The following is a 1,153,433-nucleotide window of genomic DNA, read 5'->3' on the forward strand; positions in this document are numbered from 1 at the left end:
AATAAATAAATAATTAAAACTTAAAAAAAAATATGAATAGATCATGTGTACTCTTTACCCAGTTTCCTTCAATAGTATCATTTTTCAAAAGTATAGTACAATATCAAAAGCAGGATATTGACATTGATATAATCCACTGGTTCTATTTGTGTTTACACTCTAATTTCTGAATGTTAAACCAACCTTGCATTCTTTAATCATGAAATATGTATTACTAGATGCAATAAGCTGATATTTTGTCAGGGATTTCACATCTATATTCATGAGAGAGATTGGTCTGTAATTCTCTTTTCTTGTAATGTCTTGCCAGGTTTTGGTGTTAGAATTATATTGGCCTCATAGAATGATTTGGATGTGTTTCTTTTTTCTCTGTTCTCTGAAAGAGTTTGTGTATGTTTGCTATTAAATCTCTTTGAAATATTTGGAAAAATTCACCAGTAAAGCAAGCCATCTAGGTTTGCAATTTTCCTCTTGGGAAAATTTTAAGTACAGATTAGATATTTTTTATAGATCGAGGGCTATTCAGAATTTTTATTTCTTCCTGTTTTTCAGAAATGTTTTTTAAGAAACCATTTCCATTTCATCGAAGTTGTCAATTTTATTGGGAAAAGTTTTTTTCCCTTAATTTCCTCTCATGATATTTTTCATAGTGTCAGTAACATTGTAGCAATGTTTCCTTTTTCATTTGTTTCTTGTTTTCTTTTCTGATTAGTCTTACTAGGGGTTATCAATTTCAATGAGCCCTTCAAAAAACCAGCGTTTGGCTTTGCTGATTTTCTTTCTCTATCTTTGGCCTTATATTTAAAACATGTTCCTTGTAAAAGCCTTATAAGTAAAGGTAGCTTTAAAATGGAGTGTTGATGTCAACATCAGGTGTGGTCACAGTCCTTGGCTTGCGGCACCCGTAAGAGGGAAGTGGTAATGGTCTTGAACAGGGACTCAACAGTTTAGACTCAATAGAGCTGAGAGGAGAGGGATCTCACTGTTGGTGGAATTTTTTTTTAAGTTTATTTATTTTGAATAAATAAGTGTGCACGAGTGGGGGAGAGGCAGAGAGAGAGAGGCAAAGAGAGAATCCCAAGCAGGCTCCTTGAGATCATGACCTCAGCTGAGATCAAGAGTCAGACACTTAACCAGCTGAGCCACCCAGGTGCTCCGTGGTGGAATATTTTTATACAATAATTATCACCCTCAAGTTTATTTGTTTCCGGAGTGTTTTGTATTTATTATAAATAGTGTTAGATGAAAGAAGAATAGTCTTGAATTGTGGACTGGCACCCTCAGAGAGAAAGATTTGTAGTCAGTGCTATGCAAACCTCTAAATTTGTCTTAGAAAATTTCTAATTGAAATATTTCATATTGGAATGATAGATTTATCAGAAGATTTTTAAGTGGTAAGGAAACTTGGAAACCATCTAGGGCCCATTATCATGCTTCTGAATACTTGGATATGGAAATATAAAGTGTACTTTCATTTTTGTCACTCATGCCATGCAGATAAATGAACAACTGAATACTTAGAACTTTGATTTTAAATATCATTATGACCTTTAAAAATAACAACTGGTTTAATAATGGACCAAAGTGTAAATAAAATGGGCAAGTGATATACTTCAGTTCCCAATGAAAATTTATAAGGAAAAGTTGTTATTTTTACTTTGTAGCTTTTAGTCTTAGAGAAAAGACTTCATCATTTTGTATGTGATATAGCTTTCTGGGCTCTTGACATCTTCATAGAATTTGACTGGAATTTCCGTCTCTTGAAAATGAATGGGCATCTTCTTGCTCTCCACACTCATGAGCTTCACTTGGAGGGGACCCAAGTTGACATAATCCTATGATAAACAGATATAGAAGAGAATATGAGAGGTTATTCAACAAGTTACCAGTCTTTGTTTGTTTGTTTGTTTTGAGAGAGAGAGAGAGAAAGCAAGATGGGGAGGGGGAGAGGGAGAGGGAGAGCGAAATCCCAAGCATGCTCCATGCTTGCAGGGCAGATTGATACGGGGTTCAAAGTCAGGAACTGTGAGGTCATGACTTGAGCCAAAACCAAGAGGCAGGCACTTTACCGACTGAATTACCCAGGTGCCCCAACAAATTACCAGTCTTAATAGTTTGGTTTCCTTGGGGCATCTGGGTGGCTCAGTAGTTGAGTGTCTGACTTCAGTTTAGGTCATGATCTCGTGGTTCGTGAGTTTGAGCCCTGCATTGGGCTTTGCGCTGATAGCTCAGAGTCTGCTTGGGATTCTCTGTCTCCCTCTCTCTCTGTCCCTCCCCCACTTGCTTTCTCTCTCAAAAATAAATAAACATTAAAAACAATAGTTAGGTTTCCTTTATTATAGTTGGCCTTTATCTGACATTTCATTGTCCTTTTAACTGACTGAATAACAAGTGAAATATGAGAACCACTGTAAACAAAAAACCACTAAATACACTTATATACCCAGTAGAGAATGTAAGGCAAGACCTCCCAAAGGGCAGGCAGCAAGGCTGACAGGCTTGTCTTTCAGGGAGTTGGATGATTCACCAATTAGAATGGGGAGATATATTCTCTCAAGGTCTTTAATTGGTAAAAGAAAATGTTAGCTGTATATATGTAGCCCTCTGCTGGCCAGGATATAAACACAGCAGAGTTTTCTATATTATTCAAGAACAATGGGAAGGATTGGCAAAGGTTACTTTGACTATAAATATTCTAATATTGAGAAAATTCTCCGTGAATTTTCACTTTTCACAGGACCAGTGGCCACTGTATAAGAAAGCTTACCATATTCTGCCAAACTAACTGTAATTTAAGATACCAACAAACAGAAATCTAATTTACTGATGGCTCAGTCCATTGAGCATCTGACTCTTGATTTCTATTCAGGTCATGATCTCACGGTTTGTGGGTTTGAGCCCCACATTGGGTTCCGTGCTGACAGCGTGGAGCCTGCTTAGGATTCTCTGTCTCTTTCTCTCTCTGTCCCTCCCCTGCTTGCACATGCTCTCCCTCTCTCAAAATAAATAAACATTAAAAAAATGTCACTTGTTGTTAGCAGGACTGAGTTGTAGTTAGCTAAAATGGTTTTTGTTTGATTTTTTTTTCAGTATCTTCTGCTTTCATACATCATTTTATCCTACCAGATTTTAAGTTCTAGGAGAACTCTTATTTTGATTTTTTTAAGTTTATTTATTTATTTGGAGGAAGAAAGAGACAGAGAGAGAGAGAGACAGAGATCAGGGATCATGACCTGAGCTGAAATCAAGAATTACAGGGGCGCCTGGGTGGCTCAGTCGGTTAGGCGGCCGACTTCGGCTCAGGCCATGATCTCGCGGTCCATGAGTTCGGGCCCCGCGTCGGGCTCTGTGCTGACAGCTCAGAGCCTGGAGCCTGTTTCAGATTCTGTGTCTCCCTCTCTCTGACCCTCCCCCGTTCATGCTCTGTCTCTCTCTGTCTCAAAAATAAACGTTAAAAAAAAAAAAAAATTAAAAAAAAAAAAAGAAGAATTACATGCTCAACCAATTGAGCCACCCAAGTGCCCCCTAAGTTCTAGGATGACTTTTAAAGTTATTAATAGTACCAAGAAGGAAGATAGCAAGGGATAGATGTGGGAGTAATTAGAATATACCAAAAAGGTTTTAAAATTAAAAAGCTTTGATACTCCAGGTTTCACCTAATATGGTATATATGGTGGTTTGTACTTTCCAGTGATGGCCACAGTAATAGGTATCCTGTCCCACATGATTTCTTTCTTTTTTTTTTTTTTATGGTCTATTTTCTCTATCCTTTTGCTTTCAGTTTATACAGGTCTTTATATTTAATATATATTATATATATAATATATATAAGATATTATACAGGTCTTTATATTTATATGCATGTATATGCATGCATAATATAATGCATGCATATACATGCATATATATGTATGGACTGTATGGACCTCATACAGTCCACAAAAAAAAAAAAGTGTATTTTTGTGGACAACATAGAGTTGGGTTGTGTTTTTTGATCCACTATGACAATCTCTGTCTTTTATTTATTTATTTATTTATTCAATATATGAAGTTTATTGTCAAATTGGTTTCCATACAACACCCAGTGCTCATCCCAAAAGATGCCCTCCTCAATACCCATCTGTAGAAACATGGATGGAACTGGAGAGTGTTATGCTAAGTGAAATAAGCCATACAGAGAAAGAGAGATACCATGTTTTCACTCTTAGGTGGATCCTGAGAAACTTAACAGAAACCCATGGGGGAGGGGAAGGAAAAAAAAAAAAAAGAGGTTAGAGTGGAAGAAAGCCACATGATTTCTTTATATATATATATATATATATATATATATATATATATATATATAAAGGAGAGAGAGGGAGAGAAGGAGGGTCAGAGAGAGGAAGACAGAATCCAAAACAGGCTCTGCATGGTCAGCGCAAAACCTGATGTGGGGCTTGGTCCCATGAATTGTGAGATCATGACCTGAGCCAAAGTTAGGCGCTCAACCAACTGAGCCACCCAGGCACCCCCCACATGCTTTTCTTAGAATATGATGCTCCTTCCTCTTTTCAGATGCAGGAGCTACATTCCCTCCCCTTGGGTGGAGCTTTGTAACTACATCAACCAATAGAATATGATGGAAGTGATGGTGTGTGATATCCAAGGCTAACTCATACAAAATATTGCGGCTCTTACCTTGGTCTCTCGTATTGCTTGTTCTGGGAGAAGCCTGACACATAACCAAGAGACAATAAAGGCACCCCACGAGAGGCCCGTGTGATGAAGAACTGAGGGTCCCAGCTTGGCCAGCATCAACTTGCCAGCCATGTGAGTGAGCCACCTTGGAAGTGGATCTCCTACTCTAGCCAAGCCTTCAGGTGACTGTAGCCCCAGCTGACATATGACTGCAACTCCTCAGGGCCCAAGTGAGAAGTGTCCAGTGGAGCCCTTCTCAAATTCCTAACCAACAGAAGTTATGAAAGAAGTTATAAGCCACAGAAGTTACAAACCACTAAGTTTGGAGATGATTTGTTATATGGCATTAGATAACTTACATTGTATATTAGGAATGGAACTCTATTAGTGAATATATGCAGCAAATTGCACATGGGTAGGAGTGAAAATTGTGTCTAATGAGAGATGTGAATGGTGGGCCAATTTTACTAATAACTGCAAACAGAAATTTTCAATATCCGTATTATAGGTTAATTTTCTCCATTAATTAATAAAACAGCATTCTCTTAGCAGTCAGAATTTTTTTTTGCATCAATCTTACCTTGAAATCCTGATCATCCTCATACAGTAAGTATTTCATATCAGAGGCCCCAAACCCTGTGCATGAGTCGCTTTCCTCATCTGTCTTCAGGTCCTTGCTGTACCTGGTCCCATCCTCACGAGTGACACATAAAGCATAGCTCTCAGCTGAGGAGCTCATCGTGTTTCCACTTTTTACTTCTACAGATTGCAATTTTGACTCTTCTGGGATAAATACAAAGAGATTGGTTATTTTGGGACAGATAAAAATGAAAATGCAATATACACTTGTCACATTTTTAATTTGAAAGATCTTTGAGGAATGTAGAGTCTATATATTAATGTGAGAGTGAGCCCCATTTTTAGAACCTCCAAGTTTATTCCATTCTCTTAGCTGACAGGTTTTGGTAATCATATGGTAACTCGTGTGTGTTGTTATTTTGGTTGGTTGGCTAAATTAGAACCCAGAAATACACCGGTATAGACAGCACTCCATCCCTCTCCACCAGTATTTATGTAATACTGAATTACATACACGTTTCACGTGGTGACTTGAATTTGAAAACAGGACTAGAGAAAGGAGGTGGGTTAGGACAAGTGCTGCAAGGAGAAGAGAAATATGGAGAAACTGGCACATACCTATTCCCTGAATAGCTCTTGGGTACGAGGTACCTGTCATAGATGCTCAATAAGTAGTTGTTATTTTAAAAAAACAACCTGTCACCATTACGATGAAATAATACCTTTAAGTGTTTCTGGCAACTCCAAAGGCACTTCAGGTGTCACTGTCTGTCCAGCAGCTTGAGTAAGATACAGTTGCCTAAAAAGAACAAATGAGAAAAGCAGTCTGTCAACAAACATTGTACCATCTGGTCACTGGTGTCTGTGTCTCTGCTAGGTTCTGGAGACACACAGATGAAAATTGAGACAGTTTCTCCCCTGGAGAAGCATGAGGCCCAAGGGGGTGGCTGATGGACTTACAGTACTTTAGGGTGACATTCTGTACCCTGATGGGTGATGGGGGTAGTGTGAGAAGTGCTATGGCACAGAGAGAAGGTGCACCTGGTTGAGCTTTTAGGAGGTAAGGGAAGGTTTCCAGGAGGAGATGGGACCTGAGTGGAGTCTTGAAGAACCAGGGGCTATTTGCCAGGGAAGAGTTTGGGGTGAGGAAGGGCATTGTGTGATAAGGGAATGACACACTTAATGTTCTGGAAATGAAAGTGAGCTTGGCACCAGTTAGGGTGCTGTTGTAGTAGTCCAGGTGAGCAACAGCCGTGGCCTGAATGAGTGGTTTTAAGATGGAGAGGGAAAGAGAAGGACAACAAGCAGCAAGAATCCCAGATGACATCGAGGTGCTGGCTGTCGCCGAGTGCCATGTTGCAGCTCCAAGCCTGGGGAGCTGTACGTCTGCTATTGAAGCTCTCTGGGCATGTGTTTAATCCTGTTCTCTGCTTTTCAGCGCCCACTGAACTTGCAACCAGAAAATACGATGTCTGGAAAGCTCCATATAACTTTTCCATGAAGTTTTCCCGAAGACAGCATGAATTGCACTCTTGTCGATAGTCAAACCACCCCTCATGCTTAGCAGCTCAGCAGTCAGGGTGAAGCCCCCGGATTACAGGTTGTCAATTATTTAAAGAACATGAATAAAGCGTTCTTCAAAATGCTTAAGTTTCAAGCAAATAATGTAACTACATACAATATTTATGTTTATAAAACTTCTTTTTAAAAAAAAATGTTTACTTATTTTTAATGTTTATTTATTTTTGAGAGATAGAGACAGAGCACAAGTTGGGGAGGGGCAGAGAGAGAAAGAGGGAGAAAGAATCTGAAACATACTCCAGCCTATCAGCACAGAGTACTATGCAGGGCTCAAACTCGGGAATGGCGAGATCATGACCTAGGCTGAAGTCTGACGTTCAACCGACAGAGCCACCCAGGTACCCCTAAAAAAAATGTTTACTTATTTTTTAGAGAGAACACACACGTGAGAGTGTGTGAATGGGGGACGGGAAGGGGGGAATGCAGATAGCCTGATGCAGGGCCCGAACTCACTAACCGTGAGATCATGACCTGAGCAGAAGTCAGTCGCTTAACCGACAGAGCCACCCAGGTGCCCAAGTGGTTTTACCCTTTTGAATAATTATGATCTTACTAAATGTCATAAACTTCATAAATCTGGATTCTTTCTCAATCATTAATTTATTGTCATTTTTATACCATCATAGGGCAACACTTGATGATATAGAAAATATTTAAAGAATGCTATTATATAGGTATTGGTGCACTTAGTCTAGTTCTGTGGCACTGGAGTCCCTGGGAAGTCACCTCTGGTGGACATTTACCTCCTGTCATGTGTTAAACAAATACTGTGATGTTCTTTGTGAGTTGTGAAAGGAAAATGTCTGGGGAGCATTGGATGGGAAAGGTAGTAACTCTATTAGCTAGAATACCTCATTTTTCAGCCAAATAGGAAAACAACTTTTTCTATTTCCTCTGGGTACAGTTTGTGTCTATTTCTCACCCCCTTCTAGTATTATATAGGACTGAGTTCTCAACAAATAGGTGAAAATGGAAGTTGCCATAAAATATGCAATATGTGTTATATTTCTTTGACTTGAAAATGGGTTACAGTAAAAGCTGCTGAATATGCTTGGAGTTACCCTTCTGGAAAAGTAGTGTAACAGAAATGAAGTGTTTACACATTTCTGTTCCTTTATGCAGTAAAATGTCCTAAACACTTGCCTCAGACAATTTACAATCTAGCAAGGAAGCAGACATTAAATAAGTAATCGTGAGTGTGATAAATGCTGGTTATGAAGGAAAACCATCCTTGGAAGCATATACCAGGGTACCTAACCCAGTTCTTATAAATGTCACCCATGCTGTTTCTTTTTGCTTGGTCAGATTTTGAATTCATCTCTCCCAACTCTAAGGCAAGACAAAACACTCATATCTCTCACTAAAGAAAATCAACCCACAAGGCACTGATGAACGTTGCCAGTTCTACTGAAGATTTTTGTGGGGTTAGGGGTTAAATTGGATAGGGTTAAATTGCATAGGACATGGCAAACAACTTAATGAGAATCTCCATTAAAAGTTTCTCCTCTCCCTGCCTGTCACTGCCAAGTTGTCTCTGGCCAGTGAAGGAATTCCTCTTTGTTGTAACTAGTAATTCACATCCATGGCAGCACCAAATCAGATATGCCAGACTGAGCTGATCAAAGCAGCAAGTGGAGTCATCTGTTTGGAGGGTAGCTCCTTCCTAAGGGAAAGACGACAGTGGATGGCAGGTACAGCAGTGCTTGTTAAGCCACAGAGCCAGCACTGGCTGCGGAGATTAGACCTGACTGCTAAAAAGGCAGCAGCAGCAGGCAGGACAGGAGAGTGGAGCTGGAGACCTGATCAGACAGAAGACAACTGGCAAGTGGGTGTGCCTATTATGGGGCACAGTGAGGCCCCTCCCCAGAGGACCCCTCAAGAGCATCAGCTCAAGAGACTGGGAATTCAAGCGTCCAGGAAACAGCCAATTCATTCGGCCTGACTGCCTGCCTCATCTGCATTGGTGTCTACCTCTGCAGGGCATCACACAGACATTGTGGAAGGGAGCAGAGGGCCCCTTTTTCTACCCTGCCCCGCCCAGCTTTCAGCCTGCAGCGCAACTGCCCTATCTCCCAGTTTCTCCAATCTTGTATCCTGATGCCCATCACTTAGCCCAGCAAACAAAACCCCCCACAACTTACCTGTATCCACACATCAGGAAGTTTGCAAACAAAAAATACCTGATTATGTCACAAATGGTATTTTTCCATGCCACACAAGCCACAGGAACCATTTGGGTAGAAATTTTTTCATGGTCCTTCTACCACGTTGAATTTCTCTGCTTTAATTCCTAGACGTAGACATTTGTTTCCCATCGAACACATATACACCCTACATTTGTGTGATTCTTTCCCTTCTCATGCTACTATTTAGATTATTTCTTGTTTCTGACTACCTGCCCAAATCATAATCACTACTTTGAGTTTTAATCCATATTCCAGGGCCCTAGTTTTCCTCAAGGCTGGTGTATTAAGAATTCTTTTGTCAGGCAAGGAAAAGAACCTAAAATACACATTTGGTTTCTCTTGTGCAGGAATATTTTCTCTGCCTACAAGATAGTTTGACTCTTCCATTAACTACTAAAGGAAACAATTGTACAGTCCACAAGGTAACTAGAAGCCCAGAAGACCTCCAGGAAGTTACCACAAAGTTGATCACTTCCTCGTTGTGCTAACTCCACACCTCATACTTCTTCTGCTTCACAGGTATGCTTTGATTTTTATGCCTCTCTTCCCTGCTGACGTGGAGGCTTTTGAAGGTCAGCAGTTGTGATATTCATGTTAAGTGTTTGCTATTATGACTATAGTGCATTGCTAGAAAAAGCAAGCCACAGTTTGTACTGTACCAATGGTCGATTATAATATTACACCTTCATCATGGCTGTTTTGTGAGTTCTTTTCTTTTCAACAATTGTCATCTTGCTGGAGCATCAAATATTAAATCATCTTTTAAAAATAATAACTTTTGGGGGTGCCTGGGTGGTTCAGTTGGTTAAATGTATGGCTTTGGCTCAGCTCATGATCTCATGGTTCATGGGTGAACCATGGTTCATGGGTTCGAGACCCACAGCAGGCTCTATGCTGACAGCTCAGAGCCTGGAGACTGCTTCAGGTTCTGTGTCTCCCTCTCTCTCTCTCTGCCCCTCCCCTGCTTGCACTCTGTCTCTCTCTCAAAAATAAAATAAACATTAAAAAATAAATAAAAATAACTTTTTTACAGATACAAACATTGACAAACTACTTTCTAGATATGCTAATGACTTTCACCTGGGTATTTTGAGATCCACAAGTCTACAGTTGAATAGTTGATCAATAAGCACCAAGTTTTCTTCTTCCAGTTTATGAATAGTATTTTCTAATTCTTCAATTTCCCTCCTGTGATTTGCAATCTGTTTTCAGAAGAAGAGAATGAATGTTGGTACTTGTTGACTTACTTCTATCTAGTCTTCTATAAGAAATTCAACTCTTAAAAATCCATTTGCCTAAGGGGAAGATCTATCCTGTATTATTGATTACTGGGTTTGTTTTGTCCTTCCTCTCTAAGAAGGAATAGGTGGGTCTCTTTTCTAGATTATGTGCAGTACTTTTTTGGCAAGGCAGTTATTAGTGAATGGTAGGAGTTGTCCTTTCCTACCCTTCAAAAACATCACTGGACTTATCTATGAGCTGGAGGTATAGATAAACAAAAATAAGACTAATTAACTTATCCATGTAAGTTGGGGCAGATGGTGATAAAAACAGAAAGCAGTGTGATCAAACCATAACGGAAGCTGTCCAGGTACGGTGGGAGGTTCACCCTATGTCTAGTGTAGGGGATAGAGGGGAATTAATAGAGGAGATGACATCTAATCTGGATCTTGAAGGCCAAGTAGGGATTCTCTAGGCAACAAAAGAGGGTACATTCTAGGCAGAAGGAACCACATGTTAGGCACAATCATTTTGGTGTAGATAGCTACAAAGTGGAAGCGGGGAGAAGTAGGAGAGAAATTGGACAATTAGGGAAGAGCCAAATAATGCTAACGGGTCTAGTTTTTCTTTTTTTTTTAATATAATTTATTGTCAAGTTGGCTAACATACAGTGTATACAGTGTACTCTTGATTTGGGGGGTAGATTCCTGTGATTCATTGCTTACATACAATACCCAGTGCTCATCCCAACAAGTGCCCTCCTCAATCCCTATCACCCATTTCCCCTCTCCCCTGCACCCCCTGCATCAACCCTCAGTTTGTTCTCTGTATTTAAGAGTCTCTTTTGGTTTGTCTTCCTCCCTCTCTGTTTGTAACTATTTTTTTCCCCTTCCCTTCCCCCATGGTCTTCTGTTAAGTTTCTCAAGTTCCACATATGAGTGAAAACATATGATATCTGTCTTTCTCTGACTGACTTATTTCACTTAGCATAATAAAGCACTAGTTTTTTTTTTGCAGGTGATGGAAGGTCATTGACAGACATAGCAGGTTTGACGTTTAGTAAAGAAATGTGGCTAACTTAAATATGAACATGCTGCTTCTATTGACAGAATCCCCATCAGTCTTTAAGAAGTGTATTTTGATAACTTTTGTCTAAAGAAGGCTTGATAGTGGGAAAAATACACAGAATGTTACTAGACAGAACTCCCAACTCACCTTTCTCCCTGCCTCATATAGTATGAGCTATACAGGTGCTGCCCTGAGAGATGCTCACAGAAAGAGGTCAGGACGATAGCAAAATTAGAAGCAACAGTACAAAAGAGAAAGCAATAGACTGGTAAGAATAATAGAAAATAAACTGGAAAAAGTATTTCAGAAGAATATGATGAAACAAAAAAGGTTCAGGGGTTTAGATTCAGTATTTCTTGTTAGGAGTTGCCAAGAGTACTTAGATAGCTAACATTTTTGATTTGTAATTAAATATATTTATTGTATTTTTGATTTGGGAAACATTCCGTATATTACCACATTCCTATCTCTATCACATAAGTCATGTATTACATGCTTGAATTCCTACTATGGGCAAGATTCTGTGCGAGACAGAGGGACACAAAAGTGAATAAGGCATAGCTTCTTCCTTCAAAGAAGTTTACAATGCAGTGAACAAATACACAAATATTTGTAACATAAAACAACACTGGTACCATAGAAAAGGCTCAAATAGGGGTGCCTGGCTGGCTCAGTTGGTAAGGCGTGCAACTCTTGATCTCAGTGTTGTGAGTTCGAGCCCCACGTTGGGTGTGTAGATTACTTAAAGATAAAATCTTAAAAAAAAAAAAAAAGCTCAAATATTGCTGGTGGCTTGGAGTTCAAAAGAAAAGCATATATTTTTTACCTGCCTTAAACAATTTAGCAAAACCGTTTGAGTCCATAATACTAAATTAGAAAGCAAGGGGCTGGTGCTTTAGGATCTCATGTGTTGGGAGATAAACAGTTCAGTTACAGGCTTGAATGCCTTAAAGAAAAGTTAATAATTTTCAAATGTCAAAGGATGAGAAGAAATTATATTTAGAGGTTGTAAACAGAAGGAATTGATAGAACATTTGGAAATGTTTGACCCAAGGACTTGGCATGCTTGGGAGGCAGCACACACAGTTTTTGGTCTTCTTCCAAAGCTTGGAATGAGGGCCCCTTGGGGTCCGACCTCTCAAGCTAGGGATGTCTTGTGGCATCACGTACCCCTTTGGACTACTAACTAAGGTTCTCAGCAATTAATGTCTCCTTTCCAGCCTTTTGAAATGTTAGGGAGATGAAAAGTACCTTTAGATTTCTAGGGTAAGAAACTGAAAATGAAGAAGTAGAAGACCGCTTTTCCTTCCTCATCTTCCCCATCCTCAAATATCCAAGAAATTGAGAAAGAATTTAGTTAAAACTATTATAAGTCAGAGACCTAGGATCCTGAATTAAATGCATGTTCTTGAAATTTTCCCCTGCAAGTTCCCAGTTAGCTTTATGCCTCCTCACCCTTGAAACTCTGATTACTAACCTCTTTGAATCCCTTTCTTTGTCTAGTTTTATTTGCTTTCCATTTGTTGAGTTAGTCTAAGTCATTTGTTAATTTCAGTTTTTCTTCATTTCCTTAATATGCATACTAAATAAAACCAGATAATGGAAGTCATGCAGGGGACATTTCATATCCTTCCCACAGATCTAACTGTTTGGTTATTGTTGAAAGATGGTTATATGGAGAAATATTTTCAGGAGTTCCATTATTAAATATCCCTTGTTACTCATTCTAAACCTTCCTCAAAGAAATTAATTGACATACATTATTCCATTTCCAGGCAATTTTCAATTCTTATGATAATACTTATAACCAGAGATGGTTTTAATTAATTTTGGGAGTAAATTTAATAATGCTAAAATAAATATTTATTGAAATAAGGAGAAATTAAATCTACTAAATTTCCTTAAAATGATTTGTCCTTTATTACTAAGCTCTTTTGTTCATGATTTAATTAGATTTGACATTTTTTGTGTCTTTTATTTCTACTGAATTCTGAGAAGAAAACAAAACAAAATGTAATTTGTGGCTTTAGTAGGAAGGCTCAAAACACCAAAAAAGCCTTTCTTATCAGTCAAATATAAATGTTTGCCATCATTTTCTCTGAACCTAATATCTATGACATCTTATAGGATTTAAGGTTTGAATTGTGAAATTACTATAATTAGGATTATACTATTGTATTCAATAAAAGTATCAAAACTAAACTCTTCCCTAATACTCTTTAACTGTTAAGCTCACCTTGAGTTTTTAAATTTTTTAATTTAACTTATTTTGTTATTATGTTATTATTATTATTATTATTATTATTGTTTTTTTTAAGTAGGCTTCACACCCAGCATGGACCCCAAGCAGGGCTTGATCTCATGACCCTGAGATCAAGACCTGAGCTGAGGTCAAGAGTCCGACCCTGAGCTGATTAAGCCCTTCACTGTGAGTTTTTTAAAATCAATATTCATTTTTCAAAACTGGGGATTCCTCTTGATTCATTTTGGAAGTAGTATGGACTCCTATTGACCATGACTTTATGAAGGCAACTTAAAGATAATTGTCAATATTATAGAAAGCACATTAATTTTTAAATTCCTTGTTTCCTAGACTCACCAATACTGTTCAGCCAAATAGGAGGCAGGGAAAAAAGAAAAGAAGGTGACAGTGACAGTTTTACTTCAAGTGTCTGAGCAGATGGTGAAAAAGGAAATGCAAGAAGTGAAAATTTAAGGAGAAATTTAATGAGTTCTGCTTTAGGTATGTTGAGTACCTTTGGGACATCCATGTGGAAATATTTCGTAGGCAAGTAAAAATATAGGTATAGAGCTAAGGTATAATGCTGAAGAAATCACATGTTAGTGATTTGAGAATGACATACATATAACTTGCCAACAAGAGCTGTGTGTAGTTGAAGTGAATTCTTTCAAAAGATACTGAGTTTTCTTTCATAGATGGTATCTAAGCACAGTTTGGGTGACTCCTTGTTTGAATGTAAAGGCAATTTCAAAGTAGTGAGTTTTGCACATTTTCTGTAGCACCCTTGTAACATCTAGACCAAAGATTATCTACCTGTTATATCCAATAACATGCTCTCACATCTTCACCCAAGATCTAAGCCATGTACTTGATTCATTGCTCCAATGAGTATATCTATACTCATAGACATTCTTTCATTCAATAACTATTTAGTGAACATAGATTATGTATTAGTTTTCATGGACATATAGTTGAAAAAGCATAGCCTGCTCTGTGCAATGAGGAGATAGATGCATAAACAGACAATTTCAACATATTTTAGCAAGAGTTACAATGAAACAAGAGAGCACTGAGGAAAAAGTACTCAAGACTTTCTGGGGGAAATACAAAATGATTCAGAAAGAAATTAGTCATCAAGGTCTGTGTCTAAAGAAAGAGTCGGAGTTTTCCAGGCAGAGGAGGCTGAGAAGGTAAGGAGATAAGGCAGAGGGACTAGTATGTACAATGTAAGGAAAACAGGACAGTGCCTCATAACAAAGAAGGTCTATAAGTCCTCACATGATCACATTCAGCAAGAGTAATATTGTAGCACTGGTATAGGGAGACAAGTAGATAGTTGAGTCTAAGGCAGCATGCTGGGTCCACTGGTTTCTGCATGCTTTCCAGAGGGAGGTGTGAAGACAGTCTAAGGACCAAGCTAGGATAGGATATAGAGACTGCAGTGGGCAGGGGCATCTTGATCATTGGCAAATGGCTGTAATTGTGGGTTTGGTGTTGGCTGCAACACAATGTCCAAAAGGCTAGAGCAGTCCATTCAGAAGTCACTAGTGCAGGGAGGAGACAGATGCATGTCCTCTACAGATGAAAGGCAGAGGGAGCAAAGGTCCAAAGGAAATCCCATAGATCTGAACCCTCTTTAATAATACGCCCCACAAGAGGGCATGTAACCCCACCTTCTTATACAACAGGGTCCATCTTCGAGAAGTGCAGGGGGAAGTAAGGAAATTCAAACAACTGAACCTTTATGCAAAGGGGCATCCTTTGCATCCCAAAGGGGCAATTAAAAACAGCAGAGAATGAGGTTAGAATGATCCTTTAGCCTTCCTCCCACCACCCAGAAGGAAGTAGCGTCTTGAGAAAGACCAGATCAATTTAGGGCATGAGAAACTTCAAACATTTGAGTATATTGCATTAATTATGATGTCAAAAAATGACTTCTGATTATTAATGAAATTGTTGATGGTACTCATTGAGTAACAGCTTATAATAAGATTAGGATTCCACTTGAATTTTATTTTACCTCAGCTAGCCACAAATCTGTGTTTTTCCCATGCCTTTAGCTCATAAATGAAAGTCATTTTCAGTTCAAAAAAACGAGAAAGAAGAAATTGCTTTTAAAATTCCACTCACCTCTCTTTTTAGCCAGTCATTCTCCCGGATCTCTCGGTAGCTGCCTTTGTCAATGAACCTTATGGCATTCTAAAAGAAAGTTTCTGTATTAAGGAAGAATTGTAACATGGTGGTTCAACATCACCTTAGCTGATCATTCATTTTAACTTATGTTTTGCAATTACTTTGGAAACATACCTAAGAACTTTTGCTTCAGTTGTTCTTTATTCTCCTATTGTATTATTTTTGCTGATTTGCACTGCCTAATACAGGTGATTTAGAGAACTCGATAGCAGTTATCCATTCAATTTGGCTTCTATTGTGAATGAACCTGATTGCCATGGTGAAATCAATCATTAGGTAATCTGCTCCTATGGGACGCCTAGGTGGCTCAGTCAGCTGGGCATCCAGCTTTGGCTCAGGTCATGATCTTGAGGTTTGTGGGTTCAAGCCCTGCATCCGGTTCTGTGCTGACAGCTCAGAGCCTGGAACCTGCTTCGGATTCCGTGTCTCCCTCTCTCGCTGCCCCTCCCCCATTCGCACCGTCTCTCTCTCTCTCTCTCTCAAAAATAAATGTTAAAAAAAAGAAGTGATCTGCTCCATAATTAAGGTGGCTGAACTGCAGTGATCAACTATTCTTCAAGTTTATGGTCACAGTCGTAATCCAACATATAGCAAAAAGCATGAATAGATTCTATTACTACCTTTTTAATTTGAGATATTTCTGTATGTCAGTAATAACAATATACATATTTACAAACTTAATAGCAAATAGTTTCAGGGTAGCAGGCTGTAGCTAGACAGTCTTCTGGAGAAAGTTATTTTAGATGAAGAAAACAGGAAAAGTATTACTTTGTCAGTAGGTTCACAAAATGTAAATTCATTTTCAATTACTTGTATATTTATAGTTTCACTCGAACTTTATAGTGGATGAAAGATTGTATTTATCTGTGAGGTACTTTTATATGGATACCATGTTATAAATTCCATATTCAGTGACTGAAGGGCACAACCTAAAGAAGAGAAATTAGGAAAACTCCTATAGATCATAAGCATTCACAGGAATAATTTAAAACTATGTTAAGAATAAATTTATCTAAGTCTTTAGTGTTGGAAGGTTTGCAATAATTTTTTTATTTAAATCACACTAATTAAACTAAGAGTGGACCTGTACTCCCCAGGAGCTAGGAAATTTTATACTCCAGCTACAACTGATAATTCTAAGGTTTCCTGGAACACAGAATTTCATTTGAACAAAAGCAGGACATAGCTCATAACTGAAGTTAGATGGCTAATGGCTTCATTTACCAAAAGTGGAGCAGAGGTTTTCAACTTTGGCCATACGCTAGAATCTCCTGGACAGTTTGAAAAATCCAGAAGCCAATGCAACATTGTAGGTCAATTACATGAGCATCTCTGTGCACAGGACCCAGGCACTGACTGAGTTAACCAATTTCTCAGGTGACTCCCACATTGCAGCCGAGGTTGTACAACAGTGGATTATCAGAAGTTAAATGTATGCTAAAACAGCCAGATAAAAATGGGGAAATTTCATTTATGTGTGTGAATTATGTAGAGAAAAGAAAATGTATAGTGTAACGATTAAGAGCAGTGATCTGAAGAAGACACCTTAAATTGAATCTCTCGATTCTGCCACTTGCTCTGGGAAAGTCACAAAATTTCTCTGTGCTTCAGCCTTCTCATTAGCAAGTCCCTGCCTTATAGGATTATTGAGAGACATAAATATAAAAGGCTCAGAACAGTATCTGGAACAGTCTTCATTATATATTGAATATGTATATTTGAAAGATATTTGATTTACAGATGCATTTTTAATCATCTTAACTATGTTCAGATCATTTTAATGTTGATTTCACCATTTAATCATATTCTGTCACAAAGGGGCTGAATTTTATGGGCTGTAAACTATTGGCAAGTTCTCCATAATCCTCTATATTTGCATAGATCTGTAAAAATCATGCAATGGGATGGTAACTGAAAGAACAACTAAACTAACACGTAAGCAACAAACCAAAGCAACTGAAATTCAATGAGGAACTTTAGAGAAGACCAGTGCTTATGATTCTGAAGAAGAGATATTCTTGATGAAGAGACAATCCCAGTGGGGACCTCACTAACTGAGAAGGTAGTCTGGGGACAGGGGAAGAACAGTGAAAAGAAAAGATTCAGATGTTTTGTGAAAAACAAAAGGATTAGAAAACATATAATATTGGAAACCATATCTCAAACATTTTTTTATGTCCCAAATCTTTAAACCTCTAGCAATGTGGAGTACTTTCTTAGGTTTGGATATATATGAAAGTACTTTTTAGACAAATCATATTTCATTCTATAATACATCCAAAACTTTTATTTGATAATTTGTTGTAGTCATTATTATTACTTAAAAATAACTGAGTAACAATTTACTGAGCTCTTTTTTATTTTTTTATTTTTTATGAGTCACTATGCTACTTAAATCATCTCATTTAGGGGCACCCGGGTGGCTCAATCTGGGTGGCTCAGTTAGTTGAGCATCTGACTTGATTTTGGCTCAGGTCAATGATCCCAGGATAGTAGAATCGAGTGCTGTGCCAGGCTCCATGCCTGGCTCTACACTAAGCATGGAGCCTGCTTTAGATTCTCTCTCTTTCTCTCTCTCTCTCTCTCTCTCTCTCTCTCTCTCTCTCTCAGTGCCTGGGTGGCTCAGTCAGTTAAGCATCCAACTTTGGCTCAGATCATGATCCACATGGGGCTCCTGGCTATCAGTGCAGAGTCCACTTCAGATTCTCTGTCTCCTCCCCAACCCCTCCCTCACTCACTCACTCACATGCATGGGCATGCTTTCTCTCAAAAAATGAACAAATATATATAAAAAAAGATTCCTCCCCCCCCGCCTTCCCCCCACTCTAAAATTTAAAAAAAAAAATCTCATTTAATCCTCATACTATTCTTTAAAGGTAAATATCATTGCCAATCTTTATATATATATATATATATATATATATATATATATATATATATAAATTAGGAAACTGAAGCCCAGAAAAGTCAAGTAATAAATTTAGTTTATATTCCCAGTAAGTGGTACAGCTGTGATTTAAACTAAACTAACTTTAGAACTCAAGATCTTAATCATTGTTATATACCGTGAGAAAAAAGTAGGGGAAGAACTTTTGTTTTTAAGAAAATTGAAATATACCTGCGTGGCCCATTCCTTCTTTTGATCCAGTTGCAACAAAGTTTCTCTGATTATTCTTTTTCTAGCATCTTCCAGAGTGACTTTATAGTGTTCTTTAAAAAGAAAATTAGAAGTCTCAACAAGATTAATCCTAGGAAAGGGGTGCTTGGGTGGCTCTGTTGGTTAAGTGTCCAACTTTGGCTCAGGTCATGACCTTGCTGTCCGTGAGTTAGAGCCCCATGTCAGGCTCTGTGCTGACAGCTCAGAGCCTGTGGCCTGCTTCAGATTCTGCGTCTCCCTTTCTGTCTGGCCCTCCCCCACTGCGCTCTGTCTCTCTCACTCTCTCTCTCTCAAAAAATGGATAAATATTAAAAAAATTTAAAAAAAGACTAATCCTAGGTAAAACTATGGTGTTCATAAATGTTATCTTCCATGATCTTCCCCCTCCTTTCTACATATTTTCCCCCTGAATTTTCAGGGTACATTTTTACTGAAGCATCTAGTACCTTCAATTAGAAGAAATGCTCCAATAATTTACTAACACCTTAATGTGAATTGGTTTAAGATGATATCTCTTCCAAGAATATTTGTATTTTCAAAGAATTGTCTCTCCAAAGGGAGAGTTCCCAATACTTTAGTATGTGTGCAGCCATCTACCTTTCATATCACACACTTCTGACTGCACAATGGAAACATAAAGAAGATCTGATTATCTGCACAAGAAACATCCTGTACTCTGACTTCATCTAACTAAATTTCCAGTATTCTAGGCATGTGTCTCTGTGGGCAGGAAAGACAGAGCCAGAAGAAGGGAGAGGTGTGGAAGGGCTATGGAAGTCAGCCCCTGGGTCTGAGTTGGGCTCAGAGCAAGAAAGGAGGAGAGATATGAAGAAATGCAGGATTCTTTATTCTTTCCAAAAGTTCTTGTGTCATAGTCAGAAAGGAGAGAGCAAAGGATCATAAAATCTTAGGCCTTGAAAGATGCTTAGCGATCATATCAACACTTCTGTTTAAGGAAAGTGAAGTAGTGACATTAAGGTCTCTGTAGAGAGTGGGGAGGAAGAAAGGTGCATAATGAGTCCAGTTTGTTAATCTTCTATTCAACAAACCAGCAGCAATGTGTTCTGATATGCAGGACACTACTTAAGGCGCTGGGAACACTGCTGAATAAGAAACAAATCACCTGCCCTTATGACAGGTACATTCCAGTACGGAAGCCTGACCGTAAGTAACCAACCAAATAAATAATATTTTGGGTGGTGATATGTGTGATGAAGCAGAACTAAAATTCTCCATTTCAGAGAAAGTTTTGAGGAGGTAAAGACTGAATGAGGTGAGGTAGTCAGCAATGTGCAACAGGAGGGAACCACACTACACAAATCTGAGAATAATCAAAGTCAGTTGTACCTGATGATAGCATCTATGTTATAAGTCGCCATTAGTTGTATTTTATTTATAACATCTGAAGGATAAGTATTTGCTAGATTTCTGTACTGGTCCACAGAAACCCATTTAACTTATTCTGTAACTAAACAATACTTTTGTAGGAGTGGTGCTGTGGAACCTAACTGCCATTTAGGACACTGTTTCAAAGGGAACATTTTCTCCCCAGAGCAAGTCTGTCAAAGCAGAACTCTCAGGGGTCTTAGGCTACAGGGAAGGAGATCTGCAGATCTGGTCTTTTAGTAGGTTGGAGCTGAGGTTCTGGAAAGGGGACCAGAGTAAAAATTCCTCTTCCATACCTTTCTTCTCCTGCAGTCTCTGGGACACAACAGATAATGAAGAATATGTTGAAGAAAGTTAAATGTGCAAGTCTTTGGCGGGCAGTGATCTGAGGCTTCACCACTAGGTAGGGCAGCAGCAAACGATGGCCTTCAGTTGTGACTGTGGTGGGGAGGGGAGGGTGAGAAGGGGGAGCTCTCCCAGGTTGCCCAGTGGCCAGAAAGGGGGCGGGTCAGTTTCTGCCTCTAACAGAATTGGAACAGGAGTGTCTGACTGAGGCAGCAGTTAACAAACACAAGAGTTGCGTTTTGGGGACTAGTCTAACTTGACATCTGGAGAATAAGAAAATGAAACTCTTCATTATTCCAACGCACATGTACTCATCTATATAGCCTGTATTTTTCTTACTCTTATCCGGGGTAATCACTTGAATATTTTAATCATTCCAATCTCATCTCTGATAGAAATTGTTTTCAATTCAGTACCTAGTCCACTAGACTAAGGCTGGATATTTATTTGAAATTTCTACCCAACAAAACACAACAAGCAATCTAAAAGTTGCTATGGATCAGGAGTTTAGTTATAGTGGATTTTTCATTCTTAGCATCTGAAGAAACCGTAAAACTGGGAGCTTGATAACATTAAATATTAATTCTTTGCTGTAAATCATAAAAAACAGATGATCAGATATGCTCTGACTAAAGTTAAACCTCTTTCTATTGCCATATTAACACTAAAACAGCAACAAAAATATCCAGCTCTGTTCCAAGTTCCATATAGAATTCAGTGGACTTTTTATCTTCTTAAAAGCAGAGTAACAAGCACAAGGGAGCATGTAAAAGTCTCATTGCTCTCTTTTGTGATTCACAAGATGTTTTGAGAAATAGTTATTAACCACACATTTGTGAATACAGCCAAAGAAGCTATGAGTATATAAATGTCTCCTCATAAAAGTTTGAGCATGGGCGACTATGGCTTTGTGCTTTAAACTCTGGACTGCTCAGATTCCTGTCTCTGTGGCCACTTCTCAGAAGCCAAGCTCAAAGCCCCCCTGGCTGAAGCTGGCTTTGCATTGTTCTACCTTCCCTGTTGTATCTGCTCTGAGTTGGTTTGCTCCTCCACAGCTCTCTGGGGGTCTGTTGTCCACTTTTCACACGTGTCGGTGTCACACAACTTCACCCTACTGACCACCCCCCCTCCTGTGGTGGTGGCCTCTCTTGTACTCTCTCTTGAAGATCACCAGGGGACTCCCATTTTACAGATGAAGAAATTAATGTTCAAAGAAGTAATGCTACTTTTTTGTAAATGTATTTGAACCCAAATCTTTTAACTCACTATTAGCATACAAAGAAATTTTAGAGATTCCTGTCCTGTATGTCTGGTGAAGGGCAAAAGTAAAAATGCTCTGTGGCTCTGATATCTAATGACTCTTAATAACCCCACGCTTTCTGTATTGCTGGGCTTCATCCTTTTATTGAGAGTCAGAGCCTTGTCCTGGATACATTAGTGACCATGTTTCCTATACCCACTATACCAACATTTCCCAGTTAAAGTTCAGGGAAGAAGCTCTAGGTGCTTCCTCCCGCTTCCTTCTAGAGCTCAGGGACATACTGAATAAGGCAGTGTTGGATAGCTGACCACAGAATGGTTTGTGCTGGGGCTGACTCATTACCCACGAGGAGGCATGGACAAAGGTCTTTGCTCATCTCTGATTAGGTAGGTGATCACTCCAGCTCTTCAGAATCTCAGGGGTCTTAGGCTATAGGGAAGGAGATGGAGAAAACTGCAAGACCTGGTCTTTGGGAAGCAAGAAGAGAATGGGGACAGGACAGAGCAAAGCAAAGCAGAGGAACATCTGAAGGAGACAGTCCGTGAGAGATAAATGTAGAGAGGAGCCATCCCTATAGCCACCACTTATCTGATAGGCTTCTGTTTCCATCTTCACACTTTCTATTCCTCATTATAAGTGTTATATTCAACAAACATGACCATGGGACATCAAGCAACCTCAGTTTTTTCTCTTCCCTTTAAAATTCATACTGTGAAGCTAGTAATTCTCTCAACAAGATATGTGGCAAATTTCTGATTTTTCTGCTTCCTTTGTGATGATAAGAGGTTCTCAATTGTTAATTTATATATCCAGTCTTTTGTAATAAACACAACTTTAAATTTTATTCAAAACTCTGGCTATTTCCTTCCAGCTTAGATGCACAACTATATCCTCTGATTTGAGCTTCCTCTTCCCTTAGGGATGAAGGGAAGCATGGAAAGGGACAAGAAAGCTCTCACTTGACAGATACTGTCTCAAGTTAATGTTGCACTTTCTGGTCCTAGCTGATGCTTAAGGTTGATGTCTTTTTCATGGAGGTGTTCTTATAGGTTCTTCAGAGGACCACCTTCCCCATTGCTAGTTATTTCACCTGAGTTCCCTTGATGCGGGTGATGTACTGTCCTTAATGGCTGGCTAACAACTTTTCCTTTGGCCTCTGGCTCTCAATATATTCCTTCCTCCCTTACATGCTGGCCTCTAATTCCTCTGTTGGAACATCATCACCAAGATCTAACTGGACAGCGTACTAGCCCTCCCTCATAGCATATTCACAAGAAAAACTCTTTCGTGCTTTGCCATAACAAATTCTTGAAATTGTAGCCTCTTGCAGACTGAATATTTGTGTCCCCCAAAATTCATATGTTGAAACCTAACCCTTAGTGTGATGGCATTTGGAGATGGGGTCTTTGGGAAGTCATTAGGTCAAGAGGGTGGAACCCTCGTGAGTGGGATTAGTGCCCTTACAAAAGAGACTCCAGAGAGCTCTCTTGCCCCTTCCACCAAAGATGGCTGCCTATGGACCAGGCAGTGGATTTTCTCCAGACACCAAATTTGCTGGCACCTTGGTCTTGAACTTTCCAGCCTCCAGGACTGTGATAAATACATTTCTGTTGTTTATAAACCACACATTCAATGCACTTTGTCACAGCAGCCTGAATGGACTAAGACACAGCCCTAGCTCAGGACAGCAGCCTCCTCATATTTGCTCTGCTGACAGAATGATTAGTTAGTCCCTTATTCCTTAGACTTCTCAGGGGTGGGTCATAAACTAGACCTCCATGCCTCCCAAACTTCAGGAGACACATACTGAATAATCAGAGGAATTCCCTTGAAGACCCTCCGACTTGATTTGAGATGAAGGAGGAATTACCCTTCACCTGCCCATTTGGGGGACAATGTAGGACGTAAAGCACACCAAGGTCTCTTTCTAAACACTGTCCCCTAATTTCCAACAATCTTTGTTTGACTTATCCGACTCCTTTTATAGACTGGAATTCAGTGGTTGAAGGTATGAAACCAGTTTTCTGCCTCATTTGCACGGTGGTATCTCAGTTTACTCTGATGTGGTGTCTGTTATATTGTCACTCCAGTTTAACTGAGACTAAAGAATTTTATTTTAATATCCTCCTTCAGTAACTCCGCCCGCCCCGTCCCTAAAATACCTGTTCCTTGCTAGTAAACCCAGTCTAACTAACACAAAGTCCATGATCACGGTTGTGGGAGAAAAATTCCAGAAAAATCGTGGAAGAAGAGAGGCAGTGGGGGAGAAAAAGGGCACTATAATAGTAAAGCTCCAGAAAAATAGATGCAAGTGTTCTGCTCATATTTATTGTCCAATTAATGGCCCCAATATTTTAATAGCCCCCAGGCAGAGTTGCTGCTGCTAACTGCATGGTTGGGAGAAATGCCTAAATTCAATGACAAGTAAAACAAGCCCATAACAACTACTTCCCATGACACGTAAAGTTGGCTACAGACCAAGGTTCAACCAGGAAGTTATTCAATGTATAAATGTCATTACCATCATCCCAAAGTTGGATTCAACAGCATGACAATTTTCAACCGAAAGAAATCATCCAAATTTCTGATCAACATAATAAGTTTATCTGAGAAGATGACTCTTCCTAATTTAAAAATATAAAATAAAGAAATGTTGGGGAAAAAACTTAAAAAATTTTAAACATGCCACAACAATAACTATTTTAAAAGTATGATACTGGTACACAAATACATAGATCAATGGAACAGAATAGAAAGATAAGAGAGACCCAAATACACATGGGAAATTAAAGTATGATAAAATCAGCATTTCAAATCAGTAAGGTTAAAATGAGTTATCTGAGAAGTGATGTTAGGACAACTGGAAAAACATCTGGCAAAACATAAAGTTGGTTTCCCACCTCATAGATACACACAAAAAACCCAAAGATTTAAATATTAAAATGAAGCCATAAATATGGCTAATAGAAGAAATATTAGACTATTTATAATCTCAGATATCTTAAAATAAAAACCGAACTTGGGCACTCCAAAACTACAAAATGTCTTCATAATATACCCCACAAACAGAAAACTAGTGACAAATAAGGAAGATACTTGTATTTTATATCACAGTTAAAGAGCTAATTTCCTTAAAAGGGAAAGAGCTCCATCACACAGTAGAAAAATGGGCAAGGGATACAAACAGATGATTCACAGAAAAGGAAATTCAGTACATATCCTGATCTTATGAAAGATACTCATTATCACTTATAATAAGAGAAGTGGAAATTAAAACCACAAGAAGATACCATTTTCTATTTTTAAGACTGACAAACAACAAAAAAAGTTAGCTAACATCCCTGCTGTTGAAGATGTGTGAACATAGGCATCTTCATCCATATGGGGGAAATAAACTTGGTACAAGATCTACAGAGAGCCATCCCTATCAAAATAAAAAAATAAATGAATAAACAGGCTCTTTGGGCCAGCCATTCCTCCCTAGAGATACCCAAAAATGAAATTATATAAATATAAGAATATTCTTTGCAGCATTATTTGTAATAGTAAAATACAGGAAATAGCCTAAATGCTTGTGAGTAGGGGACTGGTAAAAAAAAAAAAAAAAATTGTAACAGAACAAAACAAAGTAGCCACTGGAAGAATGAAGACACCCTAATATGTACTGATCTATAAGAATGTTCATATATTGTATTTGTAGCATGCTTTGTATATTTTGATATAAAATATTTCTGATGGAGGCTATATGAGAAATTGGTAATTGTGGTTTTATCTACAGAGAGTATCTGAGTGACTGGGGGATGTACAGGGGTAGGAAGGTGTCCCTTTTATGCTCTACTTTTCTTCTGAGGAGGAGAACCTTTTGAAAGATTAGAACTCCAAGTCCAGTCTGATTTGGGCCAAATTTATACTACCATCGTGGTGCAGAAGGCCTGAGCTGAGAACTTTACAGAAAAATTGGTCTAGATGTGGAACATCCCAAGAGGGCCCCAGAGGTGGGGATGGAAATTATGCCACAGGAACACCTCCCCAAAACAGGGCACCATCACCAGCTGGGTTCAGAATTGTCATCCAGCCACAGTGGTCTTTTGGGTCATCAGATCACTCCATTTATTCTATCCCATGACTTCTCTGTCTCTGGGTCTCTGATTTTTTGTTTTTTTTTTAAGCCACTATGCTAGCCACAGGGACAGACATGTAGCCTCATGGTTCCCAGATTTAGTCCTGGTAAGTTTCATCTCACCTGATGCCATCCTTCTCCATACCTTCTCATTTTTGTTCTTCCCATTTCCCATCTCATGTTTGTTCTTCAGTTCTTTCTGACCATAACCTAGCATTTACTTGGGCATTTCTCTACAATGATTCTGGTTTTATAGCTTGGTTACGCTGTTTTAAGCTTGTCTCAGGTAAATTTCTTTTCTAATGTAACCCTGTCCCAGGACCCCCCTGCCTCCACCCCGATAGAATTGCCCCAGACCTACGTGTGGGAGCATACAGACACCATCCGCTGAACGAAGCTTCTTTCTCTAAGACATCTGGTCTCAGGGATTCTCCACTGCCCCAGCACCCACCCCTCCATCCTTCTCAGTTTCACTGGTAGTCCTGGGAGAGTTTCTCCACCTTCTCTTTCCACCTTCACCCTTAGGTTCATAGCTACTTGTGCTGATAGCAGAGAGTAAAGAATGATTCAGGGAGTGTGCATTTTTTTCCTTCTACCACAGGGCTGCTCTCTGAAGATTTTCTACTGAATTTAAACTAGCTTTGTCTCAACTGACCTGACATTTTCTCTGTATTCTCTTTAACTGTATTGATGTCATTTTGTAAGGAGATAATGAGTTTAGCATGTTGTTCACTCCCTGCGTTCTTGTACTCTTCCCAGTATTCCTTCTCACTGAGTTTCTCAAGAAATAGTTTCTCAGCATTATTTATTTGCATGTGCATATCTGTTGAAAGAAAATAAAGATACCATGTCATTTCTTTTGTTCTTGCAACCATTATATGTTGCAATCAGATTTTATGAAGTTAAGGTCTGATACTACAATGCTGTTAATTCATAAATACAAACTTTTAACTCCAATTAAAGGAAATCTAAACTATTCGAACTGTTGTTTATCCCTCATAATTCATAATCTAAGTAAAATTAAACTTCCAATTATAAAGTAGATGTGTGGTTTTAGGCTGTGACTGACAGCTATAATAGACAACCTATATGCCTAGGAACCCATAAGCTTAAATTATTCCCATGATAGCTTGATAAGAGTCCTTTTTTGTACAAGATTATGTTGCATATACTTTTTATTAATAAATTGTGATTTTTCTGACCATTATGCCTCTGGGCAAAGTGACCTCAACTTGTATCCTTGTGCTGTCCTTGGCAACCATTTTTGTAAGTAAGTTGGCTGGTTCCATTATCTAAAGTTCATTGTTTGGGCTTCCCTTGTGTGAAATGATACCATATCATACCAGATGATACCATGTCTTCTCCTGCCCCTACTTACTAAGGCCTTCAGAATGAAAGATAAATTCACTAGGACAGTATGTGCAATTGAGCTATCTCAACTGTATAAACTTTTAGTTCACCCTGATGCACTTACTAAACGTGATATGTTACTCAATCTTTAGGCGGGGTCTCATGCTTCTAAATATTTTGGAAATGGAAGCATGAAAAGAACAAGGTACGGTGAAGTGAATGGCTATTTGTCTCAATGCCACACACCATCTGGTTTGAGAGCTCCCTGAAGGCAAGACCACATCTTATTCATGTGTGTAAATCCAGCACTTGGCACAGAGTCTGGCAATTAGTTGGTGCTCAATAAATGTTTATGGAATGACTGAGACACTCCATTCAGGCCAGAGGGATGTTCTTCAGTACAGAGGGCCAGAAGGACTCCAGACATGTCTTTTTCCAAATATGTAAATAAGATATTTTTAAATCCCTTAATAAATGGCACTTGTTGCCATTAAACAATTAATATTGTTATAACCTATCCGATGATCTGTCCTCTTATTTGTTTAGATTGCTGCTATCTCCAGCACTCTCAACAATAGCCAAATTATGGAAAGAGCCTAAATGTCCATCAACTGATGAATGGATAAAGAAATTGTGGTTTATATACACAATGGAGTACTATGTGGCAATGAGAAAGAATGAAATATGGCCTTTTGGAGCAACATGGATGGAACTGGAGAGTGTTATGCTAAGTGAAATAAGCCATACAAAGACAGATACCATATGTGTTCACTCTTAGGTGGATCCCGAGAAACTTAACAGAAACCCGTGGGGGGAGGGGAAAAAAAAAAAGAGGTTAGAGTGGAAGAGAGCCAAAGCATAAGAGACTCTTTAAAACTGAGAACAAACTGAGGGTTGATGGGGGGTGGGAGGGAGGGGAGAGTGGGTGATGGGTATTGAGGAGGGCACCTTTTGGGATGAGCACTGGGTGTTGTATGGAAACCAATTTGACAATAAACTTCATATATTGAAAAAAAAAAAAGATTGCTGCTATCTCAGCCCTGGGCCACATTCAGCCTTTGAGGGGAAGGCTGGTTAATGTCACTGAAGATTCTGGAAAAGAGGTGGATGTAGCGGCTATTGTTATACTTTCCAAGAACCTATCTCCCTTCCCTTCTCCTACCCCTAGTCAAATCAGTAGGCCAATTACAGTGGTCCCTTCTCTTGGACATGAGGATTTGTCCAGGGTTGAGCATGTGTCTCAAGCAAGGCACATGCTCAGAGTCCTTCTACTGAAACTGGTGGAAAACATGTCTCTTTTGTCTCCATTTTGAGGTTAAAAGGATGTAAGGTGAGAAGGGTCTATTGTCAGAGTTCCAGCCTCCTGGGGACAATAGCCTCAGTTAAAGGAGCCATCTTTCAGGGGGAAGACAGAGAGAGGAGAAGGATAAGAGGTAGAGGAGGAGGACAATGGAGGAAGAAAGAGGGAGAAGCAGAGGAGATAGATTAAAAAAAAAAAAAAAAAACTGAACTCTAACAGCATGTGAGGCTCTGGTGGGTCCAGGTCAGTAGCAATCTGCCTTTTCTGTTTGATTTTATGAAAAAATTAACATCCTCCTTAAGCTTAGGCTATAGTTTGGGTTAAATTTTTATCCTGGAAACTAAAGAGTCCTAAGTTGGAAAAAAAAAGGGGTTACCTCAGTCCTTCTCAAACCTTCCTATGCATAGGGATCCTCTAGGGTCTGTCACAATGCAGATTCTAACTCTGTAGGTCTGGCTGGGTCTGAGATTCTGCCATCCCAAACTGGCTTGCCTGTAAGCGACTACCCGGTACCTGACAGAACTGCATCAGAAAGCCTTTTCAGAGCCACCTGCCCTCTCACTTTCCTCTCTCTCCTTTGGCACCTGTGGGCTCTTTTCTTTCTTGGATCACCTCCCATGCCCAGCACTCCTCCTCTCTGCCTGGTCACCCAGCTCGGCACCAGTCTCGTATGACACACACGTTCCATCACTCAGCCCAAACCATAAACAGGCACACCTCTGCTAGCTGGGCTCATTTCCCTGCGAAGGCAGTTTCATGAGCGCATTTGAGTATCCTTTGTGGTCTCACTCCCACCTCAAGGGACTTATTAAAGTACTCCTTCCAAGCATAAGTAGAACTCTCCTGGAAAGGAGCCCTGAGAAATACAGTATCTACCACCTCATGACATCATCATTGCCCATAAGAAGATGGGTCAGAACAGGCTTATGGGAACAGTTGTGGAGACCCCTAAAAATGAAGTTTTCTGATTGCCGTTTTTTTGTGTTGTTAACTATTTCATTCAAAACCAAAAATAATTACAGATGGTGTGCTTGCTCTTTGTCAAGCGCTTGGGTAAGTGGGCTCTCCGAAATACTTGGGACACATTCAGGGAAGCAAGTCCTTGTTTTGCCTCCCAGCTTCTAGTACTGCTTCCTGAGAACACTCAATGTCTTTTCCCAAGTTTTCCAGCTTCCTAGCTAAGATGATACTTATAGAGGTCCTGGCAAAAGTGGTTCTGGAAATCTTAGCAGCAAGTTGAGGATAAAGGAATGAAAAACATTTTTTTTTTTTTTGAGAGAGAGTGTGAGTGCACAAGTTGGGGAGGAGCAGAGGAGAGAATTCTAAGCAGGTGCCATGCTTGGTGTGGAGCCTGACTCAGGGTTCAGTCTCATGACTGTGAGATCACAACCTGAGCTGAAATCAAGAGTCAATTGCTCCACCCACTGAGCCACGCAGATGCCCTGAAAATCTCTTTTTAATGCATGTGTCAAAGCTATGTACGACTTCCCCACAGGACCACGGTATTTCCTAAGCCCATGACAAGAGTAAATCCTGGGTCTTTCATCTTCTACACCTAGCATCATTTCTATCCATGTCCGCCAACCTTCCCCCTGGTCAACTCTAATCCCTCTCTTCACCTAAATGGGAGTGTTTGCTCCTTTAGCAATACTGGTGTGGGGGGAAGCTTTATGGTAATATTCACCTTGTTCCCAAGTCTGAACTGAAGTTGAAGTCAAAGAAACTGCCAAACAAGAGAATTTCCCCAAGAAAGAACAAATCCCCACTGTGAGGACTTCAGGGTGGTTGCTAACAGGATGTTATCTAGTGTCAAGACCCAGGTGGTTTTCTTCTGTCTTTGTTTTTGATCAGTGCCCTTCCTCCTTCTCACTTGGCTTCAGTAGCTCTGCCCACTTGTTATTTCCCTCTCCTGTCCATTTACCCACACGTGTGTGTGCTTGTGGTGTTAATGATCTCATCTGAAACATGTTCGTAGCATTTTGAACATATTAGGAGACAAAAGCATTAACACATTCAAGAAATAATTTGATGCAGCTTTATAATTTTCCAAGTTCCTAAGCCACCTTTTAAGTTTTCTTCCTGGTCTCTTTCAAACTTCCATTTTTCCTTCATTGCTTCTTCAACATCTTCTCTTGTTACAACTGGTAATTCCTCCAACTTCTCTTCACTCAGCTCCTTCAGTAGGTTCCGTATGTGCCAAGTCTGTTCATCCTTCAAGCGTCTGTTCTGTCATGACAATCAACAGTAGGTAACAGCATCTGCTCAAATATTTACATTGATTTGCCTCAAAACAGAGTCACACTGAGGCTTGTAAAATGAGAAAAAAACATTTAATGAAGTAAGTTTATACAATATCTCTAAAAGCTTATGGAATATGGAAGACTCAAAATAAAATTAAACCCATCAACATAGTAACTATTGGATAGAAAGTTACATTTTAAAAAATTGTGTTATTAATTTCCTAGTCTATCACTCTATTATAGGATCAGTGAACATTAAAGTTAGACCTTGGAGGCCAATTTCTTCAATCTCCCACTAATACCATTCTTCTCCAGCGATTGTCATTCATTTAGTCAGTATTTATGGAGCATCTACCATGTGCCAGGAGGTCTTCTAGACACTAGGAGTACATCAGTGAACACTATACACAAAATACAGTGGCACCTTCTCCTGGCCACTGGATTTGTCCAGGTTGAGCATGCTGTCTCAAGCAAGCATATGCTCAGAGTCCTTCCCTGGAAATACTTTCACTGAAACTGATGGAAACATGTTTTTTGGTCTCCATTTTGAGGTTAAAAGATGTAAGGCGAGGTGTCCATGGTCAGAGTTCCAGCTTCATGGGGACAACAGACTCAGAAAAAGGACACTTTGGTTGCAAAGGTAATAATTTAACTGCAACTAGCATAAGCATAAAGAGGATTTTAATTTTTTCATATGACCAAACAGCCAAGGCAGGATGCCACATCTGGACCAGAGCCTTACATGCTGTCAGATCTCAGCTTTAAAAACTTTTTCTAAATCTGCTCTCCCCCTCCTCTCTCAAACTCTCTCCTTCTCTGCTCTCCTATTCCCCCCCTTATCCCTCTTTTCTCTCTTCCTCTTGAAAGTTGACTCCTTTGTAAAATGGTACAGCTACTCTGCTAAAAAAGGATGCCAATTTCTTATAAAACTAAACATTTGCCTATCATACAACTCAGCAACTAGGCTCTTAGGCATTTATCTCAGAGAAATGAAAGCTTATATTCACATTGATACAATGCTTACAAAACTGTATTTATCATAGCCAAATACTGGAAACAACTCACATGTCTTTCAAAAGGTAAATGGTTGAATAAATTGTGATATATTCATATCATGAAATAAAAATGAATAAAAGGAACCAACTAATTATACATGCAGCAAACTGAATCTCCAAAGAATTCTGCTGAATGAAAAGAGCCAATCTCCAAAGATTACTTACTATATGATTCCATTTATATAACATTCTTAAAATAACAAAATTATAAATATGGAGAACAGGTTAATGGTTGCCAGGAGCTAATGAAGGGGCAGAATTGGGAATGAGTGAGTAGCTATATTAGGATAATATGAGAGACACCTGTGTTAATGGAAATGTCCTATGCCTTGACTGTATCAATGTCAATATTGTTAATGTTAATATCCTACTTGTGATATTGTACTATAGTTCTGTAATATGTTATAGGAAACCAGGTATCGGTATACAGGATCTCTCTGTATTATTTTTTTATAACTGCATGCTAATCTGTAATTATTTCAAAAAAGTTTAATTTAAAAAATGAAGATCAATCGATATTAGCCACTGATAAACAATTTATTGCTCTTTAATAAGTTCTCAAATAACTCCATTTTCTTAAATGAAATTGATTCATGTTTTGCTTTTCTTATAAATAAATTGAATTACTTTGGATCGACATGAGTTATCTGAAAATGAAATATTTGTAGAAACTTGAATAATAGCAATGGAAATATCCCTTGCCAAACTATTGCATTCCTAATATTTTTTCTAAATATGGACTTTTCCACTTATTTTTGTAGAAATGGAAAATTCCTTTATCAAGTATAGTCCGAATACTAAATAAATCTTTATCTGATTTTATTTATGTTAGGTAATTATAGTAAGGCAATAATTGCCTCAAAATCAATTCCAGCTGAAAAATAGGCAAAAAATACCCAAAGACAGTGATCATTTAAAAACCACTACATATAATTCATAAAAGAATAGTGTGTAATGAGTCAACAAATTTTCCTTTTACTTTCCATACTTAGCACAATACTTGTCAAAGTGAATCCAGTCCTCTTAGATCAAATTTTTAACACAATGACTATCCTTTTAAAACATATGATATTTTCATTTATAAATTAAAATATTATCATATGTCCTAAAACTGTATTCAAAAATTACATAAACATGACTAAATCATATTTGGCATTATATATAAATTTAATAGCATCTGTATTAAACTTCCCAAATCCCATAGTGAATTACAAATGGATGGGACATGTGTCTGATAACATGTTACAAAATTCACTATATCTGAAAAATTATTTTGAGTGATATATGAAATACAATTTAGTTAGCTATATTCACCAATGTGTTTAAAAAAAGACATTTATCCTACAAAGCAAACCATTATCACACCATAAAAATAGAATAACGTAGATTAAATAAATAAACTACAAAGAAAGAACTGATTTTGTTTTGCTATAAGGCCATCTCATGGGCTCTGCCTTTTTAACTTTTTAAGATTTGCAAGAACAAGAAGTTGCCAGAATAGTACACAGAGCTTCGCCTTACTACACCCTGCTTTCCCCAATGATGACATCTTATATAACCACAGCACCTGAAAATGGAGAAGTTGACATTTGTACAATGGTATTAAGTAAATTAGAGAATTTAATTTGGATTTCACCAGTTTTTACATATGCTCATTTTAGTTGTTTTTAGTGGATAAGTATTAAGAAAATTTGCCACATATACATATGAGAATTATCACCAGACAGATGGCATTTGAAGCCATAGTGTTAAGTAAGGCCTTTAGATTTAAAGAGAAGAGTGGAGATCAGAACCCTGGAAAATACCTAATTAAGGGATGGTTCCGGGAAAAGAGCAGTGAATGAAAAACAAGAAATGGTTGGAGAATATGGGGGAATATTAAAGGATGTGCTGGCAGCCAAAGGAAAAGAGAGTTTCAAGATGACAGGGCTGATGATGAAGGCACGAGAAATAAATTAAAGACTAAAAAGAGGCCATTGGACCCGGCTAATTGGTCATTAATAACTTCTGTCCTAGCAGGTGTGGTGGAATAGCACGAGTGAAAGGATGAAATGGAGGTAAGGAAGTGGACAGAGTGAACTATGAAATGTCTAATGACATGAGTGGAGCATACAGAGAGAAAGAAAGATAATCAATGAAGTGACAGTCCAAACAAAATTCACACAAAGGAGGATATGATGGGGAGGAAGGATTTCTGAGTTTGACCTAATGGAAGAGAAAAAGTAGGTCTTGTTAATGAGTCGTATTTAATTTAGCAAGTAAATATCTGTGACCTCAAAAATGTTTCCTTCACTGGTGTTAGTGTGAATCAACTCAACAAATATTTATCGAACACCGACTCATGCTGGGCCCTTCCGGAGAAACAAAGGTAAGTAAGATTTGATTCTGCTCCCTAAAGAGCTTCCAATTTAATAATGGAGATACATTTGTATGGAGCATTCCAGCTTAGTTTGGGGGAACAAAAAGGAGCTTGCCAAGAGAAGAGCATTCTGGAGGATGAAACAGCCTGAAGAAAGGTACAATAACGAGCAAGACTGGGTTTTCCAAGATTTAAAAGGAGCAGTGGTGAGCAAAGGGTGGAACAACTGGAGACAAGGTTGGAGAGGTGAACAGAGGTCAGATCTTGTAGGGCCTCAAAGACTTTAGTAAGGAGCATGGATTAATTTTCTGTACCATAGAAAGCCACTGTAGGGTTTTAAGCACTGAAAGGTTTACGGTATTCAAAATGTTGCACTGTGGAAAATGTACTGAATAGAAGAAGGATGGGTAAGAGCTGGTGGCAGCCTCAACTGTGGCAGTAGCGGCATAAATGGAAAGAAATAGATACATAGCTGGAACTAGTCTGCCTCTCCATGTTCGTCACTGCTGGGTCCACATGATCCCAGAAGAAGACATAGGCCTATCCCATAGTCATGAAAATAAGAATTTTGATTCTGGCTTCAAATGAGGGGCTATGGGAAAGTGATCCCTCAGTCCTAATGTCATTTCCACAACCAAATGGAAGTCCCAGTGCTGACCACTGGGTGGTGTGCATTGGTCCTTGATGGCAGTTCACTCATCTAATGTGCTGTGGATCTCATCATGTGGAACCTGCATCCAAGCACCTAGACCAAACGTCCCCTTTCCATTTTCACCCACAGACCTGAGTTTCTGATCAACAGACTTTAGTAACTGATCGTTGAGAATCACGACAATGTCAGGGTCACAGTTATATCACCACCATATCTAGTCCCCAAAATATTGCTGAATGAATGACCAAATTAGCCCTATTTGGAAGACAGGAATCCCATGTTATAGGAGGGAAACTGGGGCAAAACATCAGTTTTGGCCAAAATGCTACCAGCCTTAAGTTGTACAGTCAGGATGCAATCTTAGGTCTCTGACCCCAGACTCCATTAAAACTTGTAGATATAGTCATTTTAGACAAAAGCCAAATAAAACAGTTAACTGTGGAAGCTTTAGAGTCCATATAAATGTTTTAGTAGAGAACAGTCTCAGCGTTTCCTTATCCCCTTAAGGGAAAACTTGTGTTAATTATCACTTAGTCATATACAGCATGACTTTGATATTCATTTCAATCTGATTTTATAAATACAACATATCATCTTAAACATCAGTCATTTTAACAACTGAGATTATACTTTTCAAATAATATTTACATATGCACACTCTGAAAATCTAAGAGCAAAAAGATATAGAAATTAAAAACAGAGACCCAATGTTTTATCATTTGGCTAAATAAGAAATTAAATGATAAATGTGGTTTCAGAGCCTTAAAATTTTTAACACAAGACTCAATGTCATCATGTCTAAATAACACAGCTCAAGCTGACTTCCTTCGACACTGTAATTAATATAATAGGAACAACAGTACCCTTTTGCCTTACATGTACAAAAAACTTAGATTGTAAATTAATCAATTCCAAGCACTAAAGAAGATACTTTCCTAGAGTACATGTCATCATAATTCACAATTTTTAAAGCATTTGTGTAAATGTTTAATAACTAGATATAAGCTTTAAATGTTATACTCACTCTTTCATGATACTTTTGGTTCTTTTCTCTAAGTCTCTTTATTTGAGCCATAAACCGTTCTACTGCATTTTCCTTTATTTGACAGCTGATAATAAACAAAGATAAGATGTTTTACAATTATTTATCTTGGAAAATTAATGGGGCAAATTTAAAATTTTAAACTAAATTATTTGAATTGAAATAAAGTATTAGATACATTATAAAAACCCATTTAGGGATCAGAAAACTTTTTAAGTGATTTGTGTGTGTGTGTGTGTGTGTGTGTGTGTGTGTGTTTCTGAGTATATTTTCCTCACTAAAATATATATTGGAGAGATAACTTCAAGTTCTTTTTCTTAAATCAATCCCCATTTGTACTTCATAATTTTTATACTTTCTAACTATCTATAAATAATTAAGCTTAAAGGGAACCTAAAGAAGGGCATACAGAAAACATGCTTTCTAGAAATCTAAATATTTCAAACAAAAATGACAAAACAAAGGCTTTATAAGTGCAGGCACATCTTCTTGAAAGAGAAAGATATACTAGGCATATCTTTGGTTCAAGTTCCTTAGCACGCCATCTCTTCTATAAATAATAAAAGCTTTCCTGACACAAACACATTTCTTTAATACCCAACAAGTATTTGTTGAGCATCTGTCAGATACGAAGGAGAGACAGAAAGGTGCAGGAAGACTTTGATGTGGGCTATGTGATAAATATTTGAAGTGCTAAGTATATCTCTACTACCCAGTACATCTTGTAACTTTAAATGAGACCAAAGTAACACAATGGAAACAACTTCATGTAAATACCTTGCCTCAATTAAAACAAAACAAAACAAAACAAAACAAAACAAATATATAGCACCTCTGTGGTGTAGTGAACAGAGACGCTGTTAAAGATTGAGCAACTCTTGTTTTCAATCTGGTCCCTGTCCCTTCTTACCTACATGATCTCAGGCAAGTCACTTCTCTGAGCATCAGTTTCCAAGCTATCAGTGGTGACAACAATACCTAGCCCTAATCCTATAAGGATTAAAATAAGAAATTGTATGTGAATGTTTCTAGCATAGAGTAAGTGCTTAGTAAATTTCGTTGAAGTGAATCTTATATCCTCAGCCCTTCCTCCAAAATACCATTTATATTTGTGATATTGCATGTTTGGTAGAGAGGAAAATAAGACTCCTTCTTTCCCAATAATGAGAAAATGCAACATAAAAACAAAACAAGCAATCCATTTTAGTGGCAAAAGTACTCTGTTTGGATACTATGAAACTTGGGATTTCAGGCCTGCTTCTCCACTAACTGCCCAAGGACTCTTCACCTAGTTAGGCCTTGCCTTACTCTTCTGTAGGTAAAAGAATTGAAGGGGATGAGCTCTATAGTTTTTCAGTTCAAAAATTATACAATTTAAATTGACCATTGTTCCCTTTCATGCATTCACAAATAACAAGATTTAATGAGCTGCTGCTTTGTGCCCAGTATTGTTTATGGCATTATGGAGATAGTGTTGAACAAGACCTCTGTGATTCTTGCCCTCAAGGAGCTTACATTTTATTAGACAATAAAGAAGTAAACACACAATCATATTATTTACCCATTGTTATGGGGGAAATAACAGGCTAAATGGAAGGGTGGTTTCCACACAATAATAATAAATAAGTCTATAGGTAGGTATAAACCATCTTTTTACTTCTCACCTAAAGCTTAGGTATGCAAAAATTTTGAAGGAACGCCTTCTCTACCTCCCATTTTAAGGGGAAAAATAAAAAAATATTATGAGAATTATTTGAAAAAAGGCTATGCAAATGTTCACACATTAGGCAATTTCTGCAATTACAAATATGGCAACCTAACTCTCAGTATGGGTGAAGCAGGCAAATGAATCTCAAATATGTAGTCTACATTGGTTGAGAGAGTCTTTGGATGGTCTAGTTAATAGACTTACTAATGGCTTCAGCTGAGAGCCTTCCCTGCTGATGACTGAGTATACAAAGATGGGTCCAGAGACTACATCCTGCCCCAACCCCAGCTGCTGCATGGCACAAACTTACATTAAAAAAAATTATTTCATATTCATTTTAAATTCAAATTTAATTGCGCATCCAGTAATTTTATTTGCTATATCTGGCAACCTTACACTTCAGCCAACCACCCCTCTGCTCAGAGCAGTTAGGGGCAAATGACCTAGGGCTCTGTCTTTTGTTCCTTCCGCAGTGAGTTGTTCAGAAAGATCTAAATGGCACCGGCAGGCCTGGGGGAGATTCTGAGATGCCCAAAAGATTTGTGGCTCACATGGTAGTCATAGGTCTAAGTTAGCTGAGTATTTCCTTGGAATTTACTTCAACCTCCTTAGGTCTCATGAAGATGAAACTGAACTTCAGAACTCAACACTCTTAGCCACTGTGGGAGTTCAAGCTTCACTCTTCTCTATATACTTTTTCCTTTTTATAACTTTCTCAGATGCCATAGTAGCCCACATGTCACACTAAATGCTGAAGCAAGTTGGATAAACTAATGAGATAATAGATATTAAAGCCGTTTGGAAAGGATACACATTATTCTGAAGCACAGTGACATGAAATGGTTAGTAATACAAGGTGTCACCTTCCCCCTTACCTCACTGTATTATTAAAGTGTTATTAATGTGTCAACTTTCTCCCTCCATGCAATTTCATTGAAAATTCTCAGAAGTAAAATAGATAAATCTGAATTTAAAAATTTTATACTTTTATCTATTTTTTAACCTATAATAATATCTATACCTATTTCTGGGTCTATTCACACATTGTAGAAAACTGGGGGAAAAACAAGTACAAAGGAAAAAATAAAAACCACCATTACCTAGAAATGGTGTCACTTTATAGATTTGGCATTGACAGTCTCAGCTCTTCACAATCATAGAGGTTCATGACCTTATTTTCTTGGGATAGATTTAAAAAAATGTTCAGTTGTTCAGAAGTCATTGATTACCTACTACGTGCTCCCAGCTCTTTGTTCTAAAATGAGATTGTGTAAGAGAGAAGGAAGATACTTCCAGGGGACCCTTGGACAATCCTTTCTCAGATGGTGAGGTGGGTGTTTTGGCCAATTTGTCATGTGACAAAAGTTCTGTCACCTGGGAACACCTGGAATGAGTCAAGTGTCACTAGCAGAGTATGGTACAGTCAGGCCTCGACTGTTTCAGTCCATGAGATTGTTTATTTAGTCTTAACAAAGCAGAGAACAAAAGCATGAGATGTTCAGTTTATATCTTGTGCTAGATCATGAGAATTTTTAAATGTCTTTTTGTAAACCTCTGTTAAAGACTGGCCTCTGATTGACCTACAAGAGAAACGGTTGTATTTGGATGTCATCACTGTAAACCATGGCAGCAAATTAGAGAGCAGGTTGTATTCCTAGAGCCTTTTTGTCCACCTCTCCGAAGATGAGATGAGGGAAGTTTTCAGTTAGGTTGACAAATGAGTGTGGGTAGTTTCTGGTTAAATGTTATCTCAAGTAAAAAATAAAAGGGAGCTTTGTCACAAGTCCCTTCTTGGGTTTCTCAGTGTTCTGACCCTTTCAGTCAACTGCCCTCTAAAAAGAACAGACAGATAGATTTGGAGTTTCTCAAGAAGGAGGTAGATTTTATCTGAATGTTGTTAAAAACAAATCTCTTGAAGCCCAGTGTCACAGGCTAGTCACCAGCATTCCAGGCTCCCCACTTTCAGTCTTGTTCCTCTCCAATAAATAGTTTCTCATACTGACTCCCAAATATTCCACTGGACTCGGTTTATCTGACCCTTGCATACATCATCAGTTCAGTCTTACCCTTTCTCCCTCACTCTGCCTTCTCTCAGTTCCTGGGCTGTGAAACCTCTCCCTCTCTCCAGCGTTTCTTCCATAAGCTTTTCTCTCTTTTACTTTATCTCTCCATAATACCTATTCCTCTTCCAGAGATCAGCTCCAACGTCACTTCCTCAACAAGCTTTTCCTGACACCTCTGACCATAGTTTAAACCTTTAGTTAAACTGTTACACAGGACCTTACACTTTTCTTTCATACTGTCTTAATTGCAGCTATGCAATTTTGTAAAAAAAGCTTGAATTAGTTGTCTAATGTCTGTCTCCCATGTCTCATCAGGGCAGGAACCAGGTTTTCTCTTTGTTGTTGTCCTTTAGCACTTGCCTTGGACTTGGTAAATATTCAAGTACTTGTTCAGTAAATGCATGAATGAAGTACATGCTTTTTTAAAAATTTTAATTCCAGTATAGTTAACATACAATGTTATATTAGTTTCACATGTACAATATACCAATTCAACAATTCTGTACATTACTCAGTGCTCATCATGTTAAGTGTACTCTTAATCCCCATCACCTATTTCACCCATACCCCTACCAACCCCCCTCTGGTAACCATCAATTTGTTCTCTATAGTTAAGAGCGTGTTTTTGGCTTGTCTCTCTCTTTTTTTTCTTTTTGTTCATTTGTTTTGTTTCTTAAATTCCACATATAAGTGAAATCATATGGTATTTGTCCTTCTTTAACATTTCACTTAGGATTGTACTCTGTAGATCCATCCATGTTGTTGCAAATGGCAAGATTTTATTCTTTTTTATGGCTGAATAATACTCCATTGTATATGTTGAATAATAATGCTGAATAATATTCCATTGTGTGTGTATATATATATATATATATATATATATATATATATACACACACATACACACACACACACACACACACACACGTATACTCTGTTGATCTATGTATCTATTTTTGTGCCAGTACCATACTATTTTGATTACTACAGCTTTGTAGTATATCTTGAAATCTGGGATTGTGATACCTCCAGTTTTGTTCTTCCTTTTCAAGATTTCTTTGGCTATTCAGGGTTGTTTGTGGTTCCATGCAAATTTAAGGATTATCTGTTCTAGTTCTGTGAAAAATGCTGTTGGTATTTTGATAGGGATTGCATTAAATGTGTGGATTGCTTTAGGTAGTATGGACATTTTAACAATATCTGTTCTTCTGATCCATGAGCACGGAATATCTTTCCATTTGTTAGTGTCATCTTTAATTTCTTTCATCAGTGTTTTATAGTTTTCAGAGTACAGGTCTTTTACCTCCTTGGTTCAGTTTATTCCTAGCTATTTTATTCTTTTTGGTGCAGTTGTAATGGGATTTTTTTGCTAAGTTTTTCTTCTGCAACTTCATTATTAGTGCATAGAAATGCAATCAATTTCTGTATACTTATTTTGTAACTTGTGACCTTACTGAATAAATCAATCAGTTCTAGTAGTTTTTTGGTGGGGTCTTCAGGGTTTTCTATATATAGTATCATGTCATCTGCAAATAGAGTTTTACTTCTTCCTTCATTACCATTGTGGATACATTTTATTTGTTTTTCTTAGCTGACTGCTGTGGCTAGGACTATGTTGAATAAAAGTGGGAAGAGTGTACATCCTTGTCATGTTCCTGACCTTGTTCCTGACCTTCCTGAAAAAGTTCTCAGTTTTTTGCCACTGACTGTGATGTTAGCTGTGTGGCTTTCATATATGGCCTTTATTATGTTGAGGTATGTTCCTTCTAAACCTACCTTGTTGAGGGTTATGAAGTACATTCTTGTGTGTAAAAGAATGAAATGAATTCATTCACTCCTTAAGAATTACACATTAAGACACCTACGCTGTGTCAAAAGCTGAGGTTCAAAATCTCTCCAGCAGTTTACTATCTATGAAAACATAAATATAGAATAGGCATTACCTTTAGTTTTATCTTCAGCTCCTGGGAGTGAGACATTAAGAAATATTGTTATTAAAAATAATTCTATCTTTTGGATTTGATCTGTAGCCACTGGAGATGACACTAACTATTCTCTGTTGTATTTTAAGAGGTAAGCCAGCCAGCTGTTATATACAAAGTGTACACAGTATGTGGGAGAGTGACCAATAATACAATGGAGGGAAAGAGAGATCCAAAACCACATTAATGAATGTGGTTTCACAGCTACTACTTGGAATATATTATAGTCAAAGTTTCAAAACTTAAAAAAAAAGTCTGCACATAGCACAAGAGTTCAATTATGCTTCCAATCTACCTCTAGTCTGGCTCTCTTGACAACTTTTGAGTGCATTACTGTCCGTTTGGAGTTATATGAATTTTAACAATGATTTCCATTTGCATATGGGGATGTTTGGATTTCATAATCTAAGCTTACTGATAGTCTAGAAGTGCTTCACTGGTAGGCAACTGGATTTCTTTGGGTGGCTCATTTTGAATATCCTTTTTATTTGCTTTCGCTGTGTTGTCCATTGTGTTGCTTCATTAGTAAGAGGTATGCCTGTTTAGAAAAGAAGTAGGAAAAGCAAATAAATTCTGTCTTTGCCCCTCTACTTGTGTTTACTCAAGATAAGGAACTGCCAGCACTTAATTTAAAACTGTTTTTCCATTCAGGCTAGGAAACCTATCAGACCTATCATCCACCACAGTGCTGGGACATCAGTGAATCAATGGATTCTTGAGTCTAGTAAGTTCCATGTTTGGACCAGGTACAGCATTTCCCCATTCCAAAACATTTTCTTTTCTTTTTTTAAAGTTTATTTTGCGAGAGATTTGAGCGCACATGCTCACATGTGCAGTGGGGGAGGGGGAGGGGGAGAGGGAAGGGGAAGGGGAGGGGTAAAAAGAATCCCAAGCACGCTCCCTGGTGTCAGTGTGGAGCCTGCAGTGGGGCTTCATCCCAGGAACTGAACTGTGAGATCGTGATGTGAATCGAAATCAAGAGTCAGCTGCTCAACCAACGGAGCCACCCAGGTGCCCTTTCCTACCCAAACTTTCTAAGACACTCACCCCCTTATGTTATCCATCTACATCTCTTGTCCCTATCAAGCTTTTCTAAGAACAAGGACTATACTTTTCCAGTCATTTTATTTCTCCACAGTGTTACTGCATATAATAACAGCTCAGGCAATGTCTGTTAATTTTTTTTAATTAAGACAAAACAAAAAAGCACAATTTTCTGTGAGCTAGAATCCAAAGAAACGAGAATCCAAAAGAATTAGGTATGGCTAGGGTTGTTAGAGCAAATAAAAGCACATATTCCAATGTTTTTTTAAATGGCTAAAAGGTTTACAAATGCAAAGTAATAATAATAATGTAATATTTAGCAGTCACTGCTCATCAGCTATCGATTGCTTTTTATCTAATAATAAAAAATTCTCAAAAATAATATATTTTAAGAGTGAAAAATCAGGTCCACTGTTCACAGATTTTTATAGTGAACAGGAATACTTGATGGATTTTGTATAGGTACTAAAGTGCTTCTTTTCAGATTATAATCTTAACAGATTTTTATCTTCTAATTTCCAATAATTAAAAAAAATAAGTGCCTAAGCTTCAATCAAAGTAGTAGTAGTTGGGTATGGTAGAAAGAATTTAACCTTTGTAATTATTTATTTAGATGGCTGGGAAGTCCATGAGAGTGGGGATGATGTAATTCTTGTGCATTACTGTATTCCCCACCTAGCACAAGTAGATGCACAGTAAGTCCTTGTCAAAGGAAAAACTGGATGGATAAATCAGGCAGACATGTTTTAATCCTATATCCACCACCTATTATCTATGTGACCTTGGGTAGGTGACTTAATCTTTCTGAGCTTCAGTTTCATCATCTATAAGTTAAGAGCAAAAATCATACTCTAAAAGCTGTTATAAGGATTAAATAAGCCATTATTTAAAGCACCTAGCATAGTGGGTGACATACAGAAAGAGCTTAGTTAAGTATTATGCCCTTTTAGTTAAAGCTCCAGATCAGGCTTTTTCAAACTCTGGGTAACTAAAGCAGAGGATGTCTACCCAATTCCAAGTATAATGATGTGTGGAAAAACTAATCCATGCGGTTTGCTATTGTCAACCTTCATCATTGACTTGGGTCACTGACTCGGCAATCTACATAGATCACTGAGATCCACAGTGGAAAATGTCTCTGAAATGAAACACTTTTTCCTAGACATGCTGTTTTCACACCTAGACCTCCAGTGAGGCTCAGTCTTTGTGTCTGAGACTTTTCTTTTCCAGCCAGTGTGCTCATCTCTACATTCTAACAGATTCGAGTATATGTGAATGCAAACATACTATATAATACTTTCCAACTGAAAAGCACACAGCTGTCAACAAAAAGATTTAACACATTAACACAGAGTAATATATTAAGTGGTATCTTCTCAGATATGAAAGTATTGAGAATAATTTCATAAACTACACAATAAAATGTGCCATTCTCCCATCACAGTTCACAGAAACTTGTAAGTTGAGTAAAAATTGCTTTTTTTTTGTTTAGATGCAGAGTTGAATTTTTATATTATTTTCTATTTTAGAATTAGAAATTTTAACTTGACTATTGCGCAAAGAGGTAACATGCAGTTATCATTTTGCAACAATAACTTACTACTTAACAGTGATTGTTTTACTATAAATATTTTATTTAAAAGTTAAAACAAATGTTAACATTGATCTCTAATTTTCCTTCTGAGTCATATGGAGGAGATCAAGTGTTAGAGTTTCCATCTATAATACCCATCTGGTGCTGGAGGAAAAATGACCTCATCTTGCTCATTACCTCAGTTACCTGGCTCTTAAGTTTTCAGCTCTCTGACTAAAGTATTATTAGTTACCTAACTGCAACTCATGGCAAAGCACTTTAACAAACTATGAGTGAAAATGTGGATCCATTAGCACAAATTATTTATCCATAAACTATTTTAAGATTTGTTGTTTTACATACTTTCCAGAAAATCAGTAAGCAGAGGATTGGCCTCTTAATAGATGCATTTTTGCAATGAGCTAATGACATTACTTCAGAATGTCCTTCTACATTTGATAATGTCCTACAAACAATGGGGATTTTCATAAACATTTACAAGGATTTACAGTTCCTGTCCACCTAGAGGACTTCTATCTCAGCAAAGGGTGAGGACCCTAGAAAAATATTCACACAGTAATGTAGGTTATCTTCCAGGAGGTTTTATGAAGAATAATTCTTGACAGATGGACACCTAATCTGTGTGTCAGTAACTGCAAACATCTATCTGGTGCCTGCTCTGTGCATGGCACGTTACCTGGTCCTTAATTATAACATATGGAAGAGGCAAGTCTCTACTCAGGAAGAAAGAAGCATACTCTAGTAGGACTTTAAGAAAAATAATGAACAACTTTAAAAGGCTAGCAAGATTGTGCAGGCAATGAATGCTCTGGAGATCTTTGCTCACAGTATGACCTTTTGTACTATCTGTTTGTTCTTTCCCAATGCTCTTTGGGCATTCCATAACATATGCCATGGAGCGATGGCAAGCGAGGAGGCTAGGTTTGAAAGACTCAGGTCTCCAGCCTTTTCAGAGCCTACTCCATAATCACTTTCTGTCAGAAAATTTTTCAAAACATAATCCCCAAATGCTTCTCAGTGGAAAGGAAGAAGTCTGTTTAGAAAAAATGGACATAGAATAGCCATCTTATTCAAATGTACTGTTATCCCATAATGCTTTACTTGACTCTGCAAAATTACCCCCCCAAAAAACCAAAGAGTGCATTCTCAGGATCCTGGCTCAATACTGAGAAAGCTCCTAATGACTTTTTTCATGACTTTGTGGAGCCATGAATATCCAGAAGCCTCCTAATGACTCTTTCCAAATTTTGTGGAGGCTGAGAGGGATGGCAGCTCTGCTCTAATAGCTTTTTTGACATTTGAAATGGATTCTGATGTTTGTTATGTAGATTAAAATGGAAGATATTTACTTAACAGCATTAGTAACGGTAAAAGTTCTGAATAAGATTTCATCAGAGATTGAGGGCATGATTTAGTGAAAAGATCTCTATATGGGTGTGGGAAGTCTCGAAGTCTATCTAGTACTGGCTCTGCCATTAACTAGTTCTAAATGTGTATGTCTAATAAATAACAATAATGTAGTAGTATCCCATTATAGTGTTAATTGCAATATATATTTGAAAGCATTCATGGTGTTATATGCTCATTTGCAACAAAATATAATACCTTTAATACTGAATAACAACTAACCACTTCAACAAACCATCTTTGGGTTTTCAAAATATATGTTGGAACATATATTTGGAATATATATTTTCAAAATATATTTTCAAAATATATGTTGGAACATACCTTGTTGGACACAAAGTAGATGCTCAATAAATGTCTAATTTGAATGACCTGAAAATAATGTATACTCACTTTCTTTATCCATGGCCCTATTTATTTTCTCGTAATGTTGTATATACCCTGAATTTAGAAAGTAAATCACTTTTAAATTCAAATTCTCACTTATGCTAGAACATATTGTTAATACAATATTTAAATGTTTTAGAAATGCTTTTCAGTGTAGGGGTGCCTGGCTGGCTAAGCCGGTTGAGCATTTGACTCTGGATTTCAGTTTGGGTCATGATCTCATGGTTTGTGGGATTGAGCCCCACATCGCTTGGGATTCTCTCTCCTTCTCTCTCTGCCTCTCTCCCACTTGTGCTCTCTGTCTCTCTCAAAATAAATCAATAAATAAACATTTAAAAAAAGAAATGCTCTTCAGTGTATGTTAAAAAGCACTGAATTCATTTAAAGCCTTTTAGTAGTGAGAATATCACCTAAAAGTTAGCTTAAAACAAATTCAGTCCTTTTTTTGTATAGATTATGTATATACAGCCCAAAACAGCTTTAAAATGTAAAACACAGCCAGTTTGGAGATATGTTAAACAACCAAATATTCAAATCAAGATATTTAAAAATATCTGGATAAATAACACTTTCAACTTTCACATGCCTAATTGGTGATGTACATTATATTACCATGTATTTTTTTCACCCATACAAATCCTTTGGTCAGTGGGACATTTCTGAACTGCAGTTCCCAAATTACACTTAGCTTCTGAATTGGTCTATCTTCTGATCCAGATTTGCTAATAACAAATAGTTTGAGAAGCATTATATTATACTAATTTCTCTAGCAACCAGAACTACTACATTTTTTCCCCAACTCCTGCTGTCCTTCAAGCTTAGAAATGTCAAAATAAAAGAGACATAATTATGAAAAGAATGTTGTGAGGATAATGGAAATACATGTAGTATTTTCAAACTCTGATGGTGGAGGAGAACCAAAGGGCTTCCATTTTCAGAGAGCAGTGGTGAATACAAAGAGATCTACTGGGGCCAGGTCTTGGGGTGGCAGTAAGGAAATCCATAAGCAATTATCACACACACAGTGATAAATACCCAGGTTTATTGTTTTCCTTCTCTGCCTTAACAGAAATATATATATATATATATATATGTATGTATATATATGCATATATGTATATATATATACATACATATATGCATATATGTATATATATACATACATACATATATGTATATATATGTATATATATATACATATATGTATATATGTATGTATATATATACATAACAGAAATATATATATGTATACATATATACATATATATACATATATATATATATGTATGTGTATACATACATATATATATATATATATATATATTTTTTTTTCCTTCAATGGGACATCTCACACTACCCAACCACCTCCTCAACTCTCTCTTGCCCAGCAGAGAATTAATCATGGAGCAAGAAGGGGAGTGAAGAAGAAAGTACTGTACAAATCTAACATTAATAAAAGAAAGAAACCTAGCATCCTGTGAACAGGATGTTGCAGGATCCACGGCGAGGAGCTAAAGCCAATCTATGGACTGTGGAGGAGAGTGGGGGCGGGGGGGGGGGGAGGTCATCAGCAACACTTAGAGCCTTCGTGGGAGGGCTCCATGATGGCTCTGAGAAGGTTGCAGGGAGGTGTGAGTCCTCACTCAAAACGCATTCACAAGACCAGGAATTCGGTGAGAAGAGTACTAAGCAAAGCAAGACTTGAGTCTAGTTCTGGCTCCTCCACTAGTGAGTTTTATAACCTTGAGTCTCTAATCCCCTCTGACCCTGAGTTCTCTTCCATCTTTCCTACCTCCTGTCCGGGTTATCAATGAGGCTCAAATGCTTTGGGAATACTGTCAAGCGATAAAGCTCCACACAAATGGAAGGATTAGTTTACTGAACACCTATGTGCTAGAGGCTGTGAGGGCACCATTAAGGTCACAAACCTGAATCACATTCAGATCCTGCCCTCAGGAACAGATCTCGAAGGGCGGGCAAATCAGCAAGTCACCGGGGGTTCTACTGCAAGGCGAAGAGAGGTTAATATTTTGATCAGTTCAAAAAATCTCCCTCACTGTCTCCTTCCTGAAGAGGGGCGGGCCTATGAGAACCCCTCCCGGCGGTTTCCAAAGGTCCAGGAGCAGGGTTTGGTGGAGGACGCCAGGAGGGAGCGACCCCAGGCCCGCTTGGGCGTAGAGCAAGCCCCAGGCCTGGTGGGGGTGGGACGGAGATGTAAAGTCTTAAGTGCCAGACTGGAAGGAGTCAGGGGTCGAGCGAGGAGTCCAGCCAGTCTCCCTACCTTCCCTCGACCACTTCTAGGCGCGGATGCACTGCAGTCGGCCCGCAGGTAGCACTCGCGTCCTGCCCGCGGACCAGGCCCACCCACTCCCCGGCTGTAGCCTAGCCCTCCGTTTCCTAGGCGATGGGCTCGCGAGGGCTTCCCCCCCCCCGCCACTCCGCCACGCGCCTCCGCGACCCGCGGGCCGGGCGCGCCACCTGGTGGCCGCACGGGGAAGAGTCCAGGCGAAGGGCACGCACGGCCGCCTTCGCAGCCGAGATCGCGTCCTCCCGCCTTCTCCCCGCGTGATTTTGACCGCCACGACTCCCCTGTTGATTCCGTGAAACACACAACTCCCTCCTTGCCTCCCTGGAGTGGCAAACCGGTAAGTGGTGAGTTGTGTGGAGACGTGACAGCCGGCTCTGCTCTGTGACCGTGAGCGGGTCACGTGGGTCTGTGTGTCTGTTTCTTCCGCTGTAAACTGAGGCACAGACCGCTCTGGGTTTCCTAGCAGCTCACGGGATGGGGAAAGGGTTGTATGCGCATGGAGGGCTTCTGCCGCACTCTGCCCTTCAGCGACCAAGGCTTGTCTTCTCTCTGCTCTTGTTTTGTGTAAAAGTTCCTTCGGGTTTGGCTCCAGACAGAATTGCAACCCCCTGGATTAAGTGCTTGTATGATAATGTCCAGCTCTGAAAGATCCTGAAAGATCTGAAAGATCCTGCCTCTTTTGCTTCTCGCTTTACTTTTTTTGCTCCTAAACCTCGAGAAACCAACGCAGGTTCGTCTTTGCCCCTCCTGATACTTTTTGCAGCTCTGTCCTCATTTGAGAAAAGAATATCACCACACACCTACATCCTTTAAGGTTCCCCTTTTTTCTTCTGCATTTTTCCTCATCCTCTGCCTCAAGACAACAATTTCTTACGCCCTGGCACCACCTACTTAGGCCACTAACCTCTGACTCAGTTATTTATCCCTCTGTCCTGGGGAGACGGAAGTGAGGCGCTCCCTGGAATCTCCACTCTTAATTAGTCACCCTGTTTGGCATTCTTGAATTCGATTTTTAAAAACTAGTTTATCATACGTTTTCTAACTAGTGCTGTGTTATATTAATAACAAATTCAGAACTTCTTAAAAGAAGGGAATTGAAGCAGTTAATACGCATATTAGCTTTTGGCTGAGAGAGTTTTTCTCATCAGTAAAAAGTCATCCAAAAAATAACCAGTTTGAGACAATTTATGTGTTTTACCTCATTTGGACCTTCCTTTATTTCCATCAGTGTTGTGTATTTGTTAAATGCCAGCAGGTTGCTGGGATCTACAAATCTGATAAAGGTTTTAAAGTACTTGGTCTTAACTAGAATACCAACAGGTGGGATTATGGGGTAAAAATATTAAATAGAGTGCTGTTGCAGGAGAAAAAAAAAAAGCTACCACCAAAATTTTTGAAGTGTGAGGATTATTTTTGTTAAATGGAAAAACAGTTTTGTGATTATTCAGTACGTTGAACTCATTCCCAAATCAGTTCCTATAAATCTTAGACCTGCTTCTTCCATGAGAGCCTGGATCCAGGGTCAAAAATGTACTCTTATCCCCTCATTTATCTCCTGGGCAGTTTTTGTTATGGTATTTGCCAGTTAGTGGTCAAACAGTGAAGCCAGATAATCATTTGCCAAGTTTCCTCATTTGACTTTGGTTTTCTGTTAGCTCTGCCATGTTGAGTGATGTAGAAATACAGGTAGGAGAGTTTCTGTGGCAGAAAGAGCCAGATACGTTGTCTGATTTGGCAAAGTGCCAGAGAACCTGTTTGGTATGCACAGTTGCTAAACATTTTATACTTTTTCAAAATTTTCACCCACTTTTACTGAGGATCGCTACCTCTGCAAACAGACCCTACAGCAATCAACTAAATGCATTCATATTAAATCTCACAATAATTTTTAGACGCCTGAGCTAGTGATTAACATATTGACTTTGTAAACCAGTTAAAACTTTTAGTAAATCAGAAAGTTTACTGAAAATAAGGTTACTTTTCAGAAACAGAAAAACCCTGATAACTTCTTATTCAAAAACTTTGTTCCTGACAAATATGAGATAATTAAATAGGTGTTTTGCCAAAAAAGAAAAAAAAAAAAAAGTCGGGGTGCCTGGGTGGCTCAGTCAGTTAAGCCTCTGACTCTTGGTTTCTGTTCAGGTCATGATGTCACGGTTTCGTGAGTTCGAGCCTCACGTTAGGTTCGGTGCTGAGAGTGTGCAGCCTGTTTGGGATTCTCTCTTTCTCTCAGTCTCTCTCTGCCCCTCCCCCACTCACGCTGTCTCTGTCTCAATAATAAATAAATAAACTTAAAAAAAAGTCATGAAGTAAAATATTCTCTTGAGAGGAAAGGTTTACATTACCTTTATGCAGACACTGTAACAAACCCATAGAGGGTATTGTGTTGTGATGCAACATCCATTGGCATGTTTCAATATTGTAAAATGGGATTGTTTCCCATCTAATTTATATGGGTCCTAACTTTTTCTTTTAGGCCAGAGACATAGCTCTGCAATCTCTCCTCATATCTTCATTTCTTCACACCGAGTTTAACTTGAATGACCAGAACTCTGGCAAAAAGAGATCACATCTCTTTTTTTCCCCACATACCTCCTCCTCCTTACTAATTTTTTATGATCTCTTCATTCTCTCTGAGGGAGAGGAGCCCAGAATCGTAAGCAGGAGCCAGCATGCCATCTCCCAGGAGCCTGAGCCAGGTAATATGGACCATGCCTAAGGGCTTTGGTGTCTGATGTCATGAGACCAGTTCAGCTACAGTGAGTTGCTATGCGTTTGGCAGTTTTAAAATATGACTACATAGGTAAATGTACAGATCAATAGAACGTGACAAAAATATCCAGAAATAGATACACAAAAATATATATACATATATTTACATATATTTGACTATATATTTTATTTTATATATATACATACACACACATATAGGTAGTTGCTTCAGACAGAAGTGGCAAGCTAAATAAAAGAGGCAAGGATAGTATTTTCAACAAAGGCTACTGTAACTATTGCATATGTTTGGGAAAAAAATGAGTCTTGACCTGACTATGCACCTTGAAAAAATTAACGCAAAGTGAATCATAGATCTGAACATAAAAGCTAAAACTATAAAACTTCTGGAGTAAAACATAGGAGAAAAATCTTTGTGATCTTGAGTAGGCAAAGATTTCTTTTATAGGACACCAAGAGCATGAATTAAAAAAAAAGAAAATAATAATTTGGACTTCATCAAAATTAAAAAATTCTGCTCTTTAGTCAGTTTGAAGAAGATGAAAAGGCAAGCCAGTCTGGAGGAAAATATTTCTTTACAAAAATGTTTTAATGTTTACTTTTGAGAGAGAGAGAGAGAGAGAGACAGAGTGCGAGTGGGGGAGGGGCAGAGAGAGAGGGAGACACAGAATCTGAAGCAGGCTCCAGGCCCTGAGCTGTTAGCAAAGAACCCAACGCAGAACTTGAACTCAAGAACCATGAGATCATGACCTGAGCCGAAGTCAGACGCCCAGCTGACTGAGCCACCCAGGTGCCCTGAGGAGGAGAGTATTTTAATACATAGACCTGACAAAAGGCTGGTATCTGTAATTTGTAAACAACTTCTAAAGCTCAGTAGTGAGAAAATAACCAGTTACAAATGCCAAAAGATTTGAATAGACACTCCACAGAAGAAGATATATCAGTGACCAATTAGTACATGAAAATATGCTCAACATCATTAGTCATCAGGGAAATGCAAATTAAAACCCCAATGAGATACTGCTACACACCCAATAGAATCGCTAAACTTAAAAAGACTGACAATCCCATGTGTTAGCAAGGGTGGGGAGCAATTAGAACTTTCATATATTCTTGCTGGGAAAATAAGATGGCACAACCATTTTGGAAAGCAATTGAGTGGTCTTTTATAAAGTTGAAACATCTATCTCCAGTATGACCCAGCAACCCCACTCCTAGATATTTATTCAAGAGAAATGAAAATGAATGTTCATAACAGCTTTATCATAATAATCTAAATCTGGAAACAACCCAGATGTCCATCCACAGGTAACTGCTAAAACAAAACATATATAGACATACAACAGAAACTACTTAGCAATAAAAAATAAATGAACTATTGATTCATGCAACAAACAACATGATGGGTCTCAAAAGAATTTAGCTAAGTGAAAAGCCAACTGTAAAAAACCATATATGGTGTCACACAAAATTCTAGAAGAGCCTGAAAGCAGATTAGTGGTTGCCTGGCACTAGGAGGGAAGGGTAAAGGGATTGACTGCAAGGAGGCAGAAGGGAACTTTGGGATGAAGGAAATGTTCTGTAGCTTGATGGTGATGGTAGTTACAGGGTAATACATAGTCATGTGTTAAAACTTGCCAAATTGCATATTTAAATTGGTGCATTTTATTGCATATAAATTATACCTTAATAATTAATTTATTTTTAAAAGAATAGCTATAAATTCTTTGATATTCCTCCCATCAAGAGGTGGAGTCACTTCTTGAATCTAGGTGGTCTTATGACTGCTTCAACCAAGAGAATATAGTAGAAATGACTGTATGTTATTTCCAGGGCTAGGTCATAAAAAGTACAGCTTCTTCTGGGTTCTTTGGGGATACTTGTTCTGAGGGAAGCCAACTGCCATGTAAAGTTCATCTACTTGGAGACAGCCATTCTGGAGAGGCCAAGTGTAGGCTCTGTGGTAATCTATTCCAACGGAGACTACTTTCTAGCCCAAAAAGTGCCCAAGATGTGAGTGAAGCTGTCTTGGATCCTCCCAATCGGCCCATCCACCAGCTGAGTAATGCTGAGTTGTGCCATAGTTGATGCCACAAGCACCAGGAGGTCATCAGTTGCTATCCTGCAGAATCTGGGATACGATTGTTTAAAGCTTCTAAATTTTGATAGTGTATTAGTTATCCATTACCATATAACAAATTACTCCAAAATTTAATGGTTCAGGACAACAGCAATCACTTATTATCTCACAGTGCCTATGGATCAGGAGTTTGGGAGCAAGTTGATTGGGAAGTTCTAAGTTAGGGTATCTCATGAGGTCAGATGTTGGGCAGATTCTGTCCCTGCCTGAAGAAGCTTTCAGTCTAGGGGGAGTGAGGAGTAGACAAGTTAATAGGCAATCACAACACATTCGGCGGGTCTGTGGAATAGGGGTAAAAGTCCCTGAAAAGGGAAAACCTAACCCAGTCTTGAGGGTCAGGAAAAAATTCCTAATGAGGTCTAAACAGAGACTTGACAATGAGCAGGCATTAGTCAGTTTGGAGGGTTGGATGTGAAGGGGGCTGGAACAGAGTGATGGGTATGGGCAAAGGCCTAGAGGTAAAGATGAAAATGATGTGTTTTTTGGAGCTGAAAGAAATTTACAAATGCTTAGAGAATAGGTTCCCAGAGAAAGGAGAGGAGCTAGCCAGTAGTCACAGGTCCTCTGAACCATCTTTCATGGTGACAAAAGTTCACTCTGGCTACAGTGGGAAGGGGTTGGGAGAGGTCAAGAAGGGGACATGGTCCAGGATGAACTCCACTGATCATACTTCTTTCTTCTGCCTAAGGGCCTCTCACTTAGGTCTAGTTTCTTGTCCAAGACACCACCTCTGCCTTTTGCAACATTGCAATGATTGGCAAAAAGAATGACCTCATCTCTCTGGCTCAATCTTGCCCAATCTCTGGAACCTTCTGTGACTCAGGTGAGATGCTCACCCCCACACCAGGAAGTAGTCTATGAAACTTTGCCTCCAACAAACATATTAAAAGAATTAGAACATAGGGAGCGACACTACCTCACATCTGGAGAATGAGGCAGTATGGATTCTGACTTCCATCTTTTAAGAACTGTGTTTGTATAATTGTTTTCAGTTGATTTTTTTTTTTTTTTTTTTTTTACTGTGGTAAGAAACACAACCTAAGATCTACTCTCTCACAAAATTTTAAGTGTATATTGTTGTTAACCATAGGTGCTGTATTTAGTAGCAGATCTCTCCAATTTATGCATCTGACATAACTGAAACTTTATACCTTTTGAACCGCAATTACCCATTTTCCCTCTCCAAAGCCCTTGGCAACCACCAATCTACTCTCTGCTTCTATGAGTTTGACTATTTTAGATCCCTCATATAAGTGTATTCATGCAGTATTTATCCTTCTGTGTCTGATTTATTTCACTTAGCATAATGTCCTGCAGGCTATTGTTGCAAGTGGCAGGATTTTTTTCTTTTTCTAAAGCTAAATAATATTCCATTGTATGAATATACTATGTTTTCTTTTTTTTAATTTAATTTAATTTTTTTAATATTTATTATTATTTTAAAAAATTTTTTTTAACGTTTATTTATTTTTGAGACAGAGAGAGACAGAGCATGAATGGGGGAGGGTCAGAGAGAGGGAGACACAGAATCTGAAACAGGCTCCAGGCTCTGAGCTGTCAGCAGAGCCCGACGCGGGGCTTGAACTCACGGACCGCAAGATCATGACCTGAGCCGAAGTTGGACGCTTAACTGACTGAGCCACCCAGGCACCCCTATACCATGTTTTCTTTCTCTATTCATCCATCAAGGGACATTTAGGTTGTTTCAATATTTTGGTTATTATGGATGATGCTGGAGTGAACATGGGAGTGTAGATAACCTCTTTGACATCCTGATTTCAATTCTGTTGGGTAAATATTCCAAAATGGGATTGCTAGATTATGTGGTAGTTCTATTTTTAATCTTTTGAAGAACCTCCATACTGTTTTCCAAAATTTGAATATGCAATTCAATAGCTTCCCTGTCTGTTAGAAACAATGATTTAGAATAGACTGTGGGGGCACCTGGGTGGCTCAGTCACTTAAGTGTCTGACTTTTTATTTTGGCTCATATCATGATCACATCAGGCTCTGCACTGACATCATGGAGCCTGCTTGGGATCCTCTCTCTCTCACTCTTGCTCTCACTCTCTTTCTTTCTTTCTCTCTCTGCCCCTATCTCTGTGCCTCTCTCACACTCTCTCAAAATAAATAAATAAACATTAAAAAAAAAAGAGAGAGAGAATAGACTGTGGGAAAATGTGCCATATAAAAATATCACCAGAAAAAGAGTTTGATACAGATAGTATGTGTTAAAAACCTAAATAATAGTTTTCTTAAAGTTCTCAAAACTTTTGACTTAACAGACTGGATCATACCAGGAATAGAAAATATATAACATTGAATAATATCAGTATTAATCTTTCCAAATAAATGTATAAGTTTAATGCAGATCTATTAAAAAAATGTTTGCACTACTGTGTATCAGTATTAGCAAATCCAAGATGGTGTGCTATATTTTTAAATAAAAAGGGGCACCTGGGTGGCTCAGTTGGTTGAGCATCTGACTTTGGCTCAAATCATGATCTTGCAGTTCATGAGTTCAAGCCCCACGTTGGGCTCTGTGCTGACAGCTCAGAGCCTGGAGCCTGCTTCAGAGTCTGTGTCCCCCTCTTTCTCTGACCCACCCCTGCTTGTGGTCTGTCTCTCTCTGTCTTTCAAAAATGAATGAACATTAAAAAAAATTAAAAAAAATAATGAGGTTTTGGGTTACTCCCTATGTTACATATGGTGTTGAGGAAATACTAAATATTTTACTTTTTATTCAGCACACTGGCTGAGAACATCATTGCAAAAGACCACATTATATGCTTCCATTTAAATGATATGTCCAGAGAAAGCAAATCTGTGGAGACAGAAATTGAGAGACTTCAGTTGGGGCTTTACCACAGTAGGGTCACCAGCAGGGGGACCACTTGGAAAGAGAGTTGTTCAAATGAGGGATGAGGAGCTGAACAGAGGGCTGCAGAGAGAATAACCTTTGGTCCCTGGAATCGAAAGACTCTACTACTGAATGCACCTGACTTTGGGAATTGCACATTGTGAAGTCTGGTGAGACTAAGAGTCATAGGATACAGAACCATGTTTTGTTGATTCTTATTTTAAACATGAAATTTGGACTAGGACAGTCTAGAGTTTTTCTGAAGCTGCTGACCAGCTGTGAACTTGGATAAATGACCTCCTTTCTGTACCTTAATTTCCTCGTCTGTAAATGGAGATAATATTTCATACCTCTCAGGGCTGTTCTGAAGATTAAACACCTAGTGCAATTCTTGGCCTATAGTAGGTTCTCAATGGATATTAGTTCTCCCTCATACTCCTTCTGAAATGTTATTTTAGAGAGAATTCCAGAAAATAGGAAAACGTGGAGCTCTTCTGGGTCACATTTCCCATGTGGTTGGAGAAGGCTTGCTCCACGCAGTTTGCAGCTATATCTGGTGGGACCCAAATATGCATCTCTAACCCAGCTCCAAACCTGTGTACCCAGCTGCCTACTCAGCATCAATTAGATGTCTCACAGGCACATCATGCCCCAAACACATTATCTCTTACCCCTCCAACTTGCTGATCCTCAAAGCTATGATCCATATTGAGTAAATAGCGTCAGCATTCACCTAGCTGTTCAAGCCTGAAGATTTGACTCTTTCCTTTTCCTCAAATCCCAAATTAAACGAGTCTTCAAGTTCTGACAGTCTATCTAGTGATTTGGTACATTGAACCTATTCATTAATTTTCATCCAAAAATATTTGTTGAGCAGTTACTATGGACTAGGCATCATGTCAGGCTCTGTCTTCACTGCTTCCTCCCTAGTACTGATCACAATCTTCTTCTGACTTGACTGAAGAAATAGCTTCCCTGTTAGTTGCCCTGAATCAGCTTCTTACGTCTTTGAATCTTTTCTCCACATGCTACCAGAGATTTGTTCCTTTGGCTTAAGACTTTAAATGGCTTCCCACCTGGCACAGCTGGTAAGACTTTCTAAGATCCAGGCCCACTAGGCATAAGTCTGGTTCCCTGATATATGCTCCAGTCATTGGTGGGGTTCCCCCCAAAACAAATCCTGAGACTAGGATTTGAGTGCAAGTGGTTTATGTGGGGGGTAATCTCAGGAAGCTGTGGTAGGAAGATAGAGGAATGGGGAAGGAAGAAAAAGAAGGCTATTCAGAGTGCCTTAATGAATGGATTCATGGGAGATGGGTGACTGGGGCTCAGTCTCACTGGGGAACTCTGGGAGACAGTATACACCATAGCCTGAATTGTGTTCCCCCAAATCCATATGTTGAAGCCTTCATCCTCAATATGCCTATATTTGGAGATAGGGACAATAAGGAGATAATTAAAAATTAAGGAGGGCCTATAATGAGATCATAAGGGTGGGGCCTTGATGCAGTAGCATTAGCGTATTTCTAAGAAGTAACACCAAGGAGCTCCCCTGAGGTCTTTCTTTCTCTTCGTGAGAGAGCACACAAAGAAGAGGTCACGTGAACACGCAGTGATAAAGTGGTCATCCACAAGCCAGGAAGAGAGGTTTCACCAGAAACCACCCATGCTGGCACCCTGATCTCAGCCATCCAGCCTCCAGAACTGTGAGAAAATACATTTCTGTTGTCTAAGCCACGCAGTCTATGGCATTTTGTTATGGCAGCCCAGGCTTAGATAGTATAGAACACCCAGAGGGTGAGGGAGCTGCGTAGTTAACTCTCAAGTCTTATTCACCATGGGTTGAGGACCGCTCCTGAGGGCACTGATTCCTTGGCACTGACGGCCTGCACCATACTAGGGCCGAGCATGCTCCTGCCTGCTGTGGGCCAGAGAAGCCTTACTCAGCCTGAGAGTCTCTTGCAGGAAGAAGCCTTTGGCTTGCCCAGTGGGTGCTGAGGGGATGTGAGCAGGGCAGTAGTGGCCTCCACAGCCCCCAGTTTACTTTCCATCCGTAGCTCTGCTTATCCTTATCATGACTCATTCAGCCAATGTGCTAGCTCTGTAAGGCTATAGACAAGATCTCTCTGCTTCACAAATGTATTGGCAATGCCTAGCACAGAGCTTGACAAGTAATAGTTGCTCAAGAGATATTTAATGAATGTTTGGATAAATAAATAAATGATGATGCTTTTCAGAAAGTAACCCAGGGGGCACCTGGGTGGCTCAGTCAGTTAAGTGTCTGGCTCTTGGTTTTGGCTTGGCTCATGATCTCATGGTTCGTGAGTTCAAGCCCCATGTCGGGCTCTGCACTGGCAGTGTGGAGCCTGCTTGGGATTCTTTCTCCTTCTCTTTCTTCCCCTCCCCTGGTCTCTCTCTCGCTCAAAAAAATAAACTTAAAAAAAAAAATCTTAAAAAAAAAACAAACCAGAAAGTAAGTAAGGCATGTCATGCTCTGTATCTGACAAATAAATTACACATGGAGCATAAAACCTCTAAGTTATTGTGACACCTAAATCTCTATATTCACATAAATTACTGAACTCTCTTTACAGTAGCTAATTAAAAGCTTTACTGTGATTTTTAAATAAAGCTTCAGGTGTAAATTTTTATTCTTTTGCAACAAATCCTAACACCTTTTTTCTAGACCCAGGCCATTCCACATGTTGTGCTGGGTTTGGAAAGGATAAAACACACACAGCCCACCCTGCACAACAACAACCGGGCTCAGCCACATGACTCTCTGGAAATGGCTCCCAGCTCCCCACAGTTTGAACATAAATAAGGTGGAGCACACGAAGTTGAAGGCAGCATTACAGAACTCAGACCTACTCCTGTGAGCACTGGGAAGTGTGGAAGGTGCCCTGCCATAAAAGTAAGACTTCAGAAATATTAATGAACAGTGATACCTAGGTGGGAGTGGAATGGGGAGAGACTGGAGGCTGGGACACAAGATAGGAGCAAAGAGCACTGAGACAACATGGCTGAACAGAAAACAGAAACTTGTGAGCTGTGTGACACTTTCTTATGGGGCCAGTAGCCTGGTTGGAGACAGATGAATCACAGCAGTGAATGAATCAAAGTATATACAGTATGCAAATACAGTTTAGGTTTTAATCGAACTCCCTTACAAGACCTCTTCTGTTAATCTTTGAAGTTATTTCCTAAGACACCAAAGGGGTATTTGTAAAAAAAAAAAAAAAAGTTATAAGTCATCACAAAGGTTCCCTATAAATAATCAAGAGTGCAAGTTCTCACAACTGTGTAACTTGAAAAGGGAGGTAAAATGGCACTGATTTTTGTGTCCATGGAATGATGCCTGAATGTTGTGTGCATACAGCACATGACTTTCTCTGAAACTAAGAAATTGTTTCCCTTGAAACTTTGCTTAAGTTTAAGCAAATATTTAAATATTCCTTTTCACATGTTCTGCATCTTGACTGTAGTGGTGATTACATGATGATATTCATGTATCAAAACTTCTCAAGCTCTATATTTAAAATTGATGACTTTGGGGACACCTGGGTGGGTCAGTCAGTTAAGTGTCTGACTTCAGCTCAGGTGATGATCTCGCAGTTTGTGGGTTCAAGCCTCATGTAGGGCTCTGTGCTGACAGCTCAGAGCCTGGAGCTTGCTTCAGATTCTGAGTCCCCTCTCTCTCTGCCCCTCCCCTGCGCGCTCTCTCTCTCTCTCTCTCAAAAATAAGCATTAAATAAAAGTAAATAAAATTAGTGACTTTGTATGTAAATTATGCCTCAATAAAGCTGGTTTTTAAGAATTGAATAAAGGTCAAATCTATCCAGAGTTGAATCCAGACAAATAAGAATACATATGTATGATTGTACTTACACAAAACTCTCGAAAATGCAAATGAATCTATTGTGATGGAAAGCAGATCAGTGATTGTTTCATTGAGGATGGGGTTTTATATACCTCATAGTGCTATCTATACATACATATATGGCACTATGAGGTTGAGAGACTTCTAGTTAAACATAGTTGAGTTTGTCTCCTCCTACTGAAACATGACTAAATAGGAAGAGGTGGGGCGGGGTAGAGTTGGAGGGAGTGTAAATCCACAAAGACTGATAAAATTAGAAAGGAGATGTGAGCAAATTTTGAAAGGTGGAAAATGAGTGGAGGAGCAAAATGTAACTGACAGCAGAGGAGGCTACTATTGAGAGCCCATAGAGGATGCAGAACTTGAGGTGGTACCAGGTACACCAAAGGTGAGTGAGGTGCAAGGATTGGTTGAAGTTTTTATGCAGATATTAAAGCCAAAGCGTCTTCCCTATCCCTTGAAGTCAGGGAAACTACCCTCCACAGGTGATAGGAAGTATGTTCTCTGGAGACAATGAACCAGAGAGACCCAGACAGACTCAGGGACACAAGACATATAGGGGTGTGGTGGGGTTGGGTTAATGGCAGGAGACTGAAACATGCTGATTCTGGGAAAATTCAAGTAATAAACAGAGGTACCCTCAGCCTTCTTTCTCAGATCTACTCCCACAAAGACCCTTCTTCCAAAGAGCCATCAGGCATATGTCCCCCCAGGCAGGAAACTGGAGGCTGTTTCTCTAAAGAGAAAACACCTCCACATACTGACATTTGAAGGATCTAGCGTAGGAAAGCACTAAAGGAAATTCTAGCTGACAGCTGTGCTGTGGGCCTAGAAAGTAATTAGCCCATATGGAGTAGGAAAACTTGAGAGTTTGAGGGGGATATATCAGGGGGGAAAAAAAAGTGGAGCAAAAAGATTATTTGATATATTTTAGTGTCTGGAAAATAATAACAATAGGTGTTTGACAGGTCCAATCAAGCATTTGAATAGATTCATAGGAAACTGTGCAACTCAAAATAACAAGGTGGATAGTTAACTCCTGGAAAAAAAAAAGTTCAAGAAAGGAAACATAATTGTAGTAATTACCTTCTTCATCAGTGTATAATATTTGCATGCTTTTTTGTTATATAAGTAGTCAACTGATGATTTATCCCAAAATTTGGACGATGGGGGAGGGAGTAAGTGAGGTCAGAAGTTTTAAGAGAACTAAATTCTTATTGACTAGAACAAGAAATTAATTTATGTTAAAAGTGTTATTTCAAATTAGTTAGAAAGAAAGTTCTATTTAATAAACAGTGCTGGAATTTCCAAATGCAGTCTATTAAAAACAACATTTGACTCTTGTGTTAATATAAAATACAGATTAAAGTGAATTAATAAACATTAAAAAAATAAAGATTCTTCAAATAACCTTGAAGTACAAAAAGCCCTTCTAAGCAAGAGACAAACTGCAAAAGCCTTAAAGGCAAATGATACACAGATTTAACCTCCAAAGAATAAAAAATTCAGGAATGAGTGGCAAGAGTCACCACAAATTCAGTTAAAACAGAAACAACAAACCTGGAGGAAAATACGTGCAATATATTTAAGAGATAAAGGGTTAATGCTATCTATCTACACATAAAATTTTAAGTTGTTCTGTGTTGTTCTTTTTCAAATATATTTGATCAGTTTAAAAATATCTTGCTTCTTAATTGTACTTTTGATATTCTTATTTCTTTAAATGTATCAAACAAACTTATTTTATATTCTCAATCTGATAATTCTAATATCTGCAGTCTTTGCAGTTCTAATTCTGGTATACTTTATTGTTTATGCTAACACTTGCTCATGGCAGCTTGTTTCATGGTGTTTTGATTGTGAGTTCATGTCCATGGAAACCTTATTATGTGTGAACTTTCTGAAAGTTGGTTTTTGTCCCTGCAAGTTTGCTTTTACTAACCTAAATGCCTGAGAGCATTAACTAACCAAGAACCACTCTGAACAATATTTAGGTGTGATGAGGTTTTCTTGTGTTACATAGGCATGTAGATTCTGGTTCCAACCCTGCCTGAGGGTTGAGCTTGCAGTTTGCAATTCTCAAGGAAGACATTTTTCCTCCTGTACTGCCTGCTACCAGGTAAGTGGCTTTCCCTTAAATAGTCTTGCAAATCTGATTATGTCACCTCTCCTACTTAAAAAATTATAGATCCACTAATTTGTTGGGTCTTAGCTTAAGGATTACTTCCTTATGAATGCCTCCTCTGACTGCCTGCCCCCAAACTAGATCAGGTCCCCTTTCATGCTCTTACAGCACCTTGTACTTCTCCCGTAGGCATTAATAGCAATTGTAATCAATTATTTGTGCAACTGTATTTCATTGAAATAGTAAATTTCTTCATCACTGAAGAAATTTCGTATCAATTACTTTCACTGCTGTATCTTCAACATTAACTTAGGGTCCAGGGCATATTTGTTCAATAAATAAGAAATAAGGGACACCCGAGTGGCTCAGTCGGTTAAACATCTGAGTCTAAATTTCAGCTTAGGTCATTATCTCACAGTCATGGAATTGAGTCCTGCATCAGGCTCCATGCTGTCAGGGTGGAGTCTGCTTGGGATTCTCTCTCTCCCTCTCTCTGCTACTCCCCTGCTCATGCTTGTGCTCTCACTCTCAAAATAAATAAACTTTATAAAAAGCTAATAAACATTTTTGGGAATATTATATAATGGAGGGAATATAGTTCCCAGATCTGTCATGTCATACCCCTTAAATGTCTCTAAGTCTCAGTTGCTCACTTGTAAAATAGCATTAGTAACATTTACCTCATGGAATTGTTGTGAGGGTTACAACTGATATATTTAAAGAGCTACAAAATAGCCCCTGGCAATGACAGATCCTTAATGAGTGGTAGCTTTTATTATTATTTGCCAGCTATGTCTAAGTTCTTGGGAATTGGGCCAACCAGTTTTTTGAGCATACTCATATATAGCCATTTGAAATAGGGAGTAATTTAAAGAACTTTTAGCCCACAAGGAATCACTGCATCAATATGATAATTAATGCATTATTCCAGAAATTGGATTTTAAAATAATATAGACTTAAACTTGAGAATATTGCTTTAAAAAATAAGTGCACATGGTGGTTTCCTGGGTGCATATATATGTCAAAATTTATTACGCTGTACACTTTAAATATGTACAGTTCATTATATGTCAGTTATCCCGCAATACGACTGTTTTTTCAAAAAAGAAAAAAATTAAGCCATCAATAACAAGTGGAATGAAATACATGTAATAGCTCTATTATTTAGGATGAAGTTTGATTCATTTAATTGTTTTTTTAACCAAAGGATCTGTATCTATTCTTTGGCTTCAATTTGAGGACAATTTAATTGCTTCTCACATAGTTCTTTTTTTTTCTTTTTCATTGAGATTTGCATGACAGTTTGACAAACGTCAATGCCTTCACTGCTGAAACTCCACTCCTCAAATGTAAATATTAGCTGAAAGTTAATCTTGCTTTAACAGTACAAAAGGAAACTTCTCTCCATTTCAGAATTGATAGTTTTAAAAATATTTATATTTATAGTGATGCCCTGAAAAATATGCATAATGTTTATTTATTTTTGAGAGACAGAGTGTGAGTCGGGGAGGGGCAGAGAGACAGAGGGAGACACAGAATCTGAAGCAGGCTTCAGGCTCTGAGCTGTCAGTACAGAGCCTGACGTGGGGCTCGAACTTGGGAATAGTGAAATCATGACCTAGGTCGAAGTCGGACACTTAACCAACTGAACCACTCAGGTGCCCCAATGCCAATTTTTTTTAAAGCTGGCATCCTTCACAAATATGACTGATGAACTTGGGCCTCTTTTTGAAGAGTGACTACTTAAGTGTACAGTCAGTGAATCATATTCACACATTCAACAGTCTCTATTTCTGCTGCTGTTAGGGCAGCAACAATTGTTGTTTCACTTATTTAACACCCATCTTGTGCACCCTAAGTTGGTGTTAATGGTGTTATTGGAAGACCTGTGGATAAAACCCCAAGGCAGAGATATGAAAGGTGAGCAAGAACAGGTGTGAGTCAGCTGGGAAGTGATGCTTCTGTGAATTTGGTGAACAACTTATGAGATAGAGTGTCTTGGTTTGTTTTTTCCCAAAAGCAGACCCTGAAACAAGAACGTGGAATGCAGGTAGTTTATTTAGGAAGTGATCTCAGGAAGCACAAGTGAGGGAGTGGGGAAGGTGGATAGAAAGGGAGAAATGCCAACAAAGGGTGATGAATAAGTGAGTTACTGCTGTGTGAAACTGGGGCACAATCTCACTGGGGACCCTCTGAGGAGTCATTTGAACAAGCTTCAAAATTATTCCATCGAGGGGCACCTGGGTGGCTCAGACAGTTAAGCGTCAGACTCTTGATTTCAGCTCAGGTCATGATCTCATGGTTCATGAGAGTGAGCCCCATGTCAGTCTCTGCACTGATGGTGGGAGCTTGCTTGGGTTTCTCTCTCTCCCTCTTTCTGCCTACACCCCTCCCCCGCTTCTCAAAATAAATAAACTTAAAAAAATGATCCTACCGAGAGATAGGGAACCTGGAGTGTTTATCTGCAGATTCATGTCTTCATTGTTTGAAGGGTGCCCTGGAAAACGGGGACATTAATTACACACACACACACACACACACACACACACACACACACACACACACGGAGTAAGCAAGCTCTTGTTGGCTAAAGAAAGTCCTCAGAGACACCAACGATATGCCATCCATTGAGATAGAAAGCTGGCTGTGTGCATGAAAACTGCCCACTGTAGATGCCAGTGAACTCAGAGGTTGGATGAGGGAGTATGAACTGGGACTTCAGTGTTATCTGCTACATGGAGGGTTTGGGATCTTGATGTGATAGCATATCAACACTAGGTGTTGAGGAATGTATACTGACATGGTTAAAGCAATGGGTTTATAAATTCTGAAGGAGAAATTTTCCTTTACTGCTTTTCCAGAGTGAAATAAAATTGAGGAAATGCACAATTTGCTGGTCAATTCAATAGACTTTTCAGTTGTTTTGTACTCTGTAGACTGGTGGTCCGGCAGCATTAGTGTCATCGGGAATCTGTTGAGAATGCAAATTCCCAGGCTCCACCCCAACCCTATTAAGTCAGAACCTCTGGACATGGGACCCAGAAATCTGTGACAAGCCCTGTAGGCGATCCTGATACACACTCAGGTTGGGGAACTTCAGATGGAGACAAAACACTGTACTGAGAGACTTAACTCTTATCCCAATCACAGGGTCATCGACTGGGTGTGGTTTCCAATCTAAGTTGGGTGTGAAAATGGACAAATTATGTGATCTTTATGGATCTTTTCCAATATGCAAAATGACAAGTTTGGACTAGTATATTGGAGTTTCAAAGTTTTTTTTCTAAGCAGTGGAATACTTTCTTCCAAAGAAATTTTACTTGAAACATCAGTATATGAGACATGAAAACAGAGATCCTTGATTGGGATATTAGCCCAGTATCCGGTCTTCTCATGTTCCCTATGGTGGCTTCCTAAGCATCACTAGGGACCTTTGGGGTTCTAAGAGGTATAGTTTGAGAACCACAGCAACTTGAAGACCCTTCCCGGGCCCTCTATAATATGATCTAAGACATCAGGCCGACTTAACCACAGTTTACCTGATGATGACAGCTCTGAGATAGAGCTGTGATCACAGGCCTTGTATTCAAAGCCTGGCTGATTGCCTACCATCAGGGTGACCATGAGCAAGTCACGTAGCACCCATGGCATCCTCATTTATGATATGAAGTTAACTCTAATTCTTGTTATATGTGCCATTCAGGGCCATTGACAGGATCAAATGAAATCACGTATATGAATATACTTTATAAGTTGCTAAGTCCTGTCTAATCGGAAGGGATTTTTGTGGGAGAAATTATCCTTCCAGGTAGTTTTCCTTTGTAACTGGTGCCAAAGATAAGTAGAAACAGAGAGTGTAGATAGTGAAATAGTCTGTAGTTTCTCCTTTATCTTCCAGGGATGCAAATGTAATTTTCCTTTTTAATTAAAACCTGTTTACCAGGAAGTGTCACTTTAAATAAAATGAAGCTTAAGCAGAGACTTGACTTAACCTGTTGACTTACTCTACAAAGCTTGTAAAAATAATGTTTGGGGTAATACTATCTAAAAAGATAATTAGTTTTTTTTTTTAACAATTTACTGCCCACATACTAATGGGGTGAGCCAATTTTGGAATATGTTGACTTAGCATTTGTAGCTCCTTGCATGTATAGAACAATTTTAGTGCAACATTACTTCAGATTTATTTGTTTGTTTGTTTGTTTATTTATTGATTGATTGATTGATTGATTGTCAGATGGGTGTTTCAGGAGAGATTCATGCATCCACCACAGAAATGCCTGAGATATACCAGGTAGCATGTTTTGTGTCTGTATTTTGTCATTGGTGAAGTCTTCAATAATTTCTTGTGGAACTTTTGCAAGATTATCTACTAGTAATGTTAAATATAGTTACTGGGGTTAGAAGGTAGTCATATTGAAAACCTCTTGTCTTCCAAACTCTCAGGGTAGCAGGTCAGGATGATCTCTGAAAACTGTCATTATAAGAAACAAATATCTGCCAATAACTCTGTATGACCACTTTGAAGGCCGCTGTCACATGGACCTACCAACATCTTCTAAGTGTGTCTCACTTTGCATTTCCTTCACATTTTCCCCATTACTTGGATCTTCACCTCACATTGTTGTACATCAGTCAGAACTCCCTGAGAAGGAATCAACGTGGACTGGACAAGGATTTGCTCACAATCACCCCATATTTGGGTGGAGGGGCAGTCAGCAATCTCACACCTTTGAGCTGGCAACTGTGCCTCAGTTGCAAATAGGCCTTTGAACAGAGCAAATAGGCCTTTGTTGAGATCCAGAGGTTACTGAGGAGTCCAGCAGGCAGGAGTGGGGTGGGAAGACAAGGAGGCATGGAGAGGAGCAGAGTGTTTCAAGTAGAGAGAATAGCATGTAGAAAGGCCCAGAAGAGAGAACATGGAATGTTCTGAAGACTGAAGAAAGTCCACAATGGCCAAACTGTAGGGAGTCACTTGGGTAGTGAGATGAGCCTGTGCCAGGTCAAGGAAGATCTTGTCTGCATGGGCCTCATCTTCCTCATTCATCAGTGGGACTGGTATAGAGAAATGCTTCTCAAACTGCCTTTGGGAAACAAGGGGGTTCTACCTAGGAGCCTCAGAGGGCCTTGGAGTGTAGGGGGTGGAAGGGAATGGCTCTGGTCCTCAGTTTCTCTTCAGTAAGAGTAGATTCACTAATATCCAGTTCAAGTGTTGAGCGTCCAACAGTGTTAGGAAATAGAGTTCCATGACTTAAAAATGATTGAAAACTACCAAGTCCCCTCCAGCTCTGGCACCTGTGCTGTGCCCCCTGAGAGAATGCTATCTGGGTTCCTAGGGGTGTGGACATATTGCCTCTAGAGGAGTGGCCCATTCTTTACTGAAAATATAGGATTATGGTGTGGGCAAAAGTTCTGGGACTTCCTGTTCATTTTTTTTTTACAGAACTTTCAAAAACAATCCCTGAAATTTCCACTTTCCCAGCTTGACTGATGTCTCTTTATGTCAGCAGGACAGAGGAACCTTCCAGCAAGCCTTTTATCTGGCTTCACAAGGAACAAGTGCGTTGTAATGCTGAGTCCCCCTCAGACTACACCCACACAGCTATAAAGACACATCTACCTACACGGGAAAGAATGTGAGCCTGAGAATGAGGACCAACCTCTCTTAAAATGAGAACTCACTCCCTGTCTTACTCATAAATGGCACCATAAGTACTGGTTGAATCGTCTGCTTTCTTTTTCTTCCAAACTCTTATTCTCTAGACTTTGGTGCTCCAGAGCAGCATAACTCATTTTAGCTTCTCATTCACCCTCACCCGAGTCCCCTGGGCTTGGCTTCTTGCCTCCTTGCCTGTAGATATTGCCTTTGAGTCCAGGCTGAGGCTCTGAAACTCATCCTTTGCTCACACATCTATGGAATCAGTATGCTATCCCTGCCTGGCCAGATTGGGGTCCCAGCTCCTCTGATGCAGAGCAGCCTGGCCATATGCTCATACCCTGAGAGACCATGGTCACAATTTAAGGAATCAGTTTGGATATTCCCTGAGAGCTCCTGCCATTCCCGTCGCCTCCCAGATAGAGCCACCAGAAGCCGTCCACCAGGAGACTCAGGCCTCCTCATTCAGTCAATCGTGACTGAGCAGTGCTTCTCGAAGTTTAACATGCAGACAGATCACCTGGGGATCAGGTCATATTCTGATATTTGGGTCTGGGGTGGGGTGGGATCCTGCATCTCTTAAGAAGTTCCCAAATCATGTTAATGGTTCATGAACTTCACTTTGAGTAGTAACATGAGACTGTGTAGACTATCAACTTCAACTTCACCTGGAGATAGGGTCTATAATGCAATTTTTTCCCCATTTATTAGCAAACATGTATTAAACGCTTTCTCTGTCTTCATGGTCATTGCTGCACTGATAAGATCCCTTCTTTGCTTTCAAGGAGCTGACAAACTAATAGTTTAGAAGCCTATATGTTTGAGGGGCACTTGGGTGACTCAGTCAGTTGAGCGTCTGACTTTGGCTCAGGTCTCACAGTTTGTGGGTTCAAGCCCCGTGTTGGGCTCTGTGCTGACAGCTCAGAGCCTGGAGCCTTCTTTGGATTTTGTGTCTCGCTCTCTCTCTGCTCTTCCCCCGCTCATGCTCTGTCTCTCTCTTCTTCAAAAATAAATAAAACATTAAAAAAAAATTTTTTTAAGCCTATATATTTGGGACCTATATACTTTATAAAGCTTAATTCTCACAACATCCCTATTGGATTAGTATTATTTCTGTATTCTACATGAGGAAACTGAGCCTTAAAGAAGTTAAGAAGCTTGTCAAAGTTGTGCTGATGGGAAATGACAGCCCGGATTCCAGCTCACATCTCTGGCTCTGAGCCTTCATACTTTCTGGGATATCTCAAGCATCTCTTCCTTAATGCTCTTATGTTGCCAGAATCCATACAGCTGGGCCTCTGCTTCAGTTTCCTTGCCTAACACTTTAGTTTTTGGCATTCTGGCTTACTTAAGCTGAGCCCTGCTCCAACCCCTTCCCGTCCCTCCCTACTTCCCCCTCCAGCTCGGCTAGTGATCCTGTATCCAGCTCTTTCCAGTCCCTCCTTACCTGTCCATCTCCTAGTTGGGATTCTGCTACAGATAGTCCAGTTGCCTGGAAACAAAACATCATTCCATGTTGCAAAATAGCTTCTAGGAACTAGAATGTTTCCTTTCCTCTATAGCTCATCCCCCTCATGATTCTTTGAAGTTTCATACCAGGCATCAGGCACTTCCTAAAGTAAATAAGCTACATAATAGGCACAGTGGAGAAAGAAGGAAGTGGCACTAATTTATGCAAACTTCATTCTCCAACCTCTTAAGCCCAGGGCGGTATTCCTAATGGGCCAGGCATCCTTTCCCTAGGGATGGATGTGGCAGCTAGTAGAGCTCATGATTTGACTCATCCCAAACACAGTCTCTGCTCTGCCAGGCTCTGCTGAGGCTCTGGGGACAGCATAAAGAGTGGGGTAGAGTCTGGGGAGTTATCTGCATAGGATGGATGTTACATAGACCACAGAAGTCCTGGCCTGTCATCATAGCTTTGATTTCTCCTAGGGTTCCCCACTCCCTCCCCACCTGCCCTTCTTAGGGCCAACTTTAAGCAAGGAGCTTACTTCTTATTGGCTCATTTACTCCCATGTAATTACCCAGTGCAGAGGGAAGGGAAGTATTTGCTATTGCTTCAACTGTTTCATCTTACTTAGAGTGGCAGAATTTAGCAAGAATTAGGAATTGAAATGTGTCATTGACAGTTTTCACTGACCAAAGCAACGTTTTCACTGTTACTCAATGTAATCCATTCTACCCCAAGACACTATGACTTTAGGTGAAAAATCTCTACCAGAATTTTGTAAACCATTCCATGCTTAGACTGACACTTTTGATAATCATAAACCAGACTTTAGGCAATCTTCTGTAGGCCCTATATCATTTTAAGTGACATCTGTTACTTGTTTTAAGTATTCCTTCCCTCCACCCACATACCCAGCGGATGGCAATTCCTGCCCGACCCAAGCTCAAGTTTGTCATGGACCTTCTGACCCTCTGACTGCGTGTAGCTGGGTCCTCTTCCCGACACTGTGAGACAACTTTAACCACACCTCAGGCAGCATCTCTGTAAGTCATCCAAACTCCATCTGCCCTTGCCCCCAGTCATACAAAATGTAAACATGTTCACGGTCAACAGTGTGGTAGCTTGTGGTTTCCTTTAATTCAAAGTTCAAATCCCCCTCAGGGTTTACCATGGTTTCTGTGCAAGTCCCAGAGTCCTTTTTTGTTTACTCTGAGTATTCAGATGGCAGACAGAGAGCTTCAGCCTAACTAACCACAGCATCCTGTAGTCAGCATGAAGAGTTTACATGCATCTTGAAAACTTTTGAGTGTTACTTGATCTAGTGCCCTAAGAAGTAATCCAAAGTAAAATCTCAAACCTTTGCATCAATATTTTCCTTTGGGGACTCCAAAGGAAATTTTGTGATCAAATGCCATCATTTTTTACCTATGATGTTGACTGTGTAATTATTGGCAATGTTCAGGCATTCTTTGTTGCAAATTCTTTTGAAACCACTGGCAAATGCTTAGTAGTATTGATAATATTGACCAAAGATTAGTTTGGAAATTTAATAAAAAGAAAAAATAAAATTTTAATGTTCTAAAACCTGACTTAAGTGTATTTTTACCTTCTCTAAAATCTGCATGCCATTTCTTGTCAGAAAATTTTAAATGATCTTAGTATAGGATATGTCTGATTAAAAACTATACATGCTGACAGCTTATAGCCTATTTTCTTATTGGTGAATACCAGCAGACAACATGTGCTTGGAATTCTACTTAAGGTTACTGCCACAATTTGGAGTATACTCTAGGACACTACATATTTTCTGATCATTCAGCAGTTATTCAATCATTCGACTAACATGTATCTAGTGCTTACTGTGTGCCAAAAATTGTTCTGGATTTTAGGCCTTCAAATGTTGAAGAGGAGGGGTGTCTGGGTGGCTCAGTCGGTTAGGTATCTGCCTCGTGATTTTGGCTCAAGTCGTGATCTCACAGTCGTGAGACTGAGCTCTGAATAGGCTCCTCACTGGGCTTTGAGCCTGCTACGGATTCTTTCTCTCTTTCTCTGCCCCTCCCCTACTTGTGCTCAGGCATGTGTGTGTGCACAAGCACATGCACACTCTCTCTCTTTCTCTCTCTCTCAAACTAAATAAACTTTAAAAAGTGATGAAGAAGATAGACAACATTTCCACCTGCATGGAGCTTAAATGTTTGTTAATTGAATAAGTAAATGAATGAATGTGGGTGGAGCGAGGGAGGATGCTGGGGTTGGACTGGATGGCGATCAGAGCACCCAGCCAGCAATCCCTGATAGTTCTCAAGGGCTTAGAGCCAGAAGGAAGTCAGTTCCAGGTCTGGACCAGCTTAGTGACCCTGCCCGATCTCGCTGTACTTACAGATCCTGTAAGAAGACCTGCCCTACATTCAAGTGCTTGGGAAGTTAGCGCCTCTTTCACCTCTGTCCTCCCTTCTCCACCCACTTGCTCCTTAATGTTGGCTCTGGTTATAGCCTTCTTCCCTTTTGGCTGGTTGCCCCTCTCTGCCTGGTTCCTTTGAATTGATGCTTTTGGGCCTGGGTATTGGTTCTGCTCCTTGCCTTCCTTCCTACTTTCTCTCCCTAGATTCCTTCTTACCTCTACATCCCAAGCTATGGGCCAGCTCTACCTCAATCTGAGCCTAGCTCTAGTTTCTAGGTTGGAGCCTTAGACACCCACTGACCAACTGACAACTTGAATCTCAGGGATTGGGGCATAGCAGCAGCAATTTTCACATAGGGGTATTGCTCAGAACCAGGCAGGCCAACGAAGTTGGGGGTGCAGAATTTATCTAGTTTGGATCAGGACCACAATTGGGAAGAAGAGACTGGCAGGAGAAGGTGAAGGAGTCAGGGATTCAGGGTGGGCTCTCTGTGTGGCAGAGTAAAGTGCAAAGCAAAGAGTTTAGGTAAGTTCCGGTCTTACAGAAATGCAGGCATGTCCCTAATAAAGGGTTAAGGACAAGCCTAATTTGGTGGACACATGGGTGCACACCAAACCCGGGCTATCTTAGTGCTAATTCCAGACTCTGTAACTGGGGGGGAGGGATGTGGGGGGGGGGGCTCAAAAGGAAACCATTGATCTGGCAGTCTGATTAGGGCTGAGACTCATAGAGAATACAAGTTCAAAGAGCAGACTTTGAGAGGAGACAGAAGAGGGTGTGAATCTCAATTCTGCTATTTACTAACTGTGACATTGGGCAAATCGCTTCACCTCCAGTCCCCGGTTTCCTTACTTGTAAAATGAGAATGGTAACACCTACCTCACATGGATGTGGTGAGGATTAAATGATGAATTTGGGGTGACAGTGAGACTTGTTCAAAAAGAAGACGAGTCTTTGAACAGTGGGCTCTCTCCATGAGGCCCAAGTGGGGAGGGGGCAATGGTCAGCAGCCCAGTGCCGGCATGCCTGGCTCTGGTGCCTATTGTGATCTAGCACAGTCATTCAGGTCTGGCAACTGGAAAGCAATAACACTCAGTGGGTGTGCTCTCCCACCAGGTCTGGGGGAGTGGGTGGGTGTTGGTTCATTCGTCTCTGCCACGTGCTCATGTATATATAGTACTATTGTATTTGCCATGGCTGTGCCAGGAGCTCATAGCCTCTGAGTACTAAGTCAGTATGTCTCCTTCCTTCTCAAACAGTGGTGACCAAAAATTGGAAATAAATAAATACATAAATAAATGTATGATATATATATATATATAGATAGATAGATAGATAGATAGATATATAGATAGATAGATAGATAGATATAATCCCCTGATGCTGAGTCCATTCCAAATATCAGTTTGGACTTAACCTTTCATTCTTCTGCTCAGAGATCTTTCATTGCTCCTTATTTTTTAACTGCATCATTTGCTAAATTTTCTAAGGCTTTTATAATCTGATTTCAAGTTATTAGTCACTCAGCTCCCTTGGTTCCTAACACCTCCTGCTCTGTCCCACCCAGGCCTGTGCCTCTCAGTCAGTTTCTCCTTCCCTTTGGGTGTTTCACCTCTAGATGCTCCTGTTCTTCTTCCCCTCTTAAAAATCCTACTTTTTCTTCAACCTGGTTCAGGTATCACCCTACCCTTGAAGGCCTTTTGACTCTTGGAATGCTTATAGATCTCCATATCCCTGAACTCATGTGATACTCAATAGTTTAGAATTTATCAAATTTCACAAAATCTATGAAGCCATCAACTGAAGATGCACCATTATTTTACGTACTGTTAGAAAAACGCTTCTAATAAAACTGGCACCCACAGAATGTAAGACACATCCTTGTTTCAGGAAGATTAAGCTGTAAAAGAGTTTGTCTTAGGATCAATGAAATATGGTAATTATTTGGTGCTACATATTATTCATAATTATGGTGGACATTACCACTGTTTTATTTTTCTGATTCTTCCACTAGAATGTATACTTCATGAGGACAGATTTCATGCCTGGCTCATTTCACTGTTATATCCATAACCATCTAGCACACTATCTGGTCCTCAAGAAATGATTGAATAAATAGACTCCTAAAATGAATGGAAAGTTCCTCAAAGGTGGGGATTATGTATTACACACTTCTGTGTAGCTATTTTTAAAATTGACATGTAATATACATAAAGTGTACTAATCTTAAATGTAGAGACTAAAGTTTTTAAAATATATCTGTATATCTACACTATAATCCCTAAAATGAATATATAAAGCATTTTCCTATAGTCCTTTCCCCAGTGCTGAGGAAGTAGGAGATATATGTCAATATTTATCTATACTCATTGATTCATTAAATGGTCTCCAGCTACCCTTGTATATGGTTCAGTGTCAGTTCACTCCTGTTTTCCCTGGTTCAATGGTTCTCAAATTCTAGCCTGCGTCAGAATTACCTACAAGGCTTGTAGAAACAGATTACTGGGCTCCACCCCCAGATTTTCTGATTTAGAAGGTATATGGTAGAGTTTGAGAATATGCTTTTTGAATAAGGTAATGTTGATATGGCTCTAGAGGTGAGGAAGAGGGGGTCTTCCTAAGGGTATGAAATATCTCCCATTGTCTGACTATTAAATGTCTGGTTAGGGGTTCTTCACCTTTTCTTTGTAACAGGTGGCCTGGGCAGCATGGTGAAGACCCTGTACTCCTCAGAAAATATTTCTAAATTGAATAAAATAAAATACCTAGGACTCCAAAGAAAACTAATTATATTAAAATGGATTGTTCAAATTATTTTAAAAAATATTGTAAAAATTGTAATATTTACAGTATTTACAACAAGTCATCTGTATTGTGATATGAAACATTTGGGGTTTCCATTGGTGGTAAACTCACTCACCTACCGATAACACTACTGTGGTTGTTGCTTACATTTGTAATTGAAAGAGATGATAAATTGCAGATAGAAGTTAGTGGAAATAAGGAGCCTAGGTTAAGAATCCTTGCCCTGGTGTAGTCTGAAATGAGATGCTCTACCTTTGGCACTGGGTGAAGTTCCAAAGATTTTAGGTCTGTGTCATTCAAGTCTGTTACTGATTAAATGCCTCCTATGTGGAGCTGTGATAGATGCTCAACATTCAGAAAGGGCTAAGATGCTTTCTCTTCCCTTATTCACACGTATTCGATTTCGGTGATGGAAAATTGAAATATAAACTGGTAATTAATGTGGAGTATGATAGGGGCATCTGGGTGGCTCACTCAGTTAAGTGTCTGGCTCTTGATTTTGGTCATGATGTCATGGTTCATGAGTTCCAGCCCAGCATGGCACTCCATGCTGACAGTGCAGAGCCTGCTTTGGATTCATTCTCTTTCCTTCTTTCTCTGCCCCTCCCCTGTTCGCGCACTGTCTCTCTCAAAGTAAATAAATAAACTTAAAAAAAAAGTGGAGCGTGACATATTCAGAAAGGGAAGTATGCACAAAGCACATAAGTAAAGAATGGAATGATATATGCATGCATACGAGAAACAGGAGTAAGATCTCTGTTAGTTAGAACTCAGTTGGATGGAAGTGGTGGTGCTAGACTATCACACTGGTGGTCCTCAATGAAGCATGCTTCTAGGATCCTCAGGCTCCCCCATGTTGACTCTGGACTTAGCCACAAAACTTGCTTTGGGCAAAGGATGGTTAGCCAGCTTGATGCAAATATTTACACATTGGGGCTTGCCTCTTGTAATGGGGCTTCAGCTGCCATGTAAGAAGTTTGGGCTTAGATTACTGAATGAGGAGAGGCCATGTGGAGGGCAGCCCTGGAGAATGAACTGCCACCTTCGATGTTCCAGCCTCAGCTGAGCACTCAGCTGAATGCAGCAGCATAAGAAACCGTCATCAGTGAGTGAGTAGCAGCAGAACCACCCAACCCAGAGAATCATGAAAAATAAGAAATTGTTGTTTTAACCACTGTTTTAGAGTGGTTTGCTACATACCAATAGATAACGGAAATTGTTGTTTTTATTTCTTTACAATTTTTTCTCTTCTGTTTGGTTTTTAAAGATGCGGAGGGCAGGGGAGCCTGGGTGGCTCAGTTGGTTAAGCATCCAACTTTGGCTCAGGTCATGATCTCACTGTCTGTGAGTTGGAGCCCCATGTCGGGCTCTGTGCTGACAGCTCGGAGCCTGGAGCCTGATTCAGATTCTCTGTCTCCCTCTCTCTCTGCTCCTCCCCCACTCATGTTCTCTCTCTGTCTCTCAAAACTAAAGAAATATTAAAAAAATAATAATAAAGAAGATGCAGATGGTAAAATGCCCTGTAAAATAAGCTAATGCAGAGATTCTTCTGCAAGTAAATAAGCACAATTTCCAGAGAAGCTTCTGTTTCATACATTCAGGTCTTTTAAGATCTATGGCTAGAAAACTGATATAATTATGACTCTAGTAAATTGAAATGCTGATCTGCAGGGAATGATTACTTTAAAAGTCATAAACTCCTAAAACCTGAAATTTTGGGCTGGAAGAGATCTTGCAATATATGCAGTCTAATCTCATAACTTTATTTTTTAAGATTATTTACCATTTTTTAGTAATCTCTGCACCCAATGTGGGACTTGAACTCATGACCCTGAGATCAAGAGTCACATGCTTTTCCGACTGAGCCAGCCAGGTGCCCCTTACCTCTTAATTTTAGAGGTAAGGACACCAAGTCCTGAGAGGTTAAAGCCACAGAGCATTTTGTTAGTTGGGTCCAGAAGAGAAGCCAAATATTCTGACTTCTACTACAATGTCTTTTAATAAATAAGAAATAACAATTTGTAGATTATCATTTCTATAATTTTATTTTTGCAATTGGCAAAGTGGATAGTTTTATCCTTTTTAATTTTGTAGATGAGTTAGATCTAAACAGACCTGCTCATTTCACATAACTCATAAAAGCAGGACTAGATCTTGGGTCTTATGTCCCCTGGGCCAGGGCTTTTTCATTATATCATGCTGCCTGAGATGTTCACTATTAAAAACCAGGAAATAAACTAATATCTTTTTGAAAGAGCATCAACAGCAGACATTATCTGGTTCATCTCTGAATTTCTCATAGCCGTATATCATGTACATAATGTGTCATTCAATAAATATTTGTAATATGAAATGAATACATGAATGAATAACTGAATAAACAAGGGATAGAACAAGATTGTGTTTTATTTTTACCAGACATTCCATTCTTGAAGTGTATAATTAATCAAGATTCGTCTGTACTTGAAAAGGAATAGGGGATAAAAATGCCAGGCAGTAGTAATGACAACATTTTGTAATTATTGTGCTTTGAAAGCAAAGTAATGAACAGAAAGGTAAGTTCTATCAATATGTGTCTCCTATTCTGTATGTAATAACTCAAAAGTAATATGCCCCTTCTTTCAAGGGGGAAAGTGAGGTAGAGAAAGTGACCCAGGCAACCTTGAACAGACTTATCCAGTAGAATAATGAGAGCTACATATTTAATTTAAAATTTTCTAGTAGCTGCACTGAAAAAAGTAAAAAGAAACAGATGAAACTAATTAAAACATTTTTAAAATTAAAAAAAATTTTTTTTAATGTTTATTTATTTTTGAGAAAGAGAGAGAGACAGAGCATGAGCGGAGGAGGGGCAGAGAGAGAGAGAGAATCAGAATCCAAAGCAGGCTCCAGGCTCTGAGCTGTCAGTACAGAGTCCGACACAGGGCTCAAACTCACAGACTGTGAGATCATGACCTGGGCTGAAGTCGGTTGCTCAACTGACTGAACCACCCAGGCTCCCCTAATTAAAACATTTTTAAAAAATGTTTATTTATTTTTGAGACAAAGAGAGTGTGAGCTGTGGAGGGGCCAAGAGGGAGGGAGACAGAGAATCTGAAGCAGGCTCTGAGCTGTCAGCACAAAGCCCAACGTAAGGCTTGAACCCTGGAAGGAGATCATGACCTGAGCCAAAGTTGGATAATCAACCTCCCAGGTACCCCTAGATAAAACTAATTTTGATAATATACTGTACTTAATTCAGTATGTCCAAAATATTATCTTTCAACATGTAATCAATACAAAAATTGTTGATGAGATATTTTACTTTTTTTTTTAAGTGGGTGTTTTACACTCAGAGTACATCTCAATCCAGACTAGCCACATTTCTCTTAAGCATTTTTTTCAGTACTTTTTTTTTTTTTTTTTTTTTTTGAAAACGAGACAGCGTGCATGCATGTGCCGGGGAAGGGCATAGGGAGAGGGAGAGAGAGAATCTTAAGCAGGCTCCATGCCTAGTGCAGAGCCCGATGTGGGGCTCAATCTCATGATGGTGAGATTGTGACCTGGGCCCAAACCAAGAGTCAGATGCTTAACTGACTGAGCTACCCGGGCAGGCGCCCCTAGACTAGCCACATTTCTAGTGTTCAATAGCCACATATGGCTAGTGGCTACCATTTTGGACAGCATAGGTCTAGTCACATAGGACACAATGATTCTGTAGAGAGAAGGCAACAGTAATTACAGCACAGAGGAAGTAGAATTTGAAGGAATACTTGAGGAAATTTTCCTGCTTTAGTCCAACTGCATAACCCAGATCACTGCAACTTGAAGGGAGATTCTACTACCTCCTGGGAAGTCAGCTCCAGAGTTTTGTCAGCCCTTTGGGAAGATGTTTGGTTGTGTGGCCCTGGGCAAGTAACCTAACCTTCATGTAACTCAGTTTCTCATCTGTTACCCATAGCTGCTCTCACAATTACATGAAATAATAGGAAAAAGCATGTAGTCAATACTGGCAGGTAAGAGGCACTTGGTTAATAGGAGCTCTAGTACTCTACTAGGATTTACCTTATCACCCCCTATCTCAACCCCATTTTGGATTTTTTAAAAAACTTTTTAAATGTTTGTTTATTTTTGAGAAAGAGACAGAGTGTGAGCAGGGAATGGGCAGAGGTAGAGCAAGACACAGAATCTGAAGCAGGGTCCAGGCTCTGAGCTGTCAGCACAGAGCCCGACGTGGGGCCCGAACCCACAAACCGTGAGATCATGACCTGAGCAGAAGTCAGACACTTAACCGACTGAGCCACCCAGGCGCCCCAACCCATTTTGGATTTTTTTACAAAAGGTTGGTATGACTCCCTACATATCAGTATCTTTTCTGCCACAGCAAAGGTGTGAAGGTGAAGTAAATTTCAAAAAGACAAGGTGAAACAAAAAAGGTCATGAATTACGTTATAAGTAGCCTTCTACTACAGGGAATCTCATATTAATAAAACTAGGTGGTCTTCTACTCTTTTAAAATTTTTTTTAACATTTATTTATTTTTGAGAGACAGAGACAGAGCATGGGTGGGGGAGGGGCAGAGAGAGAGGGAGACCCTGAATCTGAAGCAGGCTCCAGGCTCTGAGCTATCAGCACAGAGCCCAGTGCGGGGCCCGAACTCATGACCTGTGAGATCATGACCCAAGCTGAAGTCGGACGCTTAGCCGTCTGAGCCACCCAGGTGCCCCTCTTCTAGTGTTTTATTGTTATAAAATATTCATAACATAAAATTTGCTTAATTTTTAAAATAAATATTTATGCATTTCTAAATATGCAGTTCTGTGTCATTAAGTAGCTGTTCTGCAGCCATCACCATCATCCATCTCCAGGACTTTTTCAACATCCCACAGTGAAACTCTGTACCCAGTAACTACCCACTAACTCCAGCACCCCCTCCCCCAGTTCCTGCTAAACACTCTTCTGTCTCTTTGTATTGGACCATTCTAGGAATCTCATATAAACAGAGGTCTTATGTTTTTTTGAAGTAACATTTGTTCTTTCTTTAAACATTAAAATAAGAAAATTTGTCCTAAAATACTGACTGAGTAAACCTAGAGGTCTTTTTTAAAAGAATATTAGTGTTGACGGGCGCCTGGGTGGCTCAGTAGGTTGAGTATCCGACTTTGGCTCAGGTCATGATCTTATGGTTCGTGGGTTCGAACCCTGCGTCGGACTCTGGGCTGACAGCTCAGAGCCTGGAGCCTGCTTCGGATTCTGTGTCTCCATCTCTCTCTGCCCCTCCTCCACTCATGCTCTGTCTCTCTTTGCCTTTCAAAAATAAAGAAACGTAATAAAAAAAAATTTAAAAAAAAAGAATATTAGTGTTGGAATGCATGTTGATAGACACGGATGAAAGCCACTGAAGAAATAAATTATAATTATTACATATCTGAGGGAGATGGTCACTACAAAGTTTCTTCTTTATAAAAGGAAGTCTGTGCGAGAGTATATACACATGAATATAAATTAAGACATGTCTGCGTGAGATTACTGCCCATAAAGGTCATAAATAATGATGCCCAATTTTCATGAATATCAGAACTCTCGCTGGTATAGTAGATCCTTGACTTTGTCACTAGTTTGCCATTTGGCCTGGGTTTAGGGCCTGGTCTTCTCAAGCCCTTCCTATCTTCATCTGTAAAATGCAGATACTAATAATAGCTGCCCTTCCTACATCATAGGGTTGATGTGAAGATCAAACAAGATAATTAAAGTGGAAGAGCTTTGAAAAATACAAAGCCCAGTAGAAAGGCAAGGCATTATTAAAGACTGTGGAGAGATTGCTAATACGATTTGATTCAAGGCCAGAGTTTTGTACTTCCAAAAGTTAAAAAGATATTCAGTTTTTGCAAATTATTTAGAAAACCAAATTCCTACTTTGGTGACCCAGCACCATGACTCAATTGTGTTCTAAATGCTGTACATTTGATACCTACTGCTATACATCATCTAACCACATTACCATACTAGATGTAATTGTACAGCATTTCAGCAATATCTTCAATTTTTGGTGGGTAAGAAGTTATAAATCCACATAGCTTAAAGGCAAAGTCATGTCTGCACAGGAAGTTTTGTTTTTGTTTTTTTTTTAACTTTTCCATGGTGGCAACAGTGCTGCTCTCTGTAATGTATCTACTCTGTGAGACCTGCCTGCAATGCGATTTAATAAGCATTTATTGAGTACCTATAGTGTGCAAGGCATTTGAAGTAGAGATGGTGTGAGAGGAATGATGGAGGTAGTGAGAAAAAATGCAAAGAGAAAAGGGGTGTCCCTTGACTGGGTAGGCTTTAAAACAGGTGTGGAGTTGCAAGTCCTGTGACAACTAACTATAAAGACAATGAAATCAATGCCAAGAAAAGGCTTGAGGAATATGCCATGGGCCTTCCAGAGGTCCAAAGGATTAATTCATTCAACCTAAGAAGGAAGAATCTTGGGACATTTGTCCCAGGCCCTAATGCATGAGAAGGATTCCTTGGTTCTGAGATAGATGGGACATATTTCAAGCATAAAGGATTCACACCCACTATCCCACAAATAAATATTCACTTACTAACTAGCTGGTAAAACTAAACAACTTGGCCATGTGTCTGTGACCCATGGGTGGTGTTAGAGGCTACATCCCAGATTCTCATTTGAAAGCACCAGCTTTATGGCATTCCACCATTCCGGGAGGACAGCTCAGAGACCATACACACCCTGGCAAACAACACTCCATTTCATTGTAGCTCCATAGAGTTGCAAAAATTGACCAGAAGGGGGTTCCAGATTTCAACAACCCATTCCCAACTAGAAAACTCTTCCAGGCCAGGGTTCCACCTGTAGGTTTCTAAGCTGACGTCTACTCCTGTTCCAGTTTTCACAGATCCAGAATCAACTTTTCCACTTAGATTTTTTTTTCCTGGGATTACATTTTCCCCTTCCAGTGCATTACTATTAGATGACTTTTCCCTTTCCCAAATGTATAAGACCTTTCTTCTTACTACAGTTTTTGAAATCTTACCTTGGGCCACGCAATGTGCTATGTATTTTGCAGCATCTCCCTTACATGGGACAGGTAATATGACCACAGTTGACCCTTGAACAACTCAGGGATTAGAGGTACCTATCCTCACCACCCCTCCTTCACACAGTCAAAAATCTATAACTTTTGATTCCCCTCAAACTGAACTAATAGCCTACTCAGAGCCTTACCAATAACATAAATGGTCAATTAACACACATTTTGTATATGTAGTATATACTGTATTCGTACAGTAAAGTAAGCCAAAAAAAAAGAAAATATTGAGAAAATTGTAAGGAAGAGAAAATACATTTACAGTACTGTATTGTATTTATATTTAAAAAATTCACATATAAGTGAACCCATGCAGTTCAAACCCATATTATGAAAGGGTCAACTGTATTTCTCTTGTAGAACAGGAACAGAGACCTAAAGAAGTTAAGTGACTTGTCCAAAGTCAACTGGATAGTTCAACAGCCAGTTGTAGAGTCCAGTGGTAGAGCTGGGACACACACCAGTCTGTACTCCAACCCTGCATTATCCCTATACCCTTGTTTTTCCCCTTAATATCAACAGAGAATATTTGTGAAATTTGTCACTTACATGAAAACTATTTTGAAGAATGGCAAAATCTTATAGGTTATGAGGAACAAGCCTCTGCTGACTTGATATAATCATGTTAACTAAGATTTATTCAATACTTCCTCTGTGCAAGCCACTATGCTTATACACACGCATTTTCTCATTATAAGCTTCAAGTAGCCTTAGTGAGGAGCATTATTATCATCTCTTCTACAAATGAGCAAAGTGAGGCACAGAAAGGTTATGTAACTGGCTGAAGGTCCTGTTAGAAAGTGGTGGGGTCAGTATTTGAACTTTGGCCACTTAACATCAGGGCTCTAGCTTTTAACCTCAGAGAATCCTTAGACCTTTCCTAGCAGATGTTGCTATTTTTTTCCTCTGGGAGGAGTGACACCGGGAATAGTGAGCATTGAGTTCCTTCAAAGCTTTGTACCAAGCATGCAGGGCACTCACAGGTGAGGAAGATCCAGTGCCTGCCTTCCAGGTTGAAGAGGGACAGGAAGGGGATTATGAAGGCACACACAAACACTGGAAGCAAGACACCAGACAAATGAGATCAGACCACTCCGCTGCTTAAAATCATTCACCAGCAGCCCTCACCAACAGGACACAGTCTGCTTCCCTCAGCAGGGCAGGCCTGGCTGCTCTTCCCGCCTCTACCTCTTTAGTTTCATCTCTGTCTCACTGTCAACATACCCTGTGCAACAAAATGACAGGCATCTATCTGCATGTCTGCCTGCTTCTCTGCAGCCACTGTTCTCTTCCCCTTCTGTCTGACCTAAGTTATAGCCCTCCTTCAAGACTTGGTCACATCTGTATTTAAACTTGTATTGCCCTCTTCTCCCAGTGTTCGTGACTCTGTAACACTTTGCACATCTATTCTAGCTGTTATGACACTAAACTGAAATTATTTGCATGTTTGTCTCTTCAAGGGCAAGAGGAGTGGTTTTTCCTCTTTTGCATCCCCTAGTGCCCACCCACCATACGGACACATGAGACTCAACGCTTGGGTGAAAGCCAGAATACACAAATTAACACAGCACAAGGATTCCTGGGCCAGGTTAGCAGCCCAGCACCCAGCACTGAATGAGGTCCGTGGGGATCAGCATTTGCAAGTTGGAGAGAACGTTTTTGAAAGAACCAAAGGCAGACCTGGGCCACCCTCAGTTGGATGGGCAGCACAAATGGGGGAGATGAGGAGAATGGAGAAGGCCTTAAGGTTTACCTCTTTCAGAAGTTTGCCTGGGCTCTCCCCATCATTGGTAACCTTTTTTTAATTGGCCGTGATACCCTGCCTTCCAGCACCATCCAGGGCGCTGGGGGCGGGGGGAGCTCAGTCTGTACACATCACGCTCACAACTTATCCAGGTATTATTGGATACTTTTCAAGCATCACTTCACTTAATCCTCTCAACTGCCTGTGAGGTATTTTTATCTAATTTACACGTTAGAAAACTGACAGCCGGAGCGGTTAAAGCATCTTGATCCCGTCCGCTTTCCCGGCGCGGTGGCTAACTCCTCTCTCTGAGTGGACTGGTTCCTTGAGCGCCACGTTCTCCGGCTCCAGGGACACCTAACGCACAGTGGTCACAAAATAATTGCACTCCTTATTTGCACAGTGAAGAAGTTGCTTCGGGGCAAGGTGCTTTGGCGGAGGTCTGGGCGGGAGGGCCAAGGGGAAGAGAAAAACCGGGAGGGGGGGAGGGAAGTGGGAGAAGGGCAGGGGAGCAGGCGGGTGAGGCGTGCCGGGGGCGGGGCGGGGAGCGGGCGGAACGCCATTGGTCGGCGCTCCCGGGAGCCGCCCCTGCGCGCCCGCCTGCCGCCCGCAGGGGGGAGCTTGCACCGGCCTCCTTGCGCTGACAGCCGCGGGGCGACACCTGGACTGCCCCGCGAGAGTGCGGGGGTAGAGCTGCAGGCGCGCCTTCGCGGGAGAGGAGGCTCCGAGCTCCGGGTCCCGAGGAAGGTAACGCGCAGCACCCGGGGATTCAGGGTTTGCACGTCTGTGGACTCGAGGACGCGGGAGGCGGCGAGACGCTCTCCCTGCCCCGCGGCGACCAGAGCAGCGGGGTTTTTTTCTCTGCCCACTCGGGGTGTTATCTCGGGCAACTTTCGTTCCTTCTCTGGGTCTCTCTTTCCTCCTCTTAAATGAGGGAGTTGTTGGTGTTGACTGATGCTTTGTAGTCTTCGGAGTTCGAAAGCGTGAGCCGCGTTTTGGCGAGCGGCAAGCTCCCTTCAAATCCGCACCTACTTAAGAGCCAGCTCCGCTGCCCAGGGGGCCGAGTCTTCAGGAAGCCGACGTGCCGGGTAGGCGGGGGTTCTGCTGGGCTGTCGCGTTTCCTGAAGCTTTTGAGGACCGACCCTGGGCTTCGTTCGGGCTGGCTGTTAGCGGGATCTGGTTGCAGAGTAACTGCCTCCAGATTGCTCAGGTGAAGTAAGGGCGATAGGACCTATCTACAGGTGGGGTGTTGGGAAGGAGGGTTTGGGAGCCGATGAGGTTTACTTGCAAAACAAGCAGTTTGTTTTGGAATTATCTCCCTACGCCCAGACCTTGTCCCGTCTTGAGTTACAAATCACAGGAATGGGATTTATCATCTTTCAGAGAGGAAAACCACTGCTTCAGCGACTAGGACATAGGGCTCCATCAGCTTGTACGAAGTGGGCCTCTCTCTCTGCACCCATCCTGCCTCCTCTTCCCTTTCCTCCTTCCTGCTTTTATAAATCCCCTTTGACTTTTCATTTAGTGCTGGTTTGTGACCAGCAGCCTCCAGAGCTTTGGGCGCTGGGTAGGGATGGAAGTCTGGATAAGGACAGACTATGGATCCGCTGGCAGCCTCCTGACCCATAGAGCCTGGTAGGGACGTGCAGAGGAAGCCCAGTGGGCTTCAGACAGACAAACAGACAGACAGACAGACACTGGAAGGTGGGATGGATTCAAACTGCTGTCCAGCTTCCTGGCCTCTTCTTGGCAGCCATTCCCAGTGAGGGAATAGGGGATCTAGTTGGTTGGGCAGCCAGTTGGTTACGGCAGCCAAACAGAGGGATGGTTGAAAGGAGTTGAGGATTTTGATGTGTTTCTGTGGAAAGTCTCCAGGTGCTCTTTCCCCTCCCTATAGTTGTTTTGTTCCTTAGTGTGGTGCCTAGGTGAAGTCAGATGCCAGGACCTGTCAAGAATGGTGAGGAAGGAAGGAGGCATGGCAGTGGCATTATCGACTGTCTTTATTCGGCACTTAGGGGCCACTCTTCTTTGTGTATAATGTGTCTTTGGTTCTCACAAAGCCACATGAGGGATCCTGTACTGTCAGTTAACCCATTTTACCAATGAGACACTGAGGGTTAGAAAGATCACTTCCTTTAGTCGCATAGCTAGTAAACAAAATAATTGGAATGCAAATCTAGTTTCTCTGATTCTAAAACCTATGTTCTTTCTACCTTTTTTGGTAGAAAAACTTGCCCTTGCAAGTTGGCCTAGTAACAGCAAAAATGGTATTACTGAGTTCTCACATGTGCCAGACACTGTTCAAAGCATTTTAGAAGAGTTATAGGGGTGCCTGGGTGGCTCAGTCAGTTAAGCAGCTGACTTCAGCTCAGGTCATTATCTCACAGGTTTGTGGATTCCAGGTTGTGGGCTCTCCGCTGACAGCTCAGAGTTGGAGCCTGCTTCAGATTCTGTGTCTCCCTGTCTCTTTGCCCCTCCCCTGCTCACACTCTGTCTCTCAAAAAATGAATAAATGTTAAAAAAAAAAAAAAAAGAGTTATGCCACTTATGGTGCAGTTTTGGTCATTCTGCTGGGAATAAGTGACTGCCTTAGCCTTTCTCAAAGCAGCAGTGCTGTTCCAGAATGCCTGCCTGATCCCACCCAGCTGCTAGTGAGTGAATGGGGCAGGGACCCTGTTTGCTTTATCCTAGAGGTGGTTTGAGGTCTAATGAAAGATTGATTGTCCACGTCTGATCCGTTAGACCTGACCGTTGGCTTGTGAATGATCCCACTGTCCCCTAAGAGGCCTTTCTCAGGTTTTGCTCAATAAACATTTGTGGAATGAATGAATTAGTACCTTGTGCAGAGTGGTCTGCTGTCCTGCAGAAGTGGGGCAGCCTAGGGCTCACCATGCTCAGAACCCAGGATGCCAGGCCAGGCAGTTCTCTCCTCTGGGCTGTGCCCCTGTGGGCTTCTAGATTTGCCTGGTAATATGTTTTCTGCCACCTGCTTTATTTGAAATTTTAAAGGTTATAGATGAGGGAAAACTTGATGTTTTTTTTTTTAACAGGAGAAATCACTTAGTCTGTCTTAAAAAGGGAGGGAAATAAGATGGTGCTATTTGCCATAGGGCTTCCCAAACTTCTTCATAGGAGAATCTCCAATAACGAACTGGCAAGTGCTCCTAGGGGTTGGGGTACGGTTCAGATTGACCCCAACAAGCTTGAAAATTGTCTTATGAAATTATGCGATTTTTAAATTTGATTTCATATGTTGAATTTGGTTTCAATATATAAAACAAATTTTTTCCTCAAAATATTTGTGTAAAATTGGTGTCTTGGTACATTATTTTATATTCTTGGGTGCTGAGAGTACCCAAATGGAGAAGTACCCAAATGGCAAGCATTCTGGTGTGGCAGCATAGGGTACCATTTGCATTTTTCATGCACTTGGTTTACAGTAATAGAGCTTCCCAACTCCTTGTGGAGATAGCCCCTTTCCTATTTATCAGAATGAAGAACATGTTTTAAAAATAAAAACAATCTTTATTGTTTGACCCCCCCACCAGCTTTATTAAGATATAATTGACATATAACATTGTATAAGTCCATGATGATTTCATATGTGTATACATTGCTACTATATTTTTGTAGTGAGAACATTTGAGATTTATTCTCTTAGCAACTTTCAAGTATATAATACTATAGTCACCATATTGTATATTAGATTCTCAAAACTTCTTCATCTTAGAATTGGAAGTTTGTACCCTTTGACCAACCTCTCCCCATTTCTCCCTCTCCCAAGTCTCTGACAACCACCATTCTATTCCCTGTTCTGTGAGTTCAGCTCTTTATCGATTATATGTAGAAGGAAGATCCTTATTGTTTGTTTTCCTATTACCAAAGGTAATATATATATATATATATATATATATATATATACACACACATATATATATATATATATATATTCATTGTAGAAAAAGAAAAACTACAGATTAGCATTAATAGTAATAATACCTTTATACTCAGAAATAACTAATGCAAAACTTGGGTTTTATAGCCTTCCAAATCTTCTTCTCTGTGTCTATATGAGCACATTAGAAATAAAAATAAAAAAAAGAACAAATGAAGGGGTGCCTGGCTGGCTCAGTTGGAAGAGCATGTGACTCTTGATCTTAGGATCATGAGTTCGAGCCCCATGTTGGGTGTAGAGATTACTACCAAAAATAAACTTAAAAAGAGAGGATAAAAAAAGCGTAGTAAGCTGAAAACAAAAAATGAACAAATGTATTAATATAACCCTTACTTTTGACTCAATCATCCTTAGAGCTAGGAGTCATCTCAGATTGTTTTTGAAAGGATACAGAGAATTAATTTTGAATAATTAAAATCATTGTAAAGGTTAATCCTGTTTGTGAAGTTCACCTTCCCATAATTCCCCGGTGTCAGTTCCCAGCAGAGGGAAGTGCCTACCTTTGGGGCTGCTGCTGCAGTCACAGGGTCCAGCTGTGCTTCTTGTGAAATGACTCACGTGTCTTAAATGTGACAGAAAAGGTAGCTCCTCAGTGTTGTTGAAGTGAAAATGTGAGCAGAGAATTCTGAAGCTAAACTGCACACGGAGGAGCCTCAGATAAGATCATTGCTCCAGAATTTCATTTTTAAAATATTATTTATTTTTGAGAGAGAGAGAGCACGCAGGGGAGGAGCAGAGAGAGAGGGAGACCGAGAATCCCAAGTAGGCTTCTCGCTGCCACTGCAGAGCCCAATGTGGGGCTCAAACTGTGAAGAGTCAGACACTGAAATGATGGAGCCACCCAGGTGCCCCTCCAGCATTGAATTTTATTACCTGTGTGACTTTGGGCAAGACAGGTAGCTTCTCTGAACTGGTTTTCCCTTCCTTAGATTGGGGATAATGACACCTACTGTACCTTTGCCTACCAGAGTCACTAATGAGGACCAGGTGTCAGGTATTGTTACTTAAATTTGCATGCAGGTGTTTATGCTATTTTTAAAAGGAGGTTTAAATGTAGAAGGATCAAAAGAATTGTCAGTCTTTATAAAAAGCTGGAATCTAACTCTTGGGCTTAACATTAGCAGGACTTAATTACAAAACAAATGCTCTTTTGGATCCCCACTCTAAGTTTTCTTCAAAGAATAGAAGATTCCTTGATGGCTAACATCTCATTACTTTTCATCACAATTCTGAACTGAAGGAAAGGGCAGAAAATAGTCCCATTTCACAGAATAAAAGTGGGCTTGCCATTCAAGAGAGCTGTTCATTGGCAGAGAGAGTCAGAGAGTTCCAGGGCCATCTGTAGCTGCCTTAAGAGGGCAGAGGTGTACAAGGGAGAAGCAGAGAGAGTAACTGGAAAGGCAGTGTTTGGGGTGAGGGGGGGCGGTGCATGGCTGAATGCTAGAAGCCACTGCCTCAAGGGCTGCTCACAGGCATGCACTCAACTCAGTTCTGAAGAGAGGAATGGGCCCTGCATTGGGATTGGGAGGCAGGTGTCTTGGCTTCTATTCCTGCCCCAAAGACAAGCTGTGTAATCTTAGTCATATCCTCTTCTTGAGCTTTTTGTTTTGTTTTGTTTTGTTTTGTTTTGTTTTTTGTTTTGTTTTGTTTGTTTGTTTGTTTTTTTTTTATGAAGTGAGGGAATAGGACCAGATGAGGTACCTTCAAGTCTTTAAAAATCTATGATTCTGGCCGTTTTTTCATCTATGTCTGCCCAAATGGAACTTTGGTAGAGAATTACCACACAAATAAATCAGGTGTGGGAGAATGTTCCAGTTTTCGGTGCCCCTCATGATTTCCTATGGGTTTCCCAGCTGGATACCTTTATGCACAACACATGATCCGTACATCATTGAAAGAAGAATTATTTTTGCTTGTCTATGTGTTACTCTTAACTAGAACCTTTTTAGATTGTTGGGAGGGAGAACTACTTTTGGTAACTTTTGGGAAGGTTGGTTGATAGAAGTATAGTAAAAGTAGGTTACTTATGGTAATAGGGATATGTGTGTCACTATGTACTGGCTTTTGAAATTACTAAATACAGTATTTTTCCTTAGTGCCCATTGGGAACTTTGCCTGTGCTATAGCTTTTGCAGAATATGGGAGAAACACTCTTGAGTGGCTCGAACTCTAGAAGAGGGAGAGGCAGGGAGGAAGGAAAGGGGAGAAGGAAGGTGGGAGAGATAAGGAGGGAGAGGGAGAGGGACAGGAGAGAGCAGAGAGTACCAGTTGTGGTTAGAATACAATGGAGATTAAAAGACCAATTTGGGAAAAGACAAGTCCCCAAGGACTTGGACTTTTGGTTTAATTTTGCATCTACATTGCCCAACCCCCGACGGGAACTCAGTAAAGTATTTTTAATGAATTAATAAATGAAAAAATGAAGAATGAATGATTCTGTTGAAAGGAAATTTTTGCTGAAATGTAGTACAGTGACCTTCAGGTGGTTGCAGTGACGTGTTTATATATGTGAAATGTGTACTTACAACCTATGGAAACACTTTCCTGTGCATTATCCTGCATAATGATGATAGACATTTTTTTAAAAAGGCCAAAATGAAAACATTGCCTAATGCCATACTTTCTAGACTCTTCATAGGTACTGATAAAAAAAGGATTTGGTTGATTATTTCTAGATAAGTCTTTCTGTAAAAGCACCAAGAAATATTTGAGGAGTGGGGGTATAAGACCTGTAAATAGTCCACAAATTTGCATTCCAAGTCAGAGGGAGAAAGACAGGCATTGCTCAACTTCTGGGTGAATAAACATTTTTTTTCCTCCTTGCAGAAGCACTGTTTCACCATAAGTCTTGACGGAACTGGTGCCATCAGCTTCTGATTAGACAGATGTGTTTTGTGCCACCATTACTCACGGCCACAGGCGCCTGGGCTCTCCTGCCACTTGCTGAGTCAGCTGATTAAAACATTGGTCTGTGAGGCTGAAGGCAAGGGCTGGATCCCAGGCCAAGCCAAGTGCCTCAACCACTCCCGCCCCTTCTGCCAGCAATCTACATTGGGAGGAAGACTGAATTATGGCATGTTAGATTCATTAGGGAATATTCTTTACCATTGCTTGTTTTAGATTAGTCATTGAGTTTTAGAAGTAAGGGGTCTGGGTTTTCAGTTTAATTCTTTCATTCTTTTTAAAGTGGATTCTAGTGTTGTTTCAGGTTTACCATCTTGGGGCATGTTCATGGTATGCATTCTGAGACTTTTGGTACCCCAAGTCAACTATCAGCATGGCATATCATGTCTTCAGTGTGTCTAAAATGGGGATGATCATACCTGCCTCACAAGTTGCTCAGAGGATTAAATTAGGTCACATATTTAATAAAAAACAGCAAAAGCAGATTGAGATGCTGTTGCTGGCTGGTTAGCCAAAGACTCATCAGCCAAGGACTCACCACCTCATACCTATCTGGTGCCATTTTTCATTTAACTACAGTTTCTATGTGACATGTATTTAAGATGCCTTATGAATTGTTGAAGCCATATGCATTCAGGCTGCAAATGCTATGGATCTCCTGCATTGATAATGCCTGAGGAAAGCAATTGGTTAGGTGGGCTTCATCTTCGTTAGTTATTTCAAAAGTATTTGATCTGATCTGATATGTTCTTTGTTGCTAATATAACATATTTGATTATATCTGGTTGCTTTTTTAAAACCCTATGAGGCAAGTGAATGGTGATGATATCTGACCTTTATTGAGCAGTTACCGTGTACCAGGCACTGTTCTAAACACTGTACCTACATCCATTTATTTAATCCTCACAGTAGTCTATTTTGAGTACTATTATTTTTCCCATTTGATGATGATGAAATTAAGACACACAAGTTAAATAAGTTACCCAGATAACATAGCTGATGAAAGAAGGGACAGGGATTTGAACCCAGGCAGTCTGACTCTAGAGCCCATGCTTTGGATCATCAGAGGATGGTCTTTCCAATCAAAACTAACCCTTTTATTTGTCTGTAAAGTACAAGAAAGTCACATTCACACACTAAGCATGTTCCACTCTATTATTCATGGAAGCAAGACGCTAGAAACAGTTCTAGATACAGAATGAGGATGCATAGCTTGGCAATTTTTTTTTCTTTTTTTGAGGGAGAGAGCCCAAGTGGTGGAGAGGGGCAGAGAGAGAGAGAGAATATTAGAATCTCAAGCAGGTTCCACACTCAGCAGGGAGACCTATGCAGAGCTTGATACCACAACCCTGGGATCATGACCTGATCCGAAATCAAGAGTCAGAAGCTCAATTGACTGAGCCACCCAGGTGCCCCGCTTGACAAACCTTCTGACCATACAAGATAATACTTGAAAATGAACTTGTTGCATGATATTCAGGAAATTTTATTGCCTAGAAATAGCAATAATTAAGTTTAAGTATTACAGGAAATATCTGGGGGTGAGACTTAAAAAATGAGGAGTCAGCAACTTAATGCCTCATTTCAGTATCAAGACAGTACTGTAATATAGTAACTGAAGTGTTGTGTCTTAGGAAGTAAAGTTGTAGCTCTGGTTACATTAGGTAAGTCACATCATTTATCATCTTTTGCTTAGAATGCCAAATTCTATCTTTCTTTTCCATTCCTTTTAGGGATGTTATGAATAATAACAAGAATATGGTGATAAAAAAGAATGCCTACTATCTATTGAGTACATACTATGTGTCAGTCCCTTGCTAGGTCATTGCTCCTCTAGTTGGAAGGACAACTCTGAACTAGATGATAATTACCCATTTTACTGATGAGGAAATGGAAGCACAAAGAAGTTAAGTACATTGCCCAAGGTCAACAACAGTGAATGGCAAAACAAACATTCGAACTCAGGTTGCTTACCTTGACTTAAAAGCCTGTGCTCTGTCCCCTAGCCAGTACTGATTCTTTCTGGGGCTTCTCTAGAAGAATCATAGTATATCCACATTCACTGAATCCTTTGTTGAAACATATTTCTTGGCTTGAGGCTCATAACAGATTATTATATTTGAAACTGGGATTGTTCTAGAAAACCTGGAACATTTATGTTACCATAGAAATAGTAATGATGGTATGTGGATCTTGAGAAACTTAACAGAAGACCATAGGGGATGGGAAGGGGAAAAAAAAGTTACAGAGAGGGAGGGAGGCAAACCATAAGAGACCCTTAAATACAGAGAACAAACTGAGGGTTGATGGGAGGTGAGGGAGAGGGGAAAATGGGTGATGGGTATTGAGGAGGGCACTTGTTGGGATGAGCACTGGGTGTTGTATGGAAGATAATTTGACAATAAATTATACTAAAAAAAAAAGAAATGGTAATTATGGACTTGATATAAGCCTTATAGGAGAAAAATCTGGTTTTCCCAGCACACCACAGCCTAAGGAGTCAGGTACTTACTTGGTATCTAAGAAGCAGGATGACCTGGAATCAGAGTAGCTGAAATATGATCTAGAGAGCTGGCAAGTAATTGTTTCCTTATGCTTAATTTCTGGAAGACCCCAATACTTTTTATTTTGTGGTGTCACTTGAGAAATTAGAAAGAATATATGAAGAATTTGAGTAGAACAAAGTTGGTCTTCATATTGTACATGTTGTAGAGGTTTATTAAAGAATTCTTTGTACCAGTTACCCTACTCACACCACTTAAATATGACACGTTTTTACTCTGATGGCATACACACTCAAGCGTTTTTGAAATAACATCATACCACCTTTATGCAAATACAGTCACTGTGTTCTTGCTAGAATCCTGGGGATACTTTGCTATCTGATGGTTAGTAACAGATGGTTGTGAGGTGCAGTCATAGGTGGAAAGTCACAAGTCAGAATTTTGTGAAGCACAGCGGCTGGCAAGGTGATAAGGGGGGGCTATAGTAAGGAAGGTGTTTCTGGATTGTGTCCATGGACAGGTGTGGGTCTGGAAGCCCATGTTCCCTGTAGAGGAATAAACTTGGCTTTGGAGTCTGACAATATTGAGTTTATACCTTGGATCCATTTATTAATTGTGTAATTGAACAAGTAACCTCTGGATCTCAACTTTCTTTTCTGGAAAAAATTGCATTCATCTTCCATCTCGCACAAAGTGGCTCTAAGGAATAAATAACATAATGAATATATTAAAGTGCCCAACATTGTGTCTTGCAGAGTCACTGTTCAGTGTCCGTTTCCTTGCCCCTCTCTTCTCTTCCTCCTTTCCTCTTGGATTCCTCTGTTGGTTCTTGAGAGTTCCCATTGTACAAGATTTGCCATTACTCAGCTCTACTCTTATCAAATCACTTAATTTCACTGATGCTTTTTCCACCTTTTTCCACCTATAGAAAACAGGGGTTGATGATCTCTGCCCCACTATTTTATGGGGTTTTTATCTAATCATTAAGTTGATAATTGGATTCTAAGGATTAAAAAAAGGACAAGAAAATGCCCATAATAGGGGCAACCATGGTAAAGAGTACTTACAATTCACTGTAAATGTTCTGGTGGAAATACATACAGCTTATTGTGAGACTGCGGAGCGCACTGCCTGGGAAATTTGAAAGGTGAAAAATGAGGTGGAACCATAGCCCAGTAGGAGTTTGCTAGATTGAGAAGGGAATGGGATAGAGAGAACAGGTTCAAGGATTTTCATGTTCAGTGGCATAGAGGCAGGAAGGGCATGGGATACCAAAGGAGAGATCATGGTGTTGTCATATAGGGTAGATAAGTTGTGGCTGGAGGTGCTAATGTGGTGGGCTGAAGCCCAATGGCGAAACCAGGCTAAAAAGTTGCCCTTTACTGGGGTGCCTGGGTGGCTCAGTCAGTTGAGCATCTGACTTTGGCTCAGGTCATGATCTCACAGCTTGCGGTTTCAAGCCCCACACCAAAACTTGCCATTTACCTTGGAGGCTACAAGGAACTAATGGAAGTTTCTCAATATTGTGAGCGAAATAGCTGGGTTTCTCTTTAGGACAAACAGCCTAAATTATGGAAGTTGTTAACGCTGCTCAAGTTATGGAAGATGGATTTGTTTGAAGACATACTTCTTAGGACTTACGGGTAACATAAAATAGTATGTTTTGAAACTTTTTTGTAAAAAGTACTTGGAGAGATGGTGCTGCTATCAAACTCAAGACTTCTACGTGAAGGTACATGTGTATAGGAAAATGGAGACTTCATATACTAATTTGTGGACTGGACCACGTGGAGCCATATTGTTCCAAAAGGATGAATATGCCCTGCTTTGGAGCTAAGCATATTTACCATTTTTCAGTAAAGGACCAGGTATGCTTTTGGCAAATCATTGAGGCTTAGATCCAGAAAGATGTTAAGATGTTATACATATATATCTCCAGCACTGAGTTTAAGATCCTGGGAGTAGTTGACACCCAATGTGTGCAGAATTTGGGTGGTGATTTGTTGAATTTCTTGTGCTCGGCATGTGCTGCTGTGGTTAGCAGTCCCTGAATTTCCTCAGAGGAGGATCAGGGAGGCCTGGGCCACAAAACTATCATTTATGGGCAAATTGCAAGAAACTGGGTGACGTTTTTCCTTAAGTAGTCAGAGTCAAACACAAGTACACTCACATGTGTTTTTGTGTTTCTAGGTCTGTGTTTATGTTTTCCTGAGTGCTGTCTGCTTTATCCAGACCAGGGGGAAAACTAGATACATATCCAGAGTTCCTCAGGGAAAGCCTCCAGAGAGATTTGCCTTGGTTACTAGAGGTACCTAGATGTAAAGAAGACACTTGCTTTCTCACGTGAACTGGGTGGTGGCTGGGAACTGAAGGTGTGAGGAGATGTGGTTCCACTTACGAGATTCTGCTGGGGACAACTGAGCACCAGTGTTTGCTTGGCGTGTGAGGAAGTGAAGGTAGAGTGGATGCTTTCTCCTTCTCTGATAGCCTTTCCCCAGGATCACTCTCTGAGTATTCGGGAACTGAAATCAAGTCTTGGGCTGACATGTGGTGTGCAGGGAGGATTATGTACACCTCAAACTCCTAAAGGCTTCTCATCTTGGAGGTTTAGAGTATGAGATCTTTGAACCTGTCTTTCTCATGTGCTGAGCTCCAGTTCCTTCTCACTGGGTTAATCAAACCTGGGCTGAGTCCTTTGATAGATCTAGCTTTGGTCTCGAGACCAAAGGCACAAGGGCTGATGAACTGTGGGTGGGAGTGGTCGGGTCTCTGAAGGGTGTATGTGTGTGTTTCACTATTTTGAGTTACAGTGACCAAGTGTTTTAAGTTTAGTTTAATATTTAAATACACTCTGATTGGTTGATTTTTATTTTTCCTTTTTTAAAAACTGTTATTAAATAGTGAACATATGTTGATAAAAGGGGAAGTTCATTCAATAAACACTTACCGTGTGTTTATTATGTGCCAGAAACTGTTTTGGCTCAGAATTCAGTGGAGAAGGGGTGTCTGGTTGGCTTAGTTGGTTAAGCAGCTGAATCTTGATTTCTGGCTCAGGTCATGATTCCAGACTTGTGGGATCAAGCCCCATGTTGGGGCTTGGAGCATGGAGCCTGCTTAAGATTCTCTCTCCCTCTGCCCCTCCCTTGCTTTCTTTCTCTCTCTCTATCTCTCTCTCAAATTAAAAAAAAAAAGAATTCAGTGGGAAAAGCAGACCTCTGTGATCACTGTGCAGTATGATGTTAATAGTAAGATGTGAGCACAGGGGAAGGAAGTCGGGTAGTGAGGGGAAGGGGGATCAAGTGCCAAGGGCTTTCTGGAAGAGGGAGCTCTTGAGAAGAGACTGAGGGATGAATAGGGAAATTGCTCATCACACAATTTCATGTTCAAAGCAGGACTGGCAGGATCTGGGGCCAGAGAGAGGTAGGCAGTGGGCCAATCATGGAGAACTCTGTGTATCCGAGACTGGACTTTTTAAAGATCCTGCCTTGTGTCCTGTTCTGTGTGATGATTGGTCAAGTATTTCCTCTCTGGGCCTCAGTTTCCTTATTAGTAATAATGGAGATGATAATGATTACCTGGCTTTACCTCTTGGAATAATACTGAGACTCAAATAAGAGAATAGTGAAAAATTATTGAACACTTACACAGATTAGCTCACTTAACCCTTACTACAACTTTATTAGGTAGATACTATTATTTTTTTTAAACCTAAACTTGAAATGGTTTATTATTTTTTAAAATATATTTTATTGTCAAATTGGCTAACATACGGTGTAAAGTGTGCTCTTGGTTTTTGGGGTAGATTCCCATGGTTCATTGCTTGCATACAACACTCAGTGCTCATCCCGACAAGTGCCCTCCTCAATCCCCATCACCCATTTTCCCCTCCCCCCACCCCCCCATCCAACCTCAGTTTGTTCTCTGTATTTAAGAGTCTCTTATGGTTTGCCCCTCTCCCTCTCTGTTTGTAACTATTTTTTTCCCCTTCCCTCCCCCCATGGTCTTTTGTTAAATTTACGTTTATCAAGTTCCACATATGAGTGAAAACATATGATGTCTGTCCTCTGGATAACTTATTTCACTCAGCAGAATACCTTCCAGTTCCATCCACATTGCTGCAGATGGCATGATTTCATTCTTTCTCATTGCCAAGTAGTATTCCACTGTGTATATAAGCCACATCTTCTTTATCCATTCTATTATTAAGGCCATTTCACAGATGAGAAAACACAGAGATTAAGTGATGTCTCAGATCATAAAGCTAATAAGTGGTGGAGTTAGGATTTGAACTGAAGTAGTCCATCTAAAGATAACTTCTCCGTGTGTGTGTATGTATGTGTTTATAGTGCTAACTCTGTGGCAAGCTCAAGAGCCAAGTTCTGTAGGCTGAAGGCAAAGGAATGCATAGCTGTGCACTTGCCATGTATAGTATTTGGCTTTTCCAAAATGCCTGTTACAGTGGGTCTGTGTGTCTGGGGAAAAAATATTGTGCTTGTTGGTGGACACCTGGCTGGTAAGCTTCTAAGAGTGGGAGGATCACTTTCCCTCAAGTGTCCTGCAAATAGTTAATTCTGGAGGGAATCGAACCATTTGCCTCTGACAGGTTCTTCTGTTCACACATCTGTTACTGAAAATGGGGACTCCACTATTTTCAAACCAGTGTTCCATTGGAAGGACCTTCGTTTCCTCCTTCATTCTGCCATTATCCACCATGGCTGGCTGAGGAAGCCGGCTGTTTTGCACAATCATCACTATCCTTTTGGATTGTGAAGAACACCTTTGATTGTCCCTGAGCTTCTCCCCATTTCTGTCCCCTGAAAGAGAAGGAGCAGGCTGCCATTCCTAGCACCTCAGTCAGTGTCATTGTTGTCCAGACACCATGTCTCTACAACCATCTCTCCTTTTGGGAGACCCATTAAAGGATGGGTCCCCTCTTTATACTACTTTCTTTATCTTTTATACTACTCTCCCTAGCCTCTAGAACTTCATCTCACCTTTTTTTCCCCATAGTGACAAGAGGCCTTGGCTCACACAGTTTCCTGTGGACGGTTTTCTGTCCCACCCTGTCTTTGATTGGCAAAGGTCATAAGTGACATATCAGTTACCAAGCCTATTCCCCTTTTCTCTGCACCACTCTGCCTCAACTCCTTGCAGTAGCTGACTAGGTTGACAGCTCCCTCTTTCCTAAAATTCTTTCCCTAGCTTTGTGACACCCTGCTGTTTTGTTTTTCCAACGTGACTGGTCTTTATCTTTTCACTTGACAAGTACAATGTCATCTGCTTTTTTCTCTCTGATTTTTCACTGCATTCTTTCCCTTGCTGAGTTCAGCAATCAGTTGAGTCTCTAAGTTGGTAACTGCCATGTTTATAGTTCCAACCATGGCCTCTCTCCTGAGCACTTGTTCCTCATCTCCATCAGAGTTCTAGACATGTCTACTGAATTTTCTACCATGCTATCAGTTTTTACCTTTAACCTGCCTGCCTTCCTAGGCATTCTTGGTTTGGTGCATGAATCCCCCAATTAACTCTGTTTAAGAACTTTGAGTCTTGTTAGATTCATGCATTTCCTGAGGAACATTGTTACTCCTTCCTTTCCAATGTTCTTCCCAAATGATACTTATATTTCACCTCCTCTGCTACTGCCAGCCTTCTTTGGCTCTTGTGAAGTTGACTGAGAAAGTCCTGGCCATTTGGCTTATGGTCACTCCTCTCCTTCATTCATGCTAAAGTAGCATGCTTTAAAAAGTAAACACACACACACACACACACACACACACATGCTTCCCATCACCCACTGCATAAAGGACAATCTCAGTCTGACATTTGAGACTTTCACTGATGTGATACTAGCCTCTGTTTTTAATTCTTATCTTCTATTATCTCCTTCCCTGAACCCTGTCTTCTATTCAAATCATATTCTCCTTTCCCTGTATCAGGCTCTGTGCTTTGTTCATGTAGCTTCCTGTGCCTGGAGTGATAGTTTTATTCCCCTCCTTGAGCTCTTCTTGGCCGGTCACTTACTCTCAAATCCTACCTGTCCTTAAAACTGCAGCTCTGGTGATTCTCACCAGAATCTTCCTGGTTCATCAGAGCAGGAAGTTTGCTCCCCTTTCTCTACCTGGGCCAATTTATACCTATTTTATGGCCAGCATTGCATACCAACTTGTATTATCTCTCTTTATGTACTCTTCTTATCTTCCGTATTGGTCTGAAAGTTCTTAAAGGGCAGGGACTAAGGGTCTTGTTATTTCCTTAATGCCACAGCACAGCAGGCTGACACAGTACAAATGTGCTGAATGAATATATTTTGAAGCACTGAATTATATTCACTGTGTTTTTTAAGAAATTATTTTTAATGTTTGTTTATTTTTGAGAGAGAGAAAGAGAGACAGTGAGTGGAGGAGGGGCAGAGAGAGAAAGAGAATCCAAAGCAGGCTTCATGCCGTCAGAGCAAAGCCTGACATGGGGCTCGAACCCATTAACTGTGAGATCATGACCTGAGCCGAAGTTGGATGCTCAACTGACTGAGCCACCCAGGTGCCCCGACTAAGGTTTGTTTGTTTGTTTTCTTTGTTTTAGAATTTTAATACATCAATTGGCTCTGAAAATTTAGTGGTCAGTGGGCAGGTATTAATTAGATTTTTGGGTATTTGTTCTGTTGTGTACAGGAAAGAATTCATAAAGCAAGGCTGAGACTGCTTATCCCTAGAAAGCCCTGCTTGCAAAGCTGGTCCTTTACTGGTGTCTGGGAACTTGGATTTCAGAAGGATTGGCAGCACTCTAAATTGAGAGCAGCTCACGGTACCTAAATAGTTTGCGCAAATAGCACTGTGTATGCTGAGCACCTGCTTTCCATCCAGGAGTCTGGAATTTGGTTCCATGCTAGGCAGGGAGTGTCTACCCGACCAGTCTCTAATAAAAATCCTGGGCATCGAATCTCTAATGAACTTCCCTGGTTGGTAACATTTCACACATGTTGTCAGAACTTGTGTGTCTTGGGTAACTCTTCGGGAGAGGACTCTTTGAAACTTATGCTTGGTTTTTCTCAGACTTCATTCCACCTACCTTTTTTCTTTGCTGGTTATGCCTTGTATCCTTTCAGAGTAATAAATCATAGCTGTGAGTATGACCACAGCCTTATGAGTCCTCCTAGTAAAATATCAAAACCTAGGGCTGGTCTTGGGGATCCCCCAACTCTATGAAATGCCACAAATGCAGAGCCAATCCTTTTTTTTTTTTTTTTTTTTAAACCAAGACTTCAGAGACATGAAAGACTCAGAGAGATTATTGGTTTTTACACAGGAGGAGGAGCCCAATTCTTAAGACTATATGTGCAGGGCCTTGTGAATGTATATGGTGCTCTGCAGAATAAAGCTGAAGTCTTCTTGATTGCCAACTATAAAATTTGGGTGAGAAAGAGCTATTGGGGAAGATTTGGTTGGATTTTTTTTATAGCATCTCATGTACTGTCAAGAGTTCTAAAAATACCAGTTATCAGGGCTAGGCTCTTAGAAAAATTAAGGACAATATTTGCCTGGGATCCATTGTCATTATTCTTCCATATCAAGAGTTGAGTTCCTTGGGCCATTTTTCCTGCCTGAAAATAAAAAGTGGACAGAGCATCCATCATGCTGAGTTTCCATTGTGTCAGACATCAGCTAGGTGTGTGGTATGAATCATTTCCTTTAATCCTCACAAAGACCCTCAAAGGCAGGAATTTTAGGCCATATAATATAGATAAGGAAATGAAACAGAGAAGTTAATATTTTCCCAGAGTCACAGAGCTGAGAAGTGGTAACCCTGGAGTTCAAGCCCAGGTCTTACTCCCAAAGCAGTGCTTTTTGTTTTGTTTACCTCTGTCCTGCCTGAACACATATCAGCTCTTTCACAAGTGACTAAATCTTATCTGGACCTCCGTAAATGTTAAGTTTTGAGAAGTGTTAGTTAGCTTCCCGACTGGAAGTTTTAGAGAAGATTTCTTTGGTGAGGGTAGCTTTCGTGTGCATGCTCTGTATATCAGTGCACCTTTCCCAGTCCTGGTGGGTCTCCATGCATGGCAGTTAGTGGCTTTTCTGATTCTTTTCACGTGCCTTCCCCGGGAAAGAGGGGATGGTCTGCTCTGTTGTTTTGCCAATTTCAAAGCAAGTTTGCCTGACATTTCCCTTCTTAACAGATTTTGGGCCAAAACTTATCTGAGAACAGTTTGCTTTATTAAATCTGAAATAAGTGGAGGGTTGTTTTTCTTCTTCTTCTTCTTCTTCTTCTTCTTCTTCTTCTTCTTCTTCTTCTTCTTCTTCTTCTTTTTTTAATAAAACTATAGGGAGGAAAATAGAAATGGACAGTTGGGGTACTCTCTTGTATTCTTGTTAATTTCATCCTGGGAAATGCTTTCATATAACATTTCTTTCAGATGACCAGCACACTTCAGTAAGGAAACAAGGACTTGGGTTCCAGAGACTGCCATGGAAAGTGCTGACCATGAGCAAATAAATTCAGCACCTGGTACAATGCTCTGCATACACTAGGTACATGGTTGGTTAACATTTGCTGGATGAAAGCAATTGGACATAAGTATCTTAACTCTTTTGTTGCCCAAAGAACACAGTAACTTGGACCCTAATTCCCATTAGTGTGTTCTGGATGAGGAAGAGAATATTCAATTACTTTTAGATCAGGTGCTGAACCTGGGGCCAAGCCATCCATCATCTTTCAGAGAATGAAATGCAAATTGTTTCTTCTTGGATGGGTAAAATTTTATTTGGATTATGGAGAATAGATTGAGTGGTGGTGATAGTAATAACAACTAATACATAGGGTTTACTGTGCTAGACTAAGTGCTTTACCCATGGAAAATCATCTAATCCTCACATCACATTTTTAAGTAGATGTTTTACCAATGAAGAAGCTGAAATACAGAAAGGCTAAGTCATTTGCCCAAGATCACATAGTAAGTGGTAATTCTGGAACTTAAATGTGGGTAAGAAACAGGCCACTTAACCTGTCCTTAGGGGTAATATAAGGAAATAGGAACCCAGGCATTTCCTGCATTTTTTAAATTTTGGTAAAATACACATAAAATTTATCATTGTAACCTTTCGTAAGTGTACAGTGGCATCACATTCACAGGGTTGTGCAACCATCACCGTCATCCATTTCCAGACACCAGCTGTCCCCAGGTCACCAGCTAGACCCCAAGACCTGACCTTTACTGCCCACCTGTTTGTACTCACTAACCTTTGTCTTACATCCTCCCCCACCCCCTTGCTCCCAACCCCAAGCTCTTCTTTCCAGCTTACCTTTATCTTAGGCGAATGATCCTGGACACCACCCCTCAGGTGATGGCGACTGTCCTGACAAGACCTCTGCCCAGACCACACAGACCTTTTGAGTTTAACCCCTGACTCCTGAGACGTGACCCCTAGAATGGCAGGCAATTACCTATACCTCATTATAATACTAAAATCTCTGCCCACAAAGGAGCCTCAGTCTCATTTATATAACATACAATATGTGTATAGACAGGTTTTCCTTAAGGCACATGTACCATCATTTGCCTGCCTCTACATACAATGACAAGGCTTCCCTATCTAAATATTCATCCTAACCCATTCTTTCTCTCTTACTCTCTCTCTCTCTCTCTCTCTCTCTGAGTCACAGTTAGCTGCAAACCAAGTTTTTTTCTTTGTGTTAATACCTGACCTGGTGTGGTTTCTGTGACTTACCAAGGAGTGAACCCACCTTTGTTCAGTTACATTTTCACTGAAACTCTATATCCAGTAAATAATAATTTCCTATTCTCTCCTATCCCTAGCCCCTGGCAACCACTATTCTGCTTTCTAGCTCTATGATTTGACTAAGTATGTAATGTAAGTGGAATCATAAAGTATTTCTCTTCTTGTGACTGACTTTTTTCACTTAGCATAATATCCTTAAGTTCATCTATGTTGTAACATAGACCAGCATTTTCTTCCTTTTTAAGGTTCAGCAATATTCAGTTGTATGGATATACCACATTCTGCTTATTCATTCATCCATCAGTGGACACTTGGGTAGCTTTCATGTGTTAGCTATCGTGAATAATGTTATGAATGTGGGTACAAATATATCTTTGACACCCTCCTTTCAGTTCTTTTGGATATATACTTAGAAATGGGACTACTGGATCATGGGGTAATTCAGTTTTTAATTTTCTGAGGAATGGCTGTACTGTGCTTCTCAGCACCTCTACCCTTTTAGTTTCCCACCAGTGGTAAACAAGGATTTCAGTTTCTCTACATCCTTATCAACCAATACTTTGTTATTTCTTGGTGTTTTGGTTTTTTTTTTGATAGTAGCCAGTTAAATGGATGTGAGATGGTGTCTTGTAGTTTTAATTTAAACTTTCTCAAGTGATTAGTGATGTTGTGTATCTTTTCATGTGCTTATTGGCCATTTGTATGTCTTCTTTGGAGAAATGTCTTTTCAAGTCCTTTGCCCACTTTGAACTGGAGTTTGTTGTTTTTGAATTTTAGGAGTTATCTACATATCCTGGATATTGATTCCTTCTCAGATATATGATTTTCAATATTTTCTCCCATTCTGTGGGTTGCCTTTTTACTCTGTTGATAGTGTCTTTTGATGTACAAAATTTTTATTTTTATGAAGTCCAGTCTGTCTATTTTTTTCTTTTGTTGCCTGTTCTTTTGTGTCATGGCCAAGAGATCATTGCTAAATCCAATGTTATGAAGCTTTTTTCTCTGAATTTTCTTCTAAGAGTTTTTAGTTTTAGATCTTACATTTAGACCTTTGATTCATTTTGAGTTAATTTTTTATATGGTGTTAGGTAAGGGCCCAACTTTATTCTTTTGCATGTGGATATGTTGTTTTCCTAGGGCCAATTTTTGAAAAGACTGTCCTTTCCCCATGGAATGATCTTGGCACTCTTGTCAAAAATCATTAGAGGGAAACTAGGGCTTTTTAAAGGCATTTTATTTCTTGGTATCTCTTGGTTTTATTTACTGAAAGGAAAGTACAGGTGAAGGGCTCCATTTTCCATGAGTTCCTGGAGCAGTTTCTGGAAATTCTGCTTTTCTTTTACTTCTATGTAAATCTTAAAAAATTGTTTACATTTTTATCAGAAAGAAATGAGAATTCATGTTTGAGTCTTGTACCCCCCTGCCATAATATAATGATTTTTTCTTTCCTCTAATATCAGGCAAATAGTAGAAATCAAGTCCATGTAATCAGAAAAGACTTCTTAAACTCAAGGTCCCTCAATAGGGAACCAGTTCAAGGAGATACATGATGCCTAGTTGGGAATTTGGATTCTTGTGAGTTTTGGGCTATGACAGTCTATTCTGTGACCTTGAGAAAGTAGGAGGTTTTACTGCTTGTTCTATTGCCCTTTAGAGTTTAAATCTGTACTTTTGAGTCATTGGACCATGGGGATTGAGGAATTGTGAGCCCTTTTCTCTAATGAATTATATAGCATCGTCAATTAAAGATGGCAGAGCATTAAGTTCTCATTTTGACATGCTTCCAGTTGTGCTGGACTTGTTTTTTAGACGACATAGTTATTTTTAATTAAATATTTTGCAGGGTTTATATTTGCATTGAGGGAGCATACTGACTAAAACAATGTGAAAATACAATTGTTGGCTTCCAGCGACAGATTCTCCAGCCTTTTTTTGGTACTAGGATTTTTCATTTGTGCAGAACTAAGTAATGTGACAGCTGTGAGGCCTTAACCATGGAAATGCCTATTTATTTGCCTGTTGGAACAATTTCCATGACAGAAAGTGTTGAGAACATTCCCTTTTTAAGGACAAGTTTATAAAACACTAGTTAGGGATAAATCAGTTTACATTTCAGGGATGTTACCAAAATTTGAGGTGGCTGAAACTTTTTTCCATGTCTGTCTATTGGAGATTTTTAATTCAGTCTCAAAAGAAAATGGCTCATCTCTAAAACATAGACATTGATTAATAACAATTCTCACATTACCTCCTTCCTTATAAGTATTTATATTTTATAATGAAGAGGAGAGGTAATAAAACTCTGAAACTAAGAATCTGAGTGGTGGTGGGGGTGCAGTTTAGCAACAAACAATTTGCTTTTATGATAACTTTTCTTGTGAAATCATTTTGACTCTTTGGTTTATTGTTTCTAAAAAATATTTAAAGAGGAAAAAAATTCCTCTGGAGACTTTAAGGTACTTAAAGTGACACATTTCAAAGTAGCCCCATTTAAAGATGGTCTGCACTAAATGGACTAGAAAGTTAAGCAGCAGGTTAAGAGAAATGAACAGCCCTGACTTGGAATAGAATACAGAAAGGCAAAGGTCAGCTGGCTGTCAGCTGCCTGCACCACTCTGTGAGACAGTTGATTCTGAACTATTCCAGAAGAGTGGGTTTGAGGGCTATATTGGTAGTGCCCAGGGTCACCCCTAATTTGAAAACCACTCCCCACTAAAGGCTGGGTTGGTATCATGGTTTCCCTGGTAAGTTATATCTTTTTCAGTGATTCGAAGAGTTCAATCTACAGAACAATAGGCTTTCCCTGAAGCAGACTATATCCCTCATCTGACCTTGTTCATATGGCTTCCTTTTTGTCTTACTGGGTATACACCTAAATATATCACATAATAGTAATCTGTCCTATAGACGGTTCACTGTTACATACTGTGTGAACAGTCGATCTTAGCTAGACTGTCAGCATGCCAATGTTATTAATCCCCTTCTTTTGCAGCTTTTGTATTCCTATAACAGGTGGTAGAACTCCCAGGGTATGAGGTTGAGAGTTATGGGTCTTTTTCAGTTGCAAGAAGTTGAGAAAGCAAACAGCTATTAGCTGCATGTATTCTCTTCCTTATGAGCTTTAAGTTCTGGCACATGACCCAACATGAGTTAGGTTCAGTATCTTGCTAGCCCCACTTCATTCAGAACTTTGATTTAGGCCAGAGGAGAGGAAATGAAGTGGGCACTCATGAGAGTATTCAAGTATGTATTTGAAGACCTATTGTAGGCGTGGTGGAAAACAGTTGTTTTCTGTGTCCACAGTGGACAGTGCAAAAGGAACAGATGGCAGATTGGATGGTAAAAACATAGATAAAGGGCTGGTCAACCTTTAGAATAGGAAAGATGTGTCAAGGTCATTTATCCTAGTCTTTATTCTACAGATGAGGAAACTGAGGCAGAGGAGCACAGCCAGGTATTGAATCAGTCCTCAGGCTTGCAGTGGGTGTTTCCTGTAACCCTTTACTCCCAATCCTCAGTCATTGCAAGGGTTGGGACTAGGTGCTTATTAAGTGCCATATGCAGCAAAGCTGGATAGCTCTACCAACAGAACTCCCTCAAACCCACTCTTCTGGAATAGTTCAGAATCAGCTAGCTCACAGAGCAGTGGAGGCAGTTGACAGCCTTTCTGGAGTTTTTTGTTTGTTTGTTTTTGTCTTAATCAAAAGTGTGTGTTTCTGACTTCTTGAAGAGGGGCGAGTGAAGTCCAGAAAGGAGTGGAATATTTTTCTGGAAATCACTGTGAGCCAGAATATTTACTGAAAGTTCTTTGCCTTGGAAGATACACATTTGTTCCCATGTCCCATTTCTTCTTCCACACTATACCTCATCTCTTTATCCTAGTGATTTTTGGGTCCCTTGGTTTTCTCGTCCATGGTGGAATTGTGTTGGGGCAGGAGCTACCAACACCATATGGCACACCCCAGTTCGCCTAACTAGCAGACTAGCGAGGATCTTCAAGCTGTTCTTTCTCTCTAACATGTGGGACCCAGGGATCAGAGGAAGTTGCTGGGAGGCTGTCCTGGCAATGCAAGTGAATTTAGAAAGAAAGAGAAAACACACTATTAGACAGATAATAGTCACTTAATGAAGAATTGTTGGACGAATGAATTACTGTGCTTCTCCCCCTTCTTCCCTTGTAATTATAGAGCTGAAAGAAACTAAAGACACATTCAGTTCAACCTCTTCATTTTATGTGGTCAAGCAAGTGAAGACTACAAATGTTAAATGATTTGTCCAAAGTCCTGTTAGGGGCTGTGCTGGGGATAGGCATATGTCATTCTGTGTCTTCATATTTCATTGGGTTGAACCGAGTGAAATTGCCATTTCCATGGTTCAAAATATTTGCTTATGGATAGTTTGTGAGGTGCAACCTAAATATGTTTGAAGGAGCAATCCTGTATACTTTCTTAGTTCAATAATAGCAATAATAACCTTGGCCTTCTCTCTAAAACAAGCAAGCATATAATAGGTAGCTTATTGTGGTGATCAAGAATAGTGGTTCTGAATCAGATGATTCTGGTTTGATATCCTTGGTCTTTGTAAGCTCAAGTTTCCTCATCTGCAAAATAGGAAAAATGTCAGGTATATCATTTTTTATTCTAAAGGTTAAATGAGATGATTCTTTGAAGGGCTTAGTATCGTGTCTGGTAGATAATAATTATGTAGGAAGGGTATTATTCATTGTATACATAAATAAAATAATAAAACTTATAAAGCTTTAAAACCTTATAATCCCTCTGAATGGTGCAGTCATCTTTTCTGAAATCTGTGGGATATGTCATACTTCATTGTTTAAGATGGACATACTTATATATATATATTTTTATATTCTTTGTATATTATGTTTCTGTTAGTTACAGAGAATATGCTTGGAATGATGTTCTATTTTTAAGATTTTTGTGTTGATAAAATGTGCTATTGTCTCACACAAATCATTATGGTATAAGTAAAGCAAACATGGGTGAGTATGCAGAATTAGATATGAGTTCCATAAAGGAAAATCACCTTTTCTGTCACAGTCATGCATGATTCTACTCAGCTTCTACCAGAGACCAGGTGTGTATAGTCAAGGCTCAAAATGCTGTTGACTGACAAACTGAGTTAGTAAATTCTTTTAAAACCTGGACCCTGGAACCATATCCAGTGTTTGTCCGTCTCTGCCTCATGTATCAGCAAATATCTCTACTGCCTGGTCATGGAGACACCCATGTGTGAAGTATTTCTCAGAGAACTCCTCATGACCCAGTGACACATCCATAGCAAATATGTTTTCAGACAGCTGCATACTTAGGGGAAGAGTTATCACCCTCAGTGTAAGAATGGACTAAGGCACTCCCAGCCCTGAGAAGGAAGCATTAGACTTACCCTAAAAACAAATACTTCTGTAGCAGAGAAGATAAACATAGGTCCTCCCATAGGGTCCTGCTTCCCTTCAGGACGACCAGCCTACCATTCTTGGGGTCGGTAGACATTGTGGGTGTCTTTCCCTACTGCCTATGCTGCCTTTGGGCAGGACCACTGCAAGGAACTATGGGGGAGGGGAGCCAGCCCAAAACAAGCCTTCTGTCGTGATTTACCAGAAAAGGTACTGGGAATACACTATCCTAACAGCTACCCATATATAACCCTGATCATCTTCCGCTCAAACTGGCTTCTTCCCATTTACTCCATCCTCTATCTCCATTTACTTTGTCCATATTACTTTTGCCATTGTAAATGGAAGCAAAGTCTGATCTTTAGAGGAAAGGTGCTACATGAAGGAAACACTGCTTATTTGTTTAAAAAGGCATAAATTTACTAAGAATTGGCTACCATTTTGAACTATGAAATTAACACCAGTGTCTGGAAGTATCTGTGGAAGGATATAAACATTTCTTGAGCTTCTACATAGGTGGCATTGAGCTGGGGTATTTATGTACACCATGTCTCATTTACAAAGCTGCATGCAAAAATATGTATTATTCTTCATTTTGCTAATGGGAAAACTGAGGTTCAGAGAAATTAACTACCACAAGATCATACAGCAAATGATCAGTGCAGCTGTCTGACTGAATCTCTGTATGTGCTTGCTGCTACTGTAGGCTCAGCTGCAGATGACCTTTAATTTTGCAGTAGGCCTGTAAGGCAGTGGGCACAGCTGTTGCTGACCTCTGAAGTTCAGAAAATTGGAGCAAAAGCATTGTGAATTTCTGGTTTATCCAGCCCTACTGTGGGCGGTAGAAAATGCATACATTCTTTTATTCACTTATTTATTTACTTTTTAAATTTTTCTTAACGTTTATTTATTTTTGAGAGACAGAGATAGACAGAGCATGAGGAGGGGAGGGAGACATAGAATCCGAAGCAGGCTCCAGGCTCCCAGCCGTCAGCACAGAGCCCGACACAGGGCTTGAACTCACAAACTGCGAGATCAGGCCCGAGCTGAAGTTGGACACCCAACCGACTGAGCCACCCAGGTGCCCTGATTCACTTATTTGTTTATTTTTTTTTTATTTTTTATTTTTTTAATGTTTCTTTTTTTTTTTTTAATTTTTTTTCAACGTTTATTTATTTTTGGGACAGAGAGAGACAGAGCATGAACGGGGGAGGGACAGAGAGAGAGGGAGACACAGAATCGGAAACAGGCTCCAGGCTCTGAGCCATCAGCCCAGAGCCTGACGCGGGGCTCGAACTCACAGACCGTGAGATCGTGACCTGGCTGAAGTTGGATGCTTAACCGACTGCGCCACCCAGGCGCCCCACTTATTTGTTTATTAAGACCACTTTTATTCAGGGGTGCTTGGGCGGCTGAGTAGGTTAAGCATCCAACTTTTGATCTCAGCTCAGGTCTTGATCTCAGGGTTGTGAGTTCAAGCTCTGTGTTGGGCTCCATGCTGAGCATGGAGCCTACTTTAAAATAAATAAGTAAATTAATTAATTAATTGAAAACACTTTATTCAGTCTATACTCTAGGCTCAGCATTGTGCTAGGCACTGAGAGAGTATTAAAAAAGTTTAAGAAATGGGCTCTATCTCAGGTGCTTTTACCCTAGGTGAAGAGAGAAGAGTCCTAAAATAGTTGTCCTTAATGTAAGAACAGGAATTTGATTGTATGATTAAATCAATTGGTGCATTGTGAGTTCATTTTCTTTTTTAAGTTTATTTATTTTGAGAGAGAGGGAGGGAGGGAGCATGAGTTGGGGAGGGGCAAAGAGAGAGGGACAGAGAGAATCCTAAGCAGGTTCCATACTGTTAGTGCAGAGACCGATGTGGGTCTTGAACTCAAACTGTGAGATCATTACCTGAGCTGAAATCAAGACTTGATGTTTAACTGACTGAGCCACCCAGGTGCCCTGGTACATTGTGAGTTTAGAAGTGGGAGAGATCTATGTAGGTGGTTAGGAAAGGTTTAATGTGTTAACTACACACACACACACACACACACACACACACACACACACACACACAGTCTCAAATTAGTGGTGCTGATGGTGGCAGAGGAGAGATTGATTCAAGGTAATTTTTAAAAATTAAACTTTTTAGGGGCGCCTTGGTGGCTTGGTCGGTTAAGCGTCCGACTTCGGCTCAGGTCATGATCTCATGGTCCGTGAGTTTGAGCCCCGCGTGGGGCTCTGTGCTAACTGCTCAGAACCTGCAGCCTGTTTCAGATTCTGTGTCTCCCTCTCTTTCTGCCCCTCCTCTGTTCATGCTCTGTCTCTCTCTGTCTCAAAAATAAATAAACGTTAAAAAAGAAAAAAAATTAAAAAACAAACTTTTTAGTTTGAGATAATCATAGAATCTCATGCTATTATAAGCGATAATATAGAGAGGTCTGTGTACCCTTAACCCAGTTGCCCTCAATGGTAGTAACATCATGTATAACTATAGTACAGTAATCACCACTACGATATTGACGTCAATATCATGTGTGTTCGTGTGCCCGCGTATGTAATTAAATTCTATGCAATTTTATCACAGGTAGCCAACACTATCACCAAGAGACTTCTCAGTTCCATCCCCATAGGGATTGCTCCCATTCTTCTTTTATAACCATATAACCTCCCCTATCCTCATCCCTAACCCCTGGCCACCACTAATCTGTTCGCCATTTCTAATATTTTTAACAATATTTTTTATATTTTTAATTTATTTTGAGAGAGAGAGCATGCAAGAAGGGCAGAGAGAGGAAAAGAGAGACAGAATCCCAAGCAGGCTTCACAGTGCCAATGTGGAGTCCAATGCAGGGCTTGAACTCGCAAATCGTGAGATGGTGACCTAAGCTGAAAACAAGAGTTGGGTGCTTTACCAACTGAGCTGTCCAGGTGCTTCTGTTCTCCATTTCTATAATTTTGCCATTTCAAGAATAGATGGAACAATACAGTGTATAATCTTTGGGGATTGGCTTAATTTCCTTGAGATTCACCCAAGTTGTTGTATGTAGCTGTAATTTGTTCCTTTTAACCACTTAGTGGTATCCCATAATATGGATATACCACAGTTTAACTATTCACCTGTTTAAGGGCATCAGGGTTATTTCTGGTTTCTGGCTATTACAAACCAAGCTGATATGAACAGGATTTTTTTCTTGCTATTTATGTAGTTTAGTTGGGTACAATGGTAGGCCTTATTTGGGGCTATTTTATTTCTTCATTTAGCACTTATTCAACAGCTATTTTTTGAGCTAGGCATTGTACTACTTATTTTCTTCTAAGAAATAGATAAATGAAAATTACCTTTGGCTTTTGGACTTCAGTGGCCTACAGCTCTTAGTATATGACCTCTTTGGAGAAAAACTAGAAGTCTGGACCTCATTTAAGCCTCTGATAGACCTCACAAATTAAAATTTAAACATCGTACTCTCTTTAATTCTCCTGAACCAATTCAGACTTTTTGTAACTTTTCATAATGATTAAAAATCTCATTTAAAATCTTAAAAATCATTCTTTTGTATTGTTTTGGAAACAGAAGAATAAAAGAAGTTTTTGCAAAAATAGTTTAAAGATCTGCTTTTCCTTTTATAAAAAGACAAGGGAGTCACCTGGGTGGTTCAGTCAGTTAAGCGTCCAACACTATTTTAAACCATTTTTTAAAAGTTTATTTATTTATTTTGTGTGTGTGTATGTGTGTGTGTGTGTGTGAGAGAGAGAGAGAGAGAGAGAGAGCGTGTGCGCACAGGGGAGGAGCAGAAAGAGAGAATCCCAAGCAGGCTCCATGCTGACAGTGCAGAGCCCTACTCTGGGCTTGAACTCACAAATTGTGAGATCATGATCTGAACCAAAATCAAGAGTCAGATGCTAAACAGACACCCCCAGCCAAGCACCCCCAGCTTCCAACTCTTGATTTGGGCTCAGGTCATGCCCAGGGTCATGGGATCAAGTCCTGTGTCACGCTCTGTGCTGAGCATGGAGCCTGCTGGAGATTCTCTCTCTCCCTCTGTCCCTCTCCCCTGCTCACACACATTTTTACTCCTAGGAAGATATTCAACATTTGCCAGATAATGCCTGGGGAAGAAATGAAATCCCACTTTTCCTTCTGTTTTCCATCCTCAAAGAAGGTTTTTATTTCTAGTTGCTCTCAAATAGGCTGTGTTGTTTGCTTGAGCTCATACTGAAACTCTATTCTGTCGACTCTTACATTTAGTAAATGTATTTTGTTTTCTTTCATTTTGTTTAGAATTACAAGAAACCTCTATCCTCAGGTGAAACTGAGTCCCACAGAGTAGACCTGCTTGATGTTTTGTCTTCCAGCTTTCAGGGGCACTTGTGCTTTCCACTGTGTCAGGGGACTAGACAGTGACTTCAGTGTGGCGTGGGTGTGGGATTTCTCTTGGCCTAAATGGCCCTTTTTTCACCTCCCGCTTCTTCCCAATGTACCTTGACTTCTGACTGATTGGTTCAAATAAGTAGTAACAAGCAAATAAGAAGGTACTACGTTAAATACATGCAAATGTTGCATGTTGCAGCTGGCAGGAGGCTGTGGTGGGAATAACTTGTCATTCCCAGGGCTGATGGAAACTAGTTTATAAATCTAGGGATGGAAACATTGTCTTCCTTACCAGCTCTGTGGGATTGTAAAAAGAAATTAAAACTAAGAGTTAAGATGATGTTTGTTTTTTTTTTTTTTTTTTTTGGTATAATTCTTTTCTTTTTAAATGAATGTTGAAGTCTGATAATTTTGTAGGCTTCTGATATGCATAAATTTAATAAAATTAACATGCAATAGAGTTAAGTCCCATGATGATATCATTTGTTTCACTTGTAGATAACAATGGCATTTGAAAGCCATTATTTTGGAAGAATAATGTAATTATGGGCCCAGAATTAGAAGTGAAAATCATCGCAGGCTGATTTGTTTTTCTTCCACTTTTTTCCCTCTTCTCTTGTATGTAAGATGAAAAAAGAATTAGCAAGGCAGAGAATATCATATTTTTAGAGAAGATTCTTTCTTCACATTTCTTCATAAGTTGATTTACTTATTCCTTTTTTCAATACTTTCGTGAGGTTCACCACACTCTTTTTCCTCTTAGTGGCTTTGGCCTTCCTAATGGAAGAATAAGGCATAAGGAATCTCAAGTTCAGTGGTTAAGCAGCTCATAAAAGCCTAAGCTCTATTTTCAGACCATTGTGTTGCACCATCTATGCCATTAAACTTTTACAAAAGCTTAAACTCAATTTATCTGAGTCCACCAAATGCTTTTCTTGGGGAAATGTTTCTTTTCTCCTCTGGCTGGGTCAGAGTTCTCCCTGGGCTTAAGAAAGATGAATTTCAGTTACTCTGTGAGGGTTGGTTGTAGGACATTGTCTCAGGCCATACTAAGAAGTTTGCCCAGGGACACATGTCTCTTTTGGCTGAATAGCACCCATCAGGAGGCTGGAAGCTCCTGGGGCCTCATCAACTTGGGCTGTTTGTTCTGAAGAAATCTGTGGGCTGAATCTGCCAGATATTAGAAAATGGGCCAAGCCAGAGAGTCCGGGAGGGTTAGAGAAAAAGAAGTAGGAAGAGCCAGAGACTTAAAAAGCTAACATTGAGGCCATGTGGAGAATGACTCTGTGCTTTGTGACACCACTGTCCAAGAGAGGCAGGGTGGTGTGGAAGTCCAGAGTGTGGACCCTCGAGTTGGATGTCTTTGTAGAGTTCTGCACTGCCACTTATTAATTACTTCATTTCTCCTAAGCCTATTTCCTTAGCTATAAAATGCTTGTCATGTTGTTTTGAGAAATCACTGAGTTAATGATATAAAGCACTTAGAACAGTGCTTAGCATATATAATAAGTGCTATGTAAACCTTTGATATTGCTGTGATTAATAATAAATAATTACTCCAAGTTTGCTGTTTACTGTCAGGAATGAGGGATACTTAATTTGGTTGTAAAATATCACATGATTTAGAGGAGCGTGAGCACTACTGAAGGAGGGACTATGTTAACTTGGTCCAGCAAGGTTGGGATGGAATTATCCAGGCTTTGAGGTGAAATGAAAGTAGCACTCATGAATTACAGGGCCATTCCCTGTAGCCAAATGGACATGGTCCACTGTAACCAAATTTTGCTGTGGCCTGAATTTTTCTCTTTCACCAATATGAATATAAGTGTTTTATTGCTGGCAGGGGTCCTTAAGGAGAACAAAGCTCTTGAAGGTCAAGTGATTTGCCCAACATCACATAGCTAGGGAGAAACTGAACTGGGAGTAAAATTGACCTTGCCTGAGTCCCAGGATGTTTTTTTTCCCCAACACAGGTTTTCCATGATCACAGCCCCTCTCTGCAGTGTGATGCGCTGCCTGGTGAATCTCTCTCACATGGCATGTTTTAGGTGGTTTTTACTAGTCAACCTTTGTTGATTAAAAATTCATGAGTCTTTATCTTCTTCTGAAATCAAAGTTATGGATAAAGTGTTTTACCTAAATATTTTCAGTTTTCTATTATAGCTTGACTATTTAAGATTTACCTCTGCTAGGGCAAAAAAAAAAAAAAAAAAAAAGGAAAGAATAATGAGATTGCACAAATATTACCTGACCCATCTGTTTTTAATTTTTGAAATGAAAACTTCAAATTCTGTTATCTCAGTTTGTAATTGATATCTTTAGTATACACATATACACAAATATGACATAGTATTTAAGACAGACAGGGTAAAGTTACTCCACTTCTCTGAGCCCAGTTCATCTTCTGTACAGTAAGGAGTGATAGTTGCACCTTCCTTACAGTGTGGGACTGAGGATTTGGTGTGATGGTTCTGGAAGCCTTCCAGCATGGTGAATCTGAATAGAAACAACAGCAATAGCAGTGACTTTGCATCTAATCCTGCTACCTCCTTCCAATAAACAGCTATATCTGAACAAAAACCAGCCTTATTAGGACATCTTTGAGGGGGGAGGGTGCCTGATTTTGCCCATTACTTGGGCACCAGAATTCTGGTTTTGTAGTCAGTTAGCAACCACCCTGCTTAGCTTTCTCTATGTAACAGTAGAGTGAAAAGTTCTCAGGATTTCATAAATTGGTTGCAAATGACTGAGAACTAATAATTTACATATATTACATATATCCCTGCATGTATATGTGTATACATCTATCTTCTGTACTTTAGACAGATAGAGTGCATGAGTGTCTATCTTGTTCTGCTTCACTTAGTCATTGTTAGGCACTTGCTTAAGGACAAGTCTTCAAATCTCCATCAGTGGATGTCTATGGAAGGCTTTGTTGCCTTCTGATGAGCCCCTCAAGATGCCAGAAAAGCTGGAAATATGCTGGAAAAGGTTCTGCTCTCTAACTTGGTAGCTCATTTTGGCCATTGTATTTATTCTGCAAATAGTACTGGGTTCTGATGTGATGGATGAGAAGGTTTAAATTCCCTATGGTGGAAAAAGTCACCTACAGCTTTGATTCTAGCTTCCAAAACCACTTCCTGGGTACTGTCATCAGATAGTCCCTGCTTTCACCTCATCCCTAATGCTTGTCAGTTACTTGGGGCTGGGGGTGAGACAAGATTGATAAATCTCATTATACCCTGTACCCTGTGAATTTCATCTCAGAACCCTTGATGAAATTGGTATTGTTTGAAATGTAACCTGATTAGGAAAAAAAAAAATGGAACCAGAATTCTGGAGGCTGACTGAAGTCTCACTAGCAAGACCTGGAATTCTGCTAGAAGTAAACCTTAGGACTCCTGTCACCTGAATTCCCCACCTGCAGGTCTGTAGTTTAACTTGAATCTCATCCTTCATTGTGCCAAAGGCCTCCTCCTCTCTCTCAAGCACCTTCAGCCTGATTCCAAAGTCTCCCCAGTTCTGCTTTTTTGGCTTACATCTCCTTCTGCATGATGTACAGAGCCTGGGCCTGCTTTATTAAGCGCTTCTGTAATTTTGAGACTCTATCATCACCTTGAAATCTTTCCCAGACATTTTCTTTCTTCCCTTCCCACATAGGAACGGGTCCAGGTTGATCATTAATTACATTCTTGAGCCTTGGGAGCAATGAATGCAGGGAAGGCAGGCTTGCTGTACAACCATGTGATTAGTCACACCCACAGAGAGGAATACTTGACTGAGAAGGCCAGTTAGCTCAGGTAGCTACAGTAAGGATCAAGAGTGCCAAGGTCAGGAATTTTCACCCCAGCTCAGTGGGTACAGATCACATATCCCTAACATCATGTGACCCTCTCCCTGATACCCACTGTGAGTGCCAAAGGAAAAGGCTCAGAGCCACACATTTCTGCTGCTGGGGAAAATACTCAGAGCACACACATGCTGATTACTGATGACGGCTAAAGAATGACCACTTCTTAAATGAAAGACAGTGTGCTTCTGTGTGTGTTTAAGTATAGACATCCTTAGGTTTTTCTGCACTCCACCCTCTAAAGTAGTACTGTGCTGTCTTCTGCATTGAATTCAGTGTGTGTAGGGTGTGAATTGTCTAAATCTTACTTCATGTTCAAAGGTCATCTCAAGTCTCACTTCTTCCCAGTCCTTGTTCTGATCTCTTCACCTCCCCACTTCTCACATAATTGATGCTGAAGTATGCCCCCTTTGTCTGTAGTCATTTTCCCCTTTTGCAAATGTATTCTCTTCCAAGGTCTGTCACTTAGCAGCTATGTGACATTGGACAAACCACTTGACCTTGCTGAACCTCAGTTTTCACATCAATAAAAGGAGGATTATGATGATGCTTACTCCCACCTGCCCTCCCTCACTGCCAAGGTTGTTGTGAAGAGTGTGTATGCCAGAGTATAGTGTAAACTCCCAATATGGTACAAATGGGAGCTGTTGTTATTGCTGTGAGCCAAAATCTTCTTGACAGCACGAACCAGGTCTTAACTACCTAACAGTTGTGTTGGTGGTACCTAGCCTAGTCCCAAGCAGGGGACACTTTCAGTGAGAAAGGAAGGAAAGAGGGAGGGACAGGAAGAAGCGATGGAGGACTTCTGTCAGTTTTCGTATCTTATTTTCCTAATTAACATCCTCTCCCTCAGTATAGCTCTATCTTATTTTTAAATGTTTAGTTTCTTTAAAAAAAATTTTTGTTAATGTTTGTTTATTTTTGAGAGAGATAGAGCATGAGCAGGGGAGGAGCAGAGAGAGAGGGAGACACAGAATCAGAAGCAGGCTGCAGGTTCCAAGCTATCAGCACAGAGCCTGATGTGGGGCTTGAACTCATGAACTGCAAGATCATGACCTGAGCCAAAGTCAGACCCTTAGCCAACTGAGCCACCCAGGTGGCCCGAAAATGTTTAGTTTTTAAAAGGCATTTGCACTGGGCAGCAGAATCACTTTTTTTCCTCCAGTCAGTTTCCTCTGCATCTCCTTCTCCTTCAGCTAGCTTGGTAGTGGTGTTGAAATTCCTTCTGGCTGTTTGCTTTTATGCCCATGAGGAAAAAAATTATACAATTGGAAGATATCTGAGTGATCAGAGAGCACATGCCTCATTTTACAGGTGAGGGCCCTCAGAGAGGTGAGAGACACCAAAGGGTTTCAGTCATTTGTGGCAGAACAGGGACCAGAATCCTTGTCTTTGGCTGCTCCTCCAGGCAGGGCACAGGCTGACCTCAGCTAACAAAGTGTATCATCTTTTGTCTTTGGCTAATACTGTAAAGCTCTTTCCCTGATCAGTGCAAAAATTTGCGTTGTTCATGAGGCTTTAGGAAAATAGATTTGCTGGTGCTGCCACATCACACTCCCTGCCTGCTCTCTATATGTGCTGCTAAATTGGGATCACATAAAGCATAAAAAGTCCCTTTGTAACTGGTTGCTTTACACAACAAGGTTAACAGCATTGTGTACTGCAAAGCTCAGTGCTTTGTGTGTACCGGGGTTTGAGGGAAACCTCAGCTCTTCTTTGCATCCTTGGGCTCCTTCTCAGGGCCCTTGCCCTTCCTTTCTTCACCTTTACCAGAGCTCTTCCTGTGTGTTGGACATAACTCAAACTTGGCAGACTTGGGTTCAAATCCCTGTGTGGCTTACAGGCAATATGGGTACAGGCAGATCCCTTAACCTCCATGAAATTCACTTTCCTCGTCTGGAAAACACAGGTAAAGTCGCCTACTTTGCTGGTTTCCTTATGCTGTACATATCATGTGTATAAAGATGGAAGGAGGTATTGAAGGAAGATAAAATGTCTATTTCTTCTACTCTTCCATCAAGCCCAACTCCTACCTCTTAATGGTATTAACTTAGTTTTTAAATCTTCTGTAATACAGGCACATATGCATGCCTTTTAATGTTATTAGTAGTTAATAAGACATTTTACTTTTCTATACAAGATCACATTCTTTCTTGCTGCTTTTCATCTGATTTTCCAGGGTTTGGCTGAGAATTTTCGGAAAGATTAGTATATAATATATCCCTTTTGGAAATTTTCCTTCCTCTTGGTAAAAAAAAAAAAAAAAAAAAAAAAAAAACCACCAAAACCAAAACCCACCAAGTTGCACATCATTTCTAAATTTGAATCTCCTTTAAAAAAATGTGGTTCAGCTGGTTAAAAGAGAGGTTTCTCAGGGAAAATGTAATGTATATTTTTAAGCTCTGCAAAGATTATGTTACAATTCCAAACAGCTGTATATATTTTTTCCTAATAAGGCAAAGGTTTGGTAATAGTTTATTTTCTTGCTTTTTGAATAGAGAAAACAATACTTTTAAAAACCCAGTTTCTGAAAATAAGATACAGAGAGGAGGAGGCAAACCATAAGAAACTCTTAAATATAGAGAACAAACTTAGGGTTTGGAGGGGTGTTGGGTGGGGGGATGGGCTAAATGGGTGATGGGCATTAAGGAGGGCATTTGTTGGGATGAGCACTGGGTGTTCTATGTAAGTGATGAAATACTAAATTCTACTCCTGAAATCATTATTAAATTATATGTTAACTATCTTGGATTTAAATAAAATAAAAATAGAATGTGATACAGTAAAAAGAAAAAAAACACAATTTCTGGTCTTTTGGAATAACACTGTAAAACCATGTGGTACTTTGGTGGAATTTGGTACAGAATCCACAAACATCGAATGGCTGGCACAGGGTTGGATAGTGGGAATATGGAGGAGATGGACATAGAATGTCTATTTTCCAGAGGCACTTAGTCTTATAAGGGAGCTAGATAAATAAACAGACAATTGCTATATCATGCAGAGTTCAGCAAGACCACAGAGGCCAAGATACTAACCCAGCTTCTGAGGAAGGAGCTAGACTCACTTTCCCCGAGAAGCTGACACTGGACTCTGACTTGAAAGATGAGTAGGAGTTTATGAAGCTGGGAAAGAGCATTATTGTCTGAAGACATGGAAGCATCAGAGGTAAATTTAAGGAACATCAAGGCATGGGGTAGGGGAAAATGGAGAGGAAGTAGGGGGCAGATCTGTAGGGGCCCATGTAACACTGAAGGGGCCCAGGTCTTATGCTAGGAGAAGACCTTAGAGGTCAGTCTACCATTTGATTTCACAAAATAGGAAACTGATGCCAAGGAAGGGGGAGTGTCTTACTCATGGCTACAGAGGTAGTTAGTGGCTGATAGTGTTCATCTTTAAACAGACTCAGTGGTGCCTGGGGAGTAGGGCAGAGGGAGCCTTCGCAATGAAATTTCAACGTTGACCTTGTGAAGCAGATTCTCATAGGAACGTTTGGCCAAGGATTTATCATGGGGACTGCATGGTTTGGGCTAATGACCCCAGCATGCCTTTTTGCATATTATGTCCTTTAAAGGAAAGGCCATCACTAGCTAGAAATGCTCTTTGGCTATTTTTAGGCTGTGTGGTAGGGGGAATTAGTGGAATTCCTAAGGTCAGCTCCAGCTGTTTTTCTCCAAAAGACCAGCTGAATTTTTCATGAGATTTGCTCATTAGAGCTTTTACCCTTTTGTGAGGCATTGTACTGGGTCTGAGTCAGGCTGTCCTGGAAAATAAATAAAGGGACTAGAGTTGGGGAAAACTAAACTGAGATTAGGATAGTTGCTGTCGTTTTTAATGTTAAGTGCTGTCTTAGATGAGGTTGGTCATCTCACACACATTGTCAATCACAGCTAAGGTCCTTTGGGATTACAGCAAGTACCTTGAAGGATTGTTGGATTTTGAAGATTTAGGGATGTCATATATGTAAAGAGTCTGGCATGATGCCTGGGCAGAGGTGGTGCTAATTACATGATAGTTACACTAAATAGCACCTTTCATTCAGTAATATCACCTCCAAACACTTCATAGATGTCAAGACAGATGTTCCTTAAGATTCCTGTGAGGGGAGCTTGCCTGTGGTTATTTGACATCTACAGTTAAAATGCTACTGTCTGGGCAGGTGAAGTGTCTATATGAAAGCATTCTTCATTTTTTCTAGAATGTACTATGCATCTTTCCTCTTATCTAGTCTCCTGGGTATCTGGTAGAGTTCATGCTGTGTTACACAGTGAATGGATAAATATGATCGTATAGCATTTTGCAGTTGATAAAATGTCTTTCCATATATGGTATCATTGGCCCCCTGTAGTGATTCAGTGAGGGAGATGGGCAGTGGTTATTCTCAATTTTAGAGACAGGAAACTCAGACTCAGGTAAGTGCTATGTTCATGGTCACCGAGCTATTAAGCAGGTAACTAGATTTCAAATCAGATATTAAATGACTTTAAATCTCATGTTCTTTCCCCTTCATGATGCTGCCAACTAGGCTGAGAAATAAAGGGCCAAGTTTCCCCTCCACAAAAGTGGTTTAAGGAATACCTTTAAAGGAACGTGATTCTGTTACATACCTAACTGAGGAATGAAGGAGAATCTCCAGCTTGAGATACCTAAATATGATGGAGTAAAAGTGAACACTGTCCCACTAGCTCTGGAACAACAGTTGTTTTCTGAGCTAGAATTCAAGGACATTAGAATAACAATATATAACTTATGCTAGTGAAAACAATGCTCATTGAGTATTGTTAGTTGGGGGTGAATAGTGGTTTAGAGGCATTAACTAAAGAGAGTGGGTCTTGCAAAGTTGCCAAAGTTGCTGTCTTAAAAGGCTAACACTGATGACCAGAAAGAGAACCAGTGTACTGGTTTCCTTTAAAATGGAGAAAAAATGAGGCCATCCTTAGTATCTATGGAACAGGAAGACTGCAGAGATGCTCCTAACACTTTGTTGACTTACTCAGTATTTAAGTTTTTTCACTGCTACATGCAAGATACTATGTGGCTACGAAAATGAAGTGGACATACCTCCTTCCATTAAAGAGTCTAGAAGTAGGGGGACACCTGGGTGGCTCAGTCGGTTGAATGCCCAACTTCAGCTCAGGTCATGATCTTGCAGTTTGTGAGTTCGAGCCCGACGTTGGGCTCTGTGCTGACAGCTTGGAGCCTGGAGACTGCTTCAGATTCTGTGTCTCCCTCTATCTCTGCTCCTCCCCTTCTGACCTTTCCTTCTGACCCCTGTTCATGCTCTGTCTGTCTCTCTCTCTCAAAAATAAAAACATTAAAACATTTTAAAAAGAATCTAGAAGTAGGAGTCTGACATGTGTATAAATTACTATAATGTTGATGTAATTATTGCATACTTATTGTTCTGGGCACCTAAATATGAATTTTAATCTTCCCAATGACCCAGTGAGATAGATATGATGTCCATTTTACAGATGAGAAACCTGAGGTTCAGAGAAATTAAGTACCTTGCACAAGAGGGTCACATTGTACCTAGGTCTATCTGACTCTAGAGCCTATGCTCTTTCCAACTTCAGAGAGAGATGTACACGTAAGTGCCATGAGGGCTCAGTGAAAGAAGTACCTTATCACCAGCTTGTGGAAGGGGTATTTGTGAGGTGGAAGGGAGCTGCAGAAGCAGCTTCATGGAGGAGGTGTCTGTCATTGAGGGTGGGACTTGGATGAGGGGTAAGGTTTGCATGTGTGCAGATAGAAGGGAATGACATTCTGGGTGGAGAGAACAGCAGAAACAGAGGTCTGATGATGATGGTGTCATGGTGCTATTGAGAAGTGCTTTGGCTGGAATTCATGAGGTAGGAAAAGCTCCATGTGAAATTAGGTTGATAGGGAGCTGGGAATGAGAAGGAATGTTGACTTACTCTGCCATCAGGGAAGAGCTGAGGAAAGTTTTTAAATCGAGGTATGGCATGCTTAGAGTGGGGCTCTGGACTATGAATCTAGCTAGATTGTGTACGATAGACGGAAGTGAGGGAGAACCAGGAAGGAGAGGAGCCATGTTCAAGAGACCATGACAGCCTTCTCAGTGAGTGGTAGAGAAGGAGAGAAAGGGTTGATCCAGAGGGAGATTGCGTAGGTTCAGTCACCTGTACCTGGCAGTTGGTTGGCTGGAGGGCCTGGGGAGGAAAGTGTCGCCAGAGTGTTGTTTATGATGATGAACACAGTCAACAGAGTCTCAGGCAACAAACTGGGGATTCAGAGATGAATAAGGACACCATCTGTCCTCACACTATGTGTCAGTTCTCTGTTACTGCTGTAACAAATCACCACAAATTTAGTGGATTGAAACAACACAAATTTATTGTATTATAGTCAATAAGACAGACTGGAGGTCAGAAGTCTGAAATGGGTCTTCCAGGGCAAAAATCAAGGAGTTGGCAGAGTGGAGTTCCTGCTGGAGGCTCTAGGGGAGACTCTGTTTCCTTGCCTTTTCTGGCTCTCAGAGGCTGCTTTTTTGTTTCTTGGCTCATGGCCCCTTCCTCCACTCTCAAAGTATATCACTCCAACCTGTCTTCATTCTCACAGCTGCTCTCTTTCCTTCTGACCATCCTGCTTCCTCCTCACAAGGACCTTGTAATTTCTCTGGGCCTACTTAGATAATTCAGGATAATCTCCCTACCATAAGATCCTTCACTTAAACCATCCATGAAGTCTCTTTTCCATGTACCATATTCATAAGTTCCAGGAAGTAGGATGTGAACATCTTTGGAGGACCATGATTTTGCCAACCACAGAGAGTTAATAAATACATTCATGGAAGATAACTTGTCACAGTTTTTCTGCCCCACTCTTGTGACTTTTCTAGGCTTTTTCACTATGCTGCTGTCTTGATTTTTCCTTCTAATCCCTTTTTTTTCTTTCCTTTATTCAATAAATGAGGCACCTGTTGTGTGCCAGGCACCATGCTAGGTGCTGAGGCCCAAGGTTGCCTAAGCGCCTCTTTGCCCACCATCAGAGGAAGCAGAATTAGATGAGGGATGTTGGTGTAGACCCAGAGACCAAGATATCAGACTCCTGACTTTTGATTTTTCAAAGCTGAAGTCCAGGCCTAAGATGAGAAGATTTAGAAGAATTTTTGGTAATTTGAAAATGAGATCCTCCCACCTTCTTTCTCTATTGCCAAACCCCCATACCAAATTTAGAAGATTTTTTTTATCTACTCAAAGTCCAGGGGGGTATGGCTTGTGGAAACCAAGAATTTGACTCCTTAAAATGGGGTGGGAGGTTAGAAGATGGGTGACAGTCTAATGAGGAAAAGAGAAAAACAGCAGCGATAACACTCTGACCTCAAGGTAGCATGGAAAGGTGATTGAGTTGGTAAAATGTGGAGATTTATTGCCAACAGGTATTTATGGATCACTTACTGTGTCCCAGACCACTTAACTTACAGTCTAATGACATCCTCACAGTGACCCTGGAAGGTTTGTCTTGCTGCCCGCATGGTATAGGTCGAACAATATACAGAATCCTCAGGGAGCTTCCAAGGAATGAATAAAGATCAATACCCTTCCAGTCATTTTTTGATGCACAAACCAGTGTTTTCCATTCCATCACAACACCCTAGTAAATGGATGTGGTAGGCATTATTCACCTGTATCAGTTTTTAAATGAGTGTCTCTATAGAGATGGAAAGGAGCAAGGAAGACTTTGCACATAGTGGGAACTTTATGTATCTTTGATGGGATAATTAATGGCCTGAGCAGAGGGATTTGGACAGATTCTGGGACTGGGGTGAGGGAGATGAGGCCCCCAGGGCACAGAATCTATGGACACAAGGTTATGTAAGTACTGACACTGGATTTGTGGCACCCTGAGTGAAAATGAGGGTCTTCTTACATTTTGTGCCCTAGGTGCCTCACTGATAAGGAGGCCTCACTGTTGGGGGGCTTCAGGGGCAGAGTGCTGTGCTCACACAACCTTGCCTCCTTGAATTTTGTGCCTTGGGCATCTTGCTTGCCTCACCCTGAGGTCTTAGATTTGAGCAGGGGCCAGAGAGAAAAGAGGACCAGTTAGTTCAAGGGTCTCATCACTGGCTGCACATTACAATCACCTGGGCAGCCAGGGTCTGACCCCGGACAAGTTACATCAGTGTTACGGAGGTTGGAGGAGGAAGAGACCTGGACATGGCTAATATTTTTTTTAAAGCTTTTCAGGTCGATGCTGATGTGCAGCCAGGTTTGGAAACCCCTGAGTAGTATGGTTGGAAAGGGTCCCTCATTCCCAAGGAGGAATGTACATGATTGTACAAAAGTGGGGCTTTATGTAGTCTTTTTAAAGTCTGAGTTGGTGATTTGCTACAGTTCAGTTAACTTTAGGATCCTGGTTTAATTCCAGCTGGTTAATAAATCACCTGGTTGCTGCACTCCCTTCCTCTGAATTTGAAACCTAGAAAAGAATTAAATCTAGAACTCACCTGTAATGCCTGCTGTTGTCAATGTGCTGGCTTCAGGGGTGTTCTGAAATGCAGTTCAATCCACGTAGTAGTTCATTTGGAAATTCTTATTTAGGTTGAAGATGCACATGTCCTGGAAGATAAAGAAGGCCTCTTCTGGGCAACCCAGCTCTCACAGTAAGGAGCTGTGTGTCCTTAGGCAGTTGTTCTAGGTGACCTTAGTCAGTTGCATCTCAGCTTCCTCATCTGCACAAAAAACTAGTTATGACTATGATTCCGCTATTACTCCCTTTGTTGGACTTGCTTTTGTTACAGCTGGAAAACAATTGATGTACATATGAACATGTTTAACTTTGACTAATCGCTTTGCTCTTTAACCAGTCACCATCTGTTTCTAATCCATCGGGAATCCTTCATAGCTGTGATTCCCAGACCTGGCCAAACATCTGGCATCATGTGGAAACATTTTAGAAAATGCAGATTCCTGGGCCCTAGCCCTGAAAATTTTGATTCAGTAGGTCTTGAGCAAAGTCTGGGAATCTGCTACTCAGCAGCCACGTTTAGATACAAGCAATGATGGGGCGCCTGGGTGTCTCAGTTGGTTGAGCGTCTGACTTCGGCTCAGGTCATGATCTCGTGGTGTGTGGGTTTGAGCCCTGTGTCGGGCTCTGTGCTGACAGCTCAGAGCCTGGGGCCTGCTTTGGATTCTGTGTCTCCCTCTCTCTCTGCCCTTCCCCTGCTCATGCTCTGTCTCTCTCTGTCAAAAATAAATAAACATTAAAAAAATTTTAGATATAAGCAATGATGAATTTAATTAAAATGATAGAACTCCCAATTTAGTTGTGACTATAGAGCTTAAAGTTGACAGAGATTGTATTTCTTCCTTAATAAGTGCCCTGGTTAAGAGTTTTAAAGCATCCTGCTCTTCTGCTTTGTAGGAATTCTTGGACTTGTTCAACATCTGTCCTCCTTTCCAGAATATAAACTCTCAGAGGGCAGGGACTGAGTGTACTATAGAACTTTTGGAACATACAGATTCCTCTTCCTAAACTGTTATCTGGCCTGTGGTGGATACTGCCATTACAAAGGGAAAGGAAGTTTCTCTCTGGCATTTTGAACTTAGACAAGGGTCCTGGTGCTTTCTAAGCTGGGTAGTCAACAAAAACCCATGGTCTGTGCAATGTCAAGTGAAACTTGTTCTACTGTGTCTTAAAGCTCCTTGTTGATACATTGTCAATGGCAAATCATCCCTTTTGTTGATTGTCATCCTTTTTTTTTAATATTTCAGTTTTTGGCCCAAGTATAAAATTTAAAATGAATTTCAGCTCCCCATTTCCCCAGCTCCTTTCTTTCTTCACTGTTTTCATCTTTTGGAATCCTGATATGCCAAGAAAATACAGATTAAAAGAGTGGTTCTGGCACATTTATCAAGACTGGAAAATGTGAAAAATTCAGTTTCAAATTTCCCTTCTTTGGCATTTCAGGCCCTGTGTGGTCTGACCCTGGGTACTGTTTCCCCATTCGTACCCTATACTCTGGTTACCAGCCTTCTTTTTGAATCCCTTCATGGTTTCACAGCTCAGTACACTGGCCCAGAATTCCTGTTCCCATCTCTAATTCAGCCTTCAAGGTTCACCTCATGTTATTTGCTTCCTAAATCCCTGGGACCCCCATACTTGGTTTGTGCCTCCTTTATTCATTCTTCACATAGTACTTGCCTGAAGGTTAGTTGTGTGTGATATTGCCTTCCTCACATAGCCCAGGATCTTGTCCTCAATTGGGGCTGGATGAAAATATTTTGTTCCTATGGGTACCATAAGTCCAAACTTGCCTAGGAATGGCACATTATCATTAGGTCTGAACGTGAGATTAAAGGGTAGGGGGGAATGTCACATATAAGAAGTCTTTCCTTCTATCTCCTTCATTCTTTTTTTAAAAATTTTTTTAAAATGTTTATTTATTTTAGAAAGAGGACAGAGCATGAGTGAGGGGTGGGGGCAGAGAGAGAGGGAAACACAGGATCCAAAGCAGGCTCCAGGCTCTGAGCTGTCAGCACAGAGCCCGATGGTGGGCTCAAACTCATGAACCACAAGATTATAACCTGAGCCGAAGTCAGGTGCTTAACCGACTGAGCCACCCAGGCGCCCCTATCTCCTTCATTCTTAATTTGAGGTCACCACATTAGTCATGGGAAATATGAGCTGTCAGTCACATGAGCCTGGGACTGGAGGAGGAGAATGGAGTAGCAAAATGGCTTCTACCTTTGGAATAATCCTCATGAAGGTGAAAGTTTTGTGTCTTGAAGGTGCTTGTTAGTTTTAATTTTTCAGTTGTTCCTCTAAGAAAAAATAAACCTATGATTAGATAACAAACTAACATATTCTTTCTTATTCCATCTTTATCCTTTTTTTGTTCACTTATTTATAGGGTCATGTCATTTATTAATTTTATTTATTCATTCAACTCATATTTTTAAAAAGTGTTCATTTTTGAGAAAGAGAGAAAGCTCACATGTGTGTAAGTAGGGGAGGAGGAGCGAGAGAGAGACAGAGAGAGAATAAATATCCCAAGCAGGCTTCACGCTCAGTATGGAGTCTGGCTTGGGTCTCGATCCCACCACCATGAGATCGTGACCTGAGCTGAAATCAAGAGTCAGACACTCAACCAACTGAGCCACCCAGGTGCCCCTCAAACAGCAACTTAAAAGGAAAACATGTTTCTCCCTGAGTCTCCTTTGTTGAGGGGAAGATGAGCTTCCTTCCTTCTCGACTGTTCCTCACATGATGTTGTCTAAGCTTTTCATGATCTTGCTTTACCTACATGATCCCACTGGATCTCTCTGCCCACCTAGCAAGGCAGGTATTTTCTGCATTGTGCAGATAACATTTTGCTCAAGGAGTTAAATAATTTGTCTATAGTCACTCAACCAGAAGGTGATTTGAACCCAGGCCTGGAAGATTCTAAAGCCACTGTTTTTCATCTTTCTCTATGTCACCACCCCCTTATTTTCAGAGATATCACATAGCTAGTCAGGGACAAAGCTGAAACTAGACCCCAGGTTTCCTGATTCCCAGTCCCATTTGGTTTTACTATGCGTTCCTCCTTCTGTACATTCTGTTTCCTTCTTTGTCCCTATGAGCAATGTGCATTGACCCTCAAAGCAGGACATGTTCCTCTATGCACAACTCATAGGAATAGGAAAATGATTGGGCCCTTTGGATCTGTTTTATGGACAGACATGGAAAGGAGCACAAGCACAGGGTAGAGGGAAAAAGGCACCTGTGTCAACAGGTAGTGTTTATAACATGGCCATGAGCCTCTTAGGGTGGTGGAGATCCCAGGAACCAGAAACTTACTAAAAGAACCTACCTTTATGTGTTTAAACTCAATCAGAATGTTTTGTTATAGACTTACATAGAGATGTGTTTATATAAAAAGCAAATTTTGTCCACAGCACTGTCCAGAAACAATGCTACATGAATATTTTGTTTCTGCGTGGTCAGGGCTTTTATCACTCTATTGAAAAGACGCAAATTACTCAACTTAATATGTTGCCTAAATTTGACTTCTTGAGGGGAAAGCATAATTCAATGTCTTATGACTGGTTCAAGGTTACTACTCAAAAAATTTGAGTTGAAGTGTGCCTGAGTGGCTCAGTCGGTTAGGCATCCGACTTTTGCTCAAGTGATGATCTCACAGTTCCTGAGTTCGAGCCTCGTGTCAGGCTCTGTGCCTGCTTGGGATTCTCTCTCCCTTTCTCTCTCTCTCTCTCTCTCCCTCCCTCCCTCCCTCCCTCCCTCTCTCCCTCTCTCCCTCTCTCCCTCTCTACCTCTATCCCTCCCCTGCTTACCTGCTCCCTTTCTCTCTCTCAAAATAAATAAATAAACTTAAAAATATATAAATTGCTGTGTGAAAGGGAGAGTGAGCTGAGGGGGCCAGGGGAAATTGGAGGCAAAGGGTAAAAATTAGGGGCAAGTTCAACTATAGTTCAAACTAAGCCTGAAAAGTGGAGCAACCCCGTAGGGGAATTAGGGCTTTGGGCATGCGTGGTGCCCTGGTGGGGTGGCCTGCAGGTCTGATGACACCAGTTTGGTATGCAGGGGGGAGATTGTTGCAGTGGGTGGGAGGTGATCAAGTGTTCTCTAATTGTCCCACTTCACTTGTTCATTCCTAGGCATCTTCTGAACCATCTGTGGATTATTCCATTTATTCCTTGATGCCACTATGATCTAGGAAGTTTACAAAACATTTGGTTTTATGTATAATGGTTTGTCACTGCTGGGGGTGAGTCCCTTAATTGATCAGGGCTGTCCAGCGCTATTTTTCCTAACCCCACCGTATTGATTCCTACTCTCCTTCTGCCTCCCAAATTTTTCTTTCAAGTCTTCATTCTTGATGTCACAGGACTGTCAGAACAATTTGCTTCTCATCTGAAAACCTCATCATGTGAGAGTCACTACTTACTTGAGGTTTCCTCCTCTTCCTTGGGGTCTGCAGGCTTTGGTGCAACAACAGTCATCTGGGGAAGGAAGAGATGGTGTATGTGTCTGCCTTTGCAGCAGAGTGCGGTTGGAGAACAAATGCCGTTGATAATCAGGCTTTAACCTGGGTTTGGTCAGGCAGAATGATTGGGATTAGGGCTATAAGTCTAACTCTTCTTCTTGCTGTGATTACCAGCAAGAACCAACTGTTTGGGGTCTTGGTTTCCCTCTCTAGCTTAACTTTGGACACTTGACAAGGAGTAGTGGCTTTTGTAGATGTGGCATAACAGGGCTGACACATGAAAAACTTGAATTAAGCCCAGTCTGCATTTAGAGCCTGTAAATTTCCCTTTCATGTTGCTGCTCTTTTTTTTTTCTTTTAATGTTTATATATTTATTTATTTTTTTTTGCTGCTGCTCTTACTCTTGCTCACTCCTTATTTGTTCTCAATGGTGTCCTGCATTTTTATGAGAGCTTCACAGTAATCTCCATAAGAAAGGGAAAGTAAGAATAAATATGCCCATCACATAGATGAGAAAACTGAGACCTGGGGAAGTCATGTAATTTATTTAAACCACACAGTCATGTGAAAGACCTAGAGCTTGAAAGCTGTGAATAATATGGACTGGTTTTTCAATATGGCCCTAGAGCCAGCTTCATGTCAAGGAAGAAGGGGGCAACTCAGTCCTCTTCCATTTGTATTCATGTGTTGAGTATGTGAGTGCCTTGTGGATGCAAGGAACAGTGGCAGGTGCTAGGGACACAAAGCACTCAGATGCCCAGGCCTTGCTCATAAACTAGTGGAGGAAAAACATGAGCGGATAGGGATTCCAGATGGTGTGATAGATATCCTGACTCAGGAAGTCAGGTGCTATTGTAGCCCACAAGAGGGATGCCTAACCTGGCCTTGAGAGGTTAGGGAAGGCTTCTGTGCAATAAGTGACATCTAACTTGAGACGCAAATGTATTAGCTCAGGAAAGGTATTCCAGGAGGAAGGAACAGCATATTCAAAGGGGGCAAAAGTTGTGTGGCAATAGCCTAAGGAAGAAAGCTGGTGCTAGTTCATGTGGGGCCCACAGGCCACAGTGGGGAGTTTGAGCATTAGCCCAGGGGCAATGGGAAGTTGTAAAGGGTTTTAAACCTGGCCATATGGCTTAGTCACATGTGACTTAGAAAAGTCACTCGGCAGAATGACGAGGGTGGGTGGGAGGGAGGCCGAAGCTAAGGAAGACTTTATGCCTCACCCTGGGAGCTACTATGTGTGAACACATAGGGAATCCCTGTTGTTGGATTTCATCCCTCCCAATTTGCCCCCATTGCACTGAAGTTGCCCCCATTGCTGACTGCCAGCTGAGGGCCAGTGATTTTTTTTATGCTTAAGCAGAGAATGAGAGTCCACATTCAGACAGAAGAGTTTTGTTCTGCTTCCCAGTTTGAAGAATCTGTGGCTGGGAGAATTAAGGGAGAGTTCAGTATCGGGGCAGCTTAATCTGACAAAGCTGTTGACAGCTACCAGCCCCACCACACACAGGCTTGGTGGCCAACACCTCTCTGAGCCTTACTCTCCTCATCTAAACACACAGATCACAAACCACCAGCCTCAGATCTTTGTGGGGATCCAATGAGATGATATATGTCAAGTGCCAGGTGTTTACGGGTACCCCGTAAATACTTGCTTCTCCTTCTTTCTGCCTTTCCTCAGTGCTGCTCCATCTCAGAGTGAAAGCCAGAAGTCATACAGTGCTAATGCAAAGCCGAATACAGTCCGATATATTTCCTTTCTGACCTTCCCCATCCTGTCCTCCTCTTGGCACACTCTGGTGTCCTGGCACCAGCTTCCTTGTTCTCTGAACACTCCAGACACACTCCCACCTCAGGAGCCTCTGCTACCAGCGTGGCTTGTTTCCTCGCCTCTGTCAAGTTTTTGTTCAGATGCCATCTTCTCAGCAAGACCAACCTTAATCACTGTCTTTAAAACTCCAGCTCCCCCCTTCCCTTCTCTGCTATCACCTTGTTACATAATTTAATTATCTAGGCCTTTTTCGTTTTATCGTTGTCTCCTCTAAGTGCCATGTAAGTCCATGGGACACGAAGTTTTTGTCTCTTTTATTTATTGCTCTATTTAGTGCCAGACACATAATAGGCTCTCAATAAGTGTTTGTTGAATGAATGAATTAAATGCTTGATTAGCTCCCATGGTAGAGACCATCCAGAATACTGGGAATTGAGAAAGCACCTGGCATTGAAGAGTCTTGATTGCCATCCAAGAGCTTTAATGCCGTCTTACCCAGTTAGGAGTCGAAGGTTCCAGCCCTTCACTCCTTTGTCTGTGAAATGAAGACTTTGCTCTTTGTCTCACTAACAGCCCATTCTTAGGAAAAACCTTTAACCCTTAGAAGCTCTTACATAGAAGCACTGGTTAGCTTGTACATGAAGGTGTGGAAACCAGCATTTCCTCCTTTAGCAACGCTGCCAATTACCACTGCTGGACAACCTGAGTTGTTTTTCTCCTTTGTCCTCTTCCTGTCCCCCACTTATTGATTTAAAAACAGTCTCTCATCGAACCATATGGCAGTGTTCATGGTTCTCAGAATGTGGCCTAAATTCATTTCCTTGCTAGCCTGTGAGATCTAAGGAAGTTCCTATGCATGAAAGAAGCTATTCTGCGTGAAAGGATAGCCATCCCCTGGCAAACTTGTATTTTTTGGATTAGGTTCATTCATTTACTTATTCGCATTCAGAGACTCACAGTCAAATGGGAACGACTGAAGGAAGACACATAGTTACAACAGTGAAAGTGTATATATGGAGAAGAAAGTTTTGTATTAGTTAGGCTCCTGCTACAGAAGTGTTCTAGAACAACGCCACACTTGAGTGGCTTCCAACAACAAATATTTATTTCTTCCCATATCGCCAGGTCAGCTGGGGTGGCCTTACTTCAGGTGGGTCAGGTTCTAGTTTGTCCCAATACCTCCTTTTCTGGGACCCAGACTGAAAGGGCAGTAGCTTACCTGTGGCAGCTCTTCTTATAGCCCATGGCAGGACTGTAAGAAGCCAAGCCAAACCACATGAGCATCTACAGTCAGGCTTGTATGTCATTTGTAACATTCCATGGACCAAAGTCACAGGTCAAGCCCAACAATAGGAAGGTAGGGATGAATACTCTGCTTACTCTAATGGCAACATGGTTGCATGGCTATTTCAGGGAGGGAGTGAAGAGTTAGGAGCCATAAGTGAGTCTACTTTTAACTCTAGCTATGGAAATTAGGGAAGGCTTCCTGGAACTGGTAACTTTCACCCTGAAGGATGAGTAGTCTCCAAGATGAACAAGTGGCTCTAACCTGTACAAATGAGTGCAAATTTTTAAAAAGAGAGAAGAAAGTAGTGTCTTAATGTTTATTTTTGAGTAGTCACTGTGGGCAATATGAAGAGAGCTACAGGAATTTAAAACAAAGGTCATCAGAGTATGTGTCCATGAAGTTCACACCTCATGGGGAAGTTGGGAAGGAAACATAATACAAAAGAGAAAAGGAAACTATATAATCAAGGACACTCTTATTCAGAGGGATAGAACAAAAGTGTGAACTCAGAAAGGAAGCTAGAATGTATTTTCAGTAGCTATTTTTGGTAGAGGATGCAAGATATGTGCTGTTTTCTGTTCACGTTTCACTTAGTCTTTACAACCTCTGAGGGCTGTCCTATGGGCAAGTCAGCGCAGATGAGAAGAAATCTGAGTCGCCGAGTGAGAGCTCGCTTGCTAAAGTGGCAGAAGGGGCGCTTCTCAGCAGTTCTATTTTGCCAAAGCGAAGAACTTACTCATAAAAAGTACTCAGCCGTGTACACACTGTATTTTATTCTTCAGTGAGACTGCTTTAAAACTTACTGAACACCTGGTTTTCAGTGTCTACCGTATGTATAGCACGGTGTTTGTTAAAGGGCCCCAATCCTGAAGTAGGTGGCTTCTGAAATCCCAGACAGCTATGGAATTCTTCGTGTCACCTTCCCATTGCACATGGGTTTGAATTGCCTCAAAGAAAATAGGATTCTTACCCAGAGTCCTACTTAAAATTCTCATTTTGGATGGGGGGGTGGAGGTTGAAATTCTGCATCTCCCTTTCCCCAGTTTATGTACACACACATCACATGTACTTTCTCCTCAGAAATGAAGAGAGACAAGCTTGGTGAGTTGCTCTAGACTCAGCAAAGTTAGAGGTGGGACTGGGTGAAGAATAACAATTTCCACTCTTGCGCGAAGTATCTTAACCTGATACTAGCTCACTACCTGTCAGTACAGAGCACAGATATATTCTGGTGCAACATTCCTACTCATGAAGATGTGAGCATTTGTGAATTTTTACGTCTAGTTTCTTATCCATAATCACTTGACAGCTGATCACGTCTTCCTGGTCTTATGGACCTTGAGCGTGACTTTTTAGCCTAGCATCCCATGAGTTTGTAGAGAGAGAACCAGCTCCTTTTGGCAACCATTCCTTTGCTCAGTCGGTTGTCAAATGTCGATCGGCATTTTGTGTGCTCTCCATCTTGGCAGTCTGGAATTGAGTTGAAGCATGTTTCATGACCCATTTGCTCAGGAAGCTGGCAGAACTGGTTTCCCTGATCTCAGAGACCATCTCACATGGTCATTTTCTTTCCCCAGGCATGTTTTAAATCTTGTAATAATGAGCAATGCTTGTAGGAACTGCCTCTCACTGTCTGGTGTTTACTGTCTCATGATTCCCCAGGTAGGTGATGCTCGGATCTTGCTGCCTCTCCTCAAGTCGATGATCTGGACGGAAGGAGAATCAGTTGTGTCTAAAACTGGTCCAGAGTGTGAGTGTGAGTAGGAATGCCACCGTAGGAACAAGTGACCTGTCTGGCAAGGAATTCATCATCCTTCTGAGAGCCTCTTCTCCACCTTGTCCCACAGGCCACCACTTCCTCGCTGAAGAGGGTGCGGAGGATTTTGCAATCAGTCACCTAAAACTTTAGCTGAGCCAACACAAGACTTTTGTTGCAGAACTGAACAAGATATTATTTCACTTAATTTTTGCGTCTTTTAATCATTTGAACTACAGTCATAGTTGTTTTGCTTTGAGAATTGTAAGCCGGATTTGTTGCTATTATCTTTGTGTATGCGTCTCAAAATGATTGACTTGAGCTTCCTGACCGAGGAGGAGCAAGAAGCCATCATGAAGGTTCTGCAGCGGGACGCTGCTCTGAAGAGAGTGGAAGAGGAGAGAGTCAGGTAAGAGGCCAGGGGGTCCTCGGGCATGGGGGAAGGAGGCACAGTCTGTCAGAAGATGGGACACCTCTTTTTCTCAGGCATAAGTGGTAGTTCTGAGTTGGAGCCTGAACTTACAGGTTCCAATTTTAGGTTTACTTCCAGGATGGGACTTTTTTCCTTCTTAGTGTCTCTTAATTCCTAATTCCTTAGGACTTTTGCCAGAAATAGTCTTAATAAACTAAACCCCTTTAATTTATTAAATATTGAATTTAAAATGAAGTATATACAAACACGTACATACATCTGCATCTGTATATTTGAATGTGTGCATATTTATAGCCACTTTTTTAAAAAAAAAAGGAATCATGGACAAAATTAGAATTTTTTTTAATTCCTAAGATTTTTAAAAGAAAATAAATTGAGAAGTAGCTCACATTTCTGCATACCTTCAGAAATGTTTGAATTGGTTTCAGCAGCAGTTGAAATTGGCTCTCACTGAGCCAGTTTTTCATTTGTGTCTCACAAGAAGGAATGGCAACTTTGACACACTATTCTTGCTGAAAGGAACCCAAATGTTCCACGTAACCATTCCTACTGCTTTCCACTCACCTGCGGGGTAGATGGAGCATGAGACCAGGATGTCAAAGATGTGGGCTTGAGCCCAGCGCGAGCCATCTGTCACCTGTGTAACCTTGGGCTTTGAAGACAGGGAAAGGCTTCCCGAGTGTAAGTTAATAGTATTAACTGCATAATCACTGTCCCAGGAGTTACCCAAAAGGAGCATAAGCCATGTTCTTATTTCCTGGGACACAGGATCATGAATAATGGATTTATTTGAACGATATTTTGACCCTAACTGAATGTGTATGCTTTGTGAACATGCTGAAATTCACTACAAGCACTCCAGAGTATCTGATTATGGCTACTCATAGTAATATCTCACAGACAGACAGTGCTTCACAAACAAATGACTCACAAATGACAGTGATGAACAGATTGCAAAGGGCATTTTTCTGAGCCCAAACATTCTTTTGCAGTTGGCAGTGGGTCACGGTGGGATACAACTATGCCTACTTGATGTGTGAGGAAGTTGGCACGGGTCGGGTGACTTGCTCAAGCTCATACAACCCATAGGTGTCAGGATTGAGAGTCACGTTCTGGTCTTTAGGTACTCATGCACTAACTCCTCCTCCCCTCCCTGAGAAGACAATTGCAGACAGGCCATCCTGGCACCTGGCTGTGGTTAAGAGGGCAGCTGTTTTGCCTTGAGGTAGGAAGGGCACAGAGCTATGATGGTAACAGATACTGGAGTGTGAGAATGGGGTTCTTTACCTGGCATGTGCCTCCCCACAAGTCACCTGTAGTGCTCTGTGCACCTGGAAGGGGCGCTTTTCTCCATTCTCAGCAAGTGAGGTGCTGTGAGCATTTTATGGGGGGGGCGGGCAGGGGATTTACACCAATCTGCCCTCAGAGCCTTTTGGTAGCACTGATCCTTTACGCATTACAGTTTATAAAGCCCCTTCATGAATGGTATCCTATGTTTCTTCACAACAACCCTGAGATTTGGCAAGGTAGGACTGTTAAACCCATTTTGAAAATAAGGAGTGAGGGCAGCACAGAGAAAATATTAGCTGATTCTGTTTTTTTTTTTTAAATCCTTATCTATTTTTGAGAGACAGAGAGGGAGAGAGTGAGCGAGCGAGCAGGGGAGGGGCAGAGAGAGAGGGAGACACCAAATCTGAAGCAGGCTCTAGGCTCTGAGCTGTCAGCCCAGAGCCCGATGCAGGGCTTGAACTCACGAACCATGAGATCATGACCTGAGCCAAAGTCAGACGCTTAACCGACTGAGCCACCCAGGTACCCCAATATTAGCTGATTCTTTTTAAAATATTTTTTGAAATGTTTGTTTATTTTTTTTTTTTATTTTTTTTATTTTTTTTTTTAAATTTTTTTTTTCAACGTTTTTTATTTATTTTTGGGACAGAGAGAGACAGAGCATGAACGGGGGAGGGGCAGAGAGAGAGGGAGACACAGAATCGGAAACAGGCTCCAGGCTCCGAGCCATCAGCCCAGAGCCCGACGCGGGGCTCGAACTCACGGACCGCGAGATCGTGACCTGGCTGAAGTCGGACGCTTAACCGACTGCGCCACCCAGGCGCCCCAATGTTTGTTTATTTTTGAGACAGAGGCAGTGCATGAGCAGGGGAGGGGGAGAGAGAGAGGGAGACACAGAATCCGAGGCACCAATATTAGCTGATTCTTAAAGCATAGTGGGAATTCCTTTATCCTCTCAGAAGACAAGACAGAGAGACTTGGAAAGAAAGCACTGGAGCAAAGGCTGCACTGGGCCCCTCTTCCTACGTCAGGATATGGGGACTGTGAAAACCAGATCGCTGAACACCTTTGACTCTAAATGTTCTTGGCCCCTGGGATTGCAGGCTGCTGAGTCTTCTGCATAGTTGTGTGTTTCTGTGTGAGTGGAGTGGAGGTGTTTCATAGACATCTGCAGTGGCTGATGGAAAAATCCTCAAAACATGCAAAGTTCTGTCTGGAGCTGGGCTTGGTAAGGGGTATGAGCATATCCTCTGGTACCAGCCAGTCTACAGCTGCAGCAACAATGCAATGAGTCCCTTGGTAGTGGTGAGTTTGCAGATGCCCCTCCCATTCGCCATTTCTGAGGGTGCCCCAGCAGCTGCCACTTTTGTAAACTGATAGGAAGAAGTCTTGGGGTGGCAAAAAATCAAGTGTCAGTCAGGCCGTATATACCACCACCATTCTGGGGAGTTTTGAGTTAGACATCAAGCACCTGATGTTTACTTGGCCACAGATAGCTCTAGGACTCTGCTCCTGGGGAGGAGTGATGGTTTACAGCCGGGTGGGGGTGGGGGGCAGGGGGTGGCAGGTGAGCATGAGGCCAATAGTCTGAAGACACTGAAAGAGGCCCAGCCCATGGCCTGGCCTGCTTCATGTAAAGAGAATCATGCTGTGGCCCCTTCTTTGATTTAGAGGTAAAGGGACTTGTGGGTATTGGTCTGAGGCTGTTCTGCTTCTGGGCTGGTGGAACTAGATCTCTGGTCTCTGAAAATGCTATTCCATGGGCTTTTGCTTTTCAGCCCCTTTGCTATTCTCCAGCTGTTTGTCTTTGACTCTTCTGTCAGCCTTCCATATAGCCTGACAGCTCTGAAAAGGGGCTTTTTTGGTCCATATTGGTTACTTTACAGACAAAGAAGGTAAAGCCCAGAGAGGGGAAGTGACTTGCCCAGGGTCACACAGCTAGTCATTGCCAAAGCTATGGTAAGAAAAGCTTTTGGTCCAGTGCTATTCCCTCTATCCCATGTTGGTATTATTGCCCTTTGCAATTTGTTAAGCACTGTCATTTGTTAATCATTTGTTAATTTGTGAAGCACTGTCTATCTATGAATTATTATTTGTAGCCATAATCAGATACTCTGGAGTGCTTGAAGTGAAGTTCAGTATGTTCATAAAGCATCCGTGTTCAATTGGGGTCAAAATTGTTGGCATTATTCTTTCAGAAGAATAGGGAAGAACTCCCCTGCTTAACCTTGGAGTCAAAACTGACATGAGTTTCAATCCTCTCCTTACCACTAACCAACAATAGTTCATTGGACAGGTTATTTAACCTTTTGGAGCCTTAACCCAGAGACTGGGAATGACCATAATACCAAACTCAAGGGATTAGAGTTGGGATTAAGTAAAATAATTCTTAATCTTCTTAGCTCATGAGAAGTGATGGATACATTTCAATTCCCTTATTCCCCACTCTGCTTTTACCTCTAAAATAGGTCAAAATTCTATGCTTGGTAGTCTGACTCTTCAGGAGCAAATTGCTCCTAAAACTCTCAATAATTTAATGCAGTGAAATTTAGTTGAGCATCTATTAAGTATAAGGAACTACTCTGGACAATGATATGAAGAGAATTTTAGGGTCATGAAGACATGGTCCCAGCCCTCAAAGAATTGACTTTTGTCCATTTAATGGATTATCAATTGCAAATTAAAAATCTCAGCTTTGTTTCCCTAACATGATTTTCAGTTTCTGTCCTTCTCCTACTTGGAATGTGGCTTTAGAAACATAAATTATATAATTCTAATAATAACCCCGACAAGACATCATTAGAAAGGCAATGGACTGGAGCACTGTTGCCCAGTAAGACCAGATGATGCCTCAGAATCCTTTTCAGCATGGCTGTAAGTGAGATTTTGCGTTCAAACTGAAATCTGTTTGCCTTTCCTAATATATCCAGGGGTTCAAATTGTTTACCTCCAAGCTCATTCAAGACATTGTGGATGATTTCATGGATGAGAAAGATGAGTGTCACACAGGGAAAGTGTTCAGTTCTCAAATCCCTGTACCTGGTAGAGCATGGACTTGAACCCAAGGGAATATCCAGTGTGATGTCTCAGGATGCAGCTGCAAGATAACAGTTCCAGGTGACTGTTGCCACCACAACTGTGTTTCATGCTGCCTCTCTGCCTACAGCCACAAGTGCTGGGCTCAGTCATTACCATGCATGTATACTCAGCATGCTTCCCTAACTACCAGCTAGAGCCATTTCACAGACCAGCAGTGAAGCAGACTTTAGGATGGATTCTTTTTCTCTCCCTACTCCCTTTTCATTTTAAGAAACACCATCACACATACACATATGTAATTTTAGTCTTTTATGGTTTGGAAACGAGACACTTTAAAGGTGGTGTTTCCTGTGCTTTGCGTCATACTGTCAGCAGGAAACCATTGCCCATGTGCGTCTGTACCCCACCAGCACCACACCCCCACCCCTGTGCATACATAACCACATCTACGGTGATGGATGTTCTTGCCATAGATACCATCACAACCGCAACCACATCTTATGATTCTTAGCTGCTCCCCTAAGACCTAGTTTTTTAAGGGAAGGCAGTTGGCATTAAAGAACTGCTTTTCAGGACCTCTGGGGTATTTTCTGTCAGTGCAAAAGGGAAAGGAATCAACATTTGTTAAGGAACTATATTGTACCCTGAGCTTCACTTACATTTTCCCCTTTCATCTACATAGCAGTATAGCTAAACCTGCTTTACAGTGAGGAAATGAGGTAGAAGAGGTTAAGCGCCTGCAAGATTGAAGCCTTGCTCATCAAACTGCAAAGCCTGTGCTTCCTTCCCTCATGCTGTGCTGCCTCAGCAGATTGTGTGGATTTATGATGTGTCCATGACACAAGGGACACATGTTTCCTCTCATTTTCCGCATGGAGCATTTGCAATTTATTTCATTTTTGCATGTGTTAGTTCTCAGATTCTCTATCAAAGGTTGAATTCCCTTGTAGAAAAAGTGAAGTGTGATGACCATCTTAGCAAAATCATGTTTGGCTTTCTCAGGTAGGATGGAGTAGCAGAAACAGTGTTGGCCAGGAGTCTGGATGGCTTCTGGTCCTGGCTCTGTGTGACCTTGGGCAAACCTTCTAACCTCTCTGGCCTCAGACTATTCTCAAATCACATAGTCTAACTGCCTTGTCCAGAATATACTGAGGAGTTAAAAAAAAAAAAAAGCGCCTGGGAGTGGGCCAGTGGGCCTCTCTGGACAGACTGCTGTTTCTTGTCCAGTTGACTAGATAACATCATGAAGGTCCCTCCTGTGAAGGTAAGCCTTTGCCTAATGATGAATCACTGGAAGCTGGGGTGTGTTGTGTGAATACAAAGGGGAGCAGGGGATCGGCTGAGGGTGATACTGAGGCTGGACTGGAGGGTGTCACTGCTTTTCCAACTTTCCTCTGGAAGTGCTCACACTCTGCAACACAGAAGTTGAGGCTGGTGCTTAGGGCTGTAGATTGAATTTTTTATGCACAATTCCAAGCATCTGGCTAATACATGATAGGGGATTAATGAATTAATGAATGAACAAATGAATAGATATGGCCTTCAGCACGCAGAGGAGGCAAGATGGCTGTCTTTTACAATTCACTAAATTCTTTGTACATCATGGTGAAATTGTAAGTATTAAATGAGATGATAGATGATGCATGTTAAGTGCCAAGCATGGGGCCCAGTACAACATGCATGCTTTATATGTATTAGCCAGAGGAGGGGGCATGAGGGGCATATTCTGCCTGGAAGGCCAGCAGGACAGTGTGCTTCATGGGCTGAGTGCTTTTCTTCTACCTTCATCTCTGCCCACCAGCCCAGCAGGGTTTAGTGGGCATCTTCTCTATCCTCAGCTCTCTGCTAAGCACAATGTGCATGTGTGGAGAGGATGGTAAGCAATGAAAACTGTGAGCTGAAAAATTTATCTTTTTCTCATTTCAACTCAATGGTATACAAATTAGAGAATCAAATGCCATTTTTGTTGGTACAATTAGAGTTGATGAAAAATGAGACATCAACCCGGCTGATAGAGAAGATTTTAATAGCATTATCTAGATGGTGGAATTTTTGTTTAATGATCCTACATCTTTGTAAAACTTGGGATTTAATGTCACATATATGTATTCATCTATAGGATATTCCAAATGACTAAGATAGAAAAGGAAACTGATTAAACCTAGCAGTGATTATCATGTTAGGAAAGACATAATTGGCACTTAATGAATTTGAAAATTTTCGTACTCTTTTGCCACTTAAGCCACAAACTCACCCCTCGTTCTATAATGTAATGGCTACCAGCCTTTCCAGGGGCCAATGTGTTTGAGTGAGCCTGACTCACACGGTGTGTGTTCATTGCACACTGAAAGTTTAGCATGATTAAGGCTTACAGACAGTCATTCAGGCAGGAGCAGAGTAAGAGTTGCACGAGGATGACTACAGAGTACGTTTCAGCTGAACAACAAAAATAAGTAAGTAAATAACCTGAAGAGGAGTTGAGAGTTGTTATGCTATGAGGGTTTGTGGTCTCTTTCAACAAGATGATGGCTGATGCCATATTTCATCATGCTTTTTCCCATTCCCCCAAGAGTGAGATGTCCTGCCTCATCAGGGGAAGTGAACCATACCTGTCACTGTCGTTGTATTGGGTATGGTTCACTTAAGCCCAGCAGTGACAGGATCTCTCTTATATCTTGCCTGACTCAGACTGGGGTGGCTGCTGAGCATTTATTTGTTCTTTATTCACTCAATTCACAGTTGTTGGGTATCAGCTCTGTGCCAGGCTTGGTGCGAGGTGCTCGCATTACAAAGGTGATTAAGATGTAGTCCTCACCTACAAGGTGTTTGCAGAGTTCACAGAGTAGTGGGTGAGACAGATGTGCAAATAGATCATTGGAACATGATGTGGTCAGTGCTGTGGGAGCCTGGGGGAAGGGCAAGCTGCTCACATGTGTCTTGGCAATCAGGGAAGGCTTCCCCTGTGAGGTGGTGCATGAGCTGGATCTGAAGGATAAGGACCAATGTACTGCAAAGAGAAGTGAGGAAAGATATCCTGAGAGACTTCACATTTATTGGCCTCTTACCAAGATTTAGGCACTGTTAGGTAAACAGGTAAACACCTGGGCTTCCCTAGGCTTTCAGGTAAACACCTCATTTAATCATCTTAGAAGTCCTACAGAGTAGATCTTATTTTCCTTCTCTTTACAAAGAGACTGTAGTGTCAAGGGGTTCAGTAACCTGCCCAGGTAACATATAGGAAGGGTTAGAACAAGGATTTGGACCTGTTTGGGAGAGTCTAAACCTTGTAATCTTTCTGCCAGGACTTTCTGCTTGTAATGTTTATGGAGATCAGAAAGAGCAGTTTGGGGAATAATAAGAAATCTAGAGTACTGGCGAGTAGAGTCTGGAGGTAAATGCTGGAAAATGAATCTGAAAAGGTAGTCTGAAGCCAGGTGGTCAGGGGCCTCATTTGGTATTCCTTCACTCCACAGGCACTGAGTAAATACCCACCGTTTTCCAGAGATACCAAATAAGGATATATAGAGTACAAGACCTGCTCCTAGGCGCTCACTTTGTAATCATGGAATGCTAGAAGGACTTCTCTCTTCTGGAATTGAACTCAAACTTGGTCCTTTGGGAGGAGAAGCCAAAAAAGCTCCATCAGTAGCCCATGGAGGATTGTTTGCTTTGTCAAAAGCATCAGACAATTGGAAACCATTAGAAATGTTTGATAAGAACCATGACCTCCCTGGTGATTCAAAACCATAAAGTGATGACTGTTTCTGTCAGGGTTTGGTGATGTTTTATCATAACTGGACATGTTTGGGATGGGGTCACTTCTTCCTAGGTAACTGGGAGAGGAGAGAAACTTCCAGCAGAGAGTTGAACTCTTGGGAGGAAGACACTCCAGGCACCCTTGGAGAGAGGACATGCACTTGCTAGAATCCCTCCTGTTTTCTCCACTCCTGGGCATGCCAGTGTGCAACCCTCACACACAGCCCTGCTGCCACCCCCTTGGTGTGGCCATCATACAACGTTCTCTGGCTAAGACATTTTGATTTGCTACTTAGGAAGGGTGCATATTAGCTTGAATGACAATCATAAACCCTCTTGGATTTATGTAGCACATTACCTCCCAAAAGTTCAAAGTCTGCTTAAGGCTTTAATACTTCTTTATTCTGTTGCTCTACTCTGGAGTTTGTGATTCTCATTTTACCGAGATGGGTGGAGAGATGTAGAGGTTAAAAGACTTGTCAGGTAGAGGGTCAGCTAGAAAGACGGCAGAGTAGGATGACCCTAAGCCCACCTCATCTCACAGATACAACCAGATTACACTCACATCGGTATAAATAACCCACAAAACAACCCAAAGATTGACAGAACAAACTCCACAATTAAATGGTGGAGAAGAGCCCACATTGAAAAAGGTAGGAAGAGTGAAGGCCCAGTTTGGGAGTGAAGTGGATTAGGGCCATCTGTGGTGCAGAGGAAGCTGGTGGCACAAAGAAGGGCAGAAAACAGACTTTCCCACAGGGAACCCATAAAATGGAGGATGAATTCCCATAATATTTGCCTTTGAAATTGAGAGGACCTGAATATGTGGTTTCTTACAACCAGTGGGACTTAAGGCCTATAACTTTAAAAATAGGGGCTTGACTCTGGGATCTTTTCTGACCTCAACACTATGAAACTAGAAATCAACCACAAGAAAAATCTGGAAAGAGCACAGACACTTGGAGGTTAAATAGCATGCTACTAAACAATAAATGAGTCAACCAAGAAATCAAAGAAGAAATAAAAAATTGTACAGAAACAAATGAAAATGAAAACATAATGGTCCAAAATTTTTGAGATTCAGCAAAAGTAGTTCTAAGAGGGAAGTTTACAGCAATATAGGACTACCTCAAGAAGCAAGAAATATCTCAAACAACCTAACCTTACACCTAAAGGGACTAGAAAAAGAAGAACAAATAAAACCCAAACCCAACGAAAGGAAGGAAGTAACAAATATTAGAACAGAAATAAATGGCATAGAAACTAAAAAACAATAGAACAGGTGAAACTATGAGCTAGTTCTTTGAAAAGATTAACAAAATTGGTAAACCTCTAATTAATAAACCTCTAAAAGAGGACCCAAATAAAATCAACACCACAGAAATACAAACAATTGTAACAAAATATTATGAAAACCTATATGCCAACAAATTGGACAACTTAGAAAATATGGATAAATTCCTAGAAATGAATAACCTACCAAAACTAAAGCAGGAAGAAATAGAAAATTTGAACAGACCAATTACCAGCAATGAAATTGAATCCATAATAAAAAAATCCCCTAAAACAAAAATCCAGGACCAGACAGCTTCACAGGAAAATTCTCCCGAACACTTAAAGAAGAGTTAATACCTATTCTTCTCAAACAATTCCAAAAAATAGAAGAGAAAGGGAAACTTCCGAATTCATTCAATGAAGCCGGTATCACCCTGGCCAGATAAGAACACCACAAAAAAAGAGAACTACAGGCCAATATCTCTCATGAATATACATGTAAAAATCTCAAAAAAATATTAGCAAACTGAATCCAACAATACAAAAATTAAAAAAAGAACTACCCTATGACCCAGCAATAGCACTACTAGGAACTTCTCCAAAGGATACAGGAGTGTTGATTCATAGGGACACGTGTATCCCAATGTTTATAGCAGTGATTTCAACAATAGCCAAATTATGTAAAGAGCCTAAATGTCCATCAACTGATGAACAGATAAAGAAGATGTGGTTTATATATAAAATGGAATACTAGTTGGCAATGAAAAAGAATGAAATCCTGCCATCTGCAGCAATGTGGATGGAAGTGGAGGGTATTATGCTAAGTGAAATAAGGCAGGCAGGGAAAGACAGACAGTTCCACTCATATGTGGAACTTGAAAAACTTAACAGAAGACCATGGGGGAAGGGAAGGGGGGAAAATAGTTACAAACAGAAAGGGAGGGAGGCAAACCATAAGAGACTCTTAAATACAGAGCACAAACTGAGGGTTGATGGCGGGCATGGGGGAGAGAGGAAAATGGGTGATAGGCATTGAGGAGGGCACTTGTTGGGATGAGCACTGGCTGTTGTATGTGAACAATGAATCATGGGAATCTACCCCCCAAACCAAGAGCACACTGTATACACTGTATGTTAACCAACTTGATGGTAAATTATATTAAAAAAAAATCTTACACCACAATCAAGTGGGATTTATTTCTAGGATGCAGGAGTGGTTCAATATTCACAAAACAATCAACATGATACATTACATCAATCAGAGAAAGGATAAAAACCATATAATGATTTCAATAGATGCAGAAAAAGCATTTGGTGAAGTAGAACACCAATTCATGATAAAAACTTTCTGTAATGTAGGTTTAGAGGGAACATACTGCAACATAATAAAGGCCATATATGAAAAACTCATAGCCAATATACTGAATGGTGAAAAACTGAGAACTTTTGCCTTAAGGTCAGGAACAAGACAAGCCTGTTCCACTCTCAGCACTGTTATTTAACATAGTACTGGAAGTCCTAACTACAGCAATTAGACAACATGAAGAAATAAAAGGCATCCAAATTGGCAAGGAAGAAGTAAAACTCTCACTATTTGCAAATGATATGTTACTGTATTTAGAAAACCCTAAATATCCCCCCAAAAAACTGCTAGAACTGATAAATGAATTCAGTAAAGTTGCAGGATGCAAAATCAATGTACAGAAATCCTTCAAATTCCTATACACTAACAATGAAGCAGTAGAAAGTGAAATTAAGAAGAGAATCCCAACTTCATATATTGAAAAAAAAAAAAAAAAGAAGAGAATCCCGTTTACAACTGTACCAAAACCAATAAAATATCTAGGAATAAGCTTAACCAAACAGGTGGAAGATCTGTACTCTGTAAAGTGTGAAACACTGATGAAAGAAATTCAAGACAATGCAAAGAAATGGAAAGATGTTCCATGCTCATAGGTTGGAAGAATAAAGATTGTTAAAATGCCTATACTACCCAAAACAATCTACGTATTTAATGCAATACCTACCAGAACACCAACTGCATTTTTTTCACAGAGCTAAAACAAACCTAAAATTTGTATGGAACCACCAAAGACCTCAAATAGCCAAAACAATCTTGAAAAAGAAAAAAAAAACTGGAGGTATCACAATTCCAGATTTCAAGTTATATTACAAAGCAGGAGTCATTAAAACAGTATGGTACTGACATAAAAATAGACACATAGATCACTGGAATATTAAAGAAATCCAAAAATAAACCCACAATTATATGGTTAGTTAATCTTCAACATAAGAAGAATGAATATCCAATGAGAAAAAGACTCTTCAGCAAATGGTATTGGGAAACTGGACAACCATGTGAAAAGTAACAAAACCAGACCTCGTTTTTATACCATACATGCAAATAAACTCAAAATGGATTAAAAGGCCTAAATGTGAGACCTGAAATAATAAAAAATCCTAGAACAGAGCATAGGCAGTAATCTCTCTGACATAGCCCTAGCAACATTTTTCTAGATATGTCTCCTAAGGCAAGAAAATTAAAAGCAAAAATAAACTTTGGGACTACACTAAAATAAAAAGCTCTGCACAGTGAAGGAGACAATGAAACTAAAAAGCAACCTGTGGAATGAGAGAAAATATTTGGTAATGACATGAAGGGTTGATATCCAAAATATATAAAGAACTGATACAACTCAGTACCAAAAACAGATAATTCAACTAAAAAGTGGGCAGAATACATGAACAGACACTTCTCCAAAGATGACATCCAAATGGCCAGGAGACACATGAAAACAAGCTCAGCATCACTCATCATTAGGCAAATGCAAATTAAAACTACAATGAGTCATCACCTCACACCTGTCAGAATGGTGAAAATTAAAACACAAGACACATCAAGTATTGGTGAAAACGTGGAGAAAAGGGAACCTTCTTGCACTGATGGTAGGAATGCAAACTGGTGCAGCCACTGTGGAAAACAGTATGGAATTTCCTCAAAAGATTAAAACTGGAACTACCCTACCACCCAGTAATCACATTACTAAGTATTTACCCAAAAAATACAAAAACACTGAATCAAAGGGGTATATGCACCCCTATGTTTATTACAACCTATTTATAACAGCCAAACTATGAAGCAACCCAGGTGTCCACTGATAGGCAAAGGATAAAGAAGAAGTGGTGTGTATTACAATGGAATATATTCAGCCACTAAAAAAAGAAAGAAATCTTGTTTGCAACAACAGGGATAGAGCAAGAGAGTGTAATACTAAAGGAAATAAGTCAGTCATGGGAAGACAACTACCATGTGATCTCACTCATGTGTGGAATTTACAAACAAATGAGCAAAGAAAAAAGAGACCTAGAAATAGATGCTTAACAATAGAGAACAAACTGATGGTCACCAGAGGGGATGAGGGGGGTGGTGGTGGGAGAAATAGGGGATGAGAATTAAAGAATACACTTATCACGATGAACAAAAAAAGACTTGTTAAGTAGAACAGTGTCTTTTTAAGTGAGTAAATTAGGAAGATTTTAGGGCTGCATTTGTTTTGTTCTATAGGCTTTAGCTTTTCAGTGAGCATGGGTGATCATGGAACCCTTGAAAGCAGTAGCTGCACAATTGGCTGTGCCTCTGCCTCTACTCCCTGTCCCCCTCCTACCATAAATTTGATCTTGCCTGCCTCCTGCCTGCTTTTTCAGCATTCATTTCCCTAGCATTAAGACCCAGAGACATCATGCACTTCCCCCACAGAAAGTCTCTGATAAAACTCATTTCACTGAAATGGAAAGGATTGATGAGCTGATAACTACACCACCACTTATTCATTGGGTATTAAGTGCCAGGCATTTGCAAAGGGCAGTTTATATGCATTAGCTAATTTAATCCTCAAAGCAATCCCATGAAGTAGATTAGTATGATTAACCTCTTTTTACAGCTAAAGGGACCAAAGCTTAGAGATGCTTAATATATCATCTTTCCCTGGGGTGTTTGCATTTGAACAGTAGACACAGAAGACCACAGCCCAAAAGTGAATCCATTCTTGAGAAATTCCAGACATCATGTGGAGGTCAGGGATAAAGTCTTTGATTTTTAAAAAGTGTAAGCCTTGTCTTTCTTGACTTTTCATTCAAAGAGGAATATATATTTCTTAGTCATCTAGGAGGTTTGTGGGGTCTTCTAAATTACTGAGAGCTTTATTTGTCTTTCTGTTTACAAATTTCTTTATGCACTGTCACAGTAAACTCATTTATTTACCATGGGCTCTCAGCAAAGTAAAGCTCTTTTCCTTTTGTAGACATTTGCCTGAAAAAATTAAGGATGACCAACAGTTGAAGAATATGAGTGGCCAGTGGTTTTATGAAGCCAAGGCAAAAAGGCACAGAGACAGAATTCATGGTGCAGATATCATCAGAGCATCCATGAGAAAGAAGAAGCTCCAGGTAGCAGGTGAGTTGATTTGGGTAGTACATTTTGAGCCAGCATTTGTGGGGAAGGCATTGTCAAGAGAAGGGAAGGGTGTTAGAATCTTTACTGGAAGCTGCTGAGGGATGTCATTTAGAGGTGTGCTTTGCATAATGTATAGTCCCCCAGCTCAAAATCCTCTTGCCCTGAATTCAGATGGATGAAGGCAGGACTAAGTGACCCAGGGTAATGTAGAAAAACATGGGAAGTCCTTTAGAGACTGTATTGAGTTGTAGTACTATAGACAGTTGGGGGTTATTTTTTTTTTAAGTTTATTTTATTTATTTTGAGAGAGAGAGAGAGAGTATGCACATGCAAGGGAGGGGCAGAGGGAGGGAGGGAGGGAGGGAGGGAGGGAGGGAGAGAGAGAGAGAGAGAGAGAATGAATGAATCCCAAGCAGGCTCTGCACTGTCAGCACAGAGCCTCACATGGGGCTTGAACTCACAAACTGTGAGATCATGACCTGAGCTGAAATCAAGAGTCAGAATCTTAACTGATTGAGCCACCCAGGCGCCCCAACAGTTGGGGTTTATAGGGCATTTACCCCTGCATTCCTTTTGGCTTTTAACTCTAAAGATTCAAAACCTTTTCCTTTGGGTAGGGTGACAGAAAGAGACTAGCATCTCTTTCAACAACTTTAACATCTGATACCTCTTTAATCAACCAAGTGTATTACTTAAGAGACTGTAAAGACAGTATTTTGAGGGCTTTAGAATTCTGTTGGGTTTATTAAACATTTATAGTGTGCCTTCTCTTTCACTCTAGACAGTATAAACTTTTACCCCTGAGAATAGCCCCTGTGTAGATCTAACCTGTACACAATAAGGAAAACAGCTCTCACCTTTTGATCATATAATACATGATAGGCATTTACTCTCTATATTTGTAACTATAGCAGCAATATTGTAAGGTAGGTATTATTATCCCCGTTCTATATATGGGACATGTAAAGTTCAGAGAAGTGAAGTTACTTGTCCAAGGTTGTATCATTGGCAAATGGCGCACTGGGATTTCATTCTTTATGACTCAGAGTCATACTCCTTGCAAATAAAGGCTTATTGTTGAGTATATGCCATGTGTTGCTTGCATCCCTCTTGATTTTCAAAACCATCCCGGCCTTCAGAACTCTTGATAGGTACAGGTTACTATTGTGGATTCTGTTTTGCAATTGAAGAAATTAGACTTATGTGTAGAGAGACTCTGTAGGGAATACCACCCTGGAATGTGACTATTTGGTAATTGGGAGCCCTTATATTGATTCATCTTCTTTTTTTTTTTTTTAACGTTTATTTATTTTTGAGACAGAGAGAGACAGAGCATGAACGGGGGAGGGGTAGAGAGAGAGGGAGACACAGAATCAGAAGCAGGCTCCAGGCTCTGAGCCATCAGCCCCGAGCCCGACGCAGGGCTCGAACTCATGGACCGCGAGATTGTGACCTGAGCTGAAGTCGGACGCTTAACCGACTGAGCCACCCAGGCGCCCCTGCTTCATCTTCTTAACGTTGATGTATAAGCATTCCTGGCATTTATTGGCTCTGTGGTCTTAGGCAAGTCTCCTGAACTTTTTGATCCTCAATTTCCAAACCTGTGAACTTGGAAAGAAAACTCCTTCCACACAAGGAAATGCATGCAAAAAACTCAGCACTGTGTCTGGCATTTAGTACTTGGTTGATGCTATGAGAGGTGCTGGTGAAGAGATCTGATGTTCAGAGGCAAAAAGAAGTTATTTCCTGAATAGGGAACGCAGAGTTTTTTGGGGGGCCTTGGCATCTGAGCTGGGTATTGAGGAGTATGTAGAATTTGGATGTGTAGAGACTGGGGGAAGGAAGAGGCAGTGGAGAGGAACATTCCAGATGATAAGTGTTTATTTCCCTTTGGGTCCCAGAGCCCAACCTCAAGTCAGGCACTGTTGATGTTTGGTAAATGCTTGGTAATGATGGTGTCTCTGTTCCAATGAGGACTCACTGACCAGAGAATTCCCCTGGCATACATATTTAGTCCTGTCCCCAGTTGAGGTCAGATCCACTTAGAGGTGGTCAGCATTTTGCTGTAGTGGTCTCTGGATTTACCTGCACATTTAAATGTACAATCATGCTCTCAGGAGATTCTGCTTGAGGGAAGCTAACAATATGAGACTCTACTGACTTGACTTGCAGATGTAATTCTGACCCTGGATACTCAGACTCATTAGTGATTGCCTTGGCACTCTGGAAAGGCCTGAGGTTCAAGTTTGAGCTTCAGTGATAAGAGCTACTATAAGAGTTGTAGGTCATGGAGGTGAGGGATAACCTTCCTGTCTTTATTGTTTCCTCTTTCAGCTGAGCAGAGTAAGGACAGAGCAAATGAGGCAAAGGAAAGCTGGGTGAATAATGTCAACAAAGATGCTATCCTTCCCCCAGAGCTAACTGGTGCTCTAGAAGAGCCAGAGGATGTAGCACCAGCAAGCCCAAGGTAAGGTAGAGCTCACAGGGAGAGCCGCTGGATGTGGGATTCATGGCCTGGTGTGCTATGAGTGCAAACACCAGACTCTTCTCACAGGCACTTTGATGGGAGTATGTATGAGAGAATTTGGGGACCTGATGTGGACAAAGCCTGAGCAGTACTCTTTCAACTTCGAGAATTTCTAACAGACATGAATGTTAAATAAAATTAAAATGTTAAGTGGGTGATTTCTTCTAGCACCAACAATAGCTGATTTTTATTTGTGTTAATGATTTCACCTTAGAGTAGAATGAAGAGGTACTTCAAAATAAATATAGTCGTTTCAGAGAAGAGGTGAATTATGATCAAATTGTACAACCTGGTTCAATGGAAGAAGCTCAAGTTTCTGGGAAACCAGACATGAATTCAAATCCTAAATATGCCACTTATTAGCCATTTGATGATGGACAAGTCATTTAACCTCTCTGAGTCTCTTTTCTTAACTCTAGATAGGAAAGATAATATATATATATGTGTGTGTATATATATATATATATATATATATATATATATATATATACACACACACACACACACATATACATACATACACCAGGAAAGACTATAGTGAGAATTAGTGATAACGTAGGTAGAATACCTGGTACATAGGAGGTGCTCAGTAAATGCCTCTTTAGGATGCAGATTGTCCTCAATATTTCAGTCTTGATTTTTTTTATTTTTTTGGTGTTTTCCATACCTGTTACCATCTGGCCAGTCAAAAATGTACATTTGTGCATCCTTCCTAAGAAGTACCTGACTGTGGAGATACATTGCCAGAAACCTTTTGATGATTTGCTTTTAGGTATTTAAGATCTTCCCATTGGTGTTCATCCCTTGGAGGTATAGTTATTACCCTTTGGTGGGAAGGCAGTTGCATTGTATCTGTACCTCCTCAGTGAAGACAATTCAATTCAGAGTCTACAACAGGGCTGAAGTCAACAAATTTGCTTGTAAGATAATCACTGAGTCAGTTTCCAAGTCTGAGGCACCTAGGGAACAGGGATATTTCTAATGTAGTTGACACATGAGGGAGAAGGTCTATAATGTAGGCATCAATAGGCATTTCAGAGCCAAATATGAGTAAAGTTACATGACATGAATAATGGAATACTGATTCTATTAAGGTACCCAGTATCCATCTCCCGGTTGGAGAGGACTCAGTTCCATGGGTTGTAGGCTGGACTGTTTCCCCTCTGGGATGATTTGTAATGTTCTGTATGTAGAAACCATGTTGGCTAGAAGTTAAACAATAAGTAGTCACTAACTGATTTTGTGACCTTGTGTTAGAAGTGACTTAACTTCTTGGGCCTTTGGTTTCTCAACTATAAAAATGGAATGATAATGATTTTCCAGCAGGATTACTGAGAATTTAATTAGCTAGTAAATGTAGAATTCTTAAAATGGTCAATAGCACATAGTGGGCATTTAGTGAATGGAAGTATGGACTCTCACATACATTGAGTGAGAATCGACCCCTACCACTTCCCCTTGGTGACTTCCCATTTTCCAGCAATCCCCCTAATGAGATAAAGGATTTCCTTCCATAGGGAAAGATGAGAACTTAAGTATTAGAAACTCCAGGAGTGAGAACACAGTTATTTAGAATCATCATTAAGGAGCTAAGAGCAGCTCCTAAGAGCCAATCTGATGGGTGATGGGGACATCAGAACACTGACTAACTAGGGGAGGAGGGTTCAAGTACCACAGAAGGGGAAAGGAGATTTGGGGGTGTCAGAAGACCAACTTAGCTTACTGCACAGTTTTATCTGGGTCAGACTTCCTGTCCTTCTCCCAAGAACGCATTTCATCTCAAAGGGCCTGGGGGACAAAGGCGCCGCTGCCCTCATTACCTGGCTTCTTTTCTTCATGATCCCCATGCAGGCTGGTGGGTGTTTCTCCCCTGTTCCTCAATTTGAGGCTATTAATATAGCTTCCCCAAGTCATATCTTCATTATTTTCTGCATTCCTTGTGTGGCCTCAGACGAGTCTTTCTGGTTTCATCTGTAAATCAGAGCAGAGCTGCCTCACCAGGATATTATGAGATTAAATGAAATGAGATGTGGGAACCACTTAGCATTTCACAGGAAGAAAGAAAATTGGCAATTTCCAGTGGCTTTATAATTATGTTATTATAACATAGATGAGGTATGGTTCAGAAGGCAAGAATAAAAATGTCAGAATAAAAATGTATGCTGCTTTGCTCATGACGTGACATGGGTGGTTATCATCCAGAACTGTGGAAGGAGCTGTTGTTTACTTCTTCCTTCCCATGTCAGAAGCTAGTACTTTACTCAGTATCGGGTTCCTGCGGTGTTTCTCACCTATACTTTAACCTTTGCGAACTGGGTGTGTTAAGTGTATTTTGGGGCCTGTACTTTTAGTGGAATTGAACTTCAATAGCATGACTCAGTACCTGTCAATATTTTCTTAGCCAGGAGTCAGGTGTCCGGGAGTGTTGTGAGGCAACAGTGAGTAGATATTGCAGTTTCTGAAGCAGTTTTTCTAATAGGTTCTGTGGCAAGATTCCTTGTTTGTATGGGCACAGTTCTGTGGGGTCCTTCCTGGGAAGAATTGAAACACTGTGGGTGCCTGGCATGAACTCACGCGCCATCTGGTACCTGCATTCTTCCGGAACTCATCTTTGTTTGCACCTGTCACACAAGGAAGTAGAGAGAGGTTTGATGAATGAAGGAGTAGAGAGTGAGGTTTTCTTTAAAGTGGCAAAGGGAAAACTCCAAATGCTCACAGTTCCAGTGCTGGTTGCTGAATTTTAACTGTGCAGTATTGGCACAAACTGTGGTCAAAGACCAGTGTTTTGGTTTTTTAAAAAATAATCTGTATTTCTTAGTCATCACAGATTGGAATCTTATATAAAAATATAACAAAAATGAAATACAGAAAACAGCAAAGTCATACAAAGTATAAAGCCCCGATACAGTTCTGGGATGTCTTAGCAAATTGCTATAAATGAGTCTAAATGTATACACTCAATTTCTGTACTCCCCTCATTGCGAACCAGTGACATGCAGTTCTCAGACTGACACTGGTTCATGAACCACACCTTGATAGCACATCATGTCCTCCCTATCCCCAAATAATCCACAAGACATGGCTGAACCAAGGTGGGGAGTATACAAATAAAGATGTGAGAAGCTCTTCCCATGGGGGTCAGGACCCTGCCCATAAATGAGGTATAACATCTCTTGACTATAGAGGTAGACCTGTTTTGGGATGAGAAGACCTTCCTTTGTTACTTGGGATGACATGTTCTGTGAAACAATGTTGGGTGCTCCGGGCAACACTGATAGTCTTAGATGTCCCCATTTTGGTGCTGCTTTGGTCTGAAGGAGGCTGCAAGTGGACTGGCCTTGTAGTTTCTCTCTCTAATCTCTTCCTTTAAGACTGCCTGTCTGAAGATTGGTCTCTGTGATAGCTTATATTAACACTGTGGCCTCTCACAGGACCAGCCCAATACACTAAAGAAAATGCTAGTTTCTCAAGTGCATTCCAACCTTCTCATTTCTTTTCCCCTTCTGGTTCCTCTTCTCACGTCCTTCCCCATCCCACATCCCTCAGTTGCCCGATGGCCTCTCCTTTCTCCTTTGAAGGAATCTAGCATGCATTCCACTCTAAGGAATATTGACTTTTTAATAACCCTGCACGGATGGAAATTTTCAGCTTCTTGCCTTTTCTGAATGGTCACCTTATTGAAATAAGAACCTGAGCATGTTTGTGGCATCCCAACACACAGCCCAAGTAGTTCTTATCATGTGGTGTGTAGTGCAGATGAGGGCATTTCAATGAAAGGATTCAGAGGTCTGTCACGTGTCTGTCTCCCACCCTGTATAGACTTTCTGCTGGGAAGACTTCCAGTCCCTAATGGTTTCTAAAGATTAAAGAATTACCTTCAGAATGCAGACTGATGGGGATCAGAGCCTTCAACCAAGGGAAGCAAAGTGTTAGGTGCAGAGAGGACTGTGTTAGTGGCAGTGGGCATCTCAGTGCCCTGGCATCATATCAAAGAGGTGGTAGTATACTCTGACTATATACAAACAAGCCCTAGTAATAGATGTCCTCCGTCAGAGGTCAGTTACTGCTTTTGATGGAGCAAAATCAGCAGGGGGTACTATGGGCCAGCCTAAACCACAGGCAGAAAAGTTCAGAAAGGCCAGAAGAAAGACAGTGAAATGTGTACAAAAATAGGAAAGAGAAACAGGTATGAATGGTTAGGATGGAACAGTTAATCCATATATTGGCTCGGTTTACTTTCAGGATATTTATTAGAAATAAAATGTTTAAATATCACTGTATGTAGCTGATTGGAAACACTGATTCAATGTCTTGCTAGCACCCAGTAGAATAAGTCATTTTATAGGGTTTCTAATTTATTCTTCATTCAGTCATTTATTTAGTCAGTCAGTAATTATTCCATATCTATTGTATGCAAGATAGTACCTAGGACCTCAGAGATGAACAACATATGGTCCCTGTTCTTAGGGAACTTATTGTTTGCAAAAGGGGCTGTCATGTATAACCATAAATTGTGATGTCACATGATAAGTGTAATTAAAAGCTATGGGAGCACAGAGGAGTAGCCCCGTGTCCAGGGTGAATGCGAGGGGTTGTCAGGGAAGCTTCTAGAGAGAGTTATATGTAAGTCAGTTCTTGAAAGATGAGAAGGATTATGTTAGGTAGACATGGGGAGAATGACAATATAGGCACAGAGAATAACATGAGGGCCTGGCGTGTTGGAGACCTGAAAATGGTCTAGTAGATGTGCTCTGTGAGTGATGGGCAGTTATGCTGTAGGAAGAGACCAGAGCAAGATTGTGAAGAGCCTTACATGTTGGCCAAAAAGCTGGACTTTTCCTTTAAGTCACAAGGAGCCATCAAATGACATTTTGATCAAGTTTGCTTTTTAGAGTGATCATTCTGATAACTGTGGAAGATGGGGTTAGGCAATTCCATTAGAACACTGTAACAGAAGTTTAGGTGAGAGATGGTAAGAACCTAATCAAAGGAGTGGAGAAAAGAGGAAACGTATGACAGTTTTAGAGATGAAATTAGAAGAAATTTCAGGTGTTTGTATGACACAGGGATATCTAATAATCTATAAAAGATATGTGGGTTACTTGATGAGATATTCTCAACTGTGAGTTGTATGTCAGAACTCCCCAAGGAACTTTTAAAAATCCAGATTTTTCCCAGGGCTGAGCGTCACTGCATTTCTTTCTCAGTGTTGAGGACATGGATATTATTCACCACCATGTACCAAGCACCTAACATGTAGTGATAAGTATCTGGGGAATATATGAATTCCAGCACTTTTCTCTTATTGTCCTTCTGCACACTTACCACCACCTGACATTGGGTTACATATTTATTTTTGTGTGTATGTATTGTCCTTCCCCACCCTCCAAATGCATGAGGAAAAGGCCTTTTGGTTTATTGCTATATTTTGTTTGGTTCACTGCCCTATTCCTAACACATACAACAGTGCCCAAAGAGTGTCTTGTGGAATGAATGAAGGAAGGAATGAATGAATGGAGAATAGACGGAGAGTGAGAGACTGACCACTTGAATGAAAACAGTTGATAAGGTAATGAATTATGAGGTAAAGAATAATGGTGAATGAGGGGTTAACGAATGAACAAATGAGTGAATGAATGAATGATTGAATGAAGTAGTTTGGAACTCAGGAATAGAGTAGAAAAGAGGAGAAAGGGAAAAGTTAAGCTACAAATGAAGAACATGATCGATAGCCTACAGACTTCATTGCTTTGCGTTACTGAGAATCTCTCAGCTCAGCAGTATCACCATGAGCTCTGGTGATTATAAAAGATGGACAAGAATGTGAGGGGTATTCTCACATTTGGACAACTATAAGAGGGGGCATTCACAGTAGAGTACCAGAAGGCATGGAGGTAGGAGGGAGCTTGGCTGCTGCAGAGGTTTGTAATGTCTGTTAATCAAAAAAATCCCTAGAGAATATCTCCAAAATGAGTTCAGGGAGAACAAGGTGAAGCTTTCCCTGTGGTATTTCTTTCCATGGCTTCTGCACTTCCCTAGGAAGTGGTGAGAAAACAATGAGTTTTCTTATAAGAGAAGCTGTACGTCCTCACCTCACTTTGGTTTTGGTAGAGTTAAAGCACTGATTACTTGTGAGTCATCATAATGAACAAAAATGCTAATCTTTAAGCTTCACTTCCTATGCTTCAGTGATACTTTTGCCACCGATCTCTGTCTTATCCTCTGTTGAATTGGGACCAAGAAATTAAAACCATGTCTTTAATTCTGAAATAATGTTATTGTTTCTACTAATGTTCTTTTCCCTGGAAGGCTTTTGTTTGTGTCTCAATCTCTTAGTCTCTCCCTCTCTTTCTCCCTCTTCCTCTCCCTGTTTCAATCTCCCAGAAGAATTAGCCACTTACCTCAACCCCTCCCCCAATAATAAGCTCAATGTGAAGCACCTAGCTTTCTCCCAAAAGCAAGGTAGAGATGCCATTCTAAGGACAATGCATTTGATCTTTTGTCCTTGGATATATTGCATATGCAGTGATGTGACCATTTCATTTCTTAGAGGTCTGCCCCCCAGAATCACTTATACTGAGCACTTTAAAACAATCTTTCTTAATCGTATAGGATCTTGGATTTGCCCAAATCACCTGTGGTAGAAATAGTTTCACTGTGACATCAGAGTGTCTTACACTTGGCTGAGAATATTCATGTTAGAGAATTCTGTAGCATGAAGTATGGTGGCATCAGACAAGTAATGTTTTACTTAAAAAAAAATGCTGACTTGAAAGGCTTGGTGTAGCATATTTTCTAATTTACTTCCCTCACTTTATCCCTGAGCCATTTCTTCATTTGTTTATCCATGTGTTTGAGCTTCACTGAGTGTAACATGTGCTGGCACAGTGTTGGGCACTTGGGACGTGACCCAGCATTAGCTTCCAAGAAACTCGCCACCCAAAGGGGGAGAGAGGTGAACAACAGCAACAACATGTGAAAAAAATCACTCGCAGAATTTGCTTCTGATTCGACACTGTTAATATTTAAGCTGCAAAGAACTAGTGTAAGATGTCTGCTGTTATTTTTAACTTTTTTAGAGGGAAAGGCCAGTTAAGGTTCAGAAACTCTTAAAAGTCACTATATGTGCTTGGGAGCACTTTATGGCTAGACACAGAAACAGGTTGAGTGTCCAGCTGGCCACGTGGTATGATTTAAAGCTGCACCTCTTTCCCCAGCATCCCTGCAACAGTATGATACCTTATTATTCTTTTTAGTTAAGTTTTCCAAGACTTGTATTAAAATGCAGATACTTTTAACCCTAATGTCAATATCATAATCTAATACTTTAATAATTCTTTTAAAAAGTAAACACATTTTGTCTAAGTGTTCCTTCTGGCATGGCAGGTAGTTTTTGAAGGGTGCCTGAGGGAAGAATTACAAGCACGGGGTGTGGAATTTGGCTTGCTACAGTTTAAAAATCTAGTCCTGTGGAATGTATTGAGTATCTTTTATATGCAGGACACAGTCTACTGCCTTGGGGAGGGATTCCAAGAAACAAAGACACAGTATCTGGCTATAAAGAGTCTATATTCTCTTAGGAAAAATAATGCATCCGTGTGTGTGAGTATCTGATCATGTGATAACAAATAGTGCCAGGCAGAGAGCAAATTTCGAATCCAAAGTACCACTGAAATGTGATATAAGGATTTGAGACAAGGAGACCCACTTCCAGCTGGGCTGATACAGGAGCAGTATCACAAGGCGGTGAGATTTGGACTGGGCTTGGAGATGACAGCAAGGATTTGGGCAGAGAGCTGAGCAAACACATGAGGGCAGGGCGGGGGGGATAGACCAAGTGGAGACAACAGTCAAGTGAGTTTTGGGGATAATGAGTAGATGGAACTCTTTGGCATGAAGGGGCAATAGAAGGAAAGAGTGGGAAAGTATATTGGGTACATGGCGGAGCATCTCCAGTTCCTTCCTGACAAGTTCAAACAGACTTCATTCCAATAGGCCTTGGGGAGTCAGGGAAGGAGAACGAGCAAAAGAGTGACATGATCAAAATTGTGTTTGAGATCATCCCAGCTTAGTGGCGGAATGCTGAATGGATTCGTGGAACTTTAGAATCAGGAGGTCAGATGTGAGGCTAATAAAGTTGATAGAAATAAAGGATGTGACTGTAAAGGTAGAAAGGAAGTGACAGATGTGACAGTCACTGGGAAAGAAGGATCACCTGGACTTCAGTCTTCTTGCTATAAACCACCACTTTATTAACATGAGAAATCAGAGGCAGTGTAGCCTCGCCATTATTCGTGTGATTGTCTGTTGGGTCAGGGTCAGACACACCTGGCTCAAATCCCCAGCTCTTCATTTATTAATTTTGTGACATCAAGGTTATTTAACCTCCCAAGCCTTAGTTTTTCTCATGAGTAAAATGAGGAGAAGCATACATACCTCAAAGGGTTGTTGCAAAAATCAGCTGAGGATAAGATGATTGCCAAGTAAAAGGCAGGAATGCAAAACATTGCTGTATTCCTTGAGAGAAGTAAAGCCAGAGCTTAATCTGAGAAGTAGCTGTATTTTTACAGACTTTGAGGCACAAGACTGTTGTTTTCATTTTTTCTAAGCAGTCTAACCCAGTCCCTAACCACGTGTCCCACCCCCTTGTCATTTTCCCTCTCCCAACACACACAGTGGCCCAGTGATACTGTATCTCTGTCCTTTAGTGTCTGCCCATGTGCTCTGAATGTGTCATTTCTTCCTCTTTTGTTTTCTGAACTAATAGAAACAAAGGCATTTATTTTAAACTTAAATAATGTGCCTTGTTGTTGTTTGGCAAATAACATGGGTTTTTTAAGAAAAAAATCACGGATACCTATCTGCTGCCTGGCACTGGCTCAGTGATCTTCATTTTTCAGTTTTTCACAAGTTGTGTATCAGGTGCTGTACAAGGCATTGCAGGGGGTTTATAAAGATGGTCAAAGAGGTACTTCATAGTGGACCTGACATACATTGGTTGATAGAGTTTAGAAAGAGAGAGACTAGTTTCATGTCTGGTTTTATGATGTGAAATATGGGCACTCAGAACTGGGGCCTATGAAGCACAGGAACTGGTTTTCCGGGGAGCAGAGAGGGGAGAGAGTTGAGACTCTGCTTATCCTTCAGTCTTGGTGAGTGGGAGAGGAGGGAAGAAGATGGCAGGACAAAATGGGTGATCCATGGAGCCAGTAGCATTTGGTTGAGGTCCTCTGATTATACGACTGCTTTATTTATAAGGAGATGATACAAAACATTCTAAGAAACTGAGCCTAGCCTCTGCTGTAAGGTTCCTTGTGTCATTCATGGGCTTCTTAAAATGACAGTCAAGAGATAGTGCTTTCCAGTCCTGAGCTATTGGCTATTTTTATTGTATGGACACCGTGAGTTCTCTCAGTGACCAGGTACTTGTTTTCATGTTGGCTGATAGATACCTTGATTGAAATTTGTGCCCACTGTTGTAAGAATAGCCTCCTGCAATGTGTTTTTCTATGAGCCTTAATTCTAGCTCCATTATAAATTCCCATTCTTGTTCCTTGCCCTTCCCTTCCCCATCCTTTTCCCCTCTTTGTCACATCCATGTAATCAAGATGTATTTTATATACATCTGCCTCAACTGCCGCAATTCCTTTCTGGAACAATGAAGAGAGTAACAAAAGGAAGAATGGCTTCCTCAAAAGTTCATCCTTTTCCTGGGACTAAGTCTGTGCAAAAAATAACAATTGAAGTGCAGAGGGAAAGAAAGGAAATGAAGCTGTGGGAACAAGTAGCCCATGTTTTGAGTAACCATATTCTTGGGCAGGGCTCTGTGGCTTTGGGGAAAATTGCTCTCTTTCCCCAACATCGAGTTCCTTTGCTACATGGTGAAAAGCCGGTGCCTTCTTAGGTATTTTCCGAGTTCTTGAGTCTGTGATGTCACTAAGAGGACAGGTGGAGTCCACCTGGGCACAGTGGTTTCAGCCAGTAGTGACTTCACCTTTTATGCCTGAGGCAAGGCCACTGGAGCAGGAAGTCTGAACAGATGGTTTTCTTCTTGTCTGTCCGGGGCCACTCTGACTCTCTTTTTCCTTTCTTCCTTAATAGCCATGGGAGTGGTTGTTCAGGAGGGAACCCTGCTAAACTCCCTTTTCTCCATTTACTCTCACCGTGCTCTCACCCTGGGGCTGTCCTGTCCCTTGGGTAGAGAATCTTCTTCACTCTTCTGAGCCAGCCCCAGGCTTCTACCTGCCACCATCTTTTGGCTGCTGTGCTTGCCCTTACCCCTTTTGTATTTGAATAAGAACTCACTGCCCAGCCTGAGTTAGGAGAGTTAGGTTGAGAGCCCTCACCAAGTTGCCTGAATGTACCGGCCTCCCTGCACAGCATCTCTTCGATCGGCTGTCAAGTCACTGGTCTCACCAGAGTTTTTCCTTCAGTTATTTCCTGCCTGAGTTAGAGTGACCACTGCCATTCTGTGAAACCAAGCCCTGAAACTCTTTGGGGCTTTATTTTCAGCAATGACATCCCCTCGCCTTGAGATAAGTTGCTCCCTGTCATCTGCACCTGACCTTAGCTTCTGACTTTGAGATGGGTTCATCTCTACAAATTTACATTGTGAACCTCCTGTGTGTCTGGTACCATGATAAAAATCTCAAGGCTTCTGATGGTTTTGCTTGTCTCATGCCTGTCTTTCATGTCTGCTCTGCCTCTGCCTTCACTTTGCTGCTTAATGATCTAGGCCCCAACTCTCTCTCCCTTCCCGGCAGTTTGGTTTTACAAACTTCCTCTCCTGTCCTGCCTTAATAGCTTTCAGCTTCAGAGGCATGATTTATGCTTCCTCAAAGGGTGAGGGTTTATTCTCTGAATTATTATTTCTTTTGCAGTTCTAGCGTGGTAAATCCAGCTTCCACCGTGATTGATATGTCCCAGGAAAACACAAGGAAGTCAGCTGTGTCTCCGGCTAAGGTAGATTGAGCTCAGACTCCAAAAGTCTCATTTTTGGCAGGAATGCCATTTTTCTCATTGTATCAAAGTACCATGATATAAAGAGGATTTTGTAGTCCTTTTTTGTATCAAATATAGATAATTTTTACTATTTTATGTAAGAAGTCACTCTTGTGGTGAAAAAGTTGGTGAATACCATGTTTCTACATTGCTGAAGACCCCGATTTCTTGCCCTAGAGAATAAAAAAAATCCCCTGTTGGGGATTGCTGCTGTTAAGCATACGGAAAGTAGCTTGTTAGTTCCATATCAGTCCATGTTCCTATTCATAGCTTCCTGAATCTCTGTTAGAGTTCTGCTTATGGGAGGGGATTGCCAATTTATGAAGGTCAAGACAATAAGCATATTCAGCCTTATATTAATAAAAAAATTCTATTTACTGTTCCCCTTTCTGTCATTGGAATTGATGATCATAATAGTGATTATGAAGCACTCCAAATACCTTGATAAGTGTCTTTTAAATCTTTATAGGAAAGATAAGTTACAATTGTATTTAGTTCAGCTTTAATCTAGCACAGTGAGAGTCTTTTATGTAGAAAGAGCATTGGGGGAATCTGCCCTGATCAGTCTCAGCTTTACCCTAACCTAGACCAGGCCCAAGTTTTCTCACCTTTGTAAAATGTGAGGTTTAGATTTGAATGCCTGGTTCTGGTCTAACTTTGTAGGACTCTGGGATTGAGTATATTTTATACAGTTTAATTCTGGTCTGGCATATTTGGTAATTCTGTGTCAGCCACATTAACCAGGACAGTAATTTTTCAAACATGCCAGACAGAGTTTACTGGATGAAACTATCAAGTTTTGGAACTAATAAGCATTTGTTAACACTGAGTTGCTGCTATGACGTTTAAAATGAGTTTAATAAACAATATTTTTCCCCAGCAAAGGAAGAACCCATTTAATAGCTCCAAGTTGCCAGAAGATCACTTATCTCAACAAACCAAAAGTGAGCCGTCAAAAAATGGAAAGGCTGGTTTCTTTCAGACTTCAAAAGAAGGTAAATATTATTTTTATGGACTAGATATTTGTATCTTTGTTATCTGTGGACCAACGGAAATTCTCAGAGTTCCTTTAACTAAAAGAACTTTCAAGAGAAAGTGAAAAGTCCTGATGATTTTCTTATTCTACTGTGCCCATTGGTTTCCTGCCTGAGGGAAGGAAGCAGAAATTTTAGAAACTGGAAGTTCACGCATTCCAGTCTTGGAGCTCACACTTGTTGTTTGACCTCCAGGCCTTAGGTTCCCCCTCAGTGAACTGGGGAATTTTTTGACCAGAGGCATTCATTCATTCATTTAACAGCACATGTTGGCTGTGTACCATGTGAGGACATTCTTTGTGTAAAATGAAAAGAGTTTTTGCCTTAAGGAAAAAAGGCCACTTGACAATGTTATGATCCTCTAATCTGTAATTATCAGCCTAGTCCCTCAGGAGGCATTTGATCAGGTTTGTGGCTTAATTGATTTAAGTCTGCCTTTTACAGAATTTTACCGTTCTTCCATACCATTAAGAAGAAATACTAGACAGTTCAGTCTCTTCAAAAGCAAGTATAAGAAGAGCCCTCAGGCATTAAAAATTGGACAAGGGGTAGAAAATTAACATTAAATAGTGGAGTTGGAGTATCAATTATCCTGTTTTAATATTAGTGTACTTCCCCCCTCCATTGGATACACATTATATTACGTAAAATATTTTACAGAAAAAAAGGCACTGGAACGTGCTACCCATTTTTTTTTTTTTTAACTTTTTGGAAAAAACTAATTTTTGTTTTAGAGACTTTCTTTTTTAAAAAAATTGACATTTTCTTTTTAAAACATTGAGTTCCTTTTTCTAGTTTCCATACGTGAATTAAAAAAAAAAAATTTTTTTAATGTTGATTTATTTTTGAGAGTGAGAGGGCGCAAGCAGGGGATGGGTAGAGACAGAGAGGGAGACACAGAATCCGAAGCAGGCTCCAGGCTTTGTCAGCACAGAGCCCAATGTGGGGCCCGAACTCACAAAGCACGAGATCCTGACCTGAGCCGAAGTCGGACACTCAACTAACTGAACCACCCATGCGCCCCAACATACGTGAATTTTTTAAGTGACTTCTGTGTTTTTCCTTAGCCTCCTTAAGGAATTTTAAAAATTTTTTCTAAAAACTTTTTTACTGAGTATAAAAATACCTCAAAGTATGGATGTAAAGCACAGTAATCTTAAATGTACAGTTCAATGAAGTTCATGAATGAATTTTTTAATGCTTTCTAATTAGGTCTGCACTTACACGAATACTTTGTTATCTTTAATATTTTATTTTACTCTTTTTGCTAAATGTACATTAAATTCGTGATAGGTGTTTTAAATTAGGGTTATTCTCCATTTGGTATATCACCTAACATGTTTTAATTTTCAGGTGAATTGTCAGAGTCAAAAGAAGAATCGTCGATCCCAGATATTTCAAGCCAAAATTTAGAGAAACCAAAGCAGACATTTCCAGGCCCTGAGAATGGATCTCAGATCAAAGCTCCAATCCCCAAAGCCAGGAAAATGCTCCACAAATCACATGAGTTAAAGCAAGATGATAACCAGCCTTTTCCTAGACAAAGGACAGACTCCCTGGGTGCAAGGGGGGCTCCGAGAGGGATCCTGAAGCGCAACTCCAGTTCTAGCAGCACAGACTCTGAAACGGTTCGTTTTCATCAGAACTTTGAACCCAAAAGCAAAATTGTGTCACCTGGCCTAACCATCCATGAGAGAATTTCTGAGAAGGAGCATTCCTTGGAAGATGACGACTCTTCAAACTCCCTGGAGCCATTAAAACATGTGAGATTCTGTGCAGTGAAGGATGAACTCCCACAGAGCCCTGGGCTAAGCCATGGCCGGGACATAGGAGAATTTAGTGTTTTAGAATCTGACAGATTGAAGACTGGAGCAGAAGATAAAGTGGACGTAGATGAGTTTTGGAATGACCCTAAACCTCCCCAGTACAGAAAGCCTTTGCCTTTACATCAATCAGCCTCAAGCCCAAGTGCATCAAAAAATGAAACATGTCAGCCAATGACTTCTGGTTCTTTTCCAATTAATGGGCACCGTTCTCCCTCACAAGTTTTAACTACAAGACCAGAGTCCATTGAGAATTCACCTACCATCAATGAACACAAAGCCAAACCATCAGAACTGTCAAGGCTTAAATCAGAATTGTCCAAAAGCCCTGCTGGTAAGAGTTGTTACTACCAGGCTATAAAAACCAACCCAATGGGTTTGGAATGACCAAGCCCAGCCCTGTAGAAGCCCCATTTTACCTTTTAGACATTTCAGCTACAATTCAGGCAGGTGCCACTGGGGAATGATTATACTACCTTCTAATGGGTTTGGAGGTAGTATAATCACCAGTAAATAAAGGGATAACTCAAACTAAAACCAGGCACACCTGTGTGACTCAGTTAAGCATTGGACTTCAGCTCAGGTCATGATCTCATGGTGAGTTCGAGCCCCACATTATGCTCTCTGATGTGAGCATGGGTCCCTCTTCTGATCCTCTGTCTGTCTCTGTCTCTGTCTCTGCCCCTCTCCCCTCATGCTTGCTTGCTCTCTCTCTCTCTCAAAAATAAACAAACATTAAAAAAAAACACACACACACTTTCTGACCATTATGCTTTTCACTAAAAATTGTTAGCTACCAATAATTTAACTAAACAAATTATAATGTTTTGAGTTAAATCAAGGTGTGTATATAGAGTAAGAATTAAATATATGCTAATATCTTTGTACAGGATATATTATTCAGTTATTTTATCAATTACCATTTAATCAAACTTTGATATTTTTTTTTGAAAGAGAGAGAACAGGGAAGGAGCAGAAAGAGAGAAAATCTTAACCAGGTTGCATACTCAATGCAGAGCCTGATGTGGGGCTCAATGCCAAGACCCTGGGATCATGACGTGAGTTGAAATCCTGAGTCAGACGCTTAACTGACTGAACCACCCAGGAGCCCCTGACTTTATTTTTAACCTCAGAAGAACCTTCACTTTGTTAGCTCTGAAGGATGGGAACTTAGAGTTCTAGTACTTACTATGAAAAGCCTCAGACCTTGGCTTGCCTGGGGCCACCAGCCATGTGTTCTTAGATGTTAAAAGCGCAGAAGGAACTTTCTCCTTAAGCTGCTGTGAGCAGAGAGGTGAAGGGAATACTGCTTTTTCCTGCTATCTAGATAACTAGCCCTCTCTTGAAAATCTTATACCTCTCAGGAGATGAGACACTGTTTTCCCAGACCCATGTGATTACTTCATAATTCTTATGTTTTATAAAACAGGAACAATGGAAAAAATCATGTTGTATACTCTTTCCCATCTTCAGTAATTCTTCATCCAGCCCTATGATGGTGTCTTTGTAGTCCAGAAAATTTACAATAGCAGCAGCCACGTGTCTGATGCTCTTGCTCTCCTCCTTCCTTATTAGTCAGTACTAAGTTAACTCTGAGTCACTTTTGCTCAGCCCTACAGTTTTATACTTGTTCAGATCAATCCTCTTCTTAAAGAGCAGAGCACTTTCAATCACCCCCCTGCACCCCAGACATTTTAGTTATTTGAACACAAAGGAATATTTTTTTAATTAAAAATTAGCAGGTGATTCTTCAATAAAAACACCTCATGCTAAAGAAAATTACTAAAGTTTCATAAACACTGGCAAATAATTGTATGGTGTTTACTTAAATATTTATTCAAAAGATGAAAAAAATTCTTTAATAATATTTTCATTTACTATAATCCACAGAAAAAAATTGGTAAACCTTTCCTGTTTTTCAAACTGCACCTGCTTTCCCACAAACTACAATTATGTATTAACTATTTGTGTTTTCTGATTTTTAAATCCCAGCTGACCAGGAAATTTGGGAGGAAGGCATCATCAGTTACACCTGTTTTGATTGATGGGCCTCCTGGCCTTATAGCTTATATACAAAGTTCTACTTACTTATTAATGCCTTGCTTACCAAAAAAATATATACAAGTAAATAACGAAGCGTAAAAAGAAAACAGGCTCCCAAAAATGATAAATGCAAAGTATGTGAATTGTAAGGGTTTAACTTTAGCTCTGAGCTTCAGGACAGTCAATATCACATTCATTACTACCTGGAAAATACAAAAGAACTCCTCAGAGGAAATTAAACATTACCTGGCATCAAATATTTAAAATAACTGTTCTTATTTTAAAACTAATATACTTTTGGGGCTCCTGGGTGGCTGTGTCAGTTAAGCATATGACTTCAGCTCAGGTCATAATCTCACAGTTCGTGGGGTTAAGCCCTATGTCAGGCTCTGCACTGACATCTCAGAGCCTGGAGCCTACATAGGCTTCTGTGTCTCCCTTTCTCTCTGCCCCTCTGCCTCTCATGCTCTGTCTCTCTCATTCTCTCTCTCAAAAATATGTAAACATTAAAAAAAAATTTTAATAAAAAATAAAAGTAATATAGTTTTGTTGTAAAACATTTGAAAAGAAGTGCACACAGAATGAAACAAATATTATCTGTGATGTCATCAGCCAGCATTAACCACAGTATTGCTAACATTTTTTTTTAATTTTTTTTTTTTAACGTTTATTTATTTTTGAGACAGAGAGAGACAGAGCATGAACGGGGGAGGGGCAGAGAGAGAGGGAGACACAGAATCGGAAGCAGGCTCCAGGCTCTGAGCCATCGGCCCAGAGCCCGACGCGGGGCTCGAACTCACGGACCGTGAGATCGTGACCTGAGCTGAAGTCGGACGCTTAACTGACTGAGCCACCCAGGCGCCCCAACCACAGTATTGCTAACATTTAATTGTAGAGCCTTTCAAAAATTTTCAAGCATGACTATAATTTTAAATTATGTTTATACTGCCAGATTTCTTTTTTTCCGTATAGCATATTATAAGCATTTCTCCATCATTAAATAGTCTTCTGTTAAACAAACTAACACAGAATTCTTAAAGATTTCTCAAAAGAACTTCACAATTATTGACATATATTCAATGGTACAATGGGTAGTTACGGAAACCAATATCAACCATGTGCCAATTATTGTGTAACACTTTGTTGTTTTCACACTTAGCCAAAGTTGATGATTAAAATTAAAGATAAAATTTTATTAATTGAGATGTCCTCTAGTGCATTTGAAATGTAGCTGATTTCATAAAAATTCTGCTGATGTAATTTTTAGGAACACGTATTACATAACTTAGCATTTGTAAGGAAGAGGGAGAAATGCTGAAACACTGGAGTCTCTTTTTTTAATGTTTATTTATTTTGAGAGAGAGAGCGAGCCAGCATGTGCATGCATGAGCAGGGGAGGGACAGAAAGAATGGGAGAGAGAGAATCCCAAGCAGGCTTTATGCTATCAGAGCAGAGCCAGAGGCAGGGCTCCACACCAGGCTCAATCCCACAAACCATGAGATCATGAGCTGAGCTGAGATGGAGTCAGATGCTTAACCAGCTGAGCTACCCAGGTGCTCCTGAAACATCCAAGTCTTAACTAAAGGGGAGAAATACCTGAGCTCCCTTACCTAAGTGTACTGTGTGCCCAATAATTAAGGCTCAGACAGGATTCTCTCTGCTTTCTTGATAGCTTAGCATAAACTTAAATATCCTTCTCTAGCTTCCTAGCCATTGGTCAGCCAACATCAGGGAACAAGTTGAGATCACATTCTCCATCTTCAGTTTAGTTTATTTGGCTCATAGAAACTACAAAAATCACAAACTATATCAGGGAAATGGAAGATAACAGAGGAGCCTCTTGAGATCATGGTCCTCAAACTCCAATATGTAGAACAATCAGTGGGATAACTGTTAGTAAAGATTCCTGGGCCCCTCTTCAGAGATTCTGCTTTAATGTAGCAGGAGTAAGGCCCAGGAATGCAAATATCTTCATTGTAACATTCTTATACTCTGGCGGAAGCTCCAGAAAGTTGTTTTCCCAACTCCTGAATATTCTGGTCTATGTTCCTCAAACGTGGGTATAAGCCCCCTCTAATGTTTATGAGTATGCCAGTGGATTGGTGGAATCACAAAATCAACATGTTGCATCTTCTTAGAGTGTCAGTTTTATACATAGATTTGAGAGTAGAAGAAAATATTTAAAATGTAACATAGGGGCACCTGGGTGGCTCAGTTGGTTAAACGTCCAACTTCGACTCAGGTCATGATCTCATGGTTAGTGGGTTCAAGCCCTGCATTGGGCTCTGGGCTGACAGCTTGGAGCCTGGAGCCTGCTTCGAGTTCTGTGTCTCCTTCTCTCTCTGCCCTTCTTCTTCTCGTGCTTTGTTGTTCTCTCTCTCTCTCTCTCTCTCTCTCAAAAATAAATGTTGAAAAAAATTTTAATGTAACATAGATCAGAATACTAAATTCACATGAATTTTTACTTTATTTTAATTTAGCTCTACCCCTGACCTGGGGCTTGAACTCATAACCCCACAAGATCAAGAGTCACATGCTCCACCGACCAAGCCAGCCAGGTGCCCCCATATGAATTTTCAGTGTAAATCAGAGACTTCAGAGGAATTTCTCAATTGGGTCTATATCCCATATTTCAGAGGTCTACATTTACCTTCCTTTACTGTCATAGAGCAACTCTAGTATAATATCTTAATTAAGATTGTTTATATTATAGCCCCTGAAAAGTGCGGATATAAACAGCTAGTGGTATGGAAAGTGCAAATACAAAGTGCCTCTTCAAAAGATAATGTGAGTGATTGAATAATAATTCTTTAAGCATTCTCTTTTCTTATTTAGAAAAGCATTTCTGTGTTGCAGATGGACTGTCTTGTGTTGAGCCTGAGCCATCTCAGGTGCCAGGTCACAGTTCTAGAGACCATCAGCAAGGTAAGCCCCCTCTTCTCAAGGCCCTAAAAGCAATGACGTCCTCACACTCTGATCCATTTGCCACTGAGATAAGGAAGACAACTGATGATTCCATATCTAAAGTCCTAGACTGGTTTAATCGAAGTTGTCATTCAGAAGACAATAAGTCATCTCTCCAACATCCCCAAGGAATAGAGCCCAAAGAAGAAATAGACTCAGAATCACAGGTTGCTACTACCTTGGTGACAGATGACACCAGTGTAAAAGAAAATGGTTCAAAGGCTCTATTATCTGCCAAAGTTAAACTGACGCCTATGGAATCTGATTTGACATTCCAGGGAAAGGGAAATATGCTACCTTCTGGAAATTGCCAAAATAATAATGTGAATATCAAACCCAAACCTATTAATTTGTTCCAACAAGGCAAGGAAGGTCTAGGCATATTGCAATCATGTGAAATCTATGACCCAAATCAAGGGAGTAAAACTATGGACTATAGCCAAGGTTCGAAAAACATGGGAGAAGGAAATCGGGTAGTTCCCCCAACCAGTAACTATTCCTACAGTGCTGTGACAGGACCTGATGCAGAAGACCAAGTTCCATGCAACATTAAGGCTGTTGGCACCTTAGGTGAAGAAGAGCCTAAGCTTCATGGTTTTGAAAAAAGTAGAGGAAACTCAGAAGTGAATTTTGACTCTTCAACACTTGTCAAAGAACCAAGTTTGAAAGACAACATGAAGACAGAGAAAAAGAGCAAAGAAGAAGAAACATACATCCTGAAAGCTTCCTTAGAGCCAGAGTATATTGAGTCACCACGTGGGATTGCCAAAGACAAATCTTGGAAGAAGCCTGAAGTCCAATTACAGGATGCTGTTGAGGCTCCCAAGAACCAAGTACAAAGAGAGAAATACAAAAGAGTAAGTGACAGAATATCTTTTTGGGAAGGTGAGAAAGCTGCTGCTAAATTAACTCATAAAGAACCCACATCATCATGCAGTCAAGGGCGACATTCTGCTAAAGCATATCAGCCTGTGAAGTCCATGGACAATTTATCTACAGGCCAGACTGAATATAATCAAGTCATTAGCAAACAAGTGGTCCTAAATGACAATGGCCACATAGCCCATCTCTCCAGCTTTTATTCCTCGAATAAATCTAAAGAGACCAGGCCTCAGAAACCAGGTCCATCCAAAAATTATCCTTCAGTTGACCAATCAGGTGAAATGTCTCCTTTTCAGAATAGGATAAATGAGCCTATAAAAATGTTGCCAGAGGCTGAGAGCTGGCATTATAAAAGGGATCTTACTTTACCATCATGGCAACATCCTTCAAATGTTGCGAATGGAATATATACTCCTTTGGAGAAAGACAGATCCCTAATTGGTGAATCAAATCCCAACTTTAAAGTTATGTCCCTAAAAGAAAGAATGGATGAACCCAATATGGAACAGGTCTATAATCACTCTCAATTTGAGAATTTGAGAAAGTTTTGGGACTTAGGAGCCAATACAAATAGTCAAGACAATGTTGAGAAGAATACTACCATAGTAAGCCAAAAACCTTTGGTGCCTTTTAATAGCCAGAAACACAAAGAACTCAGTGACATTAAATCATCAGGAAAAAATATCCATGAAATAGGGACACTTCCAGGTAAAAAAAAATTACCAGCAAGAGAGGAAATTGAGAAATTAAATTCAAAGTGCACACTCCAGGTGTTACCAGACGAAACCACATTTCCATTGAGACCATCCAGAAAGTCTGCTCATCAGTTGCCAGGAAATGAGTCACCAAAGGAAAATGTGAAAAAGAATACGGAATGGTTTGTTACACCAGTGTTCAAGGAAGAAAAGGATTACTCAGACCAAGAGATACAAGAATCAATAGTAAAAACAAGTGTTTTGTCTAAAGACTACAAAGACACTTTTAATGACAACTTACAGAAGTTACTTTCAGAAGCTTCATCACCAGCCGTGCAAACTTCTGTTGGAAAAGTTCATGAAAAACAAGTGCCTGAAAGAGAGATTTCTGGAAATAAAACATGGCCTCATGACACAGATTTTGCTGATACTGAGGGAGAAGACAGAGGACATGAGGAGATCATTAATGAGCATGTAGACAAAACAGTAGCTCCTCCAAAGGTCAAACCGAACACTTTGACTGCTAGTCTAGACAAACTCCTGAGGGAAGCAACTGGGACTTCACCTTCTCCCTTACCAACCATGTTAGAACCTGTTACCACTAGGATCAACTCTGAGCCTGAAGAGAGTAGAGTTTATGAAAAAGGGATAGAATGGAGTCACAACATATCAGACTATCAAAAAGAGATAACAGCTCCTTTTCCAAAAGGGGAAGAAACTTTGGGAAATGCAGCTCTCCTTCAGAAAGCTGAAAGTGGTGAGTGCCAGCTAAACACGGAGGATTTGTGTCAGATGGCTGCAGAAAGTTCTCACTCATTGGGTCGACCTTCTCATCTATACAGAAAGGATTCTTTTGGGGATGTGGCCAACTCTCCCCAAAAGATGCCTTATTCCAGGGATGCTCATCTCGCTCCCCAGGATAAGGCATTACCTTCACAAAGGGAAATTTCAGAGACTGTAGAAAAAGTCATTCTTCCACCTAACCCTGCCTTGAAGTATGTAAATGCTACATTACAAAAGCTACTTAGAGAAGCTTGGTTGAGCTATCCAGTTGGGAGGGGAGTAGTGCCTGGAGAAGTAAAAGCAGAATTTCCTGAAGGAGTTGAGGCAGCAGGTAGCCCCCAGAATTCTACACCATGGGCTATAATGGACATTTTAATTCCAGACAGAAAGGATTTTTATCCCTTCACCGTAGTTCCTGATAAAACTCATAAAATTGGATCTTACTTAGCTGCCCGAGTATCTCCATCAGAACAAACCCTTTGTTCATCTGATTGCACTGTTACTCAGTATGGCAAAAAGTTATCCCAGGAAGTGGCAGAAATTGTGAAGGAAACAGTTATTCAACCTAAATCAGAGTTCCTAGAATTCAGTGCTGGCTTAGAAAAACTACTGAAGGAAGCAGTTGAAAGCCCCTCCTCAAAAAATGAAAGTGATACAGGGACTCTTTCTCCATCAAAGCTAACAGGTAGTACTGAGGTGCCCAGGCAAGCTGCTTCTGAATTCCATCCTGAGGAAATCAAAGAAACAGTAAAAAAGTCTGAGGCGCCATCAATAACTGAGAGTGCTTTTGATATGGGTTTTGAGAAACTTTTTAGAGAAGCATCGGAAACTCCTTCTTACCTGCTCCAGTTGTCAGTGAAGGAAGAAACTCCCGAGAAGGAGTGTCCACAGTCAGAGCAGGCCAGTTTCTTGAAGACAGTGCCCCATTTTTACTGGACAGCCTCAGAGGCCTCTGAAAGGAAGCTTAAGAATAATGTTCTCAAATCTCAAGTCAACCAGTGTGATGAAGTGTTGGGCGGACACCAAGCTATGACTGATTTATCAGTAGATCTTTGTGGTTCTGACAGTGGGGTTGAGATCTTTGGAACCCCACAGCTCTTTGCGGAACATAAAATAGGGGTCACTGAAACTATAATAGCCCCAGAGGACAGGGACAGTGAAAGTGAGGTTGCAGGGGTTCAAGAAGGGGCTTCTCAGGAACCTGGCTTTGAAAAGGCTCCTAAAGCAATGAGTGTGTCCACAAATAGGCAACCCATTTCTCTCCTGACAGACAAAGCAAACCCTACAAAAACAAGTAAAGTTGAATTGATTCTGGCATCACCATGTAAGAGAGAAGAGAAAAAGGAAGAAAAAGAAGGTTTCTCTGACTCTGATTTTTCAGATGGAAACATTGGTTCCAATGCAGAAAGCTGGAGAAATACCTCTAGTGAGCATTCTGATTTTTTTAACCTGTTGGTTAATGAATTGATTTGTGGAATGCTGATGTAAAAGATGATACAGTTTTTACAATTGAGATTAATTTGACATTCCAAATGGTGCTAAATTCTTCATATCACTTTAGCTCTACCTAGCCTTTCTTAATGAAAAGCTACATTTCCTTTTATATTCTTCTTTTTTTTCAAGTTTATTTATTTATTTTGAGAAGGGGGGTGCAAAGAGAGAGAGAAGGAGAGGGAGAGAATCCCAAGCTGGCTTAGCACTGTCAGTTCAGAGCCCAGTGCAGGGCTCGAACTCACAAATCATGAGATCATGACCTGAGCCAAAGTTAGATGCTTAACCAACTGAGCCACCCAGCCTCCTTTTTATTCTTTAATCAAATCAGTTACATAGAGACAGTTTTACCCACAGGCAGTGTTTCAGAATCTGACTTTATTCTCATTAATCACAATAGAATTTTTAGGTTTTAAAAGTATTTTTTAAAGAACTTTTTGGGTTTAGAAAGTACTTCTAAAACATCCTAGCTAGTTTTCCTCCTGGACATAATTAGAATTTCATTCTTAATGGGCAATCCACACAGAAGTCTCTAGTAAGATTTGTGGCAAGACAGTGCCACAAATGGACAGACGTTTCCCTTTTAGGATGAATATTTTACCACAGTAGGGGCTAAATACCAGGAACAAAGTGCAAGGTTGGAACTTTCTTTCCATCAGATACATAGTACTGTGGTGTTTTGTTGCCACTCTTTTCCGCTTGTGTTCAGTTATCTGCAGAATCTTTCCCTTCTCTAGAGTATGACTTTGGTCAGATGACTTCACCTGATTCCACCTGAAGGCATTGCCTGGCCTGCTGCATTTCTTTGACTCCAACTTTGGCCAAATGGATGAAGATCTTAATTGATTACCACATTCATCTGAGCGGACTTGGGGGTAGTGGTTTCAGCCAGGCTGTAAGACACGGGGCTTGTCTCTGTTTGCTATTGTGATCAACATGGGCATTTTAGAAGAGAAACCCAGAGACAAATAGGAATGAGAAGTTACCCAATTATAGTGATTAAATGATAAAGGATGCTCTTTGGGAGGGACATTTTAACCAAAGTTGCACAACAGCTAGTGTCAGTCACCCTCCTAGTAGTTTTAAAAATTTGTCATTTTTGAGTCCCCTCAGCATCGATGAGAATGAGTAAGTCTTACTGGGTGGATGACTTGTGAGGTTTGGTTTCCTTTGCAAGTAACTGTAGTCTTCTCTTCTTGAAAACTGACCAAAGTATCCCCTTTAATCCTAATTAATCAACTTGGAGCCCCTTTAACAAAGGTTGTTGGTAAGCAAAGGAAAGTGATATACCAGTCTCTGAAACCAGACATTTGCAAGAGTATAAGTCAGCATGTTAAACATGCTGAAGTAGACTTTTACTAAAGTACCCCATTAGAGACGAGGGTGAAGTGACCCTAAGAGGGTAAATTTGTACTTACTTTGGAGACTATTGCCTAATGTATACAGCTTTGTTTATAGTATATCAGGATAACCAATTAGACAGTAAAAAGCCTATCTAAAAATGAAATAATATTAAATAACCACCCAGAGCTTAGAGAAGATATTTAAAATTCATAAGCCAGTAAGAGGTATAAATTAGTACAGTTGTAATTTTATATCCCCTAACCTAAATTTTTATTTGAAAACAGATGGGGGTAGGGTGGGAGAGGGAGGAACCTGGCTACAGTAGCACCACAATTTGGGTGAGCAACTTAACATGTTTGACATGTGGCAGAGCTCTTAATCAACCAATACCTCAGTATGCTCCTTACCAAAAAAAAAAAAAAAAAAAAAAAAAAAGTTTCCATGATTAAATACATTTGGAAATGCTGGGAAATTATGCACATTATTAGCATATTAAAGTCTATAAGAAGATCTGTAGTAAGAAACCTTTAAATCTGAACACAGAGCATCTCATACCTAATTCATCTTAGAGTCCATTTGTTCTAGAATGCCTGTTAACACTGGGGAGAACTGGGATGCGTTTCAGGAAAGTACTGTGTGGAGAAGTGCTTCTCAAGTTCATTGGCCCGTTAATGAAATCATGCAGTGATTTAGCAAACATTTTTTGTTTTTAAGTAGGCTCTGCATCCAACGTGGGAATTGAACTCACGACCCTGATATCAAGAGTCACATGCTCTCCAACTGAGCCAGCCAGGCGTGCCTGGCAAACATTTTTGAAGTGCTTATTGTCAGCCACTGTTCTAGGCACTAAGGATACAACAGTGATAAATGACAATATTCAGACCAGGGCTAATCCATGATGGAGTTTTCACTGTCAAAATGAAAAAGTTAAGAGACATCTAGAGATATTTTTTTTATAACATTAGATGTATTTAATTTAAAGGACTATTCTTATTTTGAGATTATGCCCTTTTTCTTTTTTTCTTTTGGTCCTAACATGCCTTTTTAAAAAATGAATACAGGTATTAGTACATGATACAGCCACCTCCCCTCCCCCTCCCCCGACTTTAAATTGACTTAATTACATAAAAAGTTGACTATTTCATGTCATTTCCCAACATTTTGTTGGAAACTTTACTACCTCATGAAACCCAAAAAGCCTACATTCTTCATCTGGGGAATTCGCCCATCTGTGTACCTGATTATACACAGATGTTAAACATCTGAATCCTGCCTTCTATGGTTTTCTGCTAATTGTTTTAATGCTCCTAAAACCACTTTGTGGTTGTCTTCAAAAGCTGGAAGTGAAGTGGAAAGATTCAAAGTCTGGCACAGAACAAATCATGTGCCTAAAATAGAGGTGTAGACGACTAAGAGATCACTCTTCTATTTATGTGGTAATCTTGTTTCTTTATGATTTATGCTTGCAAATATTTCTTGACCAGGGAAATGGTTTTTAAAGGACATACCAAGAGTGGAGAAATTTTTCTTTTCTTTTTTCTTTTTTTTTTTTTTTTTTTTAGAAGTGCTTCATAGAGTGAATACAAGTATAGAGGCTTTATAACATAATGCCTGCTTTCAACCTATGATATCAATTTCCACTGGTTTTTAAGAGTTTGGGTGTTTTTTGTATTGTGCAGTGTTCATCGATTTTGTCTTGTAACAGGTTCAGAAGAAGAACCCAGTCCTGTCTTGAAAACTTTGGAAAAGAGTGCTACTAGGAAAATGCCTTCCAAAAGTCTAGAAGACATTTCATCAGATTCACCAAGTGAGAAAATTTGCCCCACTGTTCATGCCCCAGTCTGAGCTTAAAAATGCTTATGTGCTCTTCTGTGGCCTCACTGCATGCTTGTTGTGCACTGAAGCCCCTAAAGGGGGCATTAACAGATGAGAATAACCTTTCCAAAGTGAGCAGAGTGGCTGGAACTTTTAAAATAGCGCATGAGGTTTGGTTACTAGACACTAGGTTTCCTTGAATTGAAGAATCCAAGTTTGAGTGTTTATTCAAGTACAGTGAGTTTTAAAAGATTGGGGTAGCTAGTGGTTCTAATAGTAATAGCTAAGATTTACTAAGCACTGTGTACCAAGACTTGGCTAAACATTTCACATGCATTATCTCATTTAACTGGCATAAGCAACCCTATGAGGATGAATTGTTATTCCCATTTTAGAGATGAGGAAAATGAAGCTCAGAGAGGTAAAGTAAATTGCTTAGTGTCCTGCAACAGAACTGTGATTCAGAATTAACAGACTAATACCAAGAGTAGTTATGAAGTGACCATGTTATATGTGACAGTGATGGATGTCTGATGAATTTTACATGATATAGAGATGAATGAGTCCCTAGCTTCAGGGACTGTCCTCTTTTATTCCTTCTTTTCACATATTTCTTTTGGATACTGGAACTATAAGCCCAAAGACTATCTGGCCTGCAATACTTTAGGCACACTGTTCCTGCCCAACCCCCCCCCCCCTCAACTGCTCCTTTAATTGGTGAAGGACTTCTTGAGTACTAACATGAAGGATAATATCTATAGGGACTTGTGAGCCACACAAGTGAACTTAGAAATCATGACTTCTAGGGGGTTTGTTTTTAATTGTTTTTAAACTAAGATGCACCCCTGGGAGTGCAGAGGGTCATGAGAAAATTTATTGAATGAAAGTTAACCACTGCCAAACTCATATGATTGAAAGTTGACCATTCTCATGTTTAGAATATGCTTTAGGCACCTGCAATTGAAACTAAAAAGTCTGAATTTAAAAAGGAAAAGGAAAAATCCATTAAATAATTCCTGAAAATCAGAGATTCTCAGGACTCTGAAGACAGTATTCCCAATTTAGGCAGTTCTATCCCCACTGGAGATCTTAGAATCTCGGGGTTAGAAGTGACCTTGAAGGTCACCCATTTTACACTCCTCCCCACCATGCAGGAATTTTCTATAAAGCCTCCTCAACAGGTGGCCAACCCCCTACATCCGCCTGAATGCTCCCACAGAAAGGGAGTCCAGTCCTTTGTTGGACCGCTCTAATTGTTCTTCCTGATGTTGGCGATGGGTCCTGAAAACAAAAACAAAAACAAAAAACTCAGCAACAATTGTCCAGTTTGACAAACCTCTTGCCTGTGAAGCATGGGGATATTTCCATGGTGCAGCTTTAAAGTACTTAGGAATGTGTAGGGTTAAAAAAAAAATCACCATCAGCTGACGGGTATTCCTGCACGCTCCCTTCCAAATACCGATACCCACTCTCACACTAGCCTGCCAAGATTCCACTTAGCAGCTGGTCCCCAGTTACATCTCTTCAGTTGACTTCCCAAGCAAGGCTCCCAGAGGCTTACACAAGTGATGATGCATGCACAGAAATATTTGTTAATGACCATGGGTTTGAGAAGGTGTTAGTCATGGCTAGCATCTTACCCTTTCCAGAAGAATAGAGAGGCTGTTGCAGCCCTGTGTTTTCTTCTGCCTCTGGCCGATTGCTTGCTCTTAGCTAACCCACTAACCCTTGGGAGTCCGTGTGCAGCAGTGTGCTGATGTAAGCTGCATCGGGGCTGAAATGGGAGCTCCCGCTATGGCACTGGTTCAAGTAGCTAATCTAAAGAGAAAGTATTTTGGGGAAGACATCTTGGTTGCACCCCTCACTGCATCTTGACTAATTGCTTCCAACTCCGGGGGCTTCCAGGGGCAGTCTCATTGTTCTCTCTCGCCAAGGGTCAGCCGTGTTAACCATTTGTTAATTTCTCCTGAACAGATCAAGCAAAAGTAGATAATCTGCCAGAAGAATTAGTACGTAGTGCTGAAGATGGTAAATATCTTTACGTATTTGCATGTCTGTCTGGGGCGGTTTGGGCAGTCACCGGGACGCAGCTGTTGGATAAATAGAAGAACGTCATTTGCCACTATGTGATGAATGGTGCCTAAGTTATTATAAAATGGTTCTGACTCGGTGCATTTAATACTAACTATTTGTATTCTCAAGGCTTCTGCTGGTGATACCTTTGTGAGGATCTCATCAGAGACCCTTGGCAAGCGAGGGTTTCTATAAATAGGAAATTGTATTTCTATTGGTATGAGCTGATTTTTGCTACTCTGACTTGCAAAACTCCTTGCGAGGGCAGGAAGCATCGGGTGGGTTCCTGGGTTAAGTTATTCCTGTATTGGATTCGCACATCTCAGCATTTGGATCTCTCTGGCATAGCTGGTAAAGCTTTAACTTCAAAGGAAAGAGTCCCAGAACCAGAGTCAGGATCCTCCTTGGGTAATTTAAATAGCTAAATATAGACTGAGGTAAAATTTAACTGGTTCTGAATATTCAGGAGCCAGAAGATTTTGAACTTTGTCAATGGATTATTACTGGGTTCAGTTATAAAATACATAGGGTAATAGTGCCTTTGGGGGGAAGGGATGGAAATGAGTCTGATCTTTATATTTTATAGCTCAGCATTTATGCAAATATATAGTTTACATTTGTATACTGGAATTGTGTTTTCTAAATTGCCTTTACTATAATACAAAAAATGTGTATTAACTGAGTTTTCCATATAAAATGCAGCATCAGAGCTCCTCAAAGGTCATTCCTTACTTTTATGTCATAGTTTTGTCTTTGGCATTTTATGTTTACAACAACTTCATGGAGGTAGGCGGGGCGGGGATTTTCATGGTCCTTTACTGATAAGAAAAGCTCAGAGAAATTAGGTGCCTTTCTAAGATCCTATAGCTGGTTGGTCAGTGGAGGGAGGTGGCAGCTAGAATCTCGGCTTCATTGCTCCTAGTGCAGTGCTCTTTGCATTTCCCAAGCTATGTGTGGCTCAGTGAATTAGAGAAAAGATGCCAAGCATCTCCTGTGCTGGATGTTGGATTTTTAGTTGAACCGGAGACCCTAAAGCAGCTAATGAAGAGTTACTCTGGGGATCAGATGAAAGCAAGCTAAAAACCCATCAGATGTATTCTTCAGTCTCTGTTGTGAAACTGACATTTAAGCTTTACTTTCATGTCTCTTTAATCCTTCTGTTAAAATGGTATTTATTCTCAATGTTGCTCTTCTGAGTAGATCAAAAAGCAGATCAGGAACCAGATACAAATGAATGCATACAAGGAAGTGAGTAGCAGGATCTTTCTCACAAATGACTAAATGTTGCCACTTTACATGGTGTTAAATATACTGAAATAACTAACACTATTAATAACACAGTATTTATTATTGGTACTAAACTCTTGCAGCTTATAAAACTATTTCATTCTGGCAAGCGTTTTATTAAAAACATTTTACTGCTATCAGTGTTGAAAGATTAATTCATGGTTCCACTGAGGAAGAGTTATGTACTTAAACAATTTTTATATAGACACACACACACACATATGTGTGTGTGTGTGTGTGTATTATATATATAAATATATACATGTATGTTATTGCTGAGAATTGTTATACTTTTGTACATCTCTCTGCTCTTTGAGTCTTGGCTTAAAATGAAGTTGGAACCTTGTCTTATCACTTGACTTTTATGTTGCAGTATATGGTCTTGAGTATTGGATCTCTTGTGGCCTTTACACAAGACTGTAGACATGACACAATTTATGAGTTATTTAGACATAAGAAAGAATTGTACTTTTACAAGTATGTGGTATGGTTGTATATGCCTCTCTCCATATCTATGGAAGCAAATTTTATTATGTCCAGGGTTTAAGCTCTGGGGTTCAAAACTGGACTCAGTATATATTCAATATATAAAGCAAGTGAACATCTGAGTTTTAAGAAGTAAGTGTATACTTGTGGTGGCTAATGTCCATCAGCTAATTAATATCCAACACGAATCAAAAGTAATGATGTACTCTTTTCTGTTCAATTTTAAGATTGATGTACTTAAAACTCTGACGACTGTCTCAAGGACAAATAGCACATTCAAAGGGAGTTTGTGGGGCCTTGCAAAGGATGCAGATAATGAGTGTGTGTCTTCTAAGCTTCTCGCTTTCAGTCAGTTTCATAATGCTAGGTGCTGGAGGTATGAAGACAATGATACACATGTCTGCCCTCAGGAGTCTACAAGATTTTTATTGACAGTTTGCCAACAGTCTGGATGTGGTAATAAGTCTTAATGAGAACAGCAGCTAACTGAAGGAGCCATTCGATAGAGAAACAAAGTGCTGATGCTAGAAGGCAGTGACATCTAGTCTGAAATCTGAAACTTTGCTCATAAGGTCATGCCAGAGAGGAAGGTGTTGAGCTCTGGCACATGACCTGGCAAAAGGACACTCCAGGCTTCAGATCTTAGTGCGTGTTCTCTGTCCAGCTGCTGCAGAGGAAACAAAACTCCTGCCCCTTGGGGGTGTTGGGTAAAGAGATTTCTCCAGTTGCTTTTGAACTTGAAGATACTTAGGTATGGTCATCTTGTTTTATATTGTTACATTTTGTTCAACAGTTAGCGGAGGAGTGAAAACAGTAACATGGACATATATGCCAATGTACCTGTGTCTTCATTCATGACCCAGCTTAGTTAGGTCAAGCCACAAAGGCTAGTCATGTGCTGAATTCTGGATGTATTGATTTCTCTCTTATTTTATATTATCCAAGATGACTTTAATGTCTGGGCTGAGACTATTGCTTTTCTCCAGTGGAGACTGTATTCTTACCAAAAAACAAAATGAAATACATGATCAAAACATAAATAACTAAAGCCTAATAAATGTAAAACTGACTACATTTGAGGAGCAGATGTAGATTTTGCAAATAATGGGAAGCAGTATTACATAAGTTTTGTGTACTCATTGGGCTGTGCTGTGCCCTCACGGGACCTAGTCTTACACCACTTCAGTGTAAGTCACCTGAATATGCACACATACATATTATTGTTTAGTGGGAAGCAATTAAAGAAGGTATCATTTCATGAGTCACCGTAAAATGTGTTTTGATACATTTGTGAGCCAAAGGCTAGATGAGAACTATGTGAATAAGAAAATATTTAATACATATAGTTCAGTTTTCAGTTCTCCTTCATTAGATTTCTTTTAACCAAACATGAATTTAGCTAATGCTTAGGGCTGAATTTGAGCCTTTTGAGTTATATATAGAAATATAATTTGATTTTTATCTATTTTCCTGGTATCTCTTTCACTGCTAAAACCAAGTCAGTATATTTGTAGCACATCGAATAGGTAATTTAAGGATTATCAGACAATATTTACTTTTTTAGCAAATAATTATATATAGAGTATACTATGTGCCAGGCACTATTCTAAGGGCCTTGAAACATGTTAACTCATATAATATGCAAGCTCTGATTCACTGTAAGAAAAGCTTAGACACTAATTCTTTTTTTTTTTTTTTTAGTTTATTTTTTGAGAGAGCACACATGAGAGAGAAGGGGCCAGGGAGAGAGAGAGGGAGAGAGAGACAGACAGAGAGAGAGGGAGAGACAGGTAGAATCCCAAGCAGACTCTTCACTGTCAGAATGGAGTCCAATGTGGGGGCTTGAACTCACAAACTTCAAGATCATCACCTGAGCCAAAATTAAGAATTGGATGCTTAACCACCTGAGCCACCCAGGTGCCCCAGACGCTAATTCTTAAAGAAGGAAATAGGTTTCTAACTAGAATTACACAAATGAGGAATAAAATTCATCATCTCATTGTGACTTCCACGTATATACTTACTGTATCAAAGGGTATCTAAATTAAGGTGTCTAAATAATAAGTCTAAACAATTTGTTTAAAAAAATAGTTTGGAATCATAGTCTTTCATAATTCTGAGTGAGAAACACTATCAGAGAAGTGATCCTCATAATCACTGAACAAACAAGCCTTCTCTTAGACGCTCAGTAGCCAGGACACTTTTATGATTGAGTTGTGTACGGAGATCCTTGCTGTCCAATGAAATAGTTTTTCAGCCTGCAGCATGTTTTAAAAATACATCTCAAGGAGATGAACCAAGAAATCACACATCGTGTGGTTCAAATCTCTGATGTGAAAAATAAGTTAAAACTGATTCACAATGTCTCTATGTTTTAATAAATATAATTCAACTCCAGCTCCAGATTAATAAAAATGAACAGTTTGTAAATTAATTCTTATTTTCAATTGGTTCATCTCCTTGCTAGTTCTCTCTATATAATTTATGAAAACTGCATGTTGCTTATCTTAGGATCCTGTGCATGTGAACTACTGTGCCTTTAACCTTTTTATAAAAATATCTCATTCATAGACGAAAGAAAAGTGTGTTTTCAACTTATGCTTTATGTTTGTCCAAAATTGTAAGGATAATTTTGAATGGAAATGCTGCTGTTTAGTTTCCACAGTGCCTTCACAACCTGATAATCAGTTTTCCCACCCTGACAAACTCAAAAGGATGAGCAAGTCTGTTCCAGCATTTCTCCAAGATGAGGCAAGTTTGTCTTTTGTAATTTCAGAAAAATGGAACCAAATCGGTGAGTTTGTTCTGCCAAGGTTGGTGTGTTTTTATTCAGCTGTGGCAGAGACCAAAGAGGTCAGTAGGACTGACCCATGAACTTTCCTGTCAATAAAGGCAGTGTTGTTGATCCTGGAACGAGGCATGACATGTCTCATTTGACTCAAACGGCAACTCATTTTGGTGGTGAAGTCAAATTGCGTTGATTTTGGAATATGACTTTTGTTTCAAAGTGGGTACAAAATAAGAAACCCCTACAGAAATACGCTGGTGTGAAATAACCACTCTTTAGTTTACAGTAGAGTTGATTTGTGAAAGCTTAGTCTGGGTAGCATGACTAGCTTGAAAGCATTTGGTAAAGTAATAGAGTGACAATTTTACAGCAGACTTTAAGGATATCTCCTGGGCATAGACAATTTGTGTACATTATCTCATTTATTCCTCCAACAAGCCTAGAAGGCGGGCACCATCATTATCCCCAGACTTTATAGGTCAGGAAACACCATGAGAGGTAAATAACATCACTCATCTAGAAAAGAGTTGAACCAGGACTGGAGCCCAGATCCGATTATCATGGTTAGCCATTATGCCTAGTGCCTCAGGTCAGAACAGGACTATTATCTGCTATTCCCTGAATACTTTGTAAATACCAGGCACTTAATATTCATTCTGATATCTAACTGTCACTAACTAAATGTGGTAGGTACATAAAACAGGAAAGTGCCTGAGATGTTAAATAACTTTCCCCAAATCCAACAGCTGCTAAAAAGTAGACCTAGGACTTTAACTTAGGTCCTTTGACTTAATTAAGATTCCATGTTCTGGGTTGGGGGATGGGTTAAAGAGGTGATAGGGATTAAGGAGTGCACATGTCATGATGAGCACTGGGTTGTATGGAATTATTGAATCACTATATTGTACACCTGAAACTAATATAACACTGTAAGTTAACTAGAATTAAAATAGAAACTTAAAAATCCGCCCCCCCCCCAAAAAAAAAAAAAAAACATAAAAGATTCTATGTTCTTGCAGCCAGGTAGTTAGGAGCTTGGAGTCAGACACTCCTACTTCTGGCTGTGCTACAAATTTGCTGTGTGACTATGGGCAAGTTTCTTACTTTCCCTATGTCTGGTTTCCTAGTACCTACCTGATTAGGTTGTGAGGAGTCAGTGAGATAATGGAGGGAAAACACAGGGCATCGTGCCTGACACATAGTGAATGCTCAGTAAACATTAACTGTTACTATTTGCAGTTCGGGTCTGATTTTTGATGGTAAAATAAAAAGCTTTATCCTCAAGCATTCTCTTAGTAGATGAAATATGAGGAAAGTTCTAGACAGCATATAAATTACATATCTCTTGCCTGACCTCCTGGCCTTCCCTTTGTCTATTCTTGGGCCTTAGATGAACTGTATCTGCAAATGTTCACCCCTGCATATGCATGACAGCCCACATTATAGTTCCTTTGAAAAGAATCACTCATTCTTTGAAACTAAATCATTAGTTGGAAGCCACTGGTAGGCACCTCATGGAGTTCCTGTGGTTTTATACCTTTGTAAACAGGCTTTGGTCTTGGTTGGTCATATGAATAAGCTATATAATAACTGAAGAGGCAAGTGATACCAGTTCTGGTTTTTCATTCTCCTCCTTCACTTTTAATGTGCTGCCTCATAGCTCCACACAAAGGAGAGTCCAAGTCATTTGAGTTTGTGCATCAGAGATGCCAAATTAAGCTGTATAATTTTGTCTTTCAAAGCACATGGGTCGGACTAAATGTTAAAGGAAGTGGACATGAAACCAGGCCGTGTGCCTTTGTCCATTAGCCCTTTGAGGCTTAGTTTAACATCAGTCACATTTGTTGAGTACATGCTATGTGAAAATTGGTGTTCCAGGTCAATAAGACAGGATCCCATCCTTCATGAATTCACTAGTGACCTGATATACTAGGTAGACCATAGTGCATGCGATAATAGAGGGAGATGGACCGTAAGCATGTGGTGGGAGGGTGTGACAACGGAGACATTTAAAAGGTATGGTGTTTTGTTGTTTTTTTTTTAAATCCTTGAGGGAGGATTTTTTTCTTATCCATATAAGTCATAAATTTTGTTTTTCTTTAACTCCTTAACTCTGCATTTGAATTGGCATCTGTTATATTGATACATAATTGCATGGCCCCAGAATATGTTGGCATGAACTAACTACTCCATACAGATGTTTCCCTAACTCCACTGAACTGCTCCATAAACTCTCTAACCCCAAAAGGAACACATTCTGAATCATGAATTTTTAAAGGTACTGTCTGATAAACTTTAGCTCTGAATATAATAAAATTTATTATTGCCACTTTTTTTTTTTTTCTTGACCCAGGTAAATATTTCCTGGGACATATTTAAAATAATACTTTAAAAAATTGTTAAAATCTAATGTGGGTAGAATTTAATACATGTTAATAAATGTAATTTAATATATACTTCCCTATAGCAATAAAAAGATAAGCACAATAGCACTATGAAAATACATAAGAGGTGGTTTAGAATTCTTAAATATGTATATATATAAGTTCTAGTTGGAACAGATCAAACTAGCATTTATTTTTCTAGTTTAATAGTGTCTCAAGTAAAAGATTTGAATTTTAGGGAAGACAGGCTATGTTAATAATGAGGAATTACACACGACATTTTATGTTTTGATAGTAAGTCTTAGACCTTTTATTGTGTGGGTAAAGTTAACTTCTCATATCTATCAATAAAGTTCCCCAAGTAACCTAAATACATATACTAAGACAGTAACAAGAAAGCTCACAGTAATGCTGCCTTCTGTAGCACTATGGGCCCACCTTGTAGGTGAAAAAAAAAAAAAAAAATCACTTTGTTATTTTGGTAGCAAAGCACTGCTCTCCTCCTTAGGTGAGGTCCAAGATAGACCACCCATTTCATCCTGAATCCCATTCCCTGGTGATTAGCACGAGTGTCTTTTGACCTTCAGAAATGTTGACAGATCCCTGGGATACCGAGATATCATATTTTTCTAAATTGAGATTCTGATCTTCATCATCCTGAATTTAAATTTTGTGTATATTATATGATGTTTTGTAGAGTGATGACAGAGAAACAGATACAGCATCAGAAAGCAGTTACCAGCTCAGCAGACACAAGAAGAGCCCAAGCTCTTTAACCAATCTTAGCAGCTCCTCTGGCATGACGTCCCTGTCTTCTGTATGTAAACAAAGGCTCCGTGTTAATATCTCTCTGCTTCTGTGAACCTTGCTCTGCCGTGCTCCTTCTTACTATAAAATGGCTCCCATTGTATTCCCAGATTCCAAGGGCACTAGCTTTTTCTCTAACCCACAATTAGCTTCTGGCTAGCTAAATCTTTGTTTTTCTTTTTTTAAGCATAAAAAGAGTTCACATCCATTATAAATGAATATGTTTTTTGGGATGTAAGTACTTTAGAAATAAGCCTAAATTACCAACAAGATGAACCGCTGCATTTTTCTCTGCAACAAATGGGGTAACTATTGTTAAGTTCTGCTTCTATTAGATATGTTTTATATTCTCTTTGCAGGTTTAGAATTGTATCTCTCTTTTAGCAAACCTGATGAATAAAGGTACTGATTCACATAAAAGAATAGGATTTCTTTGCTTTACAGAAGGATTTAGAACAGGGTTTTAAAAGGAAATCTACTTAAGTGTATTCAGATTGGCTTTAGAAAATTTGACTTTACCTAGAACTTCTTTTATAAAGTGAGATCAGTCATTGTGCATGTAGTATGTGTGTAGAAATATGTATATGTAAATATATCCACATACACTTACCAAATAGTTCTCTGATATACATAAACATGCACATATCTCAACTGGTATGCTAATCAAATGACAAAGCTGTACTTAAATTCTTACTAGCCTCCCATTTCTCAAACTTTAAAAAAAAAATCTGTTTAAATTGAATTTCTGCTGATAACAATCAAATGTATGGCCTTGGGAAGGCTTTCAACTGCCTTCATCAATCATCCATTCTCTACCCTTCCTGACCTCTAAAGGCGTATGGCCCAGTAAGCATTTTCCTAGATTTAGTGGATGAGTAACATAGTAAAATTCCTTTTTAGTGCCTTGGAAATTTGATAGAGCAATGTGTCACTGTGATTTGTGTGCCTGGGGTTTCTCACATCCTCTTTCTTTAATGTCTTAAATACTAAGCATGCCTAAAAATGGAACTTTGAATGCCCCCCACCATAAAAATCCCCCTGCTTTGAAATGAGCCATTATCTAAATAACTTTGCATTTCACTTTTCATCTGTATCTTTTAGAGGCATTTTTTTTTTTTACACACTAGTTGTGCCATATATTACATCAGGTTGTCTGTGTTGGCCTGTCTTTATGCCATATTTTATTAATTGCCTTAAGTGCAAACTAGAGAAATAATGGCAAGCAAAGATTATATTCATGATCCTTGTATTGGATTTGTGAAAGAGATAGAAACAAACACTGTGTGTTTCGGATGCTTTCAGGTGAGCGGCAGTGTGATGAGCGTTTACAGTGGAGACTTTGGCAATCTGGAAGTGAAAGGAAATATTCAGTTTGCAATCGACTATGTGGACTCATTGAAGGAGTTGCATGTCTTTGTGGCCCAGTGTAAAGACTTAGCAGCAGCAGATGTTAAAAAACAGCGCTCAGACCCGTAAGTACAATTTGAAGTAACTGTTTTCTCTTAGTTATTCGTAATCTTGCAGAAACTGGCCAAGAAAGAAATTGAAGGGAGGATATGTGTGTGACTGCATCAAAAAGAAATGTTTGACAAGAAAAGTTTGGGGGAAGTGCTGTTTTATTTACTTTATAAATTCATGTGCCAAAGTTATTAAACTATAAAAATGTCAGAGAAGCACAAAATATTTCAAGTTGGAAGGGACCTTTGAGGCCATCTTGTCCCATTCATTCTTTTAACAGATAAGGAAATTAAGGCCAGAAAAGATAAGTGACCTATTTACATAAATTCAGAGAGTCAGCAGCAAAACTGGGAATAAGGGCTTAAACCCTAATCTGTTCCCATGACTCTCAAACTTCTCTAAAGTTAGGGACATGTAGGGGCATACTTCAGAATGTTCAGTGGTGCAGGAACAGTTAAGATTCTAGACTGAGGTAGATTCTAAATTTAACTTCTATTTTACAGAAGAACTTTAGGGGGAATTACCAGCTCGTCTTTTAAATCAGAGGCTTAATTGATACTTCAGTTTATTTGCAAAAATTGAGTACATTCCTCACTTATCCTTATGCAGAAGTCAGATTCTTAATTATTTTGCTGGCATAAGCCTAATCCTTCATGCTTTTATTATAAAAACAATTGGGGCCAGTATACTTTTTTCCCCCATTGAATGTGGCTTGATTAGTTTGGTGCTAAGAGTAATTTTTGTTTTCAAAAGGCAGTAACAAAACTTTTTTAAAAAAATTCTGTAAGCACCAGTCTTTTCTTAATTGGAAACAAGCCAGTAAAATTAAGCACTACATTAGAGATCTGTCCCCCACCACCCTCCATATCAGATAAGGCCAAAGAAAAAAGGAGTTCAGGAAATATCCTTTAAAAAATTTTAAAACAATTATAAAATGATCAATTCTGCTGCAATGTGTTTAAACATTTAAGTATAAAAGACATTAGTGAGAACATTCATTTACTTATCACTTTTCTGAGTGTCATGAATTATTTCTGTCAATTACCAATGCATTTTTCCAAGTAGAGATAGAAACATGACTTTTATTTTCTCTGACCTTCTTGTCTTTCCGCTTCTCTTTTTAGATATGTAAAGGCCTATCTGTTACCAGACAAGGGCAAAATGGGCAAGAAGAAAACACTTGTAGTGAAGAAGACCTTGAATCCTGTGTATAATGAGATACTGCGGGTATCTATGAACTCTCTGTCTAGGAAAATCCTAAATGATGATGTGTCACTGTGATTATGTGTAAATAGCCATGTTGTCTAAATTTTTTTTAATGTGTGTTTATTTTTGAGAGAGAGGGACAAAGAGACAGAGTGTGAGTGGGGGAGGGGCAGAGAGAGCAGGAGACACAGAATCCGAAGCAGGCTCCAGGCTCTCAGCTGTCAGCACAGGGCCCAACTCGGGGCTCCAACTCACTGAGATCATGACCTGAACCAAAGTCCAGCACTTAACCAACTGAGCCACCCAGGTGCCCCTAAATAGCCACATCTTCTTGGGTAGTATCTCTACAAGTAAAGTCAGTCACGGGGAGAGAAAAAGGGAAGGAATAAACATTTTCTGACAAACTACCTTGCATGAGACCATACACCTTGAATGTTGTTTGCGTTTTGTCATGCATTCTCTACATAGGCCACCAGGAGGATACTGCCTGCACCTCACAGATGAAGCAGGTGAAGCTTAGAGAAACAAAGGAAATTGCTCAAAGATGCACAGCTGACAGAATTGAGCATCGTAAAAATGATTTACCAAGAGCATAATTCTGATCATGTTATTTCTCTGCTTAAAATCTTTTAGGATTCCCATTACCCTTAGCGGCAAGTCTATCCTTCTTAACATGTCACCAGTCCTTCCACAACCCAGGCTCCAGCCTCCTCTTTTCAATTTCAGAGTCTTTGTTCAGGTCACCCTGATTCCTTTCTGTTCTTTGGAGGAACTGACTACATTTTCTCACACTGCTGGACTTCCTGTTCCATCTGGCCAGAGTGCTCTTTCCCACATTCTATCCCTAACTACCTCCTACAGCCTTAAATGCCTCTTCCTATGAGAGGCTGTCCTTAACCCATCAGGCCACCTTGCGTTCTGCTGCCTCAGTCACCTTGTTCTATATTAGGCTTTGTTAACACTCAGCACTTGAACTACTAGCCTCATTGTCTGCTTTCCCATTAAACTGTGAGTTCCAGGAGGGCAAGGTCCAACTCTGTGCCATTTATCAACTGTGTGCGTTTGGGCAAATGACTGAACCTGTCTGTGCTTCATATCTGCCAAAGGGAGACAATAAGAGTACCTACCTACTTCAGTAGGTGTGAACATTAAAAGAATTAATATATGCAAAGTGATTAGTATGTATTAAACACATGTTGACTCAATATAGTGTCTGGATAAGTACTCAAAAAATGTTTATTGGAAGGATAGATGAATAGACAGATGAATAGAAAGTATACCTGCCTCAAATACCCATATTTCCCCCTACCCCAGACTGTATAATGTTGTCTTAGTCATGATAATTTGAAACTGGAAACAGAAGAAGTGTCATTCATTCCCTTTTTCTGAAAGGCTGTCCAACTATTTGATTATCCTCTGAGGAAAGAAGCAGAATTAAATTAATTTTCAGTCATCCATGGGTCAATTTTTTATAGATTTTCTGTAGCCAGTTTTTAATTACAGTCTGACTGTGATATACCTCCATACCCTAGCTGTTTCTAGGTCAACTACTTCAACCCTATACTCAGGAAAAGCCACCTAATTTAAATAGTAAATTCAGAGAAAGACCAGCCTGCTACAACCAAAATGGACATTCAAGTAGTACATCATAAAACCAAATAGAGATTATTTTTAGGTCAGAAGTACTATTATCCCTCCCATGATTATATACAATCTAGGATTGATTGCATCTTAGATGAAAAACTGTTAGGATGCCAGATATTTTCCACTTAACCATATGAATCAGGAAAAAGGAATTTAATTGAAAAGTACCTTGTCATTGCAGGATATCTATAGTGGGAGATGTTGTGTGTAAATAGGGGCAAGTGGTATATAGGAATTTTCTGTACTTTCTGTTCAGTTTTGCTAGAAATCTACGACTGCTCTAAAAAATAGAGTCTATTAGAAAAAAAATACCTTGTCCTTAGGTAGAAAACAGACCACAGGATTAAACTTCATTAGCATTTTGAGACTGAACTGGACTTATGTTATATCTAGTTTGAACAAAAAAACATCCAGTAAAAAATGAATAATTGGCTTTCGTTTTTAGAAAGCTATTACTGGCTATGATATTTGAACTGTGGTTTGCTTTTCCAGAAGCAGAAATAAAATCAGCTTTTGTGAAAGATGGATTTAGCGCTTTGAAACAAGACACTTAGAATAAGATGACTTTGCAATATCTTTGAGACTTGAAACCTAGCAGATGAGAAAACCTGATCTGTACAGATGACTTTTCTCTTTATCTCTGTGTCATAACTTTGGCATAAAATAGTATTATTCACCACTTTAATTTCCTTCTTTGATCTGCAGTATAAAGTCGAAAAGCAAATCTTAAAAACACAAAAGCTGAACCTGTCCGTTTGGCATCGAGATACATTTAAGCGCAATAGTTTTCTAGGGGAAGTAGAACTTGACTTGGAAACTTGGGACTGGGACAACAAACAGAATAAACAACTGAAGTGGTACCCTCTGAAGCGAAAGGTAAGTTCTGACGTTTTTGGTTTGTTGGTTGGTTTGGTGCCTGGCATGTAGGAGAAAGCTACTATAAACTGCATTTTAATTAATAACGGTTATCCCTTGTTTGGGATCATTATGTCTTTTCACTCTGTCCAATATGTCTCTTATGCCCTTTTAATGTATTTTCTGTTCTTTTTTTTTTTTCTCCTCTCCAGAATTCAGGCTGGCTAGTTTTTGCTAACTTGTCTTTCCATTCTATAATTTTCTTATCTGCTATGTCTAAAACACCCATCTTACAGGTTCTCAATCATTATATTTTTCAGATTTATATTTTCATTTGATTTTTCATAGACCATTTCTCTCCTAAAATTCTCTATCTTAACATTATCCTCATGAACATATTAATCAAAGTTATTTAAAATATATATCTGAAAACCCAATATCCTAAACATTTGTATGTCTCTTTTATCTAATTTTTTATCTTAGTTTGGTCATGTGGTCCTTTGTCCTGGTATGCCTGTTCATTTATTATTGTAAGCTAGGCATTGTATATGAGAGTTCTAGGGATACTTTGAGAGGATTTACTTTTGTTTCTGACACACAGAGTGGGGACAGAGCACTTTGAGAACAAACTGACTAGAAGCTGGGTTTCAGTTTTCATGTGGTCTCATGTAGTTTTTGTTTGCTCAAATTCCTAGGCTATGGCCCTTCAGGGATTCCAAGTGAAAGCCTAGGGAAGTAGTTATCAGATTTTAGCATGCATCCCATTCACGTGAAGTACTTATAATACAGATTTCTGGGCCCTATTCCCAGGGTTTCTGATTTAGTAACATCTGGGCCCAAGTTTCTAGCCATGGCTGGTTGCTGATACAGCGTCTTGCCTGGGGACCATACTTTGACAACCACTGATCTAGAGTATGTCTAAGGCTATTCCTTTCTATTATGCTCTAGTTTGGCACTACTTAAAAATCAGCTGATGCCTCAAAGTGAAAAGCAATGAATGTCAGACTTAAAGATGTTCTCCATTTGAGTCGTGATAATAATTCATTAATTCCTTCAAATAAATTTGTTTAATCCAGTTTTTTTTTATTGCTTCCAGTGTGAGGGTTGGTATGATCTCAGCTGGAAGTGATGAATATCAATAGTAGAAATCATTGTTTAGCATCTCCATATTAAACCACTTATGCTTAAGAAATGGTTCCCAAATATTGCATCAAAATCACCTGGAACACTGATTTCTAGTCTTACCCAAGACTCACTGGGTGTGAATTCCTTAGAAGATGTCAAAAGCTTTTCATTTTAAACTAACCTTTAGGTTTCTGATGCATAGCTATGTTTTGGCAATAAGGCTCTAAAGGACCAGAATTTGAAAGTGAAACCAGCTCTCTTATACTTGAAAATAATAGATACACATTTTAAAATTATTGTCCAGTCTTTGTTATTCTTAAAGACATCAAACCATGTGATCTGAAATGATCAGGTTAATGCAGCTTTGGAAATGTAATGTTTGGCTTTTCTTCCCCCAGACTTTCCCCACACTCTTCTTACTCAAAGAAAGAGTAACTCAAATAAATAGTTTTATATCTGACTGGGTGACCAACAAAATTTATGTGCTTTTATAAAAACCAAAGCATCCCAGAACATTTCTTCTCTCTCCAAGAAAGCCATTCTGATTTCTTTACTATCTCTGAGACTAAAGGCCTTGAGATATTTTCTGGGTACCAAGCAAGTCTTTCCAAGATACACAGTATGGCTTTCCCAGATATAAAAGCAAGAGTTTAGCTTTGATGGAAATGTTAATTCAGGGCACTCATGGGTGATACATACTCACAGAAACGGGCATTTGTTGTCCTATAACACAATATCAACAGAGTAAAATAGTTTGTGTCTCACACTTACTGACAGTGTCCTTCATTTTCCAGACAGCACCAGTTGCCCTTGAAGCAGAAAACAGAGGTGAAATGAAGTTAGCTCTCCAGTATGTTCCAGATCCAATTCCTGGTATGTAATGATTTTCCATACAGATTTATGTCCTTTCCCGATCCCTTCCCTCTCCAAGGATTTCTTTGAACTCTGTGATATTTTCAAAGGTGAAACCCTAGGCAAAATTATTAACTTAGTAATTATATGGACCAGATGAGTCAATTTATAGTTGATAATTCTTTATTGTGGTAAAAACACATAATATAAAATTTATCATCTTAACCATTTTGCAGTGTACCTTTTGTAGGATTAAGCATATTCACATTGTTATAAAGCAGATCTCTAGACCTTTTTTCATCTTGCATATCTGAAACTCTGTACCCTTTAAACTTCAGCCTCACCATGTCCTTCTCCCAGCCCCTGATAACCACCATTCTACCTTCTGGTTCCATGGAAAAAAAAATGTTCAGTTTCCAAAATTCTCTAGTTTACAATCCTTGTTTGAATTATCACCTCACTCTCCAAAAGTTTTTTTTTTTTTTTTTTTTTTTTTTTTTTTTTTTTTTTTTATTGTTCCCAGTGTGAGGGTTGGTATGATCTCAGCTGGAAGTGATGAATATCAGTAGTAGAAATCATTGTTTAGCATCTCCGTAATAAACCACTTATGCTTAAGAAATGGTTCCCAAATATTGCATCAAAATCACCTAGAGCACTGATTTCTAGTCTTACCCAAGACTTACTGGGTGTATCTGCACAGTGTGGATGGCCTTTCCCGTATTCAGAATGGAGCCTGGGTGTTCCTCACAGGCAAGAATTAGACAAATTCATATGGAGCCCTTAGGAAGTAAGAGTGTATTGGTTCCCCATTCTTAAGGTCTCAGCAGGACTGAAAGCTTTTTCCTCAAGATTCCTAACTGCATCCTTGATGTTAGGGCCTCAGGTCTCCAGCCCAGTTAAGGAGCAAGAGACTAGCAAGAAATGAATGCCTGCCATTTATTTCCTAAGCAAGTTCCCCAAGTTTTTCTCCTTAAGAATCTGTATAAATGTTATGACTGAAATCAGAGGTTGCAACTCAACTGCTTTCAGTAACCAGGCTGTGAAACCAGTGGCATGAAAGAAATCTTGGATGGTAAGGGCAGTGATTGAACTAGAAAAAGCATTCTAATTCGGTTAAAAAAAAAAAAAAAGAATTGGAGGGCAAGTAAAAGATATCTTTAGGTCCATATGGCTGCCAAACCACCATTTTGTTACTTCTGGATCTTCCTAAAAGGCAGATTTTTAAAATATATAATTTCTATCCTATCATTTATGGTCCACATGCATAGAAATTCTGCCAGTCTGTTTTCCACCACTATCATTTCTTGGTGGGAGCGGGGGTCAAAGGAGAGGATGTTTTGTGATGGGCTCCACCTTGTCTGATTTTTTGTTCATGTAGTTTCTCTTCTCTGGAGTGGCTTCCTCTCTCAACCTATCCAAGTCTTAGATGAAGCCCCATCTTCTCCATAAAGCTTTTCCTGGCTATATGCATTCACCCTCGTTGAGCACATCATCACCTAGAACATTATAGTTATAACTTGGCATTTCATTCTGTGTTACATTTTTATAGTTTTTATTTGAATTACTCTTTTTAAATGTAAACATTTCCCGAGGACATAGATTTCTTATGTTCCTTGCATCCAATGATATTACTAGCATAGGGCTGAGCATATAATAAATGCTCATTAAATTCCTGTTGGTTAATTAGGTTAACCCATTCAGAAAAATATGGTAGTGGTCCTCTGTCCATGTGCACCCAGCCTAGCCAAAAGCTAAAGAGTAAGCCAACTTCTCAGAATTCCTTGGCCATAACCCTAGTTATTATGTGTGTACGCAATATTGTCACAAAGTGTGTAACCACATTTAACAAGAAAAGTGGCTGTACTTAGCCAGTACCTGTTTTGGTTACTTTATACTCATTATGTTTCAAATGCCTCCCATTAACAATATTTGAAAGGAATATGCATTTCACTGAGGTGTTTTGAATATAACTGTAAATGGATGATTTACATACCTGATCTCTATAATTTATCTTGAAACAAGCCAAACCCAGAAATAATGATGTAGTACTCTGCACTTGGAATCAATATGAATTATTTGCATAGAGTTATCTGAGCTCAGTGCAGCCAGACTAGGGAAGATTTAGTTAAGAATGTATAAATTTAGCCAATTAGGATCATATCATCAAGCTCTAGCTAGCATCACTGTTCCAGACTGCATCTTTGGATGCAGTATTGCCAAGAGAGGAATGGCAGTGAAATTTTCTTTTCTGCCCTTTTTCAATTATAGGTAAAAAGCTTCCTACAACTGGAGAAGTGCACATCTGGGTGAAGGAATGTCTCGATCTACCTCTGCTAAGGGGCAACCATCTAAATTCTTTTGTTAAATGGTAACAGCATTGATAACTCTGCCTCTCTCATCTCTGCCATAGCCCAGCCTTTGCTGGTTGGTTTCAAGTCTCCATACCTGTGATGCTGAAACTCATCATTCATGGTTTGAATGAAATAACTTAGGACAATGGCAACACATTCTGGAAGGACCTGTGATATGAACCCCTAATTTGAATTTTTAAGTGGCAAACTTTTTTCTCTGTTATATATATAAATGCCTGGCATCAAGTCAGCAGTGTCTAAACAGCTATTAGTGTGCTCTCTTAGCCCCCCTGACTGATTTTATCTATACCTATTCTTTCAGAAGACCAGTTGTAGCTGTTTAAGTTTATATGACATTATTTGTGACTTTCTCTCTATATATTATTCATAGATGTCAGCTGGTAAGATTTTTCAGCTCAGGGCAGTCTCTCATTCTGAGACAACTTTCAGACCTTCTTGTATTTATAAGAGGTATGGTAGGTTAAAAACAGAAAAGAGATAGGGGCGCCTGGGTGGCTCAGTCAGTTAAGCGGCCGACTTCGGCTCAGGTCATGATCTCACAGTCTGTGGGTTCGAGCCCCGCGTCGGGCTCTGTGCTGACAGCTCAGAGCCTGGAGCCTGCTTCCGATTCTGTGTCTCCCTCTCTCTGACCCTCCCCCGTTCATGCTCTGTCTCTCTCTGTCTCAAAAATAAATAAATGTTAAAAAAAAAATTAAAAAAAAAAAACAGAAAAGAGATAATCAGGACTAGATCATATTTCCAAATTATAAAGGAATCCTCAAGCAATTGCTACCATGTTAAGCACTTACTAATTGAAAGCACTGAACTAAGTTGTTTCCTTCATATGTAATTATAACATTAACCTTACGAATTAGGTATCACCATTCTCATTTTAAAGATGAAGCAAGTGAGAGATTAAGTGACTTTTCCTACAATACACAACCAATAAATGGCAGAGTCAGGATTCAAAGCAAGTCTGGTCCACTGTAATGAAGAGTAATGAAGAGTACCTCCAGCAGGATGCTGCCACCACTGCCACCACCACCATGACCACCCCCACCATGACCACCACAACCACCATCACCACCCCCATCATCATCGCCATCACCACCATAACAACCACCACCATCCCCACCACCACCATGACCACTACCACCATCCCCATAACATTCTCCAACACCACTGCCACTACCATCACCACCATGACCACCCCCACCATGACCACCACAACCACCATCACCATCCCCATCATCATCGCCATCACCACCATGACCACCACCACCACTACCACCACCATGACAACCACCACCATCCCCACCACCACCATGACCACTACCACCATCCCCATAATATTCTCCAACACCACCACCACTACGATCACCACCATGACCACCCCCACCATGACCACCACAACCACCATCACCATCCCCATCATCATCGCCATCACCACCATGACCACCACCACCACTACCACCACCATGACAACCACCACCATCCTCACCACCACCATGACCACTACCACCATCCCCATAATATTCTCCAACACCACCACCACTACCATCACCACCATGACCACCCCCACCATGACCACCACAACCACCAACACCATCCCCATCATCATCGCCATCACCACCCCCATCATCATCGCCATGACCACCATGACCACCACCACCACTACCACCACCACGACAACCACCACCATCCCCATCCTTACCACCATCACCATCACCACCACCACCACCACTACCATCACCACCACCACCATGACCACCACCATCATCCCCACCACCATCATCCCCACCGCCACCATCACCATCGCCACCACCACTGCCTCTCTACACTCTTTTTCTTCTTCTATATCCTTCTGCCAGTCTTCACTAGCTGTGTTGAAGTACACTTAAGGTGTAAATGTTCACCATCTTAGTAAAATGCTTTCACAATGATTTCTTTTGTAGTATCATCCTTCCAGATACAAGTAGGAAAAGTCGCCAAAAGACAAGAGCTGTAGGGAAAACCACCAACCCTGTCTTCAACCACACCATGGTGTATGATGGTTTCAGGCCTGAAGATCTGACAGAAGCCTGTGTAGAGCTTACTGTCTGGGACCATTACAAATTAACCAACCAGTTTTTGGGTGGTCTTCGGATTGGCTTTGGAACAGGTAATGTCTGTTACGTTTTTAATTCACTATGAGCCAAGTGCTTCTGGAGACAGTAGAGGTTTGTCTGCTTGTTGCTTTGCTTCTTCCTTATGAAAACAGATATTCTATTTCTGTTAAGTGTAATGAAATGAATGAATGAAGGAATGTCAGGCTGTATGCCAAGGGCTCTAGATATGAAGACTAACAGGATGTAGTGTCTGTCCACACAGAGCTTAAGTTACAGTATGTGGGGGTATACAGAAAATCCTTCATCACTACTCTTCCCTGAAAAATATTTATATCCTTTTATGACAAAAAGGATGCTTTAAATAATGATAGCAATTAACATTTGTGGAGCAGTAGTCACTGTACTGAGTGCTTTGATTATATTATTTCATTTAATCCTCACAGAAATTCTATGAGTCGTTACTATGTTATCTCCAGAAGAACTGATGTTCTAAGAAATGAAGTAACAGCTAATAAGCATCAGAGCCAAGATTCAAAGTCGAGTCTCTTAGACACAAAACCCCAAACCACACTTCCTTAGAGATTATCTAGTGTCACCTCCATCCCAGTGCCAGGCCTCTTCCCTACTACCCCACTATGTCCCTGACAGATTGTCAGCTAGCTCAGGTGACTAAACAGCTCTTGCTTCGATTGAGCCCCAGATTTGCCCTCCTGATGATATTAAAACGCTTCCTAGCTGTCTTCCACTGGTGATTATAATGAGGGAATGACCTTCCTTGCCGCCTCCAATGAACAATTCCTTTCTAAATGCAAAGTTTCCTTTCTCTGCCCCCCCCTGCCTCCCCCCCCCCCCCCCCCCCCCCGCCCTACCAGGTAAAAGCTATGGCACTGAAGTGGATTGGATGGACTCTACTTCAGAGGAAGTTGCTCTCTGGGAAAAGATGGTGAATTCCCCCAACACTTGGATTGAAGCAACCTTGCCTCTCAGAATGCTATTAATTGCCAAGATTTCAAAATGAACTCAACATCGACTGGCTCCTCCACTAAAAACCACTAAACAGGTGGAATCTGATCTTGAAAATCTGACTGTGTGGACAGAGTTCTCACCTGCTACCTATTTCCACTAACGGATGCCACACAGCATGTTCAAGTCAACCTGCATGTGCTTCTTTGGTTACAAGGCCCAAGAGATTTAAATGATAATAAACAGTCTAACTTATTTGTGCCCTCAACATTAAAGAAGATATTTGAGAAAGCTAGCAAAATCAAATGGTACTGAGGCTTCAGAGAAAACGCTATCAAAAAATATTAAATATGGGGTGGTGTTAACGAGCAACATTTTCTAGTTTGCTGTTGTGTGTTTCACACCACAATTTTGTGCGACGTTTTGGAGGGCCTGCTTCTCGGTGGTTGAAAACCCTTGCAGGAACTGAAAATATAGTTTTTGTAAAAGAGGGACAGAAAAACACTCCTATAAGAAGTGGGGGGGGGGGGGGGAATATCAGTGATGATAAAGAATTTGACCATAAGAAAACGATATACTCTATAAACTCTATTATGATATGGAATTCCGTGTTAGGGAATTGAGACTGAATTTATTGCATGTATTTCTTTCTGCCTTTGAAACTGCTTTCCACCCGGCCCCCAATGTCAAAGTCTCAGATGTGCTTTGGTGCCACCTCCTGGCTCATAGGTGGAATTCAGTTTTTGGCTTAATTTTCTCCCAAGCTCTCAACCCTGTATTTTGTCATAGACTATGTGAAAAAACCAAAAACCTTGCATATATAAGATTCTGGTTTTCCTGTAACTCTACTATATGAAATTAGCATGAGAGTGGTCACAGGCATGCTTTGCAACAAAGTTTTAATTAGAATGTAAATTGTTAAACTTTGCTTCCTATGTATAATTTTCATACAGTATTTTGTAAAAACCCTTAGAAGAAATTATGATATGATTTAATTGTGTTGTCAAGTTAAATAGACTTCTTATTTTAAATGAGATACTTCATGTTAGAAGTTCTAAAATCTTAAATTCCCAGCAAGGCTAAAGAATTGGTAAGCTAATATTTCTCGAGTCTTTACTGTAACTCTGGACATCATTTCCTCTGAGTGAGATGCTTTGACCACGTTGTTGAAAGTGGAAGTTTTTCTTTTAAAGAAGTAGTTGAAAAGCATTGAAGATATGTTAATATTTGTTTTTGAAAAGTTTTCCACAGAGACATTTTTGGGTCATTTTAGGATATAAAGCATGACTCCTCCTTAGGACCCAACTTGCTTGCCTTTCTCAAAACAAGCACTGTAGGTTAGGCGGGGTCTGGATGGTCAGGAGTGTGAAACCTTACAACAGGTGTCTAGGAAACATCACTGAAAATGACTAGTGTGCTTGTCTCCTGTGAACAGATGTTAGAACCTCTATCCACTTGAAACACGTGAGAAACCTCTGCCCAGTAAGAGCGGCTAACTTAGAACCCCCTTCCCGTGGTCTCTCAAGGTCTTTTAGCGAGATGTGTAGTCTAGCTCTATTTCCTGATCCTGCTCTGACCACAAGGAGGGGCACGAGCTGAGTGGAGGCGCAGCTAGCTCCCAGGTCGAAAGTACAGATCCTGTTCCAGCTCCTGCCGCTTCACGGGGCCAGCTCTTTCTCAGCCCTTCTTTCAGTTGCCTGCTCAGCCACCTCCCAGCAGCCAGCCAGCTCTGAAACACTGTGATTGGTCCTAGTGTCTCCCCATCTAGGACTGGGACTGCCTGCCTCCTCCTATTCTCAGATCCCTGACCTGCAAAACACCAGAGTGGTCAGTAGAAGCACCTTTGGTATCCAATGATCAGGGTTTGAATTCTGGCTCTACCACTCGGGGTGACATGGGGTAACTTGTTCAACCTCTCTGTGCCTTCATTTCTTTGTTCCCTGCAAACTATAAAATGTATATACTAATGCCTACCTTTCAAGAATATTGTTAGAATTAAATGGGAGAAGATGTACAAGTGCCTAGTACTGTGCAGGTTATATAGAAGAACTCTGGAGATAGTAGATTCAAAAAAAAAACAGACATTAAAAGACTTACAGGCAAGTGGAGGGGACTCATTGGTCACCACTAGGGAGAGCATCAGCCCAGTTTTAGGCTTTGAACTTCTGGGGAGGAAATATATTGGATAATTTCAGGATCAAAGGTAGGTGGGGGAAAAAATGGTAGAGCAAGGAAAACAACCATGGCAGAGAGGAGCCCAGGGTCATTATTACTAAATGGAAGTTCTCTCAGAAAAGAGATGGTATCTAATTTATTAATGTATACTTAGCCTCTAGCACCACACTATACCTAGTAGCTGTTTGTTGAGTAAATAGGTAAATGAATATTGATTAGGGTCTTGTGAGATTCTCAGACTTGACAAGTTATCTATGGACTTCGTTTTTTAAAATAATTTTAACATAGAAATGTAACCAATTTTTAATGTGGAAAATCTACTTAATCAACAAATGTCACCAAGCATTCACTATGTGCAAGGGGCATAGAAAGGTGGAGGGGGGTAGGGGAAGCATCCATAAGCTTATCCCTCAAGAAACAACTGCTGTTAACACTGAGTATTTTTCTGTCGTGTTTTCTTTTCTTAGGAAATATATTCTGTGAATTCACTTTACTACATCAGACAACCATATGTGGTAATCAGCAAATACATTCAATATATCTGTGACCCTTTTTTTTATATGAAGATGACTGTTCTAATTTTCTAGTCACTTGTTTCAACTTTGTAAGTTCCATTTCAGTGTATGAGCTTGAAATTTAAGGAAAAGAAGAGGAATGAGGGGGAAATACAAATAAGTTTAGTTCACTTTTTTTGATATTTATTTTTGAGAGAGACAGAGCACACGTGAGCACCAAGTGTGGGAGGGGCCCAGAGAGAGGGACAGAAGATCTGAAGCAGGCTCCGCACTTAGAGCAGTGAGCCTGATGTGGGGCTCAAACTCATGAGCCATGAGATCATGAGCTGAGCCGAAGTCAGACACTCAACTGACTGAGTCACCCAGGCGCCCCTAATTCATATTTGTGAAGTCTTTGGAATCCACTTTCATAAAACCTCAATATCCTACAATTTAAGTAGTTATTAAAATTTCAGTTCAGGAAATTTCCTAGTCTTCCAACATTGCTTTCCCTTTACAGACATGAAACCCTGATCTCTGAGACCAAAGATCAGACTATTTCTCATCTGTTTTCCTTCTGGTGAAATCTGAAGCATTTGAAAATCCATCCAACATCTACAATGACACTCAGGCTTTTTCCTGATCATCATGACTTGAGAGATGAAGTCCGAACACCAGAAACAGTGGTCATAGCAATAGTCACTAGGATCATTCTGAATTTTAAGATTTTTATCTTTTTTTCTTCACTTATATTTCTAGCATAAAAATTTCCATGCCATTAAATTACCTACAAGCATGATAATGTTTAATAGCTGCATAATCTCCTAAGAAAATATAATTTCTTAACATTTTCTCTTTTTTGGACATTGAGGTTTCCAACTTTTAGTTGTTATAAACCACACTGCAGTGAAAAATTTTATCTTTTGGATTATTTCCTAAGCAAAACTCTCCCCCAAAAGGGCAATCATTAGTTTAAAAAGCATAAAAATGTTTTTAGTCCTCAATATGTGCTGTCAACTGATTTTCACCAATAGTGTGAGAGTACCTATTTCACTATACCCTCACCAGTCCTGGGTAGTCTTAAAATAGGGGGAAAATTGTGACTAAATTGATGGATGAAATGGTATCTAACTTTAACTTATTGGATCACTGAGGGGGTTCAATCCTTGCCCATTTTCCCCCCTTCATCTGTGAATTTGTTTCTCTTTTTAGATGTTAATGCTTTATTTGTTCAGGCTCTATAAAAATATAAATTTATCATCTGTCATCTTTATGGTGGATATTTTTCCTGGTTTTTGAAATTTGCCTTCAACATCTATTCACCACACATTTATCTAAGCCTCCCCAAGGTGCCAGGCACTTGTCAAGTATCAATGATGGAACAGTCACAGCCCTTGCCCTTAATGATCTCAGGGCTTAATAGGGGGAGGCAGGCAGGTGAGCCATGAGTGCAATAAGGCTTTCACAGTTTCCATTAGAATTGTGAACAGTCTCCAGTGGATGCACCAAAAGAGGTGAGCAGTCAATTCTACATGTGGGGGCCAGGAAAGGCTTCACAGAGGAGATGATTCTCAACTGAGTATTGATGCTCAATAAGTGAGTAGAGTAACAAAGGACAAGGTGGGAAAAGGCATTCCAGGCAGAGAGAACACGCACAAACAAGGCCAGAGAGCTGGTTGGTTAGGGGAACATCAGTAGTTGGGATGGACTAGGAAGTAAAATGTCAAGCAGGTCCTAAGGAACAAGGGGTTGGAGAGACCTCAGAGCTCACAATTTAAAAAGTTATAAGTAACTTGAGATGTTCGGCAAAGTCCAATTAAGCTTTTCCTTACTCCTCTTTTACATAATGAATAAACTAAGACAGTCCTTTCTGCAGGTTTTATTCTTATTTTAAGGTTTTATTATTACCTGTGTTTCCTTTGTTTCCATTTTGAACACTTTAATTTACTTGTTATATTTAACTGTTTAATCTGGAATTGACTTTGGTATATGATAGCAAGCCTCATCTGGATCTTTCTTTCAGTTTTAATGTTCAGCACATCTATATTGTTCATTAAGCTTCTTTCTATAACCTTATTTTGCCATTGAGTAGAAACAGGGAAAGCTGAATATCTAATAAGATGTATTCCCAGCCGGGGACAATAGGAAGGGAAACTAAAGAAATTTCACTGGGGTTTGCTGTGTTAAACATTATAGGTTCAACTCACAGCCACTCAGGATCCTGGCTCCCAGAGCACCACTGCTACTTTGTATTTATAGATGACACATTTCTAAGGAGCAAACGTGTTTCCACAGAGTAATTTATTCTCATGACAAGTGAAGGGGGGAGATGGAGGAAAAATATGTCACAGGCAGCTTGATTTATTTACTCCTCCCAGAAATTAGGTGGAGTCGCGTTTGTTTGTTTTGCACCCTGATGCTGGCTGAAAACTCAGTGGGCCTGGCATCTCTTCTCTGTACAGTATAGGCCAGATGCTGGGCTGACAGCAGAGAGCTGTGATTTGTTAGAAAGGCAAGCACAGATTGGTTCTCCAGTCCCTCAGATCTCCCTGTTCCTTCACGGCATTCTGAGGACCTGTCCACCAATCACGGGGCTGCTTACTGGAAAAAGCAACTGCTGGAGAGCGCTGGGAGTCCCTAGCAACACTCCGAGGCTTTTGAATCTGAGGGCGAAAGGCTGTGTTGTCAGCCGATAGTGGAGAAGAGCAGCACCTATGCCTCAGGAAGAAAAGGCTGTCAGGATGGACACTCCACATACTGAAGAACCCTTCGATAAGAAAGACAAAAAACCAGAAAAGCAGGAAGAGGAGATGGAGTTTAAGGAACTGGGCGGTCTGAGGGAGGCCTTGGCGAATCTCCGGGGACTGTCCGAGGAGGAGAAGAGCGAGAAGGCGATGCTTTGCTCCCGCATCCAAGAGCAGTCCCAGCTCATCTGCATCCTGAAGCGGAGGTCAGATGAGGCCCTGGAGCGCTGCCAGATCCTGGAGCTGCTCAACACAGAGCTGGAGGAGAAGAGGATGCTGGAGGCTGAGAAGCTGAAGGCCGTGAGCGAGCATGCCCAGAAGCTGGAAGAACGCTTTATGACCCTGGCAGCCAACCACGAGTTGATGATCCGCTTCAAGGATGAACACAAGAGCCAGAACGTCAAGCTCAGGGAGGAGAATGAGAAACTGAGGCTGGAGAATGACAGCCTCTTCAGCCAGGCTCTGAAGGACCAGGAGGCCAAAGTGCGCCAGCTCACCGCCCGGAGCGAGGCCCTCTCCAAGGAGCTGGAGACCCTGAAACAGAGGTGTACTCGGGATGCCCGCCAGGCACAAGCCAGAGAGAAAGAGCTGCTGGAGCTGCAGAGCCGGCAGGCCTGTGCCCACGCCAAGGAGACAGAGCAGCTGCACAGCCAGCTGCAGAGCCTCCAGCAGCAGCACCAGCAGATCGCGGAGCAGATGGCCGCGGCGGAGCAAGCTCACGGCAGCCTGAAGCAGGAGCTGCAGGCCAGACTGCAGACGGTCACTCGCGAGAAAGATGAGCTGCTGCAGCTGTCCATGGAAAGGGGCAGGGCGCTTCAGAGCAAGCAAGCGGAGATCCGCCAGCTTGAGGAGAAGCTGGAGACAGCAGATGTGGCCAGAAGGCATGCGCTACAGAGGTTTGAACAGGAGGCCGTGGCCGTGGACAGTAACTTGAGAGTACGAGAACTTCAGCGCAGGATCGATGGGATCCAGAAGGCCTATGATGAACTCAGGCTGCAGTCTGAAGCCTTCAAAAAGCACAGCCTGGGCCTTTTAAGCAAGGAGAGAGAACTCAACGCCAAACTCCGCCATCTCTTCCCATAGGAAGCTTCTGTTTCCTCTTTCCTCTAGTTTAGAATTGAAATATTTGTGCCTTAGCATTATGTGTATTATACTTTTAAGCACAATAGGAAGAAGAAAAGCTGCTTTACTATGATCTTGTGGTTATTACTATTGTAACGCTAACACTGATTTTCAGTCCTACCACCTAGAATACACAAGATTTACCTGACTTCTTTCTGTGCCTTTGAAATCCTCCAAAGTTTGCTATCATTATCTCTACCTTCCTCATAACCTATTCATTCTCAACCTCAGATATCTTCGTATATCCTAAGATTTTAAATTAGCAGCTCCTATGGGCTTAAGGGAATCTGAAATGCAATGAAATGTACTATGGTGAAAGTAATTTAGTATAGTTCCCCCTTGGAGATAGGTAGGCTTGTAGTCTCCCATAGTTTAAGTTATAAACTGTAACAGTTAATAGCATGATAATAGCATAGAGAGCTCGCAGAAAAAAGTGTCATATTTTGCAACTGGCCAAACAGTTGCTTGCTTCATCTGCTTTACAGCAGTATCCTTTTGATTTTATTTTACTTGCACTAGTTTGGAAAACAAAGATTGAAATCAGTAAGTTCTTTACCAAAGCAGGCAAACTTTATTACAGTCATTCTATATGAGCAATAAGATTCAAATAAGTGAAATCAACCAGTTTGTATTTTTCCTGGAAGCTGAGATCACATTCCATTTTCTTGGGTTTTTCCCTTAATGAAAACAGGATTTAGAGGTACAAGGTTGCAAATATCAGTAGTTTCCTTTAATATTACATAATGTGCTAACAGACAAAAGGCCCCAATTTAGGTAACATTCAGAGCAAACTGGGTACAATACATAAAGCAATGCAAAGTGATTGTTTTGTTTCTATTAGCATATTTCCTTGCAATTAACTTTTCCTTTAAAAAAAAAAAAAACATCTAGGGGCACTTGGGTAGCTCGGTTGAGTGTCTTACTCATGATTTCAGCTCAGGTCATGGTCTCCTGGTCTTGGGATCAAGCCCTGCATTGGGCTCCATGCTAGGTGTGAAGCCTGTTTAGGCTTCTCTCTCTCCCTCTCCCTCTCCCTCTCCCTCTCCCTCTCCCTCTCCCTCTCCCTCTCCCCAGCTCTCTCTCGCGCTCTCTCTCAAAAAAAAAAAAAAAAACAACACAAAAAACAACCAAACATCTAAACAAAATATATATATGTATACTTAACAGCATGTTTTAGGAATACCTAAATATGTAGATGCATACAAACATAATAGTTATTATATATATTTATAGAAAATTCTTAAAGAGGTAGTTATAAAAATATACTTAGTGCTTATATCCCTGTTTTTAGTTGATATAGAAACATTATTATGAATACCCCTCAAAATAGATTGTAATATGTCGACCTCAAAGGGCCGTGGACCTGGGAGGGGGCGGAGGAACTGAGAAAAAGAGAGGACAGTATAGCAAGGCACAGGAGACCCCAAGCCAACAGCCCAAGGCACTGAGGTTTATTGTAGATCTTCTTATATACGTTTTCAGGAAAAACAGATCAGCAATGATTAACAACAGAAGCTTAGCAAAGCATGTCAACAATGTACATCTGATTCATCTATCATATGTACTGCGTACTTGCGAATGAGAGCAGACTTGCAGATATGTATGTTCCGGTAAAAATCTTTACCATAGAAGCAAAGACAAAGAAGGGAGTGAATGCACTGTGTTATATACATCTGGCTTTCTTTAAGCAAAACATCCCTATCTGCATACTAAAGAACAGACCACATTTTCCAAGGGCAATTCACTCAAGTCCTTTCAGGTTATTTTTAACCTTATGATCTCCAGTTTTCTCAGAGATCTTGGACCCTGAATGAATATGGGCCTATGGTCATTATGGTGTTCTGTTTCCCACAGTAATATAGTATTTTTCTTACCTCACAGGGGCCAAGAGTCCCAAGAGTTACCTAATAATTTGGATTTATTAAAAAGTATTACTTGCTATCTTAAAAAAATTATTTTTTGAGAGAGAGCATGCGAGCAGGAGAGGGACAGAGAGAGAGGGAGAGAGAGAATCACAAGCAGGCTCCACACTGTCAGTTCAGAGCCTGATGCAGGGCTCAGATCTCACAAACCATGAGATCATGACCTGAGGCATGACCTGAGAATTAGATGCTTAACTAACTGAGCCATCCAGACGCCCCTTGGAATCTTTTTAATAAGCAATTTTCCAGTGTTACTTTACCTCAGGCAGTTTTTTAAACCTATTTTCTCATAGTCCTACTAAGATTGTGATATTAAATACAAATTCCAAGAAACCACATTGATGGCCTGAAAGGACTATTTACTTCTTACATATTACCAAGGATCAGAATATAGGAGCTAGTTTAATCATGGTTGTCACTGTTGAGCTCATACTATTTGTCATTGTGCTGAAGCCCTTTGGATGGCTGGCTTTATTTAATCCATAGGGCCTTTTGAGAAGGTAATTATGTTTATTTCTATTTCAAAAAAGAAAAAAACTGGGATTCAGTAATTTTCTCAAGGCAACTTGGTCCCTGTGGAAGCTGGGATTTTGATGACATACCCCATTGAACCCCATTGAACAATTTCTTGACTGTCCACTGAGTGCCAAATTCAGAGGTTAAGCACTTAGAATAAGCATGAAGAAATATCTTTTCTGCATTGGCAGAGCTCTCACACAGTCTAGTCTAGGCACATAAAGCAATTATATACACAAAACAAAGTAGTTATATATAGTGTGATGTATTTTCACAGGGGGTGTTATGAGATCACAGTGGGTAAAACACACACACACACACACACACACACACACACAGAGTAGCTAACTCTGCCTGGGGTTAAAGGTCAGGAAGGTAGAGAGGATTAATTGGCAGGGATAACCAACACAAGAGTTGACATGTAAGCTGGTTCTTAAATAACTAGTAGAATTTCATCTGTGGAGAAAAAGATTTGAGACAGCATGTAGAAAACCACAGAGGTTTTTAAAAAATGTGCAGGATATTTGGGGACATCATAAATAGTTGGGAAGAGGTTCAGAGAAGCATGTCTACGGATAAAACTGGAAGAGTAGGTTGTGGACAGAATACTGGGAGCCTAGAAAGCCAGGCAGACACCTTATATTGGGGGGGGGGGAAGAAAAGGGAGGAGGGGGCAAGCCTAGAAACATAGCCACAGAAGAGCCTTCCTCTTCCAGCCAGGTTTGGGTGGTTGTGGTTTGCAAGGGGCCTGGTGCGCATGTGCACCAGCACCCCTTCCTTTCTCCCACCAACACCCCCAATGTCTTTCAGTGAGTCCAAGGTCGGTCCACTTGGCTCAGCAGGCTCTGGGGTGGTGGTGTAGCTCACCCAAAGTTTTATGCTCAATGCTTGTGGAGAAGGCAGCTTCTGTGCAGAGGCAAGGTGGGTCTTGAAAACGAGGGAATCCTGGTGCTCCCATACTGAAGTGTGGTCTGTTGGAGGACTTAGCAGAGGGGACTCCCTTTGTGGTAGGGAAGGGTGTGTCTGGAAGAGTGCAGGGGTGGGTAAGGTAGGGGGACAGGGGCGTGTGTCCCCTAAAACATGGGCACAAAAGAAGGGCCTCAGGTGCCAGGGTCTGAGGACATTACTTTTCAAAGTCATGCTAAGGCATTTGTATTAGGTTGTATGATATGAAATCGGCACTTTGTGAGTCATCAATTATTAGATATTGACCGGTGACGTTGACTCTAATACCCTTTTGAAAGCTATTAAAAGGATAGTGGGTAATGAGAAGAGAAAGTCAAAGATGGATGCCTTGGAAAACTGATGGAAGAGCCTGATGTGGAAACCAAAGGTAAAAGAAATGTGGAAAAAATTAAAATTCCTTACAACTTACAGCCTATTGACAAGTACTTGGGACAGGCAGAATGAGCTTCCTGGAGGAACTGAACTGCCTCAATCTTAATACTTGGCTAAGGGCAAAAGGCAACCTTAGTTTGACATTATAGCCTGACCTCCAGGATCCTGCATATTTTCTGTATAAAAATCCCTTTGGAAACTTCCTTTATCTCTACACTACCACCACCAACCCTTCCCCCAAGATATATGTTAGCAATCCTCCTCTGAACATATGGCTCATTGATACACATCTGAAGGGTCTCATGATTAAGATTTTACTAGACAGTAGTAAATGACCTTATCCTAACAGTGGCTAGCCCCCTCAAGGTCCTGGAAACCTTGGCTTGCAAATTCCTTAGAGACTTACACTATCCTAACCCTCTCCCTACTTAAGAGTATATAGTCAGTCACTTCTCACAATCCCAGTGTAGCTCTTTCTGACCACAAGTCCTGTCCCTGTGCTTTACTAAACCACCTTTTTTGCACTGAAGATGTCTCAAGAATTCTTTCTTGACCATTCACTCCCGAACCCCAACATTTCACATCGATATGGAGCCCACAATACAGAATAGGAAAGAGGAATGTGAACTTATCATGTATCAAGTGGTTTTCATTTCAGCCACATACCAACTCATTCACTATTTTACAGATGAAAAAAGTGAGACTCAGGGAGGGTGACTTTCCCAAAGCCAAAGAGTTTTGCTGCGGGGGAGGGGGGGTGGTGCTGGAGCAGGAGAGAGGTTTGAACATAAGCCCCATCTGGCAGGGCCAGCTTCATGGCATGTCACTTGTATGGACTTCCACACTTGGTTTAACACTCTGCTGTTCCTGCCTTGAGATGCTTGATCATTGTGTGACAAGGGGCTCCACATTCTCCTTTTGTGCTGGGCTCTTCAAATTATGTAGCTGGGCTTGTTTTCTCGCTCAAAACCCCATGTTTTCTCCCACTATACAAACTACCTTCTAACCAGCCACAGAAAAGCATTGTTTTTTCCCCTCTGTGCTCCACACCACTTTGCATTCCACTCTCTCAGTGCTTATCTTGTGTGTAATCTGTGACCCACAGCCAGATCCGGGGATGAGCAACCAGATTAGTCATTGTGGTATGCTGATCTAGAAAATGATGCTTATCACTGGAACAAATTAAAAAAGTGAAGTGGCCACCTCCAAACTATGCCCATGAGGGTAAATTTTAAAAAACAAAATAGCTCAACTCCTTTCCAAGGCAGACCTACATCTCTAGTAAACTTTTCTGCAACATCCACAAGCAGTAACCCTAAAATGAAAGCAGAATAGAAATTCTAAAACCAAATAATGTATGAGTGATGCCCCATCGATAGTGTGATCTTTTGTGTTACCTATATTGAAAGCCCCTCAGTGTGCCTTTAAGAACTTGTCTAGTTAAAAACCAAACCAAACAAACATAAAAGAGAGCTAGAAAAGGAGACAGATTACAGAAAAGGTGAACTGACTGGGCTGATATTTTCACAAATACAGACTCTACTTCAATTAGTGAACATTAATTCAGGATAATTTGTTTCCAGTAAAGTATTAATAGAAGCTCTGTTTCTTCCTGGGGAACCTGGGTGGCTTAGTCAAGCGTACGACTTCAGCTCAGGTCATGATCTCACAGTCCATGAGTTCAAGCCCCGTGTCAGACTCTCGGCTGACAGCTTGGAGCCTGGAGCCTGCTTCGGATTCTGTGTCTCCCCCTGCCTCTGCCCCTCCCTTGCTCATGCTCTGTCTCCCTCTGTCTCTCAATAATAATAAACGTTAAAAAAAATTTTTTTTTTAAAATCTGTTTCTTCCCAGCTCCACTATATTAAACAGTTATTTAAAGAACGGTGTTTGAAGGAGTACCTGCCCAGGTGCTTGCTGTTCTATCCAGCCCTTGTTGACCCAGATACCTATGGATGGAGGGCGATGGGTGTTGGATAGGCCATCAACAATGCCTGCTGTACCACATCTACTTAGATTGACAGAGCCTTATCTGCAGGGAGTCTCTTTTTATCTTGGCCTCCTAAAAAAAAGTTGGAATTTAGGGGAAATGGCCAAGAATAGGCTTTTCTAATCATTTGTCCATCTTCCTGAGGACAAGCTGGATGTTATTTTCCAAAGGCTAAAAACATCTAATTAAATTTAAAGGCCTAGGGCTGTACAGATGAATCTCCCTACCTGATGTTGTTCTCTCCAAACCTTCTGTTTATCTCACTTGAAAAAACTTTCAAATTTTTTCTGTCCAAATTTTCCCTTGGACAGATCTCCCTGGTCATTCGTTACTTATTCAACTGACCACAGCAGCCCCCTACCTCAATCAATCACACTCCTCAGTTCTACAAAGGGATTAGTCTTAGCTATTTGCCAGACTGTGCCTATTTAATGCTCTAATCCACTCTTATTTGTACTAGTCTAAAATAATCTTCCCTTTCATGTTTGAGATTGTTCATTACAGCAGTGTTTGTAAGAGCAAAAGATTGGAAACAGCCTACATACCATAAATAAGGCACTGGTTAGACTGTGGGCCCTTCATTTTTTGGAATACATTGCAAGTGTAAAAAAAAGGGGGGGGGGAATTAAGCTCTTTATGTACTGATATGAAAATATCAGGTTACATGTAGGGAAAAAACAAACAGGGTGCAGAATACTATCTGTAGTATACTCTCTTCTGTAGAAACAGGGAGGTGAAGAGGGGAGTAAAAATGCAAACGTATTTACTCCCATCTGCTTAAATAAATATTGGAAATCAGAAATACTAATAAAAAATGGTTATTAGTGGTATGGAGGGTTGTGGGGACCAGAATCGTTAGGGATAGGACTGAGAAAGAAACTCCATGTACACTATTTTATATCATTGGAATTTTAAACCATCTGAGTGTATTACCTATTCAAAAAGGCAATAAAATTAAAACAAAGCATCTTGCACATAACTGTTTAACTTCTTAGTAAGCTCTATTTCTGTGTAGGTGACTCAAAAGCCTGCAGATTTTTCTTTCTCCAAGAATTAAGTAGACAAGACATATTTTATATAGAGCCAAATATGGCCTGACAGATCTAGGTCAGGCCATTCGGCTGAAAGCTGCTGCTTTCACAAATGTTCAACAACATACGGCTAATGACAATTTCTTTTTCTATTCTGAATGCCTCCTAAAGCTTACTATTTCTCTCCTGAATTTAAAGATTTGAATGTATTAACTTTTCTCATGGATTTTCATATGTCTGTGTGAGACGTGAATTTTTTTTGAGAGAGCAAGCCTGAGAGCAAGTGGGGGAGGGGCAGAGAGCGAGGGAGAAGGAGAATCCCAAGCAGGCTCTCATCTGCCAGCTCGATCCCACGAACCGCGAGATCATGACCTAAGCCCAAATCAAGAGTTGGATGCTTAGCCGACTGCGCCATTCAGGAGCCCTGAGATATGAATTTTAGATTTTAGAAAGCCTATTTTCTCATATTAAATTTTTTAGGCTTTGGATGTTGGTGTTGGTTTTGCCCTAACAGACAAACAAAAGATGGTAGAGGTAGAGCAGGCCAAGCCGTTCTGACCTTTCCAGTTGAGTAAGTTATTCATCTAATGCACCCTATTAATTTAACAAATATTTGAGAGCCTTTTGTTGGCCAGGTACTGTGCTAAGTACAGAGACACAATGTGAGCAAGACAGGGACCTTATCCTCACAGAATTTGCCTCCTAGTGGGTGAGGAAAATGCTCTAGGATAGGATGACATTGGAGTGCACAGCAGAGCTTTGCAACATAATACCGAGGGGGTTAAGGACAGGTTTTCCTAGAAGTGGCATTTAAACTAAAGCCTGTTGAATGTGTAAGAATTGCCCAAGAGAAGAGAAGAGGAAAACATGAGAATCCAGTAGCTTGGCAGCCTTCATAATACCTCATATTCCTGGTAAGAAAGTGCCTTTCCCAGTACCCACACCATCCAGGGCTGCAGAATAAGCAGTCATAGTAGGTTCTAGTAAGAGACCCTGTGGCCAGATTAACCCCATTACTCACATCCGTGTTTACCTCCGTCACTGTCAGAGGTCTGAGCCTTGATAATCTGGCTCAGTCCTCCCCCCACAACCATCCCCACTCAAATCCTTCTACTAGGACCTTTGGAAACCTAGATCTATGATCAGCAAAATACCAAGGTATTAGTGCAGTGAGTGAAGTACCAAGGTATTAGTGCAGTACGAGTGCACTGGCATCAGACTGCCTGGATTCAAGTGCAGTCACTTACTGGGGGACCTCAGATTAGGTCTTAACTGGATGCAGAGGAAACCAGAGAGCTAAAACTTCCAGTGTGTGAGAGATATGAAGAGAAGATGGCCTGAAATTCACATTGGTGTAATCATATAGAGAAAAGAATTATCCAAATCTAGAAAACTGCTTCTTAAATGAATATCCTTAATAGACAATATTCCAAGGAGAAATTGAACCATAACAAAATCTTAGTACATTTCATTTATTAGTTTTGTGGCTGGTTGTAATATTGGTGTTATTCTAAAACTATTATATTTTAAAACTATTTTTAACTATATCACATATATATGACATATGTATATATGTTTTGTGTATGAGACAGAGAATGAGAGAGACACTAAAGGAAAGATAATTATGTTAGTGTGGGGACAAAGTTAGGGACAAGACTTTCAATGTATAAACTAAGATATTAAAAAGTAAAGTAAAGCAGTTAATGTTAAATTCAAATTGAAAATATCAGTCTAAATCTATGACAGTTTTTCTTTAAAAAACATACACATGTTCTTCGGGTGCCTGGATGCCTCAATCAGTTAAGTGTCTGAATTTGGCTCAGGTCATGATCCTGTGGTTTGTGGGTTCGAGCCCTGCATCTGGTTCTGTGCTGACAGCTCAGAACCTGGAGCCTGCTTTGGATTTTGTGTCTCCCTCTCTCTCTGCCCTTCCCCTGCTTGTGCTCTCTCTCTCTCTCTCTCACAAAAAAAAAAAAAAAAAAAAAAAAGACAACATATGCCCTAGCTCTGTCAACTGAGAAGCCTAAATTCAATGACAATTTGGTAGTAACGAATATCCCTCAGGCCCAATCTGTGGCCTCCAAAAACTATTTTCCACTAAAATGCAGAAGGAATTGTTGGAGAAATGGCTAATTCCAGAACTAGAGTTGGAAATGTATACAATGAACTTGAGGCAGTTAGTTGTGTCAGAAAGCAAATAAAGTGTCAAAGACTAACACAGCTCTCTTTAAAAAGACAGGAGAGCCAGGCTGGAGAGGTTCCCAGTGGCTAAAGATGAGTAATTTGAGAACAAAAATAACTGCAATTGAGTGAAACACACTGAACATTTTAAAATCTATGAGTTCATTATGATACACCAAAAAAGGCAAACAATAACAATAATGAAAACAACAACAAAACTCAGTGGTCATTAACTGAAAAGTGGCTATTAAAAGGAATTAATTGGTTGTTTATCCTGCTTTTCCAATTTTCTGTATTTCAGGGTAAAAAAAATGGCCCATATGTGACAAACTAACAGAATTGAGAATTAAATTAAATTAAATTAAATTAATTGAGAACTAAAGGAATAAGAGCATTTTAAAAATCATTATTTTATAACTCCTAGTGAAATAATTTTTTCAAACACTGATCATCATTAGATGAAACTATTAGGAGAAAGGTTAATGGAGAATTTTACAATGGAACAGGAATGAGAGTGTCACCATTTGAAAACATCCATCCATCTTAGCTTCACTAAAAACAGGAAAGCTAAACATTGTGTACTTCCCATATGATGCATTATGAAGAGTAGCGTCTTCTAGGAAGTATTCTGGCCATAAATGTTGAACCTTAAATGAACTAAGCCCTGAAAACCAATTTCCCACTTGCAGGATGTATGGGTCTAATGGGAAAAGTAAAATGGCACCACAAGAAAGCAGACAAATCTAGAATATTCACTTGCAGTCAGAAATGCTTTCTTGGGAGGAGGACAAAGGAACGGAAATACAGCGAGCACACTAGGAATTGCACGTAATCCCTGCAAATACACAGTGCTTGTAAACAAATCCTACAGTGCCTAAACACTGCCAGTCCGGAGTCTTCAGTTTACACTCAGCCATAATATCCTTTCATGGTCTTACTACTCTTTACAGATTATACTTCGCGGGTAAATAGGCAAACTAGATTAAAATGAGCATTCTGGCCTCTGTAGCACTGTTATCCTTCTGCTGTATCCGCTCAGCAATACCCCAACCCTGACTCACCTGCATTCCCTGCCACCTCTGCTCCAATCCTCCTCTATAGAAAATCCAACAAACATTATGTATTGGTGCTGAAGCACCACAAAGCCACGGTCTTTGTAGAGGATTTAAGAGACTGGTAATCGTCATCTACTTCAGTCCCTCTTTTAATGCGCTTTTTCCTAAATTACAAAAAGTGGAGAAACTGAAACAAACAAACAAAAATACAAAGCAAACTATATTTGCCAGATTTCTCTGCAGTATTTTTTGGAAGATGCAAATAAGGCAGGGGCCCTTTCCCTTCTTTGGCTATTGTTGCTGCCAAGCATATTCTCAGAAACACGGGCTTTTTCTGCAACAGCATTCTTATATGCATTCACTAGTTTTATGGGATATGGTAGCCAGCCCCCAAGATAGCACTAATGATTCTTGTCTCCTAGTATTCACTTTCTTGTGTAGTCCCCTTTCACAGTGAATAAGGTCTGACGGTGTGACCAGTAGAATACTACAGAAGTGATTGTGTGTAACTTCTGAGGCTAGGTCATAAAAGACATTGCTGCTGCTTCCTTGGTGTCTTGGATCATTCACTCTGGGGGAAGCCAGCTACCATGTAGCATAGACATTCACACAGCCTGTGGAGAGGCCCACATGGAAGGGGAACAGAGGCTTCCCCAAGCCATCTTGGAGGTGGATCTCTAGCTCCAGTCAAGCCTGCAGATGACTGCATTCTCAGCCAAAATCTGATTGAATTCGATGAGAATTCCAGAGCCAGACTACATGACCAAAGCACTTGAAATTTTCCGACCAACAGAAACTTTAAGAGATAATAAATGTTTATTGTGGGTTTAAGCCATAACAATAAGCAAATATTTATTATTTATTGTTGTTTTTAGAGTTTGAAGAACTTGCTGGGCCCAATAGATAATACATGGGGTTGAGAGTTTGGGCAGTGGTAGTACTCTTGGAGCCAAATTCCAGTTTTTTATTTTAACACTTTCCCAATTAGGGCAGAGATCTCTTTTGGGCCTGTTGGGCCACATTGTACTGAGAGGCATTCTTGATCACCCAGCCTAGTGCCCATTCCTCCAGTCCTTCCAATGACTTTATAAGCACACATTCTCTGTATTACAAACTTTTCTGCTTAAAATAGCCAGATTGCTTTCTGTTTCCTGAACTTTAGCTTAACCTAATCAAAATACCCATCTGAAATCAACCAGAGACATTCCTGTGAAAGTCAGAAATAAGACAAGGAAGTTGGCTTATCAACAGTATTATTTAACATCAAAGTGGAAGCACTATTTTATTATTAGTCAAGATAATGAAAAAAAATTATTGCAAAAGAGAAGGCAAAATTATCATTATATACCATAAGATGATATAATTGTCTACTAGAAAAATTTGAATGAATAAGCTGAAAATAAAAACTATTAAGAAAGTCTAGTGGGATAGTCAGTAAAAAATTTAACAAAAAAGATCAAAAGCTTTCCCACATAGCAATTTAGAAAATATAAAAGAAGAAATAACCTAGTCCAGTGACAAAAAAAAATACATAAGATAACTTGAAAAAATTAATAAATTTAATGCAATTTCCATGAAAACTCCAGGTCTTTTTGAACTTGGAAAATTTTATAAAGTTATCTGGTAGAATAAATATTCAAATATAGATAGAAAATTCTGAGAAAGTAAGACCAGCAAAGAAGGACTTGCCCTATGAGTTATTAGAAAACATTGTAAAAAACAGTGATTTGAGGGCATCTGGGTCACTCAGTTGGTTAAGCATCTGACTTTTGATTTTGGCTCAGGTCATGATCTCATTGAACCCTGTGACGGGCTCTGTGCTAACAGTACACAGCCTGCTTGGGATTCTCTCTTTCCCCTTTCTCTGCCTCTCTCCCACTCATGCTCTCTATTTCAAAATAAATAAATAAGCATTTTAAAAAATTGAGTGGTTTTTCTCTCAGAATGGTTATACTGACAAATGGAACTGAAGAAAAAGACCAGAGATAGACCCAACTATACACAAGAATTTAATATGTGGCAGGTATTCTGGGAAATCTGTGGAGCAAGTCTGCATTGTTCAATAAATTGTATTGTGGCAAATAACTTTTTGAAGAATTATATTCCTATATCATAATTTATACAAGAACAAATTCCATTTGTAACTAGATGAAATAAATAATCATATTGTGAAAAACTTTTAGTAAAATGTGAATTGAAGTAATTAAGAAGTATTATTTAGGCTAATAAAGCCTTATTAGCCTTAAAACCAAAGCCAGAAACCATGAAGAACACTTTGATAGACTATTTAAAAATTATAGCAAAACAAGCAATTTCACTTCTTCTCTCCCCAAATGTATGTTCAACTGAGGAACAAAATCGGGACATATATAGGAAATAAAGGTACATTATCCTTGTAATGCAAAGAATTCATATAAATCAAGAAGGAAAAAGACAAATACTTTTTCCCACTGCAAAGAAAAATGAGCTCAGAGGTGAACAGGTTGTTCACATTACACGTCAAGTGGTCATGTGAAAAACATTCAGCCCTCTAATAATCAAAGAAACACAAATTGACACAAAAGATGCCAATTTTTATTTTTGGATTGGCCATTTTAAAAAGAACAAGTCCACTGTCTTTGAGTGAATAGGACTAACTACTGTTGCACATCATTGGTGAGAGATACCTTTCTGTAGGTAATGAAGATCTCTGTATAAAAATGGTATCTAAAAATTCTGCTTTCAAGAATTTATCCAAAGAACGCTCTAAGTGAACAAAGATACTTGTACAATATTATCATGTGGTTTATGATAGTGAAAAAGTCAATGCAACCTAAGTGTTATAGAAACTGGTTGAGGGGCGCCTGGGTGGCTTGGTCGGTTAAGCGTCTGACTTCGGCTCAGGTCATGATCTCACGGTCTGTGAGTTCGAGCCCCGCGTCAGGCTCTGTGCTGACAGCACAGAGCCTGGAGCCTGTTTCGGATTCTGTGTCTCCCTCTCTCTCTGCCCCTCCCCTGTTCATGCTCTGTCTCTCTCTGTCTCAAAAATAAATAAACGTTAAAAAAAAAAATTAAAAAAAAAAAGAAACTGGTTGAATAAGTTGGAAAGTTCATGTAATGGCATTCTAGACAGTCATCAGAAATAAGCACGTGGCCGGTGGGGGGGGGGGGGGTGGTGGCACCTGGGTGGCTCAGTTGGTTGAGCATGTTCAGCTCAGGTCATGATCTCACAGTTCATGAGTTTGAGCCCCACATGGGGCTCTGTGCTGACAGCTCAGAGCCTGGAGTCTGCTTCTGATTCTGTGTCTCCCTCTCTCTCTGTCCCTCCCCACTCTCGATCTGCCCCTCTCTCTCAAAAACAAACATTAAAAAAATTTAAAAAAAGCGTGTGAGTCTGTACTAGTTGTCTGAAAGATATCCACAATATATTCATGCCAGAACAGTTGAGTTCAAAGAAATAAAATCAAAACAAGTGTCTGTACATAGAAAAACTATGATATACCCAAATTTTAGTAACAGTTATTTTGGAGTAGTTAGGTTGGACAGGTTGTAATATCTTGTTACTCATTTATACATTTCTACACCATCTGAATCTTTTGCAATAATCATTATAACCAGAAAAAGAAAACCCACAAAACATCTGTAAAGAAAGAGTGAGAAGAATGAATAGAAGAAAAGGGAGTGATAGTGAAGGGGAGAAGACGCATTTTCTAGGAGGTTTACCCTTGCTTTGTTGCTTTTTTGTCTTCTGAGGCTACATTGTAAAAAATTCTCCTTCAGTTTTCTACTTTTAATCCGATTGGAGAGCCTCTTAAAATACATGTATTTAAACCAAAATCTTGCAATTTAGGGAAAAATATAAGAAATCAATCCATGATCTTGAGAATCTAGGAGATTTGCCTAAGGAGAAAATTCAGTTGAATGGGATTACCAGCCACACAAGCGCCTGTAACCCAAGAGGGGCCAGAGCATATAGCAAGCACCTTGCACTGTTTGCTGCTTTGCTGCAGCAAAACCTTTCCCAATGGGAAAGTTAGGAAAGACGTACATGTTCTTTCTTTCTTTATTCTTCTAGATACCATAGCTCATATTTATTTTTGTTCTTTGCAGAATTGCACAGTTGAATTTTGTGTTATACCTTCAGCTGGAACTGGAGACCTTCTTTATCTATGAAACTGGAGACCTTTTTTATTAACCCATTTAATAAATATGATTGAAACCTAAGCTGTGGCAGGTACTGTTCTAGATATATGGGGTTTATTACTGTCCATCGTTCCTGGAACTTGCTTTCTATCCCTGTAAGAAACAATCATAAAAAAGTAGCTATTTGTTGAAGCTATTTGCTACTTATTCAGTACCCCAAAGAGAAGTTTCTTAAGACCTAAAATCTGAAAAGTGGATAAAGGAATTCATATAAAGTTAACTCGTGGGCAAAGAAGGAAAATTTTTCCCTTTTGATTTGCCAGGGAAGTTTAGTCTATTGTTAACTCAACTTGAGTAACTGTAAGATTTTATGTCTATCCTATTCCAATCAAACTTTCCCCCCTTTTGGAACTCCTTATCTTCCCATTTCCTCTATATCTTCATTGGCCTTGCTTTTAAAATTTTTGAATTTTTTTGTTTCACTGTATTCTAATGTACTTGTAGAGTGCTTCAAATCTCAAATACTTTGTGGGGTTAGAGAACAAGATACACCATGAGGAAACAGACATATACAGAATGTGGTGTGTTTTTTAAGACACATGACCTTCTCTCTTCAAAAAGCCAATAGTAAGAAAAGCTAAAAAATGGGAGGGATTATTATTCGAGTTTGAGAAATGGGAAAAAAACTTCTCAAAAACATAGCCAAATGTAACAAGTGACCCTTGTTTGGATCCTGTCTCAAAAGAAAGTATCCACTATAAAAGATTATCTTCAGGAAAGATGAGGAAATTTGAAGATGGCATGGAAAACAGATAATTTTAATAAATTATTGTTAATCTTCTCAAGGCTTAATAAGAGTATTATGATTATGAAAGAGAACGTTCTTATGCTTAGAGATACATACTTAAGTATGTTTGGGTGATATGTGTTCTCTGCAACTTTGGAATGATTCACCAAAATTTATGTTTTACAAACATTTATAAACAGATAAAGCACATTTGGCAAATGATAATTGTTGAATTGTTGAGTCTGGATATTGGGTAGTATTGCTGAATTAGAGTGGATACTGTATTATTCTTTCATATATTCTGTGAAATATTTGGAAACTTTAAAAATTGATATATATCTATTTATTATGCAAAGATAAAATATATAAAACTGATTATAAAAAATATTCAACTATTTTAGTGAAACAATTTCTTATGCAGTAAAGCTTCTAAAGAAAGAGACTGACGCCTTAATTTTCTATGGGGATTAAATTGAGAGACCCTATTATTATGGTCCAATCATCACTAGAGCCACTAGAGGTGTTTGGCAGATTTTTGATTTCCAGTGTTACACAAACCTACAGACCAGTCTATGGGTAATTTACATATTCATTAGCTCCCTGAGTAGTATTTTCATTCACCTGATTTTGGGAATCATTATCTTAGATTTCATATTTTGCATCTACACTTCCTAATGTATTCTTCTTAAATGGCTATTTTCTTAGGCAAGCCATTAGAAATTGTAACAGATAATATTGTGGTTAAATTAAAAAAAATATGCTTCAGATATCATTTGTAAAATGAATCAATGAACCTTATGTTAAAACTATTTTAGGGAATTATATATTCTACCTGATAGAGATGTATCTTTCTTGTTATCTTGAGGGAGGGAGACCACAGCATTGTCACAAAAGTAAATGTGTATGTAGCCTTGAAAGGGAAAAAAGCTTTAAAATTCCTAAAGAACTTGGACAGAAATTTAGTTGAAACCCTAGAGTTATAAGGAGAAGAGTTAGCGTCGATAATGTAGTCCATTTCAATATCTATTTTTAAATTAGAATTTCTTTTATGATTTAAAGAAAAGTTGATGTCAAAGAATATGTGATCCTAAAATATTGACCAGAATAAACAAAATATAAAATAAAAAAAAACAAACAAAAACTGTGGTTATCACAACTATACATCTAAGTACGTTCATAAAATTGTGAACACAATGAACAGAGAAAAGAATACAACAAGGGTGTTCAACTTGGCTACAGGGATTTTAAGAGTACTCTTTTTACCCTGATACTGAAAAACAGCAACAAAATTGGGCTCATTCAGGAAAAACCAGAAAAGTATTGTCTTTGAAAACTGGTAACAACAGTCCTTTTTAGGAAAAACATCTGTCAGTTTCATGAACAACTCCCAGATAAAACAAAGAGGAAAAAAGTCACACACACGATTCATTCTATTTAACACAACCAGCAATACAACCATCGCTCAAAGCATGAGGTAGCGACAGTACAAAAAGACTGGCGCGCATATGCACACCCACACATGCTCACAATACGCCAACTACAGAATACACACAGAAAATGCGTTTACAATCTTATTACAGACAAGGAAAAGACCTTTTTTTGTTGTTTAGAAAAGGCATAGAAATGGCCTAGACGTTTTAATAAAATTATAATTAAAACTTGGAAATTAAATTATATATGAATGACTTATTTACTTTTTTCCCCTAGCACTCTGTGTTTGAATGAAATGATCTTGTATTACAACAGAAGGGGAAAGGATTCAAGCGGTGTTTTATCACCAGTCTTAAAATTCCATGGACATGCAGGGTAACTTTAAGATTTTTCGTAAATTTGGTATTTAAAAGATCATTTCTGAGAGAGTCGTTTCACTGGAAGTGGAAGCTAGAATATGCAGGGTTGAGAAGTGAGGGCGGAGAGAGTAGACCACTTCTTGATAAATTCGGGGTTTGTTATTTTTGCCGCTGTTACTATGACATCACTGGAAAGCTGAAATTACTCCCACTCCGGACCTTACTGAACTCTCGCGATACTAGAGCTCAGTGGAGCGCGAAACGCCGTGGGAGGGGCTGGGGTAAGATCAACCGACTTCCGGCCAGGCCGTTGTCTGGGTGGCGCGGTCGAGTCATCGTTGGGCCTCGCCGCTTCGAACTCCTATCCCTTCCCCCCCACCCCCCGCCCCAGCGCGGGGGGTCGACCAGTCAAGTGGCGCGGGAGGCGTCTCGGATCTTCCCCTTCATTTCGCTGTGGCCAGCTCCCTGGCTCCCCGCGCTGGGGGTCTGGGGTCCTTGGGGGCCCGCGAGGCCCGGTCTGAGGGGCCGGGGCCTACGTGGGCCCGCCGCTGGGCCCCATGAGGCATAGCCTGACCAAACTGCTGGCGGCCTCAGGCAGCGACTCCCCAACCCGCAGCGAGAGTCCGGCGCCGGCCGCGACCTGCTTGCTGCCCCCGGACCTGACCCGGGCGGCGGCGGCTGCAGCGGCGGCGGCGGAGGAGGAAGAGACGGCGGCGGCCGGATCTCCCGGCCGCAAGCAGCCGCGCGGCGACGAGGGCGAGTTGGAGGCCGGGAGGGGGGGCCGCGGCGGCGTGGCCGTGCGCGCGCCCTCGCCCGAGGAGATGGAGGAGGAGGCGATCGCCAGCGTCCCCGGGGAGGAGACGGAGGACATGGACTTTCTGTCCGGGCTGGAACTGGCAGATCTTTTGGACCCCCGGCAACCGGACTGGCACCTGGAGCCCGGACTCAGCTCGCCGGGGCCTCTCTCGTCGTCCGGCGGAGGCTCGGATAGCGGCGGCCTGTGGAGAGGGGACGACGACGACGAGGCCGCGGCTGCCGAGATGCAGCGCTTTTCTGACCTGCTGCAGAGGCTCTTAAACGGCATCGGAGGCTGCAGCAGCGGCAGTGACAGTGGCAGCGGCGAAAAGAGGCGGAGAAAGTCCCCAGGAGGAGGCGCGGGCAGCAGCGGCAACGACAACAACCAGGCGGCGACAAAGAGTCCCCGGAAGGCGGCGGCGGCTGCTGCCCGTCTCAATCGGCTGAAGAAGAAGGAGTACGTGATGGGGCTGGAAAGTCGAGTCCGGGGTCTGGCAGCCGAGAACCAGGAGCTGCGGGCCGAGAATCGGGAGCTGGGCAAGCGCGTGCAGGCACTGCAGGAGGAGAGTCGATACCTACGGGCCGTCTTAGCCAACGAGACCGGACTGGCTCGCTTGCTGAGCCGGCTGAGCGGCGTGGGACTGCGGCTGACCACCTCGCTCTTCAGAGACTCGCCCGCCGGTGACCATGACTACGCTCTGCCCGTGGGAAAGCAGCAGCAGGACCTACTGGAAGAGGACGACTCGGCGGGAGGAGTGTGTCTTCATGTGGACAAGGATAAGGTGTCGGTGGAGTTCTGCTCGGCGTGCGCCCGGAAGGCGTCGTCTTCTCTTAAAATGTAGGGTCAAGTAATCTGCTCTTTATCCGCGTTTACCCCTTTCAACTCCCTTACACCATGTAAAACACCTTAGTGGGACATCTTCACTGGACACATTTCAGAGGAGGAAAACAGTAATATTGAATCTTTAAGTGTTTAGCTAAAAGCATGAATGTGACACTGTAACCAACTCCTAATGATAACATGTGACTATTAAATCTCTCTGACAGTTTCTTTTTTAGGTGATTTCCTTCCTGCCAGGCTCCGTTGTAGGGGTTACAGAACAGTCGTTCCCGCCTCACAACCTGGTAAGGATCCATCTCTTCACGTAACGCTCATGCTCTGCTGCTTAGTCTACTTTAATGGGCAACATCTCAATATGTGTGTGTGTGGAGGTTTTTTTTTTTTCTTTTTTCTTTTTTCTTTTTTGGAAGGTGGGAGGGGAAATCTAATTTGGGCCCTGTCCACCCTGGAAACAGACTTGTGCTGGTCAATAATGTATTTAAGATGCTTCTTCTGGTTGAAATAGCTGTTAATGTGTCCCCTTGTTCAGACTTGCGTGTACCTAGCTCTTCTGTCCCCAGTGTGGACATGGCCTTGGATGACATCGGTTCCAACTGTACACTGAAAGCTGCTAATAGAGATACAGTTTGGAGACAGTGAAACAGGTGAAGTTGAATGGAAGTTCCGAGTTGTACAAGGTGCAAATTGGAATTCCAACGTTAGAGCAACTTTTTAGAGGCTGACAATAAGTATTTGGGGCTTGCACAAATGTGATAGTTATTTTGCTGGAGATGACAGAAATGTCTTAAATATTTGGGAATGCCATTTAGTTTTCAGAAGGAGATGTAGAAATACAAAGTATTCAGAGTAAAAGATTTTAATATCTCACCATTAGAGAGGTTGGAAATTAACATGCATATCTGTGTTATTGAAGGAGGAGTAATAATGGTTAATGAAATGTTTCTTTGAGGACCAGCACAGTGATTACCTTATCACTGAGTATAAATAAATTGTTAAACATTTTTACTTTTGTTGTATTAAAATTTTAGGTTAAATTTATGTATGATTAGATATTGAAGGTTGTGAAATGTGAATGAAAACGTGTAAAGTGAGGCTTCACAAAGAATCTTACTCTCCTAATTTCAAAGGTTTTTGTCCTATTTAAAAATAATTTTTAAAGTTGAGTGGTTCTGGCTACTCAAGAACACGATTGACACTTTTTCCAAAGATGGGACATATTCTTCCCTTGAAGTACTGTATTATCCATTGTCTGATTGTATAGATTCAGTTACTGTGTCCTTCAGTGTAAGAGGCATTAAGAAATTCTTTGTGAAACATCACTGTTTGATAAAGTATATACATATTTAGCATCCTTGTTTTTCTTTGTGCTAAAGTGGATACAGCTGTTGGGGCAGAAGAGACGGGACCAGCTGCTGGCCACATTTCCTGCTTTATTTTAAAAGGTAGTATAAGAAATGAGGAAAAAGAGGTAATATCAGGGCTTCTGCTGTCTTTTATTTTAAAATGTTCATAATTAAAAAGTATTTTCCAGCAGTCCAAAGATGTAAGTTATCTTACACATAAAATGTTTTGTTGTTATTTGGTTATAAAAATGGAATCCTTGTTCTTGCACAACTGTAAATGTTTTGTTGCTAGATAACACAATTTGAGACCTAACTTGGTCTCTGGTTTCCAGTGCATTACAGCATATTTTGTAAAATCATCTACTGCACTTGAGCATGAATGGGTAATAGCCAAACTCACAACCTGGAGTGATGAACCTGCTTATACCTAAGTGCAGGAGCAAGCCCCTCACAATGCAGCTGCATGGATTTTTAGTGCCTACTGAATTATATATATATATATATATATATACACACACACAAACCAAAAGTAGTTGGAAAAATTATTTGAAATGACTAATTTGTGCTATCTCTATGGAATATGTTAAATGTAGCTTTTTGAAACAGAAGCCTTGAATTGAAATTTAATTAATACTTGAACATTTTGTATATATTTCTTTGTATATAATTTTGTGCAGTACCAATGACAAAAATATGGTGTCATAATAAAACCAGGTTTGTTGATCTTTCAGTTATGGGCTCAAAGAATTTATTCATCTCTAACATGACATTGGAAAATAATGGATGAAAATAGGAAAAATGATTATTGTTAATGCTGACTTTGGGTCTTAAAAGGTTCTGGAAGCAGTAAGTGTGTTTTTCTAAAATACCATTCCCTTGGAATATTTTCTTCCTAATGTCATTGCTTGTCCTGCATTATTTGAAGTTTGGGGCTGGGGAGAAATAGTAGTCAGAGCTTTCTGAATTGGAATGCTTTGAAAATTCTAAGTGTAGATTTTTAGAATGTCATTTTATAAATGGCAGTTTTTGGAAATACTTGAGTAAGAACTTTTGAGAATGGAGATTAGTATCACCTATTTTTAAAGCTGCTTATTTAGGTTACTTACGTTTTAACTGTCTTTTCTTAGTTTCCATTTCATTCTTTTTTTTTTTTTTTCCCTAATTTTGGTGACTTAGTGATTTTGTCATTTTTACATCAACTTCATGGTCTTGTTTTTACATGGTATTGCATGTATTTAGGACCTAACAGGGGCTTTAAATAAATTTGATCATATTTATGTGTAAGCACATTTTACTGTAAATGTTTGGGTTTCTGAATTTACAACAGATCTGTTTATTTCAGTATGTAGTAAACAATATCTTAAAGTGTCCGATTCACTACTTGTTAATTAAAAAAAGTTATGATTAATATGAAACTGTTGTCTTACTATTTTTAGAAAATTGTGTTCTGAATGATTAGTAGTTGGATAAAGGAGATTTCTGGAATATAATAAGGATTGTTTTGAAATTTTAAGGTTTAGCTCTATTTACTGTAGTGGTTGAAAACAACTTAGTATTTGGGAAACTTTTTTTTCCCTAATTGCCTCTATGGCAAAATGATACAGAATTAAAGAGGTAGTTTTTTTTTAATATTTGCCTTCTGATGGTGACAGGAATTCATACATTAATTGAACTAACACATCATATTGACCTCCTATTTCTGTCATATTGACTTACTGTTTCTGCACTTTCTTGACCAGTCCTAACTAAAAAGTCCACATTTGTTAAAATGTCGTCACACCTCTGATATAATCCGACAAAAAGTGTTCAAAATATTTTAAATATTTGTGCATTTTGTAATCACTAAATTAATCTCTCTCTCTTCTCTTTAAACAGCTTAGCAGTGTCTGCAAAAACGAATCTTTTCCTACAACCTGTTAACTGACTGGACTGATGGTAACAAAGTAATTGTGGGAGCCATGTCGGTCAAAAATTTGGCATCTGCTGAAAAAAATGAATGCCATATTCAAGTTCCCAAATTACTTCTGTACTGATTTCACTTTCCAGATTTCACTTTCCAGAAATGGAGATATGAAAAGATTCTCTGGAATCCTTGAAAGACTTAATAGAAATACATGAGACTAAGTTAATTTTGGAACAAAATCATACCCTTTTGTCTTTCATGGGAGTGATCAGTTCTTGCATACCTTTTAAAAATTGTAACCATTGGAGAAGAGAATTATAGTATTTCATCAAGGAATAATAGAGTCTTTACACAATCAAGAGCACATTCTGTAGAATTACATTTAGTGGAGTAGAATTACATAAACAGGCCATCAGGGATCACAAAGCATATCATGAGTTTGTATTTATTTCCTGGAAATTGAGAGCTAATCTGAAGTATAGGCTGACCTTGCTGAGTAGAATATAAAAGTTAATGTAAAGTCTTTAACTATAAAGAGCAGTCTTTTTAAATAGATGCATTGATTTGTCTTGTGTATCTGAAAAAATTGATTATGATTAAATATGTGAGTAGTTAATTACAATTCAGGGTAATAGGATGTTTGGATTCTGAGGTTTTGGCTTCTTGAGTTTTCTCTGAGTACTTGACACTTTCTTGAATATTTTGAGGTTTCTAACGAATGGTATCGTAGTTTCTACTGTTATATATTAAAATTTCTCTAGTGTAACGTAAGGGCTTTAGTAATCTGGATGATGGGAGTGTTTTTTTTTTTTATGCGGAATGTGATTGTTTTACTTAATTGAAACATTTTTCCAGTTTATTACAAGTGTGAAAAAACACTCAAAACTCTGGATTGTTTTATTTCATTTCATTGGATTATGTTAATACATTATTTAGCTCAGTCTGGTCTAGACTGAGTCATTTTATCTTACTGACTCATTGGGAAGTGTGTAGATCAGAGAGGTGGGAGGGGTAGGAGAAAGCCAGAATGAGTTATCATAACTATACAGTTTAGTTATTGTATGATATTATACAGAATTTATTAAACCCACTGTTGCTTGTAATCTAAGTATATTCAGTGCCTGTGTTGCCAGGCAACATTGAGCATGTGTAGTGGCTTATACTCAACTGATGGATATTCCTACAGTTCCAACAGTATAACTGGTTGTATTTCTACAACCAAAGATTTGGCATTAACACTAGTTGGTGATGATTAATTACTCCTTTGATAGAACAGAGTGGATAACTCACTGATAATGAGTAATTACCTTTAAAAATACATGATTACCTAGTTCAGCATTTTGAAGTTCTAGTTTAAGGTCTCACTAATTTAGTCAGAGTTTTAAGTTAAATAATCTGATGATTCTTAAAAGTTGAGTAGGTACTGGAATACTTTTAAGTGTTTACTTTTTCCCCCAGACTCTTATTAATACAAAGTGTTGAGACCCTCCCAAATGTTTATATTTCTGTATTTTACTGTGTACTTTTTTCTTCAGAAACCAGGTAGTTAACCCTCTAAGCTAGGGATCAGAAAGGGGAGGGTCTTCCATTAGAAACTTGTAGAATGTTTTGTGTGGCCGGCATAGTATTTTTCATATATTTGAACTTGAATACCTCAATCCTCTGTCTGGCAGTTACTCGTTGTCTTACAATACCAGATAGCTCTCAGCTCTGATCTGTTTGTAGTAAAATGGTCATTTACTTTCAGTTTTGAAATGTAGAAAAATTAAACGAGGTGATTTAAATTTTATTCAGAAAGTCACCATCTTTAGGAATATAAATCATGCAGTATCAGGGAAAAATTGATTTTTAAAAAAATATATAGGTTGGTTAATAGAATGTTGTTGCTCATGAACTTGCCTTTTTCATTACTTTGGTTACTGATAATAGTGTTTTTATTCCTACTTTTTTACCTTCCTCAATTTGTACATTCAAGATTTCTTAATTAGAGCCATTTCCCCCAATTTTTAAAAAGAAACCAGTTTACAATCGACTTTAATAATTTTTATAGTTTTGTTGACCCCAGATTATTTTTTGCTGAAAATTATTTTGCTTAATTTTCAATCTGATTTAAAAATGCAGTCACTAATGGTATTTTGAAAAATTGCGTCGTTGGGATAATATGCAGTTTGATTTTTATTGGTGGCCCAACTTTTCTTTACACTGTGCCTCCAAATGCTATATCTTTGGACACCCACTGCAGTCAGTTTCCTAGACCGTCTGGCTTTTAATGTGCTATGGTTTGGGGTTTACAATGTAATATGAGCCTTCTCTCTTTCATAAAGCCAGATAACTACACCAAGTAAGTTGTAAAAGACAGACTTAAATAGTTGGTTTACTATGACTGAACTGAACTATTAAAAGCTCTCTAAGGGTAGTGTTCTTAAGGTCTTAGCTACAAATGACTATTTCCCTAAATTGTAAGGAAGACCACAGCAAGTTTACATGTCATTTACCTGCCCCCATCCAAGTTTTGGTAAAGTAGATTTGTAGCAACAGATGTAAAATAACATTGTCTCTTGCTTATGTTGTCCATTTTTACTAATTGGAAAGATGATCTAAAAATATATATGGTAGAGGACGGAGATGTTAGGAAGTAATTCTTTTTGGTTACAGACACCATTGTAAACTCTTGTATGGATTTATAGATGGTATTATGGTAGAAGTGTTTCAGCACAAGAAAACAATTTGTACTGAGATACCAGTTTAGTTGTCAGAGGCTTTTGAATTATCCAGGTTGATTGCGCCATTCTTTTTCTTTAAGGAGTCTAATTTAGTAATATGGATTTCTTATTTTTGAAGTCAGGAGTTTTAATTTTTGCTGTGATGAGTAGAACTCTCCTTTAAATAAAAATGACAGAATGTAAAGTATATAATTTTGGGTCAGAGAGCTTTAAATTTTTTTCTTAATGTTTATTCATTTTTTGAGGGAGAGACAGAGCATGAGTGGGGGAGGAGCAGAGAAAGAGGGAAACACAGAATCTGAAGCAGGTTCCAGGCTCTGAGCTGTCAGCACAGAGCCTGATGCGGGCTTCAAACCCATGAACCATGAGATTATGACCTAAGCTGAAGTTGGATGCCTAACGAACTGAGCCACCCAGGCACCCAAGGGTCAGAGAGCTTTAAGTAAAGCATATTCATTATAGAAAACTGAGAAAATACAGAAAGGAACCAAAAACAAAAAGAAAAATCACCACTAATTCTCTAACCCAGAGAATATTCATAGTAAAATATAGATTTCTTTTGCTTTGTAATTGGGATCGTTCTATATATAAATTTGTTAGGGAATACATTTTAAGGTACTTGTTGAACATCATCTTTCTGAAATATTTAAAATGAATTTTGAATTTTGTTAATTTTGTTTGAATTTAAAAATATTTAGCTGTACTGCTTTCTTCTTTGAGGAGACCCTGAAAGCCTATTTCACTCATGAGGCTGCATTTTCTAGGTAACAAGCTAAATTAAATTCTCCTTTCATGTAATTAAGTAGCATAAGATTATATAACAGATACATCACTATATTTGAAAGGAATAAATAAGATGCTTGTGAATATGTTGTAGGAGGACACTTTATTTGGTAAGATTGGCTTGTTTCATAAGGGAGTGTTAGTCTAGATCCACACCGTTCAGTACTGTAGCCATTACTCACATGTGGCTAAAAACTTTAATTAAAGGTAAAAATGCAGTTTTCCAGTTGCACTAGTTACATCTCAGCCACATAAGGATAGTAGCTAGTTACCATGGTGATTTAGATGCTTTCACTTAAGAAAATAAAGAAATGAGATGAAAAGTTTTAGGAAGAGGAATGTAATACGTCACTTAGAAAATTTAAATGATCTGTCTTAGGAAATGAGGAATATTAGATGAGGCTATTTCAGAAAACAAAACCGGGAGCAATAGGAAGAGTGTTCTGTTTAAGTGCTACTATTTATGTCAGGTGGTGGGTTAGTCAACTTCCATATATTATATAATACCAATCTTGAGTGAGGTTACTGTTGAAGAAACTGAGGACCAGAGAGGTTAAGTTGCTCAATTTACACCACACAGCTAAAAAAAAAAAAAAAAAAAAAGTCTGGGTATGTGACCCCAAAGGGTTATCCCATACTAGATGGAATCTTCAGAGGTAGGATTTGCCTTGATCTTCCAAGAACATAGATATCCAGAGATAATTAAGATGACTCTTTAAATAGTTAACTCTATCATTCTATCACTGTATTGGCAATATCAACATATCAGCTCCAGCTGAGCCCACCATCTTTAAGACTGTAAGAATTGATCCCTCTGTGAGGAAGGTCGTTAAATATGTTCTAAACTTCTATGGATTAATAATACCAATGGAAAGAGTGAATTGGGAAAACGGAAGTGTGAGTAACATTTGCTGTAGTGAACTGATCCTCATCCCTGCCTCCCATTTTCATTCCAGCTTGGATTCTTTATGAGGCCTTCAGTTAAAACTGCTGTAAGGCTATTTTTCCTGTATTATGGACCAAAATATGCTTAATGTAAAGGAGTGGAGCAAGTGAAGTGAAAGAGAACATTGGGCAAATTAAAGAAGTTACACTCTTGTTTAAAGGGATGGCCCTTACTGATATTCAGCCTTGTGTTGCCTTGTGTAGCCTTAATGTTATCGGTCCCAGAACCGTACCTCGTGATAAATTAACAAATGTATGTTTATTCATACACTAGACATTTATTCATACATTACAGTTTTATTTTTGTGTACAAAGTTGTTTAACAATCACTGAATTTCTAGGCCAGGTTCAGGTAACTGAAGAGCCTTTATAACTAATTTATATTGTCTAGATCCAAGGTATGCTGCAAACATGGTCTGGAGCAAAATGGGAAATAACATCTTTCTAAAGACAGGTTTAGAAATTCTAGTCCAGTAAGTTAAGATGTTTCCTTTTTCTGGTAGCAGGGCTGACTCATACCTATAAGAAAACATTGAGACATTCTCTAGAAAAGACAGTTGTATCAAATGGTACAGTATCTATTAATCCCAGAAGTCTTAAGATAAAACTAGTTTAGGTAAAGATTAAGGTAATTCGGTTATTCTCTTTGATGTCATTAGTCTTTAAAACTATACTTTTGGGTTTTTTGACCCTTTATCCACTTTGCCTCTGAAGGCTCATACAGCTTATATTGCTAGATATGAATTCATCAGAAAATAACTGCAATATTTGGCTTATAGCTAGCCATTTTGTGATGGAATTTTTCTTTAATGAGCTCTCATGCTTGGCAGAGTAATGTTTGCAGCTTTGTAGCTGGCATTCAATAAACAAATTAAGGTTACGAACCTATATACCCAAGAGGTATAGTGGCATCAATTTCTAGAACTGTTTTCAAATTCTTGAGAAGTAGTCATTTATATATTTTTGAAGTTTTTCAATGATTATGAGGAAAAAAAAGAATCCTACCTGGCTGCTAGGCCACCATTCACAGGTATAGCCAAGAAAACAGGGTACAGACCACCAAAAACAAGACCAACCAGTCCACCCCGTGTTATGGTACAGGTTTCACAATTCAAATCACCTAGGAAATAAATCAGTTCTAAAATGAAGGTCATGATAGTCAAGCAAACATGATTTTAAAAATGCAAGCTTATCTTAAATGTGTCACAAAGAACTCAATTTTCAGGCAGCAAATACAAATCTACAAGGCATATTAGAAGGTATAATATGTATGGATAACCTAAAATGGCCATGAATAACGAAACCATCTTAGGAAAAATAATTTGTTTTGAACTTGAATATAATAATCTCAGTTTGCACTGCTTCTGCTTTCTGCACTTGTATTGGCAAACCTGAGGTAATCTGTCTTCAGGAAACTTGTAACTCATTTTTAAAAAATGATTTGTAGTTCATTTTCTGTTTTTATATTATATAGCTTGACTATTTTCATAAAATTCTTTATTCATTTCCAAATTAGTATAAGCTATTTTAAAAACAGAAAGCTAAATTAATAACTTAAGTTTTAGTCTGTTCGGTTCACTGGGTGGTAGGTTTCCCTAGATCTTAAAAATTCTTTCCACAGTGATCATGGGGATTCATGCAAAATATTCATCCAGTTTAAACCAATTTGGAACACTTAAGAGAATTTAAGTGGACTATCTCCCTTCCATCTGACCATCACCTGCAGTAATAATATTTTTATTTGAAATCAGTCAAAAAATTTTCATGATTAGCCATACAGGCATACCTTGTTTTATTGTGCTTCATTTTATCATGCTTTGCAGGTAATGCATTTTTTTTTTTTTTAATTGAAGGTTTGTGGCAACTCTGTTTTGCGTAAGTCTGTAGGGACCATTTTCCCAGCAGCATTTGCCCACTTCATGTCTCTGTGTCATATTTTGGTAATTCTCATAACATTTCACACTTTTTCATTATTGTTACATTTGTTATGGTGAATGGTGATCTGTAACCAGTGATTACCACTCGTTCAAAGCTTAAATGACAGCAATATTTTTAAAGTACATGCATTGGTTTTTTTAGACATAATGCTATTGTACACTTTAAACAGACTATAGCATATTGTAAACATAACTTTTATATGCACTGGGAAACCAAAAAATTCTCTGGATTTTGCTAAAACATTCACTTTATTGCAGTAGTCTGGCTAACCTGCAATATCTCCAAGGTATGCTTATACTGAAAGCACTCAGCACATACGGTAAACAATCAAAAGGAAATGAAGTCTCCATATATTTGTAATTCTTGTATATATATTTAGTGCATTGGGAGATTTAATCTATAAAGGGTCTTATTCCCTTCAGTTTTTCCCCCCCTTTTTTCCTCTATACAATTTTTTTGAAAACTAAGGCAGCAGGGTGCCTAGGTGGCTCAGTCGGTTAAGCGTCTGACTTCGGATCAGGTCATGATCTCACGGTATGTGAGTTCGAGCCCCACGTCGGGCTCTGTGCTGACAGCTAAGAGCCTGGAGCCTGTTTCAGATTCTGTGTCTCCCTCTCTCTCTGACCCTCCCCCGTTCATGCTCTGTCTCTCTCTGTCTCAAAAATAAATAAACGTTAAAAAAGAAAAAAGAAAACTAAGGAAGCATTTAAAAAAAATTACACATATTTCTTTAAGTATTGTGGGAAAGAACTTAGCTAAAGAAAACTATAACTGCTATGAGTGTGCATTTCACTTGCATAGAAGACTAACTTGTTATATGAACTGCCACTTTACACAGGCTAGCAAGTTTCAGTCTTATCCATGCACCGACTAAAATATATTAACCTGGTGTTAATATTTAAGGATTAATGTAAAGTGCAAATAATATATACCAAAGCAAACTCTGGTGATAGTGAAATCGAATTTACCTGTATTCAAAGGTAGATTTACAAAACCTTTGTAAGATGCATGCGCAGTCAAAAATGGGATCACTGCCATTGGTAAGCCAGCAGCTATACGAGCCTGTGTCACGTTTAAGATGCGTCGAAAAAGACTATTTGCTATTAGACCACAGAGAGCAGCGTTAAGTCCAATATAAACTGATCCATGTTCAAATAGATTCCTGAATGGTGAGAAAAAAAGAGTAACTTTTTTTGTGTGTGCTGTCCAACAATTCTGGTGTAAACACGACAGAATTATAGGAATAACAGGATACCACATTTATCCCTTAGAGCTCCGTAAAACAAAAACCTTTTAGAATAATGTTTTATATATAGATTTTTATTCTAAGGTCTTTTGAATTTGTTCAACAATTAAGGATAGAGTGATACATTTAGATCTTGCTGAATGGACTTTGTGATTTTGCATGAGACAGTATAGAAATTTCCCACAACAATGTAACCGGGAAGAGCTTCTGAAGGGTCTTGTGAATGCCTCTTTGGGCTCCCACAATACCCAATACTTAACTCTAGCACAACAGATGATAAGGTGGATCTATCTTACAAATACTTCTATGTCAGGCTTCCCCACCAGTCTTCAAGTAAATAACTTGAAGATAATGGATACAAAGATATATTTGTCTTGTTTTCAGTAGCACCTGACACCTAAAAGGCATTCATTAAGGTGAAATTAATAGGTTTCCTTTCACTTTACCCAGAAGGATTAGAATCAGGATAGGGAGGTGGAGGAGTACTAATATTTAAGGGATATCCTATGTTAGGTACTTTACAACAACCCACTGAAATAAAGAAGAAATTGATGTTTTGAGCTAGTAAGTGGTAGAATTGGTTTTTAGCCAAGGTATGTATGAATTTTAAAATGCATGTTCTATGCTTTCTTTAGTTTTGGAAAAAATAATACCTAAACTTATTGCTGGATACTGAAAGTACTCCAAACTCTTTAGCCTACCACTTTTCTACCACCTGCCTTGCCATCTACAACACAGGCATCAAACTCTAAAAATTTCTCATCATTTATTTAGCCAGACAACCCACACAATGCCCCCTAATTTCTGTGGTTAACACTCATCTTAAAAAGCTTTTCTAGGAATTCCTAATTGAGCTTCCTACATTGTATAAGGCATTACTTTTCTTACCTGTCACTCTGCAATCATAATAGTGCTTGTCATTCAATCACTGAGTACCTATTACACGCAGCAGACTTGATGCTGGAGACAAAAAATTATCTTCTACCTTCAGTGTTTTCATAGTTTATTATTGGAGGATGAAAGACATGTGAGCATGAGATAAAACAAGTCTATTGAAATGGTAATGGAAGTATAAGCGAGAGGCAGTTTAGAAACTTAGGGTACACAAGATATATTTAAAAAGTGAGGAGAGCCTAGAGAACCTACCAAACAATAACAGAAAACCCATGAAAGTGAAAGACTTTTGTATTTTTGAATAGCAAAGTTTATGGCCTCCCAAATTTTAATTTCTTATGGTTTAGAGTCACATTTTTTAGTTAATAATTCAGTACAAAACAGTTACTATCTAGCAGCTCCTTTGCAAGTCAGTTTTCCAAGAAAGTGCCTATATTACTAGAAACTCATGACTGTTTAGCAAGACACACACAAAACAACTAGACAACATGAATGAAACACATGAAATAGAAGATCACAATTAAGTGGCAATGAAATATATGGTACATAAAATTATTTTGTAGATCAGAAAGTGAAGTTTTTGATATTAAAGTTTCATACACCTCAGGACTTTTCAAATACCTATTAAACATATCTAATGATAATGCAAGACCAGGTGAGGATTCAAACTTAAGAGAACAAGGATAAGAAAATAGGAACGGGAAAAATATGAAGTAAGTCAAAGATAAGGAGACACTGTCATCTGCCCTGTTCAGGTGCCAATGCCTGAGAGCAATTTTTACTTCCAAATTAAAGCTTACTTACTATGCAGTTCCAGCTTACTTCCCCACTGTTTCTGCATTCTTATTTGGTGAAAGTCCCAGTGAGATAGCCTGCTCTTTTCGAAGCTGCCACCACCTATTATGTCAGTCTTTCTGGCTCTCTACCTTACTGAGCTGGAAACATGGACACAAGCCCTTTATTGCTTGAAAAGTTCTGTTACCTCCCTCAGGAAAACAACAAAAGGACGTACAGTGTGTGTGTGTGTGTGTGTGTGTGTGTGTGTGTGTGTGTGTGTGTGTGTGGGGGGTGGGGGAAGAGCTGTAGGATATACAGCTTATGAAATCTCACCAAGTTCTTATTGCTGCCCTTGGTCTATAGGTTCTCTCTTGTTGGGCTAAGTAGCAGCAAGACTGGAATTTACTCAAGAATGTATCTGGAATTTACTCCAAAATGTATTTCAAATCCACCTTTTTCATGTCCAATGACCCCACCCCTACCATCACCACCTACCAACATTACTATACCAGTTTTCTTACTGGTCTTAAATTTCTCTCTTACCTTAAATCTAGTTCCCCAAAGCAACTGGAACGTTCTTTAGAAATGTTAGCTGGATCACATCATTCCCTGCTTAGAACTCTTCCTGTTCCTTCAATCTTATGCCCACTTCCCTGTTTTTCAGTAACACTGGTTCCTCAGGTATGATCAACATTTTGCCACCTTGTGGCCTAGGCATATGCCATCCCCTCTGCCTGAGATACTGTGTCTCTCTCCTCCCTAGGCTGGCTCCCCTTCATGCTTTTTGGTCTCATAATTTCTCTTTAAATGGAACCTATTCAGAGAGGTCTTCTTGCTATAGAAATGCACTATTCAGTGCTGTCTTCAGAGATACTCTGTTTCCTATATAGCCTTTTTCTATTTAATAATATAGATCTTTAAGCCATGATCTCATTTCTCTGGCATTTCTTGTCATGTGTGTCACATGGCACTCTCTTGGACTGTAAAACATAGTTCTAGAAATGAACTGACAAAGAAGACCATTTAATTTTTTAATTTTTTTTTTTTTTAACGTTTATTTATTTTTGAGACAGAGAGACAGAGCATGAACAGGGGAGGGGCAGAGAGAGAGGGAGACACAGAATCTGAAACAGGCTCCAGGCTCTGAGCTGTCAGCACAGAGCCTGACGCGGGGCTTGAACTCACAGACCGTGAGATCATGACCTGAGCCGAAGTCGGACGCTTAACCGACTGAGCCACCCAGGCGCCCCCAAAGAAGACCATTTAAAAGCCATCTTAAAGGTCTATTATTTAGATGAGTCTATAAATGTTCACATCTGACTATACTCTCACCCAAATGGAAAAATTGCTGAGCACTATCATATAATTAGATATGTCCAAAGGCATGAATTCTAGCCTTAACTTCAAGCAAAATAGTTAACCTCTCCTGGTCTTGGGTTTTCTCAGTAAGGCAAGAAAATGAACTCAGTTTCCTTCTGACATTATATGTTTATATTCAAATCAAATAAATGTGAGATAATGAACGAATGACGAAAATCCACCTGGTAAAAGATATTTTTTAATTAAATTTAAATTAAATTACCTTTCTGCTTCTGGGAGGTGGTTAATTTTTCTGGTTATGATATTGAAAATTAAGTCTTCCTTGACAGTATCATCTGGTTCATGATTTTTCATCTTGAGCCTTAAAAAATTAAAATATTTCTCAATAATATGTATCTATAGAAAAACAACAAAAAGGCTTATAAAAAGCTTTATAAATACCATAAATATTTAATTAAAAAATTAGCTATAGCTTGAATTCGTAATCTGAAAAATCAATGCATACACACCATACCAAAAAATATATTCTAAGTGAAATAGAATCAGAACACGAAAAGCAACCCATAAAGCTTCTAGGAAATACAGAATAGCTTTATAATCCTTAAAATATTTCTGAATTTGTAAACAGCACTAAACATAACACCTAAAACTAACATTAAGCCAATATTAACTGATTAAAATTAAGAACTTGGGTTGATCAATAGCTACTATAAAGATAAGCCAGTCTGGGAGAAAATGTCTGCAATATATAACTGACAGAGGAGCAGTTAGTACCCAGAATATGTAAAGAAGTTCATATATCAAGAAAAAGGCAAGCAACGCAATAGAAAAGTTGGCACAAGGTTTGAACAGGTACTTTCACAAAGAGGGAAGCAAACAGCCAATAGATATGAAAATATGTTTAAGCTCATTATAAAAAATTAAAACCACCATGAGATATCAGTCTGTACCTGGGTTGGCTAAATTAAAACCTCACAATTTCAATTACTGGCAAAAATGCTGGGTAACTGGAACTCTCATGTGCCACTGGTCAAAGTGTACACTGTACCCACTTTGGATACAACCACTTTAGAATAAAGAATTTGGTATTGTTTAGTAGGTAGAAGAAACATATAATCAATTTCACTTTCAGGTATACCCTAAAGTAGAAATCTGCACACTTTCTCTAAAGGGCCAGCTAGTAATGTAGAGTAGGGGGATGGTGAACTATGAGTATTAGCCTGAAGATTTAGCTCATTAAACAAGATTTCAAGGTAGCAGAGTTCAAAGCAAAAGTTCAGAAATAACAGCAAAATACAACACAGTTTTATGAAATTAGATTTTTGTTATACATTTGCTACGAGATTAATTTACAACACTGATTTATTGCTGGGTACCTGTTAGATATAAGACTTCATTTGGAACATGTTGAGTGAAATGAAACTTCATATCCCTAGATTTAAAATTAATAAGTACAATATAGACTTAGAAATTTACATCGAGTTTCCTGGACACAAACTTTTTGAGGGTCTTGGTTATAGTACCATGACAGACACCATCTCTGACCTACAGGAACTTTGAATAATTCTGTTTATGTGCTGGAGGCGCACGTGTGTTGTGTGGATAGATATATAAATTCAGTATATACAGAGAAATTTGGGGCGCCTGGCTGGCTCAGTCGGTTAAGCCACCGACTTCAGCTCGGGTCGTGATCTCGATGTTCCTGAGTTCAAGACCCCTCTGCGCTGACACCGCAGAGCCTGGAGCCTGTTTCAGATTCTGTCTCCCTCCCTCTCTGCCCCTCCCCAGCTCACGCTCTGTCTCTCCTTCTAAAATAGATATTATTAAAAAAATCTAAAAAATGTACTGAGAAAGTGTACGATGTATAGTTCTGAAGTAAATTGTTTCCTTAGAAAGTCCAGCCTGCTGCTGGACTAGTTTTCTATTTTATGCTCTGCATATTGACGAGGTTCCGAGTTCTGTGAACTAGCTTTTTCTAAGATGTGGCTATTAAAAGTCTTCCTTAATTCAAAAAAGTTCTGCCATAGCAGCCCGCAGTAGGCCTTTGTATCTGCGTTACTAACAATAAATCCAGGGGTGCCTGGCTGCTCAGTCCGAAGAGCATGCGACTCTTGATCTCGGGGGTCCTCAGTTCAAAGAGCATGCGACTCTTTTGATTTTGGGGGTCGTGAGTTTGAGCCCCACTTTGGGTGTAAAGATTACTTTCAAAAAATTTTTTAATACAATAAAAACAAAAACATAACGAATCCAAGTCCAAGACAATGTCACCTTTAAATCCTACAAACATTTTTAAAAGCTTTTGCCTTAGCTATCTCACATCCCTCAGGATAGCTCTTAGATAGGCAAAGGGCCAAGTGGGGCCTCTGAAAATTAAGTTAGGCCAGGGTCACCCTGGCTATTAGCAGTAAAGCCAGGATTAAATTCAGACGCAGACTTTTTTTTTTTTTTTTTCTATTAGCTTAATTTAAATATAAGGTCTTTTCTTCTAGGATGTAAAGTGAAGAGACGGTAGGCGTCGTCTCCCCTCCTCCCTCTTCCGACCCAGTCAGTGGATCTCATTCCCGCGCTGCAGGTGAGCGGCACGTCACCGCGCTGTACCTCTCTTGGTACCCGAGCATTTACTGCACCCTTTCCCCAGAATGCCATTACCTTATGCTCTGGTCACAACCCTCCTCGGCACGCTGGGGTTCACGCCAACCTTTGCTCAACTAGCCTGAACGCAGCCATCTTTGGCTGACACGTGACTTGGGTCAGGCAGGCGCCGGGTCGCGGGCGCTGATTGGGCTTCCAGCACGGAGGTTGTCTGCAGTAGTAACTTCCTGCTGGGGGAGTTCAGCCGAGGGAAGTGGTGGGCCGCTGAGTAAGGAGTGGGTTTTCGGCGAGCGCGGAGGGTACTTGTTAACAACCTATCCTCCGCCATCCAGGACAGAGTATGTGGAAATTGTGCAATTTCGGTATCAGAGTGACCGTAATGCTTCTCCTTTCACTGAAAACCTACCTTGCACACATTACTTCAGTTCCTGGCCAATAGAGCCAACCTCATGTGTTGAGATAGGGTATATAGAAAACTGCACAGCCCTTGGCATGCTATAGGTACTGTTAAAAGAAGCTGAGATTTCTTGGCTCCATCGGTTTTTATTCTCCCTTGAATCTTAAGTTCCCGTGCTACGTTGTGATCTGGTTAAATGTTCCACCACAGTCTGAGCACCTCAAGAGCAAGCGAGAGTTTGTTTGTTTGTTTGTTTGTTTTTCTGAGGATCTCTGGTGCCCTGCTGAGGACTGCTTATAAAAAAAAAAAAGGGTTGGGTGAGTTATGGTGAAAGAAAAACTAGAGAGTGAGAGAGCTAGTGGCTTCATAAGTCAAAACAATTGAGAACCAAAGTCTTGGACCAAGCCTCTGAAGACCTCTCAGTTCTCATCTCCATTGGTTCTTTTTTCATCTATAAAACAGGAGGGGAAATAATACTCTCCTTGATTATTTTGTAAAGTTGTGAGGATCCTATAAAAGTGCTTGTCAAGGTTGCTTTGGAAATCACTGAGCTTTATCAAGGAGAAAGAGGTATTCAAAATAAAGAGGGAAAATTTCATTGGCGAGGTGAGCAGGAGAAGAGCGCCCAAAACTCCTGTGGCTGGGAGGAATTTATCCAATGTCAAATCGTCGCTGGTCAATAAACCAGAAAATTAAAACAGGTCCTCAGATTCCAAGCCAAAAAGCCAGTATACTCCCCACCTGGAAAGTTTCCTAGGTAAAAGGCAGAGACAGTTTGAGAAAACCAGCTTAAGGTGCTAACCGTAAAGTCTGTTCCCACGCGTGAGTGCGTGCGCAAGTGACTACTTTGTCTCCATTCTATACTCATTCAAATTTAATTTTTAACGGTTTTAAGCTAATTTTAAAATCTATAAATATTTGTGCTGTACAGTATCTGCAGCATGCCATTCTGAAGTAATAAAAGCAATTTAGTAATTGAGATTTTATTTAAAAAATCAGTTCTTCAACAAGAAGAAACGTCCATTTCATCTAAATTCTCAAATTATTAGCTTAAATTGTTTACTATATTTTCTTATTAGTGTTTAAGTCTGTAGAATGGGTAGTGAGATCACATTTCTCTTGATATCTGTCATTTGTGTCTTCTCTTTTTTTGAGTGTCTGGTCAATCTGGCTAATGGTTGGTTTGATCTTCTCAAGTAACCGGATTGTTTTTTCTTTTTTAAATTTCATTGTGGTTTTTTTTTTTGGGGGGGGGGTTGTTTTTTTGTCTTCAATTTGATTGTTTTGTACTTTGATCTATATTATTTATTTTCTTCTTCCTACCTGGGATTTAGTTGCTCCTCTATTTTTAATTTCTTTTTTTTTTAATTTATTTATTTTGAGGAGCAGGGGAGGGACAGAGGGACAGAGAATCCCAAGCAGGCTCACACCAGCAGCACAGAACCTGTAATGGGGCTCCAACCCACTAACATGATATCATGACCTGAGCTGAAATCAAGAATCGGGGGCTTATCTCCAAATTCTTTAGGAAGGAGCTGAGGTCATTTGAAGTGAGATCTTTCCCCCACCCCCAACATATGTGTTTAGTGCTATGAATTTCCCTCCAAGTACTGCTTTAACTGTATCCTACATATTTTGGAATGTTTATCATTTCAATTTGGTTCAAAACATTTCTTTTTTTAATTTTTTTAAATGTTTATTTATTTTTGAGAGAGAGACAGAGAGATAGAGTGTGAGTGGGGAGGGGAAGACAGAGAAGGAGACACCGAATCTGAAGCAGGCTCCAGGCTCTGAGCGTCAGCACAGAGCCCGATGTGGGGCTCGAACTCAAGAACTGAACCATGAGATCATGACCTGAGCCAAAGTTGGATGCTTAAACGACTGAGTCAGCCAGGAGCCCCTGGTTCAAAACACTTTCTAATTTCTCTTTGCTTTTTTTCTTTGATCCATGAGTTATTTAGAAGTATGTTTATTAGTTTTCTAATAGTTCCAATTCTCCATGTACCTTTCTGTTAATATTTCTAATTCAATTCCATTGTGGTCACAGAATATACTTTGTATGATTTGGATCCTTTAAAATTTATTGATATTTATAGCCCAGATTCTGGTCCATGTTGATAAATGTTCCATGTTTGATTGAAAATAATGTATATGCTGCTGTTGTTGTGCCAAGTGTTCTAAAACATCAGTTATCACAAATTGGTTGATAGCATTGTTTAAGACTTTTTATCCTTTCTGAATCGCTACCAACTTGTTCTATCAATTACTGAGAGGTTAATGAAATCTCCAACTATTATGGAAATTTTCCTATTGTTCCTTTCAATTCTATCAGTTCTTGCTTCATGTGTTTTGAAGTTCCACATTATATGAATAAATATTTAGGATAAATTGATCCCTGTATAACTATGAAATGACCTTCTTAATACTTGGTAATATCGTTTGCTTTGTAATTCACTTTGTTTAATATTAATATAGCTACTACAGTAACTTTTTAAAATTAGTATAAATATGACATAGCTTTCCCCATCCTTTTGCTTTTTAACCTACTTTTGTCTTTGTACTTAATGCAGGCTTTATAGGCAGGAGATAATTGGATTTTTAAAATCTAAATTGACAATTTCTGACTTTTAATGAAGGGGGGTGGTTAGGTCATTTGTATTTAATATGATTTTTATATCCCAGGGTTTAAAATATATCACCTTGAAATCTGTTTTCTATTTCTTCCATCTGTTCTATATCCCCCTTTTCTTTCTGCTTTTGTTTGTTTGCTTTGACTAATTGAATATTTTTTATTACATTTTATTCATTTAGTGGCCTATTACCTACAGTTCTTTTTAAAAATTGCAATGATTGCTTTAGCATGTATAGTACCTTATACACCTGTTTTAGTTTCCTCAGGCTACTATAAGAAAGTACCAGAAACTGGGCAGCTTACAACAACAAATTTATTTGCTCACTGTTTTGGAGGCTAGAAGTCGGAAATCAATGTATTGGCAGGGTTGGTTCCTACTGGAGGTGTTGAAGGACAATTTGTTCCATGCTTCTCTCCTAGCTTCTGGTGTTTGCTGGCAAACCTTGATGTCTCTGGTCAATGCATTGCTCCAATTTCTTCTGTATTCACATGGCATCTATCCCTGTGTCTTTGTGCCTTCACAGGGTCTTTTCCCCTCTGTGTGTGCCTATGTACCCAAATTTCTCTAGTCTAATGAAAATGCTAGTCATTCATTAAGGGCCCACCCTAATCCAATATACCTCATCTTAACTTGATTACATCTGCAAAGACCCTGTTTCCAAATAAGGACGCATTCACAGGTACTGAGGATTAGAACTTGCAAATATATTTTGGAGGGACACAATTAAACCTGCAACATCTTTGACTTATCACAACCTATCTTCAAGTAATATTATACCATTTTATGTATGATAAAAGAATGTTACAACAGTATACTTTTCTTTATTTCCTCTTGGTCTTTTTGTTATTATCATACATTTACTTCTAAGTATGTTATAAACAACACAATACATGGTTATTTTTTGTTTATTTCAATGGTCATTTGTCTTTGAAAGCATTTTTTTAAATGTTTATTTGTTTTTGAGAGAGAGAGAGCGAGCACACACATAAGCTGGGGAGGGGTGGCACACAAGCCAGGGGTGGGTGGTGCAGAGAGGGAGACACAGAATCCAAAGCAGGTTTCAGGCTCTGAACTGTCAGCATAGAGCCCAATGCGGGGCTCGAACTCACAAGCCATGAGATCATGACCTGAACTGAAGTTGAAGGCTCAACTGTCTGAGCCACCCAGGTTTCCCTGAAAACACTTTTAAAACTAAGAAAATGTACCTTTATCCACATATTTTCCATCTGTAGTACTCTTCATTCTTTTTATTTATTTTTATTTATTTTATTTTATTTTTATTCATTTATTTAGCCTTTTAATTTTATTTTTTATCATAAAATATGTAAATGTTTGAAGACAAAAATTGGGAATTACTATTGGTAATTAGTTGCACATATAGTAATAATTAATTGGAAGCAAAATATTACATTTCAAAGTATGATATTCAAATTATGATAAGCATATCCTTATCAAAACTGTTAGTTTATTTTTTTTTTTAATTTTTATTTAGATTCCAGTTAACATGTAGTGTAATATTGGATTCAGGAGTAGAATTTAGTGATTCATCACTTACATATAACACCCAATGCTCAACACAACAAGAGCCCTCCTTAATACCCCTTCATTCTTTTTATAGATATTCCATTTGGTATCATTTTCTTTCTACTGTCATTTCTTAGAATGCAAATCTTCTGGTAGTGAATTCTCTCACATTTTTCCAACTCTAAAAAGTATTTAACCTTAGTTTTAAAATTGTGGTAAAAAACACATAACATCAAATTTACCATGTTAACCATTTAAAAATGTTTGGTTCAGTAATGTTAAGTATATTCAGTGTTATGCAACAGATCTCTATATTTTTTCTTTTTTTTAAAGATTTTTTAATGGTTTTATTTTATTTTTGAGAGAGAGAGACAGAGTGTGAGTGGGGGAGAGGCAGAGAGAGAGGGAGACACAGAATGTAAAGCAGGCTCCAGGCTCTGAGCTGTCAGCACAGAGCCTGATGCAAGGCTCGAACCCACGAACTGTGAGACCATGACCTGAGCTGAAGTCAGATGCTTAACTGACGGAGCCACCCAGGAGCCCCTGTAATTTTTTCTCTATTGAAACTCTATACCCACTTAATACTAATTACTCCTCTCCACTCCTCTCAGCCTTTGGTAAACACCTTTCTACTTTCTGTTTCTTTGGGTTTAGCTACTTTAGATACTTCATATGAGTGGAATCATACTTTATTTGTTCTTTTGTGACTGGCTTATTTTATTTAGTAAATTTCCATCCATTTTGCAGCATGTTACAGGATTTACTGCTTTTTAAAGAATGCATAATATTATGGAGCACCTGGGTGGCTCAATCAGTTAAGCATCTGACTTTGGTTCAGGTCACGATCTCACAGTTCTGTGAGTTTGAGCCCTGCATCTGATGAACTGAAGCCCCCCCCACCTTGGGTGTGCCCCACTTCTCTCTCTCTCTCTCTCTCTCTCTCTCTCTCTCTCTCTCTCTCTCTCTCTCTTTCTCTGCCCCTTGTGGGGTTCTCTTTCTCCCCATCTCTCTCTGCCCCTCACTCACTTGCTCCTCTCTCTCTCAAAAAAATGAAAAAGAATGAATAATATTCCAAGTATGTATATGTAGGTACCACATTTTCTTTATCCATTTATTCAATCATGAACATTGGATTGTTTCATCACTTGGCTATTGTGAGTAATGCTACAAAGAATATGGGTGTGCAAATATCATTTCAAGCCTCTGCTTTGAATGCTATTGTATACACACCCAGAACTGAGATTATTGGATCATGTGGTATTTCTATTTTTATTTTTTTGAGGAATTGCCATACTGTTTTCCATGATGGCTGCACCATCTTACACTCCTACCAGCATGGCACAAATGTTCCAACTTTTCCATTTCCTTGTCAGCACTTATTTTTTGTTCTTTTGATAGTGGCCATCCTGATGAGTGTGAGAGGGTATCTCATAGTGGTTTTACTTTGCATGCCCCTGATGATTTGTGATGTTGAGCATCTTTTTGTGTGCTTATTGGCCATTTGTGTATATTCTTTAGGAAAATGTCTGTTGAAGTCATTTGTCATATATTAATTGGATTTATTTTGTTTTGCACAGGCTTTTTTTGTTTCCTGTGCTTTTGATGTCACACCCAAGAAATTATTGCCAAATCCAATGTACTGAAGTTCATTTTTCTATGTTTACTTCTAGGAGTTGTGTAGTTTTTGGTCTTTAATCACATTTTAGTCTTTAATCCATTTTGAGTTAGTTTTGGATATGGAGTATGGAAAAGATCCAACTGTATGTATGTATGTATGTATGTATGTATGTATGTATGTATGTGGATATCCAGTTTTCCAAACCCCATTTATTTGAGGAGACCATCCTTTTCCCATTATATAGTTTTGACAGCCTTGTCAATAATCATTTGCCCATATATGCAAAGATTTATTTCTGGAATATCTATTGTGTTCCATTGGTTGATATATCTATCTTTATGACAGCACATCGTCTTACTTACTGTTGCTTTGTACTATGTTTTGACATAAGAAGTGTGAGGCCTCCAACTTTGTTCTCCTTTTTCAAGAATGTTTTGGCTAGTCAGGATACCTTGATATTCCATATGAATTTTAAGATATTTTTTTCTATTTCTGAAAAAAAATGCCATTGATATTTTGATAGGGATTGCATTGACTCTGTAGATCAATTTGGGTCATATGGATATTTGAACCATACTGAGTCTTCCAATCCAGAAGCACAGGATGTCTTTCCATGTATTTTGTCTTCTTTAATATTTGTAGCAATGTTTTGTAGTTTTGAGTCCATGAGTCTTTCACCTCCCTGAATAAATGTATTCTTAAGTATTTTATCCTTTTCAATGGTATATTAATTGGGTTTATTTTCTTAATTTCTTTCTTGGATTGAGCATTGTTATTGTTATTGACAACTAATATTTGTGTGTTGCTTTTGTATCCTGCAAATTTGTTGAAATAGTTTTTAGTTGTAATAGTTCTTTTTTTTTTTTCTGGGATTTTTAGGTTTTTCTACATATAAGAGTATGTCATTTGAGAACAGAGATAATTTTACTTTTTTCCCCAATTTCTTATCTAATTACTTTTGCTAGAACTTCAAGTACTACATTGAATAGTGTTGTCAAGAGTGGACATATTTGCTTTGTTCTTCATCTTAGTGAAGGAGCTTTCAGTCTTCTACCATTGAGTATATTAGCTATGAGCTTTCCATATGTGGCTTTTATTACATTGGGGTAGTTTCCTTCTATTCTAATTTGTTGAGTAAATTTTATCATAAGAGATATTTAATTTTTCTGTATTGAGATGATCATGTGGTTTTGTCCTTGATTTTGTTAATGAGATATATTACATTGATTGGTATTTTTATATTGAACCATCCTTGTTTTCCAAGTATAATTTCCACTTGGTCATTGTATATGAACTTTTTGATGTTCTTTTGAATTTAGTTTGCCAATATTTTGTTTAGGATCTTTTCATCAATATGAACCAAGAATATTGTTCTATAACTTTCTCGGATCTTTAACTTTTTTTGTTTTAATATCAAGATAATGCTGTAATACTGGCTTCATAGAATGACTTTGCAGGTATTCCCTTCTCTTAAACTCATAGGCAGAGTTTGATGAGGACTGGTATTGATTCTTTAAATGTTTGGTACAATTCTTCAGTGAAGCCATTTGCTCATAAACTTTTCTTTGTTGGGAGCTTTTTAATCACAGCTTCAGTCTCCTTACTAGTTATAGGTCTGTTCAGATTTTTTATTTCTTCATGATCCAATCTTGATGGGTTAGATGTTCCTAGGAATTTGTCCGTTTCATCTAGGTTATCCAATTTGTTGGCATATAATTATTGATTGTAGAGACTATTGATAGTAGTCTCTTATGATCCTTGTTAATTTGGGGTCATAAGTTGTAAAATCCCTGCTTTCATTTCTATTTTAGCTCTTTGAGTCTTCTTTCTTCTTTTTTAAGTTAATCTAGCACCATCATCAACTAGACTCGGAAGAGAACCTCAGGAAATTCTTTGAGGGCAAGAAATACAAGTCCCTGGATCTGTGGTCCAAGAAGACACATACCATGTGCTGTGACTTAACCGGCACCGGGAGAACCTGAAGACCAAGTAGCAGCAGCAGCAGCAGCAGCAGCAGCAGCAGCAGCAGCAGGAGTGCTACAGAAGGTCAAGGCCTGAGCATCGGCATCAATAAAACAAAAAAATTGGGAAAAAATATGACTATCATATAATCTGATCATTTCACTTCTGGGTATTTATCTGAAGGAAACAAAAACACTATCTCCAAAAGATATGTGCACTCCCAGGTTTATTGCAGTACTTGATAATAGCCAAGATATAGACTCAACCTATATGTTTATTGATGGATGAATGGATAAAGAAAATGTGATATACATCCACACAATTGAATAGTATTCAGCCATAAAAAGAAGGAAATCTTGCCATTTGTGGCAACATGGATGGACTTTGAGGTCCATTATACTAAATGAAATAAGTCAGACAAAGAAAGACAAATACCATTGATCTCAGTTACATGTGGCATTTAAAACAAACAAACAAACAACAACAACAACAACAACAACAAAACCAACTCATAAATACAGATTAACAGATTGGTGGTTGCCAGAGGTGGGGGATAAAGGATGCGTGAAATGGTGAAGGTGGTCAAAAGGTACAAACTTTCAGTTATAAATAAGTAAGTCCTGGGGGTGTAATGTACAGCATAGTGACCACAGTGAATAACACTGTATTGTAATTTTGAAATTTGCTGAGACAGTAAATCTTGAAAGTTCTCATCACAAGAAAAAGATATTTGTAATTATGTGTGGTGATGAATGTTAATTAGGCTTATTGTGATAGTTTTGAAATATACACATATATTGAATCATTATGTTGTACACCTGAAACTAATATGTTAATTATATCTCAATAAAAAAGAAACCAAAATATAAATTCTTTAAAAAACAAAACTTCATAATTTATAAAAAGAAACTAAGTAAACAGACTTTTTTATGTGTGAAGAAGAAAAAAATGAAGGGAGTTGTATAATGGTCATCTGTTGTGGACTTATTAATTTGCCTGTGTGACTACCTATAGAGAGGATGCAGAGTCAAAGGACAGATAGGGTTTTCAGTTTGACACGCTCAGCAAGAACATGCAGGAGAACATGTAGGAGGGCCAATAGTGGTCTGCGTCTCCTGACACTGATGTCAATCGAGTCTAAACACAGTAAGAGAGATTTGGTTTATACTAAACAAATTGAATATATTTGAACTATAATTTGAGAGATTTTAGTTATGCCTGTTGAATATATTAATGTGTTACATATATTAATATATGGAATAATATATGTTGAATAATTTAAAAAGAGTTCATTGTTAAGTTTCCACATATTTGTGAATTTTCTTGTTTTTTTTTATTTGTTTCTAATTTCATTTCATCATGGTTAGAGAAGATATTTTGAATGGTTTGAATCTTCTTTTTAAGCCTTGTTTTGTGGCCTAACATGTTGTCTCTTTGGAGGAATGTTCCATACTTTGATTCTATTTTCATTTCCCTTTCTGTATACTATATGGGTATTTTCTTTGTGATTACCACTGCAATAACATGAAACGTTTTAAAGTTATGACAATCTACTTTAAACTGATAATCACTTCAATTGTGTGTAAAATCCACTCTTTTACATCTCTGCTTTTCACACTATATGTTACTGATGATATAGTTACATCTTTTTATATTGCATATTTCTTAACATAAACCTACAGCTTTTTATGCTTTTTCTTAAATTCTATACTATATTGTAAAGTGATTTACATACCTACATTATCATACTTCGAGATTCTATATTTTTTAAAATATTTAACTTTACCAGGGAGTTTTATATTTTTGTATGGTTTTGTGTTACTGTTTATAGTCCTTTTGCTTCGATTTGAAGGAGTCCCTTTAGCCTATCTTATGGGGGTAAATCTAGTGGTAATGAATTCCCTCAACTTTTGTTTATCTGGGAAATTCTTAATTTCTTCTTTGTTTTTGATGGACAGATTTTCCAGATATAATATTCTTGGTTGCCATTTTTTTCTTATATCAGTACTTTGAATATGTAATCTTATTCCCTTCTAGCCTGCAAAGTTTCCACTGAGAAATCTAATAGTAGCTCTTTTCTATGTAATAAGTTGCTTTTCCCTCATTGCTTTTAAGATGCTCTGTTTTTGACTTTGGACAGTTTGATTATGATGTCCGTTGGTTTGCAAACTGCCTCTGTACATAAAGGGCAAGTAGAGACCAAAGCAAGAATCAGACCACTCCAGATTGGTTGGTGGAAGTTTTAATAAGGAATTTACATACAAGGCTTGTCTTGGGTGGCCGCAAGATGAGCCTCCGGTTGCCCGGGTTCAGCTTGCACGTCAACTGGTGGTCATATCTTCTTGATTACCTCCTTCAACAATTTCTCTCATTGTAAATCCCTTTGGATTTTTCCTAATTGGGGTTCCTTGAGCTTCTTGACTTTGTATGCCCATTTGTTTCTCAGAGTTGGGAAGGTTTTGGCCATTATTTTTTCAAATAGTTTCTCTTTCTTTTCATTCTGGGATTCACATAATGCATATATGGTTCCATTTGATGATGTTCCAAAAGTGCTTTAGGTTCACTTCATTTTTCTTCATTCTTTTTTTGTTTTTGCTCCTCTGCTGCAATAATTTCAAAAGTCTTGTCTTTGAGTTCATTGATTCTTTCTTCTGATTGACATCGAGTACCTTTAGTAAAATTTTCAATCCAGATATTGTATTCCTAATTTCCAGACTTTGTTTGGTTCTTCTTCATAGTTTCTATCTCTTTGTTGATATTCTCATTTTGTTCATGCATAATTTTTCCCGATTTCATTTTGTTGTCTATCCATGCTCTCTTTTAATTTATTGAGTATCCTTATATCTCATATCCTTATACTCATATCCTTAGTATATGTCTGTTTCTTTAGGAATAGTTTCTGGAGATTTAATTTGTTCCTTTAAATGTGCCATTTTCCTTCTTTCATAGTATGGGTTGTTATTTTTTGTTGGGATTTCAGCATTTGAAGAATCACTCATTGCCCCCAGGTTTTTTGCTTTGCTTTTGTGTAGGAAAAACTTTCTCTACTCAGCCCAGCTAGATATTCTAGAGATTCCTCCAGCCTTTTCTGGGGATGCATCTTCTCTGTGCTTGAGGAACTTCGCCAATTTCGTCTCAATTGCTCTTGCTGGTGCCACTTTGTGATACTGTGGCCTCTTTGGTGCTGTATTAAGCTGCAGTATTGGAGTTTTACCTATTGTTTCTGTGGTAATGAAGACTCTGGTGCATGTTGATAGTCTGTTCTCAGCCATCCCTATCCTGGCACACTATTCCTGTCAGTACTTGGATTCAGGAAAGACAGAAAATCGTCCCTTGGGCAGCCCCCTAAAAGTCAGAATGATGGATATGTTTCACTCCTTTCAACAGGGAGAAGGGAGTTTCCTCCTAATTGTGCCACACTGTGTTGGGGTAACAGTTTCTGGATTTTCTTATAAAGGTACTTGGTCTGTGTTTTGTTAGGAATAGTTTCTGGAGATTTAATTTGTTCCTTGTCCTTTAATTTGTTCTATGTCTTCATGGGAGAGGGTCTGTGGCTTTCTATTTTGCCATATTGCTGATGTCACCCTCCCTATTTAGCCTTAGTTTTTGAAAAATATTTCTGCAGCTATAGGATTCTAGGTTGACTCTTTAAAGTTATCTTTGCACCCAACATGGGGTTCAAACTCATGACCCTGAGACCAAGTGTCGCATGCTCCGCCATTTGAGCCAGCCAGGTGCCCAGACTTTTTTTTTTTTTTTTTTTAATGTTAGTATTTTAAACGTTTTGCTCTACTTTTTTTCTGGCTAGCACTGTTGCCAGTGAGAAGTCTGTTGTCATCCTTCTCTCTTTTGGTTTTTCTCTGACTCCTACAAAGATTTTCTTTTTCATACTGGTTTTAAGCTATTAGATTATGATGTAGTGTGTGGGTATTTTTTCTGAAATTTCATTTAGTTGGAGTTCATTGAGTTTCTTGAATCTGGGGCTTTAAAAAATTTCAGTTTTTCTGTGGTATAATTAACATGTAAAGTTGTAAGATATTTAAAGTATACATTGTGATAATTTGATACATGTGTATATTGTTCCTCCCATCTAATTTAATTGACACATCCATCACCTCACATGATTATCCTTTTGTGTTTGTGAGAACTTTTAAGTCCTAATCTCTTAGTAAATTTCAATTATACAGTACAGTATTTATCAGTTATATTCACCATGTTTTATATCAGATCTTCAGACCAATTCATCTTAGAGCTTATTGCTTATAGCTAAAAGTTTGTACCCATTTACAAACCTCTCCCTATTTTCTCACCCTAGCCCCTGGCAACCACTTTTCTACTCTATGTTCTATGAGTATGACTTTTTTTTTTTTAGATTCCACTTATAAATGACATCATGATACCATGAAATATTTTTCTTTTTCCATCTTATTTCACTTAACATAATGTCCTCAAGTTCCACCCATGTTGTTATATATAGTAGGATTTCCTTCTTTCTAATGGCTGGAAAATATTAGTCTATATATGTATATAGACACATATAGTACAATGTTATTTATATATTATACATGACTATTTTCATTTATAATATTATAGTTATCCACTTATAATTGTATGTATTATCCTATACAATATTATACATTATTTTAATATATACAGTGTATATAAACACAATAGAATATATATCTCACATCTTCTTTATCCATTCATCCATCGATGGACAAAAAGTTGTTTCCATATCTTGGCTATTGTGAATAATGGTGAAATAAACATGGGAATACAGGTATCTCTTTGATATCATGTTTCATTTGTTTTGCATATATGTACCAGGAGTGGAATTTCTGGATCATATAGTAGCTCTATTTTTAATTTTTTGAGAAAACTCCATACTGTTTTTCATAGTGGCTGCACCAATTTATATTCCCACCAACATTGCACAAGAATTCCCTTTTTTCCTCATTCACGAACACTTTTTATCTCTTGTCTTTTTGATGATAGCCATTCTAACAGGTATGAGGTGTTATTGTGATTTTGACTTCCATTTTCCTGATGATTAGTGATCTTGAACACCTTTTTGGGCACTTGATGGCCATTTATATGTCTTTTATGGAAAAAACGTCTATTAGGTTCCTTTGCCCATTTTAAAAATCATATTGTTTGCTTTTTGCTGTTGAGTTGTATGAGTTCCTTATATACTTTGGACATTAGCCCGTTATCAGATATATGGTTTGCAAATATTTTCTGCCATTCAGAAGGTTGCCTTTTTTTTTGTAGTTTCCTTTGTTGTGCAGAAACTTTTTAGTTTGATATGGCCCCATTTGTTTATTTTTGCTTTTGTTGCCTTTGCTTATGGTGCCAAATAATATATAAAAAAAAAATCATTGACAAGACTGATGTCATAAAGTTTACTCCCTGTGTTTTCTTCTAAGAGTTTCAGGGCTTCAGGTCTTAAGTTTAAGTCTATTTTTTTGAGTTGATTTATTATATGGTATGAGATAGGTTTTATTCTTTTACATGTGGCTTTCCATGGTCTCATGTAGGAGATAAATCAATTAGCCTGGCTTGTTTTCCTGGTTGTCTCTGAAATCTTTGTGGTTGGCCAAGTTATCTTTTGTTCTTAGTGGCCCCAATCAGTTGAGGGTGTGCCAAAATCCATTATTGTCTCAAAGGGAAGCAGTCAGCACCTAAACGTAGGCTAGTTAGAGGCTGGTCCCCATAGGCAAGAGCTGGGAAAATATGTAGCTAGACTACTTCCACGGAGTAAGTGGTAGTTCTGAGTTTTTGCCTACTTTCTCTGCTCTGGGCTGGGGTGTATTGCCACAGGAGGTACATTTGAGCTTACTAAGAACTTCTTTGTTTACTATAGTAAACAAAGTAAACTTTGTTTACTAGTCCTGTGGGACTACTGAATGCAAGTACCATTGCCTCTCTGAGCCAGGCAATCCAGGCACCCATATTTTAGGTGGTAATTGATAAAAGCAGGGAGAAAATCAATACAATACACTGCAAACAATGCAATGTGATGCAATACAATACAAAAGCGCAGGGGGTGGGGGGGCGGAAATTACATGGTTAAGGCAATTGGGGGAAATGGAGGAGAAAAGGCAGGAGAGAAGGTAAGCTATCATAATAGGGACTGCATCTTAGTCTTTGTTATATACTTGGCAGGGAAAACAGACAATATAAACACATTTATTAAGCACTACGTATATGCTGGGGTATGGTATGGTTCCATGCACTTTAATCTTTGTAATCTCACTGCAAAGCAGTTATTAGTATGTTTTCAGAGGAAACAGAAAGCTTAGATAACTTGCCCAATGTGTGGGATACAATGTCTTTCATACACCAGGTCTTGAATCAATACTAGCTGAATAAATGAGTACATATTTATTTATATGAAAGATATCTTGTGAATTTTCCTTGCTGTGCTTTTTTCTAATATTTCCTAGAACAATGCTAAAATCATTCATTACAGCTAGGGAAAGGACTGTGATAATTGGTATGGAGTCATAGCAACAATAACAGTAATGACTGTAACACATGTAGACTTCCTGTGAGTTGGCCACTGTTTTGGTTTACAGATATTAACTCATTTAATCCCAACAACACTATGAAGTAAATAAAATCTTTATTCTTTATTTTACAGATGAGGAAATGGAGGTACAGAGGGGCAAAACAGCTTGTTAAAAGTCATCCTGTTGGTAAGTAGTAAAGCCAAGATTTGAACCTTGAGAGATGAGCCCCAGGTTGTATTTAATACCTCTGCCCTATCTTGCCTCTAGTTCCTTGCTGCCTTTCACCTAGCTTCACCTTTGGCTTCATGCCCAGATCAAGATTTCCCTAATTTCTTCATTCAGGCCTCATTACAGCCACTTTGGCAAGCACTGCTTTCCAACACCAAAGGAAAATATCAATAGACTTCCCAGTTTTTTCTGATGTAGGAAAGGCAAAGTGAAGTCATGGAATAAGGTACCAACCTCTTCAGCTTTCAGGTGGCAGAGGAGGGGAACATAAGTCAACCTTGCTGTGTTTCCCAGATTATTACCTCAGCAGATGAACAAATAAAACTTGCTTGATGAGCTTCCTCAAATCAAGTGGGTCAAAGACATGAACAGAAAATTCAAAAAAGAGGCCAATATTTTTATCTAAAAAAATCAACCTTAGCTAGATTCATTCTTATTTAATTTTTTGCTTTGAGATTGGCAAACTTTAAAAAGATGTGGCTGATGTGAGGGGCATGAGGGATAGTAAGAAGGTAGGAGGAGGAATGCTGAATTATAGATTCTGGTGAGGTTGAAGTAATGTTGGAGTTGTGTGAAAGTGAATGGACTGGAAGGACAGGAGGTAGTGATCAGAAGATGGGATTTTAAAATTGAGAATGTAGAGAATTTGAACTTACTGATAATTTAGGACTAAGGCTATAGCACCATAGTCCAATAAAAATATAATGTGATTCACGTATGACATATTTTGGTGAGATATTTAAATTCGTTTTTTACATAGTAATTCTTCAAAACTTGTGTATTTTACAGTTAACAACACAGCTTTAAAAAATTTTTTTTAATGTGTATTTATTTTTGAGAGAGAGAGACAAGAGTGTGAGTGGGGGGAGGGGCAGAGAGAGAGAGAGACACAGAATCCGAAATAGGCTCCAGGCTCTGAGCTGTCAGTACAGAGCCTGATGTGGGGCTAGAACTCACAGGCCATGAGATTATGACCTGAGCCAAAGTCACACTTAACTGACTGACCTGTCCCAGGTGCCCCACACTTAAAACACATCTTAACTTAAACTAGTCACATGTCAAATGCTCACTAGCTACAAGTGGCTAGTGACTATTATATTAGATGGCACAGCTCTAGAGTATGACCATAGGTTAAGTGGTCCGGTAGAGAGACCAAGGTGTTGGAAGGATCACCTATGTGAATACTGGAATCACCAAGAATATTACTCAGTCACTAAAAAGAACATGTTAGACCTATATGTAGAGTTGGAAAAATCCCCAAGACATATGGTGAAGTAAAAATTAATTTTCATTATAATATGTATGGTTAATATTATTTTAAAAAATATGTAAGTTACAAAAGAATACTGCAATGAAAGAGACATGCTAACTTGATGGTGGTTACCTCTGGAGAATGGAGTAGATATAGGATGTGGGAATGAAGGAAGACATCTTGCTTTATTTATTTCTGGGTCTTTTAAATATTTTACAATGAGAAGGTATTCATGTACTCTTTGCATAGTAATTTTTCAAACAGTTAAAATATGAATACCATTGATCCAGTTATCAGTTTGACTTGGTTCCCCTCCTCCCCCATCACCTGCCCTTTCCTCAGTTTCACGTATCATGAATTATTCTGAGAATACAAAGCTGGACGGCAAACTAGCTATTTTTATCATTTTCATTAGCAAGAGGGTTATGTATTCCAGTTTGTTATCTATGCTTCGTAAAGCACATTGTTAAGACTTCCGTTTCTGCTTTGTGTTGCTTGGGGCCTCAGATGACCACATCTTATCTCAAGATGTATATGATTAAGCCAAGGAGAATGAACTGTGGGGTTTGGGGTTCCAGTCTGTGCTTTATTCATCAGTATTTATTTTCTCAACTAAGATAAATGGGTAGCTCAGGAATGCTCAAGAAGACATAAAGAAACATCTGGTAATCTCTTTCTTTAGATTTTGAGCTTCTTGAGGGCAGGGTCTAAATCTCTAAACCCCTGGTGTATTAATGCACATTACATAATAGGCACTCAAATGTTCTTTAAACAGCACATGTGTTAATGGTAAGAGGCTAGAAAGTATACACAGTCAGAGTTTAGGGCAGACTGTGTGTTAATTTCTATGTGTTGCTTTCCTAATGAAGTTTCCACTTCTCCTTCAAAATTTAGGTCAAATGTCACTTTCCCCCCTTAGCTTTCCCTTCTGGACAAGTAGTTAACAGCCATATCTTCAATGTGCCCACATAATTATTTGTATACCTCTTAAACCTTCTCTTGCTATATGTTCACATTTTAAATTTCTCTTCTAATTGTGAGTTCCTTTTGGGTTAAAGACCATTTCTTATTATATATTACCCAGTGCCTGAGATATAACAGGGGCCTAATAAATGTCTGGTGAATGAATGACTATATGTATAGAGCAGACCTTGTCATCTCAAACCTATTCCCACACACAGGAGGAAAGAAAGATGAAACTAACATTTAAATAGTGAATTACAGAATATTTATTGAGTACCTGCTATAGACTAAGCAGGAGGAACAGAAACAAACTGTCTGGAGTTAGTTTTAACTCCTTCAGCAATGCCGGATTCCTCATCACAAAAAAAATCCCATTCTGCTGATTTAGTATTCATTCACTCTTTGATTAATCATCACGTACAGTTTTCTCAAGTGTACTTTCAAATATTGCATAATGCCGTAGACCATTAAATATTCCAAAGACTGTCTGAAAGACCAGAGGAATCATCATTGCTTTTACCTCTGTTTGACAAAGCAGCAACCAGTAAAGTAAAACCCTTCCTTTTGGTGGCAATGGAACAGTATGATACCTAAAAAGGAAAAATAATTAAGCACTTCTTCTGCATGTATTTTCTATGAAAAGTTCATTGGTTCTCTTAAGTGGATAATTTCAATTCCAAGGTCTTTCATGTAGATAGCAAAAAGGTTGAAAGCTAGCTATTTGAAGTAACAAAGTACATTTTGATTAAAATGTGTCATTGGCAGCTAAAGTTTAACATTAAAAAAATAAACAAAAACAAAAGGAAGGAAGGAAGGAAGGAAGGAAGGAAGAAAAGGAACAGATGGACTTACTTGACTGCCAGGCGTCCAGTTTTAGAAAAAGCCAAACCAGTGGGATATAAAACACCACATACTATGCCAACCAGTGAACTCCTCAGAACACAATTTTCCTGGCTTATATTGCCTGGAAAACAAAAGGAAATTTAGTCTCCTTTTAAAACTCAGGATAAGAACAATTAAGACAGTCTTGTGTCCTCACAGAGTAGTTATCTGTACTGTCCTCAATCATAGTGAAAACAATAGAAATTCAGTCTCTAAGGCACATGATAGGCTAAGAGCATCATGTTTAAAAAATGCCTTTATTACACTTAATGTAAGGTGAGTTATCTCTTATAAATTTGGTTTCTTCAGAAGCAATTTCATAATGAGAAATATTAAACAGCAGACCCAGACATCTGGATTCTAGGTTAATGCATTTTTATTGTCTATGTGTTAGGCATGTGTTAGTGATACAATGCTACATAAAAGAGACCCAAACTCTAACATTTAGGTGAGTCCAGTAGGAACAAAAGAACTAGACAAATATTTAAATAAATAATTTTTTAAGTGTGTACAATGCTTTGAAGGTAAAATGAATAGAGAATGTGTCCAGAAACCTAACCTACCCTGAGGGAACCCGAGGTTTCCCTGGGAAAGAGATATGTAAGTAGGGACCTGATAAACAGGATTCAGAGGTTCCATTAATTACTAGTTGTGAAACTTGAGGTAAGGGGAGGAGGTAGGAAATAACATTAGAAGCCCACACAATAAGCCAGATATCTCATTAGGCATTTAAGATATTGTATTTTAATTATCACAACTGTCCTATGAGGTAAGTACTAGTAGTCCTAATTTATAGATAAGACAATTGAGTCTCAGATATTAAATGACTTATCCAATGTCACAAAACTTAAGCAGTGGGGGGTAGAATCTGAAATCATGTGTGTAGAATGCCAAAGCCTGCTTTTTATATTATGTTGCTTTCTAACATACGTGAACATGTCTTAGTTTTGGTTGTGTACCTGTAAAAAGGACACAATACTATTTGTTCTGCCTCATCAGGAGGATTGTTGTGATGAGGAAACAGGACAATATAGGTAAAGGTACTCTGTAAGTTGTAAAGGAATATACAAGTGTAAGTGATCATTATAAATGGTAGCAAAATTTTGTGTTAATGTGTAATTTTAGACATAAACACATTATACATTAATGAATTTAAATTTACCCAAATACAAAGCATCTGCTACAAGGAACTTATAAGCGACTACAGTAGACAAAAACGGAAGTGTAGTCACTGATGCATATGTCTTCAAAGCATCATGTTTAACCTTGAAGCAGTGTCTGAAAATGAAGTTCGCCAACATTCCAGAGAAACTAGCTGCTGTTCCAAAGAACACTGTGCCATACACATTTAAAGTCCTAACAGGGAAAACATAGAGAAAAATTACATTCAGCATAATATAGTATTCTCTTAAAAGGATATATCCTTTCCTGGGTATAACCAACACCAAATATTTCTTGAATACTTACTATGCAAGAGACATTTTCTCTGTGCTGAGGATGAGGCACTGATAAAGAATATTAAAAAACAAATCTCACTTCTCACGGAACTTTCATTCTAATGAGGGGATAATTCTCTCTCTGAGATCAATTAGTGTGGTTCTAAAATGGAACTCTTTTAAGAGATAAATTCTGGTCACAAATAAAAATTAGTATGTTCTAGTATAGCCAAATTTTATGAGATATCTAAGAATGCTGCTCTTGCTAAAAGGATTAATTTCTTAAGTCATACGAACAAAGTTGTTTACATTTTGGTTAGTCCTTCTAGCAAATAACTATTTCTTAATTAGTCCAGATATATTTCAAATAATTTGTCTAGGATTTCCAAAACTTCATGCAAAGAGATTTGATAGGTCTAGTTTTATTTATTCCGATCATACCTAAATTCATAAATGTCTGAGGTCTAAGATTAATGTCCTTTGATAATGTCCTCTGTTAATCTAAGTTTAAGTGGTAATGTGAGATAATATGTACACCATGGACTCTGTATTCCTTTTTTGCTGAATTCAGCACTGTGCTGAGTCAATTAATTCTAAACTGAATTTAATTACAATTGAACATCAATTAAATATAAATAGCTCCCAAAATGGTGTTCTCCTAATTGCTTTTAATTTAAAAATGTTTATTATACAAATAACATTTCAACAATAATTCTGGACTTTTTTTTTTTAAGTTTATTTATTCATTTTGAGGGCACCTGGGTGGCTCAGTCAGTTAAGCATCCAACTCTTGGTTTCATCTCAGGTAATGATCTCATGGTTAGTGGGTTTGAGCCCCATGCTGATAGCACAGAGCCTGCTTTGGGTTCTCTCTCTCCCTCTCTCTCTCTCTCTCTGCCCCTCCTCTGTTAGCTCTCACTCTTGTTTATTTTGAGAGAGAAAGAAAGAACACCAGTGGGGGAAGGGCAGAGAGAGGGGGAGAGAGACAGAATTTCAAGCAGACAGTGCTTGTGAGCCCAACTCGATCTCACAAAGAGATCGTAACCTGAGCTGAGATCAAAAGTGAGACGGGGCGCCTGGGTGGCGCAGTCGGTTAAGCGTCCGACTTCAGCCAGGTCACGATCTCGCGGTCCGTGAGTTCGAGCCCCGCGTCAGGCTCTGGGCTGATGGCTCAGAGCCTGGAGCCTGTTTCCGATTCTGTGTCTCCCTCTCTCTCTCTGCCCCTCCCCCGTTCATGCTCTGTCTCTCTCTGTCCCAAAAATAAAAAAAAAAAAAAAAAAAAAAAAAAAAAAAAAAAAAAAAAAAAAAGTGAGACACTTAACCAGCTGAGCCACCCTTGTGCCCCTGGTCATTTTATTTTTAAGAAGCAAAAGAAATTATCCACAGTCTCAATATTACAACAAATCACTATTTTCATCTGTCCATACTTCTCTTCAGTTTTTTTAATAAGCTTTTTTATAACCAACTCAATAAAGTTAATAGTTCTTAGATACTTAGAAACAACAGTAATACAGAAGATCTGCAAATAAAGTTATTGACTGTCAGTCTGGGTGTGTCTCTTACTTTTCTTTTCTAAGATACTCCATTTTTTTTTCTATGATTTCGATGACCATGGGTCTTCTGAATTTTTCATCTCCTAGAGAAACACTGGGCTGACCATGTGTGTATGTTGCCATTCTGATGTCCTGGAAAACACAAAATTTCAGAATCATAATAGCTAATGATATTAATTATAAGTTTTATAAATTTTAGATTCCAATTAAAAAACATTTAGACCCTAGTAAAATGTCATCTGCTTTCACATACAGTGTCCATGATTCAATCACTATTTAGCAGCTACTATTTAGTAGACAATGGTTTTTTGAGAAACTGGCAGGATAATAATCATCTCTAATTTTATACTTTTATAGATGAGAAAAATGAGGTTCAGAAAGGTTGACTTGCCTTAAGACCTAGTGTAGAAGGATAACTTGCAGAGATACTGAGTTTTTGTTTTCCTTACAGTTTTCCTCAAAGGTAGCCAGGTCCTCTGTAGTTCTTTTTCTAGCTTTTTCAAAGCTAGAAGGAAACAGTAGGTACTTGTTGACAACTATCTCATGAAAGCCTGACCTCCTTTTGGAGATTATGTTTCCTGGAGATGGAAGAGAGCAGGGACTGCCTTGGAGAATAGTGAGAGAGACATCAGAAAGAGGGACACTGTTCCAGGCTAGGAAGAGGTAGTAGATCATGGATACCGTGGATTACAGAAATTATATATCCAGCCCCCTCACCTGGGGCAGAAGCCACAGCCTTTGCTGGAAACTACATGTGGCACATGAGGGAGCTGGGACCCAAGGTACTGAGCTTCAGGGTTGGAAGGCTCCAGTGTCCCAAGTGTAAAATATGAACAGACAGTTGCCAATGTCAAGGGACCATGAGGGTTTGGCCAGTAACATCTTAAGAGAAAGTAAAAAATAGTGATAAACAAAACAAAACAAAATCGGATCCTCAAACAGGATCCTTCCTGAATGCTTTGCTCTGGTTAAGACTTTCAGGTCTCTGAAAAGTCTTAATAATGACATTTGTTAAACCTGTTGCCACATTGGTATTATGAGATTCCAGATTAGCCGATGAACAGATTACAAAATCATGGCCCTTCACAATTTATACCAACTTCTGTTTTAATATTTATAGTCAAGGACACAGACTATATCTCAAATTTCAGGAGTCCTGGGCAAGAGAATTAGAGTGGATTAAGCATAATGAACACAGAAGATAATAAATCAGTGATTCTCAACCTTTAGGGTACACAGGAATCACATGGGGGGTTCATTTTAAATGCAATGTCTTGAGCTCCCTCCTGAGATATCTGGATTCAACAGGAATAGGGTTAAGTCTAGAAATCTGCATTTTATTTTATCTTTTTTTTTTTTTTAAGTAGACTTCATGCCCAGTGCGGAGCCCAATGCGGGCCTTGAACTCAAGCAGCCTTGAGATCAAGACCTTAGCTGAGATCGAGTTGGATGCTTAACTGGAAGCTTACAACTGAGCTACCCAGGCGTCCCACAGAAATCTGCATTTTAATAGTACCAAGTGATTTTGCCACTGGTTGTCAGTGGACACATTGCTGTAATTGTTGAACATCACTGTAATACTCATTTGCTGAGTAAGTGATATGTACCAATTCTAACTAATGAAAGGTCAATTCATTCATGGCATCAACATCGTGAAAGTACGGGCTCCTTTGAACTTTCATATGTTAATACACAATAAGTAATAACGGGCAAGTTTCTTTCCTTTTATCACTGCAGAATTGGACTCAAGCCAGTACTATCTTTTTCTTTAAAATATCTGGGAGGACAGGGAAAAAAATTATAAATTACAATTTCTCAGGGACTAGATTTAATCTTTTGGCTCTTTCAGACATCTAAATGGAAAATGGAAGAGATAGTAACATCTAAGGGAGATTCTATATCTAAGCCATCTAATGTACTATGAAGGCAGGTATCAGTAATGTGGTAATTTACCAAAAATCTTGGATAAAGTATTTATTTTTCTGTCATTCAATTCATTGATGACATTGAAGTCCCTTACTTCCCACAAAGAAAACTCTCAGGCAATGCTTTGAACCAAGCTTCTACCCTACTGATAGTCTACACTATCAGTTTATAGGGAACCCAGACACCTAGTATAATGATTCTAAAATCCTGAAACAGGACAGATACTTACTGAGCACAAATATTTACTGAATGCCTAGTCTTTGGAAGGCACTGTTTATTAAAGCAGAGAAATAGGCTGGTAATTTTCTGATAGACTTTTACCAAGTGCTGAAATGTAAAGACTGCTGCTATAACTAACATTTTATCTAAAAATTGACTAGTCCAAGGTCACCATGATTATACCATTACGAGTGTATGTATGGAGGTTTATAGTCTGGAAAGTATTTTACAGTTTTGTAGTGCTTTTATGTGTATTATTTTGCCTGACTTTCAGAACTTTAATATTCACTCATCATTTACACAGCACCTGATATTTGCCAGACCCCAGGATAATTAAGAGGTAGATGTATCTTCTAGAACCCACAAACCGCCCAACGTGAGGACAAAAAGGCAGGTAATTTAAAGGCAGAAATTAGTGTGCCATACAAACGAAACTAAACGGAACAAAACCAAAACCATAAGAAAAGCCAAACTTAACCTGGCCAGGGGAAGCGTGGGAAGGTTTCCCGGAGTAAGCGAAATTTAACCGAATAGCTGAAGAAGGTGAGGTGGGGAGGGATGGTTACAGGGAAGCACTGCAAGTTGAAGGAAAGGCCAGCACAAAGGCCTGGAGGCCAGAGAAAGGAAACATCAAGCAATCGGGACTAGACTTTAAGTCTCCTACTTTATCTCCGTCTCTTTCTATAGCAACTGGGGGCTCCATTGATTGCGCTCTGCATGGACTTGGAGGCTCTTTAGATTTCCAAATCCCATAATTTCGGAAGAGTCCGCTAACATATTGAGGCTGCAGAAATCACGACTCCTACCGCCCTGGGTTTCCGCCTACCTTGGACGCTTCCCCAGTTCTGACCGGCAACACACCTGCATCCCTCAGGTCAGCCCCAGCCTCACGCCCAAGCGCCGCCATTTTGGCGGCTCACGTGACTAGCGGTGGGCGGGGACCCAGAACGCCCGCCCCGAGCGGGAAGTGGTGCGGGCTCACGCCTCTAGCCTGCAGCCCCGGCCCTCCCCAACTCAGTCAAAAGCCGCGCCCTCCATCCTGGCTGTGATTGGGCACGGCATCCAGAAATGAAGGCCTCTCATTGGCTTCGAGGAGGTCCAGACGTCCATGGTCCCGCCTTCCTGCCAGCCCTGCATTCCCTTATCCTGCTGTGTGTTAGCCTAGCTCCCTCTTCCCTCAAGCTGAGGGGGTGCGTGAGGCGGTCCGAGCGCAGGGATGTTGCGCGCTTTCCCCTCTTCTGGGCACCTCTGTTAGCGGGGGCCGAGCTGTCCGCCCCATTCGCTCCTAGAGGGAGTTCTTCCCTCTGGCCTGGTCCGTGTGTTAAGGCTTCCCGGACACCTCCTCCCCAGAGCCCCCAACCGGCCGCCAGAGCGGCCCCGACCAGCCTCCTCCCCGCTCCCCCCTCATCCCCCCAGCGGTGTGTCTCCTCTCCCAGTCTTTAGTTACCTCATATTCCATCTTTTCACCCCATTTGGAAGGGACCAGAGAAAGACACCCCCCCCCCCCCCCACTCCCCAAGAAGACCCCTTTGCCAGCCGGTGTTTCGGGGTGGGGTTGGGGGGCGCTGCGAATAGGCCTGGCGCCCTTTTGTGCACGTTCAGTGCCCAGCAGTATCTCCCAGACCAGCAACCCCCGACCCTCCAGTCTCCATGTCTTAGAGAAGCCAAATTCGAGAGTTATATAATTTCTAGTGCTGCTGTTTTTCCTGCCTGAGGAAACACTTCATCGCGTGGAGGGTGCAGGACATTTCTGTGCACTTCTATATAAGAACGGGGTGTGGGCAGGGGTGGCCAGCGGTAGCAGAGAGATTTCTTGTCTTTTCTGCAAAAGGAAGGTGGGTAGTTTGGAGAAAGATAGAAAGGGTGGATGTGGAAGCCAAGCAGCAGAACTCTCATTTAGGAAATCGCGAACCGTTTGCACAGCTTGTGCTCACATGCCTAATACTACTACATCGTCTCAGAAAACACCTTTGGGGGAAGGTTTGACTTCTCTCGAACAGTCTCAGTGTTTTTCCTCGCCGGATAGGGAGCTGCTTGGATGCGAAGAGATGGCATGATGTGAATGACTCCAGTGTGAAGAAATCTGCTTCGCCAACTCATCCTGCATCAAGTGCCCATTGAGTAGCACTGTCACTTTAATGTCTCCATGCCAAGGGATTGCTTTCCTTCTTTTCAATCCTCTCGGTTAATACATGGGAGGATCAGAATCAGAGGGGCATTAAGGATTAAGCCTGAGGGGCTTGGAGAGCACTGAAGAAAAAAATGAAAGTGACAGCAAGCTGGATCCTGTCTTACTGAGGGGGTGAGATCTGGAACTTCTGGTCCAGTAAATAAAAAGGGGGCCTTTCAGTCTGTGTACTGCCCCAGAAAACTGTTCAAACTCACCCACCTTTTTAGACACCAGAGTCAAAAAGGTTTTTAAAAGTATTTTTTGTTGGGGAGATTAAATTTTTCTCTAAAGAATTGAGAATCTTTATCATCAACCAGTTCATCTGAATTCGATCATGTATTGAGTAATGAGACAGCTGTATAAATTTGGTTTGTGCCTTAATTGAATTAGTCATTGAATTCCAAAAATGTTGATGCCTGAAGAAGAGTTTTAATAACACTTTCTATGCTTACGATAATTTTCTCAAAATTTTTTTAACAGAATAAATATTTTATAAAAATCGAAAAACTCAAGGTTATTTTTTTCTGAACTCTGTGGGCAGTGTCAAAAGTTTAATTGTGGGGAAAAATACATCATTTTTTTCCTTATTGAAAGAGAAGACAGCCTGGATTTCAAAATTGAACAGTGAAGTGGTTTGCAACAGTTACCTGGCTCTTGGCCTCAGTCCAGCTGGATCAAGTTGAGACCTGAAAAGATCTTGAATCCTGTGGCAGTGGACAGACCCAAGAATGCCAGTCAAGAAGAAAGGTGGGCAATGAAGCTTCCTATATAATATATGTTTCTCCCTTTTTTTGGTTCTGGTGTTTGCTATTTAAACTGTTTTCCATTTGAGAGTAAAATTTTCCTTGGGCTTTGCGAAATATTTATTGTAATAATGTCTTCTCTGTGGTACATCATTAATATTATTTTGCTAAAGTAAAATGAAGTAGGGCTATAGTATTTAATTACAGACATTTGTGATTTCATAAATCAGGTTGTCTAAATTACCATTCATAATCAGCATAAATTTAATACCACAGATTTGAGCTTTTCTTTAGCCTGTGTTCTTAGCTTGTTAAAGGTTACTTTTGAACAATCTTTAAAAATAAAATTTGCACAGTGGAGCTCTTCCTCATGGATTTAATATTTATCAAGTGAATTACCTAGTTGTGAAAGATAACAGAGTTGTTTATACTGAACAAAATTATGGATTTATCAATCTTCTGATTAAAAATAGATTTCATGCTTGGGTTTCCTGTAGTGTAAATATTCACTTCTGTGATGAAGCACAACTCCAGTAACTGCTGTGCTTTTCCAGAGGGTATGTATCATCTAAGAACACAATTGACAAGTTTACCAAATGAGGCAAACCTCTGACTCCCTGCTCCCTCTCCAGAATTGATCAAGTTCCAGTGGTTTCCTAAAGTATAGTTTATTCTAGGTTAGGCCAAGGGATTCACTTTAACCTAGATCTACCCCAGGTTAGCTTTGTTCCCAAGGATCCTCATGAAACCAGTTTTTGTTGTTGTTGTTGTTGTTGTTTTGACATAGCGTGGAAGATCAGATCAACTATAAAGAATTTTCTCGAGGTATTTTTAAAATTTATTTATTTTGAGAGAGAGCGGGGGGCGGGGGGCAGAGAAAGAGGAATAGAGAGAATCCCAAGCAGGCTCCACACTGACAACATGGAGCCCAAAGCTGGGCTTGAACCCATGAAATGTGAGAGATCATAACCTGAGCCGAAACCAAGGGTGGGATGCTTAACCGACTGAGCCACCCAGTGGCCCCTCTTGAGAGTTTCGAACCAAAATTTATTCGACACCCTTGGACTCCACTATATCGGGCTAGCATAGATCCAAGTGCTGACCAGTTATGAGTTGCTACACACTGAAAGTAAAGGTCAGGTGAGGTTAAGGCAATCTGGCTCTGCACAATGTCTAATCCTTCTACCTGTGGACTTGGAAGATGCATTGAGGAAAGTCAATAATCAGTGAGATACTTTAGCCAACTGGTCTCTATAGAGATGGACAATGATATATAAAACGTCTGAAACACCTAGAAATGTTCCTTTGTACATTGGATTAAAGACTGGGGTTGTTTTCTTCTTCTGCTCTCCTCCTTAATATCACCAAGAGAAACAAAACTCTCTGTGAGATTTTGGAGCCATACCTGTCCAGATCTGGCACAGTTGGTTTGTCTGGAACAAGAATGGTTTTGGTAATGTAGCCAATAAATGGCATGGCTCTTTGACTTACTTCACTTTGTGTTTTTACTCTCTCTACCACTTGTTCTCTAGACATTGTCCCTTTTGGATTGCCTTATTTTAGACTAATAATTGAATTTAAACACATTGTCTAGGTGTATATGTGGGGGGGGGGGGAGAAGAGGGGAAGAGAGAAAGGAGAGAGGGAGGGTAGAGTGAAAGGGATAAAAAGGCATCTGGGAATGAGGTGGAGAAAGGCACTTGATGTTCTAGGTATAATTTAACTAAGCAGGTGTCTTTTTTTAAAATGATGTCTTAAAAATATTATTGATGTATAATTGGTACACAGCATTACATTAGTTTCAGATGTGCAACATAGTGTTGTGGCAAGTCTGCACATTATACTTTGCTCACAAGTGTAGCCCCATCGGTCACCATACAACTCCATTATAATACCTTTGACTGTGTTCCCTGTGCTGTATCTTTTATCTTCATGACTTATTCATTCCCTAACTGGAAGCCTGTACTTCCTATTCCCCTTCACCCATTTTGCCCATCCCCCCTACCTGTCTGTCACCCAACCTGGCAACCATCTGTTTGTTCTCCGTGTTTATGGCTCCGTTTCTGTCTTTTGTTTGTTTATTCAATTGTTTTTGGTTTTTAGATTTCAGATATTAGTGAAACCATATGATATTTGCCTTTTTCTTTCTGACTTATTTCACTTAGCATAACACTCTGTAGGTCCATCCATGTTGTCACAAGTGGCAAGATTTTCATTCCAGTGTGTGTGTGTGTGTGTGTCTGTGTGTATGTGTGTACCACATCTTCTCTATCCATTCATGTGTTGATGAATACTTGGGTTGCTTCCATACCTGGGCTATTGTAAATATGCTGTAATAAACTATTTTCAAATTAGCATTTTGGTTTTTTTGGGTATATATCCAAGAATGAAATTCCTGGATCACATAGTATTTCAATTTTCAATATTTTGAGGAATCTCCATACTGTTTTCCATAGTTGCTGCACCAGTTTGTATTCCCACCAACAGTAAGCAGGTTGATTTTAAGGTTTCTAAGTCCAATAGGCTGAGTTTCTCAAAAGTTCCTACCTTTGATGGAAGTTACAGAAATTACGGATACATAATTGAAAATTATACTTTATGAGAAATAGTTTAATGTTTATTTCCTTCCTTCTTTCTTTTCCTCTTCTTCCTTTTTTCTCTCTCTCCTCTTCCTTCCTTCTTTAATACTGAATTGATGGTAATGGGTCAACTTTTTTTTTTAATTTTAATGTTTTTATTTTTTAAATTTACATCCAAGTTAGTTAGCATATAGTGCAACAGTGATTTCAAGAGTAGATTCTTTAATGCCCCTTACCCATTTAGCCCATCCCCCTTCCCACAACCCCTCTAGTAACCATCTGTTTGTTCTCCATATTTAAGAGTCTCTTATATTTTGTCCCCCCTCCCTGTTTATATATTATTTTTGTTTCCTTTCCCTTGTGTTCATCTGTTCTGTGTCTTAAAGGCCTCATATGAATGAAGTCATATGATATTTGTCTTTCTCTGACTAATTTTGCTTAGCATAATACCCTCTAGTTCCATCCACGTAGTTGCAAATGGCAAGATGGCAAGATTTCATTCTTTTTGATTGCTGAGTAATACTCCATTGTGTGTGTGTGTGTGTGTGTGTGTGTGTGTGTATGTGTGTGTGTATATATATATATATATATATATATATATATATATATACATACATAAACCACATCTTCTTTTTCCATTCATCCATCGATGGACATTTGGGGTCTTTCCATACTTTGCCTATTGTTGATAGTGCTGCTACAAACATGGAGGTGCATATGCCCCTTCGAAACAGCATACCTGTATCCTGTGGATAAATGCCTAGTAGTGCAATTGCTGGATCTTAGGGTAGTTCTATTTTTAGTTTTTTGAGGAACCTCCATACTGTTTTTCCAGAGTGGCTGCACCAGTTTGCATTCCCAACAGCAGTGCAAAAGAGATCCTCTTTCTCCGCATCCTTGCCAACATCTGTTGTTGCCTGTGTTGTTAGTGTTAGCCATTCTGACAGGTGTGAGGTGGTATCTCATGGTGGTTTTGACTTGTTTTTCCCTGATGATGAGTGATGTGGAGCATTTTTTCATGTGTTGGTTGGCCATCTGGATGTCTTCTTTGAAGAAGTGTCTATTCATGTCTTTTGCCTATTTCTTCACTGGATTATTTGTTTTTTGGGTGAGTTTGTTAAGTTCTTCATAGATTTTGATGCTAACTGATATGTCATTTGCAAATATCTTCTCCCATTGTGTTGGTTGCCTTTTAGTTTTGCTGATGTTTCCTTTGCTGTGCAGAAGCTTTTTATTTGGATGAAGTCCCAATAGTTCATTTTTGCTTTTGTTTCCCTTGCCTCTGGAGACTTGTTGAGTAACAAGTTGCTGCGGCCAAAATCAGAGAGGTTTTTCCTGCTTTCTCCTCGAGGATTTTGATGGCTTCCTGTTTTACATTTAGGTTTTTCATCCATTTTGAGTTTATTTTTGTGTATGATGTAAGAAATTGGTCCAGGTTCATTCTTCTGCATGTCACTGTCCAGTTTTCCCAGCGCCACTTGCTGAAGAGACTGTGTTTATTCCACTGGATATTGTTTGCTGCTTTGTCAAAGATTAGTTGGCCATATGTTTGTGGGTCCATTTCTGGGTTCTCTATTCTGTTCCATTGATCTGAGTGTCTGTTTTTGTGCCAGGGTCAACTTTTTAAAGGAATCAACAAGTTCTAATTAGCAAGACAAGAATGTATTTGGATTATGCTAAAATCTATGTATTATGTCATTTATGAACTGATCTACTTAGAAAAATACATTATGTTGCTTTAATTTTTTAATTTATGTTTTAAAAGTTTGTTTATTTTGAGAGAGAGAGAGCACTAGTGGCGAGGGGCAGAGAGAGAGAGGGAGACAGAGAATCCTAAGCAGGCTCCACGCTATTAGCATAGAGTCCAATGTGGGGCTTGAACTCACAAACTGTGAGATCATGACCTACCTGAGCTGAAGTCAAGAATGTCATGCATAACTGATGAACTACCATGTGCCCCCCATGTCTGTGTTAAAAAAATTGTCTTATTGGGGTGCCTGGGTGGCTCAGTCGGTTAAGCATCTGACTTCGGCTCGGGTCATGATCTTGCGGTTTGTGAGTTGAAGCCCTGTGTTGGGCTCTGTGCTGACAGCTCAGAGCCTGGATCCCACTTCAGATTTTGTGTCTCCCTCTCTCTCTGTTCCTCCCCCACTCACACTCTGTCTCACTGTCTCTCTCCCAAAAATATATAAAGAATAAAAAATTTTTTAAAAAATTGTCTTATTATCTTCTGGGCTTCTTTTAAATTGGTATAAAAGTCTATCTGACAGTTTTCATTTGTATAACATTTTATTTCCTTTAAATTCTTTTTTTACAGCTATTCTCAGTGGTATAATAGAGTGTGTATAAACTTATTTTTACCAGGAACTGGAAGTTAAATACCATACCAATACAAATAACTCATATGTTTTGATATTGTTCTTTTGAGAGGAAGCTGAAGAGTGTTGTGTAATTAGAATTCTAAGTAAGACTTGATACTTCCATGTATCTCCTGGGCATCCCTGAAATTGAGATTGTTGTTTTCTGGGTTCACAATCTTTCCTTTTGGTTGTCTATACTTTCTAAAGGTGTCATTTTGTTTTTATTATTTTCTTCCTCTCCCTAGGGAAGGAACCCCTTTAAACTCTTCTGTTCATTCCTTCCTCATTTGAAGTTTTCTTCTTTCATTATGTTTCTTGTACTTTGTGGCTTAATTTCTTTCTCATAGTATCTTAGTAATTTATATTTTTCTTTCATTATTTGGATGTATTCTCTTTCCGTCTCTAACTTTTCTCAAGTTGTTAGAATTTTTTTTTTTTTTTCAGATTCACTAAAGGGGAAAATGTGTGCCTGAATTGATCGTACTTGAGTGGCTATTTTATTCCTTTTACTAACTTTGTGTTTGAACTTTCATATTTGCCATACCAGTGTTATATCCAGATATTTTTTCCATTTCACAAACTTCATGTTTTTTTCTTTTTCTCAATCAGTAAAACTCAAATGAGTTAAGAACTGAATCTTCCTAGAGAGGGATGGGAAAAGATAGTTTTTCTAATTTCTGTAAGTAAAAGTAAAATGATCGTTTACCAAAGATTTTTTTAGATTTAAAATTCCTCAAAAGGGTCACCTTGACTTTGGTTTTGAGAATTACTGGAAACCATGAAGCCACAGATTCTTGAGGTTGGAAGATACTCATCATTTCAGGAGGCATAAAGAGAGAGAATTCTGGAGAGAGAAATGTTTGTATTCAACTACTGGTTAAGACTATGTTATGAAGCAAACGTTAGGCATAGTATTAAAGTTATCTGTTAATTGAATTTATTCTACAATTCTTATATATTGGAAAAGTGTGAAAATGATATGCTAATGACTTGATACCTGAAATATTTGAACTGTTAGGTTTTTGGGAAACTGCCCAAGTATTCTCTATATGATAGAATATTTTATCTCTCCTTTAGGCCTATCACTGGTTACTTCTTTGAGTAGAAGAGTCTAGTCAGTAGGAAGATGTACACAAAATATTAGATTTTTAAAACAAGGAATTAAGGCATTCAATTCATTCATGCCTTTGCCAATCAATCACTCACTCACTCTTTTATAACAGTATATTCACTAAACTATAAGAATCCCCTTATTTATTTATATATTCTCATTATATGCTCCTATTAATATTTACTGTGTAACCATTTCAGTGATTATAAAATATTTCTTACTATCAGGCTAAGATGTATAAAAAACTTTTTTAAAACTATGGGGAGAGGACCTGTTCTCCAGCTCAGGAATTTTTATCAGTCAAGGCACGAGGGCTCTGTATCCTCAATTTAGGTTGCTTTGTCAGCAAAGGATCATGAGTTTTACCTACTGTCTTCAGTCCAGTCAGTCACTCTGAATTCCAAGTAGTAAGCTTTCTGCATAGGTTCAATTTTAATAAGTTTCTCAAAGCTATTTCAAGAATTAATGGCCAAATCACCTACATTATGAAACCAATCTCCTGACCTGATTTGTTTTAGTATTTTGGACCAAGAGAAACAATGCATAAAAAGTAGAAAATTCTGTAGAAATGAATTAAGTTAAAACTTTCAAAGATAATGGACAAGTATGGCAAGATTATGTATCCCATTTCTTCTGATGACACCATCTTGTTAGCCACTGAGGTCCTAACTCTGTTAGATAAGATTTTGAAGTTTCTGTAGGGGGCCTATAATCTTAGAGAGCTGTGGAATCTTTATCATTGACTCTGTGATAAGACTTGGAATAAATCATTAAGTTCTGTTCAATTTAAAATCACTTTTGAATAATAGACTATAAATTCTTTTAAAAGCTAAATGTGTATGTATTCAAGACAATAACTTTAGTTTCATTTATTTATTCTGTCACTTATCCACTCACCAAAGATATATTGAGCACCTGCTATGTACCAGGCACTGTGCTAGGTGCATGTTTCCCAGTGGGAAATTATATTCAGTGTCTGCCTTTATGATGATTAAAATTTATTAAGGAGATAGATGTGGAAACAGGCAATTTCAGTGTTGTGTGGTGAGGTTAACACACCGTCATGGAAACCGATGAGGAATACCCAAACTCATCTAGAGAAACCAGGGAATTCTTTCTGGATAGGTGACATTTAGGATGACACACAAAAGACCAGTAGAGGTTTACCAATGTGGGGGATTATAAGATACTGTTTCAGATCATTATTTATTTTCTTTGCATTGAACTTTTCACCATGAGGTCTCTCCTCCTCCTCCTCCTCCTCCTCCACCTCCTCCTCCTCCTCCTCCACCTCTTCCTCCTTCTCCTCTTCCTTCTCATCATCAATAGCAATGATACTGTGATAAAAACCTGTACTAGTAGTCAGAAAACCTGGCTTTAAGATCAGATCATCATTGAGATAGACTTTAGTCTATAAATTTAGTTTTGTAAGAAATATCCATTCATTTTCTATAGATCAACTTTATTTTTGACTCTTAGTCACTGAGTGGTGAATACAATTACTCCAATCATTTTTCAGGTTTTTCCTACTTCTCCGGGGTCATGGTAGAGTTCTGCCTGGAATGGTGACATCATCTGGTCATCGATCATCCCATATGCAATAGCTTACCTCTATGACAAGAGTTGTTGTGTCTAGATAGTTCCTTTCTGGTCTAGCAGTGATTTGCTACTTCCAAGACATAGATTCCCCCACCCCCATCCCCGAATTTCTGTGTTTCTCTTTACCTAGGTGCAATTATGATGCTCTTCCTCACTGGCTTCTTTCTGCCTTCTAGGAAATGCTTTCAGGAAGCAGAGCCTAGATCCCTGCTGCCTTGGAATTCAAAGACCTCTCTTCTTCAGCTGAGAAAATCTTCTTCTAGACTGGAGAGGTGCTAGAAGATGTCTTTCTCTCTCTTTCTGTAACAAAGTCTTAGTTTGAGTGCTTAGGTTTTAGGAAAGCAAAACTGGAAAAACTTAAAAATTGCTTTTTTCTGTCCTGGCACATATCTCCCTTGAGGCAGTAAAATGCAAAACTAGTTATCTGCTTAATGTTTCTTTTCCGCATCAAATATGGTAGTATATATGAACTTCAATTTTAGAAAGTTAGTGATGGAATCAGGACCAGAGGCTCATCCAATGTTCTTTTCATTGTATGAGTGTGGTGTTCTTGTAACAAATGAATGACATCATCGCACAATGGAGAAGAGCCCAGGGATCCAGCCTTTACCATTAGCTGGCTAAATTATCTAAAGAAAATTGACAGAAACAGCTTCAAATTCCTCATCTTAAAACGACTATGTTAATTGTACTCACCTCTTAGGATTATTATGATGGCCAAATAAAAATATATAGCCTATGTAAAAATTGTTTTGTCAGGAGGAAAGTGCTACACAAATGCTTTTCATCAGAATACTTTTTTTTTCCTTTTGGTTCAAGGAGGAGGAAAATTGTGTTCAGAGTCAGAGTCCCGTTTTGTCAGCTTCCTGGTTAGCTTCGGAGTAAGTCTGCCCAGTTATGGCACGGACACATCTGCTTATAGACAGGAAATGCCATACTGTGCTTCTTTATTGATTATGGCAATATTTCTTATGAGTATTATCTCTTTCATTGATGCCAAAATAATTTATAAACCTTCCAATATTTACAAAATGATTACAATCTTTAGATCTGCTCTAAATGTGGCCAGACATTTTTTCCATAATTCAAATTCCAAGTTTTATTTCTTTTTTCATTGTCTTTTTCTAGTTTGCTGCAACTGGAATGATGCATATTTCAATATTCAGCTGAAGGTGAAATTTGCTATTGTCTTTTCTTTCTGTTTATTACTACTTAACCTTGCAATTTCCACACTGGTCTCTTCAACAGTTCTATAGAAAATGTGAAAACATGTCTATCTGAAAGGTAGCAATAAAAATTCACCACTTTAGGGGCGCTTGGGTGGCTCAGTCAGTTAAGCATCCGACTTCGACTTTGGCTCAGGTCATGATCTTGCAGTCTGTGAGTTTGAGCCCTGCATCGGGCTCTTGTGCAGACAGCTCAGAGCGTGGAGCCTGCTTTGGATTCTGTGTCTCCCTTTGCCTCTGCCCCTCCCCCACTCGTGCTCTGTCTCTTTCTCTCTCTCAAAAAATAAATAAACACTAAAAAAAAGTTCACTACTTTATGTAATATCTTTTTGTTTCCACAGGGGAAATATACTATAAATAGGTGTTTGTTGAATTATATTGAAACAGTTTTTGGGGGGTGGGTGGGTAGGAGGAGTAATTATACTGAGAACAATTACAGAAAGAAGAAACACTATGATTTTTTCCTAGTAAGTTAGGTATCAGTGTGGCATAATATTAAAAGTTGGCTTTGGTGCCAGCCAGATCAGGATTTGAATCCTGGTTTCAGTACTTACTGGTTGTGTAGCCTTGAATAAGTTATTTCATTTCTCTCACTTGACATATCTTCATTTGAAAAATATGTATATTAGTATTTCTTAGGATTCTTGTGAATATTGAAAAGGTGATCTATGCAGAATGCTTAGCATTGCTCAACAAAAACTAGAATCTTAGTAATAAAATGACACCTTTGTTGTATCGCCTTGAATTGTAAATTGTATTTTATTTTTTTAAGTTTATTTATTTATTTATTTTAAGAGACAGAGAGAGAACATGCATGGGTCTGTGCATGAGTGGGGATGGGGTAGAGAGAGAGGGGGAGAGAATCCAAAGCCTGTGCAGAGCCCGATGCTGGGCTCAATCTGACGAACCGTGAGATCATGACCTGAGCCAAAATCAAGAGTCAGATGTTTAACTGTCAGCCACCCACGCTCCCCTGAAGTGTAAATTTTAATACTAAAAAGTTTCGTTCTAAAGACCTGGCACAAGGTGACTTTTCTATTAGCATTTATCATTTTATTATTTTCATATGAATATCCTTAATTTATAAAATAACAAAAAACAATAATAAGAATTAAGCATATATAAATATTTCCTAATAAAATATTTTTATTTGCTAGTAAACATGTGTCATAAGTAATAATAAAAAATTATTACTGCAGTGTTGCCTGTATTTACTTAAAATGGTATAAGAAAAAGAAAACCTAGTTGTTCTTACTTGTTTTAAGTGATATTTATCACACTGTAGTTAAAGTGCTCTTTCTAAAGCTTTAAAAAATGGTCATGCTCATCTTCACTTAAAAATCTTCCAGGGTTGGGGTACCTGGGTGGCTCAGTTGGTTAAGCATCTGACTCTTGATTTTGGCTCAGGCCATGATCACAGCATCGTGAGATCGAGCCCCACGTTGGGCTCTGCACTGAACATGGAGCCTGCTTCAGATTCTCTCTCTCCCTATCACTCTACCCCTCCCTCTCAAAATAAATGAATAAACATTAAAAAAAAAGTTCTTCCATGGCTTGTTATTCCTCCTTGGGTATAAGGACAAATTTTACATGGTCTCTCAGATAAAATTCATGTAGAAGTTCTTTTTGAGCTATAAAAAATTTTGCATAGATTTACGTAAAGGAATTTCATTATTCTAACTGCTCTGCTCTTAAAGATTTGTGTATTAAGTTCACCTTTTCTCCTACTATACTTTCATCATAATTTTCTTAACACCATATATTCTGTAATTTGTCCATTTTTAAGTTGTGGCAAATAATTTTATGTGTCATATTTTATTTTTTTTAAAAGCTCATTTGTTAGCACTATTGCCATTCACTGTTTCAAATTTAAATTACCTGTCCCAAATTATTTATAACTTCTGGAAATGCTATTCTTAAACCAAGAAGTTGAACCTTAATTAGCTGACACATGATTACCTACAATTGCAATTATGTAACAGTCACTATGTCCTTTGCATTGCATTGCATTGCATTGCATATTTCCTGCAAAAATTTTTATTTTGCAAAATTATTCCCCACTCTCCATTTCTTCTTGTGTCTGCCTTCAGGTAGTCCAAATGTAGTTTCATTCTTCCAGGAGATGGTGGAGTCCTATGAAGATAGATTTCTTTTAATGAAGAAAATAGGAGAAGAGAATTGTGGTCATTATACTGGCAATTCAGGTGAAAAATTCTCCACTTCTAACTGGTTATTTGAATGTCAATTAAAATATTAGTGCTGATTGGATAATTATCTCAATTTTCTACTTTATCCAACTTGTCAACATCTGGCTAGGGGTTTTTGTCTCATAAAACAGGATCCTTGTCATCTTGTCTTTTTTATTTTTTTGCTTTATGTTTTCATCTTTTCACAGGTATCTAGTTTTAGGTTACCCTGGATATTATGCTGTCATTATTCAGAAATAAGAATTTCAGTAGAGTGAGCTAAAGGGCATAATGGAATTGACACAAGAAGGTGATCATTACTGATAACCAAAAGAAGAAAAAAGGGCAGCCATAATTCCAGCACTAGATGCTGGCATGCAAAAGTCTAAGGGAAACTTGACCATATTTGACCATTTGTTTTTCTTATATTCTAGCATCTTATTTTATGTGTCAGGTTTTTTCTCATACAGAGATGAGAAGCATAATAAGCTTTATTGGTTTAGAGAACATCTAGCTGCTTTGAATCAATACAGTGTCTTCCCTGGGTAGTTATTCAGTAAATATGTGTTGAATGAATTAGTTGAAGTCCTCTTATCTAACAAATTATATTTATAGATGTGATTATGGAAATGCTGTTGATACCTTTTTTTAATGTATCATTAAATTCAAAATTCATTTTAAATGAGTTTTATTCACAAGAATAAAAGATCAGAGTAAGAGAATACCTACAAAAATGACACAAAGCTAAAAAAGAGCTTAAAAATATAATTGTAAAAAAAAGGAAAAAAAAAGATGCCTAGGTTTAAGTACATTTTCAAAGACTACCTAACAAATGAAGGGATGAAAAAGACTAAAGCTTGAAATCTGGAGCCCAAAGATAAGTAGAAGTACTGAGGAAGGTATATTATAATTATGGTAGTGTTGATTACTTACATTAGTGGTTAGGAATGAATTAGAGTATGAGATCAATAAGCTACTATCATTTCAGGGAAACAGCTGATTTTTTAACTGTTGTCAAAATGTGCATTCAAATATTGCTTCTTGACTCAAAGAGTTAAAATATTTTATTGGGCAAAGTATGAAAGCATTTAAAAAATCAAAATTCTGTGCAAATGTACTAGCATATGTTTATGCTTTGTTTTAAAATTGGAGAGGGCTCCCTGTGCATCAACATTCATTTTTATTTATAACCTTTTTAGGTGACAAACTAATTACATGACATCCGTCTCCACTCATGACTGCCTATTGAAATTCTCCCTTCTTTCAATGGAGTAAACTTAAGATTTGCTATGTTATAGAGGAAAATTTGGGAAGACCTCACTGATACGGTGGTATAGGAGCAGAGATATGGAAGTGAAGGAACAAGCTTTATGGATATCTGAAGGAAGAATAATTAGGCAGAATAGTAGGTATAGAGACCCTGGGGTAGGAGAGTTCTTAGTATATGTGAGAATGAGCAGAGACCACTGTGGTTGGAGTAGACTGAGCAAGGGGAGAGGAGTAATGGCTGAAATCAGTGAGGTAGTCTTCAGCTAAGTGAGGTGGGGAATCACTGGAAGATTTGAATTGGGGATGACATTATCTGGCTTATGATCTTTCTGGCTGCTATGTTCAGAAAAGTCTGCAGGAAGGCAAAGGTGGTAGCATGTAGGTTGGTAGGAGGTTATTGCAATAATGCAGGGGGTAGTAGATATTGGTGCACCAGGTGGTAGTACGAGCAAATGATAGTGGTGGTATTTGATGTTAGAGCCAACAGAATTCACTGATGGATTATATGTAGAGAATTAGAAAAGGAGAACAACAAATGACTCCAAGGATTCTGGCCTGAAAAATTGGAAGGATGAGAGAGAACAACTGCAGGAGAAGCAGTAAAGGTAGATAAGATCTGGAGTTCAGTTTTGACAAGTTAAGTTTGAGATGCTCACTAGACATCCAAATGGAAATGTTGAATGTACAGTTTAATATGAGACTGGAATTCAAGGGGAAATGCCTGAGCTATAAATATAAACGTGGGAGTCTTAAGGGTTCCGATAATATTTAAAGCCAGGAGACTTGCTAAAGTTACCTATGGAATGAGAATAGAGAGGAGTCTCCAGATGTTTAGAGGCTTGAGGAATGAGAAGGAACCAGAGAAAGCGAACAAAGGGCAGCCATAATATAGGAGGAAAAGCCAGAAGATAGTGCTACCTTGGAAGCATTGGTGTGCTGGAATGGGCTCACGTCAGTTTGTAAGAGCCTACTGTTACATTTTTAACACATTTGTAAACTGGTTTAAATGCAGCTGTCTGAACATTAAGTTATGTAAACTTACATTAAATGAATTATGTTAAAAATAAAAGTAATAAATACTCAAAACTCATCACTTCCTAATATTTTTCTACATTTTGATACTACATATGTTCTTGAGGTTATTTGCATCTATTGTATCTGTATGGTGGGAAAGCTCTGTGATCAGTTCCCGGGTCTGCATTCAGTTAAGTCATGTGGGTATCTTGAAATTGGCCATGGTGGGAATATTTACACCTCGGATATTGCAAACGCTACAAATCAGGGCTCGATTTATTGTTCTGCTAAAAAAGTGATAAAGAAAATGTTAATAACGCAAGTGCAAGTTAAAAGCATATTATGTCTCTATCTGTTACACTGTGATTAGCATAGACATTGAGGAAGTATTTGTCCACTACTAAAAAATTATTTGATTCAGCAAAGAAATCACAAAATTGATGAAGGAGTGAGTGGAGGTTTATAACATAAGCCATCTTTGTTGTTTCATTTTTATCTTATTAATGTAACAAAAAAAATCAACCAACATTTATGTTGAAACTACATTTATCAATTACAACCCTAAATTGGCTCTGATGAGAAGAATTGGGCAAAAATCAATAAAAATATTCTTGAGAATCTATTGATTATATGGAATTTATAATGAAAAGTTATGCATCTTCTTATTACTTGTACATTTCATGTTATATATTAGGTTCCTATTTTTCCAGGACTATAAGACAGAATTTTAAAATCATGTTTTTCAGATACTGACCGAGCTTTATCATTACTGGAAGAATACTGCAAAAAATTAAGGAAACCAGAGGAACAGCAGTTGAAAAATGCTGTTAAAAAGGTGATGGGTATCTTTAGAAGCAGCTTATTCCAAGCTCTGCTAGGTATGTATTAAAAAGTTATCATTATAATGGTCAGAATTGGGCTTAATAGTTTGAGTAACGTGGTCAAAGAACCTAATGTTAACCAAACTTAAACTGGAATAATTTTCCATGATAGTGGAGGAAAAGATTTGTGTTTTCTGTTTTTTTTTTCTTTTCCTTATTTAAGGCTAACCTAAAAAAAAACTGTTAAAAAGTAGGAAAAATAGAGTAGTTATTAAAAATATAAATATTTAAAGAATGATTTGTATAGGAAGGGAAGTTTACACGGGAAGAAACCTGAGTGGTTTGTTGCCAAAAAACTGACAACAAATGCTGGAGAAGGAACCTACCTCCCTCTAGAGAAGGAACAGGCTATATAGCATGAAACATAATGGGTCATTTCTACTCAGCCTCTTAGTTGTACTTTTATTCTCTTAAAACAAAAGTTAAAATACTCTTTTCATCTTTTGCTTCTCTTATGAAAGTTTTTAATCCATATTTAAAATTCTATTGATGAAGATCTCAGTGCTTTGGAACTTTTGTCAATTTGTCATGAATTTAACCACATAATGTCAATCTTAGTTTAATCTCTAATGTGTTAAAGATTGTGTGGCTTATGTATGTGTGTCTTTATATGTGTATGTTTTGCATTTATGCAGATAACTTTTCATTCTTGGCATAATATTTTAATAGTTAAAATAAACTAGCAAAAGATATAAACAAACAAAAACTAACTTTAATCAACTAACTAAACAATTAAAAAAATCCACTCAATTATACTGTATTTTACTATGCTTAAACAGTACATTTTACAGAAATAACTGAGTCTACTACATATTCCCATTATTTTTTCAGGTCTGGTAGTGATGGATGTAAAATCTAAAAGTGATGGATGTAAAACCCATGTGGATTAATTTTGAAAACATTTTATGTATGTTTTTATTTTGTCTACCCTTACGGACAAAAACCCCAGCCTTATGGTGTGAATGTAATTTAAAAAACCATTAAATTTTGAAAATCTAAAATTCAGCTATTGAATAAAAATAGAAGTAGAAAGCTTTATAGGATTATTTTGCCTGTGGATTAATTTCTTTAAAATATTTTTTTGTGGCTGGTAAGAATTAATGACACAAATAACTATAATCATCTTAGTGGTATTCAATAAAAACAACTCTAAATGGAGTCTTACAGAATTTAAATTAATCCTGCCATTAGAGAATAGTATTTTGGAGAACATTTTTAAACCACAAATTTCTCAATTAAAAATTAATAGTTTCATCTAGTTGATAACTAGTAAAGGTTATTAACTGAATGGCAGTATCTCTAAGTAGATTTGTATGATGTGCTTAGTTGACTCTGGCCAAGTGTTTTGAGAATTTGAATTTTTGAGAACTTGATTTAGGAAGAGTATTGTTAGATGCTTTAGATACTTTTACTATGCTTTGGTAATGTCGCCATTTGGTATCACAATATTATATGGGGAATAAAAGGGCAAACGAATGACAAAGAATTATGTTTTGCCATTGTTTTGGGTGAGTGATAAATATCTTGGCAAAAAGCCTATAGCATAGTTTGAATTTCTCTAATAAAATGAAAGGCAACAATAATCTGTAAAAAGCTGTTATATAAGTAATCCTGGTGTTCAGCTTGGAATGGATAGATTTGCTTTGGCTAGTCTTTAAAAGTCATTTTGGGATAAACCAGACTGCAAAGATTGGAGCAACATTATGCAACAAAACATAATTTTCATTTCAGTTCTATATGGGTTGATAACTGATAACTAATTTTATTATTATTGAATGTTTGAGTGTTTCACTGTGTATTTTCTTTAAGGACTCAAAAGAAGAAAAACCAGGTAGCCCTCTGCATCCTGAAGGGGATTATATCATTATAAAAGGATAAGTAGGGAGTTATTGATAAATAGAGCATTGTTGATGGTCTGTAACTTTCTGTTTGAACTGGCTACCTCCTACCCTACCCTCCTCTTTTTTTCTGTTACAAGTAATGGAAATAGTGGCTTCATCTGTTCTTCTGAAAGTCAGACAGCCAGTACATTGAAATAATACCTTTCATGAATCTCAGTTAAATAGAGAAAGGAATCATAATGCAGAAAACCCAGCACAAGTGTGTAGTGAAGTAAAATATTATTATTTCAAGATGGACTGTAATGTTTACGTATCACCAGAAAACCAAGCCTTCTCTCGACAGATGAAAAGCATCACTTCAAAAATGAATACTAGTCTCCTTTTGTGGTCCTTCCATCATATGCTTTAAAAAAAAATCCCACACGCTACTATGTCTTAGATGGTATTATCTGTGAGTACAGAATTCTGTCTACATAATTTTGGCCATTATTATAGTGCATGAAAGCATTTTACAAGTGGGTTCTGTGTGTGGTGGAAGGCGGTGACAAAGGTATTGTTTTTTAATTTTTAAAATAATAACTTTATCAGATTATGAAAGCAATATGTTTATTCTTTAAAAATTTTTAAAATAAAGTCAAAGTAGAATATAAAATCCTATGGTAAGAGACATTCCTTTTATTGTAAATAGCAGGATATATGCTAAATGTAGACAATGATCAACTGTTTGATTAACTTTCTACCTCCTTGAGTTTCGGTATACTTTGTTTTAATTTTCCATCTATCAATAACTGATAGTGGAAAAACTCACTTAAACTTTAAAAAAGTTAGTAATTAGTGTTCATTAATGTAGAAAAAAGAAAAATCCTTTAAACAACAATGTGCTAGGAGCTGCACATTTAGATGTTGGGCTTAGGGTGACATCTTGTGGTAAAACTAAGGTAAAAGTTTTGTCCAATGATAATCACAGTTTTATATGATTACATTATTAGCTCTACAGATTTTGAATATAAGTAAATTGGATTTCTGTGATATTTTACAAATTAATTTAGGTATCTTTTATTTAGTTTAAAACATTCAGTTTTTCCAGCTACTCTATTAGGTTATTTATTCTTCATTTAGGTGATGAAGGAGCAATATGGAAATGTTTTTATTATTTTGATACTTCTCTTCCAGATGCTATTTGAATATTTAAAGATTTCCATTACCACTATAATTATTTGCAAGAAACATTTTAATAATATAATGGGTCAGTTCATTCTCAGATATGTACCTCAAATGTCCTTTGCTTTTATACCTTATTGAAAAATTTTTTATTCTTTATTTATTACTCATACAATTATGGATAGAACTATGCATATATACTTAATGAGTTTCAGCCCCTTTAAAATCTTATTAACCTTTTGATCTGATTTTATTTCCTCTTATTTCACTGCAGTGTGTGAGGGGGTCTTTTGGGGAAATATTTAGAAGAGAATGGACAGTAAAGTGCTATTTTCCTTAAAACCTTGCCAGTAGCAACATCTTAGAAAAGTGCTTATCCCTTGCGTGTCAGATTTTGTGTTATAGTAGAATACTTTTCATGTCCATAAATCTTAGCATAGAACCTTATGGATTCATAGGGGTAATACAGTAGATATACTACATGTTGGGATATACTGCATATTGGAATATACAGTAGATATACTACTATTTTGGGATTTATCACCTCCTTGTTGAAGCCTTCTGTCATATCCCTACTTGATAGTAACCTTAACCAGCCCTTTTATTATGGCTTGTAGCATTTTTTTTCAGATTACTGTAAAGCATTTATTATATTGCCTTATGAATACACTGAATATATTTCTGTCCCCTTAGTAGACTGTGAGTAGTTTGAGAGTTGAAGTTATATGCAAGTTATATGGGGATATTTTGTATCCCCAGTATATTGACTCTAATAAGAGAAGGCCTTCAATAAATTTTATTTATTCATTTACTCAATAGTTATTTTTAAAATTCCTGTTATGTATTAGAAATTGTGCTAGGCAATGGGGATACAACAATAAACTATAAAGGAGAGGATAGTCCTTGCCCTTATGGATAAATGAGAATGATCAAGTAGGGAAAAGAGGCATTAGGTATGTAGATAGTTGATTATTTAAATGTAGTGATGGCAAGTACTCAATACAAAATGTAGTGTTTTTCCAATATAGTAATTCCAATATAATGTTTTTTTTCAAAATAACATCTTTGTGAAAGCATCCTGGCTATTTTGCTCCTAATTATTCATTGTAATGTGTAATTTTTGCCACCTGCTCATAAGATAGTCAAAGAATTTTTTTTATTACAGATTATAATTTATTACAGATTTATTACAGATATAATATTACAGATTATTATACAGATTATAATTTTATTACAGTAATTATATAATCCACATGGTTATATGAATTTGGAAAAACTTGGCTCTAATCCCCCAAAGCAGAGGTTCTCAAAGCATGGTTCTTGGATCAGCAGCATCAGCATCACCTGGAAACTTGGTTAGCATTGTAAATTCTTGGGCCTTACTCCATACCTACTGAATCAGAAACTCTGGAAGTAGTGCTCAGTAAATAGTGTTTTAATAAGCCTTTCAGGTGATTCTGAGGCATGCTAAACTTTGAGAACATATGTTCAAAATGATTAGGTATTTGGCCACTCAAGGAAAGTAATATAGCACATGAATATTATTAATACATTTGGTAAGATACGACCGTGTCATTTCTTTATTCTTGGGTTTTACAAAGATTTGATTTGATCCATAACAAATATAATGAGCTATTATTCTAGGATATATTTTGAGCACCTTAAGAACCTATCACTTAATGAATATAATTATGGCATCTAATTTTCTTTTTAAAGTACAATAGTATATCTGAAACTGATTTTTTTTTTCTTTTGGATACTTAATGGTAGTGTCTACCTATGAGGCTATGGATAGAGAACAGCAAAGCTACACTGAGATGTTGCTATTGCACACACAAGGCTCACTAGTATGTGCTTGCTGACAGTTACAGATTTAATGAGGTGCTCCAGTAAAATATATAAATTGCTATATGTCAACACCTTTAAATAAGTCTTGACTGGTCAAAGCAGTACATGTTAGATTCCTAGATACTTTAAGTTCTACTCTTCTGCCTACTTCTGCTTACACAGGTATTTCAGTTATTGCAATTGAGTAATAATAATTAATGAAGTATTTATGAAGTGTTTAATTTACATGGACATATGCAATTGGTATTACTAACGACAAAATCCTTTCCCTTAAGGAGGTTAAGGTCAATTGGGAAGGTAATATTCACATATATACAAACAAGTACAAGACAGGATATAAATCAAGGACTAAACTCTGAAGGCTAGGCCAAGCTGCTGTAGGAGTTTAGAGAAGCATGGGATCATGGTACATTGGTGTTGGTAGGAAAGCTCTTATATAAAATGTAAACTTGAGCTGGGTCTTGATGATAGGATTTGGGTAAGAAGAGGATAGAAAAGGACATTTTTTCCATCCATCCATTCATTCAAAAGATATTTACTGAACATTGTGCTTGGCATTGTGATATATACTGGGGAGACAAGCTTTAAACAAAATTGCATAGTTATGTTTACAATTATGGTAAATGATACAAAGGACAAGGAGAGGGTGCTATGAAAAGAGGCTTAACCTTTGCAGTGGAATTGGGGAAAGCTTTCTTAGGGAATTGGTATTTGAGGTGATGAAAATTATACTGATTCATGGAGGTCAGAAGGAGAGCGAGGAAACAGATGTGACGAGAACAAGGGTTCTTATGTTATTTATGTTTATAAATACATTTATGTTTTTAAAATGTCTAGGAATTAGATAAAGCATCACATTAAACTTAAGTCTCTTCCAAAGGCTTATTTAAATTTGAAGGTAAACTTGGACAAACAGGAGTGGTAATGTAAAATGTGGCCCAAACAATCCTTATTATAGCCCTTTGTTAAACTGTCATATACTGAGTGTGATTAGTTGTGTGTTTCATGTCACATGGAATCAAGTATATCTTAAGTTAAATTTGACACTTCACATTAGATACCATCAAAAGAGTTGGATGCTATTCTTGGCTCTGGACTCTGTATCTTTGCTGGAGAATTTATGTCACCAGATGGCACTATTTAACAAAATTTATGTACTTTGGATGCTTATAAGGCTGGTTGTTTCTAAATGAAACAATTTTATTTGTGCTATAGCTGAAATAGGAAAAATTAATTTATTTTGATGGCATGTGAGACTTCTCTACAGAGGAAGGTAGTGAAACCCTAAAACTTTGAGAACATGAAAGGATTTGGGTGATTTCTGCTTAAGTACAGAATAAATAAGAATTTGGTAATGATCACTGTCACTGATCTATGGCAGGTGGCAAAAAAGCAGAACACTATAGGTTTGCCCATCTAGGTTTTCCCAAAGCTATTGTAATAATATTATGAATATTTTAACCTTGAATTTAACTTTCAGATGTAGGGATTTGATATGCATGATAAAAACATAGAGAAAATTCTATAAGATTATTTTAGGAATAGGCCTTTCTAGATGTCTTGAAATATTATGATAATAATATATTAATTTTTTTCAATAGAGCATATGATCTTTTGAACTATAGAACTAAAAAAATTAATAGAACATGATGTAGATGTTTTTTTCTTAGTGTAAAGGTTCATCTCAAGGAAATAAGTATTTGTTACTTTCTTGGTTAAAAATTTCCTTAACACTTTTCTTACCTTTAAGCAGAATTAGTCACTTTCTTCCTTATGTTTCTGTATTTGTTCATGTTTCTGGTGCAGCAGATATTACATTGTATTACTGTTAATTGATTACATGTTAGTTTCCCTCATGTAAGCTGTGAGCTTCTTGAATGCAGGGACTGATTCTAATTCAGTGTGTAGCACATGTCTGATATGGAATATTCTGTCATTAAATTTCTTTCATTTGACAAAATACATTTTGAACCCCTGCTATCTAAGAGATACTGTATCAGGCTCTGAGAATTTAGTGACAAGAGACATGTGAACCTATTTTCATAGAGTACGTAATCTGCTAAGAGAGACAGACATTAAACAAGTACTATAGTGATAAGTAGTTTGAAATAAAAGTTATTTGGATTAACCAGTAAAATCATAAGGAATTACTTAACTGGTCAAATTCATGTTAGTGTATTGTGTTTGTTTAAAAATATTTATTCTTTTAAAAAATATATTATTTTTTACATTTATTTATTTATTTTTGAGAGAGAGAAAGAGATAGTGAGCAACCAAGGGAGGGACAGAGAGAGAGGGAGAGAGAGAATCCTAGGCAGGCTCCATGCTATCAGCACAGAGCCCGATGTGGGGTTTGGACTCACGAACTGTGAGATCATGACCTGAGCTGAAATCAAGAGTCAGACACTTAACCGACTGAGCCACCCAGGTGCCCCTAAAAATGTTTATTCTTAAAAAAAAACAAACAAACATTTATTTATTTATTTATTTATTTATTTATTATTTATTATTTAAGTAATCTCTACACCCAGTGTGGGGCTTGAACTCATGACCTTGAGTTCAAAAGTCACATGCTCTGCCAACTGAGCCAGCCAGGTACCCATTAAAAACGTTTAAATACTGTTTATTAATTAAAACCTCCTAGTCGTATCTATTATCGTTATAAATTCCAACTTCTCACCTGTAAGGTTCCCCATCTCCTCTGCCTACGTCTCATCTCATCTCTTCTCTACTCACTACATTCCAGCCACATGGCCTTCTCTCTGTTCCTAAATGCTGTTCATGACGTTTTCACATGCTTTTCTTTTGTTTGGAGTACATTTCTACCTAAATCTTTGCCTTATTGGCTTATATCATTATTTAGGTCTCAGTGCCTCTAAAGTGCCTTTCTACCTCACTTCCCATTTCCACCCCACCCCCAAGTCATACCTATCACGTTACTTTTTTTTATTTTTGTGACTGTGTGGATCACTATGAGAAATTTTGTTTATGTGTTTTTTTCATGAGTCTCTCCACTAAAATGTAGATTTGATAAGAGCAGCCATCTTGCCTCTCTTATTCATTGCTGTATCTGTTATATTAGCTTAGTGCCTAACACATATTAGCCATTAAATAAATATTTATTAAATGAATGATGAATAAGTGAGTGTTGCTGCATGCCTGGTACTATGTTAGATTCTTGCTTAAGTTAGAAATGTACTCATTTGAAAGGAGTAGAAAGCTTATGTAAGTAGGGTTTTACTTTTTACTACATAATAGGAAATCTGAAGGTAGGCAGTTTCTGGCATTGGGTCAGCATCTCAGGAAAGTTCTGGTCAATGTCTTTGCTGGGTGGAAATTGTAATATGTCCTTAGGGAGAAATGTAGGAGTATAGTGCCAGTAGAACCCAAGGCAAGTGTTGTCAGCCAGGTTGAGCACTTGGGAGCTTTGTCATGAGCTGACTGCATGAGCGGCCATCAGTATGCTCAAAGACCATATGGACAGGGACATTGCCTCAGGACCAGAGGAGCAGAGAACAGCATTTAAATCCAGTGAATACAACCTATTTCTACCCCCAAGAGTATGATGGCTATGATGGCAGATAAACTGTATGCCCCCTCCAGAATTGTTTACTCACATATAGCTGGGCATTATTTTAGAGATAAGCAGAATGATGGGTAGACTATAGGGATTTAGGGTTTCTGAGGCAGCTGGATAAGCCACGGACACAGTAAAGATCTATACAATTTGCTTGCACATCCATGGTGTAGTATATGTTTTACACGAGACTCCATTATATTGAACATAGCTCTCAATGTAGATTCTAACTTCATACTCTTTTCAAATTTGGGATTGAGTGTTGAAAAAGATTAATCACAAGAAGGAGCAATGGGAAAGGAATTATTTGACAAGAATATGATAGGAAAGTCTTCCCTTTCATCCTGTTAGTTCTGGTTTCTGGCAAAAATAGACATGGTGTAAAATGAAGTGCATTGATCTACTTAAGTTTGTTTACATGAATTGGTCCTAAGAGTTGCTTAAGAAAACACTTATCCCCTACATTATTTGCTGCTCAGAAGCCTTGGAACTTCTTACACTATATTAGGAATTCTAAACATTCTAGTAATAACCTACAGATACACAATGCAGCATAAATTTCCCTGATTTCTAGTTTCTGCGTCCCTGGGTTCTACTTTATATTCATTTTCCAGTTTGCTGTCAAAATAATAGACCTTCACGAAACCATAAAATTAGCATTCTCTTTGTAGGCTATATGTATATATGCAAATTGAGTCATCAAATGTACCTAGAACCACAAAACTCCATTGGGCATGGCATTTCTTACAAATGCCTTGATCACGAATCCCTAGAATTTTAAGGCACTTTTTTTTTTTTTTTAATTTTTTTTTAATGTTTATTTATTTTTGAGACAGAGAGAGACAGAGCATGAATGGGGGAGGGTCAGAGAGAGGGAGACGCAGAATCTGAAGCAGGCTCCAGGCTCCGAGCCATCAGCCCAGAGCCCCACGCGGGGCTCGAACTCACGGACCGCGAGATCATGACCTGAGCCGAAATCGGCCGCTTAACCGACTGAGCCACCCAGGCGCCCCATAAGGCACTTTTAATTAAGCTCACAGAAACAAATTATACAGAATATTAAACAATACTTTCACAAAAACCTTGAGTTATAAAAATAAGCCACTTAAAAATTAATAATTTCTTCAGAAATAAGCTTCATGCTTTAGAAATAGTTTCTGCAAAAGTTTCTTGAAGAAGAGTTTAAGAGCTCTTCAACTGATCAAAATAGGACAATAATTATAAATATGAAGGTGAGTTTTAGATTTCATCAATTGAGATAATTGGTGCATGAACAAAACTTGATTATTTTAGGTGCAGAGCTCCATTATAAATTTTCAGGATACATGTTTACATTTTTCTGCCATTTTTCTCATAAAATCTAATTTTTAAAACTTTCTAGAATGGGAGGGGCACCTGGGTGGCTCAGTCGGTTAAGCAACTTTGGCTCAGGTCATGATCTCACAGTTTGTGAGTTCAAGTCCCACATCGGGCTCTGTGCTGACAGCTCAGAGCCTGGAGCTTGTTTTGGATTCTGTGCCTCTCTCTCTCTCTGCCTGTCCCCTGCTTGCATTCTGTCTCTCTTTCTCAAAAACGAACATTAAAAAAACAAACAAACAAACAAACAAACCTCTCTAGAAGGGAGCCCCTGGAAATTTGGGAAATTAAACATATTTAACAGCTCTCTGTAAGTACTAAACCAATTTTGGTGCAGGATACTTCCATTTCTCAAGTTTGAGTATTTATAATTGTAACATGGAAGGAGGTGAGCTAGTGACTTTATTTATAAAAATGGATAATTATGGAGAGGAATAGTGACTCTGCATATTGAATGAGCATTGTAGAAAATAGACAGTAATGCCTGATACACAGCAGAGCCAATCACTGAGACAAGGATTTCCTTGTATGAAGCAAAGAAAGAGTTTATTTGAGAGATAGTCATACGAGGACATAGGAGGCTGGCTCAAATTTGTCTCCCCTGATGGAGATTAGAACAAATTTTTGTAATCCTAGGGATTGAAAAGGACAGGGAAATTTATCACTATTCATGAAGAAATATGGGACATGCAAACTGAGCAAATATATATAACAGTCATCCCATGTTCATTTTGAGGTGCAGACTTAACATTAAAATGAAGCAAAATTTGGCTCCTGCCATTAGGAGGTCATTTTCAGGACCAAGGGAGGGGCTGTGGGCATGCTCAGAGCTGATATAAAGTATATGGGATCTTAGACTTGTCATCTCTGGTAAGGAATGCAGAGTTTTGCTTGTTCATAGAATGGAACCATATTGGTGGCTTTCATTTCTGTCAGGCCAGGTCTCTGTGGAGACCGCTATTGGATTTTTTAGTGGTGTCTGAAAAGAAACAATAGGTGATTAAGAAGAAACAGGTCTCTGAAAACCAAGTTTTAAATTTTCTGTTAGTCTTAACCTTATTAACCCTATGGAGCACTGCTTTAGTAATAGTCTGCGATAATTTTATACTTTCAAATTTGAAATATTATCATTATTTTGGCTTTGTGGACAATCTATTCCTTGGATGAGTTCTTTGATTTCCTCTTTAGCAATAATCTCTTCTTTTATCACATGTCAGCCACTTACTCTTATGTTTTATTTTACATCTTATCATTATTTAATAACCATGTCCCTCTAAAATCTCCACTCTGACCACCACTCATCACCTTTTTTGATCCTGTTCATTTCTATATTTCCCTTATCATCTTTCTTTGATCCCATAAGCACTGCTAAATGATCAGTGCTATATATTTTCATGATCTGTAGCTACCATAAGTCCTCATGTCTCTCCTTACCCAGCTTAGAATACATGATTCATTGCTATAATTAACCATTTGCATACATCTTCAATTTCTTTGTTATTCCTGCCATCTGCTGGCAAAATCCAACCTGTGGTTAACCCAATCTCTGTCTCTTCCATGCCTGCACCAATGCAGCCAAATGTAGCTGAAGAAATATACACAATCTTGTTAACTGATTTCACTTTAAATTTATGACCAGAAAGCTTTTTTTTTCTTGGACAGTTCACTTTCTTGTTTTTGTAGGGAACATTTCATAACCTCTTTCTCCTCAAATATAATACACTTCACATTCTGCAACATTATTGTCTGATTTTTTTTTACTGAGACAATAAAAACAGTCAAAAGAGAACTTCCTTATATTTTTACCAGTTAGTCTACTAACCTACCTATATCTGTATCCATATATTCTGCCTTCCCTTTTATTAAAGTGGATTACCTGTCCCTCTTTTTATCTAAGGCCAAATCCTCCTGTTGGATAGAGTATCAAGTCAAGAGTCCTAGAAGGTAACAGAAAGCTTTCTCAAAGAGAATTTATTGAAGGATCTGTTTACAAAGACAGGGTGCCTGAGTGGCTCACTTGGTTGAGTGTCCAACTTTGGCTCAGGTTATGATCTTGCAGTTCATGAGTTTGAGTCCCATGTCGGGGTCTGTGCTGACAGCTCAGAGCCTAGAGCCTGCTTCAGATTCTGTGTTTCCCTCACTTTCTGCCCCTCCCCGGCTCTCTCTCTCTCTCTCTCAGAAATAAACATGTAAAAAAAAAAAAACACACACACACACAAAGATATGGGCAGAGTTATGGGAACTATCCAGGGATGGAAACACTTGGGGAATAAGAATAGTGGGAACCTGGGGTGCCTGGGTGGCTCAGTCGGTTGAGTGACTGACTTCGGCTCAGGTCATGATCTCATAGTTTGTGAGTTCGAGCCCCGCATCAGGCTCTGTGCTGACAGCTCGGAGCCTGGAGCCTGCTTCCGATTCTGGGTCTCCCTCTCTCTCTGCCCCTCCCCCTCTCATGCTCTGTCTCTCTCTGTCTCAGAAATAAATAAACATAAAATAAAAATAAAAATAAATTAAAAAAAAAAAGAATAGTGGGAACAAGAATAGTGGGAACCTGAAGGAGCAGGAAGAGCAAGCTATCACTGTAACACAGAGAGCTATAACCAATGGAGGGGCTGTCTGTTAGAAACTATGGCTTTAGCCGAAGAGGAGCCAAACCGTGGCCCCAAAAGGAGAGAGCTGGAGAAATAAACATCCAAACCCCTCTCTCCTCCCTACCCTGATCTTCGGCTTGTGCCTCCCATTAGTGGACTTGAACTGGAAGCCAGAGGGCAATAGAGCCAGATGACATAGTTTGTTGAGGTCAGCCTCCTAGGAATAGAGCAGGGTGAATAAAAGGAAAAACATGATCTGGAAAGGCAAATGGAGCAGATTCATGACAGTTCTATCCTGGTTTTCCTCATTTACTTAAAGAATATGCTACTGTAAATATTCTTTGTCTCTTTGCAATTAATTCACCTTCCTATTAAATTATGCCTGTTAGCACATAAACATCTTTTCTTGAAAAAGATTTGTTTGAATGTTTTATTATTTATTTTTGAGAGAGAAAGAGCAAGCAGGGGAGGGGCAGAGAGAGAGGGAAACACAGTAAACATCTCTTCTTAAAAGAAGAGTTTGGAGTAAGGGTTAAGAGGATAGTTGTGTTTATATCTTGGTTCCTCTGCCACTTTCTGTTTGTATGGTCTGGACAAGTTTCAGAACCACTCTGTGTCCCAATTTTTCAATCTGTAACATGGGGGTGATAATAAAAGTGCCCATTTTGTAAGGTTGTCATGAGGATAAATAAGCTAATACATGTATTGCATTTCAATCAATGCCAATCAAATACATAATAAGTATTTGCTACTATTGTCATCTTCAAAATCTATTCTCTTCATTGTCACTTCCCTTCACCTTGTCTTCTGGTTTCTGTCTGCATTAGGCCAGTGGAAGATACTAACAGATCAGAAGAAAGAGAGAAAAGACAGGTTGGGTTATTTATTCTTCTGGCCCCTTTTCTTCTGGGCCATGATTTAGCAGTGAGTGCATTCTTCTACATAAGGCAACAGTTTTTGTATGTAGGCCTTTTCGCTTTTCACTAATCCCTTTAAGAGCAAAGTTTATGATAAGAATTGTTTATATTCGTACCCAACACTTCTTTATCTCCCATTTTCTCTTGAAGCTACTCCAGATTAGGCTGTTGTTCTCTCCACCCTAAAGAGATTGTAGTTGTCTGGGTTATTGTGATATTGTGATTTATAAGAAATATATGTTTGGTCATATATATTTCTCATTTGTATGGTCTTCATTCTTTGCTCTGAACCCACAGGGCCTAAAATCCTTAGAATTTCCTTCCATAAGAGCAATAAAGGTGTCTTTTGTTATGTTAATCAGATTACTTTTGCAAAGCCATTAGGTAACTCAAGGCTGAGGGAGGAGCTTGTTGACAGGAGAGCCAACTCTGTGATTGGAGGAATGGAACTTTCAACTCCCCTTCCCCCACTTTAGGAGAAGGAAGAGGAGTTAGAGGTTGAATTCCATTGCTAGTGATCAATGATTTAATGAGTCATGCCTACGTAAGGAAGCCCCCATGAAAACCCAAAAGGACAGGGTTAGGAGATCTTCCAGGTTGGGAAACTTGTGGAGATTTGTGGGGAGTGGTGCTCCTGGAGAGGGCATAGAAGCTCAGCATATTGTCTCTATACCTTGCCCTCATATATCTTTTTAGTCTGTTCCTGAATTATATCCTTTTATAATAAACCTGTGATCTCGTAAGGGAAATGATTCTCTGAGTTCTGTAAGTCTCTCTAGCAAATTAATGGAATGTGAGAAGGACGTGAACCTTCAATATGTAGTTGGTGGGTTAAGAGCACAAGTAACAGCCTGGGCTTGCCACTGGCTCTGAAGTGGGTTGGGTGGGGCAGGTAGTAGCAGTCTGGTAGGACTGAGCCCTTAACCTGTGGAATTCCACGCTATCTCTGGGTAGATATTATCAGAATTTATTTTAATTCTCATTACCCTAAGTGTAATGTGACTCCTGCCTCTCCCACCAGTTTTATTAACACTGTCAGCATTGCTCACTCCTGTCCAATACTGTTGGGCTTGAACTTTTCCTTGAACTGGCTTTCTACTTCAAGGCATTTGTACTTGCTGTTTTCTCTGTCTGCAAATGTTTGCCTACTTTCTCACTTACTCAAGTACCTGTCTACTTGTCACCTCCTCAGACCTCTCTAGGGCACTCTGTCCAAAATAGACACCCTTTACCCATTGCTCGTTTTTGCTTACTCTATTTGACTCTTCTTTATTGTACTTATTAATATGTATTTTCTTGTGCTATATATTTGTGGTCTTTTCCTCCCATCTTTAATGTAATCTTGAGGGCAAGGACTTTGTTGTCCTGTTCATTTTTCTAATCCCAACACTTAATAGAGTTCATGGAATATAATAGGAGCTAATATAATTTGGTGAATGAGGGAAAAGCTAATTTACTACTGATGGTCAACTTTTAGATTTTGGCAAGGTAACTGCATTAATACTTTTTTTGTTTTTGCTTTTTCTATAAAATCAAAATCATTGGAATCTTAGATGAACAATGTTGAAAAATATATTCATTTATAAAGGGCTCTTGTGTTTGCAATATTTTATAGTTAATACAGTGAGAATTTTGCATTTATTTTCAGGGTCTTTGTGCCAAGAGCTCAGGGCATTGAAGAATGTGATTTATGAGGTCAGGAAAGTACATTAGGTTAATTATTCTACTGCATTGCCAAGCAATCTCTTGGTGTTTGATGTTATGAAATGATCAAAACAGCATCATTTAAAATTGGTAGGCCTATTAAACATGCAAATTTTACTTGTTTACATGTCCTGTTCCTTTTTGAGGTTATTGCTGATAATATAAATATATATATATATATATATATATATATATATATATATATATATATATAATACTATGCAGTACTTTGAAAATTTAACAGAATAAAAATACGGATCTGTTAATAATATGAGTTAACTTCTAGTGTTTAAGGCAGAAGTGTTCTTAGATATCTTTTTTCTTTTACATACTTGAAACTTTCTCTTGAAATTCTTGATTGCATCTCGGATGTTTTGAGAAATTTAAAACTACTGCTTAAAAATGTATTTTTACTGATATAACTATTCTTTATGATGTATTTACCTATGCTTTTAATTCATTTATATGTTAATTTAACAGATATTTATGGAGCAGCTATGATGTGTCAAACACTGATAAAGATGCTGGGTATGTATCAGTGAACAAGATAGATATGGAATTTATATGTCATGGAGTTTATAGTTAAGTGGAGGGGTATCAGCAATATACAAACATATGATATGGAAAAGAATAAGGCAAGGAAGGGGAATAGAGAGTACCATGGAGTGGGGAGAAGGACTGATATTTTAAGAGTAGTTAGTGTGGTCCTGTCTAAGAAGACATTTGAGTAGACTTGAGAGTGCTGAAGGGCTGAATTATGTGGCTATTTGTGGAGGAAAGAGCGAGTGCAAAGGTCCTAAGGAGAGTGCATGTGTAGGTTATTCCAGAAATAATAGGAATCCAGCGTGATGGACTCACTCGATTGAGAGACAGTAGTAGGAAATGAGCTTGGTTATGGTAGGAGGACAGATTATGTAGGGATTTATTAGTCATTATAAATACTTTAATTTTTATTATGGATTATCTAGGAAACTGTTGGTGGTTTTGAGAAGAATAATATGGTCTGAATTATGTCTGGAATGACCAACTTCACATTGTTAAAATTGACTGAAAGGATGCAAAGAAGAAAATGGAGAGATGAGTTAGGAGTTCATTGTAATATTCCAGGTAGAGATGATTATGGTTTATTTATCTATTTTTTTAAAAGTTTATTTATTTTGAGAGAGAGAGAGAGAGAGCACCTGTGTGAGCTGGGTAGCAGCAGAGAGAGAGGGAGAGAGAGAGAATCCAAAGCAGGCTCTGTACCATCAGTGCAGATGAAACGCCCAGAGTCTAAGAGACCCCCAAAAATGAACCACCAGAGTCCAGAGTCAAAGCTAAGCAGCAAGGGTCATTTATTGCAGGTTCGAACCTGGACCTCTGCGCCCCCGTTGCCAGTGACGCCAAGAGGCCCTGAGAGAGGTTTTTACACCCCTTTTATAGACAGGTACAAACAAGTCATGGGGAAATCAGGAATTTTCCACAGTTACAGAGCTGCGATTGGTTGGTGTTTAAAGTTGGACACTTAACAGTATTCGATTGGTTCCTGCCTTTAGGTCAGACCACAACCGGGGGTACGGGTATCACAATGATTGATCAGGAATACACAGATGTGCCAGGCAACAATGATTGATCAGGAGTACACGGATGTGCCAAGTAACAATGGTTGATCAGGAATATACAGATGTGCCAGGCAACAATGATTGATCAGGAATACATGGGCGCGCCAAGCAATTGTACAGAAGCGGAACAAGCTGGTTAAGCTTGGTTAGGTTTCAGTTTCCTGTAACTTAAGCTTTTAAGTTTCAATTTTCTCAGGCCTCTCACAGAGCCTGATGTGGGGTTCCATCTCATGAACTGTGAGATCATGATGTGATCCAAAATGAAGAGTCGGATGCTTAACCGACTGAGCCATCCAGGCACCCTGAGACAATTGTGGTTTAGATTAGGGTGTGACAGCAGTGAGAGTGGTGAGAAGTGCTTAGATTCTAGATTTTGAAGGTAGAGCCAATGGGATTTACTAATAGATTGGATTTCAGGATTGAGAAAAATATAGTAAAGAGGACTAATTTTTTTTTTTTTTTTTTTTACCCTGAGCATCTGGAAATATTGCATTCCCATTTTCAGAGATGGGGAAGTCTAGTAAAGCAGCATATTTAGGGCAGGGGTGGAAGATCAGGCATTTAGTTTTGGAAGTGTGAAATTTGAAATAGCCATGTGGATATGTTAAATATACAGTTGGATATAGAAATCTGGGAGATATCAAGGATTGAAGCTTAAATTTGGGAAAACTTAGAGTATTAATGTTTTTTAAAACCACGAGACTGGAGGGAGAAGCAAGAGGTCGTGATATGCACAGTACTATGAAAATATTTATTAAATTCTCTGAGGCTGATAGTGTTCATAATTGATGTTGAAATTATTTTCTTGCTAAATGTTGTGCAAAAATCTTCATTAAAGTTTCATATAGAAACCAGTTACTTAGTTGGATACAGCACAGCTTTTAACTGGCTTTTATCTTTTTAAAGTCAAAATAATTTATTTCCTAACTTCTTAAAAGTGTCAATTACTAGGTAAAAAATTTATTCTAACTGGCCTGAGTTCTAATTTCTATAAATAGTAGCATTATGGGATTCAATTTCAAATTTAAAAGAGGTCATGCTTATTTAATCATTTTAAGAATTTACCTGATTAATTAATATACCAATACTTGACTTTTAAACCTTCTGGAATTGATTTATCAAGATCATTTCTAATGTGACAGAGATTAAGTCTAGAAATAGATGACCCTGGGACTTAGAGTTCTTGGTTGAGAATGACTGACCAATGCCATGCAATTGAAGTAGAAAAGGGATTTATTGAGAGGATGTAAGATACTTTATAAAAACTGCAGGAAGGCTGGAAATCAGACTCAGAGAATAGACAGGAGCCAAAAATTACAAAGCATAGTCAAGATTTCCCCACAGAAAAAGAGTTCTAATGATGCTGATCTTTTACCATTACCAGTGTCTACTAGCTACCACACCACACTTCTGGATTGTGGCTTCCTAACATTCATCACTGGGCCTTACACTCTTGATTCTACCACAGTCATCATGAATTATTTTTTACTTTCCCAGCACTGTTAGTCATTCTGTGAAGATTAAATGCCTAGGTCAAGAAATATGATGTAAATATCACTGTGACATAGTAAGAAATGTATATATTTGGTCTCTGCTGCCCCCCCCCCCCCTTTTTGGGGACACAGTTTCTAAAATTCTTGGAATCTACAAAAATGTTTTTGTGTATGCTAATGAGATGACAGGTAGCTGGACTCCTGGATAGCCTCAGGATGGGGGCTGGTTGCCAAGGGAAGCAATGGAGTGATTAGAAAGTTGAGTCTTTCATCCCTGCTCCTTGAAGTCTAGGAGCAGAGAGGGACTGGAGATAGAGTTCAGTCACCAACGGCTAATGATTTAATCAGCCTTGCCTATGTAAAGTAGCCTTCATAAAAAAAACCTAAGGTGGTTCCAAGAGCTTCTGGATTGGTGAACACATGGAGGTACTGGAAAGGTAGTGTGTCTGGAGAGGACATGGGAGACCTCTTTCTTTCCCCCAAATTTTGCTCTATGCATCTCTTGATGTGACTGTTCCTGAGTTGTATCCTTTTATAATAAACCAGTAATCTAGTAAGTAAACTTTTCCTGAGTTCTGTGAGCTGTTCTAGAAAATTATTGAACCTGAGGAAGGGGCTGTAGAAATCTCTAATTTATAACTGGTTGCTCAGAAGCACAGATGACAACCTAGACTGGGGATTAAGATCTGAAGTCAGGATGGATGGCATTGTGGCACTGAGCCCTTCACTGATGGGATCTGATGCTGACTTTAGGCAGATATTGTTAGAATGGATTTGAATTGTAGGACACCCAGTTGGTGTCCACAGAGAATGGGAAAGTTGCTTGGTGTGAGAAACTCCTATGTACTTGGAGTTCAGAAGTATTTAAATAGTGTAGAGTGTTGAGATAAGAGACAGTTTTTTTTTTCTTACCATGCCACTCAGTATGTTGAAAATGGTCTAAAGATTGCTTGTGGAAGTGGATGTTGTCAGGGTTGGAGCTTGTGAGTTATAGTGAAGTGGTAAAAGCAGGGCTGTTTGAAATCAGAAATGTGGTGTCTGTCCTGATTGGATGGGAGCCCTTAAAGTGTGGGGCAAACTGACTGATGGGCTAGTGGTGCAGGCGGTGAAAGGATCCAGCCAAGGTAGAACAAAGGAGATAGAAGTTTATTGAACACACTGCAAGGGAGCAGTGGGCAGGACAGCAAAGGAGAGACTGTTTGCAGTGAGGCAGTGGGTGGGAGCTGAATTTAAAGGAGGAAGGTGAGGAGGTATGGGGACATACAGAATTTTCCTGTTTTTGGTAATTGTGCCTGGTTGTAAATAGCCCATTGGTCTGTTACGGCCTATGGATAATTTGAAGTGGGTCGCCTGACAGGCCTGTCTGTATTCAGCCAGGTGGTCACTGTGGACCCTTTTTCCTTGATCAAGTTTCCATTGCTCCAGCCTCTTGTCTCAAAACGGCCTCTACAAGAAAGTTGTAATGTTAGATGTGGATGAATGTGACTCATAACACATGCAGTGAATTGAGGCAGCTCACAGATGTTCACATTGTGTGTATATATGCATTTTGTGTATTTCTAAGAAGCTTGTTTCAGTTAGAGGCACTTTCTTTCATTCTCCTCATGTTTCTTGCAGAGAAAATTGTAGTGAGCTTCCCAAAAGGAACTCTTGAAAAGGGACTTGCGTATAATATAACTTCATGGTTGTGCAAAGAAAGCTAGATACATAGGGAACAAGGAGGAAAATATAGAAATTGAGACAAAAGAAGGAGAATAAATAAACTATAACTGGCAAAAATGTGGGAATTTTTTTAAAGGTGGGCTTTTAAAAAATATTTATTTATTTTGAGACAGTGAATGAATGCAAGTTGGGGAGGGGCAGATAAAAGAGCAAGAGAGAGAATCCCAAGCAGGCTCTGTGTTGTCACTACAAAGCCCAATGCAGGGTTTGATCTCACGAACCATGAGATCATGACTTGAGCCAAAATCAAGAGTCAGGTGCTCAACTAACTGAGCCACCCAAGTGCCCCAAGGTGGAACTTTTTGAAGAAAAAAGATTTAATACATTTTGAGTTCTGAAAGGGAAGATTTTATTATTATTTTTGTTTTCTCACTGTGTTTCTGGCACAGATCACAGAATAATTTCCATTGTTGAGTACTATATGCAAGGTGTTATTTTGAGCTATTTATGTAACTTATTGATAATTCTTACAACAATGTTCAATAATTATTATCATTTTCCAGATTTGATGCAAGCTATAAAACTCTAGATCTGAGAAGCTCACTGAATCCACAGCAGGATATACACAAGGAAAATCACACCAAGGCACATTATAATTAAATTGCTGAAAACAGTGATAAAGAGAAAATCCTAAGAGTAGCCAGAGAAATAAAGACACAGACATCTTGTCAGGAACTATGTAAGCAGAAGGACAGTGCAATGACATCTTAAAATTGATAAAAGGAAAAAAACTGTCACCCTAGACTTCTTTATCCAATAGAAGCATCCTTCAAAAATGAAGACAAAATAAAGATATGTTTCAGACAAAACATATTTTGGGAAAATTGATTATAGGCAGATTTGTACTACAAGAAATGTCAAGGAAAATTCTTTAAGAGGAAGACAAGTGATAGGAGATTGAAATTTGGATGTGTGCTAATAAATTTAAAAAAATTAAAATATTAAATGAGTGGGCAAAAATAAAAAATTTACCCCCTATTTCAAAAATTTAAAAGATAATTATCTAAAGCAAAAATTATAATATCTAGTAGGATATATAATAACAATAGTAAGGAAGGAAATGGAATTATACCACTGTAAGACTTATACTATGACTGAAGTGGCATAATAACATTTGCAGGTAGACCATGGTAAAGATCTTCATTATAAAACTTAGGACAATCACTAAAAGAATAAAACAAAGGGATATAGCTAATAAACCAACTGTGGAGATAAAGTAGAATTCTAAAAAGTACTTAGGGAATCAAAAAGAGGTAAAAAGATGGTTTAGAAAACAGGTCAAACAAAACAAATAGCAAGATGGTAGATTTAAATGCAAACAATCAGATTGCCAGCCAGGCAAAAAATGAAAATTTTTACTATGTGCTATCTATAAGAAGTCCGCTTTAGATATAGATTCACAGGTTAAAAGTAAAAACAAGTGTTAGACACTAATCATAAGAAAGATAGAATGGCTTTCAATTTAAGGCAATTTAGGGATCAGGACAAGGTATATTACCTGGGGTTAACAGAGGTATCTCATAATGATAAATGGGCCAATTCAAGGAAACATAACTTTAAATAGGTAGGCAACTGTTAGAAGAGCTTCAGAATTTGTGAATCAGAAACGGAAAGGAAATGTTGACAAATTATTTCAGTAAGAGATTTCTAAAATCATTTTCAGTAATTGTTAGAACAAGCAGAAAAATCTGTAGATCTAGAAACATCTATGGAAAAACCTATAGCTGGAAGAATGGTGACTTAAGGAACTCTAAAAATTCATGTCTCCATAAAAAGTGAAAAAAACTGGCACAACGTTTCAGAAATCAACTTTTTGAGAACTCCAGAAATTAATCAAAAGCTTACAGTGATGTGGCTTTTTATTTTTTTTTGAGAGAGAGAGAGGGCACAAGTGAGCGAGGGTGAGAGAGAGAAAGAGAGAGAGAGAGAGAGAGAGAGAGAAAAGCAGGGCTCACCCGAAGCAGGGTTTGTGTTTCCCCGAAGTTGGGCTCATGCTCACCTGAAGTGGGGCTTGTGTTCACCTGATGTGGGATTCAAACTCACGAACTGTGGGATCATGACCATGACCTGAGCCAAAGTCAGATGCTTAATGACTGAGCCACCGAGGCAGCCCAGTGATGTGCTTTTTAAAAACCTACCCTAGTCATATCCCATGTTTCCAAATCAGTGATATCTTTGAAAATAAAGTTCTGCATTCCCACTACATATAATGGAGTGAAGAGAATATACCTCTTTTGCAAAAAATATATACTTATTTCGACCCATCTAGTGGTTTCCTGGAATACTGGCTCAAAAGGCTTACTTTTATTTCACCTTACTCAAACTTACCCAGTACTAAATTGGCTATACTGGAGCATCTGTCAAAATGTTTACAGGCAAATGTTTCAGTTGTTGCTATTGGACACAATGGTTAACAGTTGGTACAAACAGTAGACTAATCAATAAGTTTCAGAGGAAAGCCTGGGTAATGAGATAGTAGAATAAGGGCTTTGAAAAGCTCTGACATATTCCTGGGAAACTAGAAAATCATGTGTGTGTGTGTGTGTGTGTGTGTGTGTGTGTGTGTGTGTGTGTATGACTGTGCACATATACAGGAAGGATCTGAGTAGACCCTAAGGTCTAACCTCTGGTTGATCTTGAGGCTCTGCAGAATTAGTAATTGAAGGCTAATGCAGATTTTTAAACTGTGTGGTTGAATGTGAAAGATATGGCCCAGCATACAAGAGCTCTTTTGCAAAGACTGGGAACATTTTGGTTCTGGTGATTAATGAAATCTCTGTCCAGTCATTAGCTGACCACTAAGCAAATGGTATGGAGACTGCAGAGGCCACACATGACGAAGAATATGGACTTTACAAAATTAATTCATATAGTCACTAAACAACCTAACAGAAACAACTACAACGAATGAAAACAACAAATCCTGGGGAGGGGAGAGAACCTAAGTTCCATAGTTTCTTCATTATAATATTTAAAATGATCACCCCTACTCTGACCTACCCCTACTCTGACTAGTGTACCACAGTGACATTCTAAGGCAATTAATTGAAGGGCCATGACTCTCTGTTTTTATGATTCAGATTAGACTTTTGCTCACTTGGAACTTTTTTGCTTTTACAGATAAAGTAAGAATTTAGTAGGCTTCCTATCTTTATCACTTTTAGGAACACCATGATCAGTTGGCCAGCACCATATATCTGCAGCAGTCAGACTACTCTGATTAATGCTTTTAATTGTGCTCTCCATTATGGTACCCATGTCCTCCTTGCCTGTGGTGGCTGAGTCTGCCACTTGATCCCTGCTACCTGGGGATTCAGTTATTCCCACTGCATTTAGGTTTCCCAGATTCAGTGGCTACAGTGCCCAATGTGAGGTCTGGCCAACAGAGAAGAGTGATCATAGAGCTCTTTAAGGATGCAGGGGCTCCCGTCACCAATTGATTCCTCTCAGTATTGGTGAAAGCTATGTCTTCTGAACATTCCCAGTGTGGATGAGTAGATTTTACATGACTAATCCACTCTAACATTTCAATCTTCTTAAGCTTTTGAATCCCTTTTACATTAAATCAAGACATGTCTGCCATTTTTAGTTTGCTCCTGATGGGCCACCTTTTGGCCCATGTTTCAGCCAACCAACCCGTATTTGTTTATATTTATATTTATATTTATATTCATGTTTATATTTTATATTTACATTTATGTTTATATATTAAAAAGGAGATTTATTATGAAAAATTATTTTATTGCCTTATGGAGGCTGAAAGTCTCATGATCTGTTGTCTATAAGATGAAGTCTCAAGAAAGCAATTGGTATGATTTAATCCAAGTTCAAAGGCCTGAGAACTGGGGGAGCTGTTGGTGTAAATCCTACTCCAAGGGCAGGAGAAGATGAGGTGTCCCAGTGCAATCAGTCAAGCCAAAAAAAGAGGTGAATTTCTCCTTCCTGTGCTTTTTATTCTATTCAGGCCCTCAACAGATTAGATGATGTCTGCCCACACTGGGGTGGGCAATAAATTTCATTGAGTTCACAGATTCAAATGCTAATTTCACACAGAAATACCTTCACAGACATACCCAGAAATAATATTTAATTGGTATATTTAAATGTAATAATATTTAATTGGTATTTAATTAAATAATATTCAATTAAAAGCCAGTCAGTTGACACATAAAACTAACCATTCACATTCAGTAAGCACAGGAAGAGATGCTCAACATCATTCGTCACTAGGGAAATGCAAATCAAAAGTACAATGAGAAAGACAAATACCATATGATTTCACTTACATGTGGAATCTAAAAAACCAACCAACCAACCAACCAACCAACCAACAAAAAACAGAAAGAGACTCAAATACAGAGAACAAATTAGTGGTTGCCATAGGAGAGGGGAATGGGGGTGGGTGGGTGAAATAGATGAAGGGGATTAAGAGGTACAAACTTCTAGTTATAAAATGAATAAGTCATGGAGATTAAAATACGCATAGGGAAAATAGCCAGTGATAATTGCAGTAACATTGTATGGTAACAGCCTACACTTATGATGAACTTTGTGTAATGTATAGAATTGTCATCACTATGTTGTGCACCTAAAACTAATATAATATTGTATATCAACTACATTTAAATAATAAAAATTTTTGTAAAAAGCACAGAGAGATTCCACTTCACACCCATTAAGATGACTATAATAAAAACAAATAAACAATGATGGTTGACGAGGATGCAGAGAAATTGGAACCCTCATACATTGCTGGTGGGAATATAAAGTGGTGTAGCTATTATGAAAAACAGTGTGGTGGTTCCTCAAAAAATTAAATACAGTGCAATTATATAACACCCAAATTCTCCTTCATGGTGTATACCTGAGAGGATTGAAAAGATACATTTATGCAATTTGTAGAAGAATGTTCATAGCAATGATGATTGTAATAGCCAAAAAGTAGAAGCAACTTAACTGATTTATTATAATATAATATATATAATTATTTATTACGTATTTATGAGACTGATCTATTTTTATAATTTATTATTTATAAGCAAATTAACTGATGAATGAATTAAACAAAATGTGGTATATCCATACATGGAATATTATTCAACCATAAAAAGGAATGAAATACTGATCATTTTCTATAACATGGATGAACCTTGAAAACATTATGCTAAAGGAGAGAAGCCAGTTACCAAAGGTTACATATATGATTTCAGTTATGTGAAATGTCTGCAGAGGCAAATCTATAGAGATAAAAAGTAGATTAGTGTTTGCCAAGGACTGGGAGAAAGAGGAATGGTAAATGCTTAAAGAATATGGGTTTTTTCTTGGGAATGATGAAAATGTTGTGGAATCAGATAGTTATTATGATGGTGGCTCAACATTGTGAATATACTAAAAATGGAATTGTATGCTTTAAAATGATTATGGTGGTGAATTTTATGTGAATTTTATCTCCAGCCCTGCCTGCCCCACCTCCAGTTTACATTATACTTAATTATAAAAGATTGTAAGCTTTTCCCCTAAAACAAGGATAGTTGCTCTCACCACTTCTATCCTTCATCGTACTGGAGAATCTAGCCATTGTACAAAAGGAAGAAAAACAAAAGAAGATTGTAAAGAAAGAAGTAAAACTCTCTTATTCATAGAAGACATATTGGTTTTGTAGAAAGTCCTACGGAATCTACAAAAATGTTCATAAAACTAATAAATGAATTTAGAAATATAACAGGATATAAGAAAATATACAAAAATTAATTGGATTTCATATACTAGCAGTGAACAATTAGACGTTAAGAAATATAGTGCATCAAAAGAATACTATGCATCAAAATACACAATCCTTTGGGATAAATTTAACAAATTTGTTGTATAAGAACTTTTTCTTTTGGACAAAGAATTATGAATTTTATTTTCCATCAAAAGAAGATCTATATACAGAAAATTATAGATCTGGAATCACTTTCTTAAATCAAAAGAATTTAAATTTAATTGTATCCTTACATGGTAAATTAGTTGTAAGTGGCTACTGATGGAGGATTGAAAATTATTTTTCTCAGCTTTATTGAGGTATAACTGATAAATAATATTATAAAATATTTAAAGTGTAAAATGATGATTTGATATACATTGTGAAAATATTCTATTGACTTAATTAACATATCCATCACCTTACATATTTACCCCCACCCCCTTTTTTCCTGGTGAGAGTAGTTCTACTTTCTCAGCAAATTTCAATTATATCATGTAGTGTTATCAGCAGTATCCTTCTTTTTTAAGGATGAATAATAATATTCCATTGTGTGTGTGTGTGTGTGTGTGTGTGTGTCCACACACACACACACACACACACACACACACACACACACTTTCTGGATTCACTCACCCATTAGGTTCATGTAGGTTGTTTTCATATCTTGGCTATTGTGAATAACACTGCAGTGAAAATGGGAGTACAGTTATCTCTTCAAGATAAAATATAGCTGTCAGAAATTAAATAAGACTCGAATAACCAGAAAGATATTACATGTTGCTTGCTTGGAAAACTCAATAGTGTTAAAATGTCAGTTCTTCCCAAACTGTTCTATAAATTCAATGTAATCTCAATAAAAATCTCAGCAAGATTTTTTAGAAATTGGCAAGCTAATTCTAAACTTTATATAGAAATGAGAAAACCTAGAATAGCCAAGCAATTTGGGAAAAGGAGATCCAAGTTGGAAGATTTACAATACCTAATTACATAACCTATTATGAAGTTAACATAATCAAGACAATGTGTTACTGGCATAAGGATAGTCATATATATCAATGGAGCAGAGAAGAGTGTCCAAAAATAGATACAATATATAGGTGAATTGATTTTTGACAAACGTGCCAAAACACTTCAGTAGGAGAAATGATAGTCTTTTCAACAAATAATGTTAGAACAAATGGGTAGCTATATAGAAAAAAATGAATTTGGGGCTTACTTCACATCATAGAGAAAAATTAACTCAAAATAGATCACAGACGTAAACAAAAGAAGTACAAATATAAAACCTCTGGAAGAAAACGTAAGAGAAATTCCTTTTAATCATAAAGGAGACAAAGATTTCTTAGAGCCCCGGAAGTATAAGAGAAACAATTGATAGATCCTTATCAAAGTTGAAAACTTCTGCCCTACAAAAGACATGGTCAAGAAAATGAAAAGAGAAGCCAGAGATGGAGAGAAAATATTGCAACACAAACATCTGATGGAGGGCAGTATTTGCGGTTTATAAAGAACTCTTAACTGTAGAATGAGAAGACAAACTACCCACCCACTAAAAAAAGGAACAGAAGATCTTTCAGACATTTTGCAAAATAATGTATTTGAATGACAAATAACCACATTACAATATACTCACTATGTTTAGTCATTAAGGAAATGCAAATTAAAGCCACAAAAAGATACAACTACACAACTTAAGCTAGCTTAAAATTAAAAAGACTCACAATAACAAGTTTTGGCAGGAACTCATACACATTTCTAGTGGGAATGTAAAATGGTGCAACCACTTTGGAAGGCAGTTTATGTTTCGTACAAAATTAAACTCATACTTATTCAAACCTGCCATTCCACTGAATATTTTACCCAAGTGAAATGAAAATATTTGTTCACATGAAGCATTGTGCATGAATTTTATAGCAGCTTTATTCATAGTAACCCCAAATTGGATTCCAAGTGTTCATCAGTAGATGCATAGGTAAACAAATTTTGCTGTATCTGTATAATGGAATACTATCACAATAAAAAGGAACAAACTACATCCAACAACATAAATGAATCTCAAAAACATGCTGAACTATTAATAGGCCAGATACAAAAGAGTACACACTACATGATTCTATTTGTGTGAAATTCTATGAAATTCTATTATAATTCTGATTTTTTTGAGGAAAAGGTAATAGTGGTTGTCTGAGATTTGGAGTGTGAGGTGAGAGGGCAGATTGGGAAGGGGCAAAAGGGAACTTTTTAAAATCCATTCACGTACTGGTGGTTACTTGGGGTCCAGTTTGGGGCTACTGTGAAGAAGCTGCTGTAAATATTTTTGTGCAACTCTTTTGTATTGATGGAAATATTTTATGTCTTGATTGTTGTGTTGATTATATGAGTGTAGACATTTGCCAGGATTCTGCAAAGTGTGCACTTGAAATGGAAGCGTGTTATTTCATGTAAATTATTCCTCAATAAAATCGATTTTAAAAGCTCAGTGAAGCTGAAGGAGGTAAAGCTACTTACTTGCTCAAGTTTACATAGCTAGTAAGTGGCAGAGAAGAGATTGAAACTCTTGCCTATGTGACTCCAAGTTCATCCTCTTTCCATTATGTTATGTAGCCTTTTTATACCCACAAAAGGTACTCAATAAATATTGAGGGAAAATAAATGTGAGCAGAGGAATTAAAGGCCTTAAAGATGAGGCAAGAAATACATATTTCATCCCAAAGACATTATAGGTAAGAAAGAATAGGAGAAATAATTTAGGCACTCCATTCTCCATGTTGGTAATGTGCCTTGCGGTTATTTATGGCATTTTACTATAATTATTTTACACAAATCTCTCTCTCTACTTCTATCCTGCCATTTCCTTAAAATGTTTCATCTAAATCATCCTTTTTTTTCCCCCTAGCTCTGTCTGGTAATAGAAGGGCTAAATGGATGACAATGAATGAATAAATGAATGAATGCATGACAATTATATGATAGAGCTTTGGAGAATTCTAATTGTTTGATGGGAGGCATAAGAAGAGGTCATTTCGGATTGAAGGAAAGCAGTTCTAAAATGAGCAATAGAAGAATGGGCTTTGAGCATTGTATAGTGAAGAGAATGTGGACTTTTAGATTAGATCCTGGCTTTGCCGCTTATTAACTGTGTGATTTGAGGCAAGTTACTTGAACTCTCAATGTCCTAGAGTTTTTATTTGTAAACTGAAGATCATAATACTTATGGAGTTAGTTTTGAGGATATTTAAAATAAGATCTATGAATAGTGTGGCATATTCTCTGACTAAAAACAGAATGTCAATACAAATGGCAAACATTTCCTTTCTCACTGGTATCCAGGAATTCTAAGCTCTAAACTGAACCTTGGTCTTAAACCTGGTCTCAGGTTTACTTGGCTGTACATAATTCAAAGTCATTTATAAATTGCCTGGATCAAGTTTTCAGCTGCTGCTGGTGACTGTGTTTCGTATTTGACTTCAAAATTCACAATATAATTTTGCTAGCATTAGTGGGTATTCTTGCTTGTAAGCAGGAGCTTTGCATGTTCAGGTAATAAAGTTCCTCTTTTAAGCAAAGGTGTTTTGCTTTTTTAGAGTAGAAAACATAGTTCTGTGGTCAGGCAAATGGATTACTAAATCAATTTAGAGATATGTCACTTCCTACCTTCACTCAGTGTCTCTGAGCCTCAATTTCCATATCCGTAAAATGGAGCTAACAATATGTAACACGATTGTTGTAAGGATTAAATGAGATATTAAATATGACAATACTTAGCATAGTGACTGGCATATTGTAAATATTCAATAAAATCATTACTATAAGCATCATTTTAAAATTATTCAGGAGAGAAACTCAATGAGAATATTACAGATTAAAGGACTGCACCAGAGACTGATTGGAACATTGGCAGGATTTATATTATAGTGAAGTTAGATACAATGCTGTCTATCAGTATAGAACTACATGTGCTAACATTTCTTATGGAGTTGATTTGACAAGAGTTTCCTTTTATGCTCTATCCATTTAAATAATTACTTATTGCCAACTGTGCTTCTTGCCTTCATTACGCTGTTAGTTTAGATTGGTAACTGCCAAATCCAAGGGAAATCTTGAAAACTGTTGAACAGTAGCTTAATCCTTAATTTGAAAATTATGTATATAGTTTCCCCATTGTAATACTGGCAGGAATTTCAGGGCTTTTGAAAGTATTTTTGTCACTCACTGTCAGCAAAAGCAAAGAAAAAGATGGAAGTTTGCAGAGCTTAAAAAAACAAACAAACCAGCTTTATGGAGGTTTAATTTACATACCATAAAATTTATCTCTTATAATTGCATAATTCAACAATTTTTAGTAAATTTATAGAGTTGTGAAACCCATCATCATAATCCAGTTTTAGAACATTCCCATCACTGTAAAAATTTCCTCACTACTATCTTCCTTCCACAACTGAACTGCTTTCTGTCTCTATAAATTTGCCTTTTCTGGACATTTCACATAAATTAAATCTTACAATATGTAATCTTTCACATGTTGTGTCTCACTGAGCAAATGTTTTTGACTGGCTCATCCATGTTGTAGCCTCTATCAGTATGTTCATTCCTTTTTATTGCCAAATAGTATTCCATAGTATGGATATATCACATTAAAAAAAAAAAAAAAAAACCATTCACCACTTGACGGACATTTGGATAGTTTCCAGTTTAGGCTATTATAAATCATGTTGCTATCAACATTTGTATAAATGTTTTGGTGTAGGCATATGTATTCCTTTCTCTTGGGTAGATTCATAGATGTGAAATTGATAGGTCATATGGTAAGTTTATACTGAACTTTTGAAAACATTGCCAAATTATTTTTCAAACTGGTCATGCTGCTTCACATTCCCATCAGGAACGTATGATGGTTCCAGTTTCTCCATATCCTTGCTAACTCTTGGTATTGTGTATCTTTTTGATGCTAGATATTTTAGTAGGGGTATAGTGATATCTTATTTTCATTTTAATTTGTATTTCCTGTGACCAGTGATGCTGAGCATCTTTTATTATGCTTACTAGCCATTTAAAAAAGAATAGATTCCACATATAAGTGATACCATACAGTGTTTATCTTTCTCTGGTTGGCCTATTTCACTTAGCATAGTGCCCTCATGTTTTCATGTTTTCTCCATGTTGTCACAAATGGCAGGATTTCCTTCCTTTTTAAGGTTGAATAATATTCTTTCTTTCTTCATTCATTCATTGAGGAACACTTAAGTTGTTTTCATTTCTTGTCTACTATGAATAATACTACAATGAACATGGGAGTACAGATATTTTGTTGATATCCTATTTTCATTTCCAGAAGTGGGAAAGTTGGATCATGTGGTGGATCTATTTCAACTTTTTGAGGAGCCTCCATATAGTTTTCCACACTGGCTACACCAATTTACATTCGATCTACCAGTGCACAAGGGTTCCCTGTTCCACATCTTTGTCAAAACTTACCTCTTGTCTTTTTGATCTTCGGCATTCTGGCAGACGTGAGGTGATATCTCATTGTGTTTTCATCTGCATTTTCCTGATAATTAGTGATGATAAACATCTTTCACATAGCTGCTTGCCAGCTGTATTTCTTTTTTGGAAAAATGTCTATTCAGTTCCTCTACCCATTTTTTCCTTTTTATTTTTTAATTTTTTTTTACATTTATTTATTTTTGAGAGACAGAGTGAGGCAAAGTGAGAGTGAGGGAGGGATAGAGAGAGAGGGAGACACAGGATTGGAAGCAGGCTCCAGGCTGTGAGCTGTCAGCGCAGAGCCCAATGCGGGGCTTGAACCCATAGACCGCAAGATCATGACCTGAGCTGAAGTCGGACACTCAACCGACTGAGCCACCCAGGCGCCCCAACACTTTTTCCTCTTTAGTTGGGTGAGTTCTTTATATATTTTGGATATTAACCTCTTATCAGATATATGGTCTAAAAGTATTTTCTCCCATTCTGTAGGTTGCCTTTTAATTTTGTTGATGGTTTCCTTTGTTGTGGAGTTGCTTTTTAGTTTAATATAGTCCCACTTGTCTATTTTTGCTTTTGTTGCCTTTGCTTTTGGTGTTAAATTCACAAATCATTGCCAAGACTGATGTCAAGGAAGTTACCCCCTGTGTTGTCGTCTAGGAGTTTTATAGTTTCAGGTCTTAAGTCTTTAGTTCATTTTGAGTTGATTTTTTGTGTATGGCATAAAATAGGGGCCTAGTTTCATTCTTTTGTATGTAGCTGTCCAGTTTTCTCAACACCACTTATTGAAGAGACTGTCCTTTCCCCTTTGCATGCTCTTGGCAACTTTGTCCTGACTACTGCCATTTTGTTTATTTTCTGGCCGTTTTGTAATTCCTTCATTTTTTTCTTCTCTTCATCTCTTCTTTTGTAATTTGATGATTTCTTGTTGTGGTATGTTTAGAATCCTTTTCTGTACCTAAGGTATAGATTTTTGCTTTTGTGGTTACCATGAGGCTTATATAAACTGTCTTTATATAAGTATGTTTTAACTTGATAATAACTTAATTTCAAAACACATATTAAGACTCTAAGTTTTTACTCTCCTCCCCCATGTTTTGTGTTTTTGATGTCACAGTTTACATCTTTTTACCTTTGTATCCATTAACAAATTATTGTAGTTATATATGTATTTTTTTTTTTTTTTACCAGTTTTGTCTCTTTAACCTTCACACTAGAGTTATAAGTGATTTACTCACCTCTATTAGGACATTAGAGTGGTTCTGAATTTAACTATATATTTACCTTTTCCAGTGAGATATATACTTTCATGTATTTTGCTGTTACTAACTAGCATCATTTCATTTTAGCTTGAAGAAGTCCCATTAACATTTCTTGTAAGGCTGGTCTGGTGGTGATGAAATTCTTTAGTTATTGCTTGTCTTGAAAACTCTCATTATCCTTCAATTCTGACAGACAACTTTGCTGGCTAGAGTATTCTTGAATGGCAGTGTTTTTCATCCTCTCCCAGTACTTTGGATATATCACATCACTTCCTTCTGGCTTGCAGTTTGTGCTGCAATACCTGTTGGTATTCTTAGGGGGGGTTCCCTTGTACCTAGCAAGTTGTTTTTCTTTTGCTGCTTTTACAAATCTCTCCTTGTCTTTAACTTTTGACAGTTTAATTATAATGTGTCTTCATGTGTGTCTCTTCAGATTCATCTTATTTGGAATTCTCTGTGGGCTTTCTGGATCTGGATGTCTTATTTATTTCCCCAGTGTAGGGAAGTTTTACAAACACATACTAATTTTATCTTTTTGATGTCACAATTTACATTTTTTATCTTGTATATTCATTATCAAATTACTGTAGTTATATTTTTACCAATTTTGTCTTTTAACCTTCATATTAGAGTTACAATGGTTTACTCACCACCATTACAACATTAGAGTGTTCTGAATTTAACTACATATTTACTCATGAGATATATATACCCTCTGGCAGTGGGTTTTAAAGTATGCAAGTATATCTCTTTCAGGGAAAGACTGGGAGATGGATATTTCTGTTTGCTCCCTTTGAGGAGAATCCTAAGAGGATAGTAGGTTAAGAACAGTTTCTTTGTTTTCTACAGCCCTGAGGAATCCACAAACACAATCCCTGCTGTCCACTACAGCTTGGCAATCATTTTTCTTTTTGTCCCCTGACCAGCAGCTGCAAAAGCCAGGGTATCTGATGTGTAAACAAACTCCTTCCAGGGTGATAATGGTAATTTGGACCTGACTACAAAGAGAATGCAGAGTGATGTCTGCTGGCTCTCCCTAGGTCTCTAGGGAGAATCTAGTCTGTCTCTGGATGCATGCTAAATAAGAAGCCTGACCCTCAGGCAGCATCTTTAAAATTTTTTTTTTTATGTTTATTTATTTTTGAGAGAGAGAGAGAGAGCGAGCATGAGAGAAGCCAAGAGAGAGGGAGACACAGAATCTGAAGCAGACTTCAGGTTCTGAGCTGTCAGTACAGAACCTGATGCGGGACTCAAACCCACAAACAGTGAGATTGTGACCTGAGCCGAAGTCAGACACTTAACCCACTGAGCCACCCAGGTGCCCTCAGGCAGCATCTTTTAAAGTGTGCTAATAGGCTTCTTTCAGGGGGAGAGTGGGAGATGGGTGTTTCTGGGTGTTTCTGTTTGTGCTCTCTGTACTGAATGCAGAGAAGATAGCTAGTTCAGAAGTGATTCTTTGCTATGGTCTTATGGGAGCTAGAACTCAAGCTTCACTCACTACCAGGATCAGGCAATCAAAGAGCATGTCACCTGGATAGCAGCTGTGAAAGTCAAGGTGCCAGACATGAACACAATCTCCTTTCAGCGAAGTACTGGTGACCCATATCAGTGTGGGTTTTTTCTTCATATTTTCCAGATGTGTAGTCACTCAGCTAATTTCTGAATATTCGTCAGAGGGAATTGTTCCATGTGTAGCTGTAGATTCAGTGAACTCATGGGAGGAGGTGAGTTCAGGAGCCTCCTATGTCACCATCTTTTCTTTTTTTTAATTTTTAATGCTTATTTATTATTGAGAGAGAGAGACAGCACAAGGGAAGGGCAGAGGGAGAGGGAGACACAAATTCGAAGCAGGCTCCAGGCTCTGAGCTGTCAGTGCAGAGCCCGACTCAGGGCTTGAACTCATCAACTGTGAGATCATGACCTGAGCCAAAGTCGAATGCTTAACCGACTGGGTTGTCTGTCTTATTGTTTAAAGAATTATTTTATATTTTGAACACAAGTTCTTTTCTTTGGCTATATTAACTGCATATAGCTTCCCCAGTCTTTAGCTTGTTTTTAACTTTTAGAATAATGTCCATTTAAAAATGGCTTATAGTTTTTCTTGTGCAATTTGTTTTTTTAAGGCTTGTACTTTGATATCATATCTAAAAACTCTTTCTAAACCCCAAATGATGAATATTTTCTTTTTTGTTTTCTTCTATACATTTTATACTAAATTTTTTAGCTTTTACATTTTGTCTATGATCCATTTTGAGTTAAATTTTGTGTATCATGTGAAGTAAGGATCTAAGGCTGTTTGGTTTTGTTTTGCTTGTGGATTTCCTAGAGTCTCAACCCCGTTTGTTGAAAAGACTGTCCTTTCCCTATTGAATTGTCTTGGCACTTGGTGGAATAGACAACTATTTTAGTTCCTTCAGGAATGAGAAACTATTTTATAATCTTTTCTATATCTTGACAACTAATTCTGCAATTTAAATTTCGAAGGCTTTTCCAATGGTGTCTCTAGGAAACACAGATAAGTATTTGACAGTACAGAAAGTCCAACCACATGAGAATTTAACAGTTAATTTGTTAATTAGTTTAAAAAACTAGTTGCTATTTTTTGACATAGTAATAAGAATTTAGACTATAAAAACCTAGTATTTAAGAGAATATTTTATTTAAGAGCAAAGTGAAGCTATTCATATTTAATCAAAGGACAAATTTGAGTTTGGGAACAATATGATTATATGAATAAATATATGTATGAATACATATATATGTGTATATGTATATATAGTCACTTGATATAGTTGTCTTTCACATATATAATAACTTCTGTATATATCGTTTAGATTCATTTTCTGATATGCAAACTTGTGCCATCATGTGCTATGTTTATGAGAACAGGTCCATTTATTTTATGTACATTGATCCTCTCATGGCTTTGTTACTACTAACTCATAGTACCCTATCTATATTTTATCCTTTTGTTTCTTAAATGGGTTTTGGTTTATTCTACTTCTGATATCAAGTTTTGGAGCTGATTAAAAAAAACTTTCTACTGCCACATAGGATTCTTTTTAAGATGGTGAGATTTTTTTTAACTTGTTTTATTTTTTATTTTTTAAAATTTACATCCAAATTAGTTAGCATATAGTGCAACAATGATTTCAGGAGTGGATTCCTTAGTGCCTCTTACCCATTTAGCTCGTCCCCCCTCCCACAACCCTTCCTGTAACCCTCAGTTTGTTCTCCATATTTATGAGTCTCTTCTGTTTTGTCTCCCTCTCTGTTTTTATATTATTTTTGTTTCCCTTCCCTTATGTTCATCTGTTTTGTCTCTTAAAGTCCTCATATGAGTGAAGTCATATGATTTTTGTCTTTCTCTGACTAATTTCACTTAGCATAATATCCTCCAGTTCCATCCATGTAGTTGCAAATGGCAAGGTTTCATTCTTTTTGATTGCTGAGTAATACTCCTTCATATATATATGTGTGTGTGTGTATATATATGTGTGTGTATATATATGTGTGTATATATATATATATGTGTGTGTGTATATATGTGCATACACATATATATATATATACACACACCAAATCTTCTTTATCCATTCATCCATTGATGGACATTTGGGCTCTTTCCATACTTTGGCTATTGTTGATAGTGCTGCTATAAACATGGGTCCCTTTGAAACAGCATGTGTCCCTTCGAAACAGCACACCTGTATCCCTTGGATAAATGCCTAGTAGTGCAATTCCTGGGTCGTAGGGTAGTTCTATTTTTATTCTTTTGAGGAACCTCCATACTGTTTTCCAGAGTGGCTGCACCAGCTTGCATTGCCACCAACAATGCAAAAGAGATCCTCTTTCTCCACATCCTCGCCAACATCTGTTGTTACCTGAGTTAGCCATTGTGACAGGTGTGAGGTGGTATCTCATTGTCGTTTTGATTTGTATTTCCCTGATGATGAGTGACATGGAGCATTTTTCATGTGTCAGTTGGCCATCTGGATGTCTTCCTTGAAGAAGTGTCTATTCATGTCTTTTGCCTATTTCTTCACTGGATTATTTGTTTTTTGGGTGTTGAATTTGTTAAGTTCTTCATAGATTTTGGATGCTAACTGATATGTCATTTGCAAATATCTTCTCCCATTGTGTTGGTTGCCTTTTAGTTTTGCTGATTCCTTCACTGTGCAGAGGCTTTTTATTTTGAGGAGGTCCCAGTAGTTCATTTTTGCTTTTGTTTCCCTTGCCTCCGGAGACGCGTTGAGTAACAAGTTGCTGCAGCCAAGATCAAAGAGGTTTTTGCCTGTTTTCTCCTTGAGGATTTTGATGGCTTTGCTTCCTGTCTTACATTTAGGTCTTTCATCCATTTTGAGTTTATTTTTGTGTATGGTGTAAGAAAGTGGTCCAGGTTCATTCTTCTCCATGTCGCTGTGCAGTTTTCCTAGCCCTGCTTGCTGAAGAGACTGTCTTTATTCCATTGGATATTCTTTGCTGCTTTGTCAAAGGTTAGTTGGCCATACGTTTGTGGGTCCATTTCTGGGTTCTCTATTCTTTTCCATTGATCTGAGTGTCTGTTCTTGTGCCAGTACCATACTGTCTTGATGAATCCCAGCTTAAAGTCTGGGATTGTGATGCCTCCTGCTTTGGTTTTCTTTTTCAAGATTGCTTTGGCTATTTGGGGTCTTTTCTGGTTCCATACAAATTTTAGGATTATTTTTTCTAGCTCTGTGAAGAATGCTGGTGTTATTTTGATAGGGATTGCATTGAATATATAGATTGCTTTGGGTAGTATCAACATTGTAACAATATTTATTCTTACTATCTAGGAGCATGGATCTTTTCCATTTTTTTGTGTCTTCTTCAGTTTCTTTCATAAGCTTTCTATAGTTTTCAGCGTATAGATTTTTGACCTCTTTGGTTAGATTTATTCCTAGGTATTTTATGGTTTTTTGTGCAACTGTAAATGGGATTGATTCCTTGATTTCTCTTTCTGTCACTTCATTGTTGGTGTATAGGAATGCAACTGATTTCTGTGCGTTGATTTTATATCCTGCAACTTTGCTAAATTCATGAATAAATTCTAGCAGGTTTTTGGTGGAATCTTTTGGGTTTTCCATATAGAGTATCATGTCATCTGTGAAGAGTGAAAGTTTGACCTCCTCCTGGCTGATTTGGATGCCTTTTATTTGTTTGTGTTGTCTGATTGCTGAGGCTAAGACTTCCAATACTATGTCGAAGAACAGTGGTGAGCGTGGACATCCCTGTCTTGTTCCTGACCTTAGGGGGAAAGCTCTCAGTTTTCCCCATTGAGGATGATATTAGCGTTGGGCCGTTCATGTATGGCGTTTATGATCTTGAGGTATGCTCCTTCTATCCCTACTTTCTTGAGGGTTTTTATCAAGAAAGGATGCTATATCTTGTCAAATGCTTTCTCTGCATCTATTGAGAGTATAATATGGTTCTTGTCCTTTCTTTTATTGATGTGATGAATCACGTTAATTGTTTTGTGGATATTGAACCAGCCCTGCCTCCCAGGTGTAAATCCCGCTTGGTCGTGGTGCATAATTTTTTTAATGTATTTGTTGGATCCGGTTGGTTAATATCTTGTTGAGGATTTTTGCATCCATGTTCATCAGGGAAAATTGGTCTATATTTCTCCTTTTTAGTGGGGTCTCTGTCTGGTTTTGGAATGAAGGTCATGCTGGCTTCATAGAAAGAGTTTGGAAGTTTTCCTTCCATTTTTATTTTTTGGAACAGCTTCAAGAGAATAGGTGTTAACTCTTCCTTAAATGTTTGCTAAAATTCTCCTGGAAAGCCATCTGACCCTGGACTCTTGTTTTTTGGGAGATTTTTGATGACTAATTCGATTTCCTTACTGGTTATGGGTCTGTTCAAGTTTTCTGTTTCTTCCCGTTTCAGTTTTGGTAGTGTATATGTTTCTAGGAATTTGTCCATTTCTTCCAGATTGCCCATTTTATTGGCATATAATTGCTCATAATATTCTCTTATTATTGTTTTTGTTTCTGCTCTGTTAGATGTGATCTCTCCTCTTTCATTTTGGATTTTATTTACTTGGGTCTTTTCCTTTTTCTTTTTGATCAGACTGGCTAGTGGTTTATCAATTTTGTTAATTCTTTCAAAGAACCAGCTTCTGGTTTCATTGATATGTTCTATGTTTTTTCTGGTTTCAATAGCATTAATTTCTGCTCTAATCTTTATTATTTCCTGTCTTCTGCTGGTTTTGGGTTTTATTTGCTGTTCTTTTTCCAGCTCCTTAAGGCATAAGGTTGGTTGTGTATCTGAGATCTTTCTTCCTTCTTTACGAAGGCCTGGATTGCTATATACTTCTCTTATGACTGCCTTTGCTGTGTCCCAGAGTTTTTGGGTTGTGATGTGATCATTTTAATCAGCTTCCATATAGTTTTTAATTTCCTCTTTAACTTCTTGGCTAGCCCATTCATTCTTTAGTAGGATGTTCTTCAGTTTCCAAGTATTTGTTACCTTTCCAAATTTTTTCTTGTGGTTGATTTCGAGTTTCATAGCGTTGTGGTCTGAAAATATGCACGGTATGATCTTGATCTTTTTGTACTTACTTAGGGCTGATTTGTGTCCCAGTATATGGTCTATTCTGGAGAACGTTCCATGTGCACTGGAGAAGAATGTATATTCTGCTGCTTTAGGATGAAAAGTTTTGAAAATATCTGTTAAGTCCATCTGGTCCAGTGTGTCATTCAAAGTCATTGTTTTCTTGTTGATTTTTTGATTAGATGATCTGTCCATTGCTGTGAGTGGGTGTTGAAGTCTCCTACTATTATGGTATTACTATCAATGAGTTTCTTTATTTTTGTGATTAATTGATTTATATGTTTGGGTTCTTCCACATTTGGTGCATAAATGTTGACAATTGTTAGGTCTTCTTGGTAGATAGACCCCTTGATTATGATATAATGCCCTTCTGCATCTCTTGATACAGTTTTTATTTTAAAGTCTAGATTGTCTGATATAAGTATGGCTACTCTGGCTTTCTTTTGTTGACCATTAGCATGATAGATGGTTCTCCATCCCCTTATTTTCAATCTGTAGGTGTCTTTAGGTCTAAAGTGGGTCTCTTGTAAACAGCATATAGATTGATCTTGTTTTCAAATCCATTGTGTTACCCTATATCTTTGATTGGAGCATTGAGTCCATTGACATTTAGAATGAGTACCGAAAGATAGGAATTTATTGCCATTATGATGCTTGTAGAGTTGGAGTTTCTGGTGATGTTCTCTGGTTCTTTGTAATATTTGTTGCTTTATATATATATATATATATATATATATATATATATATATATATATATATATTTTATTTATTTATTTATTTATTTATTTATTTTTTTCATCTTTTCTCCTCTCAGAGAGTCCCCCTTAAAATTTCTTGCAGGGCTGGTTTAGTGGTCACAAACTCCTTTAATTTTTTTTTTGTCTGGGAAAATTTTTTATCTCTCCTTCTATTTTGAATGACAGCCTTGCTGGATAAAGAATTCCTGGCTGCATATTTTTCTGTTTCAGCACATTGAATATATCCTGCCACTCCTTTCTGGCCTGCCAAGTTTCTGTGGATAGGTCTGCTGCAAATTTGATCTGTCTTCCCTTGTAGGTTAGGGACTTTTTCTTCCTTGCTGCTTTCATGATTCTCTCCTTGCCTGAGTATTTTGTGAATTTGAGTATGATATGCCTTGTTGATGGTCGGCTTTTGTTGAATATAATGGGGTCCTCTGTGCTTTCCGGATTTTAATGTCTGTGTCTTTCCCCAGGTTAGGAAAATTTTCTGCTGTGATTTGCTCACATAACTTTCTACCCCTATTTCTCTCTCTTCCTCTTCTGTGACCCCTATGATTCTGATGTTGTTCCTTTTTAATGAGTCACTGATTTCTCTAATTCATAAATTGTGCTCTTTTGCCTTAATCTCCCTCTTTTTTTCTGCTTCATTATTCTCTATAAGTTAGTCCTCTATATTGCTGATTCTTTGTTCTGCCTCATGCATTCTTGCCACCGCTGGCTGCATCCATGTGTGATTGCAGCTGAGTTATATAACATTTTTAATTTCATTCTATTTTTTACTTCTTTTATCTCTGCAGAAAGGGATTCTAATCTATTTTCAACTCCAGGTAGTATTCTTATTATCGTGATTCTAAATTCTGGTTCAGACATCTTGCTTGTATCTGTGTTGGTTAATTCCCTGGCTGTTGTTTCTTCGTGCTCTTTCTTTTAGGGTGAATTCCTTTGTTTTGTCATTTTGAAGGGAGAAAAGGAATTAATGAGGTAGAAAAATTAAAATTAAAAAAATTAAATTTAAAAAATATTAAAGTTAAAAAATTAAACACACACACACACACACACACACACACACACACAAAATCTAATAAATGATGCTAGATCTTAGGTGTGTTTTGACCTGGGTGTTGAAAGTGGTTTGACAGATTAGAGAAAAAAAAGTGGAAAAAAAATAAAGGAAATCGTTTGAGAATTTGAAAAAATGAATACACTGAACTAGGCTAAAATGAGATGATGGGAGTAAAATAGAATTTGAAAAAATTTACACAAAAGTGAAGAATATAGTAGGAAAAAATTAAAGAGAAATATTTTTAATAAAAATTAAAAATAGAAATGAATTTTTTTCTCTTTCTGTATTCAAGAAAAAGAAAAGAAACAAAAAAGAGAAAAAAGAATAAAAATTGTTTGAAAATTTGAAAAAGTCTATACACTGTAGTAGACTAAAATAAAATGATGGAAGTAAAATAGAATTTGAAAAAAATTACATAAAAGCAAAAAATATAGTAAAAATTTAAAGAAAAATACTTTTAATAGAAATTGAAAGTAAAAATGAAATTTTTCACTTACTTTCTTCATTCAAGAAAAAGAAAAGAAATGAAAAAGAGAAAAAAGAAAAAGAAAACAAGGAAATCGTTTGAAAATTTAAAAAGGTAAATACACTGAAGTAGACTAAAATAGAATGATGGCAGTAACATAGAATTTGAAAAAATTTACACAAAAGTAAGAAATATAGTAAAAAATTAAAAATATTTTTAATAATTGAAAATAAAAATGTATTTCTTCTCTTTCTGTAAGGAGAAAGAATCGTGTAAAAGAGAAAAAAAAAAGAAAAAAAGAAAGAAAATTGAATAGATGGACCTGCTAACAGATTGAAATAGGACTGAAATTACTTCGTTTTCCCCTAAAAGTCAGACTATGTAACTCTTTATAGTCCATAAGCTAACTAGGCTGTGAGACTTGTGTTCTAAGAGCAAGGCTGGCCCAATTGAGCGGGGCTCAGTGTAACAGCTCCATCCTCCACTAGATGGCGCCACTAGCCTACTGGGGTAGATTGTTGCAGTGCTTGTAGGTGGGTATGTGCATGTGCAGGAGCAGCAAATATGGCATCACCCAGCTACTCACTCTCTAGTATGGGAACTGTTCTCTCTGATCAGCAGTCGTGCATCAGTCCTCTGTCTTCAGCTTTCATCCACTCCCTGCTTTTTCACTTTCTGTGACCAAGCCCCAGGCAGTACCTCTCTCCCGAGTTTTGTCTCAGATGCAGCCGTTTTCCCCGGCCCCTTACTTCTGAAGGACTGCAGCTTTGACCTGTTCCGCCCCTCTGTGGGAGGGCCTCACCAAGCAATGGCCGAATGCTGGCTGCACCCAGGAATGCCTGCTGGACCCTGCTGCTGCAGGTGCCCCGAGACTGCGACCAGGTGCCAGCCCGCCCCAGAAAAAGTTCGCGAGATAGTGTAGCAGTAGCATTTCAGGGATTATGGAAAATCACAACACACATCTGGCACCAGCCTTCACGCTTAATGACCTTGTTCCAGCACCAGCAAACGTGGCCGTTTTGGGGGTCTTCTGGGACTAGGTGGCTTCAACAGTCTCTACCAGATGTCCTTCCAGCAGTGGACCTGCTTTTCCCCATGTGTCCCAAGAACCTCCTGGACCCCACTCTGTTCCTGGGGATTCGCTCTTCCCACCACAGCACCGCCAGGTATCAAGCCGTGGAGTAGCAGACTTTGCCTTCCCCTTGTTTACAGTCTTAATGGAATTTAAACTCTCTCCTTTCTCCTTTCTCGCTTTTTAGTTTAGTCCCTGTGGCTGTTTCCAATTTTCCACTTTCTCTCCAGCTGCTTTTGTGGACGGGTGCTTTTCCTGTATTCTCCCCCACCCCAGTTGCAAAGGTGGCTTCCTGCCTGCCGCCGGCTTTTCTCTCCCCAAGTTCACCTCTCTGCTCCACGTACCTGCTGAATTCTGTGGTTCAGGTTGTGCAGATTGTTGTGTTAATCCTCCAATCAGTTTTCTATGGGTGTAGGATGGTTTAGTGTTGGCTGGCTGTATTTCATGGACGCGAGACACACACAAAAAAACTTCCATGCCGTTCCACCATCTTGGCCCCTCCCAAGATGTTGAGACTTTGAGATTTGAGATACCTTGCATTTTTGCTGATGTTGGTTTTCTACATGGCCAGCAACTTCAGTGCTTAAAAAACATTTTATATGATAGTTATTTATTTAAGTAGTTTTCCCATGTTTTGAATTTCTATCATATCAAACTTGTTTTTTCAGAGGATCGGTACCACATAAATTTAACCATATAATGAAATGTATTTTTTTTTATCTAGTAATAACTCTAAGTGACAATGAACTTTGTAGCAAAGCTTTTTTTTTTTTTAATTTTTATTTTTGAGAGAGAGAGAGAGAGAGAGAGCAAACATGAGCAGGGGAGGGGCAGGGAGAGAGGGGGAGACAGAATCTGAAACAGGCTGCAGGCTCTGAGCTGTCAGCACAGAGCCCGATGCGGGGCTTGAACTCATGAACCGTGAGACCATGACCTGAGGGGAAGTTGGACACTTAACAGACTGAGCCACCCAGCTGTCCCTTTAGCAAAGCTTTAAAATCAGTCATTGAAAGAAAAATTCAGAATATTCTACGATATTGTGAGGATTCCTTTGTTATTTTGCTGTCATTCTGATTACCTGGTGCACATGGCTGGGATTATAATATTTCCTAGTGTTAAATCTGATCAACTGTCCAACTTATCACATCTGCTAACACATCTGTGCTCTAGATTCCCCTAGGATCTTAGATTTTAGAGAAATGATTCTATCTTAGTAAGAACATTAATTATATAAAAAGTAAATTAAACTCCTATTAGTCTGAAGAAATGCTTTAAGATCAAAAGGCCTTCTGATATATTTGTAAAATTAAATTAATTTTCAAATTCTTAGAAGATTATGTTCAAAATGATAACCAACTTGACTATGAAGAACAATAATTCCAACCCTGATAATATGCCTGGGTATGTCAAGAGAGGTTATAAATTAGGAAGAAAATACAATATAATCTTGTTCAAAAGTAGTTTTGATCATTTTTTGATGGTTTTCAAAGTGAATTTTGCAGAGTCCTGGAGTTAGTGGGTGAGTGTGGGCAGAGAGGGGAAGATGGTAAACCAGGGAGGTACTAGGCTCTCCATCCATATTTCAACTATAGTAGGTCTACTTGAGTTTTACATAAAGAGATTTCTTGTATACATAATAGTGAACACACAGTACAGAGACTCTTATTTGATTCCTAGAACGCTGTATTAGATATCCATATAATGCCCATTTAAACTGTATTTCCATGTAAACATTACCTCTAAGCAAATAACAACATTTTACAAAATTATGTGACAGCTTTTTATTGTTAGTTTTAATAATTGCTTGCTGAAAATTTTTGTTAACTTACATAAATACCTAACATAGAAAAAGTTGAAGTTACTAATATTATTGATCTATATACTATATAGGAATTCTCTGATATAATTTAAAATATACTATCCTGGAGTTGGCTTGCTGATGTCATATTTAGAATTTTGATGTCTACGTTTATAAGTAAGTTTAGACTGTAATTTTCTTTTCTTATATTGGTTTTGTCCAGTTTTGGTACCATGTTTGCATTGGCTTCATAAAGAATTAGGGAAGCTCTTTCTCATTTTCTGTTCTTTAGAATGTTTTGCATAAGAAAGGAGTTGTTAGTTGCCTGAAGGATGATAAAACTTGTCTGTGAAACCATTTGCACATGGTGCTTTTTTTTGTAGGTTGACTTTGTGATTTTTGATTCAGTATCTGAAATGGTTATAGGTCTATTCAAGTTGTGTATTTGTCAATATAAGTAAATTATATTTTTCAAGGAAATTGTCCATTTTGTCTATGTTTTCAAATTTGTTGACTTAAGGTAGTTAAGTAATTGTTTATGATTTTTTTTGTCATAGTACAATTTTTAGTAGCAAAAATTGAACTAGAACTAAAACGTCCAATGATAAATGGGAATCATTGAGTAAATTATGGTGCATCCATGTGCTAGAATCCTTTTATTTTTTTTTTTATTTTTTTTTATTTTTTAATATATGAAATTTACTGTCAAATTGGTTTCCATACAACACCCAGTGCTCATCCCAAAAGGTGCCCTCCTCAATACCCATCACCCACCCTGCCCTCCCTCCCACCCCCCATCAACCCTCAGTTTGTTCTCAGTTTTTAACAGTCTCTTATGCTTTGGCTCTCTCCCACTCTAACCTCTTTTTTTTTTTTTTTTTTTCCTTCCCCTCCCCCATGGGTTTCTGTTACGTTTCTCAGGATCCACATAAGAGTGAAACCATATGGTATCTGTCTTTCTCCGTATGGCTTATTTCACTTAGCATCACACTCTCCAGTTCCATCCACGTTGCTACAAAAGGCCATATTTCATTTTTTCTCATTGCCACGTAGTATTCCATTGTGTATATAAACCACAATTTCTTTATCCATTCATCAGTTGATGGACATTTAGGCTCTTTCCATAATTTGGCTATTGTTGAGAGTGCCGCTATAAACATTGGGGTACAAGTGCCCCTATGCATCAGTACTCCTGTATCCCTTGGATAAATTCCTAGCATTGCTATTGCTGGGTCATAGGGTAGGTCTATTTTTAATTTTCTGAGGAACCTCCACACTGCTTTCCAGAGCGGCTGCACCAATTTGCATTCCCACCAACAGTGCAAGAGGGTTCCTGTTTCTCCACATCCTCTCCAGCATCTATAGTCTCCTGATTTGTTCATTTTGGCCACTCTGACTGGCGTGAGGTGGTATCTGAGTGTGGTTTTGATTTGTATTTCCCTGATAAGGAGCGACGTTGAACATCTTTTCATGTGCCTGTTGGCCATCCGGATGTCTTCTTTAGAGAAGTGTCTATTCATGTTTTCTGCCCATTTCTTCACTGGGTTATTTGTTTTTCGGGTGTGGAGTTTGATGAGCTCTTTATAGATTTTGGATACTAGCCCTTTGTCCGATGTGTCATTTGCAAATATCTTTAGAATCCTTTTAACTTTACAGAAGATTATTTGAAAGGAAATCACTATGGCTGTTAATATTATTACCCAAATATTCACTGTTAAAATGTATAAAAAGAAAAATTAATATATGTTCATATATTAAAAAAAAGTACAGAAAAATATTTTATGACCCCCTTCTAGTCCCTTCCTGTGAATAACTTGCATATCCCTTCAAAAATATCTATTTGCTTATGATTGTTAAATCTCTCTTCATTGTCAGAAGTTTTACAACTTTACTATTGTTTACAAAGACACAATTTTTGTGTTTGGTAATCTGCTCTATATTATTCTTTCTCTTTTATTAAATTTGATTCACATCTTTATTATTTCCTTTCATCTGCTTTCTTTAGGTTTAATCTGTTGCCCTTTTAAAAAGTTCATGAGTTGAAATCTTGGCTAATAGTTTTCTGTGTTTTTTCTTCTCTAATATAGGCATTAAAAACAATTTTTATAATGTTTATTTTTGAGAGAGAGAGAGGAAGCACGAGCAGGGAAGGGGCAGAGAGAAAAGGGGACACAGAATCTGAAGCAGTGTCTGGGCTCTGAGCTGTCAGCACAGAGCCTGACATGGGGCTAGAACTCATGAATCATGAGATCATGAACTGAGCTGAAGTCGGATGCTTAACCGACTGAGCCACCCAGACGCCCCATTTAATATATGCATTTTAAAAATATTTATTCATTTTTTGAGAGAGAGAGAGAGAGAGAGAGAGAGAGAGAGAGAGAGAGAGAGGAAGTGCAAGTGAAGGAGGGGCAGAGACAGGGAGGGGCAGAGACAGAGCAAGACACAGAACCTGAAGCAGGCTCCAGGGTCTGAGCTTTCAGCACAGAGCCCAATGCGGGGCTGAACTAAGGAACCTGCAAGATCATGACCCGAGCCAAAGTCACTGAGCCACCCTGGTGTCCCCTGCATTTTCACTATAACTTTCCCTGTTAAGTTTTACTTTATCTGCAGCCCACATATTTTCATATTATGTTAATTTATAAGTATCTGTATATGCTATAAAATAGAAATTTAAATGATGAATTATTTAGCAGTGTAATTTTTAACTTAATTTTTAAAAAAATTGAACTTGAACTTTTAAAGACTTGAATTCATGATTCTGAGATCAAGAGTCATATGCTCTACTGACTGAGCCACCCAGGGTCCCCAGCGTAATTTTTATGTAATATAATTTTTATGTAAAATTTTAAGGTAATTTCTAAATTGTGTTTCTTTTTTTTTGTTTCTCTTTGAGGGAGAATCATTCTTTTTTTAAAAACCGAGTATAGACACACAGTTACATTATTTCAGATGTACAATATAGTGATCTAACTTCTCTGTACGTTATGTTATACTCACCACAAGTGTAGCTACCCTCTGTCACTCTACGATGCTATTACAATATCATGGACTATATTCCTTATGCTGTGCCTTTTGTTCTCATGACTTTATCATTCCATAATTGGAAGCCTGTATCTCCCACTTCCCTTCATCCATTTGCCCATCCTCTTATCCCCCTTTCCTCTGGCATCCATTTGTTTTCTTTATTTATACATCTGATTCTGCTTTTTGTTTACTCATTTTCTTTATTTTTCAGATTCTAACATAGGAGTGAAATCATATGTTTTTGTCTTTCTCAGCCTGACTTAGCATAATATATTCTCAGTCCATTGATATTGTCACAGATTTCATAATCTCATCCTTTTTTAAGGCTTTGTAATAGTCAAGTGTGTGTGTGTGTGTGTGTGTGTGTGTGTGTGTGTGTGTGTACCACATCTTACCCATTTGTATATCAGTGGATCCTTAAGTTGCTTTTATATCTTGGCTATTATATATAATGCTGCAGTAAACATAGGACTGTGCATGTCTTTTTGAAATCATGTTTTCATTTTCTTTGGGTAAATACCCAGTAGTGGAATTTTTGGATCATGCGGTATTTCTGTTTAATTTTTGAGGAAACTGCATACTCTTTTCCATGGTGGCTGTACCAATTTACATTCCCACTGACAGTGCATGAGAGTTCCTTTTTCTCCACATCCTTATCAACACTTATTATTTCTTGCCTTTTTTATTTTTGCCATTCTGACAGGTATAAGGTTATACCTCATTAAAGTTTTGATTTGCATTTTCCTGTTGATTAGTGATGTTGAGCATCTTTTCATGTGTTTGTTTGCCATCATATATCTTCTTTGGAAAAATGTCTATTTAGGTCCTCTGCCATTTTTTAATTGAATTTTTTGATGTTGAAGTGTATAAGTTCTTTATGTATTTTGGATATTAATCCCTTTTCAGATAGATCGTTTGCAAATATCTTCTCCCATTCAGTAGGTTGCCTTTTTGTTTTATTGATGTTTTCCTTTGCTGTGTAAAACCTTTTTATTTTGATATAGTCCCAATAGTTTATTTTTTTCTTTTGTTTCCCCTTACTTAGGAGACTTTTCTAGAAAAAAGTTGCTATGGTTGATGCCAGAGAAATTACGGTCTGTGTTCTTTTCTAGGATTTTTATGGTTTCAGGCCTCACATTTAGATCTTTAATCATTTTGAGTTTACTTTTGTATATGGTGTTAAAAAGTGGTCCAGTTTCATTCTCTTGCATGTAGTTGCCCACTTCTCCCAGCACCATTTATTGAAGGGACTCTTTTCCCCATGGTGTGTTCTTGCCTCCATTGTCAAAGACTAATTGGCCACCAGAAACATGGGTTTATTTCTGAGCTGTCTATTTTGTTCTGTTATTCTATGTGTCTCTTTTTGTGCCAATATCATACTCTTATACTGTGGCTTTGTAGTATATCTTGAAATCTGGAATTATGATACCTCCAGCTTTGTTGTTCTTTCTCAAAATGACATTGGCTTTTTAAGGTCTTTTGTGATTCCATACAAATTTTAGGATTATTTGTTCTAGTTTTGTGAAAAATGCTGTTGATATTTTGACAGAGATTGTATTGAATATATAGATTGCTTTTGGTGTATGGCCATTTTAACAGTGTTATTTCTTCCGACCCATGAGCATGGAATATCTTTCGTTTTGTTTGTGTTGTTTTCAATTTCTTTCATCCATGTTTTATAGTATAGAGTACAGGTCTTTCACCTCCTTGGTTGAGTTTATCCCTAGATATTTTATTCCTTTGGTGCAATTGTAAATGGAATTAATTTCTTAATTTCTCTTTCTGCTACTTCGTGTACAGAAATGCTGTACTGATTTCTGGGTATTAATTTTATATGCTGCACCTTTACTGAATTCACTTATTAATAATTTTTTTGTTGGAGTCTTTAGGATTTTGTATGTATAATATGTCATCTGCATAGAGTGACAGTTTAACTTCTTCCTTACCAATATGGATGCCACCTATTTCTTTCTCTTGCTTGCCGTGGCTAGGACTTCCAGTACTATGTTGAATAAAAGTGGTGAGAGTGGAAATCCTTGTCTTGTTCCTGATCTTAGAGGAAAACCCTCAATTTTTTACCATTGAATAAGATAGCTGTTGGTGTTTCATATAAGGTCCTTAATATGTTAGGTATGTTTCCTCTAAACCTACTTTGTTGAGAGTTTTTTATCATGAATCGATGTTGAATTTTATCACGTGCTTTTTCTGCATCTATTGAGGTGATCATATGATTTGTATCCTTCATTTTGTGGATGTAATATATCATGTTGATTGATTTGTGAATATATTTTTATTAATTTTAATTTTTTAAAATTTAAATGCAAGTTAGTTAACATGTAGTATAGTAATGATTTCAGAAACAGAATCTAGTGATTCATCATTTACATATAACACCCAGTGCTCATCCCAGCAAGTCCCTCCTTAATGCCCACCACCCATTAGGCCATCCCCCCTCCCACCCAGTACCTCACCAGCAACCATCAGTTTGTTCTCTGTATTTAAGAGTCTCTTATGGTTTGTCTCCCTCTCTGCTTTTATATTATTTTTGCTCCCCTTCCCTTATGTTCATCTGTTTTGTATCTTAAATTCCTCATATGGCTGAAATCATATGATATTTGTCTTTCTCTGACTGACTTATTTCGCTTAGCGTAATACACTCTAGTTGCATCCATGTTGTTGCAAATGACAAGATTTCATTCTCTTTGATTGGTGAGTAATACCCCATTGTGTATATAGATACCACATCTTCTTTATCCATTCATCTGTCGATAGGCATTTGGACTCTTTCCATACTTTGGCTATTGTTGATAGTGCTCCTGTGAACATTGGCATGCATGTGCCCCTTCAAAACATCACTCCTGTATCCTTTGGATAAATACCTAGTAGTGCAATTGCTGGGTTGTTGGGTAGTTCTATTTTTAATTTTTTGAGACATCTCCATACTGTTTTCCAGAGTGACTGCACCATTTTGCATTTCCACCAGCAGTGCAATCCTCACCAACATCTGTTGTTGCCTGAGTTCTTAAGGTTAGCCATTCTTACAGGTGTGAGATGGTATCTCATTGTGGTTTTGATTTGTATTTCCCTAATGCTGAGTGATGTTAAACATTTTTTATGTGTCTGTTAGTCATCTGGATGTCTTCTTTGGAAAACGGTCTCTTCAGGTATTTTGCCCATTTCTTCACTGGATTATTTGTTTTTTTGGGTGTTGAGTTTGATAAGTTCTTTATAGATTTTGGATACTAACTCTTTATCTGATATGTCACTTGCAAATATCTTCTCCCATTCTGTAGGTTGCCTTTAAGTTTTGCTGATTGTTTCCTTCACTGTGCAGAAGATTTTTATCTTGATGAGGTACCAGTAGTTCATTTTTACTTTTGTTTTCCTTGCCTCCAGAGACATGTCAAGTAAGAAGTTGATGCAGACAAGGTCAAAGAGGTTGCCTGTTTTCTCCTGTAGGATTTTGATGGCTTCCTGTCTTATGTTTAGGTCTTTCATCCATTTTGAGTTTATTTTTGTGTATGGTGTAAGAAAGTGGTCCAGGTTCATTCTTCTGCATGTCACTGTCCAGTTTTCTCAGCACCATTTGCTGAGGAGACTGTCTTTTTTCCACTGGATATTCTTTCCTGCTTTGTCAAAGATTAGTTGGCCCATTTCTGGGTTCTCTATTTTGTTCCATTGATCTAGGTGTCTGTTTTTGTGCCAGTACCATACTGTCTTGATGATTATAGCTTTGTAATATAGCGTGAAGTCTGGAATTGTGAAACCTCCAGCTTTTTATTCTTTTCCTTTCAGGATTATTTTGGCTATTTGGATTTGTTCATATTGAACCATCTTTGAATCCCCAGAATAAGTCCCACTTGATCTTTGTGAATGATCATTTTAATGTATTCTTTAATTGGTTTGGTAATATTTTGTTTGAGATTTTTGCATCTGTGTTCATTAAGGATATTGCCCTTTTTTGATCTCCAATTTTATTGCTTTATATTCTGTACGCTAACTCTTGGTATTCAGTATTTGTTGAATTGATTGTGACTTATTATCTGGATAATTTTTGTAAGTGTTTAATGCATACATGAAAGGAATATTTTTCCTTAACACTGTTTTTTATAATGTATTCTTTTTTGCATATAGTTTCCTTCACATGCCATTTAGCATTTTTCATTATGAGTCTTTCAATGTTAATTTTTTAAAAATGTATTTTATTCTTTAAAGTTAGTTTAGCTGCAAATCCTTCAAGCCTTTACTCAAGTTACATGCTTATCTTTCACCTATTTAAAATCACAACCTGCTCCAGCCTCATCCCTAATTTCCACTCCCTACTTCACTTATTTTACTTAACTTTTAAAAACAACATTTATTATAGTCTAATATATCATATATTGTATATATTTTTATGTTTGTTGTTTATCCCCAGGATATAAGCTCCATGAAGCCAGGAGTTTTTGTCAACTTGCTCATTGACGTATTCCAACACCAAAAATACTGGCCGACACATAAAAAGTTCTTTATATGTGTACAAAGTACTTAATAAATATTTAATGAATGAAACAAAAAGTAAATTTAGAATTCTGAGTTCATATTTATTTTATATTTGTACTTTGTAAATATTATTCTGTTCCTATTACCAGGATATATGCTACATGAAAGCAAGAAGTTGTTTGTTTTGTTTTGTTCACTGGTGTATCTCTAGCACCTAGAACAGTGCCTGGCATTCCATAAATATTTATGAATAAATGAAATAATAATGAAGCTACTCTCCATTTTATTGTTTTTCTATTGTATTCAATGCTTCTTTTCTCTGAGGTTGCAGTTAGCTTTTTTTTTTTTTTTTTTTTTTTTTTGGTCTTTGACTATCTGCTGTTTATCAATAATATATCTAGGTGTAGAGTTCTTTTTAAATTTTTCCATGGGATTCATTTCTTCCTGAATCTGATCATTTTAAAAATCATTTATGGCAAATTCTTAGCTATTATCTTTTTAATATTTTATTTTTCTTACCCTCTCTTGGAACTGTTTTTTAAAATTTATTTTTTAAATGGTTATTTATTTATTTTGAGAGAGAGTCAGAGGGAGAGGGAGAGAGAGAATCCCAAGCAGGCTCAATGCTGTCAGTGCAGAATCCAACATGGAGCTTGATCCAGTGAACTGTGAGATCATGACCTAAGCCAAAATCAAGAGTTGGATACTCAACCAACTGAGCCACCCAGGTGCTCCAGAAATTTTATTTAAATAGGCATGTGACTGCTTTTCTCATTCTATCCTTCATGACTCTCTCTCATTTGTATTTTCTGTGTCTCTATGGTGTTGCATTCTTGTTAAGTTTCTCAAGTATATTTTCCCAAATAAGATTTTCTCTTCACCTATATCTAATTTTCCCATTATTCTATACATTGAGATTTTAAAATTTTGATAATATGTTTTATTTTTAGGTGTTCCATTTTTAAGACATCAACTCTTTATTATGGTTTATTTTCTGGGTATGTTTCTATTTATTCTTTTACCTTTTAAAATAATTCTAAAAAATTATTTTAAAAATCTCAGATTGTTCTGTTATCTAAATTTTTCTCTTTTGGGGAGGAAGTGCTATTTTACCTATTTGTTATGTCAATTGACTCTCCATTTTGGTGAATCTTGTTCTCATATGATTTGTAAACTTTATGAGTTAATCTTTATCAGGACTCTTATTTTTCCATATGAGTCATATGTGTTATGGAAATATCCCCAGAGATGATCTTTGTATTTACTTTTTTTTGGAACTTCAGGAGTCCCATTGTTTTGAGGCCAGTTTTTAAAAATTTCTTGGTTTGGGATTCTTGCTGCTCTTGGGTTGTGCAGGATTGGAGTTTTGATTTCTGACAGGAGACTTCTCTTTTCCATTTATAGCACTTAGCAGTGATTAACATTCTTGCCATTGTCTTGAGCTCTAAGATGGAGTTTTTTTTTTTCATAAACAGGAAGCTTTTCATAAATGTTTATATTTATTTCATAAATAGGAGGAGGCCTCTTATGATGCAGAATATTAGGTATGTGATTTTACCTTGTCCAAACCAGTCAGTTGCCACTCTTGGTAGGAAGATTTTCACATATATGTTCCAGCTTTGATTGATTCTACCTCAATGGGCCATCTAGCTGATCCACTTACATCTCTAAACATGACTCTAAGGAACTTCTTTTGTTCCTTTATTTGTCAGTGTGCCAGACAACCTGACAGAACTTAGAAGGTCAGACAGATACTCATTTGCTTTTTCCCTTTATCCCTAACCTGTCTAGCTAATCCAAGAGACACTGTCAAGTTTAACCACATTATTGACTGTCTGTGTCTCATGGACAACATAAATCTTGGTGTTAGTGGAAATACTCACCAAAGATGACACACTCCCTTATACTACCTTCTTTTTTTAGTCTTTTTTATATTTTAGATGGGAAATACTTTTTTCCATACTTATAAAATATATTTTTTTGTTGTGAAATGTTCAGATATAGAAAAGCATAGGAAGAGAGTCAATCATTTATAGCTATACTTAGCAGCCATATTACCTAGAGATAGTAACATTTGGATGGATATTCTTGCAAACATTTAAATTTACACATGCACAAACACATATGTACCATATATCTTATATGTTCTGACATAAATTTGACTATTTTCATTTCTTACTAAATATCCTTGGGCTGGTACTGGCTTTTACTCTTTAAAACAATAATTCAGTGTTGAAATGATTTACTTTGACATTTTTGGTTATGAAATGTCATGTCAAATGATTGTGCTATGACACAGAAAGGAAGAATAAAGAATCATAGAATTATAGAATTTAAGATCTAAAATAGATCTTTGAGAACTTTAAATACTACTCTGAAACTCAGAGGTAATAAGTCAGTTTTCCTCCAACTTTACATGTTGTCATATATTATGCAAACTTACAAAGGAAAAAAAAGCTGATATTGAAGATGTGAGTATTTACTTTCAAAGATGAAGTCTCACTCATGAATTTCCTTTCCAACAAACTAAAATTTTTTATTTTATTCAATTTTAGCTTCATAGGACCTTGTATGGTTCATTGACTCATCAAATACATAGGTATCATTCCAATTGGTTGCAAGTCAGTTTGTACACACAATTTCGTGTCTGTCTGTGGGGATGTTCTTCAACAGAATGTATTTCCAGGAAATGGCTTAACAATGGAGGTGGTGGCTCATTTCTTTTGGTGTAATTCCTAGTTAGGTTGCACTCTGAAGTAAATTTAAAATCTTATTGAAGTTAAAATGAGGAGAATGGAAAGGAAAAAGAAATGAGATGAAAGCACCAGCAGGATAAAAAATAGCTGCTGTTTTGAATATAATTTATTTCTCTTTCTCTGTGGGCATACATGTGTGGGTGGGCTTTCTCAATTCTGAGGTTGTTGTAAATAAATTAGCTGTAAAGCAGTCACAGATTTTTTTCCCTTGGTCACCTAAATTACTTCAGGTATCAAGCTGAGAAGTCTGGGGCTTTCAGTAACAGCACACTGTTTCATATTATGATTTTTTAAAAGCAGAGACAGAAACAACCCAAATAATTCCATTTACATCTGAATTAAATTTTTCAGGCATTTCTTGGATTTTATTAGTAATTCAACAAAAAGCCTAATATTAGGAGATATGGAATAATTACAAAACAATGGGAGGGATAGAAGTAAAGGGGTGCTGAATTCATAATGCCGAATTTGGCTGACATGGTCACTTTTTTAGTGAATAGAGAAATAGAGAAAATCTGATAGATCAGATTTTAATCCTTCAAAGTCATTTTCTATGAATTCAAATATGCGTATTTTTTATACTTACCCTACTAATTGTTTCATTGCAAATGTCAAATCAGTAGTAGTTTTATAAACCATCTCAAAGAATTTGATGGATATTTTCTAAGTCATTTACTCATCCAATTTTCATATAACCCATTGGTATATATTATAATAACAAATATTAGTTAAGGATAAAACATATTTATGAACAGTGATGCCCATTAGCAATATGACATTGGACAAGTAAGTTAATTTTCTAGGTCCAGTTAAGTGAGGAAATCGGTCTGAATTATTTCTGTATACTTTTTAGTTCTAAATTCTGTGAGATCATTAAGAATGAGAGAAACAGTCCAATATGTAAATGAAAGTCCCACATTGTAATTTAAAGTCATACATATATAAATATTAGTTACATCATTTCTACTTAGGTTAGCAGTGGTCTCAATAATTTATCTTTTTGAATCAGTTGTGAATATTTATTTCATTGCTTTCCACCATAAGATGAAGTAAACTTCTTGGGATGGCCCATTAGAGTAATTGTTCTTTTTATAATAGAGTCCCAACCTATCTTTCTTGCTTTCTCACTTATAACCCCTGTGCTATAGGCATATCAAACTCTTTTTAATGATTATTTTTGGGGTAACAACAGCTTTAAGATTAATCTTTTTAAAGTGTTCAATTCAGTGATTTCAATATATTCACAGAGGTGTGGTCATCATCACTATCTAATTCCAGAATATTTTTATAACCCCCCAATAATTACTATACCCATTAGCATGCATTCCTCACTTTCCTCTCAGCCCAGCCCCTGGAAACTGTTAATATACTTTCTGTCTTAATAGATTTGCCCATTCTGAACATTTCATTTAGATGGAGCCTTATAATATGTAGCCTTTTGTGACAGGCCTCTTTTACTGAAGATAATGTTTTCAAGGTTTACTCATGTTGTATCATGTATCAGTTCTTTATTTCATTTTATGGCCAAATAATACTTGATGATGATCATATGCTACATTTTATTTATCCATTCATCAGTTGATGGAAATTTGGGTAGTTCCCACATTTTGGCTATTATGGATTAATGATGCTATGAGCATTCTTAGACAGAATTTTTGTGGAAACTTATGTTTCCTTTTTTCTTGGGTATATTCCTAGGAGTGGAATAGCTGATTCACGTGGTAAGTCTATGTTTAACTTTTTATTTAAAAATTTTTAAAAAATGTTTATTTATTTTTGAGAGAGAGAGAGAGAGAGACAGAATGTGAGCAGGAGAGGGGCAGAGAGAAGGAGACACAGAATCCAAAGTAGGCTCCAGGCTCTGAGCTGTCAGCACAGAGCCCGACCTGGGGCTTGAACAAACTCACAAACCGTGAGATCATGACCTGAGCCAAAGTCGGACGCTCAGCTGACTGAGTCCCCCTGGTCCCCCTGGTCCCCCTGTCTATGTTTAACTTTTTAAGGAGCTGCTAAATTGTTTTCTAAATAGTTTCACCATTGCATAATCCTTCCATCAGTGTATGAAAGTTTTAGTTTTTCCACATTCAAACTTTTAAAACTTTTAAAATTCAAAAAATATCTCTTTTCATTCATGCAGTTTACTCAACACATATTATTAAAAGCAAACCTCTATGTACTTGATGTGATTTTCACAAAAGTAAAAACAGTGATGTGTGTGATACTATAATGTTTATAATATCTACTGTGTCTGGAATGATTCTCATTTTTACCCTTATAAAACCCAGCTAAACACTCTATAGTACCACACTGCAAAGCAGACAAAAAAGTATAAATTCCTTAGCATAGTCTACACAGCTCCCTATGATCTACTCCCCTTCTCCTACTATCTCTGGCCATGAATCACAACTTTGCTGTAACCTCTACTCCAAAACAAGTGAAACCAAAATCACACCCTAGCCAGTTAAAAGTAAAATCACAGTAAGGCACTTTGGGCATCTCTGAAGTTGTGCCATGCAATTTATTTTTATATATTCCAAGATAACCTGGTTATAAAATATACATTCTAAATAACAAAATGAATTGATTTATTTTTCCCTGTGAAACCTTTAGCTTAAAGAAAGTTGGGAAGAGATGTGGGACCTTAAAATGATGTATTTTATTTCTGACAGAAATTAATTACTGGGGTCAGTTATCTGCTAAGGACCCTCCATAATAGGGTCATTGGTATATAAAAGAATGTTTACCTTTTTGCTCTTTAAAATGGGAAGAGTGTTCTTATCCAAAAGTGGTATTGACATGCCAGGTTAAAAAGAAATGGGCTGGGGTATGGCAGTACTGCCTATCTGAATATTACTGCACTGGAAATTATGATCTGTTTCATCTGTAGACCATTCCTTATGGGTATCATTGTCTAGTTTATGATGCTCATGTAACTTCAGCCTGTAACTGTTTCTGTTTAAATGTGGAGGAATGGGATATAAAGACAAATGAATACATAGTATTTCTGAATGAGAATTTCTACAAGACGGCATAGAGGATGGCAGCAGGTGATTTGTGGCAGAATCACTAAGCCTGAAGCCTGCCTGTTTCTCATGTGGGATAAAGACAGGGAAACTAATGTAGGAAAATCTTCCAGGACACTCTGATAACGCCACTAACGTTCAGGGCTTTCACTTTTCAGGTGTTTCAATCTTTGAAGAAATAGTAACAGTGGAAAAGTACACTAAACATTACTTTGTTTTTTAACTTGTGTTTATATTCCATACTTAGGAGCACTTTTTCTTTCATATACTGTGTAACGTAAAGGGCCATGTAAGTGAGAACCTAGGAATGTTAGAGATTATGACATTCAAAAATCTCCTCTTATTCTGTACAAATTATAATAAATCAAAACAGTTTTCTTTCTTTTATTGGATCTCTTCCTGGATGCAGTAGGTGGAACACAGTAGATAAATACCCAGGTTCTGGCATCAGATTTCCTGGGTTTGTTATGCCAGGTCTTTCAAAATTCTACCTTTGTGGCTTTGGGAAAGTTGATGAACATTTCTGTTCCTTAGTTTATTCATCCATCATCTATCATCTATAAAATAGGGAAAATGTTAGCATCTTCATCATAGGGTTATTGTGACATTAAATATAACCCATTCAAAGATTAATATGTTACTGTTATCAACTCCAGGGGGAGGAAGAAGTCTTCCTTTCTAATTTTGTCTCTCAGTGTGTGTCTTGCCCTATTCCTCTGGCCCCATGAAACCTGGTTCAGTAACAGGCTCACTTTATTGTACTTTCATGCTTTCACAGATGCCCACTCCTACTTTTCTTTCTAAGACAGTTTCAAACTTTGTTTCACTGATTGAGCCACCCAGCCACCCCAGTATGAAGTATAAATATGTTTCTGGAGCGCCTGGGTGGCTCAGTTGGTTGAGCGTCTGACTTCAGCTCAGGTCATGATCTCACAGTTTGTGGGTTCGAGCCCCACATCAGGCTCTGTGCTGACTGCTTGCTCAGAGCCTGGAGCCTGCTTCAAATTTTGTGTCTCCTTCTCTCTCTGCCCCTCCCCCACTCATGCTTTGTCTCACTCTGTTTCTCAAAAATAAATGTAAAAAAAATTATATATGCGTCTTATTTTTAAAAAGACTATGTGATTTCATGCTCTTGGCACTTTAAAATAATTGCAGTAGTTTTTAATAAATTATTTTACTGAATATTAAGTAAAGAACACCTTATTTTAAGAGTTATTTTAATTATTGTATTTCTAGGAAATCTTGGTCTAATTTTTAAAATTTATTTATATATCATGGCAGTAAGGGAGGGAAGGAAGTCTCTGAAGAGACTTGCCCCCCAATCCTTTCCACTGAAGGGATTTAGGAAATTGTAATATAACTGAGTCCAAGTGAATGGGTTAAAAATGGTAGTGTATCAGAACATCAGAGTTGTGTAATGAACAGAGGGACAGAGCAGTTTTACTGCATGTGGCACATAGCCTCAGGCAAATAGACTCAGGAAAATCATCTTGGCAATGAACCGTTGAGTTGCAAAAAGGAAGTGTGAGAATTGTAGCTAAAACAAAGCAGAACCAAAGCCAACTTTAAAGATAGGCAAACTCAGGGACTCTGCTGGATTGAATGTACCCATTAGAAAATCACACTCTCTGAACAACTCTACCCCTTAGGGTACTTGGCTTAAAGAGAAGGTGGTAAATGTATGTAAAGAAAATGGATCATAGTCCTCCTGCCAGTCTCATGTGAGGATGCATTACTTGACTAGTAGACAAAATCCACCTCATCTCCTTGTCTGGGAGCATAAATGCATAATTGCATGTGTGGCCCTGGAAAAGCTAGACCTAAAGCTAGACCTAATTCCTTCCTAAAGGAATGGAAGATTTTATATGTAGAGGTGCACCTGAGATTAAGATAATTTAATAGAGTATTGAAAAGGTAAAGGGGGGACATGATGATAGTTATTAATATTGTAAGAGGTATGAAGAGCATGAGTAGACTTGTTTACCAAAGTCAAGAATACTGGAACTACAGGGAATTTTGAATTCTAGAATCAAAATTGAATGATTGAAAATCATTCTAGAAAAATAAAATGGACTATTTCTCTATCAAACTAATATTAGATGCACTGTGATTCAATTCTTGTGACAGTTGAGCAAGATAAAAATGTAGATATTTTGTTGATGGATTTAAGTAGACAATAGTAATGGTAATGGTCATTAGATAGATTTTTTATGCTAGCTAGATCAGCTGGTAATGCTGTGGCAATTAAAAATTGCCAAAATTCCAGTAATTTTAAATAGCAAAGGTTTGTTTTTTTGCTCATAACACGTGTTTATGATGTGTTGGAGGGTGGAAGCATGGGTGCTTCTTTACATTGACTTCACTCAAGTACCTAGATGGAGGGAAGCTCCAGCTAGCTATATGCTTCTAAATTTGTCAACGTGGGAAGAAAAGATGTGACAACTTGCAAACTACCTCTCAACAAAGGTGTGCACATGTATGTGTGTATGAAATTGGCAAGTTGACTCTAAAATATGTATGAAAAATACAAGGGGCCTGTAAAACCACAATTCTTTGAAAAAAGGATAAATTTGTAGAACTTATTCTACTGGGTATGAAGACTAATTTAAAAACTATACTAATGAAGACATATAGTGTTAGTACAAGGATAGGTAAATAGACTAGTGGAATAGAACAGAGAACCTAGGAATAGAACTGAACACCTGTGAAGACTTGATTTATGGCAAAACTTGGCATTGCAGAACCCTGGGCAAAGAGTATTCTTTTCAACTGATAGTGCTTCCTTTATTGATTGGCATAATGAAAAAAAAAAAAAAAAAAAAGCTTGATCCCTACCTCACACCATGCACAAAAATCAATTTAAGTTTTTTTCCTTCTTTCTCTTCTTCTTTTTTTTTTTTTTTTAATTTTTGGTGAACAAAAATTGATTTTGTATATAGGGTGAGGTAAAGGTCAAGTTTAACAGGACATTACCAGATGTTGAACATTGATCAAGTTTAATAGAACTTTGCCAGACCTCAGAAATCTCCCTTGCGTATCCTCCCAACAATTATTGTTTCCTTTCTCTCCCTAAATAACCACCATCCTGACTTTTAAGACTATATATTAGTTTTGCTTATTTGTGTATATCAAATAAATGGGAGCTTATAGAAGATATTCTAACGTGCATTGCTTCTCTTCACATCACGTGAGACTAATTTCTGTAGCTGCTATACTTCTTATTTTCATTATTGTGTAGTATTTCATGGTATGATTGTCCTACAATTTATCCAGTCTATTGTTAAAAATGTAAATTGTTTCTAGTTTTTTTGCTATGAATATCCTTGTATGTGTCCCTTGGTACTCACGTGCACACATTTTTATTAATGTTATGCCTAGAAACAGGACCACATGCATAATTTGTGGGGACCATGCAGAGTGATAATGTGGGGTCCCTTGTTTAACATTTATTAAGAATTTCAAGACAGTTGCAACAGAGCATTAAACTAAGCATGGTGGCCTTCTAAGTTCAAGACGCTATGAAGTTGCACAGGTTACTTGTTTGTGAAACTGCTGGGATTTGGGGAATTATTTACTGTTGCAGTATTATTCATGGGGAGTTCTGTGGTAAAATTGCTGGTTTATGGGTTTTGCATAAATTAAACTGTGGGATTAAATGACAAACTCTTTTCCAAAGTGTACCAATTTACAGTATTGTCAGCAATGTATGTGAATTCCAGTTGGTCCACACCCTTGAAAGCATTACAAGTCTTATTAATAATAGTTACTCTAATGTGGGTATGATTATATCTCATTGAATTTTGTTTTGAATTTCCTTTACAATGAATAAAGTTTATTACCTTTTCATATGTTTGTTGTCCATTTGGATATCTATTCTTGATGAAACCCCTATTTAAGACTCTTGCCCATATATTTCTATTTGTGTGACAGTGTCAATTACAGGACAGGAAATTACAGAATAAACAATAGATAAAATATATACATTTTGTTTGTCTCCTATCAGCTTTAATCATATTATTAAAAAGTGATTTACTTCCTAATACTATATGGGCCTAAATTAGAATCGCTGAGTATTATTGTATTCACATATTGTGCTTTTGATGTTTAGTATTTATTTTGGGCTTCTTTCTTATTCCTAGGCATAGGAAACAACAAATACAAAAACCTTGAAGGCAGAAGTGTGATTGTCTTTTTTGGGGCAACAAAAAGGCCACTGTGGCTAGAGAATGTGGAGGAGAGTGTGGTAGGAGATGAGATCAGACAGGTAGTTGAGTTAGAGTCTTAAAGATCTTTGAAAGGACATTGGTTTTTACCTGAAAAAAAAAAAAAAAAAAACCTGGAAACTGCTGGGATATTGTAACAGAAAAGTCACATGATCAGACTTAAGTTTTGAATGAGTCACTCTGGTTCCTCTTTTGAGATTATAAAGTAGAAGCATAGAGATAGAATTGGAAAGAAAGTTTAGGAAGTTATAAAACTCCATGGGAGATAAAATGGTAGTCTGGATTAGGGTGGTAGGTAGCACAGGAAGTCGAGAGATAGAGTTGGATTCGGCATACAGTTTGAACAATAAATAACTCTTTTATATTTACTCATGTAGTCACCATTGCTAGTGCTATTCATTCTATCTGTAGGTCCATATTTTTCTATGGTATCATTTTCCTTTTGCCTGTTGGACCTCTGTATTGAAGTGCATTTGACATGCAATAAATATATTGGTTTCAGGTGTACACCATAGTGATTTGACAATTATATACATTATGAAATGCTCACTGCAATAAGTATAGTTACCATCTGTCATCATAAAGAATTATTCTAACATTACTGACTATATGCCCTATGCTGTATGTTTCATCCCCATGACTTACAACGAGAAGCTTGTACATTTTTATCTCTTTGTCCTATTTTGCCCATCCCTTTACCCTCTTCCCCTCTTCCCTCTGGCAACCACCAATTTGTTCTCTTATGTGTGAATCTATTTCTGTTTTTTTTGTTGTTATTGTTGGCATGTTCATTTCTCTTATTTTTTTGTTTTTTTAGATACCATATCTAAATGAAATCATGTAGCATTTGTCCTTTTGTGTCTGACTTATTTCACTTAGCATAATACCCTTTAGGTCTATCCATGTTGTCTCAAATGGCGAGGTTTCATTTTTATTCATGGCTGAGTAATATTCCAGTGGTGTGTGTGTGTGTGTGTGTTCTTTATCCATCCATCTATGGATGAAGTCTTGGGTTACATATCTTGGCTATTGTGTATAATGCTATAACAACCATAGGGGTGCAAATATCTTTTTGAATTAGTTTTTTTGTTTTCTTTGGATAAATACTCCAAAGTGGAATTTTTGTGTTGTATAGTATTTCTATTTTTAATGTTTTGAGAAACCTCCATACTGTTTTCCATAGGGTCTGCATCAATTTACATTACCACAAGAGTTCTCTTCCTCTACATCCTCACTAACACTTGTTATTTCTTGTCTTTTTGATACTAGCCATCTGACTGGTATAAGGTGATATCTCATTGTGGTTTTGATTTGCATTTTCCTGATGATGAGTGATGTTGAGAATCTTTTCAGGTGTCTGCTGGTCATCTGTATGTCTTCTTTGGAAAAATGTCTATTCAGGTTCTCTGGCCATTTTTTAACTGGATTATTTGGGTTTTTTTTTTTTTTTGGTGTTGGGTTGTATGAATTCTTTATGTATTTTGTATATTAACCTTTTATTGAAGTATTATTTGCAAATATTTTCTTCCATTCAGTAGGTTGCCTTTTTGTTTTGTTGCTGATGTCCTTGTTGTAAAAATTTTTTAGTTTGATATAATCCCACTTATTTATTTTTGCTTTTGTTTTCCTGCCTGAGGAAACAAATCCAGAAAATTATTGGTAAGGCTTATGTCCAAGAAATTACTGCTTATGTTTTATTTTAGTAGTTTTATGGTTTCAGGTCTTACATTTAGGTCTTGAACCCATTTTGAGTTTATTTTTGAGTATGGTATAAGAAAGTAGTCCAATTTCATTCCTTTACATGTAGCTGCTATTGGGTTTCCTTTAACATATCTTATTGTGTGGTTCTGTAGGTGATGAATTCTTTCAGCCTTTGTATGTCCTTTTTTTCAACTATATTTTTGAAAGATATTTTTGGGTATTGAATTCTAGGTTAACATTTTTTTCTTTTAGGTTTTCAAAGATGTTGTGTACTGTCTTCTGACTTCACATTATTTCTGATGAGAAGTCTGCTGTCATTCTTAATTTTTGTTCCCCTATGTATAATGTGTCTTTTTTTCCTCTGTCTCTTTTAAGATTTTGTCTGTATCTCTGGTTTTAAGGATCACTGTTCTTTATTGCCTTTTCTAATGCCTTGAAAAGATGTTGTTCCATTTCTTTTTTGCCCAGAGTTTTAGTTGTTTCAGGTTAGTGAGTAAATATGGGCCCTGTTACTCTATTTTGTTTGGAAGTAGAGATCTGTCAGGATTCTGCATATATTGTTGACCCTTGAACATGAGTTGGAAGTATATAGGTCCACTTATACATGGATTAAAAAAAATTTTTTTTAAGTTTATCTTGAGAGAGACAGACACAGCATGAATGGGGGAGGGGCAGAGAGAGAGAGAGAGAGAGAGAGAATCCCAAGCAGGGTCCACAGTGTCATCACAGACCCCAATGTGGGGCTTGAACTTATGAAATCATGAGATCATGACCTGAGCCAAAACCGAGAGTCGGACTCTTATCTGACTGAGCCACCCAGATGCCCCAAATTTTTAAAATAAATACAGTACTGTACATATATTTTCTCTTCCTTATGATTTTTTTAAAATAACATTTTTAAAATGTAGTGTACTTTATTGTAAAAATGTAGTCTATAATATGTATAACATACAAATGTGTTAATCAACTGTTTATGTTATCAGTAAGGCTTCCAGTCAACAATAGGCTATTAGCAGTTAAGTTTTCAGAGAGTCAAAAAGTTATATGTGGATTTTTGACTGTGTGGGGAATTGGTGCCTCAACCCTTGTGTTGTTCAAGGGTCAACTGTATTTTGAAGATAAATTTGTCAGAATTTTTCTCTAATGACAATTTTATATATTTCTTTGAAAATCTCTATGACCTTTATTTCCTTATTATGCTTTAATGCACTAGTGAGATATCCATTACAATGTTGGACAGATAGAGATAGTGGAGACCTTTGTCTCATTCCTGATTTCACTATAAAATGTTTTTAACATTTTGACATTGTGCATAATTAAAAAATTCTTTGTAGGTGTCATTTATCAGCTTCAGAAATCTACTCCTAGGTTTCAGAGATTAAAAAAAAAATAAATGGGTGTTGAACTTTTTCAGTTGCTTCCTCTGCATCTATTTAATCAAAGGATTTTTTTCTATTATTCTGTTAATATTGTGATTACAATTTTTTAAAAAGTTTTTATTTATTTTGAGAGAGAGGAAGAGGGAGAGGGAGAGAGAATCTCAAGCAGGTTCTGTGCTGTCAGTGAGAACCCAATGTGGGGCTTGATCCCACAAACTATGAGATGACTTGAGCTGAAACCAAGAGTTGGATGCTTAACTGACTGATCCTCCCAGGTGCCCCTGTAATTACAGTTTTAACTGTGACTTACTTTTTGAGATATAATTTATATAAGGTAAATTGATGTTAAGTGTATTATTGTTCAATGAGTTTTGAGAAATGTATACACCTATATACCTTTCTTAATGGAAAAGAGAGAGAGAGAAAGGTATATAGGTGTGTACATTTATTAAGTGTGTACTACTACTACTACCATCAAGATACAAAAACAGAATATTTTCACTATTCCAGAATGTTTTCTCTTACCTTCTAGTCAATACTGTCTCCATCTAAAGGCAATTATTGTTTTGGTTTTTATAACCAGAGATTAATTTTGCTTGTTCTTGATGTTTGCATAATAAAATTAAAGAGTAATACTCATTTGCACCTAGTTTCTTTAACTCAGTACAGTTTTTAAGATTTATATATGTTAGTGTACATAAATTAGTTTTTATTTCTTTCATTGTGTGAATAAATCACAATTTGTTTGTTCATTCTCCTATTGATGGAAATTTGGATCATTTCCAGTTTCTTGCTATTATAAATCTGCTGTGAACATTGTTCATATTTTATGGACATACGCTTTAATTATCTTGTGTATGTCTCAAAGAACAGAATTGCTCAGTTATAGGCAGTGTGACCAGCCATCCCTGTAAGTTTGAGACTGTATTTTATTTTATTATTTTATTTTTTAATTTTTCTATTCTATTCCATTATTTTATTTTGAAACTGTTTTCTTTTTGTAACAGAAAGCCCCACATCTCTAGAAACCCAGTAGACTCCCTAGTTATAAGGTAGATGTATGTTTAAATTTACAAGTTTCCGAACAGTTTTACATGGTTGTTATAACATTTTATACTCCTATTGGAAGCCTACAATGTTTGAGACATTGTGTGTGGTTCTAGGAATTCATTGGTGAGTAAGATGGACAACGTCCCTGCCCTTATGAAACATATGTTCTGGTAGGGTTGATAAACATTGAATGGATCATTCTAAGTGGGTTGCATGAAAATCTGCTGTTAAGCCAATATATTTACATGAGTGATTCTTTTTGTGTGTTTAAAAATATATTTGCAGAATAGACCTAATAAGAAGCACATCTGCTCCCTGATATATCTAACAGGAATACCACAATTAAATCAGAAAGTTTTAATACAGTATCTCATGTATGTAACTGAAGTACATGTAAGTTCTCAGTATTGGGCCTGCCTCATTCGGTGGTACTTCCATATAGTTGTCCAGGTTGCCACTGGTTTATAGGAAACAGAAAACATTTATGGCTACTGATTTCTTTTGCCTCAAAGATCCTTCTCTCTGGATTACTTGCCACTTTACAAGTTACAATGTATGGTCATCACTATTGTTTCTCCCATTGAAGAGATTACAGAAAGTCAACTAAGAATCTCCACAGGTCTTCATTATTGTTAGCTTGTATTTTCAAATTTGCTATTTTTGCATAGTGCCTGCAAGTTTTCTTTTTATCCAGATGGACTCAGCAAACAAATATCTTAAAAAAATTTTTTTTGTGTTTTTATTTTTGAGTGAGAGACACAGAGTGCTAGTGGGGGGAGGGGCAGGGAGAGAAGGAGACACAGAATCCAAAGCAGGCTCCAGGCTCTGAGCTATCAGCAGAAAGCCTGATGTGGGGCTCGAACTCACGGATGGTGAGATCATGACCTGAGCTGAAGTCGGACACCCAACTGACTGAGCCACCCAGGCGCCCCTACAAATATCTTTTATGTTGTATCAAGAACATCACTATCCACATATATCATATTATTTGTATCCTAAATTTAAAACACTTTATCTGGCAATGCTTATTTTATTCAAGTTTTGATCTAAGTCCAATTATATGCAGACACTTTTTCCCCAGGCATTTTGACTTAGAAAGATTTTGGAAACAATCTGATACTTAAAAAGCATTACCTACCAAAAAGACTCCACCAAATGAGTTCACTGATTTTTCACTCTGAATGTTGAGATTGTCTGAAGCTTATAAAATTCTTATGTCAACAAAGGAGCGGAAAATGTTTTGTGTCTCAGGTAGAAGTATTTTCCCGACTGATGAGGAAATAATAAACTCACTGAAGCTTTGTTCCTGCTTAGAAACTAGTTCCTAGTTTCTGTGTAAGCAAGAACTATGCCTTGAGAAGTTTCTTATCTTAGTGCCTAGTCCATAGTAGGGTCTTTATATAAGGGTTTCTTGCTTTGCAACTGTACTAATTTCCTATTGCTGCTTTAATAAATTACACAAACAGTGGCCTAAAACAGCACAGATTAATTTTCTTATAATGCTGAATGTTAGAAATCTGGAATTATTTTTGCTGGGCTAAAGTCAGTGTGTCAGCAGAAGTAGTTCCTTCTGGAGGCTCTGAGGAGAGTAACCATTTCCTTGTCTTTTCTGTCGTCTAATGGCCATCTCTGTGCCTTATAGTTTCTTCCTCCATCTCAGTTCAGAGTGCATCACTCCAGTCTCTTCTTTCATCACCCTTGTGCCTTCTCTCACTCTAATTCTTTTTTGTGGTCCTCTTATATGGACTATTGTGATTACATTGGGTCTATCAGGTAATCCAGGATAATCTGCCATCTCAGAATCTTTAATCACATCTGTGAAGTCCCTTTTACATATAAGGTAAGGTGTATAGGTTCTGGTTATTTGGGCACGAGCATATTTGAAAGACCATTATTCAGTCCACCACAGCAACCAGCATAGAGCATTGTACGTTGCAATTACCTAATTTGTATTTGCTAAATTGCTTGTTATATAACCATTCATAAGCTTTTGCCTAGATAGAAGTTTTTTTGTTTTTTGTTTTCCAAAGAAGCCTCAGAACCAACTGTCTTCATTTGAATTCTCTAAAGGACTATTCTGTCAAACAGTGTCTTGTCTTCTCCAAGGAGGTTTTACTTCCATTTGGTTCATTGAAATTCAGATCAATGAATATAATGGAAAGTTCATAGTATGTGTGTATATGTGAATATCATAAATGAGAGGAGTGAGGGAGTATATGGGAATTCTCTGTACTTTCTTCTCATTTTCTATAAACCTAAAACTGTTCTAAAAAAGAAAATATGCTAATTAAAAAAATCAGACCATGACTAGAATACTTAATATAGTTCTGACATATATTAACTGTTCAGCTATCAGTTTTATTACTTGATGCCCTTTCTCTTTCTGATATAGCATGGTTTCCAGTCGAGACTAGTGCTTATCCTCTGAACTCTTACAACATTTAATTGTCTATATGATATAATTTATTATTTTACAGATTAACAGAATGTTCGAGTTGTAAGGAATCTTAAAGGTCAACAATGATAATTCCTTTAATTTCAGATGAGGAAACTGAGGTATAGAGAGGTCTAGTAATTTGTTCAAGGTCATACAATATTATTTTTTCTATTATTTATTAATAAACTATAAGGCTATTTGATTTATTGAAATTATCATTTTTGTTCTTTGAAATTTTCAAGTGCAAAATCAGTAGTTGTTAATCCTGAACTTATTATATAAGTTTTAATCCTTTCCTCTAAATTGTTTTCCAGTTAAGTCATAGGTAGTTTTCTGTTTCAGTCCTAGGACAGATTCTCAATTTTTGACCAATGATAATAAAACTCATTTGTACTTTTTTATATATTTTAAAAAAAATTCTGTTTGACTTTTTTTTTCGAAACTGTTATGACTCCTTAACATAAAATAAGATTTTTCATCTGTACCGTAGGCAGTCACTTGAGCTAATAAAATATAAAGAAGGAAAAATCACTAATAATTTAGGTTTTTTCCCTTTCATTATGCTATTTATTTATGTATTTTCAAGCCACATGAAACCTAAGTGGCTTAAATTGCCTAAAAAAATACACTTGAATATGAACTAAAAGAAAAAGGAGAAAAAGCATTATAGATTAAAAAAAAATCAAGCGAGATTTTTTTCTTGAGGAGTTAAGTTGAAGACATTAAGAGATGATCAAATCAAACATATTTCACATGAACTTATCATCTGGACTTTCAGAGCTGATTAGTTCTGCCAGCTTTTTTATTAATGGAAATATCTTTAATAGGCATGTATCTTTCATTAGTATGTCTTTTTACCTCCCCATCTAATTTGCAAGAAGGTACAAACCCTTGCTTTCTAATACCTCCTTCCATATTTTGATCTCTAAGGAGATCTGTCAACCTCTCTCCAGGCTCATACCATTCACCTTTCCCCCTGCTACTGTTTTTGTTGTCATGCTCTTAAAGGTATCTTTTTATTATTAAAAAAAACTCATCATGTATATGACATATCTAAATCTTTGACCTATTGATATTTCTACCAACTCTTCTTCATCATTACCCAATAGTCTCCATATCTGACTAGTTACTAAGCCATATTTATTATTATTATTATTATTATTATTATTATTATTAATTATTTTTCTAAATAACTTTCATGTTCATCCTTTGGTCCATGTCCTCATTTGTTTCTTCTTTTTTTATGGTATTCATCTGGTTTCTTCAGGAGAATTTAAAAATAGCTTATTGGGTATTATCCCATTTATTAGTTTCTTCTCTGGTAACGTATCCTTCATATCCTCACAAAGTGATCTGTTTAAAACATGGATTTATTCATGTCCTTCCTGCCCTTATGTCATTTTTATAATAATGATAGGTACTATTTACTAAGCATCTTATTGTGTATGTGCCAAGCACTGTGCTAGATGCATTATAAACATTGCCTTTAATACTCATGTCAAATCTATAAGATTAGCTATCCTTGTTAACAGATGGAGAAATTTAAGGTTTCTGGTGTTTAAATAATATGGTAGAGATGGGCCCAGTTATACCAGTACCTAAAGCTTTTTTCTGTTTATGCAGTTTATTATCAGTAGGATAAAAATATTTAATCCTTGGCCTAGCATATGAGGACATCCATGATTGAACTCCTGTTTCTTTATCAGCCTGTTCTGCTAATTCTGCTTACTTTATTAAGCCATACACAGCAATATGAAGCTTGTCATTCTTTCATTTTTAACTGAGTACCTACTTAGAGATAGGGCCAGGGATTGTAGATGTAACAAGATGAATACGCTTACCGTCTAGTAGAGGATAGAGATGTGAACCAATAAATAACATAGTATAGTGCATACAATTATAGGCATATGTCTAAGGTGCAGAGATAGTTCAGAGGAGGAAGTAGGGATGGATCAAGGGAGACTTCACAAAAGAATGAGATTGGATCTTAGTCATGAAAGATAAATCACAGTTTTCAGGCATCTCCTCATTTGAAAGTGGGGAAGGGTTAGGAAAATGGAAATAAGATTTTTGAAAGAGAGAAAAGGGTGTCATTAGGCTGGGAGAAGGGGGCTAGCATATGGAACCAGACTCTTGCTCAGAATGAGCATCTGACCAGAGTGGTAACTCTGACACCATGTCTGGCTGAGTTGCCATTTTGGTAGTGTGTGTGTCCTATTAAGAAAAATACCTGCAGTACTGAGCATGTTGTATTTTTCTTCAAAACAGCTATTTTTCCTCAAAATATTCATATATTGTTTTCATATTTGTTGGATATTGTATATTTTTTGTTTATTATCTGTATTTTTCCATTAGAACAGTAAATGTGAGTATTTTGCCTGTTTTGTTCATTGCTGTGCACCTGGTACCTGGAATACTACTTAACATGTAATAGAGACACAAAAATTTATTAAATAAGTGTTGAATGGATGATTTTAAGTGACTTACGTAGGTGTTTTAAAGATCACTTAGGACCTACATGTTGACCGTTTGATGGAGATACACTTTGGTGTAAACTTTTGCATTGAAATGATTTAACTCCATGGAACAAGTGGTTAAAAGCATGGGTTTTCCAATTAGTCTTCTTGGGTTCTTATTCTGGCTTTACACTTCCCATTAATGTGTCCTTCTGCAGGTTACATTAACCTTCTATGCCTTATTATAAAATGGAAGATAATTATAGTACTTATTTCATCGTGTTGCTCTGAGGACTAAATGAGATAGTACTTTAAAGTGTTTAGCACACTGTGTGACACATAATTGGTGTGCAGCAACTATGAGCTATTTTGATTTTGTGAAATATTTTCATGAGCACTAGGGAATGAGCGAAGTGTTATGGAATATGTCAGTTGGCAATATTCAATGAACAAAAATTACATGAGGGATATTTTTGTATAAAATCATTGATATAAATGTTAAAAAATAAATAATTTGCTTATGATATAAATAAGACAGGCAGTTTAGAAGCAACCTTTTTATTCATAACACTCAGTAAATGTTTGAAGAACTGTTTTGTAATTTCAATGTCAAATTGAATATAAAGCTATTTTAGACTTTAATTTTAAAAAATATGTAAGCTTGTCCAATGAGGCATTATCTCAGTAGCATATTTTTCAAATATTTAGTTTAGAGTCTAAAATATTATTTAACTATAAACTGCTATGGAAAATGAACATCATACTGAATTTACAAACATATTAGTCTCACTTAGTTTTTAACATTTCACATGTGTTGAATATAATTATTCACCTCATACTCATTCCAGCCCAAATATTAATTAATTAAAAAAATTAACTTTATTATACTCTTCCTTCATTATTTTAAGGAAAATGTTTATTTTTGAAGATTCCTCCATGCTTACATAACCTTGCCAGAATACTCTTTTTAAAGCATAAATGTGCTAACTCCCCACTAAAAGCTTTGAATGCATCCCCTTTATTCCTAAATGAAGTATAAAAATCTTGGCATGGTATTTTGTATGTCTATGATCTGGTCCTCAACTGTGTCTCCAGATTGATTTTATTAGTACTGTCACTCATAGGTTGTCTTGCCTGTGGTTCCCTAAGAGATCCATTATTCTTACTTTTGATCTTCCTTGGCATATATTGTTGTATCCATCTAAGTTTTTCTTTCTCTCCTCTGAATGCCTAGGATACTTTTACTTGTTTTCCAATGCAATTCAATTTTCATATTTTGAAGCCTCTAAATTTCCTGTAGAAAGTGCTTTTATCTTTGGGTATAGGTGCTTTACATATTATTCTTAAGGTGCTTTCACAATATGTAGCATTATTATTATTTTTTAAAATATTTATTTATTTATTTTTGAAAGAGAAAGAGAGAGGCAGAGAGAGAGGGGGACAAAAGATCCAAAGCAGGCTCTGCACTGACATCAGAGAGTCCTATTTGAGGCTTGAACTCAGGAACTGAGATGATGACCCGAGCCAAAGTTAGGCACTTAGCTGATTGAGCCACCCAGGTGCCCTGACAATAGATAGCAATATTCTTTATATCTTCTAAAACTGTGGGTTAGTTTTTTTTTATGGATTAGTTATTTTATTTTAAATAGAGTTGTTAAATGCATATTTAAACTTTAGTTTGTAATGTCTTTAGTTTGTAATTTAATTAGCAATGTCTCTTTCTGTTGCTCAGCTTAATTTTTACATGCCCTTGGTTTTAGCGTGCCTGAGTTTTGGGTAAGATGCACTCTCTACTGGTAAGCCTGGATTAATCAAATTTTATTTTATTTTATTATTTTATTATTATTTTTAAATATTTTTTAAATGTTTATTTATTTTTGAGAGAGACAGAGACAGAGTGTGCATGGGCAAGGGGCAGAGAGAGAGGGAGACAGAATCTGAAGCAGGCTTCAGGCTCTGAGCTGTCAGCAAAGAGCTCGATACAGGGCTGAACTCATGAACCATGAGATCATGACCTGAGCCAGTCAGACACTTAACTGAATGAGCCACCCAGTTGCCCCTAGATTAATCAAATTTTAAAGCAACATCTTATTTTGAAAAAAGGGGGTAAATTAACAGACTATGAATTCTCTAAGTATGGCTGATCCTGTAGGCAGAAGATCTAGACATTTTATCGTGGTGAAAGCCTGGGCATATGTGATTAATATGTGGTCAAGAACTTGGGCTCTGGGGTCAGACAGGCCTGACTAAACACCTATTCCACCACTTACTGGCTGTGTAAATTTCAGCAATCCCTAAACCAGCATGTCTGTTTTGTAAACTTCTTAATCTCTAAGACTTGGTTTTCTCATCTTTTAGAAGGGGGATATTAACAGTATGTATCTTAATGTTTAATGGTGCCTTGCACATAAGATGTGTTAAAAATGATAGAGGAGGAGGAAGAGGAGGAAGAGGAGGAGGAGAAGGAGAAGGAGAAGAAAGGGATGAGGAAGGAGGGGGAGGAGGAGGAGGAGATGAAGATCAACTGTGGATCAATTGTTCATGTGTTCACTCCTCAGTGAAATAGAGAGAAACATGATGTTACAAGAATCAACTAGGACTTGGCATACAGGACTGGTAAACTATTTGTTAGTGAAATAATATGAGAGAAGTATCTGAAGGAAAAAAAAAAAAGGAAGGTGGAACTTTTGCTTTATAATATTACTTTTGTTTTTGTGTGATGATGACACAGCTATTCTGTTTGTTAGATTGTCACTCATATAGTGGAAATTTGTAGGGTTTGTAGGTTTGTGAATCATATATTCATAAATGGTAATAAGATTTAGGTTTGAGAAGTCTGGTTTGTGATGAGTTAAAGCACTATAATAAATCATTATCACAGCCTAGATATAGTCCAAGTCTAACAGAAGATGACAAGAGAGAAATAGAATCAACTCTGCTTGATTGGAGAGTAAGGTTATGTAATTTGTTTTAAAATAGCATTAAAAATTTCTGTAATTCGTAGGGTGAAATCCCAATAATTTTGCTGATTGAATTCTATTTTCCATTTACTTATCCTAATCAAACACATTGACTCTCACTACTAAATCTTAATATAATTTGGCCTTTTAGAGAACATTAAAAAAGAAAAACAAGTCAATGGAGGCTTAATCAAGGAAGAAAGACTAAATATGTATTCTTCCTTTCTGTTCTGGCATGGGGAAGAATGTTAATTTATTCACTCACTGATTTTGTGCCCTTATCCAAATGTACTGTGTTCTCTTTTGTGTCTATTGAATGTTATAGATCCTATATATCTTTTTGTATTATTTTGAACTTGAAATAGAGCTTAATTGGATAAAATTTAGCACTAGAGTATAAGCACCTTAAGACCCAGAGATTTGGCCTTTTCACATTTATATTAGTACAGTGATAGTACAGTGATTAATACAGTAAACATAGTACATGTTTACTGATGGTTGAATGAAGTTTTTGGCATGTGTGTGTATGAATGTGGAGGGTGAGGAGGAGATGAACCAAGGAAAATGTTCTCCTAACTAGTGGATATTGAGGTAAATTAGTACTTTTAATAATTATCCTAATGGTGTTTTTTAAAAGTCCTATTAAGAGGACATTAGTTAGATCTAATGATGATTCATTTAGAATGTTGTCACCAGACAAGAACAAAACAGAGTTAGATGGATGTAGACACTTAAATTGAATTGACATCCATGGCTTAATGTCTGTTTTGTTTTATCTCATCTGTGGATGACAGGTATTGGCTATTTTTCTTTCTGGGAAATTTCACTTTACATAAAAAACAGAAATATGTTTCAATGTAATATCCCAATACTTTTGTTTCAGATAAGTTGATTTGATAATCATGAATACTTTATAACTAAGAAAAAACTGTATGTAAGACAATGTACTATTTTCACACACATTTCCATCTTTTGCTTGAATTATAGAAATAGTTCTTGGTGTGTACTCTTCTAATCCATTTTGCACACAGCAGTCAGAGGTTTCTTTTTCATGCAAATCTTATTCCCCATTCCTTTTCCACTGTTTGTATATATGTGTAGTCACATACACATGCACACTTAAAAATAAAAGCAAAATAAAAACAATGCTCAATGTCTTACAATTGTATTTTAAGAGAAGAACAAAATACTTAACTAGTATTGGACTCCATATAGTCTTGACTCTGTTGAACTTTGTTTTCATCTTATACCACCTCTCTTTATCCCAGACTCACATGTAAGAGGCAACTTTTTATTTATTTATTATTTCATTATTTTCTTAATGTTTATTTATTTTTGAGAGAGAGAGACACACACATGGAGTGTGAGTGGGGAAGGGGCAGAGAGAGGGAGACACAGAATCTGAAGCAGACTCCAGGCACTGCTGTTAGCACAGAGCTGATGTGGGGGTTAAACTCACGAACCACGAGATCATGAGCTGAGCCACCCAGGTGCCCCAAGAGGGAACTTATTAAATGTCTTCTATTTTTTTCCAACTTTACTGAGGTATAATTGACAAAATTGTAAGACATTTAAATGATTTGATTAATGTATACACTGTGAAAGGATTCCTCCTATCTAGTTAGTTGATATATCTATGTATCTATATCAATTAATTGATTTTCAAAATTTTTTGTGACATTTAAGTTGTACTGTCTTAGCAAATTTCAATGACACAATAGTGTTATCAACTGTAGTCACCATGTTATACATTAGATTTTCCAACCTTATTCTTTTTATACTTGAAAGTTTATACCATTTTCCAACATTTCCCTATTTCCTCCATCCCTCTAGTCCCTGCAAGTCAATTTTCTACTCTCCATTTCTATGAAGTTGGCTTTTAAAAAATTAGATTGCACAATTAAGTGATAACCTGCAGAATTTGTCTTTCTTTGTCTGGCAAGTGTGTGTATGAATGTGGAGGGTGAGGACGAGATGAACCAAGGAGATGAATCATATCTCACTTAGCATAATGCATTCCAGGTCCATCCATGTTGTTGAAAATGGAAAGATTTACTTCTTTCTCATGGTTGAATTATATTCCTGTGTGTGTGTGTGTGTGTGTGTGTGTGTGTGTGTGTGTGTGAATTTTCTTTATTCATTAATTGATGAAATGTAGATAGTTTCTCTGTCTTGGTTATTGTAAATAATGCTGCAGTGAACATGGGGGGGGGGGTACATATATCTCTTCAATATCCTGTTTTCATTTCCTTTGGATATATAATTATCCAGAAGTGGGAGTGCTGGATCATATGGTAGTCCTATTTTTAATTTTTTGAGGAACTTCCATACTGTCTTCTTTAGTGGCTGTATCAATTTACATTTTGAACCTTTTCCTCTATATCCAAAACTCATTGTGGTTTTGATTTGCATTTATCCAATGACTAGTGATGCTGAGCACCTTTTCATGTACCTGTTGGCCATCTGCATGTCTTCTCTGGAAAAATGTCTATTCAATTCTTCTGCCCACTTTTTAATCAGAATTTTTATTTTTTTTGCTACTGAGTTGTGTGAGTTCTTCATATATTTTGGATACTAACCAAATATAATTTGGAAATATTTTGTCCTATTCTATAGGTTGCCTTTTAATTTTGTTGATGGTTTCCTTTGCTGCGCAGATGCTTTTTAGTTTGATATAGTCCCACTTATCTATTTTTTTTGCCTTATTTATTGCCTTTGCTTTTGGTGTCAAATCCAAAAATCACTGCCAAGACTGTTGTCAGGGAGCTTACCATGTATGTTTTCTTCTAGGAGTTTCATGGTTTCAGGTCTTGCATTCACGACTTTAATTCATTTTGAGTTGATTTTTTGGGGTGTGAGTGAAGATAGTGGTCTAGTTTCATTCTCTTGCATGTGGCTATGAAGTTTTCCTAATACCACTTATTGAAGAGACTATCCTTTCTTCAGTTGTCATAGACTCTGGGTCTAAAGTTCTCTCTTGTCTAGCAAAAGAGTGGGATGCAGTATTGAAAGCAAGAGATGACTAATGTCTGGGAAAAGACAAGAGTTCTGTATAAGGGTCCTTGTCCTGTTTTTATTAGGATCAGAAAGCTTACAAACATGGCGATGGACATGCACAAAGAGACAATGAATCTGTGAACGTTAACTTGTGGACATGAGGGAAAGGGGGTTTTGAGGATATTTGTGGTTAGGGGTTTGGGTTAATACAAAAAAAAATCTGGGCGCTGGGCAGCCGGGAGGAGGGTTGTTTACAGTGGACGTGAGGCAGCACCTCTGTTTATCTTAGCTAGCCTAGGGGATGAGACAGATAGGGGAAATAACCTCAGGGTTGACAAGGCACCTTTTCTTTTGTTAACCATCTCCGCTCTAGGCTGCTTTGCCTGCAGCGCAGCAGTCCATAGTACAATTCACCAATTTACCTAACCTAGCCCTATCCTCCTGTGAAAGCAGCTTTTCTGCCATAGTACTAAATTGGGGGTGCTTCCACCTTGAACATCTAATCTTGTTTGTTTCATATACCTATGTATTGGGCACCTTTGCGCTGTTTCTATTTCAGGACTTTAACTCTCCCTCTCTATTTTGGGGGGCCTTTCCACCTTCCTATTCCTGGCACCTTTGTGCCTCCCTATTCTCGGGGTGCCTTTGCACCCCCTATTCTTGGGATGCCAATCTAGTTTACCCAAACTTGGATGTGAGCATTTTATGGCTTTGTATTTCTTTATGCCTTGTGAACCCATTGGTATAAGCCCAGGGAATTCACAAGCTTATCCCCCACACTCAGTGTATATTCTTGGCTCCTTTGTCATAAATGTATGCATGTGTTTATTTTAGAGTTCTCTATTCTATTACGTTGATTAATGTGTCTAATTTTATGCCAACAGCATACTGTTTTTGATGACCAATAGCTTTGTAATATAGTTTGAAATCATGAAGCCCGTTGCCCCCAGCTTTGTTTTTCTTTCTCCAAATTGCTTTCTTTGGCTTATAGGTTTTTTGTTTGGTTGGCTGTTGTTTTTTGTTTTGTTTTTCCTTTTGGTTCTAGACAAATTTTAGGATTGTTTTTTCTATTTCTGTGAAAAATGCCATTGGAATTTGGATAGGGATTACACTGTATCTGTTGATTGCTTTGGGTAGTATGAACATTTTAACAATATTAATTCTTCCAATCCATGAGTATGGAATATCTTCCTATTTATTTTCTCTTTTTCAAATACTTTCATCAGTATCTTATAGTTTTCAGTGTACAGGTCTTTCACCTCTTTAGTTAAATTTATTCCTAGGTATTGTATTATTTTTGGTGCAATTGTAAATAGGATTATTTTCTTAATTTCTTTTTCTAATAGTTTGTTACTAATGTATAGATATGGAATAGATTTTTGTATATTGATTTTGTATCCTGCAACCTTACTAAATTTGTTGATTAGCTCTAAGTTTTTTTGTTTGTTTTTTTGGTGGAGCTTTCAGGGTTTTCTTTTTTTTTTTTCTTTTCTGTGTTTTCTGTTTTCTTTTTTTTTTCAATATATGAAATTTATTGTCAGATTGGTTTCCATACAACACCCAGTGCTCATCCCAAAAGGTGCCCTCCTCAATACCCATCACCCACCCCCCCCTCCCTCCCACCCCCCATCAACCCGCAGTTTGTTCTCAATTTTTAAGAGTCTCTTATGCTTTGGCTCTCTCCCACTCGCTTTTAGGGTTTTCTATATATAATATCATTCATCTGCAAATAGCAACAGTTTTCCTTTTCTAGATAGATGCCTTTTATTTCTTTATATTGCCTAATTGTGCTTGGCTATATCTTCCAGTACTATGTTGAATAAAAATGGTGAGAGTAGGTATCTTTTTCTTGTTCCTGATCTTGGAGGTAAAGTTTCAGCTTTTTACTGTTGAGTATGATGTTAGCTATGGGCTTGTCATATATGGCCCTTGATTATGTTGAAGTATGTTCCCTCTAACCAGTTTGTTAAGAGAGTTTTTATCATGAATGGATGTTGAATTTTGTCAAATGTTTTTTTTTCTTCATCTACTGAGATGGTCATATAATGTTCATGCTTCATTTTGTAAATGTGATGTATTACATTGATTGCTATGTGGATGTTGAATCATCCTTGCATCCCTGGAATATATCCCATTTGATCATGGTATATGATACTTTTAATGTATTATTGAATTCAGTTTGATAATGTTCTGTTGAGAATTTTTGTACTTATGTTCATCAGGGATATTAGCTTATAATTCTCCTTTCCTGTGAGTCTTTGTCTGGTTTTGGTATTAGGGTAATGCTGGCCTTGTAAAATGTGTTTGGAAGCATTATTACCTCTTTTATTTTGGGGAAGAGTTTGAATTAATTGATATTAATTCTTCTTTAAATGTTTGGTAGAAACCTGCAAGGAAGTCATCTGGTCTTGGATATTTCTTTATTGGGAGGTTTTTGCTTACTGACTTATCTCCTTTCTAAAAATTAGTCTGTTTGGATTTTCTATTTCTTCATGATTCAGCCTTGGTAGGCTCTATGTTTTTAGGAATTTATCCATTTCCTAGTTTGTCTAATTTGTTGGCTAATTGTTGTTGACAGTATTCTCTTATAATCCTTTGTATTTGTGTGATATCAGTTGTTATGTCTCTTCTTCCATTTATGATTTTATTTATTTGAATCCTCTCTCTTTTATTCTTGGTGAGTCTAGCTAAAAGCTTGTCAATTTTATCTTAGCTTCATTGATATTTTTTTTCTTTTTTGTCTTGATTTCATTTATTTTCACTTTTATCTTTGTTATTGTCACCCCCCTTCTACTCTCTTTTGGATAATTTGTTCTTTTTCAAAATCCTTGATGTGTAAAGTTTGTTTATTTGAGATCTTTCTTGTTTCTTTTTTAGTCATTTATTGCTATTAACCTCCCTGTTAGAACTGCTTTTGCAGCATCTTATGTTTTGATATGTTATATTTCTATCATTTGTCTCATGGTATGTTTTTATTTCTCTTTGTTTTCTTCTTTGACCCATTGGTTGTCCATGTTGTGTAATCTCCAATATTTTGTGTATTTTTATATATTTTTGTTTTCTTGTAATTGGTTTCTAATTTCATACCATTTTTGCTTGTAAGAAAAGATGCTTGATTGATTACAGTTTTATTAAATTTATTAACACTAGAATTATGGCCTAATATATGCTGTCTTATGGAGTTGAGATGTACACTTGAGAATATGTATTCTGCTTTTGGGTAAATATTCCATAAGTCCATGTGTTTCATGTATAGCTTAAGTCCAGTGTTTCCTTATTGATTTTCTGTCTGGATGATCTATCCATTGCTGAAAGTGAGGTATCGAAGTCCCCTTCTGCTATTGTATTGCTGTCTAATTTTCCCTCATGTCTCTTAATATTTATATTTTTAGGTACCTCTATATTGGTTGCATAATTATTTACAAATGTTATGTTCTTTTGTTGGATTGACTCTTTGATCATTATATAATGGTCTACTTTGTCTCTTATTTCAGTCTTTGTCTTAAAGTCTATTTTGTCTAAGTATTGCTACCTCTGCTTTCTTTTGAATTCCATTTCATGGAGTATTTTTCCATCCTTTCACTTTTAGTCTGTGTGTGTCCTCACATCTGAAATGAGTCTCTTCTAGGCAGCATATAATTGGGTCTTGTTTTTTCATCCATTCAGGCACTATATGTTTTTTTGTTGAAGAATTTTATCTTTATATTTAAACTATTTATTAATAAGTATGCAGTTACTGTTTCCATTTTGTTAATTGTTTTATGTTTCTCTTTGTGATTTGATGATTTTCTGTAGTGGTATGTTTAGATTCTTTTATCTTTGTTATTTTGTGTATCTGTTGTAGGTGTTTGCTTTGTGGTTATTGTGAGGTTTCTATAAAACATCTTGCATCTATAGCAGTCATTATAAGCTTAAGTTCAAATGCACACTAAAGCTATACATTTTTACCCTTCCCTCAACTAGTTTTAACGTTTTTAGAGGCTACTTCATAGCTTTAAAAAAATTTTATTTAAACTTTAGTTAGTTAACATATGGTGCAATATTGGTTTCAAGAGTAGAATTGAGTGATTCATCATTTACATATAATACCCAGTGTTCATCATAACAAGTGTACTCCTTAATACCCATCACACATCTAGCCCATCCCACACCCTTGTCCCTCCATCAACCCTCAGTTTGTTCTCTATCATGAAGAGTCTCTTATGGTTTGTTTCCCCCTCTCTTTTTTTTCTCATTCCCATATGTTCATCTGTATTGTTTGTTAAATTTCACATATGACTGAAATTGTATGGTATTTGTCTTTCTCTGATTTATTTTGCTTAGCATAATATATTCTAACTCCATCCATGTCATTGCAAATGGCATGATTTCATTCTTTTTTTATGACTTATATTCCATTGTACATATATACCACGACTTCTTTGTCCATTCATCAGTCAGTGGACATTTAGACTCTTTGCATAGTTTGGCTATTGTTGAAAATGCTGCTATAAATAATTAGGGTGCATGTACCCCTTTGAATCTGTATTTTTGTACCCTTTGGGTAAATACCTAGTAGTGCAATTGCTGCGTTGTAGGGTAGTTCTATTTTTAACTTTATGAGGAACCTCCATACTGTTTTACAGAGTGGCTGCTCCAGTTTGCATTCCCACCAAGAGTGAAAGAGGGTTCCCCTTTCTCCACATCCTTGCCAACACCTATTGTTTCTTATGTTGTTAATTTTAGCCATTCTGAGAGGTGCGAGGTGGTATCTCAAATGATTTGCATTTCCCTGATGATGAGTGATGTTGAGCATCTTTTCACGTGTCTATTAGCTATCTGGATGTCTTCTATGGAAAAGTGTCTAATCACGTCTTTTGCCCATTTCTTCACTGGGTTATTTGTTTTTTGTTTTTTGGTTTTTTTGGGGTGTTGAGTTTGATAAGGTTTTTATAGATTTTGGATTCTAACCCTTTATTAGATATGTCATTTGCAAATATCTTCTCCCATTCTGTAGGCTGCCTTTTAGTTTTGTTGATTGTTTCCTTTAAGTGCAGAAAGTTTTTATCTTGATGGAGTACCAATAGTTCATTTTTGCTTTTGCTTCCCTTGCCTCTGGTGACATGTCTAGTAAGATGTTGCTCTGCCTAAGGTCAAATAGGTGGCTGCCTGTGTTCTTCTTTAGGATTTTGTTGTGGTTTCCTGTCTCACATTTAGGCCTTTCATACATTTTGAATGTATTTTTGTTTATGGTGTCAGAAAGTTGTCCAGTTTCATTCTTCGTCATTTTGCTGTCCAGTTTTCCCAGCACCATTTGCAGAAGAGACTGTCTTTTTTCTTTTCTTTTTTCTTTTTTAAAAATTTTCTATTTGTTTTTGAGAGAGAGAGAGCATGAATGGGGAGGGGCAGAGAGAGGGGGACAGAGGATCCAAAGTGGGCTTCACACGCAGCAAGCCCATGTGGGGTTAGAACTCACAAACTGTGAGATCATGACCCGAGCCGAAGTTGGATGCTCAACCAGCTGAGCCACCCATGGGCCCCTAGACTGTCTTTTTTCCACTGAATGTTCTTTTTTGCTTTGCTGGAGATTAGTTGGCCATATATTTATGGGTCCATTTCTGGGTTCTCTATTCTGTTCCATTGATCTGTGTGTCTGTTTTTTGTTTGTTTGTTTGTTTTTTGTTTTTGCCATTACAATACTCTCTTGATGATTATAGCTTTTAATTAGTCTGAATTCCTGAATTGTGATGTCTCCACCTTTGGTTTTATTTTTCAACATGACTTTGGCTATTTGAGTCATTTTCTGGTTTCATACACATTTTAGAATTTTTTTTTTTTTTTTTACTTTGTGAAGAATGCTGGTGTTATTTTGATAGGGTTTGCTTTGAATGTGTATATTACTTTGGGTAGTATAGACATTTTAACAATATTTGTTCTTCCAATCCATGAACATGGAATGTTTTTCCATTTATTTGTGTCTTCAATTTCTTTCATAAGCTTTCTATAATTTTCAATGTATAGATCTTTTGCCTCTTTGGTTAGGTTTTTTCCTAGGTATTTTATGGTTTTTGGTGCCATTGCAAATGGGATCAATTCCTTAATTTCTCTTTCTGCTGCTTCATTATTGGTGTATAGAAATGCAACTGATTTCTGTACCTTGGTTTTATATCCTGCAACTTTTGCTGAATTCATGTATCAATTCTAGCAGTTTTTTGGGTTTTCCATGTAGAGTGTCATGTCATCTGTGAAGAGTGAAAATTTGTCTTCTTCCTTGCCAATTTGTTTGCCTTTCATTTCTTTTTGTTGTCTGATTGCTGAGGCACTGATTGCTAAGTACACCAGTACTATGTTGAACAACAGTGGTGAGAGTCAACATCCCTATCATGTTCCTGACCTTAGCGGGGAAAGCTCTCAGTTTTTCCCCATTGAGAATGATATTAGCTGTGGGTCTTTCATGTATGGCCTTTATGATTTTGCAGTATGTTCCTACTATCCCTATTTTCTTGAGGGTTTTTATCAAGAAAAGATGCTGTATTTTGCTAAGTGCTTTTTCTGCATCTATTGAGAGGATCATGTGGTTCTTATCCTTTCTTTTATTACTGTGATGTATCACATAGATTTGTGGATATTGAATCGCTCTTGCAGCCCAGGAATAAATCCCACTTGATCGTGGTGAATAATTCTTTTAAAGTATTGTTTGATTTGATTTGTTAATATCTTCTTGAGAATTTTACATCCATATTCATCGAGGAAATTGGTCTGTAATTCTTCTTTTTAGTGGGGTCTTTGTCTGGTTTTGCAATCAAGGTAATGCTGGCCTCATAGAATGATTTTGGAAGTTGTTCTCCCATTTCTATTTTTTGGAACAGCTTCAAAAGAATAGGTATTAACTCTTCTTTAAATGTTTGGTAGAATACCTCTGAAAAGCCATCTGACCCTGGACTCTTGTTTGTTGGGAGATTTTTGATTACTGATTCAGTTTCTTTACTCATTATGGGTCTGAAAAATTTTCTATTTATTCCTGTTTTAGTTTGGATCATTTGTATGTTTGTAAGAATTTGTCCACTTCTTCCAGATTGCCCAATTTGTTGCTCATAATATTTGCTTATATTGTTTGCTTTTTGTGGCGTTGGTTGTGATCTCTCCTCTTTCATTTGTGATTTTATTTATTTAGGTCCTTTCTCTTTTTTGTTGTTGTTTTTTTTTAATCTGGCTGGGGGTTTATCAATTTTGTTAATTCTTCCAAAGAACCAACTCCTAGTTTTGTTGATCTTTTCTACTTTTTTTAAATCTTGATATCATTGATATTTGCTCTAATCTTTATTATTTCCCTTCTGCTGCTGCTTTTAGGCTTTATTTGCTGTTCTTCTTCCACCTCCTTTAGGTGTAAAGTTAAGTTGTACATTTGAGACATTTCTTCCTTATTTAGGAAGGCCTGGATTGCTATATATTTCCCTCATATGACTGCCTTTGCTGCATCCCAAATGTACTGGACCATGATGTTTTTGCTTTTCTTGGCTGCCATGTACTTTTAAATTTCTTCTTTAATTTCTTGGTTAATGCATTCATTCTTTAGTAAAATGTTCTTTAATCTCCAAATATTTGTGGTCTTTCCAAATTTTTTCTTGTGGTTGGTTTTTAAGTGTCATATTGTTGTGATCTGAAAATATGCATGGTATGATACCGGTCTTTCTGTACTTGTTCAGTGCTCATTTGTAACCCAGTATGTGATCTATTCTGGAGAATGTTCCATGTGTACTTGAAAAGAAGGTGTATTCTGATGCTTTAGGATGAAGTGTTCTGAATATATCTGGTCCATCTGGTCCAGTGTGTCACTCAAAACCATTGTTTCCTTGTTGATTTTCTGCTTAGACGATCTGTCCATTCCTGTAAGTGGGGTATGAAAGTCCCCTACTATTACTGTATTCTTTTTTTTTTTTTTTTTTTTTTTTTTTTTTAATTTTTTTTTCAACGTTTTTTATTTATTTTTGGGACAGAGAGAGACAGAGCATGAACGGGGGAGGGGCAGAGAGAGAGGGAGACACAGAATCGGAAACAGGCTCCAGGCTCCGAGCCATCAGCCCAGAGCCTGACGCGGGGCTCGAACTCACAGACCGCGAGATCGTGACCTGGCTGAAGTCGGACGCTTAACCGACTGCGCCACCCAGGCGCCCCCTATTACTGTATTCTTATCAGTGAGTTTCTTTATGTTTGTGATTGACTTATATATTTAGGTTCTTCAAGTTGGGGGCATCAATATTTATAATTGTTAGATCTTCTTGGTGGATAGGACCCTTAATTATAATATAGTATACTTCTTCATCTTTTGGTACAGTTTTTTTTTTTTTTTTAACGTTTATTTATTTTTGAGACAGAGAGAGACAGAGCATGAACAGGGGAGAGTCAGAGAGAGAGAGGGAGACACAGAATCGCAAACAGGCTCCAGGCTCTGAGCTGTCAGCACAGAGCCCGACACAGGGCTTGAACTCATGTACCGCGAGATCATGACCTGAGCGGAAGTCGGACGCCCAACCAACTGAGCCACCCAGGCGCCCCCAGTTTTTGTTTTAAAATCTAGTTTGTCTGATATAAGTATGGCTACTCTGGTTTTCTTTTGATCTATTAGCATGAGAGATGGTTCTCCATTCCCTTACTTTCAATCTGCATGTATCTTTATATCTAAAATGAGTGTCTTGTAGAGAGCATATAGATAGGTTTTTTTTTTTATTCCTATGTCTTTTGATTGGAGTATTTAGTCCATTTACATTTAGAGTGATTATTGAAAGATATGAATGTAGTGCCATTGTGTTCCCTCTAGAGTTACTGATTCTGGTCGTGTTCTCTGTTCCTTTCTAGTCTTTGTTGCTTTGGTCTTTTTTGTTTTGTTTTGTCTTTTCTCCACTCAAAGTGTCCCCCTTAAATTTCTTGCAGGTCTGGCTTAATGATGAGGAGCTCCTTTAGTTGTTTGTCTGGGAATCTCTTTATCTCTCCTACTATTCTAAATGACAGCATTGCTGGATAAAGAATGCTTGGCTGTATATTTTTCCAATTCAGCATGTGGAATATATCATGCCACTCCCTTCTGGCCTGCCAAGTTTCTGTGGACAGATCTGCTGCAAACCTCATCTGTCTTCCCTTGTAGGTTAAGGACTTTTTTTCCCTTGCTGCTTTCATGGTTCTTTCCTTATCTGTGTATTTTGTGAATTTGGCTATTATATGCCTTGTTGATGTTTGTTTTTTGTTGAATGTAGTGGGATATCTCTGTGCTTCTTGGAATTTGTTGTCTGTGTTGTACCCAGATTAGGAAGGTTTTGAATTATAATTTGCTCACATAAATCTTCTGCCCTTCTTCCTTCTCTTCATCCTCTGGGACTTCTATGATATGAATATTATTCCTTTCTAATAAGTCACTGAGTTCTCTAAGTCTTGTATCATGATCTGTTGCCTTTGTTTCCCTTTTTTTTCTGCTTCATTATTTTCCACAATTTTATCTTCTATATCACTGATTCACCACTTTGCTTTGTTCATCCTTTCCATCACAGCATCCTTTCGATATTGCATCTCGGTTACAGCATTTTTAATATCAGCCTGACTAGATTTTTTTAGTTCTTTTATCTCTGCAGAAAGGGATTCTCTGGTGTCTTCTATGTTTCTTTCAACCCCAGCTAGTATTATTTTAATTGTGTTTTAAAATTCTGGTGTAGACATCTTACTTATAAATGTGCAGATTAAATCCCTGGCCGTCATTTCTTCCTGTTCTTTCTTTTGGGGTGAATTCCTCCATCTTTTCATTTTGGAGGAAGAAAAAGAATTAATAAAAAAATCAAAAGTAAAAATCAAAAACAAAAAAAACCCGAATCAAATAAAGGAAGCTAGATCCTAGGTGTGTTTCGGTCTGCTTGTTGAGAGAAACTTGATAGAAAATAGAAAAAAGACAAAGAAAAAAAGTGAAAAAAATTAAAAATTAAAAAATTTTTAATGTTTATTTATTTATTTTGAGAGAAGAGGGGGATGAATGGAAAAGGGGTAGAGAGAGAGGGAGAGAATCAATCCCAAGCAGGATTTGCATTGTCAGCCCAGAATCTGATATGGGGCTTGAACCCATGAACCCTGAGATCCTGACCTGAGCCCAAACTGAGAATCAGATGCTTAGCCGACTGAGCCACCCACATACCCCAAGAATTAAAAAAAAATTAAATAATGGAATAGAATAGAATAGAATAGAATAAAGAAACCAAAATAGAATAAAAAAATAAAAATGTGCTTTTTCTGTATCCAGGAAAGAGAAAGAAAAGAAAAAGAAAACAACATAAGCAAAAACAGAATCAAGGAAAACAAATAAAAGAACAAGCAAGCAGAATGAAACTGGAATGAAATTACATCCAGTTTCCCCTAGAACTGAAATTTTTTTAGCACACCATAGACTAAGCAGGTGGAAGGTATTTGTGCTGGTCTTCTGGGGGATGGGCCTGGCAGAGGCGGGTGGGTGGGGCTTGGTGTACCTGCCACATTGGCCACTTGGTGGCACTGCTTAGCTAACTGGAGTGGATCCATGCGTTTGCATGTGCGCCTGTGCGTTCGCTAGAGGTGAAAATGGCTTCACCCAGTTCTCTAGTCTCCTGCGTGAGAATTTTGTGCCCTCACAGATACATGATCAACCACTCCTCCTTTGTCTCAGGCTTCTGTCCGTTCCCTGCCTCTGTCTGTGCCCAAGCTGTCTGCCTACCAGGTGGTTCCTCCCTCTGGACCCACACTGATTCTCTGGGCGAGGGTCTCTTCAAGCAATAGCCAGGTGCAATCTTGTCTCAGAAAATAATTGCATGATTGTGCAGAGGCAAAGGCTCAAAGTTTATGGTAAATCACAGCACACAGCTGGCACTAGGTTTTGCTGCTCTCTGGTGTCTTTATTCCAATATCAGTAAACATGGCACCTCTCCAGGGTCTGCTGGGACTTTTGTCCTGGGGAGGTCGTATGGCCTCTACCAAATACACTCCAATCAGGGGAACCACTTCTCCCCATGTGGCACCCAAACCCCTTAGACCATGCTGCCTGCTCCTGGGGATTTGTCCTGTTTCCTTACTAGAGCACTGCCAGGCACTGAGCTCTGAAAGTTCAAACTCTGCACCCCACTGTCTATAGAATCCTGGCAGTATTGAAATCCCCTCCTTTCTCCCCTTCACTGGTTTTGGGGGACAAATTTCTTGTCCCATCCCCTGCAAGTGTTTTCACTCTTCCCCCCCACCTCTCTCCAGCTACTTTTGGAGTGAGTGCTTTTCTCCATCTCGATGGGCTGCATTCTCCCCTTTCTCTTTCTCTGTCTTCTCTCTGTGAAAACAGCTCCCTACCCTCTGCAGCTCTGGCTTTTCTCTCCGTAATTCACCTCTCCACACCACTTACCTGCCAAGTTCTCTGGCTCAAATTATGCAGGTTGTTGTGTTAAATCCTCACATGAATTTCCTAGGTGTTCAAAATGGTTTGATGTTGATCTAGCTGTGTTTCAGGGATGAGACAAGCTCAGGGTCCCCATACTACCTCACCATCTTAACTCTCCTAGTCCAGCTATGTAAATTTGAATGAAAAAATTAAAAAAAGAAAGAGCTATATATATGGGAGTCATTATTATTTTTTAATGAATGTAAGTTTTTGGGTCACATTGTACTACAGTTAGTAATAAAACAGTAATTTCCATTTTACCCACCACAATTTTTAGACTTTATACTTTTAAAGTTATTTTCTATAAACTTCAAGAATCATTGACCTATGTCAATGTTATTGTGTTTAGTATTGGTCATATAAAGTGTTAGATGTACATAAAAGGAAAAAGAGATTTGAATATGAATATCTGTTTTCTATAGACATGTTAAATCCATAAGCCAAGAGGTTCACTGTGATTGTAGTGTGTGGGTGTTTCAGAACAAAAGTATTTCCAACATTATCCAGATGAATAGACAGTAACAAAAATAAGCTTTATTCTTAATCTAGACCCATAATTGAGCTGGTGAGTGTTTATTTCCTGCTTCATTTCTGTGACTTCTCTGCAAATGCAGAGCAAATATCCCTGACCCATATATTTTGTATTCATGGCACAGATATTGCATCGTTTCATGTTCGTAAATGTTTCTGCCTTTTATAAATGGACTTCTGACAACAAGAAACTGGTCCTAGGCCTGATTTTTTGTAATTTTCCTCTATGATTTAAGTGATGGAACAGAGGCCATGAATATCAAGCTTAAATATGGCATCAAGGTGTCATTTTAAGCACTGGGTTAGAATTCAAAATGATTCTGCTAACTAGAAAAAAGTGTTCAAAATGGAACAAATTCAAATTTTGATACAACATGTATGGTACTATATGATGCACGATGGAAAAGAATTAGACACTGAAATGAGAAGGGGCTGAGGGCTAAAGGGCTGGGGCTGGTAATATGCCAATTGAATAATCCTGCAAGTAGATGTCATATACACTTCTTTGTGCACCAACTATCATGCGCCTACTCTAAGCGTATGATATGAAGAAGTTGGTACTAGTATAACACCTATTACATTCAGCAGAAATGAGCCTTGCTAAGGTAAGATAGTGCTTTACTAAGTGATGATATTGTCCACTTTTGACAGGGATAGTAAAATAGGCACTGTTTAATGTTATCTATAGATATGTTTATGTTATCATTAGATAACAGGTCATATTATATTATTTATAGGTATGGTATCCACAGGCACTTGATTATTGATGAAGATAATATTAGTTTTTAATGTCTAAACCTGTATTCTAGAATAAGAACTCTATGCATTTATTCTACAGATAACTTCAACATATATATATATATATATATATATATATATATATATATATATATATATATATTTACTTTAAGTAAAATACTTACATAGTGTGTTGTGATATCTTCTACTATTTACTTTGCTAAAGGAGAGATGAGAAGCCTTTACCCTTGTGGCCAAGAAAATAATCTTTGTTCTGCTCCAAGATGGAGTTCTTTGTTATCTCTGTTTCTCTAATCTCTTCTTGGTTGTCTCAACAGCTATCTTTGGCTTGAGCACTCTTTCCATTAGGTTTACACTGTGCCTTGACAATGGATGTGGAGAAAGAGCCATTCCTTGATGGCAGTCCACCCTGAAAATGGATCTCCCATTGTGTGACATAGTGATCCTTCTGGAGAAATACCAGGAAGCAGCAGTTGAATATTCTAATTCTGCATGTCGGTATGAGCAATAAATACTCCATTTTGAAGCTGCAAGTTTTAGTGTTTTTGTAAAATCTGCATTTGGTTTTTAAATAATCCAATCATTGAATCTCAGGAATGAAACCTTTAGAGTAACTTTTCAAGGTGTGTATAATCCCTTAAAAGCATTCTTGAAAGGTGATCATTCAGGTTCTACTTGATTACTAGCTAAATGGGATGCTCTGAGGCATAGCTTTAGTGTTAAATTCTTATAATCTTCTTTCTTAGATAAATGTCATTGAATTGGCTTCTTATTGTTCTTAGAATAAAGACAAATTTCGTACCATGGCCACCCAGTTCTTCATAATCTGGCCCCACCAGCATCTTCAGCTTTATATTGTATGATTCTTTCCTTAACCAGTCGGTTCTAGCCGCACTGGTTTTTCTGTTTTTCTTTTTTTGTTTCATTCTGCAGGGTCTTTGCATGTGCAAAGTTCTTCAGCCTAGAAAGCTCTCTTCCAAGTCTCCTTTTATCTTTCACGAAACTAACATTTATCTTTAGATTTTAGCATAATCATTTCAGTTAATTCTTCCTTGAGCTGCCTGAGTAGATTAAATCCTCCTGTTCTATGCAGTCATGGTGCTCTTTATATCTTCTTTTAGTTTATATCATGATTGTGGTTATAATTAATCAATGATTAATAGCTAAATATCTCTTTAACCAATTATCCCAGTGTTTTTGTTCACTATATGCTGTTAGCACTTAGCATAGAGCCTACCATAGGGCAACTATGAAGTAAATATTTGTTGAATGAAATGAATGAAATGATCACAGGACTGCCTTTGGATATATAGGAAAATTTTACTTCCTCTACGTGGTAATGCTTTAAAAATTTTGAGACAGCTAGATTTTTTTCTTTCAAAAGAAAGGTTGCATTATCTCGTTTTTAAGCTCTTTCTTATGACAAACCAGAGCTTTTCACATCTTGGTTGCTTGCTGTCCTCAGCAGGCATCCAGGTAGTCACTGTGCTTCATACGTTGAGGCAGTTACTTCTGAAAATAATGATTCCAAATTGTGAGAATGCTTTTATGTTTTAGAAGTTCATGTCAGAATAAGAAATAGCTTTTGTGAACTGAACTAGTCTTGAGTGTGATATTTTAAGCTTTTGGTTCATTTTATATGCATTGGTTTAATTTCTATATAAGTTGTCTTTTTAAGAAAAGCTGTAGTTCTTTTTTCTTTCCAGGACTCAGGTACAGACTGACATGGGATTCCTTGCACCATGAATAAAAGAAATCCATCTATGTAAACCCTGAAAATCACTGAAATCTTTTATTTGTGAAACCATAAGCTTTATAATCAGAGACATGGAGTAAACATTTCCTGGACAGCATTTCACCAAAAAAACCCCACTTTTACCCTTCTTGTGTTTTAGGAAGAATCAATACAAATAGTGGGAAAGTATAAATTGAAGATCTTTTTTTAAAATTTTTTTTTTATTTTTTAATACGAAATTTATTGTCAAATTGGTTTCCATACAACACCCAGTGCTCATCCCAACAGGTGCCCTCCTCAATGCCCATCACCCACTTTCCCCTCCCTCCCAACCCCCATCAACCCTCAGTTTATTATCAGTTTTTGAGTCTCTTATGGTTTGCCTCCCTCTCTCTCTAACTTTTTTTTCTCTCTTCCCCTCCCCCATGGTCTTCTGTTAAGTTTCTCAGGATCCACATAAGAGTGAAAACATATGGTATCTGTCTTTCTCTGTATGACTTATTTCACTTAGCATAACACTCTCCAGTTCCATCCACGTTGCTACAAAAGGCCGTATTTCATTCTTTCTCATTGCCAAGTAGTATTCCATTGTGTATATAAACCACAGTTTCTTTATTCATTCACCAGTTGATGGACATGTAGGTTGTTAAGTAAATTATATTACTTTTTATATGTTTCAACATCAACAAATATTATCCCTAAAATATGTAGTTTGTTTAGCTTGCTTATGAACATTATATAAACTGAAAAAAATCATGTATTCTTTTGGATCTTTATTCTTTCATACAGGATTATATTTATGATATTCATCTATATTATAGGGAATAGTTTTAGTTTGTTCATTTGTTTTGCTGTATAGTAATCCATTGTATATCATAAATGTATCCATTCTTTTTTTATTTTTTAATTTTTCAATAATTTATTTTTAATTTACATTCAAGTTACTTAGCATATAGTGCCACAATGATTTCAGGAGTAGATTCCTTAATACCCATACCCATTTAGTCCAACCCTCCTCCTCTGTTTGTTCTCCATATTTACTAGTCTCTTGTGCTTTGTCCCCCTCCCTGTTTTTATATTATTTTTGATTCCCTTCCCTTATGTTCATCTGTTTTGTATCTTAAAGTCCTCATATGAATGAAGTCATATGATTTTTGTCTTTTTCTGACTAATGTCACTTAGCATAGTACCCTCTAGTTCCATCCACATAGTTGCAATTAGAAAGATTTCATTCTTTTTGATTGCCAAATAATACTCTATTGTATATATATACCACATCTTTTTTTTTACACTTTAAATAACTTGCAATTTTATTTGTCAATTATACTTTTTTTTTTTTTAAGGAATAAGATTTTATTTATTTATTTATTTATTTATTTATTTTTCAATATATGAAATTTATTGTCAAATTGGTTTCCATACAACAACCAGTGCTCATCCCAAAAGGTGCCCTCCTTTACACCCATCACCCACCCTCCCCTCCCTCCCAACCCCCATCAACCCTCAGTTTGTTCTCCGTTTTTAAGAGTCTCTTATGCTTTGGCTCTCTCCCACTCTAACCTCTTTTTTCTTTTTGTTCTTCCCCTCCCCCATGGGTTTCTGTTAAGTTTCTCAGAATCCACCTAAGAGTGAAAACATATGGTATCTGTCTTTCTCTGTATGGCTTATTTCACTTAGCGTCACACTCTCCAGTTCCATCCACGTTGCTACAAAGGGCCATATTTCATTCTTTCTCATTGCCATGTAGTACTCCATTGTGTATATAAACCACAATTTCTTTATCCATTCATCAGTTGATGGACATTTAGGCTTTTTCCGTAATTTGGCTATTGTTGAGAGTGCTGCTATAAACATTGGGGTACAAGTGCCCCTATGCATCAGTACTCCTGTATCCCTTGGGTAAATTCCTAGCAGTACTATTGCTGGGTCATAGGGTAGGTCTATTTTTAATTTTTTGAGGAACCTCCACACTGTTTTCCAGAGTGGCTGCACCAATTTGCATTCCCACCAACAGTACAAGAGGGTTCCCGTTCACCCACATCTACAGTCTCCTGATTTGTTCATTTTGGCTACTCTGACTGGCGTGAGGTGATATCTGAGTGTGGTTTTGATTTGTATTTCCCTGATGAGAAACGATGTTGAGCATCTTTTCATGTGCCTGTTGGCCATCTGGATATCTTCTTTAGAGAAGTGTCTATTCATGTTTTCTGTCCATTTCTTCACTGGGTTATTTGTCTTTCGGGTGTGGAGTTTGGTGAGCTCTTTATAGATTTTGGATACTAGCCCTTTGTCTGATATGTCATTTGCAAATATCTTTTCCCATTCCATTGGTTGCCTTTTAGTTTTGTTGGTTGTTTCCTTTGCTGTGCAGAAGCTTTTTATCTTCATAAGGTCCCAGTAGTTCATTTTTGCTTTTAATTCCCTTGCCTTTGGGGATGTGTCAAGTAAGAGATTGCTACGGCTGAGGTCAGAGAGGTCTTTTCCTGCTTTCTCCTCTAGGGTTTTGATGGTTTCCTGTCTCACATTCAGGTCCTTTATCCATTTTGAGTTTATTTTTGTGAATGGTGTGACAAAGTAGTCTAGTTTCATCCTTCTGCATGTTGCTGTCCAGTTCTCCCAGCACCATGTGTTAAAGAGACTGTCTTTTTTCCTTTGGGTGTTCTTTCCTGCTTTGTCAAAGATGAGTTGGCCATACGTTTGTGGGTCTAGTTCTGGGGTTTCTATTCTATTCCATTGGTCTATGTGTCTGTTTTTGTGCCAATACCATGCTGTCTTGATGATGACAGCTTTGTAGTAGAGGCTAAAGTCTGGGATTGTGATGCCTCCTGCTTTGGTCTTCTTCTTCAAAATTACTTTGGCTATTCGGGGCCTTTTGTGGTTCCATATGAATTTTAGGATTGCTTGTTCTAGTTTCGAGAAGAATGCTGGTGCAATTTTGATTGGGATTGCATTGAATGTGTAGATAGCTTTGGGTAGTATTGACATTTTGACAATATTTATTCTTCCAATCCATGAGCAGGGAATGTCTTTCCATTTCTTTATATCTTCTTCAATTACCTGCATAAGCTTTCTATAGTTTTCAGCATACAGATCTTTTACATCTTTGGTTAGATTTATTCCTAGGTATTTTATGCTTCTTGGTGCAATTGTGAATGGGATCAGTTTCTTCATTTGTCTTTCTGTTGCTTCATTGTTAGTGTATAAGAATGCAACTGATTTCTGCACATTGATTTTGTATCCTGCAACTTTGCTGAATTCATGTATCAGTTCTAGCAGACTTTTGGTGGAGTCTATCGGATTTTCCATGTATAATATCATGTCATCTGCAAAAAGCAAAAGCTTGACTTCATCTTTGCCAATTTTGATGCCTTTGATTTCCTTTTGTTGTCTGATTGCTGATACTAGAACTTCCAGCACTATATTAAACAACAGCGGTGACAGTGGGCATCCCTGTCGTGTTCCTGATCTCAGGGAAAAAGCTCTCAGTTTTTCCCCGTTGAGGATGATGTTAGCTGTGGGCTTTTCATAAATGGCCTTTATGATCTTTAAGTATGTTCCTTCTATCCCGACTTTCTCAAGGGTTTTTATTAAGAAAGGGTGCTGAATTTTGTTAAATCCCTTTTCTGCATCGATTGACAGGATCATATGGTTCTTATCTTTTCTTTTCTTAATGTGATGTATCACGTTGATCGATTTGCGAATGTTGAACCAGCCCTGCATCCCAGGAATGAATCCCACTTGATCATGGTGAATAATTCTTTTTATATGCTGTTGAATAAGATTTGCTAGTATCTTATTGAGAATTTTTACATCCGTATTCACCAGGGATATTGGCCTGTAGTTCTCTTTTTTTACTGGGTCTCTATCTGGTTTAGGAATCAAAGTAATACTGGCTTCATAGAATGAGTCTGGAAGTTTTGCTTCCCTTTCTATTTTTTGGAATAGCTTGAGAAGGATAGGTATTATCTCTGCTTTAAACGTCTGGTAGAACTCCCCTGGGAAGCCATCTGGTCCTGGACTCTTATTTGTTGGGAGATTTTTGATAACCAATTCAATTTCTTCGCTGGTTATGGGTCTGTTCAAGCTTTCTATTTCCTCCTGATTGAGTTTTGGAAGAGTGTGGGTGTTTAGGGATTTGTGCATTTCTTCCAGGTTGTCCAGTTTGTTGACATATAATTTTTCATAGTATTCCCTGATAATTGCTTGTATTTCTGAGGGATTAGTTGTAATAATTCCATTTTCATTCATGATTTTATCTATTTGGGTCATCTCCCTTTTCTTTTTGAGAAGCCTGGCTAGAGGTTTATCAATTTTGTTTATTTTTTCAAAAAACCAACTCTTGGTTTCGTTGATCTGCTCTACAGTTTTTTTAGATTCTGTATTGTTTATTTCTGCTCTGGTCTTTATTATTTCTCTTCTTCTGCTGGGTTTAGGGTGTCTTTGCTACTCTGCTTCTATTTCCTTTAGGTGTGCTGTTAGATTTTGTATTTGGGATTTTTCTTGTTTCTTTTTTTTTTTTTTTAAACGTTTATTTATTTTTGAGACAGAGAGAGACAGAGCATGAACGGGGGAGGGGCAGAGAGAGGGAGACACAGAATCTGAAACAGGCTCCAGTCTCTGAGCTGTCAGCACAGAGCCCGACGCGGGGCTTGAACTCACGGACCACGAGATCATGACCTGAGCCAAAATTGGCGGCTTAACCGACTGAGCCACCCAGGCACCCCGGATTTTTCTTGTTTCTTGAGATAGGCCTGGATTGCAATGTATTTTCCTCTCAGGACTGCCTTCGCTGCATCCCAAAGCATTTGGATTGTGGTATTTTCATTTTCGTTTGTTTCCATATATTTTTAAATTTATTCTCTAATTGCCTGGTTGACCCACTCATTCTTCAGTAGGGTGTTCTTTAACCTCCATGCTTTTGGAGGTTTTCCAGACTTTTTCCTGTGGTTGATTTCAAGCTTCATAGCATTGTGGTCTGAAAGTAAGCATGGTATGATCTCAATTCTTGTATACTTATGAATGGCTGTTTTGTGACCCAGTATGTGATCTATCTTGGAGAATGTTCCATGTGCACTCGAGAAGAAAGTATATTCTGTTGCTTTGGGATGAAGAGTTCTAAATATATCTGTCAAGTCCATCTGATCCAGTGTATCATTCTGGGCCCTTGTTTCTTTATTGACCGTGTGTCTAGATGATCTATTCATTTCTGTAAGTGGAGTGTTAAAGTCCCCTGCAATGACCACATTCTTATCAATAAGGTTGCTTATGTTTGTAATTGTTTTATATATTTGGGGGCTCCTGTATTCAGCACATAGACATTTATAATTGTTAGTTCTTCCTGATGGATAGACCCTGTAATTATTATATAATGCCCTCTTCATCTCTTGTTACAGCCTTTAATTTAAAGTCTAGTTTGTCTGATGTAAGTATGGCTACTCCACCTTTCTTTTGACTTCCAGTAGCATGATAAATAGTTCTCCATCCCCTCACTCTCAATATGAAGGTGTCCTCAGGTCTAAAATGAGTCTCTTGTAGGTAGCAAATAGATGGGTCTTGTTTTTTTTATCCATTCTGATACCCTATGTCTTTTGGTTGGTGCATTTAGTCCATTTACATTCAGTGTTATTATAGAAAGATGTGGGTTTACCGTCATTGTGATGTGTGTATGTTTTATGCTTGTAGCGATGTCTCTGGTACTTTGTCTCACAGGATCCCCCTTAGGATCTCTTGTAGGGCTGGTTTAGTGGTGACGAATTCCTTCAGTTTTTGTTTGTTTGGGAAGACCTTTATCTCTCCTATTCTAAATGACAGACTTGCTGGATAAAGGATTCTCGACTGCATATTTTTTTTCTGTTCATCACATTGAAGATCTCCTGCCATGCCGTTCCGGCCTGCCAAGTTTCAGAAGAGAGATCAGTCGCGAGTCTTATAGGTCTCCCTTTATATGTTAGGGCACGTTTATCCCTGACTGCTTTCAGAATTTTCTCTTTATTCTTGTATTTTGCCAGTTTCACTATGATATGTCGTGCAGAAGATTGATTCAAGTTACGTCTGAAGAGAGTTCTCTGTGCCTCTTTGATTTCAGTGCCTTTTTCCTTCCACAGTTCAGGGAAGTTCTCAGCTATTATTTCTTCAAGTACACCTTCAGCACCTTTCCCTCTCTCTTCCTCCTCTGGAATACCAATTATGCGTAGATTATTTCTCTTTAGTGCATCACTTAGTTCTCTAATTTTCCCCTCATACTCCTGGATTTTTTTATCTCTATTTTTCTCAGCTGCTTCTTTTTCCATAATTTTATATTCTAGTTTACCTATTCTCTCCTCTGCCTCTTCAATCCGAGCTGTGGTCGTTTCTATTTTATTTTGCAGCTCGTTTATAGAATTTTTTAGCTGCTCCTGGCTATTCCTTAGTCCCTTGATCTCTGTAGCAATAGATTCTCTGTTGTCCTCTATACTGTTTTCTAGCCCAGTGATTAATTTTATGACTGTTATTCTAAATTCCCTTTCTGTTATATTGTTTAAATCCTTTTTGATCAGTTCGTTAGCTGTTGTTATTTCCTGGAGATTCTTTTGAGGGGAATTCTTCCGTTTGGTCATTTTGTATAGTCCCTGGAGTGGTGGGGACCTGCAGGGCACTTCCCCTGTGCTGTCTTGAATAACTTGCGTTGGTGGGTGGGGCTGCAGTCAGACCTGATGTCTGCCCCCAGCCCACTGCTGGGGCCACAGTCAGACTGGTGTGTAACTTCTCTTCCCCTCTCCTAGGGGCGGGATTCACTGTGGGGTGGCGTGGCCTGTCTGGGCTACTTGCACACTGCCAGGCTTGTGGTGCTGGGGATCTGGTGTATTAGCTGGGGTTTATAGGCAAGGTGCACGGGGGCAGGAGGCAGGCTTAGCCTGCTCCTCCTTTGGTGATCCGCTTTGGGAGTGGCCCTGTGGCAGTGGGAGGGAGTCAGGAGGTGTGGGTCCGCAGAAGCACAGGCTTGGGTGTTTGTGGGGTGCCAGCAAGTTCCCTGGCAGGAACTGGTTCCCTTTGGGATTTTGGATGGGGGATGGGCGAGGGAGATGGTGCTGGCGAGCGCCTTTGTTCCCCGCCAAACTGAGCTCTGTTGTCCTGGGGCTCAGCAACTCTCCCTCCCGTTGTCCTCCAGCCTTCCCGCTGTACGAGCAGAGCTGTTAACTCTGCTTGGCTGGCGGGCCTCCCCTCCGCCCCTCTGCCCCTGCTCCCTCCCGCCAGTCCGTGTAGCGCGCACCACCTCTCTGCCCTTCCTACCCTCTTCCGTGGGCCTCTCGTCTGTGCTTGGCTCCGGAGACTCCATTCTGCTAGTCTTCTGGTGGTTTTCTGGGTTATTTAGGCAGGTGTAGGTGGAATCTAAGTGACCAGCAGGACGTGGTGAGGCCAGCGTTCTCCTACGCCTCCATCTTCCTCAATTATCTATATACCACATCTTCTTTATCCATCCGTCCATTGATGGACACCTGGGCTCTTTCCATACTTTGACTATTGTTGATAGTGCTGCTATAAACATGGGGGAGCATGTGTCCCTTGGATACAGCATACCTGTATCCCTTGGATAAATTCCTAGTAGTGTAATTGCTGGGTTGTAGAGTAGTTCTATTTTTAATTTTTTTAGAAACCCCCATACTGTTTTCCAGCGTGACTGCACCACCTTGCATTCCCACCGGCAGTGCAATGCTCACCAACATCTGTTGTTGCCTGTGTTGTTAATGTTAGCCATTTTGACGGGTGTGATGGTTTTGATTTGTATTTCCTTGATTATGAGTGATGTGGAGCATTTTTTCATGTATCAGTTGGACATCTGGATGTCTTCTTCGGAGAAGTGTCTGTTCATGTCTTTTGCTCATTTCTTCACTGGATTATTTGTTTTTTGGATGTTGAGTTTGTTAAGTTCTTTATAGATGTGGATACTAACCCTTTATCTGATATGTCGTTTGCAAATATCTTCTCCCATTTCATTGGTTGCCTTTTAGTTTTGCTGATTGTTTCCTTTGCTCTGCAGAAGCTTTTTATTTTGATCAGGTCCCAATAGTTCATTTTTGCTTTTGTTTCTCTTGCCTCTGGAGACATGTCAAGTAAGAATTTGCTGCAGCGAAGGTCAAAGAGGTTTTTGCCTGCTTTCTCCTCTAGGATTTTGATGGCTTCCTGTCTCACGCTTAGGTCTTTCAGACATCTTGAGTTTGTTTTTGAGTAAGGTGGAAGAAAGTGGTCCAGGTTCATTCTTCTGTATGTCATTGTCCACTTTTCCCAGCACCACTTGCTGAAGATACTCTGTTTATTCCATTGGATATTCTTTCCTGCTTAGTCAAAGATTAGTTGGTCATATGTTTGTGGGTCCATTTCTGGGTTCTCTATTCTGTTCCATTGATCTGAGTGTTTGTTCTTGTACCACTACTATACTGTCTTGATGATTACAGCTTTGTAATACAACTTGATGTCCAGGATTGTGCTCCAGCTTTGGTTTTCTTTATCAGGATTGCTTTGGATATTCTGGATCTTTTCTGGTTCCACGCAAAGTTTAGGGTTGTTTGTTCTAGCTCTGTGAAGAATATTGGTGTTATTTTGGTAGGTATTGCATTAAATATGTAGGTTGCTTTGGGTAATGTCAACATGTTAACAGTATTTGTTCTTCGTATCCAGGAGCATGGAATCTTTTTCCATTTTTTTGTGTCTTCTTCAATTTCTTTCATAAGCTTTCTGTAGTTTTCAGTGTATAGATTTTTAACCTATTTGGTTAGATTTATTCCTTGGTATTTTATGGTTTTTGGTGCAATTTTAAATGGGATATAATTTTTCATTTCTTTCTGTTGCTTCATTATTGGTATATAGGATTGCAACCTATTTCTGTACATTTATTTTATATCCTGCAACTTTGCTGAATTCATGAATAAATTCTAGCAGTTTTTTGGTGGATTCTTTTGGGTTTTCCTTACAGAGTATCATGTCATCTGTGAAGAGTGAAAGTTTGACCTCCTCCTGGCTGATTTGGATGCCTTTTATTTGTTTGTGTTGTCTGATTGCAGAGGCTAAGACTTCCAATAATATGTTGAAGAACAGTGGTGAGAGTGAACATCCCTGTCTTGTTCCTGACCTTAGGGGGAAAGCTCTCAGTTTTTCCCCATTGAGGATGATATTAGCGTTGGATCATTCTTATATGACTTTTATGTTCTCGAGGTATGCTCCTTCTATTCCTACTTTCTTGAGGGTTTTTATCAAGAAAGGATGCTATGTTTTGTCAAATGCTTCCTCTGCATCTATTGAGAGCATCATGTGGTTCTTGTCCTTTCTTTTATTGATGTGATGAATCATGTTAATTGTTTTGTGGATATTGAACCAGCCCTGCATCCCAGGTATAAATCCCACTTGGTCATGGTGCATAATTTTTTAATCTATTGTTGAATCTGGTTGGCTAATATCTTGTTGAGGATTTTTGCATCCATGTTCATCGGGAAATTGGTCTATAGTTCTCCTTTTTAGTGGGGCCTCTGGTTTTGGAATCAAGGTAATGCTGACTTCATAGAAAGAGTTTGGAAATTTTCCTTCCATTTCTATTTTTTGGAACAGCTTCAAGAGAATAGGTTTTAACTCTTCCTTACATGTTTGGTAGAATTCTCCTGGAAAGCCATCTGACCCTGGACTCTTGTTTTTTGGGAGATTTTTGATGACTAATTTGATTTCCTTACTGGTTATGGGTCTGTTCAAATTTTCTCTTTCTTCTGGTTTCAGTTTTGGTAGTGTATATGTTTCCAGGAATTTGTCCATTTCTTCCAGATTGCCCATTTTATTGGCATATATTTTCTCATAATATTCTCTTATTGTTTGTATTTCTGCTGTGTTGGATGTGATCTCTCCTCTTTCATTCTTGATTTTATCTGGGTCCTTTCCTTTTTCTTTTTGATCAAACTGGCTTGGGGGTTATTAATTTTGTTAATTCTTTCAAAGAACCAGCTTCTGGTTTCGTTGATCTGTTTTACTGTTTTTTGGTTTTGATAGCATTGGTTTTTGCTCTAATCTTCATTATTTCCTGTCTTGTGCTGGTTTTGGGTTTTATTTGCTGTTCTTTTTTCCAGCTCTTTAAGATGTAAGGTTAGGCTGTGTATCTGAGACCTTTCTTCCTTCTTTAGGAAGGCCTGGATTGCTGTATACTTCCCTCTTATGACTGCCTTTGCTGTGTCCCAATGGTTTTGGGCTGTGGTGTTATCATTTTCATTGACCTCCATGTACTTTTTAATTTCCTCTTTAACTTCTTGGTGAGCCCATTCGTTCTTTAGTAGGATGTTCTTCAGTCTCAAATATGTGTTATCTTTCCACATTTTTTCTTGTGGTTGATTTCAAGTTTCATAGTGTTGTGGTCTGAAAATATGCACGGTACGATCTTGATCTTTTTATACTTGTTGAGTGCTGATGTGTCCCAGTGTGATCTCTTCTGGAGAATGTTCGATGTACACTGGAGAAGAATGTATAGTCTACTGCTTTAGGATGAAATGTTCTGAATATACATGTTAAGTCCATCTGGTCCAGTGTGTCATTTAAAGCCATTGTTTCCTTGTTGATTTTCTGTTTAGATGATCTGTTCATTGCTGTGAGTGGTGTGTTGAAGTCTCCTACTACTACGGTATTACTATCGATGAGTTTTTTATGTTTGTGATTAATTGATTTATATATTTGGGTGTTCTCACATTTGGAGCATAAATGTTTACAATTGCTAGATTTTCTTGGTGGATAGACCCCTTGATTATGATAGAATGCCCTTCTGCATCTCTTGATACAGTTTTTATCTTAAAGTCTAGATTGTCTGATATAACTATGGCTACTCCAGCTTTCTTTTGTCGACAATTAGCATGTTAGATGGTTTTCCATCCCCTTACTTTCAATCATAAGATGTCTTTAAATCTTAAGTGGGTCTCTTGTGAGGAGCATATAGATGGATCTTATTTTCTTATCCATTCTGTTATCCTATATCTTTTGATTGGAGCATTTAGTCCATTGATGTCTAGAGTCAAAGATATGAATTTATTGCCATTATGTTGCCTGTTGAGTTGAAGTTTCTGGTGGTGTTCTCTGGTCCTTTATAGTCTTTGTTGCCTTTGTTTTTGTTTTTTGTTTCATTTTTTATTTTATTTTTTTGTCTTTTCTCCCCTCAGAGAGTCCCCCTTAAAATTTCTTGCAGGGCTGGTTTAGTGGTCACAAACTCTGATTTTTGTTTGTCTGGGAAACTTTTTATCTCTCCTTCTATTTTGAATGACAGCCTTGCTGGATAAAGAATTCCTGGCTGCATATTTTTCTGATTCATCACATTGAATATATCCTGCCACTCCTTTCTGGTCTGCCAAGTTTCTGTGGATAGGTCTGCTGCAAACCTGATCTGTCTTCCCTTGTAAGTTAAGAATTTTTTTCCCTTGTTGCTTTGGTGATTCTTTCCTTGCCTGAGTATTTTGCGAGTTTGACTATGATATGCCTTGTTGATGGTCAGTTTTTGTTGAATCTAATGAGAGTCCTCTGTGCTTCCTGGATTGTAATGTGTGTGTCTTTCTCTGGGTTAGGAAAGTTTTCTGCTATGATTTTCTCACATAACCCTTCTACTCCCGTTTCTCTCCCTTCATCTTCTGGGACCCCTATGATTCTGATGTTGTTCCTTTTTAATGAGTCACTGATATCTCTAATTCTTAAATAGTGCTCTTTTGCCTTAGTCTCCCTCTTTTTTTCTGCTTCATTGTTATCCATAAGTTTGTCCTCTCTTTCATTAGTTCACTGCTCTGCTTCATCCATCCTTGCCAACATGGCCTCCACTCGAGATTGCAGCTCACTTATAGCATTTTTTATTTCATCCTGACTAGCTTTCACTTCTTTCATCTCTGCAGAAAGGGATTCTAATATATTTTCAAATGCAACTAGTATTCTTATTATCGTGATTCTAAATTCTGGTTCAGACATCTCGCTTGTATCTCTGTTGATTAAGTCCCTGGCTGTTGTTTCTTTGTGCTCTTTCTTTTGGGGTGAATTCCTTTATTCTGTCATTTTGAAGGAAGAAAAGGAATTAATAAGGTAAAAAAATAAATTAAAAAATTAAAAGCAATACACACAAAAATCAAATAAATCATGCTAGATCCTAAGTGTGTTTTGGTCTGGTTGTTGAAAAGAGTTTGATAGATTAGAGAAAAAAGAGAAGGAGAAGAAAAAAAAAGGAAATGTTTGATAATTTGAAAAAAATGCAATGAAATAGAATAAAATTAAATGATGGGAGTAAAGTGGAATTTGAAAAATTTACAAAAAAGTAAAAAAAAAGTAGAAAAAATTAAAGAAAAATAATTTTAATGATAAAGGAAAATAAAAATAAATGTTTTCCTGTATTCAAGAATAAGAACAGAAAAAGAAAAAAAAAATTGAATAGATGGACTAACAGACTGAAATACGATTGAAATTACATCAGTTTCCCCTAGAGGTCAAACTATGAAGTACTTTATATCCAATAAACTAAGCAGGTGGAAAGACTTTGGTGTTCCTGAATAGCGAGGTTGGCAAAGTTGGGTGGGGCTTAGTGTAATGGCTCCATTCTCTACTGGATGGTGCTGCTTGGCTTACTGGGGTGGATTTTTGTTGTGCATGTAGGTGTGTATGCGCGCGTGTGTGTGGGGGGGGGGCGGGGTGAAAATGGTATCGCCCAGCTACATAGTCTCTAGTATCGGAACTCTGTTCTTCCCAACCAGCAATCATGCACCTGCCCTTTCTCTCTGGCTTCTGTCCACTCCCTTCTTTTACACTGTCTCTGATCAAGCTATCAAGATGCCAGGTGTCACCTCCCTCCTGAATTTTATCTCAGATGTGACTGTGTTTCCCAACTCCTCACTTCTGAGGGACTCAGCTCTGGCCCATTCTGACCCTCTGGGGGAGAGTCTCACTAAGCAATGGGTGGATACCCACCCAGCCCCAGGAATTTTCGGGGGACTGTGCGCTGCCAATGCCCAGAGATTGCAGCTGGGTGCCAGCCTGCCACAGAAAACGTTCACGCGATCATGTAGCAGCAGCATTTCAGTGATTATGGTAAATCACAACACACACCTGGCACCAGGTTTCCCACTTAACGGTCTTGTTCCAGCACCAGCGAATGTGGTTTTCTCCAGGGTCTTATAGGACACTTGCATGGGGGGGTGGCCGCACAGCCTCTACCAAATATCCTTCCAGCAGGGAACTGCCTCTACCCATGTGACCCACAGACCCTTGGACCTTGCTGTCTGCTCTTGGGGATTCGCCCTTCCCACCAGAGCTCCACCAGGTATCAAAGCACAGAGTTGCAGACTCTGCACTCCCCCAGTTTATGGAGTCTTAATGGAATTTAAACCCTCTCATTTCTCCTTTCTCCCTTTTTTTTTGTTTAGTCCCTTGCATACTCTTTCTTTTCTCTGAAGCTACTTTTGGGCAGGGACGATGCTCTCCCCAGGGAGCAAAAACAGCTCCTTGCCCTCTGTGGCTACTCTCTCCCCCAGTTCACCTCTCCATGCCATGTACCTGCTGAATTCTGTGGTTTAGGTTGTGCAGATTGTTGTGTTAATCCTCATATCAGTTTTCTAGGTGTGCAAGGTGGTGTAGTGTTGATCTGGCTGTATTTCAGGGACGAGAGATGCAAAATTCTTCCATGCTATACCACCATCTTGGCTCCTCTGCAAGCAATATTTTTTAATAGTTAATACCAATATTAATAAAGTTAAATAAAGTTATTCTCTTCAGAGACGCTGCATTTCTCAGATGTTTAAAGGCAGATAATAATTCTTTTTTATCTGTTTATCCTCAAAGCCAAATGAGACTTTTATGAAAGTCAGGTCTAATGTCCACTCTTGCATTTTTAGCTCACACTTTATCCCATTCATCCTAAATGTATCCATTCTTCAGCTGATAAACAGCTATTAACATTTTTGTATGTGTATCCTGATGCACATGGGTTTTCCTAGGGTATATGTCTGAAAGACAAATTGTTGGATTTCAGAGAATGCAATTCTTCTACTTAAGTAGGTATTGATAAACTGTTTCCAAAATGTATCAGTTTAGACTTCCAACAGCGATGATGTCACATTGTTCCATATTTTTGCCCAACTTATATTATTAGGATTTTTTTGTCAGTCTAGTGAGTGGGCATTGGCTCATTGTGGTTTTAATTTGCATTGTTTCAATTACTAATAAAGTTAAGAATCAAGTTATATGTTTTTTGACTATATATATATATTTTTCTTTTCAAACTATATATATAATTTTAACTTGTTTTTTTATTTTTTAAATATATATATTTTTGGTTATATATATATTTTTATTTTCAAACTATATATATATACATATATATATATGTATATATATATAAAATTTTAACTTGTTTTATTTTTTATTTTTTAAAATTTACATCCAAATTGGGGTTCCGGAAGATGGCGGCGTAGGAGGACGCGGGGCTCACAGCGCGTCCTGCCGATCACTTAGATTCCACCTACACCTGCCTAAAGAACCCAGAAAACCGCCAGAGGATTAGCAGAAGGGAGTCTCCGGAGTCAAGCGCAGACTAGAGGCCCACGGAAGAGGGTAGGAAGGGCGGCGAGGCGGTGCGCGCTCCACGGACTGGCGGGAGGGAGCCGGGGCGGAGGGGCGGCTCGCCGGCCAAGCAGAGCCCCCGAGTCTGGCTGGCAAAAGCAGAGGGGCCGGACAGACTGTGTTCCGACAGCAAGCGCGACTTAGCATCTGGGAGGTCATAAGTTAACAGCTCTGCTCGGAAAGCGGGAAGGCTGGAGGACAAAGGGAGGGAGAGCTGCTGAGCCCCCGGACGGCAGAGCTCAGCTTGGCGGGGAACAAAGGCGCCAGCGCCATCTCCCCCGCCCATCCCCCAGCCAAAATCCCAAAGGGAACCAGTTCCTGCCAGGGAACTTGCTCGCTCCGCGCAAACACCCAACTCTGTGCTTCTGCGGAGCCAAACCTCCGGCAGCGGATCTGACTCCCTCCCGCTGCCACAGGGCTCCTCCTGAAGTGGATCACCTAAGGAGAAGCGAGCTAAGCCTGCCCCTCCAGCCCCCGTGCACCTTGCCTACCCACCCCAGCTAATACACCAGATCCCCAGCAACACAAGCCTGGCAGTGTGCAAGTAGCCCAGACGGGACACGCCACCCCACAGTGAATCCCGCCCCTAGGAGAGGGGAAGAGAGGGCACACACCAGTCTGACTGTGGCCCCAGCAGTGGGCTGGGGGCAGACATCGGGTTGGACTGCGGCCCTGCCCACTAACTCCAGTTATACACCACAGCACAGGGGAAGTGCCCTGCAGGTCCTCACCACACCAGGGACTCTCCAAAATGACCAAACGGAAGAATTCCCCTCAGAAGAATCTCCAGGAAATAACAACAGCTAATGAACTGATCAAAAAGGATTTAAATAATATAACAGAAAGTGAATTTAGAATAATAGTCATAAAATTAATCGCTGGGCTTGAAAACAGTATACAGGACAGCAGAGAATCTCTTGCCACAAAGATCGAGGGACTAAGGAACAGTCACGAGGAGCTGAAAAACGCTTTAAACGAAATGCAAAACAAAATGGAAACCACGATGGCTCGGCTTGAAGAGGCAGAGGAGAGAATAGGTGAACTAGAAGATAAAGTTATGGAGAAAGAGGAAGCTGAAAGAAAGAGAGATAAAAAAATCCAGGAGTATGAGGGGAAAATTAGAGAACTAAGTGATACACTAAAAAAAAATAATATACGCATAATTGGTATCCCAGAGGAGGAAGAGAGAGGGAAAGGTGCTGAAGGGGTACTTGAACAAATTATAGCTGAGAACTTCCCTGAACTGGGGAAGGAAAAAGGCATTGAAATCCAAGAGGCACAGAGAACTCCCTTCAGACGTAACTTGAATCGATCTTCTGCACGACATATCATAGTGAAACTGGCAAAATACAAGGATAAAGAGAAAATTCTGAAAGCAGCAAGGGATAAACGTGCCCTCACATATAAAGGGAGACCTATAAGACTCGCGACTGATCTCTCCTTTGAAACTTGGCAGGCCAGAAAGGCTTGGCACGATATCTACAGTGTGCTAAACAGAAAAAATATGCAGCCGAGAATCCTTTATCCAGCAAGTCTGTCATTTAGAATAGAAGGAGAGATAAAGGTCTTCCCAAACAAACAAAAACTGAAGGAATTTGTCACCACGAAACCAGCCCTACAAGAGATCCTAAGGGGGATCCTGTGAGACAAAGTACCAGAGACATCACTACAAGCATAAAACATACAGACATCACAATGACTCTAAACCCATATCTTTCTATAATAACACTGAATGTAAATGGATTAAATGCGCCAACTAAAAGACATAGGGTATCAGAATGGATAAAAAAGCAAGACCCATCTATTTGCTGTCTACAAGAGACTCATTTTAGATCTGAGGACACCTTTAGATTGAGAGTGAGGGGATGGAGAACTATTTATCATGCTCCTGGAAGCCAAAAGAAAGCTGGAGTAGCCATACTTATATCAGACAAGCTAGACTTTAAATTAAAGGCTGTATCAAGAGATGAAGAAGGGCATTATATAATAATCACAGGGTCTATCCACCAGGAAGAGCTAACTATTATAAATGTCTATGCGCCAAATACCCGAGCCCCCAGATATATAAAACAATTACTCATAAACATAAGCAACCTTATTGATAAGAATGTGGTCATTGCAGGGGACTTTAACACCCCACTTACAGAAATGGATAGATCATCTAGACACACAGTCAATAAAGAAACAAGGGCCCTGAATGATACATTGGATCAGATGGACTTGACAGATATATTTAGAACTCTGCATCCCAAAGCAACAGAATATACTTTCTTCTCGAGTGCACATGGAACATTCTCCAAGATAGATCATATACTGGGTCACAAAGCAGCCCTTCATAAGTTTACAAGAATTGAAATTATACCATGCATACTTTCAGACCACAATGCTATGAAGCTTGAAATCAACCACAGGAAAAAGTCTGGAAAACCTCCAAAAGCACGGAGGTTAAAGAACACCCTACTAACGAATGAGTGGGTCAACCAGGCAATTAGAGAAGAAATTAAAACATATATGGAAACAAACGAAAATGAAAATACAACAATCCAAACGCTTTGGGATGCAGCGAAGGCAGTCCTGAGAGGAAAATACATTGCAATCCAGGCCTATCTCAAGAAACAAGAAAAATCCCAAATACAAAATCTAACAGCACACCTAAAGGAAATAGAAGCAGAACAGCAAAGGCAGCCTAAACCCAGCAGAAGAAGAGAAATAATAAAAATCAGAGCAGAAATAAACAATATAGAATCTAAAAAAACTGTAGAGCAGATCAACGAAACCAAGAGTTGGTTTTTTGAAAAAATAAACAAAATTGACAAACCTCTAGCCAGGCTTCTCAAAAAGAAAAGGGAGATGACCCAAATAGATAAAATCATGAATGAAAATGGAATGATTACAACCAATCCCTCAGAGATACAAACAATTATCAGGGAATACTATGAAAAATTATATGCCAGCAAATTGGACAACCTGGAAGAAATGGACAAATTTCTAAACACCCACACTCTTCCAAAACTCAATCAGGAGGAAATAGAAAGCTTGAACAGACCCATAACCAGCGAAGAAATTGAATCGGTTATCAAAAATCTCCCAACAAATAAGAGTCCAGGACCAGATGGCTTCCCAGGGGAGTTCTGCCAGACATTTAAAGCAGAGATAATACCTATCCTTCTCAAGCTATTCCAAGAAATAGAAAGGGAAGGAAAACTTCCAGACTCATTCTATGAAGCCAGTATTACTTTGATTCCTAAACCAGACAGAGACCCAGTAAAAAAAGAGAACTACAGGCCAATATCCCTGATGAATATGGATGCAAAAATTCTTAATAAGATACTAGCAAATCGAATTCAACAGCATATAAAAAGAATTATTCACCATGATCAAGTGGGATTCATTCCTGGGATGCAGGGCTGGTTCAACATTCGCAAATCGATCAACGTGATACATCACATTAACAAAAAAAAAGAGAAGAACCATATGATCCTGTCAATCGATGCAGAAAAGGCCTTTGACAAAATCCAGCACCCTTTCTTAATAAAAACCCTTGAGAAAGTCGGGATAGAAGGAACATACTTAAAGATCATAAAGGCCATTTATGAAAAGCCCACAGCTAACATCATCCTCAACGGGGAAAAACTGAGAGCTTTTTCCCTGAGATCAGGAACACGACAGGGATGCCCACTGTCACCGCTGTTGTTTAATATAGTGCTGGAAGTTCTAGTATCAGCAATCAGACAACAAAAGGAAATCAAAGGCATCAAAATTGGCAAAGATGAAGTCAAGCTTTTGCTTTTTGCAGATGACATGATATTATACATGGAAAATCCGATAGACTCCACCAAAAGTCTGCTAGAACTGATACATGAATTCAGCAAAGTTGCAGGATACAAAATCAATGTGCAGAAATCAGTTGCATTCTTATACACTAACAATGAAGCAACAGAAAGACAAATGAAGAAACTGATCCCATTCACAATTGCACCAAGAAGCATAAAATACCTAGGAATAAATCTAACCAAAGATGTAAAAGATCTGTATGCTGAAAACTATAGAAAGCTTATGCAGGTAATTGAAGAAGATATAAAGAAATGGAAAGACATTCCCTGCTCATGGATTGGAAGAATAAATATTGTCAAAATGTCAATACTACCCAAAGCTATCTACACATTCAATGCAATCCCAATCAAAATTGCACCAGCATTCTTCTCGAAACTAGAACAAGCAATCCTAAAATTCATATGGAACCACAAAAGGCCCCGAATAGCCAAAGTAATTTTGAAGAAGAAGACCAAAGCAGGAGGCATCACAATCCCAGACTTTAGCCTCTACTACAAAGCTGTCATCATCAAGACAGCATGGTATTGGCATAAAAACAGACACATAGACTAATGGAATAGAATAGAAACCCCAGAACTAGACCCACAAACGTATGGCCAACTCATCTTTGACAAAGCAGGAAAGAACATCCAATGGAAAAAAGACAGTCTCTTTAACAAATGGTGCTGGGAGAACTGGACAGCAACATGTAGAAGGTTGAAACTAGACCACTTTCTCACACCATTCACAAAAATAAACTCAAAATGGATAAAGGACCTGAATGTGAGACAGGAAACCATCAAAACCTTAGAGGAGAAAGCAGGAAAAGACCTCTCTGACCTCAGCCGTAGCAATCTCTTACTCGGCACATCCCCAAAGGCAAGGGAATTAAAAGCAAAAGTGAATTACTGGGACCTTATGAAGATAAAAAGCTTCTGCACAGCAAAGGAAACAACCAACAAAACTAAAAGGCAACCAATGGAATGGGAAAAGATATTTGCAAATGACACATCGGACAAAGGGCTAGTATCCAAAATCTATAAAGAGCTCATCAAACTCCACACCCGAAAAACAAATAACCCAGTGAAGAAATGGGCAGAAAACATGAATAGACACTTCTCTAAAGAAGACATCCGGATGGCCAACAGGCACATGAAAAGATGTTCAACGTCGCTCCTTATCAGGGAAATACAAATCAAAACCACACTCAGATACCACCTCACGCCAGTCAGAGTGGCCAAAATGAACAAATCAGGAGACTATAGATGCTGGAGAGGATGTGGAGAAACAGGAACCCTCTTGCACTGTTGGTGGGAATGGAAATTGGTGCAGCCGCTCTGGAAAGCAGTGTGGAGGTTCCTCAGAAAATTAAAAATAGACCTACCCTATGACCCAGCAATAGCACTGCTAGGAATTTATCCAAGGGATACAGGAGTACTGATGCATAGGGGCACTTGTACCCCAATGTTTATAGCGGCACTCTCAACAATAGCCAAATTATGGAAAGAGCCTAAATGTCCATCAACTGATGAATGGATAAAGAAATTGTGGTTTATATACACAATGGAATACTACGTGGCAATGAGAAAAAATGAAATATGGCCTTTTGTAGCAACATGGATGGAACTGGAGAGTGTGATGCTAAGTGAAATAAGCCATACAGAGAAAGACAGATACCATATGGTTTCACTCTTATGTGGATCCTGAGAAACATAACAGAAACCCATGGGGGAGGGGAAGGAAAAAAAAAAAAAAAAAAAAAAAAAAGAGGTTAGAGTGGGAGAGAGCCAAAGCATAAGAGACTGTTAAAAACTGAGAACAAACTGAGGGTTGATGGGGGGTGGGAGGGAGGACAGGGTGGGGTGGGAGGGAGGGCAGGGTGGGTGATGGGTATTGAGGAGGGCACCTTTTGGGATGAGCACTGGGTGTTGTATGGAAACCAATTTGACAGTAAATTTCATATATTAAAAAAAAAAAATTTACATCCAAATTAGTTAGCATATAGTACAACAATGATTTCAGGAGTAGATTCCTTAGTGCCCCTTACCCATTTAGCCCATCCCCGCCTTCCATACCCCCTCCAGTAAGCCTCTGTTTGTTCTCCATATTTATGAGTCTCTTCTGTTTTGTCCCCCTCCCTGTTTTTATATTATTTTTGTTTCCCTTCCCTTATGTTCATCTGTTTTGTCTCTTAAAGTCCTCATATGAGTGAAGTCATATGATTTTTGTCTTTCTCTGACTGACTCATTTCAGTTAGTATAATACCCTCCAATTCCATCCATGTAGTTGCAAATGGCAAGATTTCATTCTTTGTGATTGCCAAGTAATACTCCATTGTACGTATATACCACATCTTTTTTATTCATCCATCGATGGACATTTTGGCTCTTTCCAAACTTTGGCTATTGTTGATAGTGCTGCTATAAACATGGGGGGTGCATGTGTCCCTTCGAAACAGCACACCTGTATCCCTTGGATAAATGCCTAGTAGTGCAATTGCTGGGTGGTAGGATAGTTCTATTTTTAGTTTTTTGAGGAACCCCCATACTATTTTCCAGAGTTGCTGCACCAGCTTGCACTCCCAGTATGTGTGTGTGTGTGTGTGTGTGTGTGTGTGTGTGTGCATGTAAATATATATATATTTATATATATACATATATATGTATATATACATATATATAAGTATATATATAAATATATATAAGTATATATATAAATATATATAAGTATATATATAAATATATATAAGTATATATATAAATATATATAAGTATATATATACATATATATACATATATATATGTATATATACATATATATAAGTATATATATAAATATATACGTAAGTATATATATAAATATATATATACGTATATATATAAATATATACGTAAGTATATATATATAAATATATATACGTATATATATACTTACGTATATATACGTATATATACGTATAAATATATATAAATATATATAAATATATATATATACGTATATACGTATAAATATATATAAATATATATAAATATATATATATACGTACATATATATACGTATATATATATGTATATATATGTATATATATACGTATATATATACTTACGTATATATATACGTATATATATACATATATATACGTATACATATATATACGTATATATATATGTATATGTATATATATTTAGTAAAATGCCTGTTCAAGCTTTTTGGCCCTTTTTCTACTGAGGTATCTTTTTCTTATTCATTTCTTGGAGTTGGTTATTAAATCCATGAATAAATTCTTTGTTGTATAGGTATTCTATTTTATGGAATATTTTTCATTATTTTTATTGTGTCACTTTTACTTTGTGGTTGGTACTTTTTGTATCTAGATTAAGAAAAATCTTCCACAACCTGAGGCCGTGAATATATTCTCCTGTATTTCTTTGAGAGCTTCATAATTTTGTCTTTTACATTTACCCTTAAATTTTTTAAGCTCAAGCTCTTAATGGTTTATTTTACAAATGTGCTTCTGAAATACTTAATTTATAAGTTTTATGAAGTTCATTAATCTTTGATCTCTCTAAAGATAAAATACACTGAAGACATTTTCTCGGAGTGCAACACATTGAAAACATTTTCCAGGAGTGTTTTATAAGCTTATATAATACAGAAAAAGTATGTCAGCAGTCTAGTCCAGGAGAGTGTCTCATTTTAAGATAAAAAAAAAGAAAACCTTTCAAATTCAAGCACTGCTTATTCTCTTCTTCTTATTTACATACTTTTTTTTTTTTAACTTAAAGGAGTGAAATGGATGAGATAAAAATCATGGTTCAGTTTTTCCTCGTAGTCACATCAACCTAGATTTTAGCCTGTAAATTTATGACCTAACTAAACAGAGTAAGTGATTTTGCTCAGAAAATTATTGTTTTAAGTGTTTATTTTCCCTGTCATTTGGTATATGGAAAATTTAGCAAAAAAACCCGATAAATATTATAAAGGAAATAAACAGGGTAAGATAAAAAGAATAATGGGGATACTTTGGATGAGGTCAAAGAAAGCCTCTCTGAAGAAGTAACATTCAAGCAAAAAGTGAGTGAAATGAGGACTAAGGCCCAAGAAGAGAATCTTGGGGAAGAGAATTTCAAGCAGAGAGAGCAGAAACCACAAATGCTCTAAGATGGAAATGAGCAAAGGTAGTGTGGCTAGCATAGGGTACAGTTGTACATTTATTCAGTTTCTGGCTATACTTGAAAAGTTTTCAAAGCCAATTCTAAATCTCTTGGTTTTAATCCACTGTGATTATATATGACACTTATATACTTAAGTATATAATTTCTTAAGTACTTTTACTAGCTCATTAGTAGCTCGTTCATAAACCTCCTGTTTATTAGTTATTTCTGGTTATTTATTGGTGTATTCATTTATAGGTAGCCTGTCAGTGTGACTCAGGAAAATCATTAACCATAGTTAATTAAATTAATTCCTGTTTTTGTTGACCTTGGAGGATGATCCTTAGAATTGTGTCCTTGAGAAGCCACTCCATCAAAAATCAACATTTGGAATATCTAACATTGTGACTTTAGTTTGGGGAACATATTTGGAATCAGATTTTGTTTTTCTTTCTGTACCTTAACAATATGGCATGTTTATCCCTATCAGTAATTGTTGAGCCACTTACTACACTTCGGGTCCAGCTGTGAAATGGAGATGATTATTTGTCCTAGATTGTTTACCTACCTAGGGCCACTTAGTGACTTTTAGTATGCTTTGTAGTCTGTATTTTAAGCCAGATCATCCCCCAAATACATTCCAATTTCGGTAAAAATCTTGCTGCTTTTATATGGCATGGGAAAAAGCAAAGAGAAACTTAAATTTATTTATATGTATTTTCTAAAAGGAATTTGAGATGATGAAAAACAAAACAAAAATTTAAAATATAAATAGAATATCAATATTAAAGGAAAACAGGAATACAAAAAAGCAAAACAAATTTTAAAAGTATAATAGAATATCAATGTTAAAGGAGAAGGAGAATACAAATAAATATGTGTGTGGGGTATTGTAGTCATGATTACCTGAAATGAACATGAAGGTCTCTAGTATAGTATGTTTAGAATGTCACAGAATGTTTTTATCCACTTGGATGGTTCATTTTCATTAGTTAAAAAAACAAACAAAAAAAAAGTAAATAGCTTAACCAACTATTAATAGCACTTCTCATCTTTATTTCTTCTCTATTGATCAGACTCTGTTCTGATATAGGCACAATTTGTTGAGCACTTATTATGTGCCAAACATCACACACAAACACAAATGTTTGGAAATATGATTGAGTAGAAATTTACAAATGAGGAAAATGAAGTTCATACGATTGTACAAATGGAGAAAGTGAGGTTGAGATAGGTTAATGATTTGCTAAGGCCACACAGTGAGGCAGAGTCAAGATTTTGATGCATATGTTAAGTAAATTTAGTGTCTTTCTATTTATACTATCTCTTTTGCCTATTTCAAAGAAGTTTTACTGAAATGTGCACATGGCATGTTTTGCATGTGTGCAGTAGAGTTTAACTGTACTTGAACATGACATTTAGTTTTCATTTCTATGTGCAGTTAAAAAAAACTCCAAAGGCTTCAGAATAACTTCTTTTTATTTAGCCGTCATTACCATTTACACTCCATTTGATTTCTAATCAACTTGTGTGTGTTTTTGGTAAGAGCACTCATTCCTCTGGGCCTCATTATGAATTTATATTTTTGAATGTTTTAGTGGCAAAACAGTTAACATTTGGGGATTTTTTGTTCTTTGGTTTAAAAGTACTTAAGTTTGTATTATATATGCTCTTGTTACACGTGTATTTTGATAAATATGTTTCATTTTGTATATTTTAAACTATATTTAGATGTTATTATATTGCATTTATTCTTCTACAGTTTGCCTTTTTTATCCCATATGTCTATGAGATTTATTCTTATGGATAGTTGTAGTTCCTATTCATTGATTTTTTTCCTCTCTGTGTCATAGTATTCCATTATAAGAGCATTACAAAATTTTCTTGTCCATCGTCTTACTGACAAATATCTAGAATTTTTTTTTAAAAATTTATTGTAATTAGAAAATTCTCATACATTGGGACATATTTGCCAGTGTTTCTCTAGACTAAATACACAGATGTGGAATTATTAGATTATAGTGTTTATCTTACATTGTGAAATGATTACCATAATAGGTTAGTTAACATATTATTCATCTCATGTAATTACCTTTTTTTTTTGCCATTGTTGTTATAATGAGGAAATTTAAGATCTGCTCTCTCTTAGCAACTTTCAAGTATACAATATAGTGTTAACTCCAATAACCATGCTGCACATTAGATCCCAGAATTACTCCTTTCATAACTGGAAGTTTGTACTCTGACAAACAACTCCTCATTCCCCCATCCCCCAGCCCGTGGCAGCCATCAGTCACCGCTCTCTGTTAATTTGAGTTCAGCTTTTTTAGATTCCACATTTAGGTGAGATTATATAGTATTTGTCTTTCTCTGTCTCACTTGTTTCACTTAGCGTAATGCCCTCAAAGTTCCCTCATGTTGTTACAAATGGCAGGGTTTTCTTCTTCTTTTTTAATGGCTGACAATATTCCATTGTGTATATATACACCATATATATTTCTTTTTTTTTCAGCTACCATTTTATTAAAATAATCAGATACAGCAACTAGATTTCCTCTTGAACCCTAGCTATTCCATATTATTTGAACATCCTTGACATAGAAGATTGGGACGGTACATGACAGGAACATTATGACTCATATACTCCTCCTTTCTGATGCAGGGGATTTTAAGGACTAGACTGTCAGGATGGGTGCCATTGATCCCACCAAATGGAATTAGTCCTTGAATTGATTAACCCTAACATGAGATAGATTTTTTTAGTTGATTGATATTTAAGTCAATGGGAGACGAATCTAAAAGTTAGAATTGAGGGAGAGCAGGAAGGGAATGTGGCTCCAGAAGGCTGATACGCATATTGGAGAGCCATCGCCAGTGTATAAGACAATAACGAAACAGATAGAAACCAAAATCTACATGTTGCATGAGTTCAGGAACTCTATGCTTTGGAATCATGGAGGGAATTAAATAACTCTGGATGTCGTGGGCTAATTAACATAAAGAACTCAACACTTTTGATGTTTATATCCATAGAATATCTGTATTTGTATGTATTTTTATTAACAACTGTAGTCGTAGTCTTCTTACTGACCATGGGAGAGGAGGTGAGTCCTTTGCATTTTTTGTAGATTGCACTGTATGTTTGTTGGTTAGGCTAGGGGTCACACTCAGGTAAAGATTTGGGACTTCATGACAGATGAGACTGGAAATTGTGCATGGGACTAGAGAGTTTCATTACTTCCTTCTCCATCCTCAGCTTTGCCTGCTTAGTGCTTGGATTGTGGCAGATGCGGGTCCTCATAGTTTGAAGCTGGCACCTCCTTGGTGCTTTTGGAGGGAACAAGGGTTGGGTTCTCATCCAGGGCTGTGGGCAAAGCCTATATTTTCATTACCCATATATCCACTAGTGGATGCTTAGGTTGTTCTCATGTCTTGGCTATTGCAGTGATCACGAGGAAGCAGATTATCTCTTCAAGATAATGACTTCATTTCCTTCAGATAAATATCCCATAGTGGGATTACTGGATGATATGGTAGTTCTATTTTTAATTTTTTGAGGATCCTCCATATTGTTTTCTGTAGAGACTGTACCAGTCTACATTCCTACCAACAATATACAAGGGTTTCTTTTTGTCTTCCCTTTTCTTATCTTTTTGATAATGGCTATGCTGTCAAGTGCTATCAATGAGGTGATACCTCATTGTGGCTTTGATTTGCATTTCCATGATGATTAATAATGCTAACAACTTTTAATGCACTTTTTACCATTTATATGTCTTTTTTTGAAAAATGTCTATTCAGGTAATTTTCTTGTTTTTAATTGGATCATTTGTGGGTTTTTCTTTTCTTCTTTCTTTTCCCCCTCATCTTTCTCTCCACCTGTTCCTCCTCCACCTCTTCCTCTATCTCCTCCTTCTTCCTATTGAGTTGTCTGAATTTCCTAAATATTTTGTATAGGACTCTATAGCAGATATATGGCTTGTAATTATTTTCCCCCGTTCTGTATGGTGCTTTTTTATTTTTGTTATTTTTTTCACTGTGCAGAGGCTATCAGTTTGATTTAGTCCCACATGTTGACTTTTGCTTTCATTGCTTGTATTCTTGGTGTCTTTCCAAAAAATTGTTGCCAAGTTCATGTCAAGAGTTTTATCCCTGTGTTTTCTTTTAGGAGTCTTATGGTTTCAGGTCCTACATTAAAGGCCTTCTTTAATATATTTTGAGTTAATTTTTGTGAGTGATGTAAGGTAATGAAAAAGAAATTCATGCTTTTGCATATGAACATCCAGTTTTTTTCAATACCATTTATTAAAGAGACTATCCTTTCCTTAATGAGTATTCTTGGCTCTCTTATGAAATGTGAGTTGAAGATACAGGCATGGGTTTATTTAAGTGCTTTCAGTTATGTTCTATTGGTCTGTTTTTCTGTCAGTACCATACTGTTTTGATTACTACAGATCTATAATGTAGTTTGAAATCAGGAAGTTTGATGACTCCATCTTTCTCAAAATTGCTTTGGCTCTTTGGGGTCTTTTGTGGTTCCATACAAATTCTAGGATTTTTTTTTAATTTCCGTGAAAAATGCCATTGGAAACTTGATAGAGATTGCATTGAAAATAGTGATGGCTTTGGGTTGTATAGACATTTTAATAATATTAATTCTTAAATCCAAGAACCTGGGATATCTTTCCATTTATTTGCATCTTTTTCAATTTCTTTTATAAATGTCATATAGTTTTCAGTGTATAGGTCTTTTATCTCTTTAGTTAAATTTATTCATAAGTATTTTATCCTTTTTGATGCAATTGCAAATTATATTGCATTCTTTTTAGTAGTCTCCCCTTATTCATTGGGATACATTCCAAACCCTCAGTGAATGCCTGAAAACCATGGATGGTACCAAACCCTATATAATTTTTTCCTACCTATATAATATTTTTCTACCTATGTTAATTTAATTTATAAATTAGGCACAGTAAGAATTTTCAATAGCTTATAATAAAAGAGAGTAATTTTAACAATGTATTGTAATATAAATTTTATGAATGTGATATCTCTCACTCCCTTTCACATTCAAAATATCATACTGTACTCATTGTTCTTGTGATGATGTGTGTTGATAGCATACTTATGTGATGAAGTGAAGTGGATGATATAGGCATTGTGATATAGTATTAGGCTACCATTAACCTTCTAATGATAAGTCTAAAGGAGGATCATCTGCTTCTGGAATGTGGTTGACTGTGGCTACCTGAAACTGGGAAAAACAAGATTGTGTATAAGGTGGGACTGCTATATTTTTTTAAAAAAAATTTAATGTTTATTTATTTTGAGACAGAAAGAGTACAAGTGGGGGAGGGGTAGAGAGAGAGGGAGACACAGAATCTGAAGCAGGCTTCGGTCTCTGAGCTGTCAGCCCAGAGCCTGATGCAGGGCTTGAACCTAGGAACAGTGAGTTCATGACCTGAGCCAAAGTCAGGCACTTAACCTACTGAGCCACTCAGGTGCCCCAAGGACTGCTGTATTTCTTTTTCAGATTGTTCATAGTGTATACAAACACAACTAATTTTTGTATGTTCATTTTGTGTCCTTGCAACTTTACTGGATTCATTTATTAGTTCTAACATTTTAGTAGAGTCTTTAGACTTTTCTATATATAAGATTATATCATCTGCAAAAAAGAGAGTTTTACTTCTTTTCCAGTTTGGATGCCTTTTAGCTCTTTTTCTTTCCTAATTGTTCTGACTATGAGTTCCAGTACTATGTTGAATAGAGGTGGTGAGAATAGGCACCCCTTATCTTGTTCCCAATCTTAGAAATAAAACTTTCAATATTTTACCATCATTTATTATGTTAGCTATGTGTTTGTTGTATGTGGACCTTATTACGTTGGGGTATGTTCTTTCTATACCTAGTTTGTTCAGAATTTTTATTCTGAAAGGATATTGAATTCTGTTGAATGCTTTTTCTGCATCTATTGAGATGTTGTATGATTTTTATGTTTTATTTTATGAATGTGGTTTATTGCATTGATTGATTTGCATATGTTGAAACATCCTTGCATCGCAGGGATAAGTCACACTTGATCACGGTGTATGATCCTTTTAATATATTATTGAATTTTGTTTGCTAATATTTTGTTTAAGATTTTTACATTTGTATTCATCAGGGATATTGCCTTATAATTTTCTTTTCTTGTAGTATTGTTGTATGATTTTGGTATCTGAGTAATTCTGTTTTTTTAAAATTATTTTTCCCTTCTCTTCAATATTTTGGAAGACTTTGAGAAGGAATGGCTTAATTCTTATTTAAACATTGGTAGAATTCACCAGTGAAACAATCAGGTCCTAGGCTTTTCTTTTTTGGGAAGTTTTTGATAACTGATTGTCTCCTTATTAGTAATTGGTCTATTCAAAGATTCTATTTCTTCATGATTCAGTCTTGGTAAGTTGTGTGTTTCCAGACATTTTTCCATTTCTTCTGGATTGTCCAATTTGTGAGTGTATAATTGTTGATAGTAGCCTCTTATGATCCTTTGTATTTCTGTGGTATCAGTTCTAATGTAATGTTGTTAATCTTTTCTGTTGTTTTTCTATTCTCTGTTTCATTTATATCTACTCTCATCTTTATTATTTCCTTCCTTCTACTAACTTTGGGGCTTAGCTTCTTGTTTTCTCCTAGTTCCGTGTGGCATAAATTTAGGTTTCTTATTTGACATTTTTTTTGCTGCTTATATAGGCATATATTAATATGAACTTACCTTTTAGAGTTGAATTTCCTGTATCCCTTAAGTTTGGGTATGTTTTGTTTCTGTTTTAATTTGTTTTAAGATGTTTTTGATTTCCCTTTTCATTTCTTCTCTGACACTTTGGTTGTTCAGGAATATGTTGTTTAGTTTCTACATATGTATGAATATTCCAATTTTCTTCCTATTATTGTTTTCTGGTTTCATACTATTTTGGTCAGAAAGGTTCCTGGTATAGTTTCATCCTTTTACAGTTTGCTAACATATGATGTTTGTGGCTTAACATATGATCTATTCTTCAGAATCTTCTGTGTGTGCTTGAGAAGAATGTGTACTCCACTGTTGTTGGATAAAGTGTTCTGTATATGTGTGTTAGGTCCATGTAGTTTAAAGTATGGTTCATGTACAATGTTTCCGTATTAATTTTTATCTGGGAAATCCATCCTGTGTTGTCCCCTACTATTATTGTATTGTTGTCTATTTCTCCCTTCAGATCTGTCAGTATTTAAAAAAGTATTTAGATGCTCTGATACTGGGTGCATATATATTTACAATTGTTATGCTGCCTTGATGAGTTGACCCTTTTATCATTATATAATGACCCTCTTTGTGTCTTGTTACAGTTTTTTAATAAAAGTCTATTTTGTCTGAATTAAGATTAGCTACCCCTGCTCTCTTTTGGTTTCCATTTGTATGGCTATATTTTTGCATCCCTTCACTTTTAGTCTGAATGTGTTCTTAAACTTAAGTGGGTCTCTTGTAGGCAGTACATTATTGGGTCTTTTTAAAAATTTTAATCCATTCAGTTACTCTGTGCCTTTTGTAGAGCATTTAGTCCTTTTATTATTTGTTTTAAATTAAAAAAAAATTTTTTAATGTTTATTTTTGAGAGAGACAGAGCATGAGTGGGGGAGGGGCAGAGAGAAAGAGAGAGAGAGAGAGAGAATGAGAGAGAGAGAGAGAGAGAGAGAGAGAGGGAGAGAGACAGCAGGCTCCAGGCTGTGAGCTGTCAGCACAGATCCCGATGCGGGGCTCAAACTCACGGACTGCGAGGTCATGACCTGAGCCAAAGTAGGATGCTTAACCGACTGAACCACCCAGGCACCCCTGAATTTAGTTTTTTTAAATTTAAATTAATTATTGATGGAAGGACTTACTAATGCAATCTTATTTATTAATTGTTTTCTGGCTCTTTTGTGATTTCTTTGTTCCTTTCTTCTTCTCTTGCAGTCTTCTTTGTGAATTGATGATATTCCATAATGGTAGGCTTTGATTCTCTTTTCTTTATCTTGTTTATATTTATAGTAAGTTTTTTTTTCTATGTAATTACCGTGAGGCTGATAGAAGACTTCTTACAGATATAGCAACAGTTTATTGTAAGCTAATAATAACTTAACTTCAATTGTGTATAAAAACTCTGTCCATTTACCAGCACCCCATTTTCCATGATGTCACAGTTTATGTCTTTTACATTGTGTATCCATTAACAAATTATTACAGATGCAGTTGTTTTTAGTGCTTTTGTCCCTTAACCTGTATGCTAGGGTTAAGTGATTAATATACAATCACATTGCAGTATGGGAGCATTTTGAATGTGGCATATACTTAGTTACACCAGTGTAGTTTATATTTTCAAAAATTTTCATGCTACTAATTAGCATCTTTTCATTTCAGCCTGTAGAACTTCTTTATTTCAATTCATGTGGGTCTAGTGGTGATGAATTTCCTCAGCTTTGTTTGAAAAACCTTTTATCTCACCTTTATTTCTGAAGGACAAGTTTGTGGGAAAAAGTATTGGTTGGCAATATTTTTCTTCCAGCACTTTGACTATTTCATTCCACTCTCTCTTGGCCTACAAAGTTTTTCCTGAAAAACCTTCAGATAGCCTTGTGCGGATTCTCTTGTAATTATGTGACAGGAAACTTTTCTTATCTCTTGCTTGCTGCTTTCAAGACTTTGTCTTTGATTTTGAGTTTTATTATATGTGTCTTGGAGAAGATTTATTTTGGTTGAATTTGTCTGGGGACATATTAGTTTCGTGAACTTGAATATACAAACCTCTCTTCAGATTTGGGAAGTTCTTGGCCATTATTTTTTAAAATAAGCTTTCTGTCTCTTTCTTTCTTCTTCTGGTGCTCTAATGATGCATAGATTGTTTCTCCTAATGGTGTCCTATAACTCCCATAGAATTTCTTCATTCCTTTTCATTCTTCTTTTCTTTTTGCTCATTTGATTGTATAATTTCAAATGATGTGTCTTGAGCTCACAGTTTTGTTGTGTTTTTTTTTTCTGATTGGCCAAGTCTGTTGTTAAGCTCTTGATTGAATTCTTCAGCTCCAAAATTTCTCTTTTTGTTTTTTTTTTTTAATGTTTATTTATTTTGAAAGAGAGAGGGGCGCCTGGGTGGCTCAGTTGGTTAAGCGGCCGACTTCGGCTCAGGTCATGATCTCGTGGTCCATGAGTTCGAGCCCCACATCAGGCTCTGTGCTGACAGCTCAGAGCCTGGAGCCTGTTTTGGATTCTGTGTCTCCCTCTCTCTGACCATCTCCCGTTCATGCTCTGTCTCTCTGTCTCAAAAATAAATAAACGTTAAAAAATTAAAAAAAAAAAAGAAAGAGAGAGAGAGCACGAGCAGGATGAGGGGCAGAGAGAGAGGGTTGAGAGAGAATCCGAAGCAGGCTCCATGCTGTCAGCATAGAACCTGACAAGGGCTTGATCTCATGAACCATGAGATTATGACCTGAGCCAAATCAAGAGTCAGACTCTTAACCGACTGAGCCATCCAGGAGCCCCTTCTTTTTAAGTTTTTGATCTTTGTTGAAATTCTCATTTTGCTCTTATATTGTTTCTTGATTTCATTAAATTGTTCAGTTGTGTTCTCTTGTAGCTTCTTCAACATCTTTAGAGTGATTATTTTGAATTATTTGCCAGGCAGTTGTCTGTCTCCATTTTTTAAGGGTCAGTTGCTGAAAGTTTACTATCTTCTAAGTGGGATCATGTTTCCCCAATTCTTTGTGATTTCTGTAACTTTGTGTAGGTGTTTTCACTTTCAAAGAAGTCATCTTTTCAAAACATTATAGATGAATATTGGTAAGGCAAAATATTCACTTATAGGTGGGAGCACACTGGAGCATGCTGTGACCCCGAGTTTATTGGCTCTGGGCACCAAGTGCCAGGGCATGTGGCAGCTCTGGGTCTAGAGGACGTGTGTCTCCTTGGCTTAGGATTTTGGGAACCACAAAATTCACAACTGTGTGATCCTTGCTGAGGGCCTGGGGACTCCTCAGTGGTTATAAGGGCTGTTGGGGTCCTCACTGGCACTTTTATGTCTACTGCATAGGGGCTGGGGCAGGTGGCAGTGGTAGGCAGAGGTTGTGGTGTGCGCATGGCTCCAGGGACTGGCCGCAGGTGCCTGTGTAGTGAGCGGGTGGCTACAGACACACATGTAGTGGTTATGGATGGAGACAACTTTCGACACAATAGTAGCTTCAGAGGCCTTGGCCATTCGCGTGCACTTGTTGGGTATAGAGGTTAACTGTGCGTGCACATACAGTAGTGGAGGCTGTTGATGGCAGTTGGGCCACTGGTGTGCAGGTTCGCAGCTACAGAGGCTAGCCACAAGCATGTGAACACTAGTGGGTGTCAGCCAGGAGTTTAGGCTGGCATCTTGTACATGTGTAGCAGTAGAGGCTGGGGCTGGCTGTGGGTTCCTATCTTGAGTTTAGGCAGCAGTAGGGGAGGGGTTAAGGTGACTGGAGTCTGCAAATGTGAAAACCTGTGGAGTGGAACCTCAGCAACAAAATCTGCTGGAGTCTGTGGCAGCTGTGATGGCTGTTGTTTTCTTCACTGCTGAAAGCTGCTGGGGTCCTCTCTGGAGCAGTCTACTGGAATCTGCGATGAGGCTCTGTGATAAAAGCTGCGTGAATCTGTAGCATCCACGGAGGCTATTGAGGTCCTCTGCAGAGCAGGCCACTCAGCCCTGTGGTCACTCCTGCTCTATGGCTGATACTGGGAGCTCCTACCTTCTTCCTGCTTCCCAAATATTTCTAGACATCTCAGCTTTGCTGATGTTGGTGGTATGAAACCGAAGCAGGTCATCCATGTAGTTCCCCAAAAGGCTGGGAAAGCTGGTCACCCTCATGCTCTCCTTTTCTCAGGGAGGGTAACTTCTCTCAGCTAGTGAGTTCTCTTTTGCTACCAAGCAGTGCTGGCCTGGAAGATGGGATGGTGCAGGCAAAGTTAAATTGTTTTTTTCTCTGCTTTTTGTAGGGTTAGTTTCAGGTGTTTTGTTCCATGTGTTGCTGAAGTTTCTTAAATGGGTTCCTGAGGTCTCCCAGAGCTATTTTCAGTTATGGATAACTGTGTAACTATTGATCTCTGTAGGGGGATGGAGGCTGAAGTCTCCTTCGCTACCATTTTGGTGACATCACTCAGTTAATTATTCTTGATACTAAATCCTTTGTTGAGTGTGTATAGAATAAGTCTCTTCTAGTCTGTAGTTTGCTTGTTCTCTTGTAATGATGGCCTTTGGTGTGTAAAATTAAAAATTTTACATAGTTAGTTTAATCAGTCTTTTTCTTCATTTTTTACACTTTCTATGTCCTATTTACAAACTCTTTTCCTGTTCAAAGATCATAAGGATAAAGCTTTTATATTTTCTTCCAAAAATCTTAAAATTTTGCTTTGAAAACTTAGATCTATTTGGAATTTGTTTTAATGCATTAAGGAGTCAACATTTGTGTTGATTTACTTAATTGGTTAAATAAGCCACTACCAATTATTTATTGCATATGCTATGTACAGTGCAACATGTGAAATGCTGCAGGAGATATAATTCCTTTCCTAAAAGAGAGAGATGGAACCAACATCATACCAATTACCATCATACCATCTACTATCCCCTACTTACATCTTCTGTTAAAGCCTAGCAACTGTCTTAGTAGGTGGTTGTTATTAATCTGCATTTTACAAATGAATAAACTCAAGCTCTGAGAAGTGAAATAACTTGTTCAAGGTCACATAGTAAGTGGTAGAGTTGAAATTTTAGCTTGGATATTTCTGACAAATGACATTTGATATAATGTGAAAACTATTGAGAAATTAAATAATTTAGACTGATAACATATGGTGGGATCAAAAATATTTATGGTGTGAATGAATATATTACATGGTGTCACAAGATAGTACTATAAAGATTAATCATCACACGTGGGCTTGGAATAGAGAAGTTCCCTTCTCTAAAGGGAAGATTTCCTTCTGTGTTGTAATTTTGAATCTTCCATGTAGGAAATGGGGCTTGAGATGGAGCTTGAAAAAATGGGGAGAATCTGGTAGGGTGGAATGAGGTAAGGATTGAGAGAAATATCAAAAGGGCTAATAAGCCAAAGCACTACAGGTGGAGAGATTTTTAAATAAATTAATTAGGGATTAAGGATGGAGGGAATTGAAGGCTCATTTGACTTTAGAATAGAATAATTATGTGAATTGAGACTGGCAATGTAGGTTGCAGCCAAGTTGTGTTGGATGTTAAATTTAATTCAGTACTTACTGAGAACTTACCATCTACCACATTGTATTTGCTAAATCTTTCTTTGGTCTTTTTTCAGACAGCCTTCATCTAATCTATCAGGAAGTAGTTCAGAAATATCTGCAAAATCTGATGATTTCTACCACTTCAACTAGTTCCACCCTGGTTGAAGCCATCATTGTCTCTTATTTGTATTACTGTAATATCTTTATGACTGGTCTCCTTCCTTCCTGCCTTGCCTCCCTTTAGTTTCAACTAAAGAGCTTACAGAGGGATTTTATTAAAATGTAAATCATGTCACTCTACTGCTCAAAACTTTCATGGGCTCCTTATCTTACTCTGAGTAAAGCCAAAGTCTTTACAATGGTTTATAGCTCCCTATACAACTTTTTTACCTTTATGACTTGATTTGCTCCTGTATTCACTTAAGTCATTCTCCTTCAGCCACACTGGCCTTCTTTTTGTTCTTATATGTCAGGGTTTTGGACTTACTTCTGCTTCCTAGAATTTTCTTTCTTCAGATGGAAGTGTGGTTTGCTTCTTCAACTCTATTAAGTATTTGTTCAAATATGATGGCTAAGAGGCTGTCCCTGATCATCCTACTTAAAACTGCATTGTTTCCCTCTTGGCACTTCTTGTTCCCTCTCCTGCTTTATTTTTCTCTAAAGTATTTGTCACATTTGATAGTCCATATTTTGCATCTTTGCATCTCACTAAAATGTTAGGGGCTTTGTTCCTGCTATATCTGTAGCATATAGAATTTGCTGAATGAATGAATGTGGAGTTTTGAGCACATAGATAATGGCTCATTTACCAATCAAAGGTGTTTTGAGCATTCTTTTCTTTTTCAGCTCAACATATATGTCATCTATAATAATCCTCATGCCTTTCCTTGGAATATGCTTCACTTATTCATGCCTCTTTGATTTGGACTGCACTGTCCTCACAGCTTACACTGCCTTCCATTTACTTCCACACTGAAATCTCTTACTGATCATGTAAAACCCAGTATGATTAACAAAATGAAAAGGCAACATACACAATGTGGAGAAAATTTTTGTAAGCCATGGGTTGGAATATATAAAAACCTCATACAACTCAATAACAACAACAGAACCCCCCCCCCCAAAAAAAAAACCCAGTTCAATTAAAAAATGGGCAGAGGAACTAAATAGACATCTTTCCAAAGAAGATACCCAAAGAGCCAACAGGCACATGAAAAGATACTCAACATCACTAGTCATCAGGGAAATGCAAATCAAAACCATAATGAGATATCACCTCAATGAGATATCACATGGTTTATATATGTGTATTCAGGCATGAGAAAGAAGAATATCCTGCCATTTGTGACAACATGAATAAACCTTAAGCATATTATGCTAAGTGAAATATGTCAGAGAAAGACAAGTACTATGTGATGTCACTTATATGTGGAATCCCGAAAGCCAAACTCATAAAAAAAAGAAAGTAAAATGGTGATTACTAGGGTACGAGAGGGTGGGAGATAGGATAGATATTTAACAGTATAAAGTTGCAATAGGTAGTAAATAAGTCCTAGAGATATAGCGCATGATATGATGAATATAGACAAAAATATAATTGTCAAACTTGCTAAGAGACTAAAAGTTATTCCAACCCCTAAAAAGAAATGATAATTCTGGTAAATATGAGTGAGGTGCTAATTATTGCTACAATGGCAATCATATTATAATATATAATAGTATCAACATGTTGTCCACTTTATGTTTTATTTTATTTTTTAGAGAGAAAGCACAAGTGGGGAAGTGGGGCAGAGAGAGAGAGGAAGAGGGAGAATCCCAAGAAGGCTCCATGCTCAGCATTAGAGCCCATCATGGGGCTCAGTTTCACCAACCATGAGATCATGACCTGAGCCTAAATCAACAGTTGGATGCTTAACCACCTGAGTCACCGAGGTGTCCCTAACATGTTGTCCACTTTAAATTTACACAGTGTTATATGTCAAATATATTAAAAAAAAAAAAGACCCACTACAAACGCTCCCTTTTTGGAATGCTTTGCCAATAGTCCTTCCATTTTCAGGCATAGTTTTTCTTTTCCTTATGGTATTACAGCCTTATTCACTTTCTTCTATTACATTCTACTCTATCCAACCCCCCTCCAACTTTTCCTGGTCAGAGAATTATATGTTTTGTTTAAATATTTTACTTGTCCTAATGGATGGTAGATGCCTTACACACAGTAAATGAATAATAAATATTGTTGAAATAATAAAAGAAACCGTATAAATAAGTTATTAAATTAGTACTGGAGATAGAGTTTAAGAATACTTTTCTGTTGTCCTTTTATGATTATTAAAGCTCATTGAGCTATCTTGAGTTTCAAGTTTGAAATACCTACCATATTATTATTTTTTGGCACTCAAATAGTATTAAATAACATAAATAGCGTGATTTGAAGCTTTTCCTGCAGCACAGAGATCACTGGGTGAAAATGATATATTTCAGGTAGAGATGATCAGTTCTGAGGTCATGATCTCATGGTTTGTGAGTTCAAGCCCCGTGTCGGGCTCTGTGCTGACAGCTCAGAGCCTGGAGCCTGCTTCAGATTCTGTGTCTTCCTCTGTCTCTGCCCCTCCCCCACTCATGCTCTCTCTCTGTCTCAGAAATAAATAAACCTTAAAAAAATATTAAAAAAAAAAGAAATCCGTTTCTACCTTGAAGTCACAAACATATTCTCCTTTAAGGTTATAAAGGTTTTGCCTTTCACACACACATCTTAAATCCATATAGAATTTATTTTTGTTTGTATATGAGGTTTTGGTTTGGTTTTATCTTTTATCATATGGATAGCTAATTACCTAGAAGCAAGGAGGCATTCTTTCTTGTTTTCATGTCCTTAAACAGTATGCCTTAACCTTTTATCATGAAGTAATATATTTGCTAGTAATTACCCTTTCTCATATTTTAGAATATTTTCTCTATTCCTAGTTTGCTAGGATCCCTCCTCCTTTCCCCCAAAATAATAACTAGGGTTTGAGTGGGAGGAATATGTGTTGTAGTTAAGTGCGTGGTTTTTAGGTTCAGACAGGCTGGATTCAAATCCTGGTCCTGCTACTTGTAAGCTGGGTGATAAATGGACTTCCCTGTGCCACAGCTTCTTTATTTGTAAAATGAGAAAAATATACATCAGAGGTTGTTGTGAAGATTAAATAAGTTTGTGGATATGTAACTTAAAACTTGGATGGGAACACAGCCAGCAGTCTTAATTGTTACCTGGTACTATTGTCTTTTGAGATAATTTTTTTTCTCCTTTAATGTGTTGATTGGAGAAATTACAATAGACCTTTTATTGGCAGGCAAAGCATCCTTGCATTCATAGATTATGTGATATAACTAAATATTATATTATTAGAATATATTCTATATGATTAAATAGTGACATGTCAATGTTCATAAGTAACATTGGTATTTTTGTATTCTTTGTGGCTGCTTTTGGTTTTTAGTTCATATCAGGATCATTCATGAATTGAAGAGAGTTCCTTTTTAAAAATTCTATTCTCTGTAACTGTATAACGTGAAGAATATATGCTCTTTGAAGATTTGGTAAAATTGATGTAAGCCATCTGACAAAGTGTTTTGTTCTGTTGCATTTTGATGTATAGATTTTGCTATTAATTTGTTGTCTTTAAAAGATTTAGGTCTATTCAATTCTTATGAGTTTTTTTAACTTTTAAAATTTCTGTTTTTTAACAGAAAAATAGATGTCTCTTTCATTTATTTCAAATTTTGGTCATGAAGGTATTATTGTACTTGCTTAGGATTAAAAGTGCTTATTTTTATTATATTTTTTCACTCCCCAAATTGTATATTTATGTATTTTATTTTCATCTTTCCCCTGATCATTTTTGCTAAAGGGCTATCTTTTTTTGTGATTTATTTGATTTAGGGGAACCTGGGTGGCTCACTCAGTTTAGCATCTGACAGGCTCAGTTCATGATCTCATGGTTGGTGGGTTCGAGCCCTGCATCGGGCTCTGTGCTGACAGCTCAGAGCCTGAAGCATGCTTCAGATTGTGTCTCCCTCTTTCTTACTTGCATTCTGTCTCTCTCTTTCAAAAATAAGTAAACATTAAAAAAAAAAAAGATTGATTTGATTTGAAGAGAAACAGGAGCATGGGGTTTGTCTATTCTCTTAGGCTTTTCAGGAAACCAAGTTTGGCTTTGTAAATTTCTCTTTTTATAAATTTTCTGTAGCTTTGTTTTCTATGTTACTATTTTCTGCTCTTTATTACTTCTTTAATTCTTTGTTCTTTGGTTTTATATTTTTTCTTTGTTCTTAGTGAAGACACTTTGCTTGTTTATATTTAGCCTTTTTTCTTTTCTAATATAAGCATTTAAAGATACAAATTTTCTTCATAGCACTACTTTAGCTTTACACTATCCAATATGGTAGGTATGTGGCTATTCAAATTTGAATGAGTTAAAATTAAATAAAATTTACTTTCTTACTTACATTTATCACATGTCTAAATGCTACTCTGAGCAGATAACAGTTTTACCATTGCAGAAAGTTCTACAGAACTTTTATATATAGAATTCTTTATAGACAGTGTTGCTCTCTATCTATGCATTTGTAGTTGAAAAAAGAACTCAAAAGAGCATAGTTTTCTCCTTGATACATTTCATAACTTGGATTTTTACAAGAGTTTGCTCTCTAATATTTAGAATTTAAAAATCTGTCTTACCCTTTAGATCATCACAGTCCATCTTTTTTTCCTGCTTTATCTATCAATTACTGAGAAAAATGTGTTTTAAAACTTCACCATGATTGGGTGCTTGATAATTTTTTCTTGTAATTTTGTCAAGTTTTGCTTTATGCATTTTGAGGCAATGTTGTAAGATATATTAGAATCAGGTTATTCTTTCAGTTTTTGTTTTATGTATTGAGAGGTCATGTTGTGAAATATCAGTTAAAGCTTGTTCTATCTTCTTGGTAAATTATTCCTCTGATGATTACATAAATACCTTATTTTAAAAAATGTATTCATTATTATATTTTTTAATAGAAAATACCTTCTTATCCATAATAATACTTGCTTTGAAGTCTATTTTAGCTCATAGCAATGTAACTATACAACTTTTTGGTTAAGTTTTTCATGATTTCACATTTGCTGCTAGCTTTCCTCATTACCATAGTTTAGGTACATCTTTTTTTTTTTTTTTTTTTTGTATTCAGATGGCATTTATTTTTCTCTGTTGATATCAAAGGGATTAAACAAAGTGACCTAATTATTCCATGTTTTAATGTTCCTGTGAAATTAAAAAGGAAGGTAACATTTTCCGTTTCTTTTAATATAAGGAGGGTGTGAATGAGCAGTTTCCAATCGTATCTCATAATCAGGTTTTCTATTGTGCCATCTTCCCCCATGTAGGCTCATTTACTGACCAGCCAAGCCAGTCCCAGGACTGGATCTTGTTTGAAAGGATTTTTATCTTTTTTCTTGACTCCTTGCAATTTCTTAACAGATATGTTGTCTTTTCTTTTCCTTTTTTGATTATCTGTTTCCTCTCCATTCCCCACCCCCACTTCTGATTCTGGGTCTCTCTTTTCTAGGAACTTCTGAGCACTTCCAGACTTCTGGCACCTTTGCCCTCTGGCTAAATGCAGCCTGCTAGTCCACTGAGAATCTGACCTTGAAATTCAACATTTGTAGCTAATGAGAAAAACCTGTTCTGTAAAAAGGAAGAGGAGCTTAAGGAAAGTTTTAAAAGGAGTTGTGTAAACACAGTGCTAGTTGTTGAGTAAGCCATATTGCTTTAGCATTCTCTTTAACAATTAGGGCTTTTGTGAGTTTCAGGAGTGAATTATTGCAGCAACAAAAAGAAGGTATGATAGTGCTTAAGATCAGAGCTTTTCATTCTAACCAGAGATAAGATAACCTAAACTTTCATTCACTTAGTACTGCTATATTTACCTTTAGAAAATACTATCCACGATACAAAGAAAGAGTGGCTTATCTCTTACATTCTCAGCTCTTTCAGTGTGTGGCCTATTAATTATGCTGTAGTGCCTCATGTAATATATGAATTTTCTGTTCAAGTAAGAGCACTGGCTACTTACAAAGCCCACACAATGGAGTACCAGATCATCCAAGTCTTCAGCGAATATTTTAGTCCAGTAAGAGACGCAAAAGAGCCCACTGGAGAGGGCAGTGAAGGTGGGCAGCACCTTCTAGCAGGAGTTTGGTTATGCACTATAACTGTGTAATTATTTTTAATTAATTAATTAATTAATTTATCTAGCATAATTTTACTTTTTTAGTTTACATCCGAATTAGTTCACGTATGATGCAACATTGATTTCAGGAGTAGATTCCTTAATGCCCTTTACCCATTTAGCCCATCCCCCTCCCACACCCCCTCTAGTAAGCCTCTGTTTGTTCTCCATATTTATGAGTCTCCTATGCTTTTCCCCTCCCTATTTTTATGTTATTTTTGTTTCCCTTCCCTTATGTTTATCTGTTTTGTCTCTTAAAGTCTTCATATGAGTGAAGTCGTATGATATTTGTCTTTCTCTAATTTCACTTAGCATAATACTCTCCAGTTCCATCCATGTAGTTGCAAATGGCAAGATTTCATTCTTTTTGATTGCCGAGTAATACTCCATTATATATACATACCACATCTTCTTTATCCATTCTTCCATTGATGGACATTTGGGCTCTTTCCATACTTTGGCTATTATTGATAGTGCTGCTATAAACATGGGGGTGCATGTGTCCCTTCGAAACACCACACCTGTATCCCTTGGATAAATACCTAGTGGTGCAATTGCTGGGTTGTAGGGTAGTTCTATTTTTAGTTTTTTGAGGAACTGCCATACTGTTTTCCAGAGTGGCTGCACCAGTTTGCATTCCCATAGGTACATCTTTTGTAAGCAGTGTGTATAGTTGGATTTTAAAACTCTAACATGAGAATCTCTATCTTTTAAGTACCTAATTATTTTGTTTACATTTATTAAAGTTTTTCATACGTTTGGAATTATTTCTACCATCTTATTTTATGGCTTTTACTTATTTACTTATTTTCCTATGTTTCCTTTTCATTCTTTCATTGCATTAGATTGATCATTGTATTCTTTCATTCTTCCTTCTTCTGATTTAGAACTTGTAATTTTTTTCTATTTTTTGAAGTGTTATCTTTATATTTTTTAACATGTGTATTTGATTCAATAACTCTAAATTCAAACAGTATCTTTACCCTTTTTCTTAATTATAGAACACTTTATGTTTTTCCTTTTTTCTATCTTACATAAATTATCAAACTATTTTCATCTTGATTTTTAAATCCTTAAAATTGGTCATTGTTTTAATATTTTGCTTTTATAATCAATGATTTTTCAAATGTACCCACATATTTACTAATTTATTTCTTCATCTTAACCTCTTATTTTGTGTTTAATTTATTTATTCATCAAGTGTTTTCTTTATTAGTTTTTTTAGCAAATATATACTAATGGTAAACATTACCTTTTAAAAAACTATTTGAAACTGTTTTTATTTCTTTCTGCACCTTTGGATTTTTATTTAAGTGGGCACAAAGTTCAGGATTGATAATTATTTTACCTCATTATGTGGATATCATTCCATTATCTTCCAGTGTCTATTGTTCTTAAGAAGTCATATCTGATAAAGAGTATCCAAAATTTATAAAGAATTTAGACAACACCAAAAATAAAAAATCCAATTAAAAAATGGGCAGAGGACATGAACAGACATTTCTCCAAAGAAGACATACAGATGGCCAACAGACACATGAAAAAATGCTCAGCATCATTCGTCATTGGGGAAATGCAAACCAAAACCACAATGACATATCACCTCATATATCACCACATGCTTGTCAGAATGGCTAAAATAAAAACCACAAGAAACAGCAAGTGTTGGTAAAGATATGGAGAAAAAGGAATCCTTATTGACTGTTGGTAGGAATGCAAACTGGTGCAGCCACTGTGGAAAACAGTATAGAGGTTCCTCAAAAAATGAAAAATAGAATTACCATATGATCCAGTAATTCCATTACTGGGTATTTACCCAAAGAATACAAAAACATGAATTCAATTAGATATATGCACCCCTATTTTTATTGCAGCATTATTTACAATGGCTAAATTATGGAAGTAGCCCAAGTGTCCATTGAAAGGTGAATATCTTATCATTTGCAACAACATAGATGTATCATCATATGTGGAATTTAAGAAACAAAACAAATGAACGAAGGGGAAAAAAGAGACAAACGAAAAAACAAATTCTTAACGATAGAGAACAAACTGATGGTTACCAGAGGGGAGGTGGGTGGGTGGGGGATGGGTGAAATAGATGAAGGGGATCAAGAGTACACTTATCTTGATAAGCACTGAGTAATGCATGGAATTATTGAATCACATTTACATTCATATACAATACAATCCTGCTGTACCCCTGAAATTACTATAACCCTGTATGTTAACTAACTGGAATTAAAAAAGTCAAATAGTGGTTCATTATAGGTAATTTTATTTTTTTAATCCAAAGTTTAATAATTCTTTGCCACTGGTGTCTAGATTTGTCTATTTATTTTTAATTTTGTGTGCTTATTCAACATAAAAATTTTATGTCTTTTCATAAGCTCTTGAAAAATTTCTGCCTTTAGCTTATTTAAGAGTATTACTTCTCCCACATTATTACTATTTATTTTCTGGGACTTCTCTTAGGTATATATTGGATTTGATCATTCTAACCTTCATATTTCTTATCCTTCTTTGCTCCTTTTCATGTTTTTATTGCTCAGTCAGTATTGTACTGGGATAAGAACATTAAGTTTGTTTTTTCTCTTCATTAGTGCTCCTTTCATTGTTGTCTAATCAGTTTTTAACCAAAGCCATTGAGTCCATTGAGTTAATTTCAGCGACTACATTTTTTCATATGTAGAACTTTTCTTTGATTGTTTTTCAGATTTGCTTATTTTTTCTCCATGCTATATTGTTTCTTCCTTATGGTTTTATAACTTATTTTATCTTTTTACACAGTTCAAATACTGTTATTTTATAGTCTTTTTCAAATTGTTCTCTTTCCTCAAGTTCCTAGGGTGCTCATTCTTCTGTTTGCTGTGTCTACTATCTTTCATGATGAATTCTTTTCCCATGTATTCTGTGAATTTATATTTTAAATGGTAAGTTTAAAAATCCATATTTATTTATATTATACTGAATATAAACATGAGGTTTCTGGAGCAGAGATTAAAGCTATTATTTCTCATATCAATTAGTTCTCCTTGCTCTAATTATTTCCTCCTTCTAGGGTGATATGTTGAGAGCCAAAGTCATTCTACATGTTCTGAAGTCTGTACTAAGGAGAGGGACCTTGAAATTATGAACTTGGCAGTTTATGTAGGATAGTTTAAACAGCTGCTGCGCTCCCCTGCAGAGAGGGGGAGAGAAATCTAATCTGTCTAATGTAAGTAAGAAGAAAGGGAAGGCTTCTGGGATTTTACCCTTTGAAACGTGAATGTGTGTCTCCAAGGAGAAGATAAGACTACTGTCTCTGGGTTCACAATGCCTGGTATGTCTCTCTGAACTTTGAAATCGAAGCACATGCTCTCAGGAAGGTAAATCTCTAGGAGCTCTCTCACTATCTGTTCAGTCATATTTAACTTCTAAAGCTGTCATCTAACTCAGGGTCCAGTAAAATTTGCTTAGAAAGCCCTAACCATGTAGAGACATGAAAATACTCATTTCCTGACAGTAACATTTTCAGTGGAACTCATTTTCCCTCCCATGGGAAATCCCATGTGGCCTAGTTTATAAGAATTTTCATCCAAAATGGTTTTGCTTTTGCTTCTTCCAAGTGTCCCAGGGATATCACTGGGCCAGGATTATTATTTTTTTATGTTAAATTATTGGATTGGGGATTTCTGTAAAAACTGTGTAGTTTAATTTGGTTTTTATACATTTATTATTTCTCTTTGGAGACACTTTCTCTGCTTGTGGGTATCTGGGGAGAAAATGTTCCAAGCAGAAGGAATAGTAAATGTGAAACTTGATGGGAGTGTTGGGCAGTGTGGCTGGAGGGGGAATCAGTGATGGGCAGAACAGCAAGAATGAAGTTAGGGATGTAGTGGGAGATAGAGCTAAAGTAAGGGTTTTGGCTTCTACCCCAAATGAGATAAGAAACCTCTGAAGGGCTTGCAACAGAAGAGGGTCATTATCTGACTTTTGATTTAAATGGGTCACTTTCACACAAATGGTTGTATTAAGAATGGGTTATATAGATGGATAATTGGTAGAATTATCGTATTCAATACTGATTCTCTTCAATCTGGCCTTTGAGAGAGAAGGTGACTTCTTTTAGAGCTCCATGGAAACCAAATATTTAAAGCAGTCAATCCTTGTTGAATGCTGAAGTGCCAAAATAGCTCACCAGTCTGCCACATCAAATAATAGCAACTACAAGCTTTATATCCTATACCCTGGGAAAAAAAGGATGTTATTCTCCTAATTGAAGAATACCAACTTGGTAGAAGAGGGTTGAAGGCCAAGTTTCTGCCATGACACAATTACTGTAGTTGGATCTCTTTGTAATCATATAAGAGTAGAGATTGATTCTTCCCTAATTAGGTAGCTTAAATCCCTACAACCCAATGGCTGGAGTTTGATGTCCAATCCTGTTAGAGTCTTATTCATTACTTCAGAATTCATTGGGCAAAGGGAATCTCATAAACATGTTACTGCTCCTTTCACTATGAAATTCCTTCAATAAAAAGTGTTTCAGAAGGCATGGTGTCAGATTGTTTGCTCTTATTTTCATGACTACGGGCTGGAGGTTAGTCTAGGGGGTGGATTGTGGGTAGGAGCAGGGAGACAAAGTAGCTGTTGAAATTACTCAGGTAAGAGATGATGGCTGCTTTGACCAAGATGTTGAAATAGAGGGGGTAGAAGCAGTCATATTTGAGCTACATTTAGATGGGAGAGGGGAACCTGGGTGGGTCAGTCAGTTAAGCGTGCATCTCTTGATCTCGGCTCAGATCTTGATCTCACAGCCATGAGTTCAAACCCTGCATTGGGCTCCAAGCTGGGTATGAAGCTTACTTCAAACAACAACAACAACAACAACAACAACAACAACAACAACAAACAGGGAGAGCTGATAGGATTTGCTGAATGTGATAGGGAAGATTTATAATAATTTTATGGTTCCTGTTTTTCCTACTTAGAAGAAGTGAGTTTCTATTTATTGAGGTGGGAAGAATATGCACACTCAATAATTGTGTGATGAATGAAGTAATGAAGGAAAAAATGAATAGAAGATTTTAAAAATATGTATAAACATAAGATCCTGTACCATCAGCATGCTTTTGGTAATTAAACTATAGCTCCAGCAAGACAGGGACTATTGTGTTCACTGCTGTATATCTGGAAACTAATATAGTACCTTGTATATAATGCAACCTATCTGTCTGTATATCTGTTTTTGTGGCTGTTTCTCTGTGTGTGTGTGTGTGTGTGTGTGTGTGTGTGTGTATTTATACATATGTATTTAAATATACACACACATATACTTTATTTTTTTTAAATTTTTTTGAGAGAGACAGAGTGTGACTGGGGGAGGGGCAGAGAGACAGAGGGAGACACAGAATCTGAAGCAGGCTTCAGGCTTTGAGCTGTCAGAACAGAGCTCAACATGGGGCTTGAACTCACAAGCAGTGAGATCATGACATGCACTGAAGTTGGACACTTAACTGACTGAACCATCCAAGTGCCCCCACTCACATATACTTTAAATGAAGGAATGTTGGAATAAAGAAATGGATGCATGTGACATACTTTGAATTTTAGGTGCTGCAGAAATTTTACAATGAATACTGGTTATAGTGTCTTGGTTCCAATTTAAGTCTCTTTTTTGGGATTAATGGAAACTTATGCCTTGTACTTCTATTTGTGCTTATGACCTTACCACAGCATTATAACTTAATGAAGTTAATTTTTCAATATTCAGTATGGCAGACATTTTTTTTTGTCCAGAGGAAATTTATTATACAAATGCTGCAGACAACTACAAACTATCACTGTTTTTTGTTTTTTGTTTTTTGTCTTCTCCTGGTAGTAATAATCCTTTACCTTTAAAAAAAATTGCTTAAAAATTATGAATACATTCACAATTGTATGGGGCAGTCAGGGTGAGCATTATTAGTCATTTATTTAGCTAAGAGAGATCTGAGATCAGAAGAATAACTTGAACTAGGTCACAGAACTAGTAAGCTATGATGCCAGGATTTAAGTTGAGTCTGTAGCTATTCAGCTAAACAATTCTACCTCTTAATCAGTTGTAGCAGTAGTAACATTAGCATTTAAGAATAAGTACCTTGTGTTCTACAGAGAGAGCTGTGACATACTCAAGTGATGATAGAGTAGAGGACAGTGGCTTGAATCCTGGTCTACAATTTCTTTGGCAAGTTATTTTGTTCATTTCTCTAAACTCAGTTTCCTTATATGAAATGGGTACAAATCTATCTCAAAGGGTTCCTGTGAGATTTGAATAGGTAGTATATTAAATACATAGTATAATACTTACCTAACAGAAAATACCAAGATAATATAACCTGCCATTATTATTATATGCTCCAGTTTTCTTCACTGTCACTCTCCATCTCTTGTGAAGTAAGTACCAGTCCTTGGGGATGATATTTTTTAATCTGCCCCCACACTTCTCATTTCTCTTATCTTCATTTTATCTCTTTTCAACCTTAAATGGTATATTAATTTGCTGTGAATCTTCTGATGCTTTCTATATTCATGTACATGACTTGTTAATGACACTTTATAATTTTGAGGGATGTTCAAGAAAGCACAGTATTGCCTATTTTTCCCCTGACTAAATTTTCATTTTTTACCAGTTTGTAGTTCTTATTGAATGATTAATTTAGTATGAGGCCCCTGCAGCAAAGAATATATCCAACTTGAAGTATTCCATAGATCATTTCGATTGTTTTTTGTTCTTAGCTCTATAGCATGAGCTACTCTAGCCCCAAATTCTGAATATGGTGAAATGTGTCTGACTGGGATAGTTTCCCCATCAACTTTGGCAATACTGTCCATTTATCCTTCCAGTTCAATTCAACAAATATTTATTGACTCTACTGTATCAGTTAGGAATTCCATTCACCAGCAAGTAACAGAGACCTCAATACTGTGCTTGAGGAAACGAGTTTTTTTTTTCTTTCAAAACAAGAAGTCAGTACTGATGCAGTCACTCTATTATTTTGTCAATTTCTCAGCTTCCTACTATCTTTCTATTCCACTATTCATAACATGTGGCTTTTGTCTTCCTGCCTATCATTTCATTATAGCAAGGTAGTTACTACTCCAGACTCATATGCAAACTGCAGGTTGGAAGTGTCAGAAATAAAGAAAAAAAATAATTGGCTGTATTAAATACGAAAAACAAAATTTTCCCCTGTGTTTATTGCTCAGAACTGGGTCACAGTTACATAATTCCACTACCTGAAAGGCAGTCTAAGAATGTGAATGTTTTGGCAGAAAAAATGGGAAAATGGATTTTGGGTAGGCAGCTGGCAGTGTTTATCACATTATTTGTTGTGTTTAACACTGGGACAATATAAAGATACATAAGGCACAATATTTTTCTTTTCCACAGTCAAGGGAAAAACCATGGAAGGACATTATTATGAAAAGATGTGGTAATATTGACAAATTGATAATAATAGTTGAAATGTAGTATGATGGGAGCACACAAGAGGAGGGGAGGGACTGACTCAACCTTCAGTTCAATTCACCTACTAGTTATTGAATGTTCCAATACTCTTGGAGATGCAAAGAAGATAAAAACATATTTCTTCATTTTGGGGAGTGTGTTAGTCTTCTAGGGCTGCCATAACAAAATTCTGGAGACTGAGGGCTTAACCAACAGAAGGTAATATTCTCACAGTTTCAGAGATTGGAAGTCCAAGATCAAGGTGCCAACAGAAGTGATGTTGGGTGAAGGCTCTCCCATTGGGTTGCAGACAACTGCCTTCCTTGCTGTGTGCTCATGTGACCTCTTATATGTTCATATGAAAGAGCATGCTCTTTCGTATCTCTTCTTATAATAAGGACACTAAACATATCTGATCAGGGCCCCACCCTTATAACCATTTAGTCTTAATCACTTCCTTAGAAGTCCTGTCTCTAAATACAGCCCTACTAGGGTTTAGGGCTTCAACATATGAATTTTGGGAGAACACAAACATTCGCTTTGTACCAGGGAGTTTATCACATGCTAGGCTGATATCTCCCCTTGGCAGTTTCCATCTCCTTTCTAAGGCTGTTATGTGACTTGGAAAAGTGAAGACAGTAGAGACATTGGAGGTAAAAACCAGGGAATATTTTCTCTGGTTTAAGTATATGCAATAAAAACGTTGAAAAATTGACTGAGTGCCTCCCATCTCTGGCCTCCCCAGGCCCAGGGGTGCAAGGATTTCTCTTACTCTTATAGTGTTGCTGTGATATGGACTATGAGCCTGGCATCACACTGAGGCTGTGTAATAGTCATCACCCAGGAAACTGCTAAAATATTTTTTGCCCAATGTCATGTTTTCTTGTCTTCCCTTTCCTTATAGAAATAAGTTTTGTCACAATTGTCAATATACCTGAAAGAAGAGAAAAATCTGTTTTTCCCCTTAACTATATTCTTTCCTCTCTTCTATTCATTTTGGCAGGCATCTTGACATTTAGATGGAATACAGAATAAACTTGAGACTGAAAAAGGAAACCAAGAGAGGAAGGATGACAGTAAAGGTGTTTTATGTCAAGCAGAGAGAAATGACTTTAATATATACCTATTGTACAGCCTTTGTGTCTTTATATATGCTGGATTCCCTAGTGTGTATAACTTCCATAGGAACCCAAGTCCAGCTAAAGTAATTGCTGTTTTTTGATGAATAGTAAAGTTAGGAATAGAAGCTGCTAACACAAAAATATATTTGCAGCTATTTGAAAAATTGCCCTTCATTTTCTAGTGAAAGTTAACAAATAAGCACCACCAAAAATTAAAACAGAACAAAACAAAATAACCCAAACACGAAACAAATGAAACTATAGAATTCCAACTGCCCTTCCCAAATAAAAACTTAACCACCAGCATCACCAGCAACAAACCTCACAAATGCAAATAAATTATAACACACCTAATCATGTTCTCAGTTTTTAGAAGCAGGAACTTAACTTGGAAGACTGTCCATAAAGAGCACGGAACTAGAGCTTCTCTTTAGGATCTTCTAATGGAGAACAGCTGTGAAGATATTGGAGCAGAGACAAAACAAATTGATTAAAATATTGAGAAGTGGAGGATGATTCTGTAAAATAAAAAAAATGGCTTTTTCATCATGTAAAGACCTTGAGTGAGTTTGTATGATATGAGAGGAATTATGACCAATTGTCCTCAGCCATATGGAACAACATAAAAACAAGCTAAATAGGTAAAAAAAAAAAAAAAAAATGCATTAGGTACTTGGGTGCCAGGTAGTGTGCTACATACAGTATAAATATTATCTAGTTTAATCTTATTAAATTATCATTAAATTATCTATTGAGTTAGATATTTTTACTCTCCTTATTTAATAAATATGGAAATTGAGGCTGAGAAGAGTTAAAAAGCTTCTAGGAAGTTACAAATAATAGCAAGTAGTAGCATTAGGATCAGGATCAGAACCATGCAAAGAATCATGGAAAGGGTATTCTAGGCAGTAAAGGTAGAAATGTTAAAACTTCAAGGTCAGGACAAGTTTGGTGTGTTTGTATGTTTGAGACCGCCTTTGTGGCTGATGTTCACTAATGACCCTGATGAAATAGGCAAGGCTAGACAAGCAAGACCTTTCTTTTATGCCAAGTAAAGAATTTTATTTTTTATGTAAGGATATTAAGAAGCCTTAAAGGCAGGAGAGTGATTTGATCCAGTTTAATATTTTAAGATAATTCTCGCTGTTGTAGATTGGGTGGGTGTGTGGTGGTTGCTCAGTGAACAGTGAAATCATCTCTGTTGCAGTAACATAAGAGATGATGGTGACGTGGTTTGGTGGTGAAGATGGGGAGAGAGGTGGATACATTCAAGATACATATTTTTAGGTACTATTTATGGGATCTGATGATGGGTTAGTTGTGGTTTAGTGGTAGAGAGGTTGAAGAAGTTATCAAGGCTAACCACTAGATTTCTGCAAGAGTAACTGGGTTGATGGATATATCATTTGCAGATATGAGTTAGATTGAAAGATGAAGTCTGAGATGCCTGTTAGAAGTACAGGGGAAATGTTATATAGGGAGTTGGATATGTAGATTTTGAACCTAAAATTTATTTTGGGAGTTGTTGGTATGTAATATTTAAAGCCACAAGAGTAGTTGAGGTTTCCTAGGGAGACTTTAGAGTAAAAAGAGGATTAGAAACAAACTGAACAGCTACAGTATTTAGAAATATGAAGGAGGAGGAGCAGGCAAAGGAGTCACAAAAAGAAAAACCAGAAGAGTAGGAGGGAAACAGATTATAGAGTTTTATAATGAAGTTTTAGTTATACTATGGAAGCCAAGAAAATAAAAGAAAGAAAGAGAATTCAATTCCTTTGAAAGCTTCTGAAAGATCAAATAGAATAAGACTCATGGAAAATGGTAGATGAGTTTGACTTTTGTGAGTGTAGTTTTAATGTCTTGATGGGAGTAAAAGCCAGTTTGGAGTAGGCTGGAGTGAACTGAATTCTATTACCTGCAAAATTTCAGATAAGATGTCCTGAAAAAAATCCCTGTTGTAAAACACGTAGAAATACTAGATAGAAGAGCAATGATAATGTTATTTTCACAAGTGAGCTCACAAGGAATTAAGAGAAATCTCTGGGGGTCAAAAAAGGAATTGGAAATCAGGGTTGTTGGTAGTTGCTGGTATTAAGGTTGTCTCTGAGGGCATTTGCTGATTTTAATGACTTTAATGACTATAGCAGAACTGGAGAAAAAAAATCCCTGCACTCACACAGGTGGAATGGTATCCCTGAGAACCCATAGAAAGTCATCACTTTAACTTTATGATTAATGTGAAGATGGAGTTGAAAAATTATATCTCCCTGTCAATTGAGAATGATAACAAGGCAAATTGTGTCTTTTGGCCTCGGATCTGAATAGAAAACAATACATGTGTCTTGAGAACTGATAACCACAAAAGCCTACTCTCATATCACTTTCAATTTTGAATTCTATGTCATTTTTGTGGTCTGAGTTATCTAGAGCAGAGGGGAAAAAACTTACTTTTTTAAAGTTTATTTAGAGAGGGAGAGGGAGAGGGAGAGAGAGAGAGAGGGAGGGAAAGAGAGAGAGAGAGAGAGAGAGAGAGAGAGAAAGAGAGAGAGAGAGAACATGTGCAGGGAGGGACAGAGAGAGAGGAAGAGAGAGCGAGAATCCCAAGCAAGCCCCAAGCAGACAATGTGCTATCAGTACAGAGCCTTCTGCGGGGCTTGATCTCAAGAACCATGAGATCATGATCTGAGCCAAGATCAAGAGTTGGATGTTTGAACTACCCAGGTGCTCCCGGGGGGGGGGGGTACTTTTTAATAGTTCTGGGTTGGTAGCACTTTTGGCTGATTGGCAGAAACAAATACCTATCATCCTTTGCTGAATGCAGCTTCAATCCAGGCTTCACAGTTTCCTCAGAAAAAACTTCTAGAAAACATGAATTGAGAATCCAGGTTACAAAATACATGAGAAATATGTCACCATGAGTGAGACTCAGAAGAAAATCTCTCTAAACTCTTTAGGTAATGTTTAAATGTTTAAAGAATAGATCCTGGGGCACCTGGGTGGTTCAGTTGGTTAAGGTCCAACTCTTCATTCAGGTCAGGTCATGATCTCAGGGTTTGTGAGATCTAGCCCTAGCCTTGCCTCAGGCTCTGTGCTGACAAAATGGAGACTGCTTGGAATAAATCTTTCCACTCTCTCTGTCCCTCCTCCACTTGCACGTGTGTGTGCATGCTCCCTCTGTCTCTCCTTTTCTCTCTCTCTCTCAAACAAACAAACATAAAAAGAATGGACTCTATAAGAATAAGAAAGGAACAAGATGCAGTAAAGGATGATGCTGGTTAAGAAATACAACATAGAACTTCTAAAGATGAAAGTTACAATAATTCAAATAAAAAAGTAAATTAGAGATTAATGAAATAAAAGATGGAGTTGCAGAAATTGTCACAAAGAGATGACAAACATGGAAGAGAGGTTAAAAGGTATTAGAATGAGAAGGCCTGATATGTCTCATTGGAGTTGTAGAACAGACTGGACATAGTGTGGCAGAAGTGATTTGCAAGTCCTGGATGAGAATTTTCCAGAATTGGTAAAGGACATAATTCTCTATTTCAGGAAGCACAGAAAATCCCAACCAAGAAAATAAATGTATTAGAAAAGAAGAAAGGATGGAAATTAATGGGCTAAGAATTTAGTTTAGGAAGTTAGAAAGAGGACAGAATAAACTCAATGAATAGGAAAAAAGAAAATAATAAAATGGAAAAGACACTGAAAAAAGACAAATAGAATAAAGATAACATTACAGTAAATCAGCTTCTGGCCAGTTTGATAATAGAGAGAGTGGAGGAGACAAAGGAGGGAGAGGCGGGGAGGGAGGAAGGAATGCAATTAGGAATGAAAAATGGGTGTGTCAGTGTTTGATAAGCTAAAAGGAGAGAAAAGATCAAGGCTGTGTGTAAATGATTCACGTATAGATGTCAAAGTGGACTTATTGTTTGGTTTCCTTGAAAGCAATAAAGTTAAGATAGATTTGGAATACTGTGTCCTAAAAACTCTTCCCTTATCTGAAGCTATTTGCCTGGGTCCTAAATAGAGGTTGCTTATCTGTGTCAAAATGACTTAGATCCTCCAGGAAAGAGTGGGATATTTATTCTTATGAATATAATTTCAAAAGCAGTCTCTAATCATTTATGATTTTAGAGTAAAATGACACAGATGAGGTAGCTTAAACAACAGAAATTCATTTTCCCACAATTCTGGGGACTAGAAGTCCAAGATCAAGGTGTCAGCAGACTTGGTTTCTTCTGAACTTTTCTTATTGGCTTGCATATGGCTATCTTATGTCTTTGTTTTCACATAGTCTTTCTCCTGTGTGTATCTGTGTCCTAATCTCTTCTTCTGACACCAGTTGTATTGGATTAGAGCCCACTCTAATTACCCCATTTAATTTAAATACCTCTTTATCTTCAAGTATAGTCAGATTTTGAGGTACTGGGAGTTTAGGGACTTCAAAATAAGGATTTATTTATGGGGGTGTGGACACAATTTCATCCATAACAAATATGTTGTTCATCATTATATTTCTGGAGCCTATTACAGTTACTAACCCTTAGTATTTATTTGTTGAATAAATAAAAGGAAGTTAAATGATCAGGATGGGAGAGGTTTGAAGACTTAAAATCATAGTAAAGTTTGGATTTAATAGCAGCCAACATACTGTCAGTTAGTGGAACTCATTCTCCCTAAGGGGCTAATAGTTTAAGATGATCTTCAAACTTTTGGGATAAACATTTCCGACTTTAGCCATTTACTTTTTTATTCCACCTGATCAGTGTGTGGTCAAAATTGTAGCCGTTTTATTTAGCAAAGTAAACTTACTTGAAATAAGAAAACAAAGGGGAAGATTTCTCATATGAATACTTAAATTTAGAAGCCAATTTAGTTACACATAAAAGATTAAATGGAACAGCTACCTATTGATGTTACATTACAATTTGATTTTTTTATATAACAAATGCACATTCTGTTGTGTCTTTTCTCTAAACAATGTAAAACAACCATGATTCATTAGACTAAAAGGTTTTGTTAAAATGGCAGAATATATTTTTCTTTAACATAAAAAGCTTTTCATTATAACTTTTTCATTTAAAAATAAATTTATGCAGAAAAAGCATTTGGCAAAATACAGCATCCTTTTAATAAAAACCCTCAAGAAAGTTGTGATAGAAGGAACATACCTTAACATCATAAAAGCCATATGTGAAAGGCCTACAGCTAATATCATCCTTAATGGGGAAGAATGGAGAGCTTTCCTCCTGAGATCAGGAATATAACAGGGATGTCCACTCTCACCACTGTTGTTTAACATAGTGTTGGAAGTCCTAGCCTCAGCAATCCAACAATAAAATGAAATAAAAGGCATCCAAGTTGGCAAAGAAGTCAAACTTTCACTTTTCACAGGTGACATGATACTTTACATGGAAAGCCCAAAAGAATCCATGAAAAAATTGCTAGAACTAATACATGAATTCAACAAAGTTGCAAGATATAAAATCATTGTACAAAAATCGGTTGCATTTCTACACACTCATAATGGAGCAACAGAAAGAGATATCAAGGAATTGATCCCACTTAAAATTGCACCAAGAATCACAAAATACTTGGGAATAAACCTAACCAAAGGGGCAGAAGATCTGTATGCTGAAAACTATAGAAAGTTTGTGAAAGAAATATTGAAAAAGACACAAAGAAATGGAAAAACATTTCATGCTCATGGATTAGAAGAACAAATATTGTTAAAATGTCAATACTACCTTGGGGCACCTGGGTGTCTCAGTTGGTTAAGTGTCTGACTTTGGCTCAAGTCATGATCTCACAGTTTGTGAGTTTAAGCCCCACGTCAGGCTCGGTGCTTACAGCTCAGAGCGTGGAGCCTGCTTCAGATTCTGAGTCTCCCTCTCTTTCTGCCCCTCCCCCCTCTCTCAAGTGAATAAACGTTAAAAATAAATAAATAAACACACACACACACACAAATAAATAAATAAATAAATAAATAAATAAATAAGTAAGTAAATAAAATGTCAATACTATCTAAAGCAATCTACACATTTGATGCAATCCCAGTCAAAATAGCACCAGCATTCTTCTCAGAGCTAGAACAAACAATCCTAAAATTTGTATGGAACCACAAAAGACCCTGAATAGCCAAAGTAATGTTGACCAAAGCTGGAGGCATCACAATCCCAGACTTTAGCCTCTACTAAAAATAATCTACTGATTACAGCACTACTAATCAAGACAGTACGGTATTGGCAAAATCAAAAACAAAAACAAAAACAAAACAAAACAAAAAAACACACATAGACCAAAGGAACAGAATAGACAACCTAGAATTGGACCCACAAATGTATAGCCAGCAAATTTTTGACAAATCAAGAAAGAATATCCAATGGAAAAAAGAGTCTCTTTAGCAAATGGTGCTGGGAGAACTGGACAGCAACATGCAGAAGAATGAAACTGGACCACTTTCTCATACCATACACAAAAATAAATTCATAATGGATGAAAGACTTAAATGTGAGACAGGAAACCATCAAAATCCTACAGGAGAAGATAGTCAGCAACCTATTTGACCTTGGCCACAGCAACTTCTTACTTGACATATCTCTGAAGGCAAGGGAAATAAAAGCAAAAATTAACTGTTGGGACCTCATCAAGATAATAACTTCTGCACAGCAATGGAAACAATCAACAAAACTAAAAGGCAACCAATGTAATGGGAGAAGATATTTGCAAATGACATATCAGATAAAGGGTTAGTATCCAAAATCTATAAAGAATTTACCAAACTTAACACCTGAGAAACAAATAATTCAGTGAAGAAATGGGCAGAAGACATGAATAGACACTTTTCCAAAGCAGACATCTACATGACTAATAGACACATGAAAAGATGCTCAACATCACTCATCATCAGGGAAATATAAATCAAAACCACATAGAGATACCACCTCACACCGGTCAGATTGGCTAAAATTAACAACTCGGGAAACAACAGATGTTGGTGAGGATATGGAGAAATGGGAACCCTCTTGCACTGTTGGTGGGAATGCAAACTGGTGCACTACTCTGGAAAACAGTATGGAGGTTCCTCAAAAAATTAAAAATAGAATTACGCTACAACCCAGAAATAGCACTACTAAGATTTTATCCAGAGGATGCAGGAGTGCTGATTCATAGGGGCACATGTACACCAATGTTTATAGCAATACTATCAACAATAGCCAAATTATGGAAAGAGCCCAAATGGCCATTAACTGATGAATAAAGAAGATATAGTATGTGTACACAATGGAATACTACCTGGCAATGAAAAAGAATGAAATCTTGCCATTTGCGGCAATGTGGATAGAACTGGAGGGTATTAATGCTAAGTGAAATAAGTCAGTCAGAGAAAGACAGATAATATATGGTTCACTCATATGTGGAAGTTGAGAAACTTACCAGAAGACCATGAGGGAAGGGAAAGAAAAAGAAAATAATTATAAACAGAGAGGGAGGCACACCATAAGAGACTCAAGTACAGAGAAAAAACTGAGGGTTGATGTGGGTGGTGGGGGCGGGGGGATGGGTGATGGGCATTGAAAAGGGAACTTGTTGGAATAAACACTGGGTGTTGTACTCATAGGTGATGGATTACAGAAATCTCCTGTAGCCAAGAGCATTCTGTATACACTGTATGTTAGCTAACTTGACAATAAATTATATAAAAAAAGGAAAAAAAATTTATATTCTAAATTTAAAAAGGATATGTATAGGGCAGTAAAAATACTTTGTATGATAACATAATGATAGATAACATGTCATTATATATTTGTCCAAACCCATAAATGTACAACATGGAGTTTGGACAGTAATGTAAACTATGAACTTTGGGTAATTGTCAGTGTAGGTTCTTCAGTTATAACAAGTGGGATACTTTGGTGGGGGATCTTTGATAATTAGGGAAGCTATGTAAGTGTGGGGTCAAGGAGTATATGGGAAATCCCTGTACTTACCTTTACCTCAACTTTGCTCTGAATGCTAAATTGCTCTTAAAAAATAAAGTATGAATTAAAAAAAATATTTTGTGCAAACACATACACACATATATACATCCCCCAAACTGGATGTGTAATATCTTTTGTAATGTAGATCTAATCAGGGCATAGTAGAGATAGTATGGGCATTAGAGTTAGAACCAAGTGGGTTTGCACTGTGGTTGTATTATTCATGCTGTATCATTTAGTTAAGAATTTAAGGCTTTTAAGACTGTAAAATGTGAAAAATAGTATTCTATCCCACAGAGTTGGTGTGAAGATTAGATGTTTGTAAAATGCCTGGAATATTTATCTGCTCAATAATTTACTAAATAAATGGGACCTATTATTATGACTGATTATTATTATTAAAATAACAAATTAATTTTCATGAGAATCTCAAAAGTTTGTCTTTGTTATCTTATGATAAGAATTGTTACTTTTTAAAGAGTACGAGCAACATTTTGCAGTTGTAAAAGTAAAATCCTACTTATTTCCCTTAGAAACCTGAAACAAAATAATTTCCTTCCAAGTTAACAAATGGCACTATTAGTTTTTATGCTAATTAGCAAAACTTATTTTGCATTTGATCTGTAAGCATGATTGCAGTAGAGTGTGCATCTTGTGGAGGCATGTTAACTCTGTCAGACTTGAAACGCCTATTGGAGTTAAAAGATCTCTAAATGTTCTCAAACATTTTGTCTTTAATATGTCTCAACTTTAAAGTAACAGAAAACACTATACCAACACTTTACTTTTCAAATTGATAAATCCAGAGTATTACAGTTTTTAAGATAAAATTTGTTCTTTTATTTAATGGGTAAGGCATCCTTTAAAAAACAAAGCCCCAAGTTATATTGTAAGGGATGGATTTTAGAATCAGCGGATGTATGTGTGGTTTTTGGATAAATTGTTGAATATCTCTGTGCTCATTTGTAGAATGGATACAGTACATCCAATGACACAGAGTCTTTCAAGATACTGAATTCCTTAACATGCTGTTTAATACATAGCAGGTACAGAGTTTTCTGGGGAAACTGGAAGAGGTTGATCCATCACTGTTTTAGTGTATGTTTATCACCTGGATTTATGTTTCATTTGTTCTATTCCTTTGCTTATGTTAATTTTGTTTTTTAATGTTTTAAATTCCACTTCCTGGGCACCTGGGTGGCTCAGTCAGTTGAGCACCTGACTCTTGATTTTGGCTCAGATCATGATCCCAGGGTCATGGTATCAAGCCCTGCATGGAGCTCTGCTCCGTGCTGAGTGTGGAGACTGTCTGGTTTTTCTCTTTCCCACTGTGCCTCTTCCCGTCTCGTGCACTCTCCCTCTCTTGCTAAAAAATATAAAATAAATTAAAAAATAAATTCTACCTCTTAATCTTTTTTTCTCCTCATGGCTATATTTCATTCTTAATTTTTTAACCCTTGAATCTCCTTTTCAATTTGCATTTCTATTGATTTTCACTGTATTTTATTTTGTGAATCTTATTTTCTTTATTACTTTTAATACTTTATCTCTGGTAAATTTAAGTCAGTCAGAGAAAGACAAATATCATGATTTAACTCATATGTGGAATTTAAGAAACAAAACATATGAACTTAGGAGAAGGGAAGGAAAAATAAGATAAAAACAGACAGGAAGGCAAACCATAAGAGACTCTTGAATACAGAGAACAAATTGAGGGTTGCTAGAGGGGTGTTGGATGGGAGGATGGGCCAAATGGGTGATGGACATTAAGGAGGGCACTTGTTGGGGTGAGTACTGGGTGTTACATGTAAGTGATGAATCACTAAATTCTATTCCTGAAACAAATAAATAAGCAAATAAATACAATTTTATTTCAGTGGTTTATTACCTTTTAATTTCTTTTAAGTTAACATGACTTACTATGTCTCTTCATTTTCACTTCCTCTCCTTATTTAAAATTTTTGATTTTTTTGATGAAAAACCCCTCATTTCTAAATCTATTATTTTTTGAAAAATTTCCATTTTATTGTCATTCATTGTTTTTTCTTAACATTGAATGTCTGTAAGTTAATTTTTTTCTTTTTATGTTTTATTTTATTTTGTGATTTGTTTATTAAGTATCAGGAAGCATGGATTTAGGATGGTAGAAAGAGGAAACTGTACAGAATTAAAAGAAATGATCAGTCTGTCTTCCTCCTGGTAGTCTCTGTTGCCCCTTGGCTCTCCTACAGATATTTCATCACTTTTAAAGAGGGCTTCTAAAGAGCACCACTCCATGTGACTCATCAGATTTCAGGTGACTCATTGGATACAGGGGTCTACCTTCCTCACTGTAGGAATTATTCTTTAATTCCTTCGTCAATAAGAAATATTTGATTTCCTGTAGTAGTACTTTCTAACATCCCACACACTCTGGACCTCTCACTGGGAACTGAACATTGTGAAATCCCAGCTGCGTGACATACATAACTATTAGATTTTGAGGAAGCTGCCAGTGGCATGCTCTAATCTAGAAGGAGATGGTAGGCAGGAGATGATTTTCTGGAAAACATCTCTTGTCTAACCTTCATGATAAACATTCTAGAAAGAGACACAACAGCCAACTGTTAGAGTATTCTAGCTTTGACTTTATAGAAGTATGCTTCTAACACACTTATGAGAAAGAAACTGCCTTTCTCAGTAAGAACTGCACTTGCTAGACTCATTGAAGGCCTCCATGTTGACAAATCAAGTGTATATTTTTTGATTCTCACCTAGCTTGTGTTCTCAGAAACATTCCCAAGGTTGACAATTTCCTGTGTATTCAAACACTTCCTTTACTTGATTTCCAACATTTTTTTTTTTTTTTTTAATTTTCTCCTGACTCACAAGTTTCTTTTTAGTCCCCTGGGCAAATTCCTGCTTTTCTGATGTGTTTCCACATATTGATGATCCTTGGGTGCTTTCTTCTTTCTACACTTTCCCCAGCTGATTGCATGTTTTCATGAGTTAAGATTTTGTCTATAGACTTATGACACCTCAGATTTTATTTGTAGCCAAACATCTTCTCTGAATTTATTTATTCAACAAATTTTTTGAGCACCTCTTATATACATGTTGATTAAGCACAGTGAACAACATATGCATGATTTCTTATAGAACTTGTATTTTAGTAGGTAAAGAAAGGCAATATAATAAATAACTAAAGTATGTAAAAATGTCAAATGGTAATAAGGGCTGTAGAGAATAAAGCAGGGAAGAAGCAGAGACAGCACCAGGATGAGAGAAACATTGCAATTTATTTTTTTAAATTTTTTTATTAAAAAAAATTTTTTTTTACATTTATTTATTTTTGAGAAAGAGAGTGAGACAAAGCATGAGCGGGGGAGGGGCAGAGACAGAAGGAGACACAGAATCTGAAGCAGGCTCCAGGCTCTGAGCAAGCAGTCAGCACAGAGCCTGATGCTGGGCTCAAACCCACAAACTGTGAGATCATGACCTGAGCCGAAGTTGGACACTCAACCGACTGGCCACCCAGGTGCCCCAAGAAATATTGAAATTTAAAATGAGATGTTTTGGGAAAGTCTTACTGAAAGGTAATCTTTGAACAAAGACTTAAAAGGAAAGAGGCAACAAGCAAGTGACTATCTGGAAGAATATTTCAATTAAAGAGAATAGTTAATGCAAAAGTCTTAAGGTAGAGTGTTACTCTGAGCTATCTCTTCAGCTAATGGGTTTGGATCTGAAACTTGGCTTAGGTCTCCATGCTGAGGAGCAGATTACGATTTTTACTGGACACCCACCTTCAGCCTCCTACTGCTTTATTGTGGCTTTTTGTGATTTGGGATGTTGCCCTTATGAACATCATGCTCTGTTAACTAATGCCAAAGTTCCCCATGTGTCAGTCCTTTTGGCTGTTCCTCTGACATTGCCACTCATAATGGTAATTATGTCCTCCTGGCTTTTGTCAGTTAAATGCTTCCACTTTTCTAACTCTGTGACCATCTCTGCTTCTATCATCTGAGGCCCACAAAGAGTCACTTCTGAATTTTTTAGTGATTCTGGTGCCCCTCTTTACCAGTATGTTCCTGATGGCCTTGGTTAATGTTGTGTTCACAGGGAATTTGTATAGAACATAATCCTGGTTCCTTTGGCCTTTTGAAATATATCTATTCCAGTATGCCTACTCCCCTTAACTTCTTGTCCTTGCCTCTACCATCTTCTAGAGAAGCACAGGAATTTCTCCTTAACTGAGGGTTACTGTTGTTTTTCTCATGCATCTAAGTGGCAATCCTACAGAAGCTTTGCCCCATCCCTGGATATCTTGGTTTAGATATTAAATCCCATGTCACAGTGTCTCCAAGTTGAAGAATTCTTGCTTAATTACTCTGACATTCTAGTCCCCTTATCAAGTATCCTCAAAATCTAATCCCAGGTGTGCTTCCTTAGTTCCTGCTAGTATATTCCAGGTAGTTCTTATAATTCTTTAGATATACAGTCTTTTTCCTCCTTTATCAGGCTTGTCAAGTCATCAGCTTGGTTATGCTAGGATTTGACACTAATTCTGGTCTTACAGCAAGGAGAAGAGGTAGGGGAAGCTCTTGAGGGGGCATCTGTTGCTTTGTAGAGGAGAAATTTCATCCATATTCCACTGGTCACAAGTTATCTGGCTATCTAACTCCAAAGGAAGCTTGGTAATGAAATCTGTGTTTTAAGGAAGCAGAAGTAACAGGTTTGATAAGCATGTAGTCAATTTCTGCCAAAATTTCTTTAGGGCTTCAGAGTAAATTGTCCTGGAAGTAAATTGACCTTTTTTAGCTTTTGACATGCTACTTTTTAGGCATAGAGTAATTCCACTAGGATTAGCTTTCTTCTTCTGTAGCTATAGCAGCAAATGTTTGGTCAAGCATACTTTCTACCACCCCCACCCCTGTTCATTATTATTTTTTTTATTTTTAGATTGTCTAAATTATGTTTCATATGTTTTCATTATGTTTAATTATGTTTCATCTCATATTTTTGTGTTTCTAAAAGATTTTCTACATTGGTATATCTTAAATTGGGATAAATTTTTTTTTACTTTAAAAACATATTGAGGTAGAAATTAAATAACACAGAACTATTGAACATAAGGTGAATGTTGTATAATGGGATATACATTCTTGAAAGGTTCCTTCCCAATCAAATCAAACTTTGCCATTTGTAGATACTAAAAATTAGAGGTTTGATACAATGATAAAAAAGACTACATTGGTTAAAGCATTAGAAAGATAGGGGTGCCTGAGTGGCTCAGTTGGTTGAGCATCTAACTTTGGCTCAGGTCATGATCTCCTGGTTTGTGGGTTCGAGCCCCACGTTGGTCTCTGTGCTGACAGCTCAGAGCCTGGATCCTGCTTTGGATTCTGTGTCTCCCTCTGTCTCTGCTCCTTCCCTGCTCATGCTCTGTCTCTCTCTCCTTCAAAAATAAACATTAAAAATTTTTTTTAAATAAAAAAAGCATTATAAAGATCTAGAAGAGGTTATGAACTTGAGTTATGACCTATAGATACACTCTTGAAAAATTAGGGCATACTTTATTGTTCTTGCAATGATCACATACAAAAGAACAGCTTGATAGAAGATGAAACAAAGAAAAATCATTAGTCATGAATATATCTTTTCAAAATGCAGTACAACATAATTTAGCAGGTAACGAGCCTCATCTCTTATCACAAATCATTTTTTAAAAAAAATTCCCTCAATTAAAGTATTCTGCTTACTATTCTAATCATTTGACATTTAAATATGGTTTACATCATCAATGAGATTTTCTATGAAGGAGAGCAATATTTCAATTTTCATTTCACACATGAAGAAGCAGAGGCATTGACTGTGTAGCACATTTAAGGTTCATATGAGTCTGGAATTTTAATGATTGTTTCTAACTTTCAGGCTTAATGTTTCCATATATCATAGAGAAACTTTAATCATAGACTATTAAAGTTGAACGTGATCTTAAAGAGCATCTGCCTTTTATAACTGAGGAAAATGAAGCTCAGAGAGAGTAAGTAACTTGACTGTTACACCCATTTAATGAATGGGTATGTTCTATGTTCTATGTAGTAACAAGTACTATGTTCTAGTTTTTGTGCTAAATTCTGAATGAATTACAGTGAATCCTGCCTTCAAGGAACTCATAGTTTGATGGAGGAGACTGACATCTTAAGGATATTCAGAGAAATTGTGTTATCAAAAGTAAGTGGTGGATCTTTTTTTTTTTTTAAGTGTTTATTTTTGAGAGAGAGACAGAGTGTGAGCAGGGAAGGGGCAGAGAGAGATGGAAACATTGAGTCTGAAGCAGGCTCCAGGCTCTGAGCTGTTAGCACAGAGCCTGGTGTGGGGCTTGAGCTCATAAAATGGGAGATCATGACCTGAGCTAAGTCTGAAGCTTAACTGACTGAGCCACCCAGGCACCCCACTGGTGCATCTTAAGTGGAGGAGTTTTCTAATTCAATTTTTATTTTATAAAGATTAAACTGATAGTATTATGGAGATTTTATCCCATTCTGCTTTTTTCTATTCAGAACATTTAAGGTTTTTTGTTTTGTTTTTTTGTTTTTTGTTTTTTTGTTTTTCCTATAAGAAATCTTGGTACCATCAGTTTATATTGCTTCTATTTTATGTTGTCATATCACTGTATTTCACCTTACAACTTACACCTGTCAAAAAGAAACAGGTTTCCCCCTTGCTTTCCATCACAAACTTTTCCTTATTTCTGATATTCTCATCTGAGTCAATGGTACCACTCTACCCTAAGGCTTCTCATGCTAAACTCTTTGATTCCTCATTTTCCTCACCCCCATGTCCAAACTATCAAGTCTCATTGAACATGCCTCTAAATATACCTCAAATATACTTACATTTCTTGCTTATTCCATTGTAGCTACTTTAGTTTCAAGCTACTTTCATCTCTTGCTTCCATTGCTTTCATAGTTGCCTTATTGATCTACCTAATTATACCTTAACTCCTTGAATCCATTTTTCAAACAGCAACTGGAAGTCTCCTTTAAAATATAAATTCAGGAGCAACTGGTGGCTCAGTCAGCTGAGGGTCCAACAAACACTTGGTTTTAGCTCTGGTCACAATCTCATGGTTTGTGGGATCAAGTTTTGCTTCAGGCTCCATGCTATCAGCATGGATTCTCTCTCTCTCTCTCTCTCTCTCCCTATGCCCCTCCCCTACTCTTTCTCTCTCTGAAATAAATAAATTTAAAAAAATAATGTATATTTGATCATGTCATTTCACTGCTTCAAACTTTCCAATGGGTTTCCATTGCACTTAGGATAAAATTCAAATTTTTACCATGTTTTGCAAAACTCTACATGATTTTTGAGCTTTCTGACTTCATCTCTAATTGCTTTCTTTCTTGCTCAATGTGCTTCAGCTTGTCCATTTCTGAGGGCTTTTACACTGTTTTTTTTTTTTTTTTTTCCTCCTGCATCAGATACCCCCCTTCTGGATCTTTTCATGACTGGTTCCTTCTCATCATTCTGGTGTTAATTCAAATCAGAAAAGCCTTCTCCATCAGCCAGACTAATAGGCTTCCTTACCTCTACCACATATTCTTTTATTTATTTATTTATTTTTATTTTTTAAAAGTTTGAGAAAGAGAGAGAGAGGGAGAGAGAGTGAGAGAGAGCAAGAGAGAATCTTAGTCAGGCTCCACACTCAGGGTGGAGCCTGACGTGGGGCTCCATCCCACAACCCTGGGACCACGACCTAAGCTGAAATTGAGTCAGATGCTCCAGTGACTGAGAGGTGCCCTTCTCCCACATAGTCTTTATAATATCACTATTTATTATATTTCCTTAGTACCTACCACTATTTGAAATTAGCCTGGTGCTCACTTTTTTTTTTTTTTTTCTTTTCTGACAGGAGGATCCTTTCTATTGTTCACTGTTATATTTTTAGGGACTGAAACAGTGTCTTCACTTACTATTAGCTGATGAACAGTATTTTTTAGATGAGTAAGTGAACTATAGCATTTACCATACTTTGTGCTATCAATACCTTAATTCTCTTTCTCTAAAGACTATAAGCCCTAGAAGAGTGGGATCCATGCCTGCCTTTTGTACTGTTGTATATTCAGAGCTTAGCACATAATAGGGACTTAATAAATATTTGTTGATTGGATGAATATATGATCAATTCATTGATTGACACTGGAATCAGAGAGGACAGTTTGGAGACTATTAAAGTGATCACTTGAAAGATAATAAGGGTGTTAACAGAACCAAAGGCAGAAGGGACAATAGGAAGTTAGAGATTTAAGAAACCTGAAGGAAATATACTAGAGAATACTCAGCATTTGTTATAAAGGGTTTACTATGAGAAGGGATGTGTCAAAGTTTGGGTGAAAATGAAGGTTATGGTACCATTTACAAAGATAAGGAAAAGCAAATTTGGAGTAGAACGGGATAAGGGGAAGAAGTGAGGTGAGATAAGGGAAGAAAGGGGTGAGTTTAGGTTTGAAAAGTGTGAGTTTGTGATGCCTGGGGGATATTCAGCAGAAATTTTAATAAGATATAAACTTTGGTGCCCAAGGAAGATATCTAAGCTGGCTTTATGGATTGTTGTGATATATAGGTAATATGGGGGCATTTAAGAAATTGTGATTGTCTAATCATCAGACCGTATGCTTTTCCTTCTTATCACAACTCCCCACTGGTCCATTATTGAGAGAAAATCAAATGCCCACCCTGCTTACATCAGGCTTGGCCATATGACTTTCCTTGGCCTATGAATTGTGAAGTTGTGTACCTGTTATGAAAATAAGTTTTAAGAAGCATCTTGTAGTCCACTATCTTTCTCTCTGTCACAGATGGGTATATTTCAGATAGGGCTACTCCTTCAGTGGAGAACAAATTGCTGAGACAGGCTGCAGTGTTGACCTATAAGAGACATAACACATGAGTGAGAAATAAGCTTTTATTATAAACTGTTGAGATTTCAGGATTATATGTTGCTGCAGCATAGCCTAACAAAAGCTGATACAGAAATAGAGAATAGCAAGTTTCTAGAGTTGAGAATGGAGGAGGGTGAAGGGCATAATTCCTAGGGAAATTTAAAGGTGAGTCCAGGAAAAGGACCCCGCAAAGAAGACTAAGCGACTTCTGTGATGGGAAGAGAACAAAGGTGGAAAGAATATATCACAGAAGCTGAAGGAAATACAGCAAGAATAGAAGAGTGGTCAATGGTATCAAATGATATAGAAGGTTTTAGTAGGTAGGAACTGAAAAGTGTTCATGGGATTTAAAGAAAAAAATAAATCCATTGGTGATCTTATGAGAGCAGTTCTAGGTGAGTGGTTAGGGAATTACTTAGTGACTGAGACAAGGGTAGAATTCATTATTCAAAATTTGTAAAACATGCTTCTTCCTCATGGTGCCTATTCTGATCCTCCTCCAATCTGATATAAACTTTCCTCTTGTTTAACCTCTTTGGGCTCATTGTATTCTGTGCTCAGTGTTTCTTTCTGACTGCTAACCTGGTGGGGAGACTTTCACTTTAAATTTAGAGTTTCAAATGAAAAATAGAATCCCATTACTAAGCTGTCAGATTTTTTAAAAAAATTGAAGTAACTATAAATGACCATTTTTATAGATATAAAGAGAAATAGTAAATTTTGAGATGCAAATGCATACTGTTCAGGAAACAGATAAAATTCAGAGAATGTATTGACTTTGCTTAAAATGGCAGGTAGCACTTTCTGAAATTTCCTAGAAGAGTAGACATGTGATTTTTCTTTTCATTTTTGTGACTTATTTACTAGATGGTGCCCTACCCTCACCTCATCTTCCTTTGTTCCTCATTTTATCTCTGAATCTCCTCCCATTACTGAGATTTATTTCATCCTTACACAACCCTTTCACTTACTATCTCCATCTTTAAAACCAATCTGAATTTTAACCAATTTCTGACCCCACCCTTGTTCCCACCCCTCCTTGACCTCATTTCAAAAGATTAAGACTTAGGAATGATGTGTCTGTCTTAGCACATGGTACACACTAGTCATAAAAGCTAAAAGCTGAGGTATCAAAATGCCCCAATACCAAAACATCCCTGAATCGAAACCCCTGAGTTAAAAGGACATGTCAAGGTGCCACTGTATTTCTGAGAGGGCTTCTACTTGAGATCTTAGTTTTGAGTTTACAGAATCAAATTATCTACCTCATAGGGTCACCTAGACTCAACAGACTTGATAATATCATTGACTGTAACTTCTTCCAGGGATCTCCTTTCCTACCTGCTTTGCTTTTAAACCCACTTATAGACAGTACAAGTTCAAATCCTAATACATTGTTAGACCAGATAGGAATATGATTGTGTTTACTTCATATATTTCACTCTTGAAAAAAAGAATTAATCATAATTATAATAACTTTGTCCTAATTTAGAGACCCACGTTTTTCAAAACTCAATTTTCAAAAACAGTCTATAACCAGAAATTGAACATAAGGACACTTCTGGGCTAATAAAGTATAGTTTGCTGTAAAGCTTCTGCACTCAAATCTTTATGTAGCAAATGAAAGAGCTGTACAAATGACAGATGACTGCCTGACTCATGGGAGAAATGGGAAAAATGTTGGTCTTACAATATAATAAAGTAATTGGTGATTAGGAAAGGAAGGCAATTAACATTTATCTCATGTTTGTTATGTGCCAGTCATCTTAAATATGTTATCTCACTTAATCCTTATCACAGTTCTACAAAGTTTTTTTTCTTCTTTTTGTACAGATGAGGAAACTGAGACTCAGCCACTGTTGTATGATTTGCCCAAGGTCACACAGCTAGTACATAAAAGGGAGACAGAACAGGTGTTTAAAAATAATAATAGCTGACAATTTTGCGGCAGGCATGTTTCTAATTCCATTATGTATATCAACGCTTTTAATCTTCACAACAACTTGATGAAGCAAATAGTAGTATCACAATTTTACAGATGAGGATATTAAAGCACAAAGAAGATAAGTAACTTACCCAAGTTGTACAGTAAGTGACAGAAGTGTAATTAAAATCTACATAGTCTGACTTCAGAGCCTGTGCTTTTTACCCACTGTGATAAAATGCCTTTGCTGAGCATTTATGATCTTACTGAGAAGAAGGCACTGATCTCTAGTTCCTATTCTCCTTCCTTCTGATATACAGCCCTTCTTATCTTCCTTTCTTCAAGAATTTATTCATAAAGCAATACTTTCTAATATGCAGTCTGTCTTCTTAACCATTATTCTACACTGTCTGTTACTACTCATTACTTTTTGTTTCATACATGTTGTTTACTTTAATTGCAGCAACAGGTCTGAAAGTTATCATCTTTGTGTTAAAATCAGAGGAAGCAAAGAGATAAAGTGGTAAGGTTACTTGGCCTAAGTTCCCCTGGTAAACATGCAGCACATCCAGAACTCAGACTAGAATTGGATCACTCATATATTCTTATTGGGAATGTAAAATGACACAACCATTCTGGGAAGGGGTTTAACACTTTCCTATAAAATAAACATGCAATTACAATATGGTCACACAAAATCCTATACATGAATATTCACAACAGCTTTATTTGTAAAGGCCAACATCTGGAAGCAATGCAGATATCCTTCAGTAGGTGAATGGCTAAATAATTTGTATCACATTCATACTATGGAACTCAGCAGTGAAAAGGGATGAACTATAATATACTAAATAACTTGGAGGAGTATTCAGGGAATTATGCTGAGTGGAAAAAAGCCAATCTCAAAAAGTTACATAGTGTATTATTTCATTTATATATTTTAAATGACAAACTTTTAGAAATGGAGGGTAAGTTAGTAGTTTCTAGGAATTAGGGATGGAGGTGGGGATAGGGTGAGGTGAGTGGGGTTATCCAAAGGCAAGGGGTTATCCAAACACAGTTATTGAATTGTTCAATATTTTGACTCTGGTGGTGGATACAGGAATCTATACTTGTGATAAATTATACAGAATTATATATGCATGCACATGCACACACACTTATAAATAAATCTGGGGAAATATGAATAATAATATATTAATATTATTATATATTATATATTCATAATATTATATATTCATAATATTATATATTCATATAATAAATATGAATAAAATCAGTGGGTGTTATCAATATCCATATCCTGGTTATGACATTGTATTCTATGTAATATTGTATTATAATTTTTTATTTATCATTGGGGAAAATGGTTGTAGTATATAATGCATTTCTCTATATTATTTCTTAAAACTGCATGTCAGTCAATAATATTGTCAATTAACATTTTTATTAAAAAATATATCCGAGAGGAGTGCCTGGGTTGCTGCTCATTTGATTAAGTGTCCAAGTCTTGATTTCAGCTCAGGTCATGATCTCACAGTTCGATCCCTGCATGGGGCTATGTGCTGATAGTACTGACCCTTCTTGGGATTCTCTCTCTCCCTTTCTTTCCCCCTCCCCTGCTTACACTCTCTTTGGCTCTCTCTCTCAAAATAAATAAATAAACTTAAAAAAAATATGTTAAGGAATGAATAATCCTGTAGAAAAGACAGACAAGAAGTACAGTAACAGTTAAATAAAAAATACGTTACAGATAAGTATTAGCTCTATTGGTGCTTATATACCTAAAATGTTCATAATAGTAATCTACAAATGAAGGATTACAAATAGCTTTTTTTCTTTTACTTTTAATTATATATATTTTGTTTTTCTAAGTTAATTTGTATTAGTACCATTATAAAAAAAAATTAAACACATCCGTACTGCTTATAAAAAACAAACTGGGTTTGATTTGCTCTAAAATATGTGCTCTTAGGTATTATGTGAGGAAATGAATAACTAGATAGCTGAATCGAGTTTATAATATATAGGTTAACATTTTTGAGTCATGTATATTTGTTTCCCATACTAGATCAGTGAGGACAGGGGCAGTGCCTTATCTGTCTTTTATCCTTAATATTTAGCAAAGACTGGAAACACAGTAGATGTTCAATGAATATTTGGTTTTACAGAATGATGTTGCCACATTAGCTCAAATAAATTAATGCTTCCATTGCATGACCTTCTTGGCAACCAATGCACAAAACATCTTATGTGATCCTTCTTAGAAAGTATAAAGAATATCATTACCTTGTCTTTGTAACAAGTACAAAAAGCAGTAATACACAATTACTAGCCCTGCACTTGGGACCAATTCTGAAAATGTTGGCACTTAATGTAAACAGTTTTTTTTTTTTAATGTTTTTATTTATTTTTGAGATAGAGAGAGACAGAGCATGAGCAGGGGAGGGACAGAGAGAGGGGGAGACACAGAATGGAAGCAGGCTCCAGGCTCTGAGCTGTCAGCACAGGGCTGGACGTAGGGCTCAAACTCACAAGGCGTGAGATCATGACCTGAGGCTAAGTCGGATGATTAACCGACTGAGCCACCCAGGTGCCCCAAAACAGTTTTTTTTAAGAAGAGAAGGAGATGAGCAGAAGTTCTCCATATAATAAAAAAAAACATCTATACTTCAAGATCCAGTTCAAATGTTACCTTCCTCACTTACCAAGTGAAACTTTCTTGATTATCCTGGGTAGAATTAAACCTTCTTCTAATTATAATCTCATAGCACATCACATATAACTTCTAGTGTAGTATTTATCCCAATGCATAATACTGTTTATAAAATTTTTACCCTTATTAGAATATGAATACTTAAGAAGGCATGAATGATTTTTTGTTCTTTGTACTTCTAGTACTTATCACAGTACCTTAGAGTAATGCTCAAAAATATTTATCAATGAATGAGTGAATGATTATATATACATATATTATGTAGATCAAAGTGTGCCACTTTCTGAGCCAGATAACCCTTGTTAATTTTGTGCAGACTCAAAGTAATTAGGAGAAAAATCAGTAAGGAAAGAAATGTTCGATAAGGGGGAAAAAACCCTGTAAGATAACAAGGTAAGAGAAGCAATCATGTAGTTAATGTGTTTTGAATACTTAAACCAATAGAGATAGGTCATTCTATATGTTTGACAATGAGAAATTTAAAAAAAAATCACTAAAGCTGATTATTTTAAACAACAATTTTTTTATACCGTTTATCTTTACTAACTGAATAGCTTTCCTATTATAAAGATACAGAATGTTTTTCTGCTTGAGTGTTGTACTTTTCAGTTCAGTCTGCTTAAAAGCTGGCTGCAGTTACATTTGTGAAAATTTCCCAGAAAACAGCATATAATAAAACAAATATTGTACTTTAACAATTTTCTTCCATTTTCAACCAAACCTAGTGACATGAGGTTAAATCAGAACTACCAAGAATATATATACAGAATTGTCAAAATTTGCTTTTTAAAATTTAGGTCATATTGCCTCATGAACATCTCTTCATGCTGTTAAAAATTTTTAAATTGTATTTTTTAATAGATTAAGAATATTATGTTTAATAGATATATAATGACTTTCATAACTAGACTGCTACTACAGAATAATTAGATTTTTTCTAATTTCATCATATTAAAAATTACACTGTAATCAATACTCTCAATAATACACATTTCTTCCCTCTCTTTTGAATTATTTCTTTGGTATAAATTCAGAAAGGATTAGTAGGTCAAAGGGTATAGGTATTTTCATAGTTCTTGTAATGCATTGCTAAATTTTATTCTAAAATGTTTTTTCTACTTTAAAGTATTACCAGTAATATATGAGTGTACTAACTTTACCATAACCTCACTAAAATCAGGTATTCATGATTAAAGATTGACTATTTACTATGTATATTTCCATTGTGATAAATTTTCTATTTATATCCTGTTCATTTAACTGCTAGCCCCTCTACATTGTTTTAATATGCAGTTGGTTGTAGACTGGATGTTTGTGTCCCACCCAACTTCATATGTTGAAATCGTCATGCCAATGAGATGGTGTTAGGAGGTGAGGCCCTTGGGAAGAGATTAGGTCATGAGGACAGAGCCTTTATTAATGAAATTAGTGCTGTTATTAAGAAGGTTTGAGAAAGCTCCCTTGCCCCTTCTGCCATGTGAAGATACAGTGAGAAGTTGGCAGTCTGCAACCTGGCAGTCTGTTCTCACCAGAACCTGGCCATGCTGGCAATCTAATCTTGGACTTCTAGCCTCCAGAACTGTGAGAAATAAATTTCTGCAGTTTGTAAGCCATCCAGACTATGGTATTTTGTTATAGTAGCAGACTAAGGCAGCAGTATTTAAATAAACCCTTTTGAAATTATAGATGTTAATCTTTTGTAGTTTATAAATATTTTCCAGTTCTGTGGCTTTCCTTTTTATTTTAGTATTTTTTAAATACTGAAGTTTCAAATTTTATGTATTTAAGTGTTTTCCTCGTTAGATCCTCTGCTTCAAACCTTAGAAAATCAACATCTATCAAAGGATCTGGGGGGTCTTGGTTGGTGAAGCATCCGACTCTTGATTTTGGCTCAGGCCATGATCTCATGGTTCATGAGATCAAGCCCTGCATCAGTCTCCACACTGACAGCTCGCTCTCTCTCAAAATAAATAAACATTAAAAAAAATCTGGAAGTAGTCTATGCTGTTTTCTGTAATTTATAATTTGCTATTCACTTACAGTTTTTTTTTTCTAGTTTATGGGGTAAGGCATGGGTTTATGTTTTTTCATTCTCCAAAAGAATTAAGGCCAGTGGATAAAAGCATCCACAGGAAGAAACTAGGGAAAATTAGGACAAAAATAGCAGCATGATATAGTGGAATTAGTTTGCATGGCTTTAGTTGGTTTTATTTGCATGTTTAACCCTTACTACGTGATCTTGGATAAGTTTCTTATCCTCTCTCTATCCTCTATTTCCTCATTTGCAAAATAGGAATAATAATAATAGTACTTACCTAAGGATTGTTGTGAGCTTGTAAAACACTTAATGCAGTGCCTGGTATGTGGTAAGCATTCAGCAAATGCCTACTGCTTTTATTATTGCTTTCATTACTACTCTTATTATCACTGTTATCAATAATATAGAATCTCTATTATTGTCTAAGTCACTATACTAGTTCCATAAGTAAAACTTAGATCCTGTACTTTCAAATCTTCTAGGTTACTCGAAGAGATAAATAAATGTGAACACATGTTTATTTTATTTTTTTTTTATTTAAAAACATTTTTTATTATTTTTTATTTATTTGTATTTTTATTATTAGTATTTTTTAAATATATGAAATTTATTGTCAAATTGGTTTCCATACAATACCCAGTGCTCATCCCAACAGGTGCCCTCCTCAATGCCCATCACCCACCCTTCCCTCCCTCCCACCCCCCATCAGCCCTCAGTTTGTTCTCAGTTTTTAAGAGTCTCTTATGCTTTGGCTCTCTCCCACTCTATTAAAAATTTTTTTAAATGTTTTATTTATTTTTGAGAGAGAGAGAGAGAGGCAGAATATGAGCGGGGGAGGGGCAGAGAGAGAGAGGGAGACACAGAATCCAAAGAAGGCTCCAGGCTCAGCTGTCAGCACAGAGCTCAACGCAGGGCTTGAACCTACCACCTGTGAGATCATGACCTAAGCTGAAGTCAGACGCTTTTAACTGACTGAGCCACCTAGGTGCCCCAATGTGAACACATGTTTATAATGGAAGTTAGTGATCAATATCATAGGAGAAATATAAAATTTTATAGGAAATTAAAAGAAGGAAGGATTGTATTCAGTTGGTGAAGCAGGGCTTCTTATGAGTGTAATTTAGAATTAAGGTAATGGAACTAAGGGAATACTAAGCAGAGTTAGCACGAACAAAAGTAAAGAGAGGAAAAAAATAGGTATAATACTCAGTTTGGAATATAGTGAGAAAGAAAGAGGAATTAGGAAAATATGCTTAGAAGCCTAGATTGGGATCAGAACGTGTGAGGACTTGAATGGCAGATTAAGGTGGCAAGACTAGTCTGTCGAGAGGGTGGTAACAGTGACAGTTTTGGACTGGAGTATCACATGCAGCATATGTTTTTATCTAGTTAATAAAGAACTGTTTCAGGGAAGACACTGTATTATATTTTATTTTTAATAATTATTTTAAACTTTTTTTAATTTTAAAATAATTTAAAACCTACAGAAAATTTGCAAAAATAGTATATGGCTCCTTGTGTATCTTTACCCATATTCTCCAGATCTTAACATTTTATCATGTTTACGTTACCATGCTATATATACATATTATTTTTTCTGGTTACAGTTGCAGACAACAATGCTTCTTTACTCCTAAATTCTTATATGTGTATTTCCTAAAATCAAGGGCATTTAAAAATATGTTTGCATAATAAGTAATAAAATTAGGAAATTAACACTAATATCTAACTCACAGGTTTTATTCAAAATTTGCCAATCATCCCACTAATGTCTTAATATCAAGAGAAAAGAAAATCTTGAATAGAACGTAACCCAGGATCACATATTGCATTTAGTTGTCAAATCTTTCTATTCTTCTTTAATGTATAATGGTTCTTTGTTTTTCATGACCTTGACATTTTTTTGAAGAGTACAGGCCATTTATTTTGTAGCATTGTTTCAATTATGATTTAGCTGATCTTTCCTCATGATTAAATTTAGGTTACGCATTTTGGGCAGAAATGCAACAAAAATGATGTATCCTTCGCAGTGCATCATATCAGGAAGCACATGATATCTATTTGTGCCATTATTGATGATGTTAACATTGATCACTTGGTTAAAATGGTGTCAGGTTTTGCAGAGTTACTATTTTTCCCTTTGTTAGTAGGCAGTATTTTGTGAGGACAATATATAAGTATCCCATTTCTGATCAACTTTCACCTTTCACCAGTTTAGTATCCATTAGTAATTCTTGCCTGAAACAGTTATTACTACAGTGATCGAAATGGTGATTTTCTCATTCCATAATTTGTTAGTTGGCTTTCTCCTGTATGAAAAAACTTTAACTTTCCTTCCAGTTACTTATGCTATTATTTATGGATTCTTTTTTCATTCTGTGGTATGTAATCAGTTACTGACATTCTTTATTTTCATGTTCAGTTTATCCTAGATTTGCTACTTTGAGTCCCTTTAAATGGCCTATTATGTCCTTAGACAAATCCTTCTTATTTGAGAACTTCTTACTTTCTGCTATAATAGCAAGATGTTTCAGTTGTAGGCAAGACTGTTTTAAATATTTTTGTGTTCTTCAGGGTTTTGCACCTAATAGATGATGAATAAATACTTTATAAGTGAATGAATGAATATATGATTGACATGAACTGTTGGTATACATAAGGACTTACTGGTTTTCTTTCTTTGTGTTTTTAAACATAAATCTAATTATTATTTTCATAAAGACTGGGCCAAAAGAAAGTCTCTTATAGACTTTTTCAGGAGAAGAAAGTAATTTTTAGGAAGAAGTATAAAATTAAAAAATTACTTCATTCATTGATTATTGAATTTAAAGTAAATATTGGTACCTACTGTATCCCAAATATTTTTGGCATGGAGATACAACAGTGAACAAAATAAGATAGATATGGCCTCTGGCCTTATAGAGCTTGTCTACTGATGAATAAATGAATTGCTGCAAGATACTTATAAACAGTTTCAATCTTTAGTTTCTTCTCTTTTATTTTGTTGATATTCTGTCAAAAAAGGCATGGGATATCAACGAAAAATAACAAAATATATTTTGAAAGCTTACACTCTAAATCATGCTAGGGCCTCATTTTGAATAGAATTCTAAAAATGTATAAGAAATGCCTCTCATTGTCATACAATTTACGGTTAGTAGGAAAAGAGAAATCTAGTAGTATAGCACAGTAGAAAGAATATAGGCCTTAGAGTTAAAAAAGTAGGGTTTGAAGCTCAGGTCTGTTCTTTCTTACCTCATCACCCTTCATCAAATTATTCAACGTCTTTAAGTTAATAATACTTAGTGCTTCACTCTCTGTGCCTAATGCCTAATGCCTAACTTGTAGTGTTTATTTCAGTTAAATACCTCATCCTTATGTGACAGAAATCCCGATGTAAAGCCCTAGTTTAAATAACAGAAAATGTACAGACTTACCTACCTGGACATCTGGTAGGGCAGGTTTCAGAGTTGTTTTATTAAGTGAATCAAGGATGTCATCAGGAATCGAGGCTCCTCCTATCTTACCTCCTTGTCATCCGCAGTGTTGTATTATCGTTAGCTGTTCCTTCTCATAGGCTGGTGGGCTACCTGCCAACCACAGTGTGTGTTACATGCTTCCTTGTTCTATCCAGTAGGAGAGAATGGATGCATCCTGCCCGCTATTGGACAGATAAAAATTTCTGAGTCTCATTGGGCCAACTTAGGTTATACACTTACCTCCAAAATACCACCAGGGGAATGAAATTTTCTCAGTCCTGAGAAAGGGGATAGGATTACCATAACTGGTTTAGACTAATCAGAGCTCAAATTGGACCTGAGTTCAATTACCTAAAGCCCATTGGTGTCATACCATGGCTGAAGATGAAATGGATTTGGGAGGAGCTTTTTATGTAAATCTTAAATATTCACATTTAAAAGAGTTTGGAGAATTGGAAAGGGCATTGCAGGCAGCAGTGTAGAAGTGGAGGGATTTTTCTTATGTGTAGTATGAATAAGGAAACTAGCTGTTATTGCTTATTCTCCTTATTTTAGGCTAGAATCAGAGCTGTCTTTTGTATTGGAATTCTCATATTCCTACCTAGAAACTCCTTCCATGAGACTGAAATCACTTTTCCTCAACACTTCTCACTTCCACCAATCAAAAAGCAAATTTATCTTCTATCCTTATATAGATCTTTCTAAGGACAGGATAATTATCAGTTTCCCATGCTCAAAATTTGTATGTGTGCACATGACTAATGATACTGACCACTACAGCTAGGTACAATTTGCTACACCTGTATGATATAGATTGTGAAACGATAGAAATTAGTGGTAGTAAAGTGGTATACTGTTGTACCTTAAAAAAAGCCCTGAAAACCAAATATTTCAACAAATTTGTCATTTGCAAATTTAACATGATAAATTTGAAGTCAAATGCAATTTGAGAATTTAGAATTACTGTTTTAGGTGTTTTCTTTATGTAACATGAGAAGTAATTTTGAAATTATCACGCCATAGTTTTATAATTGCAGCATGACTGGAAGCAAAAAGTAGGTTTTGTGACATTTCTCAAATTTTCTAAGAGATAAGCAATTCTTTTTTGAAAATTACTGCAATTGATGTCATTTATCTATCTTCATCTATGTTTTACTTCTAGGGGAAAAGGAAGTACAGAAGTCTCAAACAGGGGGAGTTTCTGTCCTGTCTTGAATCAACTCAGGGAAGAGATGGGTGATGGGGTTTCTTTATTGAATATTTTATCTGGATTCTTGAATTCTGATTTGAAAAACAGAACATTTCTTCAAAATAATTCAGTGTATACAATATAAATGTAATTCCAGACTTACTAAATTAAATTACAATGTATAATTAATTATAGGGCATATAACACTGTACTTCTATAAGTTAATCATATCTTCTATTCATCTAAAGTTGATCCAGGATTGTTTTTCTTCCATTCCTCATCTTGCCTGCAATGTTCCCACTTATACTGTGCTTTGCAGTGTCTCTGTTCTTTGTTACAAGAGCCTCTTGACTACTCTCGAAAGTGTCTTGGAGTCTATCTAAATGCCACTTTTCCTCTCTTCATTTCCTGGCTTTTTCTTTCCTTTCTCATTTTTGCTTTCTGTTTTTATTTCTCTCTCTTTTTTTCTTTACATTTAATTTTCTGCAGAATCACACTCCATACCCTACATCATACTGCTCATGTCACTTCTTTTTCTTCTTTTCCATTGTTCATTCTCTGTTTACTAATTCTTTTTGACTTCTACTATTTTGTTTTCTGCTTTGAAGAGTATTTTATCAAATCTCTTTCTTTTACTTCTCATTCATTTTCCTTCCTTCCATTCTCTTTCCAGTGGGATGAATTATCTCTGCCTGTCCAGCAGTTCCACTAACTGTAAGGAGAGTTTGTGTCTGGAAGCAAACCTGGTTTGTTTTCTCAGTTTAAAGCATCTCTCAGATGAAGCAAACAGTGACAGTGATGAACATCAACCTGCTCCAAATAATTGGGGCTTGCTGTTTTAGCTTTTATAATCACTTCCATTAAAGTATGAGCAAATCTGTTAGGCAGGGTAAGGAATCCCTCCCCTGTGTTTTCATTAACACCCTGCATTGCTTTCTAACACAGCACTTACTACACCATAGTGTAACTCAAATAAACATAGATTATTTAATTGTGAGCTTCTGTGAAGCCTGAGACTATATTTTCTTAACAATCTACATTTTCAACATTTAATAAGTGCATTTTTATGACAAATATTTCATTTTTTAAACAAAGCCATCGAAGTACAGTTGTACATGTTTGCACTATACAATCCTAGGGGACACTATTCACATCACACAATTTAAAATTTGTATATTCATTCCAATTTTCTGGCAGATGGCAGTAAAGTGTCTAGTTATAGGAAATCATTATATTATGACAGTTTCTCAACAGATGAAAGTAATTTTTTTTTGAGGAAGGGGCACCTTTTTCCAGTTTATTCAGAAGTGCCTTATGGGCTGCTGGTGGCCCTGATTTGTATTTGATTTATATTTATTAACACTCCATTTCCTGATGATTCCATCTGGCTTATTTTGCTGAAGGCAGGTCTTTCACTTTAAAGAAGGTGAAATGCAGTGTATCTTTAATATAAAGAATGAGGTGCTGATTCTCCTAATGGGAGAAAAATGCCTTTTCTACCTCATTCCTTTTCATATATGGCTTCCTCTTCTTCATTTTCACTGACTTGTCAATTTCTTATTCCTTTTGAATGTGTCAAATAATATAGTAGTAATCATTGTTTCAACATGTACATATCAATGTTGCTGAGAATAATAAGTGCTAACACCATACCATACCCCAACACACATCAATCCACATAAATGTCCCTACCAATAAATCCCTTCAAATTGTACCTTTTGGTTCCAAGGTGATGTTCCATCACAGTCCTCTTTTTCCAATTTAAATGGATTTAATTAAGCAGCTCTATATGACCGGTAATAACCATGAACGACATCTACCGATTACTTCCTATGTAGTAGGCACTGTTCTAAAAATTTTTAGGTACTTTTGTTGTTCCTGTTTTATAAATGAGAAAACCTTGGCACAAAGAAATTAAGATTTTGCTAAAGTTCAGATAACTGTGGTAGAACCAGAGTTTAAACCCAGCAACCTGTTCTTTTCTTCAAAAATACATACTGCATCCCCTGGCATTATTCTTGATAACCTTAATCAGAATTGTAGAAAGCCCTTTCAGGATTCTTTAGCGTATAAACAAAACTACACTAAAATTGTTAAAACCCTTTCCTTCCAAGATGCCTCTAATTCCTTATTTCTATGCAGTTTATTTTTTCTATCCATTTATTTTCTCTTTCTTCAATGCATTAGACTGATAATAATAACAAACATTTTTATGATACTTCCTTCTTATCATACTTTTCAGATTTTGATTATTTAGTACTCACAACTACCTTGATTTAGATGTTTTCATATTCCCCGTTTTAGGGGAAGGTCACAGACACTAAACTGGTTGTGTAGTGTGGCCAAATAGTGTAGGTGCAGATTACATGTGCTTAAACTTTGTGTTATGTATGAATCAGATTCCCTGTAAGCCAGGACTCTGAAGGCCTGGAATCTTCTCTTTTACTGGCTGTGTGATCTTAGGCTAATTGCTTTATATCCTAGTTTTCTCATTTGTGAGATGAAGAGTTTACCTTAGATAATATCTATAGTCCAAGATGGTAAGTCTATATATGGGAAACAGTGCTGGAAATGGGACATCTACAGTTCAAGGCTTCTTGATCAATAACTAGTGATAAACCTTGAGCAATGCATTCAATTTCTCAGAGACTCAGTTTTCTTTATAAAATGGAAATAATCCTGAGGCACCTGGGTGGCTCAATCAGTTAAGCTTCCGACTGTGACTCAGGTCATGGTCTCATAGTTCGTGGGTTCGAGCCCCACATTGGGCTCTGTGCTGACAGTGTGGAGCGTGCTTGGGATTCTCTCTCTCTCTCCTTCTCTTTCTGCCCATCCCCCACCCATGTTTTTTTTCTCTCTCTCAAAAATAAATAAATAAACTTAAAAAAAAAAAGGAAACAATCCCTACTCTTCTCTTCACAGAGTTGTTACAAGAACTGTAAGAAAACAGGTAATGGGCTGTTAAAGATTTCTATATTAGACATTATATTGTATATCATGTATCTTATTATATAAGTGTTAACATATTTGTTGCAGAAGCTTAAAGATGAGCAGTTCACAAAAAAAGAATATAACAAGCATAGGTAATTTTACTAGTAAGAAATAATGACTGGGGCACATGGATGGCTCAGTTGGTTAAGCGTCTGGCTTCAGCTCAGGTCATGGTCTTGCGGTTCGTGAGTTCGAGCCCTGCATTGGGCTCTGCACTGAAAGTGCAGAGCCTGCTTGGAACTCTCTCTCTCTCTCTGCTCTTAGCACCCCCCCCCCCAAAATGAATAAACATTGAAAAAAAGAAATAATCACTATTAACATTTTGTGGTATATTCTGTCAATCTTTTTTCCTCTTATGGATGTGTAGCAATGTTATCAGTGCCCCACCCATATCCCTCAGATAAGACTATTTTACTGAGCTCCAGAAGATTTCTAACTGCCAGTGTGTGCCTCTCTGTGCTTGAGGGCTCTTTCAAGAACAAGAGAAGGCCATTCTACTCATGAAATACAGACAAGGGCAAGCTGGAAGTGCCTGGAAATGAACAATTCCTAGGAGCAGACTTTAAACCATGACTGAGCTGACTTGGAGTATAAATATGATTCCATCCCCCTTGCTCCTTGGGTGGACAATTTTGTGTTCTAGTCTATTTCCCAGTGTTTCCCTATATGATTAAGTTTCAGTTGTACACTGCAGTTGTGGGTTTGGTAGCAAACATTTTATAGGCTTTTTTTCCCTGGACTGTGTCACTTCCCCGCTCTCCTGATGTTGTTGATGTTGTTTATGTACTCCCCTAATAAGTAAATCACACTCGAATTCTTGTCTCTGGGTCTGCTTGTGAGGGAAACCCAAAATTAGACATGATAGAATAGAGTCTGATGTATAGTAGATGTTCAGTACAGTTTTAAGATTCTTATTTTATATAGGAAGATATCTAGCCTTGGGAATGTTTGAGCCAGGATTTGAATTCCTGGGTTTGACTTCAGAGACTGAGCTTTAACCATTATTCTTTAAGAATAGACAGCAATTCCTTGTGTCCAGGGATATACTCATACAGAACAGCCTCCAAACCGGTCCTCTTCTGCTCTTGCTTCTACCACCTTTGAACACGTAGATAAGGTTATATTACTTCTCTGCTAAAGTTTTTATAAAAGTTTTCCATTTTAGTTATAGTAAAAGCCAGAATTCATATAATGTCCTTACAAGATCATACATGATTTAGCCAGTCTACCTCCACTACCTCTTGGCCTTATTTCCTATGATTTTCCCCTCTCACTTTGCTCCAAGCATACTAGTCTCTTGGCTTTTCCTATAGGATGCTAGACCCCCCCTTGCCTCAGAGCCTTTGCTTTGGCTTTTCTATGTTCTCATCCTGGTATCTACGTGGGTTGACCCCTTATCTTCTTTAGGTTTCTGCTTGATTTTCAACTGTCCAGTAAGACCTTCCCTCTCAATTCTATTTAAAACTGTTGTCCGTATGCTAGTGTCCTATGGTTCTCATTTTCCCTTCCTTGCTTTATTTTTCTTCATAGCACTTAACATCATCTGATGTACTGTATATTTCATTAAAAAATTCTTATTGGACCAGAATATAAAGCTCTACAAGAACATTATTATTCATCTTAATGTGTTTCTAGTGCCTAGAACCGGGCTTCAATAAATATTTGTTGAATAATGAATGAATAGAATTCATGCAGATTAGTGTTATTATTGAATGCCGGAGGAGTAGAGACTCCATACCATAGTTTTTCTGAATCTCAGCATTTTTTTTTTTTTTTTTTGCTGGCCCTCACCAGTCATAGTGTCTTTATGGTGTAGCCATTAAAGTTGTAATTGGGTTTTCTGTCTCAGCGACATGATGACACATCACAGCAGCTGCTTGGACTTAAGAGAATTCAGTTTTGATAGGTTGTCTAATGTTGTTGAGCGTGCTCTCAGTATTCTAATTTGTTTTGGGTTTTAAGAATTCCTTTGAGAATTTATTCCACTTCCCTAGAATGCTGACTCTTAGATTCTCTCATGCAGCTTGACTCTTCTCAGTGGTGTTTATCTCAACTTATACAGACACCTTCATTTTTTCCCTTCTTTTTTTTCTCCTGCTGTCTCCATCAGAGAGGATTTATTACCCTTCAGTCTGGTTTTTATATCCTGTCACAGATATTTGGATATAATTGTCTAATGGTCTCATGAATAAGTTCCATTTAGAACCTGAGGTTTGACACTCATCAGTCTACCCTATTTATATGCATTGTGCAACTCTATGATTGAAGAATAAATTGTGTGGAAGCTTAGTACTGCCTATGACCCATGAAGTACAATTTACTGTGATGATTAGATGATAACTGTTGATTTTAAATGAATATATTCAATTTAGGTTTTTTTCATGAAAATGAAACACATTTGTATCATTTAGATCAATACTGTAGTAGCACCTCTTGATAATCTAACTTTAAATCACATCTTCAGATCTATCTCCTTCATGAGGCTTTTTCTGATTCACTGCACTTAATTTTCAATCCCTTGGTACAGTTCTGAACTCAGTCTTTTAACTCCTCCGTGTAGTTACTCTAATTTACTGATTCAGTTTTGTGGGATGGTGAAGGGCATAGGTTGTGGATTCAGATAAACTGTGTTTGAATCCACTGCTGTCAGTAATTAGCTATGTAACCTTGAATAAGATATTTAACTTCTTAACTTCTTTGTCTCAGTTTCCTTATCTGTAAAATGAAAAGAATAACACTTTTTACCTCAGTGAGTTGTTATGGAGATTAGTAACATAATGTGTATGAAATACTTAGTGTCTAGCATGGTAAGAATTCAATGCATATTGTTTTTAAACACACACACATAATATAATGTGTGCACTGGTTAGAAGTAATCTGTATGCTCTCTTCTATTCTCCATGTAAACTTTAATTTCCTGCATGTTATTTAGTCATTTTTAGGTCTCTAACTGTTATTAGGTATAATTGTTTTAAAAAAAATAATTCACAGAGGAGAAAATCTTATGCATAGGGACTTCTTGGTCATGCTGTACATTTTTGCGTATTAGTGGCTTATTCCTTAGAGACTGTGTCTCTTGCTTATATGAGTTAGATTCATTAAGCCACAGAATGTTAGGGCATTCTATTCAAATCATTCACCTTACAAAGGGAAAAGTTAAAATTGGGCATGCCAAGTGGCAGAGCTGGGACTGAACACAAGTTGCATGATGCCTGGGGATGTCAAACCATGCTACCCTACTTGCTGGTATGCAGAATTCTCAGTGTCTGATCAAATGAAATGTTATTCAGCAATTAAAAAAAATAACCCATTATATTTATTCTATTCCCTCTTCCAGCACTCTTTTCCATCTAGGGGAGAATACATAATTTCTATGGAATTTCAAAGGATTTTCTAGAATCCTCTGACTGTTGGAGGATTTCTTTAGTCTCAATATGGTTAATTTGGGTGTAGAAACTATATAGTGACAATTGTTTTTCTTTTCACAGCCTCTTAGACATGGATCAATTGCTGTATGATACTCTTAGAATGTATAAAGTGATCACTGAAAATATTTTGAGGGTTAAGAGCTAACATGTTTTATTGGAAAAAGAAACTTGATACAGACTGTAAATCCCAACATTCAAATTTTAGTAATGTCCACATGAGATTGCATTTGCCAGTACTAATGCTATTTCTTGCAGATCCCTTTTCATTTCATTGTTAGAACTTTTCTTGGTTCTTCTTTAAATAGGTGCTATCTTGTGCTGTCCTCATAGCTTGTGAATTTTTGTATTATGGTACCTGTACAACAGTTTTGCAAGAATCTGTTTGCTCATGAACCCCACTAGACAGCAGTCCTTGTGCAGAAACTGTCATATTCGTTTTTATATTGCTACTTCCTGGCACAATGGCTGGTCCATTGTAGGTGATGAATACTAGTAGAATAATTGGAATAGGGTCAGTTTGGAATAAATAAATTCTTATTTCTTTTTGATCTCCTTCAATGGCTACACTTTTAAAAATCCATTCAGTAGTAGTGTTTCCAGGTCCTATATCTCTGGTCATCTGAATTCACCTCTGTGCCCTCTCCCTGAGTCATCTTATTGTTTCCTATTTTAAATGCATATTTGCCAATGAGTCCCATGTATTTATCTCTAATACTGATCTTTCTTTCTAGCTCAAGCTTGTATTTCTATCTTTAATGTATGTTCACCTAGATCCTACCTTTGTCTTTTTTTTTTTTTATAATTTTTTTTTTTAACGTTTATTTATTTTTGAGACAGAGAGAGACAGAGCATGAATGGGGGAGGGTCAGAGAGAGAGAGGGAGACACAGAATCTGAAACAGGCTCCAGGCTCTGAGCTGTCAGCACAGAGCCCGACGCGGGGCTCGAACCCACCGACTGCGAGATCGTGACCTGAGCCGAAGTCGGACGCTTAACCGACCAAGCCACCCAGGTGCCCCTGTCTTTAATCTAGAGTAGGTTACGGTCTCCAGAGCTTCTCCTTTCATAAAATGATTCAAGCTCCACTTCAGTTTCTTTCTCTTCTATAAATATGTTAGCATCCGTTAGTATCTCAGTGTGCCAGTTACAGGCTTGGAACCTTATGTGGTTCTTTTCTCCCCTCCATATCCTTTAACTCATCAGATCCTGTCACTTCTTCCTTAGGAACATCTCTTGCATTTACCCCTGGCAATCTTCACTGCCAGTGTCTTATTTCAGACCTTTATCTTCTTTTACTTAATATATTACAATGGCTTACCACATTTGTGTTTTGCCACCGGCTCCTTCCCTCTAGTCTGTCTTCCACATGTCTACCACGAGCATCTCTCCCTCCAAATAAACAGGAGCATGCCATCATCTTGATTTCCTCTGTAAGTTTTCACTCTCTGCTTTCACAATCTGATCCTAACCTACTTCTTTGGTTGCATTTCTCAGATACCAATAACACAAACTCTAGACTCTAATTATACTCAAACTTCAGTTTTTCTCCAAAGCCAGGTCCTTTTATGTTCTGTGCCTCTATCCATGCCCTCCCATTTGCCTGTTATGCCCTTCTCAGCTTCATGTACCAAGCTTCAATGTTACCTCTTCTATGGAGGCTTTCCTAAATATCCTAGTGCTTTGTTCTTTATTAATACTTTTTCCATGTATGTTTATGTATCTGTCTCACAATAGATTGTGAGAATAGGGAAGTTGTGTTATTCTAGTCTTGAATGGTTAGACCTTATTAAGTGATTCACTGCTTAATAAATGTCTATTCAATTAATACAATAATGACTGAATGCTCAGTTATATTTTCTCAGCTTTTTGAGAATTTAACAATTAGTTTAACCATCTTTAGTGCTAAACCAGACAAGGTCATGCATTTCAGTGTGTTTTGGCAGGGTCAAGGCCTGACATCTGCTGTGGGTGGCACAGACATCAGTGTTGTCTTTTGCTGTCACTCACCTGCTGTGGATTGCTGTAGGTCCCAAAACTTGCCTCTTTTGATCTGAAATTGGCCATTGCCGCACTTACTGGTTTGTAAAAATTTTCATATGAACTAATGTTTTTAATCTACTGTTCTCATTTGTTTTTAAACTATTTTCAAGTATACAAATCCTACAGTTTTCTAAACTTTTAAGCAACAGATAAAAGGAAATAGAAGGCAAGGCAAACAACTTATATAGATATATTGAATTTTTTCTAGACTTTCCATTTTTAAAATTATTAGATTTTATATGCATTATTCTAGATTTATTGCACTCAGAGTAATATGGCCCCCTTTAAATATTACTGACTTGACAGAAAGTAATAGGATGCCCTTTTGCACATGGTGGTCAGAAATTAGCCAATATTCATGATTCACTATTGAGGTTATAAACAAAGTACTTGGCTTTCTGACAGCTACATTAGTCGCATTGTTCACCATCCACAGCTGCCAGACATAGAATGGTTACTTGGCAGCTGCCAAGGCTTGAATTCATACAGTGGCCCTTCCTTAAACTTTAGTTTGAAAAATGTTACACATTGAGTGCAATTAAATTGAGAGCTCACTAGTAGTACTTGTATTTATTTTATTTAAAAAAAAGTGTTTATTTGTTTATTTTGAGAGAGAGAGTATCAGCGGTATGGGTGGGGGAGGGGGAGAGAGAGAATCCAAGCAGGCTCTGTGCTGTCAGCGCAGCCCCAACATGGGGTTTAATGTCATGGGTTCATGACCTCAGCTGAAATCAACAGTCGGACACATGACTGATTGAGCCACCCAGGCACCTCTAGTAGCACTTGTATTTAAATGGGAAAACTAAACCCAATATTTTCTAATTTTTCAGAAAAAATTGACAACTCCTCCTAATCCAAACTATCACCCAATTTTCAAGCTAGTTAATTCTGAGGAAAATGGACTAAATGCCATCTTATATTTTCTTTACTAGAACAACTGTTAGAAACTAAGGCTGTTAATAAAATGTTATGAGAGAGATTTTGAAGTAAATTTTGCAAAGTTAATGTATACTGGAGTGCTTTCCACAAAGATAAAATATATTTCATGAAGGCAGAATACTCTTCATCCTGACTTTTAGGTTTTTGGTTAGTTTTTGGTTGCCTTTCTGTTTTCTTCCTTGCTTTCCCAGTCTCCTTCTCTCCTTTCCTCCTGTCCTCATTCCTCCCTTTCTTGCCTCCTTCTTTTGCATGGATATCTAGTAAATATTTTCTTTGTACTCGGCATGATGTTGGACACTGTAACAGTTATAAGGCCAAATAAAAAGATATGCTCCCTGCTTTCAAATGATCTAATAATTTAATGAAGAAAAAAAGATGTGTATACAAATCATGCAGAGGAGTGAACAAAGTGGGCCAAAGCATCAGGGAGAGTTTTAAGTGTGGACTGAGTCTAAAACTCCCCTAACATCTACATTTCAAACTAGAACAATGGTATGGAGGGGCTGATTCAACTTTATTTATTTGTTTGTTTGTTTGTTTGTTTATTTATTTATTTATTTATTTATTTATTTTTGCTGTTTTTAGTTGAAGCTAAGCTCATTTTATTTCAATAAAGGGTATTACTTTCTAAAAATCCAGAAGTCTATAACAATGGGATGAGTAACATAATGAAGAAGATGGAAGTATGAAAAATGGAATTTGAAATTTGTAGGTCAAGGATGCTGTAGAAACTATTTCTACTGTGACTTCTTATTTTAATTAAATGACCCTTAAATATTATGTTTTTTTCTTATTTTATGAGTTATAGCTCAGAAAAGCTAAAAGATAGGTGAATGTAATATATGTCAATGTTATGTCATATACATAAACTACAGAGCAATTGATATTATAATTCTCTACATTGTTCTCCAAAGTATCATGAAATTGTATATTTTTTCAGACATTGACAGATCTATCTATCTATCTATCTATCTATCTATCTATTTATCTATCTATCTGGAAATATTGAGTTCTGGAAGATAATGTGACTACTTTCAGACCCTACAGCATAATCTATGTTAATAATCATCATAACAATCTATTTATCATGTATGTACTATATTTCAGGAACTGTGCTTCATATATATACATATTCTTATTTAACCTTCACAATGTCCCTATGAATTCATTCTTTTTTTTTTTTTTTTTTTTTTTATTTTTTAATATATGAAATTTACTGTCAAATTGGTTTCCATACAACACCCAGTGCTCATCCCAAAAGGTGCCCTCCTCAATACCCATCACCCACCCTGCCCTCCCTCCCACCCTGCCCTCCCTCCTACCCCCCATCAACCCTCAGTTTGTTCTCAGTTTTTAACAGTCTCTTATGCTTTGGCTCTCTCCCACTCTAACCTCTTTTTTTTTTTTTTTTTTTCCTTCCCCTCCCCCATGGGTTTCTGTTATGTTTCTCAGGATCCACATAAGAGTGAAACCATATGGTATCTGTCTTTCTCTGTATGGCTTATTTCACTTAGCATCACACTCTCCAGTTCCATCCATGTTGCTACAAAAGGCCATATTTCATTTTTTCTCATTGCCACGTAGTATTCCATTGTGTATATAAACCACAATTTCTTTATCCATTCATCAGTTGATGGACATTTAGGCTCTTTCCATAATTTGGCTATTGTTGAGAGTGCCGCTATAAACATTGGGGTACAGGTGCCCCTATGCATCAGTACTCCTGTATCCCTTGGATAAATTCCTAGCAGTGCTATTGCTGGGTCATAGGGTAGGTCTATTTTTAATTTTCTGAGGAACCTCCACACTGCTTTCCAGAGCGGCTGCACCAATTTGCATTCCCACCAACAGTGCAAGAGGGTTCCTGTTTCTCCACATCCTCTCCAGCATCTATAGTCTCCTGATTTCTTCATTTTGGCCACTCTGACTGGCGTGAGGTGGTATCTGAGTGTGGTTTTGATTTGTATTTCCCTGATAAGGAGCGACGTTGAACATCTTTTCATGTGCCTGTTGGCCATCCGGATGTCTTCTTTAGAGAAGTGTCTATTCATGTTTTCTGCCCATTTCTTCACTGGGTTATTTGTTTTTCGGGTGTGGAGTTTGATGAGCTCTTTATAGATTTTGGATACTAGCCCTTTGTCCGATGTGTCATTTGCAAATATCTTTTCCCATTCCGTTGGTTGCCTTTTAGTTTTGTTGGTTGTTTCCTTTGCTGTGCAGAAGCTTTTTATCTTCATAAGGTCCCAGTAATTCACTTTTGCTTTTAATTCCCTTGCCTTTGGGGATGTGCCGAGTAAGAGATTGCTACGGCTGAGGTCAGAGAGGTCTTTTCCTGCTTTCTCCTCTAAGGTTTTGATGGTTTCCTGTCTCACATTCAGGTCCTTTATCCATTTTGAGTTTATTTTTGTGAATGGTGTGAGAAAGTGGTCTAGTTTCAACCTTCTGCATGTTGCTGTCCAGTTCTCCCAGCACCATTTGTTAAAGAGACTGTCTTTTTTCCATTGGATGTTCTTTCCTGCTTTGTCAAAGATGAGTTGGCCATACGTTTGTGGGTCTAGTTCTGGGGTTTCTATTCTATTCCATTGGTCTATGTGTCTGTTTTTATGCCAATACCATGCTGTCTTGATGATGACAGCTTTGTAGTAGAGGCTAAAGTCTGGGATTGTGATGCCTCCTGCTTTGGTCTTCTTCTTCAAAATTACTTTGGCTATTCGGGGCCTTTTGTGGTTCCATATGAATTTTAGGATTGCTTGTTCTAGTTTCGAGAAGAATGCTGGTGCAATTTTGATTGGGATTGCATTGAATGTGTAGATAGCTTTGGGTAGTATTGACATTTTGACAATATTTATTCTTCCAATCCATGAGCAGGGAATGTCTTTCCATTTCTTTATATCTTCTTCAATTACCTGCATAAGCTTTCTATAGTTTTCAGCATACAGATCTTTTACATCTTTGGTTAGATTTATTCCTAGGTATTTTATGCTTCTTGGTGCAATTGTGAATGGGATCAGTTTCTTCATTTGTCTTTCTGTTGCTTCATTGTTAGTGTATAAGAATGCAACTGATTTCTGCACATTGATTTTGTATCCTGCAACTTTGCTGAATTCATGTATCAGTTCTAGCAGACTTTTGGTGGAGTCTATCGGATTTTCCATGTATAATATCATGTCATCTGCAAAAAGCGAAAGCTTGACTTCATCTTTGCCAATTTTGATGCCTTTGATTTCCTTTTGTTGTCTGATTGCTGATGCTAGAACTTCCAGCACTATATTAAACAGCAGCGGTGACAGTGGGCATCCCTGTCGTGTTCCTGATCTCAGGGAAAAAGCTCTCAGTTTTTCCCCGTTGAGGATGATGTTAGCTGTGGGCTTTTCATAAACGGCCTTTATGATCTTTAAGTATGTTCCTTCTATCCCGACTTTCTCAAGGGTTTTTATTAAGAAAGGGTGCTGGATTTTGTCAAAGGCCTTTTCTGCATCGATTGACAGGATCATATGGTTCTTCTCTTTTTTTTTGTTAATGTGATGTATCACGTTGATCGATTTGCGAATGTTGAACCAGCCCTGCATCCCAGGAATGAATCCCAGTTGATCATGGTGAATAATTCTTTTTATATGCTGTTGAATTCGATTTGCTAGTATCTTATTAAGAATTTTTGCATCCATATTCATCAGGGATATTGGCCTGTAGTTCTCTTTTTTTACTGGGTCTCTGTCTGGTTTAGGAATCAAAGTAATACTGGCTTCATAGAATGAGTCTGGAAGTTTTCCTTCCCTTTCTATTTCTTGGAATAGCTTGAGAAGGATGGGTATTATCTCTGCTTTAAATGTCTGGTAGAACTCCCCTGGGAAGCCATCTGGTCCTGGACTCTTATTTGTTGGGAGATTTTTGATAACCGATTCAATTTCTTCGCTGGTTATGGGTCTGTTCAAGCTTTCTATTTCCTCCTGATTGAGTTTTGGAAGAGTGTGGGTGTTTAGAAATTTGTCCATTTCTTCCAGGTTGTCCAATTTGTTGGCATATAATTTTTCATAGTATTCCCTGATAATTGTTTGTATCTCTGAGGGATTGGTTGTAATCATTCCATTTTCATTCATGATTTTATCTATTTGGGTCATCTCCCTTTTCTTTTTGAGAAGCCTGGCTAGAGGTTTGTCAATTTTGTTTATTTTTTCAAAAAACCAACTCTTGGTTTCGTTGATCTGCTCTACAGTTTTTTTAGATTCTATATTGTTTATTTCTGCTCTGATCTTTATGATTTCTCTTCTTCTGCTGGGTTTAGGCTGCCTTTGCTGTTCTGCTTCTATTTCCTTTAGGTGTGCTGTTAGATTTTGTATTTGGGATTTTTCTTGTTTCTTGAGATAGGCCTGGATTGCAATGTATTTTCCTCTCAGGACTGCCTTCGCTGCATCCCAAAGCGTTTGGATTGTTGTATTTTCATTTTCGTTTGTTTCCATATATGTTTTAATTTCTTCTCTAATTGCCTGGTTGACACACTCATTCGTTAGTAGGGTGTTCTTTAACCTCCATGCTTTTGGAGGTTTTCCAGACTTTTTCCTGTGGTTGATTTCAAGCTTCATAGCATTGTGGTCTGAAAGTATGCATGGTATAATTTCAATTCTTGTAAACTTATGAAGGGCTGCTTTGTGACCCAGTATATGATCTATCTTGGAGAATGTTCCATGTGCACTCGAGAAGAAAGTATATTCTGTTGCTTTGGGATGCAGAGTTCTAAATATATCTGTCAAGTCCATCTGATCCAATGTATCATTCAGGGCCCTTGTTTCTTTATTGACTGTGTGTCTAGATGATCTATCCATTTCTGTAAGTGGGGTGTTAAAGTCCCCTGCAATGACCACATTCTTATCAATAAGGTTGCTTATGTTTATGAGTAATTGTTTTATATATCTGGGGGCTCGGGTATTTGGCGCATAGACATTTATAATAGTTAGCTCTTCCTGGTGGATAGACCCTGTGATTATTATATAATGCCCTTCTTCATCTCTTGTTACAGCCTTTAATTTAAAGTCTAGTTTGTCTGATATAAGTATGGCTACTCCAGCTTTCTTTTGGCTTCCAGGCGCATGATAAATAGTTCTCCATCCCCTCACTCTCAATCTAAAGGTGTCCTCAGATCTAAAATGAGTCTCTTGTAGACAGCAAATAGATGGGTCTTGTTTTTTTATCCATTCTGATACCCTATGTCTTTTAGTTGGCGCATTTAATCCATTTACATTCAGTGTTATTATAGAAAGATATGGGTTTAGAGTCATTGTGATGTCTGTATGTTTTATGCTTGTAGTGATGTCTCTGGTACTTTGTCTCACAGGATCCCCCTTAGGATCTCTTGTAGGGCTGGTTTTGTGGTGACAAATTCCTTCAGTTTTTGTTTGTTTGGGAAGACCTTTATCTCTCCTTCTATTCTAAATGACAGACTTGCTGGATAAAGGATTCTCGGCTGCATATTTTTTCTGTTTAGCACACTGTAGATATCGTGCCAAGCCTTTCTGGCCTGCCAAGTTTCAAAGGAGAGATCAGTCACGAGTCTTATAGGTCTCCCTTTATATGTGAGGGCACGTTTATCCCTTGCTGCTTTCAGAATTTTCTCTTTATCCTTGTATTTTGCCAGTTTTACTATGATATGTCGTGCAGAAGATCGATTCAAGTTACGTCTGAAGGGAGTTCTCTGTGCCTCTTGGATTTCAATGCCTTTTTCCTTCCCCAGTTCAGGGAAGTTCTCAGCTATAATTTGTTCAAGTACCCCTTCAGCACCCTTCCCTCTCTCTTCCTCCTCTGGGATACCAATTATGCGTATATTATTTTTTTTTAGTGTATCACTTAGTTCTCTAATTTTCCCCTCATACTCCTGGATTTTTTTATCTCTCTTTCTTTCAGCTTCCTCTTTCTCCATAACTTTATCTTCTAGTTCACCTATTCTCTCCTCTGCCTCTTCAAGCCGAGCCATTGCGGATTCCATTTTGTTTTGCAATTCATTTAAAGCGTTTTTCACCTCCTCGTGACTGTTCCTTAGTCCCTCGATCTTTGTGGCAAGAGATTCTCTGCTGTCCTGTATACTGTTTTCAAGCCCAGCGATTAATTTTATGACTATTATTCTAAATTCACTTTCTGTTATATTATTTAAATCCTTTTTGATCAGTTCATTAGCTGTTGTTATTTCCTGGAGATTCTTCTGAGGGGAATTCTTCCGTTTGGTCATTTTGGAGAGTCCCTGGCGTGGTGAGGACCTGCAGGGCACTTCCCCTGTGCTGTGGTGTATAACTGGATTTAGTGGGCGGGGCCGCAGTCTGACCCGATGTCTGCCCCCAGCCCACTGCTGGGGCCACAGTCAGACTGGTGTGTGCCTTCTCTTCCCCTCTCCTAGGGGCGGGATTCACTGTGGGGTGGCGTGTCCCGTCTGGGCTACTCGCACACTGCCAGGCTTGTGTTGCTGGGGATCTGGCGTATTAGCTGGGGTGGGTAGGCAAGGTGCACGGGGGCTGGAGGGGCAGGCTTAGCTCGCTTCTCCTTAGGTGATCCACTTCAGGAGGAGCCCTGTGGCAGCGGGAGGGAGTCAGATCCGCTGCCGGAGGTTTGGCTCCGCAGAAGCACAGAGTTGGGTGTTTGCGCGGAGCGAGCAAGTTCCCTGGCAGGAACTGGTTCCCTTTGGGATTTTGGCTGGGGGATGGGCGGGGGAGATGGCGCTGGTGAGCGCCTTTGTTCCCCGCCAAGCTGAGCTCTGCCGTCCGGGGGCTCAGCAGCTCTCCCTCCCTTTGTCCTCCAGCCTTCCCGCTTTCCGAGCAGAGCTGTTAACTTCTGACCTCCCAGACGCTAAGTCGCGCTTGCTGTCGGAACACAGTCCGTCCGGCCCCTCCGCTTTTGCCAGCCAGACTCGGGGGCTCTGCTTGGCCGGCGAGCCGCCCCTCCGCCCCGGCTCCCTCCCGCCAGTCCGTGGAGCGCGCACCGCCTCGCCGCCCTTCCTACCCTCTTCCGTGGGCCTCTGGTCTGCGCTTGACTCCGGAGACTCCCTTCTGCTAATCCTCTGGCGGTTTTCTGGGTTCTTTAGGCAGGTGTAGGTGGAATCTAAGTGATCGGCAGGACGCGCTGTGAGCCCCGTGTCCTCCTACGCCGCCATCTTCCGGAACCCCCCCTATGAATTCATTCTATTTTGTAGTTGAAGAAAGAGCAATGAAGGGAAAAAAATATCAGAAACAACACATCAGAAGTCAATATAATGAGATAGGAATGTTGTCTTTGGAACTAGGATGACTGCATTGAAATCCTAGTTTTGTCACCTACTAGTTGTGGGGTTTGATCAAGCTACTTTATCTCTCTAAATTTCAGCTATCCTCATCTTTAAAGTGGAATCAATAATAATACCTACATATAGAGTTACTATAAAAGTTAAGAAGGTTAACATATTAAAGTGGTTAGAATAACCAGTGACATGTAACCATTGTTATTAAAAGTCTGAAAACACACGACCAGAAAGTGATAGGACAGATTTTCTAGATTCCAAAGCCTGTGCTTCATTCACAATTCCATATTGCTTCCAACACATATCCAAGTCTTATGGATCACAGAACTTAAAAAATGAATTGGTTAGTAATCAACTAAGTTTCTGTTTGTTTCCTAAAGAAAACATATATACAAAGGATTCTTAAAGACTATTTTCCTTGGGGATGAACTCTGGTATCTCAGAGCCTAGTAGTACTAAACAGTGATATACCTGTCACTTTTCAGGGACTGTAGGGTGGAATAAAGAGGAACTTGGAAGTGAGTTAGTTGTGTCTCCTTTCCAACAGGGATTTGAAAATTTGCTAGTTCTTAGGATCGTACTGAGGAGGAGTTCAGCTCGCTCTCCCCAGTTGTTCAGAGCACCTGTTGTTTCTGTGGCTCTCTTTCTTTCTGGTTTCCCTTAAAACTCCCTTCTGGCCTTAGAGGTGGTAGTAGTGGGGATTGATTTGTAAAATCACCAGTTTCACAGCCTTAGCAGTTTTCTAAGTGGGCTTTTAGGAATGAAGACATGAAGAGTGTACTAATGTGAGCAGTTCAAAATACTATTATTTGTTTTCATTTTGGTTGAATCTTACATGAGAGATCTAGATCAATTTTGGATTTCCAGTGTTCACTATTAGATTGGAAGTTACCTACCTACAGGTTTGCTCTAAAAAATCATTGGTGTTTTTTCATTCTGTTTCTCTTTTCTATTTATTCATTTTTATACAGAACTTTATAAAACTTGGGAGGAACTTCCAGATTTTTTCAGAGTGGGTACACCATTTTCATTCATAACAGCAATGTATTCCATTTTCTCCAGATCCTAATCAATACTTGCTTTTGTCTGTCTTTTATTGTTGCCACAGTTTTCTGGTGTGAAGTGTATTTCATTGTGTGTATTTTTTTTTCTGCAAAAAGTTCTGTTGTTTCCATTTGTTTCACAGCTTGGGAGAAGGCTCCAGGGTGGTTAAAAAGCTTCCTAGTGGCTGCAGGGAGAGGCTCAGGCACAAGTCTTGGCACAAGGGGGATGCCAGAGGGGCCCCTCAAAGGCTGTTGGACTTCAGAGGCTCCTAGTCACGATTGAGGGTGAGCCTTTCGAGGAGATACTTACCCAGCCCAGTCTGGGGGCCATCCAGGCTGTGGAGGGTAGAAGGTGGTCACCCATCTTCTTGATGTTCTTGAGTTTCACTTTATCATCTAAGAAGTGGTTCTCCAGAGATGAGAGCAGGGTTCTGCATGGGCAGAACCCAGAGCATACACATCCAAAAGGACTTGGTTCAGGTTCTTCTTCAGAACAAGGGCGGCTTCCATGGCATTCCATGTGTAGAGTTTTACCCCACTAATCTTGGGATGGCTTCTGCACATCCTGTAAGAGCGTGTGGCCACTGCACTGGTTTTGCATCTTTAAGAGATGCTCAGCACTCTCAGACTTCTCAGCCAACTTGCAGAAGAAGTAACCTATATTCTCCAGAGTCACATCATGATGGTCGAAATAGAAACCCAGATAGAGGGAGGTATAGGAGACCCACAGATACACATTGATCAGGCAGTTGACAGTGGTCTCCACCTTGGTAGAATAATTCTGATGAGTGTGGAAGCTCATGGTTCATCAATAAAATAAGGTGTTGGATGGTCCTTGAGGCAGAGGGTGGCTGAGATGGATCTGAAGGTTGCAACTGGAATAAAGGTTGGAAGGTGGTCAGAGTCTTGTAAAAGGGGTGTCCCTGGGTCTGTTTCATCCAAACACCTTGAAGCAAAAGACAGATCTGTGGGATCACCAGGTGTGCTGCCTCACTGTGGTTTTGATTTATATTTCCCTGATGACTAATGATGTTGAGCATATTTTCATGTGCTTATTGGCCATTTGTATGCCTTCTTTGGAGAAATGTCTGTTCAAATCTCTGTCCATTTTAAAATTGGGTTGTTTGTCTTTCTGTCATTGATTTGTGATAGTTGTTTATATATTGTAGATAATATACTCTTATCAGATATATTGTTTGTAAATATTCCATCTGTGGGTTGCCTTTTGGCTTTACTGATAGTTTGAAGCACAAAGTATGATTGAGGTTCCCCCCCCCCTTTGGTTGCTTATGCTTTGATGTCATATCTAAGAATCTATTGCTTAACCCAAGGTTATGGAGGTTTTACACCTTTTTTCTCCTATGAGTTTTGTAGTTTTGGTTCTTACATGCAGGACTTTGATCCATTTTGAGTTAATTTTTATATGTAGTGTGAGGTAGGGATCCAAATCCATTAATTTGCATGTGAATAACCAGTTGTCATAAAACCATTTGCTGAAAAGACTGTTCTTTCCTTTATTGAATTGTCTGGGACCATTGTTGAAAATCGATTAACTATAAATGTAACAGTTTATTTCCTGACTCTCAATTTCACTCCATCTATCTATATCCTATCATTATGCCAGTACCACACTGAGTTGATTATTGTAGTAGGCTTTGAAATCAGAAAGTACAAATTAGTCAATGATATTTCTTGTTTCAAAGATTGTTTTGGTTATTCTGGGTCACTTGCATTTCCATATGAATTTTAGGATCAGCTTGTCAATTTCTTTTAAAAAAATAGCTCGGATTTTTATAAAGGTCATGTTGAATCTGTAAATCATATGATCAGCTTGCCACTTAACAATTTATTGTCTTCTAGTTAATGAATATTGGCTTTATTTCCATTTATTTACATCTTTAATTTCTTTCAATAATATTTGTTGTTTTTAGTGTATAAGCCTTATGCTACTTTTGTTAAATTTATTCCCAAAAATTAAAAAAAAATTCTATGCAAATGGAATTGTCTTTAAAATTTTATTTTAAAGGGAGAATCTGAGAGTGCAATAACATTATTGAATACCGCTGGAAGAACCACTACATTTATTGTATACTTTTTTTACAAAAGAGTATATCTTATCATTTTTTTTTTGTATCTCTAGAATCTAGCATAGTGCCTGGCACATGGTAAGCTCACTAAATTTGTGTTAAGTAATATTAGTTGTTGATAATGTTTAGATGAGGATTTTTTTTATGTGCATAAAATTTCAAGGGCAGTATTTTGTGAAAAATTAAATGTAGTACTTTTATGTTTTGATGATACAGGTGAAATACTGCTTCACCTTCTTTTATGCAATTATTCTGCAAATATAATTTGTAAATAATAAGTCTGATAAGCAGAAAACTTGACACTTGTGACATGTAAAAAAGAAAGAGCTAATGATTTTTTTAATAATTAAAATTATTTTCTGTGAGTAAAATCTCTGACTATGAATTTTTAGCATTTTAGGGACTTAGGTGAAAATAACGTTTTCATGTCTACATGATATTGCAGAGAAAAAACAGCAGCTAGGGGCTATCTTTGGAATGTCTATAATATCATTGCCAACCATTGGCTCTAGGCTGTTGAGTTGTTTATTTCCTGGAAGTAGCATACTTTGTATCAGTTGCCTTTATAACATTAGTGTTTCATCTTCAGTGGCACCCAAATGGCTTTGACATTTGTGTTATATCCCAGAGTGCACATCTTCCAGCTCAAAGAAGAGAATTGTGTTGGGTAGTCTTAATATATTCAATGGAGCCATGGATGTGAAGCTAGTTATGTGGTTAAGCTCACAAATTAAGCCAATCTTTTTTGAGGAACATGTAGGGAGATAGTGCTAGAGGATGATATTTAATACAGTTTTCTTCTTGGAAATTTCATTATTACATGCAACATATTTTTGAAAAGATCTTCTTTAAATTTAAAGACAGGATTAAAAGTCAGCTGTTGGGAAGGAGTGTCTGTGGTCATATGTTTGGCGAGGTGGTGTGAGCAAGAGACAGAGCTGAGGATTCTACCAGCTAGTAGCAGACATCTGTGTAATTTAGAAGTATAAATTCACCCCGCTCTTCTAAACAGTTTCATGGAGTCCAAGGAAGTTCTTGTTCACTGTAAGTTAATTTACTTTCCTCTTGACCTACATATGGTGAATGAGGCATGACTGGTGACTTAAATATTTCTTTAATGATTTGCTCACAAGTACTGAATTCTAGAGCTCTCATATATTATTTTTCACTTTGCTTTGCTTGTTCTGTTTACTACTAAAGTCATCTCTACATTTATTATAATAAAATCAGGGATCCAAGTGCTGACAAGGGTTGCCAAATTATCTAATAACTTGGAGATTTACTTAGAAATTATGTGTGTTTCTCCTGTCAGAATGTCTATATTGTAATTTAGCTAGTAAGTGCATGGAAAGATGTATTCAAGCCCTTATGTGTGTAACTTTTTAAGTGCTGCAAATATAATTTGGTTTGCCATTTTGATGTAGTTTAAGTGCTATATTGCAAAATATCTTAATAGAATATATTAAATATTGATCTGCCTACTTAGGAACTTGGAAGAAATGTCTATTTCTTTTTCTAAGTGGTGTTTTCTGTATGATTTGGAGTGAAATAGCTGCAAACACTAGTTTTCTTTGTACTAAAATGAGTTAGTATTAGTTCATTTTCTTCTTCTAGCATATATGTAGTTACTTTTAAAAGCTAAGGATAGTGATAAACTTAATGGATTATTAATCATTAATTAATGATTAGTCATTAAATAAAGTGTTATATACGAAGCATTTTATATGTTTTGTCTGTTTAGTAACTTTAGGAGATAAGTATGATAATTTTCATTTACATATGAAGAAGTTGGAGAGCAGATCAGTTAAAGTCTCTCAGCTTGTAAGTGCTAGAAGTAGGATTTCTGTCTCTCTGTATTTATATCTATTTGTATGCTTGTCCGCCTGACCCCAAAACTGACGCTGTGAATCATTACTAGACTACATTCCATGAATAACCACATGACACACAGTATTATTGCCAGTTTATGTCAACCAGAGGAATGGAAACATTTTCAAGATGTGGAAATTGTTTCTTCAATTTCTGTATGAATTGTTTAGAATTGTCACAGAGCTCTTCTCAGAGGAAGAAAAGAAAAGACAACATTTTCCAGCAAGTTTCTATATATCATGTTGATTCTGCTGTCTTTTATAGTGGCTCAACTGTGGCATCATGTATTAATCTGCATTCCAGAAAAATGTGCCCCATGGAGAGAATGTGTGGGAACAGCTGGTTATGGCAGCTGTAGGTAATGAACACAGTGAGACAAGTCTGAAAGTTCAGTCTCTTCTTCTTTCTGCATGTATCCCCTTCATGTATCAAAAGGAGGAATTACAATATATATATGCACACATTGTACTTAGCAAAGAAATGGAAGCACCGTGATACTGTTATTCAAGTTCTATCTCAGAATCAGAATGATGATGCAAGGAAACACCTCCTTTTGGGCCTGAGTTCAGTCGTTAAAGAAAATGAACAAACTTGAATGAATTTTCTCTCAGAGAGTAAGGAACAGTGTTTTTTAAATTGTTATATCCCCCAAAGTACTTACAACAGAGCTATAAATATATGAGGCTCAATAAGTATTTGTGGATTGCTGGATTCATTGCCCTATTTCACATGGATGATAGTAGCTGTGGTTATAATCTGAGTCTTTTGACAATTAAGTTCAGTGTTGTTCTTACCCTACTGTGCTTCTTGCCTTTCCATCTCAGAATAAGAATTGCTTCCTCCTTTTGCAAGGAAGAAATTAAAACTCTGAGAGTTTTACATAACTCACCCAAATTCACACAGGTAGGGCAGGGCTGAATAAGGTCTTAAAGTCTAGTCTACTTGACGCTAAAGTTTGTGTTCTTAGAGGCCATATAAACTGCTGCTTCCTAGAACATGAACTCACATCATATCTTATGGGTGTATCTTAAAGCCCTCGTCAAAAAAGAAAATAGGCAATCTCATTTTTAACAGGTGTTAGAGCTGAGTGGTTAAGAACAAGGATTCTATAGCCAGACAGAGTTTAAATCCCAGTTCTACTACTTACATGACTTCAGCTAAGTTTCTCTGTGGCTCAGATTCATCAGCCACAAATGGTGTTAATAATAATACCTATCTCATGGGAGTTACTTGAGAATTAATTGAGTATGAGGTGCTTAGAGTAGTGTCTGACATTTAGTAAGCCTCGTATGTGTTCTTATTATCTCCTGGGTATACATTTGCATCAGGAAAAATTGATCTTATAGCCGGCGAAGCTTAATCCCATTGTACTTTCTAGTTCTATCCTCTAAGGACACAGAGACTAGTAGGGCTTCACCTCATTGCATACTACAGTCTCTAATTATCATGATGAAGTTGTTTTGTACTTTTTTCCAACAGGTTTCTTATTCTCTAAGCAAAGATCTGTTATCCCCAGTATTCATATTTAAAATACTATAACAAATTTTTTGTACTTAGACCAGGAAATAACATTAATACTTAGAGGATAAGAATATTTATTTTCATATGGTGTACAAAGGACTGCCACATTTATTATTATAGTAGGAATGAATAAGTCTTTTTTTTAAAAGTGCTTATTTATTTGAGAGAGACAGAGACCGCAAGCCGGAGAGGGACACAGAGAATCCCAGCGCAGAGCCCAATGTGAGACTCAATCCATGAATGATGAGTTCATGACCTGAGCCAAAACCAAGAGTCAGACGTACAACCAGCTGACCCACCCACGCACCCCTGAATAGTTTGTTTTTGTTTAATGTTGTCTTGAAAGAATGCACATTCTCTTGCCTAAAATTAAGACATTTCTTTTTTTTTTTTAAATTTTTTTTTTTCAACGTTTTTTATTTATTTTTGGGACAGAGAGAGACAGAGCATGAACGGGGGAGGGGCAGAGAGAGAGGGAGACACAGAATCTGAAACAGGCTCCAGGCTCCGAGCCATCAGCCCAGAGCCTGACGCGGGGCTCGAACTCACAGACCGCGAGATCGTGACCTGGCTGAAGTCGGACGCTTAACCGACTGCGCCACCCAGGCGCCCCTAAAATTAAGACATTTCTTGGAGGATGATGTAGTAGATAAGCACTGGACTTGGGAATCAGAAAAGCTGGGTTCATGTCCCACTTGATATTTGTCATTTGTTTGACCTTGGATGAGAAAGTCCTCTTAGCCTCTCAACCCCAATTTCCTGTACTGTGAAAAGACATAATAGTGACTATAATGATTATCTTGTAATGTTTGGTGTTAATCAAATATATATATATATATATATATATATATATATATATATATATATTTTTTTTTTTTTTTTTTTTTTTTTTTTTTTTTTAAGGCCCAAATTCAAATACCACCTGCTCAGGGAAGCCTTTCCTAACTTGTCCAGTTTCATTTCTTCTTTATATTTCAATAGTAATTTGCATCTATGTAGTATTCCATTTCTTGGACTCAAAATGACCATATCTTCCCACTGGATTATAAGCTCTTTGTGTGTATATATTATTTTTGTTTTCTGCACACTGTCTGGTATAGTGCCTTGAGTATATGCTCCATACATACTTACTGAGTTGGAATGAATTTGTGTGATAGTGCTTTGTAAACTGAAGTATATACACATGGAAAGTATTACCAACATCCACTTATATTTGGCACTTCTCTTTTTCATGGGCTTTATTTCCTAACTCATTTATGCTATCCTATGTTTAATTAGACTCCGCTCTGCATTTCAACTATCTTATCTTGGGGAGAGTCAACCAGGAGCATAATTAAAGTCTTTATGAGTTTCTGAATGCAAGTTGTATTGTCCTAACTGCTGTCCAAATCAAATTGTCATGGTCTTTGCTTTACAAGAGCACAGTCAAAAATCATTATCAGATGTCTGCATGCAAGTTATGCTGTCTTTAGTACTGTTTAAATTGAATTAAATAATTAGATCAGTGATGTCTAGACTTATAGTGTAAAGAAGAAACACTTGTGTGGATACATTTATGAAGGACTGCTAAAAACTACTGAAAAAATAAGACCGCACTGATTGAAAGATAACAGCTTCTATTCAGAATTATGACTGACATGGACAGTTTTAGATTTGGATGTTTGGTCTAAGTCCACTAGACAAGAAACCTTCACGTCACTTCTTATTAATTGGGGAAAATCTATGTGTTTGGACTTTTCTCAGATTTTTGATGTAGTCCCTGGTAGTTATATAAGGCATTTTTCCTATCCTATAATATTCCACAAGGTGATAAATTTACCATTCTGTGGTATTTGATCAGTTTGGTCTGAGATGAAGATGTTTTTCTTCCACCTCATTACAATTAGAGAAACAAGACCTTACTCGTGATTGTAGAAAACCGTTCCAGGATACAAAAATAGAAGTAAAAAAGAAAGGAAACAAAAAATAAGAGGAAACAAATGGAAAATCAAAGAAATGAAAATGAAAAGAAGCGAAAATAAGACCTGGACATTTATATTTGTTATGTGGTATTAAACTATAAGTATATATGATGTGTTGAGATTTAAATGTTTATAAATGATTAAATGAATGAGTGATAGTCCATTGTGTATATATACCACATCTTAATCCATTCATCTATTGATGGACCCTTTGGTTGCTTCCATATCTTGCTATTATAAATAATGTTGCAATGAACTTAGAGACATAGAGGTGCATAAATCTTTTTGAATTAGTGTTTCTATTTTCATGGAGTAGGCACCCAGTTGTGAAATTATGGATCGTATGGTATTTCTATTTTCATTTTTTTGAGGAACCTTCAAAAAATTTTCCACAGTTGTTGCACCAGTTTGCATTCCCACCAAGAGTGTACAAGTGTACTGGTTCTCTTTTCTCTACATCTTTGCCAACAGTTGTTATTTCTTGCCTTTTTGATACTAACCATTCTGACTGGTGTGAGGATATCTCACTGTCGTTTTGATTTGTATTTCCCTGATGATTAGTGGTGTTGAATATCCCTTCACGTGTCTGTTGGCCATCTGTGTGTCTTTAGAAAAAATGTCTGTTCAGGTCCTCTGACCAATTTTATTGGATTATTTGCTTTTGGTGTTGAGTTGTAGGAGTTTAAAAAACTTAACACTCTAGCAAAATTAAAAGAATAGTACAAAGAAACCCATATATTCTTAGATTATTCAGATGTTGATATTTTGCCATGTTTGTGTGGTCTCTCTTGTATATACATGTATTTACTGAGGAATTTGAAATTAAACTGCAAATATCATGCTACCCTAATTCTTCAGCATGTATCTTCTGTGAACAAGGAAAGTCTATAGAATGACATTTTCTGTTTCCTTCTTATTATGGATGTGTATGATTATTGCTTGTAGTTTTCTTTTCATTTTTGAAACATTTTATATTTTCTTGGACCAGCAATCACAGGATTCTTTGAAGTGGTATTAGGTGCTTAGGTGGCTTGCTAGATTTCTTAGTTTGAATGCCCTCTTTTTTTTTTTAGATTTTAAGAATATATTTTTCTCATTTTAAGTCATTTTCCGTACACTATATGATTCTTTTTTTAAATATGAAATTTATTGTCAAATTGGTTTCCATACAACACCCAGTGCTGATCCTAACAGGTGCCCTCCTCAATGCCCATCACCCACTTTCCCCTCCCTCCCACCCCCCATCAACCCTCAGTTTATTCTCAGTTTTTAAGAGTCTTTTATGGTTTGGCTCCCTCCCTCTCTCTCTCTCTCTGTCTTTTTTTTTTTTTTTTTTTTTTTTTTTTTTTTTTACTATAGATGCTGGAGAGGATTTGGAGAAATGGGAACCATCTTGCACTGTTGGTGGGAATGCAAACTGGTGCAGCCACTCTGGAAAACAGTATGGAGGTTCCTCAAAAAATTAAAAATAGATCTACCCTATGACCCAGCAATACCACTGCTAGGAATTTACCCAAGGGATACAGGAGTGCTGATGCATAGGGGCACTTGTACCCCAATGTTTATAGCAGCACTTAATGCCCTCTTTTATTGGTATAGTAAGGTGCATTTAAAAAATATCTGGTGCTGTAAGGTGGTGGTGGGGTTAGTATATTTCTGATTTTGTGCTTCTTGTTTGTTTCTACAGGGTTCTTAATTTTAACTACTTGCTTTTTTCTTTCCTATCACTTTCAAGCTTCCAAGAGATTTTACTTTCCAGGTTGCCTTTCTCTCTTTTTCTCTGCCTCCAAAGCAGATTCAATCTTCACTGAGTCCTGCTGTCCTTATAATTAAGGCTTGAACTTGATCCTCAGCAATTTCTGCCTTCTGGCTGCAGGAGATGAGAGAGTCTTTATATACTGCTTAGGAGTTCTTGTGACTTTCACAATTTTCCTTAAATTCATCATTAATCACCCTTAGTTTTGCATTGTCTTTGTCCAAAGCTTTGACCACACTTAGCAACATTCATTCAAACCTTTTGTCTTTATAATTATAATTTCCTCTGAACCTGTTGCATGACTGAGATATTATACCTGCCAGTGTATTCCTTGCCACCAGTTTTTCATTCTAGTTCACCAGAGGTAAAAGTGTTAACAGTTGCACCATCAACATGCCAGGAGATATTATCAGCACTCTACCTACGACCAATATTGGGGTTCTCATTGGCAGCTGCTGGTGGGTGCTGCAGCTGAAAAAATCCATTTTGTAATTTGCCTTTTTCAGACCACTCTTTATGCCAACTATCTTAGGTCAGTGGTCCTGGGAAACAGATTCTGGGATGGAGAATTTGCAAATAGGGAGTTTATGGGAGTGCTGTCAGGAACAACCCCTGTGAGAATGTGAGGACACAGGACTAGGCAAAGTGATGAGTTTAGCTGCAAAGTAGTTACCACAAAGTCTTTAGTTGATCTACAGGAGCCTTGGGGCTTAGACCACCTTGTTCTAAATTGAAACAAGGGCACAAGATCTTATATTGACCAGTCATTGGATACTGGCTACCTCTGTGGCAGAGGTAATTATAATTCTTGTTTCTACAGGGTTCTATTATTATAAAAATAATTTCAGGTGAGGGAGCTCCTTTTGAGCTGAAAGCAGTTTCTAGGTAGGAACTCAGATATGAGCTGTCAGCAGCCAACAAACCTGGCAGCTAGGTATTTGATGACTTTATTTCTGATGGAGAAATCTGGGCAGTGCACCACAGCCTACACCAGAATAGGTAAGAGAAAAAGTAGAAAGTCTTATCAAAAGGTCAATAAAATACTTCAGGTGAGAGATAATGACAGCTTGGAGTTTGGAGGAACAGTGGAGGTAGTGAGAGGTGGTTGGATTTGAGATATATTCCAAAGGATTTTTTGATGGATTAGATGTCAAGGAATGAGAGGAATCAAAGGTATCTTCAAAGATTTTGGTGTGAACAACTGAAAGAATAAAGTTACCTCATTAATTTAATGAGAAGTAATGGCTATCAGAAGATTTTAAGCATCTATATTGACTGAAGAATGTAACCTCTTATCTCATTTGTAATTTTAAGCTGCATTAAAGAATATGGTTTATAGTTTTCTGTTTCTATAACATAAATTTCCTAAATTGATCCAATTAGAAATTAAAAAATAGAATGGACTCATCATCTTGGAATAAATTAAAATTTTGTAAAATAATTATCTTTAATGAAATATACTCAGGTAGAATTAAAGTCAAATACTTTTAAACTTTCAAAGATAGGTAATTCTCGTGATAAGTATCCATTTCCAAAGATGTGAAATTACAAGAACTTTTTCCAACTGATTTTAAGAAAATAGCATAGCCTTGATAACACTGATAACACTAAAGGTAGAAAATACAGATTAATGTCATTTGTTAATATAGATTAAAAACCCTAATCAAATCAGTCAAATAAATCTGAATCAAGAGTACTTGAGGACATCAGCAAAATGATGACATAGGAATTTCTACTGGTCATCTCCTCTCAGAGATGTCATTTTGAGCAATTATCTATACATGAAATACCTTCATGAGAGCCAGGATTTCAGGTGAGGGATTGCAGCCCTGGGATGAAGAACAGAAATAAGAAAGGATGCATTGAGAAGAGTAGGAAAGGTAGATTAACATTACTCCCATTACCCCTCCCCCAAACTATAGCAGCCTAGAGCAGAGAGAGAGAAGGAGAATAAAGTGAGTGCCTACCTTCACCATGGACCTGAGAGCCAGCATGCCGTATTGCCAGGTAGGCTCCTGGAGCTCTAGGTGGCTAGCCCTGTAGCCTATTCATGCAAGCTTCTAAGAAACCAGTCCCTGGCCCACCCAAGAGCCCACCTACTTCAACAGCCCCAGATATTTCCTATGGCCCCCAGTGGCTTTTGGGGCAGGATTGACTGCTGGTGGACTATCATGAATCAAGCCCCTGACTCAGCCTGGTGTCTGACAGATTCAGCAGCACCAGGCAGCTCTGATGGCTCCAGGCTCTCAGAGGATTGTGAATCCAGGATTTTCCAGCCCACCCAGGTGCTAGTTTGTTCCTTAAGCCCCAGACAGCTTAGTGGCCCGTGGTGCCTCTCGCAGTTCCAGGGAGCTTCTTCAGTTCCAGCCTCCTAATGGATTACAAACCCAGACTCCTGGCCCACCTAGAACTAGCTGGTTCTTGTGGCCCTAGGTGGTTCCCATGGCTTCAGGCTCCCAGTCAATGTCTGCAAACCCAGGCTCAGGGGAGGGAGGGGGTGGTACCTGTGAACCTAGAGTGCTGATGGTACCTGTGAACCTACTGTCCCAAGTTTTCAGCCCATCCCAGGACTAGGCCACTCAGGTACTCCAGCAGCAAGCCTGACTGCATACACCACCAGTCACCCTATCCAGAATCTCTGGACAGTGTGAGTGATGAAGGGTTCTGCCTGTTGAAGCCAGTCTGCAGAGATTGGAAGAAGTGCTTATGTCCTCAAATATGCAGACATCACAGAAGGAAAAATCATGAATAATTAAGGAAGCATGACATCACTAAAGGAAACTAATAAAATTCCAATGACTGAATATAAAAACATAAAGATTTATGAATCATCTAATGAAGAATTCAGAAGAATCCTCTTAAATTAAGTAAACTACAAGAAAACCAAGGTAGACAACGAAGTGAAAAACAATGCTCAATCAAACACAAAATTCAACAAAGATATAGAAATATTAAAATGAGCAAAAATTTGAGAGTTGAAGACTATAGTGATTGAACTGAGAAATTTAATAAAGGGCTTAAATGGCAGACTTGACTAAGTGGAAGAAACAATTAGTGAGCTAGAAGAGAGACCATTTGAAATTACATAATTAGAGGAGCTATGGGATAACATTTAAAGAAAAAAATCCGTGTAGTTTTGGAATCTTAGAAGGAGAAGAGAGAGAGAGAAAGAAGCAGAAATCTCATTCAAAGAAATAATGGCTGAAAACTTCTCAAAACTTGGGAGAGATTTAGATATCCAGGTTCATGAAGCTAATAGGTCAAAATTTCAACAGAATAATCTTCTCCAAGACACATTATAATAAGACTGTCTAATACCAAAGAAAAAGAGAAAACTTCTAAAGCAATAAGAGAAAAATATATTCTCACATAAAAGATAATGAAAACAAAAGTGAGCTGAGTAAATGCAAAGATCTAATTGGTTTTTATTAAATAATTCATGAATTGGGCAGCATCCCATCCAGCAAGAAGAGGAGAGGTCCAGGCAGTTTACAAAATGGAAGGTTTTCATAGGAAGAAGTGTGGGGTAAGAAAGTTACTAAGAAAAGAATTGTTTCAGGCAAGGTTGCCTTCCCTTAAAGGGAAGAGTAGGATGTTTTAGCATATAGATTACCACATTCTCCTTTGGGGGATTGAGAGGGCCCATGGTGGTAGACTTATTGGTGCCCATAAGAAATTGCTAACAGATAGGTTAAGACTATATTTCTGGGGAAAGTTGAAATAATTAGATTAGGTATTAAGTCCTGGTTTGAGGACTCAACCTAAGTGATGGCATTTTTGGGCCTGTGGTTTTCTTTTTAAAAAAGGAAATCCCCATAAGGCTTTCTGTGGGTTTCTCAGCAGAAACCTTTCAGGCTAGGAGAGTGAGAATGATATGTTCAAAGTGCTGAAAGAAAAAAAAAAAACTGCCAACCAAAAATATTTTACCCAACAAAGTTGTCTTTCAGAAATGAGGAAGAGATAAAGATTTTTCCAAACAAAAGGTGAGAGTTCACCACAACTTGACTTGCTTTACAAGAAATGCTGAAAGGAGTTCTTCAAGATGAAATGAAAGGATGCTGATTAGTAGCAAGAAAACATATGAGAATCTATTATACTGGTAAAGGTAAGTGTGTAGTCAAATTTAGAATATTCTAATACTGAAAAAAGATGATAGATTAATCAGTTAACTCTAGTATAAAGGTTTAAAGGAAAATATCAAAAATAATGGTAGCTACAATAATTTTTAAATGGATACAGTATAAAAATAGGTAAATTTTGACATAAAAATATAAATTATGTGGGGAATAAAAGGGTTTGTATATGATTGAACTTTGTATTAGCTTAAAATAGACTGTTACATCTGAAGATGTTTTATGTAAGCCACATGGTATCCGCAAAGCAAAAACCTATAGTAGTTACTCATAAGATAAAGAGAAGGGAATCAAAGCATACCATTACAAAAAAAAAAAAAAAAAAAAAAAAAAAAATCATCAGCCCAGAAAGAAAGACAGCAAAATAAGAAGAAAGACATTAGAAAGCCTTACGTATCAATAATCATTTTAAATGTAAGTGGATTAAATTCTCTAATCAAAAGGCATTTCAGCTTTAAGGACACAGGATTAAAGTGAAGGGATGGAAAAAAGATATCCTTACAAATCGAAAACAAAATAGACCAGGAGTATAAGCCATACTTATACCAGACAAAATAGACTTTTAAGTCAAAAACTGTAACAAGAGACAAGTGTTCCTATAATGATGAAGTGGTCAGTTCATCAAGAATATATAACAATGGTTAATATATGCATCCAGTATCAAAGCAAATATGTTGACCAAGTGCTAACAGATTTGAAGGGAAAAATAGACAAAAATACAATAATAGGAGAATTCAATACCCTAATTTGAACAATAGACAGATTATCCAGACAGAAAATCTATAAGGAAACATTGGACTTGAACCATACTTTAGACGAAATGGGCCTAACAGAAATATACAGAGCATTCTACTCAGTACTAGAAGAACACACATTATTCTCCAGAAAACAGAATATTCTCTAGAACAGATCATATGTTAAGTCACAAAACAAGCTTTAGCAAATGTAGGAAGATTGAAATAATACCAAATTTCTTTTCTGACCAAAATGGCATGAAACTAGAAATTAGTAACAGGAGGAAAGCTGGAAAATTCACGAATGTGTGGAAATCTTACAACATATTCCCGAACAACCAATGGGTCAAAGAAGAAATCAAAAGATTTAAAAAATCTTGAAACAAAAGAAGATGGATATACAATATACCAAAAGCTTTTGGGATGCGGGAAAAGTAGTCGTTTTGCTGCAATTAATGCCTACGTTAAGAAAAAGGAAAGATCTTTTTTTTTAAATGTTTATTTTTGAGAGAGAGCGAGAGAGAGAGTGAGCAAGCATGAGTGGGGGAGGGGCATAGAGAGAGGGAGATACAGAATCTGAAGCAGTCTCCAGGCTCTGAGCAGTCAGCACAGAGCCCTGCACAGGGTTTGAATTCACACACTGTAAGATCATCACCTGAGCTGAAGTTGGACACTTAACTGACTAAGCCACCCAGGCACCCCCCAAAAAAGGAAAAATCTTAAATAAACAACCTAACTTTATACCTCAAGGAAATACAAAAAGAAGAACAAAGTAAGCCAAAGTTAGCAGAAGGAAGGAAACTATGAAGATCAGAGCTAAAATTAATGAAATGGATATAGGATAACCAATAGGAAAGATCAGTGGAACTAAGAGCTGTTTCCTGGAATAAACAATATCAACAAAATTTTAGCTAGACTAACTAAGAAAAAAAGAGAGAAGACTCAAATAAATGAAATCAGAAAGGAAAGGAGGAACATTACATTTGGTACAACAGAAATAGGAACATGAGAATTCTGTGAACAATTATATGTCAACAAACTGGATAACCTAGAAGAAATGGATAAATGCCTAGAAACATTCAACCTGCCAACACAGAATCATGAGGAAATAGAGAATCTGAACAGACCAATTACTAGTAAAATAGTGAATCAGTAATAAGAAACCAACAAAGAAAATCTAGACCTGATGGTTTTACTGGTGAATCCTACCAAACATTTAAAGAAGAATTAACACCAATACTTCTTAAACTCTTCCAAAAAATCAAAGAGGAGGAAACACTCTCAAACTCATTTTATATGGCCGGTATTAACATGATAACAAAGCCAGATAAGGGTACTACAAGAAAAGAAAATTATAGGCTAATATTATTGATGAATATAGATGCAAAAGTTCTTAACAAAATACTAGCAACTTGACTTCAATTGTATGTTAAATGGATCATATACCTCAATCAGGTGGAATTTATCCCTATGTTGCCAGGATGATTTGACATACACAAAATAAGTATATATACGTGATACACTACATTAGCAAAATGAAGGATAAAAATATCATTTCAATAGAGGCAGAAAGTCATTTGACAAAATTCTGCATCTTTTCATGGTAAAAACTCTCAACAAATCAGGCATAGAAAGAATATATCTCAACATAATAAAAGGCCATATATGACAAATGCATGGCACACATCAAACTCAATAGTGAAAGGTTTAAATCTTCCCATTAAGATCAGAAAAGAGACAAAGATGCTCACTTTTACCCCTCCTATTTAACATAGTACTGGAAGTCCTAGTCAGAGTAATTAGGCAAGAAGAAATAAAAGGCATATAGAAAAATAAAAGGAAAGGAAGAAATAACTCTCTGTTTGTATATGATATGACCTTATATACAGAAAACCCTAAAGACTCCACCCAAAACTGGTAGACCTAATAAATAAATTCAGCAAAATTACAAGATATAGAATCAACATACATCAGTTATATCTGTACACAAACAATAAACTATTGAAAAAGGAAGAAAACAATACCATGAATAATAGCATTAAAAAGAATAAAATATTAGGAATAAATTTAACCAAGGAGGTGAAATATCTGTACTCTGAAAATAAGACATCAATGAAGGAAACTGAAGAACACACAAATAAATCGAAATACATCCATGTTCATGGATTAGAAGAATTAATATTGCTAAATGTCCATACTGCCCAAAGCCATCTATATATACAATATATGCAATGCAATCCCTACCAAAATTCCAATGATATATATCACAGAAATAGAAAAAAAAATCCTGAAATTTGTATGTAACAACAGAAGACTCTAAATAGACAAAGTAATCCTGAGAAAGGAGAACAAAGCTGGAGGCATCATACTTCCTGCTTTGCATGTACATTACAAAGCTTCAAAACTACATGGTACTAGCATAAAAACAGAGAGATAAATCAATGGAACAGAGTAGAGAAAGAGCCTAGAAATAAACCCATACATATATAGTGAACTAATACTTGGCCGCAGAGCCCAAAACACTCAGTGGAGAAACGCATAGTCTTTTAATAGTGTTGGGAAAACCAAATAACCACATTCCAAAGAATGAAATTAGATGCCTGTCTTACATCCTTCATAAAAATTAACTTGAAATGGATTAAATATTTAAATGTGAGAATTTAAACAATAAAGCTATTTGAAAAAAACAGGGGAAATATTCTTGACATGGGTCTTGGCAAAGAGTTTTTTGGATATGACACTAAAAGTATAAGCAACAAAAGCAAAAGTAAACAAGTGTGGCTCCATCAAGTTAAAAGGCTTCTGCCTGGCAAAAGAAACAATCAGCAAAATAAAAGGCACTCTACAGAAAGAGGGAAAATGTTACAAACTGTATCAGATAAGGATTTAATATTCAAAATACATAAGGAACTCATATAACTCCTTAGGAAAAAAATCAACAATCTAATTAAAAAATGAACAAACGGGTCTTTCCTCCATCTTGGATCCTGTGGAGGCCTGCTGTGATCCAAGGACATTTCTGCTGGCTGTAAGTGGGGTCTCGAGCCAGACGGAACACACAGATCTTAAAATTGAAGATATTTATGTTTGAGATGAAACTGATTTCTGCTTAGGCAAGAGATGTGCTTATTTGTACAAAGCAAAGAACAACATAGTGACTACTGGTGACAAACCGAATCAGAGTAATCTGGGGAAAAGTAACTTGTGCTCATGGCAATAGTGGCATGATTCATGCCAAATTCCAAAGCAACCTTCCTGCTAAAGCCATTAGCCACAGAATCCATATGATGCTGTACTCCTTGAAAAGGAAATGTTTCCCAAGATGACATACAAATGGCCAACTGGTACATGAAGATGCTCAACATCACTAATCATCATGGAAATGCAAATCAAAACCATAATGGGATATCATCATACCTGTTAGAATAGTTAAAACCAGAAAACAAGGGATAACAAGTGTTGGTGAGGCTATAGAGAAAAGGGAACAGTTGTACACTCTTGGTCAAATGCAAATAGGTATAGCTACTATGGAAAACAGTATGTAGTTTCCTTAGATAATGAAAAATAGAACTACCATTGGATCTAGCTCTCCCACTTCTAGGTATATATTCCGAGGAAATGAAGACACTATCTTGAAGAGATATCTGCACTTCCATGTTTATTGAAGCATGATCTATAATAGCCAAGATGTGGAAACTACCTAATTGTCTATCGATGGATGAATGGGTAAAGAAATATGGTATATATACATAAAAAATGAAATATTATTCAGCCATAAGAAAGAATGAAATCCTGCCTTTTGTGACAACATGACTGGAGCTTGAGAGCTATGCTAGTGAAATAATTGAGACAGATAAAGATAAATACTGTATGTTCTCCCTTATATGTGGAATCTAAAAAAATGTGAACCAATGGAAATAGTAGAATGGTGGTTGTCAGAGGTAAAGGGATAGCGAAAATGAGATGTTAATCAAAGTGTACAGACTCTTATTTATTAGATGATAAGTCCTGGTGATCTAATGTGCAGCATGATGATTATAATTAACAAAACTATATTATATACTTAAAAGTTGTTAAGAGAGCAGATATTAAATTTTTGTCACCACGAAAAGAAATGATAATTATGTGAAGTGTTGGAAGTATTAACTAACCTTATTGTGATGATCAGTTTGCAATATTACATGTATCAAATCATTACATTGTATACCTTAAACTTATATATGACAATATCTCAGTAAACTTGGGGAAAAAGGAGTACATTGAAAAAAAAGCACCAAGCAAGATTTATTTTACAAATGCAACGGGGTTTACTATTAAGAAATCTATTTATATATGTATACCACTAATAGCTCAAAGAAAATAAAAGGTATAACTATAATAGAGTAATAACACTAGTTCACATTTTTTGAATCCTATACTACCTATGGTCTAGGTACTATTTTAAGTGATATCTATATATCTCTCTCTATATATATACATGCACCCACATATTACATATACACATATGTATATATATGTACATATATACATGTATACACATATGTATATATACACACATACTCACACAATTAGTTTATATAAAACTTCATGACATAGATAATATTTTTATCTTCATATTTTAGATGAGAAAAACTGAAACCCAGAAAAGTTTAGTAACTTGCTCAAATTCACACATTTACTATGTGCAAGAGCTAAAATATGAACCAAGGAAGAATATGTAATATTAAAGTACTATGCTAGATTGCCTCCCAATAGATAACAATAATAACACTATAATATTTATAATCGGCTAACATTTTTCAAGTGGTTATTATGTGCCAGATACTACTCTAAGCACTTTGAGGTAACTCATTCACACTATAGCAATATGATGCAGTATTTTATTAATTAATTAATTAATTAAATAATTATTTTTACTTGAAATGACAGAATTTAATTTATTTATTTAAAGTAATTTATTGTCAAGTTGGCTAACGTACAGTGGATGCAGTATTAGTTTCAAAAAAATTTTTTTTTAATTTTAGAGAAAGAAGCTCAAGTGGGGGAGAAGGGCAGAGGGAGAAAGAGGGAGAATCTTAAGCAGGCTCCAACCTCAGCACAGAGCCTGAGGAAGGGCCAGATTCCATGACCCTGGGATCATGATCTGAGCTGAAATCAAAAATTAGATGCACAACCTACTGAGCTACCAAGCACCGCTATGATGCAGTTATTTATTATTATTATTATTATTATTATTATTATTAATTTTACAGATTTAGTAAGGTAGAGAAAGGTTAAGTAAACTCCTCAAGATCACTTTTCTACTTCTCTACAAGTGGTGAGTTAGGATTTGGATCCATGTAATCTGCCTTCAGAGCAGATTTTATACTGCCTTCAAAATATTTGAATATTCATTCCTGATAATAAACAGAACAAAAAGCAATGCAAAATCAACCAGAAACTATGTTCCTAAACTAAAAAGGATGTTTCCTTAAAATTATTTTTAAAAAATCTATGTAAAATTTCACTGTATATCATGCTTCATAAAGTTTTTAGTTTTATTTTTTACATATATAAGATTTACTCTATTAGTATTTTTTTTTTTTAATTTTTTTTCAACGTTTTTTATTTATTTTTGGGACAGAGAGAGACAGAGCATGAATGGGGGAGGGTCAGAGAGAGAGGGAGGCACAGAATCAGAAGCAGGCTCCAGGCTCTGAGCCATCAGCCCAGAGCCCGACGCGGGGCTCGAACTCACGGACCGCGAGATCGCGACCTGGCTGAAGTCGGACGCTTAACCGACTGCGCCACCCAGGCGCCCCTACTCTATTAGTATTTTTTATGAATATAATTTATTGTCAGATTGGCTTACATACAACACCCAATGCTCATCCCAACAAGTGCCCTCCTCAATGCCCATCACCCACTTTTCCCTCGCCCCCTTCATGAATTTTTTAACACTAAATACATTACCATTAAATTTAGTAACAGGGTATGATGTATTAGATTGACACTATTAAAAAGAAACTTTTCTAGATGTACATTGTATGTTATGAAAACTACTCAATGGGAAAGATGAAGCCACACTGATACATAATTGAGATGATGTCATAAATAAGGCATTCACAAAAATATAAATTGGTGATTGAAAAAAGTTCAAGATGTAAATGTTTAATGATTGTGTTTTGCACAGATTATGAAAATAATAGTACGTCATAGTCAAGATTAATGAAAATGTTAAAACAGAAAAATTTGTTTCATGTTGGTAGAAATGGAAATAAGTTCAACTATTCAACTATATCAAAAACTTAAAATACTTTAACTCTCTTATCCAGCAAATTCCCTAGGAATTTTGAATGTTGAACAACAGGTTATGGGTTTTTAAATTATGCTATGTTCATTTAATAGGCTATATCCTTTTAATAAAGGCTTTACTGAAGTTGAGCTCCTAAGTTCCTCCTGTTTTTAATGGCCTATTCAAACTTATGACTTTTCATTTTTATTTGGGTCTGGCCTAAGAATGTTCTAGAATAATAGTTTTATTAATAATTTTTCTTTTAGGGGGCGCCTAGGTGGCTCAGTTGGTTAAGTGTCCGACTTCAGCTCAGGTCATGATCTCATGTTTCATGGGTTTGAGCCCTGTGTTGGGATCTGTGCTGACAGCTCAGAACCTGGAGCCTGCTTTGTATTCTGTGTCTCCCTCTCTCTCTTCCCCTTCTCCGCTCATGCTCTGTCTCCGTCTCTCTCGCAAAAATAAATAAACATTAAAAAATTTTTTTAAATTATTTTTGCCAGAAAGAAACAAGTCATTTGCATTTAGCTATGGAGCTGGATGAAATGTGTATTTGCGAGAGGATCAAGCATATTTTCCTTATTGAAGAACGGAAAATTGTTGTGAAGGTGTTGAAGGCACAAGCACAGAGTCAGAAAGCCGAATAAGTGAAGTTTTATTGAATAATAAGAAAATCAAAAGGCTTGTTCTATTTAAAAAAAAGAAGGCAGGGGTAGAAGTGGTTTTTGTAAAGGTAGGGTGAAATGAATATTATAAGGGCCTAATAATTTGGTCTGTTTAGATTCACCTAGAAGAGGCCCAAGACAAGGATTCAAGTTCATGTTTAAGTGATTTATTTGGGAGGTGATCCCAGAAAGCATCAGAAGAGCAGTGAGGAAGTAAGATGGTGAAGGTAAGGTACCCTGTAAAGGGTGCATTGTCAAGCTACTAAATGAATCTTACTAGGGAATTCCAGGAGTTAGTTTAGAATCACCCAGCCTCAATCAATCTCTGTTACCTCCGGTGACCAAAGGAGCTACGATATTTATATACCAACATCTGTTGTTAAGGACTAGTTAAGGGTTACTTCTTGAAGGGAGAGGATGTTCATTGATTTTCTGGTACTTCCAGCTTGCCTAGCACATTGACAGAATGGGTTCTGGCTCCAGAAAAAGCCCCAAGGCAGTTGGAAGTCTGGCTTGCATCATAATGGTGAGGTGGTGGGGGGAGGGGGTGAGGCTACACCACATCCACATTTTTTAGGAGTTAATAATTTTTTTTTCTGTAAATAGAATAAACAACAACAGAATCTCATTATAAAACCCATCTGTTAAGGAGAATTTGGAAAAAGCAGCTTAGCTGGACCTCAACTAAGGGGGCTTATTTTACTGAGTAAATGAAAAAAACCTTGCTATAACCCAATTCATCTATAAAATATTGGTGCTCAGAAACAAATGCTAACAATCTGCTTGTTGTTAAATCTTCTATTAATAATAGAGAACATGATTTCTGTTTTAAGATCAGAAGGGACTAGACTTATTTTAATCCTATGAACCAATCATCTTGCAAACCATATGAGAAATGATGCTGTCAACTTGGAATATACAAACTATAATTTTCCTCCATTGCATGGGAAGACAGACTCTGAATTTATCTTCAGTTACAATTGTTATATTCTGACAACCATTTGAAAAGATTAATGAACATTTCCATGTCTTATAAGCATTAAAATACCAAAGCACTTAAAAATTGTTCCAAATGGCTAGATCCTAGCATGGTATCTGAAACATAGTTGATACGTAAGAGGTATTTTTCGAGACTCAATTACCATTAGTGCTGAACTTTCTGGATTACATTGATCCATTCTTTTATTTATTCTGTGAACATTGAGTATCTACAACACATCAGGCACAGTGCTAATTTATAATTTTACCTAGATCTATGTATTATTTGGCAGAGACAAATAACTTGAGTCTCTTAATAATATACAACATGTTTAACCTTAGAAGTGTCCCCATATACAGAGGAAATCCTCACCCTTAATGCAAATATTAGAGACTTGTTTGTCTTTCTAAAACTCTTCCTATATCTGTTCAAGCTTTTCTTCCTCTCCATTGCCATTTCTTATTGTAGCTGTTTGACAGCATCCTTAATGGGAGAATAGCTCACTAAAAACTCCTGGGAACTTTACACAAGATTACACAGAGACATAGTCTCCACATTTCCTGCCTTCTTCTCAGTAGAACATTGCATTTAATTGGTAGACCACTTTGAGCCTAATGAGTACTATCATGATTTTATGATTTTACTAGTTGTTTAGATGTTCTGAAATTGTCAATCATGTGGTGGTAAATATTTCTTGCCAAGGACTCCTAACCCCACTGCTCTGGAAATCACTCAATTTCTCCTCCTCCTCCTCCTCCTCCTCCTCCTCCTTCTCCTCCTCTTCTTTTATTCTCTGCCTCCTCCTCCTTCCTCCTTCTTCCTCCTCCTCCCCTTCTTCTTCTTTTAATTTTTTAATGTTTATTTTTGAGAGAGAGAGAGCACAAGCAGGGGAGGGGCTGAGAGAGAGGGAGACACAGAATCTGAAGTAGGCTCCAGGCTCTGAGCTGTCAGCACAGAGCCCTAAGCGGGGCTCAAACCCGTGGGTTTGAGTGTGAGACAATGACCAGAGCTGAAGTGATTGAGCCACCCAGGCACCCTGGAAATCACTAAATTCTCATGTTCACTAATTGTTTTGGGTTTCAGGTTTAGTTATCTCTGAAATTTTGTATTTGTGACAGTATCCACAAGGTTTGTGACTATGCCTGTCATAAAATCTGTTCTCACTTTAGTTGCTTCAAATCAGTGATGCTTTTGCAGTTGGCTCAGTAATTGCAGGGAGAAAAACCTTCCCTTTTAAGAAGTACTGCTCCTCAACTTTATTATTGTCCTTAACATGCTCAAAATTTTAGAATGAGGTACTGTGTATCAAAAATAAATCTAGACATTTTTATTTTTTCATTTATTCAGCAATTTCATTTATTTTCAAATGGAGTGTTCTACAAAGAAAGCTCAGTGGACTAAGAGTGAGGTCTACCATTTGGTATGTCTGTGCCTTCAGCCAGACAGGTTGTATGACCTATATAGACTCTTTATACCTCAGTTTCCTGATTCATTAAAAGGAAGAAAATGATTTTCCTAGAGTTGTGAAAATACAATGGGGTACTATGGGAAAGAGCTTTGTAGACAATAAGACATTCTATGTATGTAAGGTACTATTACTGCTACCACTGTTACTACCACCACAGTCATTTAATAGTTGGTTACCTTGGCGAAGTTACTTAAGCTTTCTGAGCTTCCATTTCCTCATTTGTACAAAGACAGCTTCTGTGTTCGGTTCTACCTCAGCATCAGGAAAGATTTTACTGAGGAAGGCATGCTAGAAGAGAATTTTGAAAGATGAGTCATTCTTAGCTTGAGAGAAAGGGAGGACATTTCAGGTAAAGTTACCAGTGTGCAAAGCTGAAATAGCCTGGTGATTTGGAACTGCAAACAATTTGGCAGGAGCCTCTCTGCAGTGGGATAGGAGTCTTAATGATAAAGTTCCACAGGGAGGATCAGGCCAAACCAAGCAGTTAGGACTGAATTCCTAGTAATGTGCTGGCTCTGAATGATTCAAAGCAAAAATAAGACTCATAGCTATGAGGAGGACGGAGTGGGTCATAGGAAAATTGTAATGAAAGTAAGTCCCAACTTATAATAGTATTCAGTATGTACTAAATGCTTACGTGACATTGAGTTGAGCTCTTTACATGTATTATGTCATTCAATCCTAAGTACAACTATGTAAGTTAGGTCCTCATTTTATCTCCATTTTACAGGTAAGGAAATAGAAGCTCAGGTTAAGTAACTCACCCGTGGTGATACACCTAGTCAGTGGCAGAATGGAAGTCTTTCAGCCTTCACATTCTACCTTCTCAACTGTACACTGTGCTTCATAATTCTAAAACTCTTGTTTTCGGGACTTATTTGGAAGCCACTAAAAATTGTGTTAAAAATTAGATCACAGGATCTTTGAGTTGCAGTGGATTTTGTGCATTTAACAAAATCCTCTGTCCACCACAGTCATCCTCTGTGATCAATGCATGCCCTGTGAATTATGCCCTGTAAATAGTCTTGTGCTTCAGCATATGCTCTGTGACAGGAGCTCCTTATAGAAGAATGGGTCTGTGATCATTTTTCTCATATTGAGCGGAAGCATCTGTTTTTATCTGTTGTTGTCATGGTCTGAGTGAATTGTACTGGAGACCACCTTTAAGAATTTTCAGGGGTGCCTGGATATCTCAGTCAGTTGGGCATCTGACTCTTGATTTTGGCTTAGGTCACGATCTTATGGTTTGTGGGATCTAGCTCTGCATCGTGCTCTGTGCTGACAGCATGGATCCTGCTTGGGATGATTCTTTCTATCCTCTCTCTCTGCCCCTACCCCTGCTTGAGTGTGTTCTCTGTTAAAATAAATAAACATTTAAAAAAGAGTTTTCAGTCAGATATTTCATTTCTGCAATCAGTAGTATCATTATTTTTGACAATCAAAAGAAAATTCAGATTTCTCTAGTAATTTTTGCAGGCTGCTATTCACTCTCTTTATACATGTATGTTTAGTTATGAATTGTCAGCCATCTAAGAAAGGCTATATGTCTGACAATTAATGGTGTAGGCTTTGGAGCCACATAATATTGAGTCAGACAATCCAACCTGTACCACCTACTAGCTATGTGACAATCAGGTTTTTTTTTTTTTTTTCTGTGCTTCTCTGGGTTTTAATTTCCTCATCTGTAAAACAAATAATAGAGCAATTGACATGTAAGAGATTTGTAAATCATGCTAGTTGTTTTACTCAGTCAACCAAGTTTCCTTTTTATTAATGTATTATTACTTCTTTTTTTAATAATACTAATACAATAGTCATTGTGGTAGATTGTTGCAATGATGTTAGTAAAGTTTTTATAATATGCTGAATTGTTTGGATTGGGAAAGTGGTCTTTAGGATGGAATCCAAAATTCTTTTTAGATTCGATACTATTCCATACTCCTACCAGTCTAGATTTGACCTTGTTCTCTTTTGACCCTAAATGTTTTCTGTGCCTTTATGTCACTGTTCTTGTAGTTCCTTATCTTGTGATGGCTTCTTCCACCGTATATGTTTATATAGATTCTATTAATATAAAGCTCAATTCAATGCTGTATTCCCTCTGAGGTGTTTTCATCCCCTGACACAAGTACTTGCTCTTGTTTATGACCCCCTATGTTGATAATAGCTTTCCATTTTGCACATTAAGTAATCACATACAGCTCAGTAGAGACTTTTATAAATTCCATGGAATAGAATAATCTGCACCAACAACCTCTACCTCCAATCCCACTGCTTAGAACTCATCTCTCCCTGCCCTCCCCAACTCACTGCTTTCTAACTGTTCTGGTTTTCTTTCTCTTCCTTGAACATGCCAAGTATTCTTCTGGCTCAAGACTTTTTTTACTTGCTATTCCACTTGTCTAGAACACTTTTCCTTTAGAAATCCTTTTGACCTCCTCTCTCATTTTACTTGGGGCTTTCACTAAGTGTTACTTGTCAGAGAATACCATCTTTTATGATGATTCTACCAAAATAGCAGCCCCAGAATCACTCTTAAATCTTTTGCTCTGTTAGAAAGACAGATACCATATGGTTTCACTCTTATGTGGATCCTGAGAAACTTAACAGAAACCCATGGGGGAGGGGAAGGAAAAAAAAAAGAGGTTAGAGTGGGAGAGAGCCAAAGCATAAGAGACTCTTAAAAACTGAGAACAAACTGAGGGTTGATGGGGGGTGGGAGGGAGGGGAGGGTGGGGGATGGATATTGAGGAGGGCACCTTTTGGGATGAGCACTGGGTGTTGTATGGAAACCAATTTGACTATAAATTTCATATATTGAGAAAAAATAAAAAATTTTAAAAAATTAAAAAAAAATCTTTTGCTCTGTTTTTCCCCCAAATCTTTACTCTGTGTTTTAAAAATATGTATCATTGTCTGATATTGTGCCATATATTAATGCATTTGTATTTCTGTTATCTGTCTCACAAATAGAATGTAAGATTCAAGAGGAAAAGTATATTGTCTCTTTTGTTCATGGCTAAGTTCTTCTTTTTGAGGAAAGCATGTGACATTTAGCATGTGTTCAATGAAAATTTTCTGAATGAATTAATGATGAATAGATCAATAGAACTGTGTTTGCCAACATAGTTCCCTACCTCCCCACCAGCCTGGAGACATTTGAAATAGGATATCAGTTTGGGTTCTTAATTCTCCTGTCAGTGCCCTTATTAAGACAGAAGTTTAATGAACAGAAAAATATGTATGAAAACTGATACTAATTAAATGAAAAACTAAACACAGAAAGTGATTCCTCATTCTATACAAATCCATCTCTCTTGGATGTCCTTCTCATACTCACAGCAGCTAAAGTGCAGCAGAATTGTTAGTGCTCCTATTATTGTCCTTTCATGTTCACAGCTATCACCTGTAACTCTATTGAAGAACTGCCCTCAGCTGTTGGAAACACCCCCCTTCTGCTCCCAGGTCCCACTGTGGGTTGCTCTTAACCAATGACTAAGGGGCATGGAAATATAAATACTTCAGCCCTCTGGTCCTCTTATAAGGACTTCTTACATGTTTTCTGCACTGTTTTCAGAGCATCCTGTGGATTTCAACTAAAGATACCCTTTGTCAGATACTGCATGTACTTTTGCTTGGCCCCTTTCAAGTGCCACTTTCTACTCCTCTACTATTTTTTTCAAGGAATACACTTTTTAGCAAATAGCTTTCACATGAATCCTATTCTCGAGGTCTACTTATGGGAAATCCAAGCTTAAGGTAAGAGAGAGGGTGTATATATGTAGTTGGCCTTCTCAGTAGACTAGGCTACTAGCATAGAGCCACCATACAGCCTTGACTCTCATCTTCCCCCACAGTTCAGATGTGAGTATCGTCTGTGGTCCTTCTAGGACCCACAGGCAACTGGGTGTGTCCTTGTCTATGTACTTGCCTCTCTAGATAAATTGGAAATTTTCTGCTTTGCTTATAAACTTAATAGGGGAAAGGAGAAGAAAAAGAAGTTTTGTGTGTGTTTGTGGGAGAATAGGGGACACAGTTTCTTTTTTTGTTCTGTTATTACTCTATTTCTCTATATTACTCTCCCTATCCTGACCCAGTTCAAAAGTCATTAAAGTTTCTTATTCTGTCCGCTTTGTTTCTCTTTCCCCTATAATATTTCATCTCTCATACTATGTCCTTTATTAGTGAAGAGCATTGTGTAAGCTGTCAGCTCTCTAATTACAGTACGGTGTAATTACAACTATGTTAAACAATTGTTTGTTGTGCATGTCACCTCTAGTTGATTGTGAGGTGCTTAAGGGCAGGGTCCATGTCTTATTGATCTTGTTTTTCCCACAGTGCTCAACACAGCACTGTGCACACATTAGACATGCGATTAAGTATATCTTGAACAGATTATTTTGTCCAGGTTGATATTGAAAGGGCATAGATTTTGGTAAATTATTTTTTCTAACCTCATCTTGCTCTCATCTCTGAAGAGAATAATTATTTTCCTCTTTGAATTTCAAGACTTATGGTTTGTTTTGTTAATTGCTTGTTGAAAAGTAGGCTTAAATTAATCTGCTTGTACTTGGGTACTTGGTGGAATTTTATAGGGTGAAAAGTCATTTGTTGAGTGAAGAGGATTCTTTCTGTTCATCTGATGCTAATTACCACCCATCATTGAGCTATCTAGAGCTTGAAGGTTTACTTATTAAAGAGATTCTAAAGTGAACTTCACTCATTGGGACATCAGGTTAAAAGCCAACTTAATGAGACGGTGTAAATTATTAGTGTGATAACAACTCCTTTCCACAATCTGAAGAAGATTGGTGTTTCATCTGCTTCTCACTAAATAACTTGCTGAAATTACATTCCTGGAGGTTGTTTAAATTTTTGATTCTTATATGAACAAATGGAAATCTAGTACACATTTCAGATAAAGTGCAGAGTAGTGAGTTCTGAAACAGAAACTTAGATAAGGAAAAGGAAAAACATGATTAGCTCTGAGAAAATAGATGCCATTTTTTAAAAATGAGGAAGCACACAAGAAATGAATTTTCTACCATTATCTTACAAACAGAAAGGCAATCCTTCCTAAAGTGCACCTAGGTAAGGTTCACACTATGCTGAGTATTCAAAAGAATTGAGCATCCAGTGTCTGGTCCCAGCTAGGAGTTTAAAATCTGGTTGAGAAGACATTACTGATACACTTGAAGCAAAGTGAACTTTATATTATAGAACATGGGATGTGCTACACCGTACTGCCCTGATAGTATAGCCTTTGCCTTGAGCATTTGAATGTATTGTCCCTTTCACTGTCCTAATTCAACACCTCATTGTCTCTTGCTTTCAATATTGTGATAACATTTAGTGCTTGGAGTGCATTTATTTGTTGCCTGAGTAAATAAGTGAATGGTCTAGAATCTAAACACTAGAAAATTATGGGGGGAGAATGGGTTCTGGAGTAGTCAGTGTGAAGACTGCCTCTAGAAACTATTATTCAAATTAAAAGCCAAAAAGCCCCAGAATGATACAGTTAAGAAATGGGCAGAAGATATGAAGAGACATTTTTCCAAAGAAGACATACAGATGGCTAACAGACGCATGAAAATGTGTTCAATATCACTCATCATCAAGGAAATACAAATCAAAACTACAATGAGATATCACCTCACACCTGTCAGAATGGCTAAAATTAACATCACAGGAAATAACAGGTGTTGGTGAAGATGCAGAGAAAGGGGAACCCTCTTACACTGTTAGTGGGAATGTAGACTGGTGCAGCCATTCTGGAAAACAGGATGAAGATTCCTTAAAAAGTTGAGTAGAACTACCCTATGATCCAGCAATTGCACTACTTGGTATTTACCCAAAGGGTACAAGAATACTGATATGAAGGGATATATACATCCTGATGTTTATAGCAGCATTATCAGCAATCACCAAATTATGGAAAGAGTCCAAATGTCCACCAATTGATGAATGTACATACACATACACAATGGAATATTACTCAGCCATAAAAAAGAATGAAATCTTGCCATTTGCAATGATGTGGATAGAGCTAGAGCGTATTATGCTAAGTGAAATAAGTCAGTCAGAGAAAGACAAATACCATATGATTTCACTCATATGTGGAATTTAAGAAACAAAACAGATGAACATAGCGGGGAAGAAGAGAGAGAGGCAAACCATAAAACAGATTCTTAACTATAGAGATCAGATTGAGGGTTGCTGGGGGGGGAGGTGGGCGGGCAGATGGACTAAATGGGTTATGGACATTAAAGAGGGCACTTGTGATAAGCATTGGGTGTGATATGTAAGTGATGAATCACTAAATTCTACTCCTGAAACTAATATTATACTGTTTGTTAACTAATTGGAATTTAAATAAAAACTTGAAACATAAAAGAAACAAAGTAAATAAAAGCCACATGGGAAACCTGGTAGAAGGAGGGCAAACACAGTAAGCGAGCTGTGGCTGTCTGTCACAATTCTCAGAACCAGATGACTACAAATAATAAAGCCATATTTATTTTGGTTTTAGAGATTTTTCTGAAATAAAAAGTTTTTACAGAGCCAGGCTATATTTTCCATCAGAGAGAAGATATTTAGCTAGCCACTAGAAAGCCTTTTTATTCAAATGATCTGAAAAAAAAAATTGTAAGTTATATATTAATTTCAGGTAGTTCTGGTATTTTTATTAAAAATGTCTATTTGTGGTTGTTAACCTTTTCAGTTACACATATATGAAAATAATGATGTATTGTCTTTAAAATATTCTCTAAGATGTTTAATTTAGTCTGATAACCCCCTACATTTCAGTTATCTTGTCACTTGAATAGTTTTTGTGAAACAAAAACCTGATCAAGTTATTCCTTTGCTTAAAAACCCTAATTGACTCTCTATGATTTTAGGATAAAGTTTGAAGTCCTTAGAAGCATGAGAAAGTAAGATTTTAAGGCTTACTGAGTGCTTACTATATGCCAGGCACCATCCTAAGTGCTTTCCATATGTTATACTATTTATATATATGTTAATATATGAATATGTTTAATGATTCTTACAACATCCTTATGTGGTAGATACCATCATTATTTACATATTGTATGGAGGCAAGTTAAGGTCACATAGATAACATAGTCATATGGGTAATATGTCGTAAAACTGGTATCCAGATCTAGGCAGTTAAACTCCAAAGTCTTAACCACTATATTATACTGACACCTGAAAGGAGATAGCTGTCTAAGCTAAAATAACTTCAAATATCCATCATGTCATATGAAGATCATCTAATCAAAATGAAAATTGGTGCTTGCCAGTATTCTGTGATTCCTTTTTAGAATATTTCCATAACTAATGGCTTTCATTGTGATGGCAAAAAAAAAAAAAAAAAAAAAAAAAAAAAATTAGATACCATGGTCTGGAAGTTGTTTCTTCCCTCCTTCCCTTCCTTCCATCTGTTCTTCCTTTATTTTATTTTTTTTTTCAGGTAATTTTTCATATCTCTCTCTAAGTCATTAATCTCCATCTTAGGGTTAAATACTCAGAGACCAATTTTTTCCTTTATTTTAAAGTACTTGGAGGTAACCTTTAGTATAGTAGCTAAGAACATAGAATTTTGAGTCAGACTGTCTGGTTGAATCCTAACACTCCAATTTTCTAGCTTTTGAACCATGAATCTTTCCGTGCCTCAATATCTTCCTCTAAATTGGGGTGGGGGTAATAATACTCACCTCCTAGTGTTGTTGTAAGGATCAAATGAAATAATATTTAGAACAATGCCTACTGTATGGTAAAGACTGAACATATAGTAGCTACCTAGCCATCAAATTCCTTATAAGAAAGAGAGCCTTTGGCTAAATAATAACTTAGCCATTACTGACATTTAAGAGTGTCAGGGAAAGAGGAAGTCAGTAAACTAGATTGGAAGAGGTGTAGTCATAGACAAGAATAAAAACAATGATAACAGTGCTGCTTCCAACTAGAGGAGAGGGGAGATGGAAAGGAGGGTGAAAAGTTGCTCTCAAACCTTATCTTTTTTTATGACAATACAAGTCGCTCTGCAAATTGCCTCCCTACCTGTCAATGAAAAAACATCATCAAATAATACTAACAGTTACAACTTATCGATTTTCTATTTGGTGCCATTTTTTTTTAAAGGAGACTGGGGCCTAATTAAGCTCTATAGATCGCCAAATATTATACTTAGGAATTTTAAACTTAGGTTAAAACTTAACCCAGAAATTTTCCAGCAAAAGGCTTTTCCTAAGTCTTTTAATCACATTCTGGAAGGACACTGTTCAGGATTGGGTAGAGTGAGTGAAATAAACTTTACTGGACAAGATGAAGATACATATATTTTTTTGTTTTCAAAAAAATCTCAAGTGTCTCAATGAATGAATATACATTCAATGAATTTTTATTTAGGGGCCACTGTGTGCTAGGCACTCCTCTAGATGTAAGATACCCCATAATAAACAAAATACGGCAGTCCCCCCACCCCTTACTTGTGGTTTCGCTATACATGGTTTCAGTTACCCATGGTCAGCTGCAGTCTGGAAAAAGATGATCCTCCTTCAGACTTATCTTAGAAGGTTGATAATAGCCTAACAATATGTTACAATGCCTATGCCATTCACTTCACTTTATTTCATCATGTAGGCACTTTATCATCTCACATCGTTCCAGAAGAACAGTGAATATAGAACAGCAAGCATTTTTAGGGAGAGAGAGAGAGAGTCCATATTCACGTAACTTTTATTACAGTATATTGTTTTAATTGTTCTGCTTTATTATTGGTTACTGTTGTTAATATCTTACTGTGCCTAATATATAGATTAAACTCTATCATAAGAATGTATGTATAGGAAAAAGCATATAGTATATATAAGGGTTGGTACTGTCTGCAGTTTCAGGCATCCACTGGGGGATCTTGAAAGGTATTTCCCACAGATAAGGGCGGACCACTGTAGACATGATTCCTGCCTTCCTGGAGCTCATGGATACAAAAGAAAGAATTCTATCTCTTTTGTAAATATAATAAAAACTTGATGATGATGATGATTATTTTAATGTTTATTTATTTTTGAGACCGAGAGAGACAGAACATGAACAGGGGAGGGTCAGAGAGAGAGGGAGACAGAATCTGAAACAGGCTCCAGGCTCTGAGCTGTCAACACAGAGTCCAACGTGGGGCTGGAACTCATGGACCATGAGGTCATGACCTGAGCTGAAGTCGGATGCCCAAATGACTGAGCCACCCAGGCACCCCTAAAAGCTTGAGATTATTGATATATTACTAGAACATGCTCACAGAATAAATTGCCCCTATAGAAATTCACATCACTTTTTGTCATGAATAAACAATTTGTGATTCTCTTGTTCTGAATGGCTCACTATAATAGGTCTACTTCAGACTTACCAAATTGAGCCTCTGCCTCATAATAATTCCATAAATATTCATTTGTTCTCTGGGAGCTTATATTCTTTTCTTGAATTCTCATCTATCAGTATCAAGTATGATTCCCTTTCTTCATCAGTATGTTTTAAAAAAAAAAGGGCAAATTTTGTTACTCCACAGTTTGAAGCAATTCAAACTGTAAAGTATCATACTGTGTTAATGGAAAAAAGTACTTCTGAAGGGGAAAAATTATTCAGCAAGGGCACTGTATAAACAAGAGCACAAAAGAACTTGGAATTATGATGAGCTATGGCTAGTGAAGACAAAGAGAACTGTGTACTTACACCATAGTTTCTCAGAGAAAGACATCCAATGGGGAGTCTGTGGCTCTCCTACCTCTTTTTCTTATAACTTTTATGCAATATGAATGGCTTTGATATGACTAAATGGATAGCTCAGGCAGTTTATAATGGAATTCAAATTCTTTCATCTCTAAGCTTCTGGTTCTAAAGAACCAGAGCTATTACTCTCTTGTGGGTGTTTGGTGATATGTGCAAGATGGGTCACAGTCCAGTTTCTGAAAGACCTCAGTAAAAAGCTGATATATGATGGGAAAGTACAATCTCATTAGCTGGCTCATTAACAATTTTGTGTTTAGAGAAACACCAGGGTCACTAAACATGAAGATTACATCCTCAGTCTTGGACAGCAAAGAGGCCACATTCACAAGGCATAATGGGAAATTTTTATGCTACTACTGCCTTAGTTGGGGCATAGGATGGATTGATATTGTATTATATAGAAACTTTCATAAACATTTTATTAAAAAGAACAAAAAGCCTTTTTATCTATAAAGTACATGCTTCAAACACAAGTACAGCCTTTCCTTTATAGTTAAACACGTAAATCTCATCATCATCTCCCAGGAGAAAAGCTGTTTTTTATTACATTGGTAACAAAGCTGTTCTGAGAAACCTAGTAAAATTTTAAGTTGATTAGACCAGTTATTTCTTTTGAACATGAGTAACTAATCAAAATTTAGAAAGAATCTCAATAAATATTCTTTAACATATTAAATTCACAAGGATTATATTGGACTATAATTTTTCAGACGTATTTTGGAAAAAATTAATATAGTAAAGAAAAAAATTAAAAAATTAACCCACATCCTATTCCAAAATGTTTTAAATTAAATGATTACCTTCCACTTACTGGATTATAATTTCAATAAAGCATTGATAAAATCTTCAATGCCTAGAAAAATATTGCATGTAATAAAAAATAAGTAGTCATTCTTCCATTTAATCAGTGTTTACTGAGACTTTCCTATGTTTTGAGTACTGAAATGTTTGGTATATGTTGCATATATACCACAAAATTTTCATGTATAGTATTATAAAGCCTTATTTATTTAATGGTGGATGGTGAGCAAAAAGAACATATTCTCAAAGACTCTGCAAAAAGCAGAATAGATAACATGATGTAGATAACTAGATTGAGAATCCAAAACCCTGGAATATAATCTTGAGCAAGAAATTTAATTTCTCTGTTTTTCTCATTTGTAAAAGGAAGGAATAATAATTATCTTTTAGTTTGAGTGGCCTTTGTTCCAAGACATCTGTGAAATGTGGGAGAGACTAGCTAAAATTATTTGAGGAATGAATATTCACAATTGTGTGTGTGTGTGTGTGTATGTGTGTGTGTGTGTTGTGTGTATGTGAGAGACAGACAGACAAATAGACATAGAAACAGTGGCCTTAAACCAGACGAATTTGGCAACTCCTGGGAATGATTTAGCAGTTACTAAACACATTGCTAGAATACCAATAGCCAAAGACCAAGATGATATTCAACCATTGGAGTAATTAGACCCAAGTCAGCTAATGAATCTGGTATATGACTGTCATGGAAGCAAAATGTATTACTGCCTCCATGAGATGATACCCAAGAATTATAAAAGCTAGAGACATGGAGTTCTCCTAGGGAACAAGGGAAAAGAAATAAGGACTTTATGAGAAGGTGATGCTGTGGAGATTTGTAGAACTCTCTTTTATTTTCTTTAGGTAGAAACACGGCCTTCATATATCTGGGTTTTCAGTAATCACATATACAAATAAACAGGTAATATATGATTAATGTGATTGATATATAGGAATTCATAAACACTTAAATCATTTCATCAAGTTAATTTATATCTCTTTTTACTTTACTCTTGGAATAATTTTCTCAAGACATGAGGTTGCTTTGGCATGAAAGTTCTGGTGGAAAAGGAGTAAAAGTTGGGAATCATTTTTCTTTCCCCTTTGTTTTTTGGGCTTATTAGGATGGTGGGCAGAGAAGAAGAGGATAGGAAAAAATGAATAAAAGGAGAGTACCTAAATAGACTTCGGATTCCTGCAAGTGAATAGTGATTATTATTATTTAGTTTTTTAAGTTACAGTGCACATTTTTTTCTTATGGATTTAGGTATATAGTTGTTTCTGTTAATCATTTTAAATTTATTTTTTACTTATAAATTCTGAGTTATAATGTACATAGTTTAAGGATTCAGATATTTCTGTAAGTGCAGGTCTTCAGTTATCTTTTGATCCTCTTCCTGCCAGCCCTTGCTCCACAGAAGTAGCCAGTTTCAATTCTTATAGTTTTTGTATGTTTATCACTTAGTAACACGCTTATACATCTACCTATTGTTTTTTAAATAGGATTATTTTTAAGAAGGATTATCTATTAACTTCCTATGCAGGAACATGGAGATATTGCTGTCTTTGATAGGAACTGGCTCCTCCACCCCCATACATATGCACTCATTTTTCCTTTCTATCTTCTTTTGAATAAGGATATAAATTTGGTTATATCAATATGTTTTTTGTGTGTATGTATGTGTGTAACACAACTATATAAACCTTATATACAGTGAAACTATGTAGTATAATTATTATTGTTATTGTTATTATTATTATTAATGTTTATTTATTTTGAGAGAGGGAGAGAGCGAGAGCATGTGACCGTACATGTGCCCGAGTGAGCCGGAGAGGGAGAGAAAGAGGGAGAGAGAGAATCTCAAGCAGGCTTTACTCACTGCGGAGCCCGGTGCAGGGCTCTATCTCATGATTGTCAGATCGCGACCTGAGCTGAAATCAAGAGTCAGATGCTTAACTGACTGAGCCACCCAGGTGCCCCTAATTATTTTTTTTATAGAAGATTTTATTTTAAATAATCTCTACAACCAATGTGGGGCTTGAATTTACAACCCTGAGGTCAAGTCACATGCTTACCAACTGAACCAGCCAGACACCCCCTAATCTAATTATTCTTAATATTCCCACAAATGTTATTTTCCCTGTTGTTAATACTTGACTTTTTTTTTTATTTGCTTACTTTTTTATGTATCAAGTGATAATTTAATTCAAAGTCTCTGAAAGTGTGAAATTAATCTCAATACATTCAGACTCATCAGATATTCTTTTAATTTTATCTGCCTGATGAAATCTCAGTAGTTCTCTAATATGATCCAATGTAGACAGTTTTTTTTTTTTTTAAATTTCTGTGGTATACTTCTTTTCCTGGGATCTTTCTTTACCATCATCTTGGGGATTCCCTTTACCTCTCTTTTGAGTTGTAGCTCTTATTTCCTTTATATTATATCTTCTCCCTTATTAGTTTATTCTTATATATGATGGAACCTTCGGTAACTTCTTTATAAGAGATTCACATGAGATACATTCCACGAGATTTTTCATGTCTGAAAATGACTCCAGACTTAATAGTTTGGCTGGATATAAAATTTTAGGTTTGAAAGTATTTATTCTCAGAAATTTGAAGGCATTTCCTACTGTTTCTATATTCAAATATTGCTGTTGAGTTAACTGTGATTATAATTTCTGATTCTTTATACATGAACTGTCTGTCCCCAAGTCTTTCACTCTTCCTACAGGAAGCTTATAAGATATCACTTTGTTGTCAGTATTTTAGAATTTTATGAGGATATTCTTTGATGTGGATATTTATCAGTTGGCTGGGCACTTGATGAGTTCTTTTAAGTCTGGAAAAATATGCCTTTGGAAACGTGCCTTAAATTATTTTATTAATGATCTATTTTCATCAATTTCCTCTGATCTACCTTTCTAGAAATACTATTGCCCAGATATTGGACCTGCTGGATGGGTCATCTGATTTTCTTGGGTTTTCTCTCTATGTTGCATCTCTGTCTTTTCGCTCTAATTTTTGAGTGGTTTTCTTCATCCTACAATCTTTCTACTTAGCTTGTCATTTTTGCCATCATGTTTTAGATCATTTTTGTTCTCGGAACTAAATTTATAACATTTTCTTCATTAACACAACATCTTCTCATCTGTCTGAAGCTAGTAATCATTAATTTTTTTAAGTTTTCTTTTCCTTATCTTATCTCTGCTTCATCCAGGTTTGTGTTTGTTTTGTACTCTATCTTTTAGAAGCACTAATCAGATGCTTATGATCTTTGATCTTTGATTGTTTGCTCATATTTAAATTTGGGGCATTAAAAGCTGGTAGAGACCTTGAATGGGACTTGCCAATCATGGGCTTCACAATAAGGTGATTTAACTGAATTGTTTAATTGGGGAAACTCCAATTTAAAAAACTCCAATGTCAGAATCTTCTGATCATTTTTTGGAGCTGATGAAACTGTGCAGATGACTTTCCAGTATTTTTCTTGTCTAGTGTTCTTGTAAGTAAGTTGGGCAAGAGGGCTGAGGTATACAAATGCTTTTAATTTCTATGTTTTACTTTATGGAAACTTCTTCTCCCATTGTCTGTGTCCCCTAGTCCAGAAATCCATATTTTCCATGCAGAGAAGAAAGCTCCAATTTTCTTCTGGGAGAAGGACAGTCATCTGGTACATATGTGGGGTATCTAAGTTTCTGAATAGTTCTTGGATAGATTTTCAACAAGTTACTCTTATTTTTACCTATATCTGCCCTTACTTCAAGAGGTACTGAGCACTGGCAATTTTTAATGCTTTTGGAAGTTCTGTAAAGTAAATTTTGGAAGTTGTTTCTTTACTTTGTCCCTTCATTGAGTTTTCTAGGTCACTTACTATTTATCTGAGTTGCTTTCTGGAATCTATAATTTTGTATTTGTTGCTTCATTACCCACTCTCTTTGTCTCTGTGAATTTATGGGTTTTGTAAAACTCATTGCCACTGTCTTACTTAAGAAGGGAGTGAAACTAAATGCATGTCTTATTTTCCCACAGAAGTACCATTGACTCTTTAAACTAGAGTTCAGCTCACAAGCAATATAATTAATTTGGCCATAGTCTGGTGGTCTAGGGGAGGAAGGGAATCTTTCCTCATATAAGCCTTTAAAATTCAACTGCATCCGCATCCTCCCCCACCCTCCTTGAGTGTTTTTTTTTTCTCCTATAGTTCATACAGTGTATTGCTACCCTCTTAATTTTTTCTCCCTTGATCATTCCAGAACTTTGATGCAGAACTTCAAAGAGCCCAAAATTCTGAGTCTGGCATTTGTATATCTCTATAATAAGTGCATTTGTGTGTTTTTTTTCCTCTCCCTAATATGAATCCTCATCTGTAGTTAGTCTGGCTTCCCTTCTTTCCCTTCTTCCTTTCATTTCCTTCCAATTATTTCTTTGTTTACCAAACATCTATAAAACCCTTGTTAAATGTCCAGTTGTTTAAGATTCAAAAATGGATAATATCTCTTTCCTTGAGTTGCTTGCAGTTTCATGAGAGACAAGATAAACAATGTAATGCCCTGACATAGAACACATGATGTAAGTTCTGTCAGAATAATGGGAGGTCACTTGGGGAGGTGGAGAATTTCATGTGGGGAGGTGAGAAAAGTCCTCGCTAATGAGAGATATTTAGGTTAAGTCTTAGAGAATAGTCTCTAGGAGGCCCCAAAGCTAGGATTTGGTGAGAGGACAGGCATTCCAAGGAGCATGCATTGCTTGAGGAAGGTGAAGGGACATGTGCAAAAGATCTTGGTGCATTAGGGGAAATGCAGGAGTAATGAGGATGGAAAATGATGGGTGGGTCCAAAGAGGTGGATATTTGTTTTTCAGAAGCATCACTTTTGTAGCAATGAGGCAAGTAGTTTCCATGGCTGCTCCTTCCAGTCAGTATGCCACAGTCATGAGTTCCCATGGAATGCCCATGTCATTCCTTTTCCTCATTCCAAATCTGGTTTATGCTTTGAGTTCCAACTCAAGTCCTATCCTTTTTATGAAGGCCTTTTTAACCTATTCCAGCATGTCAGCTTGCCTCTTTTTTCTTGGACTCTTTTTTTTAAAAAATTTTTTTTAACGTTTATTTATTTTTTTGAGACAGAGAGAGACAAAGCATGAATGGGGGAGGGTCAGAGAGAGGGAGACACAGAATCTGAAACAGGCTCCAGGCTCTGAGCTGTCAGCACAGAGCCTGATGCAGGGCTTGAACTCATGGACCGCGAGATCATGACCTGAGCTGAAGTCGGCCGCTTAACCGACTGAGCCACCCAGGCGCCCCTCTTGGACTCTTAAAATACGAATTATGTAGCACTTAATTATATATATTTGCAAACTTAATACTATTTGTGTGTGTGTGTGTGTGTGTGTGTGTACTGCATCTCTTGTCTCTTTAACAAATATCAGGTTCCTAGGAGACTAGCATAGCCCTGTATATAGTGTGATCCAATGGATAATTTGCTTTTTACAACATTGGTCAAATAAATATGTGAGCTACCACTATATGCCAAGCCTATGATAGATTTTGGAAATTGATAGTAGATAAGTGAGAATACAGTCTCTGCCTATTTAAGAGGGCAGAATTTAATTTTTTTATATATCTAAAATTAAATTTACTAGCTATATCTTTAATAACCACAAACAGATTCTGATTTACTTATTCCCTTTCCACAATTCAAGGCAATTATCAGACCAACGATCCTTTAAGCTTTTATTTATCCATCACTAGAAGCTCTGGTGAATGTCTTGATACTGCCTTTCCTTGAGGCATCATTTAAATTAATAGTCCCTTTAATTTGAATTTTTGGGCATAAAGGTTGTAAGTGAATGCAAGAATTTTTAAACTTACATTTATTTATGAGCCAAAAGAATCGCAGAATATTTTACTATTTTTAATCTATTTTTGAAGCTGGTTCAATTTGGCAATAAAAAAAGATATATCTTCAATGTAAATGTAAATATAGGAGAACTATGAATAGAAATTATAACTACATTCTAGGATAGAAATGTGGTTATTTAAACCCTCAGGTGCAGTAGCAAGCGTCATCTTGATAAAGTTCAAATCATGATTTCAAATTCACTTAAATTCCTCCTTTTCAGTTTACCAGAGTTTAGAATTTGTTTTATATTTCTAAGACCAAAGCTCTTTTATGAATCCCATATATAATATTAATTTATGTACAATAAATTGAAGTACAGTATGAGGAGCATTTAACTTAACAGGTTTAGAGGATGATAGAAAAGAAAAACATCCTTTATTATGGACATTGTTGTGTTCATTCATATGTATTGGAACTGTCATTTAAACTGAACTTTATTTGATTGTGTTACCTAGTTAGATCTAGCAGAAACTAATTAAAACTTAGTTAAGGGGTTTCATTCTTTTATTAGTTGAGCCTTGAATGACTATTGTTTGATCACTATTGGCCACTATTTGTTGAGTATCTGCTGGATACATAAAGATGTTGGAGAGCTGATGAAGTACAATAAGACATAAAAAGTGGATGGCTATTGCTGCGCCACACAGGTCATAAGGGAATTCTCTTAACAGTTTGGTTAAATGTGCCCATCTCACGTCTGATGCAGGTTCAGTGAGCTTATGTCTTACACTTAAAACCTTCTCAGAACCATTACCCTTGGGTTACCCAAGCAGCTTCAACCTGAAGCGCTGTTCCCACCATCTGTGGGCTTGATAGGGATTTAATGGATCTTCACCTGAAACCAACATGTTCTTGCATAATGTGTTGTTTCCCTGACTATCCTACTGGTTACTCCTAAAAGTAGTTTCTCAATAAATTGCATGCATACTCATCTTCATCTTGGGTTCTGCTTCTAAAGAACTTGATGTATGACAGTTGCTATTTGAAAAAATTAATGATGGTGGTTATATTAAACATTGAATAAAGCAGGTCTTGTAGCAGAAAGGATAACCCAAGATTTCAGAGCAAGGCTTGGAAAGAATCATTAGCTAGGAAATTCTTGCAGAAAATGCCTTGTTAGAGCAACTATCAGTGCTATGTTTCCTGATATTCCCAAGTTGGCTAAGTTTCCTAGGTTCTTAAGTTTTCTATGTCTTCTCATTCTAGAAGGGTCTGGTTATCTTCCCAGAGGGAAGAATTTGAGACTATGGTGAAGGTGGTTTTAGCAACTTTCTCTGTGTTTTTGTTTATGGATAGTTGAAATTGCTATCTTGCATTAAGTGCCATGTTGAGGTTGGGTAGAAATTGATATGACAAGTATATTGAGGCAGTAATAATCATTATGCATGAAAAGAAATTCACATGATTACAGAGTTGGATTGGCTGGAGTAGGGACTGAGGATTAGTTAAAGGGACTCTCAAGGAATCCTTCCTAAGGATTTCTGAAAGTAGTCACCCAGGAAAGTAGTACTGCCCACTAGAGTGCTTTACTGAGTCACATGTGCATGTAGTTATTTGAAGGATGGGATATACCTTAACCTTTGGCAGTTATTTTCGGCTGAGGAAATGGAGACTCTGACCGGTTAAGTGATTTGGGATTAATAAATGAGAAAATCAAGACCTTATTTCAGATTTTTTCCCGGTCATTCATTTATTCACAAATAAATGAGTTAAAGTAGTTACATTTTGATAAGATTAGCATGTGATACAGCTAAGCACAGGTATTACTTGAGGGATATGAATTGTACAGGATGAGCAGAAAGGGTAGTTAGAGTTGGCATGACATTTAAAGTAAAGGGATATGGATAAGGGACAATATACTGGGCCCAAGGAAGTGCAGACACTTTGATGTGACTGCATTGTAGTATGTGTCTTTGTGGTCAGAGATGAGGTTGAATTGCAAAGTAGAAACTAGATTATGGAGGACCTTGTACGTCATATTCAGAAGTTGTAATTTTATCTTGAAAGGGATGGTGACTAAAGAATTTGCATGTTAGAAAGAATACTGTCAGCAGTATGGAAGCATTATAATAATTCAAAGGAAAAATAACAAGAGTCTAAATCAGGATATATTAATGGAGATGTAGATGAGGGAAAAACTGGAGAGATGCTTACAGATAGAGTTGAAAAGATTTAGTGATTGACTGGATATAAATCAGAGAGAGAAAGAGTCTAGAATGACTCTTACATTTCTGGCTTGGGTTACTCAAGAATGGTCATTCTGTCTCTAAGAAAAGGAAAGTATAGGAGGGGTAGTTTGCTGCTATGGGGAAGTCTTAGAGGAGAGGAAGAAGATAATAGCTTCAGTTTGGGACATGTTAAAATTAAAATTCTAGTTGGATAGTCAAATGCCTTGATATAGCCTTCTGATCACAAATTCAGACTGCTTCTTTTAAAAAAATTGTTTTAATGTTTATTTATTTTTGAGAGAGGGAGACACACACACACACACACACACAATCCGAAGCAGGCTCCAGGCTCTGAGCTGTCAGCACATGGGATATAGGGCTTGAACTCATGAACTGTAAGATCATGACCTGAACCAAAGTCAGAGACTTAACCAACTGAACCACCCACGTGCCCCCAGATTGCTTCTTCCTATACCAGACCACTGATGGAGATGACTAACAACAAGAACACGTAAATATTTTACAAAGACATCTATATTGTTTCTCTGTTTTTAAGAATGGTCATTTTGGGGTAAGCAGTGATGATTTGAAGTCCATTTTTGTGTGTGGTTGTATTTTATTAAAAATAATTTCCTTCTATGGCAATTCTATTATCATTTCCTCCACTTCTGTAAAGTTCTCTTTGTCAGAACTATCGTATTTTCTGGACTCTGTCTTCTTGCCCTCACCACCTTTTTATAAATTTCTCCCCTCATCCTGCCTTCTCCATTCACTGTTTACTTTCTGCCTCCAACCTTTTAAGGAATGGATGCCTCACCCCATTTGTTGTTTTTGTTTTCTTTTTGTGGTATCCCTTACTGTTTTTGATCTTATTGCATCCCCATAAATCTTATCTATGCAGTCATATAAACCAAATTAATTTATTTTTCATTTTCTCTCTTTCTTCTTTCCTTCCTTCCTTCCTTTCTCTTTCTCTTTCTTTCTTTCTTTCTTTCTTTCTTTCTTTCTTTCTTTCTTTCTTCTTTCTTTTCTTTCCTTTTCTTTTCCTCTCTTTCTGCCTTTTTCCTTTCTCCCTTCCTCTCTTTCTTTATTGCTTTCTTCCTTCCTTCTGTTCTTTTGTTCTTTTGTTGTTTTTATTTAAACCCAGGTTAGTCAACATATTGTGTAATAATGGTTTCAGGAGTAGAATTTAGTGATTTGTCACTTACATATAACACCCAGTGCTCATCCCAACAAGTGCCCTCCTTAATGTCCATCACCCATTTAGCCCATCCCCCCACCCAACACCCCTCTAGCAACCCTCAGTTTGTTTTTTGTATTTAAGAATCTCTTATGGTTTGCCTCCCTCTCTGTTTTTTTCTTATTTTCCCTTTCCTTCCCCTATAATCACCTGTTTTGTTTCTTGAATTCCCCATGAGTGAAATCATACAATATTTGTCTTTCTGTACTGACTTATTTTGCTTAGCATAATACATTCTAGTTCCATCCATGTTGTTGCAAATAACAAGATTTCATTCTTTTTAATCACTGAGTAATATGCCATTGTATATTTATATACCACATCTTCTTTATCCATTCATCTTTCAATGGACGTTTGGTCTCTTTCCATAATTTGACTATTGTTGATAGTGCTGCTATAAACATTGGGGTACATGTGCCCCTTCAAATCAGCATTTTTGTCCTTTGGATAAATACCTAGTAGTGCAATTGCTGGGTTGTAGGGTAGCTCTATTTTTAATTTTTTGAGGAACCTCCATACTATTTTCCAGAGTGGCTGTACCAGTTCGCATTCCCACCAGCAATGCAAGAGTCAAATTAAATATTTTTTAAAGCATTAGTTTCTAATATGAGACCAACTAACTTTTGCTGTAGAGAAGGCAACCAGAAAGGCAAGTAATCTTTTCCATTTAGGGTAACAAATCTCAGTGCCTTTGTCTTCTGATCCTATCACTAGGCTAGTAGAGGTAAGAATTTCAGGTAAGCAGAAAAAGGAGTGGAAGAGGGGTAGTTTCTGCTTAGGCAGACCAGTTGTGATATTTTATGTGAATAAGATTCTTGCAGCAAATCATGACCTGTGAAGGGAGCATAGCTTTATCATATAGACCTGGTTTGCATCCTGGTTCTATTTCTTCTAGCTGTCAGTCCTGGGAAGAAGTGTACTTAACTTCTTCATGGCTCAGTTTTCTCAAAGAGTTTTATTGTGAAATGTAAGTAATATATATTAAAAAATACTACTTGACATCTAGTAGTAGTTAAAAAACATGTGAGTTTCCTTTTCTCCTTAAGGTCTCTCTCAGGTGACACCCTATGTATCTGCCTATTATTTTGAATTGTAGGAAATCTTCCTTTGGAATGGTAAGCAATATTGTACCCCAGTGATCACCGAGACTTTTAACATGCCAGTACTTACACAAAGCCCAGTGATTACTGTAAATGTTTTTCTAAAGAATCACTCTTAAGAAGTTTCTGGGAATTTTGTCAATATTTAGAATGATATATAACTAGAATAAAAAGACCATGAGCATGATTATTTGAAATAGTCTGTTTACAGTGTTATCATCCAGCCAGATCTGTAAAACATGTAAAGGGTATGTGCCTTTGGTACTTCAACTCTTTGTGTGCCTTTCCTCTAGATATAATGGAAAACAATGGATTTGCAGCCCACTTTCTGGGACAAAGAAATGGCTATATTGAATTTTTCTTTATTCTATTTATGTAAAGTCTTTTTCATTACTGTTTGTACCTTTGGTTTCAAATCATGTATCTGATTTGTACTTTATTACTATTTTAGAACAGTGTATAACATGCAGTGCTAACATCAGTTTTTTTTTTTTATTTTCTCTAGGATTTAAAATAAATCTATAACAAAATTTTTAAGAAGCCAGTAAGCAAGAATAGAAAAATATACAATATATTAAGGGAAATCTAACTCATCAATATTGGATAAAAATAAGAAATCAATCAAGGTATAAAATATACTTTGTAGGATTCATAATAGAGCAAATGAAAAGGATTTTGAGAAATTATTAAAACACAATCAAAATGATAAATTGCTATACTTTACACAGTGTCTTGTTGGAATGAACAATATCACATACCATAAAGAGGAAATGGAAAAAAATCACAGTTGAAAGAATTTATACTGAATAAAAGTTCAAGGAGACTAGCTGTAGGTTATTATCCCATTGTTGTCCAAAGAGAATAGCATATATGTGATAATTATTTTTAGAGGAAACTAAATTCATACATCTTTATTTTTGTCTTGAGTTTTGCTTCTGCCTTTGTGTGTCATTTGGCTCTAAAGAAACTCACCAACTTCTGTAACAATACCAAGCCCAGAGTCTTTGAAATGGCAATTTAGGGATCATCTTTAGGAGTTATCTGAGAAAGTTTCATAGAAAAACAAATCTCAGGAGCTAAGAGTTAGGGTCTAAACCAAAGATACCTCACAAGAATATCCTTCTTTCATTGTCTACCATGAAAGATGAAGCTTGATCAGATTAAGGAAGCCAATAGGTCTGCTGAAAGCAATGACAAAGTATTCTTTATACTTTACGCATGGAGGATGGACACAGAGAAGTAGAATTATTTATTGAAAAATAATACACAATGGTTGGAGAGCTGGAATCAGGATTTAGGATACCTATTTTGAGTGCTTACTAGTCTGCATGCTTTATTTGTTAACGTAAGGTACTGCTATTGTTATATCTTTAGTTAACTTCCTTCACACAGCTTTTACAAATAAGTGACAGATTGGCTTATCATTTCCATTCTGTACCTGTATCTTATTTTCCTCTGCCAAAAGGATGTATGATTTCCATAAACATTTATGCTTAATGCCCATTTTCTGTAGAAACAGTTCATATTTCTTTCCTAATAGCAATACTTGCACTATGTAATCATTGTCATTATCATTCTACTTCAGAAGATTTTCCTAGCTGCTCTATCAGGTTTCTACCTACTTCAGAAACTGTGTACCATTATTCTGGTTTTATAGTTTCACATGGTATTTCATAGTGGTTGTGGTTGTTGTTCTTCTTGGGGTGTGTGTGTGTGTGTGTGTGTGTGTGTGTGTGTGTGCGCGCGCTCACGCGTGTGTGTATGAGAGAGAGAGACAGAGACAGACAGACAGAAACAGAGAGAGAATGTTTCAGGTCATAGTATTCTGAAACAATCTTGCTATTAATTAGGAAAAACTAACCTTCCCCTGGTCAATTCAATACATATTTTTTTAAGAACAAAAACTAATAAAAAACTTGACTGTGGTCTGGGCTAGACATGGTGTTGTTTCTGGGGATTCAAAAATGAACAGGTCACAATCCTGGACCACAGGAAGTTTGCCATCTAGTTTAGAGAGAGAGATAAACAAGAAATTTAGGAAAGAGAGAGAAGAATAAAGCCCATTGCCACCTCATTGTAGCAATCAGATAAATCCAGAAAGTTAGATATGCTGTAAGACTACTACCTTGGCCTCTTCACCAGACCTGTCTCATTAAAAAAGTGAAGGAGAACAGAGTAGTTCTAAATGAAAAGAACACTTAATGGACATTATAACCAAAAGTAATATATGGACTTGGGTGCTGTGCTGGTTTGTATGAAGCAGTTGTAAGGATATTTTGGGGACAATTAGGGCAATTTGAATATAGACTATATCAGAGCAAATGAAAATTTTTTGACATAGAAAAGTATAGAGTAAAAATTAAAAAGTTCATATTATAAAAAAGCATGTAAGGGAGACCAACTTTTTAGAGAGCCAACTGAGGACATGCTGTACCAGATACAAATATTTTTATATTATAAATATATATATTTTTACATATTACATATTTGTACATGTATACTGTTACTTTGTCACACATGTTACATACACATTAAATATTATAAAATATAAAAATAGGTGTTTATTTGAAATTATATATTATTTATTTTTCTGTTACATAAATGCTATTGTTTAAACACTGAGTACAAAGAGAAAGAGCAAAAAATCCTAGCACCAGGTTCTAGAAAATCTCAACTCTTTGGGCCTTTGCTGGGAACAAAGGCAGCTGAGAAATTACTAGGAAGACAGAGGTGGGATGTGAAGAGGAAGCCAGAGAGAGAGTTGGAGCAACGACTAGAAAGATTAAATCACTACATCTGAAAATACTGTAAAATGCCTGGGCGGTTTAGAGCAGGACTACAGGAAAGGTATTTCAAAACATACCCTATTTAAATGACCAGCAACACGATTTAGAACAGACTCATCTTAAGGAGATAATCTTCGTTTAAAGACCCAAGTATGATTTAAATCAAAATTCCATTTAAAAAAATTAGCAAAACAGAGAAACCACTAGATAACTTGTTCAAGAAAGAAAGGAAAAAAACAAATATACAAAATAAGAAATTATAAAGGGAAGTAACAACTTAAACAGAAGAAATAAAAAAGATTAACTGAATCAAATTTGTAGACAATTTCGAAAACCTAAATGAAATGGAAAAATTTTCAGGTTATCAAAACTGATTCTATTAGAGTTATAAAGTCTTAAAAGTCCAATTTTCATAGAACAGATAAAGTTATCAAGGAACCACTCCACAAACAGCACAAAACAAAACATGAGGCCCGGGTGGTTTCACAAAGGAATTCTATTCAACTTTCAAAAACTAGATATTTTTCATGCTTTATAAGTTATTACAGAGCATTAAAAAGGAAGAAAATGTAACACAGATATATAACTCAAATAAAGACAAACAGAAAGAAAACTGCAGATAAATATCTCTCATCGATATTGATGCAAAAATTTTAAATACTAGCAAACAGAAACCAATACCATATTAAGAATATAATACAGGGGTGCCTGGGTGGCTCAGTCGGTTAAGCATCCGACTTCGGCTCAGGTCATGATCTCACGGTCCGTGAGTTTGAGCCCCACATCAGGCTCTGTGCTGACAGCTCAGAGGCTGGAGCCTGTTTCAGATTCTATGTCTCCCTCTTTCTCTCTCCTCCCCCTCTCATGCTCTGTCTCTCTCTTCTCAAAAATAAATAAACATTAAAAAAAAAAAAAAAAAGAATATAATACACCATGACCCAATGGGGTTTTTCAAGGAATGTAAGGAAGTCCATTAATGTCATGTACACATTAATAAATCCAAGGAAAAATTATATGATTATCTCCATACAGATTGATTAAATTCTTGTAAAAAATCCCATATCAATTCATGATAGAAACATTTAAGGAAAATATTTAAGGAGGGCTACTTTCTCAAAGTGATAAAAATATATTTGTTTTTAAGCCAGTATTTATTTTTCTAAATCAAGAAATACGAGAGGCGATAAACATTGGTCTTACACAGTGTTGGTCACAAACATTAAAAAGTGCATTTATATATTTGAAATAAATGGTATCCCATACTAAAAAAAAAAAAGAAATACTAGAGGCAATTTCACTAGGATGAGGAACAAGGCAAGGATGCCAACTGTCTCCACCACTACTTACCATTGCATTAGAGTTATCAGTCAATGCAGTTAGACAAGATAAATCAATTAGAGGCATAAGAATGGATAAAGAAGAAACAAAATTATCTTTACTTGTAGATGATATAATGTTATTGCAAATCTCCCCATCCCCCAGAGAATCAATGATAAAACCAACTCACCAACAAAGGGGTTGTTAAAGTACTAGTTATAAAATTAACATGCAAAATTAAGCAGCCTTCATACACACAAGCCATTAACAGAGAAGGTAGTGGCAGAGAAAACACACTTTATTTATTTATTTATTTTTTTGAGAAAACACACTTTATGATTAGCAGCAAAGATTAGATACATAGGAATAAATTTAAGAAACGTGCAAAATCATATACAAGGAAAAATTTTAAAACACTCCTGAGAAATACTGTGGAGGGCTTGAACAAAAAAGATCACGTATTCTTTTTTCCCCCAGCTTTATTGAGATATAGCTGAAATATAATGTTGTGTAAGTTTAAGGTATACAGCATGATAATTTGATATATGTATATATTGTGAAAAATTTAACTCAATAAGCTAGTTAACATAACACCTTACATAAATTTTTTATGTGTATGTGTTGAAAACTTCTAAGATCTCTTAGCAACTTTCAAATATACAATTCAGTGTTAACTATAATCATCATACTATATGTTAAATCTCCAGAATTTATTAATCTTATAACTGGAAGTTTTTACACTTTGACCACCTTCACCCCTTCCCTGCATCTGTACATGGCAACCACCAATCTACTCTGTTTCTACAAGTTAGTTTGTTGTTTTACATATAAATGGCATCATAGGTATTTATCTTTGACTTATTTTACTCAGCATAATGCCCTTAAAGTTTATTCAGGTTGTCACAAATGGCAGAATTTCTTTCTTTTGGTTGAATAGTATTCATATATATAAAATCCGTTTATCTATTGAGGGACACTTAGGTTGTTTCTATGTCTTGCTTATTGTGAATAACGCTGCAATGAACATGAGGGTCCAGGTATCTCTTCAAAATACTGATTTAATTTCCCTCATATATATATGTATATATATAATTATATTCATATAATATACATATATATGTATAAATTATACACATATAATTTTCAAGGAACCTTCATACTGTTTCCATAGTGGCTATACCAATTTACATTCCCGCCAATAGTGCACAAGAATTTCCTTTTCTCCACATCCTCACCAAATTTATTTTCTGCCTTTTTGATAATAGCTATTCTAAAAAGTATGAAATGGTATCTCACTGTGGTTTTGATTTGTATTTTCTGATGGTTAGTGATACTACCTTTAATGTACCTTTTGGCCATTTGAATGTCTTCTTTGGAAAAAAGACATCTGTTCTTGGAGAAGGTGGCTTAGAGTTATAAAAATGTCAGTTTTTGCTAAGTTAATTTATAAAGCAAGTGTAATCTCAGCAAAAATTCCAACACTTATTTTATAGTGTTAAGCAACTTGATGCAAAAATTCATATAGAAAAACAAATACGCAGGAATACGTAGGAAAACATGGAAAAATAACAATTATTTGTGTGTGTGGGGAAACTAGACTTATCAGACATTCAAACATATTATAAAACATATATAATTAAAACAGAGTTCTACTGGTGCATTAATGGAAAAATAGACAAGTGGAATAGAATAAAAATTCTAGAACTAGCCCTAAATACATATGGAAATATATTATATGACAAAGGCAACATCTCTAACCAGTGGTATAAAGATGGACATTTAATAAATGGTGCTGGGACAACTGTGTAGTCATTTGGAAAAAGATAAAATTAGATTTGCATCTCATACCAAACAAAACATTGAACTCCAAATGGATTAAGGATCTAAATTTAAAAAATGAAATCATTTAAGTACAAAAATAAATATACATGAATTCCTTTTTCATCTTACATTGGGAAAGACTTTCTACTATGACTCAAATCCTAGAGACAATAAAAAGATTGATAAATTTGACTACATAAAAATGAAACACATATGATAGCTAACATCATGAAGTTAAAACACATCTGACATATTAGTATAAAATATTTTCAACCTGTACCACAAACAAAAGGCTAATGGTCCTAAAATATAGGAACTCTTACAAATTAAGGGACAAATGACTGATAATCTAATAGAAAAATATGGAAAAGACATGAACAGAAAATTCATTAAAAATAGATATAAGTGTATGATATAAAAAGAGATATAAATGTATCAAATATATGAACAAATGCTCAAATTCACTCATATTTAGAAAAATGCAAATTTATACAATACTGAGATACTGTTTCTCTCCTAACACTGGTAAACATTAAATTTTTTTTTTTTATTTTTGAGAGAGAGAGCGGGCGAGAGAGCATGAGTGGGAGAGAGGCAGAGAGAGAGAGGGAGACACAGAAGCTGAAGCAGACTCCAGACTCTGAGCTGTCAGCACAGAGCCCGATGTGGGGCTTGAACCCATAAACCACGAGATCATGACCTGAACCAAAGTCGGATGCTTAACTGACTGAGTCACCCAGGTGCCCCAACACTGGTAAACATTTAAAAAACATGACAACATATTTTGTTGGCAAAGCTGTCTGGAAACAGTCACTTTTATACATTGCTGGTTGGAATACAAATTGATACAACCCTTCTGGCAATATCTTAACAAAATTACAGATGCATATATCTTTCAGTCTAGGAATTCCTTTGTGGGAATCTACCCTGAAGGTATGCCTTCAACAAAACAAAAATATATAAACAGAAGCTATTCATTACAGCATAGTTTGTAATTGTAAAATATTGGAAATAACTAAAATGTTCATATATGGGAGAGTGGTTAAATAAACTATGGTTTTATTTTATCTTACATATTAATATTCTGTGTTTAATATATGAAAGAAAGGGACCCAAGAAAACACCAAGGTATATTGCTTATTTATTATATTATTTTTTAATTTTTTTTCAATATATGAAATTTATTGTCAAATTGGTTTCCATACAACACCCAGTGCTCATCCCAAAAGTTGCCCTCCTCAATACCCATCACCCACCCTCCCTTCCCTCCCACCCATCATCGACCCTCAGTTTGTTCTCAGTTTTTACGAGTCTCTTATGCTTTCACTCTCTTCCACTCTAACCTCTTTTTTTTTTCCTTCCCCTCCCCCATGGGTTTCTGTTAAGTTTCTCAGGATCCACATAAGAGTGAAAACATATGGTGTCTGTCTTTCTCTGTATGGCTTATTTCACTTAGCATCACACTCTCCAGTTCCATCCACGTTGCTACAAAGGGCCATATTTCATGCTTTCTCATTGCCACGTAGTACTCCATTGTGTATATAAACCACCATTTCTTTATCCATTCATCAGTTGATGGACATTTAGGCTCTTTCCACAATTTGGCTATTGTTGAGAGTGCTGCTATAAACATTGGGGTACAAGTGCCCCTATGCATCAGTACTCCTGTATCCCTTGGGTCAATTCCTAGCAGTACTATTGCTGGGTCATAGGGTAGGTCTATTTTTAATTTTCTGAGGAACCTCCACACTGTTTTCCAGAGCGGCTGCACCAATTTGCATTCCCACCAACAGTGCAAGAGGGTTCCCATTTCTCCACATCCTCTCCAGCATCTATAGTCTCCTGATTTGTTCATTTTGGCCACTCTGACTGGCGTGAGGTGATATCTGAGTGTGGTTTGATTTGTATTTCCCTGATGAGGAGCGATGTTGAGCATCTTTTCATGTGCCTGTTGGCCATCCGGATGTCTTCTTTAGAGAAGTGTCTATTCATGTTTTCTGCCCATTTCTCCACTGGGTTATTTGTTTTTCGGGTGTGGAGTTTGGTGAGCTCTTTATAGATTTTGGATACTAACCCTTTGTCCGATATGTCATTTGCAAATATCTTTTCCCATTCCGTTGGTTGCCTTTTAGTTTTGTTGGTTGTTTCCTTTGCTGTGCAGAAGCTTTTTATCTTCATAAGGTCCCAGTAGTTCAATTTTGCTTTTAATTCCCTTGCCTTTGGGGATGTGTCAAGTAAGAAATTGCTACGACCTTCAGTGACTTTTAAAAATTTGCTCACTTTCCTTGGAGGGATTACTTGAGACCTGGGTTGTGCATTCATCCAAAGAGACGTTTGCTTCTGCTAAATTCCTGGGGCTCTACAAATTCTGGCCCCAAACCAGTTATGAGGGATAGGCCTGCATTTAGGAATTTTCCAGGAAGAACTTCTGCCCTTTTTCTCTCTCTTATTTACTCCCATCCATCTAAGAGTTAAGGTGAAGCATACAGGCTTTTTCATCATCTCCTTTTATGAGTTATCTTTTTTTTTCTTATATTGCCTTATAGGGTCCTATATTTGTTCATATTTCTCATTCTGATTTCTCATCTTTGCAGGGACCAATTTTTATTTCCCACCTTGTACAGGGCCCAGGTCTGTCTTCTGTAAAAACGTAAGCCCTAGGCCACCATGGATTTGGTAGTTGTCCCTAAGATAAATGCTAGCTTCAGAGCTCTCTGGATTTTTCCTTTCTCTTTAATTTTGCCCTCTGGAAATTTTCTTTACTTTCCTCTTTACTCAGCCAAACATGTAAGAAGATTAAAACAATTCTATTCACCATTTTCTTGTGTTATAAATTGAAAAGATTTCTCTGGGGGTGCCTGGGTGCCTCATTTGGTTAAGCGTCCGACTTTAGCTCAGGCCATGATCTCATGGTTGGGTCTGTGAGTTCAAGTCCTGCATTGGGCTCTGTGTTGAGAGTTTAGCTCCTGGAGCCTTCTTTGGATTCTGTGTCTCCTTCACTCTCTGCCCATCCCCTACTCATGCTGCTCACTCTCTCTCTCTCTCAAAAATAAATAAATGTTAAAAAAACTAAAACAAAAAGAAAAGATTTCTCTGGATATTTGATCAGACTTATTGGCTGAAATGGAAGTCTCCTTTTTATTTTAAAGCCGTGAAGGAAATGTAGATACCATTTATTATTCTTATTTTATATCATTGTTATAGTTTCTTTTCATATGAATATATATATCCATTCATTTCAATAGGTCTTGAAGAGGAGAAAAGGTCAATGTATTCAATCTGCCATACTGAACTGCATGCTCAATTAGACATTTTAAATTTCTATTTTAAAAACTTGTGAAGTATTGTACTAGAAAATTCTGATTAAAATGGTCATCATATAGTTGCAAGATACTTTTACCCTGACATTTTGACCTAGTCAGTATTTTGACTTTACAATTTTAATGGTAAGGACATATTGACTTTATATTATAATTTACATTCTTTTTCTTCAAATTAAAGCAATCATAAAAAATTGCTTTGAAAAATTTAATATCTTAGTCAACTTGTGCTACAGTGCAATTAAATGATTTCTAATTGAAAAAAATTATTTTCATTCACCAACACTTTTTTCTCAAAGTCATTTTTTGTTTGTTTGTTTGTTTTCTACTTAATCTTTACGAGGAAGTTTTGGTTATAAGTCAGGGATTTTCTTCTCTCTCATGATCTTATATCTTCAGTTGTGAGCTTTCCTTTGGGGCCATTGTTTTTAACAGGCACAATGTATGAAGTTCAAAATTTTCAATCAAATATTTACCACTTGCAGTTCAGCCACCATCAATTTTGTTTTCTATGAATTATTCTTATCAGTAGTAATATGAGTTACTGGATAAATTGAATTTAAAAGTAAATTTTATTTGTTTCTTAGTCAAATCTTTAGAAAATAAAGAACCATTTTCTTCAGTTATTTCAGCATAATTTAGTTTTCCAGGTTTGTTTTATTGCTAATATGGTTTTCCATATTACAATTAGTTTGTGTATCTTATAATAAGTGCTTAAAGTAGTACATTAAAATGGCAGGATGAAACAGCATAGTGAAAATGGGGGCCCAGAACATCCTGCCTGGACAAGTTTCATACTGTTTTCTGCAAATATTTGTGACAAGACTAGTTGGGAATTTGGTTGATAAAGGGAACCTAAATTGTTTTTGTCATAGCTAGAGGCTGAATATTATGTGGAGGGAAAATTTTAATTCTTTTTCAGAAAGTGGAGAAATAATCTTTAGGATTGCAAAAAAAGTTATGTAATTTTTAAAGACTGTTTATTTTGAGAGAGAGCAAGCGAGCGTGAGCGGGGGAGGGGCAGAGGGAGGGAGAGAGAGAGAGAGAGAGAGAGAGAGAGAGAGAATCCCAAGCAGGCTCTGTGCTATCAGCGCAAAGCCTGACATAGGGCTCCATCTCATGACCCTGAGATCATGACCTGAGCTGGAATCAAGAGTCAGAAGCTCAATCACCCAGGTGCCCCAGTAGTGTCATCTCTTACTAATAGTTTAGAAGACAGTTTCATAGTGGTACTTTTTCTCTTTGGTTTTGTTTGTAAAAAGTAAGAAAAAGCCAAAATATTAAGGGAAATATATTTTCTTAGTATAAAGCACCTAGAATGGCTAACCTAGACTTTCTCTTTATTGAGTTTAATCAGCATAAGCAAATGGACTTTGACAGAGAAACTGCAAACAACTGAAATAATGTTTTTGGTGCCGAGATTAAAGTCTAGAGACAGAATTTCCTGAATCATCTAGAGTATTTGCTAAAAATGCAAAATCTTGAATCTTACATCCAAAAATTCAGTGACTTCGGTGTTGATCCCAAGAAATTGCATTTTGTAGTAAGCACCCAGGTGGTTCTAACGCATACTAAACTTGAGAATCATCACCAAGAGATGTTTACATCAGATTAGAGTTGAAATGTCTCCAAGAGAAGAATTCAGAGTGACGTAGATATATTTTAATTATGTTTGGAAATAAAATCCAGGATAAATTAAGCTGCAGATAATGAGTGAATAATGTATCTCATTCACTTAAGTGTCTTAGCCTTTAGGACTTCTTTTCTAATTTTACTCAAATACTCAAGTTTTTGTTTAGTTGGTTCAGTGAAGAGGTGTATTTTTGCCCTTTATTTATGAATTTTAAGAAAGGATCTCAATAAAAGTTTATATGTCATACTAGGCAAATCATGACTACAGTTGAAGCCAGTATTTCTTAAAGCCTATAGATGAACACTCGTGTCATCTATGATCTTAATAGGTGGTTGATGAGAAAATGGATTCATTGTTAAATATATCGGTGAAACAGTGGTTTAGTAAAGATGAAAAGTTTTATTGTTTTCAGACTCATTAAAAGTGAATATGTATTGTTATTCTCCAAGAGGTATGCATATTAAACACTTCTTAAAATTTTTTTTGACCAGGAAGCTTTTTTAATGGGACTTCTATCACATATTTGGGATAATTAGTATTCTCAGGAAAGCAATTTGTGGCCTCCTTATTGAAAGCTATGCCACATTTTTACAGGCAGTGACAACACACTAAAAGAATCAGGTTTAGATCTTTAGGAAACTGAATCTATAAGTGTAGATAGGTAAAGTGAAGTAAGTGCCAACCCCCTGGGTTTATTTTTGTTTTTGAGTGTATTTTTAAATGTTACATATGTACTAGATTGTAAACAGACAGGCATCATATCTTAGATAAATGTTTTATCATTCTTGCATGTCAAAGTGTTTTGTTTTGAGTGGGGTAATACTCATTATACATAGAAGGTAGCAATAATCACTTCCACATTGTTGAGAACAACCAGGTGGAAGTAGGAGTTTGTATGTAAGAATTTGAACAAAATAGGACAAAGGAAAAAATTTACTTCTTGTCTTACTTTTTTCCTTCTTCAGACATACCATCTTTCAGTTACTTACAAATCATATCTCTTTGTCCTCTATTCTTCAGAAATATAGCAGAGCTCAAAAGCCCCACATGTGGCTTTTTCCTTTAGGCAGCAGTTTTGAGATATGTTAAAAACTGCTAATGATAAACAATTTTCAAAAAAACATTGATTTCTAGCTGTCATTTTATTTAGTAAATGGAGGTGAAGTTATGAAAGTTTAAAGATAATAGTGTATCAATAATCAGGTATTTAGATGATTTCACTACCTCCTCAATTTTGGATAAAAATGTTGTAGGTAAAATAGGTATTAAATGCAACTCAATGTATACATACCAAGTGTCCACTGTGTAATAAGAGCTAGGGGTATGATGGTGATAGGATTGTAAAGCTACCTCCGTGAGCTCACGGTCTAGCAGGTAAGAGAGACATTTAACAAATAATTGTATGTGTAACAAGTACTTTGAAGGGGAAGTACAAGGTGTTATTTTGGCTAGTTAGAAAAGAGATCCTTTGGAGTTGATATTTCAGCTGACTATATTTTAGGAGACTGTTAATGATGGTGATGGTGGGGAGATGGTAGAATGGGTCAAAGTCCCATAGGTAAGAGAGAGAGAGAGAGAGAGAGAGAGAGAGAGAGAGAGGTTTTTCTAGCTACTAACAGAACTCAATAGAACATAGAATAAAGGGGGATAGTAGCAGGTGAAGTTAAAGGAAATAGATTATTAGGGGCCTTATAGACTATAGTATAAATTTTCTACTTTATTTTAAATGCAATTCACAGTAATGAATGGTTAAATTAAGGGGATTTATGTGTATCATGATCAAACTTATAGGTTTGAAAGATCATTCTGGCTAGAGTGTAGGAGCCATAAGCCAAGGTTCTTCTTGTGGTCGTGCAGATGCAAAATGTTGGTTAGTTGGATTTGGTTAGTGGCAGTGGGAATGGAAAGAAATGAATAAATCAAGAAATATTTATTATATAAAATCTATGGATTTGATAATTGATTAGAATTCAGAAGTAACAGAGAGGGAGGTGTCAAGGATGACTGCAACTGGGTGATTGGTGGAGATATTGCCAGACATAGGAAATACTGGTGGAGGAGAAGAGGATTTTTGTTGTTGTTGTGGTGGAGCCATTTACTATTTCATAAGAGTAGGGTTAAATTGGGGACTTTTTTGTTTTGTTTTGGTTTTTTTTGATTGTTTATTTGTTGTTAACAAATTGAAGAATGTACATTTTGAAAAATTTCATTGTGGAAAATGGGAAAACAATCTGGATAGGGAAATAATACCAGCTAGTATTGAGGGCCCACCTAACCTAATCGCTAATCTGGAGTAAAGCAAATCTTTCCTGTTGTGTGATTTTACTTAAACTGTGTTTAGTAGCCAAGATGCTGGTATGGGTTAGGCAAATAAGTTTTATCCAGTGTTGGAGATTTTCTGTTCTGGATAGATTGAGGAGAATTATGTACACTTACCATTCACACCTCCTCTCCTATAATCTTCTCTCGAGTTCAGTCTTCTTGCCTCCCACTCCACTGCACCAGTCTGTCAGGATCCCATCTGTGTCACCAGTGACCAAACACTGACCTAGTCCCACACCTCATGGTACTTGACTTATCAACAGGCTTTGACATAGTGGCTCCCTTCTTCCTCCTTGAAACACTTAACTCCACTTGGCTTCCAGAATGCCACAGCCTTTTGATTTGGCTCTCACCTCACTAGTTGTTCATTCTTAGTCATCTTAACTAGATCTTTCTTTTTGTTTTCCCTCATATCTAAATACTGGGGTGTCTCAGTACTTAGGCCACTAGTTTTATTCATTTCCTTCCCTTCTGCACCCTATTTTCCCTAGATTATTTTGTTCAGTCCCATAGCTTAATTTATATAATTCCAACTACTAAATCTATATCTCTAGCTATGATTTTTCTTTTGAACTCTAGACTTACAAAACCAAACACTACCTAATATTTACCATAAGATATCTAACAAGAATCTCAAATTTACCACGTGCCATATTGAACTCTCCATGCTGTGCTCCAAGCTTGTTTTCCTACTATCTTTTCCATTTCAATAAATAGCAACTCCATTTTTTTCAATTGTCCATGCTAAAAAACCCCCAACAAACAAAAAACCTGATTTTTTTCTCATAGTCTTCATTTAGTACGTCAGCAGTGTCTCTTGCTTTCAAAACATATCCAACAATTTCTTATGACCTTGTCTATTATTACCCTAATTTAAGCCACTATTATCTCTTGCCTTGAGTGTTGAATAGCTTCCTACTCTCCACACAGTAGCCAGAAGGACACTTTAAAATGGAGTTAACCTCTTGCACTATTGGTGGGAATGCAAACTGGTACAGCCACTCTGGAAAACAGTGTGGAGGTTCCTCAAAAAATTAAAAATAGACCTACCCTATGACCCAGCATTAGCAATGTTAGGAATTTACCCAAGGGATACAGGAGTACTGATACATAGGGGCACTTGTACCCCAATGTTTATAGTAGCACTCTCAACAATAGCCAAATTGTGGGAAAAAGCCTAAATGTCCATCACCTGATGAATGGATAAAGAAATTGTGGTTTATATACACAATGGAGTACTACATGGCAATGAGAAAGAATGAAATATGGCCCTTTGTAGCAACATGGATGGAAGTGGAGAGTGTGATGCTAAGTGAAATAAGCCATACAGAGAAAGACAGACACCATATGTTTTCACTCTTTTGTGGATCCTGAGAAACTTAACAGAAACCCATGGGGGAGGGGAAGGAAAAAAAAAAACAGAGGTTAGAGTGGGAGTGAGCCAAAGCATAAGAGACTCTTAAAAACTGAGAACAAACTGAGGGTTGATGGGGGGCTGGGAGGGAGGGTAGGGTATGTGATGGGCATTGAAGAGGGCATCTTTTGGGATGAGCACTGGGTGTTGTATGGAAACCAATTTGACAATAAATTTAATATATTAAAAACAATAAAATAAAATAAAATAAAATAAAATAAAATAAAATAAAATGATGGATAATATACCAAAAAAAAAAATAATAATAAAATAAAATGGAGTTAAATCATGATATTTCTTTACTTAAAACCTTCCAGTGAGTTCCCTTTTTCTGAAAAAAAGCCAAAGGTCTAAATAATAGGCTACACTATGTTTTCAACATCATCTTCTATCAGAATTCACTTCTGTTCACTCTGCTCTGGCCTCTCTGGCTTTTTTGCTGATTCTTCAACATGCATAGCACATTCCTGCCTTAAGTTTTTTTGTTTTTGTTTTTGTTTTTTTACTTTCTGTTCTCTTTTCCTGGAATACTTTATCCCTATATAATTACATGGCTTGCTCTATCCCTTTCTTCAAATGTCTGCCTAAGTTTCACCTCACTACTTGATATAAAATAATGCATTTCTTCACTCTTCACTCATTATTGCTTTACCCTACTTTAACTTTTCTCCAGAGCATTTATCACTACCTGACATATGTATCTATTTTAATGTAATTTTTGTTTTTTTTCCCCTACACTTGAACATAGGCTCCATTAGAATAGAAAATCCATCTATTATGTTTCATTCACTGCCCTAATCTCTGTGCTTCTCAATAAATTTTTGTTGTGTTAATAAATGTATCTTCTTTATTGAGAGGCTGTATCCTACAAAAGTAAAAATGCTGAACCCAATGTAAGATAGACTTGAATTCTCAGTCCAGCTTTGGCTTTAGGAAAACCATTTAATTTCTCTGAGTTTCAGCTTTGTTATCTGTAAAACAGGGCAGCTAGAACTACATGAATTCTAAGGACTTTTCTATCCCTAAACAGTGTCCAGAATCCTATAAATCTTCATTATTTAGCCTCTTTCACAGATGTTTCACTATAGCATGTGGTTGAGATGTCTGCAGGATGATGTTACAGAGGCCCTCTGTAGGGTGGCATGTGCTGGTAATACATGGCTTTTTTTGTTTAGGCATTTGTATAATATATGAGGAGCTCTCAGAACATGGTTTAAGAACTTTTTGTAACTACATCAGTGTCATGGGCTTTTCCTGATATGAAGGAATGAAACATGATTGAATACCCCAAAATGATGCCATTTTTTTATTTTGCACAATGAATGTTGCCAAGCTATGAGTTTGATTTAGGAGTGATTTAAAATCACAACTCCCTGTGGCACCTGGGTGGCTCAGTTGGTTAAGCGTCCGACTTTGGCTCAGGTCATGGTCTCGCGGTCCGTGGGTTTGAGCCCTGCGTTGGGCTCTGTGCTGACGCTCAGAGCCTGGAGCCTGTTTCAGATTCTGTGTCTCCCTCTTTCTCTGACCCTCCCCTGTTCACGCTCTCTCTCTCTGTCTCAAAAATAAATAAATGTTAAAAAAAATTTTTTTAAATCACAACTCCCTATAAATAAGAGTGTAGAGAGTTGAGAAGGTTATCAAAGGTATATTATTTTAAAACCCTAATACCTTACGAGCTAGAGAGTGCAAATAGTATTAAACTGTATTGAATATGTTATTTAATCCACATACACTTTTCCATGGATGGTGCCTCAGTGAACTCTATTGGCAGGCTGGTTGCTTCTTCTTTAATAATTTTCAAACCACTCAGATACTGTGTTCCATTTCTCTTCTCTACAGCACTTCACAGATGATATCTTCTTACAACATGAGCTTCATAATTCAACACAAATTGCTGAAACTGCACCTTAAAAGGCTTTTCTTTAAGATTCAGAGGATAGTGTTTAAATAGATTGTATCTTGTAGCCCTAACAAAAACATTATATAACAACAATCCCAGAATTATTGAATAAATATTTGTACTATTATAAAGCAGTGGAGAAAATCACAATGAAGGAAGCATTTATTACAACATTTCATAAAGTTAATGGCCCATAAGAACATGCTTCAAGTTCACTATTGTTAAAATTTTAATATTAACAGTTTCATATGAATTGGATGAGAAATTGCTATTTCCAACTTAGTTTTGGGAAAAGGAAAGATTTTAAGACATTGTTGATTTTTTTTTTTTTCATTACTCTTTAAGGTTATAAGCCTTTGTGATTTGGGACTATTAAGAAATAATATATTATACTGGGGCGCCTGGGTGGCTCAGTCGGTTAAGCGGCCGACTTCGGCTCAGGTCATGATCTCGCGGTCCGTGAGTTCGAGCCTCGCGTCAGGCTCTGTGCTGACAGCTTAGAGCCTGAAGCCTGTTTCAGATTCTGCGTCTCCCTCTCTCTCTGACCCTCCCCCGTTCATGCTCTGTCTCTCTCTGTCTCAAAAATAAATAAACGTTAAAAAAAAAAATTAAAAAAAAAAGAAATAATATATTATATGCTTTTATTTTGGGCCTAAAGGAATTGCTTAGCTGTGCATTATCCTGAAATAGAGATGTATAAAAAGAAACAGATCATTAACTTAGAGATAGAATCATTTAAAAACACCATTTAAAAAAAAAATTAAAAAGTGGTCATTTGAGATGTTCCTTGTTTGAAATAACTTGCTTCCATCTATAGAATACTGGAGACTAGTTTGTATTGCTTTTGTTCATGATGGCCTTATTTGTGGATAAAATAAACAGTGGTAGATGATTATGTAATCATTTGCATAATGTGATAATTTTTAATATCTTGAATCTGAAGTTGTCCTGGATTCTTAACCTCATTGGTGTGCTTACTTGGAAGAAGGATTTGGAGGGTAGCCAGAAGGGGTGGTGAGAGTGGGAGGGAAAGGGGGAAGGAGGTAGATGGAAGGTAAAGATATTGCAACAGTGTTCACCTTTGATGTTTTCTTATGGTCTCCCATTACTTTCTGAATCTTGAAATTATTTTTCTTAGAAATTTTTTTCCATTTGCTTTTTGCCAAAATTCCTGCTTTTCTAATTTTTTCTAATCCAGTTGACTTCCTATTTATGAAACATTTTGTTAGCTCAAAGATGATGAAAAATGAGAACTTGGCCAAGGTAAGGCTGCCTAACTTTTCTGTGCCATTATTCCAATGTATCATGTAGTTCCCTCCTTTCCCTATTTATTGGCACTGTGAACTATTTATATCACGGTCTACTGGCCTTCTGGCACTTGATTATGTGTTGTTTTTTGTTTGTTTGTTTTAAGCACTTGATAAATGTCAACCAGGAGCCTCTGGTTCTCAAACTATAATTTTGGGGATTGATTTGGCTACTCTGGAAAACTGCATTAGCTTTTTATGCTACCAGGACTCCATTTAGCATGGGACGAATGCATTTCCTGATTCAGTGATCATTTAGGAATGCCAACATGCTGGCTTAGTTCATATGATCTTAAAACTATACATTTGTAGCAACGTGGATGGAACTGGAGAGTGTGATGCTAAGTGAAATAAGCCATACAGAGAAAGACAGATACCATATGGTTTCACTCTTATGTGGATCCTGAGAAACTTAACAGAAACCCATGGGGGAGGGGAAGAAAAAAAAAAAAAAGAGGTTAGAGTGGGAGAGAACCAAAGCATAAGAGACTGTTAAAAACTGAGAACAAACTGAGGGTTGATGGGAGGTGGGAGGGAGGGGAGGGTGGGTGATGGGTATTGAGGAGGGTACCTTTTGGGATGAGCACTGGGTGTTGTATGGAAACCAATTTGACAATAAAATTCATATATTAAAAAAAAAAAGGAAAAAAAGAAGATGTGCTATATATATACAATGGAGTACTACTTGACAATCAAAAAGAATGAAATCTTGCCATTTGCAACTACGTATATGGAAAGAGAGGGTATTATGCTAAGCGAAATTAGTCAGAGAAAGACAAATATCGTATGACTTCACTCATATGAGGACTTTAAGACACAGAACAGAGGAACACCAGGGAAGGGGGGCAAAAATAATATAAAAATAGGGAGGGGGACAAAACATAAGAGACTATTAAATATGGAGAATAAACAGAGCGTTACTGGATGGGTTGTGGGAGGGGGGATGGGCTAAATGGGTAAGGGGCATTAAGGAATCTACTCCTGAAATCATTGTTACACTATATGCTAACTTGGAAGAAAATTAAAAAATAATAATAATTAAAAAAAAACTATACATTTATAAAAGGGTCAAGTTATTGATAATCCACTCAAATGAAATCACCCTTCCACTATTGTTTATTTACCTGATTGTTTGTTGACTCCCTAGAAACTCTGGGAAGTAGATGAGAGCCTCCTAAGTGTGCAATCCTTGCCCTGTAAGAAGAATAAGGACGGAAGAGAGACTATTTTCATAGCATCCACTGCACACCACTAATTTTGCACTCACAATATTTTCTTCAAATAACATCTTGTCTTTACCACTAGGCCATGAAATCCTTGAAAGCTGATCCTTAAATTCTTCTTCACTAATTTTCTTCTAATGCGGAGCCTGCTGCATACTAAAGAAACAAATATTTTCAAAGCATGAAACTGTATCATCAATCTTCCTTCAATGCTATGATCCTTTATATCTCCTGACATGGGGATCCTGTGATTTACTTTAGAAGTTCTGTGGATGGTGATCCTTGTAAGTTGTTTGTTGTGCCTGTAATTCAAAAGTGTAGAAGGTGGGATATTGTTTGTTCAGTGATTTTTACTTAGGATAAAGGATTAATACTGAACCCTTTCATGACTTTATATTATTTCACAATAAAGACCAAAATGTGGCTCCTTCATTTCTGCAGCCTTTACCTCCATGCTTTTCTAACTTGATGTTAGGCCACTGGTCTTCTTTCAAGTCCTCAAACAAACCATGTTCTTTCCTCCCTCAGAGCCTTGTACTTTTGGCTTCCTCTGCCTGGAATATAATTCTGTAATCATTCTCCCCATCCTGCTATCCTTTACCTTGATAACTGATATTCATTCTTTGGATCTTATCTGGGAGCAAGGGAAGCCTTTCCTGATGCCCCAGAATAAGTCATGTTCCCTAGTGGAGCTTTTTTTTTTTTTTTTTTTTTTTTTTTTTACCTTTTTTCATTGCACTTAATATGGGTGTTATTTATTTACATATGTATTTGATTATTTTTTTTTCTCCCACAAGATTTTAAGATTCAGGAAGGTGAGGACCATGCTTTATTTTGTTTGTCACTTTATCCTCTGTGTCCTGCTTAGTCTCTGGCACAGGGAAAACACTTCTCAAAATTATGTTGAATAAATAAAATCTGTTCTGTTTGTTTTCTTTCTGGAAAAGCAGATTTTATATTTTTCACATGAATGTAGTAGGGAAGCCCTCTATATACACAGAGCAGAATTCATTCCAGCCACTCTGTCTAGATCCCTAGCTGTATCTCCTTTAATCTTTGCATGTCAGAAGCATTGGCTTTGAGCACCAAATAGGCACAGGAAAGCAATATTTTTCCTCCGTTTCTTCTATTGCGTCATCTGTAATTCTCACTCATGCCTCTTCTTTCTTGTATTTACTATCTACTATCTACTATCCTGCTATCTACTCTGCCACATAATTATGCCCCATAATTTCAAGGTAATGTCTCAATGTCAATATTGTTTCCACTTTGTGGGAGACAGTATCAGATATTTTGATATTAAATTCTTGCAATTCTGACCAATTTAGGCCCAAATAAATGAACATCAGGGTATCTCAAATTAGTACTTAGATTGTAAAAATATTTTTTACAATGTAAATATTAAATATTTCATGTGAATATTAAACAACACACTACTGCACAAGCAATTGGCCCAATAAGAATTCAAATGGCAAATCAAAATATTTCTCAAAACAAAAGAAAAAGAAAACAAAATATTCCAAAAACTATGGGTTGCAGCAAAAACAGATGTTAGAATGTGATTTATGCTATAAATGCTTGTTATAAGAAAAAAAAGTTCAGGGGTGCCTGGTGGCTCAATTAAATGTCCAACTTTTGATTTTGGCTCAGGTCATGATCTCTAGGTTAGTGAAATTGAATCCCCGCATTGGACTCTGCACTGACAGCACAGAGCTGGCTTGAGATTCTCTCTCTCTCCCTCTCTCTCTGCCTCTCCTCTGCTTGCACATGCACTCTCTCTCTCAAAATAAATAAATAAACATTAAAACATTTTTTTAAAAAGGTAAAAGTTCAAGTGAACAACTTAACACCACACATAAGGAAACAGAAAAAGAAGAAACTTAGCTGAAATTTAGTAGAAGAAGGAAATAATAAAGAAAATAGAAAATAAATAAAATAGAGACCAGAATAAAAAATAACCTAACATTGAAAGCAACAAAACATTGAAACACTCTTCACTGATGGTGCAGAGCCTGCTTGGGATTCTCTCTCTCCCTTTCTGTCTGCCTCTCCTCCCATCTCATACTTTCTCTGAAAATAAATAAACAAACTTTAAAATGAAAAAAAAGTAATGACCAGTTTTTTGAAAAAAACAACCCATAAAATTGGCAATGCTTTAACTATGGTAATTAAGAAAAGAAAAACAAAATGATTCAAAAACCAAAATGAGAAATGGAAGAGAAAACAATACAACAGATAGCCACAGAAATACAAAGTGGTAACAGATTCCTCTAAACAATTATATCCTAACAAATCAGATAACTTGGAAAAAAACCCAGATAATTTCTAAAAATGCACAGGTTATCAAGCCTGAATCATGAATCTTGAATTCAAGATGTTGGAAATCTTAGACCAATAACAAGAATTAAAGTGAATTAGGAATCAAAAGTCTCTCAGCACAGATAAGTCCAAGACCACATGGCTTCACTGGCAAACCACACCAAGCATTAAAACAAAAATTAATGACAATTTTAATCAAAATCTTGCAAATAATGAAATAGAGAGAACACATTTCAAATCATTCCATTAGGACAGTACTACACTGATACCAAAGTAGGACTAAAACTACAAGAACAAAAAAGTCTAGTTTGTCCAATGTAAGAAGTGCTACTCTTTCTTTTGACATCCATTTGAATGATAAATGTTTCTTCACCCCTCACTTAAAATTTTTTTTTAATGTTTGAAGGAGAGAGAGAGAGACAGAGGGTGAGCAGGGAGGGGCAGAGAGAGGGAGACACAGAATCTGAAGCAGGCTGCAGGCTCTGGGCTCTGGGCTGTCAGCACAGAGGCCGATGCAGGGCTCAAACTCACAAGCTGTGAGATCATGACGTGAGCCAAAGTTGGATGCCCAATGGGCTGAGCCACCCAGACAACCCTCCACCCCCTCACTTTAGATCTGCAGATGCCTTTAGGTCTAAAATGAATCTTTTATAGGGAGCATATAGATGGGTCTTGGTTTTTAATCTATTCTGATGCCCTATGTCTTTTGATTGGAGCATTTAGTCCATTTACATTCAAAGTAATTATTGATAGATATGTATTTATTGCCACTTTATCACTTGTTTTGTCATAATTTCTGGAAATTTTCTCTATCCTTCCTTTGTCAATTTTGTTCTCTCCTTTGCACTCAAAAAGTGCCCTTTAATATTTTTTGCAGGGCTTGGGGCGCCTGGGTGGCTCAGTTGTTAACCATCCGACTTTAGCTCAGGTCATGATCTCACAGTCTGTGAGCTCAAGCCCCACGTTGGGCTCTGTGCTGACAGCTCAGAGTCTGGAACCTGCTTCAGATTCTGTGTCTCCTGCTCTCTCTGCCTCTCCCCAGCTCATGCTCTGTCTCTCCCTGTTTCAAAAATAAATAAAAACATTAACAAAATTAAAAAAAATATTTCTTGCAGGGGTAGTTTAGTGGTCCTTTTGTTTTTCTGGGAAAGTTTTTATATCTCCTTCTATTCTGAATGATAACTTTGCTGGATAGAGTATTCTTGGCTGAAAAGACTTTTCCCATTCATCACTTTAAGTATATCATGCGACTCCCATTTGGCCTGCCAAATTTCTGTTGAGAAATCTCCGGCTAGCCTTATTGGTTTTCCCTAGTAAGTTAAGGACTTCTATTGTCTTGCAGCCTGTAAGATTTTTTCTTTATTTTGCAAATTTAATTACAATATGTCTTGGTTTTGGTCTGCCTCTGGTGATTTTGATGCCTCTGGTGATTTGAGTTCTTTGTGCCTCCTTGATCTGGATGTTTGTTTCCTTCACCAGTTCAGAAAGGTTTTTTCAATTATTTATTGAAATAAATTTTCTGCCCCCTTTCTTCTCTCTTCTTCTGGGACTCCTATAATATGAATATTTTTACATTTGATAGAGTCACTGAGTTCCCTAAGTCTCTTCTCATGTTCCATTGTTCTTCTTTCTCTCTTTTGTTCATCTTCGTTATTTTCCATTATATTGTCTTCCAGATCACTAATTCATTCCTCTGCTTTTTCCAGCCTATTGTTCATTGCATTGTCTGTTTCCAATCTCATTTATTGCATTCTTCATCTCTGATTTATTCTTTTTTTAACTCTTTTGTCTCTTTTGTAAGGGTCTCTCTGATGTCTTCCATTCTTTTCTCAAGCCCAGTGGGTGCCCTTATGATTGTTGCTTTAAACATTCCATCAGGCATATTACTTATATCTGTTTCACTTAGTCTTTTACCTTGGCCTTATGTTGTTCTTTGATTTGGGATGAATTCCTCCAACTTGGAATTTTGCCTGTCTCTGCCTTTTTCTCTGTGTTAGAAAATGCAGTTATGTCTCCTGCTCCTGAAAGCAATGACCTTGTGAAAAGAGGTCCTGCAGTGCCCAGGGTCTGGTGCTTCAGGGAGTTTCTCAGGTGTGTGCTCTGCAGCTGTGTTGTGGCTGCTCTATCCTTCAAGAATGTGAAGTAGTCTGTTGTAATCTTACCTCAGGTTGTTAAGATGCCAAGGTCATGCCACTACTTAGTCTTCCTACTGACCTCATTCCTAGTGATCAGCAGAGCAAAGCCTTTTATCATGCTATCTCTGAATTGATTGTACATAGGCAGCCATTACAGTTCGAGTGGCTGTTTACCAACCTGACTAAAGATGCTGTGAGATAGAGCTGGATGGTAAGACAGGGTTAGATGAGGAAAGACTTCGCACATGCTAAGGCAGATGAATAAAGAAATAGGAAGAATCAGTAGTGTTTCTGGGCTTTTTCTGGCCTTTATACTGGTTGTTCTTAGGTCTCAAATCTTCAGGCTTTCTACTGGAACTTATACCACTGACACCTTTGGTGCCCAGGCCTTCGGACTCAGACTGGAATTACACCATCAGCTCTTCTTAGTCTCCAGCTTATTGACTACAGATCCTGGGACTTCTCAGCCATAATAATTATTGATTTAAAATGGTATTTGAGTGGGAGCTTGGTAAGATGGAAGATTAGGAAGACCTGGCACTCACCACATCCCATGTTTTCAACTAGATACTGTCCTCATCCAATTCAACAAACCAGAGACTGTTCTGAAGACTGGCAGAACAAACTCTACAATTCAATATAGAGATGAAGCTGCAAAGGAAAGGTTAGGAAGGTCATAAAGGCAGAGGGAAGCTGCCCATCGGAGGGAGGGAGCTCTGTACAGAGAGAGGGTGGAGTAATGGTCCTTGTACGAGGGAGTTCACACAGGGAAGACTAATTCCCATAAAATTTTACTTTTGAAAACAGAGGGGCTGAATTATATAAGCTTATAAAACTAGTGGTACTTGGAACCTGGAGCTTTAAAAGTCTACTGACTTGGCACTGGACTAGCCAGGAGGGTGAATGATAACTGGGTTGCTGCCCTTACAGAGACTGCAGCTGGTGTGGAGAAGCAAATGAAAAATGACAACACAATATTTTTGTAAAAAATCAGTCAAAGAGTTCACAAAAAGGATATAAAATATAATAACATATAAATGAAATGTGAAGAGGAGTGGAGAGAATAATGGGTTCAAATTAAATGACTATCAATATAGACTGCTATATGCAGAGGTGGTTATATATAAACCTAATGGTAACCATATATCAAAACCACCAATAAATATGCAAAGAATAAAGAGTAAGAAATACAAATATATCACTAAAGAAAATCAACAAAACATTAAAGAAGGAAAGATAAGAAAGGATCATAGAACATTAAAGAAGGAAAGATAAGAAAGGATCATAGAAAATCTTCAGAAACAACCACAAATCAAATAATTTGTGGAAAATGGAAAAAAATATTCCTTCATTGGGGAAAAACTGAGAGCTTTTCCTCTACGGTCAGAAACAAGACAGGGAGGTCCACTCTTACCACTGTTATTTAACACAGTAATGGAAATTCTAGCTACAACAATCAGACAACACAAAGAAATAAAAGGCATCCAAATTGACAAGGAAGTCAAATTTTCATTACTTGCAGATGACATAGTACTTTATATAGAAAACCCCAAAGACTCCCCCAAGTAATCACTAGAACTGATACATGAATTAAGTAAAGTTGCAGGATACAAAATCAATGTACAGAAATCTGTTTCATTTCTGTATATACCAATAATTAATCATCAGAAAGAGAAACTAAAAATCAATCCCAAATATAATCATACCAGAAACAATAAGACACCTAGAAATAAACGTAACCAAAAAGGAGGTAGACCTGTACTCTGAAAACTTTAAAACACTGATGAAAGAAATTGAAGATGATAGAAAGAAATGGAAAGACATTCCTTGCTCGTGTATTGGAAAAATAAATGTCTATGTTATTGAAAACAACCTATGCATTTAATGCACTCCCTATGAAAATACCATTAGCATTTTTCACAGAGCTAGAACAAACAATCCTAAAATTTTTATGGAGCCACAAAACACCCCAAATAGCCAAAACAACCTTGAAAAAGAAAAGCAAAGCTGGAGGCACCACAATTCCATACTTCAAGTTATATTACAAAGCTGTAGTGATCAAAACAGTATTGTACTGGCACAAAAATAGACATATAAATGAATGGAATAGAATAGAAAACCCAGAAATGAAACCACAACTATGGTCAATTAATCTTTGACAAAGCAGGAAAGAATATGCAATGGGAAAAAGATAGTCTGTTCAACAAATGGTGTTGGGGAAACTGGACAGCCACATGCAAAAGAATAAAACTGGGCCACTTTTTACACCATACACAAAAAGAAATTCAAAATGGATGAAAGATCTAAATGTGAGACCTGAAACCGTAGAAATCCTTCCTAGAAGAGAACACAGGCGCTAACCTCTTTGACATCAGCCATAGCAACTTCTTTCTAGGTATGTCTCCTGAGGCAAGGGAAACAAAAGCAAAAATTAACTATTGGAACTACATCAAAATAGAAAGCTTCTGCACAGTGAATGAAACAATCAACACAACTCAAAGGCAACTTACGGAAGGGAAGAAATTTGTAAATGACATATCCAATAAAGGATTAGTATCCAAAATATATGAAGAACCTATACAACTGAACACCCAAAACCCAAAAAATCCAAATAAAAAATGGGCAGAAGCCATGAACAGACTTTTTTCCAAAGAAGTCATATAGATGGCCAACAGACCCATGAAAAAATTCTCAACATCACTCATCATCAGGGAAATGCAAATCAAAACTACAATGAGATATCACCTCACACCTGTCAGAATGGCAAAAATCAACAACACAAGAAACAACAGGTTTTGGCAAGGATGTGAAGAAAAAGAAATCCTCATGCACTGTTGGTGGGAATGCAAACTGGTGCAGTTGCTGTGCAAAATTGCAGGGAGTTTCCTCAAAAAGTTAAAGATAGAACTACTTTATGATCCAGGAACTGCACCCCTGAGTATTTACCCAAAGAATACAAGAACACAAATTCAAAAGGATACATGCACTGGTTTGTTTCTAGCAGCAATATTTACAATAGCCAAGATATGAGAGCAGCCTAAGCATCAATAGATTAATGGAGAAAGAAGATGTGGTAAATACTGAGTGGAATATTATTCAGCCACAAAACAGAATGAAATCTTGCCATCTGCAATGACATGGATGGAGCTAGTGAGTATAATGCTATATGAAATAAGTCAGTCAGAGAAACACAAATACCATATGAGTTCACTTTTACATAGAATTTAAGAAACAAAACAAACAAAGGGAAAAAAATAAGAGACTGAGAGATATAAATCAAGAAACAGACTCATAGAGAACAAACTGATGATTACCAGAGGGGAGGTAGAAGGAGAGATGAGTGAAATTAGTGGTGGAGATTAAGGAATGCACTTGTGATGAGCATAGTGTGCTCAATTACTGTATTATATTCCTAAAACTAATATAACATTGTATGTTAACTAACTGTAATTAAAATAAAAACTTAAGAAAAAATTGTGGTGCTGTGGGATACTTTGAGATTAGTGGAAAACACTTTGAAATGTGGCAGCTTGGTGATGGTGCTACCAGGGACTTGTTTTGTTGCCAGTGACAAGTTACTCTCATTCCCCTATCTTTTCCAGATTGGAAGTCATATTTTTTGCATGTTTTACCCATACACTTTATATATGCCTCAAATCCTCACAATTACACTAAGTACTTGGAGCCCCAGACCTCCATGTCTGTAAGTCTCATGTGCCAATCCCCAGTACCCTGAGTCACCTCTCCCTTACCAGGCCTGGAGCCACTAGGGAGCTGCATGACCAAAGTATGGGGGAATTCGTTCCACATGGGAGTGAGATGGAAAATGGGAATACAGTACAAGGTAGACCCTGTGGCTTTCCTTCCTTCCCTTCCCCCCCCCCCCCCCCCCCCCATTAACTGCTCCAGGTGCAGTTTCTCCTTGTAGACCTTCCAAACAAATATCCTGTGCTGAGAGACCTGCTGGAGCACTTCATGGCTTTTCACGAAGATAGTGTTATTACACATTGCACTGCATTGCTTAGCATTTTTAATTAACATACAGGCCAAAAGAATTTAGAATGATGGAGAAAAAATTTTCTTCCTCTACAGCTTCTGTTTTCTAAATGAAAGTATGAGCATTTTAATTTTTCTCAAGCTTTGTTTTCTAGGGGATCTGAGCTAAGACATACCAGTATTTGAAATTTGACAAAGTTAAGATCTATATCTACATTATATAAAGCATTTATATATAACATATATTTTTATTTTTATTATGTATTTATTTTGAGAGAGAGAGAATGAGTGGGAGAGGGGCAGAGAGAGAGGGAGAGGGAGAATCCCAAGCAGGTTCCATGCTGTCAGTGCAGAGCCTGACATGGGGCTAGATCTCCTAAACTGCGAGATCATGACCTGAGCTGAAATCAAGAGTCGGACTTTTAACCGACTGAGCCACCCAGTGCCCCTATAATATATATGTTTTAATAAAATATATATTTTAAAATCTGATGCCTTCTATGGTTGAATCTTTCCCTAACTATCCTATAATTTTGTCCTTCATATAACATCTAATTCTATCCACAATTCAGTGATAGTTCAAAAAGATCCTTTATTAACAATGAGCTTGGAGTTTGCTTTATTTTTCTATCATATCATGCACAAATATTTTAAACTTCGGAATAGTGTAAGAAGACAGTTAATTACTTGTGTTTTTATTTTTTATACAATCCTAGAAAAATCCAGAGCCAATTTTATAGCCCTCATGTTGCTTACCAAACCTAACACATTGTATGTTCTCATTAAATGTTTCTTGAATGAAGGAATGACAATAACATCCAGCCAGCAAAATCTAGATGCCACCTAGATTTTCTTTAAATTTTTCTCTCTTTGGACCATTTCTTAAGTTTTCTATAAAGCTTCTCTTTATACACAGCTTTTGCTGTCGAAATTTTTAACTCAGAGGGAGTTGATTGTATTATTTAAGTTTTTCAGGAATTCTATTGACTTTTTGTTATAGATCAGATTGATTTTGAAATTACTTTGGAGAGACCCAGTGAGTTTTGCAATTGAGGTCGTATGTTCAGAGAAAGGTATTATCTCAGTAGGATCGTAGTTATTATTGAAGATGTTCCTGCTATTGAATATTTTTTAAAAAAGACATATCGGTACACCCATAACAACAACAACCAAGAACTCTTTTAGCCTCAGAGATGTAACAGTTTGCAATGAGGAGTCAACAGAGTTATTCACATTTAAATGTTAGCTAATAATGGCTTTGTAAAGATTACTTTGTGCTTATCTCTATGCAGCACCCCTGTTGGGATGCTTGCATGGAAGACAATGTAAACACCCTGACTATTTAATATAGAATTTACAATTATTTTATTCTCTCATTATGCTTAAATGTCCATGAAGAAATAAGGAGTTCTTTTCATGTGCTAGGAAATTGAGTAAGTTGATCTGTCTTTATATTAGTTGATAGCAGCTGCCATAACAGATAAATCAGAGGCTTTACACAATAATAATTTATTTCCTATTTACATCAAAGTCTAATGTAAATGTACATAGACAGTGGGTTTTCCCTCCAGTGGTGACTTGAGAACTTAGGCTTCTTGGACCTTGTGGTTTTGCTATTTGCCATCTTCAACAGGCAGTTTGGGGGAGGATCTCAAGGCCATATGTTGGATCCTTAAGAGCAAAAAGTGTACATGATGAAGGGGTCACCTGTGAGAAATTTTTATTGGCCAGGCCTGGATGCAAAATACATTATTTCTGCCCCTATTCCATAAGCCAGAAGTCAGTTATATGACCACATCTAAATGAAAGGGAAGCGGGGAATTACAGCCTGGGTGTGTACCCAAGAGTTTTGGTGTTAACCAACAATATCTGACATAGTTCCTAAATAGTGTTTTGCTCCTAAAGGATTGAGGGTAGCTCGGCTAGTTCAGTTGGTAGAACGTGAGATCTTAAAGGATTTGAAGATATTTTTAAAGATGAATCATTTCTCAACATTTTTCTAATGTTATTCTTTCCAAGTCACATCCATCAGCTTAATGATAAAAGCTGCCTGCTCTATGGAAAACAAAATGAGGTGAATATCAGGCTGCAAAGACGGAAAATAATTTTTAAAGGATTCATGAGTCTTGGGTGCTTTTTTTCTTTTCACTCTAAAATATTTGATTTTTCAGGCTCCTGAGTGAAAACATACTTTTAAAAAGTGTATGGAGACAAATCTGCCTTGGATTTTTCCTGGTCAGAATTTTGTCTCCAGAGTCAAACTGCAACTTTAAGATCTAAAGTCTTAAGAATTTTGGAGGCTTTTCATTCTCTCAGCATGAAAAATCATATCTCAATAAAAACAGTGGCCAGTGTAAAATTTAATATTTATATAACCTCAAAGAATGTTAAATATTCTAAGTTTATAAGTTATAATCACAAGTTTTACAAAGCCAAGAGGTCTCACTTTTAGGTTTGACATTAGCTGCCTAAATAATATTGACTAGATTTGGATGTTGTTATCACAAAATAAGGTATTATCCATTCGTTTTTTTCTTTGTTGAGGTATAATTGACAATAAAATTATAAGAAATTTTAAAATGTACAATGTAATGATTTGATATACATATACTGAGAAAGGATTTCACCCATAAAATTAATGAACATGTTCATCACCTCATATATTTACTGTTTTTATTTTCAGGTGAGACTAAGTTCTACTCTTATCAAATTTCAGTTATACAGTACAGTGTCATCAACAATTATCACCATGCTGTACATTAGATTCTTAGACTTTATTCATCTTGTAACTGAAAGTGTGTGGTATTATCCATTCTTAATTCATATTCTCATTCATACAGAAATGAATATGGAATGTTATACTGGAATGAACAGAATTTGGTTAAAACACAGTTGAGTTTTGAAAGTTGATTGGAAGTTTGGTCCATAAGAAAAAAAAGAAAGATTATTTTGCCTAGGCAAATAGCATTAGCAAAGTCCTAGGGTCATGAAAGAGAATGGTGTTTAGTGAGTGTTGACTAAGCCCATGTAGCTAGAAGATAATAGAGATACTTGGTATCTTACAGTTCTCAACATCCCTGATCATACATTATGCTGTAGCATTAACCAAGGAGTGTGACTAGGGTGGTGAGAAAGCCTTGAAATTCCATTAAATGAAAAATAGTGAAGAATGCTCGAAGAGTAGTTGAAGGATGTGTAGGATGAAATAAAGCTTTGGAAAAATATGGACATACTTTAAATATTTGAAGGGCATGTAATAAGGATGTAAATTTAGTCTGTGTGGTCCAGAGAAAACAGATGTGACTAAGGGATGAGAGTTATCTTGGAGCTGTCACATAATTGCAGAGTTCACCTCAGTGTTGGTAACTGGAGACCAGATAATCCTTTGTTAGAATTATTACAAAAGGGATTATATGCTGACTTTAAGATGTTATGATTCTGTTAATTTTGGTATTGTATTTAAGTATTTTGTATTTGGTATTGTATTTAAGTATATTGTATTTAAGTATTGTAACATTGACTGTTTAACTGGATGATGCGGATTTGAATCCAGGATTCAGATTTACTAGAGGTGTGGATATAGGCAAGATATTTAAGCTTTCCACATCTGTCAATAAGGCTGTAATAGTACTGACTACAAAGGATATTTGTGGAGGTTAACTGAGATAATCTATGTAAAATGCTTAGCATAGTTCCTGGCACATGATAAATATGCTATAAATATTAATCCTCATCCTTATCATCATTATCAAGTGCTAGATAAATTATCCTTCCTTATGATCTGCAATGGACAACATTGATATAGGGCAAAGGTTGGCAAATATTTTCTGTAAATATAGTAAATATAGGCTGTATGGGTCATTGGCAGTCTTTGTTGCACATTCTTCTATGTTTTTGTTTGTTTGTGTTTTTACAATGCTTTAGAAATGTGAAAACTACTCTTAGTTCGTATGCCATATAAAACAGGATAAGGGATAGATCTGGTCTGTGGCCTGTACTTTGCTGACCTCTGATACACATGAATAGAGAAACTAACATAATAATAAGCAGCATAGAATTAAGAGAAAGCAACTATGCTCATTAAGTTAAGATAACAAAGTCAATATTTGTAGAGCATACATATATGAATGGGACATTTCAGGTCCAGACTTGGAAAAGGAAAGGGGTGCTTGTATGTCAGAGCTCCTTAGATGGAAGAGGAAGAAAGTAGAATTACAAAAATGCCTATTATAGCATCAGATATAAATGTTATGTAAGAGCCCCAGAATAGCACGATGGCTGTAAACATGTCAGATATAAAAGCCAAGAGCCTAATTACAGTTCCCATCTAGTCTAATCCTGTTACCATTAGCAACAGGGAGGACAGCATCTGGGTTTGCTATTCCACCAGTCTGATTTTTCTAGTTTCCCTTATCCACACCCCGCCCTCCCCCTCTGCCTTCCCCCAGCAGTTGCTGCCACTGTAGAGTACTGTATGAAAAGAGATATCCAAAGATAACTGCTGGTTGCTTTAAGCTAGGTCTCCTGGGGGAAAGGGATAGTCCCTTGGTGGACTTTTTATAGGTCAGGATTGGTCCCTTGCTTTGGAAATCCTACAATAAATTTTTAGTTCATTCAAAAGATATTAATTTCTGGAATAGACTCATGCTAACCTATTTCTATAAAGTTTGGTTGGCTCCAAAATAAGACATTGACTGTTTCAGTATTTTTTTTCTTCACTCCAACCCTCATCCCTGTTACTACCTCCCCTTGAGAAACCAACTTAGACAGCAGCGGTTGCTTGGTTAGCAAAGAATTAGACAAAAGAAGATTAGATATTCTTGAGGAATATGTACCCAAAGTTAAGGCAGCCTGATAGATTGCCTTTTTCTTCTCTAGGAATATTTGTATCAAGAAGCAGGAATCAAAGTACCTTTTCTTCTAGATAGTGCTGAATTAAGACTGACAAACTATTACTCCCCAATTCCCTTTTCTATTAGTCACCAAAGCACTATTTCCTCCAGTGCAACTGGATAGTTTATAACTTTCTAAAATGATTGTGTGAACGTTTCACAGCCTGTTATGTACTAGGTAGCATGTTATGCCGTGGAAATATGGTGATGAATAGAAAGCAAATTATTGGCCCTCAGGTAACTCACAGTTAAAAATGGTACTACAATGGCTATGAGACAGGTAAATAGGCAAGCACAGAACACAAAACAAGGGCACCAGACTTAGCCTGCAGGAACTAAGGCAAAATGATACTGGAGGTATGTTAAGGGGTAACAGGTATTTTTCTGGGAAAGAGAACAGTATGTATAAAGGTATAGAATTAAGAACCTGTAGAGGATGCCCAGCTAGCTGTAAATAATTTTGTGCAACTCTAGTGATGGGAAAAAGCAGGGAGAATATCAATTTGGAGCATAAAACGTTAAGCAGGGGCCAGCTTGTGAAGAGCCTTGTAGATTATGGTAATGAATTCATATTTCATTGAAATGGCAATTGGGAATCTTTTTTGCTGTTAGTACAGATAGATATTCTAATGGTTTATAACTTGGTTTTACTAGTGGGTGACTTTTATGGAACTTGACTAAATTTTCTGGGTAGAAAACCTCACTTAGAGCCAATGGTGATTGATACATGCAATTGGGTTTATAACAGTTTGTATTGTTAAAAAATTTCTGCACAACAAGGCATCCAAAAATATCAATGGTTTAAAATAACAATCTTTTATTCTCATGGATCTCTGGGTCTGTGGGATCTATGGGTTCTCATGGATCTAGTGGATCTTAAAATTATCTGATTTAGGCTTAGATTGGCTAAGGTCTGTGCTGGGTTTATGCTACAGCTCTCTGGGAATGGATTTATCCATGTTATATTCAACTGGAGTGGCTCTGGCACATGTGTTTCTAAATCTCCTCCTGGGACAAGAGGCTAACCTGGGTATGCCCTCCCCTTGATGGTGGTAGAGGTATAGGAAAGTGGGAACCTCTTAGACTTAGGCTTAGAATTGTCATACCATTATTTCCTTCCTATCCAGAGACTAAAACAAGTCACAAGACCAAGCCAACATGAATGGAGTAAGTGCAGTTGTCCTAGGGAAATGAGTAGGATGTAATAAATACATCTGAACAATAATGTAATCTATCACAGGAATAAAAATAATAACAATAGTATTTTTGTGTGAGGATTAAGTGATAAAGTAATCCATGTGGAGTACTCAGCATAGAGTCCACCATATGAAAAGGATTGAGTAAATACTAGCTATTATTATCAGTAGTAGTAGTAGTAGCAGCAGCAGCAGTTATTACATGGTAAAGTAATTTTATATATTAGCCAGAGTCCTGGCAGGAAGTAAGTGGTACTCCTAAAAGTTGGATTGAAGATAATTTATTGGAAGGATTATTTACACAGATAGGCATGGAAGCCATTACCACCCTTAGGCTTGAGAGACAAAATTTTATTAAGATTTAGTAAGAGCTTCAGCCATAGGAGAGGTGCTGCCTGATGGGAGCTGTGGCCTTTGAGGAACGAATACAGCCATTGCCAAAACCTTGCCCTGGCAGGGAGCGAGCTGGTGGAATAAATACCCTGACCTTTCTCTCCTCCCATTCTCTGGGCTTCTGCCAGAGCCTCACTTTAGCTGATCCCAACCAAAAGCCAAAAGGCAAAGAATCTTAATGACCTAGTCCATAGAAGTCAGCATCCCAGGGTGCAGAGCAAGGGAGGGAAATGTGGGGAATGGATGTGAAGGGGCAGGTAGGATAATCAGCATACTGTATAAGACAGTGAGTTTTCAAATAAAATATTCCTTTCTTTCCCTTTAGTATTTTTATTAGTATCTAGCATTCCAAAAAGGGGTGTTGCTTTCTGTTTCTCTTTTATTTTAATGTGAATACATGTCACAAGCAAAATCATTATAAGCCTAAAATGTCAGTGGTTTTATTATTCAATTAAACACAAATAAAACTGCCTCAATAAGGGGACCAAACTAGCTAGCACATGGATAAGGGACTGAACCAATAGTAGAGAATGTATTTTCACAGTTTTGAAATGGGATAGTGCTGTCACAGATTCAGAAAACACCTCTTCACTCATTGCCTTTAGAAATTACTTTATGCTATGAGGTGATTCAACATTTCTGTGAAATTGGGCAGAGATATCATCCTGGTTTAGAGAAAAATGACCTCATCATGAATTTGGCCCATCTCTGCTGACAGCTAGCCAAAGGCTGCTAAAAATGCTAGAAAAAGTATTTCCATATAAAGTAGTTCTCTTCATAATTAAATTCTGTACTAACTAAAAGGATTTTTTCCCACATACTTAGAATCTGGGCAGAGAATTTGATTCTTTTTCTTTTTTTCACCCCTGTCTACAGCCTGTCAAATGATCTTATTTTTTTTCTATAGCTCGAAGAATCTTTCTTTTTTTTCTTTTCTCAAATATTTCTGCAGTTTCTTACTTAGATTTCTATTTTATGCAGTTTTTGTTTTTCCTTTGGTTTTATTCAGTTCTATTTGGGAAGGGCATGGTTGTTCTGACAGTATTTGTGGAGAACATGACTTTTACCCCAGAGACAGGTTAGCCTCTACTTTCTTTGTGTTGTAGTATGATCAACTTACCTTAACCTGCAATGGTTTATTTAGTTCCATTTTTTTTCTAATTTCTCATAGTATTTTTTACCCCTCCCCACGGTCCCCTAAAGTCTCTGCATTTCTTCTTAAGATTATATTCACTTAGTCATGAATTACTAAATTGATGACTCTTAAGAGTATAACAGTATAACTTGTTTCTTTACTAATCAGACTTAGAGCTAGGGAACATTTAGCCTTCCAGCTTGAAGGTAATGCTAACTTAAAAATGGATCTACTACTGACTTGCATGTGGTCAAGTTTCCACTTACTGTTCCTGAAGGGTTGGAAAGCTTGTTCAGGCTCATTGACCTGGAAGCAAACAAGTAAATCTTGAAATTTTATAGTTGATCTCATAATCCAGAGCCTGGGACTAGCTGTATTTCACTAATATCAATCTCAAATGTTTATCTCATTGCTTCCATCTGGCCCAGGCATTTCATAGAATGCAAGCCCCCTGAAAGCAGGAGCCTTGTTCTCTTCTATGTCCATAGTACATAGAGCACTGACAGATATATAGGAGGTGCTCAATAAATATTTGTGGAATAAATTCACCATGAGTGGTGATGGCATAGGAGAGACCTGTGGAAGAGAATGCAACCAGGAGATGGAGAAGTAAACCTATATTTAATGTGTCCTACACTATTCTATACATAATTTAATTTATTCTTACAAGAATCCTATGAAATAGGTATTACTTTCCTATTTTATATGAGGAAATTTAATCTCATAGGAGTTAAGTAGCTTGTCCAAAGTCTCACAGCTAATTTGTGGCAGAGCTAGAACTCAAATCCAGGTTTGTCTGATTCTAATGTGTATCTTTTTCCCCCTTTATATCCTTTACTTAGGATTTAGTAACATGAAAGTAGAGGAACTAGGACCATGGGTGGAGGGGAGTTAGATATATATTAAGTGCTGCAAATTTTCTATGACAATGAAAACTTTTTTGGGTTTCTCTTTCAATCATAGTATAAAATAAACAAATTTAAAGCCTAATTTGGATCGTCTGGATAACCACTTTATAACTGAGCATTACTGCATGATTTACTGGAAGGAGCATACTTGGGCTTGTGTTTAGTTTTGCTGCAGACCAGTGGTACTCTTTAAATGTCACAACCTATTATAAAGAGAACAGAAGTGGAGTTAATTCATAATCACTGCTATGCACCAAGTTAAGGCCAAGAGACATCAAGACATGTTTAATAAAAAAGAATTTGTATGGTAGTAGTAAGTGTCCTTTACGTTGGAAGTAGCAGCTTAGTTTCAGCAAGATATTATCATTCATCACATTAGATTAATGTTAATTTGAAATTTATTATTTTTATAGTTTGATTTATTCAATTTTTAAATTTCAGTTTTTGTAGTTGTATAGGAGCACTAGTAGTTTATACCTAGCTTTATGTTTGTACATTCTTAAATGATTCTATAATAAAATGTTTTGCCAGCATGACAGTGTTTTATACTTCAATTGTTTTTTCTTTTAAAATAGTTACACACTTTATTCAAATGTGAAAAACAGTGATATAGTTGGTTGTGAACTAGTATATGTCTCTTATTAGGTTGTAAATTCTCCAAGACAGAAATTGTGTGATTCTCATTTTTTAATCCCTACTTTATCCTGATGCCTCGCATAATATGTGGTCATTTAACCATTCAGCAAATATTTACCGAGAACCAACAATTCCAGGCACTATTAGGACCCTGCTAATACAGAAGTGAAAGTGACTGGTAAGTTCCTTGCCCTTATAGAGCTTACATTCTAATAGGGGTAAGACAGACAATAAATGAATCAACACATATGGAAATAAAATGCTTACAAAGTGATAAATGCTATGGGGACATAAACGAATCATTTTCATCTTCAACACTTCACTGATGCTGCTCTTGTTAAAATTAGCAATGACCTCCGTGGTGCCAAATTCCTTGACTGCTATTATCTGTTTTGCTCAATAGGTGTTTTATAATAAATCTTTTTTTTTTTTTTTTTTTTTTTGAGTTCTGTTAAATAACATTCTTGGACCCTGAGTGATTCTCTACTGTGCATTTCCTCAGAACCTAGATTTACCTTGTTTGCCCAGATTTTTTTTTTGCTTTGTTGTTCTCTTAAAATTAATTCCTAAATTTATGCCTAATCTCTCCATGAAGACTGTAAGCAACTTGAGAGGAAAGGGTACATCTATTTGTCTACACCTGTATATTGCTATACACATAGTGGGTAGACAGTAGTATTTACTTGACTAATTGGGCTCTCCTCTCTTTTTTGCCATAGTTTTAAACCTATGTTTACTGTAAATAAATAGGGTTCCATAACTCTGACTCAGACAAGATCTGATGGATCTGTTGATCAGGCTCTTTTCACCCTTTCTATAACAAAGCTTCCCTCCTTCCTTCTTTCTTTCCTTCATCCCTCACTCCCTCTCTCCCTTCCAATCTCCCAATCTCCCTTCCTTCCTTCCTATCTAAGATTTTGTTTGATAAAAAGGTCTGGTCCCAGCCCTTCACAAAAAATTATTCTTGAAACCATAGTAAGCTTGTTTGGATACCATTTTATTAAGTTCTAGAAATTGACTGGTACATACTTGAAGGGTATACCTGCTTCTATCTGGTAGAAGAGAGGCAATTAATTTTACCATTTTGTCAAAAAAAAGTAAATTACAAAATAGCAGAACTTCATATCTAAATGTCTCTTATGTTTTGTCTTGTTCAGTCACCCCATCTTACAGGTGAGGAAACTGGAGTCAGAGAGGTAATGTGATCTTTGTAAGGCTAGGTAGCTAGTCAATGGTAATTGATACCAGAACTCAGATCTCTCAATCTTTTCATGACCTCATGCTGCATGTATACATACACAATTTCTGATTTTTCTGTAAACTCCGATACATTACAGTGTGGTAACGAGAAGTTATAGAGATTGAGAGACATGAACATAACACAGTTATGTTGTGTTGTAACTTTTTTTTTATCAGTCTGAGTTATGTGGAATAAGTAGGTGGCTAGATGAAAACACACATGGGCATGTGTACATTTGCATGCATGTAGATAGCACTTAGTAAATATTTACTGAATTGCATAGGCCAAGATATTTACATATATGTCCCCATGGTCTAGCATTTTTCTTTTCTCCCTCCATTATCATCACTGTTTTCCATGGCAAAAGTTATTGAATGATGATGAAACTGATGCAGAGTAGGATGTCAGAATGTGATTAAGATAAATCTAAATGGATAATGACTCAAAGATCAGAAAACATAACTCGAGGCCTTGGTACTCTAAAACTCAGCCCTGAGCATACTTTTTAGGACCAGAGTTTCACCTATCCTGTGTTCTATTTTCCTCAAGTAATAAGAGTTTGCTGTACCAATTAAGATGCAAATACAAAAGGCAGGGATGTCAAACACTGTATGAAGCCTGAAATGTCATTTCAGACCTAAAACAAGCTCTAACTCAGGAAGGTAGTTAAAAGCAAGGATTCCAGAATCAAGCAAATGTGGGTTAGAATACTTATTAAGGGAGTGACCTTGTGCACTTCCTTAATTTCTCTCTGCCACAGTTTTCTCTTCTGTGAAATGAAGATAAGAAGAGTACCTACCTCATAGTTGTAAGGTAGTTGTAAAGTAGAGATGGAATAATGCATGTAAATTTTTTTTTACCTTGTCTGGAACATAGTGAGGGCTCAGTAAATATAAGCCTTTATCATTATTGTCGTTTTGTTGTTATTAAGTACTAGGTTATCTTGCCATACCCTCAGAGACAGTGCTCCCAACTCTAGTCTTTACCACTATGCTAAATGAAATTCTTCATTTCAGCTTCGGGTTCTTCCTGCCATTATTATAACTGACTTTTTCTGCTTTTTTAAAAAACTTAACTGAGAAGATGTGATTGATTTAGACTATCACCACCTTTATAAAGCAGAGTTCTTTTACTAGGCCATTTCATAGCCTATTGGCTAGTCTAGCAATTGACCAATCTTGATCAGGTTCCTCAGCACTCACCAGGCAGGCTGGGATAGTTTATATGTAGGAAATCCCTCAGAAAGGAATGTAGGCCAGAATCAGGTATTCTGATACTTCCTAAAAGAGGATAGTGTTGCTTGTACCTATCATGTTGCTTGACAAATACAAGAAATTTAGAAGAAAAGAGCCAAATGATTTTTTTCTCATTTCCACATATGAGTGAAACCATATGGCGTTTGTTTCTCCTTGTGACTTATTTCACTTAGCATAATACTCTCTAGATCCATCCATATTGCTGCAAATGTCAAGATCTCATTCTTTTTTATGGTTAAGTAATATTCCATCACACACACACACACACACACACACACACACACACACACCACATCATAAACAGACTCTTTTTTTTAAAGTTTATTTACTTTTTTAATTTTGAGAGAGACAGAGACAGTGTGAGTGGGGGAGGGAGAGAGAGAATCCTAAGCAGACTCTGCACTGCCAGCACAGAGCCTGATGCGGGGCTTGAACCCATAAAACTGTGGGATTATGACTGAGCTGAAACCAAGAGTTGGACCAGCTAGGCCACCCAAGCATCGCTAAACAGAATCCTAAGTACAGAAAAGAAGCTGCAGGTTGCTAGAGAGGAGGTGGGTGGGAGAATGGGAGAAATAGATAAAGGAAACTTAGAAATATAAACTCTCAGCTATGAAATAAAACGTGGAGATGAAAAATAACATTGTATGGTGACAGATGGTGACTACACTTATCATGGTTAGCATTGGATAATGTATAGAATTATAAGATCACTGTGATGTTGTACACCTGAAATAATATATAACTAATATATAACTAATATATAACTAATATAACGTTGTATGTTAATTATACTTCAATTAAAAAGCAAGCAGTTTAGAAGAGAGCTAGGACAGTGAATAGTTAGGGTGGCCAAGGTGGTATTGTCAAGAAGAAAGGAGTGATCATCAGAGTCAAATGCAATAGAAAAATCCATCCAGTCTGATGAGAAAGGAGAAGTGTTCACTGTATTTGACAATCAGGAGTTCTCTGGTGACCTTAGTGAACATAGTGGTGGCATATTATGTCTGTAATGAAGATGTCTAATAAAGAATTTTATATCATTAAAAATGCAAGAATTAAAAAAGAGAGCCAAATTGTAACACTTGGATTAATAACACATATGATGCTTAAATAAGTCAAATATATGCCATTTGTTTAGGTAATAATATTGTTAGTTAATCTGGGCAGCAGAGAAAAAGAAGTGTACAAATAAAATAGATTAAATGAAGGTCACTCAGGGCAAAACCTGCATTTGTGATATATGATTAGAGTCTGTCCAAGTTTCTGACAAACAGTAGTTACCTAAGGAATAACAGAATGTGGAGTCAGCCTTTCAGAATTCTATTGACTAACGTCCTGTGAGTTATAGGTAGTCATATAGCTGCTTGGAGAGATTTCTCCCCATGACAGTCTGACCTCAAGTACTCTCAAAATTATTTTGTGCTGTTTTCAGTATATCATTTGTATTAATCCTTTTAGGCTGAAGATAGACAAGGAATAGTAACAGTGGTTTTTTTTTTTTTTTTTTTTTTTGAACTTTAAATGAATCTGATGACAGGGAGGAATGGCTTTTTTCTTGGATCTCCAAAGCTATGTCCTAAAGCTGCAAAAAATTGTGGCAGCTGCTAGCTATGCATCGTTTAGGGATAAGGTTCTTATGTGCTTGGCATCTGCCTGCCTAGTGACTGTTAGAGACTTATTATTATGCTTCTAGGTATAGAACAAGCCATGAAAATAGTGGCAAGCTTTTTTGGGCATCAGGAGATTCAAGTCCTGGTTTAGTTACTACTAGCTTTGTGTTCTTGGAAAAGTCACCTTAATTCACCAGCCCCAGTTTCTTCATCTGTACAGTAAAGAATAATTAAGATGATTCTTAGCCCTTTCATGGGTCTGAAACTGCATGATTCAGTCTCACAGGCTTGTTTTCTTTGTTATATTGGTCCATTTAGTGTTTTGTTTCCAGATCATGCCATGCATTGTGTGCCTTTGTCTTTGATACCATATATACTCTTTTCTTCCATTCATTCATTAGTTCATGCATGTATCCATTCATTTATGTATCACTTATTCTACCTTTATTGAGCATATACTCTCTTCCTGGCAATAAAGCTATAAAATTTATTGACATTATCTCTTGTCAGGTTTCTAAAAGTCAAATATCGGTGTCCCTGTCTGCTTTTCCAACCTCATTTCATACCACTGCTCTCTTTCTCTTTTGGATTCTTTAAAGTCATTGTCAAAGTTTACTTTCTCCTTCCTTAGGTTTTTGCACATTTTCCATCCCTTCCATTTCCCTGTGTCCAAACTCCCATGCCTGCAAATCACTACTCATCCTTAGGTCTCAGTTCAAAGTTCTCCCTCCTTTGAGAAACAAACTCCCTAAAATAGGATTTTTATCATGTATTCTCATTATATCCCATACTTCTTCTAGCCTGACATTCACGACACTGTAAGTAATAACTTGACTAAATCATTACATATGTCCATAATATGTTCAAGAAGAAAGTTTACTTCTGGGCAATATGAATGTACATGAATTCCCAAGTTTGCTGCAAAACCCTTGTTTTCCTTTACCATCCGTTTATACAGAGTACATCCCTGATGGGAGTAAGGGGTCTCTACTGTATGGTCTTCCCACCTCTTCCTGCTTTTATTTTGCCTATCTGTTTAGCTTCTCCTTCAGTGATATCATCTGTTGTCCTTGAGGAGCTAGTGGGACAGTGTCATATTTTCAAGTCTGCATATCTTTAAAGATTAGTTTAAGCTCTTCAGGTACTTTACAGTGAAAAATTCTGATACAAACAGATCTTTCTCTGCTTAACCTGTTATAGCATAACTTGAGTGTGTTACTATGCTAATTCTTTGCTTCCCGAAAAACAAAATAGAAAATAAATAGAGGTGGAGGTAGAGAAATTTGTTTTGCCTCACCTGTTTAGTGTCCTTTTTTTCTTTCTGCTAGACTATTAGTTTTTGTTAGAACCAATCTGACTTATTCACTGTTGTATCTCTATTACCAGACACATAATACATGCTTAATAAATATGTGTGAAGTAAATGAGCGAATGAATAAAAGATGGGAAGGATAGAGGAACAAATTAATTGTTGCCATATAGTGAGAGTTGTTGTATAGCATAGATATATAAAAGTATATAATATTCAAAGTGTTACAGAACCAGGCTGGAATGCTGGCGGAAAAACCAAGCGGCACTTGGAGATCTTGGTGGATTGGAGATTTATTTAACACTGGTGGGCTCAGAGGAGACCGTTTCTCCAAAGATCTGAGTTCCGAATGAAGGGGGGAAGGGTAATTTATAGTTGTCAGCTTCCATATCTGTGGCAAGTTTTCGCATGCATGGCAAACAGGGCAAGAAGAACCTGGAAGAGGGGTCTCTAAGCTAGAGAACAGAGCTTGTTTTAGTCCTGTTGGCCATCTTATGGTGTAAAACTTTATTCATTTTCCCAACATTCCCCCCTTTGATGCCTGTTTAAAAATCTTTTATTAGGCATTGTTTTTTAGCTCTAGGGGTTGGTACCCTCGGAGGGCTAAGATACGTGCTGCAGTTTGGCGAGCAACAGTGTTTTCAATAAAACGTACCAGGGTATTTAGTATACAGGGGCCAATGGTCACAAGTAAAATTATGGAAAGGAGGGGCTCTGCCAGGGCAGGGAGCCAGGATGCCCAGGATCTGTGAGATCCCATCCTCTCCACTGACTGATATTTTCCTGTTGTCTACGTTGAATTCTTTCCTTGAGTTCCTTAACCTTAGTCTATTGGTTATTCCTGATTGGTTTACAAAATAGCAACATTCCTCCCCCAGAAAGATACAAGTCCCTCCTTTTTCTGAAGTGAGGAGGTCGAGGGCTCACCTCTTTTGGAGGGACACTGCTGCCAGGGAGTTTATTTGGCTTTGTAAGGTTCCCAGGGAGTCTGCCATCCGTTCCATGTCCAGTTTGTTGGTGCAGCCTCTATTAGCCCAACATCAAGAAGCAAGATCAGGGCTATGACACAAGTAAGGGGCAAGGGCTGGCAGAGTTGCATCTGAACCCCTGGGCTCGGTCCACACATTGATTCCTCAAGCTTCTGCCGTGCACAGGCCAGCCGGCTTCTGGGGTGTGGCTGGAGCAGGGCAGGAGATGTCAGGGGCCAGTGTCTTTTTGAGGGTCAGTTTAAGTGGGTTGACTGGATCTGGATCACTTCGCTAGGTTGAGGGTTCCTCTGAGTTGGCCTTCTGAACTCTGGAGTGATGGACCCATGGGGTGATACCTGAAACTGAATCCTCTTTTTGGTTGTATATCTGTAAAGTCCATCTCTAAGTCTTCGAAAGGGGTGGGTTTCTGGTAACTGTCGGATCAGGTTTAAGGAAGATATGGTTTGCATATTTAGAGATCCATCCTGTTTTCCAGTTGTTTAAGTAATCATATGACCATGGGGTCTTATTATTATCCCCACAGAATAACAAGCACAGAAGATTATCTATACGTGAAATACTGTGACAATTTTTCTGAAGTTTACCTCAAATTGTCTAGTTTAGGCAAACAACAAACATTTAAAGACAATCAGAACTAGAATTTAACATCCATAATGGTGCATTGTTGAAGCATAATTTTTCTCTCTAAACCCCCCTTTCCAGAGATAGCCAAATTGAGACCAATGCATTTGTAGAACAAGTCCAGTCTTAACAAACCTGGCCTGATTATTTACATAAGCTCAGCAGGAATAGCGATTGATCATGAGGATCTTTTAAAGTTTGCTTTGCTGGAAACTTTTGTAAGGAATCTCCAGGTTGAACTTTTAGTAGCCTCTCCAGACCAGAAGCCAAGCCAAATACTTGCCATCAGACAGGCCTGCAATACCTGTAGAATTGGGCAAATTCCTCTTCATGAGGTCCCCAAGATATCTTGAGGTTCCTGCACCTGCTGGGAAGTGACTTTCTTTACTCACCTGATGAGGCTGCTGGGAACTCTGGAAGCAAGGTATCAGGCCAACATTTCCAAGGTGCTTTATGGCTCTATGTTTCATAAAGCCAACCTTAGTTCCTTAAAGCTGTCTGGTCATATCTGAGTCTATGAATGTCACTCTCAAATAAGACATTCCAGTCAAAGCCTTGGAAAAATAACCAGTATTTCCAGTGGTGAACTGTTACAAGATGAACAGATTCTTATTAAATTTATGCAAACAATTGTAATTGCCTTGAAAGAAAGAATACTCACTGAGAGTTTTTGAATTTCAGGGGAGTTATATAGAGAGAAAAGATAAATGCTTAAGTTTACAAATGAATACTTTATGACATTTCTGTATATCATAGATATCTTAAGAGAAAGTTTATTTAATTTAGAAGAGCAAACATTAGAGAACCAGCAATATTTCCAACAAGAATCACAAAACTATAATCTTCCTCAGTTCATTTAATCCCATGTTCCTAATTCTTGTTCAATTTGAATGCGGCTTTTTAGTTCTGGAAATTCTTACCCATTTTAGTATTAATCTTAAAGATGTTGAACACCTGTATTTGTCCCCAAAGTCCTTTTTATAAATCTCCTTGAAGAAGAAACATGTTTTGTGAAAAAATAAGAACAATTATAAATGACAAAATCTCAGAAATAGACATTGTTAAAGATATGATGAGAGTTCATTGTGATGCAATGACAAAGAAATTCGGTTATTTCTGTGACACATAACATTTCAAATAATCAGAATATTAAGTGTGACCTTATACCAAAAAATTAAAACTTTAGGAATTGCATATATATTTGGGCAGTTAGAGCATTTACCTGTGCGATACAACCTAAGGTTTACCATTGTTTGACAGTGCTTTTCCGAGTAACTTAGCTTCCCAAATAAAAGGGCCTAATTGGTCAAAAAAGACTTCATTTACCATATAAATCCCGGGAAGTTTGTTAAAACCTTAGGAAGTTATAAGTACATCCTAAATAGGATTACAGGTCATTACAAATCTTAAAACTTTATTCAACCAAGGTGGCAATAAAAGATCCTAAAGGTGAATTGTATACCATTATATAGTTATTACCAAAACCTAGCTCCTTAAACATTGAGAAGTTTTAACTAAGTAATCAAAGACCTGATAAAGATGAAACCTAAAACTTTGGTTTTCCTGAAAGACAAACCTGTGTTTGCATTGTCTTATCAAGAGCAAATTAGTAGTCCAAGAAAACTTTGTCATTTGAGCACAAAAAAAGCAGAATTTCAACCTTATACCAGTGTACTTTTAAAATTCCATTCATCTCAACCTTAGTCCATCCTGAACACACATAAAATTCCTTTCCAAAGATTTCCCTTCATGAACCTTCTACAACTCTCCTTTGCCTTCAAACTTTGTTCCAAAGTTGTTTCTCTCCAAATAACCAGTCTCATTTAGGATAAAATTACTTTCTTCTACCCTCAACAAAAATGTATTTCCATTCCTTATATCTACCTTCCTACATACAGTGTTGCTTTCCTTATTTCCATTAGTCTTAAGAACACTTAGCAGAATTTTAACTCTTAGGAAACCTTGGTCTCCAATTGAGGACTTAGTAACCAACTGAGAGGTGTTTACACCAGAATTTTTTAGATGGTAAATTCATGAACCAATTAAGTACAAAGCATGTTTTCCATTAGGTCCAAATAGCCTTAATTTCTCTGCAATAAGAAGTTAAAAACACAAACCTATGTTCATTAATCAAAGCTTTAGCAATTTATTCTATTTGGAAAAGACCTAGATGTCCAAGGGGTGGACTTTACTCCTTGACCTTTGTTGCATCCACACGACTCCTGAAACAGAATGCTACGGGCACCAGTGACAGTGGCAACAAAGTTTATTACAATGAGAGGCAAGGCCGACCGATCGGGCCCAACACTCTTGATATGAGTGTGGCCCCGAACAGCCGGGGTACAGAGTTTTTAAAGCCAATCACATCGTTTTATCATTATCTGGGAACAGAACAGAGAAACAGTTCCCAGATGAGTTAGAAACAGTTGCCAGATGAGTCAGAAACAGTTATTGAATGAGGTGATTATTTTAGACTTTCTGCCGCTAAGTTGCAACCAGTGGATCTCCTTGACCTTGTCTCTGATGCTCTTTTTTTTGAGCTTTTGTTTCCTTCGTTGGTAAAGCCTAATTCACAAGAGTATGAAGTATGATTTACAAGAGTAAAAGCAAGGCTGTTATCTTTTGACCTTTAGTGTCAGAACAAAGTTGTTATCTTTCAAGCTAAGTGTTAGCCCTACACTACAATTTAACCCTTACACCTTGAGGATGGGAAGAGGAGCCAATGGTGCCTGAGGCACTGAGGAGGGTATAGGAACCAGTTATGTAGACCACACCCAGGGTGGTGCAGAAACAGCAGGGGGAGGGGAAGGCAGAAGAGGCAAGGTTCCAGTAGAAGGCAGAGAAGGAAAACCTAATTCAAAACCTTAACTCAGACAGAGGAGCAAAAACCATGTTTTTTTTCCCGACCAAAGTGGAAATATGGAGTCCACATTAGGCCAGAGAAGACCAGGAATTTCCCCAAAAGAAATGGAATTTCAGCAGCTGCTTGGGAACATTCCTTAAAGTCCCCATCCCGAGGTAGACTAACCACAGTTGGCTCCAATTATAGCTGTTAACCTGGGAAATGAGGGAGAATCCCTTACATCTATTAGGCAGAGGAACAGGGAGAGAGAGAGTCAGTGTCCCCTTCAGTCTGGTTCTATCTCAGCCAGAACAATAAGGTCCCTTTGTCAAGGTTCCTCCTGATATCGGCTGGGTTTCTGGGACTTTCCCTGGGTGGGACATTATTCTTTTAATGTCCTTTTTCCTTGCCGTGGGCTCATTGACCCCTTGCTAAGGAGGTTTGGGGCCTCCCCCCTTTTGGTGGCTAGACCTTCCCCATCCTTTTGTTGTGGTTCTTTTGTGCCTCTGGAGCAAACAGGATGTTAGCCTTGCATGGTCTTTTATAATAATCCCCCGGGGAATGTCCTTGCTGCTGGGCATATTTATGGGCTTCTCAGTCCCTGTTCTGATCCCCCAGAGGAGAGCCTCTTTGTGCTGGCAGATGTGGACTGGCATCTGGAGAGCACCTGTGCCTGGTGAGGGTGCAATCTGGCTCCTGGTCCTTGTTGGGGAGGGTTCTCCAGGTCCGGAAGGGGAGGAGAGATGGGCAGCATTGGCCATGGCGGCAGCGAGGAGACAGACAGGGGAGGAATTTCAAGCTCAGGGGCAGCAGGGAGGGAGCCCGGTAAGTCATAAGGTGGCGGAAAGATGGGATCTTCCTCCAGGTCTCCTGCAAGCACTAGGGGAGTGGTGGGTTGCTTCTTTGGTTCCCTGGGTGAGTCTCTGGATAAGTTTGCTAAAACCTTTGCCTGACTCTGCTTGCTATGGATGAATCGCACCCAAGACGGAGGATTTCGGGCAATTTTAAGCCAGGAGTTGATGTATGGAAATTGATCAGGGTGACCTGGGTCTCAGGAGACAACATGCCAGATGCAGAGGACCATTGGGACATCCCAGGTTCCCTCAGAGGGCCCTCTTACACCAAAAGTGGGCCATTCTAACTAACATAGGGTCCTTAACATGTGAGTGTTATCTTAATTCCATAGTTTCCCAAAAACCCCTTTTTTGCTTTGTCCTGACCCCATAATGTTCCCATGAGGCAGAGTCGCAAAGACAGAGGGATAGGGGTGCCCCCTCTACTGAACAGCCCAGTCATCTGCCCATCTGGCCGTGTCCTGAAGGAACTTGGGTGAGGCTTAGCCATAGGGTCTCAGCTTTGTGACTTACGATTGGAAACTATTCTGATGCCACCATAGACTGTATGCCATTCACCATGGAATCGCAGATGAGCTCACTCAGACTCTGTGGGCTTTTGGGGACCTTAAGGGTGCCCACCCGTGGAGCCACAGAATTGAACTCGGCAGGTAAGCTAGACCGAGTCGCACATTCACACTCACATACACACCAGAAGTTATTACATTCCCTCCTACAGAATTCCTACCTGTGAGATCTCTGAGGTCTCCAGGGAGTGATCAGGTCCCCCTTCCACTCTTGCGAGTGGGCCTGACTAGATTGGGCCCCAGCCTTACTGGTTCTGATGTTGGGTGCAGGTCCTCACCTGCCAAGTCTCCTCCAGTCTGGCAGGAATGGTGGAGTGGGACCGGGCTGAGGCGACCGAGTGAGAGACTGCCAAAATTCAGGCAGGGCGCGTCTTCTCCCTTGTGATTGATTCCTCATTCCATCACTGCCTCACCGTTCTCCCAAACTGGTGGCAACAATAGGCCAGTGTGGTTGGGTTTCCCGGTCAGGGAACCAAATATGTTACGGAACCAGGCTGGAACCCTGGCGGAAAATCCAAGTGGCACTCGGAGATCTTGGTGGATTGGAGATTTATTTAACACCTGTGGGCTCAGAGGAGACCCTTTTTCCAAAGATCTGAGCTCTGAATGAAGGGGGGAAGGGTAGTTTATAGTTGTCAGCTTCCACTTCTGTGGCAGCTTTTCGTGCGTGGCAAACAGGGCAAGAAGAACCCAGAAGAGAGGTCTCTAAACTAGAGACCAGAGCTTGTTTCAGTCCTGTTGGCCATCTTATGGTGTAAAACTTGATTCATTTTCCCAACAAAAGAAATTATGTATTATAGTTTTGTAAATCCTAAAACAATATACAGCTACTTTGGCAAGACACTAGTAAGCCATACAATGCAGTGGTTCTTAAACTGTGGTCTCTGGACCAGCACCATCAACACCATATCGAAATTTATCAGAAAAGTACATTTTGAGTCCCACCCTAGACTTACTGAATCAGAAACTGGTGATGTGGCTCAGTAATCTGTTTTATTAAAATCAGTTCTTCAGGTGATTTTGGTGCATGATAAAATTAGACAACCACTGCTTGTAAAGGATGAAAAGTGGAGTGTGACTTGGCCTTTACCTTTGTAAAGCTTCTGTGTAGGGAGATAAAACATGTATATCAGTGAGCTATAAGAGCTCACATGGAGCTATAAGAATCACAAGATAAATGCAAAGTGCAAAGGCAATAAAGGGAGGAAGGGAGAAATGACTTTTGGTGACAGACACTTCAAGGAGAAGGAAGCTTTGAGGCGGAACTGCTGAGTCAAGGTCCATAAAATACTCTAGATGAAAAGAAAAACAAAATAAACAAACAAAACCCATGTAAACCCAGAGCGAAACAAAGAAAATCCAACAATTACTCTAGACATAAAAAGGCAGTTTGTAATATTTAAGACATAGACTTTGCAGTTAGTCATATGTGATTCCTATCCTGGCTCCAACAGTTATGAACTAAACAAATCCAGGGAAACTTCTTAACCTTTCTCTTCCTGAGTTTCTCTTTTGTAAAGTGAGTAAAATAATAGTACCTATTTCATAGAATTGTTTGGAATAGTAAATGAGGTAATGTATACACATTGCTTAACTTGCAATCGTAAAGTCTTGAAAATAGTACTTATTATTATTACTAACACAAAAATAGACTATTAAAGTTGAAAAATTAGGTAAGGTATCTTCATCTAGCAGCCAGGAAGAATTTACATCTGCTATCTCCTAGATACAGTCTTTAAAAAAAAAAAATTTTTTTTAACATTTATTTTTAAGGCATTAAAAGAACATCAAATTTGAAAATACAGTACAAAAGTTTTTATCTCTTGAAACATTCGAGTGTAAGTGGTCAACCTGTTGTTTCATCTTCTAAACACATTAGTGCATATTTCCTGGGAAGAAAGACATTCTCCGGTATAACTGCATTGTGACCATCAAAATCAGGAAATTAACAAATGTCCCAATACAGTGTGCTTTATAGCAAAGAATTCAGTTTATCATCACACATTGCCTTTAGTTGTCCTGTCTTTTTAGTTCCTTAATTCTGGGACATTTCCTCAGTCTTTACTTGTTTTTCATGACTGACACTGTTTTTTTAATATTTTTATTTTTGAGAGAGAGAGAGAACATGTGAGAAAGGGGCAGAGAGAGAGGGAGACACAGAATCCAAAGCAGTCTTCAGGCTTTGAGCTGTCAGCACAGAGCCTGATGTGGGGCTCGAGCCCATGACCTGTGAGATCATGGCCTGAGCCAAAGTTGGAGGTTTAACCGACTGAGCCACCCGGGTGCCCCTCATGACTGACACTTCTAAAGATAGGAATATCACAGAAGCAAGGCTGTGTTCTTTTCATTCATCCTATTAGGTGGTACATGATTATATTTGTTCCATTTACTGATGATGTTTATTTTGAACACTTGATTGAAGTTGTGTTCCAAATTCTGGGCTTCTCCATTGTGAAGTTACTCTTTTCCCTTTGCTATATATTAACATATACACACATTTACATCTGTAGCAATACCTATATCTTTTGAAAACCATGAGATCACACTGTTGCCTCCAGTTCTAACCCAGTTTAACATAGTTCATTATTATTTTCTCCATTTCCATATTTTGAGTCCCTTTTCTGATGCTCTCAGTATCCCTATGTTATTTACTTATTTGATCAATCTCCCTATATGTAAACAATTTTCTGTTACCACTGCCACAGATGCCCCCTCACCAAATTTAGGCTCTTACAAACTAGGCCTCTCTAGCTACTCCTCTGCATAGACAATCTCCCCACCCTGTTTAATGGTCGGGTTTTGACCCCATGCTCTAACATTATCTAACCTGTTTAGCCTTCTTCAACCTGTTTTGGTTTCAACAGCTTATCAGGCTACCTCTCTGAGAGAACTTCTTCCTCAGCTTCTCAGCCTGTATAGATCAGCTCTGGGCTGCTTTTACATGTAGATAGCCTCTTCACCTTGCTTGATCTCTAGTACCCTGCTCTGGGCCACCAAAGCTCCTTTGCTCAACTTCTTCTACCAACCAGAATAGACCTTGCTGTACTTTACCTAATGGCTTTTGGATTGAATTGTCCAGGAAGAGGATGGAAGGGAAGGGAAAAGGAGGAAGGGAATGGGAAGAGGAAAAGGAAAATGAGAAGAGGGGTTCATAAATGCATTTTTCAATAAAACTAGAGCAAGTATTACTATTTTCCAAAGATTGTGAGTGGAACTATAACCATGAAGTTTTCCTTGTCTGGGAAACTTCTGATTTGATTATAGGGTCTGATGTGGCTTTCCAGCTGCTTCAAGATTATTGAACAACATTAGGGAGTCTGAGAGAGCAACAGAGTTTCCTGTCACACTTGTGGACTGCAACAGATTGGATGGTTTTTGTACCATAAAAACCTGTCATCCCCAGTCTGGCTTTCCACACTCACTTCAGAACAAAAGGCCCTATAATTTATTTAGCCAATACAAAAATAAGCTAATAATAGCTTAAATACATAAGGTAGCATATTTTCTAATCTGTATTTCTGTATTTGGGGATATAATTTTCTCTGATATTTGGACACAAAATTTTCTCTGATATACCCTTTAGATATAGAGGAAGTTGGGAAGAAAGGAATGACATGTTCAATGGCTCTATATTGTAGTTTTTGCAGTTTTACTTAAGCAATACATTTTAATAAGATTACTTGGCACAATGGAGCATAAGCTTAATATAACATAATGGATATGATTATACCTGTGCTATAATGATATGCATATGATAGCTAACTTTATATAATTAATGTAATTTATACACTATAGTGAATTATAACATAATTATGTTATTTATGTATAATAATGTAATTAAATGTAATGGAAATTATGCCATAATTATAATAAAATACCATAAATTTTATAGGAGTATATTTTCAACAATTTGACAGCCTAAAGTTGATCTTTCAGATAAATTGGTATTCTGGTACTGAAGAGTAGTGTTCTTTTTGAAATTAGCCATCAGCTGTCACTTCTTGGGCCAATTCCAAATGAAGTGATTACAGACTGCCATTTGAATCAATCTTTATGGAACAGTGGAATGTGACACTTTTCTCAAGTTTATGTTAGGTGTTTAATCTGCCAAAAGAAGGACTAGGCTTTTGGTATTTATGAAGAAAGGTTTATGCAGTCTTGTCTTATGGTTCAGAACTTTATGTCCAAAATGGGAAAAAAGTAAAGAAGTGAAGACCAAAAATAATATTTTGGCAAATTGTATTAAGTTGTGTAAGAGTCCCTCTATACCAGATTTAAAGAGATGAGGGGGACACTTTCTTTTTGCATATCAGATACAGAATTTTATATTCCTACTTAACACATGTCTCTGTGGACAACTTCTCCCTGTAGACTGAATACTGTTCTGGCCTCATTTAGTTGGTTAATTGGATTGATTATGAAATTGCATAAAATCACAATTAAACAGAATATTAAGTAAATCTATATTTATGTGTCTGACGGTAAAATTTCCCCCACAGTCTTATCTCTTATTCCATACCTATCTTGCCATCGTCTTCCCTTCTGCTTCTTATTTTTTGTTTGCTCCAATTCCACAGGAAAAAACTGTTACAATATTATTGCATAATTAATATTTGTTGAATACTGTGTTCATGGCATGTGTAAAGCAAACCTGAGAAGCTGTTGATGCCAATAAAGTCATCTGTAGTAATCTCTTTTTAACATTTAATTGTCTCCAAACTTAACTATGCTGACAATCTGTAGCTACCTCTATATAGAAGCATCCTTGCCTCCCTGTGGCATTCATCAGCTAGGAAGATATGGTCCCTGGAGCCCAGACTCTCATTCTGTTTGAGTTTTTGCTGATGGAGAGAGAAGCGAAATAGCTTCTGCTAAGCACTGTGCAGTTGCGATTAGTTAAAGTATTCTTGGTAACAGGACTTGGAAAGTTTTTGAAAGAGTTCCTTAGGTTTGATTTTCCTTCCATCTGGTGATCTGAAGAAGTTCCTAAATGATATGCTAGTCATGCATTTACAATGAGATATGCTTGTTTTAGCATTGATACCATTCAATTAACCCACAATGTTCCATTAGGCAGATTACTGCTGCATGTTGTAGCAAAAACAGTGTAGGCTTTTTCGTCAAACATGGATTCCAATCCTAGCCTTGCTGCTGCACAGCCTGGTGACCTTGTGCAAGTCTCAGTTTATCTCTAAAATAGGTGTAATAATAATGCTTCATAGATATTTAAGGTTTTTAGGGGGTGTACAGAAAGTATGCAGGAATATGGAATTTAAAACTGTACTAGGATCATATAATATTACTTATAGTTACTCATCAGTCCAAGATTTATAGAGTTTACATGGTAAATCTTTGTGAAAGAAAAAGGATTTTTAACATTCCTGTGTCTTGGATGATTGATGTGAAATTGAAGGTTAATTATCTCCTAGATATAGAATAAGACACACCTGGTGGTGGTTTGGGAGTTTATGTGCCGGTAAAAGGTAGCTGATTTGCATTAACAATAGCTTGAGTTTATTTAGTGCCTGCTTTTTGAGCAGCTTGAAGTATCACACTTATTTATCAAAGAGATATTTTGAATTAAAATTTGTTTTAGGGGTTGTATTTTTAAAAACATTTTTGGAGGAAAAAATACTGTGTGTTGCTTCATGCACATTTGACTGCATTTCTATTAAAATTTCTGTTTCAATTAGCTATATATATATATATATATATATATATATATATATATATATATTTTACTTATAAATAACAGTTTTCTGCCTCCTCAAGTATTAATTATATTTCACTATTCCAAGTATCTGCATCCTGACTGTTCTAGAAGAAATGACTGCTATCTAGACATATTCTGTGTTTAGGTTTCCAATACTTAATGAGACTTCCTGTGTACATGGCATTGTTCAAAGATGATGCTATTAATCAAAAGAATAACAGCTAGCATTCCTTGAGTACATTCTATGTAGCTGTTTAACACTTTGTAGTACTTATATGTAAATTTTTTAAGTGAAGAAACTGAGGCTTAGAGAAAAATTTAGTAAGTAGCAGAGCCACAGCCTGTTTGTCTGACAAGCTCATGCTTTACTCCTGGATTATTACATTACTTCCCTTACGTTCCATTGATCTTCTACCTCTTCAAATTCTGTACTTTAAACTTTGTTTATCTTTGAGTCTATTGCCTCTGATATTTATTTATTTATTTATTTATTTATTTATTTATTTATTTATTTATTTTTATTTTTTAATATATGAAATTTACTGTCAAATTGGTTTCCATACAACACCCAGTGTTCATCCCAAAAGGTGCCCTCCTCAATACCCATCACCCACCCTGCCCTCCCTCCCACCCCCATCAACCCTCAGTTTGTTCTCAGTTTTTAACAGTCTCTTATGCTTTGGCTCTCTCCCACTCTAAACTCTTTTTTTTTTTTTTTTTTTTCCTTCCCCTCCCCCATGGGTTTCTGTTACATTTCTCAGGATCCACATAAGAGTGAAACCATATGGTATCTGTCTTTCTCTGTATGGCTTATTTCACTTAGCATCACACTCTCCAGTTCCATCCATGTTGCTACAAAAAGGCCATATTTCATTTTTTCTCATTGCCACGTAGTATTCCATTGTGTATATAAACCACAATTTCTTTATCCATTCATCAGTTGATGGACATTTAGGCTCTTTCCATAATTTGGCTATTGTTGAGAGTGCTGCTATAAACATTGGGGTACAAGTGCCCCTATGCATCAGTACTCCTGTATCCCTTGGATAAATTCCTAGCAGTGCTATTGCTGGGTCATAGGGTAGGTCTATTTTTAATTTTCTGAGGAACCTCCACACTGCTTTCCAGAGCGGCTGCACCAATTTGCATTCCCACCAACAGTGCAAGAGGGTTCCTGTTTCTCCACATCCTCTCCAGCATCTATAGTCTCCTGATTTCTTCATTTTGGCCACTCTGACTGGCGTGAGGTGGTATCTGAGTGTGGTTTTGATTTGTATTTCCCTGATAAGGAGCGACGTTGAACATCTTTTCATGTGCCTGTTGGCCATCTGGATGTCTTCTTTAGAGAAGTGTCTATTCATGTTTTCTGCCCATTTCTTCACTGGGTTATTTGTTTTTCGGGTGTGGAGTTTGATGAGCTCTTTATAGATTTTGGATACTAGCCCTTTGTCCGTGTCATTTGCAAATATCATTTCCCATTCCGTTGGTTGCCTTTTAGTTTTGTTGGTTGTTTCCTTTGCTGTGCAGAAGCTTTTTATCTTCATAAGGTCCCAGTAATTCACTTTTGCTTTTAATTCCCTTGCCTTTGGGGATGTGTCAAGTAAGAGATTGCTACGGCTGAGGTCAGAGAGGTCTTTTCCTGCTTTCTCCTCTAAGGTTTTGATGGTTTCCTGTCTCACATTCAGGTCCTTTATCCATTTTGAGTTTATTTTTGTGAATGGTGTGAGAAAGTGGTCTAGTTTCAACCTTCTGCATGTTGCTGTCCAGTTCTCCCAGCACCATTTGTTAAAGAGACTGTCTTTTTTCCATTGGATGTTCTTTCCTGCTTTGTCAAAGATGAGTTGGCCATACGTTTGTGGGTCTAGTTCTGGGGTTTCTATTCTATTCCATTGGTCTATGTGTCTGTTTTTATGCCAATACCATGCTGTCTTGATGATGACAGCTTTGTAGTAGAGGCTAAAGTCTGGGATTGTGATGCCTCCTGCTTTGGTCTTCTTCTTCAAAATTACTTTGGCTATTCGGGGCCTTTTGTGGTTCCATATGAATTTTAGGATTGCTTGTTCTAGTTTCGAGAAGAATGCTGGTGCAATTTTGATTGGGATTGCATTGAATGTGTAGATAGCTTTGGGTAGTATTGACATTTTGACAATATTTATTCTTCCAGTCCATGAGCAGGGAATGTCTTTCCATTTCTTTATATCTTCTTCAATTACCTTCATAAGCTTTCTATAGTTTTCAGCATACAGATCTTTTACATCTTTGGTTAGATTTATTCCTAGGTATTTTATGCTTCTTGGTGCAATTGTGAATGGGATCAGTTTCTTCATTTGTCTTTCTGTTGCTTCATTGTTAGTGTATAAGAATGCAACTGATTTCTGCACATTGATTTTGTATCCTGCAACTTTGCTGAATTCATGTATCAGTTCTAGCAGACTTTTGATGGAGTCTGTCGGATTTTCCATGTATAATATCATGTCATCTGCAAAAAGCGAAAGCTTGACTTCATCTTTGCCAATTTTGATGCCTTTGATTTCCTTTTGTTGTCTGATTGCTGATGCTAGAACTTCCAGCACTATATTAAACAACAGCGGTGAGAGTGGGCATCCCTGTCGTGTTCCTGATCTCAGGGAAAAAGCTCTCAGTTTTTCCCCGTTGAGGATGATGTTAGCTGTGGGCTTTTCATAAGTGGCTTTTATGATGTTTAAGTATGTTCCTTCTATCCCGACTTTCTCAAGGGTTTTTATTAAGAAAGAGTGCTGGATTTTGTCAAAGGCCTTTTCTGCATTGATTGACAGGATCATATGGTTCTTCTCTTTTTTTTTTGTTAATGTGATGTATCACGTTGATTGATTTGCGAATGTTGAACCAGCCCTGCATCCCAGGAATGAATCCCACTTGATCATGGTGAATAATTCTTTTTATATGCTGTTGAATTCGATTTGCTAGTATCTTATTGAGAATTTTTGCATCCATATTCATCACGGATATTGGCCTGTAGTTCTCTTTTTTTACTGGGTCTCTGTCTGGTTTAGGAATCAAAGTAATACTGGCTTCATAGAATGAGTCTGGAAGTTTTCCTTCCCTTTCTATTTCTTGGAATAGCTTGAGAAGGATAGGTATTATCTCTGCTTTAAACGTCTGGTAGAACTCCCCTGGGAAGCCATCTGGTCCTGGACTCTTATTTGTTGGGTGATTTTTGATAACCGATTCAATTTCTTCACTGGTTATGGGTCCGTTCAAGCTTTCTATTTCCTCCTGATTGAGTTTTGGAAGAGTGTGGGTGTTTAGGAATTTGTCCATTTCTTCCAGGTTGTCCAATTTGTTGGCATATAATTTTTCATAGTATTCCCTGATAATTGTTTGTATCTCTGAGGGATTGGTTGTAATCATTCCATTTTCATTCATGATTTTATCTATTTGGGTCATCTCCCTTTTCTTTTTGAGAAGCCTGGCTAGAGGTTTGTCAATTTTGTTTATTTTTTCAAAAAACCAACTCTTGGTTTCGTTGATCTGCTCTACAGTTTTTTTAGATTCTATATTGTTTATTTCTGCTCTGATCTTTATGATTTCTCTTCTTCTGCTGGGTTTAGGCTGCCTTTGCTGTTCTGCTTCTATTTCCTTTAGGTGTGCTGTTAGATTTTGTATTTGGGATTTTTCTTGTTTCTTGAGATAGGCCTGGATTGCAATGTATTTTCCTCTCAGGACTGCCTTCGCTGCATCCCAAAGCGTTTGGATTGTTGTATTTTCATTTTCATTTGTTTCCATATATTTTTTAATTTCTTCTCTAATTGCCTGGTTGACCCACTCATTCGTTAGTAGGGTGTTCTTTAACCTCCATGCTTTTGGAGGTTTTCCAGACTTTTTCCTGTGGTTGATTTCAAGCTTCATAGCATTGTGGTCTGAAAGTATGCATGGTATAATTTCAATTTTTGTAAACTTATGAAGGGCTGTTTTGTCACCCAGTATATGATATATCTTGGAGAATGTTCCATGTGCACTCGAGAAGAAAGTATATTCTGTTGCTTTGGGATGCAGAGTTCTAAATATATCTGTCAAGTCCATCTGATCCAATGTATCATTCAGGGCCCTTGTTTCTTTATTGACCGTGTGTCTAGGTGATCTATCCATTTCTGTAAGTGGGGTGTTAAAGTCCCCTGCAATGACCACATTCTTATCAATAAGGTTGCTTGTGTTTATGAGTAATTGTTTCATATATCTGGGGGCTCCGGTATTTGGCGCATAGACATTTATAATAGTTAGCTCTTCCTGATGGATAGACCCTGTGATTATTATATAATGCCCTTCTTCATCTCTTGTTACAGCCTTTAATTTAAAGTCTAGTTTGTCTGATATAAGTATGGCTACTCCAGCTTTCTTTTGGCTTCCAGTAGCATGATAAATAGTTCTCCATCCCCTCACTCTCAATCTAAAGGTGTCCTCAGATCTAAAATGAGTCTCTTGTAGACAGCAAATAGATGGGTCTTGTTTTTTTATCCATTCTGGTACCCTATGTCTTTTAGTTGGAGCATTTAATCCATTTACATTCAGTGTTATTATAGAAAGATACGGGTTTAGAGTCATTGTGATGTCTGTATGTTTTATGCTTGTAGTGATGTCTCTGGTACTTTGTCTCACAGGATCCCCCTTAGGATCTCTTGTAGGGCTGGTTTCGTGGTGACAAATTCCTTCAGTTTTTGTTTGTTTGGGAAGACCTTTATCTCTCCTTCTATTCTAAATGACAGACTTGCTGGATAAAGGATTCTCGGCTGCATATTTTTTCTGTTTAGCACACTGTAGATATCGTGCCAAGCCTTTCTGGCCTGCCAAGTTTCAAAGGAGAGATCAGTCACGAGTCTTATAGATCTCCCTTTATATGTGAGGGCACGTTTATCCCTTGCTGCTTTCAGAATTTTCTCTTTATCCTTGTATTTTGCCAGTTTCACTATGATATGTCGTGCAGAAGATCGATTCAAGTTACGTCTGAAGGGAGTTCTCTGTGCCTCTTGGATTTCAATGCCTTTTTCCTTCCCCAGATCAGGGAAGTTCTCAGCTATTATTTCTTCAAGTACCCCTTCAGCACCTTTCCCTCTCTCTTCCTCCTCTGGGATACCAATTATGCGTATATTATTTCTTTTTAGTGTATCACTTAGTTCTCTAATTTTCCCCTCATACTCCTGGATTTTTTTATCTCTCTTTCAGCTTCCGCTTTCTCCATAACTTTATCTTCTAGTTCACCTATTCTCTCCTCTGCCTCTTCAAGCCGAGCCGTCGTGGTTTCCATTTTGTTTTGCATTTCATTTAAAGCGTTTTTCAGCTCCTCGTGACTGTTCCTTAGTCCCTTGATCTCTGTGGCAAGAGATTCTCTGCTGTCCTGTATACTGTTTTCAAGCCCAGCGATTAATTTTATGACTATTATTCTAAATTCACTTTCTGTTATATTATTTAAATCCTTTTTGATCAGTTCATTAGCTGTTGTTATTTCCTGGAGATTCTTCTGAGGGGAATTCTTCCGTTTGGTCATTTTGGATAGTTCCTGGAGTGGTGAGGACCTGCAGGGCACTTCCCCTGTGCTGTGGTGTATAACTGGAGTTGGTGGGCGGGGCCACAGTCCGACCTGATGTCTGCCCCCAGCCCACCGCTGGGGCCACAGTCAGACTGGTGTGTGCCGCCTCTGATTTTTTTAAATTTATGTTATTGGATATTTCTCAATTCCATGCTTATCCACAATATATCCTAGTTGCCTTACCATTTTTTAAAATGTTCTATTTTGAGGTAGTTTCAAATCTCTGTACTAACAGAGAGCTCCTATATACTTACTTTATCCAGATTTCACCAATTGTTTACATTTTTCCCTGTTTATCATTTTCTCTATATGTGTGTCTTTTTCTTTCTGTTTACATATACACAGATACACACACACACACACACACACACACACACACACACATACACATGTATGTACATATTACCAATAAACACTTTGAATGTGAGTTGGGGATATTAGTCCCCTTTATCACTAAATACTTCCATGTATACTTCCTAAAAACAAGCATATTCTCTTACATATAGCACAGTTATCAAAATCAGGAAAGTTAACATTGATATAATGCTATTATCTTATACACAGTACATATTCAATTTCATTGGTTGTCTCCAAAATATCTTTTACAGCTCTATTTTCCCAGTCCAGGATCTATCCAGGATCACACATTACATTTAATTGCTGTGCCTCTTTGGATCCCTTTAATCTGCAATACTTCATCCACCTTTCTTTTCTTTTTTATTTTTAAAATAAAAACATTGGTTTTGGAGGTAAGGTAACACAGTGATACGTAGTGCCTTAATAAACCATGTGGAGGAGGATGTTGTGTTTATTTTCTAATTGGAATAGAATCAGGGGTAACGACTGAAGAGGCAGCCAATGGCGAAAGTGAGTGTGGCCTGGGAGGCTAGCAGACTGCCCAGATGTGTCCTACAAGGAGTCACTCTCTTCATGGGGGCACCAGTCTGTGAAGTCTGATCTTTAGTTTGGTAGGCTTAAAATTAAACTTTGCTAGAATAGCAAGGTGACTGTCCTTCTAGAGACTGACTACAAGAATTGTAGTCACAGAACACTCTAGCCATCAGAATATAATCTTAAGTCATTAGTGAATTCTCTTCCTCTAGACTAGTCTAGCCCAGAGCCTTTCTTTTATTGATCTTGACATTTTATTAGATTATAGGCCAGGTATTTGTAGCACATCCTACTTTGGTTTTATCAGATGTTTCCTTATGGTTAGATTCAGTTCATTCATTTTTGGAAGGAGTATCACAGAAATGATGCCGTGTTGATCTTGGTGCATGATAATGGGAGGTGTCAGTTTAATATGTGGAGAGATACTATTAGACTATGTAACATTATGTTCCTTGTCAAATTTTTACCTACTGCTTGCAGTGTCCATTAATGATTTTCTAATTCTATCATTTCTCCCGTATTTATTAGCTGGGGTTCTACTGTAAGGAAGAGCTTTCTCTTTTTCTTTCTGTTTCTTTCTTTCTTTCTTTCTTTCTTTCTTTCTTTCTTTCTTTCGTTCTTTCCTTCCTTCCAGATGTATTCATGGATTCTTATTTTTTTCAATAGGTTATAATCTGCCACTATTATTAAGTTATTTTAATGCTCAGATTGTTCCAGATTTGGTCTGTAGGAGCCCCTTTAAAGTCTGTGAAGTGACTTTAAAGTGACTTGTGTGTCCTTTACTATGATCCCATAATTTTTCATTACTTCCTTACATTCTGGTGCAAAAGAATGTCCCAGGTTCATCTTATAATTTTCCTGCTCTAACATTCAAGTGAACCTTTCTCCAAAAAGTCCTGCCCTATTTAATATTTTGAAAACAAGATTGCCTCCCTCATCCCTCCTTTTCTTCCTCCCTTCCTTCCTTCCTTCCTAACTTCCTTCCTTTCTGTGTGTGCTTTGTCTAGGCATAGAAAAAGCACAATCATATCAGAACATTGTGCAAATTTGCTGGAACCTTTGTGTGTAAGCTTTCCTTCATTCTCTTATCTTGCCTTTTCAGTAGCTATTTTGATTGATTATGTGTTAGTCTCTGGACTCTGGGTTTCACACTTATCCCTGTTTTGGTTTAGTCTCTTTTGTTCCCTATCTTGGTACTTGATTTGTGCCTACCACTGACCTTGCTTCCACTCTCTATTCTTGGCTGTGAAATTTAACTTATATTTTCTTTTCATCCACATTTTAGCCTACTTCTCATATTCAACTCCATTCTTCTAGTCCTGGGTAATATCCTTAAAGAATCTTCTCTGGCTGCAGGCCTAAGATTAGGACACTTGCTACAGTGATAAAGCCTTTACTGGGAATTCTGTTTTTTTTTTTTTTTTTAATGTTTATTTATTTTTGAGAGAGAGAGAGAGGGAACAAGTGGGGGAAGGGAAGAGAGAGATGGAGACAGAGTCTGGCTAGGCTCTGAATTGTCAGCACAGAGCATGATGCTGGGCTGAAACTCACGAGCTGTGAGATCATGACCTGAGCTGAAGTCAGACGCTTAATTGACTGAGCCACCCAAGTGCCCTGGGAATTGTTTTTGCACTTCATTGTCTAGTAGTCTTGGACTCAAATGGACCAGGGCAAAGATAATTTTTTTTTTTTTTCAGGAGAGAAAGTAAGGTGTCTGGGTGCAACATAAGGAAATTGCATGTGAGCATTTATCTGGCTCTCCAAACAGAACCAAGTATTCAGGAAAGACTAATGGAACACCAAGACTGCACTCTGTAACATCTTTAAATATAGCAAGATCAACTGTGTTATACTGTTCAGCTGAATTAATTATCACGTATGTGATATGGAAACCCTACAGGGAACAAGAGATGCTAGAAGAAGCATAAGGCATATATTTTAAAAGAAGGCACATTTTACAAAGATTACCATCTTTTATTGAGGGTGTAAGGCAAGAATCCTCAGCTGATTTCAGTGAATTCCTGGGATTAAACAGCTTTGGGGAGTTATGGCCACATGTACCAATCACAGAAACTAACCAACATTAATAACAGGCTCCAAGGAGGTTTTTGCTTGGCAGGGGTAGAGGTGGCTACAATTGTCCCCATCAATACTATACCTCACAGAATGAAAACTGGGATGGGAGGAAGCAAAAAGAGCTTTTCCCTAGTCACTCTTATTCCAGCCTGTGAGCTAATAGATAAGAAAGTATGCAAATATGTTAAACATTCTGCATTCTGGTTACTTTTTTGTTTTACTCTAGTTAAGTAGATAATTGCAGAGCAATGTGTGAGTCATACAAGAAAAAAGTTTCATGATTTAAGAGTCATATTTTCATGATTTAATTCAAGTCATGTAAGGAAATCCATTCTCCATCACTTACCATAGTCACAATTTGTCCAATGAATTTTGGTCATTTCCAAAAAATCCCCAAATCTTCCTTATATGAAAAAAGACTTGCCACTTCTGAGAATGAGGATATTCAAAATAAATTCTTCAGATGCTTGAAGGCACTTCTCAAAGAGGAGCTCTAAGGGTCTTCTGAGGATATAGCAACATCATTGAAATAAATATGCCATGTTGGAATGTCTGTGCTTGGACAGAGATGAAATATCTTAAGTATATGAGCTTTTAAGGGTGTGCTTAAACAGACAATCCTATTTTTAGTGGATGCCCTTGATCATGCTATTTGACATTTGAAGACCTAATGTTACAGAATCATCATCTTATTAGGTTGAAAAAAAAGAGAGAGATTAGACCAAGTAGAGACTGTTTCAGATATCACCTAGAACTTGATTTTGTTTGTTTGTTTTAATGTGTCCTAAAGTCAAAGTACTGAAATATAGCTCCTTTTATTTAAAAAAAATTAATGTTTATTTATTTTTGAGAGAGAGAGAGAGAGACAGAGTGAAAGTGGGGGAGGGGCAGAGAAAGAGGGAGACACAGAATCCAAACAGGCTCCAGGCTCTGAGCTTTCAGCACAGAGCCTGACCTGGGGCTTGCACCCACAGACCATGAGATCATGACCTGAGCTGAAGACAGACACTCAACCAACTGAGCTACCCAGATGCCCCTGAAATATAGTACCTTTTAATTGAGTTTCTAGCTAGTTGAATCTGAATCAGTTTAGTCAATAATATTTACTGAGTATTTATTATTATTATTATTATTATTATTATTATTATCATTTTTCAATCAATGGGCAGAGTTCTTCTTTTGACAATTGGATCCTCTTAATGAGATTTTCCTCCATCCTTCTGTACCCTCCTCACCCCCACCCCAACTCTGAAGAAGATGAGTATTTTAAGAATTCAGCAAGGATATTTGAAATAAGAGTATGAAACCTTGGGTTCTAATTCCATAGGTGCTATTTCTTAGGTCTAGTGTTACTGGTGGATCATAAGTTGGTGGATCACCTGGGAGCTTTTTAGAAATACAGAGGTCCAGGTCTGACTCCTGACCTTTAATCATAATTTGAATTTAACAAGATCCCTAGATGATTCAAATTCATGTATACATTAGAGTTCGAGAACGCTTACCTGTAAATTTGGCAATAATTTATAAGCTATTTCAAAAAACAATTGTGAGGTCAAAATGCATATGCCTTCAAGAATTTGAGGAATTTGACTCTTTCCTCAGAGGTGGCAAAACTTTTTTATTTGTGGGAGAATTTTGCAAAATAAAAAGTGCTAGCAGTTGTAATCAAATTGGTTAAGTCACATAGAAACATAATCTAAAGAATTGCAGGTTTTCTGCGGTCCTTAGTGTGAGGAGATTTGCCTTTATTCTATGGTTTTTATTTTATTTGAGATTTCAATAGAGAGGGAATGCAAATAAACTAAAATTAGCAAGCATTCATTGTGTGCTTACCAAATGTAAAGAATGAGGCTAGATAGTAGACAGTAACATGATTGGCTAGGACATCATCTTTACTCCTAAAGGCCTTACCTGGAATTTAAAAATGACTTACTGAATTGAAATGTTGAATTGAGAACAGGTGGGTGAACAACTACTTGTAATACAAGGTAGAATGATAACTATTAAAAGGATCTAAGCAATACATTGTGGGAATGGGAGGAGAGAAGCAGCATTGTCCACCTGCTGCCACAACTCCCCAAACCAGCATTTTTCCTTTTTGATGGTAGCTGCTTGGTGTTTGTACTCTTATCCACATCCCAGTCAATTGAACTCCATTTTAGTAAGAATGGTTTCTGTGCTGAAGACATTGCATATTCAGATCTCCGACTTCAAATATTCTTTTTTTTTAATGTTTATTTTTGAGACAGAGAGAGACAGAGCGCGAGTGGGGGAGGGTCAGAGAGAGAGGGAGACACAGAATCTGAAACAGGCTCCAGGCTCTGAGCAAGTGGTCAGCACAGAGCCTGATGCGGGGCCCAAACCTACAAACTGTGAGATCATGACCTGAACCAAAGTCAGACGCTCAACCGACTGAGCAACCCAGGTGCCCCAAAGTTTTTTTTTTTTTTTAAATCAGATATATGATTTGCAAAGGAACATAATTCTATGCTCATATTTATTTTCTCTAAAAAATTTTAAGTTTTTATTCTACTGTTGTCTGGCTTCCATTATTGCTTTTGAGAAGTCTGATTAGTCTTTTTTCTCTGACTGATTTTAAGATCCTTGCATTGTCTTTGGTATTCTGCAATTTTATTATGGTATGTACATAGCTTTTGTTTATTCTCTTTTGTGTAAGTTCTTACTTTCAGTATCTGTGAATTCATATTTTCATAAGTTCTAGAATTTTTATATCTATCGTCTCTTTAGGATTTGTTATTTATCCTATTTTCTCCTCAAAGATATCTATTAGAAAAATACTTGGCTTTCTTATCCATTCTTTATACATTCAAATTATAATTTCATATATTCTATTTCATCTTCTCTTATGTTGAATTCTGGGTAATTTCTTTGGGAATATTTTCCAGTTCTACTTTATTTAATCTGCTGTTTAACCCATCAATTGAGTTTTTAACTTAAGAAGCCCTGATTTCTTTACTGAAACCAAGATCTGGGACCTAGGTGTACTTGCTCTTGGATTGTTTTTCCCACTATGCCCTCTCAGCCTACAAATGTATAATAGAACTAGGAAACATATAGATACATAATCATTTTTATTTCCAATCATAGTTTTCTGTATCTGTCTCACTCCTTTTCTCCCTTTTACCCTTCCTCCTCTTTCTTCCTTTGTCCTCCTTCTTCCTTCCTCTTTTTTCCTTCCTTCCTTCCATTCCTTTTAAAAATTTTGAATTTATACACATAGCCTCAATTCTAATCCAATACTACTTTATTTATTCATTATTCTTTGATATACATATTCTATATAACGGAGAATGCTATATAGAGGCCAAAGTCTGGATATTAATTGTGCTTATTCTTACTGGGGTTTCATTAATTCTAGGTCCTTTCAGCATATTGATTAAGAAAACATCTGTGTGTGTACTAACCTTTGTACATACAGATCTGTAAATATTTCTATATGTATTCATTTGTACCCATATTAAGCTAAAAAAGAGTTTATACTGATGTTTCCAATCTAATCCAAAATCATATAGATCATTCTAGTACCCTACTCCCCACCTGTCTCCACCTACTTGTCTGTAACCCCCTACTCCAATAGTGAGAAACCTGGTTCCCACCATCCTCCATCCATTTAACTGTTCAATTCTAGTATATATGTACAGTGGTTCCAAAGTTCCTAACTTGTACTATTCCATGGGAAACAAATTTGCCAACTACAAAATAGAGAGGGTTCTTTTGTAATAATTCCTTTGTCTTTGGTTTTACAGTTTCTACTCATTTGTAGGACACCTTTTTCTCCTACTGCCTTCAGGGAGGTTGTTTCATACATTTGTAATACAGTTAGATTCTTTTGTCTTAATCTGTGTTTCATTTTGGGATTCCCTGACCTCCAAAATTATTTTTAAAAATTTGCATACATTAAGGTTTACTCTCTGTGCTGTAATGTTCTATGGACTTTGACAAATGCTTCTTGTTAGGTGTCCACTACTGCAGTATCATTACAGAATATTTTCATCACCCTGTGCTTTATCTATTTAATCCTCCTCCCCACTCGCAGAACCTCTAGTGACCACTGATCATTTTACTGTCTCTTTACTTTTGCTTTTTCTAAAATATTATATAAGTTAACTCAAACAATAGGTAGCCTTTTCAGACTGGCTTTTTAAACTTAGCATTTAAGAATCTTCTATGTTTTTGCTTAACTTGATACCTCATTCCTCCTTATCATTGAATATGAATTTACTATATTTTATCTATTCATTGAAAGTCATCTTGGTTGCTTCCAGCTTTTGCAATTATGAATATAGCTCCTATAAGAATTCTCATGCAGATAAAAATGCAGTTTTCATGATTTCCTTATTTTTGTTATTGTTCTTTGGGATCATGTGTATGTAGTTCTTTTAATTAGCAAATTTTTTCATATATACATATATGCAGAAGCAATTTTTGTGATGGTACATGACATTTGATCCTTTCCTTAAATATTTTCACAGATATTCAAGAATTTTATGAGTTGACATTGCTAAATTCTCAAAAAAGTTGTGATCAGAAGATAGAAGAAGCCAATCAAGTTGCACAGAAATGGGAGAAGGCATCCCTTCTTGCTCCATGCCATGAAAACCTTCAAAAATCTGGAGAGGTATATACTGAAACATCTAAAAGAACTAAAGAATATTATCCCTTACTTATACCTGTAAAGTGGTCACAGTCATAGTAGTAGTAATCATTATCAAAAGATGACAACAACAATAATATAAACATAGTTATACTATACTGTATGCAGTGTTTTATATATAAAAATCCAGATTTTGCCAAGAGAAAATAGGGCATAGGAAGGACATGATTCTTCCATAGTACAAGTGAGCTCTGTTATGCATATTGTGATAGTTTGAATTAACTCAAGTTTAAGGCATTCTGGAATTTCACAACATGGCTCTAGACGCAGTGTGGCAATAAAATGGGCAGTGGGAGTAGAAAGTGTGGTCTATGGCTGTGATCTCCATAGCAGGGCCCTATATCTTTAGGAGTTTTAAAATGATCCATTAAGGTTTAGGGACAAAATACTAGAACTTCCATTTATATTTTTTATCATGTTCTTTTTTTTAATTTTTGAATAATTTATATTATATAGTGTATTAACAGTAATACATATACATTTAAAAATAAATATAAGGCTAGTAGAGTTGTATGTTCAAATGATTTTTATAGATAGGGTTATGAGATCAAATGTTTGGAGACTACTGTTAGAATTAACACTTACCAAGAGTAAGGCAATTCGAGGAATGTCTCAGGTTCATAACAGAAGATTAATATGGAAGCAGGGGCAGATCAATGATATTTTTAAGTGGCATTCAGTACTTGGAAAGCAGGTAGTACTACACACACACACACACACACACACACACACACACACCCAAACACACAATCTGTCAAGACTGGTATAGTGAAGCTGACTTGGAAGGTACATGGAATCCTAGTGCTAATCAATGGCACTTTGCTGAATCTTTGGATTATTAACTGAGGCCTGTGATATACTTTTTATCCTGCTCAAAATTGATTTGAAATCAGAAAAGACTAAGACTAATGATTGCCTTAGTTAATTACTTGAAGAAAATGTTAACAATATGTGTTAATTAACAATAATGTGTTAATTGATACCAACTATATGAAGTTTATAAAATACTAAAAGCATTAAAAAATCTCAATTTCAATACATAACATTATTTTCACTTTTTTAGTCTTTTTTTTATGTACAAATATATGTTCAAAAATTGGTACACCAGAATATAGAGTATTTTTTCATGACTTTTAGATTTAATGCTATACTAATATTTGCCCATATCATGTCATTAAATATTTTTGGCTACATTAAATATTTAATGGCTACAAAAATATTCCGTCTTTTGGCATTTATTTAAATAATTCTCCATTCCACATTTAGGCCATCTCCAGTTTTCTGCTATGAATAATGCTATAATAGACATCTGTATATATAAACCATTGAGTCTTTTCGGATGATTTCACTGGGGTTAATTTTATTAATGAAACTACTGAGTTCAAGGACATTGACATTTGTAATGCTTTTGATACAAATTGTCAAAGTGCTTTGCAGAAAGATACTACCAGCAGTATTTGAAAAGGCATATCTACCTATGTTTTCTATTTCGTTGCATCATCTTCAATTTCTTTCATCAGTGTTTTATAGTGTTCAGGATACAGGTCTTTCATCTCTTTGGTTAGGTTTATTCCTAGGTATCTTATTGTTTTTGATGCAGTTGTAAATGGGACTGATGCCTTAATTCCTCTTTCTCCTGCTTCATTATTGTTTTGTAGAAATGCAACAGATTTCTGTACATTGATTTTGTATCCTGCAAATTCATTTACTGAATTCATTTACCAGTTCTAGCAATTTTTTGGTGGAGTCTTCTGAGTTTTCTATATAGAATATTGTGTCATCTGTAACTGGTGAATTCCTTGCAGTTTTGGATTCCTTTTATTTTTTTGTGTTGTCTGATTGCTGAGGCTAGGACTCCCAGTACTGTGTTAAATAACATTGGTGAGAGTGCATATCCCTGCCTTGTTCCTGATCATGGAGGAAAAGCTCTCAGTTTTTCCCCCCTGAGGATATTGGCTGTGAATTGTTCATATATAGCCTTTCTTATGTTCTTGCTCTGCTTTGATGAGGGTTTCTATTATGAATGGATGTTGTATTTTGTCCAGTGCTTTTTCTGCATCTGTTGAGAGGGTTCTCAATAGATAGGGTTCTTATCCTTTCTTTTATTAATGTGGTGTATCACATTGATTGATATGATTTGTGAATATTGAACCACACTTGCAGCTCAAAAATAAATCCTACTTGATTGTGGTGAATGATTCTTTTAATGTACCAATGGATTTGATTTACTAGTATCTTGTTGAGAATTTTTGCATTCGTGTTCATCAGGGATACTGGTCTGTAGTTCTCTTTTTTAGTGGAGTCTTTGTCTGGCTTTGGTATCAGGGTAATGATGGCCCCATAGAATGAATTTGGAAGTTTTCTTTCCATTTCTATTTTTTGGAATAGTTTGAGAAAAAAGATATTAACTCTTCTTTAATGTTTGGTGGAACTCACCTATGAAGCCATTGTGTTTTGGGAGATTTTTGATTACTGATTCAATTTCTTTGCTGGTTATCAGTCTGTTCAAGTTTTCTATTTTCTCCTTTTTCAGTTTTGGTAGTTTATGTTTCTAGGAATTTATCCATTTCTTCCAGGTTGTCCAATTTGTTGGCATATAGTTTTTCATAATATTCTCTTAAAATTGTTTGTATTTCTGTGGTATTGGTTGTTATTTCTCTTCTCTCATTTGTGGTTTTATTTATATGGGTCCTTTCTCTTTTCTTTTTGATAAGCCTGGCTAGAGCTTTATCAATTTTATTAATTTTTTTCAAAGAATCAGCTCCTGGTTTCATCAGTCTGTCCTATTGTTTCTTTTAGTTTCTATATCATTTTATTTCTGTTCCAATCTTTTTTATTTCCCTTTTTCTGCTGGCTTTAGGCTTTGTTTGTTTTCCTTTTTCTAGCTCCTTTAGGTATAAGGTTAGGTTGTTTGAGATTTTTCTTACTTCTTGAGGTAGACATGTATTGCTGTAAAATTACCTCTTAGAACCACTTTTGCTACATTCCAAAGATTTTGGCCCGTGTATATTCATTTTCATTTGTTTCCATGTATTTTTAAATTTCCTGGTTGACTCAGTAATTCTTTAGTGGCATGTTATTTAACCTCCATATAGTTGTGGTCTTCCCAAATTTTTTCTTGAGTTTGACTTCTAATTTCATAGCATTGTGGTCAGAGGATGCATGGTATGAAAATGACCTTTTTGTATTTATTGAGGCCTGATCTGTGATGTAATAGGTGATCTATTTTGGAGAATGTTCCATGTGCACTTGGAAAGAAGGTATGTTCTGCTATTTTAGGAGGGAATGTTCTGAATATATCTGTTAAGTACATCCAGTCCAGTGTGTCATTCAAAGTCATCATTTCCTTGTTGATTCTCTGTTTAGATCTGCCCATTGAGGTATGTGAGGTGTTAAAGTCCCCTACTATTATTGTGTTATTACCAATTAGTTCCTTTTTGTTTGTTATTAATTGTTTTATACATTTGGATTGTTCTGTTTTGGGTGCATAAATATTTACAATTGTTATGCCTGCTTTTTGGATTGTCCCCTTTATGATTAACATCATGCCCTTTTCTGCCTCTTTTCCAGTCTTAGTATTAAAGTCTAGGTTGTCTGATACAAGTATTGCTACTCTGAGTTTCTTTTGGCATCCATTTGAATGATAAATGTTTTTCCACCCCCTCACTTTCTTTTTTAAAAAAAATTTTTAATGTTTATTTTTGAAGGAATGGGGGAGGGGCAGAGAGCGAGGGAGACAGAGAATCCAAAGCAGGGCTCCAGGCCCAGAGCTGTCAGCACAGAGCCTGACTCTGGGCTTGAACTCATGAGCTCTGAGATCCTGGCCTGAGCTGAAGTTGGACGCCTAACTGACTGAGCCACCCAAGCGCCCCCTCCACCCCTTCACTTTCAATCTGCAAGTGTCTTTAGGTCTAAAATGAATATCTTGTAGGTAGCATATTTATGGGTCTTTTTTTAAAAATCCATTCTGACACCTTATGTCTTTTGATTGGAGTGTTTAAATCATTTACATTTAAAGTAATTATTTTTTAAAATTTATTTATTTTTGAGAGAATGAGTGAAAGTGGGGGAGGGGCAGGCAGAAAGGAGACGGAGGATATAAAGCGGGCTCTGTACTGACAGCAGTGAGACAGATGTGGGGCTCAAACTCATGAACCATGAGATCATGAGCCATAGTCAGATGCTTAACAGGCTGAGCAACCCAAGTGCCCCTACACTCAAAGGAATTATTAACAGATATGTATTTATTGCCATTTTATTACTTGTTTTTTCATAGTTTCTGGAGGTTTTCTCTGATCCTATCTTATCTTTGTCACTTTTGTTCTCTCCTTTGCACTCAAAGAGTCCCCTTTAGTATTTCTTGCAGGGCTGGTTTAGTGGTCATGAATTCCTTTAGTTTTTGTTTGTCTGGAAAACTCTTTATCTCTCCTTCTATTCTCAATGATAGCTTGCTGGATAAAGTATTCTTGGCTGCAGATTTTTCCCATTCAGCCCTTTGAATATATCATTTCTCTCCCTTTTAGTTTGCCTAGTTTCTGTTGAGAAATCTTCAGCTATCCTTATGGGTTTTCCCTTATAAGTTAATGACTTCTTTTGTCTTGCTCCTTTTAAGATTTTTTTCTTTATCACTATATTTTTCAAATTTCATTACAGTGTCTTAGGGTTGTCCTTCTTTTGGTGACTTTGATGAGAGTTATTTGTGACTCCTGGATCTAGAGGTCTGTTTTCCTTCCCCAGTTTTAGGGAGAGTTCTGCTATTCTTTCTTAAAATAAATTCTCCCCCCCCCCCCACCTTCTTCTCTCTTCTTCTGGGACTCCTATAATACAAATGTTATTACATTTGATGGAGTCTTTGAGTTCCCTAAGTCAATTCTCATGTTCCATAATTCTATCTTTGATTCAGCTTCATTATTTTCCATTATATTGTCTTCTAGGTCGCTAATTCATTCCTCTGCTTTTTCCAGCTTACTGTTCATTGCATCAAACTTGTTTTCAATCTCATTTATTGCATTTTTCATGTCTGATAGATTCTTTTTTTTTTTTTAACTCCTATCTCTTTTATAAGAGTCTCACTCAAGCCCAGTGAGTATCCTTATGGTTGTTGCTTTAAATTCTGCATCAGTCATGCTACTTATATCTGTTTTGCTTAGATCTCTGGACATTGCCTTATGTTATTATTTGATTTGGGATGAATTCCTCCATCTTGGCATTTTGCCTAAGTCTCTGCATTTTTCTTTGTGTTAGAAAAGCCAGTTATGTCTCCTGCTCTTGAGAGTAATGGTCTTATGAAGAAGTCCTGTAGTGCCCAGGTTTTGGTGCTTCGTGGGGTTTCTCAGGTGTGTGCTCTGCTGCTGTGTTGTGGCTGCTCTGTCCTTCAGACCAGACATCTGTAGAGGCTCTTCTTGCCTTCTATGAGCAGTGTTTGGTCCCTTGCCTTAATGTGGTTACTTTTAAGTGGGTATGTTTTCATCTGCTTGTGAAATGAGATCTGACACCAACTTCACCAGTATGAGGCCCTGCAGAACTTTCTGGCTAGGAGATGTAGAGTGGGCAGGGGTTTGTGCTGATCTTCTGGGGAAAGGGCCCATCATACTGGGACTGAGGCAAGTTTGACTCAGAAGGGCAGTCCTGGCAGAGCAAAGGGCAGTGGAGCTTGGTGTAAGCAATTTGGGAAGCCAGTGTTGGAGATGTAAGCAAGTTAGGAAGCCAGTGTTGGAGCTGTGCTGTTCTGTGTTTACACTGAGTGGTTGGGGAGGGAAATGGTGCCATCCAGCTCCCCTGTTCCTGGAGAGGTGTCTCTGTGAATTGTGCCTACCAGCAACGTTCTGCCCCAGACATTCTTCCAGTTGCTATTTTCACACTGTCTGCCCCTGTTGTTGTTTGCCTGCCTTCTCTCCATGAGCAGGGCATACCCTCAGGTCTCTATCCTAGCCAAGCTTGCTGACCTTTCAAACTCCAGGCTTTAAGCCCAGCTCGTTGCAAGAACTCATGAAATTTATCTCCTTTTGTTTTCCAACCCAATGGCTTTGGGGAAACATTCTCCTTTTGTGTTTCCCTGTGTGCTCCTCTTTCTCTCACCTTTTTCCAGGACCACAGCTTCCTCCCCTCTGCAGCACTTATGATCCATTTCTCCCCTATACTACATCTCTGTACTTCCTACCTTTTTCAATGTGGCCTCTTTTCTCCTTTGAGTTGTGTTTTTTTTTCCGTCAGGCTTCAGGCCAATTTCTGGGGTATTTAGCTCTTTTACCTCTGCTGTAAGGGTCTCAATAATATCTTCTTTTCTCAAGCCCAGTGAATATCTTTATGATTATTGTTTTATATTCTCCATCAGGCATGTTACTTATATCTGTTTTACTTAGATCTCTGGGCATAGCTTTAGGCTGTTCATTTGGGATTGATTTGGGATGAATTCCTCTGTCTTGGTATTTTTTTTAGAAAAATGCTTAATGTTTATTTATTTTTGAGAACGAGAGTGTGTGAGCAGGAGAGGGGCAGAGAGAGCAAGGGAGACACAGAATCTGAAGCAGGCTCCAGACTCTGAGCTGTTAGCAGAGTCTGATGTGGGGCTTGAATTTATGAACCTTGAGACCATGAACTGAGCTGAAGTTGGATGCTTAATTGACTGAACCACCCAGGCTCCTCCACCTCTGTCTTGGTATTTTGTCTAAGTCTCTGCCTTCTTCTTCAGTGTGGCCTCTTCTCTCCCTTTAGTTTTGGAGTTTGTTCTGTCAGTCTTCGGGTCAATTTCTGTGGTATTTCAGATGATTTGGTAGTTATCTCGTTGTGTTCATTGGACAAGACAAGCCTAGGGTACTTCAACTCCATTGCCATCTTCTTCTCCCTCTATTTATTTCTTTTGTTATTCTTTCATGCTCTTTGTTTTTCAAAGTGGTATAAAATTCTTACTGTTTTGTAAGAGCATTTTATGTATGAAATATGTCATCCTATTGTCATAATTATTGCATTTCTTGTTTCTTGATTTCTATTAATTCTGCTTATAGTGTTTTTTGACATTTAAAGTGTTTTTAATTTTTTTAATGATGAAATCTACCACCATGTTTTCTTTTTTCTTTTTCTTTTCTTTCTTTCTTTTTTTCTTTTTTTCCATTCCAGCATTAGTTAGCTATTCTCTGATGTTTTTTTCTAGGCTCTTATTCCTTTTTTTTTTTTTGAATTTTCTGAAATTATTTTTAGTCAATTTAATAGTCCCATGCATATGCCTAATTTTACATATATGATCAAATATACACTTTTTGTTTTAAAGTCAGTGCTCCTTTTATGTTTTCCATTTTTGCATGTTTTCCCTGTTACTCACTCCCCACCCTATGCTGTATTAGTTCTACCCTCCCTATGTACAAGGTACCCTATCTTAACAACTTAATGTGCTTAATCCTCTGTACTCATAAAATGAGTATTCATGTATAAACATATACATGTATCTATATGTATATCTATATACAATTTATACATATCCATGTACACATAATATGTAGATACAGAATTTTGAAAAGTAATTGTTTCTCAAAAAATCTTCATATTATATGAATGTTTTTCAAGTTGTCTGGTATACCTTTAATTCATTGTTCTAATGGATGCATAATTTCATAGTGTGTGTGTATCATAGTTTATTCAGTATTCACCTTTCAATGTAAATTTATTGTTTTCACTTTTCTCTCATTGCTATTAATACTGCAATCTAATGATTTCATGTATTTCTGAACATACTGATATTTTTATTCTACAGGATAGATTCTTAGGGGTAATATTATTGGCTCTAAGGGTATACATACTTTTAATCTGAATAACTGTTGCCAGACTGATTTCACCTTTCATATTTTCACTAACAATGCACGTTGGTACAATTTTACTTCATGTTAATCCCAGCTGTAGGTGTTGCTGTTCTTAATTTTTGCCAGTTCAATAGGCCTAGTGATCCATCATCTTTAACTTACTTTCCAATTATAAGAATATTAGTGAATTTGAGGAGTTTCTTATGTTTGTTGGCTATATTAATCTGCTCTTCTGTGAATTTATTCATATTCTTTTCTCATTTTTCTGTTGTATGTCTCTTTGTTGTCCATTTCTATGGGCTTTTTGTATATTCAAATGATTCAATTTACACACTCTCGCTAGATAGATAGATAGATAGATAGATAGATAGATAGATTTTCTCAAGGATAAAAATTTTACCTGAAATGTAAATTCATGTAAAGGCATGTGATGCCTTTGGTTTATATTAATATCCTTTCAACAAATACATCAACTAGATAACTGATTTATTAAAAACAAAAACAAAGCTTTAGGCTGTTTACTCAGTAGTTATCTAAGATTGTCTGATTGAATGCGTGTAGATCAAGACTTATTTTAATGTTTATTTACTTTTGAGAAAGAGCATGAGCAGGGGAGGGGCAGAGAGAAGGGGACAGAGGATCTGAAGTGGGCTCCTTGCTGACAGCAGAGAGCCCTATGCAGGCTCTAACCCACCAATGGTGAGATCATGACCTGAGCTAAAGTTGGATGCTTAACTGACTGAGCCACCCAGGTGCCCCTAGATCAGGGCTTTTACTTGGCTTTTGAACAGATGATGGTGATATAAAGATGAATGGTGAGAAAAAAATCACATGAGTATAAGATTTTTGAATATCAAAATCTAGATAGGCAAGACAGAATTAATGTAATGTGGATTTTCCCAATGTTTAGGAAGTCCTCAGCTTATGGTGATTATCTAATTATATCCAAAACATCAGAACATGAATGCTCACTAACTCAGTCCGTGTGCTTCTGAATTGAGTCTGATTGTTCTTCCTTAATGGATTATATAAGCTGAAGAGACAGATTTGACTGGTCTGTCTCACTGAAGATGGAGATGAGCACAGCAGGAGAGTGTATCTTTTTTGAGGTCTCAGTGTACCAGGCCAGGGAAACTGAGGCTCTTGTTTTGTTGGGATTGGCTTTCCAAGGTCACAGTTTGGAGAGTGAGTCCAAAGGAGAAATGGAACCAAAATGAAATTTATAACTGGGAAACCTTCAAATGAGGGACATTATCCTGGGTAGATTCTGTTGATGTAGTACACAGACTTGTTATGTTTTTTAATTTTCACCTTGTGTCGAGTTTATTTGTACAAGCCGAGTTTATTTAAAGCTGTTGGAAGGATATATAAACTCTTTAAGTGGAGCACTCAAAAATCTTCCTTATCTTTGATTCTTCAGTATGCACAAGAGTGTTTATCACATGGTAGGCTCAAGAAGCAACTATTGAACTAGAAAGAAGTCTGTAAGCACATCTTCTGGTTCCCTTCAGTCTGGCCATATGGCTCCTTGCCTGTTCCATTATGCTTCTTCTTTTCTATTCGTTAGCTGGATCTCCCCAGGATTTAGGCCAGAATAGAGAATAAACAGGTGTGCCTTAGTTTATCAAAGCTGGCATATGAGGTCATGGATAGTATCCTCTGAAGCAATAAGGATGATATTCTTATGTGGCTGGTACACTGGCTCTGAAAACAGAAGTTTCAAAAACACTTAAGACAATGGATACACCACTGGGATACTGCTTTCTTGTGGATTATATATGTTCTAGTACATTTATTTATTTTTTAAAGGTTTATTAAGATGGCTTTGGCTGCAAGATGTCAGTAATATTTTCTTGCCAAGAAGGTATCTGTCACCCCCAGTAGACGGCTTCACAAAGAAGGGCACTATTGTGCACTTAGTGTATAGCACAGTGCCTGGCACTGGAGGACTCTTAAAGAACTATAATACTGAATAGAATTTTTAACTTTATTTTTCTGTAAATCAACATGATCTTAGTGCTAATTTTAGAATATGATGGGGGCAGAAAACATAATATTAGTCAATTCGGGGTTTTCTTAAGACATTTTTGCTTTACATTTAATCACTCCCACATTTTCCCTCTGCCATCATTTTTTCTTTGAAGGAACAATTCCCTGGTGCATATATTCTCTCAGAGCATGTCAGTGAAAGTAGAGACACTGTGTAATATTGTATATCACTGTATTGAGGACAGAGCCTCAATGACTCCTGGTGGATTGAATGATGTTGGTGGGGGAGGCATGCAGGGAAACATCATGGTTATCAATCAGCATCCAAAACAAGATAATTCCTGTTTGGACATTTCCTTCCTAATCTTTGAGAGTCATCACTCCTTTATGTTGGCATATGCAACTGAGATGCATATTTCCACTTGATTTCTAGCTATTAGGTCCACTCTACCATCTGTTCTTCTTCCTCATTCTAACCACAAAGCTTCTTCACTTAAATTTTTTTTGAATCTCCATCAGTGTATCTCATGGCTACATGAGTAAAAACTGGCAGCAAAATGAGCATTTGGCTGCCCCCTATTCTTCCTGGGGTATAATAACATCTTGTGAGGTTGCACAGGATCATATTCCTTTACCAATGTTTCTGTTTTATTCTCCTAACCCCTATTGGTGCCAGGGAACTTCTTTAAAGACTTAGGGTTGAGAGAAGGATGCAGGTTGAAGTGTTTGCAGCAAAGTTTCCTTTTCTTTTAATCTTTTTCTCTCACTATTTATTATTATTATATTAATTATTAAATTTATATCTAAGTTAGCATATAGTACAATAATGATTTCAGGAGTAGATTCCAATGATTTCATCCTCTTTGTATAATACCCAATGCTCATAATAACAACGGTCTTATTTTATGCCCCTTACTCATTTAGCCCAAGCCTCTACTCACAACCCCTCCAACAACCCTCAATTTTTTCTTTATATTTACGACTCTTTTATGTTTTGACCTCCTCCTTGTTTTTATCTTATTTTTGCTTCCCTGCCATTATGTTCATCTGTTTGTATCTTGAATTCCTCATATGAATGAAGTCATATGATATTTGTCTTTCTCTGACTAATTTTGATTAGCGTAATACCCTCTAGCTCCATCCACGTAGTTGCAAATGACAAGATTTCATTCTTTTTGATTGCTGATTAATACTCCATTGTGTATATATACCACATCTTCTTTATTCATTCATCCATCAATGGACATTTGGGCTCTTTCCAGACTTTGGATATTGTTGATAGTGTTGCTATAATCGTTGGAGTGCATGTGCCCCTTTGAAACAGCACACCGGGAAGATGGCAGAGTAGGAGGGCGCTGGGCTCACCTCATCCTGCGGATCACTTAAATTCTACCCACACCTGCCTAAATAAATCACCAGAAGACTAGCAGAACTGATTCTCTGGAGCCAAGCATAGACAAGAGGTCCACAGAAGAGGGTAGGAAGGGCGGAGAGGCGGTGCACGCTACATGGACTGGCGGGAGGGAGCCGGGGCAGAGGGGCAGCCCGCTGGCAAAGCAGAGCCTCTGAGTTTGGCTTGCAAAAGAGGAGGGGCCTGACGGAGTGTGTTCTGACAGCAAGCGGGACTTAACATCTGGAAGGTTATAAGCTAACAGCTCTGCTCAGAGAGTGGGAGGGCTGGAGGACAATGGGAGGGAGAGTTGTTGAGCCCTGGACGACAGAAAGCAGCTTGGCGGGGAACAAAGGCACTCGCCAGCGCCATCTCCCTCGCCCATCCCCCATCCAAAATCCCAAAGGGAACCAGTTCCTGCCAGGGAACTTGCTTGCACTAGGCAAACACCCAACACTGTCCTTCTGCGGATACATCCCTCTGGTGGCAGGTCTGACTCCCTCCTGGTGCTGCAGGGCCCCTCCTGAAGCGGATCACCAAAGGAAAAGTGAGCTGAGCCTGCCCCTCCTGCCTCTGTTCACTTTGCTGATCCACCACAGCTAATATGCCAGATCCCCAGCACCACAAGCATGGCACTGTGCAAGTAGCCCAGACGGACCATGCCACCCCACAGTGAATCCCACCCCTAGGAGAGGGGAAGAGAAGGTACACACCAGTCTGACTGTGGCCCCAGCGGTGGGCTGGGGGAAGACATCAGGTCTGACTGCAGCCCGCCAACCAACACAAGTTATTCAAGACAGCACAGGGGAAGTGCCCCACAGTCCTGCACCACTCCAGGGACTATCCAAAATGATGAAACGGAAGAATTCCCCTCAAAAAACCTCCAGGAAATAACGACAGCTAATGAACTGATCAAAAACGATTTAAACAATATAACAGAAAGTGAATTTAGAATAATAGTCATAAAATTAATCACTGGGCTGGAAAACAGTATAAAGGACAGCAGAGAATCTCTTGCTACAGAGATCAAGGGACTAAGGAACAGCCAGGAGGAGCTAAAAAATGCTATTAATGAGTTGCAAAATAAAATGGAGACAACCACAGCTCGGATTGAAGAGGCAGAGGAGAGACTAGGTGAACTAGAAGATAAAATTATGGAAAAAGAAGAAGCTGAGAAAAAGAGAGATAAAAAAATCCAGGAGTATGAGGGGAAAATTAGAGAACTAAGTGATACACTAAAGAGAAATAATCTACGCATAATTGGTATCCCAGAGGAGGAAGAGAGAGGGAAAGGTGCTGAAGGGATACTTGAAGAAATAATAGCTGAGAACTTCCCTGATCTGGGGAAGGAAAAAGGCATTGAAATCTAAGAGGCACAGAGATCTCCCTTCAGACGTAACTTGAATCAATCTTCTGCACAACATATCATAGTGGATTTGGCAAAATACAAGGATAAAGAGAAAATTCTGAAAGCAGCAAGGGGTAAACGTGCCCTAACATACAAAGGGAGACCCATAAGACTCGTGACTGATCTCTCTTCTGAAACTTGGCAGGCCAGAAAGAAATGGCAGGAAATTTTCCATGTGATGAAAGAAAAAATATGCAGCCGAGAATCCTCTATCCAGCAAATCTGTCATTTAGAATAGAAGGAGAGATAAAGGTCTTCCCAAACAAACAAAAACTGAAGGAACTCATCACCACTAAACCAGCCCTACAAGAGATCCTAAGGAGGATCCTGTGAGACAAAGTACCAGAGAAATTGCAACGAGCATGAAACCTACAGACATCACAATGACTCTAAACCCATATCTTTCTATAATAACACTGAATGTAAATGTACTAAATGCACCAACCAAAAGACATAGGGTATCAGAATGGATAAAAAAACAAGACCCATCCATTTGCTGTCTACAAGAGACTCATTTTAGACCTGAGGACACCTTCAGATTGAGAGTGAGGGGATGGAGAACTATTTGTCTTGCTATTGGAAGCCAAAAGAAACCTGGAGTAGCCATACTTATATCAGACAAACTAGACTTTAAATTAAAGGCGGTAACAAGAGATGAAGAAGGGCATTATATAATAATTACAGGGTCTAGCCATCAAGAAGAACTAACAATTATAAATGTCTATGTGCCGAATATAGGAGCCCCTAAATGTATAAAACGATTACTCACAAAAATAAGCAACCTTATTGATAAGAATGTAGTAATTGCAGGGGACTTTAATACCCCACTTCAACAATGGATAGATCATCTAGACACATGGTCAATAAGTAAACAAGGGCCCTGAATGATACATTGGATCAGATGGACTTGACAGATATATTTAGAACTCTGCTACCCAAAACAACAGAATATACTTTCTTCTCGAGTGCACATGGAACATTCTCCAAGATAGATCACATACTGGGTCACAAAACAGCCCTTCATAAGTATACAAGAATTGAGACATACCATGCATACTTTCAGACCACAATGCTATGAAGTTTGAAATCAACCACAGGAAAATGTCTGGAAAACCTCCAAAAGCATGGAGGTTAAAGAACACCCTACTAAAGAATGAGTGGGTCAACCAGGCAATTAGAGAAGAAATTTAAAAATATATGGAAACAAGCAAAAATGAAAATACAACAATCAAAATGCTTTGGGATGCAGCGAAGGCAGTACTGAGAGGAATATACATTGCAATCCAGGCCTATCTCAAGAAACAAGAAAAATCCCAAATGCAAAATCTAACAGCACACCTAAAGGAAATAGAAGCAGAACAGCAAAGACACCACAAACCCAGCAGAAGAAGAGAAATAATAAAGATCAGAGCAGAAATAAACAATTAGAATCTAAAAAAACTGTAGAGCAGATCAACGAAACCAAGAGTTGGTTTTTTGAAAAAATAAACAAAATTAATAAACCTCTAGCCAGGCTTGTCAAAAAGAAAAGGGAGATGACCCAAATAGATAAAATAATGAATGAAAATGGAATTATTACAACCAATCCCTCAGAGATACAAGCAATTATCAGGGAATACTATGAAAAATTATATGCCAACAAACTGGACAACCTGGAAGAAATGGACAAATTCCTAAACACCCACACCCTTCCAAAACTCGACCAGGAGGAAATAGAAATCTTGAACAGACCCATAACCAGTGAAAAAATTGAATCAGTTATCAAAAATCTCCCAACAAGTAAGAGTCCAGGATCAGATGGCTTCCCAGGGAAGTTCTACCAGATGTTTAAAGCAGAGAAATACCTCTCCTTCTCAAGCTATTCCAAGAAATAGAAAGGGAAGGAAAACTTCCAGACTCATTCTATGAAGCCAGTATTACTTTGATTCCTAAACCAGACAGAGACCCAGTAAAAAAAGAGAACTACAGGCCAATATCCCTGATGAATATGGATGCAAAAATTCTCAATAAGATACTAGCAAATCGAATTCAACAGCATATCAAAAGAATTATTCACCATGATCAAGTGGGATTCATTCCTGGGATGCAGGCCTGGTTCAACATTCGCAAATCAATCAACGTGATACATCACATTAAGAAAAGAAAAGAAAAGAACCATATGATCCTGTCAATCGATGCAGAAAAGGCCTTTTGACAAAATTCAGCACCCTTTCTTAATAAAAACCCTTCAGAAAGTCGGGATAGAAGGAACATACTTAAACATCATAAAAGCCACTTATGAAAAGCCCACAGCTAACATCATCTTCAATGGGGAAAAACTGAGAGCTTTTTCCCTGAGATCAGGAACACAACAGGGATGTCCACTCTCACTGCTGTTGTTTAACATAGTGTTGGAAGTTCTAGCATCAGCAATCAGACAACAAAAGAAAATCAAAGGCATCCAAATTGGCAAAGATGAAGTCAAGCTGTCACTTTTTGCAGATGACATGATATTATACATGGAAAACCCGATAGACTCCACCAAAAGTCTGCTAGAACTGATAAATGAATTCAGCAAAGTCGCAGGATACAAAATCAATGTACAGAAATCAGTTGCATTCTTATACACTAATAATGAAGCAACAGAAAGACAAATAAAGAAACTGATCCCATTCACAATTGCACCAAGAAGCATAAAATACCTAGGGATAAATCGAACCAAAGATGTACAAGAGCTGTATGCTGAAAACTATAGAAAGCTTATGAAGGAAATTGAAGAAGATATAAAGTAATGGAAAAACATTCCGTGCTCATGGGTTGGAAGAATAAATATTGTTAAAATGTCAACACTACCCAAAGCTATCTACACATTCAATGCAATCCCAATCAAAATTGCACCAGCATTCTTCTCGAAGCTAGAACAAGCAATCCTCAAATTCATATGGAACCACAAAAGGTCTGGGCCCCGAATAGTCAAAGTAATTTTGAAGAAGAAGACCAAAGCAGGAGGCATCACAATCCCAGACTTTAGCCTCTACTACAAAGCTGTAATCATCAAGACAGCATGGTATTGGCACAAAAACAGACACAGAGACCAATGGAATAGAAAAGAAACCCCAGAACTGGACCCACAAACGTATGGCCAACTAATCCTTGGCAAGGAGGAAAGAAAATCCAATGGAAAAAAGACAGTCTCTTTAACAAATGGTGTTGGGAGAACTGGACAGCAACATGCAGAAGGATGAAACTAGACCACTTTGTCACACCATTCACAAAAATAAACTCAAAATGGATAAAGGACCTGAATGTGAGACAGGAAACCATCAAAACCCTAGAGGAGAAAGCAGGAAAAGACCTCTCTGACCTCAGCCACAGCAATTTCTTACTTGAACCATCCCCAAAGGAAAGGGAATTAAAAGCAAAAATGAATTATTGGGACCTCATCAAGATAAAAAGCATCTGCACAGCAAAGGAAACAATCAACAAAACTAAAAGGCAACCAACAGAATGGGAAAAGATATTTGCAAATGACATATCGGACAAAGGGTTAGTTCCAAAATCTATAAAGAGCTCACCAAACTCCACACCCGAAAAACAAATAATCCTGTGAAGAAATGGGCAGAAAACATGAATAGACACTTCTCTAAAGAAGACATCCGGATGGCCAACAGGCACATGAAAAGATGCTCAACGTCGCTTCTCATCAGGGAAATACAAATCAAAACCACACTCAGATATCACCTCACGCCAATCAGAGTGGCCAAAATGAACAAATCAGGAAACTATAGATGCTGGAGAGGATGTGGAGAAATGGGAACCCTCTTGCACTGTTGGTGGGAATACAAACTGGGGCAGCCACTCAGGAAAACAGTGTGGAGGTTCCTCAAAAAATTAAAAATAGACCTACCCTATGACCCAGCAATAGCACTGCTAGGAATTGACCCAAGGGATACAGGAGTACTGATGCATAGGGGCACTTGTACCCCAATGTTTATAGCAGCACTTTTAACAGTAGCCAAATTGTGGAAAGAGCCTAAATGTCCATCAACTGATGAATGGATAAAGAAATTGTGGTTTATATACACAATGGAGCACTACGTGGCAATGAGAAAGCATGAAATATGGCCCTTTGTAGCAACGTGGATGGAACTGGAGAGTGTGATGCTAAGTGAAATAAGCCATACAGAGAAAGACAGATACCATATGTTTCACTCTTATATGGATCCTGAGAAACTTAACAGAAACCAATGGGGGTGGGAAAGGAAAAAAGAAAAACGAGGTTAGAGTGGGAGAGAGCCAAATCATAAGAGACTGTTAAAAACTGAGAACAAAGTGAGGGTTGATGGGAGGTGGGAGGGAGGGGAGGGGAGGTGATGGGCATTGAAGAGGGCATCTTTTGGGATGAGCACTGGGTGTTGTATGGAAACCAATTTGACAATAAAATTTCATATATTAAAAAAAAATAAAAGAAACAGTACACCTGTATCCCTTGGATAAATACTTAGTAGTGCAATTTGGTGGTTTGTAGGGTAGTTCTATTTTTAGCATGGGTGTATTAGTCTGAGGTAGAGTGTGTAATTGGAAGAAATATATTCCATTTGACTGCATTTTCTTGTAAATCTTTCTAGTCTTACACTGGATGATAGCTTTTGAATTTAAAAATAAGAATATGGTATCTGTTCTGTTGTTATGTCCTTGGAAGTTCTGGAAGCCTCTAATAAAGCAATTCAAATGTAGGATGGTTAGGGTAATAAGGATATGCAAAGAAAATCCATTATTATTAAGTCACTCTATCCTTCTACAATAGGGGCAGAATGATTTGCTGCTTTTATAGAAGATACCTCATGTTGTGGTAATGTTGGGGTTCAGAACAAATGGTCAAGAAATAATTCTTGAGACATATTCTGTGCAAAAGTTGGGTTTATTAAAGCAGAGGGGGGCAGGACCTGTGGGCAGAAGGAGTTGCACTGGGATTGTGACAGATGAATGATCATATACTTTCAAGTTGGGAAAGGGTTAGGGATAGCATAAGGGTCTAAGGAATTTTGGAAGCAAGGTTTCCAGGACCTTGATGGGGGCTAGCTATTGTTAAGAAAAGGTCATTTATTGCTGTCTAATAAAGCCTTAATCATGAGACCCTTCAGATGTGTATCAGTGGACCATATTCTTGGAAGATAATTACTAATATATATCTTGGAGAGGGGGTAGAGATAAAGAAAGTTTACAAAGGAATATTTATATGTCAAAGGAGACAGGATCCTGAAGGTGAGGATAACGTTAAGCTAAGATTGCCTTTTGCTCTTAACAAAATATTAATATCGACGCAGTTGAGTTCCTAGAGGAAGGTCACTCTGCCTGTCTCAAGGACTTGTCAATGAGCTATAAGTGGTAAGGAAATTTAATTTCTTTCTTTTCCTTTTGTTTCCCACATCATCCTGCAACTCGAATTTTAATGTTTGGCTTACTGCAAGAAAATTTGCTATGAGAAAAAGAGGATAGTAGAAATCCCTTAATCAAGTTCTAGAAAACAAGAAAAAAAATAAAGTGAATCTTAAGACTCAACGAAAGTTTTTTTCCTTCCAGTTTTATTGAGATATAATTGACATGAAGCACTGTGTAAGTTTTAGGTGTACAGGATAATGACTTGATTTATATGTATTGTGAAATGATTGTTACAGTAAGTTTAGTTAACATCATTATCTATATAGTTACAAAAAAAGAAAAATGAAAATGTCTTTTTTCTTTGTGATGAGAACTCAGAATTTACTCTCTTCCCAACTTTCAAATATGCCATACAGCATTGTTAGCTGTAGTCATCATATTGTGCATTATGTCCCCAGTACTTTTTAAACTTATAACTGGAAATTTGTACCTTGTGAAGAGTTTGCTTTTAAAATATCCTTGTGAAAAATTCTGCACATCTTATCTCTCAATCCAACTTAGTAGACTGATATTTTTGACTGTGTGGTAATATTTCCAAGCTTTCAATTTTTGCTATAAAATAAGTCAAGAGTGATGGAATTGAGATTGGAATTTTGTAGCATATACTGACACTTCATAATATTTAATATAATTTTAAGTGATTGGTTTTCTACTGCCCTATCTTCAAACAGTGTACATGCAATTGAGAAACCTTTGTAAAAGTGAGGTCGTTAGCATTTCCAGTGGAATATAGACAATATGGTGTCACTCCTTTGTAAAAACATCCCATTGTCTTCCCACTCAAAGTATAAGCTAAGTTCCTTACAATTGCCTGTAGAGCTCTACAAGTCATAACCCCAGTTACCTCTCCGATTTAATCCTATTACTCTATCTTCACTCACTCTTGTCTGACTTCCCTAGCCTCTTCACTGCTCCTTAAACACATAGAGCCTTTATTTCTTTGCACTTGTTTTCAGGAATAGCCTGAAATGCTGTTTTTTCAGATATCTGCTTGGGATGAGGGTGAACTCTTTTCATGTGAGTCCTACTCCACTCTATTTAAAACAACCTCACTTAGGGACACCTGGGTGGCTCAGTTCATTTACTGACCAACTCTTGATTTCAGCTCAGGTCATGATCTCATGGTTTATGAGTTCAAGCCCCAAGTCAGGCTCCTTGCTGTCAGCTCAGAGTCTGCTTGGGATTCTCTCTCTCTTTCTCTCTCAGCCCCTCCCCTGCTTGATTTCTCTCTTTCTCTCTCCCTCTCAAAATAAATAAATAAATAAACATTAAAAAAAATAACCTCACCTACCCAGAACTCCCTGTTACAATTCCTTGCTGTGTTTTTGTTCAAGCACTTGTCATCGTCTATCAGAGAGACATTATGGCCTAGTTGTTAAGAGAAAGCACTCTACAGTCAGAACATTTTGGGAGGAATGCAGGCTCCACCACTTACTGACTATGTGACTTGGGGAAATTACTTAACCCCTCTAGATCATAGTTTCTTCCTCTAAAATGGGAGTCATAAGAATTAAATGTCCATTTGCTCTCAATGAAATGTAAATTTCATAAGGGAAGGGATTTTTGTCTGTTTTGTTTATTTCCCTTTCTTCAGAATCTAGAATGTTTCCCCATTTTATCAATCATTTGTTGAAAAGTTTAGTTCTCTTATTTTAACTTACAGAATTTTTTTTTTCCTAAGAAGAAATATACTAAAATTACCTTTCCTTTTTAGCCAGGGCCATCTGAATCTTCCATGAGAGTCCACTGTATTTTTAGAATAAATGCATAGTACAAGTGACAGTTGATGGAATGACTCACTCATCCATTAATTCTTTCATTTAAATATTTATTGTTGAAGCTACTGTATTTTGTTAGGTTCTGTGCTAGATACATTCATTGGGAGACACTAAAATTAAAATATATTTTTCCATTGACCCTGACATCAAGAAGTTTGTTTTTCAGTTGAGAGTCTGGATGTTTAAGGATGAATCCATGGAAATGGTGAGTGGAGCACTGACTTCATAGTCCAACAAATGTAGCCTTATATATCTCACTTCTGCCATTCATTAGCTATATGACCTTGAATAAGTTATATAAGCATTTTAAACTGTAGATTCCTAATCACTAAAGCAGGATAATATTTGTATTTATTTCAGAGGGCTTTAAATCCGTTAAATGAGATTATCTATATAATATCCTTAATACAGTGCCTGACACATAGTAGGCGTTCAATAATTCTTATCTGCTATTATTATTGCCTCAAAGAATGACTTGGAGGGTGGATAAAATAGGCAAAAAGGGCATTCCAGGAAAAACAGTTCAGTGAAGCCAGAGAAGTGATAAGGCATGGTCTGCATTTGGGAAATTACAACTGGTTCTGTTCGACTGGAGTGTAGAACACTTTAAGTAGGTAGGAAAAGTAGGAAGATTGAAATTCAGTCATGTAATTCTTCACCCTGAAGTAACCCCTGGTAGCATTTTGACGTATTTCCTTCTGGCAACTTATTTATATGGCAAAAGTTAGTGTGAAAGATTGCTTATCTCAAAGAATTGAGATTAGAAGTACAGGTAACAATAAATACCTATATAGTGCTACTTATGTGCCAGACACTGTTCTAAATGTTTTACATGTATTTAATCCCTATTGCATTCCCTATGGGCCTTTGCAACAGATCTGTGATCTCTTCTAAGATTGGCTTCAAGAAAGAAAAGAACAACAACAACAAGAGAAATGTACTCTGAAATATTCTGAAGGTAGTATGTATCTCCATACATAAAATAATCCTGGTTTGACTCTCCATAGCTGGTTGTTTGATAGTATTTCCCTAATAGTCTTTTAATATGACTGACTGTCTGATTCAGTCTACTTCCGTTTTTATAATAGGAGTTATTTTTTGGAGTACAGTTTTCTTTAGAACATTTCTTTTTTTTTTTTTTTTTAAATTTTTTTAATGTTTATTTTATTTTTGAGAGAGAGAAAGAGAGAGAGAGAGAGAAAGCATGAGCGGGGGAGGGGCAGAGAGAGAGGGAGACACAGAATCCGAGGCAGGCTCCAGGCTCTGAGCTGTCAGCACAGAACCCGACGCGGGGCTTGAACTCACGAACAGTGAGATCACGACCTGAGCTGAAGGCAGATACTTAACTGACTGAACCACCCAGGCGCCCCTAGAACATTTCTTTTATTAGAAGGGGAAAGAAGTTGGCTAGTACAGGTGTTATCCATTACAAAGAGTTTTAGAATGAAGTTTATGTTCTATATTGGTTCTCCCTCTGACCCTTATTTGGTAGTATTGTCTCTCCATATTACCACTTTGCAAGAAGATGAAGAAAAAAGCTCTTTTTCATCTCTTCCCCACCCCCACCCCCACCCCCTACATATCCAGGGAAAGGCTCTTAAGGCAGAGAGAAATGACCAGCATCAGCTTCTCTGCTTAATCTTCTGTCTATAATCTACCAAGAAAGAGACTACTCTGTTGATATGAGAATTCCTGGGTGTGGGTTTGGGGTAATTGTTTAACAAGCAGGGCTTTATCCCTTAGTTTAACAAACTGAGGGTCCTAGGACTGAGGGTCCTAGAGAAGGAAAGATTTCTGCTATTTTCAGCCCTATGAAGCAACATTTTTCCTAAGATCTCCAGCTGAAGATCTTGTTCTTCAAACTATCCTTCCGCATTGTCTGACTCCAATTTTCATAGTCATAGTTTATAAAACTGGCATTTTCTGGATGAGTCACTAAGCCTCAGTTCTTAGCATTCATTCATTAATTTATTCTATCAATATTTGTTGAGTATACATTATATGTCAAGTAGTAGATATATATCAACAATATTTTTGCCTTCATTGGGCTTATATTCTAGTGGAGGGGACAAACAGTAAATGATTAGCAAAATTAAATTGGGGCTCCTGGGTGGCTCAGTCGGTTAAGCGGCTGACTTTGGCTCAGGTCATGATCTCACGGTCCGTGAGTTTGAGCCCCGCGTCGGCCTCTGTGCTGACGGCTCAGAGCCTGGAGCCTGTTTCAGATACTGTGTCTCCCTCTCTCTGACCCTCCCCCATTCATGCTCTGTCTCAAAAATAAAAAACGTTAAAAAAATTTTTTTTAATCAAGTATATGATGTATTAATATGTGATGACTGGTATGGGAAAAATAAATCTGTTTGATAGGCATTGGGAGTGCTGGTTACAAGAGATAGCAATTTTAATTGAGTAGTCAGCATAGGCCTCAATGACAAGGTGATGTTTGAGCAAAAAGCTTGAAGGATATGAGGGAGTTATTCGTGAGATTATCTGGGTGAAGACCATTCAAGGTAGACGGACTAGCCAGCATGCAGGTCGTCTAGGGAGAGCATATCTGGTATATTCAAAGAATACTGGGGGTAAGTCTGTTTGGCTATAGTCAAGAGAACAAATGAAAGCAAAATAGAAGGTAAGGACAAGACATAAGAGGGAGGCCACATTATGTACAACCTTAGAGGTTATTGGAAAGGTTTTACTCGAGAGAAATGGGAAGCCACTGGAAGGTTTTGAGCATATGAATAACTTGATCTGACCTTCCCTAAAGGCATGCAAAACCTCTTTTATTTTTAGAAAATGGGAAATATTTTATTTTTACCTGCATTGGGTTGACTTGTCATTAGTTTTCATAGGCTTCTTTATTGTAGCTATATATTTAGTGTATATTGAAGTGGATAGCAAGGACAATGGGGTCATTGTTTTGGATCCTGTGATGTCCCTGTAGTATGCCTCCCAGTGATTGATTTCTCCCTTGAAACAAAATCAGATGAGTTCTCAAAGAAAAGCGATGATATAGTTTTAATAGTATGTAGTTTTAAAAGACTTGGAGATCAAGATTTAGACTTTTCTTGTCTTGAAATAAAGTGACATTTACCTGTTTGCGTTCATCCTGGAATCATTTTATTATTTTAGTTTAGTTTGGTGTAGTTTAGTTTAGTTTTTAAAGATTTATTTTTTTTTTAAATGTTTATTTTTGAGAGAGAGAGAGAGTGCATGCACAAGTGGTGGAGGGGCAGAGAGAGAGAGAGACAGAGACAGACAGAGGATCCGAAGTGGACTCTGCCACCACAGTAGCGAGCCTGTTGTGGAGCTTGAGCTCACAAACTGCAAGATGATGATCTGAGCTGAAGTTGGACACTCAACCGACTGAGCCCCCAACCTGGATCATTTTAAATATAAGCTTCACCTACTAGTTCTTGCAATTTCATTTCAGCTGCCTAGAGGGAAAGATCTCTCTTCTCACTTCATCAGCATATTATGTGATAAAAATTATAACTGCTTAATTTAAATTCTGATTTATATAAGGTTTTTAGAAGATGTAAATCAGAAAGGTTTTTGTTGCTTCTTTATAGCATTTTAACTTGTAATATGTTGTTGATATCAAAAGGTGGTAGCAGTAGTCATCACTGAGCTGCTATTCTATGTTGTTGAGCTTTTGAAACAAAATGGAAAATATTCACTCAACCTTTATTTTAGGAATATAACAAAGAAATTCCTTGTTTTGAAACAATCTGAGTTTTGATTTTTTGTTTGTTTCTTAGGTTTTTTTTTTTTCCTGAGCTGTATGTGATTTCTCTCTCTCTTCTTTAGTGTTCTGTACTGAGGTGTATATCACTCTCCTATTGTCTGGCAACACTATATTAACTGATTTGTAGCTCCCAGTTATGGAGAGTTTTTGGCTTAACTATCTTTTATTCTTTTGTGAAAGAAATGGACATAGCATTCTCCCCAGTTCTGCTTTAAGAATTTATATATATTAGCCATTTTTCCCACAGAGCTTGAGTTGCTGTGCTGAAACCTGCAGTTCTCACTTGGGTAACAAAAAGAAAGCATTTTTATATTACTGAACAATTATTGAACCATGTTGCAGTAGCAGCACTGGGCCAGGAAGGAGGCAGCTTGGCATAACGCAAAAATGAAGAGTCATCTGAGAGCTCTGTGTTTGAATTTTGGTTTTTCCATTTGCTAGTTGTATGGTCATGGACAAATTTCTTAACCTCTCTGGACTTCAATTTCTTTATCTGTTAAATGTGAAAATAATAATAATGAGATTTACCATACAAATTATTTTGAAGGATGAATAATATGTAAGGCATGTAAAATGCTTAGTATACTTTCTGAGCCTAGTAAATATGGGATAAATAGTGACTATATTGACAATGATCTTGTGGAAAGTCCTTCCACATCTCTGAGTCTCGCTTTCATCACCAGTAAATGGAGGAAAAAAACCTATATGTTGGGGAGAATCAAATGTAAAGATGTATGTAAGAAATTCAGCTTTGAAAACTGAATTTTATAAAACTGTATTATATTAGAATGTATGTTAAAAATAGGATTTTATTTCTGTATTTCATCATTTTTCCCTGGGAATTCAGATCAAATAACAGATGAGAAAGCATTTTACAAAGCCAAAGCATTATGTGAACATAGATAATCTCATCATCATTACTATATAGTATGCAAGTACCTTCTTATATGCCTGTTGCTGTTACTTGGAATTCTTTCTTTGGATATTTTGGTGGGGCTGAAGAAGAGAAGAGTATTAGTGGTTCTTGTTATTGTAAAATATGCATATCTTCTCTAGGACAGTACAATACTGCTGTCAGTATGCTTTTGAATGAGCTTATCAGAGCTCCCTATTGACATTTAAATAAGAGCAAAGTCTTTTTTTTTTTTTTTTTTTTGTATTTTGTTTTTGTTTATTTGTGCTTGTTTGGGAGAGTGGGAGGAAAAGAGTATTTAGGTGGCCTCAGGGAACCTGAGTGATGGTGAGAGGGAACCACCTGATGATAATGGGAGCTGGGAGAGGTGTGGAATAAGAGAGAAGAGGCATAGTCATGGAAAGAGAACTTAAAGGACAAGTGAATAGTCTCAAACAAACTTTAACTTCTACTTAATTTTTTAAAAATTATACCAGCCCTGCAAGTGGCACAGAAATTAGGTCTTATAAAAAATGATGAAAACTGGCCTCCTTTCCTTTCCCCTTCCTTTTTCTCCCCTTCTTTCCTGTCTACTTTCTCCTGCTTTCCCTTCCCTTGTCACCTACAGAATATCTGCTTATGTGTATTCATCTTTGCTTAGCATCTTTAAGCTATCCCCCACCTTTGCACATGTTGGCTGGTGTGTAAACGTGAACGTCAGATATGCAGTCCTCTTTCATATCTTCATTCTGCCCAGCTTTCTTTGACCTGTTCCTTTCACTTGGTACCTTCTTCCAGTATTCTAGTACCTGACCTGGATACTAGTGGTTTTCTTTTTCTTGGATTTGTTATCTTTCTTTATATCTGTTGCAAAGATGAGGAAGACCAAGGCTCTTTATTTGATCTTATACTTTAGTAGGAGAAACATGTCTCATATGTGTAGACCATTATATAATTTAAAAATATCACTTATCTTAGTTGGTTCTCAAAATGGCTTTAGTGATCCAGATAGAATTGATGTCACTATCCATATTAGAAATGAGGAAGCTGTGGGTAAGCAACTTGTCCAGGATTATTTTGTTAGAAAGTGATAGAGTCAGAGTTTTGACTTTAAGTCAAGAATTTCCCTATGACAGTATAGGAGAAAAAGACTAATTTTCACAAGGATATTAGGCATAGTGTCATGGCCAGGTGGCGTTAGCCCTGGGCTATGTATGATGCTAAGACTTGGGTTGAAGAGACAGATATTCCAGGAAGAGGAAACTGCATGAGCAGAAGTTTAGAAGAGTAATAGAACCTGCTACTTACAAATGAAGTCTGGGCTAGGCACTTTTATTATGTTTGTTTGTTTGTTTGTTTGTTTGTTTGTTTATTGAGAGAGAGTGAGCATGTACCTGTGAGTGGGGGAGAGCCAGAGAGAGAGAGAAAGAGAGAGAGAGAGAGAGAGCGCACAGAGCCTGACATAGGGCACAAACTCAAGACCATGAGATCATGACCCGAGCCAAAATCAAGAGTTGGACACTTAACTGACTAAGCCACCCAGGCACCCCCAGGCTAGGCACTTTTAATGTATTACCTCCTAATCTCTGTAGCAATCCAGCAAGATTGCTTGATTGCTTACCTTGTTTTAAATAGGATTTGAGGTGGTAGGTAGGTATTATTTCTAATTTGCAGAAGATGAAACTAAGCCTCAGGGAAGTTGAGTAACTTGAGCAAAGTCACAGAGGAAAATGTGCTGTCATGGGGATTAATAAGCATATGCCTGACATTCCATGGCCCTTCCCAGGAAAGATGGGAAAGGCTTTATGAATAGTGAGTGGTCAGTAGTCAGGTTTAGCAGACAGTGGAGTCAAGAGTTATAAGATTGATTAGGTGATTCCAGCTGTCTGATTCAGAGCTTTAATTACAATATGATAGAGTTTAGACTCTGTTCTTTAGGAAATTATGAGCCGTAGAAAGTTTCTGTGCAAGGAAGTGGCATTATCAGTTCTGCTGAGGAAGATTAAGCTGGCAGCATCATGCATGATAGATCAGAGAAGGGAGAGACTGGTGGCAGGGAGACCAATTAGATGGCTGTCACACTAGGAAAATTCACCTGGGTACCTGGAGACCTATACGTTATCCTTCTTGAGGATACTGAATAGTGGATTTTTCTTTTTAAGTATCATTTCTCATGGATAGTAACTTGATTTATAAAAAAGAAATTTATGTTAAATTTAGAAAATGCACCCAAACTTATAAAAGAAAATTAATTACCTAAGGAAGCCTGTGAGTAATTACAGAGCTGGTGGTTACTTTGCTGAGGCTAAATGTTAGTTCAGCATTTATCTATGAATAATTTATAGTTTATATATATTTTTTGGTGTATGCTAGCTGACTTTCCCCTAATATGATCCCAAACCATGAGAGTATGTTAGTTTTCTACCTAATACTGTTCAAATGTAATTGAATTTGAAACTGGATCATATTCCTATTTACTAGAAATACTGTACCATGAAGGATATATTATTGAGATGGTGAAAAAAATACGTAAGTGTAAAATTCCACTAATGTTAATCACTTTGAAATTTCTCTAAGTTTGACATTCTTCTTCATTTCAATGGTGCTGGTCTAATACAGGTTTATATAGAATCTTACTGAGAGATGTAACAACAGGCTAACTGATCATCATCTAGTGTGAAATCTTCTAACTCTACCTCCACAAGCCAACAGTTTAAAAAGTACCTACTGGGGAGCCAGGGTGGCTCACTGGGTTAAGCATTTGACTTCAGCTCAGGTCATGATCTCACAGTTTGTGGGTTTGAGACTCGCGTGGGGCTCTTTGCTGACAGCTCAGAACCTGGAGCCTGTTTTGGATTCATTGTGTCCCTCTTTCCCTGCCCCTCCCCTGCTTGTGCTCTATCTCTCTCTCAAAAATAAATAAACATGAAAAAAAAATTAAAAAGTACCTATTGATCTTCATTGTTTATTATTGTTCCATTTCCTGAGCATCACATTTACTTGAGTATAGCTTTTATTTTATTTTTTAATTTTTATTAAAAAAATTTTTTAAAGTTTATTTATTTTTGCGAGACAGACGGAGAGACAGAGCATGAGTGGGAGAGGAGCAGAGACAGAGGGAGACACAGAATCCGAAGCAGGCTCCAGGCTTGAGCTATCAGCACAGAGCTCGACGTGGGGCTCAAACTCACAAGCCATGAGATCATGACCTCAGCTGAAGTCAGATACTTAACTGAGTGAGCCACCCAGGCGCCCCAAGTATAGCTTTTATAGTCTGGTCCAAACTTGAGTTAAATGTTACTTAATCCTTGTTGTTTCTTCGGACTAGAATATTCTTCCCTTAGTTTTCATCTGGAAATTTCCAACTTTATCTCTTAAAGGCCTACTTGTTTATCAACAATCTTCTAATGACCTCAAGTATAACAAATTCTTCTCTCCTGTGTGCTTCTCAAAGCCTCTGTTACAGTGTTCATCACATTGTAATAGAACTGGTTGCTCAAGTGATTCACTTGTTAAATTGTGAACATCCTGATATCAATTATTATATTTATTCATGTAGCTATAATGCAATTCAGAGCTTAGGCAGTAAGTATTCAATAAATGTTTATTGAGTGGATGATTGACTATAGTTACCTTGATGTCAGAGAAAAATATGCTGTCCTGCTAAATATATAGCTATTGTACTAGAAGCGTGTCTTAAAATCTCCTGGTTGGCTCAGGGGAAAGATTTCTAGTCCCGGGTAAGATCCTAAAAGAAGTTGTTTTAAGTACAGAAATGAGTCATGGTTGTCCATAGCTCACTTCATCCTTTTACATACTTATTATGTGGCAGAATATGGGACAATGATGGGCTAAATGATGTCATAGTTCTACATCCTTTGTTGTGTATCAAACCATGTTAGCACATTGTGTTACTATCAGAGATGTTACTTGGTCGTTCCTTAGCAGTCTTGAGAGAAGATGGTTAGGTTGCAAGAACTATCCCTTTTCCTGCTATACACTTGATTTGGGTTGATTAGTTACCCATTTTGATAACTTGTTCTCTTTTAAAAATTATTTATTTTTTGCCATTTTAGCAATTATGCAATTTTACATTCCTGTTCCTTATTCAACAGGATATCCTGGCACAAGACATAGAGGAGGCTTCACATTCCCTAAAGTTTTGCTCCCATAGAGAAAGGACCTTACATTATATGGTAGCCAATGCAATTCTCAAAATATTATGGTGAGGGAGTGAGATTTGTTCATGTGGCAGAACTATGAATAACTTGATAAAAATGTAACAGTGAAAATGTTTCAAAATATCCATACTTTACAAGCTCAATGGGATGCTACCTATATACCAATACAATACATCTAAGGAAGTCTACCTGCCTTAGGCCCTGTGCATGGCAGCTTTATATGGAAACCTCAAAAGGACTTAGTATTCTTATCTGGAAGTATACAGTAGCCCCACCCTTTATCTGCAGGGAATTTGGTCTAAGGCCCTCCTCAGTGCAGTTCTGAAACCACAGATAGTACTGAGTTCTATACATTCTATGTGTTTTCCTACACATATCTATGATAAAGTTTAATTTATAATTAGGCACAGTAAGAGATTAACAATAATAACTAATTATATAATTGAATAATTGTAATATTATACTATAATAAAAGTTATGTGAATATAGTCCCTCTCTCTCACACACATACTCTCAAAATATTTTTATTGTTCTGTACTCATCATTCTTTTCCTTGTGATGATATAAAATGATAATATGCCTAAATGATGAGATGAAATGAGGCGAATGACATAGGCATTGTGACTTAGCTTTAGGCTACTGCTAACTTTCTGAGGGTCAGAAGTAGGATTACCTGCTTCAGGCCTGTGATTGATTGCATGTTACTGAAACTACAGAAAGTAAAACCATAGGTAAGGAGAGCCTGTTCTTGCTTTGAGTAGCTGAGTTTTTACTTTCTCCTTTAGGAAGCTTGCCACTTTCCACACTGTATTATAATTATTTGTGGGCAGGCTAGAATTCCCCTTCAATATTATATAGCCAGGGACTGTGCCTTAATATGTGCTCTTATGTCCTCTTGGTACTAGTCTGGATTTCTGTGTCTAGTGGCCAATTGACAAATGTTCATTAGATAAATAAGTGGATTATGTTAGTCTTATCTAAAAGGACTATAGTTTTCAAACTATATAAACATATGGATCTAGGGGTAGTTGAAATTGGTGGTGTTTCAGAAAATTTCATATCTATGATGATCCAGCTTGTAACCTTGTCAAAGAACAGAATCAGGTAGTAGCTCCAGGACCAGACGACCTGAAAGTAGTTTGAGGACCAGAAAATCTATTGAAACATTATGAATTAAACACTTTCTGAAATGTTCACAGACATTACTATTCTGTTATAATGTCATTATTACCTTAGTAAATATGATTTATTTGTATTTATGTAGCTGTGATCAAAAGCAAATAACATAAGATCATGGCTTAATGTATGAATAACCTTTGTTACTTTTTTAAAGAGAGAAAGTTGTTTTATTTTGACATTTGTTGTCATCCTCTACAACCTGATGAAAAATGCATCAATTAATATGATGCCAGATTTTATAGTAGCAGAAAAACCTGAGTTCTCTTGTACAGAGTCTACAAGAGTGAGTCATAAACCCAAAGCCATTAATGCCTTAAGTCATTTACTAAACTAATTTCTTAAAGAAACACATAATACAAAATCATCATGAGACTTCTTTATAGCTCAGGGATGTTAAGTTATTTATATCAACTTGGCTAGGCTATAGTACCCAGTTATTTAATTAAACACTAGATGTTGCTGTGAAGGTGTTCTGTACATGTGGTTCACATCTAGAACCAGTTGATTTTAAGTAAAGGAGATAACTCTTGAGAATGTGGGTGGGCCTCATGCAATTAGTTGATGGCCTTAAGAGCAAAAACTGGTTTTTCCCAGAGAAGGAACTCTGCATCAAGACTGAAATGCCAATCCTGCCTGATTTCCAGCCTGCTGGTTTGCTCTATAGATTTCAGACTTGTGAGCCTGTACAGTTGCAAGAGTCAGTTCCTTAAAATCAATCACTTTGTCTCTGTCTCTTTTTCCTTTTGGTTCTGTTTCTCTGGAGAATGCCGACTAATGTAAGCACTAACCCATTTTAATAATAGGTAACACTTATACAGTGCTTATTATATTCTAGGCAATTATTAAGCATTTTGCATATATTATCTATTCCCATAACAGTTATACAAGAGAGGTATTACTATTACTCTCATTTTACAGATGAATGAACAAAGATGCAGAAAGTTTAAATGATTTGCCCAAGGTCAAATAGCTAGTAAATAGAAGAGGTGGGATTCAATCCTAGACAGTCCATTTTCTAAACCACTCTGCTATATACTTTTCAAATAATAGACTGTGTTTCTGGACACAAATCACAAAACAAAATAGATCAAAAGCAGAGCTTCATTTGATTATTTTTTCTTTTCTTTTTATGGTGGATTTGAGGTTCAAACTGGTACCATTATACTTGCTAGTGTTCTAATATTAACACTGTTATGAACCTTTAACATTTATTAAGTTTATTAACTATACACCAAACTCTTATACGCACAATCTCATTTAATTCCCTCAATGCTGTGAAATCGTTTCTATTATTTAACTGTATTTGACAATGTAGTAGAGGATTATAAACTCAAACTCAATTCACTTTGATCCTGAAATATGTAGTTTTGAATCTTTCTGCCTCTTGGGGAATCATGGAATACTAAGAATTTTGAGGAGTCTTCTTGTTCAAATAGTCCAAGGACTTAGCCAAAGCAGGGTGTTTTCTCTTGAATCCCATCTGATATTCATCCAATATTATGTGCACTCTCTCTACCATTGCAAAAGCCTGAGCAGGTCATCTAAATGTTAGCTAGTAGAATAAAGAACAGGTCAGACTTATTTTCTGAGGCAGGTCTGAAGCAGAGAGTGTGGCAAGGGCTGGAGCTCACAAGGGAGGATGTGAAAATCTGGAGAGTGAGTAAAAAGATGCAAATGCGTTTGCAACAAAGTAGTAGTAGGCTTGTAAATGAAAGGATCTAGGTAAGAAAGGACTAGATTGCAGCAGATACTTGGACTGCCTGGGTGGGTCAGTCAGTTAAGCATCTGACTCTTGATTTTGGCTCAGGTCACCATTTCATAGTTCCTGAGTTTGAGTCCTACATTAGGCTCTGCTCTGACAGTGTGTAGCCTGCTTGGGATTCCCTCCACCCCCCCCCCCCCCCCCCCCCCCCCCCGCCCTGCTCTCTCTCTCTCTCTCAAAATAAATAAATAAACTTAAAAAAAAAAAAAAAAAAAGCAGATACTTGCCTGGGATACCATAACAGGGCAGTAGTTTCATGACTGGAATGTCAGGTTATTTCAAAAGTATAGTATTGAGATAGAGAGTTTAGTGTTTCCATAATGAGAGTGTTCTAGCTGTTAGAAATTTCTCCCATAGATGGAATAAAAGCATGCTTTCCTAAAATTCTACCCATTGGCTGTAATTCTGTAACACAGTGCAAAAATATGTTCTTTTCCATCAGTTTGAAAGCCACCAATTATTCCCTTATTCTTCTCCCAATCTTTCTTACCAAGTATTTATCTGATATATAGGCATCACATGGAGCTTTTTGAGAGACATTAGCAGCTCCAGTTATGTGTTATTTAAAACATTAAGTAAGAAAATAGGGTGATAAACAGTGAAGTGTCTACTCTCATTGTAATGGTGCTAGCTGAAAATTATTGGGATAAAGCTTTCTGAAAAAGGGATCATAACAATTCAGTCATGTTTAGTGATGGCCTAGATATCTAAAATAAACTACCCCACTTTATTCATGGGGAATATGTCAGTGAAAACAGAAAAAGAGCTCTGAGAAGCCAGAGCCAATTACATAGGCTCCTAGAAATTTGTCAGGATTAAGTAAAGTAACGCAAATAAAGTACTTAGCACATTGCTTGTCAGTAAATATTCAAAAAATTAAAGTCATTAAATATAGAGAACAATTGCTATTGGCAAACACATTCATATCCCAAGGAGTGAAATCTGAAAGCTTGATAGCAAAATAAGGCAGAAAAAGAAAAAGAAAATGCAAAAAAAAAAAAAAAAAAAAAGAAAAATACAAAAAGCACCATAGTATGAGACCATTTTGTGTGTGGTAAACTCACTGAAGCAATTATTCTACCACAGAGTAAACAAATAGCTAAGGTTCAAAGTAGCTTAAATTATTTTAAGTGTGATTTCCTTAAGAGGAATTTAGAAATATTTCCATACAAGATAAAAATAAAAAATTTATCATAAAGGTTTAAACTCTAACATATGTGTGTGTGTGTGGCGGGGTGGGGGGGAACTCCTCTTTTTAAAATGAATTATTTTACATGGTATCAGATATCCAGGCATTTGTTTGGCTTGGGTTGGTTTGGTGTTACTGTGTCAGATTAATTGACTATACCCATTCAACATACATAGATTAAATACCTTGTACCAGGATCACTGTTGGTTGTTTTAGGGGACATGGAAATGACTGGGACTATGAGGGCATATCTTTGCCCTCTAGAAGGAAGGCCTGTGGCTTAAGCTTCCTTGTAACTTGATATCAAGTGCTAACATAGAGATGGATAGGTTTATTAAATATGAATTATGTAAGTGCTCCCCAATGAAATAATGACAAAAATGTTATTACTTAGAACAGAAAGTTCTTGCTCTCTAGAACTTGTAGTACAGCACTAAATGGCTTTGTTTTCTAACATTTTGCTGGGGCTGTGGTAAAATGACTCACACTGAGGCAACTATTTCTTCATCAGCATTGATTGATTCAGAGGAAAAGAAAGTAACGTGTGCATAAGAAACACTTAAATAATCATTTATTCACTCTATCAACACATTCTTATTGAGTGCCTAGAGTTCCTACTATGTGCCACATACTAGGGATACAAAGATGAATGAGACTTCACTGTATGTATTGGGAACCAGAGTGCAGGCGTGGAAGGAGCAAAGGCCTTGGAGCCAAATGGGCTCGGGTAGGAATTCTGCTTCCTCTACTTACAGCAATGTGATTTGAACCTGCCCTTCCTACTCTGTACAATAAGGATAAAAAAATATTTGTTTTGATAGTTATTTGGATGGTGGAGTTGCAAATGTAAAACACCTAATGTGTTTGGGTTTTGGCACATCGTATGTGCTCAATAGATGGAAGCTATATAAAGGACAGTGCTTGAAGTTCATAGTCCACTGAGGGCATGCAGATATACCATCCATAATATGATGTCACAAAATAAGGAGTGCCTGTTTGTTGAGTAGGAAAGGGAAGGCTTCTCAGAACAGCAATTTGAGAGAAGTCTTGAATAAAGGCAGTAAATAGAGTGGAAGAAAGAACAAAATTGGGAAAGGCATGGCATTTGAATGACAGCATATCTTTTTTTCTTTTTTTCCCTAAGAACTGTAAGAACCTCAGCATGGCTAGGGCATGGTGGTGCATGGTGCAAGGTTAAGACTGGAGCATAGACATGATCAGACTAAGAACCTTGCAGTGATCTGTAAGGATTTAGGTAGTGGGAAGGCATGGGACACTTTTAAGCACAAAATAAAGCAGAAATTCAATGGCAGTAGTTTGGACTGTTGGGAAACTACATCCATGAGACCTAAAAGAAAGTACACTTAGATTCTGAATGACTTGTTCTGAGAGTGTTCAATGAGATAAGCAAGCATTTCTAATAAATTTTATCTTTATAAACAAGCAATGTCTTGCAATATGAGTAGTACATGACGCCGAATGTCACATGATCACAACTGAGCCAATGGTTCTTGAAATTCGCTTTGATATACAAGTGCTTTGGATCAGTAGCATGTTTCCAGAATGAATTATGCTCGCAAGCCAAAATTTTACTCTACTTTCCTTGTGAAAAAACCCTGTGACAAATACTGATTTTGAGAGGGAAAGATGTCCAGCACCACGGAGTCTGAGAAGGGGCTGCATTCTTGGAGTCCTCAGCAAATTCCATGTGGATAGAGTGCTGCAATCTTGGCTTGGCTTTGGTCTTTTTAGCTAAAATGGTACTCTGTCAATAGCATTGACCATCAACAGTCATTATCTATGGCTTTGGTGAATGTAGTACAGCAAAGCTGAGTGTCTGTTACTTTCAGACAGAAATGTACCTAATGATAGGCTATGACTGGCATCCTAAATACTGCTCTTGCTGGTAAAGTTGCATCTTGTTGCAGCTGCCATACCTTGAAGTTCCTTTGAAGGGAGAAATTCACAAAGGCAGAGAATAGGCAAATAGACACTTTGTTACTATATGGGCTTTTAGCCCCAGGCTCTGGTTTGGTATTTTACTGAGGTGAGTAGTACTGCAGAGTTTGGAGCTCTTCTGTTTATGTTAAGCCTAAGGCCTACAAAAAAGCTTGCTGAACTGCTTCTTTTGGTGGCTTTGTTTTAGGCCTTTATCCTTATGTTAGCCCTTGAGATGTTACTGCTTTATTAATAACAAGAGGCAGGATTAGATGAACCTAAGGGGAAAATTGCCAAAGAAAAGAAAATATTTCTCCATAAGGCCTAGAACTTTAAGCTTAAGTTGTATGTTTTTGCCTCCTGTGTCCTGAGACTTATCCCTGGTTTCTGATTGGTTTCTAAGGGCCAAGGGGGAAGAAGAAGGTCTTTCTGTCAAGAAGATGGAGATTCTAGGCTTGTTTGTTTGTTCAATTTTGTTTTTGTTTTGTTTTTGTTTTTTGTTTATTGCACTGAATATATGAGATGAGAGCCTCTAAACACAGTGAATCCCTTAAAGGGAAAACATCAGGAAAAACTTTAAATAAAAAGGCACCCCCCATTTGGATCCACTAGCTTTTAACTCCTTCCCTATGCATCCCACCCCTACCATGGCCCATGTGGGCTGGGCTGGGACTATGTCTATATTGAAAAGACTGATGTGTCCTAGCCTAGGGTTCCCTTCCAGCTAGAGATCAATGTAATAAAAAAGTGATGCTTTACTTAATGCTGATCAGATGTCATGCTCTTTTGTGAAGAATATAGACAAACTTGAGAGCATTTGAAGGAGAGAGACCAGGAGGGCCAAAGTACACAAAATAGAAATGTGTTTGCTGAAGGCAGAAATTGTATTTGGTTCATCTCTACATTCTGTAGCAGAATGCCTGGCATACTGTAGGAGAACAATAGATGATAGATGTTTTTTTAATGAGTGAATGAGGGAGGCAATGAATGAACACATATAAGGAATTTAGACTTTTAATTATTAGGGATGTATAAACGAAAAAGTAATGACCATAGGACATGAAAGTCTTGACTTTTCATGTGGAAGAAGATCCTCAAAGGACAGATCTAGAACAAAAGTGTTGAGGTTGTATGGAGGCTGCCATAGGCCTGATGGAAGAAATAATCATCCAACAGTCAATTTCATTATATTATAGTCATGGATATTCTATCCAAAAAATGTCCACTAAAAGTCAAGAAGTAGAACTCTATTGACAGTGGTTACAGTTATACACAATATAAGGTAAAAGAGAGATGCACTTGAGTGCTTATATTTTGTCAAGGTTATTTAAGGATGCCACATGAATTCTCTCATTTAATTCTCACGACTACCCATGATGTGGGTTCTATCACTATCCCCCTTTTAGCAAATCAGAAATCTGAGGCAAAGAAGTTAAATTACATGCCAGAGTTAATATAGCCCTTGGTGGGAAGGGCTTGAAATCCAAAAATTCTGTTCACAGGGCCTGTAGTCAGAGGAAGCAGAAAACTCAAAGAGTCAGTTTCAGGTACCTTAACCCAGTGCTTATTGATATATTCATCCATCCATCCATCCATCCATCCATCCATTATTTGTTAGAAAAGTATTTAAGGGCCTACATGTACCAGATACTATGTTAGATACATGGGATATATAAATGAATATAAAACATTTCCTACCCTCAAGGGGCTTATCTTGTCAGTAGCTCTGAATTGTGTCAAATATGCCTGAAAACAATAATTAGGGGGAATGCTAATGTGGATTTATTGAATAGTCTACAACTGCTGGTCAGGAATTCAAGGAGAGGGTAAGACAGAGAGAGGCTGAGAGGGGAACTGGAGTCAGAGTCAAGCAAGAAGAGCTGGAACCTAAACTGGCCAAGGCTTTGATAGCACCCCAAAATAAGCACAGTGAGTATGAAATCCCCATTAGAATCCAGAGATTCCAAAGAAAGTTTCTTGGACAGCTGGACTGTCCATGGTTGACATGACACAACTAGTTTCAAACTGAGGGGGCTTAGAGCTATGACAGAAACTTAGAGAAGGCAGAATGAACCAGTTGATTTTGAATTCCAGTTTTGCCTTATGTTAGGTGTATGATCTTTACTCTGAACCTCAGTTTTCTTATCTGCAAACTAGAGATGATAATACTCATATCAAAAGATATTGGGAGGATTAAATGAGATTAAATTCAGACAAAACATAACACTTTCCTGAACAAAGTAGGTACTCAATAAATGTTAGTTCCCTTCTTCAGTGTCTGACTTTGAGGAGGACAGAGCTTGAGCCTCCCTTTCCCCCTGTGGATGCTTGCTGATCCTAAAATGCTTCCTCCCCTTTATTAACTCGCATTTTATATGAGCCCATAAAAATTAGATGTTTGGATAGAACACAATTGCCTATTATAGAAGGATTTTTGGGAGAAGAGTATATTGATCTTTTAGTTATTTTCTCTTAGAGGACCTCTTTCAGAACTATTACCTGGTACATGCCTATAAACATTAAAAATATACCTCTGGATGTCCACTTATCTTAGAAGTCAATTCAGTAAGAGTATATTGAAATTCATTGTGGTCAATCAAGATGCTCAGGGCTTTACATTCTGACAGTAAAGTCGTATATCCCAAGAAATAACATTTCAGTTCTTTGAATTTTGTTCTTTAAGCAGAATACTAGGTCTGATATATTGACTTAAATATTTTCCTAAAAATGTGTTTAAGATAGTGCCTCAACCATTTCTTGATTTGCTGATCCCTGTCACTTAAATATTACTTACACAATAACAGGAAATACCCACAAGATTATGCTTTTTCAATTCCAGTTTTAAAAGGATAAGGAATGGCAGAGAGGGACATCTTGAATAAGTGGGTCAAATAATCTGTATCCAGTATTTCTAGAGCAGGAAAAGATGTTTGGAAATTGCATTTGTCATGGAAGAAAGAAATGAAAGATCATACATTGCATATTGCTCTAAATTTGTTCCTTTGATACATGTTTTTTTAAAAGGAGAAAACTAATCCTTTGGTAATATGACAAATGCAGGTGAAACCCTCTCTTGAAACTGTTTTGGGGCACCTGGGTGGCTCAGTCAGTTAAGTGTCCGATTTCAGCTCAGGTCATGATTTCGCGGTTCGTGAGCTTGAGCCCCGTGTAGGGCTCTGTGCTGACAGGTCAGAGCCTGGAGCCTGCTTCGGATTCTGTGTCTCCCTTCTCTCTCTGCCCTTCCCCTGCTCACGCTGTCTCTCTCTCTCTCTCAAAAATGAATAAACTTAAAATAAAATTGAAACTGTTTGCAAGACCACCACAGTATCAGTTCCTGGGTCCTCAGACAAAAAGGCATATGTGAGATTTTCTACAGAGCCAGATTCTAACTATTCAAAACTTCATTTGAATCCTGACTTTGTAATATATTATCTTGTGAACTTTGGTAAATTTCTTAACCTCTACAAACCTCCATTCCCTCATTTGTAAAACTCTTCAAATAGTATTATATATCAACACAGTTTATAAACTTAAATCCTCTACAATATTGTAGTTGTTTTAATCTTCTGGAAGTGTTCTTTTCCTGGGAAGGTAGCAAACTCAACCAAAGCTTTGAAAGAGTCATTGTACAAAATAAGATGACATCAGTTCATCTACTACCTCATTGCTGTACAAATAGATATAGGTCATTATTGCCTAAATATTTCCATTATAATTTCTCAGTACAGCATATACAAAATAGCAAGTTCCTTCATCCTTCTCATCTTTAGCCTTATAAAAAGCTTTAATGCATTATTTAAAAATTCTAATCACATTTTTGTCAATGGAAAATCTGTTGAATTGTAAATAACATTTCTCACAGACACATCTGTATTGTGCTTGTCTAGTTTATCTAGTTGCAGAAATCCTCCAAATATAAAAATCTAACACTGATTTCCAAATGTCTGCTATTTTGCTTCTTATAAATAGCTGTATCATGTTTTCTTTCTCCATACACTTCTATTTAGGAGCATGCACTTCTAAGTCTAACTCCCTCTACATTATTTTGAACAGATTTCATTTGACCAAGAAATATTAGCCCTCTTAGGCTTGATGTACACATTTGTATGCCAATAAATGGGATGTGATTTTTACCTCATGGCTATTTTCATAGCAGTGATGATTTTTGGTTCCCAGAACTAAGTAAATGTGTCTAGATGGCTCAGGATCCACTTTTTGTATCATTAAGCATAATAAAATTACTCATTCGCTGTATATAGCATGCATCAATCTTTATCTTACATCAATAAAGGCTGACATCATTTTATTCCTTTCTTCCCTGTTTTTGCTCTTTCATTTTTTAAAATTTAGCTCACATGTACTTATTTCCATTTTTTATTTCAGCCTAAGTAATTTATTGTCATGCTTTTTTTTTTTTGGTCTATTTAATCACCTTAAGAATTTGGAGTTATGTTGCATAAGTATAGCATACTTATTCAGGTAATTATAAATTATTTCATATTAGGTAGCTTATATGAATGTAGATTTTCTTACCATCTCTGTTTTCTTTTCTTTTTTTGACCAATATCTCCATTTAATAATATAAGGTGGCATTCTATGTTAAAAAGAACGTGATTGCATAATGTTCTGATGGTTCAAGTGTTTTGGTTATTATAGACAGTGTCACAGAGAGTATTCCTAATGGTGTGCAGTTTTTAGGCTTCACATACTATTGCACTGATATATGCGCCTCTATGTTTATTGCAACATTATTTACAATTCCACAACACAGTTAGAACACAAGCTGGAATCAGGGACAATCCAAGATCAAATCTTGAGAGGCTGAGCCAGGAATCACACCAAGGAACTAGAATATTCTGAAATAGTCCAGATGAATTTTCATATTACCTTGTAGCAAAACTTCATTTCTTAACCCATTGAGAACTCTGTCATTTTAGGCATTGCTATGGACTGAATTACATCCCCTCCAAAATTCATATTTTATAGCCATGAACCCCCACCTGCCCCATGTAATGTTATTTGGAGATGGAGTCTTTGAAAAGTAATTAGGTTTGGTTGAGGTCATGAGAGGGAGGCCTTCATGATAGGATTACTGTCCTTATAAGAGACACTGGAGAGCTCTTTCTCCTCTCTCTCTCTCTCCACCATGTTAGGAGAAAATGAGAAGGTGGCCATCAGCCAAGAAGTAAGTTCTCTACCCTGGAGAACTGAATCATCCAGTAAGTACTTTGATCTTGGACTTCTCAGACTCCAGAATTGTGAAAAAGAAATTCCTATCCTTTAACCAACTGAAAAAGACACATGTTCAACACAGCATTATTTGCAATAGACAAGATATGGAAACAACCCAGGTGTCTATCCATGGGTGAATAGATAAAGAAGATGTGATACATACACACACACACACACACACACACACACACACACACACACACCGGAATATTACTCAGCTGTAAAAAAGTGTGAGATCTTGCCATTTGCAATGACATGGATGAATCTGGAGAGTATAATGCTAAGTGAAATAAGTCAATCAGAGAAAGACAAATTCCACATGATTTCACTCGTATGTAGAATTTATGAAACAAAACAAATAAAAAAAGACACAAACAAATAAGCAAAACCAGACTCAAACAGAGAGAACAAATTGGCAGTTGATAGAGGGCAGGTAGGTAGGAGAATGGGTGAAATAGATAAGGGGGATTAAACTTACACTTATGTTTCTGACTATATTTTAATATGCTGCAGGAGTATTGCAAATAATAGTATTAGATGTATTAATGTAAATAATGCACCAGAACCCAAAAAGAAAAAAATAAAATAAAAGAAATAAACCCAAACACACATGTGCAAAAGAAGAAAAAAATAATCCACTAGATTTTCTATTAAGGCTTTAATTTTTAAAAATAGCCAAAGGGTGTAAAGCACCTTCCTTATCTAGTCGTTTTTAGCTAAAGATGCTGATAATGTTCCTGAAAATTCTTTGTACCTCTTTTGATCACCACTGACCACGGTTATAGCATAGCTTGATCAGATTTCCAGGTTACCTGGTTTTAAAGGGATAACTTTTTTTCTTTTTCTCTTTCTTTCTCTCTTCCTTCTTCCCTTTCTCTTTCTCTCTCTCTCCCCTTACTTCCTTTCCTAATTCCCTTCTTCCTTTCCTTTTCCTTCCTTCCTTCCTTCCTTCCTTCCTTCCTTCCTTCCTTCCTTCCTTCCTCCCCCCACCCACCCTTTCTGTCTTGTTTCTTTATATTTTCTCTGTTTGTATTTCTTTCTTTCTTTCTAATTCTAGCCATGAACAAATATAATTTTAAATTTAACCAAAGATCATATGGATAGTTAGAAGTCATTTACAAATTTAGAAGTGTAAGAGATATGTTTGCATCCTGAGTTTTTTATATTGCTCTTCAGATGTACTTAGATCTATTTAGATTGCCTTGTGTTACCAGGGGTGCAGAGTAGTAAAAGATGTAACAAAATAACTGAGTGGCAATCATGAAGTGCTTCTAAAAGAGTGAAAACTTTGATTTTTCACTGAGTTCTTTGAAAATTAGATATTTGGAATTTTAAGTAAAATTAATTTAAACGTTTAAACATTTTAAGGAATATATGGCATTCTTTTTTATAATTTTTTAAATTTTTACTTATTTTTGAGAGAGAGAAACAGAGTGTGAGTGGGGGAGGGACAGAGAGAGGCAGAGACACAGAATCCTAAGCAGGTTCCAGGCTCTGAGTTGTCAGCACAGAGCCCCATGCAGGGCTCGAACCCAGCAACCATGAGATCATGACCTAGCCGAAGTGGATACTTAACTGACTGAGCCACCCAGGTGCCCCTATATGGCATTCTTTAATACAGTTTATACATAATTATTTACGTGTATATGAATGTGGGTATTAATGTCCACATGTGTGTTTATTTGTGTGTATAATTTCCTTTCTATAAATTAAAGTTAATTGCAAACATCAAAGTAGAATAAAAATACTGGCAAACATTAGAAACCAAAATACTGGGAGCCTGGGTAACTCAGTCAGTTGAGCATTGGACTTTGGCTCAGGTCATGATCTCAAAGTTTGTAAGTTCCAGCCCCATGGCGGGCATTGTGCTGACTGCTCAGAGCCTGGAGCCTGGTTCAGATTCTGTGTCTCCGTCTCGCTTTGCCTCTGCCCCACTTGTGCTCTCTCTCTCAAAAATAAATATATAAACATTAAAAAAAAGAAACTAAAATACTTATAATAGTGTGATAGTAATTGAGTTAAATAGGAGTCATTTTAATTATAAGCCCACAAAAGGATATACTGTCAATTTTACTTTGTTATAGAAAATGTATTTCAGATATTTAATGACTATAGTGGATTATTTGTGCAAAAAGTGGTTATTTAATATAATTTTAGTTTTATTTTCATTCAATTTTTATAAAATTATTTAAGATTCACTAAATAATTGCACAGAAGCAACTATAATTATTAGAAACATAAATGACTGATGTTGGAGGAAAAAATTTCCTCAACAGTAACCTGTGCCAAGATTCTTGTGAAATCATGTAGGCAAGAGCTAGACTTAAATATTTTCAACTTTTCAACTATAATTTGATGACTTTCTTCCTATTTTCCTTTTATAACTTTTTTCTAATAAGAAAATAATATATGTTTAATTTTGAAAGCTTAGAATATATGGGACGCCTGGGTGGCTCAGTTGGCTAAGCGTCCAACTTCAGCTCAGGTCACGATCTCGCAGTTCATGGGTTCGAGCCCCGCGTCGGGCTCTGTGCTGACCACTCAGAGCCTGGAGCCTGTTTCAGATTCTGTGTCTCCCTCTCTGTCTGACCCACCCCATTCATGCTCTATCTCTCTCTGTCTCAAAAATAAATAAACGTTAAAAAATTTAAAAAAATAAAAAAAGAAAGCTTAGAATATATAAATGTGCCTAAATTAAAAACAGAATGAAAGAGCAAATCATTAATAATGCCATTAAACAACGTAATGGCATTTTGTAGACTTGACTTTTTATAGAGTGTTTTTCTAATATTTTCCTATGTAAACCTATGCACACATTTATTACAAAATTGTATCATGTAATACTGTTAACTTAGTAATATAGATAATTTTCCTTTTTTTGATAATTTTCCATTTTAATAAATATTGTTGCCCGTATGATTTTTAGTGAATTAACGATAATCATGGTACTATGTACCTTATTTTAATTAACAGTTTCTTGTTTTTGTTTGTTTGTTTTTGTCATCTCTGGATGGACATTAACAATAGTTTCTTGTTTTTACATTGAATTCATTTATAGTATTTCACTATATAAGTAATTCATCCTCAAAATGTCATATGTATATTAATTTTGTTTTGCCACATATGTAATTATTTCCTTAATTAATTCCTAGAAGTGGAATATTTGGGTCAACCACCTCTTTAATTTTTACTTTCATAACTATGCATATTGTACCATTTCTCTCAGATTTTAAAAATAAGTTACTCTATTTTCCATATTTTCATTCTTCTGAGACAGTTCTTAATCCATGATCACTGAGTTGGACAATACCCAAGTTTTGTGTCCACCTTTAGTGCTGAGTTAAGCTGCAAATACGTGTGAATTTGCTTTCATCTTTGGCTCTTTGAACTTTTTAGCTCAGCAATGCTGCTGAGGTTACTGGTCAGGAACTTTATAATTTCAGTGCTAAAAAAAATATATGTCAGAGAAACATTAACTAATGTAAGAATATTTTATGTTTGTATGTTTCATAGTAGATGATAGAAAGCTAAGGTTTTGAATAAACCAAGAATATGCTAGGCCTCAAGAAGCAAGAAAAATCTCAAATAAACAACCTTACCTTACACCTAAAGGAGTTAGAAAAAGAACAACAAACAAAGCTAAAACCAGCAGAAGGAGCAAAATAATAAAGAGTAGACCAGAGATCAATGACATACAAATTAAAAAAAAAAAAAAGGACAAATCAATGAAACCAGGAATTGGTTCTTTGGAAAAAAAACAAACAATACAACCAATAATTGTAATATTTGGACAAACTGATAATCAGCAAAGAAATTGAATCAGTATCAAAAAATTCCCAACAAACAAAAGTTCATGACCAGATGGCTTCACATGCAAATTCCACCAAACATTTAAAGAATTAGTATGTATTCTTCTAAAATGATTTAAAATAATAGAAAAGGAAGAAAACTTCCAAATTCATTCCATGAGGCCACCATTATCCTAATACCAAAATTGGATAAAGATACCACTAAAAAAGAGAACTGTAGGCCAAAATACCTGATGAACATAGATGCAAAAATCCTCAACAAAATACTAGCAAACCAAATCCATCAATGTATTAAAAAAATCATTCACCATGATCAAGTGGGATTTATTCTTGAGTTGCAAGTTTGGTTCGATATTCACAAATCAGTGTGATGCATCACATCAATAAGAGAAAGGATAAGAACCATATGATCATTTCAATAGACACAGAAAAAAACATTTGACAAAGTGCAACACCAATTCAAGATAAAAAACCCTCAACAAAGTAAGTTTAGAGGGAACATACCTCAGAACGATAAAGGCCATCTATGAAAAATCCAGAGCTATTATCATCCTCAATGGGAAAAACTGAGAGCTTTTCCCCTGAGGTCAGGAACAATACAAGAATGTCAACTCTCACCACTTTCATTCAACTTAGGTACTGGAAGACCTAGCCACAGGAATCAGACAACAGAAAGGAATAAAAGGCATCCAAATCACTAAGGAAGAAGTAAAATTTTCACTCTTTGCCGATGACATGATACTGACAATAACAAACCTGAAAGACTTCAGAAAACTGCTAGAACTGATACACAAGTTCAGTAAAGTTGAAGGGTACCAAAATCAATGTAGAGAAATCTGTTGCATTTCTATACACTAATAATGAAGTAGCAGTAGGAGAAATTAAGGAATCAATCCTACTTACAGTCGTACCAAAAACAGTAAGATAGCTAGAGTAAACCTAACCAAAGAGGTGAATGACTTGTATGTGAAAACCGTAAAATACTGATGAAGAAAATTGAAGATGACACACAAAAAAGGTAAGACATTCCATGCTCATGGATCGGAAAAACAAATATTGTTAAAATGTCTATACCCAAAACAATCTATAGATTTAGTGTAATCCCTATCAAATACCAACAGCATTTTTCACAGAGCTAGAACAAACGTTCCTAAAATTTGTATGGAACCACAAAATACCCTAAATAACCAAAGCAACCTTGAAAAAGAAAAGCAAAGTTGGAGGCATCACAATTCCCGACTTTAAGTTATATTACAAAGCTGAAGTGATCAAAATAGTATGGTACTGGCACAAAAATCAACACGTAGACCAATAGAGCAAAATAGAAAACCTAGAAATGAACCCACAACTATATGGTCAGTCTTTGACAAAGGAGGAAAGAATATCCAATGGGAAAAATACAGTCTCTTCAACAAATGGGGCTGGGAAAACTGGACAGCAACGTGCAAAAAAATGAAACTGGACCACTTTCTTAGATCATACACAAAAATAAATTCAAAATGGATTAGAGACCTAAATTTGAGACATAAACCTTAAAAATCCTAGAAGAGAACATAAGAAATAACCTCTTTCATATTAGCCATACCCACATTTTTTAAAGATATGTCTCCTGAGGCAAGGGAAATGAAAGCAAAAATAAACTATTCAGGTACATCAAAATAAAATTCTACACAGCAAAGGAAACAATCAACAAAACTAAAAGGCAACCTAAAGAATGGAAGAAGATATTTGCAAATGACATATCCAATAAAGTGTTAGTGTCTAAATACACAAAGAACTTCTACAACTTAACACCTAAAAAACAAATAATCCAATTAAAAAATTGGCAGTAGACATGATTAGACATTTCTCCAAAGGACAAATCTAGATGGACAATAGGCCCATAAAAAGATGTTCATCATCACTTACCATCAGGGAAATGCAAATCAAAACTACAATGAGATATCACTTCACACTTGTCAGAATGGTAAAAATTAATAGCACAAGAAACAATAGGTGTTGCCGAGGATGTGAACAAAAAGGAACCCTTGGGCACTGTTAATGGGAATGCAAACTGGTGCAGCTACTGTGGAAAACAGTATGCAGGTTCCTCAAAAAGTTAAAAATAGAACTACCCTATAATCCATCAATCACAGTGCTGGGTATTTACCCAAAGAATGAAGGAATATTAATTCAGTGGGATACATGCACCCCTATGTTTCTAGCAGTAGTATCTATAATAGCCAAGATATGGAAGCAGACCAAGTGTCCATAGATTGATGAATGGATATAGATGTGGTGTATATATATATATACATATACATGTGTGTATATATATATATATATATATATATATATATATATATATATGTGTGTGTGTGTGTGTGTGTGTGTGTGTATATATATATGTGTGTGTGTATATATAGATAGACACACACACAATGGAATATTATTCAGCCATAAAAAGTGAATCTTGCTATTTGCAACAACATGGAGGGAGCTAGAGAGCATAATGCTAAATAAAATAAGCCAGAGAAAGACAAATACCATATGATTTCACTTATATGTGGAATTTTTTTTAAACATTTATTTATTTTGAGAGAGGCAGAGAGAACATGAGCAGGAGAAGTGCAGAGAGAGAGGGAGAGAGGGAGAAACCCAAGCAGGCTCTTCATGGTCAGTGAGATCATGACCTGAGCCAAAATCAAGAAACAAGCACTTAACCGACTGAGACATCCAGGCGCTCCCTCATGTGTGGAATTTAAGAAACAAAAAAAAAAAAAAAAAAAAAAAATGAGCAAAGGGCAAAAAGGAGAGACCAAGAAGAAAACAAATCAAGAAACAGTCAAGAACAAACTGATGGTTATCAGAAGTGAGGGGGTTGAGTGGATGGGTGAAATAGGTGATAGATATTAAGGAGTGCACTTGTCGTGATGAGTACAGGTGATGTATGTAATTGTTGAATCACTATACTGTACACCTGAAATAAATGTAACACTGTATGTTAATTAGCTGGAATTAAAATTAAAAAATAAAAAAAGAATATGCTAGGTAATTACATAGGGAAAATGGAAATTTATTTAGAATATAAGACATTCCTTTTAAATATATTTGCAAAGATAGAAATTATTGTGTGCATGCAATCATAAATATGCAATATAAGTTATGGACTATTTTTCAGAGATTTTTACCACTAAGTTTAGACTAGTTTTCCGGAGATTTGAGAACTTAGGAACTCCTGTTACATCAGGAGTCTCAGTTTTAGAAACAGTGGTTTGGGGTGCTTGGGTGTCTCAGTTGGTTGAGTCTCCTACTCTTGATTTCAACTCAGGTCATTGGGATCGAACCCCATGTAAGGCTCTGCACTGAGTGTGGAGCTTATTTAATACTCTCTCTCTCTCTCTCTCTCTCTCTCACTCCCCTCCTCCCCTCCCCTACTCATGCTCTCTCCTTCTCTTTCTAAATACAATACAATAAAATAAAATGTTACAAACAATGGTTTAGATTAATTAGTTTTCAATTACTGCAGAGTTAGATTAGATAGAGTACCTTAGATATTCAAACTGATATTTACCAATACATTAAAAAAATATTTTTATCCTTTCTACCAGTTCATGTTTACCCTTCCTCTAAATCTTTTCTGATACTTTCAATTCCATACAAATCTGCAAGTACTGGCCACTGACTTATATTGTGCAAATTGATATATAAGAATATACACTGGAATGATTTTGTCAGTATCATTCTGTAGCCATTCCTTTCTTACACCACAACAGTGGCTCCAGACATTCACCAAAGACCACCCTCATCTTACTCAGTTGACTCTGTGCTGCTACTCTGATACCCCAGACTGAAAAACTTTAGTTTCTACATCATTTGTAAAAACTTCCTTGGGCTGTCTGCACAGTTGGGTTCCCTTCCCCAGCTCAGATCTCACTTAATGCCTTTTTTTAATTGTTTCTTTTTTTACCAACCAGCTTTGGCCTGTGGGGACCCCTTCCTCAATGGGCACTGACCTTTGCTATCTTATAGGAGAAGAAAATTTGGACAAAAGAAACAACTGTTATAGTAGATCCAGTTTTGCATGGCCTAAAGAATTTATAATTTGGGAGCCTGTCTTTAACTGTAAAGAATATAAAGTTACCAATACAAAATTAAACAAAAAGGTGAACATTTCTTTAGAATTTAGAAGTTACAGTAAATCACAACTTTAAAAAGTGGAAAATAACTGAGTATATAACAAAATCATAAAATATTACATAATATTTTATTTAATTATGACCTAACATACTTCTGTAATACTTTCTCCCCTATTTTATTGGCTAATGGTCACTAATAACTTCTATTAAGAAGGGCCCAAAACTTATAATATTATTTTCCTATAGAGAATAGAAGCATATTTCAAACTTGCCTATGGTATTGCTTATCAAAATTTATTTTTTATTCATCATTTTGAAGTTTCCACTTCACCAGTTGTTATTTATAATTTGTATATTAATTTGTAATTTGTATATTTTAATTAGTAAAATTTAGGATATTTTAGGATCTTCAAATTTGGTAAAACATGTATCACTTTTTTCATAAATGAGCTGTGAGAGACATGCTTATGATTTATTGTAATTACTATGAATTTTTACTGTTTAAGCATAGGAATTCTGATATAATGTCTATTACATTTATTTCTATAAAAAATAAAAAAATATGGAACACTTATAACTGTACTTGTTGCATAATTAAGTATAATTGTGACAAGTGAGAACTTTCATTTTTACTAGGTATTAATGAAAATTGAATATTCTGCTTACAATAATACATGTCTGATGATGGGAAGAATTTTCCATTAACTTCTGACTCCATATATTCAGACTTTTGTCTCCTCTACTTTCCTCTCACTTCTGGTTCCAGGCATTATAAGACATATTCATATCATAGTGCCACCTCTGTTCCTGCCACAGTGGATGGTAGGAGTGTACCTAGGAAATATTTTTTACAATGAGAAGGCTAACAATCTATTAATAGAAATGATCATGAACTTCATAAATCCATCCTACTAAGCTGAAACTAAATGTATTCCCAACTCAATAAGTCCTTTGATACGTCTCCAAAATGCCTTTGGTCACTCAAGATACCTTGTACAAGGGAAATATAATGGAGAAATTGGAATAAAAGGATACAAAGATTTTAAACTTTGTAGTTAAATATCTTACTTTTTTCACAAAGTTTGCAAAAACATATGACCATGTGAAGACCTTTTTTTTTTTTCTCTTATTTTCTCCCATCCCCCACCTCTGGTAACCATCAGTTTATTCTACACTTGATCTTAGCCAAAAGGCCGAGAAGCGATCATCAGTTTATTCTCTATCGTTGAGTCCATTTTTTTGTTTGTCTCTTTTTTCTCTTTATTTATTCTGTTTCTTAAATTCCACATATAAATGAAATCATATACTTGTCTTCCTTTCATTGGCTTATCTCCTTTAGCATTATAGTCTCACAAAGATAGAAGGATGTAAGAGGAAGGATTTTGGGTATATACCATATACCTAAAACATGGGGCATGGAGGAGAAGAGTAAAAAATGAGTTCAAATTTAAGTAACCATCATCTTAATATAGATTGCTATATGCCGAAGATGTCATATACAAACCTAATGGTAATCACAAATCAAAAATCAGTAGTAGATATACAAAAAATAAAATCTATTTTTTTCTAAACCAATAGATTTAGAAAGGAAGAAATCTGTGTATATCACTAAAGAAAGCCAACAAATCATGAAAGGGCAGAGAGAAAAGGATCAGAGAACTACAAAAAACAACCACAAAACAAGTAACAAAATGGAAATAAATACATACTTATTGATAACTGCTTTGAATGTCAATGCACTAAATGCTCCAATGAAAAGGCATAGAGTGATGGAATGGATGAAAAAACAAGACCCATCTATAATGTTACCCACAAGAGACACATTTCAGACCTAAAGACACCTCCAGATTGAAAGTGAGAATGTGGAGAAACACTTATTATTCAAATGAATGTCAAAAGAGAGCCATGGTAGCAATATTTTTATTGGACAAAATAGACACAAAGACTGTAATGAGAAACAAAGAAGGGCACTGTATAATAATCAGGACAATCCCACTAGAAAGCATAACAATTGTAAATATTTATGCATCCAACATGATAGCACCAAAATATCTAAAACAGTTAATAACAACCATAAAGGAACTAATCAAAATGATACAATAATAGTAGGGGACTTTAACATTCCCCTTACGTCAATAGATCATCTAAACAGAAAATCAACAAGGAAACAATGACTTTGAATGACACACTGGAATAGATGGACCTAACAGATCTATTCAGGACATTTCATCCTAAAACAGCAGAACATACATTCTTTCCAAGTGCAAATGGAACATTCTCCAGAACAGATCACATATTAACCCAGAAAACAGGCCTCAACAAATTCATAAAGATTGAAGTCATACAGTGAATCTTTTCAGACCACAACACTATGAAACTGGAAATGCACAGGGAAAAGTCTTGAAAGACCACAAATACATGGAGGTTAAATAACATGCTACTCAACAATGAATGGGTCAGCCAAGAAATCAATGAAGAAACCAAAAAGTACAAAGAAGCAAACAAAAATGAAAACACAACAGTCCACAAATATTTCAAAAGTGGTTCTAAGAGGAAAGTTCATAATAATAAAGGCCTACCTCAGAAACAAGAAAAATATCAAATAAGCAACCTAGTCTTATGCCTAGAGGAAGTAGAAAAAGAAGAATAAAACCCTAAAACAGCAGAAGGAAAGGAATAATGAAGAATAGAGGAGAAATACATGGTACAGAAACTCAGAAAACATTAGAACCAATGAAACCAGGAGTTGATTGTTTGAAAAGATCAACAAAATTGATAAACCTGTAGCCAGACTCATGAGAGAGAGAGAGAGAGAGAGAGAGGGAGAAAGAGAGAGAGAGATGGAGAGAGGGAGGGAGGGAGAGAGAGAGAGAGAGAGAGAACTCAAAATCATAAATAAAAGAGGAGAAATGACAACTGACACCACAGAAATACAAAGAAAGGACTGTAAGAGAATATTAGGAAAAATTATATACCAACAAACTGGACAACCTAGAAGAAATGGATAAATTCCTAGAAACATATAACTTACCAAAACTGAAGACATGTTTCAGGGTTCCTCATAGGGCTTGGAGGAAAGTTGTCTAAGAGAGAGATCCTGAAGCTTAAAGTTTATTAGCTTTGCTAACTGTGTCCTTGATTATTGCTCTTATCACTTTTAATTGTGGTTAGCTGCTTATATTTCTCTATTGCTAAATTGTAAGCTCTATTATCTGTTCATCTTTGTATCTTCAAATGCCTAAAAGAGGACTGGGAGCAAGCAAATACTAAACAATTATGTGATAAGTATTGGATGAATAATATTTTCTTTTGTAAGAAAAGAATACATTCAACATGAGAATGAACCTCCAAAATTGGGCAGTGAATTTAAACTGTATTATCCCAAGGTAAGTGCATGTGTAACTTTTCAAGGGTTATTTTTTTCATCATTTTATTTAAAAATCAGTGCATTAATTGACTACACATTTTGAAATAGGTATATTGCTATGATAATTTGCCAAACAGAATATATATACATATTATAAGATATTAATTATACATGAAACTAATCCAGTGACTGACACATAGCAGACAGACAATAAATGTTTGATCAATAAATACATAAAACTGATACAGTACAAAAAAAAGAAAACTAATATGTAGTTAACTATTTAGGGCATCTGACTTATCTGGGTATGTAGAGTAATAATTATGAATTTTAAAGAGAAATTAATTTGGGAAGATCTTGGGAAGACAGCAGAGTAGGTGGACCCTGAGCCTACCCTGTCTCATGTTTACAACTAGATATTGTCTACATCCAAGACAATAAACTGGAAAGCAATAAGGAGACTGGCAGAACAAACTCCACAACTAAATAGAAGAAGCTGCATCTGAAAGTTAGGAAGGTCAGAAAAGTGGAGGGAGGCTGCCTGCAAGAGAGAGGGAGTGGCACATGTAGAGAGGGCAGAGAAATGGGCCCTTGTACCAGGGAGCTTACATGGGGGAAGACTAATCCCTGTAATGTTTGGTTTTAAAACCCACAGGGGCTGACTTCCATGAGTTATAAAACCAGTGGTACTTGGAACCTGGAGCTTTAAAAGTCAGCTGACTCATCACTGGGTGAGCTGCGAGGGCAAGTGAAAGCTGGGTTGCTGCCCTTAAAGAGACTGCAGCCTGCTTGGAAAGTCACATAAAAACAGCAGTTTACACAACACTGGGGTCAAACATGAGACAGATCTGTTCATACTGATTTCAGAGTGTATTGGGGGACTTCTGTGAAATGAGGGAGCTGGCAGGTGCCATTTTCTTCCTTGCCCTCTAGCGTAAACACAGAGCCACCTGCAGACACAGGGCCGCATAGACATTAGTACCCTTGGTCCAGGGCTCAGAGAAATTTTTTTAAAGCTGCATGTATGCCCTACCCAGCTGTGCACCCTGAGGCTGTGCCTCACACACTGCACTCAGGTGCTAGGTACACAGCTGCTGTCTTGAATGCCATGCCCACCACACCTACCTGTACACATCCAATCCCTATCATGTGCTGGGCCCAGCCAAGCACAGCCATCCTTATGCACCATGCCTAGCCTCCTGCCCTTGGCCTCCTTGTGCAGTCCCCAGCCACTGCAGTGCTTCAGAGATCTGGCATAGGTCCAACACATGTTTTGCTAGCACTGCCACCCCATTCCCAAGTTCCCCATCAGGCATGTCCTCAGAGCTGGCCTGCCTAGGTCCCACTAATACTGCAGAAGTCAAGAACAACCCACAACAGGCAGCGTCAGGCAGAGTCAGTGCAGGCAAATGCACTGCAAGTCACTTAGACACAACAGCAAGGCATAAGCAACACACATAGGATACTCTCCTGAAGTACCAGGATCTGGTGAACAGGGGACACAGCACTGCAGGGCACTCCAGGATCTCCTCTTCATAGTCACTACTTTTAAGAGCAGGAGACTTATTTGACTTTCTTAACTCACAGAGACAGACACAGAGAGGCAGATGAAATGAGAAGACAGAGAAATTTATACCAAATGAAAGAACAGGAAAAGGTCATGGCCAGAGATCTAAATGAAACAGTAACATGCCTGATAGAAAATTTAAAGAAATCATCATAAGCATATTCACTGGACTTGAAAAAAGGAGTGGAAGACATGAATTAGACCCTTAACACAGAAATAAGGAATAACATAGCAGAGATAAAGGGCTCAAAAACAAAATGAGAAACAGCCTTGATGGAAAGAATAGCAGGATGGAAGAAGCAGAGGAATGAGTTGGTAACCTAGAAGACAGAGTAATGGAAAGTAATCAAGCTGAACAAAGGAGAGAAAAAAGGATTACACAAAATGAGAATAGACTTAAGGAACTCAGGGATTCTGTCAAATGTAATAATATTCTTACTATAGGAGCTCCAGAAGAAAAAGAGAGAGAAAAGGGGACAGAAAATGTATTTGAAGAAATAATAGCTGAAAACTTCCCTAATCTGGGGAAACAGACATTCAGGTCCAAGAGGCACAGAGAACTCCCATCAAAATCAACAAAAGTAGGCCAACACCAAGCCATCTTGTAATTAAACTGGCAAAATATAGTAATAAGAAAAAAATCTTAAAACGAAAAAGACAAAAGAACTCAGTAACGTACAAGGGAATGCCCTAAAAGTTAGCAGGAGATTTTTCAATGGACACTTTGCACATTCAGAGTTCCCTGAATTAAATAATTAATTAATTTTTAATTTAAGTATACTTGACACACAATGTTACATTAGTTTCAGGTGTACAACATAGTAACTGGAGAGTTTCTGGCCTTTAGAACAGTCAAAAGCATGCAGAGACCGTACTCCTTGCTGTATGACCATTTTCTTATTCCTTTTTTACATGGATGTAAATAGTCCCTCCTTTGGGCCTTTATATAAACATCTATATTAGCCTTTTAGTACTTCATTGTAGTATTTGTGAACATAAAATTCCTATCCGAAAGCAGATTTTGAACTGTTTTATTGGGATACTTTTCACAAATCTGGATAATGTCCTATGTGCCTACAATTCTTCCTGTTTCTTAGGCTGCCATAACAAAATATAAACTGTGTGGCTTAAACAACAGGATTGACATACAACATGGGTACAGCAAGTGTACAGTATGATTCAACACTTGTGTATATCTAGTTAACATCTGTAGCCATATATAGTTAAAAAAAAATTTTTGTGTGTGACAAGAACTTTTAAGATCTACTCTCTTAACTTTCAAACATGCAATATAGTATTAACTGTAGTCACTTTGCACCATGATTATTTTATAACTGGAAAAGTTTGTACCTTTGATTCCCTTCACCCATCTCATCCGCTGGCCCAACCCCCATCTCTGGCAATCACCAATCTGTTCTTTGCATCTAGGAGCTTGTTTTGTTGTTTTAAGTTTGCCGTATATAAGTGAGATCACACAGTATTTGTCTTTCTCTGACTTATTTCACTTAACATAATGCCCTCAAGGTCCATCCATCATGTTGCTAATGGCAGTAGTTCATTTATTTTTTATGGCTGAATAACATTCTATCGTATACATAGACCACATTTTCTTTATCCATTTATCCGTTAATGAACACAGGTTGTTTCCATATCTTGGCTATTGCAAATAATGCAGTGCTGAACAGGCTGGTGTGCATGTATCTTTTTGAGTTAAAGGACAGGAATTTACTTTTCACAATTCTAGAGACTAGAAGTCCAAGATTGAGGTACTGGCTGATTCAGTTCTCCAGGGTAGGCTTTACTTCTTAGCAGAAGGCCACCTTCTCACTGTGTTTTAACATGTTGGAGAGAGAGAGAAAGGAGAGGGAGCTCTCTGGTGTCTCTTATAAGGACACAGATTCCATCATGAAAGCCCCCTCTCATGACCTCAGCTAAGCCTAAGTTCCCATCTCCAAATATTATCACATGGGGGAGGTGGTCATGACTTCAAAATATGAATTTTGGGGGGGTGCATAATTCAGTTCATAGCACTGCCAAAACAATAGAGGTCCTCAATGGCTTCAGAAATGAGGTCCTGCTACAAAGAAATGCACAAATTCTTCTGGACTACTGCAGAACATTCTACGTCCTTGGTTTGATTCCTGGATCAGCCTCTCAAGATTTGATCTTGGACTTGTCCCTGGACTCCAGCTTATGTTCTTACTGTGTTATAGACACGGTGTCAAAGGTACATATAGCTGGGAATTAGTTAAAGTACTGAAAACAGATTTTAATCAGAATATACTGACAATAGGGATGCAGAAAATGAGGGAGGGGGGAGAGCAGGGGACTCAGCAGAGCCAGAAAAATTAAAAGTTACAATTTAAAATTTAAAATTTAAAGTTACTCCCACAGAGAGTGGGAGACAGAGGCCCTGTACTGCCTCATGATTGCATTTTAGAGTAACAGTTCTCAGATCCTTGAGGAAGACACTTCTGAGTTTCAAGGGATACATTACATGTAAGTCCTTTTTAGTAAATTCTCTAAGAAAGGGAGGTTAGAAGCCTATGCCAGGTGTTGGCTAGAAAAGCAGGAAATTCTTCTGGCAGTGTTGTGCTTCTCAGGCAGACATTTTAATGGTGGACAGTGGTCAATAGGGAGTCATCCTAGGTACAGGGCTTCATGCTGCTAGGAGCCATGCTAGAGTTTGGCCAGATCTCTTAGTGCAGTGGTTTGGATGGAATTGTTATGTGTTGAGAGTCCTGCAGTTCCCATGGTGCCTTTGTATATTTGATAAATGCCCTCAGTCCACCATTCAATGTACCTTTGGCATCCACACATTCTTTCAGGCCTCTGACCTCTGCCCATTCCTTTTCAGTTGTTCTATCTTCACCAGTGTCAACTCACAAGGAACCTACTCTGTTACCTAAGTCAATGTATAATACTCATAAAGCAGATTTTAAGCTTACAAGAAAGGTACTCATTTTATGAGACAGTACATATATATATATATATTTATATATAACATATGTATACATGTGCATACATACACACACAGAGAGAAGGTACAGAGATATCCTATATACTCCCTGCCCCCACCATGCAGAGACTCCCCCACTGTCAACATCCCTCATTAGAGCACAACATTTGTTACAATTTGTGAACCTACACTGATACATCTAATCATCCAAAGTTCATAGTTTACATTAGGGTTCACTCTTGGTGTACATTTTGTGGGTTTGGACAAGTACATAATGGCATCTATCCATCATTATATGTATTCATGTTCCATTATTCATCCATACAAATATTTTCCCTGCTCTGAAAATCCTGTGTGCTCTGCCTACTCATCCCTCAAAATGCATAACCCTGGCAACCATTGATCTTTTTATTGTCTCTATAGTTTTGCTTTATCCATAATGCCATACAGTATGTAGTCTTTACAGATTAGCTCTTTTACTTAGGTATTGTATACCTAAGGACCTTTTATGCCTATACAGGATGTGGCAACTCATTTCTTTTTAGTGCTGAATAATATTTCATTGTCTGGATGTTCTCTTTCTTAAGCTGCATCTATTATCACAGGTAAAAAATTTGTCAACATCAAAGTAGTAGTTGATTAATATGCAGTTGTAATTAGTTTTCAATCTCATGGTACATGACCATTGTATCTAGTATATCTGAAAAAGTTACACATGGTCCCAAATAAACATAAGACATTCAGAAATAAAGACATAAAAATAATCATTCCTTAAGAATTAGTCAGATATAAGCCATTCATAAAGAATAATTCATTTCCAACATTTATTGGATGAATTGTTTTTTTTAGTATTTACAGTGGCCACACTCTTAAAAAAAACCCCCAGATTTAGGGTTGCCTGGGTGGCTCAGTTGGTTAAGCATCTGACTTCAGCTCAGGTCATGATCTTGCGGTCCATGAATTCAAGCCCTGCATTGGGCTCTGTGCTTACAGCTCAGAGCCTAGAACCTGCTTTGGATTCTGTGTCTCCCTCTCTCTCTCTCTCTGCCGTTCCCCCATTCATACTCTGTCTCTCAAAAATGAATAAATTAAAAACGCAGATTTATATTGCCTCTCAGAACAAATTAATTTCACCGAATACAACACTTGGAATTCATAAATATCCTTCAATATCTTTGCTAAAACTGTGAACTAAAAGAATTCCTAGAATTTGTTCCCTAGTCAAAAGATCCCCAAGTCCAAATCTGTGGTACTTTGTCTTTGGTTACCAGACTATCCTTAAGCCCTCTAGCCATCGGAATGATGCAAAATGATACTGTAACTGCATATTCTGAAATTTTGTAATTATTCTTCGTGTCACTTTCTGACAGTCTCACATCTTAGCATATCCTCATATCTTTCCCTGTTTGGACTTAGTAACCTTGCTCCAGACTGCCTGCTTATATAATGGAATGGTCATCTCCCCTGCTTGCTTTCACTAGGGGTTTTTGTCTATTTCTTCTTACCCACACTGCCACCTCCACTGTCCTTTCTACCCCAATCCCAGACTGCATCTTCTATCCTTGGCAGGTGTGATTACAAGTTGCTGCATCTTAACTCATACCTATGAGACATGGCTGGCCAGGAGGAGGGTCAGAAAATTTCTGCTAATTTTGAAATATATCTTTAAATCTTCTGTATTTTGAACTCAAGAAAAGCTGTAACTTCAAAAAACTTATGTTGAGAATTTTTAACTGAACCAAGTCAAGAATATAAGCACATTACAACTTTAAAATAGTGATAGTTTTAGCACACTTTGCAAGAGTGGCCACAACAAAAACGTGTGAACATGCTGGCATCAGGACTAAATGATGAGGCAGTGAGAACACTAAAAGAGTCTTTGCCATTAAGTCACTGAGCAAATAGGCTTCAGTTCCCTTGGTTGTAAAATGGCAGAATAGCACTTTTTCTCAGCCATCTCACACAGTCCAGTGAGATACTGAGAGTGAAAGTGCTTTGAAAAGCAAAATGTGATGCACAGATCTGAGGAATGATGACTGTGCATCTGGTCTACCTTTTTAGGGTGGAATGACAGGGAGTACACTGGCAATTATATAGAGGAGGTTAGCATCTGGGATCAGAGAACTGAAATAAATAAGGTCCTAAGTTTCTTTAGGGTGGCATCTTGCAGAAAATGATGAATGTTGTCAAGACGATTGAATTTGGAAGTGGACCAAAGCAGTGATTGAAAAATGTGGTTTGAGTTGCTGAGACATTGAAATACAAGGGCCAACAGAAATATCTAATATAATATATAGTGCTGTGATTTAAGAAGATGATGAGCTAGTCTATATATTAATGTTCGTGCTTAGGATATAAAACAAAGCCTTTGATCTCTTTGTTGTATTTGGAAAATCAGACTTCTGGGAGATGGAAGGTATTTTTCTATAAATTCCTTGGCTATCCCTTGTCTCTGATGTAAGGGCAGCTGTTGGGTATGAGTAGGGAAAGATTGCACCCCCTTTGAAGGTTTGGAAAGCCGCTTTGTACCTAAAATCTAGCAATAAGAAAATTGAATAAGCAGAACAATGATAAGTGCTAAGAAAAAAAAAAATGAGGTAGGAAAGGCATAGGGAATGTCTGGGTAATTTTGGATAGAATAACCAGGAAGGATCCATATCATATATGAAAATAATATATGAGTAAAGATCTAAAGAATGTTCCTATGGTCAATAAATGAATCATGCTTCGTTCCTTCTCTGCTAACTCCACTGACCTCAAGTTCTGGAGGAGGTGGATGGATGCAGCAGCAGTGAAATTACCGTTTAACCACACAGTATTACACACAAATGAAAATTATTTTATTTATATTCCTTAACTATCTCCTCTTCTAATATTTTCCCAAATGGTACTGATAGTGAAAGTGCTACTCTTAACTTTATATTTGGGATAAATGGGACAAACTTGCACACAATGATTTAAGAAAGTATGTGATGAAAGCTGAACTTTTTTTTTAAAAAGTTGAACTCATTATAAATTGAGATAGAAGAAAATAGAATAAACATTTTAAATTTGAATATTAAATTTCATTAACCTATAATGTGCACTTTGTTATTTCAGTGATTGACAAACATGAAGTTTCAAAATTAAAAAAAAAAAATTAATGTTTGTTTTTGAGAGAGGGGGTGAGGGGCAGAGAGAGAGAGGGAGACAGAATCTGAAGCAGGCTGCCTGCTGTCAGTGCAAAGCCTTATGTGGGGCTCAAACCCACGAACCATGAGATCATGACCTCACCTGAAGTCCCACACTTAACTGACTGAGCCACCTAACTTATTTGTGTTTAAAAGAGGTTCTGGAATACTATTCTAGTGGGCTCCCTGGCAAAGGCAGCAGTGTTCTTAAGTTATACTAAAAACCTAGTTACTGTATAATACTGAGAAGATATTTATGTTAGTCATTGTTATCTTTACTTATATCTTCAGAGTGGGTATAGACATATTCACATTATATGACTAGAAATACAAGTATATAATTATACGACTACACTACAATTATGCAACTATAATACAATTATATGGCTACTAACAAATAAAACTATTCTCATGAAGACACATCATAAATTTAGTTAATGAGAATGATTCTCCATTGTATTAATTGAAAGCTCCATGTTTGCCTTATTGTTTTCTGGTAGATAAAACTAGATAATATATAGGAGAGAGAGGGAGGGAAGATGGGGAGAGGCGGGGAGAGAGAGGGAAAGAGAGAGAGAGGAGGGAGACATTAATAAAGTGTTAACATTTGGGAAACCTGCATGAAGGGTATGTGAAAATTACTTGAATTATTTTTGGTTATGTTTCTGTAAGTATGATGTTATTTTTAAAATAAAAAGTTTAAAAATGACTTTATTTAACCCTCACCTCTTATTGATAGATGGATGATTTGGGTATGGAATTCAAGGTTCATTTTCTTCAGAAATGAATGACTTTGTTGCACTGTTTTCTATTATACATTGAAGCTAGTCTGGTGTTTGTTTCTGAGTAAACCTGGAATTCTTCATCCATTTCATTACTTGTTTCTTGAATATTTATTTGTATCTTTGTTACTTATTTACTACTTACTTGTTGAGTTCTTAAACATTTGTTGATTCTTGTAGACATTCAAAATGGACCCATTAGCAAAAAAGATAAAGATTCTTGCCATTCTGGGGCGTCTGGGTGGCTCAGTCGGTTAAGTATCGGACTCTTGATTACAGGTCAGGTCATGATCTTGTGGTTTGTGAGTTCCAGCCCCATGTCTGGCTCTGCAGTGACAGTGCAGAGCCTGCTTGGGATTTTCTCTGTCTCTCCCTCTCTCTCTCTCTGCTTCCCACCCCTCAAAATAAAAAATAAACTTTATAAAAGAAATTCCTGCCATTCTGCAGTTTACATTCTAGCAGGGTAGGTGGTTGGTGGGGGGAGACGAAATAAAAATAATAAATAAATAAATTGTATAGTTTGTTAGAAAAGAAAAAGTGCTATGGAAAAACAAAAAGTAGAGTAGGTAAGGGTGATCAAGAGTATAGTGGGAGTGGTTGCAGTTTTATATATGGTAGCTTAGACATCAGAGAAAATCTGAAGATTGAGCAATTCTGAAGCAGGTGAAGGAATTATTTGTGTGGCTATTTAGGGGAAAAGCATTGCACAGAGAACATGACCAGGCTAAATGTCCTAAGGACAGTGCCTTTGGTTGTTGAGGAAAAGCAGAGAGAACAGTGAGGCTGGATTGGAGGGGACAGAAGGAGAGTAGTAGAGCATAGAAGGTGAAGTCAGAGCAGGAATGGAGAGTCAAATCATCTGTTTGTTTCTATTGGTTATTTTCATGAATTTGGCTTTTTTTCTTAGTAAATGGGTGTTCATTACTAGGTATTGAGAGGAGAAGTGACATGGTCTGCCATGTAGTAAAAGGATTGCTCTGGCGGCTATGCAGAGCATAGTTTATAGAGGCAAGAGTAAATGCAGTAGACTAGGCAGAAGGTCACTGCATAATCCAGGTAGGAAATGTTAGTGGGACAGACCGGGTTGTAGCAATGGAAATGGTAAGGAGTGTTAGGATTCTCAATATATTTTGAAGGTAAAGCCTCATTATTTTCTAATAGTTTAGCTGTGGCATATGAAGGAAAGCAAAATGAGAAGAATGTCTTCAGGGTTTCCATTAGGAGGAATGGAAAGAAAGAATGGACATCGGTTGATGTGGAGGAAGCTGTAAGTGGAACAAATTTGGAGGTAGGGAAGATCTAGTATTCAAGTGTTTACAAGCTGATCATGAAATCCCTCCTAGATATCCAAGAGGAGATGTTAAAAATATAGTTAGATAGGGGTGCCTGGGTGGCTCAGTGGGTTGAGCCTCTGGCTTCCGCTCATGTCATGATCTCACAGTTCGTGGATTCCAGCCCTGCATTGGGCTCTGTGCTGACAGCTCAGAGCGTGGAGCCTTCTTGGGATTCTGTGTCTCCCTCTCTCTCTGCTCCTCCCCCACTCATGCTCTGTCTCTCTCCTTCAAAAATAAATAAAAACACTTAATAAAAAAATTTTTTTTAAATATATAGTTGGACATACCCAAATTATTATAAGATAATGTGAGTTGTCTGAAGCCATTTTCACTTTCTTCTTGTTAACCTATTTTTACTTCTGGAATCTTGAATCTCGCCTTATTATAGGCTTCTGATACTTCAGAATAATGAATGAATGAATGAATTTATTAATTTACCTTTTGGACTAGCAAAAGGAAATTATTGAAACATAATTTCACCTGACTCAAAACCCCCAGGCTTATCTATGATGCCATGCTGCATGCTGCATTCTTTTCAAGGCAAACAGCAGAAGTGAATGGATTGGATCCTGTGGAAAACCTTTTACTAAGGTTTTCATCCTTGTGATGAAACATCCCTTGTGATAGATGGAGAAATTATCCCATGATCAACATTTGGATTACTAGCAAGAGTGCTGATTACTCTTATTGTAATGCATTGCAGCTCCCATGATGCAGTGTTTAATTTCACAGAACCTATTGAACCATATCACTTATTTGATGGCTCCGTTACATAAACAGTTTAGCAGAGATTTCCTGGCACATACTCATTTATCTCTGATCATTGGCCTATATAATAATTTAACTGGATCTGTTTCCTTAGCACTATATCCAAACACATTTCATTTTACTATAATTAATAGATATTTATTTTTGCTGCCAAAAACAAAGGCACCAATAGCAATTTGACTATGATTATCATTTCCTTCTTCTGGCCATTGACACATATTCATTACACCACCCCATTATGGTTGCCCATTATTTTCACAGCTATAAGCAGTGACACATACATTTTTTTTTTTAAACCACAGATGTTGATTTCCATATTGTTGCCCCGGTGCATGAACACTTCCCTTGTATATTATTGCTGGGTGAATATTTCACTGGAGCAGTTGCTGATGCTTAAAATATAAATGATATATGCACATCATTTTGCTTTTCCTCTCCTTGCATAAACTTTCACTACTTGCCAATGAGGACTGAATATTTAACATGTAGAAGCATTGAAACACACCTACCTAACTTCTAAATCATTTATGACTAAAAGTTGACATCTAAAAGAAATTTTTAGCTCTCAGTAGAAATGATGCAGTGTGGAAACTTAGGTAGGCATCTCTCTTGGATTAGAGAAATAGACTCTGTTTTTAATAAATCATCTAGATTCATAACTATATAAAGCTGTAAGACACCTGAGAAAATGTGGGAGGGGAAAGAAACTAACATTTTAGGAACATTCAGTATGTAAGTGATGCTGTGCTTACATATATTATTTCATTGAAATCCCAGAGTGACTCTAAGAAGGAAGTGATAATAATTTTATTTTGAAAATAAGAACACTGAGGTTAAAATGGTTAAGAATTTGAGCTAAGTATCATAGTAAGAGACAGACCTGGGATTCTATCCCAGTTTGCTTTCCATATCACTCTGTCACTCAATTCTCTCATTTTAGAAATGAGGAAAATATTTAGAGATATTTAGTGAATTATTCAAAGTCAGGAAGGTGGTTTATGGCATGGGATTAGAACCCAGAATCTCTCTGAGATCTTCTCTTTTGTATTATTCTCTCTCCCTAGAAAGGGCCATACCTCACAATACTTATAATTTAACCTTATCTTGAAATTATAGGAAGTTCCAATTTGATATTTCCCTGGAAATAAATGGTTATGGATTTCAAAGAATAGGTAAGTGAAATTATTAAACAACTTAGCACTATTAATACAATTTTTAGCTGTTTCCGGCATATGGCTCTTTTCTCTTAGACTTTGAAGTAAGACTTGTCTTATGTGTTGGTAAGGCCTACTGCTGCACTGGGCCCCTCAGGTAGGATACTGAGGGCTAGAAAGTGTAAGTGACTTCCCCAAAGAAAGACAAATGCTTAATAAGTTATATGCTGCCATAAAAGAAGAGAACAGTGGTAATATGATCAGAGCAGAAGGTTTTTAGTGAAATATTCCTAATTTTAAGTACAAATATTATTTATTCACTAAACCCAGAATTACCTACTAAATGTCAACTGTATACCACATACTATATTGGGCCTAGGATGTAAAATTGAATGAAATAGAATTTTGAATTTAAGAAGCTCAATGTCTAGTCATAATAAAAAATGTAGAGAAGTAAATAATCACTAAGTTCTGAATCCTGTTCCTGGCAAAGTAAAAAATTAACAGGCTCTAGCTTCCTCACTCAAAGTCAACCATGGATGGAAACCCAAGAGATAATAAAGAATTCTAAGAAACCTATGGGTAGACAGACAGTTGTTTGAACTGTTGATGGTAGAGGGAAGGCTAGAACCTAGGCTGGAGATTGACCAGTGAGTCTGTGAGAGATTAAGTGAGGGAAAGAAAGCAGTTTGAATTCTGCTCTTGATTATCCTCCACCTTTGTCTTGAGACACCTGGTATCTTATTGGTCACCATGGATATTGACAACTAGACTCACTATATGCTATAGATACCATGTAAATCATGGATGTTAGAACACAAGGATAATAATTTTATATAAGCATAAAAACCCCTCATAAAGAGTGAACTAATAGATGTCCAACAGGTACATGAAAAGGTGCTCAACATCACTAATCATCAGGGGAATGCAAATCAAGGCTACGATAAGATATCACCTCATGTATGATTAGATTGAAATGGCTAAGATAAGAAATAACAAGTGTTGGTGAGGGTATGGAGAAAAGGGAATACTTTTGGCCTCTTGGTGGGAATGTAAATTGGCACAGTCACTGTGGAAAACACTATGGAGGTTTCTTCAAAAACAAAAATTAGAACTACCATATGATTCAGGAATTTCCCTTCTGGGTATTTATCTGAAGGAAATGCTAGCATTAATTTGAAAAGATATCTGTACCCCGTGTTCATAGCAACACTATTTATAACGGCCAAGACATGGGAACAGCCTAAGTGTCCATCGACAGATGAATGGATAAAGAAGATGTCACACACACACACACACACACACACACACACACGGGAATATTATTCTGTCATAAGAAAGAAGGAAAATTTCCACTTGCATGGAAGCCCTTGAGGGTGTTATGCTAAGTGACATTAAGACATACAGAGAAAGACAAATATTGTGTGATTTCCTTTACATATGGAATTTGAAAAATCAAGACAAAAAAACCCTCCCCAAGCCCCACCAAGCTCACAACATAGAGAACAGATGGGTGGTTGTCAGAGTTGGGGGTGGGAATGGGTGAAATGGGTGGACATAGTCAAAGGTACAAATTAAGTTATAAAATAAGTTATAAAATAACTTAAAATAAGTCATAGGGGTGTAGTAAGTTATAAAATAAGTCATAGGGATGTAATGTAGAGCATGGTGACTATAGTTAATAATATTGTGTTGCATATTTAAAAGTTGCTAGAAGAGTAGATCTTAAAAATTCTTATAAGAAAAAATTTTTGGTAACTACATATTTTGATGGACATTAACTAGACTTATTGTAGTGATCATTTTGCAATATATACAAATAATGAATCATTATGTTGTACACCTGAAACTAATATAATGTTATATGTCAATTCTATTTCAACAACAAAAATAATAACCCAAGATATTAGAATTATAAGGAAAGGAAATAATTATAAAAAATCCAGATATTTGGTATAATAAATATAATATTTGAAATAAAGAACACAATAGGGGCGCCTGGGTGGCTCAGTTGGTTAAGTGGCCAACTTCAGCTCAGGTCAGGATCTCACGGTCCATGGGTTTGAGCCCCGTGTTGGGCTCTGTGCTGATAGCTCAGAACCTGGAGCCTGCTTCTGTTTCTGTGTCTCCCTCTCTCTATGCCCCTCCCCCACTCGTGCTCTGTCTCTCTCTGCCTTTCAAAAATGAATAAATGTTAAAAAAATTAAAAAAAAGAACACAATAAATAGGATAAATAATGGAATGGATATAACTGAAAAAAAGATTAGGAAGCTGAAAGCAAAGTGGAATTCTTTAAGGAGGAGCAAAGGGTAAATACATGGACTATATAAATAAAAATTAAAAGAAATAGAGCATAGAAAGTGAAGTGCCAACATTTGGATAATAGGAACAGAAGAGTGAAAATTAAAATATAAAGATGATTTTGAGAATGTAATGGAGGTAGATTCCACAGAATTAAGAATTAAGAAAAATTACTAACCTAAGAGTAATGGGTCCAAAACATCAGACTGTAAAGGTAAAGACTCACACCATGAAATATAATAGAAAAGATTAAGAATAAAAGAACAAAAAAAGTCTATAAAAATTTGAAAGAGAAAGAGTAGATCATAGATATAAGAACAACAATCAAATTGAATTCAGAGTTTTCAGTAGCAACACTGGATACAAGAAGATGGTTTAACACATTTGAAGTTTGGAAGGAAAAAGATTTTGATCTAGGGATGAGGAAGGATGAAGAAGTAATTCATCTAGGGGTAAATTCAGTTCTCTTCCTGTTACGGAGGTTGGGTGGCATGCTGTTTGGACAAAGGCAGGTGTCCCAATCTAATACCTATATAAATCTGGTGATAACTGACCTTCTGATAAATAGACATAAAAATATTTGCTAGGAGAAGAATCCTTATATGTAGATTTTCAATATGTTTCTGAGTTAAAATTGTTTAGAATAAATTAACTTGTAATCTATGGGTTAATAACACATGGATCTCAAGAAAATGGTCATATAATTTATGTAACTACCTAGGGTATATTTTGTAACCTAAATGTGTGTGAGACCTTAGTCAGAGACCTCATCTATTAAGATGTACAGACAGAACATCTAATGCAAGGAGAAAGGATTTGAAGAAACATGAAGAATCACAGATCTCTTCCTGATTTGCTTAGCCTCTTGATTGCTTCCATCCTTAAAGTTATTAGCAGAGCTTGATACCAGATAAGATCTTAGAATCATGTGAGGCTGATTTAATAATTTGATTTTTTGTGTGTTAGCACAGAATTTAGAATTTTATATCCAGCAAATCATTGAAGGCATAGAAAGGAATGCTCTTAAATCTGTAAAGTTAATTTTAAGCACATGCACACAGACACACACCCCATTAAACTAAATTGAAGACTATCAGAAGTGTTCTCTGTAAAATTAGAATTGAGAATTGAGACAAGGATGGCCACTGTCCTCAGTTCCAGTTAGTGATGTATGGAAGGTCCTACCTCATATTATAAAAAAAGGAAAATAAATTAAAGGCCTAAGAATTTAAAAAGAGGAAATAAAAGTCAACATTTCTGGTGGATTATATGATTGTATACTGTTATCCACTCCAAGAAAATTGATAAACAAATAGAAATAATAGAGTTCAGCAAGATGTTGGATATAAAATCATTAAACAAAAATCAATTATATAGCTAAGCATTAGTAACAAATAACTACTCAACAAACTTGTCATACATATGGAAAAATAAAGTTAGATCTTTATCATCCACAGTGCACAAAAATCAATTGCACATGGAGAAAAGACTTAAATACCAAAAACAAGCCTTTAAAACTTTAAGTAGATATATTGCTGTACTATTGGAGATAGGGAATAATTTCTTAAAATACAAGAATAGCTAACCATATGGAAAAAGTGATAAATTTGACTTCAAAATATGAAAACTTTTATTCACAAGTCATTTTAAGAAAATGAAACACAGAGTTACAAATTGAGATGTGTGCAATACACATAATCAGCTTAAGATTTATTTCATAAATATTTGATAAACAACATATAAATAAATGTTAACACAGATGAAGAAACACATGTGGCTAATAAACCTATAAAACAATGTTTAAGTTTTTGTAATCAGGGAAAAGCAAATAGCACTAGGATGAAATACCATTTTATATCTATTTATATGGGAAAAAATAGAAAGGCTGACAATACCAAGTGGAAAGGATGTGGTGTAGCAGGATCTCATATATTCCTGGTGGGAGCATGAATTGGCATAGCAAATCAGTTTGTCATTATCTCATAAAATTGAACATTTGCATATCCTGTGAGCCATCAGTTCTTGTCCTAGATACATACCCTAGAGGAACTCTTGCAAATTTTGTATAGGCGACATGTACAGGAATATTTACAGCATGTCCATACTAATAAAAACCCAGAAATAACCTAACTGTACATTTACAGAAGAAGGGATAGTGATATGTTCATACAATAGTATAGATAGTATTCAAAGTGAAGAAACCATAGTAAAGGAAAAATACAGATCAACTTTAACAATGTAATTTTGAGTGAAAAAGAGAGTCTCAGAAGATTATGTAAGTAGGATAGCTTTTTATAGAGTAAAAAAAATGAAATCTCCAATATATACTTTTTCTTAGAATTTATATGGATATAAAAATATTGCCTGTGTATATATATATATGTGTATATTATGCTATATAATATGCATATGATATGCTATATATATATGTGCCTGTATGTATACATATATAAATAAAATGAATTTTCGTACACTATCCATATATAAATATACACTTACACATGTATAAAGCCAAGGAAACCCACCATACAATTCAGGGTGGTTAGGATAGTGGTATTCAGTGGATGGGATTGTGAAAAGTCCCAAAGGTATATGGAAGTTACTGTCATTTTCTAGTGTTTATTTCAAATGGTGGCTTTGCCAATATTATATTATTAAAGAGAAAGGAAAGAATAAAAGAGGGCCATGCAAACACCAGGGATGAGAGTGTGGCATGAACCAATCGTTATAATTAGTCTAATTTTGAATACTTGAATTACACATACACACAAATCTAAAATAATAGTTGTATCTGCTATATGTAGGTATAAGTTGTTATAAAAGTATACCAAAGGAGAATTTAGCCACAAATGGATAAAGGGAAGATCTGAAATTAATATCCCAAAGAAGAGGATGTCTGGGCTATTGATAAATAACTTTTATTGGCATGATCTATGTGGTAGGCACTCTGCAAGACTTTGGTGTTTGTTGACTCATTTAATCCTCACAATAACAGGTACTATTATCACATTTATTTTAACATGCACAGATAATTTAATAATGTTGCACAACTAACAAGTGGCAGTTATTCTCTGAGACATTCACTCCCATGTGCATGGCACTATCACCCTGCTTACCACACTCTATTAAAAAAAATTTAGTGTTTATTTATTTTTGAGAGAGACAGTGTGAGCAAGGGAGGGGCAGAGAGAGAGGGAGACACAGAATCCAAAGCAGGCTTCAGGCTCTGAGCTGTCAGCACAGAGCCCAATGCGGGTCTTCAACTCACAGACGCGAGATCATGACCTGAGCAGAAGTCGGCTGCTTAACTGACTGAGACACCCAGGCGTCCCTATCGCGCTCTATTTTAATTTCTGTCTCCGTCATCCAAGTTTGAGATCCTTGATGGTATAACCCATGTCCTAGGCATTGTTTATTTCCAGACTAGGACAAAGTCTAGAACATGTTATTTGTTTATTAAGTGCAAATGCAATGAATGAATGAATGAATGAATGAACATGGTCCATGTCTCTAAAGATTTTATAGTCTCTTTTCCAGTGGGGAAGGGGGAACAACATACTATAATGTAAGATATTTTCCTCCAGAGAAATAAGCACAAAGTTCATGACCCATTGTGGGAAATCATGTAAAGTTTTTAGAAGAAGTGGTATTTTAAGGAGCAATAATCCATATTTAGTCTGGACAAATATTTTGTTTTTGAAAGGATAAGAATGTTGCCAAGTAGGTCAGAAACTCAAAATTAATCAGCCAAAGCTAGTGATCTGATAAGTGCTTATATAGATGGAGCAGCAGACAGATAAAAAATAAAGGTTTGAAAGTAGAAAGATATAATGCTGTGAACTCTCTAATACATAATAAAGCAACCCATTAGATTACCCAGGGTTAACTGCAGGAGGATGGTATTGGGGGAGTAGAAAGCATAGTGGTGGCAAGGACCCATGTAGCTGAGACAGGTAGTAGTGGGTGTCAAAACTTCTAGCCATTACAGTGCTTGTGCAGGTCCAATTAAATCAAGACTCTGTGATAGCAAAGAATAATGATGATGAATGTATATCTTGTCTTGCAGTCCTTGGCCATCATATCTCCCCTGGGTCAAGACATTGTGGAAAGACCTCATCAATACCCAATGTAATGAATAATTGTCCATATAGATTAAATTTCCCTCAACAGGGTCATAAGAAAAACAACAACAGTGAAACACAGAGATTATGAATGTGGATTTTAGAGTCAGAATGTTTAAATGCGAAATCTAATTCTGTCATTGGTTAGGTATGTGACATTGTCACTTAAACTATGTGCACATGTGATAATATTACTTGTCATTATGAAGATTAAATGAGTCAACACACATCAAATGCTTAGAACATGCCCGACACATAGATTGTGCACAATAAAACACAATAAAAGTTATCTATCAATAGCCTGGACATCCTTTTCTTCAGGAAGTTAATTCTAGATTCTTCCTTTCATCCATTTGGAATTAAATGCTGCTTGGCTAGAAAAATGATGCTGCTTTGCTGTACTCTTAAAACAACTTATACCTACCTATATCATAGCAGATACTACTATTATTTTAGATATGTGCATATGTGTGTGATTAAAGTACCTAAAATTAGATTGATTATAATAATTGGCTCATGACACATGCTCATTTCTGTCTTTGCATGGCCCTCTTTATTTATTCCTTCCTTTCTCCTTAGTGTCAGAGAAGTCTTCCCAGAGAGGACAGTAGGTGGTCTTAGTCTTTAAGAAAGAGTCAAGCAAAGAACAGGGTGAGAGGATGAATGCCTCATTCCACTTTATGATATCGCCAAGGTACATAATCCCAAGCTCAGAAATTTTTTAAATTGAGGTTTTATTTATTTTTTTTTAATTTTTATTTATTTTTTTTAACATTTATTTATTTTTGAGACAAAGAGAGACAGAGCATGAATTGGGGAGGGGCAGAGAGAGAGGGAGACACAGAATCAGAAGCAGGCTCCAGGCTCTGAGCCATCGGCCCAGAGCCTGACGCGGGGCTCGAACTCACGGACTGCGAGATCGTGACCTGAGCTGAAGTCGGACGCTTAACCGACTGAGCCACCCAGGCGCCCCAAGGTTTTATTTATTTTTAAAAAGATTTATTTATTTATGGGGAGCCAGGGTGGCTCAGTTGGTTAAGCGTCTGACTTTGGCTCAATTCATGATCTCATGGTTTGTGAGATACTCTTTCAAAAATAGATAACACATGTAAAAAATTTTGAATATTTATTTGAGAGAGAGAGAGAGAGAAAGAGAGAGAGAGAGAATGAGCAGAGAAGGGGTAGAGAGAGAGGGAGACACAGAATTCGAAGTAGGCTTCAGGCTCTGAGCTGTCAGCACAGAGCCCGAGTCGGGGCTCCAACCTTTGAACCGTGAGATCATGACCTGAACCAATGTCGGATGCTTAACCAATTGAGCCACCCAGGTGCCCCTGTTAAATTGAGTTTTAATTCATTGGTTCAAATTTGTCTATTATATGCAAGGCACTTTAGCCAACATAACAATAAATATAAGATATAGTTTCTTGCCTTCAACTTAAAGTATGGTAGAAGAGCTCATAATCCATTAAAAAACATCTCACAACTTCATAAATTTACTCATATTCAGTGAGATAATGACATACTTTTGGGCTGATATCAGAGATTGGCTCCCATTATATGTTTCCAATTAATTGTTTCTTCTGCTGTTAGTAACAGATTATTCTACCAAGAGGAGCAATTTAAAAATGAAAAAGCAGTTTCTTCTTATTTCAGGTGGTCTCTAAGCTGGTAACTGTCCATATACCTACTCCTACATATATTCTAATTACAGTAAAACCTTGGCTTGCGAGCATAATTCATTCCAGAAACATGTTAATAATCCAAAGCACTTGTATATCAAAGTGAATTTCCCATAAGAAATAATGGAAACTCAGATGATTTGTTCCACAACTCAAAAATATTCATATAAAATGATTACAATACTGTAATATAATACAAAATAATAAAGAAAATGAAAAATATAAATAAAAACAAATTAACCTGCCCTTACATTTGAAAACCTTCGTGGCTGGTAGGAGAGAGACAACAGAGAGGAGGGTTATTGTGCAGGACTTTCTTTTTTTTTTTTTAATATAATTTATTGTCAAATTGGCTTACATACAACACCCAGTGCTCATCCCAACAAGTGCCCTTCTCAGTGCCCATCACCCATTTTCCCCTCTCCCCCACCCACCATCAACCCTCAGTTTGTTTTTTGTATTTAAGATTCTCTTATGGTTTGCCTCCCTCCCTCTCTGTTTGTAACTACTTTTCTTCTCCTTGCCTCCCCACCCCCCCGCCCCTGCTCCCTGGTCTTCTGTTAAGTTTCTCAAGGTCCACATATGAGTGAAAACATATGATATCTGTCTTTCTCTGACTGACTTATTTCACTTAGCATAATACCCTCCAGTTCCATCCACGTTGCTGCAAATGGTATGATTTCATTTTTCTCATTGCCAAGTAGTATCACTAATGGAATCACTGCTATCTATGAGTTCAATGGAATCCTTTTCTTTCTGAGCAGCATTAACAAGGAACCTATCCAATGACACTTGCTTTTGCCTCCTTTTGAAATTTTGCGGAAATGTGACATTGCATTGACAATCATCCACAGTCTTGCAGAGAGCGAGAGTGAGAGAAAGAACAACCATTGGCTCAGTTGTGATCATGTGAAATTTGGTGTCATGTACTACTCATATTGCAAGACATTTCTCATTTATCAAGTTAAAATATATTAGAAATGTTTGTATATCTTGTGGAACACTAGCAGAACAAGTTACAATCCAAGGTTTTACTGTACTTTTCTTTCAGCTCAAGTTCTTTAAAGGGTTTCTGTACAAAATCCCTTATTAAGGGATCTCACTCATTTCTTTACTAATCAGAAAAAATGTTTATTCCTCCCTTTTTTGCCATTTAACAAAGAATCTGAAGCTCTAAGAATTCTCCATGTAAATTTATAAAAACTTAGTCTAGATTTCTTTTCTGTTTTGGAAGCAATAGTGCTTTTATGGTTGGATCTAATTCTGGTACTTCTTAGGTGACATTTTCCTTAGCCAATGGCATCTTTTCAGGTGCTGGGCATTGCCATTTCACTAGAAGGGTTAATGTATGCAGATTAGCATGGCTGTCCTGAAGTTTTGCTTCTGTGGGCTGTGTATCTCCACATATAGCTATGTAGTTTATAGGAAGCATCTTCTTAAACACAAGTTTTTGCTGATTTTTGGCAGCTTTTGAGAGAAAGGCTGGTTTGACTTTTAACCCAATGTGTCCTCACATAGATATTTTTATTTTATTTTTATTATTGAAGTGTAGTTGACATACAATGTTATATTATTTTCATATGTACAACATAGTGATTCAGTAATTTTATATATTACTCAGTGGTCACCACAATAAGTGTGGTCACCACATAACATTATTAAAATAGTATCGACTGTATTCCCTATGCTGTATTTTTCATCTCTGTGACTAATTTATTTTATAACTGGAAATTTGTGTCTCTTAATCCCATTCGCCTATTTTGCTCATACCCCCATTTCCTTCCCTTTTGTATGTTCTTTGTATTTATGAATCTATTTCTGTATTTTTGTTTGTTCATTGGTTTTCTTTTTATTTATTTTTTTAAAGAATTTTTATTATTTATCTTTGAGAGAGAGAGAGAGAGAGCGCTTGCAGGAGAGGGACAGAGAGAGGGAGGGGGAGGATCCCCTGCTGGCTGCATGACATCAGCACAGAGCCTGACACAGGGCTCGATCCCACACTGTGAGATCATGACCTGAGCTGAAATCAGGAGTTGGACATTCAACTGAATGAACCACCCAAGTGTCCTGATTTGCTTTTTAGATTCCACATATAAGTGAAATTTTATGGTATTTGTCTTTCTCTGACTTATTTTACTTAGCATGATACCATGTAGATCCATCTATGTTGTCACAAATGGCAAGATTTCATTCTTTATTGCTATATAGTATTCCATTATGTATATATACTACATCTTCATTCATTCACGTATTGATATACATTTAGGTTGCTTCTGTATCTTGGTTATTGTAAATAATGCTGTAGTAAACATGTGGGTGTATATATCTTTTCAAGTTAGTGTTTTTGTTTTCCTTGGGTAAATCCCCAGAAGTAGAATTACTGGATCATATGGTATATATAATACACCAGAAATTTACTATATATATATATATATATATATATATATATATAAACAAAAATGTTTTCTTTTGGATAAAGTTCTTAGGAGAATTTCTAGTTCTCATTTGATGCAGAAATACCAGATAGATTTGGGTTGAAATCTCAGTGTACTTTTTTCAACTATGTGATTTTGGGCAAGTTATTAAAAACCGTGGAACCTCAGTTTCTGCATTTGCTAAATGCACATGGCAGTAAGATTCTTGTGTAGTTATTTCAGGTTTAATTAAGATCATAAATAATCCATCTGAAGTATAATAAGTATTATGGGCTAAATTGTTTTCTTCCAAATCTCTTATAGTGAAGCTCTAATCTCTAGTACCTTGGAATATGACTGTATTTGAAGATAGGGCCTTTAAAGGGGTAATTAAGTTAAAATGAGGATGTTATGGTGGGCCTAATTCAGTCTGATTTATGTCCTTTTAGCAAGAGGATATTAGGACATACAGAGGGGCACAAGGGTTGCACAGGCACAGAAGAACAGCCATGTGAAGAAGCAGGAAGAGGATGGCCATTTGCAAGCCAGAGAGAGAAACTTTAGAGGAAACCAGATATGCTCCCACCTTGATCTCAGACTTCTAGTCTCCAGAACTGTGAGGAAATAAATTTCTGTTTTTTAAGCCTCCCACTCTTCTGTATTTTGTTACAGAAGTTATAGCAAACTAATTTAATTGGCACTTAACAAATGTCAGCTGTTTTGTTTTGTTTTGCTAAATTCTTAGTGTTGGATTTGGTGCCAGTTATCCTTGGTTAGAATTCTCCGTATTTAGTTTCTTCATTTGTAAAGTGCAGTGAATAATATCTGCCTTATATTTTGTTGTGAGGATTAAATGAGTTAATACATATAAAGATTTTAGAATAGGGATTTGTAATTTTTTTAGTAAGCCACCTCATGTCTCCCTGATCCTTCCCTCATTCTGACTAAACAAGTGTCAAGAACACAAGTAATCAATATATGCATTGTACTTTCTTTTTCTCTTAAGTTTTTAATTGTAATTCTATATAGTTAACACAGAGTCTTTACATAGTGCTTTTGTCTACTGAAGAAGCCTCTTGTGTTTTGTCTCTATTCTCAGTGTCTCATACACTATGTTCTACACATTGCTCTGGACTAGATTTCCAGAAGTGTCTTTTCATTATTTTATTGTTTAACAGCTTTCAGTGGCTCATCACTAACAATGAAGTAATTTCTTTATTTTCTATTCAGGCATTGAAACCTTTCAAAAATCTGGATCCTAACTGCTTTTCCAGAGTTATTTCCTATAAATCTGCTCCCTACTCCAAATCCTCCCGTTTATATTAATCATAAATACTTAAAAGTATTGATAAGTACTTATGTTAACTTATATTGACTCATCTTCTTATGAACATAGTTTTTCATAGTTTTGTGGTTTGGTCCAGACTTTTCCTTCTACCTGTATTCATTTCTATTTATCTACCCCTGTGAAATCCTAATCATTCATTAGGTCTCAGTTGGTCTTGTGAAGTTTTCCTTAATAATAAGGGGCACATGGGTGGCTTAGTTGGTTAGGTGTCTGACTCTTGATTTAGGCTCAAGTCATGATCTTGAAGTTTATGGGTTTGAGCCCCACATCTGGCTCCACCAAGCTGATAATGCAGAGCCTGCTTGGGATTCTCCTTCCCTCTCTCTCTGATCTCCTGCTTGTGCACTTGCTCACACTCTTTCTCTCTGTCTCTCTCAAAATAAATAAATAAACTAAAAAAAAAATAATCTCAAACAAAAAATGAGTTTTGCTTGCACTTCTTAACTTTCATTACTGCAATCATTGATTTCAAAGAGTTGTTGTGTGGATGAGTGCATGGATATATGGGTGGATGGTTAGATGAAATGAGTATCGTAAGGACACACAGGCACACATTATAAGCATGCCTGTATTTCTATCAACTTAGCAAAACCATTTTTTAATATGGTAGTTACATTCGAGAAGCACTTACAAATTCTGATTGCTATGAAAAATTACACACTTTTGAAATGAGTTATTAATTGCAGTGAATGACCTAATGGTATTTTATTTCTCTTTAGCTCTATTTTCTACTTAAATATACTGGTCAAAATTGATTTAGAAACTATTGCATCTGCATTATTACATGCCCCAGTGCTTAAGATGAAATTGAAAATTTATTTAAAAGATTGTCTTCATTAAACTACTGAGATGAACATGTTGTTAGGCTTCCCTAATATTTGTGAAACTGAATGAGTAGTTAGATAGATAGATGCATTTATGGTAACATTATAATTTTATTTTCTGACAGGGACATTGGTAAGGTTAATTAGTGCCTGTAATGATTTTTTTCCCCTTGATTAAAAGACACCATGCAAATACAGAGTGTAGAATAAAAAATTCCATTAAAACCACAAAGGTTATATTGTCAGTGGCTATAGATGGATTTAAAAAGTTTGTTCCAGAAGACAGAAACGTTACTTCTAGCTCTGACACATGGTTTCCTGCTGAACATCTTAACCCATGGTATTGTAATGAACATATTTTCATTCAGATGAGACCATAATCATTTAGTAGCTAGAATTATGGACTTAAGGCTCTAATGGCCAGACAGAAAGTATGGGGAACAACTATCTATTTCTCCCCACTTTGGTACCCACATGTGCTCCATTTCATTGTTTACTAAAAATTGAACACTGGGTGCTTCCTATCCTACTGATCAGGTACAGTGCTAAACCCTTGAGTTAAAGTATCTGACATAAGATGTTCCTGCCTTTAAACTGCATGATTTGGCTCTGGCTCTCAGAATTTCATTCTCATCAGGCTACACCAAGAAATAATAAATACTCTTGCTGTGCATGCTATCTAATGGCTTCTTTCCAACAGCATTAGAAGTAGACAGCATAGGATACTGTTATGCTTTGCAGATGTTTGGAGGCTCAGGAGGAAGATAATGTCTCAGTTTGCTTAGGCTGCTATGACAGAATATCATAGACAAGGTAGTTTAAACAACAAACATTTAGTTCCCGGCACTCTGGAGTCTGGGAAGTCTAAGATCACAATGAAGGCCTTCCTCCTTGTTTGTACACAGTCATCTTCTTGTTACATGGTGGAGAACAGAGAAAGTGGATAAGGGCTCTCTCCTGTCTTTTTTAAAATAAAGGTGCTGATTCCATCATGAGGCCTCTACCCTCATGAGCCGGCCTCAAAGGCTCCATCTCTGGATATCATTCACACTCAGGATTAGAGTTTCAACATATGAATTTTGGGGGTACACATTGTTCAGTGCATTGCAGAAAACTAACATTTTCTGAACATTTGCTATATCCCAGCACTAGACTTTGTATTTTATTAACTTGAAAAGCTCTCACTGACATTATATTAGGTGTCTTTCTTATGAGGTATATCTCCCTATATCATGGCACTTATTTTACTGTGTTACAATCAGTGGTTCAAGTGTCTATTTTCCCTGCTAAAGGGTAAGCTCTTGGGGACATGGGCCATGTCTATGTTGTTCATTTCTTTATTCTCATTCCTCAGCCTATTGTTTGGCACATAGTAGGAACTCAATTATATTATTAAAGGATGAAAAATTTATAATCTTACTTAATCTTCTCATTAGCACTCTTAACCTTTCTGCACCTTACAATGGCAAAGCTAATAGCCCTGAGGATTTTTCTGAAAATCAAATTAAAGATACCTCTAGATTAAGATGGCATGTTTTAACTGCAGTACAGACTTTTCCTTTCCAAATACTTAATTATACGAGCAGAAAGTAGTGAAAACTAGCCAACACAAACACAGATACACACAAACACAGACCCACAGACTCCCCTCCCCTCCCCCCAAAAAAAAACCACCACCATGGAAGGAAAGGGTTGTACTCTAATGCGACAACTTTGAAAAACTAGTGACCAAGGAAAGAAAATAAGTTTTAGAGTAGAATATAGGAGTATGGCACAGTTTGGCTTCTAGTGGCATCCAACTCTCTTCTCCATGGCCATACCCACATTGTCCCCCCCCCCCCCCCCCACCTCTAGTAAAAATCTCAGTAAATGGAGGCCACTGGAGACAGCTGTTGGGGAGAAACAGGAAAAATGAAATAAATCTTTAGACCATCTAAAATATAACATTATGGTACCCTGCAGGCCAATGTAGAGGGGTCCTTCCCTTCCCCAGTAGCTCTGCTTGAAGGATAGAGATGTTTATTAAGAAACGACTCCCTTTGGGGCACCTGGGTGGCTCATTCAGTTGAGTGTCTGACTTGATTTTGGTTCAGGTCATGACCCCAGGGTCATGGGTTTGGGCCCTGCATCCACACTGAGTGTGGGGCCTACTTAAGATTCTCTCTTTGTCCCTCTGCCTCTCTCCCCCACCCATGCACTCTCTCTCTCTCTCTCTCTCTCTCTCTCTCTCTCTGTGTTAAATAAATAAATAAATAAATAAATAAATAAATAAATAAAAGAAATGACTCTCCATCTGGGTCTGAGGGGCAAAGATGTTGATGTACCTGGCTTGGAAGTCCAGACTTGTTTTGGTGGAAAAACAAAGCTTCATTAATGTAAAATAAATAAGAGTCAATCACAGGAAGAGTCAATCCTAGGACAGAAAGTGTAACAAAATCTCAGAAGAAAGAGTAGTCAGTTTTACTCCAAAGACTTTATATCTGTTAATCTAGTTTTTCCTCTTGCCCCCTCTAATCCCCTAAAAACAAGAAATACCCAGACCTGAACCTGTAGCTGGGGATAGGAGTGGTAAGAAATAGCTCCAAGAAGTTACCCACATCATTCCAGAGCAAAGAGAGTGACCGAATTGAATGCCCCCCTTTTTTTTCTTATGAGGGAAAGAAAATAAACAAACATGATAATCTATACTACTACAACAAAAAGAAATTACAGTTGTTAAAACATAAAAATTCAACATAAAATTAACTTATGGGTTAAATAAATTTATCCTGTATAGAATCAAAATGTTCGAACTGGAGTTTCTGTTTTACCTTTTTTAATCTAGAGACTTATTATGGTGTGTTGCTCAGGTGTAAAATCATCTGGGGCACTACATGAAAGTACATTTGGAAATACTGATGTCTGCAAAGTATCATTAATTAAGGCCCCATAAACCTGTGATAGGCCTTCCTGTACTTTATGTCTTAAACTTATTTCTACTATGGAAAAGTCAAGATAATTAGATAGTTTTGTATCATATTGCCATGTTCTGAATTCAGATGTACTAAAGACTAAGACAGTGACAGTAATGTCAACTTTTGTTCAATGACCTCACTACTTCTATCCCTTTACTATTATAAAAAATAAATTGCTATTTACTGTAAGAGAAAAGCAAAGAAAGTATCCATAGGAAGTATTGAAGGTATTAGTACTTAGTTAATCCAGATAGTACACTGATGGAAATGCTACATTCTGTCTTTCTGCCTGTCTGTTTGTCTGTCTGTGTATCTGTTGTCTATCATCTATCCATTTATGTTGAATCTGGAAAAAAGTAAATATGATTTACTGTTGGTTTAATAACAGCTGTTTTTGTCAATTAGGTTATTTCGTGAGCATTTTTCACAAAGTAAGCTAATTCAACTCTAAGATTTTGATGAAAAAATAAACTATCAAAAGATGTATTATTCAGAAGTGATGCAATAATGGGTATCGGACTTAGTTTTTTTTAATAAAAATATAAAACTGGACAAAGTCATAAAACAACTGTTTGGAGTGCATTAGACAATTGATAATACAAGATTGTGATATCTGAAGAAGTAAATCTGAAGAAGGTTTACTTTTGAAGAAGTAAAATACACCAGGTTAGTTTTATCTGTATCTTCCCTTTCTTCCTGGCAGACAGCAAAAATGTTGAAGAGTGTAGGAAAGTGATATTGGAAACTATTGCTGCTAAAGTGACTAAAATTTGCAGGGCAAAATATTAGAAATAAGAAAACTGCCCAGAGAAGGAATTCCAATAATCTGCTTAGGAAATACCACTGAGTCTTGCTGAAAACTAAGGTGTACACATGCAGGATGAAACTTAGTAAGGCCTGTCAGGGAACAGCTTAAGGAATACCTGTACTTTACGAAATATTAAAGGACATTCTTCAAAATGAAGGAAAATGATACCAGTTAGAAGCTCAGATACCCAGGGGCACCTGGGTGGCTCAGTCGGTTGGGCGGCCGACTTCGGCTCAGGTCATGATCTCGTGGTCCGTGAGTTCGAACACTGCGTCGGGCTCTGTGCTGACAGCTCAGAGCCTGGAGCCTGTTTCAGATTCTGTGTCTCCCTCTCGCTGACCCTCCCCTGTTCATGCTCTGTCTCTCTCTGTCTCAAAAATAAATAAAACGTTAAAAAAAAATTAAAGAAAAAAAAAAGAAGCTCAGATACCCATAAATAACGAAGAATACCAAAAGTGGTAAATAGTTGGATAAATATAAAATACGTTTTTCTTTCATTTCTTAATTTATTAAAAAGACAATTGAGTTTTGTTTTTTTTTTAAGTAATCTCTCTTCCTAGTGTAGGGCTTGAACTCATGACCCTGAGATCAAAAGTTGCATGCTCTACTGACTGAGCCAGGCAGGCACTCCGGACAATTGACTCTTTATTATTTTTTTCTTTTTAAATTATTATTTAAATTCTAGTTAATTAACATATGGTACAATATTGGTTTTAGGAGTAGAATTCAGTGATTCATCACTTACATACAACAAACACCCAGTGCTCATCATAACAAGTGCGCTTCTTAATGCCCATCACCCATCTAGCCCATCCTTCACCCACTTCCCTCTGTCAACCCTCAGTTTGTTCTTTAAGAGTCTCTTATATTCTTATATTTTTTTCCCTCTCTCTCTCTCTCCCCCATCCGATGTGTTCATCTGTTTTGTTTCTTAAATTCTACATATGAATGAAATCATATGATATTTGTCTTTCTCTGACTGACTTATTTTGTTTAGCATGATACACTCTAGCTCCATCCATGTTATTGCAAATGGCAAGATTTCTTTCTTTTTTTATGGCTGAACAATATTCCACTGTGTGTGTGTATATATATATATATATATATATATATATATATATATATATATATATAACAACTTCTCTATCCATTCATCAGTCGGTGGACATTTGGGCTTTCTCCATAGCTTGTTATTGTTGATAATGCTGCTATAAACATCAGGGTACAGGTACCCCTTTGAATCTGTATTTTTTTATCCTTTGGGTAAGTACCTAGTAATGCAATTGCTGGATCATAGGGTAGTTCTGTATTTATTTTTTTGAGGAACCTACATACTGTTCTCCAGAGTAGCTGCATCAGTTTGTATTCCCACCAACAGTACAAGAGAGTTCCCCTTTCTCCAAATCTTTACCAACACCTGTTTTTTTCCTGTGTTGTTAATTTTAGTCATTCTGAAAGGTGTGAGGTGATATCTCATTGTGGTTTTTATTTGTATTTTCCTGATGATGAGTGATGTTGAGCATCTTTTCATGTGTCTGTTTGCCATCTGGATGTCTTCTTTGGAAAAGTGTCTATTCATGTCTTCTGCCCATTTCTTCACTGGATTATTTGTGTTTGGGGTATTGAGTTTTAAAGTTCTTTACAGATTTTGGATACTAACTCTTTATCTAATATGTAATTTGCAAATATCTTCTCTCATTATGTAGGCTGCCTTTTAGTTTTGTTAATTGTTTCCTTCACTGTGCAGAAGCTTTTTTATCTTGATGAAGTCCGAAAAGTTCATTTTTGCTTATATTTATTTCCCTTGCCTCTGGAGACGGGTCTAGTAAGAAGTTTCTCTGGTCGAGGTCAAAGAGGTTGCTGCCTGTGTTCTTTAGGATTTTGGTGATTTTCTGTCTCACATTTAGATATTTCATCCATTTTGAACTTATTTTTTTGAATGGTGTAAGAAAGTGGTTCAGCCTCATTCTTGGGCTTGTTGCTACCCAGTTTTCCCAGCACCATTTGTTGAAGAGACCTCTTTTTTCCATTGGATATCCTTCCTGCTTTATTGAAGATTAGGTGACCATATAGTTGTGGGTCCATTTCTCTGTTTTCTATTCTGTTCTATTGATCTATGTGCCTGACAATTGACTCTTTAAAGTACAAATAATGACAATGTGTTGTTGATTTATAAAACATGTAGAAAGATATATAAAAACAAAAGACAGAAAAGGGGTAAATGCAGAGGAGGCAGAGAAGTAGTGTGGAGCTACATTATATAGGTTTGTGAGTGCTTTTACATGGGCTTGTATTTTTTTTTTTTTTTTTTCCCTGAATGAGATGGGAAGCTATTAGGGGGAGTTTTGAGCAGAGGATTAACACTATTTGGCATATTCAATGGTATCACTCTGATTGCAATGTGAAGATTGAATTCCTTATCTTATAAGGTAACTAAGGATTTGCAAGGCAGACAGAAAATACTTGCAGACTTTTTGGCACATCTTTAATACCAGGTTTTCGTCAGTGCCTTTTATGTGCCCTGTAAGTAACCTTTGAGCTATTCATAAAGATCTTGACATTCAGTTGTTGAAGTATTTGCTTTTAAATATCCATATATTTTATGAGTAATAGATAACCATTGTATATTTTTACAATAATGGAAAAACAAAAACAAATATTTATTAAGCCTATTACAGGAATACTTACAACAATTTTTTTCTTCATTAAAATTTCTTTTTCTTAGCTTTAGATTAAAAATGGGTGGTCTTTGTTTATAACTTAACTTTATCGATATTTATAGCTTAGCTTATCATTTTTCTTGACTTCTGGATTCCTGGTAATATTCTCAACTGATAATCACTAAGATGACCCAGCAACCTTATTTCATAGATGCTTTTTTCTGTTTTGTTCCAGTTTCTAGCTTTTCCTTTGGCCCTCTGTGATAAGGTATGCATTGGGAATAGTTTTGCTTGCAATCATTTCCCCTCTAACACTCCTCCCTGACACCATTCTGTCTTTTTCAGCAGCTTCAGAAAGAAGGCAAGATGTCTAAATGTAACACTGGCTAAGAAGATTTAAGATTCACTAAAGAATTTTAACTCTGATGTACATGCTTCTTGTTTTTTTTAACTATCACAGGCAATTTCCTCAGTTGATAACTAGGCTCTGAAGAGTCTTTGGTGTTGTTGTTGTTGTTTGGGTTTTTTTTGTACTGTTTTGTTTTAGTTTGTTTTGTTTTGTTTTGTTTTTTTGTTTTTTTGTTTTTTTGGTTTTTTTCACTAGGGGAACAAGGATAGATTACAACCTGGGAAGTTTTCAGAATTTCATTTCATGAGGTGAGGATTTTCAGGACTCAAGAACAACAGTGTTCTTTTTTTCCATTGTATTGTGCTTGAATTCACTTTAAATGAATCATTCTCTCCTACACATCATGCCCCTTAGTTTGTTATATTACCAGTTCTTCCAATATGTCTACCCCCTTTCCACACTTATGAGTTCATTGCATATTTATTCACTTTCTGTTATTGTGTATCAATGTTTTGTCTTAAAATACTCAGCTATGAAACTTAGGTGAGTCACTGAATTTACCAGATACATTGTTAATCTTGCTGATTTACTTGTTGTGAATGATTATGCATTACATGCTGGTTTGTCTTACAGCCTTCCTTTTATTTTTGACATTTATCCATCCATTTAGCCATCCATCCACCCGTCCATCCATCCATCCAGCCAACCAGCCAGCCAGCCACCTGTCTAATAAATATGATCTATAGTTTTCCTAAAATGTCAAGCACTGGGCTATAAAATTTGACAGAAAAATGAATAAGAATTGTAGCTGTTCAATAAATATTTGTGGTTTGATTAGTGGTAAAACAAAGATTTATTGAATTCATTGAAATTTAGTTTCAATATTTCTTTTTTTATTTACATATGAATTCATCAATCAGATCTTAGAAAATAGTCTTAGGTATTACCTAGAAATTTGTTAGAAATGCAGTTTCCTAAGCCCCAGTCCAGGCTTATGAAGTCAGAATTTGATTTTAACCAGGTATTCAGGTGAATTGTTAGCACATTAAAATTTGAGAAATATGGATTTAGAGTAAGAACAGCCTGGCAGGTGGAAAATATAGATAAGTCATTTTAAATGGAGAAAGGACCACATGCAAAGGCATAGGACATGAAGACACATGGCATATTTGTTCTGTTAAATCTTAAGATGCATCAGAGAAGAGAAGGGAAAGGAATTTGGTAACACCTGAGGACCAGACTATAAAGGATTATAAGCAGTGTAAGACTTTGAAATTTTTTTGAACACAGGGAGCAATTTGAAGTCTGTAAATAGATATATGACATGATGTTTTAGAAAGAAAACTCTAGAAGCCATGTGAAGCATGGATTAGAAATGAGTAAAGAAAGGTCTGATGACTACTCAAGAAGTTATTTCAGATGAGAGGACCTGAACTAATACAGTAGATAGGAATAGCAGGAGTTAAATTCAGGAAGTATGTTAGAAATTGAAATTATGGGGATTATTTTTGACTGAATGAAGGAGGTAAGGAATGGAGCAGAGATGACTCAGAGGTTTCGACAATGTGTGTCTGGTTGGTGATAGCACTGACGAGTTAGGACATACAGGAGAAGGAACAAGTTCCACAGCAGACAGGATAAGTCCAGTATTGGATGTATTAACTACAAGTACTTATGAAATATCCAGGTAGAGATATTGATTTGGGAGCTAAAAAAGTTTGTGATTTGAGATACAGAAATAGGACTCAAAATTTAAAGGTGAAAGCTGAAGAAACTTATAGGGATGTGTGAGATCACTTCTGGGGTAGCAGCATAATATCTGCCCAAATCAGTGTCAAAATGCTTTGGGTTTTAAAATAAATGGAAGAAAAGGAAAGGGAAGGCAGTAACATGAGAAGGAGACAGAACTCAGAATCAGTGGAGGACAACACTAAATTAATAACCCGGAGGAGGTACAAAAATGGGACCAGGAGCATAAAAAAGAGAGTTAACCTTGGAAAGAAAGAGGAATACTTACCTCTCCTTCAGGGAAGGAGATAAGCTTGGTTTAAGATTTTAGAATATGATTCACCTTGAGATGGAAACTAGGGGATGGGAGATAAGGAAGTTTATGCCTTATGATTGTGATTTTCTCATTGAGGGAGGAAGCAAGGTCCTCTGTGGAGAAAGAGTGGGCTCCAATGGGACCTTGAAGAGAGTGATGGAAGTGTATAATAGCCATTTAGGGTGTGGGAGCAGTAGCTGACTAGACAACTAAAAATATTGCTGGGCAGTGCTGAAAAACTAGAAAAGTTTGGAAACCATGAATAACTTGTTCTTCCTTTCTCACTCTATCATTGCATGACAGTCTCTCTTTCCTCTTCTGCCTCTTTTCTGCTCATTTATAGCTTGAGCAGGAAAGAAATTTCCAATAAATTTAAAGCCTAATTCAGACCAGAAGAAAAACAAAGTCTTGAATTTCAAACACCTAAGATATCTGCTTGAAGTTTTATGTTTTAATTATAATTAATTGATACTTTTCCCTAATGAAAGTACCACATGTTCATTTTGAAAAGTTGGAAAATAAAGAAAAATAAAGCTAGGCTAATATTATCCATTAAGAAAATAATTATAGATACTGTTTTTTCCTTCTAGTACTTCCTATAAACACAGTTTTATTTGCTTATTTTATATGATTTTGTTAATCCTAGATAAAATTTTTATATCTTTCTCTTTTCAATTCCTATGGTTTTTAAATATTTTTGCAATTATCATAAAAGCAATTTATGTTCATTGTCAATTTTTGAAAATACAGAAAAACAAAAAGATGAAAATGTAATCACTCATAATCCCATCATCCAGAGATAATGATTCAGTTGTTAAAGTTTTTGATAAAAGCTTTTATGCCGTGTTTTAGAAAACATTTTCTAGCAACATTTCCTGTTAATATTTGATCCTAGTTCTTCTTCATTAAGTTTAAGTAGCCTGGACCATAACAAAATTTTACCTAGAGACCCTCTAATCAGTACAGCCACTGCAAACAGCCCAGTCAGCTTTACCTTTCCCCTACATCCTTCTGGCAGAGGTAAGGACTCAAAAACAGAATGTAGTGAGAAGGAGGAAGCATTGTCAACTTGTACTAAACAGCAATGTTCCTGTCTTTGAAAGAGTATGAAGTATAGTTAGAAGCAACATGAAACCTGAGCTTATCATGAATGTGAAAGCTATTCTCCTTCCCTCCTCTGTTGCTTCCTACCACAGCTGACTTCTGTCAATTATTATGTCCCCAAGCAGTTGTTGCTCTAGAAATTCATATGGAAGGGGCTTTTAAGAGAGTAATAATCTCAGGCACTGATATATGTATCTATGTGTCAGGCAGTATTCTAAGTGTTTTACAGAGATTCATTTTATTTAACCTTCACAACAAAACTAAGTATAGGTAATGTAATGATTTCCACTTTGAAGGTAATGAAGCTAAAATATGAAGAAATTCAATAATTTGTTAAGGCACATTCTTTAAGTGGTGGAACCAGGTTTCAGACGTAAGCAGTCTGTCCTGGAATGCTGTTCATAAACCCTGAAACATATCTGATTATAAGGGTAGCTGAGTGATTTGTCTTGACTTAGTATTGTAAAAATACATTTTACTTAGAATGTTTATTTGGTGAGACTTGAGGGTCGGCCAAAGTTCTCTCAACCTCCACCCCTACTTTTTTTTTAACTTGTTAAAAATGTCTGTTCATTGTTTTGACAGAGAGAGACAGAGTTGAGTGTGGGAGGGACAGACAGAAAGAGAAGGAGACACAGAATCTGAAGCAGGCTCCAGGCTCTGAGCTGTCAGCCCAGAGCCCGACACAGGGCTCAAACTCACAAACTACTAGATCATGACCTGAGCTGAAGTTGGATGCTTAACCGACTGAACCATCCAGGTGACCCACTCTACCCCTACTCTTAACATCCAACCTGTTTCTAAATTTTCTTGATGGTCGCCATGAAGTGGTCCAGATGCTTTAGTAAGGCTTGTAGTATAATTTACCCTTGTATTCTAGACTCTTATCATGGCTTTTATTTGTTGCTTTTTATTTCTGCTATCACTGTCATTCTCTCATCTTATCTTCTAGGAAAAGATCAGCTCACTACAGGTGCTTCTTGCTTTTTCAAGCTTAGAAATTCTTGTGGCATTGCTGTTTAGTTCTATATCCTTGAAAATTATAAATGTTTACTCAGCTACTTATTTTACTGCTACAGTTAACAGCATAGCATTTTTCTTGCCCTTTGATTGGCTTGCTATACTGAATCCTGCTGTTATTGCCTTACTGCCTTCTTTAACTGCTTCTTCATTAGTTTCTAGACTTGAAATGGTTGCCTATCCGTGCCAGCATTGAGAAGTCTGGAATACCATCTGGTGCTGTATTCAGGGTTCTCATAAGCTGCTGGTTGGAGGAGAGTGGTAAAGGTGGTATCTGCTGGTACTTATGTCACTTGCAAGCCAGCTTTGCTCTCCTATTAGAGTTGACCGTTGGGTCTGCAGGGGTGCTGCCCATAGAACCAGCTGGAAAAACTGTTAAAAGGCAGTATGGTGCAATGAAAACAGCAGTAAATTCAGCATTGAATTCCTGTCACAATTTTAATTATATAATGCCTGTCTTCTTTCTTTTTTTTTCCCCTTCCTTCCTTCCTTCCTTCCTTCCTTCCTTCCTTCCTTTTCTATTTCTAGATGTAATATAACACTGTACATAAGAGCCCAGGCTCTGAAGTTATATTGCCTGGGTTCAAAGCTGTAGAACTTGGTCCAATTAACTTCTTTGGGGCTCACTCTCCTTATCTAAAAAGCCACCTCATGAGGCTGTTATGAATATTAAATGAGATAATACCAGTAAAATGCTTAAAATCATAGTTGGCTCATAATCATTTAATAGTTAGTTACCATTGTGAAACTCCCTCTTTAGACTGTAAGTTCCCAAAGAGTGGATGTTCTCTTCACTATGTATATTCAGTACTTAATGGAATAGGTGCTTTATAAATATTTGTTGAACAAATGAATGAATAAATGAGTGGATGAGTCTACCACTAAACAGCTATGTGACATAGGGCATATAATTTAACCTCTTCAAAAATTCGTGTTGAATATTTGAGATATAATGTGTAACTCACAGGGTTATTGGAAGAATTGCGTGAGATAAGAATATGAAGGAGGCTCAAGAGTCCAGAGTTTCAGAGCAAAGGCTTTGAAGTCAGGCACAAATAGTAGAGTCTTATTCTGCCACTAGATATAACCCAGAATAGACCACTACTCTTTTCTGAGCCTCAGTTTCCTCATCTGCAAAATGGAGATCATAATTCTTATTTCAGGGGATTTATGTAAGGATAAAATGAAATGTCTATGTCCTTAGAACATTGTTTTCTTAAAGTAGTTTGTTATGAAGGGAAAGGATTTTCTAAGCTTAAGATCACCATAAAAACAGATTTTGACTTTTTATGAAATAGACAGTTTTCTATTAAATTCTCCCATAAGGTGGCACCAGATAAGAATCTAATTGTATCCTGAAAATTTAGACAACACTGAAGGGAATCAGGAAATTAACTTTTTGTTGATGATGGACTTTGATGATCATTTTTCACAAGACAAGTTGAGATAATTCAAGTCTAATAACTAGACTGATATGATATCCTAGAAAGTAATTTTTTTAAATGATAACAAAGTGATTTACTGAAAAAATAAAGATTTGTTTATTATGGTCCACATAGATACATTGCTTCTGATTTCCTAATGATAAGGCAGAGAGATGAAAGGCACTAAAAATGTTTGAATTTTAATATTTAATGAACATAGTATTTTTTTCAGTCTTGAGGAATAAGATTATTTTCTCCTATTTGATGTGATGAAATTTATTTCCTTAAGAACTCAAAATATTCCTTCTATAGAAACTAGGAATTTGACTGTTTTTGCAATGACTACTTAATTGATTTTGGGGAGAGGGAGAACATCCTGTTCTCTACAATGTCCTCCATTACTCTTGAGACCTCATCTCTTATTGATCTCTGTACTAGTCACCCAGGCTTACTTGCTGTCCCTCCACTACAGCAAGTAAGGGTACACTAGGTAGGTACACTCTTACCCCAGGGACTTTGCATTTGCTATTTCTACTACCTAGACTATATCCTCCAAATATATATATCCTCCAAATATATATCCTTACAGCTACCTCTCTTACCTCCTTCAGGTGCTTGAATATCACCTTCTTGGTGAAGTCTTGTTTAATCACTTCATTTAACATTGCAGCATCTTCAAACCTCCCAACTTTCCTATCCCCACTACCTGCTTAATATTTTTCCATCATGCTCACCAAAATTTGATACCATGGGCAGAGTTTTACTTTATTTTGTTCATTGTCTGTCGCCTCTGGCTTCTTGGATGTAAGCTTCATAATAGCAGAGATTTTTGTGTGCTTTGTTTGCTGCTGTATCACTAGCTTTTAGAACAGTCCCTGACATGTTGTAGACACTCAGTAAATGTTTGATGAATGAGTAAATGAACTCTCCAAATTAAGACAAAAAACAGTTGTAATTTCCTGTGGTAAATTTCTGTTTCATAAATAAGGCTCTGACCCGGATTTCAGATCAAATGCAGTTGGGCAGGTTGCTTACTGCCTAACTGCAGTACTGTGCTCCAGATGCAGAATTTCAGAAAATGTTTCTTTCTGAAGTTGTAATTTAGTAGGCTAAATACCATCCCCCACCCCACCCCCAGATTCGTATCCACCGAGAACCGTGAATGTAATCTTATTTGGAAACAGGGTCTTTGCAGATGTAATCGTGTTAAAATGAGGTCATACTGGATTAGGGTAGGCTCTAACCCAATAGATGATGTCTTTATAAGAAGGAAATTTGGACACAGACACACAGGGAGAATGCCATGTAATGAAGGAGGCAGAGATTATAGTGACATGTCTATAGGTCATGAACACTAAGGGTTGCCAGTAACCACCAGAAGCTAGAAAAAGTCAAGGAGGAATCCTCCTCTAGAAACTTTAAAGAGAGGATGGTTCTGCTGACATACTGACTTTGGGCTTCTAGCCTCCAGAACTGTGAGAAATTAATTTCTGTTTTTTTTAAGGCACCAAATGTGCAGTAGTTTGTTATGGCATCCTTAAAAAACTAATACACGTAGGAATTGGACTCATTTATTCAGCCATTAATTCATTGTGCAAACATTCTTTGAGCATCAGTGTATTAGGTGTTGATAAATGACCCACTTCTTCTTGTCCTCTAGTTGCTTTATAACTTAGTGGCAGAAACCAAGAAGTAAATGGAAAAATATTGTAATGAAAGTGTTATGAGAGAATTAAGCTCAAAGAACACAGAAAAAGGAGCATTTAATCAATCTAGCTTGAGGGAAAGGAAGATCAGAAAAGACTTTTCCGAAGTGATAACTTTTGATAAGCCAGATGGACAGAGAAGAGAATAGCTTTGTAGACAGAGGAAAATACGCGCAAAAGAACAGAAGCTGAAGAGAATGTGGTGTCATTTGGGAAGCACCTGAAAGTTGAATTCTGCTGTAGTAGCTTGTGGTGGAGTGGATATAAATGGAGATCATTGAAGTAGAAATAACCTGTAATAAACCAGGTGAGATATAAAGAGGGTTGTAACTAATAAAAATAGGATAATCTCCTAGAAATCAACTAGTAGTTTAGAGACCTGGGATTGATTTTGGTGTTTAGTTGATTGGTTCTGGACAAGGATAGGAAAGGAGGGAACCTTCATTTTTATACAAAGACATGTTCTGTTTTAGGTAGGAGTCATTATAAAAACTTGTAATTCAGAATTTCAATTTTTAGTGATTGTTGTGTGATTGAGTCTGTGTGTGAGGGGCGGAGAGAGAAAGGGAGAGAGAGATGCTGGGTGATGGGATCTGAAATATAACCATTGAACAAGTATCACATTTAAGGGATTTTGTGGTAGTAGAACATTCATTGACTGAAATCTTGAGTCTGAGTTCATATCACAGTCCCATTTCTTTTTAAACCTTGCAATTTTATCTTTTGGAGTCTTACTCTCCTCCTCTGTAAGTTAATATTCACTTTACTGATATCACAATATTGTTGTTGGAATAATATGAAATAAAAGTGTTTGAAAATTCTTATGAATCACTGTACAGATATGAATTATTATAAGAGATATCTTAGCCCTAAGAGGGCTTCTCTGGTAGGTGACTGATTCTAAGATTCTGTAGTTTACTTTTCTATTCAATCACCCGCCTAAATCAATGTGGTTGGCTCCCATTTTCCAAATATTCTAATGCTGTGAAAATCAACCTGAAGTTCTTTAAGACTTTAAATAACTTGAGGTAGAAAACCTGAAAAAACTTATACCTGAATCCTTCATAACTGCCCGCAAATCTGGCGCAAAATTTCTGGTCAAAAGCCTCTGTAAGAGACATAAATAAATGAACAACAACAACAAAAAAGATAAATTAATGACATTAAATATGTCTTCGGCCTCACTATTGGATTTCAAGTCTGTTGAAGTCTTTCAGGTCACCTACATCATTCTTTCCGTGACTGAGAAGGCTTATTTTCTGCTGTTGCTAAAAATTAATAGGAACATAAAGTCTGAAGGGACTAAGACTAGCTAGTTATATGATCCTGTGTTATCCCACTGCCTTTCCTTTTTAAAGAATTACAAAGTGAGGGGCGCCTGGGTGGCTCAGTTGGTTGAGTTCTAACTTTGGCTCAGGTCATGATCTCGTGGTTTGTGGGTTCAAGCCCCGCACCGGGCTCTGTGCTGACAGTTCAGAGCCTGGAGCCTGTTTCAGATTCTGTGTCTCCTCTCTCTCTGTACCCACCTCCCCACTCACACTCTGTCTCTCTCTCCTTCAGAAATAAATAAACATTAAACAAATATTTAAAGAATTACAATATACCTGCCTTTTAATATTACTTTCATTTTTTAAAACTTCCAAGTTATTTTTATATCATAATGATCTGTTTAATTGTCCTTCTCTTTCACTACACTCCAGGATCCTTGAGGACAGTCACTGTATTTTGTTTCTCTTTTTATTTTATTTTATTTTATTTTATTTTATTTTATTTTATTATTATTTTTTTATTCTTAAAGTTTATGTTTAATTTCCAGATTTCTCTTTATATCACAAGAATCCAGGTAAACTAGCTGTACAGTAATCAATACCATATTATTGGATTCTATTTTTTTTAATATGGAAATTATTGTCAAAGTGGTTTCCATACAACACTCAGTGTTCATCCCAGCAGGTGCCCTCCTCAATACCCATCACCTACCTTTCTCTCCTTCCCATCCCCATCAACCCTCAGTTTGTTCTCAGTTTTTAAGAGTCTCTTATGTTTTGACACCCTCCCTCTCTAACCTTTTTTTTTTTTTCCCTTCCCCTCCCTTTCCCTCCCCTCCCCTCTTCTGGTAAGTTTCTCAGGATCCACATAGGAGTGAAAACATATGGTATCTGTCTTTCTCTGTTTGACTTATTTCACTTAGCATCACACTCTCCAGTTCCATCCATGTTGCTACAAAAGGCCATATTTCATTCTTTCTCATTGCCACGTAGTATTCCATTGTGTTTATAAACCAAAATTTCTTTATCCATTCATCAGTTGAGGGACATTTAGGCTCTTTCTGTAATTTGGCTACTGTTGAAAATGCTGCTATAAACATTGGGGTACAAGTGCCCCTATGCATCAGCACTCCTGTATCCCTTGGGTAAATTCCTAGCAGTGCTATTGCTGGGTCATAGGGTAGATCTATTTTTAATTTTTTGAGGAACCTCCACAATGTTTTCCAGAGTGGCTGCACCAGTTTGCATTCCCACCAACAGTGCAAGAGGGGTCCTGTTTCTCCACATCCTCTCCAGTAACTATAGCCTCCTGATTTGTTCATTTTGTCCACTCTGACTGGTGTGAGGTGATATCTGAGTGTGGTTTTGATATGTATTTCCCTGATGAGGAGAGACGTTGAGCATCTTTTCATGTGCCTGTTGGCCATCTGGATGTCTTTTTTCTTTAGAGAAGTGTCTATTCATGTTTTCTGCCATTGTTGGATTTTTTGGATTATTTGTTTTTCAGTTGTGGAGTTTGGTGAGCTCTTTATAGAGTTTGGATACTAGCCCTTTGTCCAATATGTCATTTGCAAATATCTTTTCCCATTCCATTGGTTGCCTTTTAGTTTTGGTGATTGTTTCCTTTGCAGTGCAGAAGCTTTTTATCTTCATGAGGTCCCAATGGTTCATTTTTGCTTTTAATTCCCTTGCCTTTGGGATGTGTCAAGTAAGAAATTGCTGTGGCTGAGGTCAGAGAGAATTTTTCTTGCTTTCACCTCTGGGGTTTTATGGTTTTCTGGCTCACATTCAGGTCTTTTATCCATTTTGAGTTTATTTTTGCGAATGATGTAAGAAAGTGGTCTAGTTTCATTCTTCTGCATGTTGCTGTCCAGTTCTCCCAGCGCCACTTGTTAAAGAGACTGTCTTTTTTCCATTGGATTTTCTTTCTTGCTTTGCCAAAGATTAGTTGGCCATACTTTTGTGGGTCTAGTTCTGGGGTTTCTATTCTATTCCATTGGTCTATGAGTCTGTTTTTGTGCCAATACCATGCTGTCTTGATGATGACAGCTTTGTAGTAGAGGCTAAAGTCTGAGATTGTGATGCCTCCTGCTTTGGTCTTCTTCTTCAAAATTACTTCGGCTATTCGGGGCCTTTTGTGGTTCCATACAAATTTGAGGATTGCTTGTTCTAGCTTCGAGAAGAATGCTGGTGCAATTTTAACTGGGATTGCATTGAATGTATAGATAGCTTTGGGTAGTATTGACATTTTGACAATATTTATTCTTCCAACCAATGAACACAGAATGTCTTTCCATTTCTTTATATCTTCTTCAATTTCCTTCATGAGCTTTCTATAGTTTTCAGCATACAGATCTTGTACATCTTTGGTTAGGTTTATCCCTAGGTATTTTATGCTTCTTGGTGCAATTGTGATTGGGATCAGTTTCTTTATTTGTCTTTCTGTTGCTTCATTGTTAGTGTATAAGAATGCAACTGATTTCTGTACATTGATTTTGTATCCTGCGACTTTGCTGAATTCATGTATCAGTTCTAGCAGACTTTTGGTGGAGTCTATCGGGTTTTCCATGTATAATATCTTGTCATCAGCAAAAAGTGACAGCTTGACTTCATCTTTGCCAATTTTGATGACTTTGATTTCCTTTTGTTGTCTGATTGCTGATGCTAGCACTTCCAACACTATGTTAAACAACAACGGTGAGAGTGGACACCCCTGTCGTGTTGCTGATCTCAGGGAAAAAGCTCTCAGTTTTTCCCCATTGACGATGATATTAGCTGTGGGCTTTTCATAAATGGCTTTTACGATGTTTAAATATATTCCTTCTATCCCGACTCCTCGAGTGTTTTTATTAAGAAAGGGTGCTGAATTTTGTCAAATGCTTTTTCTGCATAGAGTGACAGGATCATATGGTTCTTATCTTTTCTTAATGTGATGTATCACATTGATTGATTTGCGAATGTTGAACCAGCCCTGCATCCCAGGAATGAATCCCACTTGATCATGGTGAATAATTCTTTTGATATGCTGTTGAATTCAATTTGTTAGTATGTTATTGAGAATTTTTGCATCCATATTCATCAGGGATATTGGCCTGTAGTTCTCTTTTTTTACGTCTCTGTCTGGTTTAAGAATCAAAGTAATACTGGCTTCATAGAATGAGTCTGGAAGTTTTCCTTCCCTTTCAATTTTTTGGAACAGCTTGAGAAGGATAGGTATTATCTCTGCTTTAAATGTCTGGTAGAACTCCCCTGGGAAGCCATCTGGTCCTGGACTCTTATTTGTTGGGAGATTTTTGATAACTGATTCAATTTCTTCACTGGTTTGGGTCTGTTCAAGTTTTCTATTTCTTCCTGTTTGATTTGGAAGTGTGTGGGTGCTTAGGAATTTGTCCATTTCTTCCAGGTTGTCCAGTGTGTTGCATATAATTTTTCATAGTATTCCCTGATAATTGCTTGTATCTCTGAGTGATTGTTTGTAATAATTCCATTTTCATTCATGATTTTATCTAGTTGGGTCATCTCCCTTTTCTTTTTGAGAAGCCTGGCTAGAGGTTTATCAATTTTGTTTATTTTTTTTCAAAAACCAACTCTTGGTTTCATTGATCTGCTCTACAGTCTTTAAGATTTTATATTGTTTATTTCTTCTCTAGTCTTTATCATTTCTCTTCTTCTGCTGGGTTTGTGGTGTCTTTGCTGTTCCGCTTCTATTTCCTTTAGGTGTGCTGTTAGATTTTGTATTTGGGATTTTTCTTGTTTCTTGAGATAGGCCTGGATTGCAATGTATTTTCCTCTCAGGACTGCCTTCGCTGCATGCCAAAGCATTTGGATTGTTGTATTTCCATTGTCATTTGTTTCCATACATTTCTTAATTTCTTCTCTAATTGTCTGGTTGACCCATTCATTCTTTAGTAGTGTGTTCTTTAACCTCCATGCTTTTGGAGGTTTTCCAGACTTTTTCCTGTGGTTGATTTCAAGCTTCATCGCATTGTGGTCTGAAAGTATGCATGGTATGATCTCAATTCTTGTATACTTATGAAGGACTGTTTTGTGACGCAGTATATGATCTATCTTGGAGAATGTTCCATGTGCACTCGAGAAGAAAGTATATTCTGTTGCTTTGGGATGCAGAGTTCTAAATATGTGTGTGAAGTCCATCTGATCTAATGTAACATTCAGGGCCCTTGTTTCTTTATTGATCCAGTGTCTAGATGATCTATCCATTGTTGTAAGTGGAGTATTAAAGTCCCCTGCAATTACCACATTCTTATCAATAAGATTGCTTACGTTTGTGAGTAATTGTTTTATATATTTGGGGGCTCCTGTATTCGGCACATAGACATTTATAATTGTTAGTTCTTCCTGATGGATAGACCCTGTAATTATTATATAATGCCCTTCTTCATCTTTTGTTACAGCCTTTAATTAATTTATTTATTTATTCATTTATTTTTTTTAATATATGAAATTTATTGTCAAATTGGTTTCCATACAACACCCAGTGCTCATCCCAAAAGGTGCCCTCCTCAATACCCATCACCCACCCTCCCCTCCCTCCCACCCTACAACCTTTAATTTAAAGTCTAGTTTGATCTAAGTATGGCTACTGCAGGTTTCTTTTGACTTCCAGTAGCATGATAGATAGTTCTCCATCCCCTCACTTTTCATCTGCAGGTGTCCTCAGGTCTAAAATGAGTCTCTTGTAGACAGCAAATAGATGGGTCTTGTTTTTTTATCCATTCTGATACCCTATGTCTTTTGGTTGGAGCATTTAGTCCATTTATATTCAGTGTTATTATAGAAAGATATGGGTTTAGAGTCATTGTGATGTCTGTAGGTTTCATGCTTGTAGTGATGTCTCCAGTACTTTGTGGTCCTTGCAACATTTCACTCACAGAATCCCCCTTAGGGACTCTTGTAGGGCTGGTTTAGTGGTGATGAATTCCTTCAATTTTTGTTTGTTTGGGAAGACCTTTATCTCTCCTTCTATTCTGAATGACAGTCTTGCTGGATAAAGGATTCTTGGCTGCATATTTTTTCTGTTCATCACATTGAAGGATCCTGCCATTCCTTTCTGGCCTGCCATGTTTCAATAGATAGGTCTGTCACTAGTCTTATTGGTCTCCCTTTACATGTTAGAGCATGTTTATCCCTAGCTGCTTTCAGAGTTTTCTCTTTATCCTTCTATTTTGCCAGTTTCACTATGATATGTCATGCAGAAGATCGATTCAAGTTACGTCTGAAGTGAGTTCTCTGTGCCTCTTGGCTCAATGCCTTTTTCCTTCCCCAGATCAGGGAAGTTTTCAGCTATGATTTGTTCAAGTACCCTTCAGCCCCTTTCTCTCTTTCTTCCTCTTCTGAAATTCCTATTATACGGATATTGTTGCTTTTGATTGCATCACTTAGTTCTCAAATTTTCCCCTCATACTCCTGGATTTTTTTTTATCTCTCCTTTTTCTCAGCTTCCTCTTTTTCCATAACTTTATCTTCTAATTCACCTATTCTCTCTCTGCCTCTTCAATCCAAGCTGTGGTTGCTTCCATTTTATTTTGCATCTCATTTATAGCATTTTTTAGCTCCTCCTGACTATTTCTTAGTCCCTTGATCTCTGTGGCAGTAGATTCTCTGCTGTTCTCTATACTATTTTCAAGCCCAGTGATTAATTTTATGACTATTATTTTAAATTCTTCTTCTGTTATATTGCTTAAATAGTTTTTGATCAATTCATTAGCTGTCCCTACTTCCTAGAGTTTCTTTTGTGGAGAATTCTTCCGTTTCATCATTTTGGGTAGTCCCTGAGATGGCTCCAAACTGCAGAGCACTTCCCCTGTGCTGTCCAGAGAAACTTGTGTTAGTCGGGGGAGGGGGCACTGTCATACCTGATGTTTGTCCCCAGCCCACCGCTGGGGCCACAGTCAGCATGGTGTGTACCTTATTGTCCCCTCTCCCAGGTGCAGGACTCACTGTGGAGTGGTGTGGACCCTGTCTGGGCTACTTGCACACTGCCAGGCTTGTGGTGCTGCTTTGATGGGATCTGACGTATTAGCTGGGGTGGATCCGCAAGGTGCACAAGGATGGGAGGGGCAGGCTCAGCTCGCTTTGCTCAGCTCACTTCCTTGAGGGAGGGGCCCTGCAGCACCAGGAGGGAGGCTGACCTCCTGGAGGGATGGATCCACAGAAGCACAGCATTGGGTGTTTGTGTGGTGCAAGCAAGTTCGGTGAACTGGTTCCCTTTGGGGTTTCGGCTGGGAGATGGGAGAGGGAGATGGCACTGGCCAGTGCCTTTGTTCCCTGCCAAGCTGAGCTCTGTCCTCCGGGGGTCAACAACTCTCCCTCCCATTGTCCTCTAGCCCTCCCACTCTCCGAGCAGAGCTGTTGACTTCTAACATTCCAGATATGTTCTGGAATGTTCAACATTCTGGCTTCAGAACTCACACCGTCCTCCGCTTTTGCAAGCCAGACTTGGGATTCCACCTTGATGGGTGGGCTGCCCCTCCACCACCCCGGCTCCCTCCTGCCAGTATGTGTAGTGCGCTCTGCCTCTCTGCCTTTCCTACCCTCTTCCATGGGCCTCTTGTCTGCACTTGGCTCCAGAGAGTCCTTTCTGCTAGTCTTCTGGCAGTTTTCTGGGTTATTTAGGCAAGTGTGGGTGGAATCTAAGTGTTCAGCAGGACAAGGTGAGCCCAGCATCCTCCTACACTGCCATCTTCCTCCTCTCTTTTTATTTTAAAATCGTAGTGTCTAGAATGTGTTCTTTATATATAGTAGTTGAATGAATGAAATGAAAGTAGTTGAGAAAAAGACTTATATAGTATTCAACAAACATTTACATTCTAAATTTAGTTTCATCAGTGACAATCAGTAAATAATTAACCCCCTATAATACCATTATAAAGACTGAACTGGTTGATAATTTTAGATATGCACAATGGACTTATAGTATCAAACACATGCAAAAAATAGATTTTAAAAATATGCACATATTTTAGCAGGTTTGTATCATGAACCTGTGTTTACAGAAAGATGTTTGATTTATTCATTTCTCCTAATACCATTCTTGGAGTTTTTATTTCATTTTCTTGCAAAAGCAATCACATTCTTAACTCAGTCTCCAGTATGAAAATTGGTCACTGTGATAGGTCCTTCAGAATACAAATACACATGGAATTGATATTTGCAGTTAGATCTGACTTGCATAAGTTCTCATTGTAAAAAATATTATAGAGCAATTTGTCTCACCCACAAACCTCTCTATTTTTGATAAGAGATTTCCCATTCAGAACAGCCAGACAAAGGGAATTGAAAAACCTTAGCCACAGATGTCTTAGTCACTGAATATTTATTATACAATATCTCTTAGTCTTGTTTAAAAAAAAGGAAACAAAGTATGTTTCCTAATTCATAAAGATATATTCCACAAATTTGAAAGGTAATTTTATGTGGCTCTCCAAAGTACTGAGCCACCCTTGTCATCTGGAGCTAAGTTTTTGATACTAGCACAGGAAATTTTTAGGATCAATGTAAAACATTCATGTGGGAGGGGAAACAGATGTTACCAAGATGAGAAGCAAGGAATTGTGGAAGGTATTCTAGGCTCAAGGAAAAGTGTAAGGACGGTGATGGGTCAGAATGTACGAGTCAGATTTGTGAATTTGATAGGTCGCAGTGGTATGTTCCTTGGTGGTAGGCAGGGGAGATATAGGGAGAGATGAGTAGGGTAGAATTTTAACCTCATTTTTTATGCATTTGAGAAATTTTGAGAGGACTTTGCACAGTGCGGTAGGGATCAGCTACGTACTTTAGGAAGGGAATTCTGAAATAGTGTGAAGAAAGGATTTGAGGGGCTGAGACTGGAGAACATAAGAAGAACCATGAGACTGTACCAGTAATCAAGGCCAGAGTTGAGTCAGAGATGTAGTAGTGGGAGTGGAAGGAGGGGACAGATGCTAGAGACTGGGAAGGTAGGGAATCTCCACATTCCACTCTTATGGGGGCCACATTGGGGTACAGGAGTGAGCATCATGGGCTGAGGTACTTTTCTTGTTCTTCCCTGGATTTTAGCAGGAACATGAAGCTAAGCTATGATAAGAGAGATTTTCAGAAGTAGATGGGGTACAGAGCTCATATTCACTTTTGCGGAGGTATTTTAGCTAGACGTGGGCACTAAAGGAGGAAATATGAACTGAGGCTGATGACAGTGTGAATTGTCTTACCCTTCTTTCCTTATCCTTCCCTTGCACTCATCACCTTCTGCTCTGAGGATCCCTGTATGGGCAGCACCCTAAACTCCCTCCTAGGGCATCTGAAGATGTATAAAAACCTTCACTCTGAGAGACTGTTTGGAAACATTGTGCCAAATCCTAATATTTCAACATTTATTTACATTTTTATCTTCATTCCCTGCTCATGACATCATATAAAAATTAGAAACTATCCAGACAGCAACAAAATAAAGCAGGGAGTTAAATCAGTATCATCTTTACATAATTACAGCAAAGCCTGCTTACTCACCTTTGGTAGAGAGGGCAGTAAGCAATTTTCACCTTACTCTGGCAGATTACTTGGTAATTTCCAGCCTTGAAGACGGAAAGGAACAATTGAGGTAGCCTAGTGAGAAAAGTCTTGTATTTAATCAACTTTTCTCTGCTATTTAACAGAAAGAACACTGAGTTTCAAGTCATCAGCTAGCTGTATGACCTTGGCATTTAACTTCTCAATGCCTTAGATGCATAAAGGTTGTAATGAAGAAAATAAGGAGATTATGAGAGTGCTTTGAAATTTTTTGAGAGCAGATGCAGATATGCAGAGCATTGTTTTTTGTTACTCTTGAAGGCCTCATTGCTACAAATTTTCAGGTTAGATTGATTTACTCAACCACAGACTTGTTTGTCCTCTACACTTTTTCTGACATTACTGGTTATTTTCCTATAAGTCAGTACAGTCTGTTTTCAGTGATCAGCAAATCAGTTGTGATGAGAGCTAGAAATGGGGCTCAGACCCAGGCAAGACTTCTAACTCAAAATCCATTTTCTTTCCACTATGCTTCTGTCCTTATGGCATCTTGTAAAGTATATACGTGTGTGGGTGTGGGTGTGCATGTACGTGTATGTGTGTGTGTGTGTGTGTGTGTGTTTGTGTGTGTGTGTGTTTGTGTGTGTGTGTGTGTGTGTGTGTGTGTGTGAGAGAGAGAGAGAGAGAGAGAGAGAGAATGAGAGAGAGAGAGAATGTGTGTGTTTAAAAAGTTGAAAAGGCACACTCGGGGTTTTATGAACTGAAATCTGTGGCTCTAGAATGCTGTCTAATCAATCTCCCTCCCTTTCCCTAGCATTTCTTCATTACATTCTCCATTTTTTAAAACAATATTTCTCTTCCTCATCCTTTTTTATTGTTTATTTTTCTGCTTTGTGTAAGTTGGTGATAGCATTGATAGTGGTTGCTAAACACAGGGGTTGACATGGTAGAAATGTATTAGGATTATTTTCTGTTTTCTTACTCACTTTAAGAGAAGCCTATTATTTGAAGGGTTTTTGATCTGCTAAAAATCATGCTTTCCTCTGGTGTTTCCAAGCCACCTCCCGTGGCCTCAGGTCCAGCTAACCTGTCTGCCAGGACTGTTTCCCCAGCAACCAGTGTGAACTTCAGAAGTTGTATTTCTGGGCTTCACAGAGCCTTACCTCTCTCCTTCAACTGCTTGAAGTTATACCTCTTTAGACCATTATGCAGCCACTTCTCCAGATACTACTTTTCCCCCTTTTGAATCAGTTGATGGCATCAGCTGGTAATTAGCATTGCTGCTGCAGTGGTAGAGTGTGGCTGATGTGAGAGGAGAAGCTTGAGAAGCACAGACAGAATCAAGCCAACCTTGTCTTTTTGTAATGGATTTGGTTATACTAAAATAAGTGGGAAATTACCTGGAACTTGAATAAGATGCATCCACTAATATGTAAAAAATGCATCCTTACTTTGTGCAAAGCAGTCTTTTAGGTCTTGTGGGGGGATACAGACAAGAGTTTTATGTTTTGGGACATTTTGAATTCAGCAAGAGAAATAAGGCATGTTCATTAATAAGGTAGAACATGTATCGCCTGCTATAATGTAGAAGAATGTAGCATAAAGGGGATAGAGTTTTGATGACAGAAGGAATAGTGGGGAATTTTAAAGGACTCTCTGGACATAGAAGTGACTGTAGCTAGATACAGTTAAAAAAAAAGAGGGAAAAAGAGATATAAGACAACTTTCAGTAGAAGGAGTTTGGTACTTTTGTCCCCTGAGCAGGAGGCAGATCCTGAGAATATAAAAGGGAACTAAGCACACCAAAAATTCTCTGCCTTACAGAGTTTATATCCTACCAAGGAGGACAGGCAATCAACAATATACATAATTAATTAGATAGTGATCAATGCTGAGGGGAAAGAATAAAGTAAAGATGGAGGATATGGAATATAGATTGGGTGGAGATGTGGTGAGGACAGGCCTTACTGAGAAAGGGACTTTTGAGTACAGACCTCAGGGAAGTGAGAGCACAAACTAGGCAGCCATAGGGGAGGAAGCAGGGAAGAAAAGATTCAAAGAAGTCTGCCTAATGTGATAAAAGCACAGCAAGGAGGCCAGGGTGGCTGAAGAGGAGCCAGTTGGGGTTGGGGAAGATAAATGATGAAATCAGAGAAGCATTGGAAGGCCCGATCCTGAAAGGCCTTGTAGATCACGTAAATGAATTTCAGTTAAGGGACAGGTTTCGGTGTGCCATAAGTGAAGGGAAGTATTGAAGACATTAAATCAAAATCGGAAAAACACGTCTGCTCCCTTCTACTCAATGCCTTCTTGTATAGGCACATTTGCCTGGTGCTGGAGGGATCAATATGGACGTAGGTTGCCAGCACTGATGTCAGTTTGAAAGTAGACAGTGGGGAAAATTGAACTTAACTGAGGAAGTATTTGTATTCAGTGGTAAATGGTTGCATTTTAGATTTGGAAGGATCTTAGATTGAATTGGTGTGATCTTTCAATTTTATCGGTGAAGAGATAGGGACTCTAGGAGAAGAATTAGAGACCAAGGTCATAGAATCAGTTAGTGGCAGACCGAGGACTAGAATCCATGTCAGAACTCTGAACAACAGTTGCTTTTCAATGTCTGTGTATCAACCCAGTGTGTTTGCAGAGAGGTCACATGTACATTGTGGGAGGGATAGATGAGGGAGTGATTTTGAGCTTGTTTTTCACATAAGCCTTTTTCATTAAGGACAAGAACAATCAAGGGACTCCTTCTTCTCATTTCTCCCTGGAGAGCTCTTCTATGCTTCCCTTGTTAGCAATTGCCCATTTATGTTACAAACCCGTTGAGCAGGGAGTGTGCTGATTTTGTGGTTGGCCTCTTACTAAGGCCTCCTTGGTCCTCTGGTAACTGAACTTATTTGACTGATGATTGCAAATCATCATATAATGTTAATAATATTAGTCTCTTAACTGAAATTCATTTAACCTGGCTCAGCACACATTTTATGCATGTTGTAGTTCTCTTTTGGGACCACTGGAGCTGATAACCAAGGAAAATGTGATCAGAATGGGCTTAAATGGAAATAATGTATAATGAGGCTGGCTTAGCACTGGGGTTTGAATTGGGAAACTACCTTCTAAAATGCTCAGTTGCAATAGAAGATCTTTATCGTGATTCTGGGGGGATTGCATTCAAATTGTGATGTGTTGTTTGCCACATGCCTTAGTTATCTTAACACACACATCTTAATGCACTTCAATATGTCAAATATTAAATGTGAAAAAGGAAGGTAAAATTTGAACTGTATTTGTCTTAGTCAATTGTGTGCTCATGAAAATATGCTATTCTTTGCTAAGGTCATCATTCATTCAGTCATTTATTTTGAGGCTACATAATACAAGGAAAATACTGTGTACCTTGGAGTCAGAGAGTCTAGTTTGAATTCTTGTTTTATGGATTACAACCTGTATGACCTTCAGTAGGTTACTTAATTCCTTTGAGCCTCCATTTTTTTCCCGAATGAAATGAACATCTATTTTGTATGATTGTTAAAAGAAAGAAAAATAAGTAAATCTTATAAAATGTCTAATACAATGCCTGCACGTGGTAGGCATGTCATTACTAGTAGCTATGTACCACTACTAATGGTTAAAATGTGGAAAATCAGAAGATGTAGTGAATGCCTGACGTGATCAGGGAGGGCTTTTTGGAGGAGGGGACTTTTGAGATGGATTCTGAAGAATACGAAGCAGGTTATCAGATAGATGCAGAGGGCAGGGAAGTCCATTCATGTATAGGGAATAGTTTGCTTAGAGTCTAGACGTAAAGTTGAGGCTGGAGAGATAGGTGAGTGGGTAAAACAGAACATTTATATTATAATATGATTTGAATAACCATGGGAAAGTTCTACCCTCTAACTCAGTTATAAATATCTCCTTCATATAGGTGCCAAGATATGCATATGCACAATATAAGTTTGCATTCTTTGCACGTTTCTTTCAAAATGCAAACATTCTTTTTTGTTTTTTAAATGTTTATTTATTTTGAGAGAGACAGAGAGAGAGAGAGTGAGCAGAGAAGGGGCAGAAAGAGAGGGAGATAGAAAATCCCAAGCCGGCTTTGCACTGCCAGTGCAGAACCCGACACGGGACTTGAACTCACCAAGATCATGGGGCTTGAGATCATGACCTGAGCCAACAAAGAGTCAGATGCTTAACTGACTGAGCCACCCAGGTACCTCTCAAACATTTTTTTAGAATATAAAATCAATCCATTTCAATAAATTTTTTTTTTTATTTATTTTGAGAGAGAGCAAGAGGGAGAGAGAGCAGCGGAGGGGCAGAGAGAGAGGGAGAGAGAGAATCCCAAGCAGGCTCCACACTGTCAGTGTAGAGCTGATGTAGAGCTTGAACTCCTGAACCATGAGATCATGACCTGAGATGAAATCAAGAGTCAGGTGCTTAACTGACTGAGCCACCCAGGAGCCCCAATTCATTTCAATTTAATAAACTGAATATGTTTATGTCCTACTGAGGAGGATGCCAAGCATTGTGCCAAGCATGGTGCTAACCACTGAGAAAACTACAATTAAAGAAAGGACTTGAACTTACACTCATGTAACTCAAAATAATGGAAAGGCCAATCTACAAATCAGTAACTCAGGTGCTACTGCTGAGGAATAAAAACATGTACAAAAGGAGTATTGTTTGAGCTAGAGCCTGAAAGATGAATAGGATTTCCAATTGTTTTTTGAAAACATCATTAGGGCTTTAGAGGAAACTTGTTGAACATGATTTGGATAGCTTTCGTATCAGAGCATCCTTGGGAGATAGGCTGCAGAGGTGGGGCTTCTGCTTCACAACTGTGCTTTTGGCTAACCCTGCCCTTAGAATAAGAATGCAATTGTTTGTAGGTTCTGAGAAGATATTTGAGAGTGTAAACTCTATTTTTCATGCTCATTAGCACAATAAAATGTGTGGTTGATGTTTGACATATAAAATATGAATTATGCATGAGGAATTAGGGATGAAATGTTGTCATGATAAAAATTTAATTACTATACACTATATTGCTGATGAGACAGCAAATTGAATACCACTGACAAGTTGTCTCAATAGTGAAATGTGTTTGATGAAATGTCCAGTCAATGATGAGGTAATGAATTATCCTACTAGAACTATGATAACTATAGTTGAAAAAACACTGCCCAAAGGAAACTGAATCCTTGGTTTTTTGTTTGTTTTTTTTTTTTTTTTGGTGACAAGTAATATGTGTGATGCCACAATAATAATAATAGGCTAGAATTTTCTGACTTTTAAGAAAGGATAGGGTATAAATCTATCCTGTTACAAATTCAGGTGATTTTCCATTTTATTTTGTCTTATAAAATCTGGAAATATCATTTCAATATTTGGAGGTTGAAATGAAGTATTTATTGTTTATAAATACTTTCATGTACTCTGTGCTTTCATAATTATTAAGTCAAAGCAGTATCAGTAGCTCCATTTTTGCCAAAATGTGATCTGTGGCTTGAGTTAGATAAATGACTTCCCCAATGTCAAATGATTTGAAAAAACTAAATTTCCAACTCAGATCTACCTGGTTTCAAATCCTTAGGTCTTCTTACTATAAAACATTGTTTTTATTGGTTATTGAATAAACAAATGCAAATATTTTGTGTTACATTTGGAAAAATTGAGAATGAAAAGATTGGGCCTTGAAAATCTTTTTGATATAAAGAGAAAATACAGTTGATCAGTTAGCTGCATCACACTTTGACCTGTGCCTTAGCTAGCACTTATTGTCTGGATCAGTCTTTTTTAACTTGATTTGCTTATTTGAATCTAATGGGGGTTCTTTCAAAAATATGGATTTCTAGGCTTACCACAAATAGATTCTACTTTCTTGGTTCATTACATTTCAGTATGGAACTGATTTTGTAAGGTTTCCTATGTTATTCTGAAGTACACCCAGGTTTAGGATCTACAGTTCAGCTTATGTGATGAGTGACTTATTCTTACTATTATCTCTGCCTTGCTCTATGTACAGCTGCCTAGGTTGTGGTTGAAGCTCTATTTTTTGTTGTTATCGTTTGTTTGTTTGTTTGTTTATCTATCATTTGGGGGACTGTATACTATTAGGAAAAGGACAAATTTAAATCCCTCATAGTTAGTTCTTTTCAAAGAAAGGTCAATGAACCACCTCTGTAGGGAATCATATTTGCTTGTTAAAAAGTAGATCTATTATAAGAAAGGGAGAGTTTTAGAATTAATTTTTAGAATATCAAGCCAAGAAATAGCTGAAATATAATTTATATGCAATAAAATGCATAGATCTTAAGCACTTGGTTCAGTGAGCTTTTATATTTGCATCTTCTCATGTGGCCACCACCCAAAAGTTCCATCACCCTGGTCACCTGATGCTTCTTTCCAATCACCTCGCACATAACCCTCAGGCTTTTTTTTTTTTTTTTTTTTTTTATCACTATAGGTTAGTTGTGCCTTTTCTGAAACTTCACGTGACTAGAACCATACAAAATGTATGCATTTGTGTCAAACCTCTTTTGCTCAACATAATGTTTTTGAGTTCATTGATGTTGCAAGTGTTCTTCCTTGTAGTTTTGCATTGTATTAATACAACACTTTTTGTCCATTTAACTATTGTTTGGTTAGTTATGTATTTTTGCTATTATTACAAAAAAAGCTACCATGAAAATGTTTGTAAGTAAGTACATTGTGAACATAAGTTGTTAGTTCTCTTGGATAGATACCTGCAAATGGAATTGCTGGATCCTAGGATAAATATTTTTTAGCTTTCTGAGAAACTTCCAAGTAATTCTTCAAAGGGATTGTCCCATTTTATACTCCTTCCAGCAGTGTTTAAGAGTTCTGGTAGTTCCACAGCCTCAACATTTGGCATAATCAGTATTGTTTTAGTTTAGCCATTTTAGTATGTTTCAAATTTCTATCACTTTTTTCAAAGTAAAAAATTTAAAAACAGTTTTCCATCTTACTTGAGAGATTAGTTTAATAAAAGAATACTCCATTAAATGATGGACAGTTAATACCTGCTCTCTGGTAAGCACCAGAGGACAGGATAAAGAAGAAAGTAGGAAAGAACTATACCTTGGGTTAGCTCTATAATAAGACTGAAAATTAGTTTCTGTTTGGTAACAGATACAGTGATTGAGGTGTTTAGCTTGGACTTAGTGGGTTATGTTACTTTTAACTCTTTATCTAATTTACGTCTTTATGCTCTAATATATGAAGTAGATATTAGCTATCTAACATTTTACGTAGCATTGCTTTAACAAAAGTTACTGTTTTTCAATAAAAGGAACAGAGAAACTCTTATTGCTAAAGACCTACTTCTTACAGGTAGTTTTCCATGTGTACAAAGTGACGAAAATACACATTTCTAATCAGCATGAGGGTTTACTTGGTGATTCCTAGGTAAATTTCAGGCAGCGTATCTAATACAGTTGTATGGGCAGTCATTTCAGCCCTAACACCCACTTTCAAACATCAGCATCGTATGGCCAGTTGAAGATCTTGTCATGGATCAGCTTGTTAGTATGTTGTGCCATGTTCATATATGTGGCCCTTTCACCAGACTGACACCTTATAGGCAGAGCTTCTTATGTGGTCTCTGGGTAAAGCAGAGACACTACATTGGATATACATTTGGATGGACTGGTACTCATGTAACAAGATTTGATGCAGGTATCTTGAGACCAATCTTCTTTAATGAGCCACATGTATAATTTTAAGTTTTCTAACAGCCACATTAAAAACAATAAAGGGACTCCTGGGTGGCTCAGTCAGTTGGGCATCCAACTTCGGCTCAGGTCATGATCTTGCATTTGTGGATTTGAGCTCTGCGTTTGGCTCTGTGCTGACAGCTCCCAGCCTAGAGCCTGCTTCAGATTCTGTGTCTCCCTCTCTCTCTCTCTGCTTCTCCTATTCATGCTCTCTCTGTCTCTCTCAAAAATAAATAAACATTAAAAAAACAAAAAGAAATGGATAAAATTAGTTTTAATAATATATTTGATTTTTAACTCAATGCATGCATCCAGTATATTATCATTTCAGCATGTAATCATTATTAAACTTATCAGTGTTTATATTACTTTTTTTGTCCTAAGTCGTCATAACTCCCTATCTTTTCACACTTACAGTACAGTTCATACAGCTTCTCAGTCACACTAACCACATTTCAAGTGTTCAATAACCACATGTGACTAATGGCTACTATATTGGACAATGTAGCTCTAGATACTTAGTAGAAACTACAAACTGGCTTATAGAAGTTTATACTCTGGTCTTTCCAACAAAAGTTCAAAAAGGATTATCTTCTTATCTTCTTTCTATTGGGCCTTTAGATAATGTAATCAGAGCCTTGGGAAAGGATATAGATTCCCTGCTAACACTTGAGCATGCTGTCATAATAACATAGCTGTTTTAATTGCACACCTACCCGGTGATAGTATTTTATCCATTATCACATATAAGTCTCACAATAAACTTGAGAAATAGGCATTATTCACATTTTGCAGACGAATTAACTATGGCCCCAAATGGTTACATCACTTACCAAAATGTACATACCTGTTAAGTACATAACTGTTAAGTACAGTTAAGGAGCACAATCAGGATTTGAATTTAGGTACTACTAATCCATTTTGAGGTTCTTCCCTCTTCCAATAAGCTGCATTCATTCCCTGCTATTCTTCTCATCCCTTCTTCTCTTCTTCTCCCTCCCTTCTTCTCTTCTTTCCATTGCTATCCTGGGAATACAGGCACAAGGCATACTCCTTTCTCTTGAAAAATTTGCAGTTTAATAGCAGAGAAATATAAATAAAAATTACAATGTAAATATATAAATTACAATAGAGCCAGGTGGGTCCCATTACAGAAGTGTGAATTCAATGTTTTGTTCACGGGGAAGAGTGGCCCGGTCTTCTGTGTGGTGAATGGAAGGGTGTTCAAATACAGGGAAGCAGTTGGGGGGTCACATTTGAGCTGATCTTGAAGATACCCAGATGAATGAGTGGGAAACAGGTATTCTTGGCAGAGGGATTACTAGGTGAAAAAGCAGAGTCCCATTGTATGATCTACTGTGATCTGGTGAATCTAGCATGAGAGTCCCAATGGGTCGACTGATTGGAGGGAATTTCAGTGTGGCAAGAGACTTGAAGTAAGAGAACAAAGGGGAAAGAGATGTAAGAGAAGAGTAGTTATAAGAGACTGAAAAGTTGGTTGAAGTGAGATTAGGAATGCCACTCTGGAAAACAGTGTGGAGGTTCCTCAAAAAATTAAAGATAGAATTACCCTGTGACCCAGCAATAACACTACTAGGAATTTATCCAAAGGATACAGGAATGCTGATTCATAGGGACACATGTACCCCAATGTTTATATCAGCACTTTCAACAATAGCCAAATTATGAAAAGAACCCAAATGTCCATCAACTGATGAATGGATAAAGAAGATGTGGCATGTACACACACACACACACACACACACACACACACACACACACACACACTCTGGAATACTACTTGGCAATGAAAAAGAATGAAATCTTGTCATTTGCAGCAACGTGGATGGAACTGGAGGGTATTATGCTAAGTCAAATAAGTCAGTCAGAGAAAGACAGTTATATGTTTTCACTCGTATGTGGAAGTTGAGAAACTTAACAGAGGACCATGGGGGAAGAGAAAGAAAAACAAAACAGTTACAAACAAAGAGGGAGGCAAACCATGAGACTTTTAAATACAGAGAACAAACTGAGGGTGGAAGGTGATGGCGGGGGGGGACAGGGGGGAAGGGAAAATGTGTGATGGGCGCTAAGGAGGCACTTGTTGGGATGAGCACTGGGTATTTTATGTAAGTGATGAATCATGGGAATCTACTCCTGAAGCCAAGAGCACACTGTATACACTGTTAGATAACTTGACAATAAATTATTAAAAAAAAAAAAAAGACAGTGACAGGATGGGGCACTTGGGTTGCTCAGTTGGTTAAGAGGTTGAGAGTGGACTCTTGATCTCAGCTCAGGTCTTGATCTCACTGTTGTGAGTTCAAGCCCAGTGTTAGGCCCTTCATTGGATTCTGCATTGGGCTCTGCACTGGATGTGAAGTCTACTTAAAAAAAAAAAAAAAGACTGAAGAAACCAAAAGGACTGTGCAGGGTTATTAGATAATTTTATTATTTGTTTTTAATTTTTAATGTTTATTTATTTTTGAGAGAGAGAGAGAGAGAGCGAGCAGGGGAGGGACAGAGAGAGGGAGACACAAAATCTGAAGCAGGCTCCGGGCTCTGAGCTGACAGCACAGAGCCCAACAGCACAGAGCCCGACATGGGTCTCGACCTCATGAACTGTGAGATCATGATCTGAGCCAAGGTTGGATGCTTAACCAACTGAGCCACTCAGGTGCCCCTAGATATTTTTAAATCAGAGCAGTGAAAGGATATATTTTTGTCAAGGCTATGGAAACCAATATTGTAATTACTATTATTAGTTTAGTAAAACATTTGCTACATAAAATATGAGTGTAAACTGGTCTTCAGTTTTACTTTTCAAAATTCTGTAATTCTGTATGTGTGTATATATACAGAATATTTCACATACCTAAATTGATTTCATCCTGGAAACATTTTATAAGTAATGTGAGGATTGCTATTATGCCCTTTTTAGAAACATAATAACTAAACTGAGACCCCTTCCCTTCTTTAAATGAAGTGCCAAATATAATGTATCCTTTTTGTAGGGATAAGTTTCATGGTTTTCATCATGTTTTTGGAGGGATCTTGTTATGACATGCATTTAAGAACCTCTGCTTCCCATGACAGCTGAGACATAGAGGTCTGAAATGATTTGCCACTTTACTAGTTAGTAGTAGAGTTAGAACTAGAACCCAGATCTCTTTCTTCCTAATTGAGTACTCTTTTCATTATCTCACTTTGTAGAAGTCTTTACTGTGACCATTAATCTCAGTACCTTTGCATAAGTTTTTTCTTTATTAAAGACTTTATCTCGGGTGTTAGCTAGGCCAGAATCTGATAGGATTCATTTGCACAAGGAACACATAAGGTTCATCTGTCACTTATCATAATTATAATATTAAAAAAATAAATTTCTTATTCTTGTTAAAAGTTGTGTGAAATTCTATAGTATGTACCTTCATTTATTTAGCTATTATTCTTTGAGGATTATTTTGGTTACTTTGAGTTTTTCACTATTAAAAACAGCGCTGCAATGCATAACCTTGTACAGGTATCTTAGGTCAATGTGTATTTTTACAGGATAGATAACCAGAAATGAAGCCAAAATTTTAGCTTCTTATAGTCCTTATGTGACATTGTACCCATGACTGCACATCCTTGCCAACACTGGATGTTACCAGTCTTTTATTTTATTTTATTTTTTCTTCAATATACAAAATTTATTGTCAAATTGGTTTCCATACAACACCCAGTTCTCATCCCAAAAGGTGCCCTCCTCAATACCTGTCACCCACCCTCCCTTCCCTCCCACCCCCCATCAACCCTCAGTTTGTTCTCAGTTTTTAAGAGTCTCTTATGCTTTGGTTCTCTCCCACTCTAACCTCTTTTTTTTTTTTTTTTTCCTTCCCCTCCTCCATGGGTTTCTGTTAAGTTTCTCAGGATCCACATAAGAGTGAAAACATATGGTATCTGTCTTTCTCTGTATGGCTTATTTCACTTAGCGTCACACTCTCCAGTTCCATCCACGTTGCTACAAAGGGCCATATTTCGTTCTTTCTCATTGCCATGTAGTACTCCATTGTGTATAAACCACAATTTCTTTATCCATTCATTAGTTGATGGACATTTAGGCTCTTTCCATAATTTGGCTATTGTTGAGAGTGCTGCTATAAACATTGGGGTACAAGTGCCCCTATGCATCAGTACTCCTGTATCCCTTGGATAAATTCCTAGCAGTGCCATTGCTGGGTCATAGGGTAGGTCTATTTTTAATTTTCTGAGGAACCTCCACACTGCTTTCCAGAGTGGCTGCACCAATTTGCATTCCCATCAACAGTGCAAGAGGATTCCCATTTCTCCACATCCTCTCCAACATCTATAGTCTCCTGATATGTTCATTTTGGCCACTCTGACTAGCGTGAGGTGGTATCTGAGTGTGGTTTTGATTTGTATTTCCCGGATGAGGAGCGACATTGAGCATCTTCTCATGTGCCTGTTGGCCATCTGGATGTCTTCTTTAGAGAAGTGTCTATTCATGTTTTCTGCCCATTTCTTCACTGGGTTATTTGTTTTTCGGGTGTGGAGTTTGGTGAGCTCTTTATAGATTTTGGATACTAGCCCTTTGTCCGATATGTCATTTGCAACTATCTTTTCCCATTCTGTTGGTTGCCTTTTAGTTTTGTTGTTTCCTTTGCTGTGCAGAAGCTTTTTATCTTCATAAGGTCCCAGTAATTCATTTTTGCTTTTAATTCCCTTGCCTTTGGGAATGTGTCGAGTAAGAGATTGCTATGGCTGAGGTCAGAGAGGTCTTTTCCTGCTTTCTCCTCTAGGATTTTGATGGTTTCCTGTCTCATATTCAGGTCCTTTATCCATTTTGAGTTTATTATTGTGAATGGTGTGAGAAAGTGGTCTAGATTCAATCTTCTGCATGTTGCTGTCCAGTTCTCCCAGCACCATTTGTTAAAGAGACTGTCTTTTTTCCATTGGATGTTCTTTCCTGCTTTGTCAAAGATTAGTTGGCCATACGTTTGTGGGTCCAGTTCTGGGGTTTCTTTTCTATTCCATTGGTCTCTGTGTCTGTTTTTGTGCCAATACCATGCTGTCTTGATGATTATAGCTTTGTAGTAGAGGCTAAAGTCTGGGATTGTGATGTCTCCTGCTTTGGTCTTCTTCTTCAAAATTACTTTGGCTATTCGGGGCCTTTTGTGGTTCCATATGAATTTTAGAATTGCTTGTTCTAGTTTTGAGAAGAATGCTGGTGCAATTTTGATTGGGATTGCATTGAATGTGTAGATAGCTTTGGGTAGTATTGACATTTTGACAATATTTATTCTTCCAATCCATGAGCAGGGAATGTCTTTCCATTTCTTTATATCTTCTTCAATTTCCTTCATAAGCTTTCTATAGTTTTCAGCATACAGATCTTTTACATCTTTGGTTAGATTTATTCCTAGGTATTTTATGCTTCTTGGTGCAATTGTGATTGGGATCAGTTTCTTTATTTGTCTTTCTGTTGCTTCATTGTTAGTGTATAAGAATGCAACTGATTTCTGTACATTGATTTTGTATCCTGCAACTTTGCTGAATTCATGTATCAGTTCTAGCAGACTTTGGGTGGAGTCTGTCAGATTTTCCATGTATAATATCATGTCATCTGCAAAAAGCGAAAGCTTAACTTCATCTTTGCCAATTTGGATGCCTTTGATTTCCTTTTGTTGTCTGATTGCTGATGCTAGCACTTCCAACACTATGTTAAACAACAACGGTGAAAGTGGGCATCCCTGTCGTGTTCCTGATCTCAGGGAAAAAGCTCTCAGTTTTTCCCCATTGAGGATGATGTTAGCTGTGGGCTTTTCATAAATGGCTTTATGATGTGTAATTATGTTCCTTCTATCCCGACTTTCTCAAGGGTTTTTATTAAGAAACGGTGCTGGATTTTGTCAAAGGCCTTTTCTGCATCGATTGACAGGATCATATGGTTCTTATCTTTTCTTTTCTTAATGTGATGTATCACGTTGATTGATTTGCGAATGTTGAACCAGGCCTGCAGCCCAGGAATGAATCCCACTTGATCATGGTGAATAATTCTTTTGATATGCTGTTGAATTCGATTTGCTAGTATCTTATTGAGAATTTTTGCATCCATATTCATCAGGGATATTGGCCTGTAGTTCTCTTTTTTTACTGGGTCTCTGTCTGGTTTAGGAATCAAAGTAATACTGGCTTCATAGAATGAGTCTGGAAGTTTTCCTTCCCTTTCTATTTCTTGGAATAGCTTGAGAAGAATAGGTATTATCTTTGCTTTAAACGTCTGGTAGAACTCCCCTGGGAAGCCATCTGGTCCTGGACTCTTATTTGTTGGGAGATTTTTGATAACCGATTCAATTTCTTCACTGGTTATGGGTCCGTTCAAGTTTTCTATTTCCTCCTGATTGAGTTTTGGAAGAGTGTGGGTGTTTAGGAATTTGTCCATTTCTTCCAGGCTGTCCAATTTGTTGGCATACAATTTTTCATAGTATTCCCTGATAATTGTTTGTATCTCTGAGGGATTGGTTGTAATAATTCCATTTTCATTCATGATTTTATCTATTTGGGTCATCTCCCTTTTCTTTTTGAGAAGCCTGGCTAGAGGTTTGTCAATTTTGTTTATTTTTTCAAAAAACCAACTCTTGGTTTCATTGATCTGCTCTACCATTTTTTTAGATTCTATATTGTTTATTTCTGCTCTGATCTTTATGATTTCTCTTCTTCTGCTGGGTTTGTGGTGTCTTTGCTGTTCTGCTTCTATTTCCTTTAGGTGTGCTGTCAGATTTTGTATTTGGGATTTTTCTTGTTTCTTGAGATAGGCCTGGATTGCGATGTATTTTCCTCTCAGGACTGCCTTCGCTGCATCCCAACGTGTTTGGATTGTTGTATTTTCATTTTCGTTTGTTTCCATATATTTTTAAATTTCTTCTCTAATTGCCTGATTGACCCACTCATTCTTTAGTAGAGTGTTCTTTAACCTCCATGCTTTTGGAGGTTTTCCAGACTTTTTCCTGTGGTTGATTTCAAGCTTCATCGCATTGTGGTCTGAAAGTATGCATGGTATGATCTCAATTCTTGTATACTTATGAAGGACTGTTTTGTGACGCAGTATATGATCTATCTTGGAGAATGTTCCATGTGCACTCGAGAAGAAAGTATATTCTGTTGCTTTGGGATGCAGAGTTCTAAATATATCTGTCAAGTCCATCTGATCCAATGTATCATTCAGGGCCCTTGTTTCTTTATTGACCATGTGTCTAGATGATCTATCCATTTCTGTAAGTGGAGTGTTAAAGTCCCCTGCAATTACCACATTCTTATCAATAAGGTTGCTTATGTTTGTGAGTAATTGTTTTATATATTTGGGGGCTCCTGTATTCGGCACATAGACATTTATAATTGTTAGCTCTTCCTGGTGGATAGATCCTGTAATTATTATATAATGCCCTTCCTCATCTCTTGTAACAGCCTTTAATTTAAAGTCTAGTTTGTCTGATGTAAGTATGGCTACTCCAGCTTTCTTTTGGCTTCCAGTAGCATGATAAATAGTTCTCCATCCCCTCACTCTCAATCTGAAGGTTTCCTCAGGTCTAAAATGAGTCTCTTGTAGACAGCAAATAGATGGGTCTTGTTTTTTTATCCATTCTGATACCCTATGTCTTTTTGTTGGCGCATAATCCATTTACATTCAGTGTTATTATAGAAAGATACGGGTTTAGAGTCATTGTGATGTCTGTATGATTTATACTTGCAGTGATGTCTCTGGTACTTTGTCTCACAGGATCCCCCTTGGGATTTCTTGTAGGGCTGGCTTAGTGGTGACAAATTCCTTCAGTTTTTGTTTGTTTGGGAAGACCTTTATCTCTCCTTCTATTCTAAATGACAGACTTGCTGGATAAAGGATTCTTGGCTGCATATTTTTTCTGTTCAGCACATTGTAGATCTCGTGCCAATCCTTTCTGGCCTGCCAAGTTTCAAAAGAGAGATCAGTCACGAGTCTTATAGATCTCCCTTTATATGTTAGGGCACGTTTATCCCTGACTGCTTTCAGAATTTTCTCTTTATCCTTGTATTTTGCCAGTTTCACTATGATATGTCGTGCAGAAGATCGATTCAAGTTACGTCTGAAGGGAGTTCTCTGTGCCTCTTGGATTTCAATGCCTTTTTCCTTCCCCAGTTCAGGGAAGTTCTCAGCTATTATTTCTTCAAGTACCCCTTCAGCACCTTTCCCTCTCTCTTCCTCCCCTGGGATACCAATTATGCGTATATTATTTCTTTTTAGTGTATCACTTAGTTCTCTAATTTCCCCTCATACTCCTGGATTTTTTTATCTCTCTTTCTTTCAGCTTCCTCTTTCTCCATAACTTTATCTTCTAGTTCACCTATTCTCTCCTCTGCCTCTTCAATCTGAGCAGTCATCGTTTCTATTTTGTTTTGCATTCGTTTAAAGCGTTTTTCAGCTCCTCCTGACTGTTCCTTAGTCCCTTGATCTCTGTAGCAAGAGATTCTCTGCCGTCCTCTATACTGTTTTCCAGCCCAGTGATTAATTTTATGACTATTATTCTAAATTCACTTTTTGTTATATTATTTAAATCCTTTTTGATCAGTTCATTAGCTGTTGTTATTTCCTGGAGATTCTTCTGAGGGGAATTCTTCCGTTTGGTCATTTTGGATAGTCCATGGAGTGGTGAGGACCTGCAGGGCACTTCCCCTGTGCTGTGGTGTATAACTGGAGTTGGTGGACAGGGCCGGAGTCCGACCTGATGTCTGCCCCCAGCCCACCACTGGGGCCACAGTCAGACTGGATGTGCCTTCTCTTCCCCTCTCCTAGAGGCAGGATTCACTGTGGGGTGGCGTGGCCGTCTGGGCTACTTGCACACTGCCAGGCTTGTGGTGTTGGGGATCTGGCGTATTTGCTGGGGTTGGGTAGGCAAGGTGCATGGGGGGCAGGAGGGGCAGGCTTAGCTCCCTTCTCCTTAGGTGATCCACTTCAGGAGGGGCCCTCTGGCAGTGGGAGGGAGTCAGACCTGCTGCCAGAGGGGTAGCTCCGCAGAAACACAGCGTTGGGTGTTTGTGCGGAGCGAGAAAGTTCCCTGGCAGGAACTGGTTCCCTTTGGGATTTTGGCTGGGGGATGGGCGAGGGAGATGGCGCTGGCGAGCGCCTTTGTTCCCCGCCAAACTGAGCTCTGTCCTCCCGGGGCTCAGCAACTCTCCCTCCCGTTGTCCTCCAGCCTTCCCGCTTTCCGAGCAGAGCTGTTAACTTATGACCTCCCAGATGCTAAGTCGCGCTTGCTGTCGGAACACACTCTGTCTGGCCCCTCCACTTTTGCAAGCCAGACTCGGGGGCTCTGCTTGGCTGGCAGGCTGCCCCTCCACCCTGGCTCCCTCCTGCCAGTCCCTGGAGCGTGCACCACCTCTCCGCCCTTCCTACCCTCTTCCGTGGGCCTCTAGTCTGCGCTTGGCTCCGGAGACTCCGTTCTGCTAGTCTTCTGGTGGTTTTCAGTCTTTTATTTTTTTAATGGAGATATAATTAACATATATAATTGTATTGGTTTTAGGTATACAACCTAATGATTTTGTGTATATATATGTATATACATATACAGGTGGTCGTGAATATGTGGTCATATATATGTGGTCATGTGATCATGAAAATGATCACCACAATAAGTCCCTCATCATGGAGATAACAATTTTTTTCTTATGATGAAAACTTTTAAGATCTACTCTTTTAGCTACCTTAGATATATATAATATATAATACAAAATACAAACGATACATTATTATTAGCCATAGTCCCTATGCTATCTATTATATCCCTATGTCTTATTTCACCTTTGACCACTTTTACCCATTTTGTCCATCCCCTCATCACTCCCAATTCTGGCAACCTCCAGTATGTTCTCTGTATTTTATGAGTTTTTTTTTTTTTAAGATTTTGCACATAAATAAGATCATACAGTATTTGTCTTTCTTTGTCTGACTTATTTCACTTAGCATAATGGCTTCGAGTTCCATTCACATAGCAAATGACAGGATTTTATTCTTTCCCATGACTGAATGATATTCCATTGTGTATTTGTATGTGGATAAAAGATAGATAGATAGATAGATAGATAGATAGATAGATAAGTAGATATTACATCTTCCTTATCTATTTATCCACTGACAGATTTATCCACTGACAGACACTTAGGTTTTTCCATATCTTGGCTATTGTAAATAATGCTGCCGTGAACATGGGAGTGCAGATATCTCGTTGATATCCTGTTTTCATTTCTTTGGATAAATACCTAGAGTGGAGTTGTTGGATCATGTGGTAGTTCTATTTTTCAGTTTTTGAGAGACCTCCATACTGTTTTCCCTAGTGGCTGCACCAAATGACATTTCTACCAACAGCGTACAAGGGTTTCCTTTACCCCACATTGTTGCCAACACTTGTTATTTCCTGTCTTTTGAAAATAGCCTTTCTAACATGTGTGTGAAGTGGTTTTGTTTTGCATATCCTTGATGATTAGGGATGTTGGACAACTTTTTGGATACCTGTTGGGCATTATAAAGCAATCATCATGGGTTTTCTTCGAAGGTCAAGATTTCCTAATACCCTTAAAATATGGGTTCTTTATGTGGGTCCAGAAGCCCATGACTGAATTACAGAATGTCTGTCATTCCTTTAACATTTTATGCAAAATTTTCTGCATATACAATTATGTGCATTTTCTGTAAAATGTTTCATAATTTTCATTAGATTTCCAAAGATGTCTAAGAGCGAAAGGAAAGAGAAGCATGAATCTAAAATGTGACTTGAGTTTTCACAATGTAACACACACACCATTTTAGTAGTATGTCAATTGTAATAAGCAAAGTTCAATTGTACCCAGAAAAGGCCCACCAAATTATATGGTTCTCTTACTATATAGAGGTCTAGCAATTTATTTATTTTTTTAAGTTTATTTATTTATTTAGAGAGCGAAAGAGACAGCATAAGCAGGGGAGGTACAAAGAGAGAAGGAGAGAGAGAATCCCAATCAGGCCCCACACCTTCAGTGTGGAACGTGACATGAGGCTCGAACCCATGAACTGTGTGATCATGACCCAAGCGGAGAGTGAGAGTTGACTTCTTAATTGACTGAGCCACCCAGGCACCCCAGGTCTAGCAATTTAGTGCCTATATTCTTTTCACAAGACATTTTAAATGTATCCTTAGTTTTCTTTGAACTTTACAAGGTAGAGAGAAAGAAAGAAATATTCAGAGTTTGTGTAGATATACTGTTTTGTTGTTTTATGATCAGAATACAACTGACAAAATGAAAAAGATACAGTTGATTCCTTTCATGTGGATCTCACAAAAGGGTGCTTATACTTGATTTCTGTTCTCTCAAATATTACTTGTATTCAGAGAACTGTGTGTGTGAAGACCTAATAACTTCTTTTGTATTTGGCTGGGGGAAATTGCACGAAAAATCTGCTGTTTCTATGCAGTTTAGATAAAGTACTCTAATTTCATGATAATTACCCATGCTAACCATATATCTGTTCTTAAAGCACTTCAGTGTATTGTCCCAGTGAAATCCCCTGAATTCTAATAAGTAAATACTCAAGTCAGCGTCAGGTGTAGAGGAAAAAAACAAACAAACAAAAAACCCCCAAAAACTTAGCTCCAGTGGTATGCTAGAGCCAGATGCTAATCAGCTTGTGAAACTGGTTTTTAAATTTCAAGGAATTTTGCCACCTGGTTGGCATCATATTGATAGGTTGAAATTGCTCATGGTGGAGTATTTATACCATGGAAATAAGCAGTCTGCACTAATCAGGGCTTCTATTCCTTGTGAACCAGGCTATTAAACATTGACCAACACAACACTCTTCAGCTCATATATTTTCTCAGTTAGGATTGCATACTTTGTATATTATCTAATTAGTAATCCCTAGAGAAAATTCAAATAAGGCAAACTTTGAATATTTTTTCTTAAAATTCTACCTCTGTAAACATTCACATAGAATGAAACGCCAGTCTCCAAAGTACCTGTGTGTAGTACTTCTCATTTGTTGTCAAATAAATTGTAAAATAATGGAAGTACCGCTGGAATGGAAGTCAAGGGGCTGGGATTCAAATTTCCTGTTTGTTATTGATTTTATGACTTTGAGTGGTCTCTTCACCTTCTGTGTTTCAGTCTCTAAGTATAAAAAGAAGGTCAAGCTGAATAGAGTTTGCTAGTCTTTATGAAGCTATCTAGTGTAAAAATTCTGCTTCCAAAGGAAAAATGAGTATTTAAACAGTAACCAAGAGTTAATATTTCATCTAAAATGATTATATTTGTGTAGTGATTATACATCTCCTAGTCACAAAACCAGAGTATATGAAATTGCACTTCCCAGAATTTTTCCTATTTTAAAATTAGTTAACTTCTCATTTCTAGTGATGGCAGAATCTGTAAAATATTGTCACTTTCAGGTAAAGTTTTATTTTATTATTAAAATTTGCCCAATTCTAGGTTTCTATGTAGTCAGTTCAGGGTTCTTCCTTTTTCACTTCTTTTCTTCTTCCTAGAACTTTGATCTAAATTCCACAGGGTAGAAGCTCATGTCTAGAGTATCCATGCAAGCTGTCTTCTGAGAGAAGAAGACCAATATTGGTCTTTGGTCACTAGAACTGATTTCTACTGCATTGTTTACTGAAACATTCGCCTGCCTTTGGCATTCTGCTTATCAGGCTTGTACTGATCACTCTAGCCTCTCCATCATAATTGTAATGCCTTTTCCAGGAGCAAGCTCCCACCATCAACAAGTATCACACCTCTTCTCAAGGATACAGGAAATTTTCAGATGCTATTCCTTCCTGCTCTAGTCTACTGATATTGAGAGATTGAGGTTAGGGGAAATCTCTGGCCTTCTCTTTTTAGCTTTAGCTTCTGTTATATTTGCTGCTGCAGAACCAGGCTGTTGTAGAGTACTTCTCTCCCAGAATTTTTATATTTTCCAGCTGAATATGGAAGTGAGACCTATCTATATCCCCAACACCAAGGTAGAGTCTGACATATAGTAGGTGTTCAGTACATATTTGTTGATTAAATGAATTGATGAATGAAATAAACTGAATTAATAAATGAAAATTTCTCTGCTTTGTGCTGCCCCATTCCCCCAACTACAAGGGTTTTCTCTCATTCCCCACTCCAACCTCCCCACCAACCCCCTGCCACTTGGCCAAGAGGATAGGAAAGTTTATGCATCCATATGAGACCCACCAATAACCAACCTTATGCCACAATTCTCCTAAATTCTTTCCACTCTGCTTGAACTTTTTGCCCTTTAGGAGCCAGAAAACTCCTTTTTTGTCCACTGTGTGGTTTATATTAAGTTTTACTCTCTCAGACTTCTGGGTCATTTGGCACTTGATATTCAAATTTCAGCTTTTAAACTGAAAAATAAACAAACACCAAATCATTTTCTCTCAAAAAACCCTTATCTCACAACTGAAATTACTTGTTTTGATGACAATATATGTTATTTCTGCTGTAGACTTTAAGAGTCCTTGTATGACGTTTCAGCTAAGAGTGTGACTCTCCATTCTACCTGGGGGTCATGTATCTAGAAAGCTATTATTAGTGCGTGAATGATGGGGGAAGGGAAATGGGTACAAAGAAGTATGTGTGTGTGTGTGTGTGTGTGTGTGTGTGTGTGCGTGCATGCATGTATGTGTAGTCACAGCTCAGATGATATATACATAAAAAAATTACTATTTAGTACAAGGATTTTAAATCAGGGGCCCAGTTATCCTTGGGCAGTACTTCTTAACTTGTACATTAGAATCACCTATAAAACTAAAAATTATACTTACTTGTGTCTTATTAAACACCAGTTTAATTACTAGAGTAATTACTCTAGTAAATTAATTAATTTACTAGAGTGAGTTTTAGATGTATACTTGCTTATAGATCCTTATATGAATTTTCTCTGGGTGTTTCTGATTCATATCCCTGTTGAAGAATCATTGCTTAGAGATCTTTGGATGGTTTTCATGCCTTATGTCATGATATGAAATTATGTATGATAGTTTGTGTATATACGTTCATGTAATAATTTCCTAGGGAGAAAATCCGTATTTATAAAAGAGGCCTTGAAAAAGGCAGGGCTGAGGTAAAACCTAATAGAATCTGAGAACATGGCTGAAGATTCCTTAAAACATTATTAAAACTTCCCCCATGTGATATTTTTGCTCCACTGACAATCGTGGTTGTCCAACTCCTGCTTTCAGAGAAGAGGAATTCACTATCCTCCAAGGAAATCTATTCCATTTTTGGACACCTCTAATCTTTATATAATACATGATATTTATAATTGCATCTCACTGATTTTGGTTTTGTAATTTATGTGAAGTACAACATGATACCTAATGCCTTTTTCACCCAAGGACCATCCAGAGCTGAATATATTGTTCCACTGCTACTTGAGTTTCTTCTATTAGATAAACACCCTCAATTTTTTAATCTTTTGGTCTGTAACTCAAGAACCATCCAGTCATTGTCCCTAAGTAAAGGACATATAGTAGAAATAATTATAATTATATGAATCACTTGCCTGAAGTTTTTAATATAAGTACTTGCTATCTGCAGACTCATCACCAATCCAGAGGAGAAACCACAGATACCTACAGGGATCCTGTTGCTGGGCTTCAAGTCCTCAGAGAATCTCTCCAGTTATGTTTCTTATCTGTGTTCTAATCTCATTGCTCGGTCCAAATGTATTATGTTTACTTTATTTCTGCCTCTCTGTACAATCCTTTAAAATGAGGGTTTTAATGTGGGCTGTATATTTGGTTCTTGGTTTCAAATTCCTGGAAACTGTCATTTGATTTTCCCTTGGCCCATGCCATTAATTCCAAGCGTCAGTTGCTAGATCCAAATGCATCTCCTAAACCCCCATGGATCTAGTTCCTTGCAGCCCCAGGTTCTGGGAAGAGAGTAAGATACTTTCATCGGAATTATCACGTTTTCCAGTAAGAATAATTCTATGAGTACCTCCTTATAAAGTAGGAAGGCAATATTTTCCCTCAATTTACAGATTAAGAAACCAAGGTTTAGAGGTATTATGCCTCTTATCTAAAGACACATAGCTAATAAGTAGATTTTCTCACTCTAAATCTGGAGTAATTAAGACTTTAGTTTTCACCTATAGCAGGACAATAGGATCATAGCAAGTACCCTCGTTGATCCAAAATTGAGTAGTTCTTCACTAGACCAGATGCCCAGGCAATGTTTTAAGGAAGGGCATGGCCCATCTCATTGATTTCATCTTTATCATTATTAATGCCAACCTAGCTGCATGTAATACTTAATATCAATTATTTCATTTTAAAATTGGAGAAATCTCCCAAAACTATGAGGTGGATGTCCTCTTTTAAAAGAATACTTATAGAAGGTGAAGACTTATTCAAGATAATGTAGGTAAGCAGCAAAGACAAGACCAAATCTAGTTTTCTTTTTAATTTTCTTGTCTCTCTTAATAACTCTTTATGTATCCAAAATTTATGAATTTGTCTAATATTTTCAATTATTTATGTTTTTGCTTGAGGTTATAAAATTTACATTTATTAGCTGTGATAGGCTTTTTAAACTTGCTAAATGAAAATTTATTTTTCTGATGCTTCATGGGATTTTTGTAGTTTTGTGTAAGGAAATTCAAATTTTTTGGGAGAAATTTGGTTAAATTCCATTTAAATAGACAAATATATTACTTTTATCCATATTTATGTTTTTATAAGCTTTTAGAATATTCCCATTTTATCTTCCTTTTTGTTGTTGTTGTTGAGGTACCAATGAGTTCATTGGTTGTCTAACCAATGTAGTTACCATATGATCCAGAAATTCCACTTCTAGGTATATTTCCAAGAGAATTGAAAATGTTTATCCATGCAAAAACACGTACACAAATGTTCATAGTAACATTATTCATAATAGTCAAAAAGGGGAGATAATCCAAATGCCCTTATGTGGATATGCAACATGTAGTATAGTCACACAATGGAATATTAGTCATCCATAAAAAAGGATGAAATAGGGCCACCTGGGTGGCTCAGTTGGTTAAGTACACGACTTAGGCTCAGGTCATGATCTCATGGTTTGTGAGTTCAAGCCCTGCATCAGGCTCTGTGCTGACAGCTTGGAGTTTGGAGCCTGCTTCCAGTTCTGTGTCTCTTCCTTTCTCTGCCCCTCCCATGCTCATGCTCTGTCTCTCTCTGCCTCTCAATAATAAAATAAACGTTAAAAAAATGAAAAAAAAGATGAAATTTTAATATGTGCTGAAACATGAATAAACCTTGAAAACATTGTGGAAGAAGCCAGACACAAAAGAGCATATATTGCGTGAATCCAATTATATGAAATGTCTAGAATAGACACATCCAGAGAAGTAGAAAGTAGATTAGTGGTTGCCATGGCCTGGAGGAAGAGGGGATAGGTACTGATTGTTAATGGATACAGAGTTTCATTCTGAAGTGATGGAAACATTCTGGAATTAGAAAGAGGCGATAAGAATATGCTAAAAATCATTAAGCTGTAAACTTCAAAATGGCAGATTTTATGGCATGTGAGTTATGTCAGTTAAAAAGCAAACCAGGTGGTTTATAATGATAGCAACATAGGAAACTACTGAACTCCCCTGCTCCTATGGACACACTCAATTAATAGCTGTACATAGAACAATTCACTTTAAAAGAAATTGAGAAACTAGCTGAGTGACTCCTACACATTAGGTGAATGAGGAAATAAACACATTGAGATGGATAGGAAAAGTTTAGATAGACTCTTATCATAAACTCTGGCACAGTGCAATACAATTGGGAGGGAACCCCAGCTCCAGCCTTTCCCTGAGGAGTGAAGGATTTGGAGCCCACATTTTAAGTTCCAGCTTTCAATACTCTCACCTGAAGAACAGGCCTCAAAACATCTAGATCTAAAAATTGACAGGGCTTGCATCTATGAAAACCACAGGACTCTAGCAAACAGAGAAACAGTTATTAATAGGTGCTGGAGCACTCACTAAGCTATTACCTCAGGGATCATCGTAGAGGGAGCAGGCAAAAAATACCCATTTTCCAGTCTTTCCCTGAATAGGGTTTATGTGCAGATTTTAGAATTGGCTACGTGGGGGCCAGGCTTCTAATTTAGTACAAATCTAGGGGCTCACTGAAATCTTCCCCAGGACCGGGGAACACTGCACATCTCCCCTGTCCTCTCTCTCTAGCCCACTTCATGTCATTATATTTCCCTGGAAGGAGCTTATACATACATTGGGTGCTCCAATTTTTCTGCCTGTTGCTTGAAGGATGGGGTCCAGGGTCACTTGGCTCTGATAGCCAATGGTGATAGCATTCAAGAGTCCCATAGGACTATAGCAAACAAAGAAGAAGTTTTAAACAGGCTGAAGATCACCTCACCCCTTATGGCTATACATCTGGCCCAGTGCAGAGGGGGCAAGCAAAAAATACCCACCTCTCAGTTTCTCCCTGGAAGGAGCCTAACAACATACTTTCCCAGCAGCTGAGGGTCTGATTCAAACTGGCCCGCACAAATCCTCACCTTTGGAACACTGACAGTTCTTGGTATGCCCTCAATTACTGGGAGCCACAAAGAACAAAGAAGGTAGCTTGAACAGTCACTGAGATTTGAGAGGGAAATAACATGGGCCAAGCTGGTTGATGAGCTTCATTTCTTACTCGCGAGCACGCTGTTGAGACAGGAATAAGTGGCTATGTTATCTAGTATGCAGAAACCAATACAGAGAGTCGAGGAAAATGAAGAAATAAGGAAGATATTCCAAAATAAGGGGAAAAGATATAATAACTCCAGAAAAAGATCTTAATGATACAAAGATAAGTGATTCACCTGATAGTGAATTCAAAATAATGCTCATAAAGATGCTCACCAAGGTCAGGAGAGCAATGCATGAAAACTTGACTAAAGAGATAGAAAATATTTTATTTATTTATTTATTTATTTATTTATTTATTTATTTTTAATATGAAATTTATTGTCAAATTGGTTTCCATACAACACCCAGTGCTCATCCCAAAAGGTGCCCTCCTCAATACCCATCACCCACCCTCCCCTCCCTCCCACCCCCCATCAACCCTCAGTTTGTTCTCAGTTTTTAAGAGTCTCTTATGCTTTGGTTCTCTCCCACTCTAACCTCTTTTTTTTTTTCTTCCCCTCCCCCATGGACTTCTGTTAATTACTCAGGATCCACATAAGAGTGAAAACATATGGTATCTGTCTTTCTCTGTATGACTTATTTCACTTAGCATAACACTCTCCAGTTCCATCCACGTTGCTACAAAAGGCCATATTTCATTCTTTCTCATTGCCATGTAGTATTCCATTGTGTATATAAACCACAATTTCTTTATCCATTTGTCGGTTAATGGACATTTAGGCTTTTTCCATAATTTGGCTATTGTTGAGAGTGCTGCTATAAACATTGGGGTACAAATGGCCCTGTGCATCAGCACTCCTGTATCCCTTGGGTAAATTCCTAGCAGTGCTATTGCTGGGTCATAGAGTAGTTCTATTTTTAATTTTTTGAGGAACCTCCACACTGTTTTCCAGAGTGGCTGCACCAATTTGCATTCCCACCAACAGTGCAAGAGGGTACCCATTTGTCCACATTCTCTCCAACAACTATAGTCTCCTGATTTGTACATTTTAGCCACGCTGACTGACGTGAGGTGGTATCTGAGTGTGGTTTTGATTTGTATTTCCCTGATGAGGAGCGATGTTGAGCATCTTTTCACGTGCCTGTTGGCCATCTGGATGTCTTCTTTAGAGAAGTGTCTATTCATGTTTTCTGCCCATTTCTTCACTGGGTTATTTGTTTTTCGGGTGTGGAGTTTGGTGAGCTCTTTATAGATTTTGGATACTAGTCCTTTGTCCGATATGTCATTTGCAAATATCTTTTCCCATTCTGTTGGTTGCCTTTTAGTTTTGTTGATTGTTTCCTTTGCTGTGCAGAAGCTTTTTATCTTCATGAGATCCCAATAGTTCATTTTTGCTTTTAATTCCCTTGCCTTTGGGGATGTGTCAAGTAAGAAATTGCTGTGGCTGAGGTCAGAGAGGGCTTTTCCTGCTTTCTCCTCTAGGATTTTGATGGTTTCCTGTCTCACATTCAGGTCCTTTATCCATTTTGAGTTTATTTTTGCGAATGGTGTAAGAAAGTGGTCTAATTTCATTCTTCTGCATGTTGCTGTCCAGTTCTCCCAGCACCATTTGTTAAAGAGACTGTCTTTTTTTTCCACTGGATATTCTTTCCTGCTTTGTCAAAGATGAGTTGGCCATACTTTTGTGGGTCTAGTTCTGGGGTTTCTACTCTATTCCATTGGTCTGTTTTTGTGCCAATACCATGCTGTCTTGATGATTACAGCTTTGTAGTAGAGGCTAAAGTCTGGGATTGTGATGCCTCCTGCTTTGGTTTTCTTCTTCAAAATTACTTCGGCTATTCGGGGCCTTTTGTGGTTCCATACAAATTTGAGGATTGCTTGTTCTAGCTTCGAGAAGAATGCTGGTGCAATTTTGATTGGGATTGCATTGAATGTGTAGATAGCTTTGGGTAGTATTGACATTTTAACAATATTTATTCTTCCAACCAATGAGCACGGAATGTCTTTCCATTTCTTTATATCTTCTTCAATTTCCTTCATGAGCTTTCTATAGTTTTCAGCATACAGATCTTGTACATCTTTGGTTAGGTTTATCCCTAGGTATTTTATGCTTCTTGGTGCAATTGTGAATGGGATCAGTTTCTTTATTTGTCTTTCTGTTGCTTCATTATTAGTGTATAAGAATGCAACTGATTCCTGTACATTGATTTTGTATCCTGCGACTTTGCTGAATTCATTTATCAGTTCTAGCAGACTTTTGGTGGAGTCTATCGGGTTTTCCATGTATAATATCTTGTCATCAGCAAAAAGTGACAGCTTGACTTCATCTTTGCCAATTTGGATGCCTTTGATTTCCTTTTGTTGTCTGATTGCTGATGCTAGCACTTCCAACACTATGTTAAACAACAACGGTGAGAGTGGACATCCCTGTCGTGTTCCTGATCTCAGGGAAAAAGCTCTCAGTTTTTCCCCATTGACGATGATATTAGCTGTGGACTTTTCATAAATGGCTTTTACTATGTTTAAGTATATTCCTTCTATCCCGACTTTCTCGAGCGTTTTATTAAGAAATGATGCTGAATTTTGTCAAATGCTTTTTCTGCATCGATTGACAGGATCATATGGTTCTTATCTTTTCTTAATGTGATGTATCACATTGATTGATTTGTGAATGTTGAACCAGCCCTGCATCCCAGGAATGAATCCCACTTGATCATGGTGAATAATTCTTTTGATATGCTGTTGAAGTCGATTTGCTAGTATCTTATTGAAAATTTTTGCATCCATATTCATCAGGGATATTGGCCTGTAGTTCTCTTTTTTTACTGGGTCTCTGTCTGGTTTAAGAATCAAAGTAATACTGGCTTCATAGAATGAGTCTGGAAGTTTTCCTTCCCTTTCAATTTTTTGGAACAGCTTGAGAAGGATAGGTATTATCTCTGCTTTAAATGTCTGGTAGAACTCCCCTGGGAAGCCATTTGGCCCTGGACTCTTATTTGTTGGGAGAATTTTGATGACTGATTCAATTTCTTCACTGGTTTGGGTCTGTTCAAACTTTCTATTTCTTCCTGTTTGAGTTTTGGAAGTGTGTGGGTGCTTAGGAATTTGTCCATTTCTTCCAGGTTGTCCAGTTTGTTGGCATATTATTTTTCATAATATCCCCTAATAATTGCTTATATTTGTGAGTGATTGTTTGTAATAATTCCATTTTCATTCATGATTTTATGTAGCTGGGTCATCTCCCTTCTTTTTGAGAAGCCTGGATAGAGGTTTATCAATTTTGTGTATTTTTTCAAAAACCAACTCTTGGTTTTATTGATCTGCTCTACAGTTTTTTTTAGATTCTTATTGTTTATTTCTGCTCTGATCTTTATCATATTTCTTCTTCTGCTGGGTTTGTGGTGTCTTTGCTGTTCTGCTTCTAGTTCCTTTAAGTGTGCTGTTATATTTTTGTATATGGGATTTTTCTTGTTTCTTGAGATAGTTCTGGATTGCAATCTATTTTCCTCTCAGGACTGCCTTTGCTGTATCCCAAAGCATTTGGATTGTTGTATTTTCATTTTCATTTGTTTCCATATATTTCTTAATTTCTTCTCTAATTGTCTGGTTGACCCATTCATTCTTTAGTAGAGTGTTCTTTAACCTCCATGCTTTTGGAGGTTTTCCAGACTTTTTTCTGTGGTTGATTTCAAGCTTCATCGCATTGTGGTCTGAAAGTGTGCATGGTATGATCTCAATTCTTGTATACTTATGAAGGGTTGTTTTGTGACCCTGGATGTGATCTATCTTGGAGAATGTCCAAGTGTACTCGAGAAGCAAATATATTCTGTTGCTTTGGGATGCAGAGTTCTAAATATAACTGTCAAGTCCATCTGATCTAATGTATCATTCAGGGCCCTTGTTTCTTTATTGATCCGGTGTCTAGATGATCTATCCATTGTTGTAAGTGGAGTATTAAACTCCCCGCAATTACCACATTCTTGTCAATAAGGTTGCTTATGTCTGTGATTGTTTTATATATTTGGGGGCTCCTGTATTCGGCACATAGACATTTATAATTGTTAGTTCTTCCTGATGGATAGACCCTGTAATGATTATATAATGCCCTTCTTCATCTCTTTTTACAGCCTTTAATTTAAAGTCTAGTTTGTCTGAGATAAGTATGGCTACTCCACCTTTCTTTTGACTTCCAGTAGCACAATAGATAGTTTTCCATCTCCTCTGTCTCAATCTGAAGATGTCCTCAGCTCTAAAATGAGTCTCTTGTAGACAGCAAATAGATGGGTCTTGTTTTTTTGTCCATTCTGATACCCCGTCTTTTTGTTGGAGCATTTAGTCCATTTACATTCAGTGTTCCTATAGAAAGATGTGGGTTTAGAGTCATTGTGATGTCTGTAGGTTTCATGCTTGTAGTGATGTCTCTGGTACTTTGTCTCACAGGATCTCCCTTAGAATCTCTTTTGGGCTGGTTTTTGGTGATGAATTCCTTGAGTTTTGTTTGTTTGGGAAAACCTTTATCTCTCCTTCTATTCTGAATGGCAGACTTGCTGGATAAAGGATTCTCGGCTGCATATTTGTTTCTATTCATCACATTGAAGATTTCCTGCTATTCCTTTCTGGCCTGCCAAGTTTCAGTAGATAGATCCGTCACTAGTCTTATCGGTCTCCCATTATATGTTAGAGCATGTTTATCCCTAGCTGCTTTCAGAATTTTCTCTTTATCCTTATATTTTGCCAGTTTCACCATGATATGTTGTGCAGAAGATTGATTCAAGTTACATCTGAAGGGATTTGTCTTTGCTTCTAGTATTTCTATGCCTTATTCCTTCCCCAGATCAGAGAAGTCCTCAGTTATGATTTCTTCAAGTACCCTTCAGCCCCTTTCTCTATCTCTCCTGCCTCTGGAATCCCAATTATGCGTATATTACTACGTTTCATCGCATCACTTAATTCTCTAATTCTCCCCTCATACTCCTGGATTTTTTATCTCTCCTTTTTCTCAGCTTCCTCTTTTTCCATAATTTTATCTTCTAATTCACGTATTCTCTCCTCTGCCTCTTCAATCCGAGCTGTGGTCACCTCCATTTTTTTTTTTTTTTTTTTGCATCTCATTTATAGCACTTTTTTAGCTCCTCCTAACTGTTTCTTAGTCCCTTGATCTCTATAGCAATAGATTCTCTGCTGTCCTCCATACTTTTTTCAAGCCAAGTGATTAATTTTATGACTCTTATTTTAAATTCACTTTCTGTTATATTGTTTAAATCGTTTTTGATCAGTTCGTTATCTGTCGCTACTTCCTGGAGTGTCTTTTGAGGAGAATTCTTCCTTTTCATCATTTTGGATAGTCCCCGGAGAGGCGCAGAACTGCAGGGCTCTTCTTCTGTGCTGTCTGGGTTAACTTGCGTTGGTGGGCAGGGCCACATTCAGACCTGATATCTGCCTCCAGCCCACTGCTGGGGCCGCAGTCAGACTGGTGTGTACCTATCCTGCCCCTCCTCCCAGGGGTAGGACTCACTGTGGAGTGGTGTGGCCCCTGTCTGGGCTACTTGCACACTACCAGGCTTGTGGTGCTGCTTTTATGGGATCTGTCATGTTAGCCGGGGTGGATCCGCAAGGTGCACAGGGACAGGAGGGGCAGACTCAGCTCGCTTTGCCTTCAGTGGTCCACTTCAGGAGGGGCCCTGTGGCTCAGGGAAGCAGACCCGTTGGAGGGATGGATCCACAGAAGCACAGAGTTGGCTGTTTGCACAGTGCAAGCAAGTTCTGTGACAGGAACTGATTCCCTTTGGGGTTTCAGCTGGGGGATGGGAGAGGGAGATGGCGCTGGCCAGCACCTTTCTTCCTTGCCAAGCTGAGGTCTGTCCTCTGGGGCTCAACAACTCTCCCTCCCGTTGTCCTCTAGCCCTCCTGCTCTCTGAGCAGAGCTGTTGACTTATAACATTCCCGATGTTAAGTCCCACTGGCTGTCAGAACTCACACAGTCCAGCCCCTCCGCTTTTGCAAGCCATATTCGGGGGCTCTGCCTTGCCAGGTGGGCTGTCCCTTCACCGCCCTGGCTCCCTCCCGCCAGTCCGTGTAGCGCACACTGTCTCTCTGCCCTTCCTACCCTCTTCTTTGGGCCTCTTGTCTATGCTTAGCTCTGGAGAATCCATTCTGCCAGTCTTCTGGTGGTTTTCTGGGTTATTTAGGCAGATGCAGGTGGAATCTAAGTGATCAGCAGGATGAGGTGAGCCCAGCGTCCTACACTGCCATCTTCTGCCCTAGAATCAGATATAAACTAGTTTTAAAAAATACTTATGTGAAATCACAAAACTTAATAATACAATAATTGAACTAAAAAAATTCAATAGACAGGTTCAACAGCAGACAAGAATTAAGTCAAAGGAAGGATCAGTGAACTCAAACAAAGAGCAGTGGAATTCATCCAATCAGGAGCAAGAAGAAAAATAGAATGAAAAAGAGTGAAACTAGCTTAAGAGAGTTATGTGATACCAACATTTGCATTATAGGCATCCAAGAAGGAGAAGAGAGAGAGAGAGAAAGGGGCAGAAAGTTATTCAAAGAAATAATGGCTGAAAAAATTCCCTGACCTGGGTAAAGTAACAGATATACAGGTCCAGGAATCCCAGAGAGTTCCATATAAGACAAAATGAAAGGGACTTCTAGTAAAACACATAACTATTAAATTCATGAAAATTAAAGACGAGGGTAGAATCTTACAATCAGCAAGAGAAAAACAACTTGTTACATACAAGGGAACCCCAATAAGATTATCAGTGAATATTTCATCAGAATCTTTGTAGGACAGACGGAAGTGGGATGATATATTGAATATTCTGGGAAAAAAATACAACCAAGAATAATATACCTGGCAAAATTGTTTTTCAGAATTGAAGTAGAGATAAACTTTCTCAGAAAAAGCAAAGTTGAAGGAGTTCATTACCACTACACCAGCATTACAAGACATGTTAAAAGGGGTCTTTAAGTTGAAATGACAGTACAGTATTAAGTAACACAAAACCATGTGAAAGTAAATAGTAAATTTAGATAGATAACTAAATTTATAATACTTTAATATTATGATGGTAGGTAAGTCACTTACAACTTTAGTATCAGGTTAAACAACTAAATACTAAGGATAACTATAATTACAATAATTGGCAAATGGATGCATAAGGTAAAAAGATGTAAATTATGACATCAAACACATAAAATATGGGGAGGAAGGGTAAAAATGTAGACCTTTCGTGTGCCTTTGAAGTTAAATTGTTATAATCTTAAAAAATACCGCTATAAATATGTTTTATGTAAGCCTCATAGTAATCACAAAGCAAAAACCCGTAGTAGATACACCAAATATAGAGAGGGATCAAAGCATACTACTATAGAAGATTATCAAATCACAAAGGAAGAGAGTAAGAAAGGAACAAAGGAACCCAAAATCACAAGTAACCAATTAAGAAAATGGCAACAATAACTTCATACTTATTAATAATTATTTTAAAAGAAGTGGATTACATTCTCCAATCCAAAGGCATAGAGTGGATGAGTGGATTAAAAACAAACAGACAAACAAACAAACAAAACCCCAACAATAAAAACAAAAACAGGACCCAACTATATGTTGCCTAAAGAGACTAACTTCAGCTTTGATACACATAGACTGAAAGTGAAGGGATAAAAAATATACTCCATGCAAAGGGAAAGCAAAATAAAACAGGAATAGCTATATTTATATCAGACTAAATATACGTTAAGCCATTATGTTAACAAGAGACATAGAAGGTAATTGTATAAAGACAAAGAGATCAATTCATCAAGATAATACAACATTTGTGAATATTTATGCACCCAAGAAAGGAGAACCTAAATATATAAAGCAAATATAAAGGGAGAAAGACATAACCATACATAAAGTAGGAGACTTCCATAACCCACTTTTGACAATGGATAGATCATCCAGATAGAAAATTAATAAAGAATTTCTGGACCTGAATGACATGTTAGACCTGATGGACTTAGTGGATATTTACAGAACATTCCATCCAACAACAGAACAGTATGTATTCTTCTCAAGTGAACTGGGAACATTCTCCAGGATTGATCATATGTTAAGCCACAAAGCTAGTCATGATAAACTTGAGAAGACTGACATCATATTAAGCAATTTTCCAAACACAAGAAGAAAACGGGAAAGTTCACAAATACATGGAGATTAAACAGCATGAACCTGAACAATCAATGGATCAAAGAAGAAATCAAAAGACAAATAAAAATATGTTCAGACAAATGAAAATGGAACCATACTGTATGAAAACTTATGGGATACTGCAAAGACAGCTCTAAGAGAGTAGTTGATAGAAAATGCTAACATTAAAAAAAAAAGGTAGATATTGAGTAAACAACCTAACTTTATACCTCACGGACTAGCAAAAGAACAAACTAAGCACAAAGTTGGTAGAATTAAGGAAATAACAAAGATCAGAGCACAGATAAATGACATAGAGAATAAAAAGACATTAGAAAATATCAATGAAAGTAAGAGCTAGCTTTTTGAAAAGATAAACAAAATAGACAAACCTTAAGCTAGACTAACCAAGAAAAAAAGAGTACTCAAAATTAGAAATGCAAGAGGAGACATTAGAACTGATACTACAGAAATACAAAGGATCATTTTTTATTGATTTTAGCCACTCTGATAGGTGTGAAGTGATATCTCATTCTAGTTATGGTTTGTATTTCCCTGATGATCAGTCATGTTGACCATCTTTTCATGAGTCTGTTAGCCATCTGTATGTCTCATTTGGAAAAAAAAATGTCTATGCATGTCTTCTTCCCATTTTTAAGTTGTATTATTCATTTTTTGGGTGTTGAGTTTTATAAGTTCTTTATATATTTTGGATACTAACCCTTTGTTAGATATGTCATTACAAATATTTTCTCTTATTCCATAGGTTGCCCTTTAGTTTTGTTGATTGTTTCCTTTGCTATACAGAAGCTTTTTATTTTAATGAAGTCCCAATAGTTTATTTTTGCTTTTGTTTCCCTTGCTTCAAGAGACATATCTAGAAAGCAGTTGCTACTGCCAATGTCAAAGAGGTTTCTGCCTGTGTTCTCTTCTAGGATTTTTATAGTTTCAGGTCTCACATTTAGGGCTTTGATTCATTTTGAATTTATTTTTGTGTATGGTGTAAAAGGTGGCCCAGTTTCATTCTTTTGTATGTTTCTGTCCAGTTTTCCCAATACCATTTGTTAAGAGACTTTTTCTAATCGAATATTCTTTCCTGCTTTGTCAAAGATTAATTGACCATAGAGTTGTGGATTCATTTCCAGATTTTCTATTCTGTTCTGTTGATCTTGTGTCTATTTTTTGTGCCAGTACCACCATACTATTTTAATTACTACAGCATTGTAATATAACTTGAATACTGGAACTGTGTTGCCTCCAGCTTTGCTTTTCTTTTTCAAGATTTCTTTGACTATTCAAGGTCTTTTGTGGTTTTATACAAATTTTAGGGTTCTTTGTTCTAATTCTGTGAAAAATGCTGTTGAAGGTTTCATAAGGATTGCACTGAATGTGTAGATTACTTTGGGTAGTATAGAAATGTTAACAATAGTTGTTCTTCCAACCCATAAACCTGGAATATCTTTCTATTTCTTTATGTCATCTTTAATTTCCTTCATTATTGTTTTATAGTTTTCAGAGTACAGGTCTTTCATCTCTTTGGTTAGGTTTATTCATAGGTATCTTATGATTTTTGGTGCAGTTGTAAATGGTATTGACTTCTTAATTTCTCTTTCTGTTGTGTCATTATTGGTGTATAGAAATGCAGCAGATTTCTGTACATTGATTTTGTATCTTGTGAATTTACTCAATTTGCTTATCAGCTCTAGCAGTTTTTTGGTAGTGTCTTTTGGGTCTACATGTCATCTACAAATAGTGATTTTTTAGTTCTTTCTTACCAATTTGGATGCTTTTTATTTGATTTTGTTGCCCGATTGCTGTGGCTAGGTCTTCTAGTACTATGTTGAATAAAAGTGTGAGAATGGGCATCCTTGTTTTGTTCCTGACCTTAAACAAACGGCTCTCAGTTTTTCCCCATTGAGGATGATGTTAATTGTGGGTTTTCATAAATGGCCTTTATTATGCTGAGTTATGTTCCTTCTAAACCTACTTTGTTGAGGATTCTTATCATGAATGGATGTCATACTTTGTCAAATTCTTCTTCTGCATCTATGATGTGATATATCACATTGATTGATTTGTGAATATTGAACCATCTTTGTGACTCAGCAATAAATCCCGCTTGATTTTGGTAAATGATGTTTTTATTTTATCTATCTCCTATCTATCTATCTATCTATCTATCTATCTATCTATCTATCTATCTTGAGATTTTATTTTTAAGTAACCTCTACACCCAATGTGGGGCTCAAGTCCCACAACCCCAAGATCAAGAGTCACATACTCTACTGACTGAGCTAGGCAGGCACTCCAGGTGAATGATACTTTTAATGCATTGTTGGATTTGGTTTGCTAGTATTTTGTGGAGGAGTTTTGCTTCTATGTTCATCAAAATATGGGCCTGTAGTTCTTTTTTTTAGTGATATCTTTATCTGGTTTTGGTCAGGATAATGCTGGCCTCATAGAATGAGTTTGGAAGTTTTCCTTCCTTTTCTATTTCTTGGAATAGTTTGAGAAGTATAGCTATTAACTCTTCTTTAAATGTTCAGTAGAATTTGTCTGTGAAGCCATCTGGTCCTGACCTTGTTTTTTGTGGGTGGGGAGGGAATTTTTAAATTACTGATTCAATATTGTTGCTGGTAATCAGTTCGTTCAAATTTTTTCTTTATTCCTGTTTCAGTTTTGGTAGTTTATACATTTCTAAAATTTATCTATTTCTTGTAGGTTGTCCAATTTGTAATATTCTCTTACAATTGTATTTCTTTGATGTTGGTTATTTCTCCTCTTTCATTTGTGATTTTCTTTATTTGAATCTTTTCTTTTTTTTCTTGATAAGTCTGGCTAGAGGTTTATCACTTTTATTGATTTTTTTTTAAGAGAGATCAGCTCCTGGTTTCATTGATTCATTCTATTGTTTCTTTAGTTTCTATATCATTTATTTATGCTCTACTCTTTATTATCTTCTTTCCTTCTTTTGTTTTTAGGTTTGTTGTCCTTATACTTAGCTCCTTGGGTGTAAGGTTAGGTTGTTTATTTAAGATTTTTCTTGCTTCTTGATGTAAGCCTGTATTTCTATAAGTTTCCCTTTTAGAACAGCTTTTGCTGCATCCCATAGGTTTTTGACCATTGCGTATTCATTTTCATTTGCTTCCATGTACTTTTTGATTATTTTTTTTTATTTCTTTCTTTACCCTTTCATTTTTTAGTAGCATGTTATTTAACATGCATGTATTTGTGGTTTTTCCAGTTTTTTTGTGGTTGACTTATATTTTCATTGTGTTGTGGTCACAAAAGATGCATGATATGACTTCGATCTTCCTGAATTTGTTAAGGCTTGTTTTGTGGCCTAATATGTGATATGTTTTGGATAATGTTCCATGTGCCCTTGAAAAGAATGTGTATTCTGCTGTTTTAGGATGGAATGTTCTGAATATGTCTGATATGTCCATCTGCTTTAGTTTGTTTTTCAAAGCCATTGATTCCTTGTTAATGTTCTGGTTAGATGATCTGTCTATTGATGCAAATGGTGTGTTAAAGTCTCCTACTATTATTGTTTTATTATCAATTAGTTTCTATATGTTTGTTATTAATTATTATGTATTTGGGTGCTCTCATGTTGGATGCATAAATATTTATATTTGTTACATCATCTGGTATTGTCTTCTTTATTATTTTATAGTATCATTATTTGTTTCTTATTAAAGTCTTTATTTTAAAATCTATTTTGTCTAATATAAGTATTGCTACTCCTAATTCCTTTTGACATCCCTTCACATGAGAGCTGTTTCTACATCTCCTCACTTTGAATATGCAGATACCTTTAAGCCTAAAGTGTCTTTTAAAAAAATTAATGTTTATTTATTTTTGAGAGAAAGAGAGACAGGCGTGAACAGGGGAGGGACAGAGAGAGGGAGACACAGAATTCGAAGCAGGCTCCAGGCTCTGAGCTGTCATCACAGAGCCTGATGTGGGGCTCAAACTCACAGACCACGAGATCATGACCTGAGCTGAAGTCAGACACTCAAATGACTGAGCCACCCAGGTGCTCCAGGTCTAAAGTGTCTTGTAGGCAGCATATAGATGGGTCTTGTTTTGTTATCCATTCTGTCAACCTATGTCTTTTGATTGGAGCATTTGGTCCATTTAAATCAAAATAATTATTGATAGATTTATTTATTGCCATTTTATTATTTGTTTTGTGGTTGTTCCTGAAGATTTTCTCTGATCACTTTTGTCTTTCTCTTTTTCGTGGCTTGCTGATTTTCTTTAATGATGTATTTGAATTTTTTCTCTTTATTCTTTGCATATTTCTTAGTGATTTTTGACATATGGTTACCTTACATTTGTATATAGCCTCTTCTGCATAGATAAGTCTATATTATATTGATTATTGTTTAAGTTTGAACCCTCTCTTTATTCCTCTCATCCCACATTTTATGTATATGTCATATTTTACATACTTTTATTTTATGAGTTTTCTGACTGATTTTTTACAGAAATATTCATTTTCATTTTTATTTGTTTGTGTTTCCTACCTTTATACTGTCACTTTTAGTCTCTCATTTCGACTCAAAGAGCCACATTTAGTATTTTTTGCAGGGCTACTTTAGTGGTCATGAATTCCCTTAGTATGTATTTATTTATTTATTTATTTAGGTCTGGAAAACTTCATCTCTCCTTCTATTCTGAATGATAGCCTTTCTGGATAGAGTATTCTTAGTTGCAGAGTTTTCCCTTTCAGGACTTTGAATATATCATGGCAGTCCCTTCTGGCTTGGCAAGTTTCTGTTGAAAAATGAACTCATAGTTATGTGGGGTTTCCTTTGTATATTACTGTCTTCTTTTGTGTTGCTGCCTTAGAAATTGCTTCTTTATCACTATATTTTTCCAATTTAATTACAATATGTCTTAGTGCAGATCTTCTTTTGTTGATTTTCTCGTACCTTCTGGATCTGGATATACGTTTCCTTCCCCAGATCAGGGAAGTTTTCAGCTATTATTTCCTCAAATAAACTTTCTGCCCCTTTTCCCTCTCTTTTGCTTTTGGGCTCCTATAATATGAATGTTATTACATTTTATGGAGTCACTGAGTTCTCCAAATTTATTCTCATTTTGCATAATTATTTTCTCTCTCTTTACTTTAGCTTGATTTACCTTCCATTACTCTGCCTTGTAGATCAATTTGTTCCTCTGCTTCTTCCAGCCTTATGTTCATTGTGCATCAGGCATGTTTTTAATCTCATTTATTGTGATCTTCATATATTATTGGTTCTTTTTTATCTCTGTGTTAAAGGTCTCACTTATGTCTTCCACTCTTTTCTTAAGTTTAGTGAGTATCTTTATGATCACTGTTTTAAATACTACATCAGACATGTTACTTATGTCTGTTTTGCTTAGATGTGTGGCCGTGGCCTTGTCTTGTTCTGTTGTTTGGGATAAATTTCTTTGTATTCTCATTTTGTGTAAGTCTCTGTGCTTGTTTCCTTCTGTTAGGAAAGTCAGCTACATCTCCTGTTCTTGAGGGTAATGGCCATATGAAGAATGGGTCTTATAGTTTTCTGCCATGTAGTGCTCCTGTTCTCTAGCACCTGGTGTTTCTGAAAGTATCTTCAATGCGTGCTGTGTGTGCTTTGCTGTTTTGTCCTGGCCACTTTATCCTTCAGGCCATTCATGTGCAGAGGCTCTCTTTGCCTTTTGTGGGCAGCGTTTGGTCCCTGGTATGAATGTAGTGAGTTTTAATTATGTGTCGTCTGGTCTGTTTGTGAAATGAGACCTATCACCACTGCCACTGGAACCAAGGTCCTGAAAAACTCCCAGGTCAGGAGATGTGGTGTGGGCAGGGGTTTGGGCTGGTCATCTAGGGGCAGGGGGCCCGCCCTATTGGGACTGAAGCAAAAGTGACTGGGAAGACAGTTCCATCAGTGTGAGGGCTTAGTGTAAGCAAGTTAGGAAGGGAATGTTGGCACTGTGCTGGTTCCTACAAGTGGTCCTGTGCTTATGCTGAGAGGCAGGGAAGGAAAATGCCAGTTCTTTGTTCCTGGAGGGGTCTTTCTCTGAATGCTGCTTCTCTGGGACATGTTCCAAGATGAGCAAATAACTTCCCAACTGTGTGTCTTGGGCATTCTTCAGATCTCTGTTTCCATGCTGTATGTCTGTGTGATGTTTCCTCTGCCTTCTCTCCAAGAGCATCCCCAATGCCCTCAGATCTCTATCTGAGCCAAGCCCCCTGACCTTTAAAACTCTATGCTTTAAGCCCATGGGTTGCAAGAACTCTTGAAATTTGGCCCCTCTTGTTTTCCAAGTCAATTGCTGTGGGGATTCATTTTCCCTGTGCACTCCCCTGTATGCCAGTCTGTCTCGTGACATTCTCAGCAAATGTGACTCCCTCTCCAGCCCAGCATCCACTATCCATTTCTGTTTCCAAACTGGGTCTCCTCATTCCTACTTTCTTTGATGTGGCCTCTTCTCTCCCTTTAGTTGTGGAGTTTGTTTTGCCAGTCTTCAAGTCAATTTCTGGGGTATTTAGAATGATTTGGTAATTATTTACTTGTATTCATGGGAGGAGTCTAGCCTAGGGTTCTCTTAGTTGGTGCTATCTTCCTCTCCTATATATACCCTTTTTAAAAATAACCACTTTTAACTTCCTTACAAACCAACCTTTAAAGGTTCTAAAAAGGTGAATTGGATCTTTCTACAATGAAAATCAACAATTCCCCATTTCTATGCATTAATCTATTTATTCAACAAACTTGTATTGAGCATTCTTTGCATGTATATTTATTGGGAATGGTTTAAACCTGCCTTATGTAATATGGTAGCCAATAGCCACTAGTCTGGGTTGAGAAGTTATATACATATAAAACACACAGCAGATTTTGAAGACTTAGTACTAAAAATGAAATGTAAAATATCTTAATAATTATTGCTTTGATTACATGTAGAAATAGTAATATTTTGTTGAAAATTTTTTTTATGTTTATTCATTTTTGAAAGACAGAGAGACAGAGCACAAGCAGGGGTGGGGCGTTGAGAAAGGGGGGACACAGAATCTGAAGGAGGCTCCAGGCTCTGAGCTGTCAGCCCCAGAGCCTGACGTGGGGCTCGAACTCACAAACCGTGAGGTCATGATCTGAGCTGAAGTTGGATGCTCAACCGACTGAGCAACCCAGGCACCCTGAAATAGTAATATTTTGTATATACTGGGTCAAATAAAATATCATTAAAATTAATTTTACATCTTTTTACCTTTAATGTATCTACTAGAGTATTTAAATTAAAAAATTTTTTTTAACGTTCATTCATTTTTTGAGAGACAGAGCATGAGTGGGGGAGGAGCAGAGAGAGAGGAAGACACATAATCTGAAGCAGACTCCAGGCTCTGAACTGACAGCACAGAGCCTGATGTGGGGCTCAAACTCACAGACCATGAGATCATGACCTAAGCTGAAGTCGGATTCTCAACCAACTGAACCACCCAGGTGCCCCTAGAATATTTAAAATTTTATATATGGCTGACATTTGTGGTTCATATTAAGTTTCTATTGGTCAGTGCAGGAGACCTCAGAGACAAGACATTTGTTCATATAGCTTTAGTATAGGCTTAAGAGAATTCTGAAAGAATTCAGTCGAATGGGCAGACAAACCAAAGGAAGATTTTCAGTGATTAGCTAAATGATAAAGAACATGGACTTTGATGTTTCATTGATATGGATTTAATCTTTTTTTGTAACTTACTCAGTATATGATTTAGGCCAAGTGACTTAAACAGTGGACCTCATTTTTTTTTTTTTTGCCTATAATTTTTTTTTTTACTATTTTACCCTATGGAATTGTTATGAAAAGTCAGTGAAATAATATTTGAAAATTACTTAGCAGAGTCAATGCTTCATATGTAGTAGTTATGATGATGATGGTGTTGATTACATTGATTTTGACGCAAACAATGGCATGTAGCTGTAAGTATGTGCAGGGTGCTATGAGGAAAAAGGTGAAGGACACTTGGCTCATATATGTAGACCAGGGAAAGTTATATCTAAACTACATTTTAAAGGATGGTTAAGGACCACCCAAATAGAAAGATGGAGCAAAGAGTGTGAGTGGCAGTGGAAGGAATTTTTATAAAAATGCGGGAGGTCATAAGACAATCTTACCCTTCCTGTTCTCAAAATAAGATGCTTTACATGAGCATTAGCAAAATGATGTGGAAAATTGAGGCACGCCTCTAGAAAGTTCAGTCCAAAGCAAGTAGTTACGCTACTAAAAGAAGTGCGTGTATACATAAAACATCAGAAGACTTTCTAAATATCCAGATTTATTATGTAATTCTTCAACTCACACCCTGCCTGCAAGGAAGACCTCCAAAGTCAGGTAAAAAGAACATAATGGATTTGATTCATCAAGAGAAGAGCTTCTCTAAGAAGAAAAAGCAATAGTATAGACATTCGTTAAAAGAAGATTAAAAGAGTAAAAGAAACCTACACATGAGTGAGGATGCTATTTTGAAATAGGCTTTTGCACCGTTTTCTGCAAAACATATTGCATCTTGGTGTATTGTGGCCAAAAGGCAAGCTGAACTGAAAATATAAATGCTCACAATTTAAAATCATCCATTGGAAATAAAAGAAAAAGCAGACGAAATAATGAAAACACTTTAATGCTTATAGATAAGTACTATTTGGGGGATATTTTAATAAGCAAATGTTTATTTTAGTTGCTTAGAATATTCTCTTGGATTCTACATACATAAATTTCAACCCACGTTCTCTAGTTGCCATAACAACTTGATGCATTTGTTCTCTTGTGTCATTTTTTATCACATCAGTTTTTTTTTTTTTAACTTTGGTTGCTATGATAACACAGTATAGTTGTTAAATTTATTCTATTCACATTTTGTTCTTCTGGAAACTGGTAATTTGCTTTTATTTTTCTCCAAAGAAGCTCATATTATAGAAATGTATTAAGGAAAATAGTGTCCTAAATTCTAATACAAGTTTATATTAGAATTTTAATTATGTGTATTAATTTGTGCCCAAATGGTATTACCTTTGTGACATGGAAGATAGCTAGTGGTTATCTAATTCCACTGTAAAGAAAGGAATCAACCTTTGTTGTACCAAATGAAGGAAATGGACAGTTTGAATTGCAGTTGTATCTCCCTGCATGACTTTAACCAGTATTAATTGGAGGAAACTGTTTGATGGTGTCAACAAACACACCAAAAGCTGCTATAACGTGCTCCCTTGGTAACTATCTTGCTTTACTACAAAACGTAAGCTCATTTATTAAAGGAATGAAACCCTAGCTTAGTTAGTAGAACTCCCTCTACACTGACCTACTCCTAAGAAAAGAGAAAAATCTCTTGTCAAAAGTTCCCTTGTCTCAAATTAAATATTGGGAGGATATAGAGCTGTGCATAAATTTGTTTTTATTCATTCAGCCAACTCCTATAGTTGTCTCTATTTTTATTGCTTTTAATGGCACTTTCATAAAAACAACTAATTACACCACTTAAAATGATGTTACTCTGGTCCCTACTAGCTCTAGAGATTGTTGTAATTTGGACAGACTGTTTTGAGAGGCATGTCAGAGCATAAGAGAAAAAAGGCAAGAGACTAGAGTCAAAGAGACTTGGTCAGATTTTAATAATTACTAACTATATAACCATAGGAAATTATTTATTTATTTGCTGATTCTTAATTGTCAGATCTGTAAAATTGTAATGAGAATAATTAGCCCATAGATTGTTTTTGGAGGAATTCAGTGAGATAATATATTCAAAAGGCCTAGCAGAATGTCCAGAACATAATAGATGCTCATAACATCTCTCCTCTTCTTCCCATTCCCTTCTAATGAAGGCGAGTGAGAAAGACTTAAGAAGTCAGAAGCCAGTAGTGTTCCAGTAGGATAGAGAGCCTGGATATATAGCAGCCTTCTCACTTAATCAGTTATGTTCAGAGACAAAGGGAGTATGGCTAATTTGGACTTCATTTGGGTAGGAGTTGTTGTCCTTGATATTGCAGCCTGCTCAGTGTAGAAATAGGGGTATGATTGCAGGAGCCTTCAGGAACCCATAGAATTCAGAATTGTGTTGTATTTCTGTTAGTGTGTTTGTGTTATAACATGGACCCAACTGTAAGCTGAAACTTCATGAACTAGAGAAATCCTCCTGGCAAAGGCTTTGTTGACAGTTCTGGAGTCAAATTTGGGCTATTTTGGGATCTGGAAAAAGTCACTTCTCTCAATCTGTTTCCCATTTATATGAAACATATTTATTAGAGCATATTAATTGAGCACCTATAGTAACATTTTCTTTGGTGTTTGTTATTAGTATTAGAGATAATAAATGTAACATAGTTTCAATAAATGTTTATTATTAATACTAGACTATTATAACTGATGGTTTTGTTAATAATAATGATGGCATTGATTAGCAAGTGCAAATTACAATTTAGGACCCTGGCTACTTAGCCTGGAATCAAGGCAGACTTTTGTCCTAGTAGAAAAACATAGAGGTATTTAGGAGAGCATATGAGTGCTTAGATCTCATTCCAGCCACACTGGATCTTTGAGTTAAGACAGTAAGGTAAATGCCTGCTATGCTCAGCAGTAGGTGAATATAAGAATGCTAGTATTCTGTAGTTTTGGTCCAGACTGACTTGGGAAATAAGAATGTTATGTCGTCCCCAGAAACAAATATCTTTGCTTAAGAGGAACTGAGAAGACTGGAACCCACAAAGTTACCACAATCCTATTCCTTCTCAGTGCCTGAAGCACTCTGGAGTAATAATGCCAGAGCATTCAGGGAGATGCATGGAGGCTGTCAGGCCACTAGGGTGTCATTTAGAACCTCTCTCCTGGAACAATGGAGACATATAAATTTCAACCCACATTCCCTGGTTGCCATGGTAACTTGATGCGCTTGCTTTGAAGTGTCTTTTGTGTCTTCCCCAACCCCCCCTTTCTTTTTTTAATCATCAGGATTTTTACTTTGCCAGTAATTCCCTAAATGTGGTTCTTGTGGCTTTCTACTTTCCTTTCTCCCAGATAAATATCTGAATTTGTTGCTGGGGAGTGATTTTCACCTAATAATAATAGCTTGAATATGCATGTTCACACAGATGTGAATATGTGTCTGTAAGTCAGTCTCTCCCTCCCTCCCTCTCTCTCTCCCAGTCTCTCTCTCTCTCTCTCTCTCTCTCTCTCTCTCACACACACACACACACACACACAGGAAGATAAATTATGTTAAAAAATCATGTAGAGTTTTAAAGCCTTTCAATTCTTTTAAGAAAGCATTTTGGTGTTTTAAATAAAAATTGAAGAATAAGTGTTCAATTCTAGAACAACTAACTGATTTAGTATTTCCTTAGCAACTGCAGTGTGTTCAGTCTGAATAAAGGGTGTAATTCTCATTGCATTATTTTTCTGCACTTGATTACCTTAACATATTTAGATTAGACAAGAAGTGTGCTTCAGTGTACAAATTCAAAGGCAGACTTGGGTTGGCATTCAGACTCCATTGTCTTTTTGCTGTGTGTCCTTGGACGAGTTACTTAACCACCGTAAGCTTCATATTAAAATGGGTTGGTAGCTACCTTGTAAGATATTTATGAAAAAATAATTCAGACAATAGATGTAATTAGAACAGATCCTACAATAGATACTAGAACATTATAACCAAATGTTAATTTCTTCACATCTAATCAGCTAACACAATATTTTTGAAAAATAAAATTTATTTTGGTCTCACTCATTAGATAAAAGTGTATTTTCTTCATTACCATATACATTTCCATATAACAAAAATGAGACACATATGAAAATACAAGAGCAGAATGGTATATAGTCTGTTTGCTTGCATGCTCACAATGTACAGATCTGACTAGTGGAAAAAGGTATTTCCTTTAGGCTTCCAAAGGAAGGTGACCTCTTGTTACATTCAGTTAAGATTTTTCATCCAGATCCAAGCCTGGTTAAAAACATCAAGCTATTATAGAGGAGGTTTAAGAATTGTTCTATTTATTGAAAAATAGTAGTCACCACAACAAAATTCCTCTTTCCTATAGGACGTGGTTGTGCTACAAGTACATTCTAAATATAAAAATATGTTTAATCAGGGGCAATAGGGAGGCAGGAAAACAACAGTAAGCATTCAGGAAAAGGGCTATTATTGCCAAGCTATGAGTGCTACTATTGCTATGCATTTATGTGCAGTGTTGACAGGGAAAAATAACAAGGAGATAGAAGCAAAATTAAATTTTAAAAGGAGAACTGCAATTATATCACATGATACCTGCTTTCTAAAAGTATTGGGTCTTTCAGAGAGTAAGTCACAGAAAATTAAACAACAATAAAAATGAGATCCCAGGGAAAATTCTTAAAGGGATAATATTCAAATCATAATAATTAAAAGTATATTTTCAAGTAACAAGAAAAAGCATAAAAGAAGAAAAAAGTTATTTCTTCTTTAGTGTTTATAAATTTGAAGTGCTATGTGGGTAAAAATTACTGAATATTTGATAGATTTAGCAATCAATGTTCTACTAAATGACTGAAGAATTGTCTATTTGATGATAATTCAAAAAGAGGATAAATTTTGGAATCTGATTAAACCAAATTAAAATCCCATCCTTGCTTTTTGGTAGCTGAATAATTTGGGGCAAGTAATTCAAACTCAATAAGCCTTAGTTTCTTTATCTGGGATAGGAAAACTGAATTCCGATCTAGGTTCCACTAGGAAACTTTGTGTAAAATTAGACAAGTCCCTTGCTTCTGTGGGTCTTTTTCTCTGATGTATAAAAAGTGAGAGGGTCACTATGTGGTAGTCTCCATGAGTCTTATTTGCAGTTTCTAGGCTCTGTTTTCTAGTTAGTGCTAATATTTGACTACACTTCTACACTGAAGACCCTAAGGCCTTTATTTTCAGACTTCTGAAGCCACTGTTCAGGTTGGATCCAAAAAATCAGATCCTGAAATTAACACAAGAGGGCAGCTGGTAAGGATTTCAGCTCATGTGCATCACTGTATCTTCTAGAAAGCATGCAGTTTTTCTGTCCCTAGGATCTGAGTGTTGATAGGTAACACAATATCCTCAGTTCTCTAACTTGCATTCATCTTTACAATTTTTTTAAATATTTTATTTATTTTTGAGAGTGAGAGACAGAGTTGAGTGGGGGACGGGCAGAGAGAGAGGGAGACACAAAATCCGACACAGGCTCCAGGCTCTGAGCTGTCAGCACAGAGCCCCACATGGGGCTTGAACCCACGAACTGTGAGATCATGTCCTGAGCCGAAATCTGACACTTAACTGATTAGCCACCCAGGCGCCCCCAGCTTGCATTCATCTTTAGTCAATGAGAGGAATTTGTTCTGCTCCTCTTCCTTGAACATTAGTGAAACATGTACTTGATGCTAGGTACTGTACAAGTCTCATTAAAGAAGAGTTTAATAAAAATAAAATACGGTGCTATTTATTGTGGAAAATATTAAAAAAAATATAAAGACCAAAGTAAATGTCACCTACTATCATGATATCCAGATATCTAGTAATCACAACTATATTTTGGTGGATTTTATTTCTCAGTATTTACGTGTGTGTGTGTGTGTGTGTGTGTGTGTTTGTGTTTAACAAAATTTGGGTATTCTTTTGTAACATAGTTTTTCTTTAAAAATATCTACTGGTATCTTTCTGTTCATAAAGATTCTTCTACAGCACAATATTTAATAGATATACAAACTTTGATCACAGGACTCTATTGACTCATTGCAGAATTGAATGGTAGCCAAGTATATGGACTCTGAAGTAAGACTATGTAGGTAGAAAACACAGCCCATCTCCTCTAGCTGTGTGTTCTTAGGCAATTTATTTAACTTCTCTAAGCATCAATTTCCTTACTTATAAAACAGATGCAATAATAGTATAGACCTCATAGAATATCATGACAATTCAATGAATTAATCCTTCAAAAAGCATTAACTGTTGTTATCAAAAGTTATTTTGTCCAATCTAATATCTATTTTAAAGAGGTAAGCGTAGTTCATTTGTGGCTCTCAAAATATTTAGATTTTTCTATAATTTTAAGATGTAGTTTTTTTGTTTGTTGACCATCATTTTTCTGTCTACTATACCCACCCATTTCTATCTTCTCTTGTACTGAAAATATTTCTTGATTTGCCTTTTTGTTTTTTTCTCTGCTGGTTTGGAAACTTCTGATTGCATTTCTATTGTTTTATTGGTTATGTTTTTGGCATGCATAATAAACTATAAATTATTGAAGAAATCAATAGTGTTATTCTTTCTCAAATATGAGAAGGACTTTAATGTGCTCTGATTTATTGAACACTGCAGTTTCCCAACCTGTTATAGTTATTTGAAGATAAAAAACTAATTTTTATTTAAAATCAATGGCTTATTAAATTTATGATATATTTATTAATTTTTGTGCTCACCATTGATTTTATGTGTTCCTCTGAGTTCACTTTCTTGCTGACGTACTTCCTTTAATGTTTATTTTTGGAAGGGTCTTGATAAATTATTTTAGTATTTGTATGCTTGTACTCTCAGTTTTTTACATGATAGCTTAGCTAGGTATAAACTTTTAGGTTAACAATTACTTTCTTTTGTCTTTTGATTTCTACTGTCACTGAGGAGAATCTTCTTATTTTGATTGTTTTTCTATAAGCAGCCTTTTCTCTGTTGTAGCTCTTAAGATTTTTTCTTTGTCTCTGACGATTTTTAGTGTTATGGCCATGTGTCTGAATGCATACTTTATTTATTTTGATCAGTTATTAAGAAGCTTTTTCTACCAGAGGACTTGTCTCTTTTTCTAATCCTGGCAAATTTTCAGTGATAATTATTTAAATATGCTTCCCTATTATTCTCTCCGTCTTTCTTTTATTACAGTCCAAGAAGATGTATATTAGTCCCTCCAATCTTTTCTTCATGTCTGTGTATTACTCTTCCATAATTCTTTATCTCAGCCTTTCAGGGATATATTCTGAGAGGATTCTTGTGCTATATTTTTATTCTTTCTCTATATGTTTAGACTTCAGTTTATGACATCTATTAATCTTTATTTGTTTCAACAACTATACTTTTTATTCCATTTTAATTGGCTCTTTGTTATATCAATCTATCTATCTATCTATCTATCTGTCTTATTACATTTTTTCTTGTTTTATAATATAATTATATTATTTGGTTTTTAAAAAATTAATCTTACATCTTCTTTTAGCTCCTTGAGCATCCTATGTTTATTTAAAGACTTTTCCATATCCTTCCATCATATTCACAATGGACATATTCAAATTCTGGTTACTGTTTTTGTTCATAGTATGGCATAATATTTTTTCAAGTGATTCTGCAGGTGCCTTTTAAAAGCTATTTACTTTGAAATAAAAAAAATGAGGAAAAATTGAAAAAATAGTCAAAAATTACCTGCATAATTCTTAAAAGTTTCCTAAAGCTTATCATTTTACTATATTTGTGTTATCATTCTCTCAAGGTCTAAATACATGCATTTTTAAAAAGTAATTTGCAGATATAATGCCCTTTTGCCCTTAAATACTTCAGTTTTCATTTTCTAAAACAAGGACATTCTTCCATACAGCCAAGGTACAATGATCAAAATCAGGAAATTATCCTTGATACAATAGTATTATCTATTCTACATATCTAATTCAAATTTTATTATACTATTAATGTTCTTTATAGCAAAAGAGAAAAGAATTTTTCTGGTCAAGTCTCCATTCTATGATCACACATTGCATTTAGTTCTTATGCCTGTTTAGTTTCCTTTAATGTGGATATTCTTCAGTCTCCCCTCCCCTTTTTTCAAAGCCTTGACTTTTTATTGTTTTCAAGAATACAGAACATTTATTTTATGTATCAGTCATCAATTTGGGTTTTTCTGGTGTTTCCTTACAGTTTAATTCAGAATATGCATTTTTGGTAGAAGACCTACAAAAGGGATATATCCATCTTAATACATGATTTCAGAAAGAATCTAAAATCTCTCTTTTTTTAATGTTTATTTTTGAGAGAGAGAGAGAGAGAGAGAGAGAGAGAGAGCGCATGAGCAGCATAGGGGAAGAGAGAGAGAGGGAGACACAGAATTCAAAGCAGGCTTCAGGCTCTGAGCTGTCAACACAGAGCCTGACATGGGGCTTGAACCCACAGACCACGTGATCATGACCTGAACCAAAGTCAGATGCTTAACTGACTGAGCCAGCCAGGCATCCCTAAAATATCTCTTTGTCCAAACATTGATAATGTTAATTTTGTTTACTTGAATAAGATAGCTTTCAGGAGCTACTATTTTTCCTGAGTAGTTAATAAGAATCTGTAGGGATATACTTTGAGTTTAGATTAATATACTGTGTTACATTTACTTCCACTCATTACTTTTAGCCTTCAATGATTATTCTTGCCTGAAGCAATTATTACCATGGAGATTGACAGTTAGTAGTTTTCCAATCCCTTCATTTCTTCTACACTTATCTTTTTCCTTGTTTTAAATTTAAATTTTTGTTACTTAACATAAAGTATAATATTGGGTTCAGGAGTAGAATTCAGTGATTCATTACTTACATACAAAACCCAGTACTCATCACAAGTGCCTTCCTTAGTATCCATCACCCATCTGGCCCAATTCCCACCCACCTACCTCTGTCGACCCATAGTTTGTTCTCTAATTGGCATTTTTCTATAAGGAAATGCTTTCCCTTATGTCTCATTTGTTTATTCATTTCTTTTTACCAGTATAAATTTATGAATATTCACTTTATTGTATAGGTTATAATTTGTTACTGTCTTTATTTGTTGCACAAACTGCCCTAAATTTGGCCATTGGAATTCCCTTCAAGTTGGCCTCTGTGTCCTTTTGAAATATTCCCATTAAGTTTTGAGCACTTTTTTATTTTCTGGCAGGCTCATGTTGTACTTTTTCTGCCCCAAAAGCGATCCTTGGTTCCATTTGGTGGAGAATGGTATTTATAAGCCAAAATCTGAGTGTTAGTTGTACTCATTCTTACTGGGGTTTCATTACTTTTTGAGGACCTCTCAGCAGATAGAATCAAGGAATACATGAAAGAATTAGGGAAAATATACCCCTATTTATTTTTATTTCTATCCATCTATCTACCTGCATATCTACCATCTTTTTAAACTTTGAGTTCATAGAGCTACCTTCATTCTAATCTAATACCAAATTATTTCTTCATTAACCATTTATATATTTATAACTGCCTTCTCTGATAGTGAGAAACAGGGCTTCCATCAGTGGCAATATATTTACTTATTTCTTTCAATCTTAAAACACACAATAAGCAGTTTTGCATTGCTTGATAATTCTTACTATCAAGTAAACCTAACTAGATCCCAATATTTGTTTATAGCTATTTCTTTTTCTTAACTTCATTCTGTATTGAAGTGCAGTCAGAATACTTTGTTCAAGAGTTCCTTTAGTTAGTTTTTCCCCCCACTTCATGGATTTTGCTACTAATTTGAAATGCAGCTAGGTTTATTTGTTTTTCAGTATATTCCATTTTGGATCTTTTTTTCCCCTTCTTGAATTCTGTTACCTATCTCTCTCTCTCTCTCTCTCTTTTTTTTTTATTGCACAACACCCAATGTGGTTCTAAAGTTAAAACCATATAAAATAATATATTCATTGTTATTCATACCCTTCATCCTGTCTACCTTGTTTCCATATCCCTATACTTTACACCCTTTTTCAGTCCTCCTGATAAGTGATCAGCTTGTTAGTTTCTGGTGTATCATTCCTGTATTTTTGTCAACAAATAAGCATAAATATGTTTTTTCTTTATTTTTCATTTTTATGTATAAAAGATATCAAACTATCTGTATGCTTTTACACTTCTGAAGACTCATTTTGAGTGTGCGATTTATTTTTGTTTTCTATACATTCTTATGGAAAGTAATTTCTGTATGGAATTTTGTGTTTTTTCCCCTCCCCCCACCCATTGGTCTCTTGGACTTCTGGTTCATAATCAGGAGTTTTAACAGCTTCATTTCCCCATCTCCACTGTAATAGAACACCTTTCACAAATCTAATTGTGGAGCAACATGTAGGTTGACTCAATTCCTGGTGTAATGAGATAATCTTTGTAGATCCTCTTTCTACTGCATTTAATTTTTGTTTTATTTATGATCCAGAGAGACGTTTATATTGGCTTACATTTCAACTATACCTTATGTTTTTTGCCTTTCATATAGTAACTGTCATTGCTGAGTACTTAGAATAGAATGGATGTAATATAAATATAAATTTACAGGGCCATTTTGACAAGAAACATAGCCACTATTTATTATGTTTTTCCGTAATTTAGGACATACTGGTTATTTCATTATGATTAACAAAATTATAACTAACATTCTTGTACATACATTTTATATGAATCTCTCATTTTTTCTTTAGGATATATTTCTGTAAATGAAGTTGCTGGGTAAATGGGTAACTGGATTTTCAAGGCCTTTGAAAGATATTGCCCATTTACTCTCCAGAATTATTTTACCAATTTATATTCAAACCTACTATGAAAAACAGTACCAAACATTTTCTAACACTACTTTTAGTTATTTTTTTGGAAATTGGTAAGTAAAGAGTATAATTTTCGTAATTAATTAAAATTTCTAGGCATGCTTTAATTTTGTGTCTCTTTTGGCCTTATACTCTTCTCTCAGCAGAATTATTCACAGCTTTTATCAGAAAGTTCTGTAGCCAGTTGCTTAGTGCCTGTCTTCTCAATTTGGCAATCTGCAGCTTAAGGCAGTGGCTTTGTTTATTGGTCATTGATTTCCTTATACTTGGCACAGAGTAGGTCATCAATATAAAGTATTTGAATTGACAAATTTACAAATTTACATGAAAAAATCATTGGACTTTGTGTGTTAGATTAGTTCTCATTTGTTAACATTTTTCTCTCTGTTTTGTCATCTCCTGGTTCTCCCTTTTTTTTTACCTTAGACATTGGTAAATAAGATTTGAATTTCTATAGTAAGGCTAACTTAGTTTTCTATGTGTTCCATCTTTGTTATTATTGATGATGATAATGCTTTTTCTTTTACTTTCTTGTCTTCTTTTAGATTAGGTGAATATTTACTACAATTCCATTTTTATCATTTCTATTGGCTTTATATTTTAGTGGTTTTCCTAAGTATTACAATATATATCCTTAATTTATGACAAATGACTATGAATTAAGATTTTGCCACTTCACATATAATGTAAGAATGTTACAACTCTTTATTCCCTAGAGTAGATCTGAGGACATATTTTGTATCATCTTTCTTCAGCAAAAAGAGCTTCTTTTAGTATTTCTTGTAGTTATGTCTTGTTGGTAATGAGTTAACTCAGAGTTTCTTATGAGAAAGTGTTTATTATTCAATTTTTTAAAGAATATTTTTGCTGGATATAGAATTGCAGAATATAAGGGTTTTTCCCTTCTTTCGGTTCTTTAAAGATATCTTTCTATTGTATTTGAAATTACTTTGTTCCTGCTGAGAAGTCATCAATTATTGTTATTATTGTTCCCCAGTATGTAAAGTGTCTCTTTTACTGACTGTTTTTAATTTTTTTATTGTTATTTCGTTTCTCCATCTCCATTGTTGTTCATTTTTTGTTTCCACTAATTTGACTGTGATGTACTTGAGTATAGCTTTCATTGTGTTTTTGTTCTGTATGGGGTTTGTTGAGATTCTTGGATCTCTGAGTTTATATTTTTTATCATATCTGAAAAAAGTATAACTACTATTTATTTAAATATTTTTCTACCCAATCTTTCTTTATTCTTTTTCTGGAAACTAAATTGCACATATATTAGCCCATGACATATTTTCCTGCAGATCTTCTCTCTATTGATCATTTTTATTGCCCCATCTTCAAATTCACTGGTAATTTCTTCTGTAGTATCCAATCTCCTGTGAAGTCCAGTCAGTAATATTTTTTATATTATATATTGAATTTTTAAGGTCTTGAATTTGGTTCTTTTTTATTCTGTCTCTTTATTAATATTCTTCCATCTGTTTACTCATTATGTTCTACTTTTCTTTTAAATTCTTAAATACATTTAATAGTGACTTTTAAAATATTCACTGATTAATTCTAGTGTTTTGGACATATCTAGATCATCTTGTGTTGATTTGGCTGTTCCCCATTGGTTATAAGTCACATTTTTCTGCTTCTTTGTATGACTAGTACATTTTGATTACATACTAAACACTATGGGTTCTTTATTTTGAGAGTTTGGATTTTGTTGTCCTCCTTTAAACAACATTGAGTTTTGTTCTGGCAGGTAGTTAGTTTACTGACAGATGTTCATAATCCTTTCAAGACTTATTTTTAAAGCTTTGTAATACCAGTTCTAGAGTAGCCATTATTCTAGGTATAAGGTAGTGTTATTCACAAGACATGGTTTTCTAGGTCCTCAGTTTGAATTCCTGGGAGAGAGCATTGTTTCTCCCCTTTAGCTACTCATATGACATATCTCTCAGTACTGTGCAGCTTCTGTAATCTTTACTCAGCTTATGGTTTCCCAGTAACTAATGCCATTACAGAATATTTATGTCTGTATAGAAAACATTTTTTTTTTTTTTAACATTTTTTATTTATTTTTGGGACAGAGAGAGACAGAGCATGAACGGGGGAGGGGCAGAGAGAGAGGGAGACACAGAATCGGAAACAGGCTCCAGGCTCCGAGCCATCAGCCCAGAGCCTGACGCGGGGCTCGAACTCACGGACCGCGAGATCGTGACCTGGCTGAAGTCGGACGCTTAACCGACTGCGCCACCCAGGCGCCCCTGTATAGAAAACATTTTACTAAGCCAAAGACTTAAGAGAAACCCTATGCAGCTTTCTGGAATAACTTCTCTTCTGAGATATCTCCTTTCTGATACTGTACTCTATAAATTTCTCCTCCTTCAGCAGCTCTGAATTCTGACCTCAACCTCTTCAGTTCAGAGAGGCCTCTGTTTTTATTTGGCCTCTTCTATTTTCTCAGGTCAGAAAGAACCTCCAGGAAGAAAGCCAAAGAAATTGTGTGGCTCACCTCACAATGTTTCTGTTTTCTCAGGGAGTCACAGCCCTCCATTGCCTATTGTCCAAAATCTGAAGTGTTGTTTCATATATTTTGTCAGCTTTATAGTTATTTATGGAAGTTGGTCTTATCAAGTACCAGGTACTCTGTATGGTTGGAAGCAGATGTCTTTGTCATTGTAAATTCTTAAAAAGTCTGGCTTACTACTATGCATGTATGCAAAAAATGAGAAATCTTTCCATGAACCAATATAGAATCATGTACATTTTATGAACCAATATAGAATCATTACTTTTAAAATGAAAAAGCAAAGTGCTAAAGAATATATATAATATGCAACCTTTCGTGTAAGAAAGAAAGAGAAACAAAAACATATACATGTATTTTCTCATTTGTGAAAGAGTCACAGTGGGAAGGATAAGTCACTCATTAATGATATTGGTTATTTACAGAAGATGATTACATTGGAATAAAATGAGCAGGAGCAGAGTGATGTTTCTGTGAATATACATTTTGTATAGTTTGGATTTTAGAACTGCATTGTTTCATATTCAAAACATAAATAATTAAAGCCAATGAAAGGAGTACAAAATGTAACACAAACAAACAAATGAACCTATTACAAATGAATGATGTAACCACTTTGAAGGAGAGAGAGAAAAGAACTAATTTTACTTTGAAAAACAGTATTTTACTATATTCACTAACGTTATTGGTAAAAAGATGCACTATTAATCAGATTTGTTTTTTACAGGTCTAAGAGTTAATGATTTCAAAACTGCTTTATGAGTTTTCAAAGATTGAATAAATAGATAAATATATTATGGATAATTCAAAGAAAAAAGTTTGAAGAGTTTCTTTCTCTCTGTATTTCTCTCTCTCACACACAAACACCATATGTATAATTTCTTGGCTCTCTCTGCTGAGAGGGACTAGAAGCAATAATATTCAGTAAGAATGAGTGTAGCTAGGCTTCTCAGTACAATTCTCCATCTTCTCCATCAAATGGAACTGAATCCCCTTGGAGGAATGGCTGACTCCAAGCCTGGGGCAAAGATAAAAAGTACAGATGAGCCTGGGATCTCTTGCTTTGCCAGAAAGTAAGAAAGTGCTAAAAATCTAATGGGGATATTTCAAAAGGACACAGTGGCTAGCTTGAAGAAAATCCCAAGGGCCAAATTTGGGACAATTTGAACAACAAAATAAATATAGTAACAGATGATAAAACATACATGACAATAAAAATCCATGAGTTTATACTGGTAAAATATGTGAATAAATGAATAAACAAATAAAGGAAACAGGATAAGAGCAAGTTCTGTCTATAGGAGAATGCCAACTAACAAGTATAGAAGGAATTATGGAATTAGAAAACCACCACTAGCAACCTCCATAGTAATAATTGTTTCAAACAATGATTGATGAATGATAAAACTAGTGAGTGGAAATGGGTGACCAGGATATTTATCTTAGTTCAAAGTATGTGCTATAAGATTTTTATTGCTTACTCATGAAAAATAGTAACTTTACAGTGTAGAAACCTGGCAGAACCACCTTAGCCAAGTGATCAGAGATAGCAACACTAATCTGCAGGACAAACTGACAGCATGTGCCTCCTGATAATGGCGTACTGAGAGGCACACATAATCACTTTAGTGGTGGTTTTGTGAAATATGTATAACCTGAATTTAATCATAAAGAAATAAATACCAGCCAAACCCAAATTAAGAACACTTGAAAAAATGTCTGTCTAGTACTCTAAAATATCTAGGTCTTGAAACACAAAGGAAGACTGAATTGTTCCAGATTAAAGAAATTAAAAATACATAAAAAATAATGTAATAAATGATTCTGGATTGGATCCTGAACTAAAAACTAAGAACACTAGCAAGATAATTGGTAAAATTTGATTAAAGTCTATATATTAGATAATAATATTGTATCAATGTTATTTTCTTGATTTTTGTATTTTTACTGTAGCTATTATAATGTTAACATTTTGGAAATATGTGTGTGGGGAACATGGTATTCTTTTTCCTATTTCTGCAACATTTTATAAGACTGAAATTATTTTAAAATGCACTTTACAATTAAGAGAAAATGTAAAGCAAAGACTAAATGAGGCCAATATGTTTGTGTAATCTTTACTTTTGAAATATTTCTCCTTTTTTTGACTCTTTTACTTTGTCCTTGCCATCTCTTTCCTCAACCCTTCTTTTATTTGCTATTTCTCATGAGATTATCTAAATTCTTTGGCTTTATGTCTGAAACTCTCTAAACTGGCTTTTGCTTACCTTTTCTACTTTATGTTTCACAAGTTGTTGCCTCATGGTTTAGCAACATTAGATTACTGTTGTTCTCCAGCTTCTTCATTCTGACTTTTTGTCTTATGGCTTTGCTCATGTCTCAGTTTATTTTTCCATGGCATTCTCTGCATATTTCTAATACTTCTAACTTGAATTCAAATGACCAGTTTATGTAATTTTCTCACCTACTTTACTTTAAGTTCCTTAAAAGTCTGGCATTGTAAGCATTATTTATGTTTATTGAACTGAACCTCTTTTGAATTTCCAGAGCACTTTTGTCTTCTTCTTTTTTGACATTCAAAGTCTTCTACCCGATTTTACAGTCGCTTTTGTATATATCTTATTTCATTGTTTACATTATATATATATATATATATATATATATATATATATATATATATATACACATTTTGGTTTATGGAGCACATCTTATTTGTGCTTTCCTCATAACATCTGGTTCAATACTTTGTATGCAATAAAATTTAATGAATGTTTATTGAATCAATAAATAGGCTGAGGAGTGCCTTGGTAGCTCAGTCAGTTGAGCGTCCAACTCTTAGTTTTGGCTGGTGTTATGATCCCAGTGTTGTGGGGTTGAGCCTTATGTTGGGCTCCACACTGAGCATGGAGCCTGCTTAAGATTCTCCCTCCCATCCCCCCTCCTTCCCTCTCTCTCTCTCTCCCTTTCTTCATCTTCCTCTGCCCCTCTCTCCTGCCTGTGTACACTCTCTCTCTAAAATAATTAATTAATTAATTAAAAAAATAGGCTAAGAACCTTGAAAATTGGTATTCTTTTCTTTTAAGCCTAGTTTCTTCTTCCTGTCTAGCTTTTCAAGGAACCCTCAGGCCTTTATCTTTAGGGCTATAATAATTATGTTTACTATTCTCTCAGCAAAAAGAAAAAGAATAATTTAAATTCATTAGTTATTTGTAATGTTGAACTATTCTATAAAGCAGCAGTGTGTTGTTTCCTATGAAAGAGTATTCAACCTCACACTTCTGTATTTACAATGTTTCTTATATATGAAGAGGATATAACAAAATGAAGTACAACTAGGTGCTCTGTAAATATAAAGGCCAGAAAATATTAATAGGATTGGACTACTCAGAGCACACTGGGGTATGCCTCAAGCTGATCTGTACAGTTGTTATTCCTAGAGGAAGGGGAAGTACTTCCTAGTGGCTCAACATCACAGAGATTATTTAACTTACTTTCTGGACACTTCAAGAACTTTTGGTTCTTGAAAGGGCACAGATTTTGTGCATGCCACTCATCAGTACCAACATACATTTAAAAAAAAAGGTTAGAGAAGAATGTTATGAATTAATAAAGAAGTAAACAAATCTACAAAACAGTTAATTCAGGTGAGTATATTTACTTTACAGAGTTCCAGAGTTTATAAAAATTCACTATAGGATTCTTTTACATAGAAAACATTTCTGATGTATATAATAGCTGTATCTGTTTAAAGTAAAGTTGGAAATATTTATTGGGACATATTGTGTAATGCAGAGTACATATGTGTAAATAATATAATACATATCTATGCACATTTATTTTGTTCAGACACATGAAGGATACAGAAATAGTAATACATTCATTGCCTTTAAGGAGCTTAAAATCTGCATGAAAGGATAAGAAAAGCATAAGTAATGTTAAGTTTATTTTTCCTTTTGTTGATATTATGTGTTGTTCTTGAAAGAAGCAAGGTGAACTAATCATTACTAGAGATGCACAGGAGAAGTATATATCCTGAGGGGATCATGGAATGAGGGTGCCTGGCTCACTGAAGAAGAGCAGATGGTCAGCACAGGCTTTGTAGTGGAGGGAGGAATATGAGTAGTCCTTTAAAAATTAAGTAGGGGCATTACCAGAACTGGGGTGCTCAGGAGTAGACATGGATTATAAAGAGAAAATGATTCCATTTAAATTGAACAGATTTGAGGGGCAGTGTGATTTTGAGAGAAACACATGCAAACAATTGAAAATGCAGGACTGGAAATTAGAAAGAAAGGTCCTCTAGAATTTGAGTCTAAATTTGAGAGTCATCTGGGAGTGAGTCTGGAGAGAAGAGGCAGAGAAAAGGAATTTTGGAGTAACAGCTGAGCCCAGGAGGTAAAAAGAGGAAAAGGAAATAAAATGGAAGAGGAAATCAGCAAGATGGGGTGTCAGCTAGGAGAGAGTTGGGTTTCTGAATATAGAGACAAGAATTACAGAAGTATGAAATTCCAGTGAGTGAAAGACATTGAGAACTATAGGAAGTTGGGGAAAGTAGAAAACAGTGAGGACTAGGAGGTACTCAGTGAGTTTTAACTGTGTAGTATTCATAGCATAAGAAAGGACAGAATTCAGAAATGAAAGCAGAAATCACAAGCTGACTGCCTTTATGCAGACTCCAGCCTAAGTTTATATTTTGTTTGCCCATTCTTTGTTAGCTCACATGGTATTTAAAAATACATAATTTTGTCAATGTTTAAAAAATCAAGGTATTTTCCTAAGAAGGTCAGACTTCCAAGTTCTCTTGAAAAATTCTAAACATCTGGCCACAGTAGGTCTGGTTTTCCTCATTGCAGGGAAAATGCATGGAAATAACCAGAGACTGCACCCATTAGACAGGGAATGAACTGTCCATTTTGCCAAGGGCCATCCATCTCTTCCTCCATATTTCTTGTACCTGGCTCACTTTACTTATTTTGAGTACTTGAAATCATTTGACATTTTTACATCTAGATAAGTGATTTTCAAACTAGGATGTGTCACACTCACACCAGAAATATAGATTGCAGGATCCTATCCCTACTGTTTCTGATTTGGCAGGTCGGGAGTGAGGCCCAAGAGTTTGACTAAGAAGTCTCCAGATGATGCTGATGCTATTAGTATAGGGACCACAGTTTAAAAGATTCAAGGATAAGTGAGTGGTAAGGAAGTAGTTCAAGAGTTTAGTGTAGTGGTAAGGTGAATAGACGCTGCATTCAGAGGGAACTAGGTTCTGGTTTTTCACCCAGGAAATAAGGGTGATAGTTCCTACCTCAAAGGTTTACTTTTAAGTCTGTATGAGATAATGCATATAAAATATGTATCAGCATCATCAAAGCAGGACCTAGCTTATTGTAACTCTTCATGAAATTATTCTATTGCATGTTAAATTTATTAAGTCTTTCAAGAATATTGATTCTGGGGAGAGGTCAGAGATAGATTGGTAGTTTTGGAGCAAAAATGATCAAGGATCTTTATTTTTTTTACGAATGAAGGAAATATAAAAGTATGGAAAAAAATACTATTTCTATGAGAGCTACATTGATGGGAAGTCACCAGTTGTTGGAGTAATGGTGGGGATATGAAAACATAGAAAGCCAGCCAAGATACTGAAATTCAGGAAGCATACATGGGACACCAACTGGTATGAGGTAGGAAAGTTGTAGATTCATAGCATCCAACCCAGCTGTGGGATGGTTGATAAGGAGGAAGGAGACTGCAGTGGATTACATAATCTCCATATTTTAGATGACACCTAGCTAGTAAGTGGAAGTAAAGGGATTATAACTCATTTCTTTCATACTCTAAAATCCATGCTTTTTTCTTTTAACATAATGCCTGTCAAAGCCCACACTATTTACTATTAGACTGAACACTTGCTTGTTTATATAACTTCTTGTCTTTAGAATTATTTCAGTGTTATATCCTTCAGGAAGCCTCCTTTGATTCCTTAGTCTGATGCAGATGATCCTCTCATATTTTATATCTATTATTATGATTAACACTTTGTATTGTAAATTACATATTTATATATCTATCTGTCCCATTAGATAGGTGGGAGGATGGAGAGATAGATGGAGGATAGATAGTATATCTCATTGTTTTTGATATTCTGGGAATTAATAAATAAATTAATAAATAATAATAAGTAAATATTGAATTTCCAGGGTATAAATACATTTTTAGGGAGTAATAACTATTAATAACAATATTAATGTATTTTGCTTAATAGATGAAAAATAAAGGATTAAATTAGATGACTATCTCCTACATGGAGGAAAAAACAAACAGGGAACAAGTGCTCTTATCTGGCTAAGATGAATGACAAGCTCAGCTACTTGAGGGTATTCTGGTAGCCTTTGCTACCAGAACTTTATCAAAAACATAAAGTCCCTTACAGTGTGTTCAGCTGAAGTAGTGGATGTGCTGCCATGTTTTTTCTGATGATGGATCCAGGCAGCAAAGCTACCATGCAGGCTCAATCAGCAGCTTGATTCCAGTTGATTTCATCAGGGCTTACTGTGGGCATCTGCAATTGGCAGTCCTGATTTGTATAGTTCATGACCCCAGGGAGGAGTGTGTTTAATTTGTCAGTCTATAGTGTTCTAACAGGGCAGATAAACCATTTAGGCCATTGACAATACTCCAAGAGTCAGTAAAAATATAATAGGGTTGATCAGGAAGCACATTGGCCAGAGCTTCAAGAATGACCTTGAGTTCTGCCACCTTAGTGGAAGAACTCCTTCCATTCTCAGTTCTGCATAGCTAGAACTAAGAACAAAAAGTATTAGCATCCCACTGGACACTGCTGGCTTCAGTTTAGTGAAACCATTAGTGAAGCAGGCCCAGGCATTTAGTGAAACTTTAATGAATGGAGGACCCCATTGAGCCAGTAGCTTTGTCTCAGCGGATTTTAATTGGAGGTTGCTTCTCTTTACCAGAGGTTCTAATCAGTCTCTCTCACTCACAAAGACTTGTAGCTCAGAGGAGTAAGTAATGTTGTGGGGCTGTCCAGACAGAGAGACTGCCATAGTTTGCTGAGAGCTTCCAACATAGCCAGTTGGTTTGGACTTCACTTTAAGGATGCTGATTTGTGCCCTAGCTGATAATATAGACCAACTAAAATGTCCAAGTAAGACGATACCGTCTCCCATATTCTGAGTCTAATAAGGTGCTGGGCTTTCTTTTTTGATGGTTGAGGCTAAAAAGGAGTATCTCCTCGACTGCTGAAAGTAATTTGCTTAGATAGGCCCTCAGTTTTGTCAGAGTTTATTATCTACTCCTGCTAGCTGAGGCTTGTGACTTGCCAAATAGGACATCATAAATCTTAATGGCAAACAGAAGAGCAATTTAGGTATAGTAAATATATCATGAGGCTTGCCATATGAATAAAAATTGGTCTTGGACCTTGAGTACCAGTGGGATAGGAAAAAGATGTTGGAAAGGGAACACACCAGGTGCCATCAGTCAATGCAAAGGATTTAGTTATAGTTAAATGTTTGGAATAGTTGAGACAGTAGGAGCAACAGCAGAATCAATAATCCACTGTGAGCCTCCAGATCTTGTTAGCCTTTTTTACTGGCCATGCTTGGCTGTTGTTCAAGATATTGCATCTTGGGTTATTATCCCTGCTGTTGTTAAGTCCTTAAGGTGATGATTTCCTTTCTTCCCCTAAGATTCTCCACTTTTTCTGCTGGACTACCAGGAGAAAATAGAGAAAAGAATTGGAGAGAGATTTATGTTCTATTAGTATTTCTGTACATATAGCTCTTCTTGATCAGGAGAACCGTTTCTGGAATTTCTGAGAATTTACAAAGAAGCGTTAAGACCAATTATACATTCAGCAGTGGAAACGATGAAAATAGTACATTGAGTTGGCCCAAAGGACCCTTTACACAAGGTCATTTGGCTTTCTTTCTCCTTGGTAAACCCTGCCCAAACATAATCACCTGAATCCCGGTGCCCCTTCTTCTGCCAACTCACAGTACCTAGCAGATTGTGGTTTGGGTGACTGTACACAGAAGATCTATAAGAATTTGAGTGCTTGCCCTCCCAGAAGTTCTCTAGCATATTTGGATGGGTGTGTGTCACCTTCATTTCCTCTTAGGAACAGGGAAACTTTAACTCCATTATTAATAAACTTTTTCCTTAAAGCATTTAAGGTCAGTGTAAAAGGGAAAGGAGGGGCCATGAATCATGGTGAGTGAGAGCAGTTCTACAGCAGTAAGAAAGCACATTTACTTGTGATTTTCAGGGGTGTGTAGGTGGTTTGCAGCCCAGTGAAATGAACTGATAATGTTTTTGGTCTAACTGATAGCAGCAGCAAAACCATCAGTATGGACAATCTAAAGACTGGCATATTAAATGTATGCTTCCACAGGAGCACAAACTGCACATATCTGCATCACTTATGCAGATGTCCACAGTAAGAACCTGATAAGACCAATAGGAATCAAGCTGCTGACTGAGCTTGCATTGACACAATTGCTGCCTGCATCCATCATCATACTGAACATGGCAGCACATCCGCCATTCCAGACTGAGCACAAAGTAAATGACTCTATATCTGATGTAGAAGCTACCTGGGTATCCTCATGTAGTTGAGCTTAAGATTCTTCTTAGCCAGATTGGAGCCCTGTTCCCTGTTTGTTCCTTCAGTTAAGCATTCATTAATTTATCTAATTTAATCTTTTAATTTTTTATTCATTAAACAAATATTTATTGAACTCTGGGAATGAATAAATAATAACATATAATGCCTGTCTTCCAAGGAACTCTAATCAGACAGACAGATATATAAACATGTGATTTATAATGCAATAAGTTAATCACAATGATAGATGCAAACTATGGGAATAGAGAAGAGGAGCATCTACAATAGACTAGAATCAGAGAAATCTTGGTTTCCACTCATAATAGTTGCATGCTTCTCTCCTTTTATAATCAGGAGAGGTACACTACTCTATAACTATTGTCTGAATGCAGGTGGGAACTCTGCTCATCCCATGAATCTTGGGAGTTGCGGGTAATTGGCAGATGGGTGAGGAGGTCCCACCACTCAGGGTATAGTCAGCAGGGCACCATTTGGGAACTGTCTTTGAGTTTATTTCCCAGTACTCAGCCTGGAACCACTTTGTAAATTCTTCCTCATTAATAGGCATTAAAGTGGAGGATCATTATTATGCAGTTGAACATAAATTTCATCACCATGTTGGCTACCAATTCCCAAAGACATCCCAGAAATCCCTTTTATCAGTCTGCAAATCCCTGATCCTTTCTCTTCCAGAAAACCATGTCTGTCAGCATTATGTCCTTGTCATCACAATTGTCAAGAACCGTGAAGGGGCTAAGATTGTATCCTATTTTAAATCTAAGAACAATGACAAAGTTTCATGAATGCCAGAATGTCAGAAGACTCCTAGGACAGAAACAAAGGACTTTATTATGTACCACTACAGTAGTAACCAGACAGCAGTTTCTCAAGCCCCAGTACCTACAGGGCAATGCAAGGATGGCCAAGTGATATATTCCCATGCAGTGGGGAATAATCCTCAGTGTAGGTAACGGAAATATCTATATCTATATCTATATCTATATCTATATCTATATCTATATCGATATCGATATCTATATCGATATCGATATAGATATAGATATAGATATAGATATGTTTATTTACTTATTTTGAGAGAGAGAGAATCCTAAGCAGTCTCCATGTTGCCAGCACAGAGCTGGATGCAGGGCTTGAACTCACGAACCTTGAGATCATGACCTGAGCTGAAGTTGGAATGTTAACCAACTAAGCTACCCAAGCACCCAGGGAATGGAAATCTTTTTCAGTGGTCAATAAGCAAACTTACCTTTGCTCTGAAAGTAAACATATTTATCATCCAAAGTTGTAGTTATACAAAGATCTTTGAAAGGATAGTCCAGAATGAAAGTAGTCAGTGCCTCTGCTTGTTCTGAGGTCTTCAACTAGTACCACAGAGTAGACATTCTTGCAAGGATGGGAACTTATATAAGATGAAATTAACCCTTCTCTCTTCATCTTCCTATTAACCATGTTCAGCTTTTACCAGATCATCAATTTACACTTGAATGATACAAGTTCAACACTCCCTGTTGAAAAGCTTTGAAATTTATAAAAACTTGCCTTTGAATAACTGTCCCATTTTATTTTTTCTCTTTGGGAGCAATATAAAAATGGGTTAGATAGTATTCTAAACTAATGGGTTGGATTTATTCTAAAACTGACATAAGTAATACTGAATAATACTTATTCAGGTCGTAGGTATTTTATTTTATTTTATTTTTTATTTTATTTTTATTTTATTTTTTACTTATTTATTTTTTCAATATATGAAGTTTATTGTCAAATTGGTTTCCATACAACACCCAGTGCTCATCCCAAAAGGTGCCCTCCTCAATACCCATCACCCACCCTCCCCTCCCTCCCACCCCCCATCAACCCTCAGTTTGTTCTCAGTTTTTAACAGTCTCTTATGCTTTGTAGGTATTTTAATGTGCATGTTAAAAGTTTGAAAAACATGTAGTTCACATTGCAGAGAACAAATAAGACATAGTGATTTTTTTAACTTTTTTTTTTTAGCTTACAGATTTCAGTGAACCAAAGGAAAATCCTTCATGTACTGAACAAAATAAAGACAATCAGTGTTTTGAAAATGAAGCTGACAAAAAGACAAGAGTAAGTGTTAGAGTGTTTTCTTTGTTTCTCTGTTTAATGGGCAAGATACGTCTTGTTCTCTGTGAAGTATAACCTAATTTCTGCTTTTGGCCTGCTCAGAATATTGGGTTCACCTGCTACCGGGTTGACATTGGACTATGCATCATTTTGAGCAGTTGTGTGCTTTCATTTTGAGAATTTTGTTTGTGTTTGTTTTAGTGTAAATTCTAAACTAGCAATCACACAACCATTTTGTAATCTACTCCACTTCTCCTCTCTCCTGTCTGGTTCAGGACAGGAGAAAAACCCTCATATGACTCTTTGACAGTGGCTTTTAGGTTTCATTGGTTTTTTTTTGTTTGTTTGTTTTGTTTTGTTTTTGTTTTGTTTGTTTTTTGTAATAGCTTCCCTGAAGCAATCTGAACTCTACTTCAATCATAATTTTTTTGTGATTGTCATCTTGTGTATTTATTCAAGACAGGGAATCAAAATCAATTATCTATAAGGTAATGCTAAACAGGTCATAGTGCTTTATTTCATGAAATCAAGAACCTGAATTCAAAGTATGTATATTTCCAAGTAAAAATATTTTATTAATCAGCAACCTCAGATTTAATCTATTTCTGATCAATTGCCACAAGTTGATCCTTATTTATTGTAGCCTAGTGAAATACGCCAATGTTGTATTCTCCATTTCATTGATAAAAACATCAAATTTAATTATGAAAATGAGAAAATAAATCATGATTATTTTTATGAACATGCATTAAGTATTTAAACCTCATAAAATTCTTTTGGGAGATTATTTTATAAATATTTGCTTTATTGATGCTTCTTGAAATATGTCTTTAATGATGTGCCTTCTTGTCTTTTTGGTGAATCTTCTATTAGCAAGCACAGGCAATCTTCATTATGGCTCTATAGGCCTCAAATTTCTTTCAAATATGGGACAATATGTCTACTGAATGGTAAATATCAGTAAAGGATCGTTTTTCTGTTGATGACCATTTATAACCTGGGCTGTCTTCTGTTAATTGCCAATTAGTTGAGCCTCTTAATTTTGACTTGATTTTGAGATTTTGGCAAAGTTCTGAGTCAGATCCAGTTATGAATTTTCATCATTATGATGTGGGGTTAGGAGTGAATGGTAGAGAAAGGATTCTTGAGACATTTTATGGTGTAACTTAATAAGTTTATTTAAGTAGCATGGAGACAGGGCCTGTGGGTAGAAAGAGCTGCACTTTTGCTATATGAAGCTGGTGGTTATATGTTTAGTGTTCAAGGGGGAGGAGACATGCAGAGACTATTAGATTGTAAACATCTTCAAATTTCTGCTTATAAAACTATTTTCTCCAGATTTCTCTGGTGCTTGTAATTCAGACCAATATTAGCTATTGGTGAGATGTACAGGCAATTATGAGACCCTTTAAAAAAGTAGCAGCTAGCACCTATTTGATCCTTAAAAAAGCTTTGCAGGCTATAGGTCAGCCTTCTGGACTAAAGGTGCACATTCTTCTGCTTCTATCCCTCATCAGTTAACTGTGAGGAATTTAGTTAAAATAAGAAAGGTTGTATGGTAATTGTCCTTCCCTTTTACAGGGAAACTATGGAATTTAGAGCCAAATTTAACTAGTGAGCAGTTTATGGAATCCTTCTATGAAAGACCATTGTGTGCTCTCCTGAAAAATGTTTTTTCCATGTTTAACATGGAATGTGTTATTTAAACTATTTGAAACTGTTATAATATGCTAAATGCATTTCCAGGAAAGGAAGTCATCTAATTTGGCAGTGGCAGCATTTTTCTCCGAAAGGAGAGAGGGAAGGTGAATGTCCATACTAGACTCATGAATACTTAGAAAACAAATTTTTAGACTTCCTGGCTGTTCAAGAGGATATTTGTATTTTTGCTTACTGAAAATGAAGTCATCAGGACTTAGTAGGATACAAATGTGCCAACTTGTCAAGCAGCTAAATGAAATAAGTGCTGGCAAATATACTAGAAAAAGTTTTGTGTTTTTATCATGGGAAAATATATTGCTAGCCTACACTATTTAATCTCTAAAAGCTTTAGCGTTTTAATCTTACAGAGTAGTTATGAGATTTTAATGAGACCTAAATATGAAAATGGTTAGTAGTGCCTGGAAAATAGTAGATTTTTATTCTATGAAATAAATTGCAAGACTTACATTTATTTTATTAAGATGGTAGACTCCATTACAAATAGTTCTCAGGGTTTCCTTGGGTTCCTACCTATATTACATCACTATGTCTATAACAGTTTTTTGCCTGGAAACCATTTGGCCAAGAAGAGCTCCTGCCTTGATAATTTCTAGTTGTTGATGTTCAAAATAAGTTCTGATTGAATCAAAATACGCATCAGTGAGAATTTCTTAATTATCTTAAAAACTGATTATATCACAAACAAAAGAATAGTCATTATTATTGTATGAATGTAATATGTTGTACATAGTGTACAACAATATTGTAACTATTGTACACAGACAATTCTTCAAAGGCTGTTGACAGTAAACCACAACTTGGAAATCACCTGTTTATATCTATTAACTATTACACTGGACTTTGGTGTCTTCATCTTCATAATTAGGATGTTAGATCAGATTATTCCTAAGGATTCTTCCAGATCTAAAGTCAAATCATTCTGTGACAGTCAAGAGAAGACAATAAATTATGTTGTATAAATAGAGTCCACTAATAATACAATTAAAGTATGTTAGCCAGCAATAGCCAATGAACCCCGTGCAAATTTACACTTATGTAATAGATATGTATCTAGAACAATAAACAGGAACATCTTCATTAGGCCACATTAGTTTGAGAAACTTTCAACAATCCAGCTTATAGGCCAGTGATTCTTGAAGTGTATCCCCAACCCCCGCAACCACCAGCATTTTTATCCTCTAAAGACTTGTTAGAAAAGTTAGTTCTTGGGCTCTATTTCAGATCAAGCAAATCAGATCAAGTAAACCAGAAATGCTGGGAGTGGGACCCAGACCCAGTGTTTTAATGAGCCCTTCAGCTGAGTCTTAGGTTTGCTACAAGTTGAGAACCACTGCCATGAGTAGTAAACCTCTGGACTTTCCTCTGATCAGTCACTAGCCATCTTCCTGTCACATACTTTAAACTAGACAATTTAGGGAAGACCCTGAAAGTAATTCAAGTATTTATAAGGCAATTAAGATAAAATAAATTGCACTATGCGTACTGTTTATGTTTCTTGTTTGCATTTCTCATTATTGGTGATCTTCTAAAAAAACTCTGCATGCTGATTTTCTAACATCATTCAGGAACATGTTAAAGTCTGTATTCCTCTCTACTCTTAGTTGGCAAATTTTGGCCATAGCTTAATTCCAGGCTTCTGGAAGCTATTTTGCCCAGTGGGAGATATCTTCCCTAAAAGTATTGATCCATAAAAATCAGAATCAGAAATAGCTTTCAATTGCATTCTCTCTCTGTGCCATGGAAGGAAACTTTCCCTGCTTTTGTTATACATTTAGCCGAATTTCCATATATTTGAGCATGCTTTTGCCATCACTGAGGCTTAGACAACTGATTTCTCTTCTTTCCAAAGTGGTTTTATCAATTGCAGACTTTACCTCTGTTTTAAGGCCTTATATGAATCATGGTGTTGCCACTTGTCATAGGATGTGGAGAACTCTGAAGTTACAAAGGGCAATACAATTTGCAAAATTTGTTATAGGTATGTTTATAAGAACTGATGAAATTTTGTGAAATCTGTGAGAAAATTAAAATTAGGAAATGAAAATAAAGATATCATTGGGAATTCTAGACCTTTACTGATGAAGAAATATTTTAAATTTGATGTGGTTCATTTTATTATTTCCATTGAACAATCTTAAATAAGTGGAAGTGTCTTTTAGGGCTATGCTCTGTGTTTAAATAAATCTAATAAACAAAGGGTAATATTTGGAGATTTGGTCTTCCAGAATCCTAGTGAGAAACAATGAGGACTTTTAATCAGATCACAGGATGATGAGGGAATTTTGACACGACATGGTGACTAAGTAGATTTGAGAGATAGGTGGTATGAGAATGAAAATGGGAACATTTAGGTTGATTCACAGATAAACAGAGTGAATTCAATAATGTTGTCTTAAATTTGAGATAATAGTGGAACAGCTAAGAAGAAATATTCTAAGAGGATTTGTACACATTGGTTGAGAAACAAGTGCGATGTCAAAAGTAGGACAGTGTGGGGTACCTGTGTGGCTCAGTTGGTTAAGTGTCTGACTTCTGGTTTTGGCTGGTGTCAGGATCTCACAGTTCATGTGTTCGAGTCCCATGTCAGGCACTGCACTGACAGTGTGGAACCTGCTTGGAATTTTCTGTCTCCCTCTCTCTGCCCCTCCCCCACTCACTATCTCTCTCTGTCTCAAAATAAATAAACATTAAAAAAAAGTAGGACAGTGTGATAGAGTGTAAAGAGTATAGAGTGAAAAGTCAGATACCACAGTTTATATTTTGGCTCTACCACTAATTAGTCATGCAACCTTGAGTAGATTAAATAGCCTCTATTTTTATTGTAAAATGTAGGTAATGCCTATCTTATAGGACTACAATAAGAATCAAATGAAATAAACAGGACTGACAGCTAAATGCTCTGGTTACTGCTTATGTTTGGAGACATGATTGCAGAACCAAACGTCTCAAAAATATTTTAAGTTTTAGATAATATTTTTGTTGTTTGATATTTAAACCTAATTTCTTACAGATTTTTTTAAACAAATGATTATTTTTGAAAGAGAGAGGGAGACAGCATGAGCAGGGGAAGAGCAGAAAGAGAGGGAGACAGAGGATCTGAGGCAGGCTCTACACTGTCAGCGCAGAACCCCATGCAGGGCTTGAACCTACATACTGTGAGATCATGACCTGAACCCAATTTGGATGCTTAACTGACTGAACCACCCAGGTACCCCTAAATCTAATTTCTGAAGCAGAAAACAGATTCTAGCCAATCTTTTGAATTAGAACTGTTTGGTAAAGGTATTCAGTGGGTACTATGCAAATACCATAATGGATAGGGCATAAAATTACGTCTTTTTAACAAGAACAAAGAAGTACCAGTTGGAGAAAAATTTGACTATAGGGAACATATCAGACTGGAAAGGAAAAGTGGTGTAAGAGTAGGTCATAATTAGAAAACAGAGAACTTGGGTCGTTGTCTTTGTACTCTGATGATTTGGGCATTCTTGGGCAAATCACTTGGCCAGTCTATACCTCAGTTTCCTAATCTAAAGTAATTAGATAATTTATATTTTAAATAAAATTTTTAACAAACAAACTTATAACACTTTGATAGAATGGGAAAATTATTTCTTTTAGAGAATCCCAACTTGGACTTTAATTTTTTTTCAGATTAAAATGTTATCCGTTAATGTACTCTGTTAACACCTGCACATTCTGATTAAGAATAATTTTGCAGCTGAGCTCTATTTCACTATTTACTGTCCTTGCCAATATTTATAAGGAAACTTCTTTTCTTTAATGCTACTCAGTCATGGCAAAGAAAGCTTTTATGTTTGTTTGTTTTAATGAGAGCCGACTGGGGATTTCCATGCTTTTATATGTGTACCTTAGATGCTCTCCATGGTCCTTATTTTAAAATAGTTCTGAGTTAATCTTCCTGGAGACCTTAATTCAAAAAAAACCCACAGAATCATCCATTCCCCCACTCCCACCGCATACCAACATCAAGCTCTGCACAGCAAGTCCCACCTACCTGCTGGTTGCCCCTCAGTCTGAAAAAACAAACACAGAATCAAAGGATTAAAAGTAATTTTATTAGTAATTTGGAGCAATGACTCTCCTCAGTCTTAAATAACCTCTACTGCTGCCCTGCTAAGGGAGAATCTATCATCTGGAAAGCCTCTAGTTATAGGATATTTACCACTTCCCAAGGTATTTATTTGATCTGGGCAAGTTTAAACATTATGCTGTTATTTTTTAAAAATTAAACTCAGGATATTCAAATTATTGTAGCACTGAGTATATTTTCTCTTTTCTAATGTCAGTGAAAGTAAAGTGGTAAACTTCTAAGTATCTGGAATTAATAAGGAATAATTTTTTCTTTTTAATGAGATACTGTAGCTAACTGACTAATTTGCTTTACTAATGTAAAATGTAGAATGTAATTACTCCTCATTGTCTGGTTGATGAAGATATTGTGCTTTATCTTTGAGCACCTTGTAGTGCCTCAGGGTCAGTGTTCTGTCTATGAAAGATTAATCGCTGGACTTCTATACTAGCGTTTCAGGAGATCAGGTTATTGTGTTACTAACTCTGACATTTTCATAAAGTGATTTTAACTAGTCAATCCAATTATCAGTATACTGATTTACTAGCTGCCTCTAAAGCAACACAAATAACTACAGAAATGATAGTTTGGCCATTTGATGTTTCTTTGTTTAGGAACTTAGTTTTTTTTTTTTTTTTTTTTTACATATGTTTGAAAACAGCAAAGTATATTCTTTGATAGTTTAGGGAATATTCAGATATCCTGCCCTTAGAACCAAACATTTGAAATTTATGGTATTTACCAGCTGGATAGATGAGTTAATAATTTCTAAAGTACAGCAGATCAGCATTCTCACAACAGTGGGATGGAACTTGGAGTTAGATGATCAAGCTTCATGTCCTCCTTCATCTTCTCAGTCAGTGGAGTGCCCTCCATGCACTGGTTTACCAACTGAGTAACTATATAAATTTGAGCAAGTTAATTTTTCTGAGCCTCAGTTTCATCACCTGTAAAATTATACTTAATTCACTGGTTGTAAATACTTAATGAGAATATGTATATGAATGTGTCTAATCACAGCCTGCTAAATAAAAAGTTAATGCCGAATCTGAAAATTATTCTTTACTTTATGTATTTGTAAATACTATGGTTAGTGTAAATCACATTTTTAGAAACTAAGCAATATTAAAAGATCTTCCCTGTGATACATCATATTCATTCATTCATTCATTCATTCATTCATTCAAAGAAGTCTCTAGCATCTGTTACACAGCTGGGCACTGTTCTAAACACTGGTGATATAGCCACGGACAAAACAGGTAAACTTCTTGCTCCCAGAAATAAATTTCAAATAGAGGATATGGCAAGATATGAATAAAGAAGATAATTTCAGATTGTGATAGTTGCTATGAAGGAAATAAATAGGATTATGTGATAGAGAATTATGGGAGGGAATGTAATTTAATTAAGGACGTCAGTTGGGGAAGATTTATAAAGTGCTAACATCTGAGCAGAGATCTGAATGATGAGGAGACAGCTGTGTAAAAACCCAGGGGAAGAGCGTTTTAGGCAGAGGGAACAACAAATTCAAGGCCTTGAGGAAGAATGAGAATGAGGAAGAATGAGGTCAGTGCGATGGGATGTAAAAAGGGGTAGTGTGGGAAGGGCAGTTAGCGATACTACAGAGGTTATTTATGTCAACTTGAAAACAAAATTGTATTTCAGGTCATATAACTTTCTAGATGTGTGGCCTGTGCACAACTACTTGGATTTCTGGACTCCATTTAACTCATAGCATTGTACAGTAATAGGAAAAATTAAGCCTTATAAGGAATGTACTTGATGTTCAGCAACATTTATATAAACTTTTAGGGGAACAATATTTATTGAATGTTTTCATCATTTTTAGTTTACCACTTGTAATTGTCTAAATTTCAAAGGTTGTTTCAATTTGATGATAACAAGGGGAGTGGTTACATGGTTATCAATTATGTTTCAATTCACTTACATAAGCAAAATTGACATGCAAACTATTGTGGGAAAGTAGGTAAACGATGAGCATTTCTGTGGCAAGTTTTGATTCACTCAAGATTCTTATTCAATTTTAAAATTTTTAAATTTTAAAATATTTAAATTTTATGTTTTTCTACATACTTAACATACACAGAATACATAGACTCCTGCCTTTCATAAATCATTTTAGGGATCCGGTACTATCCATGATATCTTTTTCATCATGGAAACACTCTAGAAAAGTCAGTCCTTTTCTAGTTGATCCTAATTTCCTATTTGCCTCTGGAGAGTTTGGAAATGAGGGCAGGCATTTTGCCATGATCTGCCCGCAGTCTATTTATTTTACTAAGCTAACAAGCTATGCAGATGTCATTTGTGAGCCTGCTGTCCTGGGTATATGGGAAACAGACAGACGGGATGGAAGTCCATGTGGGTGGATTTCTTCAGTTATTTCCCTTGGAGCTGATATTTCTAATGTGGAGGCAATTCCTTCTGGGTTGCTCCCAAGGCCCTTATAAACTATAAAGACCATGGTGTAGGAGCCCAGAGATGTGCCTGTCTTTTTGCGGGGGAGGAACTGCAAGTTGTTTGTAATTAGTTGTACAGAGTCCAACTTCTTCTCCTGGAGAAGGCCTTTCAAATCTGTGTCTCACTCTCAGGTTGGACCCAGGGAAACAGAAACTGCCTCAGGAATGAGGTAGGATGAGATGGAAAGCACATTGTACTTTGGATTGGAATAACCTATGTCCTGTATCACATAGGGCAAATTATATAATCTCAGGGAGATTCAGTTTCTTCATCTATAAATCAGGGGTTATATTTCCTTTTTGAAGGGTCTAGTGACCATCAGAGATAATATGTATAAAGTACTTGCCACAGTACTTCTGATAATAGCCACTTGATAAATATAAATATAATAAATATAAATGTTTATATTTGTAAATATCTTCTCATATACACATCAATATATTTCTTTCTTAAATATATAAATATATGTTACATATATTTGTTCTTAAATATGTATGTAAATGTATACATATATATGAACAATAGTATAAGTGCATGTGGTACTCAAGTGGACAAAGGATGCATATCATAGGTTTTAAAGCAATCTCTTGTCAAGAAAAAAAATGGCATAACTGAATCTGTGATCATTCTTTCATTCCTGAAATATTTATTTTGTACCTTTTAAGTGCAGGTACCATGCTAGACGGCAGAGATATGCATTATATTTGTCTGCAACGGGCTTAGATTCAAGGAAAATAAAACCACTAGGGTTTTACTTTCATACTGTTGGAAACAAACAAAATAAAGTAATGCCTATAAATGGTTAAGGTACAGGCTTAGTGCAAGTAATTTGTAAAAGTAATTTTCTGATATCAAATTTCCAATGGTAGATTTTACTAAGAATCACTATGTTCCTGGATTGGTATCATTAACCTTAAGGAATATCAAGTAAAGCAATTTTCAGGCTGTGGCTTTATATCTTGCCAAACACTTTATGTGAACTCACAGACCCAGTTGAGTTCTATGTCTGTAAAAAAGTGCTTCAAGCTGATGCCTTGTTAATTTTAAAAATAAAAAGAATGTTTCCCTTGAGACAAAGGAGTGGATTACCTTCTATCATCTTTAAATCTGAGGAAAATCAATGGAGAGCCAGGTATACACAAAGTAGAAAGCTGCATCCACTTCAAAATGTTAGCTATTTTCTTTGATCTAAACATGCAAACATTATCCAATTAATCACATGTGGTAAACAAGACCTAATGACTATACAACATGTATATTCCATGTGTATATTCCATGTATATAACACATTTGTACTCAATATTATATGAATGATGCTTTTTCCGCGCCCCAACCCCCCCCACCCCCCCGCCCGACAGAGATTGCATGTTATTTGTAAAATACCTGCTCTAAAGTGCTTTTATTTAATGGAAACCCATTGGATGTGTTCATATAAGCTGACTGCATAAAGATAAAAGATATTATTGATTCACTTCTTTTTCAAATATAAAGTGTGCATAACATTTTTCTTCCTCACAACTTTTAGCTAACCTCGTGGGTCCTTCTCAACTCAGTTCAAGGTTCCTCTCTGGAAAGCTTTCCCTGGTTACTCCATTTTGGGTTAAATGCCTCTGTGTTGTGATTCTCAAACACCCTCAGTGCATGCTGTATTGTCCTAGTTAATACATTTGTAGGCAGGGATTCGGCCAGCTTTTGCTCATCCTTGTGTCCCCACGTAAGTACATTGTCAAGTACATTTGTGGAATGAATGAGATTCTGGAGTAGACAAAGGGAATATAGAGTCAAAACTTCCATTAAGGAGCTCATGGTCTAGTAGGTGATATAAACATTAACCCAAAAATGATATAGTGAGCCCTTAACAAATGTGTTGGATGCATGACTTAGTACGTGTATATGGTAAGCCAGAATTTATGCTAGATGAGTTGCCTTTATTCTGAAGGTCTTTATAGTTTGCAGAGCTCTTTGACCTGTGATTAGCCAGGTCGGATAAGTCAATCTCCCTTTGCCAGTTTGTCCATATTTTAGCTATCTCTACTCTAGGAAAATGGATACAGTTCCAGAATTACCTTTCTTCCAAGGATACTTTGTAAAATATCTATCTTACTCTGCTACACAATTTACTTCCTCTGTGTTCCTAATTCCTGACTGTCTTTGTTCTGACCATGACTAACAAAGCTTTGGATTTGCAATAAGTTACTAGGTATCTGTCCTAGGGAAGTCATTTAAATTTTCAAGGTGGTAAGAATGCCACCAGTGCTTTGTCAACTTCAAAGTGCTGTAGGAACATAAAGCCTAATGAGTTTGAAGATGAATATGACAATCAGTATCAATTGCATATTAGATGCCTTGTTTGTGTTATAGAAACACTGATACCTAGGAATGCTCAAACGCATGATGTTTTACATACTAGGAGACAAGTTTAGGAAGTAATGAATTAAATTATTATGATGGTGTAATAAATAAGAAAAAAGGGTAAACAGACAAAGTGATGCTTTTTGAACCTTTTGAACCATATGACAGTCACCTAATTGAATGGACCAGGACCTGGGTTTTACTTGCGTTATTTAACTTGAAAATTATCTGAAGATTATTATACCAGTAGGATAACAGTTTTTTATCTATAAACAATTTTTTGAACCACTTTTTTTCTTTTCTCCCCTGAACACATATCTGAATTTCTATGAACTTTTTAATTTTTTTTTTAAATCCTTAGAAAAGTGCTGTCATTTTGGTAGAAGAATAGCATGTCAGTTTCTGAGATACTCATCTATTTAGCAATCAAGAGGATATCAAGGTTAGAAACTGAATAATTCATGAAAGATGGAAGAGTTTTTACATGTTTATCTTTTTCTCAAATTGTTCATTGTAGAAAATATACTTTCTATAAAAAATGAGAGGGGGGTATGTGGTAGGTGGGGAATGGTTCTGCTGGTATCTTAAAGAAGTAAGCACAGTGTGCATAGGTTCTTAGATATGTCTTCGTGTTGCTCTCAATGATCCAGGTGAGTATGTGTTTTCTTCTAGTGAAAAGGAGGCATTGATTTTCCATTTTTATTGGTCAGGTAGTGCTTTCCATTCTGTCATTCACGTTCTATCTTCCTAATTTCTCCACCCCTTCTCTCTGCACCCCCGTTTCTTTCTGTTGCAGTCTGTCTTTGCCTGTGTGTCTAAGAGAATGAAGGAAGAGTCTATTATTATCCAGAGTGATGTTGTCCAGTACCTCAAAGGCAGTCTATGTGGCCGGTTCACTGGAAAATAGGGAGGGATTTGAGGGTAGGGGAAGGTTAATCATTTGGCTGTTAAAATGCTGCAGAAGGGAACACAAAGCTCTGCCCACGTAATAAGCGCCTGTAGGCAGCCAGTGAGGAGGGAAAAGTTTGGGAAAGAACTCATTTTTTGTCTCTCAGAATGCAGAACTTTTGTAAGCATGTTGGAACCTCCTGTCACCCCAATTTTATAATACACTTATTTCTTTAAATATTTAAGTTGCTTGTGTATTCATGTACATCACTGACCACATAAATAGGTCCAGAAATAAAATAAGAAATTTGGTGTTTTCTAAGTTACACCACCAAGTCCGCAGTTTTTAATGTTCCTGGCCCACTTTCCCTTTCCCAGCTGTTAGTCATTTGTAAGAAGCTGCCCTTGTAAATTGCAAGTGAGTTGGGATGTGATGTATTCAGCGCTGCATGCACCGTAGCTTTTCAGTCATATCTTTCGAATCATTTAGACTCCCGGGAATCATGTTCATAATAAATAGCTTTTTATTATCCAAAGCCGCTGTTCTGGCAGCCAAACGACAGCCCTTTGATAGATGGGCCGGGTAGTTTTTGTGTTGTGCTTACTCAGAGTTGTTAGTAGGAAAGACGAAGGCAGCAAAGGGGGGACCTTGGCAAAGCAGCTCTTATGGGTATACTGAAGCAGCAGATCAGAATTCAGAAACAAGAACGAGAGCTGAAATGTGATTCTCTGGTGCTTGGTGTTACACTCCTCTCCAGGATAGAACTGTGCGGGGCACTCACAGGAGCCTTGTTCTGATCTCCGAATCCACTAAAGGACCATGCAGCCGCGGAGCCCAGCAAGCCACCGGGAAGTTTTGCCGGAGCTGATTTCTAGGGGATTTTCCGGTGCCTAGGAGAATCCTGCTGGCTTTGAGCTGTATGGAGGAGGGCTCCAGTTTCCCATGAGGGCCCCCTTGGAAAAGCCGTCTGTGCAGAATCCAGGCTCTGCTTCTCTCTGTGTGACATTTATCAAAAGGCTTTTCTCACCTTTGCTGATTTGCTGGTGTGATTTCCATGTACTGAGTCCTGTGTAGGGATCCAGGATGGATTGCCTGTGCATTGTCACCACAAAGGTAGGATAGGAAACAGGGCTGTTGTTGTGTGCAGCATTTTTCTATTATTATTCTGGTCCTGTAATTAATCAGCTCTGGTAGGTGCTGGCAGTTCATGAGATAAAATGATTAGTATAATGTACTTTGCTGGGCATTTTGTTCCCCCATGAGGGTCTGAGGGACTTATCCTTATTTGATTTCAACTTCTTATAGTGATATTGTGTGTTTGTGCAAATGAAAGGGGAATTTGCCTGTGTTTTTATGGAAGGATTTGCTTTTGCCTCTATTTATAGCTCAATATTAAAATATCTATAGTAGTAGTGTAGCTTACACATCATTTTAACATATCAGGGTAGTCTTTCTGAGTGTGATAATTAGCTTTTCATTTAAAAACCATGTCTTCTATGCTTGAAGAAGCCAATCAGCTTTACTGTGGCTTGACATATTGTTTCTGATTGGAGAATTCTGATATTCTGCATTTTAGTGATTTTTTTTAAAGGAAAAAAAATCTTTAGGCCCTGGTTTAAAACAAACAAACAAACACACACACACACACAATTTTTAATGTCAGACTGATTCTATTTTGATTAGAAGCAAATGAAATATTTGCGTTATCAGAAATAGAAATAAAACTGGGAATGGAATAAAATCAATAGGCATTCCTATTATGGGTTTATAGAAAAGAGCTAAAAATTTCAAATGCATTTTATTTTATTCTGTCATCAGTTCCAAATAAGGTATTTAGATTTCATAACCACTGGTTATTTGAATAGAAATTAATATTATTTTTAGAAAACAACTAATTAAAACACACTTTTTCATTAGCTTTCTTTTCATTTTGCATATAAGCATACTATAAGTTAATTTGAGCTATATCTTTTAGTAACTGGCATTGATTAGACACCCATTAAACATGACAAAATAAATAGCTTAGTGCATAAGACTCATTAAGTGTAGACTTCCCGCTGTGATCTCCTTTTACCAGTTAAGAAAAGATTATTTAATTTTGAAGCCACGAGCCAAGTTCTTCTTAGTATGACCTTAAATATTATACTTTTCTTGATTATATTTCAGAAAATCTTAATGGATATCTTCCTTTAGTGCCTAGTATCACATGGCAGGTTCATTGATGTTAATAGATATGAAGTCTAAAAACTTCTGGTTGGATTAGTTGACCAGGCCTCAAAGTTACCTTAATACCTTCTTTTACTTTTAGAAGTTACCAAGCATCTCATTCAGTTTTTCCAGTTAAGTCAGTAAAAATAAGCTAAGATATATTTTTAATGTATATTTATTTATTTTCAGAGAGAGGGAGAGCACAAAAGCACATGGAGCAGGGGAGAGGCGGAGAGAGAAGAGAAGAGAATCCCTAACAGACTCTACCCTGTCAGCTCAGAGCCCAACATGGGGCTCGAACCCACCAACTGTGAGATCATGACCTGAGCCAAAATCAAGAGTCAGACACTTAACTGACTGAGACACCCAGATGCCCCTAAACTAAGATAATTTTTTTAAGCTAGGTGGGAAATTTTATTTCTATATATAACCTAGGAAAGGAAATAGTCTTTTTAACATTTTTCACATTTACTGAGGTGTTACACTCAGTGTTACTTTTCTTGAGTAAATACAATCAGTTCTGACTTATATGCGTTTAATTATTGCCAAATCATAATTGCAGGTAACTGTGAAACATAATTAGTAGTTTAAAAATAAGTTATAAAAAGTTATTAATTACAACCCCAAACTGTAATCTGTTGCATTGAACAATTTATATCAACATTGAAATCTAAGTTTCCTCAATTTGGAAAACATAATCTAGTGAAAAAAACTTGTCGTATGCTTTATATTCTCTTAACAAAATATTAATGACTACAGGTAAAAATGAAAAAAAATATTCTTCTTCTTCTTCAAATGCTATATCAGACATAAATGTCATATTCCAATATTTTGATTTATCATACAAATTACACAATTCAACAGGACATATACCCATGTAAGAATTTATGAATTTTCTGAATTATATTCATGAATGTTTCTAGGGTGGCATATATATCATCTTTATACGACAATCATACTTACAACAAAGTTATATTATGATGATGGTAAATAGTGCATGAATGATTTAAAAGCTCACATGAGTGAGGAGACTTCCTGGCTGGCTTCAGATCCCATATCCTGTCTACCTCACCCACACCACTGGTGCTCTTCTTTTTCCAAGTGGCTGTGCACTTGGGTTGTCCTTGCTCCCTCTTTCCTGGGACTCTGATAGGAAACCTGCCAAGAACTTGAAAATTTTAATTCTATCTTAGTTCAACTCCCATCTCTTTCTTCTCCAGCAATGAGTCTACCTTCTAACTGCTCTGGCCAAGATGCTTTCTTCAAGTCTTGCTTTACAGCAGCTGTGTGTGAGACTGGAAATCCTTGAAATCCTTTCCCCCCCCAAGATTTTGTTTAAATTTCATTTATTTAACATATTGTGTACTATTGGCTTCAGGAGTAGGATTTAGTGATTCATCACTTAGGTATAACACCCAGTACTCATCCTTAACTCAACAAGTGCTCTCCTTAATGCCCATCACCCATTTAGCCCATGACCTCCCAGCAAACATCAATTTATTCTTTGTATTTAAGAGTCTCTAATGCTTTGCCTCTGTCTCTGTTTTTATCTTATTTTACTTGTCCTTCCCTTTCCCTGTGTTCATCTGTTTTGTTTCTTAAATTCCACATATAAGTGGAATCATATGGGATTTATCTTTCTCTAATTTATTTCACTTAGCATAATACACTCTAATTCCATCCACATTGTTCATTCTTTTTAATGGATGAGTAACATTCTATTATATATATATATATATATATATATATATATATATATATATATATATATGTCTGTCAATGGACATTTGGGTTCCTTCTATAACTTGACTATTGTTGATAGTGCTACTGTCAATATTGGGGTGCATATGCCTCTTCGAATCTGTATTTTTGTATCCTTTGGATAAGTATCTAGTAGTGAAATTGCTGAGTCATAGGGGAGTTCTATTTTTAGTTTTTTGAGGTACCTCCACTCTGTTTTCCAGTGGCTGCACCAGTTTGCATTGCCACCATTAGTGCATGAGGGATCCCCTTTCTCCACATCTTCTCCAATATCTACTGTTGCCTGAATTGTTAATTTTAGCCATTCTGAAAGGTGTGAGATGGTATCTCATTATGCTTTTGATTTGTATTTCCCTGATGTTGACTGATATTGAGCATTTTTTCATGTGTCTTTATGCCATTTGTATGTCTTCTTTGGAGAAATATCTGTTCATGGCTTCTGCCCGTTTCTTCACTGGATTATTTATTTTTTGGGTGTTGCATTTGATAAGTTTATAGATTTTGGATACTAGCCATTTTGCCAATACATCATGTGCAAGTATCTTCTCTCATTCTGTAGGTTGGCTCTTAGTTTTGTTGATTGTTTCCTTTGCTGTGCAGGAGCTTTATATCTTGATGAGGTCCTAATAGTTCATTTTTGCTTTTGTTTCCTTGCTTCCAGAGACATGCCTAGTAAGAAGTTGCTTCAGCTGAGGTAAAACAGGTTGCTTCTTGTATTCTCCTCTAGGATTTTGATGGTTTCCTATATCTCATTTAGGTATTTCATTTATTTTGAATTTACTTTTGTGTATGGTATATGAAAGTGTTCCAGTTCCATTCTTCTTCATGTTGCTGTCTAGTTTTCCCAATGCTATTTGTTTCAGAGACTTTTTTCCATTGGATATTCTGTTCTGCTTTGTCGAAAATGAGTTGACCATACATTTGTGGGTACATTTCTGGGTTCTGGGTTCTGTTCCAGTGATCCATGTGTCTGTTTTTGTGCCAGTATCATACTGTCTTGATGATTACAGCGTTGTAATACAGCTTGAAGTCCGTAGTTGTGATGCCTCCCACATTGCTTTTCTTTTTCAACATTACTTTGGCTATTTGAGGTCTTTTTTGGTTCCATAAAAATTTTAGAATTATTTATTCTAGCTCTGTGAAAAATGCTGGTATTATTTTGATGGGGATTGCACTGAATATGTTGATTGCTTTGGGTAGTATAGACATTTTAACAATATTTGTTCTTCCAATGAGACCAGAACTCCTAACTATCTGGATCTGTCCTGGGGTCCACTTCATCTGTGGTGCATCTCAATATCACCCTTGTCAAAGTTTTCACTGGGAAACACAGATATTTCTCCTGGTTCTCTTCATTACTTCCTGTATTGGTGAGAAAGACACTTACTGCCCCCTTGGATCATCCTGTGACCTTTGTGCCTGCTTTATTCCCCCACTTCCTTCTATTACACACATTGTAGAAATAAATTCCTCTTCATGTCTCTGCTCCACATTCCTAGGAATGGATGTTATAAGATTAATGAGAGGAGAGATTATGACAAATCAAGACAAAGCACTGCATAATGGCAATATAAAAGGATCTATTAGACATACCAGAGAAGTGGTTTTATTTTTAGCTTTTCTGCATAGAAAAAAGAAATGATTGTGGCACATTTAATAATAATATAACCCCCTTGATAAAATAATCCTGCCCTAGATCTCACCCATAAGACTCAGGTTGCTTATGGTCTTAATTGCTTTAGTCTGGTTAGACTGGTTTGCCCTCAGATTTGGGGTAAGATCTTTTAGGCCAGAGAATAATCAGAGCAACCAAAAACAGAATTTCTGCCACATGGATCCCAAGGTCCTTTCAGATGTTCAGAAAAATAACTTTCAAAGAAGATTGAGTCATCTCTTTTATTTGACTGTTTCTGTCCAGTTTCAGTTTCAACTCTTTTGTCACAGATGTCACTACTGAGACAGAGAAGTAACGTGACTTAGTGTGAAGGGCAGAACTCTAGAGCAAGACTTGGATTTAAATTGTAGCTCTGACAATTACTAGCTTAGGACTTACTTGGGTAAGTTGTTTAACCTGATCTCCCTAGGCCTGGATTTATTCATCTTTGAATAGGGTGTATTATCTATGTGTGAGTGATATTGTGGTAAGTATGGAAAGTACCAGCACAACTCCTGGCACATGGAAAGAATTCAATATAGGACAATTTATTGAGCAGCTCAAAATTTATATCTTTAATCTATCCTTCTGTTTGGTGTGGTCACTGAGGAAATGAGGTCATCTCAATAATACTAATTAAACACAACTTACTAGTTAATATAACACGTTTTATAGAGTGGACATTTCTTAAATATATTTTTGAATAATTGTAAGATAATATTCCTCCAAATTTTGATACCTAAAATACACGGAAAATAATGTTAGACTATGTTAAGGTGGAGACATGCTGTTAGGTGATTGGCCAATAGGACAACAGTTCTAGATAGGAGGCAGAATATTCTGGGTTAAATTTAATAAAATGCAAGCAGTAAGTAGAAGTTTTCTTTTGTTGTGTAGGGATTTGTAAGTACATATGTAATAGTATATTGGCTGTACAAGAAGAGAAGAAAGGTGGAACTATGTAAAATAAAAATAAATCTTCACTTTGTGACTTTGTATACCAAGAGGCATCTGGGCTTCAATGTCCTTGCCTGTAAAATGAGTGTATTTTATTGCATCTTTGTGGTTCTTTCTTTTCCATCTCTAACCAATAGTATTCTAAAGTATATAATCTCTGCAAATAAAATTATTTATGTATACAAAATGTCTTAAAAAGTAGTAGTGGATGAAACCGATATTGATATCATTTCAGATGTCCTTTAGCCAGACTTACAGATATTAAAGAAAAGTTTTAAAAGATCTAGAAAGACAACTATAATATGTTAGGTTGCTGCTGTAATTTGTAATGAAGACATGATGGTACCATTAATTTTTAATGTGTTTAACAGTATTAACAGGTTACTGTGCATAATAAAATTTAAATAGTAGAATGAAAAGTGGACCAGGCAGTTTAAAGTATGTTTTATTGATGTTTTTAATATATATCTCTTCTGTAAATAAGATATCACTCTTTGACTCCATCATCCCACTATCTTTTACACTGAAGTTGCTCAGAATTTCTAAAAGGAAACAGAAGTTGTTGCTGAGCATTTAAAATATTTTTTAATCAAGGCTAGTATCATATTATTTATTATGACTTGAATAGAAAAAAATGCACACTATATTGTTAAGGATGAAATTATCATAGAAATATTTATAACTATAGTTTGGGGGGGATACAATAATTTTTATTTTCCACCAGATCTTTATGTAGAGAAAATGAAACAAATCACCAAGGCAACAGATAATTTGCCTGAGAGACCCTGTCTTCATAGACAAAACTGTATCTCCAGGCAGGTGTGTAGTTCCATCTGCTCTCATGGTAGAAGCAACACACCCATATATTCACTTTATTTGTCTAACGAGTATTTATTTATTGAATGCCTAATATGTACCTGACATATTGGAAGGCATAGGCATACGATGCACAATCTGTTGCCATGGAACTTTTAGGCTAATGGCGAAAACAGCTAATTATAGAAATAACAGTAATGTGTGATAAGGGGGTGAATATAGAATGATATGGAAAAGAGCACAGGGAATTCTATAGAACATGGTGGGCTTAAATGCGTGGTAGGCAAAAGCTTAGTTTCAGGGAAGGGTTTTCTGGGGAAGTGAAAATTAAGCTGATATGTACCATGAGGGCACAATGGGGGTGGGAAAGTGTTTTTAGCAAAGTCCTAGATGTGACAGATGCTGGATGATAGGTAGATAGATAGATAGACATAGATAAACAGATAATGAAGAGAAGGGAAGAAAGAGAAGAAAGAGAAGACAGAGAAAAGAGATAATGGTGCATTCAAGAAAAGGAAAGGCAATGTAGTTGGAACATAAGGAGTTCAAAGTGAGTGGCAAGGTACAAAAGGTGCAGAGATAAATAGGGACCCAGTTATGAGTATCAAGAAGTTGAGATGTTGTCTTAAAGGAAATAGGATTTTCCCTTTATCATTAACAATGATCCCAAACCCCAGTTTTCTCTGACTTCCCACTCAGTTTGTTTCCCTGACTTGAGTTTTCTCATTCTATTTTCTGCCATATCCCTCTTTGCCCATCCTTCTGCCTATTCATAAAAATACTGGTTTTACCTTTCACTAGCTGGATGACCTTCCCAGAACTGTATTTTTTCTTTTCCATAAGTTGGTACCTGTCTCACAGTCTTGTTTTTATGATTTAATTAGGTGATAAATATAAAATGCTTAACATACTACCCTGTAGGGGTAGATGTACTGGTTTTTTTGTTTTTGTTTTTTTTTTTTTTTTAACTGGAGTCTACAGTCTCCGTATCTTCCTATAGTTCCTTGGTGCTCTTCTCATATTTATCCTGCCAGTAACACTGGTTTTGATACCTGTCATCCCAACCAAGTGTCTGCATGGTGGCGGGACCACTGTACAGAGACTAGAGAGCCACAAAAGCAGGAGACATAATGGACCAGAGAAATCTAGTTGGTGGCAGAGAGAGGCAGAAAAACAGTTTAAAGTAGGGAAAATTAAATGTGGCCTTTTTTGTGTAGAAAAGTAGGAAAAATAGGCAATGTGAAGGGATTCCATAACTCTATTAATAACCTGGGATTAACCATTTTAATAACATAAAACATTTTGGCGTATTAATTCCACTAATATAATAACCTAATTTTCCTTTAGTAAGTATTTCATACAGCAGCCAGAATTATCAATCTAATACCTAAGTTCAATGATGTAACTCTGAAGTGGAAGCCCTGCTATAGCACCCTATTGAACTCAAGTTGAGTAGTTGTCCAAATTCTTACTTAGTACACAATTCTCTTTTGATCTAGCTCCTGAATTCCTTTCCTGTCTTATTTTCCATCACTCTGCCTTGTGTTTTATATTCCAAGAATCTTAAAAATTCATGAACCAGACCATTCTTATGTCTATGCTACATTTTATGGCCTTCTTTAAACTAATTGGCATACTGGTCTTGGTGGCTCCTCTCTATTCTTTGAAGGTATCAATCATGTTCTTGCTTTGGAGACTACCATTTACTACTCCTCTGTCTAGATGGTTCTGTCCACCTATCTAAATCCTACCTGTATTCCAGGTCTGACTGTACATGCCACTCACTTTCCTAAAATCCCCAGTTAGATTATATACTCCTGGTGTTATCTTATATTATCCTATATTTCCGCTTGTCATGGTTCATAATTATGCACTGATTTATATGATTGTTTTCTCAGTGTCTCTCTCTTGACTAGACAGAGCTCCACAAGGAAAGAGACTACGTCTATTTTTCTCATTCTTGTATACATAATGTCTGGGACATTTCCTAGCACATTGAAGGAACTTGATGAATTTTATTAACTCATTCACTTTTCAGATCAACCCCATGAAGTAAAATCCTCCATATCTTAAAGATGAGGCATACTTACACAGCTGAGCAGCTTCATAGTGGGGATTCAAGTCCAGGTATTTTTTGACTTTAATATCTATACTTCTATCCACTATCATTACCCCCTTGTTGAATCATTTCAAGGTTATTATTTAGTCAAAACATACTCGATACTATATTTTAGATTTTGTTCATTTTCTACCTAAAACACCTAATTAAATAAAAATAATGCACTCACTTAATGGTTAGTTTAAAATTACTCAGAATTAGATATAGATTTGCTGTGTTTTGGATACATATCCATAGCCTGTGAAAGTAAACTTGTAGAATGAGAAAAAAACACTTTATGAATCATGCCATCCATTTATTAATATGTCTGTAGTAAATGATCTTTTCTGCCAAACTTAATTACCAAGGTATTATTCACAACATTAGTCCTTTTTTTTTTTTTTAACACTTTGAGGAAAAGCCACATGTGCTGTGAAGAGCTAGGAGTCTGAGAGGATTGTCCTTGGAAGACCTTTAGGTAAGGTCTTTAGACAAATGTGGGTTTGCAAAGCAAACAAGTACAAATCAAATTTTGCAAATCAAATAATATTTAAACACATTCATTGTGCTCAAAACTGAAATAAATCACATAACTCTCTTTATAAATTAGAAAAGTATATATCATAGGGCGACTGCATGGCTCAGCTGGTTAAGCATATGACTTGATTTCGGCTCAGGTTATGATCTTATAGTCCTTGAGATCATGCCCCGTGTTGGGCTCTGTACTGACTGACAGTGCAGAGCCTGCTTGGGATTCTCTCTCTCCTATTCATCTACCCCTCCCCTAGTCTGTCTCTCTTTCAAAATAAATAAATAAACATTAAAAAAATTGAATAAAAAAAAAGAATACATCACTTCTCTTTATTATGTACCCATTATTTCATCCGCATATTTGTAGATAAGATTTTTCTTTTTTTTTAAAAATGTTTATTTATTTTTGAGAGAGAGAGTGAGAGAGAAGGGGAGAGACTGAGAGAGAGGGAGAGAGAGACAATCCCAAGCAGGCTCAATACCATCAGCATGGAGCCCGATGTGATGAGAGGCTTGATTTCATGGTTGGTTTGTGAAATCATGACCCCAGCTGAAATCAAGTCAGATGCTTAATCAACTAAGCCAGCTAGGCACCCCTGTAGATAAGATTTTCTTAAAGGAAATTACCCACGATTATAATTGCTTGAGAAACCCATCTCACTGCCTATGTATGTTTCACCAAGGGCAATATGGAAGTGTGCATTGAATCAAGGTTCAGAAAGTAAAGTTATAGACTTGGGTTTGCATTTATTATATTAGTAATCTTAGTAATTTTAATCAATTCAGTTTACCTTTCCTGAGGCTTTTTTCTCAAGTTGGAAATGGTGATACTGATACTGGTTTATCAATATTTCTTTCACAGGATTATTGTGCAGATTCAAATGAGTTAATTTATTTGAAAAATATAAAATACTATATACATGGAAAGAGTGGCTATAATTATTGAGAGGAGGAAATCCTGAGTAAGCTGGGATCTTTTATTACCCATAGCATTACTGTAGGGTGGAGAAAATGAGAGTTGTATTCATATATGTATTAGAACTAATTTTATGCTAATTGCAGTGACCCAGGCAAATTGGCCAGACATGTCTGAGGTCTCTCAGAGAGCTAAGTATTGGGCAGTTCGACAGCAGTTGGCATCCACCGCTGAATCACTCAGAGGGACAGCATAGCATAGTGAAAGCACAGCCTTTGGAGTCAGACAGATTCTTGCTCTATCAGTCAGTCATTCTGTTGTCAGGAATAAATTACTTAATTTACCTAAATCTCAGTTTCTGTATTTATAAAATGAAGTGATAATAAGCACTTCATAGGGTTGTTGTGAGGATTAAATGCAATATTCATTGCCTCCACAAATATTTACTGAGTGCATACTGTGTGTCAGGTAGTATTGTAAGCAGTAGAGATATAATAGTGAATAAATTGAACAAACGTCCCTGCCCTCAAAGAACTTACATTATAGACCTAGGAGATTGGCCATTAATAGGCACAAAAATAATAAGCATAATTATAGATAGTGATAAATGCTATAATTAAAAAAGCAGAGAAACGGAATATAGAAAATTGGATGAGTGTAAAAAGGGACAAGAACTACTCTAGATAGGGGTGGACAGGCATGTCCTCTCTGAAAAAATTTCTGGGAACTTGAAAGTACTAGCTTTGTGAAGATCCTGGGACAAAAGCATTCTAGGGAACAACTAGTACAAATATACACATAAGGCTTGGTATAGCGACTGTACATAACATCTAGTCGCTAAATAGCTATAGATGTTTTTATTCCTTCTCATCATCCTCTTCCTTTTCCTCCTTTTTGAGGAATTTGATATTTAAGGATAAAGTTGATAGTAAGATCAGTAATTCAATTACCCAGTTATTATTCCAGTGGTAAATTTCTATCATGTAGTCATGGTGATGGAATTTCTTCTGACTTTAGTGAGTATTTCCCAGGCTTATAGGCATTTATTTGTGAGAGAAAGAGACAAATGTTTTAACCTTTTCTTCCAGCGTGCATTCAAAATTAGTACCACATTTAAAATCCTTTGAAAATAGCCCTCTCTCCAAATTCCTCTATTCTAAACACCTACCCACACATGCCCATTTCTTGGTTTATAAGTGCATAATTCAGTTCTTGAACTAACTTTTCAGGGGATAGCAGGTTTTGTGAAAAATTGGTTTGACAGCAAATGAAAAAAATTCTTTGGAATTTAGAATTTTATTTACGTATTAAGTTAACTTAAGTCAGAAGTTCCAGGAAAAGTTCCATTCTCTGGAGCCCTCTGAACATAAATCATTCTCCTACTCTGTTCTCTGCTCAATGGATAGTATGCCACTGTCTCAATTGTTATCAACAGTGGGATTTGATCTTGACTCTTATTTTTCCCTAAATCCCAATGTGTCCTAATTCCTATTCATTCTCCTTGCCTTGCCCATCCTCTTACCCTTTATACATTTCCACATTGCCGAGACCTTCGTTAGTCCTCGTATGTTTATACATGTGTATGTATATGTTGTGTGTATAATTTGTATTTATGTTTCAATTCTGGTTAAAACCTTTTAGGGGTTTCCTGTTCACTACTGTTCCATTATTAAACATGTGACCTGTTGATCAGGGACAATGTCATCCCTTCAGAGCTTGTTAGATATACAGAATTTCAAGCCCCATGTGAGAACTACTGAGTCAGAACCTTCATTTTAGCAGGATCTCTAGTTGATTTTGCACACTAAAGTTTGATGAACACTGACCTGCAGGATAAGTTTGCATAGCCTCTGTGTTATATACATGGCCTCATGTTTGGGCCCTTGCCTAACTTTCATATCTCAGATTCCATCATCCTTCATGCCTTAATTTGAACTACAGTCACATTTGTTTCCCCAAATAATCTGAGTTCCTTTCTCCCATTTTTACCTGATTTCTTTATGCCTAGAATGCCTCTCAACTTTCTACCCTTACCTAATAAGCTTCTACTTGACCTCTAAGACTCATTTAAATGCAGTTTACTACATAAGCACTACGTAAGTAACTGCCTTACCAGACTTAGCCTGTGACTCTCCATGTATCTGTGTAATAGCCATTATGGTGCTGATAGGTATACCATTAAGTGTTGACTTATTCTTTCATCTAACAGACATTTGATAGATATTGCATTGTTGAATATGTGTTTAAGAATGAAAGGATGAAATGCTTCCTTCCTGCAACTTATACACACACACTTATGCACCTATATGTGTGTGTGTGCACATATGCACAGGTATATGTAATGTGTACTTTGATGGATAGACTATTCAGTTGACAGATAGGCAATTGGTGAACTTAATCTGTGAATGGTTGCTGGCCTGAAATGACACTTTAAATATCATTTTAATGTAAGAGAAAAGGACTAAAGGAGATAAAAGTCCTCACACACACGGAGAAAAATGGCAACTGGATCATATCTATGATAAACCAGCTATAAAGATCATCATGTAAACTTCTAAAATTCAAGCATAAAAATACTTATAAGTCAATGGCACTTTTTATTAAATAAGAGCTAAAGCAGTCAGATCAGGTTTTCAGATTGGTAAAATAATGCCAACTCATGTCCATTAATTTCATAGAGATTTTATATAATATGATACTTAATCTTGTTTTGGAGAAAATTAGTTGACTTTACAACATGTATATAATATATTTAACATACATATATTATAAAGGTATAGAATTTTTTCATACAGTATATTTTTTACTATAAAAACATTAATAGAAAGCTATACAATAGAAAATTTTAAAAATGACTTTAGTGTCCTAAATTATTAGGTCATGAATGAATTGAAGAATTAAAGAATTGAAAGAGATTTTTAAATTTTTTTTTCCCCAAAGCAGGATGAATTATATTGCAATCAGCTTTCAAGATACAAACTTGTCTGGGAAAGGAAAGTGAATTCATAGCAATTCTATTCGCTTTTGGTTTTGTTTTTTTTACATTGCTTTACATTTTGAGAACAAAGTATATCAGTACCATTGACTGGTGTTACCCCAAATAACCTCCACAAGGAAAAAAAAAACTGTACTAATGATTATTACATGGAATTTGTCCAACTAACCACAGATAACACAGCATTATGGAAAAGGGGTCCCAAATGGATGTTATGGTATTCTGTAGTTGAGATCTGAGTTAAAAATTTTAAGCCCTTCAAATATTTCCTTAAAATTATTCTGAGACCCTTAGACAGAATGCCTCAAAATAATCAAATGTATCACTTTTAAAAGTAACATTATAGTCAGTAATATTCTCCCTGAAGACCACTTACTCACATTTCCAAAAAAAAAAAAAGGGATATCCAAAAGTCAAATTTTAAGGTATGAATCATACCATTTATTATCTCCACCAGTAGGAATTTTGGTTGCTGCATAAAACATAGTTCAAAAAGTGTTAATTTAAAAAAAAGTACTCTTCCTGTATTTTATGTTTTTACAAAGAGGTATATAATTTATCATGTTGTATTTATGATATCACACAATAACATAAATTATTTATTTTCAAATACAGTCCTAATTAGAAAAGGTGAAAAGGGGTTCTAAGTATCTTGCTGAAAATCATTTGCTAACGACACCATAAATAAAACCATGTATTTTTAGCAAAACTAATCCTTCTTCCCAGTCTTTGTTACGAATCTCCTATGATTTCAAACTACAGTTCTTTCTTGCTAGTCCTTTAAAATAAAACTGTCCTGAAGTAATACACATGTAATTTAGTCAGCAATCTGAAGTTCTATTTAAATCGAGGACAGGTCTAATTGCTAGTTCTTCCTGGCTGACTGCTTGATGTTGGCTATGGCACCTGATCTACAAAAGCCTGCACTTTCTTGATTAACATTTGTCCAAAAACATATATTCATAGGTGTCAGGAAGACAAGGCACATACAAAAATAATATCAACTGATCCTCTTTCCTTTGTATTAAGTTTTGCCAGAATTTTAATTATCTGAGAAACATCTCTATAAGAGAGCACTGTGTTCCTTTAAACTGATGACATTCCATTGTATTTTTCAGAAAACACTGTCCAATGTATATGCATTTTTTGAAACTCAAGAAGATTATAAGAACAAATTGATATGAATTGCATATTTAATAGGTTGTAATTATGTCTTATCAAAAGCTCAACTTTTTTAATCCTTTATTCTTTGGAAATATGGTAATTGTCCCCTCTCCCATGTAGTTAATTATAAATTTCAGGAAGAATTAAGTAGGCTAAAACCCTTTACTTTTTTTTTCTTTGTCTCTATGGTAGCAGTGAGAATAGAAATGAATTGCTTTGATCTTGTTTCTGAATGGCATTTCTTTCCTCAAAGTATGGACCTTATTTTGTGAACCTGAAATTTTAGATATATTTTATTAAGTGTTAATTCAAGGGAGGTATTTTTTACGGATGAGCCTAAAAGTGTGTCAGAAAGAAAAATGCAGTTTATTTTAAAAATCACAAGCTTTGTTTCCATAAGAGTTTGTAGTTTAAAATAGATAAGATCTGTCAATGAAGAATATTCTTTGACTATAGTAGTGCATAACATCCAAAGTTTGTTTCTTGCAAGGAGGAAGATATGATTGTAGTCCTTTCTTCTTGTCTTCTTGTGTCAATAGGATGTAGAGACAACGTGTAAATATTAATGATATTCAAAGTATTTTGAAAGACTATGGTTTTAATCTTATATTTAGAGGCTTAAATTATTCTATCATATCTAACTCTGCACAGCAATAATTCAACTTCCAAAGACTTCTAGAGCTTCAGGGAATATTGGGACATGCTTCCACAAAGTGCTAAAATATGATAATACACTTTTTAGAATTGTTTCTTGAGCAATGATTTCAAGTATGTGATCCCAGACTGCAGAGTCAATTTCTGACTCCCAAATTTAGCCATTTAAAATTACACTATTTCAGATATTCAACTTAGATTTAAAATTTACATTTAAAATTCCTGATGTTTGCTAAGTACTTTCTTATATTTTTTCTCATTTAATTTTCATAATGATTGTGTGAGGTAAATATTATTATTTTATACTCAGAGGTGAGAAAATAGACTTAGAGGAGCTAATTAATCCCTGATTGATAAGATAAATATATATGTGTGTGTGTGTGTGTGTATATATATATATATATATATATATATATATATATATGTAAAGTTTAGTTATTTTGAGAGAGAGAGAGAGTGAGTGCAAGCATGAGTGGGGGAGGGGCAGAGAGAGAGCCAGAAAGAATCCCCAGCAGGCTTCAGGCTTACTGCAGAGCCCAACAACAGGGCTTGAACTCAAGAACCATGAGATCATGACCTGAGCTGAAATCAAGAGTTGGACATTTAGCTGACAGAGCCACCCAGATTCCCCAATAAGATAAATATTAATATTTACACAATATAAATATATTTATCTTAAAACTATTAGAATATGTACTAGAACCCTGGGCTAAATCTTATATAATCCTTATAATAATCCTTTAAATTGGGGATTTTTCTCTCCAATTTACAGATGAGGAAACCAAAACTCACAGAGACTGAGAAACAGATTTAAAGTTTCAGATCCAGAAAGTGAAAACTGGCATTCTAACCCAGGTCAAGAGGATTCTTAACATCCTAACAGTATTAAATACCTTTCTCTATAGCCTTTGATGGTTAATGTGATAACAGAATGGACTAACAACACATGTCAAATGCCTGGCATCTAATAGGTTCTCAATAAATATTATTTTATTATACATATAGAAAATACCTTCTGAATCTAAGTCCTTGGGCCCTAGATTGATACCATGCAATGTCAAGTTACAAAAGTCAGCATGTATAATAAATCTTTAAATGTCACCAGCCTGAGAATTCAGAGCCTGTCTCACTCGTCGGAGTTGATTTATCCAGGTAGCCAGCTGGCTAAAATATTATTTTAGCATAGAGGGCTTAATCCTTTTAGCCACAGATTGCACTTTTGTTAACCTGGGCAAATGCCTGACTGGAGTCACAAGGGATTTTGGAAAGCATGAACGTGACTCAGCACTGCTATCACACACTATATTATTATGTTCAGCATCCTATAAAGAATGGGTCAGCAGCATTTTCATTTACAGAAGAGGCAAATGTATGACTCCTCAGCATGGCTTCAGTCTTAGTAAGGATTTCCTCAGAAACAAATTAGGCCACCTTATTTTAAACATCTTTGAAACCTGAGAAAATAAAAGAAAGCAAGTAGAAAGACAAGCCCAGAAAGGGATGAAGTCATTGTAATGAAGAATTATCAGGAATTATGTACAAAATGGAACAAAAAGGTTAACAGTAAACTTGAATATGTTTTGTATCTATAAGTGATACATTGAACAAACAGGGTTAATGGGATGTAATGATAGAAGCCACGTAATGGCTCCCTGTTTTTTGCCTAATATTTCTTAGTGTCAGTAATCTCTACCCTGTTGTCTAGATGAAAACTTGGGTAGTCCCATGACTTTTTATGAATTTCCAGTTACGTGCAAGGAACTAAAAGTCATGCAATCACTTAAAAAAACAAATACAGTTTCAATTTAGTAATTTAAATTGTCCAGGTCCAAACATTAATTGCAACTGTAAACACTTTTCCAGATGAAAGTTTTCTCTTCCCTACTATATAGTATAGTATAGCAAGATATATATATATATACATATATATATATATATATATATATATACATATATATATATATATATATGTATATATATATATCTCCTTTCAGATAAGAAAGGATCCTGTAGCCTTTTCTTTTCTTCTTCTCCATTTGCTAGTTGGTAATTCATCCTTCCAGGTTTGGAACATGAGAGAGAAGTAAAAATAAGAAAGCAGAAAGTTCTTATTGGACTGAGATTATTATACATTTTGCTCTCTGAAACTGACATGTAGTAATAAAGATAATAATAACAAATACAAAGAAAATAGCTGACATTTTCATAGTGCTGATTACGTATAGAAATAGTTCTAAGTTCTTGTATTAATTCCTTTAATCTTCATAACTGAAGCAAAGGGAGGCTAAGCAATTTGCCCAGTGTCACCTTGCCAGGAAAAGGTTGTTCTGGGATTTTAACCCAGGCAGTCTAGCTCTAGATCCTATCTTTCATGAGCACTGTTGTGGGTCGTGGGGATTTTTCCCTTCTGGGTCTCTTTGACTAAATCTTCTGTAATGTGGATGATGTATTTCTTTAGCCCCAGGTTTTTCAGCAGTGCACCCACACAAAGGGTTGTCTTGGCAGGCATCATAATGGCTCCAGGATGGCTTTTTTTTTTTTTTTTTTTGCCTTGACAAACTCTGGAAGTGCAGGCTGGCCCAAATGAAGCCACTTCTCCTGAGGCGATAACCAATTTGCCATGTTCTCTTGCTCATTAAATTTTTCAGGTGGGAGTCATATCCAAGTATAACCTCCCAAATTCCAGGAGGTTGTATCAACTCTAGGTATAGGCCCACTAAAGCCTCATTTACTAATTTAAGTGAAAATAAGATCCCCTACCCCAGCCCTTCTGCAAATAAATCCCTTTAGAAACCTCTGAACACATAACCCTTCCATAACCTCATCATAGATAAGGGTTCAGAGACTTGAAAATAGTTCTTGGTAATTTCCTTTGAAACTAAAGCACCTCCTTTGGAATCTCAGTTTTATCATATCTTGATGTCTTACACAAGACTACCAATATAACATTGTGTATCTATACTGTACTTTTCTGCCTGGGAAAATTTGATTTTCTCCTTTTCTTTAACAACTTACTCTAAAATTGCACATCTTTATGGCAAATAAGGAAAAGAATTGGATAAAAACATTTATTTGCTCAAGTAAATTATTTATACATATATGTATATATATATACATTATATGTCTATGTATATACATTATATATATAAATTGAATCATACACACACACACACACACACACACACACACACACATACTATTTGGAGGCATCCTGGGAGTTTTGTGGGGTGTTTTTTCAACTCTTTTTGAAAATTCCCTTAACTCTTGGTGTAGTGGAGCATATATTGAATTACAAGTAAGAAAATGTCTTTTCTATCAATTTTGTAAATAATTTGTTTATAATAATTAATACTTTAAATAGAATTACTCATCACATTTATAAAGTACCTTACAGTTCACAGTCCATTTGCACAAAAATTATTACATGTCATTATAGTTCTGCCATGCAAAAAGCCACTTAGTTTTGCCCTTTGGGCATCATGTTTCCATGTCTGTTTCCTTTTCCGTCAAGCACCTGAGAGTTTTAAAAAAGATGAGAGACACCTCAAGTACTTTTCCAAATACTCTACTCGGGAAATCCTCCTGTGTTTTATATAGGATCAGGACTGGATCCATCTAGGTCTGTCCACTCCTTCATGGAACTTATTTGTCCCACACCCTGTCGTCCATGCACTCACTGTTAAATAGAGATAAATGAGGGGAAAGGCAGAAGTCAGCTGTCTGTGTAGCATAGAATAGTTCTTTCTCTTCAATCCTATGTTTCTGAGGCCAAGAGTTAAGGGGCTTCCTAACCAAGTCCTAGAATACCCTGATTCAACACTATCAGATCATACGTGGTGCACTTTATCTCAAAGGCCATCTACTCATTCTTTCCCCTCCTAAAAGCTTTATTGGAAAACTGAAGTGTCTCTTCTATAAAGGTCTTCCTTATTTACCCAGTCAGAGTTCAGTACTCTTCCCTTTATCCTGAATTTCTCTGCACAGTTTTTCATAACCCTTTCTCATCCATTATTCCTGCCCCCCAAATGGGTGAGATTGATCTTTTTGATTGGCCCATGTCATGTTTTAGTTGTGTCATATAAATATTTCTTCATAATTGCATGCTTATGAGGTCATTTTTTTCCTTAGACTCAGAACATTTTTTAGACAGAGACTGAGTCTTGGTATATCCTTACTCCTAATACAGTAGCTGACACATAATAATTTCTCATTGAATATTGAGCAACTAAATGAATGAATGAATGATCCTAATATTTAACCCCATTTTCTTTTTAAAACATGTTTATATTTAATTTTTTAATTTTTATTTTTTAGAGAGAGAGAGAACATGAGTGAGAGAGAGGGGCATAAAGAGAGAGAGAGAGAGAGAGAGAGAGAAAGAAAGAGAGATAGAATGAACGAATCTCAAGCAGGCTGCACTACCCTTAGCAAAGAGCCCAACTCGAGGTTTGATCCCAGGATCCTGGGATCATGACCTGAGCCAAAATCAAGAGTCAGATGCTCAACTGACAGAGCCATCCAGGCACCCCAACCCTATTTTACATGTAACATGCTGTATTATATCTCCTAAAAGTTTGGGATCTCTTTGGAGAAAGAATATTTAAATTTTGAAATTTCTAAATTTTATGTCTCTCTATATAGCTAGCATGGTGTCTTCCATGCAATAGATATTTGGTAAATGAATGGTTGGATAAATTAATGAATGAATATTGTACAGTAACTTATGAGACACTTCTCAATCCAGAAAAAAAGCCCTATGATTGCAAGAATCATTTCACTGTGACTATAACAATAAAACCTTTCAGCTTGTTCTCTGCTTTCAGAAGAACATGCTGTTTTGAATGAAGCATTTAGGTCAAATTTTTATTTGGATGAATCAGTTCTTGCCCTGCCACACACAAACTTGTTCGGAGGATTAAATGACTAAAATATCTATATAGGTACTTTGTATACTCCAAAGCACTCTAACAGACATATGCAAGCCCCTCATATTCAGAAAAATCCTCACTCTTTCAGAGGATGGGATGCATTGGGTAGAAAATCTTTAGAGTTTTCTTTGTCAAGTGTATGTCACTATTCAAATTCTCTGTAGTTATATATTTATATAATCAATCTGAGCAGTAATTGTCCAGTGTACTTGGCTCATTTGTTCCGGATATTCCAGATTGAAATATGTCAAGATATTATAGTCTGGAAAAGACAACCAAGGAAGATGAGAGCCTTGAAAACATCAACCTGTCTAAACAGCACAGTGTTTTTAAAAGACCAAAACCCACTGCTAGTTTTGTCTCTTTAGAGAACATGTTTTCCAGGGTTAGCATTGCAGATCCTAGAATCCTGATCAAATCATATATCAGTGATCTGTGGGTAGGTATGAATATCCAGGGTAGATGGATGGAAGAGCAGGAGAAATGAAAGCTCTGTCTTTAAGATAATTTGTCACCAACTTTCTTCTTAAAATCTTGCTTGGAGAGCTGGGCTGGCCCCTTGGGGAATTCTAACATTCTCTCTGGATTTTTGCCTTCTTAAGAATTAACTTAAAGGTTGGGGCACCCTGGTGGCTCAGTTCATTGGATGTCCGACTTTGGCTCAGGTCATGATCTCACAGTTTGTGAGTTTGAGCCCTGCCTCTGGCTCTGAGCCTAGAGCCTGCTTTGGATTCTGTGTCTCCCTCTCTTTCTGCCCCTCTCTGGCTTGTACTCTCTCTCTCTCAAAAATACATAAACATTAAAAAAAAAAAGAATTAACTTAAAGGTAGGTTTGAGGGTGTCCTTTCCCTTAGTATTTGTTATGTTTCTAGGTGACCTGTAAGGGGTGGGGATCTGTCAAGTAGGTGGTACCCCCAAGCTCTTCTGACCACTGTGCCCACATTAAATGTTAGCAACAATATTGAAGAAGGAGAATACAAACTTGTAAGGAAAAAAAATTCAACCCTTTACTTCAACTACTGTGGAAGTTCCATTGACCCTTGTTAGGTCTTGTCTTCTTTAAAAGTTGATGGAGGGACTAGAGTGTATTATGCTAAGTGAAATTAGTCAGAGGAAGATAAATATCATATGACTTCACTCATATGAGAACTTTAAGAAACAGAAAAGATGAACACAAGGGAAGGAAGCATAAGTAATATAAAAACAGGGAGGGGGGACAAAACATAGGAGACTCTTAAATATGGAGAACAAATAGAGGGTTACTGGAGTGGTTATGGGAGGGAGGATGGGCTAAATGGGTAAGGGGCATTAAGGAATCTACTCCTGAAATCATTGTTGCATTATATGCTATCTAATTTAGATGTAAGTTAAAAAAAAAGTAGATGGAAGGAAGGTTTAGGAAAAACCTAAGGTTAGGCCTTTCAATAAACAAACTTGAGTTGAAAGCTCTTGTGAGGCCATCTCTACTGACTGTTCTCAACCTTTGTTATATCTCAAACTCACAGAAGAATAATTATATCTTATGGTAAACGGTAGATCAGAACGATAGGGGGTTTCAACTGGAGGGTGCACCCCTTTGGAATAGGGAACATATTAAAATCTTGGAAAGAATGTGAAGTTTGGAAAAGATCCATGGGTAAATGACACTTCTTCTCTCCACACTGAATTTGGTATAATGAAATCTTCTTATTTTATACATAAGAAAAGTGAGATTTAAAGTTTTAAAGTAACTTTCCCCAGGTTTCACAGATGGATTAATGGGAACCCTATTGAAATCCAAGATTCTGACATATTCTGATTGAATTTTTTTCTGGTCACACACTATGCATAATAATTTATGTCCATGTGGCCTCTGTCTTCAGTAGGCCTTTTCATGTGTCTGCCCCGTATAATTATACTGTTAATCTGCTCCATTAAAGTACTAATGGTGGGGAGCCTCGGTGGCTCAGTTGATTAAATGTCCAACTTCAGCTTAGGTCGTGATCTCAAGGTTCCTGAGTTTGAGCCCCACATTGGGCTCTGTGCTGACAGCTCAGAGCCTGGAGCCTGCTTCGGATTCTGTGTCTTCCTCTCTCTCTGCCCCTTGCCCATTCATGCTCTGTCTCTGTCTCTCTCTCTCAAAAATAAATAAACATTAAAAAAATTAAAAAAAAAAAAAAACACTGATGGGAAGGCCTTAGGATCCAAAGCGCATGTAGTAATGGAGTCAGAGAGACACAGATTTCCATCTTTATGCTGTGCATCCATAAAAGCTCAAACCCTCTTTATTTATGCCCACATCACACTTTATGAGTACTTATATTCCCCCACCCAGGCATAGCTCAATTATTATTTGCCTCTTTGCCATGTGCTCCTTACAGATAAACATTATCTAGATACAAAACAAGCTTATTACTACTACTAATGATAACAATTATAAATTATTATAAAAGAGATATTCCTCACCATTAATATTGTTTGTAATGAATTCTAATAATTATAAATAATAATAATTAGCATTTTAAATAGAATTTTAGAATTTCAAAAAGCTTAACCTCATATGTAGATAAATTATATTTATTTATCTGGCTTAAGCTATCAGAAAAGGAAAATAAAATTTCCCTGTTACTTTGTGTGTTCTTGCAAATTGTGGTAATGGTCTGAGGTGAATCTATATCTATCGTCTAATAATATTTGTATGAACAAGGCAAGATACTAACACTGTTTTAAATATGTGACTACCAAGACTCAGCACATCTCTTGGCAGCAAGTGCATGGTTGAGCTTAGCTTCAAACTGTGGTCATCTGACACTAGTCAAGTTTACTTTATGTACCCTGTTGATACTATATGTCATATTTTGATTTAAATAAGAAAACTGAGCATGGATATTGATGATCTAAGTGTATTTTTGTGGTGGCTTTATCAATAATCACTCAAACAGCACTTCAGAGTTTAGTGATGCCTTAAAAATAGATCACCTAAATAAAGGTTGTTCTAAAAAGCCTACAAATCACAAAAAATAATTTTTAGCACAAGTGTTGAATTTAATATTTTATTCCAGTTAAATAAGACATATTAGGATCATTGATAATGTGGAATTGCATTAGCTGATGACATGTCTTAAGCCCCATTAATTGGGTAGAAATTGAAAAATACAAGAGACATCTTCTCATAGAGGGTGGATACATGTGCACAAGAGTCAGTCAGATTCTTGATGTAATCTGAGCTATGCTGCTTTCTGCTAGGGTAGCTTTTAGGCAAGTTGCTTACTGTCTCTGAGCCTCAGTTTACTCCCCTGTAGAATGGGAATACTAACACTTCTATCCATATTTGTTGTGATGACTAGTGATAATACAATGGGTCTAGAACAATCTTTAGCATATTTACTAGCTCAATAAATCAGAGCTATATTTTTTTATGATTATTGCTAGCATTATTATTAGTATGTTTATATTATAGTGGAGTATAGAATAAAGTAAATAAAAGGTAAGCGATGTTTTATTTGAATCGCCCCCTTCCCTTTTTTAACCCTTATGAGTTCTCATTATTATAGGGATGAAGCAGTATTGTTACTTAAAGGGAAGAGCTTCATTCTTTCTAAAAAGCCAATTAGAAATGAATTTATAGGAGTTACAACAAAAGAATAGGTCAGCGAGAGATAAATTTCTTATGTAAAAAGAAATGCCTGGCAAATGCCTTACAATGTCAAATCTCTGTGTTCCTTGTTTCATTTCTTTGCATCTCATTTTCTGATGTGACAAGAAAGACCTCTAAGATCTGTTCTATATAGCTCTACATCCTGGGGTTCTATGAAATGCCCCAGGGAGAATCAACACCACTAGCTCACAGTCTGGAAGGGGAGACAAGTAAATGAGTCTATCTGTACCTTAATGGATGTGATCTTGAATGGGTACAGCAAGTATCATTGTTGTCTGAGAGCCTAGAAGAGAGGAGACAAGTTTTACTTCTGAGTTCTCACATGGTTCCCACTGGGGCCTGTAAGGCCAGCTGCTGAAGAAGCCTGGTGCCAAAAACCCAGTCCGTAGAGTAATATGAACAACAGCAAAAGATAATTTCTTATGCCTTGATAAGAGGAGAAATTACATACCTAGTTTTCTGCAGCACTGCACCAAAAAATCATCCTCAAAGGCTTCTCCTATACTTGTAAATAAGATAATAAACACCGTGATGATAAACATGTCAGCTTGTATATATTTCTGCACATAATATATAAAACATAACATCAATTTTACTTATTTCCAGCAAAACCAAGGCAAATGCCCAGCCCAGAACTGTTCAGTGGAAGCCCCTGCTTGGATGCCTGTCCACCACTGTACTGTAAGTTTGATTATTTCAAAATTGGCTAAAGAACTATTTTTATATTTTGGAACAACTTTAGTGGAATGGGCTAGAATCCTTTCTGAAATTCTAGAAAGGAGAATGTACTTTCAGAAAGCTCTGTATTATAATAAATACCTGTGATTAGGGATTTATGCATTTTTTGGAGTCAGGATAATTTGCAAAAGATTTATTTAAATGGGTTATTGATGATTTAGATTTGGATAGTCATTAAAATGAATATATTTGCACATGTGTTTTTTTTTCAGTAGCTGCATATTCAGCAATACTTGATTTTAGATGCTTTAGAGAAGGATGCTTTTCTGTCATTGTTGTGTTCACTGTTTAATAGTGATGAGTACACAGATTTCCAATTTTCAAGTCTTTCTTGTATAATAATAGTCTCTGCATTTGTGTGAAATCTTCCATCAGAGAATTTTCAAGTGCCTTAGAAACAAACAGGTACTATGTCATTATCCCTGTGTTACCAATGGGAGATTTAAACGCAAAGGGAGTAAGAATAGTGCATCAATTCTAAAGCTGTGAATAGTCCCAGACACCCTAACTCTCCTTTCATGAACTCATTCTACTACACTGTGATACAAAGTAAGTGAAGAAAGTGGCTGATCTGGATGATACTCTCCAAATGTGCATTGCCTGATAGATATGATAGTAGTTCCTTTGAGAAATGTGTGTGCTGTAACTGACAGTTTGCCTATCATAAAATAATTTGTGTGTGATGGGGACAAGGAGTTTGAAAATTATTTTTTTGGTCATTCCCCTCATTGGACCTACCTTGCAAGCAATGTAATGTGATATGTGGAACTTCTTAAATGTCCTCATCTATTGTTGAGGTACCAGCTCCTGAAAGGTGCAGCCGGCTATCATAGCATGACTTATGCCTGCCTTCTAAGGCAGTAGGCTTGCAGGAGCCTACTTTTCATTCAGATTTGTAAGAGCATGAAGACTCTTTCCTTGTTTTTGTTTATTTGTGGAAGGAGGAGAAAGTGGGATCACTTTTAATGAAGGAGAGATGATGATGCAAAATTTTGGAGGCATTCCTGCAGTGCGGAGGCAGCCCAGACTTGCTGGAGACTTGGAGAATAAAAATGTCACACTTTTGTGAGCAGATGGTCAGAGGGGAGTGTGTGCTTAGGGACTCTGCTGATGCCAGGAAAAGGATGAGTTTTAATAATTCTCTTTCTTTAGGTGTCACTCCTTTTATTGTATCCCTGATGATATTGTCTCATGATTACTGGTTTATATGTCTATTGCACCAAAGAGACTGTGTGCTACTCAGGGTCCTAGTATACCTACACCTAGGTAAATCCCTGGTATATGGAAAGTGCTCTTTAATAACAGGTTCAAGGCAGGGCTATTCAATCTGTTGACTTCCTCTTTAGTAAATGTTATTAAATTATCTACAACTTTTACATTTGTTGGTGAAGAAGGATAATTATAGTATTTTACCTTCTAAGGTACATGGTTTCCATTTCTTACCTTCAAGGGTCATTTTACAGTTTTCCTTCACAGAGTACCATTCAGTATGTATTTTGAAGAATTTTGTTTCAAACTAGACAAAATTTAGTAGTTTGATTCAGCTGTGTCAGGGACCATGTCAGTTTCTGGAGGTACAAAGATAAATAAGAGACTATGCCCATTTTATCAAAGATAATTCATATGTAACACCAATAAGAAAGCTGATCCTCTACCTCACTGATAATTTCAGCACCAAATAAAAGAAATTTGACATTTCACTTATTTGTGCAGTCTTATTGCAAGTAAGTCCATTATTAGAATTCTGTCTTTTGGATTATTAAAAATAATCTATCTTTCACTATTATCTTGGAGTTGGACCCTGTAGGATCTTGGAATGCCAGATGAGGTCTTTCTGTTATAGGACATTTGTGACTAAATAGATGACTCCATTTAAGACCCTTCCTGAAGATCACAAGTCAGAAATGCCAAATAGTCTGATTCTCAATTCTCTGGGGAGAACATCAGAAAGAAGTTTTTCCTTGCTTCTGCTATGGAATTAAGAGCTGTTGGTTTCATAGATTTCCTTTGCTGTTTATTTAAAACTAATTACATCTCCCAGTGGGGCAGATTCTAGAGGAGTAATGACCCATAACGATTCTGTTTTCTCTGTGAGTAACCCCAGTTCACAAAGGTGGGCTTTTAGTGGTCATGTTTGGGCTATGTGAGTCTGTTCCTGGCCATGCCTGACTGATCTAGGGGTAAATATCACATCTCAGCTGGGCCAGTGGGAGTCTCTCTCCTGGGAATTTGGAATTTGTACTAGAGAGAGATACTAAATTGGTAGCCAGCAGTATTGAATGATATGAATGACAATAGTTTGAAAAATAATCTGTGAACCTCCGTAGCTAAGATCCGTATAGCTGCTCTATATCTGTCCTTCTGGGGTCAAATCTCTCTTTGATTTTGTGAAAAGGTCCCAATCAATAAGTTACATTTCCCCCTAAATTACTCCAGATCTTGTTTTGTCATATTTTGTTTATTTTGGGACTTTAAAGTTTTTTTTTTTTACTTGTTTGCAACCAAAGAGGGGGAAAAAACACCTTGACAAATACCCCTATTGGCAACACTTCTGAGGCTCCCACTAGAGTTAATATAGTGAGTGGTAGTCTCACACAGAAAGGAGCACTCAGAACACTGAGATTTTGATAATTTCCAATAGTCTATTTAGCAAAAGAAATAGTCTATATTTGTTACAAAGATCTGATTATATACTACACTTGGCTACATGAAAAATCAACAAAGGATAGTTTGCTAATGACTTAATCCACATATAGAATGAGAAATCTGAACAGTTAACTATATAGCTAGCATAAGCATATTTATGTAACAAAAGACTTCATATATATAAAATTGTTCTGGTATTAATTTCCATTTTCTCCTCTCTCAGGAAATAGAGAAATCTTAGCCTCATGTATTTAAGAGAATGTTTTGTTGCCTCAAATCCTTCATTGACTGAAACAGGTTATAAATAAATTAACACATACATTCATAATAAATAGATAGTCTGTTATCTTCGTGCATTTTTTAGCTTCAGTTGATTGTTTCTTACATTTTTCTCCCCAGTGCTCTATTCTTGTTCCTTGGTGTTTTGCTCTGTAATGATTGTATCCTTATAATTGAGCTTTATTACTTTTTTCAAAAACGTCTTGGTCTCTGTGTGTGCATTTGCCCCAGGTTCATATTAAGTGCAAAGCTTTTATCATTGGTTTTCCTAAGAATGCTTCTCTCTGCAAATTGCTCTGCAAATGCCTGTCACCAGCTCCATATTGCCTTGAAAATGGCCTCTATTACTATTTGCTCAGGCTCTTCCTAGATGCTCTCTTTTTTGGCACTCCACACCTCTGTAACAATGGAACCAAGAGGTATTTTAAAGACTTTTCCTTTTAGCCAAGACTACACTTGTACAAATTAGGGTTCAAGATGAATAGAAATTTCACCCTCAGTAATTATACAGAAACATGGACATATTTATATTTGTGAATAACAATGAAATATCTTCCCTAGCAAGAAGTATGACAGTTTTATTTTTTATTTGTCTCTCCTGTATGGCTGCATTAAGCACTTAAAATGATATCCTTCTTCACCTCTACACTTTACATTTAGTTGGGTTGTATGGGCATGTGAATATGAACACAGTGGTTACCTGATCCTACCACTTATAAGCAAATGAGAAGAGACCCACAGACTCTGGGACTCTGGTGAAAACAGGCAGATCTCTGAATCTGGAGTGAACTAGGCTAAGAATTAGTTTCTGGCACTTGGAAACAAAGAACCTTAGACTTGACCAGCTGCAGAAGGCTTGAGTGGCAGCTGTGTTTCAGGGCATATGTCCCTGGACTATTCAGTATGGCTATGGTGTATGTATGCATGGATTTGATCACTTTCAGGAATGTCCCAGACACAATCCTTAGTTACTGGGTATTACTTAGAAATGACTGTAGGGGTGCCTGGGTGGCTCAGTCGGTTAAGTGTCCACCACTTGATTTCAGCTCAGGTCACTATCGCGAGTTGTGAGATTGAGCCTCGTGTTGGGCTGTGTGCTGACAGCATGGAGCCTGCTTGGGATTCTCTCTCTCTCTCTACCCCTCCCCCACTCATGCATACACACTCTCCCTTTCTCTGTCTCTCTCAAAAATAAATAAATAAAAACTTTTAAAAATGGCTGTAATGTGTAATGTTATTATTTAGAGTATGACATATATATATGCATGATTTGTCCAGAAAAATCACTTTCTCTGCATGTTTGCATACTTGGTTGTTGGAAATTAAAAAATAATGCAATGAGAGGAGTTTCTAAAAGTTAAAAATAAAGCTCCTGCTATTATAGAGATTATCGTGGATATTGTTATACATATATATTTATATATATGTATATATATAGTTACACAGTTATATAATATTCACCACCCATAAATAGATATGTGAGGTATTTTCAAAAACCATGTAAACATTTGCAAATTAGAACACTGGATTCTGACTACATCAGTTTTCATGTATTTAAGAATCATTTACTAAGTACATTTTAGAAGTTGTAACTGACCCTTGGATTCTTCAAGATAGAGCAGCAAACAATACATGTAAATAATCATTATTCTGGGTAATACATGCTATAAAATGCTCTATACAAAAAGATATGAATGTTGAGAATAGAGATTTGTGTCAAGATGGATTTTGGAAGACAGAAGATGGAATATTTGGTAACAGTTAAATATGCAAACTTTAAAACTGAGTAAGATTTGTGTTAAAATACAAACTGCGCCACTTAGAAGCCATGTGACATTGGACACTTTACTTAAATTCTCTTGAGTTTATGCATGCAACAGGATATTTTGAGATTTATATGTGATAATGCATAGCAAGTGTTAACATAGCACCTGGCACATAGTAATTGCTTGATAAGTGGTAAGAAAAAAAGAAAGAAAAGAATAGGTCATCCCAGAAGGAAGTGAATGGGGCAGGGTGAATTGGTGAGAAACATAAAAAAAGACAATAAGACGTTATTAATTTAGAGATATTTATTTAGATATATTTAGGAGAGTTTTTTCTTTAGAAAACGATTTAGTCTGGGACAGAGAAAGATTCTAGGAGGAGTTAATATACAACTTTTTAAGACTCTGAAAGCAAAAATTCTGAAGCTCTTGAAAAAAAAGTCATTTTGCTCTCTGACAGGCAGCAGTTGATGATGTAAGAGTATCATATTAACAAGAGATGTTTATATTCTGAGTAACAAAGGCCATTTTCAAGGAGTAGCGTTGGATACTCCTTTTAATTTAAATCATTTTAACATTTCCCTACCATATCTCTCTAGATTATGAAAGTAATTTTTCTCTTTTATGGGAAATCAATAAAAACAGACGTTCTCCCAAAGAAACCAGGGGAGATGTTCTTTTAAAGTGTTAATTGTTTCAGCATGTTCTCCCAGACCGCCTCACATTACCCACAGTCAGGATCATTCAGTCTAATTGAAGCCAGTTAATACAACGTGCATAAGCAATTTTATAGTAATCTAAAGGTTTTTCCTCCTCTTTTTGTAGCTCCTTCTTCGCTTTTATTTTTTTCTCCACAGTTCATTGTGTGACCTCATTTTGTATACAGCCCACATAAATACCCAGACCATGGCACTTAGAAACATCCAATCCAGTCATAAAATAAATAATGTTGTGTCTGCTCTCTGGGTGTTTCCAGAATTCCTATGAACACAGCACCCGCTGGGCTAACTCAGCTGCTGGGAAATCACACCCAGGATGGTTTTGATGAGTATTGTCTTTCCAAAGACTGGATACAATTTTTACTTTTTAGAGCAAGGTTTTCATACCATCAGCAGTCCCCTTATAGAACAAAAAGTCAGGGCATTATCATATGATCACAGTTTTAGGAAAATTATGGAAAATTGCAGAGTATAGGACCTTAAGTTGATCTGCACCAGGATTAAAGTGCATCTGGGCATCTGGGTGGTAGTCATGAGGTTAGAAAAGAATCCAGAGGGGAAATTATCTTAGAAAAATCACAATGCACTTCAAGAAATGGGAACTCTGCAGAATGTTTCTGGTTCCAATTTTGCTGTAGTGAAGTGCTTTAAATCAAAGAAAGTATGAGGAAGATTAGATTGACACAATAGATACATCCCCTTTTTCTCTCTCTTCTGGCCCTTATAGTACTTCGGATGTATCCTTGTTTCCTCTCTAGGTTTGAAAGAGTGTACTAGGAACTGCAATACTTACATCAGATAAATTTCTTACAACAATTCTGAAACATGCCCAGAAAGGAAGCCCACAGTATTTATAGAGGGGGCGGGTGGATATGGGTTCATGGGAGAGATGAAAGGGTATTCCCGGTGAACACACAACAAAAACAAAAAACGAACAACAAACAACAACAAACAACAAACAACAAACAAAAAACAAAAAACAAACAACAACAACAAAAACACTATACAGACTATAGAACAGAAGACATGTAAGCATGTACCCTCATGCCCTGGGCAAAGAGATGAAGATTGCAAATCCTGATCTGGAAGAATGGTAAGTAACCATCCAGGAGCAAAAGGCAGGCCCAAAGTAAAATGAAGTCAGCAAATTTTATGTGTAGTGTCCCCAGCTCCTTCTTTTTGTATCTTTTAATATTTCCAGAGGATTCAAACTTTACCCACTTGACTGATTTTGTGCCTCAGCATTCACCTACCTCTTCCTACCTTATCTTTTTTGTGATGTTATTATAAATGGTATTGTTTTCTTTTTTTAAAAAAATGTTTATTTTTGAGAGAGAGAGAGAGTAAATGGTATTGTTTTCTTAATTTCCTTTTTGGGTAGGTTATTGCTAGTGTATGGAAATACAAGCAGTTTTTGTTTATTAGTACTATATCCTGAAACATTGCTGAATCTATTAGTTCTAATAGCTTTTTAGTGAATTACTTAGGATTTTCTATACACAAGATCATGCCATCTGCAAAAGGAGATAGTTTTACTTCTTCCTTTCCAATTTGGATGCCATTCATTTAATTTTCTTGCCCAACTGCCTTGGCTAGAATATTCACCACACTATTTGATAGAATTGGCAAAAGTAGACATTCTTGTCTTGTTTTTTATTTTGGGGGAAAGTATTCTTATTTCGTCATTAAATATGTTAGCTGTGTGTGTTTTTTTTTTTAATAGATGTCTTTTATCAAGTTGAAGAAGGTCCCTTCTCTTTCTAGTTAGCTGGGCATTTTTGCCATGAAAAAGGGATTTTTGTATGTTTTGATATTTGTTTTTAACACTTAAAGTTCTAATCTGTTGAAAGAATGCCTTGCCCTTCTATTGAGAACATTAAGCAGAACTTGTCTAGGATCCTGAAAGCATAATCTATCTATTCATAATCCAGACCTGACTTTGCCAGAGGATAGCTCTTTTGTTTGACAGATGAGAACACTGAAGCTCGGAGAAGTGAAATACCTTTTTTTTGCATCTCACAACCATCACATAGGGGAGCCACATGAGTCTTTTGGGTGCCCAGTCTTTTCTTATTTCTGATAAAACTCACTATCCCTCCTGAGCAAACTGATGCTTTTGAGTTTGTTGTGAAAAATAATGAATTTAGAAGAGTCTGGTATTTTATTAGCTGTGCCTTTGTGTCATAGAAGGTGCCATGAGGATTCTATGGATTGCAATGCTGGGCAAATTGCATTATTGGACAACCCATCCTGGCAGCCATGGTAGCACGTTTGAAGGTCTCCCTTCGCAATACTGTCAGGATTTCTAATATTATTTGGAAAATTCCATATGGATAACCACTATGTAAACAGAGTTATAAATACATTTAGAAATTTGGTTATGTCCTTCTGTTCAGAGCTAAAGAAATTTTAATAATCTTAAGGGGATTTCGGGGCTTTATTTTCCTTCTTCTTGGATTCTTCATTTGATGTAGGAATTGAATATGAAATGATCTCTCAGAGATCTTCCATGGTAGAGCTATAAGCTACAACATTATTTTTCAGAGGTTTGTGGTGAGATGCTAATATAGAATAGGGTGATTCAATAACTTATAAATTATTGAGAATACAAAATGCTATAATGTGATGGATCTGTGGATTTTCCAATTCAAGGGATTTGTCTCTGTGGCCAGAAAACCCCATGAAGAATTGAGTATTCTTTCTGATGTCAACTTAAAAGAGCTTAAATTTACTGAAATTTTTACTTATTTAGTATCCAGCAAATCCAATTATGTAGTATAAACTGAGAATCATCTACAAGTAAACAAAAATGTGTTGAAGTGTACTAAATCAATACTTTAATGTTCACAACCCATTTACAGACTACTACCTATTCTATGACCTCACTGTGTAGCCTTTTTAAGGTTTCTCAGGGACATGTATTTGAACATGAGAGACCAATAATACCTCTTTCTGAGTCTATTTACACACATTTCTAATAACTATGGTTACTTATTACCTAACCCATTAGGTGAGATCCAGATAATTAGAGCAGGTATATGGAAATTCAGGAGAGGGCATTACTAAAGCCTGGTATTTTAGCAGCCAGAAGAAGTGGCAGCTAACAGTAAGAAAAGAAATCTTAAAAACAAGCACAAGCCCTTAAACTCAATGAGATAACTCAGTAGTGGGGCATTGGTATATTACAATATAATATTTTAACTGATGTTTATAAATGTTGGCCATGAGTCAACACAAAAAAACCCCTATAACTATGTCCAAATGTTTTTTGGAGAATAATTACCTTTATGACATGTAACTGTGACTACTAAAAAAAACTGCCAATTAAGAAAAATGTTCAAAATACAAAATAACGTATGCTACTTCAATGGATAAATTTTAATTCTCTGGTAGATTCATGTTTGTAAACATCTCTTTCTTTGATAGTTTTGATAGATGAGTGGATAGCTGACATGTTTCAGCTTGTACAAACTCTCAGGGTGGTAGATTCCTCTCTTTTCCAACTTAAGTAACTGAGGTATTGGCTTGAGTTTGTGGTAGGGACAAAGGTGGTATTGAGGACAGAGACTTGCAGCAAAACAGGGAGTCCTGGTGTTACGTGAAAGGAGATTTGTGTTGGGTGTTGTACTGTCACTTATTGTGACAGTACAATGTGCGAGGCATTGGCATGTATTGGCATTACATGGGCTTTTCCGTGTAGGTTAACGTTCTTCCTACTGAACTTTTCATTTCATCAGCTGATGAGTGTTTCATAGCTAGTAGGGTCATGGGTTTTGAAATCAAACAGAACTTGTTGAGATCTCCCTTCTCTCATAACCATATGAACTTGAGTAATCATTTCAACATCTCTTTCTCTCAGTTTTCTCATTTGTGAAGTAAAAATAATAAATACCTACCTTCGTGAGATTATTTTAAGAATTAAAGACAATATATGCAATATGCTTAAATCAGTGTGTGGCACATAGTAGGTACTCAATACATGTTAACTTTATTATTATGACATTATTATTATCAGCACTGGAAAACTCTGAACATGGTTGCAGTTTAAGATTTATATTTGCCTCACAAAGGCACTTCTACAATGAACTCTGACAGGGTGGCCTATCTTTAACTTACCTCAGATATTGAATGATTGAATGATATAATTGAAAGATATGTAGTTTGAATGTTTAAATGAGTTAATTTTTTAAAGATAAAGTTTTGACTTTTTTTATGACAGTGATTTCTATGACAATTTATATACCTTTGAAAGTCATTTCTGAACTCAAAGCCATTGCTATACTTGTTTTGGCTAAATGAATTTCTGAGAAGTATTATGGGACAGTGGGTTCCAGCATTGAGTGGTGAAAGAGCTTCTGGGAACACACACAATTGCTTTGGCTATGATGTGCTAAGTCCAGTGCAATTATAATGGAATCTCTTTTATTTTTTATAGAAACAAAATAGATGCATGTCCTACAAACTCTCCTGGGTATTTCCCTCTGGCTATCATATTATTCTCTTTTATTTATATAGATCACTATAGAACAAATGCAGACATCATGAAATGCTCTTGATTTGGGTGTTGGTGGCTGTTCATAAACCAGCTACAAATATAAGTCATGAATGACAGCTCTTCCTAGTGAATAATCCCACCTTGAAAGCCTCATACTATGCATGTCTTCTTAAAGAATTTTTCCTATGACAATATTCAGGGCATGGTTATTTCACACAACTTGAGCCTTTAAACAAAGGCCATACAACATATGAACAGAAGTGTACTTTAAGTAGTAATGATTATAATCCTTTTGAAAATGCTTATTCTTTGTACTTTTTGGGGTACATTACAAAAAATTCATTGTATTTATAATAAACATAGAAATCCAAGGAAATAACAACAGAGAAATGTTATTAAATGCCTGAAGTATATAAAAAAAAAAGAAATGGAGTTGTTTTTATCAAAGACTTCCTTGTACCTGCTTACTCTTCTGACTTTCGGTGCTGCTCTTCTGATTGTGCTCATCCCCTGTTCAGGCTTGCCTTATTTAGATTTAGCCTTAGGTAGTCCAAACAGGGGAAGCTATTCCACAAGGCCATGTCTGTGGTAACAACCAGCTTCCTATGACCAGTAGAGAGCAGGTGTCAATGAAAAACCTCTTGAAGCAGCCTCCAGCTATCCCAGATCTCTCTGGAATTGTACAAAATGTTTGGACAAACTTTGGCCCAAAGAAAAATTTTAACAGTACTTGACACAGAAATGGAACATTAATTGCTGCAGCTCCTCAACGAGGTCCTGTTGGCAGCAGGCAGCTAGTCTCATGACTGCCTCATAAAAACAACCCCTTCTAGTCTGGATTGATAGATTAGCTTCAGCAACAAAAGGTACAACAAATGCATTTAATCAAAACCCCAACCTGAGCATGATTGGAATGGGTGGAGATGGAGCAGGTTTTATAACAACCACTCTTCCATTATAGCAATGATGAAAAATGTATACAAACATTAGAATATTTTATTTACTGACCCATTTATTTTCAACCAACTCAGAACAAACACCTCATTAAAGAAATCAATGTCATTCAAGTCCGGATTGGCTAAATCTTCCAACCTACTGAAAAAAAATGCTAATTGATCTTGATGGCTATTTTAGATTGCATTTTGGTGAAGTAAAATTTTGTACAATTTAATATCCACAACTTAATTAAACACATCCTATAAATAGCCTGTCTCTGAAGATGCTAATACTCTGTTGAAAGAATCAGTTTGTTTCTGCAATGGATTTGGTCATACACCATTGTTCTTTAGGTTGTGTCAGCATTTTCATTAAAAAGTTGTACTCTATTTATAACTTGGAAGCAAAAATGCATTCTGAGCTAAAATTGAATGTCCAAAGTCTTTGTCCAAAAGTACTTTTCTAAAATGTACACAGAATGGAAGTTTTATGATTCTCTGAAAGCTTGTGGTCTATAAGAAGACCTAAAAGACACCAACAAAAGAATTTCATTTATTTCAGTCCCTTGTGCTTCAGGACAGCCCACAGAATCTGGAAAGAAAACTGGGCTGTGGAAGGGGATACAATCTTCTCTGACACAGTGCTGGAGAATCAGAATACTCAGGTGTTATTCTTGGTTGCACTACTTGAAATACACTGGAAAGAGCATGGGGTTTGGAGTTAGTTGGAACTGGGTTTACTTAATTTGGGAAATTTCTTCCCCTCTTTGAGCCATGTATATTGATCAAATGAGATGATATACATAAAACTGCAGGACAGTGTTCATTTCCTTCTCTTGTGATTTATGGTGTTTCTTGAAGCTACTGACTTGCTTTTCCTCCATTGTTTATTGCACTTTTTTTCTGAGAATTGATTTTATGAGTAGCTTTCCTTAAATTTGTGTTTTTCAAACATAATACTAAGTCAAATTAATGGCAAAACTAATTACAAGACCACCCCTAAAGAGGACAAAATACTATACAAAGTGTAAGGACCTCTTGTGCAATAGTAGAGTATGTAGAAAATCACTCCTTTTCTCTCCATCAACCCCTAGTCTGGGGATTTTCTTTGCTTTCTTTACCCTTATACTATACAGACAAAGTAAGCCCAAACTGTCCACCAAGTGAACATGAGAGAGCCCTTGGCAGCAGAAATGTGTCCTTCTGTAGATGAAGGGAAATGCTCTCTTTACAACTTTTTGTTTAAAGAAAAAAATAATAGAAACGAGGGAAAATTTAAATTTCCTGTTGCCCATTGCTAGTTTATTATCTCAATTTATACTATTTAAACAAGACTGAGACTTCTGTAGCACATTACTATTATTCTTTCCGCTCATCCAAATCCATTTATTTATTTGTCTTTCCTCCTTTTCTCCTTCATTAATTCCATAAATCTTTACAGGGTGTTTGTTATGTCCCAGGCACTATACTAGATCCTATAAATTCATAGTATGGTAAAACATACATAGTTCATGCCCTCAAGGAGGAAGTGGCAATAAAGAATCACACAGGTGAATATAAGGTTGCAATATTGATGAGTTCTGCAAAGGAGATATATATGGTGTTTTGGGATTGCATTTATGGAGACATTGATATAGGAGGGGGGAGGTCAGACAAGGGAATAGTAAGGGAATACTAATTAAGCTTAAATTTGAAAAGTATAATCAACTTGGGGGAGAAGGAAGAAGAGATTTATTCAGGCAGAGGGAACTGCATATACAAAGATCTTATCTCAGCAGTGGAAGTTCCCTTTATGAGGAGCTATATGACCAATATGGCTGCAGTTCAGAGAATACATTAGCTTGGTGGGAGAAAGGTTTACGAGGGGGATGCAAGTTGATGATATTTAGGATTTCACTGAAGTGTTTTAAGTATATTGGAAAGAGAGGAGAAGATCTGGTAGCATGATCATATTTGAATTTTGAAATCTTTACTCTGGTGCTCTGTGGAGAACAGGTAGGAAAATGGAAAAATGGTTGTGGTTAAAAACCAAACCAAACCAAACAAAAAACTAGTTATGAAGCTTTTGTAGAAGTCTAGGCAAAGATAAAGGTAGCATAAATTAGGGTGATGGTATAAAGGAAGAAACATGAACAAGTATGAGATATTTAGGGGTAAGGATGCCAGGACATAGAGATGAATAGTGTATGGGAGTGGTTAAGAGGAAGGGAAATGTCAGAGATGACTCATTCTCTGAATGAAATAGTGAGTAAAAGTACCATTTACTGAATTTTGGTGCTCTGGAAAAACTTCATTTTAGGTGTGATAATGGGAGGATCATCAAATCCATTCTGGACAGGTTTAGTTTGAAGAATCTTTATGACATAAATGAAGATGTTTGGTTGGCCTGTGAACATAGGCAAGAAGTTAGTACCTGATAAGAGATGCAAGGTCAAGGAAGGTGTTTTTGCTTTCCTGTGCAAAAAATAATAATATTTAAATGCTGATGTATCTGAAAAACCAACTGAGTTAGGGACTAAGCAATGTTCAGGTATTATTCAATAAGGAGGTAATTGATAGAGTAGTTTCAATAAAGTGGTAGAGGTTGAAGAGGGATTGAACAAATAAGATGTTTACAATATATGTTGTAGATGAATAAGATCTTATGCTTCATTGAAAAATGCTGACAGGAGTTGTTGTTAGAGTAAGAGAGAAGTATTTACTAAGTATGTAAGCGAGAAGGCCTAATCAATATGTTTCCTGGAAGAAGGAAATGGGTGAGGCACAGAGACCATGTACCATGGTTGGTCTCTAATCTATAAATACAGATGTGTAAGTATCAGTACATTCATGCATGTTTATGGTGGGAAATTGAGAGAAATCCACTCTGATGGCTTCTGTTTACTCTGACATAGGAAGCGAGGGAGGCCACCCACTGAGAGTGCAAGGAGAGATGGAGAGAGGGTGCATCAGATGCTGGAATCACCATTATGGAGAATGGGAGGATGAGGTGAACAGAGAAAAGAAGTGAGACTGCCAGGATTCCTTCAGAGTACATGTGAAAGTTCAGTCCTTTAGGGAAAATGCTTTCTAATCTAACCCACTCCCTAGTGTGGTCTCTTTGGTTTGAATGGTCTCAGCTTTTGTATAGAGGCAGCTTCTATCACATCATACCAGCTAGCTTGTCTCACATTGGCATGATTCTCTGCCTCTTCTACAGATATGTCTAATCTCTGCAACATAAGAGGGTGACTCAAGGATAGGAAACATGACTCCACAATATCTGATATAACACAGTGCTTGTAATGCAGGTTATTAAGAGCTTATGAAACCTGAAGGAGTTTTTAAACATGTGTCAAATATGGGACATTCTGTACTGGGAACTCTGGACAAAAGAGATGACTCTTTGTTTAATATATGCCTTTATGAAATAAAACATAGGGATGGCCATTTCCACCTTTTTCAATTAAAGGGTAACTTCTATTATTTATTTATTTTTAATGTTTATTTTGAGAGAGAGAAAGCATGAGTGGGGGAGGGGCAGTGAAAGAGGGAGAGAGAGAATCCCATACATAATTCATCTCTATGTCCTGGCATCCTTACCCCTAAATATCTCATTGTGGTTAAATATCTCTAACCCAATAGTTTTTTTTCATTTCAGGAGACTTTGAGGGCTTCCAGCTTAAATATCTTTGCAATCACTGTTTCATGTGAACTGAACATTCTTCTCCACACACTGAAGAACGGACTCTTTTTTGTCTTTTCATTTGAACTTAAATATTACCTTTTCAGAGGTATTTTCCCTGGCCACAGGTTCCTCCTGGGGAATTTTTGCCCCTTTCTGTCTGCTTCTAATTGCTTATCTTTTTCCTTAATAAACCCTCATCACAATTTGTAATTGTGTATTATTTGCTTTCTTATTTATTATGTCATAGAGTGTAAGCTCTATAATGGCCAGGAATTTGTCTATTCTTTTTGCTGTAGTGTACTCAGAATCTAGCACAATGTCTGTGATGTAGAGTTAATTAAATATTTATTCAGTAAATGAATGTATGGATGCATTAAGGAATGATTGAAAATGAATGAATGAATCAATGAATGAATGAATGGATGAAGTAACAGGAATGAAACAGCTTGACCTTACAGGGTTGTTGAGGGGATAATACATGGAAATGGACACAAAGATGTTTGAAAAGCAAAAGTCTTGTAAACTTATTGAGCATTTATGTTAAACTTACTGTATCAAATTATTTGATTGCTTCATATTTTAATTTGCTTTTGTGCTATAAGTAAAAATTTAGAGCATTTTGCAATTTAGATTTTCTTACCACTCTTGCCAAGCAGCAGCCCATTGATATGCCATAGTTAATTAATTGAAGCAGATTTTTTTATGAAAGAAGAGTCAAGTCTCATAACCTTTGGGTGGTTTGTGTATTGATGTGTGTGTGCACACAGTAATGCATACTAGTGAGATGCATAGAACTTATAGAGAAATGTGATGTGCCTTTTCTTTCTGTTCATGGATTGCTGCTTTAACTTAATTGAATTGGTTACTTTTAGACAGTCTGATTTTGAGAACTACTAGATCTTCATGCTGAGTATTTGGTAGCATTATTGGTAGCATTATTGTTTCCTCTGACTTCTCTCTCTTCATCTGGTTGTTCATTTTTGGGGGGATCTGGTTTCTTTTACTTTCTTTTTTTTAAGTTTATTTATTTATTCTGAGAGAGACAGAGAGAGAGAGAGAGGGAGAGAGAGGCAAAGAGAGAGGCAGAGAGAGAATCCCAAGTAGGCTCCATGCTGTCATTGGGGAACCTGACACGGAGCTTGATCCCATGAATGGTGAAATCATGACCTGAGCCAGAATCAAGCATTGGATGCTTAACTGATTGAGTCACCTAGGCACCTGTAGTTTTCTTTTACTTTCCAATTTCATTTCACAGACCACTCAGTGTAGTTCCCATATAAAATAACTAAGGGCAGTTCAATTTTCTCACTCTTCTATAACTATTATTTGTCTTCCTGCATTTTGAAATCTTGAGAATAGCTTACCTGAACAGCACAATTTTATGCAGGGTGTCAGAAGTAGGGGGGGAACCTAACAAAATTAGGTAAGTAACTTCATTATACTAAAAATAGGCTCAAATTTATTATGATTGATGAATTCCAGACTCCTGGTACTACTGATTTATACTGTAGCCTAAATTAGACCTCATCTATGGAAAAGAAACATTAGAATTATGGAAATCTAGACAGTAAGATACAATAGGGCTATGAATGATTAAAAAATATATAGCTGATTAAGGATATATCTCCTATACCTGTAAGGTCAATTGCATGAGATTAAAAAAAATTTTTTTAATGTTAATTCATTTTTTGAGAGAAAAAGAGAGACAGAGCATGAGTGGGGAGGGGCAGAAAGAGAGGGAGGGGCAGAGAAAGAGGGAGACACAGAATCTGAAGCAGGCTTCAGGCTCTGAGCTATCAGCACAGAGCCCAATGCAGAGCTTGAACCCATGAACAGCAAGATCATGACCTGAGCCAAAGTCATGATCAGCCAAACCAACTGAGCCACCCATGCACACCTATTGCATGAGCTTTTTTTATTGACAAAGGCGTTATGAACTACAAAACAATCATTATTTGTTTTAATTATAGCATTTCTTTCTGTAACCCAATGACACACAGAATTCACAATAATGCCACTAAGACTATTCACTTATCCAACAGACATATATTAATTACCTGTTATATAGAAAGCACTTTTCTAGGAAGATAGTGTAGTGAAGTATTTAAAAACACTGACTTTGGAGTCACAGTTCAAATGCCTCTTAGTTGTGACCTTGGGAAGCAAGTGTCCTAATGTTTAAGCAATTTTATTTACTCGCCTATGTGATAAGTTTTATGAAAAAGTTAAGATGGAAAAAAACATTTCTTCATATTGATGTAATTAAATTATGTAAAACTCTTAAAATAGATCCTGGCACAGAATAAGTACCTGATAAATAATCACCTTTTTTAGTCTAATTCCTTTTCTTATTCTTATTTTTAGAATAGATATGATTAAAAAAGGTTACATTTCATAATAGGGTCATAATTATAAAATTTAAGTTACATAATCTTAGATATAAATGAAAAGATGTATTGAGAAGATGCATAAGACACAGTACTTGATAGTGATCATCCCATCCCACTGATTTCACTTAATATTTTGCAAGGTGGCTTTACTATTGGCTCTTATATCAAACCCAAACCAGCCATTCTATAAATCACATCTATTTGTCCTTGTTATGTTGTCTACACAAACACAGTTTATTTCCAGTCCGTGAAGGACTGCATAGCATGGCCTGGTCATTGAACTACATATTGTCTACATAGTCAGAGCAAAGGTTGCAAGTTATAAAATTGCCAAGAAGGGACAGGTAGGAGCCAGATTATGGACAGCTTTGTATCATTTAGATATGTTTACTATAAATGACACAAATTAAGTGGAAAATGCATCAAGTGAAATTTGGCCGCTTGCGCAATGCTATTGACTGGGCAGTCTTGGAATCACTGTCCAGCTTTAAGCACTATGCCTAAAGTTGGGTGATCTTTGCATCATGGCACTTACAGAATAAATGCAGAGAATTTTGCCATGTCCTCCATCCAAATTTATCCTTTTGCATAAATGTTTGAAAAACACTGTTGTCCTAAGCTACTAAAATTGAACATGTATTTCTGCCTAGAGATATAACATATAATGTTTTAGAGTACTATGATAGCATAGTTTTTTTTTGTTTTTCTCAGGGTAGGGGCAGGGAGGGTGTAGTTCACTCTGTTAACAAATGATAACTTGGCAAGTACATAAGATTCTCCCGTGGATGTCCACTGTGCTACAAATAAAATTATGATCTAATTGGGAGGCAAAACACAAACATACAAAAAGTAAAGGATTATTATAAGCAAGGAATATTAAGTTACAAAGGAAAAACACTGACAGTGGTTTCTGCAGATATTCAGAGGAGGAAAGAACAGTTTCTAGCAGCATCAAATGCCCTTGAGATGGTATCTAGGAGTTTCTATATTCCTGAGACTAATTTTAGAAGCCTATAACTAAAAAGACTTGCATGGGATGATGGAATGCTTTCTTGAGTTAGGATGACATTATGGATTGATGGCAGTCCAAATAAGGTGCAAAACAGCATCAAAGTAAGGCTGCAAATGCCATCATATATTTCTCAGTAAGACAGTGGACAATGTTTTCATCTTCTTTTCTTCCTACCTTGGTCACTTAAAAATTATTTATGAGCATAATTGTGAAAAAATAACCAACAGTATCAAGAGTCAAAAGTTCCTTGGGAGGCAGATATAAAAGTGAGTAGTAGTAGCCTTCAAACTCCAGACCAAACTAGCAGTTCACATAGAATACGTTATTTAAGCAACTCTAAAGATATTTGAATAGCTCTGAGGGTCTACTTTGGGCATTCAAAATCATATTTTCATCAACTCATGTTCTTTCTCATCAATATATCCTTTTCTCAGTTCAATTCAAGATATTATTGAGTCTAATACCTATGTGGTAAGCACTGTTCACTCACTAGAGGCACCATGGTGAACTAGTTCTACCTTCAAGGAGTTCACATTTTTCCCATTGAGCTGGAATGATAGATTGTATCCCATCATAACCCACCATATACTCACTCACCAGTAAAGTGCCCTTGCGATAGGTGATAACTTCCTCATCTGTCAAAACCATCATGCTGATTGGTATCAGTTTATGTTCATACTGTGTGTATCAAGGGAGCTCTGTGGGCCACCCTTAAGCCAAGTAAATATTCTTAGGTCATTCACTCTCAACTTTGAGATGACTATTCCAGACCTTCATGTTCTTTAAAACTCCACACTCACTCTCATCTAAAATTCTTGCTTTCTATTTCATTGAGAAAGTAGGAACAACCAGAAAAGAACATTTACAAACTCCTACCTCCACAATCTCTGACTTGCCTGCATCTGTACCCACATATTTTGACTTCCCTTCTAGTACCCTAGTTGAGGCAACTTTCTACTCCTTTTATGCTAGACTTCATATCCTCTTTCCAACATAAGGACATTTCTCTGGAAATTCTCTTTTCCTTCCTTCCTTCCTTCCTTCCTTCCTTCCTTCCTTCCTTCCTTCCTTCCTTCCTTCCTCCTTTACCCCCTCTTGTGCATCATCAATTTTCTCCCTCATATGGATGTCCTTTAAATACTTGTTATAACTATTTTATTAAAAAATCCCTTTATTCTGCATACTTTTCCAGTTGCTGCCCCATTTCTCTGCTTCTTTATATAGCAAAATCCATAAGAAATATCTATGCTCCAATTCTATATCATTAATTCCTATTTTCCATTCATTTTGAACCTATTTTAATTCAGGATTTTGTTTCTAATTCATTGCCAAATCACTCTTAACAAGGTCACCAATGACTTACATGGTGACAGATCTAATGGATGAATTCTTAGTTCTCAGCTTAACCTTCTCCTGTTAAATACTCTCTTCTCTTTGAAAACTTTCTTCATTTGGTTTTGAAGCATTTCTTTCCCTTCCCTGGTTCTGCTCTTACCAAAGTGGCTACTGTGGCTCTGTCTCTTCAGTGGTTCTACTTCATCCCATTCCTCTATATTTTAGAATACCCCAAGGCTCAGTCTTTTTTTTTTTTTTTTTTTTTTTTTAACGTTTATTTATTTTTGAGACAGAGAGAGACAGAGCATGAACGGGGGAGGGGCAGAGAGAGAGGGAGACACAGAATCCGAAGCAGGCTCCAGGCTCCGAGCCATCAGCCCAGAGCCCGACGCGGGGCTCGAACTCACTGACTGTGAGATCGTGACCTGAGCTGAAGTCGGACGCCCAACCGACTGAGCCACCCAGGCGCCCCTCAAGGCTGTCTTAAGACCTCTTATTTTCTTTATATATGATCACTCCATAGATGGTTTTCCCCAGTCTCTTGGCTTTATATTCAACCTATATAAACTGATGAGGCCCAAATTTATGTTTCCAATTCAGACTGCTTGCTTGATTACTAGATACACATATTCAATAGCCTACTGGACATCTTCACTTGCCTGTCTAGTAGGTATTTTAAACATGTCCAAAACTAAACTCTGTGTTTTCTACCAAACCTATTTCTCTCACAGTCTTCCAGTCTTAGTAAATGGCAACTTGGTATTTCTAATTGCCTAGACCAAAAATATTGAAGTTACTCTTGACTTCTCTCTTTCTTTTCTTTTGTCAGTAAATCCTGGTGGCTTTACCTTAGAAGTCTATCCAGAATTTGAGCATTTCTTACCACTTCCAATGCTTTCACATTGGTCCCAGCCATCATCTTATGTATTACTATAATAGCCTTTTAACTTGTCTCCCTGCTTTCCTCTTGTCCCCAACAACCTATTCTCCTGTAAAAAGGCAAGTCAGATTATGTCATTCCTCTGTAAATCCTCTCCTGGACTCTGATCTCACTGAAAGCAAAAGCTAAAGTATTTATGGTTGTTTATACAGTTCAGTATATATCCCTTCTACATCCCCTACTACTTTTCCTCTTCCTTTACTCCACTCCAACTACACAGTCCTCCTTGAACATTCCACACATCCTCCCACATTGAAGCCTTTACATTGGTTTTTCCTCTGCCTGGAATGTTCTTCTTCCAAATATCCACATGGCTCTTTACCGGGCTGCCTTCTGATCAAAGTACACCTTACTAGTCAGGCCTTCCTTGGTGACCCTATCATGGCACTCCTCCACACGCACAAACACACATCCTCCCAACAGTTCTTGGCTTGCTTTATTTTTCTCCATAGCACTTATCACTAACATTAACTTCTCTATTTTAACTATTCCTCACAGTAGAGTACACTATCTGAGGGCTGGAATTTGATTCATCATTTTGCACAGTTTTAAACCTGGGCAGAGAACAGTACCTGTCTCATACTAGGTGTTCAACAGGTGTTTGTTGAATCAGAGACTATACAAAATGAATACCTGCATCATAGTTGTAAAAAAGGGATAAAACAATACCCTTCATATTATCCCACTGAAAAAAACCTGTAGGACTGTAATGTGTTGGGTTTTATTGCTTCTTAAATTCTATATGATTGAAAAATTATATTAAATAATTCTTATAGACAGTCCAACCCGGCTTTGTACAAATCAGAGATGGTGTGTCTCAGTCATACAAAATGGAGAATATCCCTCTAAATAGAAATGGAAAATGCAAGCCAAGAACTGGTCTACATATATAAGGCAGGAAAAAAAAAACTGTTGGATTTTTTTCATTTTTTTAACATATTCCCCACACAAAGATAAAAATAGTGTCAGCTTTGAACTTGAAGGATGACATTATATGTGCAGTAGCACATTTTTCATTTTTATGTATCTTTTTACAATTAGGATGTTAAATGTATTTTTAACCTATAGATTTGCATTAATATTGAGTGAGGTTTTAACTTCCCATTCAGTGGCATTTAAATTTTGTACTTTTAACTATGCATCTGATTTCCTTTAAGTTCCAAATGAAAAGCTAGAGGGGGAAAAAAAAAAACAAAAAAAATTTAGAACATCGGCAGTTTGAAATTTTATTGCCAAGTGCCTCCAGTAGTAAAGGCTTTTCAAGCAATATTTTGGTCCACATTTGTTGCTAGCACTCCATTAATTCCTACTGAAAGAAATCATGTCCCAGATGAAATATTACTCTCCTATGAGATGTCTTCCTTGTCACTCTGTTCCCAAGATAAGTCCAGGTCTTTTTCTCAAATCCTAACCCTAAACTACAGCACTGTTTTATACTATCATTAGGATAAACATTTTATTGATTATATTTTTGTAAAGGCAAAGTTTCTTATAAGTTTATTTACCCATGCATTCAACAAATTTTGAGTGGCTAAATCTGTCCCAAACATTGTCCTGGGGCTGTGGGTGCAAAGATGTATGAGACATGGTTTTGATATATTTCTCTCTTCATTAAACTGTGAGTTTAGTCACTGAGGATCGTATCTTTCTATGCCTAGTGATTGGTACAACATTAATAAATATATAAAAAATGAATGGATGAGTCTTGGTTAGAGAAGGGAAGACAGGGTCATCTCTGTGTCTATAGTGCTTAATGCAATGCCTGGTACATAATTAAAGCCCATCAGATGTTATATAGAAAACAAATAATGAGCATTCAAAGGGTCATCCTCCATCCTGGTGTCTGGGCCAGGGCAACATTAGAGTAAGTGCCTGAGTACAGTATTGATGAACCTCCTTGGCTCAAATGAGACTTTTAATTAGAGCTTCTCTGAAGACCCTTTTCTGGGCATGAATATGTCTAGTAACTACCAGAGGAATATTCTAGGTTGATTAGTTGAGTGTGCTGGGATATGATTGTAGCCAAGAGACCACTGAGCCTCACTGAGGAAGGACTGCATTTGGGAGCTGATGCTTTAAGGAAGTTTTCTGGCAGACCTTGAATACATGTCTATGACACATGAAATTACTCTTGAAATTGGGGATAGGTTTGGTGTGTGGCTTGTCAAAACATTTCAGGGATGTCACCTTCAGGTGGGTAAAGAAAGTTTGGAAAGTTAATTGGCTGTTTCTTGACTGAAGTCTGAAAATTGAACTCATCAGGAAGTGCTTCTCAGCACCTATTTTCAGATATCAGTAATTCTTTTTTTTTTTAATTTTTTTTTAACGTTTATTTATTTTTGAGAAAGAGAGAGACAGAGCATGAACGGGGGAGGGTCAGAGAGAGGGAGACACAGAATCTGAAACAGGCTCCAGGCTCTGAGCTGTCAGCACAGAGCCCGACGCGGGGCTTGAACTCACGGACCGCGAGATCATGACCTGAGCCGAAGTCGGCGGCTTAACCGACTGAGCCACCCAGGTGCCCCCAGATATCAGTAATTCTTAATTAAAACTGTTTTGATCTCCTATGGTACATTTAATCAACAGTTTCTTGACTAGACAGCCCAGACAAACCCATGTTTTCTCTGACCAAAGTTAGGGAAAATACTGTGATTCCTTTGTATGTTGAATGGAACCCCTAAATCTTTGTAAGACTGCTGAACTCTTTGAGATCCAGGATATACTGTATTTCTCTCTGTATCTCAAGCTATAACATATTTTCTGACACATGGAAAATAGTCATTCCTACTTTGATGATATATTGACCAACAGGTCAAATATATAAATAAATTAGTTTATTTACATGAAGACTTGCAATCACCATAGGAAATGTACGGTAAATAAAATTACTAAGTACAATGGCAAGGGTTGTTGCTGTTCCTGTATCCCCTTGATATAATTTTAATTTCACAACTAACACATGGATACATCTTCTTTATAATACTAGTGAATGACACTTGACTAGGACACCTAGTTAGTTTCATTCCCAGAGATTATCACTATTATCAGTTTGGCTTCCAGACCTTGGCATTTGCACATTAGTATATCTATAATTATCAGAAAACATATAGTACAGTTGTGTGTATGTTTGACTTGTTTAAATAATGGCATATTCTATTTTTTTGACATTTGATTTTGTCATTAAATAATAGGTTTTAAGATCTTCTCACGTGGGCATAGTTGGGTTTACTACCTTATTTCTGACTACCTACGTGTTATTCCAAGTAACACATCATACCACATTTTACCTGTTTCCTAGTGAAAGATTCAGATTGCTTTTAAGTTTTCAAAGATTTAAGTAAAGAATGATGCAGTGATCATTTTAGACACACATCCTTATGTATGTGGATTAGTCTTTTTATACCTAGTCTTTTATACCTGTTATTCCTTTTATAGTTCTAATTTAAGAAACATTGGAAAGGAGGGCATGGAAACCTTAATTAGGTTGAATTAGGCTTAATCTAATATCAATTAGATCATCCTTTCAGAAAGCATTTATCAATCAATTTCAAACTGAGCACATACTATGTATCAAGCATATATTGAGTCTGGCGATATAGTAAGGAACAATCATGGTTTCTCTGTTTACAAAAATTACAGTTACAGGAAAACATCTGCCAGTGGCTCACCCCCTGATATTCCCAATAGGATTTCTCATAGTAGCATTACTAACTTTTATAAACCTATTGATTTTTTTTTTACTTTTCTCTAAGAGAAGATTCAATGCCCAATATCCTTTTCCCATTAACAAAATGCCCTTCTTTTGTGGCCCAAGGTTGTTCAGATATATGTACATAGAGATGAATCCTCTGTTAGGAGTTATGTTACCAGCTATTGTGAATCTACAAAATAAAAGGAAGGGTAGTTAATTATCTCATGATTCTACCCTATGTCCTTAAGGGAACAATTTCTTCCCTGCTAATCATGCATGAACGAGGTCATTACCTCCTGGTTGTAGGTACCTACTGGTACACTTGCAGAGTTTTTGAAAGGGGGGCTGCATAAGGCTTAGTAGTGAAAGCATGCTTGAGAATTCTGAGAAAGGGCTCGACCATAACAGGACTCAAAAATCTTACTTCCTAAAATTTCAGAAGGAATATTCTGTGCCAGAAAGACTTAATCTAACATTTAGTCCCACTAATGCTTATTGAGTGCCATCTTGTATATCAGAATAAGGCAAGAAGGTACAACTCAAACCGGAATTATGAGTGGTGTTAATGAGAGGCAGAAAGCAAACAGATCCAAATGGATATGAAGACAAGACCAAAATGTTCACTGTCACTATTTCTTACCAGGAACTCTGATAAGAGGTTTATATGCACTTATTTCTATAACCCTTTTGGTAACCTTGTAAGGTGGCTATTGATATTTCAATTTTCAATTGAGAAAAATGACCTTGAGAAAGGTTAAGAACCTGTTAAAGGATATATAGCTACTAAATGGCTAAGATGGGCTTTTAACACAGGTTTCTCTGGTTCCATTGCCTGGTTTCTTCCTCTGGGCCATTGCCAGAGAAACTGAAAATCCAGTATTGGTGCCTCTACCAGAAAGAGCACTGGGGGCTCCTTCACGTGACCTGGCAGAGGATTTCTTATATTTGTAGCAGTGGGTCTAAGTTTCTGACCCCACAAAGAATGTGAAAAAAGGGATTTAGGGGTCTGTCTGTAGTCTTCATGAATATATCATTTTTTAATCTATCCTCTGTTAATATTGCAAAAGAAAAAAATCGCTTTTTGTATTTAGAAACAATATATTTACTTGATATGTCTATGATAAAATGTGTTCTTTTGGCTACCTTCACTCCTCAAGCATCAGTCAGAAGAATACAAGTGTTAGTATCTAATATATATTTTTGTTGCCATTCCAAAAAAAAAAAAATCTCTAATTCTTGACACTAATCTGAAATGAATGTTCTCATTTTGCAGGCACTAGGTTGTTGATTGTCTTGTGCCCTGATGGGACATGAGACCTTTGTGACCCATCATCCAGAATATCTGTAGATGCTGTCAAATGATGAAATGTCATATGTATGAATGACTGATCAATTTCTTAAATTTGTGGATAGTACTTACTGGTATGTTGTTAAAGAAAACCACTGGCAGCATTCAGACCTTGAATTTTACAACAGCGTATTTGTTAAAAGCATGGGCTTTGGAATCACACAGATTTAGGGTTCTATTCTATTCTTCCATGCGCTCTATGTCTCAGCACAAATTATATAAACTCTCCAAGTCTTAATTTCCTCATTGCAAAATGTGGAAACAGTCTATTTCATAGACTGTTGTGAGGATTAAATGAGGCAATGCATTTAGAGCCCTGGGCAAGAAGAGTATGCTAAATGCACATTAGCCATTATTATCATTACTTAATAAATAAACTAAAGGGTATTGTTTCTCAAAATACAGTTGCTAGAATACCAGCATGGGGATCATCTAGAATATTCTTTTAAAATATTAGGCTCCTAGATGCCTGTCAGATCTCTTGATTCAGAATTTCTTTGGGGAAGATGGTGAGCATAGAGTTTGCACAATAGCACTCATTCATGGAGCTCAGACACACGTGGTTTGAGAACCACAGCCACAGAAAGAGTGGGGAGGTGGTGATGCTTTATGCTCTGGTTTGGCCACATTTATGAGTGACTGTCATATGCCAGGACCTGCCTTAGACACAAGGGAAGTGAATAAGATGGTCCATTTTCTTTAAAAAAAATTTTTTTTAACATTTATTTATTTTTGAGAGAGAGAGAGAGAGAGAGAGAGCATGAACAGGGGAGGGTCAGAGAAAGAGGGAGACACAGGATCTGAAACAGGCTCTAGGCTCTGAGCTGTCAGCACAGAGCCCGACGTGGGGCTCGAACCCATGGACCACGAGATCATGACCTGAGCCGAAGTCGAACGCTTAACGGACTGAGCCACCCAGGCGCCCCAAGGTGGTCCATTTTCAAAATCAGAATGCATAAGAATAGTAGCTCTTGTTTCCATAACAGGTGCAATTGTCACTTTGAGAACAATGAACTGAAGAGGGAATGCAGGTAATTCATGCTTTATTGGAAATTTTGTTGGAAATACACAAATGCTCACATATCCCTCTTCAAGAAATATATAGATACTAAGGTTAAATGTCTTCCCGTTCCTCTTTTTGTTCTGGCATGGACTGACCTGTGTGCAGAGGTAATTTTCATCTGCTTGGTGGATTGCATAAAAATGGGGTAGGATGATTTTTGCTTCTTTTTAGAAAGGGATTTTTAGAGAAATGTTTTCCATTTCTGTATGAAGGAGAATGATGTAAGGATAGTTAACGCAACTCTTTGCTTCAAGGCTTAGTCCAGTCTATTCCAATCATAGGAATCTCCAGAATTTAAATTGCTTTTGAAATTGGACTTTAAGGCATGTTTCTTCCCAGAGTGCATGATTTTTTCAAGTTTACAAAGATCAGTTTATGTTTGACTTTTTTTCCTTTAGTGTAGAGATAGTAAAAAAAATTTAATTGACATATAATGCAGTTTCATAATTTATAACAATCATTTGACATGTCCATGGATGTTATCAGTGAGGCATTTGTTCATTTTCAGAGAAGCAAGATTCAGATTCCATAGGAACAAGATGCATCTAATTCCTTATTTTTAAGTTTTTATTTAAATTCCAGTTAGTTAGGTGCACCTGGGTGGCTCAGTGAGTTAAGCGTCTGACTTCAGCTCAGGTCATGGTCTCACGGTTTGTGAGTTGAAGCCCTGCTGTCAGCGCAGAGCCTGCTTGGGATCCTCTGTCCCCCTCTCTTTCTGCCCCTCCCCCACTGTCTGTCTGTCTGTCTCTCTCAAAATAAATAAACATTAAGAATTTTAAAAAATCCAGTTAGTTAATGTACAGTGTAATATTAGTTTCAGATGTACAATATAGTGATTCAACAACTCCATACAACAGACAATGCTTATCACAAGTGCACTCCTTAATCTGCATCACCTGTTTAACCCATTCTCCTTCCCACCTTCCCTCTGGTAAACATCAGTTTTTTTCTCTATCATTAAGAGTCTGTTTCTTGGTTTGCCTCTCTCTCTCTCTCTCTCCCTCTCTCAGTTTTTTCCCTTTGCTCATTTGTTTTGTTTCTTAAACTCTGCATATGAGTGAAATCATATGGTATTTATCCTTCTCTGACTAACTTATTTCACTTAGCATTACACTCTCTAGCTCCAACCATGTTGTTGCAAATGGCAAGATTTCATTCTTTTTTTATGGCTGAGTAATATTCTGTCATATATATATGTGTGTATTTATATATGTATATATATGCATATATATATATGCATATATATATGTATATATATATATATATATATATACATATATATATGCATATATATATATGTATATATATATATATATATATATGCATATATATATACTACCTCTTCTTTATCCATTCATCGGTTGATGGACACTTGGGCTGTTTCCATAATTTTGCTATTGTAGATAATGCTATTATAAACATTGGAATGCATGTATCCCTTTGAATTAGCATTTTTGTATTTGGGGAAATATCCAGTAGTGCAATTTTTGTATTGTAGGATAGTTCTGTTTTTAACTTTTTGAGGAACCTCCATACTATTTTCCAGATTGCCTGCACCAGTTTGCATTCCTACCATTAATGCATGAGGGTTCCCCTTTCTCCACATCCTTGCCAGCACTTGTTGTCTCTTGTGTTGTTGATTTTCACCATTCTGAGAGGTGTGAGGTGACATTTCATTGTAGTTTTGATTTGCATTTCCCTCATGATCAGTGATATTGAACACCTTTTCATAATTCTTTTAGCCATTTGTATGTCTTCTTTAGAAAAACGTCTATTCATGTCTTCTGACCATTTTTTAATAGGATGATTTGTTTTGGGGATGTTGAGTATTAGAAGTTCTTTATATGTTTTGGATACTAACCCTTAATGAATATGTCATTTGCAGATATCTTCTTCCATTCTGTAAATTGCCTTTTAGTTTTATTGATTGTTTCCTTCACTGTGCAGAAGCTTTTTAGTTTTCATTTTATTTATTTTTTTAAAAAATTTTTAATGTTTTTTTTAAATTTATTTTTGAGACAGAGAGAGACAGAGCATGAGCAGGGGAGGGGCGGCGAGAGAGAGGGAGACACAGAATCGGAAGCAGGCTCCAGGCTCTGAGCTGTCAGCACAGAGCCTGATGCGGGGCTCGAACTCACAGACTGTGAGATCATGACCTGAGCTGAAGTCGGACGCTTAACCGACTGAGCCACCCAGGCACCCCAGAAGCTTTTTATTTTGATGAAGTCCCATAATTTAATTTTGCTTTTGTTTCTCTTGACTCAGGAGATGTATCTAGAGAAAAGTTGTGATGGCAATGACAAAGAGGTTACTGCCTGTATTCTCTTCTAGGATTTTTATGGCTTCCCATCTCACAATTTCGTCTTTCATCCATTTTGAATTTATTTTTGTGTATGGTGTAAGAAAGTGACCCAGTTTTGTGCTCCTGGGTGGCTCAGTCAGTTAAGTGTCTGACTTGATTTCAGCTCATGTCACGCTCTCACAGTTCATGAGATCAAGCGCTGTGTTGAGCTCCATTCTGACAGCACAGAACCTGCTTGGGAGTCTCTCTCTCCTTCTCTCTCTGCCCCTTCCTTGTGCTCTCTCTCTCTCTCTCTCAAAATAAATATGAAAATTAAAAAAAAAAGTGGTTCAGTTTATTTTTTTTTCTTGTTGCTTTCCAGTTTTCCGAGCATCACTTGTTGAAAAGACTATCTTTTTCCATTGGATATTCTTTCCTAATGTTTTGTCAAAGATTAACTGACCATATAATTATAGGTCTATTTCTAGATTTTCTGTTCTGTTATTGATCTATGTGTCTATTTTGGGCCACTACCATATTGTTTTGATCACTACAGCTTTATAATATAACTTGAAGCCTGGAACTGTGATGCCTCCAGCTTTGCTTTGCTTTTGCAAGATTGCTTTGGCTATTTGGGGTCTTTTGTAGTTCCACACAAATTGTAGGATTACTTGTTCTAGCTCTGTGAAAAATGCTTGTGGCATTTTGTTAGGGATTGCATTAAATGTGTGGATTGCTTTGAGTAGTATAGACATTTTAATAATATTCTTTCAATCTATGAGAATGGAATATTTTTCCACTTCTTTGTATCATCTTCAATTTCTTTCATCAGTATTTTGTAGTTTTCAGAGTACTTCTTTGGTTAGGTTTGTTCCTAGGTATAATGTTGTTTTTGGTGCACTTGTAAATGGGATTGATTCCTTAGTTCCTTAGCAGCAATTCTGCTGCTTCATTGTTGTTGTATAGAAATGCAACAGATTTTTTACGTTGATTTTGTATCCTGGAGACTCATTTACTGAATTCGTTTATCAGTTTTAGCAGTTTTTTTCATGGAGTCTTTTGGGTTTTCTATATAGAGTATCACGTCATCTGAAAATAGTGAAAGTTTTACTTCTTCCTTGCAGATTTAGATACTTTATTTTTTTGTTGTTGTTGTCTGATTGTTGCAGCTAGGACTCCTAGTACTATGTTAAAAAACAGTGGTGAGAGAGGTCATCCCTGTCTTGTTCCTGACTGTAAAGGAAAAACTCTCAATTTTTTTCCCAGCTGAGGATGATAATAGCTATGGATTTTTCATATATGGCCATTACAATGTTGAGGTATGTTCCCCCTAAAGCTACTTTGTTGGGGTTTTTATCATGATTGGATGTTGTACTTTGTCAGTTGCTTTTTCTGAAAATGTATCTAATTCTCATGGTGCCTGTCATCTTGTCACTTTCAAATAATAGTTAACATTCATTTACCATGTTACTATCTATAAATTGATTTTCTACACACTACATTTGGTCATCATAATAGTTATTTTAACTGATGCATAGTCAAGTTTGATTTACCTTTGGGACATTTTGCCTGCCTGTCTTGGAGTCAATCTGTGAAACCAGGGTAATTCCTGGTTGCCTGTTGTTCTAATAGGCAGTTCTTCTATTATATACCCACCATGGGCTGCCATGGACTGACCATTAGAGTTTGGTTTCTAAGTCTGGAAACCTGGTACTGGAAGGATAAAGATTAAGAATAGAGCAGATTCCTGATCTCAATAGCTAAGTCACGAATATGCTAGTGTTCCAAGACCTTGATATAGTTTAATCATTTATCTTTAAAATAACTCTATTCATTATTATGGCCATTTAACAATGAATAAAGAGAGTCAGAGAGTTCAGGCAATTTTGCTAAGATCACACAGAAAAAAAAAAAAACAGTACTGCTAGAATTTGATCTCTGTTAGACTGGCTCCAGATTTGCATTCTAAACTGTTGTTTGTAGTCCTCTCCAGCTTGGTTTTGAATAGGAAGACAATGTCACAGGAGCCTCAATTCCAACATGAAAGTAAAAAATGGTAACACTATTAGAAATTTCACAAAGCAAAAGCCATAAGTACCGTGAGAATATAGAAAAGAGAAAATAGCTTGGGCAAGACCAATCATAGTAGGCTTTGTGGAAGAAGTGGGAGAGGATTTGTCCCCTGGAGGGTGAATAATGAGTGATTATATATAGCACAGTAGAATGTAGTGAAGGAGCACAGTCTTTGTAGTAAAACAGACCTGAGTTCAATCTTTAGTCCCTACACATAGCTACACATAGCTATGGAATGTTCAGCAAATTGCCTCTATTTTCTGATCTATAAAATATTAATAATAATACTTATTCCACAGGTTTTATTTTTATATGGAAAGATAGGTGGGATGCTGGAGAATAGTAGGCACAAAAATTGGGAAAGTGGAAATGCTTATGGAATGATTTGAGAGAAATCTAATCATATATCTAGTGGAAGAGAGAGGATCTGTTTGGGAGTAATGACAAGTTTAAGAACGTGGTTTGGGGTTGGAGAGTAGTAGTAATCTTTTCATGAATGTACTGTTAAGACTTTAAGGATTGGTGGATATCTTTGCTTGGTCTTCTTACTATCTGGCAAATCTGAGCACATCATGTAAACTTTTGTGCCTCAGTTTTGTCATTTAAAAAACTAGGAGTAAGTAAAATGATATATGTAAAAATTTAAGCCTAGTATGTGATACATACTTAATGATCAATTAATGCTACATATTTATATTATTATCAGCAGTAGTATTCAACAGACAAAATATTTATTTATTTGTTTGTTTATTTATTTATTATTTGCTTATTTATTTTTCCACCCATCCAAAGAAGTTCAGTAACAAAATTGTTTTTGAATGAGTCTACAAGAAACCATGGCTAAGATAGACACTTAAAGACAGATATTAGAAGTCATAATTGAAGTTATAATTATGAACAGATTCTTACTAATCAGTCAAAATGTTTACCTAACTTTTTAACAGTCTCAAAAGGAAAATGATAGTTACATTTTTGTTAAGCTCTATGATACAAGTGTGTTGCTATTTAGGTACCATATTTTCAAAGAATGACAAGTGACAAATTGGGGTATATCCTGGAGACTGACAACCAGAAAATGGGAAGTAGGTCCTATGAGGAAAAAGGAGCCACAGAATGAATGTGGGTGTTTATCTTGGAGAAGATGTAAGAGTGAATTTGTGGCTGTCATGTAGAATAGAAAGTAGATTTATTCTGCATACTCTAGAGGCCAAAAGGATTGAATAAACTGGTGTGTTTTCAGTATGAATAACAACTTCTTTAATAAATAGTGAGGTCTTCTTCACTGGTCACATTCTAGGAGGGTTGGAATGCATACCTCTTAAAAGACTGGAGACAGGCATTTCACTTTGTGAGTAGGACTGAGTGATTTTTCAAGATCCCTGTAAACCCTGCAGTATTATGATCAGGCTTACTGCATAGAACAAAGTGAGGACAGAGAATTCCTAAAGTAACTAAAGTTTTTGAACAAGGAGAGAAAGTGGGAGAAAGATAGTTTTTCAGCTGAGACACAGTGACTAGAATAGTTTCATTGAACCAGGAGGGGAAAAATGGTGAGGAAATACATAAAGAACCACAGGGTATTCATGAACACTTTCAGAAATTGAGAAAGGAAGTGATTGGGAGGGAAGAAGCATTATTCATAAGCATGACTTGGTGGTGACTTTAGCTCAGGCTGTTGTCCAGTGACAGCATAGGTGAGAGTTAGGATGAGGCTGTTCTGTCATGAAGCTAGTAGAGGAGAAAAAAAATCCAGCTGAATTTCATGACAGGTTACCACTGTTCCTAACTTGGAGACAACCTGTAGTAAAGGTAGCATAACAAGGTCAAGAAGGCCCCTCCACACCTCCCCGCTTAATTTATTCAATAACTACCAAAATGCCAAACAGTCCATGCTATATTCTGTCTCTCTCTCTATATGGATATGGATATGAATGGGTACACGTGTATCTATATATTCGTATATTAATTTGTGTCTATAGGTTTGTTTATGTGTATATATGTATGTGTGAGTATATGTATATCAGCTTATTTAATCCTAATATAAATTTTGAGAAGAAAATATTGCCGATATTTTACAGATTAGGAAACTAAAGCTCTCTAACAGTCATTTGCTCAGATTCTCATAAACTAGTAAGAAGATGGTGATGGTATCCAGATGTCTACCTAATGCCAAAATAGTGTTTCTTCTTTAAAAAACTCGATATTTAGATTGTGAAATCTAGTTTAAAATCCTGAATTTGCCTCTGCATATTGTACAACTTTGGGCAGCTCATTAAACTGACTGGATATCATTATCCTTCTCTGTGAAATGATGAGCAGATATTTATCCTGCCTGTAGGTTTCGAAATTCCTAAACCTAGAACAATCAAGGGGTTTTAAACATGGGAAATATATAGTTAAATTTTCACTTTGTACATAGATTTGATAGATACTGTGGAAGATATATTTAAAGGGGACCAATATAGCCCCAAAGAGAGCCCTTAAGAAGTGATGTTCTTGTTGGTAAATAGTGTATTATCCTACTGTAGTGCTATAAGGGATATACAATAGAGGATTTACTTAAAGAATACTTCGTACAGTGTTTCTTCACTATTTTTTTTCATTATTTCCACCTCCCTCCATCACACACACATATACCACCCAGGAGATCAGAAGACTTTTTACACATGTTGTCCTAACCAACTCCCTGCCTGGTGAAACTTGAATACCACAGATATACTGCAAATCTATTTATGTATAATATATATATATATATATATATATATATATATATATATATAATATATATCATCTATATATAAGATATATATATATATATAAGATGATATATATATATCATCTATATATAAGATATATATATAAGATGATATATATATATCATCTATATATAAGATATATATATAAGATGATATATATATATCATCTATATATAAGATATATATATAAGATATATATGTGTGTGTGTGTGTGTGTGTGTGTGTGTGTGTGTTTTATACATAAAATATTTTTTCATCTTCTCTATTAGTTGGGGGTGGGGAGATTTATTTTAAGGAATTGGCTCACAAGATTGTGGGGGCTGGCAAGTCTGAAATTTGTAGGGTAGTCTGACAGGATGGAGGCTCAGGTGGAATTTCTATGTTGAAACCTTGAGGCAGATTTCCTCCTTCAGCTTCTTCACTCTTACAGACTTCAAATGATTTGATGAAGCCTACACATTATGGAGGGTAATCTGTTTTACTTAAAGCCAACTGATTATAAATGTTAATTTAAAAAATGTCTTTATAACACATCTATATTAGGGTTTGATCAAACAACTGAGCATCATAGCCTAGCTAAGTTGACGCAAAATTAACCATCATTCTCTTCTCCAAAATAACTAAGTTTCACTCCCCTGGGGGTGATATCACCCTTATTGATATTGTAGCATGATATCTTTATATTAAAGAAAGAGATAAAAGAACAGGATATGTACTGTATGTGAGATCATTTTGTTAGTTGGATATATGAGGCAAGGGACGAGAGGTGCCGAAGTTGATTTCCAGATTTCTAACTTGAGCAACTGAGCAGATGGTGGTGCCATTCACTGAGACAGGAAAAGCAGAAAAGAAGAGTAGATTTGATGTGGACTATGACTAGATTTATATAAGCCATGTGTGAATTTTACAGTAATATTTCAGCATATTCATTCATAAGTCTAACTGCTTATACCTAGAATTGAACAAAATTTATTAGAAAATCTTTTGGAAAGAAAAAATACATTTTATTTAAGTTTAGTGATAGCATGATTTCATAACTTTTAGCCCTCAAGCCTGAAAGATTTTCTGGAAATATTTGGTGTTATTTTCTTGGTTGTACTATATTTCTACTACTTGGGTACATGTAATAAAATATTATATCCTGAGAACAAAGTGTTAATTATGTGACAGATATTTAGTTTCATCTTCATATTTGTCTTGTCAATAAACATACCCATAGAGTTAGTCATGATCTGACTTCTTTCTGTATTTTTATTTTGCCTTTCTTCCCAACTAAATTGTGGACTCATGAAGGAAAGGATCATGGTAATTGGGTCAACAAATATTTGGGGTCCAAAATCATCTTATCTGGTTAATAAATGTCAAATGTTTGTTGAAGTGAAGGTTGTGATTCATTTCAGTATAAGTTTGTCTACTAATACCACAAATCATTGCTTCTTATCAAATCATTTTTCACAGATTTATGAAGCAGTGGGGATTATTTCCATTCTAGATTCTAAATATCATATTTCATTCAAGAAAAGAATGGAAGGGGTGCCTGGAGGGCTCATTCATTTAAGCATCTGAGTCTTGATTTCAGCTCAGGTTGTGATCTCATGGTTTGTGAGATCAAGCCCTGCATCAGGCTCTGTGCTGACAGCAAGGAGCCTGCTTGGTATGCTCTCTCTCTCTCTTTCTCTCTCTGCTCCTCCCCTGTTACTTCTCTTAAGAAAATAAATAAACTTTAAGAAGAAAAGAATGGGAAAAGCTCATTTAACTGTGTCAAGTTAGAGAGATATCTAACCTGTTGGTACTAAAGTCTGTTCTCTGTAACTTTAAACTATTGTGTTTTGTAGAAAAAGATTTCCCATACTGATAATCATATAAGTCATTAAAAATTCCTTTAGTTGCAAAGTCTACCATTTTTTATTGTGATTGCCTCATTATGTATGGAATCCATATTCAATTTTTAGAAGTTACACAAAGTAATGTCAGCTTCATTTAAAAGATTTACTGCTCCATCACTTGATTGTGGGAAAATAGAAAAAAGGTGCATATTTTGTAATGATACGAAGAACCATAAGCAGTAGACTGGAGGAAATTTTGGGATTAATTATTGTCATAAGCCAGGTTCCCCAGAAAACACTCTAAAAATTTCTGAGATTTATATGTAAAAGATTATTAGGGAATATTCTAGGAACTGCTTCTGGGAGGGATGAGAGACCCAAAATTAGTCAAAGGGAGTTGAACCAAGTTCCAGTTATAACAGAGGCCTCAGATGATCCTTTTGGAAGCCCTGGAATTGAAATGGTCTCTCTGAGTTGTTCTCATTTGAAGAAGGTTTGCTGGATCTTTGTACCACCACATTAATGAGTCACTGGATGCAAGTTGCCCAAGGAAGGGGAAATCATTTTGGTCAAGGAAGCTTCCTGGAGAGGGACACAGCTGTGAACCTTATCAGCTAACACTCTTATCAAGTGGGGGAATTTGGGAATGATCCCAAATTGAGGACAGCACACATCAGTGCTTACCAAAAATTCTTAATTTAAGATTTTGTTTAGTTATCATTATGAAAATTTTTTTTAATGTTTGTGTATTTTTTGAGAGACAGAGCATGAGCGGGGAAGGGGACAGAGACAGATTCTGAAGCAGGCTCCAGGCTCTGAGCTGTCAGCCCAGAGCCTGACACAGAGCTCGAACTCAGGAACTGTGAGATCATGCCCTGAGCTGAAATCAAATGCTTAACTGACTGAGCCACCCAGGCACCCCGAGTTATCAGTATTTTAGTATCTTAGTACTACATTTAGAATTTTCAATTCTTTAAAGACTAGATGCCTTGACTAAAATACCTATTGAATTAATTTAATTAAGCTAAATATAAGTGCATTTCATGATTTGTTACTCTAATTCCATCCCTGCTCCCACCCCTACTGGCAGAGTCATTTAAAAAATCTTTTTAAACTGTTGTATACTGTTGTAAGTCTATTATTAGAGTGCTTATTTTTCTGTTATAATGATTATGCAGTTCATGAGCCACAACTTAGTTGTGATGACAATACCAAGTCTTTCAAACTTTTGGTTTCACATGTTTCAAAGGCAGATCTATATATGATGCCCTTTTTAATTTACCAGATCTGTGTCTTCAATTAATTTAGTGATATATAACTTTTAAAGCATTCATTTCTACTACCTTTTCAGACCTCTGTGAGGTAATGGTTAAGATCATGGATTTGCATATAAAACAAATATGATTTAAAAGTCTTTGTGGGGCACCTGGGTGGCTCAGTAGCTTAAGCATCCGACTCTTGATTTGGCTCAGATCATGATCTCATGGTTCATGGGTTCAAGACAGGACAGGCTCTGTGCCTACAGCATGAAAACTGCTTGGGATTCTCTCTCTCCCTCTTTCTTCCTCTCTCCCACTCATGCGCGTGCACACACACACACACACACACACACACTCTCTCTCTCTCTCTCTCTCTCTCTCTGTGTCTCTCAAAATAAATAAATAAAATTAAAAATGTATTTAAAAGTCTTTCTTTGTCTCTAACTGTATGATCTTGGGTAAGAATTTATCTTCTCTGAGTCTGTTTTCAATTGGTCTGTAATATTACTTATCTCATAGGGATAAAATAGTTAACACAGTGTTTAGGACATTATAGGCTTTCAATAAAAAGTACCTATTGTTGTTATCTTTTCAACAGTCTGTGTAGTAGGAATCACTAGCCCTTTAAGCAAATGCATGCTTATAGGTAGGAAATACTATTTAAATGCAAAATACTTTTATGTAGAATTTTATAGCTGGAATGCAGTAATCAAACACTAGTTAAACCTAAGTTGTCACCTACATTTTTTAATTGTTGCCCTGGTAAAGATTTTCATCCATCAATAATGAACCTTACCTTCCTCCATGGCACAAAAGAGCCTCATCCTATTTTCTGGATTGCAAAGAACATTGTAACTACATAGTCTGAATTCTGTTTAATTTCAGATAACCAAACTGAAAAAGGTACAATTTCAGGTTTTATCAGTGCAATAATGGGAAAGTCCTGCCTACTTACTGTATCATAACCTCCAAAGTGACCCCTCTTTTTGCAAGTTATGTTCATCTTCAATAATCTGGTTAGGCTAACCTCAAGTCCTGCAGCTGAGTCATCCAAGTATTGGATGTGCTGAAATGGGCTGGGGGAAATTTCCGGAGTCATGTGATATGTTAGGAGCAAAGTGCCTCCAGTATTAGAGCACTTGCCTAAGAAAGAGCTTATAAAATGGAATGAATTGAAATGTCACCCAGAGAGCAAAACTGTTGGAAAAGTTAATAGGGCCAAGGCATAGTTATAGGCTTTAGACTTTATAACATTTTTATCCAATAAAACAGAAATGAGAAAAATATATAGAAATGTGAGATAACTTAGTGTTAGAATTTGTAGCTCACCATTGTTTAGGATTTGACCAAGAGAATTCATTTTAATGAGGTTGATATTATATATGTTCAGAAAGGATAAAAAGTAGAGTATTTATATCTCAATCATCAGTTTTTCCTTTGGGAAGAAATACTAAATTTCCTCAGCTTTTACTGCTTTACACTTCTGAGGCTTCACTGACAATGTACCCTTCAGACAATATGACAGTTGCCTTCTGAGAGACGTGCCCTTCAGAAGCAGGGCATTGATTTCTGGGGTCAAAAAGCAAGTTGCTAATTTTGTTTTTATAGCTAATCTGGGCCAAGTAATGTATGAGCAAAAAAACAGCTAAAGAATTCAAATCATGTGTATTTCGTCTTGAAAATATTTGTAGATAAAGGATGCCATTACAGAAAGAGAGGAATCACAATGACCCAGACTGAAATTTCAGTTAAAAAAACAAAAAGGCAGTAGAAGCAAAGTGGAAAAGTGAGACTACCATCAAACTAAAAAACTGCTATATAGAAATGGAAACCATCAACAGAGTGAAAAAGCAACTTAGAGAATAGGAGAAAATATTTGCATAATATCTGAAAAAGGGTTAATATCTAAAATATATAACAATACAATTAAATAGCAAACAAAAACAAACAAACAAACAAACAAAAACCTGATTAAAAATGACTAAAGGACTTAGGTAGACTTTTCTTCAAAGAAAACATATAGATTGCCAAGTACATGAAAAGATGCTCAATATCACTATCATCAGGGAAACGCAAGTCAAAACTGTAATGAGATATTGCCTTACATCTGTTAGTGGATATTATGAAAAACAAAAGAAAAAAAAAACAGCAAATAGAAGTGTTGATGAAGATGTGGAAAATAAGAGCTATTGGGCGCTGTTGGTAGGAATGTAAAATGGTGCAGCCACTATGCAAAACACTATGGAAGTTTTTCAAAAAAATTAAAAATAGAACAACCATATGATGCAGCAATCCCACTTCTGGGTACTTACCCAAAAGAATTTAAACCAGGATTTTGAGGAACTACCTGCACCCCATGTTCACTGCAGCATTATTCACAATAATCAAGCAGTGGGAATAACCTAAATGTCCATATACAGATGAACAGATAAAAGATTGAATTATGGAAAGAGTCCAAATGTCCATTGATTGATGAATGGATAAAGAAGATGTGGTATATACATAAATTGGAATATTACTCAGCCATCAGAAAGAATGAAATCTTGCCATTTGCAATGACATGGATTGAACTAGAGTATATTATGCTAAGTGAAATAAGTCAATAAGAGAAAGACACATATATGATTTCACTCATATGTGGAATTTAAGAAATAAAACAGATGAACACGGGAAAAAAGAGAGAGAGAGACAAAACATAAAACAGACTCTAAACTTACAGAGAACAAATTGATGGTTACTAGAGGGGAGGTGGGTGGGGAGATGGGTTAAATGAGTGATGGGTATTGAGGAGGGCACTTGTTCTGATGAGTAATGGGTATGATATATAAGTGATGAATCACTAAATTCTACTCCTGATACCAATATTACACTAAGTGGAATTTAAATTAAAACATGAAAGAAACAAAAAAGATTATATGGTATATTCAAACAATGGGATATTATTCGACCATTAAGAAGAAAAAAAATTTTCATAGGCTACAACATGGATAAAACTTGAAGACATTCTGCTAAGTAAAATAGGTGAGTCACAGAAGGACAAATACCACTTACATGACATGTTTAAAATAATCAAACTCATTAAGGCAAAAAAGTAGAATGGTGGTTGCCAGGGGCTACCGGGAAGGGGGAAATGGGGATTTGCTCTTCAATGAGTATAGTTTCAGTCATGTAAGATAAAAAAGTTCTAGAGATCTTTTGTATAACATTTTGTTTATGGTTAACAATACTGTACATACACATAAAATTTTTTAAGAGTGTAGATCCCATGTCATGTATTTTTACTACAATTCTTTAAAAAAAATCCTGTTGGTCTATTTATTTACTTATCCATCCAATCATATATTTTCAAACAGAAGTAAAAATCTAAATACAGAAAAGCACACTAAGGCATAGTTTGATGAATTTTCACAAAGTAAACACAGTCACTCAGATCTAGATATCTAGATCTAGATAGATCAGCAAAACAGAGGCCTTCGTTGTGCTATCAGTCACTAACCCCCACACTGTAAAAGTAACACTCCTCTTGACAACTGTTTCCTTGGATTAATTTTGCCTGTCTGAAATTTACATAAATGGGACCCTATAGTATTTTTTTGCCTTGTTTCTTTCACTCAACACTGTTTGTCAGATTCATCCTGTTGCATGCCGAAGTAATTTGTCCTTTCTCACTACTGTATAATAATCCATTGCACAAATACACCACACAATTTTTCACTCTCCTGTTGATGGCTATTGGTTAGCTCTCCAGTTTTAGGCTATTACAACTAAGTCGGCTAGGAACATTTCAGTAAATTTTGGTGTGCGTTTGGTCATACCACTAGAAGTGAAATTGCTAGATTTTAAAAGATGCATATGTTTAACTTAGCAGAAAATTTGTAAGAGCTTCCCAAAGTGGTTATTCACATTTATCCTCCCAAAGGTGATGTATGTTAGTGCCAGTTGCTGTACATTTTTTCAGTAGCTTCTTTGGTGGGTGTGTAGTGATATTGTGGTTTTAGTTTTGCTTTTTTCTTATGACTAATGAGCTTGAATTTTTTTCATATGCTTATTGATTTGAGTTTTCTTTTTTATTGATTTGATAGATTCATACGTATTTTGAATACATATTTTGCACATGTTATTGCAAATATATTCTCCTTTTTTTTTTGCATGTATTTTCTATTATTTAATTGTAGCTTTTGAAGAAAAGTTCCTTCTTTTAGTCCAACTTACCAATTTTTTTTTTTTTTTTTTTTTTTTGGTATAAAACCGTGAAGTCTTTTTTGTATCTTGTTTAGGAAATTATGCCTACCCATGTTCATTAAAATATTTTTGTATGTTCTCTTCTAGAACTTTTCACATTTAGATCTACACTGGACTTGGAATTGGTTTGTGAATAGTGTCAGGTGGAGGGTCATGATTCAATTTTGTCCATACTATGGATATACAATTGACTGTGTATTGATAATACCACATTTTCCCTTACTGAATTACAGGGGGCCTTTGAGGTATATTAGGTAACTATTTTTAAGTGGGCCTATTTCTAGACTGTGTTCTATTTTCTCGGTCAATTTGTCTATCCTTATGCAATTAGAGCATTCTCTTAGAATACTATGTATAATAAGTTTTAATATCTGGTATTATAAGCTTTATTTTTATACACAATTTCCTGAGCAATTCTTGGCTGTTTACATATTCACATGCATTTTAGAATTAATTTGTCAATTTAAGTGGTACACTTAAAGAAAGACAATTGGTTTTTGTATATTAACGTTGGGCATAGAGAACTTGCTAAATTTCCTTGTATTTGTAATATTTTATCTATAGATATTTTTAGATTTACTATGTACATAATCCAATTACCTGAGAAAAGTGATGGCTTTATTTCTTCTTTTTCATTTTCTTAATTTTTATATCTTTTCTTATTGTACTGGCTAAAACCTCCAGTACAATACTTATTGGAAGTGATGATAGCTGACATTCTAATCTTAAGGGAGGCTATTTTAATATTTCCCACTAGCATAATGCTTTTATAATGTTTTCAGACTAATGTTATTCACTTGTATTCCTGACTGCCTATGATTTTTAAAAATATGAATGAGTACTGAGTTTTATAAAATGCATTTTCCACATCCACTGAGATGATCAAATGAATTTTTTTTTCTTTTTTCTGTTAATGTAGTAAATTACATTGGTTGATTTTTGAAAGTTAAAAACAACTTTCATTTCTTAAATAAACCCAACTTGCTCATGAAATGCTATTCTTTTCAAGTGTAACTGGGTTTTGTTTTTTATGCTTTTTTTCCTCCCATGCTAATGAGAAAGATTGGCCTATAATTTTTCTCTTTTGTAATTTTTTTACCTTTTGGTATCAATGTTATATTGGCTTCAAAATATGTTGGGAAATGTCTTACCATTTTCTGTTCTCTGAAAGTTTGTTTTAAATTGACATTTATTCTTACTTAAATATCTGGAAGAATATACCTCTGAAAGTCTTTTGGGCTTGAGATTTCTTTTAAAATAAAAATCCAATTACATTTTTAGAGATTGGGAAACACATTTTCTATTTACTCTTATGTTAGTTTTGGTAAGATTTTTTCACTCTAGTATTTCTCCATTTCCACTAAATTTTTAACTTTCATTGGCATTATTTTGTTTATAATGCCTTCTGTAAAATCTGAAGAAGTGTTCCACTTTTTACTTCAGATATTAATAATTTGTCTCGTTTATTTTCTCAATCAGTCATAGTAGATGGTTATAAATTTAAAATAGTTTCTTAAAACCAATTTTAGATTTTCTGGATTTTTCCCAATTCTGCATTTACATTTCATTAGTTCCTTTTTTTTTAATCTATATTATCTCCTTCCTTTAATTTTATTTGGGTTTTATTTCCTATGCTTTTCCAGCTTCCTGAAAAGGAAAATTTGATTTTCAGAACTCTGTTTTAAAAATGTATTTAAATCTATAAATTTTCTTCTAAAAACTATTTAGAATAACAATTATTGTTTTATATAACCAGTATTCATTTAATTAGTATTCATTAACTTTCTCTTTGTTTTTTGTTCTTTTCTGCATTCCTATTCTTCTTTCTATAATTATTTCTCTTCTACCTAAAGAGCTCTCTTTATTATTTCTTGTAATATAGATTTGCTGATGATAGTTTCTCTTGGTTTTTGTTCACTGAAAATATCTTTGTCTAAATTTTTGAATCAAATTTTCACTAAATTTAAAGTTAAACTATGTCAATTAATACTTTAAAGACGTCTTTGGCTTAAATCATTTTTGTTGAGAAATGAGCTGTGAGTCTTATTGTTGTTCATTTATAATTAATGTCTGCTTTTAAGATTTTCTCTTTGTCACTGCTTATCAGCAGTTTGATTATCATATGCCATGTTGTGGTTTCTTTGTACTTGCTCTATTTGTGATTGGTAGAACTTTTTGAATCTGTGACTTTCTGTCTTTCGTCAGCTTTGAAAATATATTGACTGCTATATATCAGATAATGTTGCTGTCACGTTCTCTGCACCAAACCTGGGAGTCCATAGGCACATACTTCGTTTTTTTTCATTTTTTTTTACTATGATCCATATGTGTTTTATAACATTTTAAAATAATTTTTTAATCTCTTTTTTCTCTCAGTGCTTCAGTTTAGATTTATTTATTAGCTTGTCTTCCAGTGCGCTAAACATCTCTTCCACTGAGTCATATTCATTTTTAAACCCACATATTGAATTGTTCATTTCACTTACCAAGTTTTTTTTTTAGTTCATTAATTTCCATTGACTATTTTTCATAGATTTAGGTCTCTGGAGAATTTCTATATCTTTTCATGTTTTATTTTATTTTATTTTTTAAATATGAAATTTATTGTCATATTGGTTTCCATGCAACACCCAGTGCTTATCCCAACAGGTGCCCTCCTCAATACCCATCACCCACCCACCCCTCCCTCCCAGCCCCCATCAACTCTCACTTTGTTCTCAGTTTTTAAGAGTCTCTTATGGTTTAAAATTAACATTTAAAACAAACTTTCTATTGAAGTACAAAATAGATACAGAAAAGTACTCATTTTAGAGGTTCCATTCATTTTCTTATGAGGGTGGTTTATTTACAGTTTGCCCCTATCCCTATCCCTAATCTTAACCCCAACCCTAACCTTCACCTTGAGATGTTTATGAGGGAATTTCCTTATTGGTGAGCCTGAACCCCAGTTTTTATCTCTCTAGCATTGTGTGATTATTAAATTTCTATTCAGGTTCTCAGAGGCTTCTCTCTTCTCAGCTTCCTAGTCTCTGTCCCTGCTCTGCTGATGAATTGGATATTGCTTGAGAGAAAAAATAGCGCATAGCATAGGTCTTACTTCCTTGTCCTTTACTTCATTGCAGGATCCTGAATCCTCAAGTCCCAGCTTTCCTTTCAATTCTGAACTCCAAAATTTGTTTTTAAGTCCTTTGAGACTGCCAACAGCTTTACTCAGCATCTGTTTTTTCCTCAGCTTTCTGTTTGAGCTCCTCAGTCTCTTGCTCTCTACTGGGTACAAATAGGAAAATGCTTTCAGGAGAAAAGAAGTGTTGAGCCCACCTCAATGAGTTTCTTCTCAGGGATCTTGGCCTCTTAAGTCCTGGCTGTCTTGGTGGCTCTTTGATGACTTCAAACATTTCTTTGAAAATCCAGCCTTTTAGGTTTTTCTCAGCAGGAGGTTTGGAATGTTATAAACTAGTCTATCATAGTCAAAGTGGAAGTTCTATCTCACTCTGTCTCTCTCTCCTTAATTTTAAAACTCTGTATTTAAAAAGAAAATTTAAGGGCTCCTGGCTGCTTCAGTCAGTAGAGCATGTGATTCTTGACCTTGAGTTCTATCCCCACATTGGGGTAGAGACTACTAAAAAAATTAAAAAGATAAAAAGGAATAGAGAATTTATAATGTGGAAAAATTTTCTTCTAGGTATGATTAAGTCTGTTGGAGGGTCTATATTTGATAAAAGAATCATAAACGTGTGATTTGTCCAAAGATATTCATTCATCTAATTAATGACAGAAATAGTGTTAGAACCCAGTCCATTGTTCTTTGTTTTCCAAATAACTCTGCTGCGAAATTTAACATGTTTGCTTTAAATATAGTTAAGATCTTCAAATATTTGGAATCATTAGAGAGATAAATGAATTGTTCCTTTCATTAGCTAATTGATCCATATTTTTGTGCTTTTCTCTTAATTTTATTCTCTGAATGTTATTTATTTTTTTCTCCTTCCCACTTTTCCCTTTACCTGCATCTGTCAAGTCTTAAAATATTGTGAGGGTAAAGTTTATACTATTTGCCAACCTATATCTTTACCTCACTGGATTGTCCACCCTGTGAGGCAAACAGAGAAAGTATAATTATGTTTATTTGACTAACGAGCCAAATTAGTCTGAGAGAGATGACACAATTTTCCCAAGTTATCAGAGCCTGTAATAAAATCCAGACCTCTTGCTTGAGTGTTTTCCCCCCACTATTAAAGCAGATGGCAACTCATTAAGCCTTGTGGAAATCATGGAATGGCAGGGCTGGAAGATGTCTAAGTGATAATGTAGTCCCATTCTGTCAGTTTACAAAGAGAAAACTGAGGCCATAGAGGTGAAGTAGCTTTCTCAAAGTCACATTTCTAGGAGGTCACTATATTGGTACTAGAATTCAAGCCCCAGCTTTATTCCTTTACTTTTGATGGGAAGAAAACCAAACTGGAACAGAGAGGACAATGTGGAAAAAAATTTAAATAGCACAATGGAGTGGAATCAATAGGGCAGAATAGCATGTAGTTTAGTCATAAATAAATAGATTCAAGAAGTGCTTTTCTTAACTACAAGGCAGTAACTCTGAGGACCAAAGATAACTAAATATAGCGCCATACAGTGAAGGAAGGCTATTCGATTTCCATTTACCTGCCAGGTCTCCAGCAACTAACACAAGTACATTTCTGAGGACCCTTCCAATATTGTGACTATTAAATCTCTCAGACTGATAATTTAAAAGGAAAGCTTATGAATTACTCTATTCTCTTTAATTTTTTTAATGTTTATTTATTTTTGAGAAAGAGAGAGCATGAGCAGGGGAGGGGCAGAGAGAAAGAGACACAGACTCTGAAGCAGGGTCCAGGCTCTGGGTTGTCAGCACAGAGCGCGACGCGGGGCTCGAATCCATGGACCGTGAGATCATGACCTAAGCCGAAGTCAGACATCCAACCAACTGAGCCACCCAGGTGCCCCGCTCTCTTCTTTTTAAAATTGCTCATGGCAATTTGAAGTTCCAAAGATATGCTGCTCAAACAAGTAATTTAAATACAAACAAATAAATATTTGTTACCCTGGTTTTTATATTAGTCATCATTCTACCAAATCATTTTAACAACTATTATGTAATTGTAAGAAAATCAAAACATTAACCAGTACATCTTATAAATTCATTACTGAATTTCCTTTTTACTTACTTGATCAAAAAGACTAAATATAGTTCACATTTAAAAAAGTATATAAGAAGTGTGACTCTTTATGTAAACCTATATTCCTTTTTAAAATTGTTTGTCAATTAGTATTTAAGTTATTTGTGAATTTAAGTTTCAAACAAAGGGATAACTTTCATTCCAAAGAGAACCATTTTGGGAATTAGTAAGAATTTTTTATATTAAAGAATGTAATTTTTATATTCAGAAATAGACTATGAACTCCCAAGGACAGTGTTTGTTCATTTTTCTATTCATTCATATGTTCATCTGATTTTTGTCACTTAGGAACCTTCATTATACCTACTTGGCCTTTATAATGACATTTTAAACATTAGGGAACATTCTCTTTGCTTTTCTTATGTATTGATTTCCAGTCCTAGAGCAAATACTTTCAATCTTTACTTGATCCAAGAGAGCAATTTTCTAGCCATTCCTTCTAAAATTTCTCCTGCTGAGAAGTGTCTCTTTCTAGCTGTTAGAGCATTAATTATTTATAATTTTAAATACACTGCTTATTAACCATTTTGATCGATATGACAGCACAAAAGCTATTGAGTTCTAAACCACACTCAAAAAGCACGAGTTATGAGAAGGTTTGAAGGAGTACTAATACTTACCAAGTATTAGGTGGCAACTATATCCTTGGTGCTTTCACATAAATAGAATATATTCCCTACTCTTGCCATACAGTCTCATGAAAGTAGGATTAGCTCTATTTGAAAAATTAGGAAACTGAGATTTAGAGTAAGTGGCCATTCAATTTATGCAATAAAATTTTGGTATTAGAATTTGAAAGTCGGTCTACTTTCTCAGCCATACCTGTCTACAACTCCAAAATTACTGAGTCATCTTACACACCTCCTTCTAACAGTTATCACATTCATAATTGTTCAATGTCTGTATTCCTTGCTGGAATAAGAGCAGAGTACTCTGTCTGTTTTGTTAATTATTGCATTCCTAGTCCTTAGCACAATGCTTGGCACAAAGTTCAACCTGCGTACAGTTTGTAGGATGAGTGAATTTGCATTTTTAAATGACTACACTTAATTTTATGGAGAAATTTATATCATATGTATATTTACAAATTTGGCTAATTTGGTAAGTTTCCTTGGGAATGCCAGTGATCTACTTTCTTGCAGAGTTAGAAATAGATATTTGTGGTTTTACTGCAAATATATATTTCTTCCAGTAGAATTAAGTCAATATGCTGGTAATAATGTGGTAGTTATCTATTACTGTGTCCTAATATCCAGTTAAAGTTCTGAGGTATAATTGACAGGCCAGGAACAGCCTTCTTCATTTACCTGCAAAATGTGGAAATAATATGAACTTAATGCATTTGCCTTGTTTAAGAAGCATGACAGTGGTTCAGACTTGATGACTTTGAAATCTCCTGTTGTTCTTCATGGTGCACTGGTGCTTGGCTGTCTCACTTAATCATTGTGGCATTAATGATGCCACTAGTGGCTTGAGGCCATAACTAGGTACTTGGGCTCAGCTACACAGTAAAAGGGAAACCTGTTAAGATTCCAACAATGCTAATGCCAAGCAAAAAAAGGCTGAATGTCCAGTAAACCAAAGCTTATTGGGATAAATAGAAAAAGCATGAATATGTTTTAGACTTTTAGACATGATTGAATGCAGATGGAAATTGAGTAATGATCAGGTTTGACATAAAAATATTGTTAGGTATATAATGAATCACATTTCGTGGAAGTCGATGGTTTGTTAAATATCTTTATTTCATTCTTAAAGGTTTCTCTGAGAGCAGCGTTCACAAACATGTTTGAATGAATGTTTGAAACCTTTGGTGACAGGACTGGAAATAAAGGCTTTGGAAATCCCTTCTTGCTGCTTTTCCTATCTCTGCATTTTTTGGTAGTGAAACTTGGAGCTGGGCTAACATTCTCTTGTGAGGTACATTTGACTCTGGAAAGTATGGGGGTATAGATAAGGCCTAAAGAAAGGAAAGGTAAAGACTTGTTCTTCAGGCCTACTGCTGTTTTCTGCTTTAGGAAAAGAGGAGTTTTGATATTTTCTTTTGTGTGGTCCAGCCCAGGTGACTAGAGTGAGGGCAGATAGACATTTAGGATAGACTTCTATTGAGGTTTTTAAATGTGCATTTTAATTCTGTCTTAGTTCTCAGTAAAGACCTCATGAACCCTTTACCCTCAGTCCAGAAGATGTATCTGTGCATTGTGGTGTGTATGTGTGTGTGTGGGGGGGGGGGGGGGTGGGGGTGCACAGAAGGTCAGTTCTCTCTTCCTGGAAAGGATGGAGTTGCTGAAAGATCCTCTTTATCTGTCAATCCTTAAGCAGTGTGGAAACTGATACTTGGAAAGACTGCACGTCTAGCCAAGGTGAGGGGGAACTACTAACAATTCATGCTGGGCAGAGGTTCCCACCCTAGCTGTCCAGGTGGATTATTTATTAGAAAGATGATGAGAAATCTGGTAATCTATTGTATATTAGTTAATGACTTTGCCTTGTTATAATCTTTTGTTTAAATATAATCCTTTTATATAACCAGCTTTTTATTCTAACTCTATTTCCCCAAACTTTTTTTCCCCCATAAGTTCTTGTTTACAAATTTTAAGTCTCTTAATATACTGTAAAGCCTTCATAGAAACTGTTTAAACTCTGGGTACTTGGTAAGTGCTTAAACTACTGATGGTGACAGTTCTTATTTAAGAACGCTAGCTTAATTTTCTGCTTATTTTGTCTAACATTCCATGCCATGAGAAAGCACTGGTAGTACTTTTGCTATGAATCATGTATCACAACTAAGTATTTGGGGCAATTTTGACAATTAGGACATGTTCATTGAGAACCTGGTAGCATATAGTGAGTATAGACCAGAGATGCTGTGCTAAACATTCTATAATGTGCAGCCCTCCCCTGCAACAAGGAACTGAAATGTCGGTTGTGCTCAGATTGAGAAATTTTGATCTAATAGTCCAGCAAATACTTGTAGCCAGTTTTTCCATATTGTAGACATAGTGATAGGTGCTAGAGGTAGTGCAATCAACACAGCAAATGTATCTCTACCATTACAGAAATACATTCCATTTAGGAAAACATGTGTTAAACAAATAACACTGCTGAAATATACTAGTTCCTCTTATTAAGGAGGGTTAATACCTGGGTTCTGTAACATGACATAATTGATACCAGGAGGCTGGCAATAATTTAAGTCACCATGGGACTGACTGCTGCAAATCCCAAATGCCTAAATCTATTAGCTTTCTACAGGTACTCAGTTCTCAACAACTAGTATTGCAGAGGATTGAAAGGAGGTGAACTACATGATCTCTTTTTTAGAAGTGTCACAATATATTCATAGGTACAGATCAATGTATACAAAATACTTAAAGAACAAAGCAATTATACATATGTATTTCAATGTAGTACAGGGTCATTGAATTTTAACTCTAATCATTGTACCTTAACTTCTTTTTTTCTTAATTTTTTTAAACATTTATTTATTTTTGAGAGACAGAGAGAAATAAAGCATGAGTGGGGGAGGGACAGAGAGAGAAGGAGACACAGAATTGGAAGCAGGCTTCAAACTCTGAGCTGTCAGCACACAGCCCGATGTAGGGCTCAAACTCATGAATTGCGAGATGATGATCTGACCCCAAGTCAGACGCATAACCAAGTGAGACACCCAGGCACCCTTTTAGCTTAACTTCTTTATTTAGTGCTACTGATTTAGAGGATGATTCTTTAGGAATTATAAAAGTAACAACAAAGAGAATGACAAAACACTATTAATTTCTCAATTTCTCCTTGGATTGTTGTCTATGTTTATGCATTTTCACATAATTCTCATTTTAATATGTAAGCAATTTTTTTATCCTTATTTTCTCCCGTATAAGTCTGATTTCTATTTTGTGGACTAGTCATACATGTCGCTCTTAATGGATCCATAAAAGTCCCATTGTATAGATGAACCCTAATTTATATAAAACTTTTTCCCTATTGATAAATATTTATAACCTCTTTATTTTTAGAGATGAGAAAACTGAAGCGTATGATGTTGAATGGCTTAACTAAATAACTACAGGGTAACAGATATTGTCCAGTGGTTTGAAACATTGATATATAATTAATATAGAAAAATCTAAAGGTTATTTCTCACATTTCTATAGAGTCCTCAGAGCAGAAAAGACAATGTGTAATTGCAGATTCCCAAAGGGTGTCTCTTTGATCAACCTCATATTAGATATACCAGTAGAGTCCATGATAATAAATGATCTTTTTTTCCCCATGCCTCCTTTAATTTGGTGGAATTTACTGGGTATTTCTTGTGTTGCATATGGAGCATACCCATTTTTTTGGGATTTAGCCTTGTAGTTTGGCATATTGAAAGAAAGACTAATATTGCAAGGGATGATTAAAAGGAGAAAGACTGCTAGTTTTCTCATTAACATTCATTAATCTTAGAATCTAGTCAGTTTTAGTCTGACAGTTTGGCAATAGGTTCTTTTGTATTGCAAAAGCAAAAAATAATTTTGTCACATATTGAAGGTCAAAAAAAGGTATTGCTTTATGAAAAGTGAGAAAACACTATCAAAGCTGAGAAAACTATCATCAGTCTCTAGTAAAATAAATTAGTAGACTATTAGCAAAGCAACTTTTGCACATTTCACCTACTATGAATTAAAGCTAGAAGACAGATCTCTAAGGCAACAAGGGTAGAATACTCATGGAGATAATAGGCAAATATCTCACTTAGTGGAAACTACATTTTCACCTACTAATAATCAGAATGTCTTTCAATTAGAGAAGAAATGTCTGTTTGACACTTACTGGTGATTTTTTGCAAGACTATACTTAGGATATGTACTTAAGACATGAAAGCATTGCCATGAGGTGTTCTTGTTTTTTCATTTAGTTTTCTTAGCCTAATATTAAAAGGGAGAGGGTTTTGTCTCTTTTAAAATAATTTCTGTACAGAGTTTTATACTTCCATTTACAAACCATTTCCACAGAGACTTATCTCATTTAGTTCTTTGAGAAAGCTGAAGCATGAGTGACCTTGTTCCCATTTTGCAGATGAGAAAATAGATCCTCAAGGAGATTATTCAATATATTCCATTCTAGATCACATAGCTAAGAAGTAACCCAAGTATTCATCGGACTAAATCTTCTCACTCCGAAAGCTATGGGGTCAGACTTACAATCAGAATTACAGAATTACAGAGTTGAGAATTACAATAAGCTATCAGGTCAGAATTTGACCTGGAAACGTCAAATTGATCATCCTTTAGTAAAATGACTCTATCCGTACACTTTTGGATTTGAGTTTTTAAAGGAGTTTTAAAATAAAAATATCTTGCTTTATTTGTTAGCATTTTACTATAGTTGGATTTCAGTTTACCATGAGAAGTGTTATGGGAGTGATATGTCTATTGTAATGATGAAAAGCTCAGTGGTCTCAGTGAGGAAATTAAAAACACCCACTAAGATCTTGGGACAAGTACTTGGCAAACAGAGTCTTAGTGTCACTGTTTCTTTTTTTAAAACAATTATTTCTCTGATTGTATAAATACAGAGATTTCAGATTAGGGAGGAAACTGTATAAAATAAATAAGAAGAAAATAAAAATCACCCATAATTCTGTCCCTGAGAAATAACCATTCCTATATTTTAGTGCCTTGTTTTCTACTGTGTTCTGTGGGAAAATGTCCAAAGAGCTCCTGAAATTGGAAAATTTAAACAAATAAACAAACAAAAAGAACATATTTTTCTACTAGAGAGCATCTCAAAGCATTTAATATGCAAAGATGCTGTGTGAGTCTCCAAGAGAAGGAAATACTATGCAGGTTTTTGGATACTGCATATATAAGATAGAGTAGAAGAGTTAAGAATTTAAAGATTTTTGAGACATTTGGGGAGTTTCTTCTATGAGTTAAGAAGCACTGTGACAGTTTTCTTTAAATTGGGCCTAGTTTAAGCCTCACTCTATGAAATAATGTCCCCATTTCTAGATGATGAAACTGACTCTTGCAGTCAAAATGCCCTTCTTGATAGATTACATTAGGGATCCACTTCCAATCAATAGAGCAAAAAGGTAAAAATATAATATTCAATAATCAGGATATGGCATATTTTCATAAAAAAATTTTCCCTCACATGTCAAAGAACTCTAATCATTTGCCTCATCTGAAAGACTTCTAGCCTATGCTTATATTGCCACCTCTATGCTCAGATTTATCTGATTGCGCTTCTTGTATCAGAATATAATATCACATTGCTGAGATTTGGTAAGCAAGAAGTGCTGTCAGCAGCCAATATACTGCTAAGGGAGCTCTACTCAAAGCCTCTTCGTGGTGGTAGATGTACAAGTCTCAGACAGAATCTAATTTCTTTTTTAACATAGAAGGAATTAGGTTGCATTTTGCTAAATTCTCTTTGAGATCCTCTGAGATGCAGAAAGGGGTGGGTGGTTATTAGAGCTAAACAGATGTAGGAAGCAGGGAAGCTATGTGAGGTAAGTTCTGGGGTGGAAGTCTGAATCTTTTACCAGGCCTGAGCCTCAGGCTTAGACCAAGTTTTCACTGCCATCATTTTATTCGTTTGGGGACATATTTTCCAGTGACATATTGGATCCTTTCTCTGCCAACTAGTGATAATGATATTTAAAATCCTGTAGAGAATAGCAGACATCTCTAGAGAAGCAGTCCTTTTCTTCCAAAATGTCTTGCCTTCTGGAATTGTTAAAAAGAGTCATCATATTTCTTATTCCCTTTTGAAAAATTGGGACTATCCATAGAGCTAACCTCATTTGAACTTTGAAAGCAGACATATTGGGGCCTGGGTGGCTCAGTCGGTTAAGCGTCTGACTTCGGTTCAGGTCATGATCTTGCGGTCCGTGAGTTCGAGCCCCGCATCGGGCTCTGTGCTGACAGCTCAGAGCCTGGAGCCTGTTTCAGATTCTGTGTCTCCCTCTCTCTCTGACCCTCCCCTGTTCATGCTCTGTCTCTCCCTGTCTCAAAAATAAATAAACGTTAAAAAACAAAATTAAAAAAAAAAAGAAAGTAGACATATGGTTTTCTACTTTTATTGTGTGTTTAAAACTTTTTTTTTTTAATATGTTGTTTTACTTTTCAAATTCAGGTGAATTACTGTTAAGCAGGTGTGGTAATAAAAGACTAAGCTGATATGTATTGCAGACATAATTTTGTTTTGTTTGTTTTTGGTGTTTTGTTGCTCTAGCCTTTCTACAATCCCTCATTTGAAAAAAAAGATATTATAACACAATAATAAAAATTTAGGAAAGTGGAAGAAGAGGATCACTTATAGTTTCACTACTATAACAGTAAAGCTATTTTCACTTTTGCAGATTTCCATCTGTTGGTCTCTGAGGGGAGCCAATAAATGGCACTCTTCTTTTCTGCCTGGGCTTTGAATAATTTGAGAAGTAAAACAAAAGAGTGGCAGATGGAGCCAAAATATTACCTCTATTACTGAGGTATAAAGCTCAGGTTGGAATATGGAGCTTTTTATGAGAACCAAATGGTCTGCTAACTAATCCTTGGGATTAACCAGGCTCCTTCCCCTCGCTACCTGCTCCCAGTTGCACCAGAAATGAACCATGCCTAACCTCAGTAGTGACAAAGATTATACTCGTGGGGAACAGGTGCCTTCTGTGGCCCATTTCCTCCCCAAAGGAAGAAGGGTACAGATGGGCCACACATGCCCAGTTTATATTTTACCAAAACTGATAGGTCAGCCATCCTTCTTCCCCATTCAGGATAGAGTGAATTAATAGGCAGAAAAAGGCCAGAGTTTTATCAATTAGGATCTTACCACAGGAGAAATAATCTTGCATGGGGAAGAAGTTATGTTCCATTTGGTTAAATTTTGTAAAAATAGAATTAAATGGTTATAAATGCCTTCATGAAAATAGTAGTCTTTTTTAGATTTCATTTTTAGGAGAGATTCTGAGAAATGGGACTCCTGGAAATGAGTCTTTTTTTGTTCCTTGGAAAATATTAAGAAATTACTCCTCTGATGAGTTATACACTTTACCTTGTCAAATTCCTGGTTCACAGAGAAGAGGTAGAGTAGTGTGTTTAGGTTAGAAGCCAGCGAACTGGACTTCTCTGATGGTGCCATAAAGATTGTGATTGTATTCAATGTAACCCCTCATCAATAATTAGTTAATGAGTGTTTTCTTCTAATACTCTGGGGTTATAGAAAAAGGTTAAGATAAGAATTCTGACCCCAAGGAGCTTTCAGTTTAATCAGAGGAATAAATATCATGCCTAGGAAATTATAGAACCAATTATAATTGTGAAATTGTGCCAAGTATATCAGATAGTCTCAAGACAGTTAATATTTATAAGCAAAACCCACTCACAAAAGTGTGCATTATAAGGATAACCTGAATCCTCTTAATTTTTAGGAAGGGCAAATCATCTATCCTGTAGGCAGTTATAGTAGGAGGAGATGTAAAAGTTAGTAGGCAATTATGATTCAGTATGGTGAAGAATAAGCACAGGGGGTGTAGTAGCACAACATGAGAGACATCTAACACATTCTTGTGGTGTGAGGGACAGCTTTGTACTGGGTATTATATCCAACAAAAACTGGAGATACAAATAAGAGCTTCTAGTTAAACAAGAGGGCTGAAGCAGAGTAACAGCATGTGCATTGAGGTCCAGAGTAGATAGAACAAGCAACATTTAGAATATTGCATAGTTTAGTATAGTTCCTAGTACAATGCCTGGAATATGCTCAGTGTTCATTAAAAATATTCTGAATATATAACTTCCTCACTGAACTTTGATTTTGATTTTAAAACATTAGGCACCAATGAGTATGTGTTAACTGGTAGAAGGAAGGGTAAACAATATTGGAGGATAGTGTTTGAAAAAATTGAATACTCATTTTCATTCTGTAGTGAACCAATACTTTAAATGAAGTTTCCACTAAAATTGAGCTTTTATATTTATAAAATGCTTATTTATTTATTGAGAGAGAGAGAGAGAGAGAGAGAGAGAGAGTAGGGAAGGGTCAGAGAGAAAGGGAGAGAGAAGAATCCCAAGCAGGCTTCATGCTGTCAGCGTAGAGTCTAACATGGGGCTCGATCCCACAAACCGTGAGTTTATGACCTGAGCCAAAGTGAGATTGTGACTGGAGACAAAATCAAGAGTTGGACACTTAACCCACTGAGCCACCCAGGTGCCCCATAAAAATAGAGCTTTTAAAATCAGATTTGAAAAATTATTTTCAAGTATTTTATTAAAAACTACTCAATCCTTTGTGACATTTCTAATGTTTGTTTTGTCATTGGCAGGGAATTGTAAAAAAAAGCTAACATTTTTTGCTGTGCTAAAGGTACATAAACTGGAATTAAAGGACCATACATCTAAACAACATTTCACATGTCTACATACAGTTCATTTTACTTTTAAAATAATTTATTGTGGATCTTCTTTTGTTATATATTTATGATGATGTTGTCTTCTTCGTGAATTTGATTTAATACATTGAATGGGTTAAACTACTGTGACAATAATCACAATAATTATTTGGTCAAGTTTTCCCATCTAACTCTCTTGTGAGTGATGTTAAAGACCAAAAATATAGAGATAGAAATAATGACAGTGATACAGAGAGAGTGAGAGTGAGAAAGAGAAAGTTATTTATAACAGTATTATGTATAATGCTTTACAATGGTCAATAACTCTAATGTTCAATAAGAAGGGAATGATTAAATAAATTAGAGAAATCCATTAGGAGTAAAGTCATAGTTTTGAAAAGACTGATAAAATAGAAAAAGATTTATGATGTGATGTCAGGTTTTAAAAACAGAATATGAAAATATGCGTTTGTGGGTTGCCTGGGTGGTTCAGTTGGTTAAGCATCCAACTTCATTTTTTTTCGATGTTTGTTTATTTATTTATTTATTTATTATTTTTTAATATGAAATTTATTGTCAAATTGGTTTCCATACAACACCCAGTGCTCATCCCAACAGGTGCCCTCCTCAATGCCCATCACCCACTTTCCCCTCCCTCCCACCCCCCATCAACCTTCAGTTTATTCTCAGCTTTTAAGAGTCTCTTATGGTTAAGAATACAACTTCAGCTCATGTCATGATCTCATGGTTCATGTGTTCAGGCCCTGTGTCTGGCTCTGTGCTGACAGCTTGGAGCCTGGAACCTGCTTTGGATTCTATGTCTCCCCCTCTCTCTCTGCCCCTCCCCCACTCGTGCTCTGTCTCTCTCTGTCTCCAAATAAACATTAAAAAATTAAAAAATATATGTTTTATATGGTTTCAGTTATTTTACAGAAAGTTCTATGTATAGAAAACATAAAAGAAATATACTAAACATCAAAAATGTATAAAAATATGATTTTGCAGTGGAGATATGGTTATTTTCCTTCTTTTCTGCTTTCTAAAATGTCTTCCATAAATACCTTATTTGAAGCATGTGCATTTTTTTTAGTTTTTATTTAAATTCCAGTTAGTTAACATAGTGTAATATTAGTTTCAGGTGTACAATATAGTGATTCAACACTTCCATACATTACCTGGTGTTCATCACAAGTGCCCTCCTTAATCCCCATCACATATTTCACCCATCCCCTCACCCACCTTCCTTCTGTTCTCCATAGTTAAGAGTCTATTTCTTAGTTTGCCTCTCTCTGTCTCTTTTATTTCCCTTTGCTCATTTGTTTTGTTTCTTAAATTCTACATATGAATGAAATCATATGGCATTTTTCTGAGTTACTTATTTCATGTAGCATTATGCTCTCTAGCTCCATCCACATTGTTGCAAATGGCAAGATTTCATTCTTTCTTATGGCTGAGAAATAGTCCATTAAATAAATAAATAAATAAATGTATTTATATATATATTTATGAATATATGAATGAATAAAGAGGTGGTGTATATATATATATAATTTATATTTTATATTTAAATATATAAAATATATAAAATATATTTATATTTTATAAATTTTATATATATAAAAAAATATATATATATATTTATATATATACCACCTCTTTATTCATTCATCAGTCAATGAACACTTTGGCGGCTGTTTCCATAATTTTGTTATTGTTAGATAATGTTGCTGTAAACATCAGGATGCATGTATACCTTTGAGTTAGCACTTTTGTATTATTTGGGTAAATACCTAGTAGTGTAATTTCTGGATTGTAGGGTAGCTCTATTTTTAACTTTTTGAGGAACCTCCATACTGTTTTTCAGGGTGGCTGTACCAGTTTGCATTCCCACCAACAGTGCAAGAGGGTTCCTTCTCTACATCCTTGCCAACACCTGTTGTTTCTTGTGTTGTTGATTTTTGCCATTCTGACTGGAGTGAGATGATATCTTATTGTAGTTTTGATTTGTATTTCCCTGATGAGTAATGTTGAGCGTCTTTTCATGTGTGTGTTCCTATCTGTCTGTCTTCTTTGGGAAAATGTCTATTCATGTCTTCTGTCCAATTTTAATTGAATTATTCATTTTTGGGGTGTTGGATTTTGGAAGCATTTACATGTTTTTACTTTTTATTTTATTTATTTATTAAAAGTTTTTTTGTAATGTTTATTTATTTTTGAGAGAGAGAGAGAGAGAGAGAGAGAACAAGCAGGGGAGGGCCAGAGAGTGAGGGAGACACAGAATCCAAAGCAGGCTCCAGGCTCTGAGCTGTCCGCACAGAGCCCAATCCAGGACTCAAACCCACAAACCGTGAGATCATGACCTGAGCCGAAGTTGGCTCCTTACCTGGCTGATAAGAAGTTGGATCCTTACCTGGATCCACCCTTCCTGGGTGCCCCTGAAGCATGTAAATTTTTAATCAACTTTGAATCTATCTTTAAACTACTTAGCAATCTAATTGGGATGATAAATATTTGCATACGGAAAGATATTTAAATATATAGTATATGACAGATTTCTTGTAAGAATATGATCAATTCATTGACTTTACTACCTACCTTATTAAAAAAAAGCCATAAAATACCTGTAATTTACAAGTACCCCATGTGTGTCAAGCATTTTTTTTTTTCTAGAGATTCAGATGCCTTATTGAATCCTTTGTCAGTTCTTCTTGTATTATACTAAGGTATTAGTCAGAGAGGGAAGTCCTGCTCTTCCACTTATAACCTACATAACCTTATGCAGTTCACTTAACCCATTTAAAGCTTTAGTTTCCACTAGAACAGAAAATTGGATTGTTATGAGGATTAATTCAGATAACCTATTTAAATCATTTAACATAATGCCTAGCACAATGTAAATTCCAAGTAAATATTAACAACTTTTAAAACAACAAAGTTTGAAGTTCCCAGAACTTGCTCATAGTTTCTCTTTTCAACTTATTTCTTCCTTGGGAAATTTCATTTATTTTCATGGGCAACAATTTGTTTTATGTTTATTTATGTTCTGAGAGAGAGAGAGAGAGAGAGATGGAGTGTGAGTTGGGGGAGGGTCAGAGAGAGAGGGAGACACAGATTCTGAGGTGGGCTTCAGGCTCTCAGCTGTCAGCACAGATCCTGATGTGGGCTTGAACTCACGAACGGTGAGATCAGACCTGAGCCGAAGCTGGACATTCAACTGACTGAGCCACCCAGGTACCGTCCAACAATTCGTAAACATATGTATCTAGCGGAGATCTTTATCTCTTTTGAGCTTCAAACCCATATATCCAGTGGCCTATTTGCCATTACCCCATGATTGGCTCAAACCTAATGGGTCCCTAACTGAATTCTTAGTCTGACTCTCCCTCCTTACTTTTGCCCATGACACCTGCTCTTTCTTCAGTCCTCCTAGTGTTAGTAACTGGTAACTTCATTTACCTATGTCAGAAACTGAGGCCTTCTTTTCCCTAACTTGCTACACTCAGTTTATCACTAAATGTTGTTGATTCTACAACCAAATGTCCAACTGAATATCTATTCATTTCACCCTCTGGCTTAATTGCCATAACCCTTCTGCAAATCAGCATCATCTTTCACTGAGACCACTTATCTTTAAATCTGACTCTTCATTTCCTGTATTATTCCTCTTGAATACATTTTCTCTGTGGCAGCTCAGAGTGATTTTTTAAAATGCAAAGCTGATCATGTCAGTCTCCTGCTTAAAACTCTCCAATGCCTTGTTTAATCCTCACAACAACTCCATGAGGTTGACATGCCTTTTTTTGTATTTTTTGGTGAGTAAAATAAAGCTGAGAGTCAGAGTGCCATGCCCACTGGATTGCATTAGTGACAGTTAGTCAGATAGGCTGATGGGACAGAAACTTGGAAATATAAAATCCAGCAATGAAGAAGCATTTATTTTCATAATGCATACCTTCTCCTTACAATGAAATCTAATCAGTTGTCACATCTCGAAGAGTTTGGATCTTTTTACAAATTATAATACCTCTCCTACTACACCGTTGTTACACCAAGAAAGTCTATTTAAACCCCCAAAGTTCTACATAAAGACATAGTTAATTTTAGCAAGATAATATTAAGTAATTAAAAAACACTAGGTAAACACAAAATAAAATTAGGGATATAGAATTGCGTGGATGAAAAGACCACCCCTAGCCCTGAAATGTAGGCTATGAAATAGAGAGAAAGCACAATAAGTAAGAACCCAAACCTGATCTCTATTACTGCTGGAAAATTGTAGTCAAGTTTTAAATTTTCTCTCCCTCTCTCTCAGTTCCCTTATCTGTAAAATAGGGATAATAGTGGTATCTACCTAATTGTACTAACTAGGTTTCACGCACTGTACTTAGGACTTTTATAATCCTTTTAGCAAGTTTGTATGCTGAGAAGAAAGAAACAATGGAGATTGAAAAAATAAGGATTAAATGAGTCAAAATATGTAAAGTACTTAGAGTAGTTCTGACACTAGTACTTCTATGTTTTCTGAGACACAGCCTGTATATTCTCTTCTTAACAGCTATCAGTCACAAGATTCATAGTGTCCATACCACAGTAAGGTTATAAAAGTTCACGAGGCAGAGCAACAGCTTTGAGATGTGTTGAATAAGCTTTATAGCTAGAAGTATCTGCCAGTTGCTACTCATGTTAGGAGATTTTCCTCCAGAGAAAGCATCACTCTCTGGACACCCTCTAAAATGCTCTTTTGACAAAATTGTTGTATTGCAAAATTATTATCATGTCATGAATAGATATCCTGGTTTGAACCATACAGTCAGATGTGACTTTTATTTCAGTCTTGCAGTGAGCATAACATCATATTACATGGTGCAATGGGCAATGAAATAGGTATTTGTGTTATGTTTGTGTTGTGTACATTTGTTTGTGTTGGTTCACTGTTTTTTGAATTGAGTATGTTACAAGAAGTGGTTAAAAAGTATATTAACATTGACCTTTTTAGGAGAATTTAATCATTCTTTTCATCCTTGATAGATTTCAAAGGGAAAATTCTACCCAGTTTTTGAGAATTGATCTATTATAGGTTTAGAATCTACGAATTTTTTTTTCAAGTAAAATGACTCAGGAACTGCAATGGATTTCAGAACTACAAGAACACACAGTTATAGAGCACATTTTGGATTTGAGGTATATAGAAAAATTCTGCCATGAAACTCTGATTCAGCTGCTTTTCCCCTTTCCCATCCCTTTCCTCAGGTGTTCTTGCCATCTTCCAAAAGAGGGAATTCATTCAAAAAAAGATGCATTTTTCTTGTTCTTTGAACTGCTAAGCACTGTCAAGGTGAATTAGTTGTCTGCAAGAATTCATTCATTCAGCATTTACTCACTGCCTACCAGGTTCCAGGCAGTATGCTAGATGCTGAAGAAACAAAGTTACATACCCTTCAAGGAGATTATAGTATGTTGATAAAATAAGTTCAGATGATTAGGAAACCCACATATTTGTATTTTTTCCCATTTTTACCACTCTTTGATGTAACATCTCTTTCTTATGCTAATTTATACATCATCATCATCATGGTTGACATTAATTTAATCTTACAGTGCTACAGACCTCATGCTTAGAGCTTTGTTATGTATTTTACTTCATTTAATCTTCCTAAAAACCTCCAAGAGATAGATGCTATTAATATCCCTCTTATATGGATAAGAAACCAAGGCTTAGAAATGGTAAGTGAGCTACATTTATACCATTAAGGAATGGTAGAAAAGGAATTAAAGCTCAAGATCTTGTTCATAATAACAATGCTATATTGCTTCATATTTGGATGTAACTAGTAAAGAACTATTTTTGTCATTTGGCTGGTGCTGATCAATTACCTAAACTGTATATAAGACACTATAGATTAATTGTGAGTAATGGCAAACTTTGGAAGAATCATGGCATTTGAGTGTTTAAAAAGGTTTTTTTTTTTAATGTTTATTTACTTTTGAGAGAAAGAGCGCAAGTAGGGAGGGGCAGAAAGAGACACACACACATAGAATCTGAAGCAGACTCCAGGCTCCAAGCTGTCAGCACAGAGCCTGACACAGGGCTCAAACCCATGAACTGTGAGATCATGACCTGAGCCAAAGTCAGATGTTTAACCAGCTGAGCTCCCCAGGCACCCCTGGGCAGAACTTGTTTAAAGATAAAAATGGGTCTTTGGCTGTGGTTTTGAATGTCCCTAAAGGTTGTGGAGGAGTACCAATCATTGGAGGAAAAGCCCTGTGCCAAGACCCTGTTGCTCTGAATACTAAAACATGACAGATGGCAAACAAAGCGTTAACCAAAAATTCCAACAATTTGGGGCAAACAATATCAGACTACTATTAGAATGTGAAATGATTATTTCAAAATCACTTTATGAGTGATGTTAAGAGTGGTAATAAGACCAAAGTATATATATCTAAGCTTATTTTTTTTTACAGTAATATTATCAAAGTAAAAAGTACTGATTGTCAAGTTCCATACAATCCCCAGATGTGCCAGGATGTGTTGGGCAAAGCAAATGCTGTTTTTAAAAATTGTATCAAGCTCTGATGTTTTAACCGAAAGGAAACACTAGACCCTGGATTGGTTTCTAACCGTCTGGCAGGTGTCTAATTTAATTGGACATTGTCCGAGTAAGATCCACAACTTTTGTTCAACCTGAAATTTATAGACCAACAGCATCTACTTTGTAGAAACTCAACATAGTTCTCTTGTTGCTTTCTTTAAATTTTTACCTCATTGACACATTCCTCTTGAGGTATTAGGGAACTGTTTTAAATTAATTAAAGCAATACTTAAAAGTGACAGTGTCCCCAAGCAATATCTGTATCTATCTATATCTACATTTGTATCTATATCTATACCTATCTATATCTATATCATCTATATCTATATCTATCTACATCATCTATATCTATAGAGAGAGAAGGATTGGGGGGAGAGGGATGCAGTAATTGTAGATAATGCATAATTTAAAAACGTGATGTGGAAAAAGACACAAGTGGATATAAATCTTCATTCTTTTTTCTATAAATATCTCAGAGTCTCAGTTGCCTTACCTCTAAACTGAACCTAGCAATACTATGCTCACAAGGTTGTCATGAGGCTTACATGAAATTAACTGAGTGAATATGTACACACAATCCAGAAATAGTCAGCAACTACTATTTATACTAATTATAATATCTTCTTTGAAAATGTTTTTCTTCTATGACAAAAATTGGGATTAAGTGATTTTATATAAATTACATCAAGGATCTTCACAAAGACAAGGTCCAGTATTCCTGCAGCTCTCTAAATGGTCAGTAGATATCACTTTTCCTTTTTATGTGTATCTTTACTCTTCTTTAAGATGTGGTTGATGGCTAGCCTGGATTCCCAGGCTGTTCCAAGTGTGAACTGAATTGGGTCTAGAATACTCACATCTCATGAGCATTCCTGTTCTTGAATTTGCCTCTGTCATTAATATGAAAACTCTCTATATAAAATATTTACCTGCTTTGGCATGATCTTTCACAAGGAAGTAAGAGAACCCAGCTTCCTCTTTGGAGGGGTTTGTATCAGAGCTGTGAGGTTTTGTTTCATGTATGTTTGCTATCTGAGAACCTGGTTTGACTCATTAACCAGATTATATCCAATATGCCATATACCCAGAGAATGACCCATATTATTGTTTGACATTTTCAAATCTATTATGTATTTAGAAAGAAATGTACAATCTATATTAATGAACAAGGTTAACATGTCTTGACTTATTTTAGAAACTCCTCTCCCTCACCCCTAAATTTAGGTTAATTTTAAGATTCTCACATATTTTAAACTGGGTTAAAGTTATTTTTCCAAACTGCTTTTGTCAGGAATGAATGAACTTCTTTAAATAAGTGCCCAAAATAAGGCATTTTAATTTTAACAGTTAAAGATGGCTTTAAATTTTAAGATACCACCTCAATTAGTTTTTCCTGCATGTGTTGTTCAAATAGTACTTGTATAATAAGACCTCGTGCTAATAGTTTCGTGTTGTCATCATACTTTCCTGAGGTCACGTCCATACAGATGAATCTTTTTCTGAAGCAGTGGGAAAGCACCTGACAAGGTTCACCCCATTAAATTTAAGTCAGCCATCAGACCCTTGTTTAATACCTACAGCCCCTGAGTTAAGCATTTTAATCCCCAATTTACGGAGGAGGAAATTGACTCTCAGAAAGGTTAAAACTTTTATTGGTGGTCAGGTACATGATGGAGCTGGTACTCAAATCCAGGTCTGCCTAACTACAAACTCTGTTCATTTTCCACCACACCAGGATTCTGGAGACCTGGTGGAATTTAATGGCTTATCCAGTGAATGCAGCAGGGCAGCAAAGGTCAGGAGTTGGTAGCATGCTAAAACCATCATGTGAATTGGCTGATAGTAAAACCAATCTTTTCTCCTAGCTCTAAAGGGCTACTAACATCGTCCAGAGTTGTTGGCAGTCATGCACTCCTCTGCTTTCAGCCTTCCATTTAGTAAGAAATTGAGTGTTTACCACATGCCATGTACGAGTTGAGTCCTGGGGGATACTTCTGTGAACAAACAGAAAAGAGCCTTTGTGGAGTTTGTATTATTGTCATCCTTCTCTCCTATCTTGTCACATGTCACTATCTTGTAGTTGATCAACACTTCCTCCTCTCCAGAAAATGAAATAGTTTGGTACATCCTTCTGTTAGATTGCTGAGCCTTGTTGTAGGCAATCAGAACAGAAAATGAGGCCAACGTGGAACTTCTGTTTTATATAAGCCATGTAGAGAACAAGGAATGCTATTTCAACAAATTCTTTGCTTGAGAAGAAAGATATTATGCTGTATACAGAGTAGGCACAACATACTCTCTGAATAAATGAATGAATGAATAATAAATGCATGAGAATATTTATAGAACTAGTTTTATGTAATGAAAACTGTACAACTATACTTTGTTTCTGAAGTTGCTACTGGTTATTATAAGCATTTGTTTTTCTTCATTTATGCTGTGTGGTAGAATTTTATAGAAATATTGTATTTCTACATGTGGTCTGTCACTTGATGAAAAATATAATATTTATAATTATCAATAGCTTATATTTGATTGCTTACTATGCTCGACGACTGTGTTAGGTACTTCTCACATTATTTCACTTACTTAATTCATTTACCAGAAGGTATTTATTGAGATGATATGCTAAGCATAATCTTACTCTAGGGCTATGGTAATGAACAGATAGATGAAGTTCCTAGTGCTTACCTTCTGGTTGCCAGTAGTGAGGAGACAGAAAACAAATAAGTAAATATGTATAATGTGAATTGTACAGAGAAAAATAAAGCCAGAAAGAGGCTAGGAAGCACAGGTGTAATTTTAAGTGGGATAATAAAGAAAAACTTCATTTAGAAGGTAACATTTGACTAAAGACCTGAAGGAAAAGAGAGAGTCACTCTTGCAGATATCAAGGAAAAGAAACTTCCAGGCAAATGGACAGCACTTTGAGGTAAGTGCCATTCTTCTCTTTCATTTTATGGGTAAAAAAGCTGAATCTAGGTAATTTTCTTCAGGTCATACAACTAGAAAAGGGCAGAAAGGTGCTTTGAGATAGTAACCCGACACATATTTGGAAGCCAGATATGTATGGAAGGGAGGAAGGGTTTAGCGCAATTCAAGATACACCTATTGCTTGTTAGCTTAACCAAAGCCATTGAGTTGACAGTAGCCTCATCGAGCCCAACCAAAAAATTTTTATGATGATGACCACTTTGAGGTTTGCAGGTCCTGACTGACTTTCTAAGGACAATCTATGCAAACTACTAAAGAGCATGTTTGCGTAGGGTGGTTGGTTAGTGACATTTGTGAAGTAATAGTACTCTTTCAAAGGGTTAACAGTAAGCTTCCCTTCTCCACCTTCTACATGCCATCCCATATTTGTAAGGGTTGAACATATTTCTAAGAGCCTAAACAGATAGAAATAACATCAATCAGACTAGCCAAGTATTCTAAACAGGTCAGGTCAAACAATTGTTGGGTTGCCTGACATTGGCTGAAGCATCAGACAAAGCCAAAGGGCCAGGATTACAGGAAGAAACAGAGATGCCACTATTATAAAGCACCAGTTGTGTTTTGTGGGGACGAAAAGGAAACTATCCTATCAAAAGAGAGCCTTCTGTTATTGTTTATCTAGTGGCAAGGGCACTGAGGTTGAGATTTTGGCTTGGGGCCCAGAATTTTACCTTAACTCAAATACAGATGTTCCAATATATGTAGAGTTCCAATGATAATAAGAAATAAACTTATGGATAGCAGAGGAAAATGAATGGTTAATCAGAGACAGGAAGTCCTTTCCAAAGATACTGTAAGGGATATTTCTGCTTTAGCTTGGAAGTAGGAGTATATTGATGGACATAAAAATCACCATAAGACAGCTCTGCAAAGAGGAACCAGAGGGTGCAGATCATGAGGAAGCTCAGAAAAAATTATACTATATTGCTGTCAGCTGTGTTAATCTTTCCCCAGACACCACTCCTCTCCATGCTCAAGCACAGACTTAGGTTTTCACGAAAAACTCCTCTCAGTTCTTATGCTGGAGAATGAATTCCTTAGGAATTCTGTCAGGCCTTGACTTCTTTTTGTTTTCAAAATACCTGTTTCTGCCTAGACTTCCTTATTAAAAATGCCCCTGATATTTCATCTTGGTATGTCTTTCTCATCTACCACATTTTTATTTGGTAATGAGACTCCAGACTGTTTACCTCAGTATAAGGACCTGAAAACTCTAGAGTATTTGCTTCTGATAATCATCTTCAGCTCTATACCTAAAACTAAGGACATCAAATACTCTCAGGACATCATTATCTGGATCCCATAACTTTCTCCTGTGCCTGGAGATGGAAAACTCCCAAATCCTTCACATAAAGTAGACTAAAACTGGTGAAAACTAAAATCTCTGATGGAATGGGAATTAGAATTTCATGCCCCTGTGAAATATATCTGATTTTTTTGAGGAAAAAAACCTTATTGCTATCTACTGAAGAAAAAAAAAAAGATTCTTATATTTCAGTGAAATAATACATCATTTAAGCATCAGATACTCACTAAAGGTTGCTTTAAACTTACATTCTTGTTTTCCATATATTCCTCTCTCAAGCAAAATATTTCAAATGGTTTTCCTCTCTTTATTTCTCTGATATACCATTGAGAACAGAGACTCCCAATGCTTTGTTTTAATCATGGGAAATCTTTTGGAAATTAAATCTCAGGTTTTACAAAGTTATTTACTATTCTTTACCCTTCCAAGATGCTTGTATGAATCTTTTTCTAGAATCCACCATTTGAAATGCAGTAAGGACCACATGCTTCCCTTATTTCCTGGGTCAATGTCTCTGACTATGAATGATTTTCAAAAGATATTCTCTATAGTTTCAGCACAGTCTTCAAATGAAATCTTTTAATGAGAAACTTGCCTCCCTCATTTGAAAAGATTAAAATTTAAAGGAGCTGTATTTCTTTACAATAATAAAGTAGCTAACCTCAACTGTTTGTAAATTTTATAATTTTATTCACAGCATAGTCACTGTTTATCTGTTGGGGAATTTGTACACTGAAATGCACATAAATAGTATTTAATTCTTTTTGTTGTTTTTGCATTTGCAAGATTGGGTATGATTTGCTTTCCATTTGGCATGCAATCTGTGGAATTTAGAAAGCTTTCTTTTCTCAATTATTGGCATATTTGGTAGGGCATGAGATGCCAGATGCTCTTAAGGCATTAGAAATAGCCTTGTGAGGAGTTTGAACCTGAGGAGGCTGTTGAGGCATCTCTGCCACCCATCATTTTCTGAATTCAAGTCATTTCTGGATACAATTTATTAGTAGAGGCTGCCTCCTTCTGACTGTTTTCACTTGGTAAGTTGCACATTGTGTGGTCTCCATCCAGTTTTTCTTTTCATCTTTATTTTCTCTAAATTCAGTTTTTAAATACATTCACATAGGTGGTTAAAACTAGAAATGGTGAAGTAAGATTTATTTTCATCACTTAAGTGGATAACTAATAATAGTAACTCTGATGAAATGAGTATAATAATTTCATGCCTCTTTAAAATATGTTTAAACTCTTGGGGGCACCTGGGTAGCTCAGTCATTTAAGCATCTGACTCTTGGTTTTCGGCTCAGGTTATGATCTCACAGTTCATGGGTTCAAGCCCCATATACGTCATACTCTGCACTGATAGTGCAGAGCCTGCTTGGGATTCTTTCTTTCTCTCTTTCTCTCTCTCTCTCTCTTTCTCTCTCTCTCCCCTCCCCTGTGTTCTCTCTCGCTCTCTCTCTCTCCCTTTCTCTCAAAAATAAATATACTTAAAAAAATATGTTTACACTTTTGAATAGACATTCTTTATAAAATGGAAAAAATAGAAAAATCCTAATATTCTAGTGAAATAAAACATAACCTGAGCATTAAATGGTCATTGAGTATTGCTTTAATAATACATTCTTATTTGCCACGTATTCAAATTCTTTCAAGCAAGATATTTGAAATGATTTTCCTGTTTTCAGAAGTTATAACTTGCAAAAAGATGAAACATTGGCTTTGTAAAAATTATTTATAATTCTTCTCTCTTCATAGTTAAGGGAAAATACTCAGCAAATGCATAAAACATGGCAGACAAAAACAAGTAAAATGTTTGGGTACAAATGACTGATGAGCTGAAAATTTTCAAAGAAATTGCCTGGAATATTCTTTTGTGCAGTCGCCTGGATTATTACTGTTGGGACAAAAACGAATAAATATTGGTAAAGAAGTTAGGCTTTATTTCAACATTGGTAAACTTTGAAGGCATTTCTTAAAACTATAGCAATTTTTGAAATCATATCTTAATTTCAGAAGTATATGTACCTACTGGGTTTGCTTCAAGTATTTCTCAGGCATTAAAATATAGAGACTCCAATTCTAAATTATTTTAGCAAAATGAGAGTTTGGTGGGGAATGAGCTGAAAGAATAATAATAATCAGTAATGGAATGGTGTGGTTATTATTTTTTTGTGACTATAGGTTTATACTTGAATGAGATGTATGGCAAAATTCCTAGACTACTATGGAGGATGGAAGGAATCTTGAGAATAAGAAACAAAAGCAAGGAAGCAGAATATAGAAAAAAAAATAAAAATAGTATATGTAATATGAGAAAAATAAAACTGTCATATGTTATGAAAATTAATATGAGTAGGTTGAGTACTCTCCTCAAAGACAGGCTAAAAAATAAAATGCACTGATGTACTGTTGTTCATAAATAAATGTATCTAAATCAAAGTGATAAATTATCCCCTCCACAACAAAAGTGCGGGCAAATACCATATCAGGCAAAAGCAAGCTACATGAAAGCAGAGGAAGCAATATTAGTATCTGATCAATTAGATTTCAAGGCCAAAAGAAAAAGCAAAATAAGCAAAACTAAATAATGAAAAGGCCAACAAAGAAATAGAGAGGCTTAGGCATTTGGTAACAATACTCTTTTAAATAGCCACTGTAGGGGCGCCTGGGTGGCTTGGTCGGTTGAGTGTCCAACTTCAGCTCAGGTCATGATCTCACGGTCTGTGGGTTCGAGCCCCGCGTCGGGCTCTGTGCTGACAGCTAGGAGCCTGGAGCCTGTTTCAGATTCTGTGTCTCCCTCTGTCTCTGCCCCTCCCCTGTTCATGCTCTGTTTCTCTCTGTCTCAAAAATAAATAAACGTAAAAAAAAATTAAAAAATAAATAAATAAATAGCCACTGTATATAAAAAGGAAACATCTGCAATGCTAGATTGCCCAGAAATCAATAAGAAGTAGGGTGCTTCATATAGAAACTTACGGGTACAGCTAAAACTGCATTCAGAGGAAAGTATAGACAAAAATGCTTTTTAAAATTATTTTCAATGTTTATTTATTTTTGACAGGAGACAGAGAGAGTGAGAGATCACAAGCTGGGGAGGGACAGAGAGCAAGACAGAGAATTCAAAGCAGGCTCTGTCCTGGCAGATCTCACCAACCACGAGATCATGACCTGAGCCAAAGTCAGATGCTTAACTGACTGAGCCACCTAGGTGGTCCTAGACAAAAATGCTTTTATTGTTAAAAAATAAAAATGGAAAATAAAATGAAGTCAAACTGAAGGAATTACAAAGGAAAATGACAATAACATGAATCAAAAGAAAATATGAGGAAAATTAGTAAATATCAATGCAAGGTAAAATTAAGAAAAAATGGAAAAAGTAAATAAAATATAACACATCATAAAATATAAATAATAATAAAACTGGTAAGTTTCTTGGAAAAATGTGTAAAATATAAAACTGCTAGCAAATCTTACAGGATAATAATAATGTATACTATTAAGGACAAGAAAAGTGAAATAACTACACATTGAATATATTAAAAGAGCAAAAAAAAGACCCATTTGTGATTTTCAAAAAATCTGATGTACTGTAGGATTAAATGAAACATTTGGACTTGATAAAGACTATCTAAACACAATAACAATAGAATCGACAGTAAAACTTTTAGAGCATTAACAGTAAAATCTGAAAGAAATAAGTTGACCACTACCCTTACTATTATTAATCAGCAGTGCTTTGATGATTCTAACAAATGGAGTAAGACATAATAATGGCATAAGCAGTATAACTTTTTAATAAGATAGGAAATTTAGCAGTATTCATTATAGAATACTAGAAATACAAAGAAAAGCAAAGTAATTCACTGAGACTAGTGAGATGGCTGGATGAGTCAATAAAAATCAGTAGAAATGTAAAATCAAACAAATAAGCAAAAAGAAAAAATCCAGCGTGCTCCATTATTGACATAGTAAACCTATGAAAAAATTTAAAAAAAAAACAAATAAGCAAACAAAAAACTCTTTAACCTCCTTGAACCACACCGTATCTTTAAAAAGAGTTCAATGAGAAGATGAAAATACATCAACAGCACAGTGCCTCACACATTGGTGAAGCCCAATAAATGTTGGTAACTTAAATTTCATTTCTGATATTTTCTTTTTTTTTTTCATTTTTAATTAATTAATTAATTAATTAATTTATTTATTTATTTTTTCTTTTTTATTTTTTAATATATGAAATTTACTGTCAAATTGGTTTCCATACAACACCCAGTGCTCATCCCAAAAGGTGCCCTCCTCAATACCCATCACCCACCCTGCCCTCCCTCCCACCCCCCATCAACCCTCAGTTTGTTCATTTCTGATATTTTCTAATGCTTACTCTGCTGAATCTCCTATTTAGACAATTCTATTTTGTTTTAGAATATGTCTAACAATTTAATAGACTACTGTCATCTTACCATTTAGACCAAAAAAGAAAAAAATGTATTGGAGGTTTGAGTACTCCTGTCTGTGTTTCTACCTCCCATTGCCAGACATGAAATGTGAACATATTGTAGGACCTGCATTTTTTTGCCTGAGATATTGAACAGGTACTGATTGATACATTTTTGAATCATCTGTCTCTTTGACAGACATTACAAGAGTTCTGGCTGTAGCCATGGCACTTCACAGAGCGTGTTCCCTCAATGTAAAGTTATCTCAAAATTGTCTTGGACTTCATAAAAAATTAGTGGTAACTTGGTGAATTCCAGTTATCCCAAGCTTCTTTTCCTAGTAAATGTTTATTTCTCCAACAAATTGGAAGTTATTAAAACTAGTTGCTTTGTACCTTCATATGCTGTGCTGCCAACTCTCTGAGAATTTAAAAACCTTTTAGCAAATACTAATGTATTTGCCACCCCTATTAGGCTGGAAGAGTAAACATTAATACCTTCATGTTACCTTGTAGTCTACGGCATCTAGATGAAGAATAAAGAAAAATAAATATATGACAACTCAATACTTGGACATTACTAGTGTTACTCTATTAATTAAATTCTTTTTGATATATGTGTATATCATTTGTGTAATCAAATTCTATACAGTTTTGTATCCTAGCTCTTTACTAAATATACTTTTAGCCAAAACATAATAATAATAACATAAGATCACACTGGATATGCTATTCTATAACTTTTGTTCATATATTTATAATATCATGGACTTCTAAGTAAATAGTTCTATTGGTTTCTTTTAGCGGCAGCTACATATTATTTTATAATATGGACAAACTAAAGTTTGCTCAACCATTTCTCTACTAGTGAAATTACTTATAATTATAAATTATTATTTATAATGCTATGCTCTTTGAAATATTGTATTGAACATTTTTAGAATTAAAGCTCTGTGCTCATAGACAAATATTTCAGAAAGCAGATTCCTAAGAGCAAAAGTGCAAGGTCGGAGTGTGTTTATTTTAAATATTAAAAGATGCTATCAGATTGTCCTTCGGGAAGATTTTAACAATACATATTCCCACCAAAACTCCATGAAATTTTCATTTCTGTACATTTCTCAGAGTGCTAGATATTATTGTTTTTAAGATTTTTGTTAAGTATCGGAAATAGTATCATAGTATTTTGATCTGTTCATAATCTTTGTCTCTTTTTCTAAATTGTCCTTTTTTTAAAAACTTTTTTTTTAGCATTTATTCATTTTTTTGAGAGACAGAGCATGAGTGAGGGAGGGGCAGAAAGAGAGGGAGACACAGAATCCAAAGCAGGCTCTAGGGGCTGAGCTGTCAGCACAGAGCCTGACATGGGTCTCAAATTCACAGACCTTGAGATCATGACCTGACCTGAAGTTCGATGCTTAACCAAGTGAGCCACTCAGGTGCTCCTCAACTGTCCTTTTGTATTTTGTCTTTTTCTTAGTAATTTTCATGACTCTCCCTATTTTAGACCCTTTTGTCTACTATAAGTTTGATAAATATTTTATTCCAGTTTTTTATTTATAGTTTGATTTACTTTTACCGCCTTTTATTTTTAATTAAAAAAAATTAAACTGTATGTAGTCAACTTTATAAACTCTATATTTCCTTTTAGCTTCTGGTTGCTAAATTATGTTTAAGAAGGTATTCTGTGCCACCAGGGTTATAAAAATATGTTCAGGTATTTATCCCTGAATAAATAATTATTAATTATATTGTCTTATTATTTGCATTTAGAACACTAAGACATCTAAAATTTGTTTTTGTGTATAGTGTAAAGTGGGAATCTAATTGTATCTAACACCGATTAGATAGCCATTTATCTTTAAAACATTTACTGATTAATCCATCATTTTCCCTTTAAAGTGGAATGTTAGATTTATCATATATTGAGTTCTGATGTATTTTTCGAACTATTTCTAAACTTTGTTCCATAGGTGTGCTCATTTCATACTAGTTTAATTAAGATGACTTTTGAGTGAGATTTAATATCTGAATGGGCAAAGCCTTCTTCTTTGTCTACTTTTACAGAATTCCTCTGCAATTACCATAGAGTTATTCTTCTAATGAATTTTAAATTAATTTTGTCCAACATTTTTGTGATTCCAATTAGAATTGCATTAACTTTTATTATTAATAAAATGTTAAAATTATTAATGTGAAATTGGGGATGATGGACATTTTAATTATATTAATTGATATTATATAAGAACATATCTCTATGTATTTTGTGCCCTTCAATGAAGTTTTATGGTTTTCTTCATTCAGAGGAAGTAAATTTCTTCAATTGCTATTATTTTGTATCAAAGTGGTTTGGCCTCAGTTATAAGCATTAGCGTCTATTAATAGATGAAGCTACCCTAGGCTTTTATGATCTCACATTTCATGGAGGAATGCTAAACTCCAACAACACTTCTCTGTTAAGAGTTCTGTTCAGAGCCTGAGGCCAGATATCAACAGTGTTGTGCATTCAAAATTGAAACAAGAATAGGAAAAATTTTATTCTTCTCCATGTTAAATGAATTTGCCAGTGTTCCCTGTACACTCAAAGGTACAAAAAATATAGCACTATCATGGTATGGTGGGTATGTGTATATGTGTGTTTGCTATACATAGTAGAAAATCTGTCTACAATTACAGAATGCATTTAATTTTAAAATGCTTCTCAATGGTCATTCATTCTGTACTACATATGGACTTAATCTGTCTTGAACAGAATAACTTTGAATGTTGCATGCACATGAGTGCTGTGGTAATCTTCAAAATAATAAATTAATGGAATTGAATGAGCATTCTTTTTTTTTTCAATCAGTAGGATATTTTACTAATTTTTTTTATTTTTCTAGTTTCTGGCATAAAATATGTTTTGACGGAATGGTCTTACCCCATGGAAAGAATAATTGCAAATCCCTCTGAAGACATTTTGGGAGTCCGAATTTATGAAAATGTGTTAGGGAAGTCTAAAACTAAACTTAGAATGAAATGTTTGCAGGAAAGACAGGGTCCCAAGAAGAGTAGGTTCATGGAACTGAAGCCAATATATGGAGAGTTATAACAGTGGGAATGGAAACAAAAGAGCACTTCTAAAACTCTAGGATGGTTTTCATTCTACTACAAATGGCACTATTCTTTCCACATGTTTAAAGGCAGATGGTAGCTGTGTAGACAAAATGCAATGAAGAGTCAAGGCAATTATTCATTTCCTTTGGGCTTCAGGAATGTGCTGTGGAGGGAAAAAGTTGCTTGGGGGCTTGCATTATGCAAATTCCTTGTCTGTGCTGATTGAATTCTGAGAAAAAATTGCATAGTTTTCTACTTGGCCTGTGTTTTAATTGTCACTCCAGCACTAATCAGATAAGAAAGACAGTTTCAATGCCATTTACCTTAAGGTTGTTTTGCAAGGGCTATAATGTTTAAAATATTTTAAATATATAAAATTGTTTCAGATATGTTTCCCATGCTGTATTAGCTCCTGTTTCTTTGGTTGCTTGGCCTAGATTCTAATGCTGGGGAAGAGCTTCTTTTCTGTAATTCTATATCTCATTTTATAAATGGCTTAACTTTTGTCTACTTTTTAGTAACTTTCTCATAAATTATCATATTTAATTTTTCCATCAACCCAGTGAAATTAATGGGACCAGTTTAATTACTGACAGCTTTCAGATGAAGAAGCTGAGACATGGCAAGATTTAGAATCCAGTACATTTTTTTTTATAATTTCAAGAGCTGATAATTCCTCAGATGTCTCAATTTAACAGGAACAATGTAGTGTAGCCAAAGGTATGAGTTTCAGAGTCACATATGTTTATTAATTGTTCCTTCAACAGTTTACCAGCCTAAACTCTAAAAACTTAATTCTATGTTTGTTAAATGAGCATGAAAAATTCTTAGCATGAAAGAATTTAGTGAGGACGCAAGTAGTATAAATAAAGCACCTAGAAACCTATCTCAGTGCTCAATAAATTACTAGCATTATCAGTATATCTCTACCACAGATATAGAATAGTACAGAAATAAAGCATATTTGTATCAGTTTTATAATTATCAACATTCAGTCTCTTCCTCTGAATTCTCATGTCATGTGTTCCTCCAGGGTAAGAAACTATATTTGTTGGAATAATTACTTTAATCTTTGTATTCTTTTGTGCTCTATAAATATTTATTGTGTTGATGAAATTAAAATAAGTGTCATTTTTAAGTAGCTTAATCCAAGAAGATAGGTAGATAAAGTTATGAGTTTTCTGTTTGGTGGGTTTTTTGGCTTTATTTTATTTTGGCATCTTGCAATTGTGCTTCAAAAACACTTGATTTTGCCCTGGGTGGACTCCTTTACACAAATTTTAAACAAGTAATTGGTTTTTTTTGGTCTAAAATAAGAGTGTCAGGGGTAATTTAATTTTACATCTTTTTCATTTAATTTAACTCCGGAAATAATACCATACATTAAAAGCCTAAGGAAAAGTCTAGGGAAATATATAAATATGAGAGATCCAATTTTACTGGTCTTCTTTTGATCTCATTCTGAGATTTGTGAACTTAAAAGTGTAGCACACTTCTTGTTTTCAGAATCTTATGGGCTTATGTTACGCCTTCATGTTGTTGATAAAAATGAGAAAATACTTTGTGACCTTTTTTTGGTATCAGGTTTGTTTCACTTTGCTTCTTGGTTTTCTCTTAAATTTGATGCATATATATTTGTTTAATGACCATTATATAACTCCAAAAGCACCACATTAATTATTAATTATAATCAATCCTTCCAGGTCTTATAAGCTGGGCAAGATTTTTTTCCCTAGAGGATATGTCATTAAGGTTTTTTATTCTCAGATATAATGAATGCTACTAATACTTACAGATCAGGGGAGAAATAGATAATAAAATAAAAAAATGGTCTCTGTTGGGCCTGGTTATTACAGAGGGATTAAAGTATTGATCAGAAAAGCATCTTTTAAATTTCAACTTTCTTAGGCACATATCAAGTACTCATCAAAGGTAGTGAATATTGATAATGAGGAAGAGGTGATGATAGCAATGATGACAGTGGCGTAACTCCAAACACTCCTATTTATTATAGAGATTTTAAATTCCCATTTACAGATGAAGAAAATTTGGCTCACAGCAAGCAGTTAGGGAATGTGTTTAAGATCATGAAGCTAGCACTCAATATAGTTTGTATTCAAACACAAGGCTCTACACTTGTGACAAAATAGCTACTTCATTTTTATAGTTGTTAGCTTATATTTACAGGTAATTTAGAGTAATATATATGCAGTTATCTTATAAGTTAAAATATTGTTTTGGTATTAGTCATAGTATTCTTTTTCTTAGTACTGAAATGTTTGATCCCTCTCTTTGTCTTGATTAGATCTGTCATAAATGTATCAATTTTATTGCCTATTCTAAGAGCTAAGTGCTTTATCATTTTTCTATAGTGTAACTAATTACTTTCTGATTTTCTTTTTAGTGTTTCCTTTTTCCATTTTATTTTTATTCTGATTGAAGTTTTGTAACATCTTGATAACAAGACACATTATTTTCATTCTTTTTGAAAATAATCATTGTCCGGGGCTCCTGGGTGGCTCAGTCGGTAAGGTCTGACTTCAGCTCAGGTCATGATCTCATGGTTCATGGGTTCAAGCCCCGCCGTCGGGCTCTGTGCTGAGAGCTCAGGGCCTGGAGCCTGCTTCGGATTCTGAGTCTCCTTCTCTCTCTGCTCCTCCCCCACTCACACTCTGTCTCTCTCTCAAAAATAAATAAACTTTGAAAAAAAAATTAAAAAGAAATCATTGCCCTTTAAGCCTATTAATTTATCTCAAATATATTTAAAAGAATCCCACAGAGCAGATGATCCTCTGACGCAGCGTCCGTGGTAGCCTAACACTGTGTCCCAACGCCTGGGTCGTTTGTTTCTCTTCATCAATTCTTGAAGCATTTTATCATCTCACATCATCACAAGTGGGGTGCTGATGCTTGATGCTTTTTGACAGCAAATGAGAGAAAACCAAGAAAAAAGGCTCATTGTGCATTAAGTCATCTGGTCATTTGTATTTCCATGTGAATTTTAAAATCAGCTTGCCAGATCCTGGGAAGATGGCGGCGTAGGAGGACGCTGGGCTCACAGCGCATCCTGCTGATCACTTAGATTCCACCTACACCTGCCTAAATAACCCAGAAAACCGCCAGAAGACTAGCAGAACGGAGTCTCTGGAGCCAAGCGCAGATGAGAGGCCCACGGGAGAGGGTAGGAAGGGCGGCGAGGCAGTGCGCCCTACACGGACTGGCAGGAGGGAGCTGGGATGTAGGGGCGGCCCGCCGGCCAAGCAGAGCCCCCGAGTCTAGCTTGCAAAAGCGGAGGGGCCGGAAGGAGTGTGTTCCAACAGCAAGCGGGACTTGACATCTGAAAGGTTATAAGCTAACAGCTCTGCTCGGAAAACGGGAGGGCTGGAGGACAACGGGAGGGAGAGTTGTTGAGCCCTGGAGGACAGAGCACAGCTTGATGGGGAACAAAGGCGCTCGCCAAAGCCATCTCCCTCGCGCATCCCCCGGCCAAAGTCCCAAGGGAACCAGTTCCTGCCAGGGAACTTGCTTGCACCTTGCAAACACCCAATGCTGCGCTTCTGCAGATCCATCCCTCTGACGGGTCTGACTGCCTCCCAGGGCCGCAGAGCCCCTCCCGAAGCGGATCACCTAAGGAAAAGCAAGCTGAGCCTGCCACTCCCGCCCCTGTGCACCTTGCCGATCCACCCCAGCTAATACGCCAGATCCCCAGCACCACAAGCCTGTCAGTGTGCAAGTAGTCCAGACTGGCCACGCCACCCCACAGTGAATCCTGCCCCTAGGAGAGGGGAAGAAAAGGCACACACCAGTCTGACTGTGGCCCCAGCGGTGGGCTGGGGGCAGACATCAGGTCTGACTGCGACCCCACCCACCAACGCAAGTTATTCAAGACAGCACAGGTGAAATGCCGCGCAGTTCTGCACCACTCCAGGGACTATCCAAAATGATGAAACGGAAGAATTCTCCTCAGAAAAACGTCCAGGAAATAACAACGGCTAATGAACTGATCAAAAATGATTTAAACAATATAATAGAAAGTGAATTTAGAATAATAGTCATAAAATTAATCGCTGGGCTTGAAAACAGTATAAAGGACAGCAGAGAATCTCTTGTTAACAGAGATCAAGGGACTAAGAAACAGCCAGGAGGAGCTAAAAAATGCTATCAATGAAATGCAAAATAAAATGGAGACAACTACGGCTCGGATTGAAGAGGCAGAGGAGAGAATAGGTGAACTAGAAGATAAAATTATGGAAAAAGAAGAAGCTGAGAAAAAAGAGAGATAAAAAAATCCAGGAGTATGAGCGGAAAATTAGAGAACTAAGTGATGCACTAAAGAGAAATAATATATGCACAATTGGTATTACAGAGGGGGAAGAGAGAGGGAAAGGTGTTGAAGGTGTACTTGAAGAAATAATAGCTGAGAACTTCCCGGATCTGGGGAAGGAAAAAGGCATTGAAATCCAAGAGGCACAGAGAACTCCCTTCAGACGTAACTTGAATCAATCTTCTGCACAACATATCATAGTGAAACTGGGAAAATACAAGGATAAAGAGAAAATTCTGAAAGCAGCTAGAGATAAACGTGCTCTAACATATAAAAGGAGACCTATAAGACTCGTGACTGATCTCTCTACTGAAACTTGGCAGGCCAGAAAGGAATGGCAGGAGATCTTCAATGTGATGAACAGAAAAAAATATGCAGTCGAGAATCCTTTATCCAGCAAGTCTGTCATTTAGAATAGAAGGAGAGATAAAGGACTTCCCAAACAAACAAAAACTGAAGGAATTCATCACCATTAAACCAGCCCTACAAGAGATCCTAAGGGGGATCCTGTGAGACAAAGTACCAGAGACATCGCTACAAGCATGAAACCTACGGACATCACAATGACTCTAAACCCGTATCTTTCTATAATAACACTGAATGTAAATGGACTAAATGCACCAACCAAAAGACATAGGGTATCAGAATGGATAAAAAAACAATACCCATCTATTTGCTGTCTACAAGAGACTCATTTTAGACCTGAGGACACCTTCAGATTGAGAGTGAGGGGATGGAGAACTATTTATCATGCCACTGGAAGTCAAAAGAAAGCTGGAGTAGCCATACTTATATCAGACAAACTAGACTTTAAATTAAAGGCTGTTACAAGAGATGAGGAAGGGCATTATATAGTAATCACAGGGTCTATCCATCAGGAAGAGCTAACAATTATAAATGTCTATGTGCTGAATACAGGAGCCCCCAAATATATAAAACAATTACTCACAAACATAAGCAACCTTATTGATAAGAATGTGGTAATTGTAGGGGACTTTAACACTCCATATACAGAAATGGATAGATCATCTAGACACACAGTAAATAAAGAAACAAGGGCCCTGAATGATACATTGGATCAGATGGACTTGACAGATATATTTAAAACTCTGCATCCCAAAGCAACAGAATATACTTTCTTCTCGAGTGCACATGGAACATTCTCCAAGATAGATCACATACTGCGTCACAAAACAGCCCTTCATAAGTATACAAGAATTGAAATCATACCATGCATACTTTCAGACCACAATGCAATGAAGCTTGAAATCAACCACAGGAAAATGTCTGGAAAACCTCCAAAAGCATGGAGGTTAAAGAACACCCTAATAAAGAATGAGTGGGTCAACCAGGCAATTAGAGAAGAAATTAAAAAATATATGGAAACAATGAAAATGAAAATTCAACAATCCAAATGCTTTGGGACGCAGCAAAGGCAGTCCTGAGAGGAAAATAGATTGCAATTCAGGCCTATCTCAAGAAACAAGAAAAATCCCAAATACAAAATCTGACAGCACACCTAAAGGAAATAGAAGCAGAGCAGCAAAGACACCCTAAACCCAGCAGAAGAAGAGAAATAATAAAGACCAGAGCAGAAATAAACAATATAGAATCTAAAAAAACTGTAGAGCAGATCAACAAAACCAAGAGTTGGTTTTTTGAAAAAATAAACAAAATTGATAAACCTCTAGCCAGGCTTCTCAAAAAGAAAAGGGAGATGACCCAAATAGATTAAATCATGAATGAAAATGGAATTATTACAACCAACCCTTCAGAGATACAAGCAATTATCAGGGAATACTATGAAAAATTATATGCCAACAAACTGGACAACCTGGAAGAAATGGACAAATTCCTAAGCACCCACACCCTTCCAAAACTCAACCAGGAGGAAATAGAAAGCTTGAACAGACCCATAACCAGTAAAGAAATTGAATCAGTCATCAAAAATCTCCCAACAAATAAGAGTCCAGGACCAGATGGCTTCCCAGGGGAGTTTTACCAGACGTTTAAAGCAGAGATAATACCTATCCTTCTCAAGCTATTCCAAAAAATAGAAAGGGAAGGAAAACTTCCAGACTCATTCTATGAAGCCAGTATTACTTTGATTCCTAAACCAGAGACCCAGTAAAAACAGAGAACTACAGGCCAATATCCCTGATGAATATGGATGCAAAAATTCTCAATAAGATACTAGCAAATCTTATTCAACAGCATATAAAAAGAATTATTCACCATGATCAAGTGGGATTCATTCCTGGGCTGCAGGGCTGGTTCAACATTCACAAATCAATCAACGTGATACATCACATTAAGAAAAGAAAAGAACCATATGATCCTGTCAATCGATGCAGAAAAGGCCTTTGACAAAATTCAGCAACTTTCTTAATAAAAACCCTTCAGAAAGTCGGGATAGAAGGAACATACTTAAAGATCATAAAGCCATTTATGGAAAGCCCACAGCTAATATCATCCTCAATAGGGAAAAACTGAGAGCTTTTTCCCTGAGATCAGGAACACGACAGGGGTGTCCACTCTCACTGCTGCTGTTTAACATAGTGTTGGAAGTGCTAGCATCAGCAAACAGACAACAAAAGGAAATCAAAGGCATCAAAACTGACAAAGATGAAGTTAAGCTTTCACTTTTTGCAGATGACATGATATTATACATGGAAAATCTGATAGACTCCACCAGAAGTCTGCTAGAACAGATACATGAATTTAGCAAAGTTGCAGGATACAAATCAATGTACAGAAATCAGTTGCATTCTTATACACTAATAATGAGGCAACAGAAAGACAAATAAAGAAACTGATCCCATTCACAATTGCACCAAGAAGCATAAAATACCTAGGAATAAATCTAACCAAAGATGTAAAAGATCTGTATGCTGAAAACTATAGAAAGCTCATGAAGGAAATTGAAGAAGATAGAAAGAAATGAAAAAACATTCCATGCTCATGGATTGGAAGAATAAATATTGTCAAAATGTCAATACTACCCAAAGCTATCTACACATTCAAGGCAATCCCAATCAAAATTGCACCAGCACTCTTCTTGAAACTAGAACAAGCAATCCTAAAATTCATATGGAACCACAAAAGGCCCCGAATAGCCAAAGTAATTTTGAAGAAGACCAAAGCAGGAGGCATCCCAATCCCAGACTTTAGCCTCTACTACAAAGCTGTAATCATCAAGACAGCATGGTATTGGCACAAAAACAGACACAGAGACCAATGGAATAGAAAAGAAACCCCAGAACTGGACCCACAAACGTATGGCCAACTAATCCTTGGCAAAGCAGGAAAGAAAATCCAATGGAAAAAAGACAGTCTCTTTAACACATGGTGCTGGGAGAACTGGACAGCAACATGCATAAGATTGAAACTAGACCAGTTTCTCACACCATTCACAAAAATAAACTCAAAATGGATAAAGGACCTGAATGTGAGACAGGAAACCATCAAAACCCTAGAGGAGAAAGCAGGAAAAGACCTCTCTGACCTCAGCCGTAGCAATCTCTTACTTGACACATCCCCAAAGGCAAGGGAATTAAAAGCAAAAATGAACTACTGGGACCTTATGAAGATAAAAACCTTCTGCACATCAAAGGAAACAACCATCAAAACTAAAAGGCAACCAACAGAATGGGAAAAGATATTTGCAAATGACATATCAGACAAAGGGCTAGTATCCAAAATCTATAAAGAGCTCACCAAACTCCACACCCGAAAAACAAATAACCCAGTGAAGAAATGGACAGAAAACATGAATAGACACTTCTCTAAAGAAGACATCCAGATGGCCAACAGGCACATGAAAAGATGCTCAACGTCGCTCCTCATCAGGGAAATACAAATCAAAACCACACTCAGATATCACCTCACGCCAGTCAAAGTGGCCCAATGAACAAACCAGGAGAGTATAGTTATTGGAGAGGATGTGGAGAAATGGGAACCCTCTTGGACTGTTGGTGGGAATGAAAACTGGTGCAGCCAGTCCGGAAAACAGTGTGGAGGTTCCTCAAAATTTAAAAATAGACCTACCTTATGACCCAGCAATAGCACTGCTAGGAATTTATCCAAGGGATACAGGAGTACTGATGCATAGGGGCACTTGTACCCCAATGTTTATAGCAGCACTCTCAACAATAGCCAAATTATGGAAAGAGCCTAAATGTCCATCAACTGATGAATGGATAAAGAAATTGTGGTTTATATACACAATGGAGTACTACATGGCAATGAGAAAGAATGAAATAAGGCCCTTTGTAGCAACGTGGATGGAACTGGAGAGTGTGACGCTAAGTGAAATAAGCCATACAGAGAAAGACAGATACCATATGTTTTCCCTCTTATGTGGATCCTGAGAAACTTAACAGAAACCCATGGGGGAGGGGAAGGAAATAAAAAAAGAGTTTAGAGTGGAAGAGAGCAAAAGCATAAGAGACTCGTAAAAACTGAGAACAAACTGAGGGTTGATGGGGGGTGGGAGGGAGGGGAGGGTGGGTGATGGGTATTGAGGAGGGCACCTTTTGGGATGAGCACTGGGTGTTGTATGGAAACCAGTATGACAATAAACTTCATATATTGAAAAAAATAATAAAAAAATAAAAATCCCGCAAATATTATATATTACATTCTCATATTTATGATATTCTCAGGGGTCAAGAAAAATAATTTTGCTTCCTTTAATACAATAATTTTTATAATATTTTCAAAATTTTTTCTTCTAATTTTGAAAAGGTTAGAACTTGTTTAGTTTTATTCCTCTGTATTATTAATTTCTGGTTTTAAAACACCATGGTCAGAGAATTGTGTCCTCATGAGTTTTGCATTTTAAACTATACTGATCATTTGGTGGCATAATAAGTGATAGCATTTTGTATAGTTCCATGAATAAGTCGAAAGATGGCATATTTTCTGTGGAGTAAATTTTTTATTGGCCTAATTAATAAATTCTTAACATCTTAAGTGTACTTGCTTGGATCATCAGAGCATGAATATGCATATTAATAAATCCCTTATTATAATTTTGTGGGATGAAGTTGTATAAAGCAGAAGTATAAGGAAGGGATAACTCTGGTATAGATCTGAAAGCATTTTCCCCTATTAAATTTGTGACTGCTAAGCTGTTTACATAGAGACACAGATTCCACATATACAGATTCAGACGAGAAGTTGAAGTATATTTTTCTACCAATTTTTTATCTGATTTTGTTCTGTTTAAAAACTAAAACATGTGCCCAGTAGAAACAGTCTATCCTCAGCATAATAGAATTAAAGAGGGTATTTTCCCCCTAGCTAGATGCAAATTGTTGATTGGTATCACCAGTGCTTTGTCTATCTCGTTTGCTTTCATGGTCATTTTAATTGATAATTTCTATGTATATATCCTGTGCTGCCATCATTATGAGAAGTGAAAATTTTCATTAATCATCTGGATCTCCCACCATAGTTACCTTTCTATCCTAAAACAAAGCAGATCATGTTCTTTCAATATTACTATACTTCCTTTCATTAGTGTGATAGCTTTCAACTTCAGGAATATGGAAATTACATATTAAATAAGTAAGCATGTGTTACTGGTTTAGAGATTTAATTTCTATGCACATATCCTGTGCCAACCATCGTTATGAGAAGTAAAAATTTTGATTAATCATCTAGATCTTTTGAAGGGTATCTCACACCTCTGCCAAATACATTTATGTCATTAATCCATGGAATATCAATTTTATAAGAGAAATAAAGTCTCTTTGTTCTTTATATAGTTAGTATTTCTCATTTCAAAAGATAACTGAAAGAAAAGAAAAAGAAAAAGAAAAAGAAAAAGAAAAAGAAAAACCTTATACACCAAAATGTCCTGGACTCCCTTTGGTCAGTTTCTCACTAGTGAATGGATGGTGATATTCTAGAAGAGAGAGAAGAAAGGGCAGTGGGGTGGACGTGTTCTGCAAAGGCAAGTGTTTGCCTCCTATATGGTGAGGATGAATATTGTATATTGACAGCTTATTAGACTAGGTATTCTTCTCTCTTTTACCACAGATGCCTGATTATTATTAATATTTTCCAGTTAATTAATTATTTTCTCTCTAATTGGATTAATACTGTTATTTCCTCCTCTGAGAGGCAACAAAACTTAACAGTATAGAGCAATTCTGATGGCCAACAGAGGGGTGAAAACTCTAGAGATGATCCTGTTATGCATTCTTTGCTAAGAACATATATTACATAATTTTAAGGGGAGAGTGCCTAAAAATGGGTCAATTAGTTAAAGATCACAATTTTTTATTTAAACCTCACAGATAGGAGGCTCTCATTAATTTTATGAGAGTAATTTCAAAAAGGTAGTAGGAATAAAAGTCAGATTACAGGGAAAAAGGAAGGAATAAAAAACACAATAAAGAGACAAGGTGCGATATACTTCCTGAATGAGTTCTATGAGATGGGGAAGAGAGAAATTGGTCTGTAACTATGTAGCCAAAAATCCCCTTCAAGCAAACATTTTTAGACTAGAAAAGAGATAACCATATTTTTAGGCTTAAAAAAAGAACTTGGCAAAGTTAAGATGTTGGCAGTATAGTTCAGAGGGTAGCAATTTTTTGTTGTTGGCATAATGCTGGATAATAAATATTTTAGGTTTTCCATGGCATATGGTCTCTGATGACACTACTCAATTCTAATATTGTAGCATAAATGCCACTATAGACAATATGTAAGCAAATAAGCATAGCTATTTTCTATAAAATTTTATTCACACAAACAGGCAGCAAGCCATAGTTTGCCAACTTCTGATATAGATGACGAAGAACTGAAGAGAATAGGGGAGAGAATGGTGTGAGGATGGCTGTGGCTGTGTATTAGCTTTCCAGGACTGGGTATTATAATGGAAAGTAGGAATAATGGTCTCCAGTTTTCTCATGGAGAAAGGGCTACCTAGTCTGTCAAAATGAAGAATTACATAAGATTAAAGAAGGAAGAAAGATGATAATGATTTAGACAAACTTTTTTGAGGGAAAGAAGAGAGGAAACTGATAAAGGACAGTATCCCACTGAGTGTGGAAACTATGACTAGGTAGAAGCTACTATTAGCATGAATATGAATATATGATTTCCTTTCCCACAGAACTTCCAGTGCCTTGGTGGAAATACCTGCTGTTGTATTGATCTCAGGGTTTGGGTTTTGATGAGTGGGTACACCTGAAGGATTGGACTAAAGGAATCAAAGTTATTGCCCAGACGGTATTTGAAATGAACAGCCCTTAGGTTCAAGCTGGATAAAGAAAAAGAAGATCAAAAGAAGCCTATAAACTGAGAGCAAACAAAGAAATTAAGGTGCTGCATATTTATCTCTGTGGGATTGAAGAACATGAGTTGAAAAAGGATTTAACAACTAGTAAGAGATTGAGGTCAAAAATACAGTAACACAGTAAATGTTCAACACACATTTTTTGATAGATTATTGTCCTGAGTAAAGTTTACTCTGTGAGACTACAATGAAATTCATGTGAAAGGAAAAATGATACCCAAATTATATTCCTAACTACTAGAATTTTTATTATTAAGAGTAGAAATGAGGGGAACCTGGGTGGTTCAACTGGTTAAACATTGGACTCTTAATATCAGCTCAGGTCTTCATCTCAGGGTTGTGTATTCAAGCTCTTCACTGGGGCTGGGCATGAGCCTACTTAAAAAAAGAAGAAGAAAAACAATGAAACCAGGAGTTAGCTTTTTTAAAAGATCAACAAAATTCATAGACTTTTAGCCAAACTCATCAAAAAAAGGAGGGGGGAGTAGGAAGGACTCAAATAAAATCAGAAATGAAGGAGGAAAAATAACCAACACTACAGAAATATAAAGGAGTAAAGAGAACATTATGAAAAATTATATGTCAACAAATATGGACAACCTAGAACAAATGGAAAAATTCCTAGAAACTTATAACCTTTCAAAACTGAATCAGGAAAAAATATGAAATTTGAACAGATCAGGTACTAGCAAGGAACTTGAATCAGTAATCAAAACATTCCCAATAAAACAAAAGTCCAGGACCAGACAGATTCACAGGTGAATTCTATGAAACTTTTAATTATTTAATAACTATTCCCAAAATATAAGAGAAAGGAAAGCTTCCAAATTCATTCTACAAGGCCAAAGTTATCCTGATACCAAAACCAGATAAAAATGAAACAAATAAAGAAAGCTACAGGCCAGCCTTTGTGATGAATATAGATGCAAAAATCCTCAACAAAATATTAGCAAATTGAATCCAACAATGCATTGAAAAATTATTCACCAAGTGAGTTTTTTATTCCAGGGATGCAAATTGGTTCAATATTCACAAATCAATCAACATGATATATATTTTTTAATTTTTTAACATTTATTTCTTTTTTTGAGAGACAGAGAGAGACAGAGCACAAGCAGGGGAGGTGCAGAGAGAGAGGGAGACACAGAATCAGAAGCAGACTCCAGGCTCTGAGCTGTCAGCACAGAGCCTGACGCAGGTCTCAAACTCATGAACCATGAGATCATGACCTGAGCGAAAGTTGGTCACTTAACCGACTGAGCCACCCAGGCACCCCCATGATATATTACATTAAAAGAAAAAGGATAAAAAACATATGATCATCTCAATAAATGCAGACAAATAATTTGACAAAGTTCAGCATTCATTTATCATAAAAACTTTCAACAAAGTAGGTTTAGAGAGAAGTTAACTCAACACAATATAATAAAGGCCATATATGAAAAACCCACAGCTAACATCATACTTAATGGTGAAACACTGAGAGCTTTTCCTCTAAGACCAGAAAAAATAAAAGGATGTCAACTCTCACTACTTTTATTCAACATTGTACTTACAGTCCTAGCCATAACAATCAGACAAGAAAAATAAATAAAAGACATCCAAATTGGCAAGGAAGAAGTAAAAACTTTCACTATTCAGAGATGACATGATACAACATATGGAAAACCCTAAAGACTCCACCAAAATATTACTAGAACTGATTAATGAATTCACTAAAGTCACAGGATACATAATTAATATACAGAAATCTGTTTTATTTTGTAAACTAGTAACAAACTATAAGAAAAATTAAGAAAAGAATCTCATCTAAAGTTTCACCAAAAATAGTAAAATACCTAGGAATAAATTAACCAAGGAGGTGAAAGCCCTGTACCCCAAAAACTATAAAACACTGATGAAAGAAATTGAAGATGACACAAACAAATGGAAAGATATGGATTGGAAGAACCAATATTGTTAAAATGCCCATGCTACCCAAAGCAATCTACAGATTTAATGCAATCTCTATCAAAATATCAATAACATTTTCCACTAAACTAGAACAAACAATCCTAAAATGTGTCTGGCACCACAAAAGACCTCAAATAGCCAAAATAGTCTTGAAAAAAAAAAAAAAACAGAGCTAGAGGTATCACAATCTCAATTTCAAGATATACTACAAAGCTATGGTAATCAAAATGGCATAATAGTGGCACAAAAATGGACATGTAGATCCATGGAACAGAACAGAGAATTAAGAAATAAAGCTATGCTTATATGATAAATTAATTACAACAAAGGAGGCAAGCATATATAATGGAGAGAAGATAGTCTCTTCAGTCAGTGGTGCTGGGAAACTGACAGCTACACACAAAGTAAAACTGGACCACTTTCTTACACCATGTACAAAAATAATTTCAAAATGAATTAAAGACATAAAAATGAGATGTGAAACCACAAGTTTTTAAAAGAAAACATAGGCAGCAATTTCTTGGACACTGGATGTAGAGACATTTTTTCTAGATATGTCTCCTCAGGCAAAAGAAGCAAAAGCAAAATTAAACTATTGGGACTACACTGAAATAAAAAGCTTTTACATGGTGAAAGAAAAAATCAACAAAATAAAAAGGCAACCTACTGAATGGGAGAAGATACTTGCAAATGATATATCTGATAAGGGGTTAATATACAAAATACATAAAGAACTTACACAACTCAACACAGACACACAAAATCCAATTAAAAATGGGCAGAGGACCCGAAATGCAAATAATTAAAACCAAAATGAGATAGCACTTTATAATGGCTGAAAAACAAAACAAAACAAACAAAAAAAAAAAAACCACCACATAAGAAATAAGAAATGTTGGTGAGGATGTGGAGAAAAAGGAATTCGTACACACTTTTCATGAGAAAGAAAACTAGGGTAGCCACTGTAGAAAACAGTATGGAATTTCCCCCAAAACTAAAGAATAGAATTGCCATTTGATCCAGCAATTCCACTACTGGGTATTTACCCCAAAAATATGAAAACACTAATTTGAAAAGATGTATTTACCCCTATGTTTAATGCAGCATTATTTATAATAGCCAAAATATGGAAGAAATCCAAGTGTCTATCCATAGATGAATGGATAAAGAAGATGTGTGTGTGTGTGTGTGTGTGTGTGTGCACGCGTGTGAGTGTGTAAGACAGTGGGCTATTACTCAGGGATAAAAAAGAATGAAATCTTGACATTTGCAACAACATAGGTGGACCTAGGAGGTATAATGGTAAGTTGAATAAGCAAGCCAGAGAGAGACAAATATCATATGATTTCACTCAAATGTGTAATTTAAGAAACAAAAGAAATTAACAAATTAAACAAAAAAGGTAAACAAAAAAACAGACTCTTGGGATACCTGGATGGTTCAGTTGGTTGAGCATCTGAGTCTTAATTTTGGCTCAGGTCATGATCCCATTATTGTATCAAGCCCTGCTCAACGTGGAGCCTGCTTATGATCCTCTCCCTTCTCCCTCTGCCCCTCTCTCCTGCTTGCAAGCTCTCTCTCTAAAAAAAAACAAACAAAAACAAAACAAAAATCAAAACAAAACAGAAAACACACCAAAAAAGCAAAAACAAACAAAAACAAACAAACAAAACAGACTCTTAAATACAGAGAACAAACTAGGTTGTCACAGGGTAGGTTGGTGGGGGGATGGGTGAAAAAGATTAAGAGGATTAAGAGTACACCACCTTGATGAGAATTGAGAAATGTTTAAAATTGTTGAATTCTTATATTGCACACCTGAAACTAATACAACATGGTATATTAATTATCCTTGAATTAGAAAAAATAAAATAAAAATAAATTTCTCTGTAGAAGTCATACATATTTTCATAAATATATTCTTGAGTACTTTATGTTTTTGATACTATTGTAATGATATTACTTTAAATTTTATTTCTTGTAGGAAGACAGTTTTGTTGATTTTTGTGTCCAGAAACTATGCTAAATTCTTCTCATTAAAAAAAAAAGTTAGGTTCTTTCAGACTTGTGTATAATTTTGTTTTGCAAATAATGACAGTTCTATTTCCTCCTTTCCAATTCCTTTCCAATTAACCTTGTATATATTTTTCTTAACATACTGAAACTGATTAAAACCTCAAATGCAATGTGAATCACAGTTATAACAGTGGGAAATTTTGTATTGTTCCTATCTCAAAGGGAATGGTTTTACCATTAATTGTGATAAGTATCGATATATTTTATAGATAGCATCTAACTCAGGAGTTGGCAAACTATGATCCATGGGCCCAACCTGACCTGACATTATTTTTGTAAATAAAGTTTTATTGGAACACAGACATCCTCATTAATGTAAATATTGTCCATAGCTGCTTTTGCACTCCAACAACAAAGTTGAGTAGTGTAACAGAGATCACATGGCTTGCAAAACTGAAAATGTTTATTATCTGGCTCTTTAACAAGAAAAAGTTTGTGAAACTCTACTTTGCCAGATTAATATTTGTCTTCTATTCTTTTTTTGCTCAACAACTTTTTACTATTGGATACTATTAAATGCTTTTCCTGCATTGAGATAATATTATGTGGACTAAATTAGTTGTCTTTCTCATGTTAAACTAAACATATTCTTGGAATAAATTCTCCTCTGTTAAAATTAAAAAAAAAAAGAATAGAAATTAGACAATGTAATTATTATATGACATTTCCCTGAGTTAATTTTAGTTAGAACAACACGGGGGTCTGACAATGACTACTTGACTTATAGTTCATTTTTAAAAATGTTTTTTTACTTTTCAATTTACTTTATCTGTAATAAAACCAGTTTTTTAAAAAGTTCAGTTTATTTCATTGAGGTATTATATGTTTCAGTGCTGCTCTCAATTTATAATTCTAGTTTATTTCATAGAATCAATAAAAAACAACACTGATATTCCCTTAGTATTATTTTTATGAGGTAAGTTACCATTAAACGTTAAAAAGAGTATTGAGTTTAAGATTATTCAGAGACAGGGGCACCTCAGTGGCTCAGTCGGTTGAGCATCCGACTTCGGCTCATGTCATGATCTCACAGTTTGTGAGTTTGAGCCCTGCATGGGACTCCATGCTGACAGCTCAGGGCTTGGAGCCTGCTTCAGGTTCTGTGTCTCCACTCTCTCTTTGCCCCTCCGCTACTCATACTCTGTCTCTTTTTCTCTCAAAAAAAAAAAAAAAAAAAAAGAAAAGAAAAAACATTAAAAAAATTAAAAGATTATTAAGAAACAAATTCATGGTACAAAATTCCATGTAACATTTGATCATAATTGGGGGAAAATACTTGAATAGAAGAAAAATAGCTATAGTTATTTAGTACGGCTATTTAATAGTTTCCAAGTGCCAGACTCTGCATTGTGAGCTTTATATACTTATTTGGGAAAGTTTATTAAAGCTGGAAATCTAAGTTTTGCCAAAATCCATATATTGTGTCTTTTTTTTTATTCTTGAGAGACAGAGCACAAGTGGGGGAAGGGCAGAGAGAGAAGGAGACACAGAATCCAAAGCAGGCCCCAGAGTTCGAGCGGTCTGCAAAGTCTGATGTGGGGCTCGAACCCATGAACATGAGATCATCAATCCTCACCTGAGTTGAAATTGGATGTTTAACTGACTCAGCCACCCAGGCGCTCCCAAATATTGTGTTCTTTTCATCCTTTGCAAGAATGGTGTCTCACCGATCTGTGAATTTAAAGCACCATCTTATGTATGTCTTCAGGTGAAGTAATTAATGCTCTAATTTATGAAAGGTTGGTAATTTATTTAAGATAATAAAAAAACCCACAATTTGCTTTAGCAGGGAGAGGCATTTTGTTTGCTCATTTGTTAGTATTAGGTAGTCTAGTGTATATTGGACAGCAACATACTCTGTGTTAAGTTATATGAGTATAAATAGAACAATGTTTTCAAAAGAATCAATCTATCAACTTATAAAATACTAAATGAATGTGTCTACAGTAAACAATTAAGGCTTTTCAAAGACAAAATGGATCATGTCACAAAGGGAGATGCTTTCAATATGCCACTTTAAAGAGCAATGTCAAGGAAATATGATTTGGGCATTTACTATTTTTGTAAATTTGATAAATATTCACTTCAATGGTTTTTAATCTTATCAGTGGTTCCTTTAAGCATTACTAGTATCCTTTGACTAATGTTATTTTGACTACAGCCTAAATATGATCAATTTTCCAAGAGGGAGGTTTTCTGAAAACAAAAGTTTTACCTGCTTTTAAAGAGGAAGAGCGAAGGTGGATAGGTGTGTGGGTGTGGAAGCAGGAGATTTCCTTTAGAACTTAAAGAGTGAAGCTTATCTGGTGAAAAATGCAGAAGAAGGAGTGAAGTACAAGACTAAGGATCATTTGTCAGTGGTGGGGATCCTACTGAGGTTGGAGGTCATAAATCTGGGATAATGACCAATTGTTGAAGTCATTTGATTTTTTCCAGCAGCATAGAGTACTCTTGACACAGAGAAAGAGAGTGCTAATCACAGAACCAGTACAGGTTTTGGGTTTACCAAGAGATGTATATGTTGCTGACAGATATTAGAGGTCAGGGTGGGGCTTTGAGTATGAAACCTTTTACCTACCCAACCTAAGCTGTAGAACCAAAGAAAGCAAGAAGTAAATAAATACTGCACTACTAATGTCTGTGTAGAAGTCTCTCCCCTACCCATGGGCAGAGCTAGAAATTTGGAGGAAAATTTTTCTGTTAGTTTATCTTGTCCTTCATATTTTACTTACGTATCTGGTCATCTTTGATTCTTTTTTCTTTTTTCTTTCTTTCCCCCTCAACTTTACTCCCATATAACTGATATGTAACATTGTGTATGTTTATAGTGTAACATGTTCATTTCATACATATACCTTCTAAAATTATTACCAGTGTAACATTGGTTAATTACCTCATATTATTGCCATTTCATTTTTGGGCTGAGAACGTTTAAGGTTTACTCTCAGCAACTTGCAAGTATATACTACAGTATTGTTAACTATAGCCACTATGCTGTACATCAGATCTTCATTTATTTATCAGATCTTCTTATTTATTTATTTAGGTCTATTTAAAACATATTTATCTTAATTTTTAAATTTATTTTTATTTTAGAGAGAGGGCACATGTGTGCACACGAGCCAGGGAGGTGCAGGAGGAGAGAAAGAGAATCTTAAGCAGGCTTCATGCTCAGCATAGAGCCTGATGCAGGGATCAATCCCATGACCCTGAGATCATGACCTGAGCTACAATCAAGAGTCACTTGCTAAATCGATTGAGCCACGCAGGAACCCCTAACTTATTATTTTTTTTTTTTTAATTTACATCCAAGTTAGTTAGCATATAGTGCAACAATGATTTCAGGAGTAGATTCCTTAATGTCTCTTACCCATTTAGCCCATCCCCCTTCCCACAACCCCTCCAGGAACCCTCTGTTTGTTCTGCATATTTAAGAGTTTCTTATGTTTTGTCCCCCTCCCGGCTTTTATATTATTTTTGTTTCCCTTCCCTTGTGTTCATCTGTTCTGTATCTTAAAGTCCTCATATCAGAGAAGTCATCTGATATTTGCCTTTATCTGACTAATTTCACTTAGCATAATACCGTCTAGTTCTATCCACATAGTTGCAAACGGCAAGATTTCATCCTTTTTGATTGCCAAGTAATACTCCATTGTGTGTGTGTGTGTGTGTGTGTGTGTGTGTGTGTGTGTGTGTGTATGCCACATCTTCTTTATCCATTCATCCATTGATGGACATTTGTGATCTTTCTATACTTTGGCTATTGTTGATAGTGCTGCTATAAACGTTGGGGTGCATGTGCCCGTTTAAAACAGCATATCTGTATCCCTGTATTGGATAAATGCCTAGTAGTGCAATTGCTGGGTCTAGGGTAGTTCTATTTTTAATTTTTTGAGGAACCTCCATACTGTTTTCCAGAGTGGCTGCACCAGCTTGCATTCCCACCAACAATGCAAAAGAGATCCTCTTTCTCCGCATCCTCACCAACATCTATTGTTCCCTGAGTTGTTAATGTTAGCCATTCTGACAGGTGTCAGGTGGTATCTCATTGTGGTTTTGATTTGTATTTACCTGATGATGAATGATATTGAACATCTTTTCATGTGTCTGTTTGCCATCTGGATGTCTTCTTTGGAAAAGTGTCTGTTCATGTCTTCTGCCCATCTCTTCACTGGATTATTTGATTTCTGGGTGTTGAAGTTTGTAAGTTCTTTATAGATTTTGGATACTGACCCTTTATCTGATATGTCATTTGCAAATATCTTCTCTCATTCTGTCAGTTGTCTTTTAGTTTTTTTGATCATTTCCTTTGCTCTGTGGAAGTTTTTTTTTTATCTCAATGAAGTCTCAATAGTTCATTTTTGCCTTTATTTCCCTTGCTTCCAAAGACATGACAAGTAAGATGTTGCTGTGGCTTAGGTCAAAGAGGTTGCTGCCTGTTTTTTTCTCTAGGATTTTGATGGTTTCCTGTATCACATTTAGGTCTTTAATCCGTTTTGAATTTATTTTTGTGGATGGTGTAAGAAAGTGGTCCAGTTTTATTCTTCTTCATGTTGCTGTCCAGTTCTCCCAGTGCCATTTGCTAAAGAGACTGTCTTTTTTCCATTGGATACTCTTTCCTGCTTTGTCAAAGATTAGTTGGCCATATATTTGTGGGTCCATTTCTGGATTCTCTATTCTATTCCATTGATCTATGCTTGTTCTCTCCTTTCAACTCATTCTTGAGAGAATGCTAAATAGCATGCTGGGGAAATCAAATATTTGTATCAATGTAGTGAGATTATGTTTTTATTCAAGTTATATCTCTGTGTAGAGCCAATGACATGGATATCTTGTTGAGATATCATTCAACTCTATGTATTGATGATTTTATGAAATAGCTCTTTATGGAGAAAAAATAGAACACTAAATGGAGAATCACAATCTTGACATTTACTAACTCTGTATCATTTAGCAAAGCATTGAATGTTTCCAAGACTCTATTTTTTCATTGCAGAATTTGATAGGTGTAGTGGTGCTCAACTTGGGTCCTTAAAGCCCTATGTGGTTTGTTTGAAATGTGTATATATGGGATGGAGGGTTGTTTTGTTATGACTGGAGACATTCGTGGTAAATAGTAGATAAAACCCAGGGGAAAATAAATATCTTTTAAATGTGTGGGATTAACTCACACAGTGAAACATTTTCTTGACTAAAATGCCAGTAGTGCCTATGTTGAGAATCAGTGGAACCTTTTCCTAATTATAAAATTGAGTTTTCTAATTCTAAAACTTCTTTGTGAGGCAAATTGGTTGAGAAAATGTGTCTTAGTTTCAATACATGATTAAAAGGTGAATAGATTATTTTTTTGCCTTGGGAAAAATTAGCATCTTTGTTTTGTTTTTTCAATGTGACTTTAAACTATCTTGTAAAAGTTTAGATTTTAAGGAAGCCCATAAGTGAATTACCTTGCAAAATAGGTCTCTGAGTCAAGTTCTAGGATGAATTTTGGAATAATCCACTTGAGTCAGCGTTGGATCTTCTGAGAGCACAATGTATTTATAACAGAAATTACTCTCCCTTTAGACAGTGCAGGTGAGAGAGAGAGAGAGAGAGAGGGAGAGAGAGAGGGAGAGAGAGAGGGAGAGAGAGAGAGAGATAATGATAGAAGAAAAGGTTTAAAAGGTACAATGTGGAGCTGCCTTACCAGCCCATTAGGATGTTTCACAGAAAGGACAATCCAAGGACATGTATATCTCCTAATGATATATAAATACTGTTGGGACTTGTGCTTAATGGAATTGAGTTTGAACTCTGAGAATATTTTTCAGGAGACTAAGCAAGCTGTGCTGTTTATGGTCATTAGGTGGTAAGGATGCTGACACATCCTTTTATTAAGAGAACTTAAATATATCATGAGGGTGTCTTTATCCTATTGGGTGCACATTGCAAAGAGTGTTTTTGCCATGTTTGTAAAAAAGAAACACATTATTTTCTTATATTAAGCAAAGACATATACTAATCTTATTAATAACCTGATAAGATTATTAATTATCATAATTTCTATTATAAGATTAATATTTCTATTATAGTATAGAAAGTGGAGTTGAAATATTTACTTTACTGACAATCACATTTCTAAGCTTTCAGATACATTTCTAATTGCATCAGTCTTTGTTTTATGTTTTAGCCCTTTTGCCTCAAAGGTTAAATATTTTTGACTTTGGGTACTCTAGCTTGTATATCTTATGGCTTACGTTGCTGAGAACAACGCTAGGTTGGGTATGGGTCTTGTAAGCAATAGGTTCTGACGTGTCAGTTTCTCTCCTAAGCTGTGTGAACTCTGCTGCACTTAGGAAACTTAGTAGTGATAGCCACCATATATTGAGTTCTGACAGTTTAAAAATGTGTTTTACTTTTGGGGCACCTGGATGGCCCAGTAGGTCAAGCATCTGACTTAAGTCATGATGCCACTGTTGAGTTCTAGCTTGGCAGAGGGTTCGTGAGTTTGGGCTCAGCACTGGCAATGGGGAGCCTGCTTAGGATTCTCTCTCTCTCTCTCTTTCTCTCTCTCTCTCTCTCCCCCTCTCTCCCTCCCCCCTGTATATGCATGCACACACTCTTTCTCTGTCTCTCAAAATAAATAAATAAATACTTTTAAAAATGTGTTTTACTTTTAAAATGAGTTTGCCAGTATTTGTGTTATTTGAATTGATATTCACCCAATAAATACTAGTAATAGACACTAAAATGTTTTTAAAAGGAATTAATAGCTCTGTGTTCTTAAGAGCAGAAGAAAGGTTTTCTACATTAAATTTGTTTGAGTGATGTCTTCTGATGTTTAAAATCCAAATTTTGCAGCCTCTGGGTGGCTCAGTCAGTTAAGCATACGACTTCAGCTCAGGTCATGATCTCACTGATTGTGAGTTAGAGCCTGATGTCAGGCTCTGTGCTGACAGCTCAGAGCCTGGAGCCTGCTTCACATTCTTTGTCTCCCTTTCTCTCTGCCCCTATCCTGCTCCCGCTCTGTCTCTTCTCTCAAAAACAAATAAATGTTAAAAAAATTAAAAAACAAATAAAATAAAATCTGAATCTTCCCAGTTTATGTAGCTTCTCACTTTTCCTCTTATTTGTCTGAATCCTGTACCTAGTGGTCTATAATATATGAAGATGTACTACCAGAAAATTATTCTAGTACTATTGCTGAAAAAAGAAATTATTTATGGTTTGAGGGTGCTGGGTGGCTCAGTTGGCTAAACGCCTGACTTCAGCTCAGGTCATGATCTCATGGTTCATGAGTTCAAGCCCCACACCGGGCACTGTGCTGACAGCTCAGAGCCTGGAGCCTGGTTTGGATTCTGTGTGTCCATCTCTTTCTCTGCCCCTGGCCTGCTTGCGTGCTCTCTCTCTCTCTCTCAAAAATAAATAAACATTTAAAAAATTAAAAAATATATTTATGGTTTGTTTTTGTATAAAGGTCCTAGAGACCTTTATCAGGTCTTTTCATCAGAAGTAACTTACTTTGGCATTCCAAATCAATAAATAACTAATGGAATTTATTTTATGTCTTGTTGCTCGATTTGATTTTTCACTGGAGGTTATTGTGCTGTTGTTGTTGTTGTTGTTGTTGTTGTTGTTTTTAATATATGAAATTTATTGTCAAATTGGTTTCCATACAACACCCAGTGCTCATCCCAAAAGGTGCCCTCCTCAATACCCATCACCCACCCTCCCCTCCCTCCCACCCCCCATCAACCCTCAGTTTGTTCTCAGTTTTTACGAGTCTCTTATGCTTTCTCTCTCTTCCACTCTAACCTCTTTTTTTATTTCCTTCCCCTCCCCCATGGGTTTCTGTTAAGTTTCTCAGGATCCACATAAGAGTGAAAACATATGGTATCTGTCTTTCTCTGTATGGCTTATTTCACTTAGCGTCACACTTTCCAGTTCCATCCACGTTGCTACAAAGGGCCATATTTCATTCTTTCTCATTGCCATGTAGTACTCCATTGTGTATATAAACCACAATTTCTTTATCCATTCATCAGTTGATGGACATTTAGGCTCTTTCCATAATTTGGCTATTGTTGAGAGTGCTGCTATAAACATTGGGGTATAAGTGCCCCTATGCGTCAGTACTCCTGTATCCCTTGGATAAATTCCTAGCAGTGCTATTGCTGGGTCATAGGGTAGGTCTATTTTTAACTTTCTGAGGAACCTCCACACTGCTTTCCAGAGTGGCTGCACCAATTTGCATTCCCACCAGCAGTGCAAGAGGGTTCCCATTTCTCCACATCCTCTCCAGCATCTATAGTCTCCTGATTTGTTCATTTTGGCCACTCTGACTGGTGTGAGGTGCTGTTGTTGTTTTTTATTGTTTTTTTGTTTGTTTTTTGGTATCATTGCATTCTGTTTTCATTTGAACACTTCTTTGAGACAGAATAGAGGTCTTTCTCCTTCAAGATACTTATAATAGATCTCTAGAAACTAAGAGATTTTATATGAGCATTATAAGACAAAGGTTGGTTTCATGCACTCCTTCCTTTCCAGGTCCTGCAAAACCTTGATAATCTTGTTCATCCCTGTCGCTTTCACTTCATCTTCTGCCACTATTCTCTTAGACTCCTACATTTCAGTTCCAAAGGCCTATTTCCTGCCTCTGGTCTTTTGTATCTGACATCTTTTCTTCCTGGAATGCTCCGCATATAGACTTTCATAGATTTTCACTGACTATCTCTTATCTTTAAAATTCCAGCTCAAATGTCACTTCCATGGAGAAGTTTTGCCTAACCACTGAAATGGAAATTAACTGTCCCATCAATCACTCTCTATAATGCCATTCTCTTTTATTTCATTATAGCATTAATCAGTATTAGAAATGTTCTTGTTTACTTATCTGTTGTTATTTGTCAGTCTCCATTCCACCCAGAAGATAAATTCAGCAAGAATAAAATTGTTCACCACAGAATTCATAACACACAGAAAATGGCTGACATAGTAAATTTCAAAGAATATCTAGTCATTGAGTGAATTATTTAGGTTATATTGTAGCAAAAACTAACAGTGTCTATTTCATTTCTTTCATTTAAAATGAATGGCTATAACTCTTAGAAGGAACTCTAGAGGACATCTTATTCAGACTTTGATTTTAAGCATGTAGAAACTGAGGTTCGGAGGTAAAGTTACTAGATTTCACAAAGCTAGACATTGAGAGTCAAGGATGGATTCAGAGGTCCACAAACACATATCTGTAGCTCCAAAATCTAAAACCTCTTAAAAACCAAAAGTTTTGTGTAACTTTGGTGTCAAAACTTATTTGGTTGCAAAACCCAACATAAACTAATACGAGGCTATTTATAACTTTTTTTAAAAATGTATTCTACTTAATATGACTATTCATATATTTCATTTCAGAAATACTGATTCTGCCCCAGATCCTGCTGGAGGCTAATATATAACACCTGGTATATACACCTTGTAACATTTCTAAAATTCAAATATTTCCTTTTTTTTTTTTTTAAGTAATCTCTATGACCAGCCTGGGGCTCAAACTCTACCAACTGAGTTGCATGCTCTACCAACTGAGCCAGCCATTCTAGGTACCCCTAGAATTCAAACATTTCTAGATTCCCAAACACAGCAGACCCTAGGGATTTCAGATAAGGTAGGGTGGTCATAATTCAATCATATGCCCTTTTTCTTTGAGAAATCAGGAGACTAAGATCAGTTTAGCCACACAAGAGAGTAAATAATTCATTTGGTCTGCAGGTAAGAACTCTGTGAGATTGAGTTATGTAAAACTACAATTAGAAAGCCACAGAGCAGCAGACATCTTCATTATAGCCTAGAAAACTGTCTATCAAATCATAAACAGAAATGAAATTAAAGATAACATAGTTCATTCTCTTTTCTGGACATTAAATAGGCCATCCTGGTAATCCTCATAACAACTGCCTGAAGTTTATACCAATATTATCTTCATATTTAGATAAGGCTCTTTAAGAAATTACATAGGTTGTCCAAGGGCAGGTATAAATAGCATATTAAGAATTTGGACTTGGGGATGTCTGGCTCAAAAATGCTGTAGTTGCAATCATGACTTTAATATGTGAAATTTTCCTAAGAATAAGATTATCATATGATTCCTTGAAATTATTTATGTATGAAAAATCCTCTTTTAATTGTTGAAGATCAATCAGGTTAAGATCTCAAAAGATAGGAAGGGATTTAAAATTCCATAGAGGTGGATCACTTTTTTTTATTGGAATGCTGGAGTTTCAAGATTATTTGCAGAGCTTCCACACTTGGCATGTGATAGCAAATTAAGAATATTTATACATTCCAAATATACTAATTATCCATCTACTCTATAAGATCAGAGGCTGCCAACAGCAAAAATCAACTGTTGAACAAAAGAAGACGGCACTGTTTCTCAAACTGGAGTAATATACCCTTCACAAAGGAAAAATAATTCTAGAACTCCCAAATTTGAACTAAATTATTTTTTATTACTTAAATATGCATAAGATTAAACTGTTTAAGTTCTATATTCTAATAGCTCCTATACAACTATTAAACCAAAACATATTTACAACTTAAGTATAGTGAAAACTACAAGCAAATGCAATCCAAATGAAAGTCATTAATTTAGTGTGACAAATGCTGTTTATTGAAATTAAATCATCATCTTGCAATATCCATATGGTAATAACTGCTTCTGCATGGTTCTTTTAAATTAGACATGGCATATTATTGTGTGCTCAATTTTTCTGGAACTTTTCTGTATTGTTTGTTTCTTGTTCAAACAACTGTGAAATGTTAGTCCACATGCTGGTCCTTGAGGTCATTTGGCCTGTGTTTGGCTTGAGTGCATCATTACAAAGTAAGTCTTCCCCTGTTCTTTTCTTATTATATCTAGTCAGTTAAAGGGGAACAGTTTGCATCTGTGTGGTTGTAAACACAAACAACAATGTAGTCTTTAAAATCTTAATGCCACACTCAGTTAAAAGGTGTCTATCCAAGTGAACTAGAATATATTTATATCAGTACTTTTAGATTATAATTAAAAAGGAGAACACCAAATTAAAAGTCAGTTATCATGGGGAAATTGTGGACCTTCACAAACCTCCAAGAGTCTAAGGATCCTAATTTGAGAAACACTGCATAGCCTATTATTTATTGGTGTCTATTTAAAGCATGAATTATTATTTCCAATTTATCTTTCATCTGTCATCAAATCTTTATTATTTCTTCTGAGTAGGATATTGTCACCATCTTTGCAATACCTTTCTTCTACACAATCCAAATTTCGTCCCCAAAGATTAGCAAAATTTCTTTAGATTATGTGGACAAACTAGAGCATAATTTCCATGATTTATGTATTAGAAGTAGAAAATTACAGCATCTCAAAGAAGACTGCAGGTATTTGCAGGTTGGAGGGGGGAGAAAAAGTACTGTTGCCTGGGCTACCCTTAGAACTTCTGAGTTAATTGGCGTCAGGTCAGAGAAAGACTATCAGTATTTTTAAAAAGCTCTCCAGATAATTCTAACAATTCAACCAGGATTGAAAATTACTGATAGTGGAAAGATTTCTAAGCTTTCTGGACTTAGTGAAAAAATTTAGCCCTTATAGTATTACCATGAAGATCAAATGAGCAAAGGAACAAACATATTTTGAAAAAAAAAAATAAAAGCACTCTGAAAATGGGAGTTATTGGTAGGATTATTATGAATATATACTCTTTACCTGATGTATAGTGCTGACTTATTTAAATTTCCAATAGTACATCCCTCCAAGCACATAGAAAGGAAAGTGAATGGACAGAACCCACTGGATAATGGTAAGTGAAAGCACAGCCTGTGATAGAAATAGGGAACATAATACTGATATCTCAGGAATAAGGTCTCAAGAGGTAGATCTGAAATTTATTTAAATGATAGATGTTTTACAAAAAGCCTGCCAATGTGCATAGATTCAGGAGTCCCCTTAGGAATAGCATGCAGATCTGCCATGCTTCCCAAGACATCTTGTTATCTCTAGATGCGTGAAAGGTTTATTGCTCTGTTACTTAAGTGCTTAGGCAAATACTCATTTTTCAGCTCCAGGAATGGTTTCCTTTTTATAAACATGGGAATATCCAGTCATATGAACTCTGGAGTGCTAAATTGAAACTATATTCCTGCCATAGCCAATGTTTTGGTAAGAACCTTTCATAATCTGAAGACTCCAACTCTTCCACTCACCAATCACTCAGGCTGTTTTGAGACTTTTAATAACTAAAACAAACAAAGAAAAAACCAAAACCAAAACCAAACCCAGAGTGAACTTATTAAGGGAAATATTTTGTTGTCATTTCCATATTTTTGTTAAAAATCTGGTAGGAATAGGAATCTGTTGCTCATTCTTTGGATATCCATTCTCTATTAGAAAATCCAACTTTTGTGCCAAGAGATGTTTATTCTCTCATTTTATAAAGTATATTGAAAGTCTATATAAGACCAGATGTATGTCTTTTTAAACATGTTGTAAGCCAGATTCAGAAAATATAATAAGTAGCAAATTTGCCATCTTGATGTTTTTAGATGAATAAATCCAAACAAAGAATAAAAATAAAAATCTTCCTTGAGGTCTCTATGATAAGAGGTATTACAGTGGTATCTGTCCAACAGCCTTATCATAAGAGTTGCACTCTCACTCACAAAGGTGGCAGACATGTTTCTACTACATGCTGTGGCATCATTATGATTAATTTATCCAAGGATAACTGGATAGAACCTAAGCCAATCAGTCTCTACTTCCCTGTTATTTGGAATTGTGACCAAGGGATAATCAATCCAAACATCTTGTCCAGATGGAAACTGAGCTGATAGAAGAACTATGCACTCTCACTCTGAACACATGCAAATCCTAGAAAAAAATTAAATGTAATAATAATAACAATGAGTTTAAGGAAATAAAAGTGAAATCTTCGAATGGCTAAAACAGAGAGAACCCAACTGTGAGTAGAAAGGAAAACTGGGATTACATCTGATAAATACTTTAAGAACTGGGGCTTAATGTTTTTATAAGAATGATACTTGAGGCCAAAAACCCACACATATGGGACAGCTAGACTTGGATTTTACATATAAAACATAGAAGATTCCATATAATCCAGAGAGGCATCATAAAAGTAGTCTGGTAATTCCAGTCTTCGATGGTATAAAAGGACATGCCTGATGTGTTTTCTCAGATTCTCTTGGTACTATTATTTTGGATCTTCAACAACCATTATACCACCATTGAGTAATGTAGAATCTGAGAACATATTTCTTTGTAAAGATAAATTCAGAGACAAATATTACAATATACACATCAATCTAGTATTGTAGGAGGTAATCAGAATAAGCAGCAAGTATGAACAATCATATGAGATAAATAGAAATAATGATCTAAAGAAACTTTAAAACATAAATGTCTTTAAAATTTTAAAAGCTTGCTTGTGCTTCCCACCCACCAATCCACAGATGCTTCTGAATCCATGATTGAAAGAGCAGTATCTTGATTCAGGAGGTGTTGCCTAAAAGTACCTGTTTTCTGAGATGCTTAATATACTCTATAGAACCTCTCTGCCACAGTCCCTGCCTCACAGCACTCTGTAAATAATGGATGCCATCTTAAAGATGCTGGTGATCATCATGGCGGAACTTAGGGAGGGACTGGCTGGCTGATAATCTTAACAGGGACAAGTACCCAGAGAACCACATGGCTGACATTAAAGTTAATGGAAAGCAGGTGGGGTTGCTTTGAGGGGACACAGCTGAGCAGGAAGGTCATGACCAACTGAAGCCCCTTTTCCAGCCAGACATGATGTTCTATTGATGTGTTTCTTCATTGATTATGTTTGTAGTATAGAAAACCTTCCAGAAAAATGGAATGTGGAAATTAAGTGTTTCCGTACCAATGTGTACATCATGCTGGCTGGGAATAAGAATAGTCTTCTAAAGGATGAGTACATGAGGTGAGAGCTAGCCAAGGTGAAGCAACAGTCAATAAATCCTGATAAATTCCTAAAGATATGACAATTGAGAGTGGCCTTTTGGGTGTATAAGGTATTCAGAAAAACAAAGGTAGAATGAGGGAATTTTTTTAAGTGTTTATTTAATTTTGAGATAGACAGGTAGACACAGAATCTGAAGCAGGCTCCAGGCTCTGAGCTGTCAGCACGGAGCCGACGCAGGACTTGAACCCATGAACCATGAGATCATGACCTGAGCCAAACCTGGACGTCCAACTGACTGAGCCACTCAGATGCCCCAAGGGAATTTTTTGAAATGACCACAAGAGTATTTTTGAAATCAAGCTATGGGAATTAAAATGCTGTGTGCCTTGTTTTGTGAAATGTTGCTGTAAGCCGAGTCCTCATGTAGTTTTTGATGTATTTGTGGATCTTAATGTATGATTACTTGCACTTTTCATTTATTTATAATATACCTAGGATTACAACTCAGAAATCTTTTTGCTACTCTGTTTACAAGCAACAGAGATCTTATTGGTGATTATTATCAATCCATCTGCCCCACCAGGGTCTCTATACTACCATTCTAGTATCCCTTCTCAGCCCTACCACTTGACCAAGTATCAATTCAAATAATTTCTTAATTTCCCATTTCTTTTTAGAAAAATGAAATGCTGGTAAATTTTGTGAATTAGGCTGTAACTATTTTATAAATAACACGGCTTGCCTATCATTTATCAGCTTCAAGGCCCTCTGGTGAATTACCACTTCAGAGCTTTCCTCTTAATCAGATTTCACTGGTTATGTAACATTTGGAAATGTGCACAGACTGAAAGGCCTAGCCAAGTCCATGTCACTGTAGCAAAGGTAGAGGTATGGCTTCATGTTAGTTATTTTACATTTACTGTATAATCAGGACCCCTTAATTTATGAAGAATAAACATATATGCTCCAGATTAGATGTAATAGTTTTGTGAAATTGAATGCAATACTGATATTTATGGTCTCTGTAGGAAATTATAAAAAGAAGAATAGGCCAACTTGGGCTAGCAATAAAAAAATACAGTTATTGAAAACAAAAAAAAAAACAAACACAGCCTTTATTGGTTAGTTAAATACCAGGAAATCTTAATAATTAGTAAATTTAATTAGTAATTAGTAAATTTAAAAAACACATGTAAGTCACTCAGAATATAGTAAAGAGATTAAGAGATAAAAAACGTAAGGGATAATTTAAGACACATGGATGATAGATGGAGAAGCTGTGGCATTAGTATAAATATAGTAGAAAGAAGAGAATTGAGAGAGGGGAGGAGTAATGACAATTTTGGAGGCGATAGTGCATGGGAATTTTCCAGAAGAAAGACATGATTTAAGTTTTAGATTAAAAAGTATATCAGGGCACCTGGGTGGCTCAGTCAGTTGAATGTCCAACTTCAGACCAGATCGTGATCTCATGGTTCATGGGTTCAAGCCCCATGTCAAGCTTTGTGCTGACAGTGTAGAGCCTGCTTCAGATTCTATGTCTCCCTCTCTATATATCCCTTCCCCACTCATGTGTTCTCTATCAAAAATAAATATTAACATTTTTTAAAAGTACACCAAGTTCCAAGTAAAAAATAAATAAAAGCAAACCCACACTGAAGCACATCATAATGAAACTACAAAATATATCGGGGCGCCTGGGTGGCGCAGTCGGTTAAGCGTCCGACTTCAGCCAGGTCACGATCTCACGGTCCGTGAATTGGAGCCCCGCGTCGGGCTCTGGGCTGATGGCTCGGAGCCTGGAGCCTGTTTCCGATTCTGTGTCTCCCTCTCTCTCTGTCCCTCCCCCGTTCATGCTCTGTCTCTCTCTGTCCCAAAAATAAAATAAACGTTGAAAAAAAAAATTAAAAAAAAAAAAAAAAAGAAACTACAAAATATTAAAAAAATTTAAAAAATCTTAAAAGTGGAAAGAAAACAGAAATTATCCACAAAAGAGCAGGAAGCAGGCTTCCTGATAGCAACAGTAGACACCAAGAGATGACCAGTTAGGCTGGGTTGGTCAACTGAAAGGAGATTAAACCTTAGAGTAAAATCAAATTTATCATCATCTTGTCATATGCATAGAGAAAAAGAACAAGCCCTTCAGCATAGAGAAAGAATGAAGCAAACACCTCTGTGGAAAAGCAGAGAGGACAGATCAAGAGAGAGAACAGTTTGTGCTCTTAAAGATTTTCTAGGATCTGGCTCCATCCCTTGAAAGACCTTCCTATCTTTGTCTTCCATAAAATAATCCATAAACTTCAATAAAATGTGTTCCTTATTTTGTTCATGTATTTATTTATTTATTTTTTGCTTAAGTTACTTTAAGTTGGAGTTCTTATTTCTTGCTTTCTTTCTTTTTTTTTCTTTTTTTAGTGTTTATTTAATTTTGAGAGACAGAGCATGAGCGGGGGAGGGGCAGAGAGAGAGGGAGACCCAGAATCCAAAGCAGCTCCAGGCTCCAAGTTATCAGCACAGAGCCCTATGCAGGGCTCAAACTCAGATCATGACCTGAGCCGAAGGTGGATGCTTAACCAACTGAGCCACCCAGGCACTCCTGGACTCTCTTATTGCTAACCAGAATGGTACTAAGACAATCTCTCAAAGGTCCCAAGGACCTAACAAAAATTCAAATCCATATAGTATTTATTGAGTATCTATTTATACGCAAGTCTGTGTATTTCATGGTGGTGGTGGTGATGGTGTTGTAGTGGCAATAAGAAGATAACTGAGGCCAAGTGCATGCATTTAAGTCATTTATGATCCAGGGGAGAGAGAGAGAAATATGTGGACATTGACTTTAATGCTTGACAAGATTAAAATCTTGGTAAGAGCTATGCTGAGCTCTGTTAATTGATTTCACCAATCAGCACTGCAACAGTAAGGGTTAGAGAGCTGAAGTGACTTTTCTGGGATCAAACAGGTTAGTTAGTTAATGGTGGTGCTGAGATTTTACCCTAAGTTTGTCTGACTCTAAAAACCACAGACCTATCCTGCCTAATGCCAATAATAGTATCTTCCAGCTACATGTCAGGGGCCTAGTTTTATAACATTATCTCATTTCATCTTTGCCCTATGCATGATCCTGACATTAATAACTTTATTTATAGAGGGGCACCTGGGTGGCTCAGTAGGTTAAGCGTCCGACTTCGGCTCAGGTCATGATCTCATGGCTCTTGGATTCGAGCCCTGCATCAGGCTCTGTGCTGACAGCTCAGAGCCTGGAACCTGCTTTAGATTCTGTGTCTCCCTCTCTCTCTGCTTCTCTCCCGCTCATGCTCTCTTTCTGTCTCTCAAAAATGAATAAACATTAAATTTTTTTTAAATAAAAAATAACTTTATTTGTGGAATAAGAAAATCAAGTTTAACGTTCTTAAGTAGCCTAAGGTCAATGGTGAAATGGTGAAACCACAATTCAAATTGGGATAAGGCGAGATTTGTACTCATTCTCTTCTCATACACACCTCATTACAGGTCTTTCAGCACTCACTAGGATGGAATTCCAGTAGGACATCCAGTCTTCTGAAGTCTCCAGATGAGAAGAATTGATCTCTATGCTTTCACACACCCTAAGACTTCAGAGGACACCTATTAAGCTCCTTAAAATGTTTCTCACTAATATTGTGTCCATCAATAGCATGAGAGAGGTCCTGTGTTCTGTGGCTCAGCAAACTTATAGTGATGCAACAGAGAGCCAGTTCCTTCCTCATGAACATCCAATCTCTCTGAATGATTCTCTTGTAGACCTCATTTTTGGCTTTGGGGAGATGAGAGGTCTCCCTTCTTTCCTCCAGAGTAGAAGTGGGCAATAGCTTGCTCACTACAAATTTTATACTACTTGATGATCTTCTTTCACACTTACACCCGTGTTCTCCTTATTTAACTTGTACGTGATAGTGGTGGTGGTGGCCCAGGTCTAAAGGAACAACATCACTATGCCATCCCAGTAGACAGGTATCTGCCTTACTAGTTGGATGCTCTGCAAATTTTATATGTGGTGTACCTAGAATCATTTTTCTTACCTTTACTATTGAGCCATGAGTCTAGAACCATAGGATGATTCCTACTCAATGTAGCAATTCAGTTATAACAACACAAAACCTCTGCTTCATTAAGTTTAAAAGGATAGCTATATGAGGAAATAATAGAGATGGCTAGGATTGGAGACAGGGCAGTGAAGGCTTACATTTGTATCAGGGCTAAGAGAAAGCTAAACCTCATCTGCATATTGCTCAGTGCTAAACCTATCCCAAATTGTGACAGAAAAAGCCAAAGTTTTCATCTTTAGATTTTGCCACACTAGTTCTGTGATGGGATGCTGAAGTGTCAGTTTTCGAGCAAACTTTGTTCTATGGAGCCCCATTGTTTAAATAAGGTGCCTCAGGAGGTGCTACAGAGAGGGATAGAAGGAAACCCAATATCTGCTTTAACCATTTCTTCTTATTATTTTACTAATTTACTTATTTAACAAGTATTTATTAAACAATTCCTGCATATCAGGCTAGAATCTAAGAACATTTCTGTGATAAGAGTTGGCTCATGGAGTTTATGGTCTAAGGGAGAAAACAAACAACCATCAAAAACTCATACTAGCCAATGCATATAGATAGAACACCTAGTTAAGCCCTCTGAAGAAAGGTGTATAATTCTTCAAAAGACTATTGAAATAATTCTAGAAGTACAGGTGAGAAAAACTTTTCTTAAGAAAGGTACACATGAGTAAGTTCAACAAAAATGAATAGCTAACTATATAAGGTGATGATTGAGAGGGAGGACTGAAACAAAGAAGGAAATATTACAGAGAGAACAGCATGTGCAAAGGCCCAACGATAGAAAGGAGAATGGGTTCACAATTTAGACATTTATATGGCTGGAGTGCAAAGAGTAGTGAAAGAAGGTATGAGATAAGACTGGAGAGATTAGGCAAAAAAGGGCTTTCAGACCAAATTAGTTTCTTTTGTTTTTATTCTAAGAATAATTTATAACCACCGAAGTATTTTAAACATAAGAAGGGATATTACAGGTTAACGTTTAAAATTAAACAGTATTTTGAGATAATTCCGGATTCACATGAAATTGTAAGAAATAATATAGAGAGACCCTGTATATCCTTCACCCAGTTTTCTCCAATGGTAACATCTTATAAATCTGCATTACAATATTACTACTAGTATGCTGACATTTGTACTGTTCTAAATATAGAACACTTCCATCACTAAAAGGATCTCTCATGTTGACCTTTTATAGTCTCATTCCCTTCTTTCTTGTTCCCACCCTGTTCTTAATCCCTGACAGGCACTTATCTCATCTCCATTTCTATAATTTTGTTATTTTAAGAATGTTATATAGATGGAATCATACATGTAACCTTTTGGGACTGGCTTTCTTTCAGTCAGTATAATTATCCAAGGAACTATTCATGTTGTTAGATATACCAATAATTTTTATTTTGTTTTGTTTTTTAATTGCTGAGTGGTATTCCATGGCATGGAGGTACTAAGTTTTAACCATTCACTCATTGAAGAATGTATGAGTTGTTTCCAGTTATGGCTATTATGGAAAAGCTGCTATAAGTATTCATGTATGGGTTTCTATGTGAATATAAGTTTTCAGTTTTTTTGGAGATAAATGCCCATGAGTACAATTACTAGGTTGTGGTAGGTAGTTGCATGTTGAGTTTTTAGAGAAACTCCCTAAAAACTAAAAATCTAGTTTTTTAATGAAATTTTTCAGTTTTCAATTTAGATTCTTATCAGAAATGTTGAGTGATTCAGTTTTTCTACATCCTCACCATCATTTAGTGCTGTTATTGTTTTATCCATCATAATGGGTATACAATGTTATCTCATCATGGTTTTAATTTGTGTTTTCCTAATGGTTAATGATGCTGAGTATCTTTTATGTGCTTCCTTTCCATCCTCATATTTTATATTTGGTGAATTATCTGGTCAAACAGTTTATCCAGTTTAAATTGGATTCTTTGTTTTCTTGCTGTTGAATTTGGGGAGATTTTTATATATTTTGGATGTAAATCTTTTATTGGATATGCATTTTGCAAATATATTCTCATATTCTGTAGCTTTTACTTTCATCCTCTTGACACATTCATTTGTGGAGCAAAAGTTTTAAATTTTTAAGTCTAATTTATGAAATTTTTCCCTTTATGCATCATGATTTTGATGTCAAGTCTAAACATTGTTTGCCTAGCCATTGATTCTGAATATTTTCTCATATTTTTTTTCTAAAAGTTTTATAATTTTAGGTTTTATATTTAAGTACATGATCCATTTTGAGTTAATGTGTGATACTTAGGTTGAGGTTTATTAGTTTATCTTTCACCCTTGAATTGTTTCCTTCAGCTTTGGCCCCTTTGCCAAAAATCAATTGGGCAAATTGTGTGGGATTACATCTGGGCTTTCTGTTCTGTTGCATTTATTTACATATCTATCTCTCCACTAATATCATAGTTTTGATTACTCTAGCTAGATAGGAAGTCTTGAAATTTGGTAGACTGATTTCTCCTATTTTTATTCTTCTTTTTCCAGGTCATTATTCTAGTTTCATAATCTTGTCTATTTCTATAAAACCAAACCAACCAAAAAAAACTTGATGAGATGTTGATAGTATTTGCATTAAGCCTGTACATCAATTTAGGGAGATGTACTACATTGAGTCTTCTAATCCATGAGATGGTGCATCTCTTCATTGATGTAGAAATTCTTTGGTTTCTTTCATCAATCTGTATGGTTTTTAGCATACAGGTCCTATACATGTTTTCTAGACTTATACCTAAATATTTCTTTTTTTTTTCAGCAGTAAGTAGTATTGTATTCTTAATTTTTATGTCCACACATTCATTGCAAGTATATGCAGATCCAATGGAATTTAATATATTTATCTTGTATCCTATGACCTTGCTGAACTTATTTGATTAGTTATAGGAGGTTTTGCTTTTTAATAACATGCTTGGGATTTTTCATTTGGAACAATCATACCATGTACAATTAGGGAGAGTTTTATTTCTCTTTTTCTGATCTGTATTCCTTTAACTTCCTTTTCTTGCTTTGTTGCATGGCTAGAACTTCCAGCATTATGCTGAAGAAGAGTGATGAGAGTGACATTCTTATCTTATTCCCAATCTTAAGGGGAAAGCTGTCTTTTAACAATAAAAATGCTGTCATCTATAGGTTTCTGTAGATATTCCTTATCAAGTTAAAAAAGTTTTTCTCTATTTCTACCTTTTCAGAAGGAAATGCTAATGTGGTGGATTACGTTGATTTTTTGATATTGAATCAGCATTGTATTCCTGGAATAAGCCCTACTTGGTCATGGTGTACTATTACTTTTTTGTATATTGTTTAATTTTATTTGCAAATGTTTTCTTAAGGATTTTTGCATCTTCCCAGATTAACATTGAAAAAAGATTTTTTACTTATGAGTTCCAGGTTGGATGTAGGATCCAACTGGGGTAATTGTAATATTATTGGGGTAGCTTACATGAGATATGATGGTAGCTAGAACTGAAGTTGGGACAGCAACAAGAATATGGAGAAAACAGATTGACTTGGAGATATTATAAGTGAATATGCAAGACCTGTTGACAGACTGGATGTAGGGGACAAGAGAGAAGATCATGTCAGAGAGGACTCCTAGGTTTTTGGTTTGTACACTGAATGGCTGGAAGTATCATTCACTCTTAAAGAGCATAGGTTCAGTTTAGTATTGCACATGATGTATGTCATGTGCCTTTAAGATCTCTGAATAAAGATGTCACACAGGCAGTTGGGAGCTCAGCATAGGAGCCTGTGCTGGGAGTCATTTGAAGTAGTAATCAAAGCTGTGTAAATCTGTGAAATGCCCTGGGGAGTAAATATAGAGTGAGAAGAGATTACAGCCAACACTTAATGGGTGGTTACAGGTAGAAGAACCCGCAATTAGAGAAATCAGTGGTCAGAAAAACAGGAGTAAAACCAAGGCTGCATGACATAATGGAAGGTAAGGGTAGCAATGTGGGAACTATTACCAAAAAGAAAAGAAATTGTCAACAAATAAAATAGTGTTTACAGGAGAGGTAAATGAGGACTGAACCATCCATTGGATTTGGTGACAGGGAGGCCACTAGTGAATTTAATGAGAGCTCTTTGGGTGGAATGAGGGGGTAGAAGCCTGAATGGAGTGAAAGATGAGTGGGAGGTGAGGAAGTAGAAACAGTGAATATTGAAAACCATTTCAGAGTTTTGACTGTGAAGAGGAGGAGAGAGGCAGAGCAGTAACTGGGTGAGGGTGTGGGAGTCAAGGGAACATCTTTTCTTTTTAAGGTGGAAAAGGCTTGTATATGTTTAAATGTTACTATATTGGGCTTCTTTATAAGTTTTCATTTATGGAAGGATTATAAGACTTTACAAAAAATACCAGCCATTATTTTACAGGCAAAACAGAAAATGTGAGTCATCCCACAGAACTTGGGACATTGAGTCTGTAGAATTCCAGTCAGAGCTCAACACACAAGAATGCGTGCTTCTAACCTGGATCTAGATGAAGCAGCTATTATACCTACCCACAGCTAGACCTATTTAGGGTTATTCAGCATTGCTCCCTGGGCCCCGTCTTGTTTGAGTTTGGTTGACATGATCCTCCCTCACAGTTCTCAACCTTAAGGGAGTGTGTATCTAGTCTTTTACAAGATTTTTGAGTTATGCTACATAAAGTTGATTTCTTCCTGCACAGATTGTTAATAAAATCTAAAATGTGATATTTTTCTTAAATTATATATATATATATATATATATATATATATATATACACACACACACATACCAGGGACAAATGATAATAGTTTTCAAAGTCCTTAGTTTAATTCATTCTCACAATAATTCAATAGAACAGATAGGGCCTGTGTCTTACTAACTCAACTAATATATTGTGAACACATACATCCTGATACTATATTAAATGTTGGTAATAGAGATGCATTAGGCAATAATTATTCTCTCCAAAAGCTTATATTCTAGAGGAGGAGCCCCTTATAAAACTATGTGATGATGACTGTGAAAGAACTATGCCCAGATTGTATGAGAACGCAGAGGAGGGGCACATGCCCAACCCAACCAGGTATGGGAAGGCTTAGTGGGAAAGGGAGGAGTGGGAGAGCCAAGTACCAAAGAACACACAGAGTAGCATGTAAACTTCAAGGTGTTAGATGCAAATAACTAGAGCAAAAATTGGTGAAATATAGGAAACATGGCTTGACAGGTAAGTCAAGGCCAAGCTGTAAAGAAACTTGCATACTTAAAAAAAACATTGGGGTTCACTGCCATATATAGTGAGTAAAAGAAGATGACCTCACACATTCTGAATTTTGCCCAAGTTGTCTTGGTGTCAGAATTGGCTGAAAGATATTAAGAGTCCTGTTTTGGTAGCTTCCTTAGTGGATTCTGGGCATCTATGAGGGTATTGGTTTTGAGTGGAGGGAGAGTCTTGTCTGGTGTGAAAGCTATTTCATGCTGGCTAAGGAAATGACAGTGAGTATTCTCTTTAGGGTGCAATGATGGTAGGCCTGTATGGGGTAAACAATGTCCAAATGTTTCAAGCCTCATATAAAGAACCCTCATAAAGACAAGAGTTCTCAAAAGTTTTGTGGTTTGAAGGTGGGCTTTGTTCTTTGTGAACACTGCTACCAGGGCCATACTAAGTGCTGGGTAGGGTCAAACACTTTAATTTTTGCAGGTTCTACCTTATATATTATTACATTAATACTCCATATGAGATGAACATTTTGTTATATAAAATTTGAAATAATAACTTTCATAATTTTTTAGGAATAAATTGTTTATTTTGGCTTTGACTACTGCACTTGACTATTGGACATATTATGATTTATGGACATTTAGTTAAATATTTAGGATTTCAAATTTTCAGGGTTTTTTTGTACTTTTTAAAATTGAAATATAATTAACATACAGTGTTATATTAATTTTTTTTTTGTATTTTAAAACCAACACAAGGTCTCCAATTTTTTTTTTAGACCTTCAGAACCTCATAGGCTTTCAACCCTATTCCTATAGTTCTGAAAGAATAAAATTTTCCTGTATGACAGGAGATGAAACTCATTGGTAGATAGAGAAAGTAAAGAATGGATTGGGGATAAAGATCTTTCAAAATTGCATAAGTATGTGTGCACTGCCAGGACCAAAGTCTAGTTTTCAAATTTATTTTTCAGTGTTTCTTTAATTAAAGAGTCATACACTTAGAGTTTCATTAGAAAGCAGATAATTTTTTTTTGTAATTTTTTTATCCTTATTTTTTATTTTTGAGAGACAGAGAGACAGAGTGTGAGTGATGGAGGGGCAGAAAGAGAGAGAGGGAGACATAGAATCCCAAGCAGGCTCCAGGCTCTGAGCTGTCGGCACCAAGCCGGACACAGGGCTCTAATTCACCAACCGCAAGTTCATGACCTGAGCCAAAGTTGGATGCTCAACCGACTGAGCCACCCAGGTGCCCCAGAAAGCAGATAATTTTTAAATTTATTTCAGTATCCCTTAGTAAATATAAGGAATATCTTTGTCCCCTTCATATGCATATAAATTTGTGGACATTTTTACTATCACAGAGTTTAGGGAGGAGACAGTACAGATAAACTCCTCTCCCCATATGCCAGACTGAAGGTTTAGATCAGTTAGTTACATCAGCATTTGATTCTTAATTTTTCAGACTCTACAGAAGAGTATTCAAATGGGCCTGAACACTCTAACACTGAAATTTAAATTGGAATTAAGCCCTTAACTGATCTTTAAGAGAGTAAATTATGTAGAACTCCACTGTAGAACTTTTAAGGACACTGAATGTATCAATAATTCCCTGATTAATACAAAAAGGCATCACCTTTACAAAACCTATGTTAATGGGAAAATATATGACACGAGAGGTAGGTCATTGATTGTGATCTTTAAACACCTATAGACAAAGCTGATGCTATCTTACAAACTCTTATTATCCATATACTCATGAGAAATATGTAGTATTTTGTTCCCTATTTATTTTAGACCCACACTCTCTTTTGGGTGACCTGCTTCCTTACCATCCCCTCATTCTCTCCCTCACCTATTTAAGAAGGTTGAGATATTCCTCCTATTCTCTGTAATTATCCCCATCCAAATAATGTTTGGCCCTCATCAAGCTCCTTTCTAAGTGGGAAGATGGATTATCACAAATTTTATCCTTCTCTCTTAGGCACCAGTATGTAGCTGAGTATCATCTGAGGTTACCATACTTGCGTTTGAATCTTTTTGAATTGATAATATGTGTTTTGTCCAGTTTTAATTGGAAGAGCCCTAGATTTGGAGGCAGGAGATTAGAATGCATTTCCCAGTTTATCACTTATTAGAAGAGTCAAATCAAAGACAGGATTCTTAAACTCACTGTATCTATTTCTTTATATGTAAAAGGGGACACATACTTTCATGTTTATTTTACAGATCATTGTGAGACTCAAACAAGTTAATAACTTCATAAGCTATAAAACAATATATAGTTATACAATTTTTGGAGGATATTAACATTTCAAAATACCATTGGCATTGTGTTTTGAGAAGGGTAAATTGGATAAGTGTTCATTTAGATTTATAAGTTTAAATCAACTCTTTATTTTTTTTATTTTTGGTCTTTTCTTTGTATCTCCTCCCTCCTCTATTTTTGAATTACAGAAATTTCACAAATATCCAGCTCCTTCAGTTAGAAGTGGAGTCCCAGTTTAGAAAACACTAAGTGGGGATAGTGTGGGCAGGGAATGTTTATTAGCCCACAGATGTTTGACCTTTTAGCACCTTTCAGCAAAACAAAAGCAAAAGCAAAGCAAATAAAGAGTGGATTTATTATCTATAATATGTTTATAACAATATATACATAAAGATATACAAAGAAGGTGGCAGAGAAATATGGCAGTTCTTGCCATTAAAGTGAACATTTTACCTCAGATAGGAGAGGTATTTTTGTTTTTGTTTTTTAATTACAATGGTCTGTAAACTACATCTACAGGGTAAAATCCCAAAGCTGACTACCTGTTTTGTGAATAAAGTTTTATTGAACTGCAGCCATAACCATTTGTTTATTTTCACACGGCAATAGCAGATTACAATGGCTCAGCTGCATAGTTGAGGCAGAGACCATATGGCACCCAAAGTGGAAGATACTTGCAATCTTGTCATTTATGGGAAAAGTTTTCTGACTCCTGCTTTATTCTTTTTATTTTCAATTGATAATTGGTCTATGATGCATTTGTTAGATGTTAAAAAATCACATACTGTGTTTAATGTGTTAAAATATCTCAAACTAACGTTAAATATATATTGTTTCATCATTTAACTAGAATAAAAAGATCTGTATTAACATGAATTAACAAACATCAGGTTTTCTAAGGAGATAGAGCATAAGTGTATCAGTTAGGAAACTTTCTACAATGGAAAGCTCAAATCACATTGGCTTCAAAAACAATAAAATCTCTAGCTCAGATACAAGACGTCCAGACGCAGGTGGTAGGTTATATTCCTGCATTGGTTGAGTCAGAAGCTCAAAGGAGTTATTAGGGGTGACTTACTGTCTCTTCCTTTTGCCTTCTCTGTTCTGAAAGCTGTGATCTCAAACTGGCTCCCCTCTTGGTCTTAAGTATGATTGTTCCATCTTACATCCCCTGTCCATCCTCAGGTCAACCATTGTTACCAGGAAAATGTCATGTGAAAATAGGCTTAGACTAATCAGCATACACTCCTTGTGTGAGTGGGGTCAGTTTATCTTGAATTACTTCAAAGGCAGTTGGATGCTTGAACAAAATTAGGATTCTGTTTAAAAAGAAGTAGGAGGCACAAGTGGTGGATAAGCAACTAACAGTGTATACTACATAGGTACGTTTTAATTGGGTTAGGGAAGAATAAGAAAGGTTCATAGCTTGGAATTCTTATGGACTAAATGCGAAATCCAAACCAAGGAATGAATGTAAAATGAGAGATAGATGCTCTAAAAGCGAAGTTGTCTTCCCTTATCTGTGGAAGGTTAGGCTTAGACTTTATTATCGATTAAAATTAAACATTTTACAAGACGATTGCTAATAGTTATAAAAATTAATATATTTCTGTTTTAAGTCCTTTGGGTACCTTTGTCAAAATAAGCAAAATCACAACTTAAAAGGTCTGAGGTAGTTCAATAAATTTGTCAGCTGGGAACATACCAGAATATTTCCTTTACTGCATTTTTTATCATAGAAAAAACAAATACATAAAACAATTTTATAATTATAAATAGAAGACAAGAAGCCCTTTGACTTTGGCTGGAAGGAAGCCACTAACTTACTCTGGCATTTGGTAAAAGGAATATAAAAGGTCTCTTAAAAATGATATGAAATATATTCCTTGCATCATTTACCTAGTTATACATATAAATAAACTATAAAAGGCCATTAATGAAGCTACTGTAGGGATATGGTTTATTTTCACAAGTACATGAGATTCTGTTGCATGTGGCCCATTCATTTATTCCAGAGCTGAGTCTTATCTATCCAGAGCTCAGTCTTAAAGTCACTGGCCTTGCATACCATTAAAGAATTACGCATTTAAACTAATTAACACATTGAAAAAAAAAATTCAGGAATTATTCTAATTTTTATTTTTCTCTTTCCACAAATAAATCTGTTTTGACATTTGAAAATCTCAGCAGTTATTTAGTGATGAAAATCTCATTTGCCTGAGATTGAAAGTGAGGGACAAAGGGCCCATTTTCTCCTGCCTTCCGTAAATCTCTAGTTCTAGAATTCTCATTTCCAGAATACTTTTTATCTTAATAACATAAAATCTAATCTCAACTTTTATTATCATAACTCACAGTGAATTCATGAATGTTATGTAAATGCTAAAGCAAATTTTTAATGCATCATCCCACTTTTCCATCTTTATATATCCTTTATGAGAAACATTACATGTCTAACTTGATTGCTTACTATTTGCTAAGCATATCTCACACTTTCCTATCTCTGTGCTTTTGTTGATTCTGTTTTTCTTTTTAAAGTAACTGTAGGACATATTTTCACAACATGTTTTATTGTATGTGAAAAATGGCAAAACAAACTGAGAATAAACATTAAATTTTTCAAAAATAGTGCCTCTTTTCAATTTAACATCAGTTCATCTTTCAGGTCCTAGGTCCTTAGTAGAGTCAGCTACCCTGATGGTTAACACCTAAAAGTAAATCTTCTTCCTATGCTAAGGAGTTTAAAATCTAGTGAATTAAAATTTCTGTAAATAATAAAATTTCTGTAAATAAATTTCTGTAAATAAATGCTGACAATGGTTTACTTTATGGCAAAGTTGATTGATTCTTCCTGAGAGCCTGGAAGGTCTCTCTGTTCCACATCCTTGTTATTATTATTATTATTATTATTATTTTTTTTTTTTTGAGTAGGCTCCATGCCAAGTGTGAAGCTCAATGTGGGACTTGAACCCACAACCCTGAGATCAAGACCTGAACTGAGATCAAGAATCAGACACTTAACTGACTGAGGTAACCAGGTGCCCCACTGTTCCACATTCATAAATACATTTCCCTTCTCTGGTTAATATACCACCATTGGCAATTATTATTTTTGCTAAATAGCATCTTTTCCCTAAAGCATTTATTTCAAAAGAAATGTGCAAATTGACAAAGGAATACTTTAAGGGAAGTTAGATGCTTTCCTGTCTGATTATCTGTCACATAGGAAGCTCTCAATAAAAATTTGTTGAATAAGTGAAAAGAAAAGGTAGATGAAACCCTTAAACATCTGGGGAGAATTGGTTTTTCTCCTAGGGAGCAAAGAGAAAGGAGTTGAGGGAGTGTCCAGATGGGATGGAGAAGCTCTGAAAGAAGAACTAGAGAGGTTTGTCTTCAAGTACTTTACAATTATGTTTAATGTTGGCCAGAGGGAATGGAAAGAAGACATATTTCTTATTGGTGCATCTAAATCTGATTAAATATAATTTTTCAGCACGACGTAGAATGTATTCTTTCACAGACAACTGAGTTTTTCTAGACTCTCAAGGAAAAATAAAAAGATATTTTCTGAGATGACAGTTCCCTCTGTGTTCCTTAGAGAACAAGTGAAATAAAGTGAACTCTCCCAGGAGTCTGAAATTCTTGAAGCTTTTGTAATTGGTAGAGATTTTCAAAAAGAGATTTTTCTCTGGATTTCCTTATAATACATTTCTCATGTAAAGTACTGGAAGATAAAAAGAATAGAATCAGGGTCTCTCAGGTTTCCGTGAGAAGGTAATCCAGAATTGGTTTCAAATCCAGAATTTGGTATTCAAAAGTAGAGATAAACGATGTTCTCAGATGTAACAGCTCCAGCCCCTTCCCTGGGACTTCCCTGGCCCTGGCAATGCTTGTGTGTTCACTTTAGGTATTGGAACAGAGGGTGAGGCAGCAAAGGTGACTGAATCTTAATTCTTTTTAGGTGGTGCTGCCTAAGGAACCTTAAATAAATTAAAACTCAAAAAATCTTGAATAATTTTTACTTTAATAAAATACCAAAAATCTATTAAGTTGTGGGTGATCTGATTTTTTTTATTCTTTTTTTTTAATCTTTTTTTAGCGTTTATTTATTTTCGAGACAGAGAGAGAGAGACCGAGCATGAACGGGGGAGGGGCAGAGAGAGAGGGAGACACAGAATCAGAAGCAGGCTCCAGGCTCTGGGCCATCAGCCCAGAGCCCCACGCGGGGCTCGAACTCACAGACCGCGAGATCGTGACCCGAGCTGAAGTCGGACGCTTAACCGACTGAGCCACCCAGGCACCCCTGATCTGATTTTTTTTAAATCAGAACAACAATAACAACAACAAATGACAATTCTGCACTTTTTTTTGCAAGTGAAGAATAAAGTTTCTTTGAGTTTTTGATTTCCAGGCTTTAAATAGGGAGACTTTCAACTGAAGCAATTATTGTGTGTATACTGCTCTACACATATAACAAAGACTTGCTCCAGCAGAGAACTATTTTTCCCAAAGAACTAAAGATTAAAGGTAAAAAAAAAATGTTTTGGGAAATGTCTAAATTACATTTAAAATTATAACTTTTTTTAGTTATTGCAACTCGGTAGGCTAATCAGAGCCTAGAAAGCAGTGTATTGTAATCTCGATTCTGCCAGTAACATGATGGGTGGCCTTGAATAAATCAGAAAATTACTCTCTGCCTTAATTTCCCCACATATAAAACAAGAGATGTAATAACTTGCTAGCTTGCACTAAGAAATAACTGGGAAAATTTTTCCAAGCCTTTTAACATTTATAAAATGCTACTGTAGTAATTTAAAAAAAACACATTTTGAGGTGGATTTCTGAAAACCAAATAAATTCCAATAGAATTGTTTTTACTGCACAGAAATACAGAAACTAAAATAAGAATCTTCATAATACTATTATTTCTAAAAGGCCCATGCTGGGGCTCATGAACAAACCTCAGAGAATCCGTAAAGACCTTGGCTCTTTAGGCAAATTATACATATATTGGCTATGCAAGAGTTCAAGACTCATCATACTTACAAAGGGGTACCTGACTCCCTAAATTAAGAACTACTTCAGCACACGGAAATAACCTCTGTTATTATTTTGATATATGTGCTTCCATCTTCTTTACTGCAAACACTGACACACATACAAACACATACACAAATATTTATTACAAAATATTCATTGTGCCAAATCTAATGTTACATACTTTAGTTATTATAACTATTGTCCTATATAATTGTTTTAAAAAACGTGATTTTAGTGGCTGCATTGTATTCAACTATGTAGATATCCTATGACTATTTTCATTGGTTCCCTTTTTATAGACATTTAGAATATTTATATTTTGCTTTTACAAAGCTTTTATAGACTTCTATTTGTAAAAATATTTGTGTATTTTTTTTCTTAATTCTTTAGCGTGATTGACAAAAATTGCTTCTTTGATGATCTTGTAATCATTATTGTTCTTATTTATTGGCTTTCCTAAATGATTGCATTGGAGTGAAGATTGCTTATTCTGAAGAATAGCACCTTTTAAAAGCTTGTGTTCTCAGAAAATATCATTTAAATTTAATATGGCTGTTTAGTTTATATGTTGTCTACTAAAACAATGAGTTTGATGGTTGCAGAAATGAACTCACGGTGTAATTTTTCCAAGTTATGTAATTTTCAGTCTGTGGGAATTGCTTTGTGGATTTACCAATCATGAAAATCTCACATTGGAAGGAAGCCAAAATGATCTGACTCCTCAATTTGAGGCCTTATCTGTCTGCAGGTATATACATTCTTCTAGTAAGATTTATTACGATGACCATTTATCACATCAAGAATTAGAAGAGAAATAACTAAAATAAAGGTGCAGTTTATGTTCATCTCTTCTATGAAATAAAATAGAATTAAACTGTTATAGCAACACATCTTCTATCACCCACATTCACTTGCTATAAGAAAAAAAATTTCTTTTGATGAGTTTCCTGCTTAAATACATTTGTCAGCACTTGCCCCAGAGAACCACTTCCATTCATTTTATGTTTATTTTTTAGTCTCTCCTACCAGGGCCACCTTGGCAGTCTTTTTGACCTTTTCAGGACTTGTGGATGGTCCATTCTTTAGTAAGTAATTTTTCACTGGCAACCAACATATTTCATTTATGAAGTGACCTTTCCAATTCTTGTTTTTTAATGATGTGTTCCCAATAGTTGCCTTATTCTTTATAAAGAAAGGTACAGTCCTTTCTTTCCAATTTCTCTACCACAGTAAAAAAAAAATATGTTGATTCCTTTGGAAGTTATTTAAGAGGATATTTTCTTTCTGTTTTCCCATTTTGTAATTATAGCTACCTATGTATGGTCTTTTTGGCTCAATAGGTCCTGCCATTGTCTCAAATGTATCATATCTAAGACTGATAGAGGGCAACCCATTACCTTCTTCTACTCTTCTATTTCTCTCAGTTGAACTACTGAGCTTCCAGTCTCCCAAGCTAGAAACCTTAGCCTCTCTTTTATCCTGTATACCTTTGATGATTCTCTGCCCCAGATTTTTAGAATGTTTAAATTCCTGTCCTGTTTTTCCATGTACCATAGAGAGTCTCAGAAATGTCAGAAATGTGACTTTTTCTAATTTCTGATGTCATATCCTTTATTTATATGTGGCATAGAAATCTGTAGACCATATATGATCCCAGTTTTTGGTCCAGAATAAAACTGTAACTAATCTACATAGTATCTGTCACCAAACCTGCCTGTCTAAAAATATATTCCAGTTTCAATTCCTAATACCATCCCTCCTCTTAACATGCCAGGAGTATACCATAACCTTCCAGATGGTCTTCTTATCACCAATAAATTTATCTTCCAATCCTTTCTTCAGAACACTTTCTAGCTAATCACTTGAAAGAACCACTTAAATCACATTTTTCCTTCTTTGGAAATAAAACTATCTATTACTATTTGTATCGCATGGTTTTAAACCATGGTCCCATGAGTCCTAATGTTCTGCTTCTGTTTATTCAGGAAGCACATCATGTGAGAGAGAGTGAGGAGAAAGTTAAGCTACTGGTTTTTTATCAGATTACATAATGGGGCTTGTTGCTAAGGCATATACTGTGAAATATATACTATATATATCTTGCCTTTTTCGGTTAAGTTAATTATGATGAAAAAAGAGTAAATATTATTGCTATTAGGTGGGGTACAACATATACCTGTTAAGTGCTTCATAAATAAATATGTGTCTAGTTCATTTAATTGGGTGAATGAACTAATAATATTTCTCTCACACAGTCCTGCAAAGAAACATATACTCTCCCATTTTACTAATGAGCAAACATTTTAGGAAAGTGAATTTGAAATTAAGTATGCTTTATCTGTAAGACTCCTATCTTTCCTGAGACAGGTTAATTGGAGACAGGAGAGAGCAGGATGGGAAATCTCCCATGTTTCTTTCCAGTTTTTAGACCAGAAGTCCTCTTTAAGGCACTGACCTTCTCACACTTTCCTGTTTTCTTTTGCTACAGATCCAAGACTCTTAGCATATTTTCTCACCTTTAGTAACTGGAGAGACTACATTTAGTATTTGAAATATATCAGTTCACAAGGCTGGCTGGGGAATGGAACTCAGTTTCCTGGCTTCTCATGTCCCATAGGTCCTTTGCCTTTAAGGTTTTGTTGCTGATCACTGAAGAGAAACAGAAATTAACAGATGAACAAAATGGAGTTGTTCCAAATTATATAATCTTATATATTCCTTCAGTTCTAACAAACCCTCGTCCATACTATTTGAATGCCTCTGAGCTGGGTCTTTTGAGTCCAGCACACCAAGGCTCTACTTGTCCTTTATTTTAGTAGGGATATTGTATCTCTTCCCATGTGATGGCACCTCTTACCATGTTGAAGGTGCAATCCAGAGAGGACATTTGATGTCTCCTTGTGTAGCATAGGCAGTTTATGTTTCTGAAAACCTCCAAGAAAACAAGTCCATTGCATCTCTTGCCTACCTAGAATTTCATCCATTAATAAATTCAACAAACATTGTTTTTGAATAATTATTATATATCAAGGACAGCACTAGGAATTCCCATCAAAACTTGAAAGGATGCAGCCCCTACCTTCCATAAGCTCACAATGGACTGAGGAAAACCAAAACATATATAGTAGATACAACATAATTGCTATGCTACGGTTTCCTGTGGGAGAATTGGAAGGTATGGCTTTGATTCTTTCAAGAGAAGAAGGGAAGCCTTCATGGAAGAGATAGCTTTTGAGATTTGAAGGATGGTGAGACTTGAGGTGACAACTGAGACTTGGAAGACAGGTTGGATAGACAGGTGCTCAGAGGGCATCTAGACACATGTGAACATAGAAGCCTGAAAATCATAGAATAATTGGAGACCTTAAGTCACTCAGTGTTGCTGAAACCTAAAATTTGAGCTGGGGAGTTAAAGGAGATGTAGTTTCATGGGTAGCAAGGGCAGGGGAGAAATGGTGATGTGAGCATATTTGGGTATTTTAGGAAGCTTTCTCACATACTCTTATGATAGTCATGTGATCATGTAATGTGAGTAATTGAACAGTGTCAGAAGTTTTTCTAAAGTTTAAAAACGTGGACTGAAAAAGAAACAATCATTAAAGAGATTCAAAAATCTGACCCTGGGCCCCACTTGAACTCATTTACTACCGTATTGAAGAAAATTGGGCTTAACATTTTCCTCAAGAAGCTGTGATGCAGGATGTAGTCCTGGAAAAACTTGCAGAGCTTGTCTGACAATAGTGGATGCCTTACTACAATATCATGAAAGGTTTAGGCATCTTATGATATATTTACATCATGCAAAGAGTGCTCCAGTTTTTCTGTATAAATAATACCAAAATATATACATCAAAGTTTCTTTCCAAAAATGATTATAAATTGTTTGGGCTAACTGAGGACATAGATATGAAAACAATTTTCTCACTTCCCTTAGGGAATTAATCACACTGTGGTGGGGTGTGTGTGTGTTTTAATAATATTTTGTTCATATATCTAATTATGACACATTGGGTTATATTTATTTTATTTGTGGTTTAAATCCCTACCTATGCATTAGTTTTTAAATCGGAAAGAGTTGGAGTAGACTTCTACATCTATTGACTGTTAACCTGAGTCTCCATTTTTATATCTGCAAAATAGATATAATTTTACCTCATATGAAATATGCAATGATTAAGTGCAATAAAAATATGGTGAATTGTTCAGTCAGTACCTGCACATTTCATATTCAATCAGTGACTGTTGAATGAAAAAATCTTGAATGCACTGTGGCAAAGGGAATGTTGTCTTATCTTTCACTTGCTCCACATAGAGTAAAGAAAAGCATGTTCTTGGGTCTCTCTTTCATGTAGTAGTTAGAAATGAATATTTTGGGGACATGGAGTAGATAATAAGTGGAAATGGACCCAATAATAGTGCCTATATTAAATTGCATTTTTCATCATTGTCAACACATTTACTAATAAAAATTTAGTTATAGTAATGCATATTACTTAAGAACAGAAGGAGAAACAAACTTCAAAAATCAGTTAACGTAAGTACTACTACTACTTAGAAGAAGATATTCAAAATAGATGCCAAGGCTCACATATTATTTAGAAATTGTCTTTAATATGTACATGAATTTTATTTTAGTGAGCAAACCAAACAGGTCTCAAAGATGAATTTCAATCATATTTTTCTGTTTTTTTTTCTTATATATGCCAGAGGGAGAAAAATGTACAAATACAAAATAAACTGAATTTTTTCTTTGAATTACAAATTAATAAATGAAGCTGAGCTTTCTTAATTTTTCCTCATTCTCATAGCCTAGTTTTCTATTATGAGTGATTGCAGAAAGGTTTGATTGGTACACTTACCTTTAGCTCAATTCAATGGAAACATTCTTTGCATAATTGATATATTTTAATTAATGCAGTTTAGAGATGTGAGAAGAACAGAGGTCTTTAATTTACTGGTTGACTTTCACCAAGGCATCTTCCTGTTTCTCCTTTGTAAAGTTAGGGGCCTATACCAGGTGATATTTGAGGCTCCTTCCAGTTCAGATACTCTCTGATGTTAACTTACCTGAAAGTAAGCAGCTTAGATGCAGGGATGATGGTGATCATGAGGATGACAATGGATGCCTTTGACCGAGAATTTACTATGTGCTGTAAACTGTGTTAAGTATAATCTGTGGTCAGTGTGCCTTCACCTGAATCCCGAATCCTCTGAACATATAGCTCCAAGGCACTCCATAAGCTGTTAAATATAGCTATTCTTCTGTCTTTCTTAAAATTCACATTTTCTATTTTCACTAGGAATGTGTTTTTAATCTAAATGCAAAGGGGATTAACATAATAATTTAAGTTTTCTCTGGAAGAGCTAATGAATAATGGCCTTGGAGTTCCTCTGCTGATACCTTATTGAAGCAGGCTCTAGATTGGGCTAATGGGTTATTCTGAGGGCTTTACTCCCTTGCAGCTTTGACTAATGTGACCTTGAGCAAAATGCTTAATTTGAAAGGGCAGATCTACTTGTCTTTGTTCTTAAATCACAATATAGCACAGATATTTTTCCCTCCAATTTGATTCTGTGACTGAATTCTCAAGAATTAACGTGGGTGTTCAAGGTTTCCAATAATAGGCCTATGTTACCATAGACACGTCCTTTAAATATGTCAGTGGTGCATTATTGCACAGCAATACTTAAAGGCTTTCAGAAAAGTTGTATTTTATGAGATCCTGAAATTATTTAGTTGTGAAAGATAATTAGAGATTTGACTTTCAGCTGTGAAATGGTCCTCAGATGCTTTTTTAGAGTCTTGTGGCACATTAATATGGGAGTTATTGCAATTTACTATAGAGAATATTTAGAAGGTAAGGGATAAAAGATAATGAGTCTCTCTAACTACGCCAAGGTAGTCTTATGGGTTTATTAAATATGAGAACTTGACAAGGCAATTTTAGTTGAAATAGATAATTTTTAACCCCTTGCAGTTTGGGGGAAATAACTTACCAACTACTAGATTATTTTTCTTTGAAAGACCAGTATTAAAGAAAGAAATAGAAGAATCTTTGGCCATTTCCCTCATATTCTTTCAATTTGTTATTACTGTTCCTATTATCTCTTTCACCATACTATAAGAAATATTAAAACAGATGACTCTAAAATATATTTCTGGAAGGAAATTCTCTGGATGAGTGGAAAGAATATTTACTAAGCATATCCCCTGTGCCATGCATTGTGCTAAGCAGTGTGATGTTTCTTTTGAAATATTTATTGAAACGTTTGCCTGGTGCTAATGCCAGCGCTGTTAGGAACACAAGGATGAAATGACAAGTTCTCTGCAGTCAGTAAGCTCACATGTATTATCTCAAGTGATCTTTATAGCAAACATAGAAATTTAGTATTTTTTAAATGTTTATTTGTTTATTTTGATGGGGGTGCAGAGAGAGAGAGAGAGACAGAGACAGAGACAGAGACAGAGAGAGTCCCAAGCAGGCTCCATGCTATTAGTGCAGAGCCTGATGAGGGGCTTGATCTCATGAACCATGAGATCATGACCTGAGTCAAAATCACAAATAGGACGCATAACTGACTGTGCCATCCAGGCACTCTGAGATTTGGTATTTGAGTACTTTTTTGACATTAGGGAACTGAGGGTCAGGAGAGCAACATAATTTGCCTATGTTTATCTATCCAGTAAGAGCAACGTAATTTGCCTAAGTTTATCTATCCAGTAAGAGGTGGAGTAGGACTTGTATTCAAGGTCTGTGTGGTGATCTTTTACTATATCATATTGTTTAGTTCATCTCTTTTATGTCCATGGGAATAGAAGAGTTCAACCTATTGAGTTTAAATCCTGGCTCCATCTTTACTACTGGTGTGACCTGGAACAAGTTATTCTACCTCATAGAATCTCAGTTTTCTTCTATAAGATGAGGAAAGTAATATGCTGCTGTCAGAGTGGTTAAGGCAGGATTGTATGAGTTGATGATTGTAAAGCACTTTGTATGTGTTTGATTGGCATATTGTGGGTACCAGGTAGTTGTTGTTGCCACCGTGGGCATTAATAATCTAAGTGGGAAACATTGGAAAATTTTGTGGTTCTCAATTTGTTTGTTCATTTGTTTTCTCAGTCTGAGGTTTGTAACTTCATTTGTCCATCTCAGTGGCTATTGCAGCAGTGATGGAGTGGGAGTGGAGCTAGGTGTGGTTGGTTGGGATTGAGGGATTGGTTGTACTAAAGTGCTCTTAGAGGATCTGACTGGGGGTGGGCTGGGCATGAGCAGGGCTCTGGACTCCATTCTTCCATTTCAGCTAAAGACCCCTTACTTTTATTGTCATGATAAATGACTAATCAAATACTTTTGTTTGCAGAATGTCTGAAAAACACTGCCTTTACATGAAAGTTGATTGTGTGTATGTGTTGGGGGGGGTGTGTTTAAAGACTTTCTAGTTCTTTTATTAAAATTTATGTCCTAATCATTTAACAGTATTTTTGCCATGTGGTAGGGGTTCAATAAATGATGATGGATTGAATGAATTTATGAATAAACAAACATGTACTTACAAAGTATCTGAGTGTATGTGTGTGTGTGTGTGTGCATTTGTTTTTTTGTTTGTTTGTTTAGATCTCACATATAAGTAAGATCATATGGTATTTGTCTTTCTCTTTCTGACTTATTTCATTTAATGTTTGTATACACACACACACACACACACACACACACACACACCTTGGATTAGAATGTAGGGTTAGAGACAATAGCTAAGCAAGAGCCAGAACTGAGTGAGTAGGATACAGGAGAAAGGTTGGAATTATATGTGGGATTATGGCTGGATGCTAAAACCCAGGTGTTGGATTAGGCTGATCAGTCTGCCTTGTATTTACAAAATACATTTTTGCTACAAGCAGCTTTCACAATAAGCTAGTGAGTTGGGTAGGGCAAGCATGAGCTACACTGGTATGAGACCCTAGCTGTTGGGATTTTTACCCACCTGCGCTATCAATTATACATTCTATTCAAACATCCATGCTGAAAATTCTTTTCATCTAAGCTTGTGCAGATTGTGGGGCAGGCATCTACCAAGCAGAGCACCACAGAACTCCTATAAAAAGACTTTACTCACCTCCAACCAATTAGGTGGCATGGAGCCTGAGCCTGCTTTCCTCACTGCTGCCCAGAGTCCCATTTCAATATATCTTTCACCAAAGGAACAGAGCAAATTCTCAACAAGAAAAACACTGCTTCATAAATATTGAATAGTGCTAGTTATATCTGACCTGAGAGAAACCTCAACTTGTTAGAAGATTGTATTTATCAGCCCTTGGCTCCAGAGTATTATTTTTTCTGGAACTCTGGAAGGTTTGTGAACAGTGAGGAACTTGAAAATGTTGTCATTGTCCTAGTTATCATCTTCATCATCAAAGAAGCAGTATTTACTATAGGCCCTTCTTTTCACTATAGTGGAAAGAAGACATGAAGGGTGAACAATTGAAGGTTATGTTCTTTGAAGAAATGTTAAAGTAATTGACATTTGGGTAGAGAAATAAATGAAAAGATTATGTTTAAATGTAAGGAAAATTGGAATTTAGAGAATATTCCATTATCTCTGTGTGCAGGGAAATAAATAACATTAAAAATGTCTTGATTTCATTTGGGGAGGATGCAGGATTTAGAAGATTCCAGGAGGGAGTCATAATAGTGCAGGACCCTAGAGGAAGACTTGTCAAGTTTATGAGAGAATACAAGACACTGTGGGGAAATAAAAAGAGCATGGAGTCAAATAGAATCTGGTTCGAGTCTCCACTTTGACATTCACTCACTGTGTCCTAAGAAGGCTATTTGTCTCCCTAAGATTAGTGTCTTCATCTGTAAAATGTGGACAATAAAACTTTCCTTAAAAATGGGATGATATATGTGAAATCCCTTATGAAAATCTGGCAAATAGTAGATACTCGTTAAATGCTTGTTCTTTTCCCTTGCAAATATTTCAGAATCACCATGCCTACAGAACCAGTTTTAAATCCACTAATTTGTAAACCTTTACTTAACCAGTCTCTTCTTTCCATGTCCTTCTTTTGTTTTATTTTGTTGCCTTTATTCTACTTAAGTTTTCTTTTTATTATTGAGAAATAATTGACATGTATCATTATATTAGTTTCAGGCATACAGCATCAGGATTCAACATTTGTATATACTGCAAAATGACCACCACAAATAAGTCTACTTAACATACATCAGCACATGTCCTTACAAATTTTTTTTTCCTGTGATGAGACCTTTTAGGATCTACTCTCTCAGCAACTTTCAAATATACAATACTATATTATTAACTATAGTCACTTTGCTGTACATCCCAGTGACTTATTGATTTTATAATTGGAAGTTTGTGCTTTTTAACTATCTTTGCCCATTTTGCCTATTCCTACCTCCTACCTCTGACAAGTACCAAACTATTCTCTGTTATGTATGACTTCATTTTTTTTTTTGTTTGTTTAGATTCCACATATGAGTGAGATCATATAGTATTTATCTTTCTATGTCTGACTTATTTCACTTAGCATAACTTCTTCAAGGTCCATCCATGTTGTCGCAAATGGTAAAAATTTCTTTTTTATGGCTAAGTAATATTCTAGGCTGTGTGTGTGTGTGTGTGTGTGTGTGTGTGTGTGTGTGACATTTTCTTTATCCATTCATCCACTGAGGGACACTTAGGTTGTTTCCATTTCCTAGCTATTATAAGTAATACTGCAATGATCCAGTATTTCTTCTTTTGTTCTTTATTTTCCCCATACTCAAAAAACATCCTTCCCATGTTTTTCTTATATAAACAGGACTTCTCTCACAAGTTGATTCAGTTCTCCTTTATCTATGACCCTTTCCTGGACCCTTTTCCAAGTAATATTATCTCCGTGCTCTGAACATCCATAGCATGTATTATTTTTACCTCTTATTTATACCATATTACTATACAGATTTTATTATCATTTGTTCCTTTCTTTAACAAATATGATACCAGGCACGCTGCTAAGCTCTAGGATTCTACAGATGAAAAAGACCCAGACTGTGTACTCAATAAGCCAAAGTCTTCCTCGGGAAACGAATACAAAGACAAATAATTACGAATAAGTGTAAGTGCACTAGAATGTTTTTTCAAGGACTATAGATGCATGTCCTTTCATTCAATTAAATTATATGGTACTAAATGGCAGGGTCCTGATGTGTTTTCCTCCTTTTTAAACATTCTCCCCTAGAACATCTAGCTGAGTTGTAAGTAATTATTACATACTTGTTGCCATGAATTCTTCTGTGGAAAGTTTTAATATTATAGATGATTTTTATTTTTATTTTTATTATTTTTTTAAATATCAGTGGCTTTTATTTCTTGAATTTTTCTTTTTCCCTTTTTTATTTTTTTTAATATGAAATTTATTGTCAAATTGGCTTCCATACAACACCCAGTTACAGAGCATTTTTAGATGCCTGAGATGGAATATTACCCCAAAACAACCACCATTAGGATTCTGTATAAAGCCTCCAAACCCATGGAAACCCTTGGAATAGAAATAGACCCTGGTTTGTTTAGAATCCATCATTTGTATTTGTGAAGTGAAACTTCCCAAGAATTTAAGCACAGTCAGGCTCTATAAAACCCAGTCTCTGGTGAGGAGGCTGTGTGATCAGCCAGGCTCAGAAACCCAAGCCACTGTGGTAAGTAGATGCCTGTAGTGCTGGCCAAAAGTTAAACATCAAAAGTACACCTAAGGGAGCATAGTACATTAAAACTCAAATCTGATATAGACTTGTCAAACAAAACTATCTTGGAGACCAGTACTTGGAGCTTGGGTGTGTGATCATTTAGGAAGGCCCATGAATGTTTTTTAGAACTGTCAAAATTTGTAGTGTAGTACAGTATGGTACTAATTCTGTAGCTATGAATATTAAGCCTATAGAAACCTGGATATTGGCTACTGGAATTTTGTAGGTAAGGCAGGGCCATATAAAGACACGTAGATCAAATAGCCAACCAGAGCTTGCAAAAGAGAACTCTCACTGGAGTTTCTTCCATGAATATCACCCTGGTGTTTTATTGACATCCTACTTCCTCCAAGACACATCTGTGTCTTTCTGGCTGCATACTGAGCTAACTTTGGGAACTGGAAATAATGGTGATTGAAAGATCACAGCTTATTAGCTTAATGTTTGCTTAGCCTTTTGCTGGAGCCAAGTATAAACAACCCAGAGGCAAATTCGGAAGCCCTAAGTTCCAAGAAAGAGTTTTTGACCAATGGAGTTAAATAAATGCTGTGGATTCATATGGGATTCTACAGTCAGCAAGTGTTGTTACATGATCACAGAGCTGGTCTTCCATGTAAATAGTATAAGTATTTTCCTTTAGAATCTGATTCAGGGACTCTTCAACCACTATTCCCTTCTAGAATTTATTCCTATGGGTTTTTTGACTGATTAGTGAAGTAAAGCTTGGGAATGGAGAATTGGAACCTGCTGGGATAGAGCAAAGGAGATGAATAAAAGACCAGTACAAAGATATGGAAAGGTAACCAAAGCATAGTTTTTCCAAAAAGCAGTCCTAATATCACTAACTACTTAAATATGTTGAGTGCATTTTATGCTTCAAATACAATAATAAGTAAATTATACATTTTTTAAATTCATTTTTTACAACACCTCAGTAATGAGGGTGCTACAAATATCCCAATACCACACATCTATTAGGTAACCAAGTGAGACTCAAGGAGAAATTTGTCTTGTTCCAAAGCCTACTGTATTCTATTGACCCCCTCTGCACAAATATGCTATGTGGGGTTCACAGTTCTACTCAGGAAGTTAAGGAACTAAAGTCTAGTGAGTATAATTTCTCTTGATGATATGTAGCTTTTCAGAAATGCACACAGCATTCATACCATGACAACATAGGTCTTAATTACTAATCTTTACATATGTTTTATAATTTAAAAATGCATACATTTACTCATTCAGGTAAAGAATACCGACTTTCTGCCAGTCCTGATGCTACATGCAAAGGACTAAGACTTCTTTTGATGTGAACAGATAGATATGTAAACAACACAATGTAATGAAAGAATACAACTCCTTGGGAGTACAGAGGAGAGAGTGACCCATTTTGCCTTGAGAGGATGAGGAAATTTTCAAAAAGGAGGTAGCAGGTGAGTCAGACTTCAAAGAAATTGGCCTCTGCTTTCTAAGGCTGAGGAAATCAGCTCAGAATAAAGGTAAAGTGAGGTGGCCCCATATAAATTACTGAAAGGTAGACCATAAAAGTGCTATTTTGTTTTATAAAGCTCCATTTTATTTTTATCACATATGATGTAGACTAAATTATGTATAAATGCTAATAAATTAAATGAGGTAAGAAAATGAATACAATTTACAACCATGAAGTTGTAATTAGCGATCATTTAGTGATATAGTAAAATATACTAAAGCCATGTAGTATAGCACTGAGATAATATAGTGTAGTTGTTAAGAGCATAGATTCTGGATCTAGAGAAGCTAGACTTGAATCTTTTCCTATCTGAACCTGGCCAAGTACTTAATCTTTTTGTCTTCATGTTCTTTATCTGCAAAATGGAAATCATAATTATATCTTTCAGAGTTATGAGGGTAAAATTGGGTAATTCATATAAAGGATGGTGCTTGGCTTATAATTGACATTCAACAGATGTTGACTGTTAATATGTTTGAAAGAGGAAAATTAGTATCTGAACTCCAATATAAAGATACATGAAAAAATCCCTTATTTTCTTGAGCCACTGGTTTGAAATACAACCGATTTTAGACTCTGCCTTTCTGAAGACTATTGTCTTTTAAATTTTCAAAAAAAAATTACTCTTGAAATTTTACTATTTGTAATTATATATTCCATATAGTAGCATGTTTTTTGTCACGTTGGGTGAGTCAATAACCTATTTGGTCATGATTTTCCCTTATCTATTGGGTGAACAAATTGTGCCATAAATACCTTTTAGGCCAAGGTTTTATGATTCTCTGAGTTATGTTTCTTTGTTTAGTACATATCTAGTACCTACAGTAGTGAAGGGCCAATATTACCATTGTCATTTTAGAAACAAAGAGCTAGAAACACCAAAAAGCCAACTTATGTCCGAGAAAATTGAAGGCAGAGATAAGATTTTAACACAGGTTTAGCATGTGAAGTTGGCCAAGACCCAAGACAATGGACAATGGACATTGGTGTTTAATACACTTCAGTTGAAATTTGACCTGGGTTCATGTCTAAGCTGTTATTTTTCCTACTGGCAGAACTGTGAAAATTTACACATATTTAGTGAGCTTCTCCTCCTATGTAAAAACAAGGCTAACAATACCCATGTAATGCTTAGAATAGATCCTCCCTAAGTGTGAGTTTCTTTCTTTCTTTCTTTCTTTCTTTCTTTCTTTCTTTCTTTCTCCATTTAGAATGCTTCCCTTGTGAAAAGCTTGCTATTTGAGTTTTCTATACAAACATCCACCTATGTTGATTTTCAGGAACATTGTTCATATATTTTTTTTTTTTGCACTGCTTGAGATTATTACCTGACTAAAAGAGACTTTAACTGAAGTGTCTGAGATTGTAAAATCATCAGGCATAACAGGGAGAACCATGCAGATAAGTGATGACAGGTAGTATTAAGAGTTGCCTCAAGTCCTCAACCACAGCCTGATACCTGGCTATGGGTGGTTGGGGTCTTGCTCACAGGCTTCTCTTCTCAGGAAAGATGCACTGCCTCCCATTCTCTGTCAGGTCTTCTCCTGCTGTGCTTTTTCAGAACCTCAGAATTAAATTTCACATGTCCCAATGTGTATTTACACCAAAGCCAAAAATGTGTCTTTTACCAACTGGCAAACCAAAGATAAACTAATGGATATAATGTGCTCATTTATAAGTTATCCCCCTATCAATATTTCTTCAGTTTTTGGCACTTTGTGTCTCTGTGAGCTCGTAGACTGCTGGCAGATGACCCCACAAATATGGAAATAGCAAATACTTGAGAAGTCTGGAAAAAATCAAGCTCAATTTGCAACTGCTTTTGTAGAAAGAGCGGGGTATATTTGTATCTAATTCTTTTTGATCACATATGATAGTCTTCTTTTCTGTTGGTAATTTTAGTTTTTGAAATTAAATTTGTCAGTAGTATTAACAACTTGGAGAAGCACTGCCCTATTGTATGAAGTCAAAAATCTTCGGCCTGTCAAATTAATTTATTCTCATTTATTCAGAGGCCATATAGTATTATCAATAAGAGTACAGACTTTGGTAGGGGCGCCCGGGTGGTTCAGTCAGTTGAGCTTCTGACTTCAGCTCAGGTCATGATCTCGCAGTTTGTGAGTTCAAGCCCTGCGTCGGGCTCCGTGCTGACAGCGTGGGGCCTGGAGCCAGCTTCTGATTCTGCATCTCCCTCTCTCTCTCTCTCTGCCCCTCCACTGCTCACACTCTGTCTCCCTCTCTCTCTCAAAAATAAAAAAACATTTAAAAAAATTTTAAAAAAAAGAGTACAGATTTTGGAGTCTAACTGCCAGAATTCCGTTTCTGCTCTTTAACAGCCATGTAACTTTGGGCCAGGTATTTAACTTACCTGAGCCAAAGTTTTCTCATCCGTGAAATAAGAAGAATGAGACCAAGAGTTATAATGAGGATTAAATGTATTAATACTTACAAAGTATTTAGAACAGTGACTGGCACAGAGTAAGCACTCCAAGGTATTATTATTGAACATGTGTGATGTGCCAAGCATTGGGCAAGATACTGCAATGCAAAATGAGTAGTTTCCTTCCCTCAAGAAGCTTATAGTCTAGTACAAAGGTCTGTAAACTATGGCCCATAGGTCAAATCCAGACTGTCACTTGTTTTCGTAAATAAAAGTATATTGAAATATAGCCATGCTCATTTATTTAAATTTTATCTATGATTGGTTTTGTGTTTCAATGGCAGAATTGAATAGTTGCAACAGAGATCATGTGGCCTGAAACCAAAATATTTACTAACTGGACTTACACAGAAAAAGTTTGCCAACCCTCGTCTAGTGCAGAAGACAAACATATCAACTAATCAGTTTTTATGTGGTGTGGTAGATAGGCTTAGCACATTGCCTAGTATGTGTTTATCAACTGCCTGCCCCATGCTTGATAATGTTCCAAGTGCTGGAGATACAGTAAAAATAAAACAGACTGAAACCTCAATCCACATGGAGCTAGGAGGCTAATGTAGAAACAGATATAAGCAAGATAACTGAGTAAAGCATCATAAATGTCAAGTGGGAGCTCCAGTGTTCACAAGAGGACCACACCAATGTCCGATGGGATTATGTCCACCTGTAATCAGGTCCCACCCAAATTTGTTCAATCTTAATTCCTGCCCATAACATCTGTTCAATGAAGCCTATTCCTTTACCAACCCTAGTGTACAGTATGCTGCTAGCATAGGGCCTTGTGCAGAATAGGTGTTTAATAAAGACTTGTTGAGTGGATAAAGGAATCATCATTCTTTGCCCTATTTACCCTGGTTGGAAATTTGTCTACTTTCCTTGATTCCATTAATTCTTCAGTATTCAGATTAGAGTTTTTTCTCATCTAAGATTGCCTCCCCTGACTATTATTTCTTGATATCCCCATTCTTGATTTCATATTGTTATTTCATCATGGGAGACACTGTTGTGGCCCAGTTGGTAAAAGCAGGTAGATAATAGAAAAAGTGAAGTCATTGCAGAGGTCCTAGCTGAGACTTGAAGCTTTTCTTATAGGGAGGGTAGGATTGGAATAGCCAGAGGATTACAAAGCAGAGGTTTGCAGGGTCGTAGAGATTCACAGTGACCAAGACTAACACAGATCCTAACCCTTATTGCAAGGAGAGAGCAATAAAATCCAGTAGAGAAGGAAATGTGGTAATAATTCATACAGGATACATATGAAGAAAGGAAGTTTGGAAGAATGTATTCATGGAAGAAGAAACAAATGCTAAGGCCCAGAGGTAAGAGTTGAGGAATTTGAAGTACTTACTTGGCCAGAGGATAACACTGAAGAAGGACAATGCTGAGAAATAAGACTATATTAGAAAACAAGGGGGAGCCTTGTAAGCTATAGAAACAGGAAATTTCAAAGGCCTTAAAAGAGGGATGTGATTTGTTCTGCATTTTAGAGAGATCACTTTGCCTACAAAGTAGATTAGAATGGAGCATGATTAAGGGAAGAATGACTACCATATGCCAGGTACTAAATTTTTATTATCCCACTTAATAATCACAGCTGCCCTGAAAATTAGGGATCATGATTTCCATTTTATTGATGAGGAAAATAAGAGTCAGATAGATTGAGTAAATCGTCCATGGTCACAAAGCTAAAATGTTGGACCAGGTAGGATTCGAGTTAGCTTCCTCAAGGTAAATAGCCTATATTCTTCCTGGGCTAGCCTCCCAAATCCTCCCATCATGGCACAGTGGGGAAAGAATGAGAAAGAATTAGTTAGATAAAAAAAGGAGCGAAAAGTATTCTAGAAAGAGACAACTACATAAAGAAAACTATAGTGTAACTGTGGTATTAGGTACTTAACAGAAGATACAGCTGGAAAATAATTGTGAGCAGAAATAATCAAAGATCTAGAAGGTATTTGGATCTTATTTAACAGATAATGAAGAACTGCAGAAACCCCTCTGTGGCCCCACCTCAAAAAATGATATGAGCAGATTTGTTTCCTTAGAGAGAAAGTCAATGTGAAGGTATAGAAAGTGGTATAAGACTATAGCCAGGAAGATCAGAATGATATTATTATAATGGTTCAAGTAAGAAATGAGGAAACTTTAAGCTAAGGTAGTAGTAGTAGTAGCAGGAGAGACGAAAAGTAGGAAAGGTTTCATGAAATCCAGTAACAAGGTGGAATGGATAAAGTGTATAGATTAGCCTTCTGGAACTGAAGGCACTTTGGGAGACCGGTGGGTAGTAAGTTGGAGGGGTAAGGAGGCTCAGCTGCTGGATGGTCTGAGAGACTACTGACTTTAAAATTTAGAATAAGTTGTAAAGGCAAGCAAGAAAATTACCTTTAAGTCTGAATTGTTTTCAGATTGGAGGGAGAGATTAAATAACCTTCAATGTGCCCTTTCAGCCATATGGCTCTGGGACTGTTAATACATAAACATGACACTTTGTGTTTGATAAGGACCTTAAAAATTATCTTGTCTATTTTCCATCTCCATTCCCTGTTCTCTGTTATTTATTCTACATCTGAGCAATTGAAGATAAAGGCCTGGCCACAAATCCCTGACTTTTTGTCCAGTCCTCTTTACGTTACACTATAGCACTTAACTCTTGGTGAAATTGGGAATTGAATGAAGTTCTGAATTTAATGTTAGGGACCAAGAAAAAGGTCTTGTTAATGGGCCTATTAGAGATGGTGATGTATTTTAGTTCTTAGATTTTTCTGGATACTTAGTGGCTGATAAAAGGTACATCAGGGAAGAAGTAAGCATAATTGGACTGCTACCCTGAGAGAAGAGTAAGTGCATTTAATTGTTAAACTGTTTATTCCAAAAGGACTTATTACAAGCTTTTTAAGGTTACCACCTATGGGCAATGAATGCTCAAGAGAAAATTTATAATTATGCAGTTCCCTAAATTCATGCCTTCAATGACTAGTTTCCAATAAGTGAAGCTCATTCAAGCATTTTCAAGAGACAGGGCAGTAATACTTAACTCACAAAGCTTTAAAATTTAGAAAGAATAAAAGTGGATTGCTATATATATTAATTTAGTGCCTATATACATTTTAGAATGATCTGTGCATAGGTAGGCATACTTTAAAGTGAATCACATGTATTTTTGTATGTCCTTTATTCAGTTTTGGATGTACAAACTAAAATAATCATAGACCATTATAAATATATAATATAGATAATTTAAAAAGCCATTTTTACCTATGTGAGGACCTATGCATAGCTAAAAATTGAAAACTGGTTAGTATTTACAACAGGCAAGAATAAAGAGCAAATGAAAACATTTTATTTCTGTTTATGCTTCTGATCTTAATAGGACCTACCTTGCTTACAAGTGTATGCCAAGGGTTTACTATTTCTTTCACTGCTCACAAAAATGTTATACAAGTATTATTATCCTGAATTTAAACATGTGCTCTGAATTATGAAGTTCAGATTCAATGCTATGTATAATGAGTGTGAGTTCATGCAAACTTTACTTCTTGTATTTAAAATTGAGATAATTCTTACCACATAAGGTTGTTGTAAGGATTAGAGATAATGCTTAAAAACCTCTCAGCATGGCTCCTAGCATATTGTGAGACCTTCTAAATGGTAATGGAGACTTGCAGTGTACATAGAAGCATAATTTTTAAAGTGTCAGTTGTTTCCTGATAATGTATGCAAGGTTTAATACAGATGTACTTCTGGCAAAGATAAGCTGACCAGCAAGCCATACTCATGACCTAGCTGTCCTTCAGGCCCCCCTGTCCAAATGGAAATGGAGAGTTCATTGTCATCTGGCAGATTCTACTTTAAATACTATCTGGAACAAGGCAAGATAAAAATATATTTAACATTAATAATGAAACACATAAGGAGGTAATACCCCATAGTTACCAAAACCCACCTTTTCTTTGAGTTTATTGTCCCCCAGATTTTCCTGAAAATTCATATTGCACTGGCTTGGCTTCATGGGCATATTTATATGTATATTTTATAGACACATGTACACATACATATGGGTATATGCATGTATAGGAGATGTGTTTATGTGTACAAGGAACAAGAGAGAAACAGAGAAACTGACTCCACAAAGGAAGGAGGATGTCTGTTTTGTTCACTCTGTATACTCAATGCCTACTATACTATCAGACACAGAAAGCACTTAGTAGGTGCTCAACAAATCTTTGTTAACGAATGCATACAGATTTATAGGAATTTATAGTGTATATGCATATGTGCATGAATATATGAAATTAGCCTCCCTCTCCAGGAAATCTATTTGTCATTCACGATTTTTATCACTGTATAAGTTAGGAAGAACAGGAGGTCTGTGTTATATATATTTTCAAAATATCCTTATTTTACTTTTCTAGTAATGAGGCTGAAATAGCCATATTTGCTCTGACTAGGGTTTAGAATCAGACAACACCCACAGACAGCCAAAAAAATTTTTTATTAATCTTTTCATAATTAGGAGTTTTTAGAACATTGAAAAAGCAGTTTGAAATCTAGCAGAGATCAAGAATATTCTTAGCACAGTGCAGATGCTCCAAACTTAAAAAATTCATAAGTGTGAGTGACAGTTAAGCAGGTTGTAGTCTAATTTGAGAGTCAACCAAATGTAAATAATCACAATTTATTGTTGGAAGCATTTACTAAAAGGTCTATTTATTATGATCTTGCTAAACGTGACCTATTGAGTAACAGCGACACAAACTATTTATCAAATATATACTACATGCCCCACATTTGCTAGGTATAGTCCATACCCTATTTAATTTAAATTGCACAGCAACTCTATAAAATAGCTTTATTTTTCTTACTTTACACATGAGGACACTGAAGCTCAGAGAAATTCTGTAACTTACCAAAGTCATAGTACTTGTAACTGGTGGATTCCAAGTCAATTCAGGGAAGAAATACAAATTTTGTACCTGCCCAATTCCAGGCTTGGCTTATAGTTCTGAACAAAAGAGAAATGGTCTCAACCACCATGGTCCATATAGATTTAAACCTAAGTGTTTCTGACTTTGAAGACCTTAAGCCTACATTTCTCTGCCCCAAAAGTATTACTCTTTAGGGAAAAGCCATGTATTTATGTAGGTTGGGCAGGTAGATTACAAAACTTCATATTTTCACTTGAAAACAGAATACTGGAGATCAGCCAATTGAAGAATCCTTACTTTCCATTGACTCATTCCAGCCTTGCTTTTGTTTTCTTTGGTCATGTCTCCTGTCAGCTGTATTTTTCTACATCCCTGATATCAGGGTTCATTTCTGGACATGCACAGTAGGTTGCAGAAAAGCAGGCAGACAACAGATTGCTTTCAAAGAAGAGAAACTGGAGAGAATGTTATAGTCCGAAATCTAGTCTTAGAGTGACTTACTATGCAGGAGAGAGAGAAAGAGGAAAATGGAAACAGAACAGAAGTTAGCCTGCACTGGGAAGGTCTAGCAGCGTGGGAGAAGTATTTGCTATGGCAACTCTTGCATCATCCTGCAGGGGTGGCAGAAATGCTTCAAGGGGAAAAGAGGACACTTCTTAAAATCCCATCTCATGTTTACTAAAGCTGGAAATCCCATCAAAGAAAACCAGATATAGTAGGTAGAATACTCCATTCCCCTAACTTGATTTTATGATAATAGACTAAATTAGTTTTCTAATGGCCCAGTCCACTTTTTATTGTCACCTGCCATTGTTCGAAGTCAAGTTACTCAGCGCCAGTTTGTCTATTAATCCCTTTATCTAATGAGCAATTTGCCTAATTTAGGGTACCCATGTAATTTATTTTTCTAATAACGACATTGTCAAAAATTGTTTTAAGTTTATTCATTTATTTTGAGAGAGAGAGAGCACAAGTAGGGTATGGGCAGAGAGAGGAGAGAGAAGAGGGAGAATCCCAGGCAGGTTCCACGCTCTCTGCACAGAACCTGATGAGGGGCTCAAACTCATGATCCACAAGATCATGAACTGAGCCAAAGGCAGATGCTTAACCAAATGAGCCACCCAGGCTCCCTCTAATAAGGACATTTTTGAGAATAAAAAGAGGGTGTTATTAATTGCACTGGAACAAAGGGGATAAGACCCAGTGCTAAACCTGGTAAATTGGTACAAATGGTCATCCTTCATAAAAGTAACTGCTACTATCTGCAAATATTTGTGGACCTGGATAAAGACTGCTTAATGAGAATAAGCAGAGAACATTTACTCAGACCTTGCCACATTGCAAGAGAGTCAGCCACCAACATTTGTGTGTAGCAGAAATCGAAAGTAGGTTTAGGAGTAGAAACACTTCATAGTGGATAGAGAGAAGGCTTCAGATCTGCTCTGACCAGAGCTTGCTGGCCTGGGGAAATGAGAGATGACAGGGCATCCTGTGTGATTAGAGAGAATATTTGGCTTTGTCTAATCTTAGGTTGGAAGCAGGAACAAAAATTTGGGAAGCTGTCAGACATTGACCAAGTTGTGGATATTTTGTGCCAGTTGATGCAGAGGTTGTGGATCAGAGATCTGTTGTCATATATGGTCTCTCCATTGTCCATTTTTTATTCAGTCTCTCATATTAAATTGCTCACTTATTATAATACCTTTGGGGACTTTTAAGGACACTTTATCTAAGTTGCCTAAGATAACTTCTAATGTAGTAAGTATTTACTAAATTTTCACCATTTGTAGATAATTGCATTGTTTTATATCTTGTGTGTCTTTCTGATTTATTTCCTTTTGAATACTTAAAGGAAATTTAGCCCATTTGTCTATAAGCCTCCCATCCAACAATCATTTTGAATATGTTTAATTTTATTTTTCAGGTATTAAACAGATGCAAAAAACTCACACACAAAGGACTTGTATTTTACATAAATTATTCATTAAGCAGATTTTCTTACATGAAATGAAACATTACCCCTAATCACCGTGTTACTCACACTTAGACACCCCTGGCCAAAATTAGGAAGAATGGTTGGCAAGTTTGAGAGGAAACTCTCAGCTGCAGACATGGCCAGCTTTGAACTCTTCCATATGGATTTAGCCACATGAAGAAGACAACATATTTATGACTTTTAATTCTGATCAGACTCTAGTTTTAAAGTCTAATTATTTAGTAGTTCCGGTAAACCTATATGCCTTTACAGGAAGGAAATGTTACCCATAGAGATCTGTTAGCTGAATTTGTATCTTGGTGTGAAATGTGAGACTTTCAAAATCTAAACAGTTTAATTTATTAGTGGCAGCCAGTGATCTATAATCAAGGTAAAACTCTTAGCAAAAGCAAGTCATGTTTAGAATTGGTATGTAATGAAATGGATTATTTATGACTTTTTAAATTATTTTTCCTGATATGGTCCCTTCGTGTTTTATGTCCATAAAATCTGTGTATATGATCTTGATCATGAATAATAAACATTGGCTGATACTTGACTGATTTCTGTTGGGTGTCTACAAAATTTGTACTAGATACGGTGGACACAGTAGCAGAATAAGGCAATATTTCTATTCATAAAAAGGTCATAGGTTCTTGAATAAGATAAACTTTTGGCACATAATCTTGTACAAACTCCTTAATTTCTCTGAGCCTCAGTAACTGCTGATGTAAATAGTGATGATCATACATACTTCAGAGAGCTGTTAGGAGAAGCACACGATGCCAGGTGCTTCCTTTTTTTGGAATTGAGCACAGAACTGGGACTCAGGAGACCTAAGTTATAGTAAAGTTTTATGATGTTAGACAACTAATTTCTTTCCCTGGGCCAGATTTTTCTCATCTATACAATGCAGGGATTTCTACCAGGTTTTCCAGGGCTCTTTCTACTTCTCAGTTTCTCTGTTTCCAAGAACACAAAGACAGCACAGACTGATCTGCTATCATTCACTTACTTACAAAATTAATCTTATGTTTCTAATATGTCATGATGTTATTAATTTTTTTTAGTATTCTAACCCCACTTTTGTTTCTGCTGCTCTGAGTTCGACTTAATAAATTTCAAGTTCCTTCATTGACAAAACAAACTTCTTGTTTCTTTAACGTATTCTAACCAAATCAATCTGCCTGCCAATCCCCAAACAAATTCTACGAACTGTCCATTTACCTCTCACTTTTGTTCACGGTGTTCCTTTGGCAGGAAATGGCTCTCCTCATGCCTTCTCCTCCATCACTGGTTATTGAAATCCTATTCATCCTCCAGAGCTAACTTAAGTGTTAATTCTTCTAGGTACTCTCACTGCCTAGTAACCAACCACACCTTCTGTGGTTTCCCACTTGATTCAATGCATCTCTCGTACGTGCCTGGTGGAAAATACAGTTTTGAAGGTAGCAAAACATTAGTTTGACTTTTATTTCTTTTTTTCTTTTCCCTGTATGACCTTGCAATTTGTTTAACTCCTAGGAGCCTCCATTTCTTCAACCACTAAATGAGTATGATGAAACATACTCAATAGAGTTGTTTTGCAGAATTCATAAATTACTGCACAGAAAGCCTGGGTTGTAGTAAGTGCTCTTTAAATGCATTATCATGATCTATCTTGTTCTTATTTTTTTTCGTTATCTAAGTTATCTAGATAGGTATTTCATTTTTGTAATTAATTTGAAAGCCCCTATAAATCAAGGATTTTATTTTATTCTTTATAACACAGCAGCTTCTTACAGTCTTTACAGCTAAGAAGTGCTCTTCCTCACTCATTTTTTTAAATCTTAAAATTCTTGCTCACTGTAGGAAAATTAGAAAATTCAGAAACTCAAAAGCAAGAAAATTTAAATTACCTTAATTCCATAATTTAGTATCAGTATTTTGTTACTTAGATATTTTTCTGTGTCCATGTACACACATGTGTGTACATGTGTATAAAATATGTATGTAGAGGGGTGCCTGGGTGGCTCAGTAAATTAAGCAACCAACTCTTGATTTTGGCTCAGGTCATGATCTCACAGTTTGTGAGTTCGAGCTCCACACCAGGCTCTGCACTGACAATGTTGAGCCTTCTTAGGATTCTCTCTGTCTGTCTCTCTCTCTCTGCCCCTCTCATGTGTTCTCTGTCTCTCTCTCACAATAAGTAAAAAAAAACTTAAAAAATACATATATAGAAAATATGTAAAATGATTTTTTGTTATAATTTATTATATTGAACATATACATATGGAGTATTGGATATACTCCACTAGAATTTTTAATTTTATAATTTCCATTGATTTATTTAACTAATGATGAAAATCCACAGAGCTAAATCTTTGCTTAATAATTTATCATAAATTACTGTAAGTGAAATCCTCAAGTAAAAACTATGTTATTTAAGGCTTTTGTTTCATATTATTCACTCCCATATACTTGTGTCAATTTCCACTCTAACCTATAATGTCTAGTAGTGCTGCAAAATACTTTAGAATTCATCAAAATATTTAATCTTCATAAAAATCTTCATAGTAGAAATTGCTATTCCTATTTTACATATTTGAAAATGAGGTCAAATGAAAAGTTAAGGGACTTGTTCAGGGATACATCTAATTAATGGCAAAGCTAGGATATTCCATGGTGTTGTAAGCCTAGCATTCCTTTTCTCTACACATTCGCTTTATTCATTCATCCATTCATTTGCTCATTTAATAAATATTTTGAATGGCTAGCTAGGTGATAAGGATATCATGTTAAATACAGTTCCTAACTTCCTAGAGCTTAAAACATGGCAAAGAAAGCAAACATAAACTGAATAACTAACTAGTTCTAAATTACCATAAGGCTACAAAAATAAAGAAAAAATATGGTGAGTATGTATAGCAGGTGGACTTGACCTATAGGCCAAAGTCAGAGAAGAGTTGCTCTGGATATAGGCGGTCTAAACTGAGACAGGAGAGGTAAATATATTTCATCTAGACATGGAGGTCACATGGGTACAAGTAGAAGGGAAACCTTCCAGACTAGGGCTTCTCAATTGCAGTGTTACTGATATTTGGCTATATAATTCTTTTTCACAGGGAGCTGTTGTATGCACTATGGGAGATTCAGCAGCATTGCTGACCTCTACCCATTACATACCAATAACACCCATACCCCAGTTATAATAACCAAATTCATGGGGGAGGTGCAAAATCTCCCCTGGTTGAGAACCACTGCTCTAGACATAAGGAATAGCAGTTACAAGGCAGGGGGGAGGGGCATGGTATATTCTAGAAATTGAAACAACCTCAACGTGACTGCAATATGGAGTGTGAAGTTCCACATCAAGCAAGGTTCACACTATACTTGAAAATACTGTCAATTATTTTGGACTGTATTTAAAAAGCACTGGGCAGCTAGCAAAACTTGCAAATGACAGAGAGTAGTATGATTCAGATATATGTTTAGAAAATATCAGTTTTAGAATTCTAGGTCAAAAGCAGATTAGAAGGAGTCAAAACTGTATGTGAGGGAGATATTTAGGATGCTTCTGAAGTAACCTATGTGAAGACTATAGACAGTACTATGGAGATAGAGAAAACAAAACAGATTATAGAAATATTTAAGAGAATTAGTAGGACTTGATAATTGACTAGCTATTGGAAATATAGAAAAGAGATTGTCAAAGATGACTGCTAAATTTCTGATTTATGAAACTGGATTAAAGGAAGTGTTATTCAACAAAATAAGAAAAAATAGAAGAGGATGAAGTTTCAAGCAGATTCAAAGTTTATTTGTGACTGTGATGAATGTAAAGTGCTAGTAAAACACTCAATTACTCAACAATCAGTTTGATAAATGGACCTGGGGCTCAGAGAAGTTATGTACAGTAGAGAAAGATTGGGAAGTCATTTCATGGGGGTGGTAATAAATGTCATGGGAATGAACAAAGAAAACCTAGAAAAGGTGTGGAATGGAAAAACTTGGGGATGTAGGTTTGAGGCTTGAGGAAATCAGGCACATAAAAATCTGAGACTAAAGGAAGAGCCAGTAAAGGGAATGAAAAGTTGAAGTGAAAAGACAAACTGAGGACAGAAGCCAAGGAGTCAGAGTATTTCAAGATGGGGAGAGCTCAGATGTTTGGAATCTGCTAAGAAGTCTGGTAGGGTGAGGATATCGAAATGATGGTTAAATAATGATATTGGTTATGATACCCATTTTCATGTAGTGGTGAGGCATAAGACATATTAATGAGTCAGAGTTGGTGTGGAAAATCAGAAAGTGGACCAAAGGTGAAGTGGCGGGTATCCTAAAGAGGTTGTGTGTTAGAAAGAAGGTTGTGTGTGAAGAAGGAAGGAGACCAGGCAGTAGTTTGATAGGTAATTATTATTAGCAGAAATTTTTCCCTTATTTACTTATTTTGAAGATGAGAGAAGCTTGAACATAGGGAAGAGAGGGAAGAGAGAAGGGTGAAGAACTGAGTAGAAAGGAACGTTTGCTGGTGCTCCTGAAAGAGTAAGAAGATTAGGATACAGAACGCATATGGAAGCAATGACCTTAGGTAGATAAGTTAACACTCCCTTTGTGGCAGGAGGAAAAAAGGAGGGTGAGGGCAGTCATCAGTTTTTATTTTTGTTTTGTTTTGATGCAAAAGTTGAGACTTTCTTATATAATGGTTTTTATTTTCTCTGTACAGTTGAAGGCAAAGTCATCTGCTAAGAGGAGTAGAGATGGAGAAACATCTGAGGTTTAAAGGAAGTGGAGAAGTTTCAAAAGCACCTTTCCAGAGAATAGGGAGGAGGCTGTTTAAAAAGCAGAAGTGTGTGTGTGAGGGTGACATCAACAAGGTGGCAGAGTAGGAGATACCAGCTTTTGTCCCTACACAAAAATTAGATAACTATTCATGAATGAATATAGTCCTCCGAGAGCTCACAAGTCTAAATAAGAGCATGCAGGGGCGCCTGGGTGGCTTCAGCTCAGGTCATGATCTCATGGTCCGTGAGTTCGAGCTCTGCATCCGGCTCTGGGCTGACAGCTTGGAGCTCGGAGCCTGGAGCCTGCTTCGGATTATGTGTCTCCCTCTCTCTCTGACCCTCCCCTGTTCATTCTCTCTCTCTCTCTGTCTGAAAAATGAAATAAAACATTACAAAATAAATAAATCAATAAGAGCATGCAGCAAAGCACAGTGGAATAATTGAGAATAGCTACACAAGAAGAAAGAGCTGCTGTTGTACCAGCCAAGGACCAGGTCTGCCATTCCTTCCTATTCTGCACATGCTCTGGAACTCAGAGCTGGAGCTTCTTCATGCACATCCATGCTTCAGATCCTCACTCCATGACCATACCACATGCCTGCATCTCAGACACCAGACATTACCACCTCAGATTTGCCTTCACCCCAGATCCCAGTGCTGCTATTGCTCTATGTGTGCCTGTACTCTGGACCCTATATCCACAGTTGATCCATAAGTGCCTGTACTGCACACCAGACCATAGAGATATCATTGCTGCACACATGGTCACTCTCCAGAGCCTGACTCCACAGCCACTCCACAGGTGTTCACACATCTGACACCAGTGCCAGTTCAGATGCACCCATAAGCTAGACCTAAAACCAAGAGTTATACCCTTGGCTATGACATCCCCTAAGGAAGAAAAAGAAATCAGGAGGACCCTGGCAGCCATCACCATTAAAGATCCCAACAGCACTCACCACCACTTCAGACACCCACAGCTTTGGATACTGAGGACTCCTACAGTGTTTAATGATGTTGTCCTCATCTGGCAAAGACTGCATTGATGAACCCTCTCCAGACTCAGAACTGCCAAACCCCATTCAACTGGTGCCCTCACACTCATCTGTAGGTGAAGTTCTTTATGCACTAAAACCAGTCTGAAAAATTAGGAAGAGGTTACTTTTTCAATAAATGCTTGGACATCAACACAAGGCCACAAGAAACATGAAAGAAGGAAAGGGAAGATAAGGGAAGGGAAGGGAAAGAAAAGGAAGGGAAGGGAAGGGAAGATGACACCAGCAAAGGAACAAAATAATTTTCCAGTCACTGACTCCAAAGAAGTATAAATCTTTTAATTACTGTAAAAATAATTCAAGATAATTGTTTTAAGGACACTCAGTGAGCTACAAGAGAGAAAATATAGTTGACTAAAAAAAATTAGCAAACCAATACATGAACAAAATAAGCTCAACAAAGATAAATTATTAAAAAAGGAGCTAACATATTCTGGAGCTGAAGAATACAATGAATGAAATGCAAATTACAATAGAAAACATCAACAACAAACATGATCAAGCAGAAAAAAGAATCTGTAAACCTGAAGACATGTCATTTGAAATTATGCAGTTAGAAAAATAAAAAGGAAAATTAAGAATAGAAAAATGTGAATAAAGCCTACAGGATTTATAGGATACCATAAAGAGGACCCATATACACATTATAGGAATAGTGGAAGAGAGAGAAGGGGAAAAAGAAGAAAGTTTAATTCAAGAAACAATGTCTGAAAACTTCCCAAATCTAAAGCATGATTTGGATACCTAGGTATATGAAGCTCTAATGTCCCCAAAAAGTTCAACCCAAAGTGGTCTTCATCAAAGTACATTATAATCAAAGATCAAGAGAGAAGTTTGAAAGCAGCAAGAGAAGAGATTTGGCTAATACAGGGGAATCTCCATAAAGGTATCAGGAGATTTCTCAGCAGAAACCTCGATGACTAGAGGAGAGTGAGATGATGAAATCAGTGTGGTGAAAGAAAAAATATTGCCAACTAAGAATACTTTACCCAGCAAAGCTGTCCTTTAGAAGTGAAGGAAAAAGAAAGGCTTTCCCAAACAAACAGAACCTGAGGGGGTTCATCACCACTAGAGTTGCCTTTCAAGAATTGCTAAAGGAATTTCTTTAAGTTGGAAAGAAAAGACACTAATTGGTACCAGAAAAACATATAAAAAATTTAAAAATCACTGGTAAAGGTAGTATATAGTCAAATTCAGAAGACTCTATACTGTAACAGGAATGTGCAAATCATTTTTAACTCCAGCATAAAAGTTAAGAAATGAAGTGTTAAAAATAACTATAACTAAAATAATTTGTTAATGGATGCATAATATAAAATATGTAAATTGCAATGTCAAAAAATGTAATGTGTGTGGGGGTTTGAAATAAGCAGGTAGATTTTTTGTATGTAATCAAATTTAAATTATAATCAGCTTAAAATAGTCTTTTCTAACTATAGGATGTTTTATTAAGCCTCATGGTAACCTAAAGACAAAATTCTATAGTAGATACACACAAGATAAAGGAAAAAGAATCAAAAGCATACTACTTGAGAAAAATTATCAAATCATAAAGGAAAACAATAAGAAAAGAAAGAAGTGTAAAACAGTCAGAAAACAACTAACAAAATGGCAACAGTAAGTCCTTATCTATCAACAATTACTTTAAAGGTAAATGGATTAAATTCTCAAATCAAAAGATATAGAGTGGCTGAATGAACCAAAAAGAAAAAAAAAAAAGAAAAAGAAAGAAAAGACTCAACTACATACTGCCTACAAGAGACTCACATCACTTTTATACACATAGGCTCAAAGTAAAGGGATGGATAAAGATATTCCATGCAAATGGAAACCCAAAGAAAGCAGGGGTAGCTATGCTTAGATCAGACAAAATAGACTTTAGGTCAGAAACCTTAATAAGAAGATGTGGTGTAATATACATATTCATTATATATGTATACATTGTATATATTATGTATATACATACAATGAAATATTACTCAGCCACCACAAAGAGTGAAATCTTGCCATTTGCAATGACATGGATGGAGCTATAATGTATTATGCTAAGTGAAATAAGTCAATCAGAAAAAGACAAATACCATATTTCACTCATATGTGGAATTTAAGAAATAAAACGGATGAACATATGGGAAGGAAGGGGAAAGAGAAGGGAGGGAAACAAACCATGAGACTCTTAATGATAGAGAACAAACTATGGGTTAACAGGGGGAGGTGGGTGGGACATAGGCTAGATGGGAGATGGATACTAAGGAGGTCATTTGTGACAAGCACTGGGTGTTTTATATAAGTGATAAATCACTGAATTCTCCTCCTGAAACCAATATTGCACTGTATGTTAACTAAAATTTAAATTAAAAAAGGAGAAAAAAACTATAACAAGAGACAAAGAACATTATTATATAATAATATAGGGGTCAATTCATCAAGAGTATATAACAATTATAAATATGTATGCACCTAACATTGGACGACCTAAATATATAAACTAAATATTAACAGAGCTGAAAGGGAAGATAAATGGCAATGCAATAATAATAGTGGACTTCATTACCCCTCTTTCAACAATGATTTGATCATCTAGACATAAAATCAATAAGGAAACATTGGTCTTGAACTATACTCTAGACAAAATATACCTAAAAGATATATACAGAACATTTTATTGAACAGCAGCAGAATGTACATTCTTCTCTAGCACATGAAGAATATTCTCCAGGACAGATGATATATTAGGCTACAAAACAAACCTTAACAAATTTAAGAAGACTGACATTGTATTAAAAATGTTTTTCAACCATAGTGGTATGAAACTAGAAACCAATAACAGGAAAGAAACTGGAAAATTCAGAAATATGTGTAAATTAAACACACTCCTAAACAATCAAAAGATTGAAGAATAAATCAAAATGGAAAAAAATATATACATATAGTGAAATAAGTAATGATAGAAACATGGAAACAAACATACCAAAAATTATGGGATACAGCAAATGAAATTCCAGGAGGGATGTTTACAGCATAAAATGCCTACAGTAAGAAGAAAAGAAGGGTCTCAAATAAATAACCTAAATTTGCACCATAAGGAACTAGAAAAAGAAGAACAAATTAAGGCCAAAGTTACCAGAAGGAAGGAAATCACAAAGATGAGAACAAAAATAAAACAAGCTAGAAACTAGAAAAACAAGAAAAAACATAAAAAATTAAGAGTTTTTTGAAAAGATATACAAAATGGAAATCTTTAGATAGCGTAAATAAGGAAAAAAAAGAGTAGACTCAAAGTCAGAAATGAAACAAAAGACTTTACAATGATACCACAGAAATACAAAAGATCATAAGAGGCTATTCTAAGCATAAAAAACTCAATAACCTAGAAAAATGGATAAGTTTCTAGAAACATACAACCTACTAAGACTAAATCATGCAGAAATAGAAAATCTGAACAGACTAATAACAAGTTGAGGAAATTGAATCAGTAATCAGAAATAGCCCAACAAAGAAAAGTTGAGAAACAGATGACATCACTGGTGAATTCCACCAAAGGTTTTTTATTTTATTTTATTTTTTTAAATTTTTTAACATTTATTTATTTCTGAGAGAGAGAGAGAGGGAGAAAGAGAATGAGCAGGGGAGGGGCAGGGAGAGAGGGAGACAGAGAATCTGAAGCAGGCTCCAGGCTCTGCTCTGAGCTGTCAGTACAGAGCCTGATGTGGGGCTAGAATGCACAGGCTATGAAATCATAACTTGAGCTACAGTCAGACACTTAACTGACTGAGCCACCCAGGTGCTTCTCTACCAAAGGTTGAAAGTAGAATTATACCAATGCTTCTCAACTCTTTTAGAAAACTGAAGAGAAAAGAACACTTCTAAACTCATTTTATGTCAGTATTACCCTGATACTTAAGTCAGACAAGGACACTACAAGAAAAGAAAATTATAGGTCAATATCCCTGATGAATATAGGTGCAAAAAGTCCCACAAAATCCCAGCAAACTGAATTCAACAGCACCTTAAAAAATCATACACCATGATCAAGTGGGACTTATCTTTGGGATGCAAAGATAGTTTACCATGCACAAGTCTATACATGTGGTATCCTGCACTTGTAGAATGAAAGATAACACAGATCAGTGGAAAGATAGCCCATGTTCATGGATTGGAAGAATTAATATTGGGGGGAGGAATGACGAGTGAAATAGATAAAAGAGATCATGAGCACACTTATTGTAATGAGCACTGAGTAATGTCTAGAATTGTTGAATTATTATATCATACACCTGAAACAAATATAACGCTGTATGTTAATTTTACTTCAAATATATATATATACACATATATATATATGTGTGTGTATATATATATATATATATATATACATATATATATATGTGTGTGTATATATATATATATATATATATATATATATAATTGACAAAATTCAACATCCTTTCATTGCAAAAACTCCCAACTAATTAGGTGTGGAAGGAATGTGACTCAAAGACCAGATATGACAAGCCCACAGTTAACATCGTACTCAATAGTAGAAAACTGAAAGCCTTTTCTCCATGATCAGGTACAAGACATGAATAAAATAAGTAGAAAGATATTCCATGTTTATGGATTGGAAGAATTTCTATTGCTAAAATGTTCATATAACACTGATTTGATGCAATCTGAATCAAAATTCCAATGGAATTAAAAAAAAATTTTTTAACGTTTATTTATTTTTGAGACAGAGAGAGAAAGCATGAACAGGGGAGGGGCAGAGAGAGAGGGAGACACAGAATCCGAAGCAGGCTCCAGGCTCTGAGCCATCAGCCCAGAGCCCGACGCGGGGCTCGAACTCACGGACCGGGAGATCGTGACCTGAGTTGAAGTCGGATGCCTAACCGACTGAGCCACCCAGGCGCCCCTCCAATGGCATTTTTTACAGAAAAAAAAATCGTAATATTCATTTGGCACCACAAAAGGCCTTGAATAGCCAAAGCAATTTTGAGCAACAAGAACAAAGCTAGAGGCATCACATTTCTTGATTTCAAATTATATAAAAGCTCTAATAGTTAAAACAGTATAGTACTGGCATGTAACCAGAAATATACCAATGGAACACAAAGGAGGGGCCCAGAAATAATTTCTTGCATATATGGCCAACTCATCTTTGACAAAGGCACTAAGAACACAATGAAGAAAGGATAGTCTATTCAATAAATGGCATTGGGAAAATTGAATATTCACATGAAAAAAAGAATAAAATTGAACCCTTATCTCAGCATACATAAAAATCAACTCTAAATACATTACATAATATTAAACCTGAAGTTGTAAAACTCCTAGAAGAAAATATAGGGGAAACCTCCTGTGTTCTCACTGGATACAAAGGGATGATGACAAATCTTCAATGGTGAAGTGAAGATCAAGAATTAAATGGAATTGAGGCACCTGGGTGGCTCAGTTAGTTAATCATCTGACTCTTGCTTTCAGCTCAGGTCATAATCACCATTCTTGAGTTTGAGCCCCATATCGGGCTCTAAGCTAGCAGCATGGAGACTGCTTGGGATTCTCTCTGCCCCTTCTCTGCTTTCGCACTCCCTCTCTCTCTCAATAAAATGAAAATACATAAACACAATAAATAATTTAAAAAAAGAATTGAATGTATTTCTACTTTGTGAACTGAGGCAAAAGCACCCCTAAGCATGCATAAGTAGTATGTATGCCAGAGGGTACTTGAAGCCATGGGATAAACAGTGCACAATCTTCTTGGCTTATTAAATCTAGTCATCAGTAAGTAATATAAAACATCACTTTATAACAAATACAGAGATATTGTCAACTTGAATTGAAGATTTTTGTGAATTCTAAAGATAACAAATGAGACATTAAAGAGATTCCATTTTGTTCGTACCCTTCAATGATAATAAGTGAATTCCCTTCTACTTTTAGGGATACTTTGGTGGAATTTCTTGAGAAGCTCTGAAATGCTTTGTAATTTTTAAATTAGTAATTATTTTAAAACTACAAGACAGATACAAGGAATTCCAATTATATGAAATTGGTTCAGAGGTTATAATGAGATAAACAAACTTTCAGAGAGTCCCTTTCAGGGCTGATTGGAAATCCCAGGGAAGGCCAAGAGGGTTTGGGAACCCCTGTGGGGAATCTTCTATGTATTCAGAACTTGATAGAGAGTAATGATAACATCTTTTTATATTTCTTCTTTCCTCTGTCATTTCAACCTTCTTCACACTAAAAACTACCACTGAAATTTACTATGTACCAGGTACTAGTCAAGCAGTTTGCACACTTATTTATTTTAGTCATTACAACATCCCTGCAAAGTAGGTTTATTTATTTTACAGAGGAATTCTGTGAATCAGAGACAGGTTATGTAATTTGTCAAAGGTCACTCAACTAATAAGCGGTAGAAAAGGAATTTAAAGCCAAGTCATTCTTTGTTTGTTTGTTTGTTTTATTTCAGTTTGGTATGGTTTTTTACTTCAAGGTCTAAGAGCTTTTAGTGTTACTAAGAGGAAAAGGGTCTAGTTAGTTCTAAGGTGTTAGTCATGTGGTCCCTTCTCAACCGGCCTCTATCTCAGTCTTGAACCTCCACTCTAGAATGATCTCATTTGCACTTACAGTCATTTTCTCTGTGTTTTCTATGTTACTTCTACTCTAGGGCTAATTCTTTTATCTATACTCTGGAATTCATCTCTTCCTGCTTTTGTGGGAGACTTAACTATCAGTTTCCCTCTCTTCCATTAGAGCAATGGTTTTCAAACCATAGTTCACTTGAAAAACCACATGGGGTGGGGGTTGTTTACAGAGATTTGTGAGTTACAAACCTAGAGTTTCTGTCTGGTTGCTTTCTAAGAAATTCCCAGTTTTTGCTGATGCTGCTACTTGAAGGACCATGCTTTGAGAACCATTGCTCAAGACTCCAGAGTAGGGATTGGCAAACTACAACCTAAAAAATGTTTTCACATTTTAAATGTTTGAAAAAGATCAAGAATAATATTTCCTGACATGTGAACATTATATGAAATTCAAATTTTAATGTTTATTAATAAAGTTTTATTGGAACACATTATGCAATGTCTATGGCTGCTTTCTCACTATAACATCAACGTTGAGTAGTTGTAATAGAATTAGTGTTGTGACAGTGATCATATGGCTTGCAAGGGTAAAATCTTCACTCTCTGGTCCTTTATGGAACCAGCAGCTGACTCTGCTTTAAATAATCCTCAGTCCTAACTGCACATTAGAATCACTTGAGAAATTTTATAAAATGGTAATGCCTGGGTTCCATCTCTGGAGATTCTGACTTAATTGGTCTGGAATATAATCTAGTTGATCCTTAACATTTAAACATATCTTATCTGTGCTAATTAAATAAAACAAAAAGCAAGTAAACCTACCAAAGTTTCTCTGCCTATAAGAAAGAACTAGATAGTAAGACTTCCTTATTTTGTACTTAAGGGAAATTTTGTCCAGATATATGAATTATTTGTCCATATTAAAAGACGCTGTTGCTGTTCTTATTACCAAATTATAATTGCAAATTGCTTTAATATTAAAAAAAATTACAAAAACTAAGTTATAGTCTAAAAAGTATTATATGCTGTCTTAGTCCATTTGGGCTGCTCTAATAAAATACTATAGATTGAGTGGCCTATAAACAATAGAAATGTATTTCTCACAGTTCTGGAGGCTGAAGTTCAAGATCAGGGTACCAGCAGATTTGGTGTCTGGTGAGAGTCCACTTCCTGGTTCGTAGATGTCTGCCTTTTCATCGTGTCCTCACATGGTGGAAGGGGAAAGGGTATTGTCTGGGACTTCTTTTATAAGGACACTAATCCCATTCATGAAGAACTAACTATCTCCCAAAGCCCTCACCTCCAAATACCATTACACTGGGGATTAATTTTCAACATAGAGATTTGGGGAGAGCATAAACATTCAGTCTATAGCAATGTTCATTGTAAAAGAGAGAGAGAAGAAATACAAATATATGTAGATGTCACGTTCTAAATTAAGTGCTTAAGGTAAAAATTGACAAGAATCAAGTTTACTTGATAGCCACTTTTTCATTTAAGAAACAAATAAAGTAGCTGTCTTGTGTTAAAGGCCATGCTTTAAGAAATATATATTACACATTAGACTTGCATGCATTCTAGGAGGATGTCCACACTACAGGAAGTACTCAGGAGGTAACATACTCAGGAATGGGTACATGTCCATCCCTGTGTCATGATCAACAGGCAAATCCCCTCACAGGTCCTCTACTGTGTCTTTATTTCTCTCATTTACTGAGAGAGGATAGTTGGATAAATAGTTCATTGTAGATGAGGCCCCTGTAGTATATAGATGATGTAAAAGGAAAAATGAAAGGAATAATGTCTGATTTCCCTTTCTAAGCCTCATCCCAATCCCCAATGATCAACACTGTCAAAATTTTACACACACACCCACAGACACACACACACACCCCTCTACCACAATTATATATAAATATGCATACAAATATAGGCTCATACTATACAACCTCTTCTTTTATGTTTAAGCAACCTTCTTTTGTGTTTAAGATTATAACTTGAACATCTTTTGATATAACAATTTGTACATGTACCTCATATTTTTCTAATAATTGCATAGTATTCTGTGGTATCGATAAACTATAATCTTACAGATAAGTCTTGTGCTAATAGATATTTATAATACATATATATACATATGTGTGTGTGTGTGTGTCTCTATCCCTATATATCTACATCTATCTGGGATAAATTCCCAGGAGTTGAAGTTGAATCAATACATCAAAGAGAATGCTCCTTTTAAAATATTTTATAGATTTGATGCCCTTAACAAAGTTTTCATCATTAGTACTTGATATATCAATTTAAAAAATCTTTTCTAATTTTTATGCTTTTCCCTAAATACGAAGGAGGTGGAGTATTTTAAATGTTTTGTGGTCTTTTTGTGAACTACCACTTTATGTTTACTTCTTTTTTCATTCAGTTTCATACTTTTTCTTAGTGAGTTATGAAAATTCCTTGTATTTTAAGGAAATATTCCATTGAATATGTTGCATTATTTTCCCATTTTGCCATTTGTCATTGTATATAATTTAACCAGGAAGAAGTTTTATATTTTTATATAGTTAGTTGTTTATTTTTTTTTATATGGCTTCAGGTTTCTCCACTCCAATATTATATACCAAAACCAAATCTGTTTTCTTCTAATATGTTTATGATTTCAATTTTTATACTTAAATTTTTGATCCATCTAGACTATTTTGGTGATGGGATTTATCTTTAATCTTCTCAATGACATTAGGAGTGAAGTATTAACCCCATTTTAGGCATCTCTGTTTTATAAACGGTAAAAGAGAGGATCTGAGGTGGAAATAGTTTTCCAGGACTTCTAGCTCATGAATATTGGAACCATGCTGTATCAAAAATATATTATAATTTATTATAGATAAATATATCATCAGATTTATATTATCATTTAGCCAGCTACCATTTCCTTCTAGCATAGCAAATGTTATTCTTTTAGTGGGTACATTGTCCTGTTGAACTTTTGCCTAAAAATAGGGAATATTTTTTTAGTGGGACATTGTCATTGTGCTTAGTGCTTTTCCTGCATCTATAAAATGAGAATAATAAGTCAGCGGTCCTAGTATAGTTAGGAAAATTCGGCACTAAATTTGGATCAGGTTTGGATCAGGTCCTTACCGGGATGCTATGGGGTAAATAGGTGCACAGGGGGGTTTTAAGCAGATCTTCAACGTAAAAAGAGCCTTTCTTTAGAATGTACATATATTGGGGCACCTGGGTGGCTCAGTCCCTTAAGCGTTAGGCTCGGGTCATGATCTTGAGGTTTGTGGGCTCAAGCCCTGCATCAGGCTCTCTGCTGTCAGCTCAGAGCTGGTTTCAAACCCTCTGTCTCCCTCTCTCTCTGCCCCTGCCCTGCTTGCACTCCCTGTCTCAAAAATAAATAAACATTAAAAAAAAGAAGAAGAATGTACATACATTAACACCGTATCTGAAGTTTTGTCAGAAGTTGTCCCTGATTGCCTCACAGGGAAACCTACATGTGCTTTTTCACCTGTAACTTTGTTTTTGTTTCATTCTTCCCTGTGAAAGGCTCTCAGATTTGTAACACTTTCCAGCTCTTTCTGTCTCTCCTGGGCCATCCAGACACCCTAGGGTCCATTAAAATAATAATAAAAAAGCTATTATAAAGTTGCTTTTCCCCTCCACTATCCCTAATTGGAAAAAACAAACAAACAAAAAACTTAACAGTACTTATTGACAGGTTGAAAAATTGGTTTTTAAAAATCCTCTAACCCCCCAATAGAGAAAGCATTTTAAAATTCTAAGTTTTTCATGGTATTGAGTTGCTATGTTTGGGCTTGTTTATTGGGAAGTAGCTGCAGGAAATGTGACCTGCTATGACCTCAGGGGAGAAAAGTGTTATGAACTGAAATGTTTGGTTTTGCACTTGAAGCCATTAATAAAAGTTGTGGAATGATGAGAGTTGGGCCTCCATGTTGATGTTTTAATGTCCTGGAAGTCACTGGTTGTGTTGCAAGTGCTTACAATTTGTAATTACCTGGGCTCATATGACAGACGGAACTGGGAATCAAATTAAGTAGCTGCCTTCTCTTACGATGCTAGAGAATCTCCAGCTTAAGACAAGATTGCCTTTTTTCCTTCCTAAAAAAGGCACAAACAATGACAGCCCAAAATAGCTATTTAGTCAGAACTGACGACACTTTCTGAATGCTTGTCATTAAGAGAGAAATAGAAAATCCTGATTTTCTTCTTCCTTTAATTTCTCTCCCTTAAATACCTTGCTTCCTCCTGAAGCCGCCTCACCTCATTGCCCAGGAGAAATGCCCAGTGGCTCTGACGGTGCCTTAGCACCACTGCAGGCTCCAGAGGGGAGGTGGCTTATGCAAAACATATTAAAGAAAAATCCTAAAAGTCACTGCAGCTTTTTCTAGTGAGTTATGCTGATCTTCCCTGTTGCTGTAAGCTGATGGGGAACGTCGTGGCAAAGACATAACCACTCTTTTTCCTCCCACTATTTTTGCTGCAGTGAGAACTGTTCATTTCTGCTTGCATTTCACCAGATAGCTTTAGAATTCTAGCTGAGAATTAGGGCTTTCTAAGGCTGGAAATAAGAGTTTAGAACCTTAAATTGGACTTTGTCCTTTTGGCTCAGTAAAAATTGAGTTAATTTGCAGCCTCCGGTGCCTGACTGGAATGACAACAGACAGTAGGATCTGACGATGTTTTTGAATTAAGTTCTTTTTTTTTTCCCGTATGGATTCATGGGGGCAGAAGCTTTTATTTTTCTCTCTTGCTCTTTCCCTTCCAGAGCCAGCTGAACATATCACATTCAGCAGCAGTAATTACTGAATGTATGGTTATGTTATCCCCTGGAATTTTCTATCTTCATTCCAATCCCATCCTCTATATTGATTGTAATTTACCAATAAAGCTTAGTTTTGGAAAAAAATAGATGCAGCGTTTTGGTAGCAAGCCTACTAACTTTAGATATCCCTGGAAGATGTAACAGATATTATAGGACAGGGAAGAAAGAGAAGGTGGTATTTCTCAGGCATGTAACCACAGATCACCCCAGAGGAAGCCAGCTTACATTTTAGGGGACTTGAGGAGACAGTGATCCTTTGGTCTTGTTCCTATTCCACATAAAAAGCAGAATGAAATGTGTTTGCAGTGATTTGTAGTATTTGCCAAACAGGGTGCTGCATCAGAATAGCCTGGAATCTAGTGCAGAGCCCATATTAAACCTCCTAAGGAAAAGGGGTTTCCTCTTCATTTAGAGTCTGCCCGGTGCAGTCCCGCTGTAAAGTATCTAATAGGATAATACCAGGGCTCTCCAGAAATATAAGTAACTCATTGGTTAAATTTCATTCTTCACCTTTCCCCCCCTCCTTCCTGAGTGAGCTCATTCCCCCCTCCCGTTTTTTTTTTTAAACCCAGTGATTTAAAATGCTAGAAGGAAAAGCAACTGAAGTCTTAACTTTCAGATGCTGAATTCTCAGCTAATTGAAATTACTGGGCACAATGCTATATATAGCCAATGAAGAGATTTTGAGCTCTCACTCAGTGCCTTCAAGACATGTCGTTTTGTAGTCAGAGAAAACAGAGATCAATGCATTTTCAAACTGACAGAGGGAACGGATGCTCCTTAGTAGCACATGCCCAGGATCGTGTGTGTGGGGCTTGCGCTGTGCTGAGAAGCTGAATACCGGTCCATATGCTCCTTATTTACTGCAATGTTCTTTGCATGTTACTGTGCACTCCGGACTAACGTGAAGGTAAGAGGAGGCGAGCCGGCAACTGGGCACAATATACATGTTAAACCAGCTGCAGAAAATGTCTACCTTGTGTAGCTTCAGGACTTTTCCGATTGCTGGCTGAGCAGGCAGATTATTACAGGTGGTTGCAAGGGCTTTGTTTTATTGTTGCCGAGCAGCCTTGCTGGGGGAGCATGTTGGAACGCTGCTGTGAAGTGACCTTCAGGTTTAACTGTTTGTTATTCAGGTTCAGGCTCACACTTGGGGGGTGGAGTTGGGGGAGGAAAAGATGAAAATTGTTTAGGTAGGCCAGAACCAAGAAATCAGAGAAGGTAAAAAGCTATACAGCATGCTTTAGATTAGGATTTAAAGTCTTTCTTTTAAAAAGTGCTATGAGCTGCCTGTGCTCGTGCAGCTTAATTAACAGCTGGGGATTAAATTTAGTGGTTATAATGGCATTAGGTTATGATCTGTGGGATATCTGACCATCCTGTTCATATAAACAAATTATTATCATTGGAAGTTGCTGATATTGATCATACAAATCCTCTGCTCGGGGTGGGCTGTTTGCTTCCACTGTGTGGGCGCCAGTGCCCCACTGTTGTCACCCCGCTGACATTCACTTGCTGTAGCTAATGAGCCTCCAAAGTTGAGCCTAAGTTTGGGAGATTTACCCCTTGTCCGGAAGGACTGCGTTATTATTGGAGAGGTTTTCTGACACTATTCATTCAGCACTGAGCTAGACAGGCCAGCTGTGGAATTTCCAGTTGCATAATTTAAGTGAATTACATCTCTGTTAGCTTTTTGAACTTGGATTTCTTATTGAAGGAAGTCCAAAAGTGATTGCCTTTCAGAAAAAAAAAAAATAATAAGGCAGTTAAGGTTTAATACCTAAAATAAGAATCTTAAAAAAATATATCAATGTTAAGTGTTTCACCTTTTTATTTTACTGGGGGAGTATTTTAATGTGTCTGGGCACTAAAGTTTTGTTTTCTGTGTTTACAAGTTTTATTAAAGTGCTCCCTGCTGCTCGCTCTTTTGTAAGCCTTTTTGTTTTCTATTTGAACTTCAAACAGGTAGTATTTATGTTTTGATGACCAATTCTTTTACAACTACAGCCTGGCAGCATTCTGTGGATCATTTCAGAGTTCAACAGAATTTACTTTTTACTACTTTTAGGGTTAACTTCAGCAATCATTTTTTCCCCATGCATATGATGGATATAGCGAACAAAATGCAAAGAGATATTTAAAAACCTAGCGTGTACCCAAATGTCAACTTGGATTTCTCTATCACCGTCTCCTATTCCTAATTATGGGGTATGGCATGCATTGTTCTGTAAGCTCAATGAATTTTAAATGTTTTCCCTCCTCATATTTTTTGAAACAGAAAAGTGTTTTTTTTTTTCAGACAAATTCCATAAATAATTTTAGATTAAGAGATAACAGTTGTTTTGATAGTCCATTGTCATATTTCAGAAGTGCAAGAAAACCTGAGTCCAAAGTTTCTTTAATATGGGTTTTGGGATTTTGTTTTTTGTCTTGACTATTATCATTGGTCTTTATGGGTTGAACTGTAATTTTTTTCTCACTTAAATTCATAAGCAAAGAAGTGAAAAGACATTTACCAACAGTATCTTAATTCATATGACTTTGGATACTACATTCTTAGTATCTTGGTTAGTCTGAACTTCAGTGAAAGCTCAGAACATGCATATTGCCACATACAACACATATAACCTTGCTTTGAGTTGTTTAACTCCAATTTTAAATATGCTTAAGTCCTTTCAATAATTAGTTCTCGAACTTTCTTGTATAATTTTCTTTTAGGGTTATCTTTCCCTTTTGAAATAGCAAAGTTTGCAGTAGAATTTACAGCTCACCTGTGGGCTGACGTTTCATCAAGTTGGCACAATAAAGTCTTATCTGATATTTTTATTTCTTAATTTTTGTTTTATTTCATATTACATTTTAAAGAATTTGATTTTTTTTCTATTGTGCCTAAAATTACTTATTTGCTTGGTTCCGGTAAAGTCTTTTTTGTAGTGTACAGCTTCTTAGGTTTCCATGATTTAACATGATTGGTGTTACAGTGACCCAAAACTTTAAGGTGGTTAAGCTTCAAAAAATAGAAACATCTCTTACTTATTTTCTTTGTCTGCACAGAATTAGCCACAAATGTCACTAACTTTTGTTCCACAATGATTAGTTTGTTAAATGGTCATTTATAATATATATTATACAGTAAAAAGAATTTTTTGAGAGTGAAATATATATTTCATATGTTTTTATATAACACAGGCATTAAACCTGTGCTGTATATATATGCCATATATATATATATATATATATACACACACACACACACATACTTACGCCTCTCTTTCTGTATATAGTTCCCACACACTATGTATGTATGTATAGTATGCACACACTCCACACACACAGAATTTACAGCTCTCAGAATGTGACTCATGGATCACCATTTATCCATTCATCTATCAAAAGATTTTAAAGGACGATTGTGATTTTTGCACTGTGCTGGAGTCTGGGAAACTAAGATCAATAGAAAAGAGTTCTTGCTTTCAAGAAGTTTCCAGTCCTGGAAAGGCCACAGACATATACACAAATAAGTGGTTTGAAATATTACAGGATTAGTAATGGAAGTCTTTACAAGGCATTGTAGGGACAAAACAAAACAGAGCACTGGCCAATTTTACATGGACTTGTCAAGAAAGGTTTCACTGTGAAATCACCTTTGAGTTGAATCTTGACAGCTGATGGAGTTTTGCTAAGCAGCCTGGAGTGAAGAAGGCATGCCAGGTAGGGGGAATGACAAAAAAACATGGAAGTAAGAAGCAGAACACTTTGGAGGACTGCAAATAGTTTGAAATGGATAGAGCATGGGGTCTTGCAAGGCTGAACAGTGAATTAATAGGTAAAACAAATAAATGGGAGCTAAAGCCAGTACTGTGAGAATTGATCATCACAATCTAACTCTTTAGAAATTGTGTTTCTGTGCCACCTATTTCTAGAAGGAGAGTTTTCTAAAGAAGGAAAAGAAATGAAAACTTTCAAACAAAGGGTATTATTTATATTCTGGGTTGTTTTTGTTGTTGTTAGCTCTAAGTTGTTTGACTTTGATAAATATTCATATCATATTGGCTTGGATTTATCTTTTAGTTTTTTAAAGAATATGAATAGAACAATTTAATTTGAGACTGTTCACACCAAAAGGGGCAATGTGATCATTATATAGATGTATAAGTCATCATCTCAAATTGCTTATGTTGTACCAAAACTACCTCTTTGATAAGAAAACATATAAGAAGTTTGTTGTACCAGATGTCCATATCATTTTGTCTATAGAAGTGGCTCTATTTTTTAAAGTAATGATCCTGATAATAACTTACATGCAGATGATACTTTTTTGTTTTTCTAAATAATTCTGTTCCCCATCTCATTATTTCCCCCTTTCACCCTGCTGCTATAACCATACCCATATACACACAAACCCACAATGTCTGAAATATGAATGACTAGTATTAGACCTATTTCAAGGACAAGAAAATTAAGATTGAGAAAGGAAATGGCTAGTTCCTCTATTCTATACTGTTTCAGAAGCATACCTAATATAGGGCTTATTATAGGTATAGAAGCATACCTAATATAGGGCTTAGATCTCTTGACCTAGTTTACTACTTTACTTCTCATTCTAGTAAATCCTGCTGTCTACCTTATAGTTTCAAGAATTCTCTTATTTTTAAAATTCCTTGAGAGTAAATATAAGAAATTTTTAGAAAAAGAGTGTACCAAAATGATTTAAGTTTATTTATTCTTTGAGAGAGAGAGAGAGAGAGAGAGAGAGAGGCAGAGAGAGCCCTATGCAAGGCTTGATCTCACCATTCATGAGATCATGACCTGAGCCGAGTTCAAGAGTCAGATGCTTAACTGACTGAGCCACCCAGGTGCCCCTAAAGCAATATGATTTTAAAGCATAGGTTTTTGGAATTCCAAAAGAACTATGTTTAGGTCTATTTTCCCACTTATTACATAGACATTTTTTTGCACAAAAATTTTTTGCTCTACATGAAATTTATTTTTTTTTCATTTGTAAAGTAGGAATAATAATAGTAATTGGATATTATAAGAATTATGTGAGATATGGCAGGTAAACAGTATAAAAATCTTAGAATATAGTAAGTACTAAATCAATTTAACTCATAACTGATAAAGTTGAGGCCACTGAATAGACTCACTTTCAGTGAAAATCATGTTAAAAAATTCTAGGAATTGAACCCATTTAAAAGAAATGGTTCCGATATAACATTCCCTTCTCCACCACTGTCACCATCACCACCACACATGCATATATACTGGCGTGTAAACCCCATGGAAGCCAGGATTTCACTTTGTTTTGTTCCAGTCTCTATATCATCAGCATCAAGAACCATGCCAAGTACATAGTAAGTGCTCAATAAATATTTGATAAATGATTGCATTAACTGAAATCCCAGATTTCTCTTTATTTTCCTCCAGGCTTACTTGTTTTAATGCTTTTTAAATTATTTTGAGAGAAAGAAAAAACAAAACCATAGACTTTATGGTCATGTACGCTTGGGATTACATACTGGATTTGGCAATCACAAACCACAGGCACTGTCACTCTTACAGATCTGTGCAGACAGGTTACAGAGCTAGGTTGGAGGGAATCAGTAATTCAAGCTAAAACAATTTATTGGATGCCTAACTACTTTACAATTCAGACATTCATCATGCTCATTTCCACCAGGTTTATTCAATGAAGTCACTCTTTTCTAAACACTGCACCCTTTTCTACCTCTGAGCCCTTGCTAGAACTGTTTCCTGCAATGGAAATCCCTTCTCTGTATTGACATGCTTGTTTAAATTCTGTTTTCCTTTAAGAAACAGAACAGTGTGTCTATCTTCCAAGAAGTCGATACAGCCACATGACTTCCTTACTTCTTCCCTCCTTTCATTTAATGAATGCAATTTTTACATCATTCATGGCAATAGATCTTATATTGCCTTATGTTATCACTTGCCATTAGTATCTTACATTGCTAGGTAATTTTTACTATGTTTGGGTACTGCCCTCACTGAAACTAGATTTTAAGCATTTTGAGGACAGGAGCTTTTGTTCATTTTTTTCTTGTAGTTTGTATGTTGGGAATTTAAGAAAATGATAGATTGACTGATTGAGAGGGAAGCTTGTAGAAACCTTACCTCCTTATGTTACTGATGCCTACTCTTAGCTAGATTTCATGATACATCCCACATATTGAAGCTTTTAATAAACACATTATTTTGCTGTAGGCAGGGCTTGGAGCCATGAATCAGAATGTGTGGACAGTTTGTGTAACACCTTGGCTCTTCCAAATCAGGAGTGGTCTCTCGCAGGGTTTTAGTTTAATAATTATCTCTTTCAGGAGGACAATAATATGAGTCCCTCACTGGGCCCTTATATTATAGCCTCCAAATGTTGTGCCCCTACTCAGTACATTGAGTTTATAATACCTAAGCCTATTCAATGTATTGGAATTACAATGTCTAATGAGGCTCTTTAATTCAAAACTTTAAAAAATAATACAAGGAATTAATTAACAAAGAATAAAACAGCACAGCAAACAATAGCAATAACAGCTATCATTTGTTAAGCTCTTACTATAAGCCCTGGACTACACCAATAACTTTGCCCTTATTCATGCTTTCCAGTGACCTATGATATAAAAATTATCATCATCAGGGAAACATCAGGGAAACTGAAGTTTAGGGTACAAAAATAACTTGCCTGATGTCACACAAATACTAAGTGCCTGTGAAGTTAGCGTTTAAATCAGATCTGTTCTACTGTAAACATTTTTAAAACCTTCCTAAATAGATTATATATATATATATATACATATATATATATATATATATATATATATGTATATATATATTATAAGTATTGTATTACACACACCTCAAATCTTTTTTTAAATAAGGTAAGGAATTAAATAATAAAATTGCATATGTTTTACATAGTATGACCTTACCATTCCTTCTCTTCGCTTCTTTCTAGTAAACGATGGTTAGAGTCAGAGCATCAGGTTTTGTTCTGATTTTACATTCATTCAGTCACCAAATATTTAATGAGCATCTATTATATGTCAGGAACTGACCTAGTTGCTAAAAATACAGGGTGGAATAAAACAGACAATAATCAGACAATATTCTCTATCCTTATAAAATTTAAATGCTAGTAAGGTAGATGGGCGGTGAAAGAGACAGTTAAGTAAAATGCATAGTGTATAATGGCAAATGCTGAAAAGAAAACAAAATAAATAGAAAGAGTATCAGAAATGTGAATGTGGAAAGGGGTTGAGGTTAAAGTTTTTGGCAAAGTGGTTAGTGATAGCCTCACCAGGATGGTGACTTTTATTATTATTATTATTTTTTAAATATTTATTTATTTTTGAGAGAGAGACAGTGTGTGAGCAGGGAAGGAGCACAGAGAGAGAGACACACACACACACAGAATGCAAAACAGGCTCCAGGCTCTGAGCTGTCAGCACAGAGCCTGACGTGGGACTTGAACTCACAAACTGTGAGATCATGACTGAGCTGAAGTGGGACGCTCAACCCACTGAGCCACCCAGGCACCCCTATTATTTTTTTAATGTTTATTTTATTTTTTTGAGAGAGAGAGACAGAGAGAGACAGAGAGAGATAGAGACAGAGCATGAGCAGGGGAAGGGCAGAGAAAGAGGGAGACACAGAATTCGAGGCAGGCTGCAGGCTCTGAACTGTCAGCACAGAGCCCAATGCGGGGCTCGAACTCATGAACCATGATATCATGACCTGAGCCAAATTAGACGCTAACACACTGAGCTGCCCAGGTACTCCTAGAATGATGACGTTTGAGTAAAGACCTAAAGGATGTGAAGGAATTTGCTGTGTGGGAAATGGTAGCAGAGAATAGAAAGGCCCTGAGGTGGAGCCTGCCCAGCATTTTAAAGAATGTCTAAGAAGCCATAGTCGCTGGCAAGAGAAAAGAGCAAGAGTGTGTCAAAGTGAGCAGGTCATGTAGGGTTTGTAAGTGAGACTTCTTTTAGTGAAATGGGAAATCAGCAAGAGTTTTAGGAGAAGAGGCACTTGATTTGACCAATGTTTTCACAAGGTCACTCAGGCTTCTGTGTTGAAAAGAGACCAAGAGGGCAAGGGCCAGAGCAGAGAAACCAGTAAAAGGCCCTACAGTAATCCAGGTGAGAGATGTTAATAGCTTGGATCAGGTTGGTACCACTGAGACTGGGGACAGGTTGTCTAGTTCTGTTATATAATTTTACTTGTAGATATTTATCTTCATTTTTTCCTGCCCTGTTATTGAGATCTCCTCAGCTCTGGGGTGCTGGTTCTCAGTTCTTCTGTATCTGACCAGCATTAATTAGAGAAAAATGCTTTGCTATATGGTTGCCACTGCCATTGCCATTTACTTCTTTTTAATTCTCTGAACATTTTGAAGGGTAGTTACCCAAGATTTAAGTCATACATATACATTCAAGACTTCTTTTTATTTTTGGCTTCAGGTCTTCTGATCCTCAGGGGACACCTCACTTTAGTTCTTAAGTGAATCTACTAAGCTACTGGAGGGCAGGAAGCATGTCTTATATGCATTTATGTTCCCATTGCTTTGCACATGGCAAATAATCAATACATATTTGCTAAATGAGTGACTGAATGAATGAACGTTAACCACTTAAAAAGTGAGCGTATTTTGTAGAGTATGTCTTTGGATTAAACATGGTACTACCAAATAAGAATACATACACAACAAGGAGAATTGATTTTGCTTTCAACAAATTTCCTCTGTAATGGCAAATTATCACCTCTTTTATGACAGTATTTCTCCAACATCAGATTCTCTAGGGAAGCAGCCTGGGAATCTGGAAATTATGCTAGGTAATTCTTATCATAAGACAAGTTTGGAAAACACTGTCTTATGTTTGGAATGAAAGCAGTGAACCAACAAGTTTGTTGAGAAACTGTTATGTGTTAATATTTGCATAAATAACATGTATATCCAAAGTTTTTCAAACTTAAAAAAATTTTTTTTAACGTTTATTTAGTTTTGAGAGAGACCGAGACAGAAGGCGAGTGGGTTGGGGGCAGAGAGAGAGGGAGACACAGAATCGGAAGCAGGCTCCAGGCTCTAAGCTGTCAGCACAGAGCCCGAGGCAGGGCTCGAACTCACGAGCTGTGAGATCATGACCTGAGCCGAAGTCGGACGCTCAACTGACGGAGCCACCCAGGAGCCCCCAAACTTTTTACACCACAACCCGTAGCAGCAATATAAATTAAAAATTACACCTCAGTATGTATAAGTTTCACAAAGCAATACTTAACTTTCTCAAAAGCTATGCATTCTGACATTTTCTATTTTTACCTTCTAAGATTTTGTTTCTTTTTTATAATTTTTCTCAAGATTTTCTGGATGTATTAAAATCATAAAAATGGTTGAAGAATTACAATTCATACTAGCCCATTTAAAACTGATTCCTTCATTAACCTTTATTAATGAGTTTGAATGGGTACAGAATGGGTTATAACTCACAATTTGGAAAACATATATTCCCTGCTTTAAGGAATATACAGCCTCAATTAGGAATATGTGTCTGGGAGATGATGAATTATAATAGTCAGCAAACACTGAGAGGGAAGTGTGTGAGAGCCCTGACTGAACACAGGCCAAGTGTCCATATAGCCTGGTTCATTTACTGATTAGTGTACTTGTTTGAAAATTCACAGTTCAGCACTTGCTTCCCTGGCCCTGGCCTTGCAGACTTAGCCTGTGCACCTACATACCATGGCGTGCCTGATAGCAATAGCTCACCTTTAAGAAGTATTAGAGACATGATGTCAGGCACCATTCAAAGGACTTCACTCATTTCATCTTTACAATAACTAGAAGAGAAGGTTTTATTTTATTTTATTTTTTATTAAACTCATTTTATAGTTGAAGGGACTGAATTACAAAGGTTTAGCTGTTCAGGGCCTCATAGCAAGTAACTGATATGAGCATAAATGCCAGACACAGGAAGCAGTGCTCAGGATAGGGCCGTACCTGGAAGGAAACCTCTCTTATTCTTGAGCCTTGCTCTGGTGTTTCTTTTCTGTTTCTGATTCTCTTCACCAAAGGGGTGGCTTTGCCCTTAATTTGGGTATGTCATAATTTCTGCCATTAGCCAGTGCCCAGAATTCCCATGGGCCTGAGAAGCTATACTCACATGGTTGTAGGGGGTGCTTACACTTAAGAGAGATTCATAACCAATTGAAGTATGGGTACCTTTTGAAAGAGGCCCATTTGCTCAACTCTGTTCCTGTTATTAGTACAGTAAATAAGGTAATAAAACCCTCCAGGATGAATTGGTATTGCTAAGAGAACCTAGCTCTTGAAAATTGAAGAGAGAAAGATGAACAATAAAACAAAGAGACATTTGACCCTGGGAAGGTCTGTCCCTAAATATTTCTCAAACGTAAACTAGATCTTTTCTTTTTGTTCAGTCTCATGAAGGACTTTGATGCTTTCAAAATAGGCAGAATTTAACTGAAAGAAGCTGAAGGAATCGTCTTCCCTCAAAATGAAAGTTAGATGATTAGTAGGAGGCAAATTTTGAGTCTTGTTTTATTTATTTATTATTTTTAATCAATGTCCTTTGATTTACATTTTCTTTAAAAAGGTATATATAGATTTATTTGTTTTTTTTTTTTTAAGCTTGTACCTAGATTTGAAGGGGAAAATGAGGCTATGGGGTATGCAGTGAGCCTGGAATGGAGGGATTTGAGTAGATTTCTGGATCAGATCCTTGAATCTTGTTGGGGTAACTAAAGGAGTCCTTTGCATTTATGTTGGTCATCTCATTTGTAATCTGTATTCTTTCAAACTCTTTAGGGAAAGTAAACATGGAAGTCAGGTTTCAATGGATTAGTATAGATTGTATCTCAAATGCTTTAATGACTGTAAAAGTACTATTTGCTCGTTATAGAAATTACGTAAAATACAGAGGAGAAGAATTTATACTTTCTCACAACCTTGCCGCTCATATATAAAATTTCTGTATTCTTTTCACTTTTAAATATATGTGTGTATGTGTGTATATATAAATGTATATGTGTTATATGTATTGCATATGTAGGATCAAGATATATTATTTATACCCTGTGTTTTCATTTAATACCCTATAATGAGAACATTCTCACATCATTAATAATTCTTCATAAGCATCTTTGTAAATGGTTGCAAACCAGGAAACTTTTTTGAAAAGTAAATAAATAAAGGTAGGCAGGAACTGAAAGCATTGTTTTTCTCAGACCATTACTTTTCAGCAGAGGATAGAAAGCTTTCAAGTATAACCTTGGAATAGCTTTGAAATGAAATACAGTTTGGAAAAAATATACGGTGAGTCTGTTTCAAAAGAATCATTGCCATTGTACTTCAGACAGGGAAAAATATGTATATTTAATGCAAATGTGTTCCTTTAGCTAGTCTCCTAACACTGTCTCTACACTCCTCTACACTCACCCCACCAAATAATGTGCGTTGAAGTGTGTGTGTGTGTGTGTGTGTGTGTGTGTGTGATTATTTTAAACAGAAGCCAAACAGACAACTTCCTTATTATCACTATTCTCCTAGGTTTTTAGAACGGAAATATAGAAATCATTTTTACCTCTCCAGCCCCCGCAGAAATCCAATCAGTCTACAAATCCTGTAGAATCTAACTTGGAGTGATTTCTTCTAATTCTTGTCTCTACCTCTTTCTTCCTCAGTGGAGACTCTCATTACCTCTCAATGTATTACCACAGGTACATTCTGACTGAGTTGCCTATCCCCTGTCTGCTTCCTCTTTAAATTTATCCTCCCTATGGTGGTACCAAACTTATTTTTCTAAAACACAGATAAGAACTGGCTATCCATTTCTCCGTTCAGAACTTTCTGTGTTTCCCACTGCCATAAAAATTCTTCATTGTTAAGGTATGGCCTCAACCACCTTTCCATTGTTACCTCTGCTAGACCCCACTTACATGCAACAGATACAAGAGTCCATTCCAACCATGTATCCAACCACTTCTCATGCCTTGGCAGGGATGTGGAAAAAATGGATATTTAGTAGAACATCTAGGGTTCAAATCCATCATCTCCCTTTACAAAATAGTTTGTAATATTTCTGGGTGAGTAAATCAGTTTTTCTGATGTTTAGTTTCTAGATATTCTAATTGAAATGATATTAGTAACATCCACCTAATATAATGAACATGGCTTTAGACAGGTAAATCCTTACAGGTATGGAGGACCCATTCAAAAGATGTCACAATATTTTAAGAAAGCACATAAAATGCCAGTGGAAGCTTTGAAGGTTAGCTTTAAACTTGGTAGTTTTGGGGTGCCTGGGTGGCTCAGTCAAACACTGGACTCCTGATTTGGGCTCAAGTCATGATATCATGGTTCTTGAGTTCAAGGCCCACATCGGGCTCTGTGCTGACGGTGCAGGAGCTTACTTGGGATTCTCTTTCCCTCTCTCTGCCCCTCCCCCACTCATGCTGTGTGTGTCTATTTCTAAATAAATAAATAAAGAAAGAAGCAGGCAAACTTTTAAACTTGGTAGTTTTGTGAATTTGTGTAACTGACAATTCCCTTACAGTATATTTTGAATCCAGTGGATATGAGCTAGGATCAAATTTCTCTCCACAATTTTTGAGTTCATGAGATAGACTATAAACAGTATCTAGTCTGTAGTTGAGAAGGTGAGAAAAATAACCCTCCATATCTTCAGTTATACATCTCCCATCCAAGATTTCTACATGAGCTACAACCTTAGTCGGCTAAGTAAAAAACCCTCAAAACTTATGGGGAAACCAACCACAATTTGCATAATTCTTTCCTTAGTGATCAGATATCTCTAATGCTGAAAAGATTCAATTAATTATAGAATAATAATTAAACTTTTTTATTAATATTTTTGTGTAATGTAATAATTATACGTACTTGGTAGCATATGTATTTGTATTTTTAAAGAGAATTTGCTAGATTAGAATATTTTTGTTTTTTTCTTTTTTTTTTTTTGTCTTCCAAATTTTTATTTAAATTCAGGTTAGTTAACATATAGTGTAGTATTGGTTTCAGGAGTACAGTTTAGTGATTCATCACGTACATGTAACACTCAATGCTCATCACAAGTGCCCTCCATAATGCCTATCACCCATTTAGCCTGCCCCCCACCACCCTTCCAGCAACCCTCAGTTTGTTCTCTGTAGTTAAGAGTGTCTTATAGTTTGCCTCCCTCTCTGTTTTTACCTTACTTTATTTTTCCTTCCCTTCCCCTATGTTCATCTGTTTTGTTTCTTAAATTCCACATATGAGTGAAGATTAGAATATTTAACAAATTTACTTCTAGAATGTCAAAGAATTAATTTCAACTTGAATTTTTAAGATGAGAGATATAAAGGATTTTACCATCTGCAAATTGTATTGGAACTTATAAGAGAATTTAAAACTTCTCATATTTTAAATTTTAACTTTCAGATATAAAATAATTATTTAAATACTTGGGAAGATTTTTTTGTTATTCAGATAAATTACAGTTTAGGGAAAGCTTTAAAAGGAGATTTAATATATTAAATTTATAAATGCCATTTAAAATATTTAAAGGGAATTTAATTAAATTATAAAAACTTAATTATGGTAATTGTAAAAATCTTGCTAGATTTCTGACGAATGGATAAAGAAGGTGTGGTTTATATATACAATGGTATACTACTTGGCAATTAGAAAGAATGAAATCTGGCTATTTTCAGCAATGTGGATGGAACTGGAGGGTATTATGCTAAGTGAAATAAGTCAGGCAGAGAAAGACAGATACCCTATGTTTTCACTCATATGTGGACCTTGAGAATCTTAACAGAAGACCATGGGGGAGGGGGAGGGAGAAAAAGTTACAGAGAGGGGGAAGGCAAACCATAAGAGACTCTTAAGGACTTAGAACAAACTGAGGGTTGATGAGGGGTGGGGAGAGGAGAAAGTGGGTGATGGGCACGGAGGAGGTCACTTGTTGGGATGAGCACTGGGTGTTGTATGGAAACCAATTTGACAATAAATTATATTTAAAAAAACTAGATTTATTAATAGAACAGTAAATTATAAATTGAATTTAAAAAGTTAAGTAAAATCTAGCCTTTTAATTTATAACTTAAAAATATTAATTTTGCAAACCAGGAGAGTTCCAATCTTTTTTGAACACAAAAGATGACTTAAAACACACACATTGCACACTGTAGAGCTGTTATAAAGTATGAACAGAATATTGTGTATGAAACACTTTGTAAATTCTAAAATACTGTAAAAACATTTGTTGTTATTTTGCCTTCTAATTGGTTTGCTCAGTCTGTTAGTTTAGATTTGAGAAGTAGTCACTTTTTCTCTCCCCTACTAAGTGTCCAGTCAATCAAGACCCTGCCAGTTAGTATCTTCTCCCAGGTAGAACTTCACTATTTCCTGTTCCTTCCACATTTTGTATTACTTTGTATTGTTAGTGTAATACTTGTCAGGCTTTATATTACTAGTGTAGCACTTTGTATCACCAGTGTAACCTGTATATCCCATATATTGGAGATGCTTACTCATGTTTGTTTTCGTTACTAGAACAGGAATTCCATATCTTCTTCACTTTACTTTTTTTTTTTTAAGCAAACTGTTCGATCTCCCTATGTGCTGAACACTAATTCTTACAAGGAACAGAGACATCATTAAGAAAGGATATCTATGTCTGTGTTTAGTAGATAATGAGTTATTGAACTGAACTTAATTTGGGGTAAAAAATTCTGTCTCAAGAAAGTCTCTATAATAAAATGTTTAGAAAAGCAATTGACCAGTTAAAAAATTCAGTTCATGTAACTAGCAAATAAGAAAAATTCAAAATACATTAAAGAAAAATTGAGACTTTACAAGTGTAGTGAAAAGTACTCACTTTCCCCCTTATGTCCGAAACATTGCTTTAGTTCAGCGGCACCTGGGTGGCTCAGTTGGTTAAGCATCCTACTCTTGATTTTAATTCAGGTCATGATCTCACAGTTCATGGGACCAGGCTCCGTGCTGACAGCACGGAGCATGCTTAGGATTCTGTCTCTCTGTCTCTGTCTCTGCCCCTCCCCCACTAGTGCCTGTGTTTTTTCTCTCTCTCTCTCTCAAAATAAATAAATATTAAAAATAAAACTTTTTTTTTTTAGTTCAGATAAAAAGTTAGAGGATAGTTTGATATCCTGGCATGTCAGGGGCAGTGATGATAGGGGTGGGTGGAGGCCAGGGGTGGGTGGAGATTGGTGAGACAGAACTGTTTATCTGTAATGAGAATTACTCAGTCAAGGCTGTCAGCCCATTCTCATTATGTAGACTCTGCTGCCCACCTCCCATTCCTTCCCTTTCTTCCAGTCCACCACAATCAACAAGGCTGTTTTCCTTTTTCTTTAGTCCAGCAGTCAATAACATTGATTTTCACAGCTAGGTGATTCTCACCTCTTCCCTCATTATCCCCTCCTTCAGGGCTAAACAAAGCCAAGTTCCCTGGTGTGCACCAGTCTGCAGAGCTTGTAAGACAGAAATGGCTAAAGGCAGAATGTAGGGCTTTGGCTGGGTGGGAGGGACAGTTAGTGGCACAAAATCCCTCAGGAGCATCCTGGGCAGAATATTTTTGAGACAATCTTAGGTTAAGGGATAATATATCCTCCAGAGAAAAAGAACACATAAAATGTCTCTCTTCTTCACTGCAGTTCCATTGAGTTGGCTGAGGGGGGAAAAAAAGCCCTGAGGCCCTATTTCCATGTGTAATTTTTACTAAGCGTTATTCAAATAGACAGAAACTACTCCTGGGGAAGAGGCCAACTATTGGGAATGAGTCAAAAGAACAGTAATACATAACAGGGCCATCGATGGCCACTATATTACAAGAGGAAAGAAGGAATTTACTCAATGAGTGCTTACTATGTGCTGGGAATTTTGTAATCTTCATTTATTTTAATCCTTATAACATTCCTGTCAGGTACTACTGCCCCCATTTAACAGACTTTAAAACCAAAACCTAGAGGAGGCACATTCACAGGCCCAAAGTCACATAGCAAACAGAGGATAGAGCCAGTCTTTGTCATATATACCATACTGCCTTCCAGAACCACTGACTTTTCTTCTTGATAGTTCATGCAAAATCTTTAATAATTAGGGTTGGAAAAATGACCCCTCTGTTAGAGAAGAAGGGGGAAGTGTTAAAATCAGTTTTGATTCTATAGTATAGGGAATGTAGAGGATTTTGTTGCCTAGCCAAGAGGAGAAGTAACTGAGAGTACTGTTTAGGAAAGACTTAGCCCAAGCTTGTGAAGAGGTGCCTAGATGCAGGGTTTTAAAAGTCAGAAGAGGAATTTAAGGTTTCTAGACTATCTGGGCTGTGATTCTCTAGAATTATATGCGACCTATCAGGATTAGCTCAAGTGACACCACCTCTTAAATATTAGAGTCTTAGGTTTGAATTTCTCCATGACCTATTTTTACCTATTAGTGTGAGTCTGAGCTAGTTACATAGCCTATCTTAGCCTTAGTTTTCTCATTGGTAAAATGGGATGCTAATGTCTATCACAGGGCATAGATTTTATTATATGACTTATATGCACTAATATTTACAAGCCTTTCTAATTGTCTTATCTACAAGGGAAACTGAGTCAATGGTTGATTCCTTCCTTCCACCCCACCCACCCCATAATGGGAAAGCTAATTCCCAGTTTTCCTTTCTATTAAGGTGTAAGTAAGGGTGATGTTACCATTCCCAGGAGAAATGCCTTAGGAATAAAAGCCTTAAAAATTGACATTAAATACAACTACAACAATTAATTTCAAGCTGAAACCCTCATGTAGTAGAGGAATATGGGTGTCCCTAGGGCAGTCTGGCAGTTTCTGAAGATACACGAGAGCTGTGTTGTCCAATAGAGTAGCTGTCTAGTCACATATGGCTAGTAAGCATTTGAAATGTGGCAAGTCTGACCTGAGATGCATTATAAATGTAAAATCAATATTCGATTTTGAAGACTCAACATGGGGGAAATAGTAAAGTATCTCATTTATATTTTTTCTTGATTATATGTTAAAATTATAATGTTTTAGTTATATAGGGTTAAATAAAATATCAAAATTAATTTTATGTGTTTTTTTTACTTTACTCAATGTGCTTACTAGAAAATTTAAAGTTACATATAAGGCTGATATTTTGGTTCTCATTATATTCTCATTATATATTTGGTTTTCATTATATATCTAGAGGCTAAATTAGGGTAACTTATTCTTCCCATGGATAATCTGATCCCTGACCAAGATATTTTGAAGAGATTTTTATAATCAGTGTGGTTTGCAATAATCTTTCTCCCTATCCAACTTTGAGAAGGAGGTATAGGTCTTCTTTTACCAGTGGTTCTGAGATCTTAGCACAATAATTGAATGTTAGACTTCAAAGGGAACTTAGAGATTCCAAGTTTCAACTCTCAACTGAGATTCAGAGAGGTTAAATCTTAGACAGACAGATAATGTCCACTGCTTTTTCCATTAAAATGCACTGACTCTCCAAACTGTACGAGACTCTTAAGGACTGAGAACCAACTGAGGGTAGATGGGGGCTGGGGGAGAGGGGAAAGTGGGTGATGGGCAGGGAGGAGGGCACTTGTTGGGATGAACACTGGGTGTTGTATGGAAACCAATTTGACAGTAAATTTTATTAAAAAATGCACTGCCTCTCAAATGCAAGACCATTATTTCTAATGAACTTAAATGTTTATACCATCTTGGAAGAATACAAACCCTGTCATTTGGGTACAGGAATGCTTTCTTGGAATAAAGCTTTCTCCTCTGCCCTGTTCCAGTGTGGTTCCAGTGGGGAACTCCTATTTGACTTTCAAAATTGTAGAATAGTTTAACCTCCTCAGTGAATCCTTCTGGCCCTAGGCAAAATTAATCACTTTCCACTCTTCCTTAGACTACACTGCTCTATTTTAGCTGCAAACTCATTGTGTGGTATTGACTTATATATAAACTCCTTAAGGCAAAGTGCTTGTTTTTTGGGCCCAGCATTGGGTGCATGGTAAATCTGAGGTAAATATTTACTGAATTGAGCTATTTTTTGAACACTTTCTCAGACTGTTCTTTACATTCTAATTCGTGTTATTCTTTAGGTCACACTCAATAAACATTGGGAAGAAGAAAGCCTAACATCTCTCTCTCTCCCTCCTTGTGTGTGCGTGTCTTGGTATGTGTGTATTTTTAAATCACCCATACTTGCAAGATGCTGCCATGTATTGGAAATGCCATTCCTTAACACTTATCTAAATCTCCCAGTTAGTCATATGTTGAATTTCCTCATCAAAGATATCTTCTCTGTACAAATGAAGTTGGACCTGTCAGTCAGGGGTGGATTGAGTAGGCCTGAAGAAGCCATGATTCAGTCTCATTTCCATGGTGTACGCCTTAAATGCCACATCTTCAGTCAGCAGTTAGTCTCCCATGAAAACAAAATTGAGCTTTGCATTTCCTTTGGGTTTTAAAAATGCACATTGAAGTTTGTGCTGAGAAGTACAAATGTGTAGCCATGCTAGTGATGCATTCCTTTAGGCTTTCTCCAGGTGAGATTTAGAAATGGCTTCACTTCCCCAGAAAATACCATCTATTGATACTTGCTTTCTAACATTAAAAAATATGCAGCCGTTCAAAGAAAGAGGGAATGAAGTTTTTTGTTTGTTTGTTTGTTTCATTTCTTTTTGTTTTGTTTAGTTTCCCATGTCTTGGGTTCAGTTCTGTTCTTTCTTTCTATGTAGGTATGTCAGGATAAGAGACAATCTGAATATACAGAAATTCTGGTTCTAGCCTCTTGGCCTGACTCTTCCTGTTTTGTTCTCGCTTCTGACACTTTCACTTCTGACACTTATTTTTTAGGCTGCAGAAGTAAAAGATTTGTACTTGTGTCAGTCCATCCTATTCACAACCACTGATATAAGAGATTTTAAACTCACATAATGGGAACTCATTTATTCAGCTTTTATTCATTGGACATCAACTATGTTTTAAACACTGAAGCAGGTACATTCGTATATATGTATATATGAATATATATAAATACATTCATATAGATATGAATGCATATACATGTATACATATACATATATACGCATATATACACACACATACATATATACACATACATATACACATATATGTATGTGTATATATGTATGTGTGTGTATATATATACATGTATATATGTATATATATGTGTATATATGTATATGTATACATGTATATGCATTCATATCTATATGAATGTATGTGTATATATGTGTATGTATGTGTGTGTATATATGTGTGTGTGTGTGTGTGTGTGTGTGTGTGTGTGTGTGTATATCCTTGTTTCAGAGCTGAGGTAACTAAAACTGAGAGACATTAAGTGACCTCCCCCAAATCATTGCTTATAAATACTAGATTAAGCACTTAAGCTGAAGTCTTTACTTGTGCTAGTTCTATAACACCCCACTACTGCTCTAGAGTATAAAAGAGATTGTGGCTCACAGTGGTTAAGAATGGGGGAAATCTGGGAATGGAGGTCACATTACCTAGGTTTGCATCCAGATTCTACTATTTAATAGTTCTCTGATCTTGGGAATGTTATTTACCATCACTGAGCTTCCACCTTCCTCATTTACAAAACATGGATAATTATATTATGTACTTTATGTGGTTGCAGTAATGATTGTGTAAATTAATCCATGTAGTTTTTAAATGTTTATTTATTTATTTTGAGAGAGAGAGAGTGCATGCGTGCATGAGCCTAAGTGGGGAAGGGGAAGAGAGACAGAGACTCCAAAGCAGGCTCCCCAATGTCAGCACAGAGCCTGATATGGGGCTTAAGCCCACGAACTGTGAGATCATGACCTCAGCCAAAGTCAACAGATGGACAACCAACTAAGCCACCCAGGCACCCCAATCCATGTAATGGTTTTAACAAAAGTTCTGGTATTTAATAAGATCTCAGTAATTTATTTATTTATTTATTTATTTATTTATTTATTTATTTATAAAAGTAATACTATTTAGCTGTGCCTCCTTATAATAATTATTAACGATTTTTAGCACTTGCTATTAGGCTACCCTCTTGGGTATTTTAACTATATTAACTTTAATTTTCACAAGAAGTTGGAGGTAGCTAATTCTAATCTCTATTGTGCTATTCTGGCTCCTGGAATTTCTTCCCTGCAACCAAACAGAAGCTTCTAGGGTTGGGTTCTCTCATTAATGTTGTAGTTAGAGGCTCAGAGGATAAGAAGGACATGAAAATTGATGTGTAACCTTCCAGCTGCAACAGTGATGAACTAAAATCTTGGTCCTACTACCTCACATGCTCTATGCGCTCATTAGGTAAAGCAGCTCTGGTATCTGAGTCCATCATCAACACAAACCTCTATTTCATCCTTAGCTCACAACTGCTATTTCTACCAAGGCCCACAACCCTATCAGTCTGGGTGGAAAGACCTTCACTCCATTCCTCAGTGACTTGATCTGTCAATGTGTATAATTTTGGAGGCTCCAGAAAGAGTCTTGAGTCTTCTGTGACATTGTTTTGCACTAGAAAATTCCAGTAGCTGTCCATAATCCTTTTTCAAACATCTTGTTTGTTTTGTTCTCCCTCTACTATTTTTTTTGTTCCCCCTCTACTATTGCTAATCTAATACAAGATTCCTTGCTGGGGTTACTGTAATATAGCCTCAACTGTGGTTAAGGTGGCAACCACTCTAGACTGTTTTTTATAATGCAATGAGAGAGATTTTTCAGATATGAATTTGATCATGTCACACACCTGCTTAAAATTGAAAAGTCTTTTCCTAGCTCCAAATATGTTTTACAACATTTTGTGTGATCTGGCTCCAGTCTGTCCATCCAGCTTCACTGTCTGTGACACCCCCTTTTCCCTGTGTGAGCCACATTCTCTTCAGTTTCTCAACACATTAGGTTTCTTGCCAATAGAGCCTTTGCTACATTCCCTCCCCAATAGTTCCCCACCAGCATTTCACGTGGTTAAGTCCTACTCATCCTTTTGATCTGATCTAAAACCTCCATTCTTCATGAAAGCCATCCCTGCTTCTCTATTGTAGATCTGGCCCCGAGTATAAACTCTCCTATCATCTGAACTCATCAATAGTACTTACCACACTCTGCTAAAATATAAGCATTTCTTGGGTCATTTGATTACTGTCTGTTTCCCAATTAGCCTGCAAATTCCATCATGGTAGAAACTATATCACTTTGTTCACATTACACCCTCATCCTTAAACACTATGCCTTATATAAGTATATATTACATAAGTGGATGGTTAAATGACCTTTGCGCTGTGACTCAAAAAATGGATAAAGCATACTGATTATGTGTGAGTTCCCTGCCTTCTTATAGCACTGGCCTTCAATCTGGGAAGGAGTTATCATTCCATTCTTTGTGGGTCTCAATGCTGGTGAGTGGGGAAGGTACCTACTTGTTTCCCCCAGACTCCAAATGTCATCATGTAAACAGATCCATTGGTGGTAGTTTCTTCATCTCTACTTACATGTTCTCATTGAAATAGTTTTATTGTCTCTAAAACTCTAGATCTTTCCTCTGCACCTGTGTATCTCAAAATTTACCGTGATTAAGAATCACCTGGACAGCCTGTTCACAATTTGCAGGTTCTTGGGTTCTACTCATGTAGATTGTGATTCTTCAGGTTTGGGGATGGTCCAGAAATGTTCTGTTGCTGTCCTTGGTCTGTGGAGCACACATTTAGTAGCTCTATACCATATCTCAGGACATCCAAGACTTCCTGGTATCTCAACCCTGACTGTACTTCATAGCCAAGTTCAATCCTCTATTTTCTACTCTGTAAAATGGAGACAGTAATAATTTACTCAGGAGGAACTGCACGTGATAATTTGCTATGGGGAGTATATAAAACCTAACATTGATATTCTCTGTTTAACATTTCATATCTCAGTTGTAAGGAATTATGGGCATGATAAATGACTGAAGGAGGCAAACATTTTTTATACGCTGTCAGTTTATTTTCTCCAAATTATCATGTCTCCTGTCCCAGATAATATATTTTTGTTTGCTATTATATCCATCATCTCTCCTTCTCTGACCTGGAGCATACTAATAATTGCCACCCCTTGGCTCTTTGTGTGTGCTGTTGGTAACAGGCAACAGATGTGTCAAATTACCAGGTGTTTTTCCTTTTACAACCATGTCTCCCTGTCCTCCCTGCTATATTTTGGCTTATGTTAAAGTTAATTTCTCAGGGATGCAAAGAAACCGCACAAAAATCCACACAAAACCCTACTTATTTTAGCGTTAGTTCACAATAAAGGTGAAAAAATAAAAGGAAGAAAAGATTTTTTATGTGAATAATAAAACTCACACAGGTGTATTCCTAAAGCTAACACTGTAAACAATATTTGACTGATGAAATACTTTGGCTATCCCATGTGACTCCATTAGCAGAATTATTTGTGTTGAATTTGTTACACTGGGGATCTCAGACTAGACTAGGCTTTAAATTCCAATGATATTTCCACAAGGCATTTTTAATGTTTGAAGGAGTTAGATTTTTATTATTGGTTTGATTTGCTTCTAATTCAGAGAATCATTCGTTCTGGAGGTAACACAATAGTCCTCCCTTTTCTGCGGTTTCGATTTTGGTTTTGCTTTCGGTTTGGCTTTTGGTTCCCTTAGTTTCAGTTACCAGAGATCAACCTGGGCTTGTGGCTCATGATCAGAAGCAGCTGATCCTCTTTATGACAAATTGTCAGAAGGTCAATAAATAGCCTAACCGACGTCACAACGCGTCGTTCGTCTCACGTCCTCTCTTCCTATTGGTGTTTTATCATCTCACCTCACCTTAAGAAGGGTGAGTACAGCCCAGTAAGTTTCTGGGAGAGCCCACATTCACATGATGTTTACTACGGCATGTTGTTATAATTGTTCCATTTTGTTATTGTTAATCTCTTACTGTGCCTAATTTGTAAAGTTAAACTTGATAATATTTATGTACGTTGAGTTAAAAACAGTATCTATAGGGTGCGGTGCTATCGCAGTATCAGGCTCCCACTGGAGGTGTTGGAACATAGGTCCTACAGATACGAGGGGTCTACTGTATTAAAACATCAACTTTAGGGACATTTTGAACTGCACCATGTGTATACAATCAGGAAAATCCATACTGGGGGGAACTTTCGGGTCAAATGGCTGTGGCTTTTTCAATGGATTAATGATAAGGAAAAGAAAGAGATGGACTAAAAGCCTGTATAAGAGAACAAGTAAAGAGACATAAAAGAAAACAAAGCTGTGGTGTTTATGAATACATAATTGGGTGGATGGACTTGACGAAATAAAAGAAAGGAGTTATTTTTACAAGTCAGGGTGTGATTACTTGAAAGGAGGGGCTTTGATTGGCATCAGGTACATAGATAGTTCTGCAGTGGCTGGCAAAATTTTATTTCTTGACCTGAGTGGTGTTCACAGGGGTTGTGCCTTACGTAATTAAATTATATGTTGTCTGTGGCTATCCGATTATCTGCTTTATTTTACAATAAAACTGTAAAACACAGAATAAAAGGACAAATCAATTTTATGACCAATCTTTTTTATATTTCACACTTAAAAATCCTGGAAGGATGAGTCGCCTGGGTGGCTCAGTCAGCTCAGGTCATGATCTCTTACTTCCTGAGTTTGAGCCCCATGTTGGGCCCTGTGCCTGGAACCTGCTTCAGACTCCCTCCCTCTCTCTCTCTCTCCCTCCCTCCCCCTCTTGCTCTCTCCCCCCCCTTCCCTCACTGTTTCCCTCTGCTTTTCAAAAAATAAATAAGTGTTAATTTTTTTTTTTAATCCTAGAAGGATATTGTGTTAAGAAACAGGTCATGCTAGCACTTTTCAATGGCAGAGAGAGAAAGCATTTAATGTCCACTTCATTTGACCATTAAATTTTATAAAATTCTTTGTGTTTATAACGGTGTTCACCATTGGAAGAGGTGCTCATTAAAATAGGTGCTCATTAAAATAAATTTCTTACTACTTTATTTCCTTATTTGCACCATGAAAAGGCAAGAGAATAAGTGTATTTGTACTAGGTTAGGGCTTCAGCAGTGGAGGGGAGGACTTCATTTATTTCTTAAATATTTACTTTGCCTTTTCAGTGTATTAGACACTGCATTATTAAAACTTCTCCATGACCACTTAAGGCCTGTTTCTTATTCTTACTTTACAAATGTGGAAAAACTAAAGGGAATAGTTTTCGTAGATGGACTTAAAAGATAAATCAGACTTGAACCTTCAGTTAAGGGCAGCAGGGAAGGCATTTCTGGCAAAAGGAGTAGCCTGTAGCAATGCACGACAGCAGGGGACATAAGACACATTAGGGAAACAGTATAATCTAATCTTGTTACAAAATGGGATCAGAGAAAGTAAAATAAGGACATGATAAGACTATCAAGGTGAGAAGTTATTACTTAACTTTGTAGATTATGGGAAGTCGTTGAGGGTTTTGAGTGGAAAAACAAGTTATGAAGTTATGAGAATATTACTTCATTCATGGTACATCTGACAATATAATTAGGTAAACAAAAGGCACCTCATTATATGAAAGTAAAGTTTAGAGAAAGGTAATCTTAAAAGGAAGTGCTTCTTGACACAGGGCATGGAATATAGATAGACAACAGGAGATGGTATAACACATTATGATTTTGTTTGTATATTGTGTATTCTGGTACTGATAGTGTCAATTTTAAAGAATCATTATTAAAAAGGACTGATTTCACCTTGTTTTATAATATTTGTAAATTTGGCTAAAAACTTTATTCCAGTGTTGGTTCATAGATTTCTCAACAATGTTAAATGTTCTATACTTAGAGTGACTACTATCTCTTCATATGTGAATTACCTTTCATACTATGTTACTGAAAATAAACAGGACCTTTTTTGTATTAACCTGTAAAACCTTTTTATGTATTTAGAATACTAATGGTTTTTATCACCTGTTGCAAATATTTTATCTGAGGGGAATGTGGTCTATAGTGTAGGCCATATATTTTGATTTCTATGAAAATTTCTGTGTGTAGGTACATTGTACTTCTGACACCTCAAAGTTTTATTCTCACTAAAACCATTTGAAATAGATGAAATTCAGTAACTTTAGGTTTTTTACTTACCTAATACAAGTGTTTTCTAAACTTCTCTAAAGTAGAGATAGTACTGTATATTGCACAGACATACACATTAGTTGATTCAACTAAATTCACATACATTGCCACATACTAGAGATATGAAGGTGAATGAGAGTTTCCTTCCCTGAGAAGTTCACATTGCAGTGGGACTTAATGGAATAATGAATGTTTACCATTGTGATGTAAGCAAACTCTGGCAATAGAGGTGCGTGGGTAACTATGCCCAGAAAAATTGAGACTCTTGAACTAGATCTTCAAAGGATGAGTAGGAGGTAGGAGATCGCTGTTAATTAGAGCATAAGGCATGCAAATAATGAAAGTCCATGATTTTGTTTTGGGAATATAAAATACATCTGCTGCTTACTGTGTTCAATGTGGGAAAGGTAAAGTTTAGAAAGATAGGGTTTGGGGGAATATGGGAAAAATCTTTATATTTTCTATTAAGAAATTTTGGACTTGTCATGCTTGGTACCACCACCAGTTTAATTCTTCTGAAGTTTTATTTAAAATTTTTTTTCAACGTTTTTTATTTATTTTTGGGACAGAGAGAGACAGAGCATGAACGGGGGAGGGGCGGAGAGAGAGGGAGACACAGAATCGGAAACAGGAGCCATCAGCCCAGAGCTTGACGCGGGGCTCGAACTCACGGACCGCGAGATCGTGACCTGGCTGAAGTTGGACGCTCAACCGACTGCGCCACCCAGGCGCCCCTTTTTCTTCTGAAGTTTTAAAGTAGGGGTGTGTCCTGACCAGATTGGTGTCCTTAGGAAGATGGTTCTGGCAGGAGAATTGGAAGATGGCCTGGATGTGCAGGCAGACAAGATGGGGAAGAAAATCTTAGGACACTTTTGTAATGTTCAGAAAAGAGAAAGGGAAGGGCAAAAACTAGGAAAATATTTTGGGAAGAGAAAGGAGGAAGCCTACTAAAGTGATCATTAGGGAGGGAGAACCTAAGACTTTAAAATTTTCAGTTTGGTTAACTGATTATTAGCTATTCTAAAAAATTTGAACAGAGAAGAAATTTGGAGTAGAAAATCAGTTTTCTTATATTGGGAATGATGTCCCAATGATACACCTTGGGGGGTTTTCAGTTAACAGTTCCATGTGCCCTTCTGCATCTCTAGTGCAAAACACTAAGCGGAAAATAAATTTTGGGTATCCTCACCACATAGATGGTGGTTGCAACCACAGGTGTGGGTGATATATCCCATGGAGACTATGAAAAATGTAAAGGGCTAAAGAGCTACGGACAGAACCTTGGGGGATACCAGAGTTGTGGGGAGAGATGTTGTGAAGATGAAATCAGATCATGTGCGTGAAAATATTTTGTAAGTAGTAATGTGCTTTCAGGTGTAAGTGATTATGATGATTATGGATTTCAGCTTCTGTAAGAATTACATAAGGATGTATTGAAACAGGATAGTTGCCATTTGAATCTCAGAGGCATTGTGAAGATCTATCAGCAAATTTTTTATAAGCATTTTGCATAAAAACATTTCAAATGCTAAGGTAAAAGAAGCCTTTGTCAAGACTAAGTAGGAGCCAGAGTTCTTAGTTTTGCTTGTTCCAACTGTAGCCATGGATTTGCCATCTGGGAATTCGTAGTAACTGTAAGCAAGTATGTTACCACTGAGTCATCCCCCATGGAGTACTGGAAAAACAAGGCCTGGGTCCAGATCTCCATTCAAGAATTTTACAAAACTGCCTTCTAAGAAAGCCCAAGAAATTTTCATGAAACATATTGGTTTCAAATTTGTACATAGCTTTTGCTTGAATTTGCAATATTAAAAATTTTTAAGGTTACAGAAAGAAAATCAAATAATTCTTATCATTTATGTGTTCAGATCCCAAAATACTTTCAAAACTCATGTTTTGTATTTAGTATTGTAAATTTAGCATTAGTTTTTGATAGTTGACTGAACAAGTATTTCTTTAGTTATAACCTATGTTGTAGTACATTAGAAATAGCTATTGAATTTGAATTGGAATACATGAGATGGGTATCTTCTACCTCTGATAATTGTTGATGTCAAGCTTTGTTTCCATGGTCTTCCGTTACACTTGGTCTGCAAAATGGAAGTAAAACAGCTAACTTACAAGTCTGCTATATAAATTAAAAGCCCCTTTAACAACATGAACATTTTAAGATGTAAAACATTTGGTAAATCTACAGGAGTATCCAAATGTGAAATTTTAATTATTAACTCTGTCATGACTTTTAAAGAAAGGATTCAGTTTTAAAATTACTGTGGTCAGGGCGCCAGGGTAGCTCAGTCAAACGTCCGTCTCTTGGTTTCAGCTCAGGTCATGATCTCATGGTTTGTGGGTTCAAGCCCTGCACTGGGCTCTGTGCTGGCAGCAGGGAGCCAGCTTGGGATATTCTCTCTCCCTCTCTCTGCCCCAACCTTGCTCCTGCTCTCACACTCACTTGCTCTCTCTCTTTCAAAATAAACATTAGCAATTTTTAAAAATAAAATCATTGTGGTTGGTACATTAATAGAGTTTAAACTTTTACTCAATGTTGAGTCTTGAAAGGCCTCCATTTTCTAAGTTTGAAAGAGTACTATTTGGAAAATCCATAACTGGATATTAATTGTGTATCAAAGCCAACATCACCTTTAGAAAGAGTATGGTAACTTGGCTATGACATCTCTCATCCTATTGATTGTCAAGATAGATGGTGCAACGTATTTCCTCCTCACATCCTTCCCAGCTTGTGACCCTTCTGAGTCCTTAGGTTTATTTAAAAAAAAATATTTAATGACCCCTACTCTGGTCACACCCACTGAAGATTGTTGTAATTTTCAATGGAATTTATTATATAAAATGACATGTTATGGCTATTTGTGAAGGTCTTCTTTTTTCTATTAAGCTGGTAACATGGCATGAAGGAGCAAGTTTTCAGTTTAATTCTTAATTTTTTTCAGATGAAAAAAAATTTATCCCATGTTTAATCATCTGTTTCATACAGGGGCTTGCTAAGCATCTGAAGTGGGTGGGGAGTAAGGTGGGAAGAAAGGGAGAGAAGAAAGGACAGAAGAGAATCAAAAGCTTTACAGAATAATAATACATTTTTATAATGAACCACAATGGCCTTGAATACTGTATAGTGCAAAGTAATCCTGAGGTTGATCATTTGATATCAAGAGTTTTAAATAAAATCACATTTAAAACCTTAAATAGCCCATATAGATAGGAAGCCAGACAAATAATAAAAGAGGAAAACTCCCAAGAAAAAGATTTTCATTTCTGTTGCACAAGATTATTTTTAAATGTGTGAAAAGTGGATTGAAGAGCTAAATTCATTTCATTTTATCTTCCATGATCCAGTTATGCACGATCATAATGTTGTTTCTTTTTACAAAAATAGCCACCAAATTTAATACTGTGAATATATACAGTGTTACATCTATAATTGGTTTCTTTATATTTTTAACCACTGAGCTTTATGATCTCAATAATATAGTTGACTAATGGACATTTTCAAATTGTTAAAATATATAGAAGAATGTATTTCTTGTGTAGATGAATGTAATTCTCTAGTTATTTGTCTTTTATAGTGGAGACTAGAGTAAAAGTATCTTGAAGACAGGCCCTCTTTTACTTACCATTGTATTCCCAGTGCCTGTAAGAGAAGTTTAGCACATAATTAGATACAGAATATTTGTAGGTTGAATTGATGGCTATATCACCTAATTTAATTGACAAGAATAAAGGTGGTTTTGATGTTTGAGTTAGGCCTTATGTGTAAGTTTAGATTCTTAAATTCATATCCATGTATTTGATAATGAAAATGATTTGAGAAAGAGAACTTTGACGTGTCTTGATTGCCAGAGAAGAAAAGGTTTCAGTAATATGGTCAATATTGCTTCTAATAACATGTATAAATCATTAACTTAATCTATTAGTTCTACAAAATAGGTCATAATAGTTCTTATTATCAGCCATTGTAAGAAGTCAAAGGTCAGAGAAAATACTCTTAATGATCTAAGGCAGATTCTCTCAGCCTAGAAATAATTCCCAAGAAATTAAGTCATGTTCCAGAAGACACTGCATTAACTGTTTCAGGCCACTAGGGTACAATTGAGTGCACTGAAGCTGCACTTTACCAAATGGTACCCTAGTGGTCTCACTCTATTACTGAAGCTTCCAGAAGGGCCTATGTCTTTCCAGAGAGCAGTTTAAACGTTGGAAAAATCTGGTCCAGTGTTTATTTTCCCAAGGTGATGCTTGAAGGAAGTAGCTAGTGAATAGCTTTACCTTGTAGCACACACAGTTCATTCTTTGTGTAATGTACCTCTGAACAATGAAGATGTTCCCTGCTTCCCTTTTGCTTACCGCCATTTCCAGGGAAATTAAAATAGATTATGGTGTAGCTTTATGTAAAAACTGAAATTTTCATGATATAATGTCTTACATAATCCAATAATATTGGTACTTTGGAAATTCTCTTAAGGCAGAAGGGGATGCTGGGGGTGAGGGAAGAAGGGAAGTTATGAAAGCAAAAGGTCCTATGTATATTTTTATGTTAACAGTATTCCACAGTGGGGTCCCTTGGGCCCCAGTAATTGATACATGCAAGTGAGATTAGCTACAATTTTAGTACTTTATCTTTTAATTTACTCATGTGGGCTAGCTAGGAGGCAACATTGTTGAAATAATTGAGGCTGTGACTCAGATTTAACATTTGCTACCCAATTAGATTTTCTTTAGGTCAACCATAGCAGATCAAACTTTGCCTTCAGCAAACCTTCCTCAGATCTATTGTAATTTCATCAAAGAGTGGTGAAACATGGTACTAGATGGGGCTTAGTGTTTGAAGAACCATCCCACATTCATTTTTACATTTTTCATAGGTTTTGATATTTTCTGAGTGTAGCATCAGTTTTATTCATTAAATTCTTTTATCAAATATCAAATCACCTACTAGTTAGTTCTATTGGCTAAAGTTTAAAGCCCATTTTTAGTGCCTCCTTTCAATACTTCATTACTCACGCAGTTACCCATTCACAAAACATTTGAGTTCCCACCACATAGCTTCTGAAATAGTGCTAGGGATACAAAAATGAATAAAACTCAATAGCAGTTTTCAAGGGGTTTTACAGTTGAGTAGAGAAGACTGTGAATGAAGAGTTAATATGCAACACAATAATAGCTAAAATAGATGTATACACAAAGTGCTTCAGAAACACAGAGAACCAATGACTAAATTCAGTCTGAGCCTTGCAGGGTGGGAAACATACAGAAGAGTAACATTGTAGTTGAGCCTTAGAAGATGGGTAAAGACCTCTTAGAAGAAAAGGCAGAGTGGAGTGAGAAAAATTCCAGGAAGACAGAGGGCCATGGAAAAGAACACAGGAAGGGGAAGGGGATTTGTTAATATCTGGGAATGAAAGCCATGCAAAGAGAATTTCCAGGAAAGGGTAATCAACATTGTCAAATTCTCCAGAAAACTCAAGTGGGATAATTAAGAAATGATCATGAATTTGGCAATGAGGAGTTTTGTAATGTCGAAGAGTATTTTCAGTGGAAGAATGGGACAGGAGATCATTTTCTATGAAGAAATGGAATTGTTTAATAAAGTCGGCCCAGAAGAAATTGAATGCTCTCAAGCAGATAGGGAAGGAGATTGACAGGATATTAGCTAGAGGAAAGAGGATGGTCTATAAATTGCTTTGGAGATTAGGTAGATTTGATATTTGAGGCTAAGAAAACAAATTAGCAAATCAAAAATATGAAGATAAAAGTTTTAAAAAGCTCCTTTCAGTAATTTAGTGGACTATTGCAGATGATTAGATATTTATCTTTCCCTGCCTTCTCAATTATATTTGAGTACTATATACTTACCCAACAAAGTTAGTCATGTAAAAATGGGGTAAAACAAAGTGTATTTTAATTATATGCAATGACCCTTTGTATTTTTACATCTTTGCAACCTGAAACCAATGTTGTCAACTTTATTTTTCACAGTAAGATTTGAGTTAGTGAATTGTAAAGATCCACTTTCAAATTTCAAGTTTGCTGTCTTGAGGATAGATAAGTAGGGTTAATTTGGAGATAGCCTTCAGTCCTTTTCATATGTGTTCATATGTTTTCCCAACAATTAAACTTCACAGGGGTAGAAATTATGTGTTCTACATGATCTCTGGACCATTTTACGCAGTATTTTTCACACAGATGTCGAGTCAGTGTGAATTATCTTAAATGCTTTACTTTAATGATATTATAAACCTTACACTCCTGCTTCCCAAGGCTTCAGTATTGGGGAAGGTGATGTAAATGAGATGTAGATACTTTTCCTTAAAAATAAGCATCTAACTTTTATGTAGTCTTTCCCCCTCACTCCCCTTTTAAGGGATATCATGTTAAAATCTAATCTTCTCTCCTGGAAATCCTTGGAAGATACTATGATGAGCATTCCAGTAGAAGAGTATTCATTCTAGTAGGATACTTGATTAAGAAGATCTTAGGAAAAGTGATCAGGTTTCCCAGATATCAGGATACATGATGATGAAAAAGAAGAATATAAAGATTATTTTAGTTCTAGGAGAGTAAAGGAGAAGAGCATACCCTCTTTCTAGGCTCATTAATTATCTACTGAATAACATAAGATCTTTGAATAACTGAATCAATAAACGTGTTTAACTGTATTGCTTAGAACATCATTGTTTATAATTGGAAACACTGGGAATAGCCAACATGTTTACACATTGTGGCTTATTTATACAATGGAATAGTATATGCTAATGAAAATGAAAGAGCCCCCGGTAGAGGCTGCAACACAGATGAATTTTAATAATAGTGAGTAAAACACTACATAGTAAGATTCTACTGACATGAAGTTCAGAAGCAGGCAAAATAAAAATACTTTTATTTAGGGTTACACATCTGTAATAAATACACAGAAACAAAGGAATAATGAACACAACTCTGGGGGTGTTGTATGATTTAATTGTGTGGGTTCACCTGATGCTTCAGAGACCCTGAAAATCATAGATTTCTTAAGCTGGTTGATTGGTACATGGAGGTTCATTTTAAAATTTTAAAATAAGGTATGTATGTGTTCATGCTATTTTTATATGAATAATATATACATATATATTTTGAAAGCATGAATTGGGAAGGGGCAGAAGGAGAAGGATAGGGAGCCTTGAGTAGGTGCCACACCCAGCACAGAACCCTACTCAGGGCTGGATCTCATGACCAATGACCTGAGCTGGAATCAAGTCCGATGCTTAATTGGCTGAGCCACCCAAGCTCCCCTGCATGATAGATTTCTTAATAAAATTGACAACATTGTCTGGCATAAGGTGAGAAGTCAATAAATGGTAGGTTGTATTATTACGATTATTCTTCAAAATTTTGTTAAATGAATCACAGCTTGTATGAAAGATTGATTAGATTTTTTTCCCAGATGTTCTGCTGTTAATGAAGACATGGCATTATACTGGAGATTTTTTTCATTTTTTCAAATGATAAAGGAAATTTATCAACTTGTGTAACTAAAAAGTCTAAATGTAGAAAAGGCTTGGAACATGAACTGATTGAGATTTTATAATGCCATTAAGGTTTTTCCTCTATTTCTCAATGATTTCCCAGCCTCTGGCTTCCTAGAAGTTTATAATCAGGCTGGGTTTTGTAGCAAAACAAGAGTACTTCCTGAGCTTAACAGGGCTCCATGTTTCCTTCTGCACATTAGATTGGGAGAAAGGATATCTTTTACCACAAATATCCATCAAAGATGTATGCCTTGGTGACAAAATTCTTACTGGACAAACTTAGGTCCATGTCTACTATAGCAGGAAATCGTGGAAGGAAAAATATCTACTGATGTCTTTAACAACCATTTAATTATTTAGAAACATCTAGGTAATTGGCTAAATTCTCCATCTTCATCTCCATATGTGGAACAATTTTGGGGGATCCTACACTTGTTGCAGAACCTGGATACTGTTGGATAATTTCTTGGTGATAGAATATATTACAGATCATATCTTCTGAATTCAGAATAGAATGTCTAAAGTGTTTATGAAAGGTAATGTTTAAATAATTTGGTGTGTCAATATTTCACTTCCTATATTTTCACAAAAAATTCAACTCAGTCTCTCAGTTTCTTATTTGATTTTTTGAGACAGAGCATGCATGCACATGTGTGAGTGGGGGAGGGGCAGAAAGAGAGGAAGTACCTCCACATCCAGCTCAGAGCCCAACACAGGGCTTGATCTCGCAACCATGAGAACATGACCTGAACCAAAATCAACAGTCAAACACTTTACCAGCTGAGCCATCCAGATGTCCTAACTCTTAATTTCATTGTTTCCAGTGTTCACTCCTAACTGAACAGTCAATAAATTAATAAAAATATATTGAATGTCTACAATGTATCCATTAAAGATACTCAAAAATTTTTAATATTTAAAGTTTTGTAAATGACAGATGCTCTGCTTATATGTATTTCCAGGTTCTGTACATATTGACTTCTCAGACTTCCTAAGACACTAGTTACTCCATATTCTCAGCTGACTACTAAAATACATACCTTTGTCCTTGACACATGAACTCAAAATACTTATCTCAAACTATAATTTCAGATTAACCAATACTCAGTAACTATTTAAAGTTTGGCTGAGAGAAATGGTGATTTTGGAAGATGGTCTTAAAACCCCACAGAACTTCGCACAGAATATCGAAAATTTACTTGCCTCTCACTCCAGCACTGGTGTGTCCCACTGACCCCCAAAACTGCTTTATTGATGCATAGTGTGGAATGATGCTCTAAGTCAGTATGGTAAAAGACAGATAGGAAATCATTGGCTTGTCTACTGTTATGTGCTATCACTATATTTATCTTTATGAGAACCTAGGAAAGAAATACTTATGTGGCCTCATTTGATTCCTGAGTAGTTGGCCTTGATCTTCTCGGTCTTTTTAAAAATAATAAGGTCACGGTGAATCAGGTCACTGATTGTGTCTTTCTCCAGTCATAAACTAAGATGTTTTGAATCATACTTGTGGCCCTCTAGCATATGTTCAATAGCTAACTATTTTTTTTTTTTCAAATTGTATCACTGGTTTCGTTAGGTCTTCCCTACTTCTCTTGTCTTTTCCAACTTCTAAAAATACATATTCCTTATATAATATATATTATGTGTAATGACATAAAGCTATATAGTTATATATAATTATGTATAGTTATATATGGTTATTACATATATAGTTGTATAGTTTTATTACATATAAATTTATATATTGAATACAAATTTAAAGATATAAATATTCAAATTTATTTAGTTAACTCTATATTTAAGTTTATTTATTTAAATATTAGATTTAACTTTTAGATGAGAAGGTTTAAATAACTTGTCCAAAGCCCTATAACTTACAGTGGAACCAATATTCAAATATAGCTTTATCTTTCTGACTTGAAAGCCTGTGCACTTTCCATATACCACATTGTTCTTTATTGAGTACCCATTATTTGCTGGACACTGTTCTGTTTACATGGTGCTCAAGAATGAATGAGGCAGTCATTGCCCTATGGAGCTCTCTGTCTTACTGAAGACAGTAGAACTAGAGTGGCATAGCTAAGGCGGGGAGCTCAGTCTTCAAGAGGTGTCAGTAGCTGTTGAGAATAGCAGAGTGACTGATCAATTCTTACAACAATGTGAAGGAAGGGGAAATGTAGAGAAAAATAGTTAAGTGAAATTCAAGACCAGATTTCTGCCTCTGTAAATCTGTCTCCATAGGAACACAGACCAATTACCATGAAACAGTTAAAGAATAATTAGAAGCCAGAGTTTTGTTGATGACCTTGACTATACCAGGGTTTAGAGAAGAGCAACAGAGGGTGAATGAGAGCAGTCAAGAAGCTTTACCCAGGAGGCCAGGCTTGAGAGCCTTAGAAAGATGGGAAAATTTAATCAGGCAGAGAAAGGATGGTATTGCATACATAGATTTATAGAATCCCAGTGACTATAATTCAATTGAGAATGTGTTCTATAAGCCTCACAGAAAATTGGTTTCATAAAATTCTAGACACTTTGGAAGTTACTCTTAAATTTCTTTTGTGTGTGATGTATAATAATCAATGAGGTCATAAACACCCAGAAGCCTAGGGTGTTCCTTTTATTTCTCTGTGTTGCCCAAATGTGCCTAGGACAGTGTTCTAAACTAACAGTTTCCAATAAAAACTTACTGGTCATGACATCACCTTGTGAGGTGATCATTATAATAGCATCTACTTGCACACAGTGATTGTGTCCTAGGCAGTTCTATCCATACCATTTGTAGAACTTGAAGCAAAAGTACAAATGCAGGCCATGTACTAAATATTTAAAAGTCCTAAGTCAAGTTAACAAACTGTTAGTGAATATGCTTAGTGTTCCTACTTCAACACATAACCTTTCAAAATGAACATGAAAGACCAGGTTCAAGGTGAGACTTAGGGCATTTTCAGACTCTTCAGAATCCCTAGCCTTAAGGAGATAATGAAGAAGGGACCTGAGACCCTGGGCCAAGACCCCACTTACCCCCCACCCAATCCCACCAGCTTTATCCAGCACTGGCTCAAGACTCACCCTTAAGTTTATAGATATTCCAGCGCATTCTTATAAGCCTCACCATCTAAATTCACTCATCAGATTAGGGGTACATATACCAATGGGCTGATCTACCATCAGAATAAGGATTAGGGACCTAACTAGGGTCTAGAAATGAAACAATTTGGACTGGGGGTTCAGGTCCAGTTCTTGGTGGGAAGTGCTTGGCCTCCAGGTAGATACATGCCCTTAATCTCAAAAATTCCACATTTTTGTGAGGAGTTTCTGCCAGAGGAGGGCCAAGTGAGGCATTAAAAACAATTTTAACATTTATTCATTTTTGAGAGACAGAACAGAGCGTGAGCTCGGGAGTGGAGGAGAGAGGGAAACAGAATCCAAAGCAGGCTCCAGGCTCTGAGCTGTCAGTACAGAGCCTAATGTGGGTCTTAAACTCCCTGACTGTGAGATCATGACCTGATCCAAAGTCAGATGCTTAACCAACTGAGCCACCCAGGCACCCCTGACAGTGAGGCATTTTAAAGCAGGTGATCAGGAGCAATACCTGTGGCCAAGTTTTGTGCCAAACAATTCAACATTTTATTGGTAAGAAGAATTAATATTAAAATTGTTTAAACTGGCCCATTCAAGTTCTGAAAGATAGTACATAAATGGTGAATTTAGGGTTTGTATCCTGGTCTGAGTGACTCCAGAATCTATCTTCTTCACTTTAGTGTTTTTCAGGCACTGAAAAACCTACTTTATTGTCTGGTTTCTCTTTCTCTTATTTTTTCATCTTAGGTTATAGATGGTGGGATGGGTAAAGGAGCTAGGGTTGGCAGGTATAGGGAAGGTGTGAGTGCACTAAGGCACATGGGAATTGTGAACCTGAAATTGGTGGGAACCAAAAGTGGAGGGGGAAGATGCAAGAAAGTGACATTACAGAGGGGGAATTAAGATTAATCCTGTAGTTTTAAAGTACTGGCAACACGCTTTAAACATTTAGATCTCTTAAGGGAAAGTTGGCATAAGTCACTGGTATTATTTTCATTGTAGACAGTTTGAACACATCAGCATAAAAAAGGTATAACTTGTATTCAGCTATTAAAAATTAGAAAACAAATATAAACTAAAAGTACTTCATTCATTCAGCACCTATTTAGTAGGCATTTATTATGAGCCAGGCACTGGAGACATAGCAGTGATTAAGACCGATAAATCCCCTTTCCCCATAGAGGTGCATTCTAGTGGGATGAACTGAATATTAATATTGATTTTACTAGGAAGGAATGGCATTTTGCTGAAACTGAGTCTCTACTCCCAACATAGATAAAATTATGACAGCTTTTGTGTTTGGCATGACCGTACCTTACCACATATCCTACGATGACTCAATTCTCTGGCTGTTGGTCAATATTCATATTACTGTTAAATATCCCATGTACCAAATGGCTTCTACAAGGCAGGAACAAAGCATTTATATTTATATGCATTAGTCATTAATCATGACAATTAAATAATAAGTACTGTGCAATTATAATCACAAGCATTAATGTAGACCCTGGAGTCATTGTTACTACTTAGTTATAGAGTGCCATTAAGATGATCCCCCAAATCTTATTTAATTAAATATATTATTATACAAATAAAAACTTAAGAAATGTAGAGAATTCCAAGATCCATAGGAGATACCACATAACCTGGTTTGACAGATACTGTAATAAGTGATGCTTTCTATTTTCTCTCTCCGTATGACTTTTAAGACCATCTGACCTACTTGAGGGTAGGGACTGATTGCTTTAGATCTGTATCCACAATGTTTTTCATGTATCTAACACCAAGTAGATACATACACATGGTTTTTGAGTGAATGAATGGAGGGATGATTGATAAGCTCTGGGTTCAAAAACATTCATTTTTTTGCTATTGAAATCTGCCCACCTGATCCTTATTAGCAGGATAGAGATAATTTTCAGTTCTAAATATATGGCTGTAAATAGTCAACACTATGTTGTTTTTCATTAATACTATTTTAAAAATAAAATTACACGGGCTCCTAGGGTGGCTCAGTCTGTTAAGTGTTCGACTTCTGCTCAGGTAACGATCCCCAGGTTTGTGAGTGTCAGGTTGTGTGCTAACAGCTCAGTCTGGAGCCTGCTTAGAATTGTGTCTCCCCCTCTCTCTCTGCCCCACCCCCGCTCATGCTCCTTCTGTCTCTCTCAAAAATAAACATTAAAAATTAAAAAAAAAAACCCTACAGAATGAGAGATAATTCTCTTCATTCTAATTAAACATTGATATTTTCCTTCCATTTTTATCCTCATGTATAGAGTTAAAATTGTGTCATGTGTATATGTGCATGTATTTGTTCCTTTGTTACTGTGTGTACCTTTTGAATGTTGAATGATGGTAATACTCCTAATACATATCATGTTAATATTTCTCCTTATTATAAAATTAGGGCACATTTTATAGGTGTTTTGTTATTTGCTTGTCTGTGTTTTTAAATTACCACATTCCTACCATGAAGAGAATGCTGCTGTTACTTTATTTTCTGGTATAAACTTCAGTCTTCTACTGATATGTACATATGTTCAAAATGAAAACCAACAGTGTATATTACTTTAATATATTTATAGTATAGTATATTTAAAACTTCTAGGGAAGTGCTGGTGTGTGAAAACTTACAGCTAGGATGCCAAAAGGAAATCCAAGATACATGCTGTCACCACACAGCTAAAATAACCACAATATACAGAACTTTGAAGCACCTGCATTTTCTGGGAACCTGGGTGAGGAATGGTAAGAAAAAGTCTGGGTTTCACAAGTGACTAAGCCAAAGCCCTAAGAATTGAAGTTGGAGAGAGGCAGGATCTTGTTGCTAGGCAACCAGCAATCCAGGAGGAGACCTCCAGACAGTGCACCCGCTGTTCTGCCCCCCAGTGTGACATGTGCTGAGTTTTTGCAAGGATGGCTAGATGCTCTATGCACGCTGGCCTCTGAAGTCCAGCATGTTTCCTGCCCTGAAACATGCCCGTGTCTTCAGCTCAGTCTGCAGTCCAGATGGAAAAGACAGACAGCTTTGGGACAGATCTTCAGTAAAGCCCCTGTGGGCTTGCTGTGAAACTGTTGGGCATGATCTGTCGAGATGGGGCTGTCATTGGCTCTTCCTGCCAATGGCTTCAGTGTGGTAGGTGTGGGGAGGAGTCTAGACTCAGAGCAGGAAAAACATAATGACAAGTCTTCTCAGGCATATTCAGGACTTGGGGGAAAATGTTGGTCTGGGGAGAGGGAGGTAAACAAAGTCTGTGATGTCCCCTCTGGGAAGAAAGCATATGTCAGATTGCTACAGAATTGTCTGCGTGACTTTCTTATTCAAATTCTGATGCTGACGAAGCTATGACTAAACAGCATCCCAAAATGCAGTATCCTGGAGGACCTGACCACTCTACAGTACAGTTATTTGCCTGATACCCAAGAAGTAACTTGTGCCTTTTGAACTTTTTGGGATCAGGGAAACTACCAGTTAACTCTTACATAGTATCTTAACCACGTATCCAATATCCAAAAATGACTGAAAATAAAGTTTTCTTTTTACTTAATTAAACAAAGGAGCTTAGAAAAACAGCAAGAATAGCTAAATCAATCCTGTATACCCTTAAATTATATACATTAATTGTTAACATTTTGTCTTATTTACCTAGAAAATAAAAAAAGGTTTCATAAGTTTTCAGCAGACTAGTTTGGCAAGAAAACTTGGACTAAAAAAACAAGTAGCTATTTACTCAAGGTCTCTAGTCACTCTACTATGAGAATATCCATATATTTTATGACAAAACTCTTCCTCATGGGCTACCATCTCAGACTTTACTGGGGTGTTAAGCATGGTGTATGCATCTTTTACCTTCCTAAAAACCTCATATATGCTTTGATTTGCACATTTGGTTGTAAGAACTATAGATGAGCGATTATGGGCCTGGGCTATGTGCCAGATACTGTACTGGGCAACTGACTTTTTTTTCTCTTTAACCTGCGTAGCCATTCCATAGAGAAATCATTATCTACACTTTGTAAGTTCAGAGACATTAAAGAATTCCCCCCAGTGTCACATCATTAGTAAGTGGTAAATCTGGGATTTAAACCCAGGTGCATTAGGCTCTATCTTGGGTCTTTGTCCTATGTACTATTGTTCATTTTACTATCCTTGTAGCTCTGAGAAAACTGAGATAAAATATCCCATGGTACAATGGTAGATGGAGGGTCAGATTAGAATCTATTGCCTGAGGTAGGCGAAATAGTTTGCTTCCTTCTGTTTTATCGTTTGGTAAGCAGGAGTCTGGTGTAAGTATTGGGATCAATCCCAAGTCAGGTACGGATGAATCAAAACAGAGGAGGTAGCTACACATGCCATTCTTGAGCACCCTTAACATGATGGCTAACAATAAGTGTTTTGCTTTGGAAGATCGCTGTTCATAATATTCCAGTCTTGCCTTTAGGGTTTACCAGTAGCATGTCCTTAGCAAGTTATTTAACCTTTCAAAGCTTCACTTTTGTCCTCTCTAAAAAGATAATAATTCTCAAATTATGGAGTCATTGTAAAAAATTAGATCGCATAGTGCCTATCACATGTTCAGCACTAAGGAATATGAGATACTGTCATTACTATATTATCCCCTATTGGCCTTGTTATGTTCCAACAGTGTCAGTGGTGGGGTTATTCTGACCAAAATCTGATTTCTGTTGTCCCGATTTTTTTCTTGTCTACAGGAATGTCTATTTTGTATAATATTGGCTAATTATCATATTACCAGTTAATGTTTCTCCAGCCTTCAGAGTTCCGTAGCTCTCTTGACAGAATTCCATAGTTCGGTATGTTGCCATCTAATGTATCCTGACAGCATTTGTTCTCTTGGCCACTGCCTGCCACTTAGACTCAATAGCATTATTGTATTCTCCTTTTTAAGTTACTACGGAGATTAAGATCAGTGTCTTTTTTTTTTTTTTGTACCATTATCAGTAATAAGCTATAGTAGTTAGACCCCATGAAATATATCTATATAAACATTTGTGATTTGAATATGGAACTTTAATGTGTCCTGTTGTTTACTCCTGAGAATTGTTTTAAAATGTTTACTTATTTTGAGAGAGTTAATGAGTACAAGTGGGGGAAGGGCAGAGAGAGAGGGAGGGAGGGAGAGAGATAATCCCATGCAGGGTCCATGCTGTCCATGCAGAACCCAATGAGGGGCTCGATCTCACAAACCATAAGATCATGACCTGAGCAGAAATCAAGAGTCAGATGCTTGACTGACTGAGCCACCCAAGTGGCCCCTGAGAACTCTTGAATTTGAATTGAGACTTTTGATGCCTTGAGCTGAGGACATAAAGACGTATGTATTACCGGTCTTCCCTCTTCCATGAAGACAATAAAATTTAGTTGTCTCACTCACCCAGATACACCTCAGAAGCTTTTCAGCTATAGTCAAGACGAGCTTGACCAGTGGATCAGAACTGGAGCTCTGGATGACACATGCATGTTAGTTACCAGTTCTGCCTCCCTGTTGAACACGGGACAGAAGGATTTAGATGAAAGCAGAGCCAGTCAGGATTAGTTGATGTTCCTGGAAAGAGTGAAGGAGGGAGAGGATGGCTAATGATCTTTCTTAGAGATTGAGATGGAGATGCGGGATGGAAGCTAAGATGAAACAAGCCTCATCTCCTGGAAATGTAAAAGAGGTTAAACAATAGCAAAATATGTGTACAAGTAACATCCTTGTTTAATAATCAGCCTGGGATGCGCTATCATTAGGGGAGGAAAAAAGGAAAGAAAAACAGAAATACGTGAGTGAGCTAATGGTTCATTGTTGTTGTGTTTATTGATACTATTTCAGAGAAACTTTCAACACCCAGGGATGGCCTTTCAGGTTAATGGATTGATATGAGGAGATTTGAATTAATTAAATGCTGGATAATTGTGAATGCTAGTTATATCAGATGTAGTGGTCATGCTAAGGAAATTGAGAGAGACAAACAAGTCCCTTTAATTTTAACCCTAGGGGGACAATCTACTATAGTGAAAAACATAGGGTGTGGAGGCAGGTTGACCTGGATTTGAATTACTACTCGACTGATTTCTAGAAACATGACCATGAGCAAGTAATTTAACTGTAAGACCAGTTTTTCCAAATGTAGTGATCAAAGAATGGTATTTGGTAAATTATTATCATGACCCTGACTTAACAAAAAAACTTATTTAATGACTATCTCTTGATCCTGATTAAGTGGGCTGGACTAGACTCAATTTTAAGCCCCAAACCTTTGTATTAACATAACGTCACAAGTTGAAACTTAAATAATCTACATCAGAAGGGATATAGAATTAATAGAGACATCCCAGTGGTAATAAACTCCTTTTAGACTTTTGATGAATTTTTTGCCATTTAAAGATTGTTCTCTAAGTATGAATATAACCAGATGGTCAGTGATAAAATTCAAATCCCAAGACTTTACAATATCTATAGATGCCAGCATTTTCACTTTCATTATCAACTATCCAGTAAGTTTGAATTAAGCATTTCACTTCTTTTAAGGGAGGCTGTTTTGCTTTGTTTTTAATTATAACCCCACATCCGGATGTTTCCAGTGTACTTCTTTAGAGAGCAATTTTTATGATTAAGAAGTTAATTTTTTTCTTCAATATGAACAGATGGTGCTTTTCAGTGTCTTTTTAAAGGTGCTCCGTATCTCTTGCACAGCAGAACCTAAAATATGAATCGGACATTGTATAACTGAAAATAAATGGAAAAGGAAAAGTTCATGATTTAGAGTCTACATAACTCCTCTTCCTTACTGGAGATTTAGTCTCTTCATTTTAGTAGCATTCTTGGAAGCATTTAACTTTATTGAGATATGAGTGAGAATCTGAGCTTCTGTACCTCCTGGAAACTTGAGATATCCTAAAGATGAATATTTTTGAAAACTTTGATTTCATATAAACTGTACTTAATGCTTAATCCAAAAGTATACTTTAACATGCTTGATGTTTTGCATTAGTGATTTGATTGTATTTGAAAAGGTTGCATGTGAAGACTACTGGTCATAAATATATTCCATTAAACATTCTTTATTATACTGTCCTGAACGGTGTGTTTCTACCTCTGGACGTTACTGGTAGCCAACCAAGTCAACTGCTCCATTAAGGTGATGACAAATACTTGGCAAATGAAATGACTTGGCTCCTTCATGTTAACACTATTTTTAGATATATTCCAATATTATACAGAGAAAATACAAATATACATAATCTCATGAATTGTGGCTGTGGTCCATCCAAATAATTTCTGACTGTGGCACCAACACATGTTTGCTGTGTTTTCCAAGACAGACACAGGTTCTAGAATTTCCCTTTAACAAAAATAACTTTTCGGGCACCTGGGTGGCTCTGTCAGTTAAGTGTCCTACTCTTGGTTTCGGCTCAGGTCATGATCTCACTTTAATGAGTTCAAGTCCTGAATCAGTCTCTGCACTGACAGTATGGAGCCTGCTTGGGATTCTCCCTCTCCCTTTCTGTCTCTGCCTCTCCCGTGTGTGCGCTTCCCCTCCTTCTCTCTCTCTAAATAAATAAACTTGTTAAAAATAAAATAACTTCTAGCTACTTTCCTTCTTTTTCCTTCACATTTACTAGCCATAATAGGTTGGTAGAAAATACATGACAGAAAATGAAAAGATATTTTTGTTTCTTCTTGAATTTCGACAAAGAGTGGGTGCATATTTTTTCTTTATTATAAACATGTAGGCCCCCAGAAGGCTTGGGGAGTTTAGCTTTCTATCCAGACTGTTCACTCCATGCAAGAATTCCCTGCTTTACTGGTCTTTAAATCTCCAGAAGCAAATGTGAATAGTAGACACTCAGTTAAAATGTGTGACATTTCTTTAATTGAATGTCCAACTGGAGTGTCTTTTCTTGAATCTGTTGAATATCATTGAATCATTCTGTCACTGCTTAAGTTTTCTCTCTGGTAATGACTTGAAAATCTATTTAGTCCTTCTGGCCAGTGGAGCTTTAAATACTTCCCTAGAACATTGTATCCCAAAAGGATTGATGGAATGGTGGTGGTAGTTTTCACTGCTAATAAGAGGAGCTACAGGTCATGAATACTTAATATGTGCCAGACGCTGGGCTACATAATCATCCTCTGAGATGGGTATTTTTATCTTCTTTTTATAGATAGGGATACTGAGGTTTTAAAGAACTAAGCAATTTTCCCAACCTCATAGAGCCAGTAATATGCAGAGCCAAGAATTAAAGTCCTTTCATTTGACTCTGATGTCCATGGCGTTAAATATTATTCTAGATTGTCTTCTTAATGTTTCTTCCTTTTGTACCTGCTATAAAATCATTAGATGCTTACAGAAATCTGGCTCATTAAATTGTTATTTGAATACTTGGAAAACTTTTCCAAGTCATTTAAGATAAAATATTTTCCCTCTAGTAAGCAACCAACATTAGCTAGAGTACTGGTCTCTGTGAGGTTAATGTCTCTGCTTTCTGTTTCACCATCTAGATTTGTTAATGGAAACAATGAATAATGGTGGTTAGGATCAGAATAAAACCTTAAGGCAGTACTCACATCATATACCTTGTTTTGAGTAATTTAAAAAGTGTTACTGAAAATGAATGCAGTGTGTGTGTGTGTGTGTGTGTGTGTGTGTGTGTGTGTGTGTATTCAGTCAAAAGTTTGTTGGTCAGGGTTACATTAAATGGCTACCCATTGCTGACAGTGATTTTGAGTTTCCTTAGTACTTCATTTTTTTCTTTTTCTTTGTTTATTTGAGAGAGAGAGAGAGTGCACAGGGGAGGGGCAGAAAGAGAAGGAAGAAGAGAATCCCAAGCAGGCTCAGCACTGTCAGTCTAGAGCTGATGCAGGGCTGGAACTCATGAACTGTGAACTTATGACCTGAGCTCAAATCAAGATTCAGATGATTAACTGACTGAGCCTCCCTGGCGCCTCTGAATTTCCTTAGGATTTCAAAGCTTAAATGCTTAAATAGCCCTGAGGATTCTTATACTTAAACTGAAAAATAAATTATAAAATTATCTTTATTCAATCCATGATCATATCACCACTTTTTTACCTTCTATTTATAAATGAGAATTTAATGATTGCCTAGAGACCATAAAGTTTTCTTTCCCACTTCAGACAAGTCAATAACTGTAAGATTTAATAGCCTAAAGATAAAATGGTTCAATATTAACCAGAAAATGCTTGACTAAGGTAACTCTTTAATACCAGATTATGAGGCCATTTGAATTTTTTTCTCCAACAATTGTCTATAGCAATGGAACTCTTTATTTGATAAGTGAGGAAGTGAGTGTTTATCCTAGCTTGTGTTTTGATTTGGGGGGGGGGGGGGAACCCACTATAAAATACAGGTATCATACGTGTAAATGGCTTAGACTCCTGTATGTGCCATTGTTCTGAATACTATACTTGTAATGAAGTGGTTAAACAATCCTCTTCGGGCTTACAGGCACCAGGCTAATGCATAATGTTTTGCCACAAGAAGTCTCAGGGTACCTATGTTTCTGCACAATTTACAATTTCCTGCCACGAGAACTTAAAATGCCACAGAGCACAGATTCTACAGAGTGAATGCAGACCCAGACACAGAACATTTTAGCATCACTCCATTGCTACTTAGATTCTGCTCAGGGTAATGAAAGAAACAAGGCCTGCAGAAGAAATCTGGTAAGAGCTCATTCACTCAAATAAACGTCATTTTGAGTCAGACTATGATTTAAATAAGTTGTTTGAAGTAAGAGGTGAACATCCTGGCACTGATAATTGGGGTCAAAAATTTGGACTGCTAGAATTTTTGCTCCAACCACACCCGTGTAGGTTAAGGATAGGACTTCATCATTAGTAATCAGTGAGGAGAAATAGAAGAATGCTGGCTTATCTGTTAACAGTAAGTACTCTTTAAAAGTTCTGTATATATTTCTTCTTTAGGAGTGTGGATTTCATCCTCCACGACATTTTTTGTGATCTTAAGAAGGACTTGAGTTAAATAAACCAATCAAGATTCCAGTGCCCAGAAAGGGCAAGTCCAGGCACACAGAATGTACCTCTGTCCCCCTATCATTGTTTGTAAGGGAATCAAGATGAATATAATTTACTAAAAACATCTCAAACAATAAGACTGCATATTTCAAAGATCAATCTCAAATCATTCATAGCCACTGAAAAGAGGAATGAGCAGGCATTTCTGTCTCCTGGGCTGCGGAGTCCTCAGGTGCTGTCTTTCCACACTCCTCCGATTCCTCTCCCTACTTATCACAAATAACCATGGCAGTGCCTTTTCTTAACCTTCTTATTCACCCTCGTGTTAGTTCTCATGTCTTGTCACTTTCTGACTTGTAGGAAGAAAAAAAAAAAACCTAACTCCCTGATTGTAGAAGGGAGCAGACATGCTCCACAGGCACTTTTTTTTCCCTTTCTGCTTTTCTTGTGATTGCAGTCACAAGCCCCTTCCCCATAAGAAGCTGTTTTCCTAGTGCTTGGAGGTGTCATGCTTTAAGATCATGCTGTATATTTGCTTCAGGAAGTTTGGTACTGACACCTCCTTCATTTCTAGTGTCATTTGGAGGTGTCCTTAAGGAAGGAGAATGTTACTGTTGAAGGACTTTAGGATTAGAGTGGTAAACATATCCTTTAATTTCACAGGTTGCTCCAATTCCTTTGGATCAATGAGAAATTATGTAAAGCAACCAGCATCCTATAAAGGCAACTCAAATCTGAAAACAAGAGCCGCGTATCAATTAATAGGGAAATGTAAAATATTTATTTTGAAGACATTTAAAAAGAAAAGATGGGGGGGAGCCTGGGTGGCGCAGTCGGTTAAGAGTCCGACTTCAGCCAGGTCACGATCTCGCGGTCCGTGAGTTCGAGCCCCGCGTCAGGCTCTGGGCTGACAGCTTGGAGCCTGGAGCCTCTTTCCGATTCTGTGTCTCCCTCTCTCTCTGCCCCTCCCCCGTTCATGCTCTGTCTCTCTCTGTCCCAAAAATAAATAAAAAAACGTTGAAAAAAAATTAAAAAAAAAAAAAAAAAAAAGAAAAGATGGGGTATGTCCCCTGTTTTGGAAACTTTCAGTGATCCTAGATACCATTTAGGGCAATTCACAGGCAGGATAGCATTACAAGCTATCAGAGGAATGCCCTTCAGTGTGTGTGCTATCTCCCTATGCTTATTATTCTCACCATTGGCTTTTCTGACGTCTCCACCAGGCATCCTTATCACCTATCACAGTCGACCTCACACTGAGGTTCATACCTGGTGGCAGTGCCATCCGCCTGGGCACCTGATAGAAATGTTTGGTCACATTTTTGTTGTAATGACTGGACAATGCTACTGGCATTTAGTGGGAGGAGGCCAGGGATGCTAAGTACCCAGCAAAATATGTGACAACATGCACAGCTGTCTGCCCAGAATGTCAGTAGCACCCCCATTAACAAACACTGGGCCTCTGGAATTAGCACCCCAGTTTTGGGTTGACTAAGCTGGCTCTTGACTTTGAGACTGGTTATTAATCCTGGATTCTTACAGTATGCTTCAGGTCTTCATCAGTGATTGGGCTGTTCTCTTCCTCATTTGGCTTCATCCTGAGAGGGGAGGAGTATTGCACAAAGAGAAATTTCACAAATGTGTTTGTCTTCATTTACCCTATTCCCTTATGTTGGGAAGCTGACACTGAGAAGCTTTAGGCAGGTTGGTAGATACTTGTTTGCCCAGATGTCTCCAGCTACAAAAGCGAAAACTCACTAGGCAAAGAAAAGGAAAATGAATGTTACAATCATTTTTTATTGCTGTTAAAATGCCTCCAAAGAGAAGAGAAAGTGAAACATCAATGCTGACTGATGTTACAGGATATAAATGTTGACTAAGGTGCTTAAGAATGCAATGTTTATATAAAGGACAGGGATGCCTGGGTGGCTCACTTGGTTCAGCATCCAACTTTGACTCAGGTCATGATCTCACGGTTTGTGGGTTCGAGCCCCTCATCCATCTCTGTGCTGTCAGCTCAGAGCTTGGGGCCTATTTCAGATCCTGTGTCTCCCTCTGTCTGCCCCTCCCCTCTTGCTCTTTCTCTCTCTTGCTCTCTCAAAAAAAAAAAAAAAAAAAAAAAAGAAAAAGAAAGAAAGAAAAAAGGACATACGGAAAAGATTCCTGACTGATGAGACAACTGTTTTATCTTTTCATAAAGGATCAAATCACTTGCAGGAGATGAAGAGGAATGGCAATAAAGTGTCCAAGTGATGATTCCAAGAATAGCAGGAAAGAATGTAAAAAGTAAAGTTTGATCAATTTCAAGGTTCTGGTCCAAGATAATGGTGTAGGAAGATCCAGAACTACTTTCCTCCTACAAACACCAAATCTATAGCTATATATGGAACAATTTGCTTTGGGGGGAAAAAAAACCAAACTGAAAAAAAACTAGTGAAGCAGCCCCTTCATATCAGGCACATGAGAAGGAAACCATATAGAAGTAGATAGGAAAGGCTGAGACACAGTCTCACCATAAACCTCACCCCTGGTGTGGTGACCTACAATCGGGAAAGAACTCAAAACCTGGAGCTTCTCCTTGAGCAAAAAGGATTTCTTCCTCACTTTGGGCACCCTGACTTTGAAGATGGGCACCTGAGAGATGAGTCCCCAAAACATGTGGCTGTGAAGAAGAAAAGTCCTGAACCATGGAGGATGGGAGAGGTAGAGACCAGAAATTGACAGAAGTAGCAACCAAATTTACCTCTGTCAGTTAATTAAATACTTGAGTTTATTGCCATCTTCTGATCTACATGTGGAAAGTCTTATTTCGTTTTAGGTTAAAAAGATAAACCAAAAAAACCTACTCAATTTTTATCCATTTCATAAAATAAAAATAAGGTTTTTGATAAGGTTTATATCTACTTTAATAGAGTTCCAGATCAATATTTCAAAAAATTAATTAGAAGGTTATGATATAAGCAAATCTGACTTAAAACTATTGCAAACCTATCATTATTACACCCTATTATCTAGATTTTTACTGAAACAATGTGTCATGCCAAATATCTGAAATCATGTCTGTAATTATCTCCAGAAATGATTTGGCATAGCAATTTCTGGGAAAAAAAAATTGAACTATTTCCTTTTAATCTCTCCATTGGATTTTTTAAAATGAAGTGCTAAAAGTCTTGGGAGTGAATAACAAGTTATTTGATTTGAGTTTTTAAAGTTACATCTTGGAATGTTTTCAAAACCAAGACTCGTAACCTATTGTCAGGATAAGATAATAGGAAACTTTGCAAATGTCAAGGCAAAGGTCACATTTGGCACATTCTCCAGGTCTGATCAGCAGGCACTTTCTAATTTTTGTTGTCCCCAACTTACTTAAGCCCTAACACTCCTAGGATAGTTTGAAGATACGATGGCAAATTATATACTTCAGTTGGTTGCAATATGCTGCAGTTTTATTTTTTGATGTGTTCTCACATTCCTCATACTGTTATTTATAATTACATCTGGCCCACCAAATGTAAGCTCCATTAGATTTTTATCTCTGTATCTCTAGTGTCTAGAAATGGGCCTTGCCTAATAGTAGGTGCTCAATAAATGCTTATTGAAGAGATGAATAAGTTAATGGTTCATTTTCTTAATTATTTCATACTGCAAGTCTAGAGATAGAGATTACTGGAAGAATTTGGGCCAAACTAAATTTTCATGTGTACACTCCTCAGAGTCAACTAATGCCAAAGTATCAAGCATTCTGAACACTCTTGAGTACTGTGGGAAAAGGGCTAAAACATTTAACTATGCCCATGACCTCAGTTTCTTAGATAGTTTGCTTTGAAATAAAGGGATGTTGTAGAGTTCTTATTATATAGAAAACAGGGTCTATATTATACCATTTAATAAATCATCATTTATGATAAATGTCTGCAAGGCAACACACTTAAATTTTAATAACGTTACATTTATGAAAACTGGAATGGTGGAAATATACCTTTCCAAAAATTCAGGATAAAGCAACCATGTCTGAGGTTGTTTGTGGCCCTAAAATTACTCATGTGTCCTTTAATTTGCTGGGAAGATGGCAGACTGACCTAGGAAGAAGTGTTCTGAAATAAGTCACCAGGATGGCTGGGCACTTTACTGTCTGCTTGTTTCAATAGGTATTCCCAGTTGAAAGTGATTGATGCTTTGAGTGACCTCTCTGTTCCACTGGAGTCTGTTTTTGTCTTAGAAGCAGGGGTGAACCATTTCTGCCTTCTGCTTACTTTTTCCTGCTTATTTCCTTAGTCAGGCTTGGGGTTCTCTGTGTGCAGCTTTATAGTGATGTCTTTCCTCTAGTAAGTACTTGCTTTCTCTCTGGTGAGCTGTTTCCTCTCCATTCATTTTCATCTACTATGACTACTGTATTATCTTTGTTCCAAGTGATTCATAGTATGATTGTTCTTTAAAAAAAATCACTTCATAGTACTTTTCTTATTTTCAGCTTGCTTGTTAAAAGCTTTTGAAGTTGGTTATTTTCCTAGGCTTTCACTGATGTGGATTTTTTCTGGAAACATCTGTTAGTATAAATTATGCTAGACTTTTTTTTTTTTTTTGCCATTTGAGTACCGGAATTCACTGCTACAGGAAAGATAGGATTAGAAGGAGCTTTATATCATTCATGCTTGGATTGAAATGTATTGAAATATATTTTGAACCTATTTGTATTTGAACCAAAATGTATTCTGAAATTAATACTTTGTAATAAATGGGCAGTGGTTGCCCCATTTTTTTGGTAGGTAACATACAAAATATGTTCAAAAAGCATGGCTATGGTATTGTAGAGATTGTCAATAAATAATTGGTGTGCTATTCTTGCATAGGGGCCATGCTGATATGCTCTGTATCATTCAAATTTTAGTATATGTGCTGCTGAAGTGAGCACAGGATTGTCAATAAATGATACTGACAATGGAACCTCCAGCCCTATAACCCAATACTTTTGCTTCAAACACACATACCTAGTTCCTGCTATCCATAATTGCAAAACCACATTGTCCTTAACTAATCAGATTGACCTGTATGTCTCCCTTCACCCTGCCTCTTGACATCTTAGTCATTAGAACACAAATACCACACATGAAATCACTTCTCCAAGAGCTCTCACTAACCACCCTATCTTAAATGCATAAGCTTAATTGGCCTTCTAACCTATTGTCTTGTGATAGATAATTGTCTTGAGCCATCAATAAGTTACTATTTTCTAGAAATCAAGAGTTAGTTTATGCTTCTTAATAGTCCAAAGTGTCATGTATTTCCTTGGGATGTTTTCTTTTTTTGTTTTGGCAATCAGTAAATACTTGGTGATTTTTTTAAAGGTAATTTATTTTGAGAGAGAGAGAAACAGAGAGCATGAGCGGGGGAGGGACAGACAAGGAGAGACAGAATACCAAGCAGGCTTCACACTGTGAGTGTAGAGCCGATTTGGGGCTCAAATTCATGAATCGTGAGATCATGACCTGAGCCGAAATCAAGAATCTGATGCTTAACCGCCTGAGCCACCCAAGCTCCCCAATATTTGGTTATTTTTAAGCCTCCAATTGAACTAGACATCTCATGCTGTCTGTAAAGCAGTAGGTTAAAGGAGTAATGTGTTTTTGCTAATGGCACATGACTGTCTTTGTTGGTTGACTAATAGTCACTTTGGTGGTGACTGAGAGGTGCAGAGAAGCTTCTGCTAAGAAGCTAGAGAAAGGAGATACACAGTCCAGAGGAGCACAACCATTTCACAACTGTAGTTTTGTAGAGAGTTTACTCTTACTTGTGGGAAGCTTCATATTCGTGCTGACTGGAGAAGAGCTAGCAATTCCTATTTTACAAACACGATCTAGCCTCAAACCTATACACTGAGGTTTCTCCAGTCTCTAGATGACCTGGCATTCTAGTCATTGCTGTGTTATTGAGGGAAAAATAAGCAGGCTTTGGCATGGTGAACCCAACCTTCAACAGTTAGGAAGTCAGTGGAGAAACAATTTTCAGGGTCTACATCCAATTCATTACAGAAAATATTTACCGTAGTTCATTTGTTAGATTTTTCCCTTTAGAAATGATTTTTGGTTTCCATGACGACTGGATAGATTTTATTTATTAGCCAACATAATGAGCTGGTAGCTTGTTACAGAGAGCTACTTATATTAGCTATGTATTGTTGGGTAAGTTGCTTCTCTAATGATCAGGAACTTTATTTGGAAGGTGGACTTTTGGAAAATGTCAAGAAGAACTGGTGAATTGCAAGTGGAAAGGAGAGGGAATTACAACTTTTGCTTTCACTGAACAAGATGAAAGGAGGCAGATACTGCATACCTGACTGATGATGATAGACAATAATGGTGCCCCCCCCACTCACACAAAAGGACAAAGAACTAGAGAATTGAAGGTAACATGGGGCTGCTTGGTAAGAGAAAGGAAGGCATAATGTTAAAAAACTTATTAGTGGCGTTGCCCTCCCCATCTACAAGCTAAAGTATTCACATTGGGTTCAAAGCCCTAGAGTCCTTTGTGTTCCATTTGATCATGTGCTATATTTTCCTTCGAAGTGATGTCCTCAGCACTCTCCCTCTATATTCTTTCCCAAGGTGATCTTACTTCCATTATATCAGTTATTGTTTATTAACTACCCCAAATTTACATTTTCTACCAAAACCTCTATTTGAAACTGCTCACCTATATATCCAGTTGTCTTGTCAGCAACTTCACTTTGATGCCTTATAGGAGTATCAAACCAAAAAATGTAAAACTCATTCTATTATTTTCTGCTTGATAAATCTACTTCTTTTCTAGTGTTCTCCATCTCTAGAATATACCCTGTACTTCGTCCATGCCAGGGATTGTTCCTCCCCCTCCTTTGACATTTGGTCAAGCCAGATACCCTGATTTATTTTCATTCTCTCTCATTACCTTTCACGTATAGGGTAAGCTGACCTCCTAAATATTTCTGAATGTATCCTTTTGCTCCATCTCTGCTTTCAGCATAATTCAAGCCAGTATGATCATCTTTCACGTGAACAGCTAACTGGTCTCACCGTATCATTCTTTTCCCATTCCAATCCATATTGCAAATAGAAGCCACAGTGAGATTGAGAGACAGATCCTATTAAATTTGTCCCTGCTTAAAATTTGTTGATAGCATTTCATTTTTTAAAGATCTGCATATTCTTTTAATGAGAGCCACAAAAATGGTGGGCAATCACCTCTTGCCAGCCTTGTCTCATACCAGTCTTTCTTTCCCTCCCTGTATTACAGCCTCACTGCTCTTCCTTTCTGGTTCCCTAAATGTATCAAGTTCCTTCCCATATTAGAATCTGTACATGCTTCTTCCTTTATTTGGAATACTCTAAGGATTTTCTACTTCTATTCTGTTGTCACCTTAATTCAGACAGCTTCAAATGAGGACATCCTTGATGCTATGGATTGAATTGTGTCCCCCTAAAATTCATATGTTGAAGCCCTAACACCCAGTGTGATGGTAGTTGGAGACAGGGCCTTTGAGAGGTAATTATGTCTAGATAAGATTATAAGAATAAGGCCCTCATGATGGAGTTAAGTCCTATATAAGAGAGATAGCAGAGAGTGTTCTGTTTCTCTGCCCATCTCCCTCTCTGTATCTGTTTCTCTCTCTGCCATGTGAAGACACAGCAAGAAGGCAGCTGTCTACAAGTCAGGCAGCGAGAAATTACCCAGAAACCAATACTACTGACACCCTGATCTTCAGCTTGCAGCCTACAGAATTGTGAAAAAATAAATTCCTATTGTGTAAGCCACCTATTCTATATTATTTAGTTTTGGCAGCCTGAGCTAATACACTTGAGTAGCCACAAACTAGTTAGGGTTCCCTTTTATACATTCTCAGCGTCTTTGTACTTTTGTCTTTGTCTTCTCTATTGAATTTTAAGCTTGGTGAGGCCAGAGACAGGTTTTATTTTTCAACACTGTTCTATTTCCAGTCCCCAACACAGTGTTTGGCATATAAAAAACAATATGTTAAATGACATTTGTATGAAATATACAATTAGTGTACTTCCTTACAAAAGATAAGACTTCTATCTTGGTCTAAATTTTTTAAATAAAACCTCATCACAAAAAGGTATCCTTTCCTAGAGTCCTTTGTTTTCATAGATGGTTTCTTCTGTTTGATGCCACAACAATAATTTTAGCAAACAGACTAAGAAACCTGGCAGTGAGGGTTGGGTTACTGAAACCAAAAATCTTCACCAGGGCTCTTGTTCCTAGGAAAAATGACAGAAGGTGCCAGGGTTTAGTTTTCTCTAGGGTTTTACCTCCACGTTTTTATTTCTGCTTTGACACTTTCTTTGACCTTTATGTATAAGGTCTTTAAGGTGAAGGGTGGTATCTTTGGTATTCAGGTAATGATAATATCCAGCTCCATGTTTTGTGGACTATCATTATACCATTGGTCATCCCTTGCTTGTGAGTTTATCTAATAAGTTTACTAAAATGAGGCCCAGTTAACTCATTCTTAAAATTGTTAAAATTGTTCTTTTTAGAAAGATGGTTAAGGAGCCCAAAGTCCAGGTGTTGTTCAATGGACCTCAACATACCTTTGGAAAATTTATGGAAAAGAGCAGGGATGCTATAGCTTGACTGAAGATGACAAAATTTCTGACCAAGAGTGAGTTATCCTTTCTCCATTCTCTTTAGGAAATCTTTGACCTCTCATATAGAAATGTTACAACTGAGGAAGGATTATATACTCTCCATACTTAGAGCTCAACTTAAGTTGTCCTGTCAAGGCTTTGATATATGTATGTATATACATACATATATATGTGTGTGTATATACACACATACATATATACACACATATATATATGTATATCTTAGTTTATTAATGTTGCTGTAGTGAATTACCACAAACTTAGTGGTTTAAAGGAACACAAACATACTACCTTAAATTTCCTGATATCAGAAATCCAAAACAAGACTTACAGGTATAAAAATCAAGGTGTCAGCAGTGTTGGATTCATTGTGGAGTCTCCAGGAGAGAATCTGTGTTCATCTTCCAGAGGCTGCATGCATTCCTGGGCTTGTAGCCACTGCCTCCACCTTCAAAATGTACCATTTTGTCTTCTCCTTCCATCATCATCTACCCCTTTCTGATCCTGGCCCTTTTGTCTCCCTCTTAATAAGGACTTTTGGCATTCTGTTGAGTTTACCTGGATAATCCAAGATAATGGTAATCTTCCTACCTCGAAGTCCTTAACTGAATTCTATCTGCAAAGAGGCCCTTTGCCATGTATTTTAACCTATTCAAAAGTTTGGGGATTAGTACATGAACATCTCTGCAGAGAAGGAAAGGAGGTGTTATTCTGTTTATCGTGGCAAAATAGATCTAACAACTTCATATTTCTAAAAGTGCCAGTTAGGATTTAATTCAAGAAGCAAAAGTTACATCATGCCTTTTCCTCTTGGTGCTTTACTGAAGGTCTCAATTTTCCCACATAATAATGCCATCATCAGCTGCTTATTATCAGTCTCTTCAGTTAGACACCTATGTTTGCTCAGATGAGAAGGGTAATCATTTGTTAGCTTAAGTTAGATCACTGATATGATGGAAACTACCTATGAACCTGTAAAGAGAGTTAAGACTTTTTTTTTTTTTTTTTTTTGAGATTGGGGCACCTGGGTGGCTCAGTCAGTTAAGCGTCAGACTTCAGCTCAGGTTGTGATCTCACGGTTTGTGAGTTTGAGCCCCATGTCGGACTTTGTGCTGACAGATCAGAATCTGGAGCCTGCTTCAGATTCTGTGTCTCCCTCTCTCTGCCCCTCCCCAGCTTGTGCACGCTCTCTCTCTCTTTAAAAATTAAAATAAATTTAAAAATGTGACATTGTGCATTCTGTACTTATATTTGAAATTTAGGTGTATTATAACTAAAAAAACAATGTAAATTAGAAGGAAGTAAATGTAATCCAACTCAGCCTTCAAAACACATCCTAAATATTAGCTCTTTCATGAAATCAGTGCCAACTTCCCTGGGTGGAACTAGGTACTGCTCCCACCTTGCTGTGATAGCATGATGTGCATGACTCCATTGTAGCATTGACTACATTGATGTGTTGGTCTGTTTACGTGACTGTCTCCCAAGCTACCTGCAAGATACTCAAGGGCAAGGACTCTGTCCTGTTTTTCCTAGTGGTAATGCTGCCTAGAACAGTGTCTAACGTATACCTAGTGTATTGCTGATCGTTTGTGAGGCAATGAATTCTTTTGCAAAGAAGGATGCATCAGAAGCAGTATTTCTCAGCACAAAGCATATTTCAATACATGATCAGGACAGGTGCACAGGTACAGATTCAAGAGTATTGATAAAGAAAAGTATGCCTTCAGAGAAATATGATGGGTTATAAGCCTTTGAGTGAAAACTTAAAATACTATATTAGTTGAGTAGAAACTAGATCCAAATAATTGGAAATACATAGTTCTATAACTAGGTTTGGATGATCTGGATCTAACAAATTTATCCCACCAAGAATGTTTAAACTCAATCATAATTGCTTTCAGTTTACTTTTAAAATACCATGTCTTTAATTTCTTTAAGCTTTATAGATGTATAGCTGATATATAAAGATTGCATGTATTTAATGTGTACATTTTGATGAGTATGGACATATACATATAATATCCCCATAATCAAGGTATTAAACATATCTATAACCTCCCCAAATGTCCTTGTGTTCTTGTATGGGTGTGTATTTTAATGGTAAGAATACTTAACATGAAATCTAGTCTTTTAACATATTTTTTTTTTTTTTTATTTTTGGGACAGAGAGAGACAGAGCATGAACGGGGGAGGGGCAGAGAGAGAGGGAGACACAGAATCGGAAACAGGCTCCAGGCTCCGAGCCATCAGCCCAGAGCCTGACGCGGGGCTCGAACTCACGGACCGTGAGATCGTGACCTGGCTGAAGTCGGACGCTCAACCGACTGCGCCACCCAGGCGCCCCTTAACATATTTTAAAGTATATGATACCATATTCTTAACTATAGGCACTATGTTATACAGGGTCTCTAGAACTTCCTCATGTTTCGTGATTGAAACTTTGTACCCATTGAGCAACAACTTCCCACATCCCCCTTCCCCAGCCCGGTGGCAACCACCATTCTGCTTCTATGAGTTTGACTATCTCAGATACCTGATATGTTACCATATATAGTATATGTCTTTTTGTTACTGGCTTACTTTGCTTAGCATAATACCTTCCAGGTTTATTCATGTTAGTGCATATGACTGAATTTCCTTTTTAAAGACTGAATAATATTTAATTGTATGCATATACCACATTTTCTGTATCTACTAATCTGTTGATGGACATTTAGGTTTTTTCTGTATATTGGCTATTGTGAATAATGCTGCACTGAACATGGGGCACAGATATCTCTTTGAGATTCTAATTTCATTTCTATTTAATAACTGCTTTCACTGCTTGGTTATTTAGCAGTTATCACACGGTTTCTTTAAACTCTGCTTCTTAGAGGTGTGAGCACCAAAAAAGCCTTTGTTATAGGTAGGGGTCCCTGAAGTCCCAGAATCTGGGTAATGGGGTGTGAGGGTCTTCAGCCACTATATTTTTAATAACTCTCCAGATCACCCTAGCAGATACTTTCTCGAACTCCTGAGAATATCATAGTGATTTCCAATACTGATTCAGTATCTGAATCACTTGTGGTGCTTTAGAAAAACAAGAATCAAGGAACCCACCTGAGATTCTTATATAGGAAGTCTAGAGAAGGGTTTGATTAACTTTGAAAAGTCTCATGGGGAATTGGATTTGCAGCCACTGTTGGAAACATGGCTAAGTTTCAGCATTGGGTGACTGTTGTTCAACTGAGTGATTGAGAGGAGAGGACAGTATGAAGAAGCAGGTCTGAAATGGGGGGTATTAAAGCTATCATCCTCACAAAACTGTTTCCCACTTGTCAACTGAATCCTTGGTGTATCCAATGCCAGTACGTCTTTCAAGATGATGATTAAATGAAATAATGAATAAAATGAAACTAGAACAGTTATTCCAAAAAATAGGTACTAAATTACTATTGGTTTACCTCCTGTTGTTGTTGTTGTTGTTGTTGTTAACTCATGTCTGGAAGGTGTAATAGGCTCTTCTGTGAGGGCAATGTTTTCTCCTGAAGGATAAGGGTCCTTATGCTTATTACATTTGTATTTTGTCACAAGTAGGAGGGGTCAAGTGAGTTACTATAATAAAGTGAGAGAGAAAGAGAGAGTGTGTGTGTATTATATGTACATGGTGATAACCATATGTAAATAGGCACAGAGATACACATATAACCATCCATCTACCTATTTGGCATTTCACTGCATTATTGTCAGCAGTCATTGGGAATTTCTTGGGGAATGATTCAGAAGTGATCAAATGGAAATGATACTCAAATTTTTCTCTTAAGGAAAAAAAAAATTAAAGCATTTTTTTTGTTAAATATTTTTGAGGGGCAGAAGGGCAGAGAGAGAAAGAGCAAGCAAGCGCAAGCGAGCAGGGGGGTGGGGAGACAAGGGATGCAAAGTGGGCTCCACAGGTCTTGAACTCACGAACCATGAGAGCATGACATGAGCACAAGTTGGACGCTTAAGCAGCTGAGCCACCCAGGTGTTCCCCCGCCAAACAAAAAAAGCCATTCTTGTCATTTTCTCATAACTTATTAATCTAGGGGGAAAGCAACCATAAAAGGCATATTCAGAAAGCTAGTTGGAATATATTAGTTTTTCTTTCTCTAGGTCATTTTTTAAAACTTGGAAAAGAGCAAGATCTTGTGAGGCAGAAAATGAGAGGAAGAGATTTTTCTGTTTTTGTCTTTGGTCTCTTTAACTGTTCTCACGATGCTTCAGAGGCTCCTCTTCTCCCATCTACCCCTAAAACATTGCTGTTCCCAGGTCTTGATACACCCCATCCATTCTTCTTGGGTGGTGTAATTCACTCAAATTTTGCTTAAAATGATGTATTTAATGACTCAAAATTTACGTATTCACCTTGGGGGCATGTATGTATACCAAACTTAGCATGTGTACAACTGACCTGAATATACATGTATCAAAATGGGCTCTATTTCCTGTATTTTCCAGCTCTGTAGATTGCACTTTTGTGTTTTCAATTACCCAAAGCAATAAACATGAAACCTTCCTAGCCAACTCCTGATCCTCATTTCTCACACCGAAGACCCATATTTTCTACTTGCTTATTAATTAAGGAATTTGAAACTGTCCATTCTCTTTTCTCCTTTCCCTTCCCTATTGCCTTAGTTTACACTCACAACATCTCATGTGGAATACCACAAGAATAAGTTTGATTCTTTCCACCTCCAGGATTGCAGTCTATCCTCTCGATTGATGGATGTGATTTTCCTGAAACCTAGATCTCATCATGAGATTCTCCTGCACTGTCTCCCCAAACTTCAATTACTTTCCATTGTCCATACCTTTAAGTCCTTAATTTGTCATATGGAATCCTACAAGTTTTGGTCTCTTGGTTTACACCACTGCAGACTTTTCCTCAATACTCACTGAACCTAAAACTCTAGTATTCTAAACTCTGTATATCCTCAAATACCTGAGGCTGTTTCATGTTTCCATACCACTGTGCATCCATTGGCTGCCTTAGCTTGTAGTGCTGTTCTGCCTTTCCCTCACTGCTGATGAACACCTTCTTATCTTCCAGAATCACTTCACACTACTCAGTGACAAAAAAGAATGAAATTTTATCATTTACAAGAACACGGATGGAACTAGAGTGTATTATGCTAAGTGAAATAATTCAGAGAAAGACAAATACCATGTTTTCATTCATGTGGAATTTAAGAAACACAACAGATGAACATAAGGAAAGGGAAGGAAAATCAGATAAAAACACAGAGGGAGGCAAACCATAAGAGACTTAAATGCAGAGAAAAAACTGGGTTGCTGGAGGGGTGTGTGTGTGTGTGGGATGGGTTAAATGGGTGACTAAGGAGGGCGCTTTTTGGGATGAGCACTGTGTATCATATATAAGAGATGAATTACTGGGTTCTACTCCTGAAACCAAGACTACATTGTATGTTAACTAACTTGAATTTAAAAAAAAAATCACTTCATGGTCAGCTTCATTAAGGATTTGTTAAGACCCCATTCTCCAGCGGAATTGAGTAATTCCATCTTTGTGCTCATGCTTATACCACATTTTTTCCCCAAAAGTGATGGACCATATGAGTGTAGTGGAGATGCTGTGTGTTGTCACATCTCGGTGTTCTGATTGAGTATACGTATGATTCTCCTTTAATATCCTGATCTAGAACTGTGTATCTCCACTGGCATTTTCCCAGAAATTTATTTTCTACCAAACTAAAGGGAGTGTTCCAAAATACTCTTAGTACTCTGCTTTAGGAAAAACCAATTCAAGTTCACAAAGTACACAAATTAGTGTCTGCTTACTTAGGTTTATTACCAAACACTGACTAGAGTACATATTTGGCATCCAGCATGCCAAATGTACTGGGCTCTGGAGTTTAAAAGTTCAAAATACACAGTCACTCCCTTCAGAGAGTGTAGTCTAGAAGAAATGAATGGGGAAATTCATTAAACAAAATGATATATTTCAGGATTTCTCCTAGCTTCAACTTTATGAAGACCTTTTAATGTGTATTTTGAGTTATGTAGCATATTTTATGCATGTTTCTGGTTTGGTATGTCAGACTCATAAAATGTGCCACAGTTATAGATACTATAGAAGCATTATTCCAAATTGAGGAAGGAGGAGGTTTATTTTCTCCCCTTTGGATTACGTACGGTTCAAGTTCTCAGTTTTCTAGAGCCACACTGATTTCAGAAATGGTACTGAACAGAACTATCTTAACTCAACCTTGTCAACTTGCCTGTGACACTTGAAGGCACTAAAAGCCTCGACCATCATATCCAGCTATTTGTTAGGTGCTGCTCACTGTATCTAAAATCCTCAAATTAGGGCAAGCCTCTTACTGAGCAGGAGGCAGCACTGTGGGCACTACAGGCTACTCACTAGCCACTGCCTAATGGCTATTTCTAGCCCATGAATCCTGGAAGAGAGATAAGAATGATACTCATTACTTGTATGTTCAGTTCTGTACAGCATGCACTGTGGATAGGTTAGAGAGATACCAGAAGCAGAGAAACTGTCCTCTCACAGCAGCTGTAACAAGAAAGTGGAAACTTACAAGGGTGACTTGGTTCTTCCCTGCTGTTAGCTGATTTCCCTTAGATACGTAAAGTTACTTGGGGAACATCATTTAGCGGTATTAACCAAATGCTGGCTTGGCACCTTCCTTCAGCCACTGTCTTCAGGGCTGGTACCCAAATATAGAATTTGAAAGCTCATAGTATTTCCAGATATGAACCTACTAAGTTAGTGATCATTGGCTTCCACTGTATGCCAGCCACTTTGCTAGTAAATAAGCTTTGCAGTCATTTTTTTTTCTGACATGTTGGCCACCTCCCTGAGCTACAGATCCCTTATGTAAATGAATCATACAAGTCTGTGTGGGAGGTTGGTATCTCCTCAGCCCATCTCTGAGCCTAAGAAATCCCTTCTTTGTCAAGTATCTGCATTTGACACAGTCCTTAATTCCCTTCCAAGGTCTTCCTCCTCCTAGCCTAGGGGACTTTTCGTCATGGAGGTGTACAGCTTTGGCATTTCTCATCCTGTGCCCTGCCCACCCCTTGCCAAATCTACAGGGAGTCCTTTCTGTTTCTCCAGCTAAGAGAGACTTTTAAAACTCAAAGCCAAAAAATGAATCCTTTTTTGTTTGTTTTGGTGTCATCCCTTACTTGAGCCAATGGATGCAGAATGGCTTGACTGACTAAATGGAGCAAAGGCCAAGGGAAATAAGAAAATACATATGTTTAAAAAGGCTTATTTACATAAAATATTTTTCTATTCCTACAAATTGTTTGGTGAGCCTGGAATTTGAACAAGAGATTTGATAGCCTTATTGGATATTCTGTCTAGATAAGAAAGAGACCTAATAAGACATGACTTCTCTGTAAGTCTGGCAAATCTTCAGTGACTGTGATGGCCATATACCTCTCTTCCATAATCATTAATTGGACAGGCACTCACAACTTTTTCTGCATTTACTCCCTGACTCTTGATGCGTTTGCATTCTAAAGATATGTCAACACCAGAGTCTCCTTGCTGTCTGTGTTGATACCAAAGGCACCTACCTCTTTTTCCATTAAGTAGTAACATCACTACTTTTGCTTGTCTAGAATTAGAATTAGAGATTTCTCTAATTCCCTGAATTTTGAGTCCTTTAGAAATCTTGACTCTGGTCACATCCCTTCTTGAATAATGTAGTGATGTTTAACCTTACGTAACAAAGGTAAACCATAAAGAAAATCTGGCTTTAGAAGCATGGCAAATATTTGGTTCCACATACCTTCTGAAATTTGAACTTTGGGACTGGAGCATTACTTACCTAACAGTTCTAAATCAGTAAGTGAAAACTGCTCTTTCGGCTCACCATGGCTCACACTCTGCAAGCTAAAGGAGTCCATACTCCCGATTCTGGCTAAGCATCAAAGACCAGCAGAGAAGTCACTGTAGACACTTGCAGCATGCATTCAAAATGGAGTCCATGTATCGTGTGAAACTGCAGAAGTCAACTAAAAGTGGAATATGGTGGGAGTTGGATTTTGTTTCTATATGTGTTCATTACTGTGACTCCCTTAAGGCCAGGAAGTAAATATTATTCATCTTTGAATTCCCAACTCCTAATAGGAAAAAAGGTGTCTGACAATAGGATGCACCAAATCACTGTTGATGTAGGTAGGTTGAGCTCAATCATTTTCCATACTTAAAACATTTTTCATTTATTTATCAAATCTTTACTGACTACCTACTATGTAATAAATGTATTAGGTACTTAGGGTTACCAGGGGAGCTCAGCCCACGAGTTTAAGAACTTCATAACCTGAAGAGGCTGATAGAGTGAAATTGAAAGAACATTTTTTTTAAATAGTTTTTTATGTTTATATTTATTTTTGAGAGAGATGGAGCACAAGTGGGGGAGGGGCAGACAGAGATGAGACACAGAAGCAGGCTCCAGGCTCTGAGCTGTCAGCGCAGAGCCAGATGTGGGGCTCAAATCCATGGAATGCGAGATCATTACCTGAGCTGAAGTTGGGAGCTCAACTGACTGAGCCACCCAGGTGCTCCAGAACAATTAATTTTTGAATAAAGACTTGGACTCTGTTGATCTTATCAGCTGGGTCACACTGGACGCATCACTTGCCCTCTCTGGTCCCATTTCTTCACCCAACAAAAAAGTATAATAACTACTACTTCACAGGATAGTAATAAAGATTAAATGAAACTGTATGGGATAAATTTTATTTTCAATTATCATAATTCTCCAACTATTTCTTCATCACTACCCTATAAATAAATAGGACAAGAAACAGATTTGACTCAGATGAGAACAGTGTGGTTCAGTGAAGTTGAATAATGTCTTCAGGCTCATACAGCTAGGAAGTAGCAAGACAAGACTCCAAACTAGTGTTTGTAGAATGAGAGCCATTTCCCTTTCACGTCTCACCTCCTGGGGCTTAGATTCTATGATGAAAGTCAGTCACCTTCCCTTAGTGTACTCTTGGTCATACCAATCATAACTTCCAGGTGAGGTCTTACTCCAAGCTTCCCCTTTCATAACAGATTGAGAATCTTCCTGATCTTGTCTTGGTCTCCTTCCATGGGCTCCTGGGCTTTTATTTGTTGTGAATGGTTTGGAAGGGACAGAAATGTACTTGGTCAGGCTCAGGTTCTGGAAGCAATCTGCCTTGACTTCAATGGTTTTCCTGTTGTCAGTGTGCCCAGAAGACTAAAGCAATGGGTCCTCCCAAAGAAGGAGCAGAATAGATGGGTTTCACATGTAATTGACTGAAATTGGAGATCCCCAGGCTTCCATCATTCACGACCTCTACAGAAAACTAATACTTAGAAGGAAGGGTATCTTGCTTAATCATTCCCTCAACCTTTTGATCCTCTTCCCTGTTGATTATCACTGCTTAGCATATTTTTTGCTGCTGAGAAAGTGGGCAGGCAGCTGCTGCAGCCTGTAGTCGACTCTAAGGTTGCTCCTTAGGGAGTTGGCAAAGGATACCTTGTGAAGCTGAGGATTTTTAAAAATGTGTTTGTTTCTTTCACCCTGGAGAGTCTGAGCAATCAGTCCTGAGCTTTTTTTTCCTCTAAACTGTTGATGCTTATAAAGAAAATAACTTAATCAATATGTGAAAGTGGATTTTTGTTTCTAAGCATTTTTAGCTTTGATAGCTAATTTACATATATGTTACAGGAACTTTGTAAATTGATTTGGTGGCTTTGTTCTATGCAGCTTGTACTTACTGATTGTGTTTCTAGAATGCTTTTGTTAAGTAATACAGGCTACAATTTCCTTAATTTAAAATTGATAACTGCTCATCACTTTTGAAAAGCTACAGTTAATTATGTGATTATCTGGCCACATTTGAAATATGAGGTGATAGAAATTTGCCATTTTCTTCCAAATATTGAGTGTCTAGACTCTCTCCCCCAGGAAGGCCACTCTGAATCACTGACTCACATAGGCTAAGATAGATAGGCATTCATAGGCTCTGCATGTCAAAATGGGTATAGTGAAATGATTTCTTCTATGTTGTAAATATATCTTTTAGGGTCACTCCTCCCTCTTAGTATATCCTAGAACAGAGATGAAAATAGGTCTCATTTCAAGTTCTAACTCTGACCTATTGATAGTGGGCCCTACTGAAATCCCTGTTGGGAAGGATTCTGAGGCTGTATCCAGTAGAGGTGAGTGCCTTGATTGGTTAGCATTGTGTACCATGAGTGGGGCAAGAGTTAAGCATGGTGACATGCTGGTTGTTATCCCTGTTGGACTATAAAGCCTTATCTGTGTCTGCCTCACATGGAATGATAGAGACTAGGCTGTTAGGTATTTGTTAAGGACAGAGTCTTAAGCTGGGTACCTCTACTCTCTGCTAAGTCCTTTTTACAGAACTTTAGGCAGGTTTCCCTTAGAGTAGTCCTAGTGTGATTTATTAACCTGCCCTGGCAGATTATGTCTGTGTATAAATAATTCACTCTCCAATATATTGGATTTTCACATCTCCATGCCATTACTAAAGCTATCTCCCCTATCTGAAAACACTGTCCTTTCTTTTGTAATTTGTGGAATTTTTCTCACTCTTCATGGACCACCTCAAATACTGTTTCCTCCTCTGTACAGCTTTCTCTGACCTTCTCAGGCAGAACAAATGACTCTCTTCTGTCTCTCCAAAGCAATCACTTGAATCTCTGATACCACACCTGCCATAATGGTCTGTAATTACATCTTCACCTGCCACAATCTAGCCCAGAATATTAGACCTATGTTTTTAGACTTGAAGTGGTTTAAACATTGTTGAGAAAAACCTATAATTCATAACCTACAGCCATTGAACTTCTAAAGTATATTTATAGAAAATACAGTGGGTGCAAATACGGTGGCAATGGTTGCTAGGAGAGTAGAAGGAAAGAGATAGTAAAGAAAAAAAGACATAATTGATGCAGAGTGTGCAGAGAAGATAGTAAAACTATATAAAATCAAGGACATTTACAGAAAGGAGAAATCCAGGCTAATACAGATACTCACATGTACAGATTGTTCATACTGTCAGTGAGAGGACAGAGTCGATTCTGCTCTGGGTGTGTGTGTTCAGTAGACTCAAGGCTTCTTCACCAAGTATTTGGCAGCAGTAGGAAATTTTTCATTGGTCCGAAAAGGATTAACTGGGGGTTCAGATAAGCTGGAAAGCACATATCCCTTCTAAAGGTTTTCAAATTCTGTTTTAAGAATACTGTGTAAATCTGGGTGCCTGGGTGGCTCAGTAGGTTAAGCGTTCGACTTTCGATTTTAGCTCAGGTCATGATCTCATGGTTTGTGAGATTAAGCCCCACACTGGGTTCTGCACTGATGGTGTGGAGCCTGCTTTACATTCTCTCTCCCCCCCGCCCCCCCCCCAAAAAAAAATAACTAAATAAACTTAAAAAAATACTGTGTACATCATCAAAGCAAATGGGTGGACTGGAAGAATTGAACTCCAACTTTGAAACACTTCTGCCTGCACTGATCAGTTTCAGTAGGCCTGTGTAGATGTGACTACCCTGTCCAGTATATTGCTCTCCATTGTCCTGGAGAGAGTACCCTTTTCTGGGTAGTGGCCAGTTCCCTTAAAATTACCTGAAACATTAGAGTTTATAAAGAAAATTCATGTGCTTTACTTCAATGAAGCCTTCTCAAAAAAGATTAAAAACAAAAACAAAAACGTAATGACATTGAATTCCATTTCAAATATGGTATAACCCAGAGAGGTTCAGCAACTAGTTCAAGGCTGCAGAAAACAACACAGCTTGCCTTTAAACTTAGATTCTCAATGTACTACAAGTCCCATGCCCTATACTTAAAACTTTGATAATTCTTGATCTTCCTTTGACTTCATTATTTTCATTTTATTAACTTTATATGCTCCTGTTATATTTCTTTCTTCAGAATCTAAGCCCCTTGAAGTGCTTATAGAAGCCCACATGGTACTAGCATCACATCATTCCTTGTTCTTGGTAGACATGTAATATACATGTTTCATGAGGAAATAATGAATAAAAGAATGTAGGGATTAAAGAATAAGAGAAATAATGAAATTACTAAACACATAACTATGCCTATTGAGATGGTATCCATTTTCTAGGACACAATAATGTATGCTAAAGGGTAAAGAAAAGTCCACCTGAGATGCTCACTTAGCTGAGGAGACATTATGAAGGAAGAAAGGAAGATACCAGAGATTTATGAAGGAAAATTGTCAGACTTCCTCAAATAGAGAATTTCAGATGGACAAGGTAGCCTTTGGAAAGGTCTGAATGGCAAGACCTGGCACTGGGTCAGAAGCATTAGAAGAATGAAATTGGACAATCCATTAAACGGAAGGCTTTTAGAAATGGAATTGTGAACCCTTGCATCCACAATAAATAGCCAGACCTAAAAAACTAAAGGTCAGCTTTAAACTGTGATAAAAGGATCTACATTAAAAAGGTAGAACTATTTAAATGGTCAGGTGAATCGTGAGCTACTGTGAATTGGCTGAGGTGAATTGCCTTCCTTAGGGAAGGCAAGGATAGGAAGCAGGGATGGGGGCACCAGGTAGTGTTGTCTGTGCTCATGGAAGGAAAGGAAGGAGGGAGAAAGGAACTAATATTTTCTAAACCCTGTCTAGGTGCCAGTAGTATGAATGCAAAGTGTTCAAATGATAGAAAATTGACAGGTTTAGTGGTATCAGAAGCGATAGAGCTGGTGTAAATCCAGCCATGCTCAACTTTGCTCAGGTTCTCGAACAAACGCACATCTCACACACTATCTCATTTTCAAGATTGGGCTGTCTACTTTCTCCTTCCTCACCTGACACTCTTTACTAACCCACTTTATGGCTTTATATTTTTTGGCTCTCGGTAGATTACCACCTTACAAATTGTTCTCTGACCTTCAAACATGAGAAGGGCATTCACTTTTTTTCTTTTTTTGTTCCTTTGCTGCTACCAAATATGGTGAGTCCAAGCTTGTTCTGCTCACTGCACTAGAGACCAGGAAATCGAGAGACAAGATAGGGTAAGGAAAGGGACTTCATTCAGAAAGCCAGCAAACTAAGGAGCCAGTGGACCGACTATTGTCCCAAAGAGCAATCTCCCCTCAGCATGGAATTTGAGCTTCTTTTATGTTAACAAAAAGCAGAAGCAGGAGGGTGTTGGAGTCAAAAGGTGACTGATGTCTGTAGACATCCATGGAAAGTTGTATAACTTCTTTGTCCTTGGTCAGTTGATATTTGCATATAGGAATTAGGTCATGTCATTCTTGTAAATCTTAATGTAGCATAGTCATTTCTGTATATACTTATCTCCTCAAATGAAGTAGTTTTGGGGCAAAAAAGAAGTTTTTGCAAATCTCAGCTGTAAAGCAAAATTCTTTTCATAATTAACATGCCTATGATGGGGGCTAATCAGAAGTTTCTAAGCTATGGATCACAGCAGCAAGGGAAATAGAACCAAGATAGAGTACATGCTAAGTTTCACCCTGTTATAATATCATTTAGTGGTATTTCACATACTCAGTTGTGCTAATTTGTTTACTTTTTGTCTTATTATTTTGTCACTTATTAACTATGAGCTCCCTAAAGACATGGGCTGCATCTATTTTACTTTTTGTCCCCAGCACATAGCATAGTACAAGGCACACAGTAGTTGTTCAGTATAAATATATTGGATGAATAAATAATTGAATGTTATTTCTGACTTGCAGCTTATGCTTTTCTACTTGTATTTGTATCTCCCTCAGCTCTTCCCTTCTTGGCTAAGCCATTCTCCATTTGGCTTTGGGGGGTAATTCTCTTTTCTTCATCTCATTTGTTGTGTTTCATGTTAAGTGTTTTGGATTAGATGCTAAAACACAGTATTCTAGGATATCACCTACTGTATACCAAGCTGCCAGTGGGCTGACAAATGAAGAGAAGGCAGTTTGGTCTGTTCTTGCTAACATAGATGTCCCATATGATTCTTTTATATAACCATTATTCATCAGATGAATCTCTTTACCAGTCAGATTAGAAGTACAGTACATATATGAGATGACTTTCTGACAGGGTGGAGGGGAATGCGATTAATGGTGTGAATGAAAGTACCATTAAAATAGATTTTCATGGGGCACCTGGGTGGCTCAGTTTGTTAAACATCCGACTCTTGATTTTAGCACAGGTCATGATCTCACAGTAGGTGAAATCAAGCCCTATGTCAGGCTCTGCGCTGACAGTGTGGAGCCTGCCTTGGATCTCCTCTCTCCCTGCTCCTCCCCGGCTTGTATGCACATGTCCTATCTCTCTCTCTCTTGACTTCTCTCTAAAAGTAAACAAACATTAAAAAATAAAATTTTCACCTTGAACAATACAAAGTTCTACTCCATATGAATAAAATATATTCTACCTACAAATAAAGTCCTTGCTTCAATCTTCAGAAAATTACTTTCTAATGAGCTTCCTGGGTTATTGTGCAGGGCCCCGCTGGGGGTAGAGTTGATGAAATGACAGAAACAAAGCACATAGATTGTTGGCCACACTTGAAAGAGCTTACAACATTGTAGGATATGATTAACACATGTGAAACAATTAAGAAAACAGGAGGCGTGCTGTTTCATGCTAACTGATGAGTCAAGAAAATAAATATAAAAGGATTCCAAAGAAGGTTGACAGGCTCACTCAACAAATGTTTATTGATTTTTAGTTGTGTGTGAAACATTGTATTCAGCCTGGAGATGCCAAGATTAAGACAATTAGTCTCTGCTGCTGAAGAGCTGCCAGTGTGTTGAGAATACATGTATGACTTGTGGCAGTGATGTGAGGGACAGGAAGGCTGAGAAGTACACAGAGAAATTCTCTAGAAGTCAGGAAGGCTGCATAGAGGAACTGACTTTTGATCCAAGTGTTAAATCATGTATAGCATTTTGTACTTATCTCAAGAAAAAGTAGGGTGTTTTGTTTTGTTTTTAACTGTGTCTCTACTTCTTGTTGACTGTGCTGGTTAATGACTGATAGTATTAGCAATGGATGTTACACAGTGAGGACAATGAAGAGATGGGAGGTATTTTGCTACAAGTGTCATAGTTGATACAACCTTGTAGAAACATTTAAGTGTAGAAGCTTACCACCTGCTACTTCTACAGATTAATTGTAATCTAACATTCTTTTCCTTTTATCTTCTAACATTACTTGGACTTTAATATATTAGTTATATTATGGTGTTATTCAATTATCAGTTATACTTTCATATATTTATATCCTCCTAATGTATTGGGGTTTTTTGAGAGCAGGAATTACATTTTAAGCTACTTTAAGGGGATGAAGTAGGAAAAATGTTTATTTTATGCTTACAATATTATAAGAACTCTGCTAGGTGCTTTGTATGATATTATATTTAATCTGTTTAATAATCCTTGAAGTATGTTGTGTTAACCTGTTTCACAAATGTGTAAATTAAGGTATAAAAAAACCCTCAAAAACCTAAATGTGTTGCCCAAGGTCATATACCTAAATAGTAAGTGCCTGAAATGTGATTCAGACATACATTATTTGCATCATCTCCTCTTTTCTATCGTTTGACAAAATGGTAATTTCAAAACATAGAATATATTTTTGTAAAGGACAAAAAACTGATAGTACTCTTTTAAATAATTCTTTTAAATGTTTTGAGAGAGAGAGACAGAGTGTGAGCAGGGGAGGGGCAGAGAGAAAGGGAGACAAAGAATCTCAAATAGGCTCCAGGCTCTGAGGTCAGCACAGAGTCCACTGTGGACTTGAAATCACAAACAATGAGATCATGACCTGAGTCAAAGCTAGACAGTTAACTGATGGAGCCACCCAGGTGCACCCTCATAGTACTTTTTCTTTAAGACCTTTGTCTCAATTAATTCACAAGATAACGTGTCATGTGCCAAGAATTTTGGATTCTAAAAAGAAAAGACATTCATTGCTTTCATGGAAATTACCAATTAGTAGCAATAAAGTATCTTGAGACAATTGGGAAATTTCTGAATTCATCTCTTTGAGGAAGCTGAGGGTTCTAACAAGTCCACAACATCTTATTTCAATAGAAATTATAGTCAGTCACCTTTCTAGACCCTCTATCTCTTTTAGGCCAGAGGTCTTCCTATTAGAAGCTGAATTACATTTTCCTTTTTGCAAATAGTAGCACTATTTTTTTTTTTTCTAGGCAACCATAACCTCAGTGCTATTTCTAAATTTTGCCTTTAGGGATATATGTATTTTTAAAAATATGTTTTTAAGCTATGCGTTTCAAATATTAGGGGAATAACAGCCTGATTTACTGCTGCAAACTTTAGATTTGAAATAACAATGTCATTGAGCTACTGGTTCAAATAATGGATCAAAGGTCTTGGTTCTTCCTTTAAGAAAAAGTGAAATGTGAAAGAACACATTCTACTTGGAGTGTGATTAACTCATATTGAGATGCTAAGGAATATCATTCACTGGTAGATGAGGAGGCAGAACAAAGCAATAGTAATTTTAGTAATGGAGACTAGGTGAAATATGAAGAATATAGTAAATGCATACTGATTTAGTGTGGAAAATACACTTAAAAGATTTTAAACTTTTGCCTAGGTTTCGTATGTAGCTTTCTTAACCTGTGGAACACTATATACTAGAGATGTAATAATCACTTCTCTTCTCCCCAGGTTTCTCCTCTATCTTTAACACTTAGTAGTTTTCCATTGCATGAGGACAATCTTAACCTCTTCCTATGTTTCAATTGTTCCTTGAAGACTTACTATATATCAAGGAGTGTTTTGCATAATCTTCTGTTGCCTTGATCTTACCTTCTTATTTCTTGCTTAATCAGTTAACTTATTTCATGTTTCTTTAATCTCTTCTTTTCTAATAGGGTCTTCCTATTGGAAAAAAGAACGAAACAAATTTTCTATTTTGACTTTGCTTCTGCTTTTACCTCCTTTCTACTTCCCTTGCTCTTCCCCAATATACAACTCACCTCACTGTAACCTGTGCTTGTAACATTTTGCCTAGAAACATGTTTTTATTAATGTTCCAGTGGCTCCACAGATGTCAAATCTTATCTGACTTGGACCTTCTTACAGCATTTGAATTTCTTGACACTCCTCCCCTATAGAAATTCTCTCTTCTCTTGACAACACATATTTTAAACTGTTTCTGCTCTTATCCCGTGACTGCTCTTTTTTTAGTCTCTTTCTCAGATTAGTTTTTTTTGTTCCTTATCTAGGAAGAACAGCAGAAAGGTCAGTGTGGAGAAGGGGCAGAAGGAAGCTGAGAGAAGACAGAGGCCAGAAGACTAGGTGAAGCCTTGGAGGCTTTGTTAGGGGCATTGGTTTTCATCCTCAGAGCAGCAGAAAGCCTTTGAAGGGTTTGAAGCAAGGGTATAATGTGAACTGATTTTCAACTTGAAGTATAGACAGGCAAGCAGAAGTAGAGGGACTATGAGAAAAGATAAGCTTAGATAAAGGGGGATAGTAGGTTGGACTAGGATAGTAGTAGTAGAAATGAACACAAGTGAGCATATACTCAAGGTATACTTAGGACATAGGTGATGGATTGTATGTGAAAGGTAAGAGAAGTAGTTTATAGCTTGAGCAACCTGATAGATCTCAGGGCCACCTGCTGGGCAAGGGTGATATTTGGGTTACATTAATAGGAAGGGCATTAGTGAAGCTGGTGGTTAAAGGGTACCTCATTTGGTTTCCTCATATCTCTGTCTCTTCCATAGTAAATGAAACTCAACTGTCATGGTTTTCTAATAGCTTTCCCTATGTAGAAGCGCCATGACCTTTTGCAGCCCTCATTCTCCTTGACATTGTTGTACATATTTCACAAGATGAAATATGTGACAGCTCTTTAAATATTGAGAAGACTATTATTTGAAAGAAGGATTAGAATGACTTTGAGTGGCCTTAAAAGAATGAGAACTTAGGGAAAGACAGATTTTAGCTGAGAATAAATAAAAAATTTTATGGCGATTAATTACAGAGCATGGCAGGAGAATGGTAGCAAGGTCCAGGGGATCAGAAATGTTTGTGCACTACTCTGTGACCATTTGGAGATTATTGTAGAAGATTTACATGCTGGATGGAGGAGGATCTGGGAAGGAGTGACGCAGTGATCAGTAGGCTCTGTCCTAACTCTGAGACTCTATAGTTTTGTGAAATTCCCATGTTCTTCTTCCTTCCATTGTGACAAATACAGGAAGTGCTGAATAACTATGGCCTGCAGAATCTCTCCTGGATGCTGACTACTTACTCATTCAGAATTTTGTCATTTCTTTGAGTGCATGCATGAGAGCACAATTTATTCAGAACAGTCACTCAGCAGTAAGACACTGAGAATGCATTAATGAAGCTACAGTAATTGAGGATTTTACCCAAGTGTAACTCCCGGCCCTCACTCATGCATAATTCTTTTTCAGTATGGATTGTGCCTTTCCTAGCTAGCATGGAGTGGCTGCCTTGGAAGAGCTGCATGTTTTAATTATGTGAGATGTTTCTTGTTTTGATAATCCAAACAAGGGAGTTGTTTGCTTCTGGAAATACAGATTAGTTTTGAAAACCGGATGCATTGGGAGGTAGGAGGCAAGTGATATTCCCCTCCTCAGGTATTTTACTAACTATAAAGCTACATTGTCCCAAGGCTGTCTGCTATGTAAGTAAAGAATAAAGCTTTTCATTTAAAAAAAATTATTCACACTAAATTATTATTTACTTTAAGATAGCATCTCTGTCAATAAACATAGGAACACATTCAATATCCACAAATAATCACACTGAAACTTTTCATAAAGCAAAATGGTGAAATTACCACGATCTCTGGAAAGTGGTTAGGGTTTCGTGGATGAGAGTGCATTGCTGTTTCCAACTTCCCATGCTAAAAATAGGGCAGGGAGTGTGAGTTTCTCTGAAGACAGCTTTATTCTTAGTCACTCTGAGATTGTTCAAAGTGTCATGATTGCTACTAATTTTTACTTGCAGATGCATTATAAACTTGTGAAAGCAGGACCCATGGTTGTCATGTTCATCATTGTATCCTGTACATCTGACAAAGTGTCAGGCATGTAGTAAGCACTCAGTAAATATTTGCGGAATGAAGAAACGCAGACAGAGGAGGACTGGGATATGATCTAATATCAAAACAGCAAGCATAGGATGGACACCCAAATCTTGTCCATGCTGGAAAATGGAAGTCACATTCACAAGCAGGAACTGGTACCAGTCTTGCATGATAATAGATGTCAAATCCCATGGCAAAAGTCTTTTTTTTTTTTTTTTTTTTTAACATCAGCAGCATTAACATGGGGGCAGGGATATGATTGGCCAGTTGAAGCTCAGACCTCATGAATAAGCCTCTCTCATTGTTTTAAAGGCTTAACTAACCCTCTGAGTAAATCAACTGATGCAACCATGGGAACTCAAGGAATTGTTCTATGTAGATGCTTGGAGATATTTTTAAATAAAGTAGACAATTTAGCTGCTGCCGTCACAGTGCTGAATCTTCTCAATGAGAGAAATGTTGCCTGAAAATATGATAGAAATATGTGAGAAGTGTTAAAGTAAGTGGTAATTCACAATAAAAGGATCACTGTGAGGTGCAGAGGCAGTCCAGGATTCATTGGTGGGCAGGATTTATCCTAGATCTTAAATACCTAATTTGGAGTTGCCTCAGTGGTGAAGAATAGGAAAGCATTTTAAGCAGGAGTCAGATATGGTAGCAGGAATGCTTAAATCATGCTGAGGGTCCATGTGACCAAATTTCAAGAAGGCTCACACTAGAATTGCTCTTGAGTACAAATGATTCAGTTTCTAAACCAGGATTTAGCCTCATTGGGGAAAGCTCTTCTGTCTATAAAATGGAGACTGGGGTTTTCAGTGAACATATTTGCCTTTGATAAGCATAATACTGAGCTGTGAGTCTCGCTGCCACCAAGGGTAGTACGATTGATAGTGTTGGAAGTAGCATCAGCTGCTCCCTCATTAAGGTTTGCCTGTATTATCTAATTATCAAGAATGCTAGAGGTAAGACTAAGATCATTCCAATCTTAAAATGAGGAAACTGAGACTCAGAAAGGTAGAAAAGGGAAGGAATTTACCCATGGCCCCAGAACTACGGGCACCTACTTATGTAACACAGGGTTTATATTAAGGAGTAACAAGATATTGGAAGGCAGTGATTTGATGCCAAAGGTTAGATTAACAAGTTTTGAGGTTTTTCCCTGTAGTTTGTGGGTGGCTGTTGAAGGCATTTCTGTGCTTAATGCAGTGTGGGAACTAGGCTGGAACCCAATTGTCCTCATCCTATCAACACAGAAGCAATGGTTGGGATAATCCCCACGACTCTGAGTCTGCAGCAAACTAGGTCAATGGGATTTCCTCAGCCTCTGTAGCCTCCAGAGCTGACACATTACATTTCAGTTTCTCTCTGATTGTTTAAGGCATCTTAAAATGAGAGAGATCATCTAACTCCCACTTAGATAAAATACTCTGTTAGTATTCCATGAGTGTGCTTTACTTTTCTTTCTGCTAAAAATCCCCAGGTGATGAAATTTTAAGATGGCTCACAATGGAATTTCCCTTGAGTATTAATGATTCAACTTTTGAGCAAAGATTTAGGCTAATTGGGGAATGGTTTGCTGTGTGAGGAAAGGAGACTGGGGCTTTTCAGTGAACTTGTTTACCGTTGGTAAACTTAAGGACTATTGCTAATGTCATGTGGCAGAAGAAATCCTTATCCTGCTGGTCTGATTTTCTGTAATCCCTAAGACCTAGCATAGTTCTTGATGCATGGTAGACACTAAATAAATATTTCTTTAATAAATGAGAGGAAATACGAATTATAGTTAATGTTTTGTATCTAAATTTTAAATGTCTGATTTGAGAGAAATGTTGTAGGTATTGGAACATGTTTGAGTTAGACTAGAAACAGTCTTGCTCCTTCTCATATAAGTCTTACTGTCACTTAGGAAGAATGGGGGCAGTCTACCAATTTTTCAGTGAACAATATTGTTAATAAAGAAACTGCTTTTTTTTTTAACTTTATATTATCTCTTTAGTGTGAGAGACCCAGAAGTTCTTTGGATTACATTTGCCTTTAAAAATCACAATTGGTGTCTTGGTGTAACACCCAGAAAGAGTGGTCCAGTAAGGAAGCAAGTGGGGTTATTCAAAGTTCTTGAAAAACTCAGGCTTTTGGGAAACTTAAGTTCAGAACCCTGGTGTTCCATGTAGGCTGTGATGTAAGGCAAGTAAATGGCTACTGTGGACCTCAAATTCTACAGTAAAAGAGTAGGTAATAATACTTTCTTTGGATTCTTACAATTAATGAGGAGTTGTGTACAGCACGTGGCACACAGTAGGTACAAAATAAATCTCATTTCACTTCTTTTGTCAAGTGAATAGTTTGTACAATTAAACAGTAAGTATAGCTCTGCTAAATTTGGTTCTTGTGGAGGTTCTAGCACTGTTACTATGACAACTCACTTTTTTGTTTTCTGGAAAAGCAATTTCTCTAGGATTGGTAATTTTAAAAGTTAAAGTGCTCTATAAAGTTACCAAATACCCAGCACTTGTACTCCATCCCTATTAACCAATTTTTTTGAACTATTTTTACCTTATTTTACTGTAAGGTAAGGGTTGCCCTTTGTTCCAATAAATAGCTGGATACCAGAACATATGCTTTGTTCTATTTATTTAAAAATAAGTATTTAAAATATATACTAACTTACCCTGAACCATTCTAATCAAGGAACATAGCACAAATCCTGGTACTTGCCACATCCATGCCCCTGACACTTTTCCTAATATTCCAATTTTTTTCCTTCAGAATCTTCTGAACATAGCATTGCAGAAGACAACTACTCATAAGTTGGTGTTAATGTGTAAGTTCATATGTATTAACCTTTTATGGATAAACCACAAGTGAGATCAGATGCCCATCAAGGTTTCTTGATAATCTGTCTGGAATTATGTCAGTTGGTATGTACTCCTCCAGTTAACAATGCCTTACCTCCAAGGATCTCTTTGAAATGTCTTTACCCATAGAATTGGTAACACACGGACTCTATGAGATTATTACAGTTTATCAGTGCTGATTGAATGGAGAAAGATTGGGGCCAGGGATGCATATAAGAGAAAGCAGCTAAGGCTGCAGGTTTACTGCAGATGGGCCCACCCTTGATCCAAAGGGTAAATAAAAGGGCCCCTGGGTGGCTCGGTCAATTGAGTGTTTGACTGCTAATTTCGGCTCAGGTCATGATCCCAGGGTAGTGAGATCAAGCCCCTCATCAAGCTCCACACTGAGTGTGGAGACAGCTTAAGATTCTCCCTCTCCCCCCCCCCCCCCACACTTGGTCCTCTCCTCTGCTCTTTGTCTGTAAAATAATAATAATAATAATAATAATAATAATAATAATAATAATAAAAATAATAATAAAATGAATATAAACCTAGTATTTGTTTTAACGGAAGTAAATAAAGTTGAGCTTTCAAGGCTAATTCCATGCCTCCCAAACTTAAAAACTCATTTACTTAACACCTTCATGATTTTTGCCATGTTCATTTAGCATGTGAACTATTATTTAATTAATATTATTCTTCATTGTGACTTAATTTTATAATGTTTTTTAAACAAAATACTGTAATTCTGTTTTGATAAACATCTACACCATTGAACATCATAGAATATTACTATAAACACTTGAAAACTTACACTATGCCATTAAATTCTAGATAGAAACCATGTCAGTTCATAGTTCTAAGAAGCTTAGTTTTCTCTTGGTAGTAAAACATATGAACAAACAGATCAGAAAGGTCCAATTTTTGAGAGATTAGTACTTTCCCCAAAGTCTAGAAGACAAAATTTTTCTCTTAAGAAAATTCCAATTCTGTTTCCTTTGAAGAAATATTCCTTTTCACAAAGATAGAACGAACTTCTTAGAGTCATTAAGACTAAATTCACAATATATACATTAGGGAAACTTATAAGCTCAAAATGAAACTTTCTTCATGACAAAATCAGAAAAATTAAGCTCTCCCCTCCCCAAATTAAAAAGCAGTAAATACTATCAATAAGTTGGCTCTGTGAATTTCTATCATATTCTAAACCCAAATATATATTCTATCTATATGTCTATTTAACTAAATAGACATAGAGTTGCTCAAAAGGCTGATAGACATCTTTCTGCAAGCCAGATACAGAACAGAAACAGCTTATGGGGGCTAAAGCCATAAACCTTGGGCTCCAAGTTGAACGGGGATAGGGTATCATTGAGTTAATAGGAACCGATAAAACCACATATGGCAAGGACTAGAGCAGGCCAACTGTATTACCTGTCATATATTCGCAGTTTATTTTCAATGCTGTATAACATTCTATCTGCAAATACATGCAGTACACCTGGAGCTCTGAAACATACTATTGTGAAAGAAGACAAACACAAAAGAATACACTATGATGTTTCTATTTTTCTACGTTAGAAAAATAGGTATAAATAATCCATGTTGTCTGAAGTCAATATCATACTATTCTTGAAGGGAAGTGTCTGGGTAGCAACTTAAGGTGAAACTCTGATGTGCAGGTAATGGAACATCTCATGATGGTTGGATGATAGGTATTGTTTTTTAATATTGTACAGTATCTACATTTTTCTATCTGTAGAAGTTAAAAAGATAACTTTTGTACTCTAAGTAATTTAGACTAAGAACTGTAAAATAAAAATAATTTTATACACATTTGTCATAGTGTAACTACAGGATTTCAGAATAAAACCTCTTGAGAGAAAAGGATCAAGACCCACACAGGACCCGTAATTAGATGAGTAGTGGATTTGTATCAACTACAATAGATGTCCGGAAGTCAGTGGTGTAACACTTTCAAAGTACTGAGGGAAAATAATTGTCATTTTTTAGAAATATGTATATCTAGCATAACCATCATTCAAAATTGGGATTAAAAAAAGCCACTCAGACATATTCCAATATCTTAAGTTTACCATCTATAGACTTTGGCTGAAAGGATGCACTTGGGTAAAAACGAGGTGAATTCACATTAACACTCATACAAAACCATTAAGATATATTTCTAATTAAATATTGACTACACTATGTAACATTTTAGATATAAGCAAAACATGGAATTTTTTACACCAAAAGTTTGGAGGCAGGAAACATTCAAGAGATAGTTAAGATGCTGTGATCCTTGAATTTTTCAAGAAATGATAGATACTGAATAATTTAGCTATTTTGTTTGGTATGTAGGGAAATGTACAACTTAAAGTTCAAGAAATTGATGACCTAGTAATTTCATATCTAGGTGCACACCCTGGGAAAAACTCTCACCTATCTTCACAAGAAGATATATGCAATACATTATTTATGTTAGTGAACAGCTGTAAAGAATTCCTATTTCTATCAATAGGGGAATATATAAATAGTTATATGTATATATAGAATACCATAACAGTTAAAATGAAAGCACCAGATCTATGTCTATCAAAATACACAAGTATTTCTGAAAGGTTGAATATAATAGTTGTAAAAATACATGGAATATAATCCCGTACATACAAGAATTTTATTTTTTATTTTAGAGCAAGTGAGTAGGGGAGGGGCAGAGAGGGGGGAGAGAGAGAATCCCAAGTAGACTCTGCACTGTTGGCACAGAGAGCATGACACGGGGCTTGATCCCACAACCCTGAGGTCCAAAATTAAGAGTCGGACACTTAATTGACTGAGCCACTCAGGCACCCTAACACAAACATCTTAAAGCCACTCAAAAATAGTATGTATGTGTGGATGTACATTTACTTAAAAATTTAGAGACATGGATTGGATACATAGATTTATGATGGAGATTGCTACTGGAGAAGCGAGGCCTACTATTTAAAATGGATTTTTAAAAACAACTAAAACAATGTCAAAATGTTAATATATTTAAATTTTATATGGTAGGTACTCTGGTGTGGTCTTTATCCTTTCCATTTTTTTGTATTTTTTCATAATTAAAAGAATTAAATACGTTTTTACTCAAAAATTGATACTATTTAATTCTTCAAATCAATATTAGGATTGATAATTGGGAAACTTTGTAGCATTGTAGAAAAAAGATACAAATTTCTGGGAATGAGAGGCTTGTGGGCTAGAGTTGAAACCTATAGGTCAGAACCAGTAGGATCTAATTTTGACACATCAGTACTTCACCCCAAAATTTGGAAGACCATGCTTTTCCCTTAGGGAAGCAATCTTCTGTTGCCTTTTTAGGTAACCAAGAGAAGATAGTAATGTATGCCTTTTCAATTTAAACCTTTTCCCTTAGACTTTTTTTTTTTTTTTTTTTTTTTTTTGAGAGACAGAGCGAGCAGGGAAGGGGCAGAGAGAGGGGGGGACAGAAGATCTGAAGCAAACTCCATGCTGACAGCAGATACTCTGATGGAGGACTCAAATTCAGAAACTGTGAGATCATGATCTGAGCCAAAGTCAGATGCTTAACTGATTGAGCCACCCAGGTGCCCCCCACTTAGACATTTTTTAAGATACTTTCTTCAACTAATCTAGGACTCTTCTTCCTCTTTGTTAATTTCTTTTCCCTGCTAAGTCAAAAGATACTTGGTTATCAAGTCAGTGTAAACAGGGTCAGGGCTGTGAAAGTTTAGTGTTGCTAGTAGAGACCAGTAAGCCTATAGGATACAGGTCCTCACCCTGTGCTACTGCAAAGTAATTAAAGGTATGAGTTTGAAGTTCTTGTTTTCCTACTTTTCTAGAAATGATGGTATTTCAAGAAAAAAAGATTTTTAAGTATGTTTAAATGAGATATTTGATTTACTCATATGTTTATTTTTGTATTGTGTGTTACCAGTCTATGGCAGTTATATAAAAGAACTATTTTTTAAAAACAAAATAGCAATATATATCATTTAATTTAATATATATTCTAGATATAAATACCTTATCAGATTTTTGATTTGCAAATATTTTCTCTCTGTGGGTTATCTTTTCTCTTTATTGATGGTGTCCTTAAAGCACGGAAAGTTTTAATTGTGATAATACACAGTTTAGTAATTTTTTTTCTTTTGTTGATTGAGCTTTGGTGTTACCTCTAAGAAAACATTTCCTAATCTTTTCATGAAGATTTATGTTTGTTTTATTTTTTCTAAGAGTTTTATAGTAATAGTTTTTACATTTAGGTCTATTTTGAGTTAATTTTTGTGTATGGTGTGAGCTAGATATTCAAATTCATTTCTAGTTGTCCCAGTACCATTTTTTGAAAAATTTTCTTTCCCTATTAAATTGTCTTGGCAAACTTACTGAAAATCAGCTGACCATAAATGAAAGGGTTTATTTATGACCTTTCAATAATATTCTGTTGATTTCTAGGTCTCTCCTTATACCAGTGCCATACTGTCTTGATTAATGTAGCTTTGTAGTAATATTTTAAATCAGGAAATGTGAAACCTAGAATTGTGGTCTGATATTTTTTCAAGATAGTTTGGCCTTTCCCAGTTCCTTGCATGGCCATATAAATTTTAGAATCAGATTGTCAATTAAAAAAAAAAAAAGTAACTACAATTTTGAAAGAGATTGCATTGAACTTATTTATCAATTTGGGGAGTATTATCATCCTAACAGTATTAAGATGGTTCCAATTCATGTTCATGAATGACTCTCCTTTTATTTGGGTCTTCTTTAATTTCTTTTAACACTGTTTTGCAGTTTCAGTGTACAAACAAGTCTTCTACTTCTTTGGTTAAAGTTATTCCTAAGGTTTTTGTTTTTTGTATTGTTTTTTCTTTTTTGAAGATACTGTAAAACGAATTTTTTTAACTTAATTTTTGGATTGTTCCTTATAAGTCTGTAAAAGATTTGATTTTTTAAATATTGATCTTGTATTCTCCAATCTTGCTAAACTTATTAATTATATATTAAATATTTTGTGGATCCCTTATGTACTTGATACAGATTTGCTATATAAAATCTATCATCTGCAAATAGAAATAGGTTTACTTATTTTCCAATCTGGATGCTTTTATTTCATTTCCTTGCCTAATTGACCTGGCTGTATTATCCAGTATGTTGTCAAATAGAAGTAATGAGAGCAGGTATCCCTGTCTTGTTCCTGATCTTAGGGGAAACACATCTGTTCTTTGACCATTAAGTGTGATATTAGCTATGGGTGTTCAGTACATTTCTTCCCTACCCCCCCTCCCCCCGCCCCTAGTAAATTTATTTCTCATTCACATCATGGTCTGATAGAGCCTACTGAAGTGAAATAGATTGGTAATTCTGATCCGACAAGTCATTTAGTGATCCAAGCTCATCCTCCCCTAATTCTTCAGTGTTCTCAGTGCTCAACTGGCAGCTAGGAAAACAGCAAGATGCTTCATAGCAGATTTTGAAGGGCAAGGCCTAGAAGAGCGGTGCATTCTTCTTCTTTCATGACAATTCAATAATGTAGTCACACCTAATCTTAAGCAGGACTAGCACTATGTACTATGTAGCAGCTAGGGTGACCAACCATCCTGGTTGACACAGAACTGAGGAGTTCCATGATATGTGGGACTTTTAATTAATGTTAGACCTGGGAAAATTTTGGATGGAAGTGTACAACTTATCATACTAGTGGCCCAGTTGGGATTTAAAACCATTTCTGACATAAAGATTATAGACAGGTAGGTATAGATATAGATATGTATTTATAGGAAATAAAACATTCATTCAAAAATAAATTTAGAACAAGGTTAAGATCATGCACTTTGAAGCAATAATTTTTAAGTTTGAATCTGAAGGTCAAACCTTGGCTTCATTATTTCTGTGAGCTGGGTGGTTATTTAAATTCTTTGTGCTTTAATTTTTTCATCTATAAAATGGTGACTTTTGGGGGTGTTTAGTGACTCAACACCCAAAAGATAAACAATCCAGTTAAGAAATGGGCAGAAGACATGAGTAGACACTTTTCCAAAGAAGATATACCAATGGCTACCAAACACATGAAAAGATGCTCAACATCTCTCATCATCAGGGAAATACAAATCAAAACTATAGTTAGGTACCACCTCACACCTGTCAGAATGGCTAAAATTAACAACACAGAAAACAACAGAGGTTGGTGAGGATATGGAGAAAGAGGAACCCTCTTACACTATTTGTGGGAATGCCAAGTGGTGCAGCCACTCTGGGAAATAGTATGGAGGTTCCTCAAAATGTTACAAATAGAATTACTCTAGGATTCAGCAACTGTACTGTTAGGTATTTACCCAAAGGATACAAAAATTCTGATTTCAAGGGACAGTTGCACCACAGTGTTTATAGTAGCCAAATTATGGAGAAAGGCTAAATGTCTATCAACTGATTAATGTATAAAGAATGGATACACACACACACATATATATATATACACAAATGGAATATTAGTACTCAGTAATATATATATATTTCTGTATACTCAGTAATATATATACATATATTTAGTAATACACACATATATACACACACTCAGTGTATATGTGTATACACACACAGTGGAATATTACTCAGTACTCAGCCATTAAAAGAATGAAATCTTGACATTTGCCATGACGTGGATGGAGCTAGAATATATTATGCTAAGTGAGATAAGTCAGACAAAGACAAATACCATATGATTTTACTCATGTGGAATTGAAGAAACAAAACAGATGGGAAAAAGACAAACCATAAAACAGACTCTTACCTGTAGCAAACAAACTGAGGGTTGCTGGAGGGGAAATGGGTGGGGGAATGGGTTAAATGGTTGGTGGGTATTGAGGGCACTTTGGTATGAACACTGAATAATGTATAGAATGGTTGAATCATTATATTGTACACCTTAAACTAATATAACACTGTATGTTAAACATACTGGAATTAAAATCTTAAAAACTAACAAAAATGACCCATGTCCCTCCCAAATAGAAAGCACCTTTTTCTCCAGCCCCAAAGCCTCAACTCTGACCCCAAGAAAGCATCACGCTCAGACTCAAAGCTTAGGATCTCCTCATCTAAATCAGGTGCATGTACAGATAGGACTTCACAAAATTTGTAGATCTTTGAGTGAAGCACAGAAGTCATGTGTGTCTCGCGTACCCAACAGAAAATGGTGAGCCAGAGATAACTGTCCTATAATAGAAGCTCCCATTAAAAAAGCTGGGGCTGGGGAGGCATATGGAATTCTCTGACTTCTAATAATTCTGAAGTCTAGCTTGGCACATATCACTAACTTACTGTTCTGGGAGCAGAAAATGTATATTGATTAGAGACCAGTTGTGTTATTTGGGAGTAGTTCTCTTAGATTTTCAATTATCTGGGCGTCTGGATCTGTCATTCTTCTTTTTCCATTAAAATGGTTTATGTTTGGGGCACCTGATAGCCTCAGTCAGTTGAGTATCAGACTTGAGCTCATGTCATGATCCTGCGGGTTGGTGAATTTGAGCCCCACTTTGGGCTTCCTGCTGTCAGCACAGAGCCCACTTTGGATCTTCTATCCTCCTCTCTCTCTGCCCCTTCCCCACTCATTCACTCTCAAAAAAATAAATAAAACATTTATTTAAAAGGTGGTTTATGTTCAATATAAGAATTTGGGGATTCAAAAGTGTTCCTTTCAGTCTAAACTCAAAATTCTTTTAAAAACGTTGTTGCTTTCCTGTGTATGAGATTATAGGTAAACGTGATGAGACTGAGCCACAAATTTCTGAAATCGGCCCCTTTCTACTCTGGGCTCAGTGTCTAAATGCTATGGGACATCATCCTTAAGTGTTGTAGAAGCTGTCTTTTCTAGCCAAGTGAGTCTATAAGTCATGTCCTCAATTTTTTTCTGAGGTTTAGTAACTGATCTCCTGAAAAAAAAAACTTAAACCAGAGAGACCGAGTTATATTTAACTGGAAAGTTTGTATATCTTTCCTCTCCAACTTCCACCCTTATAAACGTCAGGGAAAAGTGGAGCAACAGTTTAGAAAACAAAGTAACCTCTTTTGGCACCTCTGAATGTATTGGACAGGGTTGTTAGTCCACTGTACCAACCGTGTGATTTCTTCTGACTCGTCACAGTCAGATTTGACTCACCAACTTCTGCCAGATGTCTCTGATCTTCTTTATAGATAAGCAAAATCAAGAGTGAGTGATAATTTCTTGGATTCTTAATTTTAGATGCTTTTGCTTTGTGTTTTGTGGTTAATTTGCTCACTAATATTGTAGTATATCCTGATAATATCACACAAGCAGCATTTTTATTTTTTTTTATCTACCAAAGACTTCTATTTCTTTTTTTTTTTTTTTTTTAACTTTTTGAACCCCTTCGTGGATTTCTCCCACCCTCAGCTCTCAACAGATTAATCTGTTCTCTGAACCTATGTTTTTTGTTGTTTAATATTCCACTTACAGGAGGGGTGCCTGGGTGGCTCAGTGGGTTGAGCATCCGACTTCAGCTCAGGTCTTCTCATGGTTGACGAGTTCGAGCCTCATGTCAGGCTCTGTGCTGACAGCTCCAGCTCAGAGCTTGGAGCTTGCAGCTTGCAGCTTGCTTTAGATTCTGTGTCTCCCACTCTCTCTCTGCCCCTCCCCCTGCTGGTGTTCTGTTTGTCTCTTTCTCTCTCTCTCAAAATAAATAAATACTAAAAAAATCCACTTATAAGAGAGATCGTAGAGTATTTATCTTTTCCTGTCTGGATTATTTCACTTAGTATAATACCTTAGCATAATGCGCGCGCGCGCACGCACGCGCACACACACACACACACACACACACACACACACACACACAGAGGAATATTATGCAATGATAAAAGAGAAATCTTGCCTTTTGCAACAACATGAATGGATATAGATCTATATCTATAGATAGATATCTCTAATACTTCTGTATCCATGATTGGACACTTAGGTTGTTTCGATATCTTAGCTATTGTAAATAATGCTGTAATGAACATGAGGGTGCATATCTTTTCAAGTTAGTGTTTTTGTTTTCTTTGAATAAACACCCATAAGTACAATTTCTGGATCACATGGTAGTTTTAGTTTTTTGAGAACCCTCCATAGTATTTTCAAGTATAATGGCTGCCCCAATTTAAATCCCCATCAACAGTGCACAATAGTTTTCTTTTCTCCATATCCTCACCAACACTTGTTATTTATTGTCTTTTTTAAGAAAAAATATTTTAATTCCAATGTAGTTTGCCTACAGTGTTGCATTAGATTTAAGTGTACAATATACTTATTCAAAAATTCTATGCCTTAGTGAATATTACGATAAATGTACTCTTAATCCCCTTCACCTGTTTCACCCATGCCCCCACCCACTTCCCCTCTGGGAACTATCAGTTTGTCCTCTATAGTTAAGAGTCAGGTTTTTTTCTTCCTGTTTGTTTTGTTTCTTAAATTCCACATATGAGTGATGTCCTATGATATGACTTACTTTGCATTATACTCTAGCTCCCTCCATGTTGTTGAAAATGGTAAGATTTCATTCTTTTTTGTGGCTGAATAATATTGCTGCGTGTGTGTGTGGGTGCACACACATGCATCTTTACTCATCTATTGATGGACACTTGGGCTGCTTCCATAATTTGGCTATTGTAAATAATGCTGCAATAAACACAGGGGTATACCAGCTGTGTTAGGTAAAATGTTCAGATTTTCTGCCTATTTTTTAAACAGGTTATTTGTTTGCTAGTGAGTTGTGTGAGTTTCTCATATATTTTGCATATTACCCCTTTGTCAGGCAGATGATTTACAAATATTTTCTCCTACTTAGTACACGACCTTTTCATTTCACTGATGATTTTCTTTATTACGCAGAAGCTTTTTAGTTTCATTTAATCCCACTTGTTTATTTTTACTTTGGTTGCTTTTGCTTTTGGTGTCAGATTTAAAAAATCACTGCCAAGATCTATGTCAAGGAGCTTACTGCCTACATTTTCCTCTTGGAGTTTTATGATTTCAGGTCTTACATTCAAGTCTTTAATGCATTATGAGTTAATCTTTGCATTTGGTGTAAGATAAAGGTTGATTTTCATTTTTTTTGTATGAGGTGATCTAATTTTCCCAGCACCATTTATTGAGGACTGGCCTTTGCTCCATTGTATTTTCTTAGGTGCTTTGTGGTAAATTAATTGACCATATCTGCATAGGTTTATTTTTGTGTTCTCTATTCTGTTGCATTGGTCTATATGTTTGTTCTTTATGCCAATACCATACTTTTGTAACTACTACAGCTTTGTAACAGGGTTTGAAATCAGGGAACATGATGACTCCAGCTTTCTTCTTTCTTAAGATTGCTTTGGCTATTTGGGGTAGTTTGTATTTCTATACAGATTTTGGGCTTATTTATTCTATTCTCAGAAAAATGTCACTGGAATTTTGATTCACTCATGATAATGAATCTATAGACAGCTTTGGGCAGTATGGAAATTTTAGCAATATTGATTCTTCCTATCCATGAGCACGAGTTCTTTCCACTTAAGTGTGTCTTCAGTTTCTTTTATTAATGTCTTAGAGTTTTCAAAATACACATCTTCCACATTGTTGGTTAAATTTCCTTGTAGGTGTTTTAAACTTTTTGATGCAATTATAAATGGACATTGTTTTCTTAATTTTTCTCTATGAGGGTTATTAATGGATAGAAGTGCAACAGATTTTGGTGTATTGGTTTTTCTACTGTGCAACTTAACTGAATTCATTTATTCTAACAGTTTTTAGTGGAGCCTTTAGATTTTTCTGTATATAATATTTGTTATCTGTAAATAGTGACAGTTTTAGTTCTTTCCAACTTGAATGCTTTTATTTTTCTTGCCTTACTGCTCTGGCTAGAGCAATACTATTTTGAATATGAGCCGTAAGAGTGGCATCTCTGATTTTTTTTGGGGGGGATGTCCTTGTTTGATTTTCATATCAGGGTAATGCTGGCCTTATGAAATAGATTTGGAAGAGTTTCCCCTTCTGTCTGTCTGTCTGTCTCTCTCTCTCTCTCTTTCATTCTGTCCCTCTCTCTCCCTCTCTCTCGGAAGAGTCTGAAAAGAATTGGTATTTTGAATGTGTGGTAGAATCTACAAGTGAAACTGTCTGGTCCTGGACTTGTGTTTGGTGGGAGGTTTTTGATGAAAGATTCAGTCTCCTTTCTAACAATTAGTCTGTTCATATTTTCTATTTTATCATGATTCATTCTTAGTACATTGTATGTTTTTAGGAATTTATTTCTTTAAGATTTTACTCCAATTTGTTTGCATATGTCTTATACCAGTCTCTTATGATCCTTTGTGTTGCTCTTTCATTTCTTATTGTATTTGAGTCCTTTCTCTTTATTTTCTTGGTGAGTCAGTGATAGAGAAGAGTAAACTGTTCAAAGTATATTTGGAGATAGATTTGGAAGGATTTGTTGATACATTGGTTGTGAGGAATGAAATCTAGGGAGAAATCAGGATGATTTTTAGTTTTTAGCTATATGCAACAGAGTGAAATGTGATGCCATTTACTGAGTTGTGTTAGACTGGAGTAGAAAGAGGCTTGGAGCATTTTCAACCAATAATTCTGTTTCGATTTGTTAATTTTGCAAGCCATTTAAAATATATAAGTAAACATTTCAACTAAAGAGGATAATACACAAATAGGTAGGTGAGGAGAGAAACTCAGGGATAGAAATCTGTATTTCATAATTGTCAACTATATGTGATACAACCATAAGATTCAAATGAGAGGGATAAGTAAAGGTGAACAGAAGAAGGTCTAGGAATGAGCCTGGAAAATTTCAATGTTCAAAGGTCAGGAGAAGGAAAAGGAGCCAGTGAAGAAGACTGAGAAAAAGCTTAGAATGAGATACCATCTGTTATCAAGGGTGGAAAGCACAGAAGCTGGGACAGGAAGTTGTTGCATTGTAGAGGGATGGGTTAACTGATGTAAATTCTGATAAGTCTGTAAGATGAAGAGAAAGGCATGTCCATTAGACGGCTTTAGCGAACCAGCTCATGTCATTCTAACAAATTGTTCATTGATAAATATTACTTTTATATATTTATTATGTAGTTATTATTTGTTCTTCACTAGAATACAAACTCCAGGAGATCAGGGGTTTTGACTGCTTTGGTTATTGTTGTAAAATTGTACTTGGCATGTAACGTGCCATTAATTCAATCACTCAACAATCTTAGGACATTAATATAATTCTCACTTTAAGAAAAAGGAAACTTGAAGCTCAGAAATATCAGATTGACACAGAGAATACATTGGATAGCCACGTTTCAAATCCGGATATCTGCATCTGAAGTCTCCTGTTATTTTCACTAAACCATTCATCATCTACTAAGAATGTTCTGTCACATTGATCATAGGTTAACTGGGAATATTTTAGTGGTTAACCATTAGGTATATTTGAAAAAGGCATCATAAGAGTAATTGCTGTTTGATTAAGTATGTGATTGGAATAATAAAATCTATCTTTGCTTCTTTGGAAGTTCTTTCTATCTCAAAATGCAACTGTTCTTGACAACAGCATCAATATGCATAGTCTCTTAATTTGCATATAATTTACATATTAATCTATTTTGCACTTCAAGTAACAGGGAAAATGTTCACATAAGTAATACATTAAATGATAGAACTAAAACAGTTTTTAAACACATACACTGCAAAACAACAGATAGTTTAACCTATTATGTGTATCTGATGCATGACTTTTTAAAAAAATGTTCGAACATGTAATATGCAAGAGAGTTAGTTAAAATGACCATCTATGTTACTTGATTCCTTGGTTTTCTTTGACTTCCAATTAATTTATCATGTTTGGAGACTTAGGTACTGGATAACATGTAAGGGAAGAAGGTAACTAGAGACTAACAGGAGAAGAAAAATGAAAATAAGAAAAAAAAACATAGCTATCCAATGTATTCTGTGTGGAAATCTGACATTTCTGAACTTCAAGTTTCTTTATTCTTAAAGTGGGAATAATTATATTAACTTCCTAAGATTGTTGAGTGATTGAATGAATTAACGGTACATGTTACATGCCAAGTACAATTTTGTAACAATAAACACAACAGACAAAAGCCCCTGATCTCCTGGAGTTTGTATTCTAATGAAGGACAAATAATAAATAACTACATAATAAAAAAGTAAAAGTAATATAGATCAGTGAACAACTTGTTAAAATGACATGAGGTAGTTCACTAAAGCCAACCAATGGACATGTCTTTGTCTTCATGTTACAGATTTATCAGAATTACACATCTCTCTACAATGCAACAACTTCCTGTCCTGGTTGCTGTGATTCCTACTTTTTTTCTGAATTTTTTTTTATTTTATTTTTTTAAAATTTACATCCAAGTTAGTTAGCCTATAGTGCAACAATGATTTCAGGAGTAGATTCCTTAATGCCCCTTACCCATTTAGCCCATCCCCCTCCCACACCACCTACAGTATCCCTCTATTCTCCATATTTAGGGGTCTCTTATGTTTTGTCCCCCTCCCTGTTTTTATATTACTTTTACTTTCCTTCCCTTGTGTTTATCTGTTCTGTGTCTTTAAGTCCTCATATGAGTGAAGTCATACGATTTTTGTCTTTATCTGACTAATTTCGCTTAGCATAACACCCTCTAGTTCCATCCACATAGCTGCAAATGGCAAGATTTTATTCTTTTTGATTGCTGAGTAATACTCCATTTTGTGTGTGTGTGTGTGTGTGTGTGTGTGTGTGTGTGTGTGTGTGTGTGTGTATCACACATCTTCTTTATCCATTCATCCATCGATGGACATTTGGGCTCTTTCCATACTTTGGCTATTGTTGATAGTGCTGCTATAAACATTGGGGTGCATGTGCCCCTTTGAAACAGCATACCTGTATCCTTTGGATAAATACCTAGGAGTGCAATTGCGGGGTTGTTGGGTAGTTCTATTTTTACTTTTTTGAGGAACCTCCATACTGTTTTCCAGAGTGGCTGCACCAGTTTGCATTCCCACCAGTAGTGCAATCCTCACCAACATCTGTTGTTGCCTGAGTTGTTAATGTTAGCCATTCTGACAGGTGTGATGTGGTATCTTATTGTGGCTTTGATTTGTATTTCCATGATGAGTGATGTGGAGCAATTTTTCATGTGTCGGTTGGCCATCTGGATGTCTTCCCCGGAGAAGTGTCTATTCTTGTCTTTTGCCCTTTTCTTCACTGGGTTATTCATTTTTTGGGAGTTGAGTTTGGTAAGTTCTTTATAGATTTTGGATACTAACCCTTTATCTGATATGTCATGTGCAAATGTCTTCTCCCAGTCCATCAGTTGCCTTTTACTTTGGCTGATTGTTTACTTCACCCTGCAGAAGCTTTTTATTTTGATGAGGTCCCAATAGTTCATTTTTGCTTTTGTTTCCCTTGCCTCTGGAGATGTGTTGAATAAGAATTTGCTGCAGCCAAGGTCAAAGAGGTTTTTGCCTTCTTTCTCCTCCAGGATTTTGATGGTTTTGCTTCCTGTCTTACATTTGGGTCTTTCATCCATTTTGAGTTTATTTTTGTGAATGGTATAAGAAAGTGGTCCAGGTTCATTTTTATGCATGTTGCTGTCCAGTTTTCCCAGCACCACTTCCTGAAGAGACTGTCTTAATTCCATTGGATATTCTTTGCTGCTTTGTCAAAGATTAGTTGGCCATTCATTTGTGGGTCTGTTTCTGGGTTCTCTATTGTGTTCCATTGATCTGAGTGTCTGGTTTTGTGCCAGTACCATACAGTTTTGATAATTGGAGCTTTGTAATACAGCTTGAAGTTTGGGATTGTGACGACTCCAGCTTTGATTTTCTTTTTCAAGATTGCTTTGGCTATTTGGGGTCTTTTCTGGTCCCATACAAATTTTAGGATTGTTTGTTCTAGCTCTGTGAAGAATGCTGGTGTTAATTTGATAGGGATTGCATTGAATATGTAGATTGCTTTGGTAGTATTGACATTTTAACAGTATTTGTTCTTCCTTTCCAGGAGCATGGAATACTTTTCCAATTTTTTTGTGTCTTCTTCAATTATTTTCATAAGCTTTCTATTGTTTTCAGTGTATAGATTTTCACCTCTTTGCTTAGATTTATTCCTAGGTATTTTATGTGTTTTGGTGCAATTGTAAATGGGATCGATTTCTTAATTTCTCTTTTTGTTGCTTCATTGTTGTATATAGGAATACAACCATTTCTGTGCATTGATTTTATATCCTGCCACTTTGCTAAATTCATGGATCAGTTCTAGCAGTTTTTTTGTGGAATCTTTTGGGTTTTCCATATAAAGTATCATATCGTCTATGAAGAGTGAAAGTTTGACCTCCTCCTGGATGATTTGGATGCCTTTTATTTCTTTGTTTTGTCTGTTGCTGAGGCTGAGACTTCCAATACTATGTCGAATACCAGTGATGAGAGTGGACATCCCCATCTTGTTCCTGACCATAGGGGGAAAGCTCTCCTTTTTTCCCCATTGAGGATGATCTTAGCATTGGGTCTTTCATATATGGCTTTTATGATCTCGAGGTATCCTCCTTCTATCCCTACTTTCTTGAGGGTTTTTATGAATAAAGGATGCTGTATTTTGTCAAATGCTTTCTCTGCATCTTTGAGAGGATCATATGGTTCTTGTCCTTTCTTTTGTTTTTATTTTTTTTATTTCTTTTATTTATTTATATTTGTTCCTGTCCTTTTTACTGATGTGATGGATCACATTGATTGTTTTGTGGATATTGAACCAGCCCTGCATCCCAGGTGTAAATCCCACTTGGTGGTGGTGAATAATTTTTTTAATGTATTGTTGGATCTGGTTGCCTAATATCTTGTTGAGGATTTTTGCATCCATGTTAATCAGGGAAATTGGTCTATAGTTCTCCTTTTGAGTTGGGTCTTTGTCAGGTTTTGGAATCAAGTTCATGCTGGCTTCATAGAAAGTGTTTGGAAGTTTTACTTCGATTTCTATTTATTGTAAGAGCTTCAAGAGAATAGGTGTTAACTCTTCTTTAAATGTTTGGTAGAATTCCCCTGGAAAGCCACTTGGCCCTGGACTCTTGTTTCTGAGAGATTTTTGATTACTAATCAATTTCTTTACTGGTTATGAGTCTGTTTAAATTTTGTATTTCTTCCTGTTTCAGTTTTGGTAGTGTATATGTTTCTAGGAATTTGTCCATTTCTTCCAGATTGCCCATTTAATTGGTGTATAATTGCTCATAATATTCTCTTATTATAGTTTCTATTTCTGCTGTGTTGGTTGTGATGTTTCCTCTTTCATTCTTGATTTTATTTATTTGGGTCCTTTTTCTTTTTGATCAAACTGGTTAGGAGGTTATCAATTCTGTTAGCTCTTTCAAAGAACCAACTTCTGGTTTCATTTATCTGTTCTACTTTTTTTTGTTTCTATAGCATTAATTTCTGCTCTAATTTTTATTATTTCCTGTCTTATGGTTTTAGGTTTTACTTGCCTTTCTTGTACTGGCTCTTTAAGGTGTAAGGTTCGGTTGTGTATCTGAGACCTTTCTTTCTTCTTTAGGAGAAATTTTTAGGAGAAAATTTCTTGCTATATACTTTCCTCTTAGGACCGCCTTTGCTGTATCCCAGAGGTTTTGAGCTGTGGTGTTACCATTTTCATTGGCTTTCATGTACTTTTTAATTTTGTCTTTGACTTCACGGTTAGCCCATTCATTCTTTAGTAGGATGGTCTTTAGTCTCCAAGTATTTGTTAACTTTCCAGATTTTTCTTGTGTTTGATTTTGAGTTTCATAGTGTTGTGGTCTGAAAATATGCACGGTATGATCACGATCTTTTTGTACTTGTTGAGGGCTGATTTGTGTCCCAGTATGTGGCAATTCTGGAGAATGTTCCATGTGCACAGGAGAAGAATGTATATTCTGCTGCTTTAGGATGAAATGTTCTGAATATATTTAAGTCCATCTTGTCCAGTGTGTCATTCAAAGCCATTGTTTCCTTGTTGATGTTCTGTTTAGATGATCTATCCATTAGTGTAAGTGGGGTGTTGAAGTCCCCTACTATTAGGGTGTTTATTATCAATGAGTTTCTTTATGTTTGTGATTAACTGATTTATGTATTTGGGTGCTCTCATATTTGGAGCATAAATGTTTACAATTGTTAGGTCGTCTTGGGGATAGACCCCTTAATTATGATAAAATGCGCTTCTTCATCTCTTGTTACAGTCTTTATTTTAAAGTCTAGATTGTCTGATATAAGTATGGCTACTCCGGCTTTCTTTTGTCCACAATTAGCATGATAGATGGCTTTCCATCCCCTTACTTGTAATCTGTAGGTGTCTTTAGGTCTAAAGGGGGTCTCTTGTAAACAGCATATAGATGGATCTTGTTTTCTTATCCATTCTGTTATCCTATGTCTTTTGATTGGACAATTTAATCCATTGCTATTTAGAGTGAGTACTGAAAGATAGGAATTTATTGCCATTATGTTTTTTTGTAGAGTTGGAGTTTCTGGTGGAGTTCTCTGGTCCTTTCTAATCTTTTTGCTTTTGGTATGTATGTATGTATGTATGTATCCATCCATGTATGTACTTTTTCATCTTTTCTCCCCTCAGAGAGTCCCCCTTAAATTTTCTTGCAGGACTGGTTTAGTGGTCACCAACTCCTTTAATTTTTGGGAAACTTTTAATCTCTCCTTCTATTTTGAATGACAGGCTTGCTGGATAAAGAATTCTTGGCTGTATATTTTTCTGATTCAGCACATTGAGTATATCCTGTCACTTCTTTCTGGACTGCCAAATTTCTGTGGATAGGTCTGCTGCAGACCTGATCTGTCTTCCCTTGTAGGTTAAGAACTTTTTTTCCCCTTTTTCCTTTCATGATTCTCTCCTTGCCTGACTATTTTGTGAATTTGACTATGATATGCCTTGTTGATGGTCGGTTTTTGTTGAGTCTAATGGGAGTCCTCTGTGCTTTCGGGATTTTGATGTCTGTGTCTTTCCCTGGGTTAGGAAAGTTTTCTGCTATGATTTGCTCTCATAACCCTTCTAGCCCTTTTTTTTTTTTTTTTTTTTTTTTTTTTTGTCTGTTCATCTTCTGAGACCCCTATGATTCTGATGTTTCTTTTTAACAAGTCACTGATTTCTCTAATTCTTAAATCATGCTCTTTTGCCTTAGTCTCCCCCTTTTTTTTCTGCTTCATTATTCTCCATAAGTTTGTCCTCTATATTGCTGATTCTTTGCTCTGCCTCGTTCATCCTTGTCTCCGTGGCATCAATTCAAGACTGCAGCTCAGTTATAGAATTTTTTATTTCATCCTGACTAGCTTTTACTTCATCTCTACAGAAATGGATTCTAATCTATTTTTGACTCCAGCTAGTATTCTTATTATCATGATTCTAAATTCTTTTTCAGACATCTTGCTTGTATCGGTGTTGGTTAAGTCCCTGGCTTTCGTTTCTTCCTGCTCTTTTGGGGTGAATTCCTTTGTTTAGTCATTTTGAAGGGAGAAGAAGAATTAATGGGATATAAAAAGTAAAATTTAAAAAATTAAAATAATATTAAAATTAAAAATTAAAAACAACACATACAAATCAAATAAATGATGCTAGATCTAGGTGTGTTTTGGCCTGAGTGTTGAAAGGGGTTTGATAGATTAGAGAAAAGGGAAAGAAAAAGAAGAGGAAATCACTTGAAAATTTAAAAAAGTGAATACAGTGAAATAGAATAAAATGAAATGATGGAAGTAAAATAGAATTTGAAAAAAATTACACAAAAGTAAAAAAATATAGTAGAAAAAATGAAAAATATTTTTAATAAAAATTCAAAATAAAAATAATTTTTTCTCTTTCTGTATTCAAGAAAAAGAAAAAATGGAATAGATGGACCAGCAAAAATAATGAAATATGATTGTAATTACTTTGTTTTTTCCTACAAGTCAAACTATGAAGCACTCTATAGTCCATAAACTGAGCAGGCGAAGAGATTTGTGTTCCTGAAGAGCAAGGTTGGCACAGTGGGTGGGGCGTAGTGTAACAGCTCTGTTCTCCATAGATCGTGCTGCTTATCTTACTGGGGTGGATTGTTGTGGCACTTGTAGGTGCTTATGCGCATGCACGGGAGTGGTGAAAATGGTGTCACTCAGCTACTCAGTCTCTAGTATCAGAACTCTCTTCTCCCAGATCAACAGTCATGCACCCATCTTTTGCCTTTGGCTTTCTCCACTCCTCACTTTTGCACTGTCCGTGACCAAGCCCCAGGCAGCACCTCCCTTCTGAGTTTTATCTCAGATGAGTCTGTTTTCCCCTAACCCTTCACTTCTGAGGGACTGCACCTTTGACCATTTCTGCCTCTCTGTGGGAGGGTCTGACAGAGAAATGGCTGCATGCCAGCCACACCCAGTAATGTTTGTGGGACTGTGCTGCTGCTGATGCCCAGAGACTGTGGCTGGGTGCCAGCCTGCCCCAGAAAATGTTCACACAATCATGTAGCAGCAGCGTTTCAGGGATTATAGAAAATCACAACACATGCCTGGCACTGGACTTCACCCCCAGTGACCTTCTTCCAGCACCAGTGAATCTTGTTGTTCTCCCAGGTCTGCTGGTACCTTTGCCTGTGGGAGGGGTGGGGGGCACACGGCCTCTACAAGATGTCCTCCCAACAGGGCAACTGCCTCTCCCTGTGTGGCCCGAAGACCCCCGGACTTGAGTCTACTCCTGGGAATTCACCCTTCTCACCAGAGCACAGCCAGGTATTGAGCTGCGGAGTTTCAGATTCTGTGCTCCCCCTGTTTATAGAGTCTTAATGGAATTTATACCTTCTCCTTTCTCCTTTCTCCTTTCTCCTTTCTCCTTTCTCCTTTCTCCTTTCTCCTTTCTCCTTTCTCCTTCTCTCTTTTTTATTCAGTCCCTGTGGCTATTTCTACTTTTCCACTTTGTCTCCAGCTGCTTTTGGGGGGGTGCTTTTCCCATATTCCGCCCCCATACCCCCAATCTCAGTCCTCTCTCTGCAAGCAAAAACAGCTCCCTGCCCTCTATGGCTTCTCCTCCAGTTCACCTCTACCCGCTGCATACCTGCTGAGTTTTGTGGTTCAGGGTGTATAAATTGTTACATTAATCCTCAAATCAGTTTTCTAGGTGTGCAGAAATGGTTTAGTGTTGATCTGGCTGTATTTCATGGATGCGAGACACACAAAAAGCTTCCATGCTGTTCTGTCATCTTGGCTCCTCCTCCCATTCTTGATTATGATGGAAAGAAAGAAAGGAGTATTATGGGCAGCAGAGGGTTGAAGAGGAAAAAACGAGGGAGGACATTTGAGAGGAAGTGAGGGAAGGTCTCAGGGAAGGTTTTGAGACCATTTAGGTACCTGAGGATGGGTAGTCCTTGGAATGATGAAGATTGATTCTGGAATGGACACTTTCTTCCCAAGTACCTGAGATAACCAATATAAACCTAACTGATACAGTCATTTTATATATACTCTAGGCCATGCTAGGTGCTGTGCTAGCCCCTTTACATGTGTTAGCTTCATGTATCCTGTATCCTCACTCAAGATACCTGCAAAATTATGTATACATATAATCTCCCCATTACAGAGATGCATAATGATAATGGTGGTGGTGACTAAAACATACTACTGTTCTTAGTATATGTTAAAGACTATGTTCATTACAATCAATCCAATGATACTGGTCCTGAGAGTCTAGTAAGATGAATAGGGAAAGGAGGGGATAACATAGTACAATTGTACCCTGCTGGAGGCAATGTGAATTAGTATAATCATTTAAGAATATCATAAGTGAAAAAAATAGCCATAAAGATGTCTAAGTCAATATCATCTCTAGAAATTTATCTTTAGGATATAATTTAACATAAGAAAGCTGTAGACCAAAACTATGATAAAACAATGTTTATTACATCATTGTCTATGATAGTAAAAATGTTAGAAATTTCTAGAAGACTGGTTAAGTAAATGTACATAAAATAAATGCTTTCTTAGGAAGAATATAAATATTAGAACAAAGAGGTGGTTTTTTATATAATTGAAAAAATGATATATTCACTTTGCTTATACTATAAACTAATATTCATATTGAATAAGACTGAAAAAGGAATGGATAAAATGGAGATGTTTTTGTGGTGTGATGGGATTAAGTGGAAATGTTTAAAAATTTTTAAATTTGTTTAAAAATAAAAGGTACTTACTCATAGAATAAATATTTGTGGATGCCTACAGTTTACTAGGTACTGCTCTAGATACAATAAATATCTCCGTGAGCCAAAAAAAAAAAATTTGACACCTTATACCTCACGCTCTTGGAGTACTTGGTAAAAATGTTTCTAAGTCCTGTTGTGCCCAATTAATAATTTATTTTTCAACTAAAAAATTTAAATTATATAGTTTTATAAGCAAACAGAAACAAGGAAAACAGCATAATATTCATCTGTGTATACAGGACACAGAGCTAAAGATGTCAATATTTTTTATTTCCTTCCTCACCTCACTTGTAGGAAATAAAACAGATACAGAAAAAACTGAATACCCTCCTCCCTTTTACCTTTCTTACCCAAAGGTAATCCTAGTCTTACTGTAGTTAGGCCATCATATCTATCCATATTTTAATTTCTTATGTACATGTACAACCATAAATAATATATAATACTATTTTGTAAGTTTTTAAGATTTACAGAAATGGTATCTTGGGGTGTTTATCCTCATGTGATTATTTTTATTTCATTCTTACTGCTCCATAGTACTGCAATGAATGACAGAACAGTTTGCATGAAAGTGAAATTACTGGGTGATGGATGTATGCATCTTCAACTTTGAAGTGTATTGCTGAGGTGCTTTCCCAAGTGGTTCTAACAATTGACAGTCCCAGTAGCAATGTATGTTTCTCTGCATCCTCACCAAATGTACACAGTTTTTGCCTGTTGGATACATGTGACGTGGATTCTTCCATCTTGTTTTCATCATTTAATCTCTCTGGGGCTTGGTACAAAATAGGTAAAGACAGGGTCAAGTCTTGAGTCTAGTTTGAGTCCTTGGTGAAGGAGCCTTTTCCTAAAGCCTAATCCTGTGACTACTGAGAAATAGTAGAGAGCACTTTGAGGCTTATTATTAACAGTAATTTCAGTGGAGGCTCATGCCATGGTAATTTGAGACATAGAGGCATCCTAATATGTATTTAATGATATTATAGGTATTAAATGAAATGTCAGGGATCTGATTCATAAGAGTTTATTTAATGTCATTTCCTTTTCTTTCCCAATTAAACAAAAGTACTCAGGGTAATACACTAAATAGCTTTCCTTTCGCCCATGTCTGCAGATGTTCTTGGATCAGTGGTCTCCCATTTTGGCATGGATGATAATCACCTGGAGGTTTTGTTAAGGCACAAGCTTTTTTTTTTTTTTTTTTTTTTAATTTTTTTTTCAACGTTTTTTATTTATTTTTGGGACAGAGAGAGACAGAGCATGAACGGGGGAGGGGCAGAGAGAGAGGGAGACACAGAATCGGAAACAGGCTCCAGGCTCTGAGCCATCAGCCCAGAGCCCGACGCGGGGCTCGAACCCACGGACCGCGAGATCGTGACCTGGCTGAAGTCGGACGCTTAACCGACTGCGCCATCCAGGCGCCCCAAGGCACAAGCTTTTAATTCAGTTTCTGATTCAGTAGATACGGTGTGGGGCCTGAGAGTTTGTATTTCTCATACGTCCTCATGTGATGTTGCTCTTGCTGCTGGCCTGGGAACCATACTTCGCAAACCACTATTGTATGTGTATTCGCCAGAATGTTATGTCACTGCCACATGGGTGTTGGAGGATAAATATTCTCAGGCTTACACTGATCATTCCATTGATCAACTCACTGATATTCCTCTCTATTTCATATTGGGGCTCCCTGGAATGCACCTATGCTTTATTTAGGTGACAGTTTCTGCAGCAGTGGGACAATATTCTACTCAGTGCATTAGTCTGATGATTCATAAAATCACAAAGGATTCAACTTTTTTGCTTCTTTCTGCCTGCCTGACTCTGATTACAAATGAGCTAAAATAAGCTGGTTGAGATTTAGGGCAGTTTTCACTAATAGGGAGCTGCTTGGCACCGGGAGCCATCTAGGGGAACGGGTAGGGGTTGCAAGGTTCTTATTTTAATTTGTTGTCATCCATCTTGCTTCCTTTTCTACCATCTTACCTTCTCATCAACATCTTCAAACTCAAATAGATACTCAGTGATCTTTCTTTGAACCCTTGTCTAGAATTATTCTTCATTTAAATTTCAGGAACTGCGAAACTATGCGAAAGGGAAGCAAGATTAAATTCTGCAGATCTGTCTACTTGAATAGGTATAAATTTTAGAGCATTTCTTTCTCTGACTTCTATTTTAAAAAGCTTTTATTCATAAAAGTATACTTGAAATATGTTTTCATATATATAGGAAATATATTCATAACCATATACATTCTAGGAAGTATATTTCTTACTTAAAAAAATTTTTTTATGTTTATTTTAAGAGAGACGGAGACAGCATGAGCAGGACAGGGACAGAGATAGAGGGGCAGAGAGAGAGAACCTTAAGCAAGCTCCACACCTTCAGCACAGAGCCCAATGTGGGGCTCAAACTCAGGAAAACGTGAGATGATAACCTGAGCCAAAACCAAGAGTCACACGCTTAACTGATTGAGCCAACCAGTCACCCCAGAAGTATATTGTTATGAACACTAGGTATAAGTTATTCATTTGGGAGCTTGAGTATACTTAAAATAAAATATTACAGATTTTTAACAATAAATATAAAATCACTGTTATGGCATAGTGTTAGATGCCAGAATTCTGATTTTACTGTGTGGGTATCCTTGACAACTTTCTTAATCTTTTTGAACCCTAGTTTTCTGACTTAATAAAGTCTAGATCCTATTCCCTGTCTGAAACCATCATGGTGAAATTTAAATGAAGCACAGTGACTGGCACATTGTACCCAGAGAAGATATAAAAGACATTTTACATTGCAAAAAGCACTACACAAAGATGAGGATGGAGTTTTTTTATATCTTAGCCATAAGATCCTTAGGGGCAAAGGCAGGCCTTAAATTTTTCCAGTTGTACAGAGATATAATTGAAACAGAACATGGTAATGTTAAGGTATACAACTTAACTTTGATATATGTATGTATTATACGTATGTATTGCAAAATGGTCACCACAAGAAGTTTAAACATTTGTTATCTCACATAGTCAAACAATGATTTTTTCCTTGTGATGAAAATTTTTAAGATCTACTCTGAGTAATGTTCAAGTGGAATACAGTATTACTAACTATAGTCTTCATGTTGTATATTATATCCCCAGAACTTAGTAACTGGAATTTTGTACTCCATGCCCTTCATCCATTTTCTCTACTCCCCACCCCTCTTCCTCCTGTCAACCACCCATTTGTTCACTGAGTTGTTTTTTTTTTTTTTAGATTCCATTTATAAGTGAGATCATGCAGTATTTGTCTTTGAGTTAGCACAATCTTCTCAAGGTCCATCCATGTTTCAAATGGCATGATTCCCTTTTTACTAATGGCTGAATAATATTCCTCTGTGTGTGCTTGTGTGTGTGTGTGTGTGTGTGTGTTCCACAACTTTTTTATCGGTTAAGCCACTGACGGACACTCAGGTTGTTTCCATATGTTGGCTATTGTAAATACTGCTTCAGGGAACATGGAGGTACAAATATCTCTTTGAGATAGTGATCGTCTCCTTTGGTTATGTACATAGAAATGGGATTGCTGAATCATAAGGTACTTCTATTTTTAATTTTTTGAGGAGATTGCATACTGTTTTTCATACTGGCTGCACCCAATTTACATTCCCAACAACAGGGCATGAGGATTTCCTTTTCTTCATGCCCTTACCAACATCTTGTTTTTACGTGTTGTTTTTTTGATGGTAGCCATTGTAACAGGTGTGAGGTGATGCCTCATTGTGGTTTGTATTTGCATTGTATTTTTGTTTTTTAATTACCTCAGATAAAGATAATCCCTGGTATAGAGCAGTGTTAAAGAAAAGAATGAAAAATAACAAGGAATGTGAGTATAATGAAAAGAAGGGGTGGTGGGGGGAAGCACCTGGGTGGCTCATTCAGTTGAACATCTGACTTAGGCTCAGGTCATGATCTCACAGTTGGTGGGTTCAAGCCCCACATTGGGCTCACTGCTCTCATTGCGGAGCCTGCTTCGGATCTTCTGTCCCTGTCTCTCTCTGCCCCTCACCCACTTGCATGCACTCTCTCTCTGTCTCTCAAAAATAAATATTAAAAAAAAAAAAGGAGCTTTGGAGTCCATCAGATGTTGTTCTAAATTCTGATTTTACTGTGTGGGTATCCTTGACAACTTTCTTAATCTTTCTGAACCCTAGTTTTCTGACTTATTAAAGTCTAGATCCTATTCCCTGTCTGAAATGATCATGGTGAAATTTAAATGAAGCACAGTGACTGGCACATTGTACCCAAATAATGTTGGTCCCTTCCATTCAAGCACCACTAGTTTCTTAACAAAAAAAATGCAGTATTAAAGTTACTGCTAAATCTATGGCTAATTCAGACTTTTTTCAGACTCCCTTATACAATTATTAATTACCAGTGCCCTTGCAAGAATACTATAAAAAATAATCATATTTTACAGAGACAATGAGAAAAGTGAGCTTAAAGATACTGAGTAACTGCTTTGGGATAAGTTAGTGAACTAAAAACCAAGAGCTGGATTTCCAGGTTCAGAATTCCTGCTTCCCTGCCTTCTTTCTTCTCAGGCTATGTAGCCAAACTTTATTTATTTTTTTTAATTTGAGACAGAGCACATGAGTGAGGGAGGGGGCAGAATGAGAGAGAGACCATCTTAAACAGGCTCCACACTCAGAGCAGAGCCCAGTGTGGGGATCAATCCCATGACCCTGGGATCATGACCTGAGCCAGAATCAAGAATTGGACACTCAACCAACTAAGCCAGACAGGTGCCCCCAAACTATAATTCTTGAGTGTATTTTAGCAGCAATGTGGTTTGGAGACCTAGAGAAATTTAAGTCGTTTAAGTTTTTGTTACTTAATTTTATATTTTTCCAGTATCAATGGTAGAAGAGATAACCAGACAACAGTGTAGGTCACTTTTTTCCATGACTTGTATAATCACCTTTTCATTATTATATCCTTATTTATTGTTTAGATAGCATTAAAATGTCTTCTATGTAATAGCCCTTGAAATAGATAGCTGCTTCCCAGACAAGCCTTGGTGCTAGAAAATTGGATGTATAAGGACAAACCATTACTTATTAATAACAACAATACTAAAGATAGCACTTATTGTAGAACTCCCAGGTATGGGTTATTGTGGTAAGCTTTATATGCATTATATAAATTGCTCCCCAATTATACAACATCCCTCTGAAGAAAATGTTATTATCATCTTCATTTTATACATGACAAACTAAAGCCTTAGAAAGTTTAAATAAGTTAGCTAAATTTGCTCAGAAAGATTAAAAGCTAACCCAGGAAGATTAGAGTGCAGTCAGTCTACATCCCGAGTTGAAGCACTAAACACTGACTTTATATATATTTGAGTGTCATGGGTATGTTAGGCCTTACAGATAGAGTAATTATTAAAACAAAAAAGATCTTTCCCCTCTGGGAGTTGAAATCTAGTTCTAAATATAGAACAGATAGCCCAGAGTGAATATAAAAATATTTTTTCTTAAATAATATCTATGGAACCAAGGGTTTCTTCAGAGTTTTTGTTTTTTGATTTTAAAAGGGAAAAGCAATCCAAACTCTAGTAAGATTAGGGAACTCTGCATGCTGTATTCCTGTCTTTAAGATGCACATTACATATGAGTGTTTAAAGTCAATGAAAAGTCCTGCTATTTAAAATATTAGCATTTTTGAACTTATTTGGTGACAGCTCCTCTCCCCTTTCCCAGTTATTTTTATTAACACCCCTCAGGACTTCAGTGTTCCATGGAATTCCAGTTTGGGAAATGCTGGGCTAAACAAATCCTTTAATATTTAATCCTTTTGTTTTCTTGTGAAGGAAAACTATAATCTTTGGCGTTCATGTTTTTTAAGCACTCCAAACTCATACAACATATATTAGAGCAGCTCACCTAAAAGTTTATAGTTTCTGTTTATTAGCAAAAAAAAAAAAAAAAAAAAAAAAACAAAAAACTGGTCATGTACCTCATTATTAACAAGGTTCCATGCCCATTCCTAACACCCTTGCCTCTCTTCTTTTCTTAGCCTTCTTAAAAGTGCAGCTGTCTCCACTCACCACCCATTTTTTCCCCACAATGTGCTTATTTCTGCCTTACAGCTGCTATGTCCAGTTGTGCAGTAGGGGTTAAAAAGAGAAGAAATTGTGGAGGTTTACAAAGGTCCAATAAGCAAAGGAAATTTCAAAGAGTTTATTGCACTGAGGACAAGAATAGGAGAGAGATGAGATGTTTACCTTGAAGGTTGTCTGAGCAAATAGGAGAAAAGGGACATGTTAACCCTATTGAGAAAGATCCATCTTAGAAGTGGAGGTTGGGAAGTAGGCTGTGGTGGGCAGTCAACCTTTTTTATTGTTTAGCTTTCTGGAATTCTCAGAATAAATTTGGAGTTCACATGTTTAGTTTGGAAAAACTAAAGGGAATGAGTTGTCTTCTTTATCACAGCTGAGCAAGAATTGTTATTTTCAAAGTAAAAACTGCCTTTGGAAATGGTTATTTAATTATATGAAAAATACTTCTGTTGTCCTATATGAAAGCCTGTCTCCAATTGTAAATTTCAGACATCTCTAATGCCATTTCTTTCCAGAGAGCTGTGTTCGTTTGTTAGTTTATTTATTTATTTATTTTTGCAAAAAGATGTGCCCCTCAACCTATTTGTATTTGATTTCATAAAGAATGTACACTGCTAAATAAGCACATGGTAGGAACTAAAACAAACATTTGCCCCTTTCCCTTTATACCTTACTTGATAAATGTATAATTCTGTGCATGTTGACATAGAGAAGCCTACAGCCACTTAGAAGCCCAGAAAAGCCACTTGACTTTAATAAGAACCAGAAGTTTGTTATACATGAAAAGCAATTATGTTTATTGTCTTTACAATGAACTTAAACTCAGGAGCTTACAAGTGTTTGGCTTCTGGACTTGAATCAACCTTCCATTATCTTACTCTGATTTCATAACAACCCACTAAGGTAAGAATAATTAGTCCCCTTTTAAAGGTGAGAAAGCTAAATAACACACTCAGAAGGGCATGCCGTCAGTGTGAACCCGGTGTAGTCTAAGTCACTGTCCTATAGGATGTGTGTGTAAAATACTTACAGCAATGCCTGGCATGTGGTAAGGATGAGATAAATGCTGGTGTCTATTCCATTTTATTCTATTTATTATTCTGTGAGCAGTAAATAAACATGCTGCTGAAGTAAAGCTCAGACACTGAACTGCTACTACCGCCTTTCAGCTGCCTCTGCCCACTGACATGAATTCATTAGCTCAGTGAGCTCAGTAGCTTCAAGTTGCTGAGAAAGAGAAGGGGTGGGGGCAGGGGGCATTCTGTGGCACAGAGGAAAAATCAATCACAAATTCTCCTTTTTCTTTTTCCCACTTTAGATTCACTAAAGAGAGAAGGCTTTCAATTACATTCTCTGGGAGTGTGGGCTCAATGAGAGAAAATTTATAAAATCCTTCTATAGTTGATTTTGAAAAGTATGACTTTTGCTCATTAAAAAGCACAGTCCAACATTCCAATTAAGCAAAATGTATGCCTTATATTCACCATGCAGTTCTTTTGCCTCATCCTTAAGTGATGTACCGTGGCACACATGAGGCTTTGGAATACAGACCGTGAAACCTGGTGAAAGGTGCTTAGCAAAATTGCTATTAGCTGTTTAATCACTTGTGTTAAATACCATGGCTATAATCCAAACTGGTGGAAATTGCTTTCTAGAGTGCTGGACTTCAGCAGTTTTGTAAGCTTAAGAAATTTTCCCTCAGCAGAGTATTTGGGTTTAAATATTAGGTCTGTAAATAATACAAGTAAATAGCACAGTCAAGTACAGTGATTCATAAGTAGGATCACTTGATCCCACAATATATGATTACTCATTTTTGTTGCTTTTCAGGACTCAAAATTGTTATATTATCCAGGGGTTGAGTAAACAAGAAAAACTGTTCAGTTTCATTATATTTGTTCTGCCTATTTTGCATGAATCCTGGGCCACTGTTTTCTCTACCCTGCCTTGCTTTGTCCCTGGAGCTATCCCTGTTTCATGTTGTAGTCAAGTTCATAGCATCTTGGAAGAACAGAAAGACCACTCCTTGTGAGACAACCAGGCTTTTGTTTGTCGTATTTCAAAAACATTTATTGTTCTTACCTGTAAAGTGAGCTTTAACTCAAAAGACAAAAAGATTTGCTGCTTCAGAATTGAAACCAACTTTACAGAGGCTAAATGTCTCAGTTTAGCATTTGGTATTAGCTGCTGACCAAGGGTTAAAGTTTCCCAACACAAACTCATTCAACTTGACTTCTTCCTCTGAGTTGTCCCTGGAGCTTTTGCTTTAAATAAAGATTCTAAATATGAGCTTAAAACAGACAAAAACAGGGGTGCCTGGGTAGCTCAGTTGGTTGAGCGTCTGACTTTGGCTCAGGTCATGATCTCGTGGTTTGTGAGTTCGAGCCCCGTGTCAGGCTTTGTGCTGACAGCTCAGAGCCTGGAACCTGCTTCAGATTCTGTCTTGCTGTCTCTCTGCCCCTCCCCTGCTTGTGCTCTGTCTCTCTCTGTCTCAAAAATAAACATTTAAAAAACATTTTTAAAAACAGACAAAAACATTTTTTTTTCAATTTCTCTTTGTGTGTGAGGTGGGATAGGGGTGGCAAATACATGGCACAGATTGTCATTACTTTCGTGCCTACAGCAGATATTGTTCAATCACAACACTTCTTTCCATAAGTTCTTGGAAATTTTAACCATACCTGGCATTTAAAAATTCCTTAATTAATTGCTGAATGAGCTTATGCTCTGTTTCCTGAACCTAATTGCAAGCTCTCTGAGAGCAAGCGGTCACTATGTCTGCTTCATTAGATGCAGTACATGCAATGAAACTGCATTTTGAAAGTTAAATTGTTTTTTCCCTTAAAACAAATGTAATTGCATAGGGTTGTTTGTCCCCTATTTAGATACTGGATGGGTGTGTATGTGTGTGTGTATTATGAAAGAAGGTGGTAAAGACAGCTAGGGGTATGGAGCATAGACCTTTATTAGGCAGTGTTGACTTAATAGAGCACTAAACTGTCAAAGACCCAATTCAGGGGCAGGAAAAAGGTGATTTTTAACTCTGTATTCCTTTAATTCTTCACTGTGCAGCAAAGAGAACACAGGTTTTGAAGTCAGGCTTTAGATTCATGGTTTGTTTTTTGTTTTTCTTTGTGGTCTTGAATGAGATTTTCAATTGTTATATCCTCCCTTACCCAATTTGCCAAAACATAAAATAGACATGGTAGTTATGTAAGTTTATTATTATTATTTTTTTTGAAGAATCAAATTATGCAATACAGGTAACACCTTCCTGCCTATTATTTACTATTCAGTGAGAATCTTGGAGGAAGGGATAAGTAGATAAGCAGAAGCTATTATAAATAGCAAAGAAGTAATATAAACTAGACATATGCCTATGCCCCAAACATGTCTCATCTCTAACTTGCCCTTTTAAATGATCTCAAGTGCACTTATGTCTCTATGCTCTGTCAGTCTCTGTAGAGTTAAAAGCGAGTATGGACATATGTGTTGCTTTGGTATTCAGGAACATTAGAATTCGGCATTCTGAAAGAATGCATTCTCAAGGAACTGTTTTCCCAACAGCTGTATAGATAGCCCCATTGGCCCTTTTGGTTCTTTTTTTTAATGTTTATTTATTTTTGAGAGAGCACAACTGGGGGAGGGCAGAGATAGAAGGAGACAATATCCAAAGCAGGCTCTGTGCTGACAGCGGTGAGCCCAATGTGGGGCTTGAACTTAGCAACCCCGACAATGTGACCTGAGCCAAAGTCAGACGCTCAACTGACTGAGCCACGCAGGTGCCCCAACACCCTTATGGTTCTATAAAGTGTACTATGAAGTACTTCCTTTTTCAACATGGTAGAGGGGGGCAGTGAAGGGAAGGGGAAGAGGTGGAGAAAGAGAGAGAAACTGCTTCCCTTGATTAATGGTATGAATTTCAATAGCTCAAGGGCTCTTGAATTTTTTTTTTTCTTTGAGATTGAGGAATGCTGAAAATCTTATTCATAACTGTATTGCTATTTGTTGCAAATGATCTTCTATTTCATTAAGAAAAGGTAATATTTGGGGCGCCTGGGTGGCTCAGTCGGTTGAGCGTCCGACTTCGGCTCAGGTCACGATCTCACGGTCCGTGAGTTCAAGCCCCGCATCGGGCTCTGGGCTGATGGCCTGGAGCCTGCTTCCGATTCTGTGTCTCCCTCTCTCTCTGCCCCTCCCCCGTTCATGCTTTGTCTCTGTCTCAAAAATAAATAAACGTTAAAAAAAAAAAATTAAAAAAAAAAAAAAAAGAAAAAGTAATATTTGAAGTGAAGCCAGGCTAAATACTGTCTTGTAAATTGAAAAGTGAAGATGTTCTAAGGGAAAGTTCACTTGGTTTTCTCCAGGAATCTAGATATGAGCTAATTAATATGCTTGCTTCTTACCAAGCCTCTCTTGACTTTTAGTTATACAGGCTGTAGTTAGAGCATTCCTGCATTTGAATCATACCAGCTTCTTCCTCCTGACCCAGCTTAATGCTACAAGTATAAAGGGTGAAGACTAGTACTTTGCAAACTGGAGTCACTTGGTACTTGTCTGGGAAGGCTTTTGTTTTGCCTGATTTCATAAGGTGACAAGAGTTCACTTCTAAGCTGGAAGGTAAAGTTGGATAAATTAACCCAACACTGTGTTTCACTCTTTCCCCCCTCACTTCCAGACCCATTTCCTTCTAGATTAACTTCTTCCTATTCCTTTGAGTTCCTCCACTTGCCAAACAGGAAATAGATGAGACCTGCCATTACAGTTTCATTCAGGCAGGGTAGGTGTGCTATATACTTGGAAAGGTGCAGAGCCCCTGCATTTTTGCTCCATGAAGGAGACATGATCTATCTAATGGGGTAGTTAAGCTGCACTCCTGCTTGCTTTTGGAGAACAAGGCAGAGAAAGGTGCTATTAATGGAGTGAAGCAGTGATTAAGAGCTCTACAGAGGGACCTGGGTTTGATTTCAGCCTCTGCCACTTCACAGTCATGTGACCTTGGACTTTGCCTCTCTGAGCTGCAGTGCCCTCAACTGTAAAATGTAGATGATCAGGAGGAATATGTGAATATTTATGTATATGTAATCACAAAGTATACCTGACACATAATAAGTACTCTCAATACATGGTAGTGATCAATGTTTGATATTTGCACATTATATAATGTCATGTTTTCACTGATATTTCCTCTGAGATGAGCAGTCACCCAGCTTCACTAAAAGGTTTTTTCAAGTAGCAGTGATGACTTAGCCTCAAATCCTGTCTTTGGACCTCTACAGCACCATGCATTTGGATTCTTTTCTTTTAATTCCAGTATAGTTAACATACACTGTTATATTAGTTTGATGTATACGGTATAGTAGTTCAACAGTTCCATAGAACACCCAGCACTCATCACAAGTGCACTCCTTAGTCCTGATCACTGGGGCACCTGGGTGGCTCAGTTAAGCATCCAACTCTTGATTTTGGTTCAGGTCATGATGTCATGGTTTGTGAGTTTGAGTCCTACATCAGACTCTGTGCTGACAGCTTGGAGTCTGCTTGGGATTCTCTCTCTGTCTCTCCTCTGCTCATGGTCACTCTTGCTCACTCTTTCTCTCACTCTCTCTCTCTCAAAATAAACATTTTTTAAAACTTTAAAAAAATTTAAAAACCCTGGTCACCTAGTTCATCCATCTCCCCACCAGCCTTCCCTCTGGTATCCATCAGTTTGTTCTCTATAGTTAAGAGTCTGTTTTTTGGTTTGACTCTCTCTCCCTTTTGTTGTCCTTTGCTTCTATGTTTTGCTTCTTAAATTCCACATGTGAGTTAAATCATGGTATTTGTCTTTCTCTGACTGATCTATTTCACTTAGCACAATACTCTCCAGCTCCATCAAGTTATTGCAAATGGCAAGAATTCCTTCTTTGTTATGGCTATAAAATATTCCATCTTGTATACCGCATCTTCTTTATGCATTTATCTGTTGATGTACGCTTGGGCTTCTTTCATAATTTGGCTATTATAAGTAATGTTGCTATAAACATAGGGGTCCATGTGTCCCTTTGGATTAGTGTTTTTGTGGTTTTGGGGTCTTTACCTAGTACTAGCAATCTAGTGATTGCTAGATGGGTAGTTCTATTTTTAACTTGAGAAACCTCTATACTGTTTGTTACAATGACTGTACCAGTTTACATTCCCACCAAGAATGAGTGAGGGTTCCTTTTTCTCCACATCTTCACCAACCCATTTTTTTCTTGTGTTGTTGATTTTTGCTATTCAGACAGGTCTTAGGTGATATCTCATTTTAGTTTAGAACTGCATTTCATTTTCCTGATGATGAGTGATGTTGAGCATCTTTCCATGTTGGCCATCTATATGCCTTTTTTGCATAAATGTCTGTTCATGTCTTGTGTCCATTTTCAATACTACTTTTTAGGGGGTGTTGAATTGTAAAAGTTCTTTATTTTAGATACTAACCTATTTTTTGGATATGTCATTTGCAAATATGTTCTCCCCTTCAGCAGGTTGGGTTTTTTTTAGTTTTGTTGATTATTTTGCTGTACAGAGGCTTTAAAAACTTTTTTTTAATATTTATTTTTGAGAGAGTGCAGAGGGGAGGGGCAGAGAGAGAGAGGGAGACATAGAATCTGAAGCAGGCTCCAGGCTCTGAGCTGACAGCACACAGCCCAGCGTGAGGCTCCAACCCGCAAACCGTGAGATCATGACCTGAGCCGAAGTCAGATGTTTAACACTGAGCCACCCAGATGCCCCAAAGAAGCTTTTTATTTTGATGTAATCCCAATAGTTTATTTTTGCTTTTGTTTCCCTTGCCTCAGGAGACGTATCTAGAATAATGCACTACAGCCAATGTCAGCCACGTTATTGCATGTGCTCACTTCTAGAATTTTTTATGGTTTCAGGTCTTACATTTAGGTCCTTAATCCATTTTGAGTTTATTTTTGTGCATGGTGTGAGAAAGTGCTGCAGATTCATTCTTTTGCATGTAAGTGCCCAGTTTTCCCAGAATCATTTGTTGAAGAGCTTATCTTTTCCCGTTGGATATTCTTTCCTGCTTTGTCTAAGATTAGTTGACCATATAATTGTGGGGTTATTTCTGGGTTTTCTATTCTGATCTATTCATCTATGTGTCTATTTTTGTGCCAGTACCATACTATTCTGTTTACTACAGCTTTGTAGTTTAACTTGAAACCTGGAATTGTGATATCTCCAGTTTTGCTTTGCTTTTTCAAAATTGCTTTGGCTGTTCAGGATCTTTTGTGGTTCCATACATTCTGATTCTGAATGTAGACCTGAGTAATGATGTCTTACTATATTCATTTGTAAGCATGTCTCAAATTTTAGTATAAAATGTGATCATTTTTTTCCCTATAAGTAATAGATGTACAATGCCTTATATACCTTTTGATTTAACTAGCACTTATTGGGGGCTTTTTTTGGTACTAAGTGCATTGCATGTGATGCCTCTCATTTCTAATAGCCTTCTGAAGGGAAAGATTGTTACTAGTTGTGGGACTGGAGAGGAAACTAAGGTTCAGAGACATTAAATAATGATTTAGGTCAACTAAATTTAAGTAGCTACAACCCAGATTAATAAATAGGCTTGTTTCAATGTTGAACTCATGGTGTTTCCACAATGCCATGCTGCCTCACCATATCTAAGAATAATGTAAAAGTGACTTTACAATTCATGATTGTTTCCATAAGCACAGACAGGGTTAACCCAAATTGTAATGGTTTATAACAATGAAATACACTTTTCATTTATATGTCCATTATGGGTCATTTTTCTGGAACCCAGGCTGAAGGAGCCACCCATATGGTATGAAGGTCTTAAGGCATACAGAAAAATAGCAAAGATGAGACAATATGATGAGTCTCAAAGCTTCTAGTCAGAAACAGCATACATTACTTCTGCCCACAGTCTAGTGACCAAAATATATCGCATGGCCAGGTCCAATAAGAGTCGGGCAGGGAGGTCTATGTCCTCTTAGGGGGAGGACAGCAATTATTTGGGAATACCTTTAAATCTAACACAGTATTACATGTGTTTTATTTATTTTACTTGTCTAATTTTATTTTATTCAGCTTTATGTAAAAAAGGACTCATATTCCCAGAGTCACACACTACAAGGATGGCAGGAGACAGTTTGAGGAGGACTCACTAAAGAGAGACTCAGCTACAGATTGACTGTTGATTTGGCATATCCAGTACACTAGATATTAGTGGGATATGATACTATGGCCTTTGTGTTGGCAGCATCAAAATCTGGGGACTGTCTTATTTGCCAGGTTCATTTCTTTCACTGCTCTAAATCACCTCTCAGCCCCCCAACATAGTGGTTCGATAGATGATTATTTTACATTTCTACAGTAGCCAATGGAACTGAAATTGTGTGTCTGAAATGGTGTCCTGAGCTAGAATTGCATTTTCAATTTCAACCCCGTGATTGGTATGGAGGTGATTTTATTGCATCTTAGCCTTGGCACCTCCAATCCTCCCAGCTCACTGCTTCCATCATAGGAGAAGGCTGTAGGCTTCATTGGGAGATGAAGTATGAGAAGATCAATAACAGGAAGATAAGCACAGGAATTAAATGGAGAGTAAAATCAGAGAAGAATTTTTGATGTGATTTTTTTCTACAAGTGCTTTTTTCTTCCATCATTACTTACTGCTATTGTTGCCTTTAAAATAGAATCTTGAGTTTATTTTTCCCTGTCTCATCAACTGTTCTAGTTCCAGTCTTCAGCACCTCAAACTGCAAACACAGTAAGAGCCTCCCAGCTTGTTTCCTTCTGTTGAGTAGCTTCCTCCGTCCTTTGTCGTGTCTTATATCAGAAACAACTGGATGGTTTTGAGAACCAAAGTTACACAATGCCTCATAGAGCATAGACACTTAAAATCTTGGCAGTTCTAATGAAAGCGCCATCCTCATTCCTCTTAACTAATGACACTTCTCTAACTTCCATCTCTCTTCCCCTGCCTCTCCAGTCATTTGGACCCACACTCATTTCAGCTTTCCATCCTGGCATGGCAACCCGATGTTTAATTTCCCAAGCTTGCCTCCTTCCATGTCAAAAGAGTCTTTTGAAGAATGAATATGAAGAATTCATGAAGAATGAATACAGAAGAATAGTAAATAACATAGTATAATAAATAGTAACATAATAATATATAATAATATAACATATGATAATATAAAACCCCGTGAACCCACCAAGTGAAGAAGTTGGCTCTATAGTCTTTTTTTCAGGTTCTGTCAAAGTTTCTAAATTCATTTTCTGGTCCGTCCCTTTCTTTGACCATTTGCACTCATTTCCAGCCTTCATTCATATCCCCAGTCCTGTTAATCTTCCTCTAGCCCTACAGCTTTAACCCTGGGCTCTTGTCTTGGCATATTCCTCTTTCTAACTCCTGAGATGAGGATTATATCTACTATATCCAACCTAGTCTTTCAAAAATTCATCTGTGGCCAGTCAGTACCATTGTCCTAAGTGGAAAATGTAACATTGTTTCTCTCTTTCCTATTGAGCTAAGGCTGAACACTCTTGTTTTTAAATCCTTCTGTGAAATCACATCCGAGATGCATCTGACATATATAAAAATTTTTTGTTTTTCTTAGCTGGCTTTCATTCATGGTAAATTGCTTCCCCTTTCTCTTTATAATTTTAACAACCTTCTTACCTAGCTCATCTTTGTTCCTCCTAACTCTCTCATGGTTCCTTTAACATGGTGTGGTGGGAGGAGCAGAGACTTTAACATAAGGGAGATTTGCCTTTAAATCTTGACCTCATCACTCATCAGCTATGCAACTTTGGTCAATTTATATCCATCTCATCATTTATATGATCACTTCCATCTTCCTCATCTGTCAGTGGGGTTATTAATACTCTGAGATTACTGAGAGATGAAACAGATGACTTCTCTAAAGGATGTTGAATATTGTAGATGGTCAACAAATTGAGTTTTGTTAATACTCTTCCATCCATTCTCCTCCATCCTATAGAAAAACCTTGTCAGAAAGTTTTTCTCTTTCTGTCCTTCACTGAACATTCAGGTTTGGACTTTATTGTACACAAAGGGAGAAATGTCGAAGGGTTTTGAAAAGGGAACTGAAAATGTGAGATTGGCTTTTGGAAAGGTCACTCTGACTGCTCTGTGGAGGAAGGACCAAAGGAAATTGAGACTGGATGCAGCTGCAGAAGTGTCCTGATGAGAGGACACGGCACTTTAACCCATGGCAGTGACAGTGGCATTGTGTCTCTGCAATCATTTGTCTACTGTGTCAGGCATGGCAGAATAAAGCACTGTCTCTGGGCCCTGCCTGGGGCCCAAAATAGGACTTCACTAACTCAAGCATAAATGTTAAAGTTAATGAAGGTAAAGAGGTCGTAGATCAGAAGAAATAGTATTTTTCAAACAGAAGAGTTAAAGGTCAATCTCAAGAGGAAATTGCAGTCATCCGTTTGGGGATGGCAGCACAGAGCTGTATGTCATGTGACAGGGTTGAGTTTGTATTTTTTGCCTCTGAGGGTTTCCTAGTCCACCTCTTATGCTTTAACAAGGCTGGAGATGCAGACTGAATTCCAGAAGTGAACTATTTGAGAATGTTAGTGGAAGTTAAAATAGAACACATGCTGAGGACAACAAAAACCAAAACACAAAACTAAACACTGAGGTTATGTGCTATGCATCAAACAGTTAAATGTTTTCCTGGTTTGGGGAGGGGCAGGAGATGCAGGGAGATGAGAGAAGGGGTGGAGCAGACCTCAGTGAGGCAGGGTAACACAGCAGTACTTTCAGGGAATAGAAGGGAAAGAAAACATTCTGTCACTGAAGGTGAACAAGTGGCTCAGGGTGTCTGTCTGTGGAAAAGACAATAATTGAAACTCTATATGAACCAATATATTTCAGCATCCTGCTGGTTTATACTGTGACTTGAAATAATAAGGATGCAGAGCAGAAGGTGCTGAAATCACCTACTAATCCAAACAGACTCAACTGTAGGGATATCTTTGGATGAGATTGTTGCCCTCAGTAATTATAGGAGTCTGAAATGAGTCTGACAGGCAGAAGAGAAATAGCAATATAAACACCAGCAGGAGTCAATGAATACACCTTTATCACAGTTTACTGCATTCCTGGATTTAATTGCTTTTTTTGGGGTGCCTTTTTAAATAGCACATTTATCAGAGATGGTGACTCTTTCACCATCTCTTTGAAAAGAAGCAGGTCAAAAACTCTATGGAAAAGTTCCAAGGTCCTTAGGGCTTCCACAAGTCCCCCCACGAGTGTGTTTAGTCGGTCAGCTCAGGCCTTAGGAGATGGAAGGACTGTGCACCCTGTGCATTCACTTCCTTTTTGTGGAAATGTGAATACTGTAAGTGGATCTTGTCAGGGGACTTTCACTGTGTGAATATTAAGCTGTTATTCAAATTCAGGTCTCCTGACCCTTGAACCTCAAGTTCAGTGAACTGCATGCTACATCACACTGTCCTTCTGTGGGTGTTTACAGACCATGTAAGACTGCACAGGGCTTAACACCAAAGATGGTTTCTTGTTGGAGACAGTCTGGATGAGATTAAACCATGATGAATAAGTGATTAAGTAAGTTAATTTATAGGTTTTAAAGGGTATTTCTCACGCCCACATTGATTTTTTCCTTAGAGTTCTAAAGGTTCCAAATGCCACGTGCTCACCATCAAGGTCAGTTCAGATAGCAATATGTCTGGTGAAGAACGAATGCCTGAATGCCTGTAATACAGGAGGTGTGGTTGAGGGGGAGGCCGCCTGCTGACAAGAGAGCCCTTGTCTGCTGCCGCACATGCCCTGTGGGCGTCTGGTAATTGTTAGCTCTGAATATTGCAACACTTAAGTCTCAGCCATACAGTTTAGTCCACAACTGTACCCAAACCTGCCTGGCTTCAGAAGATGGCCATCAGCATCAGGCAAACTCTGCAACACGTTTGGTAACTAATGTAACCTCTCTGAGCCTTAGTTTTCCCACAAAATGGGATCAACATGACCAAGCTTCTGAGTTGTCACAAGAATTAGGTGAAAATGTCCGCAAAGTTGCCTAGCATGATGGCTTATCGCTTGGAGTTGGTGGATGAGCCTTCATTTTCCTTCATCTGATTCCAATGTTGCTCCCTCAATTTCTGCCCACAGTCATCCCAGATGAGGCTTTCTATTTCCTTCCTTAGAAATTCCTTCCAAACTTCCTGTTTAAAATCAAACATTTTACATTTACTAAGGATCTTTTTTGTTAATTTCCTATTTATAATGTTAATATTGTACCTTCTTCTGTGGAAGTCAATGACTGTTGCTCAAACCCTCTGAAGCCCCATAGCACTTAGCATAGAGCCAGGACCTTGGTAGCCCTCATTAAATGTTTATCAGCTGCCTGAATTTGTGAAGATGTGAGCCTAAGATAAGAGCACAGCTTGAGGTCGGTGTTTCTTTTGCTAGGCTGCAGTTCTGCCTGCAGGGTGTTTGGCTGTTAGGATTGCTAGGATTTCAGATTTGCTTTTGGTGAGAGAGGCACAGAAGCCCCAGTTGAGTTTTGGGGGAGAAGGGAATAGTGCTAACAATGCCAGCTTGCTAGCTCCATCCCCTGTACAGGTATCCTCTTAGTCATCTTTGTAACTCACTCAAGTGTCTTTCACCATTCCTGGAACATAGTAATTAATATTTTTTGTAATAAGCAGAACCGAGCTTCTTTTGTTCTTTATATTAAAATTGTAGGATAAAGAAATTGTGGTTTATATACACAATGGAGTACTATGTGGCAATGAGAAAGAATGAAATATGGCCCTTTGTAGCAACATGGATGGAACTGGAGAGTGTCATGCTAAGTGAAATAAGTCAGGCAGAGAAAGACAGATACCATATGTTTTCACTCTTAGGTGGATCCTGAGAAACTTAACAGAAGTCCATGGGGGAGGGGATGGAAAAAAAATGAGGTTAGAGTGGGAGAGAGCCAAAGTATAAGAGACTCTTAAAAACTGAGAACAAACTGAGGGTTGATGGAGGTGGGAGGGAGGGGAGGGGAGGTGATGGGCATTGAAGAGGGCATCTTTTGGGATGAGCACTGGGTGTTGTATGGAAACCAATTTGACAATAAATTTCATATATTACAAAAATAAAAAGATAAAATTGTAGATTGGTGTGGTTCATTCATCCATTTAGCAAGGATCATTGAGTACCTCCTATGTGCTAGGCATTGTCCTGAGGGCTTTTGTTCTAGCAAGGAACAAAACAAAAATTCCAGACCCAATAGAGCTTCTTATAGAAGAAATGTATTTGGTTATATTAGGTGATTATATGTGCTATGGAGAGAACAAAGCAGCGTATGGGAACGGATTGTGCGTGCGTGTGTGTGTGTGTGTGTGTGTGTGTGTGTGGTGCCATTTTAAATAGCATGGTTCAGGCAAGGTTTCTCTGAGAAGATGATATTTGAATAAATGCTTCCAGGAGGTGAGAGACCAAGCCATGTAATGCCTGGAAGAGAGAGTAAGGAATAGCAAGTGAAAAGGCAGGAGCATGTCTGGACTCTGCAAGGAGCAAAGAGGCCAGTTTGGTATGGCTGGAGTAGAAAGTATTAATACAATAGAAGATGAGCTCCAATCCTGTAATAACAGTAGCTCGTCTTAAGGGCTTGATGGCATTCTTCAGTGGATTCCTAAGAGTTGGGTGAAAAATTGCAACCTCTATATTGTAACCAATACTTTAATGCTATTAATTCATTAATTTGCTTATTCTTTCTTTCATTGATTCATTATTCGATCAATATTTATTGTGTACTTCTAATTAGAGCTTACCTTTATTGAACACTTGTTATATGCTAAGAAATATGTTTTAAGTGCATTTTAAAATAACCTTCACACAATCTAATAAAAAAACTATTTTTATACTGCCATTTCCAGATGAGTTGCACTGAAAGTATTTTAAAATATGTATCTTCCAGGTGCTCATTATTTTACAAAAGAGTTGAGATAACTACACACGTAAGTGTACAAGATAGTTATAAGTATTATGTATGGCTCAGCCAAGTTGGAGGAATTTAAGATAAAGGAGCAAATATCAGTTCTTTTCACCTATTTTCCCCCTTGAAAATGTAATTGTAGTGACAGTACTTATTCTGTGCTCTTTGTGTTTCTGAAAAGCCCAGACATGTGTCAAGGTTTCCAAGTGCCAGTCTTCTTTCCACAAGAAAATGTCATGTAGTTAGGAAGCACTACCATCTTAACATCTCAGCCTCACAGAGTTCCTGGAAAGCCAGACTGTGACCCTGCCCCTTCAGCCTCACAGTTTCTTTAACTTGGCTAATCATATTCTAAAATTAAATGGGGATCAAGGTGGTCCCTAATGTTCCAGAAGAAACATTTGGGGGGAGTGTGAATTTGTGGAAAGTAACTAAATGTAGTGTAATAATGGAGTGTGGTGCATCATTGCATTTAAAGCACTTTCACAATCACTATCTAATTATTTATACCCCTTGCCCATTAATCTGCTTTAAGAACGTTGCCCCCCTTCCTATTATCATTTACTAATCCTATCAGTCACGTTCTATAGATGATAAATGTCTTGATTTCATCATTTGTAAAATGCCATCTCAGCACCGCCAGGCATGGAAGGAGGAGCTAGTGAGTTTAATTAACTAATAAATAATTGAAAGCACTTTGCCACATAAAGTGTTTTGGACTTTCTAAGAAGAAACTGGATGTGGCTCCTGCACAAAGCTGAACTTCATTCAACAGTGCCGTTCCTGGGTATGGGCTACATCTACTAGAAGGCAACAGACGTTATTCTCCAAAATGACTCTTATTCTTGTAATTTGGCTTTGACAACATATTGAATGTATTATCAGTATGTGGCACATCTCACCAAAAACACCCTGTTATACTGGCATTGTTCTATGAGACATTTTTTGAAATTTTCATTAAGAGTCACCCAGTCAACATAAGCTGATGAGGACCAATCTGTTACTGTAACATTCTGCAGGTTGCTTTTCAGCCTTCCTTATTTGAGAAGGAGAAAGAAAAGATCTAATTACCACCATTTTCCATCCTGCTGTATACACACACCAAGTCAGATAGACTGCTTTTATATCAGAAAGAATTTCCCAAAATAATGACCAGCACTTGAGCCAAGTTTTGTTGTTTTGTTTTTAATTTGTACAAATTTGTTTTTGTACAACTCATTTTGTAGAATAAGTTGAAAAAGAATCAAGAAAAGAATAATACTTTGTGAAACATGAAAATGATAAAACACATTTCAGTGCCCATAAACTTTTATTGAAACATACCATGTCCATTCATTTATATATTGTCTATGGCCCCTTCCACCCTATGATGACAATGGTGATTAGTTATGACATGGACCATAGGACCTGCAAAACCTAAAATACTGTCTGCACTTCATAGATAAAATTTGCTGACTCCTGGTACAGACTGTCATTGGAGTTCCACAAATGGTGGATCATGAACTCATGGGAAGTAAAATCATCTGTCTCTGGAGAAAAATAGTTGTTCATTCATCACCTCTTTTACTATGGAAAAGAATCATGTTTTAGTACTCAAATGAAATTACTTCAGAAACATGATTATCATTAGATAAAAACTGCTTTTAAAACCCATATGGGACTAATTTATACTGTGACCTCTTGTGTCATATTTGATGCTTAAATTCAATCTTTTTATTACATCTGTTGATTTGTTCATTAATTCATTTTTCAATAGTCGACCTATGTTTGTAGTCTGCCTACTCCATGCCAAGGGCCCAGAACAATACAAAGGAGAAGACAGAACACAGCCCATGCTAAATGTATAGGCTATTGGCAAAGGTACCCATGTGAACAAGTAATTTCACTGCATTGTAACATGTGTTTCCATAGCACTATATGCAAATCCTATGGGATCCAGTAGAGGGAATGATTCATTATGGGGGATTAGGGGAAAAGGATATTTTAGTTGGGTCTGAAAGATGAATAGCAATTCTCTCTGCTTAAAAATAGGGAAGGTGATGTATTTGTTTGTTTGTTTGTAATGTGAAAGGTCATTTTAGGAACAGAAGCCAAGGAACAGAAGATGAGATATAAAAGAAAGCATGGTTTTTCTTAGAAACTCCAGTGTAATATATGGCTGGAGTATAAGGTGCATCAGGGTAAGGGCTGGAAAGTGAGTTTGGAATTTGGAGAAGAAGATCATTGTCCATGAGGTGGGGGGGTGTCTGTACTATATCCCTCCAATTACAGCCAACAGAGCTTCTGAAGGGGGCAAGACATGGTTATCCATGCACTTTAGAAAAATACTCCAGCAGCAATGTAGAAGATGGACTGGAGGAGAAGGAAACTAGAACAGGAGACTAGTTATGAGGCTATAACTGTATTCCCATTGAGAGGTGAAGTTCATTGTGAATTAAGGCTTTTATGAGGAGACTATCAAACAGGAATATATTATATTCTTTATATTAAAATCAGCTTGAATCCTGCTAATGGTTCTGAACATCTCAGATTTTAATCTTGGAGGAAGAGGAGAGGTAGGAGGCAGAGGAGAGTCCTGCTGGTATTTTCAGTGTTTTGTAGAATAGTTTTAATTGCAGTTATATTTAATTTTTATATTGAGCCACATGTATAATCTGTGGATCCTTGTGCTTTTAGTTGCATGATGAGCAGTGGCCCTACACCCAGTCTTTGGGAATACTCTGCTCAGGGCATCCCTGGTTTTGGCTTTCCTGAGAATACTCCCTCTTGGGAGGGGGTCCCAGAGAACCCTTGTAGCAGATTTACAAATCTCCAAGTAAGACTGTTCAGGCTCTGGTCCAGAGGGGTCCCCAGATGTGTCAGGGCCTGGGGTAGAGAGACTCTGTCACCTAGCAGTGGTGCTGTAGCTGTGTTCGGAGTTCCTCCTATGATCCCAGGGCACACCCCATGTGATTATTTGTGAGGTGTGGAATTAAACAGCTGTCACTTGCAGTTCCTGGCTGCAGTGTCATTTGGTTGAATCTGGGTTTGTGCTTTCACAATTTCTAACCTGCTCAATGAGACTACAACTTGGCTGTCCAAGGTTTCCAATTAAAGTCTACACCTTGACAGGACAAGGGATAACTTAGATGGTTTGTCTTATCCAGGATATGAGGAGTGGATCTGAGGATTACAACAGGCTTGGATTGCTGGGACAGCTTTTTATGGGATTATCTCCCAAGTCTAAAAGATCATAAAGTGCTAGAGATACAGGCATTAAAAGGTCACTTTTTCAGTGGATGGAGTGTTTGAGTGATGCAAGATACCTCAAATACTCACCTGTGACATTAGAATTCAAAGAGGACAGGGTGATAGCTTATTTCCTTCTTAGTGTCACTGAAGAAAAACCAGTATTGACATGTGGAAGTGCAGGCAGTCTTCTGAGACCTAAGAGAAATGGCTTCTGAGAGGTGACTGCTTTGCCCAGATTTGATACAGAAAGGAAAAACAGCCTTAATAATAGAAAAATCATAGACTTCAGAGTCAGCAGATATAGGTTCAAATACCACATGCAATTTATGAGACATCCAGCAAGTTATCCTTTTGGAACCTTGTTTCTTTTGTTGTGTAACCTCCCTAGGTTGTTCAAAGAATCAAATAGTGTGTGTATGCAAGTGTGTATGTTTGCTTACACACACAAAGCATCTCGTAGCATGCCTGATGAGTAATGGGCTTTCAATAAATGTGTTAGTTTCTGAATACCTTAGAGATTGTTGATCTCAGTGATGATGAAAACAGACTCCCTGGAGAGAATGGACACAATGGTGTTTTCTGCATCTCTGAGAGGAGGTATCATGGCTTAATCAAGACGTCTTGGATTTAGAGGCCAAAGACTTCAGCTTGATTCATCAGTTTGCAACTCAAGATGAGAATTTGGGCAAATTATGTACCTCTATAATTCTCAGATTCCATATCTCTAGAACATGTACTGTATAGGATTAATACTTGTAATAGTTTTTATAGGGATGGGCCCAAACCTTCTATAATTTAGCAGGGAGAACATGAAAAAAATAAACACAAATTGTAATTGCAAAATGAAATACAGGGTTAGGGCAGTGATTTGGGTGAGAGGCCTTCATTAGCTTCATGGTAAATCTGCCTCAGAGTTTTTGGTACCTAAACATATTCATATAATGTATCTAGTATAATAAATATTTATTGTATATATTCATGAAAAAATGAATATGAATTTGTTAATTTGACAAGCCTGAGGCTTAGAAGTAATAAATGCAAAAGTTATAGGAAAAAAGGAAAAACTCATTGAGGGTTTTATTTTCTTAAAAAACCTAAAATAGTTCCTCTAGCTTTATGCAGGACACAGTGATTTCAAAACAATAAGCCTTCAATGAATAGGTGCCAGGCACTGTGCTAGGCATAGAAGAAAGAGTATTACTTGAAAGAATAGTAAATCTAGCATTTCTTGAAGACAGAATGCCTGTCAGTGACTATCTTCCCCATGGAAGTTTTTCACTCTGCAATGTGTCTTGAGGTCTCCTGACTCCTAGAGAAATATCATGAAAAAGTATAGAAATATTTCAGAGCTTAAGAGTTTTGAGGGATCATTTTACATGTTAGAAATATTTATTCACGTATAAAATATTTGCTTGGCTTTTACTAGTACTTAGGATTGAGGGAGGCATTGGGAATGTATCAGTAGTAATATTAGAATTGATACCCACTTTTACTGTTAGGGTTGTTTTAAAGGAGAAAAAACATTCTCAGCAGTTGGCTGTCCTATAGTCTACTTCATTATTTGCTTACAGAGCAAATAATTCTTTTTTACCTCTAGTTTCAGAAGTGTCTTGTTCAAGGCAAATCCCTCCTATCTGAGCAATAGATGAGTTTTCTGTGACATTAAAAGTGAGGTTGCCTTCTTGCTAATGGAATGGTTTTAACCCACTACTGAATGAAAACATTGCTGCTCTTTCCCTAGCAAATGACCATAGAAAATGCTTAATAGGTATTAACCTAAGACTAGAACATTATTCTTTCCACATTCGTAAACCACAGACTATACCTGGTGGTTGGGACAGAGGTGTGCGGGTTGGCTGTTGCAGAGATCATCTTTGTCAGCCTCATATTTAGGGTTCACTGGCTAGAGTCCAGGGATTTTGGGTGGATTTATGCCCTAAATTAATCCCCTCCAACCTAAGATAAAATCTCAGGAATGTGTTTCATTAGTTACCTTTCACAGTAGGCCCATTCACACCTCTCCCTGGATAAAGAAATGGAACGTGAGTCCTTACTCCAAGCCTAACGGGATTCACTCAGAACCCAGGTCCTTGGTGAGCATGCCCCTTGGCTTTCCATCATCCTCAGGAGTGTCCTTTTGCTTTGAAAAATCAATCACTAGCACTGATATTAAAAGGGCAGCTGCCTGGGAAAAGCACTTTGCTTTGGGGCAGTCAAATATTTCAAATGAAATGGTTTCCTCCACAGAGCAGGCAATAGATTAGACACCTATCAGAGGGAGTCTTTGTCTTCTTTCAAGACCTGAGTTGCCCTGAGTATCCTAATTTATTAGGATTTTTTTTTACCCCAGTAAGAGCCCCTAATATTTGCATTATGCTTTATAGTTTATAAATTGTTTTCATTTTTATTATCTAATGTGCTGTCAGCACCAGTTTTGCAGGTGAATAGAACATACGAAGAAGTAGCTAATTTAATAAGTGATAACATCCTTATTTTACATATGCACAAACTGAAGCTCAGGAAGGTAAGGTGGCTGGCAAAGTCCATAAAATGACAGATAGTTATGGTTGTATACAAGTCATTCAAGTCCCAAATAGCTCTCTTTCTGTTATAAATTGGCCTTTCATTTATAGTTCACAAAGAACTTTCATGCATATTATTTCATTTACTTCAGGACAATTTGGCTGTAGTGTTTGAGAATATCTCTTAGATCTCTGTTCTAGTTCCGGCTCATTGTTTACTAGATGTGTGATCTTAAAGAAGAACCTCACTTCACTGACTTCAGTTTTCTTTTTGCTAAAATAAATAATAACTTTCTTGAAAGGCCATTGTATGCATTAGAAATCTTGTGTAGAAGGCACCTAATATAGATTCTGGCTCCCAATAAATGCTCAAATAATGGCAGCTACATTTGTGATGATTAACCATTCTATGACTGAACCATTTTATCACTAACGGTTCTTTGACTAATTTGCAAATGAGAAAACGGAGACAATGAGGAGAGTCAGAAGAAAATTCCTTAGATTTCAAACGTCTTTAATAGAAAAATAAGTGTTTGTATATGATGATGAGCTATGGGAAGTGTGGGATCTTGACTCTGGACACCATTGCCAAGACTGGTATGAGAGGATGGGATTTAACAGTTTGGTATGAGATGAATGTATTGAACAATTTGTGCTCTGAGGTTTCTCAGTGGTCAGCTTAGTTTTCATATAAATGGGGTTGTAACAATAAAAGGACAGGAGGTGTTCTCTTTCCTTCCCTTCTGGAGGCAGCCTCACTCTGTTTACACCTTTAATAAACCTAACTCAGCCTACTATCAGATCAAGTTCTCTCTGCTCCAGGTGCCAGAACATGTGTGGAACAGCTCACAAAGGTGTTATATTTGTACTCCAAAATGAGCTGGCAATCCCTATTGTGTCACTTTTTACCATATAGAACTTTTGAGAGGGTATAATTGTGTTGACATGTATTATCTCTTTCATTTTTGTTTACCCCAGACAGCTGCAACCCGGTAGGACAAACTGAAAGCTCCTTGCAGTGTACTGAAAGAGTAACAGGCAAATACCAGTGTCATCCCTATTGGGACATTTGCTACATTGAGGTCTGCTACATGAAAAATGCCTTGGATAAAAATTCCTGGCACTTCTAGCTCGAGGTGAGAGGAGTCTTTGGCTCGCATTGCCACTCTGGGGCAATGCACTGTATTCAGCAGCTCCGGACCCCTCACGTTGGGGGAGGTTTCCCAGTGTAACTCATTCTCTGCATTCCTCCCAGCTAATAGATGTGAGCACTGGGGCAGATCATCCAAAACTCATTTATATATGGCTTTTAAAATCCTTAAATGAATTTTTCAGCAAATTGACCTTCTTAATTTAGTTTTGCCTAGATTCTTAATTTACAACTCACATTTTTCTTAATGAACAGGATATCTCTAGCCAACTCTAGGGTCAAACAAAAATTCTCAAGGTGAAGTTCTTACAAATTAACTTTAAACTAGGAACTCCTATGGAATATTAGTAATATTGATATATCTAGTGCTTATTGAATATCTTCAATATGCCAGGGAGTGAAAAAGGCCTGGTGATGCAGCGGGTAGGGATCCCTCAGACTGGTCAAGGAAGCAGACCTATAAAATTATATTTCATATAATTATGTAACCCAGATATTTCTGAAAGCTTCTTTCCCATGGAAATGTTGTCAAACTTTGATTGAACCACAGTTCCACAGCCAGGGGAAAAAAACTCAAAAACTGTCAAAAACTTACCTCCCATTTTATGCAAATTTCTGTAGCTTACTTTGTATCTCTTCCTGTCTCCAGTGTTCCTATGTTTCTGTATGTACACAGACACTGTTCTGTACTCTCTCAATTAGTGCAGGTATACAACAAAGCCGCCTTCCAGTTTGCCCCCTCACCGACCCATTTTATTTCCTACAATCTGAGTTAAGTAACGTCTGCTGATAAACTGGATAGTTACAGTGAGGGTGGGGTGGGGGGGAGGTTCACACATTTCAGATCGTGGGATTTTCCTACTATCTTGCTGTTTTCCTCTCCACCTCTGCCTCTTGTGCTTGTTCATTCAGGTTTCTTTTCTCCTTCCAAAGCCTTTTCTCCTTTCCCCTTCTGCATGCAATCCCTTCTCTGCTTGTCTCTCAGGAGGCAAGCCCATCAGGCCAAGCATCTACACAGGAAGTAGGCTTTTCAAAGTATCTTTTTTTTTTTTTTTCATGGCAGATCTTTTACTTTAAGAGATTTTCCTAAGGAAATAACATCCTTCCATATTGTTATAATCATAATACAACTGTGTAAATGTGATGGATAGTGATGTAAAAGTATCATGAAGCACAAAGAGGGGTATCTAACTTTGCCTGGAGGGAGTGGTAATCCTAACCAGTGAAGTTGGCCAGACAAATGTGGCTGGTAGGGGGTAGGGTAGGAAAGTAGGTTCTTCTAAGCAGAGGAACAAACATGAGCAGATGTTCAGAGATGAGAAGCAGCATGATGTATGAAGGGAATTGCAATTAATTCAGTGTTTCAGAGCATGAAGGAGTAGAGAGAATGGTAGCATTAGGCTGGAGAGGCAAGAAGGGCTGGGTCATGGAGGGCCTGAAGTCTCAGGCTAGAAAGACTGGATCTGATCACACAGAGAGAAGCCATTGACAAGCTTAAGTGTGGTAGGGACTCCACTGAGTTTTTTGTTCTGGCTCAATCACCACTGTGCCTGTGGGTGCTTGTAATTCAGAGACCTAGAGCAGGAGAAGCTTAGACTACCACCTAGTCCATTCCAATTCACATTTAAAAGGAGAGATTTCAGGTCCCAACAGTGACTTTCTTTATGCCATGCTAGTTATACCAGTCTGTCCATGCAGTGTCCAATATGCTGAGTTGCAGGCCCAGAGACTGCTGGGCAGTCTCTAATTGATCTGTAAGGATGCCCACAGCAAATGAGAACCTTCCCTTCCACCCAGCTGAGCAGTCATGAAAAACTTTCTTGGAGGGGAGTCTTGGAACATGAGAATCAAATATAAAATTCTTTAAGCTTATTTTCCTAAAAACAAAGCAATGGAGTTTTAAGTGGTATTGTTTTCATAGTAATGTTTTAGGGATCAAGAAGACTATATCTCATAAAGGGCTATGTCTGCAGGCAAATAATATGGGAATGAGTAAAACATGGTTTCTTTTCTGTTACAGTTTTTGAAATGAGCCACAGCCTTCATTTCCAGATGATGGAAGGACAAGAAAAGTTCAGTCCCTTTCCAGTGGGAGGGGGGAGCAAAGCAGGTGGGGAGAAGCAACACTAGAATACTGAAATTCTAAGTAATATAAAAAGTTTTCTGTTAAGTTTCTGATCTAAATTAGAGAAGTTATGTTTCCTCACAAAGGTTTAAATATATGTATGATGTGTGAAGAATCCAGAAGAACTGTGTCCTCAGTGCTCAAATGAAGACATCCCTAAAAGATAAATTCTGTATGATTCTGAGACCAGCCTAGGTTCATCCATCTCCTTATCTCTGACTCCCCTGGCAGTCTCGTCAGGCATTCCCATTCATTGTGGGGTATGGCTCTGGGTGCCACACTGGACACTTTCTTCCAAGCCTTACCTCCTCTCTTTCCCCCCTTTTCCCTGTATAGCAGAAAAGAGTGGTTTGGTTCTTAGAGTAGATAAACCTGGTTTCTTTTTTACTTCTCCTTTCTAGTCAGGTAGCTTTGGGGGAGAGGTAATTATTTTTTCTAGGAAATGCAGAAAGTCTCCCATGTCTCACACATTCATCACATGCCATTCATCGTAAGGGATGGAAAGGACTAGCACAGTTCCTGGCACTAAGCACTCAAGTAACAACAGCGACTGGTAACATTACCCTCAAGTAAATTTAGCCCCAATTCCAGGACCACTGCTTGGGCCTAATTTGTGTGTAACTGTGTTTAATTTTGTACGTGAATTAAGCTTAAAATAAGTGAATGAAGCATCTGGGATCCTGTTTCTCATGTATATATTCCCTCTGTATACCTGTATGCAGTGGGTCTGGAGGCCTTTTAAGGGTAAACAGTCTTACTATTAAATATCAAAGATGAAATTAATATAACTTATTAGATAACTTCCCTCAAAAGGCCAATAATACAGGGGAGAACTCTAGCTCAGTTTGGTATCAGTCTTGTAGTCTGAGGCAGGAAGTGGTAACAACAGCACAGAAGCCAATGAAACCACCAAATAAATGGCATTATATCGAACTTCAGTTTGCTGACTGCATTCAGATTAGCACCTCTCAGTCTCCTTAACCCCTTGTTGTAATTCTCCAGCACTGTGGACGGTGAAAATTTCACTCAGTCTCTAGAATAAGCCCAGAGGAAAACTCCCCTTTATGCCTCCAAATCATAAATGTTATCTGTTCTCAAAGAGTTTCACATCTCCAACAGGAAGGAGTTGCTGATACAGTCTAAAAGAGAACCGCCCAGGGGCTGTGGCATTTAAAAGTCAATGCTAAATGATGTAGTTTTAAAGAAAGATTCAGGGTATGTTGCCAACATTTATATTTCATATTGCTTTGTGGCACTGCTTTCAATTCCCTCTCACTTAGGTCTCTCTGTGCAGTAAAGATTCCTAGGTTGCTATGGAAAATATGCACTTAAGCTTGACTGCTATGGTAACTAGTCACATATGGTGGAGAGGCATAATATGGCACAGGATTTGCATAACTAATTTGAGCATGTTAGTGAACAGCACAATCTGTGCATAAGAGGCTAAGCAATGTGAGGCTTTTTTTTAAAAATTTTATTGTGCACACAAAAGCATTAGGTACTAGTGTCTGTTTTTATGTTTTGAGTCCTCTCTGATTTCAGGTATCAGTCCACACAGCATGCTATTGTCAGGGTATAGCATTGTGTGTTGATGAGCTTATAAAGTTGAATTGGTCTCATTGTTTTGTAGTTACATTTCATTTATCTGGAGTCTCAAGTCTTAAGCCCCCTTTTCACATTTTAAGGATTTAATTAAACTTCTATTAGTTTCTCACTATTTTACTTAATTCAACTCAATTTAATATTTATTTGAAGTGCTGCTGTTGGCCTGGATAGTGCTGTTTCTGTCTTTAATGCCTGCAGTGTTTTTGTCGGTATCTTAACCTAGAATAGTGAAGAATGCATGCTAGGTAAGGAATAACTGGAAGTATAGAGAGACTTAGTTGTGGTGTTGTGTTCTCTAGGAGACTTGATTTGAAACCCTTGTCCCTGGCCAGATACTCCATTCAAAGCTTGTTTATAGAATGTCTACATTTTTCTTTAAAATTGACAGTTTAAAAAAAATACCTCTCCTGTTAGATTCTGAGATCCTTAAAGGGAGGAATCTGTGTCTGATTCAAATGTGTCTCGCCATGGCCTGGCACAGTTCTTATCAGAGAGTAGGCTTGCCGTATATATTTTTGAATGAATAACTGAATAGGATGATGGATAAGTGAGTGAATCAATGATAGGCATATCAGTCATGTATATCTACCTTTAATCGTTTAGGGAGAATGTTACTCAGAATATCTCATATTTCTCTCTCTCTTTCTTTTGTTTATAACCTCCATCTTCCTCTTAAATGATAGGAGATTAAGTAAGTTGCCTTCCTGTCTCTGTCTTTAGTATCCTCATCCTAATTTTGTTTTTTCCATATTCTTTTACCTCATGGGGGAAAAAAAAAGATTGACTGAATCAAATGATACTCACTTCCTTTAGCACCCTGTGTCCAAAGGTCTGTGTTACTAAACGAAGGCAGGAACCACCTGCACAAGGAAGGCCCTTACCACACTTTTCCCACCTCCCTCACTGTACACAGCATGGTTAGGGAAAGCCAACAGCTGCACTGGGGGACCATGCCCTAACTCCTCTCTTTACCATCGTCTCATACACATACATACCAGCTCCTGGTTGAATCAGCTTTAGGAGAGAGGTGTGGGGAGTGAGGTAGATGTTGGAGAAGGGCAGACAAGGAGTTCCCTTTTTAATGGTTACTTTAATAAATAAAGCCTATTTTGAGAAGTACCTGGGTGGTTCAGTCAGTTAACCATCTGACTCAGTTTCAACTCAGGTCATGATCTCACACTTCTTGGGATTGAGCTCAGCGTCTGGCTCCAAGCGCAAGGGGATTCTCTTTCCCTCTCTCTATCTCTGCCCCTCCCCTGCTTGCACACATGTGCTCTATAAATAAATAAATAAATAAATAAATAAATAAATAAATAAATAAAACAAACTATCTTGAGATCATGGTAGGTTCACGTGCATTTGTAAAAGCGAATATAGAGAGATCACGTGTACCCTTTACCAGTTTCCCCCAAGGGTTATGTTTTGTAAAACTATAGTGCAGTGTCAAACCAAATTACTGACACTGATACAGTTAGGACACAATACTTTGATCACAACAGAGATTCTGAATGTTGTTTTTTCATAGCCACATTCACTTCCACCCCCGATCCCTTCATAACTTTTGGCAACCACTAATATGTTCTCCATTTCTATAATTTTGTCACTGAAAAAATATCATGAAATTATAAATTTATTTGGGGATTTTTTCCTCTCAGCATAGTACTTCGGAGTTTTATCCAAGTTGTTGTGTGTGTGTGAATCAATAGGTCTTTTTAAATTCTGAATAGTATTTTATGGTATGGACATACTGCTGTTTGTTAACTCAAAGGGTATCTTGGTCGTTACATTTTAGGTTATTACAAATAAAGTCATTTGAACTTAAGTTTTCATTTCTCTAGAAAAAAACGTCTAGAACAACTGCTAGTTTGTAGGGTAGTTGCATGTTTACTTTGTTGAGAGACTTCCAAGCTGCTTGAGTTGTAACATTTGACATTCCCACCAGCCATGTGAGTTATTGGGTTTCTCCACATCTTAAATCAGTTTTTGATGCTGTCCCTCCTTCTTACTTTAACCATTTTGTGTGCTGTAATACCTCCTTGTGGTTTTGATTTGTGTTTCCTTGATGCTTAATGATAATGAATATCTGCCATGTACCTATTTTACAATCTGTATATACTCTTTGGTGAAGTACTTATCTTCTGATTGGATTTTATTCATTGTTGAATTTTGAGAGTTCTTTACGTATCCTAGATACTAATCCTTTGTTGCTTTTATGCTTTGCAAAAATTTCCTCTCACTGGGTAGCTTGTCTTTTCATTATCTTAATATGGTCTTTGCAGACCATATGGTTTTAATTTTAGGGAGATCCCATTTATCATTTTTTTTTTTTAATGAATATGCTTTGGGTGTTCAAGTCCAAGAACTCTTTGCCTAACAATAGATCCTAAAGGTTTAAATTTTTTTTTTTCTAAAAGCCTTACAGTTTTAACTTTTACATTTAAGTTCCTGATCCACTTTTTGTATAATGAGATTTAGATGAAAGTTCATTTTTTGCCTATGGATATTCAATTGTTCCAGCATCATTTGTTGAAAGGGCTATCTTTTCTCTACGAATTTTATTTGTACCTTTGTCAGAAATCATTTGGGCATGTCCTACCTGTTCCATTGATCTATGTATCTATTCTTCTTTGAATTCTACATAGTTTGAATTACTATAGTTATATATTGTCTTGAAATCAGTTAGAATTATTTTTCTCACTTTATTATTTTCCAAAACTGTTCAAATTAGTCTAGTTCTTTAGTCTTTCCATATCAATTTTAGAATTATCTTGTTGATAGCTACCAGAATTCTTGCTGGGAATTTCATAGGAATTGTGTTAACATGCATATAAATTTGGAGAGAATAGTTTAATTTTGAATTTTACAATTCATGAACATAGCCTATTTATTTAGGACTTCTTTGATTTCTTTTATTAATGTTTTGTAGTTTTGGGCTACAAGTTCTGTATATGTATTATTAGATTTTCACCTAAGTATTCCTCTTTTTGTGTCCAATTGTAAATAGTATTATAATTATTAGTTTTAGTGTCCCCGTGTTCATTGCTAATATGTGTTGCTGAATTTTATTTGCTAATATTTTTAAAGGACTTTTTTCTGTCTGTATTCATGATGGATATTGATCTGTACTTTTACTTTTGTATTGTTAGTCTGAGGTATTTAAACACTATTAGAAATGGATTGGGAAGTGTTCCTTCCTCTTTGGTTTTCCATAAAAATTGGATATTGGCATTAATTTTATTTTTTAAAAATCTGGGACAATTCTCCAATGAAACAATCTGGATCTGGAGATTTCATTTTGGGAAATTTTTTAAATTACAAATTTAATTCCTTTGAAGGTTACAATGCTCATCAAATTACCTATTTCATATTGTGTCGGTTGTGGCAGTTTGTGTTTTTCAAAGAATCCATTTCTCCTAAGCTTTTAAATGTATGTGTTTAAAGCTGTTTTAGTATTGATTTATTGTCCTTTTAATGTCTGTAAGTTCTGTAACGATAACTCCTATTTCATTTCTGATACTGATAATTTATACCTTTTTTTCTTTTTTTCTTTGTTTTTCTTGCTAGATATTTGTTAATTTTGTTATCTTTTCAAGCAACCTGCTCTTTGTTTCATTGATTTCATCTATTGATTTTCTGTTTTGAATTTAACTGATTTCTGTTTTTGATTTCCTTCCTTCTGCTAGCTTTGATGTCATCCTTTTACCAGTTTGAGTAAACTAAAAACCTAGCCCCATTTATATCCCTTTATTCCCCTTGCTTATAATATAATTTTAATAATATAATTATAATCATGATTTTCTTAAACGTTTTCTGCATTCACTTAGAAGCACATCAGATGTATTATAATTCTTGTTTCCATTGTCAAACATAATTTAGAAAACTTAACCCGGAAAGTCTGTATTTATCCTTTTTACCCGCCCCCCCCCCCCCCCTGCTTTTTTTAGTAACCATGTTATTTCTTCCTTTTGTTATCACTTATCATTTCTGTTTAAAGAACTTTCTTTAGATTTTGGTTGGTTGGGGGCGGGGGGGAGGTAAGTGTGCCGGTGACAAGTTTTCTTAGTTTTCTTTTATCCGAGAATGTCTTGATTTTGCCCTTAGTTTCTGACGATTTTTTATGGGTACAGTATTCTGAATTGACAGTTCTTTTCTTTCAGAGCTTGAAAAATGCTGTGTTGCTCCCTTATGGCCTCCAGAAAGATTTCTGATGAGAAATCCACTGTCATCCAAATAGATTTTCCCTGTAGGTAAAATGTCATTTCATTTTTGCTGCTTTTACATTTTTATTTATGTATTTTTTTTTGCCTTTAGTTTTCATAAGATTGACTATGATGTGTCTTGGTATAGATTTCTTTGAGTTTATTCTGTTTGGGGTTTGCTTAGCATCTTGAATCTATAGAGGTGTGTGTGTGTGTGTGCACGCACACACACACACACACACACACATATTCATGCAACTTCTCCAAATTTGGGAATTTTTCAGCCATTATTCCTTTGAGTGTTTTTCTAGACCTACCATCTTTCTTCTTTCATTCTGGGACTCTGATTACACAACTCTTAAATAGATTGTTCTCTTCCTACAGTGTGAGGCTCTTTTCCATTTTTGGAGGGAAGCAGTAATTTATTCTCGTGATTTATATTGTTTTATCTTTCTGATCACTGATTTTTCCCTCCATCCCTTCCATTCTCTTATTGAGGTAGGAGAAAGGGGGGAGCAAGTACCATTTAATTACTGCTAAGCGGGTACAGAAATCTATGTTTCCCATCCAGCCTCTGTTGACACTAAGGAGGAGAGGCAAGGCTTCTCATGATTGCTGAGCAGAACTGGGAGTTCAAGCTTTCCACTAGGCTTCCACTGATACCTCCCTTCTGCTACTTCTCTCTACATGGTTCCTACAGACACCATGGTGGATGGAGGTGGGAAGGTATTGTCTTACTAGTGTTGAATGATAGTGGTGAAATTTTGACCCTCTAGCAGTCCTTCTCTGACACTACCTCCCTGGGGAGAAGAAGGGGTGCCTCGGTACAGCCAGGTGGGAGTGGAGGTCCAGGCTCTTCACATGGTCTCTATTGACACAGCTCTTGATGCGGATAGCTTTACTAAGTACCAGATCCCAGGCCATCTCTGACACTATCCCAGAAGGAATGTTGGGGAACCTCATTACTGGCCAACAATGGTAGAAATCTAGGCTCCCCACTTGGCCTTTTTTGTGTGGGTGGGATTAGGGCCATAGTTTTTTGTGTTGTATTTGGTAGGAGGAGAGATCTTAGAATCTGAAAGTTTTCTGTCTTTCTAGGCCTTCATGGCCTTTTGACTTGAGAGGAAAGGCATTTGTTAGAGCTTTTTGTGTCTCTGCCTATTGGCGTCTTTGGTTTTCTGGCTTTTTTAGCTCTAACTCTAGAATAGATGAAACAAAGAAACAAAAAAAGTGCAAGGAACTCAGCACCATGTTACTTCTCTAGTCTCTAGGTCTGTAGATGGTGAGCTTGCTTTTCTCCACCTTATAGAGTCTTATGTTCTCTGTACAATGCCCAGGGTTTCTAGTTGTACTCAGTAGAAAGAATTGGAAAAAGCACTCCCACTTCATCTTTCCAGAAGTAGAAGTATGTAGGCTTCCCTTTTATTATTTGTTTAGCACTTGGCATTTGTCATGTGGCATTTTTCCTAAAATCTGGGACATTATTGCCACTACTATTTGAGAGATATCATTCCAAGCTACACAATCTGTCTGGCAGTGTCACTGCAAACATAAAGTTGGCAGTAGTCACAAGCTGAATACAAAGACTGGAGTCTTGTTTTAAGCATAAGCATGTATGACCAGGACACAATCATCGGGAAATAACTGTCATCACCATAATATTTACCATGTATGCACCGTTTTACCATCATTCCTAGTAGTAGCAATAATGAAAACAGCAATAATAATTGCCACCCTGTTTGGGGTACCTGTTTCAAAGTGGTTTGAATACACCATGCAATCAAATTCACACGTCAACTACTTTTATGTACATGCTTTTTTTCTGTGTGTGAGCTTATTTAGTATTTACTAACAGACTCTAGGTATTACTAGGCATAAAGGAGAACAAGATAGCCTAGGTCCTTGCTATCATGAGGGAACAAATAATATATAAGCAAAGACGTGTACAAGCAAATATTCAGGCAGAACATGCCTTAAGGACCATAAAACCTGGAAAAGTGGCAGACAGTTCCTGGGGTGGTGGGCAAGACTGGCATAGCACAGGTGCTCTGTGAGAGCAGTGGCACTCCAACAAACTTCAGTGCCTTTCATGCTAATTATTTTATTTTATTTAAAATTTGTAATGCTTATTTATTTTTGAGAGAGAGAGAACAAATGAGAATGAGCAGGGGAGGGGCAGAGAGAGAGTGAGATATAGAATCTGAGGCAACCTCCAGCCGTATGCACAGAGCCTGATGTGGGGCTTGAACCCATTAACCGTGAGATCATGACCTGAGCTGAAGTCAGATGCTAAACCCACTGAGCCACCCAGGCACCTCAATGCTCACTGATAATTTTAACTTTAAAGGCTAAAACCATACACATATCCTCAGAAAGGCAAGCTTGTTGCTTTCTGTTGGAATCATGCTTTCATAGATTAGTGGTAGAGTATAAAGTACAAAATGTTTAGAACCCTGATTTTCTATCACTCTCCACTCATGTGCTCTTGGGCAGAGTTGTGCTGGTCAGAAACAATGCACCTGTTTTGCAGAGGCCTCCTAATCAAAACTGAAATAAGCACACGGTTTGCGACATTAGAGAACTTAGTTTCCTAGTGCTTTCATCTTTCTATACATGGTCTCCCTATGTTGTAAAGAAGAAAACATAAAAGCTTCCTATAAAAAGAAACAAAATAGCTTCTTGAGGGGTAAACCTTGTTGGAATGTTGTTGAATTTAATAGAGAATGTACACTCATCTTCACAGCGTTTCGTTACTGTCAAAAAATGAGGGAAGTGGGGGCGCCTGGGTGGCTCAGCCAGTTGGGCTTCCGACTTCGGCTCAGGTCATGATCTTATGGTTCATGAGTTTGAGCTCGAAGTTGGGCTCACTGCTGTCAGCCTGTCAGAACAGAGCTCACTTCAGATCTTCTTTCCCCCTCTCTCTGCCTGTCCCTGGGTTGTGCTCTCACCAAAATAAATAAATACTAAAATATATATATATATATAAGGTAAGAGCTAGCTGTTGTTGTTTGAGCATCTGTTATGTGATGTGCACTGCATTATGCATCCGTGTATATTTCATTGAATCTTTAGATTTAATTTTATCTGGCAGGAGTTTGTTCAATTCTCTATTATAAATGAGGAAAACAAAACACTCAAGAGAGTAAGCAGCTTTTGTCTGTTGGCATCCCCCCAACCCAGTAGAAATATCTGCTCGCCTCTGTCCTTTTCAGTGCCTTAGGGGCTGGACACTATTGTCTGGTCCATCGAGGGCTTCCTTGCTGGCTTGTTTCTAATTGGGTTTGGGCAAAAAGTGGACCCTGCAAGAGATCAGAAGGCCAGAAAGGAAAAAGACTAGCGTATTCATTTCCTGCTGTTGCATGGTGGCATTTGTTCAGAAGTGATTGTAGCTCCTGCCAGGCAGCAAACACTTCTGTGAGGGCTCCAGCTCTCACCAGATTCTGGTTCTCTATTTTTCTCCCTTGCCTTAAGCACTAGAGATAGTAAAGACATCTTGCCCTCATGAGTCCTGAATGCCTCATATTCCTTGTTGGTTCCCTTAACCCTGCCCATACCTTCCTTGGCTAAATTGCTTTCAGAAGCCCATCTGAATTGCTTTTTATTTCCTTTGACCCTATACACTGTTAGGCAATTAAGTTGCACAGTTAGTACATGGTAAACCTGGGAAACCTGGGATTCTACAGATTCAGACTTTGGTCTGCCTGATTGAAAAACTTACGCTTTCCCACGAAAATTAAGCTGTTGTTAGTAACTAACATTAAATTGTACCTAAGTTATGAAACGTTAATAATGACTTCAAAATAAATAAGTCGTGGAGGTGAAAAGTATGGCATAAGTAGTGTAGTCAGGAATGTTGAAATAGCATTGTATGGTGACAGATCATGACTACATTTATTGTGGTGAGCACTGAATACTGTGTAGCATTATCAATTGTTGTGTTGTACACCTGAAACTAGTATAGTATTGCACATCAACAACAACAAAAAGAGTTAATGAATTACCTGCAATGACTAACATAAACTCGAGAAGTAATTGTTAATACTGGTCAATTCTTTAGAAGAAATGTGCCCACTACAAGTGCAGAAGCAGAAAACCTGCATATGCAGAAGTAATGAACTATTCTGGGAAGTTCTTCTGGTGTGTTCGCATTACCAAATTTTTCCCAGTTAGAAACCTTTCTGATTATTATGTGTATTCTGATTATTATGGTTTTCCTTTAAACAATAAGGGGGGGGGGCGCCTGGGTGGCTCAGTTGGTTAAGTGTCTGGGTCTTGATTTTCACTCAGGTGATGATATTGTGGTTGTGAGATCAAGCCGCACGTCGGGCTTTCTGCTAAGCATGGAGTCTGCTTAAGATTTTCTGTCTCAACTCATGCACTCTCTCTCTCTCTCTCCCCTGCTTCTCTAAAATAAAAGATAAAAAAACACCAATATAGCACCTGCAATCACTACAATGTAATTGAAAAGGTTTGGCCATTTAGGACTTGACGTATTTGATGATTATGTCCTATGATGATCGCAATAGCTCTTTTCACTGTGGATATAATTTAAGATAATTGACCTTGGCTCCCATGATTTGCTTTCAGCTTGGGGACAGAGCTCCCACCATGGTCAATTATCTCACAGTAATTCCAACAATAAAAGTCACTATTGTATAATAATTTCCTAATCACCTTCTTGCACTGGAGAGTATAACATGGCATATACTAATAGGACTGCTTCTAGTGAGATTGCTGCCCCACCACAGGTAAGTCACATAGAATCTAAAGTATCTTCCGAGACTGAACAATTTTGACACATTAATATTGTGAAGATGATTTCACATTGGAGACAATTTGATGAATTATGACTTCACTCCTATCCCTGGGCCTCGTGCTTAGTGCAGATTAGACAAACTGCTTTGTTTTGGCCAGTAAAATTCAGCTCTCTGCTACTCCCAAGCTTGCTCATCTGAGCTGCTCAAAATTCCAGCAAAGCACATATTAAGAACACGACACCCCCGTGTGGTGGCAACAATATTCTTGCGAAGTCATGTATCATCAATAGGGATTTTCCCATTATTTCTAAAAGTTTTGTAATTTTTCCAACTATGGCATTTTTATACCTTACTAAAGTTAGAATTTTTTTAAGTTACTGAAAATAACCTTAAAATATATTCTGTGCATAAAATTGTTAAAATCTGTTTGTAAAATGTAACTTTGTTTCTTGGCCCCTTATAGTCATACCAGTTAGAGAAAAGACTGAACCCATAAATTAGAAAAACATCAAGTATCAAAACTATTTTTTGGGACCTATTATAATCCATTAGACCTTGTCAGAGACGTGCAGTGTTGGCCTAAGAGTCAAGAGAGATGGTTTCCAGATCTAGACCCTTCACTTGCCAGCTCTGTGGCCTGGAACATCATTCCTAACCCAGCATTTTTATGTTCAAAATGAGGGTGTGATTGCTGTTTCCTTTGCCATTTTAAAAAGGGTCAAATGTAGACTAATCCTTTATTAAATTATGCTTTCAACCTTCTCTAATTATAACATGTAAATTCTAGCTGGACAGCCTTAAATTGTAGAACTAGCTAATTTAAAATGTCAGAGGCTCAGAACACTGCATTTTGAAATGGTAACTTTAAAATATTTTCTCATGTATGCTGTGTATTTTTAAACTACACCTATAAAACTATTTACACTGAATATATGTAAACATGGGGAAGAGAGTTTGTTCAAGTGGCTGTGTTTCTCTTCTGTAGCTAAATGACTGTAACTCTTTCATGTTGCTATGGAGTGGTTCTTAGGCTCTCGTTCAACTTTGTATGTACAACTTTGTAAAATCTCAGTGTGCCCTACACATGGGATAAGACCTATTTCTCTGGTGACAGTAACACATTTACCTCATCAGACTGGGTGGTGTGGTACTGACTGGCTATCTATTTGATGACTGGTTTATCCTATAGAGACATGTTAAAAATAAGACAAAATGTGTAAAAAACCTTTCTATAAAGCACAGTGTAAATGGCGAGCATTATTGTTATCCTATGTTCACCTAGACACTGATTCTGGGATATTATTTATCAATGTTACTGTTTTGAAATTTAAAAAGAGAGAGAGAGAGAGAAATAGAGCCAAAGTTAGAAAACAGGTGGGTGCAAATAGGACAGAGAAGCCGGGGCAGGAAAAAAACTATCACTTGAATGTTTCCTGGAAACCTTTGGGTTTAACACTTCGTGGTAAAGTTTGGTGAAATTGAGAAGAGAGAAATATATGAAGAAGAAAAAGTTTAAGAAATATCTTTCCTCTGGATCTGAAATACTGATAGGAGACTGAAAATAAAGGCCTGTTGTAAAATGCTTAGTCAACCATTACCTTTGATGTTCAACAGATTTTGAAGAATGGTAAATGACACTTAGGGGAGGCTTTGAGAGCTTTGTGTATCTTTTGGGGGGAGAAAGATCATGACAGCCACCATAATAAGAAAGCCTGGGGATTGGGTTAAACCTGAGGCTGGATATTTCTTAGCAGTCTTGTTACAAACTCCAAGAAAAGCCTGAGTGTCAGAAGAAGCCTGTCCAACAATCACCATGAAAAGATTGCAGTTTCTAGACTCCACCCTCCAGGAGAAGTGAAAAACAAGGGCATAGAGAATTGATTTGAAGGTGTTGTGCTGAGATTATTTTTCTTTCATGTGTCTTTCTTTCACTCTCCATCACTTGGGTGCTTCTGTACAGTAGCCATAGGGTCATGTTATTAAGCCAATCTGATTGCACCATCTTCATTTCTTCTCTCAATGAGCAAAAATGGAGCTGCTATGAGTTACTCTGATGTCTTCCAGTAGCAAGACTAGGAAAGGATCTCTATGGAAGGAAACACAGGTGGCTCAATCTCAGAAGTTTGATACATTCATTCATTCCCCCATTTTATTGTGGGATGACCATGTCTCTGGGACTCGACTCGCTGAGAGGAAAGCAGAAATTTTGATAATAACAATGATAACTTTCTCCTCATGGAACTCCCACAGAAGTAGGGAAGATAGTCAAATAATCAAATTACAGCTTTATTATTTAATATATAACACACACTTACAAATTTATATAGTGAATATACATATACAGCAGAGGGAGAGATTTTATATGGGCGATAAAACATAACTGTATAATGACAAATTAATATAAGTCCTATAAATGAAAGAGAGAAAATATATTAGAGTATGTGAGAATGTTTTTGGAGAGCAACCCAGGGTCATATGCATGTATGGAATGATTCTAGTTAGTATTATTAGGTCACAGTGACAGACATTTCTGAAAATGGTACACAGCTTACATATTACATACATTTATTAAGAATATAGCTTTTGACCACTTATTTTCTGGGTAATGTGGTGGAAGCTGACCATAGATTATCAGTCAGATGGGATGGTGTGTGTTCTCTGAATCTCTCTCAGTAGAGGAAGTGAGAAGTATCCTAGGTAAAGATGCCACTTATTTGATTTGTGGCCTTTTTAAGTGTTAATCTTCTCCCAAATGGCCACCTCATCTGTGTGACTTGGAGGTTGGGATGTTAGTGTCTTGTGTCTTGGAGGCAGTTTCTCCCTTTTTCATATTCCCACAGAACTTTGCGCCTCTACTTGTTTACTGGATATTCTGTAATATATCTCCCCTTAGCAAGAAGCCCTCAAATATTTATGAATGTCCTTTGATGTAGAAAGAGTTAAAATAGGAATTGGGGAAAGAAAAATAAATGAGCATGATTCTTTTACTCAGGAGGCTTAGAGTATTACAGAGGAAACATACATATAGGTGCATAATTGCCACACTAAGTGGGATGATAGAGGTATGTATTAGGTAAAGAGATAGAACAGAGGGAATGATACATGGCAAAGAGAAATAGAAAAGAATTTAGAAAAACTTTGTAGTGGAGCTATGGAAGTTTAGAAGGAAGAATTGTTGAGAGAAATAAAGGCCTTCTATGCAGAAGGAACGGCATGCACAGTGGTACAGAGGTAGGGAACAAGTAACTGGCTTTGGCCAGAGCAGGGCACAAGTAAAAAAACAAACAAGCAAACAAAAACACAAAACAAAGCAAAACAAAAAAAATCAAATCATGGGAATCTGCAGCACCCCACAAAAGAGACTAAGTAGAGGGAAAGAGAAGAATGGGGGCTAATGCAGAAGCAATGGGAAGTGGAAGAATCCCACCCTACGGAGACTCTCCAGAGAGGCTTGTAGAGAATCAATCTAGGAAGGGGGCATGGCTTTGCTCCTATGGTACTGGTGCAAGTGAGTGTGGGTCACATTTAAGGCAGCCTCCTGGCACCCAGCGGGGAAAAAAAATAGTTTCTCCTGTGTTGTTAATTCTTAAGTCTCATTAGAGAGTACCCCAGGGCTCAGCCACTTTGATTAGATTGGTTTGGGTTCCTAGTTAAGAGATCTGAATTTTTTTAAACCTCTCTGTCCCACCAAAGCTATTACTCTTCAAAAGCCAAAGAAGCACCAACACTTACTTCAGAGAATTTTCCAAGCTCCCTGAGCCCTAATTAAGGGAAGGTCTGAACAAAGAGAGGAGCTTTGCCTACATTTCTGAACATAGGGAAGTGGTGTCCCAGAGAGATTTATAATGCCAGTTAACTCTGTGGCTGCAGTTCTTTTGAGGATTTTCTATGACTCTTTCCTTTTGCTGCTGAAATGGAAATATTTGGTTAATACAGCCCAGGTCCAAGGGAGGAATGCTTCAGAGGTAATTGTCTCTGGCTCAGTAGAGCTTCATTTGGATCCCACATGAAGAGTGCCTGACATTAGAGTTGATGTTTTATTTGGCAAGATAATGTTTATGTGATTGGAAGGAAGGAATAACAGAGTAAAGGGAGTTCAGTGTTCTACTTTAGAAGTTTGTGATTAATCCAGCAATTTTCCTATACTTTATAGTGGACGTTTCTCACTGTATTTAATCAGTAACTTACGGAATGTTCTAGTATGGAGTTAGGAATTTTCTGGCTTTTATTTTTCACTTCTGCATATAAAAAATTCAAATGGTGAGCCCCATATATGTGCAATTAGTATGTGGTATTTCAGTATTTGCTATGTGATTGAATAAACCAAATATCACTTTTTTTTGAATACTCAGTATAAGGATGTTTGTATTAATCTCATTTTTCAGGCACAGAATTGAGGATTGAAAATTGTTACACATTATATTATTTGTTCTACATGTGACGGGTAATGTTGGGATAAGAACCCAGGTTCTTATAATATTGAGTAAGTAGAAATTGAATTATAAGTTTAGAATAAGTCATTCATGTATTTTGCCTTAAAAACAGTATTTTCTAGTTGTAGCCATTCAAAAGGGCAATGAGAGCTAAACAGCTGTGAACACACCTAGTACCTTGAGTGTGGTTTCTAAGTACCATTTCTGTTTTTTTAAGCCAGAGCTTCTTGAAAAAACTTTTTTTTTTTTTTTAAAGACAAAACTGATTCTAAGTCTGAGGTAGGAAATATGAACCTTGGAACATCTTGTGTCAAAAAGCAAGTAAACTCTCTGGAAAGATATGAAGTGTCATATGTCAGAAGCCTACTTGAAGAAGCTTCTATAGAACAAAAAGACAATCTGAGTACTGACAAGGATACTAATTGGAATGAATTAACACATAGTAAATATGTTGAAATCCATGATTTCAGAATAATACTGTTTAAAAATTACCTCATTATCAGCTTTGGGGAGGGATGCTTAGGAAATCCATTCATCACTCTGAAAACTGGTAAATAAAGTAAAAGAAACACCGTGTTCTATATAAACTGAATTTTAAGTCAGCAAATAGTTGAAAGGAAATGTCTCTTTAGAGCAATATTCTACCTCAACAGATATCATATGACTTCTGATGGAAATACACCTCAGCACATGTAAAGTGGTCTTGCTCAAAATGTAGACTTGAGTAAAACGAAGTCTCTAGGTTCAATTCTCATTTCATAGGGGAAAAAAGCAGGAGACATTACAATCAAGGAAATCCAGAGGTGTCTGAGTGGCTCAGTCAGTTAAGCATCTGACTTTGGCTCATGGTTCATGAGTTCAAGCCCTTCATCAGGCTTTCTGAAGTCTACACAGAACCTGCTTCAGATCCTCTGTCTTCCTCTCTCTGCCTGTCTCACAACCTCTGTTTGTGTCAAAAATAAGTAAAACATAAAAAAAAAATTATTTAAAAAAATCCAGACTGTAGAAACCTCTACAGGATAACCTGTTGTTTTCTTCCCCACCAAATAAATTGCAAGAAGTTGGGGGAGAGAGAGTTGCCAAAGATTAGAAGATACTTAAGAGACATGGAATGTAGGTGCAAACTTGTTTTGAATCCTAATTTGAACAAACATGTATAAGCCATCAGACAATTAGGAAAATTTGAATCCTGAAGTTATTTGATGGTATTAGAACTTTTGTTGGTACTACAGTCATGTTAAAAAGAAAGAGTTCTTGGGGCATCTTGGTGGCTCACTTGGTTAAGCGTCTGCCATTGGCTCAGGTCATGATCTCCCAGTTTGAGTTCAAGCCCCATGTCAGGCTCAGTGCTGACAGCTAGGAGCCTGGAACTTGCTTCAGATTCTGTGTCTCCCTCTCTCACTGCCCGTCCCCAAATAGTGCTCGCTTGCTCACTGTCTCTCTCTCTTTCTCTCTCTCAAAAATGAATGAACATTAAAAAATGTTTTTAAATACAAAACAAAGAGGTCTTATATTTAAGTCTTCTTGCCAAAATGTTCATAAATAAAGTGAAATGATGCCTGATTTTGCCTCCAATCTGAGAGAGTGGTTAGGAGTGTAAATCTAGTAATTTTGGTTATGAGGGGGTCATTGTTGAAGTTGGAAGTATATTGGTGGTATATAATACCATGTTCTCTTCTTTTAATACAATTTACATTTTCCTTAAAAATGTAAAAGGGAGGGAGGAAGGGTGGGAAGAAGGAAGGAAAGCAGGAAGAGAATTTAGGTTCTTCTGACTCCACAGTCAATGTTCTTATTTTCCATACTCAATAATATTGTACTTTAATATGTGCTTTAAAATTTGCCAGGATACAGGAATGCCTGGGTGGCTCAGAATGTTGAACATGTGTCCAACTCTTGATTTTGGTTTAGGTCATAATCCCAGGGTTGTGGAATTGAGCCCCTCATCAGGCTCTGTGCTGAGCGTGGAGCTTCTCGCTCTCTTTCTCCCTCTGCCTCTATCCCTTGCTCACATACACACTCTCTCTAAAAAATAAATTTTAAATAAAAAAAACATTTTCCAGGATACAAAAGAATGAAGAAAGTCTATGGTAGAAAACTCGACTTGTTACCCATCCATCCTAGCCATGGAATGTACCTAAACAGATTGTACAGAGTGTGGGCTTAATATGTGTTTATTGAATTAAGTCTTATCTGTATATGTGAAACTTAAAGATACAGATGATAATGTGACATGTTGAATACATAGGGAAGGAAAATTGTACAATCAAATTCAGATTTCAATTCTAGCCCTAGGTCAATTGTCTTAGAGCTGATGAATTTTGGGCTGATCACTTAGCTTTGCTAAGTTTGAGAATGAATAGTAAAAAACTACTACTATGCCAGTATAAGATGCTCTGATTGATTAGTGCAGAAGTTAGATGACATGAAAACTCAAACAAGGGAACCCATCTCACAGGCTCAGGAATTTGAAAAATTTCATGGATTTTGAAGTACCTAAATTGAACCTTGGAGAACACAAAATTTTTACTTTGGTAGAAAGAATACTGGAGAAAGAGAGCACAGAAGGGACAAGGATTCATAGTTGAATGAACACAGCATTTAAGGGGTCTAGTGTCATGGAGCCAGATAAGATCAGAGCTTTGAGGGATCTTAGAAATGGTCTAGCCCAATTACTTCATTTAAGAGTTGAAAAAATTGGGGTGCTTGGGTGGCTCAGCTGGTTAAGCATCTGACTTTGGCCCAGGTCGTGATCTCCTGTGTCAGGCTCTGTGCTGATGGCTCAGAGCCTGGAGGCTGCTTTGGATTCTGTGTCTCCTCTCTCTCTCTACCCCCCTACCTTCCCCCACTCATGCTCTCTCTCAAAAATAAATAAACATTAATAATAATAAAAAAAAAAAGAATTGAGAAAATTAAGGCCCTGATAGAAGAAGTGTTTTTCATTGGAGATGAAAACACCTAGTAAGTGGTTGAGTCAAGGACTACAATCATCACTATCTTTCCTTCTATGAGAGTTTCCTCTTAGTTGTAAGATTTAGATGAATGAAGCTGAGGAGGCAAGATTGATTAAGCAAAGTAAAACAAATTGATTTAAAAATATTTTTACCATTAAGTTTTAAATGTGCTATCTTATGGGTTGAGAGCCTTAGTAGAGTTTTCAGCATGATAATTATGAGAAGCAGTTGGGTAAGAATAGTGTACTTCATGCATAGGAACAATTAATGGTTGAAACAGCAAGATAACAGAATGCTACTGCAGCTCCTCATATGTGACGATGAGGACTGCCTCAGAGTTCTGATGATGCTGGTAGAATGGAGAAAAATGGAGACTCCTAAGGTGACAATTAGAAGCTATTGGTTACAGATCTGAACTAATTATATAGGAACACAAAGGACTATAAATATATTCATATATTGTAGAACTTGGTATAAAAACTTGTATACAAGAAATGTTAAAAAAATTATATAGCCATCCCTATCCCATCCCTCCATTTAGTAGTCATTAAACAAATACAGTAAGAAAACTGAAATTCAGAGAGAAGAGATGATTTAGCCAAGGTTACATGGATGACAAATGACTGAGTCAAAACTCAAGTTTTAGTATGATTTACACTATTCCAGTTTCTTAACCTGGGACCTATGGATCTTCAGAGAGTTGGTGAGTGAGCCTCAATTATTGTCTAAACACTACAGAGATAGATGCAAAAATATAAAAAAAATACTTGTATGTGTGGTGGGGAAGTTAGTGGGAGTGAATGTTCATAACTTTAATAACAGATCCTCAAAGCTTTCTTTGGCTCCCCAAATGTTAAGAACTTAAATGTGTGTGGTGATGTTTTTAAAACCTTATCATTTGCGATAAACATGAATTCAAATTATATTTTTTTCCTTTCAAAAAATTTTCTTTCACTCATAATCCCTCTGAGGATGATATTTCGGTGGGGGTGGGAGAAAATTTATATATCCTCATAGTAATGGGAGTGAGCATCTGAACCACATGTGAGTGTCTGTGATCTCTGGAGGCTTTGCTGGTATCCATAGAAGTATTTCTTGTCTTCATTTCTAGGAATCATACTGATATCCATAGCTAGAGATTGCAGCTGGTGATATTCCCAGCATCATCTTTTGGCATGGATGGAGCCCAATGACTTGGCTTCATCTTGACTCCTACAGGTGCTTACATTCTAGTTCTGTCCTCCATCCAGTCTCTGGCTTAGACCCTCCCCTCCACTACCTTTGCTCTGTGATTGCTGTAGAAGTCGTGAGGGTAGGCTTAGAGTTCTAAGCTGCTGGAAGTTGTCCAACTAGGAAATAATTGATTTGCTTCTGTGTCACAGAGCTTCAAAGACTGATGCTTGAATGACATCTCTAGCTTACTCTTAACCTAGATACACCTTGAAATCATTTTTGTCAAAACCGTAGTTACCTTAGTTGACACAGAGCCTCAGTCTCCACATCTGTAAAAAATAGAGACCATGATCTCTCATAAGCCTATGGCAATAAGGGTTAAGTAAGATGACATTTATAAATGTCTTTAAAAAAGTCCTAATACTAAAGGACAGTTGCTATCATCATCATCACCATCACCACCACCACCACCACCACCACCATCTTTTAAGTCTTATTCCTCTAACTATTCCTGACGCCTAGCACAAAGTTAGGGCCATAATAGGAACTAGATAAATGCTTGATTAATATGAATGAATGCAATAACCTTACAGAAGGGATCTGACCTATATTGTGCTAAAATAACAGTGACAAAAAGAGAAACTAAATTCTTAGTTTACCTACAGCTAATCTAGAAAATATATCAGTTTGGTATCTTAAAACTTACAAATATCCATATTTCATAGGATATTCTTAGAAAGTATATACTGTGTGATGAAATTAGATCAAGTTTCAGAATGATGTGTGCTACAAGGTATTTGCTTCCCATATCCACTAATTTATCATGTTAAAAATACACTTTATTTTGTATTTTTATATGCTGTGTTCCATCCATATTTGGTAGTTACAAACTTAGATTGAAATTATTTGGGAAGCACACAACATGAGGTTATGATGAGTTCTAACTTGGCAGTCAATGGAATGTTGTCATTCCCTCCCTCCCTTCCTTCCTTCCAGTTTTTTTTTTTTTTTTTTTGCAATCAAGAAGTAAAGCACTTTACAATTCATAGCCTAACTTTTTATCCTTTTATTATACAACAATTTTCTTCTTTTAGCTACAGAGCTGTTCCAGAGAGTTGAGCAGTTGCCATCTAGTGGGCAAAAACCATAATGGCATAAAGAAAGCAGAACACAGAGTTTGGTTATCGAGATGGAAGCAGTAATGTACATCACTGGAAGAGGGAACGTATTAAATCCCCCACAATTTTTACAACACTGATGTCATTTGGAAATAAATTCAGACATCATATCTACAGAGAAATGTATCAAAATTTGAAATATTTTGAGGTAAAATGTAAAAGATAATTAAAACCCTAAGGAGATGACACTAAATATCTATTAGAATGACTTAAAATAAATCACAAGTGACAATATTAAATACTGATTAAGATGTGAAGTAATCAGAATGCATCACACTACTGATGGGAATGCAAAATGGTATAGCCACTGTGGAAAACAGTTTGGCAGTTTCTTATCAAGTTAAATGAAAATTTACCATATAACTCAGCAATTTCATTCTTGGGCATTTCTCTAAAAGAAATGAAAAATGTATCTTCACACATCTGAACACAAATATTTTTCATAGCTTTATAAATCATCAAAAACTGGAAACAGCCCAAATGTCCATCAGCTAAATAATGGATAAACAGGCTCCATACTATGGAATACTTTTCTGCAATATAAATGAACAAACTAGTGTTACATGTGACAACATGGATGTTTCAAATGTATTTTGCTATATGAAAGAAGTCAGACTCGAATACTACATCTTACATGATTCTATAACATTATAGAAAAGGAAAAACCTTAGGGATAGAAATCATATCGGGTTGCCAGGGACTAGAGTTTGGGACAGGGTATGGATCACAAAGAAATAGGAGAGAACTTTTAAAATGAGAACAGTGTTCTCTATCTCAATTTTATGACAGTGGTTATGTGAATTTAAAGGTTTAACAAAAGTCGTAGAACTATATACCTAAATAGGTATACGTCAATTGAAAAAAGAGGAATCAAATATTTTAGGACAGTAGATTAAACCGGGCCAATTTGGCCATCAATCACTGAAAAACATGGGAGGGGTTAACAGTATCATTAGTCAGCAGTAAGAAATTCAGACAAAGAGAAGGGAAAGAGCTCTTCACACATCCATTTCTTTTAATTCTGAAGTGACACTGTTCACATAACCAAGCATACATATTTGTGAAAAAGTAAACTTTAATACTGCTTTCACACTTCATGGGCAATGTGGAGTTAAAATGTTTCATGATGGAATTAACAATGTTTTAAAAACAACAAAAGAAATAAATATACAAATACACAGCAAATAAATATAAACTATGGCCCAATGTAAAAAGGTCAAATTTTATCTATGTATCAGAGAGAGTGAGAGTGAGGGCCAGAGAGAGAGAATCCCACAAGAGGGGGGGGGGGGCGGAGTGAGAGAGAGAGAGAGAAAGAGAAAGAAGTAGGGCTTACTTGGGTCTTATGTTCACCCCAAGTGGAGCTTGAGCTCACCTGGTGTGGGACTCAAACTCATGAACTGTGAGATCATGACCTGACCCAGTCAGACACTTAATAACTGAGCCACACAGACATCCCCCAGGTCAAATTGTAAACAGCAACAAATGAGCAATAGTGACATCTTGAGGTAGGGTGGAAAGCCTATGTGTGTATTTTGTGCATAATTTCATTTATATTTATAAATATATAGTGAAAGGTGTTAGACTGATATACATGCACATTGTCATTTCACATCTTTACATCAAAGTAAAGGAGGGTTAATTTGTCCATGATAATATTGCCGAGAAGTGGCGGGACTTGAAACTCCTCACTGTGACTATTCCATCTCTCCAGCTTCCTTATCTTGATGTGGGCACGGGTCTGCCCTGTGCTGAGTTGTTCCTAATAATATAGTAGTAGATTGCCTGTTACAGAAGATCCAGGGTTTCAGGGAAAGGCCAAAGGGAAAGGAATGTACAGTCATAAATACCTACCATAGGTCAGCTGGAGAAAAGTCTTTCCTCAAGCCTCAGAGGCCCATCATGTAGGAATATAAACTACCTGCTCTGGGGACCAGGGTACAACTATTGCAAAAACACTATTGTTAGCTTCTCCAAACATCCCTTTTCGGGTCCAGGTTTTTTGGATAGGCAACCTCTAGAAAGCATTTCATTCAGCTCAAGTTTCCTAGTGGAATCAATCATCCAATCAAACACCTTAATGAAAGAAAATGTTGGCAGAAAGCATGTTCTCATAAATCTGGATGTCAGTTTTAAAATAGAAAGTGAGAAGTTTATCACCTCTACCTCAGGCCCTTTATGAGTCCCCATGTTTAGGTCACATTTTAAGCATTTGCTACATGTTAACCTTTCTTTCATTTGAATCCATTCCACAATACTGTATGCCTTATGTAGCTCTGATGTACAGATGAGCAAACTGGAGGTTTAAATATGTTAAATATAATGCTCCAAGCCATACATCTAGTAAGTCATGGTATAACTCTCTCTGGGTCTGTCTGATTCCTAAGCCTTTGCTCCTACATAGCATGATTTTTTAAAAGCTAATAACTTCATTTTCCTTTAAAGAATACACTTTGCTGACCACCATAATTCCAGTATTGCAACATGAGATACTACCAGGCATTGTGCTAAATATGTTACAATATTGTCATATTTAAAACTCAACACATGATCTTAAAGGGAAGTCTTAACACTCTGTTTTAAAGATGAGGGAACTGTGACTAAAAATGGTTTAATGGCATTCCCAATGTTACCTGCTCAACAGGAAATGGTGGAGCTGAGATTCAAACCCAGGTCTATGGGATTCCAAAGCCCATGTTTTTATACATGGCCTTTGTAATTCAGTGAATCTAGTTTTGAATCTCAGTGGTCCCCAAAAGTAAACCACCACTACTTTTTATTCTACTTTGTTCCATCATTATTTATGAAGACATCTTATATCTCATACTAGAGAGATCTTGAGGAAACAGACAATTTCTGTTTAACCTTCTATTCCCTTTTTTCCTGTTACCCTAAACAACCAAGTGCCTACTTTGAAGCAATTGAGTAAAGTGATTGGTTGATTGAATAGAATGAAAGCATTAAAGTAATGAATGATTTGAAACTGGATCAAAGATAGGTCTGATCTAGTATGTTAGTTAACTCATCCATTAATCTATTCATTTAGCAATTATTTACTGATTACCTGCTATGTTCTCCACCCTGTGCCAGGTGCTCAGATAATTTTCAGCTGGAACCCAGCAGTGTGGTAACCCAGGAAGCATTCATTCCAATTGATTAATGCTTGTGCCAGATCAATTGTTAGCTATCTTGAATGTTACCCCTGGTTGACTTATTGGCATATGATGATGAGAGAAAATAAATAAAAAGAAAAAAGAGAGAGAGGGAAAGGTCATTGTCATGACCATGACCATGACCAATAAAAGTAAAATAATTCCTATAATAGAATGAAAGGTATAAAGTGCTAGGACAGTGGACATCAAGGTCACTTGATGTAATCTGGATGGAAAAGCACTTATGATGAAAACCAGGGAGAGAAAATCCAATCAGTTCCTCCATCATACAAATTTACTTTTCATCTTGTGAAGGCTAAAATTATATTTCTGTTTTATGGTATCAGTGGTGTATAAATAGCAGTAATTCATCTATTCATTTCCACAACGTTCTTGTATCCTGTGATAGATGTGTCAATAATAGTAAGTTGAGTGATGCTCAAGGCCCCTAAGGACAGAGTGTTGCACTTCATTAAATGTCTGTTGAAGTGAACTGAAGGTGTTGTGGGAATACTTGTTAATGTCCTTTTAAGGAGTGTTCAGGTTACTTTATGAATGAATGCAGTCATCTCAGTCAAAAGCTCAGGAAAATTCACCAAGAAAAGGTGATGCTTCATATATAGAGTAAACTTACCTCACTAGTGAGGGAGGGTAGAAAAAGAACTTCTCCAAAGAAGTTCTCTTGACTTCTATAAGAAAATAACCTTATACTGAAATGGAGTGACCCAGGAGATGGACACCTTATATCTAGGTGTTATTTTGTGTTACCTACCTTTGGTTGTTTTTTTAGTAGAAAGATAAAGAGTGAATTGCTTGAATAGTTTTAAAAAATTAACAAAAAATAAAAATGAAAAAGTAATTCTATACTGAGGTAACAGCAAGGCAATTAAGTGTATACGTGTTCTGGCTCCAGTATATCTGACATTTTCTTCATAGACCTTAAATTAACAGAAGATCTCGAAGAATTGTATTTTCATCCTTCTGTCCAATTCTTGTTTGACAGGGTATGACCAGGCTCTTAAGAAGGCAGTGCTTGGATAAGGGGAGAATGTGTTCTTGGGAGTCTCCCATTCTGGAAGTCTGGGTCCATACTGTCTGATATCTGTTATCCAGGGAATCTTGCTTATCCTGCTGCAAATAAAAAGTATTTCTCATGTTAGCACTGTGTGCCTGTGTTTAGCCTGTTAAGAGGAGATGGGAGGTGACTGGGATAAGTTGGAAACAAGTGTAGGAATAGAGGCAGTTCAACTCAATTTAACAAGCACTTACTGCACACAGCTGGACACAAAGTGCAGTCTCTTCTGAGCATTATGGAGGATCCAAAGATTCAGCATTCAAGTTTGTTGACCATTAGAAGCTTGCGATCTAAGAGGTATTTAGTATAGATCCAGTTTTAATTATAAGAATACATGATAAATAATATGAGAAGTACAAAGTACTGTAAAGGTGTAGGAAATAAGAGATCGCTTCTTGACATTGGATATGAAAATATTAACCATGTTCTCATTCCCTCTTTCAAAGCTTTTCGTTTTCCCAATTCATGTTGGCTCAAGTCTAAGCTGTTTAGCACTGCACATGAGATCCTCCATGAACTGACCCTGCCTACATTTTAGTTTTTATACACCAGTAATAGTAACCTTCTTGTGGTACTTTCTTCTTCCTTTTCTACCTATCCCTTCCAGAACTCCACACAGCACAGTGCTTAGCATATAGCCAAAGGTAAAAAAAAAAAAAAAAATTCTTTTGAATAAATTAATGAATACTCATGCCATTCAGCTTCATGTCTTCATGTCCTTACATATGCTGTTCTCTTTAAGTGGAATGTCTTTCTCCATTTCATTAAAATTTCTGAACTCATTCTGTGAGACTTATCTGCTCTAACTTCTAAGCTTGCTCTCAGTGTTCCTCCTCTGTGTTGCCATAGTTGCCAGAATATACTTCCCTCATAGCACTTTATGGTGAAATAGTCCATTTGTGTGTCTGTCTCCACACCATAAAGTAACCTCTTTGATGCAGAGGCTACTTCTTACCTGTCTTGCTACTCTGGGTAGCTATGTCTGCAAGTGTACTATAATTAAGAGTATAGATTTTAGAATTAGTTTGGGTTTAATCCTGATTCTTCCTCTTTTCTAACTGTATGATCTTGGATAAGTTACTTAGCTTCTCTGTACCTCAGTTTCCTCATCTGTAAAGTGGGGTACTAATAGTATCTTCCAGATTGAATTGTTGTAAGGATTAAAGTAGTTATTATGAATAAATGACTTGGAACAGTGGTACAAAATGAGCACCGTATTAATGCAAATCAGAACATTTCCAGAAATACTGACTAGAACAACTATGGAACTGTATGGAGAAAGGAGAGTCAAGTCTTTGTATAGGTGGAAACTTTTGAAATGTAATAATATGTTTTTGGTGAGTAGAGGTGAACTGTGGAGAGAAAGTCATCACAGTATAAAGTTAGAGTCAGGCAGAGTATAGCACTGGGACATTTAGCTCCCTCCATATCCCCCGTGCCACACATGCTGTCAACAGAGAGCCGAGTGTTAGAATATGTTTGGGAAAGGACTTCTCCTGCAAATTTAATTTCTCTTTCTTTCTTTCTTTCTTTCTTTCTTTCTTTCTTTCTTTCTTTCTTTCTTTCCTATCAATGTCTCCTATGGGAGCCAATGAAATGGTGAAATAAGAAATTGCAGGTTTGTAGTATTGACTGAAAGTGGTAAAAACTGTAAGCTCTGTAAGTAGATTCTTCACTAATTGTAAGCTAGGCATATTTGATAATAAATGCAACTAGGTCCATATTCATAGAAGAATGTTATAGAATAAAATTAAATTTTGTAGGATATTTTGAAGAAGGCAAAAGATACAGGTGTAGGTCACAAAATATATGAAGTGAATTTTTTACATCAAGTAATAGCCCTGCATTGTCTTCCATTACAAAATTGATGACATTAGGGGAAAAAAAAACTCATTCTGAAAACCTCAATTCAGTGGAATCACTGCTGTATCCCTGGCACTGTTAGGAATGCTTATCTAATGCCTTTCTTGTCTTGAGGGAGGAGCCACTTGAGAGGTAGAGGTAAATTGACAGCAGGTGCACCTCAAGGGGTGTTTCCTGTTTATGTGACCCCAGATGGGGAAAATAAGAAATAATGCCCCAGAGCGGCTTGGAGGGCACAGTCAGAATTGCGGTGAGTTCAAAACAGCTTCTTACTCCAAGGGGTCGAACGGAGACTGTGATCCAAATGAAGGTGCCATTTAGGCTCTTTCCACAGTTTGCTATTGTTGAAAGTGCTGCTATAAACATTGGGGTACAAGTGTCCCTATGCATCAGCACTCCTTTATCCCTTGGGTAAATTCATAGCAGTGCTATTGCTGGGTCATAGGGTGGATCTATTTTTAATGTTTTGAGGAACCTCCACACTGTTTTCCAGAGTGGCTGCACCAGTTTGCCTTCCCACTAACAGTGCAAGAGAACCTAAATGTCCATCAACTGATGAATGGATAAAGAAATCGTGGTTTATATACACAATGGAATACTACTTGGCAATGAGAAAGAATGAAATAGGGCCTTTTGTAGCAATGTGGATGGAACTGGAGAGTGTATGCTAAGTGAAATAAGTCATACAGAGAAAGAAAGATACCATATGTTTTCACTTTTATGTGGATCTTGAGAAACTTAACAGAAGACCATGGAGGAGGGGAAGGAAAAAAAAGTGGGAGGGAGGCAGACTTAGACTCTTAAAAACTGAGAATAAACTGAGAGTTGATGGGGGGTGGTAGGGAGGGGAAAGTGGGTGGTGGGCCTTGAGGGCACCTGTTGGGATGAGCACTGGGTGTTGTATGGAAACCAATTTGACAATAAATTTCACATTAAAAAAAAATGAGGGTGCCTGGGAAAGGAAAACCACAATACTGAGAGTGAAAAGCAAGCAAATAGGTAAATGGGAGTTAACTTAACTCCACATATGGAAGTTGCATATCATTGAGGGCTTATAACCCCCCAGACCTATTAGCTTAAGGAAGCTAGATAGATTTAGAGGGATAGGAAGAGACAGCCCCTGTTGAAGATGAAGTGAAACACCATTACAGCCCTTGATGAGCTTATAGTCGTGCAAAGTAATTATATAAACATGTGGGTTATTAAATATTCCTTACATTTCAAGTACTTATTGAGCTCTTCTATTAAAGTGGACACTGCTAGTGCGGGGATGTGTCATTGAATAGACAGATGTGGTCTGTTCTGAGTGTTGCACAGGAATTAGCCAGATAATAGAGTGAGGATAAGTCAGAACAGGAGGATGATAAGACAGAATGGTGTATCTGTGAAAGCCCTGGGTAAGAGAGAATTTGTTAGAAAATATTTTCCTCAAATACTGGCCATTGAGTTCAAGGTTTTCTCTAAGAAATGTTCTATGCATCTTGATTCTTGGTTATATTTCTCCTACCTTTTTATCCATAGGACTGTGTACACTTCCCATCAGAGTTCTTAGTGTCCTCTATTGCACTGGCTCACTTATTGTCACATCCCCCACGCTTTTGGAAGGAGCAATCTGAGTCTTCACATTGTATCTCAAAAAGTACCTAGTGCACTGACTGGCACATAGATATTCAGTACATATTTGTTGAAGGAAAAGATACATGATTAAATTAATGGGGTCTCAAATATGAAATTTATTTTAGCATTTAATACCAAGCTGGAGATGAGGTAGAAGAAAGAAAAAAGGGAAGCCCTTGCATCTCTATGCTTGTTTTCAATTAATTTATTTTATTTTTTAATGCTAGTTTATTTTTGAGAGAGCAAGAGAGAGAGCGAGAGCAAGCAGGAAAGGGGCAGAGAGAGGGAGACAAAGAACCTGAAGCAGGGTCCAGGCTTTAAGCTATCAGCAGCCAGACACAGGGCTCGAACTCGAACCGCAAGATCATGACCTGAGCCAAAGTCACATGCTTAACTGACTGAGCCATTCAGATGCCCCTCAGTTAATTTTATTTTTAAAGAAATTGTATTAACTATCTTACCTATATTACCTTTGAAAGCTATTTTCAACCCTGTTGAGAAATAATATACTTAAGAATGGACCGTAATAAATTCAGTTGTCAAAATTAGAACAATTACACGGATTCCAAACATTTACTTTACTTCGATTTATTCATTGAAAAGATATTTATTGAAAACCTACTGTGCAAGACACTACAGAGATAAAAAGAAAAAGAGGAAGGTTTAACACCTAAAAAAGTGCATGGTATTAATTTTTAGACATTATTTGCATACTTGAAGAGTGTAACAACAGTGTTTCAGTGAGATCTTTGGCAATTCATTTCACTTTGGATTCCTACCTGAAATATGAAGGTTGGACTTAATGAAGGGCCTATCTTATTTTCAAATATGTTGCTTCTGTAAGTAAAAGTGAGTAAGAAGGTAACAAGAAGTTTTGGTTCAAAGTAACAAAGCACACCTTTTTGCTTAAATAAACAAAAGACAATTACTATATAAATACAGAAGTGAATAATAGAACTCGAGAGTTAACACCACCTTAGATAGTGGGATGGTGTAGTGATCCATATCCAAAAGATGAGGTAGTCCATTACAGAGGTCAGTGCGGGCTGTAAAACCCAACGGATGTATACTGTATAAATTCTATAGGACTTCAGGGGATGAGAATGTGCTCCTGGTAAGTAAGATGTGGGTCTTGAAGGTTGAGTACAATTTGGTAAGTGATCAAAGCCTAAAGTTAGAGAATGGGCAAGGCCAAGGATGTGGGAATGACTCAGGCATGTTGAGAAGATGTGAAGTTTTGAGTGGGAGATCAGGTTGGAGAAGTCCTCCAAACCCAGGTAAGGAGGACTTTGAGAAACTGGCTGAGATGTTTGTAGTTAATTCATTAAGTCATAAATTATATATTCTTGGAGCCAACATCAAGGTAAATTACATTGTTAATCCCCAAACTTTTAGTACTCTTTTCTAAAGAAGCTCATTTTATGCCACAGCTCACATTTTCAATTTTATATAAAGACTTTTATTAAGTTTTCTTTTAGTTGGTAATACCTAAGACAAAAGACTATTACTTATTATTGAAGAGGTATTTATGATGTTACTAATCACTCAAGGCCATGTTTAACTCTCTGGTAGTGCGTGCTTCTGTATTAAAAAAGTTCCCAGGATGTACTTTTCTGTGGCTTATTATTAAAACTTTCTCAGAATTGTAGCTTCGGGCATTGAACATGCAATTCTCATTCATCTATCAAATATTCAACAAACATTTATTGAGGGTCATGTCTTTAATAGTATATATAGAAGTGCACAGAAAAATAAGTTATCCCTGCAACCCAGGCCCTCATAATCTCACAAAAGAGGTAGGTAAAAAATAATTTAAATGCCAAGTAAATGTACAGTAATGTAGGTGTGCACAGAGTGCTGTGGGGATGCTCACTCACCGGGGAGAATGCTACAGAAGAGGCACATATTGTCACATCCCAATTAGAAGCTGAGATGAAAGAGTTGATTGTGCCTGAAACCCTTGTGTACCAGGTTGTTTTTCTCTCCTCTAAGGAGAGGCAAACCCCAGACTATTGGTAAACAGGTAGCATTTGATAATGAAGCCAATTTGCTAAATGATTTACCGAGAGTTTGCCCTTTTCTTTGGCTGGATCTCTGAAAGGGCAGACAGCCTGGCAAGTGCATTAAAAGAATCAGGAGACTGAAGCTGAACTTTTATCCAAACTAGGACAGTGAGTTTGCATGCCAGCCCTAGGATAGAGACAGAGAGGCTACCATTTATTGAGAGGTTTATTACTTAGAGAATGAAGTCCCAGGAACAGGAAAGTAAAACTTGCTATTACAGGTATGAACTATTTTGGCTACTATTGATCTAAATCCTCTGGGAAGAAAGGAAATTGATGTGATGCCCAAGATTCTAAACTGATGTTTTCTAAGATGTTACATTAAGAATGACATTTAATTTTAAAAGCTTGGGAAAAAAACACAATTATTTTTCTTTCATGTGAATAATTCATTACATCATAAATGTATTGCATTTAGAGGTACCTTGAATAGAAATAAAGGAAGACTTGTTAAAGCTGTAATTCCTTAGCAACTGTAATTACTGCAAGGTGAGTTTCCGAATGTGTTCAGTGAAGATTCTTGAGTCCGTATGTGTGTAGATAATTTTCAAAGGATAATCATTGTTTTGATTGAACTTACCAGAATTAAAAGTGATAACTTATTTCCACAGTCCCCAGTAGAATCTGGAGAAGTGTTTATGTTGCAGTAGGAAAAATGTCATCCATCATGCCTTTTTTTGGAGGGGAAAAAAAAAAGATGGTACTTAGGCTAAGGGCACTTTTGCTGTTGTGTGTAGAAAAGCAGAATGTTGGGGCGCCTGGGTGGCTCAGTCAGTTAAGCGGCCGACTTCAGCTCAGGTCACGATCTCGCGGTCCGTGAGTTCAAGCCCCGCGTCGGGCTCTGGGCTGATGGCTCAGAGCCTGGAGCCTGCTTCAGATTCTGTGTCTCCCTCTCTCTCTGCCCCTCCCCCGTTCATGCTCTGTCTCTCTCTGTCTCAAAAATAAAACGTTAAAAAAAAAAAAGCAGAATGCTCCATGATTGCCAATAACTGCCTTTAAAATATTTGTTTCAGAATCAGTTGACTGACATTCTGTTATTTAACTTAAATGAAAGGAGCTGGATTATCATAAATGAGTTGATTCTATGATACTCTGATAGGTAAGCTATTATTTAAATCACCAGTGGTTCTGAGTGAAAACCTCACCATAAGCTCGCAGTTAACAAATCCAGACCTGGCCTGTTACATGTTGCCTTAACCTCCTGCATAGCTTCGTATCCACCATACTTATTTAGTATCTTTCTTTTCCTTTAGACTTCGAAAGGATAAGCACAATGTCAGTCTTATGCATATCTATATTTTTGGGTGCTAGTCTGGCATCAAGCAGCAGTGGTTATTTAATTTTAGAATTAACAGTTAACGAAATGATGTGTGCATTTCATAGAAAAAATAGTCTTTAGGAACTCTGCCACTTGGTAAATCTACATGACCTTTTATGTAAAGATCTCTAGCTCCTTGCCTATGAAATGTAAGTATGTTCTCCTTCCAGATTCACAGGATGTATGTAAATATTAATTCACATCTGAACATGAAAAATTTTGTAAATTAAACAGCATGATATACTATTACTGTTATTTGTTGAATGAATTAAAATAGTATAATTTTGAATAGAATTTTAAAAATATAAATAGCCAATGGGAGAAGAAACCTATAGGGTAAGGAGCAGACAGAATGGATCAGTATCAGAAGACAGTGTCCAGAAGAGTGAAAACAATCAGAAAATATGTTATAAAAGGAATCAGTTCAACAAACTAGTTTGAGTACCTGCCATGAGCTTTTACTTGTAATGCCATTTAATTAGCTTGACAGTTCTATGATGTAGGGATTATTGTCCTCATTTTCCAGACAACATTAACTGAGTAATAAGTAGTTGACCTCAGGTACCATCTGTGTTAGAGCCAAGAATCAACTCAAGTTCTATCTAACAATTCTATAACTTCCTATACAAAATACCGATGCACAGTTTGTTGCTACAATATAGTAATTCTGTGTGGTTGTTCTGAATAGCTCCACAAGGTAGAATTAGGACCAAAGAAGGAAAGTTAGCAAGAGATTTTGGATTAACTGAAGAATCACTGTTAGACTGTGATCTTATCCTGAGAGAGAATGAGCTATGTTTGAGTGTAGGGAGTTCCTGTAACTGGAGATGTTCACCATTAGAGTCAGTGACCAAATCGTTATGTATGTTGTGGCAATGACTAAGCACTGGAGTAGAAATCGTAGATTATTCATAAGGCACTTTTAAATCCTGATATTCTAAGGTTTTGGTTGACTACTGCTTGTCAGGCTAAAGAGAAATTCCCATGATATTAGAATAAGAGGCAGGACCTTGAGAGTGAGACTTCGTGGACTTGTTTATACCAGGTAGCTAAGACCTGGCTGGCTAAGGGAAGGAAGCTTCACTTAGGAAGGAAGTATAATTGAGAAGCAACACCGTATAGTTGAAAGTATGTAGACCTGGGTTTGAAATTATTTTCTGTGTTTCTTCCTGAGCTTTTGTTACCTCCTTCCATGAAATAGTATAATCACATTAAATGTAATGGACTAAATGAGATAATACATGTAATGAGGCCACACATGGTAAGCACTCAGGATTTAGTCATGAAAATTAGCATCCTTGCCTTTATCATGATCTCTTTCCTGGAAGGAAGATGCCTCTTTAGAGACCATCAACCAATAACTATCTTCTCTTCCTCTGGAGTTTGTCAGCCTCAGGCAGCATGGCAGAGAGTACAATCTTGCAGAATATTAAGGTTGAAGGGATTTTAGAGATCATCTAATTCGGTGTTCCTCAAATTATTGTGGTGAAAATGGTGTGTGTGTGTGTGTGTGTGTGTGTGTGTGTGTGTGTGTGTTTAAATCTACAATGTATTGCAGGCCAGTACTTTTTTTTTTTTTTAATGCAGTAAAAATGAATTACCAGAGAAAAGAAATGGGGAAATAAACCCAAAATGTGTAAAATATAATCCCATATATTTTTACTGTTTCAAAAGACATAAAAACAGTCTGCAAAATTGTTGCAGAAGTTTCTAAGTACTTATCTTCAGCTTCAATACTTAGTAGTAGGTGGAAACAGTTTACAGACTAGTATCAGTCCATAGTGCTGACCTAGCTCATCCCTTCAATGCTCAAAAGGGGGGAAGCTCAGAGTGGAGAAAGGACTTGGCTGTTAAATAAAAAGGCATCATTCCTCCAACTTAGTTACTCATTAGCATTTAGGAAACCTAAGGATTGGAGATATGTGTAAAAATCTTGGTTGCATATACCAGGAATTGTAATTCTCCTAGTTACGACAGAGTAATGCCTCTACCATTCACTTATCTCCTTAGGAAATTATTGTCCTTCCTGTCAGTTTCTGAGTATTTTGAATAACAGTTTATGTTTTGTCAGAGAAGATGAAAGAAAAATAGTGACTGTTAGGGATCTGCTTTATAGGTACTAGGCTCTCTACACAAGATTACCTTTAATTCTTAAAACCATTCTAAAATATGGGTGCAACTATATATATTTTTCAAGAACCCAGAAAGTAAGCAAGTTACCCAAATGAACACAAGAAAGTGGTGGGGCTGAGATGCAAGCCCAGATCTATTTAGCTGCAGAGTTCTTCTCTTTTCTTCATATCATTATATAAACATAATCAGTAGCTTTTGAAGGGAAATGCTTTCCTTAATAGTTATGACCATTTACGTAACATTTTGTGTTTGTACTAGGCTTTAGAACAATGTATCACTTTATTCTCCTGCACTGCAAAACAAAGCCTTCCTTAGAGACTAGGAAACAAAGGTATAATGAGGAATTCTTATAATTATTACAAGCTGGCTAAAAACACATATTCCATTTTGAAAACTTATGATGGTTTACATTTTTAAAGGATTTTTGCTAGAGTCATACATATCCTTGGCTTTACTCACTAGTCCACTTTAGCCTCTTAGACTCTGACAACTACATAGGTTTCCAAATTATTTTTCTAACCTTCTGGTAGTGATACATACTTATGGGGTGTACCAGTCATTCTGTTAAAACGAATGATTATAGGACACTGAGAAATTTCTAGAATTTTTGAATATTGTACACCTGAAACCAATATAACACTGTATGTTAACTATACTGGAATTAAAATAAAAAATAATGCTTACACATCTATTGAAAAAAGTAATATTTTAATCCAAATTATATTTTTGAAGGGAACAATAACCTTACACTCTGCTATATTTGCTAATCTACCCAAATCTTATACCGAAATTGACCTTGTGTTTTCACCCTAGCAAATACTGAAAATTGGTCAAGGTTCCTTTTTGTTTTTAGATGTTTTCACAATTATATCTGTTGACCTACTTCAGATAGTCTGAGTAAAGGATATATGCTGAAGATCTCAATAACTGTGAGATAAAATGACCAGGCTACAAGCCCAGCCCATGAATTGGCATGGGTGGTCAGTAAGTACTGGCCTGTTTATATGGAAAGAAAGGGATGGATGGCAGGTATGGTGTAAAGATTATCAACATAAGAAAATTTATTTTTCAAACAATATACAAACAAACATCTGTTTGTGCAACCCATTTTGTCTTTCAGCAAGCATTTACTGAAACATTCTATGATCCAGGTACTTTGCACAAGTTATTTAGGAGCAACTTTTTTTTTTTTTCCGAGTCAAAATCTGTTTATAGGATTAAATACGATTAAAATGATTAAATAAGTCTTCTACAATATTCAGTTTGACTTCTGGGGCTCTTCCAGCCTTTTCTAATATATATTTTGTGAGTTTATATTGTTTTAAATCTAGCTTGCTTTATGGACTGAAATATAATACCAGAAGACATGTTGTAGAAGTTGTAGATATTTTGTATTTCGTTCAATTATTTTATTTCTTCATAATGTCCCATGAGTTATCTAAGACTTTTGTCTCACTGATTTTTACACCTGGCATCCCAATCAACAAATTTCTTCAATTAAGTTTCTTATGAACCATACCTTATATATATTTATTTGGAACCTTTTAGAAGTTTTGGGAAGTTTCCCTAAGCTTATAATAGATAATTGTTCCTTATCTGTTTTGTAGGATCATTTATGCAGACATTTCTAAATTACTTTATTCCATTATATTACTATTATACATAATTAAAGCAAATGCCTACTTCAGAATGTACAGAATAGCTAGAGCCTAATGCCTTAAAGGATATTGTCCAAGATGCCTCATTGCTTTTTCCTACCCATCTTTCCTGCCATAATATATTTGTTATGGCACTTCAGAATTTATAAAGCTCTTCTGTATCTACTCACTCATTTGATATTCAAAATAATTTTTGCTGCAAATATGATTATCCTCATTTACTTTCATGTTTCCTCGTTTCCTCATTTAACAAAGCTCATCAAGGACATAGTCTCTTCTCAGTGCTCTCCATTTCCTCACCTCTGATTCTTTCCTCAACCCACTTCAGTCAGGCTTATATCTGAACCACTCCACTGAAATGGTTTTGGTCAGTTACTCATGATGTCCAGCTTGTAAAATGCATTGATAAATTCTTAATCCTTATCTTTCTCCACCCCTCAGAAATATAGTACATAGTTGATAACTTATTCTTTCCTAAAACTTTCTTTGCCTAGTACTATTAAAATGAAATCTGATTTTATTCCTACATTTCTAAACACTCTCTCAATTTCTTTTATTGACTCCTCCTCCTCTACCAATCTCTAATTATTGCTATTGACCAGGACCAAGTCTTGGGACTTCTCTCTTGATGCTCACTCATACCATCAAGCCAACTCCATGACTAACTTAGTTATATTTGTTCATATTTAAGTTAGATGTGTTCATGACTCCAGAAATTCTATAACCAATTCTTCCATCTCCCCTCCAAATATATGTACTCCATATGTTTATACTTAACTGCATATTCAGTATCTCTGTTTGGATGTCCATAGTGAACTTTAACTTCTATAAAGAACCAAACTCTTTATTCCCTCCGTACTTCCCAGGGCTAAAACATTGAATTAGTCTTTGACTCCTTGTTTTCCTTCAGAACGTACATCCACCTATCAGAAAATGCTGTAGGCACTACATTCAAAGAATGTCAGATCCAGGAATTTCTCACTATTGCTACCACTGTGACCATGTCACTGCCCACCTGGTTCAGACCACCATTATCTCTCATTTGTAAACTATGGGAATTATTTCCTGTCTGGTCTCCCTGCTTCCATTCCTTTACTTACTCAGTTAGATCTCCTTCCAGAGATCAGAACAGCTTGTTTGAAAAGGGAATGGCTTTCCATCACATTGAGAATAACCTATTTTTTTCTTTTCTTGCTGTAGCCACACTGGACTCCTTGCTGTTTCTTGAACAAGCGAAATTCATTCTGCCTAAGAATTTTTTTTTTGAGTAACCGTTGACTCATTTGCCCATAACTTGTGATAGACAGCTCCATCAGTTTCTGGTCAAATTCCCTTCCTCAGAAAGGCCTTCTTTGAGTATCTTACCTAAAATAGTCTGTAAATATCTTGCCACATTCTCTTCTTACATTACTTTAGTTTTATTTTTTCACCCCACAGATGTTATTGCTTTCTATTATGTAAAGAGTTACAGCTTTTGGGGCGCCTGGGTGGCTCAGTCGGTTAAGCGGCCGACTTCAGCTCAGGTCACGATCTCGCGGTCCGTGAGTTCGAGCCCCGCGTCGGGCTCTGGGCTGATGGCTCAGAGCCCGGAGCCTGCTTCCAATTCTGTGTCTCCCTCTCTCTCTGGCCCTCCCCCATTCATGCTCTGTCTCTCTCTGTCTCAAAAATAAATAAAACGTTAAAAAAAATTAAAAAAAAAAAAAGAGTTACAGGTTTTTAGTTGCTCCATTTCTTCTAGTAGAATGTAAATTCCATAAAAACAGGGACTTTGTTGTGTTTACCCCTGTCACCACAGCACCCAGAAGAGTAGTTAGCAAATAGTAGCTACTCAATAAACATGAGTGAATTTTGAGTGAATAAAGGAAAGTGACATCAAGAGGTTAGGTGATCCATGGCCCGTGAAGCCACCTGATTAGAACACCCATGTTTCTCCACTATATTGCACTGATTTTTTGCTGAGCCATAGAAAATTTGTTTATTTGATTATTTCCCTGGTATCAACTATAACTCAACTGCTAGCAAGCAGTTCAGCCAAAATATTGCCATCTATCCATTTGGAGAATGCAGCATGAAATAGTCCACAATTTGTTTAAAACAAAGTAGATAAGACTTTCTACATCCCTCATGCATGCAGCCTACCACTCAAAGAAAGAGAAATCAATTGATCTAATTGTGTTCTTTGCAAAACCACATTTTCTTTCTGCCTGGCATTCTAACCTCTCCTAAGTAAGTGTTCTTAAACAGTGTTGTTACACATTTGTGCATTGTGATCAATTTTAATTTGTTACTAATGATGAAGTACTAATTTTATTTACTTAAAAATAAATTAGAGTCTATTCAAAAAGATCAATAAAATAAAGCTTCTTTTACATTTCTGAGTGCTTTTATAAGCTCTGGTACTGAGAATTGCATATAACCACAGTTGATATTTTGCTGTGCCACAAGAACTTATCCAGGAGTGCCCATGAAATCATAGCTCCATATTCCTTTTATGTCAGAACACAGGGAAAGGGGGGTGAGAACTGACATTTTAGGATATTTTTGACTATTGGGGCACCTGGGTGGCTCAGTCATTTATATGTCCAAGTCTTGATTTTGGCTCAGGTCATGATCTCATGGTTTGTGAGTTCCAGCCCTGCATTGGGCTCTGTACTGGCAGCATGGAGCCTGCTTGGGATTCTGTCTGCCTCTCTCTCTCTGTCCCTTCCCTGCTTGAGCTCTCTGTCAAAATAAATAAATTAGGAGCACCTGGGTGACTCAGTCAGTTAAGCGGCCAACTTGGGTTCAGGTCATGATCTCGGGGTCTGTGAGTTCAAGCCCCACGTCGGGCTCTGTGCTGACAGCTCAGAGCCTGGAGCCTGTTTCAGATTCTGTGTCTCCCTCTCTCTGACCCTTCCCCGTTCATGCTCTGTCTCTCTCTGTCTCAAAAATAAATAAACGTTAAAAAAATTTAAAAAAATAAACATTAAAAATAATAATAAAGACATTTGTGACTCACATGAGAATTTCTGCAGGATTTAATTTTTTGGGCATTTTAATTAATTTATTATTAAAAAAAATTTTTTTTCTTAACGTTTATTTACTTTTGAGACAGAGAGAGACAGAGAATGAACGGGGGAGGGCCAGAGAGAGAGAGGGAGACACAGAATCTGAAACAGGCTCCAGGCTCTGAGCCATCAGCACAGAGCCCGACGCGGGGCTCGAACTCACGGACCGTGAGATTGTGACCTGAGCTGAAGTCGGACGCCTAACCGACTGAGCCACCCAGGCGCCCCTGGGCATTTTAATTTAAAAATGGGGTACCTGTTCCAAACTTGGCCCCTGTGCTCCTTAAATTCTCAAATATAACACCTATGATTTTTACAGTAATAACAGGCACTGTCACCTTTTAGCTGCTTTAAATCTTAGGCAAGTTACAAAAGCTTTGTGAACCTTCATTTCTTTAGATATAAAAATTGAGATAATGATACTTGTTTCTTGTTGTTTTTTCAAGGATTAAGTGAGATAAAGTACATAACTGATTAGAGCTGTACCTGACCCATATGCTTAATTAGTGTTAGTACTCTGCCTTTTCCTGTGGAGCCTTGGAGTCCTCCTTTCCGACTTCCAGAATGTGGTTGTGTTATAAAAGCTGAACTGGATTTGCAATCTATTCCTCTAATTGTCTTATTTTGTCTAGTTATCTATTCCATTCTTTTTTCCTCATGTACTGTCTCTGCCATCAGTTAAATACATTGCCAATAACAGAAATTCTTGGCTTAATTGGGTACCACAATGCCCAGTTTAAATCTTATAAGCCTTGTACTTCTCAATTATGCAACCCAGAAACCACTGGGAAGTGTTGATTAGGTACTAAAGCAAATCAGATTATCCTAGGGATCTTTTCAACAACAATTTTACATAAAATCAGGTGGTAAGGCCATAAATGACACATATTATACTAGTTTCCAGCTCAGGTTATGTTTTGTAATCCTTGACTTGGCTCATTTGTCATTTAATTTTACATCTTTATAAATATATTTGTAAGTACTCCATGTTCTTAACACCCTGATTGGTAAGATAGAATTGGCAAATGATTTGATATTCAGCTTCAAAGACCTTCAGTGTCTGGACAACAGAGTTCATTCTGTCTTGAACATAAGAGTGTCATTTATTACATAGTTATTGTTTAACTTTAAACATTTTTCATTGAAATATAAATTATATATTTAGTTTTTGAATAAAGAGTTGAAAAAAAGTTTTAAACATAAATTTTTCTCTCTAAACTCAGCAACAAGAAAACTTATGTCCTGGACTATGCCAGACCTAATCACAAATCTTTAAATACAATGTGGTAGAATCTAGAGTCAGAACATCTGACTTCAAACCTCAACTATTTCTCTTTATGTTCTTGGAGAAAATCAGATTAAGCCTGGCTCTAAATACATAGTAGAAATACAGAATAGGGGGAGTGCAAAAAGACTGAGCTTATCATCATATCTGGGAGGAGTTTGTTCTGAAGGCTTAAATTCCTTATTTTAAATAATAGGAAAAAGTTTAAGAAATAGGAATTAGGAGTGCCTTGGTGTCTCAGTTGGTTAAGTGTCTGACTTTGGCTTGGGTCATGATCTCATGGTTTGTGAGTTTGAGCCCCACATCGAACTCTGTGCTGACAGCGCTGATCCTGGAGCCTGCTTCGGATTCTGTGCCTCCCTCTCTCTCTCTGACCCTCATCTGCTCGCCCTCTGTCTCTCTCTCTTAAAAATAAATAAACATTAAAAAAAAGACAGCATCCTAAAAAATAAATAAAAAGAAAAGAATTATACAAATATGCATATCTCAGGGTTTCCATGAAGGTTCTGGATGTCTGTTATAATCAGGTCTGGTGCTCAATTCAATGAATTATGGGAGCTGTGTTTTTACTATAACTGTGTAGACACTATTTTTGAGATGGAAAACACTTTCTGGATGGACAATAAGCAACAATGTGGGGTCAGGAAGAGCAGGTTGTGCTCAAAGAACAGGAAAAATTCTAATTAGCAGAGAATAGTGTACATGTAAGGGAGGAGTGGGTTATAAAGTTGGAAGATCATTTCAAATACTCCTCTCCCATCTCTCTTTCAAGCTGGTGGAACTTCTTCCATAAATTTTTCCCTAACTTCCCTGAAAGAATATAATCTTTGTTTGACCTCTGATAGACTTATTAGAAGCCAAGTAGTCAGGGGACGTAACATTGAATTAATACAGGACCTACCAACCAAATATATGCACAGAAGACTTGACGTCTCTCTGAGTCTTTGACTCTTAAATGTAAACCAAGAATAACTTTGGTCTCATAGTTCAGGAACAAGTGACCAAGACTTATTTATGCTTCAGGTCATTTTTGGAAGCGTATACACAAATAAATAAATAAATAAATATATGGCATTCTTGTTTTTATATTCATTGATAACATATAGTTGGGGCTCAACAAAATCTTAATAAACAAATCTGTAAATGCATGCCTATCTTTTAGGATAAAGGAGATGAAGTATATAAAATTTTATAGTGCTCTGAAAATAAAAGTATTAATTACCCCCTACTGTTCCCAATTTATTGGTATACATGTTTTCTTGAACATACACATGTGACTGCTAGATGACCAAGAATAAGGGGTCGGGGTGCCTGGGTGGCTCAGTCAGTTACGTGTTCGCCTTTGGCTCAGGACATGATCTCATAGCTCATGAGTTCAAGCCTCATGTCAGGCTCTGAGCTGAAGCTCAGGGCTTGGAGCCTGCTTCAAATTCTGTGTCTCCCTCTCTCTCTGCCCCCTGTTCCCATTCATGCTCTGTCTCTCTCTCAAAAAAAATAAATAAATAAACATTTTTAAAAAGTAAAAAAAAAAAAAAAAGAATAAGGGGCCAAATCTTCCTCATCTTGAGTTTGTTGATGCTTGTTATTCAAAAGGGCTCACGGGATACCATTTGACTTGCTGGAGGGTAGAGCAGAAGTTGATGGGTAATCTAATTGACAGCCCTTCTAAAAGTACCTAATTTCTAAACGAGAAAGCAGGTTTTCTCACACAGGATTTCCTGTCCCAGGATCCAAATTGGAGAGCCCTGCAGCTGCTTAGCCTGACAGCAGATGTTGCCCTGTCAGGTGTCTTTGATTCTACTTGGAAAACCACAGGAAGCTGGTTGCAGACAAGTAATCAGCACTGTAGGAGAATGGCAGCCTATCTTGTGTGCTCACAGAAGAGACATGGCACTTGGCCACCCAGAGGGGAAAGTGACTAGAGCTGGTCTGGAAGTACAAATAAGTGGTGCCTGGCTGTTGCCTCCTTCTACTTTGGTATAGAACTCCTCACACTATGCTTTGCAGTGGAGTTGATTATTGAGACATTTGTGTTTCCTTTTTAATTAAAAGCCATTTGATGGTAAGGACCAAGTTCTAACCATTTAGGATATCCAGCACCTAAATTAATGTGTATAAAAAAGTATGCACCATAAGATATTTTTAGATTTCAATTATTTGAGCTATATTGATACCTAGGGACACAATGGGTAAGCAGGCCAAAGGCAGCCAGTGGGACCTGAACTAGTATTTATTGAATACCTTAGGGCAAGGAAAAATACTTTCATATTATGTCATTTACTTTTATTTTCATAGCAGTTCTATATGGTAGATAATATCCTAATTTGATTGTAAAGAGGGTTGGACTGTCTAAATGAATTTCCCAGAGTCATATATCTAAGTGTGTTATGGAAGTAGAATTCAAATCCATGTTTGTCTAATAACAAAGCCAAGGCTTTTTCTTCTGCCTCAAAAATTATTAGATTGTTTCCTTTGGTATAATACTTGAAATTTACCTATCATGGAAGATGCTTTTCTACTGTAACTTCAAACCAATTATATGTACAGGTTGTGTGGGTAAGTGTGAATTATTATATAAGTTAAAAAATGGGGAACTTGGCTGGCTCAATCAATAGAGCCTGAGGCTCCTGATCTCAGGTTGTAAGTTTGAGCCGTGCATATTGGATGTAGAGATTACTTTAAAAAAATTAAGTTATATCATTATTTTTGGCCATTGGCAGGGTTTTCCAGTAAGAGAAGAATATTTTCCATTATAGCTTTTAGGAACACTTTTATTGCCTACCCAGGATTCAGTTGCCCCTCCCTCATTCCTCACAGAATCGGTTGTTGAAGCATTTATTTTTCCACCATTAAACCCATGTGCCACAGAAGAGACATGACCTACTCAAGCTCCAAGGGTTGGCCTGACTTGTCTAAGGTTAATTGCATTCCAGTGAATGACTTGTCTAAGGTTAATTCTTTGCCAATATTTGGTTCTAAATTGACCATGTGATCCATTCGGAGTCTATAAAACGCAAGGAGGGGGGCGCCTGGGTGGCGCAGTCGGTTAAGCGTCCGACTTCAGCCAGCTCACGATCTTGCGGTCCGTGAGTTCGAGCCCCGCGTCAGGCTCTGGGCTGACAGCTCGGAGCCTGGAGCCTCTTTCCGATTCTGTGTCTCCTTCTCTCTCTGCCCCTCCCCCGTTCATGCTCTGTCTCTCTCTGTCCCAAAAATAAATAAAAAAACGTTGAAAAAAAATTAAAAAAAAAAAAAATAAAACGCAAGGAGGGATTTCCAAGGGATTTCCATGGGATTTCCATGGGATTTCTGCGAAAGGGTATTCTTGATCTTCTGAGAGACCTTCTGGATGTCACCCTCCTTTCTTCTCCACATTGCAATTCATTAAGTGAAGACTAGAATTATTACAGCTATCTTGCTGCCTGCCTGGTGATACCAGACCACCAAACAGAGGAAGGCCAGGTTAAGAGATTGGCAAGAACTGGATCTGACCTCTTTTAATTCAGTTGACCATAATACTGTGACCAAGAAATGTTCTTATTGTTTAAACACATTTGAGTTGGTTTTAACCACATATAAAAGATAAAAATATCCTGTATTCCCAAAGAAAGAAGTGACAAACTTGATCCTTCTTGCTAGATCATATTATCTTTTTATATTTTATGATTTATCACACATTGGGATCTACTTTTTCTCATCAGATCCTATTAACCTCAGTTTATAGATGTAGAAATAGAGTCTCAGAGTTAAGTGACTTTCTCAAAGCCCCACTTCTACTAAGTAACTTGAACTTTGGGTTTCTAACTTCAAAATTAAAATCTCTTGCTTTCTATGTAATCTAAACCAATATAAAGTGAAGAACAAACATAGAGTTAAGATCATTGCTAATTTCTAATGTAAAAGAATAGCATATCTTGTTAACTTTATTCAGTAGTAAAGAATTATTTGAAAGCACAAGGTTCTAAAGTCTAATAGGGGTGCCTCGGAGGCTCAGTTGGTTGAGTATCTGACTATTTCAGTTCAGGTCATTTCCCAGAGTTATGGGATCAAGCCCCATATCAGGTTCTGCAGTGAGCATGGAGCCTGCTTAAGATTCTCTCCCTCTCCCTCTCTCCCTGCTTTGCCCCTCCACATGCTCTCTCTGTATCTTTCAAAATTTAAAAAAATGGTCTAATAATTTTTTTAAAATACCTTTTTCTTTCGTTTTTCTTTTCCTTTTTTTTTTTTCTTAAAAAATTACATGAGCTGAAATGAAGAGTTGGATGCCCAACCAACTGAGCCCCCCAGGTGCTCCTGTTTTATCTCTATTTTTTTAAACGTTTATTTTATTTTTGAGAGAGCATGTGAGCAAGGGAGGTACACAGAGAGGGGGGGGCAGAGGATCCAAAGAGGGCTCCCAGATGACAGCAGTGAGCCAAGATGTGGGGCTTGAACTCAAAAACTACGAGATCATGACCTAAGCCAAAGTTAGATACCCAACCAACTGAGCCACCCAGGTGCCCTCCTATTTTCTCTTTTCTTAAGGCTTAGAGATACAGTAGAACTATTTCACATAATGCTGTTCTTGGGAAGTACTTAGGTGATGGCAAACTTTTGATCTTATAATGTTTGTTCCATAATCACTGCTTTTTTAAGTTCTTGTATCTACTGTTCATGTATGTCTTCATCTTTCCTTGTTGTCTTTATACTTGGAAGGAATTTCTTTTATTTTTTAAACTAAAGAGACTTGAAATTTTGATACGGACCTCCTGAAACTTTGTAAAGTAAGAATGTACTATTTTTAAGTAAGACACTAAAAAAGCCTTTTTAATAAATTCTAAAATAGTCAATTCTAATATGTGAACTCTGAGTATGTCTATTTTAATTTTCAGAGATCATTTTTATTTCCAGTTTTCATTGTTAGGAATAATAATCTTTCTGAAGACCTAATTTCACAAAAGATGAGGGCAGTAGTTATTGTTGGTGATTTGCCTGGTGTGTGTGTGTGTGTGTGTGTGTGTGTGTGTGTGTGTGTGTTTGCTTTGATCTGGAGAGCAGAAACTTTTGTGGTTTATGTTTAGTAGTTCCCTTTCCTGAAAATGCAGGTGGGCTTTATGGTTTTCCCCTCAGACTTATTGATTTGTCTTTATTCTCAATTTGTTTTCCATTTGTATCTGGCTGTGACAGGAAGCTTTTGAGAAACTCCATGTACTTTTTGTTAAATTGAATAGAAGAATGTGCAAACATTAGCTCAGGTGGAAACTTGACTTTGCTCCTGCCTGCCTCATTTTAGCTTAGTATTTCAACTTTAGAAGAGATTTAAATATGTTTAGCATTTTTATAGAAAATTCTACCTATTCCTTTTGAGGACACAGAACTATAAATTCTGTAATTAGTATAGTCAGAACTGAAGAGTTCTTCTTGAAAAGCTGCATTCACACAGGAGGAGTCTGCATAAAGTGTTTTCAGTTAAATTTTCAGAATTTGTTTCATGTTGAAATTTGCCACAGCATGGTATATAAGAAAGAGCATTCAAGAAGGTGTCACAAGGCCTACATTTTCCAGCTCCAGCTGCACCTCAAATGCATTGTGCAAGAGTTAAAAGGTTTGCCCAATCATAGCTCTTTCTGTGTGCAGAAATTACATATTGTCTGGTATACAGAGAATGTGACTCAATTCCTTTTTTCTCAATATAATATTTTTAGTAGCTCCTTGAGGATCCCTGGCCTATGTCCTTGTTGCTGTTGTTGTTTTTTCAGAATTATTATATATATGTATGCATTGACAATATAAAATCTAAACTCAGCTTTGTTAAAACTACCTAACCAACCTCTTATCCCATTACTTCCCACCAAGAACTTTGTGATCCTACCACATAAAACTTTTTGCCATTTGTTGAGCATACTAGATTTTCATGGCACTTGGTATACTCTATATGGAGTGATCCCAACTTAATCACTTGGCAATTCCTGCTTATCAAGATTTCAATCTAATATCATCTCACTCAATGGCTACTGTGTCTTCCCCAGGCCAAATTAATTGCATTCCCTCGGTTTCCCATAACATGCCCATATAAACTGTTAACCCTCTTCTCATTTTATCATGTAAGTTGGTTATTTATGTGATTTATGTGATTTTTCTTCTCTAGTGTGTGAGTTTTTTACAGGGGAGAGAATGTGTTGTATTTATCTTTGTATCCTTAGTTTCTAGCCTAATATCTGAAATGTAATAGAACTCAACAAATATTGAGTGGATTGATGGTTTGGTAGCTAAATCAGAATATGAGCAAATAGAAGCAATTTTTTGTAAGCATTTTTTTGTAGATTATTCTAACTAAAGATGGTGTATAGACTAGCTGACCTCTTAGAGATCCTGCAGAGCTTTTAGTCAATATAGAACTTCTTGACTTTAAGCATCCTTGAGTTGTGACAGTGTTGAGGGGTATGACTTTCTTGTCCTAAGAGTTTTGAGAATAAGACCAACTATGCAGTGCCAGAAATGTTTTCCAGTAGTGCCTATTAAGAGTGAACTCTAGGACTGCTTGAAGTATTTGCAGATGAACAATAATACTTTGATATCAACAACATTTACAGCCTTGCCTGCAATGGTCATTTGAGTGTTGACCTCTGATGATCAACATAATCTTACATATTTTTATTCATTTTAACTCTTTAAAAGCAACTTTATTTTCTGGATAATATTCTGAGTATATAAGCACATTATAAGACATTTTGTCTAAGAGAAATTGATATATCTTTATGCATGTTAGCTTATTTACATATATCTTAACAACAAAATGCTTCTTTTTGAGAAACATTTCATTGGAAATCATTTCAAGTATATTTATTCTTTTGTTGCTTTATTTGAATGACTGAGTAAGCAATTCTTGAGCATTAACTGTGTGACTAATATTGAACTAAACATATATTGATGGGAAAGAGACCTAAGTCTCTTTATACAAAAAGTATAGGGACAACTAGGTGGCTCAATTAGTTAAGTGTCTGGCTCTTGATAATGGCTCAGGTCATGATCTCACAGTTTGTGGGTCTGAGCCCTGCATCAGTCTCTGAGCTGACAGTATAGAGCCTACTTGGGATTCTCTGTCTCCCTCCCTCTCTGGCCTTCTCCCATTCAAACACACATGCTCTCTCTCTCTCTTTTACTAAATAAACTTAAAAATAAAATATAAACAAATAAATAACAATAAACTGGGAGGCAGTATAGTATAAACAATGCAGTCTTGAGAACTTTGAATATGGCTCTGTAACCTAGCTTCACACTCTATCACTTAAGTGATTGAATCTTTCTCATGTTTCCGCATTGGGAAAATGGCTTCATGAGGGTAGGGTACCTTTCCTGCTTGTCTCATGTACCATTAAATATACAGTACTTGTCACAGCACGTAGACATATATATAACTCTACCAAATGTTATAAAGAAAAAAAAGTCCAAAGTATTCTTGGGAGAAGGGGTTGCTATATGAGTGGGAAGAGTCAACAAAGTCTTCAAAGGGATGATATTCAAACTGATTCTTAAAGATTTAATAGGACTTTTTCTGTACAATTATGATGGAAGTGATCATGGTAATAATAGCTATAAGAACGATAACTAATAACACGGTGTCATATTTTTTTATGTGCTAGGCAGTGTTTTAGAACATTGTATATATTAAATCATTTAAATCTCTAAATTTAAAGTTTTCTAACCCTCATTTTACAGATGAGAAAACTGTAGCAGAGAGACTTTAAGACATTTGTTTAATGTCTTAAAGATCCCTGACAAGTAAATAGTTGATCCTGTATTCAAACACAAGCAGGAGAATTTCTGAGTCTTATTCAAAACTGTCAGCAGCTTCCTCTTTTTTAGTGGATGTCATAGAAAGCAATGCGAGTGATGATCTCCCTATTTCTGGAAGTTCAAATTTAGAGTCCTTCCTATATGGAGTAAATATAACGTGGACCTAGGCGTTATGAGGCCATGAGTCTGACCAATACCCACAGAGACAATGTACTGTAGCTGGGGCCTGGGACAAAGGGATATCCCATTATACTCTATAAAACACCCCAGAAGGCTGCACTAAATTAGACTTTAGAATGACATGGTAGTATGGGGCATAAATAAATATTATTCAAGTTAGTATCATTTCCCATGTAGGTGAATGTAGTTTTGTGCTCTACTATGTGGGTTTGATACTATTTTATGTGCAGTGGGTAGGTCCTCCAACTAGCTTTTCTTTTCTTTCTCTGCAATCACAGAATCAGACTGTTACTAACATTCAAACAAATGTCCCAGATTCCTTAGCCTGGGAATTCTCATTTTTTAATCACATACTCATTGCTTCATTAGTATTTCTCAATTCTCAACTCCAAAACATTGAGCCTCCCTCACTAGAAAGTTATTTTTAAATATATATACCTTCTCCTAGGAATATAAAATATATTTCAAATTCCAGTAAAATACACATAAGAATTATCAAAGGAATTGTGTGAATAGTCTTGGCAAACTCCAATTTTTTTTCTTATTTCTGGCAAGTGGAACCTTATGTAGAATTATATCACTTAACTAATTAGAAAATTATCAGCTTATATAATACCTATGTGGAAAAAAATTGGTTAAAACCTGCATCTTTGGTTTTTAATTTGATAATTCACCTAGGGAACTAATATAATACCTTGATCTTGAATCATAAACCATCTAAGGTATATTTAATAAACATTATTGAGGTATAATTTACATATGATGAAGTGCATCTATTTAAAATTTACAATGTGATGAATTTTGACAGATAGATACATCTGTGAAACCATAATAAGAATACTAATAATTTCCATCAATCCCAAGAGATTCTTCATGCCCCTTTTTAGCCCTACCTTCCCTCTATGCATAGGTGTAGGCAGCAGTATATCTACTTTGTATCACGATGTTAATTTTTATTTTCTAGAATTTTCTATAAGTATAATTATACTATATATAGTTTAATTATTTTGACATGTATCTCATTTTGTTTACCCATTTACCCATTGACATACATGTGAGTTATTTCTACTTTGCTAGTACTATGGAAAAGCTTCTATGAGCATTTGTGTACAAGTATGCATGGACATGTTTTCATTTCTCTTAATATCTAGAAATTCCATGTAGTTTATGTTTAACTTTTTAGAAAATGTCAAGCTGTTTTCCAGAAGGGTTGGAGGACCATTTTACTTTCCTACCTATAGTGTGTGAAAGTTTCAATTCTTCCATATCCTCATCAATACTTGAAATTATCAATCTATTGAAATTTTAGTCATTTTTTAATTTACGTTTTGAAAGAGAAGGAGCATGAAAGAAGGAGAGGGGCAGAGAGAGAGAAAGAGAATCCCAAGCAGGTTCCGCTCTGGCCCAGCATGGGCCTCAACCCCATGAACCATGATATCATGGCCTGAGCTGAAATGAAGAGTTGGCTGAGCCACCCAGGTGCCCCAATTTTAGTCATTCTAAGGGGTGTGTGGTGGTATCTCATTATGGTTTAAAAATTATTTCCCTAATGGCTTAAAATATTGACTTTCTTTTCTTGAGTTTTCCATCCACTAATATTTTTAAATATCTCAAATAATCTTTACAATCCCTTATGGACGATGTATTTTTATAGGAAAACAAACAGAGAAGAATTCCTGATAAACTGAAATCAAGAAGTATCTAATAGTAAATACTACCAATTTTCTGCCTCCCTGGCACCAAGTAACACCCAACCTATATGGTTTCTACACTATTGGACAAAGGGTTAGTATGTAAGAGTCAGAGTCAATAGAGTGGCTACTAAGAAAAACAGGAGTCCTGAAGATTAAAAAAAGAAGAAAGTTATTAAGTATTGGAATTCTTCAAAGCCTGGTCATAGGGAATTTTCTTTCCTCATGCACTTCTTTCAGAGGTTAAATGATATCATTGATATTCAAGGTTTTAATACAGCGTATTCAGAGACAATGAATAAAGTTATATTTCTACCCCAGAAATTTACTCTGAGGTTTAGATACATGTATTCAACTTAGGGTTAGAAAAGGCATCCTAGGGGCGCCTGGTTGGCGCAGTCGGTTAAGCGTCCGACTTCAGCCAGGTCACGATCTCGCGGTCCGTGAGTTCGAGCCCCGCGTCGGGCTCTGGGCTGATGGCTCGGAGCCTGGAGCCTGTTTCCGATTCTGTGTCTCCCTCTCTCTGCCCCTCCCCCGTTCATGCTCTGTCTCTCTCTGTCCCAAAAATAAATAAAAAACGTTGAAAAAAAAAAATTAAAAAAAAAAAAAAAAAAAGAAAAGGCATCCTAAATATAAATGAACAAACAACAAGCAGATAATAAACAATAATGATATCTCTCAACCCACACATATGCACCTACTCTGTTTTACTCCTCTTTAATTATGGCCTGTTTCAGTGAATGACATTACAAATTAATTATCCAGTTAGGTATACATCAGAAACCCGGAACTCATTCTTCATTTCTCCCCATATCTGATGTAGCACCACTGCCTCTTGCTTATACTCTAAAATGTTCCTTGAGTCCAATCATTTGTCTTTGTTTCTACTGCTAATTCTCTAGTCTAAACCTCTACTATGTATTGCCTGCATTACTGAAAGTGCCTTCTACATAGACTATACACTGCCCTTATTACCCTTTTTCAATCCTCCACATTGCAGCTAGAATGACTTTACTGAAATGCAAATACATATCACAGCCCTCTTAATATTCACTTAAATATTTTGTATACATTTTCACACACACACATGCACACACATGTGTGGTCCAGATGGTTTTATTCTGGTGAATTCAACCAAACATTTAAGGAAGAAATAATAAGAGTTTTATGTAAAATATTCCAAAATATTGAAGAAGAGACAATACCTTCCAATTCATTCTTTGAGATAGGTATCTGATATCAAAAACGGGAATATAAGAAAAGCATACTACAGAATAATATCCCTCAGGGACATAAATGCAAAATCCAAATAAAATTTTAGCATAGCTAATCCAATACTGTATAAAATTATAATACATCATGACCAAGTAAGGTTTATCTCAGGAATACAGTGTTTAAATTAAAAAAATCACCATATAAACTAAGAAAAAATAATCATATATATAATCATGTATACACAATACACATGTGTGTGTGTGTGCAGAAAAGACATCTGAGAAAAACCAATGTCTTTTCTTGATTAAAAAAAAAAAAAACTCTCAGCAAAGTAGAAGCAATTAGAAGGGACCTTCCTTAACCTAATAAAGAACCTTATGAAAAACCAACAGCTAATATTATACTTAATTTTGAAAGACTGAATATTTTCACCTTATCAGGAACAAGACAGAGATATTCATTTGCACTACTTTCATGCAACACTGTACTGGATGTTCTGTCCAGCATTTTCAGTCAAGGAAAAGAAACAAAGGAAGAAGTAAAACTTACTATTCACAGATGACATGATATGATCTGATGGAATCTATAAAAAAAAGTGGGGGACAAATGAGTGAGTTTAGCAAGTTAGTAAGATAAAAAGTTGATCTAGAAAACTCGAGTGTATTTGTCCACAGTAAGAATGAACAGTTAGAAACTGAAATCAATCAAGCAATTCTATTTACAATAGCAAAAAATATTAAGTACTTAGGAATAAATCTGATGAAAGATGTGAAAGAACTGTGCACTTAAAATTACACAGTATTGCTGAGGAAAATTAAAGATGATCTAAATGAAGAGGTACCTTGCTCCTATGTTGAAAGACTAATCATTGTTAAGATGTTTATTCTCTACAGATTAATCTAGAGATTCAACATAATCCCTATCAAAGTTCTAGAGAAATTGTCATAGACGTCAACAAGCTAATTCTAAAATTCATATGGAAATTCAAAGTATCTAGGAGAGTCAAAATAGCTTTGAAAGAAAGAGCTGGTATAAAGATGGTATTTGTGTAAAGGTAGACAAATAGATCAATAGAGAGGAATTGAGAGTCCAAAAGTAAACCAGACTTCTAAGGACAAGTGATTTTTGACAAAAGCCTACAATTGAGTGAAGAAAGGAGAGCTATTTTAGCAAGTAGTGCTTGAACAATTGGATATACGTATGCAAAAAAAAAAAAAAAAAAAAAAGAGCCTGGATCCATACCTCACACTGTGTATAAAAAAATAGGTCCAAATTTATCATAGACTTAAATGTAAAACATAAACTACAAAAATTCTGGAAGATACTAGAGGGTAACATCTTTGTGACTTTAGTCACATTGATTAGATATGGCACCAAAAACATGAATCATAAAAGTTAATAAATTGGATAGGCACTATTAAAAGAATGAGAACACAAGCTATAAACTGGGGGGAAATATGTGCAAACATATATCTAATTGAGGGCTTAACTCCCAATTATATAAAGAACTCTCAAGACTCAACAAGAAACAACTCAATTTCAAAGATGACTGAAAGATTTGAGTAGACACTACCAAAGAAGATCACAGACAGCAAATAAGCATGGAAAATTGTTCACTATTACTACTTAGGGAAAAGCAAATTAAAATTACAATGAGATAGTAATATACATCTATTAAAATGGCTAAAATTAAAATGATCATACCAGGTTTGACTTAAATCTGAAGGGGCTGGAATTCTGATCCACTATTGGAGGGAGTTTTAAATGGTACAATCACTTTTAAAGTTTCTCAAAAATGTAAATGTATGTCTACCATGTGATCATTCTTTTCCAATCCAATAAAAAAGAAAATATATGTACAAAGACTTATACACAAATATGCAGAACAACTATGCAGCCCCAAAGTGGAAACAATGCAGATGTTCATTAACAGATGAATGGATAAACAAAATATAGTATATCTTTACAATGTACTGTTACATAGCAATAAAAAAGAGGTGAATGAGACAACAGCATAGATGAATCTCAGATATGTTAAGTGAAAAAACAATCAGGAAAAGCACATACCATATGATTTCATTTATATAAATTTCTAGAAAGTGCAAACTAATCTGTCATGATAGAAAGCAGATCTCAGGTTGTTTTCAGATGTAGAGTAGGATAGATTTGCTTGACAGGGGTTATAAAGGTGAACAGTTATGTTCACTGTCTTGATTGTGCTGATGGTTTCAGGGATGTATACATACACTGAAGCTTATGTTGTACTTTACATATTTGTTTATATTATATTTCAGTTATATCGATGAAGCTACTTTAAAAATATTTTCAGGTAGTTTCCAATGGCTTTTAGAATACAAACAAAAATCTTAAATGTAGTCTGCGTAGGTTGACCTTTACTTTCATCAGCCTCTCCTCACTTGATGTTTGCCCTTGGTTCCATGTTCTAGTTATTCTGGGCTTATCTCAGTTCTCCCTACACTCCTTGTTTTTGACACCACGTGTTCTTTGTATATTTTATTCCCTCTATTTGAGATGTTTTTCAGTATTCCATGTGTCCAGTAAATTCCCATTCACTTTCCCAATTGTGTATTTTCTGATGAGATCCTCCTATAGGCTTTCATGAAGTCATGAAGCTCTACTCAATGCATGTATCCCAAATCGCCTTCCTTACTAGTCTCCATGAGGCCAGGACTGTATTGATCTAGTTAAACTGCATTCCAAACTCAGCATAGTGTGTAGCACATAAAAGATACACAAAAATATTTGTTGAAGGAATTGAGTGAATAAGAAAATAGTAATTGGGAACCACAGTAAGTAAATATGCAAATGTCATGAACACAGCAAAGGCTTTTCTGTGGTCATATGATAACAACTTTAGCAAACACAATTTAGATCTTCCAACACATTATATCTGAGAATGACTATCCTTATAATGAAAGGAGAGAGCACCAGCACTTTTATAATGGGATTAATTCACACACTGTAGTAAAATACAGTTATCTCACAATAACTTTATTTTAAGCAAACAGGAAATGGAAATCTAGTTTGGCTATATTTATAATTTGGTGCTATCAAGTACTTTAACCAGCATTCTTGCAGCTTATTAAGAGAAAAAGATAATTGGGTCATAATCTTAATTCTGTGGTATGTTACTGGAGATTGTAAAAGAGATCTGATGTCTTCCTGGTTTCAGACAAGCGTTTGTTGCACTGAGTATTCATTTCACTTTGTTTGGGTATGATTAGCTGAGGGCCCCTGCTTGCAACATAATAGAGTGGTGTTCTTCAGGGTAAGTAAGTCACCTCATTTAGCTCTTGCAGCTTGAAGAAACATCTATTGTTTAGATGAAAGGAGGCTGATAAGGAAAATCTATTTGTAGTAGTAAAGCACAGTGGCAATATAAAGCCATTTAAAATGAGCCATGTTTTTGACAGTCTATCCATGAATTGCTGCTTTCAAAGTTAACTTCTATTTAGTATATATTTTTTGACAATGAACAATTTGCCATTGTTTCACAGATGGACAAACACAGTATAAAAATAGAATTAGTCATTTCATAGGAATTTTGCTGTGTTTGACGGATATATGAAATAAGTTTCTTGGCTTGATTTGGTATATAATGAATGAATGAATTAAAGAATGAATGAATGAACAAATATTGTTAAGCATTCATTAATAATATGTGCCAGGTCAGCAAAAGAAACAGTCAACAAAAAGAAAAGTCAATCTCTAGAAAGGGAGAAATATTTGCAAATCATATATGTACATAAGGGTTTAATACGCAAAATATATAAAGAACTTATATAACTCAATAGCAAAAAAGCCCCCAAACTCAAAAAATTGTAATTAAAAGTGGGCAGAAGAGCTGTGTAGACATATTACCAGAGAAGACATACAGATGGGGAACAGGAACATGAAAAAGTGCTCATTATCATTAATCATCAGGGAAATGCAAGTAAGAACCACAATGAGATATCACATCACACCTGTTAGAATGGCTGTCATCAAAAAGACGAGATAACAAGTGTTAGTGAGGATGTAGAGAAAAAGTTATCCTTATGTACTGTTGGTGGAGATGTTAGGGAAACAAGCTGAATGTCCATCAATAGATGGATAAAGATGTAGTATATACAATGGTATATTATTCAGCCATAAAAAAGAAATAAATCTTGACATTTGCAGCAATATGGATCAACCTTGAGGACATCATGCTAAGTGAAATAAGTCAGAGATAAACAAGTACTGTATGATATAACTATACATGGAATCTAAAAAAGCCAAACTCATAGAAACAGAGAGTAGAATGGTGATTACCAGAGGCTGAGGAATAGTGGAAATGGAGATATATTGATGAAAAGGCATGAAATTTTAGTAATAAGATAAATAAGTCATGGGGATCTAATGTACAACATGGTGATTATAGTTAACAATACTGTATTATATATTTGAGAGTTACTAAGAGAGTAGATCTTAAATGTTCTCCCCACAAAAAAGAAGTGGCAATTAATGTGAGATGACAGAAGTGTTAGCTAATGCTATGGTGGTAACCATTTAGCAGTGTGTAAGTATATCAAATCAACATATTGTACTCTTTAAACTTGTACAACTTTATAATTCAGTCATATCTCAATAAAAAACAATAGAGCTTTTATAACTGAAAAGTATAATAATAAGTTAAAAACAAAATAAATGTTTTAAAGAACTAAAGACAGAATTAGTACGTGGAAAGATTTCTGAGGAAATTACCCACAGTGTAGCACAAGCAGCCAAAGAAATAATGGATATAAAAGAAAAGGAAATATATGTATAATCAAAATTAAAAAAAAAAAAAGGATAAGAGAACATGGAGAGAAAAAATGCATAGTGGTATGACTTCACATTTTTTTTTATAATTGATTAAAGACATGAGTCCTTGGATTCATTTTGTAATTGATTAAAGATATGAATCCTTAGATACGGCCATTACAAAAAAACGTAAACAGGATACAGAAAGTGAATTTCATATCTAATTACATTGGAGTGAATCTCCAAAACAATGAACAAAATTGGTCAGTGTGAAAAACCGAGCAATTACAAAAAAGGATGACTAGATTTATTCTTCAGAATACTTGGAGAAATAAGCTGGCAACCTAGAACTTATACTCAACTAAACTGTCATGTAAAAACCCAATAAAATGACCAAATAAAATAAAAATAACATCTTGAGACAAATCAAAATGGAACAGAATTTTGCTCAGGTATCATGTATAAGATACTTATGGAGAATAAAAATGAGTCCCATGGGATTTTTAGTGAAAATTTAAATTCATACAAGCATAAATTGACTATTACACATTAACAATTTTTGAATATTCATGCTCTTTGCACTAAGAATTCCTTATCTGTAACTTTAAGCCAAATAATTTTGTTATACATATGTGCCAATATTTTCCTATAAGAATGTTTCAATTTTTTTCATAATATTGAAGTAAGAAATATTCTCGAACTGTAACAAGAAGCGACTTGTGAAACATGCCATGAAATATTGAAAATACTATGGCATCATTAATGGCATTTTTGTATGCAGATTTTTGTCTAAAAGCAAGAATAGGTACCAAAGGTATATTTTTTTCAAAAACAGCCTACACTATTGAATATAGTTTGAATACAGTTTTATTGTGATGTTATTGGAGCTGTATCTTCTAAAATACTACAGTTAATTATCTCTGGCATTGGAGTAATGAGTACTTTCAAATGGTTTGTTCCTGATAGTACTTTAAAATTATTTCCACATCAAACTTTGCATTTGTACTTAGCATTTATTTTTAATAATATTTTTTCTATTTGCATAGAAAAATATATATTTTACTTAATCCTCATTGGACCCCTCTGAGGTGTTTTATTTAACAACCTATCCTTTTTTTTAATGGATGGGAAAATTAACTGTCAAAGAGGTCAACTGATTATCTCAGTTACAAAGTGTAAAAGCTAGGACTGGAACCCAAGATTCAAATCTTATTCTTTCAACACTGACATCAAATTTGGTGAACAGGACCTAAATAGTGCTTTTGTTTGTTTCTTTTTGTTTTTTGTTTTTTTTTAATTTGATTTTCATACTGAAGCAACTTGCCCAGGTGGTGGGAGGGTGATATTTTGGAGTTGCTATGTCAAAATGGTGCTTAAGAGTGAAAGTGAACTTGATGAGAAGTCTTAAAGGCAAATTTTTGCCTGGCCTTATTCTGAAGGTGAGGACAATCATTATTTCAAAAATGCTTGATGCTAACACAAAATGTCAAAATTGATTTTGAATCAATGAGCTAAGCTTCCTCAATAAAGATTGTATTGTTTCCAACTAGGTGTTGGGGGTGTTTGGGTCACATAGTTAGGGGTAGAAATGAGAAGAAAGGGAGGAATCAGAAATGACAGAGCATGAAGAGTCAGCAGGCATGGGGAAAGCATGATGCATTTTAGAGTCAGTTTTATGGGGTCTAACGCTAGTACAAACCTTCATTGCAGGTATGTGTTCCTCAGCAAGAGGGATTTGAAATTGCTGAGAAAGTGTGAGGGGAAATTTTTGGAGACTAAAATTTGTGAAGAAAGTTTAGAGTCAGAACTGTTGAGTATAAAGATATTATACATATTGGGTAGGTCTGATAGGTTTATTCTTTCCTGTTAATTTTTATCGTAAAAATAAAATCAGGAAATTAACATAAAGCTCTTACAATTTACTGAGAGCCTAGGAAAAAACCAGGTAAGTGTGACAGGCATTTTGAAATACATGATCTCTTTTAAGCCATATAGGGATCCTATAGCATTATTACCATTTTACAAAACCGGAAATCATGGTTCAGAGAAGTTAACTAGATTGGTCAAGAATTCTTACAACTTAAAGTACATTTATGAATACTTAATTATATATACTTCATTACTGTTGGAAAGAGGTACTGTTAGCTTTTATTTCATGGCAGTCTCTTCAATTAATCTATAAAGTCATTGATGACAGAAAGGCATATTCACAGACCTCTCCACCTTACAAATTTGAGAAACCTCAATAATAAAAATACAAACCTATTGATGTTTTAAAGTATTTAAAATTTTAATTTTAATTTTAATTACTTTAAAATTTTACTAAAAATTTTAATTACTTTAAAACATCTCTACAAAAGATTAAGTGAAAATAAGTGGACTTCAATTTGCAGTGAAAGGGAAGGGAAGGGAAGGAAAATAATGGTTGAAATCACACAGCAAAACTTAGTGTGTCTGATTGGCTCCAAAGTCCTTATGTCATCTTAATCTACCACACTTTTTATAGGAATCATGGGAAGAATTCCCTCAAAGAGGTACTAAATAAACCCTGTTATGGAAAGTCATGAAAAAATAGAAGTGTTAGCTGTAAGAGGCAGAATAGCCTACTTTAAGAACTTGGCTCCTATGGTCAGATTGGTTGGGTTCAAATTCCAATTGTATCACCCAGATGTCATGTACTGTGTTATTGTTACAAATATTCTCTCCTCCTCCCCAGTGAGAGGATTACCCTTCTCCACCTGACTGGCATCAGGTTTGACCATATGACCTGCCTTGGCCAATAAAATGTGAAGAGGGATATGTTTTTAATGTCTGAGCAGAAATGTGAAGAGCCACTTCATATTCAGCCATTGATCATTTTTCCTTCAGTCATGAGAATATCATGTCCCTGGTAGATGGTATTCTTTTATGGAACAACATGGGCTAGGGTCCTAGTCAAGCTGTGAAGGACATGTAACAAAAGGGAGAAATAAACCTTTGTGGTTGAAAGCCATGGAAATTTTTTTGTTAGTTGATTCATTAAGCTAACTAGTACACCAATTTTGTTAGCCTGGAGACATCTCTCTCTGATTCACTTCCCTTTTTTTATAAGATTTAGTGGTTTGGTGATTAAATAAATTAATGTAGATAAAGTACCTAAACCAGAGCAGAGCTGGTAAATATTTCTCTGAAGAGGAAAAGTTTTGATCCATTATGTTTGTCAATTTCCATGGGGATAAATTCTTCTTTCACAGCTGATTCCAAGCTACTATCATGATGCCACTGAGTGGAGATCTGGAAAGAGGTACACAAATTGGGCTTTCAAGAGTAGGGTCTGGCTCCAGCCCATAGATGAATTTAGAATAGTGCACATAGCAAACACTTATCCAAGCATATCAAATAGTAAGCACTATAGAAGAGTTTAATGAAGACAGGTGACTGAATGGAATTGCTTGTTAAATCTCCTTTTATTCTTAAGATTCTATGTTTGGAAGGCAACTCAGAGAATTCAGCACTGGAGGTAAACTTGTAGGTACTCTGGTATATCCATTTCATCGTGATAGACAAGGGAATTGGGGTTTAGAGAGTCTGGGTAGCTTGCTAAAAGTTATCCAGTCAATAAGAAAAAACACCAGGACTCTTGGTGTACAATATACCCTTTTCCCTTCCAACATGAAACACTTCTTTTTAAAAATTGCTTTGGAGGGGTGCCCGGGTGGCTCAGTTGGTGAATCTCTTGTTTTGGCTCCAGTCATGATCTCACGGTTCATGAGTTCAAGCTCCACATTGGGCTCTGTGCTGACAGTGTGGTGCTTGCTTGGGATTCTTTCTCTGTCTCCATCTCTCTCTTCCCCTCCTGTACTTGCACTCTCTCACTCTCAAATAAATAAACTTTAAAACTAATAAAAATTGCAATGGAAAGGCTCAAGAGAGAAAGGAAAAAGGGTAAATAGGTAGTGCCTCTTACCTTTTCTCAATTTCTGATTAGTAATAATAATAACAAAATATTAAAATTGAATCCTGGTCATATTTATTGATAATCCTGGTTTTAGGGATGTGATTTTGAGTCAGTTTTGAGGAAAGTTGTCGTTAGGAAAAAATTTTAATAGCATATAGTTGTCATGTATAATTTTGAAAAAGTGATGATTATTAGAACTGTAAATATTACAAATCATTGAAATGTCTAAGGGTGGTTATTTTGATTATTAAAATGAGTGCATCATCTCCTGGCACAGCCCAGTAATACCTCCTCCTAAAAATATTGCAGTATATCCCCATGCAGAATACTCCCAGTATAGTTCTTTTCAGACCAATAATGCAGTGTGTTCATATTTTAAGGTAGCAGTGATTCATTTTTTTTAACCATAGTGGTTACTGGCTGTAACTGTGGAATGCATTGTCATGGAAACCACACCCCCCTTCTTCTGCCCCTTTTCAATTCACCCCAGAGCTATTATTGAGAAACAGGAATTAAAGGAAAGCATTTCGTCAGATGCATGTGAACAGATATAACACATACACACATATACAAACACATACACGTGTGTGTATAGAGATAAATGAATTCTCATTGATTAAATTTAAACAATAAGATTAAAGAACTGAAATACACATTTTTCTTTGTATATTGCCTTTGGCTTTCTCAGTCTAAACCAGCACAAACTGTAAAATGGGAAATAACTTGAACATAGCAGCCTTTAATGCTGCCCTAGAATAGGAGGTCAGCCTTAGCTTGGGTAATTCATTAGGGAAAGACTGTGTTAGTTATTATTGGAACATCACAATATAGAGCATACAATACTTTTGGGGTGTTTGAAATCCAAATTATAGGCTAATGAATAAGGGAAATATTGTACAATTTTTTTTTAGAATCCATTCGCCTTTGGAAAAACAGCCATAATTATAGATGCTCTGTAGGTGGAAGTGCTCACACAATCACACATTTTATGGTAACATAAAGGGATAAAATGATAAGGGATACACTTAATGTGTGAATGTGACTTTAGGATTCACAGAAGGCACCAGACCAGAGTTCTGATCCTAAAATGTGATCTGGTATATTTAAGCACATATATATTAGACCTCCTGAGCCCCAGCAGCCCCTAGATGCCCAACAAATGGAATCAGTCCTGACTGCTAATAGGGGAATTGACAAGGTAAGGATTCCTGTGCTTACTATGAGACTCCCAAAGCCTGAGGCATAGATAGCTCCCTTCTTCAGTTAGAACTAGATTTGCCTCAACTTTTACAGTCTTTTTATGGGGATCTTTGCTCATACTTTGTTCCATGTTCATTTCCCTTCAGGAGGTCTTAATTTTGTAAGCAGTACCCATATTCCTCTCACCAGAAGCCTGAGTAAAAATGTTGAGTCCTTGATATCCTCCTGGCCTATGGAATGATAACATAGAGTTGAACCTAAGAATCCCAAGGAATTATTCAATCAGGTTTGGTTTCCATTAACTTGAGACAAGAGGGGAGGGTATTTTGGATATGGGCAGGTGAAAGAAAGTTTATAGGGCACTGCATTTGACTTGACAATTTGCAAGTTGGTCTTTTGTTCTTATTGGAACTTATAAGTCTGAATCATATAGTGGTATTGGGGCTCATTAATTTAGATAGAGCTCAAGTGATCTGGTATTCTCCTGGAACTGCATTAGGAAGATGTGTTTCCAGCAGAATTTGCTATAGATATTTAGGACTCTTTTGCTGGTATATTTCAAGCAGGATCTCAGGTGAATGCCCAATCAGAGACTTTTGAAACTACCATATTCATGTGAATATGACAGCCCTAACCCTTCTCAAATAAATCTGGAGTCTTGACAACATGATTCTGGAGAAATAGGTGAAGTCTCCCATGATGTTGCTTTGTAAACTATCTTGTCAGTTTGCTTTAAGCCATCTTCATGGTTTATTGACTGTGTGGCTTGGGCAAGTGATATATCCTCAGGGCCCCCGTTTCTTCCTCTGGAAAAATGTGTCCAATAATCTCTCTCTCTCTCTCAGGCTAAGACATGAGACAGGCTGTGTAAGTAAAGAGAGCTTCTAGGTACCACCAGGACTTACCACAGGAATTTCCTTATTGTCTAGTTTTCATGACAACCCTGCAAGGTAGGAGTTAATAGCATCACTTCACAGATAAGCAGAGGCTCAAACAGTGTTAAGTGATTGACACAAAGCCACTCAGCACCAGTGACAGAGTCTAATTCAAATCCTGATGTCATCCTTTATTTCCAACCATTTGTGAGGCAAAATGCCAGGCACTCAGGTGGCACCAAAAGGGTGCTAGTTTTACCCACTTCCTACTCTTCTACATCCCTCCTAACTTTTTTTTATTTTTTTTTTATTTTTTGGTCTTCAATAAGCAGTTTTGCAGCTGGGCCAGCCACATGCTGATTTTTTTTTTTTTTTTTTTTGTCTTTTGCAATTTTGATAGCCTCACTTTAAAAAGGAAGAAAAAAGAAAAAAAAGAAAAGAAAGAAAAAACCAGTAAAGCATATCCACCAGTCTTGCCATTCATACTTCCAGAACAGCATAAAGACTTCTGGGGCTTTTCTGAGCCTCTAAGACATCAAGGTGGGGAAGGGGCTGACTCTTTGTTTTTAAGTTTGAAAAATGTTATATCAGAAAAAAACTTGATTATGAAGAAGATTCTACCACCTAGGGGGTGAGTCAGCTCCCTGACCCAGAAGTCAAGGGCATAGGGTCCCAGCAAAATCATTTTCAGTACACTTCTACCCCAGATCCCTTTGCGGGCCATCAACTCAGGCACACCGGTATCAGAGGGCCAGCCTGGAGGATGCACTCATCAGGGTTCACAAGGGCCTCCCCTTCTTCAGAGCTCACCCTCGGAGGTCACCTATTATGGAGGCATTAGCGATAGGGGTCCAGTGTGGCCTCGGGTCACATAACACTGGAGCCCTCTTACACCAACCGCAGAGACTCTTAGGTGGCACAGAGCGCGCCGAGGGCTGAGCTAGGCTGGGAGCACCTTGCTCCCTTCCTCTGCCGGCCCCTCCCTTCCACCCCACTTGCCCGGCCAGCGCTCCCCACGGTGACTCTGGATTGCAGCAAGCCACTGGCTTTTTACCAAATCGGGAGCTGCAGTATTTTTTTTTTTTTTTTTTTTTTTTTTTTTTTTTTTTCCTTTTCCTTCAGAGAGAATTATTTCAGCCCCCTTCAGCTCGCATGACAATCTTGTGTGACTGGGGCGAGTAGGCGGGCACATCCTTTTACATGCTAATACTGCCCCACCTCCTTTGAACCCTCCTCTAAGCGCCTAGCTCCTTTTTATTTTTATTTTGTATTTTTTTTTAATTTTTTAAAATTTTACCCACCCTAAATTCACCATAGAAGGGGGGGAAACCCTTCTCGGTTCTGTCCCTCCCCCCACGCCTCATTCCCCAAGGAAGGGAGACCCCGAACGCTTGTTACTTGCCCGCGTTGCTTCTACCCAGGCGCCGGGATGGCCGCGCAGGGCGCAGGGGGCAGCTATCGGAGCGGCTGCACGGTCTAGGCTGTCACTCCATGTGCCCGGCGGCGAGCACCGTGTTCGGGTCCCCCAGCGAGCTGCCACTGCCGCAGCTCGAAAGGAATGTCCCCTGTTGTTAAGGACCCTGACTGTTTTACCCCAATGATTTGCCACTGCAAAGTTGCTTGCACCAACAACACTTTGTCGTTGATGTTTGGATGCAAGGTAGGACGAGGTTCATGTCTTTTTAATGCATGCTGCCTCCCTTGGGGGAGCTAACAATTCCTTTTGTTGTTTGTTTATGTGTCTGCTTGTTGGGAGAGTGACAAAAGCTACGACTTGCTCTGCCCTTTCTGGGAGCTGGCTGGGTTTGGGGGCCTTGAGAGTGCACGGATTTTAGAGAGTCCGATGTTGGGTTGATAACTCCTTTGTGGCAGGACCCTGGTCTCTAATGTACCGAGGTTCCAAGAGCAGATCACGCCTCGGAAAGGGGGCGCCGTAGGTGACTCTGTGCTTGGGATCTTGTCATACATTTAGTTAGTGATTGGGTTTCTGGCTGCTCATTTGTGAGCTCCTGAACTCATCACAGGTTACCACTGCCTGGAGCCCCGGACCCAACGGCCCACAATCAGGGTTATCTGGGATGGTGGATGTGCTCTTGAGATGAAATCAAACGTATCAGTTTGCAATTTGACACTTATAAATCTGAAGAGTTTATTTTTATTCTAGACAGCAAATCTGGAGATGGGCTCATGTTGCCCCTAATTGTGTATCTTTTCTGTAAGCTTATACAAGCCACTTGAAATCAACATTCAGAAATGTTATCAAGAGGTGTCACAATTAATCAGTGAAGTTTCTAGCGAGTAACTGTCCCAGCCCAGATTTTTCTAAAGGTGATTAGTTTTCCCAAGGAAAAGAGATTTGAAGGGTTTTGAAGCAGGCTACCATTCATTAATCCTTGTCTCTAACTTTGTTGGTGGACTGGAAGATGCATGAAATTTGGTATATGAGCGGTCTTAGCCCATGAATGATCTGAGTGCATGTCCCCTTAGTCCTAGACACACATACCTTCGCTTCTTTTCATTGTGCAAAGCTGGTGAGTTTGTCTGGCCTGTTTGTATAAAACACTTTTGTGGCTACTATGGTGATTCTTAGGGGAGAGAGAGCTTGATCTGAAAAAACTGAAAATTCACTTTGGTAAGTGAATGAAATCACATGATCCCTGTTGTTCTTAAAGATAACACCAGTGACTGGACTTGACACTGGTAAGCACCTTAGGCAGTAGAGTTAATGAAACATAGACATTCAACTTCATGGATAGTGCTCAGAGGAAGTGTAGCTGTAATGGAAAAATGGGGAGTCAGAATTGTGAGTTTTATACTGATTATGCCTAGAGAATCTCTTATCAGATGAGAGGTGTGGATGAAGTGATCCTCCTTGGCTCTAATATTCTCCAATAATTCTTTTATAAAATCATTTAGTGGTAAAGTTATTGCCAAATATTGATGTTTTTTTATTCAATATAGTAGACTGTACCTTAGAGTCCATTAAAAAATCACTGACCATACTGAAGACTAGCTAGATGCTCCTTTTGAAACCCTTGGAAAGGTCTTAGAGTTTTTGAAGGTTTTTGTGTTCATTGCTATCAGGAAGATGTATGTGAATGAACAGCACAGTAGCTGACTTATTAGTTCCTCTCCCTCACATAACCTGCTACCCTCCCCCATGCTTCTATCCACTCACTCTTCTAACTGTATTTACAGTGGCACCTTAGCAATGGCTACTATTTAAAATCCATTCCCATACACTTATGAGAATTGCTTTGCAGCACTAAGTGATTATGAACAAAGGTGAATAATTTGTCAAGGGAAATTAAACACAAGCTAATCATCAAATAGGATAAGCTATTGGTGTGGAAATGTTGTTGAATATGCATTCAACCCTTGAAGCTCCTTTTCAAAGAAGTTTTTTTTTTTTTTATGATGTTAAAATTACACACATGCTTTTTTTAAGGCTAGGGAATTAAATTAGTTTAACTTACTTTAAGTTCTCTTACTTTTGGTACTCTGGTTTGAAAAGTTCAGTTTGTGAGAGAGAACCATGTCAATACAGGCAAGCACCTAAATCATGTGTGTTGGTAGACATTGTTCTATGGAAAAGAAATCAAATCTCCATGAAAATGAAAGAATACTTTTAGAGGGTCTATCCCATTCCCTTTTGTCAAGTATTTGAATAAGATCATTCATAAGCCCAATATAATGGGATTGGTCATTACATTATAGTCATACTTAACAGTTGCTTAATTATAGACTGGTTGATGTAAATCTCCCACCTTGGAATCTTAGATATGGAAAGAGTAGTGGAGTCTCCTGCTCTTGCCTGGATGACAACAGAATACACTATACACTTGTATATCATATAGGCCTAGGTTTCAAAACTAGAAGTAGATGTACCACTTATTAGATATATGACTTCTCTAGGTCTCAGTTTCCTCATAGGTAAAACAGCCGCAGTAATAACTGTTGCCTTATACATTACTATGTCATTGTAAAAAATAGTTTAAATGAGGTACATGCAGTGCTTAGTATGTACGTATTCACCAAATGATTGATACTTTAATTTGGCCTTGGTTATTTTTACAGCTCTTTTAAGAAGGGCTCATCACTTCTAGAAGGACCTTCTTTCACTGTTATTTTGATAAATTGTTTCTTTGCTGTGAGCATGATCATTGCTTTTCCTAAGGTTTCTTTTCTCTATGCAAAGTGTTTATATAAAATGTAGGAACAATTTATATATTGATAAAACATTAAAAAAACACAGTGGGTTTATGAAAACTACTGAAAAACTGATAATATTGTTTTACTCAATAAACAAATATTCATTGAGCAATGAATAAATGCTAGACACTGGAGATGTGGCAGTGAACAACTCTTGTCTTCCATGGTCTCAAAGTCAAATGATGTGGTTGATGATTGCATTAATTGCAGTGTTGATTTATGGAAAAATATAAAATAAGGATTTTAGTTGACTATGAGCAATGAAAGTGGAATTTAAATAATTGTTGGGAAAACAACTCATGGAAATATAGATTCCAATATGGTGCCTCCAAAAATGCATTTATTCCAATATTATCCATCAAGTTTGAATGTAAGATTATTAGGATGGATATTTTCTTTCTGGGAAGATATTTATCATGCGAAGTCTGAAACCATGTTTGCATGTTGGCCAGACTTAAGTTCAAAAACACTTAAACTGTTTATTCTTATTCTCCCAAACCTAGTAATGGCTTACAGGATACTGAGTAACTTAAGTGTTGAAGGAAGAAGCCCACAATAATTTTACTTTCTTAGCAATCTCCAGGGCCACAGCTTGCTGCATCCTGGCTGTTACTCAGTTTAGTTAGCTGACTATATGGCTTATGATTATAAATGTGAAGTGTCTTTCTGTGCTAGGCTCTATCCCAGGCACTGTGATTGGTATTAAAGATACAAATTCAAGTATGGCACCATTCCTTTCCTCCAGGAATTGCAAGTTTATTGAGGGAGATAATCCTACTCCCTTCTCTGAAGTATAGAAAACTAACAGTCCTATCAGTCTGTCATAAGAGAAACCAAAGCACTGTTATTCAGAAGAAAGTTTTCCTATTTTATCAGTCCTTTTTTTGCCCCAGTCCATATGCCATTGTCATACATTGCTGCTATGGGAATGGAAATTCCATGGTGAATAAGGCCTTCTGAAACCTTTTTCCCCTTATAGTAGTTTTTTGTGTTATTATCTGAAAATAGGCATAACCTTTACCTTTGCTTAACTATGTTTTCTCCACATGCAGTATAATTCAATGGTCAGCCAATATATCATTTCTCTTTCTTTTATCTTACCCATAGCTACATTGCAGGGATCTGCAGCCTCTGTGTGTCCCCTTCCCTTCACTGTCTCCTTTCCAGTCACCATTTCCAAGGCAAAAACATGCAAACAAAAAAGATTGAATATTTGTTATTATCCCTAATATTCTAAAAGTTTAATGTAAAGTATAATGTTCTCTACAATTATTGCTTTGCCTTTTTTTTTTTTGTAACTGAGAAGAAGTTGTTATTGAAATAGGTTTTTGCCATAGGGAACCTCGCTCCCCTATCTCCTAGAGTCATATCTTAATATAACAGCTCATCTGAATCAAACTGTCAAGCCCCTAGGCCATATCAGGTGCCATTAATATTATGTTTGATGTATTGGGACAGAGAAAAGTTCTTAAAGTATATAGATATATATTTTTACTATGAATGCGTAGACATGTCATACACTGCCCCACCCCTCAAAGCAAGGAATCATCTGGTAAAAAGCAACTTCCATCTTGTCTACATGGTGCTTCTCCCAGAGAAAGAAGAATGTGAATAAAAAAGAGTTTAAAATGGAAGGAAATAGAAGAGGATGGAATTAAAATAAGGAAGGGATTCTTACTAAAAATGTAAAGGGAAAGAAAAATCAGCTTGATTAAGTATCCAGAAAGGCTGGACACTATCCTAAGTGCTTTACAAGTGTTATTTCTTCTAATCTCCATAGTTACCAGGTAATCAGAGAAAGGATGGAAGGAAAGAAAGTGAACTACAACAGGATGATGGGAAAGGAGAGAAGAGACATGAGGAAAGAGGGGGAAAAGGAAAAAGAAATGCCTTGTGGACTTCCATCCTCCAGAGGGTGCTTACACAATCACCCAAGATCTAAGTGTCTATCAGCACCTTTCTGGTGGACAGTTCCCTGGCACACTGGCATTCAAAACTCTTGCAAGCTTCCTTTTCCTGCCTAGAAAGTCTCTTTAAAGGAGAAGTGGGTTTGTTTGTTCATATGTGTATTTAAACATGGCCAAATTTTTTACAGAAGAGTGGCGAATATATCTATCATTATATTCATTAATAGATACATCACTAAGTCTATATATTTTGAATATTGCCAATGCCTATTTTGGTATGTTCTTTATTTTTATTTTAAAGTAATATATGTTGACTAAAATAAATTTTAAAAAACATAAAATAAAAAAACAAATTTCAGAAAATACTCTTGTCCCAAAGGACTGGAGATTAAAACTATTAATATTTTACTTTGTATTTTTCTAGTTTTCTGGTACTATTTTCTATTGGTCTACATATAGCTTATTATTGAAAATGCAGTTAGAATCATCAAGTTTACTTTTTAATGCTTTAAATTTATATTAGGATTTGAATATACATTTTAATAGCTGTATAACAGATAACTATCTTTATCTTTGGATATTTAGGCTTTTGCCCACATTTTCTATTAAAAATAAAAGGCATATCTTGGTAAATAATTCTTTTTTTCATTCAGAATGACTTCCTTTGGGTAGGCTAGAATAATTAGAATTACAAAGACATATTTTAAATATTTTAAAACTCTTGATGATGGGCTATTGCATTTATTTTAACGATAGCTGTATAAATTTGTACTGCCACAAGTTACTTTATATATGATAACATTCTCTATGTTTAAATAATTTTTTTTTACTTTATGGACTTATAAATAAGAGGTAATTAGTTTATTCTCCTGCGAATAAGGTTAAAACTCTCTTTGAGTTTATAGGAGTCCCACGACTATATTGGTGTGTCCCGTTTAAAAATACCTAATATGCAAAAAGTCCATATGTTCAAAATGGGTACATCAAGGTAAAAGCTATTTATTTTGTCAAGACATTAGTCTCTGTCCCACAACATACATACTAACCTGCTACCATGTGCCAAATACATGTTCTGTATGTTTTATAAATGTCAACTCACTTAATCCTCACAATAGTCTTTAGAGATGGGTATGATAGATACATACATGTTAGAAATGGGGAAATGGAGGCATACAGACTTCAAGTAACCTGCTTAAAGTCACATAGCTTTTAAGTAGCAGAGCCAAAATGTGAGCTCAAAGAGTTTATGTCTAGAGTCTACAACTCATTTGCAGAATTAACTGTAGGTTTTCTTTAATGTAGCAACTTCATATAAGTGCCTTTAAGTTGGGAGTCAATTTGCAAAAATATAATTTATATATACTTTTCTTGGCATAAATTTGAATGTAAGTCACACCTGTCAGAAGACTCAGCCTCCTTTTAAAGTATTTATTTATTTATTTATTTATTTATTTATTTATTTATTTATGTATTTATTTATTTGAGAGGAGTTTGAGCTAATATACCATTTCCTATAGTATTCACGTTCTCATTTCCCACATAAGGTTACTAAACCATATAGATAGGATGTAACTTTCTCAAGATCACACAGCAAGTCACAGAGCTGGAGCTAGAACCAGGTCTCCTAATTTGTAGCTAGCTCAGTGTTCTTTTTCTATGCCATGATCTCTATGCACTAGAAGTTCGGAGAATCAAGGTGAGAGAAGATAAAATGACAAGTTTTATCTGTAAAAAGCAGGAAAAATAACACCTTGCTTACAGGACTCTTGTCAGAATTAAGTGATATATCACATATGAAAACATTTAACACAATGCCTGGAATGTGGTAAGTATTCAATACATATTTTTGTATTCTATTTTATTAAGGCCACTTTGCCAACTGGTGAAAAAAATGGAGGTTGTTGGTCGTCAACTGAAAAGCGTTTTTCAGTCAAATACATTGAAATTCATCTGTTTGTAAATGGGGTGTACTTTAACACATTATTAAAGCGTTTTAATGTCACAAAAGGCAGAATCTAAAAGTTTACATAATTCACACCAAAAAAATATCCTAGATTAAATCTGACCCAGAAAGAGAAAATGAAAAATGAGCTAATGAGTGAAGCAGGTGCTGAACATCCCAAAGAAGCAGGTTGCATAGGCCTTGTGTCCCATTTGAGAAAGAATACTTGCCAGTTCAAGGTCCTTTTCAAAATTTTTTTTCTTATAATAGTGGAAATTGGGGAGGGGCTAAATATCACAAGATAGGGAAGGTTAAATATTATGCAGTCACTAAAATACGTTCACAAAAAGGAATGTTGAATCATAGAATTTAGGATCTTGAAAAACCTGAGACATATTTTTATTATCAAGCCTTTTACTTTGTAATCACTTATGGATATCCCAGGGAAGTTTCAAAGTCGCTATGGTAAAATCATCTCCAGTCCCTTCTAAGTTAAATTACTTCAGGATTCCTGAGATACCCAATGGTCAATGCTTGAATCTTTGTAATACTCAGTTGTAAATTGTATTTACTTGTTCTATTTGCCCATCTAAACTGTGACCTGCTTAGGGACAAGGTCCATATCATATTCATTTATTATAGTACCTAAGAGATCCAGGAAATGTTTCACGAAAGATAGTCAATAAATATTTGTTGGGTGAATGAATGAATTATATAGGTGCTTGTAAATGTTTACTGAATGAGTGAAAAGAAGTGTGTCTTTTGTTGTAGTTCATTTGTTATTTTCCTTGGCAGTTTGCCTCTGAAAACCTCTTGTGCTATTAAACTTCATAGAGCTTACATTACCCTGGAGCATAGACTAGGCATTGCTCAATGTGCTACCCTGGTGTAATGGTTAATTTTATGTGTGAACTTTATTGGGCCAAGGGGTGCCCAGGAATTTGGCAAAATGTTATTTTGGGTGTGTGTGTGTGTGAGGGTTTTTCTGGATGAGATTAACATTTGAATCATTAGACTGAGTGAACCAGATTGCTCTCCTCAAAGTGGGTGAGCCTCATCCAGTAAGTTGAAGACCTGGATGGAACAAAAAGGCTGAGTAAGATGTAACTCCTTCTGCCTCACTACCTTGACCTGGGATCAGTCTTTGTTGTCTTTGGTGTTGAAGTGAAACATGAACTCTGTTTGGGTCTCAGGCCCACTTGGACTTCGGATTAGAACTTAAACCATCAGTTATCGTGATTCTCAGGCCTTCAAACTGAGACTGAAATTACACGTCAGCTCTCCTGAGTCTACACCTTGCCAGTTGCAGATTTTGGGACTTCCCAGCTCCATAATTGTGTGAGCCATTTCCATATAATAAATCTCACTTTCTCACTCTGTAAAATTCTGACTGAGAGAAATTCTGACGAGGGTCAGATCCCTGGACATGTCATCACTAGTAAGTCATTCTGGTTTAGTAAGTTACAGATGAGCTAATAGATTATAAGTATAATTGAATCCCCATGCCATGGGGATTTTAGTGCAGTTAAACTTGTTTTCTCAGAAGGTCCTGGATTTTTTTTCATTATAAGTCACAGATTATACCTTCACAGGGTACCTGGGTGGCTCAGTTGGTTAAGCATCCGACTGAGGCTCAGGTCATGTTCTCCAAATTCGTGGTTTGAGCCCCGCGTCAGGCTCTGTGCTGACAGCTCAGAGCCTGAAGCCTGCTTCAGATTCTGTGTCTCCCTCTCTATAACCCTCCCCCACTCACTCTCTGTCTCACTCTCTCTCTCAAAAATAAATAAACATTAATTTTTTTATAAATCACAGATTATGCCTTCAGATATAATACAGTAGAAATCATTCAACACTACTTTAGTGAATTTTGCATCTATTTTTACATATATGAATGTTCTTATCAGCCTATGACCACAGTACATTGCAGTTATTAAATGTTCAATAATGTTTCCTATGAAAATTTAGATGATCAGATCAAAGGGAATAAGACCACTGTCCTAAATTATGGCTTCTGGAAACCTTATAAATAACATAGTATATTTCTAACATCATATTGTGTGTGTGCAACTGAAATCAAGTGAGAGATCCACAAAATAGTTAATTTTCTTTCTTTCTTTTTGTAGTATAGTTAACACATAATGCAAAAGAGTGCACATTTTAAAACTGGTCTCATACTTCAATAGGTTGGGAAGCCCTGCTATAGATAATAAGACAAAAGGATCAATGATTGCTTTAAATATAGTTAGAGAAGGCTTTTTAGAGGTCACTGAAATTAATCTGGGTTTTTCAAGGCATTGGACTAGGTCAGAAAGAAAAAAAAGAGTTTGATTTTGGACTCAAGTCTGCTGATATCTATGATCAATACTTCTTTGCTAGTGTTAAAAGAACATGATAACAGAAACTAGTGGTATGATATTGAAGGTGTATCTTCTCTTTGGACAGAAGAAGAAAAAGAAAGAATGAAGGACAGGCAGATAGAGTGTTAGGTTATACCCAACCAACCATCTGAATGAAGCAGAGAGATACCTTGGGTAAATCTTAAGCTTGAGTGTGTTCTTGGACAGGTAAACATAGGAGGAAGCAAGTTCTGAAGGTAAAGGTTGGTATTAAAAGGTGTGGTATGGCTCCTGGGTGGCTCAGTCGGTTGAGCATCCGACTTCGGCTAAGGTCATGATCTCGCAGTCTGTGGGTTCGAGCCCCGCGTTGGGCTCTGTGCTGACAGCTCAGAGCCTGGAGCTTGCTTCCCATTCTGTGCCTCCCTCTCTTTCGGCCCCTCCCCTACTCATGCTCTGTCTCTCTCTCTGTCAAAAATAAACATTAAAAAAAAATTAAAAGTTTCTTTGGGGCGCCTGGGTGGCTCAGTCGGTTAAGCGTCCGACTTCGGCTCAGGTCATGATCTCACGGTCCGTGAGTTCAAGCCCCGCGTCAGGCTCTGTGCTGACTGCTCAGAGCCTGGAGCCTGTTTCAGATTCTGTGTCTCCCTCTCTCTCTGACCCTCCCCCGTTCATACTTTGTCTCTCTCTGTCTCAAAAATAAATAAACGTTAAAAAAAATTAAAAAATAAATAAAAAATAAAAGGTGTGGTATGGCTAGACCATTAGCTCTTTGATGTTGGGGAAGTTCTTTCACTTCTACTAGGTTCAATTTTCTCATCTGTACAATGGAGATAAGATATATTTAATGGGTTTTTAATTCCATACAAATAAGAAAGCAATTAATGGTATACATAGCATGTAGTAGCCGTTAAATAGATAATAGTTTTCTTTCTCTCACTCAGATGCAGTCCCTTCCCATTTCACTTTTGTTTATATTAGCATAGTGTATGATTGCCTAGAAAGACGCTTTTTTTTTCTTTTTTGCTTTCACATGTGAGATTCAGGAATGATGGGAAAAAAAAGTTTACTCTTTGAACCAGATCATTCAACCCGCCTTTACTGAATATTCAGTGTGTCATCATTTTGTTAGAAAGATTTTATTGGTCATCTCTAGCATATCATTTAATATATCCCATTTTCTCTTGTTTGATGTAATACTGGCAAAACCCTCTCCCCCACCATGATTTTAGCTCAGAGAGTCTGAAAGAATGCTCCCAACTCCGAAAGCACCTTACCTGTGAGCACAGATTCTCTAATGTGTATGTTACTACAGCTGTTACATGAGGTACTGGTGCCTAAAGGTATTAAGTAGTTAACCTTTTCCCTAACATCTGCTGCCTGAGAAAATTTTGTTTTACATATCAGCAAACCTTATTTCTTTTATTTAAAAGGCCAAATGACCATCGAAAAGAAATGCTCCTTGAAGATTCTACAGCCTAATTCCCAAATAAACCTTTCTGGAGTTTTGTAAAATGAAAACATTTTTTGTCTGTGCTTGAGCCTTGTGTACTGCCCTTTGCTGGAACTATTTCTCCAGCAAATTGCCATGGTTGGTCTCTCAAGCCAGAGGGAAGAAAAAGGTTTTATAATGAAAATGCTGACAGGTTCTTATCTACAGCAGTATGAGTAAGGATGCTATGATCTCATTTATTGTAGAAACCGGATGCCTGTTTTGGCTGAAGGGAGATCAGGCATCCTCCAGAGCTCTGGTGTTTTGAATTTTTATCTTGAAAAGTTTTCAAGGAAAAAAAAATAACTGTAAGGAAATGGGTAACCAGGGCCATGCAAACTGTACCTTTATTCTTTCTGTAAAATAGTAAAATGAATTTCAATAAGGTTCTCAGATGAAGGTGGTCAGAGGGTTTAAGAGGCTGGGAATGGGTTTGTGTATTTGCCTGCTGTATTCAAGGCTTACCTCTTTGTAATGGTGTCATCTGCCTATTTAGAAAGAACCTTTATTCTTTATCTTACTCATATTATGGACAGCATTCTGAAATTAGTTATCTTTTGTACCTCAACAGCTCTGCAGAGTAGATATTCTATAGATTTTATAGAAACTGAAGCACATTGAGTTTAAAATTCTCTTCACTATGGATGTTCAAATAAATATCAGGCTAAAACACTTTTTCTCCATTATATTATTAAAGTAATCAAATAACTAGTTGAGTGTAGGTAGGATATTCTTTTAAGTCTCTTTTCTGCTCAGACTTCCTAACTAATGCTATGACTTGTTCAAAGTCACAAGGCATGTAATAGAGGCACTGCAGTTGAAGTTTAGTTTTCTGACTCTAAGGCCAGAGAAAATCTCTTTTTCCCTTGTTTGTCCTTCTTTAAGCATTTACTAGGGACTGACCTATGCTTCCAAAACATTCAACCAAGATATTTCTGGGATCCTGCCAAGAACAGAGGGCAGAGCTAGTACTTGCCCCATAACACTCATTTATGTGATCAAATGAGTATGTGTTACCTATATTGAATTTGGAAGGGCTGAGGGGGCATGGTGCAGAAGCTCAGTGGATGTGTACCAAATAAAATCAAATTGCACCTGTTCAGTGAAGACAGCTAAACATTTCAGATGGTAAGGACAGAAGTGAAATTGCATGAATTCAAGAGACTGGTCTCTTCTTTCCTATGGCTTCTAACCTGTTGCAGACAGCCCCTAGCCTAGAAATATGATGTGTTTTGTGTTCCTGAAACCCATAGAAGTGAGAGCACGCAGTTAGGCCAGTTGAAGGTACTTCAGACTTTCTCTTTGATTCTTTTATATCTAACTTTAGGAGTCCAGGACCTGGATACTGCCTTCTTACCTCCAGTCAAATCAATTTTGTATACAGCTCCATTATTGGTGATTTATACATTTAAAGTTGAGCCAAGAAATTCAAGAATTTGCATGTCCCAAAGCCCAGCTACCTCTGCCACAGGAATATGTGGACCAAAATGTATCTTTGAAAAATGAAAATCTGTATTTTTTTGTGAAGATGGTCTAGGTAGTAGACATTCTGAGTTCTAAGGAAGCAGAGAAAAATTGCTTATATAATTGATTTCAGATGAACCAGCTTTCTACCAACAAAAATAAAATCTTGGTGCTTGCTTGTGTAACTCTACCTATGTAGAATTAGCCATTTTTTGGACATTACTAGACCCACGTGCATATTTTTCCATTCATATGGATTGAGAAAGATAAGTTCTAAATTTTCTGACTAAAAAAGACAGCCCCAAATATATTATTTCACTCTAACACAGGTAGATGTTGTGCATTTTTGAATATGCATTTGGCATTGACATGTAAGTCTTCTTTTTATACATCTTTAGAGAAGAGCTCTATCTGGCAAATTCCAGATTTCTTTTGCAATCATTGGTTAACATGTTCTCTTTACATTTAATTGATGATGTTTTATTTCACTTACTTCTCTTTGCAACAACTTAGGAAAACTGCAACAGCTTTAATTTTAGCACAAAATTTTAGCAATTTAAGAGATAATGAATGGGGGCACCAGGGTGGCTCAGTCGGTTAAGCTTTCAGTGCTTGATTTCCACTCAGGTCCTGAGCTCAAGGTTGCTAGATCCAGCCCCACAGTCTCTACCCTGGGAGTGAAGCCTGTTTAGGATGCTATTTCCCTCTGCTTTTGCCCCTTCCCTGCTTGTGTGCTCTTGTACATGTGTGGGAGCTCTTCTTTCACACATAAAAAAGGAGATCATGAGTGGACTTAGGTAGATTTACAGAGGATTAGATTAAAACAACAACAACAACAACAAAAACTAGGTATATATCAAGATTACTCCCTCTCTGGAGAGAGAGATCTGCCAAAATGAGTTTCTTCAGTCACAGAGTATTACTGTCAATGCTGTGCTTCACAGATGATGATAGTTTGGAAGATCCTATATTTCCTATCATTGACTCAGTCCATTTAATCTAATTTCGAGTTAAGTTGTGGTGCATCTTTCAAAGTGTTTCAGTGTGCCACTCAGACAGTATTAAGGACATGGTTCATGTGGTATGTCTACAGATGCTTACTTTTAAATGAATAACCCCAATGTATTGAACAGTTTGAAGTCCTTGCCTTGCATACAGTCTGGCTGCTCAGAGTCCTCAGTGTGTTAGCAGTGTGTGCTGTTGCCCACTCTGGGTTCCTAGCTACCTGTGGTCTCTGACTGAGGTTGCTTCCAATCAACTATGGGACTTCTCCTACAACCAGGGAGGTGGGGTTTTTGGCCCTATATAGTTCTTGTTGGAACTGTCAGGACAGCCCTCCCTCTGTGAGGAGAAGGAGGTTCAAAATCACACTGTAAATGTATTATAATGCAGCTATAGGTTACTGTAGGGCAATGGTTATGGGGAAGAATGATTCATATCCCCTGGGGTCTTTTCCAGCTGTTTGGAACTCAGTTTCTGCCCTTTTTATCAATATGAAAACACCTGTTCCCTGCTCTTACCTAGCTATCTGCCTACTCTATCAAATGTACTCTCTGTATAGCTGCTTTTAGCTATGAATCATCTAGGACCTTGTACTGTTATTTAATGATTGCATATAAGCATTCAACTTACCTACCCAGTAAAAACACTACTAGTTTATTTAGAAAACAAATTAAGTATTTATTCCTTCTATGCTTGCCCAGGGCCTTACAAGGTAAGGGCTCTTTCCAAGGAGGGAGGAGATCAAAGAAATTGGAATAATATGGCTAGTGCTGGCTTATCCTTCAGGGCTCATTTTGTGTTATCTCCTTATGGAAGATATTCCTGGCCACCACATCACCCCTCTGCTTCCGTGGAGTTGTGGACATTTTTCTGTCATATTGAACTGAATTGTCACAAGGGTATAAATACGAGGAGGTGTCAGAGCCTGGGACTTGACATTTTGAGCACTTAGCTACTAGTATAGTGCTTGCAACCTACTATGGGCTCAATATACATTTGTTGAATGAATGGTTTATGTAGTCTTTATGTTTAATTATTTAGGCAAGTGAGACCTAGTGTTAATTTCAAAAAAGAAAGACTTGTCCTAGTTTTGTTAAAGCTTCTCTTGCCTCTCCTATAATGACACCCATTATACTTTATTTTTAGGATATTTTTAGCTGCATATAATTTCCACTGAGCTTCACTTAAGGAGAGCAAAGGGAAAAATGAGGTATTCAGTAAATATATGTTGAATGAATAAATAAATCCCTCAACACTGACATCTAAAAGTCTGTTGATAATATGTGATGAAGGAATGAATAGAAAAATGAATGATTACAAACAACATCCCATAGTAACCTATATTTTGTGAGATTAAAGTCATCTTAAAATAATTTGTGGTTTTCTAATAGCTGGAAGGGATTTGTTTTGCTTTTATTGCTTATAAACTGACACCAGCTTTCATCTCTCTTACAGCCTCAGAATCCAGGTATTGTCCAGTGTCTTTAGTAGAGTTGAATGATTTATATTAGGACTGTTAAGAAGAGCTGGTCATGCACTCTACAGGATGAGGTCTGGCTCGAGTGCTGCCACAGAAACCTGGCAGCCTTGGTGCCCTGGGAAAGGAGATCACTGGAAAATTCCCGTCTGTGTGGGGTGCCTCTCAGTACCACCATTTCCTCCATTCCAGCTAGAGTTATCAATCCCTGTGTAAGTCCTTCTGAATTAAGTCCAGTTAAAGCTAGTTTATTTGCCATTTGTTAGCTAATTTGAATGCTTCATTCCCTTTATAAATTGTTCTGGCTAACTAGGCACAACTGCTAAAAACTGTTGCTAAGAGCAACCAGCTAAGAAGTTCTTAAATTAACTAACAGGCCACTTCAAATCCATTCTAGAAATGAGTATGTGCATATGTGTGTATGCTCATGTGCCTACTTAAATAAAAAATGTACATGTAAATGAATAAACCAGTCATTACCTATAGGTTCAGGTTAATCAGGGCTTTTGTGTAGAAGATCCAACCAAGAAGAGGAAAATGAGAGATTTTTGTGAATGTAAGAAAATGAATTAATTAGGAAGAGCTCTGGTCAGTAGTGGTTAAGCCATTTGAATATTAAAATGTTTCATATTTTTCAATTATTACAATTCTAGACTAAATGTAGAAAATCTAACTTGTGTACTCTGTGAGGGCCAGAACTCTCTTTTTTGTATCACTCTACCCCTACTGCCCAGCATGATACCTGGCAGAGTAGGTACCTATTAATCTTTTTTGAATAAATGAAGGCATTACTGTGTTTATCAGTGAGGAATTAGAAGAAAATAAATAAGATTCTGCACGTTCATAGAAGGAAATGGGCAAAGGTAGCCTTTAAGCCCAGGTCTGACTTTGAAAACTACAATTTCGAGCGAATGTGTTTTTTTTTTTTTCTTTTTAAGAACTTTGCAGGGCCCGAATCTAGACACCTCATGACTTAACTGATACCAGTGAAGATAGTTTTGTAATGGTGAAGATGTGACTTTACGAGTTCAAAAAATTTGGATTGAAAACTCAACTCCTAACATGTACTAGTAGTAGGGAAAGAGGCAAGATACTTAAATTCCTGAAGATTAGTTTCAAGTGCAAAATGGAAATACTAGTGGTTTATGAAAACACATATTGGATTAAATGAGATTGTAAATTAAATATATAAGCACATAGTATGGTATATACTAAGAAATATTGGCTGCTATCGTTGTTACTTAAAGCAGAGGAGAAAGCAATGTGGTAATGTGCTATTCTGGGGAATAGAGTCCACCAAAATAAATAAATAAACGATTATATAAAAATCTTGTATAACTGAACATTTGCAATACTATTTTTTTATCTAGCTTTTTTTTTTTAAATCTCTTAATGGATATTCCTAGCCCAAAAAGCTCTTTTCATTTTCTTAACATTGTAGCTGAGAATATCATCAAAGTTGAAGACTTGGCTAATTTGCTTATGTAAATTATCATCATTTATATGCCAAAATCAGTTTTTCCTCTAACCCCAGCTCTTGAGACCTAAGTATCCAATTATATGTTAATGTTTTGACAAAAGTGGAATTTAGGGTGGGGCATTTTATAGAATTGAGCTTTGTTTATCTCAGAGGACAAGCATTTGGGGTTGAGAACTGCTTAACCCTTGCACATTTGAATAGTAAATATTTGCTTCCTTCATTTGCTGAACCATTTGCTTCAGTGCCCACAGCCTATTTGGGTGAAAACCACCCTCTTCAATTTCTTGTGGTTTTGTTCAGATCCAGTCTGAAGGAAGAAAGATGTATGATTGAGAACAAGTCAGGGTCTCGAGGTTTTCTTCAGAGAAATTGAGTAAGCTACTATAGTGCACACAATTGAAACTGTGATTCATGTGGACTGTGGCACCTTACAGTCTTGTAATGATGGCACATTCATTTTAAATGATGACTCAATTAATCTAAGCAGAGGAATATCTCATTCATCTGGTACAATAAGGAAATGACATGTTATGCTCAAGTACTTTTTTCTCAAAGAAAGTAAACCCCTTTGCAGTGTGTAAACATTTTTATTATTTTTTAACGTTTTATTTAAATTCCACTTAACATGTAGTGCAATATTAGTTTCAGGTCTACAATATAGTGATTCAATACTTCCATACTTCACCTGGTGCTCATCGTAAGTGCCCTCCTAAATCCCAGTCACTTATTTCACCCATCCTCCCACTGACCTCCCCTCTGGTAACCATTGGTTTGTTCTCTATAATTAAGAGTTTGTTTCTTGGGGCACTTGGGTACCTCAGTTGGTTCAGCATCCGACTTTTGATTTGGGCTCAGGTCATGATCCCACGGTTCCTGGGATGGAGCCCTGCATCTGGCACCTGCTGAGTAGAGCCTACTTAAGATTCTGTCTCCCTCTGCCCCTCCCCAACTCATGCTCATGCATGCTCTCTCTAAAACAAAATAAACTTTAAAAAAATCCATTTCTAGGTTTCCCCCTCCCTCTCTTTCTTCTCTTTTTCCTCCCTTTGCTCATTTGTTTTGTTTCTTAATTTCCACATATGACATGGGATCATGTGGTATTTGCCTTTCTCTGACTTATTTCATTTAGCATTATACTCTCTAGCTCTATCCATGTCTTTGCAAATGTCAAGATTTCATTCTTTTTGATGGCTAAATATTCCATTGTATGTATGTATGTATACCACATCTTCCTTATCTATTCATCAGTTAGTGGACACTTTGGCTGTTTCCATAATTTGGCTATCGTAGATAATGCTGCTATGAACATCGGGGTGCATGTAACCCTTTGAATTAGTATTTTTGTATTCTTTGGGTAAATACTTAGTAGTGCATTTGCTGGATCCTAGAGTAGTTCTATTTTTAGCTTTTTGAGGCAACTCCATACTGTTTTCCAAAGTGGCTGCACTAGTTTGCATTCCCACCAAAAGTGCAAGAGGGTTCCCCTGTCTCAAGTCCTTGCCAATACCTGTTGTTTCTTGTGTTGTTCATTTTAGCCATTCTACAGGTGTGAAGTGATACCTCATTGTAATTTTGATTTGTATTTTCCTGATGACTGATGCTAAGCATCTTTTCATGAGTCTGTTGGTCATCTGTATATCTTTTTTTTTGGAAAAAAATGTACACATCTTTTTTTAATTGGATTATTCATTTTTTGGTGTTGAGTTTTACAAGTTCTTTATATATTTCAGATATTAACTATCAGGGTTTATTGATTACTGATTGCGCAGAAGCTTTTTAAAATTATTTTATTTTAAATCTTTATTTTTGAGAGAGAGAGAGGGAGAGAGATAGAGTGCAAGTGGGGAAGAACAGAGAGGGAGACACAGAATCTGAAGCAGGCTCCAGGCTCTGAGGTATCAGCACAGAGTCCCACATGAGACTTGAACTCACAAACTGTGAGTTCATGAAGTGAGCAGAAGTCAGACACTTAACCAACTGAGCCACCCAGGCTTCCTGAAGCTTTTGATTTCGATCAAGTTCTAATAGTTTATTTTTGTTTTTGTTTCCCTTGATTCAGGAGACATATCTAGAAAAAATTTGCTATGGCCAATGTCAGAGAGGTTACTGCCTGTGTTCTCCTTTAGGATTTTTATGGTTTCAGATCTCACATTTAGGTCTTTAATCCATTTTGAATTTATTTTTGTGTATGGTTTGAGTGTTTTTTGTGAAAGTCTAGAAGCATAGTGTAAACATCTCTGCTTCAGTGATACTAGGACCAAATAAAAACAGGCTTGGAATCTTCCTTTGGGGAAAATGATCTCAATAAATACTAATTCATTTTGTATTTAACATGTATAGATTTTTTTTTTTTTTTTTTTGCCAGATGCTGGTGAGGCTCTGCAAAAAAAAAAAAAAGGCAATGGTAAAGAAAATAGAAATTGTCTCTCCTTCATGGAGTTTTTAGTCAGATGACTAAACAAATACATGTACAATAAGAGTCAAAAAGAAGCTGACATGATAGGAAATGATGAAAGACATGATTTAAACTGAAAGGTCACTGGAAGGTTTCACTGAGGAAGTATTATTTAGAGAAGATGAATTAGAATTAGAAAGGTCAAGAATGGCTATGGGTAGTAGGGTGGGGACAGCTGGAGGCAGAGGGGAAGGAAATACTTGAGGGGGATTATCAAGATTTAGTGATTAATTAGTGGAGAAGGTAAGCAAGGGAAGAGTCAAAGGACATTTAAAAGTTTTATGCCTGGAATTTTGGGATAATTATATTAATGTCAAATGGAAAATTAGGAGTTGGGGAGGAGGAATTTGATTTTATTTGCATTTATACATTAAGTTTGGGGTGACAGCTATCCACATGGTTTATGAAGACCAACCAGTTGAAATGCAGTAGTGAGAAAATGAGAGTCAAGCTGAAACTACCAATTTTATAGTCATCCACTGTTAATGCCCTGAGAATGGGGAGCATGCAGAGAGAAACAGAAAGTTGAAAATCTCCACTGTGAGAGGCAGAGAGTCAAAATTTAGTAAAGACCGAGATTTAGTACTACAGCAAAAAAAGGAGAGAATTCCAAAGATAAGGGAACTAATGTTACTGATGATTCATTTTACTCAGTAAATATAATATATATATTGGATACTGTGTCCCTACTTTGTGCTAGGCATGTGGGGCATCAAGATAAACCAAGCAGGGAGATGGCTAGAACAGGATATTTTTAATTGAGGAAAAAAACAACCAAACAAAAACAAACACAGATTTGGTAATTTCAGTAGAGTCAGTAGGTTGAAAGCTCAATTGTGGTTAGTTTAGGGGAGAGGTGATTGGAGAAGGATAGAGCCCACAGCTTTGTGTTATTTGAGGAAATCTTCAGAAAAAGAAGGGAAAACAATAGCATGTGATCTGGATGAGCCTATGAGATCAAGTGAAAGTCCTACTAAGTCCTTTAGGCAGCACTACTGAAAGAGAGGGCAATGAAGACACTCTAGAGTGGGGTCTAAAGGAAACTGCCCAATATTAGGAATTATAAGCCTTCAATTCCAGAGCCAGCTTTGCTATGAATACATCTTTTCTATTTCCTGGGCTTTAGTGTTACCAGTAAAAAGAAAAAGAAAATAAATGGTAGGTGGCTCAAAGACTTCTAAAGTTCCTTCCGGTTCTAACATTCTGAAATTCCACTAGAGTAGGGAGACAAGTCTCACAGGAGGTGGCAAGGTGAGAATGAGGATGTTGTAGGACCTAACATGCTTTATAACAACAATAATGATAATAGCCATGACAGCTATTTTGAGCAAGGAATGACACTAGATACATTTTCCTTTGCAATAACACTTGGAACCACATGTCAGTTCCCATGCTAAAAAAAAAAAAAAAAAAAAAAAAAACCGGCCTGAAATTATACAGATTAAATGATTTGACCAAAGTTGCTAGCCAGTAAGTAAAAGAGATTTGATTCAAATCAGACAGACATGAAAATGAGAGGATATAGTCTTACCTCCTACTGTGATTCTGCATCTTTAAGAAAAATAAAACAAAATGTTGAGAGTAAGAAAAAGGAATTTAGGAACAGAGGCCTGTGAAGAGTAGAAAAGGTCTACGCCAGCTGTGATTGGGAGTGGATCCAAGAGTGAGACAAGACAGTCCCACCAAAGTGGATGTGCCTAGGTGTATGGTTTTCACCCAGCCCAGTGACTGGTCTTGTGTATGGCATTCTGTTCTGCAGCTTGAGAGCCAGAACGGAGAAGCAGGAACTGGAGGTGATCCAGGATCCAGGATTGACACATATGTCTTGGCAGAAGTTTAAGTGGGAGACCAGGGAGTGATGGCAGGCTGTGCTGCTATGGCTGACTGCAGGCTCAAGGCCGCGCAAGGAGTCAGGGTAGACAGACGCAGACTGACAGTGTGGGTACCTCTGCCTTTGCTTGCTCAAGTTATCCAGTGCATCTTCTGTAATAATTAAAAATTCAAACAGAGGGAAGAGGACTTGGAAGAAAGCAAAGAATTCAAATCCAGACTCCATCCCTGCACACCAAATTATTTTCGAACAAGTTCAAATGTCTTGAACAACCTCTTACTCTCTTTTCTGCTCTGAATTGTGGGGCTGTTAATGCCAATCTTGCAGGTTGTTGTGAATATTATCTGATACAAAGGCTATGAGTGGCTTATAAATAATGTTACTGTACCATGTTATTACTGACATTGTTTGAGATCTGATTCTGCAGGAATTTTTATTTTCCTGATAATTTAGTTAGCCATATTTCATCAGTTTATGTCACAGAATAATTGAACTCTCTAACTTCAAAATTTCCTCATATACAAAGAATTCTCAAAATGTCTCAATACAAATTAATTTTCATATAATGCTGAGGGTAATGAAGGCAGATTTTTTTACTGTTGCTTTTTTTTTTTTTTGCTTTTTGCACTTATCATTTATTTATGTACCCTGAGAATAGTTTCACTGGATACTCCTATTTAATTTCAGTGTACCCCAAATTATCTTGACTAATTATTTTTTCTTGAAGTTGTAATAAATCAGGTAAGTATCATTCATTTATGCTGTATAGTATCACCGCATGTTAAAATAATACAATTAGTTACAGAGTTATATCTTAAATAAACATGTGGTGGTTTTTCCAACTTCAAGTTCTTGTTGGAATAGGAGTTAGTTTTAATTAGTAGCAAAGAAAGTAAATGAAAAAAGTAACATTTGTTACATACCTATGATATGTAAGGAAGTGTCCCAAGTGTTTCACATACCTTATATATTTAATATTCTAAATGAACATTTTTAAAAATTAAAGTATAATTGACATACAGTATTCTATTCGGGTGTACATTGTAGTGATTCAGTATTTTTTACATTAGGAAATGATCGCCATGATGTCTAGTTACCACGTGTCACTACACAAAGTTACTATACAAGGAAAACATCTATTCCCTATGCTGTACATTGTATCCCCATGACTTATCTTGTAACTGGACGTTTCTACTATGTAAACCACTGCACCTATTTCTCCCACCCTCAACCCTCCACCCTCTGGTAACCAAAGTTTGTTTCCTATATTTATGAGTCTGTTTCTGTTTTGTTTTGTTTGTTCATTTGTTTTAATTTTTTTAAGATTCTACTTATAAATGAAGCCATACAATATTTGTCTTTCTCAACTTATTTCACTTAGGATAATACTCTCTGGATTCATCCATGTTGTAGCAAATGGCAAAATTTCATTCTTTTTTATGGTTAATATTCCAGGTGTGTGTGTGTGTGTGTGTGTGTGTGTGTGTTTACGTATACACTTCACATCTTCTCTATCCATTCATCTACTGAAGGACCATTAAGTTACTTCCATATCTTGGCTATTGTAAATAATGTTTCCATGAATATAAAGGTACAAATATGTCTTCAAATTGGTATTTTAATTTCGTCAGATAAATACCCAGAAGTAGAATTGCTGGATCATGTGGTAGTTCTATATTTAATTTTTGGAGGAAACTCCATACTATTTTTTTCCATAGTATACTGACTGCACCAATTTACATTCCCACACCAAAAGTGGAGGAAGTTCCCATTTTCTCCACATCCTCACCAATATTTGTGGGTTATTTATTTATTTTGTCTTTTGATAATAGCCACTCTGACAAGTCTGACAGGTGTGAAGTAATATCTCATTATCGCTTTGATTAGCATTTCCCTGATGATTAGTGGTATTGAGCACCTTTTATATGCTTGGACATCTGTATGTCTTCTTTGGAAAAATTTCTGCTCAAACACCCATTTTTTTTTAAATTGAGTTTTTATGATACTAAGTACTTTAAATTAACCTTTTATTGGATATATAGTTTGCAAATATATTCTCCCATTCAGTAGATTGCCTTTTCATTTTGTTAATAGTTTCCTTGGCCATGCAAAATCTTTTTAGTTTGATATCGTCCCATGTGTTTATGTTACCTTTTGTGGCTTTTGCCTGAGGAAACTAGTCCAAAAAGATATTAAGATCTATGTCAAAGAGCTTCCTGTCTATATTTTCTTCTTGAGTTTTATGATTTTGGGTCTTATATTCAAGGCTTTAATCTATTTGAATTTATTTTTGTATATGGTATTATATAGTGGTCCAGTGTCATTTTTATGCATGTAGCTGTCAAGTTTTCCCAGCACCATTTATGAAGAGACTGTCTTTTTCCCATTGTATATTCTTAGATACTTTATCACTGATTAATTGTTCACTTATGTGTGAGTTTATTTCTGGGTTCTATATTCCATTGATCTATGGGTCTGTTTTCATGTCAGTACCATATTATTTTGATTACTGTAACTCTATACTGTAGTATGAAATCACGGAGCATGATACTTCTAATTTTGTTCTTCTTTAAGATACCTTTGGCCATTCAGGGTCTTTTGTGGTTCCATACAAATTTTAGAATTGTTTGTTCCAGTTCTGTGAAAAATACTATTGGTGTTTTGGTAGGGATTGCATTGAATTTGTAGATTCCTTTGGGTAGTATGGATATTTTAACAATAATAATTTTTCTAATTCATGAATCTGAAATATCTTTTTATTTGTGTCATTTTCAATTTCTTTCATCAGTGTTTTACAGTTTTCAGGGTACAGGTTTTTAATCCCCTTGCTTAAATTTATTCCTCAGTACTTTATTCTTATTGATGCAATTACAAATGGGATTTTTAAATATTTCTCTTTCTGATAGCTCATTATTAATGTATAGAAATGGAGCTGATTACTGTATTTTAATTTTTTATCCTGTGACTCTAGCAAATTCATTTTAAACTTATTTTTTTTTTTTTTTTTGGAGTCTTTAGGGCTTTCTATGTATACTATCATTACATCTGCAAGTAGTGACAGTTTTACTTTTTTCTTGCCATTTGGATGTCTTTTGTTTCTTTCTTGCCTAATTGCTGTGGCTAGGATTTCCAATACTGAGTTGAAAAAAGTGTCTAGAATGGGTATCCTTGTCTAAACTTAGAGAATTCCTCATCTTAGAGAAAAGACGTTCAGCTTTTCACCATTGAGTATAATGTTAGCTGTGGGTTTGTAATATATGGCCTGTATTATCTTGAGGTACATTCCATCTTTATCCACTTTGTTAAGAGTATTTATCACAAATGGTTGTTGAATTTTGTCAGATATGTTTCTTTATTGAGAATGATCATACTATTTTTATTCTTTGCTTTGTTAATGTGGTGTGTCACTTTAATTGATTTGCAGATATTGAACCAGCTTGCATCCTTGGAAAATATCCCAGTTGATCACAGTCTATGACCTTTTTAATGTCTTCTTGAATTTGGTTTGCTAATATTTTTTTGAGGATTTCTGCATGTAGGATTTATAAGGTTTATAAGGATATTGGCCTGTGGTTTTCTTTTTTTGTGGTTTCTTTGTCTGGTTTTTATATGAGAATAATCCTGGCCTTGTAAAAATATTTTGGGAGCATTTCTTCCTTTTCAATTTTTAAAAAAATTTTTTTTAGAATAACAGAAGAATAGGTACTAACTCCTCTTTAAATACTTGGTGGGATTCACCTGTGAAGCAATCTTGTCCTGGACTTTTGTTTTTTGGGAGTTTTTCAATTACTAATTCAATTTTATCATGTGTAATTAATCTATTTAGATTTTCTGTATCTTTGTGAGTCAGTCTTGGAAGACTCTGTGTTCCTAGGAGTTTATCCATTTCTTCTGGGCTTGTCAAATTTTTGACAGATAAGTGTTTGTAATAGTCTTTTACAATTCTTTCTATTTCTGTGGTGTCAGTTGTAACTTCTGTTTCATTTCTGATTTTATTTATTTTGGCCTTCTACCTTTTTTTCTTCATGAATCTAGCTAAAGATTTATGAATTTTATCTTTCCAAAGAGCTAGGTTTTAGTTTCATTGATCTTTCTATTATTTTTTTAGTTTCTATTCCACTTATTTTTGCTCTGATCTTTATTATTTCCTTCCTTCTAACTTATGGCTCTGTTGTTTATGTAGTTCCTTTAGGAGTAAAGTTAGATGTTTATTTGGGATTTTTCTTGTTTCTTGAGATAAACATGTATTACTATGAACTTTCTTCTTAGAACTGCTTTTGCTGTGTCCCATAGATTTTGGAAAATTGTATTTCCATTTTCATCCTTAAATACATTTTGATTTCCTCCTTTATTTCTTTATTGACCCATTAGTTGTAGCATGTTATTTAGTCTCTATGTTTGTTTTTTTTTTCTAGTTGTCTTCTAATTATTTTTTTAGCATTATACCATTGTGGTCAGAAAAGATGTTTGATATGATTTTAATCTTGAATTTGTTGATTTTTTTGTGACCTAATATGTAACAAATCCTGGAGAATGTTCCTTGTGCACTTGAAAATAATATGTATTTTTCAGTTTTTGGATGGAATGTTCTGTATACATCTAGTAACTCCATCTAGCCTACTATGTCATTTAGGGCCAAAGCTTTTTTATTAATTTTCAACCTGAATGATCTACATTGATGTAAATGGTGTATTAAAGTCTACTGTTATTGTACTATGTCAATTCTCCTGTTAAGTCTGTTAATATTTGCTTTGTATAGTAAGTGCTTCTACGTTGGGTGCATAAATATTTACAAATGTTATATTATCTTCTTTTATTCAGCCTTTTACCATTATTTAATGCCCTTTGTCTTTTGTTAAATCCTTGTTTTAAGGTCTGTTTTGTCTGATATCAGGATTACTGCTGTAGCTTTCTTTTCATTTCCATTTTTATGGAGTACCTTTTTCCATTTCTTCACTTTCAGTCTGTATGTGTCTCTAGATTTGGGGTATGTCTCTAGGAAGCATATGAATGGGTCCTTTTTTTAAAATCCATTCATCCATCCTATATCTTTTATTAGAGACTTTAGTCCATTTACATTTAAAGTAATTATTGATAGGTATGTAATATTAACAAAATGTTAATTGTTTTCTCATTGTTTTTATAGATCTCTTTCTTTCTTGATCTCTTCCTTTTTTGATAGTTTACTTTAGTGTTATATTTGGATTCCTTTATCTTGGTGTTTTGTGCCTATTGTAGGTTTTTCATTTCTGGATACCATTGAATTAATATGTATCAACCTATACATATGTAGTCTATTTTAAGCTGAAATTCACTGAAGTTTGAACACATTTTAAAAACACTGTATTTTTTAC

The 1,153,433-nt window shown here is 36.9% G+C and overlaps 8 protein-coding genes, 2 long non-coding RNA genes and 1 other non-coding gene across 34 annotated transcripts in view; 7 read left to right on the top strand and 4 right to left on the bottom strand.

Moving 5' to 3' along the window:
• Positions 1 to 1,609: 1,609 nt before the first annotated feature.
• On the bottom strand, positions 1,610 to 48,591 carry CCDC83 (coiled-coil domain containing 83). Of its 6 annotated transcripts, XM_042906200.1 has the most exons (13): positions 48,481 to 48,589; positions 48,128 to 48,203; positions 42,183 to 42,305; positions 35,997 to 36,081; positions 30,730 to 30,892; positions 26,672 to 26,839; positions 18,866 to 18,957; positions 17,704 to 17,814; positions 15,685 to 15,753; positions 10,104 to 10,225; positions 5,979 to 6,055; positions 5,258 to 5,460; positions 1,610 to 1,835 (listed from the first exon to the last, which is right to left on the bottom strand). In XM_042906200.1, exons 3-13 carry the CDS (start codon positions 42,275 to 42,277, stop codon positions 1,674 to 1,676), a joined length of 1,347 nt encoding a protein of 448 aa, XP_042762134.1. In that variant the 5' UTR covers positions 42,278 to 42,305; positions 48,128 to 48,203; positions 48,481 to 48,589; the 3' UTR covers positions 1,610 to 1,673. The 6 variants fall into 6 exon arrangements, with proteins under 6 accessions (XP_042762134.1, XP_042762135.1, XP_042762136.1 ...); XM_042906201.1 differs by having other exon boundaries at positions 5,258 to 5,457; positions 48,128 to 48,591; XM_042906202.1 differs by lacking the exons at positions 48,128 to 48,203; positions 48,481 to 48,589 and adding an exon at positions 36,925 to 37,004 and having other exon boundaries at positions 42,183 to 42,200.
• Positions 48,592 to 48,706: 115 nt separating this feature from the next.
• LOC122200530 lies at positions 48,707 to 68,775 on the top strand. 5 transcript variants are annotated; one of them, XR_006193838.1, is made up of 7 exons: positions 48,707 to 48,844; positions 51,146 to 51,206; positions 54,066 to 54,200; positions 58,924 to 59,151; positions 62,141 to 62,236; positions 66,481 to 66,537; positions 67,751 to 68,775. It is a non-coding gene; the product is annotated as an uncharacterized LOC122200530 (long non-coding RNA). The 5 variants fall into 5 exon arrangements; XR_006193840.1 differs by having other exon boundaries at positions 67,754 to 68,775; XR_006193836.1 differs by lacking the exon at positions 66,481 to 66,537.
• Positions 68,776 to 84,066: 15,291 nt separating this feature from the next.
• SYTL2 (synaptotagmin like 2) lies at positions 84,067 to 199,431 on the top strand. 5 transcript variants are annotated; one of them, XM_042904627.1, is made up of 20 exons: positions 84,067 to 84,123; positions 133,780 to 134,282; positions 147,968 to 148,119; positions 150,454 to 150,586; positions 161,527 to 161,608; positions 162,528 to 162,642; positions 164,035 to 164,838; positions 169,405 to 173,298; positions 176,413 to 176,514; positions 178,497 to 178,550; positions 179,796 to 179,843; positions 183,025 to 183,119; positions 186,238 to 186,357; positions 187,650 to 187,819; positions 188,930 to 189,032; positions 191,361 to 191,531; positions 193,430 to 193,508; positions 195,756 to 195,855; positions 197,794 to 197,999; positions 198,819 to 199,431. In XM_042904627.1, the coding sequence occupies exons 2-20, from the start codon at positions 134,170 to 134,172 to the stop codon at positions 198,962 to 198,964; spliced, it is 6,687 nt and encodes a 2,228-aa protein (XP_042760561.1). In that variant the 5' UTR covers positions 84,067 to 84,123; positions 133,780 to 134,169; the 3' UTR covers positions 198,965 to 199,431. The 5 variants fall into 5 exon arrangements, with proteins under 5 accessions (XP_042760561.1, XP_042760564.1, XP_042760566.1 ...); XM_042904630.1 differs by having other exon boundaries at positions 169,405 to 169,473; XM_042904632.1 differs by lacking the exon at positions 186,238 to 186,357 and having other exon boundaries at positions 169,405 to 169,473.
• A 4,674-nt stretch (positions 199,432 to 204,105) lies between these two features.
• CCDC89 (coiled-coil domain containing 89) lies at positions 204,106 to 205,592 on the top strand. Its single transcript, XM_042905208.1, has one exon. The coding sequence runs from the start codon at positions 204,293 to 204,295 to the stop codon at positions 205,403 to 205,405; it is 1,113 nt and encodes a 370-aa protein (XP_042761142.1). The 5' UTR covers positions 204,106 to 204,292; the 3' UTR covers positions 205,406 to 205,592.
• Positions 205,593 to 222,447: 16,855 nt separating this feature from the next.
• CREBZF (CREB/ATF bZIP transcription factor) lies at positions 222,448 to 248,546 on the top strand. 8 transcript variants are annotated; one of them, XM_042907032.1, is made up of 5 exons: positions 222,448 to 223,806; positions 224,016 to 224,093; positions 225,183 to 225,251; positions 240,171 to 240,253; positions 248,287 to 248,546. In XM_042907032.1, the coding sequence occupies exons 1-2, from the start codon at positions 222,731 to 222,733 to the stop codon at positions 224,029 to 224,031; spliced, it is 1,092 nt and encodes a 363-aa protein (XP_042762966.1). In that variant the 5' UTR covers positions 222,448 to 222,730; the 3' UTR covers positions 224,032 to 224,093; positions 225,183 to 225,251; positions 240,171 to 240,253; positions 248,287 to 248,546. The 8 variants fall into 8 exon arrangements, with proteins under 8 accessions (XP_042762966.1, XP_042762965.1, XP_042762963.1 ...); XM_042907031.1 differs by lacking the exons at positions 240,171 to 240,253; positions 248,287 to 248,546 and adding an exon at positions 225,884 to 230,055 and having other exon boundaries at positions 224,339 to 225,251; XM_042907029.1 differs by lacking the exons at positions 240,171 to 240,253; positions 248,287 to 248,546 and adding an exon at positions 225,884 to 230,055.
• TMEM126A (transmembrane protein 126A) lies at positions 231,747 to 240,943 on the bottom strand. 2 transcript variants are annotated; one of them, XM_042907038.1, is made up of 5 exons: positions 240,680 to 240,943; positions 237,944 to 238,042; positions 234,413 to 234,606; positions 232,512 to 232,626; positions 231,747 to 232,025 (listed from the first exon to the last, which is right to left on the bottom strand). In XM_042907038.1, exons 1-5 carry the CDS (start codon positions 240,688 to 240,690, stop codon positions 231,833 to 231,835), a joined length of 612 nt encoding a protein of 203 aa, XP_042762972.1. In that variant the 5' UTR covers positions 240,691 to 240,943; the 3' UTR covers positions 231,747 to 231,832. The 2 variants fall into 2 exon arrangements, with proteins under 2 accessions (XP_042762972.1, XP_042762973.1); XM_042907039.1 differs by having other exon boundaries at positions 240,331 to 240,941.
• Positions 248,547 to 254,113: 5,567 nt separating the features above from the next.
• On the top strand, positions 254,114 to 780,688 carry LOC122201184. Its single transcript, XM_042907121.1, has 8 exons — positions 254,114 to 254,164; positions 255,051 to 255,105; positions 277,257 to 277,370; positions 280,382 to 280,513; positions 578,198 to 578,343; positions 743,138 to 743,233; positions 779,693 to 779,767; positions 780,629 to 780,688. The coding sequence occupies exons 2-8, from the start codon at positions 255,051 to 255,053 to the stop codon at positions 780,686 to 780,688; spliced, it is 678 nt and encodes a 225-aa protein (XP_042763055.1). The 5' UTR covers positions 254,114 to 254,164.
• On the bottom strand, positions 257,649 to 264,330 carry TMEM126B (transmembrane protein 126B). 3 transcript variants are annotated; one of them, XM_042907037.1, is made up of 6 exons: positions 264,205 to 264,291; positions 261,625 to 261,738; positions 261,244 to 261,365; positions 259,407 to 259,600; positions 258,215 to 258,326; positions 257,650 to 257,952 (listed from the first exon to the last, which is right to left on the bottom strand). In XM_042907037.1, exons 3-6 carry the CDS (start codon positions 261,354 to 261,356, stop codon positions 257,769 to 257,771), a joined length of 603 nt encoding a protein of 200 aa, XP_042762971.1. In that variant the 5' UTR covers positions 261,357 to 261,365; positions 261,625 to 261,738; positions 264,205 to 264,291; the 3' UTR covers positions 257,650 to 257,768. The 3 variants fall into 3 exon arrangements, with proteins under 3 accessions (XP_042762970.1, XP_042762971.1, XP_042762969.1); XM_042907036.1 differs by lacking the exon at positions 261,625 to 261,738 and having other exon boundaries at positions 257,649 to 257,952; positions 264,240 to 264,291; XM_042907035.1 differs by lacking the exon at positions 261,625 to 261,738 and having other exon boundaries at positions 264,205 to 264,330.
• Positions 780,689 to 964,057: 183,369 nt separating the features above from the next.
• LOC122201112 (disks large homolog 2-like) overlaps positions 964,058 to 1,153,433 on the top strand; it is a 1,368,059-nt gene continuing 1,178,683 nt past the window's right edge. The window contains exons 1-2 of the mRNA XM_042907026.1: positions 964,058 to 964,083; positions 1,056,273 to 1,056,312. Of these exons, the coding sequence (XP_042762960.1) occupies positions 964,073 to 964,083; positions 1,056,273 to 1,056,312 (51 nt within the window). The 5' untranslated portion in view covers positions 964,058 to 964,072. The remainder of the gene's footprint in view (positions 964,084 to 1,056,272; positions 1,056,313 to 1,153,433) is intronic.
• LOC122201503 lies at positions 989,217 to 989,319 on the bottom strand. Its single transcript, XR_006194208.1, has one exon. It is a non-coding gene; the product is annotated as a U6 spliceosomal RNA (small nuclear RNA).
• Positions 1,063,028 to 1,089,928, top strand: LOC122201119. Its single transcript, XR_006194087.1, has 5 exons — positions 1,063,028 to 1,063,179; positions 1,065,214 to 1,065,303; positions 1,071,081 to 1,071,166; positions 1,085,534 to 1,085,765; positions 1,089,773 to 1,089,928. It is a non-coding gene; the product is annotated as an uncharacterized LOC122201119 (long non-coding RNA).

Source organism: Panthera leo, chromosome D1 (genome assembly GCF_018350215.1).
Source record: "Panthera leo isolate Ple1 chromosome D1, P.leo_Ple1_pat1.1, whole genome shotgun sequence".
Classification (NCBI taxonomy): Eukaryota; Metazoa; Chordata; class Mammalia; order Carnivora; family Felidae; genus Panthera; species Panthera leo.

Excerpts from the sequence above, each read along its gene's own strand:
- TMEM126A (XM_042907038.1), bottom strand. Across the intron at positions 234,607-237,943 it reads CACCTCCCAGAAGCAGAAAG|GAATCTATTTGAACATGGAT; the intron begins GTAATTTAATTT and ends CTCACCATTCAG. Across the intron at positions 232,627-234,412 it reads AAATCTACCTTTGAATACAG|GTGATTTGAATTGTGAAACC; the intron begins GTAAATTCGATT and ends TTTATTTCCTAG.
- CCDC89 (XM_042905208.1), top strand. The coding sequence starts at position 204,293 with ATGCCTCAGGAAGAAAAGGCTGTCAGGATGGACACTCCACATACTGAA.
- TMEM126B (XM_042907035.1), bottom strand. The coding sequence starts at position 264,285 with ATGGCGGCGCTTGGGCGTGAGGCTGGGGCTGACCTGAGGGATGCAGGT. Across the intron at positions 259,601-261,243 it reads GAGTATCTTAGAAAAGAAAA|GACTTTAAATGTGTATGGCA; the intron begins GTAAGAGACACA and ends TTTCCCTGTTAG. Across the intron at positions 258,327-259,406 it reads AGCAGATGCTTTGTATTTGG|GCAATATAAGCCAGGAAAAT; the intron begins GTAAATTTAAAT and ends TTTGTTTTCCAG.
- CCDC83 (XM_042906200.1), bottom strand. The coding sequence starts at position 42,277 with ATGGACAACACAGCGAAAGCAAATAAAAAGGATATTCAAAATGAGCCA. Across the intron at positions 15,754-17,703 it reads AGTTCCTCATTGAATTTCAG|AATGCCATAAGGTTCATTGA; the intron begins TTGCTTTGGTTT and ends ACTTTCTTTTAG. Across the intron at positions 1,836-5,257 it reads AGGATGATCAGGATTTCAAG|GATTATGTCAACTTGGGTCC; the intron begins GTAAGATTGATG and ends TGTTTATCATAG.
- CREBZF (XM_042907032.1), top strand. The coding sequence starts at position 222,731 with ATGAGGCATAGCCTGACCAAACTGCTGGCGGCCTCAGGCAGCGACTCC.
- LOC122201184 (XM_042907121.1), top strand. The coding sequence starts at position 255,051 with ATGAGGAAATGGAGGTACAGAGGGGCAAAACAGCTTGTTAAAAGTCAT. Across the intron at positions 277,371-280,381 it reads TCATTATACTGGCAATTCAG|ATACTGACCGAGCTTTATCA; the intron begins GTGAAAAATTCT and ends CATGTTTTTCAG. Across the intron at positions 578,344-743,137 it reads ACCTTCAAAAATCTGGAGAG|CTTACAGATTTCAGTGAACC; the intron begins GTATATACTGAA and ends TTTTTTTTTTAG.
- SYTL2 (XM_042904627.1), top strand. The coding sequence starts at position 134,170 with ATGCGTCTCAAAATGATTGACTTGAGCTTCCTGACCGAGGAGGAGCAA. Across the intron at positions 134,283-147,967 it reads GTGGAAGAGGAGAGAGTCAG|ACATTTGCCTGAAAAAATTA; the intron begins GTAAGAGGCCAG and ends TTCCTTTTGTAG. Across the intron at positions 179,844-183,024 it reads AAATGAATGCATACAAGGAA|TTTCCACAGTGCCTTCACAA; the intron begins GTGAGTAGCAGG and ends GCTGCTGTTTAG.